Here is a 1,138,523-nt window from a genome sequence, read left to right as displayed (position 1 = left end):
TTGTCAAGCCAGTGTGGTAGGTATACTTTACCTGTAGCCATTTCCATTTTTGTGACAACTGAGCATTGAAAATAAATTTTTCTTTTTCATAGCGGCCTCCATAAAGGTCCATGATAACTAAAATATTTCTGAAAGTGATCTTCTGTTGTCTTTTGTTTCTATTTTGATGTTACCAAAATTTTAAATATATGCAAGAGAAAATACAAATATATAATTAGTGGCTTAATTAAAAAGTGTTTTATAAGCATATCTTGAAGATTTTAACTTAACATTTAGAATTATGTGTAAAAAGTAATTTTCCTCTTCTTAACAGGTTCAAGTGGTTTTGAATAAAACCAAAGTCTGATAAAAATTTAAAATTTTAGAATTAAAAAGTCTAGTTACTATGTGATCTCATTAGCAGATTTTTCTATAGAAACTGGGTTCTTCCCTCTTCTAGAGAGCAAGATTTATGCTTTCTCCTCCGCTGAAAGGACAGTATACATTCTTGGTTGGATGTCTAAGATACTTCTTTCATCCTTAAACTACATTTTTCTTTCATTAGTTTTATTTTCCATGTTGCCACAATGAACTCTGCAAGAATCAGTGAATACAAGTTTCCAATGTGGTATCTTTTTTTTTTCTTCTAGTTTTTTACAAATACTAGAAGACACATAGAGAAAGAGAAGATGCAGGAAATTCATTGTATTGGAAATGTGGTGTCTGTTTCAAAACAGTTCTAAAGATCAAAGATCACAGTCAGTCATTTGATCATTTGCAAGTATTAAAGCAGAATTTCCACTGAATTCAGTGCATATTAATCTGGATTAAGAACATGCCTGCAATATTTAACCATGAAATTGGCATAAAGTGGGTAGATGGTATGTACCATTATTTCTAAGATGCAGTATCTACAACAATGAGAAAAAGATGAGACAGAAATCCTTCTCCTCAGGTATTATTTTCCAGGGTAGTAAAAGAAGAATCAACCCTTCTCTCCCTTCTCTGATCCCAACTACTATTCTTTCTCCACTGATTGGGATAATAAAACTAAATCACAGCACACAGGGGAGAGAAGGAACAGGTAGTAGCCAATTGGGTAGTCCCTTTACTTAAAGCATGGAAGCCAAGGCAAGGCAGCTCTGTAAGTGTTCCTTTTATAATTATTCATACTTTATATGTTATTTTATATATCCTATAGCTATGATGTATTTCATAATTTTTTTAAAAATTTAAGGTTCCTGAAAATCTCATAACAAAACAACAGCAAAATACTAGATTAGGGCAGATCAACCATTCTAAGGTTTTAGACATGAGAGGGATAAACTGTCTGTTGGCCAATGCCAGTGTATAACCAAACTCTCCTCATTAAAAGATGAATAAATGGGGAAAAAAAATCAATCTCGAAATTCAAAAGAGCACTACAGCCAAGGTAAATGGAATAATACCATTTAGAATCAGAGGAAGTACCTATCTGTAAAAGTTATTTATTATAGGAAAAAATAAAATTTCAGGAAACATCTGCATATGTCCTCAATAGCGTATAATGAAGGTTGATCTTTGAAAGAAGAGCAGGGAGCCACTGGGGCGAATACGTTCAGATTAAAATAAAATATATGGATTAAGGAAAATTAGTTGAAATATAAAATTCCATTCTGGAATTAGTAACTGGCAAATTTCAACAGTGATACAGAGCTGTGATTGTCAAACCCAGCTGATTATCAGAATTACCTCGGGAGCATTTTAAATAGACTTATTACTAGGCTCCACCCCATACCTAATGAATCAGGATCTTCCAAGGGTTTTGTCCCTGAATCTGCAAGTTTAAAAATGTCCCCAGGTGATTTTGACAGTCTGGCAGTTTTAGGAAACACTGGTGTAGAGAATAATCTAAAAAGTTCATCAGGAAAAAGAGGTGAAAATGTGAAAAAGAAAATTATTAATTTAGAAGAAAGAGAGCACTTATCTAACCCATCAATAAATCAATGATAGAAATTCATCGGGAAAAAGCAGAATAATTGAAAGAGAAGGAAAAATCAGTTATGATAGAAGAAAACTTTCTTAACGTATATAACTATAACCTATACAGTATAAAGTTATACAGTTAGGAACAACTTAGGTTTTAAGCAAAAGTTACTGAAAATAGGCCCATACATAAAGCATGGCTAAAAAATTAATGATTAAGATAAACAAAAAACCTCTAGCATTCACTTTAACAAGGATCTAATTGCTGCCCAGTAACTGTTGTGTTTCTCTAACCCATTCACTCTCCCACCCTCCTAGACAACCATTTCATACCTACTCCTCACTCAGCCTTGGCTGTGATTTCTATTTCCAGCAGAAGAGAACTTCCCCAAGCTTCTACCACTGCATTTACCTACCTACCCACATTTGTGCCCAAGTACTTCCTCTACCTTCCTGCCTGTTACCATAGGTGAATTGTCCGGACACCTGGATGCCATACCCACAAGGATGCTGTTCCTGCCATCCTCACTTCTGCACCATCAATTTTTGTTTCCTATTGAATGAGTCTCTCCTATCCGTCTACACACATGCTGTTATTTGTTCCTCTCTTGACTCTTCCAACTACGGCCACATACCTCTTCCATTTATGGATTAAACTCCTGGAAAATAGTTGTCTACACTTGCTGGAATCCAATCCCTCCATTCTCGAATCTGTTTCCATCATGCTTTTGCTCCCCCACCTGTTAACACTCCTCGTTTTACCCCTAATGATTTCAGTTCAGCGTTTCTAACTCCACTGGGCAGTTCTCTGTCCTCCTCTTTACTTTAACCTATCAGTACTTGTTTTCACTTGGCTTCCTGGACATCACACTTTCTTGATTTTCATTTTACCTCATTATTCACACCTTTTCAATCTTCTTTTGTGTGATTCCTCCTCATTTCTATAATCTCAACTTTGGAGGATCTGAGAGCTCAGGCCCTGGACATCTTCTCTTCTTAATCTGTACTCATCCCTCTGGTAATATTATCCAGTCTCATAAATTTAAATATTATGTACATGTTGACAACTCCAAAATTTACATCTCCCACCCAGGCTTATTCTCGCAACTCCAGGTTCATCTACCCCACAGCCTAGTCCATTTCCAATTGGACTTCTATTAGGCATCTCAAATTTTAATGTCCCAAAATGAGTTCCTAATTTGCTCCTCTCACAGATTTACTTCACCTCAGCTGATGGCTCCTCCTACAAACTCTACACCTTTGTAGATGGTGGCAACACCTCATTTTGAGATGCTTACGGCAAAAACTCAGGGCTAAAAAAATTCATCATTGACTTTTCTCTGTTGTTCATTCCCCTGTTGTCTCTGTCTTCAAATGTCCATAATCTGCTTAAAAATAATCCAGTAGGAAGAAGGGAGGGCCAGAAAGTGGATGGAGGTATAGATAAGACATGATTAAACATGAGTTGAAAGTCACTATGTGGCTCATAGGGGTTCCGTAGACCATTCCCTCTCTTTTTGTTTGTTTATATTTTCCATAGTAAAAAGTTTAAAAATATATGCTCAAATCTAAGCATCTCTCACTAACTCGAAGGCAACACCCTTGATCTCAGTCATCATATAATAGCCTCCTAATTGAACTCCCTGCTTCTGCCTTTTCCCTTCTTCAGTCTATACTCAACACAGCATTGAGGGATACTGTTAAAAAGGAAATCAGATCATGTCACTCCTCAGCTCGGAACCCTCTGACAGCAATTTATTTTACTCTCAGTAAAAGCCCAGATCATTACTGGGCCCTAAACAACCTGGCCTCCCCTTGTTCTGTTGACCTTACCTCCTGCTGCTCTCTCCCTTGTTCCCCCTGCTCCAGCTACAAGGAACTCCTTGCTGTTCCTTGAATGCCCCAGGCACCCTCTGTGCCCAGCCCTTTCCACTTACTATCTTCTCTGACTTGAATGCTCTTCTCCCAGACATCCACAGATATCACTTCCTTTTGCTCTTTGGGTAAATGTCACTTTATCAATGAGTCCTTCCCTGGCCACCCTATTTAAATTGTCAAACACTCACTCCCCAAACTCCCTATTTACTTCTCTCCTTTACTTTCTCCATGGTGGGTATTACCATCTAACTAATATTCCATATTTTATTTATTTTCTTTCATCCCAATGTAAGCTACATTAGGGCAGGAATTTGTGTAAGTTTGTACCCTGCTGTATCTGTAGCATCTACAATAATGCATGGCCATAGTAAGTGCCCAATAGTATTTGTTGAGTTAAATACAGGAAAAGAAATATTCCTCAAAGGGCTTAGACTATTGTAAGATGACAGAGGTAAGACTGCATATTCATGATAATATATAAAAAATAGCTTAAATTCCTCTATAACAATTCCTCACATAAGCCAAGCATAGACACATAGAATAGACATATAGAATAAGGTGACAAAAACTTCCATTATTATCCACAATATAGTGATCGATTTAATCTCCCCTTGTAAACAACCAGAACACTGGACAAAATACATGGAACAACTGTTTTCAGACAGTGCACAAAAGGCAGTGCAGGACCGTGATCCCTGAGAAAAGGGGAGCAAATGAAGTGAGTCCTGAAATTGCCACAATTTTCCACCTAAAGGTGATTTCCAGACTGCAAGAGCAGGAAGGGAAAATCCAAACAGGACCTGGACGCCTTCCTAAAGAGCAGAGACAGAGGATGGAGGCTAGGTTACATGTGGCTAGTGGCGACCATACTGGAGAGCACAACCCTAGATTGATGGGGGAAAATGGAAATAAATCCACTGAAATTGGACAGTGGTTATCTCCAGCTGGTAAGATTTTGCTTTATTTATATCTATGTTTACCAAATTTTTCTAGAATAAGTATGTATTCCTTTTATAATATGAAAAAAAAACCTATTTAAAAATGTATACATTAAATTCCTAATACCTAATTTGGACTGAAAAGTGGTGATTTCACCAGAAAATTTTTAGAATTAAACTATAATAGTATAAAAATTGAATTAGCACTTAATCCTTAAAAGTAGTGTCTTTCTCTGGATAGAAATTCCTATGCCAACAGAGTTTAGCAATGGAAACCTCATTTTACTTTAAGGAAATCAGTTTTAAGTTTTCACGTTAAAGTGAAATCAGTAGTTTCTTTACAACAACAATATTTTGTCTGCACAGTGATGGATCTCGATAGGATTATTTGTGAGAAATACAAGAAAAGACGTTCTATCTCAGAGACATAATGGAATTCTCTGACAATATAAAAATCTGTTAAATGCTGAAACTTTCAGTCATTTGTCTAATCGCATATCATAACTAAAAGGGAAAGAATTTGCACTTCAGTTGCATAAAATTTAACAAATATTTTAATAATTATAGAAAATAAAATTAGTTTAATGGACCTAAATTGAGATGAATAAAATTAATATTAGATTTAATATTAGATTTTTTTAGAAAGTTGAGGGGAAATACTGTAAATTCTTCCAATCTGTCTATGACCTCCTTACATTCCCTCCTTCATACCAATTTGCTTCAATTTAGCAACAAAAAGGCCTCTTAATTGGCCCCATTAGTGCCTACAATATGCAGTCTGAATAATACATTTGAGACATCAGCATTCTGGTGTTTAGGCTGTAGCTTAACTCTGATTTTTAAAAGAATGCCAATGTCCCATTCATTTTATTGTTTCATTCATTGTTTGAAAAGAGAGTGGGAAAAAAACCCATTAGCTCTTCTGAAATGTCAGCAAACGTGGGTAACTCTAAATGTTTAGAGCTGTCAATCCATGGCACATCACATGTCTTTAATTCAGCAGCCTGTGTATACGTGGGCATTGTTGCCAGCCATGAGTTCAAACTCTTTACTAATACAAGTTTAAATTCTACCTAGCATATCCTTCACTACTATAAGTTTGGCTGCATTAAAAAAACTAACCATTTTTAAGACAAAGCTTGGGTATATTAAACAGTATTCACATGAGTAAATTTGAAAATATCACTGAGATGTGAAAGAAGAGATCATTTTAATGTAAATATTTTCCCAAACCATTACGTGCATTGTTTTTGAAGTGCTGGTTGTCCCTGAGTAGCTCACAATTTCAATAAAAAACACATTCACAAACACACACCTAGAGTAAAATTCCAAGGTAACAAATAAATGATGTCATGGTACTATAGTCTGTATGGTGTAAGTCCTAGAATTAAGGCCTGATGTTGTGTGCTTCCTTGACATCTGATGACATCGGGAGGGTCTCAAATGGCCTATAAGTACAAGTTCTCTTTGCCAGTCTGCTCCCAGGGAAAGGGTCCTGTAGCCAAACAACCCTCCTTACAAGAGGCCAGATGCACTTCCTGCTGATCCCGGGGTACCAAGTTTCAGTTCCCTGCCAGCCTGCAAAATTATTCAAACAAGCCAATCACATCCCCCGGTGGGAACCAGGGTGACCTCATCCTCTTGACCCTCCAAACCAGCCTCCCAGAGCCCCTGGCTGTCCACTCTGTTCTGGAGTGCAGCTCCCATGTGGCTCTGTGTGGCGTGGCGCCCTGTCCCCTCGGCTGTGAGCACACATGCCTGATAAACTGCTGCCAGTCTCATCTGTCCTGTCCAGTGTCAGGTGTCATGGGTTCAGCCACCCACGTAACCCCAGGGCACGAACCTCTCCTTCGTGAGCAAGGTGAATAGGAGGTGACTGGAACAGGCTGTGAACCTTAGTACTGTAAAAGATCCGGTTTTAGAAAAAAGATCCTTACAATGGCTGTCTAAAAAGGTTTTCTGAAGTAGGTTGTTCTGGATGGAAAATGGTGTTGAGAATTTGGTTGTGCCTGTGGCTTTGGTCTCATTTCTGGAATTCTCTGCTGAAGGAACAGGTAGACAAGAAACAACAGCCAAATAACAAAGTACTGATTTCATTAACTGGACAAGGACCCAGTTAAACAAAGGAGTAAAAGTGACTTACAAGTAAAAGCTGGATTACAGAAACTCATTTAGAGTCAGCAGCCAAAGTGAGCCCTCTTTCTTCCTATGCCCCTTCCCTTGAATTCTATATCCTCTCCTAATAGCTGCACGGTTATGGATGATTGGTCCATCAGCTCCATCCAGATGCAGGTAGAAGAGAGAGGGTTGAGTTGGCCAGGCCAGCTGAGACAGACCCTGTCTGGTTTGTCCAATTCCTGGAGATAGGAAGTACAAGAGAGGGCAGGGGTGTGCACCACCCCTGAGCACTGACCTTTATTCAGTCATCCCGCCCTCTAGTAAAATGGTCCCAGTCAAGGTCCTGTTCTGACAGTCTGTGGAGCAAATCTGTTCTCCAGGGCAAGGAAAGTGGGTAGAGAGAGGGGTGCCAGACACGGAGCAACAGTTTCCCTCTAACCTATAAATAAAGGTGAAAATAAATTCCTTACCCCCAAAAGAAGGGAAAGCAGCCCAGATAAGTATAACTATATCCACAAACAGAGCAAAGCAGAAATTAGGATGGCTTGTGGTAAAAGAATACACTGTTTGGACCAGAGGATCAAAACTGTGGAGCTGTGAGACACCTGGGGCCTGTGCTGAGACGAAGATTCATGCTTCTTGAGAGTGTGAAGTCCAAAGGAAAAGACAGCTGAAATAACACCCAAGGAAAAATATGCAGTCTGATTAAAACAATAAAACCTTTCTTGCCTAAACACAAAGGTCTCTCTGGAATAAAACGAAAACGCTAATTCAAAGAGATACATGCACCCCAATGTTCGTAGCAGCATTATTTACAATAGCCAAGATATGGAAGCAACCTAAGTGTCCATCAACAGATGAATGGATAAAGAAGATGCTACACACACACACACAATACTCAGTCATAAAAAAGAATGAAATTTTGCCGTTTGCAACAACATGGATCAACTTGGAGGGTATTATGCTTAGTGAAATAAGTCAGACAGAGAAAGGCAAATACTCAAATACCGTATGATATCACTTATATGTGGAATCTGAAAAATAAAACAAACTAGTGAGTATAAAACAAGGACAGAACGAGACGCACAGATATAGAGAACAAACTAGTGGTTACCACTGGGGAGAGGGAAGTGGAGAGGGGAAAGAGAGGGGTAAGGGATTAAGAGGTACAAACTACTATGTATAAAATAAATAAGCTACAAGGATATATTGTACAACACAGGGAATATAGCCAATATTTTATAATAACCATAAATGGAGTATAACCTTTAAAAATTGTGAATCACTATGTTGTACACTTAAAACTTATATAATATTGTACATCAACTGTACCTCAAAAAAAAAATGAAGGTCTTAGGATACTCCAAGAGTTCAATTTCTGGTACCCATAACTCTCAGTGAAAAAATTCCAGAAGCAGGGAGAAACCAGTGGGCTGGCAGAGAAAGAGCAGGGACTGTATAAAACATACTGGATTTTTTTGCCATTTATTCTGGAGCATTTACTTAGAATGTGCCAGATGACAAGCACTGTGCCTGGGGCTGGGTGTACAGAGAGGAAGAAGATGAGACAATTTCAACTTTGAAGACATTTATATCCTGATGGTAATGCTGATAGAGAACCAGTGTCTGAGCACCGAGCATGTGGCAGGCAGTGTATTATGGACCATCATCTTATTTTAGCCTATGAGGAAGGCAGGTACGGTCATTATTACCACTTTACTATGAGGAAATTAAGGTTCAGAAAGATAAACCTGCTCAAAGTCATGTTGCTAACAGGTGGTCCAACTCCTGGGCACAGTTTGTGACCACTGTGCTATATTCCTTGAAATACTGAATGAGAAGCAAAGAGAATATTAAAAATAGGAAGTAGAATTTCAGTCCTATCTATATTCAGTTCAGAAAAAAAGACTGTAATGGATCTAAGTAAAAAAGTATAAAAAATTCTTAGAGAAGGCTAAAATAAAATGTTTAAAAAGAAAAAAATCACAAGTCTCATATTACTATATATGAATAGAAAGTGATAGAAAGAAAACAATAAGTTTGGGATATAACCCCATGAAGTACACCCAAGATAAAATTATATGGTTTCTATATATTTTATTTTATGTAACCTCAACCATTCACTAGGGAAATAACATACTTAGAATCATTATATTTTCCCATGAGTGAGACTTCCTATTCTCATCCAACCTAATTAACCCATATTCCAGTTAAAACAAAACTCTAAAGGTAATTATTTGGTCTTATCTTCTATACTATTGTGGCCTGTCTTTAGAGAGAGAAGTATGAGTTTGGAGCAGATTATCTTGCGTATGAGCTTCTCGGCCGAATATTCTCACACAGATAAAATATGGCTTAAACTGAGGATTATCAGCAGGCTCAACAAACAAGCAGAACCTAAAATATAAACAAAAAGCAAAAGCAAATGCAAGTTTTGCAGGAGAGGCTGTTGCCAAAGTACATGCTGAGACAAACTGTACTTAACACACAGGGAGTTGCCTTGTCCTGTGAAACTAACCCCAAGAGGGTGAGGTTAGGACACTGCTATGGCCCAACTGATGCATTTAATAAAGGGCAGTTTAACAAAGCTCTTTTGTGTGTAACTACTCCTTTAACCTTGTTGCTGCAAGTAGGATACATGTTAGTAGCTAAGCGTACAGCCAAAGGCACAGAGGCTCAGACAGGTCACACTGGACCAATCTTTGTTTCCAACAAGGAAGCCCAGGCCCTTATTCATTGTGGTAACTCATTACCTTCAACAATGGCTCAAAGTCTTCCCTGAAGTCCTCACAGGGTTGACTAGCCATTATCCAAATAAAGACTGTGATATTTCCCATATCTATTCTCTACCTGGCAAAAGATTTGCAGAAGTGCCAGGTTTCTTTCTAATGTTGCCTATGTTCTCTTAAAATATAGGAAAATCCTGTAAGATTTCTTTTTCTGAATCTTACAACCCATTATTAAAGCCTCAGAGGTTGGCAGAGGAAGGAAGGAAGGAAGGGAGGAAGATGGAAGGAGGAAGGAAGGAAGATGAAAGAAAGAAAGAAAGAGAGAGAGAGAGAGAGGGTGAGAGGGAGAGAGGGAGGGAGGGAGGGAGGGAGAAAAGAAAGACTTAAATCAGGTAAATAGGTAAATAGTTTGCTTCCAGGCTTACTATAAGAGGATAAAAAGTATGGCTAAATTTCCAAACTCTTGCAAATCTTATAAATACCAAAATAATTAAATATAGCTTGAAGCATATAATACCATTATAATTACATACAGGGAAAAGGATATTTTAGAATAATAGTTTAAGAGTGATGACTTGTGAAATGTTCATTCGCCATACCATTTTGAAAGGAATGATAGAGGTCTAGGAGGTATTTGAGGTAAACTAAACTAAAGCTTATTAATTAAAAGTGTTGTACTTTTCTATTTAAAACCTCAACTGTGATTTCTTTTGAGGTATATTCTGTCTTCATTTTTCTTTAAATGGAAGCTTTAAGTTAGCTCCTAACTCTTCACTTTTGTTACAGAAGGAAAGAAAATTTTAATTTATTGTAGCTCTATATGGTAGACAAACCATCCATATCAAAATGATTACTATTGTTTAGCAGTTCATTGGCATAGTCTGAAATTGTGGCGCCCTGTAAAGTCGTGAGTTTACATGGAGTGGTGGTGATTTGTGATTGTGTGCTTTTCCTTGGATTGTTATTGTTCGTTTTACCAACAATGGCACCTAAACATCAGCTCTAACTGCTGCACATTTGTCAGAATGCATTGTGTATGGTGACATTTTACAAATAGATAGTGCAAACTTTCACTTTTCACACCCCCCTCCCCCCATCACCGAATGGTTATCATGGTCTCCTCCCCTAGCACACCTTCCTGTCTAGAAGGCTTCCACTCCTATAACATTGGCCAATATTACTCTTTCTAGTTATTTTTACCCACTCTCATAATACCATAGTGACATGAGGAAGACCTTATTTAGAGTTTTATGTTCAATTTTTATTGCCATGGTTTAAAGCAAGAGGTAGAGAGACTAGATGTAGAGGCAATGAGGTATAAAAAAGAGAGACTGATCTAAACCCCAATCCTAGCTATATCACTTTCTAGCTGGGTGACCTTCCACAAGGGGTAAAGATGGGGAAGAGTGGTGGGAAATGATACGTATTAAGTACCCACTTTGTGCCAGGTGCTTTATGCATATCTTATTTAACATAACAACTCTACAAGAGAAGTTCTTATCTCTACTCTTTTGGGGTCTTTTCTTATTCATTTATTTTTTAAAGATTAACAAGAGACATATTCAAAATCTAAAGCTCAAAGAATTTAAGTAACTTGCCCAGAGTCACAGAACTTTAATCACAGGGCTAGGACTTAAAACTCAGGTCTCCTAACTCTGAAGTTCAATAAATATTAGTTCTTTTTCCCAAGGGAAAAAACAGAGAATAGCAATTTGTATCAAAGGGATCAAAGGCAGATTTTTATGGGCAGAAGTTGAAGAATCTAAGTTGCTTAGCTTAATAAGTAGTTTTAAACATTAGAAATCAACTATACTTCAATAAAAAAATTCTTTTTAATTTAAAGGTCGTTTTAATTACCATTTTTAAAATGTGGAGCTTCTCTAAGGAATTTGTTGGACAATGATTGACTGTGTCCATAAAAAACACTTAAAAATGAAAAGTAATATATGTTTTGTAGGATATAAAGAAGAATTTTTCTGGGACAATTTTGCTCATAAGGCATACTGTTTGCAAGGTACTTTTCTAGGTGCTGAGAATCTCAAATGAATAAACTAAAATCCATGGTCCAGTGAGAACAGGCCAGAGCATACAGGTGCTCAGTACATACTGGATTGCTCAATAATTAGATAAGATGTGGTAACAACCTTCAAGGAAGATGATTACATCTCTGGAAGTCTTCAAATAAAACAAGGGAAATAGCCTAGAAAATAAGCTAGAAGACATCGAAAACCATCAAAAGTAGAGAGCTTAGACTAGTGTCCTTACTTTTTGATAATGGTAACACCCCAACCCTGTTTCATTTTGCATTGTTCCTTCCTCAAGAAGTTATATATCCACAGCTATTCACAAATCTTTACTACACAATCACTCTACTTACAAGACCACTATAGAGACCTCCCTGACGGTCCAGTGGTTAAGAATCCATCTTGCAATGCAGGGGATGCCAGTTCGATCCATGGTTGGGGAAATAAGATCCCACATGCCGCAGGGCAACTAAGCCAGCGTGCCACAACTACAGAGCCCACACACCACAACTAGAGAGAGAAGACCGCACGCCACAAAAAGAGAGAAGCCCGCACACCACAACGAAGGGAAGAGCCCGCGTGCCACAATGAAAGATCCTGCGTGCTGCAAAGATCCTACAATGAAAGATCCAACGCAGCCAAAAAATAAATAAATAAATAAATATTTTTTAAAAAAAAAACCAAAAAACCTCTATAGTACCAAAATGGCCCTCTACTGTTTTAGCCACCCAAGACCAGCTTTTCATTCATCCTTTGGTTATACAGCCTCTATGTACGTGACCATAGTTGGATTATTTCAAAATAAACCTAGAATCATGCAGTTATAGAGGTGGTTAGAACCCTCCAAATTCATAAAATACAGTCTTCTTCCTTCAATCAGGTGAATTTCCTAACTAATGATTTCTAACAATGATTTTGGAGTAACCCAGGCTGTAACTGTTTAAATTTCAAGAAATTTCATAAAATTTTTAAGATTTTAATTTACACATCTCTATGAATATAAACATACCCATGTATACATCCAGGATCACTTATATCAGCGTACTCTATATGATTTATACTAGAGATTTTTACTTTTTAAGAGATGTAACATGTCATACTTGTTTTGTAATCCCTCTCTCTTAAAAGTTAGATATAAAGTAATCCTTCTCTCTTAAAAGTGAGATATAAATCAATTAGCTTTGAACTTAGACCAGAGGAAAATTCAGAGTCCCTTTCATATCTGTAATTCATTTGAACCTATCCATCCTCAAAGATGAACAAACCTAACACTAACATTTCTCATTCCCACTGCCCTCAAATTAATGTATATTTTGGCTTAATAAAATTCTTAGAGTCTAAGGTAATGAAATAATGACAATGTAATGCATGTACTTGATGAACTTTCTATCCTACTAATTATACGAACAGGAAGAATACTTACGCCAACTTTTAATGAGTGCTTACTATGTGCTAGGATAAGTTCTCTGCATGCATTTTGTCATTTAATCCCTACAACACATGTATATGAGGCAAAGAAAAAAAAACCTATCTTTAAAACAATAAATAAAATTAGAGAGAACTTTGTTCTTTTGCCATATTCTCAAGAGCCTCACCTGTATCCCATCACTGAAGCAAGAACTGAGAAGAAGCTGGATCTTCCTGAGCCTCAGCTTTCCTAGCAGGTTATACAACTGTACCTTCCTTATTTTTGGCATTTTCCTATGGTTTGAAAAAAAGTGTTGACAATTTTCCGCATCTATAACATTTTGGATGAGCAATTTCCATCCTATTGTGTTTCCTCACATATGGTGTTCTAGCTCAAATAGCACTGGTATTTTTAACTTGCCCAATATTAGTACACCACTTTGACTTCTTCTTCGCTGACAAGTATCCAAATTACCTAACACAAATGAGAAAATTTCATGTATTATTTAGGCCTGTGTGTTCATTGAGTTTTCAGACATAAATTTTCCAGTAGAATCACTGTATTTTACAGCTGGAAGGGATCATAAAGATGATCTAATCTGACTACCTCTCTTTACAAGTGAGATTTACAGCAGAGAGGTTTAAGTGTCTCTGCTAGGTCAGGTTAGCTAGTTAGTAGTAGAAAAAACTAATAGCAGTCCAGTGCTTTTTCTACATAAAAAAGTCAATAATTATTTTAAAAATCCATATCATTTTGCAGTGCCCTACAGGGGATGTTCCAATAATAAATGATGTGCACATTTTTGTAATACTATATTATTATCAGTACTGAAATTGGAAACTTGTGACTATCAGTTATATAATGCTCTTAAGTATTATTGCTGTTCAAAATTTTTTCCTGTATTCTAACTAGATTGTGACTTCCTTCTGGTAGACACAATTTCTTTTTTAAAAGTGTTTCTTATATCCCTTCATAAACCTACACATACACTGGTTAACAGCTAGAAAGAGACTGAAATAAATATATTTATATTTTAGACTAATACTATATGACTCAGAATCAAACAACTGTCATCCTGTTTGAATGCAGGTGAATGTGTTTTTTTGAGAGGGAGAAACTTGAGAAAATTTCTCATTTTTTCCTATCAAGCAGTTGGGATTATCCCTGAGGGTGAGGGGTTCTAGGAACCTTGAAGAGGTTGGTGAAGGTTGGAATAGAAACTAGAAGGAATGATGAGAGAGTTGACTGAGCCTTAAGACATCTGGTAGCATATGCAGATCAAATTGCTCAATAAAAATAGTAGCTAGGGCTTCCCTGGTGGCGCAGTGGTTGAGAATCTGCCTGCCAATGCAGGGGACACAGGTTCGAGCCCTGGTCTGGGAGGATCCCACATGCCGCGGAGCAACTGGGCCCGTGAGCCACAACTGCTGAGCCTGGGCGTCTGGAGCCTCTGCTCCGCAACAAGAGAGGCCGCGATAGTGACAGGCCCGCGCACCGCGATGAAGAGTGGCCCCCACTCGCCGCAACTGGAGAAAGCCCTCACACAGAAACGAAGACCCAACACAGCCAAAAATAAACATAATAAATAAATAATAAATAAAAGTTTAAAAAAAAAATAGTAGCTAATAATAACCAAGGACTTACTACATGTTTGGCAGTCCTCTCTCTACTCTACCTGTGTTACGTCACCTACACCTCGCACAACCTTAGGTATTCTTTCCCCCATTTTGTGGATGAAGAAATTGAGGCTCAGAGAAGTTAGAACATTTGCCCTACTGAACCAGCTACTTAGCAGTGGAATCAGGATTCAAACACTGACTGCCCCGGAGGCCTATGCTCCTAATCACAGTTTGATAGGATAAGACCAGATAAGTAGGAGGCATTTAATACACTGCAGAGCAAATGCCTGCCTCCCAAGAAGGAGCTCATTAATGTTAATGCCCTGCTTTTGGTTTCAACTCACTCTCCCCATATTTATTTACCCAGCCGCTCCTTACTCCCAAGAACACATACACATAACCACATATTCACACACACTCCAGTCTTTTTACCAACAAGGTCCACCCTCAGGTGTCTAGGTTTGATACCTAGTTATCAGACTTCTATTCATATACTCTTCTTCCTCATGGGACTTAAGCTCACTTATGTACAATGAATCCTAGGACCAACCTCTGCTCTCCCACATTTTTCCAGGTAAATGTAAACACATGTTAAGACTGACTCTAGGTTACAAAATATATGCACGTGCATAGCCCGATACATAAAAGAATTCAATTCAAGAAGGAACTTTCTTTTCCCATTATCCAGGGAGATGCATGAGTTACCATAACAGATGCCAAAGACATTTGGCTCTGGCAGTGGAAATTGGGAAGCAATGGTGAAATGAGGTAAGAAATTCCAGGGCCAGAAGGTGGACGCAAGTCATCAACTGCTTTTCCCAGGAGCTTGCTCTTTTTGGAGAAGTGCTCCACGTACAAGCCCCAAGCTGCTGCCATAGCCTTCAGTACCCTCTACCCAACTCTGAACCCCGCTCAGGCTGGAGCAGATGCACACACCGCAGGGAGCCTCATTTGTAGGAGATGAGTGTTCCCTTGTTTTATTTTAAGGCTTGCTCCCAGGCTGGGGTAAGAGGATGTGTCAGAAATCGTGGAGAACAGCGACAGCCAAGCTTTCTCATGCAAAGACTAAGCAGCCCAGGAGCAGCAAATGATGACTTGCACAGTATTTAATGGTTCATGGGAAAACAAGCTTCTCTCCTGCCTGCCCACCCTTCTGGAGCCAGCTCCGGCAGACGTGGGCTAAGCCGGGGCGGCGTCCTGCGGGGCTCTGGAGGGCTGGCGAGGCAGGGATGCGAGCAGCTCAGCCCCCGGCGCCAGAGCCAAGGCCGCGGAGGAGGCTCCGGAATCGCCCCTTGCTGATCCCCAAGGATCCAGTGGGCCCTGATAAACACCCCGCCCGGCCGGATACGGGAAGGACAAGTTCAAACGCAGGGTGTAGAGCCTTGGGCGGGTCCGGCAAGTAGACCCTGTCCACCACCCACGCCCCGCCAGCCCCGCGCGCGCTCGCTGTGGCCCCGACTGGGTTACTGCGCCTGCGCGCTCCGGGTCCTGCCCCCCCACCCCCCAAGACGCTTTCCGAGGCCTAGTGCCCAGTGCGCTGTCGCTTAGCAACGCACGAAGTCACTGTCGCGGTTCTCCGCGCGCCCCTTTCTTGTCAGGGCTTAGTCCCTGGTCTTCCCGTGAGGCTCCTCATGGAGCCCATGGAGGGAAAGAAGGATAAGCAGCAGTAAGTGCGGGGCTTTGTTTTTCTATTTCCCCTTCCGAAAAATGTTTTCCTACTTCGGGGGAGGGTTAAGTGAGATCCGATGGTCTTCGGGCCATCGGGGCTTTTCCTCTGCCAATCCCCTTCCTACCTCTCATTTCTAGTATGGAGCGCAATAATACTTTTAAAAACGCACTGTTTACTGGGCACCTACTATGTATCAGGCACTTTACATGCATAGCTTGGCCTAAAATTCTTGACGTCATCTTGAATCATCCACTACTTCTCACACCCCACATGTAATTTATTAGCAAATTCTGTAGGCTTTACCTTTAAAATATATCCAGGATCCACCACGATTCATCACTTCCACCGTCATTACCACCCTGGCCCAAGGACCAGCGTCTCTTACCTGCATCCTGCAGAAGTCTTTGCTGCTCCCCTCGCCCCTCTGCAGCCTCCTCAATGCAGTCTTCTGAGTGGTCATTTTACAACGAAAAGTTAGATCACTGTTCTCCCTTGGCCATTGCAGAGGAAAAGCTAAGGCTCCTACAGCGGCCAATGGGGCCCACACAATGTGCGCCTTTGCCTTACTTGGCCTTGTCTGCTCCTTGCCTCCCTCTCCTCCAGCGCTGAGGTCTCCCTGCACCATCTGCAGTGATTTTCAAAGTGTGGTCCCCAGAACAGCATCAGCATCACCTGGGCGCTTATTTGAAATGCAGTTCTCAGGGGCTCCCCTCCACAGACATACCAAATCAGAAACTCTAGAAGAAGGGCATGATAATTGAGTTTTAACAAGACCTCCAGGTGATTCTGATGTACCCTAAATTTTGAGAACTATTAAATCACGCAGCTTGTTACAGCTTGTTATGGTGTGGAGCCAGGGGTATGTGCTACCAAACCTGTATTTTTGTCACTAAAACAGTGGTTCTCAAATTTTAACATGCATGAGAATCACCTAGAGAGCTGGTTAAAACAGTTTCCTGGGAACCTGCCCCAGAGATTATGATTTAGTAGGTTGGGAATGGGACCTGTGAATATGTATTTCTGACAAGCTGACAACTGATGCCAGGGCTGCTACTCCAAGAACTACGCTTGGAGAAGCACCGTCCTGAGGTCAGGTGCTTCTGCTTCCAAGCTTTGGCATTTACACTTCCCTCTGCTGGAATGTGCTTCCTTAGATATCCACTTAGCTCTCTCCCCTCTTTCCTGTCTTTTTTCAGTTGCCACCTTCATAACTGAGCCTCCACCTTATCTAAAAATGCCACCTACCTCCCATATACATGCACTTCTTTCCCCTATTCCCTGCTTTAATTTTGTCCTTAGTACTTAACACCATCTAACAAACTATATATTTTACTTTTTATCTCTCAACTGCCTTACCCCACTAGAATGTAGGCTCTGTTTCTTTTGTTACTCCTCTATCCTCAGTGCCTCAAACAGCACTGGACACATAGCTCAATAAATATTTATTGAAAGAATGAATTATTTAATGTTATTCTCACATGTCTCACAATAGCTATTATTGTCCTTATCATGCAAAGGATTGGAAACCAAGGCTCAGATAGTAAATGGCAGAGCTGGGATTCCAACCCAGGTCTGACTTATTTCAGAGCCCATTAGTATTTTTAACTGTGCTTTCCTTCTAGTAAGAGATTACTACAGAACCCTATATTTCACATTTATGAGTCAATCTGTAGCCACTCACACCACAGATCCTTCATCAGATGAATGCATCAGTATGTGAACAAATAGCTGCGGTCCTTTCCTTAAGGCCTGATTCTAGTACAAATTTATTGTTGGGTTATAACTATGAGAAGCAGATGGAAAAAACTGATGCCAGAAGTCTACAGTGATAAATCAATTAAGGCCTTTAAATAAATTCATCTCTGGAAAGATAACAGAAAAACCTCCAAAGTAATTTACACTTTACCAGTAATCATTTTTTCCAAATCCTTTGCAGAGAGCAACTTTTGCTGGGATGCTGAGAACTGAAATCCAAGGGTACTGAATGTTGTGTGTGTTTTGGATGAGGGTTGGGTGTGTACAGCTAACACAAAGCCAGAGTGAAAAACTAGTCCAGCAGATTCACCAGGAATGTGTAAATAGTATAATGCCAATCTGTTTACCTGCAACAATCAGGACACTTGTCCGGATGTTGGGTACATAATGATGAGTGAAACCCGATCGTCACCTTAATGGAACTTATTGGCTTGTACAGGATTATTTGTAGTGCTTACTAGAACACATAAACAAAGAGTAGGTACATAAATGATAAATCATAGTTTGTGTTATGAAAGAAATGAACAAAGTACTAAAACAGAGAATACATGGAGTGGGGAGGGGGAAATCTAGGAAAAGTTTCTGAGGAGATGACTTCAGCTGAGACCTGAATGGTAATGAGCCAGCTGTTCAGGGAGCTGGGGAAGAGCAGATGCCCTGAGGGGAGAGGAGACTGGTGTGTTCCAGGAACTGCAAGTAGGCAGGCTGGCTGGAGAAGGGAAGGGAGAGAGGCTTGAGTGGTTGAAGAGATTAGCTGGAGCAGGGTCACACAGGGCCTCAGAACTGCGATAAGGAGGAAGTGTTTTATCGTAAATGCAGTGGAAAGCCACTGGAGGCTTTTAATTGAAAAAAATGACATGGGGTAGAAGAGATGGACCTGCTTTGGTTTGAAGTAAGGTAGGGCCATGGACAAGGCTAAACAGAACTAATCACTTTCTCTATAAATTTCGAATCTTATTCACTCACCTTCCATGGGTCAGGGCTTTGATTTTTTTTTAATTTCTATGTAAAAAGAATCTAAATTCAAATATTTTGTTCTTACCTTTACTTTTCAAGTATGAAAAATTTTAAAATACTCCTATTACTCCTTATTTAAAAGGAGAAAAAATTTATAACTATTCCTTTTAAAATATTTTTTAACATTTAAAAATTTCAATAATTTTTATTTTTGTTCCAGGGTAGTTATTAGAAGCAAAAAATGATGAAATTGAATTAGCTGTTCTGATGTCTGCACAGTGGTCTTTTCCTGAAAAGATAAATAATAGTGCTCATTTGGTAGCTTTTATAAGTTTGCCAGGTGAGCCTTTAAAATTAAATAGTTATCCTTGTCCAGATAGCTAAATTTACTAGGTAACTAACTTTTAAAGAAGATGAGTTAAGATTAGCATGTAACTTAGGCACATGAAAAAATACTGTAAACATAATTTGTAAGAATGATCAAATCACTACTCTTTCTTAACTCCAAGCAAATGAATCTGTACACTACATTGGTATATGGTAATAAATAATCACTATTAACACAAATCTCTTTATCTTTTATATAATTTTGAATGAGAGGATACCCTCCCAAATTTTAATTGCATCAGCCCCTAATAGTTATTAATAAAGCCTAAATTGTCTTGATACTTGAAATATATTTAAATCTGATTTTATGTAATTATGACTCAGCACTGAAATGCTCATTGGATAAATGATATACTATTTAATTCTGTTTTTCAGACAGCATAAAATAGAAGATGCCGGTATACTGTATGTAACTGAAAAAAAAGAAGCGAAACATGAAAAAAAGCCTGGAAAAAGTATTCAACATTCAAAACCATGTGTTGGGAGAGGACATGTATATTATGCTAAATTCATTAACACAAATGTAAGAACATGCAATGAACCAGTTCCCTACATAGATCCCAAAAACGAGCCAGAAGATCAGGTTGGATTGATGTTCATTATTTACAAATATAGATTTAGATTCAGAAGTGTTTTGCAGGATAATTTTGTCACAGACTACTTAAAGGATATGACAGATCTCAGACTAATATTTTTTATAATCCAATAGTTAAAAGCAGTCAGCTGGAACTATCCTCGCTGATAATTTTGCATACAAACTATATATATAGGGAAGGAATCCAAATAATTGTTTTTCTAGATCGGGTCAGATTATAGTCACTCAGCGGTGCTTGCGGGGAGGAGGGGTTATTGAAGAAATCTCTAATATTGTATTTGTGACAGATAATATAAAAATTTCCCATGATACTCAGTAATTCAGATACTTTCTATAAAATAGCTACCATTTATTGAAAGTGTATGAAGTGCTAGGAATGAGCTAAGCGTTTTGTATAAGTTATATCCTTTAATCTACACAACTTCTAGGAGGTATTATTGGAAATAGTTTAGATGATAACATGCTCTAATATAGTAAATTAACATACCTGAGATTACATAGTAAGCAAATGTCACAGTCATGTTTCTGATCCAGGACTGTTGGTTTAGACAAATCACACTTTTATTCACTATCATATTAAATATATTCCATTCTTTTTTTTAGAATCAGGTTCATTGAGGTATAATTTATTGTATTAATTTCCTATGTTGCTGTTACAAATTACCACAAACTTAAACACTGGCTTAAAGCAACACAAATTTATTCTCAACAGTTCTGAAGCTCAAAAGTACATTATCAGTCTCATTGTCTATTGGGAGAGCTGGTTCCTTCAGGAGGCTCTAAGGAAGAATCCATTTCCTTGCCTTTTCCGCCTTCTAGAGGTTGCCTGCCTTGGCTCATGGCCCCTTCTTCAAAGCCAGCAACATACTATCTTCAAATCTATGACTGACTTCCCTGCCTCCTTCTTCTAAGGACCCTTGTTATTATATTGGGGTCGTCAGAAGAAGAGAATCTGGGATGATCTCTCTTTATCAAGATCCTTAACTTAATCACAGCTACAAAGTCCCTTTTGCCATGTAAGGTTAGATGTAGTTGTGATTTAACTCAACATTTAAATGGAGATTGCTTTTTGTGAGCTCTCTTTACACTTATAACATCAATTGTTCTTGTCACAAAACAGCACACCATGGCCCTGTGTGTGAATGTGAGATCTTTTGGGGGCAGAAATTCCTGTAGTCAAATATGCTTTAATACCATGTAGTAAACCCTTACAAGGGCAGTTTTAAGGCTTTTTTGTTTTATAAACAAATAATTATTGAGGATTTAAAAGATATTGATAGAACATGCCTCTGGGGGAAATAAATGTGGTACAGAAATCCAGGTTAGTGAAGTCCTCATAATTCTTACAAAAGTTAATGAATGACTCTCCTGAGCTCTAGTTCAAGGCCAAGTTTAAACCAAACTGTTAACCCATCCTGAACCCCATAAGGAAAAGAAGCTGGTTTGAGAAGAGAATTATGAAACATAAAGAAATTTAAAAATAAATCTAATTTTCTCTTGTTCCTACTTTGTAGGTGTCTTGAAAAAATAAATGTACAGAAGTGTTAGTAGCTGCTCTATCAACAAGACTGGGTGATAGCAGCAGTAGAATCTTTGTTTATTAGTGCTCAAAGCTCCATGAGTCAAAGACCTTAAATAGGTGGTGAAAGTGAGTCTGAAATGAAGTAAGAGGATAGGTAAGAGAGGTTCACAGTGGCTGAACAAGGAGGGCTGAACAAGGAGGTACAAAGACCAAAGATGCATCACAGAGCTAAGTGTTCACATTGGGCGTGGAGTGAAGGGAATGGTCATATTTAAAGAAAACTAAACCACCCCCTCCAACAACAACAAAAAACCCTTAAATGTACTCATTTCCAAGTACCCAAGGAGTAATAAAGAATGCTCATTTCACATATCTGTAAACTTTGTTCTTTTATTTAAGATGACAGTTTTCTTTTTAAAGGTTAGCTCGGTTTAAAAAAATTAACTGGCTTATAGTAATACTGACTTTAAAATAAGAGTAAAGAAAATAAAGTTGCCTAAATATTTCAATTGACATATATCTGTTGTCTTATGTATTTTGCTAAGATAATGTCTTTAGAATACCAGATTGGTCGGTTTTATTTATTTACAAGATTCTTAAATGAAATAATCAATTATACAGTTCTACATAGGGACATAAAATTGGTGGTGCTAGAAGAAGTAAAAAGGAGCTTTAGCTCAGTTATTTCCAATGAAAACTAATTTGGTTGTCTTTGTGTTTTTAAATATTGGTAAATATTGATATGTCCAAAAAGATTATATTGGGTCAGTATTTTCCAAAATGTATTTTTTTGGAGCACTAGCCCTTGCCTATGTGCTCAATAAAATAAAGTTCCGAAGTCAGATATGTTTTGGAAAACCTGTAATTTTATACACCCTTCTCAGAGCTTCACAATTCACATTAGTAGATAAAGGTTCTTGAGAAATCCTGTGGTAAACTTGTTTAACTCAGAATTTGTCACATTTCTTTAACTATGGAAACCTCTTTTATATAACACCTGTTAATGTGCTGCAGAACCAGTGTTCCACAGAACACAGTGCAGGAGTAACTGTTATTGTGAATTGCTTAAAAAGAGGTATTTTTCAGCATTCTTTCTGGTCCACAACAAAACAGAGAGGAACGTAGGTAGAGTGTAACTCTAGTGTTTGCTATAACACAACAAATTTTTTACAGCCACTGAGCTCTGCTAAAAATATATGATCCTCTATGTGTAAGGTGTTGTCATAAGTCCACATTTCCCTAGGAATCCATCAAGTATAATTTGATGTCCACAGATCACCACACCACCACAAGCAGCAGCAGCCGTCTTGGCCAGGGTGCCATAGAGTTTGGCACACCACCTCTTATATTCTCTTAACTGGTTCCTCCAGGATACCCCACTTATTTTTTACTACATTTCCCCTAGGAGTCTCCCTTAGTGTCCCAAAGAATGGAAGTAAGTAATGTTTACTGATGCATTTCTGAAGGCAAAGGGCTGACAGAAGTATAACATAGACAGTGCCTCACGGTGGTTTCCAAATGCGGCTAAGGGGCCCACAGCACAATGGCTCTTAGGCCTTCCAGCAGCCGGGGTTATAGGGAGCCTGTCGTCAGGAATCACCAGGCACCTCCCTACCATGGAGCCCCAGTGACGATCATCCTGCGGCAGGAAAAGAGACAGGCTTTGGGCTGGAAGGGAGGACTTCGTCCTCTCTCTGGGTACAAAGTTTTGGGGACAACTCTTTCTGTAGGCAAAACCCCCTCTACAATCTGCAAGATGTGGTCTGACCCCCAAAACCTAGGCAAAGCAATAACATAGAGGACCTTTCCCGGTTTGGTTTATTTAATCATAAATAATTCCACATGCACCTCTCAATCCAATGTAAGTGATGGTACACAGAGCAGTACATTTTTATTCTTAGTCTTTCTCTTCGGTGTGAGGTGAAGGAAAAAAAATAAGCCTCTGCCTTTACCTTTTGTCTTATAATCTCTCTGAGCAAATGCTTGGACCAAAAAGGCATGCACATGTTGTCTGGGTGCATACACACTCTCTTCCAGGAAGGAACCAGACTTTTCAGGCATAGGGCAGACTATCCAGAAATAGAAAAGATAAACACAACAGTTTTTGAAACTGTAGGATTTCATTCTCCTGAAGTGAAGATTCATCCAACTGACAACACTAGTCAGAACACTCACCAACTATAAGGGTCTTGAAGTCATCAATCACACCTAAGGAAAAACTGCTCATTATTTCCTTTATACGTATTTGTGAAACCAAAGAGACCATTTTAGTAAAATTCTAAACTCAAGTCTTCTTGAAAGGTGAATTATCTCTGCTTTAAGGTAGCTTTTGCACTACACTCTTGTTTAAGAAAGAAATTGAAGTCTGCCAGACATCGTGGTTCACTTATTCCAGAGTCACTTCTCCAGTAACTTGGATGTTAGCAAAATAAGTTTCAGATCAACAAAAGAAGATATAAAGAGTGCGCCTTAAAACCTTGTCATAGAGGATTTCTCAGGATATTTACTTAGAGCCTCTTTATTTTTATTTTTGAAATAAGTTAAATAAATTTGTGTTTATCTGGCTTTGCCCTCCACAGCAGATTTCCTATAGCAATGTAGCACAGAAATTAGAGGCGTGCACAGACAAATGACGGACTGAATTGAGGCGGCTCTGCTACCTGTTAGTGATATACCTCGGGGAAGTTACTTTACCTCCCAGCAGTTTTCTCATCTGTACAGTGGGTGTACCCACCTCATAGAATTGTGATGAGAATAAGTGAGAAAAGGCCTAGACCTTGCAACGTAATAAGCACCGTGGTAATCACGGAGTTAGGAAGAGCTGCAAGAAGCAGGCACTCTGACAACAGTAAGACGTGACTATTTTGAGCCAGAGAGTGAGAAGACACCATCTGTGTAGTGATATGTTCTAGAATTCCTAGGATCTACATCAAGTAGATGTAATTCACCTTTAAGTCATTCTGAAAAATGAGGCATTGGCTGATCTTTCCTACTCTCCAAAATTCCCCACTTCCTACATTTCTTTGATTTCTGCAAACATCCATTTTTACCCCTGGTTACAGGTTGTCATTGGCCTAGAAACTGGCCCTCATTTCCAGTTGCAAAGTGAGTTCCGACTCTGTCTTCATCTGTGCAGGGCTTAGGGCTCTCTTTGGTTCATGTCCACCCCATCTTTTTCAGTTTGAAGATAACTTCCCTGAATGAAGAACCTAAAGTTGAATAGCTCTGACTTTCAGCTCTAAGCAGGGTACTCTTCTCCAAATTCTAAGCCTTTCCTTGATTTCTTGCTACAACAGAATTTTTCCCCACAGAACACCCTATTTCTGCTGTTTGGTATATTTCATGAATCTCTTCTAAGCTTCTTGACAGTCTCCTGACAAGCTGACTCCATTAAAGTGTTCCTCCTTTGAATCTGATTTTGTGCACCGCTTGTACACACACCTGTCTCCTTGAAAACTAAGCTCATTTGAAAGCTAACTGCCTATGTAGCCACACAAGTTTCTTTAGATGCCTCCTTCTTTTTATATCAATGTAGCTTCAATTGTATTTTCAGAATTTAATTTATTAGAATCTCATATTTCTCCACCTTGAATCATATTTTAAAGTCTCTGACAATGCAATCATAGTTGATCTTTTAAAAGGCTGATCTCTTCCCTTAAAGCCCCAGGTAGGTGTTGGAACATACCCAAGGTTACTTTCATTCTCTAATATCCAAGGACTCTGAGGTGTCAAGTTCCCTTTTCCCAAGGTTCTCTTCTACCTGATCAACCAGATTAAAAAAAATTCTTTTAGTCAGTACTAAGTTGAGTAACAATTCACCTCACTGCTTTCTGAACTTCTAAGAGATCAAACGTGCTAATGAAGAATCTTCATTTCCTGCATACTTAGTTCAGGTTTTATTATCAGAAATTCAGTAACATTGGAGATACTTCTGCTTAGAACAATGTTTCTCAAACTGAATCATTAGTGAGTTATAAATCAATGTGGACTGCAGCCAGCCTTATGAGATGAAATAGAAAAGTGATATAATAGAAAAATAGCCAAGTGCACTGAGTGTAGTAAGAATAAGTATTGTTTTGTGAAACCTCTAGTTTTATGTATATGTATGCAGTGGGTGCTCTTGCATGACATAAAATGTATTTCATGGTGTGGGTCATGGACTAAAAACTTTGAAAACCACCATCTTAGATGATAATACATTATTTGTATTGCCATAATGAAAAGTATAGAATATAAGTTTTAGATTAAATCATGTTTACTATATACATATGCATACGTGTGTACATATGCATATTTATATATATATAAATGGTAGTACAAAACATAGAAACATAACTATTTTGTTGATTTTTACCACTCCATCTGTTGATAGAAGGTAGTTTAAGAAATTAGCAGCTGTATTTTAGCTACAATTATATGACAATGCATTTTTAGGTGCCTCTTAGGAAATACAGTCTTTGTGAAAATATATTTAGTCCCAGATTGCAGAACTCTATTTTAGTACTAGAAAGTCCAATAACTTGTTGAATCAAATTACTGAGCATCAAACACATGAAAATGAAAATGTCCTACAATATCCAATTTTGTGTTTCCATTTTTTTTTTCCATGAAGGGTGACTGGTGGTCACATGGTAAAGGACTGGAAAATCCCTTCCAACCACCTTATGACACTAAGAGCACCCAGAGGAGTGACTTTAAAAAACCAACATGTCCATTTGTTTCTCCAGTCAAATACAGCAAGTTGCTAAAGCCTTCTTATGGAATAGGTAAGGTTAGCAGTTCTCCAAACTCCAGCAGTCTCAGGTTACTGCTATCAAATTAAGATGTATTAGATGTGCTTGCACCTCCTGGGAAAACTAGTCCTCTACAGGAGTTGAAAATACACATGCAGCAAGTACAGCCCTTGACAAGTTTGTTCCTTATCCCTTCCTAGTGGATAACTTAGCTCCAAATATGTTTAATACAGCAAAATAAAAATTGTAATGATCATTGATAACACCAGCTTCCAAGTCAGAAATTTAGTAGCATTCTGCTCATTATTGCCAGCAAACTTTAAAAATTATAACTGTTAGGTAACACTATAGGGCAGTATTTTTCAAAGTGCACATTGAGGGGCACTGGTTTTTTTGGGATTTTTTTTTCCGAATTTTTGAATTTTATTTTATTTATTTTTTTATACAGCAGGTTCTTATTAGTTATCTATTTTATACATATTAGTGTATACATGTCAATCCCAATCTCCCAGTTCATCCCACCACCACCACCACCACCACCACCCCCCAACCCCGCTTTCCCCCCTTGGTGTCCATATGTTTCTTCTCTACATCTCTGTCTCTATTTCTGCCCTGCAAACTGGTTCATCTGTGCCATTTTTCTAGGTTCCACATATATGTGTTAATATACAATATTTGTTTTTCTCTTTCTGACTTACCTCACTCTGTATGACAGTCTCTAGATCCATCCACGTCTCTACAAATGACCCAATTTCGTTCCCTTTTATGGCTGAGTAATATTCCATTGTAGGTATGTACCACATCTTCTTTATCCATTCGTCTGTCGATGGGCATTTAGGTTGCTTCCATGACCTGGCTATCGTAAATAGTGCTGCAATGAACATTGGTGTACATGTGTCTTTTTGAATTATGGTTTTCTCTGGGTATATGCCCAGTAGTGGGATTGCTAGGTCATATGCAAATTCAATTTTAGTTTTTTAAGGAGCCTCCATACTGTTCTCCATAGTGGCTGTATCAATTTACATTCCCACCAACAGTGCAAGAGTGTTCCCTTTTCTCCACACCCTCTCCAGCATTTGTTGTTTGTAGATTTTCTGATGAGGAGCACTAGTTTTTATGATGTTTATAGCTACTGCTCAAAACACAGGGGAAGTCAAATAAGCTTTGGAAAAACTGAATTTATAAAGTTAAACAGTTTTTTTTTTTGTTTTTTTTACTACAGAACTCTTAAAACCCTTATTCTAAGCATAAGCATAATGAATTTCCAAGAAGAGGAATAAAGAATGCTATGTTTTCCCAATATTGACAACTTTACCTTTTTTCAGATCATCTCACATGACTGGTATCCCACAAAACATAATTTAGGAAATACTGTTCTATACAGTATTCATACATTTTGAGATCTAAAATTTGTTTTACCTGACAATGTCATTATAATAATCTAAGTCTTTCACATTTATTCAAGTTGTATCTGTTTCTTAACCCAGTACTACTCATCTCTACCGCAGGAGTAGAATTTTTAGCAGGTCTTAAAGAAGTGCAGGATCAAGTCCAAACAAAAATGTATTTATTGAATACCCGCTCTGTTCTCACCCCATACAAAAGTTCACAAGATAAACATCAAATTTTCTGAACACGACAGTAGGCAGCGAAGGATTACTTTTAGACGTCAACAGTCCCTCAGTTTTAGCCTTCTGGCCTCTGTGATTGGCCAGTCTAATTAAGGATACAAAGGGCAGCTAGATTGAAGGTCAGGATATTAGAAAATGGTCATATTTAACATGATTTCCACCTCAAGGGTGGTAGTTAATAGGGAGGGCCTACTATTAGATAGTCTATAACAATGGCGTCTCTTTTAGCAAGGTAATAAAGTTTCCAGTTCTGATTCAAGATGGTAGACTGAGCACAAACATCTAAATCCCCTGCTTCCCAAGACCCTATTGAATGATAGCAAAGCAGTCAACCCATAAAGGACCCATAAAGGTGAAAAGAATGGAAGGAAGAGCTTTCTGGATTTTGAGAAGGAATGGAAGACTGTTGATGGATAAAAAAGAGCACAGAAGCAATAGCCTAGGATATACAGAAGGAGATGCAGTGAAGAAGAGCCAATCTGCCTGAAACAAAACAAAACAAAACAAAAGTATCTGAAGGCTCAGTCAGCAGACAAAGCATAACAGAAACGGGGGAGGGGAGAATCAGAGGGTTATTTGAAAGTCTGTCTCTTAAATAACTGCTCCAGTCATGAGCACTCTACCCTCTCCCAACATTAAGACTGCTAGAGCCCATTGTCTCAGCTAGATGTCAACTACCACACTAGTTACTTTAGTATTTCAAACTGGTCTCCTATCCTATTCTTAATTTATGAATGGACAACCAAAGGTTAGAATTATGCCAAATTATATATTTTTTAGGTCTGGAGGATAAAATCAAGGAAATATCACAGAGCATAAAATAACAACAACAACAAAACCTTAGAAAATATGAGAGAATAAAAGCAAAATGGAGAATCAGTCTTGGAGGTCCAACTTTTCCAGAGCTCCAGAAAAGAGTAAAAATGAAGGCGAGATAATTATATCCACACATAACATTTATTAAGCATATACTGTTTGCCAGGTACTTTATGGAACTTTCTAAATGTTTACTCATTCAATTCTCACACCAACCCGATGGCATATAATAGTATAGTAATACTATTAATACTCTCATTTTTCAGATGAGAAAGCAAGCACAGAGTTTAAATAATTTGCCCAAGGCTACACAGCAAATAATTGGTGTTTGAACTTAGTCTGACTCTAGTACCTGTAAATATAACCAGTACTCTACACAGCCTCTAGAAAGATAATAAGAAGATAGTTTGCCAACATAAAGAAGAGCCATTGAAAGGGTCTACTGAGTGTATCTAAGTATGAAGGGAAAAAAGATACACACCTATACATCATTATGAAATTGCAAAACAATAATTATAAAGAGAAGATTCCAGAAGTTTCCATTAAAAGAAAACTAAGTCACCACCTAAGGAATAAGTATATGGAATCAAGCAACACGGATGGAAGAGCACAATGGAGTTAATGTCTTCAAAGTTTTCGGGGGTGGGGGGGGACGGACTTCCCTGGTGGCGCAGTGGTTGAGAGTCTGCCTGCCAACGCAGGGCACACGGGTTCGAGCCCTGGTCCGGGAGGATCCCACATGCCGCGGCGCAACGAAGCCCGTGCGCCACAACTACTGAGCCTGTGCTCTAGAGCCCGCGAGCCACAACTGCTGGGGCCCGTGCGCCTAGAACCCGTGCTCCGCAACATGAGAGGCCACTGCAATGAGAGGCCCGCGCCCCGCAACGGGGAGTGGCCCCCGCTCGCCGCAACTGGAGAGAGCCCAAGCGCAGCAACAAAGACCTGACACAGCCAAAAATAAAAAAGTTCTCAGGGGAAATCATTTTTAACCTAGAAAAGAGGATTTATTTGACATGTACACTAGAACCTTTTTTTTCCCCAAGTGGCACTGGGCATTGGACCCACTGAGAAAGAAATGTAGTCCTAGCACAACATTTGGCTCTTAAGTGAACAAAATTCATGTAATTGTATTGTAAGTGCTATTTAGTAGTTAACTTTTAGCATCATTCTATAGACAATATGCAAAATTTAAATATGGTTACAGATCAGAATTATGTTATCAGCTGTAAGAAGAAAAATAAATATACAGTTGACAGAAGATGGGAAGTAGAAGAGGAGAAGGGTGCTAATATCACTAGTTAACATATGAGTCCTCAAGAGAGACTACCCAAAATAGATGAAACACGGAATAGAAGATTAAGGCTGAAGTCAAAGGAATTAATACAAGTACCAATTTCTCTCTCCAGCCCTGGCTTCTTTCCTGAGCTTCAAGCCTGCATATCCAACCAACTACTTAACATCTCTTCCTGGATAACTAATCTCCTTTTCAAGCTTAACATGGCTAGAATAGAACATTTCATTTCTCCCATCCAAACCTATCCCCCCCCCCATCTCAATTAATGTCATTTCTATTCCCCCAGATGCTCAAGTTTTGATACCTAGAAGTCATTCTAAAACTCCCTACCCTCTACAGCCAATCCATCTTGACACCTCTATCTCCAAATTCTATCCCAAATTATCTTACCAATATAGTGAAGCCACTACTATCCTGCTTCCTTTCTTCCTCCCCCATAATGTTTTCCACACCATCGTCAGACGGATCTTTTAAAAACATGAATGACATCACTCTTCCCCTTTGGAGGCTCTAGCTACTTCTCACTGTTTGTAGAGTAAATTTCAAATTCTTTGCCATGGCCTACATGGTCCTATTTGACCTGCCAAATCTACCTAACTCTCCTATTGCTCCTGATAGCTTGGTATGGGGATTTAGAGAAGGGGCACATAACTCAGACCAAGGAGGTAGAGAATACTCTCTGAAAGTCATGCTTGTTTCAGAACCAGTTTATGCCTGTGTACTTGTTACTGTATTTCTATAACTTAATTACATATTATAAATTAAAATCTGAGTAAGAAAAAAAGCAGTTGTTTCTATAAAATATTCAAAGTTGAATACTTTACAAAGACTTGCTAAAAGGTTAATCACTAACTTTAAAAATGCTAATTAAGCACGGGTAAAATAGCTATAAAAGAAGAGCTAGAGTGAATTTTTTAAATCTTGAAAGATGCTGTACTCATTTTCCTTCAGATGCATCCTTAAGTTTCCATTCTGTGTTAAAGAAACGGAAAATAAAAAGGATACATTAGGGGTGTGGTTTGTGCAAGAAATACAAAGTGGAATTCCAACCAACAGACACTCCTCAAAGAAAATGCCTTTGCATTTCAATAAAATTTTGGTGAATGAACTGGTTAAAGGAAAATAAGTATGGTTTACATAATTTTCTATGATTCTTTGCCTTAACTGACTTTTTTGTTAACTAACCAGTCAGGTCTCAGTACTTTATCATAAGGAGCAGTTGTTTCTTCTCTAGTTCAATAAGGGATGTGGTGGAAGATGAGACAGAGAGATAGGCTTTGTTCTAGGATGATCAGGCACGGCACGGCCATTTCATAAGGGAACAACCATAATCAGTGTCTGTAGGTCTGTCAATTTTCCCTTAGAGGAATCCTCCAAGCCTCTGCCTGGAGTAGGGGACAGAAAATCTGGGAGTCTCTCAAACAATCTTCAATTTACAGCTTCAACTTGTACCACTTCCCATGCTCCCTGCCTCAGAAGCTTCTGATGCCTCCAATTCCCCAGCCTCACTGGAAGGCTGTGGCATGAATTGGCTTGATTTTCAGCCCCCCTCCTCCTCCACAAGCCCTTAGCTTCCAGTTTACTGGGCTCTACTCAACTCAATTGCCACTTATCCATCTGCTTTCCAGCTTCCAAATTTGTTAATATCTTTGCTCACATTTAGTTCTCTTTTTTCCTTAAGGCTTTAAGCCCTTTTAATTTCTTTACTATCATTGTACTATCTTCTTCCTCTCTCTCTCTGTTCTTTTACTGGTATTTCTCATTGCCAAAATCATTATTATATTCCAGGTCCTACCACTATGCCCAGACTCAACAAATATTTACTGATTAGTTTAATGATAATTACATATTATTCAACAGATTAAAGTCATAATGTAATTTTAACTAATATACACACCACAATATAAACCTGCAATTTATTCATATTTTAGATGGTGTTTGGATACTAGATGAGAATGATATTTAAAAGAAAATATTTTATGTAACATTTAAAAATATGTATATAAACTAGCCTGTATATGACAGATTTTTAATGTATATATATATGTGTGTGTATACATATATGCATATAGACAGAAAATATATAAACATGCATTAATAGCAAAAGTCATCTCATAGTCATTCTGTTCCATCAGCCTACTTAATTACGCCTGGTTTTTGGCATTTCAGCAATGTCATCTTGTACTGATAATGAAAGTGCCCTTTATGTCTTGTACCACCACACAATTTCCTGGCTGCCATCCATGGTCATTTCAACAAACGGCTATGCTCCATCATATCTGAGTTCCTGTAAGAATGAGTGTTCACTTTTGGTTTTATATAATAAAACTTTATGAATTGGAAAAGCTGATCTAATTGGTAAGGGAGGTGTTTCATACTTAAATAAAACTTTGGCTGTTTATCAATTACTTGATATTTTAACATTCTTTAAAATTGTGAATTCAGATACGGTGCTAAAAATATTTTTCTAAAATAGGTTTTAGTTTGTGTTGCTTCTTTTGCATCAAGGTATAACATAACAATGATTTCTTGCTACAGTTGTATTCAAGTTTCTCTTTTTCACTGTATTGTGAAAATCTGTACTGTTATTTTTACATTAATAATCCTTTTATGTAAGATGAAAATAAATACTACTTAGAAGAATGGGGTTTCTAATAGAAAAATAATACTGATGAATGTTTTTTAAGTAGATACAAATGAAAAGTTAAGAAAATTTCTCAAAACAAAAGCTGCTAAATTCGCATCAATATGAGGAGCAAGTTGTGTGTTTGAATAAATCCTGGCTTTGTTGATAAAATATAGATGGCTAGACACCAACTTGTTTGGTGTATCCTTGTTTGGAAAATTCCTATTTTAATTAGAAGTTTCCAAGAAACAGAGAGTGGATTTCAAACATTCTTCATAGACTTTGGCTTACTTTTTGTAAGCCTCATCTAACAAGGCTTCTTTTAAGTAATTATTTTGGGTCCAATTTGAATTCTTAAGTAGAGTAACCACTAAGAACTTGAATATCTTCTTTGATGTTTTCCCACTTAGATGATCTTCACTATTGTGGGCTTCTTTAAAAATCACATATATTTGCATAAATGAACATGGTAGTTATGTCTACTTTTAATAGGTATAATGTCTGGGTAAGGAACTTCTTTCTATAATAGTTTAGATTACCTTTCTTGCCCCTTTATTAGTCCCCATGAAGATTTTTTTTAAGTTATTATTTTCAAGATTCTGGGAGGTTCTAGATCACTATATAAAAGATGATTCATTTTAATTGATTTAATTGACTTCCTTCTGAAGTCTTTCTGTTTGTTATCGCATAACAAGTCACTCCAACATTTAGCTGCTTAAAACAACAATCATTTTATTTGCTCATGATTCTGCAGTCTGGGCTGGGCTCAGGTGGGCAGTTCTTTGGCTGTTCTTGCTGGTGGGCACTTGAGTGGCTGAATTTAGTTGGTAGGTCGTCTGGGGACTGAACTCAGCTGGGACACTGGAATGATTGGGCCTCTCCTTCTCCATTTGGTCTCTGCGTGTGGTTTCTCCAGCAGGGTAAATGGAACTGGCATAGTATTGCTTCTGCCACATCCTATTGGTTGAAGCTAATCACAAGGCCAGTGCACATTCACAAGGAGACTGTACAAGGATGCGAATACTGGGAGGCCTGATTCTTTGGGGCCACCAATGTAACACCTTACTTCAATGTCTTTAAATAGTCCTTTCCATGAGAGTTTAGGAATGGCCAACTCTTCACTTTTCTTTGTCTGAAAAGGTCTTTAAATTGCCCTCACTCTTTAATAGATGAAAGTATAGCTGGGTATAGAATTCTAGATTCATAGTTACTTAGCTTTTACACTAGGAAGGTATTATTCCATTGTCATCTGGATTCTATTGTTATGTCAGGTCTGAAAGCAGTCCAGTTGTTAATCCTTTGAAGGTAACTTGTTTCAGTAGAAGATTTTTTATGTTCTATGGGGGTCTTTGCATACAGAAAGAGTTATTTATATTTATTTATGGTTAAATTAATATTCTAGTTTTAACATTATAAATTTAAAAATATTTCTTTAAGCCCTTAATTTTTAAATATTGTATAATATTAGAATAGTAAGTTTCACTTGTTCTTTGATGTTTAATTAACTCAGCTTGAACAAATGAAATACTCCTTAACAATGACTTATTTACAAACATAGTCAATTAAATTCCATTAATATTTTAAGCTGCGTTTGTTGATTTAATTATATTCTGTTTTCCTCTTAACATTTTAAATACCTAACAAGGAAAACGTAGAACTTTGACAATCAAAACCTTCCCAAACAATTAAAAAATTCTTGTAAATCTAATAAATTAAACCTATAAATATAGTAAATACAGATATGTCAAACATTTTAATACTGTTTATAAAATTAATCATATTTCCCTAAAACTGTCAACACTAGAAAACTATTAGATCAAATTTTCTTCTGACATATTATATAACAAATTATAGATTTAATTGTATTTGCTTTATCATCTCTGCATTTAATCCCAAACCTTCCCAAAATTAAAAGACTTACTGAATATTTATTTTAGAAGAACTGTGTTGGTTGGTAGAATACTGGTTTTGAATATTAGTAAAGTATTAAATTATTTGTTTTGAAAAAAAGTTACCCTGTGACCAATCTTTATTTGTTACCCTATATGAAAAATATGCAATATACTATTTGTATTAAATCTAGTTTATGGCGAGGTATTTTTGTTATCATTACAGAGGGCTTTTAATGACGGTACAGATTGTGCTCTATGCATTTCTCTCACTAAGACATCAATTTGGTAACTTAAATTCATCATACTTTAAGTTTTCCTCACAGTAGGTCGATATGCCCTGTGTTGTCCAAGGATAGGTTCCTGTGTGGGAAATTGCTGGCATTGGATTTTAAGCAGGTAGGAGGCATAAAAGTTTCTAGTTTGGGTCAGCTTCTTGTTTGCCCCAACTATTATTGCCATTAAGGGCAGCTGCCCTGTTAAACAATTGCCCTTGATTGTTTTTGACAAATGCCTTTGGGGGAAAGGCTATTTACACTAAGAGAGGCTGAGTCATCGTCTATAAAGACAAGCCCTAGGAATGGAGTTTCCAAAGAACTGCCAGCCAGGTTAAATAACAATTCTTTGAGTTCATGTTTGTGGGAAGATCCAAAGCCAGTGGTTCTTTACAGTGGCTGCTAAGCTTCTTGCTGATTTTCACCATAAATTCAGGGCTGTTAGTTTCCAAGGCTTATGCCAAGGTGGGGAGAGGGGCATGAAAACTGGGCCAAAGGCCTGCTTTTATTACAGAGATTAAGCCATTTTTCTTCAATAAATGCTTCTCAGATTGTTGCAAGCCTTTGGTTAATTTCCAAAGTCCTGAAAAAGTTGATTTTGATTATTTTTGCCAATGTTCTCATTGCTTTTATGGAGAAGCAGTTTTTTTGGAGGTTTTTACTCTGCCATTCCCACTGATGTCCTATCCCTTTTAGTTTTCATGCTACAAATATTTTTTCCCAACCTATCATCTCCGTTAACTTTGCTCATGGTGTACAGAAATAAATTTTGATGTAATCAAGTTTATTAAGTTTTCACCTATGGTTTGTGCATTGGGTGTTTATGATGAGTTTTCCTACCCTTAGGTCACAAAAATATTCTCCTACGTTTTCTTCTCTTGGTTTTATCATTTTACCCTCCATAATTATGTATTTAACTCTATAGCCCAACTTTATGTGCAGTATTAAATAGGGAACCTATTCCATTTTTCTCCATGCAGTGAACAAGTTTTCTGGATGCCATCTACTAAACAATCTACACTTCCGTCATTAACTTGGGAGACCTCCTTAATTGTATGTTAGGGTTCCCTATATGAATAAGTCTGTCTCTGAACTCTCCGTTACATTCCTTAGGTTAATTTTCAGTCCTTGGATCATTACTAAAATGTTTTAATGATATAGATTTTTAGCTTGTCTTAATATCTGATAGGGAAATTCCTCATTCTTTGCTCTTCCTTTTCGCAGTTAAGCTCTCTATTTATGGACCTTTATTTTTCCATTTCAACTTTGGAATTTATGACATTTCTCAAAATATCCAGCTAGAATTTTGATTGGGTTGTGTTGACATTATAGATTAATTTAGGGAAAACTGTCACCTTTACGGTAACATACTATCCCGTCCTATCTAAGGGAATGGAAAGTCTATTCAGCTCAATTTTTGTCTTTGAGTTAAAAAATTTTCTCTATAGAGGTCTTGTGAAGTCTTACTTTCTATAAACTTTATACTGTATAGTTTTATTCCTACAGGGACTGTATCTTATTTTTCCTTTTGTTTTCTAGTAGGTTATTTTTATTATAGCAAAATGCCTTTGATTTTTGTACACTTGTCTGCTTGCCTTGCTACACCCTTATTCTCATTATTGATTCTAGTGGTTTTTCTATTCAGGTAATTATATTACCTACAAATAATGACAGTTTTTTCTTTTCCTTTGCAATCATTATACTACTTTTTTCATTTTTTATAATACTCATCAGAATCTCCATTAATATGTTAAACAGTAGAGTTTTAGTTCTGAGTTATAGGTGTAATACTTATTTTTCTGTTCTTTAGTCATTGTCTTTTTAAGGAGGCAAAACGTTTTGTTATTTTCTTCCATATACCTTAGGCACCCTCCTTGATTTATTTCTATTCTTATTTGAGTTCTTCCTCTAGAAATTTTTTGAAGTGGTCTGTTTATGGGGAAACATTCTGAGGCCTTCTTTGCCTCCCAATATTTTTTAATTTTGGCTTCATGGTTAAACAACAGTTTGGTTGGATATAAAAATTCCAGGCTTAAAGTTTTTTTCCCTTTAATATTTAAAAAACATTAATAAGTTATTATGTGTCCAATGTTGTCAAATTTGATATAAATCTGCTTCTTACTCCTTTGTAGGTAATCTACCTCTCCTCTTTGAAACACTTAGAATTTTTTCTTTGTCTCAGATGACCTTATATTTCTCTATAAAGTGTCTTACATGTGAGTTATTTCTTATCTACCATGCAGGACTGGGAGGAGAGTGAGCCAAGTGAGAGGTCTAGGGTGCAAAATGTAAGGAGGCGCTCACTCCCAGGATCATGCAAGTGCCTCCTTACATTTTGCATCCCATGAGCCTCACTTGCCTCATCCTACTCCTGGCCCTGCTACCTGTTTGGTAATCTGTGAGCCCTTTCAATCTGAGGTCTTTGGGCTTTCTTTAATTCTTATGTATTTATCATCCTTATTTCTTTAAACATTTCCTTTTCTCTGTTTCTTCTTCTAGGTTTCCTGAATTCTAGTGTTGGTATTTCTACCATCAATGTCTCTTAGCTTTTCTATTTTTATTTCTTCATCCTTTCCAGATTCCTTCTGGGAGAGCGTCTCAGTCTGATTTTCTAGTTCATAAATCTTATTTTTATCTTATCATTTCTACTTCAACTATTATATTTTTATTTCTAATATTTTACATGATTCTTTTTTATGACCTCTTATTCTTGCTTTATATTAAGAATACCTTCTGTACCTTTGAGTATATTTGTTATGCTTATTTTATTCTTGGTACATAGGTTCTAATAACTCTGCTTCACATAGTGTATATTTTAAATCTTATTGTCTTTCTTTTACAGTGTCTCTCTAGTTTATCTTAGGTCATATTCCACAAGGGGAATTATCAGCCCTGTGTGGGCAAAGGCTAAAGACCAGGGTCTGGCTTGTGTACCTCTCAATGAATTTAAGGAAAGAAGATGAAGGTCAGGCTGGAGAGGGTCAGGCCTGACAAAACCAGTTTTGACCATCTCCATTTGTTGTCCCTATTTGAGACCAATCCTCTACTCAGGGCTCCACTCCTTTCCCCTTTAAACTCCTAAAAAGAGGCATTACCGAGAGAAAGCAATCTCTTGACATTTTTAATCCACCTGCACTGACAGTTGCTCGGGGAGTGCTGGAGAAGGAAATGCCCAAGGGGCTGCATGCATCCATTTTCATCAGCTCCTTACCCTGGAGAGATTTCTGTGCTGCTCCAATGTTACTAAGTTGACAGCACATGGCTAGACTGTTGCTGCCAGTTTCTGCCGCCCTGAGGCAAACAGTGATCTTCCCAAAGCAATGTGGGGGAAAGTCAAGAGCAGATTTTAAAAGCTCTCCCAACCTATTCTCTACTGTCTACATCTGATCTCCCTACCCTCCAGCCCAAGCTGCCACCAACCCTTCATGGCAGTTTACTAAACCCTTTGGTTTTCTCCCAGCATTTTGATAGTTCATCACATTCATGCTTCTCCTCTTCCATGGTTTCCCTTTTGTCAGGATGCAAAAGAGCTTGCCCCTTGCCTAACTTAGAAGTCCCGTTCTAATTTGACCCAGCATTCTAGAGACTTTATAAACATTGTCTTTAATCCTCACAGCTCCGAAAGCAAATTATTATTATCCCCATTTTAGAGAGAAGAAATTGAATCTCAGTGAAGTTAAGTGATTTGTCCAAAGTGACACAGCTAGGAAATGCAGTAGAGCTGGAATTTGAAAGCATGTCTATCTTATCCCAAAGCCCATGCTTTGGATACTCCATTAACGCCACCTGATTAATGCCTAAATTTAGAGCTGCTTCATTTTATTCAAAGAGTTATCAGACTATGTTCCTGGAAACACTAACATTCTGTGAGCCAGACCATGGCGTTCACCCCAAAACTGATAGTCTTTTCCGATTTGGTGGAAAAATATAACTTATGGTCAGAATTTCTCAATGTAATAGTTGTCCACAGATTTATGTTAAATCTTTGGCACCTGCTATCTTTTGTGTGCTAGCAAATCCTAAAAGAAAGGTAATGATTAAGTAGAAAATGAGTTTTGAGTATCTGATCTCAATTACAAATCAAGGAAATGTTATCAATTAGCATTTTTCCCTGCTAGCTAGAAAGGATTGCCATCTCACATTATGTAATATATAAATGTTGGAATAATTATTATTCTAGCTAGTAAAATTAGTTTATATCAATGTCTGAATATTGAATTGAATTCATGAATACATAATAAATGTGAATTTACTAACATATTTTTCCTTCTTATATATCCTCCCTAATTTTAAAGTCATGGTTTTTCAAAATTAAATTTTATTTTTTAATAGTTAATACAGGCATAACAGTACAAAATTCAAATGGTACAATAGGGGAAAGAGTGAAAGTGAATCCACCTTTCTCCACCTCTGTCCTCCAGTCAGCTAATTCTCTCCCCCTGTAACAACCACTGTTATCAGTTTCTTGTTATCACTTCATAGATATGGTAGGTGTACATATTATCTTATGTATATATTTTTCCATAAAAGGGAGAAATTTTTAATTTTTTCCTTGACAGAATTTTATGTCACTAAACTGGGTGTTACTCTGACTCCTTACATAACGTTGTGTGCTAAAAGCAAAACTAAAGTGAGTTTTTAAAATTATTAAAAATTTTAAACATAGAGAAACCAATATAATGAACCCCTATATAGCTATTACACAGATTGAAAGATTATTTAAAAGTGATTTTAAAAGAATTTAATACTCTCACAAATTTTCAGAACCTTTGTCAATGGGAAATGAAAAGAATTGTGTGTTCAACTCTAAGTGCAGCAGCTCTGGAATCTTCCAGTTCATTTGTCAGTGCTAGCAGGGAGCAACTTATGCATAAATTTCTCAAAGCCTTTTCAGTAGTAAAAATAAGTTGACAAATAAATTGTACTTATGCTTTTCCTAATACTTTGGTTGGTATATGTGCAAGAAGCAGATTTAACAGTTGATTTTTAAAAGCCATTATTACATTAGTATTAGTTTTTAAAATTACTAGCAATTCCACATGTGGGGCTAATTTGGTTGTTTTGATTTGGTTCTTTTCATGGAGAAAGAATGATGAATCTATTATAGTATTATTTAGATGTGTTTAGGTAACCTTTCATACGTAAAAGAATTTAGTTTCATTAACATTTTTGATAAAGCAAAAATATTATGAATACTGATTACATTTCCATATACAACTCTTTTATCCTGACTTCACAAAATCTCTTTTTTTCCCCTTAGTTCCACTTGCCTCTCCTGATGCATCAGCAGAACTCCAAAAGAATTTTATAGAACGCATCTCTTTTTCACATCAATATGATGCCAGGAAAACACCCAATGAGCCCATCTGGGGAAAGGTGAGTCAGTATTTAGAATCAATTACTTAATACTTTATGATGGGATAGATTTATGGTAGAAGTCTAAGCCTTTCAAGTCATAATCATATTTCTCAAAGTTGATTTAAACAAACTAACATGGTTATTAGGAGGATAAAATCTTAACCACATGTCATAGTCAAAACTAAAGAATGATGTCATAATTTTGGATCAGTCTTTGGAATTTGATTCAAATTATTAAAATCATTCACTTAAGGTAATATCAAAGCAACTTGCTAAATTTTTTGATATGCTTATGTATGTGTGTGGCAGGGGGATGCACATAAGTTTTATAAATTGAACAGTAATGTAATAGTCAATTGCTGGATTTTTTCCCAACTACAGATGTTTCTTTTCATATTTCACCATAGCTAATAATAATAACATTTCACAACAACTATTAGTTGTTGGAAGTAATAGACGTTTGTGATGCAATCATAAATCCTTAGGTCTATGAACTGCAGTTTCTATCGTATCCATAGCAACCTGCAGAGCAAGAAATGAAATTGGATATGAATAGTCTCATACAATTCAAATGACAGAAAAATTGAGAATGGGAGATAATGAGATGCCTCTCCTTTGACTTTCTGTTTTTCCCTTCCTGTTCATTTTCTGGTACACCCTTGTTCATAATTTGTTTAAATGGTTCACCAATAATTATTATGCTGCCGTCTTCAGTTTTGAACTAAGGTGACAGCCAATGAAGAGGCAGAGAAATAAGTGCCTGCTTCAATCAGGACTTGAGCTAATACATGAACTCAGGTCACAGCTGCATCTTCCAGCAACTTGTGTGCCCTGGTTAACGTCAACTTTGTTTTCCTTTCCAGCGACATGGAGTTTTTGTGCAGACAGAGATAAAACCAGGGAGGAGGCCAACAGTTCCTAAGAGAACAGAGGTATTACTGAATGCTCCAGGGTCATGCTCATCAGAACAGTCCAAAAAAACAGAGAAAGGAAACTCAGCGGAAAGCAAAATGATCTCACCCGGTCTCTGCCGACAAAATTCCCAGGAGTTGTTAGAGACTAAAACTCACTTATCAGAAACAGACGTCAGAGAGGCAGCCAACACATGTCCCAGAAGTCTTGAGAGAAGGGAGAAGATTGCAGACGTCTTTCAAATAACTGCAGTAAATGCTCTTCTCACCAGGCATGATCCTTTAAGTCCACCAATAAAAAGTCAGGATAAATCAGGATAAACTACCTTCTTCAAATAAAAATATAGTCCTTAGAATGTAGACGATTTCAGAATCATTATACAGGCCCTCACATTTGCTTTTTCTGTTATCAATAACCTCAAAAATGACAATTTACGTAAATGGGAATATGAAAAAAAGTTAATAAAATACACCAAAAATTTAAGTGTGGTCTCCAGTGAGTGATGGATATGAGACATATTTCTATGTTAGATTGTTGCTAGCCATGGCTCTAGAATCAAACTGGGGTTGGAATTTTGGCTTCACCACATATAGGCTGTGTGACTTTGGGTAAATTACTTAACCTCTCTAGAGTTCAGTTTCCTCATCTGTAAAATTAGGATAATAGTAACTTCATAAGGATATTGAGCATGAGATCATACACATTGATCAGTGATCAATGTAATCACATTATCACTATTACTATAATGAAAATTTCAATTTAAGGATAACATTCTCCTATAAGCTTGAATTCTCCTCCTTATTCTAAAACTTTGAACCCTTCTATATACAATTAAGAGTGTAAAAACTAAAAATCTTTCTCCCAGTACAAGATACACACACACACTTTTAATTGAAAGGCATGAGTACCTAGAATATCAAAATATTTCCTAAATTGGTTTCTATTTTATTTAAATTATTTCTAGCACTAACTCAACCTTTGCTTTTTGGCAGAGTTTGGTATGGGTAATTTTACCAGTTATTCTATTTGGTACATTTTTTTGTGCCAAAAATGTATCTACTATAAGCTGTGTTATGTTGCACACAAGTGGAAGTAGGTGAAGTATTCCTCTGCTGCCTCAAAGGGTATTTACATGCCCGACAAATTTCCACGGGATCATATCCGTTGTACACTATTATCTGTAGTACTGGTAAGACTACAGGTGTATCTTTATTCCTCCACTGAAGACATTTTAATAGACTGCAAACAAATGAATGCCATTATTAAATATTTGTGTATTGGGAACTTCTGGTTCTTACAACATGGCAGATTAAGGCAAATAGTGAACCCCTTTCATTACAAACACCTTGAAATGCTGAATAAAATGGAACAATAAATAAACATATAGCCCAACTCACAAAACAGAGAAACCCTCATGTTTCAAAATAAAGAACTTGCTTATTTTATGTATTAATATATATCTTGAAGATCTTTTCTTGTCAACACATGTAGACTACCTCATTATTTTAACAGCAGTATAGTCTTCCATAGTATAGATATACTATATAACTGGAGCAATAAGAACACAAGCTTTGATGTGAGTGGGGGAAGGGAATGGAGGTTGTTAGCAGATCTGGAGAGAGGTCTTACAGGCTAGGGACCTGAAAAAATATTTTTTTAAAAGTGTACACTGTTTAAAAAAAAGACTATGGACTTCAATTTTAATTCACATTGGAACAGAGATGGAAATTTATGACCTCCAAAATAGAGAGATGGCATTGAAACCTGCATAAAGCTAGAACTTTGGAATAGCTGCTATCTTGGTACAAGGCAGACTAGAAGAACTCCACTCACTTAACTGTTAGCAAGAAAGTTTGCCGCTGCCTAGAGCTATAGATAGTGAATAAATCTTTGTGAGAAAGTAAAACCTCAAGCTTGCACCACATTCCAATTTGAAATATGAGTTTACATGCAGGTCATCTCATATGACAGAAAATTAACATAAAAAATAATCCTGCTGGTGATACCACTGAGGTGCCTGACAAAAGCAAATGCAACACACCCCCCCACCCCCAGAAAGATATTCCCACAATCCACAGAAGAAACAGTCCCTGATAAAGGCAAGGTTACAAACAAAAACTACAAATCACACAAAGAAGAAAATCAGACTGAGCAAGAGTACAACAGTACAACAAAGAGAATGATTAAAACCTCACAACTGGAGAGAAAAGAATTAAAATACTTTCAGTTTGAAGATTCTTATCTTTCTTCCATTCTGGAAAATTTTATTCTGTAGCTTTTTCTGTTATTTCCATCCCCTCCATTCTCTCTCTTTCCTTCTGGGACAGCTACTAACAGAATGAACACTTGGATCTATCATCTAGGTCTTTTAACTTTTCTCTCATTATCCTTCTCATTGTACTTTACCACTAAGTAATGCAAGAATCCCTTGGCACTAACTTTCTACTAACTAATTTGCTTTTTAGACATGTCCATTGTTATGCTAGGTCATCTATTGAAATTTTAAATTTTTGACTGTATTTTTAATTTCCAAGATCTATACATGCTTCCTTAATACATAAGACTCTCCTTATATTATGGATACAAAAGCTGCTCTTATCTCTCTTAGAATATTGTACTTATGCTTGAAGTCTTTTGTTCACTTTCTTAATTAACTTTTGTTTGTTTAGTGTGATGACTCACTTTCTTGGTATTATGCTTTTTCTCAAATGTTTGATGATTCTTAGTTATACAGTCTTATGCATGATATTTCAAAATCCCTATCAGTATAAGCTGTTTCTGTCTACTATAGCCTGACTTTGGAACAGGGCTGGGATATGCAGTCAGACAGTACCTGAGGATGATTTGTTTGATGGGCTCTTTGATCCCCCTGGGGGTTAGTAGCTACTTAGGCACTCACCTGCTTTTCTAGCTACAGTGTATGATTCAGTTCATACCACAGCTGCCCATTTCTCAGCACACAGAAGAGGGGATAACTAATTTGCTGCTCCACATGCAGTTCCCTAATTTTCCAAACTGATAAATGTACCAGGGCCCTTTCCACTTCTTAATATTCACTGACTCTAAGCTTGTAATTCTATCAGACTTAACTCCCCATCAGTTACCTCCACACGTGTTGGGCTTTTGTTTCATTTATTTTCGTTTTCCAAACATTTGTTCTTGGTGATATCTTTCAGAATTTATTTTAAAAGTATTTCTTCTGATAGGAAGTTTCCCTGTTTTCCAATGCTATTAAACTGTATTTTATTATCTATATCTATTTACCTGTATGTTTATGAGATTTAGTACAGAGTAAGTGGTAGAGGTGTATGATCAGTCTGCCATCTCGAGTCAATCTTTCATTTTCTTTTAAGTAAATTATTTGCAAACTTAGTACTTTAACCATTAGTTAATCACAGATACTCTGCAATAGACCTCATAGTTGACTGATAATCATGGAGGTTTGATACAATCCTTCTGTCTTAGAGAATATGTTTTAGTGAGACAAGGAGGGTTTGGAGCCAGTTAGTGGACTACTACCATAGGCTAGGTTGGTAGTTCTCAACATTTTCAAATATGAGGACATCTTTTCTGCATTAAATAAAGAGTTTATGTTTCCTCACAAAATATCAATTGAACTTTCGGTATCCGTTGTTTGAGAAAACGCATAATAACAAAATGCAATGATGACTTCCAGGTTCGAGTCTCTGTTTTTTAACTGCTAAGAGTATATCTCTCCACAATGAATTCCATAGTCTATTAAAGTTATAACTGCCTGTCAGTACAAATGCTGCTCTTAAATTTCACAAGAAAATTTGAATGTTTCCAAGTAGTTCCCTTATTAGGTATTTTCATAGAATGATAGCATTTACCAGGATACAGGGTTTTTTTTTTTTCAATTTACCAAACCAAACCAAAAATCCCATAATACTTCATATAGTATTTGAAAACTATCTTAATGAATGTGTTAATGGTTTTCAACCCTTGACATTGCTATTAATAATACCATAAATTTGTATGATGTGTTTTAAGTTTTAAAGCATTTTCAAACTTAGACCTAGAGATTATCATACCAAGTAAAGGAAGCCAGCCAAAGACAAATATCATATGATATCTCTTACATGTGGACTCTAAAAAAAAAGATACAAATGAACTTATTTACAAAACAGAAATAGACCTGCCAACATAGAAAACAAACTTATGGTTACCAAAGGGGAAAAGGTGGGGGAGGGATAAATTAGGAGTTTGGGATTAACATGTACACAGTACTATAAAATAAATAACCAACAAGGACCTACTGTATAGCACAGGGAACTATACTCAATATTTTGTAATAACCTATAAGGGAAAATAATCTGAAAAAGATATATATATATATATATATATATATATATATATATATATATATCTGAATCACTTTGCTGTACACCAGAAACTAACACAACATTGCAAATCAACTATACTTCAATAAAAAAATAAAGCATTTTCAAATCCATTATCTCATTTGATCCTTACAATAATCATATGAAGCAGGGCAAATAATAATATGCCAATTTTATGGCTAATCATAGGCTCAGAGAACTTAAGTAATTTCCTCAAGTTTGCAATTAGCAGGCAACAAAGCCAGGACCTGAACCAACTCAACCAACTCTATGCTCTACCCATTAATCCCTAAATGTCAACCCACAGGGCAATGCTGGCCCATTACAAATGAATAAACAAGGTTAGTATACTGAAGCAAATAATTTCAATACTTTTATTGAGAGATTTTTATTCTTCTGCTTTGGAGGATTTAAAATTCTTTTTGCCAGACTTTTTATCTTTTTATCAGACTTTTTATCTTTTTATCTCTATGACAGACTAAGTTGATGTAGAAAGCACTCATCACTCCTTACACAGATAAATGCTCGATAAAATATAATAAAAACATTTGAAATACGCAACTAAGCACTAAACTAAGAAATTAAAATCCTCAAATACCAGAAATGAAGAGAACACTAAAAAGTGGTGAGCAAGAGGTGAGGCTAAACAGTCAACTGGAGAAGTGGAATCAGAAGTTGACTTAGGCGCTGGGATTTTAATACCTAAGCTGAAAGGGGAGTTGAGGTTCCAAGTGCAATGGCATTGGAGCTGAGCATAGAGCCAGGATCCCGGAAGAGCTTTGCTGATGTGAAAAGGATTCTAGAATATCTGCTCCCATTAACCTCAGAATTAGGGGAGAATGCAGACTGTTTACCACCACATGACATACCTCCCAAACTGAGCTATCCACAAGAGTGGAGGCCAAATGTGCATTCATGAATAGTGCAGGAAACCCAAGCTGAGGTAGCAACAGAAAAGCTGGCTTGAACCAGGGAAACCTGAAGACTGCTGGTAGAGACAAATACAAAACTGTTCCATAATAACCCTCTGCAATCCTGGACACATGAGACACCATGGAAAGAAATACCCAAGATGAGATAAAAATACACACACACACACACACACACACACACACACACACACACATATATACACCTACATACATATATATTTGTGTGTATATGTATATAGATATAGAAATATCTCTTCTATGGGTTAGTAGAATTCATCCCCCAAGAATTACAGACAGTAGAGCAAAGAGACTATGAAGTAAGTATGCTTAAATGATTTGAGACATAAAAGAATGAAAAAAACAGAAGAGCATAAAAAATAACAGGCGTATTTCAGGGAAAAGTTATAGAAATTCTAAAGGTAAAAAATATATCATTTTTTGCAGCAGTGTGGATGGACCTAGAGAATATTATGCTTAGTGAAATAAGTCAGACAAAGACAAACACTTTATGATATCACTTATATGTGGAATTTAAAAAAATAATGCAAATGAATGTATATAGCAAAACAGAAACAGACTCACAGATACCAAAAACAAGTAGTTGTTACCAGAGGAGAGGGAAGGGGGGAGGGGCAAATTAGGGGTATGGGACTAAGAGATACAAACTACTATGTATAAAATAGATAAGCAACAAGGTTACATTGTATAGCACAGGAAACTATAGCCATTATCTTGTAATAACTTTTAATGGAGTATAATCTGTAAAAATACCGAATCACTATGCTGTATACCTGAAATTAATATAATATGGTAAATCAACTATACTTCAATAAAAATGTATAATTTTTAAAAAGCTTAACTCAGTAGACTAAACATAGCTTAAAAGAAAATCAGTAAATTGGAAGATAGAGCTGAAGAAGTCTCACAGAATATAACACAAAAAGATAAAAATATATTAAAAAGAAAGAGACAAAGACAATAGAATGTTACTAAGAGTTCCAGAAGGACATAATAGAGGGAATACAAGAGAAATTTGCAACCAAAAAAATGGCTATGATAGAGACTACTACTTGTTTCCAGTAACCAGTCTCCCCCTCTGCCTTATTCATGGGATCACCCATTTTTAGCTGGGAATTTAGCTGCCCAGGCGAAAGACAATATTTCCCAGCTTCCCTTGTATCTGGATTGACAATATGACTATGTTCTGAGATGTAACTAAAACAGCAGAAACAACTTCCAGAAATGTACTTAGAGGGAGGAGGTAGGCCCTTCTCTGTACTTTTTCCTTCCTAGTAACTGGAATGCAGATGTTATGGTTTAAGTTCGAGTAGAGAATCTCCTGCTGAGAATGGTGGAACAATAAAATAGAAGGGTCCCTGAGTCCCTGACATCATCAAACACCGCTTGGAAGGCCTAGTTTATATGAGAAAGAAACTTCTGTCTTGTGTAAATCACTCTGATTTAGAGTTTTTCTGTTTTTTGTTTGTTTGTTTTTATCACTTGCAGCAGAATCTTATCCTAATTTACACAATAATTGATAATTTTGTAGGATTGAAGGAAGATGTGAGTCTTCACTTTGAAGGAGCAAACAATTTTGAGCTGGGAAAATGAAGTTAAATTCACACATGAACACATAATAGTGAAACCACAAAATATCAAGTGTAAAGAGAAAAAGCTTTAAAGCAAGTAGAGAAAAGAGATTCTTGCCTATAAAGGAAAGGCAATCATAATGGCAATGGACTTCTCATCCACAACTATAGATGTAAGAAGATAGTGGAGTAATATCTTGAAAATACTGAAGGAAATAATGGTCAACATAGAATCCCATGCTTAACTAAACTGTAATTCAAGAATGAGGACAAAACATGGACACTTTTGACATATACAGATTAATAATAATAGCAAGTGCTATATAATACAATTTTACAAGGCACTGTACTAAGTGCTTTATATGTTTTTACTCAGTAATCCCCACAGCAACACTTCGAGATATTATTAATATTACCTTATTAGAGATGATGAAACTAATATACAGGGAGGTTAAATAACTTGCCCAAGGTCATACAGCTAGTCAGTGGCCAAATGGGGATTCAAGCACAGGCATTCTGCCCCAGATTCCATGGTTTTAATCACTCACAGTAATGCAGTTTGTTCCTCACAGACCTTCACTGAAATTACTACTAAAAGACATATTGAACCTGAACAGAAAAAGTAGGATGTAAGCAGAAAAATAAGACAAATCAGTAAATCATATTGATTAACTCATATATTAACTACAAAAATATTCTTTTGTAAAATAATTCTGATACTAGATTCTGTGGGATTTTTTTTCCTTGTAGTGTCTTTACTTGGCAAAAGAAAATATTTGACAACTCTATGTTAGTTCTCCCAAAAAAAACTTTGGGAATTTTCCTAGTCTGTGAAATCACAAAGTCTGGAAACTATTGGCTTAATCTATTGTGCAACAAAGGTTTGTTTCTTTAAAAAGCAAATTATCCAAGTTAATTACTAATGTGTTATATAAAAAATATGTTTATTGGTAAGAGGATATTTTGCTGAGTATTTGAATTCATGGTGTGAGGACAGGCTACATGTAACCATTAGGGAGAATCACTGTTCTCTTAGAGACACAGCTCAGCAAAGGGCATGCTATAAATCAAAATGTAAAAAAGGGGGGAAAAAGCTCTTTCCACCACAGAAATTCATTGCTAACTTATTAAGATTTATGGAGAGAATGCTTTTGGTTGATAAATTATCTCAAGATGATCTATAATATTTCAGCCAGGAAGGCAGAGCCCAGTGCTGTTATATGCCCAACAAAGTCAGAGATGGATAACCACACTAAACATCTCTGAAAGAGTGAATTTTGTGAGAAAGAGAGAAAACATGTTACTTTTTATTTGCTTGTAATGATTGACTTCTTTATTATAAAACTTTCTTCAAATGACTCTGTAAACTATCTTTTTTAATTCTGTAGATTAAGAATGCCTAATATTTTACTCTTAAGTAACCTTATAAGTCACACAATTTCCTCATTCTTTAGTCAACTTTGCACTAATGTCCCCAAAATGGTCCCAAGAGTTCTTAGCTCTTTGTTTCACAATCATAAACAAGTGTGTTGAAGAGACGTATGACCTAATGGAGTTTTTATGGCTAGAATCTTAATTGTAGCCCTAACAGAAGTTGAGTTTTCCAGATTAAGTTCTTCTGTAAAAACAATTTCATTATGTAGGTTGTTTTTGTTTCCTTTGTTTTTGTTTCTTTATAGTATCAGCTGCTTATGTATTTCATTGTGGTGGGAGCTGGGTATAGTGAGAAGGTATTTTTATTTATTTATTTATTTATTTAAAAATATTTTTGTTTACTTGGCTGTATCAGGTCTTAGTTGCAGCATGCGGGATCTTCATTTAGGCATGTGGGATCTTTCGTTGCAGCACATGGGGCTTCTCTCTAGTTGTGGCACGTGGGCTCCAGAGCATGCGGGCTCAGTAGTTGCAGCGCATGGGCTCAGTAGTTGTGGCATGCAGGCTGTAGAGCACACGGGCTTAGTTGCCCTGCAGCATGTAGGATCTTAGTTCCCCAACCAGGGATTGAACCTGCATCCCCTGCATTAGAAGGCAGATTCTTAACCACTGGACCACCAGGCAAGTCCCAAGAAGGTATTTTTAAAAGTTAAGCTATAAAGTAAAAAGTCCTTTGAAAATCCGTCATGTAGCCCAGGATGTCTGGTATACAAAATTTTGTGTATAGTAATTCTTATATACACTAAAGTATCACTGAGCTATAAGGACAAAAGGAAAATATCTATCAGATGTCTGCCTGTCTTAAGGGTTTCCTTCATTCTGTTTTTTTAAATTAGGATTCTATAACCCTACATGCTTGTGTAGTGAAGGATTAACCTTGCCTAAAAATAGGACTGGCCTCTACCTTTGGCTCCTGTAAGGTCACTTCTAAGTGACCTTGGAATATCCTGCCTGATAAGAGTATCTTTGCTGACCTGGGAACCTTGGGCCATGCCAGATGATCTATGCAACAGTGTGATTTATTGAGGGGTGTCTTGGGCTACGCAATATTAGTTTGATCTCTGGAGGGGCTGGAGACTAAGGTCAGCCATGCAGACAGTCAACAATGGCTATATGACCAAGCTCAATAAAAACTCTGGACACCAAAACTCAGGTAAGCATCCTACGTGGCAATATTTCATATGTCTATCATGCAGTACTGATGGAAGTTAACACTATCCACAATTGCACAAGGAGACAACAACTGGAAGCTCATTCCTGGATCTCTGCTGGACACTGCCCTCCCTATGTGCCTCTTTTCTCTGCTGATTTTAATGTGTGTCTTTTCACTGTAATAAACTATAACCGTGAGTATAAGAGCTTTTAGTGAGTTCTGTGACTCCTAGCAAATTATTGAACCTACAGGTGATCTTGGGGACCCTTGAACTTGCAGTTAGTGTCAGAAGTGAAAGTGGTCTTGGGGGCTCTCAAACATTGCATTGCTGATTTATTTGTTGTGAGGATTTAAACAAGATAATTAAGTCTATAGTGAAACTTCTTGGTAATGTAGAACCTCTCACTACATTAGATGGAGCTGGAATGATCGATAGAAGTTAACAATAAATTGCATTTGTTTAGTTCTAAAAATATTCCCGAGCATTTTCAACCAAGAAATTCTGAAATTTTAAAGGACAAGGTATTGATATTACTGCAACTAACCTCGGTTATGATACAAGAAATGGCAAAACGAAGAAGAACTCTACATGAGTCGATAAAACTCTCATTTCTTTAATCAATCCTATCAAAGGTCTTTTCGGCCTTGAAGTAGTAGTCACTATTTCTGGCTACGGTACAGCACCCTCCTTACTGACTTCTTTTAACTCTGCCCACAGCTTGGTAAATAATCCCTTTATTCTCCACATTCACCCTGTTTGAGTGGCCATTATTATCTAGCTGGACCAGACTGATACAGTGATTGGCACTATCACATATGATCACAGAATCTTCTCAGCACTGAGCTCCAGGTTGTAACTATGAATTGATTAAAGTTGACATTTGAAATGCATTTGTCATTCTTAGTTTTGGGATGATATTCCTCTTGGTTTGAGCCTCCACCAAGAAACATGAAAACCATGCCTTATTGTTGGACACTTGATGGCTCTCTCAATTTCAGTTCACTGAGGAAAAACTTCTAGTTAAACCACGTCTCAGGTACACCACTCTACCTGTGGCCTCAGTAAAGGGAATTTTAGCCCAATATATCTGTCTGTTAATATAACCTTGACAACCACCAAGATGCCCTGTGACCCAATGAACTTCTGCATCATACCTCTTAGTTTGAGTCACCTGCCTCTATACCTCAAGTGTCCTCAGAGACCAGGCAGGTAAGCCAAAATAAGGCAGTGGTATAAATAAGAGACAGTTCTGATTTCTGATATGTCAGAGAAAAGACTTCAGAAAATCCATTCCTCCATGAAAGAAATGAGAACACTGGCAAAAGCGGTCAAAATCAACTATTTCAAAACTTTGAAAATTAATCAAAGGCTTACAATAACTGGAAGAGCAGTCATTCAATAAAAATGACTGAATCTCTATGAGAACAGTGAGCTTTGTGGTGTTTTAACTCGCTCTATTTCCATCCCACTCTCAAAAAGAATAAAACACTTAGGAATAAGTGTATCAAAAAATTGCAAGTCTTTTAAACTGAAAACTATAAAATATTGTTGAAAGAAATTAGAGGATCTAAATAAGTGGAAAGAACATGCATGTTCATGGATTGGTACAACTGATATTGTTAAAATGCAACACTCCCCAGACTGGTTTACAGAGTCAACACAGTACGTTTCAAAATCCTAGGTGCCTTCTTTTGCAGAAATCAAAGCTGATCCCAAAATTCATATGGAAATGCAAGGGGCCCAGAATAGCCAAACAATCTTGAAAAAGAACAACAAAGTAAGTACTCACACTTCCTAGTTTCAAAACTTACCACAAAGCTACAGTAAATCAAGACGGTGTGGTACTAGGATAAGGATAGACATATAGACCCATGGAATAGAATTGAGAGTCCAGAAATAAACTTATACATCTATGCTCAATTGATTTTCAAGAAGTATGCCAAGACAATTCAAAGGGGAAAGAATAGTCTTTTCAACAAATGGTGCTAGGCAGCTGGATAACCACATACAAAAGAATGAAGCTGGACCTCTTTTTTACACCTAACAAAAATCAATTCAAAATGGGTCACTGATCTAAATGTAAGAGCAAAAATTATAAAACTTGTAAAAATAAAACATAGGTATAAGTCTTTATCGTCTTGGATTAGTCAATGTTTTCTTAGATATGACACCAAAAACACAAGGAACAAAAGAAAACATAGACAATCAGACTTTATCAAAACTTAAAGCATTTGTGCTTCAGAGAACACCATCAAGAAAGTAAAAAGTCAACCCACTGGAGAAAATATTTGCAAATCATATGAGAGACTTTTATCCAAAACATAAACAATTTGTAAACTCAACAATAAAAAAAAAAGGCCCATTTAAAATAAAACGGGCAAATGATTTGAATAACTATTTCTCCAAGAAAGCTATATAAATGGCCAATAAACACATGAAAAGATTCTTAACATCTTGGGTCATTAGGGAAATGCAAATCAAAACCACAATGAAAAGCCACTCCATACCCCCTAGGATGGTAAAATAAAAAAGAAGACAAGTGCTGTTGAGAATGTGGAGAAATTGGAACCCTCATTCATTGCCGGTGGGTTTATAAAATGGTGCAGCCACTGTAAAAACAGTTTGGCAGTTCATCAAAAAGTTAAACACAGAGTTATCATACAACCCAGCAATCCCACTCGTAGGTATATACCCAAGAAAACGGAAAACATGTCCACACAAAAACGTGTACACAAATGTTCCTGGCAGTGTTATTTATGAGGCAGAAGGCAGAAACAACCCAAATATCCATCAATTTTTGAATAAACCAAATGAAGTACAGATCTTCCTTGACTTACAGTGGTGTTAAGTCTCAATAAACCCATCTTAAGTTGAAAATAGAAGTCGAAATGCATTTAATAAACCTAACCTACCGACTATCATAGCCCAGTCTACCTTAAAGGTGCTCAGAACATTTACATTGGCCTAGAATTGGGCAAAATCATCTAACAGAGCCTATTTTACAATAAAGTGTTGAATATCTCATGTAACTTATTGAATGCTGTACTGAAAGTAAAAAAAGAATGGGTGTATGGGTACAGAATTGTTGTACATGTATTGGTTGTTTACCCTTGTGGTCATGTGGCTGATGGTTTCTGCTGAATGTGTATCACTTTCACACCACCTAAAGTCAAAAAATGCTTAAGCTGGGGGCCATCTGTATACGCATCCAATGGAAGATTTATCAGCCATAAAAAGAAATGAAGTACAGATACATGTTACGGCACGGACAAATGTTGAAAATATTATGCTAAGTGAAAGAAGCCAGACAAAAAAGGTCACAAGTTATATGATTCCATTTGTAGGCAATGTCCCAAATAGGCAAATCCACAGAGACAAAAAGGAGATTAGTGGTTGCCAGGGGCTGGGGGTGGGAGAGAGGGAGTGAGGAGTGACTGCAAGGTAAGAGGTTTTTTCTGAGGTGATGAAAATGTTCTGCAATTAGATAGTGGTGATCAACGCACAGCACTGAATTCTACACTTTAACATGGTGAATGGGGGGGGGGGGTATAAATTAGGAGTTTGGGTTTAACATATACACACTATTATATAAAAAATAGATAACCAACAAGGACCTACTGTGTAGCACAGGGAACTATACTCAATATTTTGTAATAACATATAAGGAAAAAGAATCTGGAAAAGTATATACACACACATATATATATATGAATCACTGTGGTGTACTTCTGAAACTAATACAACATTGTAAATCAACTATACTTCAATTTTAAAAAGGTGCATTTTTATTGCATGTGAATTATATCTCAATGAAGTTGTTATTACAAAAAAGACAATAGGCAGTGCTTAAATCTATAGAAAGCTCTGGAGTTCAGGCCCCTTCTAAAGACATAATTCAGAGACATTAAATATACAGGGCTCGTTAAATAAAATACAGAGTCAGACTTAAGCCCCAAGTAAGCATCCTCTAAGAAGGTCTTTATCTCATCACACCAGCCCTCTTAGAGATTCTGGCCTCTCAACTGGGAAAGGGAGAGGGAGGGGTTTCCCTCCGAAGTGAGTCATCGCCTCTTGGCTGTCACCCTCTTTGTCTCGCACACATGGGACCTGGTCAGGAGAGCACCAAGAGTGAACCTGAGGTGTCTCCCTGTCACGTTACTCCCTTCTTTGCTGCCCCCTTGCCCACCTGGGATTACTGATTCCAGTTCCAGTAGGGTGGCTCAATCAAATCTAGCCCAACTGTCCTAATCTTCTTGGAAATCTTGAATCCTCTCAAAACCAAGTCCCAGCTTCCTCAGGAGCTACCCAATCACTCTCATGTTCCTTATTGGCCTGTGGTGCCTCGTACCTCACGTGAAGCACAACTGGCCGCAAGAAACTTCAACTGTCATACCAGCTCGCAGAATAATACTCCTCTCATAATAAGCACTTACATCCTCAGTTTACCAAAAAATAAAATTAAATTGACACAGGCAAAATGTTCAAAAATTTGTGTGGTGTGTGTCTGAAGTGAAATGATCCTAGACTTACAGACACTTTGACTAGAATCATCTGACAGTAATCCCTTCTCAGGAGGCTAAAAAAAAATATCCTGAACATTTCTGGGGAGGCAGCTTGGACCAAACCTGAACCAAATGCCGAAAAACCTGATTTCTAACCAAGGTAGGTCTTGGAGCAGGTTATCTCATCTATATAAACATCAGTTTTCTACTCCATGAAGTGAGAACAATTATATTCAGCTCTGCCTAAGTCACAGGTGATCTTGAGGATGAAACTGGAAACAAAAATTGATTGGAAAATGCTTTAAAATTCGTAAAGCATCAGACCGATGTGAGGTTTCATGACGTCTTTGAAGTCATGATTCTATGAAAATTTTAATAGGCAAATAAAAATGGTTGTTTAAATAACTAGGACAATTCCTTGGTTACAGTGAAGCACTGTTTTTTTTTTTTTAAACATCTTTATTGAAGTATAATTGCTTTACAATGGTGTGTTAGTTTCTGCTTTATAACAGAGTGAATCACTTATACATATACATATGTTCCCATATCTCTTCCCTCTTGCATCTCCCTCCCCCCCACCCTCCCCATCCCACCCCTCTAGGTGGTCACAAAGCACCGAGCTGATCTCCCTGTGCTATGCGGCTGCTTCCCACTAGCTATCTATTTTACATTTGGTAGTGTATATATGTCCATGACACTCTCTCACCCTGTCACATCTCACCCCACCCCCTCCCCATATCCTCAAGTCCATTCTCTAGTAGGTCTGTGTCTTTATTCCCGTCTTGCCACTAGGTTCTTCATGGCCTTTTTTTTTTTTTTTTCCTTAGATTCCATATATATGTGTTAGCATACTGTATTTGTTTTTCTCTTTCTGACTTACTTCACTCTGTATGACAGACTCTAACTCCATCCACCTCATTACAAATACCTCCATTTCATTTCTTTTTATGGCTGAGTAATATTCCATTGTATATATGTGCCACATCTTCTTTATCCATTCATCTGTCGATGGACATTTAGGTTGCTTCCATGTCCTGGCTATTGTAAATAGAGCTGCAATGAACATTTTGGTACATGACTCTTTTTGACCTATGGTTTTCTCAGGGTATATGCCCAGTAGTGGGATTGCTGGGTCGTATGGTAGTTCTATTTGTAGTTTTTTAAGGAACCTCCATACTGTTCTCCATAGTGGCTGTATCAATTTACATTCCCACCAACAGTGCAAGAGTGTTCCCTTTCCTCCACACCCTCTCCAGCATTTATTGTTTCTAGATTTTTTCATGATGGCCATTCTGACCGGTGTGAGATGATATCTCATTGTAGTTTTGATTTGCATTTCTCTAATGATTAATGATGTTGAGCATTCTTTCATGTGTCTGTTGGCCATCTGTATATCTTCTTTGGAGAAATGTCTATTTAGGTCTTCTGCCCATTTTTGGATTGGGTTGTTCGTTTTTTTGTTATTGAGCTGCATGAGCTGCTTGTAAATCTTGGAGATTAATCCTTTGTCAGTTGCTTCATTTGCAAATATTTTCTCCCATTCTGAGGGTTGTCTTTTGGTCTTGTTTATGGTTTCCTTTGCTGTGCAAAAGCTTTTAAGTTTCATTAGGTCCCATTTGTTTATTTGTGTTCTTATTTCCATTTCTCTAGGAGCTGGGTCCAAAAGAATCTTGCTGTGATGTATGTCATAGAGTGTTCTGCCTATGTTTTCCTCTAAGAGTTTGATAGTGTCTGGCCTTACACTTAGGTCTTTAATCCATTTTGAGTTTATTTTTGTGCATGGTGTCAGGGAGTGTTCTAATTTCATACTTTTACATGTATCTGTCCAATTTTCCCAGCACTACTTATTGAAGAGGCTGTCTTTTCTCCACTGTATATGCTTGTCTCCTTTATCGAAGATAAGGTGACCATATGTGCGTGGGTTTATCTCTGGGCTTTCTATCCTGTTCCATTGATCTATATGTCTGTTTTTGTGCCAGTACCAAACTGTCTTGATTACTGTAGCTTTGTAATATAGTCTGAAGTCAGGGAGCCTGATTCCCCCAGCTCTATTTTTCGTTCTCAAGATTGCTTTGGCTATTCGGGATCTTTTGTGTTTCCATACAAATTGTGAAATTTTTTGTTCTAGTTCTGTGAAAAATGCCAGTGGTAGTTTGATACGGATTGCATTGAATCTGTAGATTGCTTTGGGTAGTAGAGTCATTTTCACAATGTTGATTCTTCCAATCCAAGAACATGGTATATCTCTCCATCTATTTGTATCATCTTTAATTTCTTTCATCAGTGTCTTATAATCTTCTGCATACAGGTCTTTTGTCTCCTTAGGTAGGTTTATTCCTAGATATTTTATTCTTTTTGTTGCAATGGTAAACGGGAATGTTTTCTTAATTTCACTTTCAGATTTTTCGTTATTAGTGTATAGAAATGCAAGAGATTTCTGTGCATTAATTTTGTATCCTGCTACTTTACCAAATTCATTGATTAGCTCTAGGAGTTTTCTGGTAGCATCTTTAGGATTCTCTATGTATAGTATCATGTCATCTGCAAACAGGAAGCACTGTTTTAAAGGGAGAAAAAAGGAATACTACTGAATGAACTTATTTTCATATATATATATGAAATACATTCCTTCCTAGGCCACAGGGTAGTTTGTAAGTCGGTGTCAGCTGACATTTCTCATCACACCAATCACACCTAAGTTGCTAGAGTCTAAAAGAATTCAGTGACAACAACGAAGGGTGTCCCGCTGCCTGATGGTCGAGTGGGAAGTTCCTTTCTTCATCTTGCTTCTAACATTATTACCAGTAAATTCACACAGTACAAAAACACCTGGTAATTCTCTGCTACTTTAGTCCTATATTATATTTCAGTGCTGCCAGCTATCAAAAAAAGTCAAAATTACATTTTCAGGAAAGGGAGAGGGAAAGGAGGTAAAATTTCCTACTACCTGTACAAAAATGTTGTAGAAATCATGAGAGGTTAATTATAAAAATAACTTTGCATATTCCTTTAAAAGTACATATTTCTTTTTAAAATACTAGTTATTTTAGTGCTTTGTTAAAAAAAAAAAAAAAACCATGTAAAGAAGAGTAGCAAGTTTATTAACTCAGACCTGTTGCTACACAGCTGATATTTTCTGGTTTTGCCATCCAGGATTCCACCTCTCAGAATCTGAATTGGGCTGGAACCCAAGTAACTTGTTGGAAACACACAAATCTGTGAAAGAGTTCAGCCTGGTGACTCCTCCTCGTCAGCTTAAACTGTGGGGAAAGGTGAAGTAGCCCCACTGGGTTTTAGAAGAAAAAAAGTTCCTTTTCAAAGGCCCCTTCCCTTGTGATGTGGGTGGAGAGGAAGCCTGGGTGGAGGGTGGGCTGGGACTCACGAAGACCAGACAGGGTTCCTGATGTTCTTGGGAACTTCCTGAGAGCCGTGAGAGGTGAGGCCCAGTCCCTGGAGGGACAGTCCGCCGGTCAGCTCTGGCCGTACCCAGGGCCGCCTGCCAAGGGAACTGTTTTTATTGTTACCAAATGTCACTCCACCCAAGGCAGGATTTTCAAAGATTCCTTAGATGAATGGAAACTTCTGGTTGCTCCTTGTTTTCCAAAGTGTGTTATGACAGGCATTTGATCTGTTCCTCCTTTGTAATTCAGGAAAAATTCCTCAGGGCCTAGAGGGTGACCTTTAACAGAAAGCAGCGGACATTGTTATTCCTTTCCCCACGGTTTCAGGGTCTCTGCTGGGCTGAGAGATTCATTTTCTCACAGATGCATCCATGTTTTAGGCTATTCAAGGAGGAAGAGAAAACCCCTCACTGTTCTGAATATTTCCTTGTCCGATTTTGAGCCCTCCAAATAGGAAGATGGGGTGGGTTGAGACTGGGAAAAGTATAAGCTGGGCCGCAGCCCCCAGGGAGTGAGAGGTACCACCCAGCTCGGACCACCACTGGGGGCTGCCAGCCTTCCCCAGGGTGCTGGCTTATGTTGGGTTTTTAGAGGAAAGGCAGGCCTATCTTACTCAGCACCCCTAACCTCCACAGCCATCTATGCTGGGAAAGGGGTCAGGGACACCTGGGCCTGGCATCTGCTCTGGTGCTGGGTCCGGAGGGGGCAGAGAGTACGTTGATGCGTCCAATCCCCAGTTCCTATTGGCTTTGGGGAAAGGGCTCCACCCCACACCCATCCCAGAGCAAATGCGACAGTCTGGAGGTTTCAAGCAGGGGGAGGCCGGGTGCCTGCAGGAGCCACACCTGCTGTCACAGTTGTCAGCTTCTCGCCTCTAGTAAATTTCAGACGTGCCGGTGGTGGGCGAGGGCCGAGGTAGCCACGGCGGCGTCTCCCGGGAGGGTGACATCAGTGCCAGAAACACAGTGGCTTTGCCAGGAAGCTAATCCCACAGTGTGGGTGGGCGCGGGAGTGGGCTCTTGCCTGGGGAGCAGCTGTGCTGGCTGCCGTGGGAAGAGCTGAGTCTAGGGAAGCAGCAGAGCAGGTTTCCGAGTTCCAGCTCAGTCACCTTCCAGCTGTGTGACCTTGAGAATGTCACCTGAGCTCTCATTCCTTCATCTGTTAGACGATGATAACGCAAACAGCTACATCAGATGGTCCTAGTGAGGAATAAATGAGATGATGCATGTGGAATGCTCTGTAAACAGTAATAACTGCTAACATGTATTGAAGGTGCTGTGTGCCTGGTACTATTCACAGGTCTTACTGGAATCCTCACCAGCCCTTTGAAGTAGGTTACTATGATTATACCCATTAAAATGGGATAATAGATAAGGCACATGGGACACAGAGATCAGTAACTCGCCTCTGGTCAAACTCTTCATATGCGCTGGAGCTGGTATTCAAACCCAGGCAGTCTGATTCCAAGTCTGCCCTCTGGTCCTAGCAATAACGTTATGATGTGGGAAATTTCGATGTGCATATTCAGCTTTGAGGCTTCCTTCCTCCTTAACCTGATATTCCATCAGCTGCTGAGATCTGAAGAGTCTATTAGGGTCTCATATTTGTCCTCTTGTTTTTTTATTCTCCCAAACTTCTTGTGCTGGTTTTAACACATGGCCTGAAACTTTTCAATGTTCCCCCTATTGAGAGGAGTCTGTGTCCCCTCGCCCTGAATCTTTTTTTTTTTTTTTAACGAATTTCACTTTTATTTATTTTATTATTATTTTTTTGGCTGTGTTGGGTCTTCGTTTCTGTGCGAGGGCTTTCTCTAGTTGCGGCAAGCGGGGGCCACGCTTCATCGCGGTGCGCGGGCCTCTCACTATCGCCTCGCCTTGAATCTTAGTGGGCTTCTGACTACTTAGACCAATAGACCAAGGTGGAAGTGATGACATCAGACTTCTGAGGCTAGGTCATGAAAGGCCACTGTCCACTGGTACAGTAAGCCACCATGTAAGAAGTTTGACTTCCCCAAGGCTGCCGTGCAGGGAAGGCTGCACGCGGGCCTTCCACCAGCCTGGGCTGAGCCCAGCCTTCCAGTCTTCTCCACTGAGGTGCCAGATACATGAATGAAACACTCGTCTTGGAAGTGGCTCCTGCCACTCTAGCTCTTCCTGTCCCAGCCATCTGAGTCATCCCCAGTCTCCAGCAGAGGCCCCAGATAGGGAACAGAGATGAGCCATGTCCACAGTATAATAAAATGATCATTATCGTTTGCCACTACGTTTGGAGTCATTTATTGCGCTGCGATAGATAACTGGAACACTCATCATGTCCCAGATCAGACTCACCCCTGCCTCCTATGTTCCCCCTCCCTTATTTCTGCCTTTAAGTTAATGGATCATAGGTTACCCAATGGGTCAGAAACTTTCATGTTCCATCTCTAGTTAGTCACCAAGTTCTATTTCATCCATCTGTTTCCTGTTTTCTATTTCCACTGCCTCTGCCTTACTTAGCTCAGGACTTAGCACTCACTCATCTACAGGCAATGCTTTCTGAACTGACCTGCCTGCCTTTAACTTCTCATACCCCGTGCGCTCTCTGCACTGTGGCCAGATTTGGTCTTTGCAGATTCACCTAAGCCTGAGCAGTCTCAGCCTTGCTGAAAACCCTCTAAAAGCTCCCCACGGCTGCCAGAAGGCCTTACGGGATCTTCACAGCCAGGCCGCCTCTCTCCAGCCACCCGGGCCCCAGCCCAATGCCCTGTGCTCACACCTGGAGCTACTCACTCTTTCCAGAATATGCCAGGCATGTTCATGCTTCTGTGCCTTTATCCACACTGTTCCCTCTGCCTGGACCGCCCACACCTTCACACCTCCCCCACGTCTGTAACATTTTTTTATTCTTCCAAGGCCTAGCTCAGATATCACCCTCTCTGAAGCGCCCCCTCAACCAACCCCCAGCAGAACAAACTGTTCGTTCCTGTACATCCCATTGTTCCCCAGTTTGCATGTCACTTTGTAGCACGCACTTGATGTTTGTTTGTCTCTACACTCTGCATCTCCAGGGCATACGTGCAGCCTGCCTGGCATACAATATGTATGTATCAATGCTTCTAGGATATCCACTGCTGCTGCCCTAATTCAGAGAATAGTCTCCACCCTGTCTTCTTAAAATATAGCCCCCAACAGGCCACCTTCCCCTCAAAAATTTAGGTGGTTCTCCACCGAGTAGAGACAGAACTCCTTGGTATGGCATCTGTGACCTACACCTATGTCTATGGGCTGGAGGAGACTCAGTAAAATGGTCAAACAGTTCAAGTTGCCCAATAAGTTGGGTGGGTGGTGCCCACCTCTGGGCTGCTTCTGACCCTCTCTGCCCTTGTCTGTACCCAGATATTCTCCAGCATGGTCCTGACCTCAGTTTTTGAATTTCTGCTCATATATTTATCTTCCTAATAGTCTCTGTCTCTTGGACAACGTTTATCCTTCCATTCCTGTCATCGAGTCTCCACATCAAGTCTCAGGAATGCCCATGAGGTCGTACTTAATTCTAGGTGCCAGACAGCAAGTTCACTTTCTTTATTACCCATTGCCTAGGCAATGGCATATAGACACCTGGCTTCAGAAGTATTGGTTTTTTTGCTTCCTGTCCAATTATCTTAACTTGTATTTTACTATGCAGCGTGCCTCCTGCAATGCTCTTTTTTTCTTATCCTCAATACTCTCCATAGTAACTGGTTTTACAGTCTTGTCTGAGCATTCATTGCTCTACACTGTAATTCTTACAGATGGGTTCCTAAAATGTTGAAAATGAATGTCTTTTCTTCTTCTCTTTTTTCTTATTGTATTATGAGATATTTCAAGCAATTATATACCCATGTACTGGGAGTCCTATTTAAAACAAGGTATTCTGAGTAATTAGATTTGAGTTATCTGGTTGAGGAATGATAGTTAATAATTGCTGGTACATTCACAGTTCCTTTGGTCATTGATGGGAGTTCAAGTAAAAAGAAAAACTATCTCAGGGCAAAAGGAGCATACGGATTTTAATATTTTAAGTAAAGACAAAATAATGCTTAGAGAACCAATAAACGTGCCCTAGGTTTCTCAGAGAATGACTGATTCCTTCCAGAATAACAGCATTGTTTGTTTGCATTTAAAGAACTTAAACATCAACCAGCTCCCATTTTGGTCCCTTTAGAGGAATGTCATACACATTATTCTAAACGTGTGTTAGAAAGGGAAAACTGGGATAGACCTGGCCTTAAATATACTGGTTACTTTTCAAACACAGAGCACTTGACAGATTTCTAATTCTCTTTCTTTTCTTTTTACGTGGCAAATAAAGGCAGAATAAGCCAGTGCTAAATTTTGGCTCCAGAGCGAACGATGAAACGCGTACGTCAAGGCACCCTTTCCATTTCCCATTTGCCTCCCTTACTCCATTCCCATACACGTTTACAGTAGCTTTCTACTCTGCATCATTTCTTTCCTGATCTGTGAAAAAACATTTCTTAATCGTACCGGAAAATCATTTTTTGAGGTTTTGCTTCTGCATATAATAGAATATCTAGTGAAGTATTAAGTAAATGCTAGTTATTGTTTTATGACATTAATTAGTCAGACTTTCAAGGCTTCTCCTTAAGGCTTTCCCTTACCTTATCAGCCTTTAAAAAATATCCAAAATGAGACCCCCAAACCCAGAAGCCAGAAGGAACAGATCAGATTTTTCTACAAAAGAATGTTAAATGTTAACATGGCCAAAAATATAGCTCTAATAAAGTTAAAAGATAAATGGAAGAGAGAAAATATTTGTAACATATAATGAAATATTAATATATTCCCTAATATATAAAGATCTAAAAAGTTCTATATAAAGAACTCATAAATATCAGTAAAATAAAGTCATTCAAATAAATAGGAAAATGGGCAAAGGACATGAACAGGAAATTCAAAGAAGAAATACAAAAAACTGGGAAAACAATGTCAAATAATTGTAAAATAAGAACAAGATACAAGTTTTCACCTGAGTTGGGCCAAAATTTAAGATTGTTCATATAAAGTGTTGGTAAGGATGAGGGGGGGAAAGGTACTTTACTATAAGGTTGTAGGAGTATAAATAGGTACAACTCTTTTGAAGGGCAATTTGACAAAATCAAAAGTGTAGATGCACATACAGTTTTACCCTACAATTTTATTCCTTGGTAGCTATCCTACAGAAATATCTATACAAGTTAACAGGAGCATATTTATAAGGATGCTTATTTACTATATTATTTTAGTTGCAAATCATTGAAGAAAACTTCAATGTTCTTCAATAGAGAGCTATTTAAATACATTATGGTACGTTGACACAATTGAATTCTCTAATGTACACCCAAAGCATGGGTTAGATCTCTAAGATATGTTGTGAACTGAACGAGTCACCAAACTATTTATACAGATAGTATGATTCAAATTTTTACCCAAAAATTTTCAAATCATGTAGATGAGTTTGTGTGTGTGTGTAGATAAAGCTCTGAAAGGATACACATCATTATCCCAGGAAAGTTGGGATAAAGAGGCAACTCCCTTTTTAGCTTTATAATCTTGAATATTGTTTAAAATTTTTACAGTGACATGAGTCACTTTCTAATTTTTTTTTTTTTTACAAAAATAATTGAAGAAGAGAAATAATATCCAAAGAAATCTTACCTACATTCCTGTCATGGGTATTGACCCACCAAGTTTGAGGTTCCCTAAGACCATATTTACCTTAAAATTTCAAGCTTACTTTATGGTTCCTTCTTTTGGCACTAGAGTAGAGGAATGATTTTACATTTGAGGCCTGGAGTTTTGTTTCTGAACCTCTTCCCAATTATTCTGAATTACTCATTCCCAGATACCTTATTCCCATGGAGGTAAATCTGACCTTTTGGGAAGGTTGCCTAGAATAAAACAGTGTACACACACTGGGGCAATGGGCTGGCAGTGCTCAGAATCAGGAGTCATACAGAGTGAGTTAAAGAAAGCCAGCCAGATACCATGTTCCACAACTTGCTGTGAGTGTGGGTCCACACACCTCACCAGCCAGGGCTGCCCTCTCTTGGCCATTAGCACTGAGGCCCAGGAAGAAGAGTATTCTGGAAAAAGCATTAGACACACTCCAGGGCTTCTGTCACGGTAAGCACAAGAAATTAGGCTTGGTTTTCCTGGAGGGCAAAGGCTCTACCTTTCAGGGTCACTGTCAAGCTCACACAAGAGTCTTTGTGCCACAATTTTGTGAAAGAACAAGTCTTTACTACTCAGCCCACCAACATTCCAACAGACTTTCTGTTTTTTCTGACTTCCCAACCAAGTCTCTATTGAGTGGCTGGCACTAGTGGGCTTACGGAAGCTATTCATTAGTCCTTGCAGATTGTTTATTTCATGACAACACCTGTATGGGTTCTGCCCAGTGGTGTGTTTGTGAATGTATAACAACCGGCTCCTGGAGAAACTATGCCCTGGTTGGTAATATTTACTGATTTCCATAGTGTGGCTATAATTCCCATGGCCAAACTCAAACTACCAACAAAATGTCACTGAATGTCAGTTGGAAAGCAGTGTACACAGCAGCATACTGTTATGCAGTATTTCTACCTCAAAGTGTAAAGTGTAATAAAATATTAGGAAGCACTGAGTTGTAAGAATGACATTTGTTTTAATAAAATTTATTTAATTGTAAGTTTATATAAATGTATTTCTAATAATGGCTGGGCTTAACAACAAGCTCACAAAATTCCTGAAAATTTAGCAACCGACGCTTGCAAGCCAGTACAAGAAGGCTCCAGCACACTCCTGAGACCACCACATTGCGAGATTTTATGCATATTCTTTCTCCTGGAAAACTCAGTCATTATTTCCTTAATGGGAGCTCAGATCTCCCAGTGTTTTGGACAATACATATGTCTGTTTATATGTAGACAGGAGGTGTTTGTACACTGATGTGTGTCTGTATTTGTGCCTTCTTGGGCTTGGTGTTGGGGCTGAATAGTGCAGTAGGTGAAGAAAGGCATGGACATTGGAGTCAAATAGATCAGTGACTGCTCTGTGCCAATGTGCAATTTAATTAACCTTTAACTCTCAATTTAATAATATGTATTATCTATGGGATTGTTGGAAGAAGAAAGAGGAAAAGGAGGTAGAGAGTATACCTAAACACAGAGCAGGTGTGAGGTTTAAGGACTGACATTTGTAAAACACTTGGCACATAACAGGAGCTAAATACATGTCAATCCTTTTTCTCTTTAACAAGCATCTCCACGGATACCCAGGTAATTGACCAGAGCACTTTAGGGAGACCTGCAGAGCCAGGCAGCCTCAGGACACAGGCTGAACTTGACTCTCTTTTTCCTTTTACCTGATTTGAGAATCAGGCTGGGAGACACACTGACTTTATCATTCTGGTGCCTGGCAACAGTCCGTAGTTTAATCCTGTCAATTAGGGTTGTCATTGTGGGACAGAAAGTTCTAGAGATAGAACTCTCCTGGCTTTGTGGTGATAATATTCCTCTGGGTCACCAAGGTTGGATAAACAGTGCTACTCATTCTTGAGAAAAATCTCAGCCTCACATGCTTTGTGGCTGCACAAGCTTATCCAGCGTGCTAGGCCTGCACCTAGCCAAGCCTGAAAGCAGTTTAAAAAGTTTTTAAACAGGAAAACTATGTATTACAGCAATTTTAACTCTTCCTTAATGAATTGCTCACATCAGATGCTTTATACATGCTAATGGATTTTTCTTTTAGAACATCAGAAATTCATTCTAAAATGTACTTGGGAAAATATGCAGGTGAAATTACCAAACAAATTGTCTAGAAAGAAGAAATAAAGGAGTGCCCAGCTTTCCCCCAAAATAGAATATATTATAATTAACAATAAAGTTTGAATAACAACAAAATGCAGTAACACATCTAAAAACAGACTAAAGGATATGCAATAACTCACAAAACAATACACAAAAAAGTGGTACTCAATGAAAGTAGAAAGCTGGAATGCCCTCCTCTTGCTCTGTCTATTCAAATCAACCCCCCTTTTCAAGTCCCAACCTGGTTGCCAAGGGCTCCAGTAAACCTTTTTGGACCCACATCTCCTGTATTCCTGCAGCTATAGAACTTGTTACTTCTACTGCCCAGTTTATACTTTCCTCTCATTCTGTATTGTTATTCTTTGTAGAGATTCAAATTGTTACATTTAACATCTGTTTTTGAGTGCAGAGAACATATACTGTACTTTTATGTAAGCTTCGCGTAACAGGCAATTCATTTCATGAATGAATACATGAACCAATCAAGCAACAAATGAATGAACATCTATGGATTTGGGTAAAGCACAACTTCCGTGGCCCTCAGTTTCCTTGGCCTTACACAAGAAGATTACATTGATTCAGCTGAAAAACCAGGCTTTTGCTATAAATGTGGTTTACTGGCCTCAGGCCACTGTGACCGACATCTCTGGAAAGCAGTCTGGCTGCTCCTAACAACCCGTCCTCATCCACCTGGATAATAAAATAGCCAGAAAAAGACCCCTGCTATTCATCTGAGATCTTATCCTTTGACTTCTATTTTCTTCTCTAGTTCCTATGTCCTCCAGGACAATGTTTTTCAATGTGTGGTTGTCTGATCAACTCATCCGATCACCTGTGGCCCTATTTAAATATGCTGATTTCTGGGTCCTGGGTTTGCAGGCTACTGGCTCAGATTCTTGTGGGTGAGGCAAGGCCTGCATCTCGCAGGTGGCTCGTATGTTACTCTAAAGTTTGAGACTCTCTTATTGACAAGAGAGGGAAGGGAAATAAATGTGCTGTCTCCCACATGCCAGATGCTTCCTTTGATTCTCGCAACACCACTAAAGGTAGATTTTAGCATTTCTTTTGGTGATGAATCTCAGACACTAATGTATTGATGAGACAAATTGCCATAGGCCCCACAGTGAGTTAGTACTAAGGCTGGATTCCAAAGTCCATCTGACCCCGTGTCTTCAGTTCCTTCCATGACAACATACTGCCTACCCCACCCCCACCCAGGACACCCTCCATTTGCACACATTCAAGATCCCAGAGTCCAGCTATTTCCTATATTGACCCAAAATGACCTCTGAGATGCTACTCCACAGCTCATTTGCCATAAGAGATAAAAGCTCAAAAAGCTCCTCAGTTTAGTCCCAACCATCAGCACTGTTTATACATCCTGACCATGGCTTAGAGAGTACAATTCAATTCAGTTCAGCAGGTCATCGTTAGGCCTGCCAAGCACTGGAATCCAAAAGAAGCAGGATTCCACTAGGCCTTGCAGATGTGAGGAGAGAAGACCTTGGCGGGGCATGGAGCACCGCAGAAGGGTCAGAGCAGTCGTCACCAAGCCTGCCCCAACAGTGGTGGAGTACTGTGGGCAGCCTCTGAGATGGCCCCCAAATGTGGAATCCCCTTTCCTTGAATGTGGTCTGTGTTTAATGACTCACTTCTAACGAATAGAACACAGCAGAAGTGATGGGATGTCACCTCTGAGATTAGGTTATAAAAAGACTGCTGCCTCCATCCAGGGTATGAGAACACAGGACCTGGTGAAGCAGAAGGAGGAATATAAACAATGTCCAGGTGTTTAGACTGAACACCTGAATGGATGTGGTGTCATTTACTGAGATGCTGAAGATTCGATTAAACTCAGCCATAAAAAAGAACGAAATAATGCCATTTGCAGCAACAAGGATGCAACTAGAGATTATCATACTAAGTGAAGTCAGAAAGAGAAAGACAAATATCATATGATATCACTTACATGTGGAATCTAAAATATGACACAAATGAACCTATTTATGAAACAGAAAGAGAATCACAGACTTAGAGAACAGCCTGGTGGTTGCCAAGGGGAAGGTGGTTGGGGGAGGGGTGGAGTGGGAGGTTGGGGTTAGCAGATGTAAGCTATCATATATAGAATGGATAAACAACAAGGTCCTACTGTAGAGCACAGGGAACTATATTCAATATCCTATGATAAACCATAATGGAAAAGGATATTAAAAAAAGAGTGTATATATATGTATAACTGAATCACTTTGCTGCACAGCAGTAATTAATACAACATTGTAAATCAACTATACTTCAATATAAAATAAAAATTTTAAAAATCAGTTTAAGAAGGAAAATGTTCTTAATCATGATTTTGGATTTGGATGTGAAGTTTGAGGTGTCTGTGTGACATGCAAATAAAAATGTCTGCTAAGCAGGTCGGATTTAGATCTGGAGCTCAGAAAAGAAGTTTGGGCTTGAGTGTAAATTTGGGAGTTTTCAGAAGAAAAAGAAAGCTCCTGGGGAGTCCTCATCCACCTATGGATACTACATGGGACCATGTTCTTATACCCTCCCTCCCAACTGCAACAGCATGTGAACTGGGTGTGGGTCGCCCACACCTGCCCCCCCACCGACACACACGATTACGCCCATGCCTCTGGGTGTAATCACCCCTATAGACGTGTGCTGCCATGGGAACGCGGGCACAGAATACGTAGCCGGTTCCCCTCTTTCCCTTATAGATATTTTCAAAACAGTGTTTCTTTGGTGATATCTTTTTTAGTCTCCTTGTTTCCCTGACTACAGATTGAGAACGATGAAAATCCTTTGGGTGCTTTTTAGTAGATCTTTCTCCACTGAGCACGGTGGTTGAATGACCATATTCCTAGTCCTGATTCAAAGTCTATTGTACTAATCATTCACCTATTTGCAACCAAATCTCAGAATATGTTTGCATAAACCACCACGCTGCCCGAGAATTAAGGTGCTTCGATCTCAAGCTCCTCTCCTGCTTTCAAGGGCTGCTATTGCCCTGCCCTGCTCTGCCCAAACCCTCCTCTGCCACATCTGGTCCAGGCCCAGGTGATATTTCTGACCTCTATGCCTTTGTTCATGTGAGGTTCTTTATATTTATCTATTTATTTATTTATGGCTGCGTTGGGTCTTCGTTGCTGCGCACAGGCTTTCTCTAGTTGTGGCGAGCGGGGGCTACTCTTCGTTGCGGTGCATGGGCTTCTCATTGTGGTGGCTTCTCATTGCAGAGCACGGGCTCTAGGCACGTAGGCTTCAGTAGTTGTGGCATACGGGCTTCAGTAGTTGTGGCTCGGAGGCTCCAGACCGCTGGCTCAATAGTTGTGGCGCACGGGCTTAGTTGCTCCGCGGCATGTGGGATCTCCCCAGACCAGGGCTTGAACCCATGTCCCCTGCATTGGCAGATGGATTCTTAACCACTGCACCACCAGGGAAGCCCCTGTGAGGTTCTAATGTGAGTTTCTAATCCATTTCCTAACTATTGGGTTGGCCAAAAAGTTCATTTGGGTTTTTCCATAACATCTTCATGGAAGAACCCGAACGAACTTTTTGGCCAACCTAATAATTTCCTATGTTATTTTGAGCAAGTTGTTAAAACTCTCTCAGCCTGTTTCTTCCTTCGCCATGAAGAGGCTCCAATCCTTGGAGCTACCGTTTGCTGCCCTAAATATTTTATGCATGTTTTCTCAAATCCTCCTAATACCCGTTCAAAGGGATATAATTGTTCCCATTATACAGATTAAGAAACTGAGACTGAAAGGGACTAAGTAAATTGCCCGAAGATACACAACTACTGAGGAGCAAAGAAGGAATTAGAAGCTGTGAAAGGAAAACTTGTTTTCCTCTACTTTACTCACATCTGTGACCATTTGTGTGGGTTTTATCCCCACACCAACCAATTTTCCAACACAGCTGGGCATCGTGCAATTTGACCAGTTCTGACACCATCCACCTGGAGTTAGCATTCAGTCCCACAAACTACCCTCTTACTTCAGATACCAACTGCATGTCTCCAGTTATCACCTGCACTTCTGATTGACTGGCTATAAATTGGGGTTCTCATGACCCCCTCCTCAGGTTTGATAATTTGCTAGAATGGTTCATAGAACTCAGGGAAACACTTACTTACATTTACCAGTTTATTATATTATAAATGAAATAGATGAATAGCCAGATCAAGAGATACATAGAGTAAGGTCTGGAAGGGTCCCAAGCATAAGAGTTTCTGTCCCCGTGGAGTTGGGCAGCGCCACCCTCCTAGTACATGGATGTGTTCACCAATCAGGAAGCTCTCTGAACCCCATACTTTAGGGACTTTTGTGGAGGCTTCTATCATATAGGCATGATTGGTGATTAACGCAACCTCTAGCCCTTCTCCCTTAACTGGAGGTTGTAAGGAATGAGGCTGAAAGTTGGTTCCCCTGGCAACCAACCCCTCATCCTTAGTGGCTTTCAAAAAAACACCACATTAAAATTAAAATAAGCTCAGGTGTGGTTCAATGGGGCTTTTTATAAATAACAAAAGACACTCTTTTCACTTTTCTCTGCTCTCATCACTTAGGAAATTCCAAGGGTTTCAGGAGCTCTGTGCTCTATATATATTTGATCCACAAATTCTTCAATACTCCTCCTTTCAAGAATTGGAGCTTAATTCCTCTCCCCTTGAGTGTGGGTTGGACTGAGTGATTCTCTTTTAGTGAACAAATATAGCAAAAATGGCAGCATGAGACTCCTGCGACTAGATCATAACAAGCATTAGGGCTTCCTTTTTGTTCTCTCTCAGATCCCTGGCTCCGGGGGAAGTCAGCTGCCATGTTGTAAGAACACTCTGACAGCCCAATGGAAAGGTCCACATGGCAAGGAACTGAGACCTTCTGCCAACAGCCATGTGAGTAAGCTGTCCCGGAACAGGATCCTCCAACCTCATTCAAGTCTTCTGATGACTGCAGCCCAGCCGAATCTTGACTGCAGCCTCATGAGAGACCCAAAGCTAGAACCACCCAGGTAAGCTGCTCTAGAATTCCTGACCAATGAGATTATGAGTTGTTTTAAGCTGTTTAAGTTTGGAGCAATTTGTCACACAACAATAGATAACTAATAGACAAGCCTAGCTACAAAACATCCCAAGCAGTATTTCACACACACATCCTCCTTTTTCCTACTCACCTTCCTATTTTCTTTGTCCTTTTTCCTACATACTTTGAAGTGAATGATACTGAAGCTCTAGAAGGCCACAAGATGGAAGGAGCAAGGATGCCTGAGTCCCTTGGAGGAGAGGTAAACTCGAAAGTCATCCCTACCATGTTAAACCACAGGCTTGGGGCTTGTGTGTTACAGTAGCTAGCATTACTTATATCTGCGGATACACCCTCCTTTCTACTTCTCCTAGCATATGTGGTTCTTTACCACCTATGATATAATTATGAGCATAAATGTCTTTTTTCCATTCTGGCCTACAAATTGCTTTCTTTTTTAAATGAATATCAAATGAGCAATTAGAAGATGCTTATGCTTGGTAGTATGTGCTTTGCCAGCGTATCTCAACTAATTCTCACAATAGCCCTATAAAGTAGATTCTGTTATTATTCTGATTTTTCAGATGTTGACTCTGGGGCTGAGAGAGGTTAACTGACTTGCTCAAGATCACAGAGCCCAGAAGAGGCAAAGCGGACAAATGTTCGGATTGCCAAATTTGAACTCTTAGCCACTCTGATCTCCTCCCTCAGGGACCCCTGGATCTCACACTGTGCCCAACAAAGTCTGTTGCATACTGTTGTTGCTTAATTAATGCCTGCAGTTGCATGAGTAAGTCAATAAACAAATGGTAATATGTTAAGAGGGGAAATGTCATGAAAGTTCACAAATAATAAAAAACTCTGTTGTCCTGAAATATTTTGTTCCTCATACAAATGTCTCTTTTTACTTGTATGCCTCTGAACTTCAGGGTGTTAGTGGCTGGGACACATAAAGAGATTCATTCACTGGATGAAAAGTATGCTTTAGAGAATGATAAGAAATTCTTCATAATGTCTACGTTTTCAGATAAAGAGCCACGAGTGCTTAGGACACCAAACACATTCAAGACTTTTCTGAAGAGCAGATTCATTAAGGAAAGCGGCTGAAATCCACAGGCATGTCTTAAGGAGAAGACAGCAACTACCGTACAGCTGGGCCCCCCTTTCACCAAAACCCGCGTCCATTCACGGACCTCAGAAGCAGGACAAAGTCCGGATTGTTCTCTCCAGAACAACTACGATAGTGCAGTGGAAGAGTGGGCGCCCTGTGTACTGAGGGAAAAGGCAGTAAATGAGCCCCTGGCACTGCCACAACAGGTCAGCCTTGACAAAGAAGGGACAGAGCTCTTCGCCAAAAATCCCATCTCGGCTAGCTCGCTCTCTGAGAGAAGACTTGATCAGATTTAAACTAAAACCAGCTAAATTTCCAAACTCTGCAGCCAGTGCACCATGAGAAAAAGACGACTGTCCATTCCTAGGGAGGGTAAGTAAGTAATAAATAGTCTCAAACTCTTTTAATGAAAGCCAAGCCCAGGCCTTCCTTTCTGATTTGTTCATAAGTGGCATTAGCTTCAAGTCACCCCCCTGTTTCCATTACTAGTTGACACTTTTGTCTATTCCAATTCTCCCAAAGCAAAGCTTAAATTTTCCTACTGTAAACTTTTTTTTTTCCCTGAAATGAAAAATCTTGAAAGTGGTGGGCTCTGGGAAGAGAAAGGGAGATGGGAACAGAAAGAGGGAGATATTTGTTTTCTGTTTTTACCTTCTGGTATTCCTTTCTTTATTGTATTAATTATTTATTTTATTAATGTCAGAGTTCATCAGAGTTAGGATTATGACCTTTTGGGTCTTCATTTTTCTATTACTTTGTTTCAAAAGAAGTCAAATATGCTTTCGTGTAAGTTTTGTAACCACAAATCTCTGCCCTAAAGCAACACTTATTATTCCCATAAACAGAAGCCTTGATTCTCAGAGAAAAGTCCCTTCAGTGTGTGTTTCTTGCAGCAGAATGTTACAGAACACCTTCACTGAACAACAACAGCAAAAAGTGGGTTATTGGGGTTTTCTGTCATTTTAGTATTGCTTAAGGTGGCATAAATATATATTACTCTTTAATATAGATTCATGGTTTCCAACTCAGGGTGATTTTTCCCCAGAGGACATTTGGTAATCTAGAAACAGTTTTTGTTGTCGTAACTAGGGAAGTGGGTCCTACTGGCAGCTGGTGAATAGAGGCCAGGGAAGCTGCTAATATCCCACAGTGCTCTGGACAGTCCTCACAACAGAGAACCATCTGGTCCAAAATGTCAATCATGCCCAGGTTGAGAAACCCTGATATAGGTATGATGACTCCACTGTTTAATATGTAGAAATTCACCCTAACGTTGTACTCACAGAATAACTGATTAGATTAGGGTGGGGAGGATGGTGATCTCCTGTTTGGATGACACACCAAGTGTGAGGTTGAGATTGACCAGAGTTAGGGGCAGCTGTTTGTGTCTGATCAAGGCACTCAATAAATACACATCCAAGCCACTTGATAAATTCTTCAAAACAGAACTGAATCTATCCTTTATTCTTTATTCATTTATTTAACAAATATTTGTTGAATCTCTGCTATGCTATCAGGTAGACACAGCTTATAAGTGAAATCACACTCCAGCTAGGAGTGCATCTGTTCTTAATAAAAACTAGAAGTACCCAGGCCATGTCAAAATATTACAATCAATATTTTGGCCAAGATATGTCTTTGAAGAACTGAAACGAAATGAGAATGAAACTGACATGCTTAAATATCTTATATATTAAACATGCATACGATTAATTTCCAGCATGACTGATTTTGTCCTTCAGTCATTAAAAATAAACTCCTATTCCTTTAGAAAAGCCAGATCCTCAAAGGGCACCAATTCAGGGAGGCTAAAATAGGCTGAACAAGCCAAGTAAGAATTTAAGCCTGGGACATGGATGGCAGGAGCTTCTGGTACTTTCGCTTTGTATTTCTGACTGGTCCCCACCCTAACCAGTTGTCTTGGGACAGGCGGTGCTCCTGGACTTCCCTCCGCAGCTAGAATAGCCAGAAGGACATGACCGTGTGGTCCCAGGGGCTGGACTTGTCTCCTCACTCTGAATGGAGTCATTAGGAAAGTTCCTGAACTATCCCTCCCTAAGCAATCATAAATCCACACTTAATTCTCCCCCATCAAAGTAAGCCTCATAAAAATATTCTCCCTTAAAGAAACCCCAGCAGGATGAATTATCTCAGAAGTCGTAATAGTTGTAGCATTATTGATCCACGAACAATTGAATTCTTTGAATTTGTGCCTAAGAACACAAAAGAAGACCCTATACTTTTTCACAAGTCCCTGTAGCATTTCTCATTCCAATAAAAGCAAGTTTCACTTTTTTTGTTAATTTAGCAAGAGCACCATTTCCAACCGAACTAACCACTTAATATAGTTTTTTTACAATTCAGAAATTTTTTATAATAAAAAAAAGAAATGCAGCTAAAAAGTATTAAGATCAGAAAAAATCTATTTGCAAAAAATATATTGCAAATACAATTTTATCCTATTTTTGATTACCATCAAGGAAAACTTTAAGTTAGAAGAGCAGCATCGACACCCATTCAATGGGGTCAAAACAATAGTTGACCCAGAGTTGGGTGAGCCCACCAAGCTGAGGGCAGAGCAGGTCCAGCCTGACCTCCCTGCTGGGCAGGAGTCTGAGTAGGATTCTCTCTGTCTCAGATCACCCTGCCTGTGACTGCTCCTGATTAACCCTGCCTCCCACCCCCAGTGGATCTTAGCTTGGAGCCCAACTCTAGTTCTGTACATGACCAAAGCTCTGGTCAGGGTCTAAAGCCTACTGTCATTCTCAAAGTTCAGGATGTCCTGGTCTGGCCTGGAAATAGCCCAGATTGTTTGGGACCATAGCAGTGGATGCTGGGTCCAGAATCAGCCAAGGAGTCCTGGATCAACCTCATAGCTACTCAAATCCAAGCATTTCGACTGGAACCAGAAAAAATATGGGGAATGCAGCAAACCATCTGTCTGGCTGCATTCAGCCCTCTGGGTCAGTCACAATAGGTGTTCAGAACCCCCAGTCCCGTGTAATCAATCAAAGACAGACAACTTCCACTAAGAACTAAAAACCTGGGCAGGCTGTCTGGCTTTAAATCATGCCTTGTGTCACTTTGGAACTATGGAATGAGTTAAACCTCAGCATGCTCCTTGACTTGTAACTCATTCCAGTTTCTCAAATGAGAACAAAGAAAACATCAGAATGTATCCATCAGCAGCACGATAGGCTCCACACTGGGCTAAGCACTGTATTTTCACCCCTAACTCAGAATTTCCTTTCACTTACAGATTTAATGCAAACCCTCTGTTTTGTTAAATGATGGCACACGTATTTGTTTTTGTTTATTTACTGTGTGCTCAGAGGTGTCCTAAGTGCTTTATAAACATGAACATATTTATATGTATTTATATATGTACATGTACATTTATCATAAAATGTACATATCATGGGGTTGCATAAATTCCAGCAAAGGATGCACTTTTTTACCTTTTATTTGTGACTGAATTTATTTTTTAAATATTTTTAATTGCTGAAGCAATATGTGCTCATTTTAAGAAAGTAAAGATAAGAAAGTTTTATGAAGAAAAAGTGAAAAATCTTGTTGTCCCCTTCTAGATCCATCCTTCCGAGGTAACACCGATGGTTAGAGTGGGATAAGCCTTCCAAAAGGAGTACGAGAAGGAGCCTTTGAAGGAAACCCAAGTCTCAAAGCAAACAATTAGCATGAGATAAAGAATGACATTCTTTTAAGTTAAGAAAAGAACTAAGAGATGAAGTGGAACACAAGATAAAGGAAAATGCTCCCAGCATGGAAAGAGGCTCAATAGCATAGCTGAGACGAATGGATAAAGAAGATGTGGTACATATATACAATGGAATATTACTCAGCCATAAAAAGGAACGAAATTGGGTCATTTGTAGAGACATGGGTGGATCTAGAGACTGTCATACAGAGTGAAGTAAGTCAGAAAGAGAAAAACAAATATCGTATATTAACGCATATATGTGGAACCTAGAAAAATGGTACAGATGAACCAGTTTGCAGGGCAGAAATAGACACACATGTAGAGAATAAATGTATGGACACCAAGGGGGGGAAGTGGTGGGGGGGTGGGGTGGTGGTGAGATGAATTGGGAGATTGGAATTGACATATATACACTGATATGTATAAAATGGATAACTAGTAAGAACCTGCTGTATAAAAAAATAAAATAAAATTCAAAAAAAAAAGAATTTTTAAATTAACACTGTTGAGGGAGGAGTAGTGAAGAATGGACCATAAGTCAGCAGACCTGGGAGGTGGGTGGAGGGGACAATGTGACACTGCAGGCCTCCCATAATTGATCCGGGAGTTTCTAATGGTACAGAAAGAGCGCCTAGTAGTTCCTTTCAGCAGACGTTTCCTTGCAAGAGTTTAGGCGCGTGTCCTTTTCAAAACAGTCCAGTTACCCCAAGGAGCCCTGGGTTTGCATTTGAACGGTCTGGCAATGCAAAAAGGAAATCTCATCCCTCTTCCCTGGAAAGAGGAATGCAATGGCCTAAAAGGCAAATCTGGAAAAGTTTGTCCACTGAGACCCAGCACCTCCCAAGAGCCTTCCTTCTCCCCTGTGACGTGTGCAGAAGGCATCTTGGCCTGACCTTCAAAAAGGCTTTGCAGGGCTTCCCTGGTGGTGCAGTGGTTGAGAATCTGCCTGCTGATGCAGGGGACACGGGTTCGAGCCCTGGTCTGGGAAGATCCCACATGCCGCAGAGCTGCTAGGCCCGTGAGCCACAATTACTGAGCCTGCGCGTCTGGAGCCTGTGCTCCGCAACAAGAGAGGCCGCGATAGTGAGAGGCCCGCGCACCGCGATGAAGAGTGGCCCCCGCTTGCCGCAACTAGAGAAAGCCCTCGCACAGAAACGAAGACCCAACACAGCCATAAATAAATAAATAGATAGATAGATAGATAGATAGATAGATAAATAAATATAGCTTATTAAAAAAAAAAAGTCTTTGCAGCTGAGGGAAGTTCACAGGTGCCCTGGAGAATGAGATCTAAAGTGGTCAGAGCCAAAGAATCCTTTGTGGAACCAAAACATAGCACAACATAGTGGAGAGGATTTTGAGTCGAGGGATCAACTGGAAGATAGAGAAGGTAGCAATCAGGACAGAAAAACACTGTAAATCCTTCGGGGGTCACGATTGCAAACCTCAGAATAAAATGAAGGCTTCAGGCTCCAGGGACCACCCTTTCAGCTGCAAAAATGTTACAGACTGAGCGTCTTTGTCTTTCAAGAAGACCAAAACAAAGATCAAATAATGGAGGGGGTGGGGAGGGAGAATACAGAACCCCCTAGCTCACTGACCTTGACACTGCATGTGATTTGGAAGCTTTGTTGTATCACATAATAATCAGTCTCTTAGGCCTTTTAAAAATACATGTGTTAATAGTTATTCCATATCTGCATAGAGAACTCCTCTCCCCATAGCTAATTAATCATTCTTAATGAGGGCAGGTGTCTTGACTTTAACTTCAAAGTGTTGGAAATACTCATGGGACGTGGTGAAGATGGTATTTGTCCAAGGCAATGGTTCAGCACCCTGGCTGCACGTTAGAATCACATGGAGGGTTTTAAAACATTGATTCCTGGAATCTACCCTCAGAAATTCTGATTTAATTGTTCTGTGGCAAGGCCAGGTTATCTATATTATTTTTAGAACCTCCCCAGGTGATTTGAATGTGCAGGAAGCCATGAAAAACAGGTGTAGGATCATTGGGATCCTAAGCCCTTCTAAACAATGCTCCCCTTCCTATGAGGTACACAGAGAAAAAAACAAACCAAGCAACCCTTTACCAGCGGCTTGGGCCCCAAATCTCACTGCAGCACTGCAGTGAGCTGGGCTGGAGCTAGTGAAGAATGCTTTAGCACACACCTGAATAGCCAAAAACCAAAGCCAGATGAAGAACTAACTCTTGCTCTCCATCCCCACATCCAAACCCAAGTCTGAGTTGTTACCACTCTAACAAGAGGGACAGCCACATCCACCAGCAAGAAGCAAAATAAACACAACATATTTGCAACTCATATTTTCAATGAAGAAAGGATTCGTTTCTCGAAATAGAATGAAATACAAATCAATAAGAAAAAGGCAACAACCCAATGGACAAGTGAGCAACGGGTATACACAGCTAATAAAAGAGTAGCCTTGAAAAACTAATAAATATATGAATAGGTCTTCAATCTCATTAGTAATCAGGGAAATGCCAATGATAATAACAAATGAGATCGATACCACTTTACACTTACCAGAATGACTAAAATCCAAACGTTTGGTAATACCAAAGGTTAGCAGGCATGTTGAGGAACAAGAACTCTGCTATATTACTTGTTGGGGTATAAATCTGCACAACTTAAAAGAGCAGTTTTTCAATATCTGCTAAATAATAATGTAGAAGATGCTCATACCCTTCAAGAAATCAATTTCCCTTTCAGGTATTTGCTGCTCAGACAGATACAGATGGAGATACAACATAAGGTGTCCATCGTAGCATTCTTTGTAATGTGAATAGGTTGGAAGGGTTAATACCCTCCAAGAGTGGAACAGACAACTGTGGTTTCATCACCATACGATGAAATAGTATACTCAGTTACAATGAATAAATAACATTTACGTATTCCAACACAGATTAATCTAAAAAGTAATGTTGAATGAAAAGTACAAGTTACACAAAGTAATTTTCAGTATGATACCCTTTATGTAAAATATTAAAACACAGAAACAATAATATATCTACTCATGAACAAATATGTAGAAAGAGTATAAAAGTATGAGCAGGAAAAATGTGCATGAACAATAAATAAGAAAGTTATTACCTTTGGGGAGAGGGAATATCTCCTCACTTGAGATTGGCAAGGTATTTCAACTGCCACTAAGATGTTTCCCTTCTCTTCCTTCCTTCCTTCCTTCTCTCCCTCCCTCCCTTCTTCCTGCCTCCCTTCCTGCCTTCCTGCCTGCCTTTTCTTACTGTTGTTTTTTAATTTGAAACAAATGTGGCCAAATGTTAATTCAAAAACCTGGGTATAGGTAAATGTGTGCTGTTACAGTTTTATTTGTATCTTATTATACATTTGAAATATATAATAATTAACTTAAAATTTTTTTTCTTTCTTATTATTTTTCTTCTAATAATTAACTTTTTAAAAACTTTCTAAGGGGAAGATAAAGAAGCCATGAGCATCTCCTTCAATAGGAGTTTTGGTGTGTTTACTCTCTCTTCCTTTAATACTGAGATGGCAAAACAGCTGTGGTAAAGAACCTGCTGCTGGCTGCCAGGACCCACTTGCTGATGGGGACGGAGACTTCAGGGCTCCCAGGTGGCCCACTCCATAGCCACCCCACCAGGCTCTTGCTGCATCATCAATGTCCGTTCAGTAACTCCACTTTGGAACGTGGGAGAGATTTAATCTGACTTCTAGAGGGACGCACAAACCCTGGAGCAAAGGACCCTCCTTACTTACATAATTGGTATTTTATGAGGGGAAATTGACTTGTATTTAACCTACGTTTGATGTGTTTCAAATACCCTGGTCCCTACAAAGATCAGGTTATGAGTTATTGATGAGCAAGTTGAGGGCATATTGGGAGCAGCTGAGGTGTCAGTGCTGCGGAGCTTCTGATGGACAAGGAAACCGAGACTAGAGAAGCAGTGGGGCTTCGCAGAGCCTGCAGCTGTGCCACTGCTGGAGCCAAGGCCCCCGGGTCCATGACCCCCCTGCACAGTGCTCTGAGACCCCAGGCTGCCAAGCTGTCCTTTTTATGGACAGGTGAGACATCCTCAGAGGAGAAAACTAGAAAAAGTTGAAACTTCTTGCCTGTTTCTTTTTCTCTCCGTGGTGTTATTTTATTTCTACACTTAAAATTTACAGAAACCATGTGCTAAACGTTTTAGGTAAGCAGTTTATTTGAAGAGCCTTAAACTGAAGAAGGATATATAAGAAAGTGGCTTTATACATACTTCTATCACTGCTTTCAACCGTGTCCTGTCAAATCGTCCTTTCCATCATTTAGTGTCATTGTAGGCAGATTTGGTATCTCTCAGGTCACTTTTAGTTATTAAAATTTGTCCAAACTAATCTCATAAGGGATTGAAAGTTCTTCTCTCCTTCCCCAGGGTAGGCTTGGAGTGTGTGTGTGTATGTGTACATATTGGGCCTGGGGGATAGGACTTGGCTCTGACACTGCCAGGCCCTTGCTTCTCAGGCCCTAGCTTACTTGTTGGGGGCTTTTGAGAGGGACAGGGGAAGCTTAAGAAACGGGCTTCTGTGGCTAGTGGTCCTCTGTTGGAGATGGGGGCTGCTGGTGTCACACTGTTTTGTTGTGAATCTCTCTGAAACTAGAGGCCTCTGGTAATTTCAGGGCCACCAAGAATCCATATGGTGCCTAAGCCAATGAGAAACAGGTGCCCCCAGGAAACCTTCTGGGGTGGTGGGAATGTTTTATTCCCACCATCTCTAAGGCAGCCACAGGAATAGTCCAGGCTCTTCAGTCAAGCCCTTCAAGGCCAAGGGTAGCACAGAGAGCAGATTGTTGGAGAACACCGGCTATACATGCATGGATTTTCCGGGCTCCACTGCCATCCAAGCCCACAGAGGCATCAAGATGCCTTTCCTGATTCAGTGTAGCTGCCAGAAAGAGGCTGAGTCCCTCTCACACTCAGTAAAGGCCTTGCTTTTACCCTGAGAGAAGTCTGTTCTAATCTGTTAAACTAAGGACTGGCCATTGAATCCTCATGAATAATTTATCAGCACCTGTATCAATGTTTTTTCAGTGAGGAGTTAGGAAAAGAGGGGAAGAACAATGGGCCTCATCCATCCAGGTGGTAAAGTCTAACGGGGAGAGAGGAAGTGTTCAAAGCCTTCATTCCGATAGCTATTTTGTTGTTTGGTTGTAGGGAGGAAGGACAAGAGTGGAGGGGAGGGAAGACGTGCCTGTTCTAATAAAAAAAACTTTTTTTAAGAAGTTCACCAGGAAGTTACCTCTGGAGAAAGGGTAATCCCCTCATCTGACCATGTCCACTCCCTATAGCCTTTACCTGTCCTGCTATCCACTGACTTAGTTTAATGAAGCCTTTAGGTAGTGAGTCTTTCTGAAGCTGCCCTGTGTTTTAGGCTCCTCCATACCAAGGGGGCTGTGAGCATTCGACTCCTGAAAGGAAGCTGTCCTTAAAGAGAGGGCCGTCCATACCAAATGGCAGGTCTTTTGGCTCTTTGGACCTTGTTAGGGACCTTCCATTTTGGATGAAATGCACCACATTTTAATCCCTTTCAATTTAGAGACCTTAAGCAGTTAAGGCTCTGTTTCTTATGAGCTCTTATTTAAAATTCTGGTTTTAGTGTCAAAACTTTCAAACCTTAGAAGGGTCACTATATTTGTCTCTGGGTAGAAATTGATTTGAACTATATAGATCCTGAAATAATCCATGGACTACTTTGGTTAAGCACTACAATCCATATATTAATGTTATTTCAATATTTTTTATGTAACTGGGGTGTTCCATAATCAATACATGTTCTGTGCTCAAAAGATGTTTCCAGTTCACAGGGGTCAGAAGTTACAGAGCTCACAGTCAATGTAAGTTGCACTTACACCTTCTAAGTGTAGAGGCCTAGCTTCTATCAAACATTAAAAATAACATTCTGAAGGTAATGCAGGATATCCAGGGAGAGATTTTGTTTCTTTATAGGGTCAACAAGAGTCCTTTTTACCAATTAAAACATGTATTTCTTTATTTTTTTCCTCTTAGTTTAAATTTTCAAGACGTTAATTTCCCTCTCAAATGTGTAGTCATTATTTACATTTTATGTCACTCATGTTAGTTAAAATTCTCCTCCCCTTAAAATATTGTCAAATACAATACTCTCTGGATTTCTGTTCAAGTTGTCAGGAGCAACCTGGTGTGCAACTCAGGGAGGAGAGGATGAATCACAGTCATCTCAGACAAGAAGAGGACATGGATCTGAAATACTTATAACATGGGCAGGTAAAGGATAAGTGCACTTGAGGGTGATTGTACGTATGCAATTAGCAGGATGATATATTAGCCTAATGATATATAGAAAAAGTGACAGTTACAAATAACATAAGCCTCTCTAGCTAAATATACGTCTTCCAAATGTCTCTAAAACATTTCAGAATGTCTGTCATTAGCAGTGATCACAGTGATGGTTTTAAAGAACTGCCACATCTCTTTGCACGAGTGGCTGGATGTGACTCAAGGCTGTAGTTTCCCATGAGAGAAAATTACGGGGTTGAAAAATGTGTGTGTGTGAGAGAGAGAGGCAGACAAGAATTCCAGGAACCCAATCATAAACCCACCATTGGGACCCCCAAGTTGCTAATACTGGCAGGTCACATATCATGGTGTATTACTTCACCTGACCCCTTAGGATGATTCAGCAGAGGCTCCTTCTCTAGAGATATTGAGAACTGACCCAGGAGTGCTTATCAATAGGGAACTTTCCTTCAGCAGGAGTTTTAAAGCAGAGGAACTCCTTGGTTTTCTCTCCTGCACATCCCTGCTCCTCACTCAGAAAGAAGTCAGTGAAGACCTAAGTGTCCTTTCAGCTGGAGCTGTCATTGCTCTGGCTACTAGAGACCCCTCAAGGAAACTTCTTTTTCCCCTGGGGCAGCTCATATGCCTTTAGCACCCTTATTCTACTCAAGATGTCTATTAATTTTCTCTGTATCTTTTTATATTTCGAAAAATTTATGCTGGGCTTTTAGTTTTTATATGCTCCGTCTCAGACTCTTTTTATCATGTGATGTGAAAATGCTCACATTTTCCCACCATCAATTAATTGATCTGGCTACTTGACTGTAAAGCACCTTCAGTGTTCCATTCAGAAACACAAGCGAGATGCTAATATTTTTACAGTCTACCCAGCTGCCTTTTTCTTCTCTGTGGTGAATGTGTATTGTGTCAGTTTAGCTAAGCTTGGACTACATTTCCCAGAATTCTCCTCCTTACACAGCTGGCTTGGGTCGGAAGAGAAATTTTGTTTGTGATTCAGAAGGCAGGCATGAAGTAGTCATATTCTTTCTGTGCTCAGCAGGTTGATGCTGGTGTGGGGTGTGGACGTCCCTCACAGGTGTCATCACGGATTTGCTGGTTCCACTGGTTGGTGTGGGGCAGAAGCCTGGCCCACAGCTCCTCCGGATCCCACTAAGTCTCCTGGGTCAACTTCTCTGACTCCAGGGCCAGGTCCACGCTTCTTTGTGGACCTAACCTGCAGGTCCCCTGTATCCTAGAGTTGGAGCCTTGTAGGTAGTTGAGAGTCCAATTCGAGGTCCAGCCATTCTCATGGTTTCTGCCTCACGCTCACATGTTCCAGTGTGTCTGTGCTTCCCTTACTTCACACCTGTATTTCCTTCCCGAACTTCAAGTTCTAGCAGCCCCGAAGTAAAGCCTCACAGAGACATTTTAACCAGCTTCCACAACTGAATAAAGTCAAATCCCTAAAATGAATCCCTTATTATTATGTCACCCCTAGTTGTTGTGCTTCTCTGATAAAACCTTGATGTATACACTAACTTTACTTGCTTGGGTGTATTTTGGCAAATAAAGGAAAGAGGACTTAGACTACAGCTCTTAAGGACAAGGTTACCTGTCCCTTAGTCTCACCTGGATGGGAAATCCCCAGTCACACTTAAATATTTCTATTTGGGTCAAACACCTGGAAGTTGAACCAACAGTGTCATCAGCTTCCATTCTAGTACTCAGAGCATTTTAAGGTTTTTGTCAGCAACTTTACTTTAGGTTCTCTGACATGAACAACCCCAGGATGGGTAAGTGGAGCACTGAGTGGCCAGGGTATAATCTTCACCTTTGGGAGTGTCCTGCTGCCAATCTTCCACTGAGGCTGGGCAGTTCAGGGCACCCTGAGGTCCTCTGACCTGCCCAGTCAGCCTCCCCACATTACAGGATGTGTTAAGAAGAGGACTTCTTAGGGAAAAAAGTAATCTTCTTGGGTAGCCAAGCAGTGAGAATTTATTTGACTCTTCTACATGGGTGGGTCTGTTGATTTTAAAGGATATGTTTTAAATTATGAGAGTTGCCTCAAAGCCACAAAAATACATTTTGGTTATACGCATGTTTATGCACAGAGAGCTGGTGGGATCTGGAAAACACTTTAGCAAACTCTCAGTATTGTTCCCATGGCTGAACTTTCTTGAATATAATGCCTTTTTTTTTTTCTTTTTTTATAAACATGAGAGTTTCTTTTGGATCTGCTTAAGTATATGGGTCATGACTTGTACAGGATCTTAAATAATCCCAAATCTAGATGAATAAGAGCAGTTTCCAAACACAGCTGCTTGCCAATGTTCTTTTTATGAAGGGAAGGAAAAGATATTTTCAGAAATCTGTTTTCTTTCCTCCTGGAGTTTGTTTTTCACTCAATTCAAGAATGAAGACTTATTTTTTTGTTAACTCCAAATATCCATCCTTGAAGTAATTTGGGGGTGGCTTTACTGCCTTAATCATCTTTACACCTTACCTAAACTATGCTGGATTCATTTTGTACAAGTTCAAGCAAAAAGACTAAAATCATATTGTGTTTAACTAAGTAAGTCAGAAAGAGAAAGACAAATGCTGTATGATATCACTTACATGCGGAATCTAAAAAATAATACAAATGAATTATATGCAAAACAGAAACAGACTCAAAGATATAGAAAACCCACTTGTGGTTACCAAAGGGGAGAGGGAAGTGGGCAGGGAGAAATTAGGGGTATGGGATTAACAGATACAATCTACTATGTACAAAACAGGTAAGTAATAAGGGTATACTGTAGAGCACAGGGAACTATAGACAGTACCTTGTAACAACCTATAATGGAGTCTAATCTGCAAAAATACTGAATCACTATGCTGTATACCTGAAACTAATATAATATTGTAAATCAACTGTACTTCAATAAAAAATAAATTAAAGGGTTTATGATGTTGGAAAAAAAAAGACTAAAATCAGTCCAGCTGGGCATATACATGTTCAACTACATGATCCTGGCAGGAAAAAGGTCATAAATGGAAGTCAAACATTACCCAAACAAAGGAGACTACACCTTTTGATGCTATCTTCCACAGTCAAGTTTACAGTGTGGATCATTAGAAACTTGAGTGTCCTCCGGCCATACCAGGCTGAGGATACACAGGGGTTCATGCATTTAGGGATATTAGGATGTTCATACATACTACCTATCTTTTACCCATCTGAGTTCAATAAAAATTAAGAGCTAGACACAGGTGTCGGAAAAATAACAATCAAAATTATCAGCTTTGTAACTGAGAAAGGCTAAGTTAGAGGACACAGCTGAGTTGTGCAACAGTAGGCTTATTCCATGCTGCCCCTGTCACCGGCACAGCTGGATAACCTCCATCCTCAAGCACAGGGTCAAGGGCTGTCCACTAAGCTTCCCGCATGATCAGGAACAGATGAGTCAGGAGACCCCAAGGGAGTGGAGGGAGGAAAGGAATGAGCTGAGCATGCCCAGTTCCTGCCACCAAAATCCCCCATCAGAGAAATCACTACTCCTTTCATACAGAAGATGGAGTAAGGGTTGGGGAGAGAGACCAAGATGTTGTTCTGGGGAAGTTCCTCCACTTGGACATTGCTGCCCTTCCTGAGCTCTGCTGCTGTCTCCTACCACGTTCCACCATGGTTTCTGGAGCTGTCAAGGAACCCAACAATCTTTAGCAAAGCAGGAGAGAATATATCCATACTTTTTATACTTTAGTGGCAGCATCTTGCTAACAGAATCCCAATCTTGCTCAGATTGGCAATGTAGCAAGCTAATTATTTTCTTCCCCAGCCCCTTTGCATCAATGGATGGTCATGTGACACAATTTGGACCAATGACACATTAACAGAAGTCTCCTAAATTTTTCTGTGAAATATTTCAAATTTTAAAAATACATATAGGTAGTAGTATCCTCCCCTCCCACTCCCATCTTCCTTGTATTGGAAATGATGGATTTATAGCCATCTTGCAATCACGAAGAGTCAAGGATGAGGATGAAAACTGGCGCATTAAGCATGGTGCAACGGATACATAGAGATTAGGTGCCTGGTGTTACTTTGATCAGCTGAGCTAAACAAGCATCAGGCTACTTCTGGGTTTCTTGTTATGTGGGAAAACAAAATCAAAATAGAAAGACATTTGTATAAGACACTCTGAGATGGGTTTTCTGTTACTTGCAGATAATTGCGGTCTGAACTGATAGCAACTCTGTTTCCCCAGGCAGCTTCTTCAGGAAGGAATTTCGTGAAGCAATAAAGGAGGAAGGAGGCTCCTCACGCTCTCTTCCCTCCTCCCTCTCAGCCAGCCAGAGCACCCAAACCAACACCGGAGACCACAGGGATGAAACATGTTATGGCCATTTCACCCCTACTCAATCCTCATTTAATTACACTGTGGGGCAGAGCCAATTTCTTCACTCTATCACCCATGTGCTACTTAAATTCCACTCTCACTGCCTATACCAAGCCACCACCTCACCGACAATAATCACAGAGTCCATTCTCCTGGCTTTCTTGTTTAATCTAAAGGTCAGCTAACTTGCTAAGTCATCTACCATGTAGAAAAAATAGAAAAAAAATAAGAAAAAGAAAAAGAAAAAATAAGTTAGAAATGTATTTCTAATAAAGAGTCCATTTATAACAAGCTATTTTGTCACCAATGTCTCTAGCTTTTAGACAATCAATTCCTTTCTCAGCCAACCCCAAAACTTATTATCTTCAAAACCAGATTTGTATTGAGTAGAGATAGAGGCTGAGTCGAAGAGATTCCCGATACTAGATCAATAAAGAAATCATATCTCACCCCCTAGGTGGTACATCCTCAAATCCCAGGGAGCTCCATCTTACATAATTGAGTAGTATTCTATGCTAGTCAAAGAGGTCAGAGGATATAGGGAGGGAGAAAAACCACCACCATATCATACCCTCATAGGCTGCTTCCTGACACATACAAACTTGAAAAAGATTACAAGCCAAAAGTGTCTGGATGCTTGTTTTATTTTAGTCAGAAATATAAAGTAATATTTTTTCTACCAGGAAATATTAACAGATCCAAGGAGCCTTGCAACAAATAAATTCTTATTGGGTTATTGGTTTTTCACTTCCTTCTGTAAGAGTATAACACTTTTCAAATTAATCTGTATATTTGTTGTGATGTTTCCTGTCACTTTGTGGTTTCTATACATTAGATAGGTTTGTGTGCCAATAAGTTTTGGGTTTTTTTGTTTTGTTTTGTTTATGAATTTATTTATTTTATTTATTTATTTTTAGCTGTATTGGGTCCTTGTTGCTGAACGCGGGCTTTCTCTAGTTGCGGTGAGCGGGGGCTAATCTTCATTGTGGTGTGCAGTCTTCTCATTGCAGTGGCTTCCCTTGTTGCGGAGCACGGGCTCTAGGCGCGCGGGCTTCAGTAGTTGTAGCACGCAGCCTCAGTAGTTGTGGCTCACGGGCTCTAAAGTGCAGGCTCACTAGTTGTGGCGCACAGGCTTAGTTGCTCTGCAGCATGTGGGATCTTCCCAGACCACGGATCAAACCCATGTCCCCTGCATTGGCAGGTGGATTCTTAACCACTGTGCCACCAGGGAAGCCCCAATAAGTTTTATTTTTGTCTGGCTGCATCAGTTAGAATGCACCGAGCTTCAAGTAACAGAAAACCTAATAGTGGTTCAAACCACAAGGACATTTACTGTTTAGTTATCAAGAAGCCTTGAGACAGTCTGTCCTGGAGTTTGTCCAGTGACTCGGTGATGTTGTAGACAACATCATGTACTAAGGCTCTTTCTATCATCCCACTCTGCCTCCTCAAAGAGTTGGTGATGACTCAAAATGTCTACCACAGCTTCCAGAATCAGCCCTCATAAGCAAAAAGACAGAGCAAAAAGACAAAGGCAAAAAGGATTTTCTTTATGGGTCTCACTTCTTTATCAAGGAGGAAACTTTTCACAACAGCACCCCAACAGTCTTGCCATTGGATTTCACTGGCCAGGAATGGGTCACATGGCAAACACTAGCTGCAAAGGGGGTGGGGAAATCCAATATGGCATTTTCAACCTTGTGCGTAGGAGACAGGCAAAGAGGAAGGGCGTTGGGAACAGCTGCTGAGTAGGCCATGAATATCTACCACAGATATAAACTTTTAGAGATCACCAATTCCATATTTTTATTTGCTCTCTGTGTCCTTTTGTAACAAAAAAAAACAAATTAAAACAATAATAACAGTGAATATATTCAAACAGTACTTTGAAAAAAGAAAAAAAAATCACCCGTAATTCCACCCCTATTACAAAGATTTCTTTTTTGTGTATTGTTTTCTATTCACTGTCCATAGTCCATATTCATAAACATTTTTTACCTATTTACAAATTAATTTTATATTTTTTCATTTAATATCATCATAATTATTTTCCTATTTTTTCTATATATTTTTCATAATTATAACTTTTAATGTAAAAATAATTTTTTATTAAGATTTATATATCACAATTTACTTAACCATTTCCCTATTATTAGGGAACTCAGTTGATTTTCCATTTTTTGGCTAAAATAGATTATACTACAATAACATCTTTGTGTGTGGAAGTTTTCTGTGCAAGTAGATTAAGTGCAAAATAACTATGAAGTCATAGGGATGTAAGGTACAGCATGGTGACTATAGTTAATAACACTGTAGTGCAAATTTGAAAGTTGCTAAGAGAGTAGATCTTAAAAGTGCTCATCACATGAAGAAAAAATTTTAACTATGTGTGGTAACAGATGTTAACTAGACTTACTGTGGTGATCATTCTGCAGTATATACAAGTACAGAATTACTATGCTGTACACCAGAAACTAATGGTATATGTCAATTGTACCTCAAAGAAACTATGAATATTTTTATAACTTTTAAAGTATTGTCATAATCTCATACAATCAGAATGACTGTTGCAGTTTAAAATACTACTAATTATATATATATATGCAAATTTCATCACAACCTCACTAGCATGGTGCCATCATTATTTAGATGCTTTTTTGTTCGTTTGTCTGCTTGTTTGCTGATTCACCAACTATAAAATGTTGCGTTATATTTTATTTCCATTATTTTCCTTTTGCCTGGCAAGGAGACCAGAGGACTAAACCAGCCAGGGAGGATCTTATATGACTACAGTTGGGGCCAGATAGTTTCTTATGCAGAGCTAAGTTAAACCAAAATGCTAATAATCGTTTGAATCTTTCAGAAAAGTATGTGAGGGAGATTTTGTCTGATTTTTATTTTCTGCCTTGTTTTTTTCTAATTATATATACATACATTGAATAGGTATTACTTTGATAATGAGTCTAAAGCAATTACAATATATTATTTTACTTTCAACGAGTTGAACTTTGATAGTACTGGCATAGGTGTGTTAGTAAAGAAAAGGGTCCAAACAGGTCATCGGAACATGGTGAACCTAAGACAAGAATACACAGATGGATATACAGCCAAGGCTTGGGGAGTCCACGGAGACTGCAGTCTGGAGCAGCATGCCAACTGAGCAGTCAGGAAGCTAAAACAAGGGCTTAGGGGCAGCTGCTTCTCATGAGCCCCTGAAGCAAAGCAGGAGACAGAACAGACCTTTAGACAGTGGAAAAAAGAGCAGATTGTATCTGTGATTACTGCCAAGGTGTCTTCTTACTGTTAACTGTTCTTGAGTGAATTGTCTATTCACATCCTAAAACATGCCTTTGTAATTATAATGGTCATTCATTCCACAAATATTTATTGAGCGCCCACTATGTACCAAGCATTGTGGTAAGCACTGGGATGCAGCATTAAACACAGTGGACAAAGTCCCTAACCACAGAGGAAGATTAACTGTCACAAAGAAAAGAAAAGAAGGATAAGTGTGTAGAGAGTGTCTGGGAGAAGAGGGAACCTCTTTCATGTGGCAGGTCCAAGAAGACATCTCTGATGAGGTGACGTTTGAATAGGACCTGGATGAAAGGAGGAAATAAGATATGCAAATATCTGAGCAAATGGTTTTCCAGACTGAGAAAACAGAAAGTAAAGAGGTCCTAAGACCTGAGGGTACTGGAAGTGTTCAGAAAAAGAACAAGTTCAGTGTGGCTGGTGGGTAAAGTGAGGGAGAAAGTGGTAAGAGAGGTGACTGGAGAGAAACCCAGAAGCCGCATCCCGTAGGCTTTCATAGGCCAAGGTAAGAATCTGAGGTTGTGTTCCCAGTATGAGAAAAATAGCTGGGTTTGCAAAGAGTTACATTTTAAAGGAACCACACGTTGCTGTATGGAGACTAGATTGGGGTGGGGGATGGTGAAGGCAAGAGTGAAAACTGAGACTTACTGCAATAGTCTAGGGGTTTGGACCGCGTTGGAGGCGATGGAGCTAGCGAACAGCTGTCAGATACTGGAGAGTTTTTCAGGATGGAGTTGCCAGAATTTGCTGATGGAGTAAATGTGGCATGTGAGAGAAAAGGAGGAACACAGTGTGACTTCTCGGTTCTTGGCTAGGTGAATCTGTAGTCCTTTGTACTGCATTTTGGAACACTGGGGAAGGGGTTGGCTTAGAGAAGAAAATCAGAAGTTCAGCTCTCTTAAGTTTGAGATTAGGTATTCAAGTAAAGATGTTGAGTTGGCAATTGAATATATTTATCTGGTGTCCAGGGCAGAAATCGGGATTGGAGGTTTAATTTTCGAAGCATCAGGTATAGGTAGTCTTTAAAGCCAAGAGCCTGGATGGGATCACCAAGGGAGTGATTACAGGTGGAGAAGAGAAGCAGCTCTTTGTCAAGTGGGGACTGGGAAGTTGAGGAGGATCCGGCCAAGGTCACTAAGGAGTAGCCAGAGAGGTGGGACAAGAACCAGGTGGGTTCAGGGTCCTGGAAGCCAGATGAAGACACTGTTTCAAGAATTGTTTCAATTAACCATGCCAAATGCTACCAAAAAGTCTAGTAAGATGAAGACTAAGCATTGATCTGCACTTATGCTCTGGCGCTTGGTAATCTTGCACATGCCCAAGGTGAATCAAAAGCATGTAAAGCAATCCCAGCAACCATCTCTCCCTGGATGCTTCCAAAGTGACACCGGCAGGATTTGGATCTGTCTTTATGTAAGTAAGGACCAGTCGGCTGGTAGCTGGAAGTTCCACAAGTTGTTGTAATTCCTTGTTGGAGATGAATGCTCAGGTATTCCTGAGGTTATTCTGAGAGGATTAAATGGGCAATAAATGCAAAGTATGAGGCACAGGTCTGGCACATTGTAATTACTCAACAATGTCAGCGTAAGCTCTTATTGTAACCCTAGTGAGTCTCATTTAAGGTTTAGCTCTCATTTCAGGCTGTTGCTTAGCAGTGTTCCAAAGATAAACACTATGTTTTCTGGAAATGATTGAAAGTAATCACAATGCCTTACAGCTGAAAGGAGTGTATGGATTAATTACTCCATTCTCTTCACTTGATAGATGAGAAAACAGAGATCCAGCAAGATTAGGTGACTTTCTCAAGGTCACCTACCAAATTTGTGGCAAGACTCAGACCAGAACACAGGTCTCCAAATGCAAAATCCTTGAGAATTAGAGTAAAGCTCACCATTAGAGAACTGAACATTCCATTCCAGGGAATATCTCTCAGGTAACTGAAGCTTGTTCCTTTTAACCACTGAAACCTACCAACAATCATTAGCATCATCATTATCACTCTTAATTAAAATCTTCTACTGCTTTTGATTAAAACACTTCGGCACAGTGGAGTTATTTTAGTCTAAAAGATTTGAAATCCTGAAAGGCAGCTTTTCTTGTTACCTCATTTCTTTACCAGCTGCTTTAAGCTTTGAGCAATCTCTTTGACTTGTAAAGCAAGTGACAACTTCATATGATAGTGTTACAATATTGTCAGATTGATCACTTGATATTTTCTGAAAGGACAGAACTCTAAGAAGTTAAGAACAGAAAGAAGCACATGACTGCATCTAAGAGGATCCATGATTATGAGTACATTTTTAAATATTATATTCAATATATGCATGTAGAATTGTAAGTGTATTATTATGGAGATTTCAGTGCTCAACACAGATCTGAAACTCAAAGAGAAATTAATCTTAAATGAGTCTGTGTTATCGTTCCTTCAGTTTTTCAGAGTACGCATGAAGCTCATATATATTTAGTTATTGAAAGAATTTGTGTCTGTAGCATTTTTCTGTAGAGAAATTCTGAATATCACTTCATTTAACACCTAAATACTCCTATGAGGGATGAGGAATCAGATATTACTATTCCTATTCTAGAAATGAGAAAACTAACATCCTCAAATGTTAACAGGCCCAGAGGACCTATATGAACAAGAAAAAAGTCCCTTTCTCCCTTCGCCTTCTCACCAGGCAATCTTTGAGTCTCATCCAGGAGTCTCAATTTAGCCCTCAGAACTTTCAGCTGTTCCAGGAATAGACCCTGTCAGAAAATAAAGCCCACTGATTCCTGGTGCTCACAAATCCAACCTCGACTTTTCCCATCGCTAGTGACCTCAGGCTCAGCCTCTGCCTGCCTCTGAGGTCGTGGGGTCTCTGTTGCTACAACAACCGTGAATCCACCACATTTCACTATTACAGGTAAATTGCCAGTTACTTACATTCTGTCCGGTCTTGTTAGAGCAACCAAGCTGTGCATCTCTAGAGTGGATAGCAAATAACAGACCAGCAAAGGATTCCTTCTCTGCCTATTTAGATTTTGGTGCCTGTGAGTGACGAGAAATATTGGGCATGTGGAAAGTTCTGGAGGAAGAGATGACATACGGATAATTACAAGGTGGTTGAAAGGATTAACATTAAAGGAGATAACACATGTAAAGTGCTCACTAAAGGGTCTTGCTCAAAGAAAATGTTCAACAGATGTTAACAGTTGTTATTATTAGTATTTGTAGGTTAGCTGGTAGAATTTGGGAAGAGCTAATAATCGTAATCATGGTTGCCATTTATTAAAATAGACTTCAATTTCACAACAAGGTTACAAGGTGATTATCATTTTTCCCATTCCACAGATCAGAAAGTTGCAGACTTGGGATCTGACAAAGATTTCTCTGATCTTAGCAAGCTTATTCATTCATTCACAAATACTAACTAAGCTACTGTGTACCAGGCTCTGAGCTAGGCAAAGAGGTGAACAAGACAGACCTGGTCCCTGTCCTCACAGGACGTGGAGCATAGGGAGGAGTACAGTCAGGTGAAATCCAATGTCATCATGTTCCAATGCTCACCCCCATTCTTGCTCTGCCACCTTGAATGCAAATCTCTGCCCTTCTCTTCATCCTCCTAAAATAAATCCATTCTATTAGGCAAGGAAGAAAAGGATATTTTACTGAAGAATGCATAGGGGAAGGAAGTTACACTTCAAAACACACATAATTTCTATCCATAAGTCCCCCATAAACTCTTTGTTTTTCCCACCAGATCAATCCTTAACCTCCTCACCCAACCCTACTCTACCCCCAGGCTCCCAGCCTGGGGACAGGCCCCTGGCCCAGGGTCACCCTGCAGGCCATTCTATGGCTTTTCCTTCCTTACACAGACTATTTAAGTCTTACATCTCAGGTATCAAATAAAGGTCCTCTCATTAGCAAGATAAACTTCCTTAGAAGATGGCCAGGGGATTACAAATACATTATTTTTTTCTGGTCCCACAAGTAAACAGGCAGATCTACTGTGGTATAATCCCCTGTGTTAGAGGATCACAAAGAGGGTCTTGGAACTTGGACTTAGGAAAGCAGTTCAGGAGTCCTGGGAAAAGTAACATCTAAAGTGTGGTGGACGTTATGGTTGCCTTCTCAACATCAGTTGTTCAACCCTTGGTAACTGCTCTAGTTTGGTGGTAGAAATTGGAGTGTAGGGATACTTGTACCTCCTACATGAAGCCCACAAGCCTTGGGGGGAACAGTTCCAAACCCCCACTCAAGTCTAAGCTAAATAGCGTAATTTCATCCCCGCCCACCCGACCTTGCCACAGTTATTGGTTCAGGGGTGAGCGAGGACCTAAGCTTAGCCAATAAGACTGAAAAAAAGATGTTGAGGAAAAGAGAAGGGGAGAAATGCGGGAAGGTCTAGAAAAGAAACAGTATCTTTAATGGACATAAATAAGGAAGTGCATAGGCTTAATCATTACTGTTGGCCCTCTGATCACCAGAAGGACCACCAGCCTCAGCAGGAAGGCTATGTGGCCCAGCAGCGTGAAGAGCTAAAAAGAAATGAAACCCTTCATTACCTGGTAGAGCTGCCGAACTAACCTCCGTGTTGTAAGCCTCTCTTGTGTAGGGCAGTTTTGGCTTGAGTTTTCTTCTACCTGCAATCAAACCCAGCCTAACTGACACAGGTGAGATTAGATCAACAAGTAGGTAGGCAAGTCCCAGATCTACAACTTAAAGTTCATTTAAATAAAGATTGGCAAACCTGTGAGGAAGAAATTTTTTTCCTTAAAACTTTATGAGGAATGGTAAAGAAAGAAAAAGATAGGTAAATTCACATATAAATTTTAAACTTCTATACAATAAAAAAAATAGCAAAAACATAAAAACAAAAACAGAATATGAAAAAAATCTATATCATATGTTACAGACTATTGGGTCATAAATAAAATATAAAAGGAGCTTACTTAAATTTATTAGCTGTATTTCTTCACTCTGATAGATAAATGGGCAAAGAACACGAAGCAGCAATTCCCCCAAGGAGAAAAAGAAACAGTAAATAAACACCTGAGAAAATGTTTGGCCCTGGTAGTAATCAAAGAAATGCAAATTAAAGCAACCTTGAAATGTCATTTGACACCTACTAAATTAGCATTTTAAAAAATGAGGGGCTGGGGCTTCCCTGGTGGCGCAGTGGTTGAGAATCTGCCTGCCAATGCAGGGGACACGGGTTCGAGCCCTGGTCTGGGAAGATCCCACATGCCACGGAGCAACTGGGCCCGTGAGCCACAATTACTGAGCCTGCGCGTCTGGAGCCTGTGCCCCGCAACGGGAGGGGCCGCGATAGTGAAAGGCCCGCGCACCGCGATGAAGAGTGGTCCCCGCTTGCCGCAACTAGAGAAAGCCCTCACACAGAAACGAAGACTCAACACAGTCATAAATAAATAAATAAAAGAACGTGAATTTCTTTTTAAAAAAAAAAAAAAAATGAGGGGCTGGCAAGGTGACAGTGATATTGGCACCCTCATTCATTTCAGGTGGCACGGCAAACTAGTACTGCCTTTGAGAAAGCACTATGGCAACATGGAGAAGCATTCGTGCCTTTTGACCCAGTAATTCCAGTTTTGTTTTGTTTTTTTCTTCGCTCCCTCCCTCTCCTCTCCCTCTCCAGTTTTTGTAATTAGCACTAAGGAGAATAATTTGACAGAAGCAAAGAGACACACTCAGCACCATTCTTCAGAGCCTTGGCCGAATCAATTAAATTCAATTAGCATATATTTTACACCTTCCACTGGCCAAGCAGGGGCAACAGGGACTCAGAAATTAGTAAAACACTGTATCTGACCTCAGGGGGCTCACAGTCTGGCAGAGGAGTCACGTAGGTAAATAAACGCATTACAGAATGGTTCAGTAAGTTCAGCAAGAAAACCACAGATGCAGTCAGATGAATTTGACTTTTATGATGGGGGGGGTAGGGTAGGTGAGCAGAGAGCAGGCAGCTTGACAGGAAGCTTACGAAGGGGACAAGGTGAAACTGTAGTTGAAGAGGCACAGAGAGTTAAAACAGGGACAATGAGTGTCCGGTACTGTGGGAACAGGGATTCCAGGAGGAAGCTTGTGGAAAACCAAGATTTGTGGCAGAGTGGAAAAAGAATTTTATTGCCCTTGTTTGACATCTATAATAGCAAAAATATGGAACATTCTTAAATCACCAACATTGGAAATACCTCTTTACGAATTATGATACACAGTGGACCATTATTCCACCATAAGAATGAAAATTATGAAAAGTATATACTTCCCTGGTGGCGCAGTGGTTAAGAATCCGCCTGCCAGTGCAGGGGACACGGGTTTGAGCCCTGGTCCGGGAAGATCCCACATGCCGCGGAGCAACTAAGCCCGTGCACCACAACTACTGAGCCCACGTGTCACAACTACTGAAGCCTGTGCCTAGAGTCGGTGCGCCACAACAAAAGAGGCCCACACACCGTAACGAAGAGTAGCCCCCGCTCACCACAACTAGAGAAAGCCTGCAGGTGGCAACAAAGACCCAGCTCAGCCAATAAATAAATAAATAAATTTATTTTTAAAAAAAGAAAGAAAAGTATATAAGACACTTAAAAACATTTATGATATGTGGGCAGGATACCTGGGGGAAGAGCAGCTGACCTTAACAGCCCTGAGCATTGCTCCAAAATTCTCCTTTCTCCCTTTTTCCCTCAAATTTTTTAAATTGAAATATAATTCACATACTATAAAATTCCCTCAAAGTATACAAGCCAGTGCTTTTAATAATATATTCACGAAGCTGTGCAAAAATCACCACTAATTCCAGAACATTTTCATCACCTGGAAAAGGAACGCATTAGCAGTTACTCCTCATTCCTCCCAGACTTTGGCGACCACTAATCTACCTCCTGTGTCTGTAAGCTTGCCTATTCCTCACACCTTGCCCTTCGAGAAGCCTCCCAAACCTCTGCTGTCCTCCCCAGGCCTGGGTAGGCAGGGGCAACACCTATTCGATGCTCTGGCCCCAGTGTAGCTACTGGCCCTCCCCAGAGTGTAGCTGACTGAATGCAAGTAAACACCACCCATTACAGGCTCAGAGAGAACACAGGGAATTCAGCATAGACTCAAATGAAACTGGAGACTCTGCTACAGGAACAGGTAACTTGCTCTGTGAGGCTCTCAAAGTCACCATGCTAACTTGAGCCCCTCCTGCCTGAGGCGAGCACTATCTTAGCTCCCACCCCGCAGCTTCCCTCTAATATATCAAGAGCCAAGAGAGCAGGACCAGTGAAATCCAGCGTGAGGAGAAAATGAGGGCAAGGCAGGAAGCACAGCGTCCTGGGCTAACACACGCAAAGGAAACCTGGGGGTGAATTTTCACTTTTCTACTATGGCACTTGCAGGAGGCATGGTTCATGTGGTGGCTTGGCCCCTGGCTGCCTTCACCAAGTTGATTAACTCTCTTCTCCAGCCTTATCTACTGCAGCACACTGTTTTATTCCTTTCTCGGGGACATTGAGTGTAAAAGCTCTAGTTCTCTATGGAAATGACTGCAGGTGAGTTTCCTTGCAATTTGTGTTTGCCGTGTTTTCCTGACCAGTTAAAGAGGATACTGCATATTTGATGAAGTTTGACTTTTTTTGTCACCACAACACATTTTCTTTGGTGGTCTCAGGGGTTAGAAGACCTTACTCTTCACAAACAAATAACAGTAATAATTTATCACCCCATTTCTCCCAGCCTCCTGATAACTATGAAGTGAAGATGGGGATGAACCAAAACATCGTGTTGGGGCTTCCCTGGTGGCGCAGTGGTTGAAAATCTGCCTGCCAATTCAGCGGACACGGGTTCGAGCCCTGGTCTGGGAAGATCCCACATGCCGCGGAGCGACTGGGCCCGTGAGCCACAACTACTGAGCCTGCGCGTCTGGAGCCTGTGCTCTGCAACAAGAGAGGCCGCGATAGTGAGAGGCCCGCGCACCGCGATGAAGAGTGGCCCCCACTTGCCGCAACTGGAGAAAGCCCTCACACAGAAACGAAGATCCAACACAGCCAAAAATAAATAAAGAAAGAAAGAATTATTTAAAAAAAAAAAAAATCGTGTCGCAAGTGCAAACACAGAGGCAGCCTGGTCATGTGTTAGGAGGAGCACTGACCAGGAGTCAGGTGGGTTTGGGATTAACCTCTCTGTTCTTGGTTCCTTCATTGATAAAGTGAGGGTTGGAATAGAAAGAGGCCCCAGCACTTGCCACTAAATTGAAATTCCATAGTTTCTCTAAATTAGTAAGGTAAGAACCAGGTCTCATTGTTTAGGAGATGTCTAGTCTCAGGGCCTTGTGAGAGAAAAAAATGGGGAGGGGAAGGAGAGTAGGGGGCAAGAAACAAGAGAGGAGGGGACCTATAGGAAGGGAGGGGAAGTTCAGGAGGTGATGGAGAGGAAGAGGACAAGAGGGGATGGGGAAGGACAGAAGGGGAGGGAGGGGTGGGGAGGAAGGGAGGGAGGGAACAAATGGAGAGAGGGAAGGGAACAGGTGGGGATGAGAGGAGAAAGGAAAGGAGGGAAGGGGACAGATGGACAGGAGGGGAGAGGAAGGGAATGGAGGGGAGGGAACAGAAATATGGAGGGGACAGGAGGAGAGAAGAATGGCAAATGAATGAGACTTCATTGGAGAGAAGATGGGAAGAACAGAACTAACATTTCTGATATCCTATCAGATATCACTTCTCAAAATCACCTCCAAGGTAGAATGCTGATACTGCCCTTTCACTAATGAGGACCTGAAATTTCAAATTCTTCGGTACCCTCTCCTGTATGTTGGATGAGCAATACCCCTCTCCTCCAAGAGATTTCAGTGCAATTGGACAGGCTCTGCGACAAGATGGGCTAAGTAATTTGCCCAAAGTCTTACACTGATGCTGAAATTCAGACTCAGGTCTATCCAGTCCTGAGACATTGTTCTTTCCACTCTACTAGGCTGAGAAAAGAAAACACAAAGAGAAGTGAGGAAAGGTTTCAGAGTAGATACCTCTCCATGCATGTAATAAGAAATGAGCTAAGAAACCCTCTCAATAAAATCCACCCTCAAAAAAAAAAAAAGGAGGAAGGAAAGAGTAGGCTAGTAAAATCTATTCAATTCAAGGGAACAGATTTAAGATAAAGTCTCAGAGGCATTCCTGGGACAACAGACTTTTTCCATAATTAATACGTCTCCCTCTGCACTGGGCTGGCAATAACTCTTACTGCCTATTCTTTAATAGTGATCTTGATTTAACAATAATGCTTTTCATTTTATAGCAAATTCACAATCTTTAAAACACTTTCACATTTATTACTCCTTTTGACCCTTAACATAATAATAACAATTATAAGAAGCAGAAGACCTGTTTTTGGAATAAGACCTCAGTTTGATTGTCATCCCTGAAACTTGTGAGCTGTGTGACCGTAGGCTGATTAATTAACCATTCTGTGCCTCAATCTTCTCTCCTATCAGATGGAATAATAAAAGTGCCTATCTCATAGGGTTGTGGTGAGCCTCCAAAGAGATAATACATGTCAAGTGTTGCTCAGCAAAGTGTCAGTGCTTAAGAAATGCTAGCCAAGTATTATTGTTATACACGTTTGTCAGAAAAATTATCTGACATTTGAAAATAGGCAGAGAAGGTTACTGGGCCTTCTTTCAGTGCAGCAATGGGATTGATTTTCTACTGTGCAGAGGCTAACTTGAAACTTTTTGTCTGGTGAAGATGCAAATAATGTCTGTTTAATAGAACAGATAAGCGCAAAGATTACAGTCTGTTGTCCTGTGGGACATTAACCAGTTTTGTATTTAACTTGCCAATCTTATTTTTTTTAATTGAATTGTATATACACACATCTCTAATGCTCTTTGGGCCAGTTTTAACATCTTAATGTTCCCCTCGATAAATAAAATCTTTGACATGTATTCATATTATATTTGCCGGAGAGATGTGATTTTACCCTTTTATATTGTAACATATTAGCTAGTACAGATAGGCCTGCCCCATTTACCTGAGGAACTCTGAAACTCAAAGAGATTTCAAGTTGCCCAGAGTTAGGAACAGAAATTGGTTTTCTCAAATTCCAGTCCCATATTTTTTATTCTACCTTACGCCTTTGCGCAAATGATATACGAAAATAGAACAATAACAATAAAGAATATAAGGCCTCCTCTTCTCTTAGGCTTCAGCAGTTTCCCAGCTATCTACACAGCCATCACTCAAAGAGGAATGGGAGAAACGTCACGTGAAGCTGCTTTCAAAATGTTCTGCTTCTCTAAATATTTTTCAAACATGTAGGGGAAAAGAACCCTCTGTAAAGACAGCAATGGTCTAGAAAAGGAATGAGGTGGGGAATCCAATAGTTCACTAACCTAGTTAATGGGAAATCAAAACTATTCTATGCAAAATACATTTAATCTATATTGATTAGGTAGAGGGAGACTGGGTTGAATCTATCTTGGAATTTGAGCAGACTCAGCGTCTCTGAAAATTTTATATTCTCTTTTGTCAGCATGAGAGGAAAGTAAGCTTTCCAAATTAGGGGGTAATTAATAGTGATCCCTGTTCCAGTGGGCTGAACTTGCTGTAATGCCCTTAATGCGGAAAGTAACCAAACCTAGCACGGTGCTCAGAATCCAGCAGGCCATTCTGTAAGGCAGAAGCAGCAAACAGAGCAGAACAGTGGGAAGGTGAGTGTGGAACCAGGGTTAATTTAAATGAAGCAGTGCCTGAATCAAGTGAAAGGAGCTCTCTGTACATTTACTACAACTGTGGGTTTATTAAAATTATATAAATGAAGAGAGGTTTTGGTATTTTAAAAATTCTACCAACACGGCATTTTGGCACAGTTGGCCACTCACTTGTGCAATTCTTTCGTCTCCAAATTTCCCTGGATTTCCTCCTATCTCTCTAGCTCTTTCTTCTCAATCTCCTGATTGTTCACCCTTAATTCCTCACTGTCAACTCACACAAGAGTCATTCCTTCCTTGGCCCTATCTTCTCATCCCTGCCTGATTTAAAAGTCATCCACAGACTGACGCTTCCCAAGTGTTATCTACAGCCTCAACCTCTTGCCTGAACTTAGAACTAATACATTCTGTTGCATATGTGAAATCCCCATCCGATGCCAATGATCAACTTAAAATTAATATGTTCAGAACAGAGTTTTGATTCTGTCCCCTAAAAGAACAAATTCCAGGTTAGGGCCTTTGCACAAGCTCTTCCCTGGGCCTGGAACACTCTTCTCCCAGTCATTTCATGGAAAGCTCCTCACTGTCATTCAGATCTTGTCCAAACATCGCTTCCTTCATGGAGCTGCCCCTGAGCCCCCATCTGAAGCAGGCTCTCCCTTCCCCGGCACCACCAGTCATTCAGCAGTCTTGGAGATAACCTGGAAACTGCTCCATAACCTCATATTTATCACTATATGGAATTCTATTACTTAAGTGTTGACCTGTTTCCTGTCACCCCCACCCCGCAGTTCTGCCCCCCACCCCAACAGAAAATGAGCCTTGCGGGAGCTGGGACCATGTGTCTTAGTCTCTGCTATTCCATCAACATCTAGGCGCTCAGCAAATTGTTATTGAATGTGTACATACATGCACAAATGCATCTCTGGAGGTCTGTTTTCCTGTATAACCCAAGGGTAATTATCACAAAAAGCATGCATGATGACTGGGAAGGAGGAAGATACCAGTGCAGGCATGACCTTCAATTTCTAAATTGATTCAGGGTTAGCAAATGCCATTGGGATGGCGAGGAGAACAGAGGATGTGTGTAGGGGTTTGGAGGGGTGGGGGGAGGAGGGGTGAGCAAATAGAAGAACACAAGGAAGTGAATTGTTTACTTTCCAGACTTTGAGATTCCAATAATTCCTAAATGTCCAGAAAAACTAAGAGGTTGACATAGAGTAATCATTTTATTTTTATTTTGCCAAGTAAAAATATTAAGGGGAAAAGTTATCACCTACTGTCACCATCACCATCATAAAACAAAGAACATTTAATTTCCAAAAAGTAGAAAAGATGTACATTTCACAGTTTTTTCAAACTGAATAAACTTGGTTTGATGTAAACTTCCTATACTGACTTTATTTCTCATTGCTCTATGGTCCTTTGGAAGTGTCACCACTGACACTGTGAGAAACCATTGACTTAAATGAGAGTTCAAGGTCAATGGGCAATCACTGGGAAGTTTCCCAAGTTTGTACTTCTCAACATGTCTATGGCCAAGTAAAGCTCTCTGATAAGTATTCTCTTCTAGGGTATTGTAATGTGCACGTGTCCTCAGAAACTTGACTTTGAAATGTTACTTAGAATTTTTCTCATACATTAACCAATGATAAGGCCAGACATACAAAAAAAGGTAAGATATTTGAAATAAATAAATGAATACTTGTGCGTGCATGCATGGGTATGTGAGTGTGCATGTGTATGTGTAATGCACTAAGGAAGAAGCTGGTGGTGGATATTCAATAGAGTTGTATTATGTAAAAAAGATTGGTAGTACCTACTGAAAATAATGACCAACATATCTCATATCATGGTTACATTACATAAAATGCAAAATAGAATTTCCTTTCATTTTACTATAAATTGTTTTAAAAATAAATATTTTTTTAAAGAATAAGATTAAAAGGTACACATAACAGAGACAACTGAAAAAAAATGTGTAGTCTCTTGGGGAAACTAAGAAACAAAACCACGTGAGGTGGATGACATCAGGGTTATTCACATTGACTGCTGAACCAATTTCTTCAGGAATAACACCCACATGAGAAGGAGAATATATTTTGAAAATGGAAATGTGAATAATTTCCTCAGATGGCTTACTTCATATGAAAAGAGAAAAATCTGCTTGCAGAGAATACGCAGAACACAAATGACAGTGAGTAGAAACAAATTGTAAAGGGAGGAGAGAAAGATCTGGGCAGAGGAGGCATCAGCCAGCCTGTATGTGAAAGAAGCAGGGGTGGTTGGGACATGCGTTACCGCCCATTAGATGCCACTTTAAGAAATTAATAATTCAGGGCTCAGGGGGAGCATTGGGTGACTGTAGTCATCCATATAAGTAAATAACAATAAGGACAAAGTGCTCTGGTCATTTCATTGACCTACGGGCTCCTGGAGGGCAGTAAACGGGGACTCGGTGTCTGGCTCTCTAGATAAACAACAATAATAAGAGGAAACAATAATAAGAGGAATAAAGGTTCCAATCTGGAACTCTAGCTCTGCAGGGGGCAGCCACAAGTCAAGAAGTAAGAAAACTCAATTAGCAGCTGTCTCCCCACCCCCTCTGATGAGGGAAAGGAGTAAAATTTTCTCCGACACACTCTCTAAGCTGTAGGGGTGTCTTTTGAGCTTCTGAACAACAGTCAGGAAAAGAGGCTGTTCAGTAAGTTGATACTGTGAACCACAGGTCCCCTGAAGAGATTAAGTGGAAAATAATACTAGTAGATAGATTCAAATTCTCAGTAAAACCAAAGTTATTCTTCCTACTTAGTTCTAGTAGAAATTGTCATATTTTAAATAAGCACTGCACTACATTTGTGATTTAGAATCAAATTCAAAAGCTTACCTTTTGATGCAACAAGCAGGCAAGCCTTTTACTGGTACTCTGGATAAACTTGGTACCAAGTTTCCTGGACCATAGAATGCCCACCCGACATGCTCATCCTGGAACCATCTTGAAAGCAAAATGGCTCCCAGACCCTCTGGTTTCCCTTGGTTACGGCAGTCAGAGCCCTTCATGGGCTGAAATCCTGCATACTGTTGGAGATATATTCCCAAACAGAAGAGAACAGACCCAGGGACCCTGATTTATTCGAATATTAATAAAATGTTTGCAAAGACGCCTATCATTTTTTTGCTTCAAGATTCATCTCAGCTGAACTCAGGTTAGTCTTTCACTCACAGGGAGAGTCTCTGTGAAGAGGTGGGGATGGCAGGAGAGAGAAGGTGTCACGAGACCTTCCAGCAGCCAGCTGTGTGTTGGTGGTGGTCATGCGGTGGTCACTTACCTTCTCTGCACTTTCATTTCCTTGGCTGGATAATTAGGGTACTGATGATCTTTAAGTTTCTTTCTAGTTCCAAAATAATAGGATTTGATATTTATAACTCTGTGTGATTGGACACAAAGTTTGAATAGGTCTGTTGCCCAAGAATAAACTGGTGATATCATTCAGTTATTTGAAATGACCAAGATAACTAGATTAAAATAAATGCTTGGTTAATTATTTCAGCAACCTTAACACTGACTGGCTTGACCATGAAGCAGTCCTTTTGATTGCTTAAAATAGCTTTAAAAAATAAGAATAGCCATCCATCCTTCGGTCTCTGATCTTGTTTATGGATATCTTGAGACATATATCCCACAGGGTTATTTTGTAAACTCTCCCCTATAGCAACATTTTTGCTGCATCCTGGATGCTTCTTCTTGTTCTATTTTACAACTTGTCTTTCTCTGCCCACTCCCTAAACGTTACTTCCTTAGCACTCCTCAGAAATTTTCCTCTTACTGTATTTGCCTTCTTTGGATGATTTCACCCTCAACCCACAAAAGTGTGTGGTAAATGTTAACAAACAGCTCTTCCAGGGGGATTAAAGAGCCCAAATTTGCAGTGTTTGCTGATTTCTGTGGTGTAACGTTCTCACCACTGTTGATTTCAAGCTACCAATCCTTGTGGAGTTGGGAATTGATGCACAAAATCAGCCCTTACCAGCTGTATGAGCCCACGCCAGCACACCACTGCACCCACCACTGCTATTACCACCTACAGGCTGAAATCCCTCCTCCCTCTCTCTCTCTCTCTCTCTCTCTCTCATTTGCACCAAACTCAAATCTACTTGAATGTCATATCTTCTCAACATCATCAAAGGCAAAATGGACACATGATCTTCCCATATACCTTTTCCTGTATTCCCAGTTTCTTATGGTAACCATGGATAAGAGTGATCTACCCAGCCTGTGGGAAATATGCTAACCTTGAACTATTGTGTAAATGCATCTTCTGAGCAATAGAATAAGACCACAGGCTGGTGAGTGGATATAGAGCTTTTCCCAGCAGAGAATGTATGTTTCTGCTCCATTGTCCTGTGATGTGGTTTCTCTTGGGACAGAAATGGGGGTGGGGGAATGCTCTAAACAGGAGGAGGAGAGAAAGATCTAGGGCCTAAGACCAACTGAGTCTAGATACAGAGGAGCCTAGCAGTCGTTCTGCTAGCAGAGTAACTGCTTCTATCACATGGGGGCAGTGAATGGTAACACCAAGTTTCTGATCTAGGGGCAACATGGAGGCTGGAAAAGCAAGGCCAAAAAAGAAAGAAAAGGTGGGGTTTGGAGTGGGGGGTGGGAAGCAGCTCTGGAGATGCCAAACTGAGGCAGCAAATGTGGACCTGGTTAGTCCCTAGAGGGCACATCCCGCTTCCGAGGCTGGAATGGGGGTCCATAGGTAGCAATACCTGTAAGTCATCTGATCCCCAAGAGCAGGGATCTCAGAATGGCATTAACAGTAGCAGCAGCAATGAAGCAGCAAGATTAGGTTAGAGGGGAAGAACCCAAGGAACTTGCTCTGTAACTCAAATGAGATGCAGTTGCTCTAAGATACAGTCAGAATTAACAAACCAGACACTGACAGGAGCTGGTTTCCAGCAAGTAGTTCCAGGGCAGGCTCTATGCTATAAGGATTTAGATAGACTAGGGAAGAATCACTTTCTGTCGTAGTCACAGGCTAGTGGGGCCAGGGTATTCCATCTGGATTACATTTATTTCCATCTAAATCAGACCATTTACCCCGATGCCTAAGCCTGAGAACTAGGAGTCATTCTGTATTATCTGACCTCCCCTGGATAATCAGTCACACAGCACTGTCAGTGCCATCACCCACATTTTCTTGAATCCATTTTTTTCTTTTCATGCTTACAGTCATTCCTTCAATTCAGGCCTTCATCCTTTCTCACGTGGATTACTCTGAGAGCCTCCCAACTAGTCTCCCCAGTTTCTGCCTTGCTTCCTCCAACCAGCCCACCTACCACATTGCTACAGAGTGATCTTCAAACAAAAACTTGTTCAAGTCACTCCTTTGCTAAAAATCCTTCGGGATGAAATCCAGACCCCTCGGGATGGTATATGAGATCCTTCATGATCTTTCTAGGTTCAGCTCATTCTCCCCTCTTCTTACCTCCAATACACAGAGTCAGCTAGGTATGGGAGGATGCTTTGAATATTTTTCCTACCTCTTTTTTTATCTTAATAACGTGGTTTTAAACTCTCATGCTTTTTATTGTTGGTGGGAATGCACATTGGTACAGCCACTATGGAAACTCAAAAACTTAAAAATAGAACTACCATATGATCCAGCTATCTCACTTCTGGATATTTATCCAAAGAACACAAGACACAAATATGAAAAGATATATGCACCTTTATGTTCATTGCAGCATTATTTACAATAGCCAAGATATAGAAGCAACCTAAGTGCCCATCAACAGATGAATGAATAGAGATGTGGAGTATATACATATGCCATAAAAAGATGAAATCTTGCCATTTGCAACAACATGGATGGAACTTAAGGGTATTATGCTAAGTGAAATAAGTCAGTTGGAGAAAGACAAATACTATAGGATTTCACTCATGTGGAATATAAAAAACAAACAAACAAAACAAAATAAATGAACAAATCAAACCAAACAAAAACAAACATGAAGATTCAGAGAACAGAGGAGTGGTTACCAGAGGGGAAGGGGTGGTGAGTGGGAGGGTAAAGGGGATCAACTGTATGGTTACAGATGGAAATTAAATTTTTGGTGGTGAGCACACTGTAGAGTATACAGAAGTAGAAATATAGTGTTGTACATGTGAAACATATAATGTTATAAACCAATGTTACCTCAATTTTTAAAAATTGAAAAAAAATGAGGGCAAAACTCTCATGCTTTCTTCCATTATACCACTCTCTTCTGGCTTTCTTCTCACATCCCTGGTTGTTCCTTCTCACATTCTTCTTCCTCTACCCATCCCTTAAATGTTGATTTTCCCCAGGTTTCTTTCCTCAGATCTTTTTTCTCTCTTCCTGGAAAATGAAACCCATTTCTGTGGCATCTGCTTCCACCTAATACTGAATTCTCTTAAATCTTTGCCTCCAGATCAGACTGTACTTCTCAACACCTCTACGCTATGTCTCTTAGTTATATTAAACTCCATATGTCTGAAACAGAGGTCTCCCACCTTCAGATAGGCTTTCCCTCCTATATTCTCTCCCCCAGTTTATGTCTCTGGAAGTTGTATCAGTTATTTACTGCTGCCTAACAAATCACCCCCAAATAGTGGCTTAATATAACAGTCATTTATTATTGCTTACAAGTCTATGGGTCAGCTAGGCATTTCTGCTGACCTGAGCCAGACTCAGCTGATCCTGGCTGGGCGCTCTCATGTCTGAGCCTCAGGTGGGACAACTGGGCTAAGTGGGCACATATGGTCTCTCACCCTCCACCAAGTTAGCCTAGGTTTATTCACGTGGCAGATGGGCAGAGTTCCAAGAAAGAAAGCAGAAACCATTCAAGACTTCTGGAAGACTAAGATGGGAATGAATACACTATCACTTCCGTTATATTCTATTGGCCAGAACTCACAAAGCCCACCCAAGCTCAACGGATGGAGAAATACACACCAGCTCTTGACTGAAGAAACTGCAAAGTCAAATTGTAAGTGGTGTGTATACGCAGAGTGATGGAGAAGTGCAGTGATTTTTGCAATCTACCACAGAAGTAATCCCGAATACCTCCAAAATGATAATGTGCTGCTGGTGGCGGTGGTGATGAAGGCAGCTAAGGTTTACTGAGTGCCTAGCATGTACCTTGCTCTGAGCTAATGTCAAGGAAAAGACAAATCCTGTATTGTGTTCAAAGTTATTCATTAAAATAATCTTTCATTTTATTTATAAGAAAATCTCAACATTATGATATGATATAGGATACACGTACATTTAGTCAAATTATTTCACAAGGATTAAATCAAAACAAAATACTTGTCATTTAATGGTAGCTTTGATTTACTAATTCCTTGTCCTGGACTGGACTAACTATGGCTTTAAAGACTTTCTGGGTATTTTCACCTATACTTTTCATCAGCTAAATATGGGCAAAGAAAGCTGAAAGATGTAATCTTGTTGTCATCTTCAATAAAGTACATTTTCATATTTGCTAAAATATTGCATTTAGAATAGGATGCAAAATTTAGGATGCAAAATTTATATGTATTGCACAACTATATGTATTCACAAAGAAAATAATGGAAAATAAGTGCTCAGACTTTTAAAAAATGTCCTCATTCTTGCAAGTTTAATAATAATAAACAAATACATTTTAATAATAAAGAAATTGTAGCCTCTGGTTTCAACTTTAATTTTACTCAAGGCTAAATCAAATATATTTGGGGTTTATATTATTTTTTTTCCAAATAGGTACTTTTCATTATCTCATTTAGTCCTCACAGTAACTCTAGAAGGAAGTTATTATTTTTATTAATTCTTTAATTTATACTTGAAGTAATAGAAGTTTATTTAGTATGGTAAAATGTGAAACTCAAGGTCACACAGCTAGTAAATGATGGGGTCAGTGTTTGAGTTCACATAGCCTGACTCCAGCACCTCTCTTAGACAAAATGCTAAATTGGCACCTCTTTCTCGTTACTCCCCATTAATCTGCCAATTCTACCCCTTTCTCATTTATTGACCTAACCCCTCCTATCCAACCCACTGGCCCTGAATTTGTTCAGGCTTTCTTAAACTCTTGCCTAGATTATTCCTTTAGCTTTCTGATTAGTTTCCTTATTTCTAGTCCTGCAGCTAAAGTACAAATCTGATAACTTCCCTCTCTTATTTAAAAGACTATGAGGAATAACATACAAATTAAAACTGGAATGTTATTCCACAACTCTATTAGTCAGCTTGCCCTGCCGTAACAAGATACCACAGACTGGGTGGCTTAAACAACAGACATTTGCTTCCTCCCAGGTCAGGAGACTGGAAGTTCAAGATCAAGGTTCCAGCAGTGTTTGTTTCTTATGAGGGCTCTGTTCCTGGCTTGCAGTCAGCCGCCTTCTCACTGTGTCTTCACATGGCTTTTCCTGTGTGTGTGTGTGTGTGTGTGTGTGTGTGTGCAGAGAAAGAGAGAGGTCTCTGGTGTCTCTTCCTCTTCTTATATGGACACTACTCCTATTATAGATTAGGGCCCCACTCTTATGACACAATTTAACCTTAACTACCTCTGTAAAGGTTCTAACTCCAAATAGAGTCAGAATGGGGGATTAGGGCTTCAGTATATGAATTTGAGGGTGAGGCAAAATTCAGTCCATAACAATTACATACACACACACACACACACACACACACACACACACACCCTGGAATGGCTAAAATGAAAAGGACAATATCAATTGTTGGAAACTGGAACAGCTGGTACTCTTATACACTGCTGCTGGGGTTTTAAATTAGTCCAATCACTTTGTAAAACTGGCAGAATCCAATAAAGCTGAATATATACTCAGCTTATGACCCAGAGATTCCACGCCTGGGTATTTTAGCCAGTGGAAATGTACACATATACTTACCAAAAGACATGTTCAAGAATATTCACAGCAGCAGTATTCATAATAGCCTCAAACTGGGAAGAACTCAAATGTTAATACATAATAGAAAGGATAAATAAGTTACGGCAAATTCATACAATGGGAAATTGTACAACAGTGAGATTGAATGAGCCACATCTCCATAAGACAGAATAGATGGTGCTCAGAAACATAGTGCTGGCTGGTAGAAGACACAGAAGACTACCTGTTTTACAATTCCACTTAAATAATGTTCAAAACAGGCAAAACAAATCTATCATGTTAGAAGTCAGGCCAGTGGTCCCCCTTCGAGAGGGAAGTAGTGACTAGAAGGGAACAAGAGGGGTCTTCAGGGGTTTTGGTTACATTATAACCTAGTTTCTGGCTACACAGCTGTGATGAGGTCATAAAAATTCATCCAGCTGAACACTTATCATATGTGCCCATTCCTGCATATATTTTATACTTCAGTAAAAATTTTTCTTAAAAAAGAAATATTCTGAAGACTCCATATCAACCCAGAATAAAGTTTCAATACTTTAGCCTGGCCTAAAGTCCTTTGTGACCTATTCCCAAGCCAACCTCTCCAGCCCTATCTGTACTACTCCTGGCCTAAACTCCAGCCAAAACTAGCCATCACCAATACCCACAATGCACCATGCTCTTTTGCTCTTTTCACGCTCTTCCCCTGCCTGCGTACCCTCCTCACTTCATCTACCTGCTTAACTCCTTTCTCAACAGTAAAAGTCAGCTCAGACCTCATTCTCCACCAGGAAGTTTCTCCTCACCCCACTCAACCCAGGCTGAGTTAGGAGTCCCTGCTCTGTCCTCCTTCAACATTCTATGTATTGTATTTATACCCTTAGTATATCACACTGTCATTTTTGGTTGATACATCTGTTTTCACTGCTGGTCTGCGAGTGTGACGAGGACAAGGACTGTATCCTTTACCTCTGCATTTGCATCCTCTAACGTAGTGTCCAGCACATAGTACATACCCAGTGAACAGCAAATGACTTAAGAAAGGGATTAATGAAATTCAGCTTGCATCTTGATTTTGGCACAGAATTTTTCTTTAGTCATTCTAACAAAAAAAAAAGAGAGAGATAGAAACTAATTTGGCAGCACAGATTATACCTTACCCAAAATTTAGTTTGCAATGAGTGTTTTGTTCCTCCTGAACATTAATGTCAGGAAAACCAAATACACATTTCTTAAAATATGTAATAGTAATACAGCCCATTCCCTAAAGACTATCCAACTGTACAAAATGATTGCATTCCTCTAGAATATGGGTGAAGTGTTAATGTTTTTGGTTGGCTTGAAACTCAAGAAATTCTTCTAACATCTAGATTGGCCATGTTTCTTGGTGAATCTGCCAAAAATTCCTCAGATATCCCAGTCTGGGATTTATGGACTGAGACGTTTATGATATTTTAGAGTGTAGAATAGGCTATTGTTTTACATATTAGACAAGTCAAGTAAATTCAGCAAAAGCTGTGATTGGGCTGGGGGCCCAAAAAATGAACCAAGATGACAATAGTCATTTTCTGTGCAAGTTTCAAATAGGCTTAAACCAGGCAAAATGCTAAGCAGTCATCATATTGAATTCTCAACAATGTTTCTTCCTACTTTGAGTTTGGGTGAGAGATACGGCTCCATAATAGAAAGCCAGAAAAGGTATTAATGATGAAAGGTGGGATGATGAGGATATTGCCATGATGATGATTCATGTAAATAAGAGTACACGATGTGCAACAGAACAAGCACAGATGCGAAACCTGACCTCAAACTGCTTATCATCCAAAAATGTTAAGGCAAAGGTAAAGAGGTAGTAGTCTAACTATTTTAAATATGTGTACAACCTGGGTCATGAATCTATGCCTACCTTTGGAACAGGGGTCCCTAACCCCTGGGACACGGACCACTACCAGTCCGTGGCCTGTTAGGAAACGGGCCGCCCAGCAGGAGGTGAGCAGTGGGCAAGCGAGTGAAGCTCCATCTGTATTTACAGCCACCCCCCATGGCTCTCATTACCGCCTGAGCTCCGCCTCCTGTCAGATCAGCGGCGGCATTAGATTCTCATAGGAGCGTGAACCCTACTGTGAACTGCGCATGCGAGGGATCTAGGTTGCACGTTCCTTATAAGAATCTAATGCCTGATGATTTGAGGTGGAGCTGAGGCGATGGTGCTAGCGCTGGGGAGCAGCTGCAGATACAGATTATCATTAGCAAAGAGGTTTGACTGCACAGAGACCATAATAAATCAATTGTTTGCAGGCTCATCAAAACCCTATCATTGAGTGGCAAGTGACAATTAAGCTGCATCTGGTGGCAGGCTTTATAGTGGCAAGTGAGTTGATGTACTTCAATTGTACAGCTGCATCTGGTAGCAGGCATTAAGTTAGAATCTGACACTTATTTTAGTCTGCAAGTGGCCCGCCCATTATTTTATTTACCACTTCCATCTTTGCCTCTTTTCTGCACTGCACACTTGTCTCAGTCACAGTTTTGGTAAGCCCACATGCTAACCCTAGCCAAAATGAGTAAAAAACAAATGTCACTGGAGAGCTTCTTTGAAAAGGAGGAAAGACCCAATGATGAGGCAGCAGAAGACGCTAAGACTGCCAACAAAAAAAGGCTGCATTTAAAAGAAAATACCAAGAGTCCTACTTAAATTACGGGTTCATTGCAACAGGTGATTCACATCCTCCAAGCCCACTTTGTATAACATGTGGCGACCGGTTATCCAACGAAACCATGAAACCTTCAAAACTGCTTTGCCACATGGAGACAAAGCACCCTGCATTAAAAGACAAGCCTCTGGAGTTTTGCAAAAGAAAAAAACGTAAACACGAAGAACAGAAGCAATTACTGAAGGCCACCACTTCATCAAGTGTGTCTGCACTGAGATCATCATTCTTAGTGGCTAACCACATTGCTAAAGCTAAGAAGCCCTTTACTGTGGGTGAAGAGTTGATCCTGCCTGCTGCTGAGGACGTTTGTCATGAACTTTTAGGAGAGGCTGCAGTTCAGAAGGTGGCACGTGTTCCTCTTTCGGCTTCCACCATAACTAGATGAATTGATGAAATAGCAGAAGATATGGGGGAGAATTATGGGCGAGAAAGGTGAACATTGGGATTTTTGACATGTTTCAAACATTAGCAGAGATTTTGAAAGAGCCAGGGCCTTCTTTCTCCCAGCTGGTGTATGATCACCTATCTCAGCTTTCAAAAGAGTTTGAGCATTACTACCCAAACACAAAAGACCCCCAAAATGGGAAGGAATGGATCCACGACCAATTTGTGAATAAGCCAGGTGAATCAACTTGTCTGTGCTAGAAGAGGATCAGCTGCTTGAGATCGCAAATGACGGTGGCCTTAAAAGTATATTTGAGACAACTTCAAATCTCCATACGTTCTGGATTAAAGTCAAGGCGGAATATCCTGAGATTGCCACAAAAGCACCGAAAAGCCTGCTTCCATTTCCAGCATCCTATCTTCGTGAAGCAGGGTTTTCTGCAGTGACAGCAACCGAAATGAGATTATGGAGTAGACTGGACATAAGCAACACACTTTGGGTGTCACTGTCTCCCGTCACCCCCAGATGGGACCATCGAGTTGCAGGAAAACAAGCTCAGGGCTCCCAGTGATTCTGCATTATGGTGAGTTGTATAATTATTTCATTATATATTACAATGTAATAATAATAGAAATAAAGTGCACACTAATTGTAATGCACATGAATCATCCCAAAACCATCCCCCCACCCCACCGTCCGTGGAAAAATTGTCTTCCACGAAACCAGTCCCTGGTGCCCAAAAGGTTGGGGACCACTACTTTAGAGCATTTGCCCACCCCCTCTTCATGAGGACTTCTCACCCACTCCACCCCAAGGATGTGACCTGCAGGTTTATTTGTACTGTCCCAGACTCTATCCATCCTCTTTAGCCACAGCCAATTGGACCAGACACGGGCACCTGACTCAGGCTGGACCAATCAGATGCTCTGGATTTGGAATTGAGCTGCAGTTAAACCAGAGCTCCAAACCAGAGGACATGCAGCGCTGCCTGCCCAGCTATTTGGGGTGCAGAGGAGTGGGGAAGCAGAGAAAAGTGGATTGCAGGGAGAAAGAAGAGACACAATAAACTATCGTGGTGGGATAGGGGTTGGCAAGAAGAAAGATCAGTTCCTGGTGCCTTTCATAATTCTGTTTCCTGTCCTCTGGAAAGATCTGATACATTCCCTGCTCAAGTCTGGCCCCTACTCTTTATGACAAAACACCATGTTTTGTTCATGTTGCTTTGAGTGGATTTCTGAGGTTCCAGGACTAGGACACAAAGGCTCTGGTACTTGGGCAGGTCTGTCTTCACTCCCCCAGTGCCTTTGGAAAAGGAGAGAGGGTGCTAATGAGCCCAGCCCTCGGATGAGTGGGAATACCCTGCAGCAATCCGAATCCCCGGGCACTGCCCGCTGGAGTCTTAGCTCTGAGTGCCGGGGCTTGCAAGCTGCTGGTGTGTCAGGGTGTTAAAGTGGTTCTTTAAAAAGGCAGCAAGACACCGTGAATGATGATATTCGAGTGTCAACAATACAAAATTAAGCCTGTGGAAAATTTTAATTATGATAACCAACACAGGAAATTGCATTTATGTATGGAAACTAAATTTAGAAGCCTGGACAGATTGACAGCCTCCTTCCTAAAACCATGTAAATAGCCCATGCCAGGTGCCAGGAAGCAACTGCAGTAGAGGGACTGGCTAGGCAGGCAGGCCTTTTGGCTGTACTAAAGTCTGAAGAAAGAAAAACGGCTTTCTCTAGGTAAATTATTTTTTCAGAAGCATTATTTTCCAGGGTTAGAGAGAATTAACAGATTTTAAAGGAAACATTTTCGAGGCAGTGCCTATTCTTTCTTTCGCCTTGTGTTCGTAAACAAGGAAGGGTGTGGTCAGGATTTGGATTTGCTCTGGGCAGTGTTTATGCAGCCTGTCCAGCTGTTAGAGGCAGGACCCAGTGGAAAAGGGAAAGTGTGAGAGTGGGTGAGGGGAAATCTCTGTGCCCCCTACTCTTAGGGCTCCTTCCTTCCCACGGCATTCCTCTTCAGCTTCAATTTCCAAATTGGGGTCAGAGGCAGAGGGGTGACATTAGTGGTGGTTGAGTAGGGCAAGGACATTGGAGTCAGGCAGACATGTGTGAAGCCCTGGTACTGTGACCAGTGCTACTCTCAGAGCCAGGCAACTGGGCCCTCTGCCCTGGGCCATGAGCTCCAGAGGGTCCCACTGCCTGCGGCCCTCCTCAAGGCATGCTCCACCCCATGGAGTGAAGGTCAAAAACCAGGTCAAAAAATATGCCCACCAGAGCCATATCCCTCCCCCTAGACCATAATAAGACACCAGAATTCCCCTGTCAGTAACCCCGAGCCTGCTCCCAGGACCTGTGCAGGCCACTCCCAGGGGTGTCCTCCCCGGGGTATGCATACCCTAGGTTTCAGGGTGGCTTGGGGCAGCTGTTTGTAGAGAGTATGGACAGGAGTAGGTCATGCACACTAGAGTATCTGGATATGAGTTTCAGGGTGAGAAGAGAAGGGTAATGGGCCAGGGACTGGGGTATGACTCTCTGTGCCCCACCTCTTCTGGCTCAGACAAAGAAGTCTGAAAATCCTAAATTTGAATCTGGTCTTCCAGGTTGTTTTGAAGGTTTATTTGTCAAAACAACGGAAGAGAGCACATTTTATTTAACTTTAGCTTGATGTAAGAGTTTTGCCGTGGAATATGGGTCTCTGTACTCTTGCTCCAGCTCCCCCAAATGTTAGGGGTGGGCCATGCCACCACTTCAACACTGTGTGACCTTCGATACATTACTTGCCTCTGAGCCTCAACTTCCTGCTCTGCAAAATGAAGGTAATATCAGTAGTAGTTATTTTGAGAATTTAAAATGTAATTAGTTCAATTATTGTTATATGCCCTTTGCAAGTTACTTAAACTCTCTGTGCCTCAGTTTTTTCATCTGTCAAGTGGGAGGATACAAATAGTACCTGTCTTATAGGATGTTATCAGTGAGTGCATGTGCAAGTCTTAGAACAGTGTCTGGTGCATAGTAAATCCTATGTAAATGTTAGTTGTTGCTGTTGTTATTATTATCCACTGCCCACTATCACCACCTGGCCAACTGGATTAAAGGAAACAGCATATGCAATGTGTAGGTCACAGTGAAACATGCCCCTGCCACATATTTTAGTTACTTTGAGACTTGTCTCATACTCCAGATTCATCCTGTGATTTCAAAATCCCTACCAGACTTCTTAGGAAACATGAAGGCTGTTCCTGCTTCCAACTGTGACTGTTGCTTTGGCCAAGTATAATCTGATGAATACAGACTAAGAGTCCTGTCCTGGGATAACCCTTATTCGTGTCTGTAAAGGGCTTTGAGATTCACTCAGAAAGGTGCAAAATAAATCTTAAATCTCTGGGCAGAGACACGATGGTGGCAACGAGTGAAGAATGCAGCTGGGACATTGGCCCTTCTCTTGAGATCCACTGATGGCCATTCCTTGCTGTGGAAGGGTTTCTGCAGCCCTGTGCACTGGCAGGCTCTCAGGGCTGGGCTGGGTTTGGGAATTAACTTGAAATATTAATTTTGTAAATATTTAGAGAGGGCTGATGTTCCCTAAGAGGAGACTTGATCATATAGGAAGAAGCTATAAGCCACAGAAAGCTACAAAAGGGTTTGCCATCCACAAGTCGCATTTCTTTCTGCTACACAACACTGCTTCTGTGGCGCAGCAGCTCTTCCTTCTTCTCAGGACCCAGGCAGCTCACTCGGTTTGCTTCAGCTTTGTACGGGATCACCAACAGGCAGCTTAGACACCAGTGCTCTCCATGGGAATGAAACTTATGAGGGTTCCAAGGGAGGCCATTAGCAGAACATCAAGCATCAAGCCCTTAGCTCCTCACCTTCAAGAGCATTCTTTCCCCAAGGGTTCACTGCAGGCAGGTTCTTCCTACATCTCCAAGCTCTGTGGGTACTTTATCTTAGGAACATGCTATTCCTTACTCATATTAAGACACGGGTAACTAAGAACAGCATACAGTATTATACCTCTCTCAAATATTTTCATTTTAAAAAGGCTTATCAAAGCCCTAAGCCAAAGAAATAAGGCAATTTCAGACAGCATTTAGCAGTTAGAGAGGGTTTTTATCAGGATGGTAGTCCCAGGAACTGTAGGCCTATTCCAAAGTCCTTCTCATCTCAGGATCCATTTATTCAGCCTAGACAATTTTCTACCTGTGCTTTTAGGTATGATATTAGGGATCAACTCCACAAGGTCACTGACATCACTGTGGTTTGGGGCCAGTCATACAACAATTCCCCAGGGCCTATGAACAGTGACTGCTAAATCCATGTGGCCGTGGTTTCCAGTGAGGCCTTTGCTTTGGAGTTCCCTTCTCCTTATGGTCAACAGCTTTGAGTTCTAAGGACACTCATGGAATGGTGCCTGTGCCACCTTTTACTTGTGTTTTGTGGTTCTGACCACATATATGCACTCCTACATCATAGGAATGGGATTATTTTAACATCTAGAAAAATGCTAGAGTGAGGAAAAGCAGAGCCATGGGGTTGCCAGTAAGGGTGCCTACTTTGATTGGCTTGAGCAGTGCCTTTAAGATCCTATTTGATGCTGGATGTAAATATGTAAGTTGATTTGCATGCTATGCTGAACAAGCCCAGCAATAAATTATAAACATCCTTGTGACATTTCTTAAAGGAAGTAGTTGCTATGTGTGACTAGTAACCACTTTTTCAAGAGTTAAGCATCTGAGCTATTTAAATTCCTCCACAAAGTATGAAAAGCACATTAAGTCATCATGGCACAATCACTCAAATCAGAAGGATGAGGAGTGCAGTAGATTTTTTTTTTTTTCTTTCTTCTAACTGGTGAGGTGGTAGGGGAACATCAAGTCTGATTGTCAAAATTCAGTCAAAATCTCTAGCAATTAAAATTTTTAGGAGATAAATATCCCTGACAGATGACTAGCTAGGATGAATATCCTTGTGGTACAATCAAATCAACATGTATAATATTTGAATGCTAACTGTTCGCTGTGTACTACAGAGTGTGTGTAAGTCCAGGGCGTGGGGAGACCATTGTATGAATGTGTTACGGGTGTGTCCATGAAGCAGCAGAAATATTTTTCTCAATGTTCTGTTTATGAAGCCTAGTTCATTGGACAGCTGCTGAGGAGTCCAACCAAAGGATATGATCGTCAGTATGTTTCATCCATAAGACCTAATTTGAACAAACTTAACAGTGGTACAATAGCCATATACTGTGCCAGCTCTTTTCTGTTCAAAAAAAACAGAGATATCGCTAGGTTATTTCCCATGAAGGAAAAGTTTTGATTCAATCCTGAGTGTACCTTGGTTTATTTGTAGAGCAATTTCCTGTTTTTCTTATCAAAATATTTCAGCTGTAGCTTAAATTCAGAAGGTATTGGTGGCTCTATCCCAACCAAGTCAGATGAGTATGTTTAATAACAGCTCTCAAGCAGATCCACTATGTTAGCAAGAAAAAAAAATAAAGGGAAAAATATTTTTATTCCAGTGAGTATCTCCCATGGGAAAAAAGATGGAAAGAATAGCAGTGACGAGACAAAATTAATATATCCATATTATATAACAACCCAAAACGCTGCCATGTAACATTTCTATGTTTTCTTTTATAAATAATGTGCATTTTTTTCTTTGAATACGCGTTTATGCTTGAGTGGACCGCAGTCAAGCCTTAAAGGCATAGGCTAGATTATTGATTTCTGCCCCTTTAAGGAGATTTTACATATCTCTGCCCAGTGCCATTATGTGTTGATTTCAGAGTTTATCACTCAGAAAGTATGCTTGTTTCCTTATTTCCTATTTCTTGGCTGTATGTGTTTTTTTCTCTATTTCCTATTTCGTGGCTGTTTGGGGGGTTGGGTGTTGACATCTTACTTTTGCCCTCATGAACCTCATGATTTCACATATGTGAAATCAAATTCCGAGGTAATGTCTTCTAACTCCCTCTGAGCGACATACGAAAATGTTTTATTATCAGAGACTGAATGTATTTCAGATTGCTGACAGATCCAGCTCTGAGCTATCAAAAGTTAGAGACTTTTTTCCCTCTGTTTCTTTCTATAGAGGAGTCAATAGTATTGAACAAGAAAGAACTGCATTACTTTTAGGGCAGAGGAGTGCGGGCAGCTCTTAGGAGAAGTAAGAGAGTTAATCATGCGTCCTAAATGCAGCTGGCGGCCATGTACCTAGTGCATCCAGTTAACTAATCTTTCATTTTTGTACTGGGCACAGAGCCAGCACATCCAGGGACCAGGAGAGATAATTAGGGAGAGCATTGTAAAACTGCTGAACGTAATTCCCTATCACCAAATATAGACATCTCTGAAGCTGACAATCTTATTCATAGGAAATGCAAGGACATGGTCCAAATTGTGAGAAAAGGAATCCAACTTGGTTGGGATAGGAAAGGCAAAATGAAAACAACAAAACTTTGGCCCACAAGTCCTTTCTGTTTGGAAAGATTTCTAAAGACTGAACTTAGGCCTGCAGTACACCTAACAGCGCGATCTGCAGGCTGCTAGCGGGCCACCACGGAACCAAACCCAGCAGCTCAAGGTGGGAGAAAATTAAGTGGACAGAGTCTACCTTCTGAAGATGCTCTTCTTGTCAGAGCTTCCTGAGACCTTCCAGAGTGATGGGTTCCACACTATGTCCAGTCATTGTGGAGGGGGAGAGGGGAGATTTGGTCACCTGTGGACACTGGGTTTAATAATCTACAGCCTATTTCCAGCTTCAGAACAATTTCTGCTTCTACCTTATAACCCACCACAGCCCAATTGTAAAGAATCTTAATGTAGTTTATTTTTTTGAAAGAAAATGACCACAGAGAAAACATTTCTTAAAACAACCACTTTCAAATTATACATACAGTGTATGTATATGTATGAATACATATATTTTATTCACACTAGAGATTTAAGTCAAGCAGGTGTTCTGGCTCTTTTCCCTATATGGCAAGTTCAAAGAGGAGATTCTAAACATGGCTTCTTCCTAAGTTAGGCATATTCTTTGGAGCACATTTCACAGGATGTTACTTAGGTGCTCTAATTAGCTGGACAAAATAATAATTACAAGTACACAAAACAAATGGTTAATTTCTTTAGTATAAAAATGAGTCTTAGAAATCAATAAGTAAAGGATAATCCTGTAGGAAAATAGGCAAAGGATATATACAGATAGCTCAGAAAAAGGAACAAAAACAGGAAATAGACATACAAAAATATACTCAACTTCGCTCATAGTTTAAAAATTCAAATGATGATGAGATAGCAATTTTCACTTCCAATTGGCAAAGATTAAAAAGAGTAGTAATACCAGGATAAGATGTGAGGAAACAGTCACTCTCACGCATTGTTGGTGAATGTATTGATTGATGTAATGTTTTTGTGGTGGCAAGTTTGTAATATCAAAGTTGCTCCAGGAATTTTACTCCAGAAGGTAACCAGAAACACATAAGTACACAAAGACAAATTTACATGGATGATTGCAGCATAGTTCCTCATAGCCAGAAACTGGAAACAAACCACTAAAAAAAATGAGGTAGATCTATATGTACTCACACAGAAAGTGTTCTAAGATATGGCAACAAATGAAAACAGCAAGTTACAAAAATGATATAGAAAATGGTTCCATTTTTGTTATATGCAAATGAAAAAAATCTGATGGCATATATACTAAAATGTAAATACTAGTTATTTCTGTGGGTGACATTTTGGAGCACCTTCCATTTCTCCCTATGTATTTCTGTAATATTTGATCACATATTAAAGGTAAAATAAAAATAGTTTTAAAAAATAACAGTATGAACATCACTGAAGTCGTTTTTCTGACAAACAGATTAAATCTGAATCTCAACATGAGGAAACAATCCCGTAAATTCAGATTATGTAATATTCTACAGGACAATCAACCCAGACTCCTCAAATGTATCAATGTTATGAAAAATGAGAAGAGACTGTTCTAGATTAAGAGTAACTAAAGAGAACTAATAACTAGCAATGTGTGATCTTTGGATCCTGCACACATAAAAAACATTATAAAGGACCTTGTAGGGCACAATTGCCTTGGTGAATCTAGGTGAAAGAATAGGATTTCTAGAATTATATTTTGGGAAATATTAGTATAGGAAATGCCTCTTTAACTGAAATGTATTGATGGCCTATCGATGCTAGGTGGTCCCCTGGATATATTACCTCATAAAAAAGGAAGATGACTTCTTATTGTAGCTAAAACTCTAATTATTACTATTATTGCTGAGGGATACCAATAGATTCAATTCTAGAGTATCTGAGCTGGTTTATAGATTTCCAATTAGTGCCTAGATGCCAACTAGGATTTATTACGAAGTTGGGGAATTTCAGAGCAGGAGGGTTTCTTTCAGGTTGCATGGGCTCAACCCTCACGATTTTACAGATGAGCAAAAGGGACCCAGCTGGGCTATGATGTACCCATAGTCAGTTAAAAGGAAAACTGGTTTTGGAAATCTTGCCTTCAAATTTAGTACCCTTACAATAAAACCCTAAAGCCTTATTTAACGCTAGCTGAAACATCAACAAGGGACTAGGCATCATAATGGCCTGCCCTGAGATGGGCCCCTTCTGCATGGAAAAAGGCTTAACACTTGGGGAAAAAAATGCATGATAATCCTCAAGGCACACAGAGCCTCCATCTCTTAGCACTTGTGATAATGCAGGCAGGCTGTGAGTCCAGGTCGAACCAAGACATGCCATTTGCTTGACTTTTTTATTACTTCAGAAAGCATGAGGGGGACATCCCTGGTGGTGTGGTGGTTGAGAATCTGCCTGCCAATGCAGGGGACACAGGTTCGATCCCTGGTCTGGGAAGATCCCACATGCTGCGGAGCAACTAAGCCTGTGTGCCTCAACTACTGAAGCCCACTCACCTAGAGCCTGAGTTCTGCAACAAGAGAAGCCACCGCCATGAGAAGCCCACACACCGCAACGAAGAGTAGCCCCGGCTCACCGCAACTAGAGAAAGATCCTTGCAAAGATCCAATGCAGCCAAAAATTAATTAATTAATTAATTTTTTTAAAAAAAGCACGAGGAGTTCAAGCCAACACTTTTTTTCTCCCTAAGGAATACAAAAGAGAAAAGTGCCTGCTTATGGAAGGTAGATAACAAAAGAGTCCTAAGTGCTCTACTATCCTCCTGATAAACATCTCCCTCACAACATTCCCAGCAGGCCTCACCCCATCTGGTAGAATGGTAGGAGAGACAGTAAATCATTTATCCTTTATAAAAGTTCTGTACCTCCTTCTTGACTGGACTAAGACTCCAGATTTACATCCCTTATTTTATATTTCCTTCTGAGAATAACTCCTGCCCTACGCGGTGAATTTAAGGAAATCAAAACCCTCTGTTTGTAAAATGATTTCTCTGATTGACTTGTGCTGATTCCTCAGGGGCCAGTGGAATGTCCTATAATGGTGACGGTGAGAGTGTGACTTCTTGTAGTGGGGCAGGTACTGGGGGTGGGGCAGGCAAAGGGCTCTAGAGGACACAGAGCACAAAGGTGAACAAGGCTAATGTTTGTAGAGGGAAGCCCAAGTCAAATAGCTGGAAGAACACATACGATGTCAAGTCAGGAGGCTACTGAGATTGGGGTTGCTCAGTTTGGGACTGAATGGAAATGGGCCCGTAGGACAAACAGTTTAGAGCCAGGCAAGGTCTCTTGGAAAACAGTCCCAGATTCTAGCTGGCATATACAGCTCACCATTTGTGGCTGTCAGGGCCTGGTGTCTTGAAGCAACCAGGATCATGTGGACCCAGAAGAGCCACTGGTCAGTGAACAATAGTAAGAGCACCAGGGCCTGCATTAGGGTCTGGAGTGAAAAGTGGATCCCCACGTAAAAGGAGATCAGCAGGATGTAAAGTCAGGGATAAACGCATCGTTGCCCCAATAATCAAATCAAGGGAGGAGCAAGAATGCAAGCATGAAGCCCAGGATAGCAGGCAGCCAAGGGGGTCAATCCTGGAGGAGTCCACACGGTGCTGGGGTGGGATGGGTTGAAGTGACGCCAGGGTCAAAGGGTGGATGGTACAGCCACTTTGCATTCTGTTCCTACTGCTCTGAATGGGATGTGTCTTGTGCCATCCAAAGTTCCATCAGAAAATTTGTTTACTCTGTTTCCTTGCAATTAACTGGGAGTATGAAGGAACAAGGAAATGTTTGCTTATAGGGAAGAGTGTGATTGTGTTGACAGGAAGTTTGAGTTGAAAGGAACCCCAGAATTTCAATCCTGCAGGCATTTCTACTGGAATTTGCTGGAGCAGTAGGAAGGGGGGAATATGGCCACAGGGACTGCACCATGATCAGCTACACCGAGTTCTCCAACTGACTGGATGGGGATCCATGGGTCAGGTCAAGGTGTTCTGTTTAGAAAAACTGTGAGAATGCACTTGTTTTGGAGAGGGTGGGTAACATTAGCACACACTCAGCTAATGAGACATTTAACAACTCAGCTAAAAGACATTTATGCTTAAGCCTGGAGAGAATGGAACAGAGGAACCTTGGGTTCTAAGGAAGGTGAGGTTCCCAGCATGGAAGCCTGAGAACACAGGGCACCAGCAGGGCAGGGGACAAAGGGAGCCTGCACCCTGGGGGTGCTCCAGGACCTGCTCAGAAGAGGGTAGAGAGTAGGGTCCAGCTGACAGGATGCCAGTGTACCTACCTTTACCACAACTTCTACCACAGTAGGTCAACCTTTGTTTATTTTGCACATAGGGTTTCTGTGATTTTCTTTCGCTTGGCTTTAGATCACTTGAAAACCACCACCTTATACCAATAGCACTGAGTGCTGTCCATGTTCTCACCTCTGTGTTAGATGCTTTCTTGGTTATTCATGTAGGACCCTCTTCTCAAGGAGTTTACAGTCTCTGGAAATCCCAGTTTTATCTAATGGCAAAAAGGAGAGAACAGGACTTCCCTGCTGGCGCAGTGGTTAAGAATCCGCCTTCCAGTTCAGGGGACATGGGTTCGAGCCCTGGTCCGGGAAGATCCCACATGCTGCAGAGCAACTAAGCCCGCGAGCCACAACTACTGAGCCCGAGTGCCACAACTACTGAGACCGAGCCCGCACGCCTAGAACCTGTGCTCTGCAACAAGAGAAGCCACCGCAATGAGAAGCCCATGCACCGCAACCAAGAGTAGCCCCCGCTCGCCACAGCTAGAGAAAGCCCACATGCAGCAATGAAGACCCAATGCAGCCAAAAATCAATCAATCAATATATAGATTTATTTTTTAAAAAAGGAGAGAACAATAGGGGAGCACTTAAGTGCTAAGTGTTAGGGGCTAGAAGTGAATCACAATTGCAAGGAAAAAGAGATCCCTGGGTTATGGCGGTGAGGGGCCATGTCAAAAAGGTACGGAAATTTCTACCCAAAAAAGTGGCATTTGAGTTGAACCTTAAAGGAGAAGAGGATTTGGAAAAGTGGGGAGGGTATTCTTAGCTTTGAGAACAGCACGAGCAAAGGTATAGCAATAGGAACACTCAAGACCAGTTTGGAAAATAGTAGATAGAGAAAACATATGGATGACTGACAGTGTTTTCCATTTTCTAAATTACTTATTCAGACTGTATCCTGAGCAAGAACAATTTCCTGTGGTTTATAAATAGGTCCCAGTTATTTTAGTAGAATGTAATGCTGATGATCATTCATGGAATGTTCCACAGAGACTTCAGTGTCCCAAGGGCCAGGAGAAAATGTATAAATGTGTAAGACACGGTGCAGCACATGAAACATCATACATTACCGTAGGTTCATCAAGCCTAGCACAAAATTTATGCAGAAACTTAGTGCTACTAACCAGTAATTGTCTCTCTGTCTCATTCTCCCTCCTGGATTTGTTCCTGATTTACTATGCAAAGTGCATAAGGCTTCAGATGACATGTACCTCTGGATACAAAAGAATGAGAATAGAAATTGGGAGATTAAAAAAAAAAAAAAACAGGCACAAGAGATGAAGCCATTTGTCTGAGCTCACAGGGAGGGGGGTGCCAAGGTTACAATTCAGGATGCCCATTGCAAGTTTCCTTTCACCCAAGATCTTGAAAACAGAATTCCTACCCACCTCCATAAACTGAGAAGTCACCAGAATTGCACAGAATTCCAATTCCCATGATTCCTAAGATGAGGAGCTTTTCACAAGGCAGGTATGTTTCTTGGGGGCTGGGGATCCCAATTTCCTATACTTGAGAAACATTCCATTGCATACGTACATGTTATATGGTGTCCAAAAGAAAGAAGATATTTATATTGGTAATTAATTAGTTGAGGGATGGATCTGTATTTTGTTGCAATTAGCATTATCCTCAATGTTCCTATTCTATTTTCCAATCTGCTTCACTAGTATTTGCATCGCTATATACTGTTCATTTTGGCCTAAGAAAGATAATGAATGAACACATTTTTTTATTTGTGTTTTTCCTTTGAGTTCCTCTTCCCATATGGACTAAGGACAAAAAATGAACTGATGATAATTCTCGATACTCCACCTTCTAGTCATAATGCAGTTGGTAAAAGAGGGAGCCTAGACTTCATTCAGTTTTGAGTGATGAAAATTAAGTTTGAGTAGCAGTAGCAGCAGCAGCAGACTACTTATTACAAAAAGTTTCTTAGGAAAAACATCCTACACTCAGTTCTGTCTTATATCTAAAGGGATCACTACCGAACATTCCCCAGACTATGAAATAACACTACAAGTGATTCTAGAAGTTTTTGCAAAATTTGGAGGCTTCACCCACACACCGGCTCTCTAAATAAGAACAAGTGTTATTACGTAGCCCTTCCATTCTTAAAATTAGGTCATCTTATTGAGTAATTAAAACCACCACCAATAGCATTTCTGGTCATTCCAATAATCCTCCCCCAAATTCTTAAAATACTACCAGAGTTGAAAAGGAAGTTCCACCCAACTTACCAAATGTAATAAAAACTGCCTACGAAAATGTCCTTTGACAGGCAGAATTTGTAGCCAGTCAAAGAGTATTATTTTCACACAGTGTTTAAGATTTACAGAATCCTTTCTTTTTTTAAAATTTATTTTATTCTTTGGCTGCGTTGGGTCTTCGTTGCTGCACACAGGCTTTCTCTAGTTGCAGCGAGCAGGGGCTATTCTTCATTGCGGTGCACGGGCTTCTCATTGCGGTGGCTTCTCTGGTTGTGGAGCTCTGGCTCTAGGCACGCGGGCTTCAGTAGTTGTGGCACGTGGGCTCAGTAGTTGTGGCTCGTGGGCTCAGTAGTTGTGGCTCGTGGGCTTAGTTGCTCTGCGGCATGTGGGATCTTCCTGGACCAGGGATCGAACCGGTGTTGCCTGCATTGGCAGGCAGATTCTTAACCACTGCACCACCAGGGAAGCCCCAGAATCCTTTCTTAATGCCTAAGGTTTTACTTGGTTCAGTCATGCTGGGTATAAGTTTTACACTTTATGAGGATTTTCGGAAGGGAGAGGGTAAAGGTATTCTTTTTTGGACATACTGTCTTTTATAATGATATGATAGCAACACTGGATTATATATTAAACCACAAGCTAAATACAAATTAAGTTCACAGGCATAATCCAATCAAGCATGACCTACATATATTTTTGGGTTTTGACATCCCAACATCTTAACCTTAGGGTATGAGAGAACTAGAGTAGGAATTGGGAGATTCTACCATAGAAATCAAATCAGGTTTTTCCATTCTGATCCCTAAAACAAACAAGGACAATTTATTTGTTTTAGGGATCAAAAATTAAACAAAGACAAAAACAAAAAACAAGACACACCAGCTTTCCGAGATGTGGAAGTTTAGATAATGTCTTTTCTGTGTTGTTCTCAGGAAGTAAGATTCAAGTGCCCTTTGTTTGTATTTGTAAAGAGTGGCCACACACCCAGGTGATCAGGAAACACACCTTTCCTTCCTTTCTCCAGTATGGTCTATGTAGGCTTTCCCAAACTAGTATCCTCCCAGCACTCTCTCCACTGAATGTGACTTGAACAAAGGGCTTGGGGGTGGTGGGAGAGGAGGGTATCGTGGTAAAACTAGCTTTGGAAATGTGAGACGTCCACCTTATGAAGCATGGTAGCCTATTAAAGTCTGAGAAAACCTGCAATTAAATTAACATCTGTTTTGGATTATCTGAGCATTTCCCAAGCCAGCTTCACCAGGGAACTCCATTCCCCTCTAGGCCGTGCATTCTGTGGGCTACATTTAGATAAGCAAGAACACTAGCTTTCGCTCAGACACAGGTCCTCAAAGGCTTTCTTGCCACTTGACAGCTTTGAGAATTTGGGTTAGTCACTTACCCTCTCAGAGTCCTGGTTTCCTCATCTGAATTATGCAGAAAAGAAATCTAGCTCTGCCAGCCGGCCCTTGGCTCCACCACCCCGCCGAGGAGCGAGCCTGGAAAGCCCACACTGGTGGGCCCCAAGCGGGACGCCCCCCCCCCCCCACCAGCTGCCACCAGTCGCCTCAATGCCAGAGTAGAGCAGGGTTCCAAGTCTGTGGAAGACATAATCTTGTGCCTGCCTGCCCACCCCACTCTCTGACCTTGCTTGTCTCTCAGGGTCTGAGACGCTGACCTTCACTGCTCAGCTAAGGGCTCCAGAGACTCTACTTTCTCTACACCCATCCAGCTGAGTAAACCTAGGATGTTGTTACACCTGAGGGGAGTGAGGAGTGGGAGGTCAAGGCACCAGAGTAAGAGCCCTCTGGGGCCTCAGGCAGAGTGAAACTGTAACCATCAGGGGATGAGTGAATTTTGGCACAAACTGGGCTGCTGCGTGGTAGGGAAACCCCAGCTGAAGAAGAAGAGGAGGCGGCTTGACCAGGCCATGATTGGGGAACCAATGAATTTTGTCCACCTGCCTCACATTGGCTCTAGGGAGATGGGGGTTGGAGATGGACTGGCCATGACAGGTGCAGTTCAGGAGCAGATCAGATTCAAGGGAAACCAAGACAGGCTGTGGAGCAATTTTAGGGACTTGTAGCTCCAATAGGAATGGTTCTGCTGTATGTCCAAGCTTCACTCTGTCCAGCCCAGAAGAGATGCTGCCCCTACCAGTTTCCCTCCTAGAATCAGTGACCCCAGGGCCCCTCTTTTCACTATCTAATTAATAGTGCCGCAAAAGGCTTGGGCGCTGGACTCCCTCTACTCCCTCTGGCTGTAGCCCCTCCTGGAGATGGGGTCAAGGCAGCAGGACTGACCAAGTGACTACTCGTTAGCCAGAGGAGCTCAGCTGAAGCCCTGAACACTCTCAGATCTGAGGTAGGAGTTTTCTTGGACTTGGAATGTGATCCCTTCTGCTGAATGACAGCCTAGGTGCCATATGCTTTTAAACTCTTAACCTGGAGCTCCTTAAATATGGTGGGTAGGTGAGATTACCAAAGCTGAAGCTGGCTTTGCTGAGATGCTCCCTACCTCCCTGCCCTTCTCTTTCCTCCTGGAATGAACTGAAGCAGATGTCAAGCAGGGGGCTGGGAGGGTGACCACTGGCTAGTCTACTCTTTCTCTTTAGATCTCAGACTTTAAACTCACAGTCCCTCAATATCTCTCTGCCAATACCAGGGTCTTTCTCTAGGTAGGCCTCTAACCCTATGTTTCTGTAGCATTGCTGGCTCCCTAAGATCTTTCCTTTTTTTAAATCAATAAAAAATTGAATTAAAAAAAGAAAATAAATCTCTCATCATATTTTGAAGACATAGTATATACTCAATAAAGACTTGCCTCCTTCCCTTTGCAATCCATGGTAGTATAAATCTTTCTGTGTCTCACCAAGTGTTCCAGCATCCTCTCTAATGTGACCACTTTCTTTTTCCAGTCTCATCTCCCAGTAACAGGGAGAGGTGCTGACGCTCTTTTAAAGCCAGACTCTCTAGAATGTAAACTTACTAGCTGTGGGACTTAAGCCCAGTTACCTACCTTCTCTGTGCCCAAGTGTTCCCACCTGGAAAATGGGGCTAATAATGGTAACTGCTTCATAGGGTTGTGAAGATTAAAGGTTAATATTGATAAAGCACTCAGAATAACATCTGGCATAAGGTAAGTGCTCAATAATCTCATTAAAGCTACTAGTAGTTTTATTTTCTAATCATACACTATACTCCAGACACACTTGGCTCTTGGCTACACAAAGATACCTGATGCTTTCCCATGTCCATGTCTTTGCTCTTGCTGACCTCTTCACCTGGAATGTCCTTCTTCACCTGTTCAACCTGGTAAAATCCTATGCATTCTTCCAGGCCCAACCATGAATGCTACCTTCTTGATGAAGCCTTTCCAGATTTCCCCTAACCTGGTATCTTCCTCTTTGAAGGAATCCCCTCAGGCCTTTGTAGGGCTCTCTCCTGGCTCTTATCATGTTCAACTTTGTATTCAATGAGTTTTATACTCCTGGAGGAGCAATACACACACACACACACACACACACACACACACACACACACACGCAGCACCCAGCAGTGTGATCTAGCAGGGAAAACTTCAGGCTGGGAACCAGGAAAACTGGGCTCTGGTCCCAGACCAACCACTCTGTAATCTTGGGTAAGTCACTTCATTGAGATTTGGTTTCCTCTTTCTTAAAACAGTGGGTTGGATTAGATGAGATCCGAAGACTCTTCTATCTCTACCCTTCTGTAAGTCTAGTGTACACTCCTTGGACTGCCGTATACATGCCTGTGGGATTTCCAGTGAATAGAGGAACAAAGTTTGATCCAGAAATATCTGGTCACAAACCCTTGATTGCATTGTTTTAAAAACAAAAGACTGAACAATCCAAATAAATAAAGTGTGGCATATAATGGAATAGTAAGCAGCTGTAACAAGAACAACAACATAGAATAAGGAAGCTTACCATGTGCTGAGAAGGAGAAAGCTTTAGGATGCATTAAGTGAAAAAAAAGGCAAGATACAGAACAGTGTTTGTAGTATGCTACCTGTTGTATAATAAAGGGAGAGAAGTAATAAAACTATATATTTGATTTTGTTTATACATGCCTAAAGAGACACTGGGCAGGTATCTCTTTTAGAGAGGTGCCCTGTTAGTGTACATAGAAATTTAAGAAGTGGTTGCCTATGGGGAATGGAGGTGGGGACAGGGTGAGAGTGAGAATTTCAATACATACCTTTCAATACCATTTTGATTATTTAAGAATGTGAATGTATTGCCTATGCAAAGAAAAAGCTAAAGTTAAAAGAGAAACCTCTGATGGTGACAGTATTTTTAAACAAAAACAGATATTTATCTTACTTGTTGATTTTCAGTTTTCAGTGAGGCTAGGGAAGAACTAAGGAATGATTTACTAATTTATTGCTGCAGCTTTGTACTGGGGTATGAATCCCTGTGGCAATATTGTCATTGGAAAGGTGAAACTTTGGCAGTTGAGATATTCCTGGAGTTTTCTTCTCAAGCCAGCCACATTGATTCTCCAGTTCATACCACCTGACACAGGTGCTCAGAAACCAGAGGCCTCCATCTGTCTGGGATGTGGCCGGTGATTGTGTGAAAGGCCCACAACTACGGCATCAGCATCCTTACTCTTTCTGGAGGATCTGGGAGAATTCAGTTGAGGAGGAGGACAGAGGCAGCCTAGCAAATTCTCAGATTCTCTTGGAGGGCAAATTAACAGAAGAATGACTGGAGAAGGCTCTGAGTAGCACCTAAATTGCCAATAGCTAAGACACAATTCAGAGAATGCTTTCGGAAAATTTTCCCAGCCTTCCCTAGAATCTACCCCTCAGATAGCATAAATCTTCCCACCAAATGGGTAAAATCCCCAGTTCTTCTCAGATTCAGTTAGCCCACTGCCTTAAGAAACTTAGACCTAAAATTATTTTTGTTCCTACCAGAGCCCTGTAGCAATTAGAAATCCAATATATGATTTTCTCAGCTTGCTTTGGTCTAAGGTCCTCTTTGGAGAGAATCCTGAGAGTGTAAATTACTTGCAGCTGAGACAGGCCCATACTTACCCAGCAGGTATTGTATCAAACCCCAGCACTCCCTCTTGGCTGCTCCTGGGAAGGCCTCAGAAGAGCTTTTCAAAGCAGACCTCATAAAAACAAACACTCCCACCTCTACCCCCATCTCCTGTCCCTTTCGAAAAACAAACAATACCGCTCTGTTCACCAAACACAGGGGGATTTTCTGTTTAAAGTATTTTTTCTTATTCCATATTGGCAGCACTTATTAAGGAGCAGATGACTTTCAAGTTCAGTGAACTTTGAAACATAAGCACATAAGAATCCAGGTGCTTGAAATTTTTTCAAACTTAGGCACATCCTTACAGCCCTCATCTGAAAAATATCTTTTTAAAGTTTTATTAAAACTATGTCAGTTCTAAAAAAGGGTGCCTTTGACCACATCTCGAGTCATTATGTTTGCTTTTAAAGCTTGTAGTAAAATGACTAAAATCCTATTTCCCTTTTCAAACTTTTGGAAACAGCTTTGGTGTCAGATGGACCTGAGTTTGAATTCTGTTTTCATCAGAATTCAAGACCTGTAAGACCTCAGGCAACTGACCCAATCTCTTTGCCTCAGTTTCCTCATCAATAAAATGGTGATAATTATGGTACGTACAACATAGATTAGCTGTGAGGATTAAATAAATACATGTAAAGTACTTAGAGTGCCTACATATATATGTAGTAAAAATAATAATGTCAAAACAAAAACCAAAAATTATTATACCTTGCATCTCATTTGGGGAAAATCCTTATTAACTGAAATTTAGCAAATATTTCCTCATTTTTGTGAGTCTTTAAGGGCCCACATTTCAGTCTTAAATAAAGGCTTATTATTAAAATTGAACTCTTGCTTCCTCTAACCTGTGTGTAAAAGAAAGAACCCAAGAGAAGAGACCAGCCTGCAAACCATGAGAAGCAAGCAAGGACAGAATTTTATCGTCTCTATGGCAAATGTTCAGACAGTCTTAGTGTTTTTGTCATCCTCTGAGAATGAGGTGTAAAGTTTGTGCTGTGACCACACATCCCCACCCACTCAGTACCTGAGGACAGAGGATGGGAAAAGAAGATACCCCAATGTCAGAAGTATGATTAGAGGACAAGATCCAATCACTCAATCCAGACAGAAGAGTTTCTCTTCAGACCAGCTACATGTTAAACTTCTCTGACCTCTGTGAGGGAGTGGTTTTTCTCTCTGTTTCTCTTTGTTCCTCACCCATCAGCCTATGAATTTTTGCAATTTCTTGAATGAATTCTAGGCATGAATCTAGCCCACTTCTGGAATCCTGTACATAGGCCAGCAAAGTATGTCAAATTGGGGTGGGTGGGTGGTTTATCTTGAGGCAATGGCAAGATGTCATTGCCAAGGTCGTCTTTGGACTTCCAAAAGAATGATACCAGTCATGAAAACATTAGCCCTGCCTGCCTCCTGCTCTAAAAAAGCATCTGGCTTGCTGCCCACAGATACCAAGGCCATTGTGATGGAGGCACTATGGGAAGCCTGGGGGTTGGAAATGACCTCACTTTGGAGTTCTTGCTTTGTGGCATATTCCAAATTCTAGTTGCTTTTCTTTTTTCCCAACCCTAAATAGTCAGAATGCCAGTGACCGAGGTCCCCATTGACAATGTCTGAAACAGCGTTGTCCAATAGAATTGTAAGGTGAGCCACATATATAATTTTAAAATTTTGCCATAGTTTTATTTGAAAAAAATAAAATAGAAATGGTGAAAATAATTTTTTAAATGTTTTATTTAATCCATTATACCCAAGATAATATCACTGCAATGTATAATTGACATTTTACAAATTGAGATATTTCACATTCTTTTTTTCTAAACTAAGTCTTTGAATTTGGTGTGTATATAGAGTTCATAAGATTTACAGTTAGAACAAGTAGTTTCAAATACCCAACTTGTTCTAAACATACTTAAAAGTTGTGTAATAACTAAACCAAGAATCAATTTTAAAATTTAAGTTAATTAAAATTAAAAATTCAGGTTTTCTGTCACTCCAGCCACATTTCAAGTGCTCACTACCAGATGTGGCCTGGTGGCTACCGTATTGGACAGTGCAGGTTGGGACGATGAAGGAAAGTACACGTTGTTATATGGCGAGCCATCACACTCTGAGCTTTTCCCCTCCTCATTCTCAGCTGCTACTTACCAAAGGGAGATTCCAGAAAATTCTTTTTAAAAATTTCTACTTTGGTTTCAACAATAAGAACTCAGATCACTTTTATATTTCTGTAGTGGGATAATGAGAATCAAGCTGCCTGAAAATATGCAAGTGGAATAATTAGCTTATATCTGAGAGGTAAATTGTGATAAACCCTTTCTCAAGAGGAGCATGTAGGAAAGTTCTTTTTTTTTTTAACTTTATTTTCTTTATTTTTTTGGCTGCATTGGGTCTTAGTTACGGCACGTGGGATCTTCGCTGAGGCACAAGGGGTCTTTCCTTGCGTGCACAGTCTCTTCATTGAGACGCTGGGGCTTCTCTCTAGTTGTGGAGCGTGGGCTCCAGGACACATGGGCTCTGTAGTTTGCGGCACGTGGGCTCTCTCGTTGAGGCGTGCAATCTCAGTAGTTGTGGCACACGGGCTTAGTTGCCTCACGGCATGTGGGATCTTAGTTCCCCGAACAGGGATTGAACCCGAGTCCCCTGCATTGGAAGGCGGATTCTTTACCACTGGACCACCAGGGAAGTCCTGGAAAGTTTTAAAGAACATGCAAAAGTCCGTTTACCTGATGTGACAAGTGGTTGGTTGGTTATGAAAAAATGATGTTAAGTGAGGAACTAATAAAAAAAAAGATTTTCAATCTTGAATTGCATTTTTTAAATTGAGATGAAATTCACATAACATAAAGTTATCCATTTTAAAGCAACCATTTCAGTGGTATTTAATATATTCAATATGTTATGCAATTACCGCCTCTATCTAAACATTTTCATGACTCCAAAATAAAACCCCATACCCATTAAGCAGTTATACCCCATTCTCACCCAGCCCCTTACTCCAGCCCCTGGCAACCACAATCTGTTTTCTGTCTCTATGGATCTACCCATTCTGGATACTTCATATAAATGGAATCATACAATATGTGACTTTTGTGTTTGGCTTTTTTCACATTATGCTAAGTGTACATATGCTAAGTGTACATTGTAGCATGTACCAGTGCTTCATTCCTTTCATGGCTGAGTAGTATTCCATTGTATGTATCTATCACAGTTTTTTTATCCATCCCATTGACGGACATTTGCGTTGTTTCCACCTATTGGCTATTGTGAAGAGTGCTACTATGAACATTTGTGCACAAGTGTTTGAGTACCTGTTTTCAGTTCTTTTGGGACTATAGCTAGGAGTGGAATTGCTGTATTGTATGGTAATTCTATTTAACTTTTTGAAGGACTGCCAAACTCTTTTCCACAGCAGCTGTACCACTTTGTATTCCCACCAACAGTGCATGAGGATTCCAATTCCTCCACATTCTTGCCAATACTAGTTATTTTCTGCTGTTCCCCCAGTTTTGTTGACATATAATTGACATACAGCACTGTATAGGTTTAAGGTATACAGCATAATGATTTGACTTACATTTATTGTGAAATGATTACCACAAGTTTAGTTAACATCCATCATCTTCTATAGATACAAAATAAAGGAAAAACAATTTTTTTTACTTATGATAAGAACTCTTAGGATTTACTGTCTCAACAACTTTCACATATATCATAGAGCAGTGTTAACTGTTGTCTTTGTGTTGTACAATTATTTATCTTATAACTGGAAATTTGTACCTCTTGACTATCTTTGTCCATCCTCCCCTCCACCCCCAACATCTCTGGTAACCACAAATCTGATCTCTTCCATTTTCTTGTTTTACTTTTTTTTTTTTTTTAAATTAAAGCTATCCTAGTGGGTTGCATTTCCCTAATGACTAATGATATTGAACATATTTTCACGTGTTTGTTGATCACTTGAGTATCTTCTTTGGAGAAAAGTCTATTCAACTCTTTTGCCCATTTTTGAATGGGGTTTTTTGTCTTTTTGTTGTTGAGTTGTGAGTTCTTTATATATTCTGAATACTAGACCCTTATCAGATGTATGATTTGCAAATATTTTCTCCTATTCTGTATATTTTTTCACTTTCTTGATACTGTCCTTTGATGGACAAAAGTTTTAAATTTTGATGAAGTCCAATTTGTCTATTTTTGTTGTTGTTGTTCATGTTTTTGATGTCATATCTAATGATTCATTGCCTAATCCTTGGAGCACATTTCAAAAGAAAAATAAAATTATAGCTGTATATCTGGAAAAAGACAAAGTTTTGTTTTACTTGAAACATAAATTTATATCCACCTGTTAATCTGTTGAAAAACAAAGTGTTTCTCTGAACATGTTTACTGAGTGAAAGGTCACTTCTCTTTTGCAAAAGCCACAGCTATTTGATACACATTTTTGTCTTCTTTTAAGTTGATTAAGAACTTAGAGACACCTGCAAAGCAAACTGTCTCCTAATATTTCAAGGTTTTTATAATTTCCACCCTTTCTAATTTTTTACTGTTAGCTTGAATATGTGTAATTTGATGGCAATATTTTTAGCCTTTCTTGAGACATTTCAAAAATACTCATATTTAATAGATGTATGTAATGCTTAATTATAATAAGTATAATTATTAGGTATAATAAGTATAACTGGCATAAACAAATTTGGGGAAAACACATCTGCCTTGGTAAATATATAACACAACTGGTAGGAGCTGAAATACACAGATGTAGAAGAGAATAGTCTACCAGCAGAGTATGTTTGTTGTGCCTTAGACATCAGTGTGCTTACAACACGGAGCGAGTGAACAATGTCATCCAACAAGTGGGCTAAGTGAAGAATCATTAAGAGAACATCTACTCTACTATTCCAGAGGTTTAAATTCAGAATTACTTTAAGAACTTTAAAAAACCTGTGGTAACATATACATAATATCTACCATTTTAACCATTTTAAAATGTACAGTTCAATGGCATTAGTTTAGTCACATTGTTGTGCAACCATCACCACCACCCATTCCCTAGAACTTTTTTTCATCTTGCAAAGAGAATTACTTTTTAATAATTAATATGCAATTCCCAGGCACACAGCTCTGATATACTAGCTTCCAAGTAGATATCGTTGGCACTTAGTAGCTGTGTAAACTCGGACAACTCAACCTACCCATGTCTCAGTTTTCTCATTTGTAAAATGGGTTTGATATCTACCTCACAGAACTGACAAAAGGACAAGATAGTGTGGCATTTGCTAAAGCACTTTAAAAACTGTTAAGCATTTTATAGTTGCTACTTATGATCATTATTATTGTTAACAGAAAAATTTGATGACCTTTATAGAAAGCTGAGACTATTCTGACCATGTTACAAATATTATTTCTAAATATTTACATTACCATATAGTCAGATTGATCATCATACATATATTTTACTTGCTTATTGATTGATTGTACCCCCTACTACAATGGAAGATTCATGAAGGCAGTGATTTTTTACTGTTTTGCCCACTGCTCTATTTCAGAGCCTAGAACAGATTAAGGCATACATATTTCCTGAATAATTGAAAGAATGAATTATTTTATTCAGCAGTAAGTGTGTTGGTGCTCAAAAAGTATTCATTCATGGAAATGACAGTTTAAACATGTAAGTCTTTAGGTTGGTTCCCCCAGTGCAAAATTAATATGTGTAAATCACCAAATGGAACATTTCTGATATGAGGAGACTTCCCAGACTAGTTCAAGGTTAAAAGGAAGTCAGGTTTAAGAATATTAGAAATGAAAAAAGTTATTCAAGTTTTCAAAATGTGTCCTGATTTTAAAATTTTAGAGTACTATTATTATAATAAAAGATGGGCTTTCTTTTTTTTTCTTAATTTTTATTGTGGTAAAATATACGTAACTTAGCATTTATAATCTGAATTATTTTTAGTTATTATAAAATATTGGCTATATTCCCCATGTTCAACAATATATCCTTAGCTTATTTTATACATAATAGTTTGTATGTATATGGGTATTGTGTTAATATAACCAAGGAAATAGTTAAAGTACCATTCTCTCTTTTCTAAATAAAACAGGTAGTGACAGACAACACTATTGCTCATTCATATCTCATTTCAAGTGTAGCCACATGACTTGCTTTGGCAAATGAAATGTGAGTGGAGGAAACCTTGTGTCATTTCTGGGCAGAAGTATTTAGTCGCTGGTACTTAACCCTCCATTACATTCTTTCCTTGCAATGGATATTGTGGGAGTACCCATTGACATGAAGGTACCATAGTATTATTCTGAAATGTTGAGCTGACACTTGGAAGACAGCTTCCCCAGAGAGTCTCTTGGAACCACAGTTGACTTTCTATAAGCAACAAATTAGTTTTTGTTGATTTGGAAAGTGCATATTATACTGAGATTTGGGAACTAGGTGTTATCGTAACACAGTCTATGGTGTTATCATAACAGTCTATAGTGACTAATGTATGTTGACAAGATTTTCCCCTAAATTTTGAATGGAAAGTTAAAATAACTATTTATAACTCGAAAATTTTGTAATGAAGTATTATTTCTATGGGAGACAAAGCCATATATACCCACATGGTTTTAAAAATGGAGAGTAGAATGTTACAGACAGGAAACCAAGGAGTTTAAGGTTCCTTTAAATCAACCTTGATTCTAATGTGAGGATAAACTTCAGCAAAGTTGCTTCTGAGATATTTGGGAATAATCCTTTTGAGTTATCATCATTATTGCCTAAAGTTTTTTCTTTTTCTAGATTCTTTCTTTCCACAGAGGTATGTGTCTTCTCCAATAATCTCTCCAGATTTAGACTTTTTTTTTACTTGTTAATTTTTCTTGGTCAGTGATACACTGGGCTCTCCTGGGTGATGCTTCCCCCCCCACCTGCCCCACCCCCCGCCCCCCACCAAAAGGTAAGAATTTGAAATTGCTAGTCAGGTATTTATAGTGAAACTCTGAATCCTTGTCTTTCACATGTTTGGAATACTTACTGCCACTTTACTAAAGTATCTTGCTAAAGTTATGTGTGGCTTTCCTTTTTGAAGGAAAATTTTAAAACTAAGTGGGAGTGGAATGGGGTAGGGGAGGTGACTCATGCATCAAATGAAGATTTATTCGAGTACTGTTATCTGTGATAAAGGAAGCAGTTAAGAGTCACAATTTCAGAATAACATTGAAAGAATTTAAACAGGCGTTTCTCAGTACTGCCATTGTTTTCTCTGGTATTTCATTAACACTGTGGGTGGGGAGGTGCTGGGGGCTCTGGCACAAAATAAGTGAAAGGGAAACAACTTTTATTTCTAGTGGATATCCAGCATTACCTAATAAGGGCAGCCACATACATGTTGATTCTGTTCAATTCAACAAATATTTTTTGAGTACCTTTTAAATGCCTGCTACGTACAAGCAGTGAACAAAGAACCCTGCCTTTTGAGAGTTTACCTGGTTGTGTTGATCAACCTTGTGAGAAAAATGTTAAATCATTTGCCGTCCTCAATTTTTTTCATATACATCAAATATAAACTTTTGGTCAAACATTCAAACTGATGGCGAAAGCCTAAAAGGAAGAATCATCTTCACTTTGCGGAGACTATTTTGTTTAGTTTTATTTTAAAATATTCATGAAAAATACATACAAAAATATAAATCCATCATGTCTACTGATTTGAGACATAAGCATGATCCTAGCTGTTTGACTATTATCATCATTATTATTTATTTTTTGAAAAAATTTTTATTCAGGTATTGAGGGTCAGAGCTTTAGGAGAAAAGCCTTAGGGCTTTTTTTAAACAACGGAGAAGGCCCCTCTTCGCTCTGAAGGCTTAGGGTGCCGCTTTGGGCACTTACAGAGCAGGCAGAAAGTCAGTTTCTCCAGGCTGTTTTCTAAAGAGCATTTCTATTCGTGGTCCTGGTGATGACACCATCTTTTCTCCTCAACAGTGGCGGTTCCAGAATTTCTACATAGCTTCGGGGATTGCGAGGGTAGGCAAGCTGGTTGAGAATCGGCTCTAGCACTTGCCAAGTCTCGAGGAAACGTCCCGTGTCCATCTCACGGTACATGGGTAGGGGGAGAACTCAAGCCCTCAGGCCATCGCGGGGCCTCCACCGCACCCGGGACGTCCCCACTTCCTAGGAGTGGCTCGGGAAGGGCACCCGAATCAGGCTAAAGTGAGCCGGCTTCACGGCGAGAGAGGCAAGAGTTGGACGAACCACTTGTAGGGTCTATTACCAGCTACCCCGAGGGAAAGGGTGAAAAATCACTCATAAAGGAGGAAGATCTTGACTTCGCCGAGGAACAACCGCCTTCCCTCCATCGCCCAGGTTTCCCACGGAGAGGTCACCACCGGTCTTCATCAGGCTGGGCAGAACCTATAAGGCATCACCACCTAGAACTAAAACTAAACAACCAAACGACTCTCCAAAGCCTCCCTCAACACGCTCTCTCCATTGCGTTCCAAACGCAAACATCGAGGGCAAAAAGAGGCTGCACGAGTCACGTAGAAAATTAGGCTGCCCTTTTCCATGGCGATAATCGAATTAGCCTCAAATTAAACATGAAATTGGCCCTTGCCGGCTGTGGGGACAAAGCCCCCATTGTCCCTTGACTCGGACAGCGCGGCGGCGGTGCCCACCCTGCCCAGGCCAGCCCCGGCCAGTCCCCGCGGCAGGGGACAAGGTCGGCGCTGGGCCAGGGCAGAGGCTCCGCGGGGAAAGCGTGGACGCGCCCGAGGTTCGGGTCGCGCGCGGAGCAGGCGCCGGGTGGGCGGCTGCGGGTCTCTCGGCGAGCGCGGAGGGCCGGCGGCAGAGGGAAACCGAGGAGGGAGGAGCGCAGCAGAGGGGTGGAGGGTGTGCGGGAGAGAGCGTGTGCGCGCGCGTGTGCGCGCACCCGGCGCCTGCCCGCGTCCGCGCCCTCCCTCTCCCCGCCCCTCGCCCCCTCCCTGCAGCTCCCTCCCCTCCTCCCCCCGCCCCGCGCTCCCGCCCAACCCCCGGAATCAGTGCAGCTGTTGCCGAGCAGGCTGCGGATTCCTCCAGTCCCTCCCTCGGCCGCCTCTCCGCCCGGAGCGAGCGCGCAGCCCCGCGCAACAGCGCCCACCGGTCCCGTCCTGTGAGCCCCGGCCCCAGCCGCGGACAGCCCCGCGGAGTCGCCTCCCGGCCCACCCGCCCGGCCGCCGAGGAGCGGGAGGAGGACGGGACCCCGGCGCCCCCACCCCCCTATCCGCGGGAGGTAGGTAGGGGGCCTGAGGCAGGAAGATGCCAACTCACTGGGGCTGTCTCCCGGGCTGGCTCCTGGGCGGCGGGAGGAGGGGCGCGGGCCCAGGCCGGGAGGACGCGGCTGTCCCGCCGTTGCCCTGCGCCCGGGGAGCGGGGTGGGGGCGGGGAAGCTGTAGAGCCCGGGCGGGGGCGGCGCGGGGAGCCGGGTCTCCAGTGGCGTCTGAGTACGCGGGCGGTGCGGGGCGGGGGGCGGCGGGCTCCGCAGTGAGGCGGTCGCAGAGCAGCCGTGCGCACCGCGGCCGCCCAGCCTCATCCCTGGACGCATTGGGGCCGATTCCTTCCCCGCCTCCGCCGCCTCCTCCCTCCAGCCGGGCGCAGCGGCCCCCGGCGCGGGGGTGGTTGCGAAGTGGGCAGACGGGAGGGTGTATTTTCGGGTGCCCTCTTTCTAGCCCCGGCTGGTGGCGAGCGGGGGCGGTGTTGACAGGGCCGGGCTTTGAGCGTAACGGTACGGGGGATGCGGCCAGGCGTGGTCCCGGCTGCGCCGCGCTGCAGCTGAAACGGAGGCGGCGGCCCGGCGCCCCCACCCCCGCCCATCCTCGCGCCCGCCCCCCGCCCTCCCTGCCGTCCCCGCTCTCCCAGGGCTGGGCGGGAGCCGCCTCGGGTCGCGGAGCCGCCGCGGCGCCCGCCCTTCAGCTCCTGCCACCCTCTCTTCAACAGGTTTGTGCCAGCGCGGGGACCCTCCGGGCTTGCCTTTGGGGAGGTGGGCTGGAAGCCCCTCTGGTCATCAGCCCTCACACGACGCCCGCGGCCCTCTTTTTGGGGGGAGCCTTCCCTTTGTTTTTGTGATAGGAAAGATGCCAAGTGCCTGCCGTCAGATGGGGAGGGGGGAGTGTTGTGGGCATCGGTACACAAACCGTGTCCGTTATTTTTCCAGTCAAAAGCCGGGCCCGATAGTAAGTGAGGAGAGGGCGAGTATGGGGGTGCTTCGGCGGAGGAGAAAAATGGATTCGGTGGGGTTTATCTGGACGGGGATGTGATTTTTTTGGCAAGATGGATGGCTCACGGTGCCCTTGCCGTGATGCAGCACAATGCAGCAGTATCGCAGCCTCCCCTGGTTCTCGCTGGCGGGGCTTGGCAAGGCCACTCGGCGCCTGCGGCCCCCGCCGGGCCCCACCCAGGCCCAGGGCTGCCCTTGGCCGAGACTCGGAGCTGCTTCTACCTTGTCATGCTGCTTCAGCTGGATGTGGCGTCGGGAGGACCAGGTCACCTAGTAGTGAGGGAGGGGAGTCTTCTCTTTGGGTAACCCCCTCCCGCCTAGCCTGTTGGGCCGTGCTGGGATGAAGGGGTGTCCTGCAGTGCTAATGCGGGCAGAGGGAGTCGGCCTGCGGCTGCGGACCGGAATCTGATCTCCGACCGAGGGACCTGAGCCGTAGGGAGGGGCTGCCGGGAGGACCGGGCCCAGTGGTGTGCGGAGGCAGTGGTGCAGTCTGTGTTGGGAGTCGCAGCGTCTTTTCACCCGTAATCCGTAAACCACAACCCAACTCTCCATCAATTTCATCATATGTGAAAGTTGATGTTTATTATTTGGTGCTTTACAGCTACGACATTACGGTACCTCTGTGTTTGATCAATACTAGGAGTATGAATTTTTCCTGTAGGAAACCATTTTTTGGAATGAAACCATTGATATATTTTAGTTCATATGTCCCTGAGACATTTTAAAAAATATTAACATTCAGTAAATTGTTTTAAAAAGAAGTTACATATGTTTTTGATGGATGGAAAATGATTTTTTAAACGTCTATTTGCTTTGTTTTCATCGTTTGCTTTTTCTGTAATCAAATACGTTTACATATTCGGATTCTTTATTAAGGATTATTTGGTAAACGTGTCATGGTTGATGGTAAATTGGTATTCAGATTGGCTTTGATAGCCAAGTTAAGTCTCCAGTCATGAATAATGGGATTGTGGTGGTAACTGATTGCATTTGTTTGTTTATATATATATGTACTTTTTATATACATATATTTTGCAGATGTGGCTGGGGAGGGGATTGTGAAGGGCAGACCACCAGGGCCTGTGTAGCTGGTATCTGGTCAGAAGGAGATGTTCCAACATCCTCATCTATTTAGTCTGGGGTAGTACCCAAGGAATTTCCTTTATAAATGCCACTTCTACAATTCAACGTGGGATGGCAAATGAGATACATTTCAGATTTCACCCCAGGCTCTTCTAGAATGTATAGGTGAAAAAGAGAATTTCAGTAAGTTAACTGGAAGGGAAGATCAGTGTTTCAAAGCAAGGGTGTGTCTGCTTTTATTTTTTAAATCTCTAATGAACCCAAGTTAGTGGCATTTGATTTTATGTGGCTCTGCAGAATAGAATTGACTGCAGATTGTGTGGTTTATGTGCATTATTTTCAGTAATAGAGGGCCATTAAAAGGTGGAATTTTTTAGATTTGGGCTAAATCTTTGTGCTGGTTGTATAAAATCATGTTGCATTATGATGTTTTGGAGTATTCCTTCCATAGATTATCCAGACATTTTGGATTTACTGTGTTGTAAGAAAACACCCTGTGTTGATGTCACAGGAAGTTTAGCTGTTCTGACTTACCAGGGGCAGAATTCTGTTAGGTTAAGCTCTTTGTAACTCTGTTGGCTCTGGAGAGACCAAACCTTCATCAGAGAGAATGAGAAATACTGGGGCAGTGAAGAAACTGCTGTCACTTGGACGTCTTCTGCTGTGCAGGCTTTCGGTAAAGAGCATCTCTCGGATGAGAGTAGTAACAACTGTCTGTGATGTTGCAGGAGCAAGCGACAAGACCTCACTCTACTAGTGACACATCCTTAGCAGAGACTTGGCATTGGCAGAGTTTCCTTGGAAGAGTATGTGAGTGGTTATTTTGTCTTGCTGTATGAAAGTATGACTTTACATGTAGAAGTACTATTTTGAGATGGGAGGATTTTACTACTTCTAAACAAACATAGGCATGATGAGGGGAAATTATTCGGTGTGGTTTTTGTTGAGATAATAAGCTTTTCGTTTTAACAGCATATTCTTAGAGAGAATTTTAAAGCCCAACATATATATTTTTTACATGCAGTGATAGGATGCTCCTTTAATTTTGTGGGGCCCCCCACCAACATCTGCATGAAAATCAGGCCTTAATTAATGTTTTGTGAATATCTTTATGGTAGTCCTGGTTTCTTCCTTTGAGACTTTTGGGAATGTAAACCATTCTTCCATAAGGAAAGGGCTAATACCCCTGCTGGAAAAGCGATTTCTCTAGGTCTGTGGAGGTGAGTAAAACCTCTCCTGGAGTTCTCTTGGAAGTTTTCAGTCTTTGCTGTTTCTCAAAGCACCTTTTCTTTGCAAAAGACCTAGTTTAGTACTCTTGATTTTTTTCTGATAACAAGCGTCCTGTATCCAAGTTTTTATAGTGTAGGAATAACGTCGTCAATCTCTACTTTGGGGGAAAATGAAACGGTCTCAATTAGATACTCTCATATTTCTATTTGTAAACATCACCAGAGAAGGCATTTTCATGATGTCTCTTGCTACCATAGTGAGGTGAGGTTCGTGGGCCAGCAACATCAGGATGGGATCACTTACGAAGTGGGAGCTTGTTGTATATGTAAATCCGTAGAGGCTCAGTCCTTTCCAATCAAAATTTGCATTTTAACATGACCCCTAAGTGGTCTGTATGGACATTAAATTGAGAAACTGCTCTGCTCCTTCAGCTAAAAGGCTTCCATATCAAAAGGTTCTTACTAGTATCTTACTTTTGTCTTTTGCTGAAGTATCAGCACATTTTTTCCCCTTGCATCACTAAGAAATTAATGCATGTGTTGTAAGTTATTTAATACAGAAATATTTAATTTAAAGTTCTTCTGTAATCTTCAGGTGGAAGAGCTCTATTTACTATGTTTATTTAGATTAATCAATTTTTTAGGTTCTTTTCTAAAACACCTCTAATGTTGAAAAAACAAACTCCCCACCCCCCCCTAGAAGAAGGCATTAGTTTTGAGATAGCAGAACTGGAGTCCAGGAAGCTAAACCCCTGACCATAGGGTCCCCTCTACTACCTCTGCTCTCCTCTGGCATCTTGTTCTCTGTCATCAGCTATTTTTCCTGGTGTATTCAATATCCTGACCTTCTGGTTCATTTTTTTCCCTTAAAGTTGTTTTTTATTAAGTGATTTGTATATACAAAATAATGTTCATAAAAGATATATTACAGAATCACAAGCCAATGGACACTCAGGCAGCCACCACTTAGTTCAAGAAGAAGAACCTATTATACATTCAGAGTCCCCTGTGTGCCCCTCTGTCATCCCATCTGAAGCAGCCACGGTCCTGAATTTTGTGTTTATCATTCCCTTGCTCTTCTTTATGGGTTATCCTTTTAAAAATTCGTATTTATTTTATATGTTTCAGAACTTTATATAAATGAAATTACACTTTACGTATTTTTCTGTGACTTGTCCTTTCAGATTAACATATTCCTGAGACTCCTTCATTTTGTTGCTGTAGTTCATTCATTTTCACTGCTGTGTAGTATTTCACCATGGCTTTTATTTATTCTTTCTACTGTAGATGGAGATTTGGATTGATTTTAGTTTTTTTTTTTTCTTTTGCTATTATGAAAGGACTGCTATGAATGGGTCTCCTACATGTCTCTTATTATGTATGTGGGGATACATGCACATGCACACAAACATATTATTTGTTTTTCTCTCTCTCAGGAATGAAATTTGCTGGCTCATAGGGTATATGCATCATCAACCTTACTAGATAATGCCAAACCTTATTAGATAATGCCAAAGAGATTGTATTGATTATATTCCTATTAGAAGTGTACAGATGTTATAGTTTTTCCACAACCTTGCCAGACTTCAGAATGTTGTCCAGTCATATTTGTGAAATGTTATCTCATTGTGCTTTTTATTTGCAATTTCCCTGATTATTGAGGTTAAGTATATATTTATAGTATTGACCTTTTGGGTTCCCTCTTTTGTTAAGTCCTTGTTTAGTCTTTTGTCTGTATGTCTTTTAGATATTTTTCTTATTGATTGATTTAATGTAGATTGCCTAATAATCCCTTGTGGATTATATGTGTTGCAAAAACTACCTCCCAGTTTGTGTTTTGTTTTTTTTTTTTTTAAACTCTTCGTGGTTTATTTTGATGAACAGTCACTCATAATTTCAGTAGAATCATAATCAAGTTTTTGTCCTTTAAGGTCTGTAAGGATGATTATGTTGTTGCAGAAAATTTTCCCTTAGTTTGGAGAGAGCTTGTGTTTTATAGTCAAACAGATCTGGGCTCAAATCCTAATGCTATTGTATACCAGCGATGTGGTCACATCTAGGTCCTTGGGTTAGTTCATTACTCTTGGAATCACGATTTCCTCATCAGTAAAGTTGAAATAATAATACTTCCTCATACAGTTGTGAGATAGCAGTGTACAGTGCTAGGCACATAGTAGGCGTTCAGCTGATAACGGTTCCATTCCTTTCTCTTTGGACTATCCAAGCTATACCAGCCACTGACCCCTCTTGGAGTGCTTTCTCAAAACTACCTTAACATTTTTATGCCAAAAGAGCTATTATTCTTTTATTTTTTTAAATTCTGTGTTACCAATGGAATTTTTATATTTATTAACACAGGCTGTGCAAGACCACTTAGTGGAAACCCTTTGTCAGTTCAGTTTCCTGTTCTTGAAAGTAGTGTGATTATAGTTCTTTTACCAAGAAGCACTTATATGAATGTTATTCCTTTGCTGCTACTCTAAGATTACTTTGCAATATGGTTTTTAATGCAGTAAATAACTATTGGGTACCTTCTGTAGCCAAGGCTTGTCATTGGGTTAGGATGATGGTGGTGTGGGCTGGCTTAAAGGTGAATAAGAATTAGTTCCTGAATCCAAGGCCTTTATACTCCTAACGTATAGAATATACTCTCTATATGTACACGGAAGGTAAAGATCTTTTATTGACCAGGTGTGTGACTTCAGCAAGCCATTAATCTTTCTGGTCTCAGATCTAAATTTATCAAATGAAAAACTTAGATGAAATCCTAGTGGGGGTTAAAACCTGGCACATGGGCACCACTCCCTGTGTCCCTGGGAGGCATAGAAAATCAATCAGGGTGCTCTTTCTGCAGAGCTGAGATGGGGCCCCAGGAACACCCTCAATACAGTGTTCGAGTCAGGAACTGCCAACTGATCAGATCTGGCACTTAGGTTTCAAGATCCTGTACACCTAAAATTCTGTGATGGTATTTGAGTAACACAACACTTTGGCAGTTGTTCAAAACACAGTGGAACAGGAAGAAACTAGAAGCAAGGAGACAGGAAAGAGGTGATGGTGAAGGTCCAGAGATTAAGGGAGCAATTGATGGTGGAGGCTGAGAGAATGAGGAGGAGGGGAGAGATGGGAGAAAGGTTGTGAAGACCCAATCCTTTGCTGACAATTTGCAGGGTGACTGGATGGGAGTGGACCTGAGTGGATAAGGAGCTAAAATAAAGGGTTCAGAATCGAATAATGACAAAGAGCATGGTTGTCACCATGATGACAGAAGTAGACAGGTTAAGGGGAAGAGTGGCTATCTGGTTGGGAAGAGAATCAGTTTTGTGTTTAAACATGTTGAATTTGAGGTTCTGGCAGAACCCTTCGTGGAGATAATGCTCAAGAAGTTGAAGGAGACAGGTCAGGGCTAGGGTGGCTGAGGAGAGGCTGTTGGATGCAGGAGTCCCGAGCCTTGGGCTCTGGAATTACTCCAACTTGTCACTCCATGCACTGGCTAATTGACCTTCTGCAAGCTGCCTTGACCTCTCTGTGAGCCTCAGTATCTTCATCTGCAAAATGGTGGTATTGACAGTTTCTGTCACAAAGGATTATGAAAGCTAAGTGGGATAATCCAGTGCCATCACAATACGTTTTAATTATCATAAAACGTGGAATTTTTGCTTAGTTTGTCTCACTTTTATGCTTCCTTTCAAATAATTTGATTTATTCAGAAAAGATACATTCCAGTAAACAATACCATCATGCAGATAAATAATGCTAAGTCTATATTAAACTTGTCCTTATGTCTAATTAGTAGGAAAAGCAAACCTGATTAATACTTATTTTTAATAAATAAGAAAACGCTAAAACCCTAGTGCTTAGGGAAAGGATAGGAACATAGTTTGTAAAAGAAGACAGCATAGAAGCCAATAACCATATTCAATTGTTCAAACCCACCAGTAATATGAAATAAGAACTAAAACAATTAGATTAATTTTCCACTTAAATTGGTAGGTAATGCTCTCTGGGATGCTGTGAGATTGGGCCTCTGCATCACGTGTTGGGAGAATATGTGGATTAATACAAACTGAGTGGAAAACAGGGGGTCCTTTATATATAACAGAAAACTTAAATGTTTATGCCGTTTGGGCTGAAATTCCCCTTGTAGTTCTGTAATCTAAAGAAGGAATTAAAAATAAGGACAGGCTTTTAAGCAGGGATTTTCTTAGCAATATTAATAGTGAAAAAGCAAATGTGGCATAGTCAAATAAATTATGGCGCAGGCATAGGATAGAATTCAATGTACTGCTTAAAATAACGGTTTGTTAGAGTATTACTGAAAAGGGAAAATGCCAACAATATAATATTCCGTGGAAATATCTGTATGCAAAGCTGTACAATATGGTATAACTCCAGTTTTGTTATATTAAAGACTGGAAGGAAATACATTAAAATATTAATGGTTTGCTTTGGATGGTGGGTTGATGGGTGATTTCCTTTCTTATATGAAAGGAAATTCCTATGACTTAATGTTTCTCATTTGGAGTTTTGAAATATCTTACAAATAGAGAAGAGTACAGTAAATAATATAATAGACTACCATGAGGATCATTTTTTAAGTAATAAAAAAAGCAATCAACCATTTAGTTTTTAAAAAAGAAATGAAAAAAGTAAGCCTGGCTAATTGTAGATTATTGTTAGGGGATGGTTTAAGAGTCCGAAGGGTTGTCATATCTGTCCTCTGCACTTATCCAGAGCAGTGGGAAAACATCAGCATCTGTAAGTCACCTTCTGAAGGGTGTGGGTGTGAGAGGGGTAGAGCATTCAGATGTAATGGAATGATAGCTAGACACCACTAGTCTGGGTCAGCTTAAAGAGTGGGGAAGACCAGGTTTCTTTATTATTTCCAAACCGCACACTTGTGTGACGAGAGCAGTGGAATTCTGTGACATATTTGTTTTCACTTGTAGAAGCCCAAACACTGCTGCTGGAACTAATTTTGTAACCATTAGGCCACCAGGTTTCATTGGTATTGGTCAGAAATGTAGATAAAATTCCAAGTGAAATACTGTATGCTAACACACATATATGGAATCTAAAAACAAAAAAAAACGTTCTGAAGAACCTAGGGGCAGGACAGGAATAAAGACACAGATGTAGAGAATGGACTTGAGGACACGGAGAGGGGGAAGGGTAAGCTGGGACGAAGTGAGAGAGTGGCATGGACATATATACAGTACCAAATGTAAAACAGATAGCTGGTGGGAAGCAGCCGCATAGCACAGGGAGATCAGCTCGGTGCTTTGTGACCACCTAGAGGGGTGGGATAGGGAGGGTGGGAGGGAGGAAGACGCGAGAGGGAAGAGATATGGTGATATATGTATATGTATAACTGATTCACTTTGTTATACAGCAGAAACTAACACACCATTGTAAAGCAATTATACTCCAATAAAGATGTTAAAAAAAAAATTCTGAGTGAAAATTTTAAAATAAAAATGACTCCAGATTTAGATTACTTCCAATTAATGGTTTCTCAGCATCTCAGGAATATTCAGGCTAAGAGTGGGAGGAATGAATTTTAATGATACTCTTTCTTTTTTCTTATGAAAAGAAATTCTTATATAATGTTATATATGACATTTATGTATGTATATAATGATATCTATTTTATCTGTCTATCACATGAGAAAGAGAGATGTGTGTGATTGAGAAAGCTCCACCATGAAGGGAGACAAAGGGCTATTTTAAGACTTTTTAAGTGGGGAATTTTATAGAGATAGTATTTTGAAGGAAGGTGAATCCCAGGAATGAGTCACTTTGTCCTTAGCTGGTGAGGGAAATGTTTGAGAGGAAATAGTACTTTCTGTTTTATGGTCCACGTCCTCAACTGTATTGGTACTTTGTAAAATGTAGCTTATAAAAATGAACTAATTTACTTTCAGGAATTTTGTATTTTTTCTGCCATGAACTTTAAATGGTTGATTGAGGAGGGGTTCAGGTGAAGTGTGCTTTGAGATATGAAAGTAAGATGTTATAACTTGAAGATTGCTTTAAAATTGGCCCTTTTATATAGGCATCATAATTCCATTCTTAGTGAACTCTAAAGAACCATTTGACATCTCTGCTCTAGGATCCTAGAGTTCCTTGCTGATTCTGATCTTTAACATATAAACTTGAAGCCATTACTTAGGCAGTAAAATCTGTATCAGAATATAACTACGAATTTTTTACTCAACAGATGAAATAGGATGAAATTTAGAATGACATATGAATAGAATTTATTCTTTTGAAATGTATATGTTCAGTGTTTAATTTGTATAATTAAATATGTCTCTGCTTAGTAAGTTCATTAGCCTAACAGTGGTTATCTCTGGGTGATGGGATTGTGGAGTTCTAATTTCATCTATCCATGTATTCCAAATTTTTTGAAAATACTTACCAATAAACTTTTGATCTTTATTAAAAATATCCTAACACCAGAACAAGCATCATTTTAGCTGGATAAAAACTAATGAGTGAAATGATTAATCAGCTAAATATACCCTCTGCTGTTCAATTTTTTTCTACCAGGGCTTTCAGAAAGGCAGCATTAATAGTACTGAAGGTGTAAAGAACGCCGAAGTTTTGAAAAGATTTTTTCATTCCTCATTTAAATGTGCAGTTTGTTAGAGCCTTGCCATTTCCGTGGAGTGTGGGAAAAGATGTAGAAACTGGGCCACAGGGGAGCCTGACAGAAGCATCATCCGGGTGGAGACCAGCCTCGAATGGCTACTGCCTTTGGTTCTGGATGAAATTTCTTGTTGTTTCCCTACCCTCTTGGATGGCTGTTTCAGGGATAATTTTTGTCCTCGTGTGTTTGCTTCAAGGCCAAATCTAAATGTTCAAGGGCTACACATTTTTCCAAGTGTTCTTCACCAGCTGTACAGAGTCTTTGGGGTGGGATAATGCATACTTTTATCACGGTCTAGGGCTTTCCCCACCCCCCCCCCTTTTATCTTATTTAAAGGGGAAGAAAAACCTAGATTCTTCCCTAAGGCAATACTTATTATTTTTCTCTGTGATGTTTAAACATTTTCCATTGTATTTTATAACCTGTAGCGTAGGAGTGCTTTTATAGGGAGAACAATCATCTTAAAAGTTAAAATATTCATTTTCTTCACCTTTTAGAATCCCTGAATTTTTGAGTGTCTGCTACTATATACAGTATGTTAGGTTTTTTCTGAATAGTTTATGTAGAATATATACTTTCAAAAAGGTATAAAATAACATAAAATCATAACATAACAATTTCAAAATTTTCAAAATAATATTTATTACCAAAATAATAAATATTGTAGAGCATATGGAAAATAAAAATGAACACAAAGAAGAAAATTAAAATCACTGACCCCATTCAGTGACCCCAGAGACATGCAGTTATCATTTTGGTGTTTGTCTTTTAAACCTTTTTCCCTCTGTACATATTTGTTCGTCTCATGAATAAGGGTCAGTCCTCAAATCTCAAGCTAAAGATGTAAAGTTTTCACAGTCTGAATAATCCCTTGATGTTTATCACCCTTCCAGTTGGTACATGTAGCATGACAGAACATAATATCTTATTACTACTGGCAATATTTAAAACTGTGGCTTATGGATACTGTCGGTTTCCCTGAGTTGTTTCAGTGGCGGGGTATTAAGGAAAACGGCAAAGATTGAGAGAATCCCAAATTTGCTTATTGTAGATACTTCTCTTCTTTAAAAAAAATTGTTTTGTAGTGGAAAAGTACCAGAAATTAAGCTATCATTAGATAATGTGTGCTGTTTGTTTTGAGAGGAATTCCCATCGGAGTTGCATTAATTCCCTGAGAGACATCTCCGTATGCTTCGGACAACATCTGATTTTACTTTTGTCTTCAGATTTCAGAGTTTTTGGAACCAGCTACCCTATAAAGTGTTGCAAATGGAATGGATGTGGTTATTATAATCTTGGTTTTAAATGTAATAAATTTTACTGGGCTGGATTTGGTTGTAATTGTTGAAAGCATACAGTATAGCTCAGCTTTCCTAGGGTATTTGTATCAGCTGAACTCTTTAAAATTCTATCTTCAGATCCGGGATCTATTTCAAGGAGAAAAAGCAATATACATATTTGATTATGCAAACCAGTTTGTTAAGCCATGGGACCTCAGATGGATGGATGTGATGCAGGTGACTTGCTGGCACTTCTTTGTTGCCTTAATTCTAGTATAGTTGGCCTCTTCCTGAAGAAGGTGCTAATAGGGTTTCTTCATGTGCTGAGGAAAAGAGGGAGTGGAAAGAGGGGAGAAATACCTTTTCATTGGAAGAGAAAGAAAGCCCTTGCCAGCAATTTCTGTGAGGTACTTTGTGGTTGTTACTGGTCTCACTTGGGTTAGTTGGCCACAAGGAAAAATGGCAAATGATCTTCTTCCCAGGTTTAAACACTAAGGCCAGTGGTGGCACCTTGCACAGTTTAGAGGGGAAATCTGAGCTGGGCCTGGTGGTGGATGGAGCTGGGCTGGGTGATGGATGGAGCAGGGTTGGGTGATGGAGCTCAGGTACACTCTGGACTTCCTCTCTCCAAATGAGGGATTGTTCAGAAACTCCCAACCTGGTGGGAGTCATTCTCTTTGAGGGTGGCCAAAACCCATCAAGGGAAATGTTTGCTGGTTAATGTGCCTGGGCTGACTGAAGCCTGGAGTAGGGAGGGATCTCATCTTGACCTACAGGCAGCTTCAAACGTTGAGTCTTGGCACCTGGGGAGGCACTGAGCTGAGACAGTGCCCAGTGTCTGGTCCCGGTGCCCCAGGTTAGGGAGTGTAGGAGGCTTGAATGTAGCCTTATCTGGACCTTTGACTGGATGAGCACACCTGTCTCTATTTTAGGAGGCGAGTGGTTAGAGGTATCAGTTGGGTAACTTCTCTGAAAGGGGCCTGGTCCTTCTCACAGCGAGGCTGACAGCTCCGTGCTGCCAGCTGCCCTTAAATACCCGACTTATCTCCTGGGGCGGAGTCGAAGAAGCACCCTGATCCTGGAGCAGAGACATTTGTGTGCCATTTGAGCAGAAGAGAAACCAGTGCACACTTTGTGTTTTATTCTTTAACGTAGGTTTTTTTTGTTTTTTGGGGGGTTTTTTTTTTGGTCTGTTTGTTTGTTTTTAAATCAACACCCACTGCCAGAAGAATTCCTGAATTTCCCTGATAATCAGGATGATTTCTCATTTCGAAAGGCTTGTTTTGCTTTTTAAGTATGTGTTCCTGACATTAAGAACATCAGCTTTCATCCTAGTTCTAAAAATCTTTGATTCAGAAAGGGTGAAAGTTTAATTAGACGGCAGGCTAATTTATTGTCTTGTTCCTGAGGAAGACTGTTCTTGTCTGTCAGTTGAATTTTATATATATTGATATATATAAATATATATACATATATATATATTTCCAGCTCTGAAGAATGATTTTGTTAGGGTATGTTTGCATGAATATTTTATTCTTAATTATAATATATTGTCCTTTGGACTATACCCTTGTTAAAGGAAACTTGTTCACATGAAATAAAAATATCTTTAGTGGGTCATGCTTGAGAACTGCTTCTCAGTCTTCTCAACTTTTGAAGTCAGTAGTTTTTTAATGTAAAGAGTGTATCGATAGCTGGCCCATCACTGGAATGTTGTGCAGCTGTGCAGACCATGAGGAGCAAATGTGCTAATTAAATATATATTTTTTTTAGCAAGAATGGAATGTAACAGCATGTGGTTAACCATTCCAGTTTGTTTTTGAAGAGGACTTTTTTTTTTGGCCAAATACTAACAATTAGAGAGTACATTGACTTAGAGGATGTAATGTTATGTTAAATCGTTCTTTTCACGGAAGTAATGGGACTCATTAAATCCTGAGTTTATCCTTTAAAATACACCCTGATTAATAATCTGCCTCAAAATGTAGGCAGTGGCTGCATGACTAGGGTCTAGCATCTGTAGTCGGGATTTGATCTTGTTTTTTTCCCTCTGTATCAGTTCTCCTTCCTTGGTTGGTGAGTATTCAGCCTTTCTCTGGGCACTGACACACAGCATTTCCTCCCAGCTTGAACAGTATTCCGATACTTGTTTTGGGGACCCATGTGAATTGGATCATTTGGATTAAGCTGCATCCACACAGATGGTGCTCTGATTTTTTTTTTTTTTTAGTCAGACATTGTTCAAAGTGAACGGATGGGAATAAATGGCAGGTTGGTTGTGTAATGTGGCAACATCTTACTTAGTGTGTCTTTAGAGATAAGTGGGGTGAGATTCCAGCAAGGCTGTGCATAAAAAATTAGAATGTGTTGGAGAACTGCCAAGAGATTGGGAGCAAGCTGTGTGACAAGCACCGATGCAGCTTTGTCCTGCCTTAAAATAGCTACAGTTTAACAAAATATCTTGAAACTTGTCATTTCACTTGAGCAAAGAATTGGAATAGAGGTGGTGGCTTTCCTCTTTAGCAAGGTTTATTTTTATTTATTTATCTTTTTGTTCCAGTAATCTTAAATCTTGTGACTATATGGAGGAAAACACTTCTGTGTAACATCAAATCTTGCATGGTTTTACCTGGACTAATGAGTAATGCGTTCTGCCAGACTTCACGTGGAGGTTCCCCTGCCCTACCTACTCCACTCACTGCAAAATATGCAGTCTTTGTGGTTTGAATGAAAATTGGGGCCCTGAAGGTTTAAAAAAAAAAGTCCTATATTTTATATATCTGACTGTCATTTGTATATGAATTATTGATGGTTGGATGCCAAAACATTGTAGAAGCAGAATAAAAGGCATTTGGTTAACTGTCATGCAAAATCTTGTTTTTTTCTTCGCTTACTCACTTTTTGACTTCGTGTCATTGGCCATTTGTCTGCAGTACTTGATTCTTGTGTGTAATTGATTTACTTCCTGACTGTGGTCTTTCAAAATTGTTTTTAATTGCAAGGCTTGTTTTTTTAAATCAGCATGGTAGAAACAAGGTGGGGGGGCGGGGCTGTGCAGTCTTTAGGAGGAGTCCCGTGCGGGGCGCTGGGAGCCTGATGGGGACATGAACAGGCCGGTGGGGGTGGTGGGTTGGGTGGCTGGGTGGAGGCGGGGGCTGCCTGTGGGGATAATCCAAAGAACCTGTTAGTTTGGGTTCTGTGAAGATGAAATCTTTAAAAATGCAGTATTTGGATTACTGAGTGGAACTAAAATAAGAACAGAGGATTTAGATGTTAACTGTAACAGGAAAACAGTGAGTGAACTTTATCTTAAAGCGCTTATATACAAACCAAGTTCCTAGTAAGAATTTTCTGAAAGTTGGTATTAACAGATGTCTTAATTATCCTCTAAAGTCTGTTAGAAGTTTGGACTTGGACTAATTGCAATAATTTTAAGCTTTTTAGAGTGCCCCGCAAATGGCTTTGTTTCTTTTATTTTGCTGTCTGCATATCTATAATATTTTGAATTTTGCTTTGCCACTTTTCGTATCTTACATGTATTTCAGAGGGCTTCTCCTTGTATGGAAACATTTCTGGCTCTATGTAAGTACCTTATACAGAGATTTATAGTATCTAATTATTAGGTCTTTGGTCAGTAAAGTTAAGGTTGCTTTTCTAGGTGTGTTTTCAGAATCTGTAAAAAACATTTTGTTTTTTTTTACAACATGAAAAATATTTTGTAGAAAATGTGGAGATACTTAGCTTCTGAGAAGTATTGATCTTTTTCATTCTTAAATGGCAAATGACTTCTCTATGTGGTTTGGTTGATGTATTGGAAAATTTCTTGACGATTTCTAAACTTTTTAAATTATGCTTTTGCCTTTCCCTTCTTTTACACATTCCCTTTTTTTTAAAACATACTCTTGGATAGCCATGCTGGTAAGTTGAATTCAGAAGGTGTGAACCGTGAGCCAGAGCCACCAACCAGTTCCCTTTTTACTTAACACACCATTATCTGATCTGCTTGTGAAACTTGATTTTGGGTTATTTTCATCTCAGACCATTCTTTTTTTAAATATTTATTTATTTATTTATTTATTTATGGCTGTGTTGGGTCTTCGTTTCTGTACGAGGGCTTTCCCCAGTTGTGGCAAGTGGGGGCCACTCTTCATCGCCGTGCGCGGGCCTCCCACCATCGCGGCCTCTCTTGTTGCGGAGCACAGGCTCCAGACGCGCAGGCTCAGCAATTGTGGCTCACGGGCCCAGTCGCTCCGCGGCATGTGGGACCCTCCCAGACCAGGGCCCGAACCCGTGTGCCCTGCACTGGCAGGCAGATTCTCAACCCCTGCGCCACCAGGGAAGCCCCTCAGACCATTCTTTTAATCTTGCAAGAGAGTTCAGTCATTCAGTGTAAGCAGTGAAAAGCAGGCAAAAAGTAAAATATTTGAATATCCCTTTTCTGGATTATTGTCTAAATTAGAAAATCATTCATTTTAATTTTATACATGCATATAGCATAGTATCTCTCTTTGTATGCCTTGTATTGCCACAAGCTTATAAGACTAGGGACAAATAAGGTTAGCATTTAAAATATTCCAGACATAAAAATTTACGGAATTTGCTTATATATGTTGGGGGACACACAGAACAGACCCAGGGTTTTAATTGGCTCTTTGTGCCGTGTGAAGGCAGATGGAAACGTTACAGAAATCTGCTGCAGATGGCAGTGGGGTGGACAGGTGAGGACCACGTGGAAGTTCATACCAGGGGTAGGTGGAGCAGTGAGTTGGTTTATGAAATGCTAGCTGTCTTAGATGTTTCTACAGCTGTTGTCAGCTAGCTGAAAATAAATTGAACTTGTTAAAATGGTAACAGTTTTGCTGTCTGAATAGGTTTAGATAGAATATTGCTTTAGATGCCTATAAAGATGTTTATTGTTAACATTATTATTGTAATAGAAAAAAAATTGGTAAGAACCCAAATGTCCATCATTGGTAGGTTAGAGGAAGGAATATTATGGAGGCAGTACAATGTAGTGGTTAAGAGTGCTCACCCAGGGGCTGCCTGGGTCTGGATTCCGACTCTCCCATGGATTCACTTTGTGACCTTGGGCAAGTCATTAACCCTACTCTGTCTCAGTTTCCTCGTCTGTAAGATGGGCACAATTGTAATACAGGCCTTAGAGAGTTATTGTCAGGATTAAATATGTTAACGTAAGTAAAGTGATTAGTCTAATACCTGGCAAATATATAACTATTAGTTATTATTATACTGATAAAAATATTATTATTATTGAAAACCTAATAACATAGAAAAGTTTTTAATATAAGGGGAAAAAAGCAGAACACAGGATTATATAAATGGTATGATCTCAACTATGTACAAAAACAAAGAAAAAGAAATAAGAAAATACTCCAAATATTAATTTTGGGAGAGAGTGGTAGGATTACTTGTGATTTTTATTTTTGTCTCCATGCTTTTCTGTATTTTCCAGTGTTCTACAATCAGTATGTCTTTTATAATTTAAAAAGATAAACTTTGTTTGGAAAAGTGAATGTTATCCATTGCAAGCAATTAGTATGTTAATTACAAGAACATCCTGTTTATTCTTTAAAAGCTCCAGGTCTTCCATTTGGCCAAAGTTTGCCCCCTTTTGATTCTACAATACTTTCACATTCTTACAAAGTGCATTAGAGTAATGACACGCCAAACTATTTTTAAAAAAATTTCATAGTTCAGGTGTTTCTACTAATTCAGACTAATGGTGTAATAAAAAGAATGTAGACAGGTATAGTTATATGAAAGCTGTTTATTGGTGGTATGATCTTAGACGAATTATGTAATAGAATTTTGGTTTTCTCATGTGAAAGGGAGATGATGCCAACAGTTACCATCAACCAACTATCACATTGTCAAGATTAAAAGCAGCAATCTGTGCACTTTGTTTCTCAGGGTCTGGCACATTATAGGCACTCGGTAAGTGTTGTTGCTACCCTCACTGCCCACCCGTGCCAACAAACTAAACTGCAAACAGGCTAAACTTGGCCACTTCAAATAGTCCATACCATGGCATTTAGTTTTAGCTCACTGATCTTTAGATCTTTAAGATTCTGTAGACCAAAGTGGCCTTCTTAAAGATGCATCCTTGTTGTATGCTTATTGTACTATCTATCTCCCCATCCTTCAAATATTTCTAACTCTACATTTATTTTCTCACTTCAATTTATATTGTCACTTTAGTCAATTTATATTGACTTATTTAAGAAAATTTACCTCCATAGCATATCAGGCAGGTTAGGCTGGTGCTGCAGTAACAAACATCTCCAAAATCTCAGTGGGTTAAACCCACAGAAGTGCATTCCTCATTCATATTTTATGTCCATCATAGGATGGCAGGGGTCTCTCCCCCATGTTTTTCTCCCTTAGGAACTCTGGCTGATGGGTCCTCTAAGTCAGTGACCAGAACTAGTCACACGACCTTGCCCAGCTACAGGGGGGAGCAGGCAAGTGTAATCTACCCATGTGACCAGAAAGAGAAGAGACTGGCTATTCTGAGCATTAGAAGTTTCTGACCAAACGTAGATGATGGTATAGGTAATACAGTCTAACTTGGCATTTCTTACCAAGTTTTTGAAGTACTAGTTTTGCAGTATGTTAACATGTGTTATTTAAAAGAATGCTAGGTGAAGTAAAATGTAATGGGTTTCTTTAGTGAGGGACTTCTCAGAGCCTTTATAAGCTGATAGGCATTGTAGAGGGGAGAGTGATGTATGTTGTTTCCCAAATTTAGCTGACTTTGGAATTCTTTTTTTTTTTTTCATAGCCTCTCTTAGGCCAGGGTTTCATAGAATATGCTTTGGGATGCCCTCATCTAGTCTGTTCTCATACAAGGGAAAACTATTAGAATCACGTTTTAATTATTACATATGCTGGGAAGAAGCTTTGTATTTATTGTTTGCTAGAAGAGTTGATTATTTGAAGAGTCTGGTTTCTGCGATTATGAATCAAATTGCAGGCAATGTTGTTTTAAAATTTTAGTCATTGGTTACATGCCTGTGTTGAATCCATAGGATTTTGTCTTCATTTAGTTGCTTTTGTGTTCTAAACTTACCACTGAAAAGAGAGAGGTAAACAAACCAGGACCGCACATCTTTGTGGTGATAAAAGATTAAATTGGTTTGAGCAGATGGCCCAAACACATATAATTGTTTATTGGTTTCTGCATTTTTCTTGATTCTCTCTGACTTTCCATAACAAATTTTCTAGAAGATTTGACGTTACTGAAATGAGGGCTCTGATAAGAAGGAGAGGGACAACTTTTGTCAAGAGGTATTACTTATTTCTCTGCCAGAAGGCTTTGGATTTAAACGTGATGTTTGTTGCCAGGGATTTATGCCTGCATATGTAACAAATCTCAATATGGAAGTTTTCACTGAAATGTGGCTGTAAACTTCATGCAGTAAAACTTTAGGTGAGAAGGTAAGGTGCTCCTCCTGTTTCATAACTATGCATGAGTAGAACTTTATCATGACTAACTCCCAGACCTTTGAGCTTATGGCTTTTTTTGTTAAGTGATGAAGTCAGTTTCTGTGAAAAATCATGTGAAATCCAGGCTGAGAATTCAGTTTTCATTTTCTGTTTTGTTTTTTTCCTTTGTGAGCGAAAAGACGTGAAGGGCCATTGCTGTTACGTGACAGGAAACACACTTGTAAAGCTATCGGTTAAATCAGCAGCCCCAATCCCGCCCCTTTCCCACTGCTTTTATAATCAGGACCTGACCAGCAGTAAACTTGCCTTGTGAGGATTTGAGTCAGGAAAAAACCTTCTTTGGAGCCATGGTTCCTAGTTTTGTCCTTTTTGTTGATTTTAGTGTCATTGTAGAAGAAGCATTCATGACCCATCACAAAAATAAACAGTAAAAAACATTTTTCACATGGCCTGGGGATGACAGGAGTCAAACTTAATATATCAAGGAGTATGACAGACATGAGAATATCACTGTTCACCACAGGGCTGCTTCTGGGCCAGGTCACAGGACCGTTGTCTTTCAGGTGTTCGACCACCTCAGATGCTTGTGTTGGCTTTCAGTAAAGGTAGCTTTGGTGTAAGTCTGCTTTTGAGAGAGGAGCATTGATTTCCTCACCCTTGGGGACCTGTAGTGGTGTCCTTTCGTGGACCACCCTTGTGGACCAACCAGCTGAGAAGCCAGATGTTAGGAGGGTTTGCGGTGGAGCAGAGTTTTCACATTGTAGGCCGCAGTGCACGGTCAGGAAGACTGTAGGGAGTATGTAGAATTGGACGTTTCAGGGCCAGGCAGGACCCTGTAGACCTTAGTCCATCCACTCCATTGTATAAGGAGGAGATAAGCTAAGAGAGAGCAAGTAAAGTCACACAGCCTCAAGTGTTAAGGGCTGACATTACCATGTTAAGTGGGTGACACTTTCTTCTGAAGCATTTGCAGATATGTGGGAACACTTAGTCTGCTTGTGACCATTTCCTTGTGCTGAACCTTAAGAGGCATCTTACTTCTTGGACCACTTGTGATGCATTTCACAATTATGTATATGAGGAGAGCCTACAAGTTAATGCTCATGTTCTGTGTCTTCATGCTGTCAAACTAGCATTAATGTTTATTGGGAAAATAGTGTTTTGCCAAAGATTTTTTTTAAAAAAGAAGAGAGGTTTTTATTATAGGGAAAGAAGGAAAGCTCATTGTGTATGGAACTAAAAACCAGCACATAGAGCATGCGCACCTTTGTTTTAATATAAATAGCAAACAACCAAGCCCTGGCTGCCCAGACCAGGCTGAAGGAAGATGAAGGTCATTCCAAAATAGAAGAGGATCTAGTTAAATATTACTCTGATTAGTCGAGTAAGTTTAAAAATTTTTAGACCCAGTGATGTGGATATAGGTTGGCTGAGGAATTCTCTCTGCTCACAGGTGATTTGTGCTGTGTATTATCAATGATTTAAAGGGAGATAAAGGACAGTTCTGAAAAACATGACCCTCACCTACCCCCTGCCTTCAACTCACTTTGATTTGTAACCCTGCGGGATGTCTAGTAAAAAGGTTACTCTCATCTCCTTTTGGAATCCTCTTCCTGGAATGTAGGACTTGGGAGGGAGTATGTTTCAGTGACTGGCTTCTGTTTCTGGAACCACACTACCTGGATGGAACCCTGCGTCTGCTCGTTATTGACTGTGGGTCCTTGGTAGGTGACCATGTAATTTATCATCCAAACTGGGTAATTCATGAGCGTGATGAAAGGGGGTGCTTTTAATAATTGTACCAGGACAACAGGCATAAACTGGGACTGTCCGAGGCAAACCAGGAAATATGGTCCCCCTAGTCTTATCAAATTACCTAATCTCTGTGTCTCAGTTTCTTCACGTTGTAAAATGGGCATGATGATAGTACTCACTTTTTAGGGGATTAGAATTAAGTGCAATGAAACACGTAAAGTGTTTGGAATGTCGTTTGGCGCATAGTAACTGTTCAATAGAGTTAACTATTGTAAAAAATACTATTTAGGGTGCTTAGTTCACATAATAACCCCTTATATATTCAGTTTACTTTCTGTTGTCTTCATATTGTTTCTCCATAGCAAATTTTGCTTTTAATTTTATTGAATAAATAATAACATTTACTAATGACTCCTGTTTAGGATACCTACTCATACTTAATTACTTGCTTTATCTGAGCCCTTTACCCCTGGCACTGAGTTATATAATTAGCATCTGTGGTCCAGAGAAGGATGGGCATTGGGGCTATTGTTTATCAGATGGTGGCTAATTAGTAGCCACACTAGAGGGCAGAGTTTTCACAGTTGACCTTGAGATACTGGAATGGTTGGGTGGTAGCGTCCCCAAACTAGACTTCTTCCTTGCCTCTCTCAAATTGGATTTTCCTAGCATACTTATATATAGGGTTGCCAGATTTAGGAAAAACAAAGAAACCAGAATACTCCATTAAATTTGAATTTCAGATATTTATCTGAAATTTAGCATATCTTTTTTAGTGGAAGTATGTCTCATGCAGTAGTTGGCGTGTACTTTTGCTAAAAGTTTGTTTATCTGAAATTCAGCTTTAACTTGGCATCTTGTATTTATCTGGCAATTCAGTTATATAGTCGAAAGAGACTTTTTATCCTATAACCCACATTCAGATGTACTTACAAAAGTATAGTGCAGTTCCTGTTGTAAGTACTGTGTTACCTGTTAAAAAGTCCACGTTTTTTGTCCACCATTGCAATGGACAGTTGAGAAGTTGTTACTGTGTAGCTGCTCTGGGTATCCACTAAGGCCAACACAAAATGGGCTTCAGTCTTCAGTTGCCACAGCGGCAGGACTTACATTTGCTCCATGAGAACTCCTTGTCTGTGAGTGTGGATGGACTCAAGCCAGCTCTTTCTCTTTTAACAGGAGTCTATTGGTGAAGGTGACTTACTGAAGTCTTGGCTGACTCGGGGAGTTCTTGGTTTGAGATTGAATTACTTTAGTAATAATTTGGGGAAGGGGATTTAATTATGGATGATTTATATTTCACTTGTCAACATAGAGGCAACAACTTTTATTGTCATTAAGAGTGACCTTCAGACACTCTTCCCATTAAAATCTCTTCTTCCTGTTTTTGACTTTCAGTAGTGCTGCTTAGAAAATGCTGGTGAGGTTTTTGCATCAGCCTTGGAACTCTGTCAGCATTCAGCCAGAAGGGCACTGCACGCCTTTGGGAAATGCTGATTGGAAGGTTAGAGGCCACGGAAACCTGAGTGTCTGTTTGCATTTCTTACACTCTGGGTATGATGCCTCTGTTAAGCCAAGTCTTGGAGAAAAAGCTTCACCCCGTTAATGATACACTTGGGGAAATTAGTAATGGCAAGTGAAGGTTGCCATTGTGCCTGCTGGAGAAGAGTGAGCCAGAGAGAGCGGGTTTTGGACCAATGCTGGCTTTTTAATTGCTGCCATTTAAGAAGTTTAATGTACCCAGTGAAAAAGCACAGGTTTCAGATTATCCTTTGAAGAAAAATGCACAGTGGTGAGAGCTTACTCTGAGGCACAGATAGTGTGTGGGTGGATTATAGCCAAGGGAAAAAATCCGGTTAGAGCTGTTTGTTCAGAGTATCTGATTTTGAGGTGTATTTTGTTGTTAACTGGTGGCTTTCCAGAAAATAACTCATTTACATGTAAGGGCTGATGCTAGCCAGGCTTTGGATGCCGATAGTTATTTCAAAAAACTCTTCCTTTCCTTTCTGAGCGGTCTCCTTGTCTCCTCATTGCTTCCTTAGGTGACCCTTTGCCTTTGGACATGATTTGCTCCTCAGGCTATCACAAGCCTGAGGTTTATCATAGTGTTGTAGAATTGATTTGCATGATGGGTGGAATATTTGGCCTAGTTGTTTAAATGGCTTAGTACTTGGAGGTGTCTGGTTGGATGAGGATTGGCTATTCATGGTGGAAATTTTCACCTCTTAGAGCAGTGATTCTCTATCTTGGCAGCCCTCGGGGAGATTTTAAAAATGCAGATATGTGGGTCCCACCCCCAGAGAATTTGGTTTAATTATCTGGGGTACCAAATGGGCACTGGGACTTTGAAGAACTCCCCAGGTGATTCTAACCAAGTTTGCACGTTATCCTTTGGTGTACTCAGAACTATGGCTGTAGCCTATGCTGTTCGGTAGGGAAGCTAGGAGCCCCATGTGGCTACTAATATTGAAATTAATTAAGGAAAACTAAAACCTAAGGTCCTCAGTCACACTAGCCACGTTTCAAATACTCAGTTCTCACATAAGACTCATGGCTACTGTATTGGATTTTGCAGATACAGAATGTTTGCAACATGGCAGAAAGTTCTGGTGGACAGCCTACATTTAGGCTGTCTGTAGGATGTCAACAGAACAGGGTGGGGAGCCGTGAACATTTGAGAAGTCTGACACAGGACGGACAGGCTTGGAATAGAGCTAATCCAATGGGACTTGCCAGTACCAAATTGCCACATGCATTTTTAGCAGCCTCTTTGTCAATGGTCTTTTGGCACCAGAAGCTCTGCCGCAGCTGGTGCAATGGATTAGGTGTCGCATCTTGTTGAAAGGCCCTGTTTAAAGCAGGCCAGCCTGAAGGGGTGTGGTGAACTCTGAGGGCAGGAGAATGTGAACCCCGGGGAGTCCAGGGCCAGTGAGGGGAGAATTAAGCTTTATTCTTGCAGAGCTGAGGAATGCCCTTTTAGGGACTGAAGCATGAGATTTGGGGTGAAACTAGGTAGAGCAGATTCTGTCCCTTCTGTTGAAGAGACACCTGCCTCAGTCATTTGCCTCTCCTGGCTCATCTCTAGTGTGTGGGAGAGAAGGATGGTGCTGGCACGTATTTCTAGTGAAATAAAGTTCCATGTAGGCCCCTATGTTCTTGGGGCATTGAGCAGATAGGGGTTGAGAGGATGGGAACAGACTAAATCATTTTTATTCAGACATCTCACTTAGACAGCCAAGTTGGGTAGAGTCATGGAAAAGAGAAAGGATAGAGGAAGAATGAAGTATGCTAAAGGATGTGGATTTTCCAAAGGACACTCCCCTCAGGCAGGTCCTCTGCAGGAGTAAGAAACCCACAGGTGGAGAGGCTGTCATGAGGCTGGCACTTGAGTCTGTACCCTCCAGGCTGAACCCCCTCTCTCGCATTTCACTGGACATTAGCACCTCCCCAGGAACAGATTTCCATTGGTTTCTCTGAGCCCACCAAAAAGAAAATGTGAAGTGTTCGTGGGCACAAGGAGAGCGTGGGAAGAGCTCTGACAGTGTGTGAATCAAAAGCATGCAAGGGGTCCAGGGGTGTGTGTGTCCCAGCAGCTTAACAGGGTCTGTGAGTCACTTGAGGTTTTTCCTATTTTGTCATTGTCTGCTGTTAAATCGGGTGAAGTGTAAATGCCTGTCGCAGGCCTCATTTTCTCATTTTGGTACACTTTTGGCCAGTAAGTGTTCTTGACAGGGTAGTATCTAAATATCTGTACTGACAAATAATAACCACGCGGCACTGCCTGCTTTGTTTGCCCTGAGGAGTAGGTGATCAGGACCTCCCGCATTACTTCCAGTCTGCTTTATTTGGGGGGGGGGGGGTTAATATTTTATTTTATTATTTTTAAAAATTAATTAATTTTTTTGGCTGCACAGTGTGGCTTGCAGGATCTTAGTTCCCCGACCAGGGATCGAACCCAGGCTCCCAGCAGTGGAAGCACAGAGCCCTAAGCACTAGGCCACCAGGGAATTCCCTAATATTTTTTTTTTTAATTTTTAAAAATTTAAAATTTTTATTGAAGTATAGTTGATTTACAGTGTTGTGTTAGTTTCAGATGTATGGCAAAGTGATTCAGTTACATATATATGTACATATATATTATATATATATTCTTTTCAGATTTTTTTCCCTTATAGGTTATTACAAAATATTGATTATAGTTCCTTGTGCTATACAGTATCCCTGTGCTATCCTTGTTGGTTATCTGTTTTGTATATAGTAGTGTGCATATTTTAATCCCCAAATCCTAATTTATCCTTCCCCACCCATTCCTATTTGATTACCATAAGTTTGTTTTCTATGTCTGTGAGTCTGTTTCTGTTTTGTAAATAAGTTCATTTGTATCATTTTTTTAGTATATTCCACATATAAGTGATATCATATGATATTTGTCTTTGGCTTACTTCACTTTTTATGATAATCTCTAGGTCCATCCATGTTGCTGCAAATGGCATTATTTCATTCTTTTTTATGGCTGAGTAACATTCCATTGTGTGTGTGTGTGTGTGTGTGTGTGTGTGTGTGTGTGTGTAGTATATAACACATCGTCTTTATCCATTCCTCCGTCGGTGGACATTTAGGTTGCTTCCATGTCTTCGCTATTGCAGTTGGTGCTGCAGTGAACATTGTGGTGCATGTGTCTACTCTGCTTTTGACTGTTGGAGAAGAGGCATATTTCCTTTTCTTCCTATTGTCAATAATTTTTATGCATTTTGTTAATACCCATCTTTATTGAATTACGTTGAACACTTTTATTTTGCCTGATTTTGTATATTCTCTTTTCTCAAGCTCAGAGATCTAGATAGGAAACGTTAACTTTTTTTAAAAAGCAGGAAAATGGAAGATTGGAAAGGCCAAAAAGAAATGCTAAGGAGAATAATAGGAAAGCAAGCATTGACTCATCAATATCTTGTGTAGTAGGGAGCAATCCTGGTAACTTGAGTGCAGCTGGTCCTCTATTGCTTGTGGATTTCGGAGGTCTTTATAGAATTGAATTTTAAAGGGCAAGTAGAAAAGGTACCCCCAAGCCATTGAAAATTTGTGTTCTGAAATACCATAAGCTTTCAGTTTTTAGTATAGTACACAGAGAAATCCTCTAGAAATAAATAGACCTGGGTTCTCGACGGTGAGGTTAAATTGCAATGAAAAGGATGAGGGTGGTACTTTAGAGATCATCTTGTTTGATGGTTTCCAGACATGTACATCAGAACCACCTGAGGGACTTTTTTAGAATTAGAGGTTCCAGCCACATCACACCCCTGTTGGATTAGAATTTCTAGGCACGGGGTCCAGGAATCTGTATTTAAAATTCCTAGGTGATTGTAGTGAGTAGCCAAGTTTGAGAACTACTTGCTTCAGTTTTCAGATGAGAACTGAGGACTAGGGAGGTACCGTTAAAGGTAGCCAGAGGAGGACTAGACCAGGGACCTGCCTAAGTCATCCACACCTCCCCACTCCCCTCGAGAATCAGTGACTCTCTAGTTTCACCTTAGGCAGATGTGATGTCTACCTCACTCTTTAGTCTTCTTTCTGAAATTGACATCATTTTATTTTTTAATTTTGGCTCTGTTGACTTCTCCCATTTCATTCCCAGAGTCCTTTTTTTTTTGCTTCATTTTTTTTTTTTTTTAAACTATTTAAGGTTAACTCACACTTATTTCGAAGAGCGGATTTTTTTTTAATTATTTATTTATTTATTTATTTTTGGCTGTGTTGGGTCTTCGGTTCGTGCGAGGGCTTTCTCTAGTTACGGCAAGTGGGGGCCACTCCTCATCGCGGTGCGGGGACCGCTCTTCATCGCGGTGCGCGGGCCTTTCACTATCGCGGCCCCTCCCGTTGCGGGGCACAGGCTCCAGACGCGCAGGCTCAGTAGTTGTGGCTCACGGGCCCAGCCGCCCCGTGGCATGTGGGATCTTCCCAGACCAGGGCTCGAACCCGTGTCCCCTGCATTAGCAGGCAGATTCTCAACCACTGCGCCACCAGGGAAGCCCTTTTTGCTTCATTTTAAAGGGTGGCATGTCACAGGTCCTGCGTGGTCACACTAGCTTGTGTGAGCTTTGAGGGTTATCTGTGGGACCTCTTTTCTCAGATTTCAGTGTTGTGTGTTGTCTCATCCTAGTGGCTTCTTTGTGGTTTACGGTTTCTTTCTTCCTCTCATCATTAAAAAAAAAAAGTCCTATCTCCTGATATATTTTTGGCTGCAGAATAACTCCAGATGGTACATTTTGTATAGGGAAAAAATAACAGAATTTTTCACACTTTTCCATGAATTATTTTCCTATTTTCAATTTTAATGAAGCTATTAATCTTACAAAGGACTCATTTTGTAAAGAGACTAAGCACTGAACAAACACAGTTGTATACAATATTTAATTCCACTGTTAGCAATTAAGAGAATTGTTACTCCTACATCTTTACATCATTTGTTACTTTTTTACATCTTCAACACCAGATGTTAAAATAACAATACAATTTTCTAGATTTAGAAAATTTAGAAAAAGAACTTTTAATCCTTGGATTTGACATTGAGAAGTGAGTGCTGAAAATGCAATCAAATAAAGTGATGTAATTGAAAGTACTTTGAAAAATACATGGCACTATACAGATCTAAGTTACTCATTTTTAAAATCACAGTTCTGACTTGAGAGCTGATCAGCTTCAGATGATTAAGAGCTTTTGCAAAGAGCATGCATACAGAAATCCCTAACTGGGAATGTTTTGCAAAATATTACTGAGTATATATATGAGTTATTTATAGAGAATGTTCTTTGAAATGATCTTTTCACTGTAATTTTTAATTAGTTGGATTTTTCTGGATCAAGGAGAGGACCTGTGATCTGTTCTTTGAGCCTAAAATATTTTTAATCCTAGCTGTGTGTTTCCATAGGAATAAGAGAGCACCTGAGCCTTAATCATTCATGCTGATCTCGCAGAGCCACCCCAAGTCTGTTTAATTTTGCTGGGTTGATGATGCAGAGGATAGAAAACAACTTCCTGGAGATTTTATAAACAGATCTTTTTAATTCTGAAAGTATTTAAAGGGTCTTTTCTGGTAATGCTTTAGGTAGGGTCCTAAGTTCAGGTAGGGTCCACCAAAAAAGGAAAATAGGACATTTGAACAATCTTGAAATCAACACTGAAATGGCGATAAGAGCATTCTTTCAAAAGGCATTTTCTCCAGAAATTTTGGATTGAGAATAAGTTATTTTAAAATAACTGGATACTTTGATGAATGACCATGTTTGGGTTTCCACTGAGTAGCGGATGTCTTTTATTGGACTAATAAGTAGGACCACTGCCTTACTAGCATCTGTGGGCATGGAGCTTCAGTCAGAATGTCGAGTGCTTCCCATTGCTGAGCTCTGTGCGGACACCAGGGCACAGAAATGAGACAGTTCTGCCCTCACTGGGCTAGCGTTCAGAGGAGGAAACAGGGAACCAGTGACAAGTCCTTGTCTTGATTACTGTAAACTGTGGGCAGGTAGATTATGGTTGCAAGGGGATAGGAACACCTTTCTGAAGAAGGATGATGCCTGAGATGACTCTTGAAGAATGAATGGTGTTAGCTGGAAAGATTAGGGAGTGGGAGCGTCCCAAGCAGGGTGAACAACTTGTACAAAGCCAGGGAGAGAGAAGAAGATGGTGTGCTTTGGGGGAAGGGTTCTGTTATGGCCAGAACAGAGGGAGCATGTTGAGGATGAAGGGAAATGAAACAAGGCGTAACGTCGTGTACCCCTTCAAAGGAAGTCTTACCCAAAAGATGAAGGGGGGAGGGTGGTGAAAGATTTTAGGAAAGTTTGTGTGTTTTTCAAAGCTCACTTGAGCTCCAGTAGGGAAGAGAGTGAATTTCAGTAGGGCATAGTGATGGCAGAGTAAGCAATAATTAAGTCAAGAAACGCTATAACCAAAGTCAAGGTTATAGTTCATAATTTGGGGGGTGATCCAGAGAAATTGCTAGTAATAAACCCGACTGACAGGAAACACTGCATCCTAGGGCATCATGGTCCACCACTGTGAGGATTTACTTTTTCTCCCACGTAGTCATGTATTGTGAAGAGTCTCCAAATCCATATTCAAAGGTTGAAGATTTGCCCACGTTATTAACAGGACTTTATAATTTTCAAATGTGTTCTCTTTTGATTACAGTTTGGTAGAAAAAATTTTTCATTACCCACTGGATATTAAGATTTGAACTGTTTTGGTAGTCAACATTCTTGGTGAAGAACTGGTCAGAAATTACTGGTCATATTATGTAAGAATAATTTTTTGGAGTCAGTATATTCCTGAAGAGTTGCATGTGAAGTAAAATTTTGAACATTGTATTTTAAGTGCCTTCTAACCATATGCATCATTTAAATTAATCTTTCTGAAACGTCTGTGGTTTGAAGAATCACTTTTATGTAATTTCCTTCTTTTTTTTCTCTTGTCTAAATCCAGATTTTCCTATTAGCCTTTGTTTATAGGCCCTTAAAGAAAATAACTCCTGATTATGAAAGTAATACAGTCCTGTAATCCCAGGGTAACTCTTGTTAACATTTTGATATACTTCTTCCTGGTCTTGCTTATTTGCAGTTACACACACACATACACTCACGTTCTTACATTACACTTTTTAATATAATTGTCCTCACTTTGTTACATTATGTGTTGTTTTCATGTTAAAAATGTCTTTTGGAAACTTTTTTTGTGGCTCTGTAAAGTACCCATACAGTCCCTTATTACCGGGCATTTAAGTTGTCTTCAGTATTTTTGCTGCTATAAAAAGTACAATGATGAAGAGCATCATTGAATTCAAATTTTTATCTGAAGTCACCTTTTCCCGTAGATTCCTAAGGGGGGAACTGCTGGATCTAAGGAGTTTCATTTAACACCTGTTTCTAAGGCTGTGCGTTCCAGTGACCTCCTTGCAGGTGTCTTACTTACTGCCCTTGTGTTGGCTGACTGACTCCTGTGGCAGATGCCTTCAGACTTAGGCAGGCTGGTAACATTTTATATGGGATTTGGTTTTTGCTGCTTAAAAGGTTTGCTTCTGGAACATTTATGTAAATCACAGTGGTCTTCATGTTGAGGACACATGGACATGTGTCTTATGTCTCAAGCAAAGATATTCCTAGCCTACAGTAGAAATGTAATTGACTACTGGGTGGATTTCCTTTCTTTTCATGTGGAATAAGAATGAGATTTATTGGCGTGTATAAACTAGAGCAGAAAAGTTAACAGAAATAGTAAAAGCTGTCAGACTCTGTTTAGCTCTATTATGCTTTTATACACAGATTCTTTTAAAACTATGTTTAGAAAATCATGTGCAGTTTAATGCATCTACAAGAATATTGAATACAGTATTTACCAGAAAACCCAACCCTTTGAAGTTTAGACAGAACCAAAGAGCACTTTTCTTATAATCTCCCCGATGTTCCAGATTACTCATATTCTGTAAACTGTATGCTTTTATGTGTTCTGAATTTAAATAGGTTTAAGTTGGAGGTGAGGGTCCCAGCCTAAGTGCCAAGATAGAGTATTTCCATTTAGAATCGCTTCCTTTTTTCAGCCCATGTCGTATTCACTGCTGAATAGACCTCTTCAACAGAAGGCCTTTTAAATCTCACATCTAATTTTGGGTGCTGATAGGGTGGCTATCAAAAGACACAGAAAGTTAATATAACTCCCCCGAAGTCACATGAGCAGGTTCCTGTCTTTTCTTGGAGCACATACAAAGAAAGGATCCTTCTTCAAGACTGATATAATCACAACATCGTGCTCTTTCTCACAACACCACTGTAGAGAATGCCAGAGAGAGAAGCAATTAAGTGGTGCCGTCCAAATCCTGAAAAGAACAAGGCTCACCGTAGGGGAATTGGGCAGTGGAGGGAGCACAAATTTTTATGTAACTGTAATTAATATAGGCATGACTCATTTGATGTTAAAAAAACTTGGTATGTGAAGATTGAATTTTAAAAGTCACAGAGAATGATTATTCACACTGTAAAATGACTCATCCCTTATAAAAGGATTTATTATGTTTCTTTAAAAAGGATATTCCCCTGGTGCATTTGGGTACTTGTCTGCTCATTGTTTTTTGTTTTTTTTTAAATTTTGTTAGAATGTCCCATGGTTCAGTTTCTTAAAAAAAGTTACCATATGACCTATGATATGACCCAGGTGTTCCTAGGCATTTACCCAAGAGAAATGAAAGCACATGTCCACACAGCAACTTGTACACAAATGTTCATAGCAGACCTATTTGTGGCAGCCCTAAACTGTAAACAGCTCAAATGTCCATTACAGGTAAATGGATACATAAACTGAGTTGTATCCATACAATTGAATACTCCTCAGCAATAAAAAAAGAATCAACTATTGTTATATGCAGCAACATGGGTGTATCTCAAAATAATCATGCTGAGTGAAGAAGTCAGACAGAAAAAGAGTTCATACTGAGTGATTCCATGTATATAGAAGTTACAAGCTAATCTATACTGACAGAAAGCAGATCTGTGGTTGCCTGGGGGTCAGGGATGGGGATAAGCTGAGGTGGGCAAAGAGGAGTGGACTACAAAGAGGCATGAGGAAACTTTTTGGAGTGATGGATATGCTCATTTTCTTGATGGTGGTGATGGTTTCACAGGAGTATACATATATCAAAATTTGTCAAATTGTGTAATTTATATATGTGCAGTTCATTATAGTTATTATACGTCAACTCTACCTCAAGGAGCCCTCTCTCCACTTGTCTCCTGGCTCCACCACTCTGCTGTAACCCACCCAACCCACTCACAGTCAAGAAGGTGGGCAGGAATGGGCCAACGATTGTGGTCCAGTGTGCAGAATGCTGTCTAGATATGGGGCCAGGGGTACCGTGAAGCCCCCCTGCAGGAGATGAGGTTGAGCTGAGTGTAAACAAGGTTTTACACTCAGTGTGTGTGCAGAGTCTGGGAACTGCGAGAGGGCTGAGCTGCCTGGAATTAAGGGTGCGTGCGTTTGTGGCAGGGGATGACACTGGGGAAAAGCAGGGGCCTTGTGTGCTTATCAAATAGTTTGAAGCTTTGTTTTGAAAGCCTTGGGGCATCCTTGATGGGTGGTAAGCAGGAGAAAGACAAAATCAGCTCAGGCCCTTTGCCCATGTCTGGGAGGATGTGGGGAGGTGAGAATCTCAGGTTCTGAGCTCAGGGAACCTTGATGAGATGCCACTCCCCAGTCTGTCCACAGAATGTTCCTGCCGGAGAGAACCTTGTTATCCAAGAGGGACCTGTCTCGCCAGACAGCTCTGCTCTGTCCAAGAAACTGCACACCGCATTGGAATCCCACCTGTACAAATACTTAAAATTTCTCATTTCAAAAATAAAGTGTTCTTTGTAGAAACTAGGGAAAACATGGTTTTCTTTAGAAAATAAGAAAATTTAAATTGCCTTTAATACCACCACCCAGTGCTAATAACTACTTTTAACATTTTGGTATATGTATTATTCCAGATAAAAGCATGTTTTCGAACAGAACTAGAATTGTCATATGCTTATTTTGTTACCTGTTATTTCATCTGAGCACCATCCTGTTTTACACGTACATATAAAATATCATTGTTTTTATTGATGCTTGACAGTCTACATATTATATATATCATGATTTATTTAACTGAGCTCTGTTTTGGGATTTCTTTGTTGTTATAAAATTTTGTTATAAAATTTAAAAAATTCTGGAAAAATCAGAATTTTATTAAAAGTAAATCCAAGAATGTACAACTTATTAAAATTTAATTCAAATGTACTTTTGTTTATATTACAGAAAAATAGTCTTGGTCTAGTGGATATTATAACTAAATGAAGGAGACAGAGATCTACTTCTATAGAATTACACGTGGGTACATACAGTGGTTCTTTGTTACCCGGTGATAATAATTTCATCTGTGCTGTTCAGAAAAAGTAACCACCAAGGTGAACTTTATTGTTTCAAAGGAAGATTTCTTCCTTACCAGAAATAAGTTAAAAAGTATAAAGAATAATAAAACTTTTTTGAATTTTCCATGAATTGTTTTAAGCATTTTACATGCATTAACTCATTTAATTCTCAAAACAATGCTATGAGATATAGGTTCAATTATTATTCCTGTTTTATAGATAAGTCAACTGAAGCACAGAGAGGTTAGTAATTTGCCCAAATAAGTGATCAATTTAGATTATGAAAACATATTCAAGGTCACATCACTAGTAAGCAAAGATGTGCAATTAAAATAACAGTGAGATGTCACTTTAGAGATATCTCTTTTTTTTGTAGTGATCTTAACCTACTTGGTGTGATCATGGTGGAGGGGAAACAGGCCTTCTCCTGCAGTGCTGGTGGGAACCATTTTTGTAGGGCAGTAAGTTTCTGATCTAGAAATTTACCCTAACAAAATAATGGACAAGGTTACAATGATACTACCACATTCATGAAAATATTGTTGAGAATAGTGAACAATTATGTATCTTACAGTAGGGACTCGGTTAAATAAAGTTATGGTACATCCATAATGTACAGCAGTGCTCAGCAGCAGTTACGGACAATGATTTGGGCATACGGTTGTGGAAACAGTTGTTCGGGAAATTGTATTCTCGTCTCTCGGTATCCGGAGGGCATTGGTTCCAGGAACACTCTCCCACCCCATACAAAAATCTGCAGATGCTCAAGTCCCTTATATAAACTGGCATAGTACAGGCGGCCCTCCATATTCGTGGATGAACTCATGGGTGTGGAGGGCCAAGTGTAAACGGGGACAAACATACAGCATGGAACATGAAGATCCAACGTCTGTCCACAGTCTGAGCTCCTGGTTATAGGTATTCAGGCCCCAGCAGGAAGCCAGCATACTCAGCTCCCGCCTCTGTTTACTGCCAGAGAAACTTGTCATCTGTTGACCCATACGATGCGTGTCTGGTCAAGGAACCCCTAGGGTTTCTGTGGGGAACCTCTGGGGTTCTCTGAAAGTAAGCATCATAAAAATGCCTTGATTAGAAGAGGGAGAGAAGGAATGAATATATTTTGTTAGAGATCTTTTATTGACTTCATTTAACAAACGCAGAAATAGAATTTTACAACCGGGAAGTCCAGCCACAGCAGAACTATGAATTAGTTTTGTTTTTCTGGTCTTCCTACTTTCATTCTTTTTCCCTTGATACTCCACCCAAAGAGTTTTTCTCTTTACTTCTTTATTTTCCTTGCCCTCAGTTCTGGGACTTGACTTTTTCTCCTACCAAAGTTTAGCTGTCCTGTGTCTCATTTCCCCTCAAGTTCTTTTGGATTCAGATGTTATGTTGAATAATGACTTGATGTGTTACCCTTCTTAGGTAATTAAACTTTCACAACTGCCTTTTCTCAAAGGTGTAGCTATTTTAGGAGTTGCAGAAATCGTAACACCCACCCCCATCCCACCCCTCAGGGGCAGCTCACCCTGAATCCTCCTCTGAGACAGAGAATTTAAAGGCTGCATTGGTACCAAAAACTTTGTTTCCATGTTACAGAAAGAACCTTTTGTGATGTACCTTCTGCGTTTTGAAAGAATGTCTGCAAATATTTTGGGAGCTGAATTTTGGGAAGGGCTACCCTCTGGCTGAACTCTACTTACAAAATCCATAAATCAGGGTTTCTGCCCTTCACAGCAGGACAGGTGCAAGTGTGCACCAGTGACCTAAGAGCCAGAGACCATTTCTGCAGACATCCTGTCAGGAGAAGAATAGAACATAACAAAGGAAAAAACCAAGCCAAGCTTTCTTGTTGAGGACGTTTATCAAGAATCAAGCTGCTGTTGACTTGTTTTTCTATACTTTTGCTTAAAGAATGGGCGTTAGAGAGTCCCAGTTGGAAAGCCCCTTTGTGTTATGTTTTATTAGGTTGGGGGCACAGCATGGAGATGGGAGTGCAGGGTCTGGAGCCACAGCCAGATGGAGAGGCAGCAGTTGAGCATTGCCTGAGAGCGTAGACCGTGCTTCCAGTGGGGCTTTCTGCCATGGTGGAATTGTTCCCCATCTTCGTTTTCCAGTACTGTCGCCCTGATCTGTATGTGGCTTCTGAGTGCACATGGCTAGTACATTGGAGGGCTGATATTTAATTTTTATTTAATTTTCATTCATTTGAATTTAAATAGCCTCATGTGACTCGTGGCAACCATTATTAGCACAGGATACACTCAGAAACTAGACCACTTGGTTTCAAATCCCAACTCCACTGACTTTACCTTTCTGACCTTAGGCAATTCCTTAACCACTCTGTGTCACAATTTTCTCATCTATAAAATGAGAAAGATAAGAGTGGCTACCACGAAAAGGATATTTTGAGGATTAAATGAGTATTTGTAAAGCTGTGAGGCCTGGCACATAGAGCTATGTAAATATTTGTTAAATAATGAAAATATACATACATCCATAAAATTAAAAATTAAAGCCAGATCCATGTTATATTTTCTCTCAGGAAGCATTTTTCTTAAAATCCTTCAACACTGTGGAGATCAGAAAAGTCGTTTATTCAGTAAATATTTATTGAGCCCTGATGTGTGTGCCCAGTGCTGTGCTGGAGATACACATCGTGGGGCATAAGAGACTTGGTTCTTATCCCTCATCCTAATAAAATAGGTAACAGAGTAGCAGAGTGTTCTCACCTAGTGGTTATGGGACTTTAGAACAGGAAGGTAATTCAGAAGTAGGGTAAATATCCAGGTATAGTTGCAGAAGCCTGGAGAAGCTTTGTGCCTGTTCCTGGTCAGCTAGCTGGTTTCAGCTTTCATCGTCTGACTACTGACTCATGCTTCCCTTTGCACCTCTGGGGCCAGGTGTGTCCTGGGGCGCTCCCTGCCCACTTTAGAAGCCTTGATGTAAAATCACCATTTGTTCTCTTCTGCAAAGGATTGATCTTTCAGTTCTCAGATTATGATGATGATCCTTCTCCTATTTTGAGTCTTCTTTATACAGTAGTGGTGGTATCAGATAGTAGTTTTTCGTGTTTGTTTTAATTTTTACTCCTTACTTAATAAAAGTTAGAAACCCATGTTGGTCCCTACAATTTTTTTTTTTGACTTTTAGAGGTTTGCGAGATTGAAAAGTCTGTACTGGACCATACCACTCCATTTGGTTTATATAAACATTTCAAGAAAATAATGTAAGCCCCAACATTTATGAAGTACTAGAAGTGAGAGGCTTTTGAGCCATAATTGATTTGACAAGAAATGGATATAATGAAGGAAGGGGACTGACTGGTTGTTGGCCTGTTGATTTGCTTTCCCCACTTGCTAAAAAGTAGAGCGAGAAGGGGAGAAGATTGACCAGTTTGCTTTACATATGAAAAGTACTAAAATGTCAGCATGGACCAGCCACTGACATAAGAAAAATTGTTTAACGTTAAGTCTCTAAATGATGTCCTAAAAACATAACATTTGTAATTACCTAATTAAATTAATAAAGGCTACAGGTAATAGAAGTGATACAGGAGGCATTTTCTGGCAGATAAAGCTTCAGAAACTTTCACATCTGCACACGATTATGAAGACCCTGTTGTTACTTCGCTTTCTCCCTTCCTTAGCCCACATTTCTCACTATTAACTAATAGTACGTAATAATAAAACCCTGGATGTCAGCCAGCCCAGAGTTCTGGCCAACTTTTAGAGTGTTTGTGAAAGTTGAAAAAGCAATGCAGCTGTTATACTGGGTACTTTCCAACGGAGGATATGTTTTCCAGATGAAAGTGCAAATAGTAATTGAAATGTAATCAATATTTTTGGCATCTTGGTATTATAATTCTTTTCACTTTTTGTTATGTTAATTGTTCATTTCTTAGGACTTGTTTTATGTTTTTTTCTGTGGCCTATAATCAACTGAAAGTGAGGGAATGAACGAATGCTTAAGCAGATTTTCATTCTTTGTTTAAAAAAAAAAACCAAAAAAACAATGGCAGGCAGTCTCATTTGTTAGACGAAGACGTTATTTAAAACAACCACAACATTTTCTTTTAAGATAGTTTATTGTGAGACTCACGTTTCAGGCAGCAGAGGGAAGAAAATCTAAATTCCAAATACGTTGTCCGAATTTTAGAGCTGACTGGACACTTCGAGATCCTTCGGGTAGGCTGCAGCCTCAGTGCTCATCAAGCATTTTCAGGGCCAGGTTGGCCCTACTCAGTGATGAGCTCGCTTTTTTCATCCCCATCCATCACCCTTTAGGGGGAGGGGTGCAGATGATTTCACTGATTTTTGGGGCTTAGGAAATTTTTGTTTTGTTTAAGGTAGAAAGGGCTCTAGTTGATCAGTTGTTCTCAACCCTTTTACAGATCCTGCTGCCCACCCACACCTGACCCTAATTAAATCACAGAATCACCAAAAGTGATGGTGATGTGTACCCAGGGCTGGGAACCGCTGTTCCTCTCCAGTCCTCTCTCTTTACAGACGAGGAAACTGAGGCCCCGAGTCTCTCAGTGACTTGTCCCAAGGCCTCCCCTGGGACTGAGCTGAATGTGGGGTCATCGGCTTCTGGAAGGGATATCAGAGTCTCTGATTGCAGGTCTCTGGTGATCTTCTCCCCAGAGGCCTGTGGACGGAGTCAGGCCAGGAAGCTGCAGGGAGCAGGATCCAGTGCACAGGATTGAACACTGAGGTCCCTGCCCCTTTCACCCATGTAGAAACCGCCCTCTGTTTTCCCACTAGAGCTACCTACATTCCTCAGTGAGAGGGGAGATAAACTGCCTCAGGTGCTCCTTTTTTTTTTTCCGGAAACAAATAGGTTTGTAATTAGCTAAATGAGATGGCAGCTTCCAGACCACTTGCCATTTATCACCAAAGAGCCTTTTGAATAGCTGGTCCCCTCCTGCATCTCTCAGACGCTTCCTTCTCCCCTTTTAGGGAGCAGTATATATTAATTAGGCACAGTGTTTGGTGTAACTGACAATTGCTAATGCTGTGTTTTGTCTGTTAGGGATAACTTAGCTGGACAGCAAGGTGCAGGTATGTGTTATCCAAAAAGAGGGGCCGGACCCAGTGCACTCTGAGTTTGTCATTTCCAGCCCTTCTTACGTCCGAGGCTTTGTCTACGATGCCCTCCTTACCTGTACTTCCGCTGCTTGCTGCTTGGGCAGGTGGGTGCTGCAGCTATAGCTGCGCACTGGACAATGGTACTGAGGGTGATAACCCAGCTGACCCCCTCTCCTTGCACTGGGCACCTGTGGCGCGCCCCACCTGGGGGAAGAAGCCTCTAGGGGAGGAGATCACAAAGCAGGGGGCCTGGGGAGTTGTGAGAGGAGAGGAAGCCAGGACGTGGAGCAATTTACGTGCACAGACACTTTCCTTGAGAAAAGTTTGAAGAAATTTTGGTAAGTATTTATAGCTCCCTGAAAATTTGTGCTGCAGGTGATGATTAGCATATTTTGGAGCGTTTGGTAGAAAAACATTTGCATTGTGAAGCAAGACTGGATTAAAGAGCTTTGGTTCATTTCCAGACCTGCCGTTTATTCTTGTAATATGACAGCATCCGTTTCCAAATGTGAAACTCGGAGAAATGAAGAAAAGAAAAAGGTCTGCGTTTTTCTTCTCAGGATGTCAGTCAGAGAATTCGCTCATCCTTTATTTAAAATACTAACTGGTGTCTGAAATAACCCTCCATCGCCACCCCCAAGAGGGAGACTGTGGCTGTGATGGGGAGGCTGGTGATTTTCTGCTTTCTGGCCCCGAAGGCCTCACCCCTGCTCTCATCTGGAAGCTGATGGTGAAGGTTTGTTACTCTTGTCAGGAGCCGGTAACAAGGACCTAAGGAATGTAGGCCACAGTGGGCAGAGGGCATGAACTGAGCCCTGTGGGATGGTCAGGCTGCCAGAGTGGTCTGGCTCTACCTGCTTACCCACTGCTCTGTGAGGAGCTGGGTTACGTCAGAGAAGGCTGCTCCTGACATCGCTATTTCTGGCAACAGAGACGCAGCAGAGCTGGAAGAGGCCGCCTGCCATTTAGAGGAAGTCAGATAAATATTCACTTCAGAGAATGCGTCTTGAGGCCTGCATGTGTAGGCATGGGTGACAGCTCCCTGCCAGCTTTTCCTGCCCACGGTTCTGGATGTAAAGTTTAACGGATTTAGCCTGAAGTCAGTCAGAGGTGTGTTAATGAAAAATTTATCTCAATGCAAAACCAAGGGCAAGCGCTGGCTTTGCTGGCCTTTTTTTCCTTCTTCTTCTGTTTGGAATGTACACTGAAAGCAAGGGGGAGGGGGCTCCTCATCCCTCACTGGGAAAGCCTGTTGAACTGGTTAGCAGGAACTTTCTGGAACTTCTAGAAGGAGGTTCCCGGAGAGTGTGTGAGTGGTGAGCAGTCGGGATGAAGAGGGGCTGTCCCTCATTCAGAGTCAGGCGGGAGCTCCGTACAGACTCCCGGGATAACACAGCAGCCCCCTGACCGCAGGGGAGAGCGCACTTGACACCACTGCACGTTCCCTCTGTGGTCATGAGCAAAGAGAGCTGATCCTCCCGGCCTGCGAAGCTGGAGTCTTTCCCGGCACAGCAGTCATTCTGGATTTTACACTAAGAGGGGTTTTAACAACTGGGTACATTCTTAGTCTTGTAGTAGCGATCCCTAAGTTTAAAAAAAAAATCCTTTTCCTGTGTGGAGCTTACTCTACTGAGGTTATTAATTAAAAAAAAAAAAGAAAAAAGGAAAAACATTTTTGGACCCTGGTCATACAGTCTCAACCTGCCCCCAAGACTGGAGTCTCCATTCTGATGTATTTTACTCGGTTTCTTTCCATCTGGAGATATGAGAATGATCTCGCAGGAACTTGGCCAGTCTTTAAGCACACCGTGTAAGACGACAGCTGCCTTCCTCTTCTCGGAAGACTAGGCATGGTGTGAGGGGTTTCTTTGCTCACCTGCTTAGGGCTTTTGCAGTCAGAGCAAAACCCTTCCTGTCATCCTTCTACAGGCCAGCGTGGGGCAAGATGCATTTTAGAGAAATCTCTGACACTGGCTCCCTACTCCCTCCCTTGGAGAATCTGAGGGATTTAAAAGGATCCAAGGCAAGAAGTGTCTCTGTAAGCATGAAAATGACCATCCTTATAGGTCACCGTTTTGATCCATGCTCTCATCACTGGTCTTACAAACAGGCCTTCTCTTTCTAGTCTTTGAACGTATCAGTTCTTTTTGAGCAGCACATCAATACAGAAAACATAGGCCCATTGCCATAAGGCAAAACCAACCAACTTCTGGCTGAGAAACTGCTAAATGCCTAACTCTTCATCATCCCATAGCTGAGTGTGGTTACAAAGAATGGCTTTCCTGTATTTTCTTGATGCTTCCAAATGTATCAGTTCACTTTTTTCAGACGTGTTTTGGTGATATCATGATCTGCCTACAGAAAGTGAGCGAGATAAGGACACTTCTGGGAACTGCATTTAAAATAGCCATAATAAAACAAATTCTGCAGCCGGTGTGGTACCTTGTTTGTTTGATTTGGTTTGTAACCAACTCATCTTCTGAGTAACCCTGTAGTTATGCCAGCACTAAACTGTAAAATGACCGATGCTGGATATGTGAGCATTGACCTTTAAGTGAACTAGGTGGGACTGATGTGGTCCAGTCCCCTCTGTTAGAGCAAAAATCTGATCAGGAGAATCACAGAGAAATTTCTCAGGGAAACTTGAAATGCAGTCCCCTTCTCCCCAAACTGAAGAAGCAAAGAGAGGTACAGAAGACTTGTGAAGCACAAACTTTTTTATATTCTGATATTCTATGACTTTCTTAGATAAAAAACTTTTTACATTTTCACATCTATTTAGATAGCAGGACTGTCTCTACTTTTTGTGAAGGACAAATTCCCAGGCTCAGTAATATGCCCTCAAAAATATGTCACATCAGCATAGGCAGTATTTTCCAATGAAAAGTTTTTAAATAGATGTTTTATTTGCTACCTTATGATATTAAAAAGTATAAAATTACCTAATAGAATAATTGTTTTGATAATAAATATTTCCAGTGGTACACTTAAAATTAATGTTTTCATCAAAATGTAAAAGCTATTTTCAAAACTTATTGCCCGTTTTTTTCAGTGGGGTCGTGAAACCCAATGTAAATGTTTATAAATGTTTGCAGAAGAGTACTTTTGTTTTAAAGAGAATGCAAATGTTCTCTTAATACGAAAACACCCCAACAAAGAATGGTTATAATTAAAGTAATAGAGATTCAGTTAAAAATAGGAAAAAAACCATTCTTTTGGAATATCCTCAGCTCCATGGAAGAGAGTGTGGTGTATACCTTGGGAACCAAGTTGTGAGTACTGTAGTATTACTACAGTGTGCTGATCAGAAGAACGGTAAACATTTTCTGGTTAACCAAATCACAGAGGCCTGTTAGTTGGAAGGGATCTTGGAATTCCTGAAGCCCAGCTTCGCACCCAGTGCTCTGTCCTACTGTGGCTGCCCTGTCAAGTGATACTTTCCCACCCAGGGTGAGCCTCTGGTGGTGCTGGTGAACTCCCTTGCTCTCGGGCCAGCCCTCTGCATTTTTGGACAGCTCTAGTTGTTCAGAAAGCTTCTTCTAACCCTGAGTCCCTATGAGTTTGTTGCTCACTGCCTGCCAAGGAGTCTGTGCCAGTGCCGACATGAGGGCTCCTGAAGCTACTTAAAGATAGTTGTCTGGTGTCTCTTTAAGACTTTTTTCCCCCCGGAGGGTCCTAAGTCCTGGCCGGGACTCCCAGGTGTCTTACATCCTGGCTGCCCTCTTCTGGACATACTCGAGTTGCTCAGTACCACAGGTGGTTACTTCATGTCTTAACAATTGCACTACCTTCTGCTGGTGATTTGTATTGAGCTGACCACGTTTTCTTTGCACTGCTGTCAGTTTTCACCTCTTCTAACCTTGGGTACTTAAAAAATCTAAATGTAGGACTCGATGTATTCTTAGTCTCTTCTTGGTCCGGGGTCCTCCGTGGGTACTCAGTGTGCTTTCTGAGATCGTAAGGAAGGTGTTGACTAGCTTGGGCCCTGGGTTATGAATTTGTCCCACCACTCTTTAATCTTCAAGTCAGCACCCTTTGAGTATGGCTGTTCAGCCAGCAATAAAGATTTGACTTGGGAAATCAGCCTCTGTAATTTAGATAGAAATTTGACGTTGCCATTTGAAGTTTTTACTTTGGTGACTATGGGAAATCAAAAATTCTAAGGTGGTAAGTAGAGTAGAAAAATTAAGATGTAGATAATCCTTTTATCATTTAGGGGTTTATTTCAGTTTTGTTTGTTTGATATTTACTATTTCTAGCTTTAATTTGAACAAACTTACCATGGATAAACTGGAAAATTTTTCTTCTTGATACAGCTGCTTTGGTAGGGAAAGTGCCTATCATACCCTTGGAAGATTAAAATTGTTAAGTATAAAGTTTATTCATTAAATGTTTACCGATTGCCTGCCATGTGCTAGGCATTATACCTAGGGATATATTGCTGAAAAAGAAATACCTAATAATTCATGGTGAGTATGGTATATAAAGTGAGATAGTTATTTAACAATTACACAGGTAATTTTTTAAACACTCTTGATACATGCCACGAGAAAAGATTGCAACAAGAGCATATAGCAGCAGGCCCTGGGCTGGGAGCTTCAGAAGAGCCTTCCTGGAGAAAGTAATGTTTAGGCTGACCTGTTTCTTGTTTATCTGTTGTCCCTATCTTTAAAAATCACAAATTATTGAGAGAGAGCAGCTCCACTGCTAATGAGAATAGAAAGCCTTCCTAATTGATACTTTTTGGGTTGGAATTGGCATTTAATGGCACGAAAGACAGCTTTAGGGTTCACTCAGACACCACTAAAAATCCAGCCACTCCTGGGGTGCCCACCCCTTGATTTTCTCTCTGTGCAGAATCATGGGATGCTAACATAATTTGATTCCCTCCACTTCTGTAAATGCCCTACTGTCCTGTTGTTCATTCTTCACTCTTGCTGAGTCTGACAAAAGAAACAGCGAACTTCTTTGAAAGTGTTTGGAGGAAGGAAAAACAAAAGTACGTGTTACGTTGTAGATATTTTGGGAAGTAGAAAACTAGTTTATTAATAACATATTTCAAGGAGTTGAAAATACAGGCTTGATTTTGGTCAGGCAAGGAGTTCAAAAATACAGTTTCCAAAATCACGTCACGAGGGAGCTTTTAAAGAAGGAAATTCAGAGCAGTCTGGATGTTCTGGTTCTTGTTCTTTCAAGCCTATATCCCCCTGTTGCGGAGACAAGGAAAGTTGCTAGTTTCCTTTGCTCTCGTGGTCTCTCTCTCTCTTTTTTTTTAAATTTAAAAAATTATTTATTCAAGTATAGTTAATTTACAATATTATGTTAGTTTCAGGTGTGTAGCATAGTGATTCAGTATTTTTGCAGATTATACTCCATTTTAGGTTATTACAAGATAATGGCTGTAATTCCCTGTGCTGTACGGTATATCGTTGTTGTTCCTTTGCTCTTGAACCTGATTGAGGACTTTACCAGCTAAAACTTCATTTTCATTTTGAAGTAATTCGAGCAATAGAGGGGGAGCCAAGCAAATATGAATTGCAGGCCCCTGCCCCTGTAGCCTTTGGAAAGGCCATGCTTGATCCTTTGCCTTTCTTCCAAGCTTGGAGTGATGGGCTGCTGGCAGGGTTGGATTATGGCCTGGCCCTGTGGTGGATGTGTGTGCTTGTGTCTGGTCACCTATGGTGAACGAACGCATGCTCATAGTTCTGTATCAGAGAGCTCCTCTGTGATTCTAAACTTACGGCAGTATTTTAACCACTGTGGCTCATTTTTCTCGCGTGGCAGTGTTTAAATATTATGGAAAGCCAAAGTGAATCTCCACATTTGCCTTAACTGACCTTTGTTACCAAGCTTCATACCCAGCACCTTTGTAGTCAAGTTTTTAAAAAGTAATGTGTGGAATTCTAATGGATTTCAGTTTGTATATGGTGTTAACAGTGTTTTTTTTTTTTTTAAAACCCTTTTTTTCAAATTGATAGGTTTAAACAAGTTTTAGTAACAGAGGTTTGATCATGTTAAAATGGTAATTATTTGAATGTTTTTTCTGGGATTGATGTCACTTCTCCTTTTCAAGTATCATAGGCCAACCTTCACTCATTTTGTTTGTTTGAAAGGTTACAGATTTCTAAATAGTTTGGGAATCATTTACCAACCATGCAGAGGGGGAAGGCTTGCTGCTGACATGTAAATCCAAGCAGTGAGGGTTGTTTGAACTGCTCTTTGAGACAATTTAACTAATAATATTTAAACCTTTGGAAATTTGGCTATTATTAGACAAGTCATTTTCTAGAGGAGAATGATTCTCAAAATATGACATATTAAAAGAAGTATGTTTGTTTATCCCAAATGAGATTGTGAAATTTGTGATTATTCCTTTCCTATCCAAATATGACCCTTCATATTTTGTTGGTTGAAAATAAATTTCTTATAAAAATGTATCCTTTGCTAAATGAATCTGGGTGAGGAGACTGTGGCCCCTTGCAAAACAATTACAGTTTATCCTGATCCAGGATACATTATTATTTAGGCAGAAAGAAGCATTGTGCTTCAGCATTAGAATGCTCTGTGGTGACGCTGCCCCTGCCGCCTGCCATTTTCTTACACGATTGTTTTTGCGCGTCTGCGGCGGCTTAAGTGCTGGTGCTGGGAATATAAAGATGAGCAGGACAGAGAGAACCCTGGCCCTCATGGAGCTTAGCGTGTGTGCCTCGTTCATCATTTCCTGTAGTGTTGCTTTTCATTGTGGTTTTACATATTTCTGTCATGTGATCATTATTCCAGGAAATTGTGATACGCATTTTCACTTGATAAGATTTGCAGAGAATTTAGGCACTGGGCTGTTCTGGGAGTAGAAGTCTGCTTCCAAACAGCATGTTATTGCTCCTCTGTTGTTCAGGCACTCAGGCCTTATAAAATTTCCCAGAGAGGAAGGCCATGAAGTGCCAAACTCACTGAAAGTCAGGACTGGCGTTTTGGCAGCAGTACCATTAGACCTACACCCTAATGTAATTTAAAACTATTCTGGAAGTAAAGGGAAGACCAAAGTGGTGATTTATAGTGGCTCAGAAACCCCACGCTGGCCGTAAGACCATGGTGTTAGGTCTGCATTGAGTTAATGATTTCACTTTTAATTGCTTTTCTCTGTTAATAGAACAAAAACAAGGATAGCCTTTAACTGCCAAGTATATGACGAAGCCTTGTATTTTAATAGGAATTATTTTTAAATGTTTTTGTTTGGTTCAAATTAGGTGATTTTGAGGCTTATAGATAGATACTGGAAAAGCTGACCTTACAGTATCTTGATCTATTTTTGAAATAAAGCTAGTGTTAAAAAATTTTAGGGCTTACAAATTTATATTTAGAATCTAGATAGTATCATATGTAGGCACAGAAAAGAAATAAGGTACTTTGTTTAAAATTTTAAAGTACAAATAGTACATAAGGATAAATTTCTATGCCATATATTAAGAATTTTTCTTTTGTTTAAGGCGCTCAAATAATGAATCTGTTTATAATTTTACTGTTCATTGTGCAGTTCACTCTGTAAAGTAGAGGGTCAGGGAGATGCCTTGTTATTCCCCCTGCTTTCTACTTTTCCTTGTAGAAGAAATGTATTCTTGGTCATACTGTATAATGGTAAGTTCTTAAGCCACCCTGATGTAATCTTTTAAACAGATTGTTTTAAAATAAAACGAATTATGGTCAGTGTCTTTTCTGATAGTGAATCTTTTCAAATAAGTAATTTTCTTTATAGTTAGGGTAATTTTGCTACTCCAAGTAGTAGAACCTGGTTTAACCTGCCCATGTTAAAAAAAATAAAATTTGTCCCTACAGCTTTATTCATAAAATTAGAACTGGCCTTCCAGTGGCATCTTTGATCTGGGTAGGAAAGAGTTTACTTCTGAATATTGGGAATGAAGGTGTCTTAGTCTGTGTGAACTGCTGTTACAAAACGTCATAGACTGGGTGGCATATAAACAACATTTATTTCTCATAGTTCTAGAGGCTGGAAAGTCCACGAACAAGGTGCTGGCAAATTTGGTGTCTGGTGAGGGCCTGCTTCCTGGTTCATAGACTGCCGTCATCCTGCTGTGTCCTCACATGATGGAAGGGGTGAGGTTACACTCTGGGGTTTCTCTTATAATTCCATTCATGAGGGCTCTGCCCTCATGATCTAATCACCTCCCGAAGGTCCCAACTCCAAATGCTGTCACATTGGGCGTTAGGAATTAACATGTGAATTTTATGGGGGAGAGGGACACAAACATTCAGTCGGTAGCAGCAGGCTTGTAATGAGTGCTTTAGTCTTTGAGTGTTGTAGGCAGAAGATGGCTAAATCATCACTGCTTCCCTGAAGTACATACGTTAGTCCTAGGGAGGAGTAGCCTAATGTGAGTTTTTATATCAGAGGCATGATAAATGGGACCCATGGTGTATGAAATTCCAATTCTTTAGTACAGGGAAATGTACTCTTCATGTTCCTGTCTTCTAAGGCCTGCCTTCAAGTCTTAATTTACCTGAAGGTGGTACACATCTTTCCTTTAGCTTGGACAGTGTTTCTTAACCTGTTTCTTCCCACTATTCTTTTCCTCCACCAGAAGTCTTTTAGACAGTTTGAAATTTTAATACCCATGAAATTTTAATACTACAGATATACTGTATCTGTGCTTACATAAAAGAAAGTTTTTTTGCCTCAACGCCCAAATGAATTTTCATCCTTTGGGACCAGTATTGCCCCACTGAGAATACATGAGCTAGGATACCTGGCTGGGTGGGTTGCTGCCCTACCTAGTAATTAGACTTTGAAGGAGGCTAATCTATTATTTATTTAAGAACCTTGAGTCCCTTAGACAATTTTCTGATATGGACCGCTGTTAAAGGGCTGTTCCTCAAAGCACAAGCTATTTATTCATTCATGGAGTCATACACTTGTTTCAAACCCTCCTGGCTTCCTCATTTCCTTGCTGTGCCACCATGGGCAAAGCCTTAGTTTATTCATTTGTAAAGTAGGCAATAATAGTATCTACCTCAAAATGTTGCTGGGGAAGACAAAAAGCGAGTAAAGCACAATGCTTGGCATAAAATAAGCCAGCAAAAAAATGAAGTTATTTCTAATAGTACTAGAGTTTTCTTTGGTTGTTAGTCTCATCAACTGTCTGCATTTTAAAGATCAGACAAGTTCTTACGGCTCTGGATTCAGTGGTGATAAAGATATTATAGATGTTGGGTTCATAGCTGTATGACTTGATCCAGTTGTTTAAATCTTCACACCCCAGTTTCCACATTTTGTTACGATAGAAAGCAAGGTAAGTTGGTTGAAACTTCAAATATAGCAGTAATCCTAATAAATGTACATGGGTTATATTTGCCCACTAAATGACAGACTCTTGGATTGAATTAAAAAATAAGAGACATACCTAAGACAAAATGACTCTAGAAGGTTTAAAGAACAGAAAGGGGGTGGGGAGGGACAGGCAAATATTACTGTCAGTAAAAATAGAATTAATATATGAATATGGAGGAAATAGACTATTTCATGTTAACAACCCACCAAGAAGATAAAATAATTATGATTTTGCATGTATCCAGGGAGTTACAAGGGACATCTGTTAAAACCACAATCATAGTGGTAGATTTTTTTTTTTTTTTAATTTTATTTATTTATTTATGGCTGAGTTGGGTGTTCGTTTCTGTGCGAGGGCTTTCTCTAGTTGCGGCAAGTGGGGGCCACTCTTCATCGCGGTGCGCGGGCCTCTCACTATCGCAGCCTCTCCTGTTGCGGAGCACAGGCTCCAGACGCGCAGGCTCAGTAATTGTGGCTCACGGGCCCAGTTGCTCCGCGGCATGTGGGATCCTCCCAGACCAGGGCTCGAACCCGTGTCCCCTGCACTGGCAGGCAGACTCTCAACCACTGCGCCACCAGGGAAGCCCATAGTGGTAGATTTTAACATACTCTGTCACTGATAAATAAAACAGACAAAAGTTAGTATGACTATAGAGTATTTGAAGACCACCTTTATTAACGAGGTTTCATTTTAAACAAGTCTCTGAGTACTGTTCCCTCGCAAAATGGTCTGAGTCTATGAATTTTGGCTGGTTTATGCAGCCATATAATGCTCTTTGTACAGTAGATGTGTTCCTGTAAAGCTCCAAGTAAACTAGATAATTGTAAAAGTGAATGATAAACTTTTCTAAAGGACTTTGTATGCGTGTGATTTTTTCTTATGTTGTCAGCTGTCACACTAGGACTTTTTCTGTGTGTCCTGGTGTTTGTGAGCAGAGAACTTTGAATGTTTAGGTTGGACTCTTGAGCCTTTTTATGGAACTGGGTCTGTGAACCTGAGTAACGGTCGGTTAGCCAGATTTATTCATCACAGTGGTTCTAGATGTGGTTTCTTGCAGAGACTCCTCTTTTTTTTTTTTTTTTTTTAAATTTTATTTATTTTATTTATTTATGGCTGTGTTGGGTCTTCGTTTCTGTGCGAGGGCTTTCTCTAGTTGCGGCAAGCGGGGGCCACTCTTCATCGCGGTGCGCGGGCCTCTCACCATCGCGGCCTCTCTTGTTGCGGAGCACAGGCTCCAGACGCGCAGGCTCAGCAATTGTGGCTCACGGGCCTAGTCGCTCCGCGGCATGTGGGATCTTCCCAGACCAGGGCTCGAACCCGTGTCCCCTGCATTGGCAGGCAGATTCTCAACCACTGCACCACCAGGGAAGCCCAGAGACTCCTCTTTATTGGCCATTTACACATGCTGCAGAATGCCTTGGTGGCAAACTGTAAACGGGGTGTGACCCTCTTGTTTTCTGGCTACTAAAGAGTTGAGAGGATTGAGGCAGAACTCTCAGAGGTCCCTTCCTGGAAACTCTCGGACATAGTTTGGTCCCTCCAGAGTCCGTGAGCAGGATCTTTTTTTTTTTTTTTTTTTTCTTTTTTTTAAGGTGGCACACCAGCAGTCCAGTGTATGCTTTTTCAAGTTTTTTTTTATGAGTGAAGTGGGAGGGCTTTTAAGCATCTGCAGAACACTTGGGTTTGTGAATTCTGTCGAAGTAATTGTTGGCATATGGTTTTCCTCCTCAAGAAGGGTTGGCAAATGTTAAGTCACCTTTTTCTTTAATTTATTTGAGCCTTTAATTAATATTGGGTATTAATGAAGTGTGTGTTTGTGCATGTGTGTAGCGCCAGTGAAAATTCCATTTATTCCCTGTTTGTTGCTTTGTTCTCTAGTTTGGACAAAAAAATTATTTTCATGGGTAAAAACAAAATTAAAAAGGAAAACATACATTTTAATAAGTATGTAGAGAAGCACCTTATTAAATATAAGTTTGTGTTCATTAGCAGCCTAGTCTAAAAATGTGACTGCCTTGAAATTGAAGGCAGAGAGCCCAGCAGATCTGTGTAACTTAAAAGGGTATGTGTTCTGGGCTCTATGACTGATAGAGACGGTACCCCCGTGGCAGCTTGAATTGTCATTGCTCCTGTGGCCTCACCTTCCCATCCTCCATCCAGTCTCCCACCCTCCCAACCAGTCCATAAATAATTCACAAGCACTTACTGTTTCCAGGCATCTTGCTAGGAGTTGAGAAATATAAACACAGTATGATGGGGACATGACCTTAAGAGCCTGTGTCCTACTGATGATTAGTAAATAGAAGTTTTGTAATTATGAAACAGTCTTATGATGATAAGTGATAGGGCAGAGGTATATAAGGAGTCTAGGAAGGAGGACATATGTGGGTCGTCTAACTCAGACTAGGTGGTGGTGGTGGTGGTGGTGGTGGTGGTGGTGGTGGAGGCATCAGGCGTGGCTCCTTGGATGAGGTGATACATCAGCTAGGATTTGTTGGAATAGGAGAGAGCTGTTCTAGGTAGTAGTTTTGGAGGTGAGACCGGAACATGACTTTTCCTTCAGGAGCTACAAGAGTTAAAGACAAGAATATTGAAACCAGGCTGGAGAGCTGGGCAGGCCCTTCATGAAGGCTCTCATTTCTCTTCAAAGAGTTCTGGGCATTATTCTGATGGCATGGGGATTTATTATTCTGAAGGCGTGGGCATTGGTAGATTTTAGTCATGGGAATAAAGTGATGAGAATTACATTTTAGAAAGGTCCCTCTGGCGGTAATGTAGGGTGGCGGATTAGGGGTTAAAATGAGAGGTGAGGCACTGGAATAAGAAACTATTGCTTGGGCTTCCCTGGTGGCGCAGTGGTTGAGAATCTGCCTGCCGATGCAGGGGACACGGGTTCGAGCCCTGGTCTGGGAAGATCCCACATGCCGCGGAGCGACTAGGCCCGTGAGCCACAACAACTGAGCCTGCGCATCTGGGGCCTGTGCTCCGCCACGAGAGAGGCCGCGACAGTGAGAGGCCCGCGCACAGCGATGAAGAGTGGCCCCCGCTTGCCGCAACTGGAGAAAGCCCTCGCACAGAAACGAAGACCCAACGCAGCCATAAATAAATAAAATTTAAAAAAATTAAAAAAAAAAAAAAGAAACTATTGCTTGAGCTGATTTATGAGATTTTCAGGAGGCGCAGGCAACCTTGGGGCCTGAATATGGGAGGAGAGAGAGAAATGAAGGATGACCGCAAGGTTTCTAGCTGAGGTCAGTGGGAGAAATGAGGGTGCTGTTCAGTGAGGGAGTGACAGAGGGAAAACAAGGTTTGGAGGGAGGAATTAGGAGTTTAGTTGTAGACACGGACTTGTTGATCCTTAGGAGACGCTGCCCTTAGCTGTCCAGGGAGTGGTTGTCAGCATAGGGTAGGTGGGTAACATCATCCAGGCAGACGGAAGAGGGCCGTGGAAGGAAGCCTGGAGATAAACTATAAAGAACAAAACCCTGTGTGTTGATCTAATACCCATGTGACAGGGAAAACAGATACGGTACCTTGGAAAATAAACAGATCAAGTGTTTTCCCTCTGGACTTTGCCAGGTGTTGACTTTCAGAATTTTAGTCAATGAAGAGAGCTATCAATAATAACTCCTAAAGCTGGGAGTGGTGAAGCTCCAGGTTTTTTTCCTGATGGTTATGACCTTGTGGTAGCATGTGCCAGTGCTGGAGGAACCTCTTTGCCTCTTTGGGTCTGTCTTTGTCTGCCAGTTTGAAGAAATAAAATTGTCTTCTTAATGAAGCAGAAAATGATAAAGCTTTTGGAATGTCTTTGTATTTTTGGAAAATTCCAGTTCATAGGAATTAGAGAAGGGCAGAGGATTAGAGAAGAGTAATTTGTGGAGGGGGCTTGGCTTTTTTACTTATTCCTTATTTTTATACGTGCACACACACACACACACACACACACACACACACACACACACACACACAGAGTTAGGATGGAGAAGAGCAGGGAAGCAGTTTTAATCATCTTCCCAATGTCTGGCCACAGAAGACATGAGTATTATTCATATCACATCTGGGATATTAGTGATTTGTATTCACTCAAGGATTATTTAATGGGTTCCTGCCGTGGTGATCAAGTCAGAATTCGGGCCGCACCGAGCCAGCTGGGACAGTGAGAGCCCTTCTCTGGAGTGGAGATTGTCTTACCTCCCGCCACCCTTACGTAGTTCTCTCAAGCATTCCTAATGGCAGCCCCACCACCAGGCCCAGTTCCAAGATGGCCAGCCCTCCTCTCTTCTCTCCTCCTAATCTTCCCACAGCCATCGAAGTACAGATTGCTTCACTGGCCCTTGGGACACATGGCTGATAGCTAGCACCTTGGGAAAATCTAGCCCTTTATAGATAACCGCCTGGGGACACCTATAGGTGCGATGTAAGCTGCCCCCGCAGCTGGCACCGTCCTTTGTTGAAGTGGGTTAGGGGATAATGATGGTAGTAGCTTGCTGGGCTTTCTGGGATCCCTGTGCCATGGGCATGCTCTCGTCCATGCTCTTGCCTTGACTCTGACTGTTCCTTCACCCTCAGGTTCCTGCGTTGTTGCTGTTGAATACCTGGAAGCACCGTTTCACTATGGCCCTGGTGGGGATGTGGGACTTTTTTGCTTTGACATATCCCTGAAACTTAAAAAAAAAATTCTATCATTACGAAAACTCTTCTGTTTGGTGAGGATATTGCCTTAGGACAGAGAACGTTGAAGACAAAAATGCCCCTGATATCCAAGTTTTTAGACGCTCGAGTGAAACAATCGAATAAAAAGAGTAACTTATAGTCGATACTTCTTTTGTATACAGACTCGTAGGAACTTTTGCTCCCCAGTCACCTCTTTGTTTTGAGGAACAATGGCGTTATTAAAGAACAGCGTTAAAGAAGAATTCTTAGGAAACATGTGCTGACATTCTCTAAATGACTTATTTTAAACTTAAGTCAAGGACTCAATGTTTGCTTGTTGAGAAATTTGTGGGTAAGTCAGTGGTAGGAAGAGATTCATGGGATGTAGTTGGGCTTACTCTGGAGTCAGGGGTGGTGGGAGCTGGAGCACAGGTTGCTTGCTGCCCTGGAGGCCTCGGTGTAGCTTGTTCTCGTTGGTCAGCAGGTGGCACCAAATAGCCAGGACGAATCTGGAGAGAGGTATGTGGTGTTCAGATTTCACCTTGGGTTGGGTTAAACATTTTGGAGTTAATAGCACTCTCACGTTTTTTCCCCCTAGAGATGGCATCCTCCAAGGCTGAATTTTGTAGAAGTCTTTGGTTTTGATAGAGTCATAAAACTTAACCATCTCCAAGGTCAAATGGTACATAACAATATTGATTTTTATTCTTTTGGAGGGTTATGACTCTGAATGCTAAAAACCAACTGTAAGATCCTTCTACAGAATATACTTACTGGCTTAAGTGTCTGAATTTTTTTGTCTTTTTATGAAATCTTTTCAATACGTTGCTAATGGAGGTGTTAAAATTGATCTACTGATAAATTTATATTTTTGACCTTGATAATGTCTGCCTGATGGGAATCCAGGATTTTACTCCCATCCGAGATGTTTCAGTTTGAGCAGAGATGGGTGACTCTGAGTTACAGATGGTGGTTCAGTTGTGAGGGGGACACGGAGGATGTGTTGGGGATATTCTTGGATATCTTGTGAGAAAACAGCTAATGACAAAAGAGGGGGCATGTCTGTGCTTTTGCCCCCAATTATTACACTACTTGAGGTGCAGTTCATTTGTTTCAGCTTAATTTATTGTCCACGGACACCTGGTTGCGTGTGCCTTGTGTGGTTCTGTGCTAGAACTTGAGAAAAGCTGCCTTTTGAAGCACAATGAGAGGAATGTTTCTTTTCTGCGTATGTGGCGTTGTTTATTTCCTTTGCTTGGTGCCATGTGTGGGGGAACATGTGAGCTCGAGTGGTCCATTTGTGGTTGCCGGGTGGTGTCTGGTTTGATTAGTGCATGAGCTCCAGTGATTAGGCTTGCTAACTCTGGTCTGTGCGTGCATTCTTGGTGCACGCTGAATGAGGTTTTCACGAAACGAGCATCCAGGTACAAAATCTTATAATTAATTTTTGAGTCTTAAGATGGGGCCTGTGGGAAGGGATGGGAGGGGGAGATGACAAACATCTTTTCCCTTGGGATATCTTCCTACAACTAAGTGGGGGGGGGGGTGTGTGTGTGTGCATCTTTCTTCCTCCTCTTCCTCCTCCTCTTTTTAAGTTACTTAGATAGGCTTGTATATAAAATATGCAGGAAGTTAACCACACCCATAGGAATTAAGCACATATCCTTGCCTCCTAGAATCTGTTTTTCACACAGCACCAGGATTGATCTTTTAAAAACATACATCCAGTGATGTCAGTTATTAGGTTAAAATCCTGCCGTGGCTTCCCTCACACTTAGGTTAACAGCCCTTTGTGGACTGGCTCCACCTAACCTTTCCAACCTCATCTCCTTGTATCTCTCCCTGCCCACCAGACTTGGGCCACACTGAGCTCTTCATTCCTCCAACAAGCCCTGCTGTTCTCACCTTAGGGCCTTTACATGAGTAGTTTCCTTTGCCTAGAATGTTATTCCTCTCGATCTGGGTGTGACAAGACCATTGAGAGCTCAGTTTAAATACCGACTGAGGCCTTCCCTGACCACCAGCTCTAAACTAGCCATTCCTTCCTTTTCTCTCTTTTGTTTTTAAATTAAGATATAACAGACACATAATACTTTGTAAGTTTTAAGGTGTAAGATATGTTGATTTGATATGTTTATATATTGCAGTATGATTACCACTGTAGCATTAGCTAACACCTCTGTCGCTTCACATAATTATCATTTCTTTTTTGTAGTGAGGATGATTAAGTCTAGTCTCTTAGCAGCTTTGAAGTTTATAACACAGTATGATTGATGACTCACTCTGTGTCACATCACTCCAGTTTCATTTTATTTTCTTTCAACTATCTTGTCGTTTCTTGTGTGCTTTTTTTTTGTCCAGCTCTTCCTAGTAGGATGTAAGCTTCACTAGAGCCAGGTCCTTATCTTGTTTACTGTTAACCCAGCATCTGGAACAGTGCTGAGCATGTACTAGGTCCCTGGAACATTTTGGTTCCGTGAATGAATAATAACTGTATTGAGGGGAGAAGCTATATATTTAAAGCTAAATGTATCTCTCTTAATTCTCTGAGGGCACTGTGATACAGATGGCAGTGGGCCAAACGTTGAGGCTGAAGTTCTTGTTTCCCATTTATCCCTGTAAAACGCTGTGGCCCTGGGTGGGTCCCTGAGACGTGGGTATTGGGGTGGGTAGTAGAATTTGTAGTAACACAGTCATATACATAATTTCAGTCATTATTCAGTCATTTTTTGGTATCTGTTAAACACTAGTACTGTCCTTGCTGCTGTATATTTACTATGTCATTTAATCTGAGGCATCAGTTTTCTAATATGTAAATGATAATGCTTAGATAAAATGATCTGTTAGTTCTCTTACATCACATTATATGAATTTCTAGGAGAAGCTAAAAGATTATAGTTTACGGTGACACACAATAGAAACAGATTAGTTCATGCAGAACCCCAAGGTAGGTATTCATCCAGCTCTAATAAAAACTTTAAAATTGCAAAGTTTAAACTTCAGAAAGGAGGAAGAAACCCACCCTCTGTTGGGTATCCGTCATCTCATTCAGTCTTCTCAACAACCTGTAGAGTATCTTCCCTCCTTAATGTCTGCGGAAGCGGAGGCTCAGAGATGTTGTGCCTTGGCCAAGGTCACACACATGTTACGGGGCAGTGCTGAAGTTCCCAGCCAGCTTCGATTGACTCCAGAGACCTGCTCTCAGCACGCAGGAGTTGTGTTATCTTCTGCTCACCTTTCCCCAGTAGGTTTTGTGGGGATCGACAGCTTAGACTTCTGACGAGGGTTTTCCTTCTGTTTCTCACAGACCTCTAAGAAGGAGCTGATGTGGAGGAGCAGCTGAGGCGGTCCAAGATGACGACCACAGTAGCCACAGACTATGACAACATTGAGATCCAGCAGCAGTACAGCGACGTCAACAACCGCTGGGACGTGGACGACTGGGACAACGAGAACAGCTCCGCGCGGCTCTTCGAGCGGTCCCGCATCAAGGCTCTGGCAGGTAGGGGGCCCTCATGTCCCGTCACAGGGGCCTGGGATGCCTTACAGGTCCCTTTGAAATCACCCACCCTGTCCCCCTCTCAAGATCAGCTCACCTCTGCTTGAACACGTCCCACCAGAGCAAGCTGACTGTTTCCATAAGGTGGCCAGTTTCCTATTTGGGGAACTGTCAGTCCCACAGCCAAAATGATTCAGAGCACCAGGTGGTTTTTATAGCCGTTCAGAAAGAGATGCCCTAGGCTTGTCAGAAATCTTTTATTTTTAACACATCTTACATTTCAATATATTGAAGTATACAATACCTTAGACACGAAAATACAGTTTGACCCTGGAACAGCATGGGGGTTAGGGGCACCAACCTGCTGCATGGTTGAAAATCCATGTATTTGACTCCCCCAGACCTTAGCTACTGATAGCCCACTGTTGACCTGAAGCCTTATCCGTAACATAAACAGTCGATTAACACATAATTTGTAAGTTATATGTATGATATACTGTATCCTTACTGTAAAGTAAGCTGGAGAAAAGAAAACATTATTAAGAAAATCATAAGGAAGGGAAAATACATTTACTGTACATCTATATATTTATTGAAAATAAATGTGTAAATGTAAGTGTAAGTGTACCTGCACAGTTCAAACGCTTGTTGTTCAAGGGTCAACTGTATACAAATTAACCTGTTTACTTAGGGCCTGTGATATATAAATTAACTTGACCTGTTACAGTACTTGCTTTGAGTGACCGAGGTTAGTTAGTATCACGTGCAAAGGTTTTGGATCTGAAAAGCAATAGCTTAATCTGATGAGGGCACATTTAATGCTATAACAGGTAAGTCTGCCATTGATAAAGTTAACAGGCACACATCCCTTACTTCATGATTTCTCACTCCCTTGTTGCTGTTGAATACTTAGGGCACACTTTTACCAGGGCCCTAGATGGGGTGGGAGTGTTTTATCTTGGAATTGCCCTGAAAAATCAGGAAGGGGTTCAGTCACAATGAAAGCTCAGCAGTATCGAGTATGTGTAAACCAAGGGGCCAATGTGGAGCTTATTCAAAAGCTTGCCCCTGTACTTTGAGACTCCAAATAAAATGATTTCCAAGTGAGAAAAGTGGGTTTATGTATTTTTTCCTAATATCTTTAATTATGACAGGTAAACAAAAGTCACGACTTAAACAAGTAAGTTTCCCTGTTAATTGTGAAGATAGCTGACTTTTTTGTTACCTTTACAGTGTAATCTGTTTATGAGGCATGTATCATTTGGAGTTCTCTTGATTCTAAGTAAAAGGAAACCTAACCCAAAGTGGTTTAAATGACAAAGAGACATGACAGAGAGTAGTAGACAAATTCAACATTTAAGCCATACTTGCTCCTGGGCTTAGATGGTATGACCAGGATCCAGTTTCTTTCCACTTTTTGGCTTTCCTTGCTGGTGTGGACTCCATTCTCAGGTAGGCTCTTGGGTCCCTGGAGTCCCAAGTTGGCTGCCCTGGGTCCCAAATCTGTAAGGACATCCAGTAGAAAAGAGCACCTCTGCTTGCCCAGTACTGTACTTCCACTATGGCCGTGGGATCAGTCTCACTGGCTTGATTGACTGTGCTTGGGTCACGTGTCTCTCTCAGAACCTCTCTCCACTGGAGTCAGAAGAGGATATTGCTGATTGACATCAGCTAATCAGAATGCATCTTGGGGTGCAGGGAATTGTGGGGTTGGGAGTGGTGAGGGGTCAGTCCCACCCAAACAGCTTGGCTAGAAAATTTAGAATATAACAGGAAGGAGGAAGAGGGAAATGGATGTTGAGAATGCAGGCAACTAAGTGCTATGGAAAAATTGTTCAGCTGCCTTAGGATAATTTGTTTTTTGAGTGGTGGTGATTTGTAGGTCTTTCTTGAGCTTGCCTGATTTGAGGGCATAAATGATTAACCAGATAGTCACTCTAGAATTAGAGTGTTATTTTCTAGCTTATTCATTAACATGGAACCTTATGGAAACCATGATCTTGTCTTGTGCTCGTGGATCGATTTGTACTTTAATGTCTTACCTCATTTTTCTTGAGGTTTCATTTGAGCCATTAGACCAGTATGATATTAGTGGCCGGTTATCTTTGATCATGAGTCATTTACTTTCTGGTTCCAGACTACCAGGTACGGTTGACCCTTGAACAACGGGGGTTTGAACTGTGTTCAAACTCACCCCTGTGTTGTTCAAGGGTCAACTGTAGTATCGCCCTTTTAAGAATTTTACTCGCAAACTGCAGAGTAGTTCCTTGCTTTGTTCTTTTCTGTAGTTCCAGAGGAGATCCCCAGCTGTCCTTAGGATTAATCAGTTGTCCTTACACTTCCTAAGATGTCTTTCCCTCTGTGTTATCCAGGTCCTTGAACAAGTGCTAATAATAGTAAGCATACTTACAGTGTGTCAGGCACTGTTTTAAATGCATTGCATATATTAACAGTTAATCCCATAACAACTATGAGAGAGATTGTTATCTACAATGTATAGATGAGGAAACTGAGGCACAAAGAGATTATTAAGTAGCTTGCCCAAGGTCACACCGCTGATAAGTGACTGAAGGCAGACTGGCTCCAAAGTGTATACTCTACTATTTTTTTTATATTCAGTAAAATGCAAAATGATTCAAAGCTCACTGGTGTAGAGAATTGATGATGGGTAATGCAAACATGTTAAAAAGATCTTTAGAAGGCTCAGAAATGCATCCTGTGGCTTGAAGAAGCCATGAGTAACCACGAGAAGTTACCGAAAAGAAAACATGCTGCCTCCAGGATAAATAATGTGGAAAAAAAAAGAAAAGAAAAACAAAAAAAGAATTGCTTTTAGTGAATCCAGAAGATACCAGGAAAACCACCTGTTCATGGAAGAAATTATCTTGCTTATTATCTGACTTCCCAGTTCTGTGGGACAGAAAAGTCTCTGAGCTCTCTAAGAAGCCTTATAAGCTGATAGTGGGAGTAACAGATCAGACCAGCACCGTCTAGAACTGTGGTTCTAGAATTTGAGTGGTCTTCAGAATCACAGCACAGATTGTGGGCCCACCGCCAGAGTTTCTGATTCAGTAAGTCCAAGATGGTACTTGATAATTTACGTTTCTGACAGGTTCCCAGGTGATGCTGATGTGGCTGGTCTGGGGAATCCCATTTTGAGACTGGTGTAGAGTATCGATGGTCATCTGGTCTACTTCCTTGGGTGTCTGAGGCCATTTCATCTAGAAACAAAACAAATGAACAAACAAACCAAAAACAAACTCACAGATACAGAGATCGTATTAGTGGTTACCACAGGGAAAGCGGGGTGGGTATGGGTGAAAGGGGGTCGACTGTATGGTGAATGGATGGTAACTAGAATTGTGCTGGTCATCACTTCATAGTGTATACAGATGAGGAATTCTATTGCTGTAAACCTGAAACTTACATATTAAAGAAACCCTTTAATCTTTTAAAGAAAGGTAAAAGCTAAACATTTTCTTTCTACAAGTGATGGGTGTTTATGGTTTAGGTTATATTTTGTGTAATCAACACAAAATATAGGGGAAGTAGGAAAAGTAGTCTTTTTAAAAGTGCAACATTTAGCTTGAAAATATTGATAAAGTAATTAAAATTAATATCTTTATATCAACACTCATAAATAGTGAATTTAAAAAATTAGGAGGCTATGTACCAAAATATTCCGTGTTTCTTTCTGAGTAACTTTTTTCTTATTTGTATTTGAACTTTTTCCTGAAATAAACGTGAACAATTTTGTAATTAGGAAAAAAAAACAACATGAAAACATCTTAACATCTAATATCACATTCAAAAGTTTTGATTAATTTTTCTCCCAAAATAATGGCATAGAGAAGTAGTAGGAGAAAGCCTGTGTATGAATGAACATTTAAAAAAATGACAAATTAGAAACAAGATTACTTTGGGAGTTGTCACTTACTAGCATTTATGAGATAAAATTTTGCAGGAGAGCCTTTCTGCTAAGGTATGGACATGGGAAAAGAAATTGACCTTGAGTTTATGTGGTTATGGGGAATTAAGGACAGCTGAGAAACATAGGAAAATGAGGTGAAAGCACCTAATTGTATCTTTTACATTACATGGATAGAGTAAATAACACTTATTAGTGGCTGTATGTGTAAGCCAGATTTCCTTTAAACATAAGTATTTATTTGAGTGACCAAGAATTTTGGTGGAGCATTTAATCAGCTAAAGCAGTGATGTACTTTAAATGTCCAGATCAGTGCTGTCTGAAAGAAATATAATACTAGCCACATGTGACTTTAAATGTTCTAAGTAAGATATTTCACTTAATCAGACAATCCAAAAATATTGTATCAACATGTAATCAGTGTAAAAAACTTGTTATAAATGAGATACTGTACATTTTTTTTACTAAGTCTTTGAAATCCAGTATATATTTTATTTTCCATGTCTCACATGGTCATTTTTAGTCCCACATGGCCAGTGGCTGCCGGTTTGGACAGTGCATCTCTAGTGCCTTCACGTAGATGTTTTATTGGTGAAAACTTTATAGATCCTGCTGAACAAATGTGGGCTTTAAAATCCCTATCACGAATTTGGTCTCGAGTATAGTTGTGAAGCCATGAGTAGTTGGCCACTTGGCTAAATGTGAATTTAAATTCTGATGAGGAATAACCCATCAACTGAATCATTATTTTTAAAATAATCACTCTTTATATGTGTGCCTTCCACTTCTAAACTTTTATTAAATGGATGCAAAGTAGCAACAAAGATCCTCCACAACATCCACACTCTGCTGTTTCAGCTGAAAACTTTGGCGTTGTTCTTGAGCTCGAGCACTGTTTTGGAGGCAGAAGACTCAATAGCAAATAGACTTGTTTAAACATGCATATTCCAGGGTGTCCACGCTCCCTCCAAAAAATTGAGATTCACTTCAGTGGGAGGGAGCACAGGAATCTGCATTTTTAATGCATACAGTACTCTTTGAGAAACACTTTCCTGTGACATGGTCTGAAGTGTTCTCACTTAATATTCAAATCTTATTATCCTTGAGTATTCTCACCAAAGTGAAAATCAACTTTTCATCTCTCCTTTAAAATATTAGTCTGCCCTTTCCCCCCCAGTAAGTAGGTCACAGTTATGTTTTGATATCTCAGCACCTAAGAAGGCTTAATGTTCTGCCTGAACTGAGTAGAGAGCTGTCTCGTGGCAAGAGGAACACATTCTTGCTGTAATCCCTTCCCTCATTATAGCCCCTGTCTGGGGCATCTTCCTGCAGGAGGTGATGGAGTTTCCCCCGCCTAACCCCAGCCCCTAGAGTTGTTTGGGCCTTTTAATTTGAAGTCTCCAGGAGGGCAGAACATTTCTTGGGGGCCTAAATTTGCTCTCTGGTGCTAATTAAAATTAGTGGGGACTTTTCAAAAGTTATAGATAAAAAAATTCAGGCACAGGGTTTTCTCAGGAGGAAAAGACTTGGACTCCATACACTGAGAATCAAAGCAGAACTTGCCATCTACTTTCTGCCAGTTGACTGCAAATTTCAAGCTGTCATTAAGGTTATATGCTTAAATTATTTACTTAATCCCCAAATAGATAGACCTGTGCATATATGGTGGAAACTTATTTTAAAACTGTAAAAGATTTTTTAGTTTACCTTTTTTGAGAGATGTCTTATTGTCTTTTCTGCCTATAATCATGAATTTTTAATTAGGTGGTTTAGATATTAGCTTCATATTTTTTAAGATCCCCTGTGCTACGGTAGTTTTACTTAGAAACTTCCCTGAATACGACTGTTAATTCACAGTCATTCCCCCCTGCCAAGACTGAATACACAAACAAACAAATATATGTAAAATATTTTACTTCCTTCTAGTGGAAGTATGGTGCCAGCTTGCTATTGAATATGCAAAGAGATCTATAAAACATGGTCTGGAATGATCTAATTAGGAAGATAAAACCTATTTACATGAAACGTGAACTAAACTTGTATGCAAGTGCCAAGAAAGTAGTGCAGGCAATTAGTGCTCTAGTAATTTAGAGGGAAGGATTGATCGCAAGAGGGAAAAAAAAAAGGCATTTTAAGAGGATGGGTCAAGTAATGTAAAGAACATTGGAACTTGGAGAGAGAGAGAGTGGAGCCTGAACCTTGGCGTGGCTGCTTCCGTTTCCACTGCAGCAAAACAGAAGAGGCCTTTCGCTAAAACAGAAAGTGCTTTTGGCTTCTCAAGATATTACACCACCTTGAGCTTGGATTCGTTCCTTGAAAATTAAGCTAGAGCTTTTCTTGTTTGCATGCTCATCACCCTGTTCAGATGGAACACTTTTATGCCCCAAGGGAAAGGCTTCTTGCATGATGGAGTGGATTTTTATAGTTAGGATTAACAGATTTAATAGCTACCCCATCTTTTTCCCCATCTACTCTTGAGGCTGTTTGCCTAAATTATGCATTATTTGGGATTATTTGTGAGAGCTGCATGGTCCCTAGTGCCACTAAATACACCACCCATTACTTGTGAAATCTGAATCTGAAAGATCATTTCATATCAAAGAGGTTCATGCAGGCTAGTGAAGAGAAGGTTTGTTTAGGTCATTAGAAGTAGTCCTGGATTATACCCTCAATTTATTTTCTGTATACATAAGGCTTCAGTAGTTTCCTGACTGTAGGACTGCAGGAATCTTTTCTTTCTTTTTTGGGTAGAGGTTCCTCAGATTTCCCTCCCCTCTCTTTCTCCTTACTGCTGTAGATGACACCCTCCTGACTTTTGAAATCAGCTTGGATTTCCGCTCCTGTGCCTTATATTCTTCAGATTTTCTTCTCATCTCAGCAATGGCTGAAACTCCATAGCAGCTGAGATGAATGATCCTGGCTGGGAGAAACAGCCTACTATTCCTCTCCTTCATCAAACCTCTTAACCACACACCATTCCTCTTCCTAACCCAGCCCCCATTCCTGCCCTTCAGTCTCTTTCAAGTTTCATTCCTTAGGTCAGAGAACTTCTCAATCCTCATCCCCTTACTCATCTCTTACTGCACCTTAGCCTTTGTCTTAACTTCTCACCCCACCAGAATATTTTCCCTAAGTCAGTCCCTTACTTTTGAGGAACTCCAATCACCATTTCTAGGGGAGAATCCCATCTATTTTGTGCTTGATTTGTGATTGAACTTAGGGAATGTGACCTGTCTTTTGTTGGAGACTGCCTAGGTAAGCAAAAGAGGAAAAATTCATGATTTTTCTCCTCTCTTCTACTTTTCCTGGCTCTCTCTGCATATGTGCACCCTCCACCCACCGCCATCTGTCTGTATTTTAAATATCAGCTTTATTTATATTATTTACATACCATAAAATTTTCCCCTAAGAAGTGTACAATTCAGTGATTTTTAATATACTCACAGAGTTGTGCGACTATCACCACTAATCCCAGAACATTTTTATCACCCCCCCAAAGAAGTCGCATACACATTAGCAGTCGCTTCCCATTTTCACTCCTCCCCAGCTCCAGGCAGCCACTAATCTAGTTACTGACTATGGATTTGTCTTTTCTGGACATTTTATCTAAATGGAATCATACAACATGTGGCCGTTTGTGACTGGTTTCTTTTACTTAGCAAAACATTTTCAAGGTTCATCCGCGTTGTATAGCATGTTACCAGTACCTCTCTCATTTCTCCCTCTGTTCTCTTATGTAAGTAATAGTGGTAGATTAGTGAGGAAGAACAGAAAAAATTCTATGAAAGTTACTGACAGCATAATACTGTGATTTTAGTTGGCAGTTGCCTGGGAGTAGATGGCAAATACCTCGTAGGCATCTGAAAGTACTGTAGAGTTAAGTACTTCTTCATTTACCTGGATGTGGTCATCAGATAAGCCTCCTGGTGGGTGTTTGGTGATCTCACACGGTCATCTTTGTTCCATCTGTTAAATTCACTTATACCGTTTAACTCTTTTGCCAGTTTTCTATCCAAGTGGACCTGTGAGCAGGTAAAAAAGAAAATGTAAGAAAGTAAAAAGAAAATACATCATTTACATACAGGGCATTTATAAAGTCCTGTCTACTTTAAAAACATGTCCCACAGTGAGAGCAAGCTAAAAATGTCATGAAGTAGGTTTTATATTAACAATGGCAATTCGGATAGCTAAGGTTTTTATTTAACCACCATCTGCGGCAGTACCATTCAATTTAATTTTCTAATTTGTAGAGAAAATTAATGCTGGGTAGATGTTAAATAGTTTCTTAAATTATGTTTTGATGTTTGACATCAAGTTGATTATAGAAGATGGCTTTGATTATTAAACTGCGTATTCGTCGGTAGTTTTGACACGATCACATAAATAGTAACCCAGTGGGAGGGTTCTGGGTAAGAAGGTAACAAGGTGGTGTGTGTTTGCTGATTGGCTTCTCTGGAAAGAATTCTGCATTCACAATTATTTGGGGTTAGTTCTTTCTGGTTTTCAGGAACAGGGATTCACTTGAGTGTCTGAATAAAAAAAAGATAGTGTGTGGGGGAGTGGGGGTTGGGAGGTTACTGCAAAGTTTCAGGTGCACGAGCCCCAGAAATCCATTAGTGACTGAGGCTGCTGTAGGGCTGGAGGTGATCTTCATCTTTCAGGTGGGGCGGGTACCTCATGGATGGGAGCCCCCTGCATAGTGCTGGTATCTGCTCATCATAACTCAGCTCACCGATGGCTTTGGTATGTTGTGGTTCCAACTCTACCTCCTGCCAATCTTTCTCTTTTGACGTATTGCTAAACGACTCAATATCCTGGCCTTCTCTGGTTCAGATCTCTGTGAGGTTGAGTATGGAGTTAGGGCTCTGATTGGCCCGGATAATATTTTTATACCAGGTCATGACCAACTGGTTATTTACAAATGATTACCTTTAAAAGAGTTACCCAGAACATTGGTGAAGAGCAGGAAGTCATATGTATAAAACATACTAGCTGCATTCATCCACGGATTAGAGGGGATTTGGCTGGCAGTCGGAGGCCATGGTTGGCATTTCTAATGCAGAATTGTGGTGTGGTGGGGGAAGGTATTTTATATTAGGACTTTCGGGGAAAAATATTGGTATATCTTGTGTGATCAAGGGAAGAGCTAAGCAGCCAGTCTGAGGGAAAGGCAAAGTGCAGACAGGCCCCGGAACAACAGAAATTGAGGCTTTCCATCTCTCAATCTCTTGATTTTAGCCTCTGTCTCTGCCCCTGCAGGTGGTCTTCCAGGTAGCAGGAGATGTGGTTGCCATGTGCCCCTGGACTTTGCTATCCACCAGTTGCCCCATTTTTCTAGTTCCAGTTGGAAACGTTGGGGCTGTTTGCTAAGGAGGATGTAATTTACGAGGCTTTGGTCACGGGGTGACTCCTGAACGGGTGCACTGTGGTGTAGGGTGTAGAGGGATGTAAGAACACGGTAGCTCTCCCTGGAACCACAGGGAGGTCCTCCTGAAAAAGGGAGTGGGTGCTGGGCAGATGGCAGTATATAACAGTAAATGTTCACGGCATGTTTTCAGATAGATTGATGTCCTTGATTCAGAGGGAACACTATTTTATTAAAATGGCAAGATGATCTTCACCGCTGACAAATAGCTTCCTTAAAACAAAGCAACCAATAACCTTACAGCTTCCTTTAAGATCTTTGAAAACGTAAACAAAGAGAAATGAACATTAGCGTGTCAGTCTTTAGAATATGTCTTATTAGAATAAGCTGTTATTAGAATAAGCTGTTATTTAGAATATGTCTTATTAGAATAAGCTGTTCAGAACCAAAGTTAATTTGTGAATTTGCTTGGTGATTTAGTGACTTAGAAACAGTTTATCCCATTCTTTCTTCTGGGGCCTCAAGGACCAGCACATTCTTAGAGTCTGACAGGTGCCCAGTAATAGAGTGTCATTCCAGATTTTTTAGCAGTATAGTGATGTAAGTACAATATTAGCATGTTCCTTACCGACATGTAATCTGTTTCGGGAAAATAGACTGTATGTATAACAGTCAGTGCATGCGACAGTATTGCACAAAAGTGTTGTGACGCTTCCCCAAAACCTGAATCTTGGTCTCTTCATTTTCTGGTTGATAGAGATGTCCATTTTCCACAATTCTTATCTCTTCTAGAGTCTCATTAGGTAATTTTCAAGGGAAGTTTTGATCTCTTTCTTGCAAACCTGTGAATTTTCAGAACCCTAAGGTAGTGACATAATTGGGTGATGGGCACATGTTACTGGGTGAGGCTGATAAAAATTTTGTCACATAGGTTTAAATTTCTGCAGACTCCTTTGATTTCTTGAACATGTATGTGAAATTGCTTTATTAGCCACATCATTGTGTCTGTAGGCATCGTAAGAAACAGATGGACTGAAGTCAGGGAGATGCTGGGCCATTTGCCAGGTCCCTGGACCCTCCCTGCCTTGCATGTTACTGTTTGGATCACCCTATAAGTCTTCAGCAAACCCAAGCCCTCTCCACTGGCTCCAGCCTGAGCCTTATTAATTTTGTGTGTGTGCTCAAGGTGGATGTATCCATACTTTGTCTCTCTGGCTGACTGCTAAACTCCTCAAAGACAGTGACAATGAGTAATGTTTTTTTTTTTTCGGCATTCCTCACATAAGTCAGAATGCGATTATGTACTTTTACTTGTCAGACTGAAGAACTGATTCATGATCAGAACTACTAAGTATCCCTTCATTTGGGGAAAATTTCTCCCTAGTTTCTGTAATACCATTGAAAAATTAGTTCTATGTATTTAAGAATTTTACATTAAAATATATTATAAAATAATGCCTTGCATTGTATATTGTATGTTACAATGCATGCATTGTTAAAAAAAAAAAAAAAGAAAGAAAGTCCAAACACTACGGAAGTAGACAGTGAATGTTTCCCCTTCCCCAAACCTGTCTCCATCCCTAAAGATAATTCCTTTTAAAAGTTTGATGTATATCTTTTGGGATATTTTCCATGTAAATTATTATAAACAGTAGCAGGACCAGCTGATTGTTAGAATCTGGAGTTTAGTCTTTTCCCCACCAAAGAGGACTGTCTTAGATTTTCGTTCTTGCAGGAGCCGATCTCCTTACTGCATTGTCCCCTGAAGACAGGCTTTTGGAAGTTTGGGGCATTGTTTGGAAGCTGGTACAAACCATTCTACAGTGGATCAGACATCCTTCCATGATGCTGTCAGGGTGGCACCTGCCTCCTTTTGTGCTGCACATGTCTGCCCCTAGGGTTTTATGCTTTTTGGCCAGAAGAGCTAAAGCTAAAGATTTCTTGATTTGTCTTCTCCTCTTTCATGTCACTGCAGTGTTTCTGGACCTCTTCTCTCATTGTCTCTTTGCCTTCCATGTTTCTGGGATACTAGAGGTGCTCAATGGGGGGACATCTTTAAAGAGGCCCTCACTCCTGGGTGGGCCTGCAGTTTGCTTGTGTTCTCCTGTGTCGTCATTAGCCTCAAGTGGGTGCCGGCAGTTGGAGTTTGATAATTTAAGGGTTCATCACAAATTTGTAAATGCTGGCCACAGTTTTCCTCCTGGAATACTGTATTGTGACTTTAAGGACATAGGGAATTTGGCAATTATGGTGGCCACACACGACAGAGAAGGAATTGCTATCATTGTAGTATATGTATGGTTCCTAGAATACTTCCATTTTTCTTCAACAGCCAAAGGCCACTCATCTGTCCCCTAGATTAGGCTCCAAGTGGACTCGAGTGCTGTTGTCATGATGGTTGTTTTCACTGATGTATAATTTAAGCCTTTTCTTCTGTGGTTAACAACAACAGAAACAATCTAGTAACTTTCTGATTGGGGCTAGCGGCCTGTCATTTATCCAGCTTGGGCCCGTGGTCAGTTTTTACCTTTTCTCTAGCCAGGATGTGGGTTTGACAGTTCCATGGATTGATAGTCCTGAAGCTGTGTTATATACTGATGTTGGAAAAATAAGTTTACAGACCACATCTTTTAGCCCTTTGTGTGTCTCTACTGTGAAAATACAAAGTTTTGTACCTGGAACTGGTCGTCCTGCAGAGGATCAGTGTGAACCTCTTGCTTTTGCCCTGAGCCCCTAAACGCACCATCCGTGGAGCTGTCTCCAAGCATTTGAGGGAAGGCCAGTATTAGTAGGGATGCTTGTAAATAATGGAGAGGTATTTAAGACTGCCTTGAGAATTATGGGATGGAGAGGAGGCAAGGCTGGAGAAGGCACTTGATACTAATTTGAAACCCAAAACCCCTGACACTGAATTAACAGGTGTGCTTGTGCTTTCTTTGTGCATTTAATCAGCTGTAATCTTCAGGTGTGCCCACATGTAGGTTTTTTTTTTTTTTTTTTTTTTTAACTCCCTCACATTCAGGGAGCCATTTTAATTGACACACCCAACACCGTTATTATCTGAACTGAATTTTATCATGAACGATGAAGTTTCTATGTTTTTTAAACTGAATGGAGGACTTTAGAGTAATCACATTGATCTAATCTATAACTGACTTAAGATTTTGAAGGAAAAAAATTTGAGCAAAATATCAGTAAGAAATACAGTTTACACGGCAATCTAGTACACACATAAACTTACGTCCAGATCTTCATTGACTTACGATAAGGTTATGTCCTGATAAACCCATCAGCAAGTTGAAAACGTCATAAGTCCAAAAAAATGCATTTAATACACCTAACCTACTCAACACCATAGCTTAGCCTTGCCTACCTTAAACGTGCTCAGAACACTTACATTAGCCTGAATCTAACAAAGCCTATTTTATAATAAAGTGTTGTCTATCTCATGTAATGTATTGTTTGTGCTGTACTAAAAGTGAAAGTGAGAATGGTTCTAAGTGTATTGGTCATTTACCCCTGTGACCGCCTGGTTGACTAGAGCTGCTGCCCAGCATCACGAGACAGTATCATACAGCATATTGCTAGCCCAGGAAAAGATCAAAATTCACAATTCAAAGTATGGTTTCTACTGAACGTGTACTGCTTTTGCAAAATCGAGTTGAACCATCGTAAGGAACTGTCTGTGGGTATGTGTGTGTGTGTGTGTGTGTGTGCACCCACATTTCAATTTCACAAAGTAGTGTTTACGTGTATTTCATGAGATGCTGTGATATTTTTCATTCTATTTTTTTTAAATGCTAGTATCGATCCGCTAATTAGAGTTTATAACCAACAGTGTTGGAAAACCCTGTGATAACAGGTCCATTTGAAAGAACATCTAAGTGGTCTCTCTGTTTTTAAGCTTTATGAATCATGGTTATTAGAGTGATTATTTGATGTTTTTGTTTCATTCATTTATTAGTGAATGAATGAATAAATGAAATCCTTATTGAGCACCTACTATGTACCAGGCAGTGTGATTAACATCAGAAATGCAGTTGACCCTTGAACAATGTGGGGGTTAGTGATGCAGACCCTCTGTGTCAGTGAGAAATCCGAGTACTGTGTAACTTTACAGTTAGCCCTCTGTATCATGGTTCCTCTGTATGTGTGGTTTTGCATCTGCTGGATTCAACCAACCGTGGATCATGTAACACTGTAGTGTAGTATCTACTGTTGAAAAAAATGCACATAGAAGTGGACCTGCACAGTTCAAAACAAACCCACGTTGTTCAAGGGTCAACTGTATAGAGATGGGTTATGAAGTGAAAACAAGCTTGTGGCCAGCAGAAAAGATTTTCAGTTCTTGCAGAGGAGAGGCAATGTCAGTAGATGGAAGGGAGCTACAGGCTGAACAGGTGGTGCCCAGAATGGCACGACCGTGCCCGGCTGTCTTGGGGAGCCACGCAGAAGTGCAGAAGGAGCTAGAGGGAGAACCCTAGAAGTGCACGAGGAGGGCCTCGAATGCCACGCCAAGGAGTTGTCTTTATCCTTAAATTTAGCCTGTGGGTTTCAACACTGAGTTTGGGAGAATTGTTATTTTTAAGTAGAATTGTATTTGCTACCTCAATATGTAAAATGGCAAACTTGGAGCCACTCTGGATGAAACAGAGTGGCCTCACCTGGATTTCTACCCCCAGGGGTCCTGAGCCTGAGAACCATTGGTAGGATGGCACTTGGGTCTCAGCAGGAGCCCTCTGGGGACACCATGGAGAAAGGCCTAGGAGAAAAGCTAGATAGAGGGAAGCCGTTTGGGGAGACTGTCCTGTTTGTCTGGAGGAGATGAGTAGGAGGCCCTGAAACTGGGGCGGTCGCCAAGGGTTTGAGAGAGCAAGGACTTAAACTGTTAATCAGAATCCCTAGGACTTGCTCCCCAGTGGGCTGTGGAGGGGATGGGAAAGGAAGGTGGGAGGAGCATGAGTTTGGTTTTGGTTATATGAAACCTCATGGTAAGTTTTTTCTTCTGGGTTCCAGATGCTTGGGGTATCTTGAGAGCTGTATGGGGTATTTTGGTCACAAATATGCAAGGCAGGCCACTGTTCAGTATTTTGTTTTTGCTCTATCACGTGGCCTCTAGTTTTCAGGATTATACCACGTTTTCCTTAGCTTGCATTTGCCCATATTCTCCCCAGCCTTTGGAAAACACATGGGCCCCGAGCTCTCTCATCTGCCTCTCCGCATGCCCATGTGCGGGTCCTCCTAGGACCTGAGCACCTGGCTATTCCTAGGCTTGGATTCAGGCATCCAGGACCATCCGTCGCAGGGCTGATGCTGAGAAAGGAAGAGTGGCTTTCAAGGCCTGGGGTCTGAGGTTAAATCCCTGCTCTGCTACTTACTAGCTGTAAGGTAGTGGGCAAAGTTACTTCTATAGGATGAGAATCATAATATCCTCCCTGTGGGATTGTTGCGAGAACTTTAATGTGGAAGCTGCCTAGCTCAGCGTCTGCACAAGGTAGGCATGCGTGGGAGGTGCTAATTATAACCTTGCACTAGGAAGATAAATCTTCTGAAGAGAGGTCTCCTCTCTCCTCCTGCAAGGAGGCCTTCCATATTAAGAAATGCTACATTAATACACGGTCGGAAGATCAGAAGTCAAGGTGGAAAAGCAAGAACATTCAAAGGACGCCTGTCTGATGGCCTAAAGATAGTGCCGACCTGTGGCTTTGTTTGCTGTGGTGTTTCGAGGGCATTTGTGATTCCAGGCCTTCTTCTGGGGAGTGGGAAAAGCATTGGAAAAGCCTCCTTTTTAATTAAAAAAAATCCCTAATATGTTCTTTGCATTTGCATCTTCTCTGGCTGCATTTTCCTGTTTTGAGTTTGTACTCAGTGCACATTAAAATAATCGGAACCCTAAACATTCATTGAGAGAATGATTTAGGGGAAAAGTTCCATAAAAACATTTTAAAACTTTTCTTGGAGTGGAGGTTGAGAAATTTATTTATTTTTTTCCCCTGCAAATAACCAAGATTGGAGGGAGGGAGCGATGGAGATGGGATTGGGAGCCCTGTGTTGCTTGGAGGGGGCGGGGGGAGCTCAGTATAGAACATCCAAGTCAAGTAGGCCGGCCCTTGCTGGGAGAGGGTTGATCCTTTATGGGGGTGATTAGGTTTGGTGCTCTTTCCTTCTTGTTGAGACAGCTGTAGTTTGGCATCAGGGGATAATAAAGAAGAAATATTGCTAGATTTTCAGGGGGATTATTTGTAATGCTTAAAATTTGTGTATCACTTTCATCTTGGGGAAGATTGTAAAAATATTACTTAAATATTAAGAGCAGTCTTCAGTAGGGGGCATTAGCCCCCATTTCACAGATTTCAGTCGGAGATTTTCTGAATTAGGTTGTTATTTGCCCCAGCCTTCCTACTTTAGTAGTAATATAAATCAGAGGCCCCTGCGCTCCAGGGCAGTAATTGAAAGCCTCTGATGCCTATCTTTGACCTATCTTCTCTAACTCTCTTGTAAATTGCCCTCCTTCGCATAAGTATTTGTAGGTATCTGAATGCCTTTTAATTCATGAAAAAAAAAATCTTGTACCTCTTCCTACAGTTACTCCATATCAGAGAATTATGAGTAAGACTCTGAGATACCTTGCATAAACTTAGAAGATTAGAACGGCTGGAGGAACAGAAATTAGAGCAAAGTTTTTAGAGTTTTGTTTTTTTTTTTAAGTAATGAATACTCATTTGTGACATCAGTGGTGATTGAGCTTATTTTAAAAACTTTCCCGATAGAGCCAAACATTACCTATGTTTAACAGGAAAGCTGAATCAAGAATCAGATATTTTACAGAGTTCTTTCTTCTGATTGTCACGCGCAAGAGAAATGTGACCAGTTTAAAAAGGGAGGCCTAAGTGACTTATTTTTAAAAAAGTTCAAACATTTATCTGTGTTAAATAGTATACTAAAAAGATATGGTGGTATGAATTACCTTATAAGGTATGGAGGTATAAAATATATCCTAGATATGACTGTTCGTAGGTTGTAGAAACAACTTGAAAAACATTTTTAGAAAAGGGGTATGTTTATATTTAAGGAAGGATGAAATTAAATGAGTGAAGGTATCCTGGGATACCTGGGCACTTTATTTAACGTGCCTACTATTCCATTGCTCTTCTACTGTTACAGGAAAGCCAGGCATTAAAGATGGGCATTATATTCTGGGGAAAACTTTTTTTAGGTCCCAAAGCTTTTTACGGCATTGACAAAAGGGCTTCAGCTGGGAGGCTGTTGTCAGTATTGTTTCTGCAGCCAGGAGATGGAGGTGCAGCTGGGCTTGGCTGGTTGAGACTTTAGAGAAATCGTGCAGCCTCTCTCAGCTTCACTTTCATTTGAAAAACGAGGGACAGGCTGGTTAGGTATTCCAAGGTCCCGTAGGCCTCCGAGGGACAGGCTGGTTAGGTATTCCAAGGTCCCGTAGGCCTCCAGGAGCGTGTGTGGGCTCCTGAGGAGTTAGCAGGCTGCCTTCCTGTGGTTGCCAAGGTGAGTTTTTGGCCTCTTTTCCCAGTGGTTTCTGTGAGATGCAAACTGTGTATAGGGATGATAGCAAACTTTGTCCTTCTCCGGGACATGATAAATGATAAATGCCATGTGACTCTGACTCAAGTCCTAGTCTCCTGTTAATTTTTTGTAAACTTTTTATGTTTGATGAGTCAGAAATGCAGGCTCTTGTAGAGTGTTAACAAGACTTATGATTATAATCACTTCAAACTGCAGGCCCGTCTCCTGTGTCATGATTTTTGCCATTCGCCTTTCCATAATCTTACATAGGCAGGATAGAAGGACACTTTGATCAGTAAGAACTGTGCTCTGTTGCTTCATGAGCCCTTGTTACACTAAAATTATTCTTAACAGAAAACTATGTATGTGCCCACATTAAGAGGATATCAGCAAGTCTGAATATTTCATGAGAGTTGATGGAGTATCACAGAACCTTAGGAGTACAGAAAACTTCTGTGTTAATATCGGCCAAGGTGATCCTGCGCACATGTGGGCCTGCTCGTGGATGCACACACAACACCCACACCCAAATTGTGTAGATGTGTGCATGCCTGCTTAACTATGATGTGTTGCTACTGACTCTTCCTAAACTACCAAAAACTACTACTGCAAATTTATGTTTTGGGGATTCAGTCTCAAAGAGGCTGACTGAAAAAATAGTTTTTGAACAATTTCATGAAGGGTGGACTTGCAGAGATCAGAAGGCCTGACCCTAGGCGTAACTGCAGTACATGGAGGTTACTCTACAGCACTGTGTACACAGACATGAGGCTTGGAGGCAATTTGGAGTCAATAAGTACTTTATTGGGACTTTTGTTGTAAAAAATGAGAGTTGGCAGGATTCCAATACAGTTTTTTTTTTTTCTTAAGAGTTGAAGAGAGGACTTGGAGGGATCAGTGTGTTGGTTGATAGCATTTGAGAACGTTTTGTTTGAGTTTGGAGTCATAGACGCGTAACATGGCCTTAGATCAGCTTTTCTTCCCATACCCAGTAGTGGATTCCCACAGAGTCAGTACCAAAGCTTTTTAATTTCATTTAACTTTATTTTTAATTGTGGTAAAAAACACATAACATAAAATTTACCATGTTAACCATTTTTAAGTGTACAGTTCAATAGTGTTAACTATATCGACATTGTTATGTAGCAAATCTCTAGAACTTTTTCACCTTGCAAAACTGAAACTCAAAACCCATTAAACAACAACTCCCCAATTCCCCGTCCCCCAGCTCCTGGCAACCTCCATTCTACTTTCTGTTTCCTTGAGTTTCACTAATAGATACCCCACGTAAGTGGAATCATACAGTACCCGTCATTTTATGACTGGCTTATTTCATAATGTCCTCATAATGACTTAGCAGAATGTCCTCAAGGTTCATCCATCTTGAAGCATGTAAAAAAGGATTTCCTTTTTTAAGGCTGAATAGTATCCCATTGTATGTATGTACCACATTTTCTTTATCCATCCATTCATTCATTTGTAGACATTTGGATTACTTCCACCTCTTGGCTCTTGTGAATAATGCTGCAGTGAACATGCGTGTGCAAATATCTCTTTGAGATTCTGCTTTCAGTTCTTTTGGATAAGCCCAGAATTGGGTTTGCTGGATCATATGTAATTCTGTTTTTAATTCTTTGAGAAACCATCATACTGTTTTTCACAGCAGCTTCACCATTTTACATTCCCACCAACGGTGCACAAGTGTTCCAATTTCTCCCCATCCTTTACTGAAACTTTTATTGTTATTAAGATAAGATGTAGTGGAAAAAAGATACCATCATGGTCACAATTCGTGGTTTTCCTGGTGGATGGTAATTTAAAAGGGTGATAGAAATGGTAATAAAAAGGTGAGTGGAGAGGTGGTTAGAGGTGAGCATGGCAAGTTTTAGAAAAGAGCTTAGTCTCTCTCTTCTCTCACTTCATTCTTTACCTGTCTTTAAAGTGCTAGTTATAATGAATAGATTCATTCATCAGATGTGTTTTAAAAAATGCCTCCTGAGTAAACTATTCCCTCTGAACATCATAAGAATAACAGAGGACTTCTCTGGTGGCACAGTGGTTAAGAATCCGTCTGCCAATGCAGGAGACACAGGTTCGATCCCTAGTCTGGGGAAGATCCCACATGCCGTGGAGCAACTAAGCCCGTGTGCCATAACTACTGAGCCTGCGCTCTAGAGCCCGTGAGCCACAACTATTGAACCTGTGTGCTGCAACTACTGAGCCCGCATGCTGCAACTACTGAAGCCCACACACCTAGAGCCCGTGCTCTGCAACAAGTGAAGCCACTGCAATGAGAAGCCCGTGCACCGCAACGAAGAGTGGCTCCCGCTTGCTGCATCTAGAGAAAGCCCGTGCACAGCAACGAAGACCCAATGCAGCCAAAAAAAAGAATAATAGAGAAAAATCCAGTGAAGAAAACCAAGAGAAAGGGGGTCTTTGAACAACAGACCTTGGGATTCAGTTTGTTTGGGGCTGACTGTGTGTTTGGGTCTCTGCTGGCCTGGGAGGGTGAGATCAAAGGGGCCAGTACCACAGTCTGGGGCCTCCTTGTCTCTCAGCTGGTACAAGTTGGATGTCAGAGAACACACGGAAAGATGTGGGTCATCTGCCACTTAGTACAAGCCTGTCGGCTCCAACTTGGTGTTGGATCCTGGAAGGGAGGCAGGAGAGGGGATGAGGATGCCCTTTCTCTGATTTCAAGCCCTGGGCCCGCTTCACTGACTGAAAGGCTCAAGAAATGCATGCCACTGCCTTTGTCCTCAGCCCCCGATACCGTCACGTTTTCCCGGGAAATGAAAGAGGCAGCAGGAATTCAGAAGGCCTGCTTTCTGATTGCTGGTGTGCAGTAACTTACTCTGTCTGTGGGCATGCTGCTCTGTGCTTCATTTTCCTTCTCTGTAAATGAGATGGTTGGCTCAGGTGGGTGAATTTTGAAAAGGACCTTCTTGACACCTGTTCAGAGTTCTAGCTCTCATCTCCTTGTGGAGGATTAAGGTATGGATGGGGGGTGTGTTAATAAGGTGGAACAGGCCCTGCGGTTTACCATACGGTGTCAAGTGTCTCACAGAGCCCTTGCTCTGTTCAGGCTTCTGTTCTGTGTGCAGGCTTCTGAAATGCCTAAGTCGCTTTTGAACAGTTGTTTCTTAGAGGATACTGGGCTAGGTGTGGAGTGAAGGTTATGTAGGACTTGGATCTGTCCTAAAACAGATCATGATGTATTTCCAAGAGCATTATATCCAGAGAACCCTGGAGATTTTCTATTTTATATCTCTTCATTTTTAGGGAGAGCATTGTGAGAAGCCAAGGGCCGGGCTCTGGATCAGCAAGGCCAGTCAGTGTCAGAAGTTGAGACTGGAGTCCACTTTTCACTTCTCTTGAGTCTGTAACGGGTGCATTCTCCATTATTTTAATTAGGTAGATAAGACTGGTGCCCAAGAAGAGATAAGCAATACTCTAAGGCAGCACACAAAAGGTGCCAGACGATGCAGGGCTGACAGTATGGGTATAGGGTTTCTGAAAAGGAGCAATCATTCCAGCTGGGATAATCTGGGAAGCCTTCCTTGAGGAGGGAAGTTTTGAGTTGGGCTTGAAGGATGGGTGGACTTTAGACGGAGAGGGAGAGGAGAGGGGAGCGCCAGGACAGGAGCAGAGGCGTGGAGATGAGAAAGCCCGAGACAGGCTGGGGCAGAGAGACAGGAAGGAGGAGGGGACGAGGACTGACATTTATTGAGCATCTGTCTGGCGTCAGGCACAGTGTCTGGCCCTTCACCTGTGTCATCTCAGCATGCTGAGTGGGGGAATGACATCCTCATCAAGCGCTCATTTGAGGACGTCACTTTCTCCCCTCCCCATCTGTACTTGGGACCTGTCCTCCTTAGAGTAAAAGTCAGTTACACTTTGATCTGGTGGGAAAGTACCTGGTTTCAAATGGGGAGAAAAAGAAAACGGGGAAGGATTGTCAGGTTCTGTAAAGAAGGTCTCTGAGGCTGTTGATAGTATTTCATTCTTCTACTGTAAGCCTGGAGCCTGCCTCCCAGTTAATGGCAGCTGGCGGGCCTTGGCGCTCCTGAGTGACTGGGCTGACCATGAATTATTCAGGGCCTGTACCCAACGAGTGGCTGCCTGGCCAAGCCCTGTGGGAAGGAGACTGTGCTATGTCATTGAGGGACCAGCAGAGGCTCAGGTGCAGAGGATGAAGAAATGACGGCACCCTTAAAATATTTCACGCTTTAACATGCCAGGGCTGCATGCTCTGTTCCGTGGCCCTGCAGCTGGGTAATCGGGGCCTGTTTTTCAGAGTGAGAAATCACGTCCCCCACTCCCAATTAATAAGTGCAGTAACCTACACACTCGTGTTAGCATGGCACATGTTGTCAGGGATTTGGTGAGAAGCCACATTAAAATTGCAGATAGGATGGTATGGCAACAGAGAGCATTCGGGTGGAAGGAACCCCACTCTGCTCTGTTCTTTTCTCAGCCAAGGAGAAGAATGCTGTCGTTGATCCATTCAGAGTGGTACTCACACCAACTCTCACCAACCTCACTCGTCATGCATTACCACATCTTTGCATTTGTGTGTACATGCCTGTGTGCGTTTGTGTGTCCTGTTTCCTCCTCTGGGCCGAAGGTGCCTGCAGAGAAGAAATCACTTCTCAATGACGCTGTGGGTCCCTCAGATGGCCTGAGCTGAGAACACGGTAGGGCTGAGAGCTTGTTGGATGGGTTGGCTTTTGCTCTGTGCAAACCAGGAGCGGCGGGGCCTGTGTCTTGATGATGAGGTTTGTATCCCCTCACTCCCTTCCTTTTCTTCCTTTCCTCTCCAGGTGCCTGTTCAACCTGCTCTTTTCACCCTATCTCATTACAGCCAGTCTGTGTTAAGCTCCTGGAAAAGATAACCTGGGTGTGGATACCTGTGGGCAGGGTCCAAAGGCCTATTTTCACAAAGAATAGATTTGTATTTTCTCTTTTCCCATTTCTTTCCCAAGAGCCGGTAGCTGTTGCTACCAGGAAACAGCGTCTTGTCACTGTTCCATCTGCCCCTTTGTAAAACGCTGGCCCGATGGCTCTGAATACCTGTGTGTGTCAGCCTTTTCCCTCCAAGTTGGAGGTGGGGAGCAGAATCAAAAATCCTGGGCAAGAGCAGACCTGGCCCCAACTGCATTCCTCAGATGTTCTTTCCTGTGAACCATTCTACCTGCGTGGAGGAGCCCAGTCTTGGCTCTGGCTGGTGTTACATATTCACAGGCATAGCAACACCTGTTTGCCAAAGGTGGGGCCTCTGGACTGGAGCATTTCTTTTGCTGGTGAAGCTTTGCATGTGCAGATAACAGATGAGATAAGAATCCAGGATAAGGTTTGGCTGGGGTAGAAGATTCAATAAACTGCATTCCTTCCTTGCCCCGGGGCCTTGGGTGCTGGTTACTGAGTGTAACTTGCCATTTTTTCTCCTTCTCAGCAGAGATGTCAGTGCTTTGTATTCAGTTCTGCTGTGACCAGTGGAACAAGAAACAGGAAAAGGATATGAATAAAAATTAGATTTGCCCTGGTATTTCAGCCATAAAACTATATGATTTTGTGGGAGGGGTGAGTGTGTGTGTGTGTGTGTGTGTGTGTGTGTGTGTATAAAAAGGGAGAGAGATCCATTTGTCCATCCATCCATATCCTCCAAGGCACAGAGATAGCAATTGTTGTGGATGGAAATACCTTTAGCCTTCCCTTTAACCTTTGTTCTACTTACTCTGAGTCCCGAAGTATCAAATCTGATAGCCCCACCTCAAACAAACATTGGCCTTGGTAAAAACATAGGCCTTTTATAACTTGTTTCATAGTGAGTATTGTGTTCTTACTATCTCTGCGATATTGCTACTTTTATGACTATAAAATACGATTTTGAATATGCCTTTCCCAGTGCATAATGGGGTGAGTTAAAGAGAGGGAATGGGGTTTGTGAGTACTTCCCAGGTGGAGGACTGGTCCTGCTATTCCGAACTGTCCTTGTCCCAAAATCCAAAGGGGTTCCCAGCCTGAGGACAGTGATTCCGCGTGGAACCTATCACATCCTCCAGCTGGTAGCCGCCTTGGTGAAGAGGTGGGGCAGAATTAGTTTTTGAGATTTCCTCTATGAGAAGTTTAAAGACTAGTAATCATAGCTGCTGTGATGGTGCTAAAATCTTTCTAAACATTTAACTCAATTATAGAAAAACTCTTTGAGGTTGGTTGCATTATTGGGCCAGTTTTTCAGGCTCAGAATCACAAAGTTAGAAAGTGGCAGAGCCAGCTTCCTAGATTCCAAGTCTGTTTTTAACCACCTTTCCTCCTCTAGCTTTGCATTTCCAAACCCTGACCCAAACACTCAGTGGGCAGTGCTCTAGGGGTAAATATGGGGGTGGTCTCAGCCCTGATCTATGAGTCCTGTGGGTTGCGAGGGGAGGGGAAGTGCTGCCGACTGCTTCCAGCCGCCCAGGCTGTAGGCCCTGAGAACGGAGACATTCTGGAGGGCTTGGCAGGCACAGAAATGCCAGTGTCACAGATGTGCCTGCCAGTGGGACTTGGTGAAAATTGTTCTTTGGGGTGGGAAAAGGAGGTTTCAGATAATTTTTTTGTTTTCTGGTTTTGGCTGGATTTCATGGTTGTGTGCTTGGTTGGTTGGTTGAGTTTTCTGGTAAGTGGGGCCGTTTCCATTGAAAAAGGGATGGGTTCTAAGAGAAGGTGCATCCTGAGGCAGGCTTTGGGGAGTAAGGCCAGCAGTAACTAGGTAGTTATCGGGTGGGCGGCTCTCCAGGCATTATATAGTAGAAGTAGAAGGAGAATGGTCACAGTTAAGGTTCAAGACTGGGGGAGGTGGGCAGGAGGCTCCTGGAGGAGGGAATGGGTGGGCCAGAGAGGTAAGACAGAAGGAAAATTGGGGAGACGAGACAGAAAGATAAGTTTCAGCTGCAGGGAGCATAAACGTAGCAGTATGGTTTGGAGCCCGCTTGTCTATTTGGCCACATGCGTGGAAGAGGATTATTTTAGTAGTAGTATTTTGGTTTCCTATAAAGAAAGGCTCAGGAGAAATTGGCTGTGGTCGTCCAGCTGTCAAGGGATTTGACCGCGATGCACACGAAAGGCAGATGTGGAAACAGCAGTAGAAAGCGGCAGAGAATTTGGCAAGATAGTTTGTATGTGAAACCTTGTTGTTTCACTCCCTGTTCCTACCACTTCTTTCCCAGCTCTTTGGGTTGGCTTTTCAAGTCCTTGAATGTGTACAAATCCCATCACATCTTAGCATTTTGGCCATCCTCTCCCAGACATTTCAATCTTGATGATGTTTAGATGTTCAGGAAATGAACACCCCACGGTTTACCCTCTCAAGCTTGCTGTAATGCAGGAAAAGCAATATTTTTTTTTTTTTCTTTTGACCTCCCAGACTACATAAAGCCTCTTGGAACAAACAGAGGTTTAATCTCACTCCCTTAGTGTTCCCCTTCACGTGCTACATGCTAAATCATACAGAATCTTAGTTATAGGTCCACCAAGTATGAGAAAAGGAATAAAACAAGACCAGACAAAACCCATTCACAACAAGGGAACCCTCCAAGTAAGGAGCAACTTCTTTGTGAACCAGCAGAGAATGTGCCTGATCCTGACCCAAACTAAGTGTTGTCTAGGTTCGTGTGGAGGCTTGCTTGGGTTTTAGGTTTACCTTGAACCATTTATTGAGTCTTAGGGTTTTCTGAAAAGCGTAGACACCATTTGTAAGCTGATATTATACTCTGAGTACACAGGAGAAACATTGCTAGACCGGCAGTTCTGCCGTCCAGGTGTGGCTCTGCCTCAGCAGCTGTGCAGCCTGGGGCAAGACACTGTATCTCTCTGAACCTCGGTTGCCTTGTCTGCAAAATGGACACAGTACCTACCTCACTTGAGAAAATGTATATGAAAGCTACAGGGTGCTGTAATAATGTGATGTTGTTGTTATTATGGCTGTTCAGTTTATGTGGAGATTGCACTCAAATCACTCATACGTTTAGAACCAGAAGGAGTTTTTATGACCATAGATTCCAACCTTTTGGATTTGTGGGCGAGGATTGCAAGGCCCAGGGAGGTAAGGCACCTGTGCGATTACTTAGCTCCTTGGTGGCCCTCAGGAGTTGGGGTGAGCCTGAGAATCTGACTGTGGTCTTGAGTCTTTCCACCACACCACAGCACTTCTGATTTGTGCCGTCTACAGATAACCATAGTGACTTGGCTTTGCCTTTCTGGCATCACAAGGATAGCAGATACATGTTACTTGGGCTTCAGTTGCTTCAGTCCCATAGCTGACTTGACCAGTCAATCGTGGCCATCTTTCATTACGCCTTGGAATCTTTTTCTTTTTTTTTTTTGGCTGTGTCGTGCGGCTTGTGGAATCTTAGTTCCCTGACCAGGGATTGAACCCGCGCCCTTGTCAGTGAGAGCACCAAGTCCTAACCACTGGATTGCCAGGGAATTCTCATGCCTTGGAATCTTGATGCAGCTTGAAGGCAGGCACAACCACTTAGCAGGGTTGGCCACATGTGTTGATATCCTTGGCGTTGGGGAGGGACAGTAATTTTTCAGATTAGATAAGATTGAGGGGAGAGGCCGAGATGTCAGGGTCTGTTTCTGGGGGAAGCTTGACTGTTGAGCATTCTGAACCCCGCCCCCCGCATTAATGTTCCCATTCACACGCTGTGTGTTTCTGTCATAGGTGTCTTCAGGATTCTTTTTCTCAGATCACTAGAAATAAAACTGTGACTCGGACCCCTAGCCTCTTGCTTTATTGAGTTAGAGCTGGGCAAGCTCCTTTAAATTCCTACTTTCCTCCTCAGAACGTCTCCGTCCTTGCCCGCCTGCCTCTGAAGGTTAGTGGGCCTCCTCTTGGCTGAGGCTGCCTGTGCCACCCACACCGGTGAGCCATTGCCCACCAGCCTTTTCCTGCCCGTGCCACCTTGGGGCTGAAGCCTGTGCGCGGAGGACATGCCAGCTCGGCCCGCCCCAGAACCCTTCCCTGGTCCTGTAGCTCCCTTCCCTCATCTTGCCTTCACCACCTCTACCTTCTTGTCCTCCATCTTCTGTTTTCTCGTTCTCCAACTCCCTGTGACCTCACTTCAGCTTGTATTATCCCTGTGACCTCCTAATTCACACACTGGATCACCTGTTCTCTGTTCCCTGTTCTTTCTGCAGCACGTGCTGCCATCCGTCTACCACCTTTCCTGCTTGAATGAATATCTCTCCCCTCTCTAGAACTTTCATTCTATGAATCCCTTGGTATCTCCACTGTTGTTTCTCCTTCCTCCCAGATGCTGGCCTTCCCCAGGGCTCTCTGCTCGGCCGCTTGCCTCTTACATCCCTTCCTGGACTTCAGCCCACTGCAGTCTCAACTCTCAGTCTGTGCACGGGTTGTATCTTCAGCCTTGAGCTCTGTTTCCACGTCCCTGACTGCTTCTAGACATGTCACCCTGTGGAGTTGCAGCCTGTCTGGAAGAAAATGTTCATTCCCCCCCTGTACCCCACAGCCAGCTCTAAAAACCCCAGAGTCTGAAGTTCACCCCTAGCCTTTGAACCTCCCAAAGACTTTGAAGTCCCATAGGACTTGAATTGGTTACCAAAGTCCTATGGATTAACTCTTGCATCATCCCATTCCTTTCTGCTCCTGTTGCTGTACCCTGACTAGCCCTTTGACCTGGACAACTGCAGTGACCACCTTGCTGCCTTTAATGTCTCTCTCCTTTCAACCCATTCTAATCTACCACTGCCAGATTAATCGTCCCTAGAGCCCAACCCAGAACCCGTCCTCCTCTGGCTCAAAAATCTCCAGTGGCTCCAAGCCTGCCTCCCTTGGCTTTCCTCCTGCCTGACCCTAGTTCCTTATGTTTCAGTCAAATGGTAGCACCCGCTGGTGCTGTTCCCCCGACAGTCCAGTTGGTGCCTTTACTTGGGCTGCTTTCCCCCAACTAGGAGAAGAGCTTCCCCCTCATCCCAGCCTGTTGATAGTCTACCTGTGCTTCAAGATCTGGTCAAATGCCAGTCCCTCCTGGAGTTGTTCTTCCTGCCTTCGTATGCAGATGTGACCTCCTTGTCCACTGAACTCTTGCAGCTCCCCTACCTACTCCTCACTCTGTTCTGGTTTTGGACTATTGGCGTATCTGTCCCATCTCCTTTGGCTACCATCTCTCCCAGTTATCTTTGACTCCTCCAAAACACCAGGCAGTGTGCCCTGCGTATAGTTGGCATCCAGGAAATACTGCGTGGAATAAAGAATGAGTGCTCTGGCCTTCCTTTACCTCCTCCCGCTGCTGAGGTGGAGGTGGTCACGTGAGCCATTAGGGTTGGGTCCTCTTCTTCCCTGGTCCCATCACACCACAGCATTCCCACATCTTACCCCCTGCCCCTGTGGGGCTATTAAACCCTTTCCTAGCCTCAAAACCTTTCTTTCTAATATTTACATGTGTCCACTTCACCTGGCTTGTTCTAAGTCTGCTCTTGAGGATCCAGTGTGGCTACACGAGCCCCAGCCTCTCCCTCCATCACATCGCATGTAACCTGGCGAATTAGAAAGCTTACTTTACCTACTTCCCTGTACCAGAGGGAACTAAAAGGGAGACTTAGAGTGGTGACTCATACTCTGTTCACTAAGTGGCTTAAAGATTAAAAATGTGTTGTAAATTGTCAAGCACTTTGCAGTCTCATTTTGTGTGCCCATAGCTAGACACTTAGAGACTTACCATATCACCAGTATATTTAATAGTGAAGAGGGGCCTGTTAAAAAGATCTCAAATGAGAAAATTCTCCATTCTCCTCTTTGTAGCCTTGATGTGATACGTGGGGGAAAAATCAAGAAGAGGTGCATTTTGCAAAACATACTTCTAATTTTGAATAGTATGACCATTTTTAGGGCATTTTCACATCATCCCCTCAGTAATCTTGTAGGTAGGCATTAATTATCCCTTTCTGACAGCAGAGGTTTAGAAAGAATCCAGGGTTTCTTCTAAGGTCATAAGTGATTAAGAGGCTTGGCCAGGACTAGAAACTCAGGTCTTGGGAATCCTAGTCAAGTGCTTCTTCCAAGACCCTGCATTTTGCCACCTTGCTGTCAGTGTTTTGAATTGCAGTAGAGGGGCTTTAGAAAATGCACTACATCTTGGATGTGGAGAAATATCTTCGAATCCTGGGCCTGGCTTTAGAAAGCTCAAGGTTGACACTGGATGCATTAAAAACCCAGCAGTGTGGATGGAAGGAGTGGGGTTGTTCTGAGTTGAGCAGTTAGCTAGACTCTGGGTTTGTTTTAACTTTAGCCCTGAACAGGATGCAGTTGCTTGAATTACAAGTGCCCTGGGGACTAAAGTAAACCTGTGGTGGAGGCCCATCTCTTCAGGGCAGATTGGAATCCCTTAGGAATGAAATTACCTTCTTCAGTGAGTATGGCTGCAAGGCTACACGCTTGAAACGCTAAATTTGTAATTTGTTGTCTGCCTGTAGTTACTGAGAAAGGGGATTGGTGGGTGGGTGGGTAACTAGGGTCAGTTATTTCCCAAGAACACATTTTGATCACTGATACTGCCTATGTAGAGGATTTTGGTTTTGGTTGAGACTGGTGGGAGAAGTTAGCAAGGAGAGTTTTAAATTTTTGAAGAACTCAGAAGTTTAAAGGCTTTGTTTTACAAATCACAGTAGATTTCAGGGTGATTTCTTTTATCTCCTCATTGGTTCCTAAAATCATCCAGGTCAGGGATCCTGGAGGTGTTTACCTGTGTACCTTTCTCCCACAATGCCTTGCAAGTCGGTGCTCCCATAAAGCTTGCATTGAGTTACTGTTATAGGGCCGGTGTTATCCCGGAGAACCTACGCTTAACGTCTCGTACTGGCAGCGGCGGGTCTGCTGAGAAGATCCTTCCGTGAGCCTGAACTTACACGCTCCCCCCCCCGCCCCCCTCGCTGTGGCCTTGCCCAACGCCCAGAGGGACTTTTACTTTGACCCGCTGGCACGGCCGGGCCGCCTCCGCGTGGTCGGCGCCCGCGCGGTGAGGACGCTGAGCGCCCAGGTGCGCGGCCCGCATGGCTGCGTGAGCTCCTGAAGCTAAATAGTGTAGGAGCCGCCCCGGCCGGGGACCTGCGGGGCGCCTTACCCTACCGGGCCGCCTCCTTTTCATGAGATAGTAATCGGAGACTTTTCCGTTACGTGAGGCTCTCAACAAAAGATTGTAATTCCAGCAGCTTTGCTTTGGGAAGGTACCACCGCTGCAGGCGCGTCCTGGGCCCGACCCGGGGGTCGGCGGCTCCGCGGCGGCCGTTGGGTGGGGGCCGCGGCCGGCCGGCCTCCCCCGCGCCCCTCGTGGTACAGCCTGCGTTTCCTCTACAATGCAGTTATGCTAATCAGGTGACATCACCACCCAGCGCACGGCGAGTGGCTCCTGATTAAATTACAAACCGGCGGCCGCCAAGGGCAGCCGGGAGGAGGTGTGTGCGCTGTGCCCGAGAGCTCCCGGGCTCGGCGACCGAGGCGTGTTTAGGGTTGGCCGTATTTTTAAAAAATTTTAAGAAGGACTTGCGCCTCCCTCCCTCCGTCCTCCCGCCCCTCTTCGGTAATTTATTTCAAGCCTAGAGCCAAGGGCCACAAAAGGAAGGAAAGCCACAAGGAATTAGATGCGTGAGTGGCCTAAGGTGGACTCTCCTGCGGCCAACTTCCTATCAGATCTGCCTGCTGGACTTTCACACCGGGATGGGGCTTGCCTAAGGTCCAGCCCTTTTAGCCGGGGCCGGGAGCCAAGCGTTGCGGAAGCTGCTGTGTGTTGGATGGGGGTAGGAAGGGGCCGGAGCGGGATTTCCACCGTGCAGCCCGCCGGGGCGTTACGCTAGGCATAATGGAATTGCAGAGGACGTCAAGCATCTCCGGGCCGCTGTCGCCGGCTTACACGGGGCAGGTGCCTTACAACTACAACCAGCTGGAAGGGAGATTCAAGCAGCTACAAGGTAAACTCCCGTCTCAAAGGCCGGGCCTGCCCGGGGGCCGTGCTGCCTCCAGGGGTTCTGAGGGTTTATTTGTGCCATATGGTACGTGACCCTAATGAAGACCGGCGGCCGCGCGCCTGGCCCCAAAGCCTCTGGTTGGCTGCGAGCACCCCATTCACTACTTAAAGGAGACACTTTCTCACTCTTTACTCCAGAAAAGCCACCATTTGGAGTCTTTCTCTCCAGTTTCCCTTGGGCTCTCTTGGTTGTCAGGTATCTGCTGCCCACTGCCCACACATTTTCTTTCTTTTTAGCTGTCTTTGCATTTTAGTAGATCAATGATAATAGACCTATTAGTATGCAAGTATTTGATTCCGGGTCGCCTCCGTCTCCCGGCCCCCAGCCTTTTACCTCTGGGAAGCCTAAAGGTGTAAAGTGCACTGCTGGACACCCTGTAGGACAATAGCAAAGGGAAGGAGGGAGTGGTCTTTTTGTTCCTAAGACTTGGGTAAATTACAGTTTTGATTCCGAAGCTTCATTTTAACTCTTTTGATGTATTGTGTTGGGATAGAGCCTTGCCATCAATTTAGTGAGCTATGTAATTTATAATGAAAACCAGTTATTGTCATTCCAGTGCTATTGGGTTAGATTAGTTGGATCAATTACAGGTTTCTTGGAGTCTGTATTAATCTCAAACAGTTGAATGAATCTAATATTTTTATGGAGAGCATTGTGTGGGGTGATGGGTCTGCTGCCTGCGGCCGAAGTGGCCCCTGCAGCCCCCTTGGCTGTCCCTGCCCAGCCAGCAGGCCTGGCCGGTGGTGTCTCGGAGCTTATACATGAAAAACGATTTGTAACTGAAAACAGAACTCCTTCCGTTAGGAAGCCTCTGGAATCGGTAATAGGCTGGGAATGATTCTAGTGCTGTGAAAAAGTAGCCTTTGCAGACGGTGTATGTTTCTTATTTTAACTCTTCTTGGTGCCTCAAATGTGGATCCTGGGAGGAGGAGGAGGAGGAAGGAAGGAAGCAGCTCAGTCTTAGAATGTTTTCACTGGGGAGAGGGGGAGGCTATATTTCATTCACAGGTTTATTTGTCTTGTGAAATAGTTGACAGTAATGACACTTTTCTGGAAAACAAGAGGCAGAACAGGACATGATTTTAAACATTTGCTAGGCTGTGCTGCATTCCTTGGGCAGTTAGCTAAGAGGAAGCTGCATTCCCTCTAGGGAATGGTTGTGTGTCTTTGCTTCATCCCTCTTGAGCTCTTCGAAGGTAGAAATTGCTTTTTTGGAAAACTTAGGGGGGGCCAGAGCTGGTGGCGGGGTGGGGACTTGAAGATGGTAAATAGAGGAGTGGGGTGTGTCCATTATCTTCTGGGTGTGTGGTCAAAGGCCCACAGTTTGAGGTTTGAGGTTCTGAGAATTCAGAATGCACTTCTTCTTCAAATGACCCAGGCTCCTCACTTCATTGTATCATTCTGCCAAGGAGAAAGCGCCAAGGAGGATCCTCGATCTGAAAACCTCTTACTGAGGTCCAGTCAACCCCCTCCTGTAGTCTCAGAAGAAATGAAAACCAAGGAGAAAATACAAGAAGGTGTGGGGACCAGTGTGCCCACAGGCCCACCCATAACAAAAGGCTGTCACTCTGAAAGGTTTGAGGACGGTTGTAAAACTGCTCACTGAGGAGGGTGGAGCTTACACACAGGAAATGTCTTAAACTGTCCTCTCTGGAAAAGTAAAATTTAAATTAAAAAAAATCACCGTGTGCCTTTGATATTTTACCTCGTGTTTCCCAAGGAAATTCCTTCAAAAGGGGTGAGCTCCACATTTTGTGTGGTGATTTTTTTAAATGACCTTTGTCCCCTAATTTAGTTGCAGATAACTTTCTTATTTCTAAATATTGCGGTTTAGAAGTTGCACAAGTTTAGTGTTGGTATTTCTTCTATAACAGAAAACCACCCGTGTTGAGGAACTGAGACAGGGTGAATTAACTCTCAAGTATGGTGGATCCCAGGAGAATTACAAACAGTTGGCATCATCCTTAGTTACACATGGAATTGATTGCATTTTAAGCAACTTGAGGAAAATTTTTGATAAAACCTTTTCCCATCCCCACCTACCCCCAATCCCCGTCTGGTATTTGTTACTTATTGTTTAGTATTTGTAGTTCTTCCAATCATCACATCTTTGATAACTTATAGATTCTGTCTGCTGATTTAATTTTGTACATGCCTACTAAGCTGCCTTTTTCCTCTTTTTAATCCTTCCTAGTACTTATAACCCAATACTGGCAAACGGCACCTCTGAATCTGTATCGATTTTTTTTTTTTAGTGCCTCTTATATGAACTTATTCATTTAGCGTCTGTACCTTAGAGTCTGAGAGTACTGTGATTTTGTAGGAGATATTTCTGCAGTTTTCTTGGTTTCAAATATTTTCACACTGGATCCTAAAAATCTCAGGAGGGGGCGGAGTTTTAATGTTCTAGCTAAGGGAAATACAGTGTTAAAATGAGTCTGGTCTTTTAGATAAAATAGTTTATAGAGATTTATCAGTAAGTAAATAAGTGTGATTAGAAACAAAACCTCACTGAGGGGCTTAAGGGGCCGAGATGCAGAGTAATGTCTTTCACACTGATGCTCCTGGCATAAGAGATAGGACCTTCCACCTCTGATGGCTTCAAACATTAACCACCGATGCCCAGCACACACCTGACAGGCACACACCTGACAGGCATATCCACTGCGCACTCGAGATCTCTTTCGAATTTCACCTGCAAGATTAAGTTACCACCTTCCTGAGAATCTGTTCGTGTATCTTATGCAGTTAGATTTGTTGTTTTGCTTTTCTTTTTTAAATAAGAGAGGACTGCTGAAACACAACAAAACTCAACCTCACATGTTTTTAAAAAATGTGTTTGTAGTAGCAGAGAAGTTCACGATGATACCTTTTCTCCAGTTTCACACCAGCCAGCTCCACTCCTTATCAGACGATACTACTGCTCCTCCTCTACTCAGAGGCTGTTGTCCCTGCCTCTTGCGTAAATTAAATTCCAGGCTCCTTAGCCTGGCATTCAGGACCCTCCCCCAAATGGCCCCAGACACGAAATTCCTATTCCAGCTCTTACATTCCAACCAAATAAATCTTCCAGGTGGGCAGGCCTGCAGTTCCTCATGAAACCCAGCCCTGGGTTTTTCCTTCATTGTCTACCTTCTGCCTCAAAGGCTCTGCCCTTCCATTTTACCAATAGAAATCCTTCCTACAATTTTTTTAAGACTATGCTTACATTCCATTATTCAAGAAAGCTTCTCCTTGTCTCCTCCGTTGGGTAGTGGGAAAAAGATTTCACGGAGTGCTCACCATGCACCAGACGTGTTTAGTGGGAGCTTTGTCTGTATCTCATCTTGTGTTCATAGCACACTTAGGAGATTTTTTTTTTAATTGAAGTATAATTGACGTACAATATATGTTACATGTGTACAATATAGTGATTCACAGTTTCAAAGGTTATACTCCATTTATAACTAGTATAAAATATTGGCTTATTTCCTGTGTTTTACAATACATCCTTGTAGCTTACTTTATATATAGTAGTTTGTACCTCTTAATCCCTTGCCCCTATATTGCCCCTCCCCCCCCCCCCCCCCCCCCCAAGGTTTTAAAGATGAAAAGGTAGAGTCAAATAGCTTGTTCCAGGTCCCAGGCGCTGTTGAGCTCAGGCTGAACATTGTTGTTCTCGAACTTTCTCCTCCCAGACTTCTAGATATTAATATTATTTTATTTCTGCAAAAAAGAGAGAGAAGGTGACCTTGTGAAATGCCAGCCCCAACCTGCTTCTCTCTTCTTCCTACCTGCCCCCTCAGAGCACTGATTCTATCAGTTCTGGCAGTGGAGTTGTAATGACGACAGAATCTAGTTTAAATGCACCAACATGAACTTTCTCTGCCTTCTTTGCAGCCTGACCCTGACATCCAGCACCTGGTGTTTCTGGAGAAGGCGCTTTCTCTTAGCTATTCTGGCTCAGTGAATTTTTCCAGCTGTCCAGAAGGAATCATGGAGTCACCTGTCTTCATTGGGACATAGAGGGAGACTAAAGAGTTGCAGGCTGTGGGAACGCGTTACACTCAAGTTTATTACGTGCTCTCTCAGGGTTGCCTCCTTGAATTTCTTCATTTTTTTGGTTTTGATTTCTAAACTGTTAGGGAAAGAATTTTGCTAGTTTTATACCCGCAGATCACGGGGAAAATGCATTCCTAAGTGTTTAAAAAGAACTTTCCAGTTTGTTATGGTACCTAGATGTTTGTCTTGTGTAATTTCGTAAACCACAGAGAGAGAAGATTGCTGGGTTTACACCTGCTTGTCATGAAGAAAACTTTAAGTTCTTAGATACAAAGTAATAGCCTTCAAATATTTCCCATTGTGGCAGTGAAAAGAGTTGGTGACAAATGGTAACCCTGTTTTTTTGGGGGTGGCCAAGATTTATAAGAACACTTTCTGGGCTCTGGTCTGGATACCTGCCAATGCTGTACTATGATACTATAGATTTTTCTAAGCCCAGATAACTTTGTGGGATAAGTCACCAATTAAAAAAAAAACTCTTTTCACCAGTTTACCACAGTTTCAGCTCAAAATTTAGAACTTCCAAGCAGATTTGTGAATTAGAATCTTTTTTGAGTGATGTACTACTATTAATTATTATTAATATTTATAGCACTTAACTATAATATGTACCATCTTGCTTAATTAACTCCATGAGATTATTCAGAGTACCCAGCATGGGAGCCAGTACTCAGTAAGTTCTAAATAAGTGGGCGTTTCCTTAGTACTAATAATAATCCTGTGGGGTATTCTCTTCCTTTTTATAAAGAAATAGATCATTGGATTAAGATCAACCAGTATGAGGCTACCTCTCCAGAATCCAGGTTTTCTGACTCCAAATTTGATCTTCTCCTATAGGACCACAAAGTGTAGGTTAGGTATGAGCCACGATACCCATTACCCAGATATCATGAATACATTCTGGCGGCATGGAAAATTAACGAGCACAGAACTGCTCAGATTTCTGGACATGTGGTGCCCTCAGTTTTTGGTGGTCTAGGAACACCGACAGTCAAGGGAACACTGATTCTTTTAGCTTAAGTCCAATGTTTGACTGGGATGACTGTAAAAAGGACTTTTGGAGACCGGTTAGGAAGAAGAGGAGGGGGAGATAGTTACTCCGTTTGAGGAAAGGATACCACTTACAGTAGTGAAAGAATGGGACTCTAAACGTCCTGGCTACTGAGGAAGCTTTCTGGATGATTGTGTTCCCAATTTTCACCTCTTCTCATGCCTTGGGCCTAGAAAGGGGTCTGTTCACAGCCCCACTGCTGCCTCCTCTGTGTTAGTGTCTTTCCGTGGTTTCCTAATGCCCCCCCCCCCACCCCCATGCAGCTGCCCCAGCCTCCCTAAATGCAGGCTCTGATAAGAGATCTCCCTGCAAAAACTTGGGATTTGACTCCAGCTGACCTTCCCACCTCCAGCTCCTGCTATTCCTTACTCCACGGTACTCATGATTCCCTAAACCTACCCTGCATTTTCCTGCTCTCCTGGTTTCTTCCCCCTAGGAATTATTTCTTGTGTCAGGATCTTTTTTTTTTTTTTTTTTGAGGTTCAGTTCAGATGCCACTTAATTCAGGGGAGAGGTGATCAGAATCTCTGCTTGGATTCTTTTCCTTTAAGATTTAAAGTTTAAGCACTTGGTCATTCTCCTGTGATTTTCACATCCTGCCTTTGGTTACAGTTTGAGTATCTGCCTCTCTGCTTTCCTTACATTTCACAAAGTCTGGGAGCGTAAAGACAAAAGTCTGATACAGCCTGTCTTACCCATAGAAGTCACTAAGTATTTATTAAGGAGTAAATGAAGTAGTATTATGGAATACTTTGTTTCAGTGGTTCTCAAAATGAGGTTCCTAGACCAGTAGCAGCATCATGACCTGGGAACTTGCTAGAAATATAAATTACCAGGCGCTGCTTCTGACCTACTGAATCAGAAACTCTCCGGGTGAGGCCTAGTCATAAGTTTTTAACTAGCATGCCTGGTGACTGTGATGTACACTCAAGTTTGAGAAACGCTCCCTTATTGGATCATTTGTACCCTCTTTGCAATTTGGGGGGTGGGAGGATTTGGGAAGAACAGATTGCATGAATTGCTCCCAGATAGGAGCAAATATTGTATCTAATTTCTTATTGAAGAATGAAGAGTTAGGGAAAAGTATGTTTTAGAACAAAATTGTGTAGTAGTGGAAAAGGTATTTAGCTAGTCAGGAATGAGCTCTACCCTGCTAAACTAGAGGAGCCATTTAACATCTGCAGGCCTCAGCCAACTCATGACTGCCAAATGGGGCCAATAATCTGTCAGAGCGTCAAGTTTCCAAGTGAACCAGAGCTTCACAGCCATTCATCTGTTCCTACTGGAATCATACTTGTGCACATTATCAAAAATACGCCAGGTAGATCCCAGCCATTTTTAGATCTTAGTGCCTTTTCTCCCTTTTGCCTGACAAGTTTCTATCAACTCTTAGAAGCCCCAGCCATGAAAAACTAATGACAGGGGGAAATAAATGATGGGGGCATTGTAAAGCCTTTTTCTAACTTCAGTATTCTTTGCTTGATTGGCTTACTTAAAAATCTGGCAGTTGTTTGTATATCATGGGTGCAAAGGACTTGCCATTTAAAAGCTCAGTAGTTGGTTACTAATCTAGGCTATTTTAAAGCAAGAAGACTCCTAAGAAATAAAATGATAAAAGTGTTTTAAGCAGTATAGGGCATGCTTTTTTGTTCTCTTTGTTTATTAACACATATTTATTGATCGCCTGCTTTTCAGTAAGCAGCTGTCCTCTGGCTAGGAAGTGTATGAGTAAGTGTGGCTCAGCTATGCTGCCGAGCTGACTGATGAGTAGAAGCAAGTGGAGAAATAAACTTGTTCCATGTGGGGACCCAGGTAGGGGAATTCAAGCAGGGCCAGGGTGGCGGAGCTTAGAGTCCAGAGTGAGGAAGGGTTGGTAGGAGGGGTACTAGAAGGGATAGTAAACAAAGGCCAGAGGGTGCACGGTCCTGTAAATCAAGTTAAGGAGTTGGGAAGGCGGTGGGAGGCTACTGAAGGATTTTAAATATGGGAGTGACTTGTTCTGATTTTTTTCTCCTTAAGGAAAGGCCAGTCTGATTCCTGAGTATAATGATTGTTTTGGAAGGTGGGTGGTGGTCAAGAGAAGAGGCAGGAGACCACTTAGGAGGCTGTTGCATTTGTTGTGATGAAAAACAGAAACAGCATAACCTCCTTGAATTTTGAACTGCAAGGTACTTAGAACCTTATTACTCAGTGTGTTCTGTAGATGACCTGGGAGTTTGTTAGAAATGCAGACTCTCAGGCTCGCCCCAAACCCACTAAGTCATAATTTCCTTTTAGCAAGATCCCCAAGTGGTTTGTATGCACAGACAAGTCTAAGAAGTGCTGCCTTGGAAATAATCTCTGCCTGCTCCCCGACCCCTTGAGCCGAGAAGGAAATAGTCCTAAAGAGGCTATGACCTTTCTGAGGTTTAACGTTTGTGTTTCATATATAGTCTGCTTTAAAGGAAGGAGGAGTGTGTGTGTGTGTGTGTGTGTGTGTGTGTGTGTGTGTGTTTCTTAAGTAAACTGGATCATTTTAACTGTAAAAATAATATAGTATCCAAATGAATAATAGTTAATTAAAGAAAGTTTAGCATTACTCTAGGAGATTACAGGGCTTTAAAGCATGTTTGGTTAATTCCTAGCTTTATAAATCTTTGTAGAGTTTGGCTAGGATTCTCTTACTTGCTAATCCTGCAGTTCTAGAAATTTGTGAAGTTAAAAAAACAGTTTCTTTTCATTTATCCATTTGGTTTTAATGGAGAATTACAAAAATACTCTGGGCTACTTTCTCTAAGTTCTTCCAGAATTTCAACATGGTATCCTGGGAAGTAGAGGCTTATTAAGTCCATACTTGCTTCATGACTTAAACCTTTGATATACTTCTAAACTATTTTTTAAAGCAAAAATACCCCCTCCTCCCCACACTCCATCTTACTAAAATGATCCTAATTAAATGAATGTTGGTGTTCTTGCAGTTGGTGAGACTTTAGTCCGGTTTCATATATATCAAACTTACCCAGCAAGTGCCTTCAGGTTTTGGTGTTAAAGCTGGATTTGAAATACATTAAATATCTGTTACTTGATAAGCGCTCATTTCCTGTGAGTCTGCAGGTGAAGCTTTAAAATTACTGGTTATTGATTAGGTAGGGGAGAAAAAGCACCTGCTGAAACTTGTTGGCCAGAATTTTTTGCCCCTTAGAAGAAAGAAAAGGGGTGGGGAGATAAGTGACTTCTGTTCTGACTGGCATCACTCCAGAACCTTTCTGACAGGGGAAGGGGTGTGGGTAATGAAAGCAGTAGTATTCAGATGGTGTTCTTTCAAAGGCAAGGTTGAAGGTTATTAATAGACAAAAATTAAATTTCTAGCTGTTCTTTGTATTACTCCAACATTTTTTATATTTATTATTTCACAGCCGTATCAGGTCATCTCCAGAAGAAATAAAAATGAAAGAATAATTCATGTAAAATCCCGCAGTCCCAACAAATCTTAACTTTCTGATAGTTCTTGTTTATATACAGTTTAACAGTGTTTTAGTCATTATATAGATACAGTTTTGTCTTGGCATCTTTTTATTTTTTTACTTAACATTATATGACAAACATTTCATATGTGGTTATTTTCTGTGCCTCTTGCCAAATTGCTTTCCAAATCCGGGCAATTTATTTACCAACCTGAACCTGCTGTCTCTTCTGTGGGATGGGAGTAATACAACTTCTGTGTAATAAGATTGTTGGAAGAGTAAGCGAGATTCTCCATGGAAATTGTTCCGGCACACGGTGGGCCCACAGTAGTCAACAACAGCCTTTATTATTACAGGTCCTGGTTAAAAGGCAAAGCAGTACCCTGCAGCGGCAAGTCTTTTGAACTTGAGTTGAATGCCTCAACCCCGCCCCTGCCCCTGAAACCTGTTCTGGGTGTGGCTTCCTTCAGCATGTGTAGAAGAGCGTTGAGTTTGCCTGAAAATGCACCCAGCCGAAAACACCCCCTTTTATGTTGCCCTTTAGAAAGTACACAGGGTTGGCAGCAGTCCCTTGAGCCTGGTGACTTTTGATGTTGGTTGAGGACACAGTGGTGGTGCCTCTCCCAAGTTCATAAAAAGCGTGCGGAGCACTTAGTGCTGCAGCCAGAGCGTCCAGCACGTCGTCAGAAGAGACTCCTGTAGCCAGACTCACATTAGCTGCCCTCTGTAGAATGCCTCTACTGTGTTTGCTTTTGAAAGGCCTCTCTTAGCCTTTCTCTCTCTCTCCCCCAGCCTTGTTTTCAAGAGGCACAGGACCTTTGAGTAGCAAATCCAGTAATCACACACAGTAGCATGGAGACACAGGCTGGCCTATATTTGGTCTCACAAAGGCCTTGTGAACGATCTGGCCTTAAAGTCTTTTTTTAATGCTTAAATGATGCAAGTGGAAAGTTAATTTGAGGATCACTGAGGCACGCTTCATTCATGAAGAATGTGAGCAAAACGTAAAACGTCTGGAGGCTCTGGTCTTCTCTGGTGGCAAGGAAATTACATAGGCTGTGTCATTATTTGGGTGAATTTTACCCCCCCACTGAGAGTGCAGTTGTGTTGGAATTTTGGAGTGAGAGCTGTGGGTTTAAGCACGACTAGTTGCAGGTGTGTGTGTGTGTGTGTGTGTGTGTGTGTGGCCTGAAATCCTTATACAAACCATAGACATTATTTTGGCCACACTGACAAGCAAATGGTGGTTATCCCTTGGAATGTGGCCTTGGCATTTTGAATTAGGTTTGTTTTTAAAAGAGAAACTTTGAAGGTCTGGTTTAAAGTGGATAGAGCCTTTGAAAATCTGCCTAGTCTGTTTGTACTGTTAAATGCCAGTGAGTTTCTGTAGATTGCTAGCTTGATTGTATAGTAGTTGAGAGGTGAATACAAGTCTAGTGCAAAGTGTGTTTCTGGTGCTTGAAAACGGTGCCCTGATTTCTATTGAGGAAGACATTTATTCCTACAGAGGTTTAAACAACTTGCTATAAAAAAAATTCAGTCTTGCAGTGGTAGAGGGAGATTATGTATTATCTGCGAACAACTGCCAAGCAGATGAAATCCCAGCTGCACAGAGTTTGTGGTGGAGAGTGGGTGGCAGTGACCAGGGGAGAAGCAGGCGGTCGTGAGAAGGGCTGTGTTCAGAATTAGGACATTTTATCTCTCATTTTAGAAACTCAACGGTGGTTGAAAGTTCATGGGCTGTGGATTCATATAAGCCAGCATTCAAATCCTGGCTCCACCATTTGACCTCACTGAGCCCCATTTTCTTCATCTGTAAAAACTGGGAAGAATAAATAGCCCTTGGGGGTGGTTGGGAAGCTTAAATTCGTATATTGTATAAATAGGGTGACCAACTCATCCTGGTTTGACAGAGACTTCCCCAGTTTAGCACTGGTTGTCCCACATCCAGGGAATCTCCCAGATTCTAGGAGAGAGAGAATCTCTCTTAGAGTACCAGGCAAGCTGGGCGCTAGGTCACCCTAATTATATATAAAAGCACCTGTTACTGTGTATAGAGGACGAAGATGATGTCTGTATGTGTTAGTTCACCCCTGCATTCCTTCCTAGTGCTTGGCACATAAATAAATGTCTCATAAATAAAGGAGTGTATGAATGAATGAGTAAAGTAGTGAAGGCAGTAGTAACACGTATAGAGTAGTTTTAAAGTGAGTTAGCGGCTCTTCTTCCCTGTTGACTCTTATTCCCTGAGAAGAGGTGGCCTCACCAGCCACATGGTAAATAATGTGCTGAATGAAAGAATGAATCACTCATGATAATGATTTTGGCTCTATGATGTGGCTAAACTATAACTTCAGGAAGAGCTTATCTGAGTCTGTCTCCTTTTTTGATAAAATGAAATCTTGATAGGACCCTAGGGACCTCCCTCATGTAGTCCCTGTACCCTACAGGGCACTGGGGAATTGACTTAACTTTGGTGGGAAGGAGAGGAGAGGGGAGCCCACGGCATTACGGTACTTGCAGAGAGAGGAACCGGTCCTTGGAAATTAATTAGGCATCAGGTTGTCTCTTCATTTTTGTTACTTTTCTTTTTCCTTTGAGTGGGTGGGCAAGAGTAGTTGGACCAGGAGAAAAGTTTAAGAGTGACACTAGGACATAGCAAAAGAGGTAAAAGTGTACCCCGTGAAACTGCAGTCCGTTCTTCTAGGTGTGGTAGCCATTCAGAGCTTTATATTGTGTGGCTGTAAATAAAATGAATGCGATTTCTCTAATGTGAATATGCCTTTTTACTCAGAGTGATGCCTCATGAGTAATGCTTTTCTGGAAGCCAGGAAGTTAATAATACTCTGAGCAAATAAAGGCACAGCCTCAGAAGTTTAGATACCAGCTAAATGTGCAAGCTTGGTCTTTTAAACTGAAGAAACAGTCATGGAGAAAACTAATTTTGGCCCAAGAACTACTACTTACCACCCCTCAGTGCCTTACAATCTCCACCCCCAACACCCACCCACCCCCACCCCCCCCTTTAAAAAAATCTTTGGTTTTCCTCTGCAAATATATATGATTTCAATTTTGAGACAGGAGGTTATTTTTTCACTTGAAACCACAAGGAAGCAATTTTTTAAAGTCATACTCACTCCGCAGTGGGCTTGACTGTAGCTGGACTTGACTAGGAGTTCTTGGCCACAGAACCACATGCACTGTTTATCAGGGTAGTAAATTCAGATGGCTTTTGGGGAAGGGAGAGGGTTGGAGTTGAGGGAGGTGCACTAGAGCGAGATCTGCTGGGCCAGATCTGGCGCTGGCTGTCTCTGTGAGGGTTTGCCCCTGGCGTGCTGGGGGTCAGATGGGAGGGCGGACCCAGATGTTCATCTCTGCCATTGTCATCCAGGGATTCTGAAATGACCTTTCTTACCTCGTTTTCCTACGAGCTCATAATTGTCTGCACACATAAATTGTGTCCTGGGTCCTGGCTCCCTCTTTGTTTGATCAGGAGCTGCTCTTCTGCTCAGTGCTCTTTTGGGAGAGTAAAGCGAGGCCCAGGTCATTCTGTGATGCAGCAGTTGATTTGGGATCTTCTGTCATTGTTCCCCCTCCCGCAGTGGGAATTCACACTGTAACTCATCTTCTAAGGTTCCCTGCCTTAAAAACCCACAAACAAACAAAACTCCTATTGGAGTAGGAGCCCTGATCATTAGAATAATGAATGGTGTTACTCAACCCCTGTTGAATATTCTGCCTGACGGAGGGCCTCTGTCTGTAGCTCTTTGCTAGGCACTGGGGTACAGTTTCTTTTCCTGTCCTCAAGAAGCTCACAAACAAGTCAAGACACAGGAAAACAGTTTTTGTAATAGGATTTGAATGGGTATATATGAGGGGGGGGGGGCTGCTTTATACACCTGCATAGTGAAGAACACCGGCCCTCCCCTCTCTTCCCGGTTTGCTGTGACAATCGGTTACATCATAATTCGCGAACTCCCTATGAAAAATACAAATTCATAATCGATTCTAGGAAGTTTTTGTTGGGGAAACAATGGCGTGGCTGTCCTTGTGCTCAGGTACACTCAGCTGGTATGGTGTTCACTGAGGAAGGAAGCAGAGACCTTTCAGTAACAATAGCCAACATTTATTCTTCAGTACCTGACTCTGTGCCATTTATTATATGCATTACCTCACTGCATACTCGGGAGAATGCTGGAGATGGGCACAGCTCTGTTTACAGATGAGGAAACTAAGCCTTGGAGAGATGAAGCAACTTGCTCAGTGGCAGACGGCTAGTAAGCGGTGGGCCGGGCCGGGCCTGGCAGTCGCGCGCCCGGCTGTGTGTTCACCGAGCCCTACTCCACACTGCCTCTCCTAGGTGCTTATCTTCCTGGGAGGATCTAGGTGTGGCTGGGTGTGGAGGGAGCAGTTGGACCACATCTTCTAGCAGCAGCCTGCACAGTGTCGTGTCTGCTTTGAAGCATCTCCCTCAGCCCTAGCTCCTCAGAAAGCATCCTCCCCTCTGGGGGTGAGATTTATGATGTGGTTTCCTTCCTCCTCCCTCTGGAGGTCAGCTCTTCTCCCCCAGGGTCAGAAAGCCCCTCGGTTGCTGATAGTCGGCCCTGCTGGAGTCGCTGCCCGCCCTGTGTTCAGGATGGGTCATGCTTGTGTCACCACGCGGTAAGCCGGGGGTGCTGTGAGGGCCGGATCAATGCGGTCTGGTTTGGAATTGCAGGTCACACCCTTTCCACCACATTGCTCATGAAGCTGCTGATGCCTGTGATGTAAAAGTGAAACCACAAGCTGCTTTCTCTTGCCCTGAACGTGACTTTTAAAAAAGTTTTTGTGGGCTTTCCAGCCTGAGCTCTAGGTATAAGTCAGGTACCTTCACCTACATATGGTTTATCCATTCAGTAGCCCTGTGAGGTAGGTGGTATAAGGTCTGCTGTGTGGATTGAGAAACCTGAGGATCAGAAAGGTGAAGTAAGGTGGCAAGGTTCTTAGCCAGCATGTGACAAAAAGGGTGACTTTGTGAAATCCTGCAGCAAGGAGGGGCCTTTTTCAACACCTCTTTGAACTTAGAGCAGGTGCTTTTTCTAAATAGGTGGAGTCACATAGCAAGGCGTATAGTGTACGTGTCTGTCAGCACATGTGTGGATTGCATTGATTTTAATTTTTGTTTTAAATTTTGTTTAAAACGTGTATTTAATTATTCTTATTTGACATCTAGCCAAATTCACAGGTGTTTAAAAGTGTACCATCTAGGGACTTGCCTGGTGACGCAGTGGTTAAGAGTCCGCCTGGCAATGCAGAGGACCCAGGTTCGAGCCCTGGTCTAGGAAGATCCCACACGCAGCGGAGCAACTAAGCCCGTGAGCCACAACTACTGAGCCTGCGCACCTAGAGCCCGTGCTCCGCAACAAAGAGAAGCCACCGCAATGAGAAGCCCGTGCACCACAAGGAAGAGTGGATCCCGCTCGCCGTAACTAGAGAAAGCCCGTGCGCAGCAACAAAAACCCAACGCAGCCAAAAATAAATAAGTTAATTAATTAAAAAAAAAAAAAAGTGTACCATCTAACCTAGCAACAAATTGAATACACAGCTTGAAAATGGAAGGCTCACCAATAGGTTTCTCACGTGTCAATTTCTGATAAGACTGTTGCTATTGCTGAGTAAATCCTTCCATTAAAAACAATGCAATCTGCTTATTTGCTTATCTTTGATATTGCAAGGGGCATAATATTGTGGGGATGGGTAACGTATCTACATATCTTAAAGGACAGAGCAGACGTTCACCCACGTGTGGATACAGCGTTTGGTAAATGCAGTTAGGCTATTTGGGGGATGTTGAGCCATGTAATAGCCTAAATTCAGGTGATTTTGAGCCTTGGCGTATCAGGATCCTCTTGAACGTAGTTAATAGACATGGATATAGATCCACTGCTAATACCGTGAGGGCGCTGGATCCCAAATTGTTGGAGATGAAAAACCTGCAGCCAAGCATCTCTTTTTTTTTTTTTTTTTTTTAAAGAAATTCACGTTCTTTTATTTATTTATTTATTTATTTATTTATTTATGACTGTGTTGAGTCTTCGTTTCTGTGCGAGGGCCTTCTCCAGTTGCGGCAAGTGGGGACCACTCTTCATCGCAGTGCGCGGGCCTCTCACCATCGCGGCCTCTCTTGTTGCGGAGCACAGGCTCCAGACGCGCAGGCTCAGCAATTGTGGCTCACGGGCCCAGCCGCTCCGCGGCATGTGGGATCTTCCCAGACCAGGGCTCGAACCCGTGTCCCCTGCATTGGCAGGCAGACTCTCAACCACTGCGCCACCAGGGAAGCCCCAAGCATCTCTTGATGCAGTGATGTGTTGGTGACTCAGTGACAGCCAGACTGCTCGGCTTCTAGGTACCAATGACTCATTTGAACCTGCCCACAAGCCTCTGAACCAAAAGGAGAGGGAAAATGTGCTTACCTACATTTGGAAAACTGGGTCCCAACACACCTCTGCTTAGCCCGTCATGAAAACCTTGTCTTTCTTCCTTTATCCTGGGTGAGACAGGAATTAACTTGTAGCACAAAAGAAACATGTTTGGGTGGGTGCTTAGGGCAGCCTCCAGAATCTGGTTCAGTTTAGGTTATGGCAGCAGAGTTAGAGGGAAAGGTGGGTACGGTGATGGTCTGTGTTAATTCTTGTCATCACCCAGATCTGTTTCTTCTTTCTGCTGCTCCCGTGGCTCACGTAATGACTTAAAGCTAGAATGTTGATAGGAGGTGTATGTAGACCCAGTTTTTTCACTGTTGGCTCTAGTTTCTTCACTTTGGTGATAAATATTGTTATCTAGAACTTGTCTTCAAAACTCAACTGTCGGGGGACTTCCCTGGTGGTGCAGTGGTTAAGAATCCACCTGCCAATTCAGGGAACATGGGTTCGAGCCCTGGTCCGGGAAGATCCCACATGCCGCGGAGCAACTAAGCCCATGCGCCACAACTACTGAGCCCGTGTGCCATGCCTACTGAAGCCCGCATGCCTAGAGCCCGTGCTCCGCAACAAGAGAAGCCACCGCAATGAGAAGCCCACGCACCACAACGAAGAGTAGCCCCCGCTCGCTGAAACTAGAGAAAGCCCATGTGCAGCAATGAAGATCCAATGCAACCAAAAATAAATTAAAAAAATATTTTTTAAAAACTCAACTGTCAAAAAATCTGGAAGTCAGTTGCTTATAATATGCTGTAGTTGATCTCCCAGTTCATATTGGCTGTTGGAGTAGAATAGCCTGCACCTCCTCAGTAATGAAGAATAAGTGCTGTGGATGAAGGCAGGGTATGTTTTTAGAACACCTTCATAGCTCTAAGATCTCTAAAGGAGCCAACAAGTGTGTCCACCCATGCAGTCGTTCAACAAGCACAAGTGAGCAAGTTGCAATGCTAATAAGCACATTAGAAACACAGAGGTGTAACAGACAGCCACTGTCTGAAGTTACATTCTAAAAGAGAATACTAGGTAGAAAGTGGCAGGTGTTCGAAGACATGCACATAGCATTCCTGGGTTGTGGGATGTGAGAGAGGCTTTTTGGAGGAGTTGACATTTGAGCTGCAACTTTAAGTATGACCAGGATTAGGTAATGAGATGGTGGGTGCCTGGGGGTGGGGATGGGATATGACCAGAGGGGGCTGCAGAACCGTGAGGGATGCTGGGGGAACGGCTAGACTTTGGCTAGGATATGATGTATATTTTTTCCCTTCCATTTCAATTATTAATGCTTATTATTATTAGTTGGGGTTTTTGCCTCCTTTTTGTTAGCCAGCATTCAGCTAGTGTTGGCATAGGTTCAGGGAATCAGGTGCTTAGCAGCTGATGTTGGTGAAATGACCTTGCACAAGCAACTTGTATCTCACTTCTGTTACCTGTTACGAAGGGTTGTTAGATCATCATTGGTTGCAGATTTAAGGACCTCTTCAAATAAATGCATGGAGGGTCCTACTGGCCATCTTCGGTAACTTTCATTTCACCAAACGCTTCTATGAGATTCTGCTGGGTAGATGCCCACTGCTTTAAAAAAATGGCTTCTCTGTTCTCTGGGCTCACAGAACCAGTCCTGCGGTAGAACTAACAGGCTAGCAAGGAGAGGGAAAGCAAAAGAAAAGTACGTCCTCATGCAAACAGAGAAGGAAAGTAGGTCCCTCCTTAAACTCTAGCCCAGAAGTGGTAGTGGCTGTAATAGTAATACAGCTAAAACTTCTTGATACTTAACCCTGGGCCAGTGCTGTTCTAATGCTCCTCACAGCACCCCTGTGAGATAAGAATTATTTCCACTGTGGAGGTGAGGAAACTGAGGTACAAGGGATGCTTTGCCCAAGAACACATAGCTAGTAAGTGGTAGAGTCGTGGATCCCAACCCACGCAGGCTGCTTCTGGACTCTGAATCCTTAACCACTTTGCTGTGCTGCCTCTCAAGAGTGTTTCCCACAGGATGCTGGAAGCCTGGGTGTTTGTACATCTTGGATTAGCATTTTGTTAGGACCCGGGAAACCTTGGTTTGGTGAAAGCCATTGCCGAGAAGTGGAAATTCCTGATCCTATTCCAACTGTAAAGGATTTGTTGACTTTTGCTCTTAATTGGCAGCGATGGTGAGGGGCAGCATGGTAGATGTGATGTAAAATTCAAGCCTTGCTTAATCTTGGAAGGCTTTGTTTCCTTTTCTTTAATGGTAGTTTACTTTGGCAATTCTGGCAGAATAAGGGACTGAACTGACAGCGCAGACTCTGATTTTTTCCCCAGTGGTACAAGTTATTTGTCACCGTATCATAAACTCACCATTTCTGTTCTCGCAGTATTGAGTTTTTTGTTGTTTAGATATTTTGGTTTTGGTAGTGGTGTTTTTGTTTGTATTTGCCTGGTATCTTGCTAGTATATAAAATTATCTGTAAAGGAACTTTGAGAACGTGGAATGAAGGGTACCAGCCCTGAAGTCGAATTTTGGAGTTAGAAGTCTGATCTTGACTCCTTGGTACAGGCTATACTGAAGGGAACCCTGGAGCAATTTTCAACAGCGATGGCATTACCTAGGAGCATGACGTTGAGCCCAAACCCACATTTTAAGTTCAGATTGTTGGAATTTGCTGATTTTCCTTGACTTTAAACATTTTCAGCTGCTGGAGCATTTGCTGCTTGCTGTATTTAGGCCAAGTTGCCTTTTGTTCTGTGATTTCCAACGTGTGAATAAAGTATATAATCCCTGTTCCTGGTTCGGCTGCTGCCAAGAATATGTGAAGAGTTCCAGCTGCTATTCACATTTTTTTCCAGGCCACCTTTTGAGTCTCCCTGTGGCAGATAGAAAAATAGGTTTTAAGAGGGACACCTGTTCATCCTTACTTGTTGTTATACCCTAAAAAACACAAGCTTGATTTTGTTTGCCATCTATTGTGTTGTGAATTTGGCCTAAGAGAAGCAAGTCATTTATGTTTGTTTATACCCCATCTCGTTCGAGAAATGATTTAATTTGGCTTAGGCAGGTGTCTCCTGATGGTTTTGTGTGCGTGTGTGTGTGTTGTGCATGTGTGTGTGTGATGATAATTCTGCTGCTGCAGAGTCTGGAATCACAAGACTCGTCATGGGATCGTTGGGTTGGTGAACTCTAGGTTTGCTCTCTTCCTGGGCGCCTCTATCTAGAAAAATGTGAATGTCTTTCGTCTTTCTTGGGAAGGTCTGACATTATTAGACTGAAAGGTGCCATGTCACTGCTATGTGTTTTCCCCAAGAAATTTTCTGTTGGGGGTGCTGTAGAAGAACCTTCCTGTGTGGTGAGTGTGTATGTTGTAAACTCCCATTTTGATCTCTTTTGAGAGTAAAGCTTTTTTTATGATTTTTATAGTTTGACTGATCTCTTTCACCTTCTCTTTGAGCTGCAGTGTACTTAAAATGTAGAAGGAGCATGCAGTCAGAAGCAAGCATGCAGTCAGAGTGAATTATAGTAGCTTCCATTCAGCATGGGGTGCCTCACAGGTGTAAGAATGTCACCCAGAGGGAGAGAATACAGGATTATCAGTTACCATTTTTTGAGATTGATTCTGTGGAGATGACAGCCAGTGTGTTTGTGATTGTGATTGTGTTTGTGATATTATATGCTGTATGGGTAAACCATATCATATTATCACAAACCAGGGCTTCTAAAAACACCTAACCCGCCATCTTTCACATTTCACACGGAGGGTCTGTAGCACCCAATGAGGGTTGCTTCTTCTCTTTACAGTAGGAACAGCACAGTAGACAGGAAACTACTGCTCTCTTAATACCAACAACAGTCTGGATGGAGCAGATCCTCACTGGCTGGGGCACGTGGCTCCAGGTGGGGCACATCAGGGGAGTTGAGCGCTGCTGCCCAGTTCTGCTTTTGAATTGGGAACACGTATCTGCTGTGTGGGGTTCTGAAACGCACCTTTGTGAGTCTCTGTAACTCCTGACTGTTGACCTTTGGGTGTATATGATAGAGTGTCAGTCTCGGAGGGAACCAGTTCTGGCCACTGCATGAAGACTTAATGACTGTATTGTGTGTTAGAACTTTTGAGAAAATACAATGTGACAGAGATCCTAAAACTGTAAAAGTAAGTAACCTCAAGCAGTTGACTGTATTTAGTTTGGAAACAGGTTAGAAACCCAAAGCTCTGCTGAACGAATGAGAGTTTCTTTTCTTCTTTCCGGGCCAGAGTAAAAGTTGCTGGCGAGACCTGCTCTCTGGTGTCGCTAGGACAAGCCTGTATGACCTTCTTCATGTCAATAATTAACAGTGGAATATTTTCATTTATGCTACGGCCATATAAGAAAGTGGTTTCCAGGCTGGTTCTGACAGCCTCTGGCCCAAGGGGAAAGGAAGCTAATGCTGAAAAAAATGCAGGCTTCCCCCTAGAATATCCTCTTCATGGCAGTGATGGCTGCAAGGCTTCTTTTCTTTGAAGTAAACACCCAGCGTGTGAAGGTTACTCTGGGGTGACTTTATTGTTACATAAGGAGTAGATTTTTGCCTCTTGCTGGTGTGCTGAGTGGTGGAGGTTAAAGGTAGAACTTTGTGTGGAACTAAAAGGCACCTGAAACTGTTAGAAAACCGGCAACATTTAGAGGCTTCTGGCCCACTCTGGCCGAGCACTTTTCACTTTTAAGGCCTACACTGGCTCTTCCCAGCCTATTTCTTAAGTACGTAAAGAGCAGATTCACCCACATTATTGGGAAAACAGTTTGAAGCACAGGCCTCGTCAGTTGGGAAGATCAATATTATTGCCATCAGCTGCTTATTTGTGTGTTTGTGTGGAGGGGAGAGATTATAATCCCAGTATCGTCAGATTTCTCTTTGAACAGAGAAACTTCCCTCCCTCACTGTTTCTTGACAGAATGAGAAATTTGCTGCCAGTAACTAGTTACTTCTGAAAGAATTTGGGTTCCTACTGTGCAGTTCTTAAATGATGATCCAAGTGCAGGATGTAGAGCAAAAAGAGTTGTCCGTTGTCATTAAGTGCTTCTCCTTCATAATTAATAACCTCCTAAATATTCTTAGTATTGGGGAGCAGGGGACGCTCAGAACTGAGAATCCTCAGCAAGGTCTTCAGTGAGACACAAGATGGTGACTGTCCAGCTTGCCCAGGATGTGGTCATCCTTTGATGCCGACAGAATTTGGTGTCGCTCCCCAGGGAACCGTGCTGGCCCTGAGCAGCCGCGGCCTCTGCGCTCCCACAGTTACTCCTGCGCAGCTGGAAGCCAGCTTTCATGCTTTGGTTCCTTTGCCTTTGTAAAAAAAAAATTTATTTGCCCTGGGACCACTTGGAGGCTTTTCAGGAATTTTCCTGGGGGCACAGCCCCACAGTTGAGGAAAACTGTCCTAGGCCTGAGCTCATAACAAGAATAAAACCCTTTTTCCCTTGTCAGTACTGCTTCCTCTTCACTGACTAATTAGCCAGCTGCTGCAGGTCTCATTACACTTCATTAATTCTGAGCATCATCTGCCTATTGGAACTGCCTCAAGATAAAAAGGGGACACTCAGCTGAACATTTTTGTTGCTGCTGCTAATTACCCCAAGCTATATATATTTTTTCATTAATTAATTGCTCTACTTACTTTCAAATCTGAATGAAGACTTTTCCCCATGCCAGACAACAGGCATTTCACTCTCCCCTGGCTGCAGAGGTGCTGCTCTGTGGTTTGGTACATGGAGTGCCTATAATTATCAGGGCCAGGAATAGGGTGGCTCTGGAAACCAAGGTAAAAGAAAAACACACCTGGCAGTCTGGCTGTGTATAACCTAGGCTTGTTCAGAGTTTTCAATTGATATTGATGCTTTTTTAAAAACAGGTACAATCTTAAATGATCTCATCTGTTTGTTAAAATACATGATGGTAAAATAGTTACAAAGCTAGTTTTCTTGACTCAGTGGTTCCAGAGTCTAAAAAATAATTTAAACGGGGGTCAGGATAGGAGAGAGTCATGGACATTTCTATGCTGTGGCTAAAGGTGATGTCTGAGAAGGAAAGTGTTGATCTTGGGTTTGGATAGGTGGTGACCGGGAGCAAGGTGAATTACACTTCTCCCAGGTGTGAGGCAGGGGAGAGGAGCACCTCCCCTGATGGGACTTGAAGAGAGACCCTGGTGGAATTGAAAGAACAGTTGAAAAGCTGGAGGGCTTTCCGATGAGGCCTTCTGCTATCACTGAATTATAAGTAAAACAGTTGGTTTTAGAATTGTCAGGAATTAAGGTGCTTGGAACTAAGAGACTTAGTTCCACGTGCTCCCTGTAGGTGGGGAGGAAGCTAATTTAATGTTCAGGCTTGAGCCCCGTTTCATATCAATTGCACCGCAGGGTCCGTGCCAGTGTAGAATTCTGTTTGGAGCCGTAGGGGCTGTGGCGTCAGACCTTGGGTCAGACTTCTGGGGCCGCGCTTGCCTTGTGGCCATGGCAAGCCACGGAACCTCTCGGAACCTTACTGTTTGTTTATTCTTAGGCAAGATACGTGTGACGAAAGAGTGCCTGCTGCACAGAGCAGTTGTGGGAATTAAATAAGTTTGGGTGAAGTGCTTAGAAGGGTGTTGGTCCCTTCTAGTAAGTGCTCCATAAACTCTTAAGTATGCGGGTGGATGTGGGAGATGACACTGGAATTCCCCATGATTCAGGATCCCGTCCATGGAACTTGCCACTTGTGTAGCTGGAGTACTGGTGGACCAACCCCAGCAGGCTCTGATCCTCTCCTTGCTGCTGATTCATGATGTCTTCTTGAGTCAAATCTCAGCTGTGAAGCTTTGACCGCTTGACTCACCTCCACTTGGTTGATCCCTCTGTGCTTTGCTTGTTCCTCATTACCGCGCAATATAATTACCTGTCGTCGAGGGTGGCGTGTCATTAAACTGTAAACTGCTCCAGCATCTCTCTTTATTTCCCATCGCTTAGTACAGCGATTTACAAACATTTTTTAAAAATGGAATTTGTTTTTCCCCTAGATTAAATCTGAGGTGGGATTCCAGTAAATAAAGGGTGTAAAATGAAGTGTTTCTGACCAAAGTACAGGTGAGAAGGTGGTACTTGGAGCCTGACCTCCAGGAACCTGGTTTGAAAACTGCTTCCCTAGACCTCAGTGTTTCTTCAGTGATTGTCACTTATTTTTGTGTTAATAGCCTCAGTTCCACGTCTATTGAAAGGAAGTATTAATAGTCATTTGCCTTATTTTGCTTATAAGTGTTGTATAAGGTTAAATATTGATTTAGTATTCTCCAGAAGAAAGACATGAAAATTCAGGGTGGCATTTTATTTATTTTAGAGTACTCATTGAAGACAGCATTTCACATATGACCTCTTGTGGTGCCCTGGGAGACTTTGTTTTCCTCCAGTGAGTGCCCTTTTTATTCGTGCTCGTCAATCTCAGACCCATTGGTGAACCTTAGTTCTCTTATCAAATAAAAATGAATTGTCTGTTTTCCCTTCAAATAGAAATGCCCTTTACATATTTAAAAAATGGTATGTGCTCATTAAAGGAAAAAAAAAAACAGTCAACAGTGCAGAAATACAGAAGCGGAAATGCCTTCTGCATCTGCTCCTACTCCCTTGGGACAATTAGAGTTAATAGTTTGGAAAGTCCTCCTCCTGTACTTTTTTATGTGATTACTTACATTGAAATAAATAAATAAATATTCATAGGATCATACTAAATATATATATATACTATTCTGTAAGTAACTCTTTATTCATTTCCCTTACTCTTTTTAGAGTGTACATACTGTTCTTTCATATGAATGCATCTTTTTTTTTTTTTTTTTCTCTGCTGCGCCGCATAGCATGTGGGATCTTAGTTCCCCTTTCCTGGGATCAAACCTGTGCCCCCTGCAGTGGAAGCATGGAGTCTTAACCACTGGACCGCCAGGGAAGTGCCTGAATGCATCATATTTTAATAAATCAGTATATTAATATATTTACTTGTTTCTGGTCTTTTTATGTTGTTCTCGCTATCCATTTTTTACAATTATTTTAAAAATCTGCACTTCATATCCTGTACATCTTTTTTTTTTTAAGGTTTGTGCATTTTATTGAATGTGAGTTATAATTCAATTTTTTTAATTTTTTTATTTTTTTGAGGTGATACCTCATTGTTTTTTTTCCCTTGAATTTTATTTTATTTTATTTTTTATACAGCAGGTTCTTATTAGTTATCCATTTTATACATATTAGTGTATATATGTCGATCCCAATCTCCCAATTCATTCCACCACCACCCTCCCCCCACCCTCCCCCCTGGTGTCCACACACCTGCTCTCCACATCTGTGTCTCTACTTCTGCCGTGCAAACTGGTCCATCTGTACCATTTTTCTAGATTCCACGTATATGTGTTAATATACGATATTTGTTTTTCTCTTTCTGACTTCACTCTGTATGACAGTCTCTAGGTCCATCCATGTCTCTATAAATGACGCAATTTCATTCCTTTTTATGGCTGAGGAATAGTCCATTTTATATATGTACCACATCTTCTTTATCCATTTGTCTGTCAATGGGCATTTAGGTTGCTTCCATGACCTGGGTATCGTAAACAGTGCTGCAATGAACATTGGGGTGTTTGTGTCTTTTTGAATTACGGTTTTCTCTGAGTATATGCCCAGTAGTGGGATTGCTGGGTCATATGGTAATTCTATTTTTAGTTTTTTAAGGAACCTCCATACTTTTCTCCATAGTGGCTGTATCAATTTACATTCCCACCACAGTGCAAGACGGTTCCCTTTTGTCCACACCATCTCCAGCATTTGTTGTTTATAGATTTTCTGATGATGCCCATTCTAACTGGTGTGAGGTGATACCTCATTGTAGTTTTGATTTGTATTTCTCTAATAATGAGTGATGTTGAGCATCTTTTCATGTGCCTCTTGGCCATCTGTGTCTTCTTTGGAGAAATGTCTATTTAGGTCTTCTGCCATTTTTGGATTGGGTTGTTTGTTTTTTTAATATTGAGCTGCATGAGCTGTTTATATATTTTGGAGATTAACCGTTTGTCCATTGGTTCATTTGCAAATATTTTCTCCCATTCTGAGGGTTGTCTTTTCGTCTTGTTGATGGTGTCCTTTGCTGTGCAAAAGCTTTTAAGTTTCATTAGGTCCCATTTGTTTATTTTTGTTTTTATTTCCATTACTCTAGGAGGTGGATCAAAAAATATCTTCCTGTGATTTATGTAAAAGAGTGTTTTTCCTATGTTTTCCTCTAAGAGTTTTATAGTGTCTGGTCTTACATTTGGGTCTTTAATCCATTTGGAGTTTATTTTTGTGTAAGGATGGTGTTAGGGAGTGTTCTAATTTCATTCTTTTACATGTAGCTGACCAATTTTCCCAGCACCACTTATTGAAGAGACTGTCTTTTCTCCATTGTATATCCTTGCCCCCTTTGTCATAGATTAGTTGATCATAGGTGCGTGGGTTTATCTCTGGGCTTCCTGTGCTAGTCTATTGATCTATATTTCTGTTTTTGTGCCAGTCCCATGCTGTCTTGATTACTGCAGCTTTGTAGCATAGTCTGAAGTCTGGGAGTGTGATTCCTCCAGCTCCGTGTTTTTCCCTCAAGATTGCTTTGGCTATTCGGGGTCTTTTGTGTCTCCATACAAATTTTAAGATTTTTTTGTTCTAGTTCTGTAAAAAATGCCGTTGGTGATTTGATAGGGATTGCACTGAATCCGTAGATGGCTTTGGGTAGTTTAGTCATTTTCACAATATTGATTCTTCCAGTCCAAGAATATGGTATATATCTCTCCATCTGCTTGTGTCATCTTTGATTTCTTTCATCAGTGTCTTATAGTTTTCTGAGTACAGGTCTTTTACTTCCTTGGGTAGGTTTATTCCTAGGTATTTTATTCTTTTTGTAGCAATGGTGAATGGGATTGTTTCCTTAACTTCTCTTTCTGATCTTTCATTGTTAGTGTATAGGAATGAAAGAGATTTCTGTGCATTAATTTTGTATCCTGCAACCTTACCAAATTCACTGATTAGTAGTTTTCTGGTGGCATCTTTAGGATTATCTATGTATAGTATCATGTCATCTGCAAATGGTGACAGTTTTACTTTTTCTTTTCCAGTTTGTATTCCTTTTATTTCTTTTTCTTCTCTGATTGCCATGGCTAGGACTTCCAAAACTATGTTGAATAATAGTGGCGAGAGTGGACATCCTTGTCTTGTTCCTGATCTTAGGGGAAATGCTTTCAGTTTTTCACCATTGAGAATGATGTTTGCTGTGGGTTTGTTGTATATGGCCTTTATTATGTTGAGGTAGGTTCCCTCGATGCCCAGTTTCTGGAGAGTTTTTATCATAAATGGGTGTTGAATTTTGTCAGAAGCTTTTTCTGCATCTGTTGAGATGATCATATGGTTTTTCTTCTTCAGTTTGTTAATATGGTGTATCACGTTGACTGATTTGTGTGTACTGAAGAATCCTTGCGTCCCTGGGATAAATCCCACTTGATCATGTTGTATGATCCTTTTAATGTGTTGTTGGATTCTGTTTGCTAGTAGTTTGTTGAGGATTTTTGCATCTATATTCATCAGTGATATTGGTCTTTAATTTTCTTTTTTTGTAGTATCTTTGTCTGGTTTTGGTATCAGGGTGATGGTGGCCTCGTAGAATGAGTTTGGGAGCGTTCCTTCCTCTGCAGTTTTTTGGAAAAGTTTGAGAAGAATGGGTGTTAGCTCTTCTCTAAATGTTTGATAGAATTCACCTGTGAAGCCCTCTCGTCCTGGACTCTAGTTTGTTGGAAGATTTTTAATCACAGTTTCAATTTCATTACTTGTGATTGGTCTGTTCATATTTTCTGTTTCTTCCTGGTCCAGTCTTGGAAGGTTATACCTTTCTAAGAATTTATGCATTTCTTCCAGGTTGTCCATTTTATTTGCATAGAGTTGCTTGTAGTAGTCTCTTATGATGCTTTGAATTTCTGAGGTGTCCATTTTAACTTCTCCTTTTTCATTTCTAATTTTACTGATTTGAGTCCTCTCGCTCTTTTTCTTGATGAGTCTGGCTAAAGGTTTATCAATTTTGTTTATCTTGGTATTTTTTTTTTGTTTCTGTTTCATTTATTTCTGCTCTGATCTTTATGATTTCTTTCCTTTTGCTAACTTTGGGTTTTGTTTGTTCTTCTTTCTCTAGCTCCTTTAGGTGTAAGGTTAGATTGTTTATTTGAGATTTTTCTTGTTTCTTCAGGTAGGATTGTATTGCTATAAACTTCCCTCTTAGAAGTGCTTTTGCTGCATCCCATAGGTTTTGGATCATCATGTTTTCATTGGCATTTGTCTCTAGGTATTTTTTGATTTTCTCTTTGATTCCTTCAGTGATCTCTTGATTATTTAGTAATGTATTGTTTAGCCTCTATGTGTTTGTGTTTTTTATGTTTTTTCCCCCCTGTAATTGATTTCTAATCTCATAGCGTTGTGGTCGGAAAAGATGCTTTATATGATTTCAGTTTTCTTAAATTTACTGAGGCTTGATTTGTGACCCAAGATGTGATCTATCCTGGAGAATGTTCCATGAGCACTTGAGAAGAAAGTGTAATCTGCTGTCCTATATGTCCTGAATGTCCTATAAATATCAATTAAATCTATCTGGTCTCTTTTGTCATTTAAAGCTTGTGTTTCCATATTAATTTTCTTTCTGGATGATCTGTCCATTGGTGTAAGTGAGGTGTTAAAGTCCCCCACTATTATTCTGTCGATTTCCTCTTTTATTGCTGTTAGCATTTGCCTTACATATTGAGGTGCTCCTGTGTAGGGTGCATGTATATTTATAATTGTTATATCTTCTTGGATTGATCCCTTGATCATTATGCAGTGTCCTTCCTTGTCTCTCGTAACATTCTTTATTTTAGTGTTTATTTTATCGTATATGAGTATTGCTGCTCCAGCTTTCTTTTGATTTCCATTTGCATGGAATATCTTTTTCCATCCACTCACTTTCAGTTTGTACGTGTCCCTAAGTCTGACGTGGGTCTCTTGTGGACAGCATATATATGGGTCTTGTTTTTGTATCCATTCAGCGAGCCTGTGTCTTTTGGTTGGAGCATTTAATCCATTCACGTTTAAGGTAATTATCGATATATATGTTCCTGTGACCATTTTCTTAATTGTTATGGGTTTGTTTTCGTACGTCCTTTTCTTTTCTTGTGTTTCCCACTTAGAGAAGTTCCTTTAACATTTGTTGTAGAGCTGGTTTGGTGGTGCTGAATTCTCTTAGCTGTTGCTTGTCTATAAAGCTTTTGATTTCTCCATTGAATCTGAATGAGATCCTTGCTGGGTAGAGTAATCTTGGTTGTAGGTTCTTCCCTTTCATCACTTTAAATATATCGTGCCACTCCCTTCTGGCTTGTAGAGTTTCTGCTGAGAAATCAGCTGTTAACATTATCGGACTTTCCTTGTATGTTATTTGTTGTTTTTCCCTTGTTGCTTTTAATAAGTTTTCTTTGCCTTTAATTTTTTTCAAGTTGATTACTATGTGTCTCAGCGTGTTTCTCCTTGGGTTTATCCTGCCTGGGACTCTCTGCGCTTCCTGGACTTGGGTGGCTGTTCTTTTCCCATGTTAGGGAAGTTTTCGGCTATAATCTCTTCAGATATTTTCTCGGGTCCTTTCTCTCTCTCTTCTTCTTCTGGGACCCCTATAATGCGAATGTTGGTATATTTAACGTTGTCCCAGAGGTCTCTTAGGCTGTCTTCATTTCTTTTCATTGTTTTCTCTTTATTCTGTTCTGCAGCAGTGAATTCCACCATTCTGTCTTCCAGGTCACTTAACCATTCTTCTGCCTCCATTATTCTGCTATTGATTCCTTCTAATGATTTTTTCATTTCAGTTATTGTATTGTTCATCTCTGTTTGTTTGTTCTTTAATTCTTTTAGTTGTTTGTTCTTTAATTCTTCTATATCTTTGTTAAACATTTCTTGTGTCTTCTTGATCTTTGCCTCCATTTTTTTTTCTGAGGTCCTGGATCATCTTCACTATCATTATTCTGAATTCCTTTTCTGGAAGGTTGCCTGTCTCCACTTCATTTAGTTGTTTTTCTGGGGTTTTATCTTGTTCCTTCATCTGGTATGTAGTCCTCTGCCTTTGCATTTTGTCTGTCTTTCTGTGAATGTGGTTTTTGTTCCACAGGCTGCAGGATTGTAGTTCTTCTTGCTTCTGCTCTCTGGCCTCTGGTGGATGAGGCTGTCTGAGAGGCTTATGCAAGTTTCCTGATGGGAGGGAATGGTGGTGGGTAGAGCTAGGTGTTGCTCTGGTGGGCAGTGCTCAGTAAAACTTTAATCCGCTTGTCTGCTGATGTGTGGGGCTGGGTTCCCTCCCTGTTGGTTGTTTGGCCTGAGGCGACCCAGCACTGGAGGCTACAGGCTCTTTGGTGGGGCTGGTGGTGGACTCTGGGAGGTCTCACGCCAAGGAGCACTTCCCAGAACTTCCGCTGCCAGTGTCCCCGTCCCCATGGTGAGCCACAGCCAACTTCCACCTCCACAGGAGACCCTCTAACAACAGCAGGTAGGTCTGGCCCAGTCTCTTATGGGGTCACTGCTCCTTCCCCCTGGGTTCTGATGCTCACACCGCCTTGTGTGTGCCCTCCAAGAGTGAGGTCTCTGCTTCCCCCAGTCCTGTTGAAGCCCTGCAGTCAAATCCCGCTAGCCTTCAAAGTCCGATTCTCTGGGAATTCCTCCTCCCGTTGCCAGACCCCACAGGCCTGGAAGCCTGACGTGGGGCTCAGAACCTTCACTCCAGTGGGTGGACTTCTGTGGTGTAAGTGTTCTCCAGTTTGTGAGTCACCCACCCAGCAGTTATGGGATTTGATTTTATTGTGATTGCGCCCCTCTTACCATCTCATTGTGGCTTCTCTGCTGTCCTTGAATGTGGTGTATCTTTTTTGGTGAGTTCCAGTGTCTTCCTCTCGATGATTGTTCAGCAGTTAGTTGTGATTCTAGTGCTCTTGCAAGAGGGAGTGAGCGCATGTCCCTCTACTCCTCCATCTTGAACCAATCTCCCTTCATATCCTGTACATCTTTATGTGCAAGTATTTCTAGAAAGTATCTAAGGTGTGATTGGTAGGTGGAGAAAATGCATTTTAATAATTTTGATATTGCCCACTTACCCTCCCACCAGCTACATACTAGTGTGTCCATTTCTCTGTGTCTTCAGACAAGATTTGTTTTTCAAATTCAAGGAACAGAGTTTATTTTCGCCTACTTTCACCTAGTCCTGGAAGTGGAACTTTTGCTGTCTGATGCCCCAATGGAACCTCTCTGGGCCTCCAGCCCTTCCCACTCAATTCCATGATTATTATCTTTATAGAGGCTGTTGAGGAGGAACTGCCAAGGACTTTATGAAGCAATAAAATGTCCCAAAGAACAAATCAGCTATAGCAGTAGGTTTCCCAGGCCACGTCCAGGTAATAGGAGTAATACTTACCCTGTGACAGGCCCATTCCCCTACAGACAGGCAAAACTACAGCAAACAGGGACTTCCCTGGCAGTCCAATGGTTAAGAATTTGCCTTCCAATGCCGGGGGTACGGGTTTGATCCCTGGTCAGGGAGCTGAGATCCCCATGCCTCAGGGCCACAAAACCAAAACATAAAACAGAAGCAGTATTGTAACAAATTCAGTAAAGAGCTTAAAAATGGTCCACACCCAAAAAAAAAAAAAAAAAAAAAAAACTTAAATAACCCCCAAAAAACGAAACTACAGCAGCCAAGTTTCGCACACCTGTTGTTAAGCTCCCAGTTTTGTGGAGTGAGAGTTAATGCCTTGTTAGTGGGGGTGGGGGCCTGCACGGGGGTGGGGTGTGTGTACTTTGGGACATCATAAAGCTTCTGTGGGAAGACACTTACATTTAAGTTAAGCGGCACTGGGCAACAGGTTTAAGTTTCCAAATCAAACAGAACAACAGAAAAACCAATCTCCCCATTTATGCCCCGTTTTTGCGTTTTCACTTGAAAAAATTAAATTAAGGTAGATGACCAGCTGTAAGCTAGGAAGATTCAGTGTGATCCAGGGCACATCTTGTGCATTAGCTTCTGTAAAGCTATGCTTAAATCTTTGATGAGGTTTCCTATCAATGAGAAATAGGTACTGATTTAAAAAAAAAAAATAGTATCAACCGTTCACTGTCCTGCCCTCCTTTGATTAGTGTGAGCCACCCACCTGTTGACTAGATCATTACAGGGGTTGACTCTGAGGTCATTTCCTCCTCCAGTTTTTCTGTCCTCCTTTATTAAAACAAGGTACTGTACATTGTGTACTTATAGAATCTGCCCGCCAAAACTCTGTGCCGTTTGGCTTTGTAAGAAATTTTGTGTGGCCATTTATTCTATGTGTGGGGTTGAGGAAAGCCACAGAGGAAGCTAGCAGAATTGTTGCGTATTTGATGCTGTGAGTGATAACTTTCTCTTCATTTTGACACCTTAAAAATAACTAAATGGTAGTTGAATATGGGTATCAATTATCTACTGCTGTGAATTTCCAAGGAATTGAAAATTGCTGGTGAACTTTTTAAAACTGAAATACAGTTGATGTACAGTATTGTTAGTTTTAGGTGTACTACATAATGATTTGACATTTGGGTATATTATGAAATGATCACCGTAAGGTAAGAACTCTTAATGCTTTTAGGTGCTCTTTCCAATGCCTTCATAGCGTTTACTCAATAAATGGTTGCTCATTGGTTGATAGATTGATCCAAGATGAAAAAAAAGACAGTAGACCTGTATGGCTGAATGTCAAATACTAGTGTGTAGACCATTTGCTCTTCTGTATGGAATCAATTTCCAGTGAAGTAGTTGGCTGAGTTACATATATAATCGAGGATTGGGTCAGCATTTATCATTCAGTAATTACTTCTTGGATGAAGGATATGCATCGTGAGAAGTGAAATTTTGGTTTTGATGCATTGTGATATCATTTAGAAAGTAGTGCTAAGCTCTGAAATTATTTAGTTCAGTCCAGAGAGCAGGTCATCTTTATAACATTGTGCATTTTGTATTTTCATCTTGGCACAACTGCTAGTTATTTCTGAAATCCAAGTGTAGTTTGGACACCTTTCTCCCAAACACACATGAAAGCTTGGGCTTATTTAATTTTGGAGTTTGGCACTGAAGTTGAGAGACAGTCTTACTTAATTTATTCTGCCATTTCAACCCTCATAGTTTTTGTGGTGCATCATGGTTATTGGCAAGAAGGGGTTTAGGTGACTAATTTGTAATGTTCTCTAGGGCAGAAGCCAGTTTTAAAATTCTTTTGTTTCATTTGTTTTTAAATATAATTTCTCTTCTCATTAAGTGGAACCTTGTCATCATTATATAGATCCAAGTGATAACGGCATCACCGTGGCTTTCTTTGTTCCAAAATGCCAGTCCTTTGTAGATTAAATTTACACACATAGCCTTATTTGGAGGACTTCCATGATATCTTAGATTTTCTTACATAGGTGCTTCAGTAATCAATTCATTCAGAAATGATTATTTTAGTAAACACTATACTATCCATGAAAAGCAGACAGCTTTAGGGTGACTTTTAGGTCTTTGACTGTTCCTTCTTGTTTGTGTGTCTTTCCAGTTTAAAAAAAAGAGTCCCTTGGATCTGAGCTTTTTGGACTCAGTGAATTACAGTTAATTTGGACAGCCTCATTATACAGGAGGGTTATCAGGACCTGTCCTGAGTGGCTGCAGTTGGTGCATTCATCTTGTTGGCCGCCTCAGCCTCTTTGAAAACACTGAGTAGTAAGTGTCCTCTTGCATCTTGAGTGTCTGACGGTAATGTGACTCTTGTGTATGAAAGAGAGTTCTGTTTTCCTCCCTGCACTGTTGACCTTAAGAATTCTGGAAGACTGGAAAAGATAGAAAAATCATAAGCAAGGGCCAGGGCACACACTATTTGATTTTTAATATACTGGTTTAGACCAACTACATACAGTACACAGAACAGAACGGCTCCCTTTTTTGTTCATTGCATGAAAAAAGAGGCATAGTAAACTTCTCTCTCACCACCTGCATTTAATCCCGAGACTCCTATAATAAAAACCTACCTTTAAGCCCTTGAAAATGAAATACAGGATTTTGTCTTTACCAGTGAATTTGTGTGCCACATAATAGTCTGGTTTAGAGTATATTATTTACTGCTTTTTTAGTTGTTGCTTAGAAAAAGTAATACCACACAGACACACACCTTCATATATTACAATTAAAGTACCTTCATAAAGTCTTTAGTGTACCTATTATATTTGTTGCCCCTTAAAAAATTCTCTCCTAGTCTGTATTAATGTGAGCATTCTGCCATATAAGTTTAATAATTAAGGATATGGTATCTGTTTAGGTCCAAGCCTTTTCCATCTTTTGAGGATATTACAAATTACCCTCAGTCTACCTTGACTTAATAGTTCGTAGTAGTCTTCCTTCCAGGGAGGATTGGGGAGGAGAGGTGGTGGCGAATAAAATGTCCTTCAGGGTAGGAATTGAGGACCTGAAGCTTGTGTACCTGGAGAGGCAGGTGGGAAATCTGGTCTCCAGCCTCCTGGCTCTTCCTCATCCTTTGAAGGGGAAGAGAAGGTGTGGCCTTGAGTTCCGGGAGCCTGTGGTGCACATCATGCTTTGTCCCTCCTGACAGCTGGGGTAGCGCTGTTAATCCTGTTGTGTCGTGGTAACCAGATAAATACCCCTCAGCTGAGAGGGCCCTGAGTTGTCCCCACACCACCCCCTGTCCCTACTGACCTGCCATGTGGGCAGCGTCTTAGTGAAATAACTTAAAAAGAAAAAAAAAGCGCATGTGGCTAGAGCACGTCACCCTGGCCTCATGTCCTTGAAAATGGAAGCTAACAAATAGGATGTGGGACCAATGACATTATAAAAGGTGTTTTAAACCAGGACTTGACAAACTTTTTCTGTAAAGGGCCAGATAGTAGCTATGTTAGGCTCTGCGGGCCACGTGGGGCTCTCTGTCTTATCTCCTCATCCTCCTCTGATGCCCCTCCCCAACCCTCAAAAGAGGCAAAAACCCTCTAGCTCCCAGGCTGTACAGAAACAGACTATGTAACGCCCGAGTTTGCTGATGCCTGTTTTAAATTTCAGTCATGAAGAAACTGAGCTGAGATGGACGGCAGTGATTTTTGTGCTGTGTGGGGAGGTGGCATCATGTTTTCCGCAGGCACTGTTGGATGGGATGTGCGTAGGAGCTTCGGGATTCTTTAGGGTTCGGCTCCTGGGTGGGCCTTTGCTGGCTGTACGCCCTCAGGAGAATCCCTAGAACCTTTCTGGGCCTTGTCTAGTTAGAACTGACGGCCTCCACCAGTGCGTAGGAGCAAAGGAGGACTGACTTCATCCTTCGTCCTCCTGATTCTCCTTGGCTGCGGTTTCAGGCTGGTTCCTGCTGGCCTGTCCCACAGAGGTGGAGAGTAGCAGGGCAGCGGGCTCATGGGATGGTTTCCTGTCTGTGAAGGCATTTTGAAGCATGCCACCCATTTTCAGGCAAATGGAGCGGGCGGTTTCTGAATATTTCTTCCTGAGGTCCTGACTCTGTGTTTTAAGGCACTTAGTCTCCCCTCCTGGTTTGGGCATTGTGCGCTACTTCCTTCAGCCTCATTCTCATCGCAGAGGGGTCGGTGCTGTTGCTCTGCCGTGTGCTTTCGGAGCTGGCCCCCGTCGTTACCTCCACGTCCTCCACGGCCTCGGCGGCGTTGGTGGTTTGTGACCTTGAGGAGATAACCGTGGCAGGGGCGGCGGGGGCCCTGGAGTGTGGCTTGCTTTCTCAGTTCATCACTGCAGGCTCTCCTCCAGAGCTTCCCCGTGCAGTGCCTTGGTTTCCACGCTGGCAAAGCAGGGGCTGTGCTGCTCCGAAGAAAGACCCTCTGGAAGCTGTGAGCCGGGCCTGCTCAGCTGACGTAAGCCGTGGGTGCCGGGTTACAGGGAGTTCATGCTTGTTTTATAGTTTGCACATCAGAGTGTTAAGTACGAGCAGAGAATTGCATGCTTGCTACACATGCATTTAGAACAGATGTTTACATGTGTTTTGTCCATGAAGCTGGCTAAACTGTTAGGAAAAGTATTTCAACTCAAGTTCTATTTATATACAAGTCAGCAAACATAAATTAAAGGCCCCCAGACTAATCCGTCACAGGGCCTTCAGTCAAAAGATTAGTTTCCTTCCTTTTGCTGCCTCAGGATAACAGTTTGATTCTCTATTATCAGTACAGCCAGTTGCCTGTTTCCGGTTTCCTGTTCTGTGTGTTTTGCATGTTGCTCTTGGGAAATGATTTATTTATTTTTTCAAGCCAAGGCACATATGGGGACTCCACCCTACTGTATTCTTTTGTTTTGAATTAGAATTCTTTTTTTTTTTTTTTTTTTACCAACTCAAGAATTGAGCTTTAATGGATAAATTGTTAAAATTAGAATAAATTAAGTCTTGTGACTGTTGGCTTGTTTGGGTCATGTTAAAATCATGTTATAATTATACCCTTATATGTTTTGCAGCTTTGCACTCTTACTGTATGGGCGTGTGGTTGCCATTGCCCCCAAAACAAAATAAAAACAAACAAAATTTTGTGAAACTTTTTAGGTTAGCTTTGGATCCCTTTGAGTCTGAAAGACAGTACCACAAAATTGCATTTTTATCATTTATCAGACCCTGAAGAACAATTACAGTTCAGGTGTTAAAAGTTTTTAGTGACAGGCAATGATAACGTTTAACCGCTTAGGGCCTGTCTATGTGATTTGGAAAATGTCTTTCTTCATTAACAATGGGGGCCGCCATCAGCAGCAAGACTTATTGGGAGCCTATTTGTTGGGCACTGGAGGTTTGTTTATTCATTCAACAAGCGTGTATTGTGATGTGCACCACCCCCCTGCCCCCTGCCCCACAGTCCCCAGGCACATGCTGAGGCCCTAAATGGATATAGAATTGGAGGCAGTTACAGGCTAGCTGAGGAGATAGGACACAGGATACATAATAAAAAGATGAGAGGGACAGAGACCTCATCCCACCAAGTGAGATCCTCTTGGAAGAACGACTCTTGGCCTGGGTCTTAAAAGAAGGGCGAAAGAAGAGCAAGTACGTTCCAGGTTAGGAGAATGGTGTAAGCAAAGGTGGGAAGAAGGAATATGCAAGGTGAGAGTTGAGAACACGATGAATGAAGAAGATCTGTTGGGTTGGATTGGAACACAGAGATGGGTGGGTGTCAGGGAAGATCCCAGACGAAGCAGGTGCCCTGGGGGAGGCTGCTGAGGAGGCTTGAACACCAGGCTCAGATTTGGACCCTCTTGTAGATGGCTGGGGTCCTTTGAAGGTGTTGGGTTCAGTGGTATAACTTTGAAAAACCACTGTTTGGGGGAAGACGACTATGGCAGTGATGTTTAAGCAGAGTAAGAATGGGAAAGGCAGAAGGCCGGGGATTTTAGTAACTGTTGGATGACGGGACCCGAAACCATCCTAATTGTAGTGAGTTTTTTCTTCCAAACACCCAAAAATACATTGTTGAAATCATTCTCTTGGCACCTGATCCTGTACTGTTTTGTAATATCTTTTGTTATTTCTTTAACTTTCCATGTAGAAAGTTTCCCCAGCTAGACTTCTAGTCCATTGAGGGCAGGAGAGCTTGTCTTATATAGAGAGTTCTGCATGCAGTATGCACTTTGTAAAATGTTGGAGTATTGTTGATTTAAATAGCCACTTGTGGGGATGTGTTCATGGGACACTTGCTTTACCATCTCCTTTTGATGTCTTTTCCGCTTCCATCCTTGTACCTCCTTTCCTTCTATGAACCCAACTCTGTACCTAATTTAGCTATGTGTTTATATGGAGAAAAAAGTAAGGGATTGCCAGCCCTTGCTTAAGATAGGCCATTTATCTTAGCACAATTGAGGAAGATCCTGATAGAAAACATTATTGGGTTGTATCAGCAGGTTCGGACTGTTTGAAAAGTAGAAGAAAGATTTGCTCTCTTCCGCCAGGTATAAATTCAGTCTTTGAGGGAATAATAAATGGGGTCATTGGTCAGTTCCCGTTTCTGTATTTCCCTTATTTTCCATCCAGAGATGGTTACATGCCTTCAGGCCTTTCTTCATCCCTGGCCCCTGTCCCTTTCCATAGCTGGAGCTGTGGCATATGGTGAATGTGGTTATGTTTAGCATTCTGTACAGAGGGTGTTGCAGAAAGATACTGTACAATCATTTCCATAACACAATGCCCTTCTGTTCATCAAAGCTATTTCTGTATCCTGTAGCTTAACTCATGCTAACACAATGTTCATTTTTCCAGTTACAGCCAATTCTCCAGAGTAAGTAAGTTTTGAAGTGTTCCAGCCTTCCAATATTGATCATAGTCATTCCCTAAAGAGAAAGGAAGTTGATTATGTGCTTCTAGAAGGGGAGGATGGAGAGGATATTCACAGCCCTTTGGTTGATCCTAAGCAAGTACGGTTCTCTGTTCTGAATATCTCCTCCTCTTTCTGTAAGACGTCTTCTAAAAATTTCAAGTTAGGTATCACCAACAAAAGACAAGTGAGTCTAGATACTCAGAGGAAAGGATCCTAATCCTTCTTAACCTAAACAGTGGAAGAGACAGAACAACACCCAAAGACACCCACCCGGCACTCCCAGTGTCACTGCTGGCTGGTGACACTCAGCAGCCCACCACCTCACCAAGCCTTGGGCTTTGCTGGAGATCACGCTGGTGTCCCACCTCCCTGACGGAGTTGGTGTGCAGATCTAGTGAGCTTTGAGAAAGCGTAAATTGCTCTTCAGATGCATGATGGTGCATTGCAGGCACATCATCTTGTGAAATTCTGTTTTCGGGAAAGAGCACCATAATAGAAAGCCATTTATAATTCAGTCCTTCCAATCAGAGGCCAACGCAGATGTTGTCACCCATTCAAGGTTGGATTTCTTGTTTGCTTCCCAGTGGTCCTCATTGACCAGGTGGTTGGCTAGTTCATGTCTGAGGCTGTGGAGCTAAGAAGACTTAGCTGGCTGGATCTTCACACTTGGAACGGCTCTGGTTCCTAGGTTCTCGGGGTTCCACGGACGTTCTGGTAGAATTTGTGGTTCTGGCAAACTTAATTTTTGAGAGCTGCTTTAAGAGCCGTTCCTGACTACCACCCCTGCACTGACACACAAACTGCCTCACCAGGCTCTCTCCCGCAGAGGGCTGCTGGGTTCTTTTTGCCCTTTCCTCACGTGGTTCCCCACTTTTGTTGCCTCCGGACTGCTGCTGCTGTGGCTGCCTCAAGTCCCGGCTTGTATCGGTTAGGTGTGCGATAGGTAGGCTTGTATCGGTTAGGTGTGCGGTAGGTAGGCTTGTATCGGTTAGGTGTGCGGTAGGTAGGCTTGTATCGGTTAGGTGTGCGGTAGGTAGGCTTGTATCGGTTAGGTGTGCGGTAGGTAGGCTTGTATCGGTTAGGTGTGCGGTAGGTAGGCTTGTATCGGTTAGGTGTGCGGTAGGTAGGCTTGTATCGGTTAGGTGTGCGGTAGGTAGGCTTGTATCGGTAGGCCACCAAGAGGTGGCTGTGTCTTCAGGTACCATCTTGGGTTCCACGCTGCCCACCACATTGTGACAGTCATGCAAAGAGGGGTCGGTGAGGAGTGTTCACACCTGAAGGCCTTTACGTGGAGGAGTGAGGAGCCCTATTCTCTGTAGCTTCAAAGGTGGAGCAAGCTTCCTCGGCAGGTCACAGAGCCAGATCTCGTCTCGATGGAGACGGCATCCCAGCGATTGGAGCTACCCAGTGATGGAGTGGACCCTTTCACAAAATAAAGACTTGGGTTAGGATGGTGAGATTACGGGTGATTCTATATGTTGTATCATTGAAACTTTTTTTTTTTTTAATGTTGTGGTAGAGACATTATTGCATAGTGACTGAGAACCTGGGCTTTGGAGCCAGCCTGCCCTGGAGAGTTAACAGATCCTAACTAATGGAGTAGTTAGGAGTGTAAAGCACACAGATCAGTACCAGGGACGTAGTAAGTACGCTGTGTATGCTATTATTATTTTAATAAGAAAGAACGAGTCGTTTTCTTTCTGTACAACTATTAACCTCCTGCTGTGTACACACACAGTTCCCCCCCTCCTTTTTTTTGGAATTTTAAAATAGCTGGTCCAGGTGCAGGAGGAGGGAGTTTTTGCTTTTGAAAGAAAGCTGATTCAGATGACTTGTAAAGCCTTGTTCCACCCTGAGATGATATGATTCCATGATCCCTGGTAAGTTTCTTGAATAGTTTGAGTTGTTGAAAGGGCTGCTTTGCTGGGGAAAGGGAGAGGGAACCAAGGTATGAGAGTTACAACACGCTGGGCACTTTGACGTCCTCGCATTGAATGCCAGAGCAAGCTTTAGGTGAGTCCCTCCACATAAGTATCATGTGGGGGAGAGGGGCAAGTACAGCTGAAGGATACTCACAGGGAGCAGCTGTGGGGTCCCCGTTCCTCGGAGGCACCACTGCTGAGTTTGGGGCAGAGACGGGTGGGAACCTGCCGCAGCATCAGGCTCATCCAGGTGAATTCTCCTCGGGGGGAGATGCGGGCATGCTTTGGCTTGATTAACAGCAATACAAGGCCCTGAAAGGGAAAAGGAGGACAGAAATGGCACGGGGGACAGAAATGCCCGTGTCACACTGACCCAGACCGAGCCCACCCCCGTGGTTGTCCTTCTGCCTTGCAAGGAAGGAGCCAGCTCTTTGTGGAATTGGATGGGCCTGAGGGCAGGGAGTTTCTGCTGCCATCAGCTAACAGGCACACCATCCGGATCAAAAAGCCTTTGATGCAGGCATAGGGAGTCATGAATGAATAGTACCCCAACTCGGGTGTCCTAATGGTGTACTCCAGTTGGTGTAAGCCCAGAATGTCTCAAGCAGGGTTTCTCAACCCAGCTCAGGCACTGCTGACATTCGGGGCTGGATAACCCTTTGTTGTAGGGGCCGCCCTTCGCACTGTAGGGTGTTTAGCAGCGTCCCTGGCTCCTACCCACTATGTGCCAGTGGCACCTGCCCCCCCAGTTATGACAATCAATCAAAAATGTCTCCAGACATTGCCCAGTGTCCCCTAGGGAGCAGAATTGCCCCCAGTTGGGAACCACTGGTCTAAATAAACCAGATCAAGTGGAGCTTGTGAGGACTCCCAGAGCTGCTCATACTTGTAGAACTAGAAGGTGGGCGCTCTTCTGTCTGCTGCTCCCACCACCTCCTCACATAGCTCGGGCACGGTGACAGCAGCTTGAAGTTGGGAACACGCCTCTGGACTGTCTTCCATTGTCTGCGTCAAGGGCCTCCAGCTCCTCGGGCAGGCGTCTGGCCTGGCTTCACTGGGTTGGGAGTGGAGGGGTGATGTCACTGCGCCTTCCCAGGAAGGGTGGAACAAAGGACGGAGTCCCCAAGGACAGGCAGCCTCATCCCCAGCTGGCCCTCTGGGTAGGTTTTTTCCCTCCCTTTCCCTCCTTCCGGTTTCAGAAGCATTTGTTGTTCACCAAGTGCTCCATTGTAAGAGGACACGCTGAGTTGGCTGGGCTTTGTGTCTCTCGGCTGAGCCCATTTCCTGCCCCTTGTGTGTCGTAAGGGTGTTGAATCTGGTCCAGTCCCTGGATGGAATCTTCCATGCCTTTTCCAGTAAGCCCGAGGAACTTGAGCCCTCCGTGATTTTTCTAGCATGCTCAAGCTACCTGGAGCCTGCTCCTGAGGTGGGGGTGGGCAGAGTAGAGAGCTGGGAAGCAGGAGAGCAAGCGCTCATTCCTTCTGTTTAATTTTATTTTTGAACTTCTCTTCCTTCTCTTCTTTCCTCCCTTCTTCCAGGAGGTTCTGAGGACCCCAGCAGCCCTGGGGAGCCGTCCTCTCACAGATCCTCAGCCTGTCCTGTTTCCACTCAGTTCCCTCTGCGCCACCCGTGGCCTCTTTGCTTGCTTGCGTCTTCATGGGGAGGAGGGTTGGGGTCAGCCTCCAGCTCTTCAGGACAGGGCGCTGTGGGAGCGCACTGTCTTTAGGAGGAGATCCTCGAATCTGCTTGTAAAGGAACCTGTTAATTCAGAACCTGAAGGAAGCCGGAGGTGTTTCTGTAATGTGAGATTCACCCAAAGCAGTGACAGTTGGCTGGGGACACATTTGGTACTTGTTTATTTAGAAATAACTTAATCCAAGCAGGTTTTCATTTTGACCTTGTTCCCGTGATAGGCTGGGTGTGGTAGCGATTTGGAGCCCCAGACCCTTTAATAACAACCTAGGATACCCATCAAGGGCTTTATTAAAGACATTTCCAACTGTGTAGCACGTAAAAGATATTATAATTTAGAAAAAAATTAGTTGACCCTAAATGCACCTGAACCTCGAGTTACTTGCCATCTGTGACGTGTCCCTAGGAGAAGCTTCATGTGTCTGTGTACTCTGCTCTGGACCTGCTCTTTCCAAACAGCCAACCTTCGGCCAAAAAATACAGCTTCTGTGTCGCTGTCATAAAGTTACCGTCCATCATGATGATTGTGTGATGAATAATGCATGGGATCTTTTCTCTGCGACCGATCATGATGTTATTGGTGCAGTGCCTTTTTCAGTCTGCACTGTGCCCCTCACTGCCTTTTTCCTTGTTCCCCCATCCTGCCCTTTCTGATCCCTTGCTTTCAGTTGGCCTTTGTTTCGAGGCAAGGCCCTCTTTCCCTCTGGCGGGCTGTTCCCTCGGGGGAAGGCTGGGCCAGGAGGAGCTGCTGGCTTCGAAGGTGGGCGGCTGTCTTGGCAGGTGGCCCGGTGGCCTCACCTGCCAGGTTGGCAGCAGTAAAGGCTCATCTCTTGTTGCCTCTGCCTCATTCCCTCCCTGTGGTGGGTGGAGGCCTCAGCAGAGCCTTCCCTGCAGACATTCCCGGGATACCCTCGGCAGCCTGGGAACCCAGTACACCCAGGCCACCAAGTTCATGCCCCATCAGCAAGGGTGGCTTTTTAGCTGTCACTCAGTGATGCTGAAATACACAAAAAGTTGTTGGAGTCTGCTCCCTTTTTTGTAGATTGGTTCATAAGCATCTTGGTGAGTTTGGGCCTAACGCTGAAAGGAGGAAGTCTTGGGTCCTTTTAGGACAGGTTTATGCTGATGGAACTGGAAGTGGGGTGAGTATGTGACCAAAGGGTAGCTCAGTAGAGAACAGTCAGGGAGTGTGAGTCGGTGGGTCCAGGGCACATTCTGTGGATCCCTGTCGAAGATCTTCAACAGCCTGCATTTAGAACATTCTGCAGAGGCAAGAAGATGGGAAGCCCATTTGTATGAAATGTGAAGGGCCGGTTCTAGGCACGTGTGTCTAGAGTTTTGTGCTTTGAATTGGACAGAGCTTGATCACTGAGGCTTGAAAAACTTAATACTGTTTCCTGGATGATTTAGATGTGCAGCTACCCCACTTTGGACCATAAACCAGCAGTTGCCTTTTCAAGGAATGGTTGAAGTTTGGAGATGATAGTCGTCTACTCACTTTACGGAAGGGATCACTGAGCCCAGGGTCTCAGCACATTTTTGACGAAACCTCAACCTTGGGCCCAGGCCCTGCTCTCCCAGTGCCTGGCCAGGTCTCCTTGTACTCTGCCAAGTTGCCCACCATTGTTTCTGCTGTTCACTTAACATCCCACTCAGCAGGTGAAAGGGTCATTGCAGATCAAGGTCATGAGTGAATTTATCTCGTCAGGTGTTGCCTGATCCTTTGTACCTGAGGGAAGCAATTTCTGGCTGTCTCCTGAGCTCTTCTGCCCCACGTCCTTCTGTGTACTGTGTGCGTCCCCCACACTGGGGAGGAATAATAGCTGACGCCCACGTTAGAAACTTTACCAGCCATGTATTATACTATCGGGCAGGGCCCCCGTGACCTTCTCTGTCGTGTTGCCTCTTCAGCAGAGGTGGGAGGAAATGAGATGAGTGCGAGCGAAGGATGCTCTGCTGGTGGTTATGCTTAGGGGCTCCAGTGTTCAGGGATTGTATGGTTCCTCTATTCCCGAGTTGCTGACCGTGCTTTAGAGGAGCTAAGGTTCATTACAGGTGAGTTTTGCTCTTCTTCCTTGGGCAAGTGTCTCATGCCCCCACTGGCACACACCCACCACTGCCCAGGCTGTGCTTGGTGGTAAAGTGAGCTCTCCTCTGCTTGCAGATGAACGTGAAGCCGTGCAGAAGAAGACCTTCACCAAGTGGGTCAACTCCCACCTCGCCCGGGTGTCCTGCCGGATCACAGACCTGTACACTGACCTTCGGGATGGACGGATGCTCATCAAGCTGCTGGAGGTCCTCTCCGGAGAGAGACTGGTAAGAGGGGATGTGAAGTGTGGTGCACTGTAGGTGGGAAAATGTTTTTTTGAAAAATCAAGTGTGGAGTTGTCTCCTGTTGATTTCTGCAGTTAACGGTTGATATTTTTGAGGAGGAGACTCTTGATAAGTGAGGTGAGCACGCTGGGGAAAGCTCCAGGGTCACATTCTGAATCTGGGTGATTTTCTTGAACTGTAGTGAAGCGGCTTCATTCTGGTTATTTGCAAGGTTACTACCTTTGGTCAGAAAGATCTTGGCTGGTGTCCCCTGTTGAACAGGGCACGGTGCTGGAAATTTAAGGGCCAGCCTTGGGTGCTGGCTCCAGGATGTACCTGTATCCCTTGAAATCACGGAATAATTTTAAATTTGTGTCTTACTGATTCTCTGGAAAATCTGAGCTGCTGTTTTAAGGTGGCAGGAATTGAATTCAATGGTCCCTGGTGTTTTTTTGGTTTCTTCCATGCACACTTTTTGTTTTGGGGGTGGAGGGAGAGGCTGGTGCTGTGTCTCCTTGGAAACTTGGAGCTTTGATGAATTCCCCCGAGCCGCCTTTTTGGGCAGGGGAGTTGTCAGCCTCCAGTGAAACTGTTCTCCCCATTCTGTTTCCCAGAGCTGCCATGGCTGTCTCTGATGTGACTTTTGTCTATGGACCTTAAACTGAGGAATCTTAAACCAGTCACTGTAACTGACCCAACAGGTTTTGTCTCGCCTTGGTGTGGAAATGGGTGCTGTCTTCTGCCAGAGCACAGGCGGTTCCATAGGTGCTGGTGGGGGCCCAGCCAAAGGCAGGCTGACGCCCAGGGATCGAGCCCACATCTGCAGTGACATCACCAGGAAAACATGATGCTGGTGGTTGGCAGGGCTGCCAGAAAGCCTCACTTTTAACTCGAGCTCCACCCTGTAACTTGACAGCCGCGGTGGGTCTGCATGCAGACCGACCCACACACCTCTGACCACAGGCCAGGGGCTGCGGTTGCACCCTGTCCTGTCATTAGCCCACAGGCAGAATGGCCCCTTTGAGCCCGGGTAAGAACATCAGGTTTCCCTTTCCCTGCCCCTCCGTGCCAGCACAGCCTCCTCTAAGAGACAGTGAAGCCCCGCCTCATCCTCAGTGCCTGTGGTCCACACGCTCTTTGTTCCCTGAGCGTGCACGTTTTGTTGCCTCGTTTTCTTGAGAGGTTGTGGGTCAAGCTAGACACGCTGGAGAAACAAAGGAGGCTCCTGCCTCCGTGACCGTGATGCTGCCCTGAAGGTGGTGTGTAAGGTGCAAGTGGGAGCAGTGGGTCCACAGGGGGAGGGCCGGTCATTTTGGTTTGTTTTTTGACGTGAGTCTAGGCCAGAATTATTGTGATATTCATCTTTAAATACAATTTTGGTAACCAGACTTTCTCAACCGCCCCGCATTTTTTTCCCTTTTAATGTTTAACCTAGTATGATTGTCTATTGATTTTTGGGTTTTTTTGAATGATGTTTTGAAAGTAGCTAAAAAAAAAAAAATCATTAAAGGTCACCTGAAACTAGAAATTAGTTTGAACATTAATTTTTGTCCCAATAGGGTCCCGTCTTCAGGGCTGTGGGGAGTAAATTGTTCACCCTGGAAGGTCCATAATTCTTTCATACCAAGAAGATTGTGTCCTTGATAATGTCCACATAATAAACGGGATCAGACCCTTTGCCCTTTATTCTGGAAAGGGCAACAAAAACATTAGGGAGAAAAAAAGCAACCAGCAAAGCATAATTCTTGGTTGTTTGCAGATGCCTCCCACTCCTCTGTTTATTTGCTGCCAGCAGTATATATATTTATATATATATATTTTTTGCAGTGACCCAGAGGCCTGGGAGAGTAGAGATAGAGAAGCATGAGAGGGCTGCCATCTCCATCCTCTCAGGCAGTCAGTGGCAGAAGCTGTGTTTAGCCATGACTTACCACTTTGTAAAACCCCAAGAGCCTTGACTTCTTTTATTATCCTTTCCTCACAGCCAACTCTGACTATAGGTTGGGCAGTCTGATTAATCTTCTTATTCCAAAAGTAAGGATACCATAGATAGAGTGAGCTACAGCTCTTGTTCATTTGTACTGGAGATTTTCGGCCTCTTTGGCCCCGTGGTTTATTTGGTTCATGGAGCCTTCTGGAAGGGACACAGACCACACTCTGCTGTTGGCTGCAGAAGCTGCCAGGGACTCAACGTTAGAGACCCTCCCTGCAGGAGAGGACATCCATCCATGAGGGCTTACCCCAAAGGATTCTTGCATCTTCAGATTCCAAAACGAATGAGGTTGCTAGAGCTTCCAGGCCTGGGTAAATTTAATGTCCACAGCTAAACGGTTGTATCATCAGATAACGTTCAGTCAGCACTGGGCTTTCTGCACCAGTGATCCAAAGCCCGGGGTCACATAAACATTTGTACTCCATCTGGAGCCATGTCTCCATCGGCGTTTCAGCGCCAGCACTTACCACCAGCTTGGCAGTAGGTGGTAGATAAATGTTTGAGGGACTGCGGTATCTAAATTTATTTTATTAATAGATTCTTGGAGCCAACTCATCCCTCTTTACAGAGGGGGAGATTTGTCTTATTTTTACTAAGTTCAAAGAAATACATTAGCTTAATGATCCAGAGCATTCCACCCTAACCCCACCCTGCATTTTGGCTTAATAAAATTTGAGTTAGATTTGAGCAGGTTTTGGGTAGGCATTTTGGGTTATCAAGGCACTTGATTCCAGTGTACTGGGGAACATGAGAGGGCAGGAATCCTCACATCTGCTCCTGACTTGGGCGGGATCTGTGTCCGGAAGTTGTCGCTCTCTTTGCCGCAAGGTATGTCAGATCCTGGAGCAGTGAGGAAACTCTTTGGCTGAGCCCGGAAGCTGCTGCTAATCGGGATTGGGTTGATGACAAAGAAAACCTTTCCTTTCCAATGTGTTACTCTGAAATTACCATGTACTATAAGTTCATAAATGTCTTGCTTTAAAGTTCCATAAAGAATATAGACCACCCTTTACGACATCAACTGACCAGGTAGAAGTGGTCACTGTGCTGGTCACTTTGTCATTGGTCCTAGGTCCCAGGGCCAGATGAGAAATGGGACTTGAGGGGTAACGGTTTGTCCTGCGCAACCCACTGACATTTGGAGGGAGTGGGGCCTCTGGACTTAAGGGGTGAAGTGGAGCCCACGGGTCCTCATCCAGGTTCGAAGTTGGCCAGTGCCTGCCCCCTTCCCTCCGTGGGCCTCGGCATGAAGGATGGTTCTGAATAAGACAGTTTCCTGCCTTGCTCCTGCCAGACTGAGCCCTCGCCTCTGACCAAGAGGACAAGGTTTTCTGAACGCTTCTGCCCTCCCCCTAGCCCCTGCCATTTCCAGTAGTGGGTACCACTGATTTTTGGTTGCTTGATGTTTTCCTGATATTCTGTCTTCTTATTCTGTTAATCAATCTCAAAGAAGACAATGCAACAAAAAGAGGATTTTTTTTTTTTTTTTTTTTTTTTTTTAACCACCGTTAATTCCAAAACAGGCTGAGCTAGGTGGAGAAGATAGATTTACCATGAGATTTGCTAAGCCTTAGACAAATCCCACGTTGAACTACCCTGAGTGCGTTTTACATAGAGCCTTTGTTAGGAGAACATGCTGGCATGTATTGTTATAGAAACGGGGTTTTATGGACTGGCCACAGAACCTGCCTGTTGTTTGTAATGTCTCTTGTGTGGGAGAATTTGCTTTTGTTCTAAACAACCAGACACAGAAGAATGCCCCTGTTAAATTCGGGTCTAATTGCACAAATACTAAAAGTGAATTAATAGTAACAGGTAATAGTAATACCATGTGATAAAGTACTGAATGAATGGCCCCAAAGCCCTAGAGTTCAGAAGGGGAAACGGACCTTCTGGATGGGGTGTCAAGGAGGGGCCGCGTGTCAGCCGTGAGGAAGAGTGAAGAGAGCGCTTGAGGGTGGGTGGCAGGAGGGAACAGGTGTAGGGAAAGCATCCTGGCTGAATTGGAGTTTGTTTTTGGAAGGAGTGATGATGGTCAGTCACTTTTAGTGTTTTCTGTCACATGCATAATGTGTTTAGTTCTCACAGTCTAATCAAGGGGACAGCTTACACTTTATAGGAGAAACAGGCAGTGAGTGACCAGGGCCTCGCCCAAGGCCAGTATCACTACTGAGGAATATAACTTGGACTCCAGCCTACTCTCCTGTCTCTTGGTCCCCTCCTTTCTCATTGAGTCCTGCTAAAGGAGAAGATTCTCCTTGGGAGTGGGTCCCAACCAGGAAGGAGGCGGGCAGGAATTAATGGAACAAAGTATGTTGTTTCCTGTTTAATTTTAATTGGGCAAGAATCGTTTATACTCTTCTTAAAGCTCAAAGTGTGATGTGTAGGGAGGTGTTTGGGGACATAATGTGAAATGAGTTTGGCTGTTATATCAGAGGAGATTTTGGAGTTCCTATCCCCAAATCCCAAATTGCTATCGCATCCTACCCTCTGTATTAAGTAGAGGTGTGTGTGTGTGTAGCAAACACTGATTTTTGATTAAAAGGCAAAAATATAAGCTAGTATCCATTGCTCTGATATACTGAGACCAGTAGTGTCTTTTCTCTATTTCTTCTTCACCTAAACGAGAGATCAGGAGGCACTTTAGAATTCACCTTGCATGCTAGTGAGTCTTTCACCCTCCAACACATAGGTTATATTTTATAGCTGGAAGGGACTTTAGTGGCCACTAAGTTAGATCCCTTTATTTCATAGGTCCTGTAACTGAGAGTCAGCAGCCATCAAGCCCATCCAGCTGGCATGTGGCAGTCGGCCTCTCCCAATTCCCAGGATTGGTGTTCTGTCCACCCTGCAACCCTTGGAGAGCTGTTGCTCCAGGTGGCTTCAAGGTGGCTTTGGATACCCATGAAGAAAATCAGAGGGAGTGGGGCTTAACCAGGGTAGAAGAGTGGCCCAGCTCCCCAGGGTCCTCCCAAAATACCCTGCCAGGAATCCTCCTTTATGTCTTCCTCTTCTATTCAAGGAGGCTAAAAATGGCTCCAGGAAACATTTGCTTTTTCTTTTCCATCTCTAGACTCTGACAAAAAGCCTGCCATCGTGATTACTCCACAGTTCTGCAAATCCTGATGCCCCACAGCGTGTAATCGATCCAAACTCCAGGCTGAGTGACAGTCGGGGCAGAGCCATGGGGGGGTGGGGGGTGGCGGCATCCAGCCCCCTCCTTCCTTTCTAAGGGCCTTGGGCCCACTTGGTGAATTTGCCCTGTAATTCCCACTCCTCCTTTGGAGTTGGAAAGAAGATGGGTCTGGAGTAAGGCCCAGATGGGTTGGAGCTGTGGTTGATAGAGATTTGGGACTAGAAGGGACAGAAGGGACCTTGGGAAGGGGAAACAGGAAAAGCGCCCACAAGACACAGGCCCACAGGCCCTGGTGCGGAAGAGCAGGGGACACTTGTTAGATTGATTTAAAGGAGGATCCGTAAAAATCGGCATTTCCTCAGAGGAGCCTGCGCCTGCAGAGCCCCCCTTGCTTGAGTTGCACGCGAGTCTGGTATTGATCCTTGCCTCCTCCTAAGTGGCATCTCAAACTGCCCCATCAGAAAGGACACAGAGGACAGAAATGCGCATGTTGCCGTGGGAACGGACCTGTGTCGCACTAGGAACTTGACAATAATTAATGGAGACGAGACAGGGAAGGTTCCTTTTCTCGGCAGGGCGAGCCACTCTTGGGGCGAGGCTTGTGTTTATCCCTGAGCGATGCACCCCTCCCCCAGTTGCTCGGTGTTGAGTTCTCTCCATTGTTATCTCTTCTTCCTCTTGAGAAGATGGAGGTTGAGTAAAATAAAAATAGCTCTTTTAAAAAAAAAGGAAAACTGTCTGCCAGATGGGAACCAAGCCTCGTAATTTCCTTTCACGTAGACGTGTGTGTGTACTGCCCTTGGTTCCCGGTGTAGCCTGAAGAGGGCGCGCTCTGGAATCCCGGCTCACCGCACACCAGCCAGCCGCGCACCATCACCTCACCCCTCTAAGCCGGCATGTTCTCATCTGCAAAACGACAAGAATAATAACAATTATTGCTGTGCAGTGTTAGTGTGAGGATTAAATAAATGTAAACCACCTAACAGATAGGTTAACATAGTGGCACAGGAAATGGCAGCTAAGAATTTTTAGATCTTGGGAGTTTTGCCGTTTATATGACCCAGTGTGTTTCAGTGTATATAGTTCTGTGCAGTCATTAACCCTTCTAAAATAAATTCCCTGTAATGATTGCCCCCTAAACTTGCCCAGGTACCGTGCCTTAAAACACTTCAGAAGCCCTCTCTGAAGCAGATACAGCATGAGTTTCAGGAGTTGGTATTCTTGAGTTTTCGTCTTGATTCTTACTCCCCCCTCATTGTGCTACCCGTACATCATCTAATCACGCCACATCTGGTTTATTCTTTCGGTTTAAAAAGGGCTTAATATGCCACCGAAGATGAGTGAGCTTCGATTGAGATGAAATGTGGGAAAGTGTTTGAAAAACATAGAGAGGTATAGTGAGGCAATGAAGCAACTTTCACTGCACAACATTTAGCCTAGTTTGAATTAGTAGCTGCACAGCATAATAGTAATATTTAAAATATCTCTGTAAATCGTGCTTTCCAGCCTTGTTTCCTAGTAAGCTCTGAGTCATAGAGGTCTTACTGTGTATAGAGGCCTTAAGTGTTGAGGTTTGGGTGTTTTCACATCCTCTCCGCTCTCTCGTCCTATCTCCCCTCCCTCCAGGCAGCAGGCAGTCATAAGTTTTCTCTACCACCTTTTCCTTTTATTTCTGTCCAGAGTTTAATTTGGGGTGTCAGGACTAGAGGAGTAATATCATTACCATTATTTGGGGGCACATTCCCTTCTGGTATTAAATTTGCCTTTCAGTTGACGTATACCAACTTCTCTGCCTCTCAGTGGGAGAGTTCTGTCTAGACCCTGAACATTTCCTGTTGTCTAACAGAGAGGTGTGTTATTTCTAAACAGTTTGAAGCCCAAGTGGCATGGAGAGGGGGAGCCCCCTCTTTTAAGTAGAATCGTTGGGAGGAAAATCCTTGAGGCACCCCTGTTGGTAGACACACTTTGTGGGTTTGAGAACACCATAATCATTAGTTCACCATTTCATTTATGTAGCAGCCCTTTGAGATAATTATTCATATTATCCCCATGTTATGGATAAACAGACATTTGAGAAGTAAGGCGCTGATTGGCTAGAAAGTGGGGAAATTGTAACTTAAATGTGGGCATTTTAACATTAGCATCATCTTCTACGCTGAATTGCCCAACAGAAGCATATACAGAGATCTGGTTTGTTCATGTTTGATGTTTTAAAAGATATAAAGGCCAGGAGCAGTAGGAAAATTAAAAATAAAAAAGCTTTAGGGGGAGAAGAGCAGAGTATCATCCCCCCAAATCTTGGTTTGATTTTTGGGAGAATTGCAAAAAAAAAAACCAAGTGGGGTGAGGGGGTCTCCTGAAAGTTTTCCATTTCCTCTGACTTTTGGAAATTGGTGAGGTTTGTTTTTTAACCATTTGAAGAAGTCTGATCATTTACCCAAAGGTGTTTCTCTGCCGTTTTTATTTTAGTTCCTTCCTTTGTGTTCCCATGCACTAGTGTTTCTGATGGCTGGTGCTGGAGGGGACTTAACGTTGTGTCCAGGTCTGGGGTGAACCATCCTCAGATCCCACCTGGCATGGCCAGTCAGCATCAGCACGGCGTGCCTGCCACGTGGCGTTGGGCTTTTCCAGCCTGCAGGAAGGCGTTTGGACCCCTCTCGCAGCCCTCCCCCTCCCACACCCTTGCACCCCATACTCACGTGGAAACGAACACACAGTCGGCTGGGATTTTGTAACGAGAGAACAGAGGCTTGAGCGGTGTCTCACACACGTTTGAAGTTGAGCGTTTCAAGATAAAGTCTAAAAGGACCAACTGTAGTTACGCCTGCTGCAACCTGGGAAGGTCCTGACAGCCCCCAGCTTGTTCCGTGTTCTCCTGCTGCTCAGGTCCTTCTGTCAGATGACAGAACTAAACAATTTAGTAAAGAGTTTGATGTCCTTTATTCAAGGGGACACAGTCCGTGGACAGAGGAGTGCCGTGCCTCACAAGTGGTGGAGCATGTTTCCTTAGGGATTTGGGGCGAGAGCAGGTTTCCAGAGGTTAGAAAAGGGGCAGCGCGGGAGCAGGGCGTGACTGGCTAGGAGGTTGGAGGTTTCCTTAGGAGGTGAGCGGGTCCTGTTTTCTGGGGCGAGGTGAGCTGGAGGACTGGGATGGGTGTGTGTTTGGGCTCCTTGACAGCTGTTTCCCTCAAGGGCAGTCCGACTTAGGTTTGTGACGTGGGCCGAGCCACTGGGGTGGCCTCTCTTTTGTGGGTCCTGGTACTCGAATTAACTTTACCAATTCTAATTCCATCCACACTGTTCCTCTCACGCTCAGTTAGGACATAACCTCTTCTGGCCTCGCAGATACCTGCTGCCATTAGGAGAATGCTTCCGTCCCTCTTGCTCTGCGGTCCTGGGCGTATGGTGCCTGACACACGCTGTTTGGTCACAGGCTCGCTGGTCAGGGCGCAGGCATTAAAGAGACGAGAGGAAGAGGCCTCTGTAGAGCAATGAGAAATGGCAGGAGCCCCTGCCCCAGAATTCACATGCTTCCTTAGAGGCAGTTAATCCCCACCCCTCAACTTTGAACAGAGGTTCAGCAGGAGCCACCTGGACACGAGAAGAACAAGGGACCGCTGTGGGTGGTCACTTTGTCAACCTCAAGAAATGACCGCTGATCCAGAGAAAATGAGAAGAACTGAAAGCTGGCCCGCGAGAACCAGGTGCAGAGTCCGGGGACTTCTCCCCCCGAGGGCTCTGGGCACACCCCTCCATCAGGGCCATCTCCCCTGTTAGGAGGGGACCCAGGGGAGGAGGCTGCTGGGCGTGCCTTGGAAGAGGGGGGCTCCAGTGTCGGCCTCAGACTGTGTCTACACAGTCGCTCACGGAATCCTAGATGGAGGCCACCACTTTCTGTTTTAAATATCTGATCTTTTTCTTACCTCGCCATATTGCTTGATTTTGATGTAATGTTATCACTTGACCTAACATGAATAACAAATCCTAGCATTTCTGACATACCTGAAATGTATTAGTTGTGACGTTTCTGAGAGACGATGCCATTTTGCGGGGGGTGGTGGGAGGTTGTAAGTAAACTCTTATAATGCAGACTTCCCTCGATGCCCGAAGAGGGATTGGTTCCAGGACTTGCCGCCCGCGGGGACGGAGGGCCAACTGGAGCGTGAAAAGCTTGACTTTTAGAGACATTTCTTTTTCCATTGCTATTATTTGAAAAAATCTGCCACTTGTGGTAAGGCCTCTGGCCATAATCTTATTTCCTCGGGGTCAAGGCACATTCTTCTATGCTTGCCAGTCCTTTTTTGTAGAAGAGAAAGTCGAGAAAAAAATAACATAATCTGAGACTGGGTACTTAACGTGGTCACTTGTTAGCCAAGTTATCTTCTCTTTACATGTTTTCCATCTAGCGCTTAACTGAGGATCTCAGCTACAGAGGGTAAAGTGGGAAGCAGGCAAGACCTTACCGTCGGACTAGCTGCCGCCCACACCTGCGTGTGCCCAGGTTGCTGCACACCTGGCTGCCTTTCCTCTGTGAGGCCGGCTCATAGCACACACCGCTGCCCAGTCCATCTGTGGGCGTTCAGGTCACTCCATGTCGGCCCTGGGTGCTGAACCAAACCAGAGGCCACCGAGGATATAGCAGGCATATAAAACATCATCCCTGCTCTCAAGGCAGTAGTCAAGTTGGAAGTAATAAAAACAACACATACGAAATAACAGCAAAAATATAAGATATGTGATTAGTTCCTGAACTCTGTGGTCCAGACAGAGACCACAGACGTATAGGTTTGGGGGGGGAAGGGGAGACCTGTGAGAACTGGAATGGTTGGAAATGACTCCTAGAAGGAAAGATGTGCCTTGACCTGAACCTTGAAAGGTGGGTAGGGTACAATGAGTTGGCTGAGGAGGTAGGATGGCAGCCAGGCCAGGTTCATCTTCTGGCCAGGGGCGTGTGGGCAACCTGGTGGCAGCTCTGTGGAGTAGTGAGATCAGCCTGAGGTGCAACCTCAGCTAGAAGGGGGAGTAACGGGCGACAGAGAGGAGGGTGGGAAGGATGGAGGCGGGCGATGGAGGCATGAGCTTGTTCTTGACACAGGAGATGATAGAGACCCACTGAAAATTTCGAGTGTGTGTGTGTGTGTATCTTTACCTATTGCTTTGTTTATTTAAAACGCTCACCTTGAAAATGCCTTTTTTTGATTTTGATATAACTGATTAAAAGGAATAGACATTTGAGGTAGTCAAATTAGACTACTCTCATATTTTTTTTTTTTTACTTTATCCTTTCTTTCCAGTAAGTCACACCCTTTTACTCAACCCCCCTCCATCATCCTCACAAAACCAGCACTTGAAAATTCCGCTGATTGGGTGGAGTGTCCCGCCTTTTTCATCTTGAGCCAACCTTGGGAAACGACCCGAACCAGCAGGTGGCAAACCTGTTTTTACGTTTAAAGCAGCCAGAAAGTCCTCAGAGGTGTTTTCGCTGTGCATCTGCAAAAATTATATGGATGGCAGTAGTAGCTCTGAAATTCTTTATGAAAACTGGGTTCCTTTTTCTCTAAGCTTCCAGCTTCTGTGCTCATTTGTAAATTGTGTCACTTCCATGATTAAACAAAAACCTCTGAAGAGTGATCGGTTACCATCCCTTAAGTAAACTTTTCTAAGGCTGTTAGATAAACTCTGTCCTTGGACTGAATGAGCACGTTTTTTTTAACGTTTTGGTATGGGTCGGAAAGCGCTGCATGAATGGGCACGTGTGCACTTTCTGGGCTGTAGTTCTGAGCTGGTTTCTGCCCTCTTGGATGATCTGTTTCCACCTTCTGCTCATCTGTTTTAGCCTAAACCCACCAAGGGACGAATGCGCATCCACTGTCTGGAGAACGTGGACAAGGCCCTTCAGTTCCTGAAGGAGCAGAGAGTCCATCTTGAGAACATGGGGTCCCACGACATCGTGGATGGGAACCACCGGCTGACCCTCGGCCTCATCTGGACCATCATCCTGCGCTTCCAGGTAAGGGACTTGGCCCGGCGATTCGGCCTCCCTCCTGGGTATGAGCATCCCTGTGAAACTGGCCTCCCCATTCCAGAGGGACCAGGAAGACCAGGTTGAAATGTCATCTCAGAGTCAGCTGTGCAGAGCGGCGGGTCACATTTGGCTGCCCTGTAGGCATGTGGCAGCTAGCCATATCCTCCCTCAGCTTTGCTAGCCCCTGAAAGTCTTGACTCTCCTGGCAAATAAGAGGGTTTCTGGGCTGCGTCTTAGCCCACCACTTCGCCGACACCTACTGTAGACGTCTGGTGTCTGCTGCTCAGCGTTCAGGAGCAGAGGTGTAAGGGTGTGGTCGATGCTAGGTTACTACCACTAGACTGTGTGAACTTTGCCAGATTGTGGCATGCGTCATAGAATATCTTTAGGCAAAGCTGCTTAGGATCATGGCACATGCGTGGGCTCTGTTTTCACCTTCTCCTTCTCCTTTGGATGTGAGGAAGCAGTTTTCAGGGGGGATGTGCCAAAAAGCCTTCTGCTTGTTTGAATTGATGACGATTTTATGGGTTTGTTATACCCGAGGGAAAGGTTCTAAGTATAGGAATACTGTAAGCCAGAAGGTGCTCTCAAGGTCACTTAGTCCCGTTCCTTCACTTTATGAGGGAAGGGAGGAGCCTTGCCAGGGATCACACAGCCAGTCAGGGCTGCTGTGCGCGCTCCTGACCCCTTGGAAGAGAGCTCAGCCTTTCTCGTCTGTGAAGCACCTCCGGCCTGATGACTGGTTCTTTCTCCAGGCTGTTGCTTCATGCCCCTGCTTTTCAGTTAAAATCTGAAATTCAGGAAACACTTCTTACCATGGCGTCAGGTTACCCTGCAAACAAAAGTCCGAACAGTCCTGCCTCCACTGTGGCTGTATTCTCTGTATCTTCCCTTCCTGTTAAGCCCCTTTGATGAAGTTTGATTGTTTTTTTTTTTTTTTTCCCTACGTAAATAAAAATCTCACCAACAAAGGGCCATGTCAGAAATCAAATTATAGCTCTCTTTGTATTCTTACTAAAACGCTGAAATCAACCTCTAACCAGTCGTTTTCCTTCTCGCTTCCCTCGGGATCGGGCAGCTCTAGTTCAGTGGTCTGGGTGGGTATGTGGGAGGAGGGAGGGGGTAGGGGACCAAACCAGAGCTGTACAGAGACACTCCCTGCATGAGGGGTTCCTAAGCCTGGACCTGCCTTGGGAAAGCCGTTTACTCATTCAGGTTCCCTGGTCCCAGCCCCAGCGCTTCTAATTAAATAGGTCTGAGGCGGGGAACCACTGTGAAGGTGACATCGTTAGTGGAGATTTAATTGCAACAATCAGTGACTTTATTTTGCAAACAGAACTCTTCTGCAGGTTTCTGTCATTTAGTTCCTGAATGATTTGAAAACAGAGTGAATACCATTACATTCACTAACTATTGCTCTTGGCCTTAGGCCAACAGGACTCTCCTGGAGCATCGCCTCAGTTCTGTAGAGTAAAAAGTCCTGTTTCTCTTGCCTTTGGCCTGTAGCAATCAGAGCGTGGAAGGGCGTCCTGACAGCAGCTTCTCTTGACAGCGGGTCTGTGCCCGTGGCGGGGAGCTGGCACACACAGCCCTTTCCAGGATTCTCCACGTGAATTGGGTTGCGTCATTGACTAATTAGCTTCCTGCCAGCTTGCCTTTTTCTGTGCTTGAACCTGTAAATGCTGATACGTAGTTTCTCCCTTTCCTTTGAGGCTGATGTCACTGCATGGCCTGCAGGGTTGGTGTCTGACATGACCCCACCTCCCGCAGCAGTTTTATCACATCATCCCCCGCTCCACAAACATGTATTGATTCTGCACCAGCCAAGGCCCAGCTCACATTCTGCGTCCTCCGTGAAGCATCTCTCTCCCCACCGCCCCCCAGCTCCTGAATGTGCAGCCTTGTCTTACATTTCCTCTGTGTGTGTGTGTGTGTGTGTGTGTGTGTGTGTGTCTCCAGAGTCCCCAAGACGTGGCCTGCCCTGATGTGTGTAGCAGGTGTGCATTAAATACCGATGATGACAGACAGGTTTTATGCTGCTTTCCCTTAAAAGAGAGTAAAAGATGGTGTGAGAAACTGGAATGAAAGTTGTCGAGTTTGCCTAGTCCACATAGGGAGCTGTCTTCACTTCAGAAGGGTAGATTTTGTTTCTAAAAGAACAAGTCTGGAAACAGATTCCCTTCACACTGAGGCATAGGAAAGCTGACGGGGGTTAATGTGTAAAATTCCACCTGCCTTTCTTGGTGAGTTCGTGTCTTACTCCTTGAGCGAAGGTTATTCTTGCACACTGTTTGGAGTTTGGAGTCTGTGCAAGCTCAGACTTCACTTACAACAGTTAAAAATGCAGAATTTTTTTTAGAAGTGTAATTATTTCAATTTCTAGGTGTTTTTCCTAGTTGAAAGTTTCTAACTTTTTAATCTTACATGTATGTATTTTATCCTCCTCCTACCTCTTTCTCTTAAAAAGAATTCTGGGGCGTGTTTCTAGATTAAATGGAAAGACCTTTGACAGGGGCCAGGACAGGGAATCTTGGAATGGTTAGAGCTGAAAGAGAGGCCAACACCCTTTCCCCTGACTCCATCCCACGTTTTATCATTATAATCAAGGAACTAAAGGCAAAGGGGTATTTAGAGCATTTGTTTAAAATCACGTAACTGGTAGGCAGCCCGTCATCCAAAGAGCTGACGTGTATGGATCCTTACTAAGAGCCCAGCCCTTCATACTTTGCATTTGTTCAAGTGTACAGCAACGCTCCGAGATAGCCACCCCTCAGAGGGGAAGCCGAGGAACTAGCCCAAGGACACGCAGTAGGTGGGGGAGCCTGGATTCAGACCCAGAGAGTCTGACTTTGGTGCCAGTAGACCAGGCTCTATGTCCTGTTGAGAATCAGCGGCCTCTGAGTAGCTGATGAATACAGGCTGTCTTAGTCCATTCAGGCTGCTAAAACAAAGTACCACAGATTGGGTGGCTTCCAAACAATAGAAATTTATTGCTTACGGTTCTGGAGGCTGTAAGTCTGAGATCAGGGTGCTAGCGTGGTCAGGTGAGGGCCCTCTTCCGGGTTGCATACTTCTCATTGTGTCCTTACATGGTGGAAGGCGCTAGGGATCTCTCTGGAGCCTCTTTTATAAGGCACAAATCCCATTTATGAGGGCTCTACCCTCATAACTTAAGCATCTCCCAAAGGCCCTATCTCTTAACGCCATCACCTGTGTGGCTTAGGATTTCAACATAAGAATTGGTGAGGGTGTGGGAGACAAACATTCAGACCATGGAAGCACAGCATTTATGGGCACTCTTTCTCTGAGAGTTTGGGTCAGTTTTCAGGAAATGGTGCACGCACTGTCCTCATCAACAAAGGACTCACTCACCCTGGTGTAAAAAAATCTTTGGTTGTGAAAAAACAAACGGTATTTTTCTAGGGTCTGCTGAGGTTCAAGGTGTACCGTATGCACCACTGTTCTAGCTTGTAGTTGGAGAAGACGGGCTATGTTGGGGGTAGAAATGACCCCTAATAGGTTCTTGGAAGTCAGGCAGGTAACTAGTCTTCACTTCAGTCTTATCTTTGTGCAAAATAGAGAACCTAGTTCTGGTTGGTGTTTCTAAGAAGTGAACCCTGGCTTCAGAAAGCAGTTCTCATTGACCCTCGGAGTAGGCAGTCTGCAGGGCTAGGTGTTGATCTAAAGTTTACTCTTTATGTATATGCAGACCTGTTCTTCTGTGGCTTTCATTAGGAAGCTAACGCATCTATTGGTCTAATATTTCTTTGTAAATCTTAGATCCAGGATATCAGCGTGGAAACTGAAGACAACAAAGAGAAGAAATCTGCCAAGGATGCATTGCTGTTGTGGTGCCAGATGAAGACAGCTGGGTGAGCACGAACTCAGGGGGTTAGGGGCTGCTTCTCCCAGGACTAAGTTCTACCAGAGTCATCACTTACAAGGTGTTGACGAGTATCTTTTTCCACCACTTCCATTGAGACGTCTTGTTGACTCGTAAGTAGTTGATGCGCTGACATTTCAGCTAGCTCTCAGAACAGGAGTGGATTTATATCCTGGACCTGTCATTTGCACAATCAGTTTCCCTCTGTTTATTAAGGAAGTTCCAGAGAGAAGTTAATCTTGAATTTTAAAACCCTGAAACCATGTTTAAGAATCTCATCCATGATATTTGTAAAAAGTTGTGGGTTTTCTCCTCTCTTTAATTTCTGTTGCTTTGGGAAGCTCTGTGCATTAAACTTAAGGGTGGGTGGTCTTTGTATGTTTTCTCAGTTTCCCTTTCTTTTATTCTCTCATTGAAATTTCAGTGAAGATATTTTTTAGAGAATCGCATCTTGCTTATTGCTCACTGAAACTGTCGGAGCTCCTCGGTACTAATTGAGAATTGGTTTTGTGCCAGGTTAATTTTGCACCAAGTCAGGACTACTTGGAGGACAGATGTAACTAATGGACATGATCAGTCAGTGGTAACTATGGAAACTATAAAGAGTGTAAGGCTTAGTAAGGGGATCAAGTTAGGAATGAACTTTTAATCAACCACAGGTAGAAAGTTATTAATAATCAATGTGGTGTAGAGTAGCTGATTGACTGCGGGTAAGTTTCAAACATAGGGAATTGTTTCAGGGAGGTACTAGATTTACAAAACTTCATCCAGTTCAGTGGGATAAGGAAGAAGGAGAGCTGAGTCTTTGAACAGGTAATCCCAGCTACTCCCTCTCCCGGAGTGCCGTGTGAACTCGGGTCTTGGTGTCTGCAGGGTTCTGATAGCTGTGCTGGGGGCGTGGAAAGCCAGTGAAGCAGGGAGACGTCAGAGGCATCTAGTTGTGGTCACTTTTTTCTCAGTAAGCCTGGTGTTTTCAGTCAAGGACGCAGATCACAGATCGAATTACCAAGAAAGAAAAGCCATGTGGACGTGTGTTTTATTCTTATTTTCCAACAAGGAGAAGTTGAGGCGGATCTTAGCTTCGATTTGATTGTCCTTATTGATATTCACTGCCCGACATTTTCGCAGTGCCTACAGACTTTTTCTTTTTTTTTTAAACACTGTGTTTAGCAAAAGCACAGACCTTTATTTGATAATTGTGTCGCTCTTGTCTCGTGCCTCGTGTTTGTTAGGTACCCCAACGTCAACATTCACAATTTCACCACTAGCTGGAGGGACGGCATGGCCTTCAATGCACTGATACACAAACACCGGTGAGTCCTTAGAGGTCATGCTAACAATTTGGGGGTGGAATGTTGACATCCTTGTGTAGCAGATCTGGGTGACTTTCAGTCCTCATGTCTGTTGCCCTCGCTGTTGCATCACAGTGGAAATTCCTGCCTTCCCCGTGAGGAAGGTGAGAGAGAATGTTTAAATTCTCCCAAACAAAAGAAACAAGTTCACCCGTTCTCTTCCATTCTCTTCATAAACTTTGAGGTTGTTTATTCAAAAATCGGGTTTCATTGTTTGATGATTAACTAATATCGTAGGCTTTTACTCTGCTAAGTGGACACTTTTGGAGTAGTAATCGAGCCCCACGGGTCACACGGTGTGTTTTCAAGCCACGGTTTCTGTTGTGTTCCACTGTTGTTCTACACAGGCCTGACCTGATAGATTTTGACAAGCTAAAGAAATCCAATGCACACTACAATCTGCAGAATGCATTTAACCTTGCAGAGCAGCACCTCGGCCTCACTAAACTGTTGGACCCCGAAGGTAAGGACTCAAGGGGTGAAAGGTGGGACTGTCGGTATCTCTTGCACTGAGGGGTAAATATAAAATCTGCTTTGTGTCAGTTTGTTGTATTCATACAGTGTGCTTTGGGAATTATCTAAGGAAGAGGAGTTTAATTTTGGTGTGGGAGTTACTTGAGGATTTGTGTAAAGGATTACATCTGAAAAGGCCTTGAAAGATGAGTATGATTTAAACATGTGCCAGAGGAGAGGGCAGGGCAGGCAGAGGGATTTGTGTGAGCAAAGGAACCAGGAAAGAGGAAGGTGTGATTGGGGACTAACAGTTTATTGGGGGTGGTGTTAGCGTGATGTTGGGAAAAATACAACTGGAAAGGTGGGTGGGGGCCCAACAGGTTACGGTCTTTAGAGGTTATTCAGCAGGCAGTGGGGAGTCACTGAAGCCCCCTAGCCTCTGTGCTCAAGGAAGAGAACCTGCCTTAGGCTCTCATACATGCTTGTTGACTGGCGTTCATCCCACGGTGGCAAGAGCGTGGTTTGGCCTGGGTAGAGATAGGGGCAGGGGCCTCCTTAGGAGACTGTGCAGTGTTTGCTCCTGAGCAAGAAGCGCTTCAGTGAGGAAGGTGCACCCGGAACGTGTGGGTGGCAGAAGGAGTAACACGCGCAGTCCCTCCTCGTGGCTGGCTGCTTGGCGGCCCAATCTCTGCACAGAACCAGCCTCTCTGCTCTGCGGATCCCTGCAGCAGGACCCTGAAGACTGACTGCAGGTGACATGGAGCAGACCTGTGTGGGACAGTCCCATAGGTTGTAAATCCCTTGCTTACCAAAATCCTAACTGTAGGCTTCATCTTAGCATGAGCTATCACAGGAACGTTCTCTGATGTCGAGAAGCATTTAAAACGTAAGAGGATTTGTTTGTAGGGCTGGAGCTTTTTAGACCCTCTCAGCTGTTAGCAAATATTAGAGAGAAAAAACTGTATGTGAGTGAAAGTTTAAAGCTCTTATAAATATAGAACAGGAAGTTGAACTCCCCAAGGGCAGATCGAGGTCGTGAGGCTGCCAGGCAGGCGTCTTGCTATTTTCCAGTGCATCAGATGCACTGATAGTTTCACTACAGGAAGCTGAGATAAAATTATCTTTGTGCTAGCCCATTAAATGATTTCTCAATATAAACACAAAACTAAAATTCCTTGGACTGTGATAAATCTTTGTGCTTAACCCCTGCCTTACTCTGGAAAGGCATCCTCCCTGAGCCCGAGCTCTTTGTGCTTGGATAAAGAATCTTCTTTTTTTTTTTAATCACTATGACAAAAAGAAATTTAATAAGTTGCTCATTAGTTACTCTTGCTAATCACCACCCACTACGAAAAGGGGATTGATGTTCCCCAGATCATTTCGAAGACAAGGAGCTAAAAAAAGCAGTCGATGTCACTTGTTCTGTGGGTTTGATCTTGATTATTAGTTGTCCTTAGCTGCTGTTAGTTGTCCGGTGCCCCAGAGAGCATCAGTTAAAATAAAATTGTAAACAAGTTAAAAAAGGTTTTGCTTGCTCACTCTTTCCCAGTTATGTCGACATTTTGTGTTTATTAAATTGCATACAGGGATGGCATTTTTTCCTGGCCTTCCTCCAATTCTGTATCCACGGGGCCCACTTTGATGGGGCCAAACAGACACAGGAGTTGGCCACAGGGGCCCTGGGGTGGGAACAGTAGCTGTGGCCCCCACTGCCATCAGCTGCCTCAGTGTCTCTGGGCAGGGAGCTTTCCCGCCCTGTGCCCTGGTAGTCAAGTCTTTAAAACAAGAGAAACAACCTGCCTCACACAGGGCTGCCAGGAGGATAGAAATGAAGGCGCGTGTGCGGATGCACATTGAAAAAAGAGCCCCATACGTCAACAAAGAGCTATCTGTGTGTTCTCTCCTCCGTCTATCCTGAGTTGAGTACTTCCCTCAACATTGCCATACCCCGAAGACTGACCACCTTCATTCATTTGCTACCTCCCTCGATAAATATTTATTGACCACCCACCCTGTATATAGACAGCACGTTAGGAGGTGGGGAGGCACGGTGGCCCAGGGCTTCCCAAGACTGGGTTCCTGCCTTGGAAACTCAGTCTTGTAAGACTAATGAAATGTGCATAAGTAATCATAGGACCTGGCAGAAAGCAAACCATAAACAAAGCCCTTTAGGGAACAGAGGAGACAGTCATTCCAGCTGTAGGGATCGGAAATGGCTGTGTTGGAGTGGTGGCTTCTGAGCTGGACCTGAAGGGTAGGAAGAAGGTGGTGTGCTGGGGAAGGCCCTTTCGGACAAAGGGAGGCTGTAACCGGAAGGAATATTGGGAATTGAGGGGTGGTAAATAGTCCAGTTTGGTTTAGATCTATAGTGCCTTAGAAGAACCAGTAGGCTGTAGAATGAGAAATGTCTAGAATGGCACTTGGCACTTAGAGGAAGCTTGATAAATATTCGATGGATAGATGGAAGGAAGGGAGGGAGGGAAAGAAAGTTAGGGCAAATTGTAGAGGCCTTTGGGGTTTATACTTTATTTTTCAGGCTGCAGGGCACTTCTGAGTAATTTGGGCTTGGAGGGAGCTGTGCTTCACAGCTGTGCTTCTGGAAGATCAGCCAGGCACAGTGTGTAAAGTGAATCGAGTAGCAGGGAGACCCAGTGAGGAAGCCATTGCTTCAGGTCTGGTTATGTGACCATGAGAGCTGGACCCGAGAGTGACAGTAAGGATTCCATAAATAGAATCATCAGGTCTCAGACCCGGTGACTAACTGGATATGGGTAACAAGGAGATAAAGATGTCCATGGACTCAGTGGCCGGGAAAGATTCTGGTGCCACTGGCAGAAATAAGGACCACAGAGAAACACAGACCAGCTTAGGGGTCGGGGAGGCAGGGAGGTGAATGTGGTGTGTCTGGGTGGTAACCACATCACTGAGATATCTGACTCAGTTCTTACTGTGTTCTTCATTTCTGTGTAGTAGTTTTGTATATATTTTGTCATCTCAGTAGCCTGGGATCCTCTAGAGAAAGGATCATGTCTGTTAAGACTTTTATGTCCTTCTGTCATACAGAGTGAAGTAAGTCCGAAAGAGAAAAACAGATACCGTATGCTAACACATACATATGGAATCTTAAAAAAAAAAAAAAAAAAAGTGGTTCTGATGAACCTAGGAGCAGGACAGGAATAAAGACGCAGATATAGAGAATGGACTTGAGGACACGGGGAGGGGGAAGGGTAAGCTGGGACGAAGTGAGAGAGTGGCATGGACATATATACAGTACCAAATGTAAAACAGATAGCTGGTGGGAAGCAGCCGCATAGCACAGGGAGATCAGCTTGGTGCTTTGTGTCCACCTAGAAGTGTGGGATAGGGAGGGTAGGAGAGAGACCCAAGAGGGAGGAGATATGGGCATATACGTACACATATAGCTGATTCACTTTGTTATACAGCAGCAACTAACACACCATTGTAAAGCAATTATACTTCAATAAAGATGTTAAAAAAAAAAAAAAGACTTTTATGTCCTTATTGCAGTAGAAGGCACTTATGAATGTTCATATAATAAAAGAGCCAGGGAGGTGATTTCATCCCTGTTAGTTAACTTTATAATTAACACACTGATGGCAGAACTCTCAAGCCCAAAAAATGAAGATACGGGCCTGTGCAGTGCTGAGCAGCTGTTCTGGGTTGTTCCTGCTGCCTGGGTGGCGGTGCCGTGAGCAGAGTACTGAACAGAATCTTCTCTGGGTTGCAGATATCAGTGTGGACCACCCCGATGAGAAGTCCATTATCACTTACGTGGTGACTTATTACCACTACTTCTCAAAGATGAAGGCCTTGGCTGTTGAAGGAAAACGAATTGGAAAGGTGAGCTCACACCACTTTTGTAAGTTGTGAGACGTAATTAAGGTTCGCATCTTAATGTGCCGCCACCACGCACTCAGACGTTTAGCTATTGGGAGTTCGTGGCAGGTTCTCCACACGGCAGGGAAGTGGGCAGCAGCCTCTCGATCCCAAAGAGTAACAGGAGGCAGGAGTGGTGGGTGGCTAAAATACTGAGGAAGGGATTTCAGGGGGATCTCAGACCCAGAAACACCCCTCCCCTCAACCTTGCCAGAAAATTGGGTATTGAAAATCTGATTGAGTTGCCTGATGTCATGGACGTGAAAATCCTACTTACCACGCTTGGAAAGTCCTCATCAGTATTACACTTTTTTAATTTTTTTGTTTGGCTGATGTTCCCCTGCCATATATTTCAAAACAGCAGATCAGATGACATTGTCTTCTCCGTGCAATGGAATGGAAAATTCATGGGCATTGGCATTCATGGGACAGCACCAAGCAAAATAGAGCCCTTTTTGTTCCTGTAGGAATTTCAGAGCTGAGGTATCAGGAGTCATTCAGGATCTGAAACCCTTTGCCTGGGGGTAGGGAGGTTACAGAACCAATTACAGTTGAGTTAAGTTGTCATTGCTCACAAATGATAGCCACGGTCTGAGTGCTTATTAGCACATGGTTCTTGGAGTTTTAAAAACTCTTGTGCCTAAGTCTCATAGAACCGTTTCAGAGCCAGCGCTGAAGTGTGTGCGGGCTCCCATAGGGCTGCAGTCATGTCTCCCTTACGCAGGGATATGATCTTGTTTTTCCATTTTTCTGACTCTTGTTTACAGGTGCTCGACAATGCTATTGAAACAGAAAAAATGATTGAAAAGTATGAATCCCTTGCCTCTGACCTTCTGGAGTGGATTGAACAAACCATCATTATTTTGAACAATCGCAAATTTGCCAACTCGCTGGTTGGGGTTCAACAACAGCTTCAGGCCTTCAACACCTACCGCACTGTGGAAAAGCCGCCCAAGTAAGATGCAGAGTGTAATGCATTGCCCTTCTTATGGGGAGAGAGGTGATTGCAGCCGCAGACCCCTGTTTTCTGACTTGCATGGTCTCATCTCTCAATGAATGCCTCTTGCCAGCGGCCTGTCCTCCTCCTTTTAATCTGAGCCTGTGTTGCCGAGATGTATTCCAAATTATACGCTCTGTGAGCCCTTTCCAGCAGAAATGTGCCACTGGTACGTGTGATACGTGAGAGTCCCAAGAAACGGTGCAGGTCCCCAGTTCCTTATCCAAAGCTCTTGTGCCTAATGTGTTTCAGAATTCCATCGTTTCTGGATTTTAGAGAAGTAACAGGGTACATGCCAGGTGGTTCTGAGGCAGTTAACTCATATCAGGCCTCCTCACATATCTGTAGCAAAACATGTAATTATTCACATTGTGTGAATTAAAAAAACAATAGTTTCATATCCGTTCAGATCAGGTTTTGCTGCCCCCAGAAGTCTGATTTTTCACATATTTTAAAGATACGTAGTTGTCCAGTAAATATTGTGGCCCTTTTCTCTTGCTTATTATGACAAGAGTCATCCCTCCTTTTTCTGAAAACTTCACTCAGTTGTGAATTCCTGGCTGAGGTCTCCACAACCCATTGACAGTGACCCTAGGTGGGCGTTTGAAATGATCCTTGTTGAATGCATTCAGCTGTGCTCTCCGAATGAAGCCAGTTCATCGTCCAGGGCTTGGGGTCTAAATCTTGATTGAGTTGATTAACAAAAGAGTAGCATTCTGTGCCCCTGACTGTAAATCTCAGCAAAAACAACGAACCACAAGAAAAACCCCACAGTTTGGCACATACTGAGGTCTTCAGTACCCAAAAACTAACCCACTGCTCTAACACGCACGCGTTTCACATAAAAGTCAGACTGGAGATAAATGCCTTTTAAAATTGTGAGGCTGCACGAAGTGTGTTTGTTTATTTATTTATTTATTGACTGTGTTGGTTCTTCATTTCTGTGTGAGGGCTTTCTCCAGTTGTGGCAAGCGGGGGCCACTCTTCATCGCGGTGCGCAGGCCTCTCACTGTCGCGGCCTCTCGTTGCGGAGCACAGGCTCCAGACGCGCAGGCTCAGTAGTTGTGGCGCACGGGCTTAGTTGCTCCGCGGCATGTGGGATCTTCCCGGACCAGGGCTCGAACCCGTGTCCCCTGCATCTGCAGGCAGACTCTCAACCACTGCGCCACCAGGGAAGCCCCGAAGTGTGTTTTTTTATTTTATTTTATTTTATTTTTTTCTCTAGAAGCAGATGCGTTTTTCCTTTTGAAAGAACAAAATATAGTATAATGTTTATGGCTGGTTTTCTCTGCTTAGATTTACTGAGAAGGGGAACTTGGAAGTCCTGCTTTTCACTATTCAGAGCAAGATGAGGGCCAATAACCAGAAGGTCTACATGCCCCGGGAGGGGAAACTCATCTCTGACATTAACAAGGTAAAACCGATCCGTCTGGCCTCCTTCGTGGGCCCTGTCCTCCTGTGTGGGCGCCAGCCTCCTGTAGGTTTTCAGGTTCTATCAGTGGGTCTTGATTGCTAAGAGATCTTGAGAGGCTTCCTTCCTGGCCTGCCGAGTTGATAAGCGGCAGTCATTGCTCACGTAGTGCTGAGGGTCAAGGGAGTGCTTGTGGTGGTTTGGGGGCAGGTGGCTGGCAGTGTATGTGTGTGTGTGTGTGTTAGATTTTATCAAACCAGGTTCAGCCTGCTTACCTTGTCACTCAGATACATAATCAGTTTACCTGTCATTTGTCCCAGGCAATTGGCTCAAACATCTTTAAATTGCAAAAGGGAGAATTCAAAACCTTATTTCATGTATCTGGAATCCCTAGAGGTGAGAGCTTAGGATTTTGACTCCTTCCGTCAGAGAAGCTGTCAAAAAATTTGTTTCCATGCCTGTTATATCTGCAATTATAGAATTTCATGGTGGGCATTATTTCCAAGCAGAAATCTGAAAAATCTAGAACTGTGGTCAGTTGTACACATTTAGATTCTTTTAAGTGGAATTTTTTTTTTAATGTGAAGTAAGATATATTTCATAGGAATGAATTTAATTGGTGAGTATTTTAGAAAAAAAATACTCAGATATGTGAATTAAAAATAAGTGACTTCAGAGTGGGGTGAATGAGAGATTCATAGTATGATTTCTTAGAAGATGTCATTTATCTTTTTTACATCAGAGCTGTTGAAGATACTTTGCTTCCTCTCAATTAAAGTTAAGGGCTTTGTAACTTAGCTACATTGCTCCATATCTACACTGCTTTGTTTCCCAGATGTGACATAGGATCTTTAGATTTAGATAAGGGAGAGTGTTCCCATGGGGCTCAACTGAGAGAAAATGATTTTTTTCCCAAGGCTTAAGAGTCATTGAGGTTGGGAATGGGATTTCCCTTTCAAGTTCTCAGGTCTTTTTGAGAAGCACTGGCTGTTAACTGCAGCCTAGGATTGTTCCTTGAACGTAGCAGGAAACTGTTCTCTTTCATCTCTGTAGGCCTGGGAAAGACTGGAAAAAGCGGAACACGAGCGAGAACTGGCCCTGCGGAACGAGCTCATAAGACAGGAGAAACTGGAACAGCTTGCCCGCAGATTCGACCGCAAGGCAGCTATGAGGGAGACCTGGCTGAGCGAGAACCAGCGTCTGGTGTCCCAGGTCCTGCTCTAGAACAGTGTTCAAGAAAACTGCTCCCGGGGTCCGCTAGAACCTAGACCACGCTCAGGGGCCTTAGGACAGCTGTTTGTCAACATCCAGTGTCCTGCAGCAGCTGTCAAGTCATCTCACCCACTTCCCATGAAGAGGATGTTTATAATTTCTAATATATTTTCTCTTCTATTTATCTGACTTTTTATAGATCTGGAAGTAGTTCAAACAAAGTTTGTTTAGAGCCAGTGAGTGTGTGTGAACCGTTCATATTTAAAAATTTGTCTCCTTCTCCCAGTCTTTGGCCTTCAAGGCAGCTAGACTGGCCATGAAATAAGTAAGTGGCTTCTTTTCTACTTGGCTTAACCAAAGCCATCGCCTGCTCCAGTCTCGTAAGTCGGGTGCTACCTATGTGCTGCACCCCTCTGTAAAGTGAGAAGTTGCTGGTTTGCTTTGGGGGCAGCATTTGAGCCCAAGCACAGTTCTAAGGGCCCCCAGGAAGGCGAAGACCAGTGGGGGTCGGGACTCGGGAGTCAGTGTTTGGCTTTGGGACACCCTCCCCCACCCCCACCAAGATTAAGGGGTGTGCCCAGGACTCCACCTCCGTTTTCTGTTTCTTTGTTCCAAGTTGGATGGCTTTTGAATTTTGTGCTTCTTTTCTTTTTGTTCCCTTTTCTCTTAGGACAACTTTGGATTTGACCTTCCTGCCGTCGAGGCTGCCACGAAGAAGCACGAGGCCATTGAGACGGACATTGCCGCGTACGAGGAGCGCGTGCAGGCCGTGGTGGCCGTGGCCAGGGAGCTGGAAGCGGAGAACTACCACGACATCAAGCGCATCGCGGCGAGGAAGGACAACGTCATCCGGCTCTGGGAGTACCTGCTGGAGCTGCTCAGGGCCCGGCGGCAGCGCCTCGAGATGAACCTGGGGCTGCAGAAGATATTCCAGGAAATGCTCTACATTATGGACTGGATGGATGAAATGAAGGTAAAACGTGCCAGCGTGGAGGCCAGAGCCCATCCAGTCAGGCCTCTCTTGTCTGGGACCTGCCCACTAACCCCCCAACACACAACCATGCCCCTGGTCTGATCGCCCACTTACAGCCAGAGAAGGGCCATGTCACCCACGGGAAGGTTGTTAGCTCACAAGTTAAATGAGACGTGAAGTGAGAAGAAGTTGTGACAAAGGTCAGTTCCGTAGCTGGAGGGCTGCCGCTGTGACTCAGGTCTAATTTAGGTTATATCCCCTGGTAGGGGGTCAATCAAATTGTGGTCTTCTGTGGTTTTAACTTTTTAGAGTTGGGGCTGCCTTTCCGTCCGTTGGTCTATGTGTGAGTGGCTCTTCTTTGGGGAGAGGCCAGGCGGGTGGTACGGAAGAGTAGTAGGCAGTGTGGACAGAACGCATCCCGGGAAACAGGCAGCCAGCGTTCAGATGGTGAGCGCCGGAGCTTCCCGATCTCCTTGAGCTTCCTTCCTTCACCTGTAAGCGGAGAGCTTACTTACCATCTGCCTCATCTACCTCATCCGGTTATAGCGAGAATTAAGCGCAAGATATGTGTATGTATCACAGGACGGCGTGCTGGTTGGAGAGGGCTGCCAGTGCCGATTTGTGCCTCCCCTTCCTTTACTGACAGCTCTGGGCATGGTGTTCCCAGCTTTCCCCCCAACCCAGGAAGAGACCTGCCGTTGTGCCGTAGTCCTGTGCCTGTCTGTGTCCTCTGATGCAAGCCTCTTAGGAAAGCTCATCCGTGTCAAGCAGTTCTCCAGCTGGCAGGCCTTTAGCCACATAGCTAGGACAGAACAGGGCAGATTTCAGGCCGTACCCTGAAGCCTCCTTTATCTCAACGTGCTGTGTTCCCCAGCTTGACCTCATGTGAGGGGTTTCCTTCCTGGGATGTAAGCCCTTGTCTTTTGCTTACCTCTTGAACTGTTCCTGGCAGGGGGGAGCAAGGTCTCTTCATACCATGAGTTTTCCCTCTTATTGTCCCAGGTTTATGATGTTCTCATGTATGGTCTGTCTTGACCTCTTAAAATAGAAATGTTCATAAAATCTAACAGAGATGTGCTTTTCATTTTAGAATTCGTCATGCACTTTATAATTCAGATTGGGCCAGAGACTTCCTCATAAGTAAGAATGAAGTAGAAATTCCATCTGGAGAGGATGTGTGATGAGAGCCCCAAATTGGGCTGATGGAAAAAATGAAAGAAAATATTAGTGGGTCCAAACTTAAACCAGAGATGTTGCTCGGGACCTCCTAAGCGTGACAGTCACCTGACCCTGTTAGAGATTTGGTTAGAGATGTGGTTTGTAAACTTTTCAACTAGGTGTTTCTCCCGTTGATTGTGTAAGTATCGCAGAGGTGTACCAATGAGCTTGCAGGTGAGGAGAGCATCCAGTTAAGGGGTCAGCAACTTCTAGGAGACTTCTTTAAACTTTGACATGAAACAGCTCTGTTACCTTTATCTTATCTTCTTGAATGGTTGTTATTGCAGGCACTTCCTTCTTGGAGGCTCAGTTTATATTTCATACTGGTTCCTCCTCTCTTCTTTTTTTTTTTTTTTTTTTTTTCTTTTTTCTTTTTTCTATTCTTTACTTTTTAGTATAGGTTTGACTTCTTATTCCAAGGTAGATGGTCCTTAGTTTATAATGTCTCTCCTGCTATAGGCTTTTGGGTTTGTTTTGCTCTGGTTTGCATGCCATCATCTTCCCCTAAAGATATGGGGAGGATGGCTGGCTGGAGGGAGGGTGCAGCTTGGTTGCTGGCTCCCATCCTGTCCAAAGATTATGAGACGATGACGTCAAGGTTGTATTCATGGATGTCTTTTTTGTTGCCTCTTGCGCGCAGGTGCTATTATTGTCTCAAGACTATGGCAAACACTTGCTCGGCGTGGAAGACCTGCTACAGAAGCATGCCCTGGTTGAAGCGGACATTGGCATCCAGGCAGAGCGGGTGAGAGGTGTCAATGCCTCCGCCCAGAAGTTTGCAACAGACGAGGAAGGTAAAGACAGACCGTTCGAGACGTTACCCCCTCGTCACCAGAAGTCCATCTCCAGAGATGTAGATGGGTTATGTGTGGCAGTGGGACCTTTAAAGTTACCTTGCTATTGTGGGTTCCCAGTGGGCCGTGTCGTGGGTATAATGAGATGCAGTAGGGTGGCCTTCCATTACATTTTAACTCTGTCTTGCTATTCTGAAGTGGACCTGTCTTTTCCTTCAGTACTCGAGTGCTGCTTGGCTTTTAATGGCTTGATGTTGGCCACTGAAATCTGCCAGACCACACTCTGCACACCAATAGCCTGGTGTGTCTGTCAGACACCTCATGGCTTTCACACCTGGCTGTGCATATCTTTGTTTAAAGGATGTTTGGAAGGATTTGGTTTTGTTCTGTTTTAGAAACAATTAAATGCAGCTGCCTTCTTTCTTACAATTTACCTGCTAATTTTGGTTCCTAAGTGATCAAAAAAAAATAACGCTTGGGGCAAAAAAAAAAAAAGCACTTATCCTTGCCTATCCCTCCTCATCCAGTCAAGATCCTAGAAGGTGCTCCATTGCCCCATCACGTGGCCCTGCACTTAGCGTAAACTGGTGATCTAGGAGGGAGAGCGGGGGTGTAGCCGACTGCCTGCAAACGCGCGGGAGCCTGTGCTGCCGCTGTCACACCCACGTGCCTGCCTTGGCGTTAAACAGGTTACAAGCCCTGCGACCCCCAGGTGATCCGAGACCGCGTGGCCCACATGGAGTTCTGTTACCAAGAGCTTTGCCAGCTGGCGGCCGAGCGCCGGGCCCGCCTGGAAGAGTCCCGTCGCCTCTGGAAGTTCTTCTGGGAGATGGCCGAGGAGGAAGGCTGGATCCGGGAGAAGGAGAAGATCCTGTCCTCCGACGACTATGGCAAGGACCTCACCAGCGTCGTGCGGCTGCTCAGCAAGCACCGGGCGTTCGAGGACGAGATGAGCGGCCGCAGCGGCCACTTCGAGCAGGCCATCAAGGAGGGCGAAGACATGATCGCCGAGGAGCACTTCGGGTCGGAGAAGATCCGGGAGCGGATCGCCTACATTCGCGAGCAGTGGGCCCACCTGGAGCAGCTCTCGGCCATCCGCAAGAAGCGCCTGGAGGAGGCCTCGCTGCTGCATCAGTTCCAGGCGGACGCCGACGACATCGACGCCTGGATGCTGGACATCCTCAAGATCGTCTCCAGCAGCGACGTGGGCCACGACGAGTACTCCACCCAGTCCCTGGTCAAGAAGCACAAGGACGTGGCAGAGGAGATCGCCAACTACCGGCCCACCATCGACTCGCTGCACGAGCAGGCCGGCGCCCTCCCCCAGGAGCACGCCGAGTCTCCCGACGTGCAGGGCCGACTGGCAGGCATCGAGGAGCGCTACAAGGAGGTGGCCGAGCTGACGCGGCTGCGGAAGCAGGCGCTGCAGGACACCCTGGCCCTGTACAAGATGTTCAGCGAGGCCGACGCCTGCGAGCTCTGGATCGACGAGAAGGAGCAGTGGCTCAACAACATGCAGATCCCAGAGAAGCTGGAGGACCTGGAGGTCATCCAGCACAGGTGAGCGGCTGCTGCGGGGACACCGGCCCGCCCGCCCCTCGCAGCCGAGGTGACCGAGCAGGTGACCCCCCTGTTGAATTGCCTCTGCAGATTCGAGAGCCTAGAACCAGAGATGAACAACCAGGCTTCCCGGGTGGCGGTGGTGAACCAGATCGCTCGGCAGCTGATGCACAGCGGCCACCCGAGTGAGAAGGAGATCAAGGCCCAGCAGGACAAGCTCAACACGAGGTAAGCGTGAGGCAGGCGGCGGGCCGGCTCCCTGTGTGCCGGGCCGGGATGGCGAGGTCGCCTGCTGAGCCTCGCGGTCAGGAATTTCCTGCACAGGGTCACTGACACTGTGGCGCTGACATCATGATGTCGTCATCTGCCTTTCGACATACCCTGGTTTTTCAAGAAGGGTCTCTGTGGGGAGGGGGGTGGGCGACATCGTTCGGGGCAGCCCCTCCTGACGTGGGAAGCAAGGGCCTGGGTGTGAGACCTGTGCCCAGCGTGGTGGATCACGGCATCAAGGCAGCACCTGTCCTGTGTCTTTTAAAATGATTTCTGGAACAGGGAGGGTTTTAGCATGTTTGAGACGTAATTGGTGGATGAAAGTCCTAATTATCAAGGTGGACCTTTGTCCCGGTCTTATCTTTCTGTTGAATAAATACATTTGAGTAGGTCGTGGTGGCAAGCTGGCCTTGGTTCTGAAGCCTTTGGGTGTGGGAAACGTTCATTAGGTGCAGCTCGGAGATGAGTAAAATGTGCATTGCAGACATGAATTAAGTGACTCTTTGGGGGACAGATGTGTTGTCACTGCTGACTTTGCAGCTCCTTTGACAAGTCCCCCCTCTTGTCAGCCTCTTTCCCGATTATAGTGTGTCTCTGAGCTGTTTCGATGGTGGTATTTGGTGTCCATATACTGAGGGAGATGATTTTCCAAAGCACACGTAGTCAAAGCAGAGTTGGAGGGGGAGCCGCAGCTTCGACCGTCACTGTTAATTTCCTTGTCCAGCCGTGAGCTTCCGGCCTCTCTCCCACTCTGCTCTCTCCTCCGCCCCTGCGCCCACAGGTGGAGTCAGTTCAGGGAGCTGGTGGACCGGAAGAAGGACGCTCTCCTCTCCGCCCTGAGCATCCAGAACTACCACCTCGAGTGCAACGAAACCAAGTCCTGGATTCGGGAGAAGACCAAGGTCATTGAGTCCACCCAGGACCTGGGCAACGACCTGGCGGGAGTCATGGCCCTGCAGCGCAAGCTGACCGGCATGGAGCGGGACCTGGTGGCCATCGAGGCAAAGCTGAGCGACCTGCAGAAGGAGGCCGAGAAGCTGGAGTCCGAGCACCCCGACCAGGCCCAGGCCATCCTGTCTCGGCTGGCCGAGATCAGCGACGTGTGGGAGGAGATGAAGACCACGCTCAAGAACCGCGAGGCCTCCTTGGGAGAGGCCAGCAAGCTGCAGCAGTTCCTGCGGGACCTGGACGACTTCCAGTCCTGGCTCTCCAGGACCCAGACGGCCATCGCCTCGGAGGACATGCCCAACACCCTGACCGAGGCCGAGAAGCTCCTCACGCAGCACGAGAACATCAAAAACGAGATCGACAACTACGAGGAGGACTACCAGAAGATGAGGGACATGGGTGAGATGGTCACCCAGGGCCAGACCGACGCCCAGTACATGTTCTTGCGGCAGCGGCTGCAGGCCCTGGACACTGGGTGGAATGAGCTCCACAAGATGTGGGAGAACAGGCAGAACCTTCTCTCCCAGTCCCACGCCTACCAGCAGTTCCTGCGGGACACCAAGCAGGCCGAAGCCTTCCTTAACAACCAGGTAACGTCCCTCCTTGCCTTGGCTTCCTTCCTGTCGGGGCAGGCCCTGGCTGCCTTTGGAAGCGTTTCTGCCGGGGCTGCTGGTTTAAACCTCACCTGTGGGAAATGAGAAGAATGATGGAAAGACATTTGTTTTTTTCCTGACATCTAAGGCACTGAAACCCATCACAACGTAGGAAATAGAGTTGAAGATTTCCACAGGGGCTATCTTGCCTTGCAAAGTACAGTTCCACTGCAGTTACGGTCGAGGACCTCTTAGTGTGTTCATAGTACGTATGTCCTCATAGCAGTTCATTAAATTAGCGACATTCTGAGAGGTGTTAATTCAATCTAAAAAGTATTGGGTTGGCCAAAAAGTTCGGGTTTTTCCATAAGATTACAGAAAAATCCAAATGAACTTTTTGGCCAACCCAATATTTTAGGGGATTTTTTTTTTTTTCTTTTTTTTTTTCTGAATGGCTCTGTCTTCGTTGCTCTAGAAAGGTCAGGGACTTGACCCAATGACCCAAGGACATTAGAGATTAGAGAAAGAGAAAGAGCTAAGGATGGTCACCAACATTGTGGTTGATAATCCCTCTTAAAAGATTGGGTTTGAACAGTCTTTTGCTGTCACCTTATGGGCACATGAGCGGACCCTTGTGGCTGATGCACAAACCTGTGTTCACTTCCCTCACTCTCTTTGGGAAAAAAATATAAGAGCATTTAACCACTTAGGGAAATTTAGTCACTTGCGGTGTCCCACTGGGATTTTTTTTCCCGCCCAACTTTTTGTGTTATCTGACTCCATAGATAATTTCATATGAGTGTGATGAAGCAATTGTTGCAAAGTATGTTGCGTGGAAATGCAGGATGTAGGAAAGAGTGCTTTTTTTGTTGTTGTTCTGAAAGCAAGTTGTATTTCATGATTTCTCATCCTGCTCTGATTTTGTTTTTCCCTTTTTAAATAAGGAGTATGTTTTGGCCCATACTGAAATGCCCACCACCTTGGAAGGAGCTGAAGCAGCTATTAAAAAACAAGAGGACTTCATGACCACCATGGACGCCAACGAGGAGAAGATCAATGCGGTCGTGGAGACGGGCCGGAGGCTGGTGAGCGATGGGAACATCAGTTCGGACCGCATCCAGGAGAAGGTGGACTCTATCGATGACAGGTGCGGCATCCTGAGGTTCTCAAGGGAGTCATGCACCCTGGGGCTGTCAAACGTCTGAAACACTGGCCAACGTCTTTGGGGCTGTGGGTATAAATTCCCCCGGTGGGCAGGACGTGGGCACCTAGCAAAATTTAATCTACAATAGAAAGAAAGCCTGAGACGCCAGACTAATTCTTAACCAAAGACTTAGGAGAGCCAGAGTGCTGAGTAGCGGTGGGGTGTGAGCCTTGCCCTGTGAGAGGTGACACGTAGCGTGTCACCCAGTGGGACCCCGAAAGCCAGACGCTTCCACAGCCAAGCCCACATTCACCTTCATCCACACAAGGCTCCTCTGAGGCCTTTCAGGAGGGGACAGGGAAGAAGGGCAAAGTTGGCTTGTCCTGAGTACCTGGCAGAGGCAAAAGTGAACACCATCAGGCCTTTCTTGGAAAATTGGCTTGGGTAATGCTGTAATAGGATCTTTCTCAAAATAAGAAACAAGACTCTTTTCCTCCTTTTCTGCCAAGGCCTCTCCAAGATTAGATGCTCTTGTTTTATTTTTATTTATTTATTTATTTATTTGCAGTTCCAAAAGATTTTTCTCCCTGGCCAGTGTTCTCTGTTAGACCCTCACCCCCGACTCCTAACTCTGCCTTGGTTATTACTGAAGTAGGAGGTCTGGGCAGATCTGGTTTGGAAGCACAACCTGAGTGGGCCCTGGCTTGGTTCTGGACTGGCCACTTCTCTCTGGGTGTGGCCCATCTGGGTCGGTCACTAGCCTCTGCTCCAGCTGATCTTCTCCGGTGCCAGTGAGCCCTGGGCCAGATTTAAGGGCTTGCTGTGAGACTGATGTCATTGAGAAACAACCTCTTCCTCAAGGGTCCTCTGGCCTTCAAGTGCAGCGAAGAGGAAGAACTTCTTGCTGAGAGCGTTTCCTTACTTACCGTCTTACCATGTCTGAGAGGGTCTCCTGGGACCCTGGGCCAGATGAACGTTTTACAGTGTGCAGTGGAGAGGAGAATTGCTCTTGCCCTGTAAAGACTGAGTTCCTGGCTTTAACCAGTCTGTCCTTTGCACTGATTCAGATCCTAAACCATATGCTCTCAGGGTGGTACTATGGAATAGGATGTAAGGTATATTAATTATAATTTTGTATCTGTTGCTTTTAAAACAGCTACGAAAAAGAAAAAAACATCCCTCCACCAAGCCCTTCTTCAGTGAGTGTGAGAAGCAAGGATTGGGCAAGACAGGCTTAACCTGGAGGAGAAAGGATTTCTTTTAAATCTTGTGTTGTTTTGTAAACATGATACACCATGTTCTTCCATGTTAGGTGCACACAGCTGGTCTCCTGAAGGCAGGCCGGGCCACTGGGGACACTTGTGTTCAGGCAGGCGTGCAGCTGCCTGGCAGCTTCCTCAGTGTGTTCATCCGTCCCCTGATGCTGCAGCTGCAAGGGCTTGTTGGAAGCAGTTGACTCTGTCAAGACGGGAGGCTCCTGGGTGTGAGAGAATGCTTCAGCAGCTCTCAAGTGCTGGCTTAACCTTCCTTTTGTCCTTGAGTGAGAGCCTGGGCCCGTGGGGTTCCAAGGCCTCCTGGGGATTTCTGTTGTTAAAAAAGCATTGGGAAGAAGATTCCCTACTATCCATAAGCATAAGAGAGATGGAAGGGGGATGGGGCTTTCCAGTGATCTGCCCTCAGGAGGACTACATTTTTTTATTTTCCTCAGCACGTGTTAACCGAATTCTGGTTTCACTTTAATATCCCCAGAGGCCTCAAGATCTGAAACTTGACCCCAGAGGACACTGGTCTGCTATAAAAAAAAAATACACAAATCTGAGTTCCAGGTGGTGTCAGGGCGCAAGCTAAGTAAATATCTAACTCTTCGGATCTGATCCCCGTCCAGAAACGTTCTGACGCTCCTGTGAAGCTATTTTTGTAGAAAGCAAAATCATCATAACCTGCTTACGTTCCGGAAATCTCATCGATTACCACTGAAGTTTGTTGAGAAGAAGAAGTACTAGAACAAAGACACTGACTCTTAACAGATGTGGGTGGGGACGTGAGTGTCCTTTAAAGGGCTTGTGACTGGATGGAAAGGAGCCTCCTGTCCAAGCCTGCTCAGGGGGGGGTGTGAACGGGTGAGCTTCCTGGCTCAGAGGGAAATTCGAGCCCCAGTGCAGTCCTGGGAGAAAAGGAAAAGTGCCCAGTTTCATAAAGCCAGGCCTGATCTCACGTGGGAAAAAAAGCTTAAAAATCACCAACCCACTTTACTTAGGTACCTGTGGTTCTTTATTTTCCATAAGAAACACAGTTAAGCCCAATACCTGCCTCATGTGGTGAGGAGCTTTTGAGTCTTATTATAGGGGTAGGTGGTGAGAGATGGAAAGAAAGCAAGAGATTTAACCTTGCCCCAAAGAGCACTCTTAGGAGTGTGGAAAGCTACGGCCAAGTTTAGGAAGGTCCTTCTCTATAACTAAATCCGCGATCACCCTTTGAAAGACTTTCCCAAGTTTCACTTCCCGTGAATACCATTGGTGACCACCAGTGCACAGTTAAGCCACGCTCACTTCTCTCAAGGGTTTTCTGAAGCAGTAGCCATCTCAGCTGCCTGTGTAGCTGTTTTTCGTTCCGCAGAGCGCATCACTCAGAGGCCATCCTCATGCCCTCCTGATCTGTGTTGTTTGGACATGAGGCCTTAAATCACCATTTGGCCTTTCCCTCCTTCATGCACCCACCGAAAGAGGAAAATTGTCCAGGCAGAAGTCTACTGGGCACGTGTGAGTCTTGATTATATAAGAGAGACATTCAAGATTCCGTCCGGTGGTATTTCTCTCTTAGTAAATTTTCTCAGTGTTTGAAGTTATTTTTACTCCTATTATTTCTACGAGCTTCAAAGTTGCATGTCCTGGTTTAACTGCCCGTGTCTCTGATTACTCCTTGCCTTTGTAGCATTTTTGTGTGACGCTGGGGAAGGGAATGGGAACTTTCATTCAAGGCCTTTGGCTAAAGGCAGGACTCTTGCATTTTGTGACTTAACTCCAACTCAAATTACCTTCCTCCTGAAGGTTTGCTTTATTTGCTTTCTTTCTCTTAAACCCCCCTACAAATAGTGACTGGAATTTGAGGATTGGGAACTTGAAGAACTTTTCTTGACATTCCTTCCCCACCCACATTTTTCGATGACTAATTCCTTTAGTCCGAAATCACTAACAATCTTTAAAAAACATTTTTAAAAAATTTTTGATCTTTGAGAAAGGATAGCAATGAAGTAAAGGGGCTTTGGCCTTTATTTTTTATTATAAAAGCTACAATGTTAAAAATTCGGAGGGGAGGTGGAAACTACTACTTTTTAATCTCACCCTTAGCACATGCCATTTTAGTTTTTGCTTTTCCAGTTTGTGCCTTGGAGTTTTGTATCATGGGCTGTGCATAAACTCTTTTCATTTAGCATTATATGAGAAGTACTTTTCTATTGTTGCATTTTGCCTAAGTGGTATAAACATATTAAGACCCCTTTTCCTGAAGGTATGAAAGCCCTTTCAACTAAAAAAAAAAAAGTCATCCTATATATCAAGTAATTCCCTGACAGTATTATTTCCATTCATGTTATTGCTGTGTTCTGTAGTCACCGGTACCTGTAGGAACAGAGGGCGTTTCCCTTTGGTCCCCAGGCAAGATGGTAGCTACAGTGCTGCCACTGTCCCTTGTTGCCAGCAGCCACTGCAGGCCTGTGTGACACATGCATCACTGTAAGGTCTTTCTTGCTCTTGAAGAAGGTTCTTTAAAAGCCAGTTGGCATGAGGTGCTCCCTGAGCTGCCCTTTCTTGGTGTTGCAGAGAATCAGAGGTCATGTTCTTCTTCCTCCCTGCCAGGGGGGCGAGCAGGGCTGGTCGAGAGACCTTGCCCAGGCACTGCAGCAAGAAATTGCTTTGGGAATTGGAATGAAAAACCAAACCTCCCCATTTGCACTCTTCCTTTGCCCTTCTTCGTACCCTTCGCTTCGGCTGGCTGGCGCTTGGGTCCCTTGGGAATATGGGGGAGCTGTGTTAGGGTGAGGCTTCTCGGTTCTCAGTGTGGCACGGCTCTGCCCCATGGCAGTAGAACCACGTGAAGGTAGCCCTTTCCATGGCACTCACGGCACTCACAGCGTTCACATAGCTCTCCTTCACAGTCTGGTGGAGAAGCCCCTGGGCGGCGCGTAAAGGAGGCTTGCAGGGGAGTTCTGGCACCTCCGCAGCGTGTGCCAAGAAGCCCTATGCCCAGCATCCGGGCTGGGGAGCGAGCACTCCACGTCCCTTGTCGCTGCCCGAGTTCAGCAGCTCCTTCCAGTTCTTCTAAGTTTTTCCGTTAAGGTTTTGTGCCTTAACTTCTTTAAACCTTGGTGACCCTTATCTGTTAATGAAGAGTGGGATTGAGTTAGGTGTGTGATGTCACAGGTCTAAAAATTTTCATTCTTGGTTTATTGTTGATTTGGGTGAGTTTTTCTCCTGACGAGAATCTCATTATCAGGGAAGGTTCCTTTAAGCCAGTTACATGGTTTTATGCATTTTCTTAGCCATGTACATGGCCTGTCACCCAGGTATGAGTTTCTTAAAGATCAATTTCATATTCTCGCATAGTTCCTAAAATGGAGACCCTTACTCAGCACATGCTCAGGGTTTTTCTCTCCCCTAACACCAGATTTGTGAAGCTCTTTTGCCTGCATCCTGGCCTGTTGTGTGGCTGGGACAGGTGTGATGGTCTCTTGTACCATGGCTTACTCATTTGGAGGATGCTAAACTCTCTTGGTTATCTTGTCTCCTTGACATGATTGAGAACTGTAGGCAAACTGTTTCCAGCATATATTGAGACCCAGGAAAGAAGCCGAGTTGTAAATTCTGCATTTCAAGATTCCCTACTTCCTCTTTTTAAAATTATTTTTCTTATCTTTGTAACAGACATAGGAAGAATCGTGAGGCAGCCAGTGAGCTGCTGATGAGACTGAAGGACAACAGGGATCTTCAGAAATTCCTGCAAGATTGTCAGGAGGTGCGTCTCCTTTTAACCCCTCCTTTCCTCTCTTCTCACAAGAGCTGCCGAGCATTTGGCATAAGAGCCCTTGGAATTATAAAATTAACTGAGGCCAGAAATTCATATCACGTATATAATTGGCAGGTGGGGCAGTGTCAGTTCTCCAGCCTACAAGCTACCACTCAGAGTAACCAGATTATTACAATCTAGAATATTGTAGTCTAGAACTGTGCTGTCCAATACAGTAGACACTAGCTACATGTGGCTGTCTCATTTTAAATCAAATGAAATTAAGAGTGTAGTTCCTCCATCATACTCGCTGTATTTTAAGTGCTCGGTAGCCAGCTGTGATTCGTGGCTGCCATATCACATGGACAATGCAGATGTAGAACATTTCCATCGTCAAAGACAGTGATATTCTCATTCTCAAGTATTCCGTAACCTAAAAGCATTTAATATTATATTTTAAACTATTTACAATAACGCACATTTAATAGTACAGAAGGAAAGAACTAAAAGGAACTGCAGTTGGCTACCCAGGTAAGAAGAAAGATTTAAAAAAATACAAACTGACTTTCTTATTCACTGAAGACCTTGAAATATCCATCTTTCAGGCTCCTCAGGTGTCTGTCTGATATGCCAAGAGCAGTAATCCTGATTTCAAGCTCTTGAGTTTCAGCATGTGGTATTAATCTGATGATTCTCAAACTATTTCATGCTCCCCTGATACATGCATAAACAAACTGGGGAAACCAAACTTAGCCAGAAAAATGCAATCTCTCTGCAAGCTAGTTGGAAAAAAGCGTCTAGCTGACTTCACATGTGTGAGATCACGAGCACATCGTATTTCACTGTCTGCCAGAGAACCACAGTGAGACCTGGTCCTCTCTGGTTTATTAGACTTAAATCCCACTGGAGGCAGAAATGGGATGAAGAATATCCAAGTGAAGCTGCAGGGACCTTGGGGACGGGGAGTTTGAGGGGTGGGGAGAGGATCAAGGTCATGTGCTAAAAATATGACTGGACTCATCACGAATCCCTCACATGCAAACTTATAGCTGTGTGTTAAAAGAAATGTGGCTCTAATAACAGCTGAGTCAGAGAGACGGTGACAGAAGCGATCCTTCATGTCCATTAAACTGCTGTCTTACTGTGAATCTTAAAATATGCTCTAGTAGCTAAACCTTGAGAAGGGAAGAAAGCCCCTCAACTATGTGGCTTAGGGTCTGCTGGCTTTCAGGGCCACACTGATGGATCTAGGTCTCTCGGGGTTTGCCTGGAGCCAGACAGGCTGAGGACAGGAGTGCCTCTTCAAGTGACACCTGAGCATTAATAACCCATTTGAATAGGATGCTCATTTAAAGAGGCATTCACGTCCCCAGACAAGGCATAGGGAAGAGTAACGGGCTCCAAGGTTGGCTGTGTAGAGTTGCATGATGTGCTGCAGTGAATACCAAGTGGCCCTTCAGCAATGGAGGGAGTGAAAGTTGTCAGGAGACGTTTGCAGCCTGGGCTGTGCCTTCCCCAGATCGAAGGTCCCTGAAGTACCTTGATGTTTCCCTTGAAGCACCACCAGTGACTTGTTCTAACCTCAAGACATACTAGAAGTGTTGTGCTGGGGAAATCAGTGGGATTCCACACCCTTGCTTAAAGGACAAATTACTGAGATGAAATTCATTGACCTGAACATGGCGAAACCTGGACTAAATTTGGGAAAAAGAATGCCAGGAAATGAGCAGGAAGTGAGAGGTCGGAGGAACCTTTGAGAGAAGCTCAGTTGAAATTCCCAGCCCCCGATTTTCCATTTACATACGTGTGGATTCGAAAATAGAAATGTGTGGGAAAAGTAAGCAGATAAAATGATAGTCCTTCCCAGTTGAATCACAGGAAATAGTTTTAGTAGATTTTTAGATCTTTGTTAACGCTTGTTCCAAGTTAGCATCCTTAGTTACAAGGAGTTCCCTCCTTAACACACACCAGTGACTGTTAGGCACGCCCAGAGGGCTCAGCCCTGCACGATTTCCCCTCGAAGTATGCACAAAGGTTTTGACCGGGCTTTTTTGTCCTGGAGATGATTCGCAGGTCTCTTTGTGACTGCTCGGCCAAGTCTCCCTGGTTTATCTTTCTCTCCTTGAACCTCATTAAGAGTTAGCACAACCATAGGATCTGCTGGGGGTACCACATCAGCATATATAGTTTCCACATAGTGACGGAATTTAGGTCAGGTTTGGGGCTCCAAAACCCTCAGTGTAGCAGTACAAGCAAAGGGGTGATATTATTATTAAGAGATAACTATTCTTTGACTATAAACTTTCCATCATTCAGCCTCATTAAAATACACCCCTTTTAAGCCAGAACCTCCGAGAATGGAGCTTGTGTGTGGACCAGCCCAGCATTTGAAAACCTATCTATTATTGTGCTGGTGGATTTTTACAGAGCACCCAGAGGTCAGACTTAATACCATTGCTGGCTGTTGGTATTGTTCAAGGTCTAGAGAATCCAGGTTGTCTGGCTGTCACGCTCCCTTCCTCATGGGTTAGAGGCTAGAGGGGGCTGGGTTGTGAAATCTGCCCTCATTGCTAACCCCCCACAAACACTTCCTGGATGGGGAAATTTATCGCAGTGGTGCCGTGGGAATGAGCAGGGCCCACCTAGTCCCAGTTATAGATAGCAATACAAAGAGCATCATAATTTTTGTACTGTTATTGTGATATCCTGAAAAATGAATGATTTAAAAGGTACTGCTTTTCTGTTTTATTCCCTCCCACCATGCCTCCTGTTTTCTGAAATTGATTTCTTTTTTCCCCAGGAGGACAGTATAACTAGACGTGGTGGCACAGGGGTAGCGAGTTCAGTGCTTTGCTTTGAGCTTAATTCAGTGATCAAAGCATTTTTTCCTATCCTTTTCCAATCTGCACAGTGTTCTGTTCTGCAGAGAATGAGTATATTCTTAAATGACCTTTGTAAATGCCCACAAATAATAACTGTGGTTCTGATTCCAGAATGCTGATGGAGGGTTGATAAGCTAGCAAGTTCCGTAGCTCCATTTCATTGTGCTGCATTGCACGCTGCTTTATCTGTAGGATGATGTGTTCAGCAAAGAGCAGATTTGTTTATAAGCCTCTGATTTTTATGTAGCTCTTTTTTAAAAAATCTCTCTTGGGTAGCTGTTTATGAATAGCGCAAATACGTGAATGTCCTTTGCACTTTGGATAAATGCCTTTTATTGTGTTTAATGTGTGTGTACAGAGTACAAGGGAAAGTTTTACCATTTGGTTTCCTTTTAACCTCTTTTCTCCTTAGATTGAATGGCCATAGCATTTCAGATCTTAGTTACTCAGGTAACTGGAAGGAAAATAGGTAATGCTTTTAAAGTAGGAAATTTAGTGTCTCGGCTGTTGTGTAACAAATCTATGCTCCTTGCTTACAAAGGGCTTTATGAGATTTACTGGGTTTTTTTCTCTTAATAAAGCGTGACATCAAAGATCTCACCACCTTTTGCTTTCAACCCCACTCCCTCCTGTGTGGTGGGTGAGTATCCTGAGGAAAGTAGGGATGGTGCCTGGGGGGTTCACCCATGTGCAGAGCCCGGGTGCTCCCATGACCCGCATCACCCTCCTTGACATCATTTTCAAAGAACAGACTTTGTATTGTTGAAGCAAATTTATGGGGAAGGCTTTCCTAGCAGCAGCCCAGGGTGCAAGTGAATGGCCTCGGAATTGTTGATTCTGTAAGCGTTTCTGTTGGTTTTATGCACCATTTCTAAACCTTTGGTGATGGGACCATGAAGCAGTTTGGGTGCAGATTCGTTGTGGCAGCAACTGGTGTAAGAGTGGCTTCTTGTGGTCACATTAGGAGAAAGGGCACAGCCCCTGAAGACGTTTGCTTCTGGTTCCAGGCTGATCCTGCGTTTGTTTGCGTATCTTTCGCCTGGGCAAACAAAAGCTCTTCCTGGTTAGTGCTGGTGTGGCCAACTACAGGCGGGCAGTGAGGAGCCAGGCAAATCAGGGTGAAAGCCAGCAAGAGAAGTGTGTCCAGGAGCCAGGTTGGGCTGACTCCCGCCCCAGGCTTCTCAGATCTGTCTGTCAGTGGCTGGCAGGCTCTGTGAAGAGGCTTCCTAGAGTTCAGATCCAAGCAAGACATGTTGGGTCTCAGAATCAAGTCCTGTGAAGTGTTCTTGGTCTGAATGGAAGGTTCTTTACAGACAGAGGCTATAGAAGAAAAGACGAAGGTGACTCAGACTTGAAGGGAGCATTGAGAGGGCATCGTTGCTGCCTTATCCCTATAGTGAGCAAGTTACTTAGGCTTTTTGGCATCCCCATAGATAGGCCTGTGAAGGAAAAGGGAGGGATAAAAGAGTAGGGGCTTTGGTTTTTTTTAAATAAAAGAACTAAAAGGGTAAAAAGATTACCAAACAGAGTAGAAGACACTTAATCATGATTAACATGGTATAGCTGGCACGGCTATTTGAAGGAGAAAGAAGGTTGTGACTTAGCCTGGTTAGGGCAGAATTTTAAACACAAGCCTTTGGGGGCGAAGCTGGTTAAGGGTGCCAAGCAGTTTGAAAGCTGGCTCGGGGCACTTTTGTACTCCTGGATTTAATGTTAAATACATAGTTGGGAGCAAGGCTCCAGTACAGCGTCCAGACAGTGGGGATACCTGCTGTGACAGGTCAGAGTTGTAAAGTGAACGTTTGGCTGTCTGTTGACATGGAAACCTGGAGTGTGTGTAGTACGACATAATGGCTCTTTCCGGGCACAAGAGAGGCTGATGTCTGTGATCACAATCTCTGAAACCTTCCTGATTTTTTTTTTTTCTTTCCTAGCTGTCTCTCTGGATCAATGAAAAGATGCTTACAGCCCAGGACATGTCTTATGATGAAGCCAGAAATCTGCACAGTAAATGGTTAAAACATCAAGCCTTTATGGCAGAACTCGCATCCAACAAAGAATGGCTTGACAAAATTGAGAAGGTGAGTTAAGATGTTTGATGGGGCTCCGTCAGTGTGGCCGTGGTGAGTAAACGAACTGGGTGGAAATGAGCTCCTTTGTATTTAGCACGTTTTCCAGCATATTTGAGTCATATCTGACCACATACAGAAGTTACACAGCCGGGAGCAGTCCCACCTCCACCTACCAACTCCTGACTTCAACCCAGCAGAAGGGAGAAAAGCAGAAACCCAACCAGGTGGCACAAAATGCCTGCTTTGTCTTTTTTTTTTTAATTTATTTACTTATTTATTTATTTATGGCTGTGTTGGGTCTTCGTTTCTGTGTGAGGGCTTTCTCTAGTTGCGGCAAGTGGGGGCCACTCTTCATCGCAGTGCGCGGGCCTCTCACTATCGCGGCCTATCTTGTTGCGGAGCACAAGCTCCAGACGCGCAGGCTCAGTAGTTGTGGCTCACGGGCCCAGTCGCTCCGCGGCATGTGGGATCTTCCCAGACCAGGGCTCGAACCCGTGTCCCCTGCACTGGCAGGCAGATTCTCAACCACTGCACCACCAGGGAAGCCCTGCTTTGTCTTTTGATGACTACTAGGAGTTGAGTTTCTGTTGTGTGTCTCATCTGCTGCACCTGATGGACCGCAAACCCCTGGGGCGGCGTCCTCACTCTGTTGATCATGTTATGTGTGCTGGACTGTGACAGAGACTGAGCGGATCCACAGAACTTAGAAATATTATATATTTTAAATAATCTAAAATGTGTTGCTTCGGCACAGGGAGGTTCTCTGCAGCACAATAGAACATGAATGTGACATTCCCCACCCACCCTTCTCTTCCTTCACACTCTATATTGTTTCAAACTCTTAACAGTTAAAATAATGTATTATGGTCTCTTGGGGGTGATGTGGAGGGAATGGAGTTTTAGGTTATTGGCATTAAGTGTCCCTAAGCCCCAGCAATCACTTGGTGCTCCACACCTGTGAAAACCACAGTAGGCCAGACCATTGTCAGTTTTGTTGAGCAGTTAACTCTACGTGGAAAGGCTGCGCGTGCGTGTGTGTGTGTGTGTGTGTGTGTGTGTGTGTTGAATGAATAGGAAACTCACAGATCAAATATCTCAGGTTTGTTTTTCACAGTGACACCTATTCTCCTGCAAACTGCATGTATGTGTGTTTTCCAGGAAGGAATGCAGCTCATTTCAGAAAAGCCAGAGACGGAAGCCGTGGTGAAGGAGAAACTCACAGGTTTACATAAAATGTGGGAAGTCCTTGAGTCTACCACACAGACCAAGGCCCAGCGGCTCTTCGATGCAAACAGAGCTGAACTCTTCACCCAGAGCTGTGCAGATCTGGACAAATGGCTGCACGGCCTGGAGAGTCAGATTCAATCTGACGACTATGGCAAAGACCTCACCAGTGTCAACATCCTGCTGAAAAAGCAACAGGCAAGTGGCTGTTTCCCTGCCGTGGTCCTGATAGTCTTAACTCGCCCACCGTGTTCTCAGACATCCCCTTGGTGTGGGAAGGGATTTTAACCCAGCACAGCGGGCTCTGACAGCATCGTGGGACATTTCCAGAATCAACTGGAAAGACACAGTAGCAGTGTTGGGTGTCCATGCATGGAAATATTCTTTCATTATCATCTTGGTTGTTGGATAGTATCACCACTTAACAGTTGAGTAAATATTAATTTCATTTAGTCCGCAATTTACATGAAGGAAAGTTATCGTGTTTGCATACTTCGCTGTATAACGTCTAGATATGTGATAGTTACCTGAGTTGTTCGGGGCACTTTATAAATAATAAAAGAAATTTGGGTTTTTTTGCATCACAGTTAAAGCCCTTCTAAGGGCCAATGAATTTACTCTGAATTGAGGAGGAAACAGCTCTGGTGAGGTTGAGCAAGCAAGTTGGTGGCAGAACCTGGCAGGAGCTCCCTGGGCCCGGTTTGCAGTGCGTGGCCGAGTCCTCCCCTACCTAAGGAAAGAGTCAGTCTATTCTCAGACGCCAGCCCCTTGTCTCTAAGCCGGCAGTGTGTGGGCTTCCCAGGGTGGTCTTTCCTGAGTGAGAGACCTCTGCTTCTGCTTTTGCTCGTGTTCCTCATGTAAATACACAGTTAGGATGTTTTTAGCCATTATCCAGTGTTTTAAAAGAGAATAATCAGCTTTCTGATTGAAGAAATCGAGAGAAGATGGTAACATTGGCTGTCCTTCTGGCCTAAAAGAACTGGAAGCAGAAGACCTGACTCCTTGCTGGGGGTTAAACTGGTTTCCAGCGTCGTTACGGCTTCTGAACAGGCAGATGAAGACTGTCGTTTCCCCATAATTAATTCTTGTTTCCCCTGTCATTTGCCTCCTAAGTTCCTGGATAAACTTGACTGTTGCTCCCAAGTTGAAAAAAAATCTTTCTAGGGATTTTTTTTTTTGAAAGATCAGCTGACGAAGTGGAGAGCTAATTGCTGGTTCGCTGGCCGTGTGGAACCATTTCTTGGGCTCTCCACTGTATCAGTGAATATTCTTGGGTCTTCCATTTTGGCCAGTGCCACAAGGGAACATTTTACAGCACCCTCCGTGTGTCCGTCGTCTCGGGTGTGAAGGTGGGTCTGTCTTCGCCCTCAGATGCTGGAGAATCAGATGGAGGTGCGGAAGAAGGAGATCGAAGAGCTCCAGAGCCAGGCGCAGGCCCTGAGCCAGGAGGGGAAGAGCACGGACGAGGTGGACAGCAGGCGCCTCACCGTGCAGACCAAGTTCACGGAGCTGCTGGAGCCCCTGAGCGAGAGGAAGCAGAACCTGCTGGCCTCCAAAGAGATCCATCAGTTCAACAGGGACGTGGAGGACGAGATCGTGAGTACTTCCCCGCCTGGCCAGCCTGGTGCCCGTGTTCTCACTTCTGGGCCTGACCCACCTCGGTCACGTCAGTGGGCTGAGCCGTCCCAACCCTGCTCCGTATATCCACACAAAATGTAACTCTGTTTTTATGTCGGGTTTTCTAAAGATAACTCAAGGGTTTAATGCCCCTAGAACGGTAGTTTTAAAAACAATGAATGAGGACTCACGGAGAGTCCCGTATTGAGGATGAAGTGAGGTCTGGAAGACTGGCCCGTGCCCTGTATCGGAGAAGAAGGGCAGGCTCCCCAGGCCGCCCTTCCCAGTGGGATTCTTTTTCTTTTTCTAAATTTTATTAAAGTATAGTTGGTTTATAACGTTGTGTTAATTTCCGCTGTACAGCAGAGTGACTCAGTTATACATGTATGTATATGTCCTTTTTCATATTCCTTTCCATTACGGTTTATCACAGGATATTGAATATGGTTCACTGTGCTGTACAGTAGGACCTTGTTGTTTATCCCCCAGTGGGGTTGAACACACTTCCTCTCTCACGCTGCCCTCCCTGCTCTCCCCTCCTGCCCTCGTTTGCATCAAATATTTGTTCTTTTTGAGTGGCCCTGACCACCTGTTTACAATTCCTTCCAGTTGTGGGTTGGAGAGAGGATGCCTTTGGCAACTTCCACGGATCACGGCCACAACCTCCAGACCGTGCAGCTGTTAATAAAGAAAAATCAGGTAAGCGTGTCTGCTGGGGCTGGCTCCTCCTGGTAGATCGGCGCCACGCTACGAGGCGGTGAGCGGGAGAGCTCTGAGGGCTGGCGGTTCCTCCTCGGCCCCCGCGGCGCGGCGCAAGCAGCGAGCTGCCGCGGCTTAGCGAGCCTCCGGCGTGTGTGCCCTGCTCCCACAGACCCTGCAGAAGGAGATCCAGGGGCACCAGCCCCGCATCGACGACGTCTTTGAGAGGAGCCAGAGCATCGTCACAGACAGCACCCTCAACGCCGAGGCCATCCGGCAGAGGCTGGCCGACCTGAAGCAGCTGTGGGGCCTCCTCATCGAGGAGACGGAGAAGCGGCACCGGCGGCTGGAGGAGGCGCACAAGGCCCAGCAGTACTACTTCGACGCGGCCGAGGCCGAGGCGTGGATGAGCGAGCAGGAGCTGTACATGATGTCCGAGGAGAAGGCCAAGGTGAGGCGGGGGGGCCGAGCCCCCTCCCCCCGGCCCTGCCGCCGGAGAGCCTCAGACTCAGAGCCTGAGCTTGTGGGCCGTGGGGGCGACGTCCTCGTGAAACGTGTCGTTGCCGCCTTGGTCGTGGGGGCAGTGTGGTGCGTACCGGTGGCTGGAACCTGGCTCTTTGCCCCTCGACGCAGAATTTTCTTGTCTGAATCCCGGTATTGTCGTTAAGACTGGATTCATCATGCCCTCCGCTTTTTTAAATAGAAATTTGCCAAAGTCTGTCTTTTACAGTATACTAGATGCTTTTGTTTTGAGACAATCTAGAAGTATTTGAAAGTATTCTCACCAGAACGCTGTTACCTACATCTGTTAGACCGTGGAGAGTGTTTCAGCCAGCCAGGATGCACTAGGTTTGCCTGGGCTTTACCTTATACTTCAGCGGGTCCCCGTCACCCTGCGTCATCCTCACGTCCGTCTTTCAGAGGCTCCCACGGGCCAGTCCACATTGATGCTCATGGAGCGCTCCGTGTTGCAGCGCCCATATCACACGTGTGGCTTTTTTCTTTCTGCCAAGTCTTCCTCCTGCCACACCACGCAGTCAGCCGGGCGCCCCTCTTCCGGGGGGTTTTGGGTCAGGGGCGGGGGCACGGCTGTGGTTGTGACGGCCCCCTCTCTAATCAGGATGAGCAGAGTGCCGTCTCCATGCTGAAGAAGCACCAGATTCTAGAACAAGCCGTGGAGGACTACGCGGAGACGGTGCATCAGCTCTCCAAGACCAGCCGGGCCCTGGTGGCCGACAGCCATCCTGAAAGGTGAGTGCCGTTCTGTGAAGGTGAGACTGGCCTGTCAGTTCCTCCCCAGTCAGGGCCTCTTGCTCGAGTAACTGGTAACGTAGATCTTTGGGAAGCATTTTTAAAACAGACCCAGTAGGCCTGTGCTGAACAGGAAGGGTGCACGGTTACATTACAGGAGCTCACTCTTGCGGGTTGATTATCTCCTGCTGGCCAAGCCCTATTGAGAAGATTATTGGTGTCATGCGTCAGAAGTACCGATTGACTTGCATGGATATACAGGTGATAAAAGCACCTACCCTTGGGTTTAAAAAGTCATCCAGTTTAGGAAAGTAATTACTAGTTTTAATAGAGCCATGGATAAGGATACTTGGACCTGTAAATTAAAAGGGCTGCCGGGAGAAGAAAATGATGCTGCCTCTGAACTCTTATACATTGAGTCTTGAGAATGCCTCAGGAATAAGAAAAAGGAGTGTGTGGTACTCCTGCCCTGTTACAGACCAGGCTTACACGCTCACTTCGGTGGCAGTCATTTTAGGCTTTCTCTGGAACTGCCTGTTACAGCTCAGGCAGACAAGAATCGGCTTTGTGCGTTAACCAAGGCAAGTTGGAGATGAGGTCAGTGGCTGGGTTGGTACAGGGGTTCCTTCAGGTGTTTGTGATCAGGACTCCCAGGAAAGTGGCCTTCCTCATCGCCCAAGGACAGGCATCAATAAGTCCTTGTCTGACTGCTTTCATGCTGGAAGACTGTCATTCTGGGAGAAGTTGGAGGGAGGGGGACGGATGCTGCACCCCCAGGACCCAGGAAATGGGAGCAGCAGGGCCCGCCCTCCTGGCAGAGAAGAGCATACAGCCCAGAGAAGGTCAAGGTGTGTGCAGACGGGGATGTTATCTGTCCCTTCGACAGCATGGCACCTGAGAACGGATCCTGGGTTAACTTCTAATGTCAGAGGAAATCCTGACATACGGAGCCAGCAGTGCAGAGTGTTTCGATTTCTCTCCCCTCCCTCTGTCATCACGGTCAGGATGGCCTTTGTCCTTGATTACTGTGTTTTGTTACACGTTGACTCTTCATTACTTGAGGTCAAATTTCAGAGTTTTCTTTTTTAGGCTAAATAGGTTAACTTGAAGTTTCCTTTGAGAAATGTTGTAGAACGTGATCTCTTGGCATTTCTCCTCATTTACTGTCCCCCTGAAGAACATGTCCCCCTCATCTCGCCCCCCGCAGTGAGCGCATCAGCATGCGGCAGTCCAAGGTGGACAAGCTGTATGCGGGCCTCAAGGACCTGGCGGAGGAGAGGAGGGGCAAGCTGGACGAGAGGCACCGGCTGTTCCAGCTCAACCGGGAGGTGGATGACCTGGAGCAGTGGATCGCCGAGAGGGAGGTGGTCGCAGGGTCGCACGAGCTGGGGCAGGACTACGAGCACGTCACGGCAAGTACCGCGGGCAGAGCCCGGGCGGTAGTGCGGCGCGCGCGGGCTGTGGAGGGCCCCTTGCGTGCCTTGTCTGCGAGCGGAGAACGCACCCCAGACTCGAGCCAAAGATGGCGGGGTTTCGTTTCAGTTTGACACTTTGATCACCGGGCGACTTGGGGTTGGTTGTACCTCTCTGCTGCGTGCGCCCTGTCCTCCTCTGGTCAGAGGAGATGGAGCCCGTGCCTTACTCGGCGGCAGTGAGCAAGGAGGAAGCCTGACTGATACGAGACTTTGGAGCTGAGATCTGTTAAGTCAGGCATTTCTCTCCAAAGGACATTCGCGTGATCAAGAAATAAAGTGTTCACAGTAGTCTCACTGATTTCTTGGTGCTCATCCCTGTTTCAGATGCTACAAGAGCGATTCCGGGAATTCGCCCGGGACACAGGGAACATTGGGCAGGAACGCGTGGACACGGTCAATCACATGGCAGATGAACTCATCAACTCTGGACACTCGGATGCCGCCACCATCGCCGAGTGGAAGGACGGGCTCAACGAAGCCTGGGCTGACCTCCTGGAGCTCATCGACACGAGGACACAGATCCTCGCCGCCTCCTATGAACTGCACAAGTTTTACCACGATGCCAAGGAGATCTTTGGGCGCATCCAGGACAAGCACAAGAAACTCCCCGAGGAGCTCGGGAGAGATCAGAACACAGTGGAGACCTTACAGAGAATGCACACCACGTTCGAGCACGACATCCAGGCTCTGGGCACTCAGGTGGGTGAGGCGCTGCGCAGTGGTGGCGGCAGGGGTTCTTTCCGTACAGCGTCTTTGTGCCTCTCTGAGCATCTCTCTCCATTCCTTGGCTCCTGCAAACATGCCTCAAAGAATTGCCCAAATTAAACGGACATGCGTGTGCACACACACGTATTACACACATTGTTGTAACGCTCCATTTGGGAGAACTTACCAGTCTGTAACATTCTGTTTGCCATATTTTGCAGACACTGTTGGATGAACAGTGTTTATGATTAAAATAAACAACCCAGACACATACACAAACATTGACAAGTTTTAGGCCTTCTCAACAAGAATTGAATTACGTTGGCATATCCATCCAGAATAATTTCCAAAATGATACCTCATTATTTTCCGTCAAACAGAGTCTGAGTTATGTATTGGAGAAGAGAGAAAACAAGACTCTAACGTTTTACTATGCCCGGTCTTCCCCTCCCGCCATGAAGTGGTTAACACTAAGGCTTTGTTTAAGAGCTGTCTGGCAAAGTGATAACAATATAACAGTAACGATCTGTAGTATAATCACTCTCTAATTCACACTCTCATTCCTGCACAGTTTACTGCTTAGTCTTATGTCTATTAGATGAAAAATAAATTTTATCTGCCTTTTCCCTTAAATTTCAAGATCTTAGAGAAGAAGTTCGTTTTCTTAAAGATATCAGCCCTGAGGATATCAGGAGGTTTGTTTTTACCTTTTAGAAGCACATCAGTGATCTAGTGCAGGGGTTGGCAGACTTCTTCTGTAGAAGCCCAGACAGTACAGATTTTTGGTTTTGTGGGACATACAGTCCGTTACAATTACTCAGCTCCGCCATCGTAGCATTAAAGCAGCCACGGACAATCCGAAAGTGGAGGGCGTGGCTGTGTGCCAGCAAAGCTTTATAAAAACAGGGAGCCCACCTTTGCCGTGGGCCAGCCCCTGATCTAGTGTGCCAGCCTTCTCTGGTGTGCTTTGGGGTTTGTTCTGTGGAAGGACCACCTTTACTGCTGTTGTCTTCCCCTTAATTTGCCCCTTCTAGAAGCAAAGGTAGGTCACAGCTGGGGCTCCATTCACGTTAAGTGGCTTCCCCTTTTCCATCCTGGAGGTAGAAGGTGTGGGGGGGATAATTTAAGAGATTTGTGGAGTGGCTGAGGGTCTGCATCAGGCAGAATTTAAAAGCGCCCACCATGCGTTGTGCGGGTTTCCAGTCTTTCCTTCACGGCTGGCGGATTCTCCATTCAGAAGCTTGTCAGCTTCCTGTTCAGTGGCTCTCACTGCGTGTAAGGCCCTGGAGCACCACGTGAGCGCGTAAGGATCCTGAGCCGTGCACTTAGAGCATGGCCACCAGAGAAGGGCCGACCCTGGCTTGAATTGAGCCTGTCACGCTGTATCGCTGCAAGTTTAATTCCCTTCCTAAGCTTCGGTTCCATAATGCTTTAAGGACTGCAGTGTGTATTGTTACAGTTTTTAAAAAGCTTAAGAGAACTTCTGGAATGCCTGGAAGCCTTATTAGCAGCAGGTCTTTCCTCTGCACCTGTAAAATCATTTAGTTTTAGAACTTCAGGAGACTCCAGAGATGGTAGAGTTGCTCCTTCATTTTTTTTTTTCATTAAATCCCTTCACTTTGTGAGGCTCAGAGAGATGCAGGAGCCAACTGAGAGTCCAGGAACGTCCAGGGCAGGAGTCTGTTCCGTCAAGCCTGATAGTCTGCACCTCACCATACCCACTGGGCCAGGCCATTTCAGCCACAAAAGTATGCATGCCCCTCCTGCAGTTAGAGCAGAAGGGAGGGCTCCCGGTGCAGCCTCCAGAAGCCGATGGCGTTTCCTCCTTGGCTGCTTTACTCTTAATGCCAGCTGACCCGCCACCATCCTCCATTCTGTGCAGGAACAGTGGACATGAGGGAACCTGATGATGGTCTGCAGTGACTCCTCAAAGCAGTAGTTAATTCTAGCGGGAATTTCTGCTTTTGCTCTCCTCATCTACCTTGTTTGTTGTTGTGAGAACAAATTGAAAACAGCTAGAGGCCCAGGAAATTTTTTTTTTTTTTTTTTTACCTTGTTTGGAAAGATTTGGTTAGTCACATAGGAGATAAGCTTTTCAAATAATTTCCTAGGAACTTGCTTATTGTCATTTGAGTTAACACCTGAGCCATATTTAAAGAATGTTTCCAAAAGTCTCTTAGGATATGGGAATCAAATCACCAGGGAAACCAAACCCCATTGATTCTTCTTTGCATCTCTTGCAGAAATTTGTTTTTCCTTACCTACCACCACCTAGAGCCTTCTGAGTGATCAGGGTCGGTACATCTCCCCGCAAGCCCCAGTGTCCCTCCCCCCGTGATGTTTGTCCACATACTCCCCTCACGGACCTCTGAAGGCTGCTATCATTCAGGATGGCTGTTGTCTTCAGACTTCGATCAGTAAATGAAGATTGAGTGTGCGCTCCCCATACGTGTGTATTTTAAATTAGATGTTGTGCACGAGTATGGCCTTACTAATACGTACTTTATATAAAACATAAGAGAAGGAAATTACAAAATAAGCCACGGTTATTAGTTTCTCTTGTAAAGGTCTATCTGCCCTCCACCACCACCCTCGCCCCCAACAAAAAGGTGAAAGCCGTTTCTTGTTTTTTTCCCCCTTTTTACACAGAAAGTATTGATATTATGTACACTCCCTGGGCTTTGCTTTCTCTACATAGCCGTCATCTTGGAGTACTTCTCATATGAGTACACAGAGCCCTTCCGCATTCTGTTTCATGACTGCCTGGGAGCCTGCTGTATGAATGTGCCATTGTCATTTAACCAGTCCCTCATGGACGAACAGATACTTTATTTTCAGTCTTTTGCATTTACAGACATTGGTGCAATAAATAACCTTATGTGTATTTCATTTCCTAAAAGTGCAAGAGTATATGTAGGATAAATTCCCCAAAGTGGAATCATAAAATCAAAGGGCACACGCATTTATAAGTTTGGTGGGTACTGCCTGTGCCTGCTTGTAGGAGCTGTAACCTTTTGTCCCATCAGCAGTGAATCAGCTCACTGACATATACATCATCAAGCTTGATTTTTTGCCATCTAGGAGATGACAACTTACAGTATCTCCGTGTAGCATATTTTCATATGACTCATTGGCATTTCTTGTTCTCCAGAGTTTTTATTGAAGTTTGGCTGGTTAAGATTTTACCTTCTTTGGCATCAGCATTTTTAACTACATTAAATGCTGCTTTTTTGTTTTTCACGTTGGAATGTGCCGTTGTGGGAGCTCTTACAGGTGATACATACATTGTTTTCAACAGCAACATCACATAGCTAATGGAAAAGGTGTTTTCAAAATGAGTTCTTGATGGCAGTTTCTCATTCCTGATTAAAAAAAACACTGTCTGTACCATGCAGGAGCAGATTAGGTGTTTATCCTTTACTGTATCTGGGTGCATACCATGTGTTTCTGTGCCGTCTTCATATCCTGGGCCCCCTCCGGGGACCTTTCCCGACCAGGGCTCCCATCAGCGCGAAGGCAGAATGGTGTGCAGAGGGGGAGCGGGAGGCCGGGTGGTGGCGCGGAGGCCCAGCTCTGAGCCGTCTCGTCTCCTGGCGGCTTCACAGGTGAGACAGCTGCAGGAGGATGCAGCCCGCCTCCAGGCCGCCTATGCGGGCGACAAGGCCGAGGACATCCAGAAGCGGGAGAACGAGGTCCTGGAAGCCTGGAAGGCCCTGCTGGACGCCTGCGAGGGCCGCAGGGTGCGGCTGGTGGACACGGGGGACAAGTTCCGCTTCTTCAGCATGGTGCGCGACCTCATGCTGTGGATGGAGGATGTCATCCGGCAGATCGAAGCCCAGGAGAAGCCACGGTAACGCTGCCGGCCTCCCGGCTGGGCCCTGCCCCAGAGCTTCGAGGCCAGAGCGGGGGCGGGGAGGGGTTTTGGGGGCGCCGCCGCTGTTCCACTTGTCTCCTGCACACGGTTGTCAGGGAACGAGGGGCCCAGTGTAGTCGAGCCCTGTGGAGCCCTCCCCATTTCTCCCCGACCCTGTCCCCTGGGTCCACGCTCACCCAGGCCCTCCTGCTCTCATCTGTGGGCCTCGTGCCTCAAAGCAGCCTCATAGCTGGGACTGGACTAGCTCTACCTCACCGCTGGCATGAGATGGCTTTTCTGAGTTCTTTTTCTATGTCTGTCAGATCAAAAACCACTCTATCCCTTTTCAGACATATTACTAAAGGTGCCTCTTACACTCTGCATCTGCTTTAATGGTGTCTCGGGATTCGTATTTAGTATTTGTTCTGTGTCTTCTCTTTGGCCATGTTTCATGCAAAGCGGTGAAGAGGAGCTAGCGGGTGTACAAGCAGGGACATATATAGCCTCCTGTTCACCCCTGCCGGCTCCAGCCCTCACCGTAACTGAGGAATGGACTGTGCCCCAAAAGAAGAAATACGGTTATTATATACATGAGGCAGTTGTGTTTCCTTAGGTCAGGACTTCCCAGTCAGTCGGTTTTGATGGATGAGACATTCTCACAGCTCTGCCAGTCGCTGATTGCTTGGCTGGTTCCTGTTCTGTGTGTCTTCAGGTCTAAATAAGGAGACAGTATTTGCTGCTCTTTAGAACACACACGTCCTGAACCTTCGGCGGCTAACTCACTGGGGTACAACTGGGGACACCTGTCACTGCCTCTGTACCTTCTTGAAGAGTCTGAAGTGCATTTCAAAGTAAAAGGTTGAACAGAGATCCAGTGGTTTTTCTGGTCTCCACCTAGAAAAATTGTTTAAGTGCACACACAAAAATAAAAGTAGCCGTATTCTCAGTGTTAGGTTGTGAAGCTGTGCCTGAGTTACACCATCGTTGTGCTGCAGCTCAGTGACCCAGCCTGCGCTCAGACTGTGAATCAGATACTGTGCCGCCAGTTTCCTTCAAATTAATTACGTGTTTTGAAACCTACACGTTTATTTGAAAAGCTTGGTCTCCTAAAGGAAGTATCGTTTGTGTAATTTTAGGGATGTGTCCTCTGTTGAACTATTAATGAATAATCATCAAGGTATCAAAGCTGAAATCGATGCTCGTAATGACAGTTTCACGACCTGCATTGAACTTGGGAAATCGCTGCTGGCGAGGAAGCACTACGCATCAGAGGAGGTAGGATGCCGCTTCGCTTTGGGGCCCCTGGGGTGAGCGCAGCTGGTGTTCAGATGTACAGTGACTCACTCTTGTGAGCGTATGAGTATACACACTTGTGTGTGTATGTGTGTGGGGGCATATATAGACACACAGAAATCTGTGCTTACATTCACACACACACATGCACACACTTATATGTGTTTCAGAGCTCCTTGCTTCTTTCCTGTATGTGTAGAATAAGACAGGCAAGTCTCTAGGTGTAGAGCCAATCAATCCATGGCACAGAAGACAATTTTTGAGGGCCTCTGGTCAAGGGTTCGTCCTCTCTCACCTCCTCCATCAGTTCTCGAAGGTGCCACCCCTTCTCTGTCACCTGTGCCCTAGATCTGTTTGCTCTTTAGTGGATGGTTGCTAAGTCGAGTTGGGAGGCTGGTGACACAGAGGTGAGTGGTTATCAGTGTGAGGTCTCCGAGAGCTCAGGGCTTTGCCCCTCTCGCCGCCCCCCGCTCTTAACTTGAGTGTCTTCACCACAGCGAGCCCCGGAGTCTGGAGGGGGCTCAGTGCATTGTAGGCCTCCTCACGACAGAGCAGCTTTGGGTGGAGCCCGGCCCTCCTCCCAGCCCCTTCTGGAAGGAGCGTCGCCATGCTTTTCTCTCCTCTCCCAGTATGCAGATCGACTGAGCAGTCCTTAGATCTTTCCTGCCTTAGTGGTGGTCTCTACATAAAAAGTGTTTTTCTTAGATGAAGCGGCCCATCAAGGGGCAGACTAGGAGGATGTGATCTACTCTATTAAGATGTCCTTGGGGTCCTCTCTTCTCACAGATCAAGGAGAAGTTACTGCAGTTGACGGAAAAGAGGAAAGAAATGATTGACAAGTGGGAAGACCGATGGGAATGGTTAAGACTGAGTAAGGATGTACCTAATCTCTCTGCTCTTTTTGGGTCCCCACTGAAAGCAAGCCAGTTTATTTACCTGCTTTAATTGATTTGATATGATGTTATCTCTCAATGATTTTTGGAGTCTTTCTGAATGCTGCTTTTTTAATGTCCTATTTCACCATTTCCTGCTAATAAGTATTTTTAAGTAGTTCCCTGTGACATATTCATTATCTTTCATCTCATGATTGACCTCAGTGTTGTGAGCGGGGTCTGAGTGTGTAGGAACAGTATGGGGACGACAGGATGTGGCATCCCTCTGGGAGAGTGCAGACAGGAGCCCCTTCTCCTCCAGTTATCTTAAAGAAGAATTGTTACTGTGGAGTCAAGAAGATGGAAAGTTGGCTTGTTAGGTCTTATGAAAGCTAACAACGATAAAGATTTTGCCATGAACCAGGCATTATTCTAAGTGTTTTATATGTTTTTCTTTATTGACTTCCCACAATAACCCTCTGAGGTAGATTCTATTTTTAATCTCATTTTATAAAGGGAATATGTGAGCTAACACAGAGTTTATAATATACAGTATTGGGAATAGCATTTATGATTGGTATGAACTGCAAAGGTAGCCCAACTGAAGCATTATTTACCATACTTTGCCATTCTGTGTTTGGGGCTCCGGGCTCTGTCCTTATATTATATTATATAACCTTACTCTCAGGCACCAGGAGTGCTCTCTAGAAGCAGAATCCAAGGGGCCTTTTCTGAAAGGTGTGTAAGAGACCTAGTGGAGGCATCTCAATTCTTTTGAAAAAGAAATCCCACTTTTGATCATTCTTTGGATGAGGATTTGGTCTGTAAATTTTGCCAGCTCCCAGGGCAGGTTCGGTTCAGTTCAGTTCAGCAAAACCCAGATTACACTCCACTGTGAACTAGGCACCAGGGTGCATGCTGGGCACTCCTGATGAGGTGACAAGTCTCTCGAGCAGTGGGGGCATCTTCTTGTGCCGTGTTGGAGGCCGCCAGGGTGACACCAGTGCTGCCCGCAGTCTTGATTTCTTACCTGAATGACCCCAACCTTTGCTGCTTAAGGTATAATGAAAATGCCAGCCATAGTGCAGGCAGAGCGGAGATCTGGCCTGCCTTCTCACAGCTGCGGTGGGTGGAGGTCATGCTGTGTTTCCTCACGTGTGGAGGGACAGAACGAATAAAGCAGAAGCCTTAGCCCATACTGTCCCTACTTTCCATACTGCCTCCAGATCCTTCCCTGCCTCTCAACCCCCCAAAGTAAAACATAGCACTTCCACCCGAGAAAGGGTGATTGGTGAATGGCTCTCCCATCAAGAGTAATCTGGTTATAGGTAGATTGTGAGTTCTTCAGGGCTCTGAGGCTTACCTCACTGAAGTAGGGCTGAGTGAGCAGAGCATACCTCCTGGCCCTGCATGGCCGTATAGTAGCCACTGCCCACATGGGGCTCTTCAGAACTTGCAACATGGCTGGTCCAAATTAAGATGTGCTCCAAGTATAAAATACATGTCGGATTTCAAAGACAGAAGAAAAAAAAGATGTAACACAATTCAGTTAACTTTTATACTGATTACGTGTTGAAATAACAGTTACATCAGGTTGTCTAAAATATGCATTTGAAATCAACTTCACCTGTTTTTAATGCGGCTGCTGGGAAGGTTAAAGTTGTACACGTGTGGCTCACATGACGTTTATGTGGACAGCGCAGGTCTAGACTAGACTGTAAGCTGGTTGTGCCGGCAGCTGCCAGCAGAGGGCAGCGCCACCCCGAGCTGCCGAGTCACCCTGCCCTCCACACTCACTCTTGGCTCCCTGTGCAGTCTTGGAGGTCCATCAGTTCTCAAGGGACGCCAGTGTGGCCGAGGCCTGGCTGCTCGGACAGGAGCCCTACCTCTCCAGCCGAGAAATAGGCCAGAGCGTGGACGAGGTGGAGAAGCTCATCAAGCGCCACGAGGCTTTTGAAAAGTCTGCAGCGACCTGGGACGAGAGGTTCTCCGCCCTGGAAAGGCTGACGACAGTAAGTGGGCCCTGGGAGCCGGGGTGCTCTGCCGTGGTTCCCGCGGGCAGCCTCTCCTTCCTGCTCACCTCCTAGGCTAGGGAGCTCAGGTCATTGCTCTGATTTTAAAAGCAGTAAGGATCTTCCTGGAGTTGGTGTTTCTCTTGGTACAGGACATGGGGAGATGGTCCAGGGCTCCTGCCCCCTCAACCACTTGCTGGGCACCTAGGTCTGTGGTCACTTCCCGTCTGGGAATTGATCGATTGGGATTTGCTTTTCTCTTTTGATCTACTTTTCTTCCTGTATCTCACAGAAGCCGTGGAGCATAGCCTTACAGTTTTGTTCCGATTTCAGGATTAGAATTCCCATCAAGCACTAGTAGCTCGATCTTAGACCCCTGAAAACTCTCCCCAGTCCTGGTAATCTCTTCTGCCAAAATAAAGGCCTTAGAATAGGCCTTGCTCACTGGTGTTTTCTCTCCCAAGACACTTGCACTCCTGGTGGAAAGCTGATTCTTTATGGTGTGCTTCCCGATTTCTACAGTTGTGGGCATCTAAAATGTACCTGTACACGTGTGTTAAAACGGAATACTTCTGGTACATGCATATTGCTCATGAAATGGCTTAGTTCCAGTTAGTCTGTTTCGTGGCTTTTTTTAATGTGTTATTGGGGCTTGGCTGAACCTGAATCCCTACCGCAGCACAAGAAGCCTCTGTGGGAATTATTGCAGCTCTAACTCAGTGGTGTCTGTCTGATCTCTGATGAGAAGTCCAGCACGGACCCTCATGCTCAGGTGCTTTCTTCCTCAGCAAAGTTGAGAGCTGCAGAGTTCATTTAGAAACTAAACCCGATGTCCCAGGGGCACACACAACTCACAGGGCTTCTGCCAGCCCATAGAATGGATCTGTTTCATCACTCAGACCTCTGTTTCCTGTGGTTTGAGGTTGTAGCTGCAGTTCTTACGACCTTAACGAGATTTTGCTTAGGATGTTAGAGCTTCTGGTTGTCCCGCGTGATCCAGCGTAGACCGCTCAGAGAGGAGGGTTTGCCTGGAGCCCTCTCCTTAAAAGAGGCAGAGTCCGGGGCTCTGCCACACATCGGCGTATTCTCCCTCAGTTGGAGCTACTGGAAGTGCGCAGACAGCAAGAGGAAGAGGAGAGGAAGAGGCGGCCGCCTTCTCCTGAGCCGAGCTCGAAGGTTTCCGAGGAGACCGAGTCCCAGCAGCAGTGGTGAGTCACGGGGCAGCCCGCCCACTTCAGTCTCAGCTTCAGTGACGAGAGAGGTTTAGGGAGCACACTTTCTAAGCCCGTGCTGATGTGCCCTTCCTGTTAGTCACTTCCAAAGACTCCTGAGACTCTCTCTGTACAGTCACCCCTGGATAATATTTGAGGACAGTGACTTGTCCACAGTCTCACGTTGCTATGTTGGTAGCGGAAGTGGAATGTCAACAGCAGCCATCTCTGCTGTGCACATGTGTGTGTACACACACACACACACACACACTTAGAATTTCCACATGAGTAAATGGATGGAGTGAACTACCCAGATTTCAGGCCAGTGATTGTGTGGTGATGCTTTCTGAAAGTTCTGGGTGACTTTCACACGAAGGGCAGAAATTACTCTGTATTTCTGAAAGGCTGATTATTTAGCTGGGGTCCAAGCTCCATGACAACCCTGAATGCCACCTTTATGGGCAGGGATGCCTGTGGTCTTACTCTCTATCTAGAGTCAATTTGAAACACTTAAAGAGTTTTTAGAAAGAAACCACGTCATGTGAAAGAGGGCTGCATATGTTTTCCTGAGAGAGGGGCTCTAATAAAGTTGACTTGTGTTCTCCCCCGTCTTCTTCTCTTTCTCCTCCTCTTTTCTTCCCCCCTCCCCTCCCTCCTTCCCCCTTTCCTCCTCTTCTCTCCTCTGTCTTCTTTCTCCCCCTTCCCCAACAGGGATACTTCAAAAGGAGAGCAAGTTTCCCAGAATGGTTTGCCGGCTGAACAGGGATCTCCACGGGTTAGTTACCGCTCTCAAACCTACCAAAACTACAAAAACTTTAATAGCAGACGGACAGCCAGTGACCAGCCGTGGTCTGGACTGTGAAGTTCGCTACCATTTGTCAAGAACCACTCTTTCCAAATCCTGTTGGTTTGACCTTTTGGCTTCCACTTCACCCACAGTGTTAAAAATTTTACTTAATTCATAGCCTTCCTTGGTTTCATATTTGTTTGCGTTTAATTCATGTTTATTTGAGTTTTTTAACTGATGGATGCTCAGTTGCCTGAAAGCAACATACGTATTTTTTGTTTATTTATCGTGAGCTTTTTACTTTATTAAGATTTTGCAGCGAAAGCCTTACGTGAGTAATTGAAATTAAATGAGATTACAGCAAAATGAAGAAGAAAACTAGAATCTGACAGGTATGACACATCCAGTTATACTAACAGGGTGCAGTCCTGCACTATACGTAGCCCCCTTTACAGAGTTATTAACCTGCAATAGTTCACTAGGAATTGAGGAGGGAGACTTCCAGTACTAAGATTAAAACCTAGAGTCAGCTGTGTAACATTCCATGAAGGATGCGTTCATTTATTGAAAATGATTTTTAAAAAAAAAGTTGAATCTACTTGGGAGGGTTTTTTAAACTTTAGGCGCAGAATCTGAACGGTTTTGAGACCCTCGGATCATTTATTACTTTTTTACAAACCAGGTCCTCTCTCTATTTTTTTCTGCCAAGTCCTGAACTGAGAATTGTAGGCTCGCTTGCAGCAGATAATGCAGCCAGCCTCAGGAGTCAGGGGCCCACTGACTGCTGCCACCACCTCTGTCTGGGTCACTGTCGGCACCGCCGGGACGTGGGATGTGGCAGGTGTGGCAGCGCTTCTCGGCCCGTTGGGGAAGCCTGCCTACCAGACTTCCACGCCTCTCCGTTCAGCTGATGACTTCAGGGTGTCAAACTGTTTAAATTTTTCAAACACATGGAACAAAAGCCATTCTGGTTCACCCTGATTACTTGAACGACGCACTTGGGGGAACCACCCCAGGAGCTGTTGCCTGCCTCCAGGCTCCAGAAGTCCTTCAGTGTCTCTGTAGACAGAAACTCCGTTGTATGTCTTGTATCGATCTTCTGATTCATTTTTCGTTTTCTTCTGACCTTTTGTGACGCTCTCTAATAAAGAGTCGTTTAGGATGACATTTATCAGACCACCAGCAGGGATTTGAAAATGTCTTAACAGAAATTCTGTTCACCAAACCAAGCCCATATTACATCAAAGCCTTGTGAGACATTCACTTGCTCATTTGCCATATTTAGATGTTAGTGGAATCAGAAAACCTGTTTTGATATGTGTTCTCCATGAGTTAAGTCTAATTTGTCTTTTCATTTCATGATGCATGTCTTTTTTTTTTCTTTTGTCAGGATAACATCATATAGCATCTTGTTTGTTGTTTCCTCATTTCTATGTACATATCTATCTACTTGCGACCGTAGATGGGTATATAGATAGATGCCAAGCTTCTTATGTTCTGGGAGTAGTATGCACCATTATTGGGTCTCTGCCTTAAAAACACACCAAAATTCATTTTAGAAAAGAAACTACTGCTTCATCTTTGGTGATTAGGGAGCCCTGACGTGTGTTTCTGGCTCCAAATGATATGTGTCATTGATCTATATGTATATATGTGGTGTGCCCGTATATATATGTTTAAATTTTGTATCATGAGGACTAATACCCAATTTTATGCCTTTCGTATTCAGAAGACCAAAAACAAAACAAAACAAAGCCACATAAGCACACAGGAAAGGAGTGCTGTGATGCTTTTGGCATTTGTTCTCATGCCTATTTTTATCTAGATTTTTAAATTGTAGCTTGCCAGACAAATTTTTAATTGTAATTGGATTGTATCAGAAGAAGAAAAGCTCTTTTCATTCTTCTGAGTTACGGTGCAGAGACTCAAGTTAATGAACTTGAAAATAGTGTTGCTTCTTGCACTTAGAAAACCAATCAGGTGTCCCTTGTGCTACTAGTTGTCACGTTGCATTTATGTTCACCTCCTGATTGAAATATTCTCAGGTGTACGCAGCCACTAATCGCTAAAGAGAAGCAACGTGGGGTGGGGGTAGGGGTGTATCCACATGTACCCACTGTTTGGTCACAGCACTACGATTTGCTTTTGATGTTTGTCTCTAGTGGCGTGTTGTCTGTTGGCATGCTTAAGCACATGTCCATTAAAATTCATTTTGTTCCTTTTATTTTCCTTGTTTTCTTGGCTAGTGATTCATTTGCATAAACATTAATTATCTCTGCATACTGGTTTGGGGTTTTCTCTTTCCTTCTAACTCTAAAGAAAAAAATTTTTGCTGCAGAACTTCCCCCAGAAGGGGCTTCCCCTGGCCGTCACCTACCTTGAAGTTTGACCAAGTGTGATAAATTTTAGCCTTTTTCCAGTAAACATTCCTCTATCCAGGTCACTGCTGTCACTAGCAGTTTTTGAGTCACACCTGCAGCACTAATTTTTTTTTGTTTAACCTGGTTTCTATAGACACTAACCCCATGTCTCCCTGGACTCATGCCTGGCACAGGCCTTCCAGACCGATCTCATACTTCCTCCCAACCAGAAGTTTCCTGAAATCTCACACTAGAACAGATGTGTCAACCTTAAAATCCACTCACTTACTTTTGACTCGGGGGTTTTGTTTTTTTGGTTACTATTTCCCCTTTGTCTCTCCTTTAAAAGGGAAAGGCAAGAGAGAGATTTAAATAGCATATTTCTTATAAGCACTGGTCGACAGGCTGTCACTTGCAAGGCCAGGATAATCACCGTGCATCTCCTCCCTGTGCCTTTCTACCCTAAGAATCCTTTTTCCACGTTGCTGTGTGGATAAAGGGTTCTAATCACAGACACCCTTCAAGTGCATAGCCTCTAGTCTTACCTTAACCCCCCGCTGCAGACAGTGATCGTTTGTATAGACAGAGTATAAACTTGACTCCCAGCCCACCACTTAGATAAGGCCCAACAGAGACATCCCAGTTCCTGGGAGTTGACATATCGGATGTTCAAGCGGTGGTAGGCAGTCTCCCCTTGATCCTGTTGAGGTTGTTGCTGCTAATTTTGCTGTCACCTGGTTCTGGGCAGCAGAGGTGGGGGACGTATCTAATGAGCGTGCCGTTGACACCTCCATGTTTGTCCGTGTACGAAGGGTGCAGGTTGTCTGTAATCCACTAAAACATCAGCCACACCCAGCTTTAGTAACTCGCTAATCCCACACCCTGGGCGTATCAGCCAGGGACCGCTTCAGTTCATGGTACACAGTTGATGGCACACAGGCTGAAAGCGATAATGAATGGAGACCCTACTGCATTTCCCAAGCCGAAAAGCCATGAGGGTTACAATATAAATGAGCTTGGGAAGGAACAGCTCCCGAAGACGTCTCCAGCCCGAAGGGTCAGAGCCGCTGGAAGCCTGGCTGTCTGGGCTTTCTCGTCTCAGTGCAGCAAGGCACCGTGATCAACCAGCACGTGATGGGGAAGGCCCTGGTTCTGTCTTTGTTTGGGGGTAAATAGCTGTGTGGTGTTGAGTGACTGTGATTGGCTTTTCCAGCTCCTTTAACACAAACTACAACCCACTCACGATACAACTTCGGCAGATGTGGTTAAATTGATGTTCGTTGACTTGCCTCATTTCCTTCCAGCTCTTAAGTTCCAAAGTCTAACGGGGATGGTAGATGTGAAATGCATGATTGCCGTCCTAATTTCTGCATGTGTTTATGACGATGTGTCGAGGGGTGGTGGGAGGAGAGCCGAAGAGCATTTTCAGAAACCAAAGGTCTTTCTTGTCTGACTTTGGGGGAATGCCGTGTAGTACTGATAGAGTTGTCTATCCATCTGTTTGTGAATGCCCTTTCGCTTCAACTTCCAGCCCTTCTGGTGGCGTCCTTGGTTGTAAGGTGGCTGCTGTATAACGTCCACTCTCTCATATTTAATATGTGTGATTGTTAACTGTTGTCCTTTTGTTTTAAAGTAACCATAAGAGGAAATGATCTGAGTTCTATTAGAGAAAATGGATTGATCAGAGGAACAGAGTGCAGTAAAACTCATCCTGGCATTTCGCTTTTCTCATTTCCCCGTAAACGGGCGGGTATTAATCCATTCCCACCTTCTAATGTCCTTGGTGTCCAGCTGGCTTTGTGGGATGTGCAATGGTTTTACTGTACTGCCTCGATCTGTGCCAGGCATTTATACACAGCCACGTGTGCGAGTCAGAGCGTATGTGGTCACCCCCGGGGCTCACGGGGTTAGCTGAACGGCCTCTCCGCTGTCCCTAGATGGCAGAAACGGTGGACACGAGCGAAATGGTCAATGGCGCTGCAGAACAGAGGACAAGCTCGAAAGAGTCCAGCCCCATCCCCTCTCCCACCTCCGAGCGCAAAGCCAAGACTGCCCTCCCGGCCCAGAGCGCTGCCACCTTGCCGGCCAGGACCCAGGAGACGCCTTTGGCCCAGATGGAAGGCTTCCTGAATCGGAAGCACGAGTGGGAGGCCCACAATAAGAAGGCCTCAAGCAGGTAACAGCACAGAGGCTGAGGCGGTCCCGGGGGAAGTCAGCCCATTAAGAGGTGGAGGTGGGCCACTCTTGATCGAAAGGGGAGTGTGTGTTTATGTGGCTGATTTGTTCTGTAGCTTCCCGGGCATTACATCCTTCTCGGGACTGACGTTGGGAAGTGGGAGTAGTGTGCTTTTTTTATTCACCGAGAGAAGGAAGAGTTAAGTGTGTGTGGGAACAGCAAGAAGAGGCCTTAGTAGTTCCTCCTGAGAAGGAATATTGCTAGATTGAGGGGGGGGGGGAGTCTTCCCTAGAGTGAAATGATTTCACTGTTGTTTCCCTCCTGGGGGATGTTTTAAGACATTCACCATTTCCCCTACCTTATCGCCATATCAGTCTTTATACTCGTTATCTCCCAGTAGCCCTACTTGTATTATCTCCATTTTACAAATGAAGAAACTGAGGCTCTGGGAGGTTAAGAAAGCTCACTCTGTGTAGTAACTTAGTAAATGGCACAGCTAGGGTAAAACTCATCTGACTCCACAGCCTGTGTGCTTAACCAGTAAACCAAACTGCCTGGAACCACCATGTACAGTTGTACAGGTTGTACACTGTACAAGGGAATCCCATCTAAGAGCTGCCATCCACATTGGGGACATTATAGATTTATTTGTTAATACAGGCAGGTGGCAGTAAAGTGTCTTGTTCTAATAAAGGCAGTATATTAGGACAGTTTGCCATACCCTGTGGGAAAGGCTACCTTTTTCTAATTCAGCCAGTGTACCATAAGTGCTAGTGGCCCTGGGTCTGCCTCCCCCTCCCTGTCACGTTGCCAGGCCACTTCATTACAGAATGAAGCTGAGGTGGAAGAGCTGCTTAAGGACAGGCATGTTTCCAGTAAGGAGCTTGGCCTGTACCCTGTTACCACACGAGTGTACCAAACACCAGCAAAAGTCTTTCCCGTCAGAGCCAAGAGTACCTTTATTTAATGAAAGAGGGCACTGTGGTTTTCTTCAAACTCAGAGTGAGAAGTGGCCCTCAAAAACCTGCCACTAGCAGTACGTGTCTTGTCTTGGGAGTCCACAGAGGAATTCTGTTCCATTGCGTATTTTTAGCAGGATTTAGGAAGGGCCTTTAACAGGGGATCATGCCATGTTGTGTGAGGATCGTTTTCGTGTTAATCAGACCCTTAGTTCTTGAGGGGAGTGTGGAGCAGAAACTTGAAGTTCCTTTTTTCTTACTGCTCAGGTCCTGGCACAATGTTTACTGTGTCATAAATAACCAAGAAATGGGTTTCTACAAAGATGCAAAGACAGCTGCTTCCGGAATTCCCTACCACAGTGAGGTCCCTGTGAGTTTGAAAGAAGCCATCTGTGAAGTGGCCCTTGATTACAAAAAGAAGAAGCACGTGTTCAAGCTAAGGTGAGCGTTGCCAGAGAGTGGGTGTGTGTTTATTTTCACTCTGGGGGTTGGTTTTCTTAGATAGATGCTGTGATCAGTTGATTCCTCTCCTCTGCCGTTTAAAAAATCACCGACAAAGTGACAAACTGGATAGGCACACGTCTTGGTTAGGATCTCTGGGCTCGGTGGCCGGTTAACGGCACAACTGAACATGGAAGAAAAGGAGCTTTCCTTTTTATAAGCTGGAACTTAGTGTTTCCTGAGACAAGGTGAGCTAGTCACTTTTCACAGTTTAAGTGGAGCTTAGAAAAATAGTTTCCCCGTCTTTGCAGCTAATCCAGACCCAGGAGATGCTGTTCTTTGCTCATGACTTATCTGGAGATGGGTCAAGTGAGTCATCCCGGAGCCAGGTGGAGACAAACAGGAAGGGGCGGGTGCTCCCCTGACTCACCCAGCGGATGTTCCAGATGCCTCTGGAACCATTCAGTTCCAAATGTCTCTACCCTGTACAACACATACGACTCCCAGCAGAGTGGATCCAAGCTCTGAAGTTCTGCTTGTACTTGGGAATGGGCAGAAAAATCCGTTTTTCTTTTAAAAGCGTGAAAAGCAAACATGTTAGTGGTTAGGACGATACTTAGTCTGATACTAACTTGATCTGTTGCTTTGGGATTTGAAAAGCAAACTTTGGTCCTCAGTTACACGTGAGTCTCATGCCAGCTGGACGAGGCCAAGGACCGCAAATGAGAGCAGTTCAAATGGGGTGATTCTTTGAGCCCTGGACGGGCACTGGAGGCAGGCCCCAGGGACCTGGGACGCTTTACACACTGTAAGACCAGGCGCGGCCAGCCTGGCACCCACCCTGGCTGCATGCCCACTTTGTACTTCCTTGATGCGGCTTCAGAGCGTTGGGATATCGGCAGAGGGCATTTACCTCCTCTGCACCGGCAACACCCGCTTCCTCTGGACGCAGCAGAGAAGGAGGGGCCCTCCCAGCCAGCGTCCTCTCCGTGTCACAGTGATAGCCCGGCCAGGGCAGTTTCTTTTGTTCTGAGAGGTGTATAAGAAGAGAAGTCTAGGAGAACTTTTCTGGGTGTCAGTTCAGAAAGCCTGGTATTTGTTAATGTGGGGGATGTAAGTCCAGTGGCAGAATTTCAGGAGGGCCCGTGAGTTTTAAAGAGCTTTCTTCTGTGTTCAGTTTAGAGCAGTGATCGGTCATCCCAGTGGTCTTTGCCACAACAGATCCAGGTGCTGACATGTTCGGAGCTTTTTGGATCCTTCCAGTGATTGAAACACCCATGTTACCTGTGCATATTGGCCCAATTATATGGCTTCTTGATGCCCCGGGGCGCGGCTGCTGGGCCCGTGCAGGCCCCCGGCACGGTGGGCGACGTGTGCAGGGTTCTCACGGGCATTTCTGGTGTGATTCCTGCGGCTTGCTTGTATCCCACATGAGAGTTGGGGGTTTTTTTTTTTTTTTTTTTTCCTTAAGTTATATTGTGACTGAGTTTCTTCTTTCAAATTACAGACTAAATGACGGCAATGAGTACCTCTTCCAAGCCAAAGACGATGTAAGTTTCTAAGTTTCATTTTTTTTCAAATACTTAGAAGTTTGCAAGTGTTGGTGGCCCGAAGAGCTTTATTTATGGTGTTCTTCACATAAGTAATGACCCAGTGGTGGCTTCTGTCCTCTGGCCTCCACGGTCATGAAGCTGGCAGGTGTTCGGTTCTCCTGTATCTTCTCAGAGGCAGTGGATGTCATCTCGCTGTCCTCCTGCCGCGGCAGGAGAGCTAGCGCAGGGTCCCTTGAAGTCCGCGGAGGAGACCTGTGGGTGAAGCACAGGGAGCAGGTCCCAGCACTGGGTGTGGATCCTGCAGCCCAGCCAGGAGCCTCCCCGTTGCACCCACTGCGCCCCGCTGCCTTTAACCAACCATTGCATGGCTGTGCTCCTCCTTGAGAGGAGAGAGGGTCGGCCAATGGGAAAACAACACGTATGCAGGGCTTTACATTCGAAAAAAGCAACTTCTGTTAAATTTATACAATGTTATGGGTCAAATATATTTCAGTTTAAAAAAGGAAAAGAAAAAGCACCTTCTAGGGTGGGACCTGACACCCTACTGTAGACCCGTCTTCCAGCTCGTCCATATTTGTTAGGGCCACATACTAGAGTGAGGACCTTCAGGTACCGTAAACCGAATTCTGGTGAGCGTTCAATCATGTTCACGCCTGTCCTGACAAAGCAGAGGTTCGTTTGGGAACTGCTTTCCCCTCTCAGGCAGACACACCGTTCCCAAGCCTTCCAGCCCCCAGAGGCTCACACAGTCACCCAGGGGAACTGAAGAGCATCTCGTGCCCGTCCCTCTTAGTTGAGTCTCACCTGTGTCCCCTCCTTCATCCAGGAGGAAATGAACACATGGATCCAGGCCATCTCCTCTGCCATCTCCTCCGATAAACACGAGGTGTCCGCCAGCACCCAGAGCACGCCAGCATCCAGCCGGGCTCAGACCTTGCCCACCAGCGTTGTCACCATCACCAGCGAGTCCAGTCCCGGCAAACGGGAGAAGGACAAAGAGAAAGACAAAGAAAAGAGGTTCAGCCTTTTTGGCAAAAAGAAGTGAACTCCTTTCCGTCACCTCCTGCCCTTCTCTTAACCTTTTCAGTGAAATTCCAGCATGCAAGCTCAGAACCAACACATTACTCTCTGTGCCTAAATGTTCCTCAATGTGGTTGATTTTTTCCTTTTAATTTATAGAGCATTTCTCGGGGGGGGGGGGTGGGGAAAATACACCTAAACACTTTATCTCCAAGTTACAAAAAAGCTTGAGGTGCAGAGGGAAGACCAGATTTTTTTAAACGAAATTATATAGATTAGATCTCAATATTTAAACTGTTCCTCAATTTTGTGAGGCTGTGTTGGAAATAACCCGCCTCTAGTGCTGTTGGTATGCAAGGCAGCGGTGCTTAAACAGTATTTCCTGTGCTCACCACAGACAAAATGTACCAAGTTCCCAACACCATTCTCTTCCATTTACTTCCAGTGGTTACCTTGAGTCTTGACTATTAGAAGTGCCCACGATGGGTCTAACCTGGAATAAACAGATTGTGTATTATGATCTCGCTGCAGCCACAGTGCAGCTCCATTGTTAACTCTACAGACCAAACCATTTGTATCTGGCATCACTTACTAACACACGACATGCGGCTCTTCTGCATCAACCTGGACGACGGTTAAGAATGTCGGGATCCAAGAAGGAATAGAAAACTGATACTGTTTTAAATAATCTGTAATTTCAATTTTTTTTTTTTTTTTTTTTTTTTGCTGAAATACATTATATTGTATGTTTGAGATAATTCTAGTACAAAGTATAATAAAACTAGATGTATAATAAACCCTTTAAATCATTGGTAAGTGTACAAGTGGAACTGAAGCATTTACTGGACAAAGTCCTGTTACCCTAATGGTTACTTGCTTGTGCGTTGCCACACTGTGTTATAATTTGCTTCATTACCTTGCTATTTGATACATAGTGTGCATTTCTCTGTCACTGTAACGATTGTAATGACAAATTTTCATCTTACTGCACAATCAAAATGGCATTGATAGGAATGAACTCCAGAGGCTGGGCCTGAGCAGGGAGGTGGTCACTCAGGCCCGGTGCTCAGTCGTTATGACCTGTACCTCTCGACTTTTGCCCTCTCTGTTAAATATATGCTATGTCATTAAATGCTTTTAAATCTAGCATGGTGGGTAATTGTTGTTTTTCCTCTCCTTGCATGCACGCCATGTAGGGAATTTGCAAAGTGAGAAATAGCAAACGAGAAACATTAGACTGTCCATCTGGGTTCCTATTTCGCATTCTTGTGCATGTCTGGTACCCCAGCTTTGAAAGTTACAATAAACGGAGTAATAAATATGGAATGTTTTGCAGCTCTACATCCAGATTTTATCTTCTATTTATGAAAAAGTTATCAGAGAGCTTGCTAAACCTGAGCTCTGAGGCAAGGGTTAGAAAACGTTTTCAGTAAATGGCCAGAAATAAGTAAATGTTTTAGGCTCTGTAGGCCGTACTCTCTCTGTTGAAACTCTGCCATTGTGTAATACAGAGGCAGCCATCGATGATATGTAACCAGTGGGCACGACTGTGTTCCGGTAAAACCTTATGTGTGGACACAGATTTGAATTTCGTTCAATTTTCATGTGCCACACCATAGTCATTTTTGATTTTTTAAAAACATTTAAAACGTAAAATCTATTTTACACAGATTGTACAAAAACAGATGACAGGCCAGATGTGGCCCGTGGGCCAGTTTGCTGATGCCAGCGTAGGATCGTGGGTTAGAGACGTGTGTTGTACTTGTCCTAATTTATCTGTGTGTATCGACTCCGTACCACTTGCATGTTTTCTTACATAGAGTAGCAATGGGTGCTAGTATTATAGACTTTTCAGTAGTTTATTCCCCAGAGGACATGCCTACCATGACATCAGTCCTGGGCCTCACAGCTGACTAGCATCAGGGCTTTCTGTTACCCTCAGGTGAACTGAGACCTCACTGTTTATTCCCCCTACCCCCACCTGCACCCCCCAAGCACCCAAGGCCATTTATCTCACCATGACACTCCCTTGCCCTCGCCTTACTCAGGATTGGAATCAAGTTGTTCAATTCGCAACAGGTGAACCTCTGACCAAAATGTTTACTTAAGAAAAAGCATCTTAGAAAATAATCATGATTAAACTACAATGAGGTATCATCTCACACCAGTCAGAATGGCCGTCATCAAAAAATCTACAAACAGTAAATGCTGGAGAGGGTGTGGAGAAAAGGGAACCCTCTTGCACTGTTGGTGGGAATGTAAATTGATGCCACCACTATGGAGAACAGTATGGAGGTTCCTTTAAAAAAAAACCTAAAAATAGAACTACCATATGAGCCAGCAATCCCACTACTGGGCATATACCCTGAGAAAACCATAATTCAAAAAGAGTCATGTACCACAAAGTTCATTGCAGCTCTATTTACAATAGCCAGGACATGGAAGCAACCTACGTGTCCATCGACAGATGAATGGATCAAGAAGATGTGACACATATATACAATGGAATATTACTCAGCCATAAAAAGAAACAAAATTGAGTTATTTGTAGTGAGGTGTAGAAAGTCAGAAAGAGAAAAATACCGTATGCTAACATAATGGAATCAAAAAAAAAAAAAAAAGGTTCTGAAGAACCTAGGGGCAGGACAGGAATAAAGACGCAGACGTAGAGAATGGATTTGAGGACACGGGGAGGGGGAAGGGTAAGCTGGGACGAAGTGAGAGAGTGGCATTGACATATATACACTACCAAACGTAAAAGAGATAGCTAGTGGGGAGCAGCCACATAGCACAGGGAGATCAGCTCGGTGCTTTGTGACCACCTAGAGGGGTGGGATAGGGAGGGTGGGAGGGAGATGCAAGAGGGAGGGGATATGGGGATGTATGTATACGTATAGCTGATTCAGTTTGTTATAAAGCAGAAACTAACACACCATTGTAAAGCAATTATACGCCAATAAAGATGTTAAAAAAAATAATAATAAACGTGATTGATTACAGCCTACCTGACAAAGCCAGGCAGGTGGCAGGCAGGCCACACTCAAAAGGAAACTAACCAGCAATCCCAGATTTCCATAGAAAGTAGATGTGGATGGAACATTTTGCATGTAATTCCAGAGGCTTGCAGACCCCCGATACCTGGTTTTGGTGGTACATGCTCTCCTCACTGCCCTTGCTGAGGATGCCTGAGGCCTGAAAGTGGAAGATGATGGGCGGCAGGAGGAGAAGCAGCTGCAGAAGAATGGCTTCTGTGGGTCATCAGGAGCTGATGTCAGCACATGTGATTAGAAAATCCGAATGAAGACATGTTCACAGGGGGAAGTTACAGGCCATATAAGATCGTGATCTTCAATCCTGTCACGGTAAATAATGGATTTTTGTAAAAATCATGCACTGCTTAACATTTTGAGAATTGTGCACATTTATTTTTGTTGCTATAATGTACTATTTTACCTGAATTTTTAGTGGTGCAGGATGGGTAATAAAACTGGTCTTTCTGTGTATACATCTGAGAATTGAGAAGCAGTAAATTAAGACTTTCAGGACATGAAGGAGGCATTCTTGATTGATGAAAGGCCGCTTTTGTCACATTTGAACGTCTCTGAAGTTGGAATGCATCTTCAATTCCCAAGCCTCAGCGTTGTGTTTTCTTGGCGGTACTTAGAGTGATGATTCTTTGTACAACCTACAGGTCTTCAGTCAATGAAATAGAGTGTATCAGGCTGAGCAGTGGACACATGGCTATCTTCTCACCAACTTTTTGGCACTTTTAGGGTTAGTAGTGTATGGGGTGGGGGGCAGCTATGATATTTCCCTCTGGATACATTCTCTTCATTTATTACTTGGAATATTTGAATATTTCATCTAGTGGTAGAATTCATATAGGAAAGACAGGGTAAATGCCTGAGTCTTTACCATGATTTAAGCTGGTTTTTCTAAGCATGCTCATAACCCAAAAAAGCATAAATTAAAGAAAAAAAGTAAAACTTCTATCCACCAAAGCTCAGGACTTTTCTCACCATTGAGAGTCATGGTGAAATCATTCACTTCCCACTTCCCAACACTGACCATTGATGAAATTACCCTTTTTGAAATTTAAAGATGTCCCACCTTTGGCTGGTGGAAGTCCCTTCAAGTTGGCTTCTGAGTCCTTTTGATATCCCCTTCCTCCTTATCTGGCATGACACACCGTCCCAGGCTCATCCAGTACGTGTCTTGCCCCCGGACCTGCAATCAGAGATTCCTCTTAAGAAAACCTGGTTTCTTTTAGTGTAAAATGGTATTTTGAAAACCGTAATTTGTGTGCTAGCAATGCTCGTTGCTCCTGGGTTGGTCCTTGTTTTCTAGGCGTATCAGTAGATAGAGCTAAGAAAAAATAACTCGAATTCAGGATTGTAGAGGTTTTTCCTGTATTGTGTACTAAGCATTTTCACTCAGGATCATGGCTTTCAAGGATACAGGAGCCATAGAATTAGAATATCCTATAATTACTCATGTGCTTTATCCCAAGTTACATGCATCAACTCAGAATACCAATAATACTACCACCAATATAATTGCTGAGAACAGTTTTTATTTTTTTAATTAAACTTTTAAATTTTGTGACCATTGTAGATTCACATGGGGTTGTAAGAAGTAATTCGGTACCGTTTACCCAGTTTCCCCCAGTGGTGTCATCTTGCAAAACTGTAACACAGTATCACATCCAGAATATTTGATATACTCACGATACAGAACATGTCCATCACCACAAAGATCCTTCCTGCTGCCCTTTTATGTAGCCACACCTGCTTTCCAGCCCCACTGCCTTCAACCTCTGCCAACCCCCAGTCTGTTTTCCATTGCTATAAATTTGTCATTTCAAGAATGATGTATAAATGGAATCACCCAGGATGTAATCTTTTAGGATTGGCCTTTTATCACTCGGCATACTTCTCTGGAGATTTATCCAGGTTATTGTGTGTATTGTACGTATCCATACCTTTTTTTATTGCTGAGTGCTATTAAATGGGGTGGATATACCACCATTTGCTTAATCATTCACTTACTGAAGGACATCTGGATAATTTCTAGTTTTGGGCTGTTACAAATAGAGCTGCTGTAAACATTTATGTGTGGGTTTTTGTGTGAGCATACACCTTCATTTCTCTGGGATAAAAATTTTTGCCCAGGAGTGCTGAGAACAATTTTTAAAAACATTTTGTATGTGGTCTCTCCGTTCTCCCCTTTACCCCACTTCTAGGTCGTTTCATTGTATCTAAAATGTCTGAGCAAGTAGTTCTGCTCTCTCCCTCTGAACCCCATGTAGTCTTAGTTCTACAAATAATTGTTATATTTAATGCTCACCACCCCCCATCCATATGTGGGTGTTCCCTAGTCATTTTGGCTGTCTTGAAGCTCGTTACCTTGGTGTGGTTTATGTATATATGTAAGTTTTTTAATTAGTTTCTCTAACTTTCCACGCCCCCCCCACCCCCCAGCAACCTTCCTTATTTTTGGCCAGTTTGCTAGGTCAAGCGCTTAATGTGAAGTGCTCTTCTGTTACTTTCAGAACTGAGTAAAGACTTTCCAAGGGAGAAATAAATGTGAGCTTCAAAGTTTTCCAAAGGTTAAAGAATGCAGGCCACTCTAGAAAAATAAGTTTTTCAACTTGTTAAAAAAAAAAGAAATTCCCAGTTGGCCTGACTTTGAGAAAGAATGTTATATCCTGTTTGGAGCTCTGTATGTTTTTGTAAAAGGCCCTCCTTCTAAAAGGAGGGATTCAGGAAGTGGAATTGGAGGGACCTACTCTCTCCCATTACTTTAAATTAGGAGTCAAGACATGTGAGAAACTGATGCTTCTCTCCTGTGCTGTTCAGGGAATTTTCACTCAAGCTGAGGCTGTGCCACCGACCCAAGACTCACATGAACTGGGGTGATTTAGGGGGTTAGTGACAGTGGGTAGAATTATTTGTAGAATTCAGATTTTTCCGAGGTAGCACCTCATTTGTCTCTTTCCTCTGCAGAGGAGCTTGGAAGACCAGTGTCCTCAGAAACACCCCAGTTTCTAATCCCCAAACGTGGGGTTTGTTGCCTGAGCTGCCCTGGTTGTCAGTGTTCACTTCAAACTCACATAATTGCTGGAGGGGCAGGGACACAGCAGGGCTCCCCCCTGCCTCGCCCCCTGCCCTGCTCCCCACACACAGCTATCCCGCAGGGCTCCACATCCGGGCCCCAGCACAAGTTTCCACTTGTGCCTTCCAATGTTTATCACACTCTGGGGACCCACTGTGTCTGGGAGTGGGAATGGAGGAGGCGGAACATTAGTGGAGTTTCCTGGAACTGCTGCTTTAAAGGGAAAGGGAATTTTCTCTTCCCTAAGCCCACAGGGACTTTCTCCAGGGGTGGGGCGTCCTGCCTTCCGGAGCCTGGGCCTTTCTCCACGGAGCTGAGGAAGCCTTGGCTCACAGCCCTCTCCCTGGAGGATCTGCTCCATTCAGTCACCATTTGAGTTTCCCTGTCACAGAGGATGATTTCCAGCGTTCCTGTTCCTCAAGCTTTGGTTTTGTGAGGGAGACAATCTCTCAAGGTTTTAATCTCCCACCCAGGGCCGCCATCCTAGGGACAGGTGCCAGGGCTGCAGCTAAAAAGGCCTCGAAGAGTGTGTGTCTGCCGCCGTGTTTGCTGGTGTGCTGGCGGGCCCTTTCCCGCTGCCATCTGTTCCATGCGTCTGTCACATCTCTCCCCTGGGCTTTCCTGGGTACCTGATCTGAGTGCTGTATCTGGCTTGCCTGGCCTTTGCTCTTCTGGGGAAGAGCGTGGGCTCTGAGCCCAGACCGGTTACTGTGCAGCCAAGTGACGAATATTCCCTCATCACCTTGGCAAAGCGCCTACTAAGTGCCAGCTCTAGGGGAGCTTCAGTATGCTATACTCCATACCATGGGCTTTATCAGAGGCTGAGTCATCTTTTCTTTACAAGGGGGTTGAAGAAATGAGTCTGCTCTCACTGCCAGGAGGAGGCTCTCTGTGGTTTTTTTTTCCAAAGATGATTTTATTAGAGTGCTTCCCAGTTCAATAACAAGAACTCCACATCCCAGTGCAGTGAATAACAGACTTTGTCAGCTCATACAACTAAAACATCCTGGGGTAGAGCCAGTCCATGGGTTGATTTGCTCCAGAAATTCTCCATCTTCTCAGGACTGCAGGTGATATCTCTGTATTCTGTCAACCCCACCCTCCTCCATGGGTCAGTTTTGGCCTCAGCCTGGCTTCCCTCCCGGGGATGGGGACTGCCAGCACCTCCGAGGCCATGTCCTTGTTCACATCTAGGAGGAGCGAGAGGGCTCCTCTTCCCCCAAACACAGAACAAAGCCCTGAGTTTCACTCTGAAAGGATTCATTTAGGTTTTGCACCATCCCTGAACCACACCTAAGCAAGCGGTATCACTCAGGCAACCAGGGTGCCTTCCCGATATCCAAACCACCGGCCATTACAGTGGACATGGGTGGGATGGGCCCCCATTGTCCATTACGACGTAAGACTGAGAAAGCCACATCAATGAATAACAACCTCAAGGGGTGGCTTGGGTGAGGGGGGTGGAGGAGGTTGATGGAGATTATGTGTGAGTGTTGGGGTGCTAAAGCCCCCACTTTCTTCCTGGTTCCTCAAATGTCGCATATCTCACCATGAGAGTGCTGGCCCCCAATGAGGGGTGGGGTTTGGGGAAAGGGGGAGCTTCTCTGAAAGCGACTTTTTCTTTTAAAAAAGGAGGAACAATAGTTCTAGAAGAAACCTCTTGGAATGAGGCCTGAAGCTCCCTGCATTTAAAGCACCTGCTAACGTATCCAAGCTTGCTCCCTGACTGCACGGTGGGCCCTGGGCTTTCCCTCCAAGGTGCTTGTTTGGGATGCACCTGGCTTCAGAGAACAGATGCCGGTTGATGAGTCAGAAGAGGCCCTAAGGGTCTAGTGCTGCTTGCTGGCATCTGCAGGGCTCCCTTCTCCAGCAGTCAGTGGGGGGTTACTTCAGACACTGGCACAGCTCAGCAGGGAAAGGAGCTGATGTTGGGATGCTGTAAATTTATGCATTAACCAAATGCTTGGCTAAAGAATTGGATTTTTTTTTCTTTTGAAGTAAAGCCCTCACCTTTGAAGGTGCTAATTATCTGTTTCTCTGGGGAGTGCCGAGTGCCTGAGTCGGTGGTTGGAACCTCATTTGGTCGAAAGACAATCTGTGAGGGTCTGCACGCTGTCCCTGGGGGCCCTACATCATGAGGGAGCTGCTCCCTTGCCACTCAGCACCGTATTTCTTACAAAATCTCTTGTCACTGACAGGAGGTAGAAGTACCCAGAATATGAATGACTCAAAAGGCCAAGGGTGTCCCATGGGACCGGGCTGGGGTGCTGAGGCGGGGTTCAGGGGAAGCCATTCGCTTGGGTCAGAGGTCTGGGTGGACGAGGCTGCACTGGTCTTTGGAAAAGAAGGGGAGGCAGAATCCTTGGCATTCCTCAGTTAGGAGGGGGAGGATTTAAATTCCATAGCAGAACAGTTTGCAGAGATGAACCTGTCTGCACATTATCTTTTTAATTGTGACACTTGGCATTTCCGTCATTTCTCTATCACAGCTGCTTCTCAGGGGAGCAGCCTGGCTGTGGGAACATCACCACACGCCTCCCCTCGTGTCTCAGATCTTTGGGATGTGAGCCGGGAGAAGTGGAGGGCCCGCGTTCCACCCCAGGGCTGTCGTCATAGCTCTTGGGGCCCAACCAAGAGGAGTGCTATTTCTGCCCCAGCTGTGACTGGTGGCCAGCTTGCTGAGCTCTTACTGTATGCATCAGGTGCCACCTCAGCATTTCACACGTGCTAATTCAGCTAACCTCACAGTGACCCTGTGAAGCAGACACTTGTTACGGGGGTGTTGTTATAGCTGAGGCCAGAAGTGTCACTGCAGGGAACAGAAGACAGTGAGCCCCGCCCGAGCTAGGAGAAGCAAGCCCACAGCGCCTCCGAGTGTCCTGAAGCTCTGACAAGTTCTAGCTGACGCCGTGACCGCCCCGGCCCCCTGCCTCACCCCCCACTCAGCTGTGTTACCTTCAGCTTCTAGAAAGGGTGTCGGCCCGGATCTCGCTGGCATCCTGCACGGCCAGCCCGGGCTCTGTGGAAGTGGGTGTGTGGGTGTGAACGTACCCCAGAGGAAAGGGAGAAGGTCTTTGCTGAGAAACGAGGAGCACAAGCTGGATCTGAATGTGCCAGAACCACTGGTTGTGTAACAGGGGTGGGGCAGGCGCACAGCCATTAGCGCGGCACCCTGAGGGCTGCAGCTCCGCCGACGCTCAGCTCCCAGCGGTCCTCGCGGCAGAGAGCGCGGGGCGGGGCGGGGCGGGGCGGGGGGTCTCGGCCTTCTCTCCGGGGCCCTCGGGGCCCTCCAGGCCGTCCAGGCCCTCCGGCCTCGAGGCCGGCAGGTGAGCCGGGGGCCCCAGGGACAGGCCAAGGGCTGTGTCCTGCAGAGCTCCAGAGCCCTCGCCACGGCTGCCGACTGGCCGGACGCAGGACGTGAAGTCCGAGGCCTAATGGCGGCAGCGGTCTCCATGGGTCGCGGTCCGCGGAGGCCTCGGCAGCGGGAGTATATGGACACTGGCATTAAGGTAACAGCTTCAACCAGCTTCAGTCTCTCCCTTCAAGTGTCAAAAGCTGATACAGCTTAGGTCAGTTGTCTACTCCTAGGAGGTGGCCAGAGGTCAGGGTTAAGTTGCAAGGACATGGCGCATCATGACTTCAGGTCCACCTCTGTGGTGGGGCTCTTAAATAGGGGCAATTGTTGTGAGCTGGGAATTCACCTGTTTGCTATTTGCTACAACGTGTATTCCTATTGATCCCATACAAATGATTCTCTCCAGTTTAAATGAAAAAGCCTGAGGGCCGGCTGGGTGCTGGGTGCCTGGCTCCCTCAGTGATGACGGCTGGGCGGGGTCTAGAGACAGGCTTACGAGGTGTGTGCCCAGGCAGGTGATCAAAGGGGAGTATGGCCTGTGAAATGGCCCTCCCTGGAGGGAGTTCATGCCCCCAGAGAACTGCCGCTGGGAAGAACGAAGTCAGAGCTTGGTCAGCTCCACCTTTGTGGAGATGTTCTCTCTGGGGATTCACTGCCCTTTCCAGCTCTGGGTCTTGACCTTGGTCACCTGACAGCTTCAGGAACTTTACATTTCGGGACACTGAGATTGGGTCTTTATCTCTTGCTCCCTAAAATCTTCTGGGGTCCTAATGCAAATTTTATCATTCCCAACCCAACACATTTTAAGCCTGCATCAGTAGTCTCTCTCACAAATACACAAATAATTGTTTCATCTTACCACACACTTTGCCACATTTTATTGGGAATTGGTAGGTCAAAAGCTAAGAACATGTTTACAGATTTTACTTCATTTTCCTATTACTGCTTTCCAAACAATTCATCTGTTTATTTACTAGCTGTAAACAAAAGTAACCTTCTTGCCACAAAAACGATTGTTTTTATTTTTAGTAATTATAATACAGCATCTCGAGCTTGCTTTGAGTTTCTTTGACTACCCGCTAGGGTAAACTTCCTCTCCTGAATATGACAATTTCTTTTTCCTTTTGAATAAATTATCTGTTCATACCTGGTTCACTGAGGCTTCTGAGTCACAATCCACAAACACCAACTCTGGCTAATTAGGCAGAAAAGGAACTTATTAAGGCTCCCAGCATCTCCAGGAGGGCCAGGGCACCAGGCTTACAGTTTTTACAGCCATGCAGGTGCGTATATTTGGTAGACATGAGGCCATGGCCCCGTGCCCTCACTCACTGCAAGGGAGGTCAGGAAAAGGCATTCTAATTTTCTATTAGGGAGGGTTCTGCCTCAAGAGGTGATGGATTCCAACAATGTAAGAATGGGGTTAAAAAACTGAGTGGCAGTATGAGTTTCCCTTTGCTGCCTTAACAAGTTACCATAAACTTGAGACTGAAAACAGTACAATCTTATTCTCTTAGAGTTCTATAAGTTAGAAGTTGGACACAAGTGTCAGTGGGCTGAGATCAAGGTGTCATCAGGGCTGACTTTCTGAAGGCTCTAGGGAAGAATTTGTTTCCTTGCCTTTTCCAGCTTCTAGGGGAGCTGAATTCCTTGACTTGTGACCCCTTCCTCCATCTTCAAAGCCAGCAACAGTGGATGCAAATCCTCACGACACTGTCTGAACATCTACATCTCTCTTCCATTTTTAAGGACCCCTGTGATGACATTGCACCCACCTGCATAATCCAGGATAATCTCCCTGTTTTAAGGTCAGTTCATTAGCATCCTTAATTCCTCTCTGTCGTGTAACAAATGTAACATATTCCTACGTCCTGGGATTAGGATGTGGATACCTTTGTGGGGGGCATTATTCAGCAGAACAATGAAAAAGTGTGTCTGCTAGGTCAGCACGCATGTGGAACCTCAAAGACTGTTTGATTAGTCCTTAACTTCATGTTTAATCAATAACATCTAACCCACAGATAGTCTACAATATGGTGGAAATTTGGGGGTAGAACCTGAGGCCTGTTAAACTTATTTGCAAATTTGTCTTCACAAGCATACATTACACTTTTGTCCTGGGTATAAATAAAATAGCTCTCTTAGAAAATATAATAAAAATAATTTTACTTTTTCAATTTTTACACATTTATCTCAGTTTATATTTTTGATTTTGTCCTTATGGAGGTATACTTATCAAGATAGGAGGATAAAGCATATTCTATCTATCAGTTTCCTAGACTGATTTATAACTTTTAAAAATCATTTTCGTGATATGTGGCTTCCATCTTCCATCTGTACTTGTGCCCCAAGCCCTGCAGGTGTTAGTGGCAGAGCTGTTTGTCTATTGATGTAATCATGTGTGTTTTTTCTCCTTTAATTTGTTGGAAAATGAATTACGATAGTGATATTATCTAGCCCAACTTTCATTCCTAAGATAAACTAGTCATGATGTATTATTTTGTTTGTTTTTACATAGCTATATTTGGTTACTAAATTGGTTTTAGGATTTTTGCAGTCACATTCATGACTGAGCCTGGCATCATTTTCCTTTCTTATACTGTTGCTTCATGTTTGTGGTGTCAAGGTTATGACAGCTTCACAAATTGAGTTGGGGATTATTCTATCAATATTGCTTTATGTTGTTTCAAGCGTCATTATTAAGTCTATACAAGTTTAGAATTTTTATTATCTTCCTGATGAATCGAAGTTTAGAAATTTTATGTAGTTACCTTCTTTCTGTCTAGTAATGATTTTGCCTTAAATTTTATTTTGTCTGATATTATTTCATTCAGTTAGTAAAGAAATTTCATTTGGCTAACGTTTATTTTTCCATTTTTCCCTGACCCTCCCCCCCACCTAGTCTTTCTATTATTTTATGTTTTAGGCATGTCTCCTGTAACATTTACCTGGATTCTTAAAAATTTAGTCTGGTGATCTCCGTTTTTTAATCCTTTATATTTATGTAACTACTCACATATTAGATTTATTTCTACCATTTTATTGTGTCTTTAAAACAAAATCTCTCTACGTGGCTATATTAGTCTGCTCAGGCTGCCATAACAAAATATCACAGACTTGGTGGAGTAAACAACAGAAGTATATTTCTCATAGTTTTGGAGGCTAGAAGTCAGATCAAGGTGCTGGCAGATTCAGTTTCTGGTGAGGACTCTCTTCCTAGCCTATAGATAGCCCCCATCTCTCTGTGTGTTCACGTGACCTGTCAGTGTACACAGAGAGAAGCAGTTGGGAGGGGAACTCTCCCGTGTGTCTTCTTATAAGGACACTAATCCCGTTGGATCAGGACCCCACCTTTAATTACTTACTTAGAGGCCTCATCTCCAAATACAGCCACACTGGGGGCTAGGGCTTCAACATATGAATTGGTGGGGGCAGGGGGGCATATTTGGTCCATAACAGTGGCATTCTACATAATCTCTCTATATTCCAGCTTTCAAATTCTTTCTTCTGTTGTATGCCCTGTCCCAAGAGATCTTACATTTTAATGGTGACGCCCAGACAATTAACAATACAATGTATAATATTAGGTGCTCTTAAGTGCTGAAGAGAGATTAAAGAGGTGTATGTATTTGGTGGAGGTGTGGGGTGGGTTGCAGTTTAGGTAGGGAGTCCAGCGATGGCCTTACTGAGAAGATGACATTTGGGTAAATATCAAAGAAGGTAAGGAAATGAGTCATACAGCTAAATGAGGAAAAATTGTTCCAGAAAGAGGGAATAGCCAGGGCAGAGGTTTTGAGGACAAAATGTGCCTGGTTTGTTAGAGCAACAAAACAAGGCCAGAATGGCTGGAGAGAAGTGAGCAAGGGAAGGGTAGGAGGAAGAGGTTAGAGAGGTAGCAAGGGGCTAGACCATAGGCAAGATGCAATTAGTCTAACCCGCCCATTTTGTAATCTAAACCATGTTTGTATTTCAGTAGGCCATGGTAAGGACTTTGGCTTTTACTCTGAGAGTGATGGGGAGTCGTGGAGGGTTCTGAGCAGAGAAGAGTATCTGGTTTTATTTCACAGCATAATTCTGGCTACTGGATGGAAAATCAACTTGGGAGGAGGTGAGAATGAGAAATGAGGCACAGACATGGATCCTGCAGAGTACTAGCATTTAGTGAGGAAGATAAGGTGGGCTTTGAGGTGTTTCTCTTCATCTGAAGACATTTCAGTATGTTGAAGGCTGAGAGAGAGTTGTCAGTGAGGGGAGACTGTTTAACTGCCTTGAAGTAGAAATGGAAGGGGTGGACCTTGGAAGGTTGAGGGGTCTGATAAATTTTGCCTCTTCCCAGCCATGGTCCAAGCCAACTGAGAAATAAGACGAGGTATTCTTTGGAGAAAGGCCAAAATATCAACTTTATTACTGCGTCAAGTCTAGGTTGGAGGAAGTGACTTCCTTAGGGCAAATGAGCTTTTTTGAATTGAATTTGAGCATTGGACAGACATACCTGCCCAGTTACAGAGGTGCTGGACCATCTCGCGCCTCCTCCAGTGAGGGCAGGACATTTGCTGTTAAGCCTACAGCTTGGTCAGGAGCAGGAAATCTGAGCTCCAAGCAGGCAAGGAAGATGTCCAAGAGCAAAAGATGGAGGGGCTGAGCTGAGCTGAGCTTGAATTCAGACAAAGAGCAAAAAACCATACTAATTTAGCTCCAAGAGGAGGTGGGTGCATTTCCTCTTAGCATTACCCAACTTTTCATTCTGTTGACTTCTCAGGTTTAATCACTGTTATGTACTCTATAATTTACTTTAAATTCTTCAGCATAGGCACTGTGGTCTAAGTATGCATGTTTGCTTTAATCTATACTCTGTATTCAGTTTTCCTAATTCAGGAATATATACTGCAAGGGTCATTAAGCTGCTAAAACTGCTTCAGCTATCTTTATCTTGGACTAGAAATAGAGGCTCTGTTACTTAGACAAATGGATGTCATCAGTAAAATGAGAGGTATACAAGATGTGGGTTGGAAATTACAGACATTCCCACTCTACCTAAACAGGGTTTAAAATTTTAGTGATAATGGATAACCACCCATTGAATAACATTCTGTGAGTTCGTACTGGAATAAATAAATAAATAAATAGATATTCTTTCTCATAATAGAAATACAACAATAAAAATAAAAGAAACGATGGAATTAGAAACTCACCAATGTTGCCCAAAATAGTGGGTGAGTTTCATGATGAACCATATATTTATGTAGGCTCACAATGTCTTCCTGGATATTGTTTATTAAGTATGAAGGGGGGAAGCAGTAACTTTATAGTGAGGAATCTTGGCGTGCCCATCTCAACTAAGTCATCAAAATTAACATCACCCAGTAATGGAGCAAGCCATTATCATGTGCCTCCTGATATGGTGCGCTGAGGACACAGCATCACTTCTGTAGCATTCCTACCAAAAATGCATAACCTTAATCTAATCATGAAACATCAGACAAAGCCAAAATGAGGAACATTCTATAAACGAATTGGTCTTTACTCTTCAAAATGTCAAGGTCAAGAAAGGCAAAAAATGACTGAGGAACTGTTCCAGGTTAAAAAAGCAGGCAATGTGTTGATGACTAAATGCAGTGTGTGATCCTGGAGTGGATCCTGGACCGAGGCAAAAAAGCTACGAAGGACATGACTGAGACAATGACAAAATTTGAATATGGACTGAGAATTAGATAATAGGTTTGTATCAAAGTTAAATTTCCTGATTTTAATATTGGTACTGTTCTTATGTAGGAGAATACCCTTATTCTTAGCAAACAAAAAACCAACACTCTGAAATATTTAGTGGGTGATTCATGTGCCTGAATCTGACTATATCCTGTAACCAGAATATTGTGACATTTGCATCTAGTTAACCTTCCATGCACAGAACAGAGCTGGGACTTCACAGAGGTCCCAGAATAGGTTGTAGGACTGTTTCTTGCCTGCCTGCTAATTAGCATTTGCATGGGTGGCAGAACTCAAATCTAAGAATTACTTTCATTGTATCTTGGTAGGGAGGTTACAGAGGAGACCATAGATGTTCATCAAAGGAGCCTGTTGTGAATAAGCAAATTGTTTTAGGTGAGTTTGCAACAACTGTTAAGCCTGTGGTCAGCCAGGGGTGTGGCTCTCTTGGGGGAGACCAGCAACTCATCAGGAGGGTCCTGCTCCCATCTTTGTGGACTAGCCACTGTTTTGGGGGGTACCCTGCACACCGCTGGTGGGCAGCAGAGGTGGATTTATCACAAAGCTGAGGACGCTGACGCTTCATGACCCCTCACTTGCTGAGGCCCCTACCAGGGCCCTATACCTGATTTTGTATTCATCAACTTATGTTCTTTTTTCCTTAAACTGCTCCCTTCCTGAAAATTGTATAAGCTTCAGGCTTCAAAAAATCTGCTGGCATTTTAGGTTTTGCCTGCAGAAGGCTCTGAGATGGGTCAGAACCGCACAGTGAGCTCACAAAGCTGGACACTCACTCCCCATTCTGTTTCTGACCCCCATTTAAATCAGTCACATTGTCTATCGTCAGAGGTTCTTTGATGAGAGCAAATGATCACATTAAAATATTCCACAAATAAAATGCAAACATTATAAGGAGGTCCCAGGTGTGAATATAAATCCGTTTTCCATTACAAATTCTCAGGGAGAAATGAAGTTGAAAGGTTAGACCTACTTGCATATTAAAGTCCAAAGACAATGAAGTTTTGAAGGAGTTAAATTTCGAAATCAAATTATCTTGCCCTTGTGAGTTGAAGTTCAAATAAGTGAAAGTCTAAAATTGATAAAATCCATCTCCCCATCCCAAACCCAGTTGCTAACGGCTCCATCTCAGCTAGAGATGTCTCAAGGCCTGGGTGGCATTGAGGCCCTTCTGGCAGCTGTAGCCTGGGCCAACTCTTCCAGGAAAAGAGGTGGTTCCTTAAGACACAGCCTTGCTCCCCTCCAAAGTAAGAAAACGAGTGACTCTCCAGTCCTGGATCAATTTTCTCAGGAAAAAGCCTGTTTTAGGTGTTGACAGAAATCACAGCAGAGACTCAATGGTATCTGAGGAAAGCAGGATAGAAGAAAAGTCCCTTTTCCCTCTGTATCAAACCCCAGTTCTGAAACAGTGTTCTGAAGGACGGGAAGTCCTGTGGAGCCTCAGGAATGAGCAGACACAAAGTGGAAAATACGGTTTGATGTGAGCCTTCATTCAATAATGATTGTGTCCCCAATGGTGTCATACACTGTGTCATGCTCTGGGGGGCAGTGGTGAGCAAGGCAAGCAAGGCCCTTCCTGGAAAGGATGAGGCCTGTGCATCCGCAAGTGCAGGAGGTCAGTTCGTTCAGAGCTTGGAGGAAGAACATTTACCAGCACAGGAGATTGCTTTGAACTCATTTCTCCCCAGGTAACCGAGAATGACAGTTCATCCTGATTTTATACCAGAGCGAGCCACAAAGAGAGCAGCTGTCTAAGAGAAGGAAGGGAGGGAGACTCTGGGTCAGAACACACAAAGAAGAAAAGAAGCTGAATGCTTGTCTCCTCTGGCCTTCCAGGCACTGAGCTACATCAGCCTGAGGGGGCTTCTCCTCTGAGTGGCATGCCACTGTGCTTCCTGACTCTGAGTTTCTGGGCAGGGGTCCCTTGTCACAGATCTTGTCAGAGAGATTGCCAGCTTTACTTTTACTTCCCGATTGTAAAAAAATGACCTTTTTCTATCGTCTTCCAACTGCTTCTCAGAGCACAAGTCATTTCTCTTACCTCTTTACTAGCCGTGTTACTTTGAAACTCCTAACATTTGATTGGCATTGCTCAGTGGAAATATTCCTGCAAATGCATGTGCACCCCTCGAACTTTCATCCTCTGCTAGATTGCTGCTCCAGCTGGACTTTTCACTCACCTTTTCGACAGAAACAGGAGCTTTAAATAAATGCGGCAACTCACATGTTATGGCCCTTTCTCTTCACCTTTCTCCAGAGAATGGAGAGTCACATCTTAGGTAACCCCTCAACCAGGCCTTTAGCAGTTGGAAGGCAGGAAGTTACAGCCATTATCAGAAGCAAAATCTGACTTTTAGATTCTGGAGGATACACAGAGTGCAGAGGGTGGATTATAACAGGTCTTTTTTTTTTTTTACCCTTAAGACATCTATCAGTCCATACCAAGCTTTTCTCAGCTTCCCTCCCCACTCCTAATTGTCCTCTCAGTGTTTTTATCCCCTGCCCTCCTGCGGGTGTTCCTTGGAGTAGAATGTCCTGCTCCCATCTCTCTTCATCCTTGTTGTCAGGGGCTTGAGCAGGGCGGCTTCTCCCCAGAGAGGCAGCACGGTTGCCATGTTGGCTCCTGGGACAGAACGAAAGGAGCCAGAACCCACTTCCATGTGTTTCTAGAGGAGACTTGTGATGAAGAGGACAAAGAGGGACCTTGTTTCCGGGCTAAGATGAAGGCAATAATGGGTATCTCCATAGCAGCACTAAGGGATACATATCCATAAAGCCAATGCCTTTCCGATTCTTTTAGGAATCTGTCTGTACAAAGGTGGCACCAAACCTATCTATACAAAGTTAGAGCCAGTTAAATGTGGAATGGACTCAGACATCTGGGCAGACTGAACCTACCACTGATCAGTCATTCTGCTGATTTCTTCAATTTCCTTTCCATTTTAGGATTCTCACTTCTCCTCACCTGCGATTGTCAACACAGTGAGAGTTAGCTGGGTGCTCTGCTCATATCTAACTCAAGAACTGTTATTGTACTTGTAATTCATCAGCATACATTAACATTTGTAGTTTTACAAGATTCCATGCTAACATCCCTAAAACAGGCTGTGTCCACAAAACAGTGTAGTTGATGGAAAGTAAACATTCAAATCAACCAGTTGATTGGCCATTGTGATACCATTAATGATTTTTGTTTACTCCATGAATTAACAAAGTTCCAGGCCCACTTAAGTGTCAAAGCAACTTGTATTTCCAGAAAACCTAAACTGGAAATCGTTTCCCAGTGTGATAGTAGAGCCACCAAAGGGGCCAGATTCGAGGTAAATACATGATCAATAACATTCCTCTATATAAGGAATAATCAGTTAGAAAAATATAATAAAAAGAGACCCCATTCACAATAGAAACAAGACCCATAAAGTACCAAGGAATACTTTTAATGTGAAATATATGTGACCTGTGAGCAGAAAACCAACCAACCAACCAACTAACCAACTGAATAAACAAACAAAAATGTGGTGAGCTACAAGAAGGCCTGACTGAATGAATATAAGAAATGTGCTCCTGTTGGAGGCAAGAACATCTTAAAGGAGCAATTTCTACTTAAACTAATTTATAGATTTATACAAATTTCCAGTGAATACCATGGAACATTTTTGAAAGATAAAATTATTACCTGAAATAGATAATGAATAAACATCAAAGAAAGAGATGGCATCAAAGAAAATGATTGTGATCGTCCTAATGGGTACTAGGGCTGCCATTTATGAAAAGATATTCTCAAACTATGTAAAGAGTATGATACTGATGCAAATCAATGGAACATAGTACTTACTACAGAAATGGACACTAGTATGTGTAAGAAACAAAAATATTATAAAGAAGATTACATGATCAATGGGAAAAGGAAAGATTATTCAATAAATGCTATTAAGGAATTTGGATGTCTCTAAAATACCTATTCAAATCCTCTTCTAACATTGCACAGAAATTAATTCTAAGTAAGTTAAAGAAGTTTTTAAGAATCTAAATATATCAAATAGAAGAAAATAAAATGGAATCTTGATCAGGCCTCTGATGGAAGGGATCCATGCAAAGCATATAAGCTAGATATGAATACATAAAAACCAACACTCTGAAATGCAATAAAATAAAGCAAAACAAGATGCAGAAGACAGATGAAAAATATTTCCAATGAAAAGACAGACAAGGTCTAACACTTGCTAATAACTAAAATATGTTTAAAGAAGACAAACAAAGCAAAACCTCTGAGATGTCAATGTGGGCAAAGGACTTGGAAAAAAAAAAGATTTTTAGGGAGAAATTAAACAGGTCAACACAAATATAAAAATGTTCATCTTCATTAATTACAAAAGAAATGTAAAGACATTATAAAGAGGTTCATATTTGGCCTATTAGCAAAGATTTTAAAAATGTTAATCAATGCTAGTGATAATTTAATGAACCTGGCATTCTCATACATTTCTACTGACAACAATCTGTTTGGAAAACATTTAGACAGTATATATCAAGCTTCTGAAAATATTTATACCCTTTGAAACAGAATTTCACTTTTGACGATTTATCCTACAGATAAATACTTTTTGTACAAACAGATTTATTGCATCATTATTTATGAAAGGATACAACAAAAAATATCAAAGTGTTCAGCTGTAGGAAAATGGTTAAGTAAACCTTGGTATATTCAGATAAGAGATTCCAGACTGTATATGTCTGTGATTACAAAGCTTATGCATAAAAAATAATAATGGATTGAACAATGGGACTATCAATGGATTTTTTTTCTTTATTCAATAGGTTTTAAATACTGCTTTTTAAATTACATGAAAAAATAGGAAGTACAAATAAACAAAAGAAAAAATACATGTGAAAACCTACCACCCAGAGTCAATCACTGTTTTTAGTTATCGTCTCCCCAAACTTCAACACCTTACTTCATATTTTGAAATGATAGTACATTCACATGGTTTAAAAACCAGAAAGTAGGGCTTCCCTGGTGGCGCAGTGGTTGAGAATCTGCCTGCCAATGCAGGGGACACGGGTTCGAGCCCTGGTCTGGGAAAATCCCACATGCCGCGGAGCAACTAGGCCCGTGAGCCACAACTACTGAGCCTGCGCGTCTGGAGCCTGTGCTCCGCAACAAGAGAGGCCGCGATAGTGAGAGGCCCGCGCACCGCGATGAAGAGTGGCCCCCGCTTGCCACAACTAGAGAAAGCCCTCGCACAGAAACGAAGACCCAACACAGCCAAAAATAAATAAATAAATAAATAAATAAAAACCAGAAAGTATAAAAAGGTGCATGGGGAAAAGTCCCCTTCTTGTGCTTAATCCCCCAGTGTCAGTTTCCCACTCGTCAGATTTTTAAATATATTACACATACATGCAAATACAAATCTAGATTTCTCACCCTTTTTGCCCAAAGGGAAACATAACATATACACTTTTCTGAAACTTGCTTTTTTTCATTTAACAATATTATCTAGAAGTTCTTTCCATATCGCCTCAAGAGGACTTGCTCATTTTTTTATAGTTACATAGCACTGCATTGTGTAGACATACTGGAGTTTATTTAACTAGTCCACGGTTAATGTTCATACTTTTTCTATAGGTAAACTTTCCCTTTATAGGTTTCTCTAGTTTCATAATTACCTTTCATAAATGTACATTTTAATGAAAAAGGAAACTTTATTAAAACTATTGATTGAGCTATTAAAGTTTCATCAGAATTTGCAGATATTAATTATAATTCAGAGATACTGACTTTCCAATTTCAAGGATTCAACATAAACAGTTATAAATATCTAAAAAGACAGGACCAATCCCTGCAGAAATCTGCTATCATGAAGACAGCTCAAGATTCAGTGACACAGATGACGATATTCTGTGAAACAATCTGTCAGCATTTTCAGAAATAAGATACGCAATGCCTGGAGCACCAGCCAGCCAGGCTTCCTGGAAGAGATGTCAGTGAGGACAGAGCTGCCCTGGGTGACATGTTTTTAAATAGCTCAGAGGCCAAAAGCACACTGCAGGGTGTCAGGCATCCTTCTGACATTTCCGTTGGTTATAAATTGAGTTGAATCTTTATCAAAATGAAATGTGTATACAGTAATGCTTTCCTAAGAGGAAACCTAGCGTAAGCACCACGTGTAATTAAGAAGATAACTTTTTAGCACGTTTTGCTGTTTATTGCTGTATAACAAGCCATCCCAAAATATCGTAGCTAAACAACAATCTATTATTTCTCGTGATTCTGTGGGTTGACTCAGCTCCATTGAGAGGAACTTCTGCTCTGTGTTGTGTGGCTGAGGACACTCATGCTGTTGCATTCTGTTGGCAGCTTGGTTGGAACTGGAATGTCCAAATGGCCTCCAGGGCCCCTCTCCACTTGGCCTTTCACCCTTCAGGGGTCTAGCTCCAAGATGAAGCATTACAAGAGGACAAGCTCCCATGTGCAAGTGCTTGTTAAACCTCTGCTATCACCACATTCGCTCATGTCCCATTGGCCAAAGCAAGTTACACGGTCAAGGCCAGAGCCAAGGACTTGAGAACACAAGGGCATGAATGCCACAGAGTGTTTTTCGCTGGGGCCACCAGAGTAACATACTGACACACCATGTTTTTCTCTAATGTTTTGTTTGACAGGATGGGCTTACTTCCCTCTGAAAAAGTCACTAGTAGGAAACAAGTGAAACACTGAACCTGTACCAGAGATCACACAGGTGAAATTTCTCTGACTTTAAAAAACATCCCTCAAAAATCTTAGAGTACGGCCAAGTAGTGTTGATTATAAAGGTAAAATGTGTAAACTGCAGCATAGTTTTAGAAAGCATCAGTTTATCCAGCTATTGGGAGACAAGCTTTACTACACAGATGGGTCCTTTTGACTCTCTTTGCCCAGGATTCATAGGAGGATCTCTGTCTGTGGCCGCAGATGTCTCTGCAGTTCTTGCCATCAGGCTGAAGCAGGGGGACATGAGTGTGGACGGATGGTATAGTGCCAATCATCACTGCCACCAAAGGGCTTGAGTCTCACTGATAGTGAGTAGACCAATATGAGAAATGATTCCATCCAGTGTAAAACATTCAAATTCAAAAAGACAACTCTGTGTAGGGGATAAATTATTAGCCAAGGGATGCTAACAGGAAAATTGGAATTTTATGGTTAAATTGAATCTGTTTAGAAGAAAAACAAAACAGACTAAATCAACAGACTAACTGAATCTCGACCAGCAGGGAGCAGGCATATTGCCTGTTAATATGAAAAATTATTTTGACAATTCTAAAAAAATCAATGATGGTGGAGAGAGTGAATGTTGAAAGAACTGCTTAAATCCTAATATAGTTAACAGTATCAAGAAGGAAAGGCAAAAAGAGGATAGTAGTAAAATAAAACCAAGCATCTCCTGCAAATATGAGATGATTGGACTTGCTCTTTAAGGTCATGTAATTTCGAAAATGGTGCTTATTTTTATTCTCTTCTTTTTCCCCTAATAATTACAGAGTAAATGCTGATAGAAACATGGATTGGGGTATGTAAAAATCTATTTAAAAGAAGAAATAGGTTGGTAAAAATGTGGCCTTCTGCATAAATTTGCTTTATGTAATATTTAGTTAAAGCAAAAATTATAAAGATTTGAAATGACAAACAGAATAGAGTGATTCATCCATCCATTTATTTGATTGCATTAAAATGAAAAACTGAACAATTTATTTTAAGTAATAAGTCAAAGATATTCAAATTATATAATACTCTTTAGCCCCTCAAGTATTTTTCTCCTTGTCTGGGATTGGCCAATACCAAGAACCATGCTTCTTCCTGAAATATGGTGAAAGAAATGCTTTGATGAGTCTTCCTAGGTAGCACAGACATGACCATGATAGTGGTTTGGTGATGACTGCTAATTTATTGCATGTGTAGTGTGTGCCAGGCACTGTGTTAAGTGCTTTACATGCTTATTCTCAGTAATCATCATCCCCACATTACAAGTGAGGAAACTGAGGCACAAAGGTACATGTTTAAATCACATGTTGACAGTTTAGTAAAAGGCGAAGATGGGATTTGAAGCAGGCACTCTGCCTGCAGCTCCAACATCCCACTGACTTCCAAGCTGTATCAAAACAAGGACTGGGGGACTTCCCTGGTGGCACAGTGGTTAAGAATCCACCTGCCAATGCAGGGGACATGGGTTTGAGGCCTGGTCCGGGAAGATCCCACATGCTGTGGAGCAGCTAAGCCCGTGTGCCACAACTACTGAGCCTGTGCTCTAGAGCCGCGAACCACAACTACTGAAACCTGCGTGCCACAACTGCTGAAGCCTGTGCGTCTAGAGCCCATGCTCCACAGCAAGAGAAGCCACCGCAATGAGAAGCTCGTGTACCACAATGAAGAGTAGCCCCCGCTCGCCGCAACTAGAGAAAGCCCGCCTGCAGCAACGAAGACCCAACACAGCCAAAAATAAGATAAATAAAATGAATTTATAAGAAAACAAGGGCTGGGATGAATAAAACTGTGAGTTACCATAGCAACCAAAGAAAGGAAGCTGAAGAGTTTTTGACATACCCAGCTCAATAAATAATCTGCTACCCCAATTTTCTTCTTTCTACTCACATCCTTTTATTTTTCTACTGTTACTTTTACAAAGCAAAAAAGCTATCCAAACAGTCCACCCTTTAAACTAACAGGAGACTAGAAAAATCTAGTCCTGTAGATATCATTTATTTGCACTTTTCTTCCTTTGTAGATTCAGTAAGAAAACAAATTCTGTATTTTCCATTTAATTTAATGGAATTAAATTACGGTTGATCTCTTGGGACGCAGGAGAGCTCCCTGTTTTAACGACATAGTCCTATGTCGCCATCTAGAGGAAGAAATATAAAAATCTCTTTTATCTTTACTTGGGCTGTCAATTTTTAGCAGTTTCATGATTCAAACAAAGATTATTTATTACATACAAAGAGATAAAAGCAGAATTTAAAAAAAAAAATTTTTAGTGCACTTTGAATCAAACATTTCAAGAGTATTACAAACTGGACTACGGTTTAGAGAAATAAGAGTATTATGAAAAGTTGATTCTTGTATTTTTAAGGAAGATTTGGCGTTTTCATCAAGTTCTAATGTACTGAAATGTTTTTTTTTTTCATAAAATATATTTGTGAGCATGGTCCTTTCTTTTTTTAAAAATTTTATTTATTTATTTATTTATTTTTGGCTGCGTTGGGTCTTTGTTGCTGCTCGCGGGCTTTCTCCAGTTGCGGCGAGCGAGGGCTACTCTGCATTGCGGTGCGTGGGCTTCTCATTGTGGTGGCTTCTCTTGCTGTGGAGCACAGGCTCTAGACGCACAGGCTTCAGTAGTTGTGGCGCGCAGGCTTCAGTAGTTGTGGCTCGCGGGCTCTAGAGTGCAGACTCAGTAGTTGTGGCACATGGGATTAGTTGCTCCGCGGCATGTGGAATCTTCCCAGACCAGGCCTCAAACCCGTGTCCCCTGCATTGGTAGGTGGATTCTTAACCACTGTGCCTCCAGGGAAGTCCCGGTTTTTCTTTCTAAAGGTTTAGGTTCAAGGAGCAGAAGACAAACTGCATCTCTTTCTAAGGTTACTTCTGTTGGCGTGGCACCAACAGAAGTTTAGAACATACCTGAACTCTTTGCTGGCAGGACCCTATGGATCTCACCACTTTCCATCCCCAGCAACCAGAGAAGTTCTGGCCCATTGTTGGTACTCAATAAACACTTGTCAAGTGAATGTTTTCCTTCTTGTGTTCTATAAGTAATCAACCTTTGTTGTATAACTGTGCAGATAACCTAGAATAAACCAAAAATCCTGGTCAGGGCCCAGCCAGTGAGTAAAATGAGATTTCTTTAAGGCAAGTCAGCCTCCAGAATTAAAAAAAGAAATACCCCTTGATTTTCACAGAGCCTAAAATTCCATTATGAACAACTCACCTCTTTGAGTGATACCTTTTAACAATATCCTATTAAAAGTTCACACTTCATAGGAAAATTAGCATTTTAAGTGCTATTAACTCTAAATTTGGCTGGGTCAAGGGCAGACCTAACCCCTAGGTACAACAGGGATTGTGAAAGGTGATGGGTTGAGATGTGGGAGGAAAATATTAGAAGTTCTATTGATGGCATCTTTAAAATGTCTTTGTTTTGCATGATTTATAAGATACATAATTTAATAATACAGTAGTATATGTACATAAACATTGGAATATTCATTCAAAAATTTTTCCTAATAAATTTTTTAAAAAATTAATTAATTTATTTCGTTTTGGCTGTGTTGGGTCTTCGTTGCTGCGTGCGGGCTTTCTCTAGTTGCGGTGAGCGGGGGCTGCTCTTCATTGCGGTGCGCGGGCTTCTCATTGCAATGGCTTCTCTTGTTGCGGAGCACGGGCTCTAGGTGCACAGGCTCCAGTAGTTGTGGCGTGCGGGCTCAGTAGTTGTGGCACATGGGTTTAGTTGCTCCGCAGCATGTGGGATCTTCCTAGATCAGGGATTGAACCCTTGTCCCCTGCATTGGCAGGCGGATTCTTAACCACTGTGCCACCAGGGAAGTCCCTTTCCTAATAAATTTGAAGACCACTGGTGGAAACATGACTTTGGAGTCTGGCCTAAGCACGAAGTCCTGCTCTGTCCTTATCAGGTTGTAGGAAACTGGAAAAATTCTTTAACCTCTTTAAGCCTTTATTTTCTCTTTCATAAGAGGGTATAATAATATTACTTTTACAACATTGTGGTGGAAATTGAATGAGTTGTCTGTAAAGTGTTCAGCCCTGGGCCTAGAAGATCTTAAAAGTTTGATAAATACAGCCGACTTCACAGGTGTGTGACCTGTGCAGTTGCACAGGGCCCCACTCAGAAGGGGCTCGTGTTTGGTTTAATGCTCTGCTATCTCTGTCTTGAGATTTTAACAGTTTTTTGATCAAGTGCCTTGCATTTTCATTTTGTCCTGGGCCATGCAAATTATGTAGCCGGTCTTGGTAAAGGGTAATTCTCGATGTTGGTCTAGCTAAATTTGCCATCCATGTTTTCTTAGTTTAGTTGTAAAGCTTCATACTTTGGTCCACATGCCCATTTAAGCTTCTTTAGGTCACCAAGAATACTCCCTGGGGGATGAGCAGTCTTTAAAAAAATTTTTTTTTCTTGAGGTGTAATTCACATACCATAAAACTTAACATTTAAAAGTGTACAATTCTGTTGTTTTAACCCCCTCCCCCAGTTTCACTGAGATATAATTGACAACATTATTTTAAGTCTAGTCACAAGGTGCCTGGTCTTTCTAAAGAGCCCTAGTTTCTCTCTTGTTTTCACCATTTTTGAAGTAGAATCTCAACAAATGATGTGTGGTTGGACTGTACTACTTCCCTGAAATATGTTTTACCAGTAACAGACTAATGTTCTTAATTACCCATAACATTTTAGAGGTGGAAGAGATCCTACAGATTATTCATCTTACAGCTGAGTAAACCAAGACCTGAAGAGATTGAGTGCCTGTTCAATGCCCTGCAGGAAGTGATTAGGGCTGGAACTCAGGTCTTGTTTTCATTCCATGTGCCCCTGGCTCGATAATTCTGTCCTCTATTCAGATTGCTCACCTTTCCTCAGTGGAATCAAAACGTTTTCTAATATGGAAGATTAGGTATTTGTGGGTACCAGCACCAGGGTTCACAAAAGGACATTTTTTAGTCTCCTTTCCATCAGTAAAATGTTTTCAGAAATTCAGGATTTCAGGGGTCAGGATATTTGGATTATAAATATTTCTCTAACTTTCCTCACTCTAGGGCACGACTAATTGATTCTGAGGGCTTCACGTTACCATTCATTTGATGACATTACTGTGCCTTCTGTGTACAATTTTGAACTTATTACAGTCTATAATGGTAGTGATTTAATGAACTTGTGGCATATTATTTAGCTCATTAAAGTCTTTGCATTTAAGCTATGTTGATGCTTTTAAGACTGTGGAGAATTATTAGTTCGATGCAGCATTAGTTCCGATATATTCTACAATTTGGCAGAAAACTTTGGTTTAGAGAACAGACACCAATTTCATGGCCGGGCAGCATATAAACACAACAATAGTAACTCAGGCAATCACATAGACACATGTATAATTAAGTCCAACTCTTATTTTAAATTATTTGGGAGCCTTCTGTGGGAGGATATTTTAAATAGTGATTATATATAATATTATTAACGATAAAAATATTTTGAATATTTACCATGTGCTAGGCATTCTAAACATACATTATTTCATCCACAACATATTTATGAAGTGGGTTATTATTTTTATCTCCATTTTACAGATGAAGAAACCAAGATGTTAGGAGGTAAATAACTTGCCCAGGGTCTCATATCCAGATGGCAGAGGTGGATGTGATTGTAAGCATCTGACTCCAGAGCCTGAATCCCTAACTATCACCATGCGCTTCCTATTTCTCATTAGATGAAGTAATACAACAAGATTTTACTTGTCCTATTTTAATGAAAATGTAATAAAGAAAACACTTGCAGGGATAATGAATAAACACCTTCAGATGAAAATAAGTCCAAGAGAAGATTCTGTAGGGGATGCTACTTTTTTGACTGTGCCACTTGGAACCCTGGCTGGAGCAGTCAGAGAGGATGGGCCCTGTTCAGAATCCTGGCTCTAACAATATTTGAAGCAGTTTTTTTAAAAATTGGAAATATGAAATATTTAAACAATTTTAAATATATACAAAAGTAGAGAGAATAATATAGGGAACCTGTCCATAGCCGTTACCCAGCTTCAGTAATTATCAGCTCAGAGCCGATCTAATTTCATCTCCTACCCTCTACAGATTACTTTTAAGCAAATTCAGACCTCAAAATTTTTCATACATAAATATTTCAGCATGTATCTCTAAAAGATAAGGATTCACTTTAAAAAGCATAATCACAATGCTATTATAACACCTGAAAATTCTAATACCTTAAAATAATCAAATATTGAGTATTCACATTTCCATGTTTATCTCATAGTGGTTCTTTTATTTTTAATGGTTTGTTCAAATCAGAATCCAAGTAAACTCCATGAGATTGGTATGTATTTTAAGTATCTTCTTACAGTTTCCCCCTCCATCTGACATTTTTATTTCTTGTAATTTATTTGATTAAAATAAAAATAACCAAAACAGGTTTCCTTTGGAATTGCCCAAAACTGGATTTTGCTGATTGCATTTCTGAGGTATAATTTATTATGCTCCAATATGATGACTGAAAACGTTTTAATTTTTATAACTTTAGAATCTATCCTCAGGGACATAACCATTTTATTTTATTTTTTTGCCTTCAGGTACATCCTTGGGAATGTACAGTCAATCTTCCTTGTTTTAAAATAGTGGAGTTTTAATTTGCATTTCTCTTATTTTGAGCATTTCTTTTTTCCCATATTATTAAGGACCATTTTTATTTCTTCTTACATAGACTGCCTATTCATATTTTTCCATAGAGTTAGTAGGCTTATTTTTTTTATCAAAAGAAGTTCATATATTAGAGATATTTATCCCTTCTCTGTGATTTTGATTACAAATATTTTCCCCAGTTAATCATTTTTCTTTTCACTTTCTTATGCTATTCTCTGCCATGCAAGAGTTTCTTAATTTTTTTTTTTTTTTTTTTTTAGTTATTGAGTGTATCAATTTTTGCCCATATTACTTCTGGATTTTGCATCATAGTTAGAAATATTTTTCCACGTTGTTGGTGAATTAACTCACGTTTTCTTTCAGTGCTTGATGATTTTATGTTTACATTTACAGTTGACTCTTGAACGACAGGGGTTTGAACTGTGAGAGCCCACTTACACGCAGATTTTTTTTCAATAGTAAATACTACAGAACTAGACAATTCCTGGTTGGTTGAATCCGGGGATACGGAACCATGAAGACAGGGGAGTTGCATATACAGAGGACCAACTATAAATTATACTTGAATTTTTTGACTCCCCAGAGGTTTGGATGCCCGTAACCCCTGTGTTGTTCAAAGGTCAACTGTATATTTCTGTATACATGTATTTAATGTATATAACGGTGTCAGGTGGAATGAATCAAATTCTATCTTCTTGAGAGCAGGTTTTAAAATTCAGGACTTAATAAAAATAACAAAGTGATCTGTTGGGAAGACGTGGGCCCACATTTTCTGGTATAATCCGAGCAGAGAAGTAAAAGCCCACAGCGGGTTCTGCTCTGCACCTGCGGCTCATTCTTCCTGAAGAGCTGGCGTTGACACTTAGGCCCTCAGGCTACTAGAATAATTCACGCTCTGGTCCACTCATGGCTGGCTGCTTCTCCTCCCTGGCCCTCTGGTCACCCTCTTGTCCTAAGGGCACTTACCCTGTCACTCGTGCTGCAAGTGCTGACACTGAGTCCATGCTTAGTAGGGAATCTCTGTCAGTTGATCTTGGCAGAGGGCTTTGCTCCCTCCGTGTCACACTCACTAACCTGAAAAGTGGTTGGGCCTCTGCTTGGACCTTTAGAAATCTGTAATCTGAGTGCTTGCACACCAGTGTTCTCTTGGCAGACTGTGTTCTCTCAGATTAGTGGGGAAAGGAAAGCTTCTATTTTGTTACCGTTTGTGAGAAGAGTCACTTTCTTACAGTAATAACGACAATAATACTGGTTAAAATGCATGGACGTGGTGGGAATGTAAATTGATACAACCACTATGGAAAACAGTATGGAGGTTCCTTAAAAAACTAAAAATAGAACTACCATATGACCCAGCAATCCCACTACTGGGCATATACCCTGAGAAAACCATAATTCAAAAAGAGTCATGTACCACTATGTTCATTGCAGCACTATTTACAATAGCCAGGACATGGAAACAACCTAAATGTCCATCGACAGATGAATGGATAAAGAAGATGTGGCACATAAGTACAATGGAATATTAGCCATTAAAGGAAACGAAATTGAGTTATTTGTAGTGAGGTGGATGGACCTAGAGTTTGTCATACAGAGTGAAGTAAGTCAGAAAGAGAAAAACAAATACTGTATGCTAACACATATATATGGAATCAAAAAAAAAAAAAAGGTACTGATGAACCTAGTTGCAGGGCAGGAATAAAGAGGTAGACATAGAGAATGGACTTGAGGACGTGGTGGGGGAGGGGGAAGCTGGGGCGAAGTGAGAGTAGCATCAACATATATACACTACCGAATGTAAAATAGATAGCTAGTGGGAAGCAGCAGCATAGCACAGGGAGATCAGCTCAGTGCTTTGCGATGACCTAGAGGGGTGGGATAGGGAGGATGGGAGGGAGGCTCAAGAGGGAGGAGATATGGGGACATATGTATGCGTATGGCTGATTCACTTTTGTGTACAACAGAAACTAACAGTATTGTGAAGCAATTATACTCCAATAAAGTTCTATTTTTAAAAAAAGATAAAAATAAAATAAAATGTATGGAATGCTTACTGTGTACAAGGCACCAGGCATACCCCAACACTCGTGGGGGCAGGGCAAGAACACTCCAGGAGTTCATTCCATATGTCTACATGCTTGAAAGTTAGATATCGAGCAAGCTGTCTCTTACCATGTCAAATATGCTTTCATAGCAACCTGGAAGGACAGAGTCAAATGTAGAATTCTTAGACTCCCTTGAGCTCCATGCCAGAATGTGGCAGTGTGAGGAGAAGTGGCCCCCTGCCTTCAGGCTGCCTTCCTTCTCATCCCACCTCCTACTCCGTCCGCACCACCAGGGGCCTTGAGCACAAATTTGCGTGCACTCGGCCCATACAGCCAAGCTTCAGATTCATGCCTTCCCACCCCACAGATAGCGTGCCTTCACATCATCCTTTAACTTAGGAGAGTACACCCAAGCAGAGCAGTCCAGAAGAGAGCCCTGTATGCGGACTCAGGCATTTTTGCACAGGTAATTCTAGGGTCTCAGATGCCTGTAGTAAAGGGAGGGAGGAGTATGGGTTCTGGGTGGAAATGTCTCCTTGGCCCTGAAAAATCTTTACCCATAAGGAAGAGGAGAGTTCATATGGGGCCTCAGGTTGCTTATGTATTTAACTCATTCAGTCCTTACCGACAATCCTATGAGATAGATGCTATTATGTCCATTTTACAGATGAGGAAACTGAGGCTTGGATTAGGTAACCTGTCCAAGGCCAAAAGACTACTAAGTGACAGAGTAAGGATTACAATTTGGTCAGTCTGCCTCCAGAACCTTGTCTTCTGAACTGAAAGGATTTCCCCATATCACACTATTCCCATGATACTTTCTGTGCAGCATTATTAATCCCTCCCCACAGCAGTACTCAGGAGTTGATAACTATACAAGCAGTCAATAAAGTTGTTATTGTGGATTTTCTTCATTCTTGGCCATGACCTGAGCCTCCTTTAGTAGTAAAATTTAGGTATTTCTAAGTTACTTTCCAGCTCTAGAATCCTGTGATTCTTTTTTTTTTTAAATTAATTTATTATTTATTTGGTTGCACCGGGTCTTAGCTGTGACATGTGGGCTCCTTAGTTGCAGCTCACAGACTCCTTAGCTGCTGCTTGCTGACTTCTTAGTTGCAGCATGTGAACTCTTAGTTGTGGCATGCATGTGGGATCTAGTTCCCTGACCAGGGATTGAAACCGGGCCCCTGCATTGGGAGTGCAGAGTCTTATCCACTGCACCACCAGGGAAGTCCCTAGAATCCTGTGATTCTTAAGTGGAGATGATTATGATTTCCCCTTCAGTGTAAGCTTAAGCAGTGTTCTAGAAAGTATACCTGAAGGTAACACAAAACTACTAATAATTAAGAATTATAATTAGAAATAATAATTAAATTATTATCATAGAAACCTACCTATCAGTGAGTTTGCCATACATCTTTAAAGTTTTGGAACACAACATCTTCTATGGGAACCTCTCATTGTTCTCACTAGGAAATACTGCAAAAATTTTAGAGAAGGCACATTAATTAGCCTATAGGGTTCACTTAGGAAGAATATGTAGTGATGTCAGCTTCAATGATCCAGATCTAACAACTAGATGTTACCCCTAATATAATCAACCTAAAACATTTAAAATGTACTGAATGTATAGCATATGTTATTAGCTATGTGACTAATTTTTCATATTCTTTCTTTGAGATTAGAAATCTCATGCAAGAGTTTCAGTAGGGGCTTTATTAGAGAGGAACACTATGACTAAATTATTACCAGGAGCAGAAAAAAAGAATTATTGCCAGGGCTAATGTTTGGATTAAGAAATATCAAATGATGTGCTGAAGTTGTAGATGTCTGTATGTTGCAAGTGGGTCTTCAGGTAAACTAAACTTTACATAGAGTCATAGCTAGTTACATTTTAAAGGCAGACTTTCTGTGTATCTAGGAATGCTTTTAAGAATGGGTCCTTTTCAAGCATGGATTTAAAAGGCCTTTTCTTGTCTGATCGGATTCTTTCATGTTATCTCGATTGAATAGGGAATATACAGGAATTCTATCTTCAATAAAAAATCATGGAAGCTTTTCATTGATTAGATCTCCTCTTGGACTGTAGTGTCTACTTCTAGCTCAATAGACAGAGCCTCTTTATCCTTTGTTAAAAATGTTTGAAAAGAGACGGGGGGAAAACTTTAAAAGTTCTTTCTCTACGAGTTAATGATAATCGCCCATTCCTTTTAGACCTAGCATTTACATCTTCCAATGTGACCTGTATAGTTCACCTAAAATGTTTAATATTCCTATAAAACATTAAACATAGGATAAGTCCTGAATGATAGATTAAAACCATGAACTTTAATTTAAAAATCTTTTCCTCTATGAATATGAAATAATTTCTGCTGTAAGAATGACTGGCATTTAAGGAATCAAAAAGCAAGAAATTATTAATATGTATAATAGGAAATCTGCATGTAACAACCAAGTAAAATGAGTCAAACTTTGTTTTTATTTTTATTCTTAATAGCTTTGATATATAATTTACATACTATAAATTCATCCATTTAAAGTGTACAATTCAGTGGTTTTCAGTATATAAAGAATTGAGCAATCATCAACACAATCTAATTTTAGAACATTTTTATCACCCTCCCATACCACAATCCCATACTCATTAGTAGTTATTCACATTTCCCCCACCTACCCATCTTCTTCTCTAGTGAACCACTAATCTACTTTATGTCTATACAAATTTGCCTCTTCTGAATATTCCATCTGGAAATAGAATCATACAATGTGTGGTCTTTTGCAACTGGCTTCTTTCATCTAGAATAACATTTTCAAGGTTCTATGTTGTAACTTGTAACAATTCTTCATTTCTTTTCATTGAGGAATAATATTCCATTATATGGATGTATATATTTTACTTATCCATTCATTGATTGATGGGCTTTAGATTAATTACACTTTTTGACTATTGTGGATAATGCTGCTATGAACATTCATGTATTGGGTTGGCCAAGAAGTACCTTCGGTTTTTTAAATAAAAATAAAAGACACATTTCTCATTTTCACCAAGACCTTTATTGAACAATGTAGTCACCCTTTTGTCCCACTACCTTCTGCCATTTTTCAGGCAACTTCATAATTCCATCTTCCCCAAACTTTTTATCTTTTTGAGCAAAGAACTGTTCCAGGTGCCTTTTACAGTCTTTCAGGGAATTGAAATTTTTTCTGTTAAGAGAATTTTATAAAGACCAAAGTAAATGGAAATCCGAAGGTGCCATGTCTGATGAAAATGGCGGATGAGTCAGAACTTCCCAGCCAAGCTGTAACAGTTTTTACCTCGTCATCAAAGAAACATGTGGTCTTGCGTTATCCTGATAGAAGATTACGCGTTTTCTGTTGACTAATTCTGGACACTTTTCGTCAAGTGCTGCTTTCAGTTGGTCTTATTGGGAGCAGTGCTTGTTGGAATTAATCGTTTGCTTTTCTGGAAGGAGCTCATAATAGAGGACTCATAATAGAGGAACTCATAATAGAGGACTCCTTTCCAATCCCACCATATACACACCATCACCTTCTTTGGATGAAGACGGGCCTTTGGTGTGGTTCATTTTGCTTGCCCCACGATCTCTTCTGTTCCACATTATTGTACAGTGTTCACTTTTCTTTGCCTGTCACAATTTGTTTTAAAAACAGAACGTTTTCATTATGTTTAAGTAGAGAATCTCATGAGGAAATAGTCAAGAAGGTTTTTTTTCTTAACTTATGTGGAACCCAAACATCAAAGTGATTAACATAACCAAGCTGGTGCAAATGATTTTCAATGCTTGATTTGGATATTTTAGTATGTTGGCTATCTCCTGCGTGGTATAACGTTGATTGTTCTCAGTTAATGTCTGAATTTGATCGCTATCAACTTCAACTGGTCTACCCGACCATGGAGCATCGTCCAGTGAGAAATCTCCAGCACGAAACTTCGCAAACCACTTTTGACACATTAGATCAGTCACAGCACCTTCTCCATACACTGCACAAATCTTTTTTTTTTTTTTTTGCATTTCGGTTGCGTTTTTATCTTTCTTGAAATAATAAAGCATAATGTGCCGGAAATGCTTTTTTCTTCCATCTTCAATATTAAAATGGCTACACCAATTCACCAATTTTGATGTCTTTTTTTAAATGCTCGCTGATTTGACAGCTGTCACATACAATCTAACAAAATTGTTTCTAATGAAGTTAAAGACAACTAAGTGCTAGTAGAGCCATCTTATGGAAAAAAATGAATGAACCTTTTGGCTAACGCAATAGAAGTTTTTGTGTGGATGTATTTCTCTTGGGTATATATCTAGAAATGGGATTGCTGGATGACATGGTGACTCCATGTTTAACTTTTGGAGGAACTGCCAGATTGTTTTCCAAAGCAGCTGCATCATTTTACATTCTCACCAGCAGTGTATGAGGGTTCCAGTTTCTCCACATCCTCTCTGATGCTTGTAATTGTCTTATTACAGCAGGTGTGAAGTGGTATTTCATTGTGGTTTTGATTGCATTTCCGTGGTAGCTAATGATGTAGAGAATCTTTTCATGTGTTATTTTTAAGTATTTTACTTGGTTAAAAATATGGACTCTAACCCCATTAGTTGATTGCTGGTGAAATATCATCGTCAATTTTTTGTAGTTCAATGGTATCTAAAGTGTAATGCTAATGAGGTCAAGGCTACACGGTCTAGCTCCAAATAAATTGGTTATCTTTTACAGAGAAAACTCTGGTTAAACAACTACACTCATATGCCCTAACTCTGTTCAATGATCTGACAGGCTCTTGATATTGCCAATTAACAGAGTCTAGAAAGATCAGCCGAAGGGTTTGTCCTAATGACTACAAATATCATTTCAAGAAAAATACAGTCTATCATCAACAGATATTTTTAAGAGCAATGACTTATTTTTTTTTGAAATATCGTTGACTTACAATATTAGTTTCAGGTGGACAGCATAGTGATTCAATACATTTATAGATTATACTCTGTTTAAAGTTATTACAAAATAGTGGTTATATTTCTCTGTTCTGTACAATATATCCTTGTACTTATTTTATACATAGTAGTTTGTATCTCTTAATCCCATACCCCTATCTGGCCCTTTCCCCTTCCTTGTTCCCACTGATATCCACTAGTTTGTTTTCTATATCTGTCAGTCTGTTTTTGTTTTGTTATATACATTTGCTTGTTTTATTTTTTAGATTCCACATATAAGTGATAGCATAGAGTATTTGTCTTTCTCCGTCTGACTTATTTCACTAAGCATAATACTCTCTAAGTCCATCCACGTTGTTTCAAATGGCATAATTTCATTCTTTTATATGGCTAATATTCCATTGTGTGTGTGTGTGTGTGTGTGTGTGTGTGTGTATAAATATATATCACATCTTCTTTATCCACTTATCTGTTAATGGACACTTGAGTTGCTTCCATGTCTTGGCTATTGCAAATAATGCTGCTATGAACATTGGGGTGCATGTATATTTTCAAAACAGTGGCTTTTTTTTCAGATATATACCCAGGAGTATATATTCCAGGAGTGGAATTGGTGGATCATATGGTAGTTACATTTTTAGTTTTTTGAGGAACCTCTGTATTGTTTTCCATAGTGGCTGCACCAATTTACATTCCCTTCAACAGTGTACAAGGGTTTCCTTTTCTCCACATTCTCGCCAACATTTGATATTTGTAGACTTTTTGATGATAGCCATTCTGACAGGTGTGAGGTGATATCTCATTATAGTTTTGATTTGCATTTCTCTAATAGAGATGTTGAGCATCTTTTCATGCTTGTTAGCCATCTATATGTCTTCTTTGGAAAAATGTTTATCCAGATCTTCCACTCATTTTAAAATCGTGTTGCTTTTTGATATTGAGCTATGTGAGCTGTTAATGTATTTTGGCTATCAACTTCTTGTCAGTCATATCATTTGCAAATATTTTCTCCCATTCAGTAGGTTGTCTTTTCACTTTGTTGATGGTTTCCTTTGCTGTGCAAAAGATTTTAAGTTTAATTAGATCCCATTTATTTATTTTTGTTTTTATTTCTTTTGCCTTTGGAGATGGATCCAAAAATTATTGCTATGGTTTATATCAAAGAGTGTTCTGCCTATGTTCTCTTCTAGGAGTTTTATGGTTTCAGGTCTTTTATTTAGGTCTTTAATCCATTCTGAGCTTATTTTTATATATGGTGTGAGGAAATGTTCTAATCTCATTCTTTTACATGTAGCTGTCCAGTTTTCCCAGAACCCTTTATTGAAGAGACTGTCTTTTCTCCATAGTATATTGTTGCCTCCTTTGCTGTAGATTAATTGACCATAGATGCATGGATAATGACTTATTGTTTTAATAAAAATGGTACATGCTCATTTCAAATATTTTTGAAAAATCAGAAAGGTCCAAAAGAAGGCAAAAAGTTATTCTAAATCTCACTGCTCCAGAAATAACTAGGTTAGGTTTTGGTGAACTATATTACAATATCTCTATACAGACATAGTTAGATGCATGGCAGATAACTAAATGGATAGAAATAATTTCATGAGAATGGAATTATACCATTCTCATGAATTTTTTTTAAATAAAGGGTTTCAACTAATTTTACTTAATAACAAAAAAAAAAAAGTGAAACTGAAGAATGAATGAGGAGAACTGTTTCCTTAATAGACTGATTCATTGCTCCCCTCCCATCTTTTTACCATGCTTTACCATTTCTGATTCTTTTGTTCACTTCTTGCACGGCTGAATATCATTGTCAGGTAGTTTTTTTATGAATGTGTTAGCAGAAACTTCTGGTGAACACCAACATTGCTTTTCCATTTCCTTCTTAGTAAAATTTTCCTGATTTTAAATGTACACACTGCCCCCATTATATATTGTATAATCCTAGCCTCCCTTGCAGCTAGATGCACTCTAAGTTCTGGCCAATGTGATGTAAGCAGAAGTGTATGAAACTGACAGAAAATATTCTTAAAGGGAGGGGATCTTCTTTTCTCCTTCCTGCTAGCTGTATTGCAAATGTAAATGCTGAAGTTTGATCTGTCATCTTAAACCATGAGGTGAAAGATCTGTATTAATGTATAACAAGACAGGAAGATTCTGGGTATCTGAAAATTTCCTTAATCTGCTATACTTCCAAACATTTTATGTGGTAGAGAAACTTCTACCTTCTTTAATGGTTTATTTGGGTTCTTTAGTCACTTGCCATTAAACTTCATTATAACTGTCACAAGGGCTAAAAAATGCCCTGAAGTTCTTTAATGTCAGAGAATGTCTGCCTGTTGCTTTTACACTTAACAGTTTAGCTGGGTATAATTCTAACATTATACTTTCCTTCTCTATCAGAACTTATAAATACTGCTCCATTTTTTCTGGCATTGGAGGTTGCAGTGCAGAATGTGAGGCCAGCCTGATTTCTACACGCATCCTCCATTTTTGTTTCTGCCTAGATCCTTGAGAAACATTTTCCCAGTCTTTTATAATAAAAAATTTCAGACATACAGAAAAAAGATACATAAAGCAACTGCTAATATTTGCCATATTTGCTTTATCTCTCCTGTGCATGTGTGTTTGTATGTACATAGAGAACACATTTCTTCCTGAATCACTTGAAGGTAAGTTGTAGATGTAACATTTTATTCCTCAATGCTTCAGGATGTGTTTCCTTAGAATACAATTTTCCAAAGAATAAGAACAGTAATTCTCTAATATCCGCTAGAACAGGGGTCCCCAACCCCAGGGCCTTGGACTAGTACGGGTCCTCGGCCTGTTAGGAACCCGGCCGCACGGTAGGAGGTGAGCAGCGGGCGAGCCAGAGAAGCTTCGACTGCTGCTCGCTCCCCATCGCTCCCCATCGCTCGCATTACTGCCTGAATCATCCCCCCCACATCCGTGGAAAAATTGTCTTCCACGAAACCGGTCCCTGGTGCCAAAAAGGTTGGGGACCACTGCTCTAGAATAATCCTTTTTGTATTAAAATTCCCCAATTGTTCGTTCTCCTACATTGTCTTTTGTGGCCTTAAAAAAAAAAATCAGGATCCAAGATCCAATCAGGAGTCACCCATTGTATTTGGTTGTTATATCTCTTTAGTCTCTTTTAACCAAGAATAATCCCCCACCTTTTTGTTATGTATTTTTTGTTTCATTACGTTTGCTTTTTTGATCAAGCCAGACCACTTGTGTTGTATGCTGCCCTATTTTCTGGCTTTACCTGATTGTTTACCTATGGTTTCAGTTAACTTGTTCATCTATCCCATATTTTCTGTAAACTTAGAGTTAAGTCATAAGGCTTGATTAGACTTTAGTTATTTGGCCAAAAATGTTTTATGCAGTATTTCATACTGCATCACATCAGGAGGCAGAAGGAGCAGATTGTGCCAGTACTGGTGATACTAAGTTTGATAATTTAATTGAGATGGTGACCTCCAGAGCACTCCATTTAAAGTTACATAATTTGTAGGGTGATTCTTTAGCATTATGGGAAGGAATATCCTCTCATCTAATCATTTTGGTATACATTTGCAACCTTTTCCTGCATCAGTTACATCATTGGATGATTTTCTAAATCTATTATTTTCCCTACATTTATTAGCTAGCATTCTTATGTAAATAGCTTTCCTTTATCAACTGAGGATAAACTTCAGTTCCTCCAAGAAGACAAAGTAAATGCTTAAATGTTTCTCTTTAACTACTAATTGGCAGGGGTGGTATAACAGTCCTCTCTAAAGTTGGCAAATGATTTTGAAATATTATTTATTCTTGAAGTTAAATAATTTTGCTAGGATATGCCTCCAAGGAGACTATTCTATATCATCTTTTTTTTTTTCTTATATACAGTGTACCACTTTAATCTGCAGATTCAGTTAATATATTTCTCTATTTTATTTTCTGTTCCATTTGTTGGCTTCTCTAATTTAGGAATGCCAATGATCTGTAGTTGGGTTAGCTTTGCTGTCGCAAGCATTATCTATTTTAATATCCTTGGCTTTTTCCTCTGCATTTCTTGTGATAATTTCTGGTGTTTCCTCCATACTGGTAATATGATTTCCATTTTTTTTTCTGTTGTTTCAAATGTATTCATTAGATCTGAAATTGTGTTCATATTTGATTACTTCTTTAGCTTGGCTTTTATTTTTAGTATCCATCTTTAAGCTCTTGATATTTTGAATTCATATTGTAACTAAGTTCTTCTTTGGTAGAGAATCTGCTTCTTTGACATAAATTTTCTTCATCAATCTTTCGCATATAATGTACCTTTCTTTCAAGATTTTGGTTTGCTTTTGCTATGCCCTTACTTTTTCTTTTAAAGGTATTTTAAAAAAAATTATTATTTTTAACATTTATTTATTATTAATTAATTAATTTATTTTTGGCTGCGTTGGGTCTTCGTTGCTACGTGCGGGCTTTCTCTAGTTGCCGCGAGCGGGGGCTACTCCTCGCTGCGGTGCGTGGGCCTCTCATTGTGGTGGCTTCTCTTGTTGCAGAGCACGGGCTCTAGGTGCATGGGCTTCAGTAGTTCTGGCGCATGGGCTCAGTAGTCGTGCGTGGGCTCAGTAGTTGTGCCTCACGGGCTCCAGAGCACAGGCTCAGTAGTTGTAGTGCACGGGCTTAGTTGCTCTGTGGCATGTGGGATCTTCCCAGACCAAGGATCGAACCCATGTCTTCTGCGTTGGCAGGCAGATTCCTAACCACTGCGGCACCAGGGAAGTCCCTGCCCTTACTTTTTTTGTTGCTTATGTTTGATGGGGCAGCTCTTTCCAAATCATTTATTCAGATACATTATGTATGAATTCTTCTAGACATTCTTCTCACCTTATCTGAGAATAAGTTTATCTTCTCAGAGCTATAGTGGCTGGATATTGCTTTTTATCCACTTTCCTGTAGCCTAAAATTGGAAAAGCGTTGAGTAGGAAAAACAGTGAGATCTATTGGGATTGAGCATAGCTTCTGCTAGGGAATAGGCCTTTGCTATTTCTTGAGATCCTGTGAAATGTCCAGTTCCAGAGCCCCTTCCATGCAGCCAAAGGTGTATCTCACTCCTGTGGATTCTGGCTTATTCTCTTGACTCTGCAGAGTGCCCTGATGATGGCAGATACTGGTAAAACATTTGATTTCTGTTGAAGACCCAAGGTAATACACAGGGTCTTCTTCTCTAAAAGTATCCTCTCTACAACCTGGAAACTATACACTTACTCTCTTGTTTTACTTTTATAAATGGAAGTATTTTAGTGAGAATTTTCATGAGTTCCTGAACTTACCTTATGTCCTTAATACTGTTTCTTGAGAATATTTTTCCCTCTCATTGTCTAAGAAACATGAGGTGGAAAATTCTCTAACTGTGCCTTACTCTGCTGTATTTTCTCATCAGTTGTTTAATAATAAATAGATCTATGTCTTGAATTGGGAGGTATAGGTATACTCATTTAACTAAAAGTACAATATGGTATAGCATGGTGGTCACTAGTTATATTAAAGGTAACTGAGGAAATGAACATGTCATGTTATATCCATTTCTATTTGTTGAGGAGACTCTTTTCAACATCCTTTTGTAATTTTTCTGGAAGATGTCCCTTCCTTTCTGGACCATTGCTACTACCTCTAATGTAGAACCCCAACCAAGGTCTACCTTAAGCCTCTAATACCCAAAGCTTTGACTACTGGTGTTTTCATTGTTATTCCCTTCTTCCCCGCCCCCCGAAAAAATCCAATGGCCTTCCATTATTTTAAGAATATGGTGCAAACCTCTAGGTTCAGCTCCATTCACAATCTAACCTTTCAGGTTTATGTCCCCTTCTCATCTTACACGAATTCTCTCTTGCACCAGTTCTATTCTCTAAATCTTTGTTTTTCTGTATCTACCCTTTTACTCTATAGACCCATGCAGAGTGCTTTCAATTTATGTTTACTTATCTCAATTCTACCTTTATTTCCTATTTCTTCCATGAAGTCCTTCCTGACTTATAGCTGGAAAAGCTCTTCATCTTGTGAATTTTTATATAGAATTTACTGTCTCTATTTAATTCATTGGCACTGTTTTATGGCATGGCATTATTGGTCATTATATTTTAGCTTATGTCTCAGATCTTTCAGACCATGTTTTTTTGTTTGTTTTTGTTTTTACATTTGGTAGTGCCCTTATTGTCTAGCACAGCGCGACTTCATGGATTTGTAGATCTTTGTTTACTTAAAAAGAATGATGAGACCAATTCACATCCTCTTCACTGCTGCAGGCAGCAACCGCTCATCCAAACTCTGGCACTTCTAATCTCCTAGAGGCTTTCCTACCATTCAGAGGGCTGTGCTAAAGCTTGAGGTAGTTGAAGAACTGAGTAAGGGATTACTCTGAGAGCACAGAAAGGAAAGGGCATGCTAAAAATGTCCCTTTAATCGTCCTTCTGCAGCTTTTTAGTCAGTGAGATTTTGAAGCCTCTTCTCGCAGGTCAGCTGTTGCCCGGATTTGAAAAGAGGCTACTTCAGAACACACTGGAATTCACAGTTCACTTGGATAGATGCCACTGGCTTCTGCGTTTGAGGGTCAAGGTTAGTTGTTCGTGGCGTGAGCACCTTCCCATTTGCAAAATCTGGTTATCCTTAACTACCCAAGTCTTATGAAGCAGCTCATAGGAAGGCGCTGGTTCTTAGGACAAAGTGAGACCACATCCCCAGCATTTTTCTTAAACGCGGCATTACTGCACTTTAACAGATTAGAATCCATCTGAATAAAAACTAAAACTGAAGTGGGAAACAAACTTGGGCTTGAGTCGGCTACAGTAGCCCTCAGGGACAGGTGCAGAAGAAATTCTCGACGTGGGCAGTAGAGATGTTATGGTCTCTATTCCTGCTCCACTGCTCTTCTTTTTAGATACACACGCACGCGGGCCGGCAGCCTTAGTCACTAGGTAACGCAGGTCGCTGGCCAGCGGTCGCCCTTGGTGCGCCTTCCTCTGCTCAGCAAAGAACAGCAAGCACCGCGGACGCAGTTAACGGCCTCTCTACGGACCACTCTGGGCGCGCGGAATCCTGGGACTTGTGGTCCGGCTCCGTGCGCTCCCTGTCCGGGCCCGCGTGGAGCGGACTACATTTCCCAGGATGCATCGGAGGAAGGAGGCAACAGGGGAGGTGGAAGGAGGGGGCGGTCCCAGCGCTCAGGGGCACCGCCGTTTCCAAGCGCCGAGATCTCGCCTAGTAACCCGCAGCCGCGGTTCCCGAAAGCGGCGCTGTGGCCCCGCCCCCGGAGCCTCGGCTGGAGGAAGAACCTGTCTCCCGCGGCGCCCCAGTGACGAAGCCTATCCTCGGGTGCGGGAGGCGGGGAAGGGTTGGGAAGTGGGGGACAAGCAGAGGATTTCGCTCGCCCGTGCGAGATCCAGGACGTGCTCGCGGCTGCCGCTCAGAGCAGAGGTTAGGGGCGGCAGAGCCGGGATGCTCCGCAGGCTAGCCTGGATCGGGTGTGGGAGGAGTGCCGGACGCCGCCAAGGCGGCACTGTGCGCGGGCCGGGGTGTCCCCCGGGGCCGGCATCCCTCAGGTCGGCAGAGACCAATGCCTGGGATGTGTGTGCGCGTATGTGGGGGCTCGCCGTCCCCAGTGGTTCCTCGGGCGCTCCCGCCCCACGCCGGGCTAGAGGCGTGACCCTTGCGCCTGCGGGACCCCATAGCTAGCGCAGACCTTCCTGGGGAGAGGTACAAGATTTTGGTCACTTGTTAATTAATTAATTTCTTGTGGACTGGGAGCGTTTGTAGGTTGAGCTTTCCTGCCTCTAGCTGCACTAGTGTCTCAGTTTCCTCCGATTCAGAAAAATCTTTTATGGCGCTTTCAATTGGAGTTGCTAATTAGTAAGAGCTGCTAAGTTCTTGTGGTTTTCTCGGCCAAGAGACGGTTCACGGAGGATATGAATTATGAACACATACACGACAACTAATTGGAACAACTAAAAAATGACCGTTGCATATTTGCCCTGGCTCAGTGGGGAAACAGCAAATGTTCTTTTTTGGGTTTTTTTTTTAAACATCTTTATTGGAGTATAATTGCTTTACAATGGTGTGTTAGCTTCTGCTTTATAACAAAGTGAATCAGCTATACATATACGTATATCCCCATATCTCCTCCCTCTTGCAGCAAATATTCTTTCAAATCGTATCGGCAGCCACCAGCCAGCAGCATTTAGGGCATATTTCATATCATTAAAAAGATGGATCTGGAGGGAGAGAGGAGGAATAGTTGACAATTTTTTAAAAACTTGGTTTAGTTTGGGGATCATTTTCTTGGACTGGGTGACTTACGCAAAACATGTTTCTTTCTTCCTCGCTCTCGCATCCTGGATGTAGACTGTCAGTTTCGGATCCAAGGATGGCGATGGCAAAGCTTACTCGAGTTCCTTGTCAAATTAAAGCTGTCACAGAATAAATCCCGCTGCCTGCTGCGAGGCCCCCGGGCACAGCAAACTTCAGTTAGTGAACTGGTAATCAGTGTTTGGATATGCAGATCCATGATTTAAAAGGCGGGGTGACCCTCCCAAAAACCTCTCACGGGGGCCGTAGCCCGCAGGTGCAGTGAGGCGTGCGCGCGCGAGTGCTGGCGCCCCAGAAGACGCCTCTCCCGTGGAGAGGGAGCCGGAGAGCCCGGCGAGGTCTGGCGGCCGCGCACCTGGCGGCTCGTCTCCGGCGGCGGCGGCGGATGATGGTTGCGGCCGGCGCGCTGGTCTGTGTCTGTGCGTCGCCGCGGAAATCAGAGCCCGGCGCTGCACGCTGAGCCCTTGCAGGTCCTCCGCATCCCGAGCCTTGGAGAGGACAGACCCGGAGCCCGGGGGCCGCGGACCCGCGTGCGGAGGGACCGGGGGGCGAGTGGGGTCAGCTTATCATGGCGGATCGGACAGCTCCCAGCTGCCAGCTCCGGCTGGAGTGGGTGTACGGGTACCGGGGTCACCAGTGCCGCAACAACCTGTACTACACCGCCGGCAAGGAAGTGGTCTACTTTGTGGCTGGCGTCGGGGTGGTTTACAGCACCCGCGAGCACAGCCAAAAATTCTTCTTGGGACACAACGACGACATTATCAGGTAAGGAGGTGGCCTGGGGCGGTGGGGAGGGGTTGGGTGTGAAGGTTGGAAGGGTGAGGAGAAGGATGACCAACTGGGCTTTCCTGGGGTCAGATCCGGAAGCCCCATGGAATAAAGGAGTCTCTCTGGAACCTCATGGAATTACAGACGGACTACTGATTCTAAGGCTGGGGCAGAAGCAGGGTAGGGGGTGCAGGTGTGGAGGGAGAGATTTCTTTTTATTCCTCCGGAAGTCTTTTAAATCTCTAAGGAGTTAAGGGTCCTGATGCTTTTTTGGTGTTCATTCCGGCTACAAGTGGAAGGATCCTGGGTAAACTATCAAACACTTCTCCTTCCCTCCCTAACTAGGAAAATGTAGGACCAATAACCTGAACTGTGGGTATCATCTTTGGGGGGCTCTTTAGAAGGTTCCTCAGCAAGCAAGAGGATTGAAAAAAAAAAAACCCTAAAAGAAATTTTGCTAAAGGTAATTGGGATCTTCATTCCAGATGCTTTGAAACTAAGAAATTTCTGCTGTGGGTGGGGAGTTTGTTCTCTAATATTTCCCTTGGTAGTGACTTAATGCCAAAAAGCATATTTATGGATGCTTCCACACCATCACTGAGGTTATAAAAGGCTGGCAGTTGCTGGACCACAAAACCCTACCAGCCAGCCCACAGAATGACCAACATCTAGTAGCGGATGGCGGGACTGATTAGAAGAACAAAACTGGATGAATAGACATTTTAGGGGTCCTCCTTATTAAATTGTAGAGGGGTATATTTTGATTTTTGGCCCTGTCCTCTCATCTTTGGACCAGACGCATTTTCCTCCAGCCCTTGTCAGCTTCTTGTGTGACCAAACAAGGTGTGGTCCAGATGCTGTTCACAGGGAATCCTTTTCAGCCTTCAGCAGTTAGGGAAGATTTCCACGATATGGGAGCCTCAGCCCACAGGGGAAATGACTTGCTGAGGATGGACCACAACTGACAGAGACCATATTTGTACCTTCCAGACTTGTGTGTTCATTGTTCACGTTTCAGAATATTGCCACTTGTGCTCTAAGTTTCCTTTCATAATGAAGTAAATGGTTAAGTGGTGTAATGATAATGGTCTTAATGTCTCTGTGGGAAGAATGATTTTTAAAAACTAGCTTTTTCCCCTCTTATAGTGTTGTGATTATTCTGTATTCTGGAGCCTTCTTTCCCCCCAAGCCCTAAAGTTGAAAAAATTGTTACAGAAAGTAAAAACTTAATATTTGAAAATGCAGTGAGATATATTTTTTAAAAAGTCTTGAATTTTAGAAGATGAAGATTTTAAGTACTAGGAGCTCTACCGTTCTCAAGATTGGGTGGAACTGACATGTAAAACTTTCTTCATGTCACGTATGACAGAATAGCTTTCTTCTCTCCCTGCTATGGTAATGGTTGTGATTGGGGCATCCTTACTTAGTCCCATCCTGGAGATTTTGCTTCTGTAATTGCTGAACTGATTATTAAAGTCACAGGTGCAAATGATTAACAGTGACTCGTGAAAAGGTTAGATATTTAAAAATTAAAACCCATTATGTTTTTGCTCTTTCTTAATGCAGTGCTTTCCATTACACCATCAAAATAAGTTGTAGTCCTTTAGGGGAAGGGAGAGAGTGGCAATTAAACAGAAAATTCCCTGCAGTTAAATAATAGTAATGTGACAGTTCACTGAACTACTTTGAGGATTTGAACTCCTAATCTTAATTTTTTTTCTCTAATAGGAAAAAAAATTAAATGCACTGTTGAAACTGAAGGTGGGAAAAGGGTGGAGTTGCAGTGAACCACTGTTATGACAGGCTATCGGACTAGTGGGGATGTGATGATATCTGGCTTAGTTGAAGAAACACTCAGATTTGAAGATAAGGTGAATGAAGTTATTTGTGTAACTAGGTTTGCAAGGAGCTTCAATTTTGAAAAGAAAAAAAAAGATGATTTAGCTTCTGGTCTTGTTATTAAGATAGTTATATCTTTGTGCTTTACAGTGACATAGTAGCAAGGCTGCCTGCAGAGAAAGGACTTTATTGCTAAATTTTCGATGATATTTGGTTGGGTCTGAGTATAGGTGAGCAGAGTTCTTTAATATCCATGTATGTGTTTGCACATAGGAATAAAATTAAGTCCAACAGATTAAAAAACACAGACCACAGATCATTATATAATTAAGAGCTGTAAAATTAGAGAATGTAGAATGTTTATGTTGTTATTTTGCTTTATCGTCTATATGTAAATATCTTTTTCCGGTGAAGGTGGTACACAAGCAATATTTGTTTTTATCCTTAGTATATGGGACTCTTAAGTGCCATTTCCTTGATAATTTTATTCCCAGAAACATACTAGATGTTTGAAATTAGTATTGTAAAATGTTAGGAATATTAATGTATTAACTGTATATATGGAAAGGAAATTTGTACTCCTTTATCTTTATGAATTTCAACTCATTTCTGTATAGCCAGTTATACTACTGATTTTCTATTTAAAATATTGCCGTTTCTCATTGAATGAGGAGGACTAAACCTAAGGTACTAGTGCAGAAATGTTTGGGGTTTTTTGGAATCATGACATAAATATTAAAACTTCCAACTCTTGATTCCATCAAACGAGATAATGTAAGTAATTGTCCACATAGCTTTTGCATTAGTTTGAAAGATATATTCATAATGCATACATTTCCCACTGTTTTATTTATTGTGCTACTTTCCCGAGAATATTAACTAGAAAGCAGCCCAACAAATATTGATACCACACTCCATTTTAGAAAACCGTGTCATCTCTGAGATGACGATGAACTTTAATAATAATACTGTAGGATTTGGCAGAGCTCATTAGAGTTCAGTGTATGTTTCCTCCTGATTTGACAGACTATGTGTTTAAGTCAGATTTTTTAAGATGTTAATATGTGAAGCATAATGTGATTTATTGGATATGGAGGCTTAGTTTTATTCTCTTGAATGACTACACTTCAATACAGTTAACAGATTAGCGGATGATGCCATATTTTAACTCTGATAACATTGTGATGGGACAAATAAATATTAAAGCAACACTCAAATCAGGGCTTGAAGGCAAGGACAGTAATACAGGCAGGAATAATTACTAACTTGGTTTCTGCTGCAGGTAGCAGACCATGACACAGAACTGGAGCAAATGAAAGAAAAGGTCATGAACACATTTGCTCTCTGTCACTTCCCGTCCATTTTCACAGTGACTCCAGTTGAGACATTTCTCTCCTTACTCTGGATCCCTATTTTGCGTCTGACTAGTCCCCTGTCTCCCTTTTCGTTTCTCTTATTTTTCAGCTCTCTGTTGCAAGGGAGGTTTTTCGGGCAGTACCATTTTAGGGGAAAGGGCGCTGACTTTGATTTCACACCCACTTGGGTTTGAGCCCACTCTGCTGTTTGTTTACTAGAGGCATCCGAGTGAGTGGCTTGACCTCTCAGGGCCTTGTTTGTTTGTGAAAGGGTGGGTAACAACACCTAAGTTGCAGAATTGTAACTATTAGAAGTAATGTTTGCAAATAGTTTAGCGTGGGGCCTGGCCCTTTATCGTTGCTCAATAAATGCTCTTAGTAATGATAGTAGTAGTACAGTGTTTAATCAAAAACACACACGTACACCAAAGACATAAAAATGTTTCCTCACTGTCCATAGTCTGAAGTCCAAAATTCTGAGTTTTCCATTCTGCCTGGTCTTAACCCACCTTTCTACCTTCATTTTCCTTTTCTTTAAAAAAAATCATAAATTGTTTGCTTCCCACTTGCCATGTAATAAGATTACTATGTTCTTTCCTGTCTCACGCTGCGATGATTTATCTCCCCCTTCGTCCTTCTTCTCCTGATCCCTTTCCCCCAGTGGCATAGTGGTGGGAGCATGGGCCTTGGTCAGACAGACCTGATTTTGAACCTAGATGTGCCACCAGTTGGGTGGCTTGGGGAAGCTACTACTAAACCTGTGTGAGTCTCAACTATCATCAGTAAAATAGCTTCTCATACATGCAATGGAGGTTTAGAGGTACCTAACTTGTAGCTTGTGGAGATAACATACAAGGTTCCCCACAGTGTTTGGCAAATAGGAAGTGCCCGCCGCAGGGAGCCTATTTGTATCTACGTCTTGCATGGCCCCATCCATTTCAATCTCACCTCTCCCATGAGACCTTTTACCATCCTTAGATGAAGGGGTGCCTTAGATGAAGGAATGCCTTGCACTCCTAAAGTTTTGCATCTTTTGTGACCGATGCTACTCACTTGATATATATCATTTAGTGCCGTTGTTTCACTCTGAATATTTTCATTTGTAAATGTATGTAAGACCCTTGAGGCTGAGAATGAATTTAATAATCAGAGCCAACATTTCCTGAGTGCAGACTCGGTGCTAAGTGTGTGTACAGATTTATCTCTTCCATCTTCTCGACAACCCCATGACATTGGTACTGTGGTTAGCCTCAGTTCCCTGGTGAGGAAACTGAGGCACAGAGAGGTTAAAGATGTTGCCCATGGTCACTATTTAGCAGATTGTAGAATGGGAACTGGAACCCAAGTCAGTCTGATTCCAAAACCCAGAGCTATCACTTCACTGCTTTACACACTTTTTTATTTTTCTCGGTTACTGTGGTCCCTACCATCGTGCCTTGTTTCTAACCAGAACTCAGTAAGTTTGTGATTCCTTGTAACTGTTTTTCAACCTCGTGCTTTATTTAAGGGTATTTGAAGCAGATCACAAGAACTCTGTTTAGAAATGGAACCATGTTCAAGTTCACCTTAGGAACATCACCAGCTTTGAAGCAATGACCTGAAACAATGAACTGCTGGAGATTTTTTTTTTTTTTTTAATATTTACATTTATCATCTTTTATTTTATTCCCTCAGCAGGGGGTGACCTAAGATATTCTTCCTTCACTTAAAATCTCTCAAAGGCTTGCCACTACTTTTTTTTTTTTTTTTTTTTTAATTAATAGCTACTCTATTTATTTATTTATTTATTTATTTATTTATAGCTGTGTCGGGTCTTCGTTTCGTGCGAGGGCTTTCTCTAGTTGCGGCAAGCGGGGGCCACTCTTCATCGCGGTGCGCGGGCCTCTCACTATCGCGGTCCCTCCCGTTGCGGGGCACAGGCTCCAGACGCGCAGGCTCAGCAGTTGTGGCTCACGGGCCCAGTTGCTCCGCGGCATGTGGGATTTTCTCAGACCAGGGCTTGAACCCGTGTCCCCTGCATTAGCAGGCAGATTCTCAACCACTGCGCCACCAGGGAAGCCCTGCTGGAGATGTTTTTAAAAAATTTGTTAAGTCTCAATTGTGACATGGCTAAAATTATCTGGTGCTGCAGGTGCACTCAATTGCACTTGCTGAATTTGAAGAGATGGGTGTAATAGCCATGGTTGGGCCTGGACTGTTGGGTAAACAGGTTCACATGAAGGCCTGGAGATGTGATTTCATATTCTTCAGTCCCTTGACCAGTTTGAACAAGGGAAGCACGGTGGTAACTATAAAGAATCAAACCTGTATTGAGTTGAGTGCTTGCTCTGTACCAGGCACTACACACACACACACACACACACACACAGAAATCCCTTTGCCCACAACTCTGAGAGATAGCCTTTATTTTACAGGTACAGCTCAGAGAGGGAAAGAGATTTAAGCGAAGTCACTCAGTGGTACCATCCACAGTATTCGTTGGATCTTACTTGCTCTGTTCATTGGCAATGAGCATGTAGTGAAAGGTTTTGATGGAAGCTTACGGTCTATTCATAAATGATTTTACTATTGTTATTTTTGTTAATAAGCTATAGTCTGGTGATTTTTTATTAAGATTATTTATTCTCTAAATTGGGTAGATTTTACTCTTTTTCATTTGTTTATTCATCAAAAACTCATTTCACATCTAGAATGTACCAGATACAGGGGTGCAGCTTTGAACATGACCAAGTTCTTGCCCCCATTCTGGTGGAGGAAGCCAACAATGAATGAACAAGAAAGCAAGGTGAATATATCAATAGATTGTGATAAGTACTAACGAGGGAATGGCCTTGGAGGGGAACTGGGTTGAGTGGGAGTATGGGAGCTACCTTAGATAAGGTTTCCAGAGCAGCTGTCTAGGGAGATGGCATTTAAGCTGAGACCTGAAGGATGAGAAGGGGTAGGTAAGCGAAGATGTGATGGAGAAGAGCGGTTATGTGTAACGGCACCAGGGTGAGAAATAACTTGGTGTGCCCAGAATTCTGGTATAGATATCCAGAGAAAGACCAAGGTCATAGTACTTCTCATCCAGGTCATTAATGCCTCATGGGTTTTGGCACCATATGTCCTAGATTTCGCAGGACAGTCACAAATATTCCATTCAGTTATTGTTATGGGTATACTTGCTATTGTCATGTCATTATTCTCTTTTTAATTCAGAATATATGACCATGTTTTTATTTTTAAAATATGGTTACTATATAATGGATCACTGCTTGAAAAACATTACACTTGAGTATGCTCTCTTATAAAGAATTATATTGGCTCTACCACCAACAGTCAATCAGAATGTAGATTATACTGTGGTAAGTGAAAAACTGTTTCATGGCAGCATCTCTAAGCAGGGCTGTTCTAGGGCCTCTCCTACTCACAAGGATGTGGATCTCAATAACTTTGCAATGTAGGTGATGTATTTGCCAACAAAAAAGAAAATGCAAGCTGTTGGGAAGGTTACCTTGCTGACTCTGCTTCTGGAACTGACTTTCCCCAATAAGCTGGAGCCGCATAGAAAGCTATCCTTTAGCCAGCAGACCTACACATCTTCAGCAGTCAGCCTCCTCTTGTAGGTTTAACTCGATTTGTCATATGTGGATTGGACTTAAATGTAATTAAAATGTTTGACAGCAAACAGCTCTTCTCAGATATCATTGTGCATAGGAGTCACCCAAGCACTCACTAATAGAATCCAGATTCTGATTCAGTAAGTCTGGTGGTGAGGGCTGACATCCTGCATTTCTAACCAGCTCCCAGGTGATGCTGATGCTGCTGGTCTACTCTGCAGCAAGATGTTCAGATCCTCATTTGTATGTTTCAGATCTCAGTAGACCAGTGTTTTTTTTTTTTTTCAACCCAAAAGATGTTGCCATCTTGTGAAATAGACTTTTAATAATATATGTATATATGACGCATTAAATTCTTAAATTAACAGAATCAATTTTTTCATTAAGTTGGCACCTAGCCCAGTGTTCTTTTTTTTTTTTTTAACATCTTTATTGGAGTATAATTGCTTTACAGTGGAGTGCTAATTTCTGCTGTATAAAAAAGTGAATTAGCTATACATATGCATATATCCCCATATACCCTCCTCTTGTGTCTCCCTCCTGCACTCCCTAGCCCACCCCTCTAGGTGCACACAAAGCACCGTGCTGATCTCCCTCTGCTATGCGGCTGCTTCCCACTAGCTATCTATTTTACATTTGGTAGTGTATATATGTCCATGCCACTCTCTCACTTCGTCCCACCTTACCCTTCCCCCGACCCCATCATGTCCTCAAGTCCATTCTCTATGTCTGCGTCTTTATTCCTGTCCTGGCCCTAGGTTCTTCAGAACCTTTTTTTTTAGATTCCATATATATGTGTTAGCATACAGTATTTGTTTTTCTCTTTCTGACTTACTTCACTCTGTATGACAGTCTCTAGGTCCATCCACCTCACTACAAATAACTCAGTTTCGTTTCTTTTTATGTCTGAGTAATAATCCATTTTCTATATGTGCCACATCCTCATGATCCATTCATCTGTCAGTGGACACTTAGGTTGCTTCCATGTCCTGGCTATTGTAAATAGAGCTGCACTGAACATTGTGGTACATGACTCTTTTTGAATTACGGTTTTTTCAGGGTACATGCCCCGTAGTGGGATTGCTGGGTTGTATGGTAGTTCTATTTTTAGTTTTTTAAGGAACCTGCATACTGTTCTCCATAGTGGCTGTATCAATTTACATTCCCACCAACTGTGCAAGAGGGTTCTCTTTTCTCCACACCCTCTCCAGCATTTGTACATTTTTTGATGGTGGCCATTCTGATTGGTATTGGGTGATACCTCATTGTAGTTTTGATTTGCATTTCTCTAACGATTAGTGATGTTGAGCATCCTTTCATGTGTTTGTTGGCAATCTGTATATTTTCTTTGGAGAAATGTCGATTGAGGTCTTCTGCCCATTTTTGGATTGGGTTGTTTGTTTTTTTGATATTGAGCTGCACGAGCTGCTTGTATATTTTGGAGATTAATCCTTCGTCAGTTGCTTCACTTGCAGATATTTTCTCCCATTCTGAGGGTTGTCTTTTCATCTTCTTTATGGTTTCCTTTGCTGTGCAAAAGCTTTTAAGTTTCATTAGGTCCCATTAGTTATTTTTGTTTTTATTTCCCTTCCTCTATGAGGTGGTTCAAAAAGGATCTTGCTGTGATTTATGTCAAAGAGTGTTCTGACTATGTTTTCCTCTAAGAGTTTGATAGTGTCTGGCCTTACATTTAGGTCTTTAATCCATTTTCAGTTTATTTTTGTGTATGGTGTTAGGGAGTGTTCTAATTTCATTCTTTTACATGTAGCTGTCCAATTTTCCCAGCACCACTTATTGAAGAGGCTGTCATTTCTCCATTGTATATTCTTGCATCCTTTATCAAAGATAAGGTGACCATATGTACGTGGGTTTGTCTCTGGGCTTTCTATCCTGTTCCATTGATCTATATTTCTGTTTATGTGCCAGTACCATACTGTCTTGATTACTGTATCTTTGTAGTATAGTCTTAAGTCAGGGAGCCTGATTCCTCCAACTCCGTTTTTCTTTCTCAAGATTCTTTTGACTATTTGGGGTCTTTTGTGTTTCCATACAAATTGTGAAACTTTTTGTTCGAGTTCTCTGCAAAATGCCATTGGTAGTTTGATAGGGATTGCATTGAATCTGTAGATTGCTTTGGGTAGTATAGTCATTTTCACAATGTTGATTCTTCCAATCCAAGAACAAGGTATATCTCTCCATCTGTTTGCATCATCTTTAATTTCTTTCATCAGTGTCTTATAGTTTTCTGCATACATGTCTTTTGTCAGGTAGGTGTTTTCCTAGGTATTTTATTCTTTTTGTTGCAATGGTAAATGGGAATGTTTTCTTAATTTCTCTGTCAGATTTTTCATCATTAGTGTATAGGAACGTGAGAAATTTCTGTGCATTAATTTTGTATCCTGCTACTTTACCAAATTCATTGATTAGCTCTAGTAGTTTTCTGGTAGCTTCTTTAGGGTTCTCTATGTATAGTATCATGTCATCTGCAAACAGTGACAGCTTTACTTCTTCCTTTCCTATCTGGATTCCTTTTATTTCTTTTTCTTCTCTGATTGCTGTGGCTAAAACTTCCAAAACTATGTTGAATAATAGTGATGAGAGTGGGCAACCTTGTCTTGTTCCTAATCTTAGTGGGAATTGTTTCAGTTTTTCACCATTGAGAACGATGTTGGCTGTGGGTTTGTCATATATGGCAAACCATGTATGGCTTACCTTATTATGTTGAGGTAAGTTCCTTCTATGCTTACTTTCTGGAGAGTTTTTATCATAAATGGATGTTGAATATCGTCGAAAGCTTTTTCTGCATCTATTGAGATTATCATATGGTTTTTATCCTTCAATTTGATAATATGGTGTATCACATTGATTGATTTGTGTATATTGAAGAATCCTTGCATTCCTGGGGTAAACCCAACTTGATCATGGTGTATGATCCTTGTAATGTGCTGTTGGATTCTATTTGCTAGTATTTTGTTGAGGATTTTTGCATCTATGTTCATCAGTGATATTGGCCTGTAGTTTTCTTTTTTTGTGACATCTTTGTCTGGTTTTGGTATCAGGGTGGTGGTGGCCTCATAGAATGAGTTTGGGAGTATTCCTCTCTCTGCTATATTTTAGAAGAGTTTGAGAAGGATAGGTGTTAGCTCTTCTCTAAATGATAGAATTTGCCTGTGAAGCCATCTGGTCTGGGGCTTTTGTTTGTTCGAAGATTTTTAATCACAGTTTTAATTTCAGTGCTTGTGATTGGTCTGTTCATATTTTCTATTTCTTCCTGGTTCAGTCTCAGAAGGTTGTGCTTTTCTAAGAATTTGTCCATTTCTTCCAGGTTGTCCATTTCATTGGCATATAGTTGCTTGTAGTAATCTCTCATGATCCTTTGTATTTCTGCTGTGTCAGTTGTTACTATTTTTTCATTTCTAATTCTATTGATTTGAGTCTTCTCCCTTTTATTCTTGATGAGTCTGGCTAATGGTTTATCAATTTTGTTTATCTTCTCAAAGAGCCAGCTTTTAGTTTTATTGATCTTTGCTATTGTTTCCTTCATTTCTTTTTCACTTATTTCTGATCTGATCTTTATGATTTCTTTCCTTCTGCTAACTTTGGGGTTTTTTTGTTCTTCTTTCTCTAATTGCTTTAGGTGTAAGGTTAGGTTGTTTATTTGACATGTTTCTTGTTTCTTGAGGTAGAATTGTATTACTATAAACTTCCCTCTTAGAACTGCTTTTGCTGCATCCCATAAGTTTTGGGTCGTCGTGTTTTCATTGTCATTTGTTTCTAGGTATTTTTTTATTTCCTCTTTGATTTCTTCCATGATCTCTTGGTTATTTAGTAGTGTATTGTTTAGCCTCCATGTGCTTGTATTTTTTACAGATTTTTTCCTGTAATTGATATCTAGTCTCATAGCGTTGTGGTCGGAAAAGATATTTGATATGATTTCAATTTCTTAAATTTACTGAGGCTTGATTTGTGACCCAGGATATGATCTGTCCTGGAGCATGTTCCATGAGCACTTGAGAAGAAAGTGTATTCTATTGTTTTTGGATGGAATGTCCTGTAAATATCAATTAAATCCATTTTGTTTAATGTGTCATTTAAAGCTTGTGTTTCCTTATTTATTTTCATTTTGAATGATATGTCCATTGATGAAAATGGGGTGTTAAAGTCCCCTACTATGATTGTGTTACTGTCGATTTCCCTTTTTATGGCTGTTAGCATTAGCCTTATGTATTGAGGTTCTCCTATGTTGGGTGCATAAATATTTACAATTGTTATATGTTCTTCTTGGATTGATCCCTTGATCATTATGTAGTGTTCTTCTTTGTCTCTTGTAATAGTCTTTATTTTAAAGTCTATTTTGTCTGATATGAGAACTGCTACTCCAGCTTTCTTTTGATTTCCAGTTGCATGGAATATCTTTTTCCATCTCCTCAGTTTCAGTGTGTAGGTGTCCCTAGGTCTGAAGTGGGTCTCTTGTAGACAGCATATATGTGGGTCTTGTTTTTGTATCCATTCAGCAAGCCTGTGTCTTTTGGTTGGAGCATTTAATCCATTTACATTTAAGGTAGTTATCGATGTATATGTTCCTATTACCATTTTCTTAATTGTTTTGGGTTTGTTATTGTAGGTCTTATTCTTCTCTGTTTTTCCTGCCTAGAGAGGTTCCTTTACCATTTGTTGTAAAGCTGGTTTCTTGGTGCTGAATTCTCTTAGCTTTTGCTTGTCTGTAAAGGTTTTTAATTTCTCCATCGAATCTGAATGAGATCCTTGCTGTGTAGAGTAATCTTGTTTGTAGGTTTTTCCCTTTCATCACTTTAAATATGTCCTGCCACTCGCTTCTGGCTTGCAGAGTTTCTGCTGAAAGATCAGCTGTTAACCTTATGGGGATTCCCTTGTATGTTATCTGTTGCTTTTCCCTTGCTGCTTTTAATATTTCTTGTTTGTATTTAATTTTTGATAGTTTGATTAATATGTGTCTTGGCGTGTTTCTCCTTGGATTTATCCTGTATGAGACTGTCTGTTCTTCCTGGACTTGATTGACTATTTCCTTTCCCATATTAAGGAAATTTTCAACTATAATCTCTTCAACTATTTTCTCAGACCGTTTTTTTTCTCTTCTTCTTCTGGGACCCCTATAATTTGAATGTTGGTGCAGTTAATGTTCTCCCAAAGGTCTCTGAGACTGTCCCAATTCTTTTCATTCTTTTTTCTTTATTCTGCTCTGCGGTAGTTATTTCCACTATTTTATCTTCCAGGTCACTTATCCTTTCTTCTGACTTAGTTATTCTGCTATTGATTATCTCTGGAGAGTTTTAAATTTCATTTATTATGTTGTTCATCATTGTTTGTTTGCTCTTTAGTTCTTTTAGGTCCTTGTTAAACGTTTCTTGTATTTTTTCCATTCTATTTCCAAGATTTTGGATCATCTTTGCTATCATTACTCTGAATTCTTTTTCAGGTAGACTGCCTATTTCCTCTTCATTTGTTTGGTCTGGTGGGTTTTTACCTTGTTCCTTCATCTGCTGCATATTTCTCTGTCTTCTCATTTTGGTTAACTTACTGTGTTTGGGGTCTCCTTTTCACAGTCTCCAAGTTTATACTTCCCATTGTTTTTGGTGTCTGCCCGCAGTGGGTAAGGTTGATTCAGTGGGTTGTGTAGGCTTCCTGGTGTAGGGGACTGGTGCCTGTGCTCTGGTAGATGAGGCTGGATCTTATCTTTCTCTTGGGCAGGACCGAGTCCGTTGGTGTGTTTTGGGGTGTCTGTGACCTTATTATGATTTTAGGTAGCCTCTCTGCTCATGGATGGGGTTGTGTTCCTGTCTTGTTAGTTGTTTGGCATAGGATGTCCAGCACTGTAGCTTGCTGGTCGTTGAGTGGAGCTGGGTCTTAGCATTGAGATGGAGATCTCTGGGAGAGCTTTCACTGTTTGATATTACATGGGGCCGGGAGGTGTCTGGAGGACCAATGTTCTGAACTCGGCTCTCCTACCTCAGAGGCTCAGGCCTGACACCCAGCTGGAGCACCAAGACCCTGTCAGCCACACTGCTCAGAAGAAAAGGAGAAAAGAAAGAAAGAAAGAAAGAAAAATAAGTAAATAAAGTTATTAAAATAAAAAAAAATTTTTTTTAATAAAAAAGTTTAAAACGTAATAAAGAAAGAAAAGAAGAGAGCAACCAAACCAAAAAACAAATCCACCAATGATAACAAGTGCTAAAAACTATACAAAAATGACAACAAAAAAACGGACAGACAGAACCCTAGGACAAATGGTAAAAGCAAAGCCATACAGACAAAGTCACACAAAGAAGTATACACATACACACTCAAAAAAGAGAAAATGAAAAAAATATATACATAAAAAAAAAGAGAGCAACCAAATCAGTTAAACAAATCTACCAATGATAATAAGCTCTAAATTCTAAACTAAGATAAACATAAAACCAGAAACAAATTAGATGCAGGAAGGAAACCCCATGTCTACAGTTGCTCCCGAAGTCCACTGCCTCAATTTTGGGATGATTCGTTGTCTATTCAGGTATTCCACAGATGCAGGGTACATCAAGTTGATTGTGGAGATTTAATCCTCTGCTCCTGAGGCTGCTGGGAGAGATTTCCCTTTCTCTTCTTTGTTCGCACAGCTCCTGGGGTTCAGCTTTGGATTTGGCCCTACCTCTGCGTGTAGGTCGCCTGAGGGCATCTGTTCCCACCCAGACAGGACAGGGTTAAAGGAGCAGCTGATTAGGGGGCTCTGGCTCACTCAGACCAGGGGGAGGGAGGGGTATGGAATGTGGGGTGAGCCTGCGGCAGCAGAGGCCAGCATGACATTGCAACAGCCTGAGGCGCACCGTGTGATCTCCCAGGGAAGTTGTTCCTGGATCGCGGGACCCTGGCAGTGGTGGGCTGCACAGGCTCCCGGGAGGGGAGGTGTGGATAGTGACCTGTGCTTGCACACAGGTTTCTTGGTGGCTGCAGCAGCATCCTTAGTGTTTCATGCCCGTCTCTGGTGTCTGCGCTGATAGCCACAGCTCGCGCCTGTCTCTGGAGCTCGTTTAGACGGTGCTCTGAATCCCCTTTCCTCGCGCACCCCAAAACAATGGTGTCTTCCCTCTTAGGCAGGTCCAGACTTTTTCCCGGACTCCCTCCCAGCTAGCTGTGGCGCACTAGTCCCCTTCAGGATGTGTTCACACAGCCAACCCTAGTCCTCTCCCTGGGATCTGACCTCTGAAGCCGGAGCCTCAGCTCCTATCCCCCGCCCGCCCTGGCGGGTGAGCAGACAAGCCTCTCAGGCTGGTGAGTGCTGGTCAGCACTGATCCTCTGTGCGGGAATCTCTCTGCTTTGCCCTCTGCACCCCTGTTGCTGCGCTCTCCTCCATGGCTCCGAAGCTTCCTCCCCGCCACCCCCCATCTCTGCCAGTGGAGGGGCTTCCTAGTGTATGGAAACGTTTCCTCCTTCACAGCTCCCTCCCTGAGGTGCAGGTACTGTCCCTATTCTTTTGTCTCTGTTTTTCTTTTGCCCTACCCAGGTACGTGGGGAGTTCCTTGCCTTTTGGGAAGTCTGAGGTCTTCTGCCAGTGTTCAGTAGGTGTTCTGTAGGAGTTGTTCTACATGTACATGTTTGTTTGATGTATTTGTGGGGAGGAAGGTGATCTCCATGTCTTACTCCTCTGCCATCTTGAAGTTCCCCCTAGCCCAGTGTTCTTTCTTCTCCAGAAAGAACCAAGCAGGAACTGGTTGGAACAAGTTAAGGAGATGGCTAGGGTACCCCTGTGAGCAGCAGATGAGTATGCCACAGCCTTTGTGTAGACATATGGTTTCTAGTCTCTTGAGTATATACCTAGGAGTGGAATTGCTGTGTCTTATAGTAACTCTATGTGTAACTTTTTGAAGTACTGCCAAATTGTTTTCCAAACAATTTCATCAGCAATGTATGAGAGTTCCAATTCCACTACATCCTTACTGACACTTGTTATTGTCTTTTTGACTATAGCCATCCTGTGGGTGAGAAGTGGTATCTCATTGTGGTTTTAATTTTCATTCCCTAACAACTAATAATACTGATCACTGTTTCATAATTTTTTTGGCCATTTGTATATTCTTTGGAGAAAAAGTCTATTCATATCCTTTTCCCATTTTTAATTGGCTTGTCTTCTTATTGTTGTAAGAGTTCTTTATATATTCTGAATATAAGTCCCTCATCTGATATATTATTTGCAAGCATTTTCTCCCATTCAGTAAGTTATCTTTTCACTTTCTTGATGGTGTCCTTTGAAGCACAAAAGTTTAAAATTTTGATGATGTCAAATTTACTTATCTTTTTCTTTTGTCACTTACACTTTTAGTGTTATATCTAAGAAACCATCACCTAATCCAAGGTCATGAAGATTTATTTCTGTGTTTTCTTCTGAAAGTTTTATAGTTTTAGCTTTGACATTTAGGCAGATAATACATTTTGAGCGTGAGATAGGGGGTCCAACTTCATTTTTTTGCATGTGGATATCCAGTGGTCACAACACCGTTTGTTGAAAAGACTTTTCTTTTCCCGTTAAATTGTCTTAGATGTCTATAGCCTTTGAATTGCCCTACCAGGCAGCCCATTCCTTGCACACAGAAGATACTGAACGTTTGGGGACCCAGAAACAATCATTAAAAAGATTAACCTAGAACTAATAGAAATTTGAGGCTTTGGTTACCATTCTGTGTTTGTAAAGATGCCATTATATCCTATGAAAGATATATAGATTTTTGTTTTAACATCTTTATTGGAGTATAATTGTTTTACAATGGTGTGTTAGTTTCTGCTTTATAACAAAGTGAATCAGCTATACATATACATATGTTCCCATATCTCTTCCCTCTTGCATCTCCCTCCCTCCCAGCATCCCTACCCCGCCACTCTAGATTGTCACAAAGCACCGAGCTGATCTCCCTGTGCTATGTGGCTGCTTCCCACTAGCTATCTATTTTACATTTGGTAGTGTATATATGTCCATGCCACTCTCTCACTTTGTCCCAGCTTACCCTTCCCCCTCCCCGTGTCCTCAAGTCCATTCTCTAGTAGGTCTGCGTCTTTATTCCTGTCCTGCCCCTAGGTTCTTCATGACCTTTTTTTTAGCAACTGCTGGTTTAAGGACCAGCAACAGTCTATACATTGGCTTTGTTTACTTCCAGAGATTCTTGGTTTTTGAAAATGAACTTGTAGTCTTCAGTCTTGCTGCTGGAGACAGACCTACTGAGACAGCTGAGGGGTTGGAGGTGGTCTGGAAAGCAAAGAGAGTAGTCAGAGAGGGTACCCCTTGACCTCTTTATCAGTTTACTCCTTTCTTCCCTCAATGGGAGGCAGACACCTGGATGGCCTCAACCTAGAAGTTGAAGGATTCTAGGATTGCCCACTAATTCTCCACCATTCCTTTTCCTATCAGCATGAAGGAGGGGAGTGGCAGGCCAGCTCTACCTCCCTGAGAGGAAAGAAGCTTTCTTTGGACTGGTAGTACATCAATAGGCTGGCCAGAGAATTATTCTAAGGTTATTCAGAATTATTTTAAGACATGAGGATTTTTGTTTAGTTTAACTCCTGTTTAATAATGTCATTAAATTTTTTTTCTGTGTTCGTTATGAATTGATTTCATGGGTAAGAATAAAGCAAGTTCTACCAATGACAGGATGCCTTCTAAGTAAGAGATTATTAGTTGCAAGAAACTGAAATTTTCTCAGAGAAACACAAGGAGGGGATCATAAGATGACAAGAGAACCTTTGGGAACTCAATTACAGGGAGTGTGGCTGGCCTCTCAGACACTGCACAGTTATCAAGCGGCTACTCTTTTCCTATTTCTTTCTCTTGTAAGTGTTCCCATCATCACAGGGATTCACATCTCTGCTTCTCTCTGGATAAAATATGCTTTGATTTCCTCCTACTGCAGACGGGCTTCTTAACTTGATGATCCATTTTGCACATAGCCACCAAAAAAATAAAAAAGCCATCTTGACCCCCTCACTGTACGTGACTACCCAGCTTGATCCTACAAAACCAATTGATTGGACACAGTGGGGGAAGGGGAGGGTGGGATGAATTGGGAGATTAGGTTTGACATAAATACACTACCATGTGTAAAATAGATAGTTAGTGGGACTCTGCGATATAGCACAGGGAGCTCAGCTCTGTGCTCTGTGATGACCTAGATGGGCGGGATGGGCGGGATGGGAGGGAGGTCCAAGAGGGAGGGGATATATGTATGCATATAGTGATTCACTTCGTTGTACAGCAGAAACTAACACGACATTGTAAAGCAATTATACTCCAAAAAAAAACCCCCAAAAAACCCAATTGATTAGGTCTTATGAGTCTTAATTCCAGATTTCCAGGAAATAGAATCTAATTGGCCTAGCAGGGTCAGCAGGGTCAGGATGTCCACCAGTTCCATCATCTGTAGCCTGGAGGGTGGGACTAGGTTTCAAAGGGCTGCCCCTTTAAGGAAGATTGTCTAATAAGGGAGATAAGGACTGAGGAAGAATGAATGGCAGCTCTACTATAGGAGGTGGATTAGAAGAGGAGGTGGCAAATGGTTTTTTGATGGACAGAACAGAGCAGGACAATGATGAGAAATACTGAGTTGAGGGCAAGAAGAGGTCAGGAAAGAGATATTAAGAGGTTTTAAAAACAAAATACTGGGGACTTCCCTGGTGGTGCAGTGGTTAAGAATCTGCCTACCAATGCAGTGAACATGGGTCGATCCCTGGTCCAGGAAGATCCCACATGCTGTGGAGCAGCTAAGTCCGTGCACCACAACTACTGAGCCTGCGCTCTAGAGCCTGCAAGCAACAACTACTGAGCCCGTGTGCCACAACTACTGAAGCCCATGCACCTAGAGCCCGTGCTCCGCAACAAGAGAAGCCACTGCAATGAGAAGCCCACGCACCACAACAAGAGTAGCCCCCGCTCGCCGCAACTAGAGAAAGCCCGCACACAGCAATGAAGACCCAACGCAGCCAAAAATAAAATAAATAAATAAATTTATTAAAAAACAAAAACAAAAAAACCCCACAAAATACTGGTGATACAATTCATCATGGAATTTTCAGTTCTCATAAGAGGCCATGCGAGGGAGTCCCTGGGAAATGCTGGCCAATGGCTGCTAACCACAGCCTTGGAGGGCTAGGTGGACATCAAGCGTTTGCCTACTGGGGTGCCAGTGCTCCTACTAAGAGTGTTCCCTCTCCTGCTGGGGTCTGGTGGTAGGGGTGGTGGCGGAGGGGAGCATATGGGAATAGGGGCTGATGGTAGCAGGCACCAGACAAATGGCCTGATGGCATGCACAGGAGGCTTCCTGGAGCTGGTGCAGGCTGCCCAGGTGAGGGAGGTGAGACTTGGGGCAGCAGCTGTTTACCAGCTGGTGAAGAACTATTTCCATACTTTAGCTGGCACAGATACTGGTGCATACCTGCTGAACACCAGCCTTGGCAATGAGTGAAAAAGTTGCATGAGTGAACCCTGGATGATTTAGTGAGCTTGGCCATCTTACAGACATTGAAAAAGAATCTTCCTCAAGCCAGACTTAAAATCTACCTACGGTTCCCCATTACCAGCAGGATAAGGTTCAAGCTTATCCATGCTCCTTCAGCGTGGTCTCCTAGGGCTATTATGATCTGGTCCCTCTCTCTTCCTCCAGCTTGATGTCCCTCCCCATCCTAACATCCTCCAGCCACATCAAACTCCTTGCAGTTCCCTGGACCCAGCATCCTATTTTGTGTATCCTCATCCTCGCACATGCCAATTTGAAAAATAATTTTTATTGGAGTATAGTTGATTCACAATGTTGTATTAGTTTCTGCAGTACAGCAAAGTGAATCAGTTAGACATATCCATATATCCACTCTTTTTTAGACCCTTTTCCCATGTAGGCCATTACAGAGTATTGAGTAGAGTTCCCTGTGTTATACAGTAGATCCTTATTAGTTATCTATTTTATATATAGTAGTGTATATATGCCAATCCCAATCTTCCAATTTATCCCTCCTCCCCCTTTCTCCCCCTGATGACCATAAGTTTGTTTTCTACATCTTGCACGTGCCATTTTGACTGCCTGAAATGACCCCTCACTTGTCCACTTATACAGTCTTTTTCCTCCTTCAATCTCAGTGCAGTGTCATCTCCCCTGAAGCCTTACCTTGACAGCTCAAGACTATTTAGGCCCTTCTTTCTCTGTGCGTCCAGGCCACCATGCAAGGACCTCCCTGCTGGAGTCATTGCATTCATTGTTTTGCATTTATTGACTTACCTATCTCTCCACCTGATCCGTGATCCATGTGTCCCCTGCCTAACACCTGTCGTGGACATAGTAAGTGCTCAATGTATTGTTATTTGTTGTTAGTTCTTTATATCTCAAATTATTTGGAAGGAGCAAGGTATGAAATGGGGATGAGAGTTCTATAGAACTCATTCTGTACATACTTGGTAAGGAGAAAATCCTGAAAATATATTCTCAGTTGGCACTTAGAGGCAGGATTAAGAATCATCTTTTCAAAAAAATATTTGAATGGCAGCAGTTACCAATTACTTCATTGCTCTTAAGTCAGATACCAAATTCTGTGTGGCTTCCTCCTTCTATGACTCTCCTGGTCTAAATGGAAATATAACCATTGAAAACATATATCCATGGATCCATTGAAATATATCCATGGATCACAGTGAAACATTCCTTTTGAATGACTTAAGATTTTTTGACTGTATTATAAGGAAAATCTTAATTTGTATCCCTTTAGATTTAGGAAACACCAGGGTCTTTTAAGCACCTTTTGACAATATGATGGAACATTTGTAGGGGGGATGTCTGCAGAGATTGTAAGGTAACACCTGTCAACTCTAAATAAATTTAAGTCCTTTCTGGCCCAGAAGAGTTTCACCCAAAGGGAGAGAAGTAGGTGTTCAAAGGCAGGCCTCCTGGAGAAAGTGGTTTTTGAAGGATGAAGAGCAATTTGGCAGGCAAGTGGAAAGGGAATAGGGAAAGGAGGGAACACCAGGGAGGGAACAGTTTGTGCAAAGGGTCTCCTGAAGGGAGAGGAGTTGAGTGTTGCTAGAGTGAGGAATATATTGTGGGAGAAGAAGCTGGAGAAGTGGGCTGGATTTACAGCTCACCCCACAACTTACAGGGACCAGGGAGAGGATTTAAACAGAATGAGACAAGGCCAATTTACATTTTAGGAAGATCACTGAAGGCATAGGATTTCTACTTCACTTATATTAACCTTTTCTTTGTGATTCTTCTCCACACTCTTTTCCTTTAATGCCAGACTTCTTAGAAAGGGAGCAAGGCATTGTACGAGGGGATTGGGTCCCATGGAATTTAACACTGCTCTGGCTCTGTCTCTAACCAGACGTGTGACTTTGGGCCTGGGACTTAACATGGACCTCAGTTTCCTCCTCTACAAATGAGCAGGCTGACTCACTACATGATCTTGAAGATCCTTCTGAACTCCTTTCTAAATCAAAGTGTTGAGATTCTGAGTTGTTGCCATTTACTGCCTCCTTTTTTTAATCTTTTGATCACTCTTCAACATAATGAACTGGTTTCTACTTCCACCAGCCACTGGAGTCATTCTCTGGAGCAACTCCCGTGACCTCCAGTGCTAAATGGGGCCGCCCCCTGCATAACCTCTTCACTGCACTGGGTAGAGTTGATCACCTTTTACTCAATATCCTCCTTTTTCTCTCCTTGAGATTGTAGCCTCTGTAGCCTCCTGCCTCCCTGACTGACCTCTGTCTCCTCCCCCTAGGCCCACCTTTTACACAAAGGGGCTCCTCAACATCGCTTATCATATTTTCCTGCCAAAAATGCATGACCTGAAGCTAATCATGAGGAAACAGATGAATACAAATTGAGGGACAGTCTACACCACAACTGGCCTGTACTTTGCAAAAAAAATGTCATTCTCACAAAAGACACTGTTCCAAATTAAAGGAGACTAAAAACACAGAAGTAAATGCAATATGTGATCCTTGATTTGGGTGGGTAGGGATTGCTATAAATGACAGTATTGGGACAGTGAGTGAAATTTGAACATGGGACTATATATCAGGTAATAGCATTGTGTCCACATTAAAATTCTGAATTTGATTGTGCGGTTATTTAAGAGAAAGTACTTGTCTTAGGAGATATGTGCTGAGATATTTAGGAGTGAAGAGTTATGAAGCTGCAGATTGCTCTCACAAGGTTCAGTAGCAACAGCAACAACAGTGATAAGGTGTCTGTGTGTGTTTGTATGTATGTCTGTGTTTGTGTTTCTTGTGGCATCTCTTCTCTCTTCTCGTTTCATGCTCTTTTTCCAAGACCTCTTACCCACTGCTTCCTCCCTGCTTCCATCCTTGCCCTCCCTTTTTATTCTCAACACAGCAGCCAGTTGATCTGGCTGCAATGTAAGTCAAGTCATGTTAATTCCTGCTCAGAACTCTCAGAGTAAAGACAGAGTCCTTATAATGGCCTCTAAGACTCTTTGGGGATTTGGTCTCCTGTTACCGCTATGATCTAATCTATTTTCTCCCCATCCCTTGCTCCACTCCAGACACACTGGCCTCCCAGCTGCTGCTTGAATACCTAAGCACTCTTCTGCCCCAGGGCCTTTGCACTGGCTCTTCCCACCTTTTGGCTCCTCCTTCTTCCAGACGTCACATGACTCCCCTCCATTAGGTCCCTGCTCAGTGTCATCTTCTCAGTGAGGCCTTTCCTGACTACCCTTTTTAAAATTCAGACCCTTCCCCAACACACTCCTTATTACCCATCCCTGTTTTATGTTTCCCCTTAGCTCTTTTTTATTTTGAGCCTTGTTGACTCTCTTCACTAGATTATAAGCTCTACTTGGGCAGAGTTTTTTGTTCACTGCCCTGCCTACAGTGCCCCAAATGATGCCTGGTATGTATCAACAGAAGACACTTAGTAAGTATTTATTGAATGAATAAATGACTAGTATATGTTGACTTTCGCTTGTTTTGAGATAACCCCTTTGGAATTTCTGCTTAGAATAGGATTTTTTTTGGGCGGGGGTGGCGGGATTGCCTTTGACAGACTGTGAAGCTTGTGGATCCCATCTCAGAATAATAGGTTTGTTTGTTCTGCTTTATCCTTTTACCAAAGTACAATCTAGATAAAGAAAAGTGCACATATCATAGTGTACAGCTGGATCAATTCTCACAACCCAAATGCACCTGTAACCCTCACCCACATCAAGAAATAGAACCTTACCATCATGACAGAGACCCCTGAGCACCCCCTTTCAGTCATAATCCCCACTGTGAAGGTGACCTCTATCCTGACTTTTAACACTGTAGCTTAGTTTTGCCTGATGTTGTACTTTTAAAAGGAATGGTACAGTATGCATTTTTTTGTGTCTGGCTACTTTCAATCAACATTATGTTATGAGATTTATCTGTGCTTCTGCATGTTTATTCTCAGCTCCATATTTTCCATTGTGTAGAAATATCATAATTTATCCATTCTACTGTAGATGGGCATTTGGATGGCTTCTAGTTTCTTTCAGCTACTATTAACATTCTAGTACAAGTGAACATATATATGCAATTCTACCTAGGAGTGGTATTTCTGGGGCATGGGGTGCATATATGATCAGTTTTTCTTGGCACTGCCATACACTTTTCCAAAGTGGATATATCAAATTATACTGCCACTATCATGGAATAATGTTTCCTAGTACATAAAATAAAATACATAAATAGGATTACAAAGAAAATTAACTATTCTGAAATATAATTGTAAAAATATTTTTAATATGTAGTGATGTATTACATGTGTTTCTTTATTAACTCACACAATTGAAAGGTCTAGCAGTTCTAATAATTATCATGATTTCAAAGTAGTGATGAGTATACATGATGTTTGAAAGATCTGTGACAACTGTGATATGATATGAAAATATCTGTGATTTTATTGATCTCTAGGTCACAGGTACTACTATAGTTTGTTGCCTACGTTCTGAATGACAGGAAATACTAAAGTCTGTTACAAGTTAGTGAAAAATAAAGATTTTTAGTAATTTTTAGACTATCTAAATACATAAACCCTCCTGAATTCTATTAAGGGGTACATGGACTCTAGGTTAACAATTCCTGGATTAGAGGAACAAAAATGGTTTACATCAAATATTTCCTAGGTGTCTACTGCGTGTCATATACTGTGCTAGGCACTGGGGACCCAACAGTGAATAATATGTATCTCTTCTCAAGGAACTTATACTCATGAGGGCAATGTTCATAAATAAGTTGGCAGCTGGGTATGTGTGTTCAGGTCTGCGATAGTTAGCCCAGGACATATCCCTAACCCATGCATGGGAGTGCATGGTGGTCAGAGAAGGTTTTCTGGAGGAGGGAGCGTCATTAGCTTTGGGCTCTGGGCTGTTCACTCTGGCTGCAGTGTGAATAGTGGATTGTTGGAAGGGAAGTCTGGAGGCACTTGAAGTGATACAGCTGTGAGATCATTATGATAGTATGCAAGGAGAGCAATGAATATATTCTGGAGGTTCTAGATTCCTGGTGATTGACTGGATATAGGTGAGTGGGGAGAAGGAAGGTGTAAGGTGGTAATCAGCTGGTTGGATGGTGGTTATTTCACTGAAATAGAATGAGGAGCAGGCTCAAGGCCAAGGAGTGATGAATTCAGCTTTGAACATGTTTAGGTTGAAGTGTCTGTGGAACATCCGAGAGGTAATCACCATATATGTGGGTCTCTTGCTCAGGAGAGAGCAAGAGAAGCAGACCTAGGTTTGAATCTGATTCTACCACTTCTTAGTTGTTCCCAGCCAAGCTCAGCTTCTTCCTCTAGATCTACTGATAGGTTATTAGGAGAATTCAGTTAAATAAAGCATGTAAGGGGCTTTGCAAAGTGAGTTAAAAAGAAATAAAGGGAAGAAAAACCCACCATATATGTGGGTCTCTTGCTCAGGAGAGAGCCTTGTGAGTTGCAGGGGGCATGTGGGAGTGGGTGAGATAACCAGGAAAGCACACGGAGGAAAGAGAAGAGGGCAGGCTTAGGATTTTGAGGAAGATCAACTTTCAGGGGATCAGCAAAGAAAGAAGTGCTTGTGAACAATGAGAATAGTCACAGGGGTAGGAGGAAAACCAGGAAAGTGGAGCGCCCTGGAAGCCAAGAGCAGAGACAGTGTCAAGGAGATGCTCAACAGTTTCACTAGAGTGCAACAAGGTTAAGTCTAGAAAAGGGCCCTGTGGATTTAGCAATGAGAAGATCGTTGATGAATTGCTTTTACTACAAAAACACTGGGAATGATTTTTTTCCTCGGGGTTGTACTTTTATCTGGGTTTTAAACTTTCCATTATAGCAGTTAGAATTCTAAGGGCCATTTCCTTTTAGCTTTACTTTTCTTCCTACATCTCTTTTATACATTTCGCTCATGCTCCAGTGACTTTTATGCTGCACTGATGGTAAGCAGTCATCTTGGCTTAATGACTTTTATCTCTAACAAACTCTAGCCCCCCCCCCTTTTTTTTTTTTCGACAATGAGAGATATGGCTACAGACATTGCTTCTTAAAAAGACTTCCAGGTCTGTTATTCTGCATAGTAGACATGAGCGCAGTCACTTGAACGCGATCACTTTGGCCAGGCCGTGTTTATCTATGTGGGAGCCTTGCCTGCTGACAGTGAATTCATGTCATCCTTCTTGTTTTGAGTAACACTCAGTTTTTAGTCCATATGATAAAATATAATGGAGGAGATATAAATTCTAGAATGTTTCATAATTATTTTCTTCCCAGAATATCACTTGGATTTTTATACAAACTATAGGAGCAAAGTGGGAAGATGTTCAATGAAATAAGCCTGTGTTCAGTGCTGACTGTGTAAATGACAGTGTTAACAGGCCACAGCGATAACCGTCCTCCAAGAAGGAGGCCTTGAGTGCCTGTTACCCCCTTCTCTTTCACCTTCATTATCCATCAACCCCAAGTCCAGTTGGCCACGTCCTCTCTGTCTTGCTGCTTCTGCCCTAGTTCACACCCCTGTTAACCTATGTCAGAACAGTTATAGAGCTTCTTAACTAGTGTTCCTGCCTCTACTGTCACTCCCCTGGTCAATCCTCTGTTTGAAAACCTGGCTAAACTTAAAAAAATACCGATTTATGAGCCTGCTCCTAAAGATTCTGATTCAGTAGGTCCAGCAAGAGTCCCCAAAGTCTATATTTTAAAGAAATTTCCCACAGAAATATAGATATAGGTGTATATAAGTGCATATACACACTGTATGTGCACTTAATATACACCTATATCTATATTTCTGTGGGAAATCAGAGACTTTCCTTGCTCTGTCCATTGAGAGGACTGACAAGCAATGACACATCACTAGGAGGCACACACCTAGCACCCAGAACTTGTTTCTAAATATCATTCTCCACAACAAAAAATTAGAACTCCTTATAAATAGAGCTGATGCCAGGCCTGGGGCAGGGAAAATGCAAGATGAGTCTGAAACAGAAAGTATAGCAGTGCTTAAAGAATAAAGGGAGATATTAAAATGACATAAGAGCCAGCTTGAAAGGACTTCCTTGGGTCACATCTGGAATAATTTGAGCATTAATTATAATCCATTGAATAAAATAAAAAACCCATGTATCTATAGTGATATAAAAAACTAATGGGGAGAAGAGAAAGCTCTCCCTTGAGTAGAACATCAACTATTAAATATAAATGGAACGATGGAGTTAGAAAGTCAGTTGATGTAGTAACTAGGATGAAAGTTTGTTGAGGAACGTGGTACTTACATAGTACTTCACCACAAGATACTTGCTAATTACAGTGGGCAAACAATAACTACAGTGGACAACCTTGGCAGACACCACCTTAACAAAATGATCAAACATTCACAATAAAGGAACAAACCAAGCCATTAAAAAAAGAGGTTCCCCAAGTGGTTCTGGGTTCCAGAATCCCTGCACTATGCTAGCATTGGGATTAGCTTTCGAAACTACAGATTTGATCTCTCCCTGTCCTGCTTCAAAACTCCTGCCAGCTCTGTTGCTTCTGGAAGGGGCTTCAAACGCTCGGGCCTGGCCCCGCCCTACCTTTTTGCCATCTTCTCCTACCACAGCTCTGTTCTCCACCTTTCCTTGCTTTTGCTCCCGTCACACCATACTCCTTGCGGTGACTCACACGGTTTCATCTCTCTGTTACTGCACACGACCCTGCTGCTTAGAATTTCCTACCCGGTCGGTCTGTCTGTGGGGCAGATTCATGTTGTCCAAGAGACAACTCCATCACACCGTCTCTGAAGCCCTCCGTGATTTCCTGAGGCAGAAGCAGTGTCTCTTTCCTCAGGAGCCCCATAGCGTTTTCTCCATACCTCTCTCACAGCACTTCTCATGTTACGCTGTGATTTTCCGTTTGTATGTCTCCTCACCCCACCCACCTAGCATCCTGGAGGCACTTTATGCGATGGAAAGAACTAGGACTTTAAAGCCAGCAGACCTAGGTTTGAATCTGATTCTACCACTTCTTAGTTGTTCCCAGCCAAGCTCAGCTTCTTCCTCTAGATCTACTGATAGGTTATTAGGAGAATTCAGTTAAATAAAGCATGTAAGGGGCTTTGCAAAGTGAGTTAAAAAGAAATAAAGGGAAGAAAAACCAACCAAACAAACCTCACTAGGCCCTGAGTAAGTTTTTAAAAATACAAACATACAGATATTTTACATGTATACATTTTCCCCTGTAATCCTGCAGAATTTCAAAGGTATATAGTTACATAGCTAGTAATTGACAGACCCCAGATTTGAATCCATCTGACTCCAAAGCCATGCTCTTTCTGTTACGTGGAGACTATAAACCAGAAGGGAGAGACAGAGAGGGCCACAATTACCTGAAATAATCCCATTGTGGAAAATGTCAAACTAGAGCCATAGACTCCAACCCATTCATGGGAGTTGTAGTCTCTCAGCCATTCATCAGGGGGACATGGTGGTCAGAGAAGGTAGTTGGATGGAGATCCAGATTAGATAGTTTCTTATATGGGTGGCCGCCAGAATGGATGAGGGTGAGATTCTTCTTACAGATATTGATTGAGTGCCTGCCAGAGACCCTCATGGTGATCATCATATGTGTGAGATTGAAGGAGAGCATGAGAAGTGAAAAGGACGAGGGCTTAAGATAGAACCCCAGGATACACCCTTACCTTTAAATTCTAAAGCACAAAGGGGCCCGAGAAGGGGCAGAGCGACAGGAAGAATTGAGGGAGTGCAGGGACATGGAAGGCGAGGGGGAAGCAAACACCTGTCTCTCTGTGTTTCGGTGGGCCTGGTGGTGAGGGCCGCTGGAAGCCTCCTCCGTGGAGCCCAGCAAAGAGATGGGCCAGGATTGGGACTCAAAAGAGGGCAAGGGAAGAGCATTTTCATTCCGGTCGTGTGGGGGCAGAATTCAGATTGCTGGAACAATGAGTAAGAGTCAAAATCTGGGGCAAGAGGAAAGTGTAGACTAATTAGGGCTATATTCCCACGGACTTGGGCAAAATGCTTCCTGAGATCTGGAAGATTTAAGAGTCATCTTGCTCATAGGCACCTATTCTGGGAGATTAAGCACCCCCAAGATGCCATCTGTTTCAGTAGGGAATACTGAACGAAAATGCGAGTTGACCACCAGCTATGTCTCTTCCTCCCCAAAGTTTCCTTAACCAAGAGGCATGTCTGCTTTAATGGAGCTGCAAACCATAGGTTTAAAAATCTATTTATTGTTTTCCTAAGGACAGGCTTGTGATTTCATCTGGTTTCGTAGTGATTTATTATTTCTTTTCAAGACTTAGCATACTGTTTAAATGGTTTAGCAAAATAAATAAGTAAAGGAAAACAGGTTTGTTTGGGGGTTTTTGGTATGTTTAGTAATCCTTATACTCTGTCACACTGCAAAGATTAAATTATGGACTCAAATTTCACATAATTCAGAGTTCTGGATTTTTTTTTCTGAGCTAGAGCAGATTTTCTCTTTAAGTGATAATATTTTTGTTATTTTGTAGATGAAAAATGATTATCTGTTTATAGGTATATTTAATTCCGTATGTGACCTACTTTCATCTAAATCTCTCACGAATCTCAGAAGCTAATTCAGCAGCTAGGTTTTTCCTTCTGGGTGCCACAAAAAAGTGGAAATCATATTTCCAGAAATAAATCAATGAAAGTATTGAACAGTAGCATGCCACGAGTAATCACACAGAGGTGCCGTAACAAGGAGACGATCATACTGGGATGGAAAACATCCCAGAAGTGGTTACAGGTTGTCAGTTACTGGATGTCTAAGTTACTTGTCTCCTGCCCTGTACGTACTTCAAAGAGACTGCAATATAGGCACTGTGTATTTTCCACAGCCTATGCTCATTCAGAGTGAACACACATCCTTGATCTTTTCCCTTATGTATTCTTAGGAATTCTAACTGTAGGGTTTTAAAAAGTGTTTTTTAAAAAAATATCAAAGAGATATGGAACATTTTGGTAAATATGTGTAAAGTGTAAATAATAATAATTTTAGAACTTCACCATACGTCCACCATGTTGGTGGATAAAATGTTTTCATAATTAGACCATCCTATACAGTGACTTGAGAGTCTAAGGTCCTCACATATTCAGAGCAGGCCACTTCACCTTCCTTAACCACAAAAGAATCACATCCAGGAAAGGACATCCTTCTTTTCATGCCAAGTGTGCTTTCTGGATAATAAAGTGAAAGGTCTGCTAGATTGGTATTTCAGTGGTAGCAGATGAAAATAGGTAGAGAAAATATATTATAACAAGGCAATCTCCCAGAAATTCAGAACAGTGGAAGTTAATAATGAGATGTTAAAACTCAATTTTTAAAAAAATTTAGATTAGCCTTGTTTGGGGGTTCCAAAAATCCTGATACAGGAACTAAACAAATATTTGTGAAGTGACAGAAAACAAAATTGTTAGCTCTCTTTAGATTTCTGCTATAACTTTGCTTGTCACTACGCTATGCGGAAACTACCATGTATGTCTGAAGCCCACATAATGAATGACCTTAATTCTTATTTAAGACTAATATGGCAATATTGAATGGAAATGGTAAGGGAAATGGGAACTTGGTAAATTATTTCAGGCTCTTTGTTTTATTTTATTTGGGCCCTAAGCAAAGCTGTACTAATTGTCATGATTGCTTTTATGATGTGATATTTATCCTTGAAATATGTGAAATTATGGGGAATAAAATCCTTGACGTATACATGGAAGAATGTGAAACAGTTCTTGTTTCTGTTAGTATCTTGTTTTAATGTTGTTTATTCATAACTAAATTATAGAAATTTATCTAGGAGTACTACTTTATATTAGTACTTGATTACAGAACTGAGCTATTATTACTTACCCTAATTTTGCACCTGATTGTATTTTTTTATAATTTATCGGTTAAGAAAGTTTCACTTTAATACGTGCAAGGTGTTCCAGTAATTCTAGAGGAAACCGATTCCTTTTAGTGCAATTTATTACAAAAATTATAAGGGGTAAAATTGTTTATTGATTTTTGGCAAGACACCAGAAAGAAATTACAGCTATTTGACAGAAAATTCAGGAGAGATAAACAGTGAGATGACATAAGAAATGATCAAAACTATGATTATGTGATGCCAGACAAAGGCTCAATGAAGATTTATTTCCGTTTCATACAAAAGTTTGCCCCAGTGCTTTCAGTGGGCATAATTGATCCTTAGTTGAAGTTATAAACTAAAAATCACGTGTGTTACTAAAAACAATCTTATAAGAACCTCCTTGGATTGGGAGAATATGGAATCTGGTTTTGGGTTTTCTTCTTCTGGCTAAAGGGCCAGAGTCTATCTTGGTCACCATTGTCCTTACACGCCTAGCACAAGGCCTGGCATGGGGAGGACAATCAATGAATTTTTGTTGAATGATTCAGAGGCCAATGTTCACCAACATGTGGCTTTTGGAAGAATCCCTGGACTTCTAGTTTGTCAACTCAGTCTCTGTTCTGTGTCTCAGCATTCCTACTGATGGGTACTTTGTCCACTATTACAAGCAATACTGTAGCAGCCATACTTATATGTGCTTTTCTGGAGCGTATGCATGGGTATTTCTGTAGCTGATATTTCTAGAAGTAGAATGGCTGGGGTCGAAGAATGTGTACATTTTATATTGTGATAGATACTGACAAACTGCCTTCCCAAAAGAGATGTACCAATGTATGTGTAGGACAGTGACACACGTTGGCTTCTGCTGATCTTGTATGAGATTAATTTTAACTCTCCTGAAGTCAGAAAGTGTGGACATTTTATAATTCAAGAAAGTGAGGCATTTCTGGATGACAGTAAGCATAAAGTTTCTTCTTTTCTGTTTGGTCCTTTTAATGGTGATGCCTACATCCTATACATGTGAAGATGCACAGAGATAGATTCAATTAAAATATTCAATAATAAATATTATGTTCAAATATCTTCGGCTTGATGATTTCATATGTGATAGTTTCATTGCTATCATAATGTTATAAATAAGGATTTATTTTATGATAGTGCCTATAGAATAGTTCTGCTAATATATATTATTGATGTAGAGAGAAGATAAAAATCAACATTTTGTATATGTACTTCGTTGATTAATAATGTATTATTATGTGCTGAGCACTTTGCTGAGCATTTTGTGTACATTATCCTATTTATTCCTCACAAGTCCTTAAGGTAGACACTATTATTCCCTTTTTACTAAAGGAGAAACTGAGGCCTAGAGAATTTAAGTAATTTGCCCAAGGAGAATAGCTAGTAACTGTCTAGGTGGGATTCAAACCCAGGTGTCTCTTGCCCCAGGGCCTAGTTGCCTAATTTACCATTTGCCTAATTGCCCGGCCTGTTTTTGTCACTCAGTTATTGTCATCTGACGGTGAGAATCAAGGATATTTTCTAATAATAATAATAATAATAAGTCTAACATGAATACCCATTAAGGTATATCCATTCATGTCTCTCAGAGTGGTGTCTGTTGAAAAATCTAGATCTCTCCTCCTAAGAACTTCTGCTTGGTTCTAGGTCCAGATTAACTTTTTTCCCTTGATGGATCTGCTGAAAGCAAAGGTAACAATCCCTATCACCTGTTTCTTGAACACGGAGGGATCAGTTACTTTGCACGGAATAGACATTGGTGATGACAGAAACACGTGCTTCAGCACAGGGCAGGGCCCATGGCTGTCCATGCTCACCACACAGCATCCCCTAAGCCTGGCCGCCCAGCATGAAGGCCTGGAGTCCGGCTTCTGGGTGGGGCCCACAGAGAACTCAGGGGCCATGCAGATTGGTAATCCTGGACTCCTGGGACTGGATTCGCTTTTTAGACCTGGAATGGTCGACCTGAGAATCTCCCATTCAGAATGGCTCCACAGCCACCTACTCACTGGCCAGTCCACGCCCTGAGATACTCGCTCCTCCGGTTAGCTGTAGGGAGCTGGGGAGAGCAGCTAGTGATTGGCATCACCACCACTGCAGGGTTTTGGTGCTTTAACACTTTGGTTCAGGGTAACAGAACCCAATTTAAATTGGCCTGAGGAAACAAAGGAATTTAGTGGTTTATGTCACTGGAAAATTCCAGATTGGTGCTGACATTGGCCTACGGGGACTCACGTGACACTGTCTGTATTCTCTTAGACTCTCTCTTTCTCCATCTCTTGGCTGTGTTTCTCTCTGGTCATTGGCCTCTTTCACTCCTTTTGCTGATAGATTTCTTTCAAGCTATGGGAGCAGGCAGCCTAGTGATGCCGCGACCAAGGATGGCTGCAGGTTTCCAGCCTCTCAGCTAGAGACATCAGAGGACACAGGGAACTTTTCCGGCACTAGCGTATACCATTCCAGGGAAGCACACTCTGATTGTGCACATGGGTCCTGTGTCCATCCTTTGGACCTGTCACTGTAGCCAAGAATTGAGTATCATGCTTGTCTAGCCCGTGTAAGGAATTGTGATTGGTAGTCCTCCCAGAGCCTCGTGGGATGGGGAAAGGTTAATTCCTACAAAAAGGGAGAAGTGTTATTACCAGAAGGAGAGAGAAATGTTGGGCTTATTAAAACAGTAGATATTTCAAAGTGGTAGCCACAAGAAAGCCTGGAAAATGATAGGGGACTGAGCTTGAAGTATCGTTCAGAGAATAGATGAGTCCAGGGAGCAATAGATCCGTTTGTTATCCTTTTGAATGGGGTGGTCAGCTCCCCATTGTCTTTTTAGATTGAAAGTTAGAGCCATTTTTATGGTGACAGAGACGGTTTGCTTGGGAATTTCCCTGGTGGTCCAGTGGTTAGAACTCCACGCTTTCACTGCCAAGGGTGTGGGTTCAATCCCTGGTCAGGAAACTAAGATCCTGCAAGCCACATGGTGCGCGGCCAACAACAACAACAACAAAAAAATCAGTTTGCTTAAGCAGAGCGCAGAATGATATGGGGCATGTTAAATAGCAAATAAGAAACCAACTACTGGTGTGGAGAACAGGGACCACTTCCTTGGATTAATTCTTGAGAAACATACAAAGGCATAAGGGAGTTTGGGCATGAGCTTGCTCTCAGCTTGGAGGGCTCTAATGGAGTACAGATAAATGGAAGCTTCTGAACAGAAGAGTCCCTTTAGAATACTGAGTAGAAAGTTCACAATAAACTTTAGTTATTTCATGCAAAACACAAGGGAACAGAGAGGAATAAATTGGAGTTTCTACTTCTAGAAAAAAATATGATTACATTTAAAGAAAGAGAAATTTGCAAAAGGAAGGACAAATGCTCTGCAACATACAGTACACATATCCCTCCTCATTGCCCTGTCCCCATATCCTTATTAAATTTTAGGTTCATTTTTTAAAATCCCTGAGATTATCTCATTGGGTTATATTTAAATTTTATTTTTCAGTTCAGACAAAATATGTTACTCCATGTTGGCATATGGTAGCTTAAAAGTTTTCATGACTCATCATGCAAGGTTTGTTATTCAGAAGATATTGTGCCATTTATTGTAGACTTTTGGGCTAATAACTGCCTTCAGGTTGCTTTCTGAAAGCTAAGGCAGTAAGAGTATCAAAAATAGAATGTGAATTTTGTAATCAAGTTTCAAGAAAAAAGGGCAATAGAATTTGGGATTTCACAATGATACCCCAAATACTTTAAAAATCTGTATATCACATGATTAACTGTTTTGAAGGTAAACTTTAACATCCTCTATTTGTAACTTAGGCTTCCAAACCTTTATTTCTTCTTCCCCACCTTAAGGATGAATTCATTCTAGGTCATCACTTTCACCATGTCTAGCAGCCCAGTGTTTTTCAGTTACACTGTGTTTAAATTACACACAGTACTTAGATTTGGTGGGAAACTCACGGAATCTCAGTTCTGCTATTTTTTAAAAGTTGCTTTTCCCCCCCATTATTTCCATATATGTTCATTAAACAAATTTTTGAAAATAAGGCCAGAAAGAAAAATAAAATTGTCCATAGTTAACACCAAATCTCTCTCTACATTTTTATAAAGTTTGAAATTCAAGTACACACATATTAAAAAGCACACAAATTGTCAGTATTCAGCTTGATGAAATTTAGCAAAGTGAATACACCCATGTAACTACCATACAGATCAAGAAATATAACATTACTGCATTCTAGAACCTGTCGCCTACTACTTCCTAGGCATTATCCCCTCTGGAAGGTAACCACTATCCTGACCCCTTTCATTTAGATAAGTTTTCCCTGTTGGTGAACTTTATATAAATTTTTTTTTTGATTTTTGATTTTTATTTTATTTTTTTATACAGCAGGTTCTTATTAGTTATCCATTTTATACATATTAGTGTATATATGTCAATCCCAATCTCCCAGTTCATCACACCACCACCTCCCCCCACCACCTTCCCCCCTTGGTGTTCACACATTTGTTCTCTACATCTGTGTCTCAATTACTGCCCTGCAAACTGGTTCATCTGTACCATTTTTCTAGGTTCCACATATATGCGTTAATATACAATATTTGTTATTCTCTTTCTGACTTACTTCACTCTGTACGACAGTCTCTAGATCCATCCACGTCTTTACAAATGACCCAATTTCATTCCTTTTTATGGCTGAGTAATATTCCATTGTATATATGTACCACATCTTCTTTATCCATTCGTCTCTCAATGGGCATGTAGGTTGCTTCCATGTCCTGGCTATTGTAAATAGTGCTGCAGTGAACATTGGGGTGCATGTGTCTTTTTGAATTACGGTTTTCTCTGGGTATATGCCCAGTAGTGGGATTGCTGGGTCATATGGTAATTCTATTTTTAGTTTTTTAAGGAACCTCCATATTGTTCTCCATAGTGGCTGTATCAATTTACATTCCCATCAACAGTGCAAGAGGGTTCCCTTTTCTGCACACCCTCTCCAGCATTTGTTGTTTGTAGATTTTCTGATGATGCCCATTCTAACTGGTGTGAGGTGATAACCTCATTGTCATTTTGATTTGCATTTCTCTAATAATTAGTGATGTTGAACAGCTTTTCATGTGCTTCTTGGCCATCTGTATGTCTTCTTTGGAGAAATGTCTATTTAGGTCTTCTGCCCATTTTTGGATTGGATTGTTTGTTTTTTTAATATTGAGCTGCATGAGCTGCTTATATATTTTGGAGATTAATCCTTTGTCCGTTGATTCATTTGCAAATATTTTCTCCCATTCTGAGGGTTGTCCTTTCGTCTTGTTTGTAGTTTCCATTACTGTGCAAAAGTTTTTACGTTTCATTAGGTCCCATTTGTTTATTTTTGTTTTTATTTCCAGTACTCTAGAAGATGGGTCGAAAAAGATCTAGCTGTGATTTATGTCAAAGAGTGTTCTGACTATGTTTTCCTCTAAGAGTTTTATAGTATCCAGTCTTACATTTAGGTCTCTAATCCATTTTGAGTTTATTTTTGTGTGTGGTGTTATGGAGTGTTCTAATTTCATTCTTTTACATGTAGCTGTCCAGTTTTCCCAGCACCACTTATTGAAGAAACTGTCTTTTCTCCACTGTATATCCTTGCCTCCTTTGTCATAGATTAGTTGACCATAAGTGTGTGGGTTTATCTTTGGGCTTTCTATCCTGTTCCATTGATCTATATTTCTGTTTTTGTGCCAGTACCATATTGTCTTGATTACTGTAGCTTTGTACTGTAGTCTGAAGTCAGGGAATCTGATTCCTCCAGCTCCGTTTTTTCCCCTCAAGACTGCTTTGGCTATTTGGGGTCTTTTGTTTCTCCATACATATTTTAAGATTTTTTGTTCTAGTTCTGTAAAAACTGCCATTGGTAATTTGATAGTGATTGCATTGAATCTGTAGATTGCTTTGAGTAGTATAGTCATTTTCACAATATTGATTCTTCCAATCCAAGAACATTATATATCTCTCCATCTGTTTGTACCATCTTTAATTTCTTTCATCAGTGTCTTATAGTTTTCTGCATACAGGTCTTTTGTCTCACTAGGTAGGTTTATTCCTAGGTATTTTATTCTTTTTGTTGCAGTGGTAAATGGGAGTGTTTCCTTAATTTCTCTTTCAGATTTTTCGTCATTAGTATATAGGAATGCAAGAGATTTCTGTGCATTAATTTTGTATCCTGCAACTTTACCAGGTTCATTGATTAGCTCTAGTAGTTTTCTGGTGGCATCTTTAGAATTCTCTATGTATAGTATCATGTCATCTGCAAACAGTGACAGTTTTACTTCTTCTTTTCCAATTTGTATTCCTTTTATTTCTTTTTCTTCTCTGATTGCTGTGGCTAGGACTTCCAAACCTATGTTGAATAATAATGGTGAGCATGGACATCCTTGTTCCTGATCTTAGAGGAAATGCTTTCAGTTTTTCACTATTGAGAATGATGTTTGCTGTGTGTTTGTTGTATATGGCCTTTATTATGTTGAGGTAGGTTCCCTCTATGCCCACTTTCTGGAGAGTTTTTATCATAAATGGGTGTTGAATTTTGTCAGAAGCTTTTTCTGCATCTATTGAGATGATCATATGGTTTTTCTTCTTCAATTTGTTAATATGGTGTATCACATTGATAGATTTGCATATATTGAAGAATCCTTGCATCCCTGGGTTAAATCCCACTTGATCATGGTGTATGATCCTTTTAATATGTTGTTGGATTCTGTTTGCTAGTATTTCGTTGAGGATTTTTGCATCTATATTCATCAGTGATATTGGCCTGTAGTTTTCTTTTTTTGTAGTGTCTTTGTCTGGTTTTGGTATCAGGGTGATGGTAGCCTCATAGAATGAGTTTGGGAATGCTCCTTCCTCTGAAATTTTTTGTAAGGGTTTGAGAAGGATGGGTGTTAGCTCTTCTCTAAATGTTTGATAGAATTCCCCTGTGAAGCCATCTGGTCCTGGACTTTTGTTTGTTGGAAGATTTTTAATCACAGTTTCAATTTCATTACTTGTGACTGGTCTGTTCATATTTTCTGTTTCTTCCTGGCTCACTCTTGGAAAGTTATACCTTCCTAAGAATTTGTCCATTTCTTCCAGGTTGTCCATTTTATTGGCATAGAGTTGCTTGTAGTAGTCTCTTAGAATGCTTTGTTTTTCTGCGGTGTCTGTTGTAACTTCTCCTTTTTCATTTCTAATTTTATTGATTTGAGTCCTCTCCCTCTTTTTCTTGATGAATCTGGCTAATGGTTTATCAATTTTATTTATCTTCTCAAAGAACCAACTTTTAGTTTTATTGATCTTTGCTATTGTTTTCTTTGTTTCTATTTCATTTATTTCTGCTCTGATCTTTATGATTTCTTTCCTTCTACTAACTTTGGGTTTTGTTTGTTCTTCTTTCTCTGGTTCCTTTAGATGTAAGGTTAGATTGTTTATTTGAGTTGTTTGTTGTTTCTTGAAGTAGGATTGTATTGCTATAATCTTCCCTCTTAGAACTGCTTTTGCTGCATCCCATAGGTTTTGTGTTGTTGAGTCTTCACTGTCATTTGTCTCTAGGTATTTTTTGATTTCCTCTTTGATTTCTTCAGTGATCTCTTGGTTATTTAGTAACGTATTGTTTAGCCTCCACGTGTTTACGTTTTTTTCCCTGTAATTGATTTCAAATCTCATAACGTTGTGGTCAGAAAAGGTGGTTGATATGATTTTAATTTTCTTAAATTTACTGAGGCTTGATTTGTGACCCAAGATGTGATCTATCCTGGAGAATTTTCCGTGCGCACTTGAGAAGGAAGTGTAATCTGCTGTTTTGGGATGGAATGTCCTATAAATATCAATTAAATCTATCTAGTCTATTGTGTCATTTAAAGCTTGTGTTTCCTTATTAATATTCTGTTTGGATGATCTGTCCCTTGGTGTAAGTGAGGTGTTAAAGTCCCCCACTATTATTATGTTACTATCGATTTCCTCTTTTATAGCTGTTAGCAGTTGCCTTATGTATTGAGGTGCTCCTATGTTGGGTGCATATATATTTATAATTGTTATATCTTCTTCTTGGATTGATCCCTTGATCATTTTGTAGTGTCCTTCCTTGTCTCTTGTAACATTCTTTATTTTAAAGTCTATTTTATCTGATATGAGTATTGCTACTCCAGCTTTCTCTTGATTTGCATTTGCATGGAATATCTTTTTCCATCCCCTCAGTTTCAGTCTGTATGTGTCCCTAACTCTGAAGTGGGTCTTCTGTAGACAGCATATAGATGGGTCTTGTTTTTGTATCCATTCAGCGAGCCTGTGTCTTTTGGTTGGAGCATTTAATCCATTCACGTTTAAGGTAATTATCGATATGTATGTTCCTCTGACCATTTTCTTAATTGTTTTGGGTTTGTTTTTGTAGGTCCTTTTCTTCTCTTGTGTTTCCCACTTAGAGAAGTTCCTTTAGCATTTGTTGTAGAGCTGGTTTGGTGGTGCTGAATTCTCTTAGCTTTTGCTTGTCTGTAAAGCTTTTGATTTCTCCATCAAATCTAAATGAGATCCTTGCCGGGTAGAGTAATCTTGGTTGTAGGTTCTTCCCTTTCATCACTTTAAGTATATCATGCCACTCCCTTCTGGCTTGTAGAGTTTCTGCTGAGAAATCAGCTGTTAACCTTATGGGAGTTCCCTTGTATGTTATTTGTCGTTTATCCCTTGCTGCTTTCAATAATTTTTCTTTGTCTTTAATTTTTGCCAATTTGATTACTATGTTTGTCGGCGTGTTTCTCCTTGGGTTTATCCTGTATGGGACTCTCTGCGCTTCCTGGACTTGGGTGGCTATTACCTTTCCCATATTAGGGAAGTTTTTGAGTATAATCTCTTCAAATATTTTCTCTGGTCCTTTCTCTCTCTCTTCTCCTTCTGGGACCCCTATAATGCGAATGTTGTTGTGTTTAATGTTGTCCCAGAGGTCTCTTAGGCTGTCTTCATTTCTTTTCATTCTTTTTTCTTTTTTCTGTTCTGCAGCAGTGAATTCCACCATTCTGTCTTCCAGGTCACTTATCCGTTCTTCTGCCTCAGTTATTCTGCTATTGATTCCTTCTAGTGTAGTTTTCATTTCAGTTATTGTATTGTTCATCTCTGTTTGTTCTTTAATTCTTCTAGGTCTTTGTTAAACATTTCTTGCATCTTCTCGATCTTTGCCTCCATTCATTTTCCCGAGGTCCTGGATCATCTTCACTGTCATTATTCTGAATTCTTTTTCTGGAAGGTTGCCTATCTCCACTTCATTTAGTTGTTTTTCTGGGGTTTTATCTTGTTCCTTCATCTCGTACATAGCCCTCTGCCTTTTCATCTTGTCTATCTTTCTATGAATGTGAGTTTTGTTCCACAGGCTGCAGGATTGTAGTTCTTCTTGCTTCTGCTCTCTGCCCTCTGGTGGATAAGGCTATCTAAGAGGCTTGTGCAAGTTTCCTGTTGGGAGGGACTGATGATGGGTAGAGCTGGCTGTTGCTCTGGTGGGCAGAGCTCAGTAAAACTTTAATCTGCTTGTCTGCTGATGTGTGGGGCTGGGTTCCCTCCCTGTTGGTTGTTTGGCCTGAGGTGACCCAACACTGGAGCCTACCCAGGCTCTTTCGTGGGGCTAATAGCGGAGTCTGGGAGGGCTCACGCCAAGGTGTACTTCCCAGAACTTCTGCTGCCAGTGTCCTTGTCCTCATGGTGAGACACAGCCACCCCCTGCCTCTGCAGGAGACCCTCCAACACGAGCAGGTAGGTCTGGTTCAGTCTCCCCCGGGGTCACTGCTCCTTCCCCTGGGTCCTGATGCACACACTACTTCGTGTGTGCCCTCCAAGAGTGGAGTCTCCGTTTCCCCCAGTCCTCTGTCGAAGTCCTGCAATCAAATCCCACTAGCCTTCAAAGTCTGATTCTCTAGGAATTCCTCCTCCCGTTGCCGGACCCCCAGGTTGGGAAGCCTGACGTGGGGCTCAGAACCTTCACTCCAGTGGGTGGACTTCTGTGGTATAAGTGTTCTCCATTCTGTGAGTCACCCACCCAGCAGTTATGGGTTTTGATTTTATTGTGATTGTGCCCCTCCTACCGTCTCATTGCGGCCTCTTCTTTGTCTTTGGATGTGGGGTATCTTTTTTGGTGAGTTCCAGTGTCTTCCTGTCGATGATTGTTCAGCAGTTAGTTGTGATTCCGGTGCTCTCACAAGAGGGAGTGAGAGCACGTCCTTCTGTTCCGCTATCAACATTATATAAATTGAATCATACAGTATGTGCTCTTTTATGTAGGGCTTGATTTGTGCACCAGTCTGTCTATGAGATTCATACATGTTGTTGCATGTAGTTCATTCTTTTTCATTGTAGCTGTCTAGTATTCTATTGTGTGAATATAATTTACTCTGTTCACTACTGAACATTTGGGTGGTTTCCAGTTTGGGGCTACTGGAAGTAATGCTTCTTTGAACATAGTTAAACATGTCTTTTGGAGGATGAATGTACTTTTCTTTTGGTGTGTACAATAAGACATGTATCAATACATGTTTAGTTTTAATAGATACACTACTAAACAGTTTCCCCAAGTGGTTGTATTAATTTATGTGCCAGCAATATATGAGAGTTCTAGTTCCTATACATTCTTGCTAACAGCTAGTATTGTGTGTCTTTTTCTGTTTTGGCCATCCTTGTGGTTAGTATAGAACATTGTGTTTTTAATTTGAGTTTCTCTGATGATCAATAAAGTTGAGCACATTGTAGTCAGAATAGTGTCCCCTCTGAAGATGTCCATGTCCTAATCCCTGGAACCTGGGAATATGTGACTTTCCATGGCAGAAGGGACATTACTGATGTCATTAAGTTAAGGATTTTAGAATGGGGAGATTGTCCTGGATTATCCCAGCAGGCCCAATGTAATCATAAGCGTCCTTATAAGTGAAAGAGAGTGGAAGGAGCGTTAGGGAAGGTGTCACGATGGAAGCAGTGATGCAACATGAGACGGACTCAACTAGATTTGAAATGCAATGGGCCCACTAGCCAAGGAATGTGGGCAACCTCTAGAAGGAAAAAACAAAGGAACAGATCCTCCCCTAGAGTCTCCAGAAAGAACACAGCCCTGAGGATATCTCAGTTTTTGCCCATTGAGGCCTATTTTGAACTCCTGGCTTCCAGAACTGTAAGATAATAAATTTGTGATGCTTTAAGTCACCAGGTTTATGATAATTTCCTATTACAGCAGCAAGAGGAAACTGATACTGGCACCTTTTCATAGGCTTCTTGATCATTTGGGAACCCTCTTTTGTGAAGTGCCTGTTCAGGTCTTTTGACCATTTAAAATAACTGAGTTGTCTTTTTCTTACTGATATATAGGAATTATTTGTATATTCTGGATATTAATCCTTTGTCAAATTTATATAGCAAATATCTTCTTCCACCGTGTAGCTTGCATTTTTTACTCCGAACAGTGCCTTTTGATAATTAGAAGTTCATAATTTAATGAAGTTCAATTTAACAATCTTTCTCAATCTTATACTTTATGGTTAATGCTTTCTGTGTCCTGTTTATACAAGTTTGAGTCCTGATTTTATATTGTTGTATATAACAAAGTTTCCTTACCTATTTCCCTTATAGTTGGACATATAGGTTGTTTCCTTTACTTTCCTTTTCATAAATGATGCTCTGATGAGCACTTTATAAAAATCCTAGTCCAGATTTGGAATTTTTTTTAAGTAGAATTACTCATTTATTTCTGTTGTTGTTTGTTATTTTCTCTGAAGCTTTTAGGATCTTCTCCTTATTCTTGGCATGCTGAAATTTAACAATAGTATGCCGTTGTTTGAATCTCTATCCATTTTTCTAGCTTCTCGTGGAATCTTTCAGTCTCCAAACCTGTGAGCCTCAGCTCTGGAATATTTTCTTGCATTGTTGCTGCAATAATGTCTTCCTCTCCATTGTCTTTGCTCTTTCTTTTACAAAGTACCTTTAGTAGTTTTGGGACCTCCTGGGTTCATCTGTAATTGTAATCATATTTTCCATATCATTGTTATGTTTCCTATTTTCTGTTAATTTTTTTCTATTTTATCTTCCAGACTTTCCATTAAATTTTAATTTCTATTACCATATTTTATATTTTGAAATGTTGTTTTACATTTACTGAATGTTTCTTTTCTAATAGCTTCTGATTCTTGTTTCAGCATATTGCAATACTTTCTCTTATTTCTCTGAGGATATTAATTATGTTGTTTTTAAATTTTCTTCTATCCCCTTCATTGTCTCTATTACCTCAGCATTCCTTTTTCCACCCTATTCATTTGTATTGGTGTTTATCTTTCAGGTTCAAGACTTCCATCATGCAACTGTTGGCTCTCCTTTTGCACTTAAGAGCAAGACTCTGTAAAGCTTGTTGGAAGCATGGTGTGCGGGGTAGGGCTTGTTGAGTGGCTTTACCATAGAGTGCTAAGTTGGTGGGCCAGCTTTTCACTGAAGGATGAGAACATGTCAGAACTGAGAAGTATTTTCTCTTGTGTTGGCCAGTCTCCCTAGAAAGATATCCCTGAATCTCTTGCCTGGGGTAGGATGGGCGGCTCTAAGCCTAAATGCCAGGGTTGTAGGAGCTGAATAGGGAGGGTTCTAGGATTAAGCAGACTCTTGCTTCACTGCCTGAATGCGCCTTAGCCCTCTCCTTAGCTGGGCAGCCTCCCAGAAAGTAAACCTCCAGACGTCTGCTAGGTGGGAGGCTATCTGGTGGACAAACTCCTCTACAAACCACAAACTCTAAGCTGGCCCTCCTACCTTCCCACACCCTCCACTCCTGCCTGCAGAGCTATCTCATGTCTCCAAGCCCTGAGCCTTTGCAGGTTTCTGGCTGTGAACCGGCTTCTTCTTTCTGGCTTCCCCCTCCCTCCTCCCACTCCAACCCCGGTTAGGCTTAGATTTCAGCTTTCCTAGGGCTCTAAAATCAGTCACCACTTAATCATTTGCTTTCCAGCTCCTTTTTTTAAAGTTTCTCTTGTATATTTTCTCCTTTCCTGTTCTCTTTGTGAGTTTATGTCTTTTAAAATAACTCCCTATCCTTTTAGTTTGGTTTTAGAAAGAAGCATAGATAAATGTTTTAAAACTAGAAGTCTTGCATTGGTTTTGAATGTCAGTGATGATACTTTCTACAAATTCTATTTGATTTTCAGTGTTCTTTGTTCTGTTTTCGTCTGTATTATTCTTGCCTTGTGGTGTCTATACCTTCTTTTATCTTTTTATTGACTTTAAATATACATAGAATCTTTCAAATTGTTCTATAATTTCCAAGTCTTTGGGTGTATGTGTGTGTGCTCATTCTCTTGTTTGCTATGTCTCCTGACTCTTCCTCAAGGTGGTTTCTTTCCCTCTGTAGTATGTAACATTGTTTTTGGTGGGAATCCTGCTGGCCCTGATTATAGAGACTTCCTACAGAGTAAGCTTAGCCTTTGCTTCTGCTTGACCAGAATGCACCCTTATAGTTTCTCTAATTTCTGGGCCTCTACACATGTGGTTTCTGGAATGTTCTGTTTTCTCACCTTCGCTTGGCTGTTACTCATCTCTCAGGTCTCAGTTTAGGAGTGATTTTCCTGGGACACTTTTCCTGATATCCTATTCCCAATATTCTCCTCCAGTAGCCTTGTACTTCTTCCATCATAGTACTTATTATTCTGTAGTACAGTCATGCATTTATTTCTCTTTCTCTTCCATATGCCTAGACTAAGTTCTGGGAGGCCAGGATCATGTTATCTTGTTCACCATTAAATATCCAGTTTCTATCAAAGTATCTGGCTGAAACCAGGTGTCAGTAAATATTTCTTAAATGAGTATGATGCTGTATCTTATTTTAAGATGCTTGCAGGATGGGTTACAGATTGGTCTGAGGACATTGTTCTTGTCCTGGTTTTGCTGCGCTCCAGCTGAAATGTAGGGTGTAGGCTATCTGGTGGACTAACTACTCTTTATACAAAGTGTGGGGCAGTGTAGGTGATGCAGGGATGCTGCTCTCCAAGCATAAAATGTGAATGGTTCATAAGTTGATATTTAGCGTATAGAGGTTCTTCCTGTTATCACGTCCACATATAATAAGTCAATGGATCACAAGCTTGACAACAAAACATTGTGATGGAATGCTTGGCACTCAGCATATGACACAGCTTCTGTGTGGCTCACTCTTACACACAATGAAGCAGCTTCCATTAAGTGAATGTTTTCGATTTCTTTTTCATTTGTGAAATGCGTGACTACAGAACAGTTGTGTACTAATCTGTTGTTGTATCTATAGTGCCCTCTTTTCAGGTAGTAAGAAATGGCAAGTTCATATTGGATAAATAATATATGCATATCTGATAATTAGGCCCACAGTTTACAGTGACTTTGACTTGTATTTCTTGTAGCTACCCTCAAAATTTGAGTTTAGGAATACTGTCTAAGGTTTTTGTGTATTTTTTCAATAGCTAAATAAATAAATGACTTTAGTTTTCTGGAGGATTTCTTATGGTAATAGTGGAATGAAGTATAATGGTGGTGACTTGTAAGTTTGTAAGGATTCGCTTTTTTTGGAAATAGAATAATAGTATTTGCTAATGCTTATTGAGTGCTTACTATGTGCCAGCCAGCCTTCTAAAAACTTTACACGTGCCAACTCATTTAAATCCAAAGAAAAGTTGGATTTACATTAGTAAATCTTCATCATTAAGCTACTATGTGAATGTTCAGGAGAGAGAACATCAGAACCTGTTTGGAATTGGATACATTGTAATTACATCCAAATGTTAGACTGTGCTAAGGTGATTAGTGCTGCTGTAATTCTTTAACTGTTTTTGAGTATACTTACTCTTAAGTTTCCAGTAATGCCTAGTAATTCCAGGCAGTGTAATTTGGGCTAGTTTTCCCAATGAAGACAACCAAAAAGGTTAGATGAAATATAAAAATAAAATCTTCTAAAAAGCTTCAAAAAGATAGTAAGATAGTAGTTACTGGGGCTGAGATTTCAGAGAAGCTGAGAGTCCAGAGGAGAGAAGCTGTTTTTCCCCTGGGGGTGCCTCTATAGGAGGCTGAAGAGCTGGGCTTTTGGAGGCTGTAACGGGTTAGGGTGACAAAAATTGGACTCTGGTATGAATTCATGATTCCTGGTATATTAATCCTCTGCTTTGAGCTGCACCCTTGGAATAAAGATGAACTGGAAGGAAAGTAGCCCTCATACAGCTTGAATCCTGGATTCCTGTCGTTTAAGTAATTCAGGGAACCCGAAGTGAGGAGCTTGGCTTGATAGGCCTTCTAGGGCCTCAGGAGTCAAGAAGAAGGAAGCAAAAGTCCTCTGTGGAGAATAATGGCATCCACACTTCAAGTTACTTCTACAAATAATCTTTCAAATTTAGTGTCCAGTCACAATCAGAGTTGACCAGGCATATGAGTAGACAAAACAAAAGGAACAAAAGTCAGACAAAATGTCTAGCATATATTCATTTGGTGACTTAAAAGAATAGGAAGAGAGAGAGAGAATGAGGGTAGAAGCAGTATTTTAGGATATAATTGCTGAAAATTCCATAACTGATAGGAGACATCAACCCTGGTACTTAAGATGCCAAAAGAATTCTAATCAGGATAAATAAATTCACACCTAGACATATGGTAGTGAAACTGCAGATAATCAAAGATGAAGAGAAAATCAGGACAGTCTCCAGAGAAAGAACATCAGCTACCTTTATAGGAAAGCAGTTAGACTGATAGCTAACTTCTCAATAGGACAGTGGAAGAGAAAGGGGAAATAAGACATTTTCAGACTTAAAAATCAAAAAACAAAAAACAGAGGATTTGCCACCAGCAGACCCACACTAAGAAGAATACCCTGTAGAATTTGTTTTAGTGTGGGTCTGCTGTTAGCAGCAATTCCTCGCAGTTTTAATTTTAGTGTTCTTCACACAGAAGGAAAATGATCCCGGTAGGAAAGAGAGGTAACAGAAAGACTAGTGGTAAATATGTGCATAAACAAACACTGTATGAAACAATAGTAAGTTTTCAAAATGTGTGTAATATTTTAAAAATGCATAACAACAATACCATTTCAGTTGAAAGGGACTAAATGGGCTTAAAGTGTTCCAAGTTCTTTCTGGAAAGAGGGGAAAGGTATGGATTAACATTACGATTTAGGAGTCAAGGTTATATGCTGTAATTTATGGAGGTAACCACCAGAAGAACTTACAAACTAACACATGAAATAAATGTAATAATAAACTTCTCAGCTTTTATAGAAGATAGCAAATTTGCCAACACAGCTACTCTGTGTCATCTCTTCCTAGTGCTACTTTCTTTTGCATTTAAGGAAATAAATTGACATATGTGAGCAAACGGTTCCTTAAGTTTTACTTATTAAGTTCAGAGCAAGATGTAAATTAATGTATCCATCTTCTCTCAGTGGAAATTATTAAAAATAAATGGATTCCTTCATCTTCCTAACTGCCTACTTGTCCTAAATGTATTTCCCTAGGCTTTGGGAGTTATTTCCATATTGTCTATTGAAAAAGAGTTGATATTTTCAACTCTCTAGAGTCTAGCATTCTCAAGGTCTCTGTAGGAGAATGTCCCCCTGCCTCCTTGTTTTGCTTTATTTTAAATCAAAGATCTTTTTGGAGAGAATTTTCTGCTGGTATTCCTCTCTCCACCACTCAAATATTATACATGATTCAATATTGAAGTTTGAAGTCAGACAAATAAACAAAATTAGACTTAACATTTGGGGAAACTTCTCTCCCTCCCTTTCTTCCTTCTTTTCCTTCCTTCTCTATCCTTTCTTCTTAAGAATGGGTTTCTTAAAAATTTTAAGTACAGATGAGAAGTAAGATAGTTAACTCTCTTTAGGAATTGGTAGGATTCATTATATGCAGCAAGATCAAGATTCAGACTCTGACTCTGGGCCATTGCACTGATGTATTAAAAATGTTAGGGCTTCCCTGGTGGTGCAGTGGTTGAGAATCTGCCTGCTAATGCAGGGGACACTGGTTCGGGCCTTGGTCTGGGAGGATCCCACGTGCCGCAGGGCAGCTGGGCCCGTGAGCCACAGCTGCTGAGCCTGCGCGTCTGGAGCCTGTGCTCCTCAACAAGAGAGGCGGCGGTAGTGAGAGGCCCGCGCACCGCGATGAAGAGTGGCCCCCACTTGCCGCAACTAGAGAAAGCCCTCGCACAGAAACGAAGACCCAACACAGCCAAAAAATAAATAAAAATAAATAAATATTTAAAAAAAAATGTTAGTAGTTCAAACTTAGTCTAATTAGTATTTCTCAGTTTCCATCATTTTCTAGTCGAAGTGATCTCTGTCTTAGATTTACTTGGTGTTTAACTTGATTCTTTTTTTAATCTTTCAAAATTAATTTTTAATTACTTAAGTAATACATAAATGCATTTTCCTTTAAACTTTAGAACATCTCAGACTTAAACTTTAGTTTCCATTCCTGAACTCCCTCCACAATCCCCAGAGGTAACCACTGCTATGAGTTTGATGTGTATCTTTTTAGATCTTCACATATCTATCCCCGAATTTACATAGAATTCTTTGTGCATGTGTTTCTTCTCTTTCTAAATAAGTTCTCTTGCTGAAAGAGATTTAGGTTCTTTTGCTTTTCAAACAGTGTTTTGGTAAATACCCGTATACATGGGGAGTGTCCTTCTAGGGAGATATATGGAGGTAGATTTAGTTAGTCATAGCAATGCCCATTTTCAGGTTAATATATTCTGCAGAATTGCACTACCAAGAGGCAGCAGGCTTGAAGAGGACCTGTTTCCCCATTACCTTGCTAGTATATGATCTTATCAAATTTAATTCTTTTTGCCAAATGTGAGTCTATTTGGGTTTCCTTTCTTGTATGAAAAAGTGAGTTTGTGAATGTCCTGCCTTTTCCTCTCAAAGTGAATCTTGAAGCCAACTGCTACTCTTGACCGAGAATTTAGATTTCAAAGATGATGGAGGTGCACATGAGACTTGTCCCCCACCTCAAGCCCCTCCCTCCCAACCTCTTCCTATTGCTTTGAAATGAAGGGGATGCATTTACTAGAAGAAGAATCGGGGACAGATGGAAAGAATGGAGGTTACCCTCTGGGTCTCGGGGAGCCTGGAAATACAAACTTCCTGAATATAGAAGAGATGAGGCTTAGCATGATGAATGGTGATCAATGATGTTTTTATTAATCTGGGAAATTCTGAGTTCAGTAATCAGTATTTTTGAGGTTTATGCTAGTGAAGTTAATACCAAGTTATTTTAAAAACTAGATTTTTGGCTTCTTAGCTTTATGATTTTAATTCCCATTTTATTCTCATTAGTAGTGCAGCTGAATGACAATGAATCTCATCATTTTTGAGAAATTGGGGAATTGTTTTCCATGCAGGTATTTCAAATAGAGAATATAATTTTAAATGGATTACAAATGTCATTAATACTCCCAGTTTGTGGAGTGGTCTTGTTCAATGTTATAAACCTGAATTTTGCATAATTTTATAAACCGGAAAGTAGACTAGTAAACAATATGTTTTGTTTTTTAATAAATGCTTAATTGAAAACAAAGCATAAATTTAGGTGCCTATTTCCACTAATTTTGGGGGAAGTATCAGGAATTTTAAACATTTTGGTACTTCCATGTTTATAATTACTAATAAGAAAGTCAGGTAAGGTATTTTGCATTTTCAGAGCAGTTTACCAGTTTAAAGTATGCTTTAACATATGACTGCAACAAATTAAAATATAAAATATTTGGTTAATCATTTTGAAAAATCACAAAGGCATAAAGTAGACATTGATGAATCAGATGTAATTTGATTGAAAGTGCTTCTTTCACTAATGTAAATTATAAACTCTGTGGATATAGCTTGACTTTAATTTGTCTGAATTATAATATGGAAACATTTTTAGGGGTTTAGAAAAACTAGTTGTAGGTACCTATACTTTAAATTCAAACTATAAACTCTCAATTTTTAGTTTTGGAATAATTTCAAACTTACAGAAAAATAGCAAGAATAGCTCACAGATTTCACCCATCTTTAGTATTTCTGACACAATTGCCTTATCAGTCTTCCTCTTTATAGATATATATTAATATTGCTTTTTTCTGAATCACTTGAAAACAAGTTTCAAGCATTATTCCCTTTATTCCTAATATTAAAACATGCAACTTTAAGAATAAAGACATTATCTTATGAAGCCATAGTACAGTTATTAAATTCAGGAAATTTAATATTAGCATAATACTATTATCTATACATTCTATAAATCAGTCTATATCCTAATTTAGTCAATTGTCCCAGTAGTTTCCTTTAGGGCATTTTTTTCTAGTACAGGTCCCAGTTCAGATCATGTGTTGAACTTAGTTGTCATGTCTCTTTAGTCTCCTTTCATCTGGAAAGGCATCTCAGCCTTTTTTTGTTTTTTAGGAAATTGATACTTTTGAAGAATCCAGGCAGTTATTTTACAGAATAAAGTTCAAGTTGGGTTTATCTGATGTTTCCTCATGAATAGCTTCAGGGTATGCATTTTTGCCAGGAGTGCCTCAGGAGTGACATGGGTCCTCCTCAGGGCCTCCTATCCAGAGCTTCAGGGTGTCTATTCGCCTATTATTGGCAATGTTAAATTTTATCATTAAAGTGTTATCCATTTGCTCCACTGTGTATTTACTATTTTTTCTTTTGTAATTAATAAGTAATTTGTGCGGAAACACTTTAAGACTGTATAAATATCTTATTCCTCATCAAGCTTTTCCCATCCCCAGATTTAGTATCCACTGCTACTAATTTATGTCTGAATTTATGATTTTTTAAAACTTTATCATTCCTTCCATATTAGTCAGCATTCTGCTAAAAAGCAGTGCCTCCTGCTCTTAATTATTTGGATGCTCAAATTATCCCCAGGGCCAGTAGGAAGCCCCTTTATTTCCTGCATCCTTTTGATAGGCTCTTGTAATTTTTTTAAAGCACTATTGCTGTTTGGCATAATTAGCTGTTCCAGGTCCATCTAGTACTTTCCGTGCCCTAGCACTGGAATCACCTGTTTCTCCAAGGAGCCCTGGTTCTTTTAGTGAGGATTGTAATTATTGCTGTGGTAGAATGTCATCGCTTCTTGACCTTTTCAACAGACAGAGCTTGGAAATACATATACTACACACTCTCATAGATGCAGCTAAAAAGATGGAGATATATTTTTAAATCCCAAGTTTATACTGATACTTACAACTTAGAGCCCCACCCCAAGTTCTTCCTTGCCTCCCCCCATTCTTATCTGTATCTCCCTTCTTCCACTGTGATTACTCATTTGATCAGTCCTGTAATACACATAAAATAGTTTCAGGATTGCTATACCCAAGGACTATAAAAAACAAACCTACTAAGAAGAGTTCAAGATTCTTTGCATTTCTTTTATTTTTCTTTACATTGAGAGTAGTCAAAGTTCTGTGTTCAGATGTTACTTGGATTAGTTCTATTTTTAAAAATTCAGTGTGGTAATGTTATTCATTTTAAATATAGTTGGGTTCATTTATTTTAGTTTGCATTCAGTTTTAGGATCCTTCCCATCTTTGATGGTTTAATTTTATATTTGACTATGTGGAAAATTAACATGATTCTAAAATTCAAGACTACAAAGCAAGATATACTCAGAGAAGTGTTACAAGTTTCTTTTATTTTTTATTTTTACGTTCCTATTCTGCTACTAAGGCATATTGATAATTTAAAGTCAAACATAGTGTATGGTTGGATGTGTCTGTGTTGCTTTTTCACGGGTATGTGGGTAGAGGATATTGACTATTCTCCAAGACATAGGTAAAACGTACAAGTGAAATATCAGGAGCCTAAAAGAGTGAATGTAGCTCAAAATGGTTAAGGTACAAATTGGGAATTACATTAATTTCATTGGAGAAAAGCCTCAGCAGTCTTGGAGCAGGGTGCTCCAAAAGGCTGTGGTGCTTTCTTTGTGGGACACTAGGGGGCGCATTGGCTCAGACGCGCCTTCAGGCCTCCTCCTCTGCCAAGCTGAGGCTGGGAGGTTAGGTTCAAGACCTCCGGACCTGGAGGCCTCCCAAAACTATCTTGGTGGTTCTGTGCCACCTCTTAAGGTTTTGACCCAAGATTTGGGTGAAAGATAAGAGAGAAGGTCATTATCAGGCCTCTGGTCTTCTCCTCTTTGATCATATCTTCTTGCCTTTTAGTTAACGTTTTATTTTTTAGGTTGGCAAAAATGACTAAGAGTTAAGTAACCTGTCCAAGGTCATAATTCAAACTCCATGTCTAACTCTTTTCATTCTGCCATTTGAGAATGTCTCTTTCTGCATGTAAAATAAGATCAAGCCCATATAATTTCCTAATATAAAACAAACTGGCACAAAGTGGACATGGAGAAATATTATTAGTCACATGTTATGAAATCAGAAAATTCAAATGAGATCCAATTAAAGTAAATATGGAATTAATGAGATTAGGCCAAGAGGAAAAAAAGTCCAACTGATAATTAACTCAACATCTGATTCCCCAAAAGTTATCATAAATAAATTCATTATCTCTATTGCTTGTGAAACCTTGGGGCACTCCACTTGTGTAAGGAATCTGAAGTACATTAACCTTAAATTGCTCTTGTTGCTGATCTAGGCTTATTTGCATTGCTTCCATCAATGCTTAGTTACTCAATGGCTAAAGCGATGTCCTCCAGCTTTCACTTTGGGGGAGACAAAATTAAACTGTGCCCTCATCAGTAAATACAAGGATGAGCTGAAAGATGAACTTGATTTTTAAGAACATCACCTATCTTATCAGTGCATTGACTAGTTAAATAATATTCTGCTCAGGGTAGAATCAAACCCAAGTTGGAGAAATGGGGCAGCAAAGGGCCAAGGTGGCTTTTTCAGCTTTATTTCCATTCCGTGTATGAGTGTAGGAGATGCCAGCTTCTCCTGTTTAACCTCTTCTATTTACCAGATCACTTATGCTAAAACTTATCCATTGAGTGCTTCCATTAAAGCTTTTAGTGGATTTTCTTCATCTGGGGTTGTTGACGTTTGATTAGTGGGAAATGGTTAAGTCACACATGTGAATAATTAGCTACTGTTTGTGCTGGCAGTGTATATTTATTTCGTTTTTTTAAAATTAATTAATTAATTTATTTATTTATTTTTGGCTGCATTGGGTCGTCATTGCTGCGTGCGGGCTTTCTCTAGTTGCGGCAAGTGGGGGCTACTCTTCGTTGCGGTGCGCAGGCTTCTCATTGTGGTGGCTTCTCTTGTTGCGGAGCATGGGCTCTAGGGCTTGTGGGCTTCAGTATTTGTGGCACGTGGGCTCAGTAGTTGTGGCTCGTGGGCTCTAGAGTGCAGACTCAGTAGTTGTGGCCCATGAGCTTAGTTGCTCCTTGGCCTGTGGGATCTTCCCGGACCAGGGCTCGAACCTGTGTCCCCTGCATTGGCAGGCCTATTCTTAACCACTGCGCCACCAGGGAAGTCCCTATATTTATTACTATTAAAAATTTTTTTCTTTCTTTCACCATCATTAGGATATTTCTTCTATTTCCATTTTGTTATAATAACATTTTCTGGATATCTTACTTTGAGTGGAAAAAGTACCTGCATTTCAAATCCAAGTGATTGTAGAAGTTTTGGAAACAGTAAATATTTTATTATATCTGGCCTCTAAATTCTTGTGTGTAATTATATGCATACATGAGATACCTTTTTACAAGTTATTTGTTACCTTGTTACAAGTTATTTACAAGTGTGTTTGTAAGAACAGAAATGCTGATAGGTCTTATATTTTTGGTATGGTTTATCATTGTTTTAAATCCTAAACAGTGGCTCAAAATTGCTATGAATTAGTTATGCACACCTAAAATCTTTAGCACTTAATTATATATCTACTCTTTTGAACTGTTCTCTTATTATTTTATTATATTAATCCTCTTTCCTCTATAAGTTTAAGGGCAAGAACATTTCATGCACTCTTCTTAGTATAGTCCCTATAGCACCTGGCACTGTCTCTATCACATAATAGGTATTTACTCTCAATTATTATTTTTAATCCTTAGTAAAAACTTGAACCATTCTTTATGTATATATGTTCTACTTTCTTTTTTAGTTTACTTTTTATTTTGAAATAATTTCAGACTTACAGGGAAGTTCCAAGACTAATACGAAGAATACCCATGTACCCTTCACCCAGATTCCCCAAATGTTAATATTTTGCCATTTTTGCTTTAATATTCTCTCTCTTGCTCTCTCCCTTCTGCTTCCTCCTTTCATCCCTTTCATCCTCCCTCCCTCTCTTCTTTCCTTCCTTCCTTCATCTATCTATCTATCTACCTACCTATCTGACTGCCCACAATGTATCCATCCATTCATCTGTCCATCTATAATACATACATACACACATGCATACATATATGCATATATAATATAATATATATATATATATGCATATATTTTTTCTTGAACCATTTAGAATAAGTTGCAGACCTGATGGCTCTTTTCCCTTGAATACTTCACTGTGTAGTTCCTAAAAGCAAGGACATTCTTTTGTATAACTACACTACAATACTCAAAATCAGTGAATTAACATTTAAACAATATTATTATTTGCTCTACAAATCCGATTAATATTTTGGCAATTATCCCAATAATGTCATTTAGAGCAAAAGAAAATCCCAGGTCATGTGTTACATTTATATATCAAGTCTCTTTAGTGTTGTTTAATCTAGAACATTTGCTCCATCCTTCATGAGCTTGATATTTCTGATGAGTACAGGCCAGTTATTTTGTAGAATGCCTCTCAGTTTGTGTTTGTCCAATTTTCCTCATGATTTGGGTTATACATTTTGGGCAGAAATATCATAGAAGTGATGTTGTATTCTTCTCTGTACATATTATCAAGAGGCACATAATGTTGATTTGTACTATTACTGATGATGTTAGCTTTGGTCATCTGGTTTAGGTGGTGTGTGCCAGATTTATCTACTGTAAAGTTACTATTTTTTCCTTTGTAATCAATAAGTATCTTGTGGGAAGATATTTCAAGACTATGTAAATGTATGTTTCTTATCAAACTTTCATCCAAGAGTTTTAGGATCAGTTGATGATTCATGCTTTAATCATCATCGGTCGCCAAAGGGTGATTTTCTAATTAGATTCTATGTTTTTTATTTTGAGTATAACTATCCTTGTTATGCCAGAATTCTCTTGTAGTTCTCTTAGCACTATGCCTTATTCTGTTTGTGCAATACCCATGTTTACCACAAATAAAAAACTTCATAACCAATACTTTTTATAATAGTAGGATCATCTGTTCCACTTTGTTTGAAATTACAGCTAAAAGTAGCATCTAATATATTAAATATTTTTAGCAGAGTAGCCTGCGTTTACATAATTTTGTCAAAATTACTCTCCGTGAGTGAGGTAAAGTCAGTTTTTGTAGAGCATCTATTTGCTGTCGCTGTTTCTCTGAAGCATCTTGAATCTTCTTCTGACACTGTTGTTGTGACAAAGTATTAACTGTTGCAGCATAAACACAATTTAACTTAGTATTAACATGACAGTTTGACAGTTTCTAATCTGTTCAAGATGTATATCAATGAAGAAGAACCTGCAGCTGGAAAAAACCTAGATTCTCACAGATCAACATAGAGATAGTTTTTTAGTTTTATTATATGATGATAAAGTAGAATCTACTAGATAAAAATAAATAACATGTACGTCGGTATTTTTATCAAGACTGGAAAACATATTTTATCTAAAAAGCCACTCGAGCTTATACTTTTAGTCTGAAGTCTAAAAAGCTGTTTCACATGCAGATTATTTTACTTATACTGTTTCTATTTCAAATCAGTTCTGTGTAATGCATATTTATTGGGCCTATGCAGTAATTAGGTAAAGTGAAAAATATATACATATGTGTATATATGATACACACACACAAACTATTGTGATAACTTTAACTTGCATTAAAATACTGGAAGAAGTACTTCTGATTTAATTTTAAATTCTGCTTACAAACATCTGCATGAGATTGCATTCTGGATAAAGATTCTTAGGCTTTGCAGAAATTATGGAATTGCCTTCTAAGTAAATTTTTTACATTGGTTCAGTCGACCTCCTGAAAGGTAGCATGGATGAGATATTCGAAGGCCTCTTCTTGATTGGTGATACCTTGGTTCAGTTCTCATCATAGGTCCTAAATAGATCAGAAAAACATTTTTGATGATTCACTGGTCTTTAAGAAAAATGGTCTTTAAGAAAAATTTAGCTTTAGCTGATCTCAGAGATACCACTCATTTAGGTACTCATTTTTTAACTAAAAAGATTCAGCAACTGTCAAAGAATCAAACTGATTTAGCAATGTTCTGGCTTCTTATTGCTAGAACCTACTGAGAGGTAAGCATCTCAAGGAGTCCTACATGCAAGGCCTTTTCTCAGTCTGCCCCACTGCTGTTCTTCCCAGTGTGAGTGGAGGCATTCTGAATTGACTCTTGTAAAGTTTTCAGGGTGCCAGGCAATGCAACGATGAGAACACTTGTAAACAGTTTATTTATATCAAGTAGATTGTATTTTATAATTGTATAGTCAACATGCATAAATGTCTCTTTATGGGGTGTCCATGAGAGTTCACTTTGTTCGTGGTAAGCAACATGGCAGAGATGCTGAGTCAGGAGACCAGATTCTAGTCCAAGGTCTGCTATTGACATTGTGTGTGGTCTTGGACAAGCCATTATCTCCTCTGAATCTGTTTTTTCATCTACAAAAAAGATAGATTAGATCATCTCTAAGGATTCTTGCATCTCTAAAACTTTTCTAGTTCAATATATATTTGTACATATTTGATTCTACTTAAAATTATCTCTTTTTTCAGAAAATTAATGGGATTTTGGCTTCTATACAGATGAAAATCACACAAAAATTTTAAATCCAAATATATGATTTATTGATTCTGATTTAGATAATATACGTAATTATATCTACATAATGCCAACACATATGGATAATGATGACTTAGACTTTTAGCATGACTTGGAAAAATATGGGATAGTTTCTGTTGTAAATAGGGCTCACATAGCTGCCCTGAAATTTCTTGCTTCTGCATCACAGAGGTGAGTTGGGACAGGCTCATGTGGCAGTGAGAGCTGCAGAGATTATTTGCATAAGATTTTGGCTGTGTGGGTCTCAGCCTATAGCTGAAAGCTGGGCAGCTAAGAACCACACTAGCCAAGATGGTTAAGTGACTTATTTTAATTAATCAAAATACAATGTACAGATAAGCTGGTTGAGACACCAGAATCTGACAGGACTTTGTAAATAAACTGGCAAAGATTTATACGAGCCAATCCGGCTGCAGTGTGTACCTGGAGGGTTGTCAGGAGGCTTTGATGAATTAGTAGTCATGTCAGGAGACTTCACCATAATTCAAGGCTTGAGTATTGCCATAGAGGATGCTGCAGAGGACATCTGGATTCACTTCAGTTTATGTGTCAGAGGCAACAGCATCGGGTACTATGGGACCAGATCTGGAAATATAGATTTTGTTACTGTGCATCTGATCTATCATGGATTCTTATTTTTGAGAAATGGTTAAGTATCGGTTTAAATAAATTTTAAAAATTTGAATTACAAAAATAGTGTATGTTCACTGTAAAAATAAAACATTGAAAACTACTGAAGTAGTATAAAATAAAAGGTAAGAGCTCTTACCCCCGTCCACCCGAGCTCTCACTCCCTATGAGCAGCCGCTATAAACAGTTTATGTGGGTCCTCCTAGGTCTTTTTCTAAGCACACCACCATTTTTTTGTATACTGTGATTTAATATTAACTGTTACATTATGTTATTGTAATTTAGGATTCAGTACTTGACAATATAATTTTGTATTCTATGAAATAGTATAATGAAACCTTTAATATTTCCCCAGTAAACTGATATTCTACCAACATAATCAGATATTTGCCCTTAGCTTCTTGCCTGGAACCAGTCTTGGGCAGTTTTCTAACTTAAATAGTGATCTTAACTTCACTTAAGTGATAGGGCTTGTCCAATGTTGGGTAAGAAGACAGTGAACTATAAATAGAGAAAAGATAGAATTTATTATCTAAACCAGGACACTTTGAGAGTCCTTAATAATTACTCTGGGACAACAGATATAAACTGGGACTGTACAGATATATGTCACTCTAAAGGTTGCCGTCAGTGCACCGGGGACCACTTGTTCCATGGTTCCTGGTTCCTGTTGAGTGACAGGGCTGTGAACTCTACTGTACCTGGGCACTGACTAAATGAATTGATGACTGATTCCTTTCATGCTCTTTGGTTTTTCTTATAGGGAATTTTCGGTAATTCTTAGGGGAACCTGTTAGCACTCAGACCTCAGATTGTTAAATTTCTTGATTCTTAATGTAAGGATAGTCTAGCATCCCTCTTTTCCGCTTCTCACTTCCTGTTCTCTTCTCAGTCGGCTCCAGCTGGGCTTCTCCTGCCACCACTCCACCAGACCTGCCCTTATTAACATCATTAGTAAGCTCCATGTTCACGAATCCAGGGTAGTCACATCTCTGTTCTTATTTGATACAGTTGATCATTCCTTCCGTCTTAGAATGTGTTCTTCTCCTTATTTATGTGACCCCCACACTCTTCTGGCTTCTCTCCCCTTTCCAGTGTCGCCTTCTTGGTATCTTTGGCTGGAGGCTTCTTGCTCAACCTCTCAGCATTGCGATGCCCCTGGACTCTCCCCATCCACAGTCTCAGTTTCGTACCTGTAATTATCATCTTCACATTGACGCCCATGTTAGTATCTTCAATCCTGATCCTTCCACTGAACTCAAGACTCATGTATCTAAGTGCCCAGTTGACATCTTCATCTGAGGATATAAACCTGACACGGTCAGAACAGAACCTTTGATCTCCTCCCACCCCCATCGCACCTAATCCTCTTCCAGTCTTCCTGTTTCAGTACATGGCACCACCATTCATCCACTTGCTCAAGCCCAAGACCCAGCCATCATCTTTGATTCCTTCTAATGCCACCCTTCCCTTCTTCCCAGCAAGTCCTGTCAACTTCATCTTTAATATTCTGTTCACTCTGCTGCTACCCCTCTGGTGCACACCACCATCATTGATGGCCTAAAGTTTGTCAGTAACCTTCTAACAAGTCTCCCTGTGTCCTCTTTTGCCTTCCTGCAGCCCGTTTTCTACATCATGGCTAGAGAGTTTTTAAGTTACTTTCCTCCTCAGAATCTGCTTGCGGCATCATATTGCAGATAGAAAAAGAATCCAAACTCCTTGTACGACCTGTGGCTTTCTGTTTAGCCTCTTCTCTTGCTCACCTCTGATTTGCTGGGCACGGGCTCGTTGGTCCTCAGCACCACCCAGCTCACCCTGTGTCACAGCCTTTGCACCTGCTGCTCCTTCTGCCCTGGGCTTTGCACGACTGATTCCTTCTTGTTCAGGTTTCAGCCTCCCTTCCTCTCCTCAAAGAGGCCTTTCCTAACCAGATAGTAATAGTCTCCCTCCAAATCACTGTTTATGCCATTACTTTATGTACTTTCTTTATAAAGTAGGTATTTGTTGTCATCGCCCTCCTCCTTTACCTACTAGAATGTAAACTTCTTAACAGCAGGGATCGTGACTGTTTTGTTTACTTTCTTGTCTTGGCACATAGAACAGTGCCTGGCACATGTGAGGCACTTGATTCTTGCTGAATGAATAAACAATGGTCACTGCGAACCAGGATGACTTGTGTCCTGGCAGCTCTTCAACATCATCAGTGACCCATTTTCATTTCAAAATCAACATTGTTTGTTGCTCTGTGTCTATCTCCTCTATTTCCTGTTCCACTCTGCGTGGTCTTCCTGCTCCAGGCCTTCGTAAGCTTTGTACATGCTTTTTCTTGTTACCAAATCATCGCTTTCCCCATGGTGTTTATGTGGAGGCTGATCCACTGTTAGGAGACCATTTTATTCTGTTTACCAGGTTAAACTGATCTAAGCACCCAAGTAGTCACTTTGAAAATTGGTTCCTTAACTCCCCTTACCTATTCCTAAGGAGGTTCTATTAACTCAGTGCTTTGTGGAGATGACAAAAGAATTAGTCAAGAAAAACTGAGCCTTGTCATCCAACCTATGTAATTTACTGTGCCACTAATCTTAATGGTATGCTACAAACTTTTGCAGTTATAATTACAGTTAGGGGTTCACCACCTTCTCACCAGATTACCCCTAAAGCCCTTAACCTGGACTGGCCAGATTAAGTGTCCTTTGGTATTGTGGTATCCAATTCTTTCTTTCTTATCATACTCATTCCCTGTCATCCTCTGAGTCACCATGTCACCTGTAGTGCCACAAGCAACCATTTCTACTTATACTGGAGCAGATACGTTAACTGTAGATATATCACGTCCTGTCTGCTGTTATTCAAAAGCCAGTCTTTATATAACTTTTCTGTCTCAACTAATCTTCACCAACTGTTTATCAGCTGCATTTCTATTGCTAATTGCATAAATAAATGCAAATGGAGGTAATTCGAGATGCAAGATGCCTTGTGTGAAAATGAATTCTGTTAATGCCATTTTCAAAATGTCTGCTCCAAAATACCTTCTATAAAATGGTAGCTATCACATATGTGTGTGTGTGTGTGTGTGTATGTATGTTAACATACACATAGGCATATCCATAATTGGGGTTGAGGCTGTTCTTAAGTTGTCCAATAATCTGTTGACTGATGTTGTATCCACATAGTTTCCTTGATGTATAAAACAACTGTACACTGGGCAGCAACACTGAAGCCTATTTTTCTACTCTGATAGTTTCATTTGTGTTACCTCTTCAACATGAGGATTAGAATTAAATTGACTAGGCAAGCAAAGCTGCAAATTGAATTAATTTCAGATTTGTAATGAAAAATGGGATCTCTCTTAGTGTTAACTAGGACCCTGTGGGCTATGCAAACTAAATTGACAATCTCTCATTCAAATGATATTTTCTCCAGTGAAATGTACTGGCACTAAATAGTCTCTGAAATGCTTTGTGCTCCAAGATCCCAGCTGCCATCAGGATTTTGGAACTCAGGGCAATTTTTATGAAACCCATAGAATCCACAGCATTTATTAAATTCAATGCTATTTTGCCAGGTATTTGTGGCATTCCTACTCTGTGCTAGACGCTGTGCTGGGCAATTAAGATTAAGGATGACTAGCTCATGATTCTTGTCATCCAAGGCCTTCCAGTCTAATAGGAGAAACAGCTATACATTAAACCAAGCTTCAAGTGACTTGTTTAGTGATGTGAGAGATGTCCTGTGGAAATATTGATGGAGAGGGACTAATTCCATCTGGTTAGTTTGGACAAAAAAAGAAATAGGTGATAATAGATTTGGACTTTGATGGATTTCACCAGGCAGAGAATGGTCATCCAGGACTGTGGAACTTACAAAACGTTTCATGAAAAGTAAAATACGATGGATACCAATTCAATTTTTATTTTAACTGTATTGTTCACCTTTAAGGAGATTTGATCATTTCGTTCCAAAATAAAATTTTTCCTGAACTGAGGCTACATTTTGGTTCATGAGAATGAAAAACATTTGTTGAATACCTACAATGCGATGGATGTCTTATGCACATTCACTGATACTACTCAACAGCAGCTCAGCAATGTAGGTAAGATTATCAATATAATCTAGATGGGAGAGGTCAAGAGACTTGCTGATGGTTACACAGATGGTAAATGGCAAAGCTGGGCTTCATGCCCAGGTCTGTTCTACTTTAGAGACCACTCCCCACACCCCTCCCCACCCCTCACACACAAAATACTGTCTCTTTCACACACAACTGTTACAGTCGTGACTGCTGTTTGATGAAGGTGATGACATTGGCAGAGTCCTCATGTACTATTCTGGATTAATTTAACCAAATGCTACATTTGGACGAGGCTTGGAACCAGGCACTTTTCAGTATTTTGGTGGCTTGGGTACTAACAGTTTAGGCCCAAGCCATGACAACACTGGCCTGTTTCACTGTTCCCATGTCAGAGGGTAACTGACTCATGCAGGATGAGGCCCAGATGCTTAAGAGAGCAGAGAGCCCCTCATGATCCCAGATGCGCCTCCTTAGTAGGGGTCAGTATGTGGGTGATCTTCATGAGCTAACTGTCCAGCTAGAGGCTGTGGCTCTTCCCTGAGGCGCTGATGCCGCAGACCCCTGGCTCCTCTAAGAGAAATCTTTTCTCTCCAGAGGAACCAGAGCTATAGCGAATGACCTTAGGATCAGAAGGCACCACTCAGCAATGAGGCCCAGTGTGTAGCCCAAAGCTGAGAGGACAAGGTGTTTCAGACAAGCTTCAGAACTGCTTTCCCTGGTGCTTCTTGTGTGCCTACACCTCGCTCTGTCAGCGTTCTCAGCCACGCTGTCACATTGCTTATCTCAGGTCCCTAACTGAGCCTGTTCTTCCCCTCCTGGGCCAGTAGCCTGGCCAGTATGGCTGGGATGACCACTACTCCCTTCCTCCCCCGTGCCGCTCCTGAAGGTCTGAGCTTTCTTCCACCCCGCTTTACGAAAGATAGGAAAAGGCATTGCTCATGTTTAGAAAGAAATTGGAGGCCTAGAAGGAGATTTCCGAGCTGACATCTGTATCTCTACGCAAAGCATCGCTAGATAATTACTTCCCATTTACATTGCCTAATCTCTCGGCTCTTCATGGAAGGAGCCATCTCTCTGTCCTCTCTTCTCTAATCTCCTACAATATTTACAACTGGGAACCTTTTTCTTGCAGCTAACTTAAAGTCTGTGTAATGGATTTGAATATCCATATCTCTTAATTATGTGCTCAGAAGAAATGGATAATCATAATTTACGCTTTTCCTAAGCAAAATTATCATTAAATTTCTTCCCAGAGGCTCAGTCTGGCATAGGAGCATAAACTTTGGAATTAGATCTGGATTCAAATCTAGTTTTGCTGCTTATTTTCAGTTTGCCTTTGGACCCAATGTTTAACTCTTGGTCAGTTTCTTCGCTTGTAAAGTGGGGCAGTATTACCTACCTCACAGGATTAAGTATAAAATGCCCCCACCGATGACTGGCACAGAGCCTCCTTTTTGTCTTGTTGCTTTGCTATCCTCAAGAAGATGGCTGCTCCCGCTCCAGCCCTCATGTCTGCATTCCAGCTGACAGGAAGGAGAAAAGGGGGCACAGGGGAGGGCCCTTCTCCTCCCATTTCCTGGAAATTGCACACATAACTTCCATGTTCATCCCATTGGTGGGAGCTCTGTTGCATGGCCACACTTGAGTGGTTCCAAGGGAAGCTGGGAAATGTAGTCTTTATTCCTGGCATTTATTCACATGCCCAGCTGACATTTAAATGTTCTATTTCTGAGAAAGAAGAGGAGTATTATAGGTTGATTTCCCCAGGAGGCAGACTGAGACCAAGCTTAGCTTGCATGATGTTTATTAAGGGGTGCTCTATGGGTCAAAGGCGATGGATGGGAGGATAGAAGGAAAAGTCAAGCCACAATGCTGGTCCCATGACAGCCTCGGGGGGGCCCCAGAGGAGCTGGGGTGGCCTTTATATACTTGTATTGATCAGCTGTTAGGTATGGACTGGCCTGGGAATAGGTGTGATCTTGGGCAAGGCAACTCTTGGGAGTTGAAGTCACCCCTGAAGAGACTGACAACTGAAGGATGGACCAGTTGGGCCAACAAGTCCTTCATGAAAGGGGATTCTGGGTGACTCAGCGTCCAGTGCAGAGAGAAAGGGAGAACTAGCATATCTGCTACCCTACATCTTAGAGTGGTTGTGAGGGTCAAACAGCATAAAACATAGAGGGCTTTTGCAGAGGACCTGACTTATGGTAAGCACCCAGTCAGTCTTAGCTGTGGTTTTAGCATTTCCCAAAGTTATTTTAACAGAATATTTTTCTCCTAGAGCATCCTGTGGGACTAAAAGAGTTGGTCATCCCTGGTCTAATGATCAAACTTAGGAAATGTTATGTTGCCAAATCTTTAATTTCTACTTCATGTTGGCCAGTGTTCATTCAAGGCCTCTTCTAATAAGTTGCATTAGAAAAGATAGTGTTGACATTGCTCGTGCCTTTGGTTTTCTCCAAAGTGGAGATATAGAAATGCTTCCTGTGTTTCAGATTCTGTGTTACTGATATCCATCACTTCTGTTGACAAATCTGTTACATAAAAATTTCCTGAAAATAAGATCAAGAAATGAAAAAAAATCATTCCTTAAACGAATGCTTACTGAGAACACATCTGTGGGTGGGCCCATCCCATCCAGTCCAAGCCAGTGTTTCTCACTTGGGCCTCACTAGCAGTCTCCTAACTGGTCTTCCTGTTTCCATTTTTGCTCCCTTTATGGTCTGTTCATTACAGCAGCCAGAGTGATCCTTTAAAAATTTTTAATCAGTCTTATCACTCCCTTTACTCTCAACCCTCTAATAGCTGCCCAGTGTACTTGTAGTGAAATTCCAAGTCCTGGCCCTGCACGCTCTGGCCCTTAGCCACCTCTCTGACCTCATTTCTGTCCTGGCCATTTTGCTTCAGCCACACTGGCTGCTGCTGTCTCTCAGACATCCAGGCATGTCCCTGACTCAGGACTTTTGCGCTTGTTGTTCTTTGTGCCTGGAAAGCTCTTCCCCTAGGTTCATGTTTGGCCCCCTCCCTTCACGCAGATCTCTGTGCCCCTGTCGCCTCATCAGACAGGCCTTTCTGGCTTGTCTCTCTAAAGTGACCACAGTGGCCCCTCTCGCTTTTACCCTCACTCTCTCACCCTACTTAATTTTTCTTCTTATTACTACCTGCAATTGTATATTCACTTGTTTACTGTTCATTGTCTATCTCCCTGCCCAGACTGTAGGATCTGAGAGAGCAGGACTTGGTTTTTGTTTACTGGTGTGTCCCAGAAGAGTATCAGTAAATATTTGTGAGGGAAGGAGTATGCTAGTTTCTCAGAACATAATGATAAATAAGACAGTCATGGACTGTGCCCTCATAGAATATATAGGCTACAACTAAGGCTCTTTCCAATGGAAGAGGCAATAAAAATGATAGAATTTTCTCTCTTAATATATTATAGTAGTAAATAATTATACAAATGTACCTCAGAGATGTTGAGGGTTCAGTTCCAGACCACTGCAGTCAAGTGAATATCACAATAAGTGAGTCATGTGAATTTTTTTGTTTCCCAATGCATTTAAAGCTATGTTCACCCTACAGTACAGTCTATTTTTTTTGTAGTAGATCTTTATTGGAGTGTAATTGCTTCACAATACCATGTTAGTTTCTGTTGCACAACAAAGTGAATCAGCCATATGCATACACATGTCCCCATATCCCCTCTGTCTTGAGCCTCCCTCCCATCTTCCCTATCCCACCCCTCTAGGTCATCGCAAAGCACTGAGCCAATCTCCCTGTGCTATGCTGCTACTTCCCACCAGCCAACTATTTTACGTTTGGTAGTATATATATGTCGATGCTACTCTCACTTCGCTCCAGCTTCGTCCTTCCACCCCATGTCGTCAAGTCCATTCTCTATGTCTACCTCTTTATTCCTGCCCTGCAACTAGGTTCATCAGTACCATTTTTTTTTTTTTTAGATTCCATATACATGTGTTAGCCCATGGTATTTATTTTTCTCTTTCTCACTTACTTCACTCTGTATGACAGACTCTATGTCCATACACCTCACTACAAATAACTCAGTTTCATCCCTTTTTATGGCTGAGTAATATTCCATTGTATATATGTGCCACATCTTCCTTATCCATTCATCTGTCGATGGACATTTATGTTGGTTCCATGTCTTGGCTATTGTAAATAGTGCTGCAGTGAACATTGTGGTGCATGTCTCTTTTTGAATTATTGTTTTCTCAGGGTATATGCCCAGTAGTGGGATTGCTGGGTCATATGGTAGTTCTATTTTTAGTTTTTTAAGGAACCTCCATATTGTTTTCCATAGTGGTTGTATCAATTGTATTCCCAACAACAGTGTAGGAGGGTTCCCTTTTCACCACACCCTTTCCAGCATTTATTGTTTCTACCTTTTTTGATAATGGCCATTCTGACTGGTGTGAGGTGATACCTCATTGTAGTTTTGATTTGCATTTCTCTAATAATTAGTGATGTTGAGCATCTTTTCGTGTGCCTCTTGGCCATCTGTATGTCTTCCTTGGTGAAATGTCTATTTAGGTCTTCTGCCCATTTTTTAACTGGATTGTTTGTTTTTTTGATATTGAGCTGCATGAGATATTTATATATTTTGGAGATTAACCCTTTGTCTGTTGTTTCATTTGCAAATATTTTCTTCCATTCTGAGGGTTGTCTTTTTGTCTTGTTTATGGTTTCCTTTGCTGTGAAAAAGCTTTTAAGTTTCATTAGGTCCCATTTGTTTATATTTGTTTTATTTCTGTTACTCTAGGAGGTGGGTCAAAAAAGATCTTGCTGTGGTTTATGTCAAAGAGTGTTTTTCCTGTTTTCCTCTAAAAGTTTTATAGTGTCTGGTCTTACGTTTAAGTCTTTAATCCATTCGGAGTTTATTTTTGTGTATGGTGTTAGGGAGTGTTCTAATTTCATTCTTTTACAGGTAGCTGTCCAGTTTTCCCAGCACCACTTATTGAAGAGGCTGTCTTTTCTCCATTGTATGTTCTTGCCTCCTTTGTTGTAAATTAGGTTCCCATATGTGCGTGAGTTTATTGCTGGGCATTCTAACCTGTACCATTGATCTATATTTCTGTTTTTGTGCCAGTACCATACTGTCTTGATTACTGTAGCTTTGTGGTATAGTTTGAAGTCAGGGAGCCTGATTCCTCCAACTCCGTTTTTCTTTCTCAAGATTGCTTTGGCTATTCTCGGTCTTTTGTGTTTCCATACGAATTGTAAGATTTTTTGTTCTAATTCTGTGAAGAATGCCATTGGTAGTTTGATAGGGATTGCATTGAATCTGTAGATTGCTTTGGGTAGTATAGTCACTTTCACAATATTGATTCTTCCAGTCCAAGAACATGGTATATTTCTCCATCTGTTTATGTCATCTTTGATTTCTTTTGTCAGTGTTTTATAGTTTTCTGTGTACAAGTCTTTCAGCTCTGTAGGCAGGTCTATTCCTAGGTATTTTATTCTATTTGTTGCAATGGTAAATGGGAATGTTTCCTTAATTTCTCTTTCTGATTTTTCATTGTTGGTGTATAGGAATGCCAGAGATTTCTGTGCATTAATTTTGTATCCTGCAACCTTAGCAAATTCATTGATTAGTTCTAGTAGTTTTCTGGTGGCATTTTTAGGATTTTCTATGTATAGTATCATGTCATCGGCAAATAGTGACAGTTTTACTTCTTCTTTTCCAATTTATATTCCTTTTATTTCTTTTTCTTCTCTGATTGCTGTGGCTAGTACTTCCAAAGCTATGTTGAATAAGAGTGGCGAGAGTGGACATCCTTGTCTTGTTCCTGATCCTAATGGAAATGCTTTCAGTTTTTCACCATTGAGTATGATGCTTGCTGTGGGTTCGTCATATATGGCCTTTATTATGTTGAGGTAGGTTCCCTCAATGCCCATTTTCTGGAGAGTTTTTATCATAAGTGGGTGTTGAATTTTGTCAAAACCTTTTTCTGCATTTATTGAGATGATCATATGGTTTTTATTCCTTAATTTGTTAATGTGGTGTATCACTTGATTGATTTGCATATATTGAAGAATCCTTGCATCCCTGGGATAAATCCCACTTGATCACAGTGTATGATCCTTTAATGTGCTGTTGGATTCTGTTTGCTAGTAATTTGTTGAGGATTTTTGCATCTATGTTCATCAGTGATATTGGTCTATAATTTTCGTTTTTTGTGATATCTTTTTCTGGTTTCGGTATCAGGGTGATGGTGGCTTCGTAGAATGAATTTGGGAGTGTTTCTCCCTCTGTAATTTTTTAGAAGAGTTTGAAAAGGATTGGTGTTAGCTCTTCTCTAAATGTTTGATAGAATTCGCCTGTGAAGCTATCTGGTCCTGGACTTTTGTTTGTTGGAAGGTTTTGAATTACGGTTTCAATTTCATTACTTGTGATAGGTCTGCTTATATTTTCTAATTCTTCCTGGATCAGTCTTGGAAAATTGTACCTTTCCAAGAATTTGTCCATTTCTTTGTGGTTGTCCATTTTATTTGCATATAGTTGTTTGTAGTAGTCTCTTATAATCCTTTGTACTTCTGTAGTGTCAGTTGTGATTTCTCATTTTTCATTTCTAATTTTATTGATTTGTATCATCTCCCTTTTTTTCTTGATGTGTCTGGCTAAGGGTTTATCAATTTTATCTCTCAAAGAACCAGCTTTTAGTTTTAGTGATCTTTGCTATTGTTTTCTTCATTTCTATTTCATTTATTTCTGCTCCGGTCTTTATGATTTCTTTCCTTCTACTGACTTTGGGTTTTCTTTGTTCTTCTTCCTCTAGTTGTTTTCAGTGTAGGGTTAGATTGTTTGTTTGAGATTTTTCTTGTTTCTTGAGGTGAGATTGAATTGCTATAAACTTCCCTCCTAGAACTGCTTTTGCTGAGTCCCATAGGTTTTGGGTCATCGTGTTTTCCATTTGTTTCTATGTATTTTTTAATTTCTTCTTTGATTTCTTCAGTGATCTCTTGGTTATTTAGTAGTGCACTGTTTAGCCTCCATGTATTTGTGTTTTTTACAGTTTTTTTCCTGTAATTGATTTCCAATCTCATAGTGTTGTGGTCAGAAAAGATGCTTGATACGATTTCAGTTTTCTTAAATTTTCCAAGGCTTGATTTGTGACCCAAGATGTGATCTATCCTCGAGAATGTTCTGTGTGCACTTGAGAAGAAAGTGTATTCTGCCACTTTTGGGTGGAATGTTCTATAAATATCAGTTAGATCTGTCTGGCCTATTGTGTCATTTAAAGCTTGTGTTTCCTTATTTATTTTCTGTTTGGATGATCTGTCCATTGGTGTAAGTGGTGTGTTAAAGTTCCCTACTATTATTGTGTTACTGTCGATTTCTCCTTTCATGAGTGTTAGCATTTGCCTTATGTATTGAGGTGCTCCTATGTTGGGTGCATAAACATTTATAATTGTTATATCTTCTTCTTGGATTGATCCTTTGATCATTATGTAGTGTCCCTCCTTATCTCTTGTAACAGTCTTTATTTTAAAGTCTATTTTATCTGATATGAGTATTGCTACTCCAGCTTTCTTTTGATTTCCATTTGCATGGAATATCTTTTTCCATCCCCTCACTTTCAGTCTGTATGTGTCCCTAGGTCTGAAGTGGGTCTCTTGTAGACAGCATATATATGGGTCTTGTTTTTGTATCCATTCAGCCAGTCTGTGTCTTTTGGTTGGGGGCATTTAATCCATTTACCTTCAAGTTATTATCGATTATTATTGTCGACATGTATGTTCCTATTACCATTTTCTTAATTGTTTTGGGTTTGTTTTGATGGGTCTTTTTCTTCTCTTGTGTTTCCCACTTAGAGAAGTTTCTTAAGCATTTGTTGTAAAGCTGGTCTGGTGGTGCTGAATTCTCTTGGCTTTTGCTTGTCTGAAAAGCTTTTGATTTCTCTGTCGAATCTGAATGAGATCCTTGCTGAGTAGAATAATCTTGGTTGTAGGCTTTTCTCTTTCATCACTATAAGTATATCCTGCCACTCCCTTCTGGCCTGCAGAGTTTCCACTGCAAAATCAGCTGTTAACCTTATGGGGATTCCTTTGTATGTTATTTTTTGTTTTTCCCTTGATGCTTTTAATATTTTTTCTTTGAATTTAATTTATATTAGTTTGATTAATATGTGTTTTGGTGTGTTTTTCCTAGGGTTTATCCTGTATGGGACTCTCTGTGCTTCCTGGACTTGGCTGACTATTTCCTTTCCCATGTTAGGGAAGTTTTCCACTATAATCTCTTCAAATATTTTCTCAGACCCTTTCTTTTTCTCTTCTTCTTCTGGGACCCCTATAATTCGAATGTTGGTGCATTTGGTGTTGTCCCAGAAGTCTCTGAGATTGTCTTCAATTCTTTTCATTCTTTTTTCTTTATTCTGCTCCTTGGCAGTTATTTCCACCATTTTGTCTTCCAGCTCACTTATTCATTCTTCTGCCTCTCTTATTCTGTTATTGATTCCTTCTAGTGTATTTTTCATTTCAGTTATTGTGTTGTTCATCTCTGTTTGTTTGCTCTTTAGTTCTAGATCTTTGTTAAACATTTCTTGTATTTTCTCAATTTGTGCTTCCATTCTATTTCTGAGATTCTGGATCATCTTTACTATAATTACTCTGAATTCTTTTTCAGGTAGATTCCCTGTTTCTTCTTCATTTATTTGGTCTTGTAGGTTTTTACCTTGCTGTTTCACCTGTGACATATTTTTTTGCCATCTCATTTTTTTTTTTTTAATGAGTGGGATTGTATTCCTATTTTACTGGTTGTTTGGCCTGAGGCTTCCAGCACTGGAGTTTGTAAGCTATTGGGTAGAGCTGGGTCTTGGTGCTGAGATGAGGAACTCTGTGAGACCTCACTCCGATGAATATTCCCTGGGGTCTGAGGTTCTCTGTTAGTCCAGTGGTTCAGACTTGGAGCTCCCACTGCAGGAGCTTCCACCTGACCCCAGGCTCATGAACCAAGATCCTGCAGGCCGCGTGGGGTGGCAAGAAAAAAAAGAAAGAAAGAACAATAACAAATTGAAAAATAAAATTAGACTAGGAAACTAACAGATATGTTAGAAAGAATGTAAAAATAAAAATATAGATGAATCAACAACCGGAAGGTACATCAGTACCACAATAGTAAAAAAGAGGAGGAGGGAAAAGAGAAAAAAAAGGGAGGGGAGGGGAGACCTTGGCTGTGGAGAGCAGGGCCTAAGCAAGGGTGAGGTTTGGGCAGTGGGTGGGGCCAATGCTCAGGACTCACAGGGCTGGAAAAGGCTGTGGGCGGATGGGGCTTAGGCTCAAGGAAGAGAAGGGGCCCAGGCGTGGCCCCCACCCCTGGTTTCAGAGGGCAGGGGACCTCACCTGGGAGCCCAGCAGGCTTCCTGGGCTCGAGTTGGTGGGGGAAATGCCCTCCTCTCCTCTCCTGCTCCTCCGGTCTGGGGTCTGAGAGGGCCTCTCTTGCCTGCCTCTCCTGATTTCTCCAGCCTCCCTCCTGTGCCCCCAGTACCAGTGTGGCTGGGGGTGAATTGGGGGCCTTGGAGGGCAGGGGATTGGCCTGGGAGCTCAGCGGGCTCCCCGGGCCCAAGTGGGAGGGACAAACACCTCCACTCCTCTCCTGCTCCTCCCAGAGGGCCCCTCCTGCCTGCCTCTCCTGATCTCCCCAGCCTCCCTCCTATGCCCCCAGGACCCACGCAGCCTGGAGGGGGCTTGGAGGGCAGGGGATCAGCCTGATAGCTCAGCAGGCTCCCCGGGCCTGCGTGGGCAGGGCAAACGCCCTCCACTCCTCTTCCGCTCCTCCTGGATGGCTCCTCCCGCCTGCCTCTCCTGATCTCCCTGGCCTCAGGGGCGCTTATCTTGTCTGGCCTCCACTTCTCCTGCCCCCTCAGTCCCCCTGTGTCCTACCGGTTCATTTTGGGGTTCTCCCGTCTCCTTGGGCGTCAGAGTTCCCCACCAGCAGCCGGCAGGTGCCCTAGTTGTGGGGAGATGCTGACTCCATGTCTTCCCACACCGCCATCTTGACTCCTCCTATAGTACAGTCTATTAAGTTTGCAATAGCATTATGTCTAAGAGAAAAAAATGTACATACCTTAATTTAAAAATATGTTGTTGCTGGGAATTTCCTGGTAGTCCAGTGGTTAGTACTCCATGCTTCCACTGCAGGGGGCAAGAGTTTGATCCATGGTTGGGGAACTAAGGTCCTGCAAGACATGCAGCATGGCCAAAAAATATATATATACGTTATTGCTAAAAAATGCTAACCATCATCTGAGCCATCAGTGAGTTGTCATCTTTTTGCGATAGTAACACCAAAGATCACTGATCACAGATCACCATAACAAATGTAATAATATTGAAAAAGTTTGAAATATTATGAGAATTACCAAAATGTGATACAGAGACATGAAGTGAGCAAGTGCTGTTGGAAAAATGGCTGCAATTGACGTGTGCAAGGTAGGGTTGTCACGAACCTTCAATTTGTGTAAAAAAAAAAAAAAAAAAAAGAAAGAAAAATGCAGTATTTACCAAGTGCAATAAAATGAAGCAACATAAAATGAGGTATGCCTGTAATAGAATCTCTCATGTTGAACTATCCTTGCATTCTTTTGACAACCTTACTTGGTCATGATATATAATTCTTTTAATATACTATTCTTAAGATTCAGTTTGCTATTTTTTTTTAAAACATTGCTTATTTTATTTTATTTATTTATTTAGTTAGTTAGTTATGGCTGTGTTGGATCTTCGTTTCTGTGCGAGGGCTTCCTCTAGTTGTGGCAAGCGGGGGCCACTCTTCATCGCGGTGCGCGGGCCTCTCACTATTGCGGCCTCTCTTGTTGTGGAGCACAGGCTCCAGACACGCAGGCTCAGTAATTGTGGCTCACGGGCCCATTTGCTCCGCGGCATGTGGGATCTTCCCGGACCAGGGCTCGAACCCATGTCCCCTGCATTGGCAGGCAGACTCTCAACCACTGCGCCACCAGGGAAGCCCCAGTTTGCTATTATGTATTTTATTTCATAGTGGCATGTAAGGATGATTTTCTGTAATTTTCCACTGTCTTCATCCAGTTTTGATAACCATTAGTGTTAATGGTTATGCCAGCCTTATAGGAGTACTTGGGATGCTATCTATCTCTTTCTGTTTTCTGGAGCAGTTTAAATAACATTGGAATCCCTGTTTAATCTAGGTATGGTAGAACTTGCCTATTAAACTGCCTGGGTTTGGTACCTTCATGCTGGGTAGAAGTTTGATCATCTTTATAATTTTTATAATTTTTGGTCTATTCAATTATTTTCCTTCTCTTGAGTCAATTTCTATAATTTTATATTCTAGAAAAGTTTTCATTTTATCTAGATTTTCATATATTTTTTAAATAGTAGGCTCTTAAGATCTCCTTGTATCTATAATTGTGTCCCCTTTATCATTCCTAATACTGCTTGTTTGTGTTTTCTTTCATTGGTCTTAAGCTTAGCGAAGTTTTAACTACTTTATTGTTATTTCAGAAAACCACCATTGATTTTATTAATCAAGTCTACTTTGTTGTTGTTGTTGTAGTTGTTTTATTCTCTATTTCACTGGGGTCTCTGTTTATTCTACCACAATTGTCAAAGTAAGGACAGCTGTACTCCTAGACACAGCTTTTCTGTCCATCTCCATCTCTACCCAGTGGAGGTCTGAAGTTACAACAGCCTCTACCCTGCTTCTCTTTGACCTCAACACTCAGAGAAGGGAAGTCTCCCAGCCTTGAAGATGCTTCATTTGGTGCAAATCTTAAGGTTTTAGCATGGAGCCAAATGCCTTTTCACTGTCAGCTAATTGTTTAGGGCCGGTGGGGGTAGGGCAGTTATGATGGCACAGTGATGGGGAGGAACTTATAATTGGTCCAGCTGTTCTGCAGTAGGTCATTTAATTGAGGATCCCAATGACTTTAAGACCACTTCTGCTTCTTATGTTTGTTTGACTCTGAGCTTGGACTTTTATGCCCATTTTTAGGTTGCAGGTTTTTTGCTTTAGATTCCATGTAAACTTGAACCCTTTGCTTTCTGTGTTCTAGATACACTAAAGTTTTTGTCTGCTATTAGCACCCTTTCTCAGTATTTAATTTTTTAACAAAACAAGATTCTAGTGTGATCTTTGACAGTGCAGAAAAAGCTCTGGAAACCAGAAACATACTTATTATTTTGTTGTGTCTTTAAGGGGCCTCATTTAACTTCCATATGTTGTAATTGGCCATTTGAGAGAGAGAGAGTCATGAGTTCCATCCAGCACTGGAATTCTGTCCTCACACTGAGAGTGATGACCCACTGTTAGTTCCGCAATTCCAGTGACAGAAAGAGCCCTTTCTGTGCTTGCACATTTCAAACTGGCATGAAATGTTATATTAGTAAAAGATATCACCTCATACCTATCAGAATGGCTGTTATCAAAAAGGCAAGAAGTAACAAGTATTGGAGAGGATGTGGAGAAAAGGGAACCCTTGTGCACTGTTGGTGGGATTGTAAATTGGCACACCCACCTTGGAAAACAGTATGGAGGAGCCTCAGAAAATTAAAATAGAACTAACATATGATCCAGCAATTACGCTTCTGAGTATTTTTCACCAAAACACTAATTTGAAAAGATATATGCACCCCTACGTTTATTGCAGCATTATTCACAGCAGCTAAGATATGGAAACAACCTCAGTTCCCATCGATAGGTGAATGGGTAAAGAGGATGTGGTGTACATACACACACACACACACACACACACACACATACACACATATAACGGAGTATTACTCAGCCATAAAAAAGAACAAAATCTTGCCATTTGTGACAACATGCTTGGACCTTGAGGATATTATGCTAAGTGAAATAAGTCAGACAGAAAGGCAAATACTATATGATCTCACTTATATGTGGACTATAAAAAACAAAACAAATGAACAAATGTAACAGAAGAGAAACAGAGTCACAGATAGAGCAAACAGGTAGTTGACAGAGGGGTGGGAATAGGTGAGAAAGGGGGATGAGAGAAATAGGTGAGGGAGATTAAGAGGTACAAACTTACAGTTACAAAATAAGCGAGTCCCGAGGATAAAATGTATAGTATGGGGAATATAGTCAATAATAATACAGTATCACTATATGGTGACAAATGGTAACTAGCCTTACAGTGGTGATCATTTTGTGATGTATAGAAATATTGAATTACTATGTTGTGCCCCAGGAACTAACATAGTGCTATGGGTCAATTATACTTCAACAAACAAACAAACTCATGGAAAAAGAGATCAGATTTATGGTTACTGGAGGCAGGGGGATGGGGGAAGGGGAACTAGATGAAGGTGATCAAAAGGCACAAACTTCCAGTTATAAGTAAGTACTAGGGATGTAATGTACATGATTAATATAATTAACACTTCTTATGTTATATATGAAAGTTGTTAAGAGAGTAAATCCTGAGAGTTCTCATCACTAGGAAAAATATTTATTTCCTTTTCATTTATTTTATATCTATATGAGATTATGGCTATTCACTAAATTTATTGTGGTAATCATTTCATTATGTATGTAAGTCAAATCATTATGATGTATACCTTATATACTTATATAGTGCTGTATATCAGTTATATCTCAATAAAACTGGAAGATAAAAAAATGAATTAAAAAAAAGTTATTTGAAAGTACCCATATTTTCTTTGGTAAATAAACTGTCTTAAAATTCAATTAGTGAATTATTTTGTAATGTGATTTATTTGCAACAGATTTCTACTGCCTTCAAAATAGACTTTCTAAAATTATTGATAACATTATTGGGAAATATTTACATGTGAACAAATATTAATGGTTCTATTTTCAAATGTAAGCTTATAGAGAGAAAGAAAAGTTGAAGAAAAATGTTTAAAACAAAAGATAATCAGATGTTTATCACCTAAGTGTTCAGAGATTGGAAATATCAACTTGACTAGACTTTCTCTTTTCTCTCCAACTGTTTGGAGTTGTTTAGGCATGTAGGGATAAGAGTTCACTTCTGTTTGTATGTGCCTGTGAATCTCTAAATGTTTGGTTTCTTTGGGATTACGTCAGAGTGTGCAAATCCAGAATTAATTCTCAAAAGAAAATGCGATGAAATCAGTTTAAGATGACAGGTGAAGGATTTGAATTAGATTCCAGTAAAGCTTATTAAGTGCTAAAATTTATTACTAAAAAAGGCTCTGAGGTTTGTGCTAAATATATACATATAGAGAGAGGGAGAGACAGGAAGAGTGATGAGAGGAGAGAGAGAAAAGTGTTTTCCGTCTGGGATGATGAGAAAGTTCTATACTCCCTCTTAAATTGGGGCTGACCTGTAATTCTAACCCCTAAGAGGTGCTACATTTCCAAATGGTGATTATGATTAGTCTGTTGTTTTTTTAAAGTATAGTTGACTTGGAATATTATATCAGTTTCAGGTGGGCAGCATAGTGATTCAGTATTTTTATAGATTATACTCCATTTAAAGTTATTACAAAATAACAGCTATAATTCCCTGTGCTGTGCAATATATCCTTGTTGCTTATCTATTTTATACATAATAGTTTGTACCTCTTAACTCCATACTCCTATCTTGCCCCTTCCCCTTTTCTCTCCCTATTGGTAACCACTAGTTTGTTTTCTATATCTGTAAGTCTGTAGCTGTTTTGTTATATACATTTGTTTTATTTTTTAGAGCCCACAAATAAGTGATATCATACGGTATTTGTCTTTCTCTGTCCAACTTGTTTCACTAAGCATAATATTCTCTAGGTCCATCCACATTGCTGCAAATGGCAGAATTTCATTCTTTTTTATGGCTGAGTAATATTCCATTGTGTGTATGTATGTGTGTGTGTGTATGTGTGTATATATATATATATATATATATATATATATATATATATATATGGGCATCTTCTTAAGCCAGTTGTCTGTTGATGGACGCGAGTTGCTTCTGTATCTTGGCTGTTGTAAATAGTGCTGCTGTGAACAATGGGGTGAATGTATCTTTTTGAATTAGTGTTCTTGTTTTTTCTGGGTGTATACCCAGGAATTGCTGGGTCATATGGTAGTTCTATTTTTAGTTTTTTGAGAAACCTCCATACTGTTTTCCATAGTGGCTGCACCAATTCACATTCCCACCAACAATGTACAATGGTTCCCTTTTCTCCACACCCTCGCCAACATTTGTTATTTGTAAACTTTTTGATGATAGCCATTCTGACGTGTGTGAGGTGATATCTCATTGTGGTTTTGACTTGCATTTCTCTAGTAACTAGTGATGTTGAGCACCTTTTCATGTGCTTGTTAGCCATCTGTATGTTTTCTATGGAAAAATATTCTGGTGTTCTGTCCATTTTTTGATTGGATTGTTTGTTTAGGGATTTTTTTGATATTAAGTTGTATGAGCTGTTTATATATTTTTTATAGTAACCCCTTGTCAATCATATCATTTGCAAATATTTTCACCCCTTCAGTAAGTTGTCGTTGCATTTTGTTGAAGGTTTCCTTTGCTGTGCGAAAGCTTTTAAGTTTGATTAGGTCTCATTTGTTTATTTTTGCTTTTATTTCTTTTGCTTTAGGAGACAGATCCAAAAAAGTATGCTATGTTTTATGTCAAAGAATGTTCTATCTATGTTCTCTTCTAGGAGTTTTATGGTTTCAGGTCTTATATTTAGGCCTTTAATCCATTTTGAGTTTATTTTTGTGTATGGTGTGGGGAAATGTTCTCATCTCCTTCTTTTACATGTAGCTGTTCAGTTTCCCCAGCACCACTTATTGAACAGACCGTCTTTTCTCCATTGTATATTCTTGCCTCCTTTGTTGTAGATTAATTGACCATAGGTGCATGGTTTTATTTCTGGGCTCTCAATTCTGTTCCACTGATCTATGTGTCTGTTTTTGTGCCAGTACCATGGTATTTTGATTACTGTAGTTTTGTAGTATCTGAAGTCAGGGAGCATGATACCTTCAGCTTTGTTTTTTTCTCAGGATTGCTTTGGCAATTCCATATACATTTTAGGATTATTTGTTGTAGTTCTATGGAAAATGTCATGGGTATTTTAATAGGTATTGCATTGAATCTGTTAATTGCTTTGGGTAGTATGGCCATTTTAACAATGTTAATTCTTCTAGTCCAAGAGCACAGGATATCTTTCCATATCTTTGTATCATCTTCAGTTTCCTTCATCAGTGTTTTATTTTTTTCAGAGTATAAATCTTTCACCTCCTTGGTTAAGTTTATTCCTAGATATTATTCTTTTTGATGTGATTTTAAACAGGATTCTTTTTTTTTTGCTTTCTCTTTCTGATAGTTCATTATTGGTGTATAGAAAGGCAACAGATTTCTATATATCAGTCTTGTAACCTGCAACTTTTCTGAATTCACTTATTAGTTCTAATAATTTTCTGGTGGAAATTTTAGAAAAAAATATTTTTTCTGTATATAAAGTATCATGTCATCTACAAATAGTAATAGTTTTACTTCTTCCTTTTCAATTTGGATGGCTTTTGTTTCTTTTTCTTGTCTGATTGCTGATCACAGTCTGTTTTATCACTTTGCTTGAGATACTGAAGCCATGTGCTAAGTCAGGTCCCACTTATTTCTTTTTATTGTGGTAAGAAAGAAGAGAAAAGACTGAAATAGAACTAGAAGTTCAATGTAAAGAGTAAAATTAATATATATTAAATGTATAAAGGATCCTACTTTACATTCTTTATAATTGTGATAGTAAGAATGAATAAATTCTCGGTATTCCCACCTGAGAAATGACAGATGTTCAGAATTTTATTTCTTTAAGACAGTATTAGTGAAATCTGAGTAGATATTTCAAATGACAGACACAACAGGAGGGGAAAACCATTTTGGTCACAGTCTCATGAACTTGTCAGTGGTAGAACTGCAGAAGAGAATCCAAGATTTTTGACATGTTTTTCTCAACCCTATCTGACATGGCACTAACTTGTTCTTTTAGAATATCTTTTAAAAAAATCTTTACAGAAGTTGAAAAAGTGAAACAAGACGGTTGTAAAACCTTCAAATAATACAGAAATGTACAGTGTGGGATGAGACTCCCCCATACCCCCCACCAGCTTATCCTGCTTTCTAAAAGTCCCTACTATTTACAGTTGGGTGTATATCTTTAGAGGCATTTATCTATGCAGATGCCAACACATATGCATTTAATCAGCTGAGAGACATTTAGTTATTTACAATTTTTGTAATATTATAGATATTACACAGCAAAGTGCTTTTTAACCCAAATAGTATAATATCTGTTAAAATGTAATTGGAAATGAATAATTAATTAGATATGATAAAAATGATTCCAGTCTGTACTTTTACATAAGTCTAAACAATTTACTAGACTGGATTGTTTAAAATGGTAGTTCAAAAACTAGAGCGATTTAAAAAGTTCAAAAACCAGAGTGATTTACTCTCCCTTAGCATTTAGAATCCATTCACAAAAATGATGTTTATAGCTTTAGACTTACACAAATAGATGATCGACTGTCCAAGAGAGTAATTGACTTTCAAGGGAGAGATTGCCTTTACATATGCTTGCTTTCCAAAGGGGGCTGTCCTGGGCTGTCAATGGTTAAAAAAGGCTCTTATTTCTCCCTATATTCTTTGGTTTTCCCAGTAATTAAAGAGACTATCATACTGGAAACCTGGAGGAGAATTCAAGGTTAAAAAACAAATAAAGAGTGATTATGTCATTCTCTAAGGTGAGGTATAATAATTACAATTCTTTAGGGAAATATCTCAAATGTACTACACGCTTTTCTAGTGGAATAATTGCACCCTTGCAGTAAATGTGGAATGACGACCTGAACAAGATATTTTCAAAGAAACATGGCTAAAGGATAGTGCTTAAGAATAAACTGCCTTTTTGCTTGTGTATCACATAAATAATAATTTGAATTTTGTGAATGCTGGAATTGTTGCAGAAGTTTGATAGATGGTTCATTCTTGCCACTAAGCATTTGACATGCTAATTAATTATAAAGGTTCAAAGCCTACGCTTATTTCTAATTTTTCTTTGGGTAGTAGGAAAGGAATTATTATCTCTGGTATTATGCGTTTGTATGTAAAATTTTAAAAGATAATCATAGTGTACAGTTCTGTGTACATGCGGATATACTACTGAATAATAAAAATAACAATTTACCTTGATTGAGTGATTACTATGTGCCTGCACTGCTCTGAGCAGTTAAACATTGAGTGATTCCAATAACCGTACTAGATATACCTATTATTATCCCACTTTACACATGAGGCATGGAAAGAGTAAGTATCCTGGCCAAGGACCCACAGCCAGTGAGTGGCCAAGCTGGCCTAGGTGTTGAGAGACTTTTCTGGTAGTGATAACAGATTTGCAATGAGCCAACTCTTCACTCACATTCTTTTTTTGCTTTTTTTAAATTTATTTATCTTTATTTTTGGCTGTGTTGGGTCTTCGTTGCTGTGTGCAGGCTTTCTCTAGTTACAGCGAGCGGGGGCTACTCTTCGTTGCAGTGTGTGGGCTTCTCATTGTGGTGGCTTCTCTTGTTGCAGAGCACGGGCATGCGGGCTTCAGTAGTTGTGGCGCATGGGCTCAGTAGTTGTGGCGCGTGGGCTCTAGAGCGCAGGCTCAGTAGTTGTGGTGCACGGGCTTAGTTGCTCTGCGACATGTGGGATCTTCCTGGACCAGGGCTTGAACCCGTGTCCCCTGCATTGGCAGGTGGATTCTTAACCACTGCACCGCCAGGGAAGCCCCTTCACCCACATTCTTGACCAGACCCTTCTGTGGCCAGTGAATGGCAGTTTTTCTCTACTGGTGAAAAATTTGAAATATAATTGTATGTAGACAGTGCTGATAAATTATTGAAGTTAGAGAATCCTAAATATGTTTTAAAACTTATGTCTAATACTAAAAACATACAAGTGTTATAGTGAAGTGCATGTATAAATTTACAAATAAATTTTAAAAATTTAAAAATTTGTTAATATGGAGTTATCTTTGCCACTTTTAATTATAGTACATGTAACAAAAAGGTTTATGTCTTTTGTGCCAACCAAACTTCATTCTCTATTATATAGAAATTAGGCATAAAATAATAAAATATATTTTTAAAAATCTATGCTTTCACTAAGTTATATTCTAAATTTCTGTACCACCTAATAAGTATCTTTCTGCACTTGTGTTAAATTTTACCTCAAATATTAAATTTTCCTTCATTGCTTCATTGGTGGTTAGTTCCTTTCCCTTGGTGTTTTCCTAATACTAAACAAAAACTTTAAAAATATTTACAAAATGTCATTTTATTTCTTATGAAATATTTTGTATTTTTAAAGTCAAACATATATTGGGAAGCATGATAAATAAAAGTTAGATTTTAGAGTAATTGACATAGCATTTTGAAATATTAGGAAGATTTCTTAGGGAAATTGAAAAAGACATGATTTTTCTAAATTGGAATTATTTTATTTTTCTTGTCAAATTCAAGGCTTGCTTTTAAATTCATAGGATCTGTTCTTCTTGCTTCTAGAGGCCAAGTAAGATATATGCAATGATTATCTGTTAATTACTTTGGTCTACTGGATACTTTTTCAGCTTCTCAACTCTTTTTGCAACAAGAATAAGGATGTGTCTAATCAAATCATAAGGGTTATTAATAACTCTACTGGATCAACTTAAATTTTTTTTTTTTTTTACTAAGTTCTATCTTCCTGTCTTCTTTTCCAAGATGTTTCAGCATTCTTACCTTCATTCACTGTGCATCCCCACCACTATCTCCATTTTGTAAACCCCTTACTTTTTGATTAAAAGCCATAACCTCCACTGTGGAGAAGGTTTGCAGGGGATGTTAGGGTGTTTTGATTAATTGAACTTCTCAGTTAGTTGAGGGCTAATTAAAAAAAAACTTTTATTGCAACCCAGGTTTGAAGTTGTTTTAAATGCATTTTCATTTCCCCCTGGAAACTATATACTGAATATAAGCATAAAGGTTAATAATTGTGGGGTCAGACAATATTGTATTTTAGACCTTCACCACCTCCTGTCTCTTGTGTAAGCCATGGCAAGCCCCAGGTGTCTCATTAGTAAAGAGATGATGAAGCTAGCACCTGACTCAGGGCTGCTGGGATGATTAAATGAAGTAATCCGTGTAAAGGGCTTAGCATCCTGACCAATGCATAGTAAAAGTCCAGTAAATTATAGATGTTTTTATTGCTGTCAGTGACCATTAGCTTTGTTCCTGTGGATTATTCTACCTGATGGAGAAGTTAATGTATGTATGTATGCATGCATACATTATGTCAATCAGTAAATAATAGCTGATAAAATTTATAACATACCCTATCACATCCTACATGGAAAATACTTTATTATAATGCCTGCAAAATGTCACTCACTGACCTCGTATCTTGTTTTATGAAACAAGAAATTATTCATATTCCATGGCAATTGATGTATATGCATATTTCTTTTTTATTGTTATGGATATTATATAAGGATGTAATGAAACATTAACAAGCAAAAACTAAGCTTAAGTCTATATTTTTAATTTATACTTTAAAATCTTCTCTTTAGTCAGTATATTAAATAATCCTCAGAACATTGCAAATAGTTTTCTGTATTGCCATATGGTCAATTTGTACCCAGTCTGTAAAATTTTTTTCCACGTCTGGAACAAAATTATATTTGATTTTAGGAGCTTGTCTAACTAGATAAGGAGATGAAATAGAGATATATATACCTCTTCTCAATCTGATTTTTTAAATGTAATTAAGCATGAATATCTGGTGTTGCACAGAAAAATGTCCCTAAAGTTAACTGTGGTGTATATGAATTGATGTGATCTTGACCACACAAGGACAGAATTATATACATTGAAAAATTTTGAGGCTTGATTTTTTTAAAAAAATAGATTTTAGAAAGACAAGGCTTTAAAATGTGAGATTAAAATCACTCACTTTTTTCACTACCCTAAAAAATTGACCATTTTTCTTTTTGCATAATACTATCTGTATTGGTATATGTCAAAATATAGTTCTAATGAGACTGTACATGCTATTTTGTATTCTGTTTTCATTTAATATTAATATCACTGTAATGTAATTATTATTTTAAATATCTGCATTCTGGCATAACATGTTTATGTTCCATAATTTATTAAACCATTTCCTTAATGTTCGATCTTTATGTAGTTATAAACTTTTAAATCAATTAGCGAGCAATTAACTTTATAGTGCCTGTCTCTTTTATATTGAATTAGAATAAATACTTATGAGTAGTTATCATGTAAATGAGTATAACTACTAATAAAGGTTTTACTACATTTTACCATATTTCTAAAAGTGCTGTAATGTTTTCCTGAACCACCAATAGTGAATTGCTTTGCCTACATTGGGTGTTATATTTTTTTGCAGCTTAGGAGTGTAAAATGGCATTTAAAGGTACTCTAATTTTGTTGATAGGGAATAAAAACTTCAGTTTTCTTTCGACTTCTCCTTGGGTGAACTGTTTATCCAGCAGCACTGCCACCTTCAGAGCTCTCATTTCCTCAGTCCTTTGTCATGTGCCAGGCTTCGTGCTAATGCTCCCAACAGCCCTGTGAACTAAGAATTCTTATGTCCTCATTTTACAGATGAGGAAACTGAGGCTTAAAGAGGAGTTAGTTGCTCAAAGTTACCCAGCTAATAAATAGTAATTAGAGGTTGGCCATCAAGCCCTAGGATTCCAGAGTTAAAACCCTAAACTCCTCCTCCATATCGTACAGATTTTGACATTGGTTACATTTAATGCAAGTATTTCTATCAGTCTTTGTCTTTTTGGTTTTGTTCTTATTCTACTGTGTAAATGTTTAATTGTGGTTTCTTTTTGGAAATCATGATCTTTTTCTTGGTGTCTGTTGCTCCAAAGCTGAAAAAGTTATCATCCTTGTACATATCTGATATGCCACATTTTTGCCAGTCTACAATTTAAATTATTGTATTTACTTAAGCTTTTTAGTTTCCTCTGCAGTTTATTTTGGTGCATTTTAACTCCCCCACCTAAGATAATATTTTAAATACTCCTTCCTTGTTCTTTGTCTTAGAAATAAAAATTTATAAGCTATTAGTTTATATGTATATCTCTCTGTCTCTATATTTTGGCTATTTCTTAACTCTCCATTTTTTTCCCTTGCTCTGTATTTGTCACATTTCTTTTTCTGGTGATTGGTTGTGATTTCGGCATACGTAGACGAATGTGTCAGTTTACTACACAGTTCATCATTGCTTTTGGAACTCTCTTGCTTGGTCATGGTGAATTAGAATCCTGGACCTTTTTGTTATTTTAGCTCTACCACAGTAATTGTAGAGCCAGAAGACCACAGGATGGATTAACATGTCATAGACAAAATTCTACCATCTACCTTCCATCTAAGATGGCAGCTTTTCTCAATAGGAATGAGGCATGAATCACAGGGCATCTGTGGCCTGGACACCCCTTACCTGGTCTTTGCTTGTTTTAAATAAGGACGATGGTGGGAGGGATAAGAACAGACCTTTGAGAGTGCACTGCACCAAGGGTAACACAAGACCTTGGGCTGGGTGGGTTTGGTTTGTTTGCAAAGATAAGTTCAGTTCTTCAGTGCCTCACTTTTCATAAAGTGAGCATAAAGGGCACATAATGTGTTATTTTAATTCTATTTTAAAAAACTAAGATCATAAGGGATACAGTATTGTAAGTTTCTTAGGGAATCTCCTATGATTTTATATGATTTAACCTCAATTTGTGTATTTTGCATTATCACGATTAAGATCATTGAATTGTTGTGCAGGATTATTGCATGACTGTTTCGTTTGTAAAATTAAGCTATTGGAGGTGTAAACTGAGAATACTTGTTGAATTTGAAACCTGTCTCTACTCCCTAGCCTGTCTAGACCTGCTCTCTACCGCCACGCTTCCAACCAAACCCAATTCTGGAAACCTTGCTGAATAACATCAATCCTGGTTCTAGGTTTTCTTAAAGAAGTTTCAGGGGTTTTACAGCATGTTATTGAGCAAAATATCCTAAAATTCTAGTTCATTCATCCATCTTCCCAAAGGGTTTGCCCAGTCTTGCCCCTCTTTGTTCACCATTCATGTTTATTTCTATCATATCCTCCTTCTGTGTCTCAATTTCTCCCCACCCCAGTCCCACCTTCCTTTCTTTTTTTTTTTTTCTTTTCATTTTTTTAAACATCTTTATTGGAGTATAATTGCTTTACAATGCTGTGTTAGTTTCTGCTGTATAACAAACTGAATCAGCTATACATATACATACATCCCTATATCTCCTCCCTCTTGTGTCTCCCTCCCACCCTCACTAACCCACCTCTCTAGGTGGACACAAAGCACTGAGCTGATCTCCCTGTGCTATGCGGCTGCTTCCCACTAGCTATCTATCTTACATTTGGTAGTGTATATATGTCCATACCACTCTCTCACTTCATCCCAGCTTATCCTTCCCCCTCCCCGTGTCCTCAAGTCCATTCTCTACGTCTGGGTCTTTATGCCTGTACTGCCCCTAGGTTCTTCAGAACCTTTTTTTTACTTCACTCTGTATGACAGTCTCTAGGTCCATCCACCTCACTACAAATAACTCAATTTTGTTTCTTTTTATGGCTGAGTAATATTCCATTGTATATATGTGCCACATCTTCTTTATCCATTCATCTGTCGATGGACATTTAGGTTGCTTCCATGTCCTGGCTATTGTAAATAGAGCTGCAGAAACACTGTGGTACATGACTCTTTTTGAATTCTGTTTTTTCTCAGGGTATATGCCCAGTAGTGGGATTGCTGGGTCATATGGTAGTTCTATTTTTAGCTTTTTAAAGAACCTCCATACTGTTCTCCATAGTGGCTGTATCAATTTCCATTCCCACCAACAGTGCAAGAGACTTCCCTTTTCTCCACACCCTCTCCAGCATTTATTGTCTGTAGATATTATGATAATGGCCATTCTGACCAGTGTGAGGTGATACCTTGATACCTCATTGTAGTTTTGATTTGCATTTCTCTAATGATTAGTGATGTTGAGCCTCCTTTCATGTATTTGTTGGCAATCTGTATATCTTCTTTGGAGAAATGTCTATTTAGGTCTTCTGCCCATTTTTGGATTGGATTGTTTGTTTTTTTGATATTGAGCTGCATAACCTGCTTGTATATTTTGGAGATTAATCCTTTGTCAGTTGCTTCATTTGCAAATATTTTCTTCCATTCTGAGGGTTGTCTTTTCATATTCTTTATGGTTTCCTTTGCTGTGCAAAAGCTTTTAAGTTTCATTAGGTCCCATTTGTTTTTTTTGTTTGTTTTTATTTCCATTTCTCTAGGAGGTGGGTCAAAAAGGATCTTGTTGTGATTTATGTTGTAGAGTGTTCTGCCTATGTTTTTCTCTAAGAGTTTTATAGTGTCTGGCCTTATGTTTAGGTCTTTAATCCATTTTGAGTATATTTTTGTGTATGGTGTTAGGGAGTGTTCTAATTTCATTCTTTTACATGTAGCTGTCCAGTTTTCCCAGCACCATTTATTGAAGAGGCTGTCATTTCTCCATTGTATATTCTTGCCTCCTTTATCAAAGATAAGGTGACCATATGTGTGTAGGTTTATCTCTGGGCTTTCTATCCTGTCCCATTGATCTATATTTCTGTTTTTGTGCCAGTACCATATTGTCTTGATTACTGTAGCTTTGTAGTATTGTCTGAAGTCCAGAAGCCTGATTCCTCCAGCTCCGTTTTTCTTTCTCAAGGTTGTTTTGGCTATTTGGGGTCTTTTGTGTTTCCATACAAATTGTGCAATTTTTTGTTCTAGTTCTGTGAAAAATGCCATTGGTAATTTGATAGGGATTGCATTGAATCTGTAGATTGCTTTGGGTAGTGTAGTCATTTTCACAACGTTGACTCTTCCAATCCAGGAACATGGTATATCTCTCCATCTGTTTGTATCATCTTTAATTTCCTTCATCAGTGTCTTCTAGTTTTCTGCATACAGGTCTTTTGTCTCCTTAGGTAGGTTTATTCCTAGGTATTTTATTCTTTTTGTTGCAGTGGTAAATAGGAGTGCTCCCTTAATTTCTCTTTCAGATTTTTCATCATTAGTGTATAGGAACGTGAGAAATTTCTGTGCATTACTTTTGTATCCTGCAACTTTACCAAATTCATTGATTAGCTCTAGTAGCTTTCTGGTAGCATCTTTAGGATTCTCTATGTATAGTATCATGTCATCTGCAAATATTGACAGTTTTACTTCTTCTTTTCTGATTTGGATTACTTTTATTTCTTTTTCTTCTCTGATTGCCATGGCTAAAGCTTCCAAAACTATGTTGAATAATAGTGGTGAGAGTGGGCAGCCTTGTCTTCTTCCTAATCTTAGTGGAAATGGTTTCAGTTTTTTGACACTGAGAACGATGTTGGCTGTGGGTTTGTCATATATGGTGTTTATTATGTTGAGGCAAGTTCCCTCTATGCCTACTTTCTGGAGGATTTTTACCATAAATGGGTGTTGAATTTTGTTGAAAGCTTTTTCTGCATCTATTGAGATGATCATATGGTTTTTATCCTTCAGTTTGTTAATATGATTTATCACATTGATTGATTTGCATATATTGAAGAATCCTTGCATCCCTGGGATAAATCCCACTTGATCATGGTGTATGATCCTTTTAATGTGCTGTTGGATTCTGTTTGCTAGTATTTTATTGAGGATATTTGCATCTATGTTCATCAGTGATATTGGCCTGTAGTTTTTCTTTTTTGTGACATCTTTGTCTGGTTTTGGTATCAGGGTGATGGTGGCCTCGTAGAATGAGTTTGGGAGTGTTCCTCCCTCTGCTATATTCTGGAAGAGTTTGTGAAGGATAGATGTTAACTCTTCTCTAAATGTTTGATAGAATTTGGTCCTGGGCTTTTGTTTGTTGGAAGATTTTTAATGACAGTCTCAATTTCAGTGCTTGTGATTGGTCTGTTTATATTTTCTGTTTCTTCCTGGTTCAGTCTCAGAAGGTAGTGCTTTTCTAAGAATTTGTCCATTTCTTCCAGGTTGTCCATTTTATTGGCATAGAGTTGCTTGTAGTAATCTCTCATGATCCTTTGTATTTCTACAGTGTCAGTTGTTACTTCTTTTTCATTTCTAATTCTCTTGATTTGAGTCTTCTCCCTTTTTTTCTGGATGAGTCTGGCTAATGGTTTATCAATTTTGTTTATCTTCTCAAAGAACCAGCTTTTAGTTTTATTGATCTTTGCTCTTGTTTCCTTCATTTCTTTTTCATTTATTTCTGATCTGATCTTTATGATTTCTTTCCTTCTGCTAACTTTGGCGTTTTTTTGTTCTTCTTTCTCTTGTTGCTTTAGGTGTAAGGTTAGGTTGTTTATTTGAGATGTTTCTTGATTCCTGAGGTAGGATTGTATTGCTATAAACTTCCCTCTTAGAACTGCTTTTGCTGCGTCCCATAGGTTTTGGGTTGTCGTGTTTTCATTGTCATTTGTTTCTAGGTATTTTCTGATTTCCTCTTTGATTTCTTCAGTGAGCTCTTGGTTATTTAATAATGTATTGTTTAGCCTCCATGTGTTTGTTTTTTTTGCAGTTTTTTTCCTATAATTGATATCTAGTTTCATAGCGTTGTGATCAGAAAACATATTGGATACCATTTCAATTTTCTTAAATTTACCAAGACTTGATTTGTTATGCAAGATACGATCTATCCTGGAGAATGTTCCATGAGCACTTGAGAAGAAAGTGTAATCTGCTGTTTTTGGATGGAATGTCCTATAAATATCAATTAAGTCCATCTTGTTTAATGTATCATTTAAAGCTTGTGTTTCCTTATTTATTTGCATTTTGGTTGGTCTGTCCAGTGGTGAAAGTGGGGTGTTAAAGTCCCGTGCTATGACTGTGTTACTGTCGATTTCCTCTTTTATTGCTGTTAGCATTTGCCTTATGTATTGACTTGCTCCTATGTTGGGTGCATAAATATTTACAATTGTCATATCTTCTTCTTGGATTGATCCCTTGATCGTTATGTAGTGTCCTTCTTTGTCTCTTGTAATAGTCTTTATTTTAAAGTCTGTTTTGTCTGATATGAGAATTGCTACTCCATTTTTCTTTTGATTTCCATTTATATGGAATATCGTTTTCCATCCCCTCACTTTCAGTCTGTATGTGTCCCTAGGTCTGAAGTGGGTCTCTTGTAGACAGTATATATATGGGTCTTGTTTTTGTATTCATTCAGCCAGTCTATGTCTTTTGGTTGCAGCATTTAATCCATTTACATTTAAGGTAGTTATCAATATGTATGTTCCTATTACCATTTTCTTAATTGTTTTGGGTTTGTTATTGTAGATCTTTTCCTTCTCTTGTGTTTCCTGCCCAGAGAAGTTTCTTTAGCATTTGCTGTAGAGCTGGTTTTGTGGTGCTGAATTCTCTTAGCTTTTGCTTGTCTGTAAAGGTTTTAATTTCTCTGTCAAATCTGAATGACATCCTTGCTGGGTAGAGTAATCTTGGTTGTAGGTTTTTCCCTTTCATCACTTTAAATATGTCCTGCCACTCCCTTCTGGCTTGCAGAGTTTCTGCTGAAAGATCAGCTGCTAACCTCATGGGGATTCCCTTGTTTGTTATCTGTGGCTTTTCCCTTGCTGCTGTTAATATTTTTTCTTTATATTTAATTTTTGATAGTTTGATTAATATGTGTCTTGGCGTGTTTCTCCTTGGATTTATCCTGTATGGGACTCTCTGCACTTCCTGGGCTTGATTGACTATTTCCTTACCCATAATAGGGAAATTTTCAACTATAATCTCTTCAACTATTTTCTCAATCCCTTTTTTTTCTCTTTTTCTTCTGGGACCCCTATAATTCGAATGTTGGTGTGTTTAATGTTGTCCCAGAGGTCTCTGAGATTGTCCTCAATTCTTTTCATTCTTTTTTCTTTATTCTGCTCTGTGGTAGTTATTTCCACTATTTTATCTTCCAGGTCACTTACCCATTCTTCTGCCTCAGTTATTCTGCTATTGATTCCTTCTAGAGTATTTTAAATTTCATTCATTTTATTTTTCATCATTGTTTGTTTGCTCTTTAGTTCTTCTGGGTCCTTGTTAAACATTTTTTATATTTTCTCCATTCTATTTCCAAGAATTTGGATCATCTTTACTATCATTACTCTGAATTCTTTTTCACGTAGACTGCCTATTTCCTCTTCATTATTTTGACCTGGTGGGTTTTTAACCTTGCTCCTTCATCTGCTGTGTATTTCTCTGTGTTCTCATTTTGCTTAACTTACTGTGTTTGGGGTCTCCTTTTCACAGGCTGCAGGTTCTTAGTTCCTGTTGTTTTTGGTGTCTGCCCCCAGTGGGTAAGGTTGGTTCAGTGGGTTGTGTAGGCTTCCTGGTGGAGGGGACTGGTGCCTGAGTTCTGGTGGATGAGGCTGGATCTTGTCTTTCTGGTGGGCAGGAAAGGTGGTGTGTTTTGGGGTGTCTGTGAACTTACTATGATTTTCGGCAGCCTCTCTGCTAATGGGTGGGTTTGTGTTCCTGTCTTGCTAGTTGTTTGGCATAGGGTGTCTAGCACTGTAGCTTGCTGGTCGTTGAGTGGAGCTGGGTCTTAGCATTGAGATGGAGATCTCTGGGAGAGCTTTAGCCATTTTATATTACGTGGGGCTGCGAGGTCTCTGGTGGACCAGTGTCCTGAACTCGGGTGTCCCACCTCAGAGGCTCAGGCCTGACACCCGGCCAGAGCACCAAGACCATGTCAGCCACAAGTCTCTTTGGCATAAATTACAGTTCCCCAGAGGTCAACTCACAAAGCCTGTTTTGCGACTTCCCTGGCGCTCCAGTGGTTAAAACTCCACACTTCCACTGCCGGGGGTGCGGGTTCAATCCCTGGTCGAGGAACTAGGATCTCGCATGTTGGTCTTGGAGCTCATCAGCTCGTCCAGATGCATATTTCTGTTCCACCAAGGAAAAAGCATAGGTTGGCAGCCAGTGCTGAGTAGGGGAGAAACAGGGGGGATCCCCAAACCAAATGGTTTTGGCAGGTGCTCGGAACATCCCCCCAAACCCCCCTCCTGGGGACAGTGAGCCAGGAGCAGCGGCTCCTCATAGCCACCCCTGTGAGTTTTCATCCCACCTTCCTTTCTTTCCCTTTATTTTTACTTCTTCCCTGCAGCTCTTTCCTGACTCATGACCCTCCCTGCTGGGTGCAGCCGCTTGGGAAGTACAATCTGGTTTCCAGCTTTACCTGCTTTTCTCTCAGGAGATACAGAGCAAAAATCCTAGTTAATAAAATCCTCTGCCTTGTTACAGGAGGTGACGAAGAACAATAATGAATATTCAAGGGGCCTTGGTCTTATAAGCAATTGACCCACACAAGTCAGTTTCTTCAGGAAGAGGCCAGGGCGGTTGTGACCAGGAGCATCAGTGGGAGAGACAAAATGGCCAGGCCTGGGCAGCAGCACAGGGAATGCTGGGTATGGTTAGGGGTGACAGGGGGTGGAGGGGCTGTCCAGAGAGCTATGGTGAAAGAGTTAACTGAGAGCATCCATTGTAGAGAAACTTATGTTTTCTCTGGTATAATCAACTTGGGGTACCCCAGGGCTGGCAGTAGAGAGGATGAGATGACTGTACCTTGTGGCTCCTCTGCTTTCCCTAGAAGATTTCTCTCTGCTCTATCTTCAAGAAGGGCTCCTCCAGCTTTAAGTCTTTGGTTCCAGCCCTCCTTAGCTGCTCTTGTCTTAATCTCCCTAGCTTCAGCAGAGAATGCCCTGGACTGAGGTCTCAGAGTTCTTGGCCTCAAAGAGAATCAACTCTAGGTGCTATAAACAGAGAAGTAAAGGGTATTGGGAGTTCATTGAATCTCTAGGAGAGCCAGAGACCACACAGCCCAGAACAGTGCCCAGCCATAGGGGGCTCCCTAATTCAGGTGCTGTACTGCACCCCTATCCAGCCCTGCAGTATGTTCTGGTGAAAGAAGAGTCAGCTGTGCCCTCTCAGAGGGTCAGTGAACAGTTCACACAAGATAAAATCCACAACACACATCTCAGAGTCTTTGGGTTCCTTCCTCTCCATTATACTAGGGAGTTTCTGGCAAATAGTGTAGTTCACCATTGAGTTCACATTTCAGTGAAGAAATGGAGCAAACAATTAGAATGACTCCTAGTTGCTTGAGCTTCCATATTGAGTCCAGAAGACCTGTTAAGACAGTTGATCTATAAAGCCTAAGTTAAAATCATGTTCTTCCTTTTCCTCAGATTCCCACATAGATTCCCCAAGTTTATACGGGCTGAGTGAAATTTGACAAACTTATAAAGTTTGTAAGTTTGCAAAATATTGCCATTCTTTTGTTGTGTTAGCCTTTTCTCTCTGGTTTGACCTTTTTTTTTGGCCCCGAGTGCAGCTGGTATCTGATTCTGATTATGGGTCTGGAAACAAGGGGGCAGGTGGAAATGGAACATGAGAAGACAGGTTCCCCTTGTAAGGTAGGTGCCTCAGGTGTGCTCTTACCTTGTCCCCAAGCAAGGCAGGTACTGCCAGTGGAGACTCAGCAGGGCTCCAAGGAGTCATGGATTGTGGATAGCGGGGAGAGGGCATTGGAGGAGGCCATTCAGAGGCTGGTAGTGTTCAAATTGACAAATGCTCTCATTTTCTCATCAGTATCCTAACTTATATTAAAAATGTGGCTCTCCCATGGTCTGGGCCTTGTCAGTGAGAGAGATGAAAGAGAGAAATAAAATTTTATTTGTACCTAGATGTCAGGTTTTATAAGAATTTCAAGCATATTTGTATTTTAAGAAGGAACCAGAGGAAGACTAAATTGTGAAAGGACTGTGAAGCCATACAGACCCTAATCTGAATCCTGGCTCTGCCACGTGTAGGCTTTGTGACCTTGGGCAAGTTCCTTAACCTTTCTGAGTCTCAGTATACTTGGGTGTAGGGGGGGATAAGTATTCTTATTCCACTGGATTGTTCTTGAGGATTAAATGAGATCATGTGTAAAGTAACACATATTGATCTATAAATAGTAGATAATACTCATTCAATGATTAATAAATGCTTACAGAATTTAATGCAATCTTTAACAATAAAGTGGAGCAACTTTCTGATGAGGAGCTTAGAGTCACATGTGTGGAGCTGTCTTTTGACCTGCAGGCTTTCTTGAGGTCTCCAATTCAGATTTTATAGGAGAAAGTTTGCTTCACCTGTCTAAGGTAGCCTGAGTGTTTAAATGGAATTTGTTTAAATGTCTTTGAAAGTTAGAAAAACGATCAAACAAAATTTTTCACTAAAGTAACTGGTTATTTGGCTGGTTTTCCTAGTTTGTAGAGTCTAACAGACTGGTAGACCAGTCATGATATTGGAAATTCCTAAAGGTGTTATTTCTGTACTTGCTTGGTTGGAAAGTGGTGCTGAACATTAATTGGCTTTTAAAAAAAATAGGACCAAACTTTTTAAAACATCTATTTCAGAAGCTGAAAATTTAATTCTCCTGAAGTTTTAATAACCCTTCCATTTTTAATATCCGTTAGTCAATAAGTACAAAGAGAACTTTAGAATAAAGAATATCTACAAGTATAGACTGATTTCTCTGGCTCTTGGACACATAAGTTAGAGCAAGCTTCAGCGTGTGTGTGGGGGGAGGGGGGGGTGTTTCACCTCCTTTTGCAAAGCTATATACACATTTGTCTTATATTATTTTTAAATGATGAAAAATGTAAAGATAACCTGTGCACTATTTGCTTGAAGAAGGTTTTCCCAAAATATTGAATAGATAATAATAGTAATTTATATATCTTAAAACTCATTAATTACTAGTGGTCTTATGTAGTAAAGATTGAATAGTGGGTAGTTATTTCTAATGAGCCAGTTAAAAAATTGGATAATTTGCTGTGTGTACAATGGCAAGTCACCCATTTTATAATAATATTTTATCTCTCACAGTTTTTCCACATGTATATATATTGTTTTTGTTGATATATTACTGAGTTAATTAGGTTAAAATTTTTATATTGTGCCCAAGAGAATGTTTGGATAATTAATTTCAGATTTACCGTTGGGGGTAAAAAGCATCTTAACTGTGAGTTGTGCTCTGAATAATAGAAGAAATTTCTGATGAGTGGAAATCATAAATGACATTTACGTGCTATCCACTCTTAATCTGTGTATGCCCTACCATTTCTGTTCTTTATTGTCACCACCCATTTCAAAGCTAGAGGGCCTATTCTTATCTTGTATCATGATATTTAAATATGAACATTTGGGAACCAAGGACATAAATTCTAATGCACTTGGATGCAAAATCGAAATTGGTTATATTTTAAAAATACTTAGCACCAGGATCCTGTGGTTGATCAGTCACATCCATGTCAGTATCAGGACTCCATAATATGTGATACATATTTGTAATTTACTTTTTAAACTTGAAAACATAAACATTAGCCACAGGCCTAAGTTATTGCATTGCCACCAGCATTTCTTCTGAATAAACATTACAAAATAAAATAGGTATAGACATACATTCAGAGTGGGGTATAAAGTTTTCAACTTTATTTTCTGCTTCTCCTGAGTTTTGTATGAGAACACAGATGATATGATGAGTGAACGCCTGATCAGAAGGTGCTATAGACTGTATGTTTGTGTCCCCCACAAATTCAAGTGCTGGAACCAAATCCCCAGTGGGTTGGTATTAGGAGACGGGACCTCTGGAAGGTGATTAGGTCGTGAGGGTGGGGCCATCATGAATGAGATTAGCTCTCTTATAGTCACACCTGTAGTCCCACTGCGTGTTCATTCAGGAGGGTCTTTTTCTCATCTCCTTTCAAGATAGTTTATCAGGGAGATGTCCACATTCTTTCCAGTTAGGGATTTCATTGGTGGTTTGCCAAGATGAGAATGAGTCCAAGTTTTTGGGTTTTTTTTTAACTGAACTCTATGCACCTTCAAAATTAAAAGAAATCCAGCAGTACTCCCCCACTTTGTACCTGTGATACAAGATTATTCCTCCCTGGTTGAGTTCTCTAACAATAGAGAACTCGGTTGATTGATTTCCCCACACTTCTAGTTCTAGTCAGTGCATTCTATAATTAGAAGGAAGAATTGCTGAGGTGCTGTAATAAAATATTTACCTTAAACAAACAAAAAGCCACACAGCTACCCCTTTTGTTCCTCTCTATGTCCCTAGATAAACATTATACCTGCCATGTTGGCCTGTGTGCTAGAGCCATTGAGAATTTAATATTTATATATGTAGGGAAAAAAAGCTTCTCTCTGCTTCCCTTCCCGGTTCTTTAGTTGGTCTAATGATTTAATTGAAATAAAACAGATTACCAGGAGAAAAACAAATTTAAATTTGTATGTACAAGAGCTCATAGAAATATGAGACTCAAAGAACTGACCAAAGCAGGCAGCTTTTATACCTTTTAGACAAAGAAATAATAGATTTGTGAAGAATTAGCAAAACGAAGGGGTTTGGGCTTAGGGCAGCTAATTAATGAAGAAGTAACAAGGTTTGTTTAAACAGCATTCTCGACCCTCAGTTCCCCATCTCTGGTGATAAGGATGCCTCCCTGCCAGATGCAGGGAGGGTACCCCTCACATGGGAACTATATTTGCTGCTTTCAGTGGGACAAAGGAGGGTCACAGTACTGTTCTTGTTCTGGCTGTTTCTTAAGTAACTGTAACTTAAAATAATCCCTATGCCATATTATGGGATGGTGTATTCTGTTTGCATTCGTGTAACAAAATTATATGAGAAGTTCCATACTTTCCACCCCTCTATTCACCTTCCCCTTGTGGGGTCCAGCCCTGGGCTCTACCATGAAGTAGCTGTGCTCTTGGGCAAGTGATTTCTCCTCTCTGGCTTTTGTTTTCTTCTAATCTGTGAACTGAGAGAGTGGGATGAGATTATATTTGAGTTTCCTTTTAGTTCTGATTCTAGGAAGAAGTGATATGTCTTCTTTGACTCAGAAAATCCCAACATTTCTTTAAGATTTATTGTATCATTTATTACAGTGAGCTCCTCTTTAGAAGCTTCCACATAAGCAAATATCAGAATGTACCATGACCTCCTAAAGTCATCCCTGTTCTCTTCAACAACCTTTTTAAAGTTCAGAAATGTGATTTGAAGGAAGAGTAATAGAAGGAAGTATAAATTACAGCACCATTGGGAATACATTTATCTTAAAACCGTGTATTTCCTTATTGCTTTTCAACATCTAATATTTCCTCTTATTTCCGTTGTGTTGGGCACAATGAAAAATAGATCTTGATACATTTTGTCCCTTCACTTCTAGCCTACTTTGTTAATGTCCCTTGGGCTATCTCTTAAAGTATTGGTGCCAGTTTCTCTTTTTAGTAACTTATTATGCAGATCTTTGGGGATGACTGTCAAAGTGCTTAATAAAAACTTGATATCTAAGCTAACTCTTGACTTGGGGCTTTGAATAAATATCTGGTGACCCAGCAATACTACTCCTAGATATTTACTCAAGTGAAATTAAAACTTATGTTCACACAAAAACCTGTATAGAAATATTTATAGCAGCTGTATTGGTAATTGCCAAATACAAGGGGAGCGGTTGACTAAAAAGAGGCACAGACAGAACTGGTGGGGGGATGATAGAACTGTTATATATCTTGATTGCAGTGGTGGTGGTTACCTGACCACAGATGTTTGTCAAAACTCATGGAACTGTACACTAAAAAAGGGTGAATTTTCCTTTATGTAAATTATAGCTCAATTTTTAAAAAATGAAAAACATTACTGTTCAAAAAAAGTATCTGGAAAGAAATAAATATTTCAAATATTTATTGAAGTATTTTTTAATACTTAATATTCCATTGGGCACTTTGGGATAAAATAGAAATATAGATGTTATATAAATATAAGACATTGTTCACAAGGACCTTATACTTTATTTAAGAGATAGAAATTTAGGATTTTTAAAAGACATGTTATTAGAACACAAAGGTGTTTGGAAGCAGTCTTTTTTTTTTTAACAGACAACTGAAGAGATCACTCAAGATATAAACAGTTTTAAAGTATGGCATCTGGATTATTTTATATCTTGATTTAAATTTTTTAATCTTTCAATTCTTGGGGGACAGGAGAGGGGAGGAGAACCAAATCATAAAATAAGTAATAAAACACAGATTAACCTTGTTTTTCTGAAAGGATACAAGGTAAATACTTATGAATTGATTTTTGGTCCCAGCATATAATAAAAACTACTTTAAATTTGTTTGTTTATAATTAAAGTATAATTGACATACAATATCATATTAATTTCAGGTGTACAGCATAGTGATTTGATATTTATATACATTTCAAAATGGTCATCATGATAAGACTAGGTACCATCTGTCACCATACAAAATTATTACAATATTATTGTTTATATTCCCTATGCTGTACATTATGTCCCCATGACTTATTTATTTTACAGCTGAAAGTTTGTACCTCTTAATATCCTTCACCTATACACCCCTCCCAACCATTTCTTCTCTAGCAATTACCAGTTTTTTTCTCTGTATCTATGAGTCTGTTTCTGTTTTGTTTGTTCCTTTGTTTTGTTTTTTAGATTCCACATATAAGTGAAATCATACTTTCTTTACTTTTCTCTGTCTGATTTATTTCACTTAGCATAGTACCGTCAAGGTCCATCCATGCTGTTACAAATGGCAAGAGGTCACTTTTTTATGGCTGAGTAACATTCTACTGTGTGTATATATATATATACTTTATCTTCTTTATTCATTCATTTACTGACAGGCATTTAGGTCTCTTCCATATCTTGGCTATTGTGAATAATGTTGCAATGAACATAGGCGTACATATATTTTTTTGAATTAGTGTTTTTGTTTTCTTTGGAATAATACCCAGAATTGGAATTGCTGTGTTGTATGGTAGTTCTATTTTTAGTTTTTTAAGGAACCTCCATACTGTTCTCCATAGTGGCTGCATCAATGTACATTCCCACCAACAGTGCATGAGGGTTCCCCTTTCTCCACATCCTCACCAACACTTGTTATTTAATAAAAGCTACTTTTGATCATCTTCATTTCAAAGAACATTTGTATTATGAAAGCAAACCTATGTATATTTAATTTTTCTGTGCAATTCAAAGAACACATGATTACTGTGAGCATTAAATCCTGTTGAACTTCTTTACATACACCCAACACAGCAATTATCATTTCAAGGACTGTGGAAGAGACTGCCAGTTGTGTACAAATATCTAGTCTCCCCTTCCTTAGCAACAGCCTCAGATTTTTCCAGAGAAGCAATGTGTCCCCCCCAGTGACATTCCCCAGACTTCTTTGGAGTCAGTTGTGGCTGGGTGACTACATAAGTGTTGTGTGGACTTCCAGGAAGGCACTTATAGTGGGAGCTGGCTCCTCTACGCTGGTGGGAGTTGTGGGACCTCTGTGTCTTCCCCATTCCTGCTGCCTGGAATACAGACGTGATGGCTGGAGCTCCAACCTAGGTTGATTCTCTCGCCTCCCCTGCCCCTTGTCAATAAACCCCTAGGACACAGTTCCCTCTTCACTGAGAGAAGAAACCTTTACTTAACAGTTGATGGAACAGTCTTCATCACGGGTTTCCCTTTAATGGCTCTTTGGTCAGCCCCCTTGACTTGCCTGGCCCAGTAAACATGACCAAAGCTGACCCTGGCTGAGCATTTTTCACTTTCCCTCAGTGCACTAAGCACATTCCATACGTCATCTCATACAAAGCTCACATCCCTAGGAAGAAAATCCGGTTAGTACCCACATTTCACAGAAAAAGCAATTCAATGGCTAGGCCAGATTACCTAGCTGGCCTTACAGCTTTGTCACACAGTGGGGGAGCTGGCATATCAGCTGAGGCGTCTTTGCTTCCAGACTGTGCCATTACACTATGCTGCCTGTTCATCTTCACTCACACACTTGTCACTACATTTAGATCATTTAAATACTTAAAGACACCAATTCAGCATTATGGAGTTCTAGTCACCTCTTTCTCTGTCCCTGAATATCCTTATCCTGTATTATAAAAATTTTTCATAGCAAAAGTCTTACTTTGACCACTTGCTGACCATGTGATTTCATTATTAAAACACCAGTCCTCAGTCCTCTTCTCTGGCAGAAACATCTGGGAGTGTGTGTTTGGGGGATGGGGGTGATGGTAGGGCAGCATCTATTCAGTTCTCCTTAATTCAAACCCCTCCCACTACACCCCTATGGGCTCCTTAAACTGACTGGTCCAGAGGCCCCACTAGGGATCCTGTCTGCCTAACATTTTCCCCATAAAAGCTTCTCAGTATCCAACAGCCTCTTTTTCCTTTAAGTGGAATAAAGTCTCGGTCATCTATAAATGTTTAGTGAGCTCAGGGATTAACTTTAATAATAAAAAGATCCTAAGCATTCTTACATGACTAGTATCATATTTATCATGTTTAGTAAATGCCTGAAGGAGGGTCATTGGAGATGAATTTGCAGTCTTCAGTAGGTTCTGATGCCGAGACTGGCCCCGTCTTTATGACAGCAACTAAACATTTCAGGATGCTGGCTCATTTGTTAATCTTCTTTGACCACACCAGCTGCCACTGACCTATGCTTCTTTAAACTCCTTTCTCATTTATAGCCTTTACCCCAGGATTTTACCATGCCATTCTACTATTGGGCAACTATTTCTCTGGGTTGCTTTTCCTTCTTCAACTAGGTTGTAAGCTTCTTGTGGGTATAAAAGTAGTATAGTGAGTCTCATCAAACACAAATTTCCCACATCTTTCCTGGAGAGGGAGAGGAGGGGGATGGGGAGAGAGAACGACTTAAACAGCATGGCTGGGCCTCTTGTCACCTCTTGCAAGGAGTCTGTGCCCTGAAGGACTGTCTAGTTTCCTCAGTGGGTCTCAGTACTATACAGAGTCATAGACACAGACCACGTGCATGCACTATACTGTCCCTGATGGTGGGCTAAGGGACCGACCACAAGCAAATTGCAGAATCCAACCTCTCATAGAAGATGAGACTCCCTCATATTCAAAACTTGATAACTGAGTGAGCCCAATTCCCTGGAGAAAACAGTGATGACATGCAGAGGAGCAGTTAAGGAGGTACAGCTTCAGCATTTAAGACAAATGTTACTCATTTGGCTTCAAAAGAAGCTACTTCTGTGGAATTTGCATAATTTCTATTTCATAGACATGCTTATCAGCAAGTTATAATTGTTAGCATTAAAAAGTCAGCTCCAAAGTCTAGATGACATGTTCTCATTATCTAAATTTATTAAAAAACATTGGGACTTGATAAAATTATATAAATAAATGAAACTATAATCTTCCTGTGTGAGAAAGTTTAAGGAGATAAAGGTTTCAAAAGATTCTAAAAAAGTAAATGCAAGTAGATACAAAACCCATCTAGTATATAAGTAAAATCTCTATGGTATCTATCTATATATGGCATCTCTGTGTCTATATATCTATATCTAATTTTAACCAGAAGAAATCCCCCTGGGAATCAGTCTGATTAATGGATTCTAAAAATGACTGATGAGAGATAAAATAGCTCCTTCTGAATTTCCCTATTTTATTCAGTCTTATTACACTCAGAATAACACAATAGGAGCATAAAGAAGCTAAATGACCTATTTCTTTAGAGAACCTATTTTTTTTTTAATTTTATTTATTTATTTATTTATTTTTGGCTGTGTTGGGTCTTCGTTTCTGTGCGAGGGCTTTCTCTAGTTGCGGCAAGCAGGGGCCACTCTTCATCGCGGTGCGCGGGCCTCTCACTGTCGCGGCCTCTCTTGTTGCAGAGCACAGGCTCCAGACGCGCAGGCTCAGTATTTGTGGCCCACGGGCCCAGCCGCTCCGCGGCATGTGGGATCTTCCCAGACCAGGGCTCGAACCCGTGTCCCCTGCATTGGCAGGCGGACTCTCAACCACTGCGCCACTGGGGAAGCCCTAAAGAACCTATTTCTTAAAGGAGAAATGAAATATTCCCACTCAAGGTAGACTTCTCATTTATATAATTTGTGCCTTTTTGAAGAGCATTAAGTAAATTGAGGGTTTTGTTATGGTTTTGGTGGATTTTTTTGTAAATTTAATCCTATTTTAAATATACTTGGAGAGTTTGCTATTTTAAAGGAAGCCTTGGGACTTCCCTGGTGGCGCAGTGGTTAAGAATCTGCCTGCCAATGCAGGGGACACAGGTTTGATCCTTGGTCCAGGAAGATCCCACATGCCGTGGAACAACTAAGCCCGTGCACGTGCCACAACTACTGAGCCTGTGCTCCAGAGCCCTCGAGCCACAACTACTGAACCCGCGTGCCACAGCTACTGAAGCCTGCATACCTAGAGCCTGTGCTCCGCAACAAGAGAAGCCACCGCAATGAGAAGCCCATGCGTTGCAAGGAAGAGTAGCCCCTGCTCACCGCAACTAGAGAAAGCCTGCGTGCAGCAATGAAGACCCAGTGCAGCCAAAAATAAATAAATAAGTAAATGAATAAATTTATAAATAAATAAAGGAAGACTTGATCCTTTTATAATGAAAATTGAATATATTAAACATTCATACACACATATACACACACAGACACACACACATTTAAGTAGCTGTCACTGACTCAGCACCAGAAGGCTTTAAGCCTAGTACGCTTAACATATCAGTAAAGTTTGGGGGGATTAATGCAGGCCCTACTTAGAAGAAAATTTCAGTTCTGTTGTGGTGACATGAAGTGAATGTGTAGAATAAACCGTTTTAGAGCATCACAAGGCCGTATATGATTAAGTGCAAGAGTAAGTGATTCAGACCAGCAATTCTCACCCTGAAATGCGTCTCACTTTAAAGCTCAAGTCACTGGGAGAATCTTTTTAAAAGATAAACTGTGATCTTATAGGTCTGAGGTAGGGCCTGAGGCTCTGCATTTGTGTTTAATAAGCCTCAGCTGTTGTGAATGCTACTGGTCTGAGGACCACACTTTGAGTGGCAAGGAGCTAGCGTAGAACAGTCACAATCATAGGAGTTTAAAACAGGGAGAATTAATAAGATCTGGCATGGAAACCTCTCCCTAACCCTGTTTAGCTTTAGTAATATGAATAGTCACATCTTAATTTCTCTGCTTAGTATAGACACACACACACACACACACACACACATTTAAGCAGACACATTAGAGCATCATGACCATATATATCTCTATCTATCTATCTATCTAGTCTTAGTCTGTTCAGGCTGCTATAACAAAAATACCATAGACTGGGTGGCTTATAAACAACAGAAACTTATTTCTCACAGTTCTGGAGGCTGGAAAGTCCAAGATCAAGGGGCCAGCAGATTCAATGTCCTGTAAGTGTCCACTTTGGGGTTGCAGACTGCTGACTTCTCTCTGTGTCCTCACATGGCAGAAGGGATGAGGGAGCTCTCTTGGGCCTCTTTTATAAGGGTGCCAGTCCCATTCATGAGGGTGCTGCCCTCTGAATGTTTGTGTGTGTCCCCCCAAAATCCATATGTAGAAATCTTAAACTCCAAGGTGATGGTATTAGGAGGTGGGGCCTTTGGGAGGTAAGTAGGTCATGAGGGCAGCGGGAAATCATTTAGTGACTTAGAATTTTCTTGGGAGTTGTTTTACAGGCTGGTGGTCAGTGTTCTGAAGTTTCTTAGTGCCTGTCTCGAGGATTTTTGGTGCTGTTCACATTTGATTATCTAATTGAACATGATTGTCTTGGGCAGTGCATGGAGGTTTAGGCCCAACTCTACAGTTGGAGGATACAGCCTCCACACAAGACCACCCTTCCCTCTGGCACCAACTGAAGTGTGGGGTTCCCAAAACCACTCTCAGTTTGAGAGTGGAAAGAATCACAGGACTCACTGAAAACGGTTACACTCAGAGTTATGGTTTATTAGCAGGAAAGGATACAGATTAAGATCAGCCAAAGGAAGAGACACATAGGACAGAGTTCAGGAAAGTTCCAAATGCAGAGCTTTCATCGACTTCTCTGTGGAGTCAGGACGTGTTACTCTCCTGGTATCGATGCGTGAGAATACACACAATGTCGCCAACCAGGGAGGCTCACTCAGGCTTCAGTGTTCAGAGTCTTTACTGGGGCTCCATGATTGATTGGTTGCCCATGTGTTTGATCTCAGTCTCCAGATGGACTGATGCCGTGGGACCTAAAGCCATATTGTTGGTCTCTCTGGTGTGGCCACCCCCCACCCTAAGTCATATCGTTAGACTCTGCATCACCCAGCGTTCCCTGGCAAACAAAGCCATTCTTACCAGGCATGACATTCTAAGGATCCAGAGGTTGTCCCCAGAGGTAGAGGGCAAAGTTCTGACATTCTGTTTGGACAAGACCAAATTCTTTACTATACTTGGACAAGTTTTTCAAAGTTCTGGTTGAGATCCATCAGTGGCCAGTGAAATCAATTTAAATAGTCCCCAATGGCATTTCACTGAAGGTCACATTTTAAAAGTTTGAACAACATTGACTTAGAGTAATTAATGTAAATGAAATTGGAACTGCGTTACTTAACTTGGGAGTAGTTCAGGTGAGACACTGTTGCCTCACTCGGGAGTGACCAGACCCTTGTATAAACACCTTAGGGGTTTTAATATTCTTGTTTTGATAAGTGCTTATGCATGCTTACAGGGGGCTAATGCTTTAAGATCTATCTGTCACTTTAAAACAAAATGTACATTGATTTTTACAGTAATGCATCAAAAGTATCAAAAATAAGAATATAAAAAAAGGCAACTATAAACACATTCTTGCCGTGAATAATTCATTTACATATGTATGTGTGAAAAGAACTTGTAAGCTGTAAATACTTTCTACATTTTAGTGGTTATTTGGTTTCCTACGGTTTGGTTCAGCTACCAAACAGCTTATTACACTTGGTTCTGGAATCAAGCAGGTATGGATTCAAATACCAACCCTTTTACTGATACACTGTGTGACTTGGACAAGTCACTTATCTTCTCTCAGCCTCAGTTTTCTCATCTGTAAAATTAGGATAATAATAGCTGCTCTTTTTTGACTGTTGTGAGGGTTAAATATAAGTGAATCGTTTAACACAATGATATGTAGTAGGTGCTTAACAAATGTTGGCTATTATTATTATTATTAACATCAAAAATTTTTAGGCTGCTGTTGATAGGAAGGGGTCTATGGGAAGCAGTTGGTTTGTAGTGAGACTGTGTTGTGGAGAAGGAGTCTGTATAGTGGTTACAAGCACAAGCCCTAGAACCTGACGACTGGAGTACAAATCCCATCTCTACCACTTACCAGCTCTGCAATCTTGGGCAAATTACTCAACTTCTCTGGACTTCCGTTTTATAGATACATTTGTCTATCCTTATGCCAATACCACCTTTTCTTAATTACTGTAGCTTTATAGTAAATCTTGAAATCAATAGTGTGAGTCCTCTAAATTTGTTGTTTTTTCAAGATCATTATGGCTGTTCTAGAACCTTTGCACTTCCACTTAAAGGTTTGAAGACAAAAAGACAACCCTCAGAATGGGAGAATATATTTGCAGATGAAACAACAGACAAAGAATTAATCTCCAAAATATACGAACAGCTCATGGAGCTCAATATCAAAAAAACAAACAACCCAATTTAAAAATGGGCCTGTTGGAATTTTGATTGAGATTGCATTGAATTGGTTAATGTCGGTACAGTTCATCAATGAAACCATCCAGGCTTAGAGTTTTCTTTGTGGGAAAGTTTTTGATTATGAATTTGCAGTGATATCCCTTCTTTCATTCCTGATAATTCTTAATAATTTCTGTTCTCTCTTTGTCTCTCTCTTAAATCAGTATTTTTGGTGGCTTTTCTTTTTTTTTCTTTTTTTTCTTTCTTTTGGCTGTGTTGGGTTTTCTTTGCTGTGCGTGGTCTTTCTCTAGTTGTAGCAAGAGGGGGCTACTCTTCGTTGCGGTGCGCGGGCTTCTCATTGTGGTGGCTTCTCTTGTTGCGGAGCATGGGCTCAGGCCCAGTAGATGTGGTGCAAGGGCTTGGTTGCTCTGCGGCATGTGGGATCTTCCCGGACCAGGGATTGAACCTGTGTCCCCTGCATTGGCAGGCAGATTCTTAACCACTGCACCACCAGGGAAGTCCCATCTGGTGGCTTATCATTTTTATTAATCTTTTCAGAGAACCAAATTTTGGCTCTGTTAATTTTCTGTATCGTTTTTCAGTTTTCTATTTCATTGATTTCTGTTCTTTGTTTCTTCCTTCCTCTTATTTTTGTAATAATTTGCAGAAGCCATTTTAAGGGTAATATATTCCAATATTTTCATTTCTTTTTACTTGGCATGATTTGACATTTGGGTAGTTCTGAAAATTTATAATTTTTGAGAGGTTTTGATTTTCTGATAGGTTTGCCCATTCATGCTTTAAGGGATATTATCTACTCCCTGGACACTGCTTAGATAAGAAAAAAATTTGACTTTTTTTCCTATTTAAATTAGCAGTTTAGATAAAACCCGAGTGAGTGAAAAAAATTTCTGTTTGATAATTATGTAGGACTCCTACATCCTCTCTTTTTCTGCAGATGTAATCATTAAAGAGAGTGCAGCTTTTGGAGATATGCAGTGAATAAGAAACTTGGCCCATTATTAGACTTTATATGTCATGAAAATTCTATATGAATCAGTGCAGTAAATGATTAATCTTTGCCATTAACATTAATATTTAGATTTAAGTTTAAAAGAATATCTTGCACTCAATTCAAAACTGAGTTAACTTTAGCTTCAATCAATAATCTAGAAACCATCCATCTGTGAGTTCCTGTCAGTGCTTCTTTTCCCCCTGGCTCTGCAGTACCCATGTCACCCACATCTAAGTCCATTGCATCCTCAACCTGTAGACTGTTCTGGCTTAGCTCCTGAGACAACTCTGATGGAGGTAGTTCTAGCTTCTTCCCTGGCTCCTTGAACCTTCTACCTACGGGCTTGTGCACTGTTCCCCACTTCCATACCTGTGAATTGAAGTTGCTACTGCGCACTCCATTTTTAGGTTCCCCTAAGGCCTCCCAGGGACTCTGGAGAACTGGGGCTTTATCATGTCCTTATTAGTTCCTTCGCTAATACCAGGGCCTTGCTCCTGAGCCTCACCTAGTGCCTGGGGCCTTGCTGAACACAGGCTCTTCTTCCTCAGCCCTCCCTGCCTGCCGTGGTTCTGGAGCACCATGCCTGGCTGATCTTCATCCATCTCCCCACCTGCCAAACCACAGCTCCCAGGGAGCCTGGGTCTCCTCTCGTATGTCTGCTTGTCTGTCCCTCACTGTGAGCCCCTGTAGCCAAGTCTGCACAGCTCCTGGCTCTCCCAGTGAAATCCCAGGCTGCTTCGCACCTTTCTGCCCAAAGCCTTCTTCACTTCAAGTAAATGGCTTGGCTTTGCCACAGCCCAAGAAATAAGTGTTCCAAACTATTTGTACAACTTTAGAAACTTGAACTCTAATAATATTCCTTGATGGTGAAATTTCAATAATATGTCAGATATTTAAAATTATTTATGCTGAATCTGTTTAATCTTTTCATGCACATTAGAACTTCATCTCTGTGAATTTATTCAGATGTATAAGCATCTGATGCCTGTACCCAAAAGAGGAACTCAATAAATATTGTTTAATTTTAGTTTCCTTTACTATATGAGGTAGAAATTTCTCTTGGGGATTTGTAATGGATGACAAATTCCTTTTCATAAGAATTTATTCTATATAGATTTTGTTAACATTTAATAAAGTACTCTTTCCAAGCGTTGTTTAACACAACATACTAATCTTATCAAATCCACTACTTCTGGAAACACAAGCTTGTCACATTTGAGGTAATAATAATAATCCTGAGTTAATTGATAAGAATTGATTAATCCATGTATGTTTATTATTGGAGGAAAAAACATACCATTGTCATTTCACAACATATCATAATCTTCCTGGCTTAATGAGAAAGAATGCTTCGGAGCTGGAATGCCTCAGTGTGCGGTGGCCGTGTGTAGGCTGAAAGAACAGTGCCCTAGAGTCTCCTACAATCAGAAGGAGAGTATTTGCTATAACTTAATAGGACGTTTTAAGGATGACCATGAAGGAGAGAAGCAAACCAAGGCGTGTCGAAACCACTGAGAAAGCTAAAACCAGGAAGGCCAGGCTCATGAGACTGAAGACATATCCTTTGGTGTTGACATGATCTTCATTATGTAACTTCAGTTCCGTGTCTTCAGCCTTCACCTCTCTCCAGAGCACCAGAATGAAATTTCAAAACCCTTGCTAGACCTTCTGAAGCTGCCTAAAACTCAGCATATCCAAAATGGAAGTATATTCGTTACTTGAGCAGGTATCGTCAGACCCCACTGTGTGTCAGGCATGGAACACAAGAGGCACGGTCCCTGCCTGCAGTTCATCTTCTCTCCCTATAGGCTTCCCTTCCTGGGCTCCTTCCCAGTCCTCCCCTGGGAGCAATTCCCCTGCCCCATCCACCCCTCCTGCTGATCCCATCTCCTTGGTTTACCTCCCTACCCATCCTCTCTTTTTCATCCCTTCTAACACTGCCCTGGTTCAGGGGCTTCCTAATAGCTTTCTTTATTTTTTCTTTTCTTTTTAAAAATCGTGGTATTTAACATGAGATTTACCCTCTTAAAGTTTTAAGTGTACATTACAGTATTGTTAACTATAGGCACGATGTTGTACAGCACATCTCTAGAGCTTATTCATCTGATTTATGAGCATATTCATACAACTGAAACTCTGTACCTTTTGAATAGCAACTCCCCATTTCTCAATAGATCTCTGAAAGGTCCCAGTATCCACTCTCTTGCTTCTCCATTCTCCTGTGCTTACTCTTTGCTACATGGACCCCAAAACTCATTTTATTTGCTTGCTTGTCTGTCTCCTTAAGGATACTCTGAGCTATGTGGAATTACAGACTATTTTATTCATGAGTATATCCCCAGCACCTACCACAGAGTCAGTCAGTAAATATCTGTTGAATGAATGAATGAATGAATGAAAAATCAGTTTGAGTCGTGTCTTGGTAATGTGGTTAGTGTGATTTGGCATGAGATTTGAATTCAAGCCCCCTCCTTCTCTATGCTGTGACATAGGCCTCAATTGCCTCATATTTATAGTAGGGGTATCAACACTGTATCTTGTCAGAGTTTGTGTGAGGGTTAAATGTAGATAACATGACTCAGAAAATTACCAAGCTGCTTAAATGTTGTTACTAATGCACAAAACATTTTTTTTTTTTTGGTGGGCTCCTGCTTTCTAAATTGAAATTTGTTGTTAGAGTATTTCTGCTCAGCACGGTCTGGACCATTCAGCTTCCTTTCTGTCTACATCTATCTGAACTTTCTACATACTTACTGCTTCCCATTTCCTGGACACTCCGGACACCCCCTGCAGGTGCATGCCCAGCACCTTTGCTTACCTTGTTCCTCAGCCTAGATTGTCTTCCCACCCCACAGCCTTCACCTAATACAATCCTTCAAGTTCCCCTTAAGTGCCACTGGCCTTCCTGAAGACCTCTGTGTCCCAGTCAGATTTAATAATCCTTCTTTTCTCCAACACCATTCAGTACCTTGATTATTTTCCTCTTATTATACAGTAATTGGTCCTTGTGTTGTCATTGATGCTGTTCACAGATATTCCAGTACTCTCTCCTTCTTGGGACAGGGTGGGATTGCACCTCCTTTCCCACTTAGAGTTAGGTGTGGCCATGTGGCTTGCATTAGCCAATGAAATATGAGTAGAAGTAACATGTGTTGCTTAAGCTTTAAATGCCAGTGTTCACCATGTGTTTTTCCCCTTGGCGTATTCAGGATAGTGACCATTGTACCAGCCTGGGTCCCTGAGAGAGTCCCTCTGCTGACCCACGTGGTCATGTAACACAAGGAGGGAACAAGCCACTGAGACTATGAGGTTCTCGGTGACTGCAGCATAACCTAGCCTATCTTATGCAGTTGTTTATATGTGTGTCTTCCTCACTGCATTATAAATCCCTTAAAGGCAGGCTCTGCATCTAACTCACTTTATACCCACACTCACTTCTAACCTCCCTGCACCTAGTGGGTGCTCAAAGTAGTTTTACTTGAATCTTCCTGGAACACTGGAGAAGGATATGAATTTGGGAAGAGCTGGGAATGAATACTATTTTAGAAAGACTACATAGTACATGTTGGAGTAAATATCCCATTTCAGACCCTTAGATTTTTAATTTAAAATTTATTAAATATTATTTAAACTCACAAACATTTAAAAAATATTTACTACCTGACCCTTAGAAGGAAACAAATTTCAGGAAGAAAAGAAGAGCTACATGGTACAGGCATTGAGATGGATTAACTTCGCCACCTCACTGGCAGTGTCACTAGGGAACACTGACTTTGTGCTTTTAACATTGGCAAACAAGTTCTAGAAAGACACTTGAAGCTTAGCTTTATCCCAACATATTTTTCATGTAGTTACAAGATGCACATGCCACATTTTTTTTCTTTTTCTTTTTCTTTCTAAACACTTTTTCTTCATTTCTAAGTCAACCAGTGATTTGCAGTGAATTTTAAAGTCATTAGTATGAATTAATGCAGCATTGTACTGATACTATTTTCTAGATTTATTAGTGAGATATCTGTTTTAACATTAAGTTAGGGAAGTAAATTTTTTTTATGGAGAAAGGCAAAGGACCTGAGTCATTCTAATGAGATAAATGTACAATTTTAATAGCACTAATAGAGCTATTCATTTTACTGGCTTGAAAAGAAGACTAATGGTTTATATCACTTGACTTTCTCAATTTGTCATGTCTATGATTCACTAATGTACCTTCTGAGCAGCTGGATTTGGGCCTCCATGGCCCAGCTCTGTAAGTCCCTTTTCCCAGAAGAGGAGATACTTTCAGGGAATGAAAATCTGTGCCCTCCCCCCAACTCCTGCCCCCAGCATTACACTCTCCAAAGGAATTCACCTGCAGCTTCTCTCTCTTTCTATCAGTGAACCCTATGTATACAGATCATATTTGTGATTGTTACTCCCCAGGAGACATGTTTTTATTAAAAAGATTTTGGCATTTATTTTAAAATATATTCTTTATTAGAAATAGACTGATAGACTCTTTATTAGAAATCTAATTTATATTTTTAGTTAGAAATCTATCTTTATATCATTTAAATTTACTCCTGAATAGTATTTCATATACCATGCTGTCATTATCCATTCTCTTGTGAATAGACATATTGCTTGCTTGCTTGCTTTTTCCCTCCCTCCCTTCCTTCCTTCCTTCCCTTCTTCTCTCCCTCCCTCCCTCCCTCCCTTCCTTCCTTCCTTCCTTCCTTCTTTCCTTCCTTTTGTACAGCTACACCAAATGTGGATACAATCTCCAACATTATGTTGAGTGAAAGAAAGCAAGTTCCAGAATACATACACTATTTAAATAAAGTCCAAACACAAATCTGCATACATGCAGAGTAAAACTATATATTAAAAACACTAGGAAACGATGAAGGCAAAATTCAGGATAGTGGCATTTTCATGGGGAGAGAGGAGGATGTGCCTGGGGAGGGGAATGTAGGAGCATCATTGTTTGGTAATGTGTTTCTTAAAGTGGGTGGTGGGCCCACCGGTGTTCATTTTATTTTCCTTCACGTGTATGTATGAGCGTGTATTTGTACTTATATGTTTGAAATATAAGAGAAAAGAAAGTTATTTTCTCTTGTAAGCCATGTGCTCAATGTCAAAATCGTGGATTTTCCTGCTGAGAAGTAAAACTACCCTTCGGCAAACTAGATTTTTTAATTGGCTTCTTAATTGGCTGCTGGCATCCGGTAGATACTAAAAGTAGGATGGTATAACTCAGAAGTTGGGAAACAACAGCCCACAGGACAAATCTGGTGGACTCTGTTTTTGTATGGCCCATGAGCTGAGAATGGCTTTACATTTTAAAGTCCATTTTAAAACGTAATTTTCATTTTAAATGAAGAAATTTCAAAGAAGAATAGTATTTCGTGACACATGAAAATTAGATGATATTCAAATTGCAGTGTCCATAAATAAAGTTTTACTGGAACACAGGTGTGTTCATTCATTTATGGATCATCCGTGGCTGCCTTCACACTACCATGACAGAGTCAAGCAGTTGCAACAGAGACACTGTGGCCTTCAAAGACTAAAATATTTATTATCTGATCCTTTGCAGGAAAAGTATAATGTAAAAGAAGCTGATGTTAAAAGAGGTAAAATTAATTAGCTCTTACATTTTCAGAATCAGGCAAACCTCAGTTTGAATCTTCACTCAACTCCTTACTAAATGGAGCTCTCTGATCCTCAGCAGAAATTATTTAATAAGACAGTGAATGAGAAAATGCCTAGCGAACCAACTGGCACACGTTAGGGACTTAATTGTTTCTTTTCTTTTGAGATTAAAGTTCTGGCTGATATTAGCCCAAAGGGTCTGAGCAAGACTTCTCTTTATTCTTTGCACATTCATATTAGTTATGTTTGGGTAACTTGCATCTATGGACTGAGCTTAGACAGGTCCCCTCATATTCTGAGCCTCAGTTTCCCCATCTATAAAGTGAGAGTAATAATAACAATCTCCCAAGGTTATGCTGAGGATTAGCAATAACAATGGTTGTTACGGTTACTGGCTCAGATCCCTTGCTCACAATCTGGTTATTTATGTGGTACATTTCTCCAGAGAACATGTTGCTCATTGAAAATCCAGACTTTTTTTGTTTTTTAATTTATTTTTGGCTGCATTGGGTCTTCATTGCTGCGTGTGGGCTTTCTCTAGTTGCGGCGAGGGGGGGCTACTCTTCGTTGCGGTGTGCGGGGCTTCTCATTGTAGTGGCTTCTCTTGCTGCGGAGCACAGGCTCTAGGCACATGGGCTTCAGTAGCTGTGGCACGCAGGCTCAGTAGTTGTGGCTCGTGGGCTTAGGTGCTCCGCGGCATATGGGATCCTCGCGGACCAGGGATCGAACCTGTGTCCCCTACATTGGCAGGCAGATTCTTAACCACTGCACCACCAGGGAAGGCCCCAAAATCCAGCCTTTTTAAAGGCTATCAACAGAGCTGAACTACAGGCTAGGGGTAAAGCTGATCTAGAGCTCTGCCACTAACTGGGAGATTCTGGGCACACCACTTAACTACTCTCCACTTTATTCTTTGCATATTTGAAGAAGGATCAGATAGCTTCCTAGATAGCTCAGGATTTATGTGTTAAAGCTATCATCCACTATTCTATCAAAATGAAGCTTGAGTTAAGGAGTACAGTTTGACCAGATTTTTTTGGAGTACCAGTTTAAAGAATATGGACATTTTTCATCATCAAAAATGTTCTAACATAATCACAGTCTTTAGAAACCCCCACCACATGGGTGCTTTCATTATTTTTCTTAAAACTAACATGAATTGACTTAGAGGATAACTCAAGGATGTAATTCTACCCTCCAAGATGGTAAAGTCTCTCATGGGTCTGCTGGCCCTCATCACAGCCTGTGTTCCTTGCACTCTCACTCTAACCCCTGGCATATCAAATATTTGGATGGGTGGATGGATGAACCAGTGTCTGGGAATATGAAGTAATGCAAGCAGGCTAGGCCAGCCTGGGCATTGAAGTGTTGCTTACATGAATTCCCATCACTGGAAGGACACTTGTTTTTCATGCTGGACTCCCCACTGTGATGTGGGGATTGAAGAGGACCTAACTCCATGCCCCTGTGCTGAGGAGGGCATGATTTTCCTTTTTTGTGGAATAATAGAATATAGATAAAGCTCCTTTTCCCCATGAAACCATTCGTGCTGAACTAAAGTACAAAGGAAAATCAGTGACCTTGAATGAAGCTTGTTTGCAGTGTTCTTGGCTTTCAAAGACCCTTTCTTCAATGCTATTTAACATTTGTGCTATGCAAATGTAAGGAATCTAATATGCTATTTTTCAAAACCAGTATCACAAACACGGTTGTTTTTTATTTTGTAACCTAATTTAGTTAGAAAAGTGTAAGTCCCTATGAATTACAATGTTATGCCATCATTCTCAGAATGGCACTTTTAAAAATTGGATTTTGAGCTTCTGGATAATTTTAAATAAATATTTTTGAGGAACTATTAATATTGAGTACAAATGACATTTTTCATGAACTTTCTTGTTAGGAATTATATGCATGAAAGGTGCCTATATCATTTAATGTGTTTTTTCATCCATCTTACTTTTATTCAGGTATCTGGAACTATGTATGTTTACTTATTTACTCATACAACAAATATTCATAAAGCATCCATTAGATGCTAGGCACTCCGCTATTCCGATGTCATTAATGAAAAAAGACAGACTAAAATCCCTGCCCTCTTGTAGCTAACATTCTTTTAAAATACTGTTAATCACTGAACTGGAACTAATGATCCCAGTAAGAGAAAAAGTGAGAAAAAGATATTCATTTCAGTTTTTATTTTTCATGTCTGAAAATCAAAATAAGTAACTTATCTAGTATGTTTAAGTTTTAATTTGGTTCACTTGATAATAAATAATTTTAGCTGTCATGCTAAAGGGACTTGTCCCTTATAGCTACTATGTATTGAGTACTCACTGAGTCCCAGATCCTGTACTAAGTGTTTACGTTTACCCCATTTGGCAGATGAGAAAATTGAGACCCAGAGACATAATTTAACTTTTGACCTTCCCACAGTCAGTAAATGGTAGAGATTCAAACCAAATGCAGGTCTGTCTTATCCATTGCACACACTCTCTCCAAGCAGGGTCACAGATAAGAAGCAGAAATCAATGAAATTATAGTATGTACTCAGAACAAAATCCCAGATGATGGCCAAATCCAGAAATCACAGAGTTCACAAAACCAGTGATCTAGACTTAAGTTAGGTATTAGAAGTTAAAGATGTGAAAATGAAATTTGATTCAACTAGGCTATATTGAGCATTTCCTATGCAAGGTGCAGTTTTATGCAGTGTGTGTGGATAAGAACATGTAAGTCTGTGCGTATGAGGGTGAGTGAATTAGTATGTGTGAGTGGGTGAGTGTGCATGTGTAAGTGTGAGTATGTGAGTGTGTGTGCTTGTGTGGATGGTGGCATTGTGAAATAATAATCAATAACTTGCACTGTTTGTCCCTGTAGAGCTCATAACATGCGAGACACATGTTTTAAAACAGGCCTAATTATAATTCTAGGTAGATTGTGATAAGTGGAGTAAAAGATTACGAAGTGATTTCTAAACCGTAGGAAGGAGCCTAAACCACAGCAGTGGTAGTGGGATTGCAAAGGAAGGGACAGACAGACTTCATATTTTTAGTAGTATGCACCATCAGATAACCTGAACAATCCTCCCGTTGAGATCAATTTAAAATGTTAGATAAAATATTAAAATGCATTTCAAAATTTATTTCTGAGATGATAAATCAAGGAATACATAGAGGCTGAAAATGAATTGAAGATTGAAACCCAGAAAGATAAGTCAATACTCAAGATGGTCTTACCTCTGGGGCATGTGCTGAACTCTTCCATTTGGAAGAGTTCATGTGCCTTCCACTGGGAGGGCCTTGTGGGATGTAGGGGACAGGAGACAAAACAGGGCATCCAATGGTAAATGCTGGTATAGTTAGAACCATGAAGACTTGGACCCAAATTATAATAGTGTATTAGCCAACAAAACAAAACAAAAAAATCTCCCTTGCATAAGGGGGAAGTGGGGAAGGGAAAATAAAATTTTCTTCTTGAAAATTCATGATCACAAGTTGGCTGTCATATAGGCTTGAAACACAAATTCACACTTCCTGTGTGGTCTAACAAAACCTCACACAATGATCCTAGGACAATGGTGTCCCCAGGTGCCCAGAGAAACAAATGCAGATCTGCTGGAGGAATAATGCACTTTTACTCTGAGTCTCAAAGAATTCCCACGGATAAAATTCCAAGAAGCATTAGCTTTCAGTTAAAAAAATCACGCTACCTATAAGAAAATAAGACATCATAAGAGCAGACAGGAGAAAAGCAGGCAACAGAATCAGGTCCACAAAGAACTTTAGATATTAGAAATGAGTATGATTTATATGTTTAAAAAAAATAAAAGAAGGAATTAAAATACAAATTAAGAACAAGACACTCTTTAAAACAACTAAGATTTGAATAAGAACCAATAGAACTTCAGAATAAATAGCAGGTCAAACACAGTTGAAGAAGGACTTAGTGAATTGGAAGATATATCTAAATTGTCTAGGACAGAGAGGTTTAAAAATATGGAGGATAGAATGAGAGGGCATATTAGAATTATGTATCTGGTGAGATTGTATTTCAAGAACAGGGACAAAATAGTGTCTCAGTTAAACATGAACTTTTTCAGACCTCCACTAAATGAATGTTAAAGATATACTTCAGGTAGAAGGAAAATGATCCTAGATGAACTGTCTGAGAGGCAAGAGAAATGTGAGCAAAGTAATTGATAAATGTGTAGATAACTAAATAAACATCAATTACATGAAACAATAACAATAATGTGTAACTTGTATGTTAAAAAAAAAACAACAATTCAATAATGGTAGAATTAGAATGTGAGCCAGGCAAGATGGGAGTTAAAGTGTTCTCAGGTTCTTATATGGTTAAGGGGGAAGGTACAGATAATTCTCAACTTTAGATTTTTGTAAGAATGCATATTAACCCTTCTAGAATAATCACAAAAGGAATAGAAAAAGAACCAACAACTTTTAAACTAGTACAGTGGAAAAACAGAATAAGAGAAAAATAAATTCAAAAAAAGGTAAAAAAGGGAAGAAAAACTAGAAAAGAAAAAACAGGTTGAATAAGGAATAAAATAAGTGGTAGAAACAAACCCAAATATTTCAGTGATTACACTAAATACAAATAGACTGAACTCTTAAAATCCAGCTATATGCTTTTGCAACAGACACCCTTAAAGGTTAAGAACATGGAAAAATGGAAAGTAAAAAGATAGGAAAAGTATACCAGACAAATTCTAGCCGAAAGGAAGCTGATACAGCCCAGTTAATATCTGATAAAATAGAATTTAAAGCAAGATCAAATATTAGAGTAACTACACGATGATAAATTTATTTACTACAAAAATAAAAAGTTCTAAGCTTGTATTATGTACCCAATAACATAGCCTAAAGATGTAAAGCAAAACTCAGCAGAACTACTTGGAGAAGTTGACCCATCTGCAATCAGTGAGAGGTATTGGCACTCCTTTCTGTAGTTGATAGATCAGTCAGAAAAATAGCAAAGGAAGGAACAGCTCAAGAGACATTTCAGAGATTGGATATGTCTGTTTGTTTATTTATTTGTTTATTTATTATTAGGGTAACATTGGTTTATAATATTATGTAAGTTTCATGTGTACAACATATTGCTACTTCTGTATACCCTACAGTGTGTTCACCACCAAAAATTTAGTTTCTATCCATTACCATACAGTTGATCCCATTTACGCATTTCACCCTCCCCCCCCCCCGACTTTTCCCTTCCAGTAACCACTACTCTATTCTCTGTAACTACCTGTTTGTTTCTGTTTGGTTTGTTCATGTATTTGGGGTTTTTTTGTGTGTTTTTTTTTGTTTGTTGGCTGGTTTTTTTATATTCCACATGTGAGTGAAAGTATACAGTGTCTTTCTCTGTCTGAATTATTTCACTTAGCACAATACCCTCAAGGTCCATCCATGTTGTTGCAAATGCAAGATTCCATCTTTTTTATGACTGAGTAGTATTCCATTCTGCATATATGTGTGTGTGTGTGTGTGTGTGTGTATGACATCTTCCTTATCCATTCATTTCTTGGTGGGCACTTAGGTTGTTTCCATATCTTGGCTATTGTAAATAATGCTATAATGAACATAGGGGTGTATGTATCTTTTCAAATTAGTGTTTTCATTTTCTTTGCATAAATACCCAGGAGTGGGATAGCTGGATCATATGGTAGCTCTGTTCTTAAATTTTTGAGGAATCTCCATACTGTTTTCCATAGCAGCTGCACCAATTTATACTCCCACTGACAGTGTGTAAGGTTCTCTTTTCTCCACACCCTTGCCAACACTTCTTATTTCTTGCCTTTTTGATAATAGTCATTCTAACAGGCATGAGACGAGATCTGACTGTGGTTTTTGACTTGCATTTTCCGTAATAATTAGTGATGTTGAACATCTTTTCATGTGCCTGTTGGCCATCTGTATGCCTTCTTTGGAAAAACATCCAGTCAGCTCCTCTGCCCACTTTTAAATCGGTTGTCTGTTTTGTTGTTGTTGTTGAGTTGCATGAGTTCTTTATATATTTTGGATATTAACCCTTTATTGGTGGATAGCAGTCTTTTGAAAGCGCAGTCATCAGAGGGTTCTCCTCTGGGAACATGCTCCTTCTCCCTTCTCTTCTGGCACAGCAGAGTCTGTGCTGCCACTAGTCCTTGCCCTGAGAGCCAGGAGGTTAGATGGCACCCTTCTGCATCTCATCTCCTAAGGGCAGAGGTGCTAGGCACTTGCTCAGCACTTTCTTATGGAAATCAGCCCTTCCTCACACTAATTTGGATCCACACGAAAAAGCCAGTTTGCTCATCCTGGCCCCTTCTGCCTGGGCCTCTCACAGACTCTCACTTTACTATAGGGCACAGGTGGTTTGAAGATGGATGATCCTGAACCCCATTTTGATCCTTCTAGCCTGTTGCCCATATTTCACTGAAGGGGTCTGCAGTGATGGGAGAGTAGCAGGGACGGGGGCATCAGTCTGTGACCATCTCTGTACTCAGTGGAAATACAGATGCTCTTACGCATGTGGAATCTTAAAAAGGTTTGAATTAGTCATTTATGCCATGTTCACAGTGGTAGTTCCACAATGATAGAATTCAGCTGTTGAAAATTGAGGGTGGTGGTGAAGTGTCAAGCATGGACTTCCAGTTCTGGCAACATGTGGTACTGAGGTGACAGAGACACATACCTTCCCACCCTCCCCACTCCTATCCAAACACATAGAAATGCTGGATAAAATATAATACCCAATGTAAAGACAGAGTAAAACTTTAAAGGGAAGGAAAGAGGGGAAGGAAGAGGAATAAAATAAAAACAAAGGGAAGAGGTCGTACTGGTAACCAAGAGCCTTCAATGCTAGAGTTGCTGTAGTGTGGTACCCCTAGTTCCCAGATGCTCAGGGGATAGCCTTGGAAGCAACAGTTCCCCGAATATAAATTCCATCTGATCACAGTCAACTCCGTCAATTAGATATGCAACTCTGGCCTTTATTAGGAAAGAGTGGGGCTTCAGCTCAACCTAATGCTTAGCCTTAGAATATACTTAAGGGGTTGGAGGTTGAGTGGCAATAAAATGTTGGGCTCTTTTCTAGGCTTTATCTTTGCTTCATATCTTCATCAAGCCACCTTCAGACCCTCCTCCAGCAGCTCCAAGCCCCTAGTTATCACCTGGGTTTAAGTGTTTACCTTAGACACCAACCGGTGAAGTGACTGTATTAAAGTTGCCATTGTCAGTGCTTTGGAGAATACCTTGCATTTTGACCCAGCTGGTTAGGGAATTGGTAAGTCAAAGGTTACCTCTGCATGGTCGAAGAACCAAAACAACTTAAGATTGTCATTTTAAGGTACTCTCACAAAGCTGTACAGCTCTGTAATTTTAAAGAATCAAAACTGGTCACTTTTCCATTTAGATGACTATCCCCATGGAGGAAGTACTTCCAGGGTTCTCCTCATCTTGGAGTATTATAATCTCATGGGTGTGAAATCTCACTGTGGTTCTGACTCTCTAGCCACAAATGGAGCACCATCTGAAATGTTTGATGAGAACCTTTTGAGGAAACGGAAATGATGAAATCAATTGAATTCAACAGTAAAACAACAGGCCGTTGAACACAGCCTTGAAATCTTGTGGCTCAGTTGGCATGGTGTAACACAATTGTCAGGCTTGCCTTCCACCTTCCAGATTCTTTGATAATGTAAACTAGCAAATTAAGACTTACCCTGAAAATAACTGTATGCTATGATACAATAGAGGTATTGATAGAATATTCCAAGAACAAAACAGATAGAGGTAGTAACATTTTGCCATCTGGCACAGCCACTAGACCAGATGGATTCACTAATGACTTCTCTGAAGTATTTAATCAGACCTTACTGAAACACGTGACTGGCATATTTAATTATCCTAAATTAACAGGACTTCTGCCAAATATAACCCTCAATGCTTGAGTCATGCTCCTTACTTGAAGAAGAAAAAAGAGATGAATAGCTCCAGAAAGCTGGGTTTCACATAGACCCCATTCATTAGTGAAACTTCTCATTACCAAATTGTTGTGTTAGAGTCTTAAGGTATTATTTCTTAGTTTTCAAAGAATGAATTGTAAGACTAGCCATGCTGGTCAAATTCATTTTATCAGTAACAATTATACTTGATGAGAACATCTGGGGGTTGATAAATCTGATATAGTCATCAGACATCCCTTCCTACTTCCTGCCTGTGGAAAACTTCTCAACCACCAGATATGGTCTTTTTTGCATAAGTTAATCAATTTTTATTTCTCTGTAACTATTTTTTTGTTTTTATCTGGCTTAATTTTCATGTTTGTATCGAAGCAGTATTGACCCACATGTCAAAAATTACAGAAGGCTTTATAATGAAAAGCTGCCCCTGCCCCACACTTTGCCATCCCCAATCCACTTTCCAAAGGAACACTTAATTCTTATGACTGTTTTTTCTGGTGATTACGTACCTACATCTCAAAAAACTTTGATTAATTGCTATTTTTTTATTTATCTGTTTTAGACATGGTCAACTTCCTTTTAAGACATGAGGATGTAGCTTACATATGCCATTCTTACATCCCTTCTCTTATCCTCTTCAAAGGGTTATTTCATATTTTTAATTCCCTTAACATTTACCTTTGTAGCTTTTATATTTTTATATCTTTATTTTGGGGGTCATCAACTATAGGCAGTGTCTCTGGGCTCCTAACTTTGTATGATGGAGGTCTTAGTGACATGAGTATTCCACTGAATGCTCCAGGATTCTTTCACTCGGTACAATGTTTTTGAGATTCATCTGCATTGTTGTGTGTATCAGTACTTAGTTTATTCCTTTTTTTGCTGAAAACGATTCCATTGTATAAATATACAATAATTTGTTTATCCATTCACCTGTTGATGAATATTTGAGTTATTCCCAGTTTTTGACTACTATAAATAAAGCAGCTAGGAACATTTGTGTATGTCTTTGTTTAGAGACATAATTTTATTTCTCTTGGGTAAATACCTAGGAATGAAATTGCTAGGTCATATGGTAACTGTATGCTTAACTTTATAAGAAACTGCCAAACTACTTTCCAAAGTGATTGATCATTTTACATCCCCATCAACAATGTGTGTACATTCCAGTTGCTCTACATCCTCAGCAACTCTTGGTATTGTCAGCCTTTTCAATTTAGTTGTCTTTGACAATGTCAAATCTTTGGGCCATATTTTAAGTTGGGTTGTCTTCTTACTATTGAATTGTAAGCATTCTTTGTATGTTCTGGGTACAAGTCCTTTGAGAATTTTCTTTACCAGTCGATGACTTCCCTTTTCATTTTCCTAATGGTGTCTTTCTAAGAGCAGAAGTTTTAATTTTGAAGTCCCAATTTATCAATTGTTTTTTTTTTTATGGCTAATGCTTTCTGTTTCTTCTTTAAAAAAACATTGTCTTTCAAAGGTCACAAAGGTTTTCTCATGTGTTTTTCTATCAGTTGTATGGTTTTAGTTCTTACATTTAGATCTCTGGTCATTTGAGGTAATTTTTGTGAATGATGAGAAGTAAGTGTTGAGGTTTATTTTTTTCCATATGGATGTCCAGTTGTTCCATTATTCATTGAAAAAACTATCCTTCCCCTTTGAGTTACCTTAACACTTTCACTGGAAATCAATTGACCCATATGAGTGTGAGTCTATTGATGGACTCAATAGTGTTCCATCGATCTATATGTCTATCCTTATGCCAACACTCTACTTTCTTAATTGTCACTCCTTTTTATAAAGGCTTTACACAGAACTTCCCCTTCTATTAACATTCTACTCATATTTATTAATTTCAGTGTTCGAGTCCAGATTCTCTCACTGTCGATCATGACTGGATACAATTTTCAAACTTCTTGCCTAGGATATTTTCTCCTTAGATGACTTCTTTAGATAACCAATCTTGTCCATTTCATGTGGTTTTTACCAGTTTAATTCTCAGAGGGTAGTCTTATTTTTAAGCTTTGGAGATTAGTTCACAGTAGCTCTCTATGTACATGAGTTTCCCTGTCTTAGAATGCCAATCCTCAGGGGTTTCACATGTGATTGTTTTGAGCAGATTCTATCACATGGCAGTTAGTTAATACTAACGACACCTATATACTGCTCACTATGTTTTAAGCACTCTTGTTTTAATCACTGTTTTAGGATTTATTAAATCCTCACAATAGTACCTACCTTCTTTCAGGTAGGTACTGTTATTATTCGTATTTTATGGATGAGAAACTGAGGCACAGAGAGATTGAGTAATTTGCTGAAGGTGATTTGTGAGAAACTTACATGCCAGTAAGTAGAGGAGATATGCTTCAGTGATGTACTGATAACTGTTTAAGAACAAGCTCTCCAAGAGAAAATGTATGTATGCATATACATGCATAAGTTTTTTGGTAAATTTTGCTGATATAAATGATGTGTTGCACACAATTTACAAATAATAATGAAATATATAATACTCTTTATTGTAAATCCCATATAGCCAATTAATTGTCATAAAATTCTTTCCTTGCTTTTTGCTGAACTCTTGTATCTGTGGCCAACCTATGGTTGCAGTTCAACCATGATTTGACAAAATCAGATGAGGAATAAATGCTTGATTACTATCTAGTTCAGAAATGAAGTCCCTCACATCATTGACAAATGAGTATAGTTCTGACATGAATGTTAGTTGATATTTTTGTTTATATTGATAAGAGAAAAGTGACACAACAAAGACTTATGTCAGAACTTTAATCATTAGCCAATGATGTGAGTGACTTACTTGCTAACTGGATAATACTTTTTGAATATTCGAAGAATATTTTCTCAATTTTTTGTGTTATTCGTAATGTAACAGCTATAAACATGACACACTTTTAAGTTTATTCTGCATTGTTCACATTTTATCCTTCTATATTTTAAGTCTAGACAACTGAAAAAACAACAAATCAAGCGCTGATTTGCAGCATTTGTTGATTTCCATGATGTAAAAACTCCCACAGCAGTTGATTTCAAACCACTAATGGGACATCATTGAAAACAGTTGGAAAGAGATGTGCAGAGGTACATCATTCTATGTAGTATTTCTACCACACAGATAGGCTGGCAATCAATATCCTTAAGACTATATATAATAGTAAAATTAGTAAAATAATTAGGAAGTGATGAGTTTTAGTGTGTATTACCTTTGTTTTTATTTTTTGTTTTTCTTATCATAGTAATTGTAATAGTTAATATTTATGGCCATTTAATATATGTCAGGCACTGATTTAGGGTCTTTATTTAATGAATGTTGATCGTTAGCATTGAATGATTTCAACCCCAAAGAATTAAAATTGTAAGTTTAGTGTTTTGCTGTTATAAGACCTGTCAACTAGTGTGTCATTGGAGTTCTTCTTTCCTAGAAATTTCTCTTATATAGAAACTATTATATGATGCAGTTGACAAACATAAGCAAGGGAGTGTGGATACGAAAACTCTATGATCAGCTCCTAGACCATTAAAGACTGAGTCATTATTTTATAACATAAGCCAAAACTGTGTTTGTTTTTGCTGTCTTTCATTAGTGTTTTGTTTAGGCACGGAGGGTAGGGCAACAACTCCTCCTCCTACTACAAAAGCTCCAGGCTTTACCTTCTATCACCTTATCTTTTTTTCCTTATTATCTATTCTATACATATTAGTGTATACATGTCAATCCCAATCTCCCAGTTCATCACACCACAACCCCCACCCCCCACCGCTTTCCCCCCTGGTGTCCATACGTTTGTTCTCTACATCTGTGTCTCAATTTCTGCCCTGCAAACTGGTTCATCTGTACCATTTTTCTAGGTTCCACATATATGTGTTAATATACGATATTTGTTTTTCTCTTTCTGGCTTACTTCACTCTGTATGATAGTCTCTAGATCCATTCACGTCCCTACAAATGTCCCAGTTTCGTTCCATTTTATGGCTGAGTAATATTCCATTGTATATATGTACCACATCTTCTTTATCCATTTGTCTGTTGATGGGCATTTAGGTTGCTTCCATGACCTGGCTATTGTAAATAGTGCTGCAGTGAACATTGGGGTGCATGTGTCTTTTTGAATTACGGTTTTCTCAGGATATATGCCCAGTAGTGGGATTGCTGTGTCATATGGCAATTCTATTTTTAGTTTTTTAAGGAACCTCCATACTGTTCTCCATAGTGGCTGTATCAATTTACATTCCCACCAACAGGGCAAGAGGGTTCCCTTTTCTGCACACCCTCTCCAGCATTTGTTGTTTGTAGATTTTCTGATGATGCCCATTCTAACTGGTGTGAGGTGATACCTCATTGTAGTTTTGATTTGCATTTCTCTAATAATTAGTGATGTTGAGCAGCTTTTCATGTTCTTCTTGGCCATCTGTATGTCTTCTTTGGAGAAATGTCAATTTAGGTTTTCTGCCCGTTTTTGGATTGGGTTGTTTGTTTTTTTAATATTGAGCTGCATGAGCTGTTTATATATTTTGGAGATTAATCCTTTGTCCATTGATTTGTTTGCAACTATTTTCTCCCATTCTGAGGGTTGTCTTTTCATCTTGTTTGTAGTTCCCTTTGCTGTGAAAAGCTTTTACGTTTCATTAGGGACCATTTGTTTATTTTTGTTTTTATTTCCATTACTCTAAGAGGTGGGTCAAAAAAGATGTTGCTGTGATTTATGTTGGAAAGTGTTCTTCCTATGTTTTCCTCTAAGAGTTTTATAGTGTCCGGTCTTACATTTAGGTCTCTAATCCATTTTGAGTTTATTTTTGTGTATGGTGTTAGGGAGTGTTCTAATTTCATTCTTTTACATGTAGCTGTCCAGTTTTCCCAACACCACTTACTGAAGAGACTGTCTTTTCTCCATTGTATATCCTTGCCTCCTTTGTCATAGATTAGTTGACCATATATGCATGGGTTTTTCTCTGGGCTTTCTATCCTGTTCCATTGATCTATATTTCTGTTTTTGTGCCAGTACCATATTGTCTTGATTACTGTAGCTTTGTAGTATAGTCTGAAGTCAGGGAGTGTGATTCCTCCAGCTCCATTTTTCTTTCTCAAGATTGCTTTGGCTATTCGGGGTCTTTTGTGTTTCCATACAGATTTTAAGATTTTTTTGTTCTAGTTCTGTAAAAAATGCCATTGGTAATTTGATAGGGATTGCATTGAATATGTAGATTGCTTTGGGTAGTATAGTCATTTTCACAATATTGATTCTTCCAATCCAAGAACATGGTATATCTCTCCATCTGTTTGCGTCATCTTTGATTTCTTTCATCAGTGTCTTATAGTTTTCTGAGTACAGGTCTTTTACCTCCTTACATAGGTTACCTTTGTTTTTAATATAATTTATTTAGTTGCAAGTTTATATAATTTAATTGTAAACAGTGGCTGTGTTTAACAACTGACGTTCAAAATGTTTGAAATTTAACAATCAGTTCTTGCTGGCTCCAGCATGCTACTGCATGCTTTGATCTCAGGCAGCCAAACTACTATGCCCTTAAGCCATTCTTTTATGTGGTATTAAGGTATTACTAGAATATGGTTCCATACCAATACCCATGTGGCAACACTCAGCATGCAAGATATATTGTATGTCTTTATTTTTCTAAATCACATTAATTCTCATTAGATGTACCACTCATCAAGGTTGTTGAGAAGTCCAATTTGAGGGACCACTGCTCAACCACGGATTATACAGGTACCCATGGACTTACACAGTTCAAGGACAATGGCAGTGGACCCTGGTGGTCTGTTGACATTGCTGTCACTTCCATATGTCCTGCCCAGGCCCACCTAGAGGGCGGGGCTGTCTCCGTGGTGTGAGGTGAGATCACAGTCCCAGTGGTGGTACTCCAGTGCCAAGTGCAGCTCTGGGGACAAGGACTGAAGCACAGCCACCCTCATCTGAGGTCCCACTACCACCAGCCCACTATTTTCAAAAAAGTCTTCCTTTGCCTTTTCTTTCTCACAGATGAGCATCCACTGAGGTTGGGCCACTCCCTCTTCAGCCCAGAAAGCAGCAGCCTCCCCCTCTGCCCTCAGACAGTCCAGCCTAATCATCACTTTGATGCACTTATACCTCCAACACTGGAAAATTCTCTCAGGGTTATTTTCAGAGAAAGGAGAGAGAAGGCTTTCATGCTTTCCTGGTGAGACTACTGGAAAAAAAAAAAAAAAGCTACTACCGTATAAAGTTATTACTGAGAGAATCCCTAAAGCAGCCTGGGCAAAAATGAAATAAGGCTTTAAAAAGCAAAGTCCAAATCATGAACATTTTTTTAAATGCTGCACTTGGAACAAATACTCAAATATAATTTTTTTGCCTTCAGGAATTGAGAATGATTAGTGTTGATGAGAGTTTTTTGTTTAACCTCATAAGGCTACCTCTTTTCATGACCCTATTAATTCTCATTTTCTCCCCACACAACATTTTGGGAAATCTTCCTGATCTTATCTGACATCAGAAAGACATGCTTTTGCCCTTGGAGAAACAAATCAATTCCTTCTCCCCGATAGGGTGATGAAAGTTCTTCTCTGCAGTGCTTTCTATTGCTATGGCAACAGAAGATGGGATTTCCCAATGGAACTAGATTTATATATACACAGAGAAAAGCAGTTCTTTAAAAGCTTGATCCCTTTTTTGTTGCCATGTGTACAATACAATCAATGCAATAAACTAACTACCAAGGAAAGGACACCAAACCTTTTTATGTAGGTGTGGAATGAGACCTCCGTGGTATTGAGACCCTCAGTGAAAGGGAGTCAATTTTGAAAGTTTTAACACTGTGACATTGCTGTTGTAGCCATAATAATCTGTAAAATTTGTAATGTGCAAGTTTTCTTAGAAAAGCAGAGATTTGGCTTTATGGACTCTCAAATGGAAGACATAAAATATAAGTAAGCAGTATCGATACTTCCAGTCACAGAAAGAACCCAACACTATGTTATGGTAAAGAACATGATGGGAAGCCCAGAGTGGACCAGATATTTTGTGTAGTGGTGGTACTTTCCACTTCTGTAATTTCTTCATGGAAGAAAACAACAGTTGGCCATTTCTGATAAAATCTTATCAGAAGGAATTCAGGGGGCATGATAATTTTCATCACGGCCCCTTAATAGGATAAGGAGACCCACCCTCCTATAATCTGTTGGTTGATCTAAAGGCAATACTTAAGGTAGCTTCTTAGGCTTAGGGTGTCTCTGTAGGAGAAGGAAAGAGCAGTTTTGAAGTATGCAGTAGGGGCCAATTTGGAATCTGTATCTATCTATCTATCTATCTATCTATCTATCTATCTATCTATCTATCTCATTTAAACACTTCTGAACTAAAATTCCAAATATGTTTTGGGATTAGATGAAAGCAGATCCTGCTCAAAATGACTTTTCATGAAATTCTTGAATTCCTAAATGCAGACAAGTGAGAAGGGAATAGATAACTTGATGGTAGCTTCAAATATGCTTATTAAATAAATGCTTCTGTAACTTCACCCTTACCGATACCTTATGTGCAAATCCAGTGAGTAAGGTTGCTGGGGTTTTCCCCTGCTTTCTTACGAGGATTAAAAACTGCTGTTGAATGATATGACATATTTAAAACAAAAGTAAATGCCACTTGGCTCTGCTCTAAAAGATACACGGATGCTGTCATTCTATTACCCAGGTGGAAGGAGTGAAGTTTCTGGGAAGCTGATGGGAAAATGGCAAAGTGAGTAGAGGTGGTTGTCTGTTTGCCCTATTCTTGCCATGGACGTGGATAAATAGGAACATTATGAGTCATTGCATTGTTGCATGCAAGCCAGAGAAGCGAGGTCAGAGACTTGGCTTATAAAAGGAGAAAAGGATAATTTTGTTAATATATTCAAATGGTAAAGGAGGAACTTAGATAAATGGGATATCATGGGCTGGGAAAAGATGGTTTAAAGACTAGTGGTAAAGAAACTTCTGGGGAAAAAAATCCAGTATGGACATTTTAATAAATGTGATAAATTTATATGCTTTAAGGTGAATGAAAAGGATGATAAAAACCAGAGTAAAAATATTTCAAATCCATAATGGGATGTTTTGGGGTCACGCTGATAATTGAGTAACATACACTGATAAAATATTTTGAAGGCCTCTCTAAAGATTTGTTGAAAGTGTTTTTTTCATTTCCCCCCTCATTCAAGGAATGAGAAAAGTCAGGAATCTTGAAATTATAGTTAGAACAATTGCCTGGAATAGCGATGTTTTTATTCTTCATTGTTTAGAACCCCAGAAATTTACCAAGTCTCTCAAGCATTTTAATTAGAAGCTGTAATCACAGCAAAAGAGTTTCATTTGTGTCTCTTGAAAATGTCTCTCAGCCTCTAGGGGAAATATGCTCAATCCTCTTTATTCTCCAGTCCCGGGTAGAACCTGTGCCTGTAGCAGGAGGGAGAGGCAATACAGCAGCCATGACCGTTGGCCTCCTTCACTCCCTCTTCAGAAAGCACCTTGTTTGTTTTTTTTTTTAACATCTTTTATTGGAGTATAATTGCTTTACAATGGTGTGTTAGTTTCTGCTTTATAACAAAGTGAATCAGCTATACATATACATACATCCCCATATCTCCTCCCTCTTGTGTCTCCCTCCCACCATCCCCATCCCACCCCTCTAGGTGGACACAAAGCACCAAGCTGATCTCACTGTGCTATGTGGCTGCTTCCCACTAGCTATCTATTTTACATTTGGTAGTGTATATATGTCCATGCCACTCTCTCACTTCGTCCCAGCTTACCCTTCCCCCTCCCCACGTCCTCAAGTCCATTCTCTACATCTTCATCTTTATTCGTGTCCTGCCCCTAGGTTCTTCAGAACCACTTTTTTTTTTTTTAGATTCCTTATATACGTGTTAGCATATGGTATTTGTTTTTCTCTTTCTGCCTTACTTCACTCTGTATGACAGACTCTAGGTCCATCAATCTCACTACAAATAACTCAATTTCATTTCTTTTTATGGCTGAGTAATATTCCATTGTATATATGTGCCACATCTTCTTCATCCATTCATCTGTTGATGGACACTTAGGTTGCTTCAATATCCTAGCTATTGTAAATAGAGCTGCAGTGAACATCGTGGTACATGACTCTTTTTGAATTATGGTTTTTTCAGGGTATATGCCCAGAAGTGGGATTGCTGGGTCGTATGGTAGTTCTGTTTTTAGTTTTTTAAGGAACCTCCATACTGTTCTCCATAGTGGCTGTATCAATTTACATTCCCACCAACAGTGCAGGAGGGTTCCCTTTTCTCCACACCCTCTCCAGCATTTATTGTTTGTAGATTTTTTGATGATGGCTGTTCTGACTGGTGTGAGGTGATACCTCATTGTAGTTTTGATTTGCATTTCTCTAATGATTAGTGATGTTGAGAATCCTTTCGTGTGTTTGTTGGCAATCTGTATATCTTCTTTGGAGAAATGTCTATTTAGGTCTTCTGCTCATTTTTGGATTGGGTTGTTTGTTTTTTTTGATACTGAGCTGCATGAGCTGCTTGTAAATTTTGAAGATTGATCCTTTGTGCGTTGCTTCATTTGCAAATCTTTTCTCCCATTCTGAGGGTTATCTTTTCGCCTTGTTTATGGTTTCCTTTGCTGTGCAAAGGCTTTTAAGTTTCATTAGGTCCCATTTGTTTATTTTTGTTTTTATTTCCATTTCTCTAGGAGGTGGATCAAAAAGGATCTTGCTGTGATTTATGTCATAGAGTGTTCTGCCTATGTTTTCCTCTTAGAGTTGTATAGTGTCTGGCCTTACATTTAGGTCTTTAATCCATTTTGAGTTTATTTTTGTGTATGGTGTTAGGGAGTGTTCTAATTTCATTCTTTTACATGTAGCTGTCCAGTTGTCCCAGCACCACTTATTGAAGAGGCTGTCTTTTCTCCATTGTATATTCTTGCCTCCTTTATCAAAAATAAGGTGACCATATGTGCATGCGTTTATCTCTGGGTTTTCTGTCCTGTTCCATTGATCTATAATCTGTTTTTGTGCCAGTACCATACTGTCTTGATTACTGTAGCTTTGTAGTATAGTCTGAAGTCCAGGAGCCTGATTCCTCCAGCTCCATTTTTCTTTCTCAAGATTGCTTTGGCTATTCGGGGTCTTTTTTGTTTCCATACAAATTGTGAAATTTTTTGTTCTAGTTCTGTGAAAAATGCCAGTGGTAGTTTGATAGGGATTGCATTGAATCTGTAGATTGCTTTGGGTACTAGAGTCATTTTCACAGTGTTGATTCTTCCAATCCAAGAACATGGTATATCTCTCCATCTGTTTGTATTATCTTTAATTTCTTTCATCAGTGTCTTATAGTTTTCAGCATACAGGTCTTTTGTCTCCTTAGGTAGGTTTATTCCTAGGTATTTTATTCTTTTTGTTGCAGTGGTAAATGGGAGGGTTTCCTTAATTTCTCTTTCAGATTTTTCATCATTAGTGTATAGGAATGCAAGAGATTTCTGTGCATTAATTTTGTATCCTGCTACTTTACCAAATTCATTGATTAGCTCTAGTAGTTTTCTGGTAGCATCTTTAGGATTCCCTATGTATAGTATCATGTCATCTGCAAACAGTGACAGCTTTACTTTTTCTTTTCTGATTTGGATTCCTTTTATTTCTTTTTCTTCTCTGATTGCTGTGGCTAAAACTTCCAAAACTATATTGAATAATAGTGGTGCGAGTGGACAACCTTTTCTTGTTCCTGATCTTAGAGGAAATGGTTTCAGTTTTTCACCATTGAGAACGATGTTGGCTGTGGGTTTGTCATATATGGCCTTTATTATGTTGAGGAAAGTTCCCTCTATGCCTACTTTCTGGAGGGTTACCTCATAAATGGGTGTTGAATTTTGTTGAAAGCCTTTTCTGCATCTATTGAGATGATCATATGGTTTTCCTCCTTCAATTTGTTAATACGGTGTATCACATTGATTGATTTGCGTATATTGAAGAATCCTTGCATTCCTGGGATAAACCCCACTTGATCATGGTGTATGATCCTTTTAATGTGCTATTGGATTCTGTTTGCTAGTATTTTGTTGAGGATTTTTGCATTTATGTTCATCAGTGATACTGGCCTGTAGTTTTCTTCCTTTGTGACATCTTTGTCTGGTTTTGGTATCAGGGGGATGGTGGCCTTGTAGAATGACTTTGGGAGTGTTCCTCTCTCTGCAATTTTTTCAAAGAGTTTGAGAAGGATAGGTGTTAGCTCTTGTCTAAATGTTTGATAAAATTCACTTGTGAAGCCATCTGGTCCTGGGCTTTTGTTTGTTGGAAGATTTTTAATCACAGTCTCAATTTCAGTGCTTGTGATTGGTCTGTTTATATTTTCTATTTCTTCCTGGTTCAGTCTCAGAAGGTTGTGCTTTTCTAAGAATTTGTCCATTTCTTCCAGGTTGTCCATTTTATTGGCACATAGTTGCTTTTAATCTCTCAGATCCTTTGTGTATCCGCAGTGTCAGTTGTTACGTCTCCTTTTTCATTTCTAATTCTATTGATTTGAGTCTTTTCCCTTTTTTTCTGGATGAGTCTGGCTAATGGTTTATCAATTTTGTTTATCTTCTCAAAGAACCAGCTTTTAGTTTCATTGATCTTTGCTATTGTTTCCTTCATTTCTTTTTCATTTATTTCTGCTCTGATCTTTATGATTTCTTTCCTTATGCTAACTTTAGGGTTTTTTTGTTCTTCTTTCTCTAATTGCTTTAGGTGTAAGGTTAGGTTGTTTATTTGAGATGTTTCTTGTTTCTTGAGGTAGGAATGTATTGCTATAAACTTCCCTCTTAGAACTGCTTTTGCTGCATCCCATAGGTTTTGGGTTGTCGAGTTTTCATTGTCATTTGTTTCTAGGTATTTTCTGATTTCCTCTTTGATTTCTTCAGTGAGCTCTTGGTTATTTAGTAGTGTATTGTTTAGCCTGCATGTGCTTATATTTTTTACGGATTTTTTCCTGTAATTGATATCTAGTCTCATAGCGTTGTGGTCAGAAAAGATACTTGTTATGATTTCAATTTTCTTAAATTTACCAGGGCTTGATTTGTGACCCAAGATATGATCTGTCCTGAAGAATATTGCATGAGCACTTGAGAAGAAAGTGTATTCTGTTGTTTTGGATGGAATGTCCTATAAATGTCAATTAAATCTATCTGGTCTATTGTGTCATATAAAGCTTGTGTTTCCTTATTAATTTTCTCTCTGGATGATCTCCATTGGTGTAAGTGAGGTGTTAAAGTCCCCTGCTATTATTGTGTTACTGTCAATTCCTCTTTTATAGCTGTTAGCAGTTGCCTTATGTATTGAGGTTCTCCTATGTTGGGTACATATATATTTATAATTGTTATATCTTCTTCTGGGATTGATCCCTTGATCATTATGTAGTGTCCTTCCTTGTCTCTTGTAACATTCTTTATTTTAAAATCTATTTTGTCTGATATGAGAACTGCTACTCCAGCTTTCTTTTGATTCCCATTTGCATGGAATATCTTTTTCCATCCCCTCACTTTCAGTCTCTATGTGTCCCTAGGTCTGAAGTGGGTCTCTTGTAGACAGCATATATATGAGTCTCATTTTTGTATCCATTCAGCCAGTCTATGTCTTCTGGTTGGAGCATTTAATCCCTTTACATTTAAGGTAATTATTGATATATATGTATGTTCCTATTACCATTTTCTTAATTGTTTTGGGTTTGTTATTGTAGGTCTTTTCCTTCTCTTGTGTTTCCTGCCTAGAGAAGTTCCTTTAGCATTTGTTGTAAAGCTGGTTTGGTTGTGCTGAATTCTCTTAGCTTTTGCTGTCTGTAAAGCTTTGAATTTCTCCGTCAAATCTGAATTAGTTCCTTGCTGGGTAGAGTAATCTTGGTTGTAGGTTTTTCCCTTTCATCACTTTAAATATGTCCTGCCACTCTCTTCTGGCTTGCAGAGTTTCTGCTGAAAGATCAGCTGTTAACATACAGGGGAATCCCCATAAGTTTATTTGTTGTTTTTCCCTTGCTGCTTTTAATATTTTTTCTTTGTATTTAATTTTTGATAGTTTGATTAATATGTGTCTTGGCATGTTTCTCCTTGGATTTATCCTGTATGGGACTCTCTGTGCTTCCTGGACTTGATTGACTATTTCCTTTCCCATATTAAGGAAATTTTCAACTATAATCTCTTCAAATATTTTCTCAGTCCCTTTTTTTTTCTCTTCTTCTTCTGGGACCCCTATAATTTGAATGTTGGTGTGTTAAATGTTGTCCCAGAGGTCTCTGAGACTGTCCTCAATTCTTTTCATTCTTTTTTCTTTATTCTGCTCTGCAGTGGTTATTTGCACTATTTTATTTTCCAGGTCAGTTATCCGTTCTTCTGCATCAGTTATTCTGCTCTTGATTCCTTCTAGAGAGTTTTAAATTTCATTTATTGTGTTGTTCATCATTGTTTGTTTGCTCTTTAGTTCTTCTAAGTCCTTGTTAAACGTTTCTTGTATTTTCTCCATTCTATTTCCAAGATTTTGGATAATCTTTACTATCATTACTCTGAATTCTTTTTCAGGTAGACTGCCTATTTCCTCTTCATTTGTTTGGTCTGGTGGGCTTTTACCTTGCTCCTTCATCAGCTGTGTGTTTCTCTGTCTTCTCATTTTGCTTAACTTACTGTGTTTGGGGTCTCCTTTTTGCAGGCTGCAGGTTCGTAGTTCCAGTTGTTTTTGGTGTCTGCCCCCAGTGGCCAAGGTTGGTTCAGTGGGCTGTGTAGGCTTCCGGATGGAGGGGACTGGTTCCTGTGTTCTGGTGGATGAGGCTGGATCTTGTCTTTCTGGTGGGCAGGACCGAGTCCAGTGGTGTGTTTTGGGGTATCTGTGACCTTATCATGATTTCAGGCAGCCTCTCTGCTAATGGGTAGGTTTGTGGTCCTGTCTTGCTAGTTGTTTGGCATAGGGTGTTCAGCAGTGTAGCTTGCTGGTCGTTGAGTGGAGGTGGGTCTTAGCGTTGAGATGGAGATCTCTGGGAGAGCTTTCGCCGTTTGTTATTACATGGAGCTGGGAGGTCCGTGGTGGACCAATGTGCAGAACTCGGCTCTCCCACCTCAGAGGCACAGGCCTGATACCCGGCTAGAGCACCAATACCCTGTCAGCCACATGGCTTCCTTCAACCAAGAAATGTTGTTTTTGTCATTTTCAAAATGCTCAGCTGTTCTGACTTTATCTTTTCCAGCTCAGTTTCTGACATCTGTTTGTTCCCAAGGGAGGAGGCCCAAGGCATGGGATGGGGGAGCAGCGTGGTGATGCTCTGGGCATCCTCCCTTCTCATCTCTCGATGTCCAGCATTCCTCTCTCAAGCACCTTGTTAATGCTTACTCTGCCACGATGTTTCAGGACCATGTAGAGTGATAGAAACAGCCCTTGCCCTCATGGAACAGACAGTCTAATCAAATCCTCTTCTTCATAGCTCTTGGGACTTCAGGTGTGATGTAACCTGGGGAGTCTCTTTGGTGGAGACTAAGGTCAAGTTAAGGCCATCTTTTTCCCAGGATCAGGCTTCAAACTCTAATGCTGCCAAGCTCTGTGATTTATCAACCCAGTTGCCTAAGCAAAAAACTGTCAGGTTTGACATGTTCAAGCTTTTCCTTAGCCTCAAACACCCTCACCCTGTCTCTCTCTTGCTCTCTTTCCCTTACATATCTCTTGACTCTTCCTCTCCATCCTCTCTGCCCCTGTCTTACCTCACTCTCTCACCTAGTCTCTGGCCTCTCTGCTTCCTCTCCTAACAGCCCTCACCCATTTGTTCTTCCCACTGTTCCTCACTGCTACTAGGTTTACCTTCCTGACATGTGAAACTATTTATGTTGTATCCTGCTCATGACTGTCAGTGGTGCCCTAACTTTCTGGCCCGATTAAAAGGGCTTTCAAGGCTGCCCTGGCCTGCCCGTTATTGGTTTACGTGTCTGTCCTTCCTTTTAAGGTGGGCTTCTTGAAAGAGGGGCAGTGTATTTTCTGTTTTTGTTATCTATGGCACCACCTGACATTTCATAGGTCCTTAAATAAGGGTTTGTTGAATGAATGAATGAATGAATGAACTAAAATATACCAAATTGTCATAGGGTTTTCATAGACTGCTTCCATCCACTCTTTTAATGAAACAAGTATGACACTCCATAATCTACTTGCAATTTTCTAGGACATCTAGAAACTATCAAGGACCAGATGTATCCCAGCAAAATTGATATTGAGAGGGTACTTTTATACTTTATTGGTCTTCTCTCACCAACTCTGAATGCTAAAGTGTTCTACAAGCTTAAAATGTTTTAAAGCCTCTAACAGTCACCTATTGTGAAAAAACTACCCTTTTATGTGTGTTTTCTTTCTATATTACTCCTCATAATGATCCCAGAGGATATATTTTCCAGCAAGTACTAAGATGGCCAACTCAGACTCGGGGCATCCAGGTGTTTTTCATCCCAGCCCATACTCTCCTCCCTTCCCCTCCATCAGGACCCTCATTCACTCCCAACACAGCTGAAGCCAGGAAATCACCTGCACCTTGTTTGCCTTCCCGGGAAACCCCACACTCCCCCGTCCAGACCAGGCCCGGCCCAGACCCATAGACTCCCTGACAGAGTTCGAAAGAGGAGCACATTTCCTTATGGAGGGGCTTGCCTGGAGAGGCCGGCTCCCCCATCACAGGGTGCAGCAGTTGGACTGGGTCAGAAAGGGAGAGCAATGCCTGAGGTGGTGCTGCAGGGGAAAGGCTTGAGGAAAAGGCAGCCATGGTCTCCTGGGGTGAATTCTAGACACCTCGCTGCTGCCAGGAGGAACAACTGGCCCCCGAGGATGTGCAGTGACATGGTGCATAAGGGTTGCTGCAGCCTTGGACCATGGCAGATATTGGATTTGTCCTTCCTCTTCCTGAAAGGTGATAGACTTTCGGCCCGCCTGCGTGCATTTCACTCCCAAGTTCTGAGCTCGGGCAGTCTCCCCCCTGCACAGCCTTTGGGCCAGAGCCTGGTCCCCAGCACCTGGCCAGGCCCCTGGGGAGAGTGCCCTGTGACTATGGCTGGCGGTGGGGGGTAGGGGATAGGGGGTGGGGGTAGGGCAGGTGAGGCAGATTGAAATTTGCTTGATTGGTAGTGTGAGCCGAACTCCTTTCTGACTGGAGCGTCCTCACTGGCACCTGGAGCACGCAGGTGTTTCTCATCCCAGGAAGCCTCTGCCTCCGCAGAACTCGCGAGATCCCGTGCGATGGGGCTGCTTCTTGGAAGGGCGGTGGCGGCAGAAGCTCCTGGGCTTGATTCCTCTGAGACGCCCCGAAGGTCAGCGCTCCCAACCCATCCTCTTCCTCCTCCTGCATTTGGACCCACACTCCACACTCCACACTCCCCCCCCTCCCCCCCGCAACCCTGCAGCCAAAACCACAAAGCTCACCCTCCAGGCAGCTCCAACTCCACCCTCTTTGCTTACAAAGAAAAAGGAAAAACCAAAACTCGATGAAGTATCCAGCCTCGTAGGGAGAGTGCAAGTGGAGCCGACCTCCAGCTTAGGAGGCATCACAGGGACTGAAGACCTGTGGGTGGGGGCACTGGGAGCTCCTGGGAAGGCCAGCCGCACCCCGGCGCCAGGGTACAAGGGCCTGGGAGGGCCAACGGTAAGGAAAGGGAGCCAACACTCGGGGTCCTGTGCAAAAGATGGTACTAGGTTTGGTGGGAGACCCAGGAAGTGAGCACAGTGGGATGAGAGACACCAGAACAGACTGTGGGGCTTGGTGGTTGCAGAATTGGGGGCCGGGGCACACATGGAGCCAAGGGAGAAGCAGAAAGTAGTTTGTTTCTGAAAGGAACACCCGTATCCACAGAGACAGGCCTATGTTGGTTGTATCTTTCTGTTGCCAGTTACACAAATAATGATGGTAATGAAACTTGAGTGCTTACTCTGTGCTAAATGCTCTATATTCATTATATCATCTATTTTCATATATTATCTTCATTTTAAAGATGAGGAACCTGAGGGCAAAAGAGATCAAGTAATATGTCCAAGGAACTAGAGGTAGTGAGGGGCAGCCAATGTGCAAATCCAGGTGTCTGATTCCAGAGCATATATTCTTATCAAAATCAAGCTGAAAGTTGAAAAGGAAAAAAAATTCTACTTCTGTTAACTGTAAACAGATGCTGAAATTGAAAAGGAAAAAAATTCTACTTTTGGTTATTGTGTAAACAGTCATCTGCTAGTTTTTTATATAGGTCTTTTGTTTAATTCCCAACACCTATTTTTAGAAAGGCACAACTTCTTTACACACCGAATTTAAAACGTTCAAGTGATTTCTCATCTAGGAGTAATAATGATTACATTTCTCCCTCTTAACTGCTACAAATTCCTTGAAATTCTAGTTGTTATTTGACAGTTTTATTTTGATTGGACTACAGATGTAGGAAAAATTCTACACAAACCACAGGCATAGTAATTTGCGGTTCTCTTAGTGTCACAGTGATTTGTGTAAAATAGAAATTTTCATTTAAAATACATAATCTATGGCAGCAGATACAGAAACAGCACTTGACTCTGAGACCCCCTCCATGCTTTGAAATCCTAATGAGGGTGGTATCCAGAGCTTCTGCAAGCAGGTTTAATTAATTCTGAGAAGTGCACTTTCTCCTGGCAACAGCATTTTTTTTTTCAACTTAAAGTCAAAAGTTAATTTGAAACCTGAGTACAGTAAGTAAATACCATAACATAAGGCAATTATAGAACATAGAATTATAACAGTTGTCTGATTTTCAAGGTTACCAAGCAGGTAAGATGAGATGAAATTATTGTTAAACTGTGCTAAGCCTCTCTTTGCCAAAGTTGAACATTTCTATTAGACCAATCAGCTAATTCATTACTTTGGGGACAGTTTGGACTCTTTCTCTTGGGATTATCTTGTTAGATGATTAAAATGAGAAATGTGGATAAAAGATGATCAGTGTTTTTTTTAACTTTGTTCAATAGGAAGATGTGAAAGAGGCCTTTTTCTTTTTCAGCCTTGCCTTACACCCAGATAAAACCCTTGTTGCAACTGGCCAAGTTGGGAAGGAGCCATATATATGTATATGGGACTCCTATAATGTCCAGACTGTGTCTATTCTTAAAGATGTCCATACACATGGAGTCGCCTGCCTGGCTTTCGACTCAGATGGACAGGTATGTATCTTTTTGCATTTTCTTTTTCTTTAATGACTTCTCACAAGTCACCTAGAATTATAATGTACATAGCCTATAGGCTCAGAAGGTCTATCAACCCTCCCTATCTCCCCTTGTCAGCCTCTTAGAACCCTCATATGTTTGGTCCTTTTCCACACTCATGGTACTGACATCCAGCTCTGGATAGGACCCAGTTTTGGTTTCCCCAGTCTCACTATTAGGTTAAAAAGCCTCCAGAAAGGAAGTTGTGAACTTCATGTTGATTGGGTTCATAGTGACTCAGTGATTCTACTTTGTCTTCCACTGTTAGCTTCCTATTTGGAATGAGGGTTGCACCGAACCTTTTTCACTGACCTCAAGCCCTGAGTATCTCCTTGATTCCCCTTGCTTTCAGAAGATAGCATCACCTCCTAATAATTCATTGAGAAGATTCTATTTGATTCTTTAACCTTGAGGTGACTTCTAACTCCTTTCCTCTACCCATTCACCTCAATTCAAGCAGTCACTGATCCATGTGTATTTATTAGTTTCTTTACAGTGACTCTGACATTCATTCTCTCCTTCCCATTCTCCCTGCCACCATCCTTTAAGTTCCAAATCTGTGTCATGCCTGACAGTTTAAGTAACCTCTTAACTGGTCTTCACACAGTCAATTTCTTGCTAATGCATTTCACCAACTGAAAAAAGTGTCAGAACGTTGTTTAAAAACAACAGAAGCTTGGAGTACCCCCTGAATGAAGTCCACACTTTGTGGCTGGGCATTCTATCTAGGCTGACCAACTTTTCTAGCCTTCTCTTCACTATTCCCTTGCAGTCAAGTTGGACAAGTCAGCAAGATTCCTCTATCAGACCAGGTACTTTGGCACGTCCAGACACTTTCTCATGCTGCCCTCTTCACCTCCAGTGCCCTGCTCACCCTGTTTGTCCCTTAAAATGACTCATTCTTCCAAGACACTTCATAGGTCTTCATGAAGCCCTCCCAGTCTCCCCCTCCAACAAAGTGTCTCTCTTTCTGTGGACTTCCAGCAACACTTGATAGAAAAGATTTGTTAATGTGTTGTAGATACCAACTCTATCTCAATTTTTAAAAGATGTTAAAGAGAAGGGAGTGGAAGCGTAGAGGCCTCATTCCTGGCTCTCCCTGCATTCACCTCCTCACGAAGGCCGTGCCTTTTCTTCCTAGCCTTCTCCACGTTCCTAGGATGCCCTTCCTCTGTCTCTTTCACTCTTGTATTAATGCCAGTTAGTTCCTTCAGTCTATTTTTTTGGTAAATTTTAGAGTTACTTCTCTAAGTCCATATTGTGGAAAGACCTGTGAAATTATTCATAGAAGATTGACCAAACTGAGAGTTTGCAGGTAGTTCAGATAGGACTTGACCTGGTTTGGGTCACTTTTTAAACAGTTAAGATTTACTTTGTGTTTTCTGCTATTTTGAGAGAGTAGTGATCATTCTATTCATTTTTCTTTCCAGAATTAGATTCAATACATATGTGGACCCCTGGTATATATGTTTTTGATTTAACTACTCTATAATCTTGTCCAGTTTAGTCAGGATAATGCATAAGTTCTATTGTATATCCAGATCTAAAGAGAAATAGCTAGATAGTAACATTTATTCAGATTTGCAGTTATTGACTTCCTGACTAAACTGAATGAATGTGTCAGGATGCATATGTATGTACAAGTGTAAATGAATGCTTTGATGTGAACTTACATGCACGTTCTCTAATCTGATTTTGCTTTTCTAGCAAACGTTTATCAAAATTCTAGCAAACATTCTTTATCAATGTTCTAGCAAACATTCTTTATCAAAATCACAAGAAAAATGTAATGTAGCAGGGGGAAATCCAGCTGTAACTTTTAGTTCTTTGTTCATGTTATTTTGTGTTAGAATCCTAGCTATTTTTTTAGGTTCCATTTTAAAGGTAGAGACAGGGATGGACTGCATGGTACTTTCACAACTGTCAGTTGAGAAAAATAACCTCCTATTTGTTTGCGGTGATGGATTTCGTGGCTTGTTGATGCCTATTGCTTCAGATCTGCCTTTTTCCCTGGACAGAGTTCACTGGAATCGAGTGATATTTAGAAAATGACAAATGGACCATCACCTCACAAGCATCAAAAGGCAATTGAAATGCTTTTCAGGTAGCGATAGGGCCTGTCACTGCAAATGAACAGAATAGATTTCTTTTGGCTTTTTCTCAATCTTCTTCTCATTTCTTATGTGGGTTTTACTTTAGTGCCCATGTTGATGTTAACTGCTTTTTCTGTTTAAGTAAAGAGAAAAGAAAAAAATAAGCTAAATGGAATTCACCCACTTCAAATTTTCATATATAGATAAAAATACAACCATGTCTTATAATCATTTCCATTACTGCAACTCTCAATTGAAAATTACAGCAAAGACCTCCTTTCATTAAGCACCAGTTTTAAAACCTCCAACTATATGTTTTTTATACTAAATATTCCTAATGGAAGCTGCCTTTAGTGAAGAGACCTGAATAATCTCTGCATAACAGTACATGTATACATTTAGCCATATATGGCTGTCTATCATTGCGTATATATGCACATACACACACAGTGAAATACATAAGCTCACATACTGTTATACTTGGGTAATGATGTTTTTAAAACCTTTTGACTTACATTATTTCACTGATCCATACAACAATACTACTTTGTAGACAGAAAAAATATTTACACTCATTTTACAGTTGAAAAAATTGAAATTTAAGGAGTTTAATTTTCTAAGGTCTTATGTCTGGCTAATCATGAAGTCAAAAGGGAAGCCAAATCTACTTACTCCCAGCCCAGACCTCTCTCTATTACATAATGCTGTTTCTATGCTGCTAGAAGCTCTGATTTTGGTGTCCCTAATACGTGTTTTGACCCTATTAATTTTGTATATACTCAGGTGTGGGATTTTTTTTCCCTTTGAGGACAAGGTCTGATCTGAATCCAGTGAATTTAGACTGGGAGATGAAGTACCAGAGTACTTTTACTAAAATTATGTATCCTTCTGTGGTCACTCCAAATGTTTGTGAAATTATGAAAATTAAGAAGAATGAAGATAATGTTCATTTATGGGATTTCTTCTCCATGTGTTTGTCAAACCCTTTCATTTTAACAGTTTGGTGAGGCTTTTAGACTACAGAATCCTAGATGCTCTTAAAACCGTATTAAGATCTTAAATTTGAAATTTTAAATCCTGCCTTCTAGTTCTGTTCCTATGATTTCCACTGATTAATCAGAGACTTCATGAGATTTTGCATGTTTCCTATGTTTAAGAAGGACAAATTTGTTGTAGGTTTTAGGTTGTCAAAATTTTAGTATATGCTAATGGAATAATATCTACTGTGATATGTTTAGTTTTGGATTTAAGATGGATTTTGAGAAATCATTTTTTTCACAAGAAATTCAATACTTGGCCCATAGTAGGTAATAAGAACTATTTATCGAAAGACAGAATGGATAATAGGAAGTTTTCCCATCATTTTCTGGTATTAAATTATTGTTCTTATTCTTAGCGTTTAGCCTCTGTGGGATTGGATGCCAAAAACACAGTCTGCATTTGGGACTGGAGGAAGGGAAAACTTCTGGCCTCAGCCACTGGCCACTCTGACCGGGTAAGAAGACCTTGTTGGATCAAGCCATGCAGGTTTCATTACTGTGGGGGAACTGTGATGTAGCTTCTCAGAGTTGTAGTATTTTTTAAAATAAAATTTTCAAGTGTAGATTTTCCCTCCATATGCAACTTAAAATCTTACTGTTTATAAAAATTAATTTATGATTAGTAGCTATGTCGGCATGATCTCTTCTGGTGATCAGATGCTTTATTTAAATTGTTACTGTTATTCATAGGCAAAACAAATTTTTGATACTGGCATTTAGCTTCATAAAATAAAAATTGAATTGAATTTGAAATTATATGCACTGTTTAGGTGTATTCATTTAGAAATGGAAATAGTTGTTAGAAAATAATATTCACAAGATATGTTTACAAGTGTATACATTTGAATTTCAAATGAATGTAATGACAACTGTGTGATTCTTTGTTATATTCAAGAAACTGGAATATAAATTGTGGCCTGCTTACCATTCATATTGAAGTCATTGTGATTGTAGATGATAATTCCATGTAGCCATAGCTGGCAAGATGGGGTAGGAAGCAGGCATGTGCATTAGCTGGTCAGAAATCTATTTCTCCAGTGTCTGGAATAATTAAAATAATTTGGCTATTTTATTGTCTTGATTTTCTAATTGTAAAAAAATGAATTTGCATGACTGTCTTACATTGATTCCTAGTTGTTCTGTATTTCTGCAAAGTATAACTCCATGCAGAATGAGGCCCTAATTAAATGTAAATTCACTGCCTCTTGAATGGTGTGAACTCTAAAAGATTTCTTTATATGAATGGCATATTCATCTAGGGAGAATTCTCATTTTAAGGGGCCCCCATAGTTTTTACTGAACATTTGGGCAAATTGTATTCGAGTATTAAGTCCTCAGAAAGTCCAGGAGTGATCAGCAATGGAACGTCAGTGTTGGAAGAGGCCTGGCACCCCTCTGGTGCAATGGTTCCCACCACTGGCTACACATAAGAATCCCCTGGGCAGATTCCAGACTATAGTGATGCTTGGGCTTTACCCGCAGGTATTGATATTAACTTACTGCTATTTAATTGGTATTAACTTAGTACTTAATGAACAGGTTGAAAATATTTGTGATTCTTGCATTTGGGTTTTTTTTTCCTACATTAAATTATATCAGTATTTATTCTCAATTTATTTTATTTACTTATTTATTTTTAATATAATTTTTATTTTATATTAAAGTATAGTTGATTTACAATGTTATATTAGTTTCAGGTGTACAGCAAAGTGATTCAGTTATACATATACATATATCCATTCTTTTTCAGATTCTTTTCCAATATAGGTTATTATACAATATTGAGTATAGTTCCCTGTGCTATACAGTAGGTCCTTGTTGATGGTCTATTTTATATATAGTAGTGTGTATATGTTAATACCAAACTCATAACTTATTCCCCCCCCCCACCTTTCCCCTATGGTAACCATAAGTTTGTTTTCGAAGGCTGTGAGCCTGTTTCTGTTCTGTAAATAAGTTCACTTGTATCATTTATTTAGGTTCCACATATAAGTGATATCATGTGATATTTGTCTTTCTCTGACTTACATCACTTAGTATGGTAATCTCTAGGTCCATCCATGTTGCTGCAAATAGCATTATTTCATTCTTTTTTATGGCTGAGTAGTATTCCATTGTACTTATACCACATCTTCTTTATCCATTCCTCTGTTAATGGACATTTAGGTTACTTCCATGTCTTGGCTATTGTAAATAGTGCTGCAGTGAACATTAGAGTGCATGTATCATTTCGAATTATGGTTTTGTCTGGATATATGCCCAGGAGTGGGATTGCTGAATCATATGGTAGTTGTATTTTTAGTTGTGTAAGGAACCTCCATGCTGTTCTCCATAGTGGTTATACCAATTTACATTCTTTTGTACCAATTTACATTCCCACCAACAGTGTAGGAGGGTTCCCTTTTCTCCACACCCTCTCTACCATTTATTGTTTGTAGAATTTTTCATGATGGCCATTCTGACTGGTGTGAGGTGATACCTCATTGTAGTTTTGATTTGCATTTCTCTAATAATTAGTGATGTTGAGCATCTTTTCCTGTGCTTTTTGGCCATCTGTATGTCTTCTTTAGAGAAATATCTATTTAGATCTTCTGCCCATTTTTTTTTTATTTGGTTGTTTGTTTTTTGATATGGAGCTGCATGAGGTGTTTGTATATTTTGGGATTAATCCCTTGTTGGTTGCTTCCTTTGCAAATATTTTCTCTCATTCTGTGGGTTGTCTTTTCCTTTTGTTTATGGTTTCCTTTGCTGTGCAAAAGCTTTTTAAGTTTCATTAGCCTCCATTTGTTTATTTTTGTTTTTATTTTCATTACTCTGGGAGGTGGATCCAAAAGATCTTGCTGAGGTTTATGTCAAAGAGTGTTTTGCCTATGTTTTCCTCTAAGAGTTTTATAGTATCCAGTCTTACATTTAGGTCTGTGACCCATTTTGAGTTTATTTTTGCGTATGGTGTTAGGGAGTGTTCTAATTTCATTCTTTTACATGTAGCTGTCCAGTTTTCCCAGCACCACTTATTGAAGAGACTGTCTTTTCTCCATTGTATATTCTTGCTTCCTTTGTAGATTAATTGACCATAAGTGCAGGGGTTTATTTCTGGACTTTCTATCCTGTTCCATTGATCTATATTTCTGTTTTTGTGCCAGTACCATACTGTTTTGATTACTGCAGATTTGTAGTATAGTCTGAGGTCAGGGAGCCCGATTCCTCCAGCTCTGTTTTTCTTTCTCAGGATTGCTTTGGCTATTCAGGGTCTTTTGTGTTTCCATACAAAGTTAAAAAATTTTTGTTTACCAAATTTATTGATGAGCTCTAGTAGTTTTCTGGTAGCATCTTTAGGATTTTCTATGTATAGTATCATGTCATCTGAAAACAGTGACAGTTTTCCTTCTTCTTTTCCAATTTGGATTCCTTTTATTTTTCTTCTCTGATTGCCATGGCTAGGGCTTCCAAAACTATGTTGAATAAAAATGGCGAGAGTGGATATCCTTGTCTTGTTCCTGATCTTAGAGGAAATGCTTTCAGCTTTTAACCATTGAGAATGATGTTAGCTGTGGGTTTGTCATATATGGCCTTTATTATGTTTAAATAGTTTCCCTCTATGCCCACTTTCTGGAGAGTTTTTATCATAAACGGGTGTTGAATTTTGTCAAAAGCTTTTTCTACATCTACTGAGGTGATCATAGGTTTTTTTTTTTTTTATTTGGAGTATAGTTGCTTTACAATGTTGTGTTAGTTTCTGCTGTACAGCAAAGTGAATCAGCCATATATATACATATATCCCCTTCCTCCCAGATTTCCTTCCCATCTAAGTCACCACAGAGCACAGAGTAGAGTTCCCTATGCTATACAGTAGGTTCTCACTAGATATCTATTTTATACATAGTAGTGTATATATGTCAATCCCAGTCTCCCAATTCATCTTTGCTAGTATTTTGTTGAGGATTTTTGTGTCTATGTTCATCAGTGATATTGGCCTGTAATTTTCTTTTTTTGTGGTATCTTTGTCTGTTTTTTTGTATCAGGGTGATGGTGGCCTCATAGAATGAGTTTGGGAGTGTTCCTTCCTCTGCAATTTTTTGGAAGAGTTTCAGAAGGATAGGTGTTAACTCTTCTCTAAATGTTTGATAGAATTCACCTGTGAAGCCATCTGGTCCTGGACTTCTGTTTGTTGGAAGATTTTTTTTTTTTAATAAATTTATTTATTTATTTATTTTTGGATGTGTTGGGTCTTAGTTTCTGTGCAAGGGCTTTCTCCAGTTGCGGCGAGCAGGGGCCACTCTTCATCGCGGTGCATGGGCCCCCCACCGCCACGGCCTCTCCCGTTGCAGAGCACAGGCTCCAGACACGCAGGCTCAGTAGTTGTGGCTCACTGGCCCAGCTGCTCCGTGGCATGTGGGATCCTCCCGGACCGGGGCACGAACCTGTGTCCCCTGCATTGGCAGGCGGACTCCCAACCACTGCGCCACCAGGGAAGCCTTGTTGGAAGATTTTTAATCACAGTTTCAATTTCAGTACTTGTGATTGGTCTGTTCATATTTTCTATTTCTTCCTGGTTCAGTCTTGGAAGGCTATACCTTTCTAAGAATTTGTCCTTTTCTTCCAGGTTGTCCATTTTATTGGCATATAGTTGCTTGTAGTGGTCTCTTATGATCCTTTGTATTTCTGTAGTGTCAGTTGTAACTTCTCCTTTTTCATTTCTAATTTTATTGATTTGAGCCCTCTCCCTTTTTTTCTTGATGAGACTGGCTTAAGGCTTGTCAGTTTTGTTTATCTTTTCAAAGAACCAGCTTTTAGTTTCATTGATCTTTACTGTCGTTTCCTTCATTTCTTTTTCATTTATTTCTGCTCTGATCTTTATGATTTCTTTCCTTCTACTAACTTTGGGTTTTGTTTGTTCTTCTTTCTCTAGTTGCTTTAGGTGTAAGATTAAGTTGTTTATTTGAGATTTTTCTTGTTTCCTGAAGTAAGATTGTATTGCTATAAACTTCCCTCTTAGAACTGCTTTTGCTGCATCCCATAGTTTTTGGATTGTCATCTTTTCATTGTCATTTGTCTCCAGGTATTCTTTTATTTCCTCTGTGATCCTTTGGTTGTTTAGTAACATATTGTTTAGCCTCCATGTGTTTGTGTTTTTTTACAGTTTTTTTTGTGTGTGTGTGTGTGATTGATTTCTAATCTCATAGCATTGTGGTCAGAAAAGATACTTGATATGATTTCAGTTTTTAAAAATTTACTGAGGCTTGATTTTTGGCCCAGCATGTGATCTATCCTGGAGAATGTTCCATGTGCACTTGAGAAGAATGTTTATTCTGCTGCTTTCTATAAATATCAATTAAGTCCATCTGGTCAAATGTGTCATTTAAGGCCTGTGGTTCCTTATTGATTTTCTGTCTGGATGATCTGTACATTCATGTAAACTGGGGTGTTAAAGTCCCCCACTATTACTGTGTTACTGTCGATTTCTGCTTTTACGGCTGTTAGCATTTGCCTTATATATTGAGGTGCTCCTATGTTGGGTGCATATATATTTACAATTGTTATATCTTCTTCTTGGATTTATCCCTTGATCATTATGTAGTGTCCTTCTTTGTCTCTTATAATAGGCTTTATTTTAAAGCCTATTTTGTCTGATGTGGGTATTGCTACTCAAGCTTTCTTTTGATTTCCGTTTACATGGGATATTTCCATCCCCTCACTTTCAGTCTGTATGTGTTTTTTGGTTGGAGTATTTAATCCATTTACACTTAAGGTAATTATCCATATGTATGTTCTTATTGCCATCGTGTTAATTGTTTTGGATTTGTTTTTGTAGGTATTTTTTCTTCTCTTTCTCTTCTGTTCTCTTCTCTTGTGATTTGATGACCATCTTTAGTGTTGTGTTTGGGTTGCTTTTTATTTTTTGTGTGTGTATCTATTGTAGATTTTTGGTTTGTGGTTCCCATGAGGTTTTGATATAGCAGTCTATATATATACAAGATTGTTTTAAGTTGCTGGTCTCTTAATTTCAAATGCATTTCCAATATCCTGCATTTGTACTCTCCTCATGATTGCTGGTTTTGGTATCATATTTGTGTGTGGATGATTTCCTACATTTACTGTACATTTACCTTTACTGGTGAGGTTTCCCATTCGTAATTCTTTTGTTTCTAGTTGTGACCTTTTCTTTTCCAACTAGAGAATTTCCTTTAGCATTTGTTGTAAAGCTGGTTTGGTGTTGCTGAATTCTCTTAGCCTTTGCTTGTTTGTAAAGCTTTTGATTTCTCCACTGAATCTGAATGAGAGCCTTGCTGGGTAGAGTATTCTCGTAGACTGTAGGTTTTTGCCTTTCATCACTTTAAATATATCATGCCATGCCCTCCTTTTTCAGGTAAATTGACTTCTTTTTCAGGTAGATTGACTTCATTTTCAGGTAGACTGACCATCTCTACTTCACTTAGTTGTTCTTCTGAGGTTTTATCTTGTTCCTTCATCTGGAATATATTTCTCTGCCATCTCATTTTGTCAAACTTTCTGTTTGTGGTCTCTGTTCCTCAGGCTGCAGGATTGTAATTCTTGCTTCTGGTGTCTGCCCATTGGTGGGTGAGGTTGGTCCAGGGGCTTGTGGAAGCTTTCTTGTAGGAGGGATTAGTGCCTGCCCACTGGTGGGTGGAGCTGCGTCTTGTCCCTCTGATGCGCAGGGCCCTGTCAAGGGGTGAATTTATAGGTGATTGTTGGCTCAGGACAACTTTAGGCAGCCTGTCTGCTGATGGGTGGGGCTGTGTTCCCCCCCACCCCCACCACTGGTTGTTTGGCCTGAGGCATCCCAGCACTGGAGCCTGCAAGCTGTTTGGTAGGGCCAGATCTCGGTGTCAAAATAGCAACATCTGGGAGAGCTCATGCCAATAAATATTCCCTGGGGCCTCTGCCACCAGTGTCCTTGCCCCCACAGTGAGCCACAGCCAACCCCTGCCTCCCCAGGAGAGCCTCCAAGACCTGCAGGTAGGTCTGGCCCAAGATCCTATGGAGTCACTGCTTTGCCCTGGGTCCCAGTGCATATGAAACCTTGTGTGCACCCTCCAAGAGTGGAGTCTCTGTTTCCCCCAGTCGTGTGGAGCTCCTGCACTCAAGTCCCACTGGCCTTCAAACCCAAATGCTCTGAGGGCTCCTCCTCCCAATGCCAGACCCCCAGGCTGGAGAGCCTGACATGGGGCTCAGATCTTTCACTCCTGTGGGAGAACCTCTGTGATATAATTATTTTCCAGCTTTTGGTCTCCCACCCAGTGGGTATGGCACTTGATTATATCATGAATGTGCCCCTGCTACTGTCTTGTTGTGGCTTCTTTTTTGTCTTTGGGTGTGGAATATCTTTTTTGGTGGGTTCAAGTCTTTTTTGTAGGTGGTTGTTCAGCAGTTAGTTGTGATTTTGGTGTTTTCATGAGAGGAGGTGAGCTCAAGTCCTTCTACTCTACCATCTTGTCTCCTGCTCATACCTTGCCTTTTGGATATTACTGTTTCTGCTGTTCTGTGATCCCATTATATCTTATCTTACAAAGTGGTTGAATTGGACTGGATCAATACATGAATTTCCTGTTGTTTTGCTGATGAACTGTACATTTTCCAGTTAGGAGTAGATTGTAAAAAGTACAATGCTATCTAGTGAGAACTCTGTAATTTTAGAGACTAGAATGTTTTAATGAAATACTGCTTTTAGAACACTGTTCTCCCAGACTCCATAATTTGTATCACACAGTTTTCCTCTTTATTGTTGAGGTCAGTATAAATTATTATTGGTTGCTTATGGGCAAATGATTATTTTCAAGATTATTTTAGTGGCTAAAATACTTAGCCCCTAGCACTAATTTGTATAATCAGTGCTTTGCAGTCTGCAAAATGATCGTACATACATTATCTTAATTGACCTCACAACAGAACTGAGATGGTGTCATTCATTCATTTTTGAGATGCTGAGGTTAAGGTTAGAGATGCTAAGACTTGCCTGAGCTCGCATAGTTAAAATGGGTACTTGGACCTTATTCATACTTGGTCCTTAGACCAAGTGTTCTTTCTTCAGCACTGTTTCTGTGGTCAATAATTGTTCCTTTCTACCTAACCAAAGGTCCTCCTTCTTTGTCTGATGATTGGGGCAATAGCTTCCTACTTGATGAGAAGTTAGCAGCCTCTTTTTCTAGTCTAGTCTCTGCCCCTGCAATTGGTCCTTCTTTCTATTAGAGCTTCACAGAATGTGGTCCATGGACCACCTGCATCAGAATCTCCTGGGCTGTGTTTTAAAATGCATGTGCCTGAACCTAATTTCCGATCCACTAAATCAGAATCTCTGACATGGGCTGGGGGAATATGCACTTTAAACAATTGCCATTCTCTTTGTTTTCATTGTAAAGCTGTCTCAAAAGTGTGTTATTAACATTGTGGAGAGCCACCAAAAATTTGATCAAAAAACTATCCTAAATCATCACAGTTTATTTACCTTGGATGGACAAAGTTAAAAATGTGATACCAGTTTGTTCTCAATGATTGTGGTTATTTATTACTTATTCATTCAGGACTAAGGTCAGTAGATACAAGGTGCTAAAATGTGTATTAGCAATTCCTGACTCATCTCCATAGCCAAATACTCCATTTGGGTAGGTAACATTGTGCTCTGAATGTTAGGGTAGAGTCTTGGCAATTGGACAGTATCTGAAAGAAGGCAAAAACACATGAATGATCAACAGAGCAACTTTTTGTCTTTTTTAAACAGATTTTTGATATTTCCTGGGATCCATATCAGCCAAACAGAGTGGTCAGCTGTGGAGTGAAACATATAAAGGTAAAGTAGTTATTATAAAGAAATTTTGGTACCTTGTATGAAAATAATTCCAGATGTTTATATATATAATTTGCTGTTGAGAAACTGCTTGACTTTACATTTTTTCCCCTTAAATTTGGAGGCTTCTTACCTGCATCTCTGATCCCAGAGCACACTAACATCAGGTGATGGGCCTCCCTTTTAGAAATGCAGTATAAAAACAATCAAGCCAAGTGCTCAGCAGGCAGCTGAAAAGGAAACTTTATGTTAATTAAATATTATACAGAAGACAGAAAACTCATAATACTTTTAGGATGGCATGTTTTAAAACAGCTCTGATTTTAATTTTGCGAATTAAGTTTTTTCATTATGAATGTTTATACATATTGCATGTCAAAACTTTTTGACATGTTGATGTGTTCTTTTAGAAGAAAGATGCCATGTTGTGTTGGACCTAGAAGGAGAGGGATACATAGTACAAACCTACCTGGGCCATTGGCTTTTAAATGCCTCTCCTCCTGTAGACTACACAGCCTGGAATACTACTAGTGGAGCACGACCTGCCTCTGTCTATTTGCTCCTCTCTATTTTGTTACACAGGTAGCAAAATTAACACCATAGACATCCTTTCCTCTGACATAGCAAAAATTTCTCCTGGACCCTGGGATACGGCCCAGGATCTTCTGTCTATAGGTTTGTAGATAATATAAGTTAAAGTCCGTAAAGAAAAGAGTGTAAGGGCTACTTGCGTGAACAGAGCATGTGTGGATCTCTGCTGCTACAAAAATGGTGCATTTCTGTGTGAACAGAGTAAATGTCTGTGTTACTCCTCCAACCAACTCCTCCTGTTTCCCAGTTCTTTTGTTCTTCTTTTAGTCTAGTTTTTCATGATCCTTCCCATTATTCCTACTTAATGGTTAAAAGGGACACATGATAAAATGCTCAGAAATAAACATAACAAGAAATATGCAAGACCTAATTTAAAAACTATTATAAAACTTCATAGAGGAATGTAAAAGAAGACTTGGGCAAATGGAGAGAGACAACTTTGATTCCGGACATGAAGTGTAAAAATTATAAATACGTTATTTATCTCCAAGTTAATTTATATTTAATACAAGTTCAATTGAAATCTTTATAAGCTTTATTGTTATCTGACATTTCCCTTTAAGTTATTCTAAGTTAATCTATGAGAATGAAAGAGTGAGAATAACCAAGAACTTTGGCACAAAAAAGAATAATGAAAAAGAAAATGCACTACAATTTACTAAAGCGTATTATGAAGTTTCAAAAATTAAAATGGTACAAGACTGGGGTAAGGATAAATAAACACCAACAAAAGAGAAACTAAGCTGAGAAATAGACCTTAATATGTATGACAACTTAGAATATAATAATAGTACATCTGACAAGTGGGCACTAGAAACATTTATTATTCTAGTTGTATGTCATTACTTCATAGCATATACTAAAATTATTTATGAATTAAAGAGTTAAATGTTAAAAAAACTATAAAATAGAGGAATATATATGTAAGTATTTAATTTCTCTCAAGTTGGAGAAAGGTGTTTCTAAATGTAAAAGCAAGTAAAGAAACCATAAAGGTGTTTGACACAAATAACCAATAAACAATCTACAGTAAGGAATAGAAGGGAGTTTTATTTCAGCCAAGCTGAGGACTAGCCCGGGAGTGCAGTCTCCACCAAGGAGAAAGCACTCTGGAGAAACATGGTTTTCAACACAGTTTTATATTTTGTCTGAACAAAGAACATACATACATCAAACATGACAGGGTACATTCCTTCAAGCTTTCAACAGAGATGTGTAGTTTCAGATTAGCACATACACAGAGAGTCAGCATGACCTTGACCTCTGGGAAGGGAACTTTGTCTTCGAAGGAGTACTAACATGGGCATCATGGAAGGGGAGGCATTTACTCCTATGTTCAAAGAGGACATTCTTTACTTCTGGATAATGCATTCTTTTCTTTAATGGTTAAAGCAAATGTACAATGTATGTTTGACAGGCCATAAGTCAGGCTGTTCTAGTTCACATAAAATTCAGGCCAAATCACGTATAAGCCAGAATGGCTTCCCCACACCCTAATAGGTGAAAATTTCATCCATCAAAGGATAATACTATAGATTCAACTATATAAATATTAAAATATTCTGTTTACCTTCCCACTACCCCCAAGAAACAAAAGAGGCAGACCACAAACTAGCAAAGTATAGGCAACAAGCATACAACGTTGGCTTGTTCTTGAAATACAAAGAATTCTAGCAAATCTATAGAATGGACAAAGAATGTCCACAATATTTTTATTTTTGTCAATTGTCTGCTAATAGACACATGAAAATGCTAACTCTCATTAATAATTAAGGAATAGACATTTTAAAATAACAATGTTTTTAATATATCAAAATGATGATTAAAATGTATCCAGTATTGGGAAAGATTTGGGGAATGAACACTCTCAAACCTTGCTGGTGGAAGGGTAAATGAGTATAGTCTTTCAGTCCAGAAATTTGGCAATACCTGTCAATTACCTTAGAGATGTTGATACCCTTTGAAACAATAATTTCATCCCAATTTTAGTATATGTGCTGCCAAAGTAAGCACGGCCAGTAATCTCATATCTTGTAATTTATCCCAAGGAAATTCTTAGAAGTATGAACCAAGCACTGGTTCATTGCTGAATAACTTATCAATAGCAAATAAAACCAAACAAAAGACGACCTGAAACCCCCTAACTGCCCTCAGGTGGTTAAATAAAATATGGTATATCCATATGAAGAAACACTGTGCAATCATAAGTCATGTTTTAGAGGATTATTTAATGTTATTGGACATATTTAAGATCTATTAACAGTCTGTTTCGGGGTGGGATAAATTTGATTTTTTTACTTTAAATGTATATTTTTGTGTAGGAAATAAATTGGAAGGCTATCCCAAAACATTAAACAGTTATCTTGGGTAGTGAGTTGATGGTTTTTAAATTTTCCCTTTATTTTAGAATTATTTTACAATAACATGCATTTCTTCCAAAATAAGAAAAAAGTAATGGAAAAGCAGGGGACAAAAAGATAAGTCTATAGGTTCTACTCTTCAGAGGTGTCACATGTCCTTAGGGCTTCATAAACATTTTATAATCCTTGTGCAGAGAGCTGATTTTAACCTGAGACTATGTTTGCTGAAATGAAGGCACTTTTTGCTTCAACAGTAGTTGGAGGATCCTTTCTCATAATTTATACAGTCCACCTGAAAGACTAGAAAACTCATTAAATTTGATAAACATTAGTTGAGTTTGTACCATGTGATAGAATAAAAACTGACCCGATTTTCAATTTGCTTAAAATTGAGCAATTAAAACATTGAAATAGAACATTCTGTAAGAGAGGCAAAACCAAAATTCTCTAGGGATAACGGAGAGATCCCAACTGGTTAGAGGAATGTTAAGTGTTTCAGGAAGGAATGCTATTTGAGCTGAGCCTTAATGGACAGGTGAGTTTGGTAGGGTGGGCTTGGAAGGCAGCAGAACCCAGGGGAGGGGTTGCCCTTCAGTCAGGAGTTAATAGGCAGGGACTGGTCACCCATCGAATCATAGGTCTGGGGAGCAGAAGGGTCCTTGCCCCATTAACGTGTTCACAGATTATCAACTTTTTCATCACCAAAGAACATCTTAATTTTCTTTCCAAGGGAACAAATATTTTGAAAAATTTTGGCCATGAAATACATGGTAGCCATTACATCTTAATTCCCTTAACAGTTTTTAATTAATCAAGGATATATATCTGCTAACATGAGTTTCTGATCATAACATATGGAAGAGGCACTGAGTTGTTCTTTCAGCCACAAGCAAAGAAATACATGAGCTCAAGATGAGCCGGATTCCATTAGTCCATGGTGGCTCTCTGGAAGTCTGGGACCCTGACCAGGGAGCCTTCAGCCAACTTGCATATTCCACAGTGAGGAAGCCAACACCTAGGAGGTTGTTTGACTTTGAATCCTGGTTCTGTCTCCCTCTACTTGATTCTGGGAAAGCTATTTTATCTCCGAGACTGAATTTCTTTCTTTCCCAAAAAAACAAAAACAAAAAAGACAGGATAAAAGGGGGGGTAGGGATAACTACCTCCTGAATTTAAGAGTTACATTAAACAGTGTATGGAACCAGTAGGGGCACAATAATATTAATTTCTTTTCCCATTTCCTAGGACTACAAAAATAGTGACACAGATAAGATTTAAACTCCGTTTCCAGCTCCCTTTGACAAGCTCTTTTCTCTTAGCAGTTATTTCTTTAATGATCTATCTTGGCTTAACTCCCCACCCCCCAACTAGATTATCAAAGATAATAGATTAACTGCTTTAATTGGTAGATTCGTCCAGTTTCCCTGTTTGTTTCCATCGTTGGTTAACTCTTTTAATCAGTTGATTCTAAAAGCAGAGACAGATAAAACCCTGGAACTTCATTTGAAAACACTAAGAGCTGTTTGTCCTGTTAAATTTGTTAATTGCGTTTCGGCAGACTTAGGCATTTTTCTAAGCAAAAACAAGCATTTTTACCTCAAATGGAAGAATCTGCAAATGCAGATTCTTTATTAATTCTGTCATTCTTTTTTCTTTATTAATTTTGTGTAGAAGGAAATCCACAACAAATTTCGGCAGGCTTTAACAAATTATTTTCACTATCTGTATTTTCTACATCCAATTCCAGGACCCCCACCTTTTCTTCCCAAAGCTGCCTAACATCAAACGAATCATTCCAGTCACAAGGTGAATGCAGAATCTCTGATGCACTCCAAGAAAATATTTTTATGTGAAATTTTTGTAGCTAGGGTAAAATCCTTCCTCATTTTGCAATCCCCAGTGTTTGGCAAACAGGCAAATTATGATTATCTGAAATGAATGCTTGAAAAACAGTAGCAGTTGAGCATTTTCTGCTTGGTTGGTTTTACAGGAAATGAGTCTACCAGGTTTGTTGTCTGTTATTATTGCTTTTTCTCCATTCTCTAGTCACAGACAGAAGGGACCTCAGGGATTACTTAGGGCCAGATGAGCTCCCAAGTACCTGCCAGTTCTAACAGAATTTGCATTACAATCTGTGAATGGAGATTGGAGAAGATAAACAATGTCTTTTCATTTGATGTGGAGTTAATGGTGTGTTGCTACCCTAATCTGTCACTGTTTTCCAAATATGAAGTGCTTCTCAAGAAGAGATAATGTCTCAGATTTGCCATTTTCTGCAGAAAATCTCATGCCTATCCTGTCATTACAGCTATATATGCCTTTTTAGAGAATCATCTGATTCTCTAAATTATCTGGAATGTTTCATGTTGACATTATGCCATCTGACTGGGTGATTTCATCAGAAAAATCTTTGTGTAGGGATAAGTCTCTCTTTTTTGTGGTTGTCCATCTAGAAATATTTCAGTAACTCAGGCCAAAGTACACATCCCAAGTTAAAGGGATAATAATTACCAAATAGTTACGCTTCCTTTAATTTTCATGCATGGGGAGATATAGAAGGATAAATGTCTGCCTTAAGCATCACCATGGAACAGCAAGTTCTTTGGCATGTAGGTACAACCAGTAGGTACTACCAGTAGTTGTTTATGTCTCATAGTTTGTTCAGGTTCAAAGTTAATACTTAAATGTTTTCCCAAAGCATATACCTATCTTTCCCCAGATTGTTCTTATTCTTTTGATGTATACTTTAGTGCCTTTTTGTAAAACCAGTAATAGCCAAAGAAACAAATCACCAGAGTTGATACTTAATGAGAGAAGAATCTTGTATAGTCTCAAATGATGGCACATCTTTCTCTCATTCTCCCCAAGGGCCACCACCTCCACAGCTGCCTGAGTCCTGGTCCTCCTGGGGGGTGCATCCATCTAGAACTGCTTCCTCGAATACCCAGCTACTCTGAGAGGACCGTCATTTTTCCTCTCCTGCAGGCACAGAGTATTAGGGTTGTCACTAATTTTTCCTCACACATTTCCTGTCACTTGGATTCACCTAATCCTGCTCTCCTAAACCACAATGCAGTTTCTTCCTCACCACTAATCCAAATCCTATTCTTGCTCCAGTTAATTCAACATGGTTCTCTATCTTCGAATTTCCTTACCACTTGTATGCAGTCTGAATATGCTGCCTTAAAATGATCTTTTTTGTTTTATATGTATCTTCATTGGATTTAAAGTTCTCAAGGCAAATATTTCAATACTTTCTCATGTATAACCCCTGTGAACCTTTGGCAAGTCACTTATGCCTTCTTTCTCTCCCTTCCAAATGGGTGTAATAATAATATCTGCCTTAGCCTATTCGTAAGGGTATTATGAAGATCAAATAACTAAACATATGTAAAGAGCCTTTATAAATTGTGAGAGGCTACGTACATGGCAGTGAAATTATACCAGTTCACCTACTGAAAAAAAATACTGAAAAAAAATATGTCAGAGTGAAATACTTAATTTCTACATAACCATGGGAGTCTCCCTGCTGCTGTCTATAAAGCAGATCAACCTTTATGCTTATGGTCTCCCACATGATAAATTATGCAACTAAAACTGAAAAGCCTAGTCAGTTATTTGGCTATATGAAATATAACTTATATTTAGAAACATTTCTGAGTAATGTTTTTACAGTGAAGATTTATATAATTTTTAGTTAGAAATTATTTCTAATAATTATTTCTAATAATTAAAATATAGATATAACTATATATATATTATATATATATATTATATATATATATATAATATATATATATATGCAACAAAAATACCTAGAAGATATATCAACACGTTAACAGGAGGTTGTGAATAATTCCAATTTTCCTCTTTTCACTTTTCTCTGTTTCTAAACTTCTCTACAGTGAACCTATACTAGTGCTATAACTTGACAAGAAATTAAACAAAAAAATGAACATTAAACATTTAGCAAAGTTTTGGAATTTTGGAACTTTGAAAGTTTAAAAAATATTGTTATAAGTTTTTTTTTTTAACTGCTAGTAGTTGGCTAAAATGTTTTGCAGTTCTCTGCTGTTATAACAAAACAAGTTAAATTATGTGTATCTAGTGCACCTATAGCAAATTATGTAAAATGTATTGAAACATTAGCAAATAAATACCAATAATGAGATGCATCAGAATACTATTTTTTCTTGGATCCATTTATTTTATCACTTATTTTCTAGTTTTGGACACTATGTGGAAATGCCCTGACTGCAAAAAGAGGGATATTTGGCAAAACAGGGGATCTTCAGACCATCCTTTGCCTTGCATGTGCCAAAGAAGACATCACCTACTCTGGTGCTTTAAATGGCGACATCTATGTCTGGAAAGGGCTCAATTTAGTCCGCACCATTCAAGGAGCACATAGTGTAAGTATTACCGTATAGAAATTTGGGAATGACTTATTAAATAAGTTAAAGTCACAAATCTCTGTATTTTTTCCCAGTTGCTTTAGGATCAGCCAGTTCTGCTGAACACTCACTAAACATTCATGAAGGATTTCCCTAATTATTTTTGTTCACCTGGAAGAAATTAATATTTCAAAAGCTTAATAACTTAATTAGCCTTCATCTCAATTATTGATTGACTGATTAGTGTTGTAGTTCATCAGCAGCAGCTTGACAGAAACAAGAAGTATTTCATCGTCAGTTTCATCTTCTAGACTAGGATTTCTCAAATGTAATGTGCCTATGAATCTCCTGGAGATCTTGTTAAAATGCAGGCTGTCAATATCTCTGATGAACATAGATGCAAAAATCCTCAACAAAATACTAGCAAACAGAATCCAATAGCACATTAAAAGGATCATACATCGTGATCAAGTGGGGTTTATCCCAGGAATGCAAGAGTTCTTCAATATACACAAATCCATCAATGTGATAAATCATATTAACAAATTGAAGGAGAAAAACCATATGATCGTCTCAATAGATGCAGAAAAAGCTTTCAACAAAATTCAACACCCATTTATGATAAAAACTCTCCACTCTCCAGACAGTGGGCATAGAGGGAACTTACCTCAACATAATAAAGACCATATATGACAAACGCACAGCCAACCTCGTTCTCAGTGGTGAAAAACTGAAACCATTTCCACTAAGATCAGGAAAAAGACAAGGTTGCCCACTCTCACCACTATTATAAAACGTAGTTTTGGAAGATTTAGCCAATGCAGTCAGAGAAGAAAAAGAAAGAAAAGGAACCCAAATCAGAAAAGAAGAAGTAAAGCTGTCACTATTTGCAGATGACATGATACTATACATAGGGAATCCTAAAGATGCTACCAGAAAACTACTAGAGCTAATCAATGAACTTGGTAAAATAGCAGGATACAAAATTAGTGCACAGAAATCCCTTGCATTCCTATACACTAATGATGAAAAATCTGAAAGACAAATTGAAACACTCCCATTTACCACTGCAACAAAAAGAATAAAATACCTAGGAATAAACTTACCTAAGGAGACAAAAGACCTGTATGCAGAAAACTATAAGACACTGATGAAAGAAATTAAAGATGATACAAACAGATGGAGAGATATACCATGTTCTTGGATTGGAAGAATCAGTATTGTGAAAATGACTATACTACCCAAAGCAATCTGCAGATTCAATGCAATCCCTATCATACTACCAATGGCATTTTTCACAGAACTAGAACAAAAAACTTCACAATTTGTATGGAAACACAAAAGACCCCGAAGAGCCAAAGCAATCTTGAGAAAGAAAAATGGAGCTGGAGGAATCAGGATCCTGACATCAGACTATACTACAAAGCTACAGTAATCAAGACAGTATGATACTGGCACAAAAACAGAAATATAGATCAATGGAACAGAATAGAAAGGCCAGAGATAAACCCACACACATATGGTCACCTTATCTTTGATAAAGGAGGCAAGAATATACAATGGAGAAAAGACAGCCTCTTCAATAAGTGGTGCTGGGAAAACTGGACAGCTACATGTAAAAGTATGAAATTAGAACACTCCCCAACACCATACACAAAATAAACTCAAAATGGATTAAAGACCTAAATGTAAGGCCAGACACTATCAAACTCTTAGAGGAAAACATAGGCAGAACACTCTATGACATAAATCAACAGCAAGATCCTTTTTGACCCACCTCCTAGAGAAATGGAAATAAAAACAAAAATAAACAAATGGGACCTAATGAAACTTCAAAGCTTTTGCACAGCAAAGGGAACTACAAACAAGACAAAAAGACAACCCTTAGAATGGGCGACAATATTTGCAAATGAAGCAGCTGACAAAGGATTAATCTCCAGAATATACAAGCAGCTTATGCAGCTCAATATCAAAAAAACAACCCAATCCAAAAATGGGCAGAAGACCTAAATCGACATTTCTCCAGAGAAGATGTACAGATTGCCAACAAACACATGAAAGGATGCTCAACATCACTAATCATTAGAGAAATGCAAATTAAAAGTACAATGAGGTATCACCTCACACTGGCCAGAATGGCCATCATCAAAAAATCTACAAACAATAAATCCTGGAGAGAGTGTACAGAAAAGGAAACCCTCTTGCACTGTTGGTGGGAATGTAAATTGATACGGCCACTATGGAGAACAGTATGGAGGTTCCTTAAAAAACTGAAAATAGAACTACCATATGACCCAGCAATCCCACTACTGAGCATCTACCCTGAGAAAACCATAATTCAAAAGGAGTCATGTACCACAATGTTCATTGCAGCACTATTTACAATAGCCAGGATATGGAAGCAACCTAAGTGTCCATCGACAGATGAACGGATGAAGAAGATGTGGCACGTATATACAATGGAATATTAATCAGCCATAAAAAGAAATGAAATTGAGTCATTTGTAGTGAGGTGGATGGACCTGGAGTCTGTCATGCAGACCAAAGTAAGTCAGAAAGAGAAAAACAAATACCGTATGCTAACACATATATATGGAATTTTTTAAAAAGTGGTTTTGAAGAACCTAGGGGCAGGACAGGCATAAAGGCGCAGACGTAGAGAGCGGACTTAAGGACATGGGGAGGGGGAAGGGTAAGCTGGGATGAAGTGAGAGAGTGGCATGGACATATATACACTACCAAATGTGAAATAGATAGCTAGTGGGAAGCAGCCACATAGCACAGGGAGATCAGCTCCGTGCTTTGTGACCACCTAGAGGGGTGGGATAGGGAGGGTGGGAGGGAGATGCAAGAGGGAGGGGATATGGGGATATAAGTATACGTATAGCTGATTCACTTTGTTGTACAGCAGAAACTAATAGAACAGTATAAAGCAATTATACTCCAATAAATATGTTAAAAAAAAAAATGTGGGCTGTGACTCAGTGGGTCTGGGATGACGTTACTGCTCCTGGCCTGTGGCCCATATGTTGAATAGCAAGGGTGGAGACAACTATTATTTTTATAGTGGTTAATAATGTAGATTTTCCTCATCCTGAGTGAGAGAGCGTCACCTCCATGTCCACATCACAAGTTCTTAAAATGCAAAGAAAAACCACTGATAAATTCTTTTGATGGTCTGCTCTGTAAGAACAAGGACAAACTTGACTCTGACCACTCTGCTCAATTCTGACATATATTAAAATAGTTATATTGCTGTGTCTATAGATGATAAAGTAGAAATGCCCAGAAGAATGGGGAGATGATGTGAAAGGTAAAGCCTGTGTAATAAATGGAAATTTGGTAAAATGTTATCAGAAACTCAACAGACCTTTGCTTCTTGCCCTATTACTGTGAACATGAAGAAAAGTTTCAGCAACTCTTAGCAAAAGAGCTATGAGATTTTAGATCTTTCACTGTCTTGTATGTTGAAGATCAATTTTCTTGGCTTCGCTAATTGTGAAACAGCTCTTGAAACAAAAGGTCAGTATTGGTCCTCATTCATAAAAACAGCTGCGTTAGTAACCTAATTTCTCTTTACACTGGATATTATGTCAACATTATACTCTTGTAACACATTTTCCCATGGAAAAGCATCTTTAAGTTGTGAAACCACATGAGATGTGAAAAGCATCTTCAAATAATGCTTAACAAGCTAACACAAGTGTAATTTATGCTTCCATTTAGGCTCAGATGGTGCTTGCTTGAGCTCATTGGGATGCATTTCTGTCCCCATTGTACCTATAGAAGTGTTTGTGTTCCTAGCCCACATATCTTTACTTGTTTTGGGAAGGAATTTATATGAAACACCTCCACAATTGTCTTTATAATGATTAGCTGTCACAGAAAGAAATTTATGATTTTTATATTTGCTTTAGCCAAGGAATTCCTGAATTTTTTTTTACAACCTGTCATTAGTTTAATCATGGCAAAGGAGCACTTGAACTAGTTTGCTTTAGTGGTATTATGAATTTTTAATCTAGCTAAAATGGCTGTTACAAATGGCTACTTGTTCTATTGCCAGGATTTCAATACAGAACAAGAGATTTGTTTTTTGTTTTGTTTTTGCTTTGTTTTGTATTTTTATCATAAAGATCCAACTATAATGACTGTTTAGAACGATTGCATCATTGAGTATTATCTGCCTTAATCAACAGGCTGGAATCTTCAGCATGTATGCTTGCGAAGAAGGCTTTGCCACTGGTGGACGAGATGGGTGTATACGATTATGGGATACTGATTTCAAACCAATAACCAAAATTGATCTCAGGGAGACAGAACAAGGATATAAAGGTAACACATGTATTAATACTTACCCATAGATCTTAATGTGTTCAATACAGCTTGAAAGTTTGTTTCTATATTTGTTTCTCTTACCCCATCTTATACCATGAAGGATTTAAGGTAGTTTACATAAATGTAATGAATACAAGATTAAAAGTATGTTGAATGTAAGTGGATACCCCTTTTTCCTAATTTGCACAAAGGTATCTATATGTACAAGCAGTGGTCCTGCTGCAAAGATAAACAACATAATAATGAAACTACTGATTGGTAACCTGAGAGATGGGCCTTTCAGTTATAAAACTGGGAAGTTCTGGGTAAGTTAGTGACCCTAAATGTAACTGCATGCAGCCTCTGAAAATAAATAAATAAATAAATAATAGGAAAAACAAGAGAAATTATTTTTTTTAAAATAGCTTTAGTGGAGTAGCTACCATAGTAGTAGGAGTTAAGAGCCCGGGCTCAGAGTCAGGGAGCCTGGGTTCAAATCCAAGTTTTACCTGGGATAGATTGGAGACCTTGGTCTCCAATCCTTGGTCTTAACATCTCCGGGCCTCAGTTTCCTCATCTGTAAAATGGGGATAATACCAGCACCAACCTCATAGAGTTCTATGAGGATTAAATACACTTGCAAAGTGCTTAGAGTAAGTCATGGTGCATGGTCAGCACTCAGTAAATGTTGGCTACTGCTACAATATGTTAAGTATGTGTACCAGAGAATACAAAGCAGTTTATATACATCTTTTTAAATTCTCATGATAGGCTTATTATCTCATTTTTCATATAAAGAATTTGGCACTGAGAGAGATTAAAATGGAAAATGTAAATAGGAAAGATAAGACGAAGTAAGTCACAAGTGATGTTAGTCCACTGAGCACATGTGGGGAGTTCTGTTCACGTGAGAATTTAGTGTCCACTTCATTGCATGGACAGTCAAGGCCCTCGAGTTCTCTGCCAGAGAACATGGGCCAATGTAACTTTATCCAGAAAAATACTTAAGGCGGATATAAGCAAGTAAGCGCCCATAAAAGCAATGTTAAAAATGCTAGTAAAGCAGCCAAAAATGTTTGACCTTGAACCGTGAAACTTCTTGGTGTATCCCTCAAGGTAAACTGGAAGCAAAACATATACTTAGATAACTCATGAGTTAACTTACTAGATGGGATTATTGACCATAAACTGGCTAGATGTTGGGGAGCATCAACCAGAAATAATGATTCCTTTTTGGCAGTCACTTTATCCAGCTCATCCCAAAATTGTATCACATAATTAAGGTATAAATTTTAAAGTGTGAGGATCAGGGCAGAAGCCATATTTACCCTGCTATACTTTTCTACCTGATACCCAGTCCCTGACTCTCAAAGGAGAGTTCAGGAGCCGGTTCAGAACAAGCATCTATATAGCCCGGGATTTGTATTGCTTGTACAAAGGCAACCCCATGGTCAACTCCTATCCCCAGAGTCAAGGGAAGATGGTCAGGGACATGTTCTGTTTTCTATCAGTCTCAACTGATTCCCACACGCACTTGCTTGCCGAGATCAAAGAGGATATAGGTGGTGCACAGTGGACAGAAGGACCTTAAGCAAGCCTGCACCTCACAGGTGTGGCCTGTAGCACCTGGGCTTACAGATATCAGGGGAGGGATTAGCATGTATTTTTAGATGGATGGCCAGTGGAACAATAGCCTATATTTCAGGAGGAGTAGCAGACTATGCTTTTAAAGGACTGGATAGACCATGCTGCTGTTCAGGACCCGTGAGAATGGGTGCCGTTTTCTTGCCACCTTCTTCATTTTTGCAGTCTCAGCTCACTACCAATACTCTTCTTTACTTCGTGTTTTACTTTAAATGGATGTTAATGCATCTCTTTCGCTCTTCTTTTTTTTAACTTCTCCTCATAAGCAATAATATCTGTGAAATTATGGCTTTAATATACTGTTTATTTATATATATATTTTTTACTTGTTACGGTAAGTTCTAGCTATTGGATTAAAAATTTTTGTCCCTGTAGCATCTTCCCCATCAGTGGCGCCTTTGCCTGTCACACTTTTGGCAACACTGTAACAGAAGTCTACTATGTACTATCAAACTTCCAAAGAATTGCCGGCATTTTTTCCAGCCCTTAGTGGAAAACAGGATAAATGTCTAGAGTCAAACAAATGAAAGGCTCGTGGTTGAAGTGTTGGTAACAACCCCAAATCTGGCTCACTCTTCACCCTCAACTCAGCTAGTTCTCGAGCCTGTGTGGACAGGGCCTCGCAGGGGGAACCTACCACGATCCTGAACCACCCTCAGGGACTTTCTCTTGCCCTCAGCCGGGCCTTGGCGCCATCATCACACTGAAGCAGGGCCGGGGGGGCTGTTGAGTTGAGAAGCCGAGTCTCAGAACAGGCCCTCCATGATGTTCTCTGAGACCAGCTGCCAGGGCCACCCTGTCACAGGGGTGTACTCTAGGGCACCTGAAGGTGAGAGTGAGGCCAGAGTGAGCTAGGAGACCCAGCACAAGTATAAGGATTAAAATATGTAGGATTGCAGGTGAGGATTAAAAGTAGTTGAAATGTACACAGTTTTCTGTTCCAGCTTCCTCTTCAACCAGCCAATACCATACATGCCCTTGCTCTTCTGAACATTTGCAGACAGTGTGGGTAAAAGGGGAGTGAAGGAGAGACTGTGGGGAGAGGCTGAAACAGGAGGAAGAAGGCAGAGTGGACAGGACTTTGGGTGTACTTTGTCCCATCCCGTCCTGCCCTGCACACCCCCCACCCCCCCGCCGCCGTTCCCCCCAAAAGAAGTCTTGACTTTTCCTCCACCTTCAGGCTCTGCCTCAAAATGGAAACAAAGTGCCATTTGAAAGGAGCAGATTCAAGCAAAGCACTGTTAGAACTAGTTACCAACCAGGGTTCTTGGCCTCCTTAATCAATGGAAATTGATAAGAGGCCAGTCAAGAAATTCAGGCAAGGCTTTATTGGGGCTCCTGCTGCAGCACGAGGGAGCGAAAACAAGTAACACGTTCCCTTGCTCCCTCCCTGAGCGGGGGTAAACTACTTCCTTATACGGGTGAGGGTAGGGGCGGGTCCAGGGGTCGGGCCAGAGGGGTGGCTTAAGCGGTCTGCCCACCTCCTTGGTGGTGCTGTGTGCAGGGGGCATGCGCAGTACCCTGCTTTTCCTCTGGGCTCGTCAGAAGTGGCAGTTGGGTTTTTGGTCTTTTTGTATCTTGTAGTTCATAATTTAGCCCAACTGTGCACGCACACAGTTATTTTTAGTTCCTTATAGTTTCTTTGTATTTTGTTGCTGGAGGAGACGTTTGTCCAGGTGCAAGCGCTGCAGCAAAGGGTCCCAGGTTTCAGATCCAAGCCTGTCTTACTACTTTGCCTTCAATTTGGACATGAAGCTACATGTATGGACGGTTTTATTCTAGTAAAAATTTCTTGATATGAATGAGCCTTCTTCGATATTTTTGCTGTTTGTATAGCAATGACTCTTGAATTCATTTCTGTGGAAATACAGTGACTTCTCATATTACTCAAACAACTATTTAAATAAATTTAGCAAGATAATTAATTATGGCCATGTCCTAATTCCCATGACATAGTACCGATATTCTGTAGTCCTTAAATTTATAAACTTACTAGTAAAACTTCAGAAACTGCTACTTAGGTTTGGTAATCTGAGTCTGTTTGTAACGATCACACTTACTATGTCACCTGTAAAAATTTCTACTGCCCTTCCTATAGACTTCCAGAAGATCTACAAAATGAATCTGGCAATTTCCAAGTTGTTTTATGTAAATATTCATAAGATTTACCTATATTTGCATCTTCTGATAACTATTAATTGCTAAAAAACAAGAAAGAGAACAGTTTTTAGATGAACTAAGATTAACACTAAGCTCAGAAAAAAAAAAAAAACCCAAAATGATATTACAGCTTTATTATAAAGTGATGGTATTAATCAGTTCTCCTAGATCTTTATAGTCAAACTTGAGCTAATTAAGACTTTGACTTCTACTGAAAACAATTAACCCTTCTTTAAACTGAGGGTGAACCAGCTTGGAGATAGGTCATTGTCATATCAACAAGAATCTGTACAGCCAGAGCTGATTCTCAGGGCTCCTTGTCCTCTCCCCAAGTCTTAGTCAAAGAAAATGGACTTCATAAGCCCAGAGGACCATTCCTCAATCAAAGGAATAGTAGTGTTTTATTTATACCAGTGACATACAACTTCTGCGAGTGGTGAGTCTGCAAACAAGTTTTTACTAACACTACATGATGATATAAACCAGCAGTCTAATTCAGCCAGGATCCCTTATCTACAATTCTGAAGTCAAAAAACTCAGAATGCCAAAATGTATATATATTTTTTATGAGAGCAACCAACTTTTTTATTGTGGTAAGATATACACAATACACAATAAAATTCACCATTTTAACCATTTTTTAAGTAAACATATGAGTGCATTAATTAAGTACAGTCACATTATGCAGCCATCATGACCATCCATCTCCAGAACATTTTTCATCTTTCCAAACTGAAACATCATACCCATTAAACAACAACTCCCCGTTCCCTTCTCGTCCTGGCCCTGGCAGCGCCCACTCTACTTTCTGTCTCTGTGAATTTGCCTGTTCTAATTTGCCCATTCTTATTCTCATATAAGTGGAATTATGCAGTATTTGCTCTTTTGTGACTGGCTTATTTCTCTTAGCATAATGTCTTCAAGGTTCATCCATGTTGTAGCATGTGTCAGAATTTCCTTTGTTCTTAAGGCTGAATGATATTTCATTGTATACCACATTTTGTTTATCCATTCATCTGTTAATGGATACTTGGGTTGCTTCCACCTTTTGGCTATTGTGAATAATGCTGCAATGAACATGGGTACGCAAATGTCTCTTTGAGACTCTGCTTTCAATTCCTTGGGATATATATCCAGAAGTGGAATTATTGGATCATATGGTATTTCTATTTTTTAATATTTTTGAGGAACTTCCATACTGTTTTCCATAACAGCTGCACCATTGTTATATTCCTACCAGCAGTGCACAAGGATTTCAATTTCTCCACATCCTCACCGACACTTTCTTTCTGGTTTTTTGAAAATAGCTATTCTGATATATGTGAAGTGATATTTCCTTGTGGTTTTCATTTGCATTTCCCTAATGATTTTTGATGTTAAGCATCTTTCATAAGCTTGTTGGCCATTTGTATATCATTGGAGAAATTTCTATTCAAGTCCTTTGCCCAATTTTTTTTTTCACACACACACACACTGTATTTTATTTTTACAAAAGATAAATAAACTGACACCAAGCATTGTAAATGGATGACCACAACAAAAGCAACAATGATTGCAATTACCAAACACGAAACACACTCATACTATGTCATAATATTGACATTCAGTCCAGTAACCCTCCACTGTAACAGCTCCTTTACTTTGCAGTGAAAAAACTTTTTTTTTTATTTCTCAGATATACATTTTAAAGTAATAACTAGAATTATGACTTATAACATTATACCAGAACATATAAGATTTTTAGAAATTTCATGTAATGTCTGAAACATTTATATTAACATATTTCCATACAAATAACCCAAAGAAAGTTTAGTATTAGTTGTTTTTTGTTTGTTTGTTTGTTTATACTGCAGGTTCTTATTAGTCATCAATTTTATACACATCAGAGTATACATGTCAATCCCAATCGCCCAATTCAGCACACCATCATCCCCACCCCACCGCGGTTTTCCCCCCTTGGTATCCATACGTTTGTTCTCTACATCTGTGTCTCAACTTCTGCCCTGCAAACCGGTTCATCTGTACCATTTTTCTAGGTTCCACATATATGCGTTAACATACAATATTTGTTTTTCTCTTTCTGACTTACTTCACTCTGTATGACAGTCTCTAGATCCATCCACGTCTCAACAAATGACTCAATTTTGTTCTTTTTTATGGCTGAGTAATATTCCATTGTATATAAGTACCACAACTTCTTTATCCATTCATCTATCGATGGGCATTTAGGTTGCTTCCATGACCTGGCTATTGTAAATAGTGCTGCAATGAACATTGGGGTGCATGTGTCTTTTTGAATTATGGTTTTCTCTGGGTATATGCCCAGTAGTGGGGTTGCTGGGTCATATGGTAATTCTATTTTTAGTTTTTTAAGGAAGCTCCATACTGTTCTCCATACTGGCTGTATCAATTTACATTGCCACCAACAGTGCAAGAGGGTTCCCTTTTCTGCACACCCTCTCCAGCATTTGTTGTTTGTAGATTTTCTGATGATGTCCATTCTAACTGGTGTGAGGTGATACCTCATTGTAGTTTTGATTTGCATTTCTCTAATAATTAGTGATGTTGAGCAGCTTTTCATGTGCTTCTTGGCCATCTGTATGTCTTCTTTGGAGAAATGTCTATTTAGGTCTTTGGCCCATTTTTGGATTGGGGTGTTTGTTTCTTTAATATTGAGATGAATGAGCTGTTTATATATATTGGAGATTAATCCTTTGTCCATTGATTCGTTTGCAAATATTTTCTCCCATTCTGAGGGTTGTCTTTTTGTCTTGTCTTTGGTTTCCTTTGCTGGGCAAAAGCTTTTAAGTTTCATTAGGTCCTATTTGTTTATTTTTGTTTTTATTTCCATTACTCTAGGAGATGGATCAAAAAGGATCTTGCTGTGATTAATGTCAAAGAGTGTTCTTCCTATGTTTTCCTCTAAGAGTTTTATAGTGCCCGGTCTTACATTTAGGTCTCTAATCCATTTTTTTTTTTTAAAACATCTTTATTGAAGTATAATTGCCTTACAATGGTGTGTTAGCTTCTGCTTTATAACAAAGTGAATCAGTTACACATATACAATATGTTCCCATTTCTCTTCCCTCTTGCATCTCCCTCCCTCCCACCCTCCCCATCCCACTCCTCTAGGTGGTCACAAAGCACCGAGCTGATCTCCCTGTGCTATGCGGCTGCTTCCCACTAGCTATCTATTTTACATTTGGTAGTGTATATATGTCCATGACACTCTCTTACCCTGTCACATCTCACCCCACCCCCTCCCCATATCCTCAAGTCCATTCTCTAGTAGGTCTGTGTCTTTATTCCCGTCTTGCCACTAGGTTCTTCATGGCCTTTTTTTTTTTTTCCTTAGATTCCGTATATATGTGTTAGCATACTGTATTTGTTTTTCTCTTTCTGACTTACTTCACTCTGTATGACAGATTCTAACTCCATCCACCTCATTACAAATACCTCCATTTCATTTTTTTTATGGCTGAGTAATATTCCATTGTATATATGTGCCACATCTTCTTTATCCATTCATCTGTCGATGGACATTTAGGTTGCTTCCATGTCCTGGCTATTGTAAATAGAGCTGCAATGAACATTTCGGTACATGACTCTTTTTGACCTATGGTTTTCTCAGGGTATATGCCCAGTAGTGGGATTGCTGGATCGTATGGTAGTTCTATTTGTAGTTTTTTAAGGAACCTCCATACTGTTCTCCATAGTGGCTGTATCAATTTACATTCCCACCAACAGTGCAAGAGTGTTCCCTTTCCTCCACACCCTCTCCAGCATTTATTGTTTCTAGATTTTTTGCTGATGGCCATTCTGACCGGTGTGAGATGATATCTCATTGTAGTTTTGATTTGCATTTCTCTAATGATTAAGGATGTTGAGCATTCTTTCATGTGTCTGTAGGCCATCTGTATATCTTCTTTGGAGAAATGTCTATTTAGGTCTTCTGCCCATTTTTGGATGGGGTTGTTTGTTTTTTTGTTATTGAGCTGCATGAGCTGCTTGTAAATCTTGGAGATTAATCCTTTGTCAGTTGCTTCATTTGCAAATATTTTCTCCCATTCTGATGGTTGTCTTTTGGTCTTGTTTATGGTTTCCTTTGCTGTGCAAAAGCTTTTAAGTTTCATTAGGTCCCATTTGTTTATTTGTGTTCTTATTTCCATTTCTCTGGGAGCTGGGTCAAAAAGAATCTTGCTGTGATGTATGTCATAGAGTGTTCTGCCTATGTTTTCCTCTGCCTATGTTTTCCTCTAAGAGTTTGATAGTGTCTGCCCTTACACTTAGGTCTTTAATCCATTTTGAGTTTATTTTTGTGCATGGTGTCAGGGAGTGTTCTAATTTCATACTTTTACATGTACCTGTCCAATTTTCCCAGCACCACTTATTGAAGAGGCTGTCTTTTCTCCACTGTATATGCTTGCCTCCTTTATCAAAGATAAGGTGACCATATGTGTGTGGGTTTATCTCTGGGCTTTCTATCCTGTTCCATTGATCTATATTTCTGTTTTTGTGCCAGTACCAAACTGTCTTGATTACTGAAGCTTTGTAATATAGTCTGAAGTCAGGGAGCCTGATTCCCCCAGCTCCATTTTTCGTTCTCAAGATTGCTTTGGCTATTCGGGGTCTTTAGTGTTTCCATACAAATTGTGAAATTTTTTGTTTTAGTTCTGTGAAAAATGCCATTGGTAGTTTGATAGGGATTGCACTGAATCTGTAGATTGCTTTGGGTAGTAGAGTCATTTTCACAATGTTGATTCTTCCAATCCAGGAACATGGTATATCTCTCCATCTATTTGTATCATCTTTAATTTCTTTCATCAGTGTCCTATAATTTTCTGCATACAGGTCTTTTGTCTCCTTAGGTAGGTTTATTCCTAGATATTTTATTCTTTTTGTTGCAATGGTAAACAGGAGTGTTTTCTTAATTTCACTTTCAGATTTTTCGTCATTAGTGTATAGAAATGCAAGAGATTTCTGTGCATTAATTTTGTATCCTGCTACTTTACCAAATTCATTGATTAGCTCTAGGAGTTTTCTGGTAGCATCTTTAGGATTCTCTATGTATAGTATCATGTCATCTGCAAATAGTGACAGCTTAACTTCTTCTTTTCCGATTTGGATTCATTTTATTTCTTTGTCTTCTCTGATTGCTGTGGCTAACACTTCCAAAACTATGTTGAATAATAGTGGTGAGAGTGGGCAACCTTGTCTTGTTCCTGATCTTAGTGGAAATGGTTTCAGTTTTTCACCATTGAGGACGATGTTGGCTGTGGGTTTGTCATATATGGCCTTTATTATGTTGAGGAAAGTTCCCTCTATGCCTACTTTCTGCAGGGCTTTTATCATAAATGGGTGTTGAATTTTGTCAAAAGCTTTCTCTGCATCTATTGAGATGATCATATGGTTTTTCTCCTTCAATTTGTTAATATGGTGTATCACACTGATTGATTTGCGTATGTTGAAGAATCCTTGCATTCCTGGAATAAACCCCACTTGATCATGGTGTATGATCCTTTTAATGTGCTGTTGGATTCTGTTTGCTAGTATTTTGTTGAGGATTTTTGCATCTATGTTCATCAGTGATATTGGCCTGTAGTTTTCTTTCTTTGTGACATCTTTTTCTGGTTTTGGTATCAGGGTGATGGTGGCCTCGTAGAATGAGTTGGGGAGTGTTCCTCCCTCTGCTATATTTTGGAAGAGTTTGAGAAGGATAGGTGTTAGCTCTTCTCTAAATGTTTGATAGAATTCGCCTGTGAAGCCATCAGGTCCTGGGCTTTTGTTTGTTGGAAGGTTTTTAATCACAGTTTCAATTTCAGTGCTTGTGATTGGTCTGTTCATATTTTCTATTTCTTCCTGGTTCAGTCTCGGCAGTTTGTGCATTTCTAAGAATCTGTCCATTTCTTCCAGGTTGTCCATTTTATTGGCATAGAGTTGCTTGTAGTAATCTCTCATGATCTTTTGTATTTCTGCAGTGTCAGTGGTTACTTCTCCTTTTTCATTTCTAATTCTATTGATTTGAGTCTTCTCCCTTTTTCTCTTGATGAGTCTGGCTAATGGTTTATCAATTTTGTTTATCTTCTCAAAGAACCAGCTTTTAGTTTCATTGATTTTTGCTATTGTTTCCTTCATTTCTTTTTCATTTATTTCTGACCTAATCTTTATGATTTCTTTCCTTCTGCTGGCTTTGGGGTTTTTTTGTTCTTCTTTCTCTAATTGCTTTAGGTCCAAGGTTAGGTTGTTTATTCGAGATGTTTCCTGTTTCTTGAGGTAGGCTTGTATTGCTATAAACTTCCCTCTTAGCACTGCTTTTGCTGCGTCCCATAGGTTTTGAGTCGTCGTATCTCCATTGTCATTTGTTTCTAGGTATTTTTTGATTTCCCCTTTGATTTCTTCAGTGATCACTTCGTTATTAAGTAGTGCATTGTGTAGCCTCCATGTGATTGTATTTTTTACAGATCTTTTCCTGTAATTGATATCTAGTCTTATAGCGTTGTGGTCGGAAAAGATACTTGATACGATTTCAATTTTCTTAAATTTACCAAGGCTTGATTTGTGACCCAAGATATGATCTATCCTGGAGAATGTTCCATGAGCACTTGAGAAAAATGTGTATTCTGTTGTTTTGGGGTGGAATGTCCTATAAATATCAATTAAGTCCATCTTATTTAATGTATCATTTAAAGCTTGTGTTTCCTTATTTATTTTCATTTTGGATGATCTGTCCATTGGTGAAAGTGGGGTGTTAAAGTCCCCTACTATGATTGTGTTGCTGTTGATTTCCCCTTTTATGGCTGTTAGGATTTGCCTTATGTATTGAGGTGCTCCTATGTTGGGTGCATAAATATTTACAATTGTTATACCTTCCTCTGGGATCGATCCCTTGATCATTATATAGTGTCTTTCTTTGTCTCTTGTAATAGTCTTTATTTTAAAGTCTATTTTGTCTGATATGAGAATTGCTACTCCAGCTTTCTTTTGATTTCCATTTGCATGGAATATCTTTTTCCATCCCCTCACTTTCAGTCTGTATGTGTCTCTAGGTCTGAAGTGGGTCTCTTGTAGACAGCATATATATGGGTCTTGTTTTTGTATCCATTCAGCCAGCCTGTGTCTTTTGGTGGGAGCATTTAATCCATTTACATTCAAGGTAATTATCGATATGTATGTTCCTATTCCCATTTTCTTAAATGTTTTGGGTTTGTTATTGTAGGTGTTTTCCTTCTCTTGTGTTTCTTGCCTAGAGAAGTTCCTTTAGCATTTGTTGTAAAGCTGGTTTGGTGGTGCTGAATTCTCTCAGCTTTTGCTTGTCTGTAAAGGTTTTAATTTCTCCATCGAATCTGAATGAGATCCTTGCTGGGTAGAGTAATCTTGGTTGTAGGTTTTTCTCCTTCATCACTTTAAGTATATCCTGCCACTCCCTTCTGGCTTGCAGAGTTTCTGCTGAAAGATCAGATGTTAACCTTATGGGGATTCCCTTGTGTGTTATTTGTTGTTTTTCCCTTGCTGCTTTTAATATGTTTTCCTTATATTTAATTTTTGACAGTTTGATTAATATGTGTCTTGGCGTGTTTCTCCTTGGGTTTATCCTGTATGGGACTCTCTGTGCTTCCAGGACTTGATTAACTATTTCCTTTCCCATATTAGGGAAGTTTTCAACTATAATCTCTTCAAATATTTTCTCAGTCCCTTTCTTTTTCTCTTCTTCTTCTGGGACCCCTATAATTCGAATGTTGGTGCGTTTAATGTTGTCCCAGAGGTCTCTGAGACTGTCCTCAGTTCTTTTCATTCTTTTTTCTTTATTCTGCTCTGCAGTAGTAATTTCCACCATTTTATCTTCCAGGTCACTTATCCTTTCTTCTGCCTCAGTTATTCTGCTATTGATCCCATCTAGAGTATTTTTAATTTCATTTATTGTGTTTTTCATCGTTGCTTGGTTCCTCTTTAGTTCTTCTACGTCCTTGTTAAATGTTTCTTGCATTTTGTCTATTCTATTTCCCAGATTTTGGATCATCCTTACTATCATTATTCTGAATTCTTTTTCAGGTAGACTACCTATTTCCTCTTCATTTGTTAAGTCTGGTGTGTTTTGACCCTGCTCCTTCATCTGCTGTGTGTTTTTCTGTCTTCTCATTTTGCTTATCTTACTGTGTGTGGGGTCTCCTTTTCACAGGCTGCAGGTTCGTAGTTCCTGTTGTTTTTGGTATCTGTCCCAAGTGGCTAAGGTTGGTTCAGTGGGTTGTGTAGGCTTCCTGGTGGAGGGAACTAGTGCCTGAGTTCTGGTGGATGAGGCTGAATCTTGTCTTTCTGGTGGGCACGTCCACGTCTGGTGGTGTATTTTGGGGTGTCTGTGGCCTTATTATGATTTTAGGTAGCCTCTCTGCTAATGGATGGGGCTGTGTTCCTGTCTTGCTAGTTGTTTGGCATAGGGTGTTCAGCACTGTAGCTTGCTGGTCATTGAGTGATGCTGGGTCTTGATGTTGAGATGGAGATCTCTGAGAGATTTTTGCCGTTTGGTATTACGTGGAGCTGGGAGGTCTCTTGTGGACCAGTGTCCTGAAGTTGGCTCTCCTACCTCAGAGCCACAGCCCTGATGCCTGGCTGGAGCACCAAGAGCCTTTCATCCACATGGCTGAGAATAAAAGGGAGAAAAAATAGAAAGAAAAAAAAGAAAGAGGAATAAATTAAATAAAGTAAGATAAAATAAAGTTATTAAAATAAAAAACTAAAAAATAATTATTAAGAAAAAAAGAAAAATAATTTTAAAGTTAAAAAAAACCCCAAAAAACGGACGGACAGAATCCTATGACAAATGGTGAAAGCAAAGCTATACAGACAAAATCTCACACAGAAGCATACACATACACACTCACAAAAAGAGGAAAAGGGGGAAAAATAATATATCTTGCTCCCACAGTCCCCCTCCTCAATTTGGGATGATTCGTTGTCTATTCAGGTATTCCCCAGATGCAGGTACATCAAGTTGTTTGTGGAGCTTTAATCCACTGCTTCTGAGGCTGCTGGGAGAAATTTCCCTTTCTCTTCTTTGTTCGTACAGCTCCCGGGTTTCAGCTGTGGATTTGGACCCGCCTCTGCGTGTAGGTCGCCTGAGGGCGTCTCTTCTTCACTCAGGACAGGGTTAAAGGAACAGCTGATTCGGGGGCTCTGGCTCACTCAGGCCGGGGGAGGGAGGGGTACAGAGGCGGGGCGAGCCTGCGGCGGCAGAGGCCTGCGTGACGTTGCAGCAGCCTGCGGAGCGCCGTGCGTTTTCCCGGGGAAGTTGTCCCTGGATCACCGGACCCTGGCAGTGGTGGGCTGCAGGCTTCCAGGAGGGGAGGTGTGGATAGTGACCTGTGCTTGTACACAGGCTTCTTGGTGGCGGCAGCTGCAGCCTTAGCATCTCATGCCCGTCTCTGGGGTCCGCGCTGATAGCCGCGGCTTGCGCCCATCTCTGGAGCTCGTTTAGGCGGCGCTCTGAATCCCCTCTCCTCGCGCAGCAGGAAACAGAGGCAAGACAAAGTCTCTTGCCTGTTCGGCAGCCCCAGACCTTTTCCCGGACTCCCTCCCGGCTAGCTGTGGTGCGCTAACCCCTTCAGGCTGTGTTCACGCCACCAACCCCAGTCCTCTCCCTGCAATCCAACCGAAGCCCGAGCCTCAGCTCCCAGCCCCCGCCCGCCCCGGCAGGTGAGCAGACAAGCCTCTCGGGCTGGTGAGTGCTGGTCGGCAGTGATCCTCTGTGCGGAAATCTCTCTGCTTTGCCCTACGCACCCCTGTTGCTGCGCTCTCCTCCGTGGTTCCGAAGCTTCCCCCCTCTGCCACTCGCAGTCTCTGCCCGCGAAGGGCCTTCCTAGTGTGTGGAAACCTTTCCTCCTTCACAGCTCCCTCCCACTGGTGCAGGTCCCGTCCCTATTCTTTTGTCTCTGTTGTTTCTTTTTTTTTTTTTTTTTTCCCCTACCCCGGTACGTGGGGAGTTTCTTGCCTTCTGGGAGGTCTGACGTCTTCTGCCAGCGTTCAATGGGTGTTCTATAGGAGCAGCTCCACGTGTAGATGTATTTCTGATGTATCTGTGGGGAGGAAGGTGATCTCCGTGTCTTACTCTTCCGCCATCTTCTCCCCTACCTCCTGTTGGAAGATTTTTAATCATAGTTTCAATTTCATTACTTGTGATTCGTCTGTTCATATTTTCTGTTTCTTCCTGGTTCAGTCTTGGAAAGTTATACCTTTCTAAGAATTTGTCCATTTCTTCCAGGTTGTCCATTTTATTGGCATAGAATTGCTTGTAGTAGTCTCTTAGGATGCTTTGTATTTCTGAGGTGTCTGTTGTGATTTCTCCTTTTTCATTTCTAAATTTATTGATTTGAGTCCTCTCCCTCTTTTTCTTGATGAGTCTGACTAATGGTTTATCAATTTTGTTTATCTTCTCAAAGAACCAGCTTTTAGTTTTATTGATCTTTGCTATTGTTTTCTTTGTTTCTATTTCATTTATTTCTGCTCTGATCTTTATGATTTCTTTCCTTCTGCTAACTTTGGGTTTTGTTTGTTCTTCTTTCTCTAGTTCCTTTAGGTGCAAGGTTAGATTGTTTACTTGAGATTTTTCTTGTTTCTAGAGGTGGGCTTGTATAGCTATAAACTTCCCTCTTAGAACTGCTTTTGCTGCATCCCATAGGTTTTGGATCGTCGTGTTTTCATTGTCATTTGTCTCTAGGTATTTTTTGATTTCCTCTTTGATTTCTTCAGTGATCTCTTGGTTATTTAGTAATGTATTGTTTAGCCTCCATGTGTTGGTGTCTTTTACGTTTTTTTCCCTGTAATTCATTTCTAATCTCATAGCATTGTGGTCAGAAAAGATGCTTGATATGATTTCAATTTTCTTAAATTTACTGAGGCTTGATTTGTGACCCAAGATGTGATCTATCCTGGGGAATGTTCCATGCGCACTTGAGAAGAGAGTGTAATCTGCTGTTTTTGGATGGAATGTTCTATAAATATCAATTAAATCTATCTGGTCTGTTGTGTCATTTAAAGCTTCTGTTTCCTTATTTATTTTCATTTTGGATGATCTGTCCATTGGTGTAAGTGAGGTGTTAAAGTCCCCCACTATTATTGTGTTACTGTCAATTTCCTCTTTTATAGCTGTTAGCAGTTGCCTTATGTATTGAGGTGCTCCTATGTTGGGTGCATATATATTTATAATTGTTATATCTTCTTCTTGGATTGATCCCTTGATCATTATGTGGTGTCCTTCCTTGTCTCTTGTAACAGTCTTTATTTTAAAGTCTATTTTATCTGATATGAGTATTGCTACTCCAGCTTTCTTTTGATTTCCATTTGCATGGAATATCTTTTTCCATCCCCTCACTCTCAGTCTGTATGTGTCCCTAACTCTGAAGTGGGTCTTCTGTAGACAGCATATAGATGGGTCTTGTTTCTATATCCATTCAGCAAGCCTGTGTCTTTTGGTTGGAGCATTTAATCCATTCATATTTAAGGTAATTATCGATATGTATGTTCCTATGACCATTTTCTTAATTGTTTTGGGTTTGTTTTTGTAGGTCCTTTTCTTCTCTTGTGTTTCCCACTTAGAGAAGTTCCTTTAGCATTTGTTGTGGAGCTGGTTTGGTCATGCTGAATTCTCTTTGCTTTTGCTTGTCTGTAAAGCTTTTGATTTCTCCATCGAATCTGAATGAGATCCTTGCTGGGTAGCGTAATCTTGGTTGTAGGTTCTTCCCTTTCATCACTTTAAGTATATCATGCCACTCCCTTTTGGCTTGTAGAGTGTCTGCGGAGAAATCAGCTGTTAACCTTAAGGGAGTTCCCTTGTATGTTATTTGTCGTTTTTCCCTTGCTGCTTTCAATAATTTTTCTGTGTCTTTAATTTTTGCCAATTTGATTCCTATGTGTCTCGGTGTGTTTCTCCTTGGGTTTATCCTGTATGGGACTCACTGCGCTTCCTGGACTTGGGTGGCTATTTCCTTTCCCATGTTAGGAAAGTTTTCGACTATAATCTCTTCAAATATTTTCTCTGGTGCTTTCTCTCTCTCTTCTCCCTCTGGAACCCCTATAATGCGAATGTTGTTGCGTTTAATGTTTTCCCAGAGGTCTCTTAGGCTGTCTTCATTTCTTTTCATTCTTTTTTCTTTATTCTGTTCCACAGCAGTGAATTCCACCATTCTGTCTTCCAGGTCCCTTATCCGTTCTTCTGCCTCAGTTATTCTGCTACTGATTCCTTCTAGTGTAGTTTTCATTTCAGTTCTTGTATTGTTCATCTCTGTTTGTTTGTTCTTTAATTCTTCTAGCTCTTTGTTAAACATTTCTTGCATCTTCTCGATCTTTGCCTCCATTCTTTTTCCGAGGTCCTGGATCATCTTCACTATCATTATTCTGAATTCTTTTTCTGGAAGGTTGCCTAGCTCCACTTCATTTAGTTGTTTTTCTGGGGTTTTATCTTGTTCCTTTATCTGGTGTATAGCCCTCTGCCTTTTCGTCTTGTCTATCTTTCTGTGAATGTGGTTTTTGTTCCACAGCCTGCAGGATTGTAGTTCTTCTTACTTCTGCTATCTGCCCTCTGGTGGATGAGGCTATCTAAGAGGCCTGATGGGAGGGACTAGTGGTGGGTAGAGCTGACTGTTGCTCTGGTGGGCAGAGCTCAGTAAAACTTTAATCCACTTGACTGTTGATGGGTGGGGCTGGGTTCCCTCCCTGTTCGTTGTTTGGCCTGAGGCACCCCAACACTGGAGCCTACTTGGGCTCTTTGGTGGGGCTAATGACAGACTCTGGAAGGGCTCAAGCCAAGGAGTACTTCCCAGAACTTCTGCTGCCAGTGTCCTTGTCCCCACGGTGAGCCACAGCCGCCCCCGACTCTGCAGGAGACCCTCCAACACTAGCAGGTAGGTCTGCTTCAGTCTCCTGTGGGTCACTTCTCCTTCCCCTGGGTCCCAATGCGCACACTACTTTTTGTGTGCCCTCCAAGAGTGGAATCTCTGTTTCCCCCAGTCCTGTCGAAGTCCTGCAATCAATTCCCACTAGGCTTCAGAGTCTGATTCTCTAGGAATTCCTCCTCCTGTTCCCGGACCCCAGGTTGGGAAGCCTGACGTGGGGCTCAGAACCTCCACTCCAGTGGGTGGACTTCTGTGGTATAACTGTTCGCCAGTCTGTGAGTCACCCACCCACCAGTTATGGGATTTGATTTTACTGTGATTGCGCCCCTTCTACCGTCTCATTTTGGCTTCTCCTTTGTCTTTGGATGTGGGGTATCTTTTTTGGTGAGTTCCAGTGTCTTCCTGTCGATGATTGTCCAGCAGCTAGTTGTGATTCTGGTGTTCTCACAAGAGAGAGTGAGAGCACATCCTTCTACTCCGCCATTTTGTTTTTGACTCCCTTTGTCCATTTTTAAATCACGTTATTTGTTATTTTGTTGCCAAGCTGTAAGTGTTCTTTATATATCTTAGATATTAACCCCATTATCAGATACATGATTTGTAAATATTTTCTCCCATTGAATAGGTTGCCTTCTCACTCTGTTGATTATGTCCTATGATGCATAAATGTTTTTAATTTTGATGTAATCCAGTATATCTATTTTTCTCTGTTGTTACCTGTGCTTTTGGTGTCATAGCAAGAAATTATTGCCAAATACAATACAGTTTCATGAAGATCTCTCAAGATTTCTTATAAGTGTTTTATGGTTTGGGCTCTTATATTTAGGTCTTTGATCCATTTTTGAGGTAATTTTTGCATATGGTGTTAGGTAAGGGTGCAACTTTTTTTTCCAAAATATTTTTTATAACTAATTTGGCAGCAAAACATGACTTACACTTATTATGAAGCTGTTTATTGTCTTCATATGTGTGAATATTCATACCCTTCAGTGCAGAAATATTTGATTTCAAGGTGCTGCCCCAGACTCCACTGGATCTATTACATGAGTTCAAAATCCAAAATTTTCAAAATTCCAAAACGCGCCTACCACCAAAAATTTCAGATATATGGTTTGGTGGACCTCCAATACATTTTTCAGTGAATATCAAGTTCTGGAATTTTCAAGCTGGGAGAGACATAGAGTTCCACATGATGTCATCACGTGGAACTCTATTACCTTATGGATGAATAGAATGAAGCTCAGGGCCATTGTAGGAGTAGAGCTGTAACTCAAGTCTCACACCAAACTCAACAGAAGTGCATTTTGAGTCTGATCATTTTTAAAACAAATTTATGATGTAGGTAAAATAATGAAGCTTAAATGACTTACAGTGGCAGCAAGAAAGGCCAAAAATAATTCTTAAAGCAAGGCAATCAAAATGAATTACAGCTATGGTAATAAAATACTTTGAGCTAATGGCTGTAAATGATTATGTCTAAAGGAGTACAGTAATTAGTCACACAGTATAAGATGCATTATTCATTTACTTATCCATTCAATAGGCATTTATTAAGCATCTACTAAGTGTCAGATATGTACCTAGGAACTAGATAGGCTCTTCTAAAAAGTGTGCTTCACGCATTTTATTGGCGTTTTTTGTTTGTTTATTTTAACTCCCAACACATATTTATTGAATCGTTGCTATGTCTAATGAACTGTAGACTCTGAATCTGGAGATATCTTGCATTAGGTCAAGCAGCATTCCCTCAGTGTTGAGCAGGAGAAGGAGGCTGAAGTCTCGAGGATACGAGATGCCTCTTCTTAGCCTTCTCACCATCTCTGCTGCCCCCTCACTGGTCTGAACCACCATCTTGCGCATGGTCTACTGCAGTTGCTTTATAACTTGTGTCCCTGCTTCAACCATTATTCTCAGAATAGCAGATGGAGGGAGTTGTTGGAAATTTACATGAGCCAGGTCACATTTCCTCAAAACCCTGCCATGATTCCCATTTTCCGAAGAAAAAGAGTACACATCCTTAGGATGGCCTACCAGCCCCTTCCCCCTCAGGCCTCCCGCCCTCTGCTCTGCCCTCTGCCCAGGCTGCTCCCTCTGTCTGCATCACTCTCCCCAGGAATCTGCATGATTACTAGCCCTCTCCTTTGCTCAAGTGAAGCTGCCCTGATGACCTTATTTAAAATTGCAACCCACTCTGCCTCCACCATCCCGGCACTCCTGATCCTCTCCTCACAGATCTTCTTTTCACCTTGTAACAAACAGTATAACTTACCTGTTTGTGATGCTTATGGCTGTTGCCTATTTCTGCAAGGGCAGTAGCCTCTTTGTTCACTGATGCCTCCCAAGCAAGCGCTTAGAACAGTGTCTGGCACACGCAGGCACCCTGGGAACGGACGAATGATGAAGAGTGCATCGTGTGACTGGAGTGCAGTGACAGGTGACAGGCTTCAGAGGGAGGAACAGATATCTCTGTGTTCAAGCTTGGCCCCCACGGACCAGCAGTAGGAGGTCATAGAAAGGCTTAAGGGGGTGAGTGTCATGGTCAGGGCTCCACCTGCTCCAGAGCAGAGAGTGGACCAGAGTGGGGCAGGATTAGAGGTGGGAGCCCAGGTGACTCTTCCCCACTACCCGTTCTTCTTATTACCATTTTTCTTCCTCAGAGTACATTGAGGATCATTCTGTCCAGTGATTCTCAAACAGGGGCGTTTTTATCTTCTGCAAGACATTTGGCATTGCATGGAGACATTTTTGATTATCAGCTGGGAGGGTGCTACCGGCATTCCTGAGGCCAGGGGCACTGCTAAACATCCTAAAATGACATATTGCAATGTTAGACACCTCGACTAAGAATTATCCAGCCCCTTATGTTAACAGTGCCGCAATTGAGAAACCCTGGTATAGAAGGTTCAAAGGACCAACTCTCAAATCTGAAAGCAGCCTTGTTGACGACAGAAACAAAGCAAGTATCTTCTGCGGTTCTCCTGGTCCCTTGAGTGCTTCATTGCTCACCTCCACTCCCATCGCATCCATCACCTCTCTCCCTGTCTGCTCACCTTTGTCCTTTACGGCCTCCTGCGTCACTGGTGTTCTGAGCAAGTGGAGGCCCTGCAGAGGAACGTGCAGGAGCTGCGGATGGTGAGGTGTGCCACCAGAGGAGCGTCGGCTGTTGCTTGTTCAGCCTTGGTGTGGAATGTGGTGTCAGAGAAACAGAGGCTGACTGTCTGGTTTGTTCTGGTAGTAATTCCCCTGTAAACACTCTGACCGAGCCGGCCTCCTATAAAGACCAGCCTGGGTGTTCCTTCCCTGGGGTGAAGGCAGCGGGCTTGGTAGTGTGTTCCTGTCCTCTGGGGTCCCATTAGGCTGTGTGGATCCTTCAGTGTTCCTGAGGCTATGGGATTTGGGATCCTGTGGAGTGGATTTTGTAAAGAGTATCTGCTGGAAGTTCTCAGGCAGAGAGCCCTTGTAAACAGGAGCAGCAGGCCGTGGGCACTTCATGCTGCAGGCTCGTGGTGCTTTGTGCTAGGTGCTCTGCATGCAGGATCCCGTATTTCCTGCAGCAGCTCTGGGGGTCCCCAGGCATGGCTGGCTCCTGGGGCATGAACTCTGCCTACTTGCAGGAGGGCCCTACACTTGGTTTAGTGCTTGCTGTCATCATCTTGAAATTCTTAATCATTTTTGAACAAGGGAACCCCACATTTCCATTTTGTACTGGGCTCTGTGAATCATAAAGCCAGTCCTGTTCCCCAGTCATTGGTGCTCACGAATCCCTGGGGAGATGCACGCCTTCCCTCCCTCTTGTTTCCCTTAGGTTCCGAACTCTGCCTTCCACATTACCCTAGGCCGCCAGAGCCCCTGGCTCACCTCCAGACTCCCTAGGTGCCTCAGCCACCCCCTGCTGGGGGGAGCCCCGCAGTTTTCCCACACCCCCTCCCAACACTCCCTCTTCCCTCTTTTTTGTTTTTTGTGATTTGATTCTTTTTTTTTTTAACATCTTTATTGGCGTATAATTGCTTTACAATGGTGTGTTAGTTTCTGCTTTATAACAAAGTGAATCAGTTATACATATACATATGTTCCCATATCTCTTCCCTCTTGCGTCTCCCTCCCTCCCACCCTCCCTTTCCCACCCCTCTAGGTGGTCACAGAGCACAGAGCTGATCTCTCTGTGCTATGCGGTTGCTTCTCACTAGCTATCTATTTTACGTTTGGTAGTGTATATATGTCCATGCCACTCTCTCACTTTTCCCAGCTTACCCTTCCCCCTCCCCTTATCCTCAAGTCCATTCTCTAGTAGGTCTGTGTCTTTATTCCCATCTTGCCCTTAGATTCTTCATGACCTTTTTTTTTTCTGTCTTAGATTCCATATATATGTGTTAGCATATGGTATTTGTTTTTCTCTTTCTGACTTACTTCACTCTGTATGACACACTCTAGGTCCATCCACCTCACTACAAATAACTCAATTTCGTTTCTTTTTATGGCTGAGTAATATTCCATTGTATATATGTGCCATATCTTCTTCATCCATTCATCTGTTGATGGACACTTAGGTTGCTTCCATATCCTAGCTATTGTAAATAGAGCTGCAATGAACATTGGGGTACATGACTCTTTTTGAATTATGGTTTTCTCTGGGTATATGCCCAGTAGTGGGATTGCTGGGTCGTATGGTAGTTCTATTTTTAGTTTTTTCAGGAACCTCCATACTGTTCTCCATAGTGGCTGTATCAATTTACATTCCCACCAACAGTGCAGGAGGGTTCCCTTTTCTCCACACCCTCTCCAGCATTTATTGTTGGTACATTTTTTGATGGTGGCCATTCTGACCAGTGTGAGATGATATCTCATTGTAGTTTTGATTTGCATTTCTCTAATGATTAATGATGTTGAACATTCTTTCATGTGTTTGTTGGCAATCTGTATATCTTCTTTGGAGAAATATCTATTTAGGTCTTCTGCCCATTTTTGGATTGGGTTGTTTGTTTTTTTGATATTGAGTTGCATGGCAAGAATATACAGTGGAGAAAAGACAGCCTCTTCAATAAGTGGTGCTGGGAAAACTGGACAGGTACATGTAAAAGTATGAAATTAGAACACTCCCTAACACCATACACAAAAATAAACTCAAAATGGATTAAAGACCTAAATGTAAGGCCAGACACTATACAACTCTAAGAGGAAAACATAGGCAGAACACTCTATGACATAAATCACAACAAGATCCTTTTTGACCCACCTCCTAGAGAAATGGAAATAAAAGCTAAAATAAACAAATGGGACCTAATGAAACTTAAAAGCTTTTGCACAGCAAAGGAAGCCGTAAACAAGACCAAAAGACAACCCTCAGAATGGGAGAAAATATTTGCAAATGAAGTAAATGACAAAGGATTAATCTCCAAAATTTACAAGTAGCTCCCTCTTCCCTCTGAGTGAAATCTCTCTCCCTCTTGTCCTTTTATTACCTTTTACCTGGGGCGCTTCTTAGTACTGCACCTTTAATAAGATTGGTTGATTAGGAAAAGGCCATCATGCTCTCTTGTTTGATCTTTGGTACCTGTCCTGGGTGCACATCCGCAGAGAAGGGAAATACCTTTGTGGGGAAGAGAGTTTGCTCCAGACTTGCACTGCCTGAATCCTCATTTTATCTCCATCACCTGCTCGCTCTGGGGCTTGGGGCAAATAAGGTAAACTGTGCTGTAATTTCCTCATTTATATATTTCCTGTCCCCACCTACGGCCTGGTGCTGTCCGAGGGCCTCCTCCTGAGTCACTGTGAGCCTTCCTGGGCACATGTGCAAAGCTCTGGGTGCAGGGCTGGGAATGTCTGGGAGAACCGTTCCTGCCCATTTACAGAACTTGCTTGTTTGACTCCAAAAAGATTTCTCAAAGTTGCACTTATTTTTGGCTATCTGCTCATCAGGCCTTCAGCTTTCTAATCTACTAGAGTGGAGTTTTCCAACGTTTGGTTGAAGAACCACTGCATTAGAATCAGCCTGGAAATCTGAATTTTCAGCAGTCTGACTAAAGTCTGAGAACACACACTAGTTTGGGAACAGCTTGATAGTGGTTGGTTCTCAACAAGTGGTTCTCAGCTCTGGTGAGCTAAAAATAACTATGCCCAGCTCCACTCCAGAGCAATTGAGAGGAATTTCTGAGTAGGGTCCAGGCATCCATGTTTTGTTTTGTTTTGTTTTGTTTTTGCCCACGCTGCGAGGCGTGTGGAGATCTTAGTTCCCTGACCAGGGATCGAACCCGCCCCCTCGGCAGTGAAAGCACAGAGTCCTAACCACTGGACTGCCAGGGAATTCCCTGGGCATCCCTGTTTTAAAAACACTTTCTATGTAGGTTCTGATGGACAGTAAGTGTTGGAGCAACTGCTCTTGGCCCTTTACCATATATCAGGTCTCGGTGCACCAGATTTAAGAACACTAATAAGTATCAATACCAAGCCCCTCCCAGCTGTCAGTCTTCCCTTCTTGGGCCAAACAATTGAGGGAAAAAAACCATTTTATTCCCCAAAGAGTTCTCTTTGTCAGATATAGCCTTTCCTTCTGAGAGTCGGCAGTGCTAGCACATCAAAATGACCTAGAGGGGTGGGATAGGGAGGATGGGAGGGAGGCTCAAGAGGGAGGGGATATGGGGACATATGTATGCATATGGCTGATTCACTTTGGTGTGCAACAGAAACTAACACAGTATTGTGAAGCAATTATACTCCAATAAAGATCTATTTTAAAAAATGGTAACAAACAACACAACAAATAAGTTGTAACACAAGGATGTAGCCAAGAGACTCAAGGAAAGGCAAAAGCAGCAACTTCATAGCTCCTGGTGCTGACCCTGCCTGGGGACGGAATCTGACCACACGCACAGCAAGGTGTTCTCCATTGAGATGTGAACTTAATAAAAACCTGCTGGTTAAAAATAATAACAACTGATATTTATTGATTAGTTTCCTAAGTACCAGACACTGGATCAAGTGTTTAAATATATGATTGCATTGAATCCTCGTAACAGTGCTGTGATGTGTGAGTGCTGATATTCTCTGCAATTTACAGGTAGGGCAACTGAAGCTTTGAAAGGTTAAATACTTGCCATGTCACAGAGCTGGGATATAATTCCAGTCCATGTACTTAACCATTCAATGAACTAGTGGAAAATAAGCAATGTCCCTTAGGTCTGTGTTGATACTCATGACACTCATGGGCTAGATCTCCCATGCCCAGGTTTCAGGACTGTCACAGAGAGGATTGAAAGGATACTGTTTCCCACTCCCTGGTCTGAATATAAAATCCGGGCAAAGGGCTGGTGAGAATTTGATCTTAGCCTCTAGGATTTTTATGTTGAGGTGGGTGGTTGCTCTCTACTGCCATCTGCTGGCTGTCTGGACCAAGCACAGGCCAGAACCCCACATTTCTCATAGTGGAATGAGTGGCAGAGAAGGCCCCCGTGTCCAAAACGTGCACCCCTCACCAATTCAGCAAAATGCCTTCAGTTCATTCTGTCAAAAGTCTCTGAAACACACACTTTTTAAGAAGAAAGGAGAATTTCTGTAGTTTAAAATAATTAGGATGGTTTTCCCTGGCTCTCCTTTCACTCTTGGTGGATTTCTAACCGTGGTCCAAATAATACCTTATATTTGTCTGACTCCCAGAGCAGAAGGTAAAGAAACAAAGCCAACTTAATACTTCCCAGTGCAATGGTCACCTCGGCCAGCCCGAGGTGACGAATAACGTTCCTAAACGGGACGTTATCAGGAAACTTGAATACAGCTCTCTACCCACTGAGGTGTCCTTAGGAAGTCATTCCTATTTTAAATGGTTCTCTGGGAAGTGAGAGTGGCCTAGCATCCTGTCTGTCTCTGTAGGTAGACCCCTGGGGTCGACTTGTCTGATGTGACAAAATCCAATTTATCTCCTTGAAGAACTGAGTGTTTGTGGAGAGCCTGAGTTGGTCTCCAGAGAAAATGTTCACAGCTCATTAGGTTTATGTTGCAAACAATGAAAATGAAATGACTCGTCCCCTGGTTCTCTCTCTCTCCTTCCCCTGCCCCTACTTAGTCAGAAATAATCCGTGTCAGTTTAACTTCATTGCCTTTGCCACGTGTAAAGCTTCTCCCTTTTGTTGGTTAGTTCAGTGGAACGCTTTTTTCAAATGAAATCTGCTAGAAAACACAAACTGTGAGTTGTTGAGGGAGAAGCAGGGGTTGGATCCTCAGACTCTGCCTCTCGCCCCTCATTTCCCTGTGCTCTCCTTGCCAGGCCCCTGCGGCTCTTCTAGGAATCCAAGAACTCCCTGGGCACAGTCTGAAAACACAGCTGGGTGCTGTGCAGCTGGACTGCCTCATCAGTCTAGGCTGAGGTGGAAGCTTCTTTTTTGTTCTAAACCTCTTAAAGACAAAGCAAATATTTTAAAAATGTTAACACATTGATTCCATGTGATGGGTTGTTTGTTATAATATTCTTGACCTTTCTGAATTTGTTCCCCAAACAAGAAGTTAAAAAATAGTGGGGGTGGTGGGGAGAAAAATGTTTGTACACTGGATCAAATACAGTGCTGGTCCTTTGGGAGAAATTCTGTTTTCAAGCCATTTAGTCTTAGGAGATGGGACACACTGTTGGAGGAAAACGGGAAGAACTGGCCTGTTCATGCTTGTAGTAGCGCCTTGGGTGCCAGTCCTGCTTGGAAAGGGTGAGTCTTTAGGACAGTCAGTGGAATTATAAAAGGATTGTGCTTTGATTATTTTGATAACAGTTAAAATATGTAACATTGCTAAGATATATAAGATGTGTATATATATATATATAGCTGTATATATGTATGTATATATCATTTTTACTGATATAATTGACATATAACAGTTTCAGGTATACAACATAATGATTATATACAGTGTGTATATATATAATATATATATTACATATAATATTATATATGTATTATATATATTACATATAATATTATATATGTATTATATATGTATTGTCTATACATAATGTACATATTTGTCTCAAAGTGATGACCACAATAAGCCTAGTTAATGTACATCACCACACATAGTTACAAATTTTTTTTCTTGTGATGAAAACTTTTAAAATCCACCTTCAAGATACATTAGTTACTTTCAAATATACATTACAGTATTACTAAATGTACATTGTACATGTTCATCATGCTGTACATTACACCCCCAGGACCTATTTATTTTATAACTGGAAGTTTGTGCCTTTGACTACCTTCACCCATTTTGCCTACTGCCCACCCCTGCCTCTGGCAATCACCAATCTTGTTCTCTGTATCTGTGAGTTTTGGAGGTTTGTTTTTACTTTTATATTTTAGATTCCACATAAAAGTGAGATCATACAATATTTGTCTTTCTCTGTCTGACTTATTTCGCTTAGCAGTATGCCCTCAAAAGTCACCCATGTTGTCCCAAATAGCAATAATTCCTTTTTTTGTAGCTGAATGATATTCTATTGTATATGTATATATCACATTTTCTTTATCCATTGATGGACGCTTAGGTTGTTTGCATGTCATGGCTATTGTGCGTAATGTTGCAGTGAACATGGGGGTGCAGATACCTTTTAGAGTTAGTGTTTTTGTTTGCTTCGGAAGCAGAAGTGTTGGATCATACAGTAGTTTTATTTTTAATTTTTGAGGAGCCTCCATGGTGTTACCCATAGTGGCTGTACCAATTTACATTCCCACAGTGCCCAAGGGTTCCCTTTGCCCCACATTCTTGCCAACACTTGTTATTTCTTGTCTTTTTGAAAAAATGATAGCCATTGTAATAAGTATGAGATAATATCTCATTATGGTTTTTGTTTTTTGTTTTTGTTGTTTTGGCTGCACCATGCAGCTTGCAGGGTCTTAGTCCCCCGACCAGGGATCAAACCCCTGCCCCCTGCAGTGGAAGCACGGAGTCCTAACCGCTGGACCTCCAAGGAATTCCCTCATTGTGGTTTTGATTTGCAGTTCTCTGATGATTAGGGATGTGGAGCATCTTTTCATGTATCTGTTGACTATCTGTATGTCTTCTTTGGAAAAATGTCTATTCAGATCCTCTGCCCATTTTTTTAATCACATTGTTTGGGGTTTTTTGCTATTGAGTTGTATGAGTTCTCTATATATTTTGGATATTAACCCCTTATCAGTTGTATGATTTGCAAATATCTTCTCCCATTTGGTAGGTTGCGTTACCATTTTGTAGATGGTTTCCTTTGCTATGCAGAAGCTTTCTAGTTTGATGTAGTCTCACTTGTTTACTTTTGCTTTTGTTGTTTTTGCTTTTGGTGTCAAGGCCAAAAAATTATAGCCAAGACTGATGTCAAAGAGCTTACCACCTATGTTTTCATCTAGGAGTTTTATGGTTTCCGCTCTTATGTTCAAATCTTTAATCCATTTTTAGTTTATTTTTATATGTTTCTTTCGCATGTGGCTGTCTAGTTTTCCCAACACCATTTATGGAAGAGACGGTCCTTTCCCTATTGTATATTCATACAATGAATATATATATCTCTGCTTACAAATGTCTGGCTCCTCCTTAGAATGCAGAATCCATGAGGGCATGAGCCTGGCTTGTTTACTGTTCAAGCTCCAGTCTTGGGCATGTAATAGGTGCTCAATAAAAATTTTTTGTATAAATGAATGAATATATCCCTCCTTCTTTGAACGGTCTCGTTGAGGATGGAGATGTTGTCTTTTATTTCTTGGTATCTCCAAGACTCGAGAAGTGTTTGTGATTTGAATGTTTTATTTTATTCATTCATCAATTCTTATTGAGCATCTACCACATGCCAGAAACTGTGCTAGGTACTGAGGATACAGCAGTGTATAAAACTGAGAAAACTCTTGTTTTCACAGACATTAGTGAGAGGAAATGGACAATGAATATAATAAACTAGTAAATTCTTTGATTTTTTTTGCCAATTTTGGAATATAATTAATATCCCTATTTACTTCCTATTCTGAAGAACAAAGTATTATACCTTTCCTGTAATAAAATTGTAGATGATGCAAAGCCTGCTGGGGAGACAACAAATTCACCCCCTTCCTAGAGAAAATAAGAACATGTTAATAATAAGGCATGGGAAAAAGATAAGGACGAGAAAGGGACAGTAGCAAAAGGATTGTTTCCTCCTTAGCTGAGCTTCCTGCCCTGTCAGCCTGCCATCTTATCCCGACTGCTTTCCCCACACATCTGTCCTTTTCAACCTTGAAAGCCCGTCGTGATGTTTGCAGTGGAGGATTCTGAGTGACCCTGAACTAGCCGTTGCCAAGGTATCCCTACTTACTACTCACAGCAGGAATAATAAATCTGCCTGTGTGCTGTCTCCTTCCATTTCAAGACACATAACAATGAATTCAGAGCAGGAAGTAAAGAGAGTTCTCTCATGTAATAATAGCCTTGTACCTTAAAAAAAAATACTTTTTGTAAATAAATTCATTATCTCATTGGATGCTTTCAAGACCACAGTGAGTTAAGATGAGGATTTCAGGAACTTCCCTGGTGGCGCAGTGGTTAAGAATCCGCCTGCCAATGCAGGAGACACGGGTTCGAGCCCTGGTCCAGGAAGATCCCACATGCCACAGAGCAGCTAAGCCCGTGCACCACAACTACTGAGCCTGCGCTCTGGAGCCCGCGAGCCACAACTACTGAGCCTGTGTGCCACAACTACTGAAGCCCACATGCCTAGAGCCCATGCTCCACAACAAGAGAAGCCACTGAAATGAGAAGCCCGTGCACTGCAATGAAGAGTAGCGCCCGCTCACCGCAACTAGAGAAAGCCCGTGCACAACAGTGAAGACCCAACACAGCCAAAAATAAATATTAAAAAAAAAAAATGAGGATTTCAGTTATGGTGTCCAGATACCCCCAGTTAAACCTTATATTGTCCCAGCATTTGTCCTGGATTTTTTTTAATAGACTTTATTTTTTTTAGAGCAGTTTTAGGTTCACAGCAAAATTGAATGGAACGTACAGAGATTTCTCATATACCTCTGTCCTCATATACACACAGCCTCCCTATTAACATTGCCCACCAGAATGGTACATTGGTGACAATGGATGAACCTGCATTGACATATCATCACCGAAAGCCTATAGCTCACATTAGGGTTCACTGTTGGTGTTGTATATTCTGTGAGTTTTGACACATGTATAATAACATGTATCTACCATTATAGGTCCTACGGAGTTTCATGGCCCTAAAAATCTTCTGTGTGTCTGCCTACTCGTCCCTCTGTCCTAGACCTTTCATTCTGCAATAAAGTGTCATTATAATTTTAGATTTGAAAATATTTTTGATAGAATTATTTAATAGGTTTTTCAATATAGTAAAGCTGCTTTCTTGGTTAATAAATATTTTTAAAACTTATGTAAATTTAATTATTTTTAGAACCTACTTTTACTTGCAGAGGGGTCCTGATTTGGATGATAAATTACATGGTCTCCATAATTACAATCTGCATTTATGGGGAGAAAAACTGGTCCCCAGAGAAAAGGGGACTCTCCCTGGTGTGTCTGGCCAATCGGGTGTAGAGCAGGACTGAAGTCCAGGTGTTCTGACTTCTGGTACTTTCTACACAAAAGACACAAAGCCAGATGGGGAGACAACTCAGATCTCAAAGCTTATCACATCCTTAAGTAGTTTAAAGTAATTATGAAAGTGGGATTGCTTCTGTATTTCTAATTCAGACGTGAGAAAATTCACTATGTAAGTAAATAATGTAGCTGGTGAGGAATAGAACAGACTGAGAGAAGCCCAGATCAACACTCAGGCAGGCAAGTGGGGATCTGCCTAAAGAGGATGGAATAATACGAAGGAAGGTTGGATTTAAAAGGGAGTACTGTGCTTTTAGAGAAGATTCCATAAATCGTAAGTCAGTGAGGAAAAACATCTTCAGATGTTTGATGGTATTCTGAGACTGAAATTAGAGTTTCATTTGCATATTTCTGGGACATGGTGCATCTATTTATCCAGCAGAATGAGTCTAGGTTCTGATCAAATACATACTAAACTTGCCTAATATGATAATTAACCGTTCTGTAGTATCACCCACGTATAATTTTATTACAATGTTAGCATCCTAAAGATTGAAGTGATTTAACTTTTCCATAGCAAATCAGAAGGAAATTGTTTCAAAGAGGGTTAGGTTTTCATAAAGACCAATTCCTGTTCTTATATTCACTTTAAGATGTTGTATTTAATATAGACCCTGCTGTAGAAACACACAGTTAGCCTAAGTCAGACAGGAAAGAGCAATCACTCTTTTACAAAATAAATCACAAGGGGTCGGGGGAACAACTAACACACAGAAGGCAGCGGTCAATAACACAGGGTGGTGTGTGGAGTTGATTCTTCACCCCCAGGCATTGTTCAGATGTGTTGCCTTAGATGCTATCCCAGTGACAGGGTATTAACTTTAGGTGTTTTATTTGTGAATGGTGTGGAGATATGCGTTTATTTTATTCATTTATTTTCGTCAGGCCTCTCTATCCGGAGTGTGTGCTGGAAAGCAGACCGCCTTCTAGCAGGGACCCAGGACAGTGAGATATTTGAAGTGATTGTGCGAGAACGGGACAAGCCAATGCTGATCCTGCAGGGCCACTGTGAGGGGGAGCTCTGGGCTCTGGCCCTGCACCCCAAGAAGCCGCTGGCTGTGACAGGCAGCGATGACCGCTCTGTCAGGTGAGGCCCCGGCAGTGGTGGCTGTAACCTCACTCACCTCCCTGGGGTAACAGATTGATTTTGCCCAAATTTGTTTATTACTTGAAGAGAAGGATAACCCAGAGTGCAGAACCTCACCATTTCCAAACAGAATGTTAAGCCGTTTTGCTTAACAACAGTTGGCTTCTTGACCTTTTGTTGCTGCTATCTTTCTTTGGCTCCATCTTAAGTCAAGAAAATGTTCTTAGAAGTGAAAATTCACTACTGCTGGTTAGATTGGCCTCCAGGTCTCTTCCAGCTGAAGATGTAAGCTGAGTGCACTCATCTGTAATAAGATCATGTTTCTTCCTCGTACCTTCAGTCCTGCTGGAGGCAGCTTGGCAATTTCACAGCTGAGTCACTCATCATCAGTTTAGTCACAGACTAAACATCACCAAGAGAACTGAAATTCTGATTTTCAAAGTCGTCTTTAGCAAGCGAGTCATTAATTCTTTCTTTGCTCAAAATTCCCTGTGAGAATTTACAATGTCTTCAAATCAAAGGAAAGTGCGGGTTCCTAAGAAAATATGCCCATGTTTTTAGGGCCTCAAGTGTTCTCGCTATGGATCACTTGTTATTTGAGAACACGACAGTAGTAAAATGAGCAAAATGATTATGCTTCCAATGTTCTTGAGACTGTTGAAAGACTGATTTGAAAGTGTGCGATGAAGACTATTACACTGATTCCAGTATTTCCGTACTACTGAGCTTTAAGTGTGCTCAACAACAAGCAGGCCAGAGAGAGAGTCTGTGACAGTGAGAGGAAGAGACTGATTGATAATCAGTTGATGGATTACTGCTTCTGGGTTTGACTAGCTAAAGTGGAGCACTGTATACTAGACTAAAGGTCACTGCTCCCCCTCCCCCCGCCCTTATTCTGTATGTTTGTGAATCGAATCAAGATGCAATGAGTATACTCATTAGAAAAGCATAAATCCGAAGATAAAACCATTTTTGAGTTTCTACTGAGCATTAAAGCCTCATCAATCTAAAAATCAGTGAAAACAATTCCAATGATCTCTTCATGTGACATAAATGTTTATTTGGCTTATACTTCTCTTTACTCACTTCCTCCTCCTCTGTTCCTTTTCTTTCCATTACTCTGAGCCAAACCAATGCCAAGTTATTCAAACACCCAAGAAACTCGATTCATACCCATCCAGATAGAAAGGATTTCAAGAAAGTTTTTGGCTTTTATATTTTAACAACTGTGTTGAGTCTTAGAATTGCAAAGAGCCCTTACTGCCAGAATTTGTATTACTCTCCTTAACCATTAATTTGGCTAAAATTTTAAATGGAATTTTTACACTGAGTATTGAAATTTAGGAAGGGTATAAGTCATAATTTCTTGATAAAGATTAGCTTAGTGGCTTTATAAGATTAGTGCAGTTTGCTGAGGAGTGATGGTTTCTTCATGCTAGTTAAGCAAAGCTTACATTGCTTAAAATAGTACAAGGCTAAAAACAGCATGAGATTATGAATAATGGACAAGGTATTGAAAGCATACCATAAGCTTTAGGCTGAACAGTGCAGGCTGCCTAAGGGATCAGTAAACTATTCACTGCGCAGCCCTGCAATGCAAGGCGCATGCCACCATCCCTCCTGAAGGTGGAATGCATTTAGAGAAATTGCACCGCATTTGACTTACTCGTGTTTCTTTATCACAGAACTTAGATTCTCAGACCCCCTCACAGATATTGTTGTTTGCACGTTAAGAGAAGACTGTCTTCAGAATAGTAACAGAGAGAGGTCAGATGCCGCAATTGCATCTCACATGGAAACCCTTATTTGTGTCTTCAAATATTTAGTTTGTGTTCTCTCAGTTTGAGGTGCCTGGATTAGGTGTTCCAAGGAGCTGCGGAAAATTCTGTGTTAGTGGCACTTGCACTTGACCTCTGTCTCTCCAGCAGTAGCTGTGCTCATCAGCCACGGGCATGGCGAAGTATCCCCCCCGCCCCAGCCCCAACCAAGAGGGGACCTATCAGCAGTGGGGTGCCCAGGGAGCTCATGAGGAGTGACAGCATATGACTGTGTACAGCCAACTTTGGAACCATCCTGGGCAGGGGTATCATTCGTTCTTCTCCATCTAAAATACTTCTTCTTGCTCAGGAGGCCAACAAATGTAATGTGTATTTCAATCTGTATGTGCTTACATAACACAGTTACTAGAAGGGAACTCGTATTTTTTTTTTTTAAAAAAAGCAATAACAGCATCTAGTAGTACTTCTTATCCTATAAGTGTTATTAACAGCCATTGGTATAAATCCAGAACAATTTTTAATCTCCAAAGAGAAAAGTATAATTTTGTGTGAAGTAGTGTTTAAAATTTCCTTATTTTATGAATCTCAAAATCTTTGGAAATGTTATCTCTTTTTATATTTCTTGCTGGGTATTTCAAATGGTGAAAATCACATAAAGATAGGCTAAACACTTTCGCAGATTCCCAGACATGCCAAGAGGAAGGACACTGGTGTGAGGTTACTGCAGTCTTTCTTGTTATTATCGCAGTGGTGAACAGGCCTTGGGCTGGCTGATGACTATGAGAAGTTGTTTTGTTTTGTCTTTGACTTTGAACTGTGCTTAGGCTGTGGAGTCTAGCAGACCATGCCTTGATCGCCCGCTGTAACATGGAGGAAGCGGTTCGAAGCGTTGCTTTCAGCCCTGATGGATCTCAGTTGGCCCTGGGCATGAAGGACGGATCTTTCATTGTTCTCCGAGTCAGGCACGTACTGGTACTGAAAATGACATTAGAGATATTCTTTTGTTAAAATTAATTCTCCTGGTCAGAATGTATGCCAGGGCCTTAGGAAAAATGCATTTACTGTTTTGAATAGGAACACTGTAGATTCACAACCGCCTGTCTATAATTCCAAAATCCAAACACTCTGAGCGTCCGAAGTTCTTTGGTAACTTATTTGTCAGCACTGCCTGACCCAGTGAACTGGATGTGAGATAGTTTACAGTCTATTAATCTCTTAGTAGGGATAGTCATGTATCATGTGATTTGCTGCAAAAATATTAATGTGTTCAAAAGGGGTTGCTGCCTTAGCTCCTACTGGGGATGTTATGTAATAGATTGTATGCAAACCTTTCTAAAATCCAATGAATAATGAACTCCCAAGCTTGTCTTGTCCCAGGGGTTTTAGATAAGAGATTATGGGTTTGTAATAAACCAAGAAGAGAGGAAGAAAGAAGAAAGCAGCCTCCAACAGCACTAAATTTTTAGAGATAAACTTAAGTAAAGATTTTTCTACCTATAATCACCAATAAAATGGAACATTTCATATTTATTAACCTCCTATATTATTTCTACTGGACAAAAATTATGGCCCACCCTTGTAATTCTTTGAACACATTGGTTATTCTTTTGGATTACACATTTTGTGATTACAGAAAGGAAATACAGCTGTAGAGTAGATACTGCATTTCTCACACACAGCAAATTCTATATAGCTCTTGGCATGGTTTACTACACTAAATTCTCATAACCAGCCACACAACTTATTACCAAATGGGTGGGCAACATTTTCTTTCTTTGCTTAGTGATGTGTGAAAAGATAGCTAATTACCAAATTTTCTTTTTGATGGATTTCCCAAGCCAAAAAAAAATCCTCCCACACCTATTTTATGGCATTATAGTAAACTATAATGCTATTAGTAAATGATAGCAGGTATGAGAAATTATTATGTGGAAGCAAATATTTGGCATTATTTATGCATTCAGTTCATTTTAGAGTTGATGAAGGCATCATTAATAGCTCAGGGGACCTGCTAGTCATAATCTTGTCTTATAGCTATGGGGGAAAAAGCCTCAGTGAGCTTTCAAATAAGAGTAGAAATTCTTACCAGAAACTTATCAGAAAGGACACAGAATATTCCAGTGATTCAATGTAAGCATTATTGACCTTTGATAGTGAAAGTTAAATAGTTACATAAAAATTCAACATTAAAAAAATAGTTTTCCTCTTCTGCTTTTTGGACTTGCTCTTTTTACAATAAGCATCAAGCTTAACAGTCACTGGTTTCTTGTTCTTAAAGTATTAGGAAGATAGTTTATTTTATGTTAACCTTGATATGTTTTACCGTTCTCTGTGACATATTTTTTAAATAATTTTACAAACCCCAAATTTTAATAAAAAGTTTTAGAGAAAAATAATACATATAACTTAACATGAAAGTGAAAATGCATTTCATTAAAATTGTTTTGTTTTTTACTTTGGGAGCCCAAAATATTATTTTAAATGTTTAATTTCTCCTACGTTGGCCATGAACTAAATAATATTTTATATGTTTCCATAAAAGTTAATTCTCTAATTCCTGTAGTTTTTCTCTCCCTTTCAAAGTAGTTTTTTTCTGTGGCACACAGATTTTAAAACATGACTTGGGGTTCCTATCTCTAGATTTGCTGCTTATTGCTTTGCTTTTCTATTCTTATAGAGATATGACAGAAGTGGTTCATATCAAAGATCGAAAAGAAGTCATTCACGAAATGAAATTTTCTCCAGATGGTTCTTATCTGGCAGTGGGATCCAATGACGGCCCAGTAGATATCTACGCTGTCGCCCAGCGGTATAAGAAAATTGGAGAATGCAACAAGTCTCTCAGTTTCATCACACACATCGACTGGTCTTTGGATAGTAAATACTTGCAAACTAATGACGGTGCCGGAGAACGGCTGTTCTACAAAATGCCATGTAAGTCACAAGGGCAATGAATGTTTGTACAAAGCGCAACTCTGAACCATGGCAGAAAATATATGAGGATATTCTTAGGACCTCAGAGCAAGGAATGTTTTCTGAAACAAGACCCTCAAACCACAGACTCTCAAAGAAAAGATTCATAAATTGGAACACATTAAAATAAAAAATTATTGCACAACAAAAGAGACCATGATGGGCATAGATACTTGGAATTGTTATAATGGACAAAGGATATACATGAACAATACAAGTTTGAACTGCACCAGTCTACTTCTGTGCAGATTTTTTTAGTAGTAAATACTACAGTACTACATGGTAGGAGGTTGGTTGAATCTGTGGTTGTGGAACCATGGATGCAGAGGGTCAACTCTAAGTTATACATGGATTTTTCAATAGCGTGGAGAGTTGGTGGCCCTAGCCTTCAAGTTGTTCGAGGGTCAACTGTACACCTATAATATATAAAGAATGCCTAAAGATAAGCAAAAGGAAAAAATACTAGGAAAATACTAAAAAAATACTGAAGATTTGAGGATCACAGTCAACTACTGTGATTCCTTTCGTCTCTTTTGTGTCCTTCATAATTGGAAGCCCTTATTATACGATTATTTGGTGAAATGTGCTCATTGGGATTTAAAAAAACCCACAAATTTTATTGGTAACCCCCACTATAACTTCTATAAGAGATTCATCTTATTCATCTTATTTATATAATACTCATTTAGTAACATTTAATTTGTAATGTTAAAATGTCATAAATAAAAGACAGATTTCTGTATTACAGTCTTTGATTAATGATTTTTTATAATGTAAAAGGAAAAATTTAATACTTAACATGACTCTTGACCTCAAATAATTATATTTTAATTTTTTATTGAAAAATCAATTTTACTATAAAACAAGGTTATGACATAACTTCAACATATTTAAGAGTCTCTGCCCTATCACTTCATCAATATACCTTTACTAGGTGCATATTTCTTTGTGTCTACTTTCTCTGCTTGACAGTATTTCATACATATTTTCATACGTGAAAAAATATGGAACACATTTTTGTCGTTTGCAGTAACAAAGTAACACCCTACTCAGTGATATCAAAGATACCAGTGCATCTTTGCTGGTACACACAGTGCAGATCCAAATATCTTTGTAGAGGTGGGATTTTCTCTTGTGAATTACTTCCTTGGACTATATTCTTTAAAGCAGGAGCACTGGATCCAAGACTATGTTCAGACTGTAAACTCTCCGATTCTGTGGTCTTCATAATGGATTTTTATATAATTCTGTGTTAGAGTCTAGAATTGCCAATTCGACAATGCACCAGTAATGTATAAGAGCATCTATTCTCATAGGTTCTTTATTTGAAAATATTTGTTATTTTTGAGGGGGAAAGTATGAGGTAATACACTTAATGTCTTGATTTTGAATTTTTAAATTGTGCATGACTAAGCATTTTTCCAAACATTTCTTTATCCATGGGCTTCCTCCTTTTTGTGCTCCCTGGGAACATCCCTTACCAGCTGCTGGTGAAAACTGGGTATTGTGCCCCACACATAAGACCATACCTAGAACAATTGTCAGGACTATTTTCCCCAACTAATTACATTTATTTCATCAAAATTTGGTGGATTTTCATTGTCTAGCACTTTAAAATTTAAATAGAAAATCCATTCATTTTTTTCACTAATTAATTGAGGCTGACTTTTAAAAAATCACTTCTATGGTTCCTTGAATTATGAAAAGTAGTTCAGAATAAACTCTTTAAAAACCTGGCAAAATGTTAGTAACTAAATATGATAAAATATAATTTAATAATAGTCATTTCATCGATAACACAAAGCATAATATCATCTCTATCTAAATAATTAAGGTCAAGTAAGTATCAGTAGTTTAAGACATTAGATGTACCATGATCATTTTCTTTCTCCTATCTGAGTTTTGAGCATGTGCTTCCTTTAAACCCTGCTAGAAAAAAAAATCACCATTTGGGGAAAGAGATTAGAATTTATAGTTCCCTTGGTTTATAAACATTTTAAAACAAAGGTTTTAGACCTTTATGAGAAAAATGAATAAAGTAAATTAGAATATGATTTTATTTAAATGTAACATTATATTAAAATTTATTGATTATTTTCAGCTGGGAAGCCTTTAACAAGTAAAGAAGAAATCAAAGGGATTCCCTGGGCCTCCTGGACATGTGTGAATGGCCCAGAAGTGAGTGGGATTTGGCCAAAATACACTGATGTCACTGACATCAACTCAGTGGATGCAAATTACAACCACTCAGTACTGGTGTCTGGAGATGATTTTGGACTGGTTAAATTGTTTAAGTTTCCTTGTCTCAAGAAAGGTAAGGCCAAAAGAAATGTTTCATTGAATGAAGATTTGATCTAGAATATATATACAGTATAATTAAGGCTTATTTTCTTGATGTCTGTTACTGCAGACTATTCATTTTATCTTTATATTTACTCTAACACTTTTCAATAGAAAGTTTGCTGTCTTCTGCTTTTGACATTCTGAAACGTGGTTTTGCAAATTTAAGTCAGCATTTGTTAACAGAGATGTTACTCAACATTTCATGATTCATAAATTTCATGTTTCATGTTTTAAACAAGTTGTATTCTATTTTATTTATATCTACGTAAATATAATTTAAATTACATGTAACATTAAAATATTGTAATTAAAATTCTTTTATGCATTACAGCTAATTGTGCTTATACATAGGAAGCAAAGCAAATCCTTATAGACATACTTAAAATGAAATCTGAAAGTGATTGTTGTGGTGATAATACAGTTTGTGGACCCCTTCTGATAGCACTAATTTTGCACACCAGACTTACATAACTGGTGAATTTTTTTTATTGAAGTGTAATTGATATACAATGTTGTGTTAATTTCTGCTGTGCAGAAAGTGAATTAGTTATACAAATATACACACTCTTTTTAAAATTCTTTTCCATTATGGTTTATCACAGGATATCAAATATAGTTCCCTGTGCTATATATTAGGACCTTGTTGTTTATCCGTTCTGTATATTAATAGTTTGCATCTGCTAATCCCAAACTCCCAATCCATTCCTCCCCCAACCCCCTCCCCCTTGGTAACCACAGATCTGTTCTCTGTGTGTGTGAGTATGTTCCTGTTTGGTAGATAAGTTCATTTGTGTCATATTTTAGATTCCACATATAAGTGATATCATATGGTATTTGTCTCTTTCTGACTTACTTCACTTAGTATGATAATCTCTAGTTGCATCCATGTTGCTGCAAATGGCATTATTTCATTCTTTTTTATGGCTGAATAATATTCCATTGTATATATGTACCACATCTTCTTTATCCATTCATCTGTCAGTGGACATTTAGGTTGCTTCCCTGTCTTGGCTATTGTGAATAATGCTGCTATGAACATTGGGGTGCGTGTATCTTTTTGAATTGTAGTTTTGTCTGCATATATGCCCAGGAATGGGATTGCAGGATCATATGGTAACTCTATTTTTAGTTTTTTGAGGAACCTCCATACTGTTTTCCATAGTAGCTGCACCAACAATGCAACAGTGTTTCCTTTTTTCCACACCATCTCCAGCATTTGTTATTTGTAGATTTTTTAATGATGGCCATTCTGATCCGTGCGAGGTGGTACCTCATTGTAATTTTGATTTGCATTGCTGTAATAATTAGCAATGTTGAGCATCTTTTCATGTGCCTGGTGGCCATCTGTATGTCTTCTTTGGAAAAATGTCTATTTAGATCTTCCGCCCGTTTTTTGATCAGGTTGTTTGTTTTGTTATTGTTGAGTTGTATAAGCTGTTTGTATATTTTGTAAGTTAAGCCCTGTTGGTTGCATTATTTGTAAATATTTTCTCCTACTCTTTAGGTTCTTTTCATTTTGTTTATGGTTTCCTTTGCTGTGCAAAAGCTTGTAAGTTTGATTAGGTCCCATCTGTTTATTTTTGCTTTTGGGAGACTGATAACTGGTGAAATTTTTGAGAGAGTTTGATTCAAAACAACCCTTTCTGCCCTTGCATTTTGTTCTTTTGTTTTATTGTTGTTAAAATCTTGTCACTTCAATTTTTCTGGCACTGTCAGGCTTTGTAGGATGTGACTGAATTAATCATGTAATGACCCTGTCCTCTTCCTTCAAAAGTTCAGGCAAAGCCCATACACAGGCTTTTCTGAGACTCCCTGCCTGCACCCTGAAAATCTGATCAGCAGTAGGGATATGCTGTTGCCTGAAAACCCTTTCACTTGAACGATTTTTAGAATAATCAAGGAAAGGGATTGAAAATGTCATCAGAAAGTCATTTTCAGCTAACTGGCTGTTTTGAAGCAGTGACAATTATGGTAAAAAATTGAACATAAAATGCATAACAAAACCACCATCACTTCCACTTGGCAAAATGACCATCAGGTTAAAATGCTTGAGGTACAACATTACCTCATCATGCCTAATTCAAACTGTTCTCTTTCTCCATAATGGGTCTTTTGAGTAATAGGGCGTGTCTTGTTAAATTGAGTAATGTACTTGCAGAAGTTAAGTTAGGCAACCAGAAGGTATCTGGAAATTCAGGATTCAGAAGAAACATCATGAGGGTCAGAAGCAATACTATTGGTCTCAAGTATCAGGACTTGGCAATTCAGTGAGAGTTGGTATTTCCTATGAGTCATTGAGACTTGTAGGATAGACTTGGGTCTAGAAAATAGCAATGGAAATGTAAATCTTGGGTTAGCATATTAGGATGGGGGAGGCAGGTAGGGAGGTACAGTGAGTAGTGCTGTTTGTCAAAATGAGATACCCTTATATGTAAAACAACCCTGAGGATGAAGGCAGCCAGGAGACATCTGAATGAACAAGGAGACATTGACAGCCAGAGTGACAGTATGGTGAGAGTAATAAAACCCACCTCAACAATCTGCAGAAGTATGCATGTCCTCATAGCAAACTGACTTGTTCTACTTTTCATGACACATTGTTTATACATCTTGCAATTTGCCTCAGAGTCATTTAGGCTCTTGGAGCCCTTTTGTGCTAAAGCTACTGGTGGAGAAGTTTATAACAGAGTGTTGCTGATGAGAATGGTAACAGTTGGTGGAACTTGTCTCCCTATAACCAAGGTACCAGTGACAAGTATTCCCCCAACTTTTGAACATGTAAACACCCAAATATTAGCAGGGGCTGATGACTATGAGAAAGTGTGGAGACTGAGTAAACATTATAGTTTTCCACTGTGATTAAATAAAACTCACAAGTTAATTGACACATTTATGATTATGTGTACATAGTATTCTTTTGCATAATAATTAGACATAAGTGTTCTGCAGTTCATGAAAATGACTACAATTCATATTATTTTTACATAGCTGAACCAATTTGTTTTCCTCATTTCCTTTTGACAGTTTTCAAATCTTAAAATAATTAGGATCCATACTGATAATTTTCCCTGATATCATTTAGAGTGCATCCTGTTTGACCATCACCCCCGAGACACTGACATGAGGTAAAATCCAAATCCTTGCTCATTGGCATTTACCATATCTTAACACCCTTGGCATCTACCCATGCTCCTAGGGGAGGCTCAAGGCCAAGGATCTCCATGTTTCACTTGTGTGCTGCCATTCCATTAATCCTTCACACACACACACACACACACACACACACACACATACACACACATACACACAGTCCTTGAACAACTACCTCCTATGACAAGTGTCCTGGATACTGTAAGACTTGAGTTGCAGAAACCCTAGACCTTGGAGGGGAAAGTGCTGGCCTTCAGTAGAGCTTGGATGAGCTTGATGCAGGAACAGAAAGGTCAGTGTGTCTAGAGCATGATGAACGAGGGGAGAGCTGTGCACTCCAAGGCTGGAAGGGCAGTGGGGGCCAGGCATGAAGGGCCTTGAAGCAACTGTTAGAAATGTGGGTCTTATTCTAAGTGCAGTGGAAAACTATTGAGGGTTTTAAATGGAAGAGTGACATGAGCAATTTAAGTTTTTAAAATACCACTTTGATATTGTGTGGGATGGAATAGGGAAGGGGAGGCTTCAAGTAGAGAGATTATTGCAAGAGCCCGGGTAAAAGATGATGTGACTTGGACAAAGGTGTCAGGAACAGACCTGAAGAGAGGTGGTTGAGATTAGGAAACAGTGTCAAGGTAGAGCTGAAGGTCTTGCTGATGGGTTGGGTGTGGGAATAGAGGGAAAGAGAAGAATTGAGGAAGACTCCTAAGTTTTAGGTTTGAGCAATGGGGTGGATGGTAGCACCATCTATAGAGATGGGAAAATGAGAAAGGAATAGGTTTTGTGCGTGTGTGTGTGTGTTTTATGGTGGTAACAGAGTAGGAGGGGAAGGGGAAACTCCTGGTTTTTCTGTGATAAGTTTGAGGCGCCTATTAGACATCCAAGTGGGCATAGCACACAAGCTGTCAACACTCTTGGGAGAGTTCAGGGTTGGAGATGAATGTTTGGCAGCTGAGGGAATATCAACAGTATTTAAAGCCAAGGAGAAAGAATCAATAGAGAGGAGATGAGGGCTGAGGGCTGAGCCTTCCTTAGGGTCCAGAGGATAAAGGGGGGCCTTGTAGAGTCACTCATTGTCCTAAGGAAAACCTTGGAAGAGATGGATGTGGCCTTCATTTATTCAATAAATATTTAAGTGCTATTCTAGAGGCTGGAGATATGTCAATGAATAAAACAAGCACAAGTCCCTGGAGCTCTTGTTCTACTGAGGGGTCCCAGTCAATAAACAAGACAATATAAACACATCTGATGGTGAGAAGTGCTGTGATGAAAAATAAAGCAAACAATGGGAGTAAAGAGTGCTCAGGTCGGGCAGTGTAGTATTGCTGTTTTAAGTAGGATGGTCAAAGCAGGGCTCACTGATAGTTTCATTTGACTAGAAACCTGAAGGAGGTAAGAGAACCAGCCATTCAGAGATGCAGGGAAAGAGCATTCCAGACTGAGGGAACACAAGTGCAAAAGCCTAGAGACAGAAGAGGGCCTGGCATGCAAAGAGGCCAGTGAGCCTAGAGTAGAGCAAGTGAGGGAGAGAGAGGAAGAATGATCAGAGAGATAAGGCCTAAATATTGATGACAGTAATGCTTTTGCAGGTTCTAGTTCCAGCCTCCCAATGCTGTATGAGCTAGCTATTGCTGTAAAACAAATTCCCCTCCCTCCCAAATTTAGCAGCTTAAATCAATAATCATTTATTATCTCACAGTTTTGGGTAGTCAGGAATTCAGGAGCAGCTTAGCCGGCTCTCCAGGTCTCTCATGAAGCTGCAGTCATCTGAAGGCTAGACTGAGGCCAAAGATCCACTTCCAAGATGCTCACTCACCTGGCTCTTGCCTGGAGGCCTCAGTTCCTTGTGAGCCTCTCCATAGGCTGCTTGAGTGTCCTTATCACATGGTATCTAGAGATCCAAGAAAGAGCAAGGAGGCATCTGCAGTGCCTTTTATAACCTCCTCTTGGATGTCACATACCTTCACTTTTGACATACTCTGTTTTGATTTGTATCAAATAATTTGTGGACATATTTTTTCCAGCTTTACTGAGATAAAATTGACAAATAATATTGTGTAAGTTTAAAGTATACAACATGGTGATTTCATATATGTGTATATGTTGTGAAATGATCACTACTTTAAAGTTAGTTAACATATCCATCAACTCAGTTAATTATCCTGTGTGTGTGTGTGCGTGTGTGTGTGTGTGTTTAGTGAGAACATTTAAGATCTACTTTCTTGGCAACTTTCAAATATACAATACGGTATTATTAACTACAGTCACCATGGTGTACGTTAGATCCCCAGAACTTATTCATCTTATAACTGAAAGTGTATCTTTGACCAGCATCTCCCCATTTCCCCCTAGGTCCCTGATAACTGCAAATCTACCATGTGCTTTTATGAGTTTAACATTTTTTTAGAATCATGGACATTTTTTAAACAACTCCAAAGAGATGGGTTAAATCATTTCTGAGGAGGGTCTAAAGGTCAGGGCAGCAAAGAATAGCCCAACAAGATCTATAGAGATATGGGAAGAATATATATTTACTTCATAATTATTGATTTATCATCAGCCAGCATTTCCAGCTGACCGGAGTTGGAATCTGTTTGACTTCATTAAATTACCAAAACTGATTTAGGAAACTCTTTGAAATGGGCATGGTTGCTTTTGAGACTCAAGTCCTTGCTTTCCCCTTCTGTGGCAGCATTCCCCTTGTCTTTTTTGGAAGCCTTGATATAATAAGACCTCACCTGGTCAGAACACGCTGTCAGGGAAGGGACATGTGTCAGTCATTTCCGCCTACATATAAATTTAAATCATTATCTCTCCAGTGGGTATTTAAATTTTAAACATGTGATAGTTGAAGAGATGGCCCTTTCCCCCATTAAAGAGATTTCGTTTAGAGGGGCTGTAATAGGTAGAAGTATTTCTGAAGGAGGGATAGTGTGCTTGTTGGCCCCAGAAATCTCTCATAGTCTTTGGGGTCCTAGGCCTCCACATGATAAGATGGATCTTGCTTATTTCCATGAGTGCCTTTATGCTCCTATGTACTCACCATACACTGGAGACTTTGCTGCAGTTATTCAACCACAAATATATGTTCACATAGCTTTTCTGTTGCATTCACTACCTGGGGATGGTGTTTACTGAGTAAAGCAATCAATTTAAGTGAAAAAAAATTCATTCTCCCAACTCTACATCTACATGACTCCAAACCACAATTTTACTACCCCCACCCCGCCGCAGAAGTATTTTCCATTTCCCAGTTAAAGGATTGCCTGTTGCATCTTGTATTTAAATAAGAATGTGTAAGATGTTCATTCTTTAGCATTTATTTTCAGAATCAGTGAAGCAGTAGGTGTTATTTGGAACAGGTTCAGAAGTGTCTTTAGACACAGGGCTTAAATTTTAAGACCCAGTTTTAGCTTAATCCATACTGGAATGATTGAGATATCTTTTGGAGCCTTTGATTATTTGTTATTATATATAAGATTGAAATTATATTTTCTAATATATTTAAAGCTTTTACTTCTCAACATGAATAGAATGTAATTTTTTAACCAACAAATTCTATTTTTTGCACAACTAATCTTCTCCTCAAAAATATCTTTTCAGGAGCCAAATTTAGAAAGTATGTGGGTCATTCTGCACATGTCACAAACGTCCGCTGGTCTCATGACTTTCAGTGGGTATTAAGCACAGGAGGGGCTGACCACTCGGTTTTCCAGTGGAGATTTATTCCAGAAGGTGTCAGCAATGGCCTGCTGGAAACAGCACCCCAGGGTAAAACCAGTAATAATTTTTCAACATCTATTTATTTTTCAATAAAAATTTCAAAGAATGGTCTAACATCTCTTCTTAAGGTAAAGAGTTAAAGCTGTTTTGAAAAATTCATTCCTACAATAAATTTAAAAGAACAGAAAAAACTTTTGAGATATGGGCCAATTGAATATGGGTCAGTTGGATAATTTCCTTCAAAGGATTTTGCTTATACCAAATGCAGGTTGAAGGTCTAAGGTTTACATGAAGAATTAACTTTTGAGAATAACACGAACAGATACATCTCGGCCTCCTTAGGACAATTCTAACAGGTGGTGGGTCTGCTGGGTCAGGTGACAAGGTAACATTTGGAATAGAAGTTGCTTCCTGAATGGGATTCAGAGAATGGTCCACAATCACGGCCACTGTGTTCCAGTTCAATGGATGTGTATAGTCCTTTAATTTACTGTGATGTTGGCAGGAATGATCATGTAATATGTGAGGAGATGTTCTTATTGGGAGGGGTTCTGCAGCAATTTTGACCATGGCAATTACCAACATGGGTGGGCATGTTAACAGGCTAATGAGGATCTTTACTGAACTGAGTGGTTGGATTTCCTTCTGTCCCAGCCTTCTCCTTGGGAAAACCTAGCCCCCCCGCCCCCTTTTTTTCACTTTCAAAACAAAATTTAAAACCCAAAGATCTGTTATCTAATAGAAGTGTGGAAATAGTGGGGGGAGTTATCCTAGTCTGGTAATACTCCTGAAAAGGGGGTTAGAGGTATGGTGAACTTAACAAAAAGATGAAAAATAAAGGTGTTTTAAGAATCTACAACAAATGAAAACTATGGTGTAGTTATTTTTATTGACCTCAATAGGAGAGGAAAAAATTTTAAATAAAATTTTTAGCCATTTAGAGTCTCAGAATTTCTGCTTGTTTCTCACGGGGTGTTTCTGCAGAAGGTGGCTCCGATTCCTATAGTGAAGAATCTGATTCGGATTTATCTGACGTGCCGGAGTTGGACTCTGATATTGAGCAAGAAACTCAAATCAATTATGATCGCCAGGTCAGTAAACAGGGAGCCTCATTACAAATGCCTTATAACCCCAAATCTCGATCTCATTGAATTTGGACATTGCACTCAAATTGGTTAGTGCTTAGGCAGAAGAAAATCAAGAAAAGAATTAGGAAAATTGCCTACTTCTTATCTTTAAATACAGATTTGAAATAAGGCATTTACTGGATCATATCAGTAAAAAAATTTTAAGTAGAGGTAGTAGCAAATTTTCAAAACGTAACCTATGACAGTTTGGGTTTTCTGCCTTCCTAGCAGCTAAAACTTTAAAATATTTTTTACAGAAAAATGTGCAAGTAAGTTACAAGATTTTTCATTTTCTTAGCAGATCATTAAAGCATGTGTTTTCTTTATAGAATAGGTATCCCTGGAGGCATGGTTGTTTGCAAATGAGCTGTTGTCCTGATTTCTCTCTTAACTTATGGAGACCGTTATCCATTTAATTAAAGTAAAAGCCCAAATACAATGCACATTATCCTTCCAGTCAGAAATCATCTTTAGTAGAAAAGTTGGACAATTACAACCAAATTTTTTGAAAATAGGCACTTAATTTTAGCACTAAATTGTATTAAAGCGCGTAATCCTTCATTGGAATCTGGACAGGTATCACCTTCTTAATGGTGATAACCCTAGGGGTTCTATTTTCTTCCTTGTCATTTAACAGAGGTATGTGAAGCGGATTCCATACATGAACATGGAGTGAATAAGATTTCAGATTTCAGACACAGCAACCGTCAGTGTTGCCCCATGGAAACTTACCACACAGGCCTATGGCAGCTGCCATGTATCAAGTGTCTCTATGGGGCCAGATCCTGTGCTTTACATACACCGAATCCAACCCCACAGTAACCCCTGAGAGGCTGAGTACTTTGCCCACATCCACATTGCCTGTAGTGGATCTGGGCTTCTCTCCAAAGCACACATTGTACGTGCTACTTGGCTTTGCCTCTACGTAAGCTCTGAATGTACAACTTTTCAGATGATGACTTTTTTTACCAACCCATAATTGTCACTCACTGATTCAGTATTTGAAAAATTAGATTAGTACAAAAGTAGTCCAACTGATGGTTTAGGTTAACTTCAAGACTAAATCGGTTTGACTGTGTATTGGTACAATACATTATGCTATAAAACTACTAAAGATAAAGATTTGAAAGGAAATTATTAATATCATGCAAATATTAAACAATATTATACCCTAATATCAAGGGGAAATGGAATTTAAGCAAAATAAACATACAATTTAGGGAAAAAGAAATGCAATTTTTTTAGTTGGGATGTTTCTATTTAATAAAAATAGTGCTAGTAAAAGAATGAAAAGGAATGACTCAATTGCAATTCATGCCTAGGATTTATATATTCTCCCTGACATCTTACTTTCTAAAGCTTTCACCTAGATTATTTAATTCATGTTGTCTATATTTGATTCCTGAGTTGTTCCTGAGCAGGGAGTCTGTTCTACAGATGGGACTTTGAGGCCCACAGAGGTTATGAGACTTGTTCAAATAAGCAGTAGAAATACCAAGACTAGAATTCAGTTCTCTAAAGTAGTTGATGAACTGATGAAAGCATCATGAATTCAGATGAATAATTATCATTAGATTTTAAAAGCTTAGTTCACTGCATCTGTAATAGACAAGGCAGTAGTGAGATATCTTCTGACTTCCATTTTTTTTAAACGATTTTTGGTCAAATCCTAAATATGAACTTCATTATAATATTTTCATGATTTTTTTGTAATGTAGTTTGATTAAATGAAAACTTTCCTATATGAAGATGAGAAATTATGAATTGTATTTCATTTAAATGTGTTAAATTTATATCTCTTGATAGTAGGGCATAAATACATGATAGACAAAATTTTATCTACATGATTTTATCTACATTTAAATTATCGAGAATGTTGTCTCAGTCAGCAGCACATTTTAGGTCCTAGGTTAGACCAAGAGCTTTGCTCTGTATCCCAGAGTCTGATCTGAAAGATTCATGAGGTCATGAAAGAAGGATAATTCCAAAGAGTGATCACCATGATTCATGTGGCCCACATTTCACACATTTCTGAATCATCAAGAGATTTCTTGCCTTAAAAGAAATTATAACAAAATATTTAAATTATATTTTATTGATAATTTTATTTAATAATTTCCTTTCTTATTTATCAGAAAAGTAATATATTTTCTGGATATAAATTGATTTAGAAACATAATAGCAAAATTTTTTTAAAAATTCTTTTAAATCCCAATGATTTAAAAGACATTTCAAGTTAGTTTTGTTCATTAGAAAAAAGTAAAATTCAATCTCATGTCTTATGTTCTCAATTTTGTTTGTCTTTTCAAAGAACCAACTCTTAGTTTTGTTAATTTTTTCTGTTGTTTTCCTATTCTCTATTTCATGTATTTCTGTGCTAATCTCTATTACTTCCTTTCTTCTGCTAACTTTGGACTTAGTGTCCAAACTAAGTCCAAACTTTTTTTTCTAGTTCCTTGAGGTATAATATTAAGTTCTTTATCTGAGATCTTTCTTTTTCCTTAATGTATATGTTTATTAGCTACAAAATTTCCCCTGAGAAATGCTTTTGCTGTATCCTGTAAGTTCTGGTATGTTGCGTTTCCATTTTCATTTGTGTCAAGATTTTTTAAAATTTCCTTTTTGATTTCTTCTTTGATCCATTAGTTGTTGAGGAGTGTGTTGATTTTTGTATATTTGTGACTTTCCCAGCTTTCTTCCTGTTACTTATTTCTAGTTTCATACTATAGTGGTCAGAAAATATACTTGATATAATTTCAATCTTCTTAAATTTATTGAGCCTTGTTTTGTGGTCTAACATGATCTGTCCTAGAAAATGTTCCTTGTGTGCTTGAGAAGAATGTATGTTCTGCTGCTGATAGATGAAATGTTCTGTATTTGTTAGGATATTTGGTCTGTAGTATTGTTCAAATCTGCTCTTTCATTATTGATTCTCTGTCTGGATGATCAATCCTTTGTTGGGAGTGGGGTTTTACAGTTTCCAACTATTATTGTATTGATATTTATTTCTTCTTTTAGTTGTTAATATATGCTTTGTATATTTAGATGCTCTGATGTCGGGTACATAAATATTTACCATTGTTATATCTTCTTGATGAGTTGACCCCTTTATCATTATATAATGCCCTTCTTTGTCTCTTGTGACCATTTTTAGCTTCTTATGTTTTAAAAAACTTGAGTTCCTGCAATTAAAGATTTCCTGAGAATGTCAAGACATTAATATATTTGAAACCTGAAGAGTCTCTAACTAAATGTTTCTGTTATGCTTGAAGGTTTACAAAGAAGATCTACCTCAGCTAAAGCAACAAAGTAAAGAGAAAAACCATGCAGTGTCCTTCCTCAAACGAGAAAAGGCTCCTGAGGACAGCTTGAAACTCCAGTTCATACATGGGTGGGTGGCCTGTCACCAGCCTTATCACCTTGTCATCCTTCTCAGTGCTACCCCAATTCAGGCTGGCTCTTCTCTCCAGTTTGCACTTACCTGCGGTTAATATTTTAACCACGACTCTCTGTCCAGTTTTCTCAGTGTTCTATGGCCATCTCAGTGTGTGTATCTAGATTTTTCACACTTCATGTACTTTCGTGTTGCATGTGTTACTGCCACTCATTGTTATTTCATTTCATTCTCTCCATCTCTGCTTCCTTTATGCCATAACTCCTGCTCTATTCAGCTGGCTTTCCCAGGACAGTATTTCCTTCAAATGCTTTTGTTCACGTGTACCCCAAATAATTTTGAATTTTGAAAATCATGTACAACCTTCCACACTTTAAGTTGACATCTAAGATTTTTCAACCTAAGCTTAAATGGTTGTGAAGAATATATCTTGTGTTTTATAAATACTCACATTATTTATTTAGATGGCTCCAGTGGAACCCAAATGCCATAGATATTTGATTCCCATTATCATCAGTATAACAAATACATGAACTCATATTTCTATTCTACTTCTCCCACAGAATTTTACCCTAATATAATACTTTTATGCTTGTAAGTCTTTTTTTGATTACCCTGTCATAACTTCAACAAGGAAAAAACATATCTATATGTTCAATTTAAATTTAATTCCCTGTGACCATAAGTCTCTAACTCTGTGCTGTCTGGTACGATATCTACTTGTAGCCAATGATCACTTGAAATGTGGCTGGTCTAAATGTGCTGTATGTGGAAAATGCACACCAGAGTTTGAAGACTTAGCATGAAAAAGAAATTTACCTCATTAAAATGTTTTATACTGATTACATGTGGACATTATAATATTTTGGACATAATGGGTTAAATGTTCTTAAGATAAGTTTCATCTGTTCCTTTTTTTTTTTTTAATGTGACAATTAGAAAATTTTTCAATTACCTATGTGACTCACATAATAGTTCTGTTGGACAGTGCTACTCTAAGCATTAACAATTTTTTTCTGGATTTAATTATTGTTATAACTATTAGTAATAAATAGCTGGCCAAATCAACATAAATATAGTACAAATTCTGATAGTTATTAAACATAAATAATTTTATTGGAAAAATTCTTTTAATAAGATAGAATTCTTTCAGTGAGTTCAGATATATGTGCATATATATTTCTTATTGCTAGAGGGTAACAGTTTAGCATTGAATCTATTCCAATTTTTCACTTTTTAATATAAGCACTAAGAAAGCTTATTCATATCTAGCTACTTAAGTAGATGAGAATAGAGGCAGTTTTATCACAGCAATGGTAATCAATTCTTTAAACTCCTCTTTGTTATAGGCCAAAAATATGTGTCGTGATTTTGATATATCACACAAAAATGTAGTTTAATGATCCATCAGCTAACAATTCAGTTAAATCACTGTTCAAATTTGTTAAAAGCAAAGAATTGGAAGTCACTTGACTTGCAAAAGGATTTCTTACCCAATTGTTAGAGTTATTCACTTTCAACATCCATCCGCACTTGTATTTGTTTTGGTGTCCCTGGAAGGTTTGACATTCCAGGGTAATATACCATAGTAAGAGTCCCAATGGATGAGAGGAATGACTTCCTAAATTGGGAGGAAGGAGATTAGGAAAAGGGGAGGTGGGAAAGGAAAACCAGTACCTCATCACAGGTGTGTTCTCAGACTAGTCAGTTTTAAGAGAAAGCACATATAGTAGCTGAGGATCTGGAAATAGATTCTGTTAAAATTATCAGTGTCCATTTATTTGCCCCTTAGAAAGTCATCACATGCCCTCAGAGGTCCTCATTACCCCCACTGAAGATCACTGTCCTAGGCAACTGTGGAGACACCTGGGTTCTGCTTGTCCATGTCCATATTAACATGTTAACTTTATCTTCTCACAACTTCTGCTCTGTTCATTCGCTGTGCGTTCAACTACTGTGCATTTCTTGGACCTGTGCTTCAGCTATAGAGGCTACGATTGTAGAAACAATCTGTTCTACACACAAGCTGGAGAAGTGGTCTATCACATTGCTGCAGTTGCTGTCGTGTACAATAGGCAACAACACTCCCAGAGGCTGTACCTGGGACACGATGATGACATTCTCAGCCTGACCATCCATCCAGTGAAGGACTATGTGGCCACTGGGCAGGTATATATCTCTCCTGTAAGATGGGAGTTTAGCCAAAGAGAGGATTTAATTTTGAATTCAGTTTACATATGAGAAATTCAAGAAATACCTGGTAGAAATAAACATAAGGCAGGAAGCTGAAAGTGCAGTGAATGCTGGATCATTTCATGATGGTGGGAGAGTCAACCAATACATTCCAGCACTTTTGGGAAGACTTTGAGGGATTCTTATTCTAACATGATGAGATCTATGAATAGGATTAGGTAAAACAAGAGTATTGTAAATCCCATGAAGTCTTAATATATTTTCCTCATTACTGTTTACCCAGAACTTAGTATATCCTAGGTACTCAATAAATGTTTATTGAATGAACCATCTTTTATACTACTGTAACATCCAGTGTATAGTTATTTTTGTAAAACTTAGTCATATGAACTTTGGCTAGTTTATTATATTTTAACCTTCAAAAAACTAAACTTTATATGAACCATTTTGGAATGCCTAAACTTTGGATTGAGTCTATAATTGAAAAGCTGCTCAAAATAGAGCCCTGTAGTCAATCATTTTGTGTGGAAAAGGAGGAGGATAGAAGTAAACTCAGTAAACAGAGAATCTGTTAAACTCAGATTTATTGTCTTGCTGGTAAAGCAGTAATATTGTCAACAGTATTTTCAGTGTTGTGCTCTTTTCTACCAATGTATAGATTACATTTTTGTTCAGTTTTATCATGGGCTTTTAACTGTAGGTAATACTTCACCTGATCCTCAACATCTAAGTGGCAAATTCCAAGAAAAACTACTGGTATGAGGGTCAAAGATTAACATGAGACAACGAACTATTTCTGAGACTTGACATACAGGAGGTAGAAGTGTTTGAACAGGGTTTATAGCCTGATGTTCATGAGATCCATGGATGAAACTGAGGGCCTGACGGGAGTCAACCCCCAGAAATGTGCATTTGGGGGGAGAAGAGTTCGTAGCTCTTACATTTGTAAAAGGATTACAGTCCTCCATAACGGAAGAGCCATTAATTGAAACACTGGTTTGCTGCTCCTCCAACTGCAAATTAGACCATCTATTCTAACATTGTTTTATAAGTAATTGATCACTACTTTGCCTTTTCACTCTTTCCTGCCCCCTCCCCCTTTATTGTCTTTCTTAGAAACAGAAGATGCTTTATTCATGGGTGTTTAATAGTCTTCCTTTGAAAGAAAAAACAGAGATTGGTTCTTTACATAAACCCCTGAGGAGATACCACACTCTATACTGTAATTGGGAGGCAGACCAGTATGCCAATAGCCACTCCAGGGGTAACTGGGCCTCCACAGGCCAGTGTAGGAGTTGGCCAGACTCTGCTCAGTTATGTGCATGGCTTTATGTCCCATTTTCCCTTTTAGAGTCATCATACCCAAAAGGGTTTTTTCTCCCTATGCATTATAAGTGAGGAAAACCACCTTAGTATTACAGTTTTCTCTGTTGTTGGGAATTGGTATGATAGAAGCTTGTGTCCCCTTGAGGAGAAGCCACCTTAATGACAGAGAGTTAAGCCATGAAATTTTCATTTCCCAGGGGGAGAAGTAGGGCCAGGCCTTCTTGAGGTGGGTAAATAATTGAGGTGGGTAAAAGAACTCTGAGGATAGTGCCATGAAAACATACAGCTGAGTGGAATCATGTGTGGAGTTGAGAAGGCAGAAGGGAAGGGTAGAACTAACTGACAAAAACAAAGCACAGTGGACATTTGAACCAGAGTTTTAAATATCTCTTAACTGGGAGACATGTACCAGGTTAGATTCTGCTGGCACCCATCTTGATGCCAGAACAAGACCCTTAGACCCTGTGCCTCAGTTTCCTCATCTGGAACACAGTGGAGTTGGACCAGATGACTTCCCAGGGTCTTCCTACTCTCCAAATGTGTGGGTTTTGATTTCTGAGCGGCACTTGACTCTAAGGAACAAAGTCATTCTTATTATAATTTATAATTTGTTAATAACACTCATCCTGTAATTTCAGGTTGGGAGAGATGCGGCTATTCATGTGTGGGACACGCAGACTCTAAAATGTTTGTCACTGTTGAAAGGACAACATCAGAGAGGAGTGTGTGCGCTCGATTTTTCAGGTAAGCACCAGTTTGCCACCGGAGTCATTGACAGATGCTTCCATATTTATTTTGGGTTTGTTTTTAAAAAAAAAAAAAAAATCCTTTTATTTAGTTTAGTCCTGCTTGTAAGGAGGTAAGCCCTTCGTGTGTCAGCTACCCAGTCTTAGACTGGAAATCAGATGTGTGAATACGATCACACTTCCTTTCCTCATCTTCCTCATTTTCTCTCTGCCAACTCATTACCCAGAGCTCACACTGTGTTCTGTATTTGCTTGAGAGATTTGAAATCCAGAGCAGCTGTTACCATTGAAAGACTTAGTTGCAAATGTCTGGCAGTGACTCAGAACATCAATTTCATCTCTCCAAATAAGTGGGAACACAGCACCTGTGATTTAAAATGTAAAGAACTAGAGCAAGGGGTGCAAATTTTCTGCAAAGGTCCACTTTACATCACTGGTGTTTTGGAAATAAAATTTCATACTGAAAAAATAGAACTGAAGTTTCCACCTCCTTAATTTAAAATTTTAACACAGTGCTGTTAAAAAAAATACTAACTTATAAATATAATTTTCTTTAGAGTAACGCCATTTCTTTATGCTAGAATTGAAGAATGAGGGCCTATCGCAAAAGGTGTTTTCAATCTAGAAATTTTTAATAACCCCAATGTAGATATTAGATCTGTAGAAAAAGTTTCTAAGCTTTCTACAGAAAACTGATTCTGTAATTTCCTTTTTCTAAATTCCGTTCAAATGTTTAATATGTGCAATGTGTATAATGTTGGTTGTTACATTCCATTTCACAACCCCAGTCTCTCTCTTATGTACCTCCCTCTCTACTCTCCTTGTTCAGGCCCGAACTTCCTCTCGTCTGTGCATGGTGGTTATGCTGGTCTCTGATTCCATCCCCACTTTGTCCAATCCATCCTGCCCATTTCTGGAGTCTTCTGGAAGTGCAATTACATTGCTACCACATGAACTCCCCTTGGTTGACTGACTCAGGGCTGAGCCCGTGGTTGGACATTCATGGCCTTCTATGATCTGGCCTCAACCTTCCTTTGCAGTGTTTTCACCCACTAACCCACTCGTGCTCCTTTCCATCTACCTAACTGTAGAAGCTAAATGTACTCCTGTCCTTCTTTTTGCCTGTGTTCCTTTGCTCATGCTGTTCCCATGTGTCTGTTCAAGTCCAACCATCCTTTAAGACCAAGCTGAAAGTTTTCTCCTCCATCCTTCCAGGGAGAAATGTCCTGTGCCTTCTTCTGCATCCCTTAGCCCATTTGTTGTCATTGCTCTTGTGGTACCTGTTAGAGTCTATGTGGTACAGTAGTTATGTGTGTTAGCAGCTCCTATGCCCTTCTCAGACAGTAAACTACTCATCTAGCCCATCTCTCTGTTCCCCACTGCACATGCTGCAGACACAGAAGCTACTCCAAAAATGTGAATGAATGAATGAATGAATGAAGTTTTGCTTAATGCGCTCTGTCTTGCCTTTCACTACTGCTACTAGAACTTCACATTGTAAACCATCTTTGGATGAAAGTTATCTTTATTGTCTGACCAATCACATGGTGCAGATTTGTGTGAGTGTCACATGCTTATTCTCATACACTGTAAACTACTATACAAATCTGAGTTGTTATATCACTATTAGAAGTTATTCAATACTTTGGTTATTGAATTAGTAAAAATCAAAGCAAAATTGTTCATACTCTACACTGGCGGGCATGTGAGGTACATAAGGCATGAGTAGCAAGGAAGAGAGAATTACTTGGCTACCACCTGCCAGTTGAAGGCCCAGATAATGCACCTGATAAACGGTGAATGCAAAGTCCTAAACTTCCAGGAGTTTGATGTACATACAACTTTAATAAGTGTACCATGTATCCTTGATAAAGCAGTAAAATCTAAAATGAAACTATAATTTGAGTTCAAATAAGATTCTATTCCAAAGATGTGATTGGATTTCTGCTTTTTTTTTTTAATAGTTCTACCTGATGGCTGAACTGTGTTCTTTTCCTAAATTAACTTGCTAGCAGATACACATGTGTATACTTAATATAAAAATTATATTAATAAGTATGTTCTAGAAGAGTGGTAAGATACCCATTAAATAAAATAATAAAACCTAAATGTGTACTAAATTATGGAGACTTTCATATTCATATTGTCAGCAACGTTGCAAATTGACTCAATTATTCTAGGAGACAATTTGGCACTGTTTAACAAAAGCTATAATTCAAAATGACAAGTATGTGGACCATGTGTATTTCATACACATTTCTATGTATCAAGTTAAGAAAAAGAGTAGAACTCAAAATATCATCTACTCACTGACTTCACCTGAAATGTGTGTATGTGTATTAATGTGTAAACAGTGGCAGGAAATTTAGAATACTAGAAATAGAATTCAATAATCATCAGATTATTTTTTCTAGAGAATTGATTAAATTTTTGGTTTTTAAATTTAGGAAAATCAGAAGAGCCAACTCATGCTGAATACCTTTAGAGAAGAGATTAGAGGAATGTTGATCAAAAGCATTGATTATGAGGCAAGTTAGTAGCAATAAGCTGGGACCCAGTAACTTGATCTCTGCATTTCTGAGAGCTTATGTCTCTTCTGGGCTTAGTAGTTTTATAAAAGGAAGATCGAGAAATTAGCTGCACTTAGAAATCTTCCCCTCATAAGGCAGCCCCTAAATCATTGCCCGGGATAGAGAAACCAGGCACTCTGGAAGAGGCTGAGAAGCTGATTCTGTCACTGCCTCTAATTCCCATTTTGGGCAAATAAAGAAATGCCCAGATATAAAATATTTTCTGCATAAAAAGGATATTTCAGTTTTAACAATACATTCTCTATTCCCCAGATAATAGTCACTAAGAAAGAGCCCATTTATGCCGCAAATGTGGTATTTTTGCTTGTGGAAAATTATATTTTTGTCTCAGAGTTGAAATACGATGTTAATTTATAAATGGCAGAAAGGAAGCTAGGTGATAGTTTGAGAAAGCGCTAACATTAAGGACTATTCAGGAAGTAAGGAAGTATGTACTGTGTTTGATCCATCACCGTGTATGGTTACATGCAGATGAACTGTGGTCGATTGATCTTTGTGGTCTCTATGGCCCTACTGAAGGTGTGACCTGAAGCCTCTTTGATTTAATTTATATTGATAGTAGTACCTTGTGTCATAGTGATACAGCTTTAGTCTTAAACAGATGCCTGTACCACTTTATAGGCCAAGAATGAAGATCCAGAGAGTTTGGTTGTATGGCTGCGGTAAAAGTCAGACAGTGGCAGATCCAGAGTGAGGACCCAGGTCTCCTGGCTCTCAGTCCCGTGAGAAAGCCACCAGGCCTGGGGCCGTCAGCTGGTGGAAGCTGTGCCGGCTGTGCTCTCCCTCTCAGTCCTCCTGCCCTTTCCTGCCCCTGCCCTCCACCAGGGCTGGTGTGAACTTTTAGCATGAGAGTCGTACCTGGACCACTCATTGTGCCCCCCTACTTCCTCACTCCTTCTACCTGATGGCCAGTGCCTGCAGTTGCCTCCACCCCTACTCTCCAGTGTAAATGTGGTGTGGGCATGGTGGTGCATAGAGGCTGCCACGTGGAACAGCACCCTCGTGAAAAGAGACCCCTGTCCTAGAACAGCCCTGAGTCAAACACTTTCATGAGCAGAAGCATCTATCCCTTCTTTTTGGATACTTGCAGTAAAGTGAGGAGTTCAAGTCAAAATGCTGAGAGAGAAGATGATTTAGGTTTCCCAGTTTCACCATGTAAACAGGACACCTACATTGGTTATTACCTAGCTGGTGGCCCCATCTGTGTATCTCAGTGTATCTCCACACCCACCTGTCTCTTACACGTCAGCTCATCTTGGGGGGTGTTGTGGAGACCTACGGATAATAGAAAGAAATTAGAGAAAGAGATTGTCATGGAAATACAAAGCAGGCAAATGATGTGAAAACTAGACAGCAGATAAGCAGTTATACCTAGGAATTTAGATTAATCTATTCTTGCCACTCTTCCAAAGCAAACAAAAAAGATGACATTTTTAATCAAAAACATTTCTAACAACACAACCCATACCTCTAAATTATGTCAACTAGAAGGAATGAATTTATATTGTGTCACTTAATTGAGCAACTCGTTGTGGATTTATTATCACTGTCTAGGGAAAACGGAGCCGTCCTTGCTTCTGTACTTGCAGTCAGGAAAGTGCTTCCACATGAACAGAAAGCCAATTAGAAAGAGAAAGGTTCAGATATAAATATTTTCTAGCCTAAATATCATCCTCATATTTTTAAAAACCTTCATTGAATAATACCGATTTCCACAAGGGCACATCTAAGACTAGTGTGATTTCATTGTGTCAGTTCCAAAAACCTATGCATTTTTTATGAGCCCTGAATACAGGACCAACTTGTAATTGTCTGGGTAAAATATTTCTCTTTCTAATTTGCCCTTTACTGTTGACATTAAGCTCCTTAGAATTATTTCTGGACTATGTCACAAAATATCCATAATTAATACATACTGTGACTGGAAAGATTTGAAAGGACATTACCTAAACCCTAAAAATATGGTTGAAAATCAAAAACTCCGACTAAATGGTCAAGGAACAATGGATTTTCAGAGCTAAGATCAAGCCTCTGTGAGGGGAAACAAAAACTCAGAAAAATTTAAAGATAGCCAATTATATTTCCAAACTGTGTGGTATGTAGAAATTGCCCACACCTGCAGAATTCAAGAAAAAGTCACCATCCTAAAGAAGAGGTATGGTTGTTGAGGCACCTCTAGATTTGTTCTGCTGCTTCATTGCTACTCATAGTCACAAACTGGGGTAGAAAGGTGGTATAACTGTGAAGACAAGCTGATGGGGCCTTGCAGAAATTCCAATAAAAAGAAGCCAAAAAAAAAAAAAAAAATCAACTTACCCTGAGGACTTCTTCAAAAGACATAAAATGTAAAAAAAAAACCTATCATTTAAAATGTGTGGATGTTTGCATTCTAAGAAAGACATACTAATATAGCTACACAGGTTACAAAAGAAAACAAAATGTAGAATTAACAAATGCAAAAAAAAAAGAGACACTGAATATCTGTGCAGTGTTTTTGATTAAAATTTTTATATAACAGAATATTCCCATTCCCTCTGCACCATCCATAGGCATATTCCATTTTTATCTCCCTCATCCTCCTGATGTCACCAGTATCATCAGAATTCATTGAAAACCATCTCAGTACGAGGATCATGTTGGAAATGTGATACAAGTACTGTAAGTCTTAAATAAGAGTTTAGGATCTAAAAAGGGAGAGAGAACTCTCTAATAAAAAGAAAATCACCAAATACAGAGACATGCTAATATGGAAATATAACCAGACCACACCAAGAGGTACAGGAAAGGTAATGTTGCTGGTAAGGAATCGGAAGTCATCACCAGTCCCTTCTCCCAAATGCATGAAAAGAGACGGGGCACAGTTTAAAGCCTGGTAACATTTAAGCATAAGGACATATTGTGATTGAGAAGACACATTTGTTTATAGTACTCACCTGGTGGTGATTTAGGCCTTTGGCAAAGTGTTACTGTCTTCACCTACTGTAGTCTAGGAGCTTGAAAGGGTTAATGTAACTTTCAAATCCTTGCCTCATACTTGGTGGTAGTAGAGGATTGGGGAGGATTTGGTTGGTTAAGCCAGGCTCTTACTCTCCTTTTTCCTCCAGAAAAGGAGCAGACTACCGTTCCCAGTTGGTCGGGGGAGGGTCTGTGGAACAAGTAAGGGCACCCAAGGGTTGGGCATTAGTTAACCAGCATTTGGGGAGGGTCACCAGATATAGCAAATAAAAATACAGGAGGCCCAATTAAATTTGAATTTCAGATAAGCAACAAATAATTTCTTAGTACAAGTATGTTCCATGCAATATAATTGCATGCAATATAACATTGCAAGGGGCATACTTGTACTAAGAAATTATTCGTTGCTTATCTGAAATTCCAATTTGACTAGGCGCCTTTATTTTCCCTGGCAATCCTAATTTGGCATCTACCCCAGGGCTGTCTTTGAAAGTACCAGTTGAAACCCTGAGTGGGCTGTGGAGAAACGGTTTATCACATACTCACGTTTCTTTACCCTAAGGCCATTGGCTGTGTGTCACCAGAGAATACACCCTGCTAAACTGAGCCTTGGTGAGCTTGGCCACCCGTCTCCTAGCCCACTCCAGGCTAGGGAGGAACTGCTGACCTGAGATGCTTCTCCTGTGAAGCTTTGTGAGGAGGCAGCAAAGGAAGGACTTACTGACTGTACCTCTTCTTCTGTCTTGAAATGAGAAAGCAAATTAACTATTTTGATTTCAAATTCAATTACATATCATATATTTTTTTTTATTTTGGAAAACAACCTGTCTGAATTATAGTAATTATTGATAGTATTATAAATAATATTTACTACTAAGGGAAAATGTTCATCATATAACAAGTAAAAAAAATTAAGTAATAGTATGTTCACTATGATCCTGGTTTTGTCTTTTCAAAGCACGTTTAGGTAGAGAAACTAATAGGATGTATATCAAATGTAGGCCTAGAAATTTGGATGATTTTTAAATTTCCTTTGTCCGTATCTTCTAAATGTCCTACAACAAGCATATTACATTTGAAATAGGGAAACTAAGAAATTAAGATTTTTTTAAAATTATAAAATCATCTTTTGAAAGAATTTTCCAAGTTAGTTTCTATAATGCTCTTATCTTGGAGGGTTGAACAGAACCAGTTGTTTTTTTTTAGAGCGAAGTAGACTGAGTCACAAAGTTAAATGGCTCTTCTAGTAAATGTCATGAGATTTTTCTGACACAAAATAGACAAGGTTTTGGTGACTTACCTGAGAAGCTCCCCACAGCCCTGTGTCTCAGATTGGAATGTTGGGTCAGCGATTTAATTCAGCAACCAGTTATTATACATTGAGAACCTCCACTATTAGTAGTTACGCATTTCATTTAGTGAGGTCCCCTTAGTGTATTATTCTCCTAACGTATTTGAGGCTAAATAATATTCTTAAGATCAATTTCTTGTTCCTCTTTACAGTATATAAAATGTTGTGGTTTTTCATTGAGAAATGAGTCATTTGACATTTGTGTTGTTTTCATACAGCCGATGGAAAATGTCTGGTGTCGGTTGGTTTAGACGATTTTCACAGTATTGTATTTTGGGACTGGAAAAAGGGAGAAAAGATAGCCACCACCAGGTAAGAAGCTGCCGAGGTCTTAACGGCATCCTGCCAATGATCACACTGCAGTAAAAGTTAATAGTTTGCATTTTCTGGTAAGATTTCATCTTCAAACTCAGATGAAGTTCACATAGAAAGCTTTACACCTAAGTAAAAACATATTGTAATATTTCATGGTGACAAACCTGACATAGAGGAATTAATGTTTGTTTCAGGCAATTGGAAAATTCTGAAATCCTTTCCAGAGAGTTATTCATCACTTTGCTTTTAGTAATATATGCATTATCTATATCAAAGCTTCTTCCCAGCAGTAGGAAAGCAGCTTTCCTCAGACTTGTGCCTTGCCCCTTGTTTTTCCACTATCTTAGCATCTAGTGAAGGACTGTCAATGTCACTGGAGTCAGAAGTTAGTTCCACTTGTCATGAGGCTGCAGCATGCAGGAAAGGAGGCCCGGCGTGTGCACCTGCCACTCCCTTTCAAAGCAGGCAAATTGTTGCCCTAATCTCCCCATCTTATAAATAGACCTTCTAAGACCACCTGCTATTTATAGACCACCTGTCCTCCCTTGCCCCAGCCTCCCTCCCTGCTGAATCAGCCCTAAGTCTGAACACTGCTTTCCACTCCTGCTTACATTGATCTTAGCTGTCTGCCTGGCCATAGTCAGAGGTCAAAATAGTTGACCACCAAGGCCCAGCAATACAATTTGTTGCCCAAGGCATGTTATCAGTTTATCTCTCTACTGGTTCTTCCCTGCATAAACCAACTTCCTTTTTATCTGGCACCATAAAATCATTTTTAAATTAATGACTTTGAACCCCAATATTCACTTTTTAAATTGATGTTTTAAATTATATAGGAAAAAAGTGTTTTTTGGCAATTTGATTTAATGAATGAAGACCTATAGATTGCTGGAGACTCAGAGGAGGAGCAAATGGAGCCTTGAGGACTCCAGCTGACCGTCTTAGGAGAGAAAGAGGAGCTTTTCTGATGACTGCTATTGAGATGGAATTATTGGCAGCAAATGACAGCTCATAAATCTGCCTACCCAAGCGGTTTTTCTTTTGCTCTCTCTAGTATTCCTCATGGTTATATCACTCCCCGCTAATACTCAGATTCAGCTTCTAATCAGAAGTCCGCTTTCCTCCTAGATTAATGTACTGAATTTTACTCTAATATTTCTGATAACATATCATCTGCATTACAGATAATCTCAGGCAAAGCACACGTCTGCATTTCAGAAGCAACAGAAACACAGTTTTCCTGCTAGAAAACCCTCTGCAAATGTGGGTAGCTCACCTGTTATATATCGGAAACAGTAATAGAAATGGAAGAAAGAAATATTTATTAATATTTTAGAAGTATATATTTGATATGTTTGGTAGTGCTACTTCTATTTAATTAACACAAAGTGACTTAACACCATTATGTTAATAATACAGTTTATTTTTAGAATTGTTCCCAAGCCGTATGTCACATTCCCCTAACAGGACACCTGCAGAGTTGTCTTCAGAGACCAATTCTGCAATTGCAACATTCACCATTGCTCTATCCAAAGAGTATCAGAGATTGTTAAAGTTCTTTGGATGAATACTAGATTTTTAAATAATAAATAATATTTACACAATATTATCAATCATAAATATTCATGTAAATAAGTAACCAAACAAATTAAAATTCTATTTATGGCCTGAGATTAAGGTGCTTAAGTAGATAGAAACTTTAAAAACAGGGGCATGAAAGAAGTGACAAAGAAAAAGGAGTAATACTTTACCAGTGGGACCTTACTGTCTTCCAGGAGTCAGTGTAGCTCCTCCAAGGGTCTAATTTCCTCTCAGAAGATGGCTGATTCAGTGACACCCCTCACTCTGCACTTCTGTGTCTCAATCATGGCCTGCATCGCCACTAGCAAGGCTTAACAGCAAACCTGCTTCCCGCAGGTTGTGTGGTTCTGGCAGGTAAAGTTCTGCAGTAGCACCCGTCACTCAGGATGTGAGATTTCCCCATGGGGGGAGGGGCACAGTCAGTGGCTGTGATGGCATCACCGGCAGCACCGCTGCTGGCCCAAGGCTAACGTGGACCCCCTGCACTCAAAAGCCGCCCTTCAGTTGGGAACATGTTTAAGTGAACCTATGTTTTTATCAGCTCAGAGAAATTAGAGAAGTTTGGAATTGGCCCATAAAGATCTTATTACAAGATCTTGATGAGACTTGATCCAATCTCTTTGCAGTTTTTTTTGATCTTTGCTAATTTTCATGAATGACTTCAGTCCCCTCCATTACAAATGAATTTTTTAGTCTCTTTTTCCTTTTAAAGATTGTTCAGATTTTAGTCTAATATACAAGTAACCTATGTAATAACCAAGAGTAATCTCTTATGGGCAGTAGTGAAATAGCCTGATATCAGCATCAATCAGGGCAGAACAATGAGATAATTAATCAGGCACCTCTGTGTCCCTTTATTTAGATTTCCATCACACCAGTAACATGACTGGGGGGCAATGGCTAATTATTATTGACAAGCTTCATCTCAGAAGTTTGAACAGTGGGGATACTAAGCAAAAGGTACAGTTATCAAGGTGCATAACAAGATTACTTCAATGTTAATGAGAAATAGTTGTGCTACTAAAAAGCTTAGGGACAAAACATAGGCCCGCATGGAGCAGGTACATAGACCTTCAGAGTATGTATTAGCTCCACTGCTTGTTCTATTTTAGGTCCCTACCCTTACATACATTTAGTGAATATGATCAGGCCTCCTGCATACCAAATTGAGATCTTTCTCACTTTCCTTTTTTAATTTTTCCTGTTTTCAAAATAATACATGATTATTAAAAAGTTAGAAAGCACAGAAAATCACCAAAAAGAAAATGAAAATGATTCATAATTCCACTACCCAGACATAGCCATGGCTAACATTTTAGCATATGTTCTCTGGTATATATGCTGCTAATATTTTTATCCATTTTTATTCATATGTGGGGTATTATGCATACTGCTCTGTAACTTGCTTTTTTTTTTATTTTTCACTCACCAGTGTATCATTTTCCTTTCTTCTTCTCAATGTAACCTGGCTTATTCTATGTTATTCTATATTGTAAGCCATTTTAAATCTTTTTTAGAACTGGGGTATAAATCAAACATTCATTCAGTCTTCCACTTGTGGGCTACCTTCACAAAAAAGGAGAAAACCAAATCACATACACCGAGACTGGGCCTCTATGCAAATGAGAGGGTTTTGAATAGAAGATTGGGAAACCAACTCACGTCGTGTGCAGCTGCCTTTGGCTTCTAGAAGAGGAGCATTTCTTCCCTTTTCCCCTGTACTTGCTGATAGAGTTTAAAATGTAGCCCTATGTGGTGAATTACCTATGACTCAGGTGATAGGAATCGTCCTGTATTAGGGCAGCAGTATGGACTCTCCTACATTCTTATTCCATCAGGGTAGGACCTGAAACTCTTTTCATTTTGTTTTTCTTACACACACACACACAGTTGTAGGCAACTTCTCTACAAATTTAATAAGCGTCTAGAGGGAAAAATAACAGAGGTATTCAAAGAATGTTCTTTATTTAGGTGTTGACATTAACTAAACATTTACGTGCCATCACTAGTCAGTTTAGAATTTTAGCTACAAGAGAAACAACATTGGTGTTTTTATGACACCAAGAAATTAGGTGAAAACTAAAGTGTGCTCTCAAAAAAGACTTTTCCAACCATCTAATTGTTTGACCTTGTATAGACACTAGCAAACAAAACAATGCTCTTTTCTATGTAGGGGGTGTAATTTGTGATATCTGTTCTCAATTTTCATTTCAGTTTTCTCTAGCGTCTTCTCTCTAAAATTTATGTTATTGATTTAGGAGCTGTGGGGATTTTCCTCCAATCAAGAAATCTTTGGATGTTTAATGTTTCTTATGGTTATCTGGTTCACTTCTCCTCTTTATGTTAAGCACATTTTCTCTTCTCTTTTATCTAAACCTTTTTCTCACTGTCCTAATTGTTCCTGATACTTTCAGTGATATATCTTGGCCCTGGTGTCCAAGCTTCACTTTTGACTTTCAAAGAAACAAAGAAAGTTCAAAAATCAGTTTCTCCTCCTTTCCCTGCCTTTCACTGTAAGGCCTACATAATAGTTGTGGAGATGCTCTGTTCTTTCTTTACTTTTCTTTTAACTTTTTATTATGGAAATTTTAAACGTTACACACAAGCGGAGGAAATATCATAAAGAACTCCCTTATACCCATCACCCAGCTGCAACATCCTACAAATGATACAAAGCTCTTCCCCCTCCCCTCATTTTTTACTTTTACTTTCTTTTTTGCTATAAAATTTTAAAGAAAACTCAAGACATTGTGTCACTTGACCAGTATGTACTTCATTAGGCATTTCTAACTGAAAAGACTTATTTTTAAAAACCACCATTCCATTATCACAACTAACTAAAGCAACAGTAATTTCTTTCTTTAATTTATTACTCTATTTAAAATCAAACATATCTGACTGTTTCAAAAATGAGAGTTGGTTTGTTCAAATCTGCATCCAAACAGGGCCCATTTATTACGTTTGATTGTCATCTCCCTTAAGCCTCTTTTATTTTATAGCAGTCCCCCTCCCACCTTATTCTTGCCATGGATGCATTTGAGAAGCCGGGTCATTTGACCTATAGAATGTGTCACATTCTAAACTTGACTGGGTCTTCATGAAAGCATATCAAGCATTTCCCTGTATTTCCTATAAATGGTAGTTAGATCCATAGGCTTGATTAGATTCACATTCAGCTTTTTTTTCCTTAATACTAGTATTATTGATAAATCATATACCATACAATTCACCCATTTTAAAGTGTACAGTTCAATCACTTTGTAGTGTATACAGATGTCAACTTATAATGCTGTACAATTGAAACTTATATAATAAAAATAAATGAATAAAGTGCATAATTTGATGTTTTTTAGCATATTTACAGAGTTGTGCAATCATTAACACTATTTAATTTCAGAACACTTTCACCACCCCAAAAAGAAATCCCATACTCATTAGCACTAATCTACTTTCAGTCTCTCTGGATTTTTGTATTCTGGACATTTCGTATAAATGGAATCACGTGAGGTTCTTTGTGACTGGCTTCTTTCATGTAGCATAATATTGGGTGGGCCAAAATGTTCGTTCGGATTTTTCTGTAAGATGGCTCTAGTAGCACTTAGTTGTCTTTAACTTCATTCGAAGCAATTTTGTTAGATTGTATGTGACAGCTGTCATATCAGCGTGCATTTTAAAAGACTTATCAAAATTGGGAATTTTTGTGTAGCCATTTTAATATTGAAGATGGAAGAAAACAACATTTTTGGCACATTATGCTTTATTATTTCAAGAAAGGTAAAAACGGGACCGAAATGCAAAAAAAGATTTGTGCAGTGTATGGAGAAGGTGCTGTGACTGATCAAATGTGTCAAAAGTGGTTTGCGAAGTTTCGTGCTGGAGATTTCTCACTGGACATTGCTCCACGGTTGGGTAGACCAGTTGAAGTCGATAGCGATCAAATCGAGACATTAATTGAGAACAATCAACGTTATACCACGCAGGAGATAGCTGACATACTCAAAATATCCAAATCAAGTGTTGAAAACCATTTGCACCAGCTTGGTTTTGTGAATTGCTTTGATGTTTGGGTTCCACGTAAGTTAAGCGAAAAAAGCCTCCTTGACCATATTTCCTCATGCGAGTCTCTACCTAAACGTAATGAACACGTTCTGTTTTTTAAAACAAATTGTGACAGGTGATGAAAAGTGGATACTGTACAATAAGGTGGAATGGAAGAGATCGTGGGGCAAGCGAAATGAACCACCACCAACCGCACCAAAGGCCCGTCTTCATCCAAAGAAGGTGATGTTGTGTATATGGTGGGATTGGAAGGGAGTCCTCTACTATGAGCTCCTTCTGGAAAAGCAAACAATTAATTCCAACAAGTACTGCTCCCAATTAGACCAACTGAAAGCAGCACTCGACGAAAAGCATCCAGAATTAGTCAACAGAAAAACGCATAATCTTCCAAAAAGGATAACGCAAGACTGCATGTTTCTTTGATGACCAGGCAAAAACTGTTACAGTTTGGCTGGGAAGTTCTGATTTGTCCGCCGTATTCACAAGACACTGCACCTTCGGATTTCCATTTACTTAGATCTTTACAAAATTCTCTTAATGGAAAAAATTTCAAATCCCTGGAAGACTGTAAAAGACACCTGGAACAGTTCTTTGCTCAAAATGATAAAAAGTTTTGGGAAGATGGAATTATGAAGTTGCCTGAAAAATGGCAGAAGGTAGTGGAACAAAAGGGTGAATACATTGTTCAATAAAGTTCTTGGTGAAAATGAAGAATGTGTCTTTTATTTTTACTTAAAAACCGAAGGCACATTTTGGCCAACCCAATATTTGAAGGTTCATCTATGTCATAACAAGGATCAGTATTTCATTCCTTTTCATTGTGTGGATCCTACCACGCTTCATTTATGTGTTCATCAGTTGATGGATAGTTGGGTTGTTTCCTCCTTTTGGCTATTATGAATAATGCTGCTGTGAACATTTGTGTGCAAGGTTTTAAGTAAACATATGTTTAATTTCTCTTAGGTATATACCTAGGAGTAGAATTGCTGGGTCATATAGTAACTTAGTATTTAACATTTTGAGGCACTGCCAAAATACATTTCTAAGTGGGTGCGCTATTTTTCATTCCCACCAGCAAGGAATGAACATTCCAGTTTCTCCACATACTTGCCAACACCTATTATTGTCTGTCACTTCATTATAGCCATCCTTGTAGATATGAAGTGATATCTAATTAAGGTTTTGATTTTCATTTCCCCAATGGCTAATGATACTGAGCATCTTTTCATGTGTTTACTGGCCATTTGTATAACTTCTTTGTAGAAATGTCTATTTAGATATCAGTATTTTGCTCATTTTTAACAGGGTTATTTGTCTTTTTATTATTGAGTTATAAGGGTTTCTAAAAATTTATTCCGAATATAAGTCCCTTATCAGATATATGATTTGCAGATATTTTCTCCTAAGTTCAATTTTTTAGTCAAGAGTACCTGATATGTACTTCATGTTTCACTCTATCAGAAGAAACATAATCAGTGGCATACCAGATGGTGGGGGCAGTGGGAGTAGTACTTGACAGGTGCAAGCAATAGGGCTTCTATTATCTGTAGGAATTTTTTAAAGCATAAGAAGATCAACTAAAAGCCAATCTGCTTTTTATTACTCTCCTGAGCCAGCAATTCTAAACAATGTCAGGGATGGAATTCCTCTTTCTCAGGAATTCCAGTCCACCCCATGGTGTGCCACTGCCCCAAATGTCTGGTTCTCCTACTCTTAGTAATACTCAGCTCCATTGTGGGTTCTGGTACTATCAGCCTCATCCTTCCATTGAAAGCTTCCCATCAATGTATTAACTAATGGTTGTAGCATCCATTTACAACTGTGGGCTAAATTGATTATTTAATTAGGGATTGAAAATGATAATTTTCTAATTCTATTATTTATTCTTCGTATTAGCTAGAATTCTTCTATAAATAAGAGTTTTCTCTCATGAACCACTTGGTTTCTCTGAAATACAATTCACACAGGAAGTAGTCCTTTAAATATTAAGGGCTAATAATATTTGTTGTCTATAACTTGCAGATATTTCCCCTAGTCTGTCATTTGTCTTTTGAGTTTGATATGATGTTTTTCATTATGCAAAGGCTTTTATTTTTATGTGGTCAAATTTATCAGTCTTTACCACTTCAAGATTTTGAGACTGATTAAGGAAAGTGTTCCCTGTCCTCTGGTTAAAAGGAAATTACTTGTGATTTCTTCTAATCTGCTGTGGCTTCATCTTTACATTTAGATATCTAAACCATTTGGAATTTATCCCAGTATCTCGTATGAGGAACAGATTCAATTTTTTCCTTTCTCTATATGGCTATCAAGGTGTTCCAAACACCATTTTCCTTTTCCCTTTTATATAGACTATTTTTTAGAACAGGTTTAAGTTCACAGCAAAATTGAGCAGAAAATACAGAGTTTCTGTATACCCACTCTCCCAGCCACCTTCAAATCCCCACCTGGCACCAGAGTGGTATATTTGTTATAATAGATGAAGCTACATTGACACATCATTATCACCCAAAGTCCACAGTTTACATTAGGGTTCATTCTTAGTGTTGCACATTCAATGCGTTTTGACAAGTGTATAATGACATGTATCCACCATTATAGTTTCATGCAGAATAGTTTCACTATTCACTGCCCTAAAAACCCTTTGTGTTCTGGCTGTTTGTCCCTTCCTCCCCTCTGTCCTGGAAACCACTAATCTTTTTACTGTCTCCATAGTTCTGCCTTTTCCAGAATGTCATTTAGTTGGAATTATACAGCATGTAGCCTTTTCAGATTGTCTTCCTTCACTTAGTAATATCCATTTAAAGTTCCTCCATGTCTCTTCATGGCTTGATAGCTCATTTCTTTTTAGCACTGAATAATACTCCGTTGTCTGGATGTACTAGTTTTTTTAATCCATTCACCTACTGAAGAACATCTTGGTTGCTTCCAAGTTTTGGCAGTTATGATTAAAGCTGCTGTAAGCATCTATGTGCAGGTTTTTGTGTGGATGTAAGTTTTCAACTCCTTTGGATAAATACCAAGGAACATGATTGCTGGATCTTATGGTAAGAACATGTTTAGTTTTGTTAGAAACTGCCATAATGTCTTCCAAAGTAGCTGTACTATCTTGCATTCCCACCAGCAATGAATGAGAATTCCGGTTGCTCCACATCCTTGCCAGCATTTGGTAACATACACGATTTATTTTAAGTATTAATTTTTCCCCCATTGATTTGAGACCTGTCTTTATTACCTACTACATTTAAATATTGGATCTCTTTCTAGATTTTCTATTTTGCCATTGGTTTGTCAGTCACTTTGTGCACCAATACCACACTGTTTTAATCACGAAGGCTTTATAAATTGTTTTAATATCTAGGAGAGCTACTCTTCCCACTTTGCTTTTCTTTTTCAGACTTTTCCTGGCCATTACTGCTGTTTTATTCTTCCATAAGAACTTTAAAATCAAGGTGTCTAACTCCAAATTAAAGAACAGACACTAAATGCTCTTTTTTATTGGAATCAAGTTGAATTTATAAGCAAAGCTAGGAGAATTAACATCTTTATGATTGAGTTTTCAAACCCAAGAACATGGAATGTGTTTCCATTTTTTTAAGTCTACTTTTCTATCTTACAAATATGGGGTGTTTTGTGGTTGTTGTACTCATTTGCATATAGTGCACAGTTCTTGTTAAATTTATGCCTTGATATTTTTATTGTTTATAAATAGAGTCCTTTCTTCCAGTATATTTTTCAACTGGATATTATATATATTAAGGTTATTGATTCTGTATTTAATTTTATATACTGCAACTTTCCTAAATTATCTTATTTGTAGTTATTTTTATGTTATTTTCTTTTGAATTTTTTAGACATATAATTATTATCATTTGCAAAAAGAAATCGTTTTACCTCTTCCATTCCAGCTCCTGTGCCTTTAATTTTTTTAGACCTTGTCTAATTGCATTAGGTAATATGTTCAGTACAATGTTAAATGGTAGTGGTGATAGTCTTGTTCCTGACTTTATTGGGAATAACATTAAGTAAGAATCTGACTTTCGAGTTCACACACACACACACACAAACACACCATGAATAAGGTACTGTTCCAGCACATTCTGTTTTTAAAAAAAGGATAATGGCACACAGCATCTGAAGAGCCAGTCTGTGTATAATTGGTCTTGAATGAATTTGTGTTTCTCAATGAGAGTCAAGAACTGCAGGGAAATATAAAAGTCTAAGAAATAACTCTAAAACATCCATTAATCCCTACTTTATTGAGTGTTAGTTGAGTACTTTTTTAATCACAAGTGACTGTTAGATTTTTTTTGTGAAATGCCCTTTTGGCATCTGTGAAAATAACATAATTTTTCTCATGTATTAATATGATGTATTATTTGATTCCTTAATAATTAACCACCCTTGCATTTGGTCATAATGTACTGTTTTTTAAATATGTTGTTGGATTCTCCTTGCTAGTATTTTATTTAAGATTTTTGTATCTGTATTCATAAGAGAGACTAGTCAGTCATGTTCTTTATGTTAATTGCTTTTCTTTTACATAATGAAAGTTAGGTCCTAGTATACGAGAGAAGACCATCAAATAGTCCATTAAGACCAGTAAATCCTTAGATTCTAATGTGATTACTTTATACTCTAAACCAGAAATTTCCCTGGCACTGTAGAATGCTGGTCTACAGCTCCAGCCTACAGTCAGTCCTCACTTTTATATTTGTCCTTCTGCCTCTTGGGTTATAAACTTACATTTCTGAATGCACAGCATCCTTGAGTGCCTTAAATCGATAGACGACAGCCTTTCTCTCTCCATGGATGTGAGCCAGGGGCTTTGGCTTCTTGTGAATACATTTCTAGCTGAAACTGTTTAACCCAAAGTTATGCCTTCCCCAGCAAGAATATTACATTTGAAGCTTCTCATTAATACTTTTACAGTATCTTCTCCCTCCTCTTATACAAGACCTCTGTATCCCAAGAATTACAATTCTATAGTTGTGGCATTAATTTTATCTTATGGAGACATTCTGATCCATTTAAAATATTTCATTCATTTGTTTAAAGCATAATTAAGTAGATTTTGGTAGCAATGGTAGGGTAAGAAGAAAGGGCTCAAACATGCGAAGAAAAACCAAAACTCATTATTTTAGTGTAGACCCCATGTGTATTTTAAATCGTCTTCTAATTTACTTGTCCTATTAGATGTGCTTAGTGAAAGTTAGACTAAATGCATGCTTTTAATAAAACTCTCTAGCAGTGCTGTCATGAAACTGGAATTTTTCCCCTATTTGTCTCTTACAGAGGACATAAAGATAAGATATTTGTGGTAAAGTGTAACCCACACCATGTTGACAGACTGGTTACGGTTGGGATCAAGCACATCAAATTCTGGCAACAAGCAGGTACTATTGTTAGGGTTTATCCTTTATGTGGTTGAAAGTTTTACTCCAGCTGGGAAAAAAAAAAACAACCAACACCACTACCTAGCGTATCTCTGCAATCTAAAATTAAAGTATGCCTAAAAGACGTTTGCTCCCAAATAATGTTTGAGCTGTGAAGCTTAGAACACTCTATATGATGCCGTGTATATTCATCAATATCTAGAAAGCTTTGGGAAATGTTCTGCTGTGAAAATAATTATTTTTATATTCAGTCATCAGTCCTGAAAGCAGTGATTATGTTGGACTACTGAGGAGGAAATAATCACTTTAGTTGGGTGAATACAATTTTCAATATTTTGAGGGTTCTTTTATTAGTTTATAACTGCATTTAGCACATGAATTAAATATGACACACAGTACACACAGTAAGTGGTCAAAATAAATACTTGTGGTTTATAATGCTGATAATAAGGACGAGTAAATAAGCAGGACGAAACATGGAAGGATATCTTGTTTTTCTCACTAATAGGTCAGACCTTTCATTGGGACTGTTTCTGAATTCTTAGTATCAACTTTGGTACCAAGCCCAATCTTTTACTGGGCAAAACATAAATAAGCTACTGTTCCAATGCCTTCTGCTTTTGAAGAAAGGGTCATGGCACCCACCATGTCTGGAGAGCCAGCCTGCCTATAATTGTCTGGAATGAGTCTGGGTTTCTCAGTGCTAATAAGAAAGTACAGGGAAATGTGAACATTTAAGGAACAAATCTGATGTACTTCTCCTACACAGTGATTCATTTTTCTCACCCCAAAGTCACTGTGATGAAAATTGAGGCAAAACATACATAAAACATGTTTACATTTTACATTACAGCCACTGCTGTTTTCACTCGCTTTGGTCAGCATTCAGGAAGACTTGCCTGGCTCTCCAGGGCACTCAGTCACCCCTTCCTCTGGCTGGCACAGAACTTGCGCTGAACCTTGGTTAGAGATGTATATCACGTTCTCTCCCCGACCAGACCTTAAGTTCCTTGAAGGCAGGAACTCTTCCCCGTTATACCCCAGTGTCAACCACTGTGCCCGCCACAAAGTAGGGATTCAACAAGCGCTGAATTAATGCGTGAAGGAGAAAACCTTTTATAATGTTTTTGTTATGATGTTTTCTGCCATTTTAATACATCTTTATGTAGACACATAATGTAGACACACTGGGTTTTTCACTGAAGATAGTCATTCTAAATGTCCATAGAAGGTGTCAATTTTTCAAAAAGTAATAAATACTCTTGGTCTACTCCAGGTGGGGGCTTCACCTCTAAAAGAGGAATTTTTGGAAGTGTTGGAAAGTTAGAAACAATGATGTGCGTTTCTTATGGACAAATGGAAGATCTGGTGTTCTCAGGAGCAGCTACTGGAGATATTTTTATTTGGAAGGATGTTCTCCTACTAAAGACAGTGAAAGCTCATGACGGGCCCGTGTTTGCTATGTATGCATTGGATAAGGTATAGTCTATTTTCCTCATTAGCTTTCTAAAAGTTTAAGTTAGGCTTAGGAAGGTCCACACCAACAGGATGCCTGTGTGTAAAAACAGTACCCTTTGAATTAGGAAGTAGTTGTCATGAATGGAGAGGAGCACAAATGGTCTTTAAATTTCTCTTTTGTTTATAATTATTTCTTTATGTGCAACTTCTCTCTTCTGTTTTTGCACTTTTTCTTCCTGGCTGTCACTCCTAAGAACTCCTTAAGAAGTGTTGGGATAAATGCAGACACGCAGTAGCAAGAGAGTCCTGAGAAATATTTCAACATAGTCTTCCACCTCGGTGGCACAATGAGCAGAGACCTGGAAGTGCCTGGTGTTTGGATTATTGTCCCTCCCATCAGTATGACCTGAAGTTATGTTGATAACGAGCTTGTTCCTGTGTAGACAGGCTCAGTTTTAACAAGCGTGTCAGAGCGAAGTCTTTTCACTGGCTGTGTTAGTCAGGGTCCTCTAGAGAAACCGAACCAGTAGGATGTAGATATAGACAGAGATATACACATACATATACATATACAAAAAGGAGATTTATTATAAGGAGTTGTCTCATGGAATTATGGAGGCTGAGAAGTCCCACTTAAGCCATCTGCAAGCTGGAGACCCAGAAAAACCGATGGTGTAATTCACTTCAAGTCCAAAGACCTGAGAATCAGGGGAGCCAATGGTGTAAATCCCAGTCTGAGGGTGGGAAAAGATAAGAGGTCCCAGCTCAATCAGTGAGACAGGAAAAAGGAGGGTGATTTTGTCCTTCCTCTACCTTTTGTTCTATTCAAGCTCTCAATGAATTTGATGATGTCCGTCTACATTGGGGAAGGCAGTTTACTGAATCCAGCGATTCAAATACTGACCTTATCGAGAAACACCCTCACAGACACACACAGGAATCATATTTAATCTGGGCACCCTGTGGCCAGTTAGTTGACACATAAAATTAACCATCACACCAGCTGTATTTCTACTCAAGCTCATCTTTGTCCTGATCTGTCCCCTGCCTTGCAGTGTTGTTGTTTTAAATAAAGATCACACTTGGGAATTCCCCAGTAGTCCAGCGGTTAGGACTCGGTGCTTCCACTGCAGGGGGCACGGTTCGATCCCTGGTTGGGGAACTAAGATCCTGCATGCCTCGAGGCATGGCAAAAAAAATAAAAATAAATAGATCACACTTACCTTCAGTGCCCTTAAAACACTTTCTTCGATCAATTTGCCAGAAAATATCAATTTTTTGTTCACTGCTAGTTTGCTGATGGTACCAGTTTATGTGTGCTCTCTGACCTCTAAACAGTCTAAGCCACCTAATACACCTTATTGAGCCAAGCCTCATTTTGCATTTACCTGTTCCCAGGTAAGTATGCTGATCCCGCTATGGAAGTAGGTTCTTGTTAGATGTGCAACTACAATGGTTGTTTTAGTGGTTAAGATGTTTTTCACTAGCAAATTTGTTTTTGATTAAACTTCAAGTTTTAGAAAAGATTAAAGCAGAATGCAAAGTTTTTTGTAGACTCAGAAGTTGATGTGATATAACTTGTTTAAACTCTTTTATTGCTTGGTAACTTAAGCTGAAAAATCATGGGAAACGGCAGGGATATCACATTATAATATACTGCATTTAAATTTAATTTGGAGAGTGAATGTCCCCAGGTTCACAATCTATAATAAGGATAAATAAGGATATTTAATGTAATAAACTTCCACAATATTAATTCCTTGTAAACTTCATTGAAATGAAGTACATTAGAAGTTTCTGAGAAAACAGAATGAATTACTCAGTATTTTTCTTTAAAAAAAAAAACAAAACAACTTTTTAAAGAACAGTTTGTATATATAAGTTGCCAAAAAGGAAAACTAATAAAGCCAAGAAATCATAAGCTTAGAACAAGAGTAAAAATCATCATCTAGCAAAAAATACCCAATATGTTAAGCTTTTTCCTTTCCAGGTTTTGTAAAAATTAATCTGGATTTTAATTATTGTGGAAATTGTTGTGTATTGAACAAAATAGCAGGATAGTTTTGTTATATGAAATACCTAAGTTACTCTTAGTAATAAATAATGATGTTTTTCCTGGAAGTAAATATTTTAAAATATTTAACAGTCATTTTTAATTGTGATGTTAATTCCAATTCATTCAGCAGGAGTATATGAGATTCCAGAAACTCTGCCAGGCTTTGAGGTTGGTCCTGTTCTGTAAGAATCCACATTCCAGTCAGGGGACTGGGCACAGAAATGACCGTCCATGATTCAGGGTGCCAAATTCCAACCAATGGTCTGAAGAAAGTGAAATGGACACACAATGAGAAAGTGTTTAATCCTGCTAGAGAAATAGGGGAGAGATGCTTCCAGAAAATATTATATTAATATTATGTTTTCATTCAGATTTTTCAGCCTCCTATACTTAGGAAGAAAACACAAACAAAGCTTCTTTACCCAAGGGGAAATCCTTTTGAGGCTGGGTGGGTACCTTGTCATTTTGATGTGTATATAATTCTTCTGATGTGTGCCTTCACAGGGTTTTGTAACAGGTGGAAAGGATGGAATTGTGGAACTCTGGGATGATATGTTTGAAAGATGCTTGAAGACTTATGCCATTAAAAGAGCAGCATTGTCAACCAGCTCAAAAGGTGCCACTCCTGAGTATGCAGTAGAAATCTTTCTGTTCATAGAGATGGAAAAGATAGTACTAAGTTCTTGGAAAACCATTACCAAATCAACTGTCTTTTTTTCTTCCACATTCAGAGCCCTTGGCTCCTGGTAGAAATATCAAGGATAATTGCCTAGTACCTAGTACTTTGGAACTATAAAAACAGAATTTATATAATCATTACAATCGTTTTATTTTTTATTATATTAAATACAACATTTGCAGTATTAAATGCAATTTTTCCTCCTCAGGCTTGCTTTTGGAAGATAACCCTTCAGTTCGTGCCATCACTTTGGGACATGGACATATCCTGGTGGGAACGAAAAATGGAGAGATCCTGGAAATTGATAAGAACGGCCCAATGACACTGCTCATTCAGGTACTGTGTTTGCACACATCCTAAACCACAATTCACACCAGAGCTGGAACCAGGGTGAGGCAATGGGGGTCACTTAGGGTGCAAAATTTAAGGAGACACTCACTTTCAGGGTCTGGCAAATGCTGTATTAGTCATCTATTGCTGTATAACAAATTGTCACAAACTTAGCAGCTTAAAACAAAAACATTCCTTATCTTATGGTTTCTGTAGGTCAGGAGTCTGAACACAGTTTAACTGGGTCCTCTGTTTAAGGTTTTGTAAGGCTGCAATGAGGGCCAGGGCTGTGGTCTCATCTGAGGCTTAACTGTGGAAGGATCTGCTCCAAGGTCACTCGAGTTGTTGGCAGAGTTCAGTTCGTTGGGGATGCAGGACTGAGGGCTTCCGTTTCTTGCTGGCTATTTGCCAGAGGCCACCCTCAGCTCTCAGAGGCTGCCTATAGTTCCTCGTCACATGGGGTTCCCCAACATGGCTGCTTGCTTCCTCAGAGAGAGCAAGGGAAAGAGGAAAAACGGGTACTACTGTGTCTTTAAGTAACTTTAAATAACATAATCATATCATCACATATGTGTAATCATGAACATCCATCCCCTTTGCCATATTTTATTGGTTGGTAACAAGCCACAGGCTATACCACACTCAAAGGGAGGTGGTTACACAAGAGTGTGAAAACCAGGAGCATCATGAGGGTCACCTGTCCAGCACAGTCTGCCCTCTGGCCACCAACTATCATGTCCCTACCACATGCAAAATACGTCCCCCTTCCCAAGGTCCCCAAGAGCCTTATCCCATCATAGTATCTGTTCAAAGTCCATAATCTCATTGTCTAAATCAGGTCCAGGTGTGGGTGGGGCTTCTTGGGTATATTTCCTCTTGATCTGTCAAAATCTGTCAAACTAATAAAAATTATTTGCTCTGTATACACCAAATATATGTGTCTCCTTAGATTTTGTGCATCATTCTAGTCTCAGCCTTGATTCACATAAACATATAACATAGTCTTTACACTTCCTCTCCCCTCAAAATGTTATGCAGGTAAAATCAGATTAAAATAAACATCAGCAGAATCCTCTAAGATCGAAGAAGTGATCACACGTCACCTGAGGGGGTGGGAGTCTGTGGAGGTGAGGAGGTAGTCCTGTCCAATTTGGTGATGGATAGGCCATAGTTACAGATGGAAGAGGCACGGGCAGGGATGAGGGTGTGGGTTCAGAAGGTGGAGTGGAAAGAATATGCACTGGTTATCTAAGCTTTAGGACTTCTGTGGGTCTGAGGAGCTAGGCCTCCTTCCCTGACCTGATGCATGCCTGCAGCCTTGCTGTATTAGGACTAGCCCCCAAAATCCCACTGAAAGGGGCCCTCTGATTTGCTACACCTGAGAGCAGGTCTGCACACACATCACGGATCAGGTTTTTAAAGTGCATGTGCTCAGGTCCCACCCTGGATATCTTGAATAAGAATCTGTGTTTTAAAAAAAGTTCTGTGTTAGAAGCAAACCTCAGAAGCTCTGTAGCTGATTGCTACAGGCAGCCCAGATTGAGAACTGTGCTGAGATGCGTCCTTGAGGGGCGATTTCCTTATTCTGCAGCTGCACTTGCCTTCGTTTTCCTTCCAAGCTAATTTCTTTTTCTTTCTGACCATGACTTTTTATTTAATTTTATTGAAAGTTCAGTGTTTCTTTCTTTTTAATCCTCAGATTTTTGAGACTTTAAACTGTTTGCCACATGCTATATTGCTAAGTATGTTGTAAGATTTATACTACAATATGATTTAAATAGCACCGTAAGATTTTAACTCTACATTTTTAAATTTTAAAAAGTAAATAATAGCTGAGCTAATTTTGTTTAAATATGTTTTAAACTTGACAATAAAGGCTTTTCACTTTTTCATTCTCTACAACTCTATTCTTTACTATATTTGTTTCTGTTGTTCTAATAATGCAAATAACCACAGGTGCCATTTATTGAGCACCTACTATGTGTCAGGCAATACTGTTGTACAAAATTCCTCTCTCATCTCCATGACAGCTTTGCTTAGTTGTAATTGTTTTATAGATGAGGGGCTCAAAACCCAGTAAACTGCCCACAGCCAAATGCTAAGAACTGCAGGGCTGGGATTCACACCAAACTCTGTCGGGTACCAGAGCCTTTTCTTTGTCACTCCACCAGACTGTTCTCCACACGCCTCAGCATGGAGACTGCATGAAAACAGTGCAGAAGGCATGGCCCCCTAAGCACTAGGCAGGCAGGCGGTGGAGCTGGGAGGACCATCTTCTCTCCTTACACGTGTGCCATTCTTTTCCTTTATCTCAGCATCTCTCTTTCCTCTGCCAGTCTATCAATCATTTGCCCTCTCCTCCTAGGTAGAACTCAGTAGTTCAGTTCAATCAGTGCTCGTTGGGCTCCTGCCAAGACCAGCCCTGTGCTCTGTGCGGTGGAATAGGGCTTACTCTAGGGGCTGACAGTCCTGTCCTGAGAGGTGGACGCCGAGGGAAGGTTTAGGAATAGTAGAGGCAGCGTGGTTAAGCCCCTCAACTATCCTGCTGTATGGAGATTTCAGAACCATTTTTCCAGTTTCTGTAGCACGGCAATTCAATGTTACTTGGAATAGATTGCTTTTTTTTTTTTTTTTTTTTTTTTTAAGAGAATAGGCTGGGGGGAGGAGAGAAGAGACAGGAGGTGAGTTCTGAAAATCCCCATTGTATACACTTTGAATATAATCAACTGTCAATTATGCAGCTGGTTATTATTAGCTTTAGGGTGGTCAGGAGGAAAGTAAGGTCCCAAGCTCGTTTCCTTGTGCCACTCAAGAGACTTCCAGCCTGCCTCACTCACTGTCCGTTCCTATAGGATCCAGGAATTAAAGTACATAATCATATTAGATTAAAGAAATACCATTTTAAATCAATATATGATGCAGTGGTTTGAAAGGGTCTCAGAGCCCCACAGCCCTGTCCTCTGTGTGCAAAAGGACTCAGTCTGTAAAAGAGCCCCAAGCAGATCCAGTCTGGTGGAGAACAAGGGAGGGCTCACACCTGACCCATCCTCTGACCGTGGCCTTGGGGGTGGGAGGCTTCTAAAGGGAAGAAAACTAGAAAACTGGGGATGTTGGGTGCTCCAAATCTAATAAATTCAAAACGAATATCTACGCCCTTCTCAGATATTTGAATGTCAGCTGTATTGGGAACTTTGTATCTTCTGCCAAATTACTGTTTTACTCAAACAGCTTCCCAGTTAAACCGGAATCTTCCAGTTTCTCTTTGGAGAGCCACCTGTTCCCCAAAGCGTTCCAACTACAAACACCTTTCAGATGCCTGTGTATGGTCTTCCTTCTTGCTTTACTAAGCAAAGCCTTTTTATAATTAGCCACTAAAAGCAGAAATTCAGTAAACAATCTGGTCTGTTTTATTGTTCCGTATCTAATCTGTTCTTTACACTGCTTTACTGAGTGATGAGTTAGAAAAATCAGATTCATTTTCTCCCTGATTGTTCATTCGTTAAACACTGTTTCATCTCAGTTATTATTCTAAGCCAGTTAAGTGTGTTTTTGGTAAGACGTCGGCATGTGGAATTGGTCCAATGCCTATCAAGCCCCTTTCGGTTTTCTGTGCTCCCTGGATAGAACAATTTGTGAATAAATGCTAACCCTGAGCTATACGCAGGACACTTGAAATGAAAATTTAGCTCTCTCTAATCTGCTCTGCCAAATCTGTGCATTCAAAGAACTGAAATAGAATTAATTAACAAGAATATTGCTGTCCAATTCCTCTGACAGAGATAAGTGGTACCTCCATTTTTTAGAATATGGTTTTATGGAAGAAAGTGGTTTGTGTCATTGTGACCAAGCTGTTTTATGAAAAGATGCATATATACTGTGTTTATTCAATGTCAAACAACAGGATAAAATGAGAGCAGTTCCTTATTTACTCGGATGTTTCTAAATGGAAAGATGTTCGGCATCATATTAACAAAACTTAGGAGCAATGTGAGTCCCTACTTTGCTTTCCAAATGAATGCTTTAGCATCACGCAGGCCCAGCTCTAGATTCAAGTTCAAGCGAAAACTTTATCCAGTACAATCACTTTGGCTCCAGGAAACTCAAACTGTGTTTGTTCATATTTGAACCTGTTTGGGATACTTGCGGGAAGGGCTAGCCGAGAAGCATGAACTGGTTTTTGTTGCCCCGTTTCCTCCCCTACAGGGGCACATGGAAGGAGAAGTATGGGGGCTGGCGGCTCACCCTCGCCTGCCTGTCTGCGCAACAGTGAGCGACGATAAAACACTGCGGATCTGGGAACTATCTTCCCAGCACCGTATGCTGGCAGTACGGAAACTCAAAAAAGGTACGTGACGTCCCCGTACACATCTGTACAAGTATTTACATCCGAAAGTATTGGATTCATTCATCTGTTCATCCAGCTAATATTTACCGAGCACACCTATTAAATGCCCCCAGATATGCTGGGTGATGGGGATTTAGTGTTTGTTGCTACACATATAGCTAATCACCTGCAGAATCGTTCCAGAAGGCTGGCCTGATCTACCAGTGCCCAGCTCTATTCTTTATTTCCTTGCACTGCACAGACATTTGCCACCTGGGGGCAATATGTCCTTCCTCTTCTCATCTAGAACTGTGGGAGTCAGTTGAAACTCATCAGCTTGTAAAGAATGCTGCTTATTTTTATACCTAACAGTCTCCAGAACTGATTTTTATTACTGAAAGATGAAAGTCAGTTTAAAAATAATAGTTAATATCAAGAAGCGAATAAATATGTATTGAACACCCGTATGCACTAGAACTAAGAGGTATACCAAGAAGTGCAAATTCAGCAAACATTTATTGAGCAGCTTCTGTATATCAGGCGCTGGGGATCCCAGGATGAACAGTCACGTCTCTAGTGTCAGAGACGGACAAGATTTGAACAGATTCCCAGCAACGGCTGGTCCATTCAAATTGGGTAACTTGAGGAGCATCTCAGAACGGGACTATTTATAAAGGGGTGGGTAGGGTATAGGAAATGACCAGGGCTGGTGCAGCACGATGCAGCTAGTAACAGCCGGGTACCATTGCCAGCCCTGGGCCTGAAGGGACAAGAGGAGGGGCAGTTGCTGGAACCTTGAAAGTGAGAGCCGTGTGAGATGACAGCCTGGCAGGGGCTGTGATCGTCAGCCCGGAGATTCAGCCGGCATGCAGTGACCTCACAGGGAGGCAGCCAAGGGAGCGCATGCCGCAGCCTCCCCGTGCTTTATCCTTCCTTCCCCGTTACCCTTCCTCCAGTCTGCTCCTGCTGCCCCTTGACCAAATGAATCAGAAGCCAGGGGGTGAGAGGCCCACTGATAGAGTCCAGGCAGGCTAATTCCCGGCACAGAGCAGGGTGGAGAGTGGGTGAGGACAGACAAAAGATCTCTGGCACAAACAAGGTATCATGGAGGCTCAGGGTAAGGCCCACTGCCAGAGACAACTCCATCAGGGAGGAAACCTAAGAGCCGAGGCTCAAAGGATTTGTGAAAGTTAAGACAGGAAAGGGTGAGATCGGGGCCTGGCCCTAGAGTATTTGTGCTAGGTACTTTTATAAATAGACATGGGGAGAGTATTCTAGGGGGATAAGATGAAAAAAGGTGTCAAGACAGTAGTGACAGTAAAGACAGTGGCTAATATTGCTGAGCCAGTAACCGTGCTAGCACTTTGCCTTTGGTCTTCATGGGAACCCAATGAGTAAGGCCTTTATTATTTCCACTTACAAATGAGGAAGCTGCGGCACAGAGAACTTAAGTCATTTGCCCAAAGTTGCACAGCTAGTAAGTGATGGAACTGAATTCATACTCAGGCAGCATGGCTTCAGAGAGCACGCCTGTGGCCGCTGCATGATGGTGCCTTCCTCCACCATATTGCCTGTCTTCACACTGGACTTCTGGGCCTTAGTAAGTAGTGGAGCCAGGATTCAAACCCAAGTCTGACTCCAAAGCCCATGCTCTTACCCGCTACAGGACTGAATAATTTGGCCACTAATTTGTACTGGGGAAATAACAGACCAAGTCCTCGCTGTGAGTGACTTGAATATCAGCCAATGGACTTTATTCACTAGGTTAAAAATTAGTTCAAAAGAACAACTAACACATCTGAGTTAGGATGGCCATTCAACCCAGTTTACAGCTGGTGTCCTGGTGTAATTATTAATAGCTCTCCCTTTTACTGTCCCTTTTATCATTCGTACAATAAATATTTATGCTTAACCTAATCTTGCTGTCCCTCCTCAAGGGCTGGTCTTTCTGTTCTTTCAGCACTAGCACCGTGCCTGATTCGTAGTAGGTAAATAACTGCAAAGTGAATGGATGAAGAAAGGAAGGAAGGTATATTATACTTCAAATGAGCCAATTTAAAGTTATTGGTGTGAACGTGGCTTTTCAGCCTGCTCTGAACAGTGGCTGAGGGGTGGGTGTGGAAGCTCACTTCGGAATGCCTTAGCACAAGGCTGCATGACTGTCCCATCCTAGGACTGTGCTCACCAAAGTCTTGACAATAAGAAGAACAGGGCCAGGGAGGGGCATATCCTTAAATAGGATTCTTATTAAATATACCCCCCACCGAGTCCATACTCTTTGTTTGGAAATGTCTCCCTGTGACCCTACAAAGCAGTAGAAAGCATTGATCATGTAGCCCCCTCAGCCCAGTTTTGTAGACACCCTTGGAGAGAATGTCCATATTCCGTTCTTCTCATGACAGAAGAGACAGGAACAAAATCTTCCACCTCTAGAATTATGGATTATAATCCACGGATCGGAGAATTAGAGAACACCAAGTAGAACACCAAGGTGCTCTAAAGTAAGTTCTGTGTGTAAAGCATGATATGAAAAAAATTCGTTTCCAGAAATTTTATTACAGAACTCCCATTCTTAAGTATCACATCTTGGGAGCAGAAATACTGGTTATATTAATCCTTTATTCCTTTTCCCCCTTCACTCTACTTGTCTTTTGAAAACTCCAGGTATTCAGATACGAAGAAATGAATGGATAAACCTCAAAGAAATTGAAAACTTATTCTTAATATTATGATCATTGTCCTTGGGTTTGGAGGGAAGAGATGTTTTAAATTATGAAGTTTTAGTTCTTCTCACCAGGAGTGCTAATTTAAAGACACAGTCACATGTCCATGAACATATGCACATTTCCCCATCTCTTCATTTGCTTTGGTAGCAAAGTCGCGGATCACAACAGTGCTCTTTGTGGATTCTTTTGTAGGTGGAAGATGCTGTGCCTTCTCCCCTGATGGGAAAGCCTTAGCAGTTGGCTTGAATGATGGGAGTTTCCTGGTTGTAAATGCCGACACTGTTGAAGACATGGTCTCCTTCCATCACAGAAAAGAAATGATCTCTGACATTAAATTTTCAAAAGGTGAAGATGACAGCAAAAACTTTTTAAAACGTGTTGGGACAAAAAGTTACAAGAGTGGACCCTTTTAAAATATTTCCTTGACCTTTAACCCATTTAAAAATGCTAAGTTCCTGGAAGTAAATTCCCACATAAAATGTTTTGGTGTTAACCACTCATTTTTTCTTTATAGATACAGGAAAATACCTTGCTGTGGCGTCCCATGATAACTTTGTGGATATTTACAACGTCCTTACAAGCAAAAGGGTTGGCATCTGTAAAGGTGCTTCTAGTTACATTACACACATTGACTGGGACTCTAGAGGTAAAGTATATTGTGGCTTTTAAAATATAATTTCAGTTTTTAAAAATCATGTCCATTCATATACTGTTTCCAGAGCAAATGGCAGTTGAGTTTTATAGAAAAACAGAGGGGAAACTCACAACAGAACTGGTTGTAATTTTAGAACCGAGAGGTAGCTGCTGTTAACATTTTGAGTACTTTTCCATATTATTTTTATTACTACCACTGCTACTACTATTATTACTACCACTACTATAATTATTATTATTTTAATTATTTTATTTATTTTTGGCTGCGTTGGGTCTTCGTTGCTGCGCGTGGGCTTTCTATAGTTGCGGCGAGCGGGAGCTACTCTTCATTGCGGTGCATGGGCTTCTCATTGTGGTGGCTTCTCTTTGTTGCAGAGCACGGGCTCTAGGTGCACAGGCTTCCGTAGTTGTAGCACGTGGGCTCAGTAGTTGTGCCATGTGGGCTCTAGAGCGCAGGCTCAGTAGTTGTGGCACACGGGCTTAGTTGCTCCGCGGCACGTGGGATCCTCCCGGACTAAGGCTCAAACCCGTGTCTCCTGCACTGGCAGGCAGATTCTTAACCACTGCGCCACCAGGGAAGTCCCTATAATTATTATTAACTCAAGCCATTCAGTTTTAAGACTGCTGAAGATATATGCTACCTTCTATTACCATAGCAAGCCACCACTTCACCTCTGAGTATGGCATGCTGTGTCCTTGCCTTGTATCTCCTCCTTACTGCGTTCCCTTTTCCTACCAATTCTCCATCTCCCAGAGAACTGCCCAAGAGGTTTCAAGTAATTTTCATCCTCCACTGGAGGTAGGAAGCTACATTCAGCTCACCTAGAGTTTCTCTGGTTTCTCTCAAAACTCCCAACCTACCCCCTACCTCCTCCAAGTCATGCCCACAGATGCCATGGGGATTTGTCTGTTTATTTATGTAATAAATCTAGCTCTTGCCATGTGCAGTCTTAAGCCATAAAATGTGGAGGATCCAGAAGGGAGTGATACGTGGTTCCTACTCTCTACAAAGTTTATAACTTAGTGCGGGAGACATGCTTGTAGCTGAACAATATAAGAGCACAGACTGGGTAAAGCAAGGGAGTAAGAAATGGTGGGTCACAGGGGAAGTGGTGAGCAGGGGCTCAGAGTGGGCCAAGCCAGCATTAAGTACCCAGGGTGCAGCATCCATGCTCTAGGGTGGGTCACTTTTAAAACCCATCCCGGGGACTTGGCTGATGTTGGAGTCCGGGGCAGATTTGCTTTGGAACAGGCAGGGTCCCAGCTTTCAGAGAAGTTTTAGTCTATTGTGGTAGTTAAGTGGTGTCTCTGAGGAAAGAGCTCCCAGGGCAATCCATGGAGCCTTCATAGAAGGAGTGACCTTTGAGATGGATCTTGAAAGCTGAGTAGAAGTTCACCAGATGGTGACATCTGAGACGAGCATTCCAGGCTCTGAAGGATCAGGGTGTGCCACTATGTGCAGGTGGGAAGAAGAACGGGGGATTAAGAAACAGTAATGCTGAGTGGCTGAGAGCGGGAAGGGCAGGGAATGCGGAGAGGCCAAGACCGCAAATAAAGGAACTGTTACCTCACGCTAGGAAGTTTAACCCCGAGCTTTATCCTGTAGGCGTTAGGTAACTCTGAGGGATTAGAGTGAGACATTCCCTGCCATCCTGCGGAGGGTGAGTGAGGCTGGAGTTGGAAAGCAACTGAAATAAACCAGGAGAAAGAGATGATGAGGGCCTTGACCAAAAAGGGGTTATTTCAGAGATGCCAGAATATTTTGTTTCACGTGTTTCTTGAAGTAGTGGCCGTAGACTGATCCTTCTGCCAGGCAGGAATTTACTTGTAGCTGTACTTGCTGCACCAGAATTTGGACTTAAACGTTACAACCCGCAGGCGTTTTACACAGTGCAATAGATGGGAAGAAGGCATGCATGTCATTTATTGTGAGAGGTGCAAGTCCCAAGAAGGGCAAAGGGAGATCAGATAAGTTCCTCTCACTTTCACGTCAGGACCATCCGGATACAGTGCCGAGGGCTTAGGCTGGCATGTATGATCAAGCAGGACGCTGACCTGGGAGACATCTAGGAACCAGTGAGGTCCAGGGGGTGAATGGAAGCAGCTGCTTCTCACCCACCTTCTTTGATATTCTATGCTTTATCGTTTTTATCGTTTTTTTTAAAAAACAAGGATTTCACCCTATTTGTTCTCTGGCTAACATCCCTAGATATGCCCCTTTGTGAGAAAGCTTTAGAACAGTGAGGGTCATCTTTATGCATATGTAGAATAGAGTGTGGTGAGTTTTATTTAGAACCCAACACACACACACACACACAGCACCTGACACAATATGTGAATCCCACCACTACGATGACCATTAGGGGGTTAAAACCAATTATTATTTACGTTTTATGGAGTGAAGGACCAAGAGAAATTGGGGCATAGGAAGAATATGTTTTGATTGAGAAGATTTCTTTAAAATTATTTTTAATTGTGGTAAAATACACCTAGCATAAAATTTACTATCTTAACCATTTTGAGTATAGAGTTCAGTGGCATTAAATACATCCACATTATCGTGCAGCCACCATCCCCATCCATCTCTAGAACTCTTTTCATCTTATCAAATTGAAACCCTATACCCATTAAATAGTAATCCCCCCTTCTCCATCCCCCAGTCCCCGACAAGCACCATTCCACTTCATGTCTCTATGAATTTGACCATTCTAGGTACTTTATATAAGTGGAATCATACAGTATCTGTCTTATTGTAACTGGCTTATTTCATTTCACATAATGTCCTGAAGGTTCATCCATGTTGTAACATGTGTCAGAATTACTTTCCTTTTTAAGGCTGAATAAGATTCCATTGTGTGTATATACCACATTTTGTTTATCCATTCATCCATCAGTGGTTACATGGGTTGCCTACAACTTTTGGCTATTGTGAATAATGCTGCTATGAACAGGGTGTACAGTTCTTTTGAGTATATGCCCAGAAGTGAAATTTCTGGAAAAAATGATAATTCCACTTTTAATATTTTGAGGAACCACCATACTGTCTTCCACAGCAGGCTGCACCATTTTACATTCCCACCAACAGTGCACAAGGGTTTCAACTTCTCTGCATCCTCACCAACACCTGTTATTTTCTGTTTTGTTTTGTTTTTGATAGTAGCTATCCTAAATGGCGATGAGATGGGACATTGCAGTTGCATTTACATTTGGGGAAGGTTATTTTTTTTTTCATTCTTCAAACGTGTTGTAGGCCCTGTGTCAGATGTAGGGATATAAAGAGGAATAAACCCCGGATGGGAGGAATAAGCCCTTGGCGGGATCAGTGGGCTGCCACCATAGAGGGACCTGGGCGGGGATCGGTATTAAGGTCCTCAATGTGGAGCCATCAGTTTGCAGGGAGAGAGGCAAACCTCACTATTTCCATAATTCTGCCCAAAGCCAGAGTCTGTGGTCCAACTAGCATGTAGGGTGATGGGAAAGACAGTGAGAGTAAGGAGGCCAGGGTCTTTAAAAAGCCACTTTGCCTCTCATCCTAAGTGGCCCCTTCAGTCAGTTAAGAGGATCAGACCAAATGGTTTCTGTGGCCTGAGAAGAGAACAGAATATTTTTGATTTTTAGGGAGGAGTTACGCCATCTGGAGAATAAGAGCAAGTGTACCCGTGAATCTTCCCTGGTTTAACTCCAATTTTGTTGCCATGAGACATGCGTCATATTGATATTCTTCTGCTCCTGATATCCCAGTTCCTAAAATGCCTACCCTCCAGCATGTGCCAGGCTGCCTCAAGATCAGCCTTGCTTTTCACAGCAGGACCTCGAGCGCCTACAGAGGGTAGAGAGCAGAACTTAGGAGCAGGGATCTGTTTCATTCCTTTGATCTTGTCAAAAATAGTGAACACACTTGCCGGAGCCAGCTGGCTCGTCAGGGGTGGGGAATGGCACAGCCGCCAGCCTCCGCAGCCTTCCGTGTCCATGGCAACCTCAGGTCCCAGGAAAACTGAGAAGCTCATCAGGCTTTTGCAGGAACAGCAGCTACTCCTGAATAAAAGCTCCTGCACAGAATGCCTGAGAAAGAAAAAATATATATGGAAAGAGAGAAAACATGGAAGGGTATTTTCTAGCTGCTGTTAGTTCATTTCCAGAAATATCAGGACTGTAAGATCTTTTACCAACTAACAGTTTGAGCCATGATAGGACATCTCATTCCCATTTTCATTGCAAATGGCCTGATGTGTTTGGTATATTTAGTACCAATTTTGGAATTGTTCTAACTTGTAAATTATATAGCAACTGGGGTGACATGTATGAATCGCTCTGGATTATAAAGCTCTAGGCACCTGCAATATGTGTGATTTACTGTACCTGCTTAGTGATGGGGACAGTTATCTCTTTCAATTCTCTTATTCTGTGTGAATAGGCATTTCTAGTTAATAAAAATGTGAGGATTCTAAAAGAATAGGGTTACTGTTATTCAGGGGCAAATTATACTTTTTGCTCTTTGCTTCTGCTCCTGTCCTCACAATATTTCCGTGGTTATATATTACAGGGCAGCAGGCAGTGGAAAAAAAAGAGTGGTGACCTAAATAGTTCCTCTGTGCTTCAAAAAAAAAAAAAAAAAATACAGTTTAATAACAGTAGTAAAGAAAATTTGGGGGAAAAACACACCCATAATTCTACCTTCCTAACACAAGAATAATTGATTTTTTAAAAAATTTCTTCATATCCTTGATTTCAGAAACCCACTCAAGCCAGCTTAAATTTAAAAATAAGAATAAAGAATGACTTTATTGGAAAGATAGGGATATTTCATAGAATCCGAGAGCAGGAAGCAACATCTCCCAAGAAACTGGCTTTAGCAGTGAATCAGAAAACGCCTAGAACCCAGCCGGGGAGCTCCCCTCCCCTCCTCTCCTGCTCTGAGGCAGCCCGTCTCAGTGCCCACTGCTCTCCTGGGTCTGGTGCCTGCTTATGGCCCCTCTCTCTGCACAGGCCGGCTTTCCCTAATTCATTTGCACAAGGCCCACTTTCTGTTGCCCCCAAATGCCACCCCCAGTCCCAAAGGCTACATCTCCTCCCAGCAAGGCATCCACTGATTCAGCCTAAGATTCCAATTTCCCAGGAGAGAGGATTTGACTGCCTAGCCCAGTCTCCAGCCTGGTCGCTCCTGGGTCAACCTCCACCTCCAGAGTGCAGACAAGACCGCAGGGGCCCAGCCCACGGTGGAGGGCAGTTCTCAGGGAAGGGCGTGGGCTTGGTAGGTACCCACAGGTGTCTGTGGAGGTGCACAGCATTTCTGGTGCTTGCACAAGTGGTTTTGTAAACATTCCTGCAGTCAGAAAATACTTCACTGAGCTATTTTTATTGTTTTTGGTTTGTTTTTAAAGTAAGGTATGATCTTTGAAACTGTGGTGTAAAGTGAGTTGTTAGGATTATCTGAGAGCTACAGTCCTTTGAGTTCTCTTAGTATCGATCTCATGGCCAAAAACATCTAAAATTATCTATATTCAAAGAATGTTTTCATTGAATCTTTTAATCCTTTTCCCACATCCTTTGTTATTTGCAGTCACTCTTGAGAATTCTAAAAGTATACTTTGCAGATATATCTAGTTCATTGGAAAAATACTGATTACTCATTTTCATATAATGCTGACTAGTCAAAGCTGATTTAACTCCCTTTTTTCTTTTCTGATTTGTGTATGTTGAGCCATAAAGTCAGGAAGATGGGCCCATTTCAGAGAAAACGTTTTCAAATTTACTTGCTCCTCACAGCCAAGGCAAACCCCCTAATCACTATTTTATGTAACTCAGCGAACTGGAAATGATTCAGGTTTCATTTAGGAAATGAGAGAACCTTGTTTTTAATTAGTCACTTAGAAACAGACCTGCAACTCCTGAAGTTTAGCCAAACTAGATTTCAGACCTAGGTGGTACCCACTTAAACTTTAAAGAACATGATGTAACACGGAGTTCTTATTTTGCTATTATTTTTTCCATGAAGGACATTTCAAGGCAACTAGATATAAATAGTTATGGAAGAAAGAGAGAGAGTAGGAAATGTTAGTGTGCATATGTACGCTGAATTATTTGCAGATGAAATGTTAGGATATCTGACATTTGCTTCACAGTCATCTGGGGTGAGGGAATAAGGAGGTGCCTGCAACAGGGCCATCCATGTGCTAATGACCATTGAGGCTGGACATTGGCCCCATAGGGCTTTTTTATACTATTACTTCCATATATGTTTGAGACTTTCCATCGTTTAAAACACGCTGAAAAAATACTAGAAAGTAGATCTTTTGAGTCATTTAAATTTTCAGGCCATAAAGGATCATTGATATGATAGGAGGAGAATTAAGAAATCTAATCTTTTTCAACGTTAATCAAAATGAATCCAAGATTAAAAATTTACGTACGACCGAAAGACTATTTTTGCTCAACATTTTGTTTTGGGAAAAGTCTTGGATTTCTTTATAAATTTTCAAGTAAAAAAAGGAAGGGGGGAATGGAATGAGCATTTACAGTTTGTTTTATGTGTCCTTGTCTTCCTGTTTCTAAATGTTAAAGGGCAAATTTAGAATTTATATCCTAGTAAGCACAAATGCTTACGAGGTTCTTGCTTCCAGTGCCATAATTCTTGCCAAAGCAGTTTGCTTTTACTACATTTCTGTGCTAGGAGGCAACAGGGGAAAAGAGCAAAAAAAAAATTTTTGTCAGGCTTTGGAAAAATAGCTACTTTCAGTGCAACAGAGTAAAACACAGCAAGCTTGATTCTTCTAGTTTTGAAGGATGTCCAAGGTCAGATTTTATGAGGTTCATATTTTTAAAAATCATAGCTTTGGAGTTTGTACCCTGCCATGTAATTGTCTTTACATGCACTTCTGGATCATTCAGCATGTATTTACTCAGTTTATGAGACTTTGAATAAAATGAATCAAAATAGTTGCAATCATGCTCATCACTTTATAACAAAAAGATAAATGCAGAGTTTAATTGTCTTCCTACTTTATTCTATCATAACAGGGAAATTACTGCAAGTTAATTCAGGTGCCAAAGAACAACTCTTTTTTGAAGCTCCAAGAGGCAAACGGCATATAATAAGACCTTCAGAGGTAACAATCAGACACAAAGCTTTTTAAAAAGTATTTCATGAAAATTTAGTATGTGCATTTTAACAAAACCTATCAATTATTATTCACTAATATGAGTTATAGTTTGTGTATCTTTAAGCTTGACCATTTCTTAAATCTGACTGCTTAGCCTGGTTTCCTACTTTCTGAGGACATATGGATTTACTATACCACAAACGTAGCAATGCATAGTTAGCATTCTGCTTAATTTTTCTCTGCCAGGAGACAATGACTGAGCTAACAATTTGGATGGTACATATTACTTTTCCCATTCTACATGTCCTGTCATTTTATGCAAAGCTTTTTATGAACATAAAGTTTTGAAACGTGCTTTCTCAATGGTTACTGTTTGTAATAGTAAAAATACCTTCTACAACAAGAGAAATTATTTTTCAAAACAAAACATTCCACAACCTGACCATCCTAATGTAGCAAACTGTTTCCTTTTTCCATATTTTCCTCGTGCTCTTAGCCACATACACCATTTTTTAATTGCTGAAGTCAAAGCCTAGATAAAATTTTTGAATCCATGAACTAACACCTTCCTAAAAGCTCTTCCTAAAGGCTTGCTGCTTTTGTCTTTCAGTCTGCACAGTGCTTCCATGTAGTGAACCCTGATGGCCAAAAAGTCATTGCCTGATTAGCACTAAGGACATGCTTTTAGTCCCAGGAGACAATCTGACTCATTTTTTTCGCTATGTAACCTTTGATGAAAGAAAAGGATATATTGCTTCCTTAGAGGAAAAAGGGTCAAGGGTACGCCACTGAGGGACAGGCGTCTTCCTCTCTCTAGCTTCAGTTAGCCAGTAATATAAACAATCCCGGTATTCTAATGTACTCCCAGAGACATCTGGACTCATGTCCATTCATAATATTTTCATTGTTTCTAAAGGAAATATATGTGCAGTACATAAGAAACCCAAGTTGTTATGGATAATGGCATTGTATTAATGGAAACTGTTAATGGATCGATTGATCTCACTCTCCAACTCCAGTTTATTTATCTTTGATCAGTCTTCATTTTAACTTATTTATATGGGGAAACTTTAATAGCCTTGAGTAAGGGATATTTTAAATTATGTCATTCCTTCACTGAACGTCTGTGGAAAGTGCCGGGCACTTCATATACCTATAATCCAATCCTCACAACAGCCTCGCCTGATATTTATCAGTCTCATTTTACAGACAGGGAAATTAAGGCTCCAAGAAAGTAAAAGGACCTTGCAGCTGTGATCCTAGCCTAGAGGGGTCTGTGTGTGACTCCACAGCCTAGACAATGCAGCATTTTCCATCACTTCACCTGTTCTAGTGCCCCAAATAAGTATACTACTGATAAAATAAGATGCAATCGGACCAAATGGTGAAGAGAGGATGAGGCCAACTTGGGACAGATGAGCAATTATTATGTTTAAAAAAAACCTACCAAAGGGGAATTTATGTTAAGTCTTCCTGAAGTGCCAGGCTCTGGCTATGAAGAGTTAATTTGTCCCTCTGCAGTGTACAGTTATTGTTCCAGAGGCTGATCTCTGGTGCTGTTGGTTGGGGAGTCCCTCCAGCTAATGTCTCCTCAGCCTGGCCACCCTGGTATTGGCACAGTACTAAGAGCTCCAAAGAGGTAGTTCATCATTTTACTTACCAATATTATCAGGCTCTTCAATTAAGTATGAAGGATTTTGAAAATTTCCTTTTCAAAAAAGATTTTTTTTTTTTTTTTAAGAAACAGTCATGGTGAAACTAACACAAAGCTTACCCAGCAAATTGCTAACTATGACAAATATTAAAATGTCCATTTATATTCATCTGACGCAGCATGGTGCAGATAAGCCGGCTCTATACTAGCAGCCCAAGTCTCTGGAGCTCGGCTTTCCCTCTGCTTGCCAGGCAGGCTGGGATTTAAGTGACTAACCTCTCTGCGGGCTCCAGTCACCTCCTCTGCAAAATGATGATGATAGTGACATACCTGCCTGGGGCAAGGTGCTGTGGAAGACACCCCTGGAGGACTCTTCTGCCATCTAAAGTCCAGGGGTTTTAACAAGTTTATTTACCCCTTTTGGGTTTTGTCAGTTACAAGGATCATTCTTTTTTTTTTTTAATTTATTTTATTGAAGTATAATTGATTCCCAATGTTGCGTTCATTTCTGCTGTACAGCAAAGTGACTCAGTTATACATACATATACATTTTTTTTCATATTCTTTTCCATTATGGTTTATCACAGGATATTGAGTATAGTTACGGGGATCACTCCTAATGTTCCACTTTAAATGCGATTTCTGTAGCTTCCCACACGTTAGACATGCTTCCCCTGGAGAGCACAGTGTCCAGATCTGGCCAAGGGTGTTCTGTTGGGGTGACTGTAGGGTGAGCAATACCAGCTCACCGCCCATTCCTCCCTATATAATGAGGTCAGGAAAGGTGCCCCCCAGAGAGGTGGCATTGGGGATGGACAAGGAAGGTGTCAGAAATGGAATCTCGTATCTGTAAGGGAGTCAGTGGCCAGAAAGCCCGTTTCTAGAACTAGAGGGGAGGTTCCCTGCTTCTTTTCTTGTGGCGGTCAGTTGAAGGTGTCATAAAGAGCTGGGGAGACTCCACTTGCACCTCAGAAAACTGAGGTAATTGTTGGGGAACCACTTCACGTCACCTGAGTCTGTGGCCCTGCCTCAGGCACCCCAAGTCACTGGGTGAACCGCAGCTTTTTGGTTCCAATTCTGCATGTGTCCAGAAGAAACACAGAATATTAAATGAGAAATTTGAGTGGCCAAAATATGTATAGCACCTCCCCACGTTGTGACTAAAATCCTGGCTGCATCTTTATCTTGTCATTTCCCTTCTAGGCAGTGGTACCAAACAGAAAACAACAGAAATGGAGGCGAGGTGCGTTAACAACGTGCACCAGAAAGCAGTTTCCAGATCCAAAGAGAGCAATCTGGCCTTTAATTTTAGCTACAATTCTCTAATGATTTTTTATACCCTTTTAAACAGTGCTTTAAAGTGCTTATGTAAAGAAACTGTAACGTTAAGGTATACTAGCAGATCTTGAATGAAAGTAAATGAGATCAAATCCCCCAGGAAAGTCTAATAACAAAGTGTTATTGTTACTGTTTTCTTTTTTAAAAAAAGAAAGAAAATCCTCAGTTTTATCAGAATTTAACCTACATGAATTGCAAATCTTCTGTTTGGGAATTTCAGACAAAACAGTGTTAAAGGATAAAATGTATATTCGTGGCAATACAATATGAACAGCTCTTCCAGCTTTTAAGATGGTCTCTCTAGAGCATAAAGAATATTAAGAATCTTATTACTGCAGAATCTTATTACTCTTTCCTCCAAGGAAGCAGTCCTTTGAAAAGTTATGTCCTGTGACTTTTAAAAATAATTTGCTAAATGATCAACCCCATCGATCAATCTAGCTCAGTGGTTCTCAATTGGGATCAATTTGCCCCCTCTCCCAGGGATATTTGACAGTGTCTGGGGACAACCTGGGGAGGTGGTGCTACTGGCATCCAGTAGGTAGAAGACAGGGATGCCGCTAAAAAGGACGGCCCCTGACAATAAAGAATTATCCCTCCTAAGATGTCAATAGGGCTGATGCTGAGAAACCCTGATCTAGCTTATGGCATATACAGTGATAAATGTCTAGGTAAGAACTAAAAACCTTTGGTATTGTCAGGTGTCCATAATTCAAACATGTTCACTTTATCTAGGGGAACATATATGGAGGTTTGACTACAGTGTTATTGAGACAATGCATATACCACTTTAAAAATGCAGCTGAGAACTTAGGCACCGCAGCATACAACAAATGCCTGGTGTTGGCAAAGTCATAATTTAGAACTATTCAGCCTCCATTTGTTTCTTTTAAATAAAACAAAAAGATCTCTAGGTTTTACGAAAATATATTAATTTTCCTTCCTTCTTTTCAAGATTGAGAAGATAGAGTGGGACGCTTGGACCTGTGTGCTGGGGCCCACCTGTGAGGGCATCTGGCCAGTGCACAGTGATGTGACTGATGTGAATGCTGCCAGTCTCACCAAAGACCATTCCCTCTTAGCCACAGGAGATGATTTTGGTTTTGTTAAGCTTTTTTCATATCCTGTCAAGGTAATATTGCATGTTTATTATATATACTTGCTCAGTCTCATTAATAACCCCAAATCTATATATTGTATCTAAGTGGATTTTTAAATATTGAAGGAATAAGCAGTCAATAGTGTAATCTACAGTATCATGGTTATTTACGCTGTGTAGAAAGCTTCATGACATTATGTATACTAGTTGGAGTCAGAGTCTCGTGGAGTAGAATTCCTCCTTGAAAGGCCGTCAGTGGACATCAAATCCAGCATCTCACAAACTGCAAAGTAAGAATTTTCTGTACATCTTGGACTGGTGTCTTTACTAGCATACTTCTAGAGATGAAGAACTTACTACCACACAAAGCAGCCCAATTCATTTGTAAATTGCTCCACTGTTAAAATGCTTTGCTCTATATTGAGCTGAATTTTTTCCTTTAGCCGAAGTTCTGCCTTCTGAATCATTGTTGAATGAGTCCAGTCTTCTGACAGCCTTTTCTCCAGCCTAAACATCTCCAATTCCTTCAGCCACTTCCCGAGTGACATGGTGTCTAGCTCCCTCCTCCCTCTAAGCATAATCCATTTTATCAAGTCCATTAACAAATTTTTTTTGTTTCTTCTTCTTTCAGTTTTATTGAGATATAACTGACGTATAACACTGTGTAAGTTTAAGGTGTACAGCATAATGATTTGTCGTATACACCTCATGAAATGATTATCATGATAAGTTTAGTGAACATCTATCATCTAATACAGATACAAAACAACAGAAAAAGAAAACAAATTTTTTTTCCTTGTGATGAGAACTCTTAGGATTTACTTTCTTAACAACTTTCATTATATCATACAGCAGAGTTAGCTATAGTCATCATGTTGTAACATTATATCCCTAGTACTTATTTATCTTATAACTGGAAGTTTGTACCTATTGACTGCCTTCATCCAATCCCCACACACACACCCCTCACCTCTGGTAACTACAAATTGTGATCTCTTTTTCCATGAGTTTGTTTATTTGTTTGTTTGTTTGTTTTGAAGTATAATTGACCTAAAACACTGTGTTTGTTCAGATATTACATTAATTATTGACTATAGGTACTCCTAATTATTGACTATATTCCCCACTCTGTACGTTTCATCCCCCTGACTCATTTATTTTGTAACTGGAAGTTTGTGACTCTTAATCTCCCTTACCCATTTCAATTCCATTTTAAACTGTCTCATCTAAAACCAAATTCAGGTCCATCCAGGTTGCTGCAAATGGCATTATTTCATTCTTCTTAATGGCTGAATAATATTCCATTGTATACATGTACCACATCTTCTTTACCCATTCATCTGTCAGTGGACATTTAGGTTGCTTCCATGTCCTGGCTATTGTAAATAGCACTGCAATGAACATTGGGGTGCGTGTATCCTTTCAAACCATGTTTTTCTCTGGATATATGCCCAGGGAACCTCCATACTGTTCTCCATAGTAGCTGTACACCTGAAAGTAGCACAACATTGTTAATCAACTATACTCCAATATAAAATAAAAATTTAAAAAAGTAAAACCAAATTTGGTGATTCAGATGCAATCTGACCAGCTCAGGGTACAGTAGGACTCATCTTCTTGTTTTGATTTTATTTTTGTATTAAAACAAACTTAAGATGGCATCAACTCTTTTGGCTGCCACACCACACAACTGAATCATAGACGTTATTCCCCCAAATGTTAAGGTTATCCCCTATCTTGGACTTATACAATTGATTTTCTAAAATCTGAGTACAGAACTTTGTATTTGTACCAAATAAGATGTATCTTATTTATTTTCCCTGGTTCCAACCTGTCAACATCTTTGAAATACCTTTTCAAAGTATTTACTTTCCCTTCCAGCATCCTCTGATTTCACAAGTGTGAGTTCCAAATCATGGAAAGAAAAAAGACAGAACAAGTAAACACCACCACCACCAAGAGCCCCCTTTCATTTTGGCATTCTATTCATTAATGCACACGTATCAGTAACAGACATTTAAATCTGTCTGACCATGCCCTCATGGAGATCACATTTCTGTCTCTAATCCAACAAGACATCATTAAAGCTTAGCAGATGTCTTGCTGAAAGCCAAATTGTGTCGCTGGTATCCCTAATCTCTCCTAATAAACCAACCAATAAAAAACAAGCAGTTAGTTCACAGTGAACTCCTGTTGCTACCTAGTCATCATTACTTCCTTTTCCAAGTGCTTATCAACCTTGTGTGTAATAATTCACCCTAGAATTTTCCAGGGATTGCATCAACTCATGAATCAGTATTTGCCAGAGTCTACTTGTTTTCCCTTTTGGATACAGGAACCTTTTTTTTTGGATGTCACCTCTCCTGGTTTCTAAACTCTCAGCTATTACTGACCTTATTTCTATGGTCACATTTAAACGTGTCTGTACTCAAGGGCAGGAGCTCTCTTTGGCCCTTTCTGGTTTGAAGAGCGTTCCCTTTAATAGAGGAGATCATTAAATCTGCTTTCTGTTCGTATTAAACCATCTGATGTAAGAAGTGTTCCTAACTTTTCTCTCTTTTTCTTCTAGCCCTAAATACATCCTTTTTTTTTTTTTTTTTTGTATTTCCAATAGTTCACTTTATATTTAAAAAAATTTTTTTTCACATCTTTATTGGAGTATAATTGCTTTACAATGTTGTGTTAGTTTCTGCTGTATAACAAAGTGAATCAGCTATACGTATACATATATCCCCATATCCCCTCCCTCTTGCGTCTCCCTCCCTCCCATCCTCCCTATCCCACCCCTCTAGGTGGTCACAAAGCACGGAGCTGATCTCCCTGTGCTATGCAGCTGCTTCCCACTAGCTAGCTATTTTACATTTGGTAGTGTATATGTGTCAGTGCTACTCTCTCACTTTGTCCCAGCTTACCTTTCCCGCTCCCCGTGTCCTCAAGTCCATTCTCTATGTCTGCGTCTTTATTCCTGTCCTGCCCCTAAATTCATCAGAACCATTTTTTTTCTTTTTTTTTTAGATTCCATATATATGTGTTAGCGTACGGTATTTGTTTTTCTCTTTCTGGCCTACTTCACTCTGTATGATAGACTCTAGGTCCATCCACCTCACTACAAATAACTCAATTTTGTTTCTTTTTATGGCTGAGTAATATTTCATTGTATATATGTGCCACATCTTCTTTATCCATTCATCTGTCGATGGACACTTAGGTTGCTTCCATGTCGTGGCTATTGTAAATAGTGCTGCAGTGAACATTGTGGTACATGTCTCTTTTTGAATTATGGTTTTCTCAGGGTATATGCCCAGCAGTGGGATTGCTGGATCATATGATAGTTCTATTTTTAGTTTTTTAAGGAACCTCCATACTGTTCTCCATAGTGGCTGTATCAATTTACATTCCCACCAAGAGTGCAAGAGGGTTCCCTTTCTCCACACCCTCTCCAGCATGTATTGTTCATAGATTTTTTGATGATGGCCATTCTGACCGGTGTGAAGTGATACCTCATTGTAGTTTTGATTTGCATTTCTCTAATGATTAGTGATGTTGAGTGTCCTTTCATGTGTTTGTTGGCAGTCTGTATATCTTCTTTGGAGAAATGTCTATTTAGATCTTCTGCCCATTTTTGGATTGGGTTGATTGTTTTTTTGATATTGAGCTGCATGAGCTGCTTATATATTTTGGAGATTAAACCTTGTTAGTTGCTTCATTTGCAAATATTTTCTCCCATTCTGAGAGTTGTCTTTTCATTTTGTTTATGGTCTCCTCTGCTGTACAAAAGCTTTTAAGTTTCATTAGGTCCCATTTGTTTATTTTTGTTTTTATTTCCATTTCTCTAGGAGGTGGGTCAAAAAGGATCTTGCTGTGATTTATGTCATAGAATGTTCTGCCTATGTTTTCCTCTAAGAGTTGTATAGTATCTGGCCTTACGTTTAGGTCTTTAATCCATTTTGAGTTTATTTTTGTGTATGGTGTTAGGAACTGTTCTAATTTCATTCTTTCGCATGTAGCTGTCCAGTTTTCCCAGCACCACTTTATTGAAGAGGCTGTCTTTTCTCCATTGTATATTCTTGCCTCCTTTATCATAGATAAGGTGACTATATGTGCGTGGGTTTACATCTTTAAAATCCTTTTCAGTTGTCTTAGTTTTTCACTTTTGCTTTCTTGAAATGGTACTAAAGTTGTCTGTAGAAGACTTTTGTGTTCATCCCTGGTTATTTGCTCCAACTACCTCTTCAGCCACTTTGGTTTCTTTAGATGCCTTCCTCTTTCCTTCTTCATTTGTTAGAATCTCATCAGATTATCATTTTGGGTAGCCTTTTCTAATATACACTTCTGATTATGTCCAGTGTTCCTTCATTGTCCATCCCTAATCCCAAAGCCATCTGGTAGCCTTCTCCCAATGACTCATCACTTTACTGTCACCTATCAGCCCTTCCTATTTGATAAGAACTCAGTTCTGTGTAGCAATTTTCCTCACTACTTCTACGTTTTTTGAATTGAGACTGCTAGCAGGACAAGTCAAGAAGTTAATGATACCCTGGTTTTAGTGGACTAAGGTTTGGGCAGGTGTTTAGATACCTGAAATCTCCATGGTACTATTGCATCTTGCTCCTGAGCTAGATTTAGTGTTGGTCTTGGGAGTTCATCATCCACATCCCCAGCCTGAGCAGGAGGGCTGTCTATCTATCGCAGTAATTTCAAGCTGTGTTCTTCCACCTCCCAGAGTTCCAGGAAGGCTCCTCAGGAACAACCCCAGAAAACAAGGTAGGGGCTCTGGGGCCCCACTCCTGCTCCAACCAGAGTCACTCTGTGTTTTTGTATTTTATACATTGAGCTTCTGTGTAAGATTTTTTCCAAGATTTTGTTATGAAAATTTTCAAGCATACAGGTAAGATGAAAGAATGATACAGTGAACTCCCAGAAAGCCACCCCTTAGATTCTGTGATTCATAGTAAATTGTTGACATCAGGATACTTACCCCTAATTGTTTCAACTTGCATGTCATTACCTAGGGTTCAATATTTTTTTAGTATTTTTTAAGTAAAATTTATGTATAGTTGAGATGCACCAATTTTAAGGTTCCTTTTGATGAGCCTTGACAAACACATACACCTATATAATCCAAACACCTCTCAAGATATAGAATATTATCATCACCCCAGGAAGTTTCCTCATGCTAACTTCTGGGTCAATCCCCACCCCCACTCCACCCTCAGATGAAAAAAACCATTCCAAGGTTTTTTTTTTTTTACCATAGATTAGTTTTCCCTGTTTCAGAACTTCATATAAATGGAATGATCAATTAGGAACCATTGTTTCTGGCTTCTTTCACTCAGATAATGTTTCTGAGATTTCTTCATGTTGTGTGTAACAATAATCCTTTCCTTTTTTAGCTGAGTGGAATTCCATTGTGTGGATATAGCAAAGTTTGTTTATCCACACAGCTGTTGGTAGATACAGGCTTTTCCCATGTTTGGTTATAATGAAGCTGCTATGAACATTTTTGGACAAATCTCTGTGGACATATATTTTTTTTCTTTTAAGTAAATATATAGGAGTGGAATTTCTGGGTTATTGGGAAAAATGTGTGTTTAGCTTTTTAAGAAACTGCCAGATCTTTTTCCAGAATGATTGTATCATTTTACGTTTTCACCAAAAATGCAAGAGATTTCCAGTTGATAATTCAGTGTTGTCAGACTTGTAAAATTTAGCTGTCCTGAGGAGTAGATAGTGTGATCTTATTGTGTTTGTAACTTACGTTTCCCTGATGACTAATCATGCTAAGCACTTTTTCGTTTGCTTATTGGTCATTTGTGAAGTGTTTGTACAAATCTTTTGTCCACTATTTTACATTGGGTTGTTTCTCTTTTTATTCTTGAGTTCTACTGTGTAAGATTTGATTGAAGAAAAAGTTTCATAATTTAAAAGCATTTGAAAATCACTAAACCATATAAACCACTTTGATAGTATCACTTCTCTCCTTCTTTTTTTCCATCTGATTTTCGTGGCACTCTTTCCCTCCCAAATTCATGGACCCAGGCCGATGAACATTTCTAGCATAGTCACTCCTCCAATGCTCTGTGTGTGTTGGCCACACTTCACCCTCTGTGATGGACTGAATGTTTGCGTCCCTGCCAAAGTTCATATGTTGAAGCCCTAACATCCAATGTGACTGGATATGTAGAGAGGGCATTTACAGAAATAATTAAGGTAAAATGAGGTCATAAGTGTGGGGCCCTGATCCAATAGGATTAGTGTCCTTATAAGAAGAGACACCAGTGAGCTCACTCCCTCTCCCCATGCACACTCACACTGAGGAAAGGCTAGATAGGAACTTTCTATGTGCTCAATATAAGGGGTCCACAAGCCAGCGGGAGAGCCCACACCAGAAGCCAAATTGGCTGGCACCTTGATCTTAAACTTCCCAGCCTGCAGAACCATGAGAAATAAACATCTGTTGTTTAAGCCACCCAACATGTGGATTTTTTTATGGCAGCCCTACCAGACTAAGACAGCATCCCATTGCAGTGTTCTAGCACTGAATACCATGTCTTCAAGTCTTGGTGATGCCTATGAGACTGTATTATCATCACGTAGCTCTTTGTCCAAAATTCAAGTTCCATTTGTTAGAGTCTAATGTCATGTCTTCTTCTTAACCCTTTTCCTTGTTCTCCTTTCCTACGAGTTACTAGATCTCTCTTCTAGGCATTTTTCAATCCATGACAAACATAAGTCCTTATATATGCAGTTTTACAGTTTAAAATCTCAATGTGGGTATTAGTCCCCTGATAATCACATTGTTTCCAGCCTCCATAAGATAGACTCTCCTTTGTCAGAGCCCACCCATTTGTCCAGTACCTTAAACCACATCCCAGAAAACCTGATGCTGTCCTTTAACTCCATGTGTATAGCTAGCCGATTGCTTTCCATAGCCTCCCTTCCTTTCCAATGCTGTTCCCCTTCACTCTATCAGAGAGGTTAAGATACCACCATGTCGTTTACATTTTTTATTTTATTTATTTTTTTAAACATCTTTATTGGAGTATAATTACTTTACAGTGGTGTGTTAGTTTCTGCTTTATAACAAAGTGAATCAGCTATACATATACATATATCCCCATATCTCCTCCCTCTTGCATCTCCCACCCTCCCTATCCCACCCCTCTAGGTGGTCACCAAGCACCGAGCTGATCTCCCTGTGCTATGCGGCTGCTTCCCACCAGCTATTTATTTTACATTTGGTAGTGTATATATGTCCATGCCACTCTCTCACTTAGTCCCAGCCCACCCTTCCCACTCCCCATGTCCTCAAGTCCGTTCCCTACATCTGTGTCTTTATTCCTATCCTGCCCCTAGGTTCTTCAGAACCATTTTTTCTTTTTTTTTTAGATTCCATATATATGTGTTAGCATACGGTATTTATTTCTCTCTTTCTGACTTACTTCACTCTGTATGACAGACTCTAGGTCCATCCACCTCACTACATATAATTCAGTTTCGTTTCTTTTTATGGCTGAGTAATATTCCATTCTATATATGTGCCACATCTTCTTTATCCATTCATCTGTCGATGGACACTTAGGTTGCTTCCATGTCCTGGCTATTGTAAATAGAGATGCAATGAACATTGTGGTACATGACTCTTTTTGAATTATGGTTTTCTCTGGGTATATGCCCAGTAGTGGGGTTGCTGGGTCGCATGGTAGTTCTATTTTTAGTTTTTTCAGGAACCTCCATACTGTTCTCCATAGTGGCACTATCAATTTACATTCCCAAACATTTTTAAAATCCACCCTCAAGTTGTTAAGTTTCCTTCTCAGAATGTCAAAGGCTCTAGAGAATGGTTCTTCAAAGAAGAACCTTGTACGTAAAAGTTTACAGAGAAACTATATGTAAAATGTTGTGAATGTGGGACAAGGGTACATAGCTTTCATCAGATTCTCAGGAATTTCTCACCTAAAAGCAGTTAACAACCAGCACTCTGGAGACATATTCTAGATTCTCTATTCTTTCATGACCCAATGGAAGAGGAAGGTTGTGGTAGTGAGTCCTGATGGGTGTTACAAAAATGCATAGTTTGGCATGATGACCCAGAAAGACAGCTCATCTGACCTGCTGTGCCAGGTCTCCAGGAGACTCCGTCCCTAGGCCCTCAGGGAACCACCAAACACCCTGCTCCTGGGGGAGCAGCTAGCTTCCTGGAACCTTCTAGTAACTGTGAATTCCCATTATTGTGCTGTGGAGCAGTGATCTTGTTTCCTATTCTGAGAATCTTGAATCATCTCTGCTAAAAGAATCTCAGCTTTGTTAAACAGCTTCAGTGACTTAGAACTTTTTCCTCTTTCTCTTTCTCCTGTTTGGCACTTTCTTTTGCCCTGCTACCTAATTCTGATCACTTTAGAATATTTTTTCCTTCGTATCTTTCTTTTTGGTTTCTTCTATCCTATCTCAGTGTAGGAGTATAGAGAGGCATTTCTCAAGCTCTTTCACTTTCTCCTCTTCTCAAGAGACCAGCTTACATTTGTAGTTGATAAAATGGGTCGGTTCCCACTTCCAGGAGGAAGACCAGCAGGACACATGGCTGTAGCCACTCTGACTGTCCTCTTTGTTTCCATGCCTTCTGGATCTCACGTGGTCACACAGTTGTTTCCCTTGGAAATCCTTACTTTGCTCTGCCTATTCTCTAGCAAATAGTGGCTCTGGAGGGCTTCCTAGAAATGCTGCCTGCCTGCTTGCTTCCCTAATCTTTCTAGACTTAGTACTCTGCCGAGGGGTGGGCACTTCCACTCTGCTGTCAGCTAGGGGTCAGCCAAATACACAGAGATCTTGACCAAGAGTTTTCAAAGTCACGCACTCTCCTGCCATGCCTCTGGGCTGGTTTCAGGTTTCCCAGCATGCCCGTCCAAAACCGTCTGGAAGCCTCTTGTCAATGATTGAATAAAGTTTTCATCTGAGACACCAGTGGCCCTCGCGTGACCTCAGAAAGTGCATGCAGCTTCCCACGTTGCCTAAGGTATTCCCTGGGAGTCACTGAGAGGATGGAAAAACTCTGCCTCTCTCAGTGGCTCCTGCTGGAGCTGTTTTTGCCAGGCTGTGGCTCGTGTGTCAAAAATGGAAGCTGGTCTCTGGTGCCAGCATGGGCTTCTCACCGCTTGTCAGGACTGCACCGGGGTGAGCAGCTGCTCTCACCTCACCCTCACCCTTCCCCACTGGGGTGCTGTGGCCTGGGTGCCAGTCTGAAGAGCTTTCAGTAGTGACTGATAAATTGGGTTCCGTTTATTTGGTTACGTTTGTTTAAAAAGGAGCTTACTTTGTTTATTCGTGTTTGTTTTTTGTTTTTTAAGGTGCCACGTCAACTTGTTTATTAATTGGATTTTTCAGTTCATGTCCTTTATTTTGAGGGGGGTTGATGTTGTTTGTTTTTTCCTTTTCCTTTGAGCTTACTTTGTTTTAACATCAATTACTTGAGCGTATCTAGTGTTAGGAATTGTTTCCAGTGTCTGTGGCAGAAACTGTTGAGTTCATTTTAAATCTTACTTGCTGCCCCAGGATCGTAAGAAGGCCCTTGCTCTTCTGTCACAGCCTGGGCTGTGATACCAAACCTACTGTGGGGGATGACTAGGGAGACACTTCTGATCTCAAATTTCAGCCAGACTCGCCATCAGGAGTTTGCACTAGAGACCTATGGAGAATGCACATTTGATACTTGAGAGGAGCAGAAGCAAGCTTTTTATACTTTCTTAGACTCCTTCCAGAAATAGGTTCTGTAGCTTACATTGTATTCATTCCCTCACAGACTAGCTGTTGAGGACCTACGAGGCAGGAAATGCTTTAGGGAAGAAAGAGAGCTAATCCCTGCCCTCGTGGAGCTTACACTCCAGAAAAATATAGGGAAATTACTACTCACATGAATCGTTTCCTTTGTATCCAGTGGAAACCACTCTAGAGAGTAATAGGGATGAAAGAGTCCAGAAACAGGAACAATGAGACTCCCAGTGGGGTCATCGCCACTTTCCGGCTTTGCAGGGCCAGCATGCGAGATTCAAGAAGTACGTGGGGCACAGTGCCCACGTCACCAACGTGAGATGGCTGCACAACGACTCTGTGCTGCTCACGGTGGGCGGTGCCGACACGGCCCTGATGATCTGGACGAGGGAGTTTGTGGGGACCCAGGAGAGCAAGCTGGTGGACAGTGAGGAGTCGGACACTGACGCAGAGGAGGACGGAGGTGAGCCCAGCGCCTTGTGCCGACCGCGCCTTCCTCCACACCCCCTCCTGCACCACCGCAAGCCAACTCTGCTCCCTTCCCGTGTCTTTCTGTTTGAGGCTATGACAGTGACGTTGCTAGAGAAAAGGCCATCGATTACACCACCAAGATCTATGCTGTGAGCATCAGGGAAATGGAAGGCACCAAACCACACCAGCAGATGAAAGAAGTTTCAGTGGAAGAAAGGTATGGTGTTGCCAGGTTTGCTTGCATTTATTACACTTGACAAGAAACTCGTTGAAACCAGAGTGCATTTTCTTTGCCCTCAAAGTTGCTACTTAAGCTAGTCTTTATTTATGTATATGCAGAGTCTTAACCTACACACAGGCTTAAGCTGAGGGAAACTGCCCACAGCCTTTAATGTGAGGAAAGGGTGGGTTACACTTTGCAGAAGTCGTTTATGGAAAATGACTTGCTTAGACATGAGATTTGGTTAGGCCAGGCTTCCCTTTGCCTAGAGAGGATGTCAGGGCAGCCCAAACCTGTCCTGAATGTGACGGCTGATGGGGGAGCATGCTGACTCGGGAGGTGGGGGCAAGGCAGGCTTCTAAGGTCTAGGAGGAATATCTGTGGATTGTGAAAAATAATCTTCCATTCTGCCCAGAGTCTGAGCACTACACTGTATCACTTGGTGTGCCTTCTCTTACTGTGTCTTCACCTGCCCAGATTTGTTCAGGCGTGTTTGACCATTCCAGGCCTAACCAATTTGATTTTGTTGCTGTGGATCCTCTGTGTAGAAAGAGGGTTTCTGGTATTATTTTGGTGTGCTTTCTGATGTGCTACTGTAAGTATTGATAAAACACTTTAGCATTTCTAAAAAACAAACAAAAACCCATAATTACTACAATTACTTGATTTACCATATTCATACTAAGGAGGATAAATATTGAATAAAAACTCTAACATCTAAAGAGAATTTCATGGATCTCAAAGATGTTTAAGAATTCTCTGTGGGCTCTTTCCACTGACATGGGTTCAGTGTTCACATGTACCCTGGTCCCATGATGTATAATTAATGCGGTTCAAGTTGTTTTTTGCATTCAGCATGGCTTTCTGCCTAATAAGTATTTACTAAATCTAATCTATCACCTTTTACTATTAGGTGGAAATTTAAATACAAAGAAATAAAATGTCATTTCCCCTCCTGCTTCAGTTTAGTGCCAGATGTTAAAATAAGCCTGATAAATGGTGGGTGTGCTACAGGCAAGAAGATTGAATTGATGCAAAAAAAAACACCCCTAATTCTTCCTTAGCATCTTTGTTAAATGTTACTATGAGGGTTCAGAGTTCTCTTTTAATGGAAAAAATAAAAAGAGAGATTTTTCTGCAATAGTCTGTAAATTATAGTTTATTTGCTTGCGACATGGTTTTTTAGTGGGCACAAAGAGGAAATATTTTTAAAGGAACTAATTCTAAGAATAAAGAAAGAAAATTTTTAAAAAATCATATGCACATAAGTACATGAATAAGCTTCCCACTTAAATAATCCACTCTAAAATAAACATTTGGCCTAAATTACACATTCTTTTGAAAAAAAAATACCCAACCTTTCCAATTTCACATAACATTATGAAATGAGTTGACTTGGCTATTATTCCAAGGTTGCTTCTGGCTGATTGCTGCAACTCAGTGATTCATCATGCTGAGATTTAGACTGGCCACTAAGATATAGAAATCTAATCACATTCCTAAATCCAAACACTACAGCTAGTTTCTAACCTAAAGTAAGGTTCACCTGAACCTCTCTTGGTCTTGGTGTCTCTTTGGGCAGGTCTGTAAAAATCTCATACCTGCCCAATTTAGGAAGAGCTAAGAAAGGTGAAGATAGAGAGGACCCTAAGAATTTTCAGTCTTAAAATTCAGAATTTTGAAGCTCCCTCATTTTCTTCACCACACAAGATCGTCATAGATTAGCATACACAGGATTGACTTTTTTTTAATATGAAAGAAAAAAATGCTTCATAGTGTTATGAGATACAGGGGTAGGCATTTCACCACTTTACTGGCATTTAAAAAAATAATTCACACCAGGGTGTAGTGAGTAAAACATGCAGTGAAGAATACAGTTTTAAGATATAAATACAGGGTCCAAAGGAATAGTCAAGCCTTTTCTATACATAGCAGTGTCTTCGATAACTTTAAGAAGCCTTGACAGCATCAGTTCCCAGAGGGCGCTGTAACCATAGAGCAGGATGCCAGCTGCACAGCATGCTGGGAGCTAAGCAGGACCACACCAGGAATGGGCGAGGGGAGAAGGGGCAGTACGTGGTGTCTGAATTAGCAGCCTCCAGGGGCATGAGTGAGTTCCTAATCAGAACTGAGAACAAGCAGTCTCCTCCAATCCTTGTCAGTAATTTTAGGGAAGCTTGAACCTCAGAGACAGGACTGTAGGCAGCTTCCAAGCTGCAAAAGAAAGGGGTGCCAGGCAAGGCAGGCATTCAGAGAATTTGTGAGAAAGCAGGATGAGAGAGGGAATGTGGGGCAGGACCAAGCCCTTGGGGTAGGGGGGACTCCAAACAATGAGTCAGGCAGACAGCTTACCTGAGTCCTCCACCTGGAGTGCAAAATGGGCTTCACAGACTCCAGCATGAGAGAGAGGCAAATGCTCAGCATCTCAGATGTCAGGTGCAGGGGGCCAGGCAGCACCCACGTTCTCCCTGGGAATATTCAGGACTGTCAACCTTGACACTGCTCCCTTTGACTACTTCAAGCCCTACTGACCAGGGACTGTCCTTGAGCTTCCCTTCATTGTTCCCTTCTGTGTCTGCATTCAGATACCTGGGTGCCTGTTCTATGTACCTGTGCCGAGGCATGCACCAATAAGACTAACGGGAGACAAATACTTGAGGACCACAAGAGATACGAGCTTGGAACACCCACTCAGTGCAGGGACTTATTTTGCCTCCTACCAATGTTTCAGGCAGTCCTACTTCTGGTTTAAATCCCTTTCCGCCTTAGAACCTGTGAGATGAGTGTGGCGTCTGTCAAGTTGAGAACAGTGCCTTGAAGGCAGCTGCACATTATGTATCAGTCAGTTTTTAAGCAACTGAATTCCTACTTCCTAAAACTTATGATAGTCATAGATTGTTTCTAATTAGACTCATTTGATTTTTAAGTAGCTGGAAGGCTTTTGATTATGCTTTTTTGTATAATTCTAACACATAGTGAGTTCTTATTCTTCAGAAGCCATACGATCTTCAGTTTCAGTCTTTCAGGAGGTGGGAAAGCTGAGAGAAATGTGTAATTGCTCTCAGAAGAATACTAGGCTACGCCTACCAATATGTAGTCCCTTCCAGGTGCTTACCGAGCATCCTGGTGACCCACTTCAGCTTTGCTTTAGCACGCCGGACTGCCCTGCTTCCTTGACCCAGCCACACGTGTCCAGCTAGCCCCTAGCCTTGCGTGAGCTGTTGGGTCATCCTGGCGCTCAGCAGCCATCTGTGGCATGTGGCTGGGGAAGGTCAGGAAGTCTTTTCCAACGTCAGGAATCCATGCTTCCAGAACCTCGTCTAGTGCTCAGAATGCACGCTCATCTTTGGTTTTCCTGTCCCAAGCAGGGAAGCTGGTCTCTGTTGAGTGCACATTAGTTTGTTCCCCATAACTACTAGAGATCGCTTTAATTATTGTAGACCTGAAATAGAAAACAGTACTCTCAAAAAGTCATAAGGTTATATGGATATTTTAAATGTAACTTTTTTTTTGCTTTGTTTGAATAGGAGCTTTTTTCCTGTCTTTGCACCATGTTATGTATTATATTTCTAAAGACTACATTGGATACTCTTGTCTAAAACTTCAGAAATCTTTCTTTTCTGGTTTTGATTCTTGGCTCAGGCTCCCTAGAGTTGGCTTCAAAGAATATATAAATATAAGACACCTAATATCTTAGATAGAATTTCATAAAAGTGGTAGACAGTGAAAGGAATAACCTAAGTCTTTCACACTTGGCCTAAACTCTCTGTGTCAGTTGTGACCCCAGCAAGAAGGAAAGATACTCTGAAAAGGAAGTAATTTGGGGAGAGCTTAAGGAAGGGACTGTTAGCAAAGGTGTGGGCAGGATTAAAAGAAACAATAGGGGGGCTTCCCTGGTGGCACAGTTGTTAAGAATCTGCCTGCCAATGCAGGGGACACGGGTTCGAGCCCTGGTCCGGAAAGATCCCACATACCGCGGAGCAACTAAGCCCATGCGCCACAACTACTGAGCCTGCGCTCTAGAGCCCATGAGCCACAACTACTGAGCCCACGTGCCACAGCTACTGAAGCCTGCACGCCTAGAACCTATGCTCTGCAACAAGAGAAGCCACTGCAATGAGAAGCCCTCGCACTGCAACAAAGAGTAGCCCCCGCTCACCACATCTAGAGAAAGCCCACATGCAGCAACGAAGACCCAACACAGCCAAAAAATAAAATAATAAAATAAATTTTTAAAAAAAGAAAAGAAAAGAAACAATAGGGATGGGGTAGCACCTTGGGGATAGTAAGTCATTACCATCCCAGGGACAGAAGGGGCAAGGGCAGGAAGCTCTTGCCAGACATGGAGAAGGTAGCTGTGGGAGCAGGCCACCTTACAGGAGCTGAGACCTAAGGGGGAGGGTTGAAGGTAACTAGCGTGAGTCCCAGCAAGTAGGTACTGAAGGAATAGATGCCTCAATTGCGTTCTCCTCTCACTCACTAATCTTCTACTGGTGCCTCTCTTTAGCTGAATCCAGTCAGAACCTGAAGGGCAAGACAGTCCATTGATACAGTCCACAACAGCCCAGCCATGGAGGGCACAGAACAGGAGAGAAGGGTGGAGGGTAGATTTTGGAGGGGCGCATGGAAAATATCGGCTCATTCTCCTTTAATTTTTTTCCTAATGGAAACTGGTGTTATTATCACAGGAGAGAACTTCAGGCCATTTTAATATTGAACAGTAATTACTATCCTTTATAAATGCCTTTGAATGTGTAAAGGTGTTTATTACCTAATATTATAACTGTATATATACAATCAAAGATGGCAGTAAATACAGCCAAATCAATATCAAGAATTATTAGAGACACTTAAAACTTTACCTAATTTAAGTGGGACAGTTTTGATGAGCCATAGTTTTTACACCACTGTCTAGGAGTGCCTCAAGAATCGACTCATAAAAGATGAGAATTACAGCTTTTTATAAAATCAATATTTTATAGTCACATTATATTTTTATATTCCACAGTATCATTTTTGCATTATTTTATTTTATTTATTTATTTATTTTAATAGATCTTTATTGGAGTATAATTGCTTCACAATACTGTTTTAGTTTCTGTTGCACAACAAAGCAAATCAGCAATATGCATACACATGTCCCCATATGCCCTCCCTCTTCAGCCTCCCTCCCATCCTCCCTATCCCACCCCTCTAGGTCATCGCGCAAAGCACCGAGCCAATCTCCTTGTGCTATGCTGCTGCTTCCCACCAGCCAACTATTTTACACTCGGTAGTGTATATATGTTGTTGCTACTCTCACTTTGCCCCAGCTTCCCCCTCCCACCCCAAGTCCTCAAGTCCATTCTCTATGTCTACCTCTTTATTCCTGCCCTGAAACTAGATTCATCAGTACCATTTTTTTTTCTTTTAGATTCCGTATATATGCGTTAGCGTGTGGTATTTGTTTTTCTCTTTCTGACTTACTTCACTCTGTATGACAGACTCTAGGTCCAGCCACCTCACTACAAATAACTCAATTTCATTTCTTTTTTATGGCTGAGTAATATTCCATTGTATATATGTGCCACATCTTCTTTATCCATTCATCTGTCAGCGGACATTTAGGTTGGTTCCATGTCCTGGCTATTGTAAATAGGGCTGCAATGAACATTGTGGTACATGTCTCTTTTTGAATTATGGTTTTCTCAGGGTATATGCCCAGTAGTGGGATTGCTGGGTCATATGGTAGTTCTATTTTTAGTTTTTTAAGGAATCCACATACTGTTTTCCATAGTGGTTGTATCAATTTACATTCCCACCAACAGTGCAGAAGGTTTCCCTTTTCTCCACACCCTTTCCAGCATTTATTGTTTCTAGCTTTTTTGATAATGGCCATTCTGAGTGGTGTGAGGTGATACCTCATTGTAGTTTTGATTTGCATTTCTCTAATAATTAGTGATGTTGAGCATCTTTTCATGTGCCTCTTGGCCATCTGTATGTCTTCCTTGGTGAAATGTCTATTTAGGTCTTCCACCCATTTTTTAACTGGGTTTTTTGTTTTTTGATGTTGAGCTGCATGAGCTGTTTGTGTATTTTGGAGATTAATCCTTTGTCTGTTGTTTCATCTGCAAATATTTTCTCCCATTCTGAGGGTTGTCTTTTCATCTTGTTTATGGTTTCCTTTGCTGTGCAAAAGCTTTTAAGTTTCATTAGGTCCCATTTGTTTATTTTTGTTTTTATTTCCGTTACTCTAGGAGGTTCCACAGTATCTTTAAAAATAGTGTTTAAACATCTTTGGCCCATCTCCAGAGATTTTTATTTTCACATTAAGACAAAAAAGCAGAAGTTAGAAACTTAAAACTATGGAAATGTTTGGTACCAATATCCATTTTCTTGTGTGGATCAAAATACCATGCAACCCCAGTTTTGCCTCCTGTGGTAACTGGGTGATGACCACAGAAATGAATCACAAAAGCATTTTCTTAATTTCTAGATAGGATCTAATAATATCTCCAAATGTGGGATATGGTCTTTTATTAAAATACAAATATGCGGCTTCCCTGGTGGCACAGTGGTTAGGAATCCACCTGCTAATGCAGGGGACACAGGTTCGAGCCCTGGTCCGGGAAGATCCCACATGCCACGGAGCAACTAAGCCTATGTGCCACAACTACTGAGCCTGTGCTCTAGAGCCTGCGTGTCACAACTACTGAAGCCTGCGTGCCTAGAGCCCGTGCTCCGCAACAAGAGAAGCCATTGCAATGAGAAGCCCGCGCACCGCAATGAAGAGTAGCCCCCACTCACCACAACTAGAGAAAGCCCATGCAGCAACGAAGACCCAACACAGCCAAAAATAAAATAAATAAAAATTAAAAAATAATTTTAAAAAAACATTAATTAAAAAAAATCCAAATATGCTGACCAGCCATTAGTCTTCCTAGTTGCACCTGGTGGGGCCATGTCCCCACCTCCTCCTCACCTAACTGCTTAGATTAACCATCTGCATGGGGAACAGTAATAATGGAGATTTTTATTTAATTTATTCAGTTGGAACCTGTATTCAGACAAAACTCCAACTTTATGATAAAAGATACAAAATAAATACAAATTAAACTATTTTTATGGAAATTGGCATTAAAGTATTCACTAATTTTTATTTTTCTAAGTGGATGTACTAGTTAGCTGAGGGATTGTTTTCTCAATGCACCTCAGTCAGCAGTCTGTATTTTTCCAGGGTCCTTTATTAACAAGTGCTGAGGCTTGCAGCTTCTGGCTATCTGTCCAGGGATGAATAAAAGAATGTGGGACTTAACCCCTTCTATTTCTACACCATCTTTATTACATCGTCTTGCGTGTTATAGCATTTTCCACCTTTTACAAAAAGAATGAGAGGTTCAAACCCTCCACCCCTGTTTTCTCACCTTAGAAGCTGCATAACTTACAGTCACAAATCACAAATCAAAATGCCAAGCTAAAGCATATTTTTTTCTTCCCTCAGAAAGGCTTTGGGCTTCCTGCTAGCCTCTACTGTTTATCTCAGACTGGCAAGGTCATCTCTCCCTTTAAAAAAAAAAAATCTGAATTAGAAAAGTTAGCTTTTAACACTTAAATTGTATTGTCTTAGCACTGGTTTGATGTAGTTTACTTATAAATTATGGGTAACTCTAGTAATTGTGTGTATGTGTGTATACCACAACTTTTTTGTCCATTTCATTCATTGATGGGCACTTAGGTTGTTTCTATGTCTTGGCTCTTGTAAGTAATGCTACTGTGCATATAGGGGTACAGATACATTTTCGAGTTAGTGTTTTTCATTTCCTTTGTATACAATCCAGAAGTGTAATTGCTGGATCATATGGTAGTTCTATTTTTAATTTTTTGAGGCTCCTCCGTACTTTTTTCCATAGTGGTTGCACCAATTTACATTCCCACCAACAGTGCACAAGGGATCCCTTTTCTTCACATCCATGCCAGCATTTGTTATCTCTTGTCTTTTTGATGATGGCCATTCTAACAGGCATGAAGTGATATCTCATTATGGTTTTAATTTGTATTTCCCTAATGACTAGTGATGTTGAGCATATTTTCATGTACCTGTTGGCCTTTCATGTATTTTCTTTGGAGAAATGTCTATTCAGGTCCTTTGCCCATTTTTTAATGGGGTTATTTGGTTTTTTGTTATTGAGTTGTATGAGTTTTTAAATATATTTTGGATATTAACCCTTTGTCAATATATGGTTTGCAAATTTTTTCCCATTCCATAGATTGTCTCTTCACTTTGTTGATGATTTCCTTTACTGTGCAGAAGCTTTTTAGTTTAGTTTAGTCTTATTTTTTATTTTGTTTCTTGCCCTTTAGGTGTTGTATCCAAAAAATCATTACCAAGACTCATATCAAAGAGCTTTGTTCCTATATTTTCTTCTAAGAGTTTCATGGTTTCAGGTCTTACATTTAAATGTCTTTAATCCATTTGGAGTTAATTTTTGTGAGTGGTGTAAGCTATGGGTCTGGTTTCATTCTTTTACATGTGACTATCCAATTATCCCAGAACCATTTATTGAAGACACTGTCTTTTCTCCATTGAGTATTCTTGGCTCCCTTGTCAAATGTTAGTTTACTCTATATGCTTGGGTTTATATCTGGTCTCTTGATTCTGTTCCATCGGTCTATTTGTCTGCTTTTATGTTGATACCATACTGTTTTGATGACTATAGCTTTATAGTATAGCTTGAAGTCAGGAAGTGTGATGCCTCCTGCTTTGTTCTTCTTTCTCAGGATTTCTTTGAGTATTCAGGGTCTTTTGTGGTTCTGGATAAATTTTAGGAGTGTTCTACTTCTGTAAAAAATGCCATTGGAATCTTTTTCTTTTAATATAAATTTTTATTTATTTATTTATTTATTTATTTATTTATTTATTTATTTATTGTTGGCTGTGTTGGGGCTTCATTGCTGCGTGCAGGCTTTCTCTAGTTGCAGCGAACAGGGGCTTCTCTTCGTTGCGGTGCATGGACTTCTCATTGCGGTGGCTTCTCTTGTTGTGGAGCACAGGCTCTAGGCATGCAGGCTTCAGTAGCTGTGGCACATGTGCTCAATAGTTGTGGCTCATGGACTCTAGAGTGCAGGCTCAGTAGTCGTGGCACAGGGGCTTAGTTACTCTGCAGCATGTGGGATCTTCCTGGACCAGGGCTCAAACCCATGTCCCCTGCATTCGCAGGCAGATTCTTAACCAGTGCGCCACATGGGAAGTCCCACCATTGGAACCTTGATAGGGGTTGCATTTAATCTATAGATGACTTTTGTAGTATTGACAATTTAACAATACTCTTCTAATGCATGAACATGAGATACCTTTCCATTTATTTGCCTCTTCCTCAATTTCTTTTATCAGTGTCTTGTAGTTTTCAGAGTAGAGATCTTTCACCTCCATAATTAAATTTATTCCTGAGTATTTTGTTTTTGATGCTCTTGTAAATGTGGTTGATCTCTTTATTCCTTTTTCTGAAAGTTTGTTGTTAGTATATAGAAACACTACTGATTTTTCTGTGTTAATTTGTATCATGTAACTTTACTGAAATCATTGATTAGATTTAACAGGTTTATGGTTGTCTTTAGGATTTTCTGTATGTAAAATCATGTCATCTGAATATAGAGACAATTTTATTTCTTCCTTTCCAATTCTGATACTTTTATTTCTTTTTCTTACCTGATTACTCTAGCTAGGACTTCCAGTACTATGTTGAATAGTGTGGCACCCTTGTCTTGTTCCTGATATTAGAGGAAAAGCTTTTAACCTTTCACCATTAAGTATGATATTAGCTATGGGCCTGTCTTATGTGGCCTTTATTTTGTTGAGATATGTTCCTTCTATTCCTAATTTGTTAATAGTTTTTATCATGAATGGATGTTGAATTTTGTAAAATGCTTTTTCCACGTCTATTGAGATTATCATATATTTCTTTTCTTTCATTCTGTTAATATGCTGTATCACACTGATTGATTTGCATATGTTGAACCATCCTTGCATCCCCAGGATAAATCCCCCTTGATCATGGTGAATGATTCTTTTAATGTGCTGCTGAATTCGGTTTGCTAGTATGTGATTGAGAATTTTTACATCTGTATTCATCAGAGATATTGGCCTCTACTTTTCTTTTCTAGTAGTGTTCTTTTCTGTTTTTGGTATCAGGATAATGCTGGTCTCATAAAATGAGTTTGGGAGTGTTCCCTCCTCTTCATTTTTTTGGAAAAGTTTGAGAAGGATTGGTGTTAATTCTTCTTTACATGTTTGGTAGAATTTACCAGCGAAGCCATCTAATTCTGGGCTTTTCTTCAGTGGGATAGTACACATATTTTAAAGTAGAAATCCTCACATTTAAAATTTTTAATTTGAAATCAGTCTCCATCTTGGCCATTTTTTAAAGTAAAAGTTAGTTAATGACAGTTTTATATCAACTTTATTATTACTACCATTACCTCCCCAACATTTGAAACCTTTCACATCTTTCCATTTCCCTTGTTTTTTTGTTCTCGCATCTCTGACTTTTACAAAAAGAGTTGGCTCAGTGAGAGTCAAAGCAAAATTTAGCTGCCCTTGGATTTTCTCTTACCCCTTAAAACCTTAGTAGATATCCAGTGTTTACCTGGAAAGTGGCTGACTGCATTCTGGCAAGGGCTTCAGGCAATCAGAAGTGGGATTGGTGGACTTCGTTGGTGGTCTGGTGGTTAAGACTCTGAGCTTCCACTGCACGGGTTGTGGTTTGATCCCTAAACCAGGGATCAGGGAAGTTCTGCATGTCATGGGTGGCAGCCAAAAATAAAAATAAAAAAAAACAAGAAGTGGGATGTGGGATTGGTGTCAGAAGTGGGATTAATGCCACTTCTTTTTTAATCCTAGTCCTGTTGGATGGAGGTCTGAGGATTGCCTTAAGAGTTGAACAATCACAGGCCTTTGTTGTTTACCAGATTAGGAGATTCTTCTTAACCCCTCTCCTCAAACTAGGATGTCATCTCTGTGAAAGCAAAACTTCTGATATACTACTTTATCTCCAAATTTGATAACAGTGCCAGCACTCCGTAAATATTTGTTGAATGAATGAATAAACTCCTTAACAACAAGATTTAGGTTGATTTCCAGTTGATTTCCAACTGACACCCATGGATTAGATATCAAAGTCTAAGATCTTGTCAGCATCTTGTCTTTATATTCATAATGCAGTTTGGAAATTTCTGTCTCTAAATAATGGACACTCCTGGCCCCTTCCAGCTCTCAGGTTAAAGGATTCTGCCTTTAGGCAATTTCAAACAGCAGCCTTAAGTGGAGAGACCCTTACTCCTAAGCTACATCTCTGTGGCATTGAGGGTCATTGTCTCCTTTGGCAGGGAGAATATGACAGTGAGTGTTTAGGAGGGATCTAGGGGATCAGGCAACTTCCCTGCTCAGTCATATATGCTACAAGTTTCCTTTCATGTGGTTGAATGAGCAGTGCCTCCAACAGTTCCCATGGGCAGGGACTCATCCCCAGGCACCAGGGGCCCCTTGCAATATTCACCCATTTGGCTGTCAGCATCTCATTATCTTTCAGTAACCCCTACTTGTGGATTTGCAGGCAAATCAGGATCCTGAAGGGTGATCTTTGTCCTCCCCCTCCCTCTAGTGCCTCACTCTGGGGAGTGTGGTTTGAGCACCCCCAGGCATGTATTGAAGGTGGGGGGGGGGGTTGTGTCCTGAGTGGAATCCTTCTCCCAATCCTCCATGGTGAGGGGACGGGAAAAGAGTGTTTTCCACTCCACAGACTGCCTTCCCCCACAAGGCAACCTCACCCTTCATCCATTTCAGCTAGCCAGTATGAGGAAACACTGAGGTGGCAGTGCCAGAACTATTTTTAGCAGGGGATTATAAAGAAGGAATCTGTGAATACTCTTACATTAATCTTTCAGTCCCTCTGGTACATATTTACTCTCAATCTAGGCCATATGTTCCTTAGGAAATCAAGAAGCTTTTACAAACAAAGATTAGAAGCAGATTCTGAGCCTTCTATAAATGGTGGCCCCCTCTTCTCTGAATTGACAGGTCCTAGCACCAAATGACCTCAAAACAGAGTGGTCTAGCACTAGGGTTTTCCAAACTTTTTCTTAAACCATGCTTATGGCTGAATGGGGAAGGCTCTAAAGCTTATCTACTTCTATTATCTCATATCCTTTCCAAATCAATTTGTACAGATTTGTGAACTTAAACAAAAAGAAAATCCTATGAAGAAAACTGTACAACATGTTTAGGGGGATTGTTTTGCTTTAGTTTTATGTTTTTCGTTTCAGCCCCAAATTAGTAGCTGCCTTTAATCCTTAGTTCCTTAATATATGGGTCCATGGTATCAAGCTAGTTAAAGTTCCACTGAATTATAAACTTTGTCTATGCGACTCTCAGTTTATCAAGGGTCAGTCCTGTGTCTATCATGGTCACCACCATGTGCCTCACACAGTGCCTTGTACATAGTGAACAAATATTTCTTCAGTGAGTAGATGCATGGACGCATTTACTTAGCCTGCTTCTCTGCATATTTAAGTAAATTAATCTGTCCTCAAAATGGTCTACAAATCTGTTTTTTGTCAGCAAACCACTTTTACCTTCGTTTTGTTAGCACCGATGGGTGGTCTTACTTTTGTGGTGAAAGGTGTGACCCATGTAGAATTGAATGATGCCCCATCTTGCCATGGAACTGCTCTTGGTTAAATGATTTTTTATCTTCATACCCTCCGTCCATTAGGAATTAAATGTTTATTTGGTTTAAATCTATTTAAATAACCCGAGGCAAAAAGAACTGAAAAGTTCTTTTTATAGACAAAGCTTCTTAGTCAGCAGATTTACAATGAAACAAAGAACATGCTCCCAAGTGGCAAAGTGTAAAAATATGGGAAAGGTTTAGATAGAGTTCCCTGAATTGAAACAAACCACCATCTATAGGTAATCCCAGTTTCTCTTTTTACCTTTCGTGCTATGTGTGAGGACAGAAGTCCGCTGAGAGAACCTGCCCCCAATTTTTGAAAAATGCCTTATTTTAATCAGTAAATCCACATTTCAAGTTTGCCTGAGGCTTGATGAGCATGATGAAGCGGGACAATGCTCCCATCCATGGTGACATCAACGAATAAACAGCCCAGCTCTCCTGGCACTTTCCTCAGCTTCCGTGGCCTGACAGAAGCCCTTTGTCATCATTGATCAGTAGACGCTTTGTGAGCTTGTAGTGTAAGAGTTTCTAAGAACTGACAGTCATGCTAGCAGGTGCTGCTGAATTTACCGTACTGAGATCTGTTAAAACCACTCCATCCCACGGTGGAGGGACCGTAAAGAGCCTAAGATTTGGTACAGAGCCCTGCAGTTGCATATATGTTGCATGTGAGCTAAGCTCAAATCTCATTCTGGGAGGGTGATTGCGCATGTGGAGGGCAAACAGGGCAATGCTCTGCTACTCCAGAACATTTCTCTCCAGGCTATATTATTCTTCTTCACTGAATCCCTTAATTCTGTGAGAGTTCTACACTCAGAGCTGCCCTGAGCAGGTGGAAGGTGGCAAGTTTCTTGTTCTCTAACGAGGTGGAAGGAACTGAAGTTACAATATCTATTAAACCCCGATATGCTGAAATTAATCATTTCAAAGGCCTGTTGTTTGCCATGTAACTCTTCTGAAAGCTGAATGGTTAGTGATTTTTTAAGGGAATTTAATGCTACCTTCATAAATGATTTTCCCTTTTCACACCCCTTGATTTTCTGTGTTGTTTGAAGCAAAGTAATGACTTCTATGTAACTGATAATTTTAGGAACTTAGCCTGCCATTCATTAGAAAATAATTTGCTCATTTTTTATTACAAAGAATGTTCCAGGGCATAAAAATGCAGAGGTGCTATGAAGTGCTAAAAAATGACTTTTTAATAGATTAACACACCTAGGAAATCATACTCCTACAGTGGAATCAGTTGACTCAAACCCACTCGCGCATGGAGCTAAAGAACATATCACAAATGGGTAAGCGCTTTTCTACCAAGAGGGAGTTTCTCTCTCTCTCTCAGAAGACACTGGCAGAGTTGGGTCCTATTATTTTAATCAAGCCTCTGAACATCTCTCAGACCTCCGTTTGGAGGAATGGGTGATACTAGGGTCGTTTACCCTCCTGCTTTTTACCACTGTGTGGTCCTGATGTGATAACTGAGAAGGTATTTGCAGAAGCAGTTGTTAGGGTGCACGATTTGTGCCCCTTGAAACGATGTCACTGGGTGTAAGGTGTGGAGGATCCGGCTTTCTTGCCAGTGTGTGTGACGCATATCGGCATGCTCTCTAACCAGCCCCACCCACTCCTTTGAAGTTCACATCATGCTCTGCCATCTTCTCCCCCTCCCAGTTCCTGTCGTTTATCAACTTCCTGTCTCTGTTTGGCTAGTGGTCAACTGGCCGACCCCAGTCCTGCTGTGCTGTGGCTTACGTCATCACCCGTAGCTCCTCTCTCCATGACTTACCCTTCTCTCCTCTAGATTTCTCGTTCCCAGAACACCTAATCTTCATCCTCATCAAGACAGCCAGTGTCTAGACACCTCCATTTTTTTAATCAGCTCCCTCCTGGCCTCACTTTTTGCCTCCTTAAATGCCACTCTTCCAGTCCTCTCCACTCTCCATTCCTATATTTCTCCTACAACCCCATGCCTCCACTCTTTTGACTAGAAAATCACATTGGTACCGATTACCCTTACCAGAGTCCTTTCTATTCTCCACCCCACAAAAACTATTCACCTCCTTCCTTCTCCTCCCAGAGGAAGTGAGTCCCTCCTCCTCTTCAAGGCTGGTCCCTCCTTCAAGCTGGTGCTTGGACCCCAGCCTCCCATCCATCCGAGCTCCCTCATCATCTCTCCTCTTTCCTATGTCTCCTCTGCCACTTGCCCAAAACTGGATCCATGTCCTCAGCCAAGAAACACATTCCAGTCTTTCCCATCCCCACCTAACTCTCTTCAGGAGAAAAACAAGACCTTTGGCTGAGCTTTTACACTTATACACATATTCCCACCCTCACGTTCCCTCCCTTTTCTCCTTCTCACCAAGACCTTACCATGTCTCTCCATCACTCTCCAGCCATTCCATCTGTCATGGTGACTCTCTAATTCCCAAATCCAATCCATTCTCCTCTTTGTCTTGTTTAAAGGACAAACTTGTTTCTTCTAGAGTAGCATTGTTCAATAGAAATGTAATGCAAGCCATGTATATGATTTTTCTAGTAGCCAGATTGCAAAAATTAAAAGAGATGGTGAAACTAATTTTAATAATGTATTTTATTTAACCCAAAATATAAAAATGTCTTTTTGATGTGTAATCGATATAAAAATAATTCATATTTTATATTCTTTTTAAATTATTTTTACTAGGTCTTCGAAACCTGGTGTGTATTTTGCAGTTATAACACATCTTAACGTGGACAAGCCACAGTTCAAGTGCTCAAGAGCCGCATGTGGCCAGTGCTACCATATTGGACAGTGCGGTTTTAGATATTCTTCTGTCACTTACCTTTTGGAAACAATCTCTTCTGGCCCTCCTCCAACCTCTCCAACCATTCCTTCTCAGGGCCCCATCTCTGCTTCCTCTTCCAGCCCCTCACATGCTGTTGGTCCTTAGGATTTCACCTTTGGCCATTCTCTTTTTTCACCTTACACTCTCTCCCTGATTCATATATTCCACCTATTGGCTGATGATTCCCAAAGTCATATGTCTGAGTCCCACCTCTCAGTTTAACCTCCAGCTAGTATAGCCAACCCACAGATGTCCAAAGTTTGACATGCCAAAATGGAACTCATCATCTTCCCTCAAAAATCTTCTCCTGTCTCAGTCAGTGGTGCCACCATCCAGCTAGAGGCCCAAGCAGAAAACTGGTGTTCCACTTGAATTGCTCTTCCGCCTTCATCCCCTAGAGCTAATCAATTATAAAGTCTTTGCAGTATACTTCACCAATATTTCCTTAAATATTCACTTGTTTCCTTCTCCACAACCACTGCTTTAGTCCAGATATACATCGTCCCTCTCTTGGATTATTGCACTGGCCTCTTCAGTAGTCTTCACCTTTACTTGTACTTCCTCTACGCCATCCTTTATGCCCTCAATTTTTCACCCAAATAATTTGATGTTCACCTAAAATGGCCAAGTCTGGGACTATACCTCTATTTTGTTAAAAAGGGCTGTGTTATAGGCTTCAGTCAAGAGCATTTTCAAGACAGAAGGGTTCTCTTAGGGTAGCGCATAGTTCCCCTGCCTGACACCCTTCTTTCAACTTCACTTCTTCACTGAGCAGCTCTACAGATGGTTCTAGAAAACATGGGAATACATTTAACAGAATCCAGTTCCTTTTGTTTTGATAATAGAGAGCTCCCATGGCTTTGGAGACTTTTCCTAAACCTGGACTCTTCCTGGAGCAGTGGTTCTTAATTGATCCCAATCCCCCTCTCTGTCTGTCTGTCTGTCTGTCTCTCCCTACAGACATCTTTGAAAATATAATTAAAACATGCCTCCTTTCCCCAGCAAAATGTACAGGTACAAACACAATTTGGCATGTATGTCAGGGGTTTCACTGAGTCCCTGCAGCCCATCCATGTGGGTGATAGATCTTGTTGGAGGACAGTTCTAAAACAGTTCTCACATCACCCGCTGGTTCCCACCTGGAACCAGGATCAAGGATAGCTGGGTTTCCCAAGACATTTTGAAAACTCTTAGAGCATTTTCATAGCACATTTTGGAATCTGAAGAAAGCTACGTTTCCTCCAAGGACACTTTGAACATCCTCTGACTAACTACGCTAAAAACAATTCCAAACTTGCATTTCTTGGCGAAATGTAGCTGAGTTCCTCCACACCCGCACCTCTCTTTATAGAAGCTGCTTGGAACGACTTTGTTTCTCACAGGCTTTCTGAGCCTTCCTCCCTAGTTGGCTCTCACGTTGCGCTCGTCTTGGGTCGTGACTGACTTCCTTGACCTCCTCAGTCATTTCAGAAGCTGCCCTAAGAGCCCTGGCATTGAACCCTCTTCTGTGCATCTCAGGTCATCGTGTACTCTGCTCCACCCCTTGCTCTGCCAGCCCAGCACCCCAGGGAGGGATGGCGGGCGGGGAGGTGAATACCTGGGCGCTGGCCACCCTTGGGGCCCTTTGTGGGCTGAGAGCCTGTGTCAGGGTAACACTCACATGTCTTCAAGTGTATCTAAGCTTTCTTTTCAGCAGCCGAGCTGCTGGGCAGCGGGGTTGCAGCCGAGATTGACCCGTCACGGTCCTTCCATGCCCACAGGGAGCATGGGGCCTGGGGTGGTGACTCCACTCACGGGAGTGGGGTGGGTCTCCAGCAGCTTGCACCCCCAGCACTGGGGAGGAATAGGGCTGCCTCGTGACTTAACACCATGTCACACCCTTGAGCTCCCAGGCCTCTCCTCCACCCTCTCTTCCTCGAATAGCTGAACTCCCGCCCTCTCCAAGCTCAAGCCTGTCCTTCCTCCTCTCTCCTGATTATCCAATTCGCTTGCTCTCTTGCCAGGTTCCCTCCTTAAATTTCTTTCCCAGTGGAAACTCTTTCTCCTTTGTTTCCCCGAGTCTCTTCAGAGCCCCACTTGCCCCCCTGAGGCCCCTTCGTGTCTCTGCTCCTCCCACCCCTCACCCCACCGCTCGCCTTCCCAGCCCTTAACCTCTCTGCACCTCCCTGCTGATTCCCAGTTGCACTCACGGCCTTCCTCCCTCTCCCGTCCTGTGTGCCAGCTGGGAACAACCAGCTAGAAAGAGTTTATTGGACTGAAAAGTGAGTGAATGTTCTCACACACTCTACTCTTTCCCACCTCAGCAAAGCTTTTCAGAGTCACATTTCCAAAGGAATCTGAATCTGGAAGGATTTAGATCCACTGAAAAATGCTAAACCTCCAGCGTTTGGCTGTGTTTGAAATTGTTGGCAGTCCCTACCACATCTGATGTTATGAACCCTGTTTAGAGATGCCTGGAAAGAAGCCTTTAATGCTTGTATTGTGTTTTAACTTGCTTTCCTTTGGAGGCAGGGAATTGTCAAGTAAGTATGCACAGCACTCTGCAAAAGCCCAGGTGTTCGATGAGCATCTAGAACTAAGCGTTCATGCAGAATTCACAACCGTGAAGGATCTATACTTACACTCTGCTGAATTTGCCACAATGCAGGTTTCTGCCTTTTGCCCCCTCATCTTCAGTTTTGAAGCAATACAGCTGTAAACATGCTTGTGAAATAAGAAAGAAACATTCTGAGATTGCTTTACTTTTCAGTTTTTAACTGAAAATCAAGGTGAAAAAAAGCATCGGATTGCCTCTACGTGTATATATGTACACAATCTCCTGTGTATATAAATACACAGTGGTTGTGCTTGTATGCATACTCTGTATACACTGTATAATATGTGACATATTATACAGCCTGTGTATGCCCTGAAAACGAGCCCTGCGTGTAATCTCAAATTCTGCCTTATGAACCGTGCTCTAGTCCCAGTGTCCCCTTGCTCCCATCTCAGACCTTGGCTTGCTTTTGTCATACATTCAAACACTCTTAGGTGGAAGAAGAAACCCACGGATTTCATTTAAAAGTTCCACTAAAACAGAATAAAGAGCAGATGTCCCGGGAAGCGATAATTAATGCGAAGGCAGTCTAATTGTGAAAACTGGCCTGCCCCCGGCCTCCCGCTTTTGCTCAGTTTGGCGGCGATGATGTCAGCCGGGGGTGTCGTTTTGCAGAGATGCGCTCTCTCCCCATTCTTCAGTGGTGATTATGATGCCATTTGGTCCAATTATCACTTATGATTGCATAACATGTTTTGACTGAAGAGTTACTGAGAAAATAAAGCTCCCTTGTTTCACCCCAGCACAAAAACGCAAGCCATTCCAGCAGGCAAGCTGCCCTCCCAAGAAACACTGCGAATTATTAGGCTAAATTATTAGTTGAACTTGATTCAGAAACAAAGCAGCCATTGTGCCTAACTAACTCCCAACGACATCCAGGAGGATGTGATTGTTTTTCTGACAACAAGTTTCTCCCCAGCACACTCTAAAATAAGCAGAGGCCCCAGGCGCATTGGCAAAGTCCGTAGAGGGTGCGGAAGCAGTGACAAGGCTTCCTTTTTTCTCCCTATCCTGTAGGCGCTTTAGTGCAGAGTTTGCCCAGAGACGCCAGGGTATGAGCTTTCTGAATTTGTAGAGCGGTGCACTCTTTCATTTCTGCTTTAGTCCTTTGCTGGCATGCTCGGGAAGCATGGTGTGTGCCACACAGGAATGTCTGTTCACTTGGACGATGCTTGTGCATGAGTGAGACGGTTGCTAGTGTGGCTCTGACCTGTACTAAGTCTCTCACTTGGCTTTGTGTGCTGCTTGCAAGGGGATCCAGGTAATCCTTTTACTTTGCATAGCCCGAGAGCCGTAGCTAACGGATTTGAACAAGCGGCGGGAGCGGGTGCAGGTCCCTTCTGTCCATCCCTGGGCCCCTAAACTCCGAGAGGTCTGATATGAGGGACGTCCATGTTACCAAAAGATCGCCCTCCTCGTGTACAAGTCCTTGAGGGCTTACCCATTAAAGAAATCTCTTAATGAAAATTGGAGGCCCAGCTCTCCAAAACCAAGCAGGGAAAAGTAACCTCGGGCATGGTGGTAGCAGCTGAATGTAGACCATGGCCCTGAGGGACAGGGCATTGGAAGAGTTTCTTCTGTCTTTCATGCCTTTGCTTCCTACATGCCCTTTTGTGTGGCAAGAATGACCTGGGCACTTGGCCTTCAGGGCCCGTTCCCAAGCCTGGCTTGTAAGTCCTACTTCACAACACGCCATGATCTCTGACCACCTAATTCTGAACAGTGTTGGTACATCCCTGTCTGAAGAATGGCCGGTGGGTTCAGGAAGTGTGGCCTCTTCCTTCCCAGACTTAGGCTCCTCTTTAGGTTTAAAACCAGCCCCTCTGGCTCACACATTCTTCCTGGCTCCCAGGAGAAAGGGACTGACCCTGACTGTGATGCCTTACGTGTGGGGAAGCCCTACCCGGTGCCTGTGAATCCAGGACCCAAAATGTCAGAAACAGCTTTTCCTGGCGGGGGGGGGAGGGGGCAGGACAGATCAAACCCAGGCGTGGGGTCCTCCAAGTGGGGGAGGGGAGAGAACCTGGCACTGGTCTTAGCTGACCTCGCTGGACAAGCAACCTTGCTGCCTTTTGTTCAACACTGTGCTTCTTTTGGCCACTCTCTGTTCTAGACCACCCGTTAGCAGAGCGGCTCCCCAGCCTGAGAAACTCCAGAAGAACAATATCACCAAAAAAAAGAAACTGGTTGAGGTGAGGAGGTTAAACGATTTTGCTTTTAATCTGATATCGATGTTCTAAGATCTGCCTGGTGGACATCACCATCTGCAAGTCCCACACAGCGGTCCCCAACCTTTTGGGCACCAGGGACTGGTTTCGTGGAAGACAGTTTTTCCACGGATTGGGGGGGGGGGGGAGGTGCGGATGGTTTTGGTATGATTCAAGTGCATTACATTTATTGTGCACTTTATTTCTGTTATTATTACATTGTAATATTTAATGAAATAATTATACAACTCACCACAATGCAGAATCAGTGGGAGCCCTGAGCTTGTTTTCACTTGCCACTCACTGATAGGGTTTTGATATGAGTCTGCAATTGATTTATTATGGTCTCTGTGCAGTCAGACCTTTCTGCTAATGATAACCTGTATTTGCAGCCACGCCCCAGCACTAGCGTCACCATCTCAGCTCCACCTCAGAACATCAGGCATTAGATTCTCATAAGGAGCCCACAGCCTAAATCTCTCGCATGTGCAGTTCACAGTAGGGTTCGTGCTCCTATGAGAATCTAATGCCGCCGCTGATCTGACAGGACGCGGAGCTCAGATGGTAATGCGAGCAATAGGGAGTGGCTGTAAATACAGATGAAGCTTCTATCGCTCACCCGCTGCTCACCTCCTGCTGTGTGGCCGGGTTCCTAACAGGCAGTGGTCTGTGGCCTGGGGGTTGGGGACCCCTGCCACAGATGCCTTCAAGTGACCCTGACTGGTCCCGATGGCTCTCCCTTATCCTCTCTCCCTTCCACACAGTACTGTGTCCCCCAGCAGTGACCAGAGTCGCATCCCCACGTCCCCTGGGTCACGTTCCTTCAGCCCTGCCACCAGATCCTACGGGTACTAACTCAAAAATGTCCCATGTCCTTCAGACCTGGCCCCTTTTCCCTGTACCTAGTACCACTCAGGGATTGGGGTGCGTGAAGAGTGCGAGCTTATTCACTGTCTCTAATGTTGTGTGAGCCCTTGCTGTGTGCCAGTACCTTGCTGTATATATACTTCCCACCAAGTATTTCACACATGCCTCACATCTACAAGGTAGGTACCATTATTGTTCCATTTTACAGATGAGAACACTATAGCTCATAGAAGTCAAGTGATATGTTAGGCCCCAGCCCAAGATCACCAAGCCAGTAAGTGGAGAGGGCTTTGAACTCAGTTGTTAGGATGGCAGCTCCAGGGGACCTGCTGTTTTCTGAAAGAGGCCTCCTAACTGTTCTTTCTGCCTTCAGACGTTTCCCTTTCCTCTTTGACACATGCCTTGCTGCCCACAGAGTTAGCTCTTGAAAATACAACTCTTCATGCCCCACCCCAGCTTTAAGACCCAGGAGGTTCCCACATTCCTGATGGGATCCAAGCTCATGGTTTCAGAACCTCACCCAGGAGCCCCCTTCCTAGCTCATCACCTGAGATTCTCCACTGCAGCTCATGTCTCTAACCCCAAAGCCATGAATGCTCTCTGAAGCTGCCTGGGACTTTCAGGCCCCTGTGATTTCAAGCTCCTTATACTAAGAAGGCTCCTCCTCTTCCCTCCCCACACCCCACCCTTCCAAGCCCTCCTCTGTGCAATCTTCCCTGACGCTCCCCACCCCAAACCTCCTGTACTCCACCCTCCCCACACCCCCTCCTCCACACCCTTGTCAGGGCTCTACTACCATTGTTTCTTACTCATCTCTCTCCTCTGCTGCACTCCGAACTCCTGAGGCAGAAAAATCTATCTGAAACATTTGTATTGGAAAAGGGAAATATATTGCAGGGGGGTTATTATAGAACAGAGCACAGGTCAGGAAATACAGCTGAACTTCAGGACAGACAGGGTCCAGGAGCTGAAAAGCTGCCCTAAGCCAAGATGGTGCCTCTTTCTGCCCAGCAGGGCCTTGTGCATGCCTGACGCATTCGTCTCTTTTCCTGCAGACTTCTTGAACTTCTTTAGTAGACTGTGGTGCTATCCAGTGCCCAAGTTTTACATCTCCTACCAGTGTCCTCAATTCTGAATTCCTGGGAGAAACTATCTAATTGGCCCAGCTTGAGTCAGTTGTCCACCTAGACTGGGGATCACATATTACACACGCAGTTTCTGGGAAACACATGGGGTGGGGAAGAGACTAGGGGTGGGTAGCCGCTCGCTCAGTTGAAAGGAGGAGAAGGGCTTTCCAGGTGAGAGATAATTAAAAAAAAAAAAAAAGAGTCATAAAAATAGGAAAGCTCCTGATACATGGGCTAAATGCACATGTCAGCTTGACCAAGGGTCACAGGAGATGTGAGAGCAGGGCCTGATTGTGCCAACTTAAGGAGTTTGGACTTTCCCATAGGTAGTGAAAGTCAGTGAATGCTTTTGAGTAAGGAGGTGTTGTGGTATTTTAGAATTAATCTGATGTTTGCAATTCGCAAGCTTTGGAGAGAGAAAAGGCTAGAATCAGGGAACCTAGAGAAAAGGGACCCACATCTTCTTAATCTTGTATCCCTCCCCCACCAAGCCCCAGCCAGCAAAGTGCCCGGTGCAGAAGAGCTGCCAACAATACAGGTGTGTCAAGTCGAATTAAAGAACAGATCTGATCTGAATTAGTCACTGCTTTTGTCATGGAAGACAAGACAGGAAGAAGAGAAAGACTGTAAACCTAGAACAGTATCTGGTTGTTGGGGAAAAAAGAATGCAAATGGTGTAGAAACTTTGTAGGGCAAGCACCAAGCAACAGAATGAGCATGGCATTTGCCTCAGTGCTGTGCTCTGCCGGTCCCGGCTGCATCTATCTGGGCGAATCAGAGCAGAGCTCTGAGACACCATTCAGCGCACCTTCGAGAGCACCTGCCAAGGCGCAGACGTAAAACTTCTGGGTAACCTTTACCGGATATCACCTTGGTAGGCTTTGCCTCGCCTGAGAAGCAAGGAAGCAAATCTTTTTTATTTCGAAAACTCACTGTAATTCTACATGTTAGCCTGTCCCCCTAGCATGTCAGGGAAGTAAAGAAAGGGCTGCGCTGTATCCCCAACTGGTCAAGGAGTGAGTGGTTGGCTCTCTCACCAGCCTCATGGTTCCCATGACATGCGTGGCTTTCCCGAAGTGCGGGTTTGCTCCTGTGCTGTTACTTCCTCTAAGGACCCTTTCATCCTTGTGTGGGAATGTAGGAGCTGGCTCTCGACCACGTGTTTGGCTACAGAGGGTTTGACTGTCGCAATAACCTGCATTACCTGAATGACGGTGCTGACATCATCTTCCACGCAGCCGCGGCCGGCATCGTTCAGAACCTGTCCACAGGTAAATGGGTTGGGAGAAACCACCACCTGAACACAGGCTTTAATTTTAGCCCTTTTATGCACTTTCCCACTGGTTAGATGCCCCAAAGCTTAAGCTCTCTTTTCCCTTTAGAGCCATTCCACTCCATTCCAGACTGGTGCCATTTAGTCCTGGGAGATGCTCAGGCCCACGTTCACAGAGTCAGACCCTCTTTCTCTTTACCCCTCACCCAGCCACATCTCATCTCAGGCCCTGGAAGGGAGGTGTCCGTGTTTCCATCAGCTCCAGGGAGGCTGAGAGGGACGGAGGGAAGCCAGAAAGAGGGTGTGGGGAGTAGAGAAACCCTTACAGACAGTAACCAAGAACAAAGCATGGGGGAACTTTTCTCATTGATTTTTAACAGTCACCAAATTTTTTAGCAACTCAGATTTTCAAGTTTTGTTTGTTTTGAAGAGTTAACCACATTCACAATGAGAATGAGAACAATAAAACAATATACAAAAATACCTAAAATGTCCCTTAACTATAGAATGACTCTTAAATTAAAAAAAAAAGTTTAAAAAGGAACACCTCAAGCAAAAAGAATCATTCAGAAACTAATTTAATAGACACCCTTATCTTTACCACAAGATTTAAACATGGTAACATGTTGCCTTTATTTGCTTTATATCTTAAAACAAACCTTTTCTTCCCCTCAAATTTTTATGCTCCTTCATAGTTCTCTATAGTTCATGCATAGATTTTTTTAGACAGTAAAATCACTGGGCACATAATGATTTGTTTTTGGGGGGCGAGGAGGGCCTTGGAATTTTCTATACATTTTTCTCAATTTTCTAGCCACATGTTACCAGGTTAGTAGCAATGTGCTGTATTCCATGCCATCACTCACCTCTCAGTTCCTGTGCATTTGGGTGGGTTTACAGTGACCACCTGGGCAGTCAGCAAACTGTTTGCTGCAATAGACAATAAAGCTTTTCCTGTCCTTTCTTCCACTTCCTGTGACACATGTTGACTTAGGGCTTCAGGGGGGTGAAGCCATCACCTGTGCTATCCAGGCACCCAGAAGATTAGCACTTTGATAGATAAAGATGATTAAAAGGGATTTCTTAAGTATTCTCCTGTTTAGTCTTCCCTTTCCAATGAGTACGTGGTGCCATTTTGCTCAGTAAAGCGCTATCTCCGGGTGCCCCCTCCCTGCCCTGCCCAGAGGAAGAGACACTGAGAGGCTGTGGGTCCTGGGCTGCAGGAGGAGGAACCGTTCTGGACTCTGGAAGCCTGTGCACTTGGACTGTGCTGTGGCGCCACCCAGGATGCAGGAGGATTGAAGTGGGACTTGTGTGTTAGATACGGATTAGGTAACAGACACCAGCTCTCCTCCCGATCCTGGGACAGAATGTGTCAATGTGTAAAAGGATCTCCCGTCTCCCTAAGGATGATTCCGAAAGTGAGAGTTCGGCACTTTTAAGCTCTCGCTTCTACGAGGCCTTTCCAAAGACTCACACAAAGCTTTGAGGTTGCCCCAAGAGCTCTCTCAGGCCCCTGCTCACCCTGCCCCATCTCTCCTAGGGAGCCAGAGCTTCTACTTGGAGCACACGGATGACATCCTCTGCCTCACGGTGAACCAGCACCCCAAGTACAGAAACGTGGTGGCCACCAGCCAGATAGGTAGGAGGGTCCTGCAGCCGCCGAGGCTCTCCCAGCTGAGCAGAGACGTTGACTTAGCCGCAGTTATTGGGGAGGCAGTGGGCAGGTCATTGGTATCCACCCTTTCTCGATGTCACTCTTGATTATTTGAGCCCTGAATGTATCTATGTCGCCTGAGTTGACACAACCAGTGATTGGTGACCTGAGGGACCATTAAGTCAGACCAGAGCCTCATCATCCAAATAAACGGGTGGCCCCCATCCCTGGAGACTTGTGAGAATAATTTTTCAGAGCCCAGGTGTCAGGTGAAGAGCCCCACATCTGAAGCCTGGCGGTTGCGCTTGGCAAGGGCAGATTCCAATATGTGTGCCTGGCTCTTCTCACCCTAGGAAACTGCCAATGACGAATGTGAACTGATTCACATTCGCGAAGAGTGGTGGTTGTTTTTTTTAACTCTGTCATTTCAAAGGCAATTTTTCCAAACATATCTTCCTGCTTGTTTTCATTGAGCCCATGCCCATTTTAAAATTTAATTTGGAACTTTCTGATGCTGGTGTTAAGTTCTTCACTCTTAGAAACATGACTTATTTTAGCTATTGTTTTCCCTTGACGCTTCCTCATTGCCATTGCTCATCCAATGCAGGTGATATTACGGAGACCCCAGGTAAGGCTGTTCCATCCGTGAGTAGTTTGAATCTGCACAGCAAAACCATGTCAATGTACCTCGTTTGCTGATTGTACCTGGCTGAGTTGCAGATACAAATCATTGACCTCACCAGTTTCCTTTGTGAAAACTCCACCTCGAGTGTGTGTGTTGGACATAAACACCCTTAGGTCTCTGCCTCTGAAAGCACAGCAGATGTTTCCCGTTGTCTCTCACCTCCGGCCAGGCCAGGCCATAGGTCTCTTAGCCCCCGTCACTGTAACACCCCGAACACCTGTCCTAAAGCGGCTTTTAGGTGAGCGTCAGCGTTGCCTCGGCTCCGCCATTCCCCAGCCTTAGCTCTTCGTCGTACCTCCCACATTCAGGAGCAACACCTTCCATCCACGTGTGGGACGCCATGACCAAACACACCCTCTCCGTGCTGCGGTGCTTCCACTCAAAGGGGGTGAATTACATCAACTTCAGCGCAACCGGGAAGCTGCTGGTGTCGGTGGGCGTGGACCCCGAGCACACCATCACCGTCTGGCGCTGGCAGGAGGGTAAGGGAAGCGGGCTTTCTGTCCCTCTGGGAGGCTTGCTTGTGGCATGGGCTGGGCTCCAACCTAGATCTGCCTCACTCCACGGCCCACCATAGGTGCTGCTGCCGCATCAGCAGAAACCAGGGCTCTTGGGATCCTAGGGAAGCTGCTCATCAGCTGCTACTGCATCCCTGGACCCCATGGCCTCTGGAGTCCTGAGCTGGTCAGTGAAGGGTCTTCGGGCACTTTGGGAAAGTGGCTCAGTGCTGGCTGGCTCCCTCCTCAGACAGAAGGCAGCAGCCTCCACCATTTCTGTCCTAATCACCCACCTACCCAAACTTCCTTGTCCGTCTGGTGACCCCTGGATCCTGCTGCAGCTTTGTCACCCTGATTGCCTTCTTACAGGAACTGGGATGGGGTTTTATCACCATAGTCTTAGAAACTCTATTTATTAACATTTTTGAAATGGGGCTTCACCTTATAATTAAGGCTTACATTTAATGTGACAAGATTTCTATCTTGTGTTACCCCAATATGTGCACGCACATAGGCTGCTACTAAATTTACGGTCTTCTTTGAATCAAATATATGCAATCTTCCATGTGTATTCTCAGGATGGCAAAAGCGGATCCAGTTAGTTAAGACATTAATGAGGTCCGTCTCTAGCCGGGCCGCCTGTATCTGGAGCATGCTGAGCCAGGCAGGCACAGGGAAAGCACTTCTCCAATCCAGGGCTTCTCGAGTCCCATGATCTCAGAGGGAGATCTGTGCATGATCTCAGGCACAGTACCTGCCCCAGCGCAGTACCTACCCCAGCACAGTACCTGCCCCAGCACAGTACCTGCCCCAGCACAGTACCTACCCCTGCCTTGCCTCTTGCTCACCTAGGGCCCCTTCTGACTTCCCAAGAGTGGATTGGTGGAGCCAGGACTTTTAAATAAGCTCCCAGGAAAAAGAGAAGTCTTCCCTTTGGTAATTTCCTCCCATTATCTTTGTTGGAACCAGCACTTGTCTGTATGGAAGGGTTCTAAGTCAGCGATAATGTCTCATAGCCTGACACCAACCAGCAACTCTTCTGAGCTGATTATGTGTGGTTTTTGCCTTCACTTCAAGTCCTGCTTACAGATAAATAATGTGGTTTTGAGGGAGGTTTATATCCATTCTTTGTTATCATTGGAGAGCGTATTATTCATTTCTCATTTGTCTTTAACAAATTATCTTGTGGAACCCTTGGGGGTGTGTGTGTGTGTGTGAAACAAAATTAAATGGATTAAAAAAATGAGCTTAATATATAAAATGTATGTTGTCAGGTCCTAGATACTTGTATGAAATTTGTTCTGAGCAACCTGGAAGCCAGGGCAAAGAGGGAGACAGGCATCTTCACAATTAGAAGTGTCCATGAGATTAAAACAAAGCAAAAGCAAGCAGTGGATTAGAAGAAATGTGCATGTTATTTATTTTATATTTTCCCCATGATTGCTGAAATTAATCCTCTTTCCATCTCTTTATTGGCCACATACATTGCTTCTTCTGCAGTTCAGCTGTTCAAATCTTTTTTCTACTGTGGGTGGGAGGGTTGTCTTTTGCTTATGCTTTGTAGCTCTTTACTGATTGTCTTTTAAAGCATTGCATATGTTTTCTACCAGTCTGTTGTTTGTTTTTTAAATTAGTTTATAGTATCCTTGGGGACCATGGTTTTTAAAAGCTCTGAGCCCTAGGTAGTGAGGAATCTGTACCAGTAAGTCAGGCATTCCATCTGCAGGGAGAGAATTACTGCCCCAAGAGGTAACCTGAGGGTCTCCCCAGCCACTCCTGGGAAGGGATTCCAGGAGGGCGTGTCTGAGGGCTGGCTACGGGCCCAGCCATCTTAAGAACCCACCACTACTCTAATAGCCATTTAAAAGTAAATAAATACAAGTGATGAGGAAGAGGGGAAGAAAAAAAATATGTGAATAAATAATATAGGGAGATTGATTAAGAGGAAGTTGGAATTAAGACATTAAGAATAAGAAGAAAATGGAAAGAAAAGAAGTTTAAAATAAACATTAAAAACTCAAGGGAGGACCTTCAAGATGGCAGAAGAGTTAAGACATGGAGATCCCCTTCCTCCCCACAAATACATCAGAAATACATCTACATGTGGAACAACCCCTACAGAACACGTACTGAATGCTGGCAGAAGACCTCGGACCTCCCAAAAGGCAAGAAACTCCGCACGTACCTGGGCAGAGCAAAAGGAATAAAGAAAAAACAGAGACAAAAGAATAGGGACAGGACCTGCACCTCCAGGAGGAACCTGTGAAGGAGTAAAAGCTTCCACACACCAGGAAGCCCCTTCACTGGTGGAAATGGGGAGTGGGCAGGGGGGAAGCTTCGGAGCCATGGAGGAGAGCACAGCAACAGGGGTGCAGAGGGCAAAGCGGAGAGATTTCTGCACAGAGGATCGCTGCTGACCAGCACTCACCAGCCCGAGAGGCTTGTCTGCTCACCCGCCGGGGCAGGCAGGGGCTGAGAGCTGAGACTCGGGCTTTAGAGGTCAGATCCCAGGGAGAGGACTGGGGTTCACTGCGTGAACACAGCCTGAAGGGGGCTAGTGCGCAACGGCTAGCTGGGAGGGAGTCTGGGAAAAAGTCTGGAACTGCCTAAGAGGCAAGAGACCGTTGTTTCCGGGTGCGTGAGGAGAGGGGATTCAGAGCACCACCTAAACAAGCTCCAGAGATGGACGTGAGCTGCAGCTATCAGCGCAGACACCAGAGACGGGCATGAAACGCTAAGGATGCTCCTGCAGCCACCAAGAAGCCTGTGTGCAAGCACAGGTCACTATCCACACCTCCCCTCCCGGGAGCCTGTGCAGCCCACCACTGCCAGGGTCCCGTGATCCAGGGACAACTTCCCCGGGAGAACACACGGTGCGCCTCAGGCTGTAGCAACGTCACGGTGGCCTCTGCTGCTGCAGGCTAGCACCGCATCCGCATCCGTACCCCTCCCTCCCCCTGGCCTGAGTGAGCCAGAGCCCCCTAATCAGCTACTACTTTAACCCCGTCCTGTCTGAGTGATGAACACACGCCCTCAGGTGACCTACACGCAGAGGCGGGGCCAAATCCAAAGCTGAAGCCCAGGAGCTGTGCGAACAAAGAAGAGAAAGGGAAATCTCTCCCAGCAGCCTCAGGAACAGTGGATTAAATCTCCACAGTCAACTTGATGTACCCTGCATCTGTGGAATACCTGAATAGACAATGAATCATCCCAAAACTGAGGTGGTGGACTTTGGGAGCAACAGTAGACTTAAGGTTTGCTTTCTACATATAATTTGTTTCTGGTTTTATGTTTATCTTAGTTTGGTATTGAGAGCTTACTATCATTGGTAGATTTGTTTATTGGCTTGGTTGCTCTCTTCTTTTTTTTATTACTTTTTTGTTTTAATCATTTTTTAAATTTTAATTTTAATTTTAATAACTATTTTATTTTACTTTTTTTTTCTTTCCTTCTTTTTTTCTCCCTTTTCTTCTGAGACGTGTGGCTGACAGGGTCTTGGTGCTCTGGCCGGGTGTCAGGCCTGAGCCTCAGTGGTGAGAGAGCCGAGTTCAGGACATTGCTCCACCTCCCAGCTCCACATAATATCAATCGGCAAGAGCTCTCCCAGAGATCTCCATCTCAACACTAAGACCCAGCTCCACTCAACAACCAGCAAGCTCCAGTGATGGACACCCCATGCCAAACAACTAGCAAGACAGGAACACAACCCCACCCATTAGCAGAGAGACTGACTAAAATCATAATAAGTTCACAGACACCCCAAAACACACCACTGGACTCGGTCCTGCCCACCAGAAAGATAAGCTCCAGCCTCATCCACCAGAACACAGGAACCAGTCCCCTCTACCAGGAAGCCTACACAACCCACTGAACCAACCTTACCCACTGGGGGCAGACACCAAAAGCAACGGGAACTAAGAACCTGCAACCTGTGAAAAGGAGATCCCAAACACAGTAAGTTAAGCAAATTGAAAAGACAGAGAAATATGCAGCAGATGAAGGAGCAAGGTAAAAACCCACCAGACCAAACAAATGAAGAGGAAATAGGCAGTCTACCTGAAAAAAGAATTCAGAGTAATGATAGTGAAGATGATCCAAAATCTTGGAAATGGAATGGAGAAAATACAAGAAACGTTTAACAAGGACCTAGAAGAACTAAAGAGCAAACAAACGATGAAAAACACAATAAATGAAATTTAAAATTCTCTAGAAGGAATCAACAGCAGAATAACTGAGGCAGAAGAATGGAAAAGTGATCTGGAAGATAAAATAGTGGAAATAACTACTGCAGAGCAGAATAAAGAACAAAGAATAAAAAGAATTGAGGACAGTCTCAGAGACCTCTGGGACAACATTAAATGCACCACCATTTGAATTATAGGGGTCCCAGAAGAAGAAGAGGAAAAAAAAGGGACTGAGAAAATATTTGAAGAGACTATAGTTGAAAACTTCCCTAATATGGGAAAGGAAATAGTCAATCAAGTCCAGGAAGCACAAAGAGTCCCATACAGGATAAATTCAAGGAGAAACATGCCAAGACACATATTAATCAAACTATCAAAAATTAAATATAAAGAAAAAATATTAAAAGCAGCAAGGGAAAAGCAACAAATAACATACAAAGGAATCCCCATAAGGTTAACAGCTGATCTTTCAGCAGAAACTCTGCAAGCCAGAAGGGAGTGGCAGGACATATTTAAAGTGATGAAAGGGAAAAACCTACAACCAAGATTACTCTACCCAGCAAGGATCTCATTCAGATTTGAAGGAGAAATTAAAACCTTTACAGACAAGCAAAAGCTGAGAGAGTTCAGCACCACCAAACCAGCTTTACAACAAATACTAAAGGAACTTCTCTAGGCAGGAAAAACAAGAGAAAGAAAAGACCTACAATAACAAACCCAAAACAATTAAGAAAATGGTAATAGGAACATACATATTGATAATTACCTTAAATGTAAATGGATTAAATGCTCCAACCAGAAGACATAGACTGGCTGAATGGATACCAAAACAAGACCCGTATATATGCTGTCTACAAGAGACCCACTTCAGACCTAAGGACACATAGAGACTGAAAGTGAGGGGATGGAAAAAGATATCCATGCAAATGGAAATCAAAGAAAGCTGGAGTAGCACTACTCTTATCAGACAAAATAGACTTTAAAGACTATTAACCAGAGACAGAGAAAGACACTACATAATGATCAAGCGATCAATCTAAGAAGAAGATATAAAATTATAAATATTTATGCACCCAACATAGGAGCACCTCAATACATAAGGCAAATGCTAACAGCCATAAAAGGGGAAATTGACAGTAACAATTATAGTAGGGAAATTTAACACCCCACTTTCACCAATGGACAGGTCAACCAAAATGAAAATAAATAAGGAAACACAAGCTTTAAATGACACATTAAACAAGATGGACTTCATTGAAATTTATAGGACATTCCATCCAAAAACAACAGAAAACACTTTCTTCTCAAGTTCTCATGAAACATTCTTCAGGATAGATCATATCTTGGGTCACAAATGAAGCCTTGGTGAATTTAAGGAAATTGAAATTGTATCAAGTATCTTTTCCGACCATAACACTATGAGACTAGATTATCAATTACAGGATAAAAAATACAAACACATGGAGGCTAAACAATACACTACTAAATAACCAAGAGATCACTGAAGAAATCAAAGAGGAAATCAAAAAATACCTAGAAACAAATGACAATGAAAACACGACGACCCAAAACCTATGGGATGCAGCAAAAGCAGTTCGAAGAGGAAGTTTATAGCAATACAATCCTACCTCAAGAAACAAGAAACATCTCAAATAAACAACCTAAACTTACACCTAAAGCAATTAGAGAAGGAAGAACCAAAAAAAACCCTAAAGTTAGCAGAAGGAAAGAAATCATAAAGATCAGATCAGAAATAAGTGAAAAAGAAATGAAGGAAACGATAGCAAAGATAAAAAAAACTAAAAGCTGGTTTTTTGAGAAGATAAACAAAATTGATAAACCATTAGCCAGACTCATCAAGAAAAAAAGGGAGAAGACTCAAATCAACAGAATTAGAAATGAAAAAGGAGAAGTAACAACTGGCACTGCAGAAATACAAAGGATCATGAGAGATTACTACAAACAACTCTATGCCAATAAAATGGACAACCTGGAAGAAATGGACAAATTCTTAGAAAAGCACAACCTTCTGAGACTGAACCAGGAAGAAATAGAAAATATAAACAGACCAATCACAAGCACTGAAATTGAGACTGTGATTTAAAATCTTCCAACAAACAAAAGCCCAGGACCAGAGGGCTTCACAGGCGAATTCTATCAAACATTTAGAGAAAAGCTAACACCCATCCTTCTCAAACTCTTCCAAAATGTAGTAGAGGGAGGAACACTCCCAAACTCATTCTATGAGGCCATAATCACCATGATACCAAAACCAGACAAAGATGTCACAAAAAAAGAAAACTACAGGCCAATATCACTGATGAACATAGATGCAAAAATCTTCAACAAAATACTAGCAAACAGAATCCAGCAGCACATTAAAAGGATCATCCACCATGATCAAGTGGGGTTTATCCCAGGAATGCAAGGATTCTTCAATATATGCAAATCCATATATGTGATAAACCATATTGACAAATTGAAGGAGAAAAACCATATGATCATCTCAGTAGATGCAGAAAAAGCTTTTGACAAAATTCAACACCCATTTCGATAAAAACCCTTCAGAAAGTAGGCATTGAGGGAACTTACCTCAACATAATAAAGGCCATATATGACAAACCCACAGCCAACATCATTCTCAATGGTGAAAAACTGAAACCATTTCCACTAAGATCAGGAAAAGACAAGGTTGCCCATTCTCACCACTATTATTCAACATAGTTTTGGAAGTTTTAGCCACAGCAGTCAGAGAAGAAAAAGAAATAAAAGGAATCCAGATCGGAAAAGAAGTAAAACTGCCACTGTTTGCAGATGACATGATACTATACATAGAGAATCCTAAAGATGCTACCAGAAAGCTACTAGAGCTAATCAATGAATTTGGCAAAGTAGCAGGATACAAAATCAATGCACAGAAATCTCTTGCATTCCTATACACTAATGATGAAATATCTGAAAGAGAAATTAAGGAAACACTCCCATTTACCATTGCAACAAAAAGAATGAAATACCTAGGAATAAACCTACCTAAGGAGACAAAAGACCTGTATGCTGAAAACTATAAGACACTGATGAAAGAAATTAAAGATAATACAAACAGATGGAGAGATATAGCATGTTCTTGGATTGGAAGAAACAGTACTGTGAAAATGACTCTACTACCCAAAGCAATCTACAGATTCAATGCAATCCATATCAAGCTACCAATGGCATTTTTCACAGAACTAGAACAAAAAATTTTACAATTTGTATGGAAACACAAAAGACCCCGAATAGATAAAGCAATCTTGAGAAAGAAAAACGGAGCCGGAGGAATCAGGCTCCCTGACTTCAGACTATACTACAGAGCTACAGTAATCAAGACAGTATAGTACTGGCACAAAAACAGAAATATAGATCAATGGAACAGGATAGAACCCAGAGATAAGCCCACACACATATGGTCACCTTATTTTTGATAAAGGAGGCAAGAATATACAATGGAGAAAAGACAGCCTCTTCAATAAGTGGTGCTGGGAAAACTGGACAGCTACATGTAAAAGAATGAAATTAGAACACTCCCTAATACCATACACAAAAATAAACTCAAAATGGATTAAAGACCTAAATGTAAGGCCAGACACCATAAAACTCTTAGAGGAAAACATAGGCAGACGCTCTATGATATAAACCACAGCAAGATCCTTTTTGACCCACCTTCTAGAGAAATGGAAATAAAAACCAAAATAAACAAATGGGACCTAATGAAACTTAAACGCTTTTGCACAGCAAAGGAAACCATAAACACGATGAAAAGACAACCCTCAGAATGGGAGAAAATATTTGCAAATGAAGCAACTGACAGAGGATTAATCTCCAAAATATACAAGCAGCTCATGCAGCTCAATATCAAAAAAACAAACAACCCAATCCAAAAATGGGCAGAAGACCTAAATAGATATTTCTCCAAAGAAGATATACAGATGGCCAACAAACACATGAAAGGATGCTCAACATCATTAATCATTAGAGAAATGCAAATCAAAACTACAATGAGGTATCACCTCACACCAGTCAGAATGGCCATCATCAAAAAATGTACAAACAATAAATGCTGGAGAGGGTGTGGAGAAAAGGGAACCCTCCTACATTGTTGGTGGGAATGTATATTGATACAGCCCCTATGGAAAACAGTATGGAGGTTCCTTAAAAAACTAAATATAGAACTACCATGCAACCCAGCAATCCCACTACTGGGCAGGTACCCTGAGAAAACCATAATTCAAAAAGAGTCATGTGCCACAATGTTCATTGTAGCTCTATTTACAATAGCCAGGACATGGAAGCAACCTAAGTGTCCATCGACAGATGAATGGATAAAGAAGATGTGGCACATATATACAATGGAATATTACTCAGTCATAACAAGAAACGAAATTGAGTTATTTGTAGTGACGTGGCTGGATCTAGAGTCTGTCATACAGAGTGAAGTAAGTCAGAAAGAGAAAAACAAATATTGTATGCTAACACATATATATGGAATCTAAAAAAAAAAAAAAAATGGTCCTGAAGAACCTAGGGGCAGGACAGGAGTAAAGACGCATATGGCATATGTAGAGAATGGACTTGAGGACACGGAGAGGGGGAAGGATAAGCTGGGAAGAAGTGAGAGAGTGACATGGACTTATCTGTTTTACATTTGGTAGTGTATATAGCTAGTGGGAAGCAGCTGCATAGCACAGGGAGATCAGCTTGGTGCTTTGAGACAACCTAGAGGGGTGGGATAGGGAGGGCGGGAGGCAGACGTAAGAGGGAGGGGATATGGGGATATATATATACGTGTAGCTGATTCACTTTGTTATACAGCAGAAACTAACACAATAATGTAAAGCAATTATACTCCAATAAAGATGTTAAAAAAAATAAAACCTCAAGGACTGGAAAATAATGATGAGATAAAAATAGATGAGATAAGAGTAGAAGCTCAGAGATTTTAAAAGGAGCTAAAAGAGCAATAAAAATAACTAACTGTAGTTACTGCTTACAGAACCCTCACTGCACCAAGCCTGTTCTAAGGGCTTCCCTTTTATCAATTCTTTTAATCGTCACAACACCTTATAAAGTGGGAACTATTATTATCCCCAATTTACAGATGAGGAAACTGAGGCACAGAGAGGTTAAAATAATTTTTCCAAAATTGTTGTACAGATAAATGGTGGAGCTGAGATTTGATTAAGACAAAGGTTAAATACAACTCAGGACAGAAATCAAAAACATAAATAAATGAGGTTGAGGGAAAGAACTAGTAATATAAAAGGTAAGCATTTTAAACCTAAAAACCATGAAAGAAAAAGGAATGTGGGGAACTTTTTAAAGAAATTAAAAGCAGAGGAATCTTGGAGAAAAACAGCAACGGTCTGAAGGAATGTGTCTGCCGTGGCTCTGTGGGGAGGCTGCGGCTTCCTGTCGGGTGGATCCTGTTGGAGGTGGCAAGGCGGGGATGCCCTTAAGCTGTTTTGCCCTTTTCTCGTATCTGGAAACTTCTGTCTCCTGGGCCATCCTTTCCTCCTCTGTTCACAGATGCCTGGATGTGGCTCGTGGCTTGTGGGGACAGGGTAGAGTTAGGTTGGGGGTTCTGTTAGCAGCACCTGCTGCTCTGGAAATTTCCCAGACAAGGTCTCTTTCCCACCCTGGGAGTAGTGTCTGAAGGTGGGAGGGAGCGGCTGAAGAAGGAACCAGAAGTGTGCCCCGGGCCTTGCTGGGACAGAGAGCCCTCTGTCCTGGGCTGCAGCTCCCCTGCCTGGCCCGGGGGCATAGGACCCACCTCACCAGACTCTCTCACCCACGCAGGTGCCAAGGTTGCTAGCCGAGGGGGCCACCTGGAGCGCATATTCGTGGTGGAGTTTCGCCCTGACTCAGACACGCAGTTTGTGTCTGTCGGAGTCAAGCACATGAAGTTCTGGACCCTGGCAGGCAGTGCCCTGCTTTATAAGAAAGGGGTCATCGGGTCCATGGAGGCTGCCAAGATGCAGACGATGCTCTCCGTGGCCTTCGGTGCTGTGAGTTTCAGCAGAAGCTTCCTGACGGGACCCTGATCCCTGGGCATGGGCATGGGGGGCAGGTATATCCTAGAAGCTGTGAACAGCAAGGAAGCCATTTCCACAGATCTCCTTTACTGGATTATTTGCAACCACTGTTTTGTTTCCTTAGCACAGATGGGTGAGTTGACTGTATTTTTCCCCTCAAAATGTTAATCAGAAAAAAGCAGGACCCCGACCCAGGGCTGGAGTTTCATTATTCCAGAGCCAGATTGACTTGCAGGCCTGTCCGACTAGGCTAGATGGCCACAGAGGCTGAGGGGCATTTCCATCACTGGACAGCATCCCTTTCCCCCCAGTCCTCTTGTGCCATAAATCCCCTGACACCCTTACACAGGCTGTGGGCTGCCCTCAGCCAACACAAGCTCCCCCTGGGGAAATTTTGGAACACAGCCAACTCTTGGTCCTCCAGGTGTGGATTTACCCTCCTTGTAGATGAGGCCAGGAAAGTCTCCTCGCAGACTGGGGTCCCGCCCTTCCCTGCAGTCACCTGGGGCTGCTCACAGAATGGAAGTGCATTAAAAAGCCGACCTGTGCTCAGTGGGGAAATCAGCTGCTCCCCAAACTAACACCACAGAGTGAATTGCAAAGCTAGGTGATTTCCTTACCATACGCTCTTTTGAGAGTTCTTTCGCCTTCCCTTGGCACAGAAGGTCAATTTGAGTGTGTTATGTTTCTCCGGCTCTGGTGCCTTAGCAGTGGGGTGGGTGGCTGGGAGGGAACCCTCTCGAGGGCTGCAGGAAGTGTCCTGGTGTGGAAGGTGTCCCTTTGTTTACAGAACAACCTCACTTTCACGGGTGCCATCAACGGCGACGTCTACGTGTGGAAGGACCACTTCCTTGTCCGGCTGGTGGGCAAGGCTCACACAGGCCCCGTCTTCACAATGTACACGACCCTTCGGGACGGGCTCATAGTGACCGGTGGAAAAGAGCGGCCGTAAGCCCGAACTCCTCTGGGAACAACTGGTCTTTTTGGATTGTCTTGGGAGAAACGGACAGAAGCATCTCCAACTTGGAGAAAATGCAGATTTTCACTCTCCTGTCTTTTCTGCATCACGGAGATGAGTCTGCTGTCTCTCCCAGAGGGCCCTGGGTCAGAACCTTCAGAAGTCAGGGTCAGAGAGGTGGTGCCTTGGTAGTTGAAAAACCGGAGAGGTGTTCTCGAACAGACCAGGTGACTCTGTTGTCCATCAGGTGTTACTCTCAGTGGCTCTTTGGGAGGAGGCAGGAGGGGTGAGAGGAGGGGGGATGTCCAGTGCAGACCGGGACCATGTGAAAGCCAAGCTGCAAAATAGGAGAAACATTTCTCTTCGTCGTTCGATCTGATAAAAACATAGTTTGATTTTTTTAGATTTCGATTCTCCTTCCTCCCACGGTGATGGCATTTGAAAGCAGTCTAGGAAATCTGCAAGTTCAAGGGGTTCTGGTAGCTCATCAGCAGGGCTTATGAAAGGGGCCACCCCAGAGGGTCTGTCCTGCTGGGCCTGGGGATGAGGGGATGGGACCTTGAGGAGATGACAGGGAGAGAGGGCAGCGGAGGGTCCTGGGCGGTCTTAGGGTGAGGGCTAACATGCTAAGTTCTTGATCTTTTTCAGGACCAAAGAAGGAGGTGCTGTGAAACTGTGGGACCAGGAAATGAAGCGCTGCCGGGCCTTCCAACTGGAGACGGGGCAGCTGGTGGAGTGTGTGCGCTCCGTGTGCCGCGGCAAAGTGAGCACCGGGTGGGGCGGGCCTTTCCCAGCGGTGCCCAGAGCTCGTCCCGCACCTTCCCAGCCGGACACTTGCCCTGTGCTGAGTGGTTGAGTCCTTAGAACAAGCCTCCCGGGTGTGACTTAGTGCAGAGGGGAAGCAGCTTAGAACAGTCGGACAGACCTGGGTGCAGAGTGTGACTCACCCAGTAGAACTGGCTGTGTGACCTTGGCTGTGTTGCTTAGCCTTTCTGTGTCCAGCACACGGGTTGTTGTGAGGACTGCATGCATCATACATGCACAGCGTCTTTCATTGTGCCTGGCACATGGCCACAGTCAGTAGATGCTAGCTGCTGTTATTATAGACGATGTTATTTTAGGCACAGGGATATTAAGTAGTTGCCCATGCCCAAGGGTATGCAGCCGGGAAGGGGAAGGACTGCCAAACTGTCTGACTCAAAGCCATTGGTTTTCAAGTTGTACCGAGCTAAATACCACACACAACTGTGGAGTTTTGTTTTTGTCTTTTAAACGTGGATATCCAGGCTCATATCCAGAGCCGCCAAGTCAGAATCTCGGGAGTGGGGCCCTGACCTTGATGTGTGTTTTCCTTTTCTTCTTCTTTATTTTTAATTCCCCAAGAGATTCTGAAGCACTTGAAAACAAATCTCTTAACCTCTATTTAATACCTTGTATTTATATTTTGGAATTGGTATCAGTCTAAGAATTTGCTTTCTAGATGCTCTCCACTAAAAAGGCAAACCTGACTTGGAGTCTACATAATTGGAAAATGGGAATTTTGTTTTTAAATAGATACGCAACAATCATCCGGAAGGGTAACTAGACATACAGGAGATGAAGGCAGAACGAGGCCCAGAACCTGGAAGTCAGCTGGAGATGGATTTTGTTCAGTGCGAGGAAGAACTTAGGAAGAGTTTGGGCTGTCCAAGAGCAGAAACTGGCTGCCCTGCTCTGCAGTGAGCTTGCAATCACTGGACCGTTCAGCAGAGACGAGATGACGGAGAGCTCTGGTGGAACTCTCCCCGAGGTGGCGGGGGGAGTACAGGCCAAGTGAGGGGCTCGCTTAAGGATGGCAAATCAGTGGCTAAGAACAAAACACTGCTTGGCTCTTCCTATTTTAATACCAGTGCCAGCAAAGGCACTTTCCCAAGTTACTCTAATAGTGTTTTTTAATATTATTTTATTTTAAATTGTGACAAAATATAGAGAACATAAAATTTACCATTTAACCATTTTTAAGTGTACAATTCAGTGGTATTAAATACGTTCACATAGTTGTGCAACTATCACCACCACCCCTCCCCAGAACATTTTTCATCTTGTGAAACAGAGGCTCGGTGTCTAGTAAACAATAACTCCCTTTGTCCCATCCCCCCAGCCCCTGGAAACCACCATTCTACTTTGTCTCTATGAATCTGAGTATTCTAGGTACTTCATATGAGTGGGATCCTGTAGTGTTTGTCTTTCTTGTCATAGTGTTTTGATTACAACAGGGAAAGATTTTAGTGGGAACCAAGGACGGAGAAATCATTGAAGTTGGTGAAAAAAATGCTGCTTCCAACATCCTGATTGATGGACACATGGAAGGGGAGATCTGGGGCCTGGCCACACACCCCTCCAAGGACATCTTCATCTCTGCTAGCAATGACGGCACAGCCCGAATCTGGGACCTGGCTGACAAGGTGAGGGCCCGACGCTGCACAGGCTCGGATGCCCCAGGTGGGCCTCGGAGCAGTGACAGCCCTGGGCGAGGGGACGTTCGGCCAGGGTCAGGCCAGAGTGGGGGATGGGGCTGGGCAGGAGATCGGCCACAGGGCAGCAATTAAGTTAGAGGGACTGATAATAAAAGAAGTCCTGTTCACACACACCCATTCTATATATATATATATATAGATATATAGATATAGATATATAGATATATCTATATCTATATATCTATATATCTTTTAGCTGTATATCAATCTATGACTATTTATAGTACAGGAATAATATAATTGAGAATGATTATTCTCTTGTCATGAAAGAACCCACAAAACTAAAAAAAAAAAGAGATAAATCATGTCTTCCCTGGATGGGAAGACTAAAAATGATTTAAAATGTCAAATGTTCCCAAACAGAACATTTCAATCAAAATCCCAACAAGGTTTCTCTTAGCATTTGGAAAAATAATTTAAAAATACAAAAAATTTCAAAAAAAATAACTTGTCTGGAGTAAAAATGTCAAATAGGAAATCTGGGGGGAAAAAAGATTGTTACCAAGCCTTAGCTGATAGTAAAACAAGTACTTAAGTTCTAATAATTAAAATACTTGGTTTCATTACAAAATGGCTAGTAAATGTTTCAGTCGTATTTTCAGTGTAGGGATCATAGAACAGACATGGAGAAGGCTAAGTGTGGTGGTTATACTCCTTAGTTCATAATGATTATGTTTATTAACACCCACTACATACCCGGTGCTTCATATATGCTATCATTAATGCTTACAACACCTTGCAAGACCAATACTAATATCGATTCTCTACACATGGGAAAACGGAGAAGTAACTTACCCAAACACACCCAGCTAGGGACAGAGCCAGATCTGAACTAACACATGCTGAAGCTCAAACTCTTCCCCCGAACAAGAGGTCAGCAAGCTGCAGCCCAAGGGTCAAGTCTGCCTGCTGCCCCTTTCTGCAAAGTAAGGCATGCTTTTTGTTTATGTTGGTGTCCATGGCTACCTTTGTGCTTCACTGGCAGAGCTGACTGGTTGTGAGAGACCATATGGACCCCAAAGCCTAAAAATATTTACTCCCAAACCATTCACAGAAAAAGTTCGCCAACCTCTGTCCTAAACCGTGTTGTCTCTCCAGCTGCTCAATCAAAACATACTGCCCCCCTCAGCCACTCAGGGACACTTACTATTAGAAGCAAGAGGTTTGCAGCCTCCCTAGAGGCAGCCTGGCTCTGGCCTGGGTGCAGGATTTCCCCTGGAGACCAGCTGAGGTGGCCAAGGGCTCAGGTGGTATTACTTTGTTCTACGATGTAGAAGCTGCTAAACAAGGTGAACCTGGGCCACGCGGCCAGGTGTGCAGCCTACAGCCCTGACGGGGAGATGGTGGCCATTGGCATGAAGAATGGAGAGTTTGTCGTCTTGTTGGTGAACAGCCTGAAAGTTTGGGGGAAGAAACGAGACCGGAAATCTGCTATCCAAGATATCAGGTACATAGCAGGCAGTCTGGGCAGGGAGGAGAAAGGCGGGCATTCATTCTCCCTCCCATGGTTCCCATTCCAGGAGGGTCATGGCTGGAATGAAGAACTCACTTGTGAGAGGGTCCCTTTCAGTGAGCCAGCTATGGAAGGAGACCCTCTCACACGTTAGTTCTCAGACATGTCTTTGCTAATTCCCATAAGAGTGTGGTAAAAACTTCCTATAAAATGCCTTCTACAAAAGACTGCACACATCCATTTACTTACTTCCGGGGGATTTGATCCAGAGAAGCTGTCGAATTCCATAGACTTTAGGAAAAGCTAACCACATGTGAATCATGATGTGTGATCTAATTGCCTTTGAGCTTGGGAGGCCTGTGCCAGAGCAGACCTCATGCCTGACCGGCCCTAGACAGCCCTCCTCACGGACCGTGCTCTTGGATTGCTTTTTCTAGAATCAGCCCAGACAGCAGATTCTTAGCTGTTGGTTCTTCTGAACACACAGTTGACTTCTATGACCTCACTCAGGGCACGAGTCTGAACCGCATCGGCTACTGCAAAGATATCCCAAGCTTTGTCATTCAGATGGATTTTTCCGCGGATGGCAAATACATCCAGGTATGCTTTGGCTTTACTGATATCTGGGGTAACCATTAATAATAGTATTACAAACAATGGCTTGTATGAAATCAGTGCTTACTCTGTGTCAGGAAATGTGTTCACTGGAACTGTTTAAGTACTGTTAGTTTCCCTCCTATTTTATAAATGAAGAAACAGAGGCTTAGAGAACTTAAGAAAATCGAATAGAATTTAAAATTGTACTTATTCTTCAGTAGGAAAGGAGGAAACAAGCCCTAATCATCTTGATCCTCCTCTCACCACCACCCCTTCAAAGCTTCCTAATTCCTAATTCTCTGGGGCTGCACGGAAGCCTGTGTTGCTTCTTACACTTACTCATCTCAATTCCGGATCCCATGGGTAGTGTGGTCCCTCCAACTTGGGACCCGGACTCCAGACAGTCAGCCTGGAGTGAGAGCCCATCACTGGCCCCCGGGAAGACTGACAAGCGGGGAGGGATCGAGAGGGGTCCCACTCTTGGCACTTAGAGCTGAAAATAGAACAATGATTTCTCCAGCACTTTGAACAAATATTATGCATTTGTGAGCCAGCCTGGAGTCGGGTAGTCTTTGTGAAAGGAGAGAGGACACTTCATTCATCAAGTGTGGACTGAACCAGGCACTATGCCAGGCTTTTGGGTGTATGAAATGGGCCCGGTCCCTGCTCTCCTGGAGCTTGCCTTGTCGTGGACAAGACAAGCATTAAACAAATCATCACAAAATACACCTATAACTACAAATTGTGATTATGTGCCGAGAAGGAAAAGTACAGTGCCCTGCGGGAGCATTTAACAGGCACTGACTGTTGAATAGATGCACTGACATCCTCTCCGTACGGTGCTGTTTAAGCTGAGGTCTGCAGGGTGTGTAGGAGTTTAGCCACCCAAGGGGGGCGGGAACATGGTTCCAGGCCTTCTGCATGAAGGCCCTGATGTGGGAAAGATCTCAGCTCATTCCTGTACAGCAGGGAAATCTGGGGTGGTTGGCCTTGCACCCCAGGGAGAGGGGGCTCGCGATGGAGGCAGCGGCCATTGGCTGGAAAATGGTCAATTGCCTCTAGAAGTTTCCCAGAGAAGCCAGGATCAGGTCCTAATACTTCAGAAATCATCTCCGTCAGCTGCCGTCCGTAAGACTTGCCTCAGCTCTGTTGCACAGGACCTTGGTTCTCTGAGAACAGGGGTTCCCAAACGTGAGCGCGCACCAGAATCACCTGGAGGCTTTGTGAAAGCCTGCTGGGCCCCGCCCTCAGATTGTCCGACTGGGTAGGTCTAGGGTGGGGCCCAAGAATGTGCATCTCTAACCAGTGTCCAGCTGAGGCTGACGGTGCCGGTCAAGAACCACACTTGGAGAACCGCTGCCTTAGGACTTTGGAAAATAGCAAGAAAACGGAGGGAAAAATGCCCTGCTTATGTGAACTTTGCCGCGGGCTGACCACAGGCTTTGCAGCCTGGAGCTGAGCTTGGGATTGGTGAAAAGTCCTGGGGATGCAGAGGTTGGGAAACAATACACCCAAAGGGGAGTCCTTTGGACAGGAAAGAAAGTTGATAGGCCTGGCTGCTTCCCACTTGCAGGTGTCAACAGGAGCCTACAAGCGCCAGGTGCATGAGGTGCCCCTGGGGAAGCAGGTCACCGAAGCCACGGTCATTGAGAAGATCACCTGGGCCTCCTGGACAAGGTGAGTGGAGGAAAACTCTTCTGGAGGAAAAGGTCACAAGGGAGACTCTCGTCCCAGCCTCAGCCTCCAAGTTTGTGTGTGGCTGGGATCCAAAGCAGCTCAGAGACAGAGCTCTTTCCTTTGCGGGGTCAGGGCGGGAGGCCTCTTGCTCCCAGTCTGGGCCGCTGGCTTTGGTCTGACCAGGGCTTCTGAAACGCAAAGTCCCTCTTGTTGTGTAATCTGTTCTACTCATCCCCAACCCCATCTAGCAAGTTCAAAGGGAAACCATCCCCCAGCTCTTGGCCAAACCCCCTGCGGTGTAGTGAGGCCTCCTCCAATCCCTGGGAGGGAGAGGGAGGGCTGGAAGTGCCGGGTAGCAGGGTAAGCAGCAGGGCCCTGCCACGTCAAGGGAAAAGAGGCCACCAACCCGTGAGCTTGAAGAGCCCCGCACTTCTCCCAAGCTACATATACTCAGAAGCATCATAGGGAAGAGGGAGAGAATCAAAGATGGAGGTAACTTTTCTTTTTAGGGTGAAAGGGACTGGGGCAGAGAATAGTAGTAGCTGGGGCAGGTATACAAAGGGGGAGGGGACAGGTGCCATCCTGCCAGAGGAGCCGTGTGACCACGCTGAATTTTCCTCTCATTCCTGGGAGAGGATGCCTGACTGCACGAAGCCTTCTCACCCATCTCACACCTCTTCCTGTTGGAACAGCATTCTGGGAGACGAAGTCATTGGCATCTGGCCGCGAAACGCAGACAAGGCTGATGTCAACTGCGCGTGTGTGACCCACGCTGGCCTGAACATTGTCACGGGAGACGACTTTGGGCTCGTGAAGCTCTTTGATTTTCCATGCACAGAGAAATTTGTGAGTTTTCCTTAGAGTAACTCCCTGTGCTGCCTCCAGGCTGGCTGATCTTCTGCAGCCTGCTGGAAATCGTGGCCACATCTACATGGCCATCTAGAATCTAGAACAAGAGGAATCTTGTCACAGACCTGGGGAGACTTGGCAACACCTAACCTTTTCCTCTCCCTCAGGAGGGGAAGTCCTGGAAGCCAGGAGGATGGAGGGGGGACAGAGTGGCCACAAGTGGGGCAGGAATGAGGCAGGAAGCCAGTGAAGGGCTTGCTCACAGAGATGTTCAGACCCAACGGACATCCCATGGGTGAAGGGAGGTCCTAGGAGGGGGGGAACTGAGTCCTGGAAGTGGTCCATGGTGGCTGAAGGAACAGGGTCTCTTAGTCATCTCCATTCACTTTTGCTCACAGGCCAAGCATAAGCGTTACTTCGGTCACTCGGCTCACGTGACGAACATCCGTTTCTCTCATGACGACAAGTACGTGGTCAGCACTGGAGGAGACGACTGCAGGTACCAGCCTGATTCTTCTGGCTCTGCCCCCAGGCCTAGCTTTCACCCCCTCCCATCCCCACCTCAGGTGTCAGCTCCTCCCAGGGGCACGTGGAGGGGCTGAGGTGGGATAGTGAACCGGAGATCCAGTGACGACTTTCCCAGTAGAAGGGCTTTAGTCTCTGGTGACTCCCAACCCAATTCTTGACGGGCCTCTGTCCCCACTAGAGCTGTCCTGGGATTGGTGAGAAGCCAAGCGCATGCAACAGCTACTCTGAGCATCGCTGGCTGGAGGGGCAGGTGATGAGAGGCGCGAGATACTGATTCCAGTAGGAGCTGTTGGACAGCCCACGGCGTCCACTGCATATAATCAGGAGGTTAGAATGACCTTGATCCATAGACCTTTTAACTCAGAACTTCCAATTCATCACCAGAGTTCTTAACATGGATCATTAATCCACAACCAAGAGAGGTTTAAAAATAGTAATACAGAGCCTCAGTCACCCCGGGAAACAAGCAGGACATATGTTACCCGATTTTACACATGAGATCAGATAAGGGGTGAAGCCGTTAGGGCCAGAACCTCAACCAGCTATGTGGATTCCTGAGCCAGGGCTGCTACAGACCTTAACCACTGCTCACTGTGAAACAGGCCCATTGTCCTGTGAGGCATGGCCGGTCTTCCAGTGTTTTGGTAGGACCCCTACCAGCCTGCTCCAGAGATGACATCAGCATTTCCAAGAAGGCAGCTTTCTCCTGTCCCTCCACCGAGGGCGTTTCTTATTTGGAGTGTGGAGGAACAGGATGAGTTCATTCGAAGTCACTCAGCTTCTCCATATCTAATGTAGTTGAAGGGCTTTATCGAAACATGAATATTGGTTTCTGTTCAGCCCAGGCAGAACTCCTGGGGGGGATCAAGAAGAAACGCATGCATTCCAGATTTATTTTTAGTGGTCTGAATGAGGTTGTAGAAAAGGCACCTGAAGAGAATTTCAGCCCACCTCCTACCCAAAAGCACTGTGTAGAAAATGGCCCCAAAAGATGCTTTCTGATGGCCTGCCTGGGAGCCCCCGTCTCCAGGCTGCTGTGCCAACTGCTGCTGGCACTTAGAGCCCTTGAGATAGTACTGACAGCAGCTCCCTGTGGGGCGCAAACACCCATTCAAAGCAGCATCCGCCGAACTGTGAACAGGCCAGCACCGGGAGACGTAAGCGAACCCGTCCCCAGGAGATACGAGGGGACTCTTGATTACTAAAAAAGGCTTAGATGTCACCTTTCCAGTGCAGGGCCCCCTTGGCCTTTGCAGTCATGGGAGCCTACCGCAATCCCTGGCCCCGTGCTGAGCACCGGGAAGGGCTCTCCTACTCGAGTGGAACTGATAAAACCTTTTCAGTAGTAACAAGAGAGTGTGAAGTCAGGCTGCCAAAAGTCCTCCCGTTCAGAAGGGACAGGCAGGCTGCTGAAAGAGCCAAACGAAACAAAAAACAATAGACCTTTTAAAAAAGCAACAGACCTTTAATTAGTGGCAAGATCCCTGGTTTGTTTTTTGAAACTTAAATCAAAATGTTCACTACATCACCTGGGCTTGACTCCGGAGCACTTGGCAAAGTTGGTTTTTGTCACTTGACAAAAGCATGATGTCCAGCCCTGCAAAATGACTGTTTGGTCTGCCTTTTCAGCGTGTTCGTGTGGCGATGCCTGGAAGTGCCAGAGTCCTCTTACTTTATTGCTGCTGCTGCCGCCAGCCACCGTGGAGGCAGTGATGAGGTGCCTCCTGGCCGCCAGCTGCTGGGAAAGGCCTACGACACCGCAGGCCGCACAAGCTCCAAGTGCTAGTGAAGTGGTGTGACTGTGCCCATCGCCTGGAATCTCCAAAACCGTCGGGCCAAAAACGAAGGTCAGTTCTAACAAGTTAAGACTGCTTGCCTCTGTTCCTGAGACTAAAAACTATACGTACTAACTACACTGACAAAGAAATCCTATCTGACAATGTAGCCCACTGACAAAATTTAAAGCCTCAGTTACCCTAACCAATATGTAGCTTTTGATTTGCATCAAAACTTTTACAAAAGATGTTTTGCTAGTATGTTTCTATATACTTTAAAAATGTTCATTTTTACAAATAAGGAAGTTGAACAGGACAGCTTAAGTTAGATTCACTGAACTAGAAATATTGATAGCCTCTGTTCTCCACATTTAGCTTTCAAAACCAAATGAGCCATGTATAAACAAGTTGAGACACTTAATTTTTTTAACGTTTCATTTGCAGAGTTTTATATCCATTAAGTGCCTTTGAAAGCTTCCAGGTTTGTGGGCTGCTGTCTCCCCTCCCCCAGGTTGTCTCCTTTCTACATATGGTGCTAAAACGTCAAAACTGAGGAGGGCTACAGGACCCTCAGCAGACTCCTGGTCTGTCACCCAGGTCAGGTATTTAGTTAGGTCAGGGCTTCCTAAATGAAAGACATCAGTTACCTGCTTGGGAAACAGTGGCTATTTGAAGTTGAGCAGCAAAGAAACTTAGATTCAGGAGTCGGAGGGTGGGTGGGTAGAACGGGTTTTCATCATATTGAGTGCCAAACCCACAACATCCAAAACATTTCAAATAAAACAAACCTCTACTACAGAACAGAAGGGAAAAAAAAAAAAAAAGCTCAAGTAGGTCCAGGAAGATGAGCTGATTTATCTCATTAAACCTAAAATGGTGATAAATGAGGTGACCTGAGGCTGTGCTGGGTTTACCACTCCCAGAGTGGGGTGGACTTGGCCCCAGTGATTTGTGTCACGTGAACTACATAGGTCAAGTCTGGGTTTTTAAAAACTCTCTGCGGAACAAATTCCTAAGCCCAAATAATATTTGACAACTCAAGATTATAAAACAAAATCATCTAGCTTAGAGTTCCTCAGAGTTGGCTGGATGACAGAATGTGACTTGGCCAGCAAACCCAGAAGGTGTCCTAAACCACCTCCGTCGTACTTGACACCTGGCCGACCGCTGACAACGGCGAGGGCTGACGGCGCGCTCGGGACGGCAGGCTGGGGAGGGACTGGGGCTCTGAGCTCGTATACCAGTTAGTCCTTCCAGTCAGTGAACTAAAAAATTCTGCATCTTGAGTCCCTGGCTATTTGCAGTTGTCAGTTTACAGGAAAGGTGAAACGAAGCATTTTCAATTAAATAGATTAACAAACATTTACCACAGAAGTGCTTCAGCATTCTAAATGGATTAGATCACACGTTAAGCTATTTTTATATGCCAACTTATTAATGCCTTACATGAATCCACTGATAGGTCGTTGGGCCCCCAGTTAGAGTCCCTATGCAGCCCTAATTCTGTGTTCCGTAACCACGTGACTGGTGATGCTGAGTGATAACCATGTCTGCCTATACTGTACCACTGACCTTTCATACTGATCGGATCCCGCATTGAATCACCACGTGAAGAACAATAAACTGATCAATGAGGACATGTACACTATATTTAAAGAGCAATAGTGTCTGTGTCAAGAAAAGTTCTTAAATCTGATTTGTAAACATTTATATGGTATGATGATTTTCCGTATGTTCATAAATCCTGCACTGTATTCTGTGTTAAAATATTGGTGCATGTATTTATTTTCAATTATCAAAGTATAAATATATAATTTAAAAACATTTTGGTATGTGTCAAATAAATTTGATTATATAAATTGTTCTTTTTGTTTTCAAAATAAATGTAGCTGTACTCTGAGCTTAAAACCTTTCTGAAAGTACAAGCCACTGCACACTCGTGGAAGTGAAGTCTACCATTTTGATCTGCAGCACGTTCAGGAAACCAAAATACCAAACATATTTTAAGTCTATAAGCTTTATTGATACTTCGCTTTTACAGTTCACAATGCATTCCACAGATTTAGAGTTCAGTACAGCTTAAACCACAATTGTATAAATCGTCATTTTATAATTAATTTCTTGCATAACAATGTTTGATATTTGCAAACAACACTTTTGGAAGCATTAGATTCAGTCCAGGGTTTGTGACAAAATTAACTAACTACAGTAAGACTGTGTGATGAAGTTGATGTCGAGGAGTTCTATTGGCATGGCATCGTTTCATGTTGAAAACAGATGGTAGTGCTCCTAGAAATATATGTTCTTTTTCTAGCTTAGGTGCTTTGGAACTACACACATGAAACCAACGACTGAAATATCAAGCACTGTGGGGCAGCTGGAAAGGTAGGTAGGTACAGGGCTAAGCTTTGTGAAACACTATATATAGATAGATATATAATCTATATTTACTTATATTGGCAATTAATATAACAGTAAAATTCACAATACACCTAGAACATACCAGCAAGGCGAGCCTTTTCACTCCTGCTTTGGTGGTATGATCTCGTCTAAACATTTCATTTCAGAAAATCTGCATCAATCTACACAGACCATACACAGTGCACAAACTGTGAAAAGGGTTATTTTTTCAGCTCCACTTTCTCTGCAATTCCCCAAATACAGCAAGACTACCTGCAACAAAGTATAATATACAGCTTCCTCAGATCTTTTTTTATTCACCAGTGCCTCATACAGGAAAAACAAATAATATGATTACTGTTTAAATCCATACATAGCAGCTTACAACACTTAAGATGATGAACACAGGGCAGTCAAGACAGGTCATTTTTCCTCAGATACTGTGTTGCTAAAATAAAGATCTGTGAAACTGCACTGCAATGTCAAGGCTTCATTCTTCCCTGACCCTCCCCCATGGAATCAAATGAATATCCCCTTTAAAGATAAACTCCTATTGTTAATTATTTCGGGCTTTTTCATTCCGCTTTGCGCTTCAATCCAGGGATTTTTGCTTGGATTCTACAAATGAAAAGGAGGGGGAAAAGGTCAATGTAAATATTTTGAAATTTTAATATTTTGTTTTCTGCTTCTTAAAATGTCTGTCCTTCAAGAATTACTTGTACATTGCTCAGCTTATACAAGAAATAAAATCCTAAGGCTGTCAAACTATGAACTATAATTTTGCCACCCTGGCCTCACAAATTAGACTTAAATACATATAAGTACACATAGAAATTAATGATCCAAATGTTAGAAAAAAAAATCTTTTGGCAACTCTGTCACACTTTAGGTCTGATTGAAATTGACTACTCATTATGTCTTAAATATGAGAATACTGCACTGTTGTCAAAGCCAGTACATCTATCCTTAGTGTTAAAAAAAAAAAAAAAAAAGATTTTAAATACTCACTTAGCCATAGCATCTTTAACATTCTTATTTGCAAGTCCTAGATAATGATCTATTTGCGCCTGAAAGAGAGGTAGAAAGAAGTTACTAGAAAATTACCATTGCTAAAAAATCTTATTAAACATATTAAAGGCTTAAGAAACCACCACATTTCTCATTTTTATAAGGCTGTGGAAGCTGGCACTGATCCATTTCTAAGTTCCATATAAGAGCGTGTGCTCTGTATTCTGAAATCTGCAGTTAAATTACCTGATGCCGTTCATAAATAACAGGAACACTGAAGAGTGAAATCAGAGCTGAAAAAGGAAATACACAACCTTTAGAACAGACCGGTATGATTTAGGGAACAAACACGACAAAGCCATCAAACTGGCAGCACCCTGAAGATAGTCAGACGTGTCCCTAACGAGGGCGACACAAGCACCTCCTGGGGGCCCCTGCTGCTGGGGAGCCGCCGCAGGGCACTGAGTCAACCAAGGGAGGCTGCAGGGACCATTCCTGGCTTCAAATCACATCATGCAGACTTTATAAGATACAGGCATCCCTGGTCTCGGTTAGTTAGATCTATGACTGCACCATCAAATAAGGCCACCCTTGATCTGGTTTACCACTGTTAGTTGGAGTAGTCTTCAGGAAGTAAAGTGGCATTTCCATAAACAGTATCAGTATTAGCAATTTATTTAAAGAGATCACAATCTCTAACCTATATCCTCTATTTTTCCTATAATATTAGGATATTCTCCCCTAAAATGTCTTTAAGCTCCTTGCACACCATCTTTTTTTTTTGGCTGTGCTGTGTGGCATGTGAGATCTCAGTTCCCTGACCAGGGATCGAACCCACGCCCCCTGCAGTGGAAGCACAGAGTCTTAACCACTGGACCGCCAGGGATAGTTCCCCCATCCTTTTTTTTTTTTTTTAAGTAATTTTTCATTCCAATGGTTTTGTAGACTTACCCAAGATCAGTAGCGTGAGACCATTGAACAAGGCACCAACATAGGTAAATACCCACATCAACACTGCAAACTATAAGAAAATAACATTAGCCACTTAAAAACAAAATTGAAGTTTTTTTTTTTTTAAGATTTTTTTTGATGTGGACCATCATTAAAGTCTTTATTCAACTTGTTACAATATTGCTTCTGTTTTATATTTTGCTTTTTGGCCAGGAGGCATGTGGGATCTTAGCTCCACCGCCCAGGTATCGAACCACCCGCACCCCCTGCATTGGTAGGCAAAGTCTTAACCACTGGACCGCCAGGGAAGTCCCCAAGTAAAGTTTCTTAATTAAGCCTTCAAATAAAAACCCATCTAAATGCCAAACTACTAGAGGCATACTCCTTGGAGACTTGGTAAAATAATATGGGTATTTCACTTCTAAGTTGCCAGTCTCCGTTCAGGAATTTCTGAATCTAATTAAAACAATTAATAGACTCAATTCATTTTTCTCTGGACTACACTACCAAACAGTTGATTCTGTTTTCTCTGAGATCAGAAAACATACCAAAGGTACACCACCTTACCCCTCCAGCTCTTCCATAGCACTTAGCTTCTAAATGGGAAGACTGGAAAGCTATCATGAGAATTAGCTATGTTAAAACTGATTTTAAAGTACTAACAAGTGATTCAAGATCTGTAAGAGCTGAATAATTCAGACATTAAAATCTCAGACATCTGAATAAGCAATAATGGTGCAGAAAGACTTATTATCAGGGAGACTAGGTTTCAGGTACCAAAAATATCAGCTTTAGCATTTTATTAAGGATCAGAGGCACTGTCTCTCCAGTGATACATGTTTTAACAGCCAATGAGGACCCCTTGGAATGAGGACTCCTCTAACTTTTATACCTATTAATAAAATTGACCGTTATTATTCTTTTAGCCACTGCCTTCTTTATTTATTTAGCAAACACTAATCCAGTTCTTACCATATTAGTGCCAGGCACTGTTTTAAATGCTTTACAAATACAAACTCATTTATTCCTCCTAATAACTTTATGAGGTAGGCACTGCTATCATTACCACAGCAGATGCAGACACTAAAAAAATAGAGTGTAGTAACTTGCCCAAGTTGAGGTAATACTTCACTCATATTTCATATTTCACTGTCCCCTCCAGGGGACTGGGGACTGCAGTGAACTGACTAAACTCTCCTATTTTAGTAATCTGGTCTCAAAATCTGGGATTTTTTTTTTTTTTAATCATTAAATACAGCAGTTTGGGAAAGGCCTTGTTTCTAAAAAGTGATTTCATTTTGAGAAGTCCTTTATTTCCTCTCCATACTTTAGTTTACTCATGAATGGTTGAAAAAGAGAATTTCAAAGTTTTCTTCCAGTTCTTGGTGACATCATATAGTAAAAACTCAATGCCATGTTCAGAGCAGTTCTTGAAGACTTATAAACACAAGGTCAGTCAGGATTTTATTCAGCATTCAGCAGGAGCAGATCCTTTGCTTCCTATTAAGAGCCTTCATGTGTCTGGCAATCTCTCTGCCATATTTAGTAGGTCACAAACATACCACCATGATGCCACCATCTACAACAACTATTTAGGTACCAATAACAAAGTATATATGAAAAGAAGGAGAGGAGAGAGGAGTTAGCACGTCCATCATCTAAAGCAGTTACCAGCAAACTTTTTCTGTGAAGAAAGACAGTAAAATAATAAACATTTTCGGTTTTGTGGGCCACAAGGGATCTCTTGTCACATATTCTTTGAATATTATCCTTTAAAAACATAAAAACTATTCTTAGCTCCCAGGCTGTACAAAAACAGGCCATGGGACAGACAGGCAGTAGTTTGCCTACCCTTATCTAAAGCATATCTTTGTCCATGTGTTCATTCTCTCAACAAAATCTGATTGAATGCCTACTATCAGCTGGGTACGGAGCAGTAATTATAAAGTATTCAGACTCTAGTCATTATCTTTACTGCAGGTTAGGAAGACCCTTTGGATTCCTGCAGCAACTGTCAGTTCTACAAACAGCAACACTCTGCTTACCCCTACAACTGAATTTAATGTTCAAGTGAGCAAATATCAAGCCTTCTTAACACTCATCAATTGAAAATCAAAAATTAAATGCTGCCCTGGTCTTTGCAACCGCTATGAAACCACTGATAGAAAGGTTTGAAGCATGACTCCAGTTAGCAAGCCTTTTCCCTCTCACACAGTTTTAGACTCCTATTGCAAAAGCTAAATATAACTGCTGCACTTGAGCAAGTCTACCATAGAGCAACAGAGCTATTTTCATCCATCACCACCCACAAGTCGACAGGGAAGAGTCGACCTTCTACATTTTAGAAGAAATTGCTTTAGCAATAAAGACACCCTTACCATGACAAAATTCAGAAACTAACACACAAGCTAGAAATAAGTCCTAATTTGGTCATTAAGTCACCGACAAGGCTGCACTCCAAAGCCACAAAGAAAGAAACCCTTCACACCTAGGTGATCTAAGGGGCTCAAATATCACTAGACTTGCCTCTTGGAGGACACTCTTTCTAAAAGCCAGACTATCCAGACACAAAGAGAGGAACGGAGAGAGGCTTCAAACGTCTATGGGGCCAGGCAGGTGACATAAACACATGAGAGAGCCCTGGTAAGGACTGAGGCAGATATGTGCATTCTCCCTCTCAAGGAGCACACACAATCCAGCTCCACAGACTGTTGCCAAGCAAGTATTCCAGGCTAATGTTGCCAAATTTTCCCATTTAAAGAGACCAGAAATTCACATTTTTATGTCCTATCACAGAATTTTTAAATGTTGCAGCTAAGTTTGGAGAAAATTTAACAGTTCAGGGGCCCAAAACAAAAATATTGGGTAAGGGTTTCCAGAGAACACACCATCAGAAGAGAAAGGAGTTAACCAGCATCTAGCAATTGCACAATTACTAAAACTGTCAGTAACAACATCAGCTAACAAATTTTTGAACATACATTAGGTCAGTTAATCTCATCATAACCCCAAAAGTTAAATACTGTTATTATCCCCATAGAAGAGAAAAACCAAGACACAGAAAGATTAAGCAAGTTGCCAGACTAGAGGTGACAGTGATCTCAGGTTTATCTGACTCCATAATCTCTGCTCTGCTATACAGTAAAACCATTTACAGAGTAATCATTTATTAATGGTCATGAATGTGCACGCTATTACAAAGAGGCAGGGAAAAGGTCAATAAACACTTTAAACCTACAAATTCTATGCTCTTCCATGGCAAATTCTTGGCAACGCTGCAGCCAATGCATAGTAATTGAGGAAGTCAAAGGCCCATCTCTCTTTAGGCACTAATGAGACTAGAGGAAAGAGGGGCAAAGTACAATGGAGGTCTAGTAAATACTTACCAGAAGAGGGCAAGGGCCATGTCTTGTTTGTCTTTTGTCCAGGGGAATAGGGAATTCAATTTAAGTGCATATCACATACATATCTCATTGAAAAGCTCTGCAGATCTTTTTATTAGATGATGTCTCCGTGGGGTGGGGAGGCATTTTGAAGGAAAACGGGTGGAGGGTGTTTAACAGAATTTCAGAAATTACTTTAGCAATTCTCTGACACTTTCAAACTTTTTCTGAAGTTTTAAACACTGAAAATCATTTGACTTTTGACATCTTCAGCCTTATTCATTAGTATCACATTTTCCCCAGCCAATTTCCTGTCTAATTTTTCTGTGAGCCAAAGAAACCAGAAAGGAAACTGTCAAAATGTGTATGTTAATAAATGCCTAAGAGCCTGAGGGCTAGATTTTAATGTCCTTTTGGGTCAGCTATTTCTGGAATTCAGGCCTTTTTTGCTCACTTTCAGATTTCAGACTGAATTCTGGAACATTATGGTTACCTGATGATCAGACAACCATAGCTAAAAATTTTCTTATAATTTTAACATATATTTTCACTGAAAGTCACAGAACTGTCATAAAGAATCCAGTCTTTATCACCCAAAGCCATATGACAGAAAAATAAGAACCTCTGCCGAAAACACCTAGTCTTAGTATCTAGTAAATAAAAGTATTAGACTTTTTCTTGGGATTTGAGGTTTCAAAAGGCAGAACCCCCTACTAAAGCTGAGCCTTACTCAAGAAGTCCCAAAGCTGAGCCCAGCGGAGACTGTCACATGCTTTTCTTTTATAATAAAAGGGGTGCAGAAGTAAGCGTAGGGGGAAAACTATAGCCCAGGGTTTACAGCTTCAAGTCATAACTTTTAAAAACAGTGTTCTCCAAGCAGTGTCCTTAGAAAAATTAAATCACAATTTCAGGGGATGGGACCCCCAGCCCTTCCCCTTCCCAAGTATTATTAAATTTTATAGCTCCCCAGTGGTTCCAACGTGCAGCCAAGACTGAGAACCATTGTTTTACAACAAGAGCCCCTTTCAAAGACAGCTTATACAGAAGGTCAATCACAGAAATGGAATTAAACCTCAACTAGGTGGTTTAAATTTGTTCAACTATCTTATACTAGTTTTCTGGTGGTAATGGGTTATTTAAACACAGTTGACGAGTATCACTAGGTTAAAGAAAGTTATCCGGGCTCTTCTGGACTTCTCAGAGACTAATAAAGTGATATACACTAGGCTCGTCAAGAAAAGGACATATATACAGGTTTCACAGCTTAATTTTACTAGAGAACACTCCTCCTTTACTTCCCTTTCCATTCATTCTCCTTCCCTTACCTTATGTCTGGCATGCAACATAACAAACCCACTTTAAAACAAATCCTGAGGATTGATCAAAACATTTGCCTGTGGTAAAATTTTACACTAATGTCTGAAATAAATCCTACTGAATGGAATTAGAAATATTTTTTCAGTGATTTTGCCCATAATATTTGACTAGAATTAATCTTTTGGGAAATGGATTGTTGCTCAATCTATGGACAGTTGAAAACTTTTCTAGGATTTAGAAGCTTGCAGGTAACTGCAAAGAAGCAAAACAAATGGAACAATTACAGTTGACCTTTGAACACAAGAGTCTGAACTACACAGGTCCACTTGTCAGCATATTTTTTTCAATAGTAAATACTACAGTACTACACAATCCACAGTTGGTTGAATCCATGAATATGGAACCAGGGATACCAGAGGAACCACAGATACAGAGGAGCCTTGGATAAGGAGGAACCGGGGATATGGAGAGCCAACTATAAACTGTACATGGATTTTCAACTGTGAGGAGGGTCAGTGCTCCTAATCCCCACATTGTTTAAGGGTCAACTGTACACAAGAATTTAAAAGGAGAAATCTGCAGAACATGTCTTATTTTTATTTGTCCAAGTCAACCACCAAAAAGAGATCTAGACCAGGCACAGATGATGAACCACTACCTCACATCAAATCTTTTCCAACAGGCCTGATGAACCTTGGGGTTTGGTTATTTCTTTAGAATAACGTATAGAATAGCCTCTCTCACACAGCACCAAAAAAAACGATAATAAGCAAAAAGAAGAAAAATTTCACATGGTAAGAATAGTGGCTCTATATTTTTTAACTTCTGAGGAAGAAGGTTTCAAATAGAAGTAGTGGTAATTATGACCCAGAATCTTGAAATGTAGATTATATAAATTTGAGGGCATGAAATACTTATAAAGACAGTGAGTTATAGAGAAACCTCTTTCAAATTTTAAAAAGCTATTATTTTAAAAAAGCCACAGAGCTTGATACAATGTCAATTTTCTAAATGAAAAAAGATTTATAAATGAGACTAATTCCCACTGCATTTTCTTGAAATCAGGGTGGTTTCCATTTTCCTAGCTATGAACCATATGATAAAAGAAATCCAAATCAAAAGCTGGATCCTATAAATTTTTTTAAAACTCTGTTATTTAACAAGATCACAAATTCATCTGGAAACTGGAGAGACTGGGGCTATTTGTTAGCAAACTTTCCAAATTTAAAATCTGAATATAAGGAAATAAAATCAGTTTAACAGAGCAAATTGATTTTTCCTTTACATTGAAAAAGTGAAAGAAAAAAAAAAAAACTGCAAAAACCATTTTTGCTTGCTTTAGGGAGGAAGAATATGATTCTCCTGCCAACTGCTGTAGCTAAAAGGCAAAAAGTAGCAGAGTTAGAGGGAAAATAATTTTCTTTTTAAAAATGCTCTCTATACGTACAAAAACTATGGGGGATAAGAGTGGCAAATGCTCAAGGAACTCTCTCTAGAAAAAGACTACTATTCAGTCATTTTGAAAAGAGACAAGTGTTTTTTTCTCAGCTTTTTCCAATTAAGACATATTAAGCAAGTATCCTGTGTTTCTATAGTACCCTTAATTCAGTGAAAAGAAACAAATGAAATCTATACTACTCACACACAATGACATAAGGTTTAAAAGTCCCCCCACATAGAATCGCAAAGAACCACAAAGTTCGTCTAGGAAGACCCTTCATGTATATTATCAGAGGGTTTTGCATTGGGAGAATAAGACTAACACCCTACCTTATTCTTTGCCTCAACAGATTTTGAGACCTAAATGCAAAGTTCATTCTAAGTGTTAATATGCTGAAACAACTGTTATTTATTTGGAGCCCTGAATGAATTGCCATCTGGAGAAGTCACCAAGCAGCTTTCCTTGAGCTCTGGGCTTGCCAAAAACACTACTCGGGAAAACCATTCAAATAAGTTTTATTTTTCTCTTTTCTAATCCTTAAGGAGAAAAAGTAGTAAACTACACTTCTAATGCAACTCTTTTTTCCCCCAATATTAAGAAACAAAGAATGTTTTAAAAATATAAGAAAAACTCATAAAAATAAAGCATTCCAGAAAGTAACCTATCTCGTTATGTGCCGCTTCCCGTTACTTTCAAATTAGCAAAATCACTCAAGACAAGAATTTACCAAGTTGTTTCTCTCATTTATGCTAGCTTCCTCATAATAACACAATTGTTTAAAAAAAACAAACAAACAAAAACCCAAGGTAATTTTCAAAAGAAATTTTTAAAATGAGATTTAACAGCAAAAAGAAATTATCTCATAAATGTAATTTATTAATAAAATTTCCTCATATTCTATTTTCAAATACCTGTGCAAATCAGATTTTAAACGCTTTCTAAAGTATTTAATCAGTCCTCCTCTAACATTTTCTCACTTCCTTAGCCTTTGCAAATATTTCCACACCTATATAACCGTCTACACAGAGGACTGTGTATAGATGACAATAAACTCTGAAAGAACAAATAAGTTTTCAACTGATTAAAGACACGGGGAAACTTTAAACTGTAATTTGTAAAAACTGGAATACAATGAATGAATCATTCCCAGATCAATTAGTTTTCTTTTTAAACAGATATCTTCAAGAATGCCTCTTCTCTCAAGAAAAATGTTAAATTAGACATACATAGCTACCTTCACTGCTATACGCTGCAAACATGATGACTTTTAGTTTCTTTTTGTTGCAGTTTTTATTAAGTCTATCAAAACAGTGACTCCTCAATCAAGTTTCATGATGCCTTTGTTTGAAGTCAGCCCCCGCAACAATTTCTGACTGCCAAATTCAGAGATGGCCCTTTGCTGTTTGAAGCTCTGTTATCACTATTTACAGTGTTTCTTCTCAATCAACTCCTACCCACACAACCCTTCATCTTAAACTGCACTAGTACCTTCCCCTCAATAATTTTTCAAACATGTTCTACCCCAGCACTCAAGCTATATATTGTGAATACCACTTCAATAAATAGGAGCTGGTTTCTTCTAGGACCCATGTGTACAAGGTTCTATTTGATTTACTCCCAAATATTATTTGTTCCCTTTTGAAACTAATCAAACATCCCAAATGACATAACTATGATCTTTTTATTTATAGACTGACATCAGATTATTTCAAAGCACTACTACAGAATGAGTCACTAAATGCAAGCAATCTACACAAAAGAGATAATAATAAAAGGAAACTAAATTATTTACCATTAATATTATTAGTAACGGACATTCCAAGCCTTAATAGACGGAGAGAAGCACACAGCTGAAAATAATGTCCATTTACTGGCCTATTAAGGCTAAGATATTTGTCAAAAGCATTTTGAGCATTTAAACCTATTCTGACCAGTTCAGAAATTGTTTCACTGAATCTAAAGACCCAATCATCCAGTTGCTATGACATCCTTGGTTTGCACAATAAACTGCAAACTTGTACATATCTATCGGAAAAGAGAAATTATGGTAATTACTACCACAGTACATTTCTACCCAGACTTAGATTGGAAACAAGTCCGTCTTAAGTCATCGGCAATAATACACACAACACAAACGGCAGGTTACACATAAAGGAAAAGCACTAAAGTCCCAGTGCTAGGGGTTCACATTACGTGACGAGTTTAGTGCTCGCTTTAAATCAGTCTGAACTTTGGGGAGCTGATTTGCAAGGTGAGACTCTAACAGCTGCTATGTAGCAAGATCCAAAAACTAAAGAAAATTCCAAAGTTTACCAACTGGTGATTAGTCCAAGTGTTTCAGAATATTAAAGTTTTTCCAGAATAAAGATCCCAAGAAAGTATAAAAAAATATGAAATAGCTTATATGTATGTATGAATCACACACAAGCTAAGAAATTAAGTCCTAGTCTCTAAAACAAAGTCAAGCAGATGAAATCATATCTGGTAATAACTCTATTAGATAATCTTTATTCTTACAGTCAACACTCTCTTTAATCTTCTCACTTTTAATCCTTATGATTTCCAAAAGTATGAATTTATAACATTTTCCTTTAAAAAGGAATTGTCTTTCCTCCATCTTAAATATTTGATCAGATTCTGAATTTTGGAACCCAAGTTTACAGTAATGATTTCATTACATCTTTATCATTTACTTTAATATAGAAAATAGAATTTTACTCTCTTAACTCTGATATTAAATTCTGGGTATGCCAAAGAATGGAAAGCAAGTAAATTTACCTTCAGAGAATCAACTAAATCATCAACTAAGAAGAGGCGCCTGAGTTCTTTTATCGTGCAGTTCACATGGCCAAGAGCAGAATTACTGTACTTCTGAACCAACTCCTCAGATATACCAACTTCAGATTCCAAATACGCCCTAGAAAACAAAACACATCATAACTGTCACTGACTGGATGATTTTCCCTGGATGTCTGTCAATCAGCAATTATATATCTGTAAAAGAGGACATTAGTAAAATATTTTACTATGGAAGCCTACTCTTTCCAAATTAAGCACAATGTAAAAACTCACCAAGCATGGGGTATTTCATTGATAACGCAGGTATAGAAAACAAGCATACGCTTTGAAATCAGACCTATCTGAGCTTGAATCTTAAGCTCTACCACTTACCTGGCTGTGTAACTTCTGAAAGTTATTTAGTCATCCCTCTAACCTCAGTCTCCTCACTTATACAATGGAGATTATCTTGAGATTTCAGTGAGTAAAGTGCTTAACACAATCAGGCACAAAGACGCACTCAATAAATGGTAGTTATTATTATGGATTTGGTTTTTTCAGGAGCACATAATGTTACCTCATCAAGTTTTCCTAACAAAACTTCTACTCATTTCCAAATACTATACTCTCTCAGCCTAATCTTTAGGGGAAACTATCCAATAAGTCAAGCCCCCAATTTTGAAACGGCTGCCAAAAGTCAAAAGGCAATCTCAGTAGAACACAATAGTTCCTGTCCATTTAGATGCCCCAATCTATACTGAGATCTAGCTGGAGTTGTTAAATTTAAGAAGACAACTGTAATGGGGGGAACAAGTCAAGTAGGCAAGAATGCAAGGAATTGTTTCATTAGTTACTGTTTCAAAGAAGCCATTTATCTTAGAGCAATCAGAAGTGCTAAGGATTCTCTCTTATCTGTTGGAAGCAACTCTTTACCCAGTCCCTCCTCAAAAACTCCCCATATCCATGGACCCTAGTTACACTGGAAATTACAGTCCTCTATGATAACTCCTTGTCTCATAGTTGTACCCCTGAAATATGCCCCAAATGTGCCTCCTCGTTTTCATTCGCTATACTATCACTACAGTTTAAGTGCTCAGTATTTAAAAACTGGAATAGTCTATCAGTGTCCAAACCAGTCTCTAATCTATCTTCTGATTCACTCCTTCAGCCAATGCCAGATTCGTTTTATTTGAGCTATACTAGATAGTGTTATTTAGGTTGAACTCAGGTGGGAATTAGGAGACATGCTACCACCTAGCTATGTAAACCTTGCAAAAGGCATTGAACTTCTTTGGGTCATGGGTCCAACTCTACCAAATTAAAAAACAGACTTCCTGAATCCATTCAGACTCAAACATTCTATGATTCTATGGTTCCAACTTTTCAACCACAGCCCTCCTAAATCCTTCCAACCTTATTTCTCACTACAATGTTGTAGCTCAAACTTGAGCCATTCACCAAACATTTTTCATGTTAATGTGAAGTTTTGTTCCTCACACTGTTTTCCCAATCCACAGTGCTCTCCTCTCACCTCTGGAGATAGCACACCATCAGTAAGCACCATCTCAAATTCCATCCATACATGATGCCTCTCCTGACCCTACTATGTAACTCTAACAATGCTTTCTTTTGTATTATTCTTATAGTAATTACCATATCCAGCCCTGAAATATAAACATGTGTATACTTGTATATTTTTTTAAACTGTCAAGGACTAGGAATATATCTTCATTAGTACAGTGTCTAGCATAGGACGCTTGTTATTTATTAGCCAACAAATAGCAAGTTATTATTATCAAGTTAAAAACGGTCAAACATTCACACCTACCCTTAAGTCAGCAAAAAATTTATTTATGCTGCTTTAAGAAATATAGAAAAGTGGCTGATACAACTTTAGCTGGTATTCTGCTTCTTTGTACCACTGCTTTTGTTCTTGCTGAAGACAAGATGCCTGGCCAGCAGGCCACAAAGGCAGCACTCTCCATCAATGACACCCTGTGGGTATTTACATTCATTCAACTGGCATTTATGTGATATTAATGCAATGCCAGCACAGTCGTCACTCTTTTCCAATGACCACAGGTTATTACATAAGAACTGTATGATATTAACTTTACTAATGTGACTGGAGAACTTGGAAAACTGTCCAAAAGGCTTGTTAAATTGGCATGTTGGCTGAATTTACTTTATAATAACCATAAAAGGCCTTTGAGCTAAGGACAGTGTTTCTAAGGAAATAAAGAATAAAGAAATCACTAGTTTCTTCTAAACGTCTTCTTTAAAAATCAAACAGTATGTAAAATTCATAGATAATTTAGAATTGTTGGCTTGACAATGTTTTTATATATTTCAGTGTAACTAATTAAAAATCATATTCCTTTACGATTTGTGGCATGATATAACTCTGCTATTTTGAAGTTGCAATTTCAAGTTACTGAATTCAAAGTTTGTTTCCCCATCTGTAAGATGGAGTCGTATCTATTCTCATAGAGTTTCATGAAAACCAGGAGCCTGAAATTAGGATAATAGTGGTGTTAACTGATAGAAATTGACAAGTCTGAGATAAAAGACTCATTTAAAGACATGATGAATTAGTGGCTATGGGGGGCTGGGTGGGGAGTGCCTGCGAGAGGTACTGATGCAGAGTGTCTTTTGGGTGTGATGAAAATGTCTGGAATGAAATGGTGACAGTTGTACAATTCAGTGAATATACTGAAAGCCACTGAATTGTACAGTTTGTGAATTATACTTATCTCAATTTTTAAAGGGAGGTGAGGGTGGGGAACGTGATGAGTATGAAGTGAGGTCAGAAGACCCAAGCTGAGGTGCGTCCACCCCATTAGCAACTGGAGAGATAATGCTACTTGTCAAAATAAGGTAAGAAGATGACAGTTTAGAGACAAGGAGATGCTGAAATAAAGGAGCTATCCAAAGGATAATACAAAAGTAATGCCTTAGGGAAGGAGAAGAAAAAACTAGATAGAGAAGGAATGGTAAGAAAAGACATAGACATGATGAGGAAGCATAACAGAAAAACATTAACATACTATTGGAAAGAAAGGTATTTCTAATATCAGACAGCATAAAAAGTAAGCAATAAAGAAAATATAACTCTCACCAATCCCAAACATGTTAAAAAGATACAGCTTCCATAAAAGTAAAATTAGGTAACCAATACCTACTTCTAATAAATAAATATTACTAACAAGTAGTAGCGTTAGGCAAATGATACATAAACCCAGTCTTTTCCATCATGAGCCTATGAAATGACTGTTAGGAAATCTTAAAAGCAGATGCTTTTGGTATAGGTTTTCAGCAAACATTTGCAATTATCTTTTAGCAGTAAAAAATGCATGTCTGTAACTCTACAGATAGAGTGAAGTCTCAATACTACTCTTGTTTACAGCGCTGCCAACATGTGCCTTGTTTTCCGAACATCTCACCTGAATGGGTGGCCTTCATCAGATTTCTGGATAGCCTGGATCACACCCTTATATATCCTAAAGCTGATAGTCACAGAGAGCAGGGCCAAGGCAATGTAGGCCGTTACACTCACAATGCTGAATACCGTCAATGAAAGCAGCAGGAATAAGCTGGCACCAAACACCACTCCAGTCTTCTTAATGTCTCTCCAGTAGAGAAGGTCAACAACTAAAAATTTAAAAAGAAGAAATCTGAAATTAGAACATTACTTTACCCATTTTTATTTGGCACATTTATATTTACTCCACCCACAAAAGTAAAAAGGCCTCTAGATAAAGCAAAACCAAAACCTAAAATACTAAAGAAAGATTAACTTTATAAGCTAAATTTTAAACCCACCCTAAGATGTATATTAGCATAACACCTTATATTGATTTCCACTTACCATAAAATATTTCTCATTCAAATCTGTTTCCTACATGTCCAAGTCATTCTGGCTATACAAGATTATTAAATCTCTCAAGCCCAACACAGCAGGATGCCTAATCTAAAACAAGAGGTTTCTTAAAAATCATCTTGAGGGTTTTTACCTTCACAAAATGCATGATATATACATTCAAATAACAGAAAAAGTATCTTATGCACTCACTAAAATAAGATACTTCACTGACCCAAAATATATTTATCTGCAGAAAAATCACTAATTCAAAACATGCCAAGAAACTAAAACTTTACTAAAAACTACACAGATGAGTTTCACAGCTCTGCTTTTAAAAGATCTCTGAGAAACTTAACAAAATTGTAACCTAACTTGGCTATCATTAAACAAAAATTTCCTGCAAAGCAAATAACAGAGGGAAACAGCCTTTAGATTACCCAAAAAGCTATTTCCCTCTAGGAGTAGGTACATGCAATGCCATAAAACTTTAGGTGTCAAAGAAAAAATGTGTTGCAGTGTTATATAACGTTTATTAATAGTAAGGAGTCAGACAAAGCTAACCTAGCAAGTCTGCTCTTGGCCCATGGACACAGGCCACTGTGGGGATCAAATAACCAGACCTGTGGTTTCAAGATCAGGTTATGTACAACCCAAGGAGAATTCTGCAGTGTGCCAAGGGGCTCTTGAATTCACAGGCTAAACATAATTCATCTCCTTCTGGACTGTGGACAGTTAGGGTGGGGGGAGCAATCTTACAGTAAAATAAATATGGATATACTCTCTAGTACAATTTTAAATAGTTGTTCATTTTCAAGATGAAGGAGGTGACAAAGAAAAATCACATTTCTGGGGGCTGCTTTGGTCTTGATCCCCAGGTCCTTGAAGGTATCTGACTTTCCTTTACTGTTAAGGGTACTTTTGTGGGAAAAATTATGCATGTGAACTGTAAAATGTTAGATATTATTATGAAGCCCTAAATTCCCATTAGCAAATATCATTTGAATACTGATTAAGATATTTTAAATGCCCATCACAGTGTGTCGCACATAACAGGGGTTCAACAACATTTATTATGTTTAGGGAACATTTATTCCATTCTCCTAAATAGGATTTGATTTGAATGCTATTAATTTAACATCCTATATATGATTTACGGCTTTGTTTTCAAACTCTGATTTCAATTATTTATTAAAGTTTTCCCTATTTCAAGTTCGCTCCAACTCTGCCGAAAACATCTACATCAGTTTTGTTCGATTCAACTAGTTTCTACTACTGTACCAAGATACTAACACAACTGCGACCGGACCAGAAATAGTGTATCTACACTATGAATAATAAACACTGACTAAAGAAATAACAGCAATGCTAATAGTTTTCTGACATTCAGCACTCATTGAGCTGATACTGTTCAAAAAATTCAACCTAGTAGAATGAATTTAAAAACCTGAAAATGGGGACGTGGACTTTTCTTTAAGCCCTGTCCAACTCTAAAACACTATAATTCTAGGAAGATGGTAAGACATGAAAACAGTATCAGTAAATTCTAAAATAAATATCACACTATTGTGAGAATTTAGAAAAGGAAAAAGACTGGAGGACATTTTAAGAGACTGTGAAAGAGACATATTGAGCTGGGTCTTGAAGAATGGGTAGGAATCTAGAAAACCTATAGGGACAGGCCTAATTATAAGGGTCTGCTAGCAAGGGCTCTAATAACTAATGTCGTTTTCTTTTCTTTCTTTGAGCAGCGTACAGCAAGAGGGCAGGGCAAGCAATGACAAAGTCAGCCTTTGGTAACATTCTTTCCTGGAGGCTCCCCTGTGCCCCACAATAGTGGCTCATACAAGACAAAGCACTTAGACTCCGGAGGCGACTCACCTAGACTCAACCACTGGCTCCATAACATACTAGCTATGTGACTTCAGGCAAGTCACTAAATTCCTCTATACTTCAGCTTCTTCCTCTATAAAATATGTATACAAATAGGAATGATCTTACTGAGATACTGTAAGGATTAAGTGAGATAATGAATTAACAAAACTCTTCATTAATCAGATAATGAATATAATACATTTAATATAGTATATAACATATAATAAATTCTTAATAAATGTCAAAGCTGTTATTTTTTTTTGTTATTATTATAAATACCACCACAATCATTATCACCTTTCTTATCCAGGTATTTAAATAATAAATATACAGAGAAAAAGAAAACAAAATGTCAACCTATGAGTAACTTTAAATAAACTGTATTGCTGTGTTATGTCACAAACATGTTACTTTATAAACCACATGGAAAAGGATTTTAAAACTTATCTAAGTTTTCACTATTACAGGGCACCTAAAAGTTGACAACCTAGAAGAATGAGCAAGTATGGTACACCCCAAACCTACTTTTATATGAAAAAAACCCTCCTTTGTAAAAATGTCTGGTCCTCAAAGTGCTCCAAAACATTAACCTTCAAAATCCCTATTAGTGATAAAAAATAAATGCAGATATCCTCACTATTCCTTACCATCATTAAAAACTAGTCAGTACAGGAATAAAGACGCGGACGTAGAGAATGGACTGGAGGACACTGGGAGGGGGAAGGGTAAGCTGGGACGAAGTGAGAGAGTGGCATGGACATACATACACTACCAAATGTCAAACAGATAGCTAGTGGGAAGCAGCTGCATAGCGCAGGGAGATCAGCTCGTGCTTTGTGTCCACCTAGAGGGGTGGGATAGGGAGGGTGGGAGGGAGACGCAAGAGGGAGGAGATATGGGGATATATGTATATGTATAGTTGATTCACTTTGTTATACAGCAGAAACTAACACACCATTGTAAAGCAACTGTACTCCAATAAAGATGCTAAAAAGAAAACTAGTCAGTAAAACCTGATTATGAAATAAATGACTTTAGACTTAGAGGTATATACAACATATATTAATGTCTAACCAAATTACCTAATAAAATAGAGTTACTGTTTGAACAGTTTCAATGACTAGATAAAGAATTATTTATAAGTAGTCTATGATTTCTATATAGATGGCTATGGTACAAGGAAATATCAGTGACTGGGACTCAAGAGACCCACATCCTAGTACTGGCTCTGCATTGTATAACTCTGGATGAGGCTCTACTTCCTCTAGACTCACAGAAACTAACATGATTCACAGTTAGTACAAAGATACATATCAATCTTGCATTCAAATTCCTAGTCAGTGCGTCCAAATTAGTGAGATTTAATGCCGTATTATCTGTGCCAAATAAAATTTTAAAATATCTGCTTCCTTTCTCGATCTAAATTTACTGGGGGGAGGGAGGCTTAAATATTTTTATTTATATCAGTCTTTTTGAAATGAACCTTCCTAGAAACTCTTTCTTTTTTGGTCAAACATTATTAAAGCTTTAGGAAAACAACAAATTCATATTCCTATAATTTTTCAAGTGATCATGAACTATGTCACTATGACAACAGTATGAGAGGAGGCAAAAAAAGACTGAAAAGCTATACACTTTTTACGCCTGAGAAATGTTTTCAAGGTTGCTGATCTACATTCTCCACATATCCCTTTATTTCCTGAGTCAACATTTACTGGGCACTTAAATTATACCAAATACTGTCTGTAGACATTACCTCTTTCAATTTTTAAAACCCTATGAGGCAGGCTTTCAGACAAGAAAGTGAGAGCCAGCTCTTACATGACTGGACCCAAATCATTTAATTAATAAGTGGTAGAACATGAATTTTTAACACAGACTTCCTATTGATGAAACTCACACTCCTCATGTATGATGCCAAATTAAAGGCTCAGCACATTAAAGTCCTTCAAAATGTTACACATTTGCACATATAATGAATAGGCAGAGTATAAGCAGATAATTATTACATGTGAGATGAATCATAAAGGCCAAGAAGAAAGTAAAATTAACAAGATAGGTTAATTAATAAGGAACTTGTAAATTTTAATGTATATACTTCACCTACAGTTAAATCCAAAAAGGAGAAAAGAGCTCTATTCCAATATTCTTGACCTGTATGTTTCCATAGTAGAAAACTATAATTAATCAAGCTGTTGAATGCATCTTTTAAGAACCATGTGAATCTGATTAAGAGTGTGGTTTTCCCAGTAGGCTTTCCTATTGGGAAGAGAATACCCTCCCTGCTAGCTTAATATTTACATACAGCTGATAGTTAAAATTCTGGTGCTTTGGGTATAATCAAGTCAATTTCCCCAAAGTTGATGATATGGGAATAGTCATGTATACAATCCAGCAGTATTCAGTGACTGCAGCCTAATATAAATCTAACTGCATGAAAGTACAGTAAACCATAACCTACTACTTCCTTTCCACCTATTAAATGGTTCCTAGAAATGAGATCTTTTCAATAAATGGAAGAGCTCTGAAAATCCTGTATGCAAGTCGATACATATTGTATGAAAATACGTAAATAGCTATACAAGAGTTCTCAAAGTAGATACCATGAGAGTCTTGTGGAAATAAACCCCAGGGATGCCCTGGTGGAGCCTTAAAGCACAGAGGAGGAACAAAGGGAAGAAGAGTCAAGAGAGACAGGACAACTACGTACTGATAGGCACACGTAAGACAAAAGTAATATTTCCTAGAATAGGAAGGTCTGAGAGGCAATCTATACTGTTATCACAGTCATTGCGCAAAGTACAGAAGAATTTCAATCTTTTTTTGTAAAGGAATTTAAGAAATTGTTAGTGAAGCTGTAAGGATGAAAAAATATTAGTTTCTAGCCACCTTAATTGATGCTCACCAATATTTCAGGTCTCAGATTCCTTAAATTGGTTTAAATGAAAAAACTTTGGAAGATTAAGTTTATCCAGGATTGTTGATTCTCAATAGAGGGAGTCATAAAGTTTTATTAAAACCCTTTCTGAGAAATATATTGAAATACTATTGCTTCTAATATCCATCAAGAAATTTATATCTATTAGTTGATTTAGATGTTTGCTCAATCCTGATACCAAAATCAGGCAGACACATCACAAGAAAAGAAAACTACAGACCAAGCTTCCTTATGAATACAGACAAAATAATCCTCAACAAAGTACTAGCAATCTGAATCTAGCAACACATAAAAAGGATTATACACCATGGCCAAGTGGTATTTATCACAGGGATACAAGGTTGGTTCAACATATGAAAACCAATCAATAATACACCATATTAAAAGAATCAAGGACGAAACCCCACATGATCATCACAACTAGACACAGAAGAAGCATCTGACAAAATCCAAGACCCTTTCTTTATAAAAACACCTGACAAACTAAGAATAGGAATGGAAGGAATGTCCTCAAGCTGATAAAGGTTATCTACAAAATACCCACAGCTAACATCATACTTAATGATGAAAGACTGAAAGCGTTCCCACCCACTAAGGCCAAGAACTAGGCTAGGATATGCCCTCTTTCAACTTCTATTCAACACTGTCCTGGGGGTATGGAGGCAGGGCAATTAGTCAAGAAAAAAAATAAAAGATGTGCAGATTGTAAAGGAAGAAATTCAACAATCTCTATTTGCAAATAACATGATGTTGTAGGTGGAAAATCCTAAGGAATCCACCAAAAAGCTACTAGAACTAATGAACAAGTCCAGAAAGGTTGTAGAATTAAAAAAAAAAAAAAATCAATATACAAAAATCAATTGTATTTCTATACTAGCAACAAACGATCTGAAAATGGATTAAGAAAATAATTCCATTTAAAATAGCATCAAAAAGAGTTTAAAAAGAGTGAAAGACTCAAACTGAAAACTACAAAATATTGTTGAAAGAAATTAAAGAAGACAAATAAATGGAAAGACATCCCATGTTTATGGATTAAAAGGATTATTAAAATGGTAATTGATCTACAGAGCAATCTCTATCAAAATATTAGCTGCCATTTAGCAAAAACTGACATACCAGTTGCAGAATTCCTATAGAAATGCAAGAGATCCAGAATAGCCAAAAACAATTCTGAAAAACAACAAAGTTGGATAATTCACACTTCCCCTTTTCAAAACTTCCAACAAAGCTACAGTGATCAGTTTGGTAGCTGCAGAAGGATGGACAGATAGATTATGGAACAAAATTAAGAGTCCAGAAATTACATTTACATTATGGTCAACTGATTTTGACAAGGATGCCAAGACATTCAATGGGGAAAAGAATAGTCTTTTCAACAAATGGTGCTGGGACAACTGGATATCTAACTACAAAAGACTGAAGTTGCACCCATACATTACACCATATACAAAAATTAACAAAATGGATTAAAGACCTAAAGAGTTTAAAGTACAAAACTCTTAGAAGAAAAAAATAGGTATAAATCTTCATGATTTTGGATTAGGCAATGGTTTCTTAGATATGTCACCGACAGCAGAAGCAGTTTAAAAAAAAAAAAACAAAAACAGATAAATTGACCTCAATAAATTAAAAACTTTTGTGCTTTAAAGGACACTATCAAGGTGAAAGTTCAACCACAGAATGGGAGAAAATATTTACAAATTAAATATCTGATAAAAGACTTGTATTCAGAATATATTATAAAAACTTCTTACAACTCAACAATAAAAAGACAAACCAATTAAAAACGGGCAAAGGATTTGAATATTAATTTCTCCAAAGAATACATACAAATGGTCAGTAAGCAATGAAAAGATGCTCAACATCATTAGTCATTAGAGAAATGCAAACCAAAACCACAATCAGATACCACTTCAGACACACGAGGATGGCTAAAATAAAAAAGATGGACAGTGACAAATGCTGGTAAGAGTGATGATGATTGGAATCCTCTTACACTGCTGATGGGAATGTAAAATTCAGCCACCGTGAAAAACTGTTTGGCAATTCCTCAGAAAGTTAAACAGAGAGCAATTCCACACCTAGGAATTTCCAACCAAAAGACCAGAAAAAAATCTATGTACACAAATGTTCACAGCAGCATTATTCATAATAACCCAAAGAGGAAACAACCCAAATGTCCATCAACTAATGAATAAACAAAATATTCATACAATGGAATATTACTGGGCAATAAAAAGGAATGAAGTACTGATAACATGCTACAGCATGGATGAGCCTTGAAAATATTACACTAAGTTAAAGAAGGCAAACACAAAAGGTTACACAGTTGTATGGTTCTGTTTACATGAAGTGTCTAGAATAGGCAGTTCTACAGAGGCAGAAAGTAGATTTGTGGTTGCCAGTAACTGGGAGGAGGAGAGATGGGGAGTGACTGATGATGGGTTTAAGATTTTTTTTTTTTTGGCGGGGGGGGGGGGGGGGATATGGAAATGTTCTGAAATTAAATGATGGTGATGGCTGCACAATTCCGTAAATATACTAAAAGTCAATGAGTTGTATGTACACTTAATTTAAAAATTTTAAAAAAAATTACTCATTTTATAGCTACTTTATTTATTTATTTATTATTTATTATTGGCTGTGTTGGGTCTTCGGTTCGTGCGAGGGCTTTCTCTAGTTGCGGCAAGCGGGGGCCACTCTTCATCGCGGTGCGCGGGCCTCTCACTATCGCGGCCCCTCCCGTTGCGGGGCACAGGCTCCAGACGCGCAAGCTCAGAAGTTGTGGCTCAGGGGCCCAGCTGCTCCGTGGCATGTGGGATCTTCCCAGACCAGGGCTCGAACCCGTGTGCCCTGCATTAGCAGGCAGATTCGCAACCACTGCGCCACCAGGGAAGCCCAAAAATTACTCATTTTAAACATGTTTCTCTGCTAGGTTTTAAGCTCCAGAAGACAGCATGTTATCTTACTACCTACAACATCTCCAGAGCTGAGCACAAAGCCTGAACCAACTAAACCTTCAATAAATATTACTAATTGATTACAATGAATGCACACTTAATGCCAGTTTAAAGCATGCACTAATCCAATTATTCAAAAAATGTTTCTGTGCTTTGGATTTAACATTTGTTTTATTTAATCTACCATCAGATATCCACACTTATTAAATAACAAATAGCAATGCTTTCAGATAATTTATAAAACAGTAAATATTGTTTTACAGGCTTGTCTCTCCTTACTAGACCCTAAAGGGCTGCTAAATGCATTTCATCTTTATATTCTCATTACCTGCTTCATTAAATTTGCTGCACTGTCTGAATAGTGGCCAGATTAAAATGTTTCTATTCCTAAGAATAATTAAAGACTGTAATATTTTCAAATTAAAATAAAGGACATCTTTAAATAAGAACTATAGGGTCACTAAAATGCTAATTTTGGATTCCTCTGTAATCACTTTATTAGTTCTGTTTATGAAGGAAGAGTTCAATGGCCTCTTTATTCTTGAGAAACCAAAATTAAGACAAAGGGCTTGTACAAGGAAAATTTAAACCTTCAAGGTTCCTGAAGTTTCCTTCTACACTGCAGAATGGAGTGTTAATCATGCAAGGCAACCTACTGTGACGTAAACTTTATTCTTTTTTTTTTTTTTTTTAAATATTTATTTTTGGCTGTGTTGGGTCTTCGTTTCTGTGCGAGGGCTTTCTCTAGTTGCGGCAAGTGGGGGCCACTCTTCATCGCAGTGCGCGGGCCTCTCACTATCGCAGCCTCTCTTGTTGCGGAGCACAGGCTCCAGACGCGCAGGCTCAGTAGTTGTGGCTCACGGGCCCAGTTGCTCCGCGGCATGTGGGATCTTCCCAGACCAGGGCTCGAACCCGTGTCCCCTGCATCAGCAGGCAGATTCTCAACCACTGCGCCACCAGGGAAGCCCCAATAAACTTTATTCTTAAATAAAATGTTCATGAAATATCCTTTTAAAGATCTGAAATTAATCTCACAGTACTTTTTCCTCTTATAACAATGGAGGATGCTTATGGAATACTAAAATAATTTTGATCAATTTAAACAAATTTTTGTCACTTAGAAAAAAGTGATTTATTCCCTGCAGTGCTTCCACTTTTGTTTTCCAAATGAAAATGTGAAAAATCTTTATTTTGATAGCGCTTTAAGCAGTAGCAATTTATCAAACTAAAATTTTAATTTAAAATAATTCAGTACACTATAATCTCTTATTCAAAAGAAACACTTCTGGCCCAATGCAGAGTAAGATGAGTTGCCTACATCTGGTAATCATAAACTGTCATCTGTCATAGCTAAAAATAGTGCCAGTCTTACATGCAGGAGCCATCCAATTATATTTTGCCTCAAATCAAATTCTTACTGTAGCTCTTCCTTGAACAGCCTGAAGTCAGGTTTCAATTTTTAAATCTTTTGTCTGGGTGGAAAAAAACATTGAACTAGGTGGTCCCAAAAATACTGAGAGAACAAGGAACAGCTAGCAGTAAAATGCCTACTTCCTAAACAAAAGCAAATATTAAGTTCTCTTTAATAAAGTCAGGTGAAGAATGAGAAAGGGAGAAAGGCAGTTAAGAAGGAAGTTAATAAATAAATATATAAATATTAGAATGATACTAAATTTTCAGTTGTTATTTTTCACAACCATGGTCTTTATATTAATAAATAATTATGTATTTATTAGAAATCACAAACCTTAAATCAAATTCTTCCCAATTGCCAGGAAAAGTGACTAGAATTCAGAGTTGATCATTTATTACCACATAGTAAGCATTTTATCTCCATATGATAACCATTCACTTGGCTAAAAAATGACAGGTGATGGTCCACAAAAATATCTGTGCAGAGCGGGAGCTTAACTCTTTCAACAAACACAGTTAAGAGGAGCTTGAGTTCTATTTCTTCCTTCTTACCATCATGTAAAATTAGAAAAATGATAGCCACCTAACAAGTCAGTTGAAAATGAAAGGAGATTTCACACATGGAAACGCTTGATGAATTAAACACACTAAATAAAAGTAATGTCTGAAGAGATAAAGTCAAGCAAGGCAATCAAATATTAAATACGATGCTTAATTAAGCTCTGATTTTTTAAAAGGTGAGTTCAACTTTCTCTGAAAGCACTGCTAACTTGGTTTCAGTTAGCAAGTTTCAGGTTGAAGGATACCTAGTATTGCTACAAAGTATCTCAACCAAATACTTGGCAAACCAGCATCTCTCTTGGCCATCTCTCCTCATCCTGTAGCTAGAGTTTTTAAAAGATACAATTTCAGGTCCTTGTCTCTTTCATCACTAAATCTTCCCTGTCTTACTTCTGACAACTTTACAGTATGTTGTCCATTTCAACAACCACACATCTAAGGAAGAAACATTTCACATAAAACTAGCATAAATTCTATATTTGCCCTTTCTATAAAAGTTTAGTAATCCCCTATTCTGAGCAAGGAACTGTGCAAGTACTTTACATACATTATCACTAATCACAACAACTCTATAAAGTGTTTATTATCTGCACTTTATACATAAGGCAACCAAGGCTTAGAAGTATTATTAAATAAATTGTGCAGGGTTACTGATTGAAATTCAGATCTGACTGTGAAGGTCTCACTCTTTCCATCATACCACATATTTTGTATTTAAAGGAATTTATCAGTACTCAAGTTTGCTTTTCACCCTACTTGAGGATTCCAAATAGTGTTTCAACCCCAATTTAAATAATTGAGAAGAGAGAAGTAATTAACACCATAAGCAGAGTTATATACACCAGTAAATTCCAGTAACATAGATTCAGTAATAGGAGTAAATCATGTTCTGTTCAAATTGCAAATCGTGGTTCCTAGAAGCCATCTAAATTGTCCCTCTCTCTGAAAATAATAAATTAAAACTGTAAATAGCTATAGATAGATAGATATTAATAGATAAGACAACACAAATCAACCATAACACAGAACTGCAGATCTTCCTAATAATGTAGCATTTTTGTACAGTTAATGTTTTGAGTGATGTTGGAGAATTACTCCAAAAGAGATTGACAGTCCAATAGGCACTTCAAAACAGAATATCTGACCTCAAAAGATAAGAGAAGCCACCAGGAAAGTCATTAAAACCCTTGAACATTTTTGTGAAAGGACATTACATGGGATCCACTGTGAAAATTCAACCACAAAAATGTCACATTGTGCTACCAAGCAATTTTGTAGTAAAATATACACACCAAAAAGCCCAAAATCTTGATTCATCTCTGTTCATTCTAAGACTTATGCACAGCTGTGATTACAACCTAAATTTTGTTAAAAATAAACTAAAACTTATTTTCATAACTGTTGGTTTTATGTTTCAAGACAGTCTTAACCAAATCTTTTTCCCTCCGTTACTTGCCATGAAATTTGAGCTTACTTTAAGTGCTTGTTTCTCTTCTATTAAGTATCCTCAAGTAGAAAATGCCTCAATATACTGAAGGAAGGTAAAACTACCTATGATTGTTGCTGCCTTCTTAGGAAAATCCAAATTTCTCTGAGACAGAAAACAGTGAGGTTCAATAACCACCACACCAATTTATTTAATTAATTAGTTCATGTTGTTTTCAACACTTCCTTTAATTCCACATTCCATTTCCAGCTTTATTAGAAGATGACCAAAAATACAGCAGAAAATAATTCTAACTTCCCACTTCCAACTTTACTTCTTGTTGGCATACACACATTACAATAGGCACCAAACCTTAGAAATAGGAAATTGCTGCCAAAATCCTGTTTTCTACTAATAAAAACTAAATGGAAAACATACTGTTCCGTAACTCTATAAACCTGAAAAGCTTAATAAACTGGAATAGGGGAAAAGTCTGAGCAAATTACTAGTTTAAAAAGAGAATCAACTTCACTAGTAGGTAAACTAGTTATAGTTATACTTCTATAACCTTACACACCTATGGCACACACTCAGTATAAATGCTCAATGAATAAATAGCTAATAGTACAGATAATGAAATAAGGTAAAATATTCACATCACTGACCAGAATAATCTATTTTAATTTTAGATTATTTAAGTGGAAAAAATACACAAATGAGTATATACAACTATACACTAGCAACAGCTATTCTTATGGAAAATCAGAATTTTGGCAAATCTGTAATCTGAGAGTAGTAATTCCTAAATCTATCTCAATTGCCAACTCTTAACAATAGACTTGAAGAAGTAACATTAACATTTAATAATTTTTTAATCTTAAATTGCTTTGAGCTACATAGAATAAATATAAGATCGTAGTATTGAGGAGAAACAACAGTATTTTAGTGTCTAGCAATACCTTACATAAATGCCTAAAAGGTGATTGATTAAAAAGTTTGAAAGCAATGAGGCAGATTTAAATAGATATACATTATATACACATAAATACACATCCAGTAACATAAATGAGCATTATCCATAATAATGACCCTATGCCACTAGCTGTCTAGTCCTGAACAAATAATTTAATCTCTTTAGTTTTCTTGGTTTCCTTACCCATAAAACAAGAATAAATGACTCTTAAGATGTCTTATCTGTGGGTATGATCTAAAAATCCTGGATTTACAAAAGCTGCTTAAGTTACTTAATTGCTCCTTTAAAAAGGGGTAAGGTAGGGGATCCATTTTATTTCTCCCATTTGAAAAAACATCTTAAAAAATTTCCAAGAATGGATGTATAAGGCTCAAGGCCAGGAGTAAACCTGGCTGAACATCAAAGTTCTCATCCTGTCACTTTGTTGAAAAGCTGTGCGGAGTCAATGAGGAGACCGAGTGATAAGGCCACCACTGTTTCTTCTGCCTTCAAGGAATTTACAGACTAGAAAAAAAAGCCAATATTTATTTATATATATAATTACATATATACATATATATTACATTATTACATGTATTATATACATATATATTAGTTATATATAACTGTAATATATATATATAGATATAGATATATAATTGTAACAGAAGGCACAAAATGAAAACCAAGAGATAGGAGTTCTGAGGAATACTGGATTCCCTCCACCTGGAAGGTGAATACTTCAGGAAGGATTGGGCCTTTGACAAGACTTGGGCAAAATGAAATGGGAAGGGGGATTTTAGACAGAGAGAAAAACACAAGCAAATGCAAAGAACAGGCATGTTTAGGAAACAAGTCCTTCAATGTGGCTGGAGACAGAGTAATGGCAGATGGGATTACAAAGGCTAGGACTAGACCATGGAATGCCTCTTAAAAGTCCAGGATAGTATGAACTTAATTTGAAAAGTAAAGGAAAACCCCTTAAGTGCTATGATTAGAGCCATACTTTAGGAAGATTAATTTGGCTTAACACATAGGATTTAGTGGAAAAACCAGTTAGAAGTTCTGACAAGGAATTAAGAGTACCTGGATTTGGGTAAATAGAGAAAACAGAGAAGATATTTCCATTGCTCCCACTACTTATCCATGCAAGACTTTAAACCATATATAGGAGAAAAAAATTACAAATTTACTCTTTTTCAATTTAAACCTGGTTCTCATCAAGTAATTTACTTAAAACTGGCAAAACAGCTATCTTAAAAAGAGTTAAAACCATCAGAAATGCATATGTAGTACTTAATCTTGGCCAAGGTTTCAGGACAGACACTCCTATACATTACTCAAAATAATTTGTATCTTTCTGAAGGGAAGTTCTGCAACATGAACCAAAAGCCTAAATACTATAACCCAGCAATTTGGAAATAATTATGAATAAGAACAATAATTTATATTCAATTATATTCATTTTAGCATTCATGTTTGCAAAAAAATTAGGAATAACTTGAATATTTAACTATAAGGGATTAACAGTACATACTTAGAATACTACACCCATTAAAACAATGTAGAATATTTCTAAATGAAAGGTATTTCCCCATTTAGAGTGAGAAAAATGATTACAGAACAAAATGTACCATACGTAACCCCAACACATACACACACCGTTAGAAATACACACCAAAACCACTCTGTGAAGTGATAGTTTTATTCTTCCACAGACCTTCTAAATTTTCTACAACATACACACATACATACACACACACAGTGTTGCACTACTAAACCAAGATCTAGAAGAAATATCTAACGAAATGACTAAATGCTGGGTTTCAACTAAGTTTAGAACTGAAAAGCAGGAGACTTCCTCCAATCAATAGGTCTCGCAATTGATTAACACCCAAGTTGCCTTCTCAGGATTTTTTTTTTTGAGGGGGGGGATTCCCAGGGGCATCTATTTCAAGCAGCCAAGACCCCTTCTCCTCTCTACCTGAATGTATGAGTGTACACCTTTACCCATATCCTCAGTAACCTTAAGCTTTGAAAGAAATTGAAAGTGACTTAGCAAAAGTAAAGATAAGGGAGCCCTACAAGAACCTCTGCAAGAAGTATGCTCCAGAAATGGTCCAAAGTCAGTTTTTGTCTTGCCGTATAATCAAACTGTATTTAAATGCTAGAAACATTTCTGTCCCCATCCTACACAAACTCCTCTCAAAGGTCACCTACAGTACGTTAACTGCCAAATCCCAAAAACACTAGTAATAATGGGTAGTGTTGTACACATTCCTAAAATTCAACAGGGTCTGCAATCATTTCTCAATCTTCACATTAAATGGCTTCTCTCTAGTATTTAACCATCCATTCCCTCTTGAAAAACCTCTCCCTCCCTAATATCAGGGAACCAGCCCTAACCTGCTTCTTTTACTGCTCCGACTGTAACTTCCTGATCCCTCCTTGTGCTGCATGTCCCCAAAACACAGGTTTTAGGCTCTCCTTCCTTAATCTTCTGTTCTTTTTATGCAAATATCCTCACAGTATTCATCTGTCTCAGTTTGCATTCAATTCCCAATTCTTCATTCATCATTAAGCCTGTCATTTCTCTGAGCTTCAAATTTGAAGTTTCCAAAACAGAACTTGGCATCATTTCTACCTACTTTAGCTCTATTTCTACTGACACTAGAGCACTAGCATTGCCAAGGTTGCACTCTGACTGAAATTTCATGTTGTCCTTTGAGCCCCTCCCTTACCCTAGTCCCACAAATCTATGTCAAATATCAAGTATTCCTTTCTAAGTTTCTCAAACCTGTCACCTCCTTTTCATTCCTACTTCAGGCCAAGTTCAGGCACATCTGGGCACAAAAAGAGTCATCCTGTTCTGCCTCTAAGTTCTTCTCCAATTTATCTTATATAGCACCCCAAAACAGTCTTTCAAACCTGCTGTCATTTTACCACTCCCTACTTTAAAACTTCCAAAGGCTCTTTATTTCCTTTATGATAAAATCCAAAAGTCAATGTCTTCTGCAATCTGACCCAGGGTATCTTTTCATAAAACCAGAGAACATCAAAAACTGGAACACTAGAAATCATGCAGAAGAGGAAACTGAGGACCAAAAACAGTAAGATTCTCACTCTGGCCAAAATCAAAACATACGAGAACAGAAACTTTAAAACCTAGGTTGGTGTTTCCTACATTTGCCTAATATTAACATAACCCTTTGTCAAGGTGCTTAATATATAGCCATGCCTTTCCCTTATAAATTATGATTTGGTAGATCTGAATAGGGTCACAGAAATAAAAATAAAGAAGCACTAGGTGATTCTCCTCTTCAGGGAAGTTTGAGGAAACCTGACCTAGATCTTACAAGTCTTCTACATTCTTTACTTATACCAATCTTATCTTTCAACTACTATCCTATAAATATTCTGTTCTACCCAGAAAGCTCTATTCACTGTCTAAATTACACCTTGTTTAGTGGTTAAATCATTCTCCCACCCCATCCAAACCCCCAAACCTACCCAATTCCTTCTATTTTAAGCTCTTGAAAATCTTTTGACTGTCTTAATCAATGCTTTCCATTTTAACCCCAATAATCAAGTACTTCATAGATTTCATTTGTTGTAAGTATCCCGCTAAGAACAACAGAAAATCCAAGATGAAAAATGTATAAAATATAAATTATTAATTTTGGTCTTAGTCTGCAAGATAAAATGTCTTAAGTACTAGTTAATCAGCTAAAAACAAAAAAAAACAAAAAAACCAAACTCTTTTAAACACGGAAATCAGAGTATCTCTCACTTCTTTATACCCTTACATGTTACCATAATCAGATGTACCAACTGGATGTGTTTCAACCATGGGACTTAAGGGGGGAACAAGGGTGGCAAAAGAGTAGAATAATATATGGGCTTAAGTTTGTTTTTTAATATACCTAGAGAGCTTAGATTCTTTCCTCTATCACCACACTTTTCATAAAATGAGGAAAAACTCACTCCATGGCAGTTTCAGCTTCTCACGGATTTCCATGTAAGTCGTAACCTCTAATCTGCAACGTTAAAATTAGCTGCTGATAAATACTAAAATATAACTTAAGCAATGAATTTGAACAATAGGTAAAGTTAGTCTTCCCAAGCAAAAGAGCCAAAAACAAACACTAAAAAAATATCAGGCCATTCCACTTACATACAAAATGAGGCTCCCCAGAGACAGACATTCAAGAGTAAATTTGATTTTATATTTAGTACCTAAAAATAATCAAAATAAATGTCTGGTATAATAATATGGACTATACTGGATCTTAATTTCTCCAATCTCAAAATATTCCTAAATTAGTTTAGCAAATAAAGAACTTAAGATGTTATTAAATGGTCTAAGACTCAAATTATTAATACAGAGCCTTAATAGTTGCTGAGTAGGCCCTGATGTGACTTTTGACCTATTTTTAAAGTCTGGATTTATTGTATTGTTATCACTACTATCAGTTTTACTTATCAAAAACTAGTATAGCAATTTACTTTCCCTTTGTAATGCTAATGGTCAGAAGGATGAAGAAATAAAAATCCTTCTGTTCATTGAATTCACATGTAAAGAAACCATAAAGGTAAAAATCCAAAGCTATATTATTTTCTATTAAGTGTTAACTATAAAATCTTTCCAGTGTCTCAATATGAACTCAATCTTAAGCTCACCTTTTCCCCACGATACTTTATTGAACCAATTTTTAAAAGGATGTTGTAAAGGTTCCTGTAATTAGCTCCACATATTGCTTTTAGAAACATTATCACCAATCCTGCTAACAATTCTGCTATAGAAATAATTTTTGTTTTAATTATAAAACATGGATGTGGCCAGAAAAACAAACTGCTTGTGTGGAATATCTAATTGGACTACTTAAAAATAGCTCTAATAATTTTTAAGACAATTTATTATAAGGTCAGATACACAGCCTACCCACCTTCCCTTTTTCTTAAAATGGCACATTTAACCATCTACATAATAAAATACTTTAAAAATATTCATTACACTTACGAGCTTAAATTCTTACACAACCCCAATCCACTGAGACTTGAAAGGATCTGGGCTTTCAAGGGGGAGGAAAGGGGATCAAGATCACTGATTGGTTATTACAAGGACAAAGGTTAGTGACTTAAACATAGACACACATTTAAAACTACTGTGTATACATTTTAACCATTTTAAGATATACAAAATTATAATCTAATTAAAAGGTGACTGGTAATAACTTTAAAGGTTCAATAATATTTCCAAAGAAGAAGACAGGCTTACTGCAAACACAGGATCTTGCTACCTACAAACCTTTGGATAGAATTTCAACTACACCAAGTCAGATTTTTTAAAAAAATACTTAGTCACAGAAAATATGTCATTATGGAATACAAACATGGCTATGTAGATTTATCACACCAAAGTGACCAAATGAAATTATGTTAAAACTATATTGTTCACAACGTGCAAGATTAAAGAATAGAACCTAATCAACGATAGGACTGCAAACATTAAATCAAATGCCAGTGAAACAGAACAGCGTGACATTTTCTCATATATAACGAACTGCAAAAACACATTTGAAATAGCTGTTTTAATCCTTTACTCTTAAACCCTTCATAGGCTTCATTTTCAATCCAAAATATATCTAAATGCAAAGCTTATTCATAGAAATATATATTACTGGTCACATTAAAAAATGAATAAAAGATTAAAAAGCAGATATACCCTTGTCCTTCCAATTTTTCTTCTGACCGTCCATCTCTTGTCACGATCTGCCCTACAGATGCAATTATCAATTATGCATACCAACAGAAAAGCTGTAACTGCAAAAATCTACCCCCTGAGACATGAAATATCCGTTTCCTCAACCGTATCTGCAGTCTCCTCTGCTGCACAACTGCAGCAGGACTGAAGTCACCTGACGCCTTCTGGGTGTGGAGCAGTCTGACGCAGTGCAATCTGTAACTAGGCTACTAATACTCAGGCACTACCGCCTTCCTCTATCTGTTTATTGTTCTAGTCTTTTGCTTGTTGCTCACACCAAATGGAGCTACTTTTGCAGGGGGAGGGGCAGGCCACCAAAAGAAAAGAAAGAAAAGAGGGTTGTTCTTCTGGCAGAGTAAACCACTGAATATATTTGAAATGCACTTAACGCCATGTACAGTTTTTTAAAAATTTTATTTTTATTTATTTATTTTTTGACAGATAAGGGAATTATGCTGCTGGTTTCCAGCTTCATTTAAAACTTTAAAATCAATGGTTACCTGATAAGATAAAAATGGACTGATCCAAAGAAGGGTAACAGCTTAAATTTCAAGCCTGGGAAATGCGAGTCTCTTCTTACTTTCTCTTAAATTATCAGCATTTTGCACCCTTATGAGGGTGTGACAGGAGAATCACAAAGTCAAATTATTAATGTTTACTGAATATGTTAAATAGAAAAAAGTTCTTATTTAATTTCAGCAATCTCATATTTCTAAGGTAATGCTATCTCTTCTTTTGCAACTACAGAAATCCAGAGACTTGCAAATATATACTTATTCTTAATTACCACCTGCTCCAACTCGATCTTTCAATAAATATCTATTAGACACCACTGCAGGTACTATTAATAGACTCTTTGCTTGAGGAGAAATATTCATGTGCTAATTATATCATTTGCTTTGGGAAAGTGACATAAGACAAAACTAAAATTTTACTGATAAAACAAAAACAAATCTATATAAGAAATTTGAAATTTTTGTTCAACTTTATAAAACTGGCATTCATTCCAGTGCAGAATATTATGTCTTTACTAACGTTTCACAACTGTTTTAACTGATACTACCATTTGACTTAGCAGAAAAGGCAACATATAATGACAAATCAGGGAAAATATTTTTAAATGTGAGATATGCTGAAGCATTATAAGATATGGAGCCTATGTACGAAACTACATACTTCAGAAGACTATATAGCTACACTGAAATAGGTATGATATTTTTTGGAACTTGCTGTAAAACTGTGTGGGCTGCAAAACCCTGCAAAATTCTTCAAATCAGAAGTGGCCTGAATATCAAGAACTCAGTTCTTTTCCTCTCTGCCTCTCTAACTCCAAACATAAATAAAGCAAAGCAATTTTTAAAGAGAGTCTAGTATTCTCAGCTCAGAAGTTAATATTTAACTTTTAACTTTATTCACTGGACCCTTGTATAATGTGATATTTGAGAACACTTGTCACCAAGTCATATCACAGCTGAAAATCTCTGGCCTCTTCATGCAATAGTTAGAAATCCCAAACTATTCACTAACTACATAATATTTCCAAAATAGTATTTTCTAATAATGAATCCCTTAAGACTGAAGGCCAATAAATACTTTAGCATTAGAATAATGCACTCAAAAACATCACCCAAACACTGTTTTGAAGTCAGAGATTACTACACTAATAGTAGAGGGGAAAAAAGATTTCTTGAGACAAAGGGTATTTACCATTCATTTTATTCACATCTTCCAGTACTTGACTTGGTGTAACAATTTTTAAAAATCATCTGAGAGGGCAAGAACGTATAACAACACCCATTCATCTAAACGTTAAACATACTTAATAGCTCCCCTGGCAGATTAAGAAGTCAAAATAGGAGCCCTGAAATTAGACCTTACATAGTAATATCTAATTCTTTAGCTTTTATGATCTTTGCAATTTAGGCTATTAAGTTTACAGGGAAAACTAAGATAAATCAATTTACATTTTGCCCATTTCTTTCTTAGAAAGTTTTAAAACTAGAGTTGTTTTAAGTTTGGTAATCTAAGGAAAAAGTGCTTAAATTTGAAAATCTGATGAGACCAATCTGTTAAAAATGTAAAGCCACTGGGCTAGGCTTATTGTGATGAGAGGATCAAATGAGTTTGTGTATGCAAAAGACCTTAAGACAATGCCTGATAAAAAGTGGCCCTATGTAAGTGCTAGCTATTTACTATTATTATGCTAAAAATTTTAACTGTTAAACCACAAGGAAATAAAGCCTGTAAATCATATCTAAGAAAGGGCATATATTAAGCCATTCAATTCTATGCAATAACCCAATACCCTCTTTAAAAAGAAGCGCCCCACCACCACCACCACCACCACACACACACACACACACACACACACACGCACACACAAATTACTGTGCTTTGTTATTGTAGTTCTATTCTCCTCCAGCTGAGGAAAATTTTTATATGGGTAGATTATAGGTCCGATTCCATATTAAATCCCAAGATAACAGGCAAATAGAGAACATAAATCTGTTAAAAACTTATCATTTGTTTCCCTTCAAATATTTAACATTTTGTTTAAAAATGAAAAATTATTTCAAGGACAATTTTCAAATAGAGCAGATATATACACATTGATTATCTGGGATAGGAACTTATTTTCCCTTAAAAGTAAAGGCTTCCAAAGGAGAGGAGCACAGAAGATTCCTTTATTTATAATACAAGCAAATAAAAGTGCTGTCTGAATTCTAAGTCCTACTGCATATTGTGCATGGGGTTAGGGAGGGGGGGAATTCTTCTTTTCCTAAACTGAAAATCAGCCTTACACTGAACTTTTGAAATCATCTGTTCTGAGTTCATGATTGGCAGCATCTCATTCCTCAATGTCCATATACCCAGTACCTCCCCCAAGCATGACAAAAACACCAATGACCAAAACCGCCCCAAACACACCCCTAACTCCTTTCCAAACGGTACCCATGCTCTAAAATTACCTACACTCTCTACGTTTCTCTTCTCTTTATATCTCAGATCAAAACTCTCATTTTCTTCGCGCACTTACCTCATTAGCAGGAAAATTATATGATTAAAATAAGTCCTACTAAAGAATAAAAAACTCCTTTCTCTATAACACTCTCATAAACGCGCGCGCGCGCGTGTGTGTGTGTGTGTGTGTGTCTTGTACCTAAGTGGCAGGATTTCAAACAGTAGAGGACTGTATTTTGGAATAGGCAACAATATGTAAACTGTAAGACCTCCCAGGCCAGCTCTCCCAAGATATTCCTCTTTTTCCATTTCTTTCCTCCCTCTAATTCTGAACCCCAGAAAAACTCAAGTTTTTGTTTTGCTTTGTTCGCTTTACAATGTTTAGAAATGAAGGCAAATAAGGTGAGAAAGAGGTGGTCATTTGGATTGAAAGTGCTACTCTCTAAACTGGGGGTTGCTTGTATACAATTCTTGATAGCTAAAAAAATTATTTCTACTTTCCAGCAATAGACAACAGGACTTTTTAATTAAAAAAAAAATTACAGCTACACAGTAGTTTTAAACTTACTTCAAAATTTAATTATTCTGAGCTATACAAAAGTATAAAACTAAACATATGTCCCATTACTGAAAGATATTAAATAATGCTGTTTAATACCATATGCTGTAACATAATGCCCTCTATGGACTAAATTACAGCACTTCAGCACTAACTACTGAATTGAACCTTAAGACATGAACAAAGACTTTAGTCTAGAAAATGAATGACAAGTTAAAAAATAACCAAAATATAATGAGCATTTTAAGGTCTATAAACAATTTCATATAAGCTGATAAAAATACATACTAAAAAATCATACAGAAAGAAACTGAAAGTGATACTATTCAATGAGAACTAAATAAACGTTGATTTCTTATATTATAATCTAAAATAAATACACAGATAATCCAAAAGATCCAAAGCACTTTTAAATCTGGAATTTAAAAATTTAATAGTCATTGGGCTTTGAACAGATCTTTTAAAACTTTTAAGTTTTCACTAAAGTACATGTTTGGGGGAATCTTTAAGATCATTTCATAATGTTTATCATAGCATGATTCAAGCATTTGTTTGATTCAGTACAATGTGTCAAAATTCAAAATCCTTTTATAAAGTCATTTTCAAAGTCATTTGTTAGTGTGAAGCAAATATCCACAACTCACTAAATTTCTCGGCCCAACTGAGTTTCCATATGGTCAATTACAGAGCATTCCACAGACATCGTTTTCTATCTACAACACTAGATGGCACCAACACCCATAGTACCGTTGACTGTCCAACCCAAAGCATGCACTCTGGCTAAAACTGTCCTCAATTTTCTGGCTCTTCCTTAGGATTGCTGCCTGGTACTAGGGAACTATCAGAGTGTGATAGGGATAGGAAAACAACTCCAACACCAAAAAGGCATGTGGGATAAAATGATCTCTGACCAGAATTCAAAATCAATTCTGAACAGATCAGAATTAAACATAAAAATGAAACTATAAATTAGTAAATAAAAAGTTATAAATTTTCCCACGTGAAAACTGAAAATATCCACCAAAATGTAAAGTAAAATAAAAATTATTTAGAAAACTAAGGGAAAACTGCAACATGACAAGAATTTGCATCCACTCTATATAAAGAACTCTCATAAAATCAGAAAGAGGTGATTCTAAATTTTAAAATGGGCAAAGGGTATGAACAGGCAATTCACAAAAGAAATACAGATAGCCAATAAATATGTGGAACATGCTCACTTTCACTAATAAAGATCGAAACAGTAAGATAACTACTTTAACCTAATCCAACTGGTAAAGGTTTAAAAAAAAAAAAAAACAAGTCAAGTATACAACGTGTGGAAGGATACATAAGAAGTTAAGTCCTAGTAAATGACTCTAGGAAGGAGCACTAGGCAGCTTAGTAAAGACAGGAAGAAGACTTACTGTAATAGTACTTTTTGAATTTTGTATAATGTGTAAGTCCTTAGCTATCAAAATTTTCTGATTAAAAAAATAATATTAATAAATAATACTAATTGTTGGTGATCAATAGAGAAATGGGTTGTCTTACTCCATTAGAAGGGTAAAAATTAGTACAAGTTTTGACAAGGGATTCATCTGCAAAATATGCAAAGAGATCATGCAGCTCAATATCAAAAAAAAAAAAAACCAATCAAAAAGTGGGCAGAAGATCTAAATATATATTTCTCCAAAGAAGATATACAGATGGCCAAAAAGCACATGAAAAGATGCTCAACATCATTAATCATTAGGGAAATGCAAATCAAAACTACAATGAGGCATTACCTCACACCAGTCAGAATAGCCATCATCAAAAAGTCTATAAACAATAAATGCTGGAGAGGGTGTGGAGAAAAGGGCACCCTCCTACACTGTTGGGGGGAATGTAAATTGATACGGCCACCATGGAGAACAATATGGAGGTTCCTTAAAAAACTAAATATAGAACTGCCTATGATCCAGCAATCCCACTCCTGGGCATATAACCGGAGAAAACTGTAGTTCGAAAAGATACATGCACCCAAATGTTTATTGCAACACTATTTACAATAGCCAGGACATGGAAGCAACCTAAATGCCCATCAACAGAGGAATGGATAAAGAAGATGTGGTACATATATACAATGGAATATTACTCAGCCATAAAAAGGAACAAAATTGTGCCATTTGTACAGACATGGATGGACCCAGAGACTGTCATATAAAGTGAAGTCAGAAAGAGAAAAACAAACATCATTAGCTTATATGTGGAATCTAGAAAAATGATACAGATGAACTTATTTGCAAAGCAGAAATAGAGACATAGACATAGAGAACAAACGTACGGATACTAAGGGGGAAAGGGGTGGGTGGGATGAATTGGGAGATCGGGATTGACATATATACACTACTATGTAAAAAACAGATAACTAATGAGAACCTACTGTATAGCACAGGGAACTCTACTCAGTGGTCTGTGGTGACCTAAATGGGAAGGAAATCCAAAAAAGAGGGGATATATGTATACGTATAGGTGATTCACTTTGCTGTACAGCAGAAACTAACACAACGTTGTAAAGCAACTATATTCCAATAAAAAAATTTTTTAAATTAGTACAAGTTTTCTGACAGCCAATTTTTGTCAAAACGCTTAAAAATGCACATACCCATTTCCTAGGGTTTTATTTCTAGTAATTTATGGAAAAGAATAATTCGGAGGTATGTACAACATATTTAAACATAAAAAGGTTAATAACTGCATTATTTATAAATTTAAAAAACTGGAGACAATCTAAGGATCCTAGAGAACTGATTAAATTATAATATATCCAATACCAAGGAACACTAAACATTAAATAATCACACAGCAGAAAAATAAAGACATGGAAATTTTGGCACTGTACAATGTAATATATTGCTGAATTTTGTAAAGCAATAAACAATATGTAAAGTACGATCCCAGTTTGGAAAAACACTTTTTTTCACTGCATTCATAAAGTATCCATATGCATAGAAATAGACTAGAAGAATATATTCTAACATATTAGCACAATGATTTTGTCTGGGCAATACAATTACAATTTTTTTTTCATCTAAATGCTTTTCTCTACTTCACAAATTTGTACAATTAGCATATATTACTTCAGATTGCTTCATGTACTGCTACCCTGACTGACAGCATGTCCTTGAGAGAAATTCTGACTACTAAATTTAACTGAAGCTCAAATAGATTAAAACATCTGCCCAGGGTCATACAGCTAATCGGTAATAAAGCCAGGATTAGATCTTAGGTGTGTAAGATGCCCAAGATGAAGTTCTTTCAACCATATTATATGTAGCAATATCTACCTTTTATAAAGGTTCATATTTCATATTTATTTTCAATCTGTATTGGACCCACGGTAAGCACTAAATAAATCCACACTAATTTGACAATGTCAAACATTTACGTAAATATAATCATTTCCTTATTAATAAGTCAGTTTCTAATTTAGCTACACTTATATTTACTCAAAGCCTTCCAGTTAAAGATAATTCTACTCAATGTGTTAGATTAAACATTTTCATTTTTCAGGGTACTTAAATTTCTACTTTCATCAGATTAACTGCTCACTGTCCTAATCAAAATCCAACTAATAATATTCAAGAAGCATCCTATATATGCTCACTAAAAATGTATTTTACCAAAATACTTAATATCTATAATGCTTTACTGAGAAAGCCCAAAAGCTATATAATCAATTTTTTAAATTAATATAAGAAAAATGTTTTAAGTTATAAACATCATCAAAAGAAAGCTCTTATTCATGAACACATTTAAGAAGTATCTATAAATTGGCAAAGGATAATTTTTAATTCTTTACCTAGATAAATGGGCCATTTTTCAGCAAGTTCTTTATTACGGCAATACTATTTGGTTATTCCTGGAAAGCACATACTTTAAGTATAATGAATAATTAACTTCTGGTTGGTTTACACTTCACTCACCAATAGTTACAACAGGTCAGCAAAACACAATCTATACTATGATTATGAACTTAAAACGTTCTGTGCACTAGTGGCAAACTAAGCAACCAACAACATGTATTAAGCAATCACTATCATTAAGTCAAGATCTCAGTGGTTTCGATGGGAGACATTAGCACCTTTCTTCACCAATGACCCACCAACAAAAAAGACAGCAGTTGTCCAGCACAATAGGGTTATTCAGTCTCCACATGGAAGCAACAGAATGTTACCTCATTCTAATATCCCTACTTATAGAAGACCACATGAGAAAATGTACACAGTAACCAATGTTCCTGACGTTTTTAAAATGCCTTGCATTGGTTAATGCCCCCAACACAATAGGTATGTAATAAAAGCAGCAGCACCCTGGTTGTCTGCTATTTAGACAATAACTGCTTGCTCCAAAACTGTGAAGGGGACAAAACCTAGGTCACATCCCAGTTCTTCACTTGTCGGAAAAAATATCTCCTTTGTGGAATCGGGTAAGAACTAACATAAATAAGAAAGTCAACTAATCTATGACAAAGGAGGCAAGAATATACAGAAAAGACAGTCTCTTCAATAAGTGGTGCTGGGAAAACTGGACAGCCACATATAAAAGAATCAAATTAGAACACTCTCTAACACCATACACAAAAATAAACTCAAGATGGATTAAAGAGCTAAATGCAAGGCCAGAAACTATAAAACTCTTAGAGGAAAACATAGGCAGAACACTCTCTGACATAAATCGCAGCAAGATCTTTTTTGATTCACCTCCTAATGAAAATAAAAACAAAAATAAACAAATGAAACCTAATGAAACTTAAAAGTTTTTGCACAGCAAAGGAAACCATAAATAAAACAAAGACACCCCACAGAATGAGAGAAAATATTTACAAACAAACCAACCAACAAAGGATTAATCTCCAAAATATATAAACAGCTTATGCAGCTCAACATCAAAAAAACAAACACCACAATCAAAAAATGGGCGGAAGATCTAAATAGACATTTCTCCAAAGAAGACATACAGATGGCAAAAAGCACATGAAAAGATGATCAACAATACTAATTATTAAAGAAATGCAAATCAGAACTACAATGAGGTATCACATCACACCAGTCAGAATGCCATCATCAAAAAAACTACAAACAATAAATGCTGGGGAGGGTGTGGAGAAAACTGTTGGTGGGAAAGTAAACTGGTACAACCATTATGGAGAACAGTATGTAGGTTCCTTAAAAAACTAAATATAGAACTAACATATGATCCGGCAATCCCACTCCTGGGCATATATCCGGAGAAAACTGTAATTCGAAAAGACACATGCACCTCAACGTTCATTGCAGCACCATTTACAATAGCCATACATGGAAGCAACCTAAATGTCCATCGACAGAGGAGTGGATAAAGAAGATGTGGTACACATATACAATGGAATATTACTCAGCCATAAAAAAGGACAAAATAATGCCATTTGCAGAAACATGGATGGACCTAGAGATTATCATACTGAGTGAAGTCACACAGAAAAAGACAAATATCATATGATATCGCTTATATGTGACCTAACCAAAAAAAATGGTACAAATTATTTACAAAACAGAAATAGAGTCACAGATGTAGGAAACAAACTTACGGTTACCAGAGTGTAAGGGGTGGGGGGGGGAGGGATAAATTGAGAGATTGGGACTGACATATACACACTACCATATGTAAAATAGATAACTAATAAGGACCTACTGTATAGCACAGGGAATTCTACTCAATACTCTGCAGTGACCCATATGGGAAAAGAATCTAAAAAAGAGTGGATATATGTTTATGTGTAACTGATTCACTTAGCTGTACACCTGAAACACAACATAGTAAATCAACTAGACGCCAATAAAAATTTTTTAAAAAAGTTAGCCCAGTGTCTGGAACACAATAGAAGCTCAGAAGTATTGTGCTTACTACCTAATTGGCTATGCAACCTCGGTAAAGTTTCTTAACATCCCTAGATTTAGGTTTTGTCATCCATGAAATGATTCCTTCTTTCAGATTATGGTGAAGACTAAATGAGATGACTATGTGAAAGTGCTTGGTGCTTAAAAGATTTCCCATAAATGGTAGTCTCCCCTTTCCAGGTAAAATGCAAATAATTCAGCTTCTTTTCTCAGCCTTTCAAAATTCTTAATTTAAAAATGTCCTAAATAGAGAGAAAGAAAACCTAAAACTGAAAGCAAACTGAAACAAATCTAACTTTATTTCAAATGAGTATTATAACCACACTGAAGGTGGGGGAAGGTAGAAGGAAAAGGGAAAATAAAACTAATCCGAGTAACCTGGGCAGGGTTGAGGGAGGTGGATTTGAAAAATAATCCTGAACCCTTTATGTTTATTATAATGATATTATAAAACATTCTAAAACTATTTTAGGTGTACTCAAGGATTAAACAAATTAATAAATGTATTGGTAGTGTTAGAAGCCACGTTCTCACTATAGAAGGAACATACAAATGTGAAATGAGGGAAGAAAGAAATAGTCCTCTGGGAATGTTTTGGATTTGGAGGTATCTACGTAAACACATGATTTCATAAATATGTGTATGTTTATTTGCATGTATGTATAAAGTACTTCCTACCTCGGCCCACTGAAAGGGCTAAAATGGAAAGACCCCACAGGAGCAAAGTACAATTAGCATCCAGCTCTTGATCACTGAAAGGAATCAGGGATCCTTGGAGAAACTGCTGACTTCGGGGCTGGGACACAGTGGGCAAAAGATGAGCCTACAACATTTCGTTATGCTAGAAAGTAAGAAGTGCTTCCTTCTCCACTCAAAAAAAAAAAAAAAAGGACGGCTGCATGTCCTTGAGCCAATTTGAAGGGGAGCCCTCCAAATCTGTGGCAATTGACAACCAAAATAATTAAGTACAGTAATGAACTATAAACCATTGGGGGGAAAAGAGAAATTCATGAATCCATACTGATAATTAATTAGTTAGTTAATGGAAAAGGAGAGCTCTTGCTAAGAGTAGAATGCCAGGGTTGATGGATAAATGTGGAGGAAGCATTAGAACTGAAAAATCATCTTTTGCAAACTTAATGGTAAAGAATAAATCAATCAAGAATCATCAATAGATACTAAATCTAGGGAGGGAATTTTGATGGAGGGCAGGATATTTACACGGTCTTGAAGTGTCACCCATCAGACTGCTTATTAGTTGTCAGGAAGGAAGAAAGATAGTAATTATACAATAAGGAAATCAGGAACCACCTTGACCAGATGGTGTAAATTAAACCTCATCAATGAGGGACTGATGGATAGTAGGTCCTCCAGATTGCTATGAGAGGGGCACTACATTATCTTCATTTTGGCCATGAATCTACAAACTCAATCTAATCACTAAGAAACATTAGACAAATGCAAAACAAGGAACTTTCTATTAAAAAGGAAGAAGGGAAATGGCCTGTGTCCTTTAAAAATGTTACAATCATAAGAGATAAAGACTGGAAATGTCCCAGATTAAAGGAGCCAAAGGTAACATAACTAAATGCAAAACCTGGCACTAGACTGGACCTTGTAGTAGAGGACACTACAAAGAACATTATTAGGTCAACTAACACAACTAGAATATGGATGGTAGATTAGAAAAGAGTATTGTATGAATGTAAAATTTACAAAGTTATAGCTGTACTGAGGTTATGTAAGAGAATATCCCTTTTTAAAGTATTTAGGGGTAAAACCGAATGTATATAACTTAGTCTCAAATGGTTCAGGGAAAAAAAGGATATACTGTATCTATGTATCCATTGTCTAGTTATCTATAAAAAGATCATAAATAATAACGTAAGTGGAGAAATGTTAGTAGGTAAATTTAGATGAAGAGTATAAGACATTCTTTGTACTACTTTTATTTTTGCAATTTTTTTTAAGTTTGAACTTATTTCCAAATGAAAGTTAATTTTTAAAAAGCAATCATCCTTTTCTTAAAAGAAACTCTCTAAATGAGACCATAAGTTTTAAAAAAATTCTGCTTAATTCCAGTCAGAGAAAATTTAGCATCCAATGTATCATAAACCCTCCTTTAGCATAGATTGGTTTTTCAGTTTAGTTCTGAATAAACCTGAATGTTTCTTTTCACTGAGTCACCCATGGCCAGTCTCAAATCCATCTGTGTCCCTAGCTTCAAGTGACTAGCTTGAATAGCTTCAGTTTCTACATACTGACCATAATACCCACACATATATACCTGCCCCAAAAATACCAAAACAGGATCTGGAAAACTTTTATTATATTTATATAAATGAACAGGTCTATGTGTTTACTCACATTTGCTAACTGTAGCTTTTATAGAAGCATCTCTTTGTGAAGCCATTCCTAATATTCCAAGGTAGAGACAGCCTCTCTGTGCCCTTAGTATGTGTTGATGATCTTCCACTTCCAATCATACACTTATATCCCTAAACTGTCATTCTATGCCAAACTGGGACTTCCATGCATCATCTGAGAAAAACATTTCAACTGTCATCTGGTAGTGCTGCCTATCAATTAACTATTCTTTTCAGAAGTTTCACTAACTGGGTCTATATTTAGTAGTATAAATTTAAGCAATTATTAGAATATTGTAACTTATACATTTATATTCAAAATGAGTGGAAAGTGAAAAATTAAAGTGCCAGTGATAATCATAATATATTTTAAACAAAAATGGAAACCATCAGGGTACTAAAAGCATAAATCTTTAGCCACAAATTTTTTTAAAAGTAAATAAAAACATATGAAACGTTGAGCCTCTAAATAATGACGTACAATGAAAGAAAAAACAGAATGAATGTTCATAATTATGAACTGAGAAAAATCAGTATTTACATTTCATTGTTAAGAATACAGTTTGACAGAATTCCCTGGTGGTCCAGTAGTTAGACCTCGGTGCTTTCACTGCTGTGACCTGGGTTCAATCCCTGGTTGGGGAACTAAGCTCCCACAAGCCACATGGCGTGGCCAAAAAAAAAAAAAGAATACAGTTTGATAAAATATCCTTATCAAGGGAGAAGACTAGTATTCCTTTTTCCCATAACAAATTTTATCCAAAAATATCAATAAGGCATCAATGTCTGCATCAATAATACCTTGCTCATCTCCCTTACAAAATCAGCCTTTCTTCCCAAAATTAAAATTGAATTCTGCCTACAAATGTCATTTTAAGAAAACAAGGAGAACAAACTGGAGATAATAAATTATCTGAGCAAGTTTTATTTATTATTTAATACTTATCAATACTTTCATGTTTAAATAAGAATAAGAATCAGAATTACTGAATCTGATTCAGTAATAAGAATCAGAAAAATTTTAAAAAACACCTAAATATATCATAATCAAGGATGTACAAAATCGTTAACCATTTGAGAACAGGGATTACCATTATAACACCTTCCCTCCCTTCTGACAAATTCTCAATCCTTATCTTAACTGAGCTCTCTAGTATTTGATAATGTTGATCAGTTCCTCCAACTTTAAATCTTCCTCTTCCCTCGGCTCCCCCTAGTTGATGTCTGTGGCTTTAATTACAATCTCTGAGCCCATGGTAAATACACACATACATTCAAGGTCTCTCTCAAGAGCTTCATGTTTAATATCCATCATTCTTGGATGTCTCATAGGTACCTTAATTACAACATATTCAAAACTGAGTTTTTTATTTTCTCCCACTTTATTTTCTCATGTTGCCTAACTCAGTTTCTCATACTGCCATGTATTTGCACATACAAGAAACCCAGGTTTCCTGGAGTAAGCTTTAACTCCTCCCCTTAACCTTCATGTCCAATTCCAATCAAACACTAAGTACTATGTCTCCATGCTCATCCCATTGCCTTACGTTCATAATTTCCTCTTTCTTCAATTACAGCAACTCTAAACTGGTCTCTGCCACCAGTACTACCTATCTCCAATGCATAAGGATATTCAGTAAATACACAGTCATCATCTAAATTAGAATGCTAAATAAAAAACACATGTACAAATCACTTTACACAAATCAGATATGTGGGAAGTGTAGAGTCAAAAAAATGAGAATTAGCACTTTTCAGGAGAATTAAAAATAGCATACCTCAATTTATACTTTTCAACAAAACGTCTAATACTCAATATGCTTAACTTTATACCTTTTACTGGAAATTATTCCATTATATTGAAAGATTAGAAAGCAGGTAACAGATATGTTCGTCAAAATTTTAAAATGAAGATACTTCTGGGAAAACAAAAGTAAACACATCTGAAAATATTTTGTTTGAATACCTCTTGCTCTTCATGCTATCAGGAAACACTAAAGCAAAAGAAAAGAAGGGAACAGACATTGAAGCCAATTCTAAAAAAAGTTTTTTCTAGTTCCATGGTGCAATATAAAAATGACCAACAAATAATTGTGTGGAAAAGTTAAGAGCAAGGGTGCGTGATGAGTGCAAGAGGGCTAGAAAAAGCACTAAAGTCTTAAACTGAGACAGTAAAAAGAATTCTTATCAATGTGATATATCAGACACTATAAATGTAACATACTACACAAAATGTAGTAGAATGTTCCATAGGTCAAAAGGTGGCAAGAAAGCACAAAATAATGTTTGGATTGATTACCTGAAGTTTTACTCAGCTCTGCTGAAAATATAGCAGATGGTGGTCTGTGCTCTTTTTCTGTATCAGAAGGAAGTTTTTTCTCAGCTTCTTTCACAAGAACTTTGGGTTTAACTATACTGCCTATCCCTGTTTGAGCATCCAAAGCAGAAACATCTGGAGGCAGTAAGGGCACCTTTGAAATATCAGCCCTATCTTTGGAGAACTCATCTGGGACATGAACTTCTTCATCTTTAGGCTGTACACTCTTGACAGAAACGTCATGGGGTAATTCTGAGCAAGGCAACGACCCAGCTCCATCCTGGACACTAGCAACTTCACTTTTGTAGGATATTTCTAGGTCAGTGTATTCCCTGGCTAATGTAGGAGAATAATCTGGTTTAGAACTGACAAATGTAGGGAACTCATCTATAATCTCAATTGGAGATGAATCTGAAAATGTTTCACTCTCTCTTATTTTTGCTTCCTTAACAATAAATAAGCCATCATTTGAATAAACTGCAGTGTTGAGCTCCTCCATCTGCAAAGGAATTTTCTCCTTTTGGATCAATGTTGAAACTTCATTAGATGATAAGGTATCTTTTGTGGTATCTAAATTGGGCTGAAAAGATTCCAAATACGGCTTTCCCCCCTCAGGTGGTGGTGAAGCACTGAGTTTTTCCTTATTTTCATGTTCTATCATTGATTCAGATGAAGTTTCAATGAGATTTTCTTTTACAAGTATCACTGCTTCATCTTGTTTTTGTGGAACTTCAGGAATTGAATCATCACTAAACAAGTCAACTGGTTCAGAATCAGGTGAGGAATCTTCAACTAGCTCAGAATGAGTGGGCACCAGCTGTGCAACTTTTGCTATTTCTGAATAACTAGAGAAATCTGGAGTTGGTTCAGTAGAGAGCTTTGTTTCTTTAATTAAATCACATGCAATAGATATATAAGGAGCTTCTGTTTCTTGAACAGCTACACTAATACTTTCAGGCTCTTTAATTTCTTCATTCATTCCTGATACTTTTTTTAGTGATACATTCATGGCCTCTTCATATGGTGGGGGATTTTCAGGCTCAAGTTTTATGCTTTCATAATTAACCGAAGGAGGAGCTTCTAATGGTGATGAACTGACCTGCACTGCAGAAGCACCAGCACTAGGAACTATAGAATTTAATGGTGCTTCCATGACAATGTCAGGCAAAACTGGTGAAGGAGTAGCTTCAGATTCTTCAAAGGATGGGCAAAGCTGTGCTACAGGGTAAAGTGACTCCTGCATAGCTTCTGAAGTTTGAACCAAGTCCATTTTTGTTTCGAAGGCAATTTTTGTACCTGTAGCTTCACTCAATTCACTTTCACATGCTTCCTGTACTAAATCTGGGGTTAGACCTTCAGGCATGTTTGCCACTACTTCCTCAGTCACCTCTGATAAATGATCTGTTGTGTCATAATCTGTCTTAGAATCCTGTGTTGCCACAAGGAAAAGATTTGATGTTTTGGCACTAGCATTCTTCTCTGTTACAATTTGGGCCTTTTTTTCTTCTATTTTTTTTTCATCTGTCTTATTTTCTGAAGTATGATCTTCCAACAAGGGAAAAATGTTTGCTGAAGGGTTAAAGGGAGCACATGTGATATATGCTCCTGAACCATCTTTTATAGCTTCTGGTGTACTAGGAAATGAAGTATCATCATTACTGCTTTCACTATCTTTTTCATGATTTGTTTGTTCAAGGTTATCTGAAAAACGTTTCTTATCCACTTTACCTTCCAATTTGCTCTCTATATTACCTCCTGCGGCCAAAACATCACTATCTTGCTTATAGGTATCTTTTACTTCCCACACTCGCTCAAATGGTTTGAAGTCTGCATATTCCTCCCTCAGAGGAGCTTCTGCTACAATTCCCTTTTCATTAACACTGTCTTTTGTTTTTTCTGGAGACATAACTCTATCCTCTTCTTTAACTGATTTGGTAAGGACTATAGGTAACTCTTGCTGAGTACGAAGGATGTTATTACTAACTAAGTCCTCTTCTTCATCTTTATTCTTCACAATTATTTCTTCCCTAGGATTTGCTACTGTTATGGCAGATTCTGCTCTTGGAGAGCCACTGAATGATGATCCCATTTCTGAGTATTCCAATTCTGAAAACTCTGGTAAATCTCTGTCTACAAATGGTTTTTTTGCCTTCTCTGAGAATTCTTTAGAAGCTTCATCTGAAATTTCTCGAAGTGTTCCTTCGGTAGGTAGTACTGCTGGTAAATTACCAAGGTATTCATGTTCTTTAAAAGAAGCAGCTGAGAGAGGAGCTAAAGAAGGAAGAGAAGCAGCAGTTTCAAGCAGGACAGATGGAAAATCCTCTTGACCAGCAGAAACAGTGTTACCTGGCTGCTCCTTCCAATCCATAATTTTGTCTGTGACCATGGACAGAAAGGAAAGTTAGAGAATGCCAGCGTTCTCAGATTTAATGCAAGTTTTATGACAGATTCAAAAATACTGTTAGTAAAGACTTACTGTTAACTAAAATGCTAATAACATTTAGTTAATAAACAATAATCAAGTAGACTGAATCATAATTGAAAAATTAAAGCTATTGTCAAAAAACATGTGCATGGCTAAAGAGGCTATTAGATACTATGCAAAGACATCAAGTCTTTGAGAAAAACCTCACGTACAATTAACTGAGAAAAGCTACTTCTAACTAGTCTCAGAGGAAGAAATGAGGATTATCTGAGAAGAGAGTTTGAGTGACAGCATAAGAAGGGCACTGGATAATTAACTGTCATAGGCTGACATTCTTTCCTATGAAAGTCTGTCAGCTATAAGCAAATAAACTGTATTTGGAAAAAATGACTAGTCAATATGTAAACATAAATCAAGGGGCCAAGAATTCCTTATACATTTCCAATTATTAATTAGGTTTCTGCCCATTTCTCTCTTGGACACAGCATATAAAATGCAAATTTCAACTTGGTCAGTAGACAAACATTCTTGGAACCATGCTTATTTTTGGTAAATTCAAACTACTAAGCATAGAGTGAACATAACTAAAGAATTAAAGTTAGAATACACAGAGGATAAAAGGCTAGCAGAAAGAACTTGCCTGCAGAGGAGTGTATCACAGGCTCAGATGCAGCAGGAAGAGCAAAAAGTGTCTCATCTGAAAAACAAATAGAATATAACCTCAGCAGAAATAAAGACAGAGTTGGAAGGAGACTAAAGAGGAACAAGCAAGGGGTTCAGTTTGTAATGAGTTAACACAAAACTTTATCTACAGAGAAAAAGCCATGATGGAAAGGAAAAAGTAGTACCATTAGTAGTATCATTAATCCAGATTAAATTATAATATATATTATAAAATTGATTAAATGATATCTATAGAACCTATCATTTTTCAAGAGGCAATAACATGTTTATGTTAAAGAAACTTCATGAACCAAAGTGGCTTTAATATACTAATCTTCTTATCTTTTTTTATTGGTATATGTTCAATTTAGAACACTTTCAGAAAATCATGCATATTCTCTACTTGTTATTCTAAGTGATTTACATGATGCAAGAACTCATTTTACTCCTTACGACTCTACTGTTACAAGTGTTGCTGTTAATATCTCATTTAACAGATTTAAAAAAAAGTGATAGACAAGTACCTCACTCAATAGATAAGCAGTGAGACTCAGACAATTCAACTCCAGAGCTCACTTTCTTAACCAATATACGCTGTATGTTATAAATTGAATGTTTGTGTTTCCCCTAAAATTCATTATGTTCAAGCCCTAAGGTTCAATGTGTTGTTTGGAGATGGGGCCTTTCGGAAGTAATTAGGAATACATGAGGTCATGAGGGTGGGACCATCGTCACAGGAAGAGATCATGTGAGCACACAGAAGGCAGCAACCTATAAGCCAAGAAAAGAGGCCTCAGAATGAAACCTAACTTGCCCACATTTTGATATTAAGACTTCCCAGCCTTCAGAACTGTAAGAAATGAATTTCTGTTGTTTAAGCCACCTAGTCTATGGTATTTTGGTATAGAAGCCCAAGTCAACTAACACACTATATATTGGTATATTAACCTTGTACAATGTCATTTCATACCTGCAGTTGGGAGATCTTGAGCTAAAGATCTTCTGGGGTTTATGCTAGAGAAAGGGCTCTAGCAAAAGACAATGTGAAATAGTCTGAGAGACGACAAGAGGTATTCCTTTAGTGTAGAGGACCTAATAAATTTGGACACTTCTATCTGGAAGAACAAGCTAGACAAGCCTGATTAATAGAAGAAAAAAAAAGAAATCAGAGATGTGGCTATCATGAACATGGAACTTGTCTTCCAAGGGTATTCCTTTTGATGAATAGGAGAGTTAAATTCATAATGTCACGTAAATTTAAAATTCATACTAAGTATGATGTCATATCTAAAGGATTCTTAGATGGGGTGGAGAGGGGAAATCCATGACATGCATTTAAAAGAGTCTCCTATAACCTAGAACAACAGGTTGAATGGCCCACTCATCCAAACCAGTAAGACACACTGCCTTATGAGATTTTATAAAATGTACACATATGTGTACACACTTTTTAAAGATGACTTGTTATATAATCTTAAATTACACAGTTCTCATTTGTAAAATGACAATTTGAAAATTCTTTCAGCTAAAATAATGAATTATAATGTTGTACAAACTGAGATCTGGGGGTCAAAGAGCAGAACCAAATAATTACACAGCTGCTCCACCTAAATAAAAGGAAGCAAATCCTTAACAAAATGGTTGTGTTTTTCATCTAGACAATATAGTTAAAAGCCAACTAATTCAGAGACAGTCTACTTGGAAAGTGAACTAGAAACATGTTAAAATCAGAGGGAAACCAAACTATATCTAAAACTGTGCCAAAATTTTAAAGTATTTTTAAAAAATATATCCTTATGCCTATCTAATACCAGAATCTCTCTTATAGCAAAAACTATATTCCTGGCACTTGGTCAAGTGAGAAAGTTTACAAATTGGTAGTTGAAATATTCACAAATTTCCAAAAAAAAAAAAAATCCTCATTTTGTAAAATGAGACTCAATCCAAAATTAGCCACAAAACAAGTATTCCATTTCTAAAAGCACTTAGAAAAAAATCCAGAAGAGGTCATTACCATTTTGCCTTCAAGAAGAAGAGAGTTGCTCAGGGACTCCTACTAAGGCCCATCATGAATCATGGGATCAAACTGCCTGGGTCCAAACCCCAGATCCATCACGTATTACACAATATAAATGTGTAACCCTGAGAAAGTTACTACTTAGCCTTTCTGTGCTTCATTTCCTCATTTGCAAAATAAGAGTAACTACCTCAAAATGTTGTGAGGGAGGGAAGGGGAAAAAAGAAACAATTTGCCCTAAGTTACAGAGCTAGGAGGCCAGAGAGCCAGGATTTGAATAGGTCTAACTCCCAAGTTCATGAGCTGTATCCTATGCACAAGTGCTATAATAAATTACGTATTCCTACTTTATCAGCCCCATAAATTTGAGCTCCTGAAACAAGATAAACAGTCACCCAGCAAATACCCTGTAATTATCCAAAATACTTAACTGATTGTTTGCTTTTACTTCACCATATAACAACATTTATAGAGATGTTAACGATGGCCAGGCACATTTATTTCACATGGTCTTTTAATACTCAAAACCACCCTGTAAAATAAGTACTACTGTTATCTTGATTTCACAGATGAGGAAACAGAGGCATAAAAAGGCTAAGTAACTTCCCCAGAGTCACAAAACTGAAAAAAGTGATGTATCTGAGACTGAATCCATAGTTTACCAGTCCATGCTCTTTTCTTTAACCGCTCTGCAGTACTTCTTTTCTAGACTTTATTATATAAATTTAGAATTTGAAAATGACTAATAAAACTAATGATGTCAAAAGAAAATTTTGATCAACAATACTTACATATCACAAAAGCTACCAAATTCTAAGGCTAAAACACCTAAAAATTATTTATTTCCTGTTCTGAAAAAGAATTACTGATTTTCATCTTCCTTCTTCTGCAAAAGACCCTCACTTTCACAAGTAAATAAACTATTTTATAATAAGGGATCCTATATTAAGTAAAAAGTAAAATGTTCTGAATTACTGAGATACATTACACATACACTTACATTACTGGGCTTACAAAAAAGGTAAACAACTCCCCTTCTTTCTATGATCTACTCATAATGCCAAATTCTAACTACTGAATGAAATTAAAACCTTAGTCATCAATCTCATTTGTACTACTTGAACAGAAAGCCAGAAGAAACAATAAATCTTAAGGACTTAATTATATATATCCACACTAAGTAAAAACATAATGTCATATTACAAAAAAAAAAGTTTTCACTAAATAGGCAAAAGGGAAGCCAGAACTCTATTACGTCTCTCCTCTACAGCCATCAAAAAGGACAATTCTATATATTTTTCTTGCTCGAAAACATTTAAAAGCTCCCAGTTACATACTGAATTACACCAAAAATTCTTAGTCAGATATATTAAGGCCCTGCACTATATGGCCCCAATTTAACTGTCTAAACTTATCTCAACATCTCCTTACATGTCATCTATGCTAACAAAATAAACTTCTTCCTAACCAAACCCATGCTTCCCCCTCCTGCATATGAATGCTGACATCCACTAATGCTCAAATTCACCATATTCAGCCTCACTAACTCTCTTTGTAAAACATACTCATTCTTAAATTATTTTTGTTAATCTTCTACATTTCCAGGTACCTAAGCTCAGAGAATAAAGCAACTTATTCAAAGTCACATAGCTTAATGACAAAGCTAGAAAATAATTTAAACTATAATCATATATATATTTTTATTTCCTTATTACCCTCAGCAAAATGAATAGAATCACTGAACTACTTATAATGACAGTATGAAAGATTTCCAAATGATCTATTCCTCATGTTGGCCCTAATGCTAGATTCTTTTCCTTACCTAAGCCTAAAACTAGAATATAAGTTTCGATTAATTGCCTCAGGGCTACAAACTTTGAACGCTAATTACTTCCACCACACAAGAATCAGTTGCAAAATTAAAGTTCACTGAAGAAATTTTTTTTTTTTTTTTTTTAGTAAATCACTTTTCAAGAAAGTAAAAATGGCATTATCAGTTTTGAATTTATTACTGGTCAATTCAAAAAATATATATATGCTATCACAATCTCACCAATGTCCACACACTCTTATACCGAGTATTTTCCTTGACACGTTCATTTCAAAACCTGTTTATCAACCAAAAGTATAAATGGTCAGGGCTTCCCTGGTGGCGCTGTGGGTAAGAATCCGCCTGCCAATGCAGGGGACACGGGTTCCAGCCCTGGTCCAGGAAGATCCCACATGCCACGGAGCAACTAAGCCCGTGCGCCACAACTACTGAGCCTGCGCTGTAGAGCCCACGAGCCACAACTACTAAAGCCCACGTGCCTAGAGCCCGTGCTCCGCAACAAGAGAAGCCACCTCAATGAGAAGCCCGCGCACCGCAACGAAGAGTAGCACCCGCTCGCCACAGCTAGAGAAAGCCCACGCTCAGCAACAAAGACCCAACGCAGCCAAACATAAATAAATAAATAAAATAAACTGTAAAAAAAAAGTATAAGTGGTCAGTAAAATCATATCTAATTTATAAAACAAGAAAAATAAACTGCAGTTTAAAATCATAGAGAAGAACGTCTGCTTCTAGCCATGAAAGTAATTTTATCACACTAACCCTTCCAACATAAACAACTATAAAGCTGGGCAAAATATATGAAGCAACTGTCCTGAGACACTGGACCACATGCAGAAGAGTAATTCCTGAGAAGAGGGAAGCACACCAGAGGAATGCCCTGGCTTTCTGTCTGAAAGCACTTTCTGTCAACAGCACATGGCAGAGGAGCCCAAGGATACTGCGCTCTTGCTGGGCAGAGGAAGCTGTTGATTTGTCTGGGATTTGTGGGGCAGGGTGACATACAAAGGAAAGCTTCAAAGAAAAGGAGCTCCAGAAATCTAGATAGATGTTCCCTTTAAACCTTTGGCTGAATACAATGCTGCACATATAGATCACAACACTTACCAAGACCCAACAGACAAATCTATGATATAGAGTTGTGAGCTGAATGGATATTCTGGAGGTCAGACTGTGCTGGAAGACCTGATCTAAAGTTCTGGCCAGTCAGAGTGGAGAGATCTCATAAACACCCCAAGCATAAAAGTGAGATTCCAGAAAAGGTACACCTTAAGAGTGGGACTACTATAACCCTAAAGTAAAGGATTCTCTAGACCAAGAATCAGCAAAACATGGCTCATGGGCCAAAGTTGTATTGGGAGAAAGTCATGTCCGTTCATATGATGTATTATCTATGGCTACTTCTGCATTATAATAGCAAAGATGAGTAGTTAGATAGAACCTGCAGGACCCACAAGCCTAAAATATTTACTACTTTGCCCTTAAAGGAAAATGTCAGCCAGCCACTGCTCTAGACCCACCCTAACTTTAAAATCAAGACTTAAAAAGATCAAGGTGATTTGCCAGCAAATCAATTGCCTTCCAGAACAAAACTATCACCACATCCATGACAAGCAGTATAAAATAAAAAATTACTGGACATGAAAAGAAGAAAATTTGAGCATAAATAAGAAAAAACAGCCTATATAAACAAAAAGAAATAGTGTAAATGTTGGATTAATGAATACTAAAATGGAAATTTAAACAGCTTTTAAAAGTTCCTAAGTATGTACAGTAAAAGACATAATGAGTGAACAGAGAATCTTGGTAGAAAAACATGGACTAGAAAAAGAACCAAATGGAAATGCTCTAACTGAAAATTACATTAACCTAAAGAAAATTTCACCAGATGAGCTTAAAAGTAGATTGGACAATGGAGAAGAAAAGATCAATAAACCTAAAGAGCAACAGAAAAAAAATATCCAAACTGAAGCACAGCATGAAGAACAAAAAGCTGGGGGGAAAAAAATGAACAGTCTCAATGACCTATGAGATAATCAAGCAGTTAAAGCATACATAACTGGAGTCCCCTCAAAGACAATAATGACTGAAACAGGAAAATAAAGTTTTAAGATATAATGGCCTAAAATTTGAAAATAGTGATAGAAAATACCAGCCCACAGATCCAAGAAGCTCAATGAACCACAAGCAGGATAAACACAAAACCACAAAGAACTACACCGTAGAGGCCAAACTGCTGAAAACCAAAGACAGAGAAAAATCTTAAAAACAGAGGGAAAAGGCAGGTAAACAGTAAGAATGACCTGACTGCTCACGGCAAACAACGCAATCCAAAAGATAATAAAACATTCTTTAAAATGATGAAAAAAACTGCAAACCTAGAATTGCATGCAGTCAACCCTCATAATCTGATTCCTTAATTTGCCAACTGGGCTACTCACTAAATTGATAAACCCAAAATCAGTACTTACAGCAGCAGGCACATGCAGAATAGCCAAACATTCCAGTCCCCCAACATATGTTGCCAGGTGAGGTCAAACAAGGCAACCCTATGCATTCTTGTTTCAGCTCACATACAGTAAACAAGTATTCTTTTAGCAGTCTATTTAGTGCCCTACTGTTTGCATTTCTGTGCTTTCTGTTGGTGATTCTGATATGGTCCATAAGCACAATGCTGAAGTGCTGTCTAGTGTTCTTAACAGCAAGAAGGCTATGATGTACCTTACAGAGGAAACCCGTGTGTTAGTTAGATAAGGTTCATTCAGACATCAGTTATAGTGCTGTTAGCCATGAGTTCAATGTTAATGAGTCTACAATATATATTAAATAATGTGTTTCTTTAAATAGAAACACACCTAAAACAAAGTTATATACTGACGAGTAACAAAAATGCTATGACTAAAAGGTTCACAGGAACCTAACCCTGTATTTCCCCTCGGGACAATGATTCAGTATCTGCTAATTCAGTATTTTCTGTGACTTTATAGACCATAACCACCACAAATAACAAAATTGACTATATTCATCAAAAAATCCTTCAAAAGTAAAGCTGAATTAAGATATTAACAGACAAACAAAAGATGAAAACAAAAGCTGAAAGAAATCATCACCAAGGGACCTGTACAATAAGAAATGTTAAATGAAGTTCTTCACAATGAAGGAAAAAGATGCCAGACAGAAACCCAAATCTTCATGAAGGAATGAAGAAGGGCAGAAATGGTAAATGTATGTGTAGATACAAAATATTCCCATTCCCTGAGTTCTTTAAAGAAATGGTAAATATATGAGTAGATATAAAGTATTCTCATACCTTAATTTCCTTCAAGAATAATTGACTTTTGAAGGAATACAAATTTGAAAAGAAGAAGTAAAACTGTCACTATGTGCAGATGACATACTATACATAGAGAATCCTAAAGATGCTACCAGAAAACTACTAGAGCTAATCAATGAATTTGGTAAAGTAGCAGGATACAAAATTAATGCACAGAAATCTCTTGCATTCCTATACACTAATGATGAAAAATCTGAAAGAGAAATTAAGGAAGCACTCCCATTTACCATTGCAACAAAAAGAATAAAATACCTAGGAATAAAAAAAAAAAACCCTGACTTTTGAAGCTTAAATAATTAAAATATATAATAATATATGTAGAAGTAAAATGTATGACAATAAAAGCACAAAGGATGGAAGGAATATGTAGAAGTACAAAAAAAACAGAAGCAGATGGGACAAAGAGAAAAGAGACTTAAATGGGGACTTGCCTGGTGGTCCAGTGCTTAAGAATCCATCTTACAATGCAGGGGACGCTGGTTCAATCCCTGGTGGGGGAACTAAGATCCCACATGCTGTGGGGCAACTAAACCCACGCGCCACAACTAGAGAGAAGCCCACGCATCGCAATGGAGAATCCCACATACTACAACTGAGACCCGAAGCAGCCAATAAATAAATAAACAGACTTAAATGAATCATATTAATAATTACACTGAATGTAGTAAACGGCCCCAATTAAAAGGCAGAGGTTTTCAGGCTAGATAAAAACCTTACTATGTGTCACTTAACAGGACACACACTTTAAACATAAAAACACAGGTAGGTTAAAAGTAAAAGAATGTAAAAGGATATATGATCCAAGCACTTATCCTACAAAATCTGGAATGGCTATACTAATGTCGAGCAAAGCAGATTCAAACACAAGGAGTATTATCTTGAGATTACCAGAGGTAAAGAGGGGCATCTGATAATGAAAAAGGAGTAATCAGACATAACACTAAATAGATATAACAACACTAAAGGTATATGGAAAAGGTGTTAATGGAAGTACATGAAGCAAAAACTAAAGAGAGACAAAGACAAATCTACAAATATTATTTAAAAATTTTAACACTCAACTCTCAGTTAATTGACAGACTGGACACACATGCACATACACACACACTCAATAAACAAGGGTATAGATGATTTAGACAACATTCCAATGAACTGACTTTTATAGAGCACTACAACCAACAACAAAATATACATTCTTCTCAAGTACACATGGAACATACACCAAGATAAACCATTTCCTGGTCTATAAAGCAAATCTCAATAAATTTAAAAGGATTGAAATCATGCAGCATATGTTCTTTGACCACGTGAATTAAATTGAAATCAATAAAACAGGAAAATTCTGGAAAATGCCCAAATGTTTGGAAATTAAACACACAATTCTAAATAACTCACGGATCAAAGAATATATCACAAGAAAAATTAAAGAATAATTTAAATCAAATGATGATGGAAATCTGCAGGATACAGCTAAAGCAATGCTTAGAGAGAAATTTATAGCTCTAAATGCTTTTAGAAAAAAGGGTTAAATTCAAAGTTTAAAGCTTCCACCTAATGAAACCAGAAAAAGAGCAAGTTAAACCCAAATAAGTAAATATAAATAGAGCTGCAATGAACATTTTGATACATGACTCTTTTTGAATTATGGTTTTCTCAAGGTATATGCCCAGTAGTGGGATTGCTGGGTTGTATGGTAGTTCTATCTGTAGTTTTTTAAGGAAACTCCATACTGTTCTCCATATTTACGATAGTCAGGACATGGACGCAACCTAAGTGTCCATCAACAGATGAATGGATAAAGAAGATGTGGCACATATATACAATGGAATATTACTCAGCCATAAAAAGAAACAAAATTGAGTTATTTGTAGTGAGGTGGATGGACCTAGAGTCTGTCATACAGAGTGAAGTCAGAAAGAGAAAAACAAATACCGTATGCTAACACATATATATGGAATCTAAGAAAAAAAAAAAAAAAAGGTCATGAAGAACCTAGGGGTAAGATGGGAATAAAGACACAGACCTACTAGAGAATGGACTTGAGGATATGGGAAGGGGGAAGGGTAAGCTGTAACAAAGTGAGAGAGTGGCATGGACATATATACACTACCAAACGTAAGATAGATAGTGGGAGGCAGCCACATAGCACAGGGAGATCAGCTCGGTGGTTTGTGACCACCTAGAGGGGTGAGATGGGGAGGGTGGGAGGGAGGGAGACCCAAGAAGGAAGAGATATGGGAACATATGTATATGTATAACTGATTCACTTTGTTATAGAGCAGAAACTAACACACCATTGCAAAGCAATTATACTCCAATAAAGATGTTAAAAAAAAAAAACCTAAATAAGTAACAGAAAATAAATAACAGCAGAAATCAATGATATAGGAAACATGCAAACTACAGAGAAAAATCAATGAAACCAAAAGTTGGTTCCTTGAAAAGATCAATAAAATTGATAATCCCTAAAATGATCAAGAAAAAGAGAAAAATAAGTATTGGAAATAAAAGAGGGACTATCACTATAAATCCTAAATAATAAGAGAATATTATGAATAAGTTTATGCCAGTAAATTAGACACTTAGGTGAGCAGAAAAATTCCTTGATGTCCACTCATCAAGATGAAATAGTCAAGTTCCTTGAAAGGCATACATTTCCAAAACTGACACAAGCAGAAATAGAAAATCTGAATAGCCTTACATCACTTAAAAAAAGTATACCCATAATTTAAAACCATCGCCACAAAGAGAACTCCAAGGCCAGATGGCTTCATTAGTAAATTCTATAAACACTGAAGGATGCTTATGAAACTCTTTCAGCAAATTAAGGAAGAGCAAGCACTTCTCAAAATGTTTCAGACTTATGCACTAATACCAAAACCAGACAAGGCTATTACAAGAAAATAAAAATACAGAAAAATATTCCTTACACAGGCATGCAAAATTCTTTAACAAAATATTAGCAAACTGAATCCAGAACTTGGTAGAATAATAAAACTCTCAATAATTTAATAATGATGGCGATTAGTTGAGACTGAAAAGTTGTAAAGGCTATTTGTGAAAGAGATTTATATGATAGGTTTAAGTGTATTTAATAAACCCCCTTAGAACAAAGATGAACAGAATTTTAAACAAGTAAATTCCCTTCTTTTCTGAAAGCAAAGACTCCAGTAGATTAAAAAAAAATTTTTAATGCTTTAGGTCAGCTTCACCTAGGGCTGTCAGAACACCGAGATAAATAAATTTAACAATGGCACCTTCCAATTAGTCAAATTTACACATCAGTCTATAAAGTTGGGGAGAAAAAAACAAGCGATTTTTTTTCTCTTTTCACAAAGGCAGATGACGGAACATAAATATATAATTGCCCCTACAGTACAACCACAAGAGTCCTCTGGTTTTAAGAGAGCAGAGAATACTTTCCGGGTGGGGGCTTGTATTCTTTCCTAATCTCCTACATGTACCTCTCATAACTACAATCGCTACTCATCTTTTTGTCCCTGTACTCCGCCCTAAACCTGGTTAAAAAAAAAAAGAGTGTGCTAATTTTTTCTTAATATTGAACTTCCAAGGGACCACCAATATAACCAGACTATTGCCAAATCTGTTTGAACAACAAAACTTTATAAGCCTTCTTCATCTATGGTGATAAGAACAAGTCATTAAAGAAATAATGTGTTTTTTTTTTAAACTAGAGGGCCACCTAAGCAAAGGACTCAGGGACTGCTAAAAAGATAATCCAATATTTAGCAGCTTACAGCTCCTACTATAAGAGCAGGAGTGGTACCTATTTGGCATTATCTATCAACATTTTCAATGTATATACCCTTTGGATCAATAATTCCACTTACGTGAATTTATCCTACAATGCATATATCCTACAACACATATATAAATTTCTATGCGTGTATTTGCAAAGAGGTATATATGAAGGTGTTCACAGCAATGTTATTTACAGCAGAAAAAGCTGATAGACAACCTAATATAACCATCAATAAGAGACTGATTAAATAAAATAGGGTACATCCATATACCTTGTATATGTAAATAAATTAATGCTTTAATTCAAAAGACTTGGGTTTTTTTTTTTTCTTTTTTCTTTCTGGCCACACCACGATGCAGAACTTCCCTGACCACGGAATGGAACCCATGCCCCCTGCAGTGGATGCATAGTCTTAACCACCGGACCGCCAGGGAAGTCCCAAGACTTGGGATTTTTATTTGAGAGAAAATATTGCAGTAATTCTAGAACGATACAGAATATAGATCAGGATTCATCTATAATGTTATATTCATTCAACAAATATCTGAGTGCCTATGCCACATCTAAGGCACTGTGCTCAGCAATGCAAATATGTCATACAGTCCTTTTCCTCAAGGAAAAAAGGTAATACAGCCCCTTTCCTCAAGGAGCATATAGTCTGGTGAATAGAAATGAGTAAACATACTATTCCCACATATATACAGTATGATACATATGATGAGGTAAGAAAAGAATGTTACGGGAACACATGAGTAAAGCAACTTAAAAATTAAGAATCACCATTCCAAGAAACAAAAAACCATCAATTTAGATGTGAGATTATCAATTACCCTTTAGAGTTGAAAAGAATGATGAGGCCATTGGTCTGAGAACACCTTAGCATAAGTAGAGCTGGGTCCTACCATTCTGCATGCCTACGTCCTACATTAGCTAGCCACAAAGGTCACACTCACCCATTTAAACACTGCTGATGAATTATGGTTCTGCCCTTACAGTTCCCATCCTTGGTGCTACCACCCCCAGAGGGACCTTCTAGGGTCTATATTTAGAAACAGGAACAAAAAGTCTCAAAGAATGTACTGTAAGAATAGTTTATCTGCCAACATTTACTTCTACTTAGAGGTCCCAGGGAAAAATCAAGAAATATTATCTATTTGGTTGGTACTTTTACCTTGGGCTAGCAAAGTACCTTTAAAATGTGCCATTTAAATTGGGGCCTTGCAACAGCAGTGATTCAAATAAACTGCTTTTAGGTATATAATGAAACAACTACACATAAAACAGAGTCAATTACTGAACAATAGAAAATATGTTCCTTTTTGGAAATGTTTCATATAACATAGCAAATCTTCCAAGTTTACAGAAATATAGTGCTCAAATAGCATGTTTTCTAAATACTATTCCACATAATTAGACATGTATCAAAGGTTCAATATATATTCATCACTTCATTTTAAAAAGGATTTGAGGAAGCTCATGAGTTACTAAAAAGAACTATAAATTTGACACTGAGCTTCCTAGGAACCAATGTGAAATGTAATTCACTTTATCCTTAAGGAGCACACCACTTGTTCCCAACTGTTATTCCTAGTCAGAAAATTAGAAATGGTTAACAAGAGAATTATTCAGAATCTCTAAATTCATCAGTTCCATTCTTTGTTATCATTTTCTAGATAATAATAGGAGGAGAGAGGATGGGGAATGGATTATGGCATGACATCTCTTTCTTTAGAGGCAACTACTTCCTGGGAGTGTCACATCATTGTTTACTTGAACTTTATGTTAAGGACTGATACTTAAGATTTAAACTATATATCACTCAAAATCTTTTAACATTTCTAATATGTGCTCCTATGCTGATATAAATAATCATATAATAAATGACTTTGTAAAAGACGAATAATTTTTAATCCTTAAGCCATAACCTATAATTATGAGCAATATTCAATTCTATACAAGCTTCCACTGCAACAACAACTTTGGACAATCTCTGAAATTGATTTAATAAGCATCAACATTCTTTTCTTTGTATTTATATCCATGGCCTCCAAGTCCTATCAATTTTTCTTTCATAAAACGTCTTATTAACCTAACTATAAAAACAGAGATTCAGAGCCAAAAAAATCATGCTTCCTAAAGTTTCTTATATTCCTCCCTGTATTCCATTTTCACTGAATGAACTAGTTCAGGCTCTACTCATCTCTCTCAGAACTACTGTGAAAGATTTCTAAATAGTTCCCCTATTTTTCTTTCCAACCTATCTTGAATATTGTCACCAATTCACTTTTCTAACACTGCTTTCATGATGCCATGCCTCAGTTCAATAATCTTCAGTGGCTTCCCAATGCCTAAAGCAGTAATTCAGAAGGATGTAAAATAATGAAATAACTTTATATTTTGGAAACAACGACAACAAAAACATTTTTTGTTTCATTATTTAAATTGCCAAAAGCAAAGGCAACTGTGAATGGCACAGCAAGGATAAAAGCAAGATGATAAAACCCTAATTCCTTAATTTGGCATTCAACACCCTTCAGAATCCAGATCTACCACACATTTTCAATCTTAATTAACACTGGCTTAGAACATGTCCAGAGACCAGCTCAATGCCATCCTTAATGAATGTTTGCATATCCTCAAAGCCTAGGTTAACCAACCACCTTTTTAACCTGAAGCCAATGTTTCTCCATGAAAAATGGTCAGCAGGGGAGAGGCTTCAGTCTCACTTCAGTTACTTCACGGCAATGGGGATGCTCCAAGCACAACAGCAAACAGCAAAATTACACCTTACCAAGTAAGGGAAATCAGCGTTTACTCAAAAAATAGGGTAAACAACAATGTTAAATACACAACTGTCAGGGATCTACCATATTCACTAACATAAACCCTCTGCCAGTCAGACTGCTCTATGTTTCTAACCATGTTCTGCACATCTCTCAGCTCTTTGTCTTTACTAACATCAGTCCTTTTGGTTTCTCTAAATCTTCAAAACTATATTTCTGCTCCAAAATCCCAATATAAATATTTAAGAAGCACATTTCTAAAATAAACAACATTTTAAAAAGCAAAAAAATTTTTTTTTAAAGTGAGACATGGTTGTATCAACGCATTTTTTTTTTAATTTTATTTATTTATTTATTTATGGCTGTGTTGGGTCTTCGTTTCTGCGTGAGGGCTTTCTATAGTTGCGGCAAGTGGGGGCCACTCTTCATCGCGGTGCACGGGACTCTCACTATCGCGGCCTCTCTTGTTGCGGAGCACAGGCTCCAGACGCGCAGGCTCAGTAGTTGTGGCTCACGGGCCTAGTCGCTCCACGGCATGTGGGATCTTCCCAGACCAGGGCTCGAACCCGTGTCCCCTGCATTGGCAGGCAGATTCTCAACCACTGCACCACCAGGGAAGCCCAAAAAACAAAATTTTTTACCATGGCCTGTTAGAGACCTCAAATGATCTAAGTGTAGTCCACCTCCCCACGCTCACCTTATACCACTCTCCCCCTAGTTTTTCTCACTGGTCTTCTTACTAGATTCTCAAACATACAAAGCTTATTACTGCCTCAGGGCTTTTGCCTCCTAGGAGCTTCTTGGAAATTTTTTATATCTGCAGCTTAAATCTCACCTCCTGGGAAAGGGCTCTCTCAGTGCCGCCCTACCTAAAAAGGCTCCCACACATCTCAAGTCATTTTCCACACCATCATTCTGCTTATTTTCCTCATAACACTTAACACTAATCTGACTTCCTTAATTATGTGCACATTATCTGTACTCCCCCCACGGGGAACACATGTGTCTTGCTTATTGCTATATCCTCATAGCCCAGAATAGTGCCTCTTTGTAGGTAATCAATAATCAATAATCAATAATGAATGAACTCGTTAAGAAACCTAGACTCAGTGAAATGCCTTAACTATCTGTGCCCACAAATCATAATGTTCCTGTATTTACTAAAGGAACTAAACTTTCCAAATAGGCAACATCAATACAGAATTAGGGAACTATGTAAAGATAGAGTCACTGAGTAGGCAATATTCTTTCTCCTTTGTCTTCCAAACTTAGTATTCCAAAAGTCAAAATTCCAAGAGAATGCTGTCACCTCCTGAATCTCCAAGGTTCAAAGAACAGAACTCCTTTCTTTGTTTCCATGAAGGAACACAAGAGAACAAATTAGTATGCCTTTCATAATCATTAAATTTATCATTTGCAAATTTCTTATTTATTTTTCTACCTCCCCTTAGTTTCTCTAAAATGTGTGTTTTTACCCAGAAAAAGGAAAATTTGAATTACTCCTCAGATTCTAATATCTTTTGTGTAGTAATTAATGTTTTCAGTAATGTTTTGGGGTATGTCAATATCAAAATGTTATTCAGAAACATCACTATTGGCTTATTTTCCCCACTGTGGAGCGGGAGTGAATTGAAGAAAAAAAAAATTCTTCCGTGATCTCCCACTGAGTTCCTTTTTCTAGAAAAAGAACCATTTCTAAAATCCTACAAGGCTATGACAATTTCTCAGCAGGCTGTTACACTACCTGATTCTTGATTCTTGCCCTTTTATACATAAAAATCCTACTACTAGTGGGACACTTTCTGTCCCAAAAGTAACAAGCTATTTGTTAATAAGTTAATTAACGTGTCTAATAAGATGAATTCTCAATCTCTAACGAACTTGATTTTTTCTCTTCCAAAATAAAGTTTCCCAAGATGAAAAGGGTAATAAAACAATGTCCCTACTAATAATAACAACACACAATCAGATGCTCGTGAATGAAAAGATTTGAAAACTATTTACAGACTACGCAGATTTGTCTCTGCAGACCTAAAACATTACTTCTACGAAGCAGTATTTCTAACCAGTAAACGAAAACGTATGTCTCAAAACATTTCATGAAGTCTCATGGTAAATCTGCCACAAGTTCAATTGGCCTATTCCCGATAAGGAATCCCCAGGTTTCCCCTTCTTTAGGAATGTCAACCATTTTGCCTTTTCCTCTTTTCTCTACGATTCAATCACGATGCCTTAAGAGGCTAAACCTGTCCATCCTAACGGCAATTCCCCTCGCCCTGCGGCAGAGCCCCTGGCAGCACTGCGCCCCCTCGGAACACGACGCCCAGGTCCTACTTCCCTGGCTCGGTTAAGCCGGGAGAAGGGGGAGACGCCACATCACAACCCGGTAAGCTGGGCGGTGGCAGGTCTTCGCCAGAACTCTTCTCCACGCGCCACACCACTGGAGGCGCTCTCCCTTCACTGCAGTCGGGTCAAAGTGGACGTTCTCCACTGGACCAGCGCGGGGAGGGGAGGGGGGGGATGAAGCGCATGGGGCCACCCAAGCCGAGGGAGGGTTGAGGAAGGGGGCCAGAGTTGAATGCAAGCAAAGACCAACAGCAAAACTGCGTCTTTTCCCCAGGAGCAACCCAGACGGGCAGACAATAGATTAGGCCGCCAAGGCCTTCCATCCTCACCCCGGAACCGAGCCAGCCCGATGAATCCGCACCCCTAGTTCCTCTATACACACCCAGCTCCTGCAAGGGGTGGGTTCCTAACTTCCCGGACGCGGTGAAATGGAGACCTGAGAGAACCTGGGAGCGGGCGGGGTGCACGTGTTCCCCGACACCCAGACGGACAATAAAGAACAAGCCCGAGCTTCCTCGGCCGCCCCACCCTGTTCCCCGCGGCTCCCACCAGCGGGGGCGCCTTCGCCCCGAGGTCCGCAGACAAAGCCCCCTCCGGGCGGAGAGGAAGGCTGGGCCCAGGCTTTGGGGGCTGCGCACAAAAGAGGGAGGGGCGCGAGGGGCGGCGCGAGGCGAAGGGCGCGGCACTTACCCACTGAGCCGGAGGAGCCCCTGCGTTTGGGCGCGGCCGGGGTAGAGGGGGGCGCGGCGGGGGCAGGGGCGGCCGGGGTCCACGCGGGCTCCGCCTGAGGGCTCACGTCGGCCGGGGGAGGAGGGGGAGGCCGGGCTGGAGGCTCATCGTCCTCAGAGAACTGGGAGGGCGAGGTTGCGGTAATGGAGGGTAGGGAGGGCGCTGGCTCCGCCGACGACGCGGGGCTCGGGTCCCAAGACGGCTGCCGCTCCGGGGCGGCGAGGGGCGCTGCCGGCAGGGGCCCCCGGGGCGCCGGGGGCACAAAGTCATTGCCGAAGTCCAGCAGGGGCGCGCCAGCCGGGGTGGCGGCGGCGGCGGCGGGCACCGGGGCAGCCGACAGCGCGGCGGCGGGCTTCCTCTCGAGCACCTCCAGCTCCTCCAGGTCCTCGTCCTCGTCCTCGTCTTCCTCCTCCTCTTCCTCTTCGTCCTCGGGCTCCTTCACGAACTGGTACTTGAACGCGGGCTGAGGCCGTGGCGGGCTGTCCGAGGACGAGACCAGAGGCGACTGGTCTATGTCTTCCATTGCTGGCGGGGGAGAGATGATGCTGCAGCTGCTGCCTCCGCGGGAGACGCTTCTCCTCACAGCCGCGGGCAGTTGTGGGGGGTGGGGAGGACTGAGAGGGGCAGGGCCCAACGAGCCGAGGGACCTGCAGTGGCGACGGCTCCCGGAACAATGAGACTGCTCCTCCTGCCTCCGCGCCCGTGATGCGCCACCCGCCCCGTCCCCAGTTGCCGCCGCCGCCGCCGCCCAGACGAGCGAAGAAGAGAGGCCAGTCGACTCTCCGCCCAGTTTGGCGTGACTCACTCTCCTGCCAGGGAGAGGCAGGCACTAACGCGGGAGGGAGCGAGCCAATCGGCTAAGAGATAGAGTTGACGGGCAACCAGCCGGCCCAACGGAAAAGGAAAAAGACGTAAAGTGGGTGGGTGTTACTGCACTTCCTCTCTTTTACCGGCCAGGCTGGGTTCGATGGGCGGGGTTTGGAGCTGGGAGCCCCACAGTCAGCCTAGGGTAGTTGAGGGTCGAACTGGGGGCTTGGGCTTGCCCACAGCTGGAGGTCAGTCTGTGTAATTAGAGTACTGGGAAAGCGAGCCGGCTGCCTGCCTGCCCTGAGGGGTCGGAGACGCTCCTGGCGCGCCACCGGAAGGGCGTTATCTTGGGGACTGGGAGTGGAAACTTTCCTCCCAGGAAAGGGAAAAAACCCAGAGCGTAGAAAGGTACTAAATAACGGGACCGTGGAGTAGCCTTAAGGATTGAAGTATCCGTTAAATTTTAGATTTTGAAATAAAAGACTGCCTTTTTTCAAACTTAAATTCCCAAACCACCTTATCACTACTACCATTACCACCTTAAAAGAAAAAATAATATTTTTGACAGTTTTAAGATCAGTCCCAGTCTAAACTGCAGACCCTGGATGACGTAGGCAAAACAGCTGGGCTGGACGATCTAGGGACTGGGGCAGACCATTTGAAAGTCTGCTCATCTCCTTCAAAGAGGGTTTGGGGATCTGCCCGCTACTGGACTCTTACTTGGTAGAAGGATGAGTCACCCAAAGAGGAAGGGAAGAGAGGAAAGTGGAAAGAGAACGATGCCTTGGAGGGCAAATTTGATTCACATTATATTTCGGTCACTTTAGGCTCATGAGTCAACATTTCGGATGATTCAGGCTTTCTGGGAGTCAGGAAGCCAAATACATACTCATTTCTTTGGTATGCCAGAATGAGCATAATCCCCATTCCACTTTTTCCAGAACTGGAGGGTTTAAAGAAAGTGGTGGCAGAACATTTAAGTATCAGCATCCAGAGGTTTAGAGATCCCTCTTATCTTTCTGATATACCTTCCAAAAATATTCCCTTCCTGCCTAATCTGGAGGCCCTGGAGAGAGGAGGTTAGCTTGCTTTCAAGTTGCTCACAGTCTAGGCCTGCACTGTTCAATGCCTTAGTCATTGGCTACTCCTGGCTACTGAGCACTTGAAATGTGAGTCATCTGAAATGAGATGTGCTGTAAGTTTGAAATGCACACTAGATTTTGAGAGTTAGTACAAAAAAATTTAAATATCTCAATTTTTATATTGGTTACATGTTGGATTGATAATATTTTGGCTATATTGGGATAAGTGTAATATATTATTAAATTAATTTCATTTGTTTCTTACATTTTAATGCATCATCTAGAAATTTTTAAATATATATGGCTTATATTTTATTTCTATTGAACAGTGCTAGTCTGAATTGACGATTAAGATATGTTGATTGGGACTTCCCTGGTGGTGCAGTGGTTAAGAATCCGCCTGCCAATGCAGGAGACACGGGTTCGAGCCCTGGTCCAGGAAGATCACTCATGAGCAACTAAGCCCGTGTGCCACAACTACTGAGCCTGCGCCCTAGAGCCCGTGAGTCACAACTACTGAGCCTGCATGCCACAACTACTGAAGCCCGCACACCTAGAGCCCATGCACCCCAACAAGAGAAGCCACCTCAATGAGAAACCCACGCACCGCAACAAAGAGTATCCCCGGCTCGCTGCAACTAGAGAAAGCCCATGTGCAGCATCGAAAACCCAGTGCAGCCAAAAATACATAAATAAATTTATTTAAAAAAAAAAAAAAGGAAATGTTGATTGCCATGGGGAATCACGGGTTATTAAAGCAAATTCTTAGCTCCAACTAATTAATATTACCCTAGGCTCAATTTGGGTATTAAAAAGGAAAAGCAGGGGTTGTGGGGAGGGAGGAGGGACACGTAGGTGGAACACAGGAGATTTTTAGGGCAGTGAAACTATTCTGTATGACACTGTGATGATGGATACATGACATTTTACATTTGGCAAAACTCAGAACCGTACAACACAAAGAGTAAACCATAATGTAAACTGTGGACTTTAGTAATATATCAATACTGGTTCATCACACCAATGAAAGATGTTAGTTATAGGGGAAACCGATTGGGAGGCGGGCATGGGAGTGTATAAGAACACTCTTTGCTGTTCAATTCTTCTGTAAATGTAAAACTAATAAACTTTATTATTATTTTTTTAAAGGAAAGGTAGAACAAGATTTCCTGGCAGTGTTACCTGATCAGGTTAGTTATCAACAACACATTCAAGACCTGACTTATCGGGGCTGCCCTGGTGGTGCAGTGGTTAAGAATCCACCTGCCAATGCAGGGGACACGGGTTCCAGCCCTGGTCCAGGAAGATCCCACATGCCACGGAGCAACTAAGCCCGTGCACCACAGCTACTGAGCCTGCGCTCTAGAGCCCGCGAGCCACAACTACTGAAGCCTGCGCACCTAGAGCCTGTGCTCCACAACAAGAGAAGCCACCGCAATGAGAAGCCCTCGCACCACAAGGAAGAGTAGCCCCCGCAGGCTGCAACTAGAGAAAGCCCGCGTGCAGCAGCAACGAAGACCCAACGCAGCCAAAAATAAATAAATTAATTAATTAAATAAATCTATTTTTAAAAAAAAGACCTGACTTATCAGTCCCACAGAGATGAACTGGCTTTATTTTTAGAAAATTGTTGTGAGTTGCTTTGAGTTTATTTGTTTTTAGAAGGGTTGGGAAGAGTAGGAAGAGAGAAGTGTTAGTGTAGAATTTGGGGGCAGGAGGTTTAATGCCAAAGGAAAAATTTTTAACAAAACAGATTCCTCAATAATAACTAAAACAGTCCTGTTTCAAGTATTTGTCAAATATTTGTCAAAAATTATCAAAAACATACATGATTTTTCAACTAAGTCCATACATATACAAAAATATACTAGCAAAATTCTATGGTATGAACTTTTCTATTAAATCACAATTTAGCCATCAGCAGTTCAGTCTTTCCCATACTGTTTTTCCTACTGTGATTGTTCTGAAACTCCTTAATGGAAAGTTTCACAGGGTTTTAACATATTAATTGTAAGTTGCTTATATGATATTTCTGCATTCGTATATCTCTGTATCTGCTATTACTAAAATAGTCACAAAGGAATATCTTTAAATTTATTTATTTATTTATTTATTTTTGGCTGTGTTCGGTCTTCGTTTCTGCGCGAGAGCTTTCTATAGTTGCGGCAAGCGGGGGCCACTCTTCATCGCCGTGTGCGGGCCTCTCACTATTGTGGCCTCTCTTGTTGCGGAGCACAGGCTCCAGACGCGCAGGCTCAGTAGTTGTGGCTCACAGGCCTAGTTGCTCTGCGGCCTGTGGGATCTTCCCAGACCAGGGCTCGAACCCGTGTCCCCTGCATTAGCAGGCAGATTCTCAACCACTGTGCCACCAGGGAAGCCCCCAGGAATATCTTCAATTTATTAAAATTGTCATAAAAGAATGATTACAGAAAAGTGGTAGATTTATAATTTTAATAGTAAATAGCATTAAATATTGAGGCAATAATATAAGCACTCTCCTCTGACACAGGAGAAAAATAAGAATTTTATATTGTTATCTCAGTGACTTCTAAAAAATTAAGTATTTGATGGATGAATAAGAATAAAGAGCTTATCCAGTGTTCATAGAATGGTCAACAAAGCATAAGGAAAGGAGAATGTTGCTGCTATACCAGAATTAAAAGTAGTGTTAGTGACACATTAGGGTAACTAGATGTAAATACCACTCTCACTAACAAGAACATTTTGGTAGGTATTTGAAATGGTTAAAGGAAGAGTATAAATTCTAGGTCATAATAATAGAAAATAATTATTCAATGAATTATCTTTGTAATTATCTTACCAGATGTAGAAGTTTAAAGTTTCCAGTTACAATGGGTTAATAACTGTTCTCTCTTAGAACATTATAAAATATCCATTGAGGCTGGTGGAATCTCAGAGTTGGAAGAACTCTGGGAAATCAGCTTGACCAATCTCCCTCCCATTAGAAGAATTCCCTACAGAAGGTTTTTTAAACTTGGTCATCTGTGGTAGATTAAAAATAGCTACAAACTCTGCAAGGACACCCATCAAGAAGTTGGGTCAATTTCCCCATCTCTGGATCTGGCCTTGTGACTTTTTTGTCCAGTAGAATATGCTGGAAATGTTCCAAGCCTAACCAGCAGAAGTATTACAGCTTCCACACTCTCTCTCTTGGAATGCTGAGGCCCCAGATGAGAGACATGGAGAGAAAGACCTAGCCATCCCAGCCACAGAGCTGATGTCCCAGAAATATGAGACCATCTCAGAATGTTCAACCAACCCACAGAATCATGATAAATAATGAATCACTGTTTTAAACTACTACCTTTTGGGATGGTTCATTACGCAGCAAAAGCTAACTGAAACATCAGCCATTTTGTGCTTCCATTATGTGCTTAATTCATTCATACATTATATATATATATATATATATATATATATATATATATATATATATATATATATACACACACACACACACATACACATTGGGTATTTACTCTGCACCAAGCACTGTTCAAGACTCTGAACAACGGCACTGAACAAATCAGACACAAATGTGCATGAACACTTTCAGTAAAGGGAGACTCACTACTTAGGGAAATAGCCCATTCCATTTCTGTAGTAGTATACCTTATTGTAGAGTGTCGAATTGACACCTAATCTGGTATACATACATAGAACAGGTTAATTGTCCTTGCATCATGTATGCCCCCTGAGAGAGTTAAAAGCGTGGGATGGGTGTACTCTTGTCTACATACTGTAGGATGTAGACTGGAGAGTAGATTCAGCAACCATGGGGGAAAGATGAAAGGTAGATTCTTGACAAATCTGTTTCAAGAAGCTGTGCATCACAGCTTTTTTGCCTACAGAGAAAGACTTGCTTGTGTTCAAAGAGCACCAATGAGTTACATTCAACCTTTTATTCAAAAAAGACTAAAACATCATTTTGGCACTCTTTAGGGAAAAATTAACAGCTTGCTATGTCATTGTCCCTACCATTTCACTGGGATTTTAGATTTCATGAAATGTACCTTTTTGTGAAATGCAGTTTATGGTTCTGGCTAACATCTTGACATACACTAAGTTCATCTGTAATAAGAATAGACATATAAATAGCATAAGATCAACGTCTTTGGCCATGCTAGTTATACACTGACAATTAGAGTTGGACCTAAAATTAAAATTTCAAGTTTCAAAGAGAAATCATATAATATGCAAGTGAAAGTCGTAAGGCCCAAGAAGGTCCTCTGTGTTAATACTGCATTTCCTTCCTAGTTTAATATGCATCATTTCTCTGGTGATATTTATTTTGATCTAGCAAAAAAACTATTTTTGATCAGTTGATCTAAGCATCACAAATCCAAGCAAAGAAATTCCTAAACCATCTTAGAGAAATAAAAGAAAATCTGTCCTCATGAGAAAAAAAGAACTACAAAGAAGAGTTTACAAAATTATCTGGGTTATAAATAACTCATTCTAGTAGGTATCCCACTCTTCCTAATACCTAAACATTGAGGTACAAATTTTGTTATTTTATTGTGAATGGAAATAGAAACCAGGTGGTCACTATCTTTAAAATAAACATTATTCATTTCTTCAACTAAAATCTATTGAGCATCTGGGGTTTGGTGATAAAGAGTAAATAAAACACATTTCCTAACATCAAGGAACATATAGTCTAGTTTACATAAGAATATATAGGTATATATACATATGTGTGTATACACATTCATATATGTGTGTATGTATGTATGTATATACATATGTGTATGAATATATATTATATGTATCAATATATAATAGAGAGAGGGAGACAGACAGACTGGTTTAAGTGAAACATAACTATTGCTTACGGTTCAGGCAGAAGTTGATGAGAGCCTAAACTAATAGCATAGGAAATAGGAAAAGATAAATTTGAAAAACATTTAAGTTGCATTCATAGAATTTGGTGACTAATAGGATGGAGAGGCTGAAGAAAGAAAATCTGATTCTAAGGTTTAAGTTTAGGTGACAAGGTAAATTGGTACTGCCGTTATTAAAGAAAAGAAGTCAGCAGAGGAGCACAGAATGGGTGAGTAATGCTGGGGAGAATATAATGACCTAAGTTTTTAGATACATTGAACTTGAGTTGCCTGAAGAACACTGGAGTAGTAGAAATAATCAAGGGACAGCTGGAAAACTAGGGCTGGAGCTTAGATCTAGTCTGGAGAGCAGGTAGCTAAACCTGTTGGTTAGGTTTCATGGGTAAGTATCTGAGGAAAAATGGTGGGGTAAAGGAGAGGATGGCCAAGCAGGTTGGTGGATACTGTCTACTGCCCATGGGAGAAAAAGGCCTAGAATAGAGCCCTGGGAAAGATCAACATGAAGTATCTCTGGACGTATTTGAACAATGTTATTTCCACTGATCCTTTTCTTTTCCTAGACCATACAAATCAAAACAAAACAAAAAACTCCAATAGGTCCAGTTTTTAAATAGGCACTCATTTTGTTTTCTCCATTCACCTTAAACTCAGAACTCAAAATAATATTCCAGTAAGTGCCAAGTATAATGCTATTCAGCACTATAATCTATAGTAATAGGGACAGCACCAATAATTTAAGCCACAGATAATTCTTAAACGCTCATTAAACTGGTGACTCCAGCCGCTTAGCCAATAACAAGTGGTAGAATTGCCTGGTAGACTTTTGCCTCTTTCTGTAACTAACCAGCCACTAATGAAGATGCTAAAGAGAAGGAAATGGCTGAAAGAAAGGCAATAAGAGATGAAGCAAACTCTATAAATTACAAAATTAAACAATAAATGATTCTTTTATATACTACTTATATTTATGAGGTATATGATTTTTTTAAATCAACAGATCTATATTGCTCATATTCAACTTTTTTTCTACTTTCCCGAGAACTGAGAAACACATTCATCACTGGAAATGCTATAGTATATTGCCCTGCATGTGTCTTTTTTGAAATTCATTTTCCTTTTATTACTACAAACTTATTATGATCTATTATTTCCATTTTATCTGAGTTTTATTTATTGTCCAGAGTGGAAATTTTTCCTGTCAGGTGGTAAAAGTAATGTTATAAATCACTTATGAAATGATAAATACTATTTACTCTAATGAGTTAAATATGGTGTGTCATGTGTTCATTTCCTCTTCCTCCTAAAACCCCATTAAAATGCCAGTAAAGCAATAAAAATGGTATTAACCAACAAAGACAAAGAGACTAACAGAGGAGACAACAGTGTATAAAATATTTCAACACATTTTTGGAAGACAAAGCAGATAGAGGAGCAGTTAGTGATTTAGCAGACTGTGAAGTTACAACCTAAACACCTCTCAAGGGGCAATATCAACTAGAAGTAAGCCATTTTGTGCCATAAATCCTTGAGATGCTCAGCCCTTGGAGGTGCTAGTATTGAAAACAAGTGGATTAAGTAAGAGAGGAATCCTCAGCCCCTTTGTCCCCTTCCTACACCCAGAAAGCCTGCAGCAAGGCTTAAACATATCACCACTGCCCCACCATCACTGCTCCCCCAGCCCCTGCTGTCCCCTATACCTCATTCTCCTCCAGAAAGGAAGTTGGAGAATTCATTTGTGGAGAAACAAAATGGTTCCAGTGAAAATTTCTCAAAGTATTGGCATTTGGAGTACCCCAGTAAAAAGACCTGACGAGCCCCACCTGCCCCCTTCTCCCCACAAAGCTTCCATCCATTTTTTAAAATTCTCTACTCTTAAACATAAAACAAAACACAAGAACCACCAGTCATTTCACAAAAACCTTGAATGGAAACTAAAAATGAAAATAAACAGAAAAAGAAACTTGAGGGAACAGAGGCATACAGAAAACAGAAGAAAACATCATAGAAACGTTAATATTTGCAGGGAGATAACAGAATATATCACTCCATAAAACAAAAAACAGAAATAACAAAAAAGAAAAAAAATCAAAGAACATGAGTGAGTTCACAAATTAAAACCAATTTCATGTTCATAGCAGCATTATTTACAATAGCCAAAAGGTAGAAACAACCCAGGGTCTATTAATGAATGAATGCAAAAACAAAATGTGATATATACATACAATGGAATACTATTCAGCCTTAAAAAGGAATGAAATTCTGATACATGCTACAACATGGTTGAACCTTGAAGACTAAGTGAAATAAACCAGACACAAAGGGACAAGTAATGTATGATTCCACTTATATGAGGTACCTAGAATAGTCAAATACATAGAGACAGAAAGTACAACAGTGGGTACCAGAGCTAAGGGAAGGTGGAAATGGGGAGTTAGTATTTAGAGAGTATTTGGTATATACAGAGTTTCATTATGGGATGATGAAGAAGTTCTGGAGATGGATAGTGGTGATAGTTGCACAACAATGTGAATGCATTTAATGCCACTGAACTGTTCACTTAAAAGTGGTTATAATGGTAAATTTCATTTTACTACATCAAAAAGATTTTAATTGCAACTTTAAAAAATTAAAGTGTTGGAAGGTACATTTGTAAAACTTCCCCGGGAAATAGAAAAAAGAACGAAAAGATGTATTAGTAACAAACAAATGGAAATTGAAGTGTTTTTTTTTTAAAAAGCAACACCATTTACAATAGCCTTAGAAAACATGAAATATTTAAGGATAGATTTAACAAAATATGCCCAAGACCATTACACTACAAACATTGCTAGAGTAATTAAAGAAACTAGAAGGACTTCAACTTGACTTCAAAATTTATAATAAAGCTACAATAATTAAGACAGTGTAGTACTGGCATAAAAATGGACAAACAGATCAGTGGAACAGAATAGAGTCCAGAAATAGACTCATAGACCCATATATATATAGTCAGGTTTTTACACTGGTGTCAAAGTATTTCAGTGGGGAAAGCATAGTCTTTTCAACAAATTGTGCTGGAAAAACTGGACATCCATATGCAAACACACACACACACACACACACACACACACACACACACACATGACCTTTGATCCTTATCTCACATCATAATAAAAAAATTAGTTCAAAATGAATCATGTACATAAATAAAACAGTCAAAGCTATAAAATTTGGCAAGAATACATAATGAATATTCTTGCAAGTATAAAATGGTACCACCAATTTGGAAAATCATTTGGTAATTACTTATAAAGTTAAACATACCTAATGATATGACTCAGCAATTTTACTCCTGGATATTTATCCAAGAGAAATGAAAACTGGAAACAACCCAAACGTCCATCAACTAATGAATGGATAAACATATTGTGGCTTTGGAATCCTACTCGGCAATAAAAAGGAATAAACTATTGATAAACACAGCATGGAGGAAACTCAAAAGGATTATATTAATGAAAGAAGCAAGACACAAAAGCCTCCATACCCTATAATTCTGTTTATGTGATTCTTAAAAGGGCAAAACCACCAGGGGCAGGGGGAGGGGAGGGAGTGATTGCAGAGGGGACAAGGAAACTTCTTGGAGCGATAGTGTTGATGGTTACACCACTATATACATTGTCAAAACTCATTGAACTATATGATTAAAATGAGTGAACTTTGTTGGATAAAAATTATATCTCAGTAAAGCTGATTATTTTTCTTAAAAAAGACGAAGATGTAATACAGAAGACAAAAGATGAAAAAGCTAGAAGATAAATTTGGGAGGCCTGTGAATCACTAATAAGATATCCAGAAAGAAAGAACAGAAAAAACACAAAGTTTCCTGTTAACCTAATTTGTCCTCTGGAAAGGTGAACTTGCAGTACGGTACTTCAAGCTCCATGACAGAGCATTATTTAAGAGTTTACATTTTAACTTAACCTTATAAATGTGTGCAGACTTTTCTGGGTGTCAATAAATGTTTTAAGACTATTTCTTAAACAATTTTCCTTCTCTAAATCACCTTCTATCTCTATGAAATTGATAGTGCTGTAAATAAAACTAAGTCTAGCTTAAGTTGTTATTTAGATCTTAGAATTGGGGCTAGTTGCTGTTCACAGGTGACTATGTACCATGGAATTTTTTAAAAAGAAACTATTATTTAAAATGAATGTTTCCTAAGCATATTGTACTTTCATTGCTGAACCTCTGAAACCCAGCCATTAATCTTTTTTCAAACAGCTTTATTGAGGTATAATTCTCATACCATACAATTCATGCATTTAAAGTGTACAACTCAGTGCCAACTATTCTTCACCTTTTGTACAAGTTTTGAATAAGATATAGAAGAAAATACGATGTGATTCAGTAGAGCAAGATTCTAGATCCCCAGCTTGGTGACCTTCAGGAGCCTCTGGGCTCCAATATCCTCATCTGTGAATCAGGGGGTTAAAACTAATGACTCTCTCACTCTGATCTACCTTCAAGATCATTTTTTATTGTTTATTTTTAGCCTTTAATTTCTCTCTAGTGCCAACATCAAATACTGGGATAAGCAGCTCAGAAAGATGTATTTTACAGTAGGAGAGTTGCAACAATGCTCAGAATTAAAGATGATGCCGGCAGATTTATTACGGCATTTGGAAGTCTTTATAAATGTAACGAGATTCTTTAGAGCCTTTCTTGAAAGAAGACAGTTTCCTTTTATACGTTTCAAAGTAAGAAAAAAAAGAGAAAGAGGAGAGTCACATGGTGTGTTTAACTTAGATGAGCTTCTCTTCTAACTTTATCTTTCTCATTTCTAAAAGCAAATATGAAAACTATATAGAAAGTTGAACAGGCTTGGAAATATATTCAAGAACACTATATCAAATTCAGTGATTCAGCCAAATATCTTAATCAAAAATATAAAAAATATTGCCTTCCAAGCTTTCGCTGAAGTAGAAATTTGACAGAAAATTTTGACATGCAAAATTTTATCATTGCAGATTTTAATAGTATATTCCTTCATTTGTTTCTTTTCTCTATTTCAAATAACAAAGGTAAAGTTACGTTTTTAAATTAATATGCCTATATTCCTAAAAAGCTTACAAGGGATTTCTTAGTAACTAGATATTGCTGTGGGTTGAATTGTGTCCTCCCAAAATATGTGTTAAAGTCCTAACCCCAGTACCCCAGAATGTGACCTTATTTGAAAATAGGGTCATCACAGATGTAGTTAGTGAAGATGAGGTCATAATGGAGTAGGGTGGGCCCTTAATCCAATATGATTGGGGTCCTTTTAAGAAAAGTAGAAGACAGAGACACATAGGGAAGACAGCCATGTGAAGATGGGGCAGAAATTGGAGTCATACTGCCACAAGCCAAGGAACACCAAGGCTTCCAGAATCTGGAAGAGGCAAGGAAGGATCCTAGAGGCATTGGAGGGAGCATGGCCCAGTCAACACGTTGATTTCCTACATCTAGCCTCCAAAAGTGTGAGAGAATACATTTCTGTTTCTTTAAACCACCCAGTTTGTGGTATTTTGTTATGGCAGCCTTAGGAAACTAATACAAACATAGCCAAATTTTACATGCATGCGGATGTGCACACACAAAAAAAGAACACTCATTTTAGTCAAATTATTGGATTTCAAAATATCTAATATAATCAGTGTGAACTTGAGTAATTAATTAAAATAATGCATGATGCCTTATAACCTTTACACAATCTCTTGAAGACATTGCCTTTCTAAATTTTGTGTTATGTAAGGGAACTAAGCTGAAAAGGAAAGGAAAGGAAAGGAAAGGAAAGGAAAGGAAAAAGGAAAGGGGAGGGGAGGGAAGGGAAGGGGAGGGGAGGGGAGGGAAGGGAAGGGAAGGGAAGGGAAGGGAAGGGAAGGGAAGGGAAGGGAAGGTGTATTTTTCCAAGGGAGATATAACACAATATCTCTGAGAGAGGCAAGACAGCCTACTCAAAGGATAAAAACTCAGAAAACAGCTACAAGAGAACTATTTCTAAATCGGCAGCCAAGTTACAGCATTTGTTATTACTAAACCATTTGAGTCTCAAAGGAAGAATTTGAGATAGTAATAATTTATTTCATAATTTTATGATGAAACCTAGATGGAAAATTTTCATAAGACAGCTTTAACTATGAAAATACTGAACAAGGAAGTGATAGACAATTTTTCTTCATGTCCATTGTTGCTAGATTTAGTACATGTGATTTCTTTTATTTATTTATTTTTTGGAGAAAAATTTAAAACCTCATTAAAAGATATTACAGAGACAAAGATATGAAGAGTTATAAGAAGATTCAGTATCATAAAGGAGGCAATTAGTCCCAAACTGATTAGTATGGTCAAGGAAGTTCAAATCAAAATCACAAGACTTTTATATGAAACTTGACAAGATACTTCAAAAATTTACATAGAAGAACAAATAGTTGAGAATAGCAAAGACTCTCTCAACTCTCTTCCCCTATCTAGCTTGGCGAAACCACAAGCTCAGTTAAATCCAAACCTGCTTTCTCTATTCTTGCACCATCATAACTTAAAGTGGCTGAAGAAAAGCATACAGCTCTGCCGCCCAATCTGAATTTGTATTCCTCCTCACTAATCTCAAATGTACCCTAACTCGATATGTCAGTCATTATGTATGTGTATATGATTTTATTGGAAATCTCTCTGAGAACATATTTAGGGAGTCGTGAGCCCTGTAGGGTCTTAGCTTGTAGATTATGATTCAAGCATGGCATTCCTGCCTGTTGTCTTTATAGGGTCATACTGATTCTCCAAATCTTTACAAACAGTTCATAATCACTTTCCATATTTAGATCAAAACCTCTCCAAAGCAGTAACCCATCTTGTCCTATTCCATTCTCAAGTTTCACCAAGCTTAGTTATCAATTTTACTTTCATCTCTTTTACCACTTCCAAGCAGAGCTCTGCTGTTATAGCCAGTACGAGTGACCACCACCTAGGAGAAGAGAAGCATTCAAGTGAGCAATGTTATTACAAATAATAACAACTTGGAAGGGAAAATATTATGTCGATTTGGAGCTAGAATGCTCTCAAAAAATTTTTTATTCACAAACAGTTTCCAAATGTAAAGCTTGTGAGAAAGGTGGCATTTGCCAAAGGTAAGCCCTAAAGAAATGACTAGAGAGGTAAACTGCAACCAGACCAGTTCAGACACACTTCATTCTGTGGCCTCACAAATGAACTGCATCGGCAGATTTGTCATTCCTGTTAAGTGTGCCCCCAGAATATTTTCTAAAACATGTTAAACAATTTGACAATCACTGTTTTGAAGAATCGCCTTCACTCTGAGATAGTGAAGGTAGGGGTTAAAAGCATAGATTCTAGAGCCAAACGTCTTAGGTTTAAATCCTGACAGTCCCACTTACTAGGTTTGTGATTTTGAACAATTATTTTCTCTGTGCCTCATTCCTCATCTGTAAAATAGGGATAATAATCGTGGCCACCTCAAAGACTGGTTTCAAGGATTAGTTGAGTAATCATAAAATACTTATAAGAGCACACGGAAGTACACTACGCAGTTTAGTTTTTATTCATAAACATTATGTAGGATATTTTATGCAGTGAAATAAGAATTTCAGACAGTACAAGTCCTGGGAAGTTCTGAGAAGATGCTGCTATATTTAGAAGGAAGGAAGGATGTAAGGAAGGAAAGATGGATGGAAGACTGCTAACATTTGTTCTGCTGGAAAATCTCACCTAAAAAGACAGTATCTCTTTTGCTTTTCTCAAATAGCTTCTACTAATACCATGCTGCGCTCATAGATAAGAAAAGTATTGAGAAGAAATAACATCCGTGAAGTTCATTTAGCACCATTATGACATATAAGTACTTTAGAGCCATATTCCTTATGTATTAAAATTTGGTATTGTTACTTAGGCAATACTTGTCTTTCTTAGTGGCATTCACCCCCACCTTCTTCAAAACAGAGACGGAAGGAAGGATCTGGTATGAGCTACACATTACTCTGTGCTGTTATAATTGGTGATTAGGCAGTGGTCCTTGTTCCTGACTAGGAGACATCCAGGAGGTAACCAGAGGTGATAATATAAGCATCAGCTAGTGTGAGAATAGCACATAGTAGCCAACGTAAATTAACCCAGGGAAACTTTAAATAAAAATAGGATAAGCAGGGGAGTTCCCTGGTGGCCTAGTGGTTAGGATTCTGGGGTTTCACTGCCATGGCCTAGGTTCAATCCCTGGTCAGAAAACTGAGATTCCGCAAGCCGCATGGTGTGGCCAAAAAAAAAAAAATTAGGATAAGCAGTCCTCCAGGTCTCAGGAGAGTATGCTACCCATACTCTGGGTTGTTTCCTGCCAAAACGAAAAGAGATCATCAGCACTGGGTACCTATCTGAACCAAAGGTGGCCTCAGGGCCATGAAAATTAAAAGCTAGTTGACCAAGACTGCTTTGGTAGGCACTTTGGGGGATATTAGGCTGGTCCACACCCCTTTGCTTTAACTTCCCTACACAGGGCTTAATCCCTGGCATCTATGTTTGTATTGTTTCCCTGCTCGCCTGTCCAGAGCTGATCAACCAAGGATGCACACGTGACCCTAGTCAGGCCAAACAGCACCTCAATCTCTCTGTCTCTGTCTCTCTGTCTGTCTCTAAGAATTAGCCCTGAGACATAAGAAGCTGGGCTGGTCATCTGAACTGAGGATGAGTATACTCAGGAGCAAGGGGGTAGCTATGTTTGGCCTTATGCAGCCAAAGCAACCAAGTCAATTTGGAAAGAGAGAAAGAGAGAGGACTGAAGCCAATGAGCACAGTAAGTCAGACAAAAATTGACTGCTTGTGTTCTTGATGGATTCCCAACTCCTGGTTCTAATCCTTCCTGAAACCTGGGGTACTATCTGCCTTCCTTGAGATACTCCATTCTTTAAAGAAATTTCTTTTTGTTGTTGTTTACACTGGTATGAAATAAATTTCTGTTACTTGCAAACAAAAGAGCGTTGATGGATGTAGCTACAGACATTATTGTATTATCTATAGTATTAAAATCTTTTTTGATGATCGTTATCTGTAAAAGGCAGTTAGGAGTGAGACTTCACTGGTTATCCTTTTTATGTAGCTTTGACCTTCAAACTGTGTAATTGTATTACCTATTCAAAAATATTTAATTTAAAATTATTGTTGAAATAAGCTCTGCATATAGTGATAGTATTTTCCACATCAAAATTCAGGACACCTCATTTAATACAGAGTGAAAAAGCAGATCAGAATTTTAAAACTCAGGCCCATGCACCTTAGCTAGAAGTTTTTTTTACAGTGGAGGATCATAGGGTATGCAATAAGATATATATTTCCTATGTTTAAGCAGGAATGACTGACAGTATGGCTTGGTATCCAGAGAGTAACTCAACCCCCTCAGTGGACTTCTTTGGGATGCTATGAGATCTCCTGACCTAGGAAAAAGGCACAAATGCAAAACATACTATCTTAAATGGTTCATGCACCCTTTGAAGCCCATCCATGGCTGCCAATATATGACAACTTACAGGAGGTAAATTTACATACCTGAAATGACTAAATAATCATACGGTGGTATTAAACATCTTAGTAGAATTTGGGGACATAGAAGATATAGAAATAGAGCACACTATAGAAAAGAGCAATGCCTACGTGGGAAACATAAGGACACAGGACTAGTTGGAGCAAGAGTTTGCATTAGCAAATTGAATAGGGACAGCACATAACACAGAGTCTGCGATTTGGGTACTCAATTAATAGCAATTATTATTGTTGTTAGGAAATAATAATAATAATTATTATCATTAGGAAAGCAAGATAAGGTCACATAGGTAAGGGGAGACCATATTCTAGAGGACCTGGAATGTCAGAGCAGCTAAGGCTTTACAAGTCATTGTATGTTTGCGCTGGAAAAGAACTTGATTCAACAAAACTATGTGGAACATGAAAAGAATAACTTGGAGAAAGTGAAGGGAAAATGGGTAGTAAGAGTATTTCATTGGGTTTTTTGTAGTACTAAAGATGAAAAGAACTTAAACAAGGGTGGTAGAGTGGAAATAAATAATATATTTGAGGGACTTGAAAAAAATGGAGAGACCTCAGGGACTCATTAGCGATATACAGGGGATAAAGGAGAGGGGAAAGTCAGGGAAGATATTTTTTTGATTTATTGTATTTTTATTATTTACTTATTATTAAATATTACTAAATTGATTTTCTATTTTATGGAATCTACAAGTGTTGCACTATGGGAATGTGTGTTCTGGGTAAAGGGTATAAACATTCTTGATGAAGCCGCCCACAGCTCACACCAAAACGAAGCTGAGATATGACGTGGGAGGGAATCAGGGGTTTCTCTTCAGCCATGAACAGCTTTTAACTGACTGTGTAGGTGGTGATAATGTTAAATGCACCACTCAAAATCACAGATTCTTTTTTACTCCTAAGGGATTACTATGGTATACATGCCAGCTACCAGCCACTTTCAGCTGGCATGCATTTCACAGCTTTGCTGTTTGGAGGAAATTTTAGCTGAAGTTCTCCTAGTAGAATCCACAATGTTCTCTTATTGGGTTAAGCACGATTCATGGTAGTTGGAGGTTTTCTTTCTCTCTGGATGATCACATTGGACACAGCTGCAGGAGCTCAGCCAGGAGAACAGGGAAAATAAAGTGGTGCTTCTTGGTTGCTAAGAAAAATGGGGGAAAAAATCCCACAGAAAGGACAGAAAGCTTTAGAAATCATCTCTAAGTCAAAATGTACTTCAATCATAAGGTAGATCAGTTAGTTGTCCTTGGCACACCGCAGAGTCAAAAATGCAATGCTGGTCTTAAGTTTTGGCTTTCAGAAGGTAGTGCCATACATAAGGGATGTGGGACAGAATCAGAAAACAAGGCTTCTGGGCTTCCTTGGTGGTGCAGTGGTTAAGAATCCACCTGCCAATGCAGGGAACAAGGGTTCGAGCCCTGGTCCGGGAAGATCCCACATGCCACGGAGCAACTAAGCCTGTGCGCCACAACTACTGAGCCTGCGCTCTAGAGCTTGCGAGACACAACTACTGAGCCTGCGTGTCACAACTACTGAAACCCGTGCGCCTAGAGCCCATGTTCTGCAACAAAAGAAGCCATCACAATGAGAACCCTGCGCACCGCAATGAAGAGTAGCACCCGCTCGCCACAACTAGAGAAAGCCCGTGCACAGCAATGAAGACCCAATGCAGCCAAAAAAAAAGAAAAAAAGAAAACAAGGCTTCTGATACCAGATTTCTCTCTAACTACGGAGAGGACCTTGAGCAAGTCAATTAATCTCTTGTTATTCAGCCTGCAGCAAGGTATCATTTCAGGAATAAATGAAATTTTGTTTTCAAAGCTCTTTGTAAATGTAAAGCACGAGGGAAAAATAAGGTATTTTTGGCATTTTTTACTTTTGTTTTACCTGTGTTGATCCTGACTCCCTGAGAATAAGATCTATGATTTAGACTTAATCAGTTTTTTTCTTTTTTAAAAAATAACTTCATACATATAGTAAAAATTTAATTATTACTTTTCAATTAAAGATGCCAGAAAGGAGAAAACTCTCCTGGAATGTAGTTGGCTAATCAGTAGGAGATACAGCCAGCAAATGGTGTTACTGAACCAAATTTGGGTCCACCAGCCCAAAGCACAATAAAGCCAATCTACTGACATCAGATTATGGTGAAGGAAAGTACAGTGTTTATTGCAAGACCAAGCAAGGCACATGGGTAGCTACTGCTCAAAACTGCCGAATGGCTCTCAGGGAAGGATTTTTAAAGGCAAGGTGAGGAAGAGGGTCGAGGGCTGCCTGATCAGCTTGTGGACATTCTTCTGATTGGTTGATGGTGAGGTAACAGGGTGATGTTACAGGGGTCAGTGTTATCAATCCTCAGGCTCCAGCATCTGGGGGCTACATGCTCATGGTCATCACGCAGTTAGCTTCTTCTATCTGGTGGGAGATTTAGTATCTGCAAAACAACTCAAGGATATGGCTCAGGATGTTATTTATAGCCCCTGAGGAGGAACTAAAGGTCCTTGACTTTGTTTTATGGCTAAACTATTATTATTTTGTCTTGCTTGACTGTTTTCCTTTGTTTCTGCAGGTGTTTTGGGGGGTTTTTTGTTTGTTCTTTTCACTCCTCTGATTAAATTTGCTCTTTGGAATTCAGGGAAGGCCTAGGAGGCTAAAGCTTTTTTACAAACTAGGGGACACAGGGGGTCTGTCCCTGGGAAGGCCCCGCAGGGTCTTGCTCTGTTTCAGTGAGTGTCTGGCTATGTTACTATTGCAGGAGTAGGAAGAAGAGAGAAGGTGGGGAGTAAGGAGAAGAAAAATATCTACTTGAATTTCTAACAATCTCATGAAAAACACATGAAATTTAGTTTTTCATATTTGGTTATTTTTCTTTTATTACAAAACGACAGTTCAATGTCCTGGACTCCAAAAGAAATAGGTACAGGGCAATAAAATCAATAATAGTATCCTGCTCATTATTATTTTACCATTTTAATGTTTTCTACCTTTGGGGATTTGGGGTTGTTTTTTTTTGAAGTTTTATAGTTTTTCTTATCTTTTTAATTACAATTATAGCACATGGTTATGTTTCAGTAGTACTTATTTTTCAAGTACCATGATCTCTTAAGCGATGTCTGCTGAATTTTCAGTGTCAGTGGAAGTCATGGATAATTTCTGCATTTCTTTCCCATACTCATTTATTCCTTCATTTAACAAATATATCTGAAGGGCCTACTCCATGCTGGGCCCTACATTACACAGTGGTTATGGAGTGGGAAGCAAAATAGGCATAGTCCCTGCCCTCATACAGTTTACAGTCTAGTGGTGGACTTCTTGTTGGCCCCCAGTATCCATTATCCCCTTCTTCTTGAGAAATAGACCCCCAATTTGTTATGCTGAAGAATTTTAAGTAAATAGCACTCATCATTCTTCCCCTAAATTTTAATATGCATCCTTTAAATTGAGAACATTTTCCTACATAGCCAAAATAACATAATCACAGCTGATTATTAATAATTCCTTAACAGTATATCATATCTTAATACCCACCCATATTGACATTTCTCCAGTTGTCTACACAATGCCATTTATAGCTGGTTAGTCCAAACCAGGATCCAATTGAGGACCACACAGCACATCTAGTTGTTATGTTCCCTCAGTCTTCTTAAAATAAATTAGTCCATATATTCATGATACTGAAATATTAAAGAGACAGAGACAGAGACAATTGTTCCAATTCCTCAATCTATCTGATTGCTTCCCCAGGGTATCATTTAGTTCATTTCTCTTTTCCTTGTAATTCCTATAAAACTGGAAGTTATAACAAAAGGTCCAATTAGACTCAAACATTTTTGGCAAGATTACATCACAGGTGGTACTGTGTACTTCAGTCACATCAAGAGGCACAGCATATTTGACTACGGTACTGCGTTAAACTGATGATGGCCTGACTCCTCCACTATAAAGCTACTTTTTTCTCCTCATGGACAAAAAGAAGTCTGTGTAGAGTTTTGGAGGGCACTTTATGGAGGTCCTTTTCTCATCAGCCATTTACCTAAAATAGTTTTAACACCAATTGCTAATCTTTGCTTGAACCAACATTAAAGAACTCACGACTTTTAACTGTGTTTATGACCTCCCCCACCTTGCAAAAAGACCACATTTACCTTCCTGATTCCTGATGGAGGAAATAAAAGCATGATGGCTGGAGCTTGAGCAACCACTTTGAACTGTGAGGTGGAAGCCACATGATGAATTCGGTGGAGCAGCTAGAGAGAAGGAACCTAGATCTCTTAGGATCATAGAGCTATCATACTAACCTTGATCTACCTATCTCTAAACTTTGTTTATATGAGAGAAAAATGAACCACTATCTTTTCCAGCCACTGTATTTTGGTTGGCAGTTGAACCAAATCTTAACTGATGCAACAAAGAAGATAATAAAGAAAATACATATATATTTACAATTTTGGGTAAGTGCTACTTAAAAACTAGAGTAGGAGAATAGAAGATAGTGGGCTACTTAGATCAGGCGATGAGGAAAGGCCACTCCAAGGAGGTTAGAGTTAAGCTAAGAATGGAATGCTGAGAAGGAGCAAACCATGTGTGATGGTAGGGAGTCTCATAAGGAGAGGAAACTGCATGTGAAAAGGGATGAGGGGGGAAAGGGCTTGCACGACATGCTCAAGGAATTAAAAGGAGGCCATGTAGCTAGAGCTTAATGGCACCAGATGGGGTGGGACAGGTTAGTAGATGCCACATTATTCTGGATTAGTAGGCCATGGTAATGAGCTGAATTTCTTTTTCAGATGTTATGGTAAGAGTTGTAAGCAGGAGAATAAAATTGATTTATGTTGTTAGAAATTATTCTGACTGCTCTGTGGGGAACAGACAGAGGGTGTCAAAAGTGAAAACACCTGGAAATTCCCTGGTGGTCCAGTGGTTAAGACTCGGCACTTTCACTGCCTGGGCCCAGGTTCGATCCCTGGTCAGGGAACTAAGATCCCGGAAGCCTCGTGGCGCAGCCAAAAAAAAAAAAAAAAAGTGAAACCACCATCACCAGAAAAGAGCCTATTTTGGAGGTCTGGGCAAGAAAAGCTAGTGGCTTGGGCTACTGTTGCACTGAGATGGGGAAGGAGAGAACAAATAAGAGATGGTTATGAGGGGGAAATGACAGAACTCCCTGATGGATGGAATGTAAGAAGAGGACGGAATCCGAAATAAAGCTTGGGATTCTGGCTTAAGCAACGGGTAAGTGGGTGAGCCTTTTTCTGAACTGAGGAAGACTGGAAGAGGAACAGGTGGGAAGTGGGGAGAGGAGAGAAGTACATTAGAAAGGGGTGGGAAGTCAGGATTCCATTTTAGAACTTTTGAGCTCCAGATGTTGAAGCAGAGGTGTCAAGTAGGCAATTTAATATAAATGCCTAGAGCATGAGAGCAATGTATGGTTTCCAGTGTTTTTAAAAATTCCCCATCCATAAATTACCACAGGTGATACTTTATTTTAAAAATATACTTTGGTCACTCAGTATTTAATCAAAAGAAAGAAACCATACTAATAAACCTATTTCCAGTAATATTAACTTATTAATAATTGTAGTTTCAAGCAGTGAATAACCAGAACCATGTTTATGTTTAGAAACAGGTGATAATGTCAGATTGTTCTAAATGTTAAGTTTGTTTGTTAGTTTGTTGTAAGTTGTAAGTTAAGTTTGTTAAGTTTATTCTAAATGTTGTAGTTTGTTTAAAGATTAATCCAAAAAAATAATTTGCTAAAAATTACTATTGAGTGTAATTTTGGTAAAAAAGGTTAACACAAAAGTTCCTAAATCATCAAAGAATAAATTGGAATATTTTATTTGGTATATTCTATCATTTGGTAAAATATACCAAATAAAATGAATGGATATGTCCACTAAAAGACGTGTAAAGAATGCTCATGAAAGCTTTATTCATAACATCTAAAACTTTAAAAATAAAAAACCAAATGTCTATCAACAGTAGAATGGATAAATTCATGCAATGGAAGACTATAGAGCAATAAAAAGGAACAAACTACTACTACACACAATAATGTGGATTGATCTCAGAGAACTGATGTTGAGCAAAAGAAATCAGGCACTCACACACCAAAAACATACAGTATGATTCTATTTATATGAAGTTTAAGAACAGACAAAATCAAACTATGTTGATAAAAATCAGAATAATGGTGGCTGGGTTGGGGTGGTATTGGCTGGGAACTGCTGGGGAGCAAAATTTGCCACCCCAAAAGGTCTCTCTGGTATGTGGATTATTTTGAGCTGAAAACAATCAAGGCCCAAAAGACTCAGGAAGGAAACTTTGACCTCCCCCCTAACTGCCTAAAGAATGTAGATGGAGGAGCTGTTCCAGGACGGGAGCGATCAGCATAGAAAACTATAATATGAACTAGGTGTATAGACAGGGAAGAACCTAGCAAAGTCTGTTTGTTAAAGTTCCTCTCTGTGTCCCATTGTCTCTGTATGGCCCAGCAAACATTTATTTACCAAACTTTTGCTTTTCTATCTCCCTATAAATTGCATTCCACCCCCCTGAAGTCCCAAACCACTACTCCCTGTTGTTATTATTAACAACATTAACAACATTCTCTTTTGTCTTTAGCTGAAGATGGTATTTAAGATGAGGGCTGCAGCCATTTTGAAGAGTTACTCAGTTTTTCTGGGTCTCTCCCATGTTAACATGTTATTAAACTTCTGTGTGATTTTCTCCTGTTAATATGTCTCATGTCAATTTAATTCTTAGACCAGTCAGAAGAACCTAGAAGGATAGAGGAAAATTTCTTCCTTCCCAAAAAAACAACTTGGTGGAGTCTTCTAGAATGCTGGGAATATTCTATACTTCGATCTAGGTGGCAGTTACACAGGTATACATACACATGTAGAAATTAATGTACATGCACATGTATATACACATGCAGAAAATAAACTTTAAGATTAGTGCATTTTACCATATGGATATTATTATTGTCAATATTTTTTAAATTCAGTAGTCAATTATTGTACATCCTCCAATAGATTAACAGAACTTTAAAAAAGGAATAGAACTACATATATGAATCAAATGAAATGATATCCAAACATATTAAGCAAGAAAAGCAATTTGCAGAGTAGTTTGTTTAGTATGATTCCACTTGTGTGTATGTTTTAGCAGATATATGTATGATTGTGTATCCATGGACAATTTGTAAAAGGATATACAGGAAATTGTTGGCAGTAGTTATCTCAGAATGCTGGGGTATGGGACTAGGAGTTGGGGTTTCTACATAGGCTGCTTTTTATTCAGTCTATACTTTTTCATACTTTTTATATAATTTTAAACCTAATTTAAAAGATTTCATTAATCTTCTGTGTTTTCAAAATTGCATTAAGTTGAGCCACATGAAGTTGTCATTTTTATGTCAAAAAAGGAGAGAATATTGACAGTTTCTCATAGTTAAATCTAATACAATGGACAGATATAAAGAGGTTATAAAAAACATTCATTTAGATATTACTAATTCAGAATTTGAAATAATCTGCATGTCAGCATAAAGAGCATAACTCAAACCCAGTATGATTTGAAAATATATTTGAGTTTAATATTGGTCACCTGAAGGTAATTTAATAACCCCTTTTTCAAACTGATGATAATTTGAATTGTTCACATGCTAATAATTTCTAACAGTTTCTGAACCTATATGGTAGTATTTCAAAAATATGATGAAATTTAAAATTGGAAAATCTGAGGTCAGATCTCATTCTTTTACTGGCTCTCTGACCTAAGATAAGCTGCCTGATTGCTCTGGACCTCTTTTCTTTTCTTTTCTTTTCTTTTTAATAACATGGAGAAAACAATACCTGACCTATAAGATTACTCAAAAGATTAATTCGTTGATGCATATAAAAGCACTTTGGAAAGTACAAAATACTATCCATATGTAATCATTATTGTTTTAAATGAGGAAAGGAAGTAGCCCATATTTGCTTCGAAGAGATCGTTTGCAGTGCCCAAACTGCAATTTATGGTATTCTAGATCAGTGGTTCCCAAATCATTGTTCTCAGGACCCCTTTACACTCTTTGTGATGTGGATTTTAGCTATTAACATTCACTGCAATATAAATTAAAACAGAAAGTTTTTACATACCTATTTTAAAATAATATTAATAGGGGCTCGTGCGCGGGAGTCCATGTGGGCGCCGGCGCGGCAGGGAGCAGAGCGGGGTCGCCATGGCGGAGCTGCAGCGGCTCCGGGCGCAGGAGGCGGTGGACTCTATGATGAAGAGTCTGGAGAGAGAGAACATCCGGAAGATGCAGGGCCTCATGTACCGGTGCAGCGCCGGCTGTTGTGAGGACAGCCAGGCCTCCATGCAGCAAGTGCACCAGTGCACTGAGCGCTGCCATGCACCTCTGGCTCAAGCCCAGGCCCTGGTGACCAGCGAGCTGGAGAGGTTCCAGGACAGCCTGGCCCGGTGCACTATGCATTGCAACGACAAAGCCAAAGATTCAATAGATGCGGGGAGTAAAGAGCTTCAGGTGAAGCGGCAGCTGGAGAGCTGTGTGACCTAGAGTGTGGATGACCACATGAACCTCATCCCAACCATGACCAAGAAGATGAAGGAGTCTCTCTCATCCACTGGGAAATAGATGTCTGCTATTGGCCATCGGGGCTGAAGGCAGGAATCTGTTTAAAAAGAGGAATGGGGATTTGGGTTTTCTAAGGAAAGTTTATGAATGAGGAAATTAAGGATGGCAGCAAGTTTAAGGCCTATGTCACTTGCCTCTGGACACTGGTTCCTTTGTGTTTGAATCCTAGAAAGTGAAAAAAACTGGTGCTAAAATTTGGGTCATAGATAGCACAGGAGAGTTTTTATGAGCCTGAATTTCACGTGGCAAGTGCTTATCCTGGCAACAGGGAGTCTCCCTTGTACCAAACCAGAGCCCTCCAAGGTACCACATTCTCTTAGTACACAGATACCAACAGGCTGGCAGGTTCATCTGACCTGCTTATGATCTGGTGGAGTGTGAGGAGAGGTGTTTCTGTTTGTTGCCAACCTCCTGTTAACCAGAAGGATCACTACAACATTTCCCACAAAGTGGAAGTAAAACAAAATTCATGAGGTCACTAATTTAGAAGGGGAAAGGGGGCTTCTGGGGATTTGTTTTGCTTGGTTTCGTTTTATATACAAGGGCATGAAGTTACTTTAAGATGTAGAGCTGGGAGAGGCAGTTTGGATAAAAACTTTGAAAGGGTCCTTGCGGATATTCATTTCTGGCCATCAAAATGTGGATGCGCATTCCTTAAAATTCTCACACATGACATATTTCAGCCTGGAGACCCTGCAAAAATATAAGAAGCGCTTTCACAATGGTAAGGGAAGCAAACCTTCCCTCTAACTGGCAGCCATGATGAGCCAGCAGACTCTGTCTGCAGCAGAGTCAGTCAAGTGACAAGACAATCTTGCAGTGACACTCACCCTTGAAGGGAAAGGGGATTTTGATTGTGCTATATGCTAGTATTCAGGAATGAACAGCGAAAGAGGAATTGTTAGCTGCTTAATTAAGAGAGGTATGAAGCACTGGCTTTGGAAAAATCTGGTTTTCATAAAACAAAATAGAATGAAAGCCTAAACCCAGTATTGCTTACTTTGCCCCCTGTAATAACAGAGCTCTGTTGAAACAATCCCTTGGCAACACAAAGGTCAAAGGAGAAAAAGTAAGCAACTCAGGGGCAAACTGTGACTCCTTTAGAGCAAAAAACAGGACAGCCCCCCGTTACCAAATACCACTTTTGCGACATGTTGTTCTTGCCCCAGTTTTGGCACCTTATCATTTTATTAAGGACCTTGTTGTGTTTTTACCAACTTATGACTTGATAATATAGCCTGTCTGTTTGCTGTTTCAAGACTGTGATATATTTTCCTAGTGGTTTGGTTTTAAAAATAAATAAGACAATTTTTCTTCCAAAAAAAAATAATAATATGAATATATCCATTCATTACATGTTAACATAACAAAGTTTTGTGAGAAAGAGCTATTTTTCCCTAAAACAAAGAATAATTAGTGAGAAGAGAGATACTATTTTACATTTTGCAAAGGTCTTTAAAGTCTAGCTTAATACAGGACAGTTGGATTCTCACATCTACTTCTGCATTCCATCTGTTGCAACGTGTTGTTTTGGTTGAAGTATATGAAGAAAATTTGGCCTTATATAGATACGTATTTGGAAAAGGAAGGAGTATATTAATAGCCTTTTCAGATAATTGTTAATATGACTATTTGATACTACACCAAAACCCAGTAAGTTGTGGTATTTTAAAGGTTATTTGCAGTCTGAATCTGAAACCAACAAACTTGGTTCATTGCTTTTTTGTGAACAAAAAGTTCACATCAATGAACTTCTCCTACTCTGCTACATTAAAATCCATTGGTCTGTCTTGTACTTTGAATGACTCTTCCACCCATCCATGATTTGGTAACATTATTCATTGGTTATATCAAAAATATCAGTACAAAGATTTATTCAGGTCTTCCCAATGTTGACACGTTTCCTTATACAATACTATACAATCTAATTAATATCACCACTCATCTTATTAGAAAAGTCTTTTAGTATTCAGAAACTGTCAAACTCACAGTGGTGGATACAAGTTTTCCAAAATTCTGATTTTTGCTTAAAAACTCAAATTTTAACTTTAGAAAATATTGTAGTTTTTTTTTTCAATTGAAATAATAGGTTCACTTCATTTATTTTTTTGAAACGTTCTGCCAAACACCCAAGTTTGAATAACCATAGTTTGTATTTCAGTAGTTCTTCCAAGTAAACATGGTGCTCCATGGAAAAATTGGCTAGTTCAGCTTGCAACTCAAACAACTGTGCAGTACTTTTTCTCAAGACAACTACTGCACTTCTGTACTTCAATATGTAGCCACAGTGTTTTATGTGTACTTCCCATTTTGTCAACCAGAATATTAAAAATATGGGTATTCAAGGGTCAAGATTTGACAGAAATTAATAATTTCTACTGCTTCAATAGGATCTTAAGTAAAATTTTAAGTGAAACTGAATTTTCTTTTTACTGCGAGTGCATGGAGGTGAGGAAGACATTGGAAACTAGTACACTTGAAAGCCACTGCTTGAGTTGTGCCAAGGCACCAGGGGTTCTCATTACCATTCCTTTGCAAAATGAGTGAGGAGAGTGGTACAGAAAAAAGAAAAGCAAATAATTTCTTAATATCATTATGAGAAAAATTTGGACCTTTCAGATTCTCTTAAAGCATCTCACGAGGCCCCAGGGGTATGGGGGCCACACTTTGAGAACTGCTGAGCTAGATGAAAATTCAGCTGAAGAAACTGATACATTTTACCTAGTTCAGAGCCAACCCTAATGAGACTGATTAAAATAGTCGTGGTTAGCCCAATCACGTTCAAGAAGTCACTTCTTTAAGACATGTAGTTCTAATCTTTATTACTGAGATGTGGATAATGTTTCTCATCCATGTCAGCATTCTTTTGGAAAATAAAATACCAAAATAATTTGGCCCTCTCTACCTCCTTCCTTCCCCCCAAATCGGAAACTCTCTTTAATACTCTAATTGCTCCTCTTATTTAGTACATTCAATTCTGCCACTGTCTAAGAGCAAGCTGAAAATATCTGAATGTCCAGAGACTACCTATGCATAGTTCACTAATATTAAGCAAATAGGGTTACAATGTGTAGGGCAGTGTGGAATATAATTGTTTGTCCTCTTCCCAAGAGAAGCATAGTTTACTCTGCTTTTGGGAAAATTAGCCTGTGGGTTTTCTTTAAGGCACTCTGGGCAGGCTTTCAAAAATAATAGCAGAAGCTCTGAGATAGGCAGTTCCCAAGAGAGGCCCAGTCAGCATTCCTGGTGGTGCCTCCAAGGGCCTGCAACTTCATCCATCACTCAGTCTCTTCCAGACTGTGTGCTCAGTCAGAGAGCAAGTGAGAGGGGCCAGAGTGGAGAGGTACCGCATCAGTTTGACATCAACGAGGAAAAGGCTGGGGGAAACACGGAAATATGAATTAAGCCGGGGAGGTGGGGAAGATGACAACTGGGGAGCAAGGACTGAGCAAGGAGGTGAAGAATTAAGAGGAAGAACCATATGGGACGGAAAGGGAACACATTATTGAACTCTCTTTTTAAAAGTTTTGCCCATCATTAGTTTATGTAATTGTGATGGCAGAGACTGAACATGTGACTAATTGAGAGCATGCCAACCACCATTAACCAAGGCAGAGAGACATCTAGAGCAGGGTTCCTCAAGTCTCAGCACTGGTGACATTATGAACAGGATAATTCTTTGTTGTGGGGTCTGTCCTGTGCTTTGTAGGATATTTAGCAGGAGGCCTAGCTGCTACCCATGAGATGCCAGTAATTCTCCCTCCCAGTTAAGACAATCAAAAATGTCTCCAGGCATTGCCAGATATCCCTGGGGAGAGGGTTGAGGGGAGGGGGCAAAATTGTCCCTGGTTATAAACCACTGGTCTAGATGTATCATTACCTCAGCATAGAAAACTCTCCATTTCTTTGTCTCCATCAAAGACAAACAGCTACTCTGATTTTTTTTTTTAATGGAACTGCAAAACTATAAGCCCAAGCTGAGTCCCTGGAAATAGTTTCACATTCTACCTCACTTCTATAGTAATAATTTACTGGCTAGAGGGGCTCCTGCTTGTGATCTATAAGAGAAAATGTCCAGCTCAGAGTCAGTCACCCTGCGTCCTATTACTGCTCTACAATTAAATCCTTGTGTCTCGGTTTCATCATTTCTCAAATGGGTGCAATAATATGTCACCTACCTTCTGTACGGGTGATTATAAGGATACAATGAAAGGAGATGTAAAAGTGCTTTAAAAAATTAAGGGAAAATATACTCAGATGTAATTAGTCATGTTCTTTGCAAAAAGGGAAACCCATTAACAAGCAGCCTCAAAGTGTTTGGTGCCCTTTTCTACTTTTAACTGCATATGATTTGCCTTGCCAGTGTAGGAGTGGGACAATTTGCCACTAAAAATATCAGTTGTTTGCTACTGCTAGTGCACAGAACAAATGTGATCTGATTCTATGAAAAATACTGCAGGCACTCACTGACTTCAAACACTTAATTTCTAGATCATCTCTTCTTAGAAAACAGTAACACAAACCCTTCATCAGAATCCCAGCACTGCTGCCATGTTGTGATTGTAATGAAAAAAATCCAAACAAAACCCCAGAATCTTTTGAGAGATTCTGTGGATTTATTAGTGAAGGAAGGGAAGAATCATAACAGTTTAGGAGAGATGAGTCTACATAACTTTGTGACATAGAGGTGTTATAGTGACTGAGTTAGCTTGAGGATTTTAGAATCCAAAAGGAGAGAGAAGAACAGAAAGGAAAGTTGAAAGATTTCTAAGATAAACTTCATTTATCTGAGAATTTTCCAGAATACAAGAAAGTAGAAATGTTCACCATACTCCTCCCCCTGCTTCCTGCACTAAATGGCCCCCATCCTATCCTGTATCATTAAAATAGTCTCCCTTTGTATGGGTGTGCACAATTTATGTAAACAATTACTTATTGATGGAAATGTGAGTCATTTCTAGTTTTTCTTTCTTTCTCTTTTTAATTATAAATAAAACTGACTAAATACCATCAAAGAAAATTGTCATGTGTATCTATATTTCCTTGGGATGCATTCTTGATCACGAAGTTTCTGCATCACGGGGCACACACATTTTTAAAGCTTTCATTTTTGATAATAAGTTTTTTGAGGAAGTCCCTTTCTTTAATTATCATGGTGCCATCTTGGTGTTCTAGATATATCTCCACCACTTAGCACTTGAGTACATGCCTAATGAGACTTGATATACATTCTAATTTTGAAACTGTCCAAAGGAATGTTTACATGATCTTCAAATTTGGAAATCTCTAAATATAAAGATCATAATTATAGCCATTCTTCATCTTCTTTTTCAGGGTTATCATTTGTGCTTTATACTTCCTCAAATGTGCCATATTTCTTTCAGATAATCAAAAGATAAATTGTTAGTGTTCTTGGGGCTTCCCTGGTGGCACAGTGGTTAAGAATCCGCCTGCCAATGCAAGGGACATGGGTTCGAGCCGTGGTTCGGGAGGATCCCACATGCCGCAGAGCAACTAAGTCCGTGCACCACAACTACTGAGCCTGCGTTCTAGAGCCTGCCTGCCACAACTACTGAGCCCACATGCTGCAACTACTGAAGCCTGTGCGCCTAGAGCCCGTGCTCCACAACAAGAAAAGCCACCGCAATGAGAAGCCCGTGAACCACAACAAAGAGTAGCCCCCGCTCACCGCAACTAGAGAAAGCCTGCGCACAGCAACGAAGACTCAACGCAGCCAAAAATAAAATAAAATAAGTAAAGTTATAAAAAAGAAAAAAAAATTGTTAGTGTTCTTTCTGTAACTCTACCCCCTGAAACAAGATTCTTCAGTTGCTGTGCTTTACCATTTTTTCTCTTATTCAATTGCCTCTTCTAGTTTCGATTCCCCAACACAATTATTTATTTCTGCAGTTTTATTAGGCAATGCTACTAAGAGGCTAAGCTGAACTTCATATATTTTAAAATAAATCATAAAGAAAAGTTTTACTGTACATACTATACAACAAAAAACAAGACAATTCTAACTAGCTCTATTTCCCACAGAAACCATTTTTAAACGGAGTTTATTGCTATGCATACACTTAGATGACCTTTTTCTTTCCTACTGGGGATAACCTTTAGCTCAATCTCATTATTTATTTCTCTATAAATATCAAACAACCAAGAGTATCAATTTAATCAGTGTGCATCTCATCATATTTAACTATCTATGGTATTGTCTACAAATAACTTTATAGGAAACATAAATATGCAGTAGCATAACTTTTGGTTGTGACCATTAGAAGAAACAGTGTAGTAGTTCAATTCTCATGTGCTGTCCACAGGGCTAAGAGTAGAAGGAGAAAGGGGAATTTGGCAACAAATCGGTTTACTTAAGGAAATGGTTAACGACTGCTCCAACATCTTCTGGGAATTATAGCAGAATGCTAATATGTGAAATCTATATGAAGCTATATCATGGTGTCAATGTACAAAAATTCCAGGGATCCATTAGGTACCACTTTAAATACAATCTCTAGAATTCCCATTTGTCTTCAGACTGCTCATACCAAAGGCGTTCTGAAAACATTTGCTGAATCGTGTACTGAAAATTATAATCTAACAGCCTGATTCACAGATATTGAGAACTGAAAAGAACTCTATAGGTAAAGCACAATTTTCTTCACTTAAAGGCAAAGAAAGAGACTGATAAACTTGTCCAGATCACTCATTGGTAAGTGGCAGTGCCAGAACCTGAGCCTCAGTCTCCAACATGAGATCTGGCACACCACTCACATCACCACACGCCCTGAGGGCCACCTGCCCCAGTCACTTCACCAGGTTATATTAATTGTAAGGCTAAGCCAAAGCCACAGCATGTCCCAAAGCAACTCACTTGCCTAACCCAATCAATGAAATTAGGTGGCAACATTAGCACAATCCACCCTTGGCATAAATTTCAAGTCTTCTCTCAGACACTCACATTCGTGAAGGTGATGTGCTTCAGTAATTCACTTGCATTGCAGGATGTTGTGAAAGGTGGTAGTGACTCTAAAGCTAGCTCACAGATGAGCATCATAGAATAAGAAAACATCGGAGACCTTCAAGATGGTGGAGGAATAAGACGTGGAGATCACCTTCCTCCCCACAAATACATCAGAACTACATCTACATGTGGAACAACTCCTACAGAACACCTACTGAACGCTGGCAGAAGATCTCAGACTTCCCAAAAGTCGTGTGGCTGACAGGATCTTTGTGCTCCAACCGGATGTCAGGCCTGTGCCTCTGAGGTGGGAGAGCTGAGTTCAAGACATTCGCCCACCAGAGACCTCCAGGCTCCACGTAATACCAAACGGTGAAAGCTCCCCCAGAGATCTCCATATAATCACTAAGACCCAGCTCTACTCAATGACCAGCAAGCTACAGTGCTGGACACCCTATGCCAAACAACTAGCAAAACAGGAACACAACCCCACCTATTAGCAGAGAGGCTGCCTAAAATTATAATAAGGTCACAAACACCCCAAAACACACAACCGGATGGGGCCCTGCCCACCAGAAAGACAAGATCCAGCCTCATTCACCAGACACAGGCACCAGTCCCCTCCACCAGGAAGCCTATACAACCCACTGAACCAACCTTAGCCACTGGGGGCAAACACCAAAAACAATGGGAACTATGAAACGGCAGCATGTGAAAAGGAGACCCCAAGCACATTAAGTTAAGCAAAATGAGAAGACAGAGAAATACGCAGCAGATGAAGGAGCAAGGTAAAAACCCACCAGACCAAACAAATGAAGAGGAAATAGGCAGTCTACCTGAAAAAAGAATTCAGAGTAATGATAGTGAAGATGATCCAAAATCTTGGAAATGGAATGGAGAAAATACAAGAAACGTTTAACAAGGACCTAGAAGAACTAAAGAGCAAACAAACGATGAAAAACACAATAAATGAAATTTAAAATTCTCTAGAAGGAATCAATAGCAGAATAACTGAGGCAGAAGAAAGGATAAGTGACCTGGAAGATAAAATAGTGGAAATAACTACCACAGAGCAGAATAAAGAAAAAAGAATGAAAAGAATTGAGGAGAGTCTTAGAGACCCCTGGGACAACATTAAATGCACCAACATTCGAATTATAGGGGTGCCAAAAGAAGAAGAGAGAAAGAAAGGGAATGGGAAAATATTTGAAGAAATTATAGTTGAAAACTTCCCTAATATGGGAAAGGAAATAGTCAATCAAGTCCAGGAAGCACAGAGAGTCCCATACTGGATAAATCCAAGGAGAAACATGCCAAGACACATATTAATCAAACTATCAAAAATTAAATACAAAGAAAAAATATTAAAAGCAGCAAGGGAAAAATAACATAAAAGGGAATCATAACAGCTGATCTCTCAGCAGAAACTCTGCAAGCCAGAAGGGAGTGGCAGGACATATTTAAACTGATAAAAGGAAAAAACTTACAACCAAGATTACTCTACCCAGCAAGGATCTCATTCAGATTTGAAGGAGAAATTAAAACCTTTACAGACAAGCAAAAGTTAAGAGAATTCAGCACCACCAAACCAGCCTTACAACAAATGCTAAAGGAACTTCTCTAGGCAGGAAACACAAGAAAAGGAAAAGACCTACAATAACAAACCCAAAACAATTAAGAAAATGGTAATAGGAACATACCTATCGATAATTACATTAAATGTAAATGGATTAAATGCTCCAACCAAAAGACATAGACTGGCTGAATGGATACAAAAACAAGACCCGTATATATGTTGCCTACAAGAGACCCACTTCAGACCTAGGGACACATACAGACTGAAAGTGACGGGATGGGAAAAGATATTCCATGCCAATGGAAATCAAAGAAAGCTGGAGTAGCACTACTCTTATCAGACAAAATAGACTTTAAAATAAAGACTATTACCAGAGACAAAGAGGGATACTACATAATGATCAAGGGATCAATCCAAGAAGAAGATATAAAATTGTAAATATTTATGCACCCGACATAGGATCACCTCAATACATAAGGCAAATGCTAGCAGCCATAAAAAGGGAAATTGACAGTAACACAATTATAGTAGGGAAATTTAACACCCCACTTTCACCAATGGACAGGTCAACCAAAATGAAAATAAATAAGGAAACACAAGCTTTAAATGACACATTAAACAAAATGGACTTTATTGATATTTATAGGACATTTCATCCAAAAACAACAGAATACACTTTCTTCTCAAGTGCTCATGGGACATTCTCCAGGATAGATCATATCTTGGGTCACAAATCAAGCCTTGGTAAATTTAAGAAAACTGAAATTGTATCAAGTATCTTATCCTACCACAACACTATGAGACGATATCAATTACAGGAAAAATTCTGTAAAAAATACAAACACATGGAGGCTAAACAATACACTACTAAATAACCAAGAGATCACTGAAGAAATCAAAGAGGAAATCAAAAAATACCTAGAAACAAATGACAATGAAAACACGACGACCTAAAACCTATGGGATGCAGCAAAAGCAGTTTTAAGAAGGAAGTTTATAGCAATACAATCCTACCTCAAGAAACAAGAAACATCTCAAATAAACAACCTAACCTTACACCTAAAGCAATTAGAGAAAGAAGAACCAAAAAAACCCTAAAGTTAGCAGAAGGAAAGAAATCATAAAGATCAGATCAGAAATAAGTGAAAAAGAAATGAAGGAAAGGATAGCAAAGATAAAGAACTCTAAAATCTGGTTCTTTGAGAAGATAAACAAAATTGATAAACCATTAGCCAGACTCATCAAGAAAAAAAGGGAGAAGACTCAAATTAACAGAATTAGAAATGAAAAACGAGAAGTAACAACTGACACTGCAGAAATACAAAGGATCATGAGAGATTACTACAAACAACTCTATGCCAATAAAATGGACAACCTGGAAGAAATGGACAAATTCTTAGAAAAGCACAACCTTCTGAGACTGAACCAGGAAGAAATAGAAAATATAAACAGACCAATCACAAGCACTGAAATTGAGACTGTGACTTAAAATCTTCCAACAAACAAAAGCCCAGGACCAGAGGGCTTCACAGGCGAATTCTATCAAACATTTAGAGAAGAGTTAACACCCATCCTTCTCAAACTCTTCCAAAATATAGCAGAGGGAGGAACACTCCCAAACTCATTCTACAAGGCCATAATCACCATGATACCAAAACCAGACAAAGATGTCACAAAAAAAGAAAACTACAGGCCAATATCACTGATGAACATAGATGCAAAAATCCTCAACAAAATACCAGCAAACAGAATCCAGCAGCACATTAAAAGGATCATATACCATGATCAAGTGGGGTTTATCCCAGGAATGCAAAAATTCTTCAATATACGCAAATCAATCAAAGTGATACACCATATTAACAAATTGAAGGAGAAAAACCATATGATCATCTCAATAGATGCAGAAAAAGCTTTCGACAAAATTCAACACCCATTTATGATAAAAACCCTTCAGAAAGTAGGCACAGAGGGAACTTACCTCAACGTAATAAAGGCCGTATATGACAAACCCACAGACAACATCGTTCTCAATGGTGAAAAACTGAAACCATTTCCTCTAAGATCAGGAACAAGACAAGGTTGCCCACTCTCACCACTATTATTCAACATAGCTGTGTAAGTTTTACCCACAGCAATCAGAGAAGAAAAAGAAATAAAAGGAATCCAGATCAGAAAAGAAGGAGTAAAGCTGTGACTGTTTGCAGATGACATGATACTATACATAGAGAATCCTAAAGATGCTACCAGAAAACTAGTAGAGCTAATCAATGAATTTGGTAAAGTAGCAGGATACAAAATTAATGCACAGAAATCTCTTACATTCCTATACACTAATGATGATAAATCTGAAAGAGAAATTAAGGAAACACTCCCATTTACCATTGCAACAAAAAGAATAAAATACCTAGGAATAAACCTACCTAAGGAGACAAAAGACCTGTATGCTGAAAACTATAAGACACTGATGAAAGAAATTAAAGATGCTACAAACTGATAGACAGATATACCATGTCCTTGTATTGGAAGAATCAACATTGTGAAAATGACTATACTACCCAAAGCAATCTACACATTCAATGTAATCCCTATCAAACTACCAATGGCATTTTTCACAGAACTCAAACAAAAAATTTCACAATTTATATGGAAACAGAAAAGACCCCAAATAGCCAAAGCAATCTTGAGAAAGAAAAATGGAGCTGGAGGAATCAGGTTCCCTGACTTCAGACTATACTACAAAGCTACAGTAATCAAGACAGTATGGTACTGGCACAAAAACAGAAATATAGATCAATGGAACAGGATAAAAAGCCCAGAGATAAACCCATGCACATATGGTCACCTTATTTTTGATAAAGGAGGCAAGAATATACAGTGGAGAAAAGATACCCTCTTCAATAAGTGGTGCTGGGAAAACTGCAGAGCTACATGTAAAAGAATGAAATTAGAACACTCCTTAACACCATACACAAAAATGAACTCAAAATGGATTAAAGACCTAAATGTAAGGCCAGACACTATACAACTCTTAGAGGAAAACATAGGCAGAACATTCTATGACATAAATCACAGCAAGATCCTTTTTGACCCACCTCCTAGAGAAATGGAAATAAAAACCAAAATAAACAAATGGGACCTAATGAAACTTAAACGCTTTTGCACAGCAAAGGAAAATGTAAACAAGACGAAAAGACAACCCTCAGAATGGGAGAAAATATTTGCAAATGAAGCAACTGACAAAGGATTAATCTCCAAAATTTACAAACAGCTCATGCAGCTCAATATCAAAAAAAACAAACAATCCAATGCAAAAATGGGCAGAAGACCTAAATAGACATTTCTCCAAAGAAGATATACAGATGGCCAACAAACACATGAAAGGATGCTCAACATCACTAATCATTAGAGAAATGCAAATCAAAACTACAATGAGGTGTCACCTCACACTGGTCAGAATGGTCATCATCAAAAAAGGTACAAACAATAAATGCTGGAGAGGGTGTGGAGAAAAGGGAACCCTCTTGCACTGTTGGTGGGAATGTAAATTGATACAGCCACTATGGAGAACAGTATGGAGGTTCCTTAAAAACTAAAAATAGAACTACCATACGACCCAGCAATCCCACTATTGGGCATATACCCTGAGAAAACCATAATTCAAAAAGAGTCATGTACCACAATATTCATTGCATCTCTATTTACAATAGCTAGGGCATGGAAGCAACCTAAGTGTTGATCAACAGATGAACAGATAAAGAAGATGTGGCACATATATACAATGGAATATTACTCCACCATAAAAAGAAATGAAATTGAGTTATTTGTAGTGCAGTGGATGGACCTAGAGTGTGTCACACAGAGTGAAGTAAGTCAGAAAGAGAAAAAGAAATACCGCATGCTAACACATATGTATGGATTCTAAAGTAAAAGAGATGGTTCTGAAGAACATAGGGGCAGGACAGGGATAAAGATCCAGATGTAGAGAATGGACTTAAGGACACGGGGAGGGGGAAGGGTAAGCTGGGACAAAGTGAGAGAGTGGCATGGACATATATACACTACCAAATGTAAAATAGGTAGCTAGTGGGAAGCAGCTGCATAGCACAGGGAGATCAGCTCCGTGCTTTGTGACCACCTAGAGGGGTGGGATAGGGAGGCTGGGAGGGAGACGCAAGAGGGAGGAGATATGGGGATATATTTATATGTATAGCTGATTCACTTTGTTATAAAGCAGAAACTAACACATCATTGTAAAGCAGCTATATTCTAATAAAGGTGTTAAAAAATAAAATAAGGAAACATCAAGGTAGAAATAATAGTTTTGCCATATTATTCTTAAGCCAAATATTGTAGATTTAGAAATGATATTCCAGTTTTTCTTTAACATTATAGAGGCAAGGAAACAGTAATAAAAAATAAACAAGTTCCTATTACTAAATACTTCTTTGCTTTGTAGAAGACTTTAACCTGCCTTCCTTTTCTTCTCTACTTCAACAAATATTGAAAACCTGCTAAAAAATACTTGCCAGATACCATTCTGGGAGTTGTGGGCAATACAAAATGAACATACCAAATGGTTAAAAAATAAACTCAAAAATGAAGTTTCAAAAGCTTTGCTGTCAAGTAGGGACATTATTTGTAAACACAGACTGAAGGCGGAAGTGCTTTAGAAGGGGTGCATGTAAAGTGCTGTGGGAATTTGAGGGAGAGGGTAATTACTTCCAGGTAGGATCACAGAAAGATTCAAGGAGAAAGTAAAATTTAAGGCTATTGAAGAGAGTTAAATTTGAATAAATGGAAGGGAAGGAAGAGAATTTTAGTTTGAGAGAAATGGAATGATAGCACAAGTAGAAAAGCCCAGGGCAGGTACTGGCAAAAAAAGAGGTTGAGTTCATCTGAGCACTGGGGATAAGGATGAGAGATGGGAAATGGAAAATAAATTCAAAAAGATAAACTGGAGCCAATAGACTGCTAGGAGGTCATGGATTAGTATGGTCCAGGCAAGGGGCGAGGACAGCCTGTATTAACATGGTATCTTGGAGGTGGGCAAGGAGAATATAGAGGAGGTTGTGGGCATAAGAGGTTTGCTGGTGTCTCTATGGTTTAGCAGTTGATTGATCTACTAGGCAAAGACAAGGGAATAACTAAAAAGGTTGCCAAGGCTTCAAATCTCAGTGTCTGGAAAGATGGTAGGGAAACCCAAACCAATCTTGGTCTTTATGGAAGCAAAAAGTTTACCAGTGCTAGTGAGAAATTAATTGCGTCTGGGTGGTTGACTTATCATGAAGGAACAAGTCCTATTTCTTCTCCCATCTCTTGGGAAGGCAGACATATCTTTGTGTCCTGGAAGGCTAGGCGTAGATGACATTTTTTTTTTTTTCAAGTCTGGCCTACTGAGTCTGTCAGGTAACCTAGATGAGTAAAGAGCTTGAGTATAACCAGAGAGAGCTACTGGAGCACAAATTCCTGTGTAAAGTGGCAGAAGACAACGAGCTCCAGCCTATGGTCCAGTGGGAACATTGGCGGTGTTGCCACACCTTGTGATCTTTCAATAAAAGCTAGAAATTTTGACTTTTTAATGAATTCTCTATATTTTGAATGTTGGCAATTAATTCAGAATGTTGAAAGATACTACAGTCACTGAACAAACCGTGTCTGCTCTCAGATCTGACCAGAGGCCACCAGTTTTCTGACTGAGTGTCAGATCATGGAGCAACAGATCTAGACTCTCTTACAGAAACATGGTGCCTAAGATTAAAGGGATGAAGAGTCTGTCCCAATGTTCCTGAAATGCATAAGCTCTAGAGTTGGTATTGTCATTAAGAGAACAGATTCTCAGACTGCCTGAGTCCAAATACTCACCCCTTACTAGCCAGGTGATCTAATGCAAGCTAATCTCTGTACCATAGTTTCTTCAATTTAAAAATGAGTATAATACCATGACCTGCCTCAGATAGTTGTGATGATAAAATGAATTAGTATGTCAGAGCAGGGCCTGGTACAGGTTGTGGTCTATGTAGCTTGCATTATAGTTGGCCTTCCCTATCAACAGATACGGAACCCACAGATATGGATGGCTGACTAAGGGACTTGAAAATCCGTGGAATTTGGTATCCACTGGGGGTCCTGGAATCCCCTATGGATACCAAGGGACAACCGTACTTTTGTTTAATCTCAAGGGGAAAGGAAGGGGCCCTACACTTTTGAGTGTAGGGAGTGGATCCACACTGAGTGGATTTCCAATCATCCTGGTTAGGTGGAGGTACTGAGTCAAATTTAATTTGATATAGAAAAAGAAAGAAATGTGACTCCTTGTATCTGAGTGACAAAGAGCAAATTCATACGAGTTACCATGATTCTGTTGTCATATTTCATCTCCATCACGATATTTCTCTCCACATTCTGTGTCAGACTTATAATTTTCATACCCTCTTTTAATGCCTTAGTACCACATTCCTCAAAGTTATTCATAACAAGAATAGACCTTGTTTCATTTCAAACATGATTATGCTTCAAACTCCTCTTTGAGAACTTTTCAATGACAAGTCTCTATTGAAAGCAAAGGGCATTGAAGAAAGGGTAGGAAAAATTGAGTAGACTGAAACCACCTTTCTATTAAGAAAAGATTTTTATCTTCTTTTAAAATATTCTATTTTTCCTAACATATAGGGCATATGGTCCTTCCTCTGTCTTTTATTTATATCCAATAAATTACAGTGTTTTTGCACATTTATACACATGATACGTACCATAAACTATGCTTTTGACGGTATCTCTCTAGTCAGACTTAATTAAATTGATTTGAAAGAACTTTACACTATGTAGACAATAGGTAACCTCTATCTTTCAAAAATCTTTTGGTCTTAAAAGTGAAAAAGAAAAAAAAATTTTCTTTCGGGAGTGACATAATACTTTTTTCCCTGTATTTAGATCTTTCAAAGGGGCACAGTGCCTTCCCCCTCTCTTAAGCTGCTACGCACAAGAAAATGAAAAAACTCACTCTTTGTCTAATTTAAATGTCACATTTGCAACACAGCATTATATGCATATAAATGCACAGATAACATTTTGAATATAAACATTCCTGATTATTGCACTAATTGCAAATCCAGAGAGTTTATTTCATCTCGGTGATAGAAAAAATGGAAAGCTCCTGCCTTTCTGCTAATCAAGATTGCTAATTCATTTTTACCAAGTGTGGGGAAAAGGAGACCTGAACACACATAAATTCTGCTGTTTATCCTCATGCTGACTTTAAATACTACAGCCATTTTATTCTTCCCAGTAGGTGGGTACGTTTCTTAGTAAAAGGTCTAAATTGAATTTCAATCTTTGATGTAATCTCTAGGCATAAATGTGCAAAAATTTGTATCTATTAAGATTGTATTTGTAATTTCTGAAACTATAGAGATTATTTCTCACTGGATCTACTATGTGCTTGTTTGGAGCTCAGGATCAGGCTGATAGACCTGTACCCAAGGTGCTTGTTAATATAGGAACCAAGACACATTCACCTGACACTTTGGCTTTCCATAAATGTAATAGTAAATAATCACCTCTGTCATTGTTTTCTACACACTCAAAAGTTATGTCACAACTAAAATGTTATTGGAGATACATTTCCCCCCAAAGTCAAGGACTCAAGAACAGCCAATTCAGGAGTAGCCCCCAGAAACACATTCCTAAATAAGTTCCTAAAACAGGTAGTCCCCTGGTGGGCTGCCATAGCAAACCAATCTTGGTGACTAGCCCAATTTTACCCACCCGTGGCCTGGTGGTCCTGGTTTGTTCCCTTCCTTATAGGACAGGAAACTTCAGTGCCAGCAGGACTCAGAGCCAAGCCCCATGGTTATGACTACGGTCATGATTCATGGCAGATGAGGCCTGCTGCTTTCATGCATAGATACACTTCCTATTTGTATAACAGCACTTAAATCGATTCAAACCTTTTAGGAGACCAATCTATAACATGTTTAAAAGGCCTTCCTTTGACCCAGTAATTCCACTTAAGAAAATAATCCTACATTTCTGCAAAGCTCACTAAAGCAGTCAATAGTTCAACAAATACGTACTGTACTGAGTATGATGCACCATAAACCAGATTAGGTGTTGGAAATAATAAATCCACTGCTTGCCCTTGGGAACTTTACGGTTGACTGGAAATTTTATATTTATCATTTACTGAATGCCTACCATGTGCCAGGTACTCCACTAGGCATTTTATGTTTTCTCACTTGATCATTATAACCTATAAAGTAAAGTAGTAGCCTCATCTCACACTAAAATGGCTGAGTGACTTGCCCTGAGTTATACAGCTAAGTAGCATTTCTGAAATTCAGACCCAGGTCTAAAATCTCCAAATTTTAGGCTTTACCCACTAAACTTTGCTGCATTATGATTTAAAACAATAGTAACAACAATCAGTGTATCAACAACCATCAGAGGTAAACAATAGAAGGATGAATAAATAAATTAATATCATTAGGTTGGATATGCAGTCATTAAAAGTGATGTCTTCAACACTTTGTCACAACATAGAAAAATGCTTATATATAAATACAACAATAAAAGCAGGACGTGAATTTGTATATGCAGAATGATCTAAACTATGTTTAAACACACACACATACACACACACACATATATATTGGAAGGAAAAATACCAGTTTTGTTAAAATAGACAAATCTATATGTTCACTTAAATAATACAAAATTAAGGGGAATTGTAAGAGGAAACGCTGTACTTTCATATGTAATCCAGAGAAAACAGTTCACCCAAGCCTGCAGAATTCACTTTTAAAAAAGGGCATTGGATCTTCCTTTCTCTAACAGCCATAAAAATTTCCCTCTCACCCTCCTGTCATCCTTCCCTCACCTAACCTGTATTAGTCAGGGTTCTCCATAGAAACAGAACCAATAGGATATATGGAGAGAAATATAGAGAGATTTAATCTAAGGAAATGGCTCATGCAATTGTGGAGTTGGCAAGTCAGAAATGTGCAGGGCAGGCTGCAGCTGGAGGTCCGGGGAAGAGTTGGCATTGCAGTCTTGAGTCCAAGGGCAGTGTGGAGGCAGAATTTCTTCCTCCTGAAGGTGTCTTAGTATTTTCTCTTAAGACCTTCCACTGACTGGTAATGTACACTCATATATCGAAGGGTAATCTGCTTTACTTAAAGTCTACTGATACAGATGTCAGTCTCATCTAAAAAAATACCTCACAGCAATATCTAGACGTGTTTGACTAAACAACTAGGTACCATAGCCAACCAAGTTGACATTATAAATTTAACCATCACATGATCGTTCCCCAGTCTACGCAGAAAAAAATGAATTTGTGTTTCAGATCCTGTCCAGGCTCATCCCATCCTTTGACACACATCACTAAGGACCCCAGCTTCTGTCTGACATTAGGCCTTATGAGACATGAACATCAACTCACTATACATTTGTTGGATCATATTAAATCACATTTGTAGCTCCTTAAGGTTTAAAACATATGTTCATGGATATATCTTGTGTAATCTTCACAAAAAGCCATTATTGTAGTCCTAACTGAGTCAAACCTAAGGCCAGAGAGAATATTATGACATGTCCAAGATCACAGAGTTAACAGATGATAGAGCTCAGACAAGTCGGGACTTCCAACTTCAAGCCCTTACTATCAAATACGTGCCATGCACGGAAGTGCCACACGCCCCCAAGGACAGCAGCTATTTTAATTTAATTTAATTCAATTTCCCAATTCATCTAAATTGAAAACACATAAAGATTAAGGTGCCTGCCTGGCTTATTGCCCAGTACGGGAATATAAAGCTGTATAACAAGTTCAGAAACTGACCACTGTCTACAAATACATGTTAGGTTTGTTTGTCTTTTAACTTTGATTAAAGTATAACATGCTACTCAGATTATAAATTTACAGCTCAATGAATTTTCACAAGATGAATACCCCCATGTAACTGCTACTAAAACCAAGAAATGGAACATAACTGGCATCTCTGAAGCCCCTTAGGGAGCCCTCCCAGACATCACCTTTCCCCTAAAGTTACCGCCATCCAAAGGTCTATCACCATCAACCAATTTTGCCTGGTTTTCAAGTTTATAAAAATGGAGTTCTATTGGATGTGCTTTTTTGTGTCTGGCCTCCTTTGCTCTACATTACGTCTGTGAGATTAATCCACTACTTTGTTCGGTCCTGTTGCTGTTGTGTAGTATCCCATTGTATAAATGTAACACAATTAGTTCATCCAGGCAACCATTTGGGTTGTTTCCAGTTCGGGAATTCTGTGAACAGTGCGGCTAGGAACATTCTTATACATGAGTCGTGGCCCATCTATGTATTTCTGTTCAGTACATAGCTAGGAGTGGAATTTCTGGGTCACACATCTGCATATATTCAATTTTACTGGAAACTGCCAAACAGCAATGGTTGTACTAACTTACACACCACTAACAATTGATGAGGTTTCCAGATGTTCCACATACTCACTCATTAATATTTGTTATTGTTATCTTTTCAATGTTATAATTTTACAACATATGGATAGATCCATAACAATAACATTGGCTTGCATTTATAAAAAGTTCATATAAGTGGTATCACGCCGAAAATATTCTACAACTTATTTTTTGAGATTTATCTATTTGATACAAATAGTCCAATGTATTCTCTTTCACTGCTATACAACACTCTGATTTTTCAAATCTGAATCCTGTTGATGCCTATTTTGGTTGTTCCCATTTTTTCACAGTTATACATGATGATGCAAAGACTGTTCTTATTCATGTATCTTTGTACCTTTGTGAATTTCTCTAGAGAGCAATGGCTGAATTATAGTATATGTATATCTTCAGTTATACTAGATATTGCCAAAATTGCTTTCCAAAGTGGTTGTACCAACTTATACTGCTACCAGCTGACTTCAGGGTGTCCTTGCTCCAGATCATTTGTATGGTCAGGTTTTTAAAAAATGTTTGTCAAGCAAATGGGTATGTAATGTTCTTAATAACTCTCTTAAGCTTTCCAAATCATTTATAAATACAGACACTTGCATTTGCAAAGAGAAAGACAGCCTCATTCCCCTTCTCAGTTCCCACAGAATTGTGGTTCTAGAACCTTAGTGCTCTTCGTCTAAGTAGGGCCAGGAATCTGCCTGACTGTACATGCAGATGTCTGAGAGCTTAGGTCAGGGAATGCGCCTCAGGGCCTTGCATGTCCAGCTACAGCAGTTCTCTCAAGTGGTTAGTGGTTAGTGGTTTATGTTACCTTTGTCCAGCTGGGACGTGAGCTGCCGGGGGGCAGAGACAAATTCTATGCACAGTCTTGTATCCCTAGGGCCCAGTCCACAGAGGGGACTCAATGAGTATTCAAGGACATAGGAAAGGAAGGGAAAGTGGAAACGACAGCTTTTTCCCTGCTTGGTCTGCATCACAACTTAGAGTATGTGGGGACACGTAAAGTTTGTTTATTTAAAAATACAAACCACACATGCATTCTTTTGGATTAACTGTCAGGTGATTTGATAATACTCTTTAATATAAATAGTTTTCAACTTGGACTAATGGCACATCAAAACCTGTTATATTATTTTCTCATATATTCTCTCAGGAGGAATATATATTGGAATGTGTTCAGAGCAGGGCATTCCCTGGATCTAATAACTAATAGCACATGATATGGGGCTGGCAGGGACGGACAAACCAGGAATTGTAGTCAGAAGGCACCTTAGAAATCATCTAATCCAAACACCTCATTTTACAGAAAAGGGAATAAGAAGACTTGCCATGTTTACCGATGACGAAGCAGACAGTGGGGTTTCCAGGGCGCCCACAGTGAGGCCAGACCACGTCTTCCCAGGCCAGGGTCACTGCTCCACCAAAGGAGCAATAGTTCATAACCATAACCCAGAGCTCATAACTCCCTCCTCACTTCCTTCAACCATTGTGTTGCCCCTCAGAGTAGAGTCCTTAACCTGGGCTCCATGGATAGATTTTAGCAGCCTAGACAATGAATTTTCCTTTACATACATTGTTCTTGGGTAAGGTCTATAGCTTTCCTCAAAAGGGCCTGGGAAGCAAAATAGGTTAAAAATGACCACTTGGATTTGGTGAAAGGCAGAAAGAAAAGAATCTTCTGAAAGCAAAGGAGCAGAGACGGTTGGAGACAGAGGGAGGAACACAGAAAAGGAGAGAGAGAGCCAAAAGTGAAGTTTGTACAATGGTGGCACCATCAATCAGGAATGAGTCCACATTAGACAACATTTTTTTAACGGCAGCCTATCCGGTTTTCCATCCTCTGGCCGATTTATCTCAGGATACTACAGAGGAAACAAAGTGTTTGGAAGAACTGAATCCACAGCACATATTCTATCATTAACTTAAACATCAGCATGAATGCTAAAAACCAGCACTAATGTACCCAGTGCAGCGGCAAGATACCCACCCCTTCCAGGGTAGCACTGCTAAACGCTTAGCTCTGGGGCCAGGGAAAGGTCTCTGCTTTGGTTCTGAGGTCACAGAACCCTGAATGTATCTTGTCCGCCTCCACAGTTCTTTCTGGTCACAACCGATTTTGATCAGCCCAGCCACTTTCTTGCACTGTCTGCATTAATGGACATATCAATTGCAGAAAAACCTGTCTCCTTGTCTGGATGTGCTGAAAATTCAGTTAAAGAACAGAAATGTTCTGCTCCAGCAAAGCGAATGTTGTCAACTGCATGTTTTGTGCTTTAGCTATTTCTGTTTCTAGTTGTCATTTCCTAAATCTGTGAAATGCAGAAGCACTTGAGGTACAAGTCTTTTCCAAAGCAAAATGCCTTCCCCGGGCCGCCACTCCTCTGCAAAGCACTGTGGTCCCGGTGCCGAGGGTGGGGTCTTACTCCTTTCCCTGCCACTGGTCTCTCCAGGCGTGTGGTTACGAGATGCCTCCTGGGATAGCCGGGGCATGGAACCATTCCCCCATTACCCACATCAGTGATCAGGGAGCGGCAACGAGACTGTACGCCCTCCTCTGCTCCCTGCCCCCACAAGCTGTCTGAAAGTCAGAATAGGTACAGGGGTCAAGACTCTTCAGGGATTGTTAAAGTTGAGAAAGGCTTACTTTTTACAAATAGCAAATGTTTTCTAGGGAGAGATTTGTTTAATGAATGTTCTTTTTTTTTTTTTTTCTTTTCTCTTTTGTTTTTTCCTGAGTACTTGGTAGATTTGAAAAATGGGTCTGGAGCTACTGGGGAGAAGGATGAGGCAGGGGTAGAGAGAGCCTGGAAAGTCCAGTAGCTGGGAATGTGAGGTATCATAAGACCATAGAAATATCCCTAAATATGCCTCAGGTAGAGTGAGCCAAGACATTTTAAAATCAGGGAGGACTAATATTCCATTTAACGTTATTACTCCACGCTATTCATACACTCTGTCTGAGGCACTCACCTCTGTCTCCAGCAAATCTTTAGTGCAGTTTCCTGCACACTCTCTAGCTTGACTGGCTATGGAAATCAAGGAAGTGGCTGAATTCCTTCCCTTGGGGGAAGGATATTGCAGAGGAAGAAGAGACAGTCCATAAACTGCACTGATTCAACAGAAGCAGAAGCGGGAGCTAGGCAGAGGTGACAATGAAAGTGAAGCCACCTCCTCCCCTCCGTCTACCCGGAAGTTCCGCCACATCATCTTAAGCACTGTGGAGATCCACGAAATGTGGAGTAGGGTTTTGAGCTCATTCGAAGGGGCAAGGTGACTGCAGCTGATGATTCCCAAAGACCTGTCTCTAGCACTTGACCTTGGATCCAATTGCCTAATCAATTTCTCTTCTTAGATGTCTAACAGTTAACTCCAATTTAAAGTGGCCAAAAGCCTATCAGGCAGGAGGTAAACACATGAGCCAGGAGATGATTCCTTGTGCTGCAACCAAGCTGGGAAATGTTGCCTGGGGAATGCATGGGAGATGTAATTTTCACAGTCCATTGTCTCTGGACTTCAAGATACTACTTTTGAATAATATAATAGCGTGGATACTTACTTGACTCCTATTGGAGGAGCCCAGTGTTCATCAGAGAATGAAAAGAAGCCTTTATTTCAACTTCTCCTTCTGAAGAGGATAATAATGAAACATTTTTTCAGTGTTGAATAATGGCATTTCATAGCATGTGATTAATAAATTGGAAAAAGATGGTCAATTGAGTCAATGAGTATGAAAAAATTTGTCTTAATTACATAATGAGTTTTTTCAGAAATTTAGGATCTTAAATAATCTGAAGATGGAAACATACTGAGAAAAATTTTCTCCATTCTCTCATACCCAGGTCTGAAAAGATAAATAGAAAAACATATGTCCTTTTACAAATGGGAGTATTTTAATGGAAAAAGAAGAAACAAGCACATTATTCACCTGTGTATGTAAAATACCTACTCTTATTGTCATTGAGTGAATGTTCACAAAGTACAGTTAATACGAAAACTTAAAGTTGTAGAAGATTAATGACTAGGTAAAAGTTAAGTTTTATTAGTTGAAATCCCCTTAAATAGTATATTTTGATATATTTGTGCTGGTTCTACCTCAAACAAAGGCTTCAATTTTAAAATATAACCAGAGTTGTATTGTACTACATTTTAATAGGAGCTATTGCTGAGAAGTCTAAATATTGTGGCTTTTGTTTTGTTTGCAATAGAATGAGTTTAGATGCACCAGGATAAATCTTATTTAAAGGAAGTCTGTTTATAAATCACCACCTTTAACTTATTGCTTATATAAATTCAAGTTTTGTACTTGATCTTTACTTAAAATTAGGTTCATATCTGTAGTGTATTATGTTCTTTGCTGTTACATTTGACTCATGTCCTATATATTCTGTAATGTCTTAAAATAGTGTTTTGTATTACTTAAGTGCTGGATAAATTGGATAAACATTGAAGACAAGAATCTTTCCATCACTGCCTTTAGCACAGTTAATTGCTCTTGCCCTAGTGAGGTGTTCCAAGTCTGATGTCAGATTTACTAGATATGATATGCTTGACAGTGAAATTTTTTAAATAAATTATTTGTTTATACATTTTTTTAAAAATGGCCAAAAGCTAAATTCAACTCCACCTCATAAACATGCCCCTCCCTTCATCTTCCTCATCTCAGTTAACAGCCCTGTATCCACTCAGTTGCTCAAGCCTCACACTTCAAGTCATCCTTGATTCCTCTTTCTCTCGTCTAACCAAGCCATCAGCAGGCCCTGACAGCCCTGCCCCCAAGACACACCCCAAGTTTGGACATTTCTCACCTTCTCCATACACCTCTGATGACCCCACCCAAGTATCAGCCACCGTTCCTCAGCTGAACTAGTGCAACAACCTCCTTACCTCCTAGTCATCCTGCCTCTATTCTGGCCCCCAGTGGTCTTTTTTCTACATATCAGTAGCAGCCAGATAGGGGGGGTGTGTGTCCAAGTCAGAACATACCAGTCCACAGTGTAAAATCATCCATGGCATCCACTGAAATTCAAACTCCTCCCCGTGGTCTATTGGGCCCCTTGTGACCTGGCTCTGCTCACCTGTCTGACCTCATCTCCTTCCTCTCTTCCTCCATTCCTGGGGTGTCATGCACACTGACCCCTTCTACACACACACACACACACACACACACACACACACACACACACACGGTGCTCCTTCCCTCAGAGCCTTCGTACTCGCTATTCTTCTGCCTAGCATGCTTTTCCTGTAAATTTTTGTATAGCTGCCGCAGTCCCAGAACTTCTGCCCCCTTGTCACTCTCTATGTTTTACCTTGTTTTATTTCCTAATAACACATATTTGCTGTTTGTTTACATATTTTCATCTTTCTCTCCCCATTAGAAAGTAAGCTCCTAGAACAGCACCTGGCACAGAACAGTCATAATGTGTGAAAGAACGCATCTGAGTTTCATTTGTTTCCTGTTTTCCCTCCACCAAAGGCCATCCTGAACTGTGGCATCTGCTAAAAGCCTCACTCATTTAAGTTTTGTCATTTAACTGTTCCCCTAAGTCAGGTAAAATGGACCAGGGCCTCCCCTGGGAAAAACAGAGGTCTTGCTAGAGCTGGCAGAGGCCTGAGGAAAATTCACACACAAAGTTTCATTCTTTCCAAGTATCCAGTTTTGTCTCTTTTTATAACTTTATTAAAATGTTCTGCTCTTGCCATTTCATTTTTCTTCAGACCTTTTCCCAAAGGGTAAAACATTTGTGTTTGACTTTTAGTCACTAACCACAGTTAATGACTAAAAAATTCACTTTTTTATTTATCAATTCAATGTTGCTTAGGATCCTGATAACTAACATAAATAATCATGTGTATGTGAGTGTGTGAATGTGTAAACAGCACATGATGAGGGCCTTGCCTTGTTCTGGTTGGTTGAAAATGCTTCTGATAGCCTGTGATGTATATTCATGAGGCTGCAAATTGCAGTAGCAGCTCTTGTAGAGAAGGAATGTTGCACATGTTTATTTTTTTATGCAATACAGAATTTCTATTTGTTCTTAGTAAATACCTGTAAACACCTAGTTCAACAGATTCTGTGCTTGAAGTGCTCAAAAATACATTTGAACTGTCATTGACCTCTAACTGGCCAAAAGCACATGTGCAAGTATATTGTTTCGTGTGTGTGTGTGTGTGTTTGTGTGTGTGTGTGTGTGTGTGTGTGTGTGTATCTTGAATAACTTAAGCAGTAAGCTCCCTGGGCCTCAAGAAAGTGTTTTACATTCTCCTGTTAGGCCAGAAAGGTGTTTGTTGTGGTTGAGGGAGGCCCTGGCCCCCATAATCCCTAAGGGATCCCCCAGCTCGGCTTAGAAGTGATGTTTCTCTCTGAGCAAGGCCTGCATCTCGCTGAGACCTGGAGTGTGCAAGGTTACCCACAGCTCTCCCCCACAAGGGGGAATTAGGAGAGAGTTAAAGATAAATGAGGGTAGGAGGGAAAGAAAAATTGGTACGAGGAAAAGGGTAAAAGGGTAAATATGGCCAGTTTTGCCCTCCCCTAATTCCAGCAGAGCTCTTTACTTAACTTCCCTTTAAGATCTGCTAAGGAAAAGATGCATTTCATTTAGATATACTTCTGCTGTCTGCATGCTTTGCTTTGTTTAAGGAGAAAAAGAATGGGAAAGAAATTATAAAGAAAAACATTTTCTTGCTTTCCCTTTTTTAAAACAGGGAGTATGAGTAGGACATGGAAATACCATAAGAGTCGATTTTCCTGCAATCACTAACGTATCTGGGTGGCAGAGGAAATGGAACCATAATGGATGGTGCTATAATCTTTCTTTCTCTCTGCCATGTGAGGACACAGCAAGAAGAAAGCCATCTGCAAGCCAGGAAGAGAGCTTTCACCAGGAACCAAATCAGCCAGCACCTGTTCTTAGACCTCCCAGCCTTCAGAACTGTGAGAAATAAATGTATGTTGTTTAATCCATCCGGTCTATGGTATTTTGTCATGGCAGTCTGAGCTGACTAAGACAGTGATTTACATGAATTCATTTAGCAGATATTTTCTGAGCGTCTCTGGGTACTATCTCAGGGCTGTGGACAGAGCAATGGTAAAGCAGATGGGGTTCTGCCTTCCTGGTGGGACTTGGATTCCAGTGGGGAGATCTGCCACAGACAATAAACATGTAAACAAACAAGCAAATTTTAGATAGTGATAAGAGCCATGAAGGAAACACAACAGGGCAATACAGTGCAGAATGACTGGGGAGGGGTTACTTTAGATCAGATAGTCAAAGGAAGCTTGCTGAGGAGGGAATATTTGAGTTGAATGATAAGGAAGGGCCAACTAGGAGATAACCTGGTGGAATAAAGTCCGAGGCACAGGGAACAAAGATGTTAGCATTGTGCTAACTGATTGTTACCTCTGAGTTAGGCCAGGTGAAGAATGAAGTAGACTTGAGAGAGTATTAATATCCAGAAGTGGAAGTAAGAGATGCATAGCAAGAGGGGGTTCCCTGGTGGCACAGTGGTTGAGAGTCTGCCTGCCGATGCAGGGGACACGGGTTCGAGCCCTGGTCTGGGAGGATCCCGCATGCCGCGGAGCGACTGGGCCCGTGAGCCACGGCTGCTGAGACTGCGCGTCTGGAGCCTGTGCTCCGCAGCGGGAGAGGCCGCGGCAGTGAGAGGCCTGCGCGCCGCGATGAGGAGTGGCCCCCGCTCGCCGCAACTGGAGGGAGCCCTCGCACAGAAATGAAGACCCAACACAGACAAAAAATAAATAAATATAAATAAATTAAAAAAAAAAAAAGAGAGATGCATAGCAAGAATACTTACATAAGAAGCTTCAGACTTTGAATATCAATGAAATAATAATGGTCTCAGAATGACCTCCTAAACACTCCCATTTACCATTGCAATGAAAAGAATAAAATACCTAGGAATAAACCTACCTAGGGAGACAAAAGACCTGTATGCAGAAAACTGTAAGGCACTGATGAAAGAAATTAAAGATGATACCAACAGATGGAGAGATATACCATGTTCTTGGATTGGAAGAATCAACATTGTGAAAATGAGTATACTACCCAAAGCAATCTACAGATTCAATGCAATCCCTATCAAATTACCAATGGCATTTTTTACGGAGCTAGAACAAATCATCTTAAAATTTGTATGGAGACACAAAAGACCCCGAATAGCCAAAGCAGTCTTGAGGCAAAAAAATGGAGCTGGAGGAATCAGACTCCCTGACTTCAGACTATACTACAAAGCTACAGTAATCAAGACAATATGGTACTGGCACAAAAACAGAAACATAGATCAATGGAACAAGATAGAAAGCCCAGAGATTAACCCACGCACCTATGGTCAACTAATCTATGACAAAGGAGGCAAAGATATACAATGGAGAAAAGACAGTCTCTTCAATAAGTGGTGCTGGGAAAACTGGACAGCTACATGTAAAAGAATGAAATTAGAATACTCCCTAACACCATACACAAAAATAAACTCAAAATGGATTAGAGACCTAAATATAAGACTGGACACTATAAAACTCTTAGAGGAAAACATAGGAAGAACACTCTTTGACATAAATCACAGCAAGATCTTTTTTGATCCACCTCCTAGAGTAATGGAAATAAAAACAAAAATAAACAAGTGGGACCTAATGAAACTTCAAAGCTTTTGCACAGCAAAGGAAACCATAAACAAGACGAAAAGACAACCCTCAGAATGGGAGAAAATATTTGCAAATGAATCAACGGACAAAGGATTAATCTCCAAAATATATAAACAGCTCATTCAGCTCAATATTAAAGAGACAAACACCCCAATCCAAAAATGGGCAGAAGACCTAAATAGACATTTCTCCAAAGAAGACATACAGACGGCCACGAAGCACATGAAAAGATGCTCAACATCACTAATTATTAGAGAAATGCAAATCAAAACTACAATGAGGTATCACCTCACTCCTGTTAGAATGGGCATCATCAAAAAATCCACAAACAACAAATGCTGGAGAGGGTGTGGAGAAAAGGGAACCCTCTTGCACTGTTGGTGGGAATGTAAAGTGATACAGCCACTATGGAGAACAATATGGAGGTTCCTTAAAAAACTAAAAATAGAATTACCATATGACCCAGCAATCCCACTACTGGGCATATACCCAGAGAAAACCGTAATTCAAAAAGACACATGCACCCGAATGTTCATTGCAGCACTATTTACAATAGCCAGGTCATGGAAGCAACCTAAATGCCCATCAACAGACGAATGGATAAAGAAGATTTGGTACATATATACAATGGAATATTACTCAGCCATAAAAAGGAACAAAATTGAGTCATTTGTTGAGACGTGGATGGATCTAGAGACTGTCATACAGAGTGAAGTAAGTCAGAAAGAGAAAAACAAATATCGTATATTAATGCATATATGTGGAACCTAGAAAAATGGTACAGATGAGCCAGTTTGCAGGGCAGAAGTTGAGACACAGATGTAGAGAATGGACATATGGACACCAAAGGGGGAAAACTGTGGTGGGGTGGGGATGGTGGTGTGCTGAATTGGGCGATTGGGATTGACATGTATACACTGATGTGTATAAAATTGATGCCTAATAAGAACCTGCAGTATAAAAAAACAAACAAAACAACTAATACTAAACTTTCATTGGGTTATTTGTATGGAAATATGTTAACATAAATGTTTCAGACATTACATGAAATTTCTAAAAATCTTATATGTTCTGGTATAATGTTATATGTAATAATCCTAGTTATTACTTTAAAATGTATATCTCAGAAATAACTAATTTTCTTGTCAACTGCATTATTATGAACTTTCATCAAATCTTTAACTGTGGTCATTTTTAAGTCTTTTGTCATTTACAGACAGTTCTGGGTGTACTCTGATGCTTTTGCAAATATGTTCCTATAAAAGGCTTTCATCTTCAAGAAATTCATGGAAAAGACTCTGACAAGTACAGGTTTCTGGTAACTGACTGTACTGCTGAACTGAATGAATAAGCATTTTCAGAACTCTAATGAAAAACTGATGAACTCATAAAAGTGCTAACAAAAGATCAAGATGAAAAAAAAAATTAATTACATGGGACTGAGTGAACTGATGAGGATGAGTATAATTTTTGTGACTTTCTGTCTGAATTAAAAAAAAAAATCCCACAAGGACTCAGAGGCAAAGAATATACAAATCAATTTTCACTGCAAAGTAAAGGAGCTGTTACAGTAGAGGATTACTGGACTGAATGTCAATATTATGACATAGTATGAGTGTGTTTCATGTTTGGTAATTGCAATCATTGTTGCTTTTGTTGTGGTCATCCATGTACAATGCTTGGTGTCAGTCTATTTATCTCTTGTAAAAATAAAATACAGTGTGTGTGTGTGTGTGTGTGTGTGTGTGTGTGAAAAAAAAAAAAAAAAAAAGAATGACCTCCTACTCCACACAAATCCTCCCCTGTATTTCCTACACCATCATCATCTGCCATCCATATAACATGTAACAGCCATACAATATCATGATGTTAATCACAGCATCACCCACCTCCAAGTCAGTTTTATTAGATCAGTGGGGTACATCTGTTACAGTTAACAAACCAATGGTGACATGTTATCACTAACTAAAGTCAATACTTTATTCAGATTGCTAATGTATTTTTCTGTTCTAGGATCCCATCCAGGGCATCACATTACACTCAGTCATGTCTCCTTGGGCTCCTCTACGCTATAACAGTTTCTGAGACATTCCTTGTTTTTGATGACCTTGACAGTTTTGAGGAATACTGGCCAGATATTTTGTAGAATGTCTCTCAATTGGGATTTTCTGTGTTTTTCTCATGATTAGACTAAAGCGATGGGTTACTGAAAAAAAGACCACAGAGGGAAAGTGTCATTCTCATCACACCATATCAAAGGTACATACTATCAACATGACGCATCACTACTGATGTTGACCTTGATGCCTTGGCTAAGGTTCCAAGTCATTTTTGATTCCTCACCTCTCATCCCTGGCATCCTACCAACCACCAGCTTTTACCTAATATAGGTCCCAGGCCCGAGTTCTCATTGGCATCATCCCTACAGCCTCAAGTCCAAGCTCCCGGTCCCTCCCCAGCATCCTCCATCACACTATCAAAGCTGTCCATTCTAAGACAAGCTCTCGTCATGCCCTTTCTCTGGTCAAATAATCCCACTTAGGAAAAAAAACCAAAAAAACCTTTGTTTTAGTTGGAAGATAAAGTCCAAGTTTTCCAACATTACATGTAGGCTACTGACCATAAACTACTTTCTCGTTTCGTCTCCTGCCTTGAGCTCTGGGATTGGCACTAGCACTCGTCACTCACAACCTGCTCATTCCTTCATGCATACTGCATGGGTTACTGTTTACCAAGCTTCTGTTCCATGATGGTTATCCTTCTAAGCCCTGGAGTACAGAAACTGCTGAGAAAGGGTTCCCTACACTCAAGGAGTGTGGGGTAGTTAGAGTGACAAGCCTTGTAAAGGGATAATTGCAGGTTTGTGGGGTAGATGCTAGGTGTTAATTTAGGTGTGTACAAATTGCAAAGGGAACATCTAGGCCAAAGTTCCTCAGTGGCTCCAGTACGTTGGGGAGATTACACAGGGGAGTGATATATGAGCAAAGACTTGAAACAAGAAAAAAGTTCACCAAGTGGCCAAGAGGCCAAGAGAAGTTCTAGGCAGAGGAAGCCACAACCATGAAGCAAGTTAACACGGAAGTATTTGCAAAGCATGAAAAAATAGCTACATTGTGACAAAACAAGCTAAGGAACTTGGATGTTAACCCACCGGATAGTGTTTTCAAACTCTGGGTCTTAAAATCCATTTAGTAAGCCCCTGACTATCATTATTTTAGAGTGAAAGCGAATAGAGGAGAAAAAATTAGTTCTGTGAACATTTAGTTTCTGTTACTGAACACGTAAATGTTTGCATGTCTTGGTTTGCAATGTAAACTCTATTTCTTATTGGAAATCACCTTTAAATAAGTTCTTTAAAACACTGCTATAGGGAGGTCTTACAAGGATGGTATCAGGCACGTGTGTTCAAACAGTATTTCTCAAACTTCCCCAATAATAATACTAATTCAGAGCCTATGTTATAAAAACACAGATTCCTAGGCCTCAACCCAGACTCAGAGACTCAGAATGTCCAACTAAACACCTGGTAATCTGCATTTGTTACAAGCACGTTGGGTATTTCTGATGAGGGAAGCTTGGAACACTGATACTCTGACCGCAGAATAGAAAATAGATCAGAATGAGAAGAAACTGGACAGAAGGAGCAGTTAGAAGACACTTGTTATTGTCCAAGAGATGCAAGCCTTGAACCAAGGCAAGAGCAGTGGAGAAAGGAGGAAGTGGTGGCTTCAGGAGACCTTTAGAAGGTGGACTGTAGATGTGGAGGTGCAGGACACAAGGGCACCTGAGTCTCCAAGGTTTCTATCTTGGACACTTGCACAGACATTGGGAATAGAGAAAGAGTAGGTTTTGGGGGAAAGGTAATGAGTTCAGTTTTTGGACATGTTGAATTTGAGGTGAAACCCATAATGAAAAGCAGGCATTTGGACATACCATTCTGGAGCTCAGGATAGAGGTTAAAGTTGGACATAGGAATTTCTGAATTGTTAGCATATAGGTTAGAACTTGAAAAATGAGATTTCCCAGGAAAGGGAGTGGAGTCTGCGGGGCCAAGGGTGATGTGGGGGCAGGGCTTGCAGCACTCACGGCTCCTCATCTGTCCTCAGCCTCCCATCTTTTCCTGCCATGAGATAGCCCTTCCGGCAATCCCTTTCTCTGCCTAACACAATCTAACCAAAGGCTATCTCTCCAGCTCTCACCACCCCAGAGAGAATTAACCCCAGCACTGTGCTACATATCATATCTCCAATCATTTTGGATTAGGGCTGGCGTTGTCCTATTTCCCTTTTCTTCCTGTTAGAGGCAGAAATGTGTCTGGATTCCCAGCACCTCGCACAGAGTAGCTGCTTAATACCTGTTGGTGACACTGTGGAGAAGATTTAAGGAGACCTCATTAATTTGGACTTAAAACTCTAGTATTGGGAGATTCAAGATGGCAGAGGAGTAGGTGGACATGGAGTTTCTCTCTCTCCACAGATGCATCAGGAATACATCTATAGATGCAACAATTCTCACAGAACACTGGCTGAGAACTAGCAGAAGCCCTTGGACACCGGGCTATAAAGATCCCTGCATAACTGGGTAGTGTGGAAAAAAAAGAAGGGAGAAGGGGGAGGAGAAGCGGGATGGGACCTGCACCCCCGAACAGGGGAGCTGAAGCAGAGGAGAGATTCCTGAATTCTGGGAAACCCCCTCTCTGACGGGGAAACCCCCTCTCCATTGGGGAAATTGATTGGGACAGAAGGGAAGCATTTGAGGCTGTTGGGAGAGGGTGAAGCGGCCAACCTGTGGCAGACGGGACAGAGTGAGAAATACACAGATGGTCCATACCTCAGCCCTAAGTGCCCTGGACTGGGACATGTGTTTACAGGTGTGCGAGAGGGTTGGGAGCTGGTGTGTGGGGATTGGAGAACAGGCCCAGAGCGAGAGCTGCTGTTGGCTGTGGGGAGATGGACTGGGGGACGGGAGCGAGGAAATCTGCAGCAGGGAACGCCTATGGAGGAAGACGGGACTGCCATGGAAGCAGGGCGCTACTGCTGAGTCACACACAGTGGAAGGAGCCACTATTGTAACCTCTCTCTCCCCACACACCAGTGCCTGCCTAAGATAATAAAAGAAGCCTGCTTAGGGCTGGCTCTTGTGCGCCGGCTGCTGGGCAATAAAAAAAGCCCCCTCAGAGCTGGCCCTCACACACTGCCTGCAGGGTAATTAAAAAAAAAAAAGCCCTCTCAGGGCTGGCCCTCACATGCCTGCTGCTGGGTGCCAGAAAAACCCCGGCCAGGACTGGCCCTCACGTGCCTTATGCCAGGTGCCAGAAAAGGCCCTCACTAGGGCCATATCTCTTGCGCCCGTGGCCACCGGCTTCCCTGTGCATTTGGCACCACTGGGGCTCCTGCGATCCAAGCAGTCATACCACCTCTGCGCCCGGTCCTCACAGGGGCAGACCCAAGAGCTCCAAGGCAGCCTCAGGACAAGACTCCTGTGGGTGGACCACACACAGAGGTGGGGATAAAACCAAAGCTGAATCCCAGGGATGGGGTGACTAAGGAATAAGATTGAAAATCTTTCCATCAGCTGTACAAGCTGCAGATTAAATCCCCATGATCAGCTAGACGCAGGGTAGACCCTGCGTCTATGGAATATCTGAGTAGACAATAAGAGTTCCCACAAATGAAAACTGTCTACCTCTGGCAGCTGTGGACTTTGGGGGCAGCACACGCAGGAAATGGGCCAGATCAGAGGCTGAGTGGTCCCCACAGGGCACAGAGCAGGTCCAGAAACCATCCCAGAGGCAGAGGAGAGCCTCTTGGGGAGGCGGAGGTGGGCTGTGGCTCACGGCATGTGCAAGGACACTTACAACAGAGACAACAGGAAAAGATAATTATTACTATTAATTTTATTATGTTTTGATTCATTCTGCTGTTGGTTCTAACTTTTTTTTTTTTTGGTTTCTTTTTCTTTCTTTTTTTGCTTGTTTGTTGTTTTAGTTTTTTTAGTTTACTTTTTTTTTTTTTTTTAGTCTTTTGGGATCTCTGTGTTTTATAACATATTTTTATTTTTTATTTTTTTACACGTTTCTATTTTTACTTTGCTTTTCTATTGTCCTGTGTTTTTCCCTTTTTATTTTATTTTATTATTATTATTTTTTCAATCATTTTTATCAGTTTGTTTTGTTTCCTTGCTTAATTCTTCAGCTGGCACACTGCTTGGTTTTGTTTTTAGGTTATGTGTTTTTGTTAGTTTTAATCCTAATTGTTTGATTTCATTTTTGAGTTCTTCTATTTGTCTGTTGTTCTCTTGCTTTTCGTTTTCTTTGGCTCTGTTTTTGTTTCTTTTATGTGTGCATGTGTTTCCTTGTTTCTGTTTTTATTTGTTTGATTTTGTTTTTACCATTTCTCTGGGGTTTCATTTGTCTTTTTTTTTTCTTTAATATATTTTCTACTTTTTAAAATATATTTCTGTTTCTATGTTGCTTTTCTGTTGTTGTCTTCTTTCCCCTTTCTCGTTTTCTTTCTTTTTTTAAAATATATATCGTTTTTGTCAGTTTGTTTTGTTTCTTTGCTTCATTCTTCAGTTGGCACTCTGCTTTGGTTTTGTTTTTTGCTATTGGGTTTTTGTCAGTTTTCTTCTTAATTGTTTCATTTCATTCTTGGGTTGTTTGTCTGGTTGTTTCCTTGCTATTTGATTTATTTGGTTCTGTTTTTGTTTCTTTTTTGTGTGTGCGTGCTTCTTTGTTTCTGTTTCTGTTTGTTTGATTTTACTTTTTACCATTTGTCTGGGGTTTTGTCAGTCTTTTTTTTTTTAATCCCCTTTATTGCTGGGACAACTGATGTGTGGGGTCTTGGTCCCTCAACCAGAAGTCGGGCCTGAGGCTCTGGAGTGGGAGCACTGAGTCCAGGATGCTGGACCAATAGAGAATTCCCAGCCTCAGGGAAGATTAATCGCCGAGAGCTCTCACAGAGGCCTCTATCTGAATCCAAGACCCGGCTCCACCCAACTGCCAGCAGCTCCCAGTGGTGTACCACTCACAACAAACAAGACAGGACCACAAACCCACCCATCAGCACACAGACTACCTAAAGACATACTAAGCTCACAGACACCCCAAAACATACCACCTGGCACGGCCCTGCTCATCAGATGGAAAAGACTCAGCTCCACCCCCCAGAACATAGGCACCAGTCCCTCCCATCAGGAAGGCTACACAAGACACTGGACCAACCACACCACTGGGGGCAGAGAACAGAAGCAAGAGGAACTATGACCCTGCAGCTACAGGGAAAGGAGACCTCAAATACTGTAAATTAGACAAAGTGAGAAGACAGAGAAATATCTTACTGGCAAAGGAGCAATATAAAAACCCACAAGAACAAATAAATGAAGAGGAAATAGGCAAACTACCTGAAAAAGAATTCAGAGTAATGATAGTAAAAAGGATACAAAATCTTGGAAATAGAATGCAGTAAATACAAGAAATGTTTAACGAGGACCTAGAAGAACTAAAGAGCAAACAAACAATAATGAACAACACAATAAATGAAATTAAAAATACTCTAGAAGGAATCAATAGCAGAATAACTGAGGCAGAAGAACAGATAAGTGGGGCTTCCCTGGTGGCACAGTGGTTGAGAATCTGCCTGCTAATGCAGGGGGCACGGGTTTGGGCCCTGGTCTGGGAAGATCCCACATGCCGCAGAGCAACTAGGCCCGTGAGCCACAATTACTGAGCCTGCGTGTCTGGAGCCTGTGCTCCGCAACAAGAGAGGCCGCGATAGTGAAGAGACCTGCGTACGGTGATGAAGAGTGGCCCCCACTTGCTGCAACTGGAGAAGGCCCTTGCACAGAAATGAAGACCCAACACAGCCAAGAATAAAAATTAAAAAAAAAAAAAAAGAACGGATAAGGGGGCTGGAAGAAAGAATGGTAGAAATAACTGCCGCAGAGCAGAATAAAGAAAAAAGAATGAAAAGAATGGAGGACAGTCTCAGAGAACTCTGGGACAACATTAAGCACAACAACATTCGAATTGTAAGTGTCCCAGAAGAAGAAGAAAAAATGAAAGGGTCTGAGAAAATATTTGAAGAGACTATAGTTGAAAACTTCCCCAACATGGGAAAGGAGATAGTCAATCAAGTCCAGGAAGTGCAGAGAATCCCATACAGGATAAACCCAAGGAGAAACATGCCAAGACACATATTAATCAAACTATCAAAAATTAAACACAAAGAAAAAAATATTAAAAGCAGCAAGGGAAAAGCAACAAATAACATACAAAGGAATCCCCATAAGGTTAACAGCTGATCTTTCAGCAGAAACTCTACAGGCCAGAAGGGAGTGGCAAGATATATTTAAAGTGATGAAAGGGAAAAACCTACAACCAAGATTACTCTACCCAGCAAGGCTCTCATACAGATTGGACAGAGAAATTAAAAACTTTACAGATAAGCAAAAGCTAAGAGAATTCAGCACCACCAAACCAGCTTTACAACAAATGCTAAAGGAACTTCTCTAGGCAGGAAACACAAGAGAAGGAAAAGACCTACAATAACAAACCCAAAACAATTAAGAAAATGGTAATAGAAACATACATATTGATAACTACCTTAAATGTAAATGGGTTAAATGCTCGAACCAAAAGACACAGACTGGCTGAATGGATACAAAAACAAGACCCATATATATGCTGTCTATAAGAGACCCACTTCAGACCTAGGGACACATAGAGACTGAAAGTGAGGGGATGGAAAAAGATATTCCATGCAAATGGAAATCAAAAGAAAGCTGGAATAACAATACTCATATTAGAAAAAATAGACTTTAAAATAAAGACTGTTACAAGAGACAAGGAAGGACACTATATAATGATCAAGGGATCAATCCAAAAAGAAGCTATAACAATTGTAAATATCTATGCTCCCAACATAGGAGCACCTCAATACATAAGGCAAATGGTAACAGCCATAAAAGGGGAACTCAACAGTAACAAAATAATTGTAGGTAACTTTAACACCCCACTTACACCAATGGACAGATCATCCAAACAGAAAAGAAATAAGGAAACATAGTTTTAAATGACACATTAGACCAGGTGGACTTAATTGATATTTATAGGCCATTCCATCCAAAAACAACAGAATACAGTTTCTTCTCAAGTGCACACAGAACATTCTCCAGGATAGGTCACATCCTGGGGCACAAATCAAGCCTTGGTAAATTTAAGAAAACTGAAATCATATCAAGCATCTTTTCTGACCACAATGCTGTGAGACTAGATATCAATTACTGGGAAAAAAAACTGTAAAAAATACAAACACATAGAGGCTAAAAAATATGCTACTAAACAACCAAGAGATCACTGAAGAAATCAAAGAGGAAATCAAAAAATACCTAGAAACAAATGACAATGAAAACACGATGACCCAAAACCTACAAGATGCAGCAAAAGCAGTTCTAAGAGGGAAGTTTATAGCAATACAATCCTACCTCAAGAAACAAGAACCATCTCACATAAACAACCTAACCTTACACCTAAAGCAATTAGAGAAAGATGAACAAAAAAACCCCCAAAGTTAGCAGAAGGAAAGAAATCATAAAGATCAGATCAGAAATAAATGAAAAAGAAATGAAGGAAATGATAGCAAAGATCAAAAAAACTAAAAGCTTGTTCTTTGAGAAGATAAACAAAATTGATAAACCATTAGCCAGACTCATCAAGAAAAAAAGGGAGAAGACTCAAATCAATAGAATTAGAAATGAAAAAGGAGAAGTAACAACTGACACTGCAGAAATACAAAGGATCATGAGAGACTACTACAAGCAACTATATGCCAATAAAATGGACAACCTGGAAGAAATGGACAGATTCTAAGAAAAGTACAACCTTCCAAGACTGAACCAGGTAGAAATAGAAAACATGAACAGACCAATCACAAGCACTGAAACTGAAACTGTGATTAAAAACCTTCCAACAAACAAAAGCCCAGGACCAGATGGCTTCACAGGCGAATTCTATCAAACATTTAGAGAAGAGCTAAAACCTACCCTTCTAAAACTCTTCCAAAAATTGGCAGAGGAAGGAACAGTCCCAAACTCATTCTATGAGGCCACCATCACCCTGATACAAAAAAAGCAGACAACAATACCATAAAAAAAGAAAATTACAGGCCAATATCACTGATGAACACAGATGCAAAAATCCTCAACAAAATGCTAGCAAACAGAATCCAAAAGCACATTAAAAGGATCATACACATGATCAAGTGGGGTTTATCCCAGGAATGCAAGAATTCTTCAATATATGCAAATCAATCAATGTGATACTCCATATTAACAAACTGAATGATAAAAACCATATGATTATCTCAATAGATGCAGAAAAATCTTTTGACAAAATTCAACACCCATATATGATTTAAACTCTCCAGCAAGTGGGCATAGAGGGAACATACCTCAACATAATAAAAGCCATATATAACAAACCCACAGCCAACATCACTCTCAATGGTGAAAAACTGAAAGCATTTCCTCTAAGATCAGGAACAAGACAAGGGTGCCTACTCTCACCACTGCTATTCAACATAGTTCTGGAAGTTTTAACCATGGCAATCAGAGAAGAAAAAGAAACAAAAGGAATCCAAATCAGAAAAGAAGAAGTAAAGCTGTCACTGTTTGCAGATGACATGACACTATACACAGAAAATCCTAGAGATGCCACCAGAAAACTGCTAGAGCTAATCAATGAACTTGGTAAGGCAGCAGGACACATAATTAATGCACAGAAATCACTTGCATTTCTATATACTAACAACGAAAAATCAGAAAGAGAAATCAAGGAAACACTTCTATTTACCATTGCAACAAAAAGAATAAAATACCTAGGAATAAACCTACCTAAGGAGGCAAAAGACCTGTATGCAGAAAACTATAAGACACTGATGAAAGAAATCAAAGACGATACAAACAGATGGAAAGATATACCATGTTCTTGGATTGGAAGAATCAACATCGTGAAAATGACTATACTAACCAAAGCAATCTACCGATTCAATGCAATCCTTATCAAGATACCAATGGCATTTTTCACAGAATGAGAACAAAAAATTACACAATTTGTATGGAAACACAAAAGACCCCGAATAGCCAAAGCAATCCTGAGAAAGAAAAACGGAGCTGGGGACTCACACTCCCTGACTTCAGACTATACTACAAAGCTACAGTAATCAAGACAGTATGGTATTGGCACAAAAACAGAAATATAGATCAATGGAACAGTATAGAAAGCCCAGAGATAAATCTATGCATATATGGTCACCTTATCTTTGACAAAGGAGGCAAGAATATACAATGGAGAAAAGACATACTCTTCAATAAGTGGAGCTGGGAAAACTGGCCAGCTACATGAAAAAGAATGAATTAGAACACTTCCTAACACCATAAACAAAAATAAACTCAAAATGGATTAAAGACCTAAATGTAAAACATAGGCAGAACACTCTTTGACATAAATCACAGCAAGATCTTTTTTGACCCACCTCCTAGAGGAATGGAAATCAAATAAAAAATAAACAAATGGGACCTAATGAAACTTAAAACCTTTTGCACAGCAAAGGAAACCATAAACAAGACGAAAAGACAACCCTCAGAATGGGAGAAAATATTTGCAAACGAAGCAACTGACAAAGGATTAATCTCCAAAATATACAAGCAGCTCATGCAGCTCAATATCAAAAAAACAAACAACCCAATCAAAAAATGGGCAGAAGGCCTAAATAGACATTTCTCCAAAGAAGATGTACAGATTGCCAACAAACACATGAAAGGATGCTCAACATCACTAATCATTAGAGAAATGCAGATCAAAACTACAATGAGGTATCACCTCACACCAGTCAGAATGGCCATCATCAAAAAATCCACAAACAATAAATGCTGGAGAGGGTGTGGAGAAAAGGGAACCCTCCTGCACTATTGGTGGGAATGTAAATTGATACAGCCACTATGGAGGTTCCTTAAAAAACTAAAAATAGAATTACCATATGAGCCAGCAATCCCACTACTGGGCATACACCCTGAGAAAACCATAATTCAAAAAGAGTCATGTACCACAATGCTCATTGCAGCACTATTTACAATTGCCAGGACATGGAAGCAACCTAAGTGTCCATCGACAGATGAATGGGTAAAGAAGATGTGGCACATATATACAATGGAATATTATTCAGCCATAAAAAGGAACGAAATTGAGTTATTTGTAATGAGGTGGATGGACCTAAAGTCTATCATACAGAGAGAAGTAAGTCAGAAAGAGAAAAACAAATAACGTATACTAACACACATATATGGCATCTAAAAAAAACGGTACTGATGAACCTAGTTACAGGGCAGGAATAAAGACGCAGACATAGAGAATGGACTTGAGGACACAGGAGGGGAAGGGGAAGCTGGGACGAAGTGCGAGAGTGACATATATACACTACCAAATGTAAAATGGATGGCTAGTGGGAAGCTTCTCTGTAGCACAGGGAGATCAGCTCGATGCTTTGTGATGACCTAGAGGGGTGGGATAGGGAGGGTTGGAGGGAGGCTCAAGAGGGAAGGGATATGGGGATATATGTATACTTATAACTGATTCACTTTGTTGTACAACAGAAACTAACACAAAACTGTAAAGAAATTTTACTCCAATAAAGATATATAATAAATTATTTAATTAATTATTTAAAACTCTAGTGTTTAAATTGTAAATGAATTGACTCAAATAATAGCTACCAAACTATTATACATTATTGCCATTGATATTTCTTGACACAGTACCATCTGGGTTCTGTCTTCCTATTTCTAGCTTAACGTTCTCACATTTTATTTTAACAAGAGCTACTCAAATTTATCTTTTTCATACCACTGCATAGCATAGAAAGGGTATACATTAAAATCATGCGTGATAGAATAAGTTTCATTTTATCTTAGTATCTAAAGGATTTGGGGCCAAATTACTCATGTATTCTTTGATCAGAAATAGTGTGTACCTTGTGCAACCCCAAAATTAGTTATTTCATTAAAAAATTTTATGATAATTTTTCAAACATATACAATAGTAGAATATTAATAAACTTCCATGTATCCATTACCCACTTCAGTAATTACCAACTCAGGGCCAGTTCTGTTTCATCTCTATCCCCCACTCCTTGCATATTATTTTGAAGCAAATGCCAGAGAGCATGTCCTTTCATCAGTAAAAGAGAAGCCTTTAAAAAAATATATCATTATTACACCTAAAATAATTAACAGTATTTCCTTAACATCATCAAATATTCAGTCATCATTCATATTATCAATTTTTCATAAATATAACTTCTTTTTTAAGAAAAATATTTATTTACTTAATTTTTGGCTGCGTTGGGTCTTCGTTGCTGCACACGGGCTTTCTCTAGTTGCGGCGAGCGGGGGCTACTCTTTGCTGCGGTGCGTGGGCTTCTCATTGCAGTGGCTTCTCTTGCTGCAGAGCATGGGCTCTAGGCGCGCAGGCTTCAGTAGTTGTGGCACATGGGCTTAGTCGCTCCGTGGCATGTGGGGTTCTTCCCTGACCAGGGCTCGAACCCGTGTGCCCTGCGTTGGCAGGCGGATTCTTAACCACTGCGCCACCAGGGAAGTCCCAATATAACTTCTTTTACAACTTAAAAAATAAGATCTATATAAGGTTCACACATTGCAATTGGTTGATATGCCTTATCAATTGGTTGATAAGATCTAAATAAGGTTCACACATTGCAATTGGTTGATATGCCTTATCAATTGGTTGATAAGATCTAAATAAGGTTCACACATTGCAATTGGTTGATATGCCTCCTTATGCCTTTTCATCTGTCTCCCTCTTTTTTCATTTTTCCTTGTAAATTATTTATTGACAAAATCAGTTCATTTGTCCTGTAGCGTTCCCCACAGTCTGGGTCTTTGCTGCTTGTGTTCCCACAGTGTAGTGTAACATGTTCCTCTGTCCTCTGTATTTTCTAAAATTGGTAGTTGGAATGAGAAGCTTGACAAGATTCAGATTTTTTGGCAGGACTTTTTCATGGGTGGTGGTGTCTTCTTCCTTCTTCCATCAGGAGGTAAATATTGTTTGGTTGTCTCTCTTTTTTGTTATGTTAGTAATCAGTGACGTTCAATGTCAAGATCCATTAGTTCTTTAGGAGTTGCAGAAAGGTAATACTCTAATTTTACCATTCCTTTGTCATTTAGCAGCTGAAATACTTCTGTAAAGAGGAGCTTCACTGCATGTATTATTCAGTTACTCAGGGATATTGTTCACATAGGGAAGAGAGGTAAAAATAATAGAATTTATTTACCAGTTTTCAAATCAATAATGAATTGCTTCCCAATCATCTTTTAAACGTGATGAATTTTTTAAGCATCATTATGAACTCATAGATTTAAACATATTTGTATATTTCAATCCCCTGCTGTTGTTATTCCTATTGATGCTCAAATAGTCACATCTTTGGCTAATGGGAGCCTCTTTAGATTGGCTCTGGAGTCCTTTAGGAATGACCCTAGTAGTCTTTGATAGCTTTCTTGCCATCTGTATGACAAGATGTTTCAAGTTTCTCTTGTTCATTTCCTGCCCCAGACCTTGAATCAGTCTGGCTCCTTTTTATTTTTTTTAATTTTTAAATAAAAAAAAATTTTTTTTTAATTTTAAAATTAAAAAAAATTTTTTTTTAATTTTAAAATTATTTTTACATCCTGGCTCCTTTAAATGGAAGATGGTATTTCCAGACCTCCATCCAGGCTCTGGGGGTGGTCACTGCCCTTGGGTTGATTTGACATTGACTTCAGAGTTTTAAATTTCTCAGACATACTGGTGGCTAACAACGCAGGCTCCAGAGGTAGACAGGCAAGCAGCAGAGGCTCCTGGGTTTGAATCAGGGCCCTACCACTTATTAAGTATGTGACATTGGCCCATTTTATCAACTTATCTGTGCTTCAGCTTTCTCAGTTGTAAAATGAGACTAATAACAATGCCTAAATTCACAAGATCCTGGTGAGATTTAAATGAGGTAATTCCTGTCAAGTGCTTAGAATGGAGCCAGACCACAGGACTTGTGTAAGGGTTGGCTATTAGTATTCTTATTACTACTCTCTTTTTAGCCTTGTCATTGTTGTCTGCTCATACTGTGGGTCATCTTGTATGTGACACAGACTTAGTGTTATTCATAACTAGTGACACAGTGATTTATTTTAAAAAATGATTCTAAAGTTCCATCTGCAACTTTTATCCCACTAATGGGCAGCTCTAAATGATGTAACACTCACACATATTAGAACATTTCCTATAAAGGAATCCAAATTCAACAAAGCTAATAGCATTCGTAAGGTCCCCAAGCACCAGGGTACTTCCTGCTTTTTATACTCATCCGGAAAGGGGCAAATTGGCAGGAGCCTGGCTGGGAGTGGCCCAACTGGGGAGTTAAGGTCTCACTTTCCACTGGAGTCACTGCCAAGCCCCATTTGTCTGGTCTTTCATAGTGGAGAACAGGGAGCTATTAGGGGCGGCATCTCCCAAAGCCCTCCAGCTCTGTTTCTAATCAAACTGGTGGAGCTGTGAGACATATCTCAGGTCACATAACACTGGTCCCGTCTGGATGCCCATCCGTATTATCAAATATCCATCCATTCAGCTATTTGCAATACAACTCCTTCTTCAGGTTTGGGGGGTTAAAACATTCAGGGCCGCCGCCACTGAATAGTTCAGAATAAAGACAGTGAAAGAGAAGCCGCAGCCTGGGGGCTGTTTCCCTGGTGGTCCGCTAGATCCCAACAAAGGCTCCAGGCACCTCACTAAACCTGAAAGCCCGACAGAGCCCTAACATGAAGAGTGTCTAAACTGCTTATGCCATGGGTTCCTTCAAACAGAGGCGTTTGCTTGCAATTATACCTCCTTGCTTCACTGACATATAATTGCACTGTCATTGCATCAGCTACGCCAAGTTGTCTGCAAGGCTCTGGCCAGAAATTCCCAGGATGTACCAGGTCTATCATTGCCTAAATAAAAACTTACTCAGTTGTTTTCCTCTTTGTTTTATATGTGAGTGTGTGTCTTGATAGAAAGCACTCAGGATTTTTTTTTGAGTAGCTTATATGTTATTAAGATGATAAAGCATTTAAAGCACTTTAAAAATAATAATTGTAATCTATATGTTTGTCAGCAGGGAAGGGTCTGTGGATAAATGATGGTAGATTCATATAATGGAAATGATTCAGTCACTAAAAATAATAAAGTGGATCTTTAGGTGTTGACATAGAAACATAAACATGTTGAGAGGAAAAAAAGTTTCAAAACAGTATGTATAGTGGGATCATATTTTAGTAAAATAATAATTATTATACATGTTGGCATATGAATAGAAAAAATTTGAAGGATAGCCCAAGCCGTTAATAGGGATTATCTCTAGGGGTGAAATTATAATTGTCTTTTCTTATATATTTCTATAGTCCCTGAATTTCTTATGAATAAGTATTAAATTTTTTAATCAGAAAAAGAGATTTTTGGAAAAATCAATGTTGTTATTGATATATCTTGTTCAGAACAGCAAAAGAATATATTATCAATTGTAATAATATTAGTGAGATTTCTCATGGTAGCTTCTTGGTTGAGTGGTATAATATTAGTAAGCCTCTGTGAAAATAGAAGTTATTATTAATATAGTAACTGATGTGTTGAAAAGCAATATACCTAGCCTTCACTGAATCCAAAATAATTTAGTGTATGTTTTTATGCATATATACAACCAAAAAGTTTGATAGAACAATGAACAAATCACATTCATTCATTAAACGTATTTTCCACTAATAGTATGTTCCAGTCAATGTGCTAGATGTGTAAGTACTAGCTAGACAGTGGTGAAAAAGATAAACCCAGTTTCTGTCTTCCTATGGTATGAACAACCGTATGTATATCCTGGAGCATAGCAACAATTAACTAGAAGAATTGCTGCATGTGAATAAATAGTAAGCAACTAAATTAATTGTACTGCTCAAATTTTTATGGCTACAGTGAATTTTTCCTTTGATAAGGGCTGACTAAAACTGTATATTTCATCAGCATATTCAAATTTTACAAAATTATCACTCACTGTAGGATATAGTATCATATACTTTGACACTTCTAAATCAAACGTAAAATTAAAAGAACATAAATAGTTGGGAAATCTTCTTTCTTACTGGTATTTCAGTTTTAGATGTGATATCTTAATTCTAAAGACATGAAGAAAGTCTCTGGTCTCATTTTGAATTATAAAGTTAACAAGTCAATTTTTAAAAATTATTAATATTAACTTTCCTTAAAGATGAGATGTTCTTATTTCATAACCTTCAGTCCAAACCATGCCCACATATTTTAGTCCTTTCTTTGCAACAGATGGCGATTTAGGGGGAAAGAGAAGGGAGGGTCAAAATGTCAAGTGAAATAGCATTGGATTTAGATTTGGAGAGTTGAAATTCCTTGAAGATGTCATATCTACTATTACTCTACGCCAGGGGTCAGCAGACTTTTGCTGTAAAGAACCAGAGAGTAAATGTTTGGGGCCTTGTGGGCCATAGAGTCTCTGTTGTGATGGGGTTCAGGACATACTACCCCAAAAGAGGGCACCTTGGCATATTAAATATTTTAAGCCAAAGGAATTTTAAAAAACAGCAGAAGCAGGAAGGTCACTCAGGCCTCTCCCTACTTGTCCTCTTCCCTGAAACAGGTTGTAAAACTCCCATGTGAAAGGTGCCTTCCCTGTACCAGAAGGAAAGAAGACATTCTTAGCACCAAAAGCAGGGAACTGAGGACCAAGAAGGCTGTACAAGCAAACCTGATTAAACTAACCCTTATCTTCCTACTTATTTCTTCATCATTTACTACCCCAGCCCAAACCTCTTTGTCTTGTCAATTCTTCACAAATGTATTTGTGAAGAAAGTTATAAAAGCTTCCCATTCTGGTCACTTTGGGTCTTTATTCACTTGTAAAGGCTCCTACATACACATAAAAATTCAATAAAATTTATATGCTTTTGTCTTGTTCATCTGTCTTCTGTCAGTTTAATTTTCAGACCCAGCCAGGGACCCTACGAGAGTTAAGGAAAACTTTTTCCTCCCCTACCATAGAAATGACTCAACTCTGCTATTGTAGTACAGAAGCCCCCATTGTCTACACATAAACAAATGGGTGTGGCCATGTCCCAATAAAAAGTTATTTAGGGACCCTAACATTTAAATGTTATATAATTTTCAAATGTCATGAAATATTGTCTTCTTCTGATTGTTTTCAATCATTTAAAAATGTAAAATTCATTCTTAGCTGGCCAGTCTGACAGAAATCTGGTGGTAGTCAGACTGGACCCATGGCTATAGGTTACTGGCCTTCGCTGCAGGCCAGCCCTTGATGGCTGCTTCTCTTTATACCTGGAATCGGGGAGGGGGGTGTGGTAGGTAGGGGAAGGAATACAAGAGATTTGTAAAACAAAACTTCATAATGTTACGTTTCTAAAAGCAACTTTGTCTCTTTATTAATCTAAGAAGTTACTAACATAAAGTACATTTTTAAACCAAGTTAAGAAAACATTTAAAGAAACAGTGAGGCAGCTCTGAATGAAAGAGCTGTTCATTCTTTGCCAGTGTTCTTGCTGGACATTGGTTAAAAACTGAAAACAAAAACAAAACTTTGCTTGTATTAAGAGGTGAGAAATAGCATCTCTCTATTGTTTTCATTTACATTTCTTTGATTACTACTCATATGGAATTTTTCCATGTTCATAAGCCATTTATATTTCTTTTTTGGTGAATTGCTCATTGCCTTCTGCCCATTTTTGTGTTAGGATATTTATTTTTCTAATTTAGTTTACGCAAGCTCTTTGTATTCATATGAACCCTTTATCTACTATTATAGGTAACAAATATTTCCCCATTCTCCCTAGCTCTCTTATGTTATATAGTGTGTTTATGATAGTTCATCTTTTTAGTCAAAAGCAATCTTTTCACAACCTACAGACTGGGAGAAAATATTTGCAAATGATGCAACCAACAAGGGTTTAATTTCCAAAATATACAAAAAGCTCATAAACTCAATAACAATAAATAAATAAATAAATAAACAACCCAATCAATAAATGGGCAGAAGACCTAAATAGACTCCAAAGATTTCTCCAAAGAAGACATACAGATGGACAATAAGCACATGAAAAGATGTTCAACATCACTAATTTTTAGAGAAGTGTAAATCAGACCTAAAATGAGGTATCACCTCACACCAGTCAGAATGGCCATCATTAAAAAGCCTACAAATAATAAATGCTGGAGAAGGTGTGGAGCAAAGGGAACCCTCCTACACTGTTGGTGGGAATGTAAATTGGTGCAGCCACTATGGAAAACAGTATGGAGGTTCCTTAAAAAGAAAAAAAGAAAAACAGAGTTATCAGTATGATCCAGCAATCCCACTCCTGGGCATATGTCCAGACAAAGCTCTAAATCCAATAGATACAGGCACCCCGATGTTCATAGCAGCACTATTTACAATAGCCAAGACACTGACACAAACTAAATGTCCATTGACAGATGAATGGGTGAAGAAGATGTGGTATAAATAAGATGGAATACTACTCAGCCATAAAAAAGAATAAAATAATGCCATTTGCAGCAACATGGGTGGACCTAGAGATTATCATACTAACTGAAGAAAGTCAGACAAAGACAAATATCATATGATATCACTTATATGTGTAATCTAAAATATGATACAAATGGACTTATTTACAAAACAGAAACAGACTCACAGACATAGAAAACAAACTTATGGTTACGAAAGGGGAAAGGCGGGGGAGGAATAAATTAAGAGTTTGGGATTAGCAGATACAAAATACTATGTATAAAATAGATAAACAGCAAGGTCCTACTGTATAGCACAGGGAACTATATTCAATATCTTTTAATAACCTATAATTTAAAAGAATATGAAAAATAATATATATATATATATAACTGAATCACTTTGCTGTACACCAGAATCTAACACAACATTGTAAATCAACTATGCTTCAATTAGAAAAAAGCAGTCTTTTCTTTTATATTTTATTTCTTTTATGCTTAAAATAAACTTCCCTGCTTCAAGATCACATAAACAATTGATTATGTTTCCTACTATTTGGGGAGTTGCATTTTGTTTTTCTTTTTGGCCACAGTGTGGGGCTTGCAGGATCTTAGTTCCCCAGCCAGGGATTGAACCCAGGCCCTCAGCAGTGAAAGTGCGGAGTCCCAACCACTGGACCGCCAGGGAATTCCCAGGAGTTGCATTTTCTATTAAACTGTTGGGACTTGGAATTTACTTTGATGTATAAGCTAGGGATCCAAAGTAATATTTTCCTAAATAGCTCATCTATTTTCCTATATTCAAATCCTGCCTAATCTTCAATCTCAGCTCAAATGCATGTCCTCCATGAAGGCTTTCAGGATCTCCCACTTGGGAGAGAGCTCACTCTCCTCTCAATTCCTACTGTCCTATGGTTTTTCTTTCTTTCTCGTATTATGATTATCTGTGCATCTCTCTTCTATTGTACCACACTGTAAGTTCCTCGAGAGCTGGGACTGAGTGGTATTCATCTTTGTATCCCCCAAAGGTCTCACACACTGGTGGAAAGAAAGGGTGAGTGATGGCAGCTCAAGGCCCTACCCCCATGCCTCTGCTGCCTCTCACAGAGGGAGGGCGGATCAAAGCTCACAGCCAGGAGGGAACTGCCTGCCTAGTGCATCTGGGGGATTTGTGGTGGCCATGAGTCCAAGGCAGCTGTTATTTAAACAAGACTGGTATTTATAGAACAAGGTCATGCACTCTGGGCTGAGCAGATACAAAAGTGAGCAGAGATGTCAGTCAGGCTCTGGGTAGATAAAGGGCCCTCTGGGCACCCGGAGACCTCATATCCGTGAGCATCAGGAATGTCCACGCCAGTCCCAGACAAACAGGGATCCTGAGACAGGATTTCTCACCCTTGACCAAGTATAATTACAAAAACAGAGTTTGGGAAATACTTCTGAGTGACTCGGGAAAGGCTATCTGCCGTGCACGGAAATCAATGTAGACTAGGTTCTGAAAAATCTCACTGTGCCCTCCGCTACATTAGAGACTGGGCTTTAACTATAAATCACACCTTTCTTATCATGTTAAATTCAGGTTTTTTTATATATACACACGCACGTGCACATGCACACATATATAGCTTTAGGGAAGTATGATTAAGCATTTTAAAATACTGGCCTATTTCAGTTGTAATTCTCCAAATTCTAAGCTGTAGAGCAAGCACTTAGTAAATTGAGTGTTTATTTCCTCCCAGGGTAGAAAGGGAACAGGATGGAGAGGGCTCCAGGGTGGAGGATAGACCTGGAATTCCACGGGTGTTTGTGTGTTGTGTGTGTGTGTGTGTGTGTGTGTGTGTGTGTGTGTGTGAGAGAGAGAGAGAGAGAAAGAGAGAGAGAGAGAGAGAGAGAGAGAGAGAGAGAGAGAGGGAGAGACGGAGATTGAGATTGAGAATGGGGATTTATTAGAGGCAGGAGTCCCTTGCAGTACGTGCGTGAGTGGGGTTTTTTGGTTGTCTCTTTGTTTTGTTTTCACTGTATTTTGAGGGGAAGAGTCAGCAAGAGTGGCTCCGGTGGAGAAATTGGGGATGGGGTGTTGATAAAAATCGTCTATTCTGGATTTGGAAATAAAAAACCACTAGGCCTTGCCTCTATCCTTACCGACCTCTCCTCACTTATTACTCTGATCCCTCAAAGAAATAAGAGAACAAACTCTATGACTAGAATCCAGAAAATAATAAGAACAGAGGATCTACAGGAACTCTTAACAGTTATATTCCTCAGAGAATAGTTCCAGGAGCTCTGTGCTGAACACGTTCCTGAAAAAAAATGGCAAAGAGAAGGTCAAGGCCAGAAGTTTTTCAGGTCCACAGCCTTTTCTAGTGACCGCAGGCTCAGCTGGCTATTGCTCCAAGTACCATTTCTGAATGATGAGAAGCAGAGTTGTTTTAAATCTACAGATTGAGCTATTATTTTTAAATGCATCCACTTGTGAAATGTTTCAGCCACAACTCTTCAAAGATTGGTAAATTACAAACTCTTAAAATCTTGAAATTTGAAAACCCAGCTATATATGAAAAAGAGTGCTAAATTCCTTTTAAAATGCAGTAAATGTCCAAAATCATAAGCCATAACACAGAGTCCGACAAGTAGGTATCTGCATGGGAGAAAGTCCCCGAGCAGCTTGAGCCCTTCAACAATAGATGCAAAATTGGGCAGATGTCAACACTGATGATAAACCAGGGTGACTGAACACACCTTGGACTCCACTGATGACTCCTGGTATTATCGGTGCTTACAAAAGCCAAATCCTCACATTTCTTACAGAAGGACCACCAGGTACAGTATCACGTAGCTAGGTGAGCCCTGAATAGAAAAGGGATAACTCAACTTTAATGAGAAATCCGCCCCTGGAATTTCTGTCCTCTGAAATTTTTCACTCTGGATATTGACTTGGCATTCACCAAGCATTCTGCTGAAACACCTTCTAGAACAGGAAAAACTTGAGCAGGATGGCTATTTTGCTGTTATGCCCTAGAGCAAGAGGGTGTCATTATGTAAGCACCCTGTTAGGAGTTTGTCAGGGGAAAAGCAACAGTGACTCAGAGCATGGGATGGCCTGGGCGCCCTGCAAGCGCACAGCATCTCCAGGCAGAGAGCAGACAGCCTCTAACTATCTGAAAATGAGGATCACTCAGGCAAGGAAAGAGGAGACTGAGGGCACACCCACATAAAATCTCAGACTTGTGCAGGGGTATTATTACTCGCAGGGAGCAACTGTGTGCCTCTACACTGAAGAGTGAGACATTTGGCTTACACCCATAAGTAGGAAGAGAAAACTTCGGGTAAAGAAGGAATGTTATCAAAAAAAAAAATTCTGGCATCTCAATTTCAGAGGGTCTCTTTCATCAGTAGAAAGTACAACTGTAGCTATAAATGAAGCAGGGACAAGGCCAGGTGACCCCTTCTCACCTTCCATTTTCTTATGACGATAGGTATTTACTCAAGGTTACAATAATATCAAAAGAAGCAGGGAATTCCCTGGAGGTCCAGTGGTTAGGACTCTGTGCTTCCACTGCAGGGGGCACGGGTTTGATTCCTGGTTGAGGAACTAAGATCTCGCATGCCGCACAGTGTGGCCAAAGAAAGAAAGAAAGAAAAGCTATACTTCAATTAAAAAAAAAAAAAGAGAAGCAGAACAATCAAGAATAACTTGTGATATATCAGAGCCAATAAAGGCTGGAAAAATTCTTGCTGATGAAGAAAACAAACGTTCCCAAACAGCATTTCCTGATTACTTATTAATAATGCAGACCAATGTCAATCTATCTTAAGAAATATATACATCCATTTGGATCCTTTTTTTTTGTTTGTCTCATTCTTTAAATAAATACCAAATGTGTTCACTCCAGAAATAAAACTAAAACCCAACCTCAAATCAGAAAAAACACAGGTTATAAAAAAAAAAAATTACATTATCTTTCTTTTTACTCATTTGCTTGCAAACCTTGGGAAATCTGCTAGTTGCAAAGTTGTTTTTTCTTTTCCAATAATTTCTGAGAGAACATTGGAGTATTTGCAGGAAAGAAACCACTTCACTTTAACCTCACTCTTCCACGATTTCCAAACAGAAAGTAAGTATAGATAATGATGAAGCAGTTTTAGAGACATCCTCATATCGTAGGCCCAAATAAACAGTGGTATTACCAGAAACAACTAAATTTCCCCAGCAACTGTGGAAAAGAGATCTCACGGCATAGTCCTTATTGCAAGTCACTTCCTTCTGTGACGACCTCAGGGAGAAATCAATGCTTTCCTCTCTTGTTCCTATAATCCCACCTTGAAGGTTGTGTGCATGCGTGGGGTGAGGGGAGGAGAGGGTTGCCCCCCCGTCCAGGACCACACTAGTGACTTTCCCCTCACAGCCACCTCCCACCCTCCACTGGGTGTCAGAGACTAGCCCCAGGGACCCCCCTCAGGAGGGTGTCTGGCTGTTTGAGAGGAGGGGGTCCCCACTGGGCAGTTTGGGTTGGGCTCAGCGAAAGCAAAGTCCAATTGTGGAGGCCAAGTGGCTGGTAAGTGTTGAATAAATGTTGACACCCACCCAACCCTGCCTTCATCCGGACACATTAAAGAGAAATATTTGCTAAAATCCCCTTGAAAATTGTTGTGCACACCATAGTCATTCGTCTTCCTGACTGCTGCTGCCTTTTGTCTTGGTGGCTGGCTCGGCACACACCCTGCAGGATGACTCAGCGAGCTGAAGTCTGCCTTGTGGGCATGCACGGCTCTAAAAACTGCTGTAACTACCAGAAGCAGCTGATTGCAGTGGTCCTCTGGGGACTCTGCTCCAAGGATGACAGTCAAAAGGAAGTGAGCACTTGGGCAGTGCCTTCCAATTCAGTGCTGCTGAAATCAGGGAAGGGTGCACCTGAGCCTTGGGAAGAGCTCGGGGGCCAGCTCGAGAGGCTGCTTGGGGGCGAGCTTGCTGAGGACTATACCAGGCCCACCTCACCAGCTCATGATATTGGGTGGGGTGACGACCGTGATGACAACAAATAACACTGCTAATAAAGGCGCTGTGGACCGCACGCTCATCACTCGCTAAGCACTTGGCACGGACAGCCTCGTAGCAACCTTGGAAGGCAGACATAAAACCCTCGTTTTACAGGTGTGGAAACTGGGGGTCACAGAGCCTACAGCCAAGTGGTGATGAAGCAGGATTTGAGCCCAGACCTGGGGATTAGGAGTCCAGGCTCCTAACCCCATCAACACTCCTGGCTTTCAAGAAGCTACACGGTCCATACCTATACAGTTCCAAACCTAAGTAAGCATGGCCAGCGGAAAGGCTAGGAAGCCCCCAGCTGGCCTCTGAGCTTTTTATAGAGGAGCCTCTCCCCAGGCACTGCCCCTGCAGTGAACTTGGAGCCGGACTGCCTCAGTTATGCCTGCAGCAGCCCTCAGAGGCTCTTCCGGAGCCTGACCCTTCAGGGCACTGCATCCACACTGCTGCTGGCTCCCAGCCCAGCCTTGCAGCTCAGGCTGTCTTATGGAAACAGATTTCCAAATGGATAAACACTGAGGTTTCAGGGGGAGGCCTGCACTTCTATAACTGAGTAAGTAGGGCTTGAAGGGGCAAGGATAACTATAACAGATGACCCCCGACTCTCATCTAACGCTAGAATCAGAGTTCTCCTCTGCTAGAGGGTTCAACAGAGCTGCTCATGACTCTGGCTTACTTGTTTGATTTCTTCTGCAAACCCTCAACTGGAGTTTGTGGAACTACAAAATAGCTAAAAGTGAAAAGGGGAAGTGGCAAGAGTCTGGCACCTACAAAGATGGGAAAATTGGTTTCTGAAGAACACACTGTAGAATGAAAACTTGTGACCAGAACAACGTGGGCAGCCAGGAGCTCAGAGGATGGTCCAGAGAGAGCAGGCCTGGTCACACTGTGATTCCAGGGCCTAGAGGAAACCTCAGGGCTGGCATGAGAAGGAGGACAACGGTGACCTGACAAGGAGAGAAAGGCTCTGTCCTGTGCTTGTCACTAGAAAAATAGAAAGACTCACCACCAAGAGGGACCCCCGCACTCTTTCTTCCGGGAGGAGGGGAAGGGGCTGGGGCCGTGGCTCCCTGAGATGGGGGAAGGCGTGTTCTCTTCCTTGCTGGAGGGGGGCATTGCTTACCTACGGAAGAGGGACCATCAGAGCCCCAGTGCTGGGGTTTCTACAGTCTGGGGACACTCAGGCCAGTGTGGAATTGAACACAAGCCTCATGGATACTCCCTGACAACAGACTAGGATCTCGGGTGAGGCTGTGTTTGCCTTTCTCCTCATTAGCAGCCCTGAGTGCTCAGCCCTCCCGGGAAGCTTCTGTCAGTCAGTCTACAGTAGGGAGAGGAGACAGGGTGGCAGTGGCAGCTGCTCTGAGAGGCAGTGACCCTTGTGGCAGTTGGACAATATTATAGGCTCATCAGCCTGGTTTCCTCTCACATAGCACCTCCCCCCACGTAGGAGTCGCAGAAGCACTTACTACCCTTGTGGGAAGATGAGGGAGAGGTGACCTCCAGTCCAAAGCAGCTGGGGGCCAGAAGGCCAAGGAGCCCCTGGCCCAACAGTCTGGTGCCAAATGTAGGAACTTCTCTGATCCAGGAATGTTCTTGGCCACCCCTCCCCGGCCAAAAACAGAAAATCAACTCCTTCTGACCTGGGTCCTGAGCAAGTAAGCCAGGTTGGGAAAGAAACGCTCCAACGCTCGGCCTCTTGGCCCCTGAAATGGCCTCACAGCCTTGCTTTGGGAAACCGTATTTTACTTAAAACTTGATTTTCTTTGTACTTGTTGAAAGTTTTGCTTTCCTTTTACAATGCTAAATATTCAGTTTATAGAAAAATATAACTAGGCTTCTTTTTTTCCAGTCAGCAGTGTGGAATCAATTGTCTTTTCATGAATCTATAATAAGACAGGCACAGTTGAAGCATTTTGTGATGTCACGTCTTTGTTCCGGGACTTGGTGCATCTTTTGCTCCTAATGATCCTGGCTTGTTCTTCCTCCCACTGCTGTGAATTAGTCTGCGGCTCCACTGTGCAGCCTGAGAGGTGAGTCAGCACAGGGAGAAAGCTCCCTTCTCTAAGCGGGGGCTGGAGCTGGAAGGGGACAGGAGGCTCCAAAGTCTAGGTCACGAGAGATGCCATGATTGACTAGGGTCACTCTGAGAAGCAGAGAAGGTTACACACCCATCAGGCTGCCTTTGACAACTGGTCCTACTGTGTTCTCCTCTGAAGCTTCTCTGGGTGCAGACGCTCAGGGTTGGTGACAGCATGAAGAACAGCAGTCCCCATCCCCTCCCCGTGTCAACCCCAGGGGACACCAGAGGGTGTATCAGCTGACAGGCAGCATTAAAATCAGCTTGAAAAACAGAGGTACTTACTGCACTAACACCTACATCTGGGCTTATAGGTCTCATGAACTTGGGATATAGAAGCCAAGACTGAGAGAGAAAATTAAAAATTCCCCCCTCAATCTACCAAATTATATTCTTGCCATATGGGTTAAACTGTGTGTATTAGATTTCTACAGCTTTTGTAGCAACCTACAACAAACAAGTGACGTAAAAGAACACAAATCTTATTCTCTTACAGCTCTGTAGGTCAGAAGCCTGACAGGGGTCTCACTGGGCTAAAATCAAGACGTTGGCAGGCCCACATTGCCTTCTGGGAGCTTCAGAGGACAGTCCCCTTCCTTGCCTTTTCCAGCTTCTGGAGGCACCCACATTCCTTGATTCGTGGTCCTCGTCCTTCATCTTCAAAGTCATCAATGGCTGGTTGAGGCTTCCTCGCAGCATATCCCCCTGAAACTGGCTTTCCTGCTCCCTCTTCTTGGAAGAACCTTGTGGGTCCACCCGGATAAACAGGTTCCAGGGATTGGTATGTGGACATCTTTGGTAGGGGGGATGATTCTACCTACCATAACTGTGGAAGGTCTTTAGAAATTTGAGAATAAAGAAAAAAATGCCCTTATCATAAAATAGTGGAAAAAGAAGGGAAGAAGTCCACCCCACTGTCTCAAGCTGCCGATGTCACTGCCCAGGAAACACAGTCTGTTCCCAATATCCCTCAGTAGTCTACTCCAGGGCACTAAGACTTTGTCATCAATAGAAGGAAAACATTCTGTCAAGCTCATCCCTTTCGGCAGTTGCTTCTTCTCTCACCACATGTGAGCAGGGGAAACTGTCAACTTTCATATCCTGTTCAAAGTTAGAGTCACCAATATGCCACTACCAAATGACCGCCAATTCCTTTAAGCTGTCCTTTCAGGACCATTTTCCAACCTTTGAACCATTTTGACTGCTCATTGCTTGCAGAATCCCAATTCAGTGAGGCATGAGGCTTTGGGGCAAGCCAGTGCTTATAAAGTGACAGCTAAGACCCTCTGGCATCTACTATGGCTACCATTGTCGTCACCAGTTTCTGTTGTGAGAGACAACCCTCAAAAGAGGATCATATAACAAGGAGACGGGACCATCCTCAAATTCCAAAGCCAGTCTCATTTGTTTCAAGAGGCTGATCTAGAACAGGCAGCTGATAGGACCCTGGCTGTGCTAGAAGTCACGTGAGAGGTTTGAAACAGATAACGAGAAAAACACACCAAGAGTACCAAAGCCTAGACATAAAAAGATGATAAAAATAGCTAAGAGTTACTAACACACACAGTGGTTAAGAGCAAAGACTCTGGTGTTAGGCTGCCTCCACCACATACTAGCTGTGGGATCCTGAGCAAGTTTTTTAACCTCTCTGGGCCTCAGTTTCTTCATCTGAAACTGAGGGTAACAATAGAACCAATCATATAGGGTTGCAGAACCTAGCACATTGGAAGCATTCACTGTTAGCTGGAATTATTATTAGCTAGATGTTACGCTAAGGATTTTTCAAGCATTTCCTAATCAATCACCAAAATAGCCCCATGAGATATGTACTATTATTATAATCTCCATTTTTAAGGTGGAGATGAGCTTAAGGTCACCTAGTTGGTAAGTAGCAGAACCAGAACCAGAACCCAGGTTGGACTGACTCAAAGGCCTTGCTCTTAACCTCTGTGAAGAGCAAGAGTCTAGGGGGAAAGACTGACAGAAATTGTGCCTTAGATGTCTTGTCTCTTCTACTCTTTCTAGCATGTGCTTTAAGCACAGTTGTTGTTTGGGTGATGGATGAGAAAACCTGAATGAAACTAGCAGGAAGACACACATGTGTTGCCTTGAAACAGTCCTGGGTCACCCTGTACCTGATCCAATGCCACACAGTGGTTGAATGTTGGGTTTTGAGGTCCCTCAGAAATGTTGGGAGCTCAGAGTTCTGAGCATTTCCTTTCTGTAAAGGAGAGGTGCCCCCTCCTGAAGGTCCTCCTAACCATCTCCTCCATCCCCATCCCTGGCACAGAGAAGACACAGCTGGACCCCTGGAGCAGTCATTCCCAGTCCTCATTTGGCAACATCCTGTGGAATCCACGATTGGCTCAAGGAACACCATGAAATTCTCACTAACCAAATTAATTTTAATTTGCTGTCATTTTAAAGGAAAATCTGTGCAGCTTTGAGGCGTTGCTCTGGATCCAAGCAATGAGAGGGTACGGCAGCTTTACCAAGGGCAAGAATCGCTGTGTTGAAAACTTAATGAAATCTCGAAGACAAAATGTTGAGCAAAAGAAACCAGACACCAAGGAGAAGGTACTTAGTAATTCCATTTAGATAAAGGTCAAAAATAGACCAGACTACGCTGGCCTATCTAGGGGTACAGTTTTAGACTGTAAAAATATACAGGAAAGAAAAGAAGTGATTACCACAGGAGTCAGGAGAGTGGTTCACTTTAGGGTAGAGAAAGGGTTTGGGGTTCCACTGAGAGGGCGCCTCCTAGGGTTCTTGAGCTGGGTGAAGTGACCAAGGGTTACTTTTATGATAATTCATTTAGTTTTACAGACTTCCCTTTATATAATTCATCTATGTGCTCTTATGTGCGTTATATTTTGCAATAACAAAGGCTGGGTTTGGCTTTGTTTCACTAACGAAATTTTCAGCAACCCCACCGGAGAAGACATAGAAAAAGTTATAGGAACAATTAACTTTTAGTTGGACTGTTGAGACCTTGAGAGATCACCTAGCTCAGTAATTTTTAAACTTTAGCATGCATAAGAGTCACCTAGAGAGCAGGTTAAAACACAGATTCCTGGGCCTCACCCTCCAGGGATTAGGATTCAGCAGGAAGAGTCTGGGGCCCAAGATTCTGAGTTCCTGATGAGCTGCCCGATGATGCTGATGCTACCACACTCAGTAGCACTGATCCAGTCTGTTCCCAAAGTTTTGCCCCATCCTTTAAAAGACACCCAAGGAAGACAGTCCGCATGACACAGGCTGTAAGATATGGTCCTCAACTTGATTGTTAATGCAGAATCTGTCTAGCTTCTAGTCTTGACAGATTACTGAATCTAATTCATTGTTCTTACAGGAAGTACTCCTCCCTGCACCCCAAATACACACACACGCACTCTCTCACTCTCAACACAATCAATGATCTGTGTCCATTTGAACTTCTACAAAACCAGAAGTAAGTTTAGTGGTGTTTGAAATCATGCGACCAGCCATCAGTGCAAAGGGAAAAGGACAGAAAGCTTCTAGCTCCTGGGATCCTGAAAAGAGACTGCTCCCTAATGCAGATAAGGGCACAACCATTCTGCCGTTCCCTGTTCTACTGACTGCTCTCAGCCAACAGCCATCAATATGGATTGCTGCCAATTGATCAGGGAGAAAACAGCCTGACTTCCCTCCTGCCTAAATTCTGCATTATATTTCCTTGTATGCTATGCAAAATGCAAAACAGAAGCTAAAATTAGAAGCGGAGGTGCTAGTGAGGCTGATGTGTGCTGGGGGGAAGGCAGAGAGGAGAAGTCATAGGGAGGGGTTCAGAGGAGAGCTGCCTGGGGCCCCTTCCCAAGCTGTCACAGACAGCAGCCTGGAAAAAAAAATACAAGGGAACCGGGATGAAGGTGGGAGGCTGCTGGACCGCCCAATTATCACACCTGCAGAGAATCCTTGTGGGTTTTTTGGGTTCCCTAAAAGTGCCCTGACCTACTTTTCAAAATGTTGTTTCCTTATTCACCAAGATACATTCTTAGTGAATTGCAGTCAAATTTTCTGCAATTATCCAATCTAAAGTTTTAGTTTCCACTGTGAGAGCTATCGTATGTGTCTCCATGCATAATAGTAATATATTCAACAGTATCAGGCTGATGGTGGATACGATGAATTTCTTAAAGTGACAGGCAAGCTGCAGTTTTAAATGAAATCTATCTGGAAAGCTTAGAGCAAAGCCTTGGGTCTATTCAAGAACACGTGATGGCTGCTGGCTTCATCCCTCAGCTAAGGGGCCCAGGCTCACCAGATGTGAGTATAAAAGCCTTAAAGTGGAAGTAAATACAATGATGCCTTGGACGTATAGGACCCTTTTCTTCACAGAACCTCAGGCATCCCTCATTACAGTGTAATCCCGTATTCTCTGGGCAGTGACCAGACCACCTTGGAATCTCACTCAGCCACAGTGGAAATTTTGGAAGTATTACAGGGAGCAAAAAAAAAGAACAAAAAAACAAAAACAAAAAGCTGGGGGGAGAAGTAAATACCTCCCCTGGGATGTCGCAGAGCAGCCTTGCTCCCGGGCAGGTGGGGCAACACTAAGATCCAGGGCATGTGGTTTCAACAGCTGCCTCCTCCTCCCTTCTGTCAAAGGGCTGCTGAGAAAATGAAATGGAACTTGTGGCCAACCCATAATTATACAGGGGCGTAGGAATCAGGCCACTGACTAGTCAGCTTCCTATTTCTCCTTCTCTCAGCCCCTGGCCAGCCTGAGAGCTGGGAGGATGTGGACAGGATTCTGAAAGTGCCTCTCCATTTGCTTCTCAGGAGCTGGAAAAAAAAAAGCACGGTCAGTGCAGCGGCTGTCAAGTGCAAGCCCATGGCTGGGTGTGGGCCGTGTGCACCTGGACCGGCCAGGAGGCTGAGAGGAGGGTGACGGACGAGTCCCACGCCCACCCTGGGCGCCGGCCTGGCCCCCGCAGCACCTGAGCAGGGCCGGAGCATCACAGAGCCTCTCTGAAGAGCAGAGGCCCAGGCAGAAGGAAACAGAAGGTTCCTAGAAGGAAGGCAAGCCTTCCTGTCCTCTGAGGCTGCTGCTCCCAGCAGGCCTTCCCCACTCCCGGGTTCAGGGCGCGGGCACATGCAGGAGCAAACTGCCGCTGGGCCCCTGGCAGCCCCAGGGAAACTAGAGCCCAGGCCCCAGGCCTCCCCAGGGGCCCTCCTCGTGGCCTGGAGCTGACACCTAGCCTCTCACTGTGCCCCAGCTCTGCTTGCCCCCTACCCACTGCTCAGCAGCCAGAAGTGGAGCCGGGCAATCAGAGAATGTGAACCTGAACAGATTAACGTGGAGATGGTTAAATAAACGTCCAGATGATTTTTCTGTGTTTCAATGCTCCTCTGACTCCCATTCTAAGACAAGTGAACAGTGTCTATGTGAGTGAAGGCCTGGAGCTCTGGCTACGAATATAGTGTTGTTATTATTACAACAACTGGGAGGGAGTCATGCCACCTCCGGGCAGGGCTCTGGTGGGCCGTGTGGGAGGCGACTGTCAACAGCTGCTGGGTGGAAAGCTTGTTTATTGTCAGAAGCCTGGCGCAGAGATCAAGACAAGCTTGGTCTCCAGATCACACCCACGTGGCTGCAGGCAGCGGCTTCTCCAGATATTGCATCCAACTGCAGGGGTCCCCAGGGTCTCCACTCAAGGATGATTCAACCAACAAGGAGACCCAGGAGGCCACCAGGACAGCTGGGAGAATTCCTGTGGGACCACCCAACCGAACACTCCCAAGAGAAAAGTGCAGCATACAACGCCTTCCCCAGCAGTCCAAACACAAGAACCCAGAACCAGCTGCAAATCCCACACAATAGCTCCATGTCCTGAGACAGTTTCTCATTCATTCACCGAATACTTATTGGGCACCTTCTCTGGCAGATACTGTACATGGGACAAGGAATAAAGCAGTGGACTAGGCAACCCCAGTCCCTACTCTCAGAGTTTACAGTCTAGAAGAAATCACTTGCAATTAAGCTGGTCATTATGTGATGACTGTTTTGATAGAGGAGGGTCAAAGAGCCAAGAGCACAACAGTAGGGGAAATGCAAACTGACCACAAGGAATTGCCTTGATAGGGAAACTGTCACTAAGAGATACTGTGAAGTTCAAACTATTAGGGTCTCAAGAGATGTCAGCCTAAGGCTGTCACTGCTTTCTCTCTTTCTTCAGCTAATTAAACTTTTAGCTAATATCTACCCATCTGGTGCCTGTTCTATTTCAGTACCAGTCACTCGAACATAAAGCTCTGGGAATAAATAATTATAACCATAGGGCATCCATCAACGTATCCAGAGTTCTCTGGGAAGCATGACTGACCCCTTTATCCATTGAGGTCATTATAGTCAGCATGCTATCATCATGTTCCATTATTCTTACTCTTCCCCTGACAATGATAATCACCAGGAGCCTCTCCCCCAAGAGCGTTCAGCCCTTTGTAGTATCATACAAGCAGCCTTGTATCAACTAAGAGCAGAGGATGCATTAGACACCCTCAACCACAAAGACAGAAGAAGCGAGGTGATGAGAAGTTTCACCAACTTCCTCCAGCGCAGCAACCAAGGTGAATCCTTTAAAATGTAAGTCAGATGATGTCCTCTCCTGTTCAAAACCTTGCAATGCTCCCCAGCTTGCTCAGACTAAAAGTTGAAGTCCTGACGACGGCCCACAAGGCCCTCCACAAGCCAGCTCCTCATGACCTCTCTGACCTCCTCTCCTGCTAATCACTCTGCGTCAGTCATATGTGTCTCCTGGCTGGTCTTCTTGAACACACCAAGCACACTCCCTCCTCAGCACCTTTGTACTCATCCCTCTCTGCCTGGCACTTTCTTCCTTCATATAGCCACATCCTCATTCTCTCACTTCCTTCAAGTCTCTGCTCAGATGTCACGATACCAGTTTTTTTTTTTTTTTTTTTTTTTTTTTTTTTTTTTTTTTTTTTTTTTTTTTTTTAAAGATTTATTTATTGATTGATTGATTTATTGCTATGTTGGGTCTTCGTTTCTGTGCAAGGGCTTTCTCCAGTTGTGGCAAGCGGGGGCCACTCTTCATCGCGGTGCGCGGGCCTCTCACTGTCGCGGCCTCTCCCGTTGCGGAGCACAGGCTCCAGACGCACAGGCTCAGTAGTTGTGGCTCACGGGCCTAGCTGCTCCGCGGCATGTGGGATCTTCCCAGACCAGGGCTCGAACCCGTGTCCCCTGCATTAGCAGGCAGATTCTCAACCACTGCGCCACCAGGGAAGCCCCACGATACCAGTTTGTAAGGGGCTTTCCCTGGCCGCCCTATTGATGATAGCCATGCTTCCTTCAAACTCCTTGTCCTCCTGCTCTGCTTTATTTTTCTTCACAGATGGTATCACTATCGGCCACACTGTATGCTTTGTTTATTGTCTGTCTCCTCTGCTAGAATGTATACTTCTTTAGGACAGAGGGGACGTTTTCTGTATTTTTTTTCCCCCTACTGTTTTCAAGTGCCTGGCACATAGTAGAACCTCAACAAATATTCATTGAATGAATGAATGGATTAATCAATTAATTAATTAATGATAAATTAATTGGGAAAGGAAGACCTTTAGTAAATGGTGTTGAGACTTGGTATTCCAGACAGAAAATAATAAATTCAATTCCTATCCTGCACCACACACCAAGCAAATTCTAGATGGATTAAATACCTAGATATAAAAAGTCAGGGCTTCCCTGGTGGCGCAGTGGTTAAGAATCCACCTGCCAATGCACGGTTCGAGGTTCGACACAGGTTCGAGCCCTGGTCTGGGAAGATCCCACAGGCCACGGAGCAACTAAGCCTATGCGCCACAACTACTGAGCCTGTGCTCTAGAGCCCACGAGCCACAACTACTGAGCCTGCGCACCTAGAGCCTGTGCTCCGCAACAAGAGAAGCCACTGCAATGAGAAGCCCATGTACCGCAATGAAGAGTGGCCCCTGCTTGCCGTAACTAGAGAAAGCCCGTGCGCAGCAATGAAGACCCAACGCGGCCAAAAATAAATAAATAAAATAAATAAATTTATTTTAAAAAATAAAATAAAAATAATAAATAAACAGTAAGTCAATTATATCTCAATAAAAAATGGAAAACATTAAAAAATATATAAATAAAAAATAAAAAGTGAAACCTTCAAACTTTCAAATCATAAGATAGGAATCTATCTTTATGATTTCAAAATAGGAGAAATTTTCTTAAATAAGAAGTAAAAAGCACAAGCCATACAGAAAAAGATTCATACATTTAACTACAACAAAAATTAAAACTTCTGTACATCAAATGATACCCAAAACAGCAAAAGAAATTTTAAAATAAAATTTTAAAACCAACAAAGTAGGATAAGAGATCTACAACACATTGGCCTCACAAAATATTAGAATTTGGAATATATAAATAATTCCTATAATAATAAAAGGTAAATCCCAGTAAAAAGAAAAGAAAGGCAATCACAAAAGAAGAAATTTAAATGGCCAATAAATGTAAGTAAAGCTGCTCAACTTCACTAGAATACAGGGAGACATAAATAAAAGCCATGAGCCACTCACCTCTACTAGACTGCCAGCAGTTGAAAATCTGATAAAATTTTATGTTGATGAAATTTTGGAAAAACTGAGACCTCTCATTTACTGCTAGTTTAAGTCTGAATTTGTATAGCAACTGTGGAGGGGAATTTGGCAGTCAAACTGCAAATGCACACACCGTCCAACTCAGCAATTTTCCTTGTTCTAGAGAAACCCTTGCACATATGCATAGGAGGACATATGTGAGAATGTTCATAGCAGTTCTGTTTGAAGAGTAAAACATTGGAAGCAACCTCAGTGTCCATCCATGGGGAATGGATTGCCGTATGTTCATAGATACGGTTACTATCCAACAGGGCTTTGTAAACTTTTTCCATGTCAGATATTAAATGTTTTAGGCTTTGTAGATCACCTAAGTCTTTATTGCAGATTTTTTTTTTTTTAACAATTTTTAAAAATGCAAAACCATTCTTAGCCAGATTTGCCCACCGGCTGGATGCTTGTAGCCATAGTTTGCCAGTCCCTGCTATAACAGCAATTAAAATTAGTCAATTGGGTCTATTTGTATCAACTTGAATAAGTCTTAACAACAAACAATGAGTGACAAAAACAAATTCCAGAAAAAGTATGTACAGTTTAGGGAAATATTTAATCTTCACAAAATATAAATATATATACATATGTAGTAAATCTATAAAAATGTGTATGGAAAGGATATATATAAATTCACAGTAGAGGTGAATTGCTTTTAGGGAAGGAAGAAGGAAAACAGGATTTGAGTAGGACACCAAGTAATACTATATTTTTTTCTTTTATATAAAATAATCTGAGGCATATATGATAACGTGTAAATACATATTCATTCAGGGTATTGGGCACATGAGTGTTTCTCATGTTATTCCATGTACTTTCCTATAGTTGACATTTTTTCCTGAAATACATAGAGAAAAACAAACAAACAGCAAGATTGCTAGATCATATATCAAAATTTTAACAGTAGTTATTTCTGCTAGGTGGGATTTCTTATTTTTACTTATCTGTATTTTCTAAATCAACATCTGTCTCTAAAAACTGGAATTGATTTTTTAATAAGAAAATAAAGTTATACTAGCCACAGCAATCAGGCAAGCAAAAGAAATAAAAGGTATCCAAATTGGAAGGGAAAAGGCAAAATTGTCATTATATGCAGATGATATGATACTATATATAGAAAACCCTGAAGACTCCGTACGAAAGCTACTAGAACTGATAAATGAATTCAGCAAGGTAGCAGGTTACAAGATTAACATACAGAAATCGATTGCATTTCTTTACACCAACAATGAAATATCAGAAAGGGAATGTAAAAAAAAACAAAACCTTTTAAAATCGCACCCCTGGGGACTTCCCTGGTGGTCCAGTGGCTAAGACTCTATGCTCCCAATGCAGGGGGTTGGGGTTCAATCCCTGGTCAGGGAACTAGATCCCACATGCTGCAACTGAGAGTTCATATGCCACAACTAAGGATCCCACATGCTGCAACTACAGATCCCACATGCCACAACTAAAGATCCTACATGTTGCAACTAACAGATCCTGCATGCCGAAACTAAAGATCCTGCCTCCGCAACGAAGATCCCGCACTTGGCAACGAAGATCCCACGTGCCACAACTAAGACCCAGCACAGCCAAATAAATAAATAAATCTTTTTAAAAATAAAAATAAAAAAATTAAAATTGCACCCCCAAAAATAAAATACTTAGGAATAAACCTGACCAAGGAGGTGAAAGACTTATACATTGAGAATGATAAAACATTAATAAGGGAAATTAAAGAGGACTCAAAGAAATGGAAAGATATTTTATGCTGTTGAATTGGAAGAATTAATATTTTTAAAATGGCCATACTACCCAAAGCAATCTACAGATTTAACGTGATCCCTATCAAATTACCCATGACATTTTTCGCAGAACTAGAACAAATAATCTTAAAATTCATATGGAACCATAAAAGATCCAGAATTGCCAAAGCAATCCTGAAGAAAAAGAACAAAGCAGGAGGCATAACCTTTCCAGACTTCAGACAATACTACAAAGCTACAGTAATCAAAACAACGTGGTATTGGCACAGAAACAGACATATGGATCAATGGAACAAAATAGAGAGCCCAGATATAAACCTAGACACCTATGGTCAATTAATCTTTGACAAAGGAGGCAAGAATATACAATGGGAAAAAGACAGTCTCTTCAGCAAGTGATGTTGGGAAACTTGGACAGCCACGTGTAAATCAATGAAGTTAGAACACACCCTCTCACCATTCACAAAACTAAACTCAAAATGGCTTAAAGACTTAAACATAAGACACAACACCATAAAACTCCTAGAAGAGATCGAAACAGTCTGGACATAAATTGTACCAATGTTTTCTTAAGTCAGTCTCCCAAGGCAATAGAAATAAAAACAAAAATAAACAAATAGGACCTAATCAAACTTATAAGCTTTTGCACAGCAAAGGAAACCATAAATAAAATGAAAATACAACCTACAGAATGGGAGAAAATATTTGCAAGCAATACAACTGACAAGGACTTAATTTCCAATATATAAAAACAGCTCATACAACTCAACAACAAAAAACCAAACAACCCAATCGAAAAATGGGCAGAAGACCTAAATAGACATTTCTCCAAAGTAGAAACACAGATAGCCAATAGGCACATGAAAAGATGCTCTTCATTGTTAATTATTAGAGAAATGCAAATCAAAACTACAATGAGGTACCACCTCATACCAGTCAGGATGGCCATCACTAAAAAGTTTACAAATAGCAAAGGCTATAAATGGTGTGGAGACAAGGGAACCCTCCTACACTGTTAGTGGGAATGTAAGTTGTTGCAGCCACTGTGGGAAACAGTATGGAGGTTCCTCAGAAAACTAAAAATAGAATTACCATATGATCCAGCAATCCCACTCCTGGGCATATATCCAGACAAAACTATAATTCAAAGAGATACATGCACCCCTAAGTTCATAGCAGCACTCTTCACAATAGCCAAGGCATGGAAGCAACCTAAATGTCCACTGACAGATGAATGGATAAAGAAGATGTAGTACATATATACAATGGAATATTACTCAGCCATAAACGAAATAATGCCATTTGCAGCAACATGGATGCAACTAGAGATTATCATACTAAGTGAAGTCAGTCAGAAAGAGAAAGACAAATATATGATATCACTTATATGTGGAAACTAAAATATGACACAAATGAACCTGTCTACAAAACAGAAACAGAATCACGGACATAGAGAACAGACTGGTGGTTGCCAAGCAGGAGGGGGTTGGCAGAGGGATGGAGTGGGAGGTTGGGGTTAGCAGATGTAAGCTTCTCTATAGAGAATGGATAAAAAAACAAGGTCCTACTGTATAGCACAGGGAACTATATTCAATATCCTTGATAAACCATAATGGAAAATAATATTTTTAAAAAAGAATGTGTGTGTGTGTGTGTGTATATATATATATATATATATATATATATATATATATATATATATATATATAACTGAATCACTTTTCTGTACAGCAGAAATTAGCACAACATTGTAAATCAACTATACTTCAATTTAAAAAATAAAAATTAAAAAAATAATAAAGTTATAAAAACTTTCTAAGGTACCAGCTTCACTATTGAACATGTCTTATTTGGGGAATCCTGGATGAAGAGAGAAATCCCACTTCCATCTTTGGAGAACTTGACTGTCATCCTGAAGAAAGCACTTGTACTGGGTCAAAACAAGTACCAGTCATCTCACCTAGACATAAGACCACGTCTGCTTTTCTGTCTCCTGTTTCTCCATCCAGTGAACATTCTTCTCCTTGGCTGGGCAAGGCCTTAGGACACTGCCCACACTCTCTAGCACTGTTAGAGGATGAGGCTGTGATGATAGTTAAGCACCAGTGGGAGATCTGCTACCTGGCACCTGGCAATGGTCATCCCCTATGCTCAGCTGGCCTCTCACTAGGCCTAGGTCACCAGCTCTTGGGGCAGGAATGGGGAGAATAAGTACCATCTGTTACTTATTGTGACTTCCTCTCTACCTTGGGAATATAAATTTTTCAAGCTGTTTATCGGTATGGAACCCCTACTTTACAACTTAGGATGTGCTGGGTTTCCATTTTTAGAACACAGTCCTGATGTTTATGGGTTCCCGACTTGGAGCGCTTTTTGGCTTGCAGTACAAAGATGCTTCTGCTTCCCCACCAAGGTTTGCATCCATGCCCTGAATCAGGGCTGACTCCATGGGTTTGTAACCTGTGCAGTCATACAGGGCCCAACTCTCAGATTTGGTTCAATTCTCTGTGGCCACTCTCTTGAAATACCTCATAATTTTACCTTTGAATTTGTGTTTTGTAAGCAAAGTCTGATGATACAACAAAGCATGTGGGTGAGCAGAGGAGATACTCTGACAGCAGAGCACAAAGACACACACACACACACATACACACAAACACACACACACACTCCAGCCTGTGGGCACAGCAGGCAATGTGCTGAAGGGACAGCCAGGCCCAGATCTGAGCTCAGATTAGTGACAGTGGTGGTAGCAACAGAAGAAGCATTGATGGCAGTAGTGGCCACAGCCCCAGAAGAGGGAGAAGCTCCTCATGGAAGTAGTGCCAGTACAGCAGTGGGAGGCCAGCAGACCCACCATCCCCAGAGCCCATCCCTGCAGCATCCACACAAATAATAACTCTCCAGTCTGAGCTCTGGGATGGGAACTATTGCTCAGTCAATAAACAGGTGTCAGTAAATTATTATAAAATAAAATTGTGCACATGGACATTGCAATAAAACCTATCAGAAAGTTATTAGAATTCTTTAAATAGTTTAGAATTTCTGGTTTTGAAAAATGTTACAGCACTACAAAGCAAATATCCACAGACTTAGAAATAGAAAGTAAAGTTAAAGACCATTGCATTCAACAGAAAGGACATTATTTTCATATGAAGCTTCAGATAAGCCAATTATTAATAAAAAATAATTTTAAATTAATTAATTTTATTATAATGAAAGATAAAGCAATAGAATTCATAAATAAGCATTTTTAATTATATACAAATCATGAATTGCTTTCAATTTCTTATACAACCTCTGCAAGTTACTGGAAATACCAGAGGAAACATTAAAATGCCATTGTATAAATTTATATTTAAAATTAAATTCAGACTTACATGAAGCTGATCATCAGCTCTAGACGTACTAACATTTCTATTTTGAAATAATTTACCCTATTGTTTCAGTCTCTAAAATATACCTAACATTTCCAGTAAGAGTTGTACCACAGAAAGATCCTTCTCAAAATTAACGATTTTCAAAAATTATTTGAGATCTTGCATTTGCCAAGAGTGACTAAAGTCACTTTCAATTACATCAATTGAAAATGAAGTTACTAAAGTACAACTTTTGATGACCTAATAAATGAATTTGCAAAAAAGCAAACCAGTAAAATCTTATGATCAAGTTATTGCATTAATAAAGTATGATCATTTATTGTATTATGTAATATTATATGGCACCAAAAGCATGTTTGCGTTTGTAAGTTTATGTTGTAATTTATGTAACATTATTATGCCTATTATGTTTATAAGCTACAAGATCTTTTTAAAAGAAAAAGTTTTATATTTTAGTATAACAGCACTTTTCTTTCCTTCTTTTTGGACAAGGGACCCACATTTTCATTTTGCACTGGGTCCTGCAAATTATGTAGCCAGCCCTACCCTGGACCGTTTTCTAGAGGTGATCTGGCCACCACTGCTCTTTGTAAAGGAGGTCAGACAACTATCTCTTAGGCAGCTGGTCTTGGGAATCAAAATGACCCATTCAGAGATGGACTGGGGACCTTGTGTCCCGATTACACTGGCCCACAGCTGAGCAAAGGCAAAATAACACACAGGTCAGTCACAGGCCTCTTCTCTGTTGACCACAGTGGAATTGCCAGCTCCCCATACATAAGCTCCGCAGCCAGTTATGGCTGAAAGCATCATCCCAACCTCCCTCTCCTTCGTCAATGTCTTACTTGTCCTTCTCTGATGGATATCTGCATTACTCTGGGGACACAGCACGGAGCAAGACTGAAATCCCACTGAGAGGACTCAGCATAGGGTATGTTACCTTGTTGTTATTCAGACCCCAACAGCCAGTTTCTCAGCCTTTCCCTCTAAATCCTGTTTGGTGACTCCTGTTAGATACCCAGAAGCTGTCATAGGGTCACTTCACCAAGACAGTCAGAGTCTTGGCAATGGAGAAAAGCCCTGCAGGCACTTAAGGCTAAATCAAAGGAAAAGACCTTAGAGTGAGGAGTCTGGGACAGAAGCTGCCCCAGGTGATGCTCCACTGTCCTTCAGAACAGGGCGGGACAAACAGATTCGGCTGACAAGGTGATCTCCTTTGGATCGCTTCATTTCAGTTCACACAAATGACTCTGGCAAATTTGTAAAAAAACAACCACGCATAGGATTGTACTCGGGACATCTGAACCCTTCTCCAATTTCCACTACCGTACAGTTTGACAACTTGATGATTTCCTGCCCTGAGCTATTTTCTGTTTCCATGTGTCTTCATCACAAGTTCCTTGAGGACAGAGACCATGTCTTCTCCTTCACGTGTCCCTAAGGCTCCAGGTAAAACAACAATGCTATAGTTTCTAGAACACTAACATTCACTTTCTCATCCATTAACCCATCAATCCTCACAGCACACACCACGCCCTCAAGCCAGGATAATGCCCATTTTACAGAGGAGGTGATCAAGACCTGGAGAAGGTCACTGGTTTGCCCACACTCCACAACTGCTAAAGGGCAGAGCTAGGACCCAATCACAGACCTGTCTGATTCTGATCACAGCACCTCTGGGGAAGGGGCCATCTCTAACAAGGCAGGCATCACTCCTTTTTTGCACACTGCCTAGCACGGTTCATTACAAATGCAGATACTTGAGCGAGACCTTGTGATGATAGATGTTTTCATGTTTAGCAACAGAACCACAACTGCGTGTCTGCTTTTTCTACTACATGGCAGCACATCCTAAAACTACCTCTCCTGTTACGCCCATCTGCACTGTTCCAGGACTGCTGAGTGTGTCAACGACTTTGGGCAGGAAGGGATGGGACTCTCCACAACTCTGGTCTTCCCAGTGGCCTCACACTTTCTGCACCCTCCCAGGATGGAGTGGGCAGCAACAGCAGCTTGAAGCGCTCTGTCTAGACTTGCTCCGTGGCAGCAGTGACTATCTACAAACTGTGGCTTCTGTTCTTTGCCATCCTAAGATAAAGGAAATGTGGAGGTGTAGGCCTCCAGGGCATAGCGCCCCGACCTGGGCTTCTCTCCTAAGTGTCTAAGACCAAGCAGATGCTGGCCCACAGGATAGTCGCAACTCACTGCAACTTTAATAAATGTTTTCACATGTTTATAACCATGGCGTGAGGAAGGCCTACTTAAGGTTCAAAAACACAGAAGCCACGAAGAAAAAAGACTAAAGACCTGGGCCACATAATAATCCAAAATTTGGAACCATAAAAGATATCACAAAGTTAAAAGAAAATAACATATTAAAATATCTGCAGCATGTATAACAAGCTAGGGTTAATATTCAGCATATCAACAATTCTTACAATTCATTAAGAATAAGGTGAACCATTTAATAAAAAGGGGGAAAGAATATAAAGAGGCACTTCATAGTGAAAGAAATAGAAATGGCAAACAGCAAAGGAAAATATGCCATATCTCACTGTAAACAAAAATACAGTTAAAATACTAAAATATCATAGTTCATTAAATTAGCAGACATTAAAAAGAATATTAATATCCAGTGCTGGAATTTTAGTTGGATTTGCCAAGCAAAAAATGAGAGAAGACTCAAATAAATAAAATTATAAATGAAAGAGGAGACATTACAACTGGTAACACAGAAATACAAAGGATCCTAAGAGATTACTATGAACAAGTATAGCCCAGCAAATTGGACGACCTAGAATAAATTGATAAATATACAACCTACCAACACTGAATCATGAAGAATTAGAAAATCTGAACAGACCAGTAATGAGTAAGGAGATTAAATCAGTAATTTAAAATTTCCCAGCTAAGAAAAGTCCAGGACCAGATGGCTCCACTGGTGAGTTCTACCAAACGTTTAAAGAAGAATTAATGCCAATCCTTTTCAAACTTTTCCAAATAATTGACCTGAATAGACTTCCAAAGAAGACATACAAATGGCCAAAAGGTACATGAAAAGGTGCTCAACGTCGATAGCCATCAGGGAAATGCAAATCGAAACCACAATGAGATATCAGTTCACACCTGTTAGAATGGCTATTATCAAAAAGAAAATAGATAAGACAAATACTATATAATCTCGCTTATATGTGGGAAAAAAAGCCAAACTCATAGAAACAAAGTAGATTGGTGGTTGCCTGGGGCTATAGAGTAGGGAAAATGAGGAGATGTTGGTCAAAGAGTATAAACTATTACTTATAAGAGGAATAAGTTCCAGGGATCTCATGTACAGCATAGTGACTATAGTTAACAATACTGTATTGCATACTTGAAAGTTGCTAAGAGAATAGATCTTAAATGTTCTCACCATAACAACAGCAAAATGGTAATTATGTAAGGTGATAGATGTGTTAACTAACCTTATTGTGATAATCATTTCACAATATTTTTGTGTAACAAATCATCACATTGTACACCTTAAACTTACAGAATGTTAGACATCAATTATATCTCAGTAAAGCTAGAAGAAAAGAGAGAAAAAAAAAATATCCGGTGTTGGGAGTTAGGAGGGCAGTTAGGTTGCATCAAGCTTTAAAATGTGTTCTGCTCTTTGACTTGGCATTCTACTTCTAACAGCTAACCTAGAGAAACATGTGCACTTGTGAATAAAGAAGCACGGGCAGAAATGTTAATTATAGCACTGTTTATAAAAGCATAACATTGGAAATAACCTAAATGTCCTCTAGTAAAGGCATGGCCATAAGGCACGGGACAGACATCGCAGGGAACGTTATGCAGCGGTTAGAAAGAATAGGTAATATGCTGAGCACTGACATGGAAAGATTTCCAAGACACAGGACGTGAAAAAAAGTGAATTGTTTAACAACATGCATAGTGTAATCTATATTTTAAACATGTAACCCCATAAAACCACACATTTCTATATGTACATATATGTATGTGTAAATGGATAGAAATACCTCTGGAGAAAATACTAAACTGGCAGTAAGTTCTCTCTGGGTAGCAGAGTGGGTTTGGGGAGGCAGCAGCGGAGGGGCTCTTGCTATGACTGTTCTGTTGGCTGATATTTTTACAAGAAGAATGTATGCATATATTACTTGTGCAATTTTAAAAGAAAAAGGAATTAACATAGGTCCAGGGTTGCTAAAGGACAGACCTATCAAACCCATTAGGTCTACCCTCCCTTTGGGGGCCCAAGTAGCCCAACTGGGGTCTGGAGAGGGGGGACGGGGTAGAGAAAAGGAGCCACCACCTGCCCAGTGTCAGCCCCCACCCACGTGCCAATAAGTCTCCTGACTTTCTGACAGATGTTATTCTATTTTCCACTGTGTCTCAGGTCAGGCTCCCTGAGAAACAGACTCTGAGACTGAGATTTGCATGCAAGAGGTTTGCCGGGAAGAGCTCTGGGGAACAGCACCTCTGGGGGAGTGAAGACAGGACTGAGCAGAGGGAGAAGCTGGGCTGTGGTGCTGTCACAACAAAGGCCTTAGCAGGTCCCAGAAGGAGCTCTGGAGCTGAGAGGGCTCTTCAGAGTGGTCCCAGCATGGGGGGAGGGGGCTGGGCCTTCGCACCTCCGCATGACCAGTCACTGGATGGGGGCTGCCTCTGGGAAAGGAGTGCAACTTTGGCCAAAGCAACTCACTTCAGCTGAGAGGCCGGTCCTGGGACAGACTAGGCTGTGGGCAGCAGTTGGGAGGAATGAACACCTCAGCCCTGAAGGGGAATCTGGAGCTAAGTGAGCATTTGTCTCAATGTCGATTCCTTCAAAGATGTCAGGTTGCAAAAATGAAGAAATAATTCAGACTGACCTAGCACCAACTCTAGCAGGTTCAGAGCTAAGCCTCTAAACTGCATTGTCTTCTTTAAACCTCACAAGTCTGAGCTGAGTACTAATATTATCTGTTTTACAAGTACTAATATTATTTGTTATATAGATGAAATTGAGGAAATTGAAGGAATTATACAATAATTATACAATACAGAGGAAACTGAAGCTCAGAGAAGTAAAGTAATTTGCCTGAGGTCACACAGCTATCAAGTAACACAGAAAGGTTTCAGTCTAGGTCTGGCTGATTCCAGAGCCAGCAAGAGGGGAGGTGGCTTACAAAAAGCTCAGCCAGGACAAAGAAAAATAAGAGCAACAATGGAGAGGTGTTAAGAAGGTAATTAATACCATTCTTCTGAATAGCAGGTTGGAACAGAGATGTCCAGGAGCCACACAAAAAGTCCTGGGCCCCCTGTTTGTCTTCATTGTATACAGAAAATCAAGTATTTAATTCCCTACATATTGTATGATGCTAATTTTAGCATGTTTTAAAACATGCAAATATTTACTATTTATTATAGTTATCAATATTTACTATTATTTATTATTGATATATATATTTTTTAATACAAACAAATTAGTATAAGTATAAAGACATGCAGGAGAGAGATAAACACCTATGGAGGGAGGGGTGCTGGATGAGAAACCATTTAAGAAGCTTCCATTTATATTTATATTATACGAATTCTTAAGCTGGGTAAGGAGTACAACAATATTTGTTATATAATTGTCTCTACAAAAAGTAGAACGAATAATGCCTTTTGTATTTTGAAACAGTTCATAATAACTGTTTTTCAAAAAGAAAGGTGTTCAGATAAGAAAGCTTATAATAGCTAAACAGTAGCCCATTATTTAAACTTGTATTTGTTGTTTGTTTATTTCGATCCATACTCTAATTTGAGGCATTATATGGCTTAAAAATAGAAAGTACCTATTAATAAATGTGCAGGTCCTTTAATGAAGACTCATTATAGAAAAAACCCTGGTGAGTGTGTGCAAAGACAGCCCATGTGCCAAGTCTTTAACCTAATTCTAATGATGTACCTACTATCCACCTGGATCTTTTATGGAAAGAGGATGAAAATTATAAACACACATGTAATGTATATACAGGATTGAGGAGGGCTGGTTTTAACACAGGAAGCCACTGCCTCCCTTCCCCCACACACCCTGATCACGTGATCCACCGCCCTTCGTTCTATCACAGTCTTCCACTCATGGGGGGCACAGAACAGTAGACCTCTGGTTGCCAAATATACAGGCTCCACCTGCCCCACCAGCTGCCCCAGGGTTTCTACTAATCCCTAAGGACATCCCTAGCTCTCCTGGGCTATAGATGACCCAACTTCCTCCTCCTAAGATTTGACTGCAAAAGTGCTTGGGGCCATGTTCCTGCACTAGGGGCAGTGGAGAAGGGGGTGCAGAAACCAGAGATGAAGAGCACACCCCACACTGCTTTTGGGGAGTAAAAGCCCAGCGACAGCTGAATCTCTGAAGCTGCCCATTCCCTTAAGAATCTGGAGAGTCAGGGACACCAATTCCCCCTCCTTGGCTCCTTGGGGCCTCTGGGTTCCCGTGGGGGGCCCCTCTGGGGAGCAGGTTGGCTGGGAACCACACTGTCACGTGTGGCCTCTGGCTCCGCGTCCACTGATCAACCACAAGCCAGTGAGTGTCGCAGTCGCACAGGACAACAAGAAATGACCTTCAAGCAGATGGCTCACAGGCCACAACCAAGACAGCAGTTTTTAAAAGTGTTTCTAACAATATTTTGTAAAGCTCCCAGTATTCTTTTACTGGTTCAAACAAACAAATGGAAAAAGATTTTTGAAGTCAATCAGGAAAATTTAACACATTATTATATAATGTTTTTTAAACTACTGTTAATTGTGTTGGTTGTGCTAATGGCATTATTTTGTTCTGTCAGAAGTCCTTACCTGTCAGAGATACTTATTCAAATATTTATCCATAGAATGATGTGACATCAGGAATTTGCTTTAAAAACCACCAACAAAACAAAGTAGTGGTGTGAGGAGTGAAAGAAACAAAAATGGCAGTGTGTTCATTGTTGAAGCCAGGTGATGGGTACTACACTTTCTACTTTTGTGTATGTTTGAAGATTTTAAATAAAAAATTTAAAACTGATCTCTTGAGGGGTTAGTTTCTCACCACACATACATACCTTTTTTGTTTGTTTTTTTCCCTTTCTCTGCCTTTTTTCACTTACAAAAGTAATATGTTCTTGTAAAAAATGTCAAGCAATACAGAGGGCTATAAATCCACTTTCCATTAATAAAGGCAAGAACTGTGTCATGTGTGTTTCTTGTCACCTCATCCTTATGCAGGACACTGTCCAGCACCCGTATGTGCTCAATTTAATGCAGTTAGAATCACTGCCCCTCACACAAGACTGGAAGGGACCTTTAAGGTTGTTTATTCCAATTCCTTCATTGTACAGATGGGGAAACTGAGACCCTGAGGAGAAGGTAACTTGGTCAGGGGCCCTGAGCTGGTTAGTGGCAGAACTATAAAAAGCTCTCACAATCCTTAAGGTAGCATTTGTTGGGTAACTCCCAAGGAGATCCCTCAACCACAGGGCTGGTGAAGCCCCGATTTGTCCTGTCACCAGCACCTCCCATTCCCCCCACCCCTCTGACCCCTTCTTGACAGGAGCTGAGGGCATTGAGAGGGCAGATCCCAGACTCAGAGAAGGCCCCTGGGTGAGGTCCAAGGCTGTTCTGCACCTGCACTCTCCCCAGCTGCAGCCCCAGACTCACTCCACCTCTCAGAAGCTGATACCCACACAATGGGTGCCCTCCTTAGCTCCGGGCAGCTCCTCTTCCTACCCCAGTACCCACCCCCTGCATGCAGTCAGTGAAGTAAATTTGTGACCTCATGCAAAAGGGAAAGTATTATAAGAAGGTGTTCTCTTAAAGCAAACAGATATGCTACTTTTCAGGCTTAAACAGAGGGTAGGATGGGAGGTGGGAATTCACACAAAATTCTAGGTTTATGATCCAGACTTTCCAAAGCCACTCTCTGACCCACAGCCCCACAGGGCCCAAGAGCTTCAGAGCCACAGAAAGGGCCAGCTCAAAACTATTCCAGCTGCAGATTTGAGCTGTTTGCCCAGGATTTGCCCAATCTGAGGAGAGGGGAGGGAGATTCACGAGAGGGTCTGGATTTGTGGTGTCCAGCATGGTAGCTACCGGTCAGTGCGGCTACCGAACACTTGAAATATCCAGTCCAAAGTGAGATGTGCTGTCTCTATAAAATGCATGCCAGATTTCAAAAACAGTACAAAAATAAGAATGTAAAAAATCTCATTAATAATTCTTATATTGATATGTTAAAATGATAATATTTTGGATATATGGGGTTAAAATATATTATTTAAATTAATTATTGTTTCATTTCTATTACTTTATTGAAGTATAATTGATGTACAATCAACTCCATGTACTTAAAGTGTTCAATTTGACAAGTTTTGACATGTACACACTGTGAAACCATCATTACATCATATAATGTACATGTCCATCACCCGCAAAGAGGTTTTCTCATGCCCCTTTATAGTCCCTCCTTCCCACTGCCCCCCCATCCTAAGATAATTAAGGATATTCAGTCTGTCTCTATGGAATAGTTTGCATTTTGTAGAATTTTATGTAAGTGGAATCACATAGTATGCATAATTTTTTACTGCTTTCACTCAGCATAATTATTGTGCGATTCACTCACGTTGTTATCAGGAGTTCATTTTTTTAATTGCTGAGTGTTATTTCATTATATGAGTCTATCATAGTTTTTTTATCCATTCACCTGTTGATGGACATTGGGGTTGTTTCTGTTTGGGGGCTATTACAGATAAAGTAGCTATGGACATGTGTTTATCTGTTTCTTTTAACTTTTACTTTTTTTTTTTAATGTGGCAGCTACGAAATGTAAAATGTGCTCACGTTGCATTTCTATTGGACAGGGCACACTTAGATTCTCTTCTCAGCCTTCTGCTTTCCTGGCTCAGGCCAATTGTGTTTAATTCAACCAACTGGTGCCCTGGGCCAGGTGCAGAGCCAGAGCCGGGAGCTGTTGCTACAGAGGTGAAGGGCCTGGGGAGAGGGGGGCCCTGAGTACGTCACCCCTCTGTGCCCCCCAGACCCCCTTTTCCAGGAACTGTCTCAAGGCACTAGCCACGGGGCAGGGAGGTGGGAGGCAGATGCATAAACAGTCACCTTGAATTCAACATCAGAAGCCAGAGAGAGATGCATAAAGGCTCAGGTGATGCAGAGGAGGAAGCATGTGTGTCTGGGGAGTCTGGGAAGTTTTCCCCGGGAGATGACATTTGCACTGGATCTTGGAGGAAGAGAATTCACCAACCAGAGTGGGGGGAGGAGTTTCTAAGTGCAGGGGAAAGTTCTGAAATTCCCCAGGGCAAAGCAGGTTCCAGGAACTGGGAACTCTGTGCAGAGAGGAGGGCATCAGCTGGGGTGGAGAGAGCTCAGGCTGGAGAGGGGCTGGTGGGCCAGAACAAAGGGCCTGCTATGCCATGGGGGAGAGGCTGGTCCTTACCCTCCAGGCAAGGACACTAGGGAGCCAGGAAAGAGAACCAGGCCAGACTGCACTTTAGAAGAACCTCCAGGGGAGGCAAATAGGAGTGATGAGTATTTGGACCATGCCAGTGGGAATAGACAACAGGGACTAAGTCCTGGAGAGTTCAGAAGCTGGTTGGACACGAAGTGGCAACTAACCCGATGTGAGGCACACAGAAGAGCACAACCCTGGGGTCCTTACAGCTGGCGCTCCTGGGTGGTTGCCATCCTCTCTTGCCTAGATTCTGGCTACATCCCCCCCACAGGTGTCCCTCTCACCCTATCCAGGCCACCCACCCCAGTGTTGGCACAGAGAGATTTAACTCCACAATTGTCTCCTCCCAGCTTAGTGTCCCCTGTGGCTTTCCACCACCTGTAGGATGAAATCTCACTTCCCTTAGATAGGCACAAAGCCCTGGGCAAGCTGGGCCCACCCACCCAGGTGTGCGCGTGCACACACACACACATACACACACGGTGCAATAGTGCCCTGGCTCTCCATCCCCATGGTCTCTCGGCCTGAGGGCCTTGTCACATGTCTTAGCCTAGACTGAACACAAAACCCTCCTCCTCTTCCAGGCACGGTTTAAGGCTCCTTCTCCAGAAGCTCTCCCTGAGGGCTTCAGACCCCTGTGCTCAATACATACCGTGCATCTATAACCTCTTTCATGCTCACTAAACTGTCACTTCTTGAGGGCAATGTCTGTCTTTTGTTTCTGGAGCTGGAGTACTGGAGACAGAGATATGAGGGTAACCTGATGTTGGCAGTAATTGCCTTAGGAAGGCTGAGGTGAGGGCAGAGCCCCAAGGGCAACACTCTGGGCACCAGGATTTCTGACCCAACACAATGTGGAAATAGGGTCAGAGGTGATCGCTATTCTCTGCTCTGAAAAGTCTTGGGAAGGCTTATTTTGTCACAGGGGAAAGAGCTGTACGGAGATAAGAAAAAACAGCCAAAGGTCCCTGGCCTTAATATGATCATAATTAAGATGAGGATGATAAAACAAGCACACATAAAAGACATCAAAACATTGGATGCCCAATGTTTTAAAAAGAGCAACAAATAAATGTGACTTACAGGGCAAATCTGCATGGAATTAACCAAGTATTTATTGAGCTCTTACAATGTAGTCAGGTCATCCTGGAGCTGTAAAGGATGCCACAAGTGAACCTAAGCTGCCTGCCTTTGTCTCAAAGTGTTACCACTCACGATAAATGTCACAGGTGTCTGGAACGGGGCTTTCAAACTTTACTGTGCATTTGGAATACCCAGGGGTCTTGTCCAAATGCAGATTCTGATTCAGTAGTTCTGGGGTGGAGCTCAAGATGCTACATTTCTCACAGGTTCTGAGTGGAGGTCCCAGCTGCTGGTCAGGGCCCCACTTTGAGTAGCCAGGACCTTAGTGAATGAAGAGAACCACGTGAGCTGGAGCGTTCAGGGAAGGCTCCATAAATGGGACTGAAGGAGCGGGGACGAGACGAGGCAGGAGGGCATTCCAGGGGCGGGCAGCCTGAGCAGGGACATGGGACAGAGGCAAGCTCACAGAGGGGGAGAACCACGGCGCAGGAAGTCCATACGCTGGAACTGAAAATTCTCATTAGCCAGCAGCAGGAAGTGCAAGGGACTAAGTTATGTGGAGTCTTCAATGCCACACTAAGGAGCTGCAATTTAATTAAAAAGGGAAGAGTGAGCTGGGGTTGGTTCTTGAGTCATATTTGGCTGACACATTCAGGAAAAGTAGAAAAAGAGTAAGGAATATATATCCATGCAGAGGATGAGGGGAAATGGAGTACAGTTTCTCTCACTTCTTACTTCAAGGCATTCAGTTCAGTTCCTTGAGGCCGCGTCTCCATCCCCTACCCTCCATCCCTTTGCCTCAGTCCAGGCCTTGCTCCCTGAGTCCTTGGCTCTAGAAGCCTTTTAAGTCTCAGATGATCCATGAACACTGGGAAAGAAACCTGCGGTTCTGTGCAGCCTTTCTTTCTCTCCACGGATGCATAAACAATTCAACTGCACATGATAAAAGCAAGGGGAGGGGGGATCCACATTAATTTCCTCGAGGCAAATGATAAGCTGGCAGATTTGGCTCTATGGGAGGAGATAAAAGCTCCAAACACAGCCGAATGGCTCTCGGGATCCGAGCCTGGTACGGATGCAAATTAAAATAAAAACTATATAAACAGCAGCACAATGGCACCATTCAGGCCTCCTTCATTAGAAGCCAGCTCTCCAGCACCACTGCCCACAAAGACAATTTCCCTTTCTTCTCCCTCCTAACGAATTTCCAAGCTGGTCAACAAAAGGAGGCTAAGGACAAAAACAGTTCTAATTGATGAGGCTCTTGGGAGAGGGTCGTTGGGGAGATTCATTTTATGTGTGCAAATCAAAAAGCAAATGTGATGTGTCAGACCAGCTGAGGACAGGCCTCCCGCTGGGGGTGGTAGATGTGCCAAGTCCCTCCTCTCAAGGCTCCATACAGCCAGATAACAACCCAAAGGTCACATGCACCAGCCAGGCCTCCCAGAGCCCGAAAGAGCCAGCTTCCTCAAATGCTGCCTTGCACAGGGGGACCCCATTCAGCATCCACGCGCAGGATGCAACAACTCGCTACCATGGCGGCCTCTCCTCTGTATTGCAGAGGACAAAGTTCATTCATTATATTACCATGAAGCATCTTTAAGGTGGGCAGTCACTGGGGTGAGGAGACTCAGTTTTAGCAAAATCCACCACGTATTGAACGTTCAGGCTCTGGGGGGAATCTCTGCTCACAAACCACAGGTATCCCTGATTTTTTCATTTCTAATCACCTACGCCACTTCAGAAAACTCTTCAAGTGACAGTGCTCTCCACCTGTATCGTTCATCCGCATGACTTGCTCTGCAGCCATGAAGACTTCTTCACTTCCAGATCCCTTCACACTCATCTCCCAACCCACACGCCTCCCCAAACTTGGAATTCCCTACTACATCCCTGCTCTCCATCTACATCCTCTTCGCCTCATGAACCTCATGTTTCCTCATTATAAGATGGAGTGATAATCCTTGCTCCACTCATCTCATGGGCTATTGGGAGACTCAAATGAAATGAACATGAAAGCAACTATAAACAGCATACATATTTCTGTTTTAACAGAAATGTCTTAGCTGAGGCTATAGCACTGGACCATTTAGTGACTGCCAAAAATCTCTCTCTTCATTGTTAAATGAGAATTTTTTCAGCCAATAGGACAAATGAATATTTGTCCTAACCATCAACACCAAAAGGAACTCCCAACAGTTTTAAATGATGGAAACCCCAAACAGCCAAAGCGAGCCATCCCCCACCTTGGCCCCTTCATTTTTCCCCAGATTATCTCACCAGCACATGCCTGGTATTCACTCTCTGCTTCACCCAGTTTATGCTTCCGGCCACACTGATCTGACGTCAGGCCAAAGGGCTGGTGCCTGGGAGAGGGAAAGACCAAAGAGAGTAGTGAGGCTGGGAGGATGTTTTTTCTCCAACTCTGAATGTTGCTTTACTTTGCCCCTTTAGGGAAGAGCCCACCATTTAGAAAATGAACTGTGTTTGCAGTCTAACCGGCAGCAGCTGCTGTGGATGGGAGGCCCTTTTCCCACTTGTAGGCTAAGAAGCAAAGGAGGAGTGAAGAGAGGAGAGAGATATGAAAGTCCCATGACCAGACTGCCCTTTCTAGCCCTCCGCAGCCAGCCGGGTGGTCACAGAGCTCTATAGTTATTCTCTCATTTTCCCAGCTGATAAGGATAAGGGAGGTGCTATCTGCCACAGTCACCCCCAGCTTTAGGGCTGGTGGTTAATAGCACATGACCCAGCACTATTTTCCTCAACACTTCCAAGCCCTGGCTGCCCTGGACAATGCTGCTGAAAAGATAACAATGTGGGGTTGATATGCTCAGGTCTTTTCCGAACCACACTCACATTACCACTTGTGTGAGTTTCCTAGGGCTGCCATAACAAATTACCACAAACTGGGTGGCTTAACACTATAGAAATTTATTCTCTCACACTTGTGGAGGCCAGAAGTTCAAAATCAAGGTGTGGGCAGGGTTGGTTCCAGCTGGAGGCTCTGAAGGAGAATCCATTCCGTGCCTCCACCAGGGGCAATCTACGGCATTGCTTGGCTTGCGGCTATATCGCTCTAATTCTTGCCTCTGACTTCACATAACCTTTTCCTGTGTCTCTGTGTGTCCTCTCCTCTTCTTATAAGGGCACCTGTCATTGGACCTAGGGCCCACCCTAAGCTCAGGATGATCTCATCTCAAATCCTTACATTATATCTGCAAAGATCATTTTTCCAATAAGGTCACCTTCACGGGTTCCAGGGGTTAGGACTTGGACATATCTTTGGAGGGGACCACTATTCAACCCACTGCAGCCCCCAAGCAAAGGGGAAGGGACAAGAGAAGGACACTACGCTGAGCCTCTGTTGAAACCTGCAAGAATTCATGGGGCAAAGTGGGAAGGGGAGTTATTCAGCCAAATTATGGTGGCAAGGGCTGTGGGATACTGAATGGGACTTCAGCATGGCTGCAGTAGGGAGGAAGGGACACTGGCTTGGGATCTGCCCTCCACTGAGACCCACAGAGGGCACCAGGTGGCTGCAACAACAAAATAACAGGGAAAGAGCCACACCATCCATCTCTCCCCCCACTTACCCACCATCTTCCTCCCACCTCACTTACCCCTGCTGGGTAACCTATGAATCAGCCTCCTTTTTACCCTCCTGGGGGTATAAGCGAGGCGGCAGCCTGGGATGAGCCCTGGAAACTCTCCCAGCAGCCTGTTAGTGAACTTTGCCTGCCTGCCTGCCTGCCTTGTGGAAGTCAGGCAGCTCTGTCCACTGAGGGGCTGCTCAGATGACTGTATTTCCACGCCTGGTTTGTGAACACAGATTCAGCACTTAACTGTCTTCTGCTGCTGTTCATGCTTACAAAAGGAAAAGCCCTCCAAAACTTAGTTCACAAAATCCAATTTAAGGATCAGAAAAAGGTATGCCAGGTACAAAAATTCTAAAAGGTCCTTTCTCCAAGGAAGAAAATATTGACTGAATCACCAATCCCAAGTTTCAAAAGGAACAGTTCCTTAGGTTTCCCTCCAAGAAATCCCTTAAATGTGTAAATAGAGAAGATTTGTCAGTGATAGTTACCAAGAAAACTTCTGAGGCCTGAGATGGCAGGCCTTCAGTCAAGACCATGCCTATAATATGTCGTTAGGTCTTGTTTTTTAGGCCTGGAGTTCATTAACTGTCGGAAGTCAAACTTTTCCCTACAGTGCTAGGAAGAGGAAGTCTGGCAAATGGGGTCTGAAAAACTTCTATGGATGAGTTGAGGGGCAGGTATTTGTTGAGTGTGTACCTTGTGTGGGTCACTCTGCTAAATGCCAGGGATATAGCCAGGTACAGCAATTCAGACATGGCCCTGCCTTCATAGAGAGGGAGGAGGGGAGACGGTAAGCTGACTATCACAAAAATAACCATAGTTGAGCTAAATGGTACAAAGCAAGAGTATGGACTGTCATGGAATCATACAACAGGGCACTTGCATACCTAAGAGATGATTTGGATGGAAGGTTTTGTATAATACGTACTCCCTCTCCTTCTTTCTCAAGGATAGTGGATGGAGGTCCTTGCCCCTCTAGGAGCTACAAGTATTTGAAGCAAATCTTCAGACAGATTTTGGGACTGTGTGCCCAATGAACCTAGAGGGGATACTAGAGTCCCTGAGAGTGGAAGAGAGATGCTCTTGGAAAGATGAAAGCGACAGAAGCAGGTCCCCAAGGCTGAGATCAGAAAATAAGACTCTAACAACCTCATACTTAGGATGTATGTTAGGATGGCTATTATCAAAAAAGCAAAGGAACAAATGTTGGCAAGGATGTGGAGAAATTGGAACTCTTGTATATTTTTGATGGGAATGTAAAATGGTGTAACTGCTACAGAAAACAGTATGGAGGTTCCTGAAAAATTGCCAAAAAAATTACCATATGATCCAGCAATCCCACTTCTGGGTGTTTATCCAAAAGCATCAAAATCAGGATCTCAAAGAGATATTTGTACTGCCATGTTCACTGCAGCACTACTCAGAAAGAATCAGCCACATGCCAGATGGAAGGTTTGACTTTCAACTGTTGACAACAAGGATAAATTTTAAGGACACTATGCTAAGTGAAATAAGCTGGTCACAGAAGAACAAATACTGCACGAGTCTACTTATATCAGATATCTAAAATAGCCAAACTCATAGAATAGAGTAGAATGGTGGTTGCCAGGGGCTGGGATGAGGGAGAAATGGAGTTGTTGTTCTTCAGGTATAAAATTTCAGTTATGCAAAATGAATAACTTACAGAGTTGTAGAGATCTGCTGTGCAACACTGTGACAATAGTTGACAACATGCAGTTCAAAATTTGTTAAGAGGGTAGATCTCATGTTAAGTGTTCTTACAAGGGAAGGAAGGAAGGAAGGAAGGGAGGGAGGAAGAAAAAGAAAGAGAGAGAGAAAGAAACAGTAAAAGAAAAGAAAAGGAAAGAGAAAAGAAAAGGAAAAAGGAAAGAAAGAAGATAGGACTTTAGACCAGGGGTTGACTAACTGTGGCCTACGGTCAAATCCAGCCTGCTGCCTGTTTTTGTAAATAACACTGTACTGTAACATGGCCACACTCATTTATTTACATATTGTCTGTGGTTCTTTGGCACTTCAACAGCAGAGCTGAGTGGCTGTGAAGGAGGCTGTATGACCCACAAAGGCTGAAATACCTGGCCACACTGTGCAAGGGTGTCAGCTGTTGGCTGTCTTCAGATTCTCCACATTTCTGTTCTTGTTATTCTCCTACAGGAAAACTTGAATCCTTTCCCTACTGCTTATTAGTTTGTCACTCAACCCAAGGACTGGGCTTAGCCTTTTTTTGGCCACAATTCTAATTCACATGCACCTAGGTTGCTACCTGTAGTCGCTAGACACACGTGACTACTAAAATGCAAATTTAAAGTATTATAATTACCTCTGGGCCTTCACAAAAAGAATTTTGCCACCCCTTGCTTTGGATTCCTCAGTACTCTTATCACCACACCAGAATGTCTTAAACACCTTTTATCTGGGCTGCTTTGGAGGGAAGAGGGCCAAAACCTCAACAAAAGTCCATGTGCTAAGAACATCAGAGCGCACTCATAAGCACCTCCTGTGAGCCAGGCTCTGTTTTGGAAATAGCAATGCATTTAAGCCCTCACATTAACTTTTTGAGGTAGGAATGATCATCCTGATTTTACCCATGAGAAAACAGAGGTTCAGAGATGTAAAGTAAATTGCTGAAGTGGCAGAGCCGTATTCGAACTTAGATCAGTGTGTCTATGCATGTTATCACTACATCCAACTTCCTACACTGCCTGCTGCTTAAACATTTCTATAGAATTACTGGGAAGAATTCTATCACTTTGGATAAAGAGAGGATCAGTAGGAAATACACCAAGTGAATTCATTCTGCATAACAAACAGTATCAGGCTGCCTGCATAGCCCAATGTCACTGTGTTGGTTGGTTCCTTAGAGCCTTGGAAGCTTGGAGGGTCAGTTACCACTGGGTTCTTTTTGAATTCCTGTAGTTGTGTGCTGCAGTAAGGGTGCAGGGAGGAGGGGAAAGTTTGCCTTATTATAAGACCATCTTCCTGCCAGTTTATTATTACCCCAGCAATCACATCATAAAAATTCATGCTCCTCATCCAGACAAGGGAACCAGGATTGGGAGGCAGTTCTGGAAACTACATCAACAAAGGAAATTTACAAGACCTGGGGATGTTTAGTTCAGAGAAGAGAAGCAAGCTAGCTGTGCATTATGTCTTCAGGAAGCCCTGCCATATTGAGAAGAGCAGCCTTCTGTGCTTTCTGTCAGAGTTGAGAATGTAGAACAATAGTTTGAAGTAAAATGAAAGATTTTGGCTCAGAGTTTGAAAGAATGTTCCAACAACTGGAACTATCTAACAATGCAATGCGCTTCTGAGATGAGCTCACGCAACTCTGGAGATGTCCAAGCAAGAGCTAATGACACTTGTCAGGGATGCTGTGGCATGGATTTCTGAAACGTGTGAAGGTTAGACTAGGTCACCTCTACAGCACCCTCCAATTCAAAGAGCCCACAATTCTGTGAACAAGAGATCAGCCTGAGGACCACACTGGGAAAAATCAGCACTTTGAACCAAATGTGTTCTTTCTAACTCCTTCCACATCCTAATCACATCTCACTAAAAGCTACTGGCTGTTTTCAACCAAGCCCCAGTCACCTCTGGGCGTATTCCAGGACTAACTGAATATTTATGACATAACTATAAGAATGATTTTTCAGTTTGTCAAGTGAAGCTATAAGATCTCTGGCTTTGGAGGAGGCAGCAGGGAGTGGGTGGTCAAAATAATAATATTAGCTAATACTTCCATTAACTTTGCCATTTACAGGGGAACCTACGATCCAGTTAATCTTCACAACAGCCCTGTCGGACATGTTAGTCGTTATCATTCATTTGTGTAGGAAGAGGCTGCCCAGTTCCCCCACAGCTGCAAACGGCTACAGACCTAGTGAGTGACACCTTGAAGGCAGGAGGGATCACGTTGGTGGACAGCATTTTGAGAAATGTCCTACAGAGACTAGCTGAGAGTTTAGGATTATTAGTCAGGATTTGTTTCCAGTTTTTGTAAGGAAGGTGGTCATTTTGGCTCATGAAACCTGGCAGAAGCGAATGCATTGCTCAGAACATCGTGTATTTACAGTTTGTAGTTTTTACAAAACTACCAGTGTTTTCCAGTGCTTCAATTATCAGAATGAGTTTCACTTTCACATCCTGAGGAGGCATTCAGCTTGGGAGGCTAGAAACGGCAAGAGACAGTTATCAAGGCTCATGCCGTTGAATTATAGGCTGTCTTTATTGCTCATTGCTCACATCAGCAGCATTGGATTTTGTATCCTGTTTACCCATCAGGTCTGGACTGAATCATCCCCTCTTCAGTCACAGCGCTTGCCTTTGGAGGCTCCCGGAAGGGAAACAACGAGCAAATGTTATTTAACCTATGTGAGGCCTAGAGGATGCTTGCAGACTGTCACCTGGAGAAACCCTCCAGTGTTGCTGGGGTCCTATCAGCGTGATGAAAGGGCCTGTAAATAACTGGGGATGGCCATCTTTGCTTCTAAAAATGAAAAACATCCCTCATCAGAAACATGTAAGGCAGGCAAAGCTTTTAGGTAACGAATTGGGTAGACAGGTACAGGGTAAGGCAGGGGAAAGCATTCCAGGCAGAGGATCCACTTGAGTAAAGGCAGGAAGGCATGAAAATGAAGTGCCTCTTCTCTTTAACCAGAGTACAGGGTGCGTACAGGGGTGCACACAGGAGGCTGAACAGGTGGCTTTTAGTTTATAATATGATGTCTCTTCAATGGCGGGCTCCAGAGAGCACATTTAATGCTGGGGTCCAGTGCTTGTCAAACATGCATCAAAATCATCTGGAGGGCTTGTTAAAGCACAGCTTTCTGGTCTCCACCTGCAGAGTTCCTGATTCAGTGGGTCTGAGGTGGGGCCCAAGAATGTGCATTTCTAACAAGCTTCCCAGCGATGCTGACGCTGATGGTCCAGGGACCACTTTGGGAACAACTGCTACAGCTAGTCAGCAGCTGATAACTGTTTTGAGTAGGGAAGTGAGGTGATCAGAGCTGAGAGCTTACTGTCTTTATCTGACCAGTTTGAAGGGCCGATAATTCTGTGAGAAGATATGTAAGGAAAGGAATTTGTGAGAGAAGGAATTAGCCCAGGCAGTGAGCATATGTTCAGTGGTGAGATCTGATTCAATGCATTTGATTTTTCACCTACCTGGCAGTGGGGACTAAGGGAGATGAACCACATGACCCATGGTCCTCATAGGAGAACAATGGAACATCAAAAGTTCTTTAAGTTACCAGATAAAGCATGTCATTTATAAAGCTCTAGAATGGAGTTTTTAACCCCTGAAATGCATTTTCCTTTTTTTTTTTTGAAGTATAGTTGATTTACCATGTTGTGTTAATTTTTGCTGTACAGCAAATTGATTCCTATATTATATGTGTGTGTATATATATATATATATATATAAAATTCTTTTTTATATTCTTTTCCATTATGGTTTATCACAGGATACTGAATATAGTTCCCTGTGCTATACAGTAGGACCTTCTTGTCCAAATGCATTTTCTTAGTGTCAGTTTTTCTAAAGACACTGACCATGTTAGTCATCAATGACCCCACTGGCTGGCAGAAGGAATATTTCATGGCTTTTCCTCCTCTACTCTTGATCTCTTAGGTGTGAAGAAGAATGACAGATTATGAGATTTAATCTAAAACGTCTTGAGTTTCACTTCCATCACAGAAATGGCAACTAGAAAAACACAGGAAAGGCCCAAAGATCTGCCTTGTCTAAGAAATCCTGACATGGCCCAAAGAGGAAAGTCAACATGGTGTACTTCTAGGCTCAACACTAACAAAGATGCTGCCCTAACTAAGGTGGGTATGTGCTTTAGGGCAAAGCAGAAGGAGGAAAGAAGGGGGAAGGTTTTCTACTGGTAGTAGGGATGGGAGCAGGTTATTCTTAAATCCTATCCTATTGGCCTGGTTAATGTAAGAGAAAGCTGTCACCCTCCACACTAAAGTATTATTGATGATTGGAGCTTAATGCATGGCTTCATTTTGTATTTTATCAAGGTCTTCATGAGTCAAATGCAATAGCCCAGTCTAGCTAGAGAACATTGTATTCTAAGGTTACACTGCAGAAGAGAGGACACCCTGACCCAGCAATTGGAGGACTTGGGGTTTTTTCCCTGGTTCTGCATCTCTGAATTTGGGCAAGATCTTATCTTCACTGGATCTCAGATTCTTCAGGTGAAAGAGGACAGAAATTGTACCTGGTCATCTGTATGATCCCTGCCATGACTGGTCTTCAGCAACTCTGTACCATCTATGCTGAAGCCAGCTTTACGGAATGAGAGTGCCCTGAGCAGTGGTCATGGCACCATCCCCCTCTTGCCAGCTGGTTTTACCTGAACTCTGCTAAGTTTAATTCCCTGGTGTCATAAGCATTTATCTCTGTGTTGGCCAAAGAAGACCAGGGTGGGAAAATTTCAGTATCAACTAGTAAGAAAATGATCTAGGACACTAATGATCTCATCTGGTTAGAGTGAACGAGGAAGGTTCAGTCCTCATGTCCTCATCAGCAGTATTGAGAGCATTTATGCCACAAAGAGGAACAAACACCATCAGTCACTTTAAGGGATTTCCAAGGAGGCCACAACACGACTCTTCCCATTCAGATCACTAAGGCTGGCCAATCCCATACTCAGCTCACACTCAACACTTTCTCTCCTTACCCATCACCCCAACTCTGTTCACTCCCCTGTATTACATGTGTATGTGTCCATTTCCCTAACCACCCATCACAATGTCATTCTCTATGAGGACCAGGGACATAGTTCATTCTTCTTTACCTAATCTTAGTTTTCTCTACCCACCAAGTCTGGGGAAACAATTAAGGGCACAACTGTAATACCTTTGAGTCCTGATTCTCCACCCAGAGTCACTGCTGGAAGTCTAAGCTCCCCGTGGGTCCCCACCATTCCCAAACATGCCCCTTGACTCCACTGCCCAAGGATGATGGTCCTTCTCTGTAACTCTTCACTACTACCACGGGTGGAAGAGGAGTCCACAGAGCTCACTGCTGCTGGCAGCAGGAGACCAGGGCCCTGCCTCTGCCTGGCCTAGTGCTCACCATGGGTCCGCTCTCACAGTTTTTGCTCCTGTCTCTCATCACAGAAGGGGAAGCTTCCTTTTTCACCAGTGATAACAGTTCCTATGAGACTCCTCCCACCTCCCAAGGAAACCCGCTATTCTTCATTTGCAGCTCTGTCTGCAGGTGAGCAGAGCATTCCCAGAGCTAGACAAGAGGGTGTTGAATGATACCTTCTCATGTCTTACGCCCACCAACCATGGTAGAATGAATGGGTAAGAATGTACATTTTCTCCCGCCTCACAATAGGTTCCTTCTCCACCTAAGGGTATTAGGATCACCCATTGTCTCCCCTCCTAATACATAATTGTGAAATGTTTACAATATTAGGGCTCAACTTAAGTCCCAAAATTCTTCTATTTTTTCCCCAGAAAGTCTTAGGAGATTCTCAGATACAATAACTGCCAACGGTCTGTTCTGAGTTCCTGGAAAGGTGTATCTTCATTACATTACTTCTCTGTGGTGCCCTTCACAGCACCTGGATCAGAGAAGGTAAATGTTTGACAAGAAAATAAAGGTATCAGATAATTCACTCTCATCTTGGAAAATGCAAAGCAAAGCTCAGAAGTGAAGGGCCTTGGGTAGTTAGTTTGCAGGAAAAAGTGAGTAGAAGGAAAGGTGAACAGACTCCTGCCTGGGTGGTGCACATTCAGATGGGCAACAGGGTGTGGGGGGAAAGGAGGCTAGCGGTCTGGGAACTGGGAAGGTAGGAAAGGACACGTGAAGAACACTGAAATACTGTGGCTGAAAGAGGGAAACAATGAATAAGAAAATGAGACAGGAAAAGAGGAAATCAAGGTAGGAAGATACCAAATAGCTATTTGGCCCAGACTGCAGCTATCTCACCAGAGAAGATGGGGCTAGAGAAATGGCGGTGTAAACAAAGAAGAAAATGATGTGGATACTGTGCAGATAACTCTGTCCTCTAAAGACAGGCAGGAGGTCGGAGGCTGAGTCACCAAATATTGAAGACTCCACTGTCGGGGTCCTAGTCTTAGCTCCAGTCTCCATCCATCTCTCTGTCCTTTCTGAATCCCACAAGACTTCTGCGTACTTAACATACTTCCCCGTGAGGCTGCTGTTGCCTCCCTGTCTAGGGTATAAACTTGTTCTTGGCAAGCGCAAAGTCTCACAGTAGGTCTCCAGTCGTCACAGCCCCTAGAAGAGTGCCAAGCACAGGGTAGCCACTTACTGATTGGACTGCCATCACAGACTGGGGACTTCCCTGGCGGTCCAGTGGTTAAGACTGGTGCTTCCAATGCAAGGGGTGTGGTGTTCGATCCCTGGTCGGGGAACTAAGATTCCACATGCTGTGTGTTGATAAGCGATCACAGACCGAAAACCAGAAAGACAGCATGGACCTTCCCATCAGCCTTGCAGGGGAGAGTACAGATTTTGCCACCCTAAAAACATTCCTTCATGCTCAAACACCTGGTCTGAAGAATATCCGTGTGCACTAAGTATTCTTGCAGGACTGTTCAGATGAGAAAGTCAATGAAGGACCTTTTCAAACTTAATCCAGCATCTATTCCCTGAATGCCCACGATGTGTCAGGCACTTTGAGGAGGCTGGGGCCACAGAGAATAATGACACGATTCCCTATTTCTTGGAGCTCACAGTTTGGTGGGGAAGATGGGCATTAAAAAAGAAATTACACGTGTGACGAGGGTTACCAAAGGACCCTCAGAAGTGCTTAGAAGTTGGGCAGCCAGTTCTTTGCTATGGTATTGGCATCTCCTGCCCATCCAGGGGGTGGTACATAAGGGCCAAAACGGAGACTGGAGTGGGGAAAGCTTCGGTTGCTCCACGAACCATCAGCTACTTGTAAAACAGAAATCAGAGCAGGGGTTTCTGTCAAAGTCAGGCCAGGAAATAAAGGACACATCATACATACAATGAATCTATAACCTATGAGGTCCCCATACAGGCTGAGATGCGTTTCCCCAAGCGGCAGGCAGCTCTGCTCAGTGTCAAGGCCAGTAACACCCAGGAGAGCAGGAGGCTTGGCCTTCCTCTACCTTCCACCATCTACAGCAAAGCTGTGAATTCCAGAGTAAATGAAGAGGACCCGTAAGCAGTGGGCTGCTGTCACAAAGCCCACGTGCTGAACTTCTCCAGGGGAATAGAGCCATTGCCGAGTCCTTACTCCTCTGTGAGAAATAAGGCTGTGGATTAGAAGCAATAGAACATGTGGCAGCAGGGAGAAATGAAAGTGGAGAATGCGAAAGGTCCAGGGGAATAAGGGCTCACAACACTCTAGCTAACGGGGGAAAAAGGGCCAACTCCATGTGTCTCAACTGCCTTGAGAAAATCATTGACTGACAGCAGTATTGCACAATTTCTGGTATCGATCAAGTCATTAAAATAAAAATTATATTACATTAAATATATAATATTTAAGAAATCAAGACTATACTACAAAAGTTTAAAATCTAATTTTTAAACATCTAAAAATTAATTTTTTTACTTGAAGTGGTAAATTTTAGATACCAGAAAAAACATGGTATTTGGAATACACCATTGCCTGAGGAGGCTAGAAAGTTGGAAAAATAGAATGTTACTGTATATAAGAACTGGCTCTAAATTTCTGCCTTTTTGTGCATCCTTACCTAAGTAACTAAGTATTAAAGTGGTGATTACCGCAAATAGGAAAAAGAAAGTCTTACACATATGACATTGACGGTGATTACATAATATAGAAATTTGACAAGTATTCTGGATATTGTATATAAAAACTCTGAAGAGCTAATGATAGGCCCTAGGGAATTCTGGTCCTAACAAAGCACCAATACAACCAGCAGCTTCTCCCCAAGCATCAAAGGCTATGATCTCCCCCAGAGGGGTTGCTGACAGCCCAGCCTCTGAAAGAGCTACCAAAATCAATACCAATCACTAGACAATGACATTCAGAGGACATCGAACACTAGAATGATTGTGTCAGGGCACCATTTGCCAGAGCCAAATGCTTGCATTTCCAAATGGCGAATCCTTTTCGGGAGCAGATGTATGACCATGAAGGCCTGGCTGTGCTGAGAGCCATGGAAACTGTTTTGCAAGCTGGTATCGTTAAGCAAGTAATAACACTCCTTAAGCCTGCTTCAGTGCATAATTAAGGCGGGTTTCAACTCATCAGCCACCACACCTATTGTCTGAAAGCACCACAAAATGGGTAAGAATGCATGCAATAAAATGAACTACGGCAAAGTTAACAGCTTCCAGGTAAGCTATGTTGCCAGAAAACTGGGCCTTCTAGAAGCAGCACAACAGAGGCACAATCCCCAGCGCCCCATGACACCACCTGCCTTCATCCCTCTGAACAAGCGGTCGGGTGGGCACATAGGCGGCTTGCTGCAAAGTACAAGAGGGGAGAGGGACCTGGATGTGGGATGAGTCTGCCCCAGAAAAGAAATTCATTCCTTTTCAGAGCTCCTCCACACAGCTGGGAACTAGGAATATGCATCCTTCTACACAAAAAAGGATGGGTTCAGCTCAGATAGCATTTCTGCCAAAGGCCAAGGAAAAGCCACTGCACTGCGGTGTGTCCACCACAAGCAGCCTCAGGCACATCCTTGGGGTGAGTGTGGGCACCACCAACGCTGTGCTAGGCACCACACACTCCGCGTCCCTTTTCTGCTGGGAGCTGCCTCCTCTAGCAGATTCCACTCCTTTGCCCTCAGAAATCTGAGAAGAGTGGCCCGGAGCCGGTGTCGTGTAGTGGAAAGGGTATGGCTTTGGAGTCAGGTGGACCTGGGTTACAATCCTGGCTCTACCACTTACTTGCTGGCTCACCTCTATCCTTTCCACCCGCCTCTCTAGGCCTCAGCTTCCACATTATAAAGAGGGATTAATAATACTTATCTTTCATAGCTGTTTTAAGAATTCAAGATAATATCTAGCAGAGTGATTGGCATAGAGGAGTTGGTCAATAAAGAGTAGCTATTATTATTACTAATAAATTATCACATGGGGTGTATGACTACGTGGGGATGATTAGAAGAGAGGTGGGAAGAAAAGAGACATTGGCACAAACAATGAAATGGGCTTCACTTTGAAGAAAGATTTTTCAGAGCACCATGTAGCTCTCCTATAGAAATCCTGCCTCCCTCAAAGGTATTACGCGTGTGTAAACACTCTTTACTTTCTTTAAGCAAGTTTCCCACAGCCTTGTGATCTGCAGCAGGCAAGTTTCATCCTGTTTTCATGGGTAAGAGAAACTGAGGTACAAAAGATCACCCGATTCTCTGAGTGAGTCAGAGGAACCACCCAAACATCAACCCAGGGGTATCACAGTCTCCACTCCTTCTGGACCCAAACTGTTCTAACAAATTATTCATATTGGGTAGAACTCCCAATTAAAAAAAAAAAAAAAAAGATTAGTCCTCCAATGGAGAGCCCTAGGTGTGGGGCAACCAGGAAGTCAGGGTGCAGAAGACCCAGGCTGGGCTTCCACAGTGCATGCCCCAGCACCATCCTGTGCCAACCTCTCCTCTCTCGGTCGTGTCTGGTTCTCAAAGGCGTTGACCAGGAGCACACACAGGTGGAACCCACAGTATACCTTCCTCCCTACGGCCTTCTGGCCTCAACCACAGGGGGCCGTGTCCACGCCAGGCATCTGCCTATCCTCAGATCCTGGCTCTTGGACCCCACTCACCGGTTCGTAGGCACACACCTTTCCACCCAGCAGGCTTATTCAGATTCGGTTCACCCAGCCTGGGCTGAGAACAGGCAGAGTGCCCTGCTTGCTGTTGTAAAAGGAACCAGCTTCATCAGAGGCAAGCCAGCTTCCACCACTTTGTAGAATGTGACAGCGGGTTTTGTTTCCTGCTTTGTTAGGTTATTCCCCCACCTCTTGGTCTCATTGCCTCCTGCATACACAGCCCTGGAAAAGGGCCTTTCCTTGTGAAACTTGGTAGCCTCACAAAGTCCGGAGGGGGATGAGGCCAAATGGCTACCACAGACCACTGAAGAAATCCCTTCTCTCATGCCCTTCTATTAGATGGACAGTTCATGCTTCCACTGGAAGAGCTCGAACCTGGCATTCCTTGCTCATTTAGTTGAGTAGTGTCCTGATCTTGTGCATGTAAGAGCATTGTACAAGGGAGGCATTTATAAATAGGCACCTGGTTTTGTGCCCAGCAGGGTGACTTGAACATAATAGGGACAAAAATGTCTGCTGAATGAATGTTCATTTTATTGGTATACCTAAGCCCTTATTTCATGTCTTGCTACTTTTTAACTGTACCTTTAAGTGATGATATACAGCTTTTAGAAATGCAAATTCAAATTAAGTTCCTTCAGAGAAACCATTAGAATTTAGCGGTGTTGAGGAGAGCAAATGCAAGGACCGAGTCACCTATCTCATTAGTAATTTTCCCTGTGAACATGACGCAGAGCTCCGTCAACTGTTATTCTATTTCGGGGACCACAGGCATTCCTCTGTAGTCAGGGAGAGGAAACCAAAGCAACTTCTTGCGACAAGTTCAAAAAGCCAAAGAATCTAGCAACCTAGAAAGGTCTCCCCAGGCCTGTACGACTTTGCTGCCAAGGTCACCAAGACAATAGCAACATAACAAATATCAGGGACATCAGCTGGCTGGAGAGTTTGCTGTTAAAATACATCTGGGCTCGGTCCCTGGTACCTTCTCTTTCCACTTTTGCTAAATCTACTGCAGCAGGTCAGAAGCTCTGTGACACGGAACTGCTCCCTCTCCCTGCACATTCTTCATGCCAATCCTCTTTGTAAATGTTTACTTTAAACATAATCTGCAGCTTTACTAAGATTATGTCCTGAGCACATTTTTTTTTCGTCATCCATATCTGTGCTAAGAGAGCTGATGCCTTCCTGCACCCTGAAGTCTTGCCTCCAGATTTATTCCTCAGACTTTCCCCAGGCCTTTCTGTTCTGATGGGGGCATTTCAGAATCAGAACGCTGCAGAATCCTTGAGGACAAGGATCACTCATTACCCTTCCTTTGTATCTTCTATGTGCCTCACACATAGGAAGCACTTGATAAATATTTTTAGCAAACCGGTCTATTCATTGCTCCCTGAACTCGTGAAGCACATTCCCATCCCTGAGCTCTTGCTGAAGCCTTGTCTCCTGCCAAGAATGCACTCTCTGCTCCTTCCCATTTATGCAAATCCTGACTGTCCCTCGGGACCAAAATTAAGCCCTCTGAGATCTTACAATTAACATACTATTTTTTAAATTAGTCTGGGTCTACATCTCATCTCCTCAACTAATCTGAAGTCCTGTAAACTCTGTCTGGGCTGAAGCAACTTGACAGAACCAAAACGAGGTGAGAAAGGGGGTCCAGTGCCAAAGCTTTGCCTCAAGGGTGATGTCAGGGGTCTTTCCAAATCAGACACTGGGATAGCAAATGAAAGATGCCTACTTGGAGGTAGAATCTATGTAAATGATTTAGACTCAAAGGCAAAAGCAAAGGAACAGAATGGGTGCAGAAGCTGAGGTTAGGATATGGTCAGTCCAGAAGGATGCCCTAGGACAAGGCTCATTGGCCCTGACACTGATATTGAAAGTCCAGGTCCTGCCCCCTCAGGCAGGAGGACTTGGCCCTTAAAGTAGTCCTGCCCAGCTCTGGCACTGGCACTGACACTGCCCAGTAGGAACTGCTGAATCCCTTATTAGAACACTTCCATCCTCACCCAGGATCTAGCACAGTGTTATACAAACAGCAGGAAGGAAGGGAAGCAAAGAGGGCAGAAGGGAGGCGGGTGGATCATTGGTCCACTCCCCTCAGCCAGTTCAGAAGGCCAGAGCGAGCCCAGGCATCCGCCATCCTCACACACACCCAGTTGTTTTTAGTAACTGCCACATCTTTCATGCTTTGGGGATTGCTTTGATCTCTCTGGAAGGTTTTGAGTTCCTCAAGCATGGGGACGTTATCTGCTCTTTTTTGTATCTACCACTGAGGAACAGGTACTGGTTCCAGCCTCCAGGGGGGGCAGGGGGTGGGCGTGGGGTCTCACTGCACTGCTCACAAGGGGCTCTGGGAAAGATTCTGCTTCCAGTTAAGCAAGGGCAGCTGGGACACCTCTGTGGGTTCAGCCACTCTGCCTTTTCCTAGTTTCCCACAGTTGTCTCTTTCTCCATCCCACCCAAAACACACAAGGTCAACTATGCCAAGAGGGGAGCAGAGTCCCGCCTCCAATAGGGCTTCCCCAGGCCTCTGCCTATTTAGGGATGGGGGTGGGGGACTGGGTCCTCATGATTCTTCCCATAGCCAACAGCAGAGGGATGGGGCCTCACCCCAGGTCCAGTTTATGGCCCCATCCAAGTTCTGCCAAACTCATGACTGCCAAGTGCACCAAGAATGGGCATGGTCTGAGCATGACTTGAGGCTGGGCCTGCCCTGTCTCCCTCCTTACTGTTTTTCAAGGCAGAATCACACCTAGGGGAGGGGACTGTTAGCACTGTGATGGCTTCTCCCTCTAATCACATGCAAAGTTGAAAAACTAAGTGTATCAGGGGAATTCTGAGCAGTAAAAACAAAACAAGCTTAAAAAACAAAACCCAAACCCCGCAAAAACAAAAGAATGGGAAGTTCTGCTCCATTCTGTAAAATCCGATTTCAGATCAACTTAGTGTAAAAGGAGAGGATAGTCCGCGTTACAGAAGAGTGAATCAGCCAAGCAAAATCCAAATGGCAGAATGAAGGAGGTACGTGGTTATTTTTATAATCAACGTGAAAGAGGCAGGACTGCCAGAGAGAGAGACTGATGGGCCACAGCCACAGAGAAGCAGCTCCCTGAGCAGACAGATGGCTGGGGCTCACCTTTCCTGTTCCAGGCCCTAAGCGTTATTTCTGAGCAAACAAAAGCTTGTCTCTTTATCAGCTGACAGTGCTGACCCAGCACTTGATGCACACAGAGGCTCCCCCTCGGAACCTGGACCACAACCCTGTGGGTAGGCAGCACAGGGGCTGTTAAATCCATTACACATAGGAGAAAACCAAGTCCTAGAACGATTTGCTCCAGGTCTTCGAATATAAAAATGAGATAACCAGAACTTGAATTTGTCTGTTATAAAGCCAAGGTCAGAGCTGCCTGCACAGGCTCAGGGGCCCTGGGGCCTCTGCTGGAAGGGAAGGAGCTCGGCTGCATAGTCAGTGTGGCCCCCTGGGCTTTTTCACCCCTTCTAAACAGGAAGTGAGAGCCCAGACTCCTGTCCAACCTCCAACCTGCCCTATTATTCCAGTGAACCCCCAGGCTCAACAGACTTTGGATGGCTGTGAACTGGCCCTCAACCAAAGGCATGAGTTCAGCCGCACTCTTTTTTGCCAAAGCTGCTTCTGGTAAAACAAATCTATAAAGAGAGGTTTCTCCTAAGGAGGCCCCACCCAGCTCAGCCAAAGGGAGAGAATGGGTGGGTGACAGGGCTTCCTATTTTAGGAAATCCATCAGTTCTCTATCAGCAGAGCCTGGGCCTCCAGCCAACAGGTCCCTGGAGGGAGGAAGAATGAGGAGTCGGGTCAGCTGTAGAGAATGAACGCATGTCCCCAGCCGCGGGCTCCAGGGAGGGGCAGTCTCAGCCCCTCTGAGCTCTGGCTACAGAGAGGCCGCTATGGCCTGGCTCCCCTTCCACTTCCGCGGGGCAGAGGCACTGCTTCCCGCAGCCTGGCCCGAGGCCCCTGGGGAAGGGGAGGGGGGGTTCAGGCTGTGCCCCTCCCCCAGCAAAGTGTCCAGACGCCAACAGGCCCACATCTGTCCTCTACCCTCGGAAGAGGTAGCCCCCTGCTCTGTGACCCTGGGCAATTTCCTCACCTGGAAAAAAGCGACAGCGGCACCTCCTTCATAGAATACTGTGGCACTCACCTAGGAACCACTGTCCCCTCCTCCCGGCAGATACTCTGAATCCTGTGGCCTCAGCCCCTCAAAGATCTTGTTCTGTGTCATCAAATACAGTTTTCCCTGAACCCCAAACACACTTCTCTCCACCCCAGCCACGTATTCCTGTGTGTAGCTCCGGCAGTCCCATTTCCGGCCCTCAGTTCCACTGGATATTTCATCTACCAAGCACTTACGTGCCAGCACCAACTGCACTGGGGAGGAGCACAAAGGGAAGAGTGTTGGGGGCAGTGTGGCGGGAGGGAGCAGCCCCGGGGTGCAACCCTTTTACTTAATCGTCACCTAATTAGGCTGCCACCTAATGCTCCCACCAGCACGCAAGAAGTGCTAATTTTGCAAAGGAAAATTTGGTGCCTAACCCTCATTTCTATCTCCAGATGTAGTATATTTCTTCTCTCGGGGTGTTTTCAAAATCTTATTCTGCAGATTTCTGATGTTAACGTGTTATCTTTCTTTAAGAACTTCCCTTGGATCAGCACCCACCCTCGCCCTCCCCCCTCCACCATTCATCACAGGACTGAAGCAACCTCAAGAGCAGAAGCCAGCCTGCTGGTCCAGCAAATGAGTGTGGACGCCCTCTCCTCTCAGGCCTCTTAGCTCAGCTAAGGAGGACATCAGTTACAAGCTGGGGGCTGCAGCCGGAGGAGTGAGCGTCAGCAGCTTCCAGAGAATGAAGCAAGACATTTCAAGTCAAAAATCTCTGCACGGGAAGACCTAAATAGACATTTCTCCAAAGAAGATATACAGATGGCCTACAGACACATGAAAGAATGCTCAACATCATTAATCATTAGAGAAATGCAAATCAAAACTACAATGAGATATCATCTCACACCGGTCAGAATGGCCATCATCAAAAAATCTAGAAACAATAAATGCTGGAGAGGGTGTGGAGGAAAGGGAACTCTCTTGCACTGTTGGTGGGAATGTAAATTGATACAGCCACTATGGAGAACAGTATGGAGGTTCCTTAAAAAACTACAAATAGAACTACCATACGATCCAGCAATCCCACTACTGGGCATATACCCTGAGAAAACCATAGTTCAAAAAGAGTCATGTACGAAAATGTTCATTGCAGCTCTATTTACAATAGCCAGGACATGGAAGCAACCTAAATGTCCATCGACAGATGAATGGATAAAGAAGATGTGGCACATATATACAATGGAATATTACTCAGCCATAAAAAGAAATGAAATGGAAGTATTTGTAATGAGGTGGATGGAGTTAGAGTCTGTCATACAGAGTGAAGTAAGTCAGAAAGAGAAAAACAAATACAGTATGCTAACACATATATACGGAATCTAAGGGAAAAAAAAGTCATGAAGAACCTAGTGGCAAGACGGGAATAAAGACACAGACCTACTAGAGAATGGACTTGAGGATATGGGGAGGGGGTGGGGTGAGATGTGACAGGGTGAGAGAGTGTCATGGACATATATACACTACCATATGTAAAATAGATAGCTAGTGGGAAGCAGCCGCATAGCACAGGGAGATCAGCTCAGTGCTTTGTGACCACCTAGAGGGGTGGGATGGGGAGGGTGGGAGGGAGGGAGATGCAAGAGGGAAGAGATATGGGAACATATTGTATATGTATAACTGATTCACTTTGTTATAAAGCAGAAGCTAACACACCATTGTAAGGCAATTATACTTCAATAAAGATGTTTAAAAAAAAAAAAAAAAAAAAAAAAAATCTCTGCACGGGCCCTGGGCCAGGGCAGCATAGTGCAGTGCGATTACAGGAAACAACCTAAAAAAATCAATCTTGAACGGGCAGCCAGTGCAGTGCCTCTGAAAACAGACAACCACTGGGTCCTCTCCTCTGAGAAGCTGGCAGCCACTACCTGCGGCAGCACAAACAAGCGAACTTTCTAAACCAAAATAGTATCCTGGGTCTGAGAAACAACGAGGGACAAACACCAGAGCTCAGGGAAGAGTTTTATGAAGGTTTAAATCACCTCTGCAAAGGGAAGCTAAAATAAGGTAAACCCGCTGAAGGGCTGTCAACCCCCATCATCATTGTGCCCCTATTAACTAGTGATAGTGACGAGGACGAGGTGGTGTTGTGTCGTCATCATCACCATCATCCCCCGCATCATCATGGCCCACCTTCTCCGCTGGACACAGCTCCTATTCAGCCTCTGGGCCTGCCTGCAGGTTTGATGAGGCAAAAGAGGAGGCTAGATTTGTTTAAAGAGGTCGGTGTGGGGATGACAAGAAAGCAAGATAAAAGGAGAGAGATGCAGAAGCACAAATTCCTAGCAGACAAGGCCTACTACCAAGTATTTGAGACTTGGCTGATTCCGCCAGAACCATGAAGTGGTGGGTGAACGAAGGCAAGGGTTTTGCTTGTCAGCTCCCCTACCGGCACCTGCCTCCCTGGGGTCCTGGAGGTGGAGCATATTTTGAAAGAACCAAGGGACACCAAGTTCCCAAGACCCTGTCTCACATTTATTTCCTTTTCTGTTTCAACAAGGACACTGTTTTGTACTTGTTTAGTGATTCTTCACAGACAATTTTCTTCTGGACTGAGGCTGGTTTTATCAGATAATCCAGGCAGCTACTGGGTGCCCACCAACATGTCCTACTAGGAAATGAGAGCTGTAGGAGGGTTGATTTATTAACTAAACAAAGGAACAACAAAATATCACACACCCGAAGGCGATAGATCTGGGGACAGGAAGGCAGGACTAACTCAGGAGGATTCCCCTTCAGGACAGGCAGGGAATTCTGAACTTCCCCACCATGTGGGAGCCCCTCTACTCCTATGCTTTTTTTTTTTCTTTTTTTGTCTTGGAATTTTATTTTATTTTTTTATTGAAGTATAGTTAATTTACAATGTTGTGTTAGTTTCAAGTGTACAGCAAAGTGATTCAGTTATGCATATGTATATTCTTTTTCAGCTTCTTTTCCATTATAGGTTATTACAAGATATTGAGTATAGTTCCCTGTGCTATACAGTAGGTCCTTGTTGCTTACCAATTTTATATAGGTAGTGTGTTTATGTTAATCCCAAACTCCTAATTTATCTCTATCCCGCCCCCATGCTTCTTGCTCTGAGGCAAATGTCCTGAGAAGACATTCCAGGATTTAATAACCAAGCAGCAACTGTGCCTTTCTCCATGCTGGGGCCTGGCCTCCCGAGTTCCCAGCAAGCAGAGGTTCCACTGAAAGGGAAAACTCCCCTCTGATGAATATCAGCATATTCATCAGATGCTAATATAGCCCTGCCTGAGCTGCGTCCATCACACCTGCCTCTCTCCCTTTTTTCCACCTCCCAGAATGGGGAAGGGCTTCTTTTCTGCTGGGCCCACAGCTGATGAGCTTCAAGGTGCAACGTGACATTAAACTCCCTGGTGGCAGTCCCTCATCGTGGTTGCCATGGTGCCCTGCAGGGCTACTCAGCTCCCTACTCACACCCAGCCTGCAGCTCCTTAGGCAAAAAGGCAGAACCTCAGTAAGACTGGAGGTAATGAGCAGGGGCATTGAACTCTCATTTCAGTCAATATATTCCTCATCAACCCCAACAAGCATTCGACTTACTTATATACTCCCTGTCAACCCTGGAGAGCAGAGGTTAAAATAAAACCTCTAAAGGGCAGGACTGGTGAATGGAGAAACGAATACAGAGCACCCTGCCAATCCATAAGGCAGAAAATAAACCCCTGGCACATGGCAGGTACTCAGTAAATATCTGTTTAATGTATAAATGAATGAATAAAAGTAGCTCAAGTATGGTTTAGGCCTCTTGAGGGACATTTTCTGAAAAGAGACTGTTGGTATTAATAATTGGTACACTTGATGTGTCATTTTCTGCCTTCCAAAATGCTTTCCTGTGTTATCACACTTGGTCTCTGCAACAAGAAAGGGCCCTAGAACTGGGCTGGGAAATCATTTCCATTTTGCAGCTGAGAAAACTAAGGCGCAGAGAGGCAATCTACCTGAGTGACTCAGCACTTGGGTGGAGGTTATGGAGGGGAAGCCCTCTCCCACCTCCTCTAACGGCTCAGCTACAGGCCTTCCTTCTCCCCCCGCCCCGGGCAGGAGCCACTGGACACCTGAGAGGGGGCAGGGGACTCAGGTGTGCACCGAAGCCCTGTCCATGCCTCGATTCACTGGGGCCTCGAATGATGAAATATTTATTTGGTGATAAGACCTTGCCCTTCAGATCAAGTGGCGGCTCTTGCTTGGATTACCTTACAGTAAAGTAGACCCAGTGTCAGTGTCTGCTGCCCCGAGTTGCTGGAAGGTCACTCACTCCAGCTTGCGCCTATGCCTCGGAGAACAGCTCCCAGCTCAACCTCAGGCAGGGAAGCAGAACCACCAGGAGGAGATTCCTGGCTCTGAGGAGTTAGAGATGGAGCACAGGCCCTGCGCCCCCGGGCCCAGCCATACCTCCTCCTCAGGACAGCTGGCTTCTGGCCTTTCTGCTTCCCTTTCCTCCCTCAACCATGACTCCTGGGACCTGGCCTGATCTTTCTGCAAAGCACTGTCACTTCCCACAGCAACCCACAAGATTCTCTCCCTGACAGGACTGCCTACTGAGCAGAAGACAACCTTCTTACTGTTGGGAAACATTCAGGATAAAAAGCATAAATTACAAAGGCTGAAGAAAGCGGACAAATTGTTCACAGTCACCGTCCCAGTGACTTCCTTTCTAAGTGACGTTTAGAGTCCCTTTGGCCTCAAGCTCCTGATGATGGGTTTCAACGCACTTCCCTCCTGTCAGCTCATCAGCCTGAACACGCCATTAGGCAAGACTGTGCGCTATGCCCACAAGCTCTGGTATGCTGCAGAACCCCAGGCTCAGCCGGCTTTAGAGTACCTTTGAGAATTAAATGAGATAACATGTAAGAAGCTATAGGAAATGGCTATATGGTAATCAGGTTAGTGGTCAGTGTACTGGTCTTTCTCCATCTGACTCACCTCCACGTGTTCTCAGCCCCAGGAGCTGACCCCTGAGGAAGGCACCATCCTGAGCACCCTTGCGGGCTGGCTTCCGGTTTGGCCAACATGAGGCAGCAAAAACGGGCAGGGATTTCTTCCCCACTCCCTCCTTGCCCTGGAGCTCTGTCTCTGGAGGCCCTTCCTCCACAGCCGCAGTCCCACTGGGTCAGGCACCAAGACTTCCTTCTTCCCTTTGCCCTTTGGCCTTAGGGAGGTAATGGCTCCCCCGATACATGTCTCCAGGTACCTCAATGTTCCGTATTTGTTCCCTCAACCCTGCCTGCTGCTCTGTCGATGCTTTTATCAAAGTCTTTCTATTTGAACCACCTGGGATAAATTCTGTTTTCCTGCCAGGCCCCTGACTGATAAACTCAGAGACATCCACATCTGTGTCTAATCAGCTGAAAGGCCCAGCCTTGGCCTCATTCATCACCGGGAGCAGAGAAATGATAGTGTCCAATGCTGGTTAAGGTATCTTCAATGCAGAGCTTCCAAACCCCCAGCAAGGCCAGCTGGCCTTTCCTCCCTCCTCTCATCTTTCTAGTGGCCTAACTGCACGTTCTTATAAAGCAGCTCAGCGTGGGCTGCCAGCAGTCTGACATCAGGATGGAAGAATACAGAGGCCTCAGAGGTTCTGCATTTTCTGCAATCTAATGATTCGCTGATCCTCTGGTGTTTGGCAATAGCTATTTCAATTTCAAGATGCTTAAATCATTTCTTTGTTCTTTCTGCTGTGTAACTAGGGCACCATTATGAGTCTGGAGCAATTGTTGTTTGGGGTAGGCATTTTTATTGGCAGGGGTGGAGAATTATGTGGGTTGTTTTGTTTTTGTTTTTTTCCTTGTTCTGGAGGAGTCAAACCATGCACTTGGAAGAAGGTCAAGTTTGTTTGGGATTTTCTCCTGCAAGAGGTCCACAGCTGACCCCTTCTTCAAATGGCGCTTTTTCTGTCTCTCTGTTTCTAACTTTACTTCCTCCTCTGGCTTCAGGGTGGGTGTCTAGTTTGGGAGCTCCAAGTCCTCTCCTCCTCTTTTGTATTTACCTCCCTCCAATGTCCAGGTAGTTGCAAGCTTGGCTGCCAAATGCCATTCCTGACATATGTATTACTGAAGGCCTGCCATTCTGCCAGGTGAGTCGCTGGGCACAGGGAAAAAATGGTGACCAAACACTGTCCCTGACCTCCAGGATCTCACAGTCTAGCAAGAAGGGAAGACAAGAGGAAGCTCAGGGAATTAACAGGAGCACTAGGGAGGGGGTATGGGGAGGGTTAGGGGGGTCAAACTGGGCTCTGCTTCCTGACCATGAGTGTTCAAGGGCAAAATCAGGTTCACAGCCTATTTTCCACACCTCAGAGGAAATGTGCTTCATAAATAAGTAACCACACCTGAGTTACTATGCAAATAAGCTCAACTCTGCTCTTTAACAGCCAGGTACACTTTTCCACTAGCCATTTCTCTCCAGCTTCCATGCTCTGTGCTATATTTACTGTATGCAACCCATTTATCATGGTCTGTCATTACTGAATGAGACAGTCAGCCTCAAGAAGAAAGGACAATTACAGGAAAAAAATCTGTAAAAAATACAAACACATGGAGGCTAAACAATACACTACTAAATAACCAAGAGATCACTGAAGAAATCAAAGAGGAAATCAAAAAATACCTAGAAACAAATGACAATGAAAAAACGATGACCTAAAACATATGGGATGCAGCAAAAGCAGTTCTAAGAGGGAAGTTTATAGCAATACATTCCTACCTCAAGAAACAAGAACCATCTCAAATAAACAACCTAAACTTATGCCTAAAGAAATTAGAGAATGAAGAACAAAAAACCCCCAAAGTTAGCAGAAGGAAAGAAAACATAAAGATCAGAGCAAAAATAAATGAAAAAGAAATGAAGGAAACAATAGCAAAGATCAATAAAACTAAAAGCTGGCTCTTTGAGAAGATAAACAAAATTGATAAACCATTAGCCAGACTCATCAGGAATAAAAGGGAGAAGACTCAAATCAATAGAATTAGAAATGAAAAAGAAGTAACAACTGACACTGCAGAAGTACAAAGGATCATGAGAGATTACTACAAGCAACTATAGGCCAATAAAATGGACAACCTGGAAGAAATGGACAAATTCTTAGAAAAGCACAACCTTCTGAGACTGAACCAGGAAGAAATAGAAAATATAAACAGACCAATCACAAGCACTGAAATTGAGACTGTGATTAAAAATCTTCCAACAAACAAAAGCCTAGGACCAGATGGCTTCACAGGCAAATTCTATCAAACATTTACAGAAGAGCTAACACCCATCCTTCTCAAACTCTTCCAAAATATAGCACAGGGGGGGACACTCCCAAACTTATTCTACAAGGCCACCATCACCCTGATACCAAAACCAGACAAAGATGTCACAAAGAAAGAAAACTGCAGGCCAATATCACTGATTAACATAGATGCAAAAATCCTCAACAAAATACTAGCAAACAGAATCCAACAACACATTAAAAGGATCATACACCATGATCAAGTGGGGTTTATCCCAGGAATGCAAGGATTCTTCAGTATATGCAAATCAATCAATGTGATAATCCATATTAACAAACTGAAGGAGAAAAACCATATGATCATCTCAATAGATGCAGAAAAAGCTTTCAACAAAATTCAACACCCATTTATGATAAAAACTCTCCAGAAAGTAGGCATAGAGGAAACTTACCTCAACATAATAAAGGCCACATATGACAAACTCAAAGCCAACATCATTCTCAATGGTGAAAAACTGAAACCATTTCCACTAAGATCAGGAACAAGACAAGGTTGTCCACTCTCACCACTATTATTCAACATAGTTGTGGAAGTCTTAGCCACAGCAATCAGAAAAGAAAAAGAAATAAAAGGAATCCAAATTGGAAAAGAAGTAAAGCTGTCACTGTTTGCAGATGACATGATACTATACATAGAGAATCCTAAAGATGCTACCAGAAAACTACTAGAGCTAATCAATGAATTTGGTAAAGTAGCAGGATACAATATTAATGCACAGAAATCTCTTGCATTCCTAAACACTAATGATGAAAAATCTGAAAGAGAAATTAAGGAAACACTCCCATTTACCATTGCAACAAAAAGAATAAAATACCTAGGAATAAACCTACCTAAGGAGACAAAAGACCTGTATGCTGAAAACTATAAGACACTGATGAAAGAAATTAAAGATGCTACAAACTGATAGACAGATATACCATGTTCTTGTATTGGAAGAATCAACATTGTGAAAATGACTATACTACCCAAAGCAATCTACACATTCAATGTAATCCCTATCAAACTACCAATGGCACTTTTCACAGAACTCAAACAAAAAATTTCACAATTTATATGGAAACAGAAAAGACCCCAAATAGCCAAAGCAATCTTGAGAAAGAAAAACGGAGCTGGAGGAATCAGGTTCCCTGACTTCAGACTATACTACAAAGCTACAGTAATCAAGACAGTATGGTACTGGCACAAAAACAGAAATATAGATCAATGGAACAGGATAGAAAGCCCAGAGATAAACCCATGCACATATGGTCACCTTATTTTTGATAAAGGAGGCAAGAATATACAGTGGAGAAAAGATACCCTCTTCAATAAGTGGTGCTGGGAAAACTGCAGAGCTACATGTAAAAGAATGAAATTAGAACACTCCTTAACACCATACACAAAAATGAACTCAAAATGGATTAAAGACCTAAATGTAAGGCCAGACACTATACAACTCTTAGAGGAAAACATAGGCAGAACATTCTATGACATAAATCACAGCAAGATCCTTTTTGACCCACCTCCTAGAGAAATGGAAATAAAAACCAAAATAAACAAATGGGACCTAATGAAACTTAAACGCTTTTGCACAGCAAAGGAAAATGTAAATAAGACGAAAAGACAACCCTCAGAATGGGAGAAAATATTTGCAAATGAAGCAACTGACAAAGGATTAATCTCCAAAATTTACAAACAGCTCATGCAGCTCAATATCAAAAAAAACAAACAATCCAATGCAAAAATGGGCAGAAGACCTAAATAGACATTTCTCCAAAGAAGATATACAGATGGCCAACAAACACATGAAAGGATGCTCAACATCACTAATCATTAGAGAAATGCAAATCAAAACTACAATGAGGTGTCACCTCACACTGGTCAGAATGGTCATCATCAAAAAATGTACAAACAATAAATGCTGGAGAGGGCGTGGAGAAAAGGGAACCCTCTTGCACTGTTGGTGGGAATGTCAATTGATACAGCCACTATGGAGAACAGTATGGAGGTTCCTTAAAAACTAAAAATAGAACTACCATACGACCCAGCAATCCCACTATTGGGCATATACCCTGAGAAAACCATAATTCAAAAAGAGTCATGTACCACAATATTCATTGCATCTCTATTTACAATAGCTAGGGCATGGAAGCAACCTAAGTGTTGATCAACAGATGAACAGATAAAGAAGATGTGGCACATATATACAATGGAATATTACTCAGCCATAAAAAGAAACGGAATTGAGTTATTTGTAGTTAGGTGGATGGACCTAGAGTCTGTCACACAGAGTGAAGTAAGTCAGAAAGAGAAAAACAAATACCGTATGCTAACACATATATATGGAATCTAAAAAAAAAAAAAAAGGTTCTTAAGAACCTACAGGCAGGACACGAATAAAGACGCAGACGTAGAGAATGGACTTGAAGACACGGGGAGGGGGAAGGGTAAGCTGGGACGAAGTGAGAGAGTGGCATTGACACATATACAGTACCAAATGTAAAATAGCTAGCTAGTGGGAAGCAGCCGCATAGCACAGGGAGATCAGCTTGGTGCTTTGTGACCACCTAGAGGGGTGGGATAGGGAGGCAGGAAGGGAGACTCAAGATGGAGGAGATATGGGAATATATGTATATGTATAGCTGATTCACTTTGTTATAAGGCAGAAACTAACACACCATTGTAAACCAATTATACTCTAATAAGGATGTTAAAAAAAAAAAGAAAGGACAATTTGAAGGGTCTTTACCTGGACCCCTGAGCCTGAGTTCCCTTCAAGGGCCAACGTTTACCCTGGCCCAGGGTCATGCAAAAAAAACAAACAAAAGACAAAGACTACAGAAAATACCAATAGTGATAGCTAAATCCTCTAAGATTAAGAAAAGGGGAGGGGGACCAGTAGAATAAAACCAGCAGGAAACCACTCTTGCTGCAGTGGACTCCCTGAGCATTTCAGGAATTGGGTTACAGCTCAACACAAGTCCTGATTCACATTCACTCACCTCACAGGAGAGCCTCACAGGCAGAGGCTAAGTGCAGCCGCAAGATGGGCTGCTAAGAATTTTCTGATTTCAGTTCAGACTGGTTTCCAAAATGTTCTGGGGATTCTAAACTTTCACTCTCCCAGACACTTCAGACTGTGCCATAACTAATCCCACATCTTGTATTTATTTGGGAAAGGAGGCTCCAATCTCCTATGTGGGTGGGATAGGAAGTGAAGACTGTGGAATCTGGAATCCCTTTTTGTTCCCATTTTCCTTTGTGAAAATCCTTCAAATTAAAAAGTCATTGAATGTTGGAATTAAAAAGAGATGTTGGGGATCACTTAGTCCAATGGACTCTCCTCGTTTTAGACAGCTAATCGAGAAAACAGGCCGTGATCAAAGTCTCACAAGCTAGGGGCTGAGCTAACCCAGGCTCCAGGCCAGCTGCACTATTGCCCTGGGAATTCACACACAAGGTATTGGCAGAGGGCAGAGGGGGAATATGTGGCTATTAAGGGAATAATGGAAAAACTCCAAAGAGGAAGAAATCAGCTGACACGTAGCTTGCCATCCAGGCTGGCTGTCACGAGGCTCAAATTGGAAGCAGGTGAGTCTGCCTGATGAGAGTTGAAGGAGGGAAGTGAGGAAGTGGGGGAAGGTGGGAGGGAGGAAAGAATACATTTCAGAATCAACAGAATCTGAGACTCTGCATTTACTCTGTGTACTAACTAGGGTGACAAGGGTTGGATGGGAACAAGATTAAGGGAGATATGTTCCTGGAGGAGGGAAAATGCTTCTTGTATTAATAAGTAAAGGGTAAAGGCAAGTCTCAGATGTGAGTAGAAGGTAGGGAAAGCTGCCTGTGGTGAACACAGGGATGCACCCCCAGGTCCCCTTTCCTGAATGGAGGGTTTATTCCCCATGGTGGGAATGCTGCTGGAAGAAGACCTCCAGCTGTCAAACCCTCTTTGGGGAGTGCCTGGGCTAAAGGAAGCTGCTCTGACCAAGGTCTTGCCTTCTTCAGGGGCAGTGGCTCATCCACAGGCAGATAAAGGCCCAGCCCTCTTGCCTCAACTGGGGACACCTGAAAGGGTCCATCCCAGCCTCTGAACTTTCCATGTGGTCAGCTGAGCTCTTTGTTGGGATTGCTACAAGGCTTACCTTCTCCCTCTGCTGGATCCTACTTTCTCCCCCCTCCTTCCATAGTGTTGATACCATAGGTGTCACCCTAGAAAATAGCCTCCATCTCAGAATCAGCTTGGGGGAACCCAAATGGCAGCTCTGCTTATCTAAGTAAACATACAGAGCCCCACTGAAAGCAGAGAGAAAACCTCCATCTGTTGAATCTGGCCAAGTAACTCACACCTGATTAGTCCTGATTCAGAAAATGCAGTTAAGGCTCTGTCTAAGTGACAGGCTGTCACCTCATTGCCATCCACATGCCCGAGCAGTGAGACCAAACAGGCCATTCCTCTCCTTGCAGGACCACACCCTACCTGAGCCAGGCAGCCAGAATCAAGTACAGGCAATTCTTAAAGACCTTTAAAGAAGATTCCAAAACCACCCTTGGAGCTGGCACCTCATGTAAAGTTGATAAACCTTAATTAACTATCAGAAATGTTCTCCTACAGTAAATTTAAATTCCTCACATCCTGCATGTATTGATTTCTTTTTGATATCTTAGGCAGAGGTAGAAAACATAAGCTTATTGGTTTAGTGACATCTCATGATTCATCTTCAATCTCTTATTCAAGGTGAATGATCCCATTTCCACTATTTTTTTTTTTTTTTTGCAAAAGGTTATACTTTCCATCCCATCATCATGTCTGTGGCTTTCTGTAAAGGCCACAGAGGAATCTCTTTCAAATCTTGGTCAATTTAATGGCTATCAATTTTTCTTCTATTAGAGTCAGCTTTATCATCCTGTGTGGCAAATGGCACAGTAACAAGGCACCATCAATAAGTCAACAAGGGCACTGTCCTTGGTTTCTACTCTTCAAAGCCAGCATTCCCACAGCCTGAAGAACCTAACAGGGCTTCTAACTGAAGAGGTGGGAAGAAAAAAAGCTAGAACTGAGGCTGTATGGTTCTGGGAATAGAGAAGCTACTGTGCCCCCCAGAGAATGGGGTGGGGTGGGGGGATTCTGCAGAGCACAGCCAGAGGCAGGCAGCTCATGTTGGGGGGTCGCATGCTTCTGCCTATGAGAAGAATCTGAGCACATTAGCTATTTCTTTCTTGCCAAGAATCCTTGAGATATTTAGATTTGAGTTATGAATTGAAAGTGAGATAAGCCCTATTTTATTTGCTTGTTTCCCTGCACTTATCTCAGGATGCTTCCTGGATCTGTATGGTAAATAACGATTTATGTAGGAGAGAGAAATAAAGGAGGTACATTCACTTATTTGGTTATCTTTGATCCACTGAATAATTATTATGTTTAACTGTGGATTGGTAGGGTTTTTATACTCATTAGGAAAACTTACACCAGTGGTTTTCAACCACTTGGCAAGGTCTAGAGACATTTCTGCTCGTCTTGACTGGTTGAGGTGGTGAGTAGGGAGAGTTACCGCCATCTAGTGGATAGAGGCCAGAATGCCGCTAAACATCCTATGGGGCAAGGACAGCCTCACACAACACAGAGTTTTCTGTCCAAAATGTTGATAGTATTGGGATCAAGAAAGTCTGACTTACAAACGATTCCATGTCCTCCAAATGTATTCACCTCTTCAAGAAGCTTCAGGCATTGTTGTTTCTCCTCCTCTCTTCACACAATGGGCCTGGAGAAATTACAAGCTGCTTGACCCACAAGCTCACTGTCTTATTTTTGATGGAGGCAGAGCTGAGGAACAAAGACAAGAGAAACCCAACTGTGAGGTGAAAGCAAGCTTGACCTTGGCTCATGGGCTCCCTTCAAAAGCTATGTTTTATGTTGGGATCTCTGATCAGACAGGCTGAGTCAGAAAATAACAAGGAATTCTCAGAATTACTTCCTAGGTCAGGGTCTTGCTTTCAACTCTGTAATAATCTCATCCCCCCACTTTGAATCAAGGATTGAACACTGTGTAAGCAGAATAACCAGGTTCTCTCTTCAACTGGTTCTGAAACCATCTCAATGATTTTGAGAAAACAGACTTTCTACAATCCAGCAGTAAATTGACCAGCCTGGGATATTTTTGTGTATACATTTCTTACTTTTCTAAAGAATAGACTGAACATGCCAGAATTTTTCAAAGCTGAAATCATGGTATAAGCAACAGCTTTGCAGGCAGCCTGTGCTTCAACGTGGAGTAGCAGAAACAGGAAAGTCAGCCAGGCCACGAGGGTCTGGTCTAACAGTGTGGGATTGCTGCATAACGGGCAGGATCCCACTACAATACAGCCTTTGAAATGTCTTGAAAAGAAATCTTTTGTCTAGAAAACAAAGCCCTCAACTCCAGGCCCAAATTCACCCCACTCACTCCACCCTCATCCCTGCTTCAACTTGAAAAGCTCAAAAAGAGAAAAAGCGCTAGAATTTAAAACATTTTAATGTAGAGTAACTTTTTTTTTCTTTAAAGGGCCATCTTCTTATGAATACAAATCCCCCAAGAATAGGACTTTAGGACACTTCTGGGAGGATGACAGAGTAGGGAGCACCAGGAATCTGTCTCCCCTCCTAAACAACAATTGCTCTGGCAGAACCTGTCTGATGCAACTGTGGGGACTCTGGAGTCTACTGAAGGCTTGCAACTTCCAGGGGAAGGCTTGGACAGTAAAGTGCAGTTAATATCAGTCAATTTTAGCTCTTAGTACAGTAGCAGCTACCCATCCCACACCCACAGCCCCATCGCAGGCAGCTGTACACCTGTTCCTGGAGCAGCTTGCACGTAGCTTGCAGGAGCCAAGGTGGTCAAGAAGAACCATGTCTTCCAAACATAAGGGATCTGTGCCCTGAGTACTGATTGCTGCTCCAGATCTCTAGCTGCACCTCCCTCCACTGTTGCAAGTCCCTCCCCGCTCCAGCTGAAGTGACCTCTGGGGATTTAAAGGGCCAATACTCATTCTTTTCCTCCTTCCATTTTTCTCTTTTTCTCTTTTTGGGGGACAGATATGAAAGAGTAGGACATTCAAAAGCAATTCCATATACAGGGGAAATTAGAAAGTCATCATGCACACTCAGAGGAAAGCACGGGCTCAGAAAAGATCTGAGAAAACATTAAGTTTACACCTCAAGCAGATCCCTGGCACAGAGACAACCTACAACAATCAAAACAGAAACAGAAACAAAAAAAGAAAACCCTGGGGAAGAGAGAGAAGCTGATTTCCAGAGTTACCAAATTATTAGATTCAAATGTCCAGTTTTCAGGAATTCCCTGGTGGTCCAGTGGTTAGGACTCTAGGCTTTCATTGCTGAGGGCCCAGGTTCAATCCCTGGTCAGGGAACTAAGATCTTACAGCACAGACAAAAAAAAAAAAAAAAAGTTCAGTTTTCAACAAAAAATCACAAGGCATATAAAGAAATAGGAAAGTATGGCCCATCCAAAGGAAAAAAAAGAAAATCAACAGAAACTATCCCTGAAACAGAACTGATTTCAGATCTACTAGACAAAGACTTTAAAACAACTGTCTTAAAGGTGCACAAAGAACTAAAGGGAGAGGTGAAGAAAGACAAGAAAATGATGGCTGAATGAAGTAAAAATATCAATAAAGAGATAGAAAACCTAAAAATAAACCAAAAAGAAATTCTGGAATTGAAAAGTACAATAACTGAAATGAAAAATTCACTAGAGGGATTCAAAGGCAGATTTCAGCAGCAGATAGAAAAATGGAAATATTGAGTCTGAGGAACAGAAAGAAAAAAAAAACTGAAGAAGAAAAATACCAGAGCCTAAGGGACCTATAGGACACCATTAAGGGGACCAACATATACATGTGGGAGTCCAAAAAGAAGAGAGAGGGAAAAGAGCAGAGAGAATATTTGGTGAAATAATGGCTGAAAGCTTCTCAGATTTGATGAAAGACATGAAATAAATATCCAAGAATCTCAGTGAACTCCAAACAAGATGAACTCAAAGAAACCCACACTGAGACATAATATAATCAAACTTTCAAAAGACAAAAACAAAAAGAAAATCTTGAAAACAGCAAGAGAGAAGTGATTCATCATATACAAGGGATCTTCAGTGAGATTATTGAAGATTTCTCATCAGAAACAAGCTTTGGAGGCCAGAGGCAGTGCTATTCAAAATGCTAAAAGAAAAAAAAAAAAAAAACTGTCAAGTAAGAATCCTAGATCCAGCAAAACTGTCCTTCAAGAGTGAGGGAAAAATTAAGACATTCTCAGATAAATGAAAGTGGACAGAATTTGTTACCACCAGACCTTCTCTGAAAGCAGTGCTCCAGGAGTCCTGCAGGGTGAAATGACAAGACACTAGACAGTAACTCAAAGCCATATGGAGAAATAAAGATCTGAATAAAGTAAACACATAGGCAACTATAAAAGCTCATATTATTGTAATGATGGTTTGTAACTCCTCCTTTTGTCATCTACATGATTTGAGACTAGTACATTTTTTAAAATTATTAGTCAAAATGCTAGTATTATTGTGACTTTGGGGTTTTTTTGGCTGCATTGGGTCTTTTTTCTGCATGTGGGCTTTCTCTAGTTGCGGTGCATGAGCTTCTCATTGCAGTGGCTTCTCTTGTTGTGGAGCATGGGCTCTAGGTGCATGGGCTTCAGTAGTTGTGGCTCGCAGGCTCTAGAGTGCAGGCTCAGTAGTTGTGGCGCATGGGCTTAGTTGCTCCACAGCCTGTGGGATCTTCCTGGACCAGGGATCGAGTCCATATTCCCTGCATTGGCAGGCAGATTCTTAACCACTGCCCCATGAGGGAAGTCCCTGTGACTTTGGTTTGTAACCCTAAATTTTGTTTTCTATGTCATTTAGGAGACTAATGCATTTAAAAGAATTATTAGTTTATGGTTTTGGGCACACAGTGTTTAAAGATGTAATTTAGTGACATCAACAACCAAAATAGGTGGGGACAGAGCTATTAAAGTAGCATGGTCTTTTTTTTTTTTTTTTTGGTAGTAAAATACGCATAACAAACTTTACCATCTTAACCATTTTTAAGTGTCCAATTCAGTGGTATTAAATACATTCATAATGTGCTACCATTACTACCACCCATCACTATAACTCATCTTGTAAAACTGGAACTCTATACTTATTAAACAGTAACTCCCCATTCTGCCCTCTCCTTAGCCCCTGGCAACCACCATTCTACTTTCTGTCTTTATGATTTTGACTACTAAGTACCTCGTGTAAATGAAATCATACAGTATACGTCTTTTTGTAACTGGCTTATTTAACTTAGTATAATGTCCTCAAGGTTCATTCATGTTGTAGCATATGTCAGAATTTTCTTCCTTTTTAAGGCTGAATAATATTCCATTGTACACATATACCATATTTTGCTTATCTATTCATTGGTCAATGGATACATGCTTCCACATTTTAGCTATTTGAATAATGCTGCTATGATCATGGGTGTACAAGCATCTCTTCAAGACTGTGCATCAAGTTCTTTTTGGTATATATCTCAAAGTGGAATTGCTGGGTCATATAGTAATTTTATGTTGAATTTTTATGCTAAGTGAAATAAGCCAGTCACAAAAAGACAAATACTGTATGATTCCATTTATATGAGGTACTTAGTCAAAAATCATAGACAGAAAGTAGAATGGTGGTTGCCAGGGGCTGTGGGGAGGAAAGAGGGAAGTTACTGTTTAATGAGTATAGAGTTTCAATTTTATATACAAGATGAAAAGAGTTATGGAAATGGATGGTGGTAATGGTAACACATTATGAACGTATTTAATACCAGTGAACTGGACACTTTAAAATGGTTAAGATGTATTTCACCACAATTTAAAAATTAGGGGAAAAAAAAAAGAATGGTCCTTAAATTACCAAAGATTGCCAACAGAATGCTATATTTTAAAATGTGACTAGCGGGATTTCCCTGGTGGCGCAGTGGTTAAGAATCCATCTGACAATGCAAGGGACACGGGTTTGATCCCTTGTTCGGGAAGATCCCACATGCCATGGAGCAACTAAGCCCGTGCGCCACAACTACTGAGCCTGCACTCTAGAGCCCGCGAGCCACAACTACTGAAGCCCACACGCCTAGAGCCCATGCTCCGCAGCAAGAGAAGACACCACAATAAGACTGCGCACCTCAACAAAGAGTAGCTCCCCAGCTCACTGCAACTAGAGAAAGCCCACGCACAGCAACGAATACCCAATGCAGCCAAAAATAAATATATAAGTTTATATTTTAAAAAAATGTGACTAGCAACAACCAGACCAGCATCACGTCTTCCCCATAAAAACAATTTAATTCGCTGAAAGAGGTGAAAGTCTTAGTGGCATCTCTATCGCCATCTACCAAATCGAATTTGTACTATATTCTAGTAAATCCTAACCAAAGAAAGGTCTTTGTAATATATGTGCTTTCATTCAAATTCTAGCCACTGGAGCCTCTTGGTCAACGTTTTGCCCACTCTCATTATTGATCCTAGTATCAGCACAAACCTGTTTCTGGATGTTGTGTTCAGGAAATGATTATTTTAAGTGCTCACTCTAGAGAAGCTGGGCAAAAATTGCATGCAAACTTTACATGCAGACTGTTTGCTCTCTGGTCAGGGTCTGCAATTCAAAACCCATGATCGTTAAACCATACATGCCTAGATCTTTAAGCAACTTGGCAGGGATCTTTGACAATTCAGTCCCATTGCTTCCAAAATGTACATTGATTCTCTGTTTTCAAACTGTGTGAGCGTGTGTGTGGTGAGGAAAGAGTTCAGGAGGAAATGGATGGGAGTTTTTTTGTTTTTGGCTGCGTTGGGTCTCGGTTGCTGCGTGCGGGCTTTCTCTAGTTGAGGCGAGCGGGGGCTACTCTTCGTTGTGGTGCGCGGGCTTCTCATTGCGGGGGCTTCTCTTGTTGCGGAGCACGGGCTCTAGGCGCACAGACTTCAGTAGTGTGGCACGCAGGCTCAGTAGTTGTGGCTCGCGGGCTCTAGAGCACAGGCTCAGTAGTTGTGGCACAGGGGTTTAGTTGCTCTGCGACATGTGGGATCTTCCTGGACCAGGGCTCGAAACTGTGTTCCCTGAGTTGGTAGGCAGATTCTTAACCACTGCGCCACCAGGGAAGTCCCAATGGGAGATTATTATTAGACATCTCCATCTGCATATAACCAGAGTTCAAGGGTGACATGCACTTCATGTTAAGCACAAATCCAACTAAAGCTGGCCTTATTTATAATAGTACATACTGTATGATTTGACCCAAGAAAACAAGATAACAGAATATAACTCATGCAACTGTTCCTTGGATGAAAAAGGTGTATCCTCCTCAGAGGCCTTAAGATGTCAATACACATGAGAGCTTGAAGGTACAGTTTGCACTGATTTCCACTGAAGAGCTAATTGAATAGAAACAAGGACCCATTTAGGAAAATCTTCAAAATTTACCTTAGTAGCCTCTTTTTAAAAACTATAATATTGCTTCTTTACCATCCTTATGGTAATAGAGTTGGAGAATACTGATAGATTAATTCTTTAGTGTGAGAGAAAAAGTTGTCAAATTTACTTAAGAAGCATGTTTCTTTTCCTCTTTCTACACACAAATTACCTCTGTGCTACTTTCCAAGTTCCTCTGTGTTAGAAATCAAAATGACCTCCATTTTGGACCAGTGATACATACAGTAACTGTAACTTGTAGGTTAAAGAATCCTGCCTTCTATTGCCAGGGCATCAGTAAATCGGGCATCCTGTAGCAGCTTTTTCTGAATGAGAAAACATGGTAGCATTTTATTTCCTTTAACCATTCAAAAAGCTTCATTTAAAGTCAATGGAAACAAGAAATTAAATCTGGCCTCCTGAGTTTAGGAAAAAGGTTTTAAATTGGTGGTCTATAGGTCAAGTTCTGTCTGTAGATATGTGTTCTGTGTGGCCTACACAGTACTCTGAAAATCAGGACTGCTCTCATCAAATCTACATTTCCAGCTTCTGATAGGGTAATTCTAAGTCCATAATCCTGCACGACAAAATTGGCTGGAACCTACCACAATTGTTCCTTTTAAAAAGTCCCTAGATCCCCCTATGCCTGGCTGTGAAACATCTCACTCATTTACAGTAGGACCAGACCTCTATAGATACTTGAGAGTGACCTTTTATTTGGAGGCTAAGAAAAGAATATCAAGGAGAGACTGACATAGATTCCCAAGGCATGGAGGGTACCTGTAGATAACTGACAATAAAAAAGAAGCAAAAGGAAATTGCTACATAAATAATAGTATCTTTATTATGTATCTAATTTTATTTTTATTCAAGAACATAACAAATTGCAACTACTAGCAAACTGACAACTTTCTATGGGTTCAGTGGTGCTATATTGGTTTACTTTTGTTAAAATGCTGTTTTCTCTGAGAGGGAATGAAAGAAATTATGAGCTTACTGTAAAATGGGAAAAGTTGAGGGGAATTCCGTGGGCAGTCCAGTGGTTAGGACTCTGTGCTTCCACTGCAGGGGGCATGGGTTCAATCCCTGGTTGGGGAACTAAGATCCCTGCATGCCACGTGGTGTGGCAAATAAATAAATAAATAAATAAATAAATAAATAAATAAATAAAATGGGAAAAGTTAAAAAAAAAACAAATCATGAGGCCTGTACTTTGACTTTTAACTTATGTTTTAGCAATCTTAACAGAACTGAAGGCAACTGAAAAATAACATTTTCATCTGTTAAGGTTAAAAAAGTGATTGAAAATAACGGTTATTTTCTAATTATCCAGGATTTTGAAAAAGTTTTAAATGTTAAGAAAATTTTTTGAGGGCTTCCCTGGTGGCGCAGTGGTTGAGAATCTGCCTGCCAATGCAGGGGACACGGGTTCGAGCCCTGGTCTGGGAAGATCCCACATGCCACGGAGCAACTGGGCCCGTGAGCCACAATTACTGAGCCTGCGCGTCTGGAGCCTGTGCTCCGCAACAAGAGAGGCCGCGATGGTGAGAGGCCCGCGCACCGCGATGAAGAGTGGTCCCCACTTGCCGCAACTAGAGAAAGCCCTCGCACAAAAACGAAGACTCAACACAGTCATAAATAAATAAATAAAAGAACGTGAATTTCTAAAAAAAAAAAAAAAAATGTTTAAAAAGAAAAAAAAAAAAAAAGAAAATTTTTTGATTAAATTTGTTTCAGAAAATCTCTAAACCTTTGCAAATGAATGAAATTAATGGAAATTCATTTTGATAAATGCTTGACTACAATAATTAAACAAAAATGTAACTAGTACAATTAAATCTTTCAGACTCTGAAACATTTTCCTCCCTTCTGTTGCTATGGTGGACAGAGCACCTAATTTGAGTCAGAGAAACTTAGTTCATCATGGTCCTTGCTATGTGATCTTCAGCATGTTACTTTGCCTTCTGAATTCCCTTTTCTTCACCTATGAAAATGGGGATAATAATATCTATTTCACAAAATTTTTGTGAGGATTTAATAAGAATACATATTAATAGTACTAGCACAGTGTCTGGCACAGAGAGAACACTTTAAAAATATTTGTTCTCTTCATACATGGCAGGCAAAGAGGTGCCTTGTATAAAAATGAAAAAAGCCATGGGGGGGAGTGGGGATTAACCAAGATGGCGGAGTAGAAGGACGTGCTCTCACTCCCTCTTGCGAGAGCACCAGAATCACAACTGGCTGCTGGACAATCTTTGACAGGAAGACCCTGGACTTCACCAAGGAGGATACCCCACGTCCAAGGACAGAGGAGAAGCCACAGTGAGACGGTAGGAGGGGCGCAATCAGAGTAAAATCTAATCCCATAACTGCTGGGTGGGTGACTCACAGACTGGCGAACACTTATACCACAGAAGTCCACCCACTGGAGTGAAGGTTCTGAGCCCCACGTCAGGCTTCCCAACCTGGGGGTCCGGCAATGGGAGGAGGAATTCCTAGAGAATCAGACTTTGAAGCCTAGTGGGAATTGATTGCAGGACTTCGACAGGACTTGGGGAAACAGAGACCCCACTCTTGGAGGGCACACACAAAGTAGTGTGCGCATCGGGGCCCAGGGGAAGGAGCAGTGACCCTGGGGGAGACTGAACCAGACCTACCTGCTGATGTTGGGGGGTCTCCTGCAGAGGCGGGGGGTGGCTCTGTTTCACTGTGGGGACAAGGACTCTGGCAGCGGAGGTTCTGGGAAGTGCTCCTTGGCGTGAGCCCTCCCAGAGTCTGCCATTAACCCCACCAAAGAGCCCAGGTAGGCTCCAGTGTTGGGTTGCCTCAGGCAAAACAACCAACAGGGAGGGAACCCAGCCCCACCCATCAACAGTCAAGTGGATTAAAGTTTTACTGAGCTCTGACCGCCACAGCAAGTCAGCTCTACCCACCACCAGAGCCTCCCATCAAGCCTCTTAGATAGCCTCAACCACCAGAGGGCAGACAGTAGAAGCAAGAAAAACTACAATCCTGCAGCGTGTGGACCAAAAACCACAGTTACAGAAGGATAGACAAGATGAAAAGGCAGAGGGCTATGTACCAGATGAAGGAACAAGAAAAAACCCCAGAAAAGCCATGGGGGGGACTTCCCTGGTGGCACAGTGGTTAAGAATCCACCTGCCAATGCAAGGGACACAGGTTCGAGCCCTGGTCCGGGAAGATCCCACATGCTGCGGAGCAACTAAGCCCGTGTGCCACAACTACTGAGCCTGCGCTCTAGAGCCTGCAAGCCACAACTACTGAGCCCACATGCCATAACTACTGAAGCCCGCACGCCTAGAGCCTGTGCTCCACAACAAGAGAAGCCACTGCAGTGAGAAGCCAGCGCACAGCAACAAAGAGTAGCCCCCGCTCAATGCAACTAGAGAAAGCCCGCACACAGCAACAAAGACCCAATGCAGCCAAAAAATAAATAAACAAACAAATAAATTTTTTTTAAAAAGCCATGGGAGATGAATAGGTAAAACACAGAGAACTTTTAGGGCAGTGAAACTATTGTGTATGATACTATTATGCTGGATACATGTCATTATAAATTTGTCCAAACCCACAGTATGTACAACACCAAGGGTGAAGCCTAATGTAAACTATGGACTTTGGGTGATAATGATGTGTCACTGTAGGCTCATCCATTGTAACAAATGCACCACTCGGAGCGGGGGGGTATTGATAACGGGGGACGCTATGCATATGTAAGGGCAGGGGGTATATGGGAAATCTCTATATGTTCTGCTCAATATTGCTGTGAACCTACAACTGCTCAAAATAATAAAATCTATTTTTTAAAGCCATGGGTTTAGAAAAATATGACTAATTTTGGATATTTCTAACCCAATGGAGAATTTCTATTATAGCTATTTCATTACAGCTGTCAGAGAACAATGTCATAAATCAAACATTAATGCAGTGTTGACCCTGAAAATTATAGCTACTAGTATGACCTAATACCCATCAACATACAACCTAAAAAATAAAGCAGGAATCCAACAGAAATGCACATATATGTTCATGAACGAGACATGTACAAAAATATTCATGAAAGCACTATGTGTATGTCCCACGCTGGAAACAACGTAGATGTCCATCTATGGTAGAACTGTGGTATACTTACACAATGGAATAATAAATAGTGATGAGAATAAACAACTGCACATGACATGGATGAATACCACAAAAATAATAACTAAAGAACCAAACACACAAAAATAAATACATTATGATTTCATTTATCTAAAATTCAAACTCAGGCAAAACTCATCTAAGGTATGAGAAGTCAGAATAGTGGCTATCTCTGGGAGGGGGATAATAATGACTGAAAAGGGGCTTCTAGGATTCCAGGGGTGTTATTTCTTCATCTGGGAGTTGGTTACATAAATGTGTTGACTTTGTGAAAAATTATTGAGCTCTACAGTTATAACCTGTGCATTTTTCAGAATTTATTATTGTGTATATGTATATTTATATATCAATAAAATTTACCAACAAAATAAAGCGAGAGTAAAGCTAATTCACAAGACTGGCATTAAATATGAAAGATTCCAGGTCCAACTTGGTATTTATTCATTGACCTACTTATTGCAACTTACTTTGTACCCAATACTGTGTTTGATTTTGGTGATATAATGGTAACTGTTATAGGTTGAATTGTATGTGCCCTCCCAAAATTCATAAGTTGCAGCCCTAATCCCCAGTACCTCAAGATGTGACCTTATTTGGAGATAGGGTCTTTACAGAGTTAAAATGAGTTCATTAGGGTGGGTCCTAATGTAATATGACTGGCATACATGTAAGAGGAAATATGGACACACGTAGAACACATAGAGGGAAGATGACATAAGAGACATAGAGAAGGTGGTCACCTATAAGCCGAGGGGAGAGGCAAAGGCCTGAAACCAATTATTCCCTTACAGTCCTCCAAAGGAACCAACGTTGCCAACACCTTATCTCAGACTTCTGGCCTCCAGAACTGAGACAATAAATTTGTGTGGTTAAGCCATTCAGTTTGTGGTGCTTTGTTTCAGCAGCCCTAGAAAACTAACAGAGTAACCTTCCCCCATTTTCGACACCCTCAAAACGTGCTGTCCTTGCCATCAATAAAAAGTACTGTCCCTGACTGTAACCATGATAATAGCAATAAAGGACAGCCTAGAAAAAAGAAATGTGGCATAATTAAGGAAGTCATAAAAGGTTTCCCTGAGGAATTTTTAACCAAGCTAAAGCCTAAAGTAAAAGAAATTATTAACTAGGTAAAAAGAAAGGGATGAGCCTTCCAGGTAAAAGAAACAGCATATTTTCAAGCCCCTTACAAGAGGAACAGAAAAAATACAAGTGTCTGGCGCAAAATAATGTGTAATAAGGTAGGAGATGAGTCTGGAGATCAGCTGGAATTCAGATTATGCAGAATTCGTTAGGCCATGTTAAGGATTTTGGACGTTATCTCAAAAAGCAATGACATGAGACAACTATTTAGTGCATGATAATATGATGAAATGTCAAATACTCAGCATCACCTATGAAGCGTCCTTGCCAAAATAGTTGAAACTAGATCTAGTTAAGTTTTTACAGCTAACTTCCATTTACAGGAAATATGGGAAAAAGAAAAACAAGTTAAATAATACCATAAGGAAGCAATCAGACAAATATAAAATGTGGAACATTCCCAGTAACAACCAAGCCAGTCCAATCAGTCAATAGCAAGAGAGAAAAAAAGAGAGGAAGAATACTCTATATGCAGAGACACAACAACCAAATAGAATACATGGACCTTGTTTAGATCCTAACTGGAACAACTCAACTGTAAAAAGGCATTTTTAAGTAATTTGTGAAATTTGAATACAGACTGGATATTAGATAATACTAAGGAATTATTTTTAGTTATTTTTACAATATTCTGTTTCTTCCCACTGAAGTTGTAATCTTGATAGCAGAGACCATACACAAAACAGGTATCCAGAATATGCTGGGTTTGTTTTTGTTTTGGCCGCACTGTGCAGCATGTGGGATCTTAGTTCCCTGACCAGGGAAGCGCAGAGTCTTAACCACTGGACCGCCAGGGAAGTCCCCACAATATGTTGCTGATGCTGATGTTGAATCCTGGTATTTACAATTTAGGCAGAAGGTGAAAAAGCACTGGGAAATCATCTGTGGAACTACTGAATTTTTGAGTTGTAAATGACAAAACGAATTATCTAGCCAAAATAAATTCATGAGGAAAAGGACACAAAACTAGATCATGGTAGAGCTGGTCTAGAACACAGGCTCCTATGCCACGAGGCTCATGTTATACCTCTTTCAGTGCAGCTTATAGGGAGGTTCTCACAGCTTCCAAGCCCTGTACAGCTCACAACTCAACTCTTTCTCCTTCCTCCACTTCACTTTATATCCTTGTTCTTCCTCCCAACTCCATCTCCAGGCATTTTAATTTAGATTCACTTGACAAATTTCACTTTCCTTGGGTAAACTGCCAAAGCTAATGCTAACAAAGAAGAATAATAATGAGTGGAGGAAAAAACATTTTAAAACCAAAGCAAAATTAGCAGTAACAACAACAACAGCTGCTGTTTCAAGCTTTTTCCAGATTTCTGTACCTAATTCATCCTCTTGGCTTTCATGAACACATTTTTTTCCAAGTTCTGTCAACGGATACATAGTAGCTTTCTATCAATCATACAAGTCTCAAAGAAAAAAGGGTGTTAAGCCACTGGTACATAAAGAATCAGTGCTGCTGAAATACCCTCTCTCCTTCCCTTCCTTTTTTCCATTCTTCATATTTTCTTTTCAAAAATCATAGCTAAGGACTTCCCTGGTGGCGCAGTGGTTAAGAATCCGCCTGCCAATGCAGGGGACACAGGTTCAATCCCTGGTCCAGGAAGATCCCACATGCTGTGGAGCAACTAAGCCCATGCGCCACAACTACTGAGCCTGCGCTCTAGAGCCCACGAGCCACAACTACTGAAGCCCACACGCCTAGAGCCCGTGCTCTGCAACAAGAGAAGCCACCGCAATGAGAAGCCCGCGCAACGCAACGAAGAGTAGCCCTCGCTCACTGCAACTAGAGAAAGCCCATGTGCAGCAAAAAAGACCCAATGCAGCCAAAAAATAAACAAATTAATTTTTAAAAATCATAGCTAATATGAAGGCCAGAAATAAAAATATTATTAGTTATTATAAGCCTTTTATAACTAAATTGCAACTTAAATTGCTTTTAAAATTGTACATAGGTATTACTTCTAAAAAATATTACATTTTAGAAAACTGAATTATAGTTATCCAGTACTGTGTTTACCAATATACAGAAAAATTGAGAACTCAGCCAGTATTCTTCTGGATTTGTAAGATAAGCCCAGCAACCCAAATATTAGTGGAAACAGATAGCTTAATATAGGCAATAAGGTGTGTTATATCAAATACTCCAAAGAGGGATAATTATACAAGTACAAATGGATAGATATGCGGGATTTGGGAAGTATAAACCAAGTAGAGGAATATGTGTTTCTGGAACCTCTTACATTGAAATAAGGGTTATCTTCTATTAAGTTCTTCCACTATGTAATATATTTATACTGCACATACATATCACTAAACTTTTTGGGGAGATATTACTGCCCATATTTTACAAAGAGTAAGAAGAAGAATTTGAACTTGAATATGAACCTGTCTGATTCCAAGTTCACATTCTTTCCACTATAAAATAAAATATATACATTCAGTTTAAATTTAGGAGGGGAAAACTTATGCTCTTTTATTCTGTCTAACAGCAGCTCACTTTTACCATGTTCCATGATCAAGGCTGACATTCAACTGGTGTGCTCTGGTATGGCATAAGGGCTGAAAGCTGTTCTGATGAGTTGGGTATCTGTTCTGTTTGATTGGTGCCTATGCCATGCTGATCATTTAATATTTTGAATATCACACCTGTCCATGACACAGAACTCTGAGTCAAAATCAAATACTTACTCAAACACTTGAAATCATCTAAAACCACTTTGTATGGCATATTCCATGCCTACAGGTATCCTGGGTCTAAGATGTAGAACTACTACTTCTTTGCAAAATTTGGCTATTCTCTCTCTAGATAAGAACATGCTGAAATTCCCAAGTTTTATAGTAGAAGCTTAACATTTGCCATTTATATATGCCAAAGCATGGAGCACATCTTTGAGTCAGTAGTACAAAATTACTATGCTCTAGGTTTTTGCCAGTGAAAACCTTGAAATGGCATCTTGCCTTTCTTGTTACAAGTCAGGCTTATAGCATTTGATATTTGGGAAATCAGTCTGACAGGATACTATTCACACCTTCCTCAGTTCTTACTACTAAATTAGATCACCAGAAAGGAATAAAGCTAGGCATTAACTTATGCACTGAGATAGAAATGCCTAAACTGAGATTTATACACTTACATTCTTAGATTTTATCAAGATTCAATATACAGGAGGGATAAATTAGGAGTTTAGGAGTAGCATATACACACTATTATATATAAAATAGATAATCAACAAGAACATACTATATAGCACAGGGAACTCTACTCAATATTCTGTAATAACCTATATGGGAAAAGAATCTGAAAAAGAATGGATATGTGTATTGGGTTGGCCAAAAAGTTCATTCAGTTAATGAATACGTTGTTCAACAAAGTTCTTGGCAAAAATGAAAAATGCCTTTTATTTTTACTTAAAACCGAATGAACTTTTTGGCCAATCCAATATGTGCATAACTGAATCACTTTGCTGTACACCTGAAACTAACATAATATTGTAAATCAACTATACTCCAAAATAAAATTAAAATTAAATAAAAAATTTTAAAAATTAAAAAAAGAAAAAATACATAGGAATTTTAGAAAGATTCAATATACAAAATGACCATATAAAAAAAGGAAGCAATGGTGTAAATATTTCAAGGACAAATCTAAATGTCATCATAACAAAAGAAGCATGATATATTTCTGAGAACTTCATACTCCAGATTTATTTATAAGTTAGTTATACCAAAATCAGTTTGCCTAACTGATATATATAAAATGTTGTAGAGGCTCCCCCAACTGGTTAAGATGTAGAACTACCAAAAAACATGCTGCATTAAGTTGACTGTATCATCCTCTTCAGAAATTTCTGTAACCCCAGCTTGAGATAGAAGGACAGACATGATGTCATTAGATAATTTGTCAAAGCCATTCTGTAAACATATATTTGCTAATTCCTGCCACTTTTCTAGGGAGCAAAATGGATCATTTATCATAAGATGTTCAACTGCATCTGAGGAAATAAAAATACAATATTATAATATAGCACTTATTTGATAATCCACACTTAGCAATTCTTCAAAAATAAAGAGATATCATTTCAACTCCATTACTATTAGACCTGATTCCTTTAAGTGTAATGTGGAGTGCCTAGTCGAGCTCATAGTAAGTACTCAAGTGTTAGTTCCTTCTCCTCCTCCTTTTTCATTAAACTTTTCATGCCTCAATTCAACTCTCCACCATTTCTCACATTACTTATTCCTCCACTCATCTCCTTCTTGGTAAGGTCAGCAGATGCTGAAGGTTGAAAGGAAGGGAGTTCAGAAAGTGAAGAATGTGGGCTCAGCCTTATTCACAGTCTATAAGGTACCACTAGGAACTATCAAACAAATTTGATGGTCAAGTTTTCATGATCCTTCAAACACTTTTATAAATGCCCTATAGTGCTAACCTAAGGGTTTAAAAAACTCTTTGGCAAAACCTCCATCCTATCTCTAGACAGAGACCTCTTAATGATGGGGCTTCTTTAACAAATATTTTTCTAAAGGAAATAAAAGAAGGATTTTGTTTATTAAAGAAAACTAATGATATTATTTACTTTTGAAAATCAATTATAGTGACCCTCTTTGAAACTATTTATGGAACTCGTTTATCTACTACCTGCATTACTTATAATACTTGATGAAAGAGGATTTCTATTCAGGTTATTGTAATCACTATTATTTTATTTCCACCATGATTACTATTTTTCTATCAAATAAAATATTTTAGTTGATATCTGTAATGATAATTTCTAAATTATCTTCCCAACTATGTTTTCATGTAATTTACTATTCTTTCTTTGGCCCCATATGATAATTTAAAGTCAAGTTGTCTGCTCAAGTTTCTACATTAAATTAGAGAAAGGAAAGAAAAAAGTGAGATCTAATTAGTTATTCCTGATCCCACTCCAGAGTGAGGTTCAGAGTAAATAATATATGTAAATAATATTTTCATATATATTTGGTTTAGGAATAAAAAACATAAAGTTTATCTAAATAACATTTTAAAATATATATATAAATTATTAAATATACACATATGTTAATATATATAAAGATTTTACAGTAGTCATAGCTATTATAATTATTATGATGTTCCCCTCAAGCTTCAGAAGGAGTCTCTCTTCATTCTAATCCTCTCAACAAATATATACTATTGCCAACAGAGTATTATTAACATGGTAATCTTTACATTTATAAACACCTAAAGTTAATTCTTGCCAAGAATAAACTCTTAGGAAGATAGAGTTAACTCAAACATAATAATCTTGAACCTTTCCCTAAATAACCCACTACTATTTCTTTCACTACAAAATTTTACTTCACTTACCCTTCCCACCTTTATTTATTTCTTGAAGTAGCTTAATGCCAACTTTTTTCATATCTACAGAGAACAGGTGAAGTACAGCAAGACCAAAAGATAAATATGGTGGTTTCCCATTCCATTCGTCAGTGAGACACTGAATTAATTCAGTGTGGGGACATAACTTTATTAGCTGCATCAGGTCATCTGAAAGCAAAAATGAAAAACTGTGTCTCAACATCCTAATATGATACATCAACTAGAAACTGGGACTAGCTAATGTCTATATTTGCCAATCAACTCTTCTTTTTCCAGTCCTTCCAAAGCCCTCAATGAATTCAACATTACTATCTCCAATCCAAAAAAAAAAAATCATACTCAGCATAGCAAAAAACAAAGGAAAACTACCTAAACATAGTACCAGGAAAAAAAATTTATCAGAGAACAGTCTTGGAAAGAAATGTGGTATAAAAAAAGGACCAGGTTGACAATCAAGAATCCTGAATTCTAATCATAGCTCAATCAGTCACTTAATCTTTTGGACCTCAGTTTTTGCACCTTAAAGTGCTAGAATTAGTATCTCCACAATTTCTAAGCTCCCATCTAATACTACGTTATTTTTGTCTACATCTTGTTGCTCATTTGGGGGCCAACTTCTACTGAGTATATCTTTCTTTCTGTGCCTTGTATAGAAAAGGGGCTCAGTAATTTTTCCTAAAAATATCAAGTATTTAGAAACCCAAATATGAAGATTTTAAGAAGCTGTTAGCTAGTTCAGGTAGCTAGAGGTTGAGCCATATGAAGTTGCGTACACTTGACCATTTTTTACTTCAAAAAAAAAGCAATTTCGTATGGTTTAATGTACTAGTTAACCATTCAGATAATTTAAAGCTACAATCATGATTTATATTCTTAAATTTATAAACTTTGTGTTAACTTACTAAATTTTTTTAAGTAAAAGTATTCTTCTTGGGCCACAACAGAGGTAATTGGCAGAATAATTTCTGAGAGCATTTCAAGAACTACGTGTAAACATAACTGCACTCTAAAAGGTAATACAAGGTAATCTAGTGTTTATTAAACACATATTATTGTACTGTGAACTTACATATATTAAATTACTACATCTAATATTCAGTATAAGTCAGACATTATTATTCTCACATTACAAGTGAGGAAACAGGCTTAGAGAAGTTAATTTTCCCAGAATTAGAGACATAGTCTAAAGAAGAACAGTTCATCGGACCCCCAGAGTCCATGACCTTCCAATCTATGGTGCTGCTCCTCTAAAATAATAAATACGTATGTGTGTGTGCGCTGTGTGTGTGTATATATATATACATGCATACACACACAAAGAGAGAGAGAGAGACAAGGAGAAAGAGAAATGGTAAAAGATGAAGCAAGGAATAGCAGAATATAATTCTATATCAATGAAGTCAAATAATTTTTAAAAAATTTTCCCTAGAGAAGAGGTAGAAGTTTATGATTTGGGTCGCTCAATCTGGCCTCCACTAAGGTGAAGTTATTTATGTAGGACCCCCCTGTCTCCAACATTTCATAACTCATCCATCTCTCTCTATTTCATTCAATCAAGTATTCAAATACCCTTCTCCATTAATTGATTAAACAATATTTACTCCATTATGTACAAGATATGGTCTCTGACTAATTAGAAAGGACACAAGTTCAAATCCTATGAACTTACCCCTCTACTTACTTCAGAATGCATTTCCTTATTCCTTGGTTTGACATGTAATAATGATCATTATTTATCTTGTATGTTCTATTTTGATAAGGTTATAAGGGTCTATATATCAACCATGGTACTGTTTAACTCACAAATACCTAGATACTTAGAACAGTGGTTCTCAAAATATGGTCTAGGGTCCATAAAGTCAGAACTATTTTCATAAAAATACTAAAATTTGCCTTTTTCATTCTCCTTCTCTCACAAATATACAGTGGTGTTTTTCCAGAAGCTACATGACATATTACAATAGACTGAATATAGGATCAGATATGGGAAGCCAGCTATCTTCTATTAAACCAGACATTACAGAGATTTACAAAAATGTAAAACAGTGTCACTCTTTTCCTTAAATTGTTTAGCTTTGGAAAAGTTATTTTTCATAAAAATATTTTACTTATGACAATACATAATTGGTTTATTGTTGTTGGTTGTTTTCATTTTTGGTCTCGCGGCACAGCTTGTGGTATCTTAGTTCCCCAACTAGGGATTATTAAACCTGAGTCCTCAACAGTGAAAGCACAGAGTCCTAACCACTGGACTACCAGGGAATTCCCTATTGTTATTTTAAACGAAAAATAAATAATGAAATTTGCAGCAACATGGATGGACTTGGAGGGCATTTTGCTAAGTGAAATAAGTCAGGCAAAGAAAGACAAATACTGTAGGATATCACTTAATATGTAGAATCTAAAAAATAGATGAATCTGACTCACCTCACTCAGCTGCACCTGGGAAAGAGCCAGCTGACCAGCCTGCAGACTGATGTGACACTGCCCTGGCTGGAGACCCTGATTATATCCCACAATAAGCTGAGAAGCCTGCCCTTGCTGGGATGGGCAATGCCGGCACTCAACACCACGGAAGTCTCCTTCAATGAGCTGGCCTCGTTGTCTCCTGACACCCTGAATGGCCTGAGCAACCTCCAGGAGCTCTACCTGTGAGGCAACAGGCTGCAGACTCTGCCCCCCGACTCCTCTCCCACCTCCCCACCCCCCAGCTCCTGGCACCCACGCCCCAGCTGAAGAAGCTCAACCTGGCTGAAAACCAGTTGAGAATATAACAAAACAGAAGCAGACTCACAGATATAGAGAACAAACTAGTTGTTACCAGTGGGGAGAGGGAAAGGGGGAGGGACAATATAGGGGTAGGAGATTAAAAGGTACCAACTATTAAGTATAAAATAAGCTACATGGATATATTGTACAACACAAGGAATATGGCCAATATTTTATAATAACTATAAATGGAGTATAACCTTTAAAAATTGTGAATCACTATATTGTACACCTGTAACATATTAATATTGTACATCAACTATACTCCAATAAAATTTTTTTTCTGGTTTAATTTCCTTTTTTTTTTTTTTTGTTAAAGTCTTTATTGAATTTGTTGCAATATTGCTTCTGTTCTCTGTTTTGGTTTTTTTTTTTTTTGGCTGCAAGGCATGTGGGATCTTAGCTCCTGGACCAGGGATCGAACCCACACCCCCTGCATTGGAAGGCAAAGTCTTAACCACTGACCACCAGGGAAGTCCCTGGTTTAATTTCTAATAAGATAAATATCAATTGATTATAACCCACATAGACAAAAACTCTTTGGGATCTTCAATGCTTTTTAAAACTATGAAGGAGACCTGAGACCAGAAGGTTTGAGAGCCTTGGATCTAGAATAACCCAGTTTCTAGATTGTTTCTAGCCTCGGAGTTTAGAATTCCAGATCTAGAATATAACCAGATAGGTACATTCACTTGTTTAATGATAATGGGGAAAGTGAACAAACAAATCATTTCAGGCTTTATTCTAGAAATCATTAGGGAGGAAAAACGAAGAGTTTTTCCTTCTAAAACAGATGCTCTATGAGTCAGATTTATGCTTTTGGAACAAAAGACTTTTTTAGGACTTCACCGTTTTTGTTTTGTTTCTTTGATTTGTAAATGTAAAGCTGATAGTCTAAATCTGAGAAAGACCATTTTCTTCTGAAACCAGAAAGTATTAACAAACTGAGTCTGTCCCCTGAGGCCAAGGATGATACTTTGGAAAGCTGTGGTTGTTTGTCATTAAAAAGTAAAATAAGCAGAGTAATTTTTCAAACATTGTTTCTACCTTTTAAGCTTAATTTTCCTCAGGTTATTATTATCTTATGATGTTGTACTAAATAAATTCTGAGGATAAATATCAAGGTTCTAATTATATAGGAGAGTTAATATTTCTTAAATTAGTACAATATACAGTTGTCCCTTGGTATCCACGGGGTTTGGTTTCAGGACCCCCTGCAGATAGCAAAATCTGAGTATGCTCAAGTCTCTTATACAAAATGGCATAGTATTTTCATATAACCTACACACATCCTTCCATATACTTTAAATCATCTCTGGATTACCTAATACAATGTAAATGCTATGTAAATAGTTGTAAATACAATGCAAATGTTATGTAAATAATTGCTGGTGCACAGCAAACACAAGTTTTGCTTTTTGGAACTTTCTGGAATTTTTTTTCCCTCAAATATTTTCAATCTGAAGTTCACTGAATCCATGGATGTGGAACCCATGAATATGGAGGGCTGACTGTATAATTATTTTACAGTGTAATGCACTACTAGAGGAACAGGATAATATGATAATGAGTCAATCATGTTTCTATATACTCATGCAAGGCAAATTTTGCAAGCAAAAAAAGAAACGTCACATTTCATTCAATGAAAATTCCAAGAGTAATTAAAACCTTTATTCCTTGACTAAAATAATTCTATGGAAAAATAATACTTAACACAGAAACTGAATCTGTATAACTTACATAATATTAATAAAATATATAATTCATTCAACAAATATTGTGTCGTAACTACTCTGCCAGATTCTGTTCCATTGCTGTGTGTATATAGGCAAATTACTTACCTCTCTGTGCCTTAGCCTCTCTTTGGACACAGTTATTTTTCATCTATAAAACAGGGATAATAACAAAACCTAGTTCATATAGTTAACATAAGGATTAAGTGAGATAAGACATGTAAAAAGCTGAACTATAGCTATTATTACACTAATAATGTCGGGCATGCTGTTACATAATGAATGAAAAAATTAATAACTCTAAAAAACAGATTCTAAGTAAAAGTCAATTTACTCTTTGAAAATGATCAGATTCTTTTTCCTGGAAAAATGTGACCTAAAAGTGCTATATTTTGTTCCATTGTGCAATTTCTTAGAACTGGAGTACACAGCTTGCAAAATCAGGATTGACATAGGCCTGGGATATGGGAATATGCCAGGACTGCCTGTACATTAAGGCTACTGCTGAACTAGACTATAATAAGAGATCAGCTCATTCAACTAGGGTCACCCTAAGGTCCACAATTCTCTCACATCACTGCCCAGCTGCAACCTAGGTGTTTCAAACTTTTTAAATCAACATTATTTCACTAATTCTTCATTTCTAATGCTTATATTATAGTTCAGAATGTTATATATAAGTTCAGTTATTTTTTAAAAATCCTTTAAGTAGCATGGTCCAAATATCTGCAAGTTTACTAAATGTTTATGTACTGAAGAAATATATAATGTATTTGAATGTCCACCATCAAAGTCAATCAGCTTCAGCTTACCTGTTTTCACTAAAAATTACAAAAGAAATCTACTTACCGGTATACACAAAACAAGCTTTATAATGTATAAGTCCAAAATATTGCCTACTATCATGGGTGATCTTACAATTCAAGTCCAGAATTCGAATGTATACAAATAATAGGCTTTTTCACTCACCAGAAGTAAAGTCCTTGAATTGTTGTATGTATTCCATGGCCCCATGAATTTGACCCTGTTTACACAGGCAAAGAAGAGCTTTCTTGTGCAGGCCACATTCACTATAGATAATCTGAGCTAAAGCCAGACACTTGGCCTTGTTATAAGTATTCTGCTCCCCATAATCAAAAATCACATCCCCAGCCTCCTCAGAAAATGTCAGCCTAGAGCAAGCAGATCAATAGGGCACATGTTAGTGAGCTCTTGATGAATGGATGAGAATGAAATATTTGAAAATTCAGCACAGTAGAACTGGATTTTCTATGGTCTATAAGGATTCCAAGTTAGTAGGCAACTGATGAAATTAAACATATCCAAGACTTAACAACAAGAACAAAAACAATCAGCATGTCTTCCTTTGGGGGAAGTAATTTTGGTGAAACTGAGCTCAACTTTAAAAAAATCTACAAACAAGGTTAAAACTCTCCTGAAAAGATTGGTGGGATTTAAAATTTCAAGGTAAACAAAAATTCTCTCATAATTGAGGCTCTCAATGTTCTTAGCTGTTATCTAGATTCCAAAACCCTGCAGAATGTAAGAACTTATTAAATGTTGGTTAAAGATAGTGACAAAATCTTTAGCTCAAAATTACCAACAGATCTTGCAAGCATTTGTACTAAAAGGAAAACAGAAAGTGCAACAGCAGTGTTTTTTTTTTTTTTTAATTGTTATAGATGTGAAAGAAACAACGGGGGAATAAAGGGACTTAACTGTGTCTATTAGGAGAGACTGAAGAAACAGTTCTTTTGAGATGGCTCAAATAAGTAGATTTCACTTTTCATCAATTTTAGTGCACTATCTTCATACACAATTGAAGGGAACCATCTGTACTACTAACTCCACCTAGAAACTATCAGCATAAGCCAAAAAACATTTGGGTATCATTAAAGATATCACTTCTAATTACTGGCTGTACTGAAACTGGGCTTTATAGTTTGGGTTTTTTTTGGCCACGCCATGCAGCATGCAGAATCTTAGTTCCCCGACCAGGGATCGAACCCGTGCCCCCTGCACTGGGAGCATGGAATCTTAACCACTAGACCGCCAGGGAAGTCCCATAATTATATTTTTAATTAATAGCTACAGAATAACAACAGTCACATAATATTAGTGTCTATATACATGTAATAAAATGCCAATAACAATAAAATGAAATCCTGAAACCCCTACAAAATGTCTCTTTATTGAAAATTAAGTAGATAAAGCCCTCTGTGTTTGTTGGGGCAGGCAGCAGAGAGTTGGGTCTAAAATCAAAAGGAAGCTCCTGAGTATGAATCAACTATTTAGGAAGCAATTCTTCGACTTCCACATTTTAATACCAAAATATAAGTTTTGGTAGTTAAAGCCACAACGTTTCCTGAGACTGAACAAGTCATTATTTCAGTTGTTGTAGTGACTGCATTACTGGAGCAATGAAAATACCAGTATCTTAGTATTTATTTCTCTTATTAATACCATTATTTCCTTATTTTCAGTGGTCACCCTCACGATGCTGTTCCACCCGAGAGAAGGCCAGAGTTGAGACTAAGGTTGCTCTGTCTTCGTTTGTCACTTTCCAAAAGGATGATCAGAAGCAAAGAGTATGATTAAAAAGAAAATTATCCAAAGGGAGGAGGAGGATCAAGCCCCAGAAGAATGGAATTGGCCCCGAAGGAAAAGCAGGTGTCGGGGGGTGGGGGAGTGGGGGGGTCGGAAGGTGAGAAAAACAAGGATTCTAGCCCTGGGGTAAGAGAGGTAGCAGTGAGACACCCAAAACAAGGTTTTGCCTTGTTTTCAGTTTGTAGCACTTTTTCAGTAGTAGTCATCCAATAATTTTTTTGAAAAAGGCCAGATTTTTGTTTTTATGAGTTCCTAATGGAGACCTGAAATGTATGAATAGGTATAATTCATAGTTATCCAAAGCCTTCTAATTTTAGTGCATAGTTTTACCACACAGTTCCATCAAAGCTTAAGAAAAAATAAAAATGCTGCCAGAAGATTCAAATCTAGTATTTTAAAATTAATCACTACCAATATGGTATGGAGTAAAGTTGTAATGATTTTTATAGTGTCTAAGGTATCTAAATAGAAGAAACCCAAAACATGGAAAATCCAAACAATATTAATTAGCTCATGAATGCTCTAGAGTTGAGTGGGTTAAATCAAATTGTCCTATTTAGAATAAAGACATTTATGCTAAATGGTATCTCCAGAAAAATATAGAAATACAAATATGAATAATTCGGGAAAAATGTAGTGGTATTTTCCCACTTTATGCACTCAGGGAAATGCATAAGAGTTTAAATTCTTACAACTAAGAGGTAGAATGGGCCAAGTATATGTAAGGAAATTAATCTTGTCTGAAGTGTCTTTGCACTAGATAACAGGTGTTAGTAATGAACATGCACTTTCTGATGCTGTCCTCATGCCTGCACCATTTCCAGGGCTCCCTGACAAGTACTTTTTGTGGAGAGTGTAGAAATGTGACCAGGCAGAGAAAGAAAGAAGGAGGCAAAGACTGAAAAGAGGGGTACACATATGGAGAAGTTTCCTAAAACAGGAATTACGTGAACATAATTATCAATTATTATGTGCATAATTAATTACTATGTGAACAGTAAGTGAAGGCATAACAAGACAGGGTGAGAGAAAGCTACTTTGCACTGGGAAACAATAGTGAGATCAATCCAGGACAGTTTTATGACTATCCAGAGTTGTGCAGGGAAATGATGAATTTGAAATGGGTAGCAGTAGGTAGTAGTATGCAAACTTGCCATTTTTGTTTGGGACATTTCTAAGTCATGGATTTGTTATTTAGGGAGTGCTTACATTTGTCCATCTACACCCTTATGATACACTTCTTAAAAATGAGAACTGTACCTACTCTCTAATATGTATTCTATGTCCCTATGCATTTAGAGCCAAGAAAGCATAGCCCTTAGGCTGCAAAATAAGAAGGCCATGGCTACTAGAGAGATGACAGGGAGGCCTTTCGTCACTCTGCCTGCCAGTACTCACAGCCCAACCCATGCCCACATAGACCCAGCAAAAGGAGCTGTTATCTATTTCCAGATTGATCTTCATAAGCTGGTAGACACAGTTTTGGTGCCTACTCAGGTCCCCTTTACTGGGCCAGTGCCCCTTCTCCAGCTGATTATTGACAGCTCATAGCTGCCCCTTCTCCAAAGAATTGCCCTCAGCTGACTGGAGCCAGAAAATTATGCCTATCTTTCAATAGCCAGAAAATTATGCCTATCTTTCAATCCCCTAGTAATCTAGAGCTGATGACTGACTAGTAAGGGATACAAAAAGCCAGTCCCATAATCAAGCGGTAACAACTTTGCGGTATGGCTTATGCTCCACAGCTCTCTCCTTATAATATTGACTAATACTAGACTTCACCTGAGTTCACATCCTTGCTTGGCTCTTTCCCTATCCCATCTCACTCCTTCCCTTATAAAATTTCCCAAGCAGTAAATGACATCACCTAAATCCAGGTATCCTGCTCTCTTCAAGGGCATAGGGAGCCTGAGTGCCAAAAATATTCCCCTTTGCCCCATTATTTAGCAATAGTCCTACCTTCTCATGATAAAGTCAATCAGGACTTCCAGACTCACAGAGCCTAAAGTTGCAGGCATGGGAAGCACAAACTCCCTGTGCTGATGGTTCATTCTAAGTGTCAACTTGATGTTGTTGGTCAAATAATATCAAGTTGACACTTGATATTATTTGACCAACAACAGATATTTGGTCAAATACTATTTTGGGTGTGTCTGTGAGAATGTATTTGAAGAGAGTAACATTTTAATTGGCAGGGTGAGTAAAGCAGACTGCTCTCCTGAATGTGGGTGGCCCTCATCCAATCGGTTAAAGGCCTGAATGGTACAAAAAGGATGACTCTTCCTCCAGTAAGAGGGAACTCCTCCTGCCTGACTATTTAGCTGGGACATCAGTCTTTCCTGCCTTTGGGTCTCAAGGCTGCCGGCTTTCAGACTGGAAGTTACAGCATTGACTCTCTTGAGTCTCTGGATTGCTGATTGCAGATCTTGGGACTTCTCAGCCTCCATAATCATATGAGCCAATTTTTTATTTATATATATTTTTTCTGTTTCTCTGGAGAATCCTGACTAACACACTCTCCAAGCAGGCTCCTGGGAGTAATAGTTGAGTAGGGTCACTCTTTACTTCCCAGACCCAAGTATTCTACCTATTGGGAATACAGCACTATATAATTATCATTGGTTTAAGGAGTACATGTCTTCCTAAAGGATGTTCCTCCGTCTTCGAAAGATGAAGTGACAAGTTGGCATCACCTGGACACCATCTGAACCTTCCATGAACCAAGTTTGGGTTTGTTTTTTCTTCTCCTGTCTGTTGGTCTTAGGTAACCCCACCCTTGCATGAGCCCATAGGTGTGAGCTGTGGAAGTAGTGTCCATCAGGCAATGGTAGTTGACATGGAGTCTGGGCCACTTATTCATGAAGCTTACTTGTGTGCTCTGGAACTGACTGAGCATGATCTTGGTTGTACTTGATTTTACATGGACTCTCCTGAGCCCACCTGACCTTATGACTTGGTGAGTCTGTCAGAATACAGTTCATGATGGGCATTTCTAGTTACACTCACTGACATTCCATGGATAAATACTCCAACTTTAGCAGGACCCAATAGCTGTTTTTTGAATGGTATACAGTTGTCTGTTACAGGTGGCAGATGATCTACTGGTATATCTCTGGGTAGTCCCAAGACAATTGAACACTGTTAGTGGGTAAATCAATAACCATGGTTTATAAATGGGAAAAAGAATTTGGGGACTTCCATGGCAGTCCAGTAGTTAAGACTCTGTGCTTCCACTGCAGGGGGCACAGGTTCGATCCCTGTTCAGGGATCTAAGAACCAGCATGCCACGCAGCATGGCTAAAAAAAACAAAAAAGAATTTCAAAAAGAATAGATACGTGTGTATATGTATAACTGAATCACTTTGCTGTACACCTGAAACTAATACAACATTGTTAATCAACTATACTCCAACATAAAATCAAAATCAAGAAAAAAAAAAAAACATGGTTTGATAAAGGTATGGTTAACCACAGTCATTCTACCAGACAAGCCATCAAGACCAAAACTGTAAGTAAGAAGAATCTATAATGGGTGATAGAGAAAGATAATGAGCACTAATTAATATGTATGAATCTCAAAATAAATGTAAGTGAAAGAAGCCAGACCAAGGAGAGAAAAGAATATACAATGTGTGATTTCATATATATAAAATTCTAGAAAATGAAAACGAATCTAGAATAACATGAAGTAGATCAGTGGTTATCGAGAGGTGGTGGAAGGAAGGAGGAGGCATTACAAAGGGACATAAGGAAACATTTGAGGGTCATGGATATGTTTATTATCTTGATTGTGGTGATGATTTCATGGAGATATATATATACATATATATGTCAAAACTTAAATTGTACACCTTAAATATGTGCAGTCTACTGTGTATCAATTGTGTCTTCATAATGCTGTTTTAAAAAACTCATCAAATTGTACACTTTAAACATGTATAGATTATTGTATGTAAATTATATCTCAATAAAGTTGTAAAAAAAACAAATTACAGCCCTAGGACCTAGCAACAAGGGCTATAGTTCCTCCCACTAACCCTCCTCTTATAAGTTTCCCCAAGAATTGACCACAAAATCCTAGAGAAGATATGCCTGGATGGAGTGAACTTAATGTGAGAAGCATATAAATCTGTATTGTGCAAATGGTTGACTAAGGCAGATGCTGTTTTGGTGTCCTGCCCAAATCCTCCTTACTGGGCCAACGTACCCTTCCCCAGCTACTCTGTGTGTTGGCTGCCAGTGGCTCACAGGTCCTTCCCTTCCATAGGGAATTGCCCTGGGCTAGTGGGAGCCACCATGCCCAGACTTATGTATTCCCATCTAGGCAGCCCACAGTCCTTGACTGACTGATGGAGAAGCAAGGAAGGCTGGCCCCTTGCCTCAAGTGAGAACAGCTCTGTGATGTGTTTTATGCTTCAGAGCCATCCCGCTATAAATAAGGTCAAGGTTAGAACTTGCCTGAGGTCACGTCCTTGCTTGGCTCTTTCCCCTTCCCTGTTCTGCTTCACTCAGTCCCTTATAGGTTTTTCTTGAGAAGCCCTCCTTCTATCAACCATGTACACCCAAATACCTGTTTCAGGCTTTGGTTCCAGGGAACCCAATCTAAGGGAAACCTGGTACAAATCTGCCAATTTGTGCCGAGACTCAAATCCAAGAAGCCACCTCCTGCCTGTCCTTGCTGGTTTGCATGTTCTTTTAAATGCTACCTTGGGTCCATGTCCCTCCTGCTTACAAGTTTTCTCCTGGGTTTATCCTTTACATGCATCCACAGCCTGCCTGAAAACAGGTTCCTGCCTTATCCCTCTGAGCAGCATGATACTGATCAATCCTTTTCTGTCCTTACCTATCAACTTCCATGCAGCATTAAGTGGTCATGAATAATCTTGTCGACTGCCTTGAGTCAACTCCTGATCTGGGCTCATTGTGACTAGGCCCTATTACTCTATCCATGAATGCTTAGTAAATACTTTGTGACTGATTAGTTGCAATAGAGATTTGAAATAAATGCTCAAATAATGTACTGATAAGAAAACTATTAAAATTTGAGAACAAAAAACTTTATTAAGCAAATTTCAAAATTAAGTTAAAAGTCTAACTTTGCTTACCTTTCCTGGGTGACCCAATTGATAACTAAATCTAAACGTTTTTCAGATAATCCACATGTGATTCCTTCCAGGGTTAGTTCTGCATCAACAGGATGTCTAAAAGCATGACTTATGCTAAAGATAGCCTCAAAAAATAAGAGTAATGGGAAAGGCTTTCCTCTAATTTTTCCAACAGCTACAAAGAGAAGAAAAGTTTTTGAGTCAAATACTTTTAAGTCATAGTTTGCTTTTCCTTACTTCATATTCTTATTTTCATCTCATTGCATTTTCTAAAAATTTTAATCTAAAATTACTTATTTATAATTTTTAAGTAATGTTTGTGGATTAAACTTTATATTTTGGATAATGACTAAATATCATGTGCTATGTGAAAACCTAGGCAGAGGTTGGAGTGATGGGTCTACAAGCCAAGGAATGCCAAAGATTGCTGACAGCTACCTAGAAGCTAGGAGAGCAGCATGGAATGGAAATCTACTTCAGAGCCTCCAGAAAGAACTTTAAAAAGCTATAAACTGGGAATTCCCTGGCAGTCCAGTGGTTAGGACTCAGCGCTTTCACTGCCGTGGGCCTGGGTTCGATTCCTGGTCAGGGAACTAAGATCCTGCAAGCTGCATGGTGTAGCCAAAAAGAAAAAATTTTTTATTTACAAATTTTAAAGAAGCTGAAAGAATATACCACCAGCAGACCTGTACTATAAGAAAGGTTAAAGGTAGTCCTTCAAGCAGAATGAAAATGACACAAGATAGAAAAACAATCTACACAAAGGAATGAAGACCAGAAATGGTAAATGCTATGAATATAAGCATTTAGAAGTAGAGTTGACCCCTGAACAATGCAGGGGTTAGGGGCGCCGACCCCCACTCAGTCAAAAATCCATGAATATCTGTATCCACATGGGTCCTCCATATCCACAGTTCCACAACCACAGATTAAACCAATGATGGGTCATGTATTACTATAACAAGTATTTATTGAAAAAACTCCACCTATAAGTGGACCTGTGCAGTTCAAATTCGTGTTGTTCAAGGATCAAACTGTATACTGTTTTCATACAATGCATGAAGTAGTACAATATCACCTGAGTGTAGAATGTGATAAGTTAAAGATATAACCCATAAAGCCTAAAGTAACAACCAAAATAAGACAACAAAGAGTTATAGGCTCATAAATCAACAAAGGAGAAAAATGGAATCATAAAAAAATTCAACTAATCCAAAAGAAGGTAGAAGAAGAGAAAAAAAAGTAACAGAGATGAGAAAAACAGAAAACAAAAGTCAGCCATGTCAACAATCACATTAAATGTAAATGATCTGAACACCCCAATTAAAAGACAAATATTGTCAGACTGTATAAAAAAGCAGGATCCAAGTACATGTTGCCTAGAAGACACTGACTTTAAATACAAAGACACAAATTAAGTAGATTAAAGTAAAAGTATGGAAAAAAGATACACCATGCTAATACTAATCAAAAGAAAGATGGAATCACACTTCCAATTTCAAAACTTACTACAAAACTACAGTAATCAAGACAGTATGATTGCACAGGATGGACATCGAGAGCAACAGAATAGAATTAAGAGTCTAGAAAAAAACCTCAAACATTTATGGTCAATTGATTTCTTACAAAGGGGGGCCAAAACAGTTTAATGGGTAAAGAAAAGTCTTTTCAACAAATGGTGCTAGGAAAACTGGATATCCACATGCAAAAGAATGAATTTGGACCCCTATCTCACACAAAACAAAAAATTAACTCATAGTAGACCATAGACCTAAATGAATAAAACTCTTAGAAGAAAACATAGGCTCTTAAGTTAGGCAAAGATTTCTTAAGATACAAAACCAAAAGCACAGTCATAAAAAAAGAAGATCGGTAAATGGGACTTCATCAAAATTAAAAACTTTTGCACCTCAAAAAAACACCAACAAGAGGGACTTCCCTGGCAGTCCGGCAGTTGGGACTTCGCCTTCCAGTGCAGGGGGTAGGGGTTCGATCCCTGGTAAAGGAGCTAAGATCCCACATGCCTCGTGGCCAAAACATAAAATGGAAGCAATATTGTAACAAATTCAATAAAGACTTTAAAAATGGTCCACATCAAAAAAAATTAAAAATAAACAAACAAATAAACAACAACAAAAAAAACCACCAACAAGAAAGCAAAAATGCAATCCACAGACTAGAAGAAAATATTTGCATATCATCTATCTGATAAGGGATCTTTACCTGGAATTAAAAAGAGCACTTGCAACTCAATAATAAAAACACAAATAAAACAATTATCAAATGGGCAAAGAAGAGACAATTCTCCAAAGAAGATAAAATGGCCAACAGGCACATGAAAAGATGCTCAACATTGTTAGTCATTAGGTATATGCAAATTAAAACCATAATGAGGGAAAAAACCAAACAATGAGATACCATTTCACACAGATTAGAAAGGCTTTAATCAAAAAGATAGACATTAGGGGCTTCCCTGGTGGTACAGTGGTTGAGAATCTGCCTGCTAATGCAGGGGACATGGGTTCGAGCCCTGGTCTGGGAGGATCCCACATGCCGCGGAGCGACTAGGCCCGTGAGCCACAATTACTGAGCCTGCGCGTCTGGAGCCTGTGCTCCGCAACAAGAGAGGCCGCGATAATGGGAGGCCTGCGCACCGCGATGAAGAGTGGTCCCCACTTGCCGCAACTAGAGAAAGCCCTCGCACAGAAACAAAGACCCAACACAGCCATAAATAAATAAATAAAAATTTAAAAAAAAGAAGACATTAACAAGTATTGGTAAGGATGTGGAGAAATGAGAACTCATACACTGGTGGTGGAAATGGAAAATAGTGCAAACAGTTTAGCAGTTCCTCAAAGTATTAACATAGAGTTTCCATATAACCCAGAAATTCTTTTTTATTTATTTATTTGTTTGTTTGTTTGTTTGGCTGTGCCAGGTCTTAGTTGTGGCAGGCAGGATCTTTGTTGCCACATGTGGGATCTTCATTGCGGCCTGTAGGATCTTTAGTTGCGGTACACAGGATTTTTAGTTGCAGCATGCAAACTCTTAGTTGCAGCATGTGGGATCCAGTCCCCTGACCAGGGGTCGAACCCAGGCCCCCTGCACTGGGAGCTCAGAGTCTTAGCCATTGGACCACCAGGGAAGTCCCTAACCCTTTTAAAAGAATTCTACTCCTAGGTATCTATCCAAGAAAAATAAAAACATATCCACACAAAAACTTGTACAGAAATACTCAGTTACACTATTCATAATAACCAAAAAGTAGAAACAACCCAAATGACCATAAACTGATGAATGGATAAACAAAATACAGTACATCCATACAATGGAATATTATTTCACCATAAAAAGGAATGAACTACTGATATATGCTATGGCATGAATGAACCTCAAAAACATTAAGCTAAGTGAAAGAAGCCAGTCACAAAAGAATATTGTATTATCATATTTATATGAAAGGTCCAGAATAAGCAAATCTATACAGACAGCAAGTAGATTAGTGGTTACCCAGGGTTTGGAAGAGAAGCAATAGAGAATGAGGAGTTAATTGGTACAAGGTTTCTTTTTTTGGAATAATGAAAATGTTCTAAAATTAAATTTTGGTAATGGTTATACAACTCTGTAATTATAATAAGTTTATTAAATTTTGTGGCATTTTCCCCACATATGCCATATGCATATGCCAATTTAAACCTCAGACTTATGAAAGTTACTGTTTAACACCCAAAATGCCCAGTGTCAGCATTCATGATATAAGAATACTTTTGCAGTGTAACACGATCTGATAATAATTCAGTTATTAAATTGTAAATAATTGGGATGGTTTCTTGACTTCAAGTCCACTGAATAAAAACTATAAAATTACACTCTGTGCTACCGTGCACTAGGATCAAATACTGAAAACTGTGCGGGCAAAAATATGAGACATGCCCATTTGCACACAATTCATAGTCAGGCAATCTCTATTAATACATATGTTTATATACACTATGTGTAGACAACAGATTTTCTGTGTTTAGGTAAAAGCAAAAAGAATGTTTTTGTTCAAATTGCTGAATTTAAAGGTATTTTTAAGAAATTTATTTAAAACAAGCTGTATATATTTGACATCAAGAATTTCCACTTAGAACTAAGATAAGACTAATTAATCTCTATATTTGTAAGCTACATTGAGTATACCTCCCCTTTATGTATACCCCTGCATTTCCTTCTGAGCTTCTCATCTTCTAAAAATGCATCTTAGTTTTAAAATAAAAGAATATTTTGTGATTCTCAGAAACACTCAGTAAGTACCACCAGTCTAGTATTGGTGAACTTCTCAGAATAAAATCCACATACCTAGAAAATGAATAAAAGTTGGCTGTTTTCCAATTTCACTGGTAATTATATTTATTTAAGCATTAATTGCAAGCACTGAGTTTTACTGAAACTTGCAATCCATACTTTGAGCAGACCAAGTCAAAGGGAGAAGAGAAATAAACTCAGGAATATACTAATATCACTTAAAAAAATTTTTTTTTTAAGTTTTAAATTTTTTTAATCACTTTTAATTTATGCTAAATTCAGAGCATATCCAAAGAAAGAGTTCCTGGGTATTTGTAAGATGTCTGAAACTTCTGAGTAAAAATTAAACATTTTAACATTTAACATTTAAAATTAAACATCAACGTCAAAAAAAACAAACAACCTGAACACTAAAAACTACAAAATACTGCTAAAAGAAATTTTAAAAGGCCTAAAAAAAAATGGAGAGATATACCATATTTAAGGGTTCACTGGATCAGAAAATTCAATACTGTTCAGTGTCTGTTCTCCCTAAGTTGAACTACAGAGTCAGTGCAATGCCCAGCAGGTCTTTTTGTAGAAATTTACAAGCTGATTTCAAAAATTTAAACAGAAATACGAAAGACCTAAAATAGCCAAACCAAATCTGATAAAGAACAGAGTTCGAAGACTAACACTATCTGATTTCAAGACTTACTATAAAGCTACAGTAATCAAGACAGTGTAGTATAGGCATCAAGATAAATAAATAGATCAATGAAATAGAACAGACCTATGGACAACTGATTTTCAACAAAGGTACAAAGGCAATTCAGTGGAGAAAGTCTTTTTAATAAATTATCCCCGAACAACTGAATAGCTATCAGCAAAAAAATAAACTTTGACCCATACCTCACACCATATATAAAAATTAACTCAAACTGGATCCTAGACCTAAATGTAAACCTAAAACTATAAAATCCTTAGGGAAAAAAAAAATAGGAGAAAAATCTCTTCAGATTAAGCACAGATTTCTTAGGTACGACACTAAAATCTCAATCCTTAAACGAAAAAAACTCATAAATTAGATTTCAACAAATTAAAGACTTCTACTCTTAGAAAGACACTGTTAAGAGAATGAAAAGACAAGCCACAAACTGGGAGGAAATATATGCGTCATATATCTGGTAAAGGATTTTTATTCATAGAATGGAACACTACTCAGCAATAAAAAAGAATGAATTATTGATAGATGCAATAACATGGATGAATTTCAAAATAATTAGGCTAAGTGCAAGAAATCAGTCAAAAAAGGATACCTACTATATGATTCCATTTATATAAAATTCTCGAAAATGCAAACTAATCTTTGGTGACTGAAAGTAGATTAGTAGTTGCCTGGGGACTGGAGGCAAGCTCTGGGAGACCAGTGCGAGGGGTGGGGAGTAGTGGGAGGGAGGGATCACTGGGGGAATGAGGGAACTTTTGGAGGATACATATGTCAAAACCTAACAAACTGTACATTTTATGTACAATTTAGTGTATGTATGTCAACTCACCACAACAAAGCTGTTTTTTAAAGGAAGTGGAGCAAATCTGACAAAATATTAACATTTATTAAATCTTGATAGTGAGTACATGGCTGTTATTTATGTTTCTCACACTTTTCTGTATACTTGAAATATTTCATAATTTAATTTGGAAAACCTAATCAAACCCCTTAATGTTACAGGTAAGGAAACTGAGTAAATGGTAGATCTTGTTTCCCAGTTCAATACTCTTCCCATTCTATCAGGAAAAAAAAAAGTATAATTAGCATACATATGTAAGGTTCAGAGAGAAATGCTTACCCTTAAATTTACTCACTGTCCCAATGTTTTGAAGAATTCTTCTAGGACTGTTTGCAGCAAAATAAACTGCCTTTTCATATTCCCCAAGTGAGATTAATTCATTGAACCTACAGCCAGTGCATTTCATTATATATTAGTACACAAAAAAAGTAAAGAAAAGTGATTAGAAATGTCTAATACAGACTAAACATAGTAGCATAGTAATACAGAAAAGCACCTCTAATAAATTACAACTAGATTCATTCACTCTGTGAGATATTCTTTCACTTCCTTCCCTAATATTGTTTTTTGTAGCCTCAGAATAAGACTCACCTGCCAGGTGACTTGAACCTGATCCTGTACCTTATTCCTATAGTGCTGAGAGCAAGCCATAGAAAGAGCAACTGAATTTATTCAGTTGAAAGGACTTCAACTGAATTTATAATGAGCTCAGATTTTTTTTCTCTCATATCATCTCCAGAAGAAAAGGGGAACCAGGGGAAAGAAGGGCAATCTGCTTAAAGGCTCAGCCTAGGCGAAATATTAATTGCACACAAAGGCTGCCAAGTTGAAGATCAAGAAGTGTCCTTGGTATTCAGAAGCCTTAGTTGCTCTGATAGGAATCAGACTCCCAACTAAATGTGAGACTAATACAAGAAGAAAAGATAATGGTTCAGATAACTTAAGCTTCTACTCCTCTTCCTAGGGCAAAACATCTCCAACTCAGTCCTTACTCACAATTAATAAAACTATGGCAAACAGGATTTAAAGAGTGTTGCAAATGAATGTGGAACCCCAGAGGAGAAAAACACCAAAGTAACATTAAGCAAAATACATAAAACTTTTAACCTCAACCAGGGTTTTTCTCTCATATCTGAAGCTGATAGACTTAGAGAAGCATAGGGTGTAAGGAAATAATCCAGGCTTTGGTGCCCCTCAAAATGATCTTTACCCCTTTTTTGTACCATATCAACAAGCAAATCAACAGTTGAAAACTGTTTAACATAGAAGACTAGGAATATTACATATGTTCACTACATACTGGCCTCATAGCCTATGAATTAACCTCTTAAAGAATAAAGTCTTAGATCTCTAAGCCTCTACTATAAAATATATATAATAATTTAATAAGTATTAGGAGGAAATATGCCTTCCTAATATGTCATAGGATGGAAATAATGAGAAGAAAAGGACTAAGTTGGCTAGGATAATCTGACACAAGAAGGTCAGAAAAAAATAAATAAAAAATATAAAATATAAAAATAAAACTTAACACTACAATCCACCTATATCCTCTGAAAAATCTCTTAGACTATCAATCTGGTATTTTTTCCACAAAGAATCTATTTTTTAAAATTCTAGCTTATTTTCTAATTTGTCTACCAGAGTAGAATTTTAAAATACTAAAGCTAGAGACTACAGCTCAAAAAGATGCTAAATAAATATTAAATAAATGCTATAATATCTTAACAAGGACCATCAAAAAGCTTTTAAAATATTTGCCTTTCAACGTAGTATAGCAAAATTTCAGCTTCTTTTGCCTTGCCTGGGTCATCTTCAAGTAGTTGTTCAACAATGTCTTGTTCACCTGTAAATATTGAAAGCACCACTGGATGACATTTAAGGTTATCAATCAATAGAAAATAACAAACATATAAATGTTTAATACCAACAACTTAATGCTATAGTTTCTAATAGCACCAACCTCTTCCTAAACTGAGTAGCTTCCCCATCCCTTTCTTCCTTATTTTCAGGTACATTTTCAGGTATTCTCTCCTTGGCTAACCAAGTCTACTCTTTACCAATTATTTGTCAGCTGTTGAAGGAAGAAGCCCACAGGGTACCAGAGACCTAACAGAAGTAAGTACATTTTTACTTTCTTTAAACTCAGCCTAGGAAAATTCCCATTCTTTAGCTTTCTGGGGAAAAATAAAATGTTTTCCATTATTCACGTTAATTAAAAAATATAGATCATTTACCGTGTAAATCTTTATTGTTCTGAATGTGCTCCATGAAGTCTTGAAATGATCTGCTCATATCAGATTTTACCCACAAAGTAAGTGCCTGTGAAATAATCTGCAGTCTTTGATGACTATAAAGATAAAAAACATTAACAATATACTGAACCTAAAATCAAATAGTGGAATATTAAAATAAACACAAATAAAAGCTTCAAACTGTAAAAAATATATATTCAACTTTCATACCGAAACTGTAATTCATTGTTCAGATTTTCAGCTAAATCTCGCCGTTCTAACACCACAATCATTTCCTCATTTAAATCTGCCTTCCTCTGAGCTGGTAAATATTTTTTTGACATAAGTTGCTCAATTTCTGCATATTTATCTTCAAGATGTTTCAAGTATTTAGTGAGAGCATCTAAACTGACAGATTCTTGGAGAGTCATGCCTAAGGGAGAAGGGAACAAATCAAACAAGCCAAGCCATGTGTGGGACTCTTGTGCTCAAACAGCAAGTCTTAGCACAATAGGTCAGATGGTTGACTACGTTAAGAAATAATTAAGAAATTGTAGCATGCACTCGAAGATTATTGAACATAAACAGAATTAGCATACATTTCTAAATGGCTGGTAGTTTTAAACAAATCATCAATGAAGACTTAGTGAAGACTGATTGTCCAAACCTTAACATTTTAAGAAAAAAAATTTTAATGACCGCATCACCACATCTTGCAAACCCCTAAATATCAATCTTATTCAGTAACACCAAGAACTTCTGCCTAATAATTCAGGATTCCTGTTCAATGATTTTTCCCTAACCAAACCTTCCATTAGTCTACTACAACTAACCCCAGGGTAATCTGTTTATTCTCTCCAATGCAAAGTTTATAAATGCTTGCCAAATCTTCAGTCTTTTCTCCCTTGTTCATTGTCCCCTCTATTCATTATTCATAACTGCCCCCCACATACACACACACTTCAAATGACTTTCATTCTCATTCAGACCAATTGTTGCCTTTAAAGGCACACCTCAAAATTCTCTTCAAGAAACCCCCCTGGATTAACCCTAATCAATTTCAATCATTCCCTTACACCCTGAATCCCTTCAGCATTTAATCAATTTGTCAGCTATTTTGTACTTATTCATATGTATCTTATTTGTAGTCTGCTAGTCATAATTTTATACTTGAAAGTGAATCTAGTCCCTGCTTCAACCAATCATAGGATGCTCATTCAACCTCAGTTAAAATCCTCTGGTGTGGGGTAGCTCATTATCTCAAGACATAGCTTCTTCCATTGAAACCAAATCTGACTTCCTAAAATTTCCACTTTTTGATTCTGCCTCTGGATAAACACTAGTTGGAATTTTGAAAAGTTTTGAATACAGTTATCTATTCTCAAAGTCTTTCTTTACTCCAGGATGTATATTTGCAATTCCTCTATCCATTCATCATACAAATCTCTCAATATTCTGGAGGAATTCCAGGATATACTCCAATTTCTTAAAATGTGGCTTGGCTGAAAAGGAGGAACCAGTGAACGCTGACATCAATGTGAATCAACAATATTCACCAGAATTTAACGTACCACAGTTTTTTCACATATTCCATGGGTTCTCAAACTTTATAAAATGCATCAGAATAACCTGGAGAATCTGTTAAACCACTGACTGCTGGGCTCCACCACCCGACCCCGACTCCCATCCCTGGAATTTCTGACAGAGTAAATCTGCAGTGGAACCAAAACATTTGCATTTCTAACAAGTTCCCAGGTAATGCTGATGTTGATGAAGGAACCACACTTTAAGAGCCACTGTACTATACTTTATATAATCCAGCCAGACTGGAACTCTTTTAATCGTTTAGGGTTGTTTAAGTTTTCTCATTCCCTTGTATGTACCTAGAGGCCAGACTAAAGCTGTTTGTAAAGTCTGGCTAAAGTCCTGGTATACTTGGAAGATATATACATGGTAACACATATATATTAATTTGTGTAACTGGAAACAGTTGGAATTTCTCTCAAATATTTTAAACAAAATACTGTACCTGGAATAGGTTTTGAAGGATCTTTGCAGAAAATACAATATTGTTCTTTTGTGTCATACTCTGCCCTAAGTTGTTTCATTTCATCTATTTGCAATTGAATCTTTGAGGAATTATTTTCAATAAGCCTCATCCTGAAAAACAGAAAGGCTTTTTTATGTTTCTTTCAATGAATTATTTAATCATACAATTCAAAGTAAAACAGGTTAAATTATTACTTTAATTTGGCTAATTATCATTTTGTACCGTTATGAACGTAGACGGAAGTTTACAAAAAAATGCCTAGGAAGTTAACTAACCTCACAAGTGAGGAACAATTTTCTTTCAAAGTATCAGTAAAATCTTATACTGCCTATGATTCGTAACCTTATTGGAAATTTGTAAGTGTTAAACATAATAACCTGGCCACAAAATACTATGTCTATTCCCTTTAGTTGAAAATTACCTTTGCAATTTAAAAATTACTTTTGTTAAGTAATCGTATTAGTTTCCTGTGGCTGCTATAACAAATTACCACAAACTTGGTGGCTTAAAACAGCAGAAATCCGTTCTTTCACAGTTCTGGAGGCCAGAAGTCCAGTATTAGTATCACTGGGCCAAAATTTGTGTTTTCAGGATTGTGCTTCCTCTAGAAGCTCTAGGGGAGCTTCCTTGCCTCCTCCATTCCTTGCCTCCTCCAGCTTCCGAGGGCTGCTGGCCTTCTGTGGCTGCATCGCTTCAATCTCTGCCCCTGACGTCATGATGCTTTCTCCCCGTGTGTCTGTGTCAATGCTCCCTCTACCTCTCTGTATAAGGACACTTGTGATGGTATTTTGGACCCACCTGGATAATCCAAGATAATCTCCCTAGCTCAAGATCCTTAATGTAATCATATCTGCAAAGACCCTTTTTCCAAATAAAGTAACATTTCCAGGATTAGGACCTATTTCTTTGGGGACCATTATTCAGCCTACTCTATTAATTTTGATTTTAGAGCTAGAGGAATGATAGCATTTTGAGATAAAAGTGAGTTCATCCAGAAATGGAGGTTTTAAAGACCAAGAAGTAAATAAAAACTTCTTTTAAGCATTATTTGAAATTTACTTCCTAGTTTATCACCAATATTTTGGTCCAGGGAGGAAATAACAGATTAAAATCAGTTAGCTACATAAATGTTACAGGGTTTTTGGCAAATTAAAAACAAGTTTGTCAGTAGATAACCGCTACCCAAGTCTGATTACTATGTAGAGTTCTTGGTAACTACAGATGGCTCAGAGTAGGAGCTTGCAGTATTTATGAAAGAGGGACTGTGGAAATAAAATATCCTTGGCTTTCATCCAAATAGTTATGCTTTAGGAAGAAAGACGTGTTAAAAGTAAACAGACTTTCGAAAAAATTGAAAGCAGGGACTCAAACAGATACTTGTACACGAATGTTCATGGTGGCACAAGTCACAATAGCCAAAGGTGGAAAAAACTCAAGTACCCATCAACTGATAAGTAGATGAAATATGGTACATACATACAATGGAATATTATTCAGCCATAAAAAGGAATTAAGCTCCAATACATGCTACAACATGGATGAGAAGGTATCCAGTCATTGCTCCTATCCACAGCTACTTTTATGATCTCTTTATCTTTGACAATTTCACTACAGTAAATCTAGTTGAGTATTTCTTATTACTTACAATGGGATTCTTTGGTCTTCCAGAATCTGTGAATTGGTATCTTTCACCAGTTCTAGAAAATTCTCAGCCATGTTCTCTTCAAATATTGTCTCTGTCCCATATTCTCTTCTCTTTGAGTTGTGATTAGACATAATAATATAACTTTCTCACTCTGTCCTCCATGTCTTTTTTTATAATAGCTTTATGGAAATATAGTTCGTATACCTTAAAATTCACCCTTGTAAAGTATACAATTCAGTGAATTTTAGCATATTCAAAGAGTTGTGCAAATACTACCATTTCTAGTTCCAGAACATTTCATCACCCCCAAAATAAGCCCTGGACCTGTTAGCAGTCTGCTAAGCAGAAGGCAATTTTCCATGCAGTCCTCAAAGGTGGAGCAGTTTACCTCTTGTTCACTCTTCAAGGGTGCAGCCCTTTATCATCCCAGCTTTATATGGGGAGGATTTCCCAGTAGACTACACCCCTTGGGCAGATAGATCCTGGGCTCTGTCTTTTGTACCCCTGTGCCACAGACTAAAAACTAAAGCTTACGGTCACTAGTTTTAATAAACGCTTTCAGGGTCAAAGAAGCTTTAGTGCTTCTCTATCTTTTGCCTTCTGTTATGATTTTGCCTTAATATTTCTGTCACTACCCTGTCAGCTTCCTGTTACTTTTGGAAAAAAATTTTTTTACCATCTTATGTAGCATATTGCCCCAATAGGAAGATCTATCCCAACATCTAGCAAGCCACATTACCAGAAATGGAGGTCAAATTTTACATAACTTTCCAGGTTGACTTGAAATTATCTATAAGAATAATTTACCCATCAATTACCAAATGGAACACTGAAAATCTGAGACTACTTAACAAGAGTGAGCATTTTATCCTCTCCCACTAGGTTATTTACCTTTCTGCATCAGAGCATTAAGTGCTCTATTTCAGATGGTAATCATGAAATTGTACTATTAAACCTTCCATGCAAGAAATCACCTGGAGCAATTATCTGTATCCTTCATTTTATGATACTACAATGTGCCTCCAATTATCCTAAGAGATATTATAAAATTCTCAAACAGAATTAGTATTATTTTTCAAGTAAAAATATAGTAATTTCAATAGGAAGGGTAACATAAAAACATGGCTTTAAAATAAAATTGAAATTGAAAAAGACTAAGAACCACTGGTTATAGTTACAATGGCTAGTTAATATAACCAAGTAACAATTATCACCTTTTGGGCTACTTACTAATATACTTACTTTGCTTGAAGTTGAGTTATTCTTTTCCTATGATATACCAATGCTGTGGGCTCTCCTGCCAAAACTTTAAGTTTTCCATGAAGATAAAATGCAGTTCTTCGGCTTTTCTTTATTGTCTCAATAAAGGCATCGTATTCTTTTTTGATTGAAGTAAGAATGGATTTGTATGCAGTGACATACTCTATTACCTAAAATATGATTTTTCTAGAAATGGATCAAAAGACTTGCAAATATATAGATTTTTTTTTAATGAAACATGATGGGCAATTAGAAATCTAAAATTTTACAAATTTGAGCTTGCATTCATATGCAAATACCACTGACTATTAAAGACAGTTAATTGTTACTGAATATATGCTCTTTGTGAATCATTACAATTCTGTGAGCTTAAATATGAGGGAAAAAAAAAACACATGTTTTTTGCTCTACTAGGAATTAACACATACATTATATGAGGTCAGATAAAACCAATACCAGATCTAATTATCCCAATTCTGGATCTCTTAAATACTATTACATATCGTCCCTCATTACCTCCAAGTCTAGTCTCTGACTTCATTCAGACCTTAAAATCCTGGACTCCCTTCACTTCCCTGTTTTTCTAACCCATCTGCTCCTACTAGCTGATCAATACTCTCAATTACCAAACTGCATTTCTAATCCCAAGATGTCAAGTGCAACTGGAGAAAACCCTTCATACCTTACATTCATAGTTTACAATGGTGTTTAAGTACATAATGTCTCTGGAATGATAATGGAAGAGAGTAGAAACCTACAGAGAAGGAAAGGAAAACAGAAACATACAGAGAAGGAAACCTACATAATATCTCTGGATCGATAATAGAATAAAATAGAAACCTACAGAGAAGGAAAGGGAAGTAGGGTCTAAGATGAGAAGGACCAGACTTTCCACTGTATACTCTTCTTATTGGTTCTTTTACTTTTCTTTTCTTTCTTTTTTTTTTTCCTGGTTAATCTTGTGTAGGCATTACCCATACAAAAAAACAATAATAACTAAGGAGCACTTTAAAGAAGTTGAAAAACAAAAAGTTAAAAATAATTTATGGTTGCCAAATTCTGCTCACAAGGATTTCAGAAGGTGTCGAGGCATATAAAGAATAGATGTGATCAATCCACAGTTTTCTCTGAAAGATACAATTACGCTTTCTACCCTTACTACATCTCTAGTCTCTGGTATACCACACCGTTAGCTAGAAAATACCTAGAAAAAATTATCCAGGAAGACATCTGGTCTATCAAGAAATGGTATAAGGAGGGGAGTTCCCTGGTGGTCTAGTGGTTAGGATTCGACGCTTTCACTGCCGTGGCCCGGGTTCAATTCCTGGTAGAGGAACTGAGATCCTGCAAGCTATGCAGCCAAAAAAAAAAAAAATGGTATAAGGAGATAACTGATCAATGCCAAGCACCAGGAAAGGATATCTGAATGGGAGATACTGGTCATCTTTTTGACATGACCGACCATACTACCTATCCACCCAAAGGACTGCCACCCAGCAACTTTCAATAAAATAGAGATCATTAATCTGTGGTCTTCCAAATTAAATACCCCACGGTTCCTGGCCATCCTCCACTCCACAAGCCTCTATGATGTGCTGCAACAGTTCAAGACAACTCAGATATGTTAATGGATAGAAAACAGACTTGTAGTAACATCACGATCAGCTCCCATATGGGTTTGCTAGAAGAAGTAGATTTCAGAACACCCATAGGAATCTTTAAGAATGCACAGAAAATGCATTAAAGTAAAGGAGGGAAACTTGTATGCCAGAGGTAGAACAGTTTTGCTAGGTCCACAAAATATTTTAAAATTTAGGAAATTTCACCCAAAACCCAAATTTTCAGCTTCTCTTGAAAACTGAAAAATCTACCAACGTGGAACCCCCATTCCTTAATGGCAGTAATCAGCTGGAGCTTTAGATTGGACTGGTTTTTCATTTTACCACAGTCCCCATGATTCCTTATTCTGTTAAAGCCAGTCCACTTAACTCTTTTATATGACCTTCTTGGCCTCTAGGGATTCAAGTTTCAGACTCCGGTATTAAGGTTTCCATTAACCCCCCCAAAACAGAGCCATCCTTACCAGGTACAGGGATCTGAGGGAGAAGAGGAATGGTATCCATTCCACCTCAGCACCTACACACGAATATACACGATTTGTACAACACGCTACCAGGATGCAAAAGGCCAGTCAATTTCCAGAGTCCAATTATCTCCATAATTCACCCATATCTGTTGAAGCTCACTCTTCCTAGCTTTGGTTTTCTTTGCTTACTAAGTCCTTGGCTCTCTCTGCAACGTACCCTCAACTCTTGTTACACAGCCTCAGGTCCTCCTTGCTTTGATTTAGGCATGGTTCTCTAGGCCAAATCCTCTATCTTTGATTTTAAACAGAATTTGGTATTTGTTTTCTGGTTCTAAGTACTCAGAGATGCAAGCTGACACTTTCATCTTTTGCCCAACCAGATCCTTCCAAGAGAGAAGGAAGATTAGAGAAGGCAGGCATTAATAGTTTATTAACAATCAAATGTGTTAGAATAACATGAAAATGGAAAGGCAGATTATCTTATTGAGAAGCTAGAATAAAAGTTTCTCTAAGTACCAAATGATTTCTATTTCAGATTCCCCTCTCAGTCCTGAAGAATAGGATACTTCAGAATGTACAAATGTACAATTTATAACTGTACAATGTACAAACAGTCCAAATGGAAATCCTGGGGGGTAGGGAGAAAAGGACTAAAGATACAGAAATTATCTTTTATTTAATCCCATGTCTTTTCTCTAAGAATTAAATTTACCAAAGCTCCTCCAAAATGACTTCACTATAACTATACTAATTTAAAGCAGAGAGCTCTTCATGTAAGAAAACTTCTGACAAGTGTTAGCATTTGGACATGCAAAGATAAGTATGTTACAATTATGATAACTTTCCTTTGCTGATTTCACACAAGTAGAGTCTCAGCATGATTCCTGATATTTATAAAACCTATTCAATACACTACCTTCACTACCTTTAAACATTCACCTAATACATTCCTTAATGACTAAAACACCAAAACAATTTCATTGATCATAACAACTTATAAAATGAAGCTAACCTGCCAGTGTACCAGTTCCAAAAGACAGATTTTCCAGATGACTTAAAAGGAAGAAAAGATTTTTTTTTCCGTTTTATACTTTTATGGAAATGCATCAATTTTCTTAATTCCACTTGTAGGTATATATCACTATTTTGTGTTCACTTTTCCTTAGAGTGAGGCACGATATTTTTATTTAGAGGAGAAATAAGACTCAGTGTGTAATGTTTAAAATTTAAACAAAACACTGAGTTCCTATTTTGCCTATGGCTGTTTTACTCAGAGACCAATAGTTTACAGAAGTCTTCACGTAAGTAATTACTTCTTCTAGGTAAGGAGGAAAGAGTGCTGACTTCACTGGTTTTACTGTCAGGGCATCTTACGTGGGTAAAAAAAAAAGTGAGATAAAAAAATGAGGATCGGTGGCCATATTGCAATTGTTTTTAAGGAAAAGCAGGTATTTCTAAAACCTTGAAAAGCAAAATCAAATGTTACATAAAGCCGCAGCATTTTCTGACCTCCATATTTCCAACATTCAGTGCAGTTAAACCCCTTGTTTACCATGCCTATCTAGACCTCTAATCTACAAGGAGTCTCAATTTAATATGCTAGATCAAATCTAAACCAAGATTTTAATTATACCACAAACCAACCCAAAACGACAAAGAACTACCAGGTTCGTGCTTACAGCCCAATTCCTAACAAATCAGATAATGATTCGAGATGGAAGGTCAAAATGATATTAGAGGGCACAGCTAGGTTGTTGTTCAAAAACTGATAGCCTGCACTTAAGCTACAATAACTGAAACACTCATTAACTGTCTAGTAATATAAATCCAGCATTGCATTTTCCCCATTCATCCCTTTCTGACAAATTGGATGAACTTCTCAAAACTGACAAATGGAATGTACTCAAACAAGCAGTGGTGTTACTAAGGCAGGAATATTAGTTGTCAAGATAGACCATTTCTACTACATAAAAACTCTGTTGTCTTAAAGCATTATGATACCTTATCAAAAACGTTTCGGTATATGATGTAATATTCATCAGCAGGTCCTTCCTCATTACAGCCCACTCTTTCAGTTTCTGTAATTATGTATCTTTGCATTCTTTCCAAAAATTCCTTGTCACTTCTACTAATGATAGGAGGGAGAACTGCATGTTTATTTATTTCTTGGACGGACATATGTCACAGTCTGCACACCTGTTCACCAGAGAAAAGTCTTGACTTGCTTTTGCAACAAAGCCAAGACTTTGATAAGCCTGAAAGAAAAAGACCATCAATTAATCTAAAGCTTAAAATAAATTAAGTCAAATATTGATCTAAATAAAACATCTATTTGTTTCAGAAAAAAAAAGTCTCATGGATCTCTGAAATAAATATTTCAACCTATGAATTAAAAGGTCTGATCATTCTACTACCATGTGCTATACTATACCTCTGGGATAGAATACCAGTCAATAAAGAACTCATTTCTTACTAAACAAGTATATGTATCATATGATTGAATGGTTTCTTTAACTCAACACTTTCTAACAGGTTTATTAGCATTTTATTTGTTTCATGTGGGAAAACTAGTTTGGAGGGCTCCTGATGAAGCAAACAAGGTCAAATACTCCTCTACGCATGTACCTACCTGGCCCAGTCACAGTTATCTAACACACAATAGCTATAAATAATTCATGAATTTATTTTTATGATGAATTTTATTATAATTCTTATCTTTACTATGAACGTACTAACTGAAAAGTAAGAAGTCAGGACTTCTGCTAAAATCTGTACATCAGTGATGTCAAAGATAACAAACTGTACCTTTCTGAGTGAGGTTTTCAAGCAGCTATATTTCACTGCTCTTTTAGTAAAGAATTATTATCCAACTAGAGTTGGATACAAAAGTTGGTTCCTGAGATCTAGTCACATCAACATTAAACAGAACCCATGATTTGCTTAAAAATGTGTGGCAAGGTAAAACATTGTAACTCCCCTCATTCCCATCACAGAAGTTTATACTCATGGTATAAGATTTGGAAAATATAAACCAAATTTGGAAAATTAATGAACAACCAAAAATCATCCAGAATCCCACCACCAAAAAATAATGACTACTTAATGTGGTGTATTTCCTTCCAATGCTTATAATTATAAAAACTAGGATCACACTCTATACTCAGTTTTGTATCCTATTTTTTTCACTTAATATTAAAAGCAGTTTTCCATGTTGTTAAATATTATAGTTTTCAAAAACATGACTTCTAATGATTGCATAGTACTTCATGGTATGATACACAATAACTTACTTAACCATTCCCCACCTGTTGGATATTTTCACTATTATAAATAATGCTGTGAAGAATAAATGCCTAAATCAATTTTACCGTGTTTTGGCAATATAATTGATACTTAGTTATCTAAAATAACATATATGGCCAATAAATACTGCCCATAAGCCACATATTGGAGGAAGGAGACACCAAAATAATTTCAAAGTTTAAAAGACCTAATTTATCTTTATATTGATGAACTGGATAATGAGAAATCAATTTATAAGTGAACATAAAGTAGTTCCAACAAAGCAATAATCCATAAATGGATCAACAGTTTTCCCAAATAAGAAATCAATTTCTTTGTTCATTCATTCAACCAATATTTACTGAGTGTCTATTAAGTGCCAGGCATTGTTTTATAGCTAGAGATTCAGCATTCCCCATTATCCTTCCCCACTCCAGTGCATAATACAGTTATAAATAAGATAAGTCCCTGGCTCCTTGGAGCTTACGATCTATTAAGGGAGACAGACTATAAATAATGTAATTTCTGGGAATTCCCTGGCGGTCCAGTGGTTAGGGCTCAGCGCTTTCATTGCCGTGGACCCAGTTCAATCCCAGGTCGGGGAACTAAGATTTTGCAAGCCGAGCAGCGCAGATGGGGAAAAAAAAAAAAAAATGTAATTTCAGATAGTAAAAGATAAAAGTCAAAGGAGGAAGGAATGGGTGTGATCGCTGGGGAATGGGTGGTCACATCTGAACACCAGTGGCTTCCTATTACCCTTAGGATAAAATCCAATTTCCTTTCCTTAGTCTATGAATGCCCTATAGGAACCAGGGACTTTTTCTCTGACCAAATCTAGTCTTCTCATGCCCCTGTCCTCCTCATAACCCCCATCCACTCCTATAAACTTGCTCTCTTACCTGAGGGTCTTGCATAATTCTCTCCCCATCCCTGCATTCCCTTCCCGCATCCTCACCACTCTCCTCCTCCATAAGATACGCACAGTACTTCCACTCTCATTTACTTGGCTTTGATTTATTTTTCAGATCTCAGCCTATACAGCTCCAGGAAAGCTGCCCTGGATTCCCTTAAATTTGATCAAGTGCCACTGCTATGTTCTCCCACGTACTGTGCACTTCCTCTATCATGATATTATCACTCAGAATTCTGGTTATATTCTCTATCTCTCTCAGTAGGCTCTAAATTTGATAAGATCAGGAACCAAAATGTTCTCATTCCCCATCTTCCTTCCCCACCCATATGCATTCCAGTGCATAATACAGTTTCTAGCAGAGCACATGCATCACCCACCCCACCCCCCAAAAAAAGAAAGTTGATTATTAATCAGTCATCACGGAGCAATAATCTGGTCTGCTCAGAAGACATGACTTGTGCCCTCAAATCAGAACACAGCTAAAGTGATTGTTCCTCAGCATCTACAAAATGCCACTGAGTTACACAGACCAACTCAGATTACCTTGCACTCACTCATTCAAATTAGACACTTAGGGATACAGAGGAAACAAGTCACAAGGGTTCCTAGACAAGTATGGATTCTAGTTAAATGAACCTCTGCCACAGAGCAGAGAAGGCAGTATGACCAGTGGGCACAACGGGCTACAAAAGCCCAGAGAGGCACCTCACTAGTCTGTGGGAGAGGGCAGGGAAATATTAGGGAAAACATCTCATGAAACAACGTCCAGGACAATGCTTAATCTGTGCTGCATTTATTTATTCAATAAATATTGGGGGGGGGGGCACCTACTGTGTGTCTGCCGCTATTCTAGGCACTAGAGATATAGTACTAAACAAAACAAAGCCCCAAACTTGCCAGAGGTTACATTCAAGTAATGAGACAGAAGACACACAAGTAAAAAACAGTATAACAGATGGGGGTAAGTTGTATGGGGAAAAATAAAACAAGGAAAGGGGTATAGAGAGTAAAAAAGGTGGGAGGGTGCCATTTTACATAAGGCATTAAGTCAGGAAAGAGAATAGCCCTCACTGATAAGGTGACATTTCAGAAACCTGAAAAAAGCAGGTAATGTAGATTCCTGGGAGGAAAGTGGTTGAGGCAGAGAGAGATGCAAGTCCAAAGGCCTCAAGGCAGGATAGCTTATCTGCCAGCAAGAAGGCCAGGAAGACTAGAAGAGAATGAGAAAAGGAGAGAAGAAAGATGAGGTCAGAGAGGTAGCTGCCAGATCATGTAGAACATAGGGCCTTGAAGGTAGCGGCACTACCAGCCCATGGGGCACCTTTGTGCAGGTTAGAAAAAGATGCTCCTTTCTCTGCGCAGACTCGGCAAGAGGAGCAATGAGCTGAATTGTGGCCTCCAGTCATTCCAGTGTGGGAGTGACAGCCTTGCTTATAGGAACTTAGGCTTAACTCAGAGCGAGATGAAAGCCATTGGAGAGCTGCAGGCAGAAGAATGACAGCTGACTTCCATTTTCAAAGAATTGCTCTAGCTGCTCTGTGAAGACAAGAGTCAAAGCCACAAGAGCTACTGGGAAGCTACTACAATAGTCCAGACAAAAGATAACGGTGGCTTGAATCAGAGTGGTAGCAGAGATGGTGAGAAGTGTTCTGCATATACATGAAAAGTAAAACCAAGATTTGCTGAGGGATTCGATGTGGGTATGAGAGAACAGTCAAGGATGACCATAAAGTTTTTGGCCTCAGCTACTGAAAAGATGGAATTGCCATTTATGAGATGGGAATATCAATTTCATAAGATCAGGAGTTTGGGCCTCCCTATTAGACATGTTGAAGTTCAGGTGAGTCTGAGTGAGAAATAAGTTTATAAATTATATGCATATAAATGACATTTAAAAGTTATGAGACAGAATGGAAAATGATCTGGGAAATGTAAACAAAGCAGAGGTCCAAGGACTGGGCATTGGGGGCACTCCAAAGTTTAGAGGTCTGGTAGATCAGGAGGAAGCAACAAAACAGCCTGGAAAAGAGCATCCAGGGAGACGGAAGAAGAGAGATGGAAGTCAGGTGAAGAAAGTGTTTCAAAGAGAAAAGAAATGATCAACTGTGTCAAATGCTGCTGACAGGTCAAATAAGATTAAATGGCCATTGAATTTAGCAACACGGAGGTGATTAGTAACTACAAGAGCTATTCCACTGGAATGGTGGAGACAAAAGCCTGACAGGAGTGGGTTCAGTCAATGGAAGGAAAAGAATTAGAGACAATGAGTATAGACAACTCTTTCGAGGAGTTTTTTTGTAAAGGTGGAGATTAGCCGGCAGAATATGGTATGAGAGCGTTCCGCAGAGAAGAAACGGATTCTTCAGAAGTGCCAAAGCATGAAAGAGCTTGTCAGGAACTTCAATTAGCTCAATGGTAAGTGAGTAATGGGTTTGGCAGACTAGGCTGTAAGGAAGGCAGAGGCTGACTATCACACTAAGGAATTTGGATTTTATCTTGAAGGTGAAGTAGCATTAATGACATAATCATTTTTACTTTTTATAATATGTTGGAGGCAAAAGTGAAGGTGGGTTAGAAAAAGACTGGGGACAGAGAAAATTAAGGAGCCTGAATTTGGGGATGGAGATGCAGAGAGGAGGGCACAGAGAGATAAAGAAAGAAGACATTAGGAAGGTGCACGCACAGGGTTCTGCGGTTGCGCCGCGGCGAAAGGCCAGGGGAAGGGAGTTAACTCGCCCGCCTTGCCAGGACAGCCCCCCACACATACTCCAAAAACTTCCTCTTAGGACTTTCACCACAACTCCCAACTCCAAACTTGGAAATTCTACAATAAATAAACCTTTCCGCGGGTTTCCTTCCCATGTGGCCTCATTTGAAAATTTGAAAACTCCTGAGATTTTCAACATATTTAACCGTTTCACACTGCATAGTGACATATAAGACAGAACCTTCCTTAAACTAGGAGAACCTCCGGGGTTGAAGGCGGGGAGGGGCTACAGGGCGAGACAAGGACGGACAAGAGGTTTTGAGGATACCACCTATTTTTCAGTTTGCCTGGAGTTGGCCACAGGTGTGCCCTTCCCTTGAAGGCCCAGGGGATCATCCGCCCCTCACCGCCTCAGTAAGTGGGTGATGACACTTTCGGGCCCCCACTCTTCCCCAGCCTCTTAACCTTCCCTCCGAGTCACTTCCGACCCGTTTCCACCTTCCCCGAAACCATTACTGCGCTTCACCCTTGCTCCCTCCTCACCTTAACCCCTTCCTCCAAACCCCGACGCCAGGGCTAGGCGATAGTAACTAGGGAGCCCGGGGCTGTGGAACTGCATCTTGGGACGAGTAGTCCTAGAGAAAAGAAAGCAGCGGAAAACTACAATTCCCAGAAGACACTTCTATTTCCTCCGTTTTCCTCATGAGGCCCCCTCAACCCCACCCCTTTTTAAAGACCCTCTTAGCCACGTCAACTACGGTGGAAAATTCTTTTAAAGACATTTTTAAGTTGCTTAAATCTGCTATTTCAAGAGCATTCTGAAAGCTAAAGTGAGAAATAAGCCAGGCTACCGGGAGGACAAATGAGGTCACGAGCTGGTCTGGCACGTGGCTGGACAGCCGCTGCGACAGCGCTCAGGCATTTGGCGTGGCCGCCTAGGAGGCGGGGCCTCCGCGGGGGCCCCGGGAAAGCCCGTGGGCCGGCGCGACGCCCTTCTTTTCGGATCCGCCATCTGCGGTGAGTATGTGCTCTCGGCCGTTCTCCGGCCCGCGGCCTACTATCGCGCCTCCTCTGTCCTTAACCTCACCGGTTTCCTCCTTTTCCTCACTCTCAGGTGGCACCGCCGCCAATATGCAGATTTTCGTGAAGACCCTGACGGGGAAGACCATCACTCTCGAGGTACGGGCCAGGCGGTGGGAGAAGCCGCGGCCTGAAGGAGGGGGGTGTCTGAGGCGGGTTTCGGCAGGCGCGCTGCTTTCCGCCTTACAATACGTTTCCGAGCTTGGGTTCTAAAACTTGGCCGTAAAGGGAGGGTTGTTTTGCTGAGCTGGGGAATAGGGCAGGTTTCCGATGCCTAAAGTCCGAGTCTGTCGCCTCTGGTGGTTCCCGCCAGGTAGCCGCTGCCGGGGTCGCGAGGTGGGAGGGTGGCGCTCCCCGCAGGTGGGCGCGAGCACCATGTGGCCCGGCCGCCGCCGCCCGGGGCTAGGGGAGGGAGCGTGCGCGCCGGGGAGCCTGTCTCCAGCTGCGTGAGCCACCGGCTCTACTAGGTAGGCTTCAGCCCCCACCGGCTCGGCTCCCGGATGACCTTCTAACTGAATGGAGCGATTACTCTAGTTCCTGATTGTGTTACCTATACGTTTGCACTTCAAAACTCCTAGGTCGAACCCTCGGATACAATAGAAAACGTAAAGGCCAAGATCCAGGACAAGGAAGGCAAGTTAATATTTTCTGATTCAGAAAAACTAACCTGCAGAGGCTCTGTCAGGCGCTAGACATACCTGCTCTTTGTGGGGTGGGAAGAGGTTAGATTGACAAAAATCCTTTTGGAATAACACAGTAGACAGACGTTTATCAGCGTGGAGCCAAGCTGTAGTACCTTTCACGTGTGTGATTTTGGACATGCTAGTTAATTTACACATGTATACTTATCTGTAAAGTGGTTAACGTGTGTTAGGATTAAATGAGATAAACTGTTTAAACATTTACAATTATATTTTCCCTGTAGTAAGAACTCACTGATGGATGTTAGTACCATTTATTTGATTCAGGATTATAAATCTTGAGCAGATATGCTTGTTTTGCAGTCAGTTAATTTGTTTGTTCAACTTGTTTCCCATTAGGAATTCCTCCTGACCAGCAAAGACTGATCTTTGCTGGCAAGCAACTGGAAGATGGACGTACTTTGTCTGACTACAACATTCAAAAGGTCTGTTTGGAGAAAAGCAGCCCTTTATAATTTATTTTTTTATTTTTGCCTGTGTTTGGTCTTTGTTGCGGCATGCGGGCTTTCTCTAGTTGCGGGGAGCGGGGGCTACTCTTCATTGCGGTGCGCGGGCTTGTCATTGCGGTGGCTTCTCTTGTTGCGGAGCACGGGCTCTAGAGCGCAGGCTCAGTAGTTTTGGCCATGGGCTTAGTTGCTCCGCGGCGTGTGGGATCGTCCTGGACCAGGGCTTGAACCCGTGTCCCCTGCATTGGCAGGCGGATTCTTAACCACTGCGCCACCAGGGAAGTCCCTTAAGTATGAATATTTGTATCTTAATTTGGAAATTTTGACTAATACTCAAAAAGTGGGGAGAATAGCATTAGAATTAGCAGTAGATTCCCAGGTGATTTCTACACCAACATTTGAGAAGTGCTGCTATAGTCTTCTACATTTTGGATTTTGCGTATTGCATCCCATGGTGTAATTTAATGTGTTCTTTAATCTCTCTATGAACTAAGAGTGTATATAGGAATCAGATACCTCTTTTTTTCTAAGACTCCCCCATCTGTGGGTATACTTCCTGTCATCCAGTTAGAATGTGCATGATGCTGGTTGTCCGTTCTCCACGGAGCACTAGCATTAATGTAACCATTTTTAAAGGCTGTTCTGTTCTCTGTTCAATAACAGGAGTCCACTCTTCATCTTGTGTTGAGACTTCGTGGTGGTGCTAAGAAAAGGAAGAAGAAGTCTTACACCACTCCCAAGAAGAACAAGCATAAGAGAAAGAAGGTTAAGCTGGCTGTCCTGAAATACTATAAGGTGAGCCAAATTATTAAAAATAATAATTTATCTCTGGTTTCAAACTCTTTAATATAAAAGTTTGGGGTTTTTTCCTGTTTGGTATTTGAATAAGCTCTATATAATGGGGTTTACCTCTAGCTACTTTATTCCAAACTAAGTTTCTGATTTTGAAGTCAGATCTGGGTTCAGGTCTTAACTCTGTCCACCTCTTGCAAGGCTGGGCTTTAAAAACTCTGAACTTTTTTGTTGTAGTAATTATTGGTGAGAATTTGGGGTGCTTCGGTTTGTAAGTACTAAGAAATATCACTGTTGTGTGATTAAAAGGTTAAATATTTTGAGTCATTTAAGCTAGACTTCACAGTATGTTGTAAGATTATCTTAACAGCAAGTTTATGCTTTTTAGGTGGATGAGAATGGCAAAATCAGTCGCCTTCGTCGGGAGTGCCCTTCCGATGAATGTGGTGCTGGAGTTTTTATGGCCAGCCACTTTGACAGACATTATTGTGGCAAATGTTGTCTGACCTATTGTTTCAACAAACCGGAAGACAAGTGATTGTATATTGGTTAATAAAAGACATGAACTAAATGAACTAACGTTTAAATGTTGAGTTTTATTCCAGTGATTTTAAAAGTGGGTTTTAAGCATCAAATTAATCGCACTATTTTCTTAGGTAACCTGTACTTGGCAGAATTATGTTGTATTTGATACCAGCTGTTTAGATACAGGCCAGTTTCTTTGTACCTCAGCAGTATTGACATTTTTGACTGATAATCCTTGGGTGTAGGGACTTTCCTGTGTATCATAGGGTGATGAACAGCATCCCTGGTCTGTACCCACTTGCTGCCAGTAGCACACCACCACCTACTGGAGGTTCCAGTAGGAACCTTCCCCACCCCCAGATTGAGAAACATTGGTTTGTGTGAATTGGTATTATAACCTTGCCTAAAAGGAAGCTACAGTGTATTGACACTTGTTTCCTACAAAGGAAGTTTAAAGGCCGCAGAGCTGTCTTAAGAAGTTATCAGTTAAAAAATTGATCTGCATATGGCTGATTCACTTTGTTGTACAATAGAAACTAACACGGTATTGTGAAGCAATTATACTCACTCCAATAAAGATCTATTAAAAAAAATTCACCCAAAGTCCTTTAATATTGAGTGTGAACTCCTCTTTGGAATTTAAGTTCTGAGGTTTGCTCATTGGTACTCTTGACACTGAAAAATAATGGTTTTACAGTATTTGACTGGTACCATATATTTTATCTATGGAGCACAGTTCAGGGAAGCCTGCTTCTTGGTATCAATGAACTAAAGTAAGCACTTGAAGTTTATTAAACTGATTATTAGATTCACTGATGATATACCAATAATTAACAATTCCCTTCAGCCATATTCTTTCCCTACTCCAGGATTTCTAGTTGGACGCGTCCTTAAATAAGGTTTCCTAATTCTGTAACGTTTTGACAGTTACACCTGTTAATGCTTGGTAGAACTTTCTGACCAGTAGTGAGTGGTGAATTATTACCTTTAGTAAGACAAAACTAGTTGCTCTGTAATAAAGCAAAACATTTAATAATTTATATCTTTAACATAATTTTAAAATCCTGGATCCCAAGAAGTCTTGGCTAGAACTTCTTTTTCTTCATAACAGACAATATCATCTCCCACTTTAAATTCTATCTTCTCTTCATCCAAACTAAGACCACAATCCATTCCAGTTTTGATGACTGAAATATCATCTTTATGGTGTTTCAGTGAGATTAATGAGCCTTAAAAAAAAAAGAAAAACTTAGGGTTCATATAACTCAAATAAATACCCAACAAGTGCAGCTGTAGTCTGGTGTTAAAAGGAAAATTACATTGAAATTCTTAATAGATTTTACAGTCCTGTCATGTTAAAAGATGGGATGAAATACCAGGGAAACCAAAGAAAACTGAAGTTTGCTATAAACAAGATGTGATTTGTAGTGAAAAGTACTGTCTCCCTTTTCAGAAGTTAACACTTTACAGGGGATGGGGGTTATACTCGGGACTTGAAGAATGAGTTACACCAGGATGAAGACGATGCAGGCACAAGGTTGTTAAGAAAGGATGAAAATATAATGATGTGGATCCAGGTGTAGGAGAGACACGGCTGGAAAGGTAGTTTGGGGCCAATTTTTAGAACCTTAGAAAGTCAGATTTGGGGATGAACAATCCTGGGGGAGTCATTAGGACTGGAGGCCAGATATGAGTTAGCAAGAAGTGGTCTGAACTAGGATTATGGGAGTGAAAGATTTCAGTTACCCAGGATCATCAGGTTTTGGTGACTGGGTATGATATAGAAACAGTTTTATGTTGCTTACCATTCCAAATAACATGTCCATTACGTATTAATTTAAATTTTTTTTGCTTTTCTAACTGTCCCTTTTGGACTCTGCAGCCGGCCACAGGAACTTTTTTCTTCCCTTCTGTTATAGAGAAGGTAGCTAGTATAGAAGCCTCACCTTTAGGAAGAAGAGAACATTAAGTATACAGAAAACAAAAATTCTGAGAAATACATAATTTCTGACATTCGGCAGAGTAACAGTTAAAGGTGTGAGAAAAATTAGGAAGTCCTAATTTTCTCTGACTCAACCAACTTTATTTTCCTGGCCAATATTAAAAACATGAAAATCCTTGGGTATTCTTGGAAAAGAAAATCAACAATACTATATATGTGCTTACCAAAAGAATGAAAAAAAAATGAAATGTTCACTTTTTCGGATGAATAAAATGCAATAGAAGATGCTATCAGTTGATAAGATTAGCATAATTCCTGTCTGCTCCATGAAAACCTAATTTTCAGTTGTCCCTCAATATATTTTCCTGAATGGACCATCCGTTGTTGCCTGATTTATTTTTAGTCTCACCACGGGTAATTTATATACACTTAAGAGTACTAATTCTGTGAGTCAGCTTAATTTTTTTTTTTTTACTGACTGAAATTTAAAACAAATTCCGATAATGACACGGTATCATACTATAATGTACCAGTTTTCTAGGGTTAGTGTTATTTGGTGCTCACTCCCGGAAACCCTCATATGACTCAGTTTTCCAAATTGCTCTTAGCACAAGAACATACAAATCTCTGTGTGATCATGTTTAGTAAGTAGATCAGAAAAGCCTAAAATAAATCTACTGTGGACCAAAAATGCAAATACGGAGTCTCATCTTGAGGAAACAGACACATCCAAATTAAAGTACATTCAGCAAAATCACTGGCCTATATACACTTCAAAAACGTCAAGGTTGGGGCTTCCCTGGTGGCGCAGTGGTTGAGAGTCTACCTGCCAATGCAGGGGACACAGGTTCGAGCCCTGGTCTGGGAAGATCCCACATGCCACGGAGCAACTAGGCCCGTGAGCCACAACAACTGAGCCTGCGCGTCTGGAGCCTGTGCTCCCCAACAAGAGAGGCTGCGATAGTGAGAGGCCCGCGCACCGCGATGAAGAGTGGCCCCCGCTTGCCGCAACTAGAGAAAGCCCTCGCACAGAAACGAAGACCCAACACAGCCAAAAATAATTTAAAAATATATTAATTAATTAATTATTTTAAAAAACAAAAAAACTAGGAGTGATTAACTCTTTTAAAAAAAAATGTCAAGGTCAAAAAAGACTGAAGAACCTTATCTGTGATCCTGGACTGAGGGAAAAATATATATTTATAAAGTACATTATATAGGGACAATGAACAAAACTGGAACATGGACTGTGACTTAGGTAAGAGTGTTAATGTTCAATTTCCTGAGTTTGATAACTTGTTCTGCAGTTTCATATGAGAACATCCTTGTGTTTAGGAAATGCAAATATTTAGGGGCAAATGAACACAATATCTCAAATTTACTATCAAATGGCCCAGAAAAAAAAAATGTGTGTGTGTGTGTGTGTGTGTGTGTGAAGGGGGAGGACTAAAGCAAATGGGGCAAAATGTAAACTGGTGAACTGGGAGGGAGTTGCTTATACTTTTCCAGTAATTTTTCTGGAAATATAAAACTATCATCAAAATTAAAAGTTAACCAAAAATATCTGGATGTGGGGAGGAAAAAGAACAGATAAACTGATTCAGTCCATCTGAAATAAATTTAGCCGTTAAACTGGCCAAGGGATATGTTAGAAAAAAATATTTTTAAATGTTTAATATTTAAATGTAAAGTAAATTTTCTTCTCATGGTGGATTTCTCTGCCAGCTGCTGGACAAAATCAATGGCTCCTTCCACAACACTGTTAATAATGTTTATGCCTCCCATCCCAGTCTACTCAGTGTTACAGTTAGTGGTTTATGTCTAACTAGAGGGCAAGTTCTTACTGCCTTATTTGCCTTTGTATCCTCACAGCCAAAAGCACAACACCTTGCAGAGGGCAGGTGTTTATAATTCATATGAAGTTACACTGAAACTTTATCTATAGTAGTCATTTTTTTCTAGAACACAGGATATGTGTTGGAACAGTGAACATATTTAAACAGCAAAATACATTTCCCTTAAACTTTGCTTTCAAGTGTTATTTACAGCAGGTTAGACATGAATGTTTAAACATTCAGTGAACACTCACCTATTGTGTGCTCTTCCACAATGCAGGGCAATCTACTGCTCAGTTCCTCCTGCAAATCTTCAATAAGACGGTAAATGATTTTGTGAAGTTTAATTTTTACTCCTTTTTTTGCAGCCGACTGCTGGATAACATTGCCTGCATTCACATTGAAGCCGTATATAACACCTGGCAAGCATAAATACAATAAAGTAGTACAAATATTGCATTAAACAGTTTGTCTTTCAAGCAAAAACTCAAATCTAAATTTTTTGCTTCTATGTAAATTAAAAGCGAGTAGGAGAGGTAAATTCTATAATTTTTTCTCACAAAAACTAGTTAATTTTTAAATTAATGAAAGGATTTTATAAATTCTATTGTGGCTTATTAAACAAGGAAGATTTCTTTATGATTTTTAAATCCAGTCATTTAAGAAACATTATTTTAAATGACCATAATGTGCAAGGCAATATGCTAAATGAAGCTTTCATACCAGAGAAATAAGAAAAATGATTAGAACTGAAATATTACATTATTTTAATAACAATTCCGTTATTAATTATAATCTTATAGTATACAACTTTTGTTGTTTGCTCTTAGGTATTCAGCTGGCCAAAAGATGTTCAAAAAATAGATGACCCTTGAGCAACACAGGTGTTAGGGGCACCAATCCTCCGTGTAGTTGAAAATCCGAGCATAATTTATGGTTGGCCCTCCATATAAATGCGGTTCCTCCACATCCGAGGAGTTAACCAACCTCGGATCTTGTAGTACTGTAATATTTACTATTGAAAAAATCCACGTATAAGTGGACCCGCAGTTCAAACCCGTGTTGTTCAAGTGTCAACTGTAGTTACTTAATTGGTAAAGTTCAAGAGTTGTTTAAGAAATGAAAGAAGTTCCATGGAGCTGACCATTTTACCAAAGAACAAATGATGTATTTAACTGCAAATACCTTGGGGGTGTGAAAGAAAATTTATGCAAATGGCTTAATCAGGAGAAAAACAGAACCACCTTGAAAGTCTTATTATCATTAAGAAATCATTCAATGCATCATACTATCTACATTAATAGAAAAGTCAGTGCCCGTAAAATACTCTGAAATAACCAACATTATTGAAAACACCTTTTCAGTAGTAGAGGTAACATCTAATTCTAATCAAGTTAGGTCATGAAGTACCCCCTTCCTAAATGATTCATTAATCACTCAATAACACTGGTGCTTTGCCTAGATGTTAAACCTAGTTAAAGCGACAGTCATGAGTCCCCTTTCTGTGTATCGTAAGTTTGACTCATAAACAGTCCCCTTGTCTTCAAGGCATATAAAGCTAAGAAGAGCTTTTGATTTAAGAAAAATATAATTTGTAAAATTATAAGTAAACAAAAATAGGCAACCAAAAGTAAAAGATGAAGGAAAGTACTGAGTAGGCTGACTGCAGATTAAGGAGCATTCAAAAAGTCTAAATGAAAGAGAGAGAGAGAACCAAGCCTGGGTTTGGTGGGGAACTGGAAGGGGTGAGGAGTCAGTAATGGTACATTCAAGAAATACTACTGGGGCTTAAAATAGTTCCCCAAAGTTTCAGTACAACAATGACACCCACAATGGAGCTGTGGCTGCAATACTGCACATCCCGTTTGCCCTCAATCCCTAGCTGAGACTGAGCTGCAACAGGAAGGGGGATACCGATGGGGGTAAAATGTCAGGTGTGACTAGCCCAGCAACAAAAGACAGAAGCTAATGGTTCACAGTATGCTCTAGGGAACACAGTTAAACAAACAGGAAATGGAATCCTCACCATGAAATGTTTCAGCAAGGTTAACATCATTTTCACTAATATCACCCACACCAAAATGTACTAACTCTAGTTCACACTCATGTGAAGCATCATAGGTATCCATAATGTTCAAAATGGCCTCAACGGAACCGTCAACATCACCTAAATGCAGCAAAAGTTTAAAATTATTGGTGTTAGGAGTTAGAAATTAACAGACACAAAAATGACAATCTATTTAAAGCAATAATAGGAATAGCATTTACCACAAAATCCACTGTTCTTTAGGTTTAGCATTATAAATATCTACTTAACTGAATAAAGTATAAAGAACCAAATGTACATTTACAACAAAATCCACTAGATAAATGTTTACTAAGGAAATCTCCCAGTGAGGGGGTGGGCAAAAAGGGTGAAGAGGGTCAAAAGGTACAAACTTCCAGTTATAAAATAAATATGTCATGGGAATATAATATGCAGCATGGTGACTATAGTTAATAACACTGCATTGCATATTTGAAAGTTGCTAAGACTAGATATTAAAAGTGCTCATCACAAGAAAAAAAAATTTTATAACTAAGGATGGTGACAGATGTTAACTAGACTTATTATGGTGATCATTTCACCATATATGCAAATACTGAATCATTATGAAACTAATACAACGTTACATGTCAAGTATATCTCAATTTCAAAAAATTCCCCCCCAAAATACTGAAATCATTTTGGCTTAAATTTAATGGCCCAAATTAATTGTGAGAATGACGAAATACATATATTCCTAAAATGAGCTCTAAAGTAAAATCTTTTAAAAGTCACCTTTAATAATTATAGGAAGTACATTTGAATCTCCTCCTGCTTTTTCTTTTGGCTTTAAGGGTTGCTGCTGTTTTTTTATTTTGTACTTTATAAATGACCTCTCCTTCCAGGGCAAAGTGCCATACTTCTCGCGGGCTTTCCGATGTGCTTCTTGGTGTTCCTTTCGCTTTTCTTCTATTAATTCCAGATCCTCTTTATTTTTCTCCTGTTCTTGCTCATACTTCCTCCAGTGAACAACTTCACGTGCCCTTGGCTTTATAGGGAGAAAAAAAAAGGGAATTATTTAACTAAATAGAAACCAGTAACTGCTGGTTTTTTCCTCCACTATGAAATTAGCCTAGTTCATATATGAAACCACTAATTTTAAAGTTTTAAGAAACTTACAAAACTTTAATATGGAGGCTTTGTGTAAATTTGAAATTATTTAAAAATCTTATCTCAAATTTTAAAAAATTCTACAGCCAAACTCTAAAATGACATCACTGGCCCCCTCACAGCCCGTTATAGTACTGAATTATTTATTACTTATTTGGTATAACATTATAGATTGATATTTTAAATCATTATATCATATCTACTGTATAGGAATTAAGCTTGATATACCTCAGATTCTACTTCAAGAATTTCATCTCCTGCAGAAGGGAGGTCTCTCCAGCCTATAATTCCCACTGGCATGCTGGGACAGGCCTCATTGATTGCTTTGTCATTTTCATCAAACATTAAGCGTACTTTTGCCCAACTCTTTCCAGCAACCAGAATGGAGCCTTTTCTCAAAGTTCCTCTTTGAATTATAGCTGTAGTAACAGGACTAATATGAAAATAAAAGTATATACTCTTAATGCCATAATCAGGATGTAATGGCACTTTCTCAGTAAAGATATCTTTATGAGATTAAAAAATATATAATTTGAACACACAGGGTTAATTCCGCCACTTCTCAACTTCTCAAACAGTTTTTCATACTATAAAGACATTTCTTCATAATTACAACCTAAATGTCCATCAATGGAAGAATGGATAAAGAACATGCAGTATATATATATAATGGAGTATTATAAAACCTTAAAAAAGGAAAATCCTGTCACATGCTAGAATACAGATGAACCTCCTGGATGAACATATGCTAAATGAAATAAGCCAGTCAAAAAGGACAATATTATATGATTCCTCTCATATGAAGTATCTAAAGTAGTCAAAATCATGGAAACAACTACTGAAAGATAGTTGCCAAAGGCTGGGGGGAGGAGGGCAGGGAAATTAGTGCTTCATGGGTATAGAGTTTGTTTTGCAAGATGAAAGAATTCTAGAGATCTGTTGCACAACAATATGAATATTCTTAATACTACCGAACTGTACGTTTCAAAATGGTTAAGATGATAAATTTAATATTATGCACTTTTTACCACAATTAAAAAAAAAAAGAAAACAAAAAACATTTCTTGTAAGGTTATGGTAGTGAAGGGTGCAGCTAAGTGTTCTGACAGAATCCTAATCTCCTTTCTACAACTAATTTGTTAAACAGTGAAAAGACCTCTTTTGCTAATAGGGAGGGAAATTAAAGAAGAGAACACTATTCCAACAATCTTACTATATATTAATGGGTAAGGACATAAAGAATTTAGAAACCCTAAAATGCAACAATTGCTATTTTATTCCAAGTTATGTTAGTCTATAAGACTTTAGCAATTCAGTTAAGTCAGTGGGGAAAAAAAAAATCAAGCAAATTGAACTACTAAGTCACCTAAATATGACTAGTAAATGTACACACATATTTGCTATTATCTACTGATAACTGCATGTTTGTGTTTTGTGTGCCAGTGCAATAAAATACTTTTTTTAATTTTTTTTTATTTTTTATTTTTTTGGCTGCACCGCAGCGGCAAGCAGAACTTCCCCAACCAGGGATCGAACCCGTGCCCCCTGCAGTGGAAGCGCGGAGTCTTAACCACTGCACTGCCAGGGAAATCCATATTTTTTAAAACAATGCTTTGAAAATATTGTTCAGGGACTAACAATAATCTGCAATAAACATAAGATACTGTTATATAATCAAGTCACAAAAACAATGGAATAAAATTATTAGAAAGCAAGCATTTTAACAGACCTACCCTCTTCCTTTGTCTGTGAAAGATTCTATTACTGTTCCTTCAACTGGACCAGTAGGGTCTGCTTTCAATTCTAACATTTCTGCAAGAGCAATTGTTGCCTCTACCAAAGCCATCAGGTTATCGCCCTTTAATAACAAAAAAAACTTAATATACATTAATAAATAATATCTGTAAATGTAAATACCAGGATCAGAAAGCCAAATAATCCTCGACAGTTACACTTTTCTCTTTAAGGATTAAAAACATGAATTACACAATACTACGAGACTAGATATCAATTACAGGAAAAAATCTGTAAAACATACAGACACATGGAGGCTAAACAATACACTACTTAATAACCAAGAGATCACTGAAGAAATCAAAGAGGAAATCAAAAAATACCTAGAAACAAATGACAATGAAAACACGACGACCCAAAACCTATGGGATGCAGCAAAAGCAGTTCTAAGAAGGAAGTTTATAGCAATACAATCCTACCTCAAGACACAAGAAACATCTCAAATAAACAACCTAACCTTACACCTAAAGCAACTAGAGAAAGAAGAACAAAAAAACCCCAAAGTTAGCAGAAGGAAAGAAATCATAAAGATCAGAAATAAATGAAAAAGAAATGAAGGAAACAATAGCAAAGATCAATAAAACTAAAAGCTGGTTCTTTGAGAAGATAAAACAAAATTGATAAACCATTAGCCAGACTCATCAAGAAAAAAAGGGAGAAGACTCAAATCAATAGAATTAGAAATGAAAAAGGAGAAGTAACAACTGACACTGCAGAAATACAAAGGATCATGAGAGATTACTATAAGCAACTATATGCCAATAAAATGGACAACCTGGAAGAAATGGACAAATTCTTAGAGAAGCACAACTTTCCAAGACTGAACCAGGAAGAAATAGAAAATATAAACAGACCAATCACAAGCACTGAAATTGAGACTGTGATTAAAAATCTTCCAACAAACAAAAGCTCAGGATCAGATGGCTTCACAGGCGAATTCTATCAAACATTTAGAGAAGATCCAACACCTATCCTTCTCAAGCTCTTCCAAAATATAGCAGAGGGAGGAACACTCCCAAACTCATTCTACGAGGCCACCATCACCCTGATACCAAAACCAGACAAAGATGTCACAAAGAAAGAAAACTACAGGCCAATATCACTGATGAACATAGAGGCAAAAATTCTCAACAAAATACTAGCAAACAGAGTCCAACAGCACATTAAAAGGATCATACACCATGATCAAGTGGGGTTTATCCCAGGAATGCACGGATTCTGCAATATACGCAAATCAATCAATGTGATACACCATATTAACAAACTGAAGGAGAAAAGCCATATGATCAACCCAATAGATGCAGAAAAAGCTTTTGACAAAATTCAACACCCATTTATGATAAAAACCCTCCAGAGAGTAGGCATAGAGGAAACTTACCTCAACATAATAAAGGCCAGATGTGACAAACCCACAGCCAACACCTTTCTCAATGGTGAAAAACTGAAAGCATTTCCACTAAGATCAGGAACAAGACAAGGTTGCCCACTCTCACTGCTATTATTCAACATAGTTTTGGATGTTTTAGCCACAGCAATCAGAGAAGAAAAAGAAATAAAAGGAATCCAAATCGGGAAAGAAAAAGTAAAGCTGTCACTGTTTGCAGATGACATGATACTATACATAGAGAATCCTAAAGATGCTACCAGAAAACTACTAGAGCTAATCAATGAATTTGGTAAAGTAGCAGGATACAAAACTAATGCACAGAAATTCCTTGTGTTCCTATACACTAATGATGAAAAATCTGAAAGAAAAAGTAAGGAAACACTCCCATTTACCACTGCAACAAAAAGAATAAAATACCTAGAAATTAGCCTACCTAAGGAGATAAAAGACCTGTATGCAGAAAACTATAAGACACTGATGAAAGAAATTAAAGATGATACAAACAGATGGAGAGATATACCATGTTCTTGAATTGGAAGAATCAACATTGTGAAAATGACTATACTACCCAAAGCAATCTACAGATTCAATCCAATCCCTATCAAACTACCAATGGCATTTTTCACAGAACTCAAACAAAAAATTTCACAATTTGTATGGAAACACAAAAGACCCCGAATAGCCAAAGCAATCTTGAGAAAGAAAAACGGAGCTGGAGGAATCAGCCTCCCTGACTTCAGACTATACTACAAGGCTACAGTAATCAAGACAGTATGGTATTGGCACAGAAACAGAAATACAGATCAATGGAACAAGATAGAAAGCCCAGAGATAAACCCACACACATATGGTCACCTTATTTTTGATAAAGGAGGCAAGAATATACAATGGAGAAAAGACAGTCTCTTCAATAAGTGGTACTGGGAAAACTGGACAGCTGCATGTAAAAGAATGAAATTAGAACACTCCCTAACACCATACACAAAAATAAACTCAGAATCGATTAAAAACCTAAATGTAAGGCCAGACACTATAAAACTCTTAGAGGAAAACACAGGCAGAACACTCTATGACATAAATCACAGCAAGATCCTTTTTGACTCACCTCCTAGAGAAATGGAAATAAAAACAAAAATAAACAAATGGGACCTAATGAAACTTAAAAGCTTTTGCACAGCTAAGGAAACCATAAACAAGATGAAAAGACAACCCTCAGAATGGGAGAAAATATTTGAAAAAGAAGCAACTGACAAAGGATTAATCTCCAAAATTTACAAGCAGTTCATGCAGCTCAATATCAAAAAAACAAACAACCCAATCCAAAAATGGGCAGAAGACCTAAACAGACATTTCTCCAAGAAGATATACAGATTGCCAACAAACACATGAAAGGATGCTCAACATCACTAATCATTAGAGAAACACAAATCAAAACTACAATGAGGTATCACCTCACACCAGTAAGAATGGCCAACATCAAAAAATCTACAAACAATAAATGCTGGAGAGGGTGTGGAGAAAAGGGAACCCTCTTGCACTGTTGGTGGGAATGTAAACTGATACAGCCACTATGGAGAACAGTATGGAGGTTCCTTAAAAAACTAAAAGTAGAACTACCATATGACCCAGCAATCCCACTACTGGGCATATACCCTGAGAAAACCATAATTCAAAGAGTCATGTCCCACAATGTTCACTGCAGCTCTATTTACAATAGCCAGGACATGGAAGTAACCTAAGTGTCCATCGACAGATGAATAGATGAAGAAGATGTGGCACAGTTACACAATGGAATATTACTCAGCCATAAAAAGAAATGAAACTGAGTTATTTGTAGTGAGGTGGATGGACCTAAAGTCTGTCATACAGAGTGAAGTAAGTCAGAAAGAGAGAAACAAATACCGTATGCTAACACATATATATGGAATCTAAAAAAAAAAAAGAAAAAGTGGTTATGAAGAACCTAGGGGCAGGACAGGAATAAAGATGCAGACATAGAGAATGGACTTGAGGACACGGGGAGGGGAAGGGTAAGCTGGGACAAAGTGAGAGTGGCATGGACTTATATATACTACCAAATGTAAAACTGATAGCTAGTGGGAAGCAGCCACATAGCATAGGGAGATCAGCTCAGTGCTTTGTGACCACCTAGAGGGGTGGGATAGGGAGGGTGGGAGGGAGATGCAAGAGGGAGGAGATATGGGGATATATGTATAGCTGATTCACTTTGTTATAAAGCAGAAACTAACACACCATTGTAAAGCAATTATACTCTAATAAAGATGTTAAAAAAAACCCAAAAACATGAATTACCCTACTTGAAGGAAGGAAAGAAGGAAGGGAGGGAGGGAGGGAGGGAGAAGGGAGGAAGAGAGGGAGGAAGGGAGGAAGGGAGGGAGGGAAGAAGGAAGAAGGAAGAAGGAAGAAGGAAGAAAGAAGGAAGGAAGGAAGGAAGGGAGGGAGGGAGGAAGAGATAAGCAAGAAAATATGACCCAGGGACAGATCTTGCAACAAACAGTGATTATACATATATAGATAGATATTATATATCTATAATATATATATTATATATATATTATATATCTATAATATATATATTATAGATATATAATATATATATATATTTTTTTAAGAATAGCTACTAGAGTTTGTTAATACCCTTTTATAAACACATGCTTCTTTCACCCTCTGTCCTCCATCTGTCTCTACAATTGTGTTTTCTTCCTCTCACTTTCTTTACAATGCTACATTACAATTGAAGTTCTATCCAATTGAACAAGCTTTCACTGATTTCATCTGATCCACTCAAGAATCCTGTAAAATAAGTAAATCAAACACTATTTACTCTTATTAAATAAATAAGGAGAAAAAGCACTGACTAGACCCAAGCTAAAACCTATACTCTGCAACTACCCAGCTGTACAACCTTGGAAAACCACTTCACCGCCTGGATCACCTTTCCTCAACTGTAAAATGAAGGAGCTAGATTAGATGATTCTTTCACCTTTAATGATCTATGTGTACTATGCTTTCTAAGGCTCCAAGATCATGCAGCTGATTAACGGGTGATGGAATTGGAACTGATGGACAAGGGATTTTTCCATTCTCCATGTCAGCTAAGAGCTTGCTCACAATTGTTACAATATAAAGCAACAGAGACAACTGTAACAAAACTAACTAAACACTTTGCTTACCCATCTACTTATTCCTAGTATTTATTCCAATTTACAAAATGCTGCTCTGAAAAGCAGAGCTGGGGTTGTTTCTTTCCATGAAGAGTCTTCTATTCTTCCTTGGAAAAGAAGGCCTCATCTTACTTCCCTGCCACTCTCTTACCTCCATTCCCAGGATTCATCTCTGCCATGCCTCCAAATTTGCCTAAGCAGCTTTACATCTATCTATCTACTCATCTAATATCTGGGCAGAAAAGGTGGTCATGTCTTCAAATGTTCTAATCTTGCCATCTGGTTTTCACATCGTAGTAACAATCAAGGTATAGTAGAAAGATGACAAAGTAAGGTGGCATTTCATGAGTTTCAGAGAAAAAGAGGCATAGTTTTACTATTAACAGAGGCATAACTTCTAATCATCTTGGAGGTAACAAATTTAGGAAAAGTAAAGATAAAATGAGACTTAATTGGAGGAAGGTGGCCAAATAAAGTACAATTTCTTCACCGAATGATCAGAAGAAAAAAAGTCCATATTACGAGTAAACCATGGAATATGGTAAGAATGGACAAAAAAGGAAATTTTTACTTAGCAGCAACCTGTATAGGACAAGAGAATTGGAAAATGCTATCACAAAGCAGGTACTGAGCTTCCTTGGTGTATTTTATCCAGAAGAGAATAATTGCTAATTTAAAAGAAAATGGAATTCATCATAAATAACATTATAAAACTTATAGCAATTTAGTTCATAGAAACACTGAGTCAATCAATAACAAACTGAACCCAAATATTTCAACACTGTATTAGTAAAAAGTTTCATTTGTTTAAATTTCTCTTAAATGCCCTAAGACCTATTCTACAGTTTTTTACTTTAAAAACAAGCACTTTTCATTGCCAACTGAATTTCGTTTCTGCTTAAAACAGTCTTTATCCTACTATTATCCTATCCCCACATCATTCACCACTTATTCTCCTCATTCTAAGTACCTCGTAGTAAGAAAAGCATAGGTAAACCCGACCCCTCTGGATTGATGACTAATCTTTCTGAGCCTAATTTCTAATCTGCCAAACTAGGATAATGATACCAGCTTTGCCTAGTTCTCAGAGAATTTTTAAACAACAACAGAAATTATGGATGTCAAAATGTTCTCTAGGTATAAGGCACTGTGTGCATGATGTGTTGCACTCCCATCTGAACACACTGTCTCTGAGGTGCCCGCACTTACCGTGAGTGCAGAAACATGCACTGCTTGAATGTCGCCTCCATAATCCTCACATACCACATCATAAGCTAGCAGTTCTTTTTTCACTCTCTCAGGATCAGCCTCAGCTTTGTCACATTTGTTTATGGCAAGGACAACAGGAACTGAAAGAGACAGAGTTAAGAAGAGTGCAAACGATGACACTTCAACTCCAGGTATTCACAATGAAAGACGCCAACGTTTTCTGGCTTTCTCTTGACCCAGTGGATGTATTTATCTAACAAAAGACCTAAAAAGACCCACTTTACACCCACCTACTCTGCTTTATACACATGAAGGATTCCAGATGAGAGATGTCAAAACTGCAATTATAAGATTCTGAATTAAGAATACGCAATTATGATGATTAAAAAACAAAAACAAAACACACAACAGTGTTTAGGGTAGAGAAAGGACTACCCTTAAATCTGAAAGCAAGATCAGCAACTACACTAGAGATAATCTCCAGAAAAGAAAAATCAAGAGAAGATTCTAATTCTAATACTAGATCATTTGCCTCTTCTTTCCAGGAGTTTAATTCCCTGTTAAAACCCAACATCTCACCCTTGGGTGAAACTAAGTACCATTATTGTAAACTTTCTTTTAGGATTTACAGCAACTCTTTCTTCATACACACTTAGCTGAGTGACTGACACAAAGTAGATTCTCAATAAATGTTTACTTAATGAATGAACCAAATAATCTTATAATCTACTTGTCATTACTGAACATACCCTTTCATTAGAGAACTCACACAAAATTCTAGGAGATAATTCTCTGATTGAGTTTCACCAACTCTGCAATTTTCTCAGGTATCAAAGGAATAGAAATTGAAAACAGACACGAAAGAGTTATGCAATCCATAGCCTATTATTATGAAAAAGTACATTCTATATTGATCAGCTGGAACTTAACAGGCACCAAGAGAACAGGTACAGAAAGCATGAAGTAAGGAATTTATCATATCTCAACCAACTGCTTTGTTATGGGGTCCCTGACAGATTTACCACTCTTATTTTTATTATATTCCCTAGGATCATTAAGAACATAGCCCATTCCACAAAGGTAGTTTTGAGGAAATAAAAAATAAAGAGGAACACTGAAGCTAGAAGACCAGATTCCAAATGCAGGCATGCTGCGAATTAACTGTAACTGGGGAAGTTCCTGCCACCCTCTGGGTCTTAGTCTTCATGTTGTGAGATGAAAAAAAAACTGGACTAGATCAATGATTGTCAACCCTTTCTTTTTTTTCTTGCCAACAAACCTAGGGGAATATGACGCATTTCATCAGGTACATTTTCTCAAGACAACAGTATTTTCTCAGTGGGTGTAGGGTCATATCACAATAAGAATGAATGTACAAAGTATGTGTGTGGTGTTTATTATTACAAATTTTTTTTTTTCTTGGCCACGCCACGTGGCTTGCAGGATCTTAGTTCCCCAACCAGGGATTGAACTTGTGCCCTCAGCACGAGTGTGTAGTCCTAACCACTGGACTGCCAGGGAATTCCCTATTATTACAATCTTTAAATGGAGAAATAAGGGGGAAGATAGCCAAATATTTTCCAAAAGTTTCAATTTTATACCTTTGACCAAATAAGAACTTATTTAAAGCAGATGAGGGAAAAGTCTCTTTTAGAGAAGAATTCCAGAGAATAAATGAATAAGGAATAACAATTAGAATATCACCACTTTGTAACTCCTAATGAATTGAGGTGATGGGTACATAGGGGTTCATTAGTCTAGGCTTACTTTTATAGCTGTTAAACGTTAAAATGTTTTTTAAAAAGTCATTTGAGACTGTTAAATTGTCACACCATGCCAAGTAAGTAAACAGTAGAGGAAGGAATATACTTGTGGTCACAAGTCCCAAGTTGAATCCTGCTATACTCTTCTTAGTAGTTAATGTCTTTGGGAAAACAATTCAACTTTCTTTGCACCTTACCTGTAGAACAGGTATAATAATCCTGGGATTGCCAGGAAGATTAAATGAGCGACATGTACAAACAGTGACTCTGTAGTAGATCCTTTAAAAAAAAGAAAGCAACTTCCTTCCTGATACATGTAAGACAGCCACGCAGTACCTTGAGCATCTTTGGCATGCTGAATGGATTCTACAGTTTGTTTCATCACTCCATCATCTGCAGCTACAACCAATATGATAATGTCAGTGATGTGAGCACCTCTGGCTCTCATTGCTGAGAAGGCAGCATGTCCTGGAGTATCAAGAAAGGTTATCTTTTCCCCAGAAGGCAGAGAAACTGTGGAAACAGAAATCCAAGAACACTAAGCACTCAAATATATACTTCCTTAATACAAAGGAATATACATGACCTTATCAACACAATCAATAATTCTTCAAAATAATTTTATTCTTTACATTAATCTTAATCAGAACAATGCATATGGATCATCATTCCACAATGAAAAGTGATAACATACCAGTGAGACCTTTAGGGTTTTCTTTTCATGTAATAATTTCAAACTAAAACTCGTCCTATTTCTAGAATATAACTACTTTCATAAATGTACCAACTGGAATATATTCTGGAGAAAAAACCAGACTGATAGTTGTCTAGGCAGCCACTCCTGCATTAGCAAACACCAGCTGCACAAACTGTCTTGAGCAACAGAGGCAATTTAGTACACAGTTAGAAGCTTAGGATTTGAGTCCAACAGCCTTGGGTTTAAATGCTGGCTTTGCCACTTTACTAGCTGTGTACTTCGAGCAAGTAACTTAACCTAAACAAGCCTCAGCCTCCTTATATGTATGTAGGAATATTAATACCTACTTCATGATGTTGTGAAGATAAAAAAAGATAAAGCATACAAGGTGCTCAGAACAGTGCTGGGCACATGCTAGGTGTTCAGCAAATGACAGCTGTTATTCAGTTATGAGTGGTAACATTATGACAACCTAGCACTGAAGAGTCTTAGGCTCATTAAACCAAACTAAGAATGAGCTAGAATACAAAAGGTATAACTTTCTTCTTATACACTGTACAAAATAACCTTTATTAACCACCAGCTCTACATTTCATCAAACCAATGGCTTTAGGCTTTAGCCTTCCTTTTACTTTAAATTCATATATTTCATACTATGACACTATTTTAAGAAAATAATATGTGGGGTTCCCAAGCACATTGTAAGGTGATCTGTGTTCATACCAAGAAAGGCACCAATGTGCTGAGTGATGCCTCCAGCTTCCATTGCTGCCACTTGAGTTTTTCGCAGTTTGTCAAGCAACGTCGTTTTTCCATGATCAACATGGCCCATTATAGTAACAACTGGGGACCTTGGGATTAATAAAGCTGGATCTGCCTGGGGCCTACAATTAACAGCAAAGGAGTTTCATTTCTTAAATATCAGCAACACTTTATAGCCAGTGAACTGATCTGCAGTTATCTCTGTGAACTACCATTAACAACAAAACCCAACATTCAGCTTTGATTAGACATAACTATTTTCCTCTTCTATACATACAATGACTTATGATAAAATAATAATGACTGCCCACCTACTGCAGGCATCTTCATAACAATGAGCAGAACTGAATAAAATTTTAAAATTCAGGATCAATATACACACTCAGCAAACTAAGAAAAACAACTCTTGGAGTTTTATAATAACCTGAATATACTTTTTGATACTTTAAGCACTTTGAAGAAAAGTTTAACCTATACTCACACATCATTTTAATTGCAAAAGAAATTTTAAGGCAAATCTTTCCATTAAAAAGTGTGAATAAAACAATGTGGTCTCCTTCCCCCAATTTATACAGTTAAGTTTTACCTTTTTACAGCATCTTTATTTTCTCTGACTTTGTCCTGTTTTAATTTGCTCCATTTTAACTTCATCCCTGACTTCTTTATCACTTCTTTGATCCAGACTTCATCTAAATGTGAGTGTGCTTCTAGTGAATCTATGTCAATAGCAGTGTTCAATAAAGATTCATATACACAATCTGGTGAAACAAGATAAAACCTTTTAGGATCATGAATTAAATGTTCCAGAAAATGACCTCTATTGATAAACATCTATATAAACAATACACTCAATGAGAGGAATAACTATATAAGCTATCTGTTTCTCTAATGTTAACGAAACACAAAAAAGTTGAAAAGAAAATAATCTTTAAAATATGATACAGGGACTTCCCTGGCGGTCCAGTGTTTAATACTTTGCCTACCAGCGCAGGGAGTGCGGGTTCGATTCCTGGTCGGGGAGCTAAAATCCCACATGCCTCGAGGCCAAAAAACCAAAACATAAAACAGAAGCAATATTGTAACAAATCCAATAAAGACTTTAAAAATGGTCCATATCAAAAAAAAAGGAAAAAAAATAAAAATAAAATATGATACATTTATATTAATTGATATTTCTGCATATTCATAAATATTTGAATATTTACCATGTACCTTATGAACTACCTGAGCGATTAATAAAACATTAAATTGCATGTCGATTCTCATTATTCAAGGTAATTATGTTCTATAAACTCACTGGGAACAGTGAATTAGCAAATACTGAATCATTGCTCTGAGGGGAAATACAGGGTTACGTTCCTTCAGCCTCTGGTCACAACATTTTCATCAGCTATATCTTGTTTTACGTGTTTCTGTTTAAAGACACCTTATTCAGTATGTGTTGTTGATTTATTAACGTTATAGTCATGGTCAACAGCACTATACTATAACTAATAAAGCTTATCTAACACGTATTTTCTCTGTAAGGCACATTACAGCCTTCTTGTAGTTAGTAACACTAAACAGCACTTCAGCACCATGCTGAGTGGCCATTTTAAACAGCGAAATCACCAAAAAAAAGCACAAAAATGAGAAAAACATGGCACTAAATAAACCACAAAAATGACACTTGTTTACAGTATGAGAGGAGAGAAGGCAGAGTGTTTGGTGCCTTGTTTGAACCTCAGCTAGTAATATGTGATCAGGTCAGGCAACTCAAATTTTTCACCGCTCTGTGCATGTCCAGGAATGACTAAAAAAGCACTTCAAGTATCAATTTTGGGGCTACAAATACATTTTAGGGAATTTGCCAATTCAGAATCCCCAAATAATAAGGATTGACTATATTTACATATGTATATACATAAATATACGCACACACACACACACACACATACAGTATCACAGAATACATGCACACACTATTTATTTATGTATCTATTTAGGATGTCCAAAAAGTTGCGAAACATAGGAAAAAGAATTACTTGTTGCTTTCATTTTATTTAATGTGCTTTAATTTCTGTAATATTTTCCTGTGGGTGATAAAGTATCAGTGGTGATAATGAAATAAGTAGTTTTATGCTTCCAGACTTTCAGTCACCCTATAAATATATATTTTGAGAGACAGATATAAAAGAAAGGCATCTTCAAACATGCAGAACATTACACTAAAAGAACTTCCTATTCAGTAGTGTGCTCGTAAATGTTTACTCTGAGGCTCCTAAAAAAAAGTCCTGATTTATAGCATTTCCCAGTTTCCATGGTACAAATACCCGCCACCAGGGGTGCCCAACCCCGTTAGGAACCAGGCCGCACAGCAGGAGGTGAGCAGCTGGGGAGCAAGCAAAGCTTCATCTATATTTACAGCCGCTCCCCATGCTTGCATTACCACCTGAGCTCCACCTCCTGTCAGACGAGCGGTGGCATTAGATTCTCATAGGAGCGTGAACCCTACTGTAAACTGCACGTGCCAGGGATCTAGGCTGCAGGCTCCTTCTGAGAATCTGATGCCTGATGGTCTGAGGTGGAGCTGAGGTGGTGATGCGAGCGCTGGGGAGTGGCTGCAAATACAGATTATCATTAGCAGAGAGGTTTGACTGCACAGAGACCATAATAAACCAATTGCTTGCAGACTCACATCAAAACCCTATCAGTGAGTAGCAAGTGAAAACAAGCTCAGGGCTCCCACTGATTCTGCATTATGGTGAGTTGTATAATTATTTCATTATATATTACAGTGTAATAATAATAGAAACAAAGTGCACAATAAATGCGCTTGAATCATCCTGAAACCATCATCTCCCCCCAACTCACCCCCCCTCAGTGGAAAAATTGTCGTCCACAAAACCAGTCCCTGGTGCCAAAAAGGTTGGGGGCTGCTGTCCCCCACCACGTTTGACTTCAAGCCACCAACATGAAGTCACTGAACACAGAGATGAAAAGAGATGTGAAGCAGCACACTATTAAATAGTATTTCCACCATATAGGTACAATAAATGTAAATAACCTCAAGAGCATAGATTAATAGTAAAATGCAGTAAAATAATTAAGAAGTGACAATCTTAATGAGTATTTATTTACCTCCATTTATGATTTAATTTTTTAAATGGTTGTGTTTACACCAGCTCCCATAATTCCTTATAATTTAGCAATAGGCTCACAAACTGGTACAAGCCAGCCTCAGCACCTCACTGATCCTACTCCATAATAATGCCAAGAAACCCTTTCTTGTGGATTTCCCTACCACACCTTTCCCCCAAAAAACACATTTTAAATTAGGAGTATGGCACTACTGATACTATGTATAAAATAGACAACTAATGAGAACATACTCTATAGCACAGAGAAATCTACTTAATGCACTGTGGTGACCTAAATGGGAAGGAAATCCAAAAAAGAGGGGATATATGTATATGTACAGCTGATTCATTTTGCTGTAGAGCAGAAACTAACACAACATTGTAAAGCAACTATGCTCCAATAAAAATTAATTTTAAAAAATAAAATAAAAATAATAATAATAATAAATAAATAAATTAGGAGTATGGGATTAACATACACACACTACTATATATAAAATAGATAATCAACAAGGGCCTAATGTATGGCACAGGAAACTCTACTCAATATTCTGTAATAACCTATATGGGAAAAGAATGTGGAAAAGAATGGATATATGTATATGTATATGTATAACTGAATCACAATGCTGTACATCTGAAACATCGTAAATCAATTATACTCTAATATAAAGTAAAAATTAAATTAAAAAAAAGAATGCTACAACATAAATTTTCTATACAGATATGCTCTCAGAGAACAATAAAACTCTTTCTAAACGTAAAAATTATAATGAGTACAATTCTAATAATGCTAAAAATCCTTAATAATCCAGTAACTATAGTTTTCCAATATGTTATCCTAAACTTTTGAGAGGTAGCTTATACATAGGGATAATCTTTTTCCCTCTACATTAAATGCATATAATATTAATATATTATTTTATCTTTATCCAAAACTTAAACATTTACATGTAGAAAAGTACCCAAAGCATTTAAACCAGAAATATTACATCAATTTTTTTTTTTGGCCGCACCGCACAGCTTGCAGGATCTTAGTTCCCCAACCAGGGACTGAACCCACACCCCTGGCAGTGAAAGCGCAGTACTAACCACTGGACCGCCAGGGAATTTCCACATCAAGTTATTTTAACTGACCCAGGGCAGGGGGGTTAGGATGTATGTACATTGCTAATATAGCAGTTAAAAATATTCACCATATGAAAACTATCTTAAATTCAAAAGAGGTATGATTATAATATTAAATAAGTTTCAAATAGATAACTTTTATTTAAATCATAGCAAATCAGTTTTGGGTTTAGAGCACTGATCCATAGGATTAAACCTGTATTTTAATTATTTTATTTATTTGGTGATACAAAGGAATTATTATGGTTATGCATGTCTGTGTTAATGTTTAAAAAAAAAAAGAATTATAATTTAGCAATATATAAGTACTCATGGATTAAATGATATATTAATAATTGTTATCACTGGCTTATGCAAACATTATGCTTATCATTCCATTCTTTCTGCTTTCATATATATATGAAAAATGCCAATAATAAAAAGTTCTAAAAATCAAGTCTGTTATCAATATCATTTATAAAATCATATCAATACAGTTTTCCTTGGAAAAATTCTGAATGATATGGCCATGTCCATTTGTTCTCTTAAAGTTTTCTAGTTATAAAATGATTACATAATCCAATGCAAAGTTTAAAAAAAACACAAGATAGAGTGCTAATTTTCTATTCTTTGTGAGGATGTACTATCACAAATAGTGGTAACACTTTCAGGCAGGATACACATTAAAACTCTAGCTCTGCTGTCATTTACAAAATAACAATTCCTGAGAGAAAATTTGGTCTGTGAATAAGAGCATCTGCTCGAGCCATACTCCCTGGGTTCAAAATCCTGGCTCCACCACATAGTAGCTGTGAAATCCTGGGCAATTATTCATCCTCTCTATGCCTCGGTTTCTCAATCTATAAATGGGGATAATAATCATACGTGCTTCTAGAGAATTGTGAGGATTACATGAGTTAATACATATAAAGTATTGGTATATAATAACAGCTCAGTAAGTATAAGTTATTATCAGTAATTCTTTTTGCCAAAAGTCTGCTTCACTTGTTACTTTATTTTGCTACCATAATAAGCTATTTCTTGTTTACTAAATTTTAATGTCAGTTTATAATGAAAACGAAATGAAAATTTTGTTCCAACAATCCTAAATTGGTAATAAATACAGTAGTCCCTCAGTATCTGCAGGGGGTTGGTTCCAGGACATCCCCTGCATACCAAAATACATGGACTTTATATATAAGTCCCTTATATAAAATGGCACAGTATTTGCACATAATCTACACACATCCACCCATATATTTTAAATCATCTTTAGACTACTTACAATAACTAATACAATGTAATGTTATATAAACAGTCGCTGATGCATGACAAATTCAAGTTTTGCTTTCTGGAACTTTCTGGATTTTTTTTTTTAATATTTCTGATTCACGGTTGGTAGAATCCACGGATACAGAACCCATGGATACAGAGGGCTAATTACAATTTTTATTACATTTCTAATAAAAATGGTATTATTAAAAGTTGTAGTTATGGACTTCCCTGGTGGTGCAGTGCATAAGAATCCGCCTGCCAGGGCCTCCCTGGTGGCGCAGTGGTTAGGAATCCGCCTGCCAATGCAGGGGACATGGGTTCGATCCCTGGTCCGGGAAGATCCCACATGCCGCGGAGCAACTAAGCCCATGCGCCACAACTACTGAGCCTGTGCTCTAGAGCCTGCGAGTCACAACTTCTGAGCCCGCGTGCCACAACTACTGAAGCCTGTGTGCCTAGCACCCGTGCTCCGCAACAAAAGAAGCCACCGCAATGAGAAGCCCACGCACCGCAACGAAGAGCAGCCCCCGCTCGCCGCAACTAGAGAAAGCCCGCGAGCAGCAACAAACACCCGATGCAGCCAAAAATAAATAAATAAATTTATTAAGGAAAAAAAAAAGTTGTAGTTATTACTACAAATATTTTTCTGCTGGCACTACACTACAGATATTGTCAAAATGAGCGCAATTAGAGAATTATAGAGAAACAAAAGGAAAGTAAATGAGTATAAATACGGTCCCTCAGTCCAAAAGCATTCTTTGGACTTATCTTAATAGCCCACAAGATTTCTGAGATAGAAAGGTTAGTTCAAATTAAAAAAATCTTTTCCATTTTTATTAAAAGCAAAATCTTAGAGAACTAGATTCGGCAAAAAGCCAAGAAACTAATTAGGATTTTTCATCTAAAGTGAAAAATATTAGAATTACTTAACATCTTTTTAAACCACTAGTCTAATTTTCATCCTTGAATGCCTTAATCTCACTGCAAATAAAATACCAGGTATTCCACGTTTCCATATTTTTCCTTATAAAATTATCTGGCTCACCTATGTCTTTTTCCATTGCTCTGGCCAGCTCCTCAACAGTCATTCCAATCCATACCTCCACCTCCTTTTTAGATTTTGTTGAAGATAACTGAGATTTCTGCGATTTTTTTTCCTATTAAATATTCAGAACACATAAAGAAGAAGGAAGAAAAAACTTTGAAATTTATTCTGGAATATCTACCACAGTCAGGACTCCTATTTCTACCAACACTCCCATAAACTGTTAAACCTTAGATTAAAATTTAAAATCCTGATTCCTTAATTCACTGTTATACACTAATATAAATAAGCAAATTAATCAACATTACTAAACAACTAACTAGAACCTCCCTTCCTCACAAAGATTTATTGCCTGGAATGTAGAATTAAGGCATAAAGATTTCAAAAATGACAAAATACTCAAGATGGATTTCTACTCATGGCCCTAGGCACTTTCATCTCAGACCAAATAACAGAGAAACTCAGAGAAATCTAGAACTACCTTCTTTGTCACCAGAAGCCTATGTTGAGATAAAGCGGCTCTGATGAGCGCATCTGTTTGCCAGGGCTGGGCATACAGCTGAGCTGGCCACACCGGGTAAGCAGATGAAAACACGTGCCTCCACTGTGCCAACATTCTTCTTTGATACAGGCTGTGCAGCTGCCTACAAATAGTGTGAAATCGTAGCAAGTTCTCCAACTTAAGTATCTTCTGGTTCATCTTTCTCCTAGGAAAAAAGTTTTCAAATACTATTTTGGTTAATATTGAAATCAAGTTAGCAAATATTAATCGGATATCTACTACACACAAAACACTGTGCTAGAGTTACAACAATGAGTAAAACTGGGTTCTCGCCCTGAAAGAGCTCACAGTCCAGTCAGAGAGATGGAATTCCGTACTAAGTACTCTCTAGATATTAACTATAACTATGGTTAATGTTCCTACCATAATAACACTGAAATACAATAACAAACTTGTAAGGGTTCTTTTTTCACTCCTGAAACATCAACTAACCAAATCACAACTAGAATCATTTTTTTTTAAATGCAAATTTGAACTAATCAACTCTTTGCCAAACATTCTTTGGGAGGATGGGGGGAGATTATCCCTAGTTTAATGTACAGCTTCAAAACATGCTATATAAGGACTCATTATCTGACCTCTGTTAACCTCTCACTCCATCTCTTACACTCTTATAGTTCCCTCACTCTTATCTCCCAAATTTTTGTTATTCTGTCTCACCTGTAATCTCCGACAGCTGTCTTCTAATCTTTGAAACTTTGCATATGCTCCCTCTCCTTGGAACTGTCTTTCAACCCTAACATTTTCCCCTCTTCCCAACCCCCGCCCCCGCAAAAAGATGCTTTAGAGTGGGAAGAAGGCACCCAATAAATATCTACTGAATAATGCCAATAAATACCTATTGAATAATGCCTTTTGAATATTACTCTTGGGACGAAAGAAGAGTTTACTGAGAGAAAACCACAACAGACCTCAACAGTATAGCTCAGAACTCAGTAGTATAGTCTCTTCCTCCTGGAGTCTTCTATTTCTTCTGATCACAAGACTGTATTTCTACATCTTTGCTTTTCAGTGTTTAAGGGAAGGAGCAACTAAAATAACATAAGAAGTACTAGTTTTCTCCTCAGCAGACATTTCATGAGCACCATCTTCCAGGCACTGCATTTGAGGTTGTTGAGTCAAAGTTTAATAAGCAAGAGTCCCTTCCTTTGGGGTTCACTGTCTTTAAAATGTTCCAATATAATGATTCTTAAACACCTCAAGAATGGCACGTGTAAAAAATCTTATTTAGGTACATTTCCCTGAACTAAGAAGTAAAGAGTGCTCAGGAAGCACAGAATTGCTCAGGCAAAAAAAATTTTTTTAATGAGTCTAAAACCAGATTTAACAAGGACACAGATTAATATAATGGGAGGAAAGGTCCTACCCGGAGATTAACCAAAGCACAGCTATTTCACTGACGCAGGGATTCGAAAAACACATTGGGGGGGTCAATAAACCAAATACCCAAACTGGAAGGAACCTTACTTGCTACTTATTCCAAGCCCCTCATTTTAAAGAAAAGGAAAATGGAGTCCAGAGAGGTCAAAAAGCCTTCTCCTATGTCATACCGCTAGTTAATGGCAGTCAGGACTAGAACCCAGGCTTTCTGACTCCCAATTCGGTGTTCTTTCGCCGCTAGTATATTCTTATCATGGAACCTGGAAAAGGATGTTGGAAATAATGTAGTTGCGTTGGTGAAAACGTCTGAATGAAACAGCTAGAAGCCTTGGGTGTTATCTGAAAGGTAAAAAGAAGTCACTGTAGAATGTCGGATCTAGGGTGGCTTCGCCTGGAACCCGAGCCCAAAAAGCCTTGGGCACAGGGGAGGTCGGGGCGTGGAGGACACCTGCCGCGGCGCGCGGGGAGAGCAAGCAGCCGGCCGCTTCTGGTTGGATAACGCTTTCGTTATGCCGAAAGTTAAGAATCACGCATGGATTAAGTGCATCATGGAAAGACTCCCGAATGCGCAATGTTTGTCATCTGTGCCGCTAACACTTTAGGCCTAACAATACACGCCAGCCGGGACGACCCGGCTAAGAGACCCCACTCACTTAGCTCCTACGTAGGGTCCAGGGCGCCGGAATTCTGAAGCAGGGTAAAGATCTCCTTCCGGACCCGGGAGGACTGTCGGTCAGCTAGTCCGTCTCAAAAATGGTCCCGCTCGGGCTTCCAGTGCTGCCGGAAGCGGTTCTACCCGGAATTCAGAAGTCCGATTTCGGAACAACCCTGTTGCCGCTGGTACAGTCCGAGGGTGTATCCGGGTGGCGTGTCAGCAGCGCGTCGATAATCGTTTCTGCAGAACCCTTCGCTTTCTAGGAAGTAAATTACTGCTACTCTGGGGCTGTGAGCGGCCTCGATGTGTACAGCTCAAGGGAAAGTGAAACGGGGAAATGTGGGAGAAATGCTAAGTCCTTAAAAGACATACTAACAAAAAGGGAAGAATGCAAGGGAACGTGGCGATAGAGCCAGTTAGTACTGGGCGAGGAGCGCTTTCTCTTTCAAAAGTCACCCCGTGTGGGTGGCATTTGAAGTAGTAAAGCTAGAGTGGGTTCCAATCCCAGCTCATCCCCAGTTGTGTAGACTTGGGGACGTTATGTAAACTCCCTGTGCCTCCCCCCGCCCCCCATAGTCTGGCCGCCTAACTCATGCCCCTCCCCTTTTTTATGTTTGTCTCCCCAGTGCCACCGCAAAGATGTGTAATCAGTGTTGAATGACTGAATAGAAACCTCTGTCCTGAAAAATCTTTTTTTTTTATTTCTGAAAATCTTTTTAATGAACCTGAACACTCACACACTTGAAAACTATTGAAGTGCATTTCAACTGCTATCATTTTACTTACCTTTCACACTCACTGAAGTGCCAATTTCTGCAAGAAAGTATTCTTTGCTCTCTCTGCCTTGCCAAGTAGTTGAGAAGCAGAAATTGATTGAATTGAACATCAAAGTAACAGTCATACCTTTTTTCCCCAATATTAAAGTGAAAATAACCAATATGTTTCTAATCATGAAGAAAATAAATACTAATGTGGAAAATTCAAGCAATACACTAAAATATAGAACGTGGAGGGAGGGAGGGAGGGCCAAAACTGGAAACACTTGAGCAACAAAATAACATAGTATTAGATTATAACAAATAAATGGGGGAGAAGGGACAAATCCTCCTTACAGAAAAATTCCACATAATATATGTGTATAACTTCTACTAGGAGGTAAAGCTTAACCCCCGCCCCGGCCCGCCTTGAGTGTGGGCTGGACTTAGTGACTTGCTTCCAAAGAATAGAATATGGAAAGGGAAAAATAGTACCTTCATAATGGAGAAAATTGGCAGACACCACCTTAACCAACTTATCACAGTAAACATCACCAGCAATGTCATGTTGATATCATGTACCCCTAGAAATGATGTGATGAGGACATTTCATCTCTGTAATATTCGTCCCCCAAACCCACAACCCTCCTCTAATCATGGGGAAAACATCAGACAAACCCAAATTAAAGAGCATTCTACAAAATATCTGAGCAGAACTCTTCAAAGCTGTCAAGGTCATGAAAAGCAAGAAAAGACCAAGGAGCTATCACAGATCAGACAGAAGGAAATGTGATGACTGAATGCAGTGTGGGATCCTGTATAGAATCCGGGAACAGAAAAGCACACTAGTGGAAAAACTGGTGAAATCTGAATAAAATCTGTAGTTTAGTTACTTGTAATACCCCAGTGTTAATTTCTCAATTTTCACAAACATATCATAGTTAATATAACATGTTAACATTAGAGGAAACTGAGTGAAGGACATTCGGGAACTCTCCACTATCTTTGCAAATTAAAATTTATTTTTTAACTAAAGAAAGTGAGTCAAATCCTAGATCCCACCTCCGGAAGTAACCACTTTGTGCGTGTGTGTGTGTACACATTCCATTTATCTCTGTATAAATACACGTATACATACAATTTTATGTAAATGAGATTCATGCTATAAATGCTGCTTCTTATCTCTGCAACAATATATACTGGAAATCTTCCACGCTGATGAACATAAATCCATATCATTCTTTTAAATGATTTTGAAAGATTCCATTGTTTATAAGTGCCATACCCACATAGATGGACATATGTGCTGTGTCCAGTATCTAACATAATATTGCAATGAATATTCTTGGGCATACACTTCTGCATGCCAGTCCAGTTCTTTCTCTAGAATAAATTCCTAAAAATGGAAGCCCTATTTCCTTTCAGTGAAGAATGGTATTTATAATCTAGGCTCAGGGTGTCAGGTATGTTCATTGTTACTGGGGTTTTGATGCTCACAAGCCCTCCCATTGGTCAAAGCTGGGGAATATTATACACATGTGTGCACACATTTCCATCTACATACATTGAAAACCATGCATTCCCACTGATATCGTGAAGTCCAATCTAACACCATAGGGTTCACACTAGGCTTTTCCCTTTATGTGTATGTAACTTCCTTTTCTGGCAGTGAGAAACCTGACTCGCATCAGCCTTAATATATTTACTTATTTAAGCAATTCCCCTGTATGAAACCAATCTCCAATCTGGCCACCACCCCATCTCCTGCACTCAGGCCCTCCTTACCTCTCTCCAGCTTGGACTCCCAAGGCCAGTTCACCCCTTGAAGTGGACATCTTCACCCTGATTGGATGTAAAATGTTAACATTAGGGGAACCTGGGTAAAGGGCATTTGGGAACTCTCTCCAATATCTTTGCAACTATTCTGTAATCTAAATTTACAGCAATACAGGGCCACTGGAGCCCCCCACTCCTGCCCTACATCTGTGGATGGGCTGCCTTGCCCTTGCCCCTGATGGCTTTAGGACTGAAAACTTGCGGAAGGGGAGGGATGAAGAAGGGCTCCTATTCCCACTTCACCTTATGTCCTTTGTTGGCCTTCTAATCTGATCATATTAATTATGGAACATAATAAGTTCAGAGACAGGTGGAGCCAACTTAACCACAAATAATGTTTCATATTGCCATCTCCTTGGTGAGAGTTATGTCTCAGAAGTATTAAATGATAGGTCTAAAACACACTCAATGAGCAAACTTGAAACCAAAGAACAGTGGAAAAAAAAAGAAGGAAAGAAGGAAGGGAAGAAAGAAAGAAAAGGAAAGAAAGAAGGAAGGAAGGAAAGAAAGAAAAAAAGAAAAGAAAAGAAAGAGAAAGAAAGGAGGGAGGGAGGGAGGGAAGGAGGGAAGGAAGAGAAAAAGGAGCTGTATTGTGGCTATCTCTTTCCTATCTAGAAAATGGTTTGAACTCTTGTTAGTTCTGACATTCAACTTGTTCCCTCTCCCAACCTTTTTCTTGCCTTTCAAGATCTTGGCAGCAAGCTCCTTTTTAAGGGGCTAGGTTACTTCAATATCCAGACTAATTACAGTTCTTGGTGATAATTAGGGGTAAACGGCCTTCTTGCAAGAGGGATAGGGTATGAGTTGCAGCCCAGCACACACTGGCCTGACAGTACTAGAAGGAACTACAGTCATGTCTCTGAGCTTATTCTAGGAGGAGGAAATCACAAGGAACAACACAAGAATTAGGTATCTTCCAAAGAGAAGCTGATCAGGGCTGCAGTAAAGCAGAACAAAATTACAAGGTTTAAATCTGTTTTGTTTTCTGTCTCAACTGTGATTTGCTGGCTTCACAAAATAAAGCAAAACCCTGCAATATAAATTGCTAGAGGAATGGTACCAGGAATTTTAAAACTAGAAGAGACTTGAGAACCTGAATCATGGCAATCTAAAATTATCAGTAATAGTTACGATCATAACTATTATTTTCACTGCCATTTATGTACCAGTCACATAAGTATTTTGTTATATTTAATATGTTATACAGCAGTTCTTGGCACATTAGCAGGTCTGAGGCCAATTGACAACTCAGTTTTCCTTGACTCTGATTTGGCAACTTCCCCTAGAGAAAAATTGGTAATCTAGAGGTCAAATTTTAGTAAGGTCAATTTATTTTAAATGTGTGGCTTCGTTGAAGATCACTATGCCTTAATAATAGTAATAATAATAGCTATCATTCATTTGACGTACTAAGGATGAAGCATTGTTCTTAATGCTTTATCATTATCATCTGATTCAAGCCTGCAAGATTGAATGTCTTATTTTTGAACATCAATTTTAACAAACCAGAGAGATTGCACTATCACTGGAGAAGTTAAGTAACTTGTCCCGGTCACACCCTTAGTGATCGGTGAGATGGACCTAAATTCAAGTCTGTTTGATTCCAAGACTGTTTCTCAACTACTGCCATAACTGAAGAAGTTGAATTAAAGATCTTTAGGGGGAAAAAAAAAAAGATCTTTAGAGTCCCATCCGTCTTTGAGATTTTACCTTTTGAACATATGAAAATAAGCATTTTTAACTTAAATTTGATATCAATCTTTACTACATGATATATGGTAAATATTTGTGTTTCTATTAGTATTGAAGCTTCTATTAAAGCAACAATTCTCTTTATGGAAAACAATAAGAGTAACAATTCTGTATATTTCTAGTGGAAAACATGGCATTCATCTCCAGTAACCTCTATATCAATACTGATTAAAGATCTGTGCATTGGATTTTCATCAGCAATGAGATAGTTTCTCTTTAACCACTGGCATTCAAATTACACAAAGCATTTCTTGGGTTTCCTCTTGAGTCTCATCAAATTATGCTTCACTGATTTCTTCATACATGATTACATCTCTTACAAAAATTTTTTTACTATAAAGTCTTTTGTTTCAGTTTTTCCCAGCTTTATTGAGGTATAATTGACAAAATCGTAAGATATTTAAAAGTGTACAGTGTGATACAGTGTACAATTTGATATATAAACACATTGTGAAACAATTTCCCCCCATTGAGTTAATTAACCCATCCATCACCTCACATATTTACCTTTTTGTTGTTGTCATGGTTGAAAATGTTACATTCTATTCTCTTAGCAAATTTCAATCATACAATATAGCATAATCATCTGTAGTCACCATGTTATACTTTATATCCTTGGACCTTATTCATCTTATAACTGAAAGTTTGTACCCTTTTACTAACCTATGTTGCTTATTTCTACATTCTTGTCCCATCTCTTCCACTAACTAGTATTACAACTTCGAATAAGACAGCAACCTTTCTGGTGTTCAATATCTTCATTACAAAATTAAAAAGGTTACATTCTTGCAGTATTATTTCTGGAAAGTTTAAAAATATAACTTTTAAATAAATATAAAATGAGTATGTGTCTAAAGATGCATTTAACTCATTAATGGGAGATCCAGAAAGATGGTAAGCCTTGGTCAAAGAGAACTGGGGAGTACCACATATTTACAGCTGCTGAAAGAATGAATACTTGAATAAGACTGCTAATATAGGTACAAAAGTGATTAATATCCTGCAGCACAATAAACGGTTACCTTTTCTATGGGACAAAAATCATTTGCACCTCTACTGGACAAAATTCAATTGTATTACTATCAGTTTTCTACATGTTAAGATTTACCCTTACAGAGTTGTAGAGTACCTCTGTACTAAAAAATAATAAATATCAAGTCAGGAGACAGACAGACAGAGAGAGAGAGAGAGGTCTCCCTGGTTACACGCTGAGGAAAGGCCATGCAAAGACATAGCAAGAAGGCGGCCAGCTGTGAGCCAGGAAGAGGGTCCTCACCAGAAACTGAATCAGCCAGCACCTTGGTCTTGGACTTCCAGCTTCCAGAACTAGGAAATAAAAGCGGAAACTGAAAAGCAGAGTCCTCCTCATGGAGAAGCAAAAGCTGGATCAAGCACTCTTCCACCAGTGAAATCAAAGACAAATTTTATCGAAGCAGACAAGTACTTCCTGCCCTTTGAATTGGCATGCCAGTCCAAGTGTCCCCGCATAGTTAGTACATCTCTAGATTGTTTACAGAAACTTATTGCTTATGGGCACTTGACTGGCAATGCTCCAGATAGTACAACACCAGGCAAAAAATTAATTGATAGAATTATTGAAACAATTTGTGGCTGTTTCCAAGGTCCTCAAACAGATGAAGGAGTTCAATTACAAATAATAAAGGCTTTACTTACTGCAGTAACATCTCAACACATAGAAATTCACGAAGGAACTGTACTGCAAGCTGTGAGAACATGTTACAATATCTATCTAGCAAGCAAAAATCTCATCAATCAGACAACAGCCAAAGCTACTCTTACTCAGATGCTAAATGTTATCTTTGCACGCATGGAAAACCAAGCATTGCAGGAAGCCAAACAAATGGAAAAAGAAAGGCATCGACAGCATCATCATCTGTTGCAGTCTCCAGTAAGCCATCATGAGCCTGAATCACCTCAACTTAGATACTTGCCGCCTCAGACTGTTGATCATATATCCCAGGAGCATGAAGGGGACCTTGATCCCCATTCACATGATGTGGATAAAAGCCTTCAGGATGATACAGAACCTGAAAATGGATCTGATAATTCCAGTGCAGAAAATGAACAGACTGAAGCTGATCAGGCAGCTGCAGCCGAAACATTATCTAAAAATGATGTATTATATGATGGAGAAAACCATGACTGTGAGGAAAAGCCACGAGACATCGTGCAGAGCATTGTAGAAGAAATGGTGAACGTCATCGTTGGAGATATGGGAGAAAGGACTACCATAAATGCAAGTGCAGATGGCAACATTGGAACCATAGAGGATGGTAGTGACAGTGAAAATATTCAAGCAAATGGAATTCCAGGAACACCAATTTCTGTTGCATATACACCGTCCTTACCTGATGACAGATTGTCTGTCTCTTCCAATGATACTCAGGAATCTGGAAATTCTTCAGGACCTTCACCTGGTGCTAAGTTTTCCCACATTTTACAAAAGGATACCTTTCTAGTATTCAGGTCATTGTGTAAACTGTCAATGAAACCACTGTCGGATGGACCACCAGATCCAAAGTCTCATGAGTTACGATCCAAGATACTGTCATTGCAGTTACTTCTATCCATTCTGCAGAATGCAGGACCTATTTTCAGGACAAATGAGATGTTTATTAATGCTATTAAGCAGTATCTGTGTGTTGCACTCTCAAAAAATGGAGTTTCTTCTGTTCCAGAGGTTTTTGAGCTTTCCCTTTCCATATTTCTTACTTTGTTGTCAAACTTCAAGACGCATCTGAAGATGCAGATTGAGGTGTTCTTTAAAGAAATTTTCCTATACATTTTGGAGACTTCTACCAGCTCATTTGACCACAAATGGATGGTTATTCAGACGTTGACAAGGATTTGTGCAGATGCTCAGAGTGTAGTGGATATTTATGTAAACTATGATTGTGACTTAAATGCAGCAAACATATTTGAAAGACTAGTAAATGATCTATCAAAAATTGCTCAAGGACGAGGCAGTCAAGAACTCGGTATTAATAATGTTCAGGAACTGAGCCTGAGGAAAAAAGGTTTAGAATGCTTAGTGTCAATTTTGAAGTGTATGGTTGAATGGAGTAAGGATCAGTATGTGAATCCCAACTCTCAGACAACTCTTGGTCAGGAAAAACCCTCAGAGCAAGAGACGAGTGAAGTAAAACACCCTGAGACAATAAACAGATACGGAAGTTTAAATTCCCTGGAGTCAACATCATCATCAGGAATAGGCAGCTACAGCACACAGATGTCTGGCACTGATAATCCAGAACAATTTGAAGTCCTAAAGCAGCAAAAAGAAATAATAGAACAAGGGATAGATTTATTTACTAAGAAACCAAAGAGAGGAATACAGTACCTCCAAGAACAAGGGATGCTTGGCACTACACCTGAAGATATTGCCCAATTCTTACATCAGGAGGAAAGGTTAGACTCTACTCAAGTGGGTGAATTCCTGGGAGATAATGATAAATTTAACAAAGAAGCCATGTATGCATATGTGGACCAACATGACTTTTCAGGAAAGGATTTTGTTTCAGCCCTTCGTATGTTTCTGGAAGGATTCCGTCTTCCAGGGGAAGCTCAGAAAATTGATCGATTGATGGAAAAGTTTGCTGCAAGATACCTAGAATGCAACCAAGGACAAACCCTTTTTGCTAGTGCAGATACTGCGTATGTTCTGGCTTATTCAATTATCATGCTCACCACAGATCTTCACAGCCCACAGGTTAAAAATAAAATGACAAAGGAACAGTACATTAAGATGAATAGAGGTATCAATGACAGTAAAGATCTTCCTGAAGAGTATCTATCAGCCATCTATAATGAAATAGCTGGAAAAAAGATATCAATGAAAGAAACAAAAGAACTAACAATCCCTACAAAATCAAGTAAACAAAATGTAGCCAGCGAAAAACAAAGAAGACTTCTGTATAACTTAGAAATGGAACAGATGGCCAAGACAGCTAAAGCACTCATGGAGGCCGTGAGCCACGTTCAAGCACCTTTCACAAGTGCAACACATTTGGAGCACGTGAGAACTATGTTTAAGTTGGCTTGGACCCCTTTTCTGGCTGCATTCAGTGTGGGTCTACAAGACTGTGATGATACTGAAGTAGCCTCTCTTTGCCTGGAAGGTATAAGATGTGCAATCAGAATTGCATGCATTTTCAGCATTCAGCTGGAAAGAGATGCATATGTCCAGGCGCTAGCAAGATTTACCTTACTTACAGTGAGTTCTGGGATTACCGAAATGAAACAGAAGAACATTGACACAATTAAAACACTTATCACAGTGGCTCATACAGATGGAAATTATCTAGGAAATTCATGGCATGAGATTCTGAAGTGCATCAGTCAGTTGGAGCTTGCACAACTTATAGGAACTGGAGTGAAACCTCGGTACATTTCTGGAACAGTGCGAGGCAGAGAAGGATCTCTTACTGGAACAAAAGATCAGGCTCCTGATGAATTTGTGGGTCTAGGGCTAGCTGGAGGAAATGTGGACTGGAAACAGATAGCAAGTATTCAGGAATCCATTGGAGAGACCAGTTCTCAGAGTGTCGTCGTCGCTGTAGATAGAATATTTACAGGGTCCACAAGGCTAGATGGAAATGCTATTGTGGATTTTGTCCGTTGGCTCTGTGCTGTGTCTATGGATGAATTACTTTCCACTACACATCCAAGAATGTTTAGTCTACAAAAAATAGTAGAAATATCATATTACAACATGGGAAGAATAAGATTGCAGTGGTCTCGAATTTGGGAAGTTATTGGAGATCATTTTAATAAGGTCGGCTGTAATCCTAATGAAGATGTAGCTATTTTTGCAGTAGACTCCTTGAGGCAATTGTCAATGAAGTTCTTAGAGAAAGGGGAGCTTGCTAATTTCAGATTCCAGAAGGATTTCTTAAGACCTTTTGAACATATAATGAAACGGAACAGGTCTCCAACAATTCGAGATATGGTTGTACGGTGTATAGCACAAATGGTTAATTCTCAAGCTGCTAACATTCGGTCTGGATGGAAGAACATTTTCTCTGTATTTCATCTAGCAGCATCCGATCAAGATGAAAGCTTAGTTGAACTTGCATTCCAAACAACGGGGCATATTGTCACCCTTGTGTTTGAAAAACACTTTCCAGCAACCATTGATTCTTTCCAGGATGCGGTGAAATGTTTGTCTGAATTTGCATGCAATGCAGCTTTCCCAGACACAAGTATGGAAGCAATTCGACTTATTCACCATTGTGCAAAATATGTGTCTGATAGACCTCAGGCTTTCAAGGAATACACAAGTGACGACATGAATGTGGCACCTGAAGACAGGGTGTGGGTGAGGGGATGGTTCCCAGTTCTCTTCGAGTTGTCCTGTGTCATCAACAGATGCAAGTTAGATGTAAGAACCAGGGGTTTAACAGTAATGTTTGAAATAATGAAAACTTATGGCCACACTTATGAAAAACACTGGTGGCAGGATTTATTTAGAATTGTTTTCAGAATCTTTGACAACATGAAATTGCCAGAACAGCAGACAGAGAAAGCTGAGTGGATGACGATGACATGTAATCATGCACTTTATGCGATCTGCGATGTGTTCACCCAGTATTTAGAAGTACTCAGTGATGTACTTCTGGATGACATTTTTGCCCAGCTCTACTGGTGTGTGCAGCAAGACAATGAGCAGTTAGCACGATCTGGTACAAACTGCTTAGAGAATGTTGTTATTCTGAATGGTGAAAAATTTACCCTAGAAATCTGGGACAAAACTTGTAACTGCACACTGGACATCTTCAAAACCACAATTCCACATGCGCTCTTGACCTGGCGTCCTGCTTCTGGAGAAGCGGCTCCCACACCTCCGTCTCCTGTGGTGAAAAACAGCTGGATACAATATCACAGAAATCTGTAGATATTCATGATTCTATTCAGCCAAGATCTGCAGATAATAGACAGCAAGCTCCATTGGCTTCTGTCTCTACTGTGAATGAAGAAGTCAGCAAAATTAAACCCACAGCAAAATTTCCAGAACAAAAATTATTTGCCGCCCTGTTGATTAAATGTGTTGTGCAGCTGGAACTCATCCAGACCATCGACAGCACTGTGTTCTTCCCCGCCACAAGTAAGAAGGAGGACGCGGAAAACTTAGCCGCAGCGCAGAGAGATGCCGTGGACTTTGACGTTCGAGTTGATACTCAGGACCAAGGAATGTATCGCTTTCTAACATCGCAACAACTCTTCAAGCTGCTGGACTGCTTGTTGGAGTCACACAGATTTGCAAAAGCATTTAACTCCAACAATGACCAGAGGACGGCTCTGTGGAAGGCGGGCTTCAAGGGCAAATCCAAACCCAACCTCCTGAAGCAGGAGACGAGCAGCCTGGCCTGCGGGCTGCGCATTCTCTTCCAGATGTACACGGACGAGAGTCGGGCCAGCGCCTGGGAGGAGGTCCAGCAGAGGCTTTTATTTATTTATTTATTTTTTATTATTTTATTTTTGGCTGCGTTGGGTCTTCGTTTCTGTGCGAGGGCCTTCTCTAGTTGCGGCGAGCGGGGGCCACTCTTCATCGCGGTGCGCGGGCCTCTCACTGTCGCGGCCTCTCTTGTTGCGGAGCACAGGCTCCAGACGCGCAGGCTCAGCAATTGTGGCTCACGGGCCCAGTTGCTCCGCAGCATGTGGGATCCTCCCAGACCAGGGCTCGAACCCGTGTCCCCTGCATTGGCAGGCAGATTCTCAACCACTGCGCCACCAGGGAAGCCCCAGCAGAGGCTTTTAAATGTCTGCAGCGAAGCCCTGAGTTACTTCCTTACCCTAACATCGGAAAGTCATCGGGAAGCCTGGACTAGCTTACTGCTTTTGTTTCTAACTAAAGTCCTGAAGATCAGCGACCATAGGTTTAAAGCTCACGCATCATTCTACTACCCTCTCTTATGTGAAATTATGCAATTTGACTTGATTCCTGAACTTCGTGCTGTTCTTAGATTTTTTCTGCGAATTGGAGTAGTTTTTCAGATATCACAACCACCTGAACAGGAACTCGGAATAAACAAGCAATGATGGGAAGTTAATAGTCTTCTGTTGGCGTTTACATCCCTCCGTTCTTCAAAAGGACCCCGGAGCTGAGGTTTCCTACCTGAAAAATGGTTTCTCTGAATTGCAGTGTCTAAGGGTTACTGGTAAAGAAGCTTAGAACTTCAGCTCGAACCTGCAGTGCTCCAGTCCCTTTTGTAACCTGATGGATTGTTTGTTGTGTTGGGTTCACGAGCTTTTTTTCCCACAGTGTCAGCTTATATGCTCACATGTCCTTCCCTGTCCTCGGTGGCAGGGAGAGCCCCACATATTTCTGGCAGGTGTGGAAGTGAAATTTACCCAAAGAACTCTAGATATAAAGATTTGAACTTCTGCAAGAAGTACAACTCAGGAGAGCTGTATTTTGAAGGATAAAATGTTTATAATTGGGGGTTGGGGGGAGAAGAAGAAATTATTGTTCATGGTAAAAGATATTTAGCAACTATGGTATTCTTATTCTGAAGATTTTTGCACACTCAGGCTATCTGAGATACTGGTAATCATCCTTCTGTGAAAAACTGTACAGAGATGCAGGTCTGTAATATAAAAATTTTAAACATTATATAGTTCTTCCTGCACTGTTTTATTTTATTTCTTTATTTTCTTATTCATTTGCTAAGTACCTATAATATTTTGTCAAATGCACTAAACATTTGGGTTGAGCTTTTTGTCTTTTTTATTTTGTGGGGATTTTGGTTTTGCCCTTTTTAGGGGGTGATTACTTTGAGGGTTTAACAAGCCCAGAAGCTGTTGTGGCTGACACTTGTAATGATCAACAACAAAGAAGGTAGAAAATATCCCTGCTGACATAACCACCTGTAATACACTTCTCTTCAGGCTTTTAAAGATGAGCCATTAAAACAGAATGATCCTTCATGGACCGAAACTTGAATCACTGCAAAATGACTCTCGGTTGCTGTCACTTCCTTTTCTTTTCTTTTGGGTGGCGGGGCTTGATTTAGATTTTACTCTATGTACAGAATTTAATGTTGAATATATTAAAATAACAAATCTGGCATGGTTTGGGGAGGTTAGATTTACTGGAAATGTATTCATACTGTGAATTGTGCTCTGATGGTTAAACAAAACGACAAGATTGTCAAGCATTCCGTATTAACAGTGGATGTAGAAAATTTTTTCAGATGGATAAAATGTATATGGTACAGATGTAAAGTTTTCTATGTAAAAAAATTCTGTACAACTTTCTGTACAATACTGATTCTCATCTGGCATATTCTAATCAGGTTATAGGTCAATAAAGTTTTTGGATTATTTCAAAAAAAAATAAATAAAATAAATAAATAAATATCAAGTCAAACAAAAGTGCACATTCCTGGAGAATCAGACAATCCCAGGAGTGCCTGCTAGACAAAACCCAGCAGGACACTGAAAGAACAAATAGTCATCCCTTTGCCTATTTCCAAGTTTCGGATAATTTTTCTTAATAGAACTATTAAGAATCCTCTGAGTTTTAAAATTCTCTTTTAGGAACCAGTGCCAAAAATGTAACATCACTAAGAATTACAACACTAGCACACCACAGTAAGCACACACTGATTACATTTATTCTACTTAGGATTGTCATTTGCCATTTTAAACCACCAGACTAACTGAAAGGCTAACTGTAATTTGCTGATATTTATGGCTTCCAGGAAAGCTTTACAAAGGATGTGTCTCATCTTATGCTGAAATTAAGTAGTTTGTTCAATAATTAATAAATATATATTAAGAACGCATCATGTACCAATCACAGTTGTAGGATAAAACAGAGAAATAAAATAGATGAAGACTCATGTCTTCAAGAAGATTATATTCTTGTAGTGGGAAATTCCATATGAATTAAACATTTAAAGGTTGAGTAAAAATTAGGAGACAACATAAATGATATCATTTGTAAACTTGGGTGGGAAAAACCTTTCTAGTCATAATTCTAAAATCAGAAACTAGGGAATTCCCTGGTGGTCCAGTGGTTGGGACTCTGCTCTTCCATTGCAGGGGGCCCCTGGTCTGGGAACTAAGATCCCACAAGCTAGGCAGCAGCACGTCCCCCCCCCAAAAAAAATTCAGAAACTATAGGGGAAAGAACCATTAGTTAGACCAGTGATTCCCAAACTTAAGCAGGTATCAAGTCACCCGGAGGGCTGAATAAAGCATGGATTGCTGGCCCACCCTCCCAGAGTATCTGATTCTGTAAGCGCGAGGTGGGCTAGGAGAATTTATTTCTAACAAATTCTCAGGTGATGACAGTAACGCTGGTCTGAGGACTACATTTTGAGAACCTGGATTAGAATACATAAATATTTTAAATGTCTGTCCTGTCAAGACATTATAAATAAATAAATAAATACATAAATAAATAGCTATAACTGGGAAAACATTAGCAATCTATGATCAATTAATGGTGTAAATTGGGAGCATTTCTTCTCTACTCTTGAAGTTCTACTCTTGAACTCTTGAAGTTCTTTTCTGTGAAAGGAGCTCATTTCATGCGATTTTAGGCCTTTTTCAGCCTCTTTACTCACTCCGATTTCGAGGAGATGGGTCCAATTACTAAATTTGAGACTAACTGAGCATACATTCAACTCAACTTCCTTTCCCTCGGGGGAACCGGTCTGCCACTGGCAAAGAGAGCAGACAAAAATCACTGTGCTCTCCAGCAATTCTCCTTACATTCTAGTGGAGAAGTTTATATTTTATCTTTATGGTACTAAGTTGATATTTAACAAGTACAGACATACCATCCTACATCAGTAAACATAAAAGTGATATTGATATTTTTCCTAAATCTTAAAAACACAGTGCGAACGCGTGTTTGCTTATTTAATAGTTTTGACTCTGCTAATCAAATGATTGCTAATAAAGATGTGGAGAATGGAATGTTCTTGTACTGCAAATTTATAAAACCATTCTGGAAGGCAATCGACAATAGTTATCAATTTAAATGTATAAACTGTGTAACTTTGCAGATTCTAAGATTTATTCTAAGGAATAAATGAAATAATTATGCAAAGATATATAGATATAGAACTACAGATACTTACCATAGCCTTCTTTATAATACTATGAAAAATTTGGAAATTATTAACATATAAGTCATTGGACATTGGACATTCCCAAATTTGGAGCTGAGTGAATAAATGAAATACTATACAGACATTACAAGTGATAATGTAGTTCTCTGTTGACATGGAAAGATGTCTACTGGGTGAAAAAAGGAAAGATCATAAAATATCATATGTTATATAATCAGATAAAACTAGAAATAAACAGCATATATAGAGTATACATACACACCATACATGTGGTGTGCATATATATGTATATATACCTGTGACATAAATGTTTGTGCATCTTTTTGTGTGGTCTGATTTTTTTTCAATAAACATGTATCTTTTTATCTTCTGTGTTACTTTTTAAGTATGATTTTAAAACATTTATTTAAAGAAATAAAGTCATACAACTTGTTAAAAAAACATTAACAGTATTTTTACACTCAGAAAAAGAAAGCTACTTTATGTTTTGGAGAAATGCTGAATATGAGTTTGTTTCTGATTGACCTGGCTCTTTTTGTTCTTACATTATACCCCATACTTTTCAAAAATATATTTATTAATATTTACTGAAATCAGCACTTATCATAAATAGGTAAATCAAATCAGCAAGGGTAGAGGAATAATATGTGATTAGGAGTAATCTGGTCTCAATCTTATATTTTATTAAAATTTATGCAAATATATTCAATTTACAAGTTAATTTAACTCATTAAAATCACAGGAAATTTCTCTTTTTAGCCAGTAAGACTAGGACAGAAATTCCAAAGTAGTTCCCATAAACCTAAACCAATCAAACTAATTATTCTGAAATGCTAGACCTAAAGAAAATATTCCCCAGTCCACATGCAAAGTAAGAAAAAATAATCTACCCCATAGTACTTTTGTATAGAAGTCAGTTTTCTTGGGTTGCTGTGAGAACCACCTACAGACCATGTAATAACAAGGAGTATAAGGCTCCGTTCACTCATTTAGTGGTTCACTAGATCCAGAAAGGTAAGACTGCTTTGAAGAGCAGCTCAGAGCATGTCTTGCTGGCCTGGCCTCCTTCTGCAGGGGTTCCTGAATCACAGCAATTGCTGTTCCACCTGGTTCAGGGTTAGGAGGTCGGAGCTACTCACCATGTATTTACAGTACAGCCTGGGGTTCACAGCAGTGTCTGGAAATACTTCCTTGTCCAAAGTAAAGCTTCCTTATGACTATTTAATTTTAAATGAGTGTTTAAAGTGAACAAAAGAAAGAAACCTGCTACTTCTCTGCTTAACCAAGTTGTCATCTACTGCATGTGCTTTTTTCATATTGTATGAAACCAGTATTTTCCCAGATGAGAAAACTGAACATCTTTACCCGTTTCATATTTTAATTTGGAGGTAATTAAATTCCATCTGCCTACTTACTAAATTTTTTATACCTTAACTTTCTTCTCTTTTGAAGTGTTGTTTGAAAATACCCTCACGTGATCTTAATTGTGGAGACAGTTTACATTTCCCTTTGTTTGTTTAATAACATTTTTTGATCTTTTTCAGACTTGGTTTACATTTCTTTATTTTTAACTTATTGATTCCCCCCTCCCTGTTATTAGCCGGAGATAACCGCCTCAAGAAGTGTATTTTTAGCAGGTAAGCATTTTAGTTCTGATGAAACAAAAATTCACATTTTAAGGCAAGACAAAAAAAATTTAAACATAAAACTTTTAATCTACTCTTTGGCCTCCTCCCTTCCTTCTAGTGTGCACTGTGCATCTGCATTATGTGTTAACCAGAACTCCCCAGCGGCAGAAATACCTGCTCAACCATGAAGATCAATTTTCCTTATTTTGGGGCCAGCCGTGTAACTCCTCAGAAGATAATATTCCTTCCTCAATCCTGTAAGGGGTCACAATGACCCACCACTCACCTGGTATGTGCAGACATCTTTGGTGAACAATGCCAATATACTATTTCCCTTAAAGATAGTGATTGGTGCAGAAGAGACACTTAAAGGACGTTCTTAGCTTAAATACTTACTTGTGACCTTATTAATGTAACTAGCTATATTACTTGTATTCTGCCTATTTTACAAGATTATTGTTTCTTGCATTACCAAATGTGTGACGAGCCTCAGATAAAACTAATGACGATTAGGCTAACTGAAATGATTGATCAAACACATAGTTCCGCAAGATCAATGATTGTAATAGTGTAACTCTAGATGTGAGAAGAAGCAACAAGAGGGAACCACTTCCTGGACCATAACAGACTAGTAAGACAGGGAGTCCAGAGGCTTTTGGTTACTGTTAATAGGGTCTAGTCCAATTATAGTAGCACATTGAGTGGCCTATCAATGAAATCCTCACCTGACCTGGGAATCGCCATTAGGCAAACTGGTCATGAAATGCCTCCCAAACATTGCTCAAAATTAAGACCAAAAGGGAGGGGACTGTCAAATAAAGAATATTGCCCACCGTACAGTTCTACAAGAATCAAGTCATTAGCTACTGCAGTCGCTGACCTACAGTACATCCTGAAAGGAATTCAGGGTGGAGATCAGGATGAGACACTTTGTATACTGGAAAACTGACAGAACTGGCCCTCAGATAGATCTTTTCAGGAGAAAATTTTATGAACCTAGTTTCCTGCATCTTCCCATACTTAGAAAAGCACTAAAACCATTAACTAAGATATCTCTTCCTCTCAAATAGCAGTAACCTTCTACTAAGATGAGTGCTTGATGGCATGTACCACTTTGCCAAAATCATACATACTGGCCTCACCCTTTACCTCTTTGGAACAGTCCCCAGAGCTTTCTGAAAGACTGCCTCCCGGGTTATAATCCTCAGGTTGGCTCAAATAAAAGTTTCCATGTCTTTCTTAGATTGACTAGTGATTAATTTTTTCATTGATAGTTCCCAGCTCCAGTGTGTAGGAAATGAACAATGTCCCCAGTCCCCGTTCTCTTTGCATGCCAACCACACTGACCTCTTTCAAGGCCTTAGTTTGCTTTGGCCTCTGCCTTGGTTTGCTTCCTCCCACCCTTGCACAAGGTGTCATGCTGTTTCCTTTGCCTGGGACACTCTTCTCTCCTTGCTTTTCCCTCTTAATTCTTACTTATCTTTCAGATCTTAAACTTCACTTCCTTGACCACTCTGCCCTCCCATAAACTAGATGCAATTCCCCTATTATATCCTTCTTAGCACTTGTCACCCAGGCAACTTAGCATTTGTTTCTGTATTTGACTAAAGCTGTATCCTCCAATAGATTGTTTGCTTTACAAGGTCAGTGTCTCTGTCTGGTTTTGCTCACCATTGTACCTTCAGCACTTAGTTGATCTTCAATCATATTTTATTGAATTTAATTAAATCTGGCCCAACTCCCCACATGATGGAGCTGGAAGGAAAGTTAACCTGAGGCTATTATTGAGATTTTTCTCCCTTCTCCATGGTATCATGCAGGAACCTAGGAGGAGCCAGGGAACTGGACTGTGGGATTATTGTCCTCTTCTTCACGGCTCCTCGTTGAGCAGTGAAGCTCAGAGGGTGCTTTGGCAGGGCTGCCCCAGGTGGACTGCCTTCCACTGACAGCAAGTTCCCAACTTGCCACCCACTGGAGGGACAAAGTGCCAAAAAAGGAACTGTCCTCCACCGTCCCATCTTTCCCACCCCAGTCCTCACCCTCTTCTGACTCTGAGGAAACCTAAATTTCCTCCTGGATGTAGATGCTTTCCCCTCCGTTACTCTAGGAACTAACCTCCGTCGTCTCCTGTCCTGGGATGAATTCTCCTCCATGGGCCTTTAGAAACCAGTTTTCCTGGAATGGGTTAGAGAAAGAGGATGCTAATAACAGGTTTTTTTTTGTTTTCTTTTTTTTTTTTAAGTTACTCTCCTCTACAGGTATGTGTATTTTGAAGCAAAATTGGGGGCATATTGTCTATACCCTTCTATAACTCATTTTCCCTATTTACCAAATTGTATGTCCCTATAGCCTTAAATATTGAGAGTACGATTGAGAATATAGAATTCCCTAGGAAGAAGTCACCTAATTTATTTAACACGCCCCTTTATGGTGGGATATTCCTGGTTCTGTAGCCTGACAGTTAGGATCCTTTGTGCCTAGTTCTAGCCTCGTCTCCTGCTGGCAGGCCTCTCATTCTGCTCTACCGTCACACCAAATCATAACGCCCCAGGACACGTCGTGCTTCTCCTCCTCCATTCTTCCAGAGTTTCTTCAGCTGGATCCCTTTTTTTCTGATCAGCTCTTACTTATCCCTTCAAATTGGTGTCATCTCCTACTGCTTTCCCTGACGTACCACCCCGGTCTGCTTAGTGCCTTCTGGGCTCCCAAAGCATCCTCATTATGCCACTCTCATTGCACTGGGCATATTTTCTTGGATTTATCCTCTGTGAATGTTTCAGTCCTCTTCACTAGATTTTAAGGTCTCTGAGGGCAAAAAGCATGGCACATATAGATGTGTCATAGTGTACCTGGCACATAGAGTTGTTCCAAAAGATTTGTTGAAGAGACACAGATTGCAGGAAGCATTTTTTTTTTAATTGCCTTGCTTTCTTTTTGGGTATGCACAGCTTCTTAGGATGGCTTTGAACTTACCTGTCCTGGAATTGCCCTTTGTTTTATGCAATTATGGGGGTTTCTAACATTCTTCACCTAATAAACGCAGTGATGCCCAGTCCCCTTGGTGTTGATAAATATTTTCAGTTTTGGCCTTTTTATTTCCTTTGCCAGGTAGGCTACAATTGTAGCTGTTCCTTTACTTTGAGCAGACGTAAGATGAGGTTCCCTTGTTTCATGGACCCTGGCACAACTCCATCTTCCAGATCTCCTTTTCAGATTCGTTCTTTATCTGTCAATTATCCACACTCTTCCTAAGGATAACAAGAGTCTTTCCTTCGGTGTGTTCTTGGAGAAATGCCAGAAGACTTCTTTTTGTTTGTTTGTTTTGGCTGCGCCATGCAGATTATGGGATCTTAGTTCCAGGTCCAGGGATCGAACGTGGGCCCTCAGCAGTGAAAGCCCAGAATCCTAACCACTGGACTGCCAGGGAATTCCCCCAGAAGACTTTTTAGTAAGTTTTCCCCTGTTTGTAAAATAATTTGGTAACCCCCATTTATCAGATACTACCTCTTCTCCTAGAATCATGAGATTTCATATTCAAGTTCTGTGACTAGATGTCTAGTTTCTCAAGTTCATGCTGATAATTTTGAATTTAATGTTTCATGTTGTTTTTTCCAATGTAAATTTGAGATTGTATTTGCTTTGAGGACAAGGGACTATGCAAAGGATAGCATTTCTTTTGTATTTAATACAATGCTGACATGTATGTTTGATAAATAAATATAAATATGCATTAAACTTGCGTTAGGATAGTTTCTAAGCAGTGATATAAGGTTCTTTTACCATAGACAGATTTAGCTTCATTTTATAATAAAAATCTTTGGTGGTAAGACTCACTGGGAGCAGGGTACTTGGTCATTCAACCATAGGTAGACTAAAATTAAGAGAACATTAGTGTAGACCAGGGGGAGATGATAGTCATTTGGGCTAGAGTGATGGAGGTGGTTAGAAGAAGAAGGATTTAAGAAACTGAACTGTGATGGATTGGCTATGGGTGGGGGGAGGGATTCACACCTTGCATACCTGATGGATGGCAGTTCATTTCCAAAGAGATTTCCAGATCAGAACACCCTATTTGCCTAGACAATGTGCTGGATGCCACGGTCAATTTTTCCTCTCTGTGTTCCTCCTTCGTAGCTGTCATGTAGACCTTATCCTTGGTTAATTGTTTCCCTAGTTTTGGACATGATTCACATTTCTTAGTCACAATCAGATTCCAATTTTTTCCCGTTTATGCTCAGGTCAACGTGATTGAATTTGGGTATTCTTGAATGTCTTCAAATATTTTAAGGACAGTCATTTGGGATAGGCCATCTCTTCATATAGGTGGTCTTTGGTATTCTAATGCTTTCTACTTCCATTCTTAGACGGAAACCTAGTGAAAAAAATGAGCCTCACCACATCTTATACGCCAAAGTAAATTTTAAATGAATTAATGAATTGAGTATTAAGAAAATAAAAAAGAAAATAGATCGAATAGTCTATTGCTGGAGGTTAGCTTTCTATACTTAGATCAGAATAACTTAAAAAGAATGACATTTGGTTGCACAAGAATAAGTAGCTTCTGTAGATAAAACCAAACTTTAAAAAATCCCTTCTTGGGAATTCCCTGGCGGTCCAGTGGTTAGGATTCTGGGCTTTCACTGCCAGGGGACCGGGTTCGATCCCTGGCTGGGGAACTAAGATCCTGCAAGCTGTGCGATGCAGGGGGAAAAAAATAGATCTTCTTAAATGGGAAAAATGAAAACCATTTGGAGGATATATGACAAATAAAAGGCACATAACTTGATTATTTAAACAGCTCAAGTAAACCACTGTGAAAGCCATTAACATTCACTCCATAGCTAAATGAGCCAAGACATAAACGAAGCTAATTCACAAATGGGGAAATAAAATAATAAACATGGAGAAAATGTTCTGAGTGATCCATTCCCCCTTATCTAAGTTTTCTAAATACTCTGTAATGTGGTACATTGCTTTTGCTGTTGACGTGAATTTAGGTGGCCATGGGCAGAGGCCTGTTGTTGGTTCTATAATCAAGGATCAAACAACTGGATGGACTGTTTGAAGGAAAACATGGCTTAATAGTTTTAAGAGGTGCGTTAAGCTTAGAACTTTTAAAATTGTATTATCCAAGGCCAATTCTGGATGAAATCGTGAAGTTGGCTCTGATTTCCTCTTTCACAGCTTCCTCCAAGGTTGTCATGTGGGTGAGGACTCAGATATAGCCCTCCCTCGGTATCCAAGGTATCCAAGGGGGATTAGTTCCAGGGACCACCCCCCCCCCCCCGCAGATATGAAAATTTGTGGACGCTGAAGTTCCTTACATAAAATGGCATAGCATTTGCAAATGATCTATGCACATCCTCCTGTATATTTTATTATTTTAAAATAAATTTACTTATTTATTTATTTTTGGCTGCGTTGGGTCTTCGTTTCTGCGTGCGGGCTTCCTCTAGTTGCGGTGAGCGGGGGCTACTCTTCATTGCGGTGCCCGCGCTTCTCATTGTGGTGGCTTCTCTTGTTGCGGAGCACGGGCTCTAGGCGTGCAGGCTTCCGTAGTCGTGGCACGCAGGCTCAGTAGTTGCGGCTTGCGGGCTCTACAGTGCAGGCTCAGTAGTTGTGGTGCACAGGCTTAGTTGCTCCGCAGCCTGTGGGACCTTCCCAGACCAGGGCTCAAACCCGTGTCCCCTGCACTGGTCGGTGGATTCTTAAACCACTGTGCCACCGGGGAAGTCCCTGCAGTGTCGTAAGAGACTTCCTCTCCAGGCCTTCAATTTGCACCCCAGAAATGACCTAAATATTATATATTCCTACTAGAGTTAAACGTCCCTAGGAATATCTACGTTTTATCTAGGATTCTATTCCTGAATTGGTTGATTTGGCCTGCGCTGGGGTCCTAGCCCAGACCGAGACCCCTTGTCTCAGCCAGGGAGGTTCTTTTTCCGATCGGATTCACACAGCCAATAACAAAACCTATGCTGAGACTGGAACAGCACGAGCTTTATTTAATGGCTAAAGAATGGAGAAGCGGAAACCTCGTTTGCAAATCAACTTCTCTACCCAATTCCAGGGGAGACACTATGTTTATAAGAGGGTCGAGGCAGAAGGGAGGGAATTGGAAAGAGTGGGAGGAATATTCATGACTTATCCGAGAACGGGGGTGTGGTTTGGACCTGGAACTGATGCAACTCTCCTTTTCAGTCCTTGTATGGGCTTTTCCGGTTGTTGTCATGGCAACTGTCAGCTGTCATTGCACCGGCGGGTGTGTCATTTAGCATGCTTAGGTATTACAATGAATGTATCATGAGGCTCTAGGTCTACTGGAAGTTAAATCTTCAGCCATCTAGTGCCTAATTGGTTCTAACTAGTTCTTGTGTTTTTCTTTGCAGCTTCCTCCCAAAACTTAGGTTAAGAGCAATTGGTTTCCATTCAAGCCAGGGGCAAGAGTATGATTCTGGGGCAACAGCTTTGGTAACAGTTTGAGGCTTAATCTAAACTCATAAGTGAAACTCTAGTGGAATTTCAGGCCTCGTTCAAGGTGGGGAGTGAGGGTTTTGCAGGATAGTGGAAAACACCCCACAAAGAGGTAGGAAAAGTGCCTCTGAAAAAGGTAGAGTTGTGGTTGCCACAGCTGATTATTTAAAAGGAGAGGGATTTTGGCCCCTTCTCTCCCTGTTGGTTCACGACCTCAGGTAATTACCCAGGTGAAACCTCCGCCCCCACACTAACACACACACCCTAGGAGGTCATAGAATGACTGAAGAGGCAGGACATTCCAGATTGGTAGGTGGCAGTTTTAATAAGCAAGGGAACTTACATAGGTGGTTTGCCTTGGATATCCACTCGCCAGAATCTTAAGAGTTTATACAGAGGCCTTAAGGGGGGGAAGGGGGGTCGCACTTACCAAAAAAGTCCAGATGGTTTCAATAACACCTTACTCTCTCAAGGCTGCATCCTTCAAGTAGCACCTAGCTCAGGAACAGCGGGCAGAAAGTACATTCCAAGGACAGAGGGATAAGGAGCCTCTGACTGCCTCAGTCCACCTCCTGGGTCAAGCCGAGCCCACGTCCAGTCGATTACTGCTATGTGGCTCTGATTCTGTTTAAATGGAAGATATGCTGTATCTAGGAAACCTGAGGCGGGGCTAGAGAGGGCTGTGAGACTGCAGGCGCCTTCCTCTCGTGGGACTCGAGGCAAGGAACTCTGCACGTCTGGTAAGTCTGTCCCTGCGGACGCAGACAAATTTAAAGCACGCGGGGAGGGAGGCAAGCGAACCCAGCGCAACACCGCCTCCGGAAGGCGCCCACTCTTGGGCTTCCGGCACCGCCCCTCTCCCTCCAGGCACTTCCGTCTGGGCTGGCAGTTCTTGGACTGCGGGAGGCCACGCCCAGTTTTTCCGTCCGGTCTCTCGGCACCGCATCCGCTAGCGCCACGAGGGCAACATGGCAGGCGGCGAGTTGCGGGCAGCGCTGGAGCAGCTCCTCGAAGCCCTGGCCATCCGCACGGAGGTCGTGGAGCACACGGAGGTGAGGCGCTCCCGCCGGGACCACCCCGGGAGGGGGTGGGCTCTGCTGCAGCTTCTATGGGACGAAGGCGCTAAGCCTAGACGTCCCAGGGGTAATGTGCCGCAGAAACTTCCGTTCTAAGGCATTTCCCGGGATCCAGAGTACGAAAGGGACCTGAAAGCACCATCAAGGGCCTGTCCACTTCGGACGCTGATGTTATTGTGAAAAAACCTGTTTTCTTCTTGGAGTGATTTTTTTTTTTTTTTTTTTTTGGCCGCGCCACGTGGGATGCGGAACCTTAGTTCTCCACCAGGGATCCAACCCGTGACCCCTGCAGTGGAAGCGCGGAGGCGTAACCACTGGACCGCCCGGGAATTCGGAGTGATTTTTTATGTTGAGAACTAGGACAACATATTGAGAACTTGAGCATCTCAAACTGGCTAGGGATGTTTGGTCAGTGTGTCAACTTTATGCGTATGTAAGTTGCCAAGCAGTAAACCCGTCTTTGCAGTGGCTGCAGCAGGTGCATACAGGACGCCAAGGTTAGAGCTTGGTATTTTTTTAACATGATTTATAGATGGGAAGATTTTTTTTGCACATATCTGAAGGAGCCAGTATGTAACCTGAGTGGTGCAAGGACAAAGCTTTTGCCCAACGCTTGAGTAACAGCTAATGATAATTAGGTAGATATGGTGATAATCTTCCAAGTTTAGAGAAATTCATCAAAACTATATTCTTTGACCCTTTTGCCTCCCTTATAGACCACATACTCTCCCCTTTTTTACTGTGCGTATTGCCAGCTTTTCTGATTTTTTTTGTATATTAGTCCAGGGTCTCATTCCCTGCCCTCACTCCCTCTCTGTGGTTATCTGTATAGAGTGGAGATCGTCATATAGCCTGGATGTAATGGAATGCCAAGGAATAGGAGTCTGGGCTGCTATAAACTTTTTTAAATTAATTTTTATTGGAGTATAGTTGATTTACAGTGTTGTGAGGGCTACTATAAACTTTACCAAAAGTTTAATGGAAAAACAAAAAAAGCATTTTAGGAGTGAGAAGGCTTGGCCTGCACATTGGAATGGAGAACTGGCCTAAGAGAAACTATCAATACTTCCTGAGGTCCTGAGATGAGATATATTTGCTAATGGGCTGGGGATGGATGTCCACCAGTGAAATCCAGGGCACTGAGTACTCCCTAACCTTACACCCACCAAGCAATATACAGATAACTGTATGTGTGCAGTGTGTGTATACATGCATATTATTTTTAAACTTCTCATGTGATATTTCACAGGTGTTTACAGTTGAAGAAATGATGCCTCATATCCAACATTTGAAAGGAGCACATAGTAAGAACTTATTTCTTAAAGACAAAAAGAAAAAAGGCTATTGGCTGGTGACAGTTCTTCATGATAGACAAATTAATTTAAATGATCTTGCCAAGCAGTTAGGTGTTGGAAGTGGAAATCTGCGGTTTGCTGATGAAACAGCCATGCTAGAAAAACTGAAAGTTGGCCAAGGCTGTGCCACACCGTTGGCACTCTTCTGTGATGATGGAGATGTGAAATTTGTTCTGGATTCTGCTTTTTTGGAAGGTGGACATGAAAAGGTGTACTTTCATCCAATGACCAATACTGCAACCATGGGATTGAGCCCTGAAGACTTTCTCACATTTGTGAAGAAGACAGGACACGATCCCATAAGACTAAATTTTGATAAAAACTAATTGGGCTAATGTTTAGAATACATTTATTTCTGAAAGCTGTTTTTCTTACTTGTAATTATAAAAAGCATTAAAAGTGGTAAGATATATATGGCACTTTGGTTTGGTGACTACCTAAACGACTTAAGGAGCTATTTAACTATTTCATCTTAAAGGAGCTGTTTTTAAAAAGATATACTGAGGTAGTTTTAGTCAGCTCAGAGATTCCACCCTCCCCTTCCCCCATGACAATTACTTGTTACAGGAATGCCTTCAACAATTAAGCATGAATTAACGTAGGGAGCTCCCTGGTGCCTAGTGGTTGGGATTCTAGGCTTTCACTGCCATGGCCCGGGTTCAATCCCTGGTCAGGGGAACTGAGATCCTGCAAGCTGGGTGGCAGCCTAAATTAATTAATTAATTAACATCAAAACTAAGATTAGTTAACTATCTAAAATTAACTATATTACATCTTCTGTAAGGTGTTTATTATACTTGAAAAAAGCAAGCTGCAAAAACAGCATATATAAAATACATATGACAGTGTACATACAGGGGAAAAAGAGGAATATGGGAATATATTCAACTGTTAATAGTGGTTATCTTTGGGGAATGAGGATTAAGGAATAAGAATTCCCCAGCAATATAATTAAACATGGGGGCAAGGGCAAAACCTTCCTATTACTGGGTGTTCGTTTTTAAACCAATGCTTTTTTTTTCAGTGAAAAGCTAATTTTTAAATAAAATTCTATCTTTAGAAAATTTTAATCTAGAAAAACACTCAAAGTAGGGATGGAAAATGTTATGTCATAATCATTATACTAATGAAATTGTATTTTAAAACTCAGGAGCAGAATATACATAGGCCATTAAGAAGGATTTGCTTAGTCTTCGGAGGTTACAAAATGTGAACATGCTTGAACAAGGTTCCTCTGTCCTCTAGGCTATATTAAATTTTACTCATCCCCTTTCAACTGTGGCATCTAAAGCAGTATAAGAACCCAGGATTATGTATTGTCAGTTGTCATATAGAAGCTAGTTCAAAAACAGAGGAAAATTGATGTACTTTTCCACCTCACTTAGATTCAAACAAAACCCCAGTTGAGGGTATGACTAGACTAGGCTACAAAATAGCCTAGAGGTCTTAGGAAAATTCTCGTTTCCTCTAGAGTACAATCAAGTGAGATATTTGAGGGATAATCATATTTTCCTAAGGTTGAACACTCAAAAAAATAATTTGCTTCTGGTAGAGAAATTGTACTTAATTTGTACCAATTTGCATTACTGAAAGGCAAAAGTGAAAACTTGTCATTTTTGGATATATTTGGTTAGAAACTACAAGTCTACGCAAGGCAGAATTTTTATAAAATACAGAATGGATTTAAGAGATGAGTTAGAAATATTTTCCATAAATGATAACCTTATTTCTGAGGTGCTATGTTAGTTTTTGCCTACTGTGTACCATATCTCTAAGAAAGAGGAAATTTTAGGTTCCTTTACATATAAAATTAAGGTTTAACGAATAGAATCAAAGACACCGAGGACCTTAGATAACTGGTCTAACTGTCCTCCCCACCTTATGGTGAAAACAGGCCCAGAAAGACTGACCTGCCCAAGGACACAAGGCAGGTTGCCATCTCTAACATTATGCCTCCCAATGTCTAGATGTGAAAATGAAAGAGACTGATTTGTACAATCTATTATTGTATTTAAACCTATTTTGAGGTTGACAAAACTGATAGACTCTCAGTTCTCTCCCAAAACCTCCAATACTCATCCCAAAGTGATTAGGACAGAATCATCTAAACAAGGTTATATGTTATGAAACACATAAAATAGGTTTTCTAGGGCAAAGGGAAAGGAAAGAATAATACTTGGCTAAATTATAAGTTATGATTGCTGACCACCTGTTACAAAAATCACCTCTTTTTATATTAGTTTAAAATTCACCTCTTGTTATATCAGTTTAACAAGTGAATGTTAAACCAACTTAATTTTTTTAGGAGAAATAAAGTTAAAAACTAAAATGAAAAATAATGAACGTTTTTAAAAAAAGACAAATCTGCCAAATGATGGTATCTATTTTGTTATAAACTGGATTTTTTGTTATGACCTGTGGCTTATATTAGGTATAGCCAAGTAATAAACATTTTGCCATTCAACTCCAAATTTCTCAGTAGCATTACTTTTAAAGGAACTATTACATCTTTTATATTATTGGATTTGATATTTAATAACAGTTACAAGTACAATGGCAAACACTGAAAGAGAGAACCCTTAGTAGAAAAGAAAAAGACAATTTGAAATCACGTTTTGTTAAAGGGTGTTGTAAGTGCAACTTTATCCATAAGCATTCCTTTTAAGGCATTTTCATTGTCCAGATATCTCAACATGTACATCAAGGTTTATATTATAAAATGGGCTCCTTTTGTATTATTCATTCAAGGCTTAAAGAAAAAAATACATCTCAGGACTAAGTGTAGCAGAAAAGAAAACACAAAAATTCACTTTTCTCATAAAAAGTAACTTAAAATACAAAAGTCATTTAGCATACATTATTACTCCTCATTGTAATTCCAGATTTGGTACAATATCTTTTTCACTTCCTGACATAAAATTTTAAGACAGTGCAGGCTGTAATACTTCATTTGTGAGGTGGCTGCAATTCCGTAATATGCACAGTGATTTTTAAATAGGCTTTTACCATGCCTTGCATGAAAGGTGCTACATACAAACCTGTTTTGTGTACTCTTTGGTAACCACCAGTTCAAAAACTTGGACCGAACATTTCCACATTGCCAGATCTGAAGCACTTTATTGGAGCTCTGGGCCGAAGCTATTACCCTGTATATAAATTCTTTAGTTTCCGAGGGGGTTTCGGTATTGATTTAGAATAGAGCCAGATCATTTAAAAGCATGTCAGGCCCCAGTCCGGAAAGCGGCCCCAGTTAGTTTCTAGTTGGCTACACTATTTTGTTTGGCAGAAGTAGTTTATCTAAGGGAAAAGCATGACTTCATACTAAGTTTGCTTCTGATGGTATCTTTTGGAGACGGTAAAATATTCATGTGGTTATCTAATCCTTTCTTGAAATGGTATGAAAAAGGTGATTAATATAATTGAGAATATTCCGCTTTTGCAGTCTCAAGTATTCTCTTGGTTGTCTTGCTGCATTTTCTCAGGGTCAGCCCACTCAGATTTAGTACTTTATAGGCTACCCTTAAGCATTTTCTAATTGAAGCAGTAATGTGCTGCCTCAGTCAGCATGTTCTCTATTTTAGGATATTAGTGTCCTGGAGAGACCAAGCTGTGATATCATACACCCTCACTGGGCTACCTCCTACTCATTCAATTTCAACTTTCAGTAAATGTCCTGGAATGTGTCCTAGTTGTGCAAATTAGATGCTAGTTAATATAAATCTAAGTTACTCACTTACTGTATTTAGCTAAAACATAATTTCTATATTTACTTTCAATTTATCCACCTAAAGATGAATTTACATTTTTTACATGCAAGTGTCTCTAGACTGCCATGATACCCATTATCAATCTGATACTTGAATCTAGGGAGTCATGATGGAGACATGTTTCAAAGTCTGGAGAATAGGTTTTAAATATGTCTGTTGTGCAATATTTGTATTTTAGTAAGAATCCTTTGTATTTACATTTACATAGCACCTTTCATCCAAGGGTTTAAAAGTGATTTAACTTTACAGCATTATTTGGTGGCAAAACCTAAGTTAATGATGGCATTACGAAGTCCAGGTTCTCTAACTTCCATTTCAGTTTCTTTTCAACTATACATGCTGTATTTCTTTTCATTAATGGTCTTTCTGAAAGTAGACTATGAACACAGCAGTGTTACTGGCCTACCAAAAAGAGAAAGAAAAAAAGAAAGGTGTGAGGAAGGAGGGAGAGAGGGAGACATGTATCTCATGGTTACTAGGTTAGTGATGAAACACACAGTTCATAAACCACACACTATGGAATTATTCCAAAAAGATTTTTAGAGCTGGTAGTGAGAGCCTAAGAAGTATATTGTTAAAATTAAAAAGTTAGTATCTTTCTCATTTCAGACCTTTAAGATTATTCTGATATTTGTTAAATAATGAATTTGCATTAGTAAGTATCAATGCAGTTTTTTGACTTCATAAGAAAATAAAACTGTGATATAAAACTGGAACTACAAAAAAATTGATGTTTCCCTGGGTTGACTAAATTTACTTTTTTTTGTGCTTCTTTCAAATGTTTAAGGTAACAAATGCATACAAATATTTCAAAAGTACCGATAACAGTTACCAACTTTAATGTAGTATTATAAAGGACAAAAACAGAAAAATTTTTATTAATAAGTGATAACCTTAATAATAAATGAGTTCCTGGCAAAATGCAGATCATAGTAAATTATTTACATTATTTTTGCCATAAGAAAACTTCTTAAGCAACAGTCAGCTCTCAAGTTAAAAAACAAACACATACATAACCCAGTACTAAAGGAGGGAAATGAGTTCAAACACAACAGCTTTATCTTGGGAATGCCATTTGCTAGAAAACCACCTTACTAAAAAAAAGTTTCAGAAAAACACACTTTAATTACCTTAGATCCATGTGTGAATTGCTTAGTGTTGCTAGTGGGGAATACGGAAAGATTAATATCACTGTAAATTTTTTATAACTCCTATCTTATGGATTTTTCAGAGTTATCTCATAAACTGAATTTATTTTGCAGTGCATCAAAATAATTGGCTTAAAAAAAAAAAGAATACCAACACATGCAGTCTGCTAACCAAATAAGGCTCTGACATGCCAAAACAATGTTCTCTGTATCTTGATATATAGTACATCCCACAACATACTACAGCATTTAATTTAGGTTTACACAACTAAATATAAATGGCTAGATTTAGACTAATACTTAGCAGAAGCATTAAGCAAACATGGATAAATTCATAAACAAATGATGAAAGAAGTATATTGTTCTTGGAGTACTTCTTGAAACCTTAAAACACTTGGTCCTTAGTGAGAGAACATCCTTTATTCAGTAGATCTTAACAGTACAATGTACGGTAAGTCACAAAACCTTCTAAAAATTTTGGCAGTTGACTCCAGTAGTGCTCCTTGATTCAAGGAAGGAATGAAGGTTTGTATTTCTTTCCTGCTCTAGTCACGAAGGATTGTTAAAGTCTTAAAGATTTTAAAAAGTGATTCCTATAGTTGGGTGTCTTGTTACTTCAGAAATAAAGGCTTCACACTGAGAAACTGAAGGACACTTTTCTCTCTGTATTTAGTTGGAAGGTAGAAAGAAGAAAGAAAATATAAGAAAAGCTTGAAGATAAGAGATATAAAATACAGAGCAACCACTAAAAGAACAGCATGCACCAGATACTTCTATAGGGATGAGAGTGACAGAAAGTCAGAGACAATTTTTCTTTGAGTGGCTCTTCATAGAAAAGGCATTTAATTTATTCTCCTCAATTATCAAGAATGTTGCACAGAAGTTGTATTCCTACCACAAAGAAAGACTTCAAACTGAAAAAGTAATTTCTAAAACATTACTCATTAGTAAAATCAAATTTAAATTGAGGGGAAAAAAGAAAAATAATTTTTAAAGATTGGTTTCCTGCACTGATGGGAAAAATCTTTTGGGACTCACCTAATCTTGATTTACTAGTAAGACAGAAAGTCATGAATTAAAGCAAGCAATATTTACATCTGTTAATGCAATGTGCACTTGTTCTTACACTTAATGCCAGTTAGTTTGTATAAATGAGATTAATCTCATTTACATTTTAAGCAAGAAACTCACCACTTGGCCCACATGTCATGTAGTGGGTAATAGAATTAGGAGCTTTGTTGCTCCCTAGACCTGCTTTTTGAATTTCTGCTTTCTTGTACTTTGTCCACATCTGCAGGAGAAAAGCATTTCATGTTATTTAATGAAAGGCTAAACAGAATACAATTCATGAAGATAAGAAACTAAAGAGCTCTCATTGAGTAGGGCAAGGAGAAGGAATCTAACTCTGGAAATGTTATTAATCCGAAAGACATCTCTCTACTTAAAGACTGATTTTTATATTTTAAAAGCTATTAAGTAATATACTTATGCCCTCTTAGTGTCAGATAGGTTTACTTACTATGTTTATTTAACTAAATGGTCACATATAGTTTTAAAGTAAAAAATAATCTTGCATGCAGCAGCAGAAACATCCACAATGAAATAATTGTATTATTTACTAAGAAAACCAGGGCTTGAGGCATAATTTATTGGCAAATAATATACCTATTTACACTGTTAGAACTAAAATTGCTTTGATCAAAGGGGACCCAGTGCCTCACAACATAAATTTACAATGTCACAAATAATAAGGGTGTAATTTCTAGAAATTTAAGCTAGGAATATGAAAGCTATTCAATTTCATCTAAAACTGGGGTACTAATACAGGCATACCTCGGAGATATTGCAAGTTTGGTTCCAGACCACTGTAATAAAGTGAATATTGCAATAAAGCGAGTCACAAGAATTTTTAGTTCCCAATGCATGTAAAAGTTGTGTTTACACTGTACTGTAGTCTATTAAGTATGCAATAGCATTATATCTAAAAAACAAAGTACATACCTTAATTTAAAAATACTTTGCAAAAAAGTGCTAACCATCATCTGAGCCTTTAGCAAGTCATAATCGTTTTGCAATAGTAACATCAAATACCACTGATCACAGATCACCATAACAAATATAACAATAATGAGAAAGTCTGAAATAGTCTGAGAATTACCAAAATGTGACACAGAGACACGAACTGAGCAAATGCTGTTGGAAAAATGGCGCCGATAGGCTTGCTCAACACAGGGTTGCCACAAACCTTCAATTTGTAAAAAAATGCAGTATCTGTTAAGTACAATAAAGCAAAGTGCGATAAAACGAGGTATGCCTGTAATCTGTGAAGCCGCTAGAGTATTTATGGAGCTGTCTTGGAGGAAAAAAAGTGCCACTGCTCAATTGAGTCAGAGTTGCTTCACTTTTATCCCCCCCCCAAAAAATTTTTTTTTAAATTGGGGCAGCTTTGTAAGATTTCATTCATAGAAAATATTATGTTGATTTTTTTAAAGTTTGGGAAACACTAGCTCTATATGATTTCTAAGGTTCTTCTCACTGCTAAAATTTTGATTTCAAGTGCTATCAAGAAACACAGGTAAAATAGTGTTTGGGGGGAATTTTATGACTCTACAGCTGGTGACAGTTTCTGGCGGAAGTCTAACCTGTATTCTTTGACATCAAGACACATGGACATGGTATGTATCTATCTGTCTTACATGCACAGTGTGTATGTTCTTTTGGAAAACATGCTGTATATATAACTATAGCCATTTGGGTTAGAAATACTTCTTTCCTGTAAGTCTAATATTGTAAAATAATCAGTTTTTACTATAATAGCATATGATTTCTCAATATATTTTTATAAATAAATTTAATATTTTAAACAAAGTATAAGGCCAGACTTATCTGAAAAGTTGAAATGGTTGTGAAATAATCTTTGACTAAATGTGGAAATTACACTAATTATTACATTTGTATCATATATGGCCCCATGTAATCTCACCTATATTTACCATTAAGTTTTATTATCAGGTTATGAAAAAAGGGACACCAAAAACATTTGAAATGTTCGGACTGATTATGAAACAAGTGACAACAAAACAGACTGATGTATTCATGTAGATACTAAAAAATATGAAAAAGTCTGATTGTGTTTATTTGATTACCTGCATTAAAAGCATTTTTAGTAAGAGCTGGCTATGAGAAAAGAGAATAGCTTAATTTATAAAGGATACAAATGTCTTTCTTTCTTTTTTTAAAAAGTTTTGGCCGTGCCACACGGTTTGCAGGATCAGGGAGCCCTGGTTTCGCGACCAGGGATAAAACCTGGGCCCTCAGCAGTAAAAGCGTGGAGTCCTAACCACTGGACTGCCAGGGAATTGCCAGGATACACATTTCATTAAGCAAAGATTCTCTATAAACTTTGTTTTCTTTCGCCCAATTAATAACAATAATAATTTAATACAACGTGTAAAATAATAATTTCCTCCCCATTTTTAAAGTTACATTTCAAATCATTTCTTCTAGATGCCAGGCTGCATGACTGTCAGTAATATTTAGGCTGAATCAAGATGGCAAAAACATTTCAGAGACAGAACTAAGATATACTTCTCTAGAAGTAAGTGAGTCAGGGTTATGGGTTTCTTGAGGTTTTCTTTTGTTTTGTTTTATTCTGGAATAAGACAATTCAAGTTTAGCTGATTCTGCTTTAAAAGTGCTATGACCACAGCAAGATAATTTTAAAGTTTATGACATGAGTCAGAGTTAGCAAATATTTTCTCCATCTTTTATGATTAATTTTTAGTTAAGAGCTTGCATTTATTCTTAATTCTAAAATTTGTTCTACTAAAAACATACTTGTTTGCTTAAGTGATTACAAATACTAATTTTGCATTTTATTTTAGCACAATGTACTCCTTTTAGAAAATTCTGTTTTAAGGACAGACATATATAATTTAGTAATAAATTATAGAATTATATAAGTAACAATCTTCACCACTTTATAAGCTTGCTACCCTTTTTGAACAGAAGTAAAAATGCAGATTTCTCACACATGGAGTATGATTTGCTTTATTTCTCTTTGACTCTCTATAAAAAAAAAACCTGAAAAAACTACTGTGTTAACTGATGCCAAGTAAAAAAGTCATCTTGAAGGAAAGATAGTACTTGAGCTCTTACATTTATCAAATGAAGAAAAGTGCAGAGAAGAAACAGAATACAAATACTCCTAGTCCCTGTATGTCACATTTAAATTTGATGTTTTTTTTTTAAAAAAAAAAAAGAATTACGCTAAATTTACGAGTATTAACAAAGTTTTAAATCTGAACAATTTTATAAATATGAGCAGTAGTTAATAACTATTTCTTTGAAAATAAAACAGCAGGGCAGAAGGCATAATTAAATGGCAAAAGAAAATGACATCTTTTTAACATGTTTTCCTTACTAATACTATACACGTGCAATATGAAGTGCACATTTTGGGAAAAAAAAAAAGAAGAGGAAGAGAGGTAGGGAGAGAGGGAAAGGGGAGCAAAGGGAGGGAGAGAGACAATGAGCATTCTTTTTTGGAACCAATGAAGTAAATATGACTTGGAAATGCCTTGTTGGTAATTATAGCATGCAACCATTTTAACATGCTTCTAGGTATCAAAGTAACAATCTCTTATTAGGTGACAAGAAATGTCAAAGAGGAGCATGTATTGTTAAGGTTCTTAAAGTCATGCAAAAAATGTACAATGCAATTAATATTTCATGCAAGCTTTGTTGTGGTTACATAATCACATTTATATACATGCCACAATGTACACCTGAACACTATCTACAATTTAAAAATAAAAGTATAAACCTAGCCAAATGATACTTTTCAACAGCAGCTCTTCAAATCAGATTAGAGAAGCATAGAGCATATCAAATGACATCAGTATTATATTGTGCAGTTTTGATCATACACAACCATATTCATACCAAACAGTTTGATTATCCTCAGAAACCAACAATGCAGCTTCTGTGTCATCAGGATACAGGCATGCAGGAGTGATAAGATTATTGCTAACTACAGAAGACTGTGGGTTACTGTTACTGCAGTTCTGATTATCAGAAAACTGCTCAGTATCTTTCTGTGCAGCTTTATCCAAAGAAGTAGAAGCCTGGTCAGTTAGCCTGGTGACTGGTCTGGGAGGTAGCCCACTTATGTTACTAACTAATTCTGTATTCAGGGATAAAAATGGCTGAGATGGATGAGCCACAGTAAATGAGTCTATGCTATCTTTAGCTGATATTCCAAATGCATCATTAGACATATTAACAGTGGCAAAAGTTTGGTTTAGAAAATGTGACCTTTCTGTTCTTGAGTTTCTGGCCTGGGCATATGGAGACGTGGGCTTGTCTGTAGCTAAATCATTTTGTGCTTGAGAACCTACAGCATAAGTTGGACTGTGAAGTGGATGAGAGGACCACTGGTGTAAACGGTACTCACTAGATGTTGCAGTGATGCTGCTATCAGCAGTAGCTGGTGGTGAATCAACTGACATAGGTAGTCTACTGTCCTTGGTCAAAAAGTCATGGATGCTTGTCCTTCGGGTAGTTCCTTCAGCAGTAGAGATCACACTGCTTGCACGAGGTAAAGTGGCATAGGGATTACTATCTTTTGATTGTCGTGACAGAGAAGTTTCTTTTACTACTTTTATCTTTCCTTGAGTGCCTAGTGTAGGCTTTCCTGAAGAACTAATGAAATAGGTATCTTCAGTCTTTTGAGGACCAGGTCTCACAAATTGTTCAGGCTTAGTTGTCCGTCTATCATAGAAGTCTCCTGGAGTTTTTCCACTTACTGACCTGGCCAGACCACAGCTAACTGGTTTGTTTTTTCCCAAAAAGTCAGAAGAGACAGACAAACTTTTCATTACTTCATCTAAAAGATTCTCTTGACTTGAGGGCTTTATCTGTTTAAAAAAAAAATCAAAGCAGATTAGTGAATACAGCCATGCTTTTACTTTCCTGATACATTAGACTGTGCAATAAAAAAATTGCTAATGCCTCTAAACCCTCCTTAAAAAAAAAAAACCTCTAAAGTTCAACCATAGAAATTTAACTTGTAGTGTCCATCTAAATTAAGGTCACCATAGATAAAACTAACCTGTATTGAGGTAAGCTTGTTGCTTTCTTCCAAAAACTGTTGTAGAGTAACAACTTCACTTCCAGGGGAACCAGTTTTGACCTTGTGATGTGCTCGACTCTCTAGTGTTTTGTGCTGGAGCACTGGACTTGATTTGGGCTGTCTTTTCAAGTATTGGATTGGACTGCTACCACTGCTGGACCACGCCTCATGCTCATGAAGCAGGCTAAATTCTCCACTGCTGTGGCTTTGTGGCCTGCTTTGGATATTAACTGCACCTGCTTTTGGAGTAAATGGTGTGTTAAGAGTTCAATAATAGAAACGAGATTAAAACTATGTAAGTACTGACATCTGTTGACTGGATTCTTACGAATAGCCAAACTGACTTTCAAAGCTTTATTCAGAAATGCTTAGTAAACCATGTTAATCTCCCATCAGTCTAACAAATGTCTACCATAGCATGCTTCCTTATTTGTCAAGTTGACAAATATTATAAGCTCCACAAGGGCAAAGACTTGCCATCACCACCATACCCACAACCTAAACAAATAAAGCAGGCACTCAATACATTTGATGAGTAAATGAATGAATAAACAAGGAAATAATACATTTTTTAAAAGTCAGGTTCAAATAATTGTAAAACACCTCACAATTTAAAACAAAACATGATTATATGAATTTTAAATTATTTGAGAATGTTAAAACCAAAAACTCTTCTAAATGCTAAAAATTCTAATTCTTTGACTTTCTATGAGGTCTGTATTCCTTATTTGAAGGCTTATTTGTTGATCCTAAATGAATAATCTTAAAGAAATATTTTAAAAATTTAAACAGCAAGCATCTAAGGAAAGTCAAATGGAGACATGATGTAATTACTTAGAAAATTCCAGTAAAAATATAAAATTAAGTATGTAGTATTTTATTCTTTAATGTCTGAATCATTCTGCTGAATGATTCTCCCTGATTCTCCCTGCTTTCCACTGTTGGTATGGTGGCTATACAGCTTTCAAAGACTCGGTTGAGGCTGAACAACTATACAGAATGCAAATTACTAGTTCTGGAAAAAAGCTCCCTAAAGTTTATGCTATTCCTTAAGAGTGCTTATTCATTTTGATCCATTGCAAACTGTGTAGATACAGCATTAAGATAGAAAATGCAACTTTCCATGGTTTCCTAATCACAGAGAATAAAATGGGTCAGGAAAGATTTTGGTTCAAGCTATGTAACATTTTACAGGAAAAAGATTTTCTTAAATTTTCAAATCAGAAAAGACTTATTTACATTTCAGACTATATTTTTCTACAGAATATAAAAACATGATTATAAAAAATGAAAAAATAATCCCTCCTTGAAATCAGATTTTTCAGATCATTGCAACAAAGTCAAAGCATTAATAATAAAATATAATCACAACTGAGACAAAATGATTTTATAATATGAAAAAGCAACAGAACAAATGCACTCATTATAATTTAACAATTCTGGACTGTAGAGAACAACTACTTTCACAAACCTTTATAATCTATTAAATAATTCCAGAATCTGAGTAAGCAGTATACCTTTAAGGAAAAAGGTGTTAGTCAATACTTCCAGACATTTACATAAAAATCTCACCTTGGAATGCGTATTAAAAAATTGAGGAAAAAGATATCTTGAACTAATTCTTTATATGAACTATATGCACCCATTTGGCTCTTGTTACACTTACACACACACATACACACACACAATTGTCTTTTCAAATTAAAAAAATATATTCCTCCTTATTTCGTGGATAAGAAAAGCTAAAAGTATTTCTAAAACACCTTCTGTGAGTTCAATGTACATGTATCATGAGAAAGTTAAGGACAACCACTTTCATGACAAAGACAAAATGTAAGTAAAATAAGAACCTATAGATATTTTGAAATATAAAGATTACAAGAAAAAGATTTTATCTGTGAGGATGAAAAATGGAAACTAAAATAACTGCTCCTGTTTTTACATTTGTACACATTGAAATACATTTGTATTGCAATGTGAAAAGTATAAAATATTCCAAGGAACTATGTTCCAAACATAGAATGATTTGGATTTCATACTTTACCCCAGAAACTTCATCAATCTCCCACTTTTAAATCTGGAAATGGATGGAGCATATTAATAAATTTACCTACAGCATACCTTTGACTTCATGGAGTGAAGCATTATTATTGCTATTGCTAGTGGATGTTCTGCCACTATCAAGGCTGGCTGGTCTCGAAGCTAAATGAAAAAATCAGGAGACAGTGATAAAACTTCCAGCTGAAGACAATGAACTTTACATTCTGATTACAGAATGCTTTGAGGAAGCAATCATGCATACTTTCACAGGCTGAGCATGCCCACAGAGTTGACTCTTACAGATTAGAGAGCAAAGGCATTTCCAGATAGTTCAGTTAAACAGTTGAGAACAGGACACTTCTCAGACAATAGCTGAGATTCAAAGAAAAGAAGATAAAAGTGCATAATTAGATTTGGAAATGGATTTCTAGATGGATACCAGGACTGTTTTAGTTGAACAGAATGACATGCCCCCCCAAAAAGAAAGCTGGTGATTAGGTCACTTACAACAGATCAGACAAGGAACCCTGCACATTGCAGAGATGCCACGAACAGGAGGAATATGAGCATCTGCACAGTTAATGTCCTGTATTCCTATCCATACAAGGGAAACAATTGCACAGTTAACATGGCCCTATCCTACTTCTTAAAGTCCTGCTTACATATGAAATTCCTTTAACATATTCCTTTACATATGAAATTCTGTTATCCACTATTTGTTAATTTAGTTTGGTAAGATATGACTTTCCAGATAGAAACTAAAAACTCTGAAATGCTCAACATAGCAGAAAATGTGGTTTCTTACAGTTTGTCCTTTGCCAAAGTGAATATTTTTAAAACCAAACATAAAATGTATCTCATCACTTTAACCTTATGCCAAAATGGCAACAAAATTACCTTTGAGCATTGTGCAGGCATACTTTATAAATGACCTTGATGAAAACAGAGTCAATTTGGATGAAATAATAACCTTAAAAAAGGCAAAAGGGGGTAGTAGGTTTGAAGAAATAGCAGAGGTAGCTATGAGATGCAGGTTAGAGAAAACATGCTTGCTGGCAGTGCCACATTCAGCAGGTCAATGCAAGAGTCTTAGCATTCTCATTCTGTATGTAATATGTACTCTCTAAATAAAGTTCATATCTTACCATGAACTCTTGATCCCGTACTAGAATCATCACTAATACCTTGTGGACTTACGTCTTCAAAGGATGTAGTATCTACATAAAATAGCAAAATGAATATAAAAATATTTTTAACAAAAAAATTATAAAATTTTATTTATGCAGAATATGGAAATTCTTTTTCAACCATGTATAATACATCTTGATTTAACATATTTCATAGATTCAATCAGAAACGAATAGGAGTAAGAAACAGAATAGCTCTGATGAGAGTTGACTTGCTTAGGGAAAACACCAGAAGCACTGAAACAATCTGCCTGTGACCCTGCAAAGCAAAGCAAGAGCCTGGGTTGCTCTATATGGTTCTCTGTGATGCTATAGTGTTTCTAGGTTTTTCTGTGTTTTTTTTTTTTAAAGCTTCTATCACTCTCTCCTTTTCTCATTCTTTTACTTGGTTTACTTTTCCATTTCTTGTTAGTTCATTATCTGTTTGTTATGAAAGGCCTAGGAAAAGATTTTAGTTATTTGTTCGATGTTTTAAATTTTTGACATGATTTGAAAATTCCCTCAGATCAAATCCAGATTGTTTTGATCATTATTTCAGGTTGCTGCTGTCAAAAAAGTAAACATGGCAAAGTCAAATTAAAATTCCTGTTGCCAACAGTTAACACCACAGCGCAAATAGCAGACGGCCTATACCTTTATTATTAACCAACTGCTTGGATCTGAAGCCTGTAGAAGAGTTGACAGTTGAAAAGTTGATGGCTGTAGTAGAGAAGGCCATAGCTCCCAATTCTTTTCTCCTTTTACCCGTTGAAATATCATCAGGAACCTCCAAATTCTCAGTACTACCTGTCCACTGTCCTCCTGCTAGGACCATGGACTGCACCAGGTCATTCATGGCTGGGATGCAAATGAAAGCAAATGAATCAGCATGGTTAATGTATTTGCTCTTATTTCTATTTTGTATTATAAATGATATGACTTTTGTCTATGGATTAATGCAAGTGAAATAAAAAACTAACCACAAGGTCATTTGAATTATGACATGCATTCAGCTGAATGAAATGAGTAGGCCGAAGGCTGATAAACTTCAATAAATGTTTTTATCACCCTCCACCCCCTTTAAAGATAGGAAAAGGAAATTTACTCTGTACAACTGCCATGCTTTTGAGCAGTGATGTACAATATAATTAGAAGCCTTCATAATGTGGTTCTGTGGTGACAAAAATGGCATGAATAAAGGTAATATGGAGAGCAGTTCTTTACAGCATCACTACTGAAAATGATAAAGAGTCCTTGGTCAGAGCAGATTACTGAAGAAATTATTCATTTTATGAATCAAATAAGTATACCATTCAATAAAAACCTGAAAGAGAGGATATCCAAAGTGACAGACATTTAATATGATTATGTATTTACCTATTCCACTTAAAAAAAGAAAAACCAGAGTATTATTATATAAAGAATGACAAACATTCTCAAGGGTTACAGGCCATTTTATTTATTTATTTATTTAATCCTAGTTCATTAAGAAATTAAATACCTAATGCTAAAGGTTTTGTTATATTTTCTTTAAGTAAATTTCTTTGGGAAGAAATCTCTATGGCATATAAAATTAAAGGTTTTTTTCTGCCAACTTTTAGAAAGTACTGGAAATTTCCAAGTATATTACATGTATGACTAAACATATGCATGTATATGTATAAGTGAACATACATATAATGCAAATTCAGTGCCAGTTAAGAAAAAAAATATTCTTCCAGCTCCTTGTATTACAGGAAGACTGCACTTTGCAAAATAAGAAAATTGGCACAGTCCAAAGAATGGTTAGTGAAAAATTAGTAATGGAAGCCAGTGTAGTCATTTGAAAGAAGCTGAACTGTCATAAAGTCTTACACATGGAACGACGGTAGCAGGCCTTCATTTTGTCTTTATCCTTCGGTCTGTTCCTCAAAAAGGGCAGTCTTTTCAGTGCAACCACTTTAATGTCAGAGCATGAGGAAAAACAGAAACAGAAAAATGAAAGAAAAAAGGGAGAAGAACAGATGGGAGTTAAATGTTGAAATTAAGGACAGAAATGAATGTCTGAGCTTCAGCTATGTAAACTATACTAAAGCTATTACTCTCGTGCTGCTGAGTGATAATGAAATATGAAATATGTACTTTGATACTTTAAAATACTTGAAAAAGCACTGAAGACAATGATGAGAAACATATACTTTGAAAGCTTGGATTGACTAAAGTCCTAGAAATATAGGAACTGATTAGAACTACTTACAGAAGGAACAATTTTCCTAGTTAAGTTGTAAAGATACACCTTTATTATTAGGGCCATTATTGGTGGATCACAGAGTACACATGATGAAAATGTAGAAGGCTTTCAGTCCTCTATTTTCTTTAACTTTTTAAATTATAAGATTTTATTTTGGAAAAAAGGTAATTCAGAAAAATGTACATCCTGTACATTTTTAGTACAAGCATTAGGTAAAATGCCTCAACAAAAACTAGGGGATGTTTAAAATAATCTAAAGAAACTTAAAAAAACTTTCATTATTTCCTTAAACTTCAAAAAAGAAAATAGGGAATTACTTCTTGGTTTAAACTGAATTCTGGTGCATTATTTAGCAGCACCACAGAAATATATACTCTTCTAAGAGAAGTCTTTCAAAAGATGACCATTATATTAATTTCATTTTGCAAAAGGTTGGCTGGGAGAAAGAAAAAACAGTATTTTGATAGTAGCTTTTAAGCTTTGATAAGCCTAAAAGATAAAGAGGTAACCTAAAGCAAGCAAAAATGACAGAAAAATATGTATTTATAACATTTTTAGATATTTTAAAGGGCTTTTGGGGTTATTAAAAAAATCAAAGGTAGCACTATGCAGGAAAATTATATGAAGGAAAATTAGGGTTATACTACAGTAGGAGTCATTAACATAAAAATTAAAATGTTCACTAGAGTCACTAACATTCTTAAGCTACACTTTAAGAAGATTTTAATACGAAAAACTGTTACACCTTTTTGGAACTGCAATTTAAGAGCTAGGGGAAAAACTCACATCAAGATTTAAAAGCATACTGTACACAGCCTTAATAACTATGCTGTTTCTCAGGGTCTGCTGTCATCTTATAAATAATAAAAAGCTCTTCTGACAAACTGACGAGTATCACTCATTAAGGAGAATGCAAGGACATACAGCTTTTTAACTTATTTATTTGATTGCTATTAAGAATACTCATGATTCATTTAAGCTTTTATTTCATTTCTAGCTTGGTAAACACAGCTGTTTTCAATGATTAAAAAGAAATGAACTGAAAGCAATGTAAAAATGGACACTTAGCTAAAACAAAGCTGAATGGTTGCAGCATGCACACGTTGTCTTGTTTAGATACTTTCTTTTCCTGTTTTCAACTGTTTTCCATAGACTGCTTTACTGACAGACAGGCACTCATCCAAAATGGACAGGATAAAAGGAGTTTTAAATCTGCCAGTGGTGGAATGTGATCCTTCTTATGGCAATTAGTTTGTAGATATACAATGTTCTCTTCCCAAACTATATTGAAATTAAGGGAACATTAGAATGGTTGGGTTTTGTGTTTATTTTTAAAATTCTAAAACTGAACAACTGATGGAAAGGAGAATATTACTTCCTTCTGATTCTTACTCTGGATGTTTCAGCAGAGAGTATGAAGGAATGACAGATTTATATTTAAAACAAACAAGATTACCTCAAAAAAGACTGTGCCTTTCTTTTGTATATTTTCATATCAGAATTGAAATATCTTCCTTTAATTAAAAAAAAATAAGTATACCCATGACCATTTCTCATTAAATATGATGTCAGATATTTTATATCCAAAGGTAGCAGATAAAATTGAATCATCTGGCACCTTTTTAAGGAAAACTTGATGATCTCTCTACCATACTCACAGGTTTCATGTAGATTTGACTGACAAGACTAATCTTCTATGGATATATAGAATTAAACCACTTTCTTATACACACACACACTTGTACATATGTATGTATGTATGTATGACTATGTACTCAGGTATGTGTATGATTTTTTTGTTGCTTACTTGTGGATTCTAGTTTACAGGGTGCTATAGTTGCATTCTGAAATATAGCCTATAATGAATGTCTAATCTCCTACACTCTAAAATACTGTTTTTTCAGAGATAATTCCCCTGAGGACAAAACAACGTCTATATAGTTTTTTGAGTGTTTTGAGAGCTGCCCATATGGAGAGTCTACCCCTGGGGGAAGTAGTAGCTGTTTTTGCCTATACTATACTTCAGAAGAATAGTACTGAAATTCATATATATATATACATACATACACATATACACATATATAGTTTACTATATGTATATATGTTTATATATGTGTAAACATATATACATACACATACTTTTAAATTTAGTGATTCTGGTTATAGTGTGAGTGGATTCATAGTATCCTGTTTACATATTTTATAAGAACATTGCTAGTAGTCAAATTCTTGTATATCTTCAAAGGGCCTACCATTGGATTCTTTTCTTTCCCTTAAAATACACTTTTTTAGGCTTTTACTTTGCTCTTGATGTTTAGCAAAGTGCACTAATAATGAAATCAAGAGAGTATTAATTGTATAGGGCACGTTATGATATTATACTTCTACATTTGTAATTTAAAAAGTTAAATTGCTAGTTTATGCGCAAACTTACATCTTTATTTTCATTGAACCTTTACCAAACAATCCCTCCATAACTTTTATAACCTTCAACTATTTCTAAATCATTGAATAACATTCTCTTCAAATTCATAGCGATTTTTCTTTGCTTCCCCACAATGTAACTTTTCTCCAATTTGACAGCATCAAAGTATGAGTAAGACGTCATTATAAAAAGCCTTACTATTAAGTTATAAATAATTTCGAAAATGAGCTCTTATAAATATTTCTCGGTTGCTCCTCAAAATTGCCCTGTGAAGTATGACACAAAGGTAAAAGGCTTGCCCATGTTAACAGAACTAGCAAGTGGCAGAGGTATACTGGCTCTCATTTCACTGGTCTTTCTGTACTATTTTACCTCCCTGGCCAAATGATGGTATCTCTGTGTATGGTATTTCTCTAAATACACAATATAGAAAATCATGTAGTTATGCAGTATTGCAGTAGGCAATGAATTTAAAAATGATATGGAGTTAAAAAGAAACACATTCATCGACTATTATCCCAAAGGACTGTGGAAGCTATTTAAAAGAAATCTTCAGTAAGGATTCTAAATCAGTACTAGAGATCACAAATGTTTAAAGAGTTTAAGCACTCACTGCTGCTTTTCTTGGTCCCCAGAGTTTGGCCATCTTCTAAAGAGTTTGAACCTACTGAAGAACTATCTTGACTATCTTGATGGGGGAGTTGAAGAAATCCTTCACTGGAGTCTGAGCGGGTTGGTGTTAATGTTAGTGATTTCTGACGCTCCCGATTAATGTCTTTCTTAGACTTTATCAATTTTCTCATTTTTAGAGTAATCCAGTTGCCTCTCCTAAAAAATAATTTTAAAAGATTCTTATCAGTCTAACATTCAACATATGAGTCCTTCTCAAAATCAGAAGCTTCTCTGTTTTGTTTTTTTTTTTTAAATAAAAATGAAAATAAACCTGGTTAATAGTACCTTCTAGGAGGAGATGGGTCATAAAATTTGTACTGATCCATAATTTTCTCTTCTAATTTCTCCTTTTGTCGTCTTAATTCATTTAACTTATCACTATAAAAATAAAAGGACATGCATCATATTTTGTACAGTTATGAATGATATTATTTGGGGACTAAGATCTAACTTCTCCCCAAAACATAAGGAAATACAGATACCACAGTTGACAACTAAGAATTTAGTAGGTAGTAACAATGGAGTTTTTTCTAAGTTTCTCATTTTCTTTAAATTTACGACTTACTTAAATAAAAGGACATAGGACTTAAAGTTTCAATTCTTCAATAGGATTTTTGTTTGAAGAAAATCTTCCATATTACAATATCATCATGACAAAAGAATTCTCTCAACATCTTTTTACAGCTATTAAACAACATTGTATCAACACTGACTATTCCCCTATTCTTGGATCTTTAGTATATCAAATCATTTTTGGTATGAAGGGTGATTTATCATAATTTATATAGGCAAAAAATTTAAATGTTGGATAGCTTGCTTAACAGTTACAAATATAATAAATAATTCTACAACGACATCTTCATGCAAACAGATTTTTTTCCTTTACGTCAGAATTATTTAGGCTTAATTTACTAGTAGAGAATTATTTCCTGCCTCCAGCAATGCATGAATACACTAGCTTCACCACATCTTAGTTTCATTTTTATGTTCTTCACAGTATATATTATATAGGGAAATGAAAGTAAAATGATCTCTCTAAGAAAACTGTGATGCCAAAGAATACTATTTATTAAACAAATATTTAGCAATCATTCACAGTGAGGAAGGCATGAGCCATGAGGTGTATATAAAGATGAATAGTAAGTTCCCCAGCTCTGCTTATAGTACAGTAGGAGAGAGAAGATATATACACAAGTGACTGTTATAATCCAAAATGGTAGGGATGACAAAATAAAAGTACCGTGGAAGTACTAAAGGAACTTATAAAAGGGAAAATATTTCCATCTTGGATGACCAAGGAAAGCCTCATGAAGAAAAAGGCCATATCAGATAGACTGAAACAAAAAATAAGAATGCTAAATTAAACAGCTGAGCTGAGAATAAGGAGTGAGGGACTTTCACGTTTAGATTTCGCTTAACAGAAAATCAGAAGTATTGAAGGTTTCATTACAATGTGACATTATAAAATCTATGCTTTACATACCTTAACTCAATGATGGAAGAGGATATTATCAGAAAGGATGGAGGTAAAGAATGCATTCAGGATGCTAATGGGGGTAGCCTAGTTGAGTGGGAGGGAAGAATTAGGGTAGTGGGAAACAGAAGGAAATGATTTGAGGTTTATATGGAAGAAGAACTTTGTGAACAGTTGTTGCCATTAGTTATACCACAGCTCAAATAGCACACAGCCTATACCTCCCAGTTCTCTTCTCCTTTTACCTGCTGAAATATCATCAGGAACCTCCAAATTCTCAGTAGTACTTGTTCACTGTCACTCCTACTAGGACGATGTGACAGAGGCATTCAGCTAGAACTGTCTGACATGTAAGATGATATTTTAAATTTAAATTCAAAAAGTCAGAATAGGAGGTACTAATATTTATAAGTCAACTGTATAGATACGATCACTGAAACCTTGGAAATGGATTATTCACCAAAGGTCAGAATATTAAGAAGATGAAGTGTTGGATAATACCTCTCCTTAAGGGACAGGAAACTTAAATGCTAAAATTTTAGATACACTCACTGCTTCTTAAGCTAAAATACCTCTTATGGCAGAGAGTAAAGGCATACATGCTGCCAAAAGGATTAAAGATCCAAAGTGGCCAGCCACAAATGTGAAATTTCTTTGAAATTTACATTTACCTTAAAAGTTCACAGAAACTCTACCTTTTGCTCCATGATATACCTGTGTATTAATATAAAAATAATGTTCCTTGCCCCAAATTTTGTAGTAAAATCGACGCTTCAAAAAATGTATGGTGTATCCTGGCTTCATATGTGCCCTGAGGCTCACCATTATATACATTAAGCCTGAAAGTCACATATTATTTCATGTACTCCTTAGGATAATGGTGGAAGTAGGTGTTATATCTCTATTTTAGAGAAAAAGAAACCAATGATCAAAGAAATGAAGTAACTCGTCTACAGTCACATAACTAGTAATGAGAAGAATTGGGATTTGAATTAGGAGCTGTCTGATTTCAACATCTTTGCTATTTCTATTATACTATGATGCTTCTCATTTAGGGAACAAGAGGAAGAGAAGAATTTAGTAAAGGTGAATCATGGTGTATTACAAAGACAATCCACTGAGCTAACCTGGCCAAAATCTCTGATTTTACCAGATTCCTCCACTCTCAACAGAGATACAACTTACCAATAATTAAGCTCTGTCAATTCTATCTTTCACATCTCTCTTGTATTGATATTTGATTTCAACTATCACTGCTTGTGAATTATTTTTCATTAGATTATTGCAACAGCCTTCTTAAAACTTATTCCTTGTCTCTATTCTCAGAACCTCCAATCTACACTCTAATGTCATCAGTGGTTTAAACAAACAATCAATCAAACAAACAAACAAAAAGCACAAATCTGATCACATTACTCCCCAATCAAATTTTTCAGCAAGTCCTTTGTACGGCAAAGAAAACCTTTGTCAAGTGGCTCCTGAGTGTTTAGCCACTTCTCTGCTACTCCTCCTTCCTCAATTTTGTTCCAGCAAGAACAATTAATTTTTAGATCCTATACCACAGTAATAATATACTTTCATCACACCTCCTGTTTCTGCATTTGCTGCTCTCTTGGCCTGGTATGCCTCCTTAGGCAAACTCCTACTGAACCTTTAAGTCTCAGCTCAAGCAATCATCTTTAGAAAGTCTACCTTCTCTTGCAGACTAAGGTATTCCTTCCCTTATATTTGCTGTATTTCTATGGTTTCCTATACACACCTCCATTACAGAATTTATTTGTATTTCTTGCTTTATATTAATAGTTCATTAAGTGCAGGATCCATGTGTTTTTATGTCAGTATTTCTGGTTATTAGGCCAGAACATAAACATTAAAAAAATATATATCGAAATAATAATGTTGAAAATCAAGAAAAATTAGCATTGCATTTTCTCTGCCACCAGGTATGGCAATGATAAAATCATGAGTAATATTTCAGAGTGCAAGATTATTTGGTACCTACATGTACTGTCTTTGTTCAACATGAAAAAGATCCTTGCTTTCCATATTCTGCTCCAATAGTGTTCTGTTCTGTAGCATTAATGTCTGAATTTGATCTAGTAGATGTCGATTTTCCTCTTCTAAATTTCCTTTAAGTTGGCTTAGCAACTGTTTAAACACAAACATTTATTTTTTAAAATATCAACATTTATATTTAACATAAATCCCCCAAAACATCTGAAAAATATAAGTACTTCACAAAGATTTAAGTCTTCTGCTATTTGAACAATCAGATGGTTGTACTCTGATTAGAACATGAGTGATTATTTTAGTAATAATGACAGCTAAAGTACTGGGTTATGTGCTGGACACATATGTTTTCTTAATTCTCACAAACACTGGGTTTAACATATAATAAATTATCTAGTTCCAAAAACACTGCTTTCTTTACAGCTGTTTGACTTAGAGTCCAAAGCTAGATTCCTATCTCTGGCCTTCCATTTAAGTAGCTATAAAATGCTGAACAAATTAGTAACTCTCTGAGCCTCAATGACCCCACCTATAAATTGAGGATAACAACTCCCACCCCCCAAGACTGTTGCAAGGATTAAATAATATATGTAAAGTACGTGGTGTCATGCCTATGGCACACAGTAGGTACTTAATATACCTCATTCTTCCCCCAACCACTGTTTTCAAGAAACCTTAACAGTTTGTGTATAATTTTTATGGCTCGATCCAAGGGAGTCAGGTAATCTAGTATCAATAAATGGGTGGTATTACTACTGATTATTACTAGTAGTTAGACTGCCAGCATGATTGAGCTGCTTCTTCTCTGTAGTCAATAGAAATTAGAAATATGCCTTAGTTAGGCCAGAGGTTTCAGTAGAAGTCAGAGAGCCCAAAGTAGTGATTGTCAAAATTTAGTGTCACTTGTAGAATATATTTTTTAAACGTAGGGAAAAAAAGCAAGAAAAAAAAAAAAGATAAAGCAGATAGTATAATACTATGAATATCCATAAATAGCCATCTATATCTAACAACTGTCAATACTGTGCTATATTTGTTTCATTTATCTATATGTTGTTAAATTGAAATGCAACATATGTGGTAGACTCACTACAAAATTGAATGCAGTGCTCCTCCCTGTACCCTCTTGTGCTGTGACTTCTCACTTTTCCTATCAAGAAGTGGAATCTACTTCCCCTCTTCTTGAATTTGGAATGCCTCTGGCCAAGGGAAGGAGGCAGAAGTGATGGTGTGATAGTTCCAAGCCTTGGCCTCAAGAGGCTTATGTGCTTCCCCTCAGTCTCTTGGAATCCTATTGGAGGATGAGAGACCACATGGCACAGACAAGTTACACCAGCTGGGGCCACCTTAGACCAGGCAGCTCTCAGGGTACGTGCCAGCTAACTGCAGATACAGGAGCAAGGCCTACCAAGATCAACTGATCTTAGCGCACACATCAATGCAGATTAGCATATCTGCTCAGCTAACCCAGACTCATGAGCAAAAATAAATGTTTACTGTCCCTTACCACTGAGGTTCTATGGTTCTTATATAGCATTACTGCATCAGCAGACAACTGATAAAACATATATACAGAAAAAAGAACAAATTTTAAGTGTATATACAGCCCAATGAATTATCACAAAATGAACTCATGTGTGAAGGAGCACCCAGATCAAGAAACAGCACATTAATTGTATTCCAGAAACACTTGTTGTGCTCTCTTCCAATTACCACCCCTTCCCACAAAGATTAACTACTATATGAACCTCCGACACTATGGATTCATTTTTCCACTCCCTCCAAGTCATGTTATTATATGACTTAGCCCCTAGCCAAGGGTTAGCATTTGACTCAAGTTGGGACAATCAGCCAGGGATAAGGTAGTTAGGGCCCTTTCTGATCTCTCCTGAGAAGTCTTCTAGACCACCAGTGACATGTAGGACCTTATCAAGACAAATTATGGCTAGCTGTCTCATTCCTTGGATCTCCACATTAAATTTCTGAGTAGTTTGCTGGTCTGTGACTTGCCACATCCAACATTCCAACCTCAGGCTATCTGAGAGTTGGCCTTTGACAGCCCTCCTGGGTGTGGAACTCTCCTGTTCTCTGCTCAAATCAAGCCAGTCCCCTCCAGTAGCAAAGTGGTTGGTTTTCAAGGCTTGCCCCTTGCCTGAACTACCAGGTATGGAGAAAAGGGAGGAGGGGACTAAGAACGGGAGAAGTCACATGATAAAATGCCTCAAACAACCTCCTACCCAAAGCTGAGTAGTTTTTCTTTAATAAATTCTTCTCAACTTGTTGTATGTCTTTGCTTGAGTTCCAGAGCCCTAAAATGGTTGTTTTTGATAGTTCTGTCCAATTTTATTGTTTCCGGGGAAGTTGATTTTGTCATGTTCTTCACTGTACGTCATGTTCCTCTGTTAAGTGTATTACCCCAATTATATTTTATTTAAACTTTTATAAATCACAGGCAGAATGAATGTTCTATAATTTCTGAACTCTGTTGGGTAATTAAATATGTATGATTTCAAACTAATTTTTCTAGTAGTTTGTGATTTCAGACAAAAAGCTTTCAAGTATTACTTTTCTGATGCAGTCTATTCCTAATTCCATTTAAGGGTTTGCTTAAGTGCCGGTTTCCTAAAAGTTCCAAGAAATGCAGACGTTAAGCTATACTCAAGCTTTAACAATTTAGGGACCAATCATAAAATTTAAGAATTATTTAAGGCTTTCAATATCCTTTTTCTATTTCAAAACTTTTATCGCTTTATCAAACCATCATGGGAAGAGGCATGGAATTATGTTAAGAGTAGAACTGTATACATAAGGCATATGTCACTTCTGTTCAAAACTCTCCCATGGCTCCCCTGTTTTACCCAGAAAAGTGTTTTACAAAGGCCTATAAAGGCAACATATCTGGCCCAGGCATATCTCTGAGCTCATCTCCTACTACTCTCCCCCCTTTGCTCATTCCACTCCAGCCACACTAGCTTCCTTGAGTATTCCTCAAACATACCAGTATTCCCCTGGCCTAGGTTCACTGTGTGGGCTGTTTGCCTGGAATGTTCTTTCCCCAGATATCCACATAATAATACACTAATCTTCAAATCTTTGTTCAGGGATGCCTAGTTAAAATTTCAACCTATACTCCCTCATCCACTTTGGGGGTCCTTATCCCCCTTTACCCTACTCCATTTTTACTTGCACATAACTTATCATCTTGTAACATACCATATGTTGCAGACTAATCTTCAAAATGGTTACAGCAGTATTTCCAGTCCATATGCTCTTCCGGAATCTTGCCATTCACCATCAAGAGGCTGAGTCTATTTCTCTTGCCCTTGAACCTGGATGGGACTTTGACTGCCTCGGTGAATAGAATGCAGGGGAAATGATGCTGCATGACTTCTGAGGCTTGATCATTAACATAGAGATGGCTTCTGTCTGGTTCTCACCATGTTGTGAGAAAGCCCAAACCAGTCCATGGGGAGAGATCATGTGAAGAGGAAACTGATGCTTCTAGCCGACAACCAGCATCAACCACCAAACATGCACTCAGCCTTTCAATCTTCCAGCTGAGGGCCCAGATGCAAGTGGAGCAGAGACAAACTGGCCCCACTGTCCCTGTCCAAATTCTGACCCACAGAATATGTGAGCATAATAAATGGCTGTTTTATACCACCATGTTTTGGGGTAAATTGTTACACAGCCATATGTAACGAAACACTGAAACACTATATATTTCACTTACTTATTACGTTTATTGTCTACTTCCTTCCACCAGAATATAAGCTCCACAAGGAAAGAGATTTTTACCTTTTTGGTTTACTAATACATGCCAGGTGGTCAGTAAACATTTTTTCATTAAACAAGGGTTAATTTTTCAAAGTATCTGAACATATAAGTTTAAACTAATAATAAAAATTGTTGAAATTAATGATAAAGGAAGAAGGAAGTTTTTCTGAATGATCTGTGAATTTCAATTATCCCTGACCAATTTTTAGAAAGACCCTACTAAACATATACTGCTATTATCATTATTATAATATGATTGTTTACTTTTTAGGCAAGTCTTGATACCTAAAGAGAAGGAAACAGCAATTAAACTTATTAAGCTCACCTCACACTGGTTATTTAGCTTGGTGGATGTGATGTCCAGTTGTTGGTATTGTTCCTTTAACTTTGAAAATTCAGCTTCTAATCTTGTTTGTTCCAGTCTGGAACTATTTAGAAGACTTTTCAAGTTTTTATGGTCAGTTTGTAAAACTTCAGTCTCTTTTAAAAGCTGATTATATGTATGATTCAACCTATAATTAGAAATCATGATATAAATAGAGTTACATTCTCTTAACAGATTTCATTATAATTTACACAGTGTGAAAATGCTGTAAATCACATTCAGACATACTGAAAGAATATAAAAGATTCTCTTGCCAGTGATTAAACTCATCAAGAATCAGTTTCTAGTCTGTAAAAACTATACTTTAAAACTTTTAAGTATTAATACGAAAATATTTAGATTAAAGGACAAAAGAGAAAATAACCAATCCAGTTTTGATTAACCTAGAGAATTCAAAGATTCTACAATTCAACATGAAAAAATAAAGAAAAATCAGATCGAGCAAATTAATCAATCCAGTATGAGACGTGGTAATCTATCAATCTGTTGCCAGATAACTGAGATATACAAACTTCAATCAAGATTTTAGTTATTGAGATTTGTGCAGTTGTGGCGAATTGTTCATATTTATGCAGTCCTCAATTATTCATGATAAATTTTGGATTTTTTGGTAAAAATCACAGTATAGCCTTTTCTGTTCCTTTCCACTATTATACCTTTAGAACAAGGTCCACTGACCCCTAAGAGGGAGATCAGCAAATTCTTTCTATAAAGGACCAGAGAGTAATAAATACCTTAGGCTTTGTGGGTCACATGCAATCTACAGCATGCTCTTCTTTTTTGTCCCCCACCACAACGTTTTAAGATGTAAAAATTGTTCTTTGTTTGGGGGTTGTACCAAAACAGGCTGCAGACTGGATGTGGCCTGCTAAGCTAGCTGTAGTTTACTAACCTTCATCTTATGGAAGGAATTAAGATCAGGAACCCACAAAAGGGCGGAGGAAGCCAAACAAAATAAACTTTTGCTCAGGATGGTACTTGCTCAGAACATCTAATAACTTAATTCAACTCATTTTCCAAAGAATTTGAGTAAGCTTATAAGAATTATAAATAATAAAATAATACATTTTAAAAAATCATGACTTGGTAAAAAAGTAAAATGGCAAGACCAGAAACATACAATAAACACTCCATTAATAGGTTGAATCCATGTATGAATGCATGCCATGTGTGTAACAGCTGGGCAAACCTCACTGAGGCATACAGACAGCTACATAATGCTTCATGGCAGGAGGGGATATAAAGAGGTAGAATATACCATGTCCTCAATATCATCCCACTGGCAAATACTAAAATAACCTCTTTAAGAGAGTTTTTTTACATTGTCCCTCAAGCTGAGAACGTTAACACCAAAATGCAATTCAGTGAACATAATTCTAAAGAGACCAAGACAACCTAGTCCACCAACTTTCTTGGTTTGGCATTATCTAAGATTAAAACTTAAGCTATTTAGAGAAATGGATAAACTACTGTTCTTTAGATTAAGTCTTCACAAATATCTTTTATTTGTAAAAGAGCTCTTTCAGGTTTTACTTAAAGCCTTTTCTTCCCTTAGAACACAGGCATGAGTGCATAAAAGCTGGGCAAGAACAGCATTGAGAGATAGAAAATACTCTACTCAGGACCACTCTTCCCTTCCAAGCCTGCATAATCTTCTGGTTCAAGTTCATCACGCTCAATTTCTTCTTATCATTTAGGCTGAGTTCTTTCTGGAGACTCTTCATTAATGTATGCAAAACAGATTTCTGGAAGGTCTACTCAAGTTCACAAACTGTCCCAGTTTGGTGTGAATCCCAACAAGGAAAAAAGGTTAGGTTGAAGATGGGACTTCCAGACTTAACGCATTCCCCAATGTTACGTATGTAATATGTCCTTGTATCCTGTAAACTTGTCACAATTTGGTCTTCTGTTGTTTATACTGTACAAATACATGTTCCTTGATTCTAGCTTGGTGTTGAGCTTGTTAAAGTTCAAATCCATCAGTACGGAATTTCTAGTTGTAAAAATTCCTAAATTAAAAACTACTAAGTATGAAAATGAAAATGGCTCTAGAAGCCTAGGGATTTTTTTAATAAAGGAAAAGAAATAGATGTTTAATTCTAAAAATAGATTGCATTAAATCCATAATAGGACAAATACTCAATGAATGTTCCCCATTGAATTTTGTGTGCTGTCTTTCAGCACTTCTGCTACGGCAATGTAAAAGCAGTACAAATGTTTAGGCTGTTTAAATTTTTCAAAGGCTTCTAAAAATTTTTTGAAAATGTACTCTTATGAAGTAGGCTGATCACCAGTTGACAAGTTATGATTTTCCCAAGGCTTCAAATTAAAAAATAATTGCCCCATGGCAATATGAGACCATTAAAACCTAAGACAGTTAAAACTAAAAGTACAAACAATGAGCGAGAAAATGATAAGGCTGCTCACTTTTAGCACCTTCAAAGACAAGAATCAGGATACCAGACTAGCAGAAAGAGAAAGACAAAAAGAATCAGGTTTAATTACATTCTGTCTCAATAAAGTATGTAAATGCTATCGACATACATCGAAATTTTGTTTTATAATGTGGCTTAAAAACTTAATTAGTTGAATAAATCAAGAGAAACAATGAGAGAAAGCAGAAGATCCAGGTTTTCATCTGAGTCATTCTATAACTAGCTACATGATTTTGTTGGGTAATTTACTTATTGCTCTGGGGTCTTTTTAAAAAATTCTAAGTTATGGATGGTACTACAAAGGGGCAACATACACGCTGGATATAATGAATAATACAAAACTAAAATATATAAATATTTATTACCTATCATTTTCACCACAAAGTTTCTTGTATTCTGCAGCTACAGTTTCATGGTTTTTGTTTTTAAGCAGCATTTTTTCCTGTTCTACTTTCAGTGTTTTTTCCAAATCTTCCAATTGTCCTTTCTGTTTCAGTAACTGATTGTAACTGGAAAAAAAAGTTATGTATTTGGTTTATAATATTTCCTTAGAAAAAAAGAAAACATTTTAGAAATAAAGGAAACAATAGTAATTTATTAATATGTATCACATAAAACATGTAAATTTATATACATTTCCTACATAAATTATCTCAGAGCTGTTTAACATATACAATTTATTATATTACCCAATGAAAATTGGTTTTAAGTTAACAACACAAGAAAAGATAATAAATTACCGATCTTCAAGGTCTTTATGTTCCACCTCAAGATTTTTGTGGGCAGACTTTAGAGTTCCATGTTTAGCAATGAGAGACTCATACTCTGAAGCCTGTCGTTCATGCAGAAGTTCCAGCTTTTCATGATCTTTGATCAGAGAATCATAGAGAGATTTCAGGTCTTCTCGCTCTTTGATTACAGATTCATTTTCATTTTCTAAGGAAGACTGCTGGATTAGGAGTTGTGCATTCTGGTTCATAAGTGAGGTACTTTGGGAATTAAGAGTGGAATTTTCAACCTACAAGAATGCATACTGTATTAGACACAAGAAAAATAGCTTATAATGTTCTTTTTTTTAAAGTAAAAGACAATGTTGACTTTAGGAAGCACTAAATAAATCACTGCATGTATATTCATATTATACTGAGAAAATTTGGATTTTAGCACGCTAAAGAATAAGGTTACCATTTAATTTTGATTTTTGGTAGGTGTTACGATATATATTATGATATACATATCATATATATGTTTTGGGTTGAATTATTTAATTTAATTAATTAATTTATTTTTGGCCGAGCTGCACGGCTTGCGGAATCTTAGTCCCCCGATCAGGGATTGAACCTGGGCCCCCTGCAGTGGAAGCGTGGAGTCCTAACCACTGGACTGCCAGGGACTTCCCAGGGTTAAATTATCTTAAATGAAGGTGATTAGCAACAATTCCATGAAAAAGAACAAAATTTGAAATGCTAGTTTATCATTTTCTAGAAGTTGAGAGTTGATAGAAGTAAACAATTACTTGTGAATATTCAATTGGTAATTTTCTCAAGTCTAAATTAAATTAGTATTTGCTGTATCATTTGCAAAAGAGTTAGAGAAAGAACGACGTTTAGATTCAGAGGGGGAACTTCTTCACTGCTTTTTAAGAGGTTTCAGAGAGTTGCACTTTCCCCCACTTGACTGTTCTATTTGAAAAGACACTGGTAGTGTTAAGTGCAAGATGGATCATTTGAATTAAGGATAAGTCCAAAGACAAAATTCTCATGCTGTGTTGTTTTCCAGTAACTTAACTAATAGATATGCTGCAATCATACTCTAAAACAAGGATTTCTACCTGATTAATTATTAGCAGCTTGATGAAACGGGTAAAAGGCCATAAAGTCAATATAAATAAAATTATCTTTATTTGATGAGTAAATTTATTACTTAATTTAGAGGCTCTGACATTTAAAAAATGCTGATATCCAAAAATTTGGCAAAGCACATACAGAAATACTTTATCTTCAACTAACTGTTAAATTCTCTCACTAGGAAACAATGTTACCATGTCTAGTCATCCTTATTTTAATAGCATAATAGTATAATTCAAGAGTTTTGTTGCATATCCCGATAATTTTACATTACAACCTGAAGCTTGGCATTCTGTGTTTGAAGAGTGGTATTCTGCTCCTGTAATGATACTGTCTGCCTCTGAAGTGCAAGAATCTGAGCCTGCAAATTATTGTTCTGTGTCTCAAGTTGCTTCAGTTGAGTTTTCAATGCTTGCTTCTCTGCTTGCAGTGTAGCATTCTGAATAAAGAAAACACATATTAAAAAAAAAGCAGCATCAAACATATTTCTGTTTAACAAATACTAGAATGTTATACAAGTGTTTATTACCATTATAATCCAAAAAAATCTCAACAATCTTGAAAAAGAAAAAGACAAAACATTTCCCCTCTATCCCAAATTGTAAAAAGATATTTAATCTAAGGAAAAGAAAGCAATACTAAAACCTTAATATACTATTGTGTCTGTGCTCTGCCTGCTTTATAATGTCCAACAAATAACATATTCCATTATACATATATTTATTAACACAAAAAACTAGAATGGGATTGTCAGTTCAATGGTTTTTATGCTGTTCAAAAGTGCCCAGAGTGCCTGGGGCTATGTCTAGCCAATGGAGTGTACCTTTTCAAATTGGCCAAAGGCAAATATATATATATATATACACATACAGATGTGCGCATGTGCACGCATATGCGCGCGCGCGCGCGCACACACACACACACACACACACACACACACACACGTGGTGGTCCCAGGGGTAGCAGCAAAACTAAGTATTTTATAAACACAAATATTTGGAAGAGAAGCAGGAACAATCTAAGCCATCTGTTTAAAAAATTTAGTCCATAATAGACCTAACAGATGTTACGTATTTTCTTTAGTGTTTTTTTTCATGGCATAAAACACTCACTAAAACTCTATTTCATCTATAGGACTTATGGAGCAAATCCAAACAAAACATACTATTTTCAATTTTTCTAATACATATGGCCATATTTCAATTTTATAGTTAAACAGCTGAATTACTATGTAAATCATTATATTTAATGTGATAGATAATAAAATGTTTGTTATGGATATTACATTTTCAAGATTATTTCTAAATAAAAATTCATTTAAAAATTAGCATCAAAAAGTATAAACAAAGAATCCTTTAGAAAACCAAAACAAAACTTTAATGTACAAGGCCAGAATCTGTATAATTGCAACATGCAAAAAAAGTTACAACTGAATCACAACAGATCACTTTTATCATATCTACCTTATGGGACAAAGACAACATTCACTTTATAGGCTTTCAAGTTATATATACTACATATCACTGCATAAAAGGCAAGTCATGATTTGACCCATATATTATACCATAAAATCAAAGCTGAGGAAGAAAAATGCTTTAAAAATGGGTGTTGATATTGTACTTGTGTTTTGTTCATTTGATCACATACAAAGGATGAAAATAAAATTTACACTGGAAAATAATATGGAATAATGATGTACTTGTATACCATTTTGATGCACCATTTTTCACCTACACATGTTAACTACTATTATAGGTCAGCTCTTTAGAAACCAAAATGTACAAACGCTAATGATAAGTCTGGGTATTCCCTAAGAATAAGAAAAATTCCTAGTCTATAATGAATAGAAGAGATAACTGAGAGTAGATAAGATATCTCAGAACAGGAAAAAGTTTACAATGGAAAAGTATGAAGTCAACAATATATGTACTAGCAAATGCACAAAAATTACCAGTCTAACATAGGGTAGCTATCTTTATAAACCCATCATCTAAAATGGCTAAACTATGACAACCAAGTAAATTTTTCCCCCAATGGAAATTTATAGAGGAAGTCAATGGAAAAAGAGATTTATCTTATACAACATTACACACCAAATTTTCTGAAATGTAATTATTAATCCAAGTGATTGATCTATACATATATATCACTGAATAATGAAACACAGGTATTCATATATGGCTGATATATATAAAAAAGACATAAAATAGCTCGCTAATAATATAAAACATACAAAATATTTTCTCCTATCACTTCAATAAAAATTAAAAGGCTGGTAATATCCAATGTTAATCTGAAAAAATAGGTATTCTGTTAGTGGGACTGAAAATTGATATTTCTGAAAAGCTCATACGATTATATCAATTAAAATTAAAAAGCAGAAACTAACACAGCATTGTAAAGCAATTATACTCCAATAAAGATGTTAAAAAAAAATTAAACACACACACATACACACTGAAATATGTATATATATATATATGCTCTTTGTCCTATCAATTCTACTGACAGGAATTTATTACCCTATGAACATGTTATATATGGATTTTCACTGCAGCAAAATCTGAAAATAACTTAAATGTCCATTGATGTGGGATTTATTTAAATTATGGTAACATGCACACAATGGAATAATACAATACACAGTTATTAAATAAAATGATATAGCTCTGTATCTGCTAAAATAGATCTCTAAGATAACATAATTGAAAAATGGAAATAAGATCCCACAAGTGTAAATCTGTAAAAGAAATATACGTCTATAAACAGATAAATCACAAACATTTTTCTGGGAAGATAAAACCGTTTTCAGTGATTATTTTTGGATGAGAAAGTAGAAATCAATAGTGAAGGAGATTAATTTTTGACTTCATGGCTTAAAGTTTTCAATTAATATTAAACTACAAAACAATGAAAACCATAACTATTTTACTTGTTAGCATGTTAAGTTCTTTAAGCTCATTTATCTTTGAAGGATAAATGGTTGTTGAATTTGATTATTTTCTACTGTCAAATATTTAGTAAACTCATTTAGTGAATATTTATTAAGTATCTGCTACCTACCAAGCGTTGTTTTACATACTGAAGGCACAGTGATGTAAAAGAAGGACAAGCTACCTGCGTTCAAGGAGGTTTTTTATAGTAGTCAAACAATAAATCAATGAATAAAATAATTTCACCGGTAAAAAGTTCTATAAAGAAACTAAACAAGGTAGTGATGTGACAGTAAATGGTTTAAGTTGGGGATAGCTACTTTACTGGGGGAAGGGGTCAGGGAAAACCTCTTGTAGAGGTTTCTCATATGTGTTACGAGACCTGAATGCTAACAGAAGCCAGTCACATGTTCCAGGTAGGGCAAGCAAACAGAAAAGCCCTGAGATAGGAACAAACGGAAAAGGCCAATATGACTACAATTAATTTACTTATTATGTGCCAGTCACTGTTCCATGTTTTCCACATATTAACAGATAATAATAATAATATCCTCTGATTAATAAAAATGGTTGGTGGAAGAATAATATGGTATAAGGTCAGAGATACAGGCAGGGCAATATCAAAAAGGATCTTACAGATGCAGTAAAGAATATGGATTTTATTATAAATGAAATGGGAAGCCATTGAAGATTTTATGTAGGAAAATGACATGACCTGGATTATGTTTTAAAAATAACTCTAGGTTACTACATTGAGAATGGGTTAGTTTGGGAGTGAAAGGGGCAGGCCAGTTAGGAGGATACTCTAATAGTCCAGATGAGAGATAACGGTACCTTAGACTAGAGTGGTAGCAGCAGAGATGAAGAGAAGTAGATGAGTTTGGGTTATATTTACAAGACAGAGTTGACAAAGCTTGCTGATGGACTTACATGAGGGTGACGAAGAAAAGAATATTAAATTATTAGTTTTTCTGTGTGTTTTTAATATTAAAAAATAAACCAGTCAAGAAAGTATAAAATGAACAAAGATACAAATTAGATAAATTTTCTGAGTTATATATTCAATGATCCTTTTCTTCTAGAAAACCTTATTCCTACTAAACTACTTACATTTCTTTCAACTTCAATTAATCTGTCTTTAACTTTCAGAAGCTCTCTGGTTGTTTCTTGACTTTCTCGCTCCCATTTGTTATCTTCACCAGAAATTGGAGGAGAGCTCTGTACCATCCTTTCCTCATCTTGTCTCTGCTTGAGAGCTTCATAATTCTTTTTCACCTAAAATTTTATTTAAAATATTTTAAAAAATTGAAGTATAGTTGATTTATAATATTGTTTTAGTTTATTTAAAATATTTTAATGGGGAGAAAACATACCACCAAGGTTATAATATTTATCATAATTAGTTTGACTCCACAATGGTCTGGTGAATGTGAGAGACAGTTCATTTAAAAATATGATAAGTAATATATATGATTATAATTATTATTATGATCACAATTTATGCTTTGTAAAATTCAAATCCTTTCCTGTAGAAATATTAAATATACTCTGCTTATATGTCATGTTCCTACAATATATTTTGTAATTTCAGATCCTACTGTTTATGACGAAAATATCACTGAAGGATAGATTAACTGGATATAGACATGCTGCTAAATACTAACAATTGTTTTTAGAGCTATTTATAGCTGATTTAGAGATTTCAGAGATTCCCATATCAGGAACAAATAAAGACTTGACACATGTTAATTCCCCTTAAAAAGATACCTGAAGTTGAAGAAGTATCTACATATGTCTGGCCTTTTAAGAAGGATTTTGTTGCTCAGAATGACCTATGTTAATAAATAAATGACTTCTTTATTCAGATACTGACCCACATAAAATTTCTGTAATTCATTTTTATGAAGAGTGAGCAATCCAAGGATATATCTTATCTAGGGTTTTCTGGTTTTCTGGTATAACCAAATCCTACTTTAAGAGAGCAAAATCAAAACTAAAAACTTGGGGACTTCCCTGGTGGTGCAGTGGTTAAGAATCCACCTGCCAATGCAGGGGACATGGGTTCGAGCCCTGATCCAGAAAGATCCTACAAGCCGCAGAGCAACTAAACCTGTGTGCCACAAATACTGAAGCCTGCAGGCTCTAGGGGCCGCGTGCCGCGACTACTGAGCCCACGTGCTGCAACTACTGAAGCCCACGTGCCTCGAGCCCATGCTCCGCAACCAGAAGCCGCCACAACGAGAAGCCCATGCACCGCAACGAAGACTAGACCCTGCTCGCCGCAACTAGAGAAAGCCTACGCGCAGCAACGAAGACCCAATGCAGCCAAAAAAAAAAAAAAAAATTAAAAAAAACAAAAAAACTAACAACTTGGTAATCATCTAAAATTAACTATTAACTTAATTACTCTCTTTAATTTAAATTGATGATTATTATACTTACCCTGAATTACTAGTTTATCCTAGGAAATGATTATCATAAATTTCTAAGTTAACCCCAAACTTTCTATTGAGACAAGGATATAAATGTTTAAAATAATTCAATGTCTGATGCAACCTTAAGAAGGCTTATGGCTCAAACTTTGCTACTACTACTGAGTTAGAAAATAATGATGTGAGACTAAAGAAAAAAAGATGCCAAGATAGAATGTAATTTAAATCTTGGCAAGTGACCTAACAGGTGTTCTGGGATCCTGATTTTCCATTTTTTTTTTTTTTAAATACTTTCAACACCCTAATAACATGGATGGATGGCATCATTTCCAGTCTCCTATTTTACATTAATTTCCCACAGGATCTTTTTTCTAGGTTTATAAGAGCTAAAGACATATGTCATTATTAAGAAGGGGACCTGAGAAAAAAACTCAAAACTTCTCATTTTTAGCCCATTGTTCTTACAACTAAGTTTCAAAAATGGTTCCTTTACCTTATCTATCATTAATCAGAATCTCTAACTTATGTTCATATAGAAAATGACATATTTTCCATCAAGGTTTCTCAAGAGGCAGCATATAGGTGCCTTTTTATCTAATTTATTACTCTTTGCCTTTTAATTGGGGATGTTTAGACTGTTTATATTTAATGTGATTACTGACATGGTTTGGTTTGAAACTGCTATCTTGTTACTTGTTTTCCATTTGTCCAACCTGTACCTTGTTCTCCCTTTTTTCTTTTTCTGCCTTCATTTGGATTTTTTGATTCTAATTTTATCTCCTTTGCTGGCATTTTAGTTATACCGCTTTGTCATGCTATTTTAGCAGTTATTTTATGCCTATTACTCATATTTAGCTTTCATAGTCTATGTTCAAGTGATACACCTCTTCACGTATAGTATTAAAAATTAGAACAGTGTAATTCCAGTTGAATACATGTTTATGGCAGGAAGCTAGTCCAATAATAGTCCAATTATGCCAAAATGGCTGGAACTGGAAGATAATGATGGAATTTTAAATCTCTACCTTTTAGACTTGAAATACATCTTATACTAACCCATCCTCAAACCCATTTATTTTCTGGCTTAGTAGCTTCATGAAATTGACTTTATTTGCAATGTAGTGATATTGCTTAACAGGGCAAAAAATTCAGAAAATAAAGCAGATTAATGGCATCTGGCACCAAGTTTTATTTAATTTTTTTGGACAACCCTTTATGTTAACTAAACAAAGTTCCAGAATTTCTTCTGTAACAAAATATGTTTCATGTTAATGTCTGAGACAAACACCAGCAATGATGGTACTGGCAAATGAGGAACAAATCCTTTTCCCCTTCCTGCATGAGAAATTCATCTTTGGGTAACTGTTTCTCTGGAAACCTGGTAAAATTGGAATGTTCTATGTTACCAGGCAAGACTGCTTATGGGAAAAATGATCTCTGATTGCTAAATTGTATTTGTAATTAAGATAACTATAAATATCTAATAGGCAGCTACACCTTTGAACTTCTCTGAGTGCAGCAACTCTTAAATCTTAAGCCTGTGAAGATCTTAAATCCATGCCTTGGAGTTGTTGCAAGAGATGATGACTGCTGTGAAGCATGAAGTCTCAAAGCCAGGGCAGCTCCCACACACAACCAACAGTCATCTGGTGAGAAGATGACTCTCAGACAATTATGTGAAAAGGGACACCTGATAGTGCCCTACCATCAGCTTATATTTCCTATAGTGTTCCGAATCATATGGTTCTAAATGTGGCCTATAGTAAACTTGCTGGTCTGAATGTTTGGTTGACTGTAAAACCATTCCGGGTATGACTACAGAGCTGATAAAAGGGAGAATAAGGCAGAACACGACTCTACCAATCTACCATACACTAACCCTATGGAAAGGGCAAGCCCCTTCAATTTCAGTTTATTCAGGTGGGGAAAATAGTAGCCCCTGCCTCACATACTTCACTGAATAATTCCAAATATCACAAGAAAACAAATTTAGAAAAGACCTCAAATTTTTGAGATCAAGTGCTTTCTTATACCACACATACTATTTCCCTCTACTTGCTATCCTCACACCCATATCTTTGTCTATCAAACTTTTACCTGGATTCTCAATAGGAAAAGAGTGCCCGTGAAGTGTCAGAATCACACTGAGAGTTCTTCCCAATGAAATAAGCCTGCCTCTTCCCCATCCCACTCGCACAATTCTGATATGTCCCTTACTGCATGAGGGACATTCATAGATGAAATAGGATTGAATAAATTATAGTGTATAGACAAAATAGTTTGTTACAAACTACACGACAAAGATCTGTTTAAGAATATTCTAAAACTTAAGAAAAAGAATAGACAAAATGTTAATAAAATTATGTTTCATTTTTATTTTCTACTTTACACTTTTCTGTCCAAATATTTGACAATTAGGGAGTTCCCTGGTGGTCCAGTGGTTAGGACTCGGTGCTTTCACTGCCAGGGCCTGGGTTCAATCCAGGATCAATCCCTGGTCAGAGAACTAAGATCCTGCAAGCCGTGCAGTGGGGCCAAAAAAGAAAAAAAAAAAGACAATTAAAATTCTTTCCAAGGAAGTCACACTTACTGTTTTAAGTTCTTGGCGCAACTGCTGGTTATAATTTGTGGACTCTTCTAATCGAGCTTCTAATGCAGCGATTTTTTCTTCTTTTATTTCAAGGGACTTCTTTAGAGTGGATTCTAATTTTGATTCCAAAAGTTTGTATCTATTATCCAAGTATAAAAATAATATAGTTCATTATTGGAGGTCAGAAAATTATTTTTAAAGGTAATTTATGACCACAGATACTGATATTATAAATAGACTTTATAAAATAGTCTTTCTAAAAAAGAAGCAAATTAAATTATCCTGCTCTTACTGCCCACTCCCCCTTTTAAACTATTCCTGGTAATGAAAAAACAAAAAATCACTGAGTAAATCAGTAAATCACAGCTCCAAATTACATTTTAGGCTGTCAAAAGCGAAAATTAGTACTCAAAAAAGGCATCTGGAAGATCTGAGTCTCAAAATATTCCTTTCAGTTTTGTGAGAATAGAATCTATACAAAGAGTAAGTGGATGGATTTATCACATTATTAAGCATTTGTCTATGATATTAATATGTAATGTATTTATACAAGTACATATGAATAGTTGACTTAAAGCTCACTGAAGACTTTACATTCAAGGCATAGAGTACTTGCAGAATACTAAAAAACAAAGGAATGATATGTTAAGACACAAGATACTGGTGACAGAACAGGAAGAGGAAGATAGATCTGAGTGTCAAAATTTTAGTTATCTTTTTGAATGGTGGGTTCATGAATATTTATATTATTCATAAGGTTTTTTTTTTTTTTTACAAAAAAGGACAGTTCATGAACACACTTTGAGAGTGAACCACAGACTAGGAATTACGGATTAATCTATTTCTACACCTAAGAACCTCAATGACTAAACCAAATAAAAACCTAAAGTACAAATATGAGAAATTTTTATCATACTCTGCCTCTTACTGTAACTAATTTGTGTGTATATATTTTCTGCTCAGCCAGATTTTAAGTTCATTGAGAAAAGAGAACAAATCTCACTCATTTTGGTATTGGCTTGAGTCAACAAACAATTTTGAAGCATGTAATGAGTGTGACTTTGGATATATTAAATTTGTGATGCCTGAGTTCTGGACTGTCCAGATAGAGATGTCCAGTAAGCAGAGAATAATATGGGTATTAGCTGAGATGATGGACAGGAATGCTCATGGAATGGATAAGAGGCTTAACAACATAACCCTAGGAAACCATATTGAAAGAGAAGGCACAGGAAAAAGAGCTGTTAAAAGAGAAAGACAAGAGTGATCACATTGCACTCTGTTTGCAATTCCACCACTAAATTTACTTTGTTGCACTCTATTTATACATTCAATTCCACAATTAGACTGTATATTCCTTGATGGCAAGAATAAATATCTTAATAATAACTGTATTTTCAAAGGGGGTCAGAGGGAACAACATCAACTGAAAGATGAAAAGGTTAGACTAACAAAAGAATTAGGGATACCATCTGAGATTAGAGGTAAAGACAGATGCAGATACACATAATTCCAAGATGGAGGGGATGGAATGTTAAGGGAATTTATGTCTGTGAACTCTAATTTTCTTTGTGATGTTAAGGTTAACTTACTTGCTGAGAAAGAAGCAGGTTTAGTGGCTTAAGACACTTCGTTTCCTGATCCCCCCGATACGATCATGGTTATTAACTGCTCTCAATTCCCTTTCCTAAAAGTTTTATTTCAATATACATACCCTTATCTCCATATCTAATGCTTTCATTATAAATGAAAATGTGTGGATTAATGAATACACTTACATCTTGCCTAGACTATTACAATAGCTTCCTAAATGGTCTCTGTACCTTCAAATTTGTCCCTTTTCTAATCCATCTATAATGTCACACAGGACTGCTCAACACACCTTTGTGCTTTATTTGCATGGAATGCCCTTCCCCATTTCCACCTTGCAAATTTCTGTCATTCTTCAAGATCCAGCTGAAACATTATTATTTATTTGATGCCTGATAATCAGCAGATAATAAAAGCTTAATTAACATTGATTAATTGTATGAAGTAAGGTTTGGGAAGAGATACCACAGTGTGAAGGGCCCCTCAAGAGCTGGGTTTATAAATGTAAAACAGGGTCAGTTAAGGCAGATGCATGGTTTGCTGTACTTTTTGCTCTACATTTAAAATGTCTTACACATGACAGGTAGAAAATCTGTCTGAATAAAGCAGAGATGCATATTCAGTATCTATATTAAAAGATAGTCAACTAAATTGTCCCTTAACGATGTGTTTAACTCAAAAAATATTTTCTCATGAAATACCTATATAGTAATTAATTCAATTAAGATTGCTTGAATTGATTGCTAGAATAAATGCCTCAAATTACTTCTATTTGTTATTATAGAATTTTTAAAAGTATCAATCTATTCTATTAACTTTGAATATTCTCAAAATTACATAAATAAATCCCATAAAATCAGCATTAATTTTTCCTATATACATTTAATATAAAATATACTTACTAGAACAGTAATAATGGGTAGACAACAAAAATACAAATTATATAGTTACAAAAATTCCAATGAATTAAAATCTAGTGTACAAAAAACAATATTCTTAACAATACACACTTCTATTCTAGCTGGAATCATGTGGCCAACTAGATGCCAAATAGTAGACTACTTGAAAATCCAATTAACTGATAGACTATATTTACCATGGTAAATTCTCTTTAAACCTGTTGAACATTCTCAAATTAAAGTATATAATTTTTTATTCTGTTTGTCAAGCCTTAGTTTTTCACATTATTTTCAACCTTAATTGCTTCTCAGTCTCAAAATTAATGTTTGAAAAACAAAAAAATTATTTCCACTGTTTCTCAGATAGACTTAGTACTCACCTGTCATCAGTACTCTGCTCATCATGTAAGAGTCGCTCTTTATTTAACCCTATCTTCTCAAGCTCATGAGTTAATTTTTCAAGATCATTATTCATTTGTTGAGTCTTCAGTTTTTCACTCACCAAATCCTTATTTTAAAAGTAATGCAAAACTCACATGAGTGTTATGAACATAAACATCCAAGAAATTCAAACAAGATTCCAACTACCACCATCCAGGAATACATACAATTTAAACCAGGAAAGACAGAAATGCTGTTGCTGAGCTTTTCCTTCATAAATAAAAAATAGTTAGGCAACAAAATTATCACCTAGTTCAAAGAGTATTGTTTTCCTTCTTTTATTTTGCTAATAGTTCGTTTTAACTTTTTAGTGTTTAAAGACTAAAAGGAGAAACTTGTACTTGTGATTACACACCTTAGGCTTGAAAACTGTGGGGAAAACAACACATATCCATTAACTTTTTAATAATGAACTAGAACCTTATTGCACATTTCTTCCTATGAATATATGTTGGATATAACACCCTTCTCCCACCACAAGCACCCCTCTCCCAGTGGAAGAGGCCTAAGATATTGAACTGAATAACTAGGGGGAATTCTTAGAGATGGGACCAGGAACCTATTGTTCATGTCTGTAAGACTGTAGAACAACAGAAAGAAAAAAAAAAAAAAGAAAGGATAATAATGGTCCCTTCTCAATGCCTCTTTAGCAGAAAGGCATATTTCCCAATGTGAACTTCTGTCAGAATGCTAACTAAGATATTTTTCAATTGAACTTAAAGGGTTATCATATATAGTATAGCATAGGGATAGCAAGTAAGAGCCAAGCATGCTATCTCCTGAGCTATACCAACAATTTATTGCCAATCTACTCATAAATTTCAGAATTCTTCTCAACACACAGATCCAACCAACTACCAATTGTTCAACGTTGACCTTTAAATTCAATCTGATTTGCATTCTGTAGCTTAGAAGTCAAAATTCAAGGGGCTTTGAAGTCTGAAAGATCTGGATTTAAATCCAGGAATCCAAATCTACCATTGTGGTCTTAAGTAAGTTACTTAATGTCTCTGAACCTCAGTTTTCTAATCTAATGGAGATAACACCTATAAAGGATTGGCTGTAAAAACTGTCCAGCATTTGGCACATTCAATAACTAGTAGCTATCACATTCAGTAACAGTTTTGATCAAAGGTTTTAATATTACTCTGAAATAAAAGTATAAAATTATAATGTAATAAATAAGTCAGATAACACATGTAAACCTTATTATTACAATTTCTTTAAAAATACAATTTACATTTGCTCCTTAGTTTAACAAAAGTAGGAAACTTGGAAACTGCTTCTAATTCTGAATTTCTACTTTGAACCATAAATAGATGATGCAAATTACTGAGTTAAAACTTAAAGAGCCCTGAGTTAAAAATATAAAAATATTTGTCTGAAATTTAAGTAACTATATTTACCTCTCGTAATGTAACTAAAGTTTTTATATCAATAGTTGCTCTTTTCACGAGCTCCTTATTTTCTTTCTCTAATTCTTTCAGACGAATGCAGGATTCTTTATAAATACCAATCTCTTTGAAAAGTGTTTTGTTTTCTTTTTCCAGATTTCCAATTTTCACATTATTTTCTTCTAATGTGGTATCTTTTATTTCTGCTTGTTGTCGGAGTCTCTTATTTTCCTTCTCCAGTTGTTTCTTATCCTTTTCCAGTTGAGAAGTCTCTTGTTCTAATGATTTGTTTTCTTTTTCTAGCTGTTCTAGTCTTTTGCTAGATATTTTTAACTCTTCTAGGTTTTTTTGCAATGTTTGATTTTCCATCTCTAAGTCTTGTAGTTCACTTTCCAACTGCTGAATTTTTTTATTGCTGTTTTCTAGAGCTTTCTGTAGCCTTTGATTTTCTGTATCTAAACCCTGGTAGCTAACCTCTAAGCGTTCTGTTTTCTTGAAAGATGCTTTCATGAGCTCTAAACCTTTCTTAAGTTGTTCTTTTTCACTTTCCAGTTCTTTGTTTTCTAGTTGTAGCTGAGCCATTTTCATGCTTGCACACTTCAAAGATTCTACATTCCTTCGCAGTTCTAAGTTTTCCTCATCAAGCTGGGAATTCTCTTTCTCTAGGGATTCTAACTGAAAAGTAAGGTTTTTAAAGCTATCCAATGTTTTTTTAAATTTCCTATTTTCTCTTTCTAGCTCTGAATTTTCTTGTTCTAAGGCCTCAATTTTTTCACAAGTAATTTTTAAATTGGTTATCTTTTTCTGTAACAATTCATTTTCTTTTTCAAGATGATGTAACTCATTTTCAAGTTCTTCTGCTCGTTCTCCTTTTTCTTTATAATGTTCCAACTCTTTTCTGATTTGCCTTTTTTCAAATTCAATCTTGCTTAGCTTGCTACTGGTTTCCTTGATAGATTCATGGAGAATTTTATTTTCTTTTTCAATGTCTTTCACCCTTGCTTCAGCACTTATCTGGGAGCGCTGCCTTAAGGAGGACACAGTTTGATTCAGATGTTCATTTTCCTGTTCCAATATTTTAATCTAATTAAAAAAAAGAAAGGAGAAAATTTAAAACTTAACTGAACATGAACTAAATATTTTAACTTACATAGTTTTCCCCCCTCCAAAAACTAACAGAGAAATCACACCATAAAAAGGTGCTAAAACCGTCTACCTTAATTTTAATTCCAACAAATATTTACTGAGAGATCACCATGTACATATACTGCCATGTCTTTAAAGTTCACATCTTTAGGGAATCCATAATGTAAAGGAATGGTTAAGAGAAATGTATTGAATATTAATCAAAATGATCTTTAGATCATTTATGGTTACATGTTTTAAATTCAAATATGAGTACAGGTGAAATGTACATACATATCTTCTTGAAGATACAAGCTTTTACGTTCATTCAATAGATTTCACAATGCATATACACAGTGAGTCCTCAGTAAATACACTATTTGCTATATGTGCATGTACATTGGTGTGTATCTGTGTGTATTTATTCCCTAAAAGAATTCTAATTTTGAAACATCAAAATAACAAAATCTCTGGTACATTTTAAAACTAGTCCATCCAATTTATACCACGGCCTACTGTAATGGTTCTTAAAATTCGGTGTGTAAAACAATCCCGAGAACCTTGTAAAAGTAGAGATTCATGCTTAGCTCTAGAATTTTTCTTCTGTAGCTCTATGGAAATCTGTATTTTTATAGGTGGCCTGAGGACTATACCTAGATAATACAGAACAAATCATTTTACTTCTTTTTTTTTTTTTTTCCTTTTTGGCCACACCGTGCAGCATGCAGGGTGTGGGATCTCAGTTCCCTGACCAGGGATTAAACCCGTGACCCCTGCAGTGTAATCGCAAAGTCCTAACCATTGGACTCTCAGATAAGTCCCCATTTTACTTCTAAAAATTAGAAATTTTAAAACAGCCAGTCACTTAATCTATTCAATTCTCAGTTTCCTCAAGCATAAAATGAGAATAACCAATAAACACTTGAAAGCAAGTAAAAAAATATCCAAGATATGTGCTGCCACCACTTGTCCCTCCTTAGTGGGATCAGAGTAGAGCTGCATTTCACCCCAACTTCATTCAGGGACTTTAAAATCTGCAGTTCTATTCCACTGACACTTGAAAGCAATTCAAACACAGGTACCACAAAATTTTATACCAGATAATTATTAAGCACACTGGCAATTTAAAAAATTCTAAGCTTTCCCTTCAACTTGCCTAAAATGCATGGGATAGAAAATGAGGTAAAACCATAGTTATGTTAAAATCTAAAAAATTCTAAAATATTTCCATTTAACATTATTATGAACATTTTGCACAAGCTTTAAAATAACTTGTGTTAATACATTTTAAAATATGTTGCTTAATAGGAAATTTAAGAACCTGTCTCTCTGAATTTTCTCTAAGTGTTTCAATTGTTTTTTCAAGCTGAGCTTTCTCCTTCATTAGATCCTTGCTTAAATTCTGACAATTCTGAAGACTTTGCTTTTCTTGAATAATCTCATTTTCAAGAATTTCAACCTGGAGAAAATGAAATCACAAAACAATATATCATTAAATATTTCACAATAGTGGAAACATGTAAAAACAAAAGCTAATCATTGAATAAAGGATAGAACACAGTTTTAATACTCAAATGGTGAAATTTAAGAATTTCATAGAAAAATTCAAGTATTGATAACATTCCAAGCTAATTTTAGCAGCTGTATAAAACGTACAGAACATGACTATCTTTCTTATCCTCTCCATCTTTGAGGGCAAAGTTCTACTTCTAAACACAAACATAACTAAATATATACACACGTGCCATATGAAGAATGTACAAATCTTATTGAAAACTCTCTTGGCTTGAATGGATTTGTAAAGTGAAATTTTAATTAGTCAAGGAATTTCAGTGCTCAAGAAGGAAAAGGTGAGAAAATGAGGAAACAAGAAGGGACTTGGATTAAAATAAAAAGAAAAGAGAAAGAAAAAAGGAGACTACTAGAGAAAAATAAGGTCTGAACAAAACTCCAGCAAATACTTAAATTATACATTTAAATTTATTGTGAATTACACATTTTAAAGATATAATAAAGTATGAGGTTAATAAGTATGAAAAAGCAAATTCAACTTCAAAATATGCCGAACTATTGATTTCCCATTATATAACATATTCAAACCAGGTAATAAAAAAAAATAAAGAAGATTTGGGTATGTAAAATACTCCACTTCAAGTTTAAATATTACTTAAATCCTTATATTAATAGTAAGGAACTCTAAGAAGTAATATCTCAAAAGCATCAAGTCACAAATCTAATCCAATAACTCAATTCAACATTAATTTACACAATCAGGAAACTTTAAGCTATTAATAACTAATCTGGTTCTCCCATTATTGATTGAAATATATGGATAGTAGTTATTTAATTAAATGCATCTGTTGTGTTATGGAATTCAAGTGAAACATTCAGCTTACAAAAGATATTCAATGAATTGATCAAAAATTGCTGGAATCATAAGAATTTACTAATTAGATTAGAAGCTAATTTCAAAATCAAATTTCCAGATCCAATTATAGTGACAAAAATAAAACTGTTCCAAATTCTAAATGGTCACTCTTACTTTAACACTATATTTATTGTGAAATACTTATTAAGATTATTTGGTTAATGAACTAAAGATGATGCAAAAATGTTTTAAAAGAGTAAAATCTTGCAAGAAAATCAAGGAGTCTAGTCTATCTGCATTATCAAAGGCAGTAGTTCTCAAGGCATGGCTCCAAAACAGCAGGATAAGCATCCCCTAGGAACTTGTTGGAAATGAGAATTCTTAGCCCCCACCCCAGACCTACCAAATTACAAGCCCTGGGCATAGAGCTCAGCAATCTGTACCTTAACAAGTCCTGAAAGTGATTCTGAGGCATACCTGTTCAAAACTACAGGTCTAAAAATTAGAGGGATTTTCATAACCGAGTCTAGAAACCCAGGATCCATCGAAGGAAAAACTAGGCATGGCTGACTACAAATAGAAATAAAAATTAATTCATAAGGACACATGTTTAAGAATATTTATTACAGTATTGTTCACAGTGACCAAGAACTGGAAACAAAAGTGAAAGCACATTTTAGAGAGTATATGTGATGGGAGGGGTTCATGATAAAAATATCAGGTATGCTTTTATGATTTCTATTTATGTATTGTGTGTGTGTGTCTGTGTATGTGTGTGTGTGTGTAGGCAGAAAGATATGCAAAAATAAATTCCTTGGTCTAACTGTCCCACAGTTGGAAAACAGAATATCTCAGAGATATTGCAGGTTTGGATCCAGACCACCGCAATAAAGTAAATACCACAATTAAATGAGTCACATGAATTTTACGGTTTCCCAGTGCATATAAAAGCTGTGTTTACACTACGCTGTAGTCTATTAAGTGTGCAATAGCATTATGTCTAAAAAAACAATGTACACACCTTCAAATACTTTACTGCTAAAAATGTTAACCATCATCTGAGCCTTCAGCAAATCATAATCTTTTTGCTGGTGGAGGGTCTTGCCTAGTTGTTGATGGTTGCTGACTGACCAGCGTAGTAGTTGCTGAAGGTTGAGGTGACTATGCAATTTCTTAAAATAAAACAATAAAGTTTGCTGCGTTGATTGACTCTTCCTTTCATGAATGATTTCTCTGTAGCATGCAATGCCATTTAACAGCATCAGAACATTTTTCAAAATTGGAGTCCAAAATTGGAGTCACTTCTCTTAAACATTGCCACTGCTTTATCAACTTTATGTAATATTCTAAGTCCTTTGTTATCATTTCATCTATCTTCACAGCATCTTCACCAGTAGATTCCGTCTCAAGAAACCACTTTCTTTGCTCACACATAAGAAGCAACTCCTAATCCATTAAAGTTCTATCATAAGAGTGCAGCAATTCAGTCACATCTTCAGGCTCCATTTCTAATTCAGGTTCTCTTGCTATTTCCTCCACATCTGACAAACTTCCTCCACTGAAGTCCTGAACCCCCCCAAGTCATCCATGAGGGTCAGAATCAACTTCTTTCAAACTCCTATTAATGTTGTTACTTTGACCTCTTCCCATGAATCACGAATGTTCTTAATGGCATCTAGAATGGTGAATCCTTTCCAGAATGTTTTCAATTGACTTTGCCCAGATCCATCAGAGGAATCACCTTCTATGGCACCTATAGCCTTAAAAAATATATTTCTTAAAGGGTAAGACTTGAAAGTCGAACTTACTCCTTGATCCATGGGTTACAGAATGGATGTTGTCTTAGTGGGCATGAAAACATGAATCTCATTGTAAGTCTACACCAGAGCTCTTGGGTGACCAGGTGCATTGTCAATGATCGGCAGTATTTTGAAAGGAATTTTTCTTTGAGCAGTAAGGTCTCAAAAGTGGGCTTAGAATAGTCAGTAAATCATACTATAAACAGATGTGCTGTCACCCAGGCTTTGTTGTTCCACTGAGAGCGCACAGGGAAAGTAGATTAAGCAGAATTCTTAAGGGCCCTAGGATTTTTGGAATGGTAAATGAGCACTGACTTCAGTTTCAAGCCACCAGCTGCATTAGCCCCTTACCAAGAGAGTCAGGCTGTCCTCTGAACCTAGGCACTGACTTACTCTCTCTAGCTATGGAAGTCCTAGACAGCATCTTCTTCCAATAGAAGGCTGTTTTGACTACGCTGAAAATCTACTGTTTAGTGTAGCCACCTTAATTAATTATATTAACTAGATATTCTGGATAATTAAATACAGCTTCTACATCAGCACTTGCTGCTTCCTGTTGTACTTTTATGTTATGTAGACAGCTTCTTTCCTTCAATCTCACAAACCAACCTCTGCAAGGTTCAAACTTTTCTTCTGAAGCCTCCTCACCTCTCTCAGGCTTCAAAGAATCAAAGAGAGGGCATTGCTCTCGATTAGGCTTTGGCTTAAGGGAATTTTGTGGCTCGCATGTCTTCTATCCAGACTACTAAAACTTTCTCCATATCAGCAATAATGCTCTTTCACTTTCTTATCATTCAGATATTCACTGGAGTAGCACTTTTAATTCCCTTCAAGAACTTTTTCTTTGCATGCACAACTTGGCTAACTGGTGCAGGAGGCCTATCTCTCAGCCTGTCTTGGCTTTCAACACGCCTTCTTCACTAAGCTTAATCATTTCTAGCTTTTGATTTAAAGTGAGAGACGTGCGACACTTCCTTTCACTTGAACACATAGAGACCACTGTAGGTTATTAACTGGCCTAATTTCAATATTGTTGTGTCTCAGGGAATATGGAGGGCCAAGGAGAGCGAGAGAGACGGGGGACTCACCAGTCAGTGGAGAAGTCAGAACACACACACCATTTATGGGTTAAGTTCACTATCTTATATGGGTGCAGTCTGTGGCACCCCCAAACAATTACAATACTAACATCAAAGATCACTGATTAGACATCACCATAACAAATACAATAACAATGAAAGAGTTTGAAATATTGTGAAAATTACCAAAATGTGACACAGAGACACGAAGTAATAAACAAATGCTGTTAGAAAAATGGTTCTGATAGATTTGTCTGAAGCAGGGTTGCTTTAAACTTTCAAGTTGTAAAAACCACAATTATCTGTGAAGTGAAATAAAGTAAAATGCAATAAAAAAAAGGTACACTTGTATTTCTGTTCAAAGTCTAGTTAAAATTCAGGTTTCATAATCCCTAAATTGTGGTATCTAAATACCACTTCCCACTAAAAGGAACAAGGGCTTTTTGGAGAAATCGCTGTTTTCAGGACTGAGGCAGGAAATGTTTAAAAGAACACTTTGTCATGGTAGAAAGCAAGGAAGCTCTCCAGGAGTGCTAAGGTCATGTCATAAGGATTCAGGAAGCAGCTTAAAGAGTTGGGAGAGTAAGAAAAATAAATACAGTGTATTAAAATACTTTAAATATTTTTAAATCCATGAGTTCATAACGACACTAAAACAAACAACAAACTCACTCATTAACTATCTCAGGAGGATATGAGAGAACTGACTCATTACTAGGAAACTGGTAAATAAAGGTAAAGAATCAAACATTCATCCTACTTTACCCCTAAGAGCTGTTCTCAGAGTAACCAGTGGTGGTTTTATTTTTTTAAACCAGTAGTTTCTAAAAAGAAAAGTTTTTTCTTATAGAAATACTCTAGCTACCAAATTAAGAAGGGATGATATAATATCAAGATTTTGTAACCTCTGATTAATTCAAGGATCTAAGCAAATGATTTTCTATGACAACTAACATCACAGAAAGAGAGACAACCAGACATGTGCCACCTGTTTGAGGTTTCTTCAACAGAAAACTTTCTAGGAAAGAAGAGTCAATCTATAGACTAAAAAAGACTTAAGGGACACATCAATTGACTGAATGCACTGATCTTATTTGGATTCACATTCAAATAAAATATTTTTTAAAAATCTTAATAGATTTGGAAAAATTTAAATGCTGGCCTAAAACTAAGATTTTTTAAGTGTGATAATGTCACTGTTCTTTTTTTAAAAACTTCCTTACTTTTTAGAGATTTATACTGAGATATTTATTGGTGAAATAGTACGACATCTAGGATTTACTTCAAAATCATCTAGTGGCTGTTAGGAGAGTATCAAGGGTAGAAGTAAGACTGGCTATAAGTTAATAATTATTGAAGCTGAATGAATGAGTCCAGAGCTGAATGAGTTCATTCACTTCACACTTTGTAAGTTTGAAATTTTATATAATAAGTTAAAATAATATTGAGGGTACACTAAAAGCTGGAAAATAAATGTTCTATCTCAGTGCTATTTATTTATACTTTTACATATACTTTTTTACATTACATTAAATATTAATTTTTATTTACCTTCTTACTTAGTCTTTGATTTTCTTTTTCAATTTTCAGGATCTTGGAAGTGGCGCCTTCTGCAGAATCCATAGTACTCCGAAGCTCTTCTACAGTTTTTGTCAAACTCTGATTTTCCATCTCCAACTTCAACAACCTACTTGATGTCAATTCATTTACCTCATGGCCCAAGGATTTTTGTGGTGCTATAATATTGAAAAATACGTCACTGGTAAAACTATGTTTACTCTTCACTACTTAAAATATTTAGTGTAAATACATGAAATCACCTGGTCCTTAACTTTATAAAAAATTTATAAAGTTATGCAAGATAGACACAATAAGAGATATAAAATACAGGTAAATATTGAATTTCTAATGCATCCATAAGCATTCTAGTGAAAAAAAAAGTACAAAATTTAGACTGAAGTGACTAGACTTTCAGTTCTAGTTCCATGAGAAATTAACTTTAACCTCAATGACTCTTAGGTTACTTTGACAAAATATAGTTATTACTCTGTGTATCTAAGAGAGTCATTGTGTGACTCAAATAAGAAGTATAAAGCATATCCTGCACCACACTTTCAAAGATAAAGGAAAACAGTTTGAGGGGGAAAAAAATCCTAATCTGATTCTGAGAAAGGCAAGACAGTACTATACACTGGTCACTTCAAAAAAGTCTTTCTCTAAATGAAGAATCCTGGCTAATTATGTATAAACAGCAACATGCAGTCCATTTTGCCAACAGAAATCATCTTTCTAAGTAGCTTTCAGCATTCTGTTTTTTAAAATAAGAAAACTCAGTTTCGACTTCTGTAAATGATGCTCTCCAGTAAGCCAAAAATAATTATTTTTAATAACCCTATAACAGACTCATTAAATATTTTGATGATATAAAAATATTAGGATTTACAAATGAAATATGACACTTAGAATTTATTTTGAAATCCTAGACTTCAGGAAGGGAAATAAACAGAAATACAGGAGGGAATTTCTGGGTCTGTCTACTTTTGCGTACGTTTGAAATCCTCCATCATAAAAAGCAAAGAAACACACACACACAAACATGTAGCCACATAAGTCATACATTCTTTTAAAAATTAGGTAGAGTAAAATATCCCCTAGATTTTAAGTAAAGAAAACCTCAATTCTTATTTCAAGCTTTTGTTCTAGTCAGCACATTGTTAATCTTTTATTAAAAGCTAGTATACTAGGTAGTCATTGACTTTTTATAAATTCCATTAGTTGTCCAAGTCTTCTTAAGTACAACTCTAACTGCATGATTTGAGGTCATGCATTTCAATCAAACAAGATCAGGCTACAAAACATGATATGCCTTAATAAAGCTTTCAATACTACATGCTTTGAGGAAGCTTCCAGTCAGACTACAAAGACTTTAAAAGGATACTTACGACACATTTTTAACATGGGAGATTGTCTACGTTATATTCTTAGATGAAAAAAGGAACCTTAATTGTATATACACACTGATCTGCTGATATAAAAGATAACCCTGCGTGTGTAGGAAAATTCTAGAAGCAAATTTTGTGAAATGTAAAAGGCAAGAAATTATTAGTGACTTTGATTTCCTTCTTTATATTTTTCCAGAGTTTGCAAATTTTCTAGAAAAAAAAAAACTATGCCACACTAAATGAATTTTATGTTCTATGACCCCCGCAAAACAAATGTGATATAATGATAATAATAACAATAAAAAACACTCAAATGCTTACTATTTACTAGGCACAGTTCTAAAGGGCTTCATTAACAAATTCAACCCTCACAACAACCCTATAAGATAGTACTTACTATTATTATCCCCACTTAACAGGTGAGAAAACTCCTAACAGTGTTAATTTTAACTAATGTAATAGTAGAAAACATTTAAGTCTGAATTGTTTTCTTTGTAACTAAATTCACATGGAATACAGTAAAAAAGTTCCACAAATATTTTAAGTAACACGTCCCAGCAAATTCATTCTCAGCTGAATATAGTTACTTACTATGAAGTCAATTTACATGGGGTCCCAGAATCCGGAATTAGGTTCTCAAGTGTAAAATTAGGAAAAGCCTAATAGTAATAAATATGATGAGTCATCTGTAGAAGTAACTTCTTTAAGCGCCAGGTTATAAGCTCTTTCAGACCTTATGTCTACCTCACCACTATATCCTCAGGGCCTGGTATAATATTTTACACATGGTAGGTGCTTAATAAATATCTGCTGAAGGAAGAAAAACAGGTATAATAATCTAAATACTGGGTAACTAAGGAATTAGGGAACCAGTCTAATTCAAATAAATGTGACCTGGGTATAATTTAAATAAAGTATTGTATAGCAGTATTAGTAAACTCAAAGCTTTAACACAAAAAGCCACATTGTATGTGTGTGCCCCAGCTTTAATAAAGAGGACAAGTTAATGTGGAGCCTAGGAAATAGAGCCGAAAGTTAAAAATTTATCTGGGGTCTTTCATTACCTCCAGGGTATAAATGGTAGGTATAATCCTAAAATCCAACATATTGATGAAAGTAGCCATAAAGATCCTTAACTTGCTTTATTCTGGCTACATATTCACCAAAGAATATTCCCACTGCATTCTGATTTCCTATTTAGGTTTGCCTAAAGTCAAAGAACATGGTGACCAGCTAATGACTTTTCTTTTCTATTTAGTAGATGGCTGTATCTCTCAAAATAAAGTAATAAACTGATATCCCAGTTTATTGTGATATGAACATGAAATTGTGCCTAAACAACTGATCGAATCTGCTACTGCACTCAAAGTTGAGTTGTAAGACATGCAAAGATAAGGACCAGACCCAGGCATGTGGAAATTAACATATTACTCTGTGAAATTCTATCTAGGGAGATATGTGGCCTTTTGCGACATCTCCAACCAGGGAAAATAAAGAACAGCAATGAAATATCCAGAAATGTAAGCATAAATACAACTTCATTTATTCATTCATCCATTTAAATTAAAAAAAAAAAAAAGAGTATTGGAAATACCTTCAGAAATTTCACTAGTTCTGGATATTTGTTCCAGCTCCCAGCCAAGATGTAATGATTCGTCCATACTTTGTTTCTGTGCCATTTCCAAAGTCATATTTTCTTCCATTAATTCTTCAATCTTTTTTCTATCCATATCACGCTCCTTTTTTATTGGCAGGGAGTAGGGAGAAAAGAAAGCTAAGAAACAGTACAATTTCAAGCTAATATTTTATTACTTATAACTTTCATTTATCAGAAACTGTATAATGAGATAAATTGTGAGTTCCTTAAAGCTGTCACAATTTGAAGCTAATAATCAATTATAATTATTACTGCTGGTCACTAAACTGATCAGGTATCTGACATCCTTTTATAGTGATCTTTGGGGACACTGAAAACACCTCTTCATAGTCATTATATTGTTTTAATGATATAACAAATGATTTCTGACCCAATGATAAATTTTAGCAAATAGTTGTATTTCTATATTCTAAAGGAGTGTTTGCACAACAGCTTATTAGGGTTTTCCAAAAAACAGTAGTCAAAATTAATAAATAACACCCCTCTGTAACAAAAGCATAAATTTCTACTACTTCTGAATTTATATAAAATTGGAAGCATCTAATTTATTTAGCTATCTCTTCTCTGTTAAGGCCTTAAGGACACTAGCCATCCTTGTCACTATAGGAAAATCAGATAAATCTTAGAATTTTTACTTAGAGGCCTTGTAATAGATCTACCTTATAATACGTACCATTTCCATATCATGCAGTTTAGCCTTCAGTTGTAAATTTTCTTTTTCTAATTCATGTAATTTATCAGAACGAGCTCGAGTTCCTTCTAATTGGTCTTCCAACATGGTTTTTGTTTCTAATAAAACTTGATTGTCTTCTTTTAATTCCTATAAACATTTCAAGTAGGCTTTATTTGTCACAAATACATTAATATGTTAATTTTTAAAGCTCTGAAACATAAAAATTCTTTATTATAAAGTAAGACATTAAGCTGTCTTTATCAACAGTTCTATGCAAGAGTAAAGCTACTGAATAACAGAAATATAGTTGGTTTCATTTTATTTCCCAGAATTTAAGTTATTATATAAACAAAATACTCAGTACTTACATTAGGATCAATAACACGACTATAATTTCACATGAAATTGTCAGGGTATATTTAAATTCCTAAGTCACAAGGATAAGGAACTCAGTATAAGTATCTTCCAGATATTTAAGACACCAATCGCCATAGAATCAGGGCTTAATTTATTTACTGAAATAGATTTAGGTTTCTCTCTACTTGAAAGTGAAGAATTTGGGGGTTTTGAGTAAAATACCAAGACTTGAATTAAGACTCACAGAATCATAAACCAAGGCTTTTATCAATAAATATTTTACATAAACATCTTTAAACTCCTACGTATGTTTTGAAGACATGTTCACAAATCTATATTGCTAAGTTTAAGCCTACGGTTTATAAGCTGAAGTCAAGAGAAAGTATATTAAAACAGTGGCATCCATGAGGATCCCTTAATAGTGCCATGCATACGCCTATTTAAACAATTAACAAAGAACTAATATACACCTTATCTTTGCACTCTATTGGGTCTATTTTCTGGTAACATTCAGGCTAAGTTCTAACTTTCTGTTATAATGTTTTCATTTCCTGATTTAGCATACTCCTTCTTTCTTATCCCCATATTAAAACTGACCAAAATCTTCTCTGTTTACAGACGATGAAGAAATCACGGAGAAAGGAAAAAAGAATGCCAAGAAGCAAGGATTTTCAAATTCTTGCTGTCAAACTCAACTTCATGTAACACAGAACTGCAACCATTAACTAAGAAAAATTGTTTTTTCTAATTTGTTCATATATATATATATATATATATATATATATATATATATATATATAAAGAGAGAAGACAAATGGGGGTGGGAGGGAAGAAAGAGACAGAGAGGTGGGGGGAGGAGGAGAGAGAGAGAGAGGGAGACAGATATTGATTTCGTCTTCATTGATCCTAATTTAGTATTCTGAGTTGAGCAGCAATCAGAAATATGTTTCGCACTCACTTCTAGGAACGAGTTAGAAATTAGTAGAGATATATACTTTATTTTGATTTCAAAAGTCTTCGCTACATATAATACTAAATAAAGGAATGAAAGAAGAGCCCCAAAGAATTCAATAAAATGAATAGCATCCAAAAATCCCTTTTTACCAGTCTAAACAATATGCTGATCTATCATAAAATAAACACCTGATGCTATTTACAGTTTGCTCAATGTTTCAAGAGTTCCTTACATTTATTAAAGTGTATTTTAAATGCATTTTGAAAAATCATAATACTTCTAAAGAAAAGAACTGTGAATGGTTTAAATTACGTAACATACCTCAACTCTTGCCTTATAAAATTCAATATCATGTAGCCTCTCTTTGTATCTGCTAACTTCACTTTCAAGCTTATCAACTCTGACGGCCTTCTCCCGAAGCGCATCTAATTCATCTCGATACATTCTTGCAGAACGAGCATCCGAAAGCAAATTCATGTTCTAAATATAAACAAATATTAATATTTAAAATATTATTTTCTATTTTCAAATTGATAATCCTTGGGTTGTACAATTTGAAGAATTTACCAAAAACACACACAAAAAAACAATGACTTGTGTACTTTTTTTTTTGGCCGCGCCCTGTGGCATGTAGGATCTTAGCTCCCCGACCAGGGATCGAACCCGTGTCCCCTGCATTGGAAGCGCAGAGTCTTAACCACTGGACCACCAGGGAAGTCCCTGACTTGTGTACTTTATCATTATTATTTTTAAATTACTTATTTATTTGCACCGGGTCTTTGTTGTGGGAGGCGGGCTCCTTAGTTGCGGTTCACCAGCTCCTTAGTTGCGGCACATGAGGTCCTTAGCTGTGGCATGCAAACTATTAGTTGCGGCATGCGTGTGGGATCTAGTTCCCTGACCAGGGATCGAACCCAGGCCCCCTGCATTGGGAGCGCAGAGTCTTATCCACTGCACCACCAGGGAAGCCCCTGACTTGTGTACTTTAGAAGTGTGATTTTTGTGGGACGAGAAGGCCAAGTGGTTAAGGCGATGGACTGCGAAAAGTGTAAATTCAATGGTATATAAATTACACCTTAATTATTTTTTTTAAATGAGGAGATAAAAAAGCCTTTTTTGGGGCTTCCCTGGTGGCGCAGTGGTTGGGAATCTGCCTGCCGGTGCAGGGGACACGGGTTCGGGCCCTGGTCTGGGAGGATCCCACATGCCGCGGAGCGTCTAGGCCCGTGAGCCACAATTGCTGAGCCTGCGCGTCTGGAGCCTGTGCTCCGCAACAAGACAGGCTGCGATAGTGAGAGGCCCGCGCACCGCGATGAAGAGTGGCCCCCGCTTGCCACAGCTGGAGAAAGCCCTCGCACAGAAACGAAGACCCAACACAGCCATAAATAAATAAATAAAATAAAATAAATAAATAAAATAAAATTAAAAAGTCTTAACTCCAGAGTGGGAGTCAGAAAATTATAAAAAAAAAAAAAAAAAAGCCTTTTTTTAAACCAGGAATAAGAAGTATTTTAAAAATATATGGTTCTAGGGACTTCCCTGGTGGTCCAGTGGCTAAGACTCCGTGCTCCCAATGCAGGGAGAGCGGGTTTGATCCCTGGTCAGGGAACTAGATCCCACATGCTGCAACTAAAGATCCCAAATGCAGCAATGAAGATCCCGCACATGGCAATGAAGATCCTGCATGCTGCAACTAATACTCAGTGCAGCTAAATAAATAAATAAATAGTAAAAAATAATAATAAAAATTTTTTAAATATATGTTTCTATACAAAAATAAAAGCATATGCTTGTATACAAACTTTTATATATAATGTTCTCCATTAAGAATGTAAAAAATATTCAGGATATTTTAAAGTAAGTAAACCTCTCCTCAACATAACCATTTGCAATGAATTTAAGGTGAAAAGTTAACTTTAAAATGTCACATAGTAAAAACACAGAAGAGGCAAACTGTTACAAAAGTTGATCATTAGTTACTTTAGAGAAATAATGTTTCTACCCAGACATGTTACCAAAATCCTGCTGAGTTTTTAATACTTTCACATGAATGATTACTTGCATATGATTAGTACATATCTTTACGCCATTTGAAATAAGTATTAAAATTCAACCTTTTAAAAGCCCTCTTGTAATCCTTTGAGTAGCAGTAATCAAAGTGTGATCCAGGGAAATCTGTGGGTTCCTGAAACCCTTCCAGGGAATTCATGAGGTCAAAACTATTTTCATAATAATACTAAGACAGTACTTGCTGTTTTCACTCTCATTCTCTCACGAAGGGACAGTGGAGTTTTTCAGAGGCTACATACATGGCATGTGATATCTTAACAGACTGAATGAAGAAATATTCAATAGATATGAGAATCTGGTAGTCTTCAATTAATCCAGGCATTTAAAAAAGAGATTTGCAAAAATATAAAACACTACTATTCTTCTAATTTTTTTTTGTTTTGGAAAATAATGGTTATTTAGTTACTATATAATTTTTATGTTAACATGGAGTGGATTGAGTATTATTTTTAAATGAATTAATAAATACTTTTTAAATTCTTAGTTTTAATTTCAAATATAGTAAGTTCCAGTAAAGAGAATACACGTTAAATAATCCTCATTAATCTTCAAGAGTAAAGAAGGGTCTTGAGACCAAAAAGATTGAGAATGACAATTTTAGATGGAACACAAATACAAAAAAACCCTGCTACCAAGAAGTGGAATAGCAGCAACAGCAAATCTAAAACTAAAAATTATGATCCCTAGATTCATTCATCTAGAAAGGTCCCAGTTTATGATCCCACAAGTGAAATGTTCCCTGAATTTAAAATGGCAGGTTAGGTGAAGTAAGGAGAAGAAATAATTGTCCAGCCTTACCCCAATCCTTACCATTTATGGGTTAAAGAAGACCTCTTGTACTACCTCTAAATGAAAATGAAACATTACAGAGTAATTAAAAGAAGCAAATTCTTAAACAGTCTTGGTTCAAGATGAAAAAACACAAAGCATTAGAAAAAAAAATAGTCTTTAAAAAAGTAAAAGTTTGGATCTTATTTAGTAGAAACAGTGAAAAATTAAAAAGCATTCTGTCATATATAAGGTTAACATAAAGCACCATCAGAGAGCAGAGACCTAGAGTTGTTCCAGCTTCCAAGCCCACAGAAGCCAATACATAAAAAAGAGAAACCTGGAACTGCACCAGTCCTAAAAGGCTCCTTGGAATCTTAGCAAAGTTTGAATAGAACTAATAGAGAAAAAAGAAAACTCCAAAGACCTTTCTAGTTTTGATTTCTAGTTTTGGTTGTGGCATTTTTGAAGAGAGAAACACTGAAAAAGTCATTGGATCTCATGAAACCTCAGTAAGCAGTAAGGCAAATGTTATATATTATAAGGACAAAAATCAATTTCCAATTGATCCTATATAATAAAAGTTCCAGGTACAAACCTCTTGTTGCAGCCTTTTTAGTTCTATTTCCATTTGCTCAAGTTCTTGTTTACAGTCCAACAACTGTTCAGTCTTTTCCTCCCTTAAATGCAAAAAATATTTATTAAATAACAAACTTAATGCTTTGAAAACTATGATCATCATCTGTATCAATACAAACTTATTATCATTATTAAACATCTAGTTTAACATAGTACTGGCCATAACCCCAACCTAGGGAAAAAGACAAAGAAATTGGTATTAGGAATTTATATGACTGGATGTCATGATACTCTCCCTTAAAGTTCTCCAAAGGCTAAGAACCTCAGTGACTAATGTCCTCATAGTTCATAAGGTAGCTTCTCTCTCTTCATCTTTTCTGCCATCCCCCAATTCTCACTCTCCTTTAGCTTTCTCCCTCTCTGCCTAGTCAAAGACAAATAAGCTGGAAGAGTTTTTATGAAAGGCAATACTATCTGGGTCTGAGACTTCTAACGGTTTCCAAACTATTTTCAACATTTACAATGACCTAAAGAAAATGATACACTGCCACACAGATACATAATACATTTTTGACCAGAGGCGTATTACAGCTACAGGAGTTAGTTTCTGCAAAAATCCCCCTGTTAAAATCTTTATCTCTGTTGGTTTCTTCCCTGTAATCTAGACATCTTTGTATTCCTCCTACTATACACTTTTTTCTTTTTAAATTGCTTTACTTCTAACTCCCATTTTCTATCTCCCCTTCAGAGCCAAGCTCCTCAAAGTAAGTCTCCACTCACTATCTCTACTTGTCCATCTTCTGTTCTTAAATTAGAACAAGTAAATGTTCATTGTGTAAAACAATCTGTTTCTAACATCTTATACCTGCTTATGTTTAAAATTTATTTTCACCAGAAACATTTTTTATTGAAGTATACTTGATATACAATGTTATGTAAGTTATGGATATATACTACAGTGATTCACAATTTTTAAAAGTTATACTCCATAAAATATTGGCTATATTCCCTGTGCTGTACACAATATATCCCATAGCTTATTTTATACATAAGTTTGCACCTTTTAATCCCCTACCCTTATGTTTCCCCTCCCCCTTCCCTCTCCCAACTGGTAACCACTGGTTTGTTCCCTGTATCTATGAGTCTGTTTCTTTCTTGTTATATTCACTAGTTTGTTTCATTTTTTAGATTCGACACATAAGTGACATCATACAGTATTTGTCTTTCTCTGTCTGACTTATTTCACTTAGCATAATACCCTCCAAGTCCATCCACGTTGTTTTTTTTTTTTTTTTTTTTTAATTAATTATTTATTTTGGCTGTGTTGGGTCTTCGTTTCTGTGCGAGGGCTTTCTCTAGTTGTGGCAAGCGGGGGCTACTCTTCATCGCGGTGCGCGGGCCTCTCACTATCGCAGCCTCTCTTGTTGTGGAGCACAGGCTCCAGACGCGCAGGCTCAGTAGTTGTGGTGCACGTGCACAGTTGCTCCACGGCATATGGGATCCTCCCCAACCAGGGCTCGAACCCGTGTCCCCTGCATTGGCAGGCGGATTCTCAACCACTGCGCCACCAGGGAAGCCCCATCCACGTTGTTTTAAATGGCAAAATTTCATTCTTTTTATGGCTGCATAGCAGTCCATTCTATGTATATATACCACATGTTCTTTTTTTTATTTTAACATCTTTCTTGGAGTATAATTGCTTTACAATGGTGTGTTAGTTTCTGCTTTATAACAAAGTGAATCAGTTATACATATACATATATCCCCATATCTCTTCCCTCTTGCGTCTCCCTCCCTCCCACCCTACCTATCTCACCCCCCAGGTGGTCACGAAGCACCGAGCTGATCTCCCTGTGCTATGCGGCTGCTTCCCACTAGCTATCTATTTTACATTTGGTAGTGTATATATGTCCATGCCACTCTCTCACTTCGTCCCAGCTTACCCTTCCCCCTCCCTGTATCCTCAAGTACATTCTCTAGTAGGTCTGTGTCATTACCCCCGTCTTGCCCCTAGGTTCTTCATGACCCTTTTTTTTTTTTGTTTTAAAAATAGATTCCATATATATGTGTTAGCATACGGTATTTGTTTTTCTCTTTCTGACTTACTTCACTCTGTATGACAGACTCTAGGTCCATCCACCTCACTAGAAATGACTCAATTTCGTTTCTTTTTATGGCTGAGTAATATTCCATTGTATATATGTGCCACACCTTCTTTATCCATTCATCTGTTGATGGACACTTAGGTTGCTTCCATGTCCTGGCTATTGTAAATAGAGCTGCAATGAACATTGTGGTACGTGACTCTCTTTGAATTACGGTTTTCTCAGGGTATATGCCCAGTAGTGGGATTGCAGGGTCGTACGGTAGTTCTATTTTTAGTTTTTTAAGGAACCTACATACTGTTCTCCATAGTGGCTGTATCAATTTACATTCCCACCAACAGTGCAAGAGGGTTCTCTTTTCTCCACACCCTCTCCAGCATATATTGTTTGTAGATTTTTTGATGATGGCCATTCTGACTGGTGTGAGATGATATCTCATTGTAGCTTTGATTTGCATTTCTCTAATGATTAATGATGTTGAGCATTCTTTAATGTGTTTGCTGGCAATCTGTATATTTTCTTTGGAGAAATGTCTATTTAGGTCTTCTGCCCATTTTTGGACTGGGTTGTTTGTTTTTCTGATATTGAGCTGCATGAGCTGCTTGTAAATTTTGGAGATTAATCCTTTGTCAGTTGCTTCATTTGCAAATATTTTCTCCCATTCTGAGGGTTGTCTTTTCATCTTGTTTATGGTTTCCTTTGCTGTGCAAAAGCTTTTGAGTTTAATTAGGTCCCATTTGTTTATTTTTGTTTTTATTCCATTTCTCTAGGAGGTGGCTCAGAAAGGATCTTGCTGTGATATATGTCATAGAGTGTTCTGCCTATGTTTTCCTCTAAGAGTTGAATAGTGTCTGGCCTTACATTTAGGTCTTTAATCCATTTTGAGTTTATTTTTGTGTATGGTGTTAGGTAGTGTTTTAATTTCATCCTTTTACATATAGCTGTCCAGTTTTCCCAGCACCACTTATTAAAGAGGCTGTCTTTTCTCCACTGTATATTCTTGCCTCCTTTATCAAAGATAAGGTGACCATATGTGCGTGAGTTTATCTCTGGGCTTTCTATCTTGTTCCATTGATCTATATTTCTGTTTTTGTGCCAGTGCCATACTGTCTTGATTACTGTAGCTTTGTAGTATACTCTGAAGTCAGGGAGCCTGATTCCTCCAGCTCCGTTTTTCTTTCTCAAGATTGCTTTGGCTATTCAGGGTCATTTGTGTTTCCACACAAATTGTGGAATTTTTTGTTCTAGTTCTGTGAAAAATGCCAGTGGTAGTTTGATAGGGATTGCACTGAATCTGTAGATTGCTTTGGGTAGTATAGTCATTTTCACAATGTTGATTCTTCCAATCCAAGAACATGGTATATCTGTCCATCTGTTTGTATCATCTTTAATTTCTTTCATCAGTGTCTTATAGTTTTCTGCATACAGGTCTTTTGTCTCCTTAAGTAGGTTTATTCCTAGATATTTTATTCTTTTTGTTGCAATGGTAAAAGGGAGTGTTTTCTTAATTTCACTTTTAGATTTTTCATCATTAGTGTATAGGAATGCAAGAGATTTCTGTGCATTAACTTTGTATCCTGCTACTTTATCGAATTCATTGATTAGCTCTAGTAGTTTTCTGGTAGCATCTTTAGGATTCTCTATGTGCAGTATCATGTCATCTGCAAACAGTGACAGCTTTACTTCTTCTTTTCCGATTTGGATTCCTTTTATTTCTTTTTCTTCTCTAATTGCTGTGGCTAAAACTTCCACAACTATGTTGAATAATAGTGGTGAGAGTGGGCAACCTTCTCTTGTTCCTAATCTTAGTGGAAATGGTTTCAGTTTTTCACCACTGAGAACGATGTTGGCTGTGGGTTTGTCACATATGGCCTTTACTATGTTGAGGTAAGTTTCCTCTATGCCTACTCTCTGGAGGGTTTTTATCATAAATGGGTGTTGAATTTTGTCAAAAGCTTTTTCTGCATCTATTGAGATGATTGTATGGTTTTTCTCCTTCAGTTTGTTAATACGGTGTATCACATTGATTGATTTGTGTATACTGAAGTATCCTTGCATTCCTGGGATAAACCCCACTTGATCATGGTGTATGATCCTTTTAATGTGCTGTTGGATTCTGTTTGCTAGTATTTTGTTGAGGATTTTTGCATCTATTTCCATCAGTGATATTGGCCTGTAGTTTTCTTTCTTTGTGACATCTTTGTCTGGTTTTGGTATCAGGGTGATGGTGGCCTCGTAGAATGAGTTTGGGAGTGTTCCTCCCTCTGCTATATTTTGGAAGAGTTTGAGAAGGATAGGTGTTAGATCTTCTCTAAATGTTTGATAGAATTCGCCTGTGAAGCCATCTGGTCATGGGCTTTTGTTTGTTGGAAGATTTTAAATCACAGTTTCAATTTCAGTGCTTGTGATTGGTCTGTTCATATTTTCTACTTCTTCCTGGTTCAGTCTCGGAAGGTTGTGCATTTCTAAGAATTTGTCCATTTCTTCCAGGTTGTCCATTTTATTGGCATAGAGTTGCTTATAGTAATCTCTCATGATCCTTTGTATTTCTGCCGTGTCAGTTGTTACTTCTTTTTCATTTCTAATTCTATTGATTTGAGTCTTCTCCCTTTTTTTCTTGATGAGTCTGGCTTATGGTTTATCAATTTTGTTTATCTTCTCAAGAACCAACTTTTAGTTTTATTGATCTTTGCTATCATTTCCTTCATTTCTTTTTCATTTATTTCTGATCTGATCTTTATGATTTCTTTCCTTCTTCTAACTTTGGGGTTTTTTTGTTCTTCTTTTCTAATTGCTTTAGGTGTAAGGTTAGGTTGTTTATTAGAGATGTTTTTTGTTTCTTAAGGTAGGATTGTATTGCTATAAACTTCCCTCTTAAACTGTTTTTGCTGCTTCCCATAGGTTTTGGGTCGTCGTGTTTTCATTGTCATTTGTTTCTAGATAGTTTTTGATTTCCTCTTTGATTTCTTCAGTGGTCTCTTGGTTATTAAGTAGTGTATTGCTTAGCTACCATGTGTTTGTATTTTTTTACAGATTTTTTCCTGTAATCGATATCTAGTCTCATAGTGTTGTGGTCGGAAAAGATACTTGATACGATTTCAATTTTCTTAAATTTACCAAGGCTTGATTTGTGACCCAAGATATGATCTATACTGGAGAATGTTCCATGAGCACTTGGGAAGAAAGGGTATTCTGTTGTTTTTGGATGGAATGTCCTGTAAATATCAATTAAGTCCATCTTGTTTAATGTATTATTTAAAGCTTGTGTTTCCTCATTTATTTTCATTTTGCATGATGTGTCCATTGGTGCAAGTGGGGTGTTAAAGTCCCCTACTATGATTGTGTTACTGTCGATTTCCCCTTTTATGGCTGTTAGTATTTGCCTTATGTATTGAGGTGCTCCTATGTTGGGTGCATAAATATTTACAATTGCTATATCTTCTTCTTGGATTGATCCCTTGATCATTATGTAGTGTCCTTCTTTTTCTCTTGTAATAGTCTTTGTTTTAAACTCTATTTTGTCTGATATGAGAATTGCTACTCCAGCTTTCTTTTGATTTCCATTTGCATGGAATATCTTTTTCCATCCCCTCACTTTCAGTCTGTATGTGTCTCTAGGTCTGAAGTGGGTCTCTTGTAGACAGCATATATACGGGTCTTATTTTCGTATCCATTCAGCCAGTCTATGTCTTTTGGTTGGAGCATTTAAGCCATTTACATTTAAGGTAATTATCGATATGTATGTCCTATTACCATTTTCTTAATTGTTTTGGGTTTGTTATTGTAGCTCTTTTCTTTCTCTTGTGTTTACACCACATATTCTTAATCCATTCATCTGTTGATGGACACTTAGGTTGCTACCATATCTTGGCAAGTGTAAATAATGCTACTATGAACACTGGGGTGCATGTATCTTTTTGAACACCACATTAACAAACTGAAAAATAAAAACCATATGATCATCCTGATAGATGCAGAAAAAGCTTTTGACAAAACTCAACACCCATTTAGAATAAAAAGGCTGCAGAAAGTGGGCATAGAGGGACCATACCGCAACATAATAAAGGCTACATATGACAAACCCACAACTAAAATCATACTCAGTGGTGAAAAGCTGAACGCATTTCCATTAAGATCAATAGTAAGACAAGGATATCCACTCTCACCACTTTTATTCAACATAGTATTGAAGTCCTAGCCACAGCAATCAGACAAGAAAAAGAAATAAAAGGAATCCAAATTGGAAAGGAAGAATGAAAACTGTCACTATTGGCAGATGACATGACACTATAGATGAAACTGAGCAGGACCCTGTGGGACCCTCCCAGGTACAAGTCCTTTTCATGTCGCCTGTTTGTTGTTTGTAGGAAATAGGCTTCATTCAGCCTCCTGAACCTCCCTGAGTTCCAAAGGGCAGATTCAAACAGTTGCTAATGAGGGAAGGAAGGGAATGTAGAAACAAAGGAGGAATAGTCAAGAAACAACTGTGCAGCAATAAAGCAGGGTCCTGGTGCCTCCTCAAGGAATATACATAACAATACCTTTGAGTTCTTCTACAGGAACTAAAGCCCCCACTCAGGTGGAGGATGGTCACTTCAGGCTGAGCACAAGATTCCTGGAATACCACCCTGTTACCTCACCACCAACCAATCAGAAGAAAGTGTGTACACAGAAGATAACAAGACTCTGACCACCTCCAAAATGATTCTCCTTTTAAAAACTTTCATGGTCAAGCAGAATCTTCAGAGTTGGTTTTTGGACACAAGTCTACCTTCTCCCCAGGTTGCTAGCCTCCTGAATAAAGCAACCTTTCTTTTCCAACCAATACTTTTCTCTCAAGTACTGGCCTTCAAACAGTGAGCAGCTGAACCTAAGTTTGGCAACACAGACAGAAAATCCTAAAGATGCAACCAGAAACTACTAGAGCTCATCAACAAATTTGGTAAAGTTGCAGGATACTAAATTAATATACAGAAATCTGTTGAATTTCTACACACTAACATTAAACTATTAGAAAGAGAAATTAAGGAAACAATCCCATTCACCATCACATCAAAAATAATAAGATATCTAGGAATAAACCTACCAAAGGAGGTAAAGGACCCATACTCAGAAAACTATAAGACACTGATGAAAGAAACTGAACAACACAAACAGAAGGAAAGATATACTGTGTTCTTGGATTGCAAGAATTCATACTGTCAAAATGGCCATACTAACCAAGGCAATCTACAGATTCAATGCAAACCCTATCAAAATACCAATGGCATTTTTCACTGAACTAGAATAAATAATCTTAAAAATTGTATGGAAACACAAAAGACTCAAATAGCCAAAACAGTCGTGAGAAAGAAGAACAGAGATGGAGGAATCATGTGCCCTCACTTCAGGCTACACTACAAAGCTCCAGTAATTAAAACAGTATGACACTGGCACAGAAACAGACAATAGATCAATGGAACAGAAAAGGAAGCCCAGAAATAAACCCACACATTTATGGTTAATTAATCTACAACAAAGGAGGCAAGAATATACAATGGAGAAAAACAGTCTCTTTAATAAGTTATGCTGGGAAAACTTGAGAGCTACATGTAAAAGAATGAAATTAGAACATTCTCTAACACCATACACAAAAATAAACTCAAAATGGATTAAGACCTAAATGCAAGACCAGAAACCATAAAACTCCTAGAAGAAAACATAGGCAGAACATTCTTTGAAATAAATCATAGCAATATTTCTTTGGATCAGTCTCCTAAAGCAAAAGAAATAAACACAAAAATTAAAAAATGGGACCTAATTAAACTTAAAGTCTTTTTGCACAGCAAAAACAAGAAGACAGGGACTTCCCTGGTGGCGAAGTGGTTAGGAATCCGCCTGCCAATGCAGGGGACACGGATTTGAGCCCTGGTCCGGGAAGATCCCACATGCCGTGGAGCAACTAAGCCCGTGCGCCACAACTACTGAGCCTGCGCTCTAGAGCCCACGAGCCACAACTACTGAAGCCCGCATGCCTAGATCCCGTGCTCCGCAACAAGAGAAGCCACCACAATGAGAAGCCGGCGCACCACAACGAAGAGTAGCTCCCGCTTGCCACAACTAGAGAAAGCCCATGCGCAGCAACGAAGACCCAACGCAGCCAAAAATAAATAAATTAATTAATTAAAAAACAAAACTAAACAAAAAAACCCAAAAAGACAACTTTACTGAATGAATGGGAGAAAATTTTGTAAATGATATGACTGATAAGGGGTTAATATCCAAAATATATAAACAGTTCATACAACTCAACATCAAAAAAGCAAACACCCCAATTAAAAAATGGGCAGAAGACCTGAATAGACATTTTTCTAAAGAGGATATGCAGATGGCCAACAGGCACAATAAAGGATGCTCAACATCACTAATCATCAGGGAAATGCAAATCAAAACCACAATGAAATACCGCCTTACATCTGTCAGAATGGCTATCATCAAAACGAACACAAATAACAAATGTTGCTGAGGATGTGGAGAAAAGGGTACCCTCGTACACTGTTGGTGGGAATGTAAATTGGTGCAGCCACTGTGGAGAACGGTATGGGGGTTTCTCAAAAAACTAAAAATAGAACTACCATATGACCCAGCATTTCCACTCCTGGTTATATATCTGGAAAAAAACCCAACAAAACACTAATTCGAAAAGATACATGCATCTGCTTACATTTTTTAAAAAACCCTAATTTTTAATGGAGAAATATTCCCATTGAGAGAGGAACCATAATTTATTCATTTAAGTGGATTCCAATTTTCACTGTAATGAACAATGTTTTGGCAAATAAAATCATTACACATAAAGCCTTGTATATTTCAAGACAGATTTCTTTTTTTTTTTTTTTTAAAGATTTAATTTTTAATTTATTTTGGCCGTTCGGTCTTCGTTGCTGCGTGAGGGCTTTCTCTAGTTGTGGCGAGCAGGGACTACTCTTCGTTGCAGTGCACGGGCTTCTCCTTGCGGTGGCTTCTCTTGCTGTGGAGCACGGGCTCTAGGCGCACGGGCTTCAGTGGTTGTGGAACGTGGGCTCTAGAGCGCAGGCTCAGTAGTTGTGGCACAGGGGCTTAGGTGCTCTGCGGCATGTGGGATCTTCCCAGACAGGGATCAAATCCATGTCCCCTGCATTGGCAGGTGGATTCTTATCCACTGCGCCACCAGGGAAGTCCCCAGGACAGATTTCTAAAAGTACATTACATGTTTAAAGGTCCTTGGTATACACTGTCAAACTGCCCTGCAGAAAGTTCATTACAAATTTATAATGCAACCAACAGAGGATAAAAGAGCCTATATGTGAAACAATTTAACAACTGAAAAATGCCATGTTATTGTTCTAATTTGAATTTATTTGAATACTAGGAAAGGCTAATTTTATTTTCTTATGACTGTACCATTAAAATTTCTTCTGATGAAAAGCTATTACATTTTGTGATTTATAAGTATTTCTTACAAATATTTCTTTACAGATTGTTAAATGCTTTTTTAAAAATTAAAAACAAATTTTTTATTGTGGTAACGTATATATAACATAATATTGCAATTTTAAGTGTACAGTTCAGCAGCATTAGTTACATTTACAATGTTGTTAAACTATCACGACTACCTATTCCCAAAACTTTTTCATCACCCCAAAGAGAAATTCTATACTCATTAAGCAGTAACTCTCCAATCTACTTTCTGTCTCTCTCAATATGCCTATTAAAGATATTTCATTTAAGTGGAATTATTCAATATTTGTCCTTTGTAGCTGGCTTATCTCACTTAGCAAGTTGTTTCTATGGCTCATCCATGTTGTAGCAGGTAATAAAATTTCATCTTTTATGGCTGAATAATATTCCATTGTGCCTAAAGCACATTTTGTTTATCCATCTGTTCATGGCCATTTGGATTGCTTCCACCTTTTGGCTACTGGGAGTAATGCTGCAATGAACATTGGCATACCAGTATCTGTTTGAGTCCCCGTTTTCAATTTTAGTGGGATATACCTAGGTGCGGAATTGCTGGGTCATATAAAAATTCTATAGTTAACTTTTTGAGGAATATTCCAATGCTTTGGGCTTCCCTGGTGGCATAGTGGTTGAAAATCTGCCTGCCAATGCAGGGGATACGGGTTCGATCCCTAGTCCAGGAAGATCCCACATGCCGCGGAGCAACTAAGCCCGTGCGCCACAACTACTGAGCCTCTGCTCTAGAGCCCACGAGCCCCAACTACTGAGCCCGCATGCCACAACTACTGAAGCTCATGTGCCTGGAGCCCGTGCTCCGCAACAAGAAAAGCCACCACGATGAGAAGCCCGTGCACCACAATGAAGAGTAGCCCCCACTCGCCCCAACTAGAGAAAGCCCGCACACAGCAACGAAGACCTAACACAGCCAAAAATAAATAAATAAAATAAATAAATTTTAAAAAAACCCCTCAAACTATCAAAAAAAAAAATTTCAATGCTTTTAATTTTACTTTTTTTAAAAAGTTTACCTAGAAACTCAATTTAAAAATGGACAAAGGATCTGAATAAACATTTCTCCAAAGAAGATATACAAGCGGCAAATAAGCACATGAAAAGACACTCAACAGGACTTCCCTAGTGGCGCAGTGGTTAAGAATCCACCTGCCAATGCAGGGGACAAGGGTTCGAGCCCTGGCCCGGGAAGAACCCACATGTCACGGAGCAACTAAGCCCATGCGTCACAACTACTGAGCTTGTGCTCTAGAGCCCGCGAGCCACAACTACTGAGCCCGCATGCCACAACTACTGCAGCCTGCATGCCTGGAGCCCATGCTCCACAACAAGAGAAGCCACTGCAATGATAAGATCCCACACTGCAACAAAGAGTAGCCCCCGCTCACCACAACTAGAGAAAGCCTGTGGGCAGCAACAAAGATCCAACGCAGCCAAAAATAAATAAATAAATAAATAAATTTATTAAAGATAAAGGAAAAAGACACTCAACATTATTAGTCATCAGGGAACTGGAAGTCAAACCACAATGAGGTATCACTCCACACCCACTAGGATGGCTATAATCAAAAAGGTGTATAATAACAGGCATTGGTGAGGATATCAAGATGCTGGAGCCCTCATACATAGCTGGTGGGGATGTAAAATGGTGCAGCCAAATAGTTTGACAGTTCCTCAAAAGGTTAAACATAGAGCTACTATATGACCCAGCATTTCCACTTCTCAGTAAATACCCAAGAGAAATGAAAATATATGTATACACAAAAATGTGTACATGAATGTTCATAGGAGCATTATTTAAACAGCCAAAAAGTAGAAACAATCCAAATGTCCATCAACTCATAAATGAGTAACCAAAATGTGGTATATCCATGTGAGAGAATATTATTCAACCATAAAAAGGAATGAAGTACTGCTATATGGTACAACATGGATGAACCCTGACAACATTATGCTAAGTGAAAGAAGCCAGTCACAAAAGGCCACATAATGTATGCATCCATTTATATGAAATGTCCAGAATAGGCAGATCTATAGAACTAGAAAGTGTATTAGTGGTTTTGAGGAGCCGAGGGCAAAGAGGGATGGAGAGTGACTGCTGATGGGTATGGAGCTTCCTTTTGGGGTGATGAAAATGTCTTGAAATTAGACAGCATGTGATGGTTGCAGAATTCTAAATAAACTAAACATCACTGAATTGTACACTTTAAAAGGATAAATTTCCTTATATAGGAATTATATCTCAATAAAGCTGTTTTTTTAAAAAAGAATTTGTGTGAGAGAAAAACTCTTTGGAAACATGGGATCCATGGAGACAGAGAGTATTATTAAAGGAAGCCTTTGATAGTGTTAACTACCGCTTAGAAGTGAAATTTATAAGGAATTACTTCTTGTTCTATCCAAATTGCAAATTATACTTTTACTCTGTATGTTAATAAATCCAAATCAATTATATTATCATGTACCACCCACAAGTATGGTATTAGTTAATTTGCATGTTCTCATTACAATTATTTATTTCCATTAGGTATAAGGCAACCTGAACTAAATTTATCCACCATGATTCCATACTTCATCACTTTAGTAAAGATCTATCCCAACAAAAACACTTAAAACAAATGTTAATAGAAGAAATCTAAGAAGGGACACATTTTCAAAGGACAACAAAGATATGAGATGGTATTTGATGTAATGCTAGTTACTGGGAACACTTGCTATATCTGGCATATTTATTTACTCATTAAAACTATTCATTTACATTTTCCAATCAGCGTATGAGACCAAATTTTACTAATGTCTCTAAGTTGTTTGGAATTTGAATAACACTATGCCCAAGTAAATTTTATTTTAAAATCAAATTCTAATATAGTGCAAAATGTTAAATGAATTCACAGCCATCACTGCAGTTCTAATTGCATGCTTTATCTAAAGACTGGAGAAGATTGTGCTAAATTATATGGAACCAACTAGTGTTCACTGTTTAGGCTATCCATTAACTGCCAGTCAAACTAATAACAGCAATCTCTTCCCTAATTTTCATGGTGCAGCTGTTTATAGAATATCCTGGGCGTGTTCACTTCAATAGATACATAATAATGCAGACATTCACAATGAAAGCTGTATTTTTTTGTTTTCAAATTTTCCTATGGACTGTACATTTTTTCTACCTTGCATATTCAACCACTTTCTTAAACTAACTGCTTTAAACAATCAGTAAATAAACTTAATTGTTATATTGTGGTTTTAAATTTAAAATCTATACTCCAAAGCCCAAATTCCAGGAAGACAAACCAAAAAAAAGGAAAGAAAGAAAGAAAAAAAGCCTAAAATACAAAACTCCTTTGTTCTTTTTAAACTGCAATATAAAAAATCTCCAGCAGAGACCGGTTATTTCTTTCCATGTGATTTACCAAGGAATGCCTATGTGACATTTATACTGATTTTCCTGTAATGATCTTTGAAAGTTAAACAGATATTAATTTCATCAGCACTAACCAACCAGAATATTTACCATTTCTAAGTACTGATACATGACTCAGGCATTTCAATTACTCAATGCAGAAGATACACAAAATTATTTTTTTGTAATACTGTATACCAAAAATTCAGTTTTTTAGAACATTAATTTTAAAAAAGCTAAACTTATTGATCTGTATCAGTGGTTGCCAGTATTTTGGATTTCAAGAAATGCAAAAATTAAAAAATTAAGCAGACCTCAATTTGCCAAGGAAAAACATTATTTTATAAAAGAAAGGACATCCTAACACTAAAAAAATAGGGCATGCTTTAAACTGATACAGAATAAAGGGCATCCTTTAAATTGATAAGATTTAACATTAAGAAAACCTTATGTCAGTCTCCTTATTTTTCTCACTTTGGCAAATACTACCAAAAACTTTGACACAGCCTAGCAACTGGGAACCACGCGTCTATATTCCATAAGCCTAAAAACACTCTTTAGATCACCTTTGCTACTATATAAGTTCAATGAGCCTTGAAAAGCAACAACTTACAATTCCTGCCTAAGCCTTCTTATCTTGGCCTTAGCATCTGCCAGTTCCACTGACAGATGTTGTCGACTTTCTGTTCGCTTCATGCCTGGAGAACCACAAGGTGACTGTGCAGATGAAGAGGCATGGGGTGGAAAATGAAGACCATCCCGCTCTTCAGAGAGTTCAACGATAGTCTAAGGAAATAGAGAAATAAATCACAGAATCACTTTTAGTATTTTACATATCAGAGAACCAAACACATCAAAACTAGTCACTAAGTCTAAGTATTATACTGCAACATCAAAAAAGAATTCATTGGTCAAAAATAACTTTGTCATATTTAGCTGTCATTTTTTAAAGTTTTATTCAACAGTAGATGGATGAGCTATTTAGTAGATAACACAAAAACAAGACTTAATACTTCTTTCCTTTCCCAGTGTTTTAACAAAAAAAAGTAAATTGTGGTAAAATAAGAACAGATAGCAACTGTTGGAAAGGCATAAAAGACTTAGTAAAGAAATTAACTCAAGAGTGATGTGTCTATAATTGTGCTGTCCAACATGGTAACCAGTAGCACAAGTGGCTAATCTCAAATTTAAAGAGTTAAAAATACAGTTCCTAGTCACATTAGCCACATTTCAAGAGCACAACAGCCACATGTGGCTAGTGGTTACTGCACTGGACAGTGCAGAATTACAATCTTGCCATTCTTGCAGAATTGGACAACACTGCTCTAGAATTGTAAATAGGAACCTCAGAGGGACCTAAAAAACCCTCAGAAGTTTAGTTCAACCTCTTAATTCTGCAGCGAAGGTAACTGAGGCACAGAGATTAATATGCCCATGATCTCACAACTAGCTCATAGCAATGCCAAGACTCCAGACCAGTCTCTTCACTCCATATCCTATGCTCTCTCTTACAATACTAGTTCTAATCTGCTTCCCATCTCAAAGCTTAACTTTATTCCTTTCTCTAGAGACCCACCATGGGACACAAATCTTCTATTTATCCTAAATCTGAACTTTAAGGGCTATTTAACCTACATGTATCTCACTCAATCATATTCCTCCATTCCCCTAATTTTCCTCTTATTGGAAAATTCTCTTATTCTAAACCAATTTCTCAGATTTTCTTTCAAACTTCCCAGGCAAACAGAAATTGTCTTTGGTAGACATTTCATCTGTCCTTCTACTCCAGACGGAATGGGTAGAGTTACACCTTAGGAACATGAAATCACCATCCTCACTTTGCTTCTCATCACCAAGTCTTACAATGCCCTCATTGAATCGTTACTTTTCTTCTTCTTTTTTTAAACCACCCATCAGAATTCATTTCTTTATCCTTGCGATACATTTGAGCACCCAAATCAAGGTCTGTCCAACTACTGCTTTCACAGATTCCAGTATTCCTATTGATATACCTCAGAATATGACCTCCCAGTTCCCTTTCTCTCTACAACTCCACATCCACTTCCAATCCAATACATACAGGCTTCTCCAGTGAAAGAACCATTCCTCTCTTGTGCCATATCGCCATTCCTATGCCTGAACCTCTAATCACTCAATTCCCCCTTTTTGCCCAGTCAAATAGATTATTCTTGGCTACTCTAGAGTTTCTACATAGTCTGGAACTACAATTAGGCTGTTAAATGTCACCCTTACTTTCTAATTTAACACCACCATGCCATTCTTTGCCTATGGCTCACTCTTTGAGGAAAAAATAAAAGGGAACTAATATTTATAGAACCCCTAGCTAGGGGATTTTCCAACAAGATCTTATCCAGTACTATAATTGGCAATAAAGGCTTTACATCTATTTTAGACATAAGGAAACTGAGGCACATATAGATTAAATAACTTAACCAAAGTTACGCATCTAATGGTTAGGTATAACAGGAGTTCAGATTCAAGTCTGACTCAAACACTATGTCATTTTCCTTACCTACCATCAGTTTTTCTATTTCTGCTCCAAGGTGATAAAGAACTCTAAAAAACAAAACAAACCAAAAAAAATATACAATATACAGCCCTACTACAGAAATTGCCATCCACTTTCAATTAAGCTCTTTCCAATGCCCGTCAATTCTTTTATTGAAAATCTTGATGATTTCCTGGCAAAATCTTCCCACAATGGCTGTTGTAAATATATTCCCTTTTCTCTACATAAGCCCCCAACTACAAACTGCTATCATCACTTCCAACAAATGACCCCTTCTCCAACTTGTCAAAGAAACAAAACCACCTGTGATAAACTCCTCCGTTTTTATGCATCTCTTGTTCCTTACTTCTATAACATTTTCAATTTCTCTCTTCCTATTGGTTTTTTCTCCTTGTTCTTCAAAGACATACAAGTTTCTACTATCTAGGGGAAAAAAAAAATCACATTTTCCCTTTACTATCCTTCTACTATTTCTCTTTCAGTGCTACCTTTTGAAGGGTGGTTTGTTCACTGACATTACTTCATCTTGTCCATCTACCCAGTATGTCCAGCCCAACTTCCCTGTCTCTGTGAACAGTGTTACTAATTTCCACAGTAGCCCAAGCTCAAACTTCACAGAATCAACTTTTATCTGTATATCTTCTTACTGTCTCAATTATCTTTAATCTTGCCTTCTAACATCTCCTGTCTTTAACAATAACACCTGCACACAGTATTAACTAAATGTCTCTTTCATGCACAAACTAGAACTTAATTTTATGCTACTTTACAATTTTTCATTTACAATTTTTTTTTTAATAAACCAGATACAATCTTTCTTATGCTTCCTTGGTATCCCTGATGTTATCCACCATAGTAGTGTGCACAAAAAGAGCTGCTCAAAAATATTTAACTGAATGATTCACAAAACGGAAAACTCAAGAAAAGTACTGAAGACACATATTACGTTTGAAATTAGCAGGTGGTTAAATTAAAGTATCAAGAACTTCCAGATGCCAACAAACAGAGCACAAAAGATCTATGGGCTGCAAAATATTTTTTAAAAAGAAAGAAACCTGGTATTGAGAAATAAGAGTATCCAGAGGTATTTTCCATTAAAGATTATGCAGACATTTTGACTTTTCTCTAACAGCGGTAGTTTCTTGAGCTCAAGAACTCCAAACATTTTCAAAAAATCTGACAGGAAATGTTGTTAAGGCATACCTTTAATTTATAAAGCCTTCTCTGATTCTTCCAATCCTAGACATTCCACTAATGGTTGCAAGTAATATCTTCCTTCTTTAAATTCCTATAGTATTTTTTTAGATATATGTGTCTTTTTTGGTACTTGTCACTTTCAAATTTTTATTACAGTTAATTCTTTTATTAAAATAATCTCCCTATTAGATTATAACAATCTTTGGTTCTTTTTTGAAAGTTTGTCAGTTTGTTGCTCCCACATACTCTAGCACAAGATCTTGCAAAAAGCAGGTATTTATTAATATATGTTGAAGAATGAACATAAAAAGATACAACAATGCTAAAAAAATTCTGGTGACAATAATTCTACTTATAGAACTCATCATTAAGGAAGAGAATCAGAGATGTGCTCAGCACAATCACAGATTTAGGCAAAGGTGTTATAAAGGTTAGGGACACAAGCGTTGGAGTTAGAATGGACAAGTTACCTAACTTCTCTGAACTTGAGAATCTTCATCTATAAAATGGGGTTATTGTGCAGACTTAATAAGATAGTATACAATAAACTTATAACACAAAGCTTGGCATAAACAGTGACAATAAATATTTGGTTTTTAGTAAAAGGAGAGGACTGAAGAGATTCTTGTTTCATAGCATTAAGAACAAAAAAATGAAGAGTAATTAAAAACAGGGCGACCAAATTATATTTTCTAGATCGAAGTGAAACAATTATTACAAAAGATCAATAAAAACAGAAAAAAGGGCTCTCTGTTCTGACAAGGGGGAGCATCCCCTGTGGATAGCCTGTGGCTCCCAATTCTTGCCATGCCAGCAAGTGGAGGATTTAAGTGCTTTAGACGCCCACTTCATCTCCCAGTGTGAGTACTACTGCTTGCCAGGATACACACTGAAATGGGACCGGACAACAAAGCCTGGAGCGGCCGACCAGCCTGTGATGATATGGAACCTCCCAGAATCAAGTGCCCAAGTACGAAAGAACACATTTCTGATCCTAATAAGCTGACAGTCCTCAGTGTCCCGGGAGATACCCGAGGGAACAGACACAGCAAACAACATTCTACTGATGTTATTCTAAAAGACCTCCTCCCTAGACTCAAATTTTCCTGAAGGACATCACAAGATACAGTACACAGTCTATGACAGAGCTGAGAACAAGGGGATCTGCAAATTTCGAGTTAAAGTAAGAGTCAGATGCTGCGACAAAATTCAACGTCCCAGGGAACAGTTACATGAAATGTCTAGCAGCGATAGTTATGGAGCCACTTGCAAGTTGTACTGCATTGGTGGCCACAAGCCACAGGGTAGCCCTGCCTGAGTCTGTCAATTCAATCTGGCTTGGTCTGGCATGGAGCCCACCTGGGCAACCATGAATATCAATGTGGGCATCAGAACAGCAGTCTTATGACTTCTGGATCAGTTTTATGAGAAAAGGAGACTCCTTATTGTGTCCACACCCATAGCCCCAAATCTCTACTGGCCGCAGTAAGAAATGCTACAGCAAGTACAGTGTGACCTGGATCTTCAACACATCATCTTGTGCTGGCAGGCATGTTCCCAACCCTCACTGGCAGGATAGGAATAAAGATTATGCCTCCAGCACTAGCTCTACAGTCCAGGCAGAATCCCATTCTATTCCTTCACTATGGCGCTAGCGGGTAAGCACAGCATGGACAAGGAGCGCTATGTCTCCCTGGTGACGCCTGTGGCCCTTTTCAGCCTGACTGACACTTTCCCCTTGGGAAAAGAGGAGATGGTCCTGCAAGCTGAAGTGGGCCAGACCTGTAACACCTGATGGGATGGCTCCTCTCTCCACAATTTTCTTTCTACATAGTGCTGGGTACACAGAAAGGCCTTAAAAATATCTTTAATGTACAGATTTTTATTTGTTATTTTTAAAGTCTATTTTATTATAAGCTTTCTCTGCACTTAAAAATTAGCACCAAGCTATCTGTACTTTGAAGTGCTCCAAAAAATATGAATATGATATTTACTCTTTCTCTCTTTACTCCATCATGGCTAGTTAATTTTGTAGAGAAATTAGAAACCACAGCCATAAACATTGCTCTCAATCTGCTATTCAGTGTGATACATAACTTTCTCCTATTTTGTTTTTTTATATAAAATTAATTAATGAAATATTTTGGAAGAAAAAAGCAGAAAAAAGTTAAAGGGAAAATGTTAATAAGAACTTGTTTCAATCCAATTGAATGATACAGAATTATTATATTTACATACTGCATTTACATGTGTCTAATATTTTTCACTATTATTTTTAATTATCTTTTCTAACTAGTCCACTGTTGATCCAAATTTAAGATTTTTTTCCCCCCAGAGAAGTGAGTTTAAACCAGCTAGAAACTTGTTTTCTAAATACCTGAGGCAGGAGAATGTGACTACATTCTCCTGCCTCAGGTATTTAGAAAACATTTTTTTCCTTGTTAGAAAAACAAATTCAACTAAAATGCTTAATCAGGCAGGATAACAGATTTTTAAAAGGTTTTTCAAACAATCATGCTATATAGTGTTTCACATTCCTTTTAGTTTCGACACAAATCATGTAATGACAAGTATCTTGTTTATATTTCTCCAAAATAACATCCTCATTCACTCCATATTAATTATTTCATGTAAGTGAGATCAATTTTTACATATCCATCAGTCATATGAAACCAAAGTACAGATTTTTAGAAGTAATTCCTAAGAAGCTGGAAGACACCTTTTCAAAATACCTTTAATATCTTGAAACGCAAATAGAGAAATGTTATAGAAAATGGATAAAACAGTAAAAAGACACTAACATAAAAAAAGATATAGCATATGGTTCAAAACTCAGATTGAAAATAAAGTATCTAAATATCTCAGGGTAAGGTTGATATATACTAGGGATGTTTTGCAACTCACTCTTTTCTTCCTTTGGTCTCACTGTCTTAGATTTTTTAAAAAATTTAGTTGTTGCTCTAAAATATTTACTTCCTATATTTTCTTCTCTTTTAATGCCTTAAGAAAAACTGAAAATTCCCATCAGAAATGAATATATTTTATAGTGACGTGAAAGTTTTTTGTTCCAAAAAAATCTTTAGAAATTTCTCCTATGTAGTCTTTCATTAGTCCCGAGAGTAATCAAATTCTCTATAAATAAGCTCAAATCGTCTCTCTCATGTAAATGGAGCAAATAATCAAAGTTTTACTTTCTCCAGAATGACAGAGTACTTTGGTGTGCTATTAAGGAAATATTACTCACCATCACATGCAGTAACGTCTAGACTCCTTTAAAAATTATAAGCTGCTTTCAGAGTGAAGGCAAAAAATCTGGTGCAATTTTACTCTTTTTAAAAACCAAAGTACTTTCTTAAAGGAGTTTATAATAATTCTCTTTTCTAAGATCACATCTCATTACACTGACTACAAAAATTTGAGACCTTTTGTGGGACATTTTATTCAGAACACCCATTATTCTCCTTTTATTAACACTTACTTTTCCAATCTCAAAATGTGGCAATAAAACTACAAAATTAACCTTAAGCAAATTCTTCTACCTTGAAAAGGCAATGATTTTTCCACTTACATCAACGGTATTTTTAGTTTCATACTTCTGTACTGTTGCCAGAACTATGGGGATGAGTTAAAAAACACAAGAACAAAATCAGAGTAATTTAAAAGGAAGGAGAAAAGAAAACCTAATTGCAATGTGTTTACTAGCAATTTGGGGCTCTTATGCAGCCTTTCTGGTTCCTGTGTTGCACAAAAGACATATAGTACTTTATTACCTGTCCCTAAGAAACAAAGTATCAATTCTGAAAAATCTCTGAAGTTTTTTGGAAAGTAAACTTTCATAATATACTAAAAGAAATTTACAAACCTCCGAATGTTCATCTCTCTCATCTATAAGTCTTTTTAGATGCAATACCATGTTTTTCAAGAGTGGTTCTATTTCCTCCTGAGACATGTCAGTCACTTCCATCCATTGTAGATCAAACACATTTTCCTGATTATGGGTTACCTTTAGAGAGCAACCAAAGTAAACAATTTTTTAAATGGCTAATACTTAAAAATACATTTAATTTTAGTATAATATTAGCTTAAATACTATATATCCCATATAATAAAAATATGAAAAGCAAATATGATATCTATCTTGAAATTAATGAATGATGAAAAGGCTTCTACTAAAAATTATTTTTACTAAATGTCATCTTTAAATGAATTTAGTCAATTAAAAAATAAGATATTTAATTTTTTTAATTTCTTTTTTTTGGGCCACACCGCGCAGCACGTGGGATCTTAGTTCCCCAACCAGGGATCGAACCCGCACCCTCCCCCCGTGCATTGAGAGCATGGAGTCCTAACTACTGGACCGCCAGGGAAGTCCCAAAAATAAAATATTTAATTCAAGGCATTCCTAAGGGAAGGTAATACTAATAGGTCTGACAACTGCTTTAACAAACTCAATTTATCTTTTCCTTAGATAAGACTAAGTTGATTGTACTTGAATTCAAAAGCAAAAGTTTTAATCCTGTAGGATGTAGGTTATTGCACTTTTATACTTGAAAAGCTAAGTCTTTATAGATTCTGAAGAAGACACTGTCATAGAACCTTAGGAGAAAGGGACGCCCAATATAAAGAGTTTTAAAAGAATGGAAAAGTTATATAAGTGAAATACTTATTTCTTGCTTTCCATTTCTCACTGTGATTCTGATATTTTGCTTTAACTTTCACAATAAACAGCAAAAATAACACTTTCAAGAATGGTGGCAAATTTAGTAACTTGCGGTACTCAGCATTTATTCAAAATCAAATACAAATCACAAAGCTAACAGAAACAAACATATATATGTATATATAAAGGGAAACTACCAACAAAACTGTATCTTGTAGAATAATACACTTACTGTTGACAATATTACTGACCAGAAAGCGGGGCTCTTTGAATATTAACTAAGAGAAAAGATGATATATGGAACACAAAGTCATTTAAATAGAGAATATTTAAACACAACAATTCTCACTATTTAAAACTCTCTCCCTTTCCTTAGTTCTCGTTCTAATCAACATGTAAAATTTAACATGCTGTAGTTCTAAAAACTCTAAAGTACACAAGATTAAAAGCCCAAGACTAGACAGATGCAGAAATAGCAGCTTTTAAAAACAATCTTAAAACAATCTTAACAAATAAATATTAGCTTCAATTATTTGACATTGTACACTATGTCCTCCATTTAGGTTTTTATATGGATGTTATAAATCACTAATGTGTTTATAATTCAAGTAATATCTTCAGTAGAAATTATGCTGTGCCCATTCACTAAAAAAAAAATCACTGGGATGACATAATACTAATAGGTTAGTATTATCATCTTACCTCACTTTAGTTTTGAATTACAGGCAGTGATCCACTTTGTGCTGCTTCCATTTACTATACTATTCATACTGTGATGTCTAACAAAGAAATATACATTCCTCAAATAGCACTTTCTGCCTATACCCCTATGGATAAAGGCAACAGTACATCTGTAGTAAGCACTGTGCCATGCAGAAGATAATTCATGTAAGAAACTATGTCTAAAGAAAAGAAGATAATTTTTCTAAAAGCAGAGTTCATCTATAATTGACTTTGATTTATTCTTGCTTAATCCATGACTATATTTGGGGAGACATACAAATAAAACATACCACAAGCTTCATAAAAAATACATAAAAATTGTATACAGATTATTAATTACCTCTTGAATATGTGCGGCAACTGCTGCTTTTGTATCAAAATCTAAACTTTGAATTCTTTCAATAAATTCTTCTTTTTTCTGACACTAAGAGAAACGAATAAAACAATCATTCATACTTTATAGGGTATAGTTGTTACTACGTTGTAAATAACCAAAAATTCATTAGGCTAAAAAGCTTGGCTACATTTTGAACAGCACAATGAGGGTTTTGTTTTGCATTTAAATGATCTCTAATATACTTAGCTAATAAAAAGATAACAATTAGAAATATTTATTTAAAAAGCAACATACTGAAAATCCATACCATTTTTATGCTGAGAAGTTGTAAGTTCTAAAGCGGGTAACCATTACACAAACCATCTAAGGTCAGTACAATATAATTAGGCTAACTTCACAAACAGAGAAGTAAAGAATCAAGAACTTGTTTCAGAGAGGATAAGTTACTTGCCAAAAAACACAGTGAGTCAGTGGCAGAATTCGGAATACAGCCAAAATGCTCAGTCAGTCTTTGCCTATCATCAAACAACACAGCCCTTTTTCTTGGAAAAAAAATTTTAAGCAATTTTTACGTCAGGCTTACAATTCATTCTCATATCTTCATCCTATCAATCTCAATAAAAGAAACCTACTTTTGTGGCCCAGTTCAACACATATAAGGTAATACAATAAATATTTGATTTGTTTCTAACACAAAGTTACCAGGGGCAAAATTTAAGAATGTATATACAAGTACACATGTATCAAGTGGAATAAAGGCAGCAATTATTTATTGTGTACCTTTTAAAAAACTTCATATAAACTAAAAATATTACAATGCAAACCTCATCTTTTTCTTTCCATTCAGTACTGAATAACAGTTTAACATGCATCTTACTCTCTGCCTCTTGTCTACATCTCTTATACTGCAATCCAACTGCGTTTAACTGTATTCTTACAGCTACCAAATGAGAAGTGCATACAAAACAGACAGCACTGCCTTGTCTAGCTTAGTCGCATCTCTTGGGCCAATTACTGAACTACTAGTAAACACACTATACTCAAAAAAGGAAAACTGGCTCTTTGGTCAGTAAGAAACTTAGCAATGTTCTGATTTACACTCTACACATTTACTATATCATAACATTTTTTTTAAACATCTTTATTGGAGTATAATTGCTTTACAGTGTTGTGTTAGTTTCTGCTGTATAACAAAGTGAATCAGCTATATGCATACGTATATCCCCATATCCCCTCCCTCTTGCATCTCCCTCTCACCCTCCTTATCCCACCCCTCTAGGTGGTCACAAAGCACCAAGCTGATCTCCCTGTGCCATGCAGCTGCTTCCCACTAGCTATCTATTCTACATTTGGTAGTGTATATATGTCAGTGCTACTCTCTCATTTCGTCCCAGCTTACCCTTCCCCCTCCCCGTGTCCTCAAGTCCATTCTCTACGTCTGTGTCTTTATTCCTGCCCTGCCCCTAGGTTCATCAGAACCATTTTTTTTTTTTAGATTCCATATATATGTTAGCATACAGTATTTGTTTTTCTCTTTCTGACTTACTTCACTCTGTATGACAGACTCTAAGTCCAGGTCCATCCACTTCACTACAAATAACTCAGTTTTGTTTCTTTTTATGGCTGAGTAATATTTCATTGTATATATGTGCCACATCTTCTTTACCCATTCATCTGTCGATGGACACCTAGGTTGCTTCCATGTCCTGGCCATTGTAAATAGTGCTGCAATGAACATTGTGGTACATGACTTTTTTTTTTTTTTTTTTTTTATAGCTACTTTAATTTTTTATTTATTTATTTATTTATTTTTGGCTGTGCTGGGTCTTCGGTTCGTGCGAGGGCTTTCTCTAGTTGCGGCAAGTGGGGGCCACTCTTCATCGCGGTGTGGGGACCGCTCTTCATCGCGGTGCGCGGGCCTTTCACTATCGCGGCCCCTCCCGTTGCGGGGCACAGGCTCCAGACGCGCAGGCTCAGTAGTTGTGGCTCACGGGCCCAGCTGCTCCGTGGCATGTGGGATCTTCCCAGACCAGGGCTCGAACCCGTGTCCCCTGCATTAGCAGGCAGATTCTCAACCACTGCGCCACCAGGGAAGCCCCATGACTGTTTTTGAATCATGGTTTTCTCGGGGTATATGCCCAGCAGTGGGACTGCTGGGTCATATGGTAATTCTATTTTTAGTTTTTTAAGGAACCTCCATGCTGTTCTCCATAGTGGCTGTATCAATTTACATTCCCACCAACAGTGCAAGAGGGTTCCCTTTCTCCACACCCTCTCCAGCATTTATTGTTTGTAGATTTTTTGATGATGGCCATTCTGACTGGTGTGAGGTGATACCTCATTGTAGTTTTGATTTGCATCTCTCTAATGATTATTGTACATCATAATATTTTATTTCTACTCCTATAAAATTTAATTTAGTTAAGCACATTTCTATCAGTGCAGAAAGTTCCTCATCCTATAAAAACAAAATTATTAGGATGATATAGAAATTAAATTAAATTTAAAATTAAATTAAATTAAAATTAATTTTAAATTAAATTTAAAATTAAATTATGAGAAATGTACAGTTCCCAGCTATGACTAGGAAGTCAGAGTTTTAGGGGGATGTGATAAAAACTACCAGGTTTAAAAACAAGAATTTTTTTGGTCTAGTAAATAATATTTGACAGGCATAGTGAGAACAATTAAGAATGACTTTCAGATAGTACATTTGTGGCATATATAAAATAACTAACTTTTTAGGTATGGTAACCCCAGTTCTTAAATTTTATGCTTCTAAAAGTGACTTATGTATAGTTTGAGCCAATGAACATATATAAAATGGCAGGGTTATAATAAGTATGACTCACTGAAGGGTCCCCCAGTTCAACTGCCATACCTTTGTCTGCCTTCAGTTTAAACACATACACTTCCCTTTTCTAAGTCCTAGAGCCACTGTTTATTTATACTACCTTTAAAAGCTCACCCTGTAACACAGTCTCAACACAAATCAATGAGAATTCTTCCTTTACCTTAAAATACCCACAATCTGTACTAAATCTCACCTCCTTTCAAACTCTGAAAGGTTTAAGAATTCTGAAAATGTTTTATAAATAGGTTAGGTTTTCTTAAAGAATATCGAATGAAGTTGATAGGTTCTTGAAGGCTAGAAACGAGAAAGAGTACCAAGATGGAAAAAAGATAGAATGAGAAGATTCAAACTTTGAAGTTGAGTAATCAGAGTATCAGTGTTGTCCAATACAAGTACTCACTAGCTAACTGTGGCTACTGAGTATTGAAATATAGCTAGTGCAACTGAGAAATTGAAACTGTAATTTTATTCAATTGTAACTAATTTAAACTTAAATAGCAACGCATGGCTAGTGGCTATTCTACTGACAGTCCAGCTCTAGAGCATAAAAAGAATCTGGTGTTAAAAACAGAACTATAAACAGTTTTACTTACAACGATAAAGACTCTTGTGAAGACTAAATAATCATCAGCAAATTTTTTTCCACTTAAAATTAAGCTCTCTTTTATCTTTATATACAGTTTTTAAAGTGTTATGGGCACTAAAGTTACTTCTAATTCTATTACAGTAATTGATTCCTAAGCCAGCAGATTATCGTGATTTCATAATTTCTGCCTCCTTTTGATCATCAATCCTCTTCCCTTCTGTAACACACACACATGCATGCATAAATCATAAGAATGTTCTGGGAGAGGTTTTTAAGGGTACCTCTAGGGAAACTTGAAAAGCTGGGGCCTTTAAAAGCCTCGAATTAAAAAAAAGAATAATTAAATGTTTTAAACGATTATGACTATCTGATAATATAAAGTTTGAAATAAAGTAACAGAATGAGTGTTTTTCTTCAAAAACCTTCTCCTTAGGAGGTTATACAGTTATATAAAAATTTCTAACATGGACTTTGAACACCAATGGCCCATCCTTAAGTCTTTCAGAAACTAGAGCCTGAAAAATTTATAAAAAGTTATTAAAATAAAAATATGAAGAATTATTTTAACTTACCTGAACTGCACAACCCAGTAAAAGTAAAAGCAACTTTTTAACTTCTTCTGTGCCTTGTTCTGAAACAAAAACAATTACTAAGTACAACATTTTACTTTAGTTCAACTCTCTTACAGCGGTAGAATTACTTCTAGAGGTGATATTCACAACAACTTGACCAAGGGATTAAGTTTATAAGTACAGTGGAGAATTCAGAAAAGCAGCTGTGTGTGTGCACAATGTGGTAAGAGCAATTTTGAAGGGCTGCAGTACAGATAAAACAGCTTTCAAAGCTCTGTGTGATAAAGGATGCTAACTCTAAATCCACTGCTTCTCCGTAAGTCATCATACTACACCAGCATACCAAATGAGGAGCCGCTACTAAAGAGACATGCCACAGCCAGCCAAAACGGTTAGGCCTGTTGGTGTTTTCTTTCTAAAACACAGACCTTATATGATTCATCTACCTATGAAATTTAAATGGCTTTCCCCTGTGTAGATCCATGAGAATCAAAACCTTAAATATCAGTTACGGTGAGGCTGGTAAAATAAATGTATATAACAAGCTGGATAAAGTTAATGGTCTGTAACAGAACTGGACAGTACATTCACTGTCCAACAACATTCAATTCAAATTTTCTTAAAACATTCAGCTGACAAAAAAATAAGTCACTTCTCTGGCCAGAATTTCACCATCAGGCCAATCTGTCTTCTTCTCAAACATTTCCTCCTACTCTCCATGAAACAACCTACTTCCTTAGCCACACTAATCACGCTTCCCCAGATATACATACATACATACACACACCACTGCCTTAACTTGTTACTCCCTCTGCCTGTCTTTCTTCCCCACCCTTTGTCCCTCTAATGAACTACTTACTAATCTAATCTCAATCCTAGGCACAGCTCTAACATCTCTGCGTAGTCTTCCCTGACCCAACCACCAATGGTCTCCAACCCTCACTAATCTACCAACTTTAAGAATAATCAATGGCTCCATATTTTATAAGCCTTAACATTTTTACATCTCTCTATTTTGCACCAATTATTACATGATTTCCCAGTAATCTGTGTATCTCTCACCACAACACAAGACCCTCCAGAGCATAAACCATTTTCTTTATATTCCTGGTCCCTCTAACTTGGTAAGTAATTACTAAATGCATGTGGAATTGAAAACAATTCCATTCTACATACAAAATGTTTCTTACATTTTTTATTTGTATATTCAAATATTCCAGAATATCTTGAAAGAGTATCTAAACTCCTAATTCACCCCATCTAATTGGTAGTTTGCTCAATGAAAACAGCTGCTTGGATTGTTTTTATTTTGGTTTTATTTTTGTTTGTTTTGACTGAGGGTGAGACTGGGAATTGGAGAAAATATACTTGATTTGGGTTACATGTAGCCTGTAAGAATAAGTCCTTTGTTGAAACTGTTAGGTAGCTGCTAATTTCCCCAACTGTTCAAAAATTAAAACCCTGAACATGTCGCAATTAAAATCTGGTAAAGGGCAGAAACTTTGAAGAAAATAATTTAAATTATCTAAGAAACTGCTTCTCATCTTTTTTCCACTCAAAAGTAGTTTAATATAAATTACAACATATCAATCAGTAAAACCTCAGATTCAAACAACTTTGGCAATGGTAGATAGTAGCTATAAAACCTAGAAATTATTTCAAAATCACTTCTTTTCTAAGGTTATGTTCTTTTAAGCTTATAACTGCTGTACTTATCTTCTATACTTGTTTATAAGACACTAAAAATCATCACAGAAAAGTATCAACTTGGTAGAGTCAACAAAACACTGGACTTAATGTAAAATGTATGTCTTATCCCATCTATGACTTACAAATATTCTGTTTATTTTCTCTATGTAAAACGGAATATCACCTCCAACTTTCCCTATAGACTCACAAAAAACCTAGTGAGTTAATGGAAATTAGCAAAATCTTGGTAAGCATCATAATATTACACAAAGATAAGACTTTATGATCACATTATGCTAATTTTAATACTTACCAGAAAAGGGATTTTTGCCAATGATTAAGACATTTGGCAATGACATCATGATCAACTGCTGCAAAGTCTCCTATAAAAAGATATCCAAAGGTTGTTATATGGGTAATGCTGACAGGATAATTACTCAACAAGCTACAACTTATGATTCGTGCACATCTCTGTAGGCATACTATACCTACAGAGGTATACTGCAATTAAAAAGCTTAAAAAATGTGAAAAAAAGATGTCTAAAAAGTCTTAAATCTTTTGTAACTATAAGTTAATGAATTAAATAACTAAAATTATAATTATCAGATAGGCTTAAGTTAATAACGTATCAAATGTCCATCAAATAAGTGTCCAAGTTGAACTGGTCTAATACCTATTATTTGGAAATCTGAATTTTAGGTATTAGATAATTAAACAATCTTCCTCAATAAAAAGATCAAGTATGTGTATTCTTTTTGGGTTTTTTTTGTGAGAGAACTAAAAAATCAACTGATAGTAAAATTAAGAAAGCTAGTTAGTTTATTAAAAATCTTGTCTTATGAGTATTTCATGAAAGTGAGCTCTTCCTCAGTGACTCATTATTTCTCTCCTATCTACAATTCATGTTTTACTTCCTTTAACTTCTGTCAAATTTTTTGTGACAAGAATACATACAAATTCTGATGGTACAGGATGATTCAGAAAATTGAATGCCTCCAAATTACTCATTTTGGTTATACACCAAGTATGCATCTTCTGTTTATACTACCTCTTCTTTGAGGAAATGAGAGAACACACCATGTCTATCACATGCTACAAAGGGTCTGGGATGAATTAGACTACAGGATTGATGAGTTTAATGTGATAATACTGAATCTTTGCAAGATTATGAAATAACTGTGAGTGTCTTTACAATTTGGCTTTCACTACACATTCAGACATAACTAGTTGCTGAGGAATAATTTTTTGTAAGTATTCAATTCTTTCTGAATCATTCTTTACTTAACACTATGATGAGGAAGCAAATAACCATGAAAAGTTAACCTGTATTACTTTTTTAAAGATGTGTGATTCTAGATCCACAAAAGCGGTTTCCCATAGCCAGAGTGTGACATGACACCAGAGGCTAGGTAGAATTGATATTTTATCTGTAATTTGTTGCAGATATGTATTAGAAAGTTTCAAAAATTTTCTTCAGTATTATATTTACTAGTCTTAAAAAAAACTAACACCAAAAATATGCACACATTTAAAGAAAACTACATATTCAGTATGTGCATCACATTAGTAAATACAGTTAAAAATAGTAAGTGTCAAAAATTGCTAAAATCACTTATTCCAAGGATTGATACTGAGTTTGGGTATTTAATAAATGAGTTTTCCAGTTAAAAGCAAGTTATGCCAAGATAAAATATTCTATAGCCAAGTATGTAACAGCTAAATGGACTTAAAGAAATAAATTTCAAATTAATTGTAATTTTTAGTTTCCTTACCCTAAAGCAAAATTTTCAGGACTATATTTGTACACATAAAAGAAAGCATAAATAAGAGAGATGCATTAAAAAAAGAAATCATTGTTTTGTTTAGATTATCTCCACTAAAAAGGAGATAATCTAAGTCAAGGCAATTTATTTTATTGATGTACCATGTAACATTCTATGTTGGCAGAGTTATAAGGAAATTGTCCAAGTGGGTACTAATCTTTAATATGGTTCACCACCTCTTTCTTACATCCTCTTCCTCAGGTGGCTCCCCACTTCCTGCCTATTCTGATACCTCATTATCTAATGCTAACTTAGTCTCTCCACAAAGATAAAAGCAATCTCATATATTCTTTCATCATATGGTACCATCAATGACATCCTGTGTTAATACAGTTTGCTTAACCTTTACACTATCAAGTTTGATTATATTTGGATGAAGCAAATTCAAACGTACCTCTGTGTATCTAAAGATGTACTCTAGTATGGTGGATTCTGAATGCCTAGTATAGAGTACTATGGTAGAGTCAAGTCAGAAAACTTAGGCTTAAATTTCAGCTCCTTGACTTACTATGTGTGTGACTTTTGCTGAGAAGGGTAAGAAGTGAAACAAAAGTGTAAAGTTTTTTTAAATGGTGGTTATTATTTTTTAACAAATTTATTTTATTTATTTATTTTTGGCTGCGTTGGGTCTTCGTTGCTATGCATGGGCTTTCTCTAGTTGCAGCGAGCGGGGGCTATTCTTCATTGCGGTGCACGGGCTTCTCATTGCGGAGGCTTCTCTTGTGGAGCACGGGCTCTAGGAGCGCCAGCTTCAGTAGTTGTGGCATGCAGGCTCAGCAGTTGTGGCTCGCGGGCTTTAGAGCACAGGCTCAGTCGTTGTGGTGCACAGGCTTAGCTGCTCCGCAGCATGAGGGATCTTCCCAGACCAGGGCTCGAACCTGTGTCCCCTGCATTGGCAGGCAGATTCTTAACCACTGCGCCACCAGGGAAGCCCAAATGATGGTTATTAAATATTAGAGTTAATGAAGAAAAAATCTACCTTTTACTTTATTTCCAAGTACTGATTTTGTTATGTCTGAAAGTGCTAATATTAGGTAAGGCAGCTAAAAATTATACAAATTTAAAAAAACCCAAATTATTCTAAAACCTCTATTTGGTTCTATGGGTTCTTCAGAGAATTCTAGCTACATTTTTGTAAAAATTCCTATTTCCCAATTCCAATCTTACAAGTAACATTAAAAAATACACAAGACATAAAAGAAATCAGAGGTTAGAAAAACTGATTGTTATCATTAAAGCTCTACTATATCATCCTGAGACTTCCCAGACTTCACCTAGCTCTAAAGATGTTCATTATTAAGGTGCTAAGAAATGGAAAAACAATACATAAATTAGTCCAAGATAAATACTACTTTGTTAAGCAGGAGCAACAATTAATTTGTTGTTAATTAATGGGTTAAGAATGATAACATATGTAAATGAATATATGAAGAGATTTCAATTTGTTAGTAAAGTGATAAGAAATCTATTTAAAAATGTATAGAAAAAGAAAGAATTTTAGCAATACAACTGAAAGTGGAGAAAGTTTTGAGAAAATCAGGACAGCCACTCATTCAACAAGTATTTATTGCATGTTTATTATCTGTCAGACATTGTTCTAGATACTGGAAATAAAGCAATGAAGAAACAAAAATCCTTGCTCCCATGAAATTTACATTTTCATAGGGGTAGAAAGAAAATAAGTAAATGTTTTTGGTGATAAGGGCTAATAATAAAAAGAAACCAGGGAACAAGAAGGAATATTGGGGCTTCCCTGGTGGCGCAGTGGTTGAGAATCTGCCTGCCAATGCCGGGGACACGGGTTCGGACCCTGGTCTGGGAAGATCACACATGCCGCGGAGCAATGAAGTCCGTGAGCCACAATTACTGAGCCTGCGCGTCTGGAGCCTGTGCTGGGCAACGAGAGGCCGCAATAGTGAGAGGCCCGCGCACCGCGATGAAGAGTGGCCCCCGCTTGCCACAACTAGAGAAAGCCCTCGCACAGAAACGAAGACCCAACACAGCCATACATACATACATACATACATACATAAAAAAGAATGTAAGCAGACAAGAATAGCATTAAAAAAAAAAAAAAAGAAGGAATATTGGTGGAGGTGGGGATAAGGAGAAGGATGCAATTTTTTAAAGATATGCAAATATTCAAATATAGAGAATTTGAGAATTTTCAAGACCATTAAAGCAAAGCTTCACTGAATCGGTAGAAAATCTATCCTGGTATGAAGACAGTCCAGAAAGATTTGCAGAACATTAATAATTAATAAAAATAAAGACAGACCAAGAAAGAACTGGCAGAGATTATCTTAATAGGAAAATAATAGTAGAAGTGCTTTGAAAGATACAAGTCATTTCATTCCTATTATTTTTAATTGGCTTTGTATAACTTTTCTATAAAAATGGTATATTAACTATGTTTTTAGTTTTAGTTTAGAAACTTTTAAAACTGATATACAACTTTCTGTGAATTGAAATTCATGTTGCTAAAGCACCGTAAGAAAGACTATTTCAAGTTTGTGCCAGACAGACACTAGAGACTATTCAAAGACAACTTAAACCAGGTTTCTCCTTCTTCCTACAAGTTATCCATAACACTTCCTTCACAGTAAGAACTTAAACAATACTTCTGGCAAAGGTCTGGGCTCATTTCCCTTTCTTGAATCACACTGAACAAAATACTAAAACTAAAACTATACATTTCTAAGGTACTAAATATGGGCTTCAAAGATTTCTAGAATATACTGAAATGACAGTCTCTCCTTTGAGACTCTAAATCTGTTTTAAAAACTCAAACATAATTACATTTATCATACTGTTTGTATTCAGCCTTTTATCTGTGTTACTAGTGAAAAGAATTAAGACTATTTTATTATATTTTAGTAGGATGTAGAAAAAAATTCAATGAATGATGTTAAAAGGAAAGAAAATCTGACCAAAGTATCAAAAATACTCCAAATGTTGCTTATTATAACAGATGTTAAAGAAAAACCTTAAAAAGTACCTGCTTTCTCTGGCAACTAAATTAATGGTACTAGACCTAATTTTTACTTTTACTATTAGTGACATCAAACATGCAAAAACTTCCTAATAAATTTCTTAATTGTAAAGTGTTCTTGTCTTTTGGGCCTCAAATGATTCAGTTCATTATTTTAATGGTGGCTGAAGAACCACCTTGCTTCTTTTAGTATTTATTTAAACTGCAGCTTGTGCAGGCATACCAAACAACACCTGCTGACAGAATCCTAAAAATGGACTAAGGTTTTTACTTGTAAACTGTGTCTCTGATAATCAAATTCACCTTCTCGCCTTCATTCACAGGAATAAAAATAACTTTAAAAAAAAAATCAAAGCGCCAAGGTAATTTTCCATAACAGCTATAATTTACTTATTTTCTGACTTGAAAAATTTTAAATATTTATTTGCAAGACAAAAAGAGATGCTTGCTATGTATCAAGCAATTATTTGAAAAGGTCTGAATTGCCACTTAAACGTAATGAAGTGTATGTTCAACAATCTTTCTGATAATCTAAAGTTACCAGTTACTTCTCTTAAGACCTCTCACATTCACTGTCCTTATTTATCACAATCAAAATTATTTGATTTAGTTATTTACTTGTCTATTATCCCTCTCCTAGAGAACAGGGCCACGGCCTGTCCTGTTCATCACTATAGCCTCAATGCCTTGGCATTCAATGAAAGGCAGCAGAACAGAAGGGCAATCTGAATATTGTAATTTTTACTGAGCTTTTACATATTCTACATCATTAAAATAAAAAAGGGAAGAATACTAACACTTAAATTAACTTATCATTACTGAAAAGATCCACTGAAATAATTCCCCCCACTAACAATCATCTCAGGGTATTCTGTCAATTTTCTTCCTCCCTAAGAATCATTTTTGCAAGATGATCTTGATGCTTAACAACACATTAAAAAAAAAAACAAACCTGGAGACATCATACATTTGTGAATTTTAACCTACCCATACTCACTCCTTCTGCAAGTCAGAACAATCAAAATGTACAAAATATTTTACCTCAAATACTTTTTCTGAGGGGTGTATGAGATACAACAAAATACTTTTGATTGTTTTAGAAAGATTTTCAGGGAAATTTTTGGTTTTCCCAACAGTCAGGTAATTTAACAGATGACAATAACTGCACTGATTTGGCCTTTAATTTGAAATCTGTCATATATTAAACTGGGTCATGTCTATCTTGGTTTTAACACATGAAAATAAAAAGTCATTTTAGTAAGTCAATTAATCATGTAAATAAGATGGATGACCTATTTCTGAAGATACCTTAGAAGTGCCTTAGAAAGATTTTATGGAAGACTATGAAGCATGAAAGGGAGGTGGTAGAGAGGGTTTGGTAAACTGGTTCAGTGGTATAAGCGGAATTTCAACGCTCAGTAATATTTTATGTTTTAAGTATCTGAAACTACATTGACAAAATGTTAAGATACTCAATCACTTCTAGTTCTAAGTTACAATAGTTCACTGATATTCAAACTTATAATGAAAAGAAAAGGGTGTAAGTGGTCATCCTGCAAATGTTAATGAAATATTTACAGGTGTGTCTAAAAAAATGGTGACAGTCAAGACAAATCAAATAATTAATAATAATATCATCTTGGCACTATTAACATTTGGGCTTCTCAATTTTAGCACAACTAACATTTTGGGCTGGATAATTTTTTTTAACATTGATACAATACAGTTTAATATATAATCCACATTCATATTTCCACATTTGCCACCAAAATATTCTTTATAGCTTTTGGGGGGAGAGATTCAGAATCCAACCAAAGATACATTGTCTCCACTTGTCACACCTCTTTAGTCTCCCTTCATCTAGAACAGCTCCTTTGCCCTTTTTAAAAAATTGTTTTCAACGACATATACATTTTCTAGAAATCAGACTTATTGAGGTATAATGTACATGCAATAAAAATCACCAATTTTATGTGTACAATTTAATGAGTTTTGACAAATGTACACAGTTTTGAAACCACCATTTCAGTCATGATACCAACATTTTCATTATTTCAAAAAGCTTCCCTGTGCCCCTTTGCAATCAATTCCCTCAAGTATGTCTTTGACATTCCCTCTTTTTAGAAGCATTTTATTTTGTAGGCTTTCGTGATACCACGGCTTGTCTAGTTTTCCTCCTGTATCTCCTTCTTGGTCAGCTTAGCCAGCTTCTCCTCCTTTGTGAGGACAGGAATCTTGTTTGTTATGTGTGCCACTTACGACCACATCCCCAGCACCTAAAACAGTGTCTGGCTCAGGAAACATTGCAAGACGCTCATCTCTATTAATTTATGTAATGCTCAGCTGCCAGCTTAGTATTATCTTCATTTTATAGATGAAGACATTAAAGCTCAAGGAAGCAATTTGTACCATTTATACAACTGCTACATAACAGAGAGCCAGGATTTAAATACACTGTATAAAATACATTTTGATTACTATATCGTTAATTAAATGTTTCACATTATTAAATATTTCACACTATGTCATATTAAAGACAAATATGCAAATATTTTAAATATCTGGACTCCAGAATTTAAGATAGATTTTTATACCACTTTGTCCCTGTGACATAAAAGTTAAGCACATTTACTGAGAGAACTATAATTCAATGTGATATAATGTTTTGGATTTGACAGGCACATGTTTGTTTGGGCTGGATAATTCTTAAACACGAGGAAGTGTCCTGTGCATTGCAAGATGCTTAGCCACATTCCTGGCTTCTATCCACTAATGCCAGTAGTACTCCTAGGTACGACAACCAAAAATGTCTCCAGTCATTGCTAAATGTCCCCCAGGTGATAAAATCACCCTCCACTGAGAACCTCTTATCTAAACTGTTGAACTGATGGATTTTACAATTACCTTATCCCCAAATCTCTCTGTGACTATAACTTCATTAAATTAATATGATCAATACAAGGACAATTTCAATACCTAGCTTGGGCAGGAGGAAGACAAAGAACAAGAAAACAGTAGTTTAATAAAAAAGAATGAAACATTACTACATGCTACAACATGGATGAACCTTGAAATCATTATGCTAAATGAAAGAAGCCAGTAACAAAAGAGCACATACTGTACAATTGCACTTTTATGAAATGTCTACAATAAGCAAGTCTATAGAGACAGAAAATAGATTAGCAGATGCCTAAGGCTGGGGTGGTGGTGGTGGTGATGATGGTGATGCGTGTGTATGCAGGGTTCGGGGAAATGGGGAGTGACTGCTAACAGATACAGGGTTTCTTTTTGGGGTGATAAAAATGTTCCAAAATTGGTTGTGTAGATGGTTGTATAACTCTGTATATATACTAAAAACCACTGAATAGGACACTTTAAATGGGCTGTACAGTATGTGAATTATATCTGAATAAAGCTGTTAAAAAAAAAAAGCAATAGTAGACAACACAGAATTAGGTTGCACTGACAAATGATTTAAGATTCTGATGAAGAAATCCCCTTGCCTTTTATGTCTTCTTTCCCAAGGAGTCTCACAAAATTTTCAAGAAAAACTTGCACCTGCCTAAAGATAGAGTGAAACCAAAGATCTAACAACATTCTAATAAGGGCAAGATTGATGAAGATTGTCAAAATGAGTCACTGCATCCCTTTATCTAGTCATTTGTTTAATGTATCTAGAAATACTGACACAAAATAAGAATAAAAGACAAAACAGATATAACATAGAACCTAACTCACTCAAATCAAAGAGAGGAAAATGAGAGAAGGAATATTGGAAAAAGATTTTTTTAAGTTTATAAAAAACCTAGCACAGACTTTTATTTCTGGCAATGAGGAATACTAAATATTAGAAAGAAAGGAAGGAAGGAGTTCAAAAATGCTGGATAGCTTTTTAAAAATCTTTTAAAATTTATTGACTGACTCAAAAGAAAATAAAAAGGTAACTGTCAAAAGATAAAATAAAATAAAAAACTGAACCCTGCAAATAAGACACAGAAGAAGCTGTTCTTCTTGGCCTTTGCTTGAGATTGAGGAGGGTTGTTTCCCTAAGAACCTGCGATAATGTAGTCCCAGTTAAAAAATACATATGTAGGGCTTCCCTGGTGGCGCAGTGGTTAAGAATCTGCCTGCCAATGCAGGGGACATGGGTTTGAGCCCTGGTCTGGGAAGATCCCACATGCCGCGGAGCGACTAAGCCCATGAGCCACAACTACTGAGCCTGCGGCGTCTGAAGCCTGTGCTCCGCAACGGGAGAGGCCACGACGGTGAGAGGCCCGCGCACTGCGATGAAGAGTGGCCCCCGCTCGCCGCAACTGGAGAAAGCCCTTGCACAGAAACGAAGACCCAACACAGCCAAAAATAAATATAAATAAATAAATATATTTAAAAAAAAATACATATGTAAACACATAAATACATAATTTACAAACACACAAATGCAGAAAAAGAGATCCAGAAGTACATATATTCAGGTGCTAATAATGGTAATCTCCAGGCCCTGAAATTATGTTTGTATTTTCTCATTTTTTCTAGTTTTCTATATACAGTATACAAGTATGCTTCTACAATAATATAAAGCTGCTTAAAATAAATTAAATGAAAAGTTTTTCAGGCTTGGCCACACAAAAGGAAACAAATCCTCTCTGAAGCAATGCGTCCCTGGCCCAGACCCAGAAGTATTTTCCCACAGATAAATTTCCCCCCACAAAATGAGCTCACAATTCACACACACACACACACACACACACACACACACACTGCCACAACAGCTACCACCACGAGAAACAGCAAGCAGAAAACAAAGGGCAGATTCAGATCCCCATAGATCTGATTTCAGATTTTGTAATTATCCAACATAAAATAAAAAATAGACATTTTTTAAATTTCTGAAGAAATAAAGGAAGGAAAAAATTTTAAAAGAATGATTAATAAACAAAATGAAAAAGCAGATGAAAAAGAACCAAACAGAACTTCTACAAATGAAAGCTATGATTACTGAGAGGCAAAACTTAATCAGTGGGCTAAACAGAAGATATGAGGGGCAAATTATCAAACTGGAGAGATAGTCTTGAAAAAAAATACTCAGGATGTAGCACAAGATTGTAAACTGTAATGTAAAAGAAAGTTTAATAAGCATGGAGGATAGAGTAGGAAACTCTAATATACATGTAATAATAGTATCTGAGGAATATCAGATTAATAGAAAAGAGGCAATATTAGAAGAGGCAGTAGTAGCAGCCAGGAGAGAGAAAAAGACAGTTTAACCTAAGAACAAATATTTGACTGACAGCTGGTTTCTCCAAAACAAAAAGGACTCCAGAGAGAGAAGGTAAAAATCTGCAAAACACTGAGAGAAAAGTAATTGTTAACCTAAAACTACATACCCAATAAAATTACCTTTCAAGAACAAGGGTGAAATAAAGGCATTTTCAGACAGACATTGATAAACTTTACTATCAACAAGCCTTCTCTAAACAAACAATTAAAGGATGACTTCGGTAAGAAAATAATACCAAAGGCAGGTCTGAGATACAAAAGAAAACCATGAGGAGGAAAAAAAGGAAAACATGTAGCTTGATCTAAAAGAACACTGATTTGATTCATTTAACAGTACTTTCAATATTTAATTTATGGGGTTTAAAAACAGAACTAAAATACAAAATAAGAACAGCTTAAAAATCATAATGGGGAAATTAAACATTCTAAGGTCATAGTACTAATACATAAAAAGAGTAAGGTATTGGGCTTCCCTGGTGGCGCAGTGGTTGAGAATCTGCCTGCCAATGCAGGGGACACGGGTTCGAGCCCTGGTCTGGGAAGATCCCACATGCCGCGGAGCAATGAAGTCCGTGAGCCACAATTACTGAGCCTGCGCATCTGGAGCCTGTGCTCCACAACAAGAGAGGCCGCGACAGTGAGAGGCCCGCGCATCGTGATGAAGAGTGGCCCCCGCTTGCCGAAACTAGAGAAAGCCCTCGCACAGAAACGAAGACCCAACACAGCCAAAAATAAATAAATAATTAAATAATTAAAAAAAAAAAAAAAGGCACAACAGGCCTACCTATAAAAAAAAAAAAAAAAGAGTAAGGTATTGATTACTTTTGGCCTTTGCTATGAAACGTATGAAAAGTTAAATTTCAAGGATAGCCTCCCAAGAAACAGAAGTGGGGTGAAAAATTTTAAACCAGTAGAAAGAAAAATATGTAGAAACAATTATAAGTGGTATAATTTCTCCAGAATAATATAACAACTCTAAAGTTGTTTGCACTGAATAACCTAGTTTTTTGTTTGTTTGTTTTTTATTTAATTTATTTACTTTTGGCTGCGTTGGGTCTTCTTTATGGTGAGTGGGTTTCTCATTGCGGTGGCTTCTCTTGTTGCAGAGCCCAGGCTCTAAGCCCAAGGGCTTCAGTAGTTGTGGCTCGCGGGCTCCAAAGCACAGGCTCAGTGGTTTTGGTGCATGGGCCTAGTTGCCCCGCGGCACGTGGGATCCTCCCGGACCAGGGATCGAACCCGTGTCCTCTGCATTGGCAGGCGGATTCTTAACCACTGTGCCACCAGGGAAGCCCCCGAATAACCTAGTTTTAAAGTGTATAAAGGAAAACTTGACAAATCCATCATAATAATGGGAGATTTCAACTCATATTTCTCTATAACTGATAGATCAAGAGACAACATTAATCAGGCTGCAAAAGTTTGAACATTACAATTAACAAACAAGCTTGCTCTAACTCTGTACCCAAACAATTAGAGAATACACTCTTTTTCAAGCACACATGGAACTTTAATGAAAAGTGACAACATATACACCAAGCCAAAGTTATTAACAAATGTCAAAGAATCATTATCATACAAACCACGTTCTTTGACCAACAATCAAAACCAAAAAAGACTGCTTGAAAAGTACCATGTGTTTAGAAATCTAAAAGCATACTTCTAATGAATACTCCTAAGTGAAATAAAAAAATCATAAGAAAAATTAGAAAATGACTAAAAATAAGCATTTTAAAAAATACAACATACCAAAATTTGTGTGATACAGCTATAGCAATTCTTTGAGGCATACTAATAGCCTTAAGAATGCTCACGTTCAGGACTTCCCTGATGGCACAGTGGTTAAGAATCCGCCTGCCAATGCAGGCGACACAGGTTCGAGCCCTGGTCTGGGAAGATCCCACACGCCACAGAGCAACTAAGCCCGTGCGCCACAACTACTGAGCCCGTGCACCACAACTACTGAAGCCTGCATGCCCTAGAGCCCGCACGCCACAACTACTGAGCCCACGTGCTGCAACTACTGAAGCCCACACGCCTAGAGCCCATGCTCTGCAACAACAGAAGCCACTGCAATGAGAAGCCCATACACCACAATGAAGAGTTGCCCCCGCTCCTTGCAACTAGAGAAAGCCTGCGCACAGCAACAAAGACCCAACACAGCCAAAAATAAAATATAATAAAATTAAAAAAAAAAAAGCTCATGTTCAAACTCTGAAATATGCATCCAATTTAAGTTAAAAAAAGGAATAAAAAGTATATTTTTCAAAGGCAAAATTCTAGTAGGCTAACAAAGTGTTGCACTATATAAATTCTCAGGAAATTTTAAAAATTTAAAATTCATAAAATACAAAAATTATCTGTAAATTAGATAATTATGAAGTGCATGCTTGTATCTTTAACAATGCATAAGAAATAAGCTGTGTTATTACTACTCAACCTCCAGCAAACAGACCAGTATCTGGTATATAATAAGCATTTAGTATATATTAGGTGATCGATACTAAACAACACAAAAATGTGAATATGCAAGGAGTTATTAAAACACTAGATTAAAAAAAGAACCACTTACCTGGTAATAAAATTTTATCTGTCTCACCAAAATGGATAGATTATGAATTCTAAGTGAGGCATCATTGTTGACTTTTTTATTTACTCTCTGACTCTCCGATTTAGGATTACTATAAGAAATAAAAAAAGAAATACTTTAAAAGTTATATTGAAATATACCTATCAACTTATATATGACTAAAAATAATCATATAATACATTTTTTCTTTAAACAAACTGTGTATTCATCTTCATTAACAGATCATCTAAAAGGACATATGATTACTCTGACATGTATTCTGTGCTTTTAATTGATATAAATGCATCTGATATTTCAAAGACAGTGGCAAAATGTAAGTCAGATGTTGCCCTTCATTCTCATTTTGTCTCTCCACCTTCCTGCAATGAATAACATTTTATTCCTTTTGAGTATATATATTTCCACCACCCAAAATAAATCTATTTAAATCAAGAATGTAAAATATAGGCTGATAACCAATAAATGTTGTATCTTCTCACTGGAAAATGGAGACTATATTTGAGTGGGCAATGTCCCTGAGAAATTAAAGAGTGAAGTGATGACACAAGAGAACACGTTTATCTTGGGTAAACTTTGTAGATTCAATAAAAGCAAAGGGTTGAATGAGTTTGAAGTAGCAGAAACTGAACAAGAATAATAGGTAGGACACAATTAAGAATGAGAAATTCAGTGACACCAAAAACAAAGGCAATGGGCTTCCCTGGTGGCGCAGTGGTTGAGAGTCTGCCTGCCAATGCAGGGGTCACGGGTTCGAGCCCCGGTCTGGGAAGATCCCACATGCCGCGGAGCAGCTGGGCCTGTGAGCCACAACTGCTGAGCCTGCGCGTCTGGAGCCTGTGCTCCGCAACAGGAGAGGCTGTGATAGTGAGAGGCCCGCGCACGGCGATGAAGAGTGGCCCCCGCTTGCCACAACTAGAGAAAGCCCTCGCGCAGAAGCGAAGACCCAACACAGCCATAAATAAAAAAATAAATAAATAAATAAACAAAAACAAAGGCAACAAAAGCAAATAAACAAGCGTGACTAACATCAAACTAAAAAGCTTCTGGACAGCGATGTATACAATCAACAAAATGAAAAGGTAAACTACTGAGTGGGAGAAAATATTTGCAAATCATATATCTAATAGGGGTTAATGTCCAAAATATATAAAGTACTCATACAACTCAATAGCAAAAAAAAAAAAAAATCTGATTTTAAAATGGGCAGAGGAACTGAATAGGCATTTTTCCAAAAAAAACATACAAATGGCCAACAGGTACATGAAAAGGTGCTCAACATCACTAATAATCAGGAAAATGCAAATCAGAACCACAAAGAGCCTCACACCTGTTGGAATGGCAATCATCAAAAAGACAAGACATAAGTGCTGGTGAGGATGTGGAGAAAATGGACCCCTTGTGCACTGTTGTTGAGAATGTCCTGGTGCAACCACTGTGGAGGTTCCTCAAAAACTTAAAAATAGAACTAACATATGATCCAGCAATCCCACTTCTGGGTATATAAGCCAAAGGAAATAAACAGGATCTCAAAGAGGTACTGGCACTCCCATGTTCACTGCAGCATTATTTGCAATAGCCAAGATATGGAAACAACCCAAATGTCCTTCAACAGATAAACGGATAAAAAACATAGGAAATATATATATTTATATATATATACACACACACACACACACACACACACACACACACACATACACAAACATACACATGCATATATAGAGAGACAGAGAGAAGAATATTATTCAGACATGAGAAAGAAGGAAATCCTGCCATTTGTGAAAACATGGATGAAACTTGAGGGCATCATGCTAAGTGAAATAACCCAGAAAGAGAAAAATACTATATATTCTTACTTATATGTAGAATCTAAAAAAAAAGTCAAACTCATAGAAACAGAGAGTAGAAAAGCAGTTGCCAGCGTCTGGGAGCGGGGGAGTTGGGTGGGAATATGGAGAGGTTGAAAAAAGGATACAAACTTTCAGCTATAAGATGAATAAGGCCTAAAGATCTAATGTAAAACATGGTAACTACTGTATTATATAATTGAAATTTGTTAAGAGTGTAGAACTTAAATGTTCACACACAAAGGTAAAAATGTGAGGTGATGGACATGTCAATTAACTAGATGGTAGGAATCCATTCACATGTATACATACATCAAACCACCACTATACACACTTTAAATATATTACAATTTTATTTGTCAACTATATGTCAATAAAGCTGAAGAAAATTTAAATTTTTAATTAAAAATTTTTTTTAAAGAATGGGAAATTTAAGTAAAAGGGGTGGCACCAGAACAGAAGGGTAAGTTAATGCCAGAACATAAGTAAGGATGATCTAGTTCCTCATTAGGACAAGGAGGGCAAACTAGAAAAAGACATTGCCAGGTGAAATGGCAGACAGTAAATCAGGATTCCCTATGCAAGGGCTGAGTGCATAGTATCATAAAGCAGAAACCTAAGAAGTTGCTGGGACAGAGTACTATCCTACGACTTTAAATGCAGGCACCTCCACAGGAGAATGCAGAGAAGTAAAGAAACTGACACCTATCCAATAGAGAATAGGAACTGAACAGAAACCTCTCATTCCTTAATCCCTTCCTTATTTTACACTGTCTATTGCACTCCTAATCCCTTCAGTTCCTTCCCTAGACAGCACTTTATGGTGCTTTATTTCAGCAATTCTTCTGTTTTTGTGGGCTATATTTATCAATATTTACTGTATTAGAAAATAAAACAGAAAATTTCACAATTATTTGTTTACTTATTAACTCATTAAAAAAATAATAAACCTATTACATGCTTACAAATACCAAACCAAAAAAATTTTAGTGAGAAGACTGGCATTGTTTCACCATTTTTACGAATCTCTTTAATATCTGGTTTAACTTAAAAGAAGAGGCTGATGTTCACCTTTGCTTCCACATTCAATCTACTGTCTGTGTTATTTTGGTTCATGTATATGAAGAAAAAATCAGCCTCACGTGGATATTTAGTTAGAAATAGGAAACTCCTATGGACCCTCTGAAAGGATCCTCAAACCATACTCTGAGAACTATTGCTTTTACTTCAACTATTCTCTTGCCAGCCTTCCCAACATTGATCCTTCTGTCCTTTGATCACATTCATACTGTCAATCCCTGACACTGGATCAGCTCAACCATCTACACTGAGATTGCTCATAGTACTAAGTGAGAAAATAATACAACTAAACTCAGCTAAAAGATCAAATAGGAAGGAATAGTTAGTACCAGATTTGCCCTTTTGCCTTCAAGAATTAGAAAACTGGACAAAACATACAAAATAACTATTTTCAGACTTTGAACAGCAAGTAATGCAAGACTGTAATGCCTGGCGAAGCAGTAAGGTACTTTCCAGAATGAGGTATAAGGAGGGGTAGCCCACGTCTTGCTGAACTTGAGGAGACAAAGTTTGGAGTTCAAGGGAGTTAAAGAATACCAGACACAAGGGAGCTATACAAACAAAAAGCTCCCAAAATATGCCCTTAAGATTTTGGCTAAATACTAAATTACACATATGTATCCTAAAACTCCAGGAGGCTGAGCAGAGTACAAGCACAGAAAAGCTGGAAGTTAAACAACACCCAAAGCTCACAAAGTGCAGAGGAATTTAAGCTCCGAACAGCCAGAGTAAACACCTAGAGCATTAGTAGAGACCTCAGAAGAGTCATGTCTTGGAACTAAACTAGCAGTTAAGTAAAAGCTATTCCAGAAGCTCCCTGACAAAGCTGTTAAAACAAGCACTGAAAGGATCAAGCTGGGAATTCCCTGGCTGTCCAGTGGTTGGGACTCTGTGCTTCCGCTGCAGGGGACATGAGTTCAATCCCTGGTCAGGGAACTAAGATCCCGCGTGCCATGCAGAACGGCCAAAAAAAACAAAACAAAAAGGGATCAAGCCGATTGCAAGTAACTTGACAACCTGCCAAAACAAAATTCAACACTGCTTAAAGAACAAGATCCAGACACCACAATGTAATAATCACAATGTCCAATATAAAATAAAAAATTACTAGACATGCAAAGAAGAAAAAAAAAAAAAGTGATTTGTAACCAGGAAAGAAAATAGAAACAGTTAATAGAAACAGATCCAGAAATGAAAGAGACCATGGAAAGAGTAGACAAGGATTTCAAAGCAGCTATTATGAATATACTAAAGGACTTAAAAAAAAACAAACATTATGTGGAGAAAAACGTAAACTACTTTTTAAAAACCCAAATGGAACTTCTAAAGCTAAAAAATACAGTATCTGAAATGAAAAATTCATTGCATATGCTTAACAGAAGATAGGGAACTATAACAAAAGAATAGTGAACTTGAATAAACAGGAAAAAAAAAAATCCAAAGCACACAGAGGAAAAAAAAAAAAACCTGAAATGAATGAAAGAGACTAAATGACCTATGGGGCAATATCAGACTTACAGAAAAGTTGCCCGGACAAGTACAGCCTTTTTCCTAAACCACTTGAGAATAAATTGCTGACCTGATACCAAATAGTCCACAAATATTTTGGTATTTATCTTGTACAAATACATATAACTATCAAAATTGGGAAATTAACAATTATACAATTATTATAATCCAATCTTTAGAATCCATTCAAGTTTGTTGTTCCAAATAGGAATGGATTTATAGGAAAAGGATCTAGTTCAGAACCACACTTTGCATTCAGTAATCTGAATTGCAATCTTTAGTCTCTTTCAGCTGGAACAGTTTCTATCTTTCCTTGAAATTCATGACCTAGACACTTTAAAAGGTTACAGGCCAGTACTTTCATAGAATGTCCTTCAGTTGGGTTTGTCTGATTAAATCGTATATTACTCATAATTAAGTTCAGGTTATGTATCTGTGACAGGAAAAATATAGAAGAGATGCTCTGATCTTCTCCAATGCATCCTCAGAGGTGGTACATGATTTCAATTTAGCCCATTACTGATGATATTCACTTTTATCACTTGACTAAACTGGTATCTGCCAGTTTTCTCCATTATAGTTACTATTTTCCTCTTGTAATTATTATTTTGTTAAGACATACTTTGAAACTATGTCAATAATCTGATATTCACCTATCTTCAATTTACTTATGTGTGTGTTTGTTTGTTTACATCAGTATACACTCGTTCCCCATAATTATCAGTCGATCAAAATCTATTACTATAATTACATTTATAACTACCATAGATTGCCTTTTCATTTTGTTGACTGTTTCCTTTATTGCACATAAGTTTTTTAGCTTAATGCAATCCTATTTGTCTATTTTTGCTTTTATTGCTGTGCTTTTGGGATCATATCCATTGAGTCCTTTTTCAAAACCACTTTATAATTTTCTCTAGGAAGGCCTTTTATTAGCTATAGTCTTAAATACCTTCTAGTTTTTGCTGTGGGAATGTAATATTTTAAAAATATATTTGCTAGTAGGTTACTACTGATATGTAAATGCAATCAATTTTTGTGTATTGCTCTTATCTTTAGAAACCCTGCTAAACTCTAACAGGTTGTTTTGTTGGTACTCTTGCAGGTTCTCTTGAATAAAATTTGTAGTTTTTCCATATTGATAATCAATTATCCCAACATCAATTACTGAAGAGCTTATTGTTTCCCACTGATCTCTATGATCATACTAGATTCCCATGTAAGTGTGGATACACTTTTGGAGTCTATTCTGTTCCTTTAAGCCATTTGTCTATTCTTAAGTCATTAAAACCTTCTAAATATTACTATACCTTTATTGGCATCTTGATTCTATAAGAGCAATTCCCTCTCTTTTGTTTTTGCTTTCTAAACTGTCCTGCTTAAAATAAATAAATAACAAGTAAATTGTCCTGCTTAGTCATACATGCTGCTCTTTTCTATGAATGTTAGGATATTTATAAGATTCTATGAAAAAGCTTGTTGAGATTTATTAGGATTTTATTAAAAATATTAATTTGATAAAGACTGACATTTGCATTAGTAAAATTTTAAAATTTCCCCCCAAATGTCTTTACATTTAAGTAGGATTTTTTTTCCTCCTTGGGTTTTTGTTTGTGAAATGGATTTGTTTTCTATCACATTGGCTACCTGGTCATTGCTAGTGTATAATAGGAAAACTGTAGTTTTTGTATATTGCACTTCTGATTGACCACCTTTCAAAATTTAGTTTATTCAGTTCATTTTCTTGGATTTTCTCAGTAAAAAAAATACTGTCAGCAAATGACAGTTTTATCTCCTCCTTTCCAATCGTACATCTCATTTCTGTTTCTTTACTTACTGTATTAACAAATAATAATGGAGATAAGAGCTATCCTTATCTTGTTCACAAATTTCATGGGACTGCTTTTAATGCTTTGCCATGAATGCATAATGTTCACTGTAATTTTCTGATGAATACCTTTCTTCAAATTAAGTTCCCTCCTATTCCTGTCCAATATCTTAACTGGTGCTGAATTTTTCCTACATCTACTCCCATCTGATTCTTCTCATTTAATATGTTAATGTAGTGAATTACACTGTCGCTTTTTTAACACTGAATCATCCTTACAATCCTAGACTATTTACTCCATCAGCCCCACCCCACAGTATAACAACTAATCCCCGTTTTTGGTACATCATTCTATCATGGGTCTTCCAATACTAATTGCCTTTATGCCTCTCACTTTCTCACTAGAATGTAAGCTCCCTGACAGCAGGGACCTTATCTTATTCTCTAAAAATTAGCATATATCCTAACCAAATGTTTGAATAAATAAAAAGAATAAATGATCTGAGACCAAGCACAGTGTTTTAAAAATTGTTGCTTACTATTAAGAGTTATGAAATGACATTCTCCAAGCTAAACACTCATTTGGCAGTCTGGACTAGACACTCCCTACTAAGTTTGTGTCCCAAAGATCAGTTGAGTAACAAGAGTCCTAAACCACAATTTGAGATGTACAGAACAAGCAAGAATAATAGTGAAGTGAGTTAAATCCAACTTGTGACTGATTTATACTTAAAGCAAATAATGAGTAATGAATTGCCCAAAGCAAATGGCAGTATAAGTGGAAAAGTGGGTCTCTTAGGTAAAGGTAACACCCAGAACTAGTTACTTACAAAAACAAGGAGACTATACTGCAGCAGTCAGATCACGTGTCATGGCAGAGAAAAGACAACAGTGTGGTCAGGAGGTCATGGTTAAAAATTCAGAGAGCTGAAGGGAAAATCCTGTTTTATGTAATCAACTTGGTACACGTTCTGTCAGTAAGTTAAATCCTCATTGAGCACATACTGTGGCTATATTACTTAATGTATAAGAGCTTAGTTTGGTCACGCTATCATTGTGGAGAAAAGTATGTTTGTAACTGGGAAAAGAGAGTAGGAATAACCCTAGTAAAAATGTTAGGTATACTACGGTTATGTAAATTTCATTTGGAATCACAGACATTCAGTAAATATCTTTTCTCTCTAGTCTTCTTCCATCTTTTTATTTCTATTTTCATTACTCTATATTTGAATTCCTTTAAATTACCTCTCACCCATGACTATCTCCTAAATGATAACATTTAGACCTAAAAAATACTTTAGAGATTATCTAGTTTCAGAAATCAGAAAATTGAAATCCAAAGTAGTAATTTGCCTAGGCTCTTACAACTTTTTCCCTTTACTCTCTCTCTTTCAACCTTTTCTCTTATCATTCAGGACAACAAAGAAAAGACCAAAAGAAAAAGGTTTCGGCAATGTTATCTATAAAATGCACGTATACAATAAATCATTGTTTTTATTATATTGTTTGAGCATATTCCTAATTGATTTCATAGTGATTAATCAAACTAAAGAATATTCATTTCCTTCTCCCCTCCAGTTCATTACAGTAATATTTTATTAAAAAACCTAGGTATTTAATCCTGATGACAAATATTTAAGAAAGATTTTAGTATTGATATTACTACTGAAGAGGTATGTAAACTAAAAAAACTGTACAAGTTTACAGTGCAAGCCCATTGTTACATGACAATATATAATTTGGATTATACTTTGGAATGGATGTATAATATCCCAATAAACACGTGTGATTTCATTCCCACTTTAATAAATTTTATAATGTAAATATTATCTTTGCCCTGACAGAATTGTTACCAAGTTTCTCTGTGCTCTTAAAGTGATTTTTTAAATTAAGTCCTAAAGTTTCGTTTAAAATTTTATGTCCAACATTCCTCATATGATATTTCAAAATTTATTCAGTTGCCAGAAAGGCCTATAGTCTCCTTTGCATAAAGCTCTTCTAAGAATTAGCAAGTTTTAAGAATTTAGAATTTTGGTGTGCTCAAAATCTTTTATGAATTTTTTTTTACAAAAAAAAAAATCTGTAAGTTTTATATTAAGTTTCTTCAGCCTCTGAGAAAGTTTGTTTATAACAATTAAAACAATTCTGAACATAAAAAGAGGGAACAGTTCAGCTTTTATATACTAAGGATATCAGATGAAATTACTTAAGAAATCTGGGAAAAAGGTAACTGCTAAGCACTCTAGTTACGGACCTAGAGAGCAATAAACTTTCGATTACTAGGCTTGGGTTTCCCATTTGATTCACGCTTAACTTGAGTTAGGGTCATACTGACATATGTTAGGATCATGAAAACAGGCCCTTTGACCCCAAGAACATGATCTCTTTATGTGAGAGGGATTTCCCTCAGGTGAAACTGCCTGAAAAGTCTTAATCTCAACTTCCATGAAAAAGAGTTGAACACTTAAGGATGGATTTACTGAAATTTATGCAAATCAAGAAAATTAGTAACTTTATGGGACTTCCCTGGTGGCACAGTGGTTAAGAATCCACCTGTCAATGCAGGGGCCACAGGTTCGATCCCTGGTCTGGGAAGATACCACATGCTGCAGAGCAACTAAGCCCGTGCGCCACAACTACAGAGCCTGCGCTCTAGAGCCCACGAGCCACAACTACTGAGCCCTCGTGCCACAACTACTAAAGCCCGAATGCCTAGAGCCCATGCTCTGCAACAAGAGAAGCCACCGCAATGAGAAGCCCGCACACCGCAACGAAGAGTAGCCCCCGCTCGCCACAACTAGAGAAAGCCTGCACGCAACAACGAAGACCCAACCAAAAAAACCCAGCCAAAAAAAAAAAAAACCAAGATAAAGAAAATTAGTAACTTTAGGAAAGTACTATTTTTTTAAAAAAGAAAAATGTAATAATGATACACTACCTGCCTCTGAAGGAAACATTATATGTGAATACTGATTACTGATTTAACTAAACTTATAATAAAGAAACAAATTAGAAGGACAGGGTAAGAAAATAAAGAGATGGGACATAAAAAAGGCTAAAATCTCACCTACCATTATCAGGAAGTCAGTAGATAATGCCTAAAAGGGATAAACCAAGAAATACTAGGGTAAAAAAATAAAATAAATACTAGGGTAGGCATTTTTTTACTATATTTGGGGCTAAGTGACAGAAGAAACTGCTAAAAAAAAAGTTAAAAGTTTTTACTCTGGGGAACAGAACTGAGATGTAAGTTAGGGCAGGGATTGCTGTTTTTCATTATGAACATTTTGGTATTAACTAATTCTTTTAACCATGTAAAACATTTTTTTAAAGAGGGAAAAGACACCCACAAAAAATTCTGTTTCATGAAGCCTGTCTATTTCATTTACTTCTAGGGAAAAATACGAGGCTATATATGCGAGATTCAATGCTAGAGACTGAGGGTAATAAGATGTGTGAGACTATGCATAAGAAAATAAAACATTTCTTCTGTAAAAAATATGCATTTTATGTAAATATAGAAAGCACTCCATTCCTGCATGTATTTTAAGGTTTATTTCTTTACACAGTAAAAGTTACAGTACAGAAATTTAAACACACTTGGTATAAGTCCAGAATTCTCTAAAAAGAAATTGTAGTTTACTCAGTATTCTAAATATTCCTGTCTTTTCTTCATGTTTAATATTTAAAATGCTAAACAAAGATTAATTCAGAATAGGCAATCATAATTAATGAAGTTTTGTTTAAGCTCTTTTTGAAAGCATACCTGTTTTTAAAAACAGACTTTATCTTTGGAAAGACCTTTTTTTAAAATAAAAGATGAGCTATTGAATGACACACATGTGATAGGTGAGCAAGTACCTTTCTAATTATATACAACTATTTCTAAGCCAACATAATCTCAAATCGACCATTTCCTCTCACAAAATGAAAACTGAAAAATGCTTTAGAGGCAAATAGCCTAGCAATATAGCTCAAATCTGTCCAACCAGAAGTTAAATGCAACATGGCAGTAAAAGACAGCCTCAAGCAATTTCACTTTTATAAATGACCTACTTATGACAAGATACATTAATTTCAATAAACAGGCTATAGTATTATCTACCACTGTATACAGTAATTTTTAAATTAGAGTAAAAGAGGAAGGAAAAGACAGTAATTCTGCAACACTAATATTCTAAGATTTGGTCCTTATGTAACCAAGGATTATATCTTTACTTATTTATTGACTAATATCTATAAGAAACAGAAATCTGATAGTTTTAATGGCTTTATGCTCTTCTACCCAGACTTCAAACCTCTTATGTATCCTCTTGGACCATCTGTTTAGTGTTGGTGCTTAACAACTACATGTGCTCATGTTTTTGATAATGCCATTCTAATTTAAAGCTAGTTGTATACAGAGTTTTTAAAACATTTTTTGAGATATTTTATATTATGAAACATATAACCGCATAGTATTTACACGTCACCTCGAAACATTTTGAAATAACTAAGTTATTTGCATATCTGACTTCAAATGTACATATACCAATATGATAGCTTTATGAAAAATTATTAACTGGGTAAATATCATCACATTTAGGGTTATTCAAGTAGTAACGTATCAGGGAAATAAGTGGTTTTAAAAAAAAGTATCCCTTCACCTTAGTAGTATCTCCCCCTTCTCACAAACTCAATCATTGTGCGTGATGGCCAACAATAAAACCTAATATTAATATATAATCTTTTAAATATCTACAAAATATTTTCGCATATGTTAACTAATTTGATCTTCACAATGACTGAATAGTCATTCTTGGAGAGGTATGTGCTACATAATTACCACATAGACATTATGGACACAGCCCAACCCCCTTCTGTACATTCTCATAATTTAAGATACATAATTTAAGATTCGAAAGTTGAAGAAATATCTGACATTTTCTAGTTAGCCCAAGATTGAGCTAGCAGTACAGCATGATACTCACTGATTTAACAAACAGAACTAATGCTTTGATTTAAAAATTGCAAATGGACAGAAATAGAATAAAAATCCAATACACTTAACTCTGGTTTTATCTGAATTGGATAAAATGACTAAAGATCTACCCTTTACTTCTTAGAATGAGCCAACATGAGCCCTTCAAATATTAGTCTAGCAATTTTCTAACTTTTCGGTCTGAAGACCTCTTCCACTCTTTTTTTTAAAAGATTTTTTTGATGTGGACCATTTTTAAAGTCTTTATTGAATTTGTTACAATACTGCTTCTGTTTTATGTTTTGGTTTTTTTTGGCCGCGAGCATATGGGATCTTTACCCCCTGACCAGGGATCAAACCCGCACCCCCTGCATTGGAAGGCGAAGTCTTAACCACTGGACTGCCAGGGAAGTCCCCTGAAGAACTCTTTTCACTCTTAAAAATTATTGATAACTCTAAGGAGCTTTTATTTATGTGAGTTACATCTATCTATATTTACTATATTAGAAATTAAGAAGTAAAAAATAATTTATTAGTCCATCTAAAAATAACAAACTCATATGTTAACATAAAGAACATTTTTATGGTAAGTAGCTATCTTTTTCAAAAACAGTAAAAATTTTAGAGGGGAGTGACATTCTTTCATAACTTAGTAAATCTCAAATCTCTTTAATGTCTGGCTTAATAGAAGACATCTGGGGCTTCCCTGGTGGCGCAGTGGTTGAGAATCTGCCTGCCAATGCAGGGGACACGGGTTCGAGTCCTGGTCTGGGAAGATCCCACATGCCACGGAGCAACTGGGCCCATGAGCCACAATTACTGAGCCTGCACGTCTGGAGCCTGTGCTCCGCAACAAGAGAGGCCGCGATAGTGAGAGGCCCGCGCACCGCGATGAAGAGTGGCCCCCACTTGCCACAACTAGAGAAAGCCCTTGCACAGAAACGAAGACCCAACACAGCCATAAATAAAATAAATAGAAGACATCTGAATTCTTAAATCTGCTTCTACATTCAATGTGCTGTAATACATTATTTTGTCTAAGTATATGAAAAAAGTTGACTTTACATAAACATGCAATCAGTAAAAGGAAGTGTATTTTAATAGCCTTTTCAGATAATTATTGATATTCTTCTTTGATACTACCAAAATTCAGTGAAGTGGTACTTTTTTAAAGGTTGGACGAAATCTGGAATCCGAAGCCCTTATCAATGAACTTTTCTTACTGTTATACATTAAAATCCATTGGTTTATCTGGCATGTTGAATGGATCTTTTACATACGCATGATTTCTTATCAAGCATTGGTCATTTTGAAAATTGGTTCATTGAGTTATACAATCTTCCAAATGCTGCACATTTTATTATTCAATATTTTAAAATTACATCATTGATTTTTATCACCTCCAATCTCATTAGAAAAGTCTTTAAATATTGAGAAGCTACCAAGCTCATGGTTTCTATAATTCAATTTTATCACTGACAAACATAGTTATCAGTTATTTTCCTTGAAGTGATAGGCTCACTTTATTCATTTTTGAAAAAGTGCCGAATACTCAAGCCTGAATAACTATGGTTTGTCTGTCAGTCATTCTTTCGAGTAAAAACAGTGTTCCAGGGCTTCCCTGGTGGCGCAGTGGTTAAGAATCCGCCTGCCAGTGCAGGGGACACGGGTTTGAGCCCTGGTCCAGGAAGATCCCACATGCTGCGGAGCAGCTAAGCCCGTGCGCCACAACCACTGAGCCTGCGCTCTAGACGTGCTCCGCAACAAGAGAACACACCGCAATGAGAAGCCCGCGTACTGCAATTAAGAGTAGCACCTGCTTGCCATAACTAAAGAAAGCCCACGCGCAGCAACTACTGAAGCCCGCGCGCCTAGAGCCCGTGTTCCGCAACAAGAGAAGCCACTGCAGTGAGAAGCCCTCGCACCGCAATGAAGAGTAGCCCCCGCTCGCCGGAACTAGAGAAAGCCCACGCAGAGCAAGAAAGACCCAACACAGCCAAAATAAATAAAAATAAAATAAATAAATTTTTAAAAAAAACAGTGTTCCACAAAACAGAGACTTGTTTGGCCTTGCAACTCAAAAAATCATGAGTACTTTTTCTTGAGATAATCATTATATTCCATTAGGCAACAGAAGTGTTTTATGCATACTTCCCATTTTTTCCTACAGAATGTAAAAAACGACACGTACAGGGCTTCCCTGGTGGTGCAGTGGTTGAGAGTCTGCCTGCCAATGCGGGGGACACGGGTTCGAGCCCTGGTCTGGGAAGATCCCACATGCCGCGGAGCAACTGGGCCCGTGAGCCACGATTACTGAGCCTGCGCGTCTGGAGCCTGTGCTCCGCAACAAGAGAGGCCGCGATAGTGAGAGGCCCGCGCACCGCGATGAAGAGTGGCCCCCGCTTGCCACAACTAGAGAAAGCCCTCGCACAGAAACGAAGACCCAACACAGCCATAAATAAAAAAATAAATAAATTTTAAAAAAAAATCTTTAAAAAAAAAAGACATGTACAGGAGGGCTTCCCTGGCGGTCCAGTGGTTAAGACTCTGCACTCCCAATGCAGGGGGCGCGGGTTTGATCCCTGGTCGGGGAACTAGGATCCTGCATGGCACGTGGAGCCGCCTTAAAAAAAAAAAAAAAAGACACGTACAGTACTCAAGGGTCAAGATTCAATAAAATAACTTTTACTGCTTCATCAAGGGCACTTTAAAGTGAAGCTGGATTTCTTTTTAACCACAAGTACAAAGTGTGAAGAATACAATGACTACCAGCACAACTTGGTACTACTCCTTGATTCATGCTAAGATGTCAGCAGTTTTACCCACCTTTGCTTTCATACCATCATTGCTTTTGCAACACAGGCAAGAAAAGCAAATGACATCTTAATATTATTATAAAAATAATTTTGACTTGACAGAGAACCAGACAGACCCCCAGGTGTCTGTTGATCCCACTTTGAGAACCACTGTATTAGGCAAATCAACTCCTGTTCTTGATTATGGAAACCAGAGGACGTAGTATTATGCTAATCAGTGCCTTCATAAAATAACAGAATCTTCACTTATTCAGTGGTCAACCACATGGCCAGTCACTGAAACAAAAATTGTTTATATAGCACCAACGAGCATCACTGACTGGTGACGGAACCTTCACCCACTGTCCTTAAGCCTTAAGAACAGGTCACAGAAGTCTGTTTAAATCAGTATCCTAGGGCAGTATATGCTCCAGATCCAGTCAGTCCTAGAGACTCAAGAAATCTCAAACTGAGCTGATATGTAGTTAGGTATTTTCCTTGATCAGTGACAGACTTATTAACCAGTATGGCTTTCACTCCCACACTATTGATTCACTAAAGATACTTAACCTGAAGTCCATAAACCCTCCTAGGGTAATTTAAATAGTTCACTTGATTAATTATCAGTGACAGGTATCATTGTCATTTTTGAGAAGCAATAAAGCCCTCTAAAATGAGGAAAAACTTTAAAAAGTATTTTCGAAAGTACAATCTCTTCTAATTAATGAACTAAAATGCATAATCATAGAATCTTACCTGAAGTAAGAATTTTTAAAATTTGATAAGAAAATACTTTTTCATCATCAGTTCTTCTAATATTAAAAAAAATAGCCCCCATAACTCTAAGGGTAACTCTAAGAATATGAATTCTATAAAGAGCAGAATTCTTAAACAAGATTGGTTTAATATGCCCTTTTCAGGACACCATAAAAGTGATCCAAAAGGATCACAAGCTAACTTCATTATAAGCCCACCAATTAAAAGCAAAATAATAGATGCCTATTTAAAAGGGACTGGTAAGGACAGACAGAAATGAAAGGAAAAATACAGTAAAAAGAAGTAAAATAGAAGAGGAAAAAATAGCCACACGTAAAACAAGTGTAGTATTGAAAAAGATGTGATCAACTGAAAACCAAGTTAGAAGAAATGCACACAAATAGGGAGGTAAGGAATGATTAATAGGCAAGATGGTCTACAAATGGCCCAGGAGGAATAAACTGTTTTGGGGACATCCAATTTAATAAAATGGGTCACTAGTTTTTAATAGAGGAACAGATGACCTAAGATTTTAGAATAGGTTAAAAGTGACTGGGAACAGCAAAGTTCATGAATAATGGGATGTTCAAAAGAAAAATGTGCAATACTCAATAAATAATGAGCTTAATTTCTCTATAAATTTAAGAATTTAATTTTTTAAATAGAATTAAAAACAAACAAACAAAAAAAACTCTGGAGAACTATGCAAAGAAGACCAGAGTAAATAACTCTGCAACAGCCTATGTCTTCAGAATAATGTGCAAAACAGAGTAATTATATGAATATTCTCAGATAACAGAAAAATCTGAAGACAGCACTACCCAAACTCTGAAACACTGTTTTAACCTCTATTAGCACAGACAAAACTTTAAATCCTCACAATTAACAGAAGTAGGCCATAATGAGCGCTAAATTCTAAACAGTTAAAATGCAATGGAGTTCCCTGGCAGTCCAGTGGTTAGGGCTCGGAGCTTTCACTGCCAAGGTCCCAGGTTCAATCGCTGGGAGAGGAACTAAGATCCTGCAAGCCGTGCAGCACGGCCAAAAAGAAAAAGCAACTTAATTTTCAGAGAATTGTTAAATCTCCTACATAAGCTATATCCCATAAATGTAGACTTAAAAGCATTCCAAAAGCCCAAAAGAATTGTAATAACACATCCTAAAACTATTTTACTAAATAAATTCACAGATGAAATATGCATTAACTAATAGTAATGAGAATTTAAACAAGAGCACAAACACACAGCAGTTGAAATGTTTCTCATACAAAATTAGGCATCACTGTCAAAACACATGACTATCTTACACATTTAAATGTTTTAGTTGCAAGTTATGAAAAATAAAAAGAAATTAAATATCCTTATTTCTTCATGCAAAATAGTATCCAAACTTCACATCATTTTTCCTATAAGTATATAATTTTAAATATAGTCTGTCTACTCAGCTTTAACCTTGGCATCATCTTTCATTCTTCCTTTTCACACACTATACCTAGAATTCCATCAATTCTTTTGCAGTAGTTCTTGAATTTGCTCCTCCAATCATACAGCTCACCCTGATCTAGGACCTCAACACCAAAAGCATAAATGACATCCATTACTAACCATCTATCTTCCTTACCTGTTCATCAAGCACTGATAGAATGATTCCATTGATTCACTGGTATAATTCTCAGTACTTACAATACTGTAAATATTGGGTTGGCCAAAAAGTTTGTTCGGGTTTTTCCATAACATTCTACGAAAAACCCGAACGAACTTTTTGGCCAACCCAATAGTATATGCTCAATAAATTGAATAAACAAATGAATTCCATACTCAACCTATTCTGCAAACTAATGCCAAAGTTATTTTCCTAAAATAATACTTTTAATCCTCTAATAAGGAATTTTAAATGGCTCTCCAATGCCTGCCATATGCAGCCTAATTTATACTACCTGTAGTTAATTTTCAGGTTTCCCATAAGCTGGCCTACTCTGGTTCTCCAACGTGGATCCTCTACTAAGGTTAGTCCCCTCACCATCTCCCAAATATTAAATATACATAATATGCTTTTTCCTCACGCTGCTTCCCTAGCTTAAAACACCCTCTTCTCATCTATGGCAACCAAGTCCAATCATTCTACAAGGTTTGAATCAAATCTAGCTTCCTCCCTATTTAGGCTTCCCTGATTATCCATAACCCTTGAAGCTAAACCAAACTTCTAACTAACTTATAAACAGTAGAGTTCCCTAATCTAGACCTGCTAATACACACACACACATACACACTCACTGAAAAGAAACATGTAAAACTCACACAAATTAAAGAAAGAAAAAAGCTAATAACCAGAGATTTACTTTCAAATACATGCTTGGGATCATTCACCATTCACTATAGATTCATCTTGGTCAGTTATATACATTCAATACCTAACACAAATACTTAAGTTTAAAACAATAAAATGAGATACTGAAGATTATGAATCATCCCATGTATATTCTATTCACAGAGGTAGAAATATATCAATAGCTTAATTCATTTACAAAGATTTTAAACAAAGAGTTGGAGAAAATTAAATTAGCCTTCAATTATGAGTAAAAAACACTCCATTTTCACTGAACATTCAAATTAACTAGGATTTTATTGTGGTTTACCCTTTCTTAACCAGTCTCGGCAAAAATGGATTGGAGTATTACCTCCACTGGTCTTTCTCCACTTCTCAGCCTCCACAACTTTTTAATAATCCAAGTCTTAATCAAGGACTAAGACTCAACACCTAAAACTAAACCATCATCTTTGGTCCTTTATCACCCAAGGGAAAGGAAACAGTCACGTTGTCAACGGTAATGTGAAGTTCAAAATTTTTTTTCTAGCTGTCACTAGGAAAGTATGTTACATTAAGAATACATCATTTAAAAAAATTTCCTGAAAAACTATTGAGATATTTGACAAAGTTTCATTTTTAATACACAGATTATACTAATAAAAGTTCCAATTACTGGTCTTCTTTCTCTACTACTATTTTTTTCTTTAATTATAACATTGTTAAAATGAGCTATTTATTGTCCAGCTTTCTATTTTAATTCAAAGTACTAATGTCTACCTCTAGTGGTAATCAAGAGATCATAGCTTGGGACTTCCCTGGTGGCAGAGTGGATAAGAATCCGCCTGCCAATGCAGGGCACACGGGTTTGATCCCTGGTCCAGGAAGATCCCACATGCCGCGGAGCAACTAAGCCCATGCACCAAAACTACTGAGCCTGCAGTCTAGAGACCGCAAGCCACAACTACTGAGGCTGCATGCCACAACTACTGAAGCCCGCACACCTAGAGCCTGTGCTCCACAACAAGAGAAGCCACCGCAAGGAGAAGCCCACGCACCGCAACGAAGAGTAGCCCCCCACTCACCACAACTAGAGAAAGTCCGCATGCAGCAATAAAGACCCAACACAGCCAAAAATAAAAAAATAAATAAAATTAAACTTTTAAAAAAAGAGAGACCATAGCTTCATAAAGAATAAGGAAATAAGTTCCTTCTCAACCTTAGTTATCTTCACTCTATTCCATTTTATCCACCCATTACCATGGTCTAACTGTGGCCCTAAATCACCATTCAGAATTGCAGCCTCAAAAATCTCAAATTCTAAAAAAAAAAAAAAAAAAAAAAAAAAAATCTCAAATTCTAAAAGTGCCCCCTGACCTCAACATCCCATACCACTCTGTCTCACTTCTTCACGCCTTCTAAACCTACTGTTCCTTCATTATTGCAAACTCTACTCGATCAGCCTCCCCCGATGACACTCGCTTTCCTCCTCACTTTAATGCTCACACTCTATTCGTTTCAACTATCCCACCTGAGAATGTTCCCATCCCACATTTATAATACATATCAATCCTCAATTTTGAATAAACTCCACAGATCTTTTTGTCAGTTTCTGAGTGCTAAGCATCCCTGGTAAGTTATTCAACCATGCTGACTGAATATGTGGTTTCCAAACCTCAAATAAGCCATCAACCCTCATGACAATACTTGTGCTCATCTTTAATTGACTCCCTTTGTGATTTTCTCCCAGCAGCCTTGTGAAACTGTCCACTTCCCTCAAACCTCCAGCCTTTTAATGTTGCAGTTTCCTAGGATATGTCATTGGCCCTCTTGTGTATTTTTTTTGACACCTATGTCCTTAGTTTCTATTACAAACTTAAAAGCTAACTCCCATATCTCTATCTCTATTCTAAACCTTTCTCCTCTAAGCACCAGACCTATGTATATCCACCTGCCCAAAAGATATTTATCACTGCTCACCAGACATTCCAAAATAAACTCTAAATTATTTTCTACATCTCCCCTCCCCTCAACTTTTCATAATGCCTTACTTAAGAAGGCACTAACATCCATTCTTCACCCAAGTAAAAAACTTGATAATCATCCTAGACACACCCCTCTTGTGCTCCATACCAAACTTGTAACCAAGTCCCACCACGTCAGCATTATCTCTCTTTCATATCCTTTCTACATCAGTGCGGTTTCTATCTCTGTTCTGGACCTCATCAGCACCAACATCAGTCCTTCTAAAATGCAAATGCTATCTGTTTCAATTCCTCCAATGTTCTGTAACCTATATTACTGTTTTTCAAGCTGGAGTAAAGTAGTGAGTGAAACCTTTTAAAGAAACGAATTATCAAGAATCTCTGAGGATCTGTCCATAGACATCCTAAGAGTCAAAGACCCCTGTTTGAAAAAATGGCTTAAGAAACTAACCTTAGTCTATGAAAAAAAAATTTTTCAATTGTGAATTATCACTGCAAAAGAAATTTATTATTATTACCCCTTAAAGAAGAATTTAAATTACTGACATGAAAACACAAACATTAAAATTCCTGGGGACTTCCCTGGTGGGAAGGACTTCCCTGGTGGCGCAGTGGTTAAGAATCCGCCTGCCAATGCAGGGGACATGGGTTCAATCCCTGGTCCGGGAAGATCGCACATGTTGTGGAGCAACTAAGCCCGTGCGCCACAACTACTGAGCCTGCGCTCTAGAGCCCGCGAGCCACAACTGCTGAGCCCGCACGCCACAACTACTGAAGCCCGTGCACCTAGAGCCCGTACTGTGCAACAAGAGGAGCCACCACAAAGAGAAGCCCGTGCACCACAACAAAGAGTAACCCCCGCTTGCCACAACTAGAGAAAGCCTGTGTGCAGCAACAAAGACCCAACACAGCCAAAAATAAAAAATATTTTTAAAATAAAAATTCCTAAAGACTCCCAAGAACACCTGTGGACCCAATTAAAGAAACACTAGTTAAGATGGTTAATTTTATGTGTTAACTTGGCTGGACCACAGTGCCCAGACATTTGGTCAAATGTTATTCTGGATGTTCTGTGAAGGTGTTTTCTGGACAAGATTAACATTTAAATCAATGGATTTTAAGTAAAGTGGATTACCCTCCATAATGTGGATGGGCCTCATCCAACCATTTGAAGGCCTTAATGGAACAAAGACTGACCTTCTGCTAGAAAATTGCCTTTGAACTCAGTGCATTTCTTCCCTGAGTTCACGCAGGCCCACTCCATTAGATTTTGGACTAAGCCTCCACAATCTCATGAGCCAATTCTTTAAAATAAATCTAACTCTCTCTGTCTCTCTCTCTCTACACACACACACATCTTGTTGGTTCTGTTTCTCTGGAGAGGACCTGAATGAATATACATCTCCACGGGAAAAAACTCAATCTTCCAACATGGTATCTTAAGGACAGCTTCCCACTCTCTACCTCTTCAAATTCATTTCCCATGTGCAAAAAGCATACAATCTCTGCTTTGGCCATACAAAATATCCTACAGTTCCCCGATTCCTCCATTTTTATTCACATTTTCATGCTTCTTTTCATGCTATTTTCTTTACTTAAAATGTCCTTCCTCCTACTCCCACTATTTGTGTCTCTTATTCACCCGATTGCTCCTACTCAACTTTCATGTCCCAATTCAAATTTTTCTCCTCCAAGAAGCCTTTCCACCATGTAAATAATCACCTCTCTCTTTGTGCCAACACTGTACCAAGAACATAATTCCACTACATAGCACATATGTCACACTGCAATTTGTTTACAAGCTTGTCTCCCTTACTAGTGGGCAAAGACCATGTCTTACTCGGCATCACATCCCCAGCACCTAGCAGACAGTTTGTCATATAGACTTTGTTGTATAGTAAGCACTCAGAAACTATTAAATGAATGAACTGATCTTTGAATGAGCCATCCCTTCATTCTTCTCACTAAGTACTGTATCTATAGATCGTGGCAAAAGAGATCTCTGCCCTGAGCCCCACTCTGGCCTTCCTCAGGATATGCCCCTCACTACTGGGCAAGAAGTCCTTGAAAACAAGAGGACATACCCATACACTCCCCCTTCTTGATGACACTCCATTTACTGGAACTATGGAATTTCTTGTTTAAATACCTCTAACCCAACTTCAGGACCTGCGCAGGCCTCTTTCCCAGATCTGTCCTTGGGATGGACTATGCTACAGATGTGTACATCCTTGGGCCAAGGAGCAGCTGTTTGGAGTAGGGAGTACAAGAGCCTGGACCTCATGTATGCATGCAAGATGTCCACAGGCATGCACAGAGGACCTCTTTGTGGTGTCAGACAGAGCCAGGGATGGGGACAGGAGGTTGGGATCCACCTCTTCTGATACAAAACTGTGACTTTATGAATTCTAAATTCCACAAATTCTTTATTTGAATTTTAACTGTAAGGCTGTGGACAAAAATCTCAATATGTTGAACATCATCAAGAAAGTTATGGGAAACCAAACTGAAGGCTCTGTATATTCTAATACCATACAAAACCAGGGACTATGACATTGTTCTTACCACCTCACCTCAGCAAGACATAACATAGGTGGGGAAAAGATCCAATGAAGGTAATTAAAATAAATAAGGGGACAGAGGGAAAACAAAAGAAAGAAGGAGAAATAGAAGACAAACTAAAAAGGAAGACAAACTAAATTCTACAATACTAAAACTAGAGAGTATCCTCAGAATTTTGAAAATTAATAAAATTATAAAACATCTTCATTCATTCCTTTGACATTTACTGAAAACTTATGACGTACCAAATCTATGCTAGGTGCTGGTGATACATGCCAGACACTATTCTAAGTGCTGGTGATTCATAACATAAAGTCTCTAGCCTCCAAATGCTAACTCTCTAGTAATAATACCACTTTAACAATTTAGTAAAGGTAGATAAGGGATCATAGGGGAGAGAGCAATTAACTCTGCCAAGGGACTTCACAGGGTATTAAAAGATGAGGAAGAATTTGCTAGGCAAAAAAAGGGGAAAGGGCAGTCTAGGGGAAAATAATTATTTTAATAGAAATAAAAGATATCAACAGCTAACATTTATTGAGCACTTGCTATATGCTAAGCACTGTGCACAAATCATTCTATTTGATTCTTATAATAACCCTGTGATTCTCTTTTTATCCTGTTTATAAATGAGAAAATTGAGAAGTGAGATGACACCAATAGAGATCACACAAAACGAAGCTGTGAAAGATCATGACTTGTTTGAGGAAACATAAATATCAATAGGTAGGTATGGTATAGCACAGGATAATAATAATGACAAAAACCAGCACTGGGGATACAGTGGTCAACAAAACAGAAAACAGATACTCTCCCTGCCTTAGGAGAGATTATGTCTACTCCAGGAAGGAAACATTATCTCCCATCTTAGAGATGTAGGAACTGAGATTTAGAGATGTCAAGTAAATTGTTTAAGGTCACACACCGTGTGTGTGTGTGTGTGTGTGTGTGTGTGTGAGAAATGAAACCAACTCCATCTAATTCAAAGCCCAAATTCATTCCACTTTACCAGACAGCCTCTCTATTATTCATTCATTCAAGATAAGTGTATCAAGAACCTACTGTGTGTCAAGCACTGTGTTTGGAACAGAGAGATAAAAGATAAAGTCCTTGGCTTCAAGAAATTCACAGGTTAGTCAGTAGAGTCTACCTAACCAAGAACTGATATTACCAAGGTATATATAGGGTCCTATAGAAGCACAAGGAGGAGTACTATGACTAGGATGAGCCAGGGAATGGCAGCGAAGTTAAAGAAAGCAATAGTAAGAAGGTGAAAGAGTGTTCTAAGGAAGGGAAGAGTGTCTAGAAAGGCACTGAGACATATGAGAACACAGCTTGTCTTTGGGAACTCTACGTTTGCTCAATCTTAGGCTATGCACTGAGGATTGGTACCATGCAAAGATGAAAACAGAGAATTAGGGAGCAGTCAGACCTCAAAGGAGTCTAGACACTCAAGTAATGAGTTTACTCTGAGGGCAGAAGAAAGCTACTGAGCCATCTTAAAGGTAGGAGTGACATGATAAAATCTGTGTTTTAGAAAATTTCACGTGATCACAGATGAGGAGACAACCTGAAGGAGGGCAAGCCAAAGGTAAGAAAATCAGTCAGGAGCTACTGCATTAATCCCAAAGTCAGGGACACATCTGAGAAATGTTTGGGAGGTAAATCACAAAACCTGGTAGTAAGACAGCAACTCTGATTACATCATGAGTGTGTTATTAAAGAAGCAAAACAGGGACTTTCCTGGCAGTCCAGTGATTAAGACTCTGGGCTTCCAATGCAGAGGGCGCAGGTTCAATCCCTAGTTGGGGATCTAAGATCTCACATGCCGCGTGGCGTGGCCAAAAAAAAAAGCGAAACAAAACTAAACAAAAATTGTATGAGAGAGACCATACCAAAATTCAGAGTTAATGCCATACCTGGTAAGACAACTTATATATTTTATAAGTCACTTTGGGGTTATTATAGTCATAAAGTTAGCACAATCTATTTTTGAATCTTAAGTACTGACAGAATGAAGGAAGATTTCTCAGTCAACTTCCTCTATTCAATGGCTCCTTTAGGTACACTTTATGAAGCTGTTTCTCAGGAAATACTTAAGCAGAAGTTGGATGACCATGTGTCATATAAGAATGATTTTCATAGATGATTTTTAAAGTCCCTTCAAATTCAAGATTCTAAAAGAAGAAATGCCATAACAAGTATATCACAATTACTACATTATTCAAGTAGAGATTTCTATAGCTATCTAATGGGGTTGAATCATAGAAAGTAATTCCAAATATTGTTCTGATACTATTAACAATTTTTCCATACTTAAAACTATAACATATCCATATTTTCAACTGCTTAGGTAATATGACTAGGATTATGAAATCAACTACAATGTCACAAATTCCTTAAAAATTCATAGCAAGTAATATTCTACATTGGTTGCAAAACTGCATGACATCTCAAACAGGAAAATGATTATTTCCCCTTCACTGTCACCAAGCCCTATGTCTGATAACTAGCACTGAGGAAAAAAGATTTCATTTGGTTGAAGTAGGAAAATGCCCTGCAGCATGCAGAAGAGCCGGCCCATCATTCCAGATCTCTAAATAGCTTCCTCTTCCCATTAGTTAAAGAGAACTGATGCCATGTCACAAGCTCTTACAGAGATTCTTTGATTCAGGAGCTACTCAATGAAATCCAGGATTCATCTCTGAATACACTGAATCCCAAATCAGTGAACAGACTCTGAAATTATAAGGCAGAGTCATAAACTGGCACGAAGAAGTCAGCTCTTTACTTTCAAATTCTAGGTCAAAAATAGCAAATTCAGAGTCACTAAACTAACCAATATTCTTACTCTTAAAAAACTCTTTAGACGAAAAAAAAATTCTACCATAGGGATCCTAAACAAAATTCTACGTCACATCTGAAAGCAGGAACACAAGACTGGCAGGGCAAAAATGTAATTGTAAGTATATAAACAGATTTCTACTTCTAGCCAACATGAAATAAAAGGAACCAAATTTACCCTCCTGCCTGAAACAACTGGGAAAAAAAAAAAAGACAAAACATATGAAGCGTTTTTCAAAACAGTGGTCATCAGGCAACAAAGGACAGTAGATCCCTGATAAGGGGTAAACATACAAGATAAGTCCTACAATTGCCCCAGTTTATTGCCTTGAAAGAGTTTCTAGGCCACAGAACAGGAATGGGGAACCTATGCAGAGCACACACAGTGGTCTCCCTGCGTTGACGAGACAGAACTTAGTATGGAGACAGCAAGGTGACTGTCATATACAAAGCAGAGTACCTAAGAGAGAGCTGCACAGAAAGATCCAGATATCTACACAGGGTAACCCTCAAGTCTTCAGCTGAGTACTTGTAAGTATATACGTGTGAGGAAACTACACACGGACAGTGAAAGAACCACCAAAAAGGATTACAGGGACACCACCCAGAGCTCACACAGGTCCGGGAATAGTTCCTGTTCCCACCAGCCAGAGTACTCAGAAGGATTTTGCCTCAACAGTGCAACAAAGCAAAGTGGTACTGCCTAACACAACTTAAAAGCAAGATCTGAAAAGATCACTGTTTCCAAGTAACTTAACTGCATTCCAGAACAAAGCTCAAGAATATTTTTAATAGGATACAAAAATATCCTGCACCCAACAACAAAGTAAATTTTCAAATGTCTGGCATCTAATCAAAAATGACCAGGTATGCAAAAGCAAGAAAACACAACCCATAATGAGGAAAAAAATCAATCAAAACCAATCAAGACATGGCACAGCGCTTCCCTGGTGGCGCAGTGGTTGAGAATCTGCCTGCCAATGCAGGGGACACAGGTTCGAGCCCTAGTCTGGGAAGATCCCACATGCCGCGGAGCAGCTGGGCCCGTGAGCCACAACTACTGACCCTGCGCGTCTGGAGCCTGTGCTCCGCAACAAGAGAGGACGCGAAAGTGAGAGGCCCGCGCACCGCGATGAAGAGTGGCCCCCACTTGCCACAACTAGAGAAAGCCCTCGCACAGAAACAAAGACCCAACACAGCCAAAAATAAATATAAAAATAAATTAAAAAAAAAAAAGAAATGGCACAGACAGTACAAGTAAACATGAACTTTAAGCCAGTTATTATTGTATTCTACATGTTCAAGAAGCTACAGAAAAGACAAAGCATGAAATCTATACACATGCAAGATATAAAAAAGACTGAATTTTTAGAGATGAAACTACAGTATCTGAAATGAAAAATACACTGGATGGGATTAACAGCAGATTAAACATTACAGAAAAAAAGATTAATGAATTTAGCAAGATTATCCAAAGTGAAACAGAGAAAAAAAGACTGAAAAAAAAATTGAATGGTATATCAGTGAACATCGAGCAGCCTGATATACATATAATTGGACTTCCAAAAGGAGGAAAGGAGGCAAAGAAAGGATATATATTTAAAGAAATAATGGCCAGAATTTTTCCAAATTTGATAAAAACTACAAAACCACAGATCCAAGAAGCTCAATGAACTCCAAGCACAAGAAACATGAAGAAAAATACACATGCTGCATTTACAAACGGTTCTCGCTCACAAATTCTACAACCAAATGTAATCTAGAAATTACTCAGACTGAAGCTAACTTTTAGGTTAACTTACTGGGTACAATTTCAACTGACAATTTAATAGAGTATATTAAATCAAACATTAATTTGAGCAACGTGCTTAATAGAAATCTTAATGATTTCAAAATTAGTAAAATATAGCTTTTAAAACAATGTGTATTTTGTTGCCCTATTTGTTAAATAATTAGGTAATTTGTGTTGATCTTATTTTAGAAAGATAGTTTTTAAAAAGCTAAAACATACGTCTTCCTTTTTAAAATTTTCTTTTCCTTTAATTTATATAGGTCATTCAGAACAGAATTAGGACACTGAAAAAACTTTTAAAGAAACTGAGAGGTGGAATTGAAAACAGAAGCAGATTTGAGGTTTGGAATGGAGCTGCTCCTCCCGAAAAAACAACCTGGCAACCACTACTTTGGAACACCATTACTTCCAAAATATAGACACATATATATTTTAAGTATAAAGCTGTACCCAAAGTGGAAACAAGCTGAAGTGTCTGTTTTTAGCACCTTGGGTAACAATTTAGGATTCAAAAAAATCTAAGTATTTTTTGGAAAAAGAATCATTCAAATAAAAACCATTAAAGGGGAAAACTAAAGTAATGTATTTTCCTATTTTTGTGAGCACACCTGTTTTTTTAGGGTTCAGCATACAAATTCACAATCTTCTGTCTAAAAACAAACAAGAAAAGAGACATAGGGGAACAAGTTCTGAGTATCTACTGTAATGGCTACCCTTCCTGTCATTTGTGTTCCCTAAAATAGAAGTCAGTTTAATTATTCTACCATTTTGCTTGGGAAATAGTGGGATATTTCAAAGATTAAAGATAGTTCCATGGGAGAGCAGCCCAAAATATATTTATTATCCCTGGAAATAATTAATGTCTACATTCCCTTTTCCTTCTTTAAGAAAAAAAAATATACATACACGTTCAGATAACATATATTTCTTTGGGTGCCTACACAAATAAAACACTTTTGGAAAACATGTAGTAGTATAATACTTCCCTGTAGGATCAACACATTCATGAAAAATAGCACAAAAATCTCTTTGAGCATATAGACTACGAGTCTCTTTGAGTACACAGACTGATAAGTTTACCAGTGGAACAGTTATTTATGGATTTGACTTATACCTTCTTTTAAGTAGAAAAATCTAAAAAGAAAACTAATACCAAAAAAAATACAGAATTGATCATTTACATGTTAGGTTATTAGTCTATTAACAGTAGATTTATTCTCTGGTGACAATTATTTATTAATAATGTACTAAATTTCCAAACATAAAACATAAGAATGTCCTAAAATTGAAAGTTCCAAACTACTCTTGTAATCAGTTTGTATTCAAGACAAATAAGGCTAAATACACATTATTTTGAGCACAACTGTAATATTCACTACCTTGATGTGCTGAGAATGCACATATACTACAATAACTATGATAAAAATGGAGCTTTGATTTCACTGATCCAGCTACCAATATGATTTCGATATTCAATTGTTACCTCAAAATCACTTTCCTACTTAATTTAAACCCAATATCATGAACATAAAAGACAAAGATTTGCCTACTAAATCATCAGCCAGTTGTCATCAAGATTTCAACCACCTGCATTTCAAAACTAGCTCTAAGAATACCTTAAAATGATTCCCCAAATATTAATCTACTAATTCACACAATAAATCACCTAATCAGACTTTAGTTATATGCATTTAAAGTACTTCCTACAGCAACAGTCCTCACCAATCAGAACTGTTGTTTGAAATTCTTTCTTCTGAAATCTGTTATTACTTCACCAGTTTCAAATTTTGAGCCATTTATTTTTAGACACAAAGGTTAATAAGAAACATTTCTGCACCAAATGCACATAACTTCACAGTAAAGCCTTTTTCCCCCCTTAGGAAACTACTGTAATTCCCCTCCTCATTTTACCAAATTATCAAAGAGGATACAATGTGGTTTGGATTTCAGCACTGAAGACAATAAGTGACAATACATGATTTGCAGAATGAAAAATTAAAGTTTCACAATTTTAACACGTATAATTACTGGCTTGTGATAAATGGGCTGGGTATGTAAGATTATCACTCCTTTCAAGGTCCAATTCTTAAACCACCTGAATTTTTCTCGCCAAAAAACTAAATTAGGATCTTAAAACATAAAGCCTCTAAGTTCACAGTATGCAAGTTAAAAAAAAAAAGTTGCCTAGAAGAAAAAAAAAAGAACACTTACATTTGGAGCATGACTTGGTTCAAGAACACCCCATCCACCAAAGCCACATATTCATCCAGGTTGGTCCCATTTCCTGCAGCCAGAGGTCCAAACGTTTTAACCTAGAACAGAATGATGATCATCACGACACGAACGCCCACCTCCATCTCTGCAGCCACAAATAATGCAGCAAAATATACAATAAATAACACCCCACTTACCCAAGTGACCAAAGGGCTGGTCATGAACTGCTCCAGAAGGGGAGTAAAAATCTCGTTCTCCATTTTACAGAGAATGTACTTGAAAAAAGGAACTACCACAAAAATAACCCTAGGGAATTGGTCACTAAACGTCGAAGAAGTAAGTAGAAATCAATGAAAGTCCATTTTGGCACTGGAAGAAAATCCCATCGTGGAGGGGAGAAAAACGCTCCCTCCTCAAAAAACACCCCAGAGGGAAACGAGCCGAAATCCCGAGAAGTGGCTCCGACAGCAGCCACGAGCAGCAGCCTGCCCTGGAAATGTCTGTACCGGGCGAGGAGGGGCAGAGAAAAGGCATCTGGAGGAGGAGGAGGAGGAAGGGAGAAGGGGTTGGAGCAGCAAGACAAAAAGCCCGTCAAGGTTGCCCAGCTCCTGGAGGAGCCAGACCAGCGAGGCTGCCCCCAATGAATTAATCCACCGTGGGCTAAATGAAATCCCACGTTAGATACCACGTTAAGGGTTGCGAGCGGCCGTCAGACTTGACCTCCGCGTTCCGCTCCACACGTTTCACCCACCAGTGGGCATGGAGCCGCTTTGACCCGCGGAGCCTCCCCTGCCCGCAGCCCCTCACCAACGACAGGCAGGGCTCGCCCCTTCCCACCGACCGCACACCATCCCTCCGCCGACCCCGAGCCTCGCCGCCTGCCCCCTTCCCCTCCCAGGGGGTGGGGGCTTGAATGTGTGTCCCTAACCCCCCAGTTTCCCGAGCCCCGCCAGCCTTTTCAGTGCGCCTCAGGGAAGCCCTGGCAGAAAATCACCGCCGCGTTACAGCCTCCTTCTCCGCCCTCTCCGGAGGAGCCAGAGTAACGGCCTCAGAACCGCATTGCCGCATCACACCCCGCTCCCCGCCGCCCAACCAGCGCCTCCAGCCCGCCGTCAAAGGGGCGCGCTGCTCCCTCCGCGCCCATATCCTTCCGCCGACTCCCCGCCCCTCCCGCGCCGCAGCCTCTGGATTGTGGGAGAAGAAAACCGCTGCATGAGCGCGCTCCCCAGCGCGCGCGCCCCCGGGCCGGCCCCGCCGCCGCCCAGATCTTGGCGGTGGGAGAGGCGTGGACGCGCGCTCGCTGCGGCTGCTTCGGTGGCCCGCGACTCGCTCGCGCCCCGGACTATTGCCAGGGCCTGGGGGGGCGGGGATAGGGAAAGGAGAGGAAGGGGTCTGTCTGCTCCCTTGCTCATGCCTAATTATGGTTTATTTCCTCCTCGAGTGCCTTCTTTGATGTGTGAAGGAAAAGGAACGAAATCCCTCTCTTTTAAACATGAGGGATGCAGACAGCCTTTTTCGGACAGTTTGATCTGTTGAGCGTGCTTTCGCCAGCGAAGCGGAGTAGGAAAACTCACTGCAGTAAATAGCAAAGGAGGGACTTGGGCCGCAAACTCGTTTGTTTTCCTTTTTGTCTTCTTCTCCTTTAAAAAATCCAGTCCATGAAAGCATGCATGTTCTTCAAAGTTGCAAGTGAATGTAGTAGGATTTTAAATAACCAAAGCTGTCTTTCAACTTGTTGGTGTTCCCTAACTGGAGCAAACGTGATTCAGACATTGTTGTTTGACTATTTGGTGATTGAAAAAAATCCAAACAAAATCAAGAGCTACTAAGAGGAAACATTTGGAAGTCATCCAAGTTGGGTGACAAATAAACAGATTACATATTTGTCATAAATCTCAATGCTGTGCACGACTAGAACCATCAAAGTAATTTTAACAGTTCCCCAGCAAAATCAAATGTTACTCCTCCTCATTTTGAAGGAAAATAAAAACCTTTTCCCTGGGACAGAATGACATGCAAAACAAATTTTTTTTGAGAAAATATACTACTATGGTTTTACAATGTGTGCTGCTTACATTTACATCTACTTTGAGTACTTACATTTTAAGTTAGCAGTAGAACTGTTTTTGTCGGACTTACCCGGTGGCACAGTGGTTAAGAATCCGCCCGCCAGTGCGGGGGACACAGGTTCGAGCCCTGGTCCGGGAAAAATCCCACGTGCCGCAGAGCAACTAAGCCCATGTGCCACAGCTACTGAGCCTGTGCTCTAGAGCCTGCGAGCCACAACTTCTGAGCCTGCGTGTCACAACTACTGAAGCCCACACGCCTAGAGCCCGTACTCCACAAGAAAAGCCACCTCAATGAGAAGCCCATGCACTGCAATGAAGAGTAACCCCCCGCTAGCCGCATTTAGAGATAGCCCTCACGCAACAATAAAGACCCAACGCAGCCAAAAATAACAAAAAAAAAAATGTTTTTATCATAACACTGAATTAAGAACAGCACAATTTCTTAATTAGGTTGTTGAGAGCCTGGGTTCTAGAGTCTTCTGCGGAATTCAAATCCAGGCTCTGATACTTACCAGCTGTGTGAGCCTAGGCAAGTCTCTCAACCTCTCTGCACTTCACTTTCTTCATGTGTAAAGCAGAGTTAAATTAATAGAGTTAAATTAAATGGCAACCTATAGTAAGTGCTTTATAAATGTTATCAGTGTTGTTTTCATCATTATTCCCCTCAAATTAAGAATCTTGAGGAAAAAACTTGAAATATAACCTCTCTTACCTCGGTTGCAGGAGAAGGCCTCTTGCTTTGGAGAACAGAGAAATCATCTTAATTAAAATTAGGATGCATTCATGTGGCACTTTGCTAGGTGGTATACAGAGTAGAATCTTGTATTGCCCTGGCCAGTACACAAGCCTTGGGTCATCCTGGTTGCTAGCAATTTTTTCCTTCTGCTCTTGATGACTCTTTCTTAATCACAATCCTTTATTTGGAAACACGGACGAAGAGTGAACAGGCACCAAGAAGGAAGCATTGCTTTCAGAAACAGCCCAATGCCTGACATGTCCACTTTTCTTTGTAATCCCTCAGAAGCTTCGCTAAACAACATGGAAGTGTTCATTGCCTATAACGTGATTTATCTTAAGACAGACCAACCTGCTTCATTCATAAATGAAAAACCCATAAAGTTTAACACCAACTATGAGTTAAGGGCATTTTGGACAGTAATGACTGAGGGGTTAGCACAGGAGTTGTATAAGATACATTGTTTATCCTCTTTACGTTTAGTAGCTAGACCTCACAGAAATCTGGATTCCCCTTTAGAACCAGATGGCCCCAGATGCTTCCTGGTCTATCTTTAGGTTTTACACACACGCGCGTGCGCGCACACACACACACACACACACACATACTCAACAAAGAAACATGAGGAGTTAATTGTAAAAACAGGAAGCTTTAGACCAGACTGAGGTCTGGAGTAACTTATTTGAAAACCTACCAATTCACAATTCTCTAGTTTAATAGCAGCCTTAGAAATGCTTCATAATATCTCAAGAGTACAATCAGGAAACTTCTCTGTCTGGCAAAAGACGATTGTACATTATGCACAATTTAATGGTCTTTGAATTGCAACATCCTGTAAGATTAAATCCAAAAGTTTCTTCCTATCCTCCTTTCACTTAGGAAGAGATTTCTCAAGATTTCTTCAAGGTACTTTTGTTTTGTGCTTTGTAATTCTTTGTCCTGAATTCATCCCTTCTTAGAACGTTAAATTCCCGAGGAAAGGACTTTGGAAAAATCATACCCAACTGGTTAGGGTCTAAGTTATTAGCTCTACTTTCTTCTATTCAGAAATTAAATGGTTGAAATGGACCATGATCCCACTTAGGAATCACTAGAGAAAAATTCTCTCTGTGTATTATAATTGAGGCTTCCCCTGCAGGTTACACATACATGACACTACCCATATACCAAAAGCACCCATGTTTACCTCCATCTTGATTTACACTATAGGAAGTGATAAACTCACCCTGAACCAGGCTCCTTGGTGACAAATATTTGCAAAGCTGATCACATCCATAAGCTAGTATAATAAAAATAACATAAAAACAGCAGCAGAATGGCACTGTTGTTTATAATAGCCAAAAATAGAAACAACCTAAGTGTCCATCGACTGATAATTTAATAAATTAAATGTGGTGTATCTATACAATGGAATATTATTTGGCAATAAAAAAGAATGAAGTGCTGACACATGCTACAACATGGATGAACCTTGAAAAACATGCTAAGTTAAAGAAGCCTATCACAAAGGACCACATATTGTATGATTCCATTTATATGAAATGTCCAGAAGAAACAAATCTGTAGAGACAGAAAGTAAGTTAGTTTTAATCTAGGTCTGAGGAGGTTGGGAGGAAATAGGATTCATGGTTTAGGGGTGTGGGTTTCTGTTTTCTTTTCCATTTTATGTATTTTGGGTTTCTTTTTGAGAAAATGAAAATAGTCTAAATTTGATTGTGGTGATGGATGCACAATTCTGTGAATGTATTAAAAATCATTGAACTGGACATCTAAAATGGCTGAATTGTCAATTATTTTTCAAAAAAAGAATGGCATCTTTGCTTTATGAATATTTAAAAAGAAATGCTGCACCATCAAGAAATCCAATCTCTCACAGACTTTTCTTTCTACAAATTTATTTATTTTACTTATTCACTCTTGGCTGAGTTGGGTCTTCATTGCTGCATGCAGGCTTTCTCTAGTTGCAGTGAGAGGGGGCCACTTTTCATTGCGGTGCGCATGTTTCTCATTGAGGTGCACGTGCTTCTCAATGAGGTGGCTTCTCTTGTTGAGGAGCATGGGCTCTAGGCGTGTGGGCTTTCAGTAATTGTGGCACGTGGGCTCAGTAGTTGTGGCTCACGGGCTCTAGAGCACAGGCTCAGTAGTTGTGGCACATGGGCTTAATTACTTCACAGCATGTGGGATCATCCCGGACCAGGGATTGAACCTGTGTTCCCTGCATTGGCAGGTGGACTCTTAAGCACTGCGCCACCAGGGAAGTCCCTCTCGTAGACTTTTCAAAAGGGTCTCTAAGTCCTCTTGATCTAAAGAATAAGATTTTAAATTCACCTCAGAATATAGAAGGCATATGTTTTAATTGTCCAACATAGTTTTAAGAGAAACATAATACAATGACAGAGAGAGAGAGAAAGAAATAAGGTATCCAACATAGTTTTAAGAGAAACATAATACAATGACAGAGAGAGAGAGAAAGAAATAAGGTATGTTGCCTAACTTCTTTGAGCATCTGTTTTCTCGGCTGTAAAACAGGGATAGTGGTTTCATTCCTTACTGGACATCTGCTTAGACAGTGGACTTGTAGCTCTGTCCTGTATCTCAACTGGGCAGAGGAAAGTAAAGTTGGAAAGAGATGACAGGGCAGAGAAAGGGGTCCTCTTATCAGCCCAATTTTCAATCGTTTCTCTCAAATGCCCTAATGCTATGTTCCAAACAAAGTGAACCATCGCAAATTCACCCTTACATTCCATGCTACCATCCCCTGAAATGCTCTTTCCTGATTTCTGTCAAGGTGAACTCCCAACCTTCAGGATTCCAGGGTCACTCTCTCTGAAGCATTCCTCTTCCATGGGTTGAGTTGATCACTCCCTCTTTCGTGCCTGCAGATGATCTAATCTCCCTTTATTTCTGTAATTTACTCTGAATGGCATGTACTTGCTGACATGCTCTTCTGGGTAGATGGGGAAATCCTGGAGAGTGACCTCGTTTTATTAATCTTTGTATCCCTGGCACTTAGGACACTGCCTTGCTATTATGGGAACTCTCAGTCACTGTGTCAGTCTTCCTTTAACCACGGTGACCAGTTTAAATTCCTAACAATTGCCAAGAGCTCACAGCTGAGCAACTTCCGGAAACTGTTCTAGTTAACTAATGACCTAGAGGAAGCATTAGCTGGATATTACCACTTGCCAGTGAATTTGAAGAACCAGAAAGACACTGAGGTCATAAAATACATGGCTTTAAAGACAGATTTTTCCCAAGTCCATATGATTTTTTTCTCAGGGAAAAGCACAGAGGAATACATAAATATCATGTAATCTTTTGTTTCTCAGACAGCATATGATGATATGTCTTCAATACCCAAACTGTTTTTCATTTGTTATTATTTTATGGAAATCTTGCAGAAAGGTGTCATAATTGTCTAAGCTTTATTGAACAGAAATTGATGTCTTATTAAAGAAATATATCATTACAACTGACATAAAAGATTGTGTTATGCTTTTAACATAATGATATATTCAGAGGCTCTTAAGAAGTGTAAGGGTGTTTGACCTATACTCACAGGTCCACTATGTTTTGAGTTTTTACTTTACTTTGAATAGTTTTCTTATCTTCTCTCCTGGCTCTTGGTTTTTCTTGCTGAAAATATCTCTATCAAGAGTCTCCATTCAGGGCTTCCCTGGTGGCACAGTGGTTAAGAATCTGCCTGCCAATGCAGGAGACACAGGTTCGAGCCCTAGGTCCGGGAAGATCCCACATGCTGCGGGGCAACTAAGCCCGTGCGCCCCAACTACTGAAGCCTGCGCTCTAGAGCCCGCGAGCCACAACTACTAAGCCCATGTGTCACAACTACTGAAGCCCACACACCTAGAGCCCATGCTCCACAACAAGAGAAGCCACCACAATGAGCACCGCAACGATAAGTAGCCCCCGCTCACCGCAACTAGAGAAAGCCCATGCGCAGCAACGAAGACCCAACGCAGCCAAAAATAAATAAATAATAAATAAATAAATAGAGAGTTCCCATTCAAATCTGCTGTTTCTGATTTTCTATGTGCAGGAAATTCACAGATTGTTAAAACAGTCTGAAAGAATTAATGATTTTTGACTGAGGACCTGATGGGCTCTCCTGTGAGTAAAGTTCATGAATTTGTGATGTGCCTAAAAGTGTCTCTTGATGTAATGTTTTGGCTGTGGTATGACGTAAAAATATCTTGTAAGTTAATGGTCACTTATCAGGTATTTCCAGGGTATGACTGTTGTATCATGTGTTCAGTTCCTTGTATTTGTATGGTTCTTATGCTGCTGATGGAAAGATACCAAACAAATGGAAGCTTGATAAATAGAGGAGAAAATAAAAACATGTATAGAAAAGGACAAATATTATAAAATGGACTTTTAAAAGGTGGAAAAAAATCACTCTTCTATTCTGACTGTAAGCCTCTATGATCTACTCATTCACATCCTAGAAACCTTCATTAGCAATACCTATTTAAAACAGAACTTAGTCTATGTCAGAACAAATGATGAAGCATTAACAAAATAGACAAAAATTCCATGTGGCAGGCACTACCCTCACAGTGAAGGAAGAC

The 1,138,523-nt window shown here is 39.9% G+C and overlaps 12 protein-coding genes and 1 pseudogene across 42 annotated transcripts; 9 read left to right on the top strand and 4 right to left on the bottom strand.

The window, feature by feature from the left end:
- The first annotated feature begins 16,298 nt into the window (after window positions 1–16,298).
- C13H2orf73 (chromosome 13 C2orf73 homolog) lies at window positions 16,299–41,397 on the top strand. Its single transcript, XM_059942990.1, has 5 exons — window positions 16,299–16,324; window positions 19,802–20,009; window positions 26,156–26,309; window positions 40,068–40,183; window positions 41,029–41,397. Exons 1-5 carry the CDS (start codon window positions 16,299–16,301, stop codon window positions 41,395–41,397), a joined length of 873 nt encoding a protein of 290 aa, XP_059798973.1.
- Window positions 41,398–127,562: 86,165 nt separating this feature from the next.
- LOC132377095 (CDC42 small effector protein 1-like) lies at window positions 127,563–127,802 on the top strand. Its single transcript, XM_059943118.1, has one exon. It carries the CDS (start codon window positions 127,563–127,565, stop codon window positions 127,800–127,802), a length of 240 nt encoding a protein of 79 aa, XP_059799101.1.
- A 12,023-nt stretch (window positions 127,803–139,825) lies between these two features.
- Window positions 139,826–335,610, top strand: SPTBN1 (spectrin beta, non-erythrocytic 1). 4 transcript variants are annotated; one of them, XM_059943349.1, is made up of 37 exons: window positions 139,826–140,050; window positions 142,846–142,927; window positions 194,825–195,019; window positions 266,994–267,145; window positions 278,108–278,281; window positions 282,077–282,168; window positions 283,412–283,492; window positions 283,879–283,994; window positions 287,733–287,845; window positions 288,649–288,836; window positions 290,175–290,292; window positions 291,343–291,501; window positions 292,172–292,474; window positions 294,333–294,486; window positions 295,176–296,046; window positions 296,137–296,274; window positions 297,098–297,854; window positions 298,802–299,004; window positions 303,921–304,011; window positions 308,819–308,965; window positions 310,115–310,378; window positions 311,552–311,776; window positions 312,407–312,496; window positions 312,669–312,947; window positions 313,617–313,747; window positions 314,955–315,159; window positions 315,547–315,921; window positions 319,533–319,777; window positions 320,917–321,055; window positions 321,860–321,944; window positions 323,761–323,957; window positions 325,053–325,165; window positions 325,880–325,943; window positions 330,253–330,491; window positions 331,718–331,891; window positions 333,399–333,441; window positions 334,271–335,610. In XM_059943349.1, the coding sequence occupies exons 3-37, from the start codon at window positions 194,872–194,874 to the stop codon at window positions 334,487–334,489; spliced, it is 7,092 nt and encodes a 2,363-aa protein (XP_059799332.1). In that variant the 5' UTR covers window positions 139,826–140,050; window positions 142,846–142,927; window positions 194,825–194,871; the 3' UTR covers window positions 334,490–335,610. The 4 variants fall into 4 exon arrangements, with proteins under 4 accessions (XP_059799332.1, XP_059799330.1, XP_059799331.1 ...); XM_059943347.1 differs by lacking the exon at window positions 142,846–142,927; XM_059943348.1 differs by lacking the exons at window positions 139,826–140,050; window positions 142,846–142,927 and adding an exon at window positions 140,662–140,754.
- Window positions 335,611–378,899: 43,289 nt separating this feature from the next.
- Window positions 378,900–690,490, top strand: EML6 (EMAP like 6). Of its 2 annotated transcripts, XM_059942770.1 has the most exons (42): window positions 378,900–379,176; window positions 514,202–514,361; window positions 517,893–517,991; window positions 526,274–526,342; window positions 533,517–533,702; window positions 537,881–538,016; window positions 568,172–568,373; window positions 570,976–571,113; window positions 572,829–573,085; window positions 575,226–575,438; window positions 582,218–582,385; window positions 583,322–583,428; window positions 586,737–586,855; window positions 588,841–589,027; window positions 591,016–591,121; window positions 598,239–598,332; window positions 609,271–609,371; window positions 610,648–610,850; window positions 613,390–613,501; window positions 613,773–613,900; window positions 618,098–618,239; window positions 621,137–621,289; window positions 621,459–621,590; window positions 628,616–628,704; window positions 632,646–632,822; window positions 642,816–643,017; window positions 643,116–643,257; window positions 662,623–662,631; window positions 663,484–663,562; window positions 666,713–666,842; window positions 668,388–668,486; window positions 669,495–669,668; window positions 679,700–679,908; window positions 680,726–680,883; window positions 681,542–681,656; window positions 683,149–683,337; window positions 684,684–684,856; window positions 685,300–685,462; window positions 687,033–687,136; window positions 687,829–687,982; window positions 688,384–688,484; window positions 690,143–690,490. In XM_059942770.1, the coding sequence occupies exons 1-42, from the start codon at window positions 378,980–378,982 to the stop codon at window positions 690,297–690,299; spliced, it is 6,033 nt and encodes a 2,010-aa protein (XP_059798753.1). In that variant the 5' UTR covers window positions 378,900–378,979; the 3' UTR covers window positions 690,300–690,490. The 2 variants fall into 2 exon arrangements, with proteins under 2 accessions (XP_059798753.1, XP_059798751.1); XM_059942768.1 differs by lacking the exon at window positions 662,623–662,631 and having other exon boundaries at window positions 643,116–643,242.
- Window positions 690,491–692,289: 1,799 nt separating this feature from the next.
- RTN4 (reticulon 4) lies at window positions 692,290–865,352 on the bottom strand. Of its 6 annotated transcripts, none has more exons than XM_059943338.1 (9): window positions 865,276–865,352; window positions 742,489–742,545; window positions 739,406–741,799; window positions 707,010–707,217; window positions 703,567–703,705; window positions 694,648–694,717; window positions 693,943–693,989; window positions 693,697–693,755; window positions 692,290–693,306 (listed from the first exon to the last, which is right to left on the bottom strand). In XM_059943338.1, the coding sequence occupies exons 3-9, from the start codon at window positions 741,789–741,791 to the stop codon at window positions 693,264–693,266; spliced, it is 2,952 nt and encodes a 983-aa protein (XP_059799321.1). In that variant the 5' UTR covers window positions 741,792–741,799; window positions 742,489–742,545; window positions 865,276–865,352; the 3' UTR covers window positions 692,290–693,263. The 6 variants fall into 6 exon arrangements, with proteins under 6 accessions (XP_059799321.1, XP_059799320.1, XP_059799322.1 ...); XM_059943337.1 differs by lacking the exon at window positions 865,276–865,352 and adding an exon at window positions 759,276–760,117; XM_059943339.1 differs by lacking the exons at window positions 739,406–741,799; window positions 865,276–865,352 and adding an exon at window positions 759,276–760,112.
- LOC132377208 (protein FAM136A-like) lies at window positions 783,848–784,198 on the top strand. Its single transcript, XM_059943345.1, has one exon. The coding sequence runs from the start codon at window positions 783,860–783,862 to the stop codon at window positions 784,196–784,198; it is 339 nt and encodes a 112-aa protein (XP_059799328.1). The 5' UTR covers window positions 783,848–783,859.
- Window positions 865,353–867,979: 2,627 nt separating the features above from the next.
- CLHC1 (clathrin heavy chain linker domain containing 1) lies at window positions 867,980–946,863 on the bottom strand. Of its 2 annotated transcripts, XR_009506575.1 has the most exons (13): window positions 946,777–946,863; window positions 941,333–941,586; window positions 937,228–937,415; window positions 934,320–934,450; window positions 932,522–932,723; window positions 932,294–932,406; window positions 931,818–931,902; window positions 930,336–930,442; window positions 924,220–924,394; window positions 917,477–917,679; window positions 911,994–912,173; window positions 895,521–895,668; window positions 867,980–868,056 (listed from the first exon to the last, which is right to left on the bottom strand). XR_009506575.1 is itself a non-coding variant. In XM_059943344.1 (12 exons), the coding sequence occupies exons 2-12, from the start codon at window positions 941,507–941,509 to the stop codon at window positions 910,439–910,441; spliced, it is 1,758 nt and encodes a 585-aa protein (XP_059799327.1). In that variant the 5' UTR covers window positions 941,510–941,586; window positions 946,777–946,863; the 3' UTR covers window positions 910,348–910,438. The 2 variants fall into 2 exon arrangements, 1 of the variants encoding a protein (XP_059799327.1); XM_059943344.1 differs by lacking the exons at window positions 867,980–868,056; window positions 895,521–895,668 and adding an exon at window positions 910,348–910,635.
- A 443-nt stretch (window positions 946,864–947,306) lies between these two features.
- RPS27A (ribosomal protein S27a) lies at window positions 947,307–949,827 on the top strand. Its single transcript, XM_059943335.1, has 5 exons — window positions 947,307–947,412; window positions 947,892–947,946; window positions 948,354–948,439; window positions 949,124–949,255; window positions 949,641–949,827. Exons 1-5 carry the CDS (start codon window positions 947,365–947,367, stop codon window positions 949,788–949,790), a joined length of 471 nt encoding a protein of 156 aa, XP_059799318.1. The 5' UTR covers window positions 947,307–947,364; the 3' UTR covers window positions 949,791–949,827.
- A 959-nt stretch (window positions 949,828–950,786) lies between these two features.
- On the bottom strand, window positions 950,787–978,029 carry MTIF2 (mitochondrial translational initiation factor 2). Of its 12 annotated transcripts, XM_059943325.1 has the most exons (16): window positions 976,689–976,830; window positions 976,206–976,374; window positions 975,567–975,686; window positions 974,575–974,800; window positions 974,094–974,205; window positions 968,134–968,305; window positions 967,509–967,669; window positions 966,425–966,601; window positions 964,326–964,465; window positions 958,484–958,608; window positions 956,979–957,183; window positions 956,376–956,628; window positions 955,581–955,721; window positions 953,809–953,973; window positions 951,583–951,723; window positions 950,787–951,006 (listed from the first exon to the last, which is right to left on the bottom strand). In XM_059943325.1, exons 4-16 carry the CDS (start codon window positions 974,791–974,793, stop codon window positions 950,834–950,836), a joined length of 2,184 nt encoding a protein of 727 aa, XP_059799308.1. In that variant the 5' UTR covers window positions 974,794–974,800; window positions 975,567–975,686; window positions 976,206–976,374; window positions 976,689–976,830; the 3' UTR covers window positions 950,787–950,833. The 12 variants fall into 12 exon arrangements, with proteins under 12 accessions (XP_059799308.1, XP_059799310.1, XP_059799311.1 ...); XM_059943327.1 differs by lacking the exon at window positions 976,689–976,830 and adding an exon at window positions 977,941–978,029 and having other exon boundaries at window positions 975,567–976,295; XM_059943328.1 differs by lacking the exon at window positions 975,567–975,686 and having other exon boundaries at window positions 974,575–974,822; window positions 976,689–976,831.
- Window positions 978,030–982,366: 4,337 nt separating this feature from the next.
- LOC132377204 (brefeldin A-inhibited guanine nucleotide-exchange protein 1-like) lies at window positions 982,367–988,387 on the top strand. Its single transcript, XM_059943336.1, is given in 3 exon segments — window positions 982,367–986,906; window positions 986,909–987,494; window positions 987,804–988,387. Coding segments are annotated over 3 exon segments (4,944 nt in total). The 5' UTR covers window positions 982,367–982,837; the 3' UTR covers window positions 988,093–988,387.
- An 11,749-nt stretch (window positions 988,388–1,000,136) lies between these two features.
- LOC132376866 (prolyl-tRNA synthetase associated domain-containing protein 1) lies at window positions 1,000,137–1,002,081 on the top strand. Its single transcript, XM_059942766.1, has 2 exons — window positions 1,000,137–1,000,290; window positions 1,001,564–1,002,081. The coding sequence occupies exons 1-2, from the start codon at window positions 1,000,207–1,000,209 to the stop codon at window positions 1,001,993–1,001,995; spliced, it is 516 nt and encodes a 171-aa protein (XP_059798749.1). The 5' UTR covers window positions 1,000,137–1,000,206; the 3' UTR covers window positions 1,001,996–1,002,081.
- Window positions 1,002,082–1,006,985: 4,904 nt separating this feature from the next.
- CCDC88A (coiled-coil domain containing 88A) lies at window positions 1,006,986–1,132,145 on the bottom strand. 10 transcript variants are annotated; one of them, XM_059943311.1, is made up of 33 exons: window positions 1,131,327–1,132,145; window positions 1,131,127–1,131,227; window positions 1,102,636–1,102,744; window positions 1,090,287–1,090,356; window positions 1,088,285–1,088,343; window positions 1,084,276–1,084,359; window positions 1,082,415–1,082,555; window positions 1,075,439–1,075,611; window positions 1,061,849–1,061,930; window positions 1,058,734–1,058,892; window positions 1,057,101–1,057,247; window positions 1,056,365–1,056,509; window positions 1,053,380–1,053,564; window positions 1,047,904–1,048,041; window positions 1,045,470–1,046,540; window positions 1,044,003–1,044,130; window positions 1,041,134–1,041,272; window positions 1,037,222–1,037,386; window positions 1,033,456–1,033,617; window positions 1,032,072–1,032,349; window positions 1,031,697–1,031,840; window positions 1,028,837–1,029,023; window positions 1,024,727–1,024,872; window positions 1,021,536–1,021,628; window positions 1,021,192–1,021,406; window positions 1,017,778–1,017,861; window positions 1,016,578–1,016,781; window positions 1,015,903–1,015,974; window positions 1,014,839–1,014,919; window positions 1,012,697–1,012,956; window positions 1,012,040–1,012,502; window positions 1,007,776–1,007,875; window positions 1,006,986–1,007,247 (listed from the first exon to the last, which is right to left on the bottom strand). In XM_059943311.1, the coding sequence occupies exons 1-32, from the start codon at window positions 1,131,387–1,131,389 to the stop codon at window positions 1,007,811–1,007,813; spliced, it is 5,613 nt and encodes a 1,870-aa protein (XP_059799294.1). In that variant the 5' UTR covers window positions 1,131,390–1,132,145; the 3' UTR covers window positions 1,006,986–1,007,247; window positions 1,007,776–1,007,810. The 10 variants fall into 10 exon arrangements, with proteins under 10 accessions (XP_059799294.1, XP_059799295.1, XP_059799296.1 ...); XM_059943312.1 differs by lacking the exon at window positions 1,017,778–1,017,861; XM_059943305.1 differs by lacking the exons at window positions 1,006,986–1,007,247; window positions 1,007,776–1,007,875 and having other exon boundaries at window positions 1,010,953–1,012,502.
- Window positions 1,076,620–1,080,347, top strand: LOC132377276 (sushi repeat-containing protein SRPX-like; annotated as a pseudogene).
- Window positions 1,132,146–1,138,523: the final 6,378 nt, after the last annotated feature.

Source organism: Balaenoptera ricei, chromosome 13 (genome assembly GCF_028023285.1).
Source record: "Balaenoptera ricei isolate mBalRic1 chromosome 13, mBalRic1.hap2, whole genome shotgun sequence".
NCBI classification, from domain to species: Eukaryota; Metazoa; Chordata; class Mammalia; order Artiodactyla; family Balaenopteridae; genus Balaenoptera; species Balaenoptera ricei.
The sequence above is the reverse complement of the archived record's forward strand: the minus strand, read 5'-3'. Positions and strand labels throughout refer to the sequence as shown.

Excerpts from the sequence above, each read along its gene's own strand:
- C13H2orf73 (XM_059942990.1), top strand. The coding sequence starts at position 16,299 with ATGGAGGGAAAGAAGGATAAGCAGCA. Across the intron at positions 20,010-26,155 it reads AAAACGAGCCAGAAGATCAG|GGTGACTGGTGGTCACATGG; the intron begins GTTGGATTGATG and ends TTTTCCATGAAG. Across the intron at positions 26,310-40,067 it reads AAAGCCTTCTTATGGAATAG|TTCCACTTGCCTCTCCTGAT; the intron begins GTAAGGTTAGCA and ends TTTTCCCCTTAG.
- LOC132377095 (XM_059943118.1), top strand. The coding sequence starts at position 127,563 with ATGAGTGAATTTTGGCACAAACTGGGCTGCTGCGTGGTAGGGAAACCC.
- SPTBN1 (XM_059943347.1), top strand. The coding sequence starts at position 194,872 with ATGACGACCACAGTAGCCACAGACTATGACAACATTGAGATCCAGCAG. Across the intron at positions 283,995-287,732 it reads TAAACTGTTGGACCCCGAAG|ATATCAGTGTGGACCACCCC; the intron begins GTAAGGACTCAA and ends TCTGGGTTGCAG. Across the intron at positions 296,047-296,136 it reads CTGGAGGTCATCCAGCACAG|ATTCGAGAGCCTAGAACCAG; the intron begins GTGAGCGGCTGC and ends TTGCCTCTGCAG.
- EML6 (XM_059942770.1), top strand. The coding sequence starts at position 378,980 with ATGGCGGATCGGACAGCTCCCAGCTGCCAGCTCCGGCTGGAGTGGGTG. Across the intron at positions 526,343-533,516 it reads GTGGAGTGAAACATATAAAG|TTTTGGACACTATGTGGAAA; the intron begins GTAAAGTAGTTA and ends CTTATTTTCTAG. Across the intron at positions 533,703-537,880 it reads CCATTCAAGGAGCACATAGT|GCTGGAATCTTCAGCATGTA; the intron begins GTAAGTATTACC and ends CTTAATCAACAG.
- RTN4 (XM_059943337.1), bottom strand. The coding sequence starts at position 759,837 with ATGGAAGACATAGACCAGTCGCCTCTGGTCTCGTCCTCGGACAGCCCG. Across the intron at positions 742,546-759,275 it reads GGGCTCCTCCGGCTCAGTGG|ATGAGACACTTTTTGCTCTT; the intron begins GTAAGTGCCGCG and ends TTTGTTTTTCAG. Across the intron at positions 741,800-742,488 it reads TGTGATACACTCCTCTGCAG|ACAAAATTATGGATTGGAAG; the intron begins GCAAGTTCTTTC and ends CCATGGTCACAG.
- LOC132377208 (XM_059943345.1), top strand. The coding sequence starts at position 783,860 with ATGGCGGAGCTGCAGCGGCTCCGGGCGCAGGAGGCGGTGGACTCTATG.
- CLHC1 (XM_059943344.1), bottom strand. The coding sequence starts at position 941,509 with ATGTCCGTCCAAGAAATAAATAAACATGCAGTTCTCCCTCCTATCATT. Across the intron at positions 937,416-941,332 it reads ACCGAAACGTTTTTGATAAG|GTAATAGAGTATGTCACTGC; the intron begins GTATCATAATGC and ends ATCATATTTTAG. Across the intron at positions 934,451-937,227 it reads ATAACTCAACTTCAAGCAAA|GATGAGGCTTATTGAAAATA; the intron begins GTAAGTATATTA and ends TCTGTTTTTCAG.
- RPS27A (XM_059943335.1), top strand. The coding sequence starts at position 947,365 with ATGCAGATTTTCGTGAAGACCCTGACGGGGAAGACCATCACTCTCGAG. Across the intron at positions 948,440-949,123 it reads CTGACTACAACATTCAAAAG|GAGTCCACTCTTCATCTTGT; the intron begins GTCTGTTTGGAG and ends GTTCAATAACAG. Across the intron at positions 949,256-949,640 it reads CTGTCCTGAAATACTATAAG|GTGGATGAGAATGGCAAAAT; the intron begins GTGAGCCAAATT and ends TATGCTTTTTAG.
- MTIF2 (XM_059943327.1), bottom strand. The coding sequence starts at position 974,793 with ATGAACCAGAAGATACTTAAGTTGGAGAACTTGCTACGATTTCACACT. Across the intron at positions 974,206-974,574 it reads GGCTTCTGGTGACAAAGAAG|GAAAAAAAATCGCAGAAATC; the intron begins GTAGTTCTAGAT and ends AATATTTAATAG. Across the intron at positions 957,184-958,483 it reads TTCACAGACAAAGGAAGAGG|TCCTGTTACTACAGCTATAA; the intron begins GTAGGTCTGTTA and ends TTTTCATATTAG.
- LOC132376866 (XM_059942766.1), top strand. The coding sequence starts at position 1,000,207 with ATGGCAGGCGGCGAGTTGCGGGCAGCGCTGGAGCAGCTCCTCGAAGCC. Across the intron at positions 1,000,291-1,001,563 it reads AGGTCGTGGAGCACACGGAG|GTGTTTACAGTTGAAGAAAT; the intron begins GTGAGGCGCTCC and ends GATATTTCACAG.
- CCDC88A (XM_059943305.1), bottom strand. The coding sequence starts at position 1,131,389 with ATGGAGAACGAGATTTTTACTCCCCTTCTGGAGCAGTTCATGACCAGC. Across the intron at positions 1,090,357-1,102,635 it reads AGATAAAATTTTATTACCAG|GAGACTTTGCAGCAGTTGAT; the intron begins GTAAGTGGTTCT and ends ATCTTTTTATAG. Across the intron at positions 1,053,565-1,056,364 it reads AACTAGTGAAATTTCTGAAG|CACCACAAAAATCCTTGGGC; the intron begins GTATTTCCAATA and ends TCAATATTATAG.